The 1,153,433-nt window shown below is 37.4% G+C and overlaps 5 protein-coding genes, 2 long non-coding RNA genes, 2 other non-coding genes and 1 pseudogene across 39 annotated transcripts; 4 read left to right on the top strand and 6 right to left on the bottom strand.

Moving 5' to 3' along the window:
* Positions 1-34,217: 34,217 nt before the first annotated feature.
* On the bottom strand, positions 34,218-46,447 carry Mrln (myoregulin). The gene is made up of 3 exons (XM_013362410.4): positions 45,137-46,447; positions 35,065-35,188; positions 34,218-34,439 (listed from the first exon to the last, which is right to left on the bottom strand). Exon 3 carries the CDS (start codon positions 34,417-34,419, stop codon positions 34,279-34,281), a length of 141 nt encoding a protein of 46 aa, XP_013217864.1. The 5' UTR covers positions 34,420-34,439; positions 35,065-35,188; positions 45,137-46,447; the 3' UTR covers positions 34,218-34,278.
* A 10,696-nt stretch (positions 46,448-57,143) lies between these two features.
* On the bottom strand, positions 57,144-169,884 carry Ccdc6 (coiled-coil domain containing 6). The gene is made up of 9 exons (XM_005334318.4): positions 169,322-169,884; positions 119,137-119,286; positions 103,595-103,723; positions 84,019-84,122; positions 81,741-81,901; positions 77,065-77,221; positions 74,011-74,111; positions 62,699-62,823; positions 57,144-61,390 (listed from the first exon to the last, which is right to left on the bottom strand). Exons 1-9 carry the CDS (start codon positions 169,628-169,630, stop codon positions 61,196-61,198), a joined length of 1,431 nt encoding a protein of 476 aa, XP_005334375.1. The 5' UTR covers positions 169,631-169,884; the 3' UTR covers positions 57,144-61,195.
* LOC101969800 (splicing factor 45 pseudogene) lies at positions 92,521-95,181 on the top strand (annotated as a pseudogene).
* A 97,796-nt stretch (positions 169,885-267,680) lies between the features above and the next one.
* Ank3 (ankyrin 3) lies at positions 267,681-899,686 on the bottom strand. Of its 16 annotated transcripts, XM_078041667.1 has the most exons (47): positions 899,427-899,686; positions 797,157-797,195; positions 492,681-492,782; positions 492,190-492,288; positions 491,911-492,009; positions 484,428-484,526; positions 477,537-477,722; positions 475,541-475,639; positions 448,158-448,256; positions 434,710-434,808; positions 428,391-428,588; positions 426,245-426,343; positions 423,642-423,740; positions 421,190-421,288; positions 418,301-418,498; positions 416,714-416,812; positions 416,329-416,427; positions 410,069-410,266; positions 405,118-405,216; positions 397,012-397,110; positions 396,825-396,923; positions 396,246-396,341; positions 390,484-390,556; positions 390,258-390,320; positions 367,042-367,165; positions 362,446-362,548; positions 347,077-347,183; positions 341,882-342,106; positions 338,965-339,119; positions 323,128-323,339; positions 321,689-321,896; positions 320,437-320,533; positions 319,760-319,988; positions 318,942-319,067; positions 317,967-318,089; positions 317,511-317,537; positions 316,327-316,408; positions 304,508-312,301; positions 303,805-303,879; positions 300,008-300,139; positions 298,995-299,138; positions 295,596-295,686; positions 292,332-292,707; positions 290,717-290,767; positions 288,942-289,028; positions 282,607-282,690; positions 280,926-282,473 (listed from the first exon to the last, which is right to left on the bottom strand). In XM_078041667.1, the coding sequence occupies exons 1-47, from the start codon at positions 899,481-899,483 to the stop codon at positions 282,387-282,389; spliced, it is 13,335 nt and encodes a 4,444-aa protein (XP_077897793.1). In that variant the 5' UTR covers positions 899,484-899,686; the 3' UTR covers positions 280,926-282,386. The 16 variants fall into 16 exon arrangements, with proteins under 16 accessions (XP_077897801.1, XP_077897814.1, XP_077897818.1 ...); XM_078041675.1 differs by lacking the exons at positions 288,942-289,028; positions 797,157-797,195; positions 899,427-899,686 and adding exons at positions 267,681-270,861; positions 590,220-591,243 and having other exon boundaries at positions 280,891-280,978; XM_078041688.1 differs by lacking the exons at positions 282,607-282,690; positions 288,942-289,028; positions 797,157-797,195; positions 899,427-899,686 and adding exons at positions 267,681-270,861; positions 590,220-591,243 and having other exon boundaries at positions 280,891-280,978.
* Positions 283,265-283,342, bottom strand: Trnaa-agc (transfer RNA alanine (anticodon AGC)). Its single transcript has one exon. It is a non-coding gene; the product is annotated as a tRNA-Ala (tRNA).
* LOC120886002 (small nucleolar RNA SNORA13) lies at positions 448,528-448,666 on the bottom strand. The gene has a single exon (XR_005728786.1). It is a non-coding gene; the product is annotated as a small nucleolar RNA SNORA13 (small nucleolar RNA).
* On the top strand, positions 473,230-478,558 carry LOC144375974 (uncharacterized). The gene is made up of 2 exons (XR_013435940.1): positions 473,230-473,501; positions 476,853-478,558. It is a non-coding gene; the product is annotated as an uncharacterized LOC144375974 (long non-coding RNA).
* Positions 899,687-940,871: 41,185 nt separating the features above from the next.
* Cdk1 (cyclin dependent kinase 1) lies at positions 940,872-953,808 on the top strand. Of its 5 annotated transcripts, none has more exons than XM_021732474.3 (8): positions 940,872-940,991; positions 942,848-942,909; positions 945,677-945,833; positions 946,870-946,993; positions 948,715-948,885; positions 950,332-950,495; positions 950,608-950,749; positions 952,824-953,808. In XM_021732474.3, the coding sequence occupies exons 2-8, from the start codon at positions 942,873-942,875 to the stop codon at positions 952,920-952,922; spliced, it is 894 nt and encodes a 297-aa protein (XP_021588149.1). In that variant the 5' UTR covers positions 940,872-940,991; positions 942,848-942,872; the 3' UTR covers positions 952,923-953,808. The 5 variants fall into 5 exon arrangements, with proteins under 5 accessions (XP_021588149.1, XP_005334373.1, XP_077897782.1 ...); XM_005334316.3 differs by having other exon boundaries at positions 940,991-941,100; XM_078041645.1 differs by lacking the exon at positions 940,872-940,991 and adding an exon at positions 941,026-941,114.
* Positions 953,809-1,022,995: 69,187 nt separating this feature from the next.
* On the bottom strand, positions 1,022,996-1,152,900 carry Rhobtb1 (Rho related BTB domain containing 1). 12 transcript variants are annotated; one of them, XM_078041597.1, is made up of 14 exons: positions 1,152,851-1,152,872; positions 1,150,731-1,150,809; positions 1,143,668-1,143,760; positions 1,138,442-1,138,542; positions 1,092,993-1,093,043; positions 1,063,687-1,063,888; positions 1,063,223-1,063,326; positions 1,047,130-1,047,315; positions 1,043,296-1,044,269; positions 1,041,269-1,041,387; positions 1,034,843-1,034,993; positions 1,028,571-1,028,659; positions 1,025,684-1,025,789; positions 1,022,996-1,025,214 (listed from the first exon to the last, which is right to left on the bottom strand). In XM_078041597.1, the coding sequence occupies exons 6-14, from the start codon at positions 1,063,876-1,063,878 to the stop codon at positions 1,025,045-1,025,047; spliced, it is 2,091 nt and encodes a 696-aa protein (XP_077897723.1). In that variant the 5' UTR covers positions 1,063,879-1,063,888; positions 1,092,993-1,093,043; positions 1,138,442-1,138,542; positions 1,143,668-1,143,760; positions 1,150,731-1,150,809; positions 1,152,851-1,152,872; the 3' UTR covers positions 1,022,996-1,025,044. The 12 variants fall into 12 exon arrangements, with proteins under 12 accessions (XP_077897723.1, XP_077897705.1, XP_077897713.1 ...); XM_078041579.1 differs by lacking the exon at positions 1,152,851-1,152,872 and adding an exon at positions 1,152,410-1,152,742; XM_078041587.1 differs by lacking the exon at positions 1,143,668-1,143,760 and having other exon boundaries at positions 1,152,851-1,152,900.
* On the top strand, positions 1,128,363-1,138,865 carry LOC144375967 (uncharacterized). The gene is made up of 2 exons (XR_013435919.1): positions 1,128,363-1,128,503; positions 1,138,635-1,138,865. It is a non-coding gene; the product is annotated as an uncharacterized LOC144375967 (long non-coding RNA).
* Positions 1,152,901-1,153,433: the final 533 nt, after the last annotated feature.

The following is a 1,153,433-nucleotide window of genomic DNA, read 5'->3' as shown; positions in this document are numbered from 1 at the left end:
CCCTCCCTGTCTCCTCTCTTTCTTCCTTTTCTCAGTGCAGGAAGCCCCAAGGCTCATGAGCATCCTTCCTGCAGACACTGCTGAACAGTCACCAGGATGCTTGTGATAGGAAGCAGAAAGACCTGGGGGTGGGCATGACGTTCAGGGGAAGATTCACAGACTGGGCCTACCACAGCCACCCACCACATGCTTTCTCCTAAAAAGCTCTTTACCTAAGGCCATTCTGGCTCTGCTCTGACTTAAGTCAACAGGACAGGTTACATTCCTGGCCAACAACCTGTTATCCATAGAGCTGTATCTCTCAAGGCTCTTGATCATAAGACTCCTCCCTGCTGATAAGAACACAAGCTAAATCCAGTAAATCTAGGAAGCATGCTAAGCACATGCCTGTAATCCCAGTGACTCAGGAGGCTGAGGCAGTAGGATCTCAAGATTGAGATCAGCAATTTAGGGAGACCCTATCTAAAAAAGGAGAGGGCTGTGAGAGAAACTCAGTGGTAAAGTGGCCTCAGCACTGCCTAGGGAACAAATGGGGCACAACGGCACTCTCTCCCCTTAGAGAGGATCCACTGTCTCCCTCCCTTTTATTTTTATTTTATTTTATAGATAGAACCCAGATAGAACCCAAATAGATATTTCTATTTCAGATAGAACCCAGAAGTGTTTACCACTGAGCTACATTACCAGCCCCTTCTTATTTTTTACTTTGAGACAGAGTCTCCCAAAGTTGCTTAGGGCCTCACCAAACGGCTGAGGCTGGCCTTGAATTTGCAATCTTTTTGCCTCAGCATCCCCAGCCGCTGCAACTGTGGGTATGCAACTCTGCCTCTGGCTTCTCCTTCCCTCTTGAGGGTGCTTTCTTTGCTATACTTTTACTATGTTTCATGTCTTGCCTGAACACAGGAGCCAAGAAACAACACCATCTCCAGACGACTGCCAGTAAGACTTGTTGGTAGAATGGAGCTGAGACTTAATCTTCAAAATTGACAAGGGCCTCACGTGACTTTTTAAAAATCAACTGCTTTTTCTCCTGAGCATGGTGTTTTAGTGAGATTTTTCTTTGCTACAACCAAAAGACCTGACAAAAACAATTAGAGGAGGAAAAGTTTATGTTGGGGCTCACAGTTTCAAAGACCTCTCTGTCCACAGAAGGCTGGCTCCATTCCTTAGGGCTCACAGTGAGGCTGAACATCATGGCAGAAGAGTGTGGCAGAGGAAAGAAGCTCAGGAAATCACATCCAGAAGCAGATAGAACGAGAGCTGTCCTCACCACTACAAAACATAAACCTCAAAAGCACACCTCCAACGGCCACCTCTAGCCACACCACCCAGTTAATCCCTATCAGAGGATGAACAACACTGATTGGGTTAAGGGTCTCATAACCCATTATTTCACCTCTAAACTTTCTTGCATTGTCTCACATGACTTTTGGAGGACACCTAACACATGGCATACTCAAGTTTGTGTCTGCATTCTTCATGCCCCAGTTTTCTGCTCTTTCCCCAATTCAGAGACTCCTTTCTCTCCAAACCAGTTCTTAAAAAAACATGGGAACTTGTCATGAGGGAGCTATATTATTAACCAAACACCTTCATGTCTTTTCACAATGTCAGAATTTATTGATTAGCACTATATTCACAGGCTGCACCACTTTCATCAGTGGCAGCTCACTGAATACTTGTGGGTCACCTGGTGGCCATAAGCCAGACAATGACAGGTTCTTTTACTCAATCTTAATTTCTAATATCATATATATTATATACCCTCAAATCACACATCACACTTCACACAATTTTATACATATATATAACATTATATATAATATTATATATAATCATATATTATGTAATATATAACTATATATGTTTTATAATATATAATTATATAATATAAATACACATAATATATTTTAGTTGTAGGACAGGCTGAATAAATGTTAGCTGCAGGGTAAACTGAGTACCCAACCCCTACCCTTCGTTAGCTCTTCCTTTTGGGAGCGCTATTTGGCACCTTTTCCCTTTACTTCCTCTTGTTATTTTTCAGTTTTAAACCTACTTCTAGTCCATGCCCAATCTGCTTGAAGGTAAAAGATGACACCCTTAGCAACTACTGTGTGACCCAATCACTGTATGCCAACAAGTCAGCTTGCAGACCCAGAGACCCTATTAGATTTAAGCAGCACAGCAAAGGACTATAAAAACCTTCTCCTGCCAGGCCCTCTCTCTGTCTTCTCTTTTTCTCTGGTCAATCAGACACCACCATAATAAAGATCTCTTGGTCGCTCCAAGTGCAGGTCACTTTCCTTTCAATATAAATAATATATAACTATATAAATATATATAATGTATAATATAAATATATAAATATGAATATAATAATATAACATAAATTTTATATATATATATATTTCAGAAAAGCTAAGAAAGAGTTAAGGCAGCCACAGGGTTTTAGGAGGATGAACTGAGGGCAAAGACAGAGAGCAGATATGAATATAAATAAGGTTATAAACCATCCAGAGAACTTGCTCAAGGTGCATAGTTATCTAAACACAGGAACTTATTCTAGGCCAAGGTCCAGATGAAAGGCAGTTCCACAGTGTCATCTTGAAGTGGGACTATATGGTCATTATGAGCATAAGAAATCACACTATCCTAAAACCTGAGGACAGAGATTTGTAAGTTCATCACTGCTGTGATTTTCCTGGGCAAGATAGTGATCATGTAATATGGTCAGGGTGATCAGGGATCAAGTAATATGGTCAGGGTGCCACCAAATTCAGTCTTGGGGTGTTCCTCCTTTTATTGGCTTCAAGTGAGGGGATTTCCTCATTTGATGGTCTGGTGTGTTTGATAAGCTCGTGGGCCTGGATTGTCCAATATAAGTTTGATATGCCATGCATGCACATGCTTCTAATTAATTTGATAAGTTCACAGGTGGTCATTCTTCCTAGAACAATTAATTTATCAGTTTGTACCTTATGGTTGTGCCAGGCAGATGGTGGATGTTTACTTATACAAACAAGGTATAGAGTCATTCCACTTCAGGACTTACACTCAAAATGGAGCAGCTTATGGCAAATTACTGCTTTACGAAGTAGAGTAATTCAGGTTTAGGCACAGTCTAAAAACTGCTGTTCTGTTCATCAAAGAGTAACTCAAAGCAGAGCAAAGCTAGCCTTCCACACAAATCAACATTTATCAAAAATGGCCAGGCACAGTGGTGCACACTTGTAATCCCAGCAGCTCCAGAGACCGAGGATGGATGATCCCAAGTTTGAGGCCAGTCTCTGCAACTTAGCCAGACCTTAAGCAACTTAGTTTGATCCTGTCTTAAAATATAAAATAAAAAGAACTGAGGATGTAGTGGTAAAGCACCTCTGGGTTCCAGTACCCGCCCCCCATAGAAAAAAAAGTACATGAAGGATCACATTCTAAGGTTCTAGTTCCGCATGAACATGTTCATAAAAACAATCAAAGCCAATGTTTGAGCTGGGCATGTGGCACTTGCCTATAATCTCAGTATTTTGTGAGGCTGGGTGTAGCAAATTCAGTCCAACCTTATCAACTTAGCAAGACCTTGTCTTAAAATAAAATTTGAAAAATAACCAGACCTACTCTAGCCTGTAAGGGATTTCAAACCAGGCTGGTGCTTGAAATAAAGATTTAGTAAGTGTTATACATTGTTGAATCCTTTAAAGGTTCTCTTAAATGATCTTCAAAGAGCACTCTCTTGGCCTCTACTTCCTAGCCTCTTCATCATTCCCCAAATCAGTGCTTTATGTCTTCTGATGCATCCAAACAAGAATAATGTCCTTGATATAATATCCCTACCTCCCTCACCACCTCCTTAGTGCAGCCTCCTCAGACCTAACACTGTTTACCTCTCTCCTTTGAAAACAAAACAAAACACAAAACTGCCCCATAATTTTCATGATCCCTCCCAAGCTCTGTGACCCTCCCAAGCTCTGACTCCACTACATGATCACGACATGCAACGCAAGAAGTCTGACATCTCCACCCCAGCTCTGACCTCTCTTCAAAACTCCAGAGCCATATTTCCAGCCACCTTCTCACCATTGTCCATGTCGACATCTCACCTGGATGTTCTCAGGCCCCTCACACTCAACATGTCCATTATCCCTCTTCCTGAATTCCATCTGGAAACCAACATCACCTCATTCCATCAGCCTAAGCACAAAGCCTCCTCTTCATGGCATCCCGGCTCCTCCTTACCCAGAATCCCAGTCCTTCAGACAGTGAGCTCTGTACCATACTCTTCCTCTCCATCTCCTCCACAAATCCTTGGCCTGTCACAGCCACCTACTTACTGATGAGTCCTCTGCTGACTCATCCTCCCAGACCATAGTTCTCAGACAGTCTTTCATTCTACTTCCACTTTGCAAATTCTCCCTTGCTCCTCATCACCCACAGCTTATCCATTAGCAGAACACAGGTTTTCACCTCATTTCTTACTTAAAAGCACACTAGGAATACAAGAACAATCATTTGGACCTCGTGGACTTATAGTTTTCTATCACTGAAACTATAACATTATTCAAAAATCATGAGTAAAAATGAAAAAGTTTATTTTCTAAGTCCATGATTTTTCTACATGATATTATATATTTTTACCTTTAAACACCCTGCCATGGTGAGTGGGGTGGCTAATGCCTGCAATCCCAGTGACTCAGGAGACTGAGGCAGGAGGATGGCAAGTTATAAGTTAGTGATACCATGTCTCAAACTTCAAAGGTGGGGGCTGGGAATGTTGCCCAGTGGTAGAGCACCCCTGGATTCAATTCCCAGTACTAAAAGATAAGACAAATGAATAAACACCCAGCTATACCCGGCACAGTGGTATAGGCCTATAATCCCAGGAACTTGAGAGGCTGAAGTGGAGGATTGCAAATTTGAGGACAGACTCACAAAATTAGCAAGACCTTCTCTCAAATAACAATAGAGGGACTATTCAGTGGTTAAAGAAAATACTAGATACCCTACTGGTATAGTTTTCCTCTAAAGGTTTATTGAGACCATGCCCCATCCACATTCTCTAGGACGTCCCACAAACCTGTGCTCTAGATCCCACAATTCACAACTCAGTACTTAAGCCCTGATCCTTCCCTCCTCTAGACCCAGACTCTTGATGCCCACCAGCTACCGGAGGCAATGGAAGGCCCATCTCCAACCTACCTGTCAAAGTCCAGCTCTTTCTTCATGACACAGGCTAAAGGTTTCCTCCTTCTTGATAACACCATAAAACTTTCCATCAATTAAGATATTTTTCCTTTATGATCTCACAGCAATTTGGGCAATGTTGCTGTGACAAACTTGATTACAATGGATTGTAATTTTTTTGTGATGGGATCAAACCTTCAACTCAATCCTCTATTCCTAGTACTAAGAATTATGACTGACACATAGTTTTTGGCTGACTGGTTTTTTGTCGTGGTGGTGGTGGTACTGGGTATTGCTCTCAGGGAGGTTCTCCCACTGATTATATCCCTAACCCTTTTTAATTTTTATTTTACTTTGTTTTATTGCTGTTTGGCAGAATTATAATGCAAAAAAACCCCAACAAAGTACAAGTATAAAGACATGAATTGGCATGAACATACTTTATATACAAAGATACGGAAAATTGTGCTCTATATGTGTAATAAGAATTATAATGCGTTCCACTGTCATGTATTTAAAAAACAAAATCAATAAAAAAAGAAAAAGAAACCAACATGGGGGATTGAACCCATGGCTGTTCAACTATTGAGTTATATCCCCATTCCTTTTTATTTTTTTTTTATTTTGAGACAGGGTCTCAGTAAATTGTTAAGACTGGCCTCAAATATGCAATCCTTCTGCCTCAGCATCAAAGTGGCTAAAATTACAGGCATGCACCACCCTGCCCAGCTTATCAACTTTGACACATAGTAAATGCTCAACATATTGTCATAAAAGGAATGAATGAGTAAATAGAAAATCTGCTTACCCAAATCCCCTGTATATTCAAATAATCAAACAACTTTCTTTCAAAACAATGCATTAAATACATTTAGAATGCACTGTGGAGTGAAGGAGGTGTGGTCCCTGTCTTTGTGGCCCTCAGAGTCTATTTCTACCACTGAATCTGAAAGGCTAGGCAAATTCATGGGTAAAAAATAAAGAAATTCAGTTTTTAAAAATCAATATTTTATCAACATAACATCAGGTGATTATCTTTAATGATTGGATAATTATCTGATCTGTCCAATTTGGCTAAACATTCAGTATTACTCAGCCATAAAAAAAAAAATGCACTCTTGAGGCTGGGGTTATAGCTCAGCGGTAGAGTGCTTGCCTCACTGGGTTCGACCCTCAGCACCACATAAAAAAAAATAAAGAAATTAAAGATATTGTGTCCATCAAAAAAAAAAAATAATTCACTCCTGTCAATTGCAGAAAAAGGGGTAGAACTGAAGAGTATTATATAAGTAAAATAAGCCAGGTACAGAAAAACAAATACTACATGTTCATATGTGGAATCTGAACAAGTTTATCATGCCAAAGTGGAAAGTAGAATAATAAGTAATAACTAGAGACTAGGAAAGGTGGTAGGTGGGGTGGGGGAAAGAAAGAAGTTGGATAACAGGTACCAAAATTTAGTAAGATAGAAGGAATTAATTTTAAGGTGCAACATACAGTAGGGTCACTATAATTTACAATAACTTATTTATTCAATTTAAGAACTGGAGATTTAACCCAGGAGCACTTTACCACTAAACTACATCCCCATTCCTTTTTCTTTTTTATTTTGAGACAGGGTACCACAAGTTGCTGAAGCTAGCCTAGAATTTACCAATCCTCCTGCCCTAGAATCCTCAGTTGTCAGGATTACTGGTGCGTGCCACTGTACCCAGCCAAGAAACTCATCTTTAAGAGTACAAGTGTTCACTTGGGGCCAAGTCTACAAGTACACTTTGTCCAAGTGGAAACCAGAATCAATTTCTTAGCAGTTTATTTCCCATTGAGATGGGAAAGAAGAGTAGAAAGGAAGATATTTAGAGAAACAGCTCTGGATCCTGGAATTGCCCCTGAAAGGAATCATTAACACGAGTAATTAGCTGCTGAAACTCTAAATTTTATCAACAGCACAGCCATGGGAAAAGGATATCCTTTGAGCTGCAAGACCTGTAGATGGTCATATCTGTGCTTGCCAAAGAGCTCCTCTAAAGTATTACCCTCTGGATACCAGGAACAAGATGATGTGTTTCAGCAAAAGGGCAAGATAGGTTGGAGATAAAGTGGATTGGTCTAGAGTCATAGAAGCTGAAGCTAGAAGGGACCCTGGACATCGCCTAATCACACACTGGCAACACTAGGGCCAAATCTCATCTCTAAGGGTGTGTGTGTGTGTGCATGTGTAAGTGTGTGTGTGTGTGTGTGTGTGTGTGTGTGTGTGTGTTTTAACCTGCCCTGTGTTTTTTAGCAAATTTGAATGAATTTAAATGTTTCAGTGTTTCAAATCAGGAAGAGTTCAATCAAGGGTTTATGGCTTGCCTACAGTCCCAGCATTCGGAGGCTGAGGTAGGAGGATTGTTTGAACCCAAAGGTTTGAATCCAACCTGAGCTTCATCTCGTACCCTCTCTCTTCCCAAAGAGTCTTAGAGTTTCTTTTGAGTGGGTCATGGAAGTACAGGGCCATATATTAAGAGTGTGAAAAATATCCCATGACTAAATGTATAGAGTGAAAATGATCAGAATAATGGAAGTGAGGATGCAAAGAAAAAAAATACTCATTAATAGTAGTTAGGCCCAATTTCTAACTACTATTAATTAAAGTTATCATGTGTGATGCCCTTGTTATGTGATAACTAATAGTTCAAAGGCCTGGCCCTGAAGGTAAATTGCTTAATGAGACCCTATCTCAAAAATAAAACAAATCACATGAAAGGCAGATTTCCCATAATAATCTGAATTTCAGATTTTTCTCAAGAAATCAGAAGTTCTGGCAACACTGGGTTCTCATTTTTATATGATAATTATTTAGACCTGAGTAACCTTGTCCCTCAATGGATGAGGCATGGTCTCTCCAATTCACCCTCCTCCCTAATGTCTTCCTGACAAAGGGCCAAGGCTGGCCCTTTTGGAACTTGTTTGGAACTTGGCCTGTGCTCCCTCCCCTCCTGCTACCACCCTCAGCCTCCTTTGCTCATGTAGGATACCTGTCTCACCTGGATGAACCTCATGAACTTGCCACCATGGATCACATTCAACCCCTGGATTTACATGAGGAAACTGAGGTTTATAGATGAATATGTGGGGAGAGACTAGCATCTCTCCAATTACTCACCAATCCAGTGAGTGGTTGGTCACCCACTTCTAAGTCCTGCTCTCAAGCTCAGATGAGAAGGCAGAGGCTTTGTAAATTATTCAGAGTCTGAGCAAAGATGGAAAGTTCTAGAGATTTAGCAGAGTTAAACACAGGCAAAATGAGTACTGTCCACAGATACAGATTGGCATCATCATCTACCTGCTTCCCACATTCTTGTCATGCTCTCTGTGCTGCCAGACCCTTGTTACAGTTTATCTGTCTTCCATACAACTCTCCCCAAAGCTTGGCCAAGGAGTGGTGTTCTGGTACAGAAATCCACAGTGATGGTATGGACCCTGAAGTCCTCTTCTGCTTTGTGATCATGTGGGGCCCAGACTGTTGTCAGAATACACACTTTAGAATGCCATGTACAAACTGGTATGTTTGCTTCATCACCTTAAAAAAAAAAAATCAAGACACACAGTGATGTATAGGAGATGCTGAAATAGAAAAAACATCTAGTGCATTTGAGGAATTTATTGGGAATAATGAGAGTATTGGAAATTGATCCTCTTCCAGACAATCTATCTGGATTGTCCTCATATTTAAGGCTATGAATGTTTATGAATGTTTTTCTCATCCCATATCTTTAGTCAAAGAGTTTGTTTCTTTCAAGTGGGTTATAAAAGTATAAGAGCATATAATAATTTTTTCCAGTACTAGGCATGAAATACTGGAGCACTCTACCACTGAGCTACATCCCCAGCCCTTTTATCTTTTATTTTGAGTCAGAGTCTTGCTAAGTTCCCAAGGCTGTCCTTGAACTTATGATTCTCTAGTCTCAGGCTCGATCATATCATAGTTTTAAGGGGTATTAAGATGTTGAAAAATGCCAGGCATGGAGATGCCCACCTATTAACCCAGCAACTTGAGAGGCTAGGGCTAGAGGATCACAAGTTTGAGGCCAGATTCAGCAACTTAGCAAGACTCTGTCTCAAAATTTTTTAAAAAATAGAAAGGACTGGGGATGTGGCTCAGTGATTAAGTGCCCCTGGTTCAATCCTCAGTACTAAAAAAAACATATTGCAAAGTGCCCCATTATTGAATGTGTACAGTGAAACTGATCAGAATGATGGGAATAAGGATGTAAGAAAAAATTACTCCTGCAAGTACCAGGCCCAGTTTCTAACTGCTATTAATAAAAGTTACATGTATGACACCCTTGTTAGTGACAGCATAACAGTTCCAAGGATCAGCTCTGGAAGCAGATGGCTTGGGTTCAAATTCTGGTGCTACTATTTACTTAGTTGAGTGGCCTTATCAAAATTCTCAGCCTAAAATAAAAATAATGGTTCCCTGACATAACACGTTTAATAAACACTATTATGATTAACAATTGAAACAGATAATAGGCAGTGGCTTTACTCTGTAAATTGGCCCAGGAAAGTAGAGATGTTTCCCTATCTAAAATTTGAATTCAGTTGAGTTGTTAAACCATAAAATTGTGATTTGGAGGGAAATCTTGTTGGATTCGAATAAAACATAGAAGGCTATTTGGAACACATCACTTTTTCATAGTAATGTTGATAGGAAACTAACATTATTGAGATCTAATCACTTACTTTTGGGGGGGGAATGTCACAAAATTGAATTTAAAGATAAAATTATAATAATGTATGCTGAGATTATTGGTATAAATACAATAATAAATTTCAGTCATATTTTAATTTCTTAACATGACTTGTCAAGTTCTCCATACTCTATTCCCACTCCACTTTCTAGCATTATCTATCTTAAATATCAGCCTGTGGCTACTCCAGAATTCTCTGCTTTCTTTGAATATGCTAGATTTCTATGCCTGTATACCACTTTCTTGTTTTAGAATCCTCCTTCCGCACAGGTAAACTTCTTCTTCTAGTCCCAGATGAAATGCTGCACCCACCACAAAACTTTTTTCAATCCTTAACCTTGAATAAACCTCTTTTTCTTTGTCATTAAATAGCATACCATTGATATTCTGTCATACAACTTCATTTATACTATCTTGTATAATAGATACTATAAACATGCCCATCTTTCCCACTAGCCTTAAGTCATCATAGGAAGTGTTCTTGCCTTCTTCTCTTAAACTCAATTTTTTTGGGGAGTGGAGGGGTTCTGAAAATTGAACTCAAGAGAACTGGTTCACTGAGCCACAACCCCAGCCCTATTTTGTATTTTATTTAGACCACAACCCCAGCCCTATTTTGTATTTTACTTAGAGCCACAACCCCAGCCCTATTTTGTATTTTATTTCACTTGAGTTGCTTAGCGCCTCACTTTTGCTGAGATTGGCTTCAAACTCTTGATCCTCCTTCCTTAGCCTCCAGAGCCACTGGGATACAGGCATGCACCACCATGGCTGGCTTAAATTCAATTTTAAGTTATAGTTCAATACTATTATCCACAGAAAATACATTAGTGAGGGGAAAAACTCCTAAATAAAACATCAGCTAGTTCAAAATATATGGATTATTATGATATTTAATTAAAAGCCAAGTCATAGAACTGGCGATATAGCTCAGTGGTAGAGAACTTTCCTAGCATGCCCAAGACCCTGTTTGAACTTTAGAACCAGGAAAATGAGAAAGAAGAAGCAAGAGAAGGAGGAAGAAGAGGAGGAGGAAGGGAAGGAAGAGAAGGAGGAAAAGAGGAAACAAAGAAGAAAGAAATAAAAGAAAAAATAAAAATAAATTAAAGTCACTAGGTGATTTCTGGAAATTTCTAGTTTCTTAAATAAACCTTGTGTCATTTCACCTTCCCACATTTCTTCTAAACCCCATTGCATTCTATGAGTGAAGTTCACAAGATAATTAAATGTAGGAAAATATAACTACAAAAAATTTTTGAGGGTTGTAAAGATTGGGGTGAGAAGGTAAAATCTGAAAATCTGACCACATATGGAGAATTGCCATTCTCTAGCTTTAAATTCATGGCCAGATCCATCCCCCAAATATTATATGTCCTGATAAAGATTCTGACACCAATCAATGCACACCATCATTACCAACTTCTCATAATCCAAGTCAAAAGACAGTAAAGATTTCCTAATGTCCTGATTTACTTCGCCATACCTTTCTCCTTTCTGGGTACTCATCCTACAGATCTGAAGGGTCCCTGTCATTCCAAGGCACCTATATACAAAATGGAACAATCCAAGGATGCTCTTAAGCTGCTCAGTGGAGCCAACAGTATGAATTATTGCAAAATTGCAGGTTAAAGGATTTTATTATCTAATTTCTACTTTCAAGAACCTTTAAGGAGAGAAAAACAACTTTCTGGTAATAACACTAAATCCATTATCTGCATTTACATACTACTTAAAAGAGACTGTAATCATGTAATGTATAATCTGTCTTACCACTCTTCAAAATCTTCTCCAGCTTCCTCAGGTGTATATCTATACCAGCCTGAAGAATTTCAGGAGTGGTTTTGGGTTTGATTTTTGTGTTTTGGTACTGGGGATTGAAGGAGGTACTCCATCACTGAGCTATACCCCACACCTTTCTATTTTTTTTATTTTGAGAAAGGGTCTTGCTAAATTGCCTAGGATGTAGCTCAGAAGTAGAGCACTTACCTAGCATGGCGGAAGGCCCCAGGTTCAAATGTCCAGTACTGCATATATATATGGGGGTGGAGGGGGGCAGGAAACTGGCCCAATAAGAATTATATCAAGTAACTTACTGTATAAGTAATATATTTTGTATAAATGCTTCCTAAATTTCCTGGATGCTTTTTGTGGCAGGACAGACCTGGTGGTCCAAAATCTGGCGCAGCCAAATATAATCTGCCAGTCCCACGCCACGTGCACTGCTGTCCTAGCAGCCCAGGTGTACCCGGGGTGTCCCAGCACCAGTTCTTCCTGGGCACCTGCGTGAATCCGATCTTGACCAGGGCAGTTAACTGCCCTCCAGGAAATGGTTGCCCACCTGGATTCCATACCTCCTCTCTGCTCTGCCAACAACTTCAGAAGCTGTGAGACAAACAGCCACCAGCCTTACCCTGGGTCACCATCCTCCCTCCAGGAACCTCTTTTTCTCTGCCTGTTCTATGCACAATATAACCTTCAGATCCCCTGGGAAACATGCGCGTCCTGGAGAAGCAGTCCATCACTCCATCAAAGAGCGGGTTGTGTAGGGGATGGGCGTGAAAGCACCTCGGACCCTCAGGTTGCAGCTTGTATGCCAAACAAGCAGCCCGTCGGCAGGTGACAAGCGTCAACGCCGCCTCTCTCTAGTGTTCAGATGATGCGATGGAGACCAAGGCTGCCGCTCCACCCTACAGCTCCGCGCAGCCATTTATCCTGGGACCCTCCCCCTGCTGCAGCATGGGGTATTGGTCAATCCTTCCCACTATGCCTTGTCCCTGGGCAGCTGCCCTCTGCCGCAGCCGAGGCCCATCGGGGCAAGGGGGGGGGGGGAGGCCTGCCTTCTTTGGGGGATCCACCTTCTTTTTCTCTTCTTCCTCCCAGCCAAGTTGTTCTCCGTTCCTCCCCCAGCCACCCTCTTGTCTCTCTTCTTTGCCTGGCATCCTAGCCAGTCAGAACCAGATGTGACAGCGCAGGTGGCTGGGGGTAGAAGGAAAAGAGGGAGGAGGAAGGGAAGGACGCGGGCAGGGGCATTGAGGGGCCGAGGGGGAGGGGGAGGAGAATGAAAAGAAAAATAAGAAAAGCTGGAAGTAGAGGAGGTAGGGCACTTCCTGACCGAGGCCCAGCGCAGCCCACTAAGACGGTGGGAGAAGCGGGTACCCGCTGGCCCCGCGCCCTCTTGGGGAGCTCAAGGGCACGTTCCTGGTGCAAACGCCCGGGGTTTCCCAACGTGTGCTGCCAAGGACCTTTCGCGTTTGTGGGGAGCCAACATCTGGAAAAGAACGTAAATTGCCCCTCATCATTCTGGCTTCTAGGGCCACTGGGAACTCCCCTGAGTGAAATTGTATACCCAACTGGCAGTAATCCCAGAGAAAGGGCAACAAAACTCTGGGCAATAGGCACTCCTGGGCAGCTGGAAATAAAGATGCCAATGCTGTCCTTTGTGATAGCTCTGCAGGAAAGGAGGGTGTCCTGCAGTGAACAGGGCATGGAGGAGGGGGCATGGGGGGCGTAGGGAGAAAAAACAAATGCCAAATGTCTTCTTTGATATAAGGAGAACAACTAAGAACAGAGCAGGGAGGAAGAGCATGAGAAGAAGACTAACATTAAACAGGGAGGGGAGGTGGGAGGGAAAGGGAGAGAGAAGGGAAATTGCATGGAAATGGAAGGAGACCCTCATTCTTATACAAAATTACATATAAGAGGAAGTGAGGGGAAAGGGAAAAAAATCAAGGGAGAGAAATGAATTACAGTAGATGGGGTAGAGAGAGAAGAAGGGAGGGGAGGGAAGGGGGGATAGTAGAGGATAGGATAGGCAACAGAACACAACAGACACTAGTATGGCAGTATGTAAAAAAGTGGATGTGTAACCAATGTGATTCTGCAATCTGTATACGGGGTAAAAATGGGAGTTCATACCCCACTTGAATCAAATGTATGAAATATGATATATCAAGAACTATGTAATGTTTTGAACAACTAATAATAAAAATTATATATATATATATATATATATATATATATATATATATATTAAAATACAAAAGAAAAAAGAAAGAAAGGCTGGATCCCAGGCCATGCAGTCTATCCAGCAATTGATTAAACTATAGTAACAATACTGCCTTTGGGTAAAAGGTAATGGAAGCCAACATGAATGTGTGCAATATTCCCAATCATTGTAATTGACTGGGGACAGTTCCTAGGTACCTCTGGTTCACCAGGTGTGGGATTCCCCCTCCAGTGATATGAACTTTCTCAGTGTGTGTGTGTGTGTGTGTGTGTGTGTGTGTGTGTGTGTGTGTGTGTGAGAGAGAGAGAGAGAGAGAGAGAGAGAGAGAGAGATTGGAGATCAAACCCAGGGGTGCACTACCACTGAGCTACATCTCCATCCCTTTTTATTTTATTTAGAGACAGGGCTAAATTGTGAGACTGGCCTTCAACTTGGATTCTCCTGAGTCACTGGGATTATAGGCATGCACACCCTTGCCCAGCACTACATAATATTTTTATTGTAATTCTCAAGAGTACCATTTAAGCCTTTCTTGCTTTTTCCTTTCATCATACTCTACTGGTTCAAATGACTTTTAATCTTGTGGAGGTGGATAAATGACATTCTTCAAGTGCTGCTAATTATCAAGAGATATGCGATCTCATTTACCCTTTAAAGTGATCTCCTGTGATTAAGTTTTTTGATATCTCTCTTTAAACATGATGAATCTGACATTGGGAGAGGTTAAATTATTGGCTGAATCACTTAATGGGTAAATGAAGGAGTGGGCTCATGCGCTTTCCACTCTGCCTTAGAAAAATTGTTCAAGAGCCTGAAACAGTGGTGCAGGCCTGTAATCCCAGCCCCTCAGGAGGCTGAGACAGAAGAATCAGCCTGGGAAATTTAGCAAGACCCTGTCTCTAAATAAAAAGGACCGGGGATGCAGCTTAATGGTAGAGCCAAATCATGTGCCGTCTTGAAACCCTGGCTGCCATCCCTAGCATCATCAAAAATAAAAAAAGATTAAAGACAAGTAAGAGCTAACACTGAGGATCAACAGCTCACTTGCATTAACTTATCATGAGAAACCTAAGAGGTAAATGCTTTATTATCATCTCTGTTTCTTTGATGATGAAAATGAACTAGAGAGAAGTTAAATCACTTTCCCCTGGTTAGTCAGTGAAAGGTGAAGCTGGGGTTTCAATCCAGGCAGCCTGGCTTCAGAGAACCATGTTCTGAACTTTCACACGATATTCTCTTGCAAGTTGTAATCAGAAACAGTGTTACAAAGAATGGACATGATGTCCTCTTGTGTTTATGTGTATAAATGTGAGTACAGAAACACACATTTTCCACATACATCTTTCTGACTTGCATTTGAAACCATTGGTTTCAAACCAACACACACCCTGGCATACATTCTGTCTCCAAAGCATGCATTCTCTATCCATGTGCTCAATATGTGTGCATTCAAGGTGCTCACATTTACTCACTTTATCAATGTGCTTGTTGTCTATCTGCATAGCTAAACTATATACTCCTGAAAGCAGATGAGGCTTAGCCTATTTGTCGTTCTTTCCTATAACAAATGCTTGAACAGAATAGAAATTTGCTCAGAGATCATTTGTTGAATGAATGAATGACCATATGAGAAAATGCATAAGTGCATGTATATACCATCAGTAACAGTTTTGCTGCAACAGGTCTTAGGAATTCCTTAGTTGCTTTACTCCGCCAAGCTCTGTTTATTCTAATTACAAGCATTCTCTTATTTAGTCCCATATGTTTTACTCATCTTACGGAAGGGAAACTAAGGCTTCTTGTGGTGAAATGAGCTGTCCAGGGTCAGAGGGCACCAAAGTGGCAGAAACAAAAGGTGAACATAAGCAGTGTGAGTCCAAAGTCCACACTTGAGACATATGGTCTCTGCTATATTGTTCACAAATGTACCCCAGGATCCAACAGAGTGCTGGTCACATAATAGGTTCTCATACTGTACTGAAGGAGGGGAGGAGAAAATTCCTTCTTGTACCAAGGAAAGTTCAAGGACATTTCTCATATTTTTAATTTACTCAGAGAATCATGCATATTACATATTATTTTAAAACAAGCACAAGACCAGTGAATTGAACCTTTTGATGAAAAAGTACCAGTTTTTTAAAGTGTGTCACCACCTCAGTCTCTGCCTTGGATGTATTACATGAGGAGGTTTAGACAGCTCCAAACAAGTTTTCAGTTCAAAACATTAAATTTTATCTGCCTTCTCTTCTTCATTAAATGATGTAAGGAAAAGAGCATGACCTCTACACTATGTACAGGGTCCAGACAAGCCCAAATTTATGGGTAGTTCAAAGACATTACTCCATGATTTCAGCAAGTAAACATTTTTTTTTTCCTTCAGAAAATGTGGTCACCTTTGTCTGTTCAACGTGCTACAATTTTGATTTCCTGAGTGTGATTTGGAAGATGAGGCTGAAAGTTAAAAAGAAAAAAATAGACCCCTAAGGGAAAAAATGTAAGTCCATGCATTTTCCATTACACTTCCATAAAAGTTCTTTGAACATAGACTAAAATTAATACAGATAGAAATAACCTTAGCTGGATTCTGTGACACACCCCTGTAATCCCAGAGACTCAGGAGACTGAGGCAGAAGGACAGCAAGATTGAGGCCAGCCTCAGCAACCTTGCAAGACCCACTATTAAAATAAAAATTACAAAGGGCTGAAAATGTATGGACACACATAGAGTGCCCTTGGGTTAAATCCTCAGAACTGCAAAAATAATAATAATAATAATTTTAAAATATGAATGAAATATCCCCTATCTGCCTCTGCCTCAGGTCAGACTCATATAGAATGATTTGCTCATTTCTATCCCTATAACCCATCACATCATAGAATTTAAACATTTCTGTCATAGTACTTCGGAGCTATAGTTATTCCAAACTATAGGCAAACAGTCACTTGTTGACATGAAATGTACTTGAGGTTTCCTGTTTTATTTTAATGGTATCTATTTGCTTTCATACTTTAATTAAACACTTAATGTCAACATTTACTATTAATAATTTAATATCTAATAATAATAGCCCACATTCTTAAGCAATTGATTGGCACAGTGTCGGGGTCCAGACAGGAAACAGAGTTTATCCCAGACAGTCAAATGAGGGAAATTTAAGGAAAAACAACTATTTGTGGAGACGCGGGCAGGGTTAAAGAAATAAACAAGAGCCATCCAAAGACTAGGGGTGGTGGGAAGGTATAACTGACTCTGGTGCTTACATGACAAAAGGAAGACCTAGTATTCCCAGCACCTGGGAGAAGAGCATCTACCAAGAAGGGACCATCTGAAGAAAGCTGGAGTTGGGAAAGGATAAAAAACAAGAGGCAAAATAGTGTGGAGAGAAGACCCTCACCTCTCACTCTGCTTTCAGGTCTTTTGATGGAACCCACCATTGGCCAAAGCCCAAAAGAAGCCAAGCACTGAGGGAGTCCAGGCATTGCTGCCCACAAAGGGTCAGAAGAGGGCAGATATTGGATGGAGGGGCAGTCAGTCAAAGGAGAATGACCCGAACCGCTAAGCACTGAGCTCACTATTTTACCTGTATTGTGTTTCTGTTTTCATAACTACAACCTTATAAGGTAGACACTATTGCCCCATTTTACAGGTGAAAAACAGACGTGTAGAATTTAAACACAGGCTGTCCTTCTGACTTTGAATTCTGTGCACTTTATCACAACACAATTTAACAAATATTTATTAAAAAGAACCTTTTATTGTTTTGTTTGATTGTTTATTATTTTGCTTTTTTTTTTTTTTTGAGATGGGGCCTCAGTATGTTGCTCAGGCTGGTCACCCCTCCCAGCTTTAAAAGTAACATTTTAAATTTACTGACTTAGGTTTTTAAGATGCTTAGCTAATGACATACATATTCTGCTTGCCATGTGTCTTTGCGTTCATCCATTCTGTGGTGTGCCTTAACTTCATCAGCAGTTCACCTAGGGGCAGCCTCTTGCATTTTATGGTGGTACTGTGATCGTCAGCTTGTAATTCCTTTATTGAAATTTGTAGATGTGTCCCATTTGTTGTCTATTAAATAAATCCTGGTGCATGAACTGCAAAGTCTGCTCTCCATTTTTATTTATTCATTTATCCAAAATTATTAATCATTTATTTTGTGCCTGACATCATTTGAAAACAAAAGAGAATACGATCTAAGAGGGAAGAGTGATAGTTATCAATTACTCAAATTGGTATGTACCTCAATCAGGACATCTGTGCTACGTGAAGAGAACACAGTCAAAAATCACTGCTTAGATGGGGTGGGAGGCATTCCAACACAGAGGGAAGAGCATTTGTGAAGCCTTTTCGTGGTTTGAAAGACTCCAATGAAGTGCTAGGGAAAGATAGCAGATAATTACAAATGACTAAAGGTCTGAGCATTTGGGGAAATAGAAGGTAAACAGGAATGGGGGTATTGACTGCAAGCAACAGTTCCCATCTGTTGGCAAAACTGCATAAATTATAAAATTTGGGAGGACCCATGTCCATTAAGAGATGTTATTGTTAGGGACTACCTAACCTGAGGAAGTTACTTAGCTCTAACTATTATATCTCCATCATTGCAGAAGTTTGTTCAAGACTCAAAGTTCCCAAAGAAAGACTATAACCAACATGGGATGCTTTTCCAAAAGCAAATCAGGATGCTGATTAGCTAAATATAATAAATGTCCTCTACGATGGTTTAAGCCATGGACATTCTTTAGGATGCTGATTAACCAAATGTAATAAATGTCCTCTACAATGGTTTAAGCCATGGTCATTTTTATCTCCATATTAAGGCTAACCAGGAAGCAAAGGAGAACTGTGGATACAGAAATGACATGGTTGAATTTGTATTTCAAAAATTATTACTCCTAGAAGCTATGGTGGAAGTGTTATGGGGAGTCACTCCAGAAAACACTCTAAGTCCGAATTTCAAGTCAAAAGAGAGCTTTATTTACCTGGCCAGGGACAGTTACCCACCATGGAGACTCAAGCTCTGTGGGAGGACAGCAGCTTCCTGGTCCATCCAAGGAGAATATAAGGACAAAAACCACAACTTAGTGACTTGCTTATCATGTAAGCAGCCAATCACAGAAATTAACACATTAATAAGTGGGACCTGTGGGCTCTAGGCAGGACTGGAGTTTTCCAGTCAGCAAGCAAGTGATAAACAGAAGCTATAAAAAGCATTAGCTTTGCAGTTCAGTTGATCACAGTCCCAGGTTCAAGCAGGTGCTAGACAGTTGTATCCTGAATTTGGGCAGCGGGGGGGGGCAAGAATCTACTTAGATCCACAAGAGCATTCAAACCCAGCAGCCTTAGTAGTGTACAATTTGTGTGGTACAAAGTACAGAAAAACAATTTTTTATAAGAAAACAGCTTTAGTCTCTACTTCCTAGAAATGGGTCATGCAGTTCTCTCTTCACAGGTGCAATAACAAAGAAACTAAGATGGAGTTTCTATAGTCACATCTTTTTACTCAAATGACTACAGTGACCCTATTTCCATAATCCCAGCAAGGCAGGAATTGTTGCAAGCGACTAATGAGTCTCTACCAGAGCAATTGCTTTACACACTCAGTACTAGTAATTTATTTGATGCCTACTTAAAACTACAGTTTTCTTATGGCCTACCACACATTTTTCATCTGTCATTTTACTAATATCTATAAATATTAGTATTATAATATTTTACTATAAATATTATAATAGGATAATTATAAATATCATAATATCCTATGTCCTTTATCCTATTCAAGGCTACAAGATCAAGTTGCTAAGTTAATATAACTTTATCTATATTAACCTACTTGCTTATTTATTATCTATTCTATCTTGCCTTATACCTATAATTTATATCTTATTGATTATATTGGTAAGTTCTCACCATAACAGAGGATGGAATGGGAGGGAGACTCTTTTTAACAGCTGAGGTAAAAATCATGAACATTTAAAAATCAGCAGAATTATGAACATCTAAAATCAATAAAATTATTAAAAGATAAGAGAACTAATTTCAGAGATTAACAAGAAGGATAGCTGATGAATATAGGAATTAGTAAAGAGAAAGGCCTAGGATGACTTCCAGTTTCATGTAAGAGTTCACAAAGATTTGCTATACATTGAGGAAGCATGCCTCAAAACTGCAGGATCCTCTAGAATAGTTTCAATTTCAAATATTTTGTCTTGTTGTTCTAACAACACATAAAACTAAGAAGATAGCCAAAATTTCTTTTGTACCTGAAAATGGTATAGATTTCTCTTGTCAGGCTTAGTTTCCTGATTTGTGGTTTGGAATAAGTGATCATAGATCCCAGAATGGATGCAACACAAAATGTAGGAAACCCATTAGATGCAAGTGTTATGCTCGAATTCAGGACCCCCAAAAGACCACCAGAGACCCAAGATGTAAGCAGCAAAGAGGTGTTTATTGCGAGCTAGCTCAGTCCTCCGCACGCATACACAGCAACTGGTGACACTGAGAGGTCCCGAGCCCAGGGTTTACAGCAGTTTTATACATGTTTTGGAGAGGGCAGGGACTTCACAAACATCATAGCAAATCATCACATACCGCAGGAAAATCAAATAACAACATGATTAGCACATTCACTGGCAGGAACAAGTTGGGTAGGGGTGATTGGTCAGTACAAAAGGGGTATTCATTTGAACGGATTGGTTTAAGCCAAGAGGGGTGTACGTGCTGAACTACATGGTTTCCAACATGTTATCGACCACCATAAACTACTGGGAGGGTCATCTGGCATCCCAGGTATTTCCCTGACTCATGCTGATTGGTGGCTGCTAGGGGGCTGCTATGGATCCCCACCTAGCCTGACTGAGTCAGGGACACCTGGCCCAGCAGATCTCTCCTGTTATTTGTAGATAAACAACTTAGCAGGGTGGGAATGTGCCTAGGAGTGCTTTGTGGGTTTTTCCAAGGACAAAGGTCATGTCCCTTCCTTGGACAGGCTTTGCTCTGAGGTAGAGGCTGGTTTTTCACCAGTAGAGTGAGCAGTGGTGGCTGGCAAAGCCAATGATTCAGTTGCAGTGGAAATAGCCTGCTTTAGTCAGAAAGAATCAAGAGTGGATGACTACTAGGGTTAAAAAGCTTCAGCAAGAAAAAAAAAAAAAAACAATGATTATTGGCAGTAGCAAATACCTATCAGACACCACTTGTATAGCCAGCTCAGAGAAAAGCAAGACAATAGCCCTTTTATCTTCTAACAAATCCATCACTATATACTCAGAGAAAAAAATAATTTGTTTCTACATCCACCTAGTGGTATGAGCCACCATATCAATGCTGGCATCATTCACATAGATTTTGGTACCCATCAAGCTCAGGTTGAATTAATCAACAATTTCATGTACAGTAATAATTAGAGGCATTTCCTTCCATATCACCTGGATCTCCAGACATCCTCAGAAGCACAAAGAGGATGCTTCTGGATATTTTATTTCCTAGGATATTTTGTACTTTGATTATTTCCCTTAGTCATAGTCATGAATGTGTTTTTGTCTGGTTGGTTGGGCTTTTGTTTATTTGGTTGGTTTCCCCCCCACACACACACTACTGGAAACTGAACCCAAGGGCTGGTACATGCTTGGCAAGCACTCTACCACTGAGCTATATCCTCAACCCTTTTTGTTTTTTAAATTATTATTATTATTTTGTATGTGATGCTGGGGAACAAGCCTAGGCCCTCATATATATATTAGGCAACTGCTCTAGAACTGAACTCCATCCCCAGCCCACCCTTTGTATTTTTCAGAAAGCATCTCAGTAAGTTGCTGAGGCTAAAAACAAATCTGTGATCCTTCTGCCTCATCCTCCTGAGTAGACGAGATATATATATATGATGGTTTTTGCAGTTGTTATTGTTTTGTTTTCTCAGTACAGGGGATTATTGAACTCAGGACTTTGTGCATGCTAGGCATGCACTCAGCCACTGAGCGACACCCCCAGCCCTCTGAGTGGATTTTATTGAGACTGCTGAATTTGAGTCAGAAACTTAGAACTGGACAGGACTTGGAGACTAGCATTCATACTCACTGTAGAATTTTTTTTGATGAAGAAACAGAAATTCCAATAAGTTAAAGGAAGAGGCAGATGGCAAAGAGGACAAGAGCCCAATCCCTGAGGCCAAGGCCTCCTATAGCTGTATTATTTTTATATGGTTTCCTATCTTCTCTTTGCCTATTTCTTCATTTGTAAAATGGGGAGAGAAACAACTAACTCAAATGATAGCTGCGAAAATGTGTGAAATAAGTAGGAAAAAAGTACCTATTACAACCTAATACATAGTACAAGCAATATGAGTACTTGCTTTCCTGAGTGTACCAAATAACCCCACTACAACTAAGGTTCTGACCCACCGCTCCTGTTCATAGCTAAAAGAGAACAGTGCTAAACTTGACAAGTTTACAGTGACTAGAATGGAAGTCATATACAATATCCATTAAGGTGTATCATAAAAACAGTTATTGAAATTCATTCAAGAAGTTTCTATAATGATAGGCAGGCATAGTAAGCAGTTCAGAAAATCAACAAAGTCCAAAATGAACAAAACCTGAAAGTTAACCTTTCACTCAAGTAGTCTTTCATCATTTCTCAGGCATCAACCTCTTTCCACATCACATTAATTTTTCTACAGTTCTTATGTACATCTCCTGTCAGCTATGGTCTTAACTCCAGGGTTGAATTCTAACTTAGATGTAATTCTTGGAAGGCTACTAGTTCAACTTTTCTTTGGCTGGTCAAGATTGTTTTTCAGTCGGTTCTTTAGCCAATGGTGTTATAATATGCCACCAAATAAATCAAGAAATGAACACTACTATGAGATGGGAAAAGAAATACCTAATAAAATTCCTGCAGTGCTGAGAACTGTAATCTGCAATAAATTTGATTTACTAAGTGCGGCTCCAGGGGTGTATTTTAAAAGAAGTCTGTAGCTAATGAATACCAAAAGCCACAAGCTCAATATGCTAGGGATCTGCTTATAGAAAATGAGCCATAGGAATTGTCTATAGTACACACACAACTAACAAAGTGAACTTCTTAAAGTAAAGAAAAGCATGTAAACTAGCCAGCACCTCACACATGCCAGACATAGACTAAGTACTCACTGATTTTTAGGCAAATGCATCTAATTATCATCAATAAGGAAGTATCTATGTCAATTTTTAAAAAAATTTTAGTTGAAGATGGACACAATACCTTTATTTTATTTATTTATATGTAGTGCTGAGGATTGAACCCAATGCCTTATATGAGCCAGGCAAGCATTTTACCACTGAGCCACAATTCCAGCCCTCTATGTCAATTTTGATCATCACCTGACCTAAGTTACTTAAAGAAAATGGAAGGAATTTCTTAAATAATTGAATTTTTAACTCAAAACTGATAATAAGGAACCCAAATAATAAGCTATGATTACTAGATATCCTAAAATAGAAGTTTAAAGAAAATAGGTGAAAATTTTAAATTCATAACAAATGAAGAGTGAGCATGTAAATGCTTTAATCTTTAGCCTTTATTTTATAATCTACCTATTTAACATTTGAAATCTTAAGAATTATGAGGGTGTCTAAAAACTATATAAATAGTTTCCCTATATAAATCAGTAGAAGAGCAAACCGGGGAGGGAGAAGATGGCGGCGAAGGGAGTGCATCACCCCAGTGCGCCGCGTCACTGAGCCGGAGAAAGACGATATGAAACGGCTGAAGGCTATCTTGTTGGGAATTTCCAGTGAAATTGAGGCGCTCCAGAATCTAGTGGACAGATTTCCATCGTGCGAGGTTCGGCTGTGGGAGCTCCATTTCTCCGCACGGAGGGTCGCATAGCCTGATAGGCGATCGCCCCGCAGCTGGAGTCTGTGGTGCGCACTGGGGATCGGCAAGGTGCCGGAGCAGGGGAGCAGCAATACGGATTCGGGGGCTCCCGCCAGTGGTACATTGGCAGCGCTTAGTGCTGAGTTCCGGCTTTGAGACAGAGGAGAGAAGCGGTCCAGTTTGGTTCTAGTCACCGGTCAGACCACAGAGGAGGACAGCAGCCGCCATCTTGGTGAGATGATGTAATCATCCCATTGTTCTACTGATCTCAGCTCATTCAGCTACGGAACAGGTGATTTCAGGCTGGTATTTGCCTGCGTCTAGCAGACAGATTTCTTGCTCAGGATCGGGACTGGGGATCTTGTGGAGAATACTCTTAGAGGCTCGTGCCTGGCAAGGCGTGCGCCGGGCACTGAGCAGCGGGACTCGGGTTCCCGGGGCTAACCTGGCCCATGTCTGAGGAATCTGCAGAGACTGCCGGTGGAGGCCAGCTCCAAGTGGAGCGTGCGCTGAGCTTGGGGCGACTGGGTTCTGACTCCCGGAACAGTTTTGGCCTAGGGCTGGGGAACCCGTGGGGGTCGCTCGCTGGAGCCAGCTCCCAGCAGAGAGTGTATCGGGATCGGAAAGGCGGGGTTCTGGCTATCTAAGCTGCTTTGGCCCAAGGCTAGGGAACCGGCGCTGACTGCTTCTCAGCCAGGGTCCTGCTGGGTGCTGTGGGGGAAGAGTGGAGCTTCCACCTGCGCCCAGAGCAGGCCAAGTGACCCGCCGTCGTGGTATCATGACACCCCAAATGCAGCTGGGGCTGAAGAGAGAAGCCACCCACACCTAGAATAGGACCAGCGACCCTGCGGCGCGGTAGCCAAGTAACTTCATTTGGAGTAGGGGCTGTGCAGAGCTGCCATCTGAGCAAGTAGGGCAGGCAGACCAGCGGCCCACTGGCAAGACAGGCCAGGTAGCTTGCCAACATGGTGGACACGTAACACCGAGGCAGTCATGTCACACTGGTTGGAGTGGGGGTGGAGCAGGGTCGCCGCCCGGGTCCGGAGGGGGCTCAGTGACCCGTTGGAGAGGTAGTCAGGTACCCCCATTGGGAGTGGGGGCTGTGCAGAACTGCGACCCACCGTCCTAGAGGCCTGCCAGCGTGGTAGACACATCACACCAATTGGAGTGGGGATCCAGCAGAGCCGCCACCCACATCCAGATCAAGACCAATGACCCCAGGGCGTGGTAGTTACGTTACCACAATTGGAGTGGGGTCAGAGCAGAACAGCCACCCGTGCCCACAGTGGGGGCAGACCTGCGACCAATCAGAGTGGTAGACAGACCACCCTAATTAGAGGAGGAGCACAGCCACTACCCACCCTGCAAGGGAGACTTCCCAACTATACAAGAGCAATATAAATAAATAGGGGGTAAATTTCAAAAACACAACAGTTGCACCAAGCAGAAAGAAACGCGAGCAGTATGAAAAGACAAGGAAAGAAAGGACCACAAGCAATGCAGGTCAACTCAACTTTAGAAGAGGTAATAGCTGCAACAGATGGAATGTCAGATAAAGAGTTCAGGATATACATGCTTCAGATGATCTGGAGTCTCAAGGAAGACACGAGACAGCAAAATCAGACAATGAAAGATCACATTGACAAACAAATCCAGGAAGTAAAAGATCAATTTCACAGGGAGATAGAGGTAATAAAAAACAAACAAATAGAAATCCTAGAAATGCAGGAAACAATAAACCAACTTAAAAACTCAATTGAGAATACTACCAGCAGAGTAGATCACTTAGAAGAGAGAACATCAGACAATGAAGACAAAGTATTTCAACTGGAAAAGAACATAGACAGCTCAGCAAGTCTGCTAAGAAACCATGAGCAGAACAACCAAGAATTATGGGACAATATCAAAAGACCAAATTTAAGAGTCATTGGGATACAGGAAGGCACAGAGCTCCAAACCAAAGGATTAAACAGTCTATTCAGTGAAATTATGCGAGAAAACTTCCCAGACTTGAAGAATGAGACAGAATCACAAATCCTAGAAGCCTACTGGACGCCGAATGTGCAAAATCATAAGAGATCCACACCTAGACACATTATAATGAAGATGTCCAACATACAGAATAAGGAGAGAATTTTAAAAGCTGCAAGAGAAAGGAAGCAGATTACATTTACGGGCAAACCAATCAGGATAACAGCTGATCTCTCAACACAGACTCTGAAAGCTAGAAGATCCTGGAATAACATATTTCAAACACTGAAAGAAAATGGGTTCCAACCAAGAATCGTGTATCTGGCGAAATTAAGCTTCAGGATAGAAGATGAAATTAAAACCTTCCACGATAAACAAAAGTTAAAAGAATTCGCAGCTAGAAAACCATCTCTTAAAAAAAATCCTTGGCAAAACATTACAGGAAGAGGAAATGGAAAATAACATTGAAAACCAACAATGGGAGGTAGGACAGTAAAGGGGGGAAAGTAGTCAAAGAGGATAACAAATCAGGTTTAGTAAGATCAATAAACAAATATGGCTGGAAGAACAAACCATATCTCAATAATAACCCTAAATGTTAATGGCTTAAACTCACCAATTAAGAGACACAGTCTAGTAGAATGGATCACAAAACAAGACCCAACAATATGCTGCCTACAGGAGACGCATCTGATAGGAAAATATATTCATAGACTGAAGGTGAAAGGTTGGGAAAAATCATACCACTCATATGGACTGCGGAAACAAGCAGGAGTGTCCATACTCATATCTAATAAAATAGATTTCAAGCCAAAGTTAATCAAAAGGGATAAAGAAGGACACTTCATACTGCTCAAGGGAACCATACACCAACAAGACATAACAATCATAAATATATATGCCCCAAATAATGGTGCAGCTGTGTTCATCAAGCAAACTCTTCTCAAGTTCAAGAGTCTAATAGACCACCATACAATAATCATGGGAGAATTCAACACACCTCTCTCACCACTGGACAGATCTTCCAAACAAAAGTTAAATAAGGAAACTATAGAACTCAATAACACAATTAACAACCTAGACTTAATTGACATATATAGACTATACCACCCAAAATCAAGTAATTACACTTTTTTCTCAGCAGCATATGGAACCTTCTCAAAAATAGACCATATATTATGTCACAGAGCAACTCTTAGACAATATAAAGGGGTAGAGATAATACCATGCATCTTATCTGATCATAATGGAATAAAACTGAAAATCAATGATAAAAGAAGGAAGGAAAAATCAAGCATCACTTGGAGAATGAACAATAGGTTGCTGAATGATCAATGGGTTTTAGAAGACATCAAGGAGGAAATTAAAAACTTCCTAGAGTTAAATGAAAACACAGACACAACATATCGGAATCTATGGGACACATTGAAAGCAGTTCTAAGAGGAAAATTCATTGCTTGGAGTTCATTCCTCAAAAAAAGAAAAAACCAACAAATAAATGATCTCATACTTCATCTCAAAATCCTAGAAAAAGAAGAGCAAAACAACAGCAAAAGAAGTAGAAGGCAAGAAATAATTAAAATCAGAGCTGAAATAAATGAAATTGAAACAAAAGAAACAATTGAAAAAATTGACAAGACTAAAAGTTGGTTCTTTGAAAAAATAAATAAAATTGACAGACCCTTAGCCATGCTAACGAAGAGAAGAGAGAGAACTCAAATTACTAACTTACGGGATGAAAAAGGTAATATCACAACAGACACTTCAGAAATACAGAAGATAATCAGAAATTATTTTGAATCCTTATACTCCAATAAAATAGAAGATAGTGAAGGCATAGATAAATTCCTTAAGTCTTATGATCTGCCCAGATTGAGTCAGGAGTATATAGACAACCTAAACAGACCAATAACAATAGAGGAAATAGAAGAAACCATCAAAAGATTACCAACTAAGAAAAGCCCAGGACCGGATGGATATACAGCAGAGTTTTACAAAACCTTTAAAGAGGAACTAACACCAATACTTTTCAAGCTATTTCAGGAAATAGAAAAAGAGGGAGAACTTCCAAATTCATTCTATGAGGCCAACATCACCCTGATTCCAAAACCAGACAAAGACACTTCAAAGAAAGAAAACTACAGACCAATATCTCTAATGAACCTTGACGCAAAAATTCTCAATAAAATTCTGGCGAATCGGATTCAAATACATATCAAACAAATTATACACCATGATCAAGTAGGATTCATCCCTGGGATGCAAGGCTGGTTCAATATACGGAAATCAATAAATGTTATTCACCACATCAATAGACTTAAAAATAAGAACCATATGATCATCTCGATAGATGCAGAAAAAGCATTCGACAAAGTACAGCATCCCTTTATGTTCAAAACTCTAGAGAAATTAGGGATAACTGGAACATACCTCAACATTGTAAAAGCAATCTATGATAAGCCACAGGCCAGCATCATTCTGAATGGAGAAAAATTGAAGGCATTCCCTCTAAGATCTGGTACAAGACAGGGATGCCCTCTCTCACCACTTCTGTTCAACATAGTCCTCGAAACACTGGCCAGAGCAATTAGACAGACGAAAGAAATTAAAGGCATAAAAATAGGAAAAGAAGAACTTAAATTATCACTATTTGCAGATGATATGATTCTATACCTAGCAGACCCAAAAGGGTCTACAAAGAAGCTATTAGAGCTAATAAATGAATTCAGCAAAGTGGCAGGATATAAGATCAACACGCATAAATCAAAGGCATTTCTGTATATCAGCGACAAATCCTCTAAAACGAAAATGAGGACAACTACTCCATTCACAATATCCCCCCAAAAAATAAAATACTTGGGAATCAACCTAACAAAAGAGGTGAAAGATTTATATAATGAAAATTACAGAACCCTAAAGAAAGATATAGAAGAAGACCTTAGAAGATGGAAAAATATACCCTGCTCATGGATAGGCAGAACTAACATCATCAAAATGGCGATATTACCAAAAGTTCTCTATAAGTTCAATGCAATGCCAATCAAAATCCCAACGGCATTTCTTGTAGAAATAGATAAAAGAATCATGAAATTCATATGGAATAATAAAAGACCCAGAATAGCAAAAACAATGCTAAGCAGGAAGTGTGAATCAGGCGGTATAGCGATACCAGACTTCAAACTATACTACAGAGCAATAGTAACAAAAACAGCATGGTACTGGTACCAAAACAGGCAGGTGGACCAATGGTACAGAATAGAGGATACAGTAACCAATCCACAAAACTACAACTATCTTATATTTGATAAAGGGGCTAAAAGCATGCAATGGAGGAAGGATAGCATCTTCAACAAATGGTGCTGGGAAAACTGGAAATCCATTTGCATCAAAATGAATCTGAATCCCTATCTCTCGCCATGCACAAAAGTTAACTCAAAATGGATCAAGGAGCTTGATATTAAGTCAGAGACACGGCATCTGATAGAAGAAAAAGTTGGTTATGATCTACATACTGTGGGATCGGGCCCCAAATTCCTCAATAGGACACCCATAGCGCAAGAGTTAACAACTAGAATCAACAAATGGGACTTACTCAAACTAAAAAGTTTTTTCTCAGCAAAAGAAACAATAAGAGAGATAAACAGGGAGCCTACATCCTGGGAACAAATCTTTAATCCACACACTTCAGATAGAGCCCTAATAACCAGAATATACAAAGAACTCAAAAAATTAGACAATAAGATAATAACCCAATCAATAAATGGGCCAAGGACCTGAACAGACACTTCTCAGAGGAGGACATACAATCAATCAATAAGTACATGAAAAAATGCTCACTATCGCTAGCAGTCAGAGAAATGCAAATCAAAACTACCCTAAGATACCATCTCACTCCAGTAAGATTGGCAGCCATTAGGAAGTCAAACAACAATAAGTGCTGGCAAGGATGCGGGAAAAAGGGCACTCTTGTTCATTGATGGTGGGACTGCAAATTGGTGCAGCCAATTTGGAAAGCAGTATGGAGATTTCTTGGAAAGCTGGGAATGGAACCACCATTTGACCCAGCTATTCCCCTTCTCGGTCTATTCCCTAAAGACCTAATAAGAGCATGCTACAGGGACACTGCTACATCGATGTTCATAGCAGCACAATTCACTATAGCAAGATTATGGAATCAGCCTAGATGCCCTTCAATAGATGAATGGATAAAAAAATGTGGCATTTATACACAATGGAGTATTACTCTGCATTAAAAAATGACAAAATCATAGAATTTGGAGGGAAATGGATGGCATTAGAGCAGATTATGCTAAGTGAAGCTAGTCAATCTTTAAAAAACAAATACCAAATGACCCCTTTGATATAAGGGGAGTAAACAAGGACAGGGTAGGGACGAAGAGCTTGAGAAGAAGATTTACATTAAACAGGGATGAGAGGTGGGAGGGAAAGGGAGTGAGAAGGGAAATCGAATGGAAATGGAAGGCGATCCTCAGGGTTATACAAAATGATATATAAGAGGAAAGGAGGGGTAAGACAAGATAATATAAATGGAAGAAATGATTTACAGTAGAAGGGGTAGAGAGAGAAAAGGGGAGGGGAGGGGAGGGGGGATAGTAGAGAATAGGACAGACAGTAGAATACATCAGACACTAGAAAGGCAATATGTCAATCAATGGAAGGGTAACTGATGTGATACAGCAATCTGTATACGGGTAAAGTTGGGAGTTCATAATCCGCTTGAATCAAACTGTGAAATATGATGTATTAAGAACTATGTAATGTTTTGAACGACCAACAATAAAAAAAACCCAAAAAATAGCAAACCAAATTCAGCACAAAAAAATATTTTTGTCTAAGCAAGATTATCCCAGGAATGTCAAGATGGTTTGACATCAGGAAGAAATCTAACATCATATTTAAAAAAAAAAAAGCCATAAGACCCTTTAAAAAAAAATCAGTAGAAAACATTTTAAAAGTCACAGATATGAGGCAGCCACTTTATAAAACAGTCCAGAAGCACCTCAAAAGGTTAAAGGTAGTGTTGTATTATGCAGTAACTCTACCCCTAAGGATAAAATCAAGATAAATGAGACATATGTTGTCACAAAGTCTTATATATGAATGTTCATAGCAGCATTATTCACAATAGTAAAAAAACAGGACAAAGCAGATGTCCACTACCGATGAATGAACAAAGAAAATGTTGTATATCCATAAAATTAATATTTTCTACCATGAAAGTTCTGATATATACTACAAAATGGATAGACTTTAAAACATTATGCTAAGTGAAAGAAGCCAGACAAAAAAGGCTTCTTATTTTATAATCCATTGAAATGTTCAGAATCAGGCAAATCTGTAAACAGAAATTAGATTATTTGTTGTGTAGGGCTGGGGAGCAAGACAGACTGAAGGAATAGGGAGTAACTCCTAATTGGCATTACTATGCACAGCGTTCCTGTTTAAGACAATGAAAATGTTCTCCAACTGATGATGGCGATGGCTGTACAACTCTATCAAAATTATTGAACTATACACTTTAAATTACGTATAAGTTGTGCGTTGATCAAAACCAAATGGTATATGAATATATGAATTAATCTCAATAAAGATATTATTTAAAAAAATACAGCAGATGCAATTTTGGCTTCACCTGGGTTTTTAAAAAGCTATCCTAAAACACATTTTTAAAATTCATTTATCAGAATAATTGAGCTGCCTAGCATTTTGCCAAGTTAAGGGCCAGACATGATGAACCTAGAGTAATCATGGAAAAACTGCAACCCTGAGAGAGAGAGAGAGTTCACTGTTTGATGTGAGTTGTGATGTGCCAGCGCAAAGGAAAGACAATGCCACAAAGAAAGTCTTATGGTCTTTTGTTTTCTCTATCTTCTGCCATGGAGAAGTATCCTAATTCAATGGTGAGAAAAATGTCAAAAAACTTAACACAGAAGCTGATTTTTATCAATCCTGAAAATGTAACTTCCCATTTGCTCACTAAGCTATAACCACACAGGTCTTCCTAATGTGTTTTGATGCATTCAAGATACCTTGGGCCCTTTGTACCTGCTATTCTCTTTGAGTCCTCACTCACCCTCCAGGTCTCTGCCCAGTACGCTCTATCACATAAGCCTTGTCTCTCATTACTCTTTTATTTTCTCACATCACATGAAATTCTCATGTGTTTATCAATTCTTTTTTTTTTTTTTCTGTCTCTTCACCAGAAAGCAAGTTCCATGAAGACAGACACCCTGCCTCTCTTGTTCTCCAATACAGACCTGAACCTACAACACTTCTGAACAGGCAGTAGGTACTTGACAAATAATCTTTGAGTAAAGGATCTCCATGGTACAAGTCATAACCAACTTCCATAAACAACAGCTGAAAGGTCAATCTCTGTGCCTTGACATCCCACCTTTTCCAGGAGTCCAAGGGCACTGACACCCTGCAGATCAGTTTATAGCCACCTCCTGGCTGAAAGGGCAGTGGCTCATACTGGAAACACAGTTGGCCACTAAGGACTTCCCGTGCTTTCAGACTAATCTTCCCTCACCCTGGTCCCAGGTCAAATGGCGGGGCATGTTCAGGAGCTTCTCCTGTGGGTTTATAAATAAGTCTGCCCTCATGGCTGGTTTTAGACTGGCCCACATGGCACCTTGCCCTCAGTTTGCTCAGTTAATAGGACTGGTCCCAGAAAGATCAGCAGAGAACAACCCAGGACAACTGGGGTGTAAGAAGCCACACAAATAACAGTTCAATCCATCATGCCCCAGGGTTAGGAAATGTCCATTCTTATTAGAATTGCTATGTGATTTATTGTTCTTGTATGTCTGTCATTTAAATCAAGTGGATACCTAAAACATTAGAGTATTTACAACCTTTGTCACTTAGTGCTTCAAAAATTAATGAGTGCTGTTACAATTTTCAATTAATGCTCAGTTTGTCTCTATTTGGTGTATGTTTAAATATCCAGTACCACTGAAAAGTTAGGTAAGAATCAGTTAAAGAACGTGTCTCAAAGGCCCGATTCCTTCCACACTTCATGAGGTCCTCGTGAAACCTTGCATTAATGATTGGGCCAAATCTGAGAAGACAGTCATCACATGGAAGAAATTAGAATTTTGTTAAGTGTGTGTGTCCAATATAAAAATTAAAAAGTGAGCCAAGTGCGATAGCATACACCAGTAATCCCAGCAACTAGGGAGGCTGAGGCAAGAAGATTGCAAGTTCAAGGCCATACTAAGCAACTTAGCAAGACCCTGTCTCAAAATAAAAGAATAAGAAGGACATGGGTTATAGCTTGGTGGTAGAGAGCCCCAGGATCACCAAAAAAAAAAAAAAAAAGTCTAAAGGACAGAGAGACCTTGTTTTTCAAAAGCTTAAAAAAAATCCAACAGTTATATTCTAAAACTGAGAGAATTAAGAAAACAAGGCAATAGAATGATTTTTTTCATATTAGGCATGAAAAAAGTGTAAACATTTTTTTTTTCAATAATGGGTATAAACCCAGCACTTGACTTATGCTCTGCAAGTGCTCTACCACTGAGCTGTACCCCTGGTTCTTAATCTTTCCTCTTGATAAAAGGTTTTTAAATGTGGAATAAGAAAATAATCATGGGCAATATTAAATGCAGCAATAGGGACATAAATGGAGCATTATTATTAATAAAAAAGGATTAAACTCTAGATTTTAATTATATTATTTTAGTAACATGTTACTGTTTTCCTCTGGAGGGAATCTGACACCATAGATTGGGAAGGCTCAAGACCTAAGTCTTCCAATTCCTGGTTATGGACTCAATCTGGCATAATCCCCCTAAGATTTGGTTTCTTCATGGGTAAAATGGGGACAACACACACCTGTCTCCTAGGATTATGGTAAGCCTTATAAGGCATACAATGCACATGTAGTTCCAAATAGGATCATAGCACAGGCCATCTACTTTTTCCCCCCTCTTTGCTTATATGTCATGTTTTCCTAAAAGAATATATTTTAAATATTTCCATTTCAAATTCTTAAGTCTTTCTTGGTAGAAATATTTCTCTTTTAATTTCCCAAGGTTAAGAAAAACAATCTACCTACAAACTAATGAAGCAGGTATATAAGAAAATAAACACAAGCTATCATTTTGTATGTCAAAACTGTGCTTCTGGGATGTTACGTGTGGTGCATTAAAATAGAAAAATATAAAATTTCACATAGGCATAGATCCTTAAAAATCAACTACACTTATAATATGACCTACAAATTTTAGTCAATATACTAAATAAAAACATTGTTTAAAAATCAAGAAGTCTTATAACTCAGTAGTGTTGATTTTGAGGGAAGAACTTCCAATTCAATCATTGTGAACTTTATTTATAAACCATACAATACTGACAAATGCACAATGTTGTTTTATTGTAATATTCTGTTGGCTTCTAGAATGAATTGGTGATGTCATCAAATTAAAAATCACTCAACATATTAAAATACAAATCTTTATTCACTGGAATTTAATTTGAAATGCACATGTAAAGTCAGCTTTCTAAGAAGTTATAACAACATACATAATAGACATTAGGTCAACAAATAAAACAAACAAAATTTTTAGAAGTCTCCCCACAATTTCATCTTCCAGACTTTGGGGGGTAGTAGTAGAAATTAATATCCAACTTTTTCCAGTCATATTCAGAATTTTCCTGCTCCCTAGGGGAAAAAAGGAGAAAAATATCCACAAGTGAACACATTCATAATCTAGATTCTTTCCACTCAACCTAACATTTGCATTATTAAAATACAGTGATGAAGGAACTTCTTCTAGGGAATACTTTGTACCTATTTGTAACCAAACATGAATTAAAATATTTTCCCCCATATCACTTTCACCATGTCATGGTCATCATGGTTGGTCTATATGACAAATGCTGAACTTCCTTTCATTCTAAAGAAGAGAAATAGCTCTTTTCACATCATCAGCAGTTTACTTAGGAGAGATCTTCAGTTATTGATCACTTGATCATTTTATTGGAATTTGTGAAGTTGCCATTCCTCTAGCTTGTACAGTTGGTATTACCAGGAAATGATGATTTGAAGACATGGAAAAGGTAGGTAATGACCAAAAAAAAAAATTTCCCTAGTGTTTGGGATCACACCCAGAACCTCCCACCTACTGGGCAAGTGCTCTACCACTGAGCCATGTCATCAGCCCAAAATTAAAAACAATAAAAAGTTTCTCCTTCTTTGACCTTTCCTCAAGTTCCTCCTTCATGTTTTGGTCACTGAATAGGATATCAAATGCTTCATTTCCTCCATGTCTCTGAATTAAACTCACCTGAAATATACCCAGGTAATGATAGGTAGCACAGCTCCTTGTTGTTTTGGTTTTTTTTCCCCTCAGTCTGCTCTTGCTAGGCCCAGTACATTCAGCACAGGTGGTCTCCTAGCAACCTTGGCTCCTGTGTCAAAGCACATTAAAGGGTTTAATTGGACCTTGAGGTAGTGGAGGGGTGGGGAGCCCGCCTGCAGAAACTCTAAAATAACTTTCAAAAGTAGACAGGAAGGAGATGTTGAAGAGTGGGCTTTGGAAAAAATGTGACATTTTAATTTCATTTCATCAGACTGTATGGCTAAAACCTGAACATTTAATAGAAACATTCAGCTGACTTCTAGAGTTTTCCTGGCAGGGCAAACATTCACAATTTTTAAAGAAAAAAGTTCCTAAAAAAATATTTTAAAACAAATGCTTCAATATCTTCATGGCAAAACAACACTAAAAACAAACAAACAAACAAAAAACTTCTGTATGTAAGAGAGTAAGTAACTCATCAGATTGTATGACTGATTTTTAAATTATAGTTTTAGGATTTTGTATCACTTTCAGAAATTAAAAAATGGAAGAGTGAGTTTATAACAACAGATTTTAAAACATGACTGCAATATCCCTCAACCATGTAATTCTCCTTTGGCTAATCTATGCTAATTGAGACAGAGCTGAGAGGGCCCCATTCCCCAACTCCTGCCTAACACAAGCTTCTTTCAAAAAACACGTTTCCACTAATGACCAGGTTCAGGACCTGTTGATTCCTCATCACACTTTCCCACAACCCCCACAAGAGCAGTATGCCTGAACTTGACCTCTATATGACCTTCCTGAAGTAGGGGTTATTGGCACCTCAACTGTTCTTTTCCCAGCCTATTTTAGAAGACCCAGTGCACAGGAGCAGATCCCCAATGTCAAGTGCTGCTCCCAGTGCTGAGAACAAAGAACTGATAAGACATGTGCCTGCAGGAGCCCACCTTTTTGTCTGTATAAGCCCACCCTTGCTTCCACACGAGTCCACCTGGAAACCCAAACCCCTATGCTACTCTTTTTATGCTCAGTAAAGCCTCGTTCCATGGTGTTGCTTCCCTCTTCATCATTTCTGTCTTGAATAGAGCAAAACAAGTCTAAGCTGAGCTGGTAACAGGAATGGCATGTCTTAAATATAAAGACTTTGTGCTCAAAAGCCTTCACTGCAGTCTTTTTGCCTTGCCCTGACACCACACCACACCTTTTCCTGGTAAGACATTTTTTTAAATTTTAAATTTTTAAATTTTAAATTTTTTTAAATTTTATTTTATTATTTTTAAAGAATCCTGATCCCAAATGATTGTTACAGATTTCTGAGTTTTCCAGATTTGGAAAATTTGTTATATCTACAGAATGATATATCTTAGGGATGGGACCCAGGTCTAAACTAGACATTCACTTATGTTTCATAGCCTGAAATGTCATTTCATACAATATTTTTAGTGCACCTGTGGTTTGACTGCAACCCATGGCATGAGGTCAAGTGTGGAATGTTCCACTGGTGTCACGTTGGTGTTCAAAAAGTTTCACACTTTGGAGCATTTTGGATTTGAGGTTTTTGGATTAGTAATGCTTAATCTGTAATATTATACACATAGAAAAGTAGATAAAACGTAATTGAGTAAGTAAATAATAAGTCATAAGTTAATAAACCATAAACTTAAGATTATTACAAGATAAACACATACATCATATCCCTCAGGCATATCCACTGTGTCATTTTCATTATAGGAAAAAAATTAAAAGCAACAATAAGAAAACCGGCTAAATAAACTATGAGTTCACCACAAATGGAATACCATTGTCCATTCAAATGATGATTATTATCAAATAAAATCATGGAAATGCTACTTAGAAAATATTTAAGTGTGATTATAACTCGTACTTATGGCCACACATTACATTGCTAAGTACAACCTCTAAGGTAACATCAGGTTATCTGTACCAGGACACACATCCAAACATCATTCATAATATCTTCAACAACTCAAGTGCCTATTAGTATGTAGGCAAACTGCAGCAGAGTCACACAATGAAATATTACACAGTAATGAAAATTAAACTATGGCTACAAAACAGGGATCTCACAAACATACTATTGTATTTTTTAAAAGCAAGGAACAAGAGAAAACACACCACTTAAGTACTTTTGTATAAAGTAGAAAAACAAGTTAAAGGGCATGGCTCAGGGGTGTATGTCTGAATTGCCATAGTATCAGTGGTAAATTATCAAGAAAAAAAACCAAGATTGGTGGCCATAAAATCAGGGTCATGGTGCCTAAGTGAGGGCAAGGGAAGGGAAAGGCTGGAGCTTCATTTCTTGTTCTGTGTGGCTACCCTGGCAATCACTTCCAACTATTTGTTAAACTGTGGGTAGAAGTTTTATGTGCTCTTCATAATAGAAATAATAATTTTTAAAAGAGAGGAGAGAAATACATACAAATATCAGTATGATCATAGCAGTTAAGGTCGGTGAAGCTGTTCCTATTCCTCATGCCCTTTCGTTTAGAACGTGTCTGTCTCTATTATATCAGAAACTACAGAAAGTGTTCTTATTGCTCCTGGTCTTCTTCCCTCTTCATATATTTATTTTTTAATTATTTATTTATTTTTTGGTACCAGAGATTGAACCCATGGGTGATTAAGCCATTGAGCCACACCCCCAGTCCTTTTATGTTTTGTTTTGAGACAGGATCTCTAAGTTGCTGAGGCTGGACTAGAACTTGTTATCTTCCTGTCTCAGCCTCCAGATTGCAGGTGTTTGCTACCACATTCGGCTCCTCTCCATTTATTTAAAAGTAATTTATCCTGATTGTAACTTTCTCTAAGCAATTATTTTAACAAACGTGAATCAAATAAAAATTACATTGTCAATGGAACATTTTAATGAGAATGTGTAATTTATATGCTCAACAACACAAATCTTTCACTGAAGGACACATTCCTGTCTCATTCGAAATGCTCATTAAAAACAGGAATTTAGGTAATTCCTGTTTGGTTCTTCCCCTTGTTACTATGTATGAATCATTGGAAAGCACAAGTTTATATTATTCCAAATTTGTTAACAAACACAGATTTTACTGATGATTAAAATTGTAAGTACTCTTTAAAAAAATTTTTGTAGTTGTAGATGTATAGCATGCCTTTATTTTATTTATTTATTTATCTATCTATTTATTTATTTATTTTTATGTGGTGCTGAGGATCAAACCCAGTGCCTCACACATGCTAAGCAAGTGCTCTGCCACTGAGCTACAGCCCCAGACCAATACTTTGATTTACATTCATTCTGACAGCTAGAATCTCAGTAATCAAGTGGTATTTCTTCAGGATGTAAGGGAAATTCTTTCAGTAAGGGAAGCTATTTAATAGCAGAAATTTTCAGAAAAAAATATTTCCTAGTATTTTTATCTAATAAAATATATACCAAAAATATGCACAGAGTTCAAACAAATTAGAAGACTTTAAAAACTATGCTGGAACTTATTAAATGTGAATCTCTCAAGACATTTGCTTTATCTTGAATGCATAATTTTAACATCATAGTTAATTACAGATATGGACCATAGTTTTGGTCTATACCTGTTATCCTGGGTACTCAAGAGGCTGAGGCAAGAGGATAACAAAGTTCAGACCATCCTGGGAAACACAGGGAGACCCTGTCTCAAAAGAAAATAAAAGGGGAGGTGGGTGCAGCTAGTGGTAGAACACTCATGTGCAAGGGCCTGGATTCAATCTCTAGTACCAAAAAAATAAAAATAAATAAACATAAAAATAAAATACATCTAAGTGACATGACTTTCAGTTTCTGCTATAACATGCTTGGTTATTCTGGGCCAAGTGTACCTTATATTGAAACTTCACATGATCACATTTTCCCCTCTCATTTGAATGTGTCTCCCTCTCTTTTCCTCATTTCCTGAGGCCACTGTGAGTCAATTTATTATTTTATTTATTTATTTAGGCACTGGGGATTGAACCGAGGGGCACTTTACCATTGAACTACCAACCCAGTTCTTTTTATTATTTATTTTGAGACAGGGTCTCCCTAAATTGCCCAGGCTGAACTTGGACTTGCATTCTTCATTGTTCAGCCTCCAAAGTAGCTGGGATCACAGGGAATGCCACATACTCTGGCCCAGTTTGTTATTTTATAGAAGGTCATATTGAAAGTAGAACCTCTCATCTAGTTTTTAAGACTTTACTTTTTCTTAACTCCATGAAGATTTAGGTGCATCTAATTCAAATTGACCTGTTCATTGTTTATTGGACAGCTGACTAGTGACATCTCACACAGTAAGCTAGACAGGTAGAAGGCGGAGAGTAGCAATAACTCTTGGTTTCTAGAAGCCAGACTTCATGGTATTCCTTGTTCCTCACTCGGCCACCCGCCCGTGCCTTTGAAAGCTTTATTATCTTATTATTTTTGTATTAAAATGTTTCCCAAATCCATCCCAACTCCTGGGACTACAAAAAGAATACATTTTCTAAATGGCTTGATCCACTGGGAGCAAAACAAACAACAATGACAACACTTATCCTATAAAAGTATTACTACTTTCCTTTTCTCCATTTCTTTCCATCCTTACCATGTCCCTTTCTTCAATGTGAACTTTTGGTCAAAACAAAAAACAGAACATACTTGGAAAAAATCTCTTTTGCAATCAAGAGAATAATACTTTTCACTGAGTTCAAGTTTATAGTCTTAATGGTATATGTTACATTACAAAAATATCTTCTTTTTTCAAATGAGGTGACTTTGGAAAGAAACTGTAATACAATGGAAATTGATCGTAGTGAAAAGGAACTATCCACATAATTAATACCCACTCTTCTTATTTGATCCTGGCTATTTTCTGTAAATGTGACTGATTATTGAACAATGGATGGATTGTCAAACAATGACCTCTCTGGGCCCAGAGGTTTCAGAATTTGACAGAACATCTTTATAACAGTGAGCCATTCATTTATTCACATGAAAACAGTCTGCGCTTTGTCCCTGGGACAGTCCCTAGACCACAGCTACAAGTTCACTGTCTAGCAACAAGGTTAACTAAAAGTACAGTTTCTTATTTTCTATTTGTATTATCTAATTTATTATTGTTTGTTATTGATGTTTTTGCTCTTGTTTATAACCACTGGTGGACTTATAGCGGACAAGGTTTCTCCCATGAATCCTCTGAAAATTAACTAGACACAATGAGAATGCTCCCAGGAATTAAATAAAGGTCCAGAATCAAACTAAGATTTGAATCTCAGGTATGCCACTTATCATGAGATCTTTGGCAAGTTATATTAACTGTCTATTTCTTAGAACTTGTTTAAACTGAGGATGACAAAAGTCCAATTTCATAGGATAATGGAAGAATTAAATGAGATAATACTTCTGCCTAGAAAGCAAGCAATTACTAAGCATTGGTAATATTGTTAATTACATTCTAGCCTGCTACCTACTAAATTGTACCCCTTGAATGAAACATTCTCAGGCTTTTTTTTTTTTTTTTAGCATTTAAACACACAGATCTGTCAAACTTCTACTCATCTTTTCATTCTCAATGTTACCTCCTCTGGGATCCATTTCAGAATTTATATTCCACTTTTCTATAACAAATGTCCAGTCACAACACTATGTTATATCCATTTCCATGCACTAAACCATGGACAATTGCTGTCTTTCTAGAAGTTGGGAACAGGCTTTCCCATCCTGAATCCTAGTCACAGTCTCTGGCAATAATTACTTCTCAGCTAATATCAACTTAAAAGCTGCACTTAAGGTAGAAGATTTCTTGGAAAACTGAAAGTTCATTTTGTTCAAATGACAATCACAACAAGAAAAACATATATGTAAATGTAAAAATAAAACCCCAGTGTCAAGTGCTTTCATCTTATCTCCACTTGCAACATGTCTCCCTTTCCCATAAAGATTATGTTCAATAAAATTGTCTTCTTAAAACTTGTGAAATCACAGGAAAATTTTGTTGATGCTGTTGCTTTTCTTGTGTTTTTTTTTTTTTTGTTTGTTTGTTTTGTTTTGGGGGTGGTTTTTTGCTTGAATTAAGAAACTAAGTTAAATTGTTGGAAGGCAACAACAATGTAGCAGAGGACCTGCAGGGATTCAGGATAGGAGTATCCTTCTGGGATGGCCACTGCTTCTATAGCGTAATGAAGATGTTCCCTCATTAAGCTCCTCAAATTCGAGTAAATTGGGAGTTTGTTGAAAAATATGCATATTCAATGGTAAATGGATTTTGAGTGTTCTGTAAGTCTCTGACATGTAGTTCAAGTTTCATTTTCTGAACTAATCAAAGTGCCATTAAATTGTGCCCAAAGCTGAATTATATCAGAAAGAAAATTTTAATATGACTCTGAGAAATTTATTATCAGTGCCTTGATCCTTGTATGGGAGAAAGCTTGAATGAGAATAAACAAACAGCATATGTATTTGAATGATTGCAGCCCTAATTTTTATACTTTGTTTCCTGATTAGAAATGATTTCAAGGTGACTTTGCTCTCTCCAGCTAAGAGAAACCATAGTAAAATTTGAAGTAAAAAAGAAATGTTGGCAACAGAAATGACATTTGACCTTTCATAAACTTCTCATTTAGCAAATGAGGCCCAGAGACGTATAGAGGTCACAAGGAGTTAGCAAAATACACCTATTGGCAAATATTTACCTTGACGATAAATTAGATTCTGTGTTTCACCAGACTTGGCTATTGGGAAAGAGTCTACCATCTCCCAACATCATTGATTCCAGCCAATGTAAGAACAGAAAGTCCAGAATAAAGTAAATCACAAACAAAAACTGGAAAAATTGGCAGGTCAAGGTCACAAGGAAAAAACTTGTCAAAATAAATTTTGAATGTTTTGTCACAGATGGTCAGTCCTCAAGGTGGGAGGGGGAGAGAAGGTAGGATCTAGAGCCTTTTGGAACTGGTTTTAGATCCTATTTCTGGCACTGTTAGCTCTGCAGCCTTGGACAAGGCACTTGACCTCAGAAGCTACTTCATCCAGAGAGCAGAGATGACAACATCTGTCTTGCATGGGTCTGAAAGGTTTTAATTCAAAACTAAAGTTAAGCCCATACACACTTTGATTTCCATTCCATAAAACCTCATGAGGGGGGTTATTAATACCTCTGCTTCCTTAATCAAAAGACCTAAGCCCAGGGTTAGCCATTCTATCCAAATGTCCTATCACACATTTAGCAAGAGGTGACCAAGGATTTGGATGGAGATGTGTTTGCATCCAAAGCCCACAGCCTCAGCCATTGTAGTTTCACAGCACTGGTAAGAACTCAAGCCAGGAGACCAGCATGCTGCCTGCTAATCCATAAACAGAGCTTTAAGGGAGCAGCAGAGTCAGCCAACTGTGATGAAGAATGGAGCAACTCAGACTGATGAGTGGAAACCAACAATCCTTAAGACATGGAAAGCCCTCGGAAATTGTGACAAATACATAGTCGGAAACAGCAGAGCACTGGCCTGCCTAGCTGTACTCACAAGAGTCCCCTGATTGCCTATAGGCCCCAGGGAAAGGCAGGACTGGAATCACTGTTTCTCATCTCTCAGACAGAATCTCTCATATTTTTTCCATGTCAATGCCTATCAGTTTTGACTTTCCCAAGCCATCTATGGCCATGCTTCAAATGTTTCAAGTCAATGCTCTGGGCCTAACATGAACTATTTTTCAATACATGAACAAAAGTATCCCCTTAATCATCAACAACTAGGAGTCCTGCAGGCTGAGATTTCCACCTGCCATATTCCCACAAGAAATAGATTGTGCACTGCCCCTAAAATGCATGAATTACTCAGTTATGGGCACATGACATTTAGAGATATTCTGGTATCAAAATAAACACAATGTTATCAAACTTATCTGTGCAAATTTCCCAACCCTCTCCATGAATCACAGCTGTAGCAAAGCCATACGAAATGCTCAGAGCCCTGACTGGGAAACAGAGGTTTTCTGACAGAGCCCCCAACACAGAGGCACCAACCAAATCTGTCTTTCAAGAGATAGGAAGAAACAGAAATGGGAATGGGGGGTGGGATTTGTTAGATTGGTGGGGGTTTCATCTTCAGAACTCAGCTGTTAGAAGTGTCCTCCCTGGTTTGGGGTCAAGGAACAGAGAGTAGGGAATCTCTGAACATGTGTGAGTTCTCAAGATCATTTGGCAAAACCTCTTCAACTGTCTACTGGGCATATACCACATACCCTCCTGCAGAGATTCATGGCTACCATCTTTGAATGCTTTCTAGGTATAGAAATGATTCTTCAAACCAGCTGGATTTCATGTGAAGTCAAGCTTAGTTGAGAAAGTAGATGGCTTGAGGAACAAAATTTCAAGTTTCAATCAAAGCCTATGTCCTCCTTTAGAAAAGAAGGGGCTTCCAACAAAATGGGTGCTCAATCATTTTTTTTTCTTTTTGACAGGGGGGATGAGGCGTGACATGGAGATATTGTTCTTCTATGCCTCACAAAGTTGCTACTTTGAAGATGACACCCAAGGTGAGGCCCTGAAAAACACCAAATCATGAGCAAGCCCATTCTGGCTCTTTACCAGAGTTGTAAATAAAATGGCTTCTTTCTCCATATTAAAAGGCTATGAGCCCCTTCCTGGCCTACCTCTGTATCTTTCACCTGGTAGGAAATAAGTGTGTCTTTGCAAAAATGAAAGCTTACAGAGGAAAATACAAATCTCGTATCTCCTGATTCACAGGGTAACCGCGAGAAGCAGGTACACCTCAGAGACAACTTTCCTTTCTGTCTTACTTAGACACAGAATGGAATCCAATTTGGCAAGGCAGGAATCAGTCTTTTGGAATCATAGAAGCACAGTAACTAAAAGAAAAACTTTAGGATGCTGATTATAACAGAGCAGGTAAGTTTATGAAAAGCAATAGCTTATTCTCTGAAAGGTTTCTGGAGCTTTCTATCATCATTGAGCTTAATTATAGCCTTAATGTTCTGAGCTGCTAAGACCCCATCTTCCACCCACCCATCCTCTGTGTTGCATGGCTTATGAGTTTGAATATGAAACAAATGAGAGATGATCAGAAAGATTTAAGAAAATTTTGAAGGATAATTCTATAAATAACTTTAAGATAGCTTTCGCTATACTTGACCACTTACATACATTATGAGTAAACTGGACAACCCAGATGATTCCCATTTCATGAGGGTGGAAACTGGAACTCAGAGTAATTGATTTCTGCTTGCCATCATACAACTTATAAGTGGTCCAAACCAGGAACATATATGCCCCATTCCAAGTCATTATAATACCTCCCTTACACATTCTATCTGGAAGCCTGAGGCACATGTTTAGGGACTGAACATATATAAGCAAAGTAGAAAGCTATGCTAGTCTGTGGTCCTGAAGAAGGACTGCAGTGTCAGGTTTCAGCTCTGCTGACAAGGAGCAAGCAAAGTGTCTATCTCTCTAGACTCTAGGACTCTTTTCCAAGCACAGTGACCTGCTTTGCAGGACTCTCAGAAGCAGTGGTTATAAAAGAAGACTGCAGACACAAAGCCTTTGGCTAAAAAGCAAGGAAGCAATGGCCCCATGCAAAAAAAAAAAAAAAAAAAAAAAACAGCACTCTCTCTCACCCAAACCTGGAATGTGGAACAACAAGGGCCCATGTCTCCCATCCAACCCCCCGCCTCTTCATGTTACTTTTCAAATGTGAAACTTCTCTGTGAAATTCTGTTTGGAGAGGAAACCAAGGAGACAGGAGTACCAAATCTGCCACAGGGCTTAGTCAAGTAATTTATATATAGTATTATTAATCCCTTGCTTCTTCTTCTGCTTTTATTTAGCCAGAAAGGAAATGAAAGGCATGAGATTCTGATCAATTAATATTTCTCATAATCCACCTTATAAAACTTGCTGAGATATTGAAATGCAGGAAATGGAAAGGGGCTTTGTGAGTCTTAACCTTCTTCTACCAGAAGCAAACAAGAGTCCCACTTAACTTTCCTCCTACACCAATATTTTAAAATGCTATAGTTTAAAAAGAAAGAAAGAAAAAAAAAAACAGCACTTACTGTTCAGGGGTTTAGTAAGCAAAGTCCAAAGTCAAGAAAATGATCTCTCTTTCTGGTGAAAAATACCTTACACTCTTGGTGGATCAGGAGCTCACTGGGCTGTTATTAATAACTGGCTTAGAGCTTTATGAAGAAACATGAGCCAGAATGTCATGGAGAAGGCAAGTGGAAAGGAACTGACAGACACAGGTGGAATAAATTATGGCAAAAATATCCCATACAGCAGCTCAAATAAGCCACCAGGAGGGAATCAGCTTCTCCATGATCAATAGGCCCTGATGTTAAGTGCTCCAAGTTCCACAGCCAACCTACAAAAATACCCTTAATATTGAAAACACAATGGTTATACTCTGCTCTGCTGATCACTCCTTTTCTGTAGATAACTGAATACATTTTTAAGTGTATACATTTGCCTTATTTATTTTGACTCCCGTTTTCAAAATATATCCGCAAAGGGATTTTCAAATTTAAAAATTTTTTAAATTTTTTCACTTTTTAAAAATTTGTTTACCTCTTAGCTCATTAGCCTCCCTTCCTCCAGGATCCTTAAATTATTCCTGGAAAAGTACAGTTATGTGTGGGATGAGGGGAGTGGGCTTGGGGTTGGTGCCATTCATAACAGGAAACCTGCAAAACCGATGTGGTAGAAACAGGAGTAAGAGTCATGACCTGGTATCTGATCTGCAGTGACTTCTTTTGAAAAGCTACACTTTAAAAAATTTCAAAACTGTATCTCCTCCCTCCACAGTCCCTCAACTGACATCAGATCATTCAGATCACTAATAGTGTGTCTTTAGACCTAAATGACAGTGAGCACTGGCTCTGTCGTGTTACAAAGAAAATTGACACTTAGACAAAAGTTATTGAACTATATTAAGGTGCATCATCTGTCTTGAATGGAGCCATGGTTGTGAAAATTGCTTCATTGTTAAGCTCCACTTGCCTGTTACCGTAGCACAGGCCTAAAAACTCCATTTTTTCCAAATTAAACCATTTTTCAATGACACACTGTGGGAATGCCTTTCATTATTTTTTTTTTAAATTTTTCTCAGTGGACCACTTTAGAAATCTTGACTGTATACTGAATGTATGTACAGTTGTGCATTAATGATGATGTGAAATGCATTGCCAGGTGATTCGCTTGCTGTGCAAACATTATGGATGGTACTTTCACAAACCAAATGCCTACACACAGGTCAATCACTAGACAAGGCCTTGAGATGTGAGTAAAAACTTTGCCTCTAACACCCATTTTTGTTGCCAAAGGCAGATCTCTCACTTTTATTAAATTTCAAAAACAGTCATAGTTAAAACTTACCACTGAATAACTGAATATCAGAAATGAAAAAAAAAAAAAACATTGCATGGAGCCAGGCGTGTGGTATATATCTGTAATCCTAAAGACTTGGGAGGCTGAGGCTGGCAAATTCAAGACCACCCTCAGCAACTAATGAGGCTCTAAGTAACTTAGTGAGACCATGATTCAAAATAAAATAAAAAGGGCTAGAGATTTGGCTCAGTGGTAAAATCCTCTGGGTTCAATCCCCATTACCAAAGAAAAAGGTAGGGGGTTCGGGGGAAGGAAGGAATAAAGAACATTGCATGGAATTATGTATTCAAGCTGTTTTCAAGATGTTGGTTTTGTACAACTCTCCCACTCCTGGGTATTTTCCCAAAAGATCTAAAATTGGCATGCCATTGTGACCCAGCCACATAGTGTTTAGCAGCACAATTTACAATAGCTAAATTATGGAATCAACCCAGATGTCCATCGCTACATGAACAGATTAAGAAATTGTGAGAGATATATATGTGATATATAGACATATAATAACACACAATTGAGTTCTACTCAGCCATTAAAACAAATGAAATAATTATAGAATTTGCCAGTAGATAAAATGGAAATGGAGACTATTATGCTTAGTGAAATTAGTCAAACTTAAATTCAAAGGTCAAGTGTTTTCTCTCATATGCAGAAACTAGAGTAAAATAAAAGAAAGTGGGTGGAAAGGGGTAAGATTACACAAAGAACCAATCAAATACAAGTTAATAGATGAGCAGAAGGAAGTCTAGTAGCCTAGAGGTAGGAGAAAGTGGAGAAGGACTGGTGAAGAGAGGGGGAAGGAAAAGGAGGATCAGGAACGGAAATTGACTTCCATGCATGTATGAGTTTGTCGGGATGAACCCAACTGCTATGTATACCTATAAAGCTTTACTAAAAAAAAATTTAAAAAGAAGTTGAGTTGGGGTTTTGTTATTAAGCAGAACTGATCTTGAAAGATGTGTGTTGAGTGAAGGAATTGGTGAACCTGAGTAAGAAAACTAAGGAAGGGTTGGGGATGTAGCTCAGTGGTACAGCACTTGTCCAGTCTGTGTGAAGCCCTGGGTTCAATGGGGCGATGTTCATATTTCCTTAGCAGAATACACAGGATTCCATGTGATTGAGCTTTCCTTCAGGAAAGAAGACAGATTATTGCAGAAACATGTATCCAAAGTGAAGGCTACTGGCAATTTGTATTGAAAGGACTACACTTCGGCAATAATATTTACCAAGAAAGCAACTTCCTGTCTTTCATCAGCACAATATTTTTAAAGAGATGAGAATGTGTTTGTGATGGCTGGGGTAGTCAGGAGGAACTGACAAAGAATGGTCATCTAAAGCTGTTGCCCTACCTAGCTCAATTTTGGCCCAGTTACCATTTCAGTGCAAGTTGGGGGGCCTTCTTGTGGATGATTTAAGTGTGGATCTCACAGGCAGACAATTTTGGATCTGACAGATACGTTAACACATTTCCAAAGTGGGAACTTGATAAGTGTGAAATACATCAGCAATTCTTAACAAATCAAAGCACTCCAAAGGAGATTATATCAAACTCAGAAAAATGTGGAAAGGTGATATTACATCTTTTAGATGCAGCATTTGCACACCACTGCTTCCAGGAAAATTAAGTCAGTTTTGAAGAATGCAATTTTGTTTGCATTTTCAGAATATGAACATTGAAAGAGAAAGATGGAGATATGGCAAGCTAAGTTAACTTCTACCATCAGAAATTAATATTGTGGCAATCTTGATGCTGAAAAACTTTGTGCTATTACTTGGATATAAGGTGTCCCCTAACGCTTCTATGTAAATGCAAGAATGATCAGAGGTAAAATTATTGGATTGTCAGAGCTGTAACCTAATCAGTCCATCCTTGGAGCCACATCATTAGGTTGACCTTGCCTTATATATTACCTTGATTTATGTCATGTTGCCCAACTTGGAGCGATGCATTGTACACCTGAAAGGCTTCCACAATCAGTCACCAACACCCAGTAGAGAGAAAGGCCATCAATGTAAAAAGTACCCCAAATGTGCCCAAAGTTGAACCTTATATTTCAACAAAATTGAAAATCCACAGAAAAAATAAAGACTAATGTTGTCCCTAATCTAGTTCTTCAGCTCAGACATATTTATTGGTGTCTCACTATAATACTTGGATAAATGTAAGTATTATAGTGAGACACCAATAAATATGGTGTCTTTCTTCAGAAGCCTTCATTATTGGTGTACCAGGGACTTCCCAGCTACTATGTGAATTCAATTCTTTTCTCCTTTTCCTCCCTTCCTATTTCTGGGGCTAGGAAGTAAAGACAGGGCCTTACATATGCTAGGGGTAAGCACTACCACTAAGCTATATTTCCAGCCCCTACCCAAATGCTCTTATGGTCCCAAAGTTCCATGAGGTGAACCCCAAGCATAATGACAGCGATAACACACCCCAATTAAAACATCAGAAGCCTGTGGGACTCCTTTCATAAGCAAAGGGAAGCCCCAACCATGCCAACCCTTTTATCTATAGAAATCTGTAAATGGGAACAGAAAGGGAATTGTCACATTCCACACTCAAACCTACCCACCCAGGGACCCCACCAGGGACACTCAGGGGAACAGGGCTGTGCGAAATAACCACACAAGAGACAGAAATACCTTTTTCTTTGGGGGTGCTGTGACAGCTTCTCTGACTTTAAGAAGAAAGAGAGAGAACAAGAGCTTGTGCATGCTGACTCCTTTTATTAAGGAGAAGCCATTCAAATGAGGCAAGGGGTCAAGTTTCTAGGGGCTGAGTCTAGCTTCATGATGTCTGCTGTCAGCAGGTTGACTGACAGCTAGGAAGGCCACACCCAAGGGCAGAGTGAGAGAAGGGGACATACAAAGGGTGTTTCCATGGAACATTCTATCTCAAACAGGGCAAGGGGTAATATCACAAAGGAACAGGTGAGCGAGCGTAGCCCCACCATGGGGCTGCAGGAAGGCACGCCTAGACAGGAAGACACATTTGGTTGCATTAATTCTACTCTCAAGATCTATAGCTACTTAAAAGCAACCAGGTCATCAGGGGGATGACCAACAATGCCTCAAACCAATCAGGAGAGGAAAAATTCTGGTCACATGACATGGCAGCCTCCCACAGGGAATAAATGAGAGGACATTTTCTTGACTTCAACTCTACCATAATGTCAATTATTCCAATCCAGTTGCCCAGAGCTTACAATTCTTACACTCATAAACTTATCCTTGGTTTAGAGCAAGTTCTTACCAGTTTCTCATTTGAGAGGCTGGTATATAAAATATTCTTGTCTTCTGGCTGGGCACAATTCAGGAGCCACTTGTCAAAAGAAACTAACTTTATTTTTAGAACCACACACGCCAAACAAAACAGCTCCTCAGGAAAAAACCCTCAGAGCCCAACTGCCACCACCGGCTTCCCACAAGCCCCTCACCCCCACCAGCCTCTCCACCTCCCACAATCCTCCTACTCTTGAGGCCGATTGGCTGGGTCGCATGGGCGGAGCCAAAGAAGTCCCCCAATGAGCAGCTCCGTGGTCTGAAAGGGCAGGGAAACAGCCCAATGAGCATCACCGCAGAGGAGCCAATCAGCTAGATGTTGCTGGGGCCCCTTTGGCTGTGGCTCTCAACAATTCTTGTCTTCTTGCAGAATTAGAATATTCTGTTGGCATCTGTACCACTGTCTTTTCCAAACTCACTTCTTCTTTTCCATCATTAAAAACTCTTGATACCCATCCCCTCCATTGTGGAAGTTTTAGTATGAAAATCGGTCACGGTGGTGCTGTTTGTATTCCCAGTGGCTAGGGAGGCTGAGACAGGAGAACAGCCTGTTCAAAGTCAGACTCAGCAATGTAGGGAGAATCTGTTTTTAAATAAAATTTAAAATGGGGCTGAGGATGTAACTTAGTGGTGGAGAACCCCTGGGTTCAATCCCTGATGCCACACACACACAAAATAATCCCTGAAGGAAAAAAAAAATCTTAAGCATATACAAAAGTAGAAAATAGTATAATCAGATTTTGGCAATTGATATATTGCTCACTTTAGTTCCTTTATATACACAATCATTTCTCCATCCTTCTCATGAGCTATTTTTAAAGCAAACCCTAAATATGTTATCATTGCCTCCCTAAGTATTTATTAACCTTAAAAAATACAGATCTTTGAAAATATTATTTTTTAATAAACAGATAATAAATATATATGATGCATTTGGTCTGTTTATTATCTGTCTAGAAAAAAATAACATTTTTAAAGATCTGTATTTTTAAAGATCTGCAATAAAAAGAAAAAAAAATAAAAAGGGAGGTTAGAGACACTCAAGAATTCTTATAAATCATCCAAGAGTTGATTCATCTCAAACCTGCTGAGTGTTCTGTAAAAGGTTCTGACTTTTTCCAGAATACTCTGGTACTTCCTAGGCAACCCTGATACCTCCCTGTTGGCTCTGCTGAGTAAGGAGAAAGTTCCCCCAGGGACAAAATCTGCCTAAAGCCATGGAGAAAAGTATCATGAGAAGCCTGGAATCTTCCCCAGATGCAGGATTGAGCTTCCCAGATGCAGGATTGAGCTTCCCAGAAGCTTCAATCTAGGTACCTGAAACTTTTCATGGATATGTATCCTAGAATATCATCTAGAAATAGCCATTGTCTAGGATAAAAACCTTTAAAAAAGTAAATAATCATAATACCATTATGATTATCTAGAAATGAAATAACAATTTTTTCAATGAAATTAATAACAATTCTTCAACATCAATATCAATTTGAGAACTGTTCTATCATTCTCCCTTTGATCCAGACATCCTTTGGCCATGCAGGTACCAAAATAAACATAGAGAGACAGGCTTCTTTGCTCTAGAGCATATGTCCCCTGCACAAATACATATGCAAGTAATTCAGGTACCTCTTCCAAACAAAGTTCTCAGGCTTCCTTCAATCTGAAACAAATCATCCCCTTTCCTCTGTGTTCCTATATCCCCAACAGCTTCTGAGGGATTTCATGATAGCTGCCAAGGGTCATTGCCTAAAATTACTTAAGTCTATCAGGCTGTCTCACCATGGACACGCTCACCTTGTTCCCACATTTTTTTTTTCCTCCATTAAGTAGCTAAGAACACGAGTTCTGGAACCAGACTGTCTGGTTTTGACCCTTATCATGATTCCAACAAGTTAGTATAAACTTCATAAAATGCAGTTTACAGACAAAGAGAAATGAGATGAGGGGAAGGCAATTTAGTCTAGACTACTTGAGAAGGAGGATAGTGGACAGAAAAACGATCCATCACCCAGTGGAGCTCCTCAAGCCCCCTTGTAATGTCCCTACATCTGTGTCTGTGCAATGAACTTCTGGCATCTCATCCTAGCTGATTTAGGATGATGGAGAGAGAAGCTAAAGGTAGGGTAGGATGGAAAGCAATGCAAAAACCATGCTGCCTCAGACATACACATACTCAAGCTCCCGAAGGGAGTGTGCCCAAGTGTACCCATTGCATTTGGCATGAGACTCCCTTCCCACAAGAGCAGATGCCTCAGCTGTCTTGAGAGTTCCAAGGAAGACTCATCCCCTTGTTCTTCACCATGTCCAAATCCACCACTGCATTTGGAATGGGACCTGCAAGTATCACAGATATTGATAAAGGAGCCTCCACTGACCTCTCAGACCCAGAGATATGCTACAAACTGGCTCAGAAAGGCTCATGAGAGCCAATAGTTAAATGTACAGGAAGTTTGTGAGCTGATAGCTAAACATAGATACTTAAATATTAAATTATATAGAGTTGCATTAAAAAGATATTAAAAACAAAAGTAATAAATACTCAAAGCACCCCACTTTCTAATTATTTTACTTTTATTGTGCTCTTAAGGTTATTTATATGTAATATATCATCTGCATAGAGGAAAAGCTATACAATGGTGTGCTACTGTACAAATCAGTCATGGTGGGAAGAATTTACACTATAAATTTGGCAAACAATACCAATCAGGTCCATTCTCCCAGAGAGCAGGACTCTTAAACACCTGTCAATCACATCTGTCTAACTCATCTCTCTACATAGGAGCACATCCTCACTTGGCCTGCTATATATAGTTTGGGGATATTAGGGACAAATTAGATGACAGCACTGAGAAGAGACTCCAGGAACATTTCAATCCTATTTCATCTCTTGACCAAACTTGAGACAAGATTGCTTGATATTTCACTTTCCCTTTATTAGCTGGACCTGTGCTAGGAATTACTGGCTTAGGCCTCTCCTAACTGGCCTTCAATTTCCACGTCTCCTTCCCAAACACACACAAGAACTGGCCATATCAAGCTTCCCTCATTCCTTAAATACACTATGCAAAGGAATTGCAAACTTAAAAGCACTTATGTGTCATCCTGTAATAACTGTGTTGAGCAGAAGAGCTCTGAAGAGGAACAGGTATTCTCTGCTTTTCCAGGTATAATTATTGCTCAGCCCCAGTGGAGAGTACAATGTGGCTATGATGCCTTCTTTTTTTCAAGACACATTAGGAGTCTATTTTTTAAAACATAAATTGCCCTTATTTTAAAGTATAAAGAATTTCAAATTATCATGATCACTTTAAATAAGCTAAACCAAATAATGGTGAAATATTTAGCCCCCAAGCACCTGAAGCAAATCTTGAGGGATATGTCACATGCCTGAGGTCCACCTGATTTCACCATGGAAACTCATGAACCTCATTGGCACACCTTATCAAGCATGGGGTGGCCACTTGTCATGGCTTTGCTGCCTCAGGCTTGTGCAGAAGACACTTAAGCACAACCTGGAAAACCCAAATGTGGTGCCTATTCTTCCTGGGGGATCACCTTCAACCAATGAAGAAAAGAAGTTGGTGCATCCAAGTTCCAGAAGCCTGATCCACTAGTGGGACAACACTGAAGTATGTTCTATGTGATTCCTTGGGACAACCCACTGGAGTTGAGCACAAGTTGCTGACTTTGTTATCAACCAGCTCATTCACTTAGGCTTCATCTCTCTATTTCCAAGAATTACTTCACATATAAGCTTCCTGTGCCCAACTTCCGGTCTCGTGGAGTTTGCTTCCAGGGAACCCAGTTACCAGTTATATTCCTTATTCCAGTTTTCACCCACGCCTCTCCTTCTGTCCTAAAGACTTTTCCTCAAAATCCTCCCTGTTCTCAAGAATCCACCAAAAATCAATTGTTGCAAGTCTTCTTTGACCCTTCCTTTCTCCCAATGCTCTGGGGTCTCCCTGAACTGGTTCCCCAAATCCAACACTTACTGCATTCATAAACTGTGAGCTCCGAAAGAGACAGAACTGCAGCTTTCTCATGCCCTGCAGCACTCCCTGTACTATGTGCTCAATGGCTGATGCAACCGGTGTTTTCAAAGCATTTGTGGAAGGAATTGGAAAGAGTGAAGAAGTCAATACAAAGAATTTTATGCCCTAAAGTTTTGAAACATGTTCATCTGATCATAAAGACACCATTCTCATTCATATTTTATGGGAAAACTGAAGTTCAGGAGACTGGACTTAGACCAGACTTGAATTCACGGGATGCTGTCTACTGTACTGACACTTTCTTCAGTCTTCATGTCCAAGGTTAGAAGTGACCAGTTGGAGTAGCATGCACTTGAGCATGCATTTACCAGTAGTGGGAACAGGCAAAGCTACTTGGGGGGAGAAAAGTAGGGCAATTTAAACAAACCAAAAACCCTTAATTTGAATTTATGTAGTTGCCCTGGAATATGGCTTAGATACAGTTAAAGAGAAGAAATCTAAATCCACAAAGAACTTAAAACAAACTTTTGTTAAATTTCAGGCACTGCAATTTTCTTAACCTTTGAGGTTCTATTTGGGTCACTTACACATTCTACTATTTTCCTATTATGCTCATTTTCCCCATCTGCCTTCTGGATCAACATGTGGAGAATGTTGATAATAAGTTGCAATATCAATGTCTACTAATTCATCTTTTCTTTCATTTTAGTCTTTAAAAAACAATAATCATCTAAAAATCTTGGGTAACTAATCATCTAGAAAATTGCTTTAGATTATTACAGGTTGAGAATCCCCAATATACAAATCTGAAATCTGAGATGTTCCAAATTCCAAAATATTTTGAGTGACAACATGATGCCACAAGTAGAAAATACCATTTTGTTTCATGTACTTTAAAATATTGTAGAAAATTCCCATCTGGCTGTGTGTAAGGTGTATATGAATTACAAAAGAATCTGTACTTAGACTTGAATCTTATCCCAAGATATACCATATATATGCCAGTATTCTAAAATCTGAACTAATCATTAACCTGAGATACTTCTATCCCAAGCATTTCAGATAAGATATACTCAACCTGTAGTATGGTTTCGTAAAATAGGATCTTTGGGAAAAGATCTAAATATATTTATTTCATAGCACTCAATGCAATATAAAATTAGGGATGATGTGTAAGAAAATTTCAAAGGACAGGAACTCAATGTTACCTGTCAAAATACACATCAGACACAAACCATAATATGCACTATTTTCTTCCTCCATTTCTAAAGAGAAAGTAACATAAGCCTGGATTAGATATTGGTGATAAAAAAATTCTTGCATACTTCTTTAAAATTTATAAGCCTATACATTAAAACAAGGAGCAAGACTACCTTAAAAGTTTTACACAGAAACAAAGATGCTGTAAACCAACTATTTCAATTTTAGAAGCACCATGTGGACACATAGACTTTGAAATATATTTTTAAAATGACTTGGAAGGCTTAGACAGGAGGATTTCACATTCAAGGTCAGTCTCAGCAATTTAGTGAGACCCTATCTCAAAATAAAAAATAGAAAGGGCTGGGAGTGTAGCTCTGTGCTAGAGAGCCCGAATTCTATCCTCAATACTACAGCAACATTGCTGTATCTACATCTATTCCTACAGTAAATGTCTTTAAAGGGAAAAAAAACCCAGCTTAAAGTTATTTGCTGCTTTAGAATTTTTATTTATTTTTACTAGTGCTGAGGATCAAACTCAGGGCCTCCCACATGCTAGACAAGTGCTGTACCACTAAGCTATACCTCCTCTCCAGCCCTGTTAAAGAACTCTAAATCCTGTTTTCTTCAATTTTACTTGAGATGAAAATAGCCATCTCCATCATACAGAATACTGAAGCTGGTGGATGAAGTCAAGACTGAATTTGTAAATCCTGGCAAACTTCCTGATCAATATTATCATCAAGTTACATTAAAACCTAGCTGTCTAGTCATTTGGTCATTTCAGTTTTCCTGATCAAATTAAAAATTCACTGCATTAAAAATGGAATCTTGCTTACACCAAAGTGAGTCAAGATTTACACAAGTTGAATTTACTTTTATACGGAAAAGGGCCTAGATTTTAAATGGTTTGCACTTGCAAGAGGGTATCATAAATAAGTTGTTGAAGACTCTTCCTAAGAGAATCCTGCTAAATTGTGCATTTTCTCCCCAGAATGTGGACTCTAATTGATATGGGCTTACAATTGCCAAATAATACTTCCCATCCCACCCCCATGCTGATGTGTATGAACTTCATTCTGAATATTCACTCTGTGTTTCTTCCTGAATGAATGGATGTGGGACCAGTCCATGTTATGTTTGAAGGATTGTACTGGACTTTCAGACCAATTTTCTCCTTTTGGCAAGGTATATAAATCAAGTTATTTTATAGGTAAGAAAATTAAGTCCAAGAGAGTTTAAGTAACTGGCCCAGTAAAAGAATGGACACTTAAACCTCAAACCCAGAATTGATGGATTCTTCCTACAAAGTAGGAGGCAAAAACTATATTGCACAATTTAAACTTTTAAGAATAAGCTCAATATTACACCAACAGTGACATCCAAAGACTGAGTATATGCAGTTGTGTGTCAGCTAATGACAGGGATGACATTCAGGGAAATTCACTGGTAGGCAATGTTATTATGGGGACATCAGAGATTGTAATCACACCATCACTCTGTGTGGCCTCCTAATGCAATCCAGAGATGCTAAACACAAGATGCATGAGGCTGTTGCCTGCGTAATATGACATATTGTTTTATAGTATGCTTTTGTAAGTAGTTCATTTTCTTAAAAATGATAAATATATAAAGCAGTAATAGTCATTTATCACACATGATGCACTGTTCATACTGCGTTTGTGTTTGACTAGTTGCACAGGTTTATTTACACCAGCATCACCACATACACTGAGTAATGCACACAGCATGACAAATGACAGTTGCAACGTCACTAAGCAATGGGAATTTTTCAGCTCTACTGTAGTCTTGAGGGACTGTTACATAGGCAGTTCCTCACTGATTGATGTGGCATGTGACTATACATGCCTGTGTATATGTGACATTTTGAGAGTAGGTTATCCTTTCCATTTCATAATCTCCTAGGGTTACTGCTTTAAAGAAATACAGAAGAGAAGAGCACAAACATATTCAGTGCAAGGATCAATGGATTTTCAAAACTCCAATACTTTAATTTAACCACACTAGCCCCGTTCATCCTATCTTCCCTAAGTTTACTTTCTAAGGCAGCATTTAGTGTTTATAATCTATGTTGGATATCTGCCAGAAGCAACAGGGATGTGTTTGTTTTCCAACCCAAAGAATGGGGGGGGGGAGAAGGAAGGAGGGATAAATAGATAGATAGGGCTTAAGGCTCAAGAGGTACATTTTAAAAAATTATCTTTATTTAGGTTTCTGATTCAGCACACATATCAAAGACTAATAAACATAAAGTAAATAAGACATTAATTGGAAGTCTTACATCTCTCTAAACTCCGTCCAAGAATGTCAAGATTGCCACTATTACCAGAACCCCAACATAGTCAAGTTGTAGACAAGCCGCCATGAGCAACACAGAGTGTGCACGGATATGCAGAGGGAAAAGGCGTGCTAGCTGGCTCTCCTCTTTCCCCTGTTGACCTCTTTTGACAGTCCACTTTTGCTTTCCAGGCTAAGTTCCAAGTCAAGTCCAAAGACAACTCAGGGTCAATCTGACCACATACTTTTCCAGAGGAATGTATTATTCTTAACATGTTGTGCCTGCAACTTTGTTTTTGGCAGGATGAAGTTCAGACTGAGATGTACGGTACAATCTAGATGACGGTGCAGACTAAGTCAAAAAAGTAAAGTTGAGCAGTAGCCTGAGTTAAGGCATGAATGCACACTCGCGCTCCTGCACACACAGCACCGCGCTATCATGAGCACGGGTTCCTTCAACTGCCTACCAAAAGGCAACCTAGACATAGCAGTTAATCACAACTGCTAAGCATTCTGGAAAACGTACGCCAAAACTTTATGCTAACATGTTTTATCAAACACACACAGAGAAGAGAGAGAGAAGAAAAATTAAAAATCAAAACCCCTAAAACCCCTTAATCTCTCTTACAATGGCTCTTGAGCATGGAACTCATGTAGCAGCGTCAATGGCTGGCTTTTTAATAATTTGGAAATAAAAATTTGTTTTACTATGCATTTCTTTGGTAGTCATGACTACAAAGTTCTCAGTGTAGGTTACCTATGAGATAGGAACTAGACAGAAGATTTGAGTGAACATACTTCTTCTGTATTGATAAATATTAAGCTCTCAAAGCACAAGTGTCTATGCTTTTTCTTGCCTTACGGGAAAGCAAGGCTCTGTGCAGGGAAAGTTCATATCTACCTAACAAAGGGTGATGCACTGTTTTCCCCCTACAATTGAAGAGTTAACAATTCACATTATAGATTATTTCTGGTCGAATCAGAAGCCAATCACAAGGCACAGCAGTACTTGGTGTCAAAGCCACATTCTGGTCACATTCATTCCATGGTTGCTAGTCAGAATCTCAGGAGCTCGGAACTGAAAACTCCTTCTAATCAAAGGAGTAGGTAAAATTCCATCTTAAATACTTCCACCATCTGCCAAATTTCTAGAATTCTGTCTAGAATGCCAGCATGCTTGATAATAGAAAGCAGTTCAGAGCCCAGAGTTGTCAGGTATTAGGTAGGTTAATTTGGTTTTGTAGAAAAGGCATGGTAATCCGGCAACAGAGTACTTATCCTATTAGCAGCACAGTGGTAGCCAAGGGTCTCTGTCAGTAAGACAGGAAATAAAGCTACTGAAGCTACTGTTGCTCCCTCCACCTGCAGGATGGCTACTGATTTTACAAAGACCTACTGGGACCAAAAGCAGATTAGCGTGTCTGAGTGGGCAACAAAATGGCAGGAAGCACATTCAGCCCCCCTGAGAACTTCCCAGCCTAGGTAAGTCCATTTCCCACAGGGGAGGGGGCTTCTGCCTCTATGGGCTCAGGATCTGAATCTTATCAGTCCCAGGTGGCAAAAGAGTTGCCAAGAAATTGTCTGATACTGCCCAACCATTAGCAGCTCCACATGAGGTCATAAAACACTTTAAAATGACATGAAACATCATAAATTCAAAAGAGTAGTGTTTGTTCTATGAGTTCTGAATGTCCACAGGGAGAAACAACTAGATTTATGTTGAAAAGTGCTGTTTGAAGGAGCTATATTTTGAAGTGAAATGGTGAGTCTAGGGGAACCAGCAGTACATTTCTTCAGAGGTCTGAATGTCAAGAACTTATCTGTCAAAGGCATTTATCAGGAAATGTCTGGTCACTCCAAGTGCTTTTTCGTTCACCACATGGCAATATTTTAACCTTTGTGCTTTCAGGAGGTAACGAAATTGAAAGGAAACCGAGGGAAGATCATTATATTAGGGGCTTTCCTTATTTGAGCACAAGATACCATCCAACAGCATTGAAATGTACAATCTCATAAGATTGTTGTAAACATGTATTTCCCATAAGAAAAACAAAGAACTGTACCGTGAAGGCAAAATCAGTTTGCCTACTCTCAGAATTCCTTGGAATGGTAATAATGTACCAGAAGGATCAGTGAGCTGTTGGGGAAATCCCCAGTTTGACATGGCCCAGTCAGATCATATTAAAAACTTAAAGCCTCAATAATAAATGCCAAACTTCCCCATGTTTGAGAACTGCACTATGATCATGTATATAACAGACATATAAATAAAATTTTTACAGATCAACGATTTCTTCCTAACAATTAGGGATGACATTCTCAGTTTGGGGGTAGAAGCAGGAAGAAGTGAAAAAAAATCTTTTTGTTGCTTTTACTCTCAAGTTCTTAATGCTAGTCAAACACTATTATCCAATAACACTTTTTTTTTTCATTCTGTTTACTCATTAAATATGCATTCGAAGGCAAAAATGGAAGTTTCTATACTGTACAATATTAAATATCTACAACATCATGGTTCCTTATTTTTAGGAGTGTGTGCAATAAGGAGTTAGGTATTAGAGATGGTTGTCACAAAACATGAACTCTTAAAAATTACTGATAAATTAATATTCAGTTCTCTGATTATATCCGCCAGATAACACGTTCTCATCATAAAATATACATTCTCTAGTAAGTTATTTTCATCCACAGCATATATAAATATGCAAACACAGGAGATAAAAAGCACTTTACTACCAAAGTACAGATTAGTAACTGCTGAAAAACAAAAAGAAAGATGGACCAAGTATTAAGAAAAGAGTGAGGCCGTGTTCCACGTCAAAGTGAAACCAAATGGTTTATTTCTGCTAAATGAATGGAAATAATGTATTCAGAATATATTTCTTTGTACACCGTACTTGCTTATACTGGGCAAAATAAGCAGTCCTCAGTGCTAACGTACCACTTTCCTCTACATGTCTTTTCTTTCTGCCAAGCAATACAGTATTTTGTGGCCATTTTGCCTAGACAGTCTTCTAATGGCAGAGAGTATTTTCTAATAGCATTTTGCACCTTTAAAATATTTGTTCAAATTCTATCTCAGGAGAACACAAATAAAGAATAGGAGGGGAAATCACACTGGTTGGGTTACAATCACCTTGCCCTCTGTACCAGGAATCAAAGAGCACATTCTAATCAGCCGCTGAGACCACCCGAGGTTGGACACTCATGTTAGACTCATGTTAGAGGGGCCAGTTTAGATAGATTAGCATTAAGGATAAAGGGAAGAATCACATTTTATTATGTAAGAATTATCCAGCCCACTATGTGGAGAAGTTTTAGCCATGTGATTCATTCTTTAGACTGTTTTACAAAAAACATGGATGTCAAATTACATTGAAAATAACCTACAAAAGTGTACCTGTAGAAAGCTCTACTAAACAGTGTGTGTCTTGGGCACTGATTCTTCTAACTTCCCACTCTACACTGAAAGTCAGATTTTTCAAAGGTGTGAACTGTAGTGCTGAATTCTTGGTAGGTTTGGTAAACACCATAATAATTGGACAGGGGGTAATAACAGCTCAGTAATTTTCTGCAGATTCATGGAAAAAAATATAAAAAATATATCCCTTTTTATTTTACAAACCTAAAAGCCAAGGAAATGAAGCTCTGGGGCCAAGCAAAAATTGCACACTGCTGTTGTATTACCAAATACCAAATAGCCAATGTTCCAGCCAGGGAATGGACATACATGTAGATTCAAGTAAAACACGGATGGAAAGTTGTCTGGTTAGTGTTGTAGACCCACAACACTGGCTGCGTTTCCAACGAACGTTTACAACACAATGAAGAGTGAAGCCTAGATAACCTCAGTGCAAATAAGTCAGATCCAAATATGCCAGGGAAGGAAGCCTTTGGCGTTGAGTAGACGGCTCCAATGGACGAGTCCCAACTTGAAATTCAGACTAAGCACATGCATTAAGGCTGGGAGGAGGGGTGCACCGAATGTTGCGAAGGGGCAGGCTGCGAGGTGCCTGCCGAGGGGACCGCGGGCTGCATGGGTGGCGGAGGTGGAGGCGGAGGCGGCTGGACTGGGGTCTGTGTGTTGGGAGACGGAGGCGGTGTGGGCCGTTTGAATTTGTCAGGACTGTTGCTTCTCCGTGGTGAAGGCCTCTGTGGAGAGGACAGGAAGCAGGTCAGCCTGGGGCACCAGCAAGTACCAACACAGCATCACCAGAAGCAGAGACTCCTGGAGCACTGAGCTGCAGTCACCAGGAACCAGTGGTCTCCTTCTGTATCCCCACTGGTTCCTGGGGAGGCAGGAAAGCTCAATCAGTGCTTACACCTACACCTACACCTGTGGGAAAGCTAGGCAGTATTACTATAAAACTGGCATTGACCACACTACTGGATGTGGCCCCATCAATGACACAGCTGTAACATTTAAAAACAGCTGTCATGTCTTATATCTTTATTGCCAGTTGTATGTCCTCAATTTCTTCTATCACCCCTCTCAAACAACTTTTCCATATTCCAAAGGTCACAGCTCAACAAAACAGTCCCCTTTTGTACAAAGTCCATCAAACTGGCTTTAAACAAACTTCACAAATATCTTAAATGATTTCATAGAATAGGGTTCCTCTTTGAAATATTATCTCAGTGAAAATATTAAATTCTTTCCATCTTTCTCACCTTATTAGCTACCTTTCTTCTCTTCCTTTGTGTGGTTATACAGATTGCCTGGCTGGCATGCATTAGGCTCTGGACTCAAACACTCTACCATTGAGAATCATCCCCAGTTCCTTCCGCACCCACCCTTTTGGTTTTGAAGATAGGGTCTCACTAAGTTGACAGAGCTGGCCTTGAGCTTGTGATTCATTCTCCTGCTTCAGCCTCCTAAGTGTCTGGGATTACAAGTGTGGGCCACCATGCCAACTCATATTAGCTACCTTTTTGATTGGCCTGTTAGTCAACTATATAACAAATTCTACAGGGAAAAAAACAAAAACAAAAACAAAAAACTCCTCCCCTTAATGGAATTAGAACCAGATACAGTTAAGCTTCCTTCTAATATCAGGAGAGAATTTTCTGAGTAAAACTAGAAAAAGGATTAACTTCAGGGGGACTATAAAGGGTTAGTAGTGACTTGTAAAGGTGCATACAACAAATATTTTCAGGTATCATGGCAACCAACAGTAATTCTTTATGGCAAGGAACTGGTCAGAGTTCAGTGGAGGCACTGGCCACACTACAAGTTACATTCCACAGGAAGTAAGTTGAAGTTTTGCATCCTGGGAAGGAGTCTAATTTTAACATTAGAACTTTGTGTCAAACTATAGGGAAGTACCTGCAGTTTAAGGTGAACTGATGGGGAAAGATGGGAAGAAAGGCGAATGTTTAAAGGCATCAATTATAGCCTCTGAAGAGGACCATCTGGTACCACCCTTAGAAATGCTGCTTCCCACTCCCAGAGACACTTACTGTGATACCATGGGACGTTCCCATGTGTTGCACGTGAAGACCCGGAGAATTGTAGTAAGACATTCCGGCTCTAGTCAATGAAGTTGGTGGCGTGAAACCAACCGTGTGACTTGCATATGACAGACCTGAATGAAATATAGCAACAAATTAAGTATCATCTCTAACTTAATTAAGTATTAGTATCTTCAACCATCTACGTTTTAAAATGCAGATGGTCTCTTATTAACCAAAACACAAAAGCAGATGAGAAGGGCAGAAGGCTCACTAAACGGCATGCTGGATAACGAGAGAGATAAAAAGTCAAGCCCTGGAACAGAACAGAAAGCTCACAGAAATAACCCCACAGAAATAACCTCACACATATACCATCAACTGATCTATGAAAAGCATACCAAGAACACACAATAGGGAAAGGACAGTTTTGGCAACAAAAATATTTGGAAAACTGGAAAGCCATATGCAAAAGAATAAAATTTGACCTTTATATTACACCACACACAAATCAATTCAAAATGGATTAAAGATTTAAAATTTTAGAACAGAAACTATAAATGCCCTAGAAGAAAAATAATCAACAGAGTGACAAGTCAACCTACAAAATGGGAGAAAATATCTGCAAACCACATATCTGATAAGGGATCCGGAATATATAGGGAACTTCTATACTCAATGGTGAACAAACAAACAAACAAAATCAAACTAAAGAGCAAAGAACTCAATTTAAAAAAAGAGCAAAGGGGGTGTTGTTCAGTGGTAAAGCCTATCATATGTGAAGCCCTGGGTTTGATCCCCAGAACCACCATAACGAATAAAATAAATAAAGCGGAGGAATTGAACTTGCGTTTCTTCAAAGAAATACAAATGGGTTAGTCAGTATATGAAAAGATGCTCAATGTCACTAATCATCAGGGAAAAACAAATCAAAACCACAATTAATATTTCACACTTACTAGGATGGCTATTATTTTAAAAAACGAACTCTTGGCAAGAATATGGAGAAACTGTATTGTTGGTGAGAATAAAATGAAGCCATCACTACAGAAAATGGTATGGAGATGCCGCCTGCCGTCAAATGAAAACAGAGCTGTCCCTGACAACCAGGAATTAAGAATGGAAATCAGTATCTCAGAGAGAGATTTGCACTCCCGTGTTCCACATAGTATTAGTGACAACAGTCTAGATGCAGAAACAACCTAACTGGATGAGCTCATAAGGAAAAATGTGGTAGACACAAATGATATTATTCCCTCCAAAAGAAGGAGATCCTGTTATAAGTGATAACACAAATGAACCTAGAACACTGTATGCTAAGTGAAATAACACAGTCACGGGAAGATAACTCCATGGTTCCAATTATCTGTGGAATCTAAAATAGTCAAACTAAAAGAGAGAGGAAGGTGGTTGCTAGCGACTGAGGAGAAAGAGGAGAAAAGGCAAAATTGCTGTTCAACAGGAATAAAGTTTCTGTTAAGCAAGGTGAATAAGTGCAGAGTCACTGTGCAACATTATACAACAAAGGATCCGTTCAGGGGAGTGTGGATAGGAACTCCCTGTCAACTGCTTTGTGCCTGTGATCCTCCACTACATGCCAAGCCAATGGATTCTACTTCTGCTTTTCTGAATGACATGAAAGACATTCAGTCACCAAGGCTCTTCTCTCAGTTGTCCCACAACAGGACTTTGCTGTGCCCTCAACACCTAATGACAAGGGCTTACTGTGTTTCTTGGTTATCAATAAGTGGTGCTTTCTGTTTGACATGTTTCGATTTCTAATTGTGGATTTTTGATTTACTTTTGTAAAATGGAGGTCTTCTGGAGACAAGTAGTCCATATGATGCTTACCGGTATCACAAGGGCATCGTTCAGTTGGGAAAGGGGAGAAGAAGTTGCCTTTAAATAGGCAAATTCTACTTCTTATGAAAAGTGGTAAATTTAAGAGGAAAGTGTACAAAAGTGGTTCTTTATCCCCAAATAGAGCTCAAGAGGTTCTTTAACAAGAAAGAAAAACATAAAATCCCAGCCTGTTTTCTAGTACTACTAGGTTAACTTTTCTGAAAAGTAATAAATATTAAGTCACTGACTTGATATGATACGTCACATCTCCAAAGACTATTTACTCACCTAACTGGGGGACCAGGGGTGCAATTTTCTGGCTGCTATAAAGTCCTGTGTGTTTGTCCCCAAACTGCCTTCTCATGTTCTAAGTCAGTATTCTCAATGTGAGTATAAAAATCTTGCTTGCCTTACCCCAAACCAAATAAAGAGCTTGAGCCAGGCACAGTGGAACATGTGTGTAATCAGTGATTCAGGAGGCTGAGGAAGGAAGATGAAAAGTTCAAGACCAGCCTCAGCAACTTAGCAAGACCATGTCCTGAGATTAAAAAATACAAATGACTTAGCTCTGTGGTAAGGTGCCTCTTGGTTCAATCCCCAATTGAAAAAAAAAAAAAAATTCAGGGTAGCTAATACCAGGGCAGCAAGATGAGAAGCAGAGAGATCTTTATCACTCCTCCTTCAGACCTATCTACCCATTCTGTACCCTCTGCCTGAGAATGTCTTCACTTTCCTTGCCCCTTTCTTCCCCCATGTCAATCAGTACTTCCCCAATTCTTTGAATAGGTAAAAAGCCCAGATTTAAAGCCAGACTGAAAGATTACCTTGGATTCCCAACTCTGCCACTTGGCACTGAACAACAGTGGACAAGTCACTCAATCCCATTGTGCTTTAAATTCATTAACTGGCAAGTGGGACTACTTCACAAAGTTATCATGAGAATAAAATGAGTTATTGTCATATGTATTGTTTTACCTGCTTCCCCAGGTCCTGTTGTGGCTCACAGACCCTGTTGCCTCTTAGAGGCCAGAAGCCGTGTCTTACTAATTTTGTTTTCCCTTAAATGCTAATGATCAAACATCTCAAACTCTTGCTCAGGAATATAATAAAATATAAAAATCCAAGACAAAACCAAAAAACCCTCGATTGAAATTGCAAACTGCAAAAACTGGCTCAGGCATAGCTTAATGAGGAGGGCACCATCTGAGAAATGCATTCTTAGGCAATTTCATTATGAGCATCATAGAGGGTGCTTACACTCACTAAGACAATAATGTCATCATTGACAAAAACATCTTTATTTTGTGCCTATTTCTTTTAGTGATAAAATTGTTTTAGTTCTGGTATTTAGGAGCTCTCGTAGTCAGACACTCCACTCCCATTTTGTTTTTTGAGCACCTTCTTACCCTACTGTACTACCAGGTGCCCCAGACCTGGAATCATCCATCACGCAAGCAGCCCAGGTTCTTTTCACTAAAGAATGGAATTAGAAACCAAAGTCTGGGAGCTGGGTGTGCCCATTATTAGTGGGAACAGAGCTATTTTTAGACCTCAGTATTATTTACCCCTGATTTAGGCACATCAGAACATGCTAACTGGGAATATCTTTTTCTTAGGCACCATAAAATATATGAAGAACTTGAAAAATAATTGTTGAAAAGTAACACTTCCTAAATGCAATTCACACATATAAAGCTACACATAATCAAAAAGAGGTTCCTTTCATAAATTGTTCAGTAGGTATTTTTCAACCAAATTGTGAAAGAGGATGCAAAATACTTCAAAAAGCTGGTGAAAATAAAAGATTTCCAATGTTAGCCACAATGGGGCAAGAGGAAGAAAAGCCCAAATGTTTAAAATGGAAATAAAAAGTACACAATGAAAAGAATAGTGTATTTCTACTAAGGAAGATATTCTTAGCACTGAGAACCACAAATTGTTTCAGAAAAAAATAAAGAGAATTATTTTTTCCTCCTCTTGCCTGATTGCTCTGGTAGAGTTTAGAGAACTCTATTGAATAAGAGTGGTGAGAGTGAATCTCCTTACCTTGTCCATGATTTTAGAGGAAATACTTTCAGATTTTCTCTGTTCAGTATTACATTGGCTTTGGGTTTGTCACAGATAACCTTTATAATGCAGAAGTAAATTCCTTGCATCCCTAGTTTCTCCAGTGTTTTTAACATGATTGGGTGCTGTATTCCTTAGAGGCCTTTTCTGCATCTATTGGTAATGGTCATATGATTTTTAATTCTATTTAAGATATTAATTACACTTATTGATTTTCATGTACTGAGCCATACTTGCATTCCTGGAATGAAGCCCACTTGATCATGGTGTATTATCTTCTTCATGTGTTTTTGAATGTGGTTTGCTAAGATTTTATTGAAGATTTTTGCATCTATGTTCATCAGGGATATTGGCTGTAATTTTCTTTTCTTGATGCATCTTGGTCTAGTTTTGGCATCAGGGATTATACTGGTTTCTTAGAATATAATTGGGAGTGTTTCCCTCCCTTTCATTTTCATAGAATAATTTGAGGAAGACTAGGGTTATTTCTTCTGTAAATGTAGAACTCAGCTGAGGTCCTGGGCTTTCCTTTTTCAGAAGGCTGTTAATTGCTGCCTCAATTTCATTACTTATTATTGGTCTTTTTAGGTTTTGTATATCTTATCTTCCTGGTTCAATTTGGGAAGGTCATATGTGTCTAGAAATTTGTCAATGTATTTCTAGATTTTGCAGTTTATTGGAGCATAAATTTTCAAAATAGTTTCTATCGATCCTCTGAATTTTAGAAGCATCTGTAGTGATATCTCCTTTTTCATCTCTAATTTTTGTTGACTGGGTCTTTTTTTGGGGGGGGGGTTTAACTTGGCTAAGGGTTTATCAATCTTATTTACCTTTTCAAGGAACCCACTCTTTGTGGAGTTGATCCTTTTTATTTATTTATTTATTAGTTTCTATCTTCTACTGATTTTAGAATTAGTTTGTTCTTTTTCTAAGGCCTTGAGGTAGAACTGGTTTTTTTTAATGCATATATACAATGAAATAAATTTTCTTCTTAATACTGCTTTCATACTGTCCTAGAGATTTTGATATGATGTACTTTGTTTTCATTTGTTTGTAATAATTTTTCTCATTTCTTCTTTAATCCATTCTTCATTTAAAAGAATTTTAAAAATTAATTAAGAATTAATTTAATCTCCATGTGTGTGGTTTCTTTTAATTTTCTTGCTGTTGATTTCTAGTTTCATTCCATTATGGTCCAATATACTGTATGGGATTATGTCTTTTTTTTTTTTTTGGTATTTGCTAAGACTTACACTGTGACTTAGAATGCAATCTATTTTGGAGGAGATTCCATGAGCTGATGAGAAAAAGGTAAATTCCACTATTTTAGGGTGAAATATTCTGTAGATGTCTATTGCTAGGTCCACTTCATTATAATGTTATTTAGATTGGATATCTCTTTGTTGATTTTATGCTTTGGTGACCTGTTTATTGGTGATGGAAGTATGTTGAAGTCTTCCAATATTATTTTTGGGATCTGTCTGGGAATTAATGTTAAGGAGTATGTACAATGTACTTGGGTGCACTGACATTTGGGGCATATAGATTAACTATAGCTATTTCTTCTTGTTGGGTTATTCTCTTTCTCAGGATATAAATGGCTTTCTGTCTCTTCTGATTTATTTTTATTTAAAATTAGCTTTATCAGATATGAGAACAGCTACTCCAGCTTGTTTCTGGACTCTATCTGTGTGAAACTTTTTTTTTCTTTTCTTCTAACTTCAATCTATGAGTGTCTCTTGCAAACACCATATAGATAGATCTTGTTTTTTTGATTCATTCTGCTAATCTGTGTATTTTAATCGAGGAGTTGAGACGATTTCTATTCAGTTATTATGAATATATGCTTGTGGTTTGCTGTCATTTTGATTTTTCTTTTTTTTTTTTGTATTTAATTCTGTCCTGGTTCTCATTTACATGATTGGTGTTCTATTGATTTTCATTCATTTGGGAGTGTAGGGGTTTCTTTTTGGGTTCCTGTGTGTGCAATTTATCTCTGAGCATTCTTTATAGGGCTAGCTTGATTGTCATGTATTCTTTTAGTTTATCCTTGTCATGGAAGGTTTTTAATTCTTCATGGAATATGAAAGAGAGTTTTGCTGAGTACAGTGATCTGGGTTGGCAATTGTTTCCTTTTAGAGCTTGAAATACCTTATTCCATGCCCTCCTTGATTTTAGGCTCTGAGTTAAGAAGTTTGCAGTGAGCCTTATTGGTTTGATTCTAAATGTGAACTAATGTTTCTCTCTTGTGGCTTTTAATGCTCTTTCCTTATTTTCTATGATAGCCATTTTGATTATGATGTGTCTTGGAGAAATTATCTTCTGGTTTTGTCTATTTATGTATGTATAACTCTTTTCTGATATGGGGAAATTTTTCTATGACTATCTTCTTGAAAATGTTCTTAATGCCATTCGCTTGTATCATGTTCTCCTCTGTACCGGTGATTCTCAGGTTTGGTCTCTTGATGTTGTACCAAGTTCTTGTATATTCTGATCATGTTCTATTTTTTTTTTCCTTTGTGTATTCTGTGTACTCAAATTCATACATCCTGTCTTCAAGGCCTGAGGTTCTGTCCTCAAATGCTGAAGTTCTGTTTCCTACATAATCTAGTCTGTTGGTGATGCTTTAAAGTGAATTTTTAAATTCTTTTTTTTTTTCATTTTCAAGAGTTCTGATTGTTTTCTTTTCAATATTTCTATTTCTTTATTAAAACTATTTTTCTTCTCCTGAATCTGTTCTCTTAATTCACTTGTTAGATCTTTAGTTCACTGAACATTTTGACAATCAGGTTTTTTATAATCTTTCTCTAGAATTTCCTCCACTTTCATTTCTGTGGGTTCTTTTGTTGGGGAATTGTAAATTTGGGGGGAGAATTTGTTTGCTTATTTGCTTATGTTTGTGAGGTCCTAGACTTGAGATCAGTTGCGGTGGGTTACCCTTCCTCTTTTATATGCGTTATCTTATGTGTTTTTCTTTTTTATTATAGGACTTCTGTTTTTGATATATGAGTACATGTCTAAGTTCCCCTCTGGTTATTTCTCCTAAGGGTCTGCTTTGGGGTTTTTGTCTCCCCAACTATGAGGTAAAGAAATGATTAGGCTCGGGTAGGGTTAGATCGACTGTGGGGTGATGCTCATTGTTGCTTGTCTGACTTGTTCTCGACAGCAGGATATCTTGAACTGTCCCAATTACTTTCTAGCCTCTCTTAAGGGAGGGGAAGCCAGGAATAGCACTAATATCAGTAATAAATGCATAAAATTTTAAGATAAATGCCCAGTGTCTACCTTGACATCTGTATCCCTAATTGTCACCTACGCAGAAATGGCAGGGGCAGCATTTGATATCAGTACCAGCAATACAACTATGGGAACTAGATAGGGCATTCAATTTTAGGTGCCTACTATGTCATCTACTGTATTTATAATCACTTTCATAAGAATGGGGTGTGAATTGCATGAACTTTATAATTTTATTACTTAGTGGGATTACACTTTCTTAGGAAAAGAGAAAGTAAAGTGGGAAGGTTAAAGAAAGGTTGAAATACTTTAAAAAGTGAACAGAAGAGACAAGAGAAAGGTAGCAGATATCAACTGTAATGTACAAGGAATACAAGATTTACTGAAAATAATAAAGAAAAAGAGAAAATGGAGTAAAGAAAACTTGGGTGTTAGTGGGAGGAGACAGCAAACAAGGGGAGATAAAAGGGATAAGAAAAATACATGAATAAACCCACAAATTTTACAAGATCAATATATCTCCAGTCAATATGTAATTGAACCCCAACTAACACAAGAACAAATAATTATTGCAAAGGAAAACAATTAATGTGAAAGTAAAAATTTAGAAATATACATTTTTTTTCCAAAACAATCATGCTATGAGTACACATGTAACCACACAAAATCATGCATAATGAAAAAACAGTGAACACTAATGATGTTTACAAAAAACATTTTTAAAGTAAACTTAAAAAAGATCAATAAAAAATAGATTACGGAGCTGGGGATATAGCTCAGTTGGTAGAGTTCTTGCCTAGCATGCACAAGGCCCTGGGTTCAATCCCTAGAACCACCATCTCCCCCCACCCCCGCAAAAAAAAAAAAAAAATAGATTACAAATGGGAAATGGTGGAATTAAGAGAAATTAGAAAAAAGGAATAGAAATTTCTCTAAAAGAGAAATACAAATGGCCAACAAATATATGAAAAAAATGTTCAACATCTCTAACAATAAGGGACATGCAAATCAAAACCACACTAAGATTTCATCTCCAGTCAGAATGGCAATTATCAGGAACACAAGAATAAATGCTGGCAAGGATATGGGGAAAAAGGTACATTCATACATTGTGGTAGGACTGCAAATTAGTACAATCACTATGGAAAGCAGCATGAGATTCCTCAAAAAACTAGGACTAGAACTACCATATGACCCTGCTATCCTACTCCTCAATATTTATCCAAAAGAAATGAAATCAGCATTCTATAGTGATACAGCTACTTCAATATTCATATTAATACAATTTACAATAGACAAATTGTGGAGTCAACACAAATGCCCATGAAAGCAACCAAAAAGTGTGGCATATATACAGAACGAGTATTACTCAGCCATAAAGAAGACTGAAATAATAGCTTTTGCTGATAAATGGATGGAATGGGAGAAAATCATGCTAAGTGAAATAAGACAGATTCAGAAAATCAAAAGCTAGGGGCTGGGATTGTGGCTCAGTGGTAGAGCATTCACCTAGCACAGGTGGGACCCAGGTTCGAGCCTCAGCACCACATAAAAAAAAATAAATAAAGGCACTGTGTTGTACCCATCTATACCTAAAAAATAAATATTTTTTTAAAAAAGAAAAGAAAATCAAAAGCTAAATGTTTTGTCTCATGGGGAAACTAGAGCAAAATAAAAGAGGTGGCAAGGGAGGGCACAGGATATCATAAAGACATAGGGAATACCAGTGGAGTAGGAAGAGGAAAAAGAGAGGGAGGAAAGAAACAAGGGAAAGGAATAGAAATATGGAATTTAAAAAAATCATATTATATACATATATAAATGTATCTTAAAAATTTCACCTGAATGTATATATAGAAAATACCAATCAAAAATAACTATATAAAGGAGGAAAAGAAAGATCAATAGAGGAAAAGAGAGATACTGGGAGAAGGAGAAGAAAAGGGAAGAAGGAAAATGGGGATTGAAACAAAATTCCTTGCATATATCATTTTATAACAAGGAACCCAAATACTATGTACAATTATAATGCTTTAAGAAAAAATAAAATGAAATAAGATTGTAATATTCATATTTTGCTGATCTACTATGTATAGCATTGCAACACTGTCACATGAAAATGAAGTAATCTTACTACCAAATAGGAGATAAAGCCTACTTTGAGGTTATAACTTAAAATAGGATAAAAACTTTCTCATTTAGGATATCTGAAAAACAAACCTAGATGTCATTTATTACATAGTTTAAGGGAAAAACAGCTAATCTATACAAGCTAACCCCACACTTGATGTAGGACACACTACTGGAACAGGAGCAGACAAAGTCAAAATCATGCAGATGGGATAAATTTTCCTAAAGAGTATGTGTTATAATATAAGTAATATTCTAAACCAAGATATGACATTTGGATTTTACTTTTTTCAGTGACTGCAACATTTTTTTTTAATCAACTGAAAATTACGTACTTCCAAAAATTTCTTCAGGTTTAAATAACTCTAACAGGATATTAATCATACTAAGAATCAGCATCGCCATCAACTACAAAGTAGCCTTCCATTTTGCCTCTACCTGATTCATGCCTTCCTGATTCATGTAAAAACATCAATAAATCAGTAGATTTAAAAAAAAAAAAAAAAAAGACCTTTTCATGGTAATGCAACCAAGAGCTATTTTGGGAAAACAGAGAAGCAAACAGGAAGAGAAGAAGCCTTTGGAGGGAGACCTCAGGCTACTGGAGAGATGGAGAAACAGATTCAGGAATATCCTCTTGGCAAGAACAGAGGGCAATGACCATGCCATTATCCATAAGTTAAAGTCCTTTCGGTCTGTGACAACATGCTGGCCCCAAATATACACAAGCTGCCACTTTATGTGTTACGTATTTCATCTTTTGATTTTCTCCACTTAAAAAAAGTCTCAGCAGCCCAGTGCTGGGCTGGATCCCCCAAATCACAAAACCAAGCCATTCCTTTCTCATGTTCTTATTGATGGCCAATGGAATTACAGCACCATTTCCCATCCCATCATCCTTAAGAGGAGGGGTCCTTCACTTTAATTATCATATCAGAATACGTGAAACGCTGTTGCCCTACATGAAAAGTGTTTGTACAAAACCTTTACACTGCTCCACTAGAAAGCAGTCACCTCACTGGATTCCACTGTGAAACTCCTCCTCCATCCCCCTCCCGGACTCCATATACTCTTTCTTCCAGTTCTGTTTAAAACATGCTTATAACAACCACAAGAACAACGGTCTCATCATTTCAGCCACAAGCTGCAATTCCTTAGCTGCCACCTGTCTTTCCTCCCCCTCTTCCACCTGCCTCCTGCCCCCTCCTCTCCTTCCTCTTCTTCCTCTCTTGCTGGATTCACTTGTCCTCCTGGCCCAAAAGCCCCACGCAGTGCTGGTGCTGAGCCAGATGCCCTAGGGAGGGTGCTTTCAGGTTCAGATGAAACAAGCCTGCCTTGGAGCAAAGTCTCCCTCTTCTGTCCCAAGAAATAAGAACAAAGCCAAAGCAACCCGCCAGACCCAAGTCCACTGCTTCTCGTATGGTCAGCCTACTGGGGCCCAGTCCCAGTCTCGAATCTTGGGAAACATTAGGAGGCAGCTCCTGCTAAGCAGAACACAGGCTGTGGAAACAGCTGTGCCCTGCCTTCTGTCTTACTGGATCTGTGACCCGTAGGTGGGGAACCTCCTGATGGCTGCTTCCCCTCGTGTAACACAGGAAAAATAATTCTTACATTATTTATTATACTGAGAATAAAAATGAGATAATGTATTTGGAACACAGTAAAGGAACCCAAAGAAGATATATTATAAGGCATCTTGGAAATCTACCCAGGAATTCTGTCCATCCACTGAGATTTAACATCATAGTCAAAGACAGTCTTGTTCTTCTTAACAGTCTTCATTTTAAAAGATATTTCAGAGTCCAATTCCTCTAAGGTTGAAAAAAATTTGAAGAAAAATACCAGCTGTCACTACAGCTTTTGTGCTTAAAATTTTCAAGTTAAGATCAGTCTTGATAGTAGCATGTTTTTGATATTTTCGAACAACACACGACTGTTATCTGTTATCTCTGTTTACTCGATTTTTATATGCTAGAAGAGAATATCATCAGGGTTGTCTATTAAACCAGAAATCATTCATTGAGATAGTGAAGACATATACTCACCGGGTGATATAGGCCTACTTGAACTTGGAGAAGGTGTGTAAGGGATTGGGCTGGACACAGTGCGAGGTCTTAATCCTTGTGCAGACATCTCGTTAAAATACCTAAGAAGAGAGAAGAGGAAATGATTAGAACTGCATTTAAATCACTCTTAAGAGAGCTTCTATGAGAAAGTGTTTGGAAATCACATTGAAGTCAAAATCTGGAATGTTCAGAGTAATAATGTAGCTAGGAGACATTTATAAGATGGACTCCCAAGTCACACTGCTCCACTGTTGGTAAACCTCTCTCTGCAAGGGCGAAGGGAAGGGAATTCAGGATGACTTCTTAAGATGGAGGCCTGGTTACAGAGTCACATGATACACAAGGGCTATGCAAAAATTCTCCTCTTCTGTCCCAAGAAATAAAAATCCATCCATGTTTTAATGGTTGGGTGTGTGACATTTTTTTCCCTTTTTTTCAGTACCGGAGATTGTACTCAGGGACACTCAACCACTAAGCCACATCTCCACCCCTATTTTTTGTATTTTATTTAGAGTCAGGATCTCACTGAGTTGTTTAATGCCTCACTTTTGCTGAGGCAGGCTTTGAACTTGCAATCCTCCTTTCTCAGCCTCCCGAGCCACTGGGATTATAGGCATGCACCATGTGCCTGGCTCCGAGGCCCTTTACTGCTGAGTTACATCTCACATCTCCAGCTCTTTTTAAATTGAGACAGGATCTTGCTAAGTTGCTGAGGCTGGCTTCAAAACTTGTAAACCTCCTGCCTCAGCCTCCTTAGTCACTGGAATTACAGGCATATGCCACTGTTCCTAGCTTAATGGCTATGTCTGAATTGCAATTTGAAACTCAAAACCAAGGAAGGTCCAAAGTTTATGTCATCAAATTAAAGATTAAAGATACATATGCCAAAGAACTGAATATCGCCTCTTTATGAGGCAAGCCATGTTTAAAACATGGCTACACATTAAAATAGATCAGAGGACATGAGTACCAAGCTCCTTCAACTGGTCATGCAAAGCCACACTTTGCTGAGTGTGACTTCCTAGATTCTAAAGTCACATCAGACATGAGAATGCTGAAATGTGATGGTGAGGAATATCAACTTTCACTATGTGAAAGTGAAATCACAAAGTGCTCAAGAGGGAAAATTTCTGCTTGAGAAACTTTTTGATAAACTTCATGGGCTTGCAGCCATGTGTGTGTGTACCTTTAACCCAAGGAAGATCTCAGCCTTGATATTCAGTCAGTTCACAGGAGAAACTGAGGCGGCCACTTCTAAGCACATTTATGGGACTTGAACAAAATCAGGCTCCTTGATTTCACAAGTATTTTAATTACATAGCCACCACTTATTCTTCCTCTTTAGTGCAGCTCACCATAGTGACACTGGGAAAGACCTCTCTTTGTATTCTACATCCAGGTAGGCAGTCACCACACCTCTTGTGGTCTGAAGTGTCAGGATTTTCTTTCTCCCAAATGTGAGATCATCATTTCTAGAATGCAGAGAAGTACTTATTGGGCAGCTATACTATGGCTGGGGCAACTTGACCTACAAAAGGTAAAGCAGACTTTCTGGAGCAAATATCTGTTCTGGGAAAAAATATTCATCTGGAAGTTGGAAGTAACTTCAGTACTGTCACCACACTCAGAAGAAACTGTCCCTAGAGTATGTCTTATCCAAAATTGGGTACAGGATGCTGTGTAGGGTAACATGGTCTGAGAATCAAGGTAGTTAATAAAGTAGTTAATAAGATGTTTGGTATTCTAGATGACATTATTAGTCAAAAGATCCTCAGGATTCCAGAGGATTTTTAGGGAAAAAGAAAATGGGGAAATGCCAGAAATGTATCAGTAAAATTTAGAATTAAAGATGACAGTTTTTGTAATATAAACTTTCCAGAAATAATGTTTATTCTTTTCAAATGAGAACAAAAGATTTTAAATGGGATAACCTACTTTTTATAAATGTCTTTTTTTCTCATTTCTAGACTCCTATCACAGAAAATCTTAACATTTTTCTTGAAATTGTCCACAGGAAATAGATCAAAAGCTTTGGCAGCCCCCTGGATCTATGGCTCATGTGGCTTAGGGTCCATACATGTGGCTTAATGCCTCACTTCTGCTGAGGCTGGCTTTGAACTCACCAACTTTGTCATCATTACTGCCACTCCTCAGACACCAGATAATCATACACTGACTGCTCAGTCGAGTTGGAGGGGCCACCAAAGAGGCTCGGTCTCACCTCTCACACCGAGATGTGATCCTAGCTCACAGAACCCTGATCCAGGGAATTTCCTTGCACAAAATTTCCTCACGGAAATGATCTGGTTCAGAGAAAAGCTAATCTCCTACCTAGAGGGTTCTTGTTTTGTATTTCAATTTAGATCTATTGCTTATCGTCTGAAGTTCAGAGGAGGAGGTAGAAAAGAGAGACAAAAGCTCAGACCATTTCCTCTAATAAACCAATGGATGACTCCCTCAGTTTAGCCCATTCCTAGTGAGACAGTGAGGAGGTTCAATGAATAGCCCCCTGCAGATGGAAAAAAACAAAACAAAAAAAATACTTCAGTTTTATTTTTAAAAGTACCATCAAAAAGGCTCAGAAGTTATCCACTGTGCTATGGCAAGTCCTTGAAATAGCCATTTACATCTATCTCTCCTTCAACCTACAGGAAACATTTGTTTCCTTGGGCTACACTATAGCTTGCTTATCCTTCAATGGGAATTTAGCTGGGCTTAAGCTTTACACAGCTTTAACACAATCAACAACAAAGGCAAACTCTGCTTCCATTTCTTCCCCCCACCAAATATCTTTAAATGGAATTTTTTTCTTTTTAAGGAAAGTGTCCAAGCTCCTGCATTCATCCATTCTGCACATCTATTTTAATGGGGTGGCATTCGTCCTCACTGTTACCCCCTTGATGTGAATTAGATGTGCATTTAAGCCATCTAAGGTCACCATATCTAATAGGATACAAAGACAAGTCCTTTCTTCAGACCTCTCTTGGTTTTGTTTGTTTGTTTTAAATCTGATGACGCAGGACAAACCCATACCTTTCATCATCCATTTCTAAGCTGGACTCGCTCTCGGAGAGCTGTCGACAGAGGGCTTCTCTTCTCTCCATTTCCCTCTGCAGCTTCCTCTGCAGCCGCAAGTTCTCTTCCCTCATGTGACGTTCCTCCTCCAGATACTGGGCCATTTTCTCTGAATCTGCAAAGCCAGAGTTCTCAATTAAACCACATTTCACACAATTAGTAGCCAAATCTTAAAAAAAAAAAAAAGAGACTCCAGGTCAGCTCCTACACCGCAGAGAGAGCAATTACTCTGAGACAGTCTTTCTCACTCTCATGCATACAGAAGAGATCTGAATTTGAAGTTTATTGCAAGCATCAAAATTTATCACTGATTTACATTTAGAAAAAAATACAAAAGGCAGTGCTGGGAGGTGGGCATCTTCATTCCCATTCCTTTGCATTCTAAGGAGCTTTAAGCAGAAGAGGAAATAGAATTGTAACTGAGTCTGGAGGTAATGGCTTCTCTATTGCTGGATCTGGAAGACAGGGGAGTCCAGTTAGGGAAATGAATTCTGCCACAGGATGCCCTCCAGGTACCACCTTGGCTGCTTCCTCCAGGCACTGCAGATCACCTCTGGGGCCTGTCACACTTGTTAGCACAAGTATTGTCCCTGGTAAAGGAGGTGTGCAAAGAAGCACTGTGCTAGTAACGCTCAATAACAGTTAACATTCTCTTGATAAAAAACAGAAATTAACAGTAAACAAGAAAGTTTGAGACTCATAGTTGAAATAGGCCTCATATATAGTGTGTGATACTGTTGCTGTGACAGACGTACAGCATGAGTCAGATGGAAAGTACAGGTCTGGAAACTGCCAGCACCCTTAGGGCTGGTGTCCTGCTTATGATGTACACCCAGCACACCCAGCCTCCAAGCTATACACAGGGCCCAGGATGATCCAGGCAGATCCTTTTCCCCAGGATATGAAATGAGAAATTACATCACTATAAGGTCCCTGAATCTCCTTCTGCTAAGTTCCCTTGTCTTTCTGAAGTTACTGTTCATAGGATATCACTTTTTCAACAAAATGCAAAGCCCTCCTCCTCTACTTTCTGGTTAACCTGAGATAGAATCTGTTGTAACCAAGTAAACAGAAAAATTTTAGTATAAAACTCAGTATCTACCAATTATCTTGCTTTTTTTGTTTCTTCTTAGTCAATGGACTTAGGTCTATGTTTCTCTCCTTTGAAAAACAGCTGCAAATTCAGGGATTATGTGAATGTCTCTGAGAGCTTTCTATTAGTGGTTACTACTCTGTGTTATTGGCCAAGTCCAAATTTAAGAACATGGGAGGAACTGAATGCTGTGTGATGCTCTCCCACATCTGACCCTACCTGGATTCCCAATGGCCATGAAATTTGTTTAGCAACTCTGAAGGTCTAGCAAATAACTTATGATGGTAACTGTATAATGATTTCCAAGAACACAACAGTACAGAACGTTAAAAAGTTCAACATTCTTATTTTATAATTTTTTAAAAAATTATTAAACACTATTATGTAGACTAAACACTAAATCCCCCAATTGTTTTCAATCTAGCTAGAAACCCTGCTGTCTAATCTAGACTCAAAAATCTCTTTAATTGAAGGCATGCTGGGAAAATATTTACAAAGTGCACTTTTAATATGAACAGTTTCTTTCTTCCCAAATACGAAAGTGTGCAAAAGTTTTCACTTAGCTCTACTGGAAGCACAAGATGGGCCCCTGGGCTTACTTACTGTTCCTAGAGACATAAGGGTGACCATCACAACAAGTTGCCTTTCTCTAACATAAACAGAAAAGCCTCCCAGAATTGAAGACTCATTAGGCTCTCCGAACAGTTATTTAAGAGGAAGCATGTCTTTCAAACAAAATGTCAATTATTTAGCACCTGGGGCATTAGCAGGGCAATACTGAAACAAAAATCTATAAGAATATTTCCTAAGTGAGGTAGGGTCCTACATCCCCAGGCTTGCTTGCTTGCTTGCTTATTCATCCATTCATTCATTTTGGAGACAGGGTCTCCGTGGGAGGATTAGAAGAGTACTTGGCAATTCCACAATTCACTCAGATGCTAGAGGCACAGACAAGAACCCAGGTGGATGTCAAGGACCCAGGCATAGAGGGTGGTACCACCTCTACTGGGCTTACTTGCCCTACAGAGTCACCCACCTTCCTTCACTCCCTAGTATTCAAGGGCCACAGTTTGTATTTCCTCCATCTTTGGCTACCTCCCAAAATTTAGTCAAAAATACTATCAATCTGAGGACAACTTCCAGACAAACTTGAAAGAGGAGGCCGAAAAAGGATCCTAACCTGGTCCATACATTTTGCATTCCCTTCTAATTTGATGGGTAGGAAATACCAAGGCCCAGACCCCATCTGAGCCAATTAAATCAGAATCCCTGAGCATGAGAGGCCCAGCCACTGTTATATTAAAGCTCCCAGCAGATTCTAATGCTCAGTTAGAGCAAAGAACTATTGAGAAAGAGGATCATGTTCACATGCAGTGGGACTTCCAGGTGGGAGCTAATGCCACATCTGCACCCATAGGAAGTACAAGTCAGCAAATCTAAGAGGGATGAGGCAGACGGTGAGGAAAAGCCATGGCTCATCCTCCAAGCCCAAAAGAACCAACTGCAGACAGCTAAAAGCCACTTGCTGCTGCTTTGGTTCAGCTGTTTTTGTCCTTATAAGCTCAGAATAGCACTTATGGATACCTGCGTTGGTATCTACAGTCTTTTCAGAGACCAAATTGTGTAGCAGGGAGAAAAAAAGTAAAAATGAAAAATCCTTTCCTCAACATTTTTTCCCAAGAAGTTTCCTCGGAGCAAAACAAGGCAAGTATAAAAGAGCAAAAAAAGTGGCAAACTGACAGCACTGCAAAGAGCTCAGAAAGGTGCTCAAAGGTATTTGTCTACCCAACGCAGTAAAACTCAAAAACAGACAAATAATAGCCGAGAAATTTTTGATTAACCTCACATGTTTTCATGGTGTATAAAAATTAGTATATAGAAACCTGGGATACACATCAGAATTACTTGTGTTTAACATTTAAAAACAATTTTTTTTTTTTTGAGTGGTCCACACCTCTACCCTGGTGTAAGTCCAGAACCTCTGTGGTGTTAGAATGATGGTCTGTGTCCACATGCTGAACCCTAACACCTATAAATCCTACTACTTTTCATGACAAAAGGAGCACTGCAAATGTGATTAAGGATTTTGACATGGAGCGATTATCCCAGATCATCAGGGTAGGCCCAACATGACCATAAGAACCTTGATAAAGGGAGGCAAGGGCCAAGTGTGGGGGTGTTCACCTGTAATTCTACTTGCTCAGGAGGTCAAGACAGGAGGATTGCAGGTTTGAGGCTAGCCTGGGCAACTTAGAAATATCCTGTCTCAAAAATTTTTTTAATTAATTAATTAAGAGAGCTGGGGAAGTAGTTTGGTGGTAAAGCTCCCCTGAGTTTGAGCTCCAAAAAATTCCACAAAAGCCTGGAGCCTAGAAAGACAGCAGCCTCTACAGGTTGGAAAAGGCAAGACCAAGGATCCCCCCAGTCTCTAGAGCCTCCCCACAGGAGCACAGCCTGCTAACACCCTGATATTAGCCCAGTGAGACCCACGTCAGACTCCTGGCCTCCAGAGTTATTAGGTAATACATGTTGTTTTGACTACTATGCTGGGGTGATTTGTTCCATCAGAAATAGGAAACTTATATACTGTACTTCATAAAGAGCCTGAGTGCTCTTGATGCACCACCATCCCAGATGCTAACCAAACCTGTGTAGGAGTTTGGACTAGAACTGGACTAGAGCTTAAAATGAACCTCAAGAAGAAACAAAGAGCCACTGAAATCTCCAATCACATTCTGTATGACTCTGCACAAGCACCTGGGATCTACGCTGAAGGTGTTCTTGCATAGGTATCAAACATGTATGCCGAAATGTTCTCCTTAGTTGTGGCCTTAAAAAGAGTCCTTTGGGATGGAGCTACTTAAATTATGGTATGATCAAAGGACCTAAGGCAGCTCTGTAAGTATTAGCTGGGGGAGGGGGGGGAATAAAAAACTTGCAAGACATAAAAAGAAAACAAAAGGGACAAAAAAGTATATTCATTTGTATGAAAGAATTTTATACACCCAAGTTTACCTAAGTATTCAGAAATCTAGTTTCTTTGATTTCCAATGCAACATCTTGGCCTTTTCCAAAATATTAAGTATAAATATCAAATGCATTTATTCTTCAAATACCACGAACAAATGTCAGATAAGACTAAATTTAATAGGAAGGCAAACCCTCTATTCTCTGGCTACATAAGTGCCTCCATAAGTGTATTGAAGACTCCTACACAGGTTTGGTTAGCACAAACTGAGAGATAAACATGGGAGAAAAAGATTAAAAAATACCACCTGCGATTCTGGACACTTCTGATATTATTTGGATTATCTTCTGGAAGTAATTTAAACTGTTTGCTCTCCTCTACTGTAAGACTTAAAAAATGCATTCCAGGATGACGGATACATTTATGAAAACATCTTTCAGCAATAAATACAATATGAATTTAATTAATACAAAATGACCAGTAAATTGAGTAATACCATGTATTTGGTAAATATATTAAGTCAAGAGATAAAAAAAAAAAAAAAACACCTCAGTGAAACAGAAGGCTACGTACGCTGTAGCTGAGCGGCTCTCAGTTGCTTCTTTAGCCTTTCCACTTCATTCTTTAAAAACCTGATGTGACGCATCATGTTTTCTGGAGAATCAATCTCCATGGAGATATCTCTAGGTGATGGTGGAGCAGAGACAGGCTGGTCCAATTTCTCTTGCAGGATTCTTCATTGAAAAGAAAAATTTCAACAATGAAAACCATTTGCCTTTAAAACACAAAACAACATGCTAGCTGGGAGTTTTGTTTTAAAATCAAGCTCTTGCAATTGCCAGAATTCCTAGGGTTGCTTAACTCTCCTGCCCATTTTTTAATTTGTTTGGTCATCCTAACTTGGTACTTTCGGTCAGAGGGCAGAGCTAAAAGATCTTACCTCCTATTTTTCTTTTGAATGACCCCTGGTAATTCAGCCTTACTGCAAAGTCTCTAACATTTGGCTCTGATTATTATGCCTGGAATACGGTGGGCACTCAGAATTATCTGTTGACTATTTAACATGTTGGTTTTAGCGCACAGAGACAATAAGGAATTCCATTCCTAATGACTTTTGGTCAAACTTATGAATCTCCATGGAGGATGAGGATGAAGTCACATAAACAAACTCAACATTTTTTTTTTTTTTAAATGAACTGGGAATTGGACCCAGGAGCACATTAGCACTGAGCTACATCAGCAGTCCTTTTTGAGACGAGGTCTAGCGAAGTTGTTGAGGCTGGCCAGGAACTACCATTCCTCCTGCCTCAGTGTTCAGAGTCACTGGCATAATAGGCATACCCTGTAATGCCTCAACAAGAAAAAACTGATGCCAAGGGCATGGCAAGCTGAACTGAGGCTCCCTTTTCTTCTGGCCAAAATAAGGCAAAAAGCTAAAAACAAAATTTAGTTACTAACTGGTGCTTCCACTGTTACACCAATTATCATTGGGTTGAAACACTAAATCTGATAGCTTTTAAGGTAAAAAAAAAAATGAACACTTCATACTTTTCAACTCAATAACTTCATATTTATATATTTAAAGTCTCCAGGTGCATTCTACAAAGCCTGAACGGTAACATCTTTAATCCCTTTCCACAAGCTGCTGGTATCTCTGGGTTTTAATTTTTTACCTATGTTTGCCCAAGTACAAACTATGAATTAACTCTAGGTGTACTCTTTCTATAAAAAACTATAATGTCAAATAGTGTAATGGTCCCTACATTTACTACATAAAATATACTTTGTGCATTTCGATTTATTAGTATTGCTATAATAAAATGTATTCAATTTTACATGAATATTCCTTACAGATGTATAATTTCCATTTTTCTTAAAGCTGTGTGGTATGTCTGTACTTGTTAATCTAGAGGGGATTCAAAACAATTTATGAAAGTGCATCCAAACAATATTTATGACAGAAGGAATTTGGGTGGCAAACAAAAGATTACGGTGAAGTGATTTAATACTTTCAAGACACTCATTTTTTTATACTTATATGCACATCCCACAGACAGAACTTTCCTACTATTCTTAAGCCCTGTCTCAACTACTCCCAAAGTACAGTGATTAAAACTGAAAGCCTGGGCTGGGGATGTGGCTCAAGAGGTAACGCGGTCGCCTGGCATGCACGGGGCACTGGGTTCGATCCTCAGCACCACATAAAAAAATAAAATAAAGATGTTGTGTCCACCGAAAACTGAAAACTAAATATTAAAAAATTTCTCTCTTTAAAAAAACAAACAAACAAACAAAACTGAAAGTCTATTGGCATCTTGCACAAAGGGATTTAATAAACATTAGTTGTTGAGTGATAGTTCATACCCCTACGTACATTTAAGAAAGATGCTTCACCTTAAGCATGTACAGGCATTTCTTTACAGTAGGTTTTAAAACAGATAGTTATTCTTCTATTAAAGTCTCAGCCTTCCTAATTAAGAAATTCTTAGAGATGTATCACAATTGACAGCACACAGTATATCCTAAGTACTTTGGAGAGCAGCCGCAGTAAGCAGTTCACCAAGGTGAAAAGTTGCAATTACAACCACCTTGAAAACAATTCAAAGGTGAACAACAGCACCATAAAGAATTCTATTGTTGCCTCATGACACCAAATGAACAGAAATTCTAGTGAGGAAGAGGACAAAGTACAAAGAGGCGACCAATACAGGAAGACTTCAGATTTGACTTTTTTTTTCTTTTGGCAAATTATAATGATGTGTGTCACCCAAAGAAGTCAAATGTCCCATTGTTCACCTTCAGTCACACAACCACACCCACACCCCATACTGAAGAGCAAGACTAAACAAACCGCTTTTCAGCTTCAAGTTTATCCATCCTTTTCCAGAGACGATTCACTAGTGCTTCTTGTTCTTGTTCCAATGTATTTTCAAGGTCAATCTTCTCCCGTCTCAACTAAAGGAAGGAAAAAAAGTTTTACCAAAAATGGCAGGCTACTGAAACTCTGAGCATTAGGAACACCTTGCTTGGAGAACAGTGCAAAGACATGACCAATCTTCTAGCACAGATATATTAAATGCTACCTAGCTCGCTCTTTCTCTCTTTTTTATGTAATGGGGATTAAACCCAGAAGTGCTTTAGCTCATCCCCAGCTATTTTATTACTTTTGAAAGAGGTTCTCATAAAGCTGCTATGTTGCTGAGGCTGGCTTTGAATGTGGGGGTCCTCCTACCTCAGCCTCCAAAGTTGCTGGGATTATAGGCCTGCAATACCACATTCTGCAAGTGCATCTAATTCTTAAACCTTACTCAAGAAAACCAACACAGACTCACTCTTTGATATGAATGCTTAATTGCCATCTGGCATATTAAATACTGAAACAAGAAATTCAATTAATCAAGGATCTTGGAATTCTTCTCTAGGTGAGTTTGGGGCACTCTGTTTACTAGGAGTACTAGGGGTACAGGACTTGTTCCTTGGTCCTACATATAGTTCAATGTTAAATCATGAAGGCTAAATTACCATTTATATAAATAACTCTGATAGGCCTGGAAATGGTTCTACATACTGGCTGATGTAGATGAATGTACACTAAGACAAAAAAAAAAAAAAAATAGCATGAAAAAGATAACACCAACTTCACCAGACTGGTTACTCTGAGATTTGAGGGAAGAAGGAGAAATTGATTTGAGGGAGAGTATATATTTGGGGAGGGAATCCCAAACTGTATTTCATTTCATGAGATAATGTAAATATGGGAAAAATTCGTATAGTAGTCAATATTGAACAATATACAATAATTACTGAGAGTAATGCCAGATACTGGATAAAAGGGATACAGCAATGAACCAAGGCTTCAGAAATTTCTACCCTCATGGAAGTTCATTTTAGTGCAGACCAAGACAGTAAACGAAATAAGGATACATATGTGAAAGAGATCAGAAGAAAAAGAATTAGTAAAATAATTGCAGAAATGACTGGCCATTTGAATAACTTGTTTTCTATAACTTTAGCAGCAACCAAGGCATCACAAAGGACTCCTGTAGTGACATTTCTCTCTCTCAAAAACACTATAGATTGAGGTGGTTATGATCACAGACCTTGAGTACAACATCTGGTTTCAAATTCCACAAATTCCACTTCCATCAACTACTAGTTAGAAAGACTCTAGGAAAATCACCATACACAATTTCATCATTTACAAAATAGAGGATAAAAAATAATGTCTAGCTCATTAAGTTATTGTGAGCCTTTAAGTAAGTTAACTCCTGCAAATCATTACTGATTAGCACATAGAAAGCGCTCAAGGGTTGTTGGCAGTGATAATTGCTGTCTCTGATTAGCTATTCTACTTCTGTCCCACTGTTCTAGAACACAAGCTCCACGAAGCCTCCACGCTTGCCTGCTTTGTTAATGGATGTACCCTCAGTGTCTAGAACATCTGGCCGTTTACAGACCATCAACAGATACTGGAAGGTTCTTGAACAAGGGAATGAGCCCAGATCGCATAGATTGAAATCAGAGCTTCAAAATATTGTTTGCATGGTGGAATGTGACTTTGGAAAATAGTTCAAGGGCAAGAAATGAAGAGGAGGCAGAGAGTCAGCATAAGTTTAAAAAAAAAAAATGCACTGTCAACGTGGGAGCCAGCTAATATGCAAACATCCCCCAGATGTTGAATAGATCCCATCTCCGGCAAAAAGGAGGAACTCTTGGATACCTCAACAGAACTCCCACTCACCCTGGTCAATCCCTGAGCTGATCAATTTGGGGCCCAGTTCAATCCATAATCATTTCTTTAAAGAAACACAATTTCAAGGAATTTACATAACCTCTGATGGCCCCTTGTTAAACTAAAAGTGAAAAGCAAGCATTACAAGAGGCCTCAGCTTGGGCCCTGATCAATTGAGTCAGTGGAGCATGGACTAAGACCTATGAAACCATGAGGTAAAATGAACTTTTCCCGCTGTAAGTTGTTCTTGTAAATAAGAAGAAATCCAAGAAGGCCTCATTTGATAGTATGAAATCTGTAAATGTAAGTACCCAATTATTTCTCAAGTAGTCATGTAAATGCTAAACAGTAACCATGAAAAGCAAACTCTAGAAAAAGGTATCTTTATCCATATAAAACTTACAGATCACGACCCATGAGTATCCCACTTACCTGCCCTGAGCCTCAGCATCTTCACCTATGAAATGAGAAACCAGGCCTAAGAGAACTCGGAGTTCCCTTTCTGGTTTACCCAGTATACATTCTCTATACAATCTCAAGAGGCAGTTGTTCATGCCGAGTTACAGTTGAGTCACAGACTCTATAAGCAGAAGTAGCAAAAGAGAACACCTAAATCCACTCTCTTACTTCAAAGATAAGGAACCCATAAGCCTGCAAGATGGCGTGACTAAGGCAAAGTGATACAAATGTAGGACTGGAGAGTGGTCAAAACAGCAGTCAACATTGCTGGGCACACCCAAGCAGTAAGTACAGTCCTCTTCTAATTCCTCCAAGGGGAAAGAATTGGATTTGCAGTAAATTACACAGTGACCTGAAAGCTGTTATGATTTGGATAGGAGTGTTCCCCTGAAAAAACTCATGTCAGACAATGCAGGGGTGTTCAGAGGTAAATGACCGGATTTTGAGAGCTCTAATCTGACAAGTGAATTGATATATTTGATGGATTAATAATTTGAAAGGACTACTGGTTACTGCAGATGGGTAGAACACTGAACGTGTGCCCATGAGGATTACATCTTGTTCCTGCTGGCTCCTCCCTTACTCTTTCTCTGCTTCTTAGCCACCAGAGCCAAGTAGTTTTCCTCAGCCATGCCCTGTCACCACCATATTCTGCCTCAGCGTGGGCCCTGATCAATGGAATCAGCTGAGCATGGACTGAGACCTACGAAACCATAAGACGAAATATACTTTTCCTGCTGTAAGTTGTTCTTGTTAGGTATTTTGGTCACACCAACAAAAAGCTCACTAACACATAAGCCCATCTCTTTTGTCAGCAGTCCTTGGGAGTAGCAGATTTGGTGGTAGCTAATGGAGAAGAAATAAGGACAGCTAAGGGAATTCAAGAAAGAATACTCAAAAACAGGTGATAAAAAGAAAACCCAAGCTGAAAAAACACGTGAATCTTACCTCTTTCTTGGGACCTATTGGTTAAGTTCCCAGCTATCAGTCTACTAACCACCCCAGATAATCAGGGTTCCTTGGGTGTGAAATGTGGGTTTGCTGATCCCAATTTGCTCACAATTTATTTCCATGAAGTAGACAACCCAGAAGGCCCCACCGTGGCAGTTTCCATTCTCCAGTATTTCATACTCTGGCACTGCCGTAGGAGTCTGTATTATCTTTAGCCTTACAAAGATCGCCAGCCCTTGTTTGCTCAGCTTTAAGAATCTCAACTTGCCAGCAATGCTGAGGATCTATCACTGGCACGAAAGGCAGAAAAATGAAAGGAAATCATATTGAGCCCCATATTCAATCATATTGAATAACTTCCCCTTAAGTTCTTTATCAGGCACAACTCCTGCCCACCTAATTCCACATTGTATAGAATTACAGCCAAGTATACACATCAATTCCGCCAATTCAGAGTGGGAGACTTTCAGAGCTTATATTGTCCTGGACATTGTACAATCTTACAGGACAAGAAGTCAGAAACTCTTCCCCAAGATGGAAACATCTACCCCGTGATGCAATGCTTTTAATATTGTTATCCATCTGGAATAATCTTTCCAAGCGTGTTGTTTGCTTTTTATTTTAAATTAGATATTCATATATTAAGCATCAGCTTATCCATAGTCAAATACCTAATCCTCAGGTTGATGGCTCCCTTCCTGACTGTGATTATTATGCAGGTACCCAACACCAGTGGATACAGCTGACTTGTGGAATACTCATTTAAAAGGCCGATTTGTAATTAAGTCAGTTCAAAGGACTGCCAAATTCTTGACTCCAGTTCAGTAGCTCCACTTCTCATTGCAGGTTAGTTAACATCAGCCAAGCATTCTTGTTATGTTCCTAATTATCCTCATAATGTTCTTCAATGGATGCGGCTCTGCTGAATTCACAGCCTGTCCTACCTACATCATCTCAGCCGGCAGGTGCTGACTACCCCTGAGGAAGCAGGAAGGTAGGGGCAGCCTAAGGGATGACACCCAAGGTTACCATGCTTCTTCCTCACTGGTTTTTCCTAAAGAAAACTCTGACTCTGGGGTGGGAATAGGTAAAAGAATGCTTGGCAAAAGCCTGACGAGAACTCTAGCCTCAGAACTGTGCTCTGCCACAGGATGTGAAAGGTTTCCGTGCAGATTGTTCAATGTACTTTGAGGGATTTGGTCTGACCACCACTTTATCATCATTACCATGGGAAAATATAGTCGGAACTTCCAACATCTGACTCATTTATTTATTTAGGTCCTGGAGATTTAACCAAGGGGCACTTTACCACGGAGCCACATTCCCAGTACTTTTTCATGGCTTTTACCTTGAGACATGGTCTTGCTAAGTTGAAGTTGTGATCCTCCTACCTCAGCTTACAGGGTTGCTAGGATTAGAGTCATGCACTCACTGGGCTTGATTACAAATGAATTTTTAAGTAGAACCACATTTAGTTATTCAGATTGATATTGTTTCTGAACTTACTTCCTCACTTTGACATGCTAATACACAATTCTGGAATAAATTTTGGAAAAGTAGTCCACCACAATCAAGACATTTACTTATGTAGGCATAATGAAGAAAAGGAATAAAGGACATCATACAAACAGAACAGATAATACAGTTCGTTACAGCATATGATTAAAAAAAATTTTAAATGATAAAAGGAGTATACCTAATGTTTATAAAAAATAAACAGAATACTCTAAGACCTACATTGACCAGACTCCTAGTTGAACAGATTTTTGTTATTTTTGTTGTTAATGAGAAAGAGGCAAATGAAAACAAGTGGGAGATGGGAATTAACAATTCCCAAAATCTTCCAAGTTGTCATTTCTGACAGCTCAGCCCAATCTCCTATCACTTTATTATGTAACACAATTCATGTTAAATTATTAAAAATGCTAAATGGGAGGTACACTAGAATCACTTGGGAAGATGAAAGTTTAATATTCAGAAAATGACTAAATCAGAATCAGAAAAATAAACATTCTTGTTTCTGCTACAAAGTAGACATGACAAAGGGTCTTGCCTCATTCCATTTTACTTTCCCATACACCTCAGTTAATCCAAGGTGTACATATACATTGGAGAGCAGTAACTAATAGGACTTTTAAGGGGACTATTAAAATATATCTATGCTGGGAGTGAAAGAGGAAGTACTAGAAATTAGAATGGAGCGAACTATGTTATATATATGCATTATGAATATATCAAAATGGACCCCACTACTCTATAAAACATACATAATACATGTAATATATTTTATAAAAATAAAATATATCAGATGCAACTGACACAAAAATAGCTAACAACAATGCACAGTGGTCCTTGCTCCATAGCAAACCTTTCACAAATTAAAGCAATAGAAAAAGAAACTTAAGCAAAAAGTGCAGTCGATGTCAGCTTTTGCTTAGGTAACTGGTGGAATTTTTCTCAGTCCTGGCAACTCTCCTCCTAGGCTGGAAGACATCTGACCTTTACCTTCTGGAAAATATTCTTTAAAAAGAAAAGAAAAATGCAGCCAATTTGTGTTACAGATGATTTAAGACAGGTGTTCATAGATCACAGAAACCCTCAAGGTACTTATTTGATTAGTCAAGCTGCAACTGTCTTCAGAATCCAAAACATGTTCTAGGACATCCCCATGGCTCATGCAATGCTGAGACAGAAAGAGCCAAAGGAAGTCTGCTAGTGAAAAGCAAGAAAAACAAGAAAGAATGATGGTCACTTTTAAGTCTAGGTTACAATCACCACCAAAAATACATTTATCTATATACATCAGAATATAATGATAAAGCCAAAAAAATCAGAAAGCAAAATATATATGGTTGTCCTTTGTGTAAAAGCAATAATGTTGATATTTCATCTGCCTATCTTTTTCCTACCCCGCCCATTTTTTTAATGAACAGCTACTATTTTTAATAGGAAAAAAAAAGACATCTTAAAAATCTGTTTCCTTATAAGTAGTAGTATACCCAGTAATAGTAATTCATTAATAGAGTATTAAATTATACATATTATATATCAAAGGAGCCAAATGACTCTTAGAAAGATAAATGCAGTGAAGTTTCAACCTCCTGGAAAAGAGAATTTTCTAGAAGCTTAAAATGAGCCATTACTACACCATACATCCTTTTTTTTCCCTCCAAAGATTGGGAGCCAAGCATGATGGAACACACCTGTAATCATAGCAATTTGAAAGGCTGAGGAAGAAGAATCCTAAGTTTAAGGTGAAACTTATGGAGACCCTGTCACAAAATAAATAAATAAAAAGGTATGGGGATGTAGCTTAGGAGTAAAGCTCAGCTGGCTGAATCCCCAGTACCCAAAAATTTTTTTTAAAAGGGGGTGGGATTTTATTCTTTAAATTATAAGATTTGTTCTCTGAAACTAACAACATCATGACATAAAAATATTTTATTAGTATATGTAAAAATGACCCTATTTTATAATTGACCATCTCAGTAAATCTTGCTTCTGTTCAGTGATGCTGAGAGGTGAATATTTATTTGTTTAGGTACTGGAGACTTAACCAAGGGGCACTTTATCACTGAGCCACATTCCCAGTACTTTTTCATGGTTTTTACGTTGAGACCTGGTCTTGCTAAGTTGCTGAGGCTGCCTTGAACTTGTGATCCTCCTGCCTCAGCTTATCAAGTTGCTAGGATTAGAGTCAGATACACACTGGGCTGATTAGAAATGAATTTTTAAGTAGACCCACATTTAATTATTCAGATTGATATGGTTTCTGAACTTATTTCCTCACTTTGACATGCTAATGCACCAATTTACATACTGGGTTCATAATCTGGGGGGATTTTCAAGCAAACAACATTGATGGAATGCAGGTTTCAAGGCATTGGGTGTATGAAACTGTATGAAAGAGATCGTGGGGTGTTTTTTGTTGTTGTTTTGTTTTGTTTGTTTTGGGCAATATATGGAGCCCAATGGAGAAATCCTTGGGAAATAAGTCATATGTGTAACTGTCACAGGCACACTATTCCATCAGTCCATTATCTAAAATAAGATTCAAGAAAATAACCTTAGGGAAACTTCTTGCAGAACTGGCAGGAGGCCAGTGCATCTCCCTGTGTGAGAGAGAGGGTGTTAGGAGATGAAGGTGGAAGGAGATGCACCTTTATCCAAAATGGAGGTTTCCTTGATTAAAAAATAATTTCTTTCCTGTCTTTACTAAAGTCAAACTTTCTCACATGAAGATATTTGAGTATACTTAGTCACTCTCCTAAGGACAATGCCTTTTCTAAGCCATCAACCAAATTCCATTCTGGTTATAAGGAAATAAATAGTCTTTGTGCACTTCAAAATAACAAGCAACTAGAAAATCTCACGATATTATATCTGTATTTTATTGCTCTTACTGCAGCACATCCATGTCCTTCAATTTAACAGGCAAGGTCTCTCTCCCCAGTGCATGACCAGAAAATGCACACTCTTGGATGGGGTGCTGCCTCTCCTTTTACACACAGGATATTTTAAGTATTTTTCCTCCCATCATGTAACATATCTGTGCAAACTGACCCATGTGGCAAATGATACCCAGTGCTTCAAAATAAAGTCTGATGAAATAGAATACAATGAGTTTTTTTACTTAAGAAAGAGGGAAATTGCTGTTTTAGATATGAGGTGTGCCCCAGAAGCTCATGTGTGAGACAATGTAAGAATATTCGTAAGTGAAATGATTAGATTTTGCGGTGTGGCCTGATCCGTGCACTAATCCACTGATATGGATACTGGATGCTAACTGTGGGTGGGATGGTGTAGCTGGAGGAGAGAGGTCACTAGAGGTGTGCCTTTGCAGTTTACTTTTTGTCCCTGGTGAACAGAGGGCTCTCTGCTTTCTGATACCATGTCCTCCACCATACCCTTCTGTCACGTTGTCCTGCCTCACCTGCAGCCCAGAGGTATGGAGTCGGCCATCTATGGACTGAGACCTCTGAAACCAGGAGCCAAAATAAACTTTCCGTTCTCTATATTGTTCCTGTCAGGTCTTTTGGTTCCATTGGCAAAAAAGCTCATGAAAAGAAAATGCATTCGGCCAGGTGGAGGGTGGGTAGGTATTCCTCTTTCATATGTCCTGCAGAGAGACTTATCTGTGTCCTCTGACATAGCTCACAAGCCAGGAGCTCAGCCTCTCAGTGGGCTTCTTGACAACCCAGCAGGTCCAGGATGGCAAACAAATCACATCAACTGAACGTAGCCTGCTTAAGTTTGTGGGGTAGGGGAGGGAGGGAGAAGCAGGAGTATTAAACCTAGTTAACCTACTTCCAAGAAAAAAAAAGCCTGCATATTTTGCCACTATGACCTGAGGTTTGTTTCCCACTTCCCCTGAGTAGCTGGGATTCTTGTACCCAAGTTTCTGAAGTGACTGAAACATCCTCCAGGATTTGCTATGATCCAATTCTCACCCAGCCAACTTCAGGGTTTACTATGGTAACATCTACCTGTGCTCTCCGTGCTTATCTACAGGAGCAGACATAGGTTCTGATGTTTCATCAAGAAAACAGAAAGCAGGGCAGCAAATGATACATAACTATTGTTAAAAAGTGAGGGGGTTCATTCCCCAGTATGGGAGGAGTGGGGTGGAATAGAGGAGGAAAAAGAAGGTAAAGATGAAGAAGAAAAAAAAAATAAAAATAAAAAAACAATAGTTGTTTGAGGGAACTGCCATCTAGGCAACGTTTTTGTAATTTTGTACTTCTTTTTGTACTTGTTTTTCAAACTTTCTGGAAAGAGTAAAGAATTGCTTGTACTACGCAAACATTTAATTTCATGAAAGATCCTAAGACTTCCATAATCTGAGATTAGCATTTGAAATCAAACTTCAAAGTATGCATGGCAGTCACTAAATTTTATATCCATATTGCAAGTGTATCCTCAAGGAGCAGAGTTATTTATAATGCTTTTCAAATGGTACACAGAAACCAGCACTATTACAACAGATTCTTCCCACTTCCAGAATTTGCAAGAAATACCTTGTTTCCAATAAAAAGATCAGGCAAGGATGAAAACCTGAATGTGAGCCCCAAGATACTCAATTCACTGCTGCAAAAGTCACAATGACACAATTATCTGTGAAACTCACTAGTTTCCATATCTAAAATCAGCATAAGACCTTTAAGGCAACTGTAGCCATGACAATTAGGTTTGCATTTTGAATCAGTTACCTTCTAGACAACAAGACAGAAAGGCACCTAGTAACCTTAACACCATCATTACCATTTTTAACACCTGAGGAGTTGCTGTTCTAAGAGTTTGAAACTAATACTTTTCTTTCTGATAGAACTTATGTTAAATATTCCCCTGCAACTGGGCAAAGGGGAGGGAAATCAGGGAAGAAACAGGGGGGACAGGAAAGATGGTGGAATAAGATGGATATCAGTACCCTAGGTACTTGTATGACTGCACATATGACGTGATGCTTGCTACATCATGTACAACCAGAGAAATGTAAAATTATGCTGTAATTGTGTACAATGGATCAAAATGCATTCTGCTGTCATATATACCTAATTAAAATAAATAATTTTTTAAAAATGCACAAAGCTGTGGGCTCCTGCTGTCTGCAGGTTTCTGTAGAATGTGGCTGAGCTCCACCTGCTAATGCCAAGACCCATGGACAGAGTCAGCCAGACAGACTGGCAATAGGCTAAAAAGATAACCCTGTATGATGACCTGGGAGTGGAGATCAGCAACTCAAAAAACAGAAGGCTGGTCCCAAAGCTTCCAACTTCCACAGTCTCAGCTTCAGATAAAGAAGGCAGCTCACTCAAGTAAAGAGGCAAAGGACAAAACAAAGTATAGCCCTTTCTCCAGTCACCGACCTAAAGTAAAGAGGCTCCTCAGACAACTGGCCAACTGTGTTACCATCACACATAACAGCTGGCTTGCAGGACACTGTTACCAATGGGATTTCTGCAAAGCTGTGACTCCCTTAGCTGATGAATATGATCCTGTGTTTCCTAATGATTATGAGAAAGGAGTGAAGTGCCAAAGGGAAGATCAAAAGAAGCAGTGGGACTAGAAAGACATAGGAAACAGAAGAAAGAGAAAAGAGGTGTAGAGACAGGAAGCCAGTGAGTTCTCAAGGCAACCAGACCCAGACTGTGATGAGGATCAAGATTACTAGGTAGGAGGAAAGGAAGTGTAGAAGGAGCTGCCTTAGGCTAACCCACTTCTCTTGTAGAGGAAGACAGAGTTATCCCAGGATTTTCCTTAAGGAGAGGACTCAAGTCCTCCATCACAGTCTTCCAAAGTTGCTACTCCTTCGCAAGTGTATGATGAACGAACGGGGTAGACCAAGGTCTCCAATCAGGCCTGGCAACTCCTTCTTTGCTAACATGGGTGGCACAGAAGCACATAAGATCGTGAAGAGCTATGGCATTGGGAAGGCCAGGGTCTAGGGAAGCACTAGCAGGAGCTGAGCACCACACTGCTGCTGGAGAATACCAGCAAGCAGGATGGCAAGGTCATTGTGGGTGATGCCACAGAGAAGAATGCATCCAAGGCATCAGATTCAAATCCATTAACTGAAATACTCAAGTGTCCTACTAAAGTGGTCCTACTGAGGAACATGGGTGGTATACAAGAGAGGCAGATGAATACTTGGAAGTTGAAACCAAGGAAGAAATGTTTAAAAATATGCCAACATTGGAAAAATGTGTGATAGCTGAAATTCCTGGTGCCCCTGATGATGAAGCGGTTATGAATATTTTTAGAATTTGAGTCAAATCACCGATTAAAGCTGAACAGGAGGTATTTTGGTGGAAGGGCAGTAAAAGCATGGCTTACAATTTAAATAAATTCAGGGTCTTGGATTTGGCAGAATGAGTTTGATTTTAATAACTAGTATCATCTCTAATGATCTTTAAATGAGCTCAGACAGAGCAGAGAAAAAAAAGGCAATGGCCCCATGGCTATTGGAAACTGAGACTTGTGGAAAGACTCCCAAGATGTGTTATTTCTTTTTCATTTTGTGGATTTTAATATAACATAAAAATACTTTTTTTTAAAAAAAAAAAGGGAACAAAAATTAAATCTTTTCCCAAGGATCACATTCATCATTCTAAATCCCAGCCCCTATGATTCACAGCAGTTACAGATGGCAAAGGCACTAGAAAGAGTGGGTGTCACTCTGCATTATTCCTGGAATCTGGAATCTCATTGGCAACTCTAAATCACCGGATGCTGTGTAGTGTAATAGCACTGGGCACCATTAGCACCATGGCCTGGATGGGCCTTGGGACAGCTACATGGCTACCTCCTGCAGACTCACTCTAAAGACAAGCTAATGCCCTCAAGCTCATACAGCCACTGTCGTAACCCAGCTCTCTTCATGCTCCTTAATAATTAAGAGTAAAGACTTGGCTTCATATATTCACAAACTCTGTATTTTTAGCCGGTACCTGCAGCCATGTTTTCTGCTTATCTCCTCTCCTAATTCTCTCTCCTCACACATCTTTGCTTCCTTGAAACAAGGCTGTCCTGGACCTCCCTAGCCAGCATGAGTCCTTTTTTCTGCATCAATATCAGTGCAGTTTCTAATCTTCTACACTGCATGGAGGGCTGTTTCCCCCACCACAGTACTTTGTCTAGTGCTTCTTCATCACTAGCCACAGAATATTAGTGTGCCCAACCCTGGACCAGGCTCCTTGAGGCCAGGGATCTTTTGCCATCTTTCTTAGGAACACAAAACCAGCACTTAATAAAGGTGTAGTATGTGTCATGTGATCACATCAACTGGATAGTGGCCAAAAATGAAAGCCAAAGGGGCTGGGTCACAAATGATATACGACCATCAACAGATTCATAAACTGAAGAGATGAGTGACCAGACTGAGGAAAGTTGTGAGGTATCTGAGGCTAAAATAAATATACAGGTGCATCTTCCCGGGAAATGAATAGGACAAACACACTATAGGAAACAGATGATGACTTTCATTATTAATGACAGCAGCTACAATTTTTGGAGAACTTACTAGATATGAGTCACCAGGAATATGATGGACAGGTCAACAGTGTCCCTGCTCTCCTTTACCTTAACAGGGGAAGAAACAATTGAGCAGCATGTGACTGTTACAAGAGGATTGAAATGATGCAGAAAGACAGTACAGCACAGACACCAGCTGCCGGGATGAGGGGTCAGTAAGGCTTGGATAGGGATGGGACCAAGTGCTCCAAGCAGAGGAAACAGGTCTGTGAACATCTAGAGGCAGCAAAGCATTTAGTACAGCAGAGCATGTTTTTCAAACTGCAGGTCACAACCCATTACTGGATTGTGAAATTGGTTTAGTCTTTTACATTAAAAAAAAGAAGAAGAAAAGAAACAGGATTGAAGAGAAAATCGGTGCAAAGCACAGGGTATCATCTTATGAAACTGTGTGTATCTTATGTATATCCTGTTACATAATCATCAGCACACAAGGTTACCATGTGAATTTCTTTCTTGCTGTGCTGTCTGCATTTGAACAATCCTCCCTCAGAGGGAATGAAAGAACTTCAGTATACACAGACATGAGAGAGGAGTGTGGAAGATTAATCCTCTCCCCAAACATAGGGATTAGACATTATGACAGCTTCACAAAAAGGTCAAATTGCATGCCTGGGGTCACAAAGCTTATTACAGACGGAAGGGAGACTTGAGCCCAGTGAAGTTTCCTTAAAGATGTAGACATTATAAATGGATATTAATGAAATGAAATTACCACATCACTCCTAAAGTCAACCTTTATATGTGAGTGTTACTGCTTTGGGAGAGGTGAGACTTAGGAGAACAGAACTCCAAATTCCAAGAAAAACTGACAGCCACACTGAGTCACTTACAGGAAGGAAAGTGGAAACGCATCTGGTACATGGTAGGGAATCCCACTTACCATGAAAGTACTCACTGAATAGCATGTTCTTCTAATATATTCCACTATTTTTTCATTATATTACTAAATAATGGTTAAATGTCCAGTTCACATGTTATATGACATGTTCTTTCCTATATTCATCCATTTCCTGTCACAAGAAAAAAAAACCTGGGGGCTAGGACTGTAGCTCAGTGGTAGAGCATTTGCCTAGCACGGGTGAAGTACTGGGTTCGATCCTCAGCACCACATAAAAATAAAGGTATTATGTCTGTCTATAATTTTTAAAAAGTATTTTTTTTAAAAAACTGAAGCTGGGCAGTAATAAGGAAAGAGGTTTGTTTAATTCAGTTTTTTTGGAGGCTGAAAGTCCAAGGTCAGATTCAACTCTGATGGAAGGCCCCTTGGCTGAATCATACCATGGCAGATGCCATCATGGTGGGAGCTTATAAGAGGGAGAGGCAGGAGCCACAGAGATTCAGGGGCCAGTCTTCTTCTTTTGTAACAACTCAATCCCTTGAGAACTGATGCACTCCATGAGACTAGCATTAATCTCTTCTGAGGGCAATAACCCCCCAAACCTAATTACTTCACATTAGATCCCAATTCTAAAGGTTCTACTACCTCCCAGCATTGCCACATTAAGGGACCTACAGCAGTAAAGCTTTCTGAGCAACAGAGACAAACCACATCTAAACCATAGCATTCCCATAAGATAATTTTTAGAGCCAACTGAACACAAGGTACTCATAATCTGCTAACCTAAATGTCACTTAACAAGCTAATGTGGGGCTGGGAATTTATCTCAATGGTAGAGCACTTGCCTCTCACGAGTAAGGTCCTGGGTTCAATTCTCAGCAATAAAGTGGGGGACATCACCGTGCATGCTTTTTAATGGTAAACAAGTAAAGGGAAAGTCTCCTCTGGTAGGCAAAAAACATTATTTGGATCCAGATTTTTTTTAATTTTTCTTATTTCTTAATTGGTTATTTAGTTATACATCATAGTAGAATCCATTTTGATATAATTATAAAAGGATGGAATATATATATTTTTTTTAATTTTTTTAGTTGTTGATGGATCTTTATTCATATTTAGTTAGTTAGTTAGTTTTAGATAGACACAATACTTTTTTGTTTTTTTAAAGTGTTGCTGAGGATCAAACCCAGTGCCTCACACATGCTAGGTAAGCGCTCTACCACTGAGCTACGATGCCAGCCTCTGAAATATATCTTGTTCTGATTCCATCACCAGTATCTTTCTTTCTCCTTCCCTCCCTCCACTTGCCCTGCTCCATTCCCTCTATTCATCTTTCTGACATTTACTCATAGGATGTTTTCTTTTTTTTTTTATTAATTTCTTTTGGATGTACATGATGGTGAGATTCACTGTAGTCTATTCATATATGTATGTAGGAAAGTTTTGCCAGATTCATCCCACTATCTTTCCTTTTCCCATTCCCCCTGCCTACTCCCCACCCCCTTTATTGTGTATGGGTTAGCATGCACATATCAAAGAAAAATAAAATCAACCTTTGGTTTTGGGGGGGATTGGCTTTATTTAGCATGATAGTTTCCAGATTGGATCCAGATTTCTTGACAATGAAAGAAAATTCCCAATTCTAAATGTTTTCACCATCACCTGAGACCACGTGAACAACAAATAACAGACTCGGAGGGATCACATCTTTAAACAAAAATTTTCCAGTAAGGGTTCACAGGTGATGGCCAATAGTGTTTGTTTAAAAAGCCTAGAGCACACGAAAGCCATGTTGATGAGACTAATCCAGTTTGTTAGGCTAATACTGTGTGCTTCAAAGACCTCATCGCTTTATATTTTTCTCTACATGCTTTTGCAGATCTACTTATAAATTGTCTTTTGGCATTAAGCATTTAGAATGCAAAAAAAAAAAAAGTCCAAAAGGTCACTGTGATACTCAGAGTTTTCTAGAGGAACAGAATCAACAGGAAGTATAATTATAAAAGGGGGATTTATTAGGATGGCTTATGCAACCAGAAGCTGGACAGTCCACTATGGCCGTGTGAAGGCTGGAGAGCCGAAAGAACCAGTAGCTGCCCAGTCCAAGAGGCTGAAGCCCCAGAACAAAAAGGATCAATGTTCTACCCTAGTCCAAGACGGAAGGCTTCTGGAAATACCCTAGAGAATCACTGACACAGTCCGCTTTGGAAGAGTAAAGAAGCGAGAGTTGATATCCTCAGTGGATCCCAGCAGCAATCAAGAACCCATTTAAGAAGAATGGAGCTTTCATCTGCTGCTGTTTCCTTGTTCTTTCAACTCTCCCACTGTCTCATGTCCCCCACTGGGGTCTAAAGACAAAGGCTATCTTCCCAACAAAATAGCCTTCCAACTTTAAGCTTCTGTGAGTTCACATTCTGCAACACATGAATAGAATCATTTATATAGCCCAGACCCCTTAATGATCTACCTGTTAACAGACCCTATTTGAAGAATGAAAGGATCCCAGGTGGTGGGTCTTAAAGAAGAATCCACACTATCTAATTAAAACTTCCGTGTGAAGGCCTTTTAGTGAGACAAGACTTGACAATGAGAACCTCAGATAGGTGAATTAGCTGGGGTCTATTGAGGAAAGAGGAGCCCAAGACTCTAGGGACTGTGAAGTTCTGTTTTACAGGGAACATTCTTAACCGAAGCTACACCTTCAAAAACAATACGTATGATCAACAAAAACCTCTCACAGATCTTCATGAATTATTTTTAAATTATTTTGTACAATTTTAAACAGTTACCATGTGACCCAATGATTCACTACTAGATTTATGTCCAAGAAAAAAAGAAAACATGTCCACACAAAACAAGTGCACAAATGTTCAGAGAAACATCATTCATAATAGTCAAAGGGTGAAAATGCATTGGATTAGACAAAGGGGAATGAAGGGAAGGAAGAGGGGTGGGATTAGGAAAGACACTAGAATGAATCAGACACGACTTTCCTATGTTCATAATACACGACCAGTGAAACTCCACATCATGTACAACCACAAGAATAGGAACCTAATTAGGATAAATTATACTCTGTGTATATATAATATGTCAAAGTACACTCTCATGTATATCTTAAAAGAACAAATGTTAAAAATTTTTTTAAATAAAATTTTGTGTATGTGTGCCAAAAAAAAAAATCAGATCATATTTCTTAACTATAATACCTAAATGTGGACATAGTTAAATGCTCAGTTCAAAGACTCCCTCCTTATCCAAAGGAATCTCTCAGGAAAGTTGCAGTTGGGTAGAGTTTGTAAAGTCCTTCTTCCTCATAAATGGACTAGTGGTAGGCATTCTGTATATGAATTAAGTAACAGTTGAAATTGGCCCTGAACAGAGTAAGAATAGGTATAAGTTTAAATGTTCTATGTGTGTTTAACGATTATTTTTTAAACACAAAGAATCCTGCTTATGCTAGTTGTGGAAGATTTTCAAATTAAAGAGTATAAATGTGGTTAGTCTTACTTCTTCCCAAAGACAATTACTATTTCATATCAGCTTTAACAATCTCTATATTTAAGAGTTTTAATCATTTAATTAAATAACAACAACAACAAAAAAAGAATGTAAGTTTCTATTATATGTTCACTGTATAGATAAGAGGTCTAAAGAAAGATTTAGTGATTTACCCAAACTCATAGTTACTGTTATGGTTTAGATATGAAGTGTTCCCCAAAAGCTCATGTGTGAGACAATGTAAAAAAATTCAGAGGTGAAATGATTGGGATATGAGAGTCTTAATCTAATTATTAGTATCCTGATAGGGATTAACTGGCTGGTAACTGTAGGCAGGTAGGGTTTGGCTAGAGAAGGTAGGTCACTAGTCTTGTCCCTGGAGAGTGAAGCTGTCTCTGCTTCCTGGTGCCATGTCCTGATCTGCTTTCCTCTATATGCTTCTGCCTCTCCTCTGGCCCGAAAAACAACGGAGCCAGCTGTCTACGAAACGAAACCTCTGAAACTGAGTGCCAAATAAACTTTTCTTCCTCCCAAATTGTTCTTATCAGATCTTTTGGTTAACATAGCAAAAAAGTTAACACATGCTAAGCATAGGAATAGGTATGTATATAGATATGTAGTTTGTGATATAATAAATGTTATATTTTATATTGAACGTTGCCACATAAGCATTTTTCCAATTAATATTTTTGGAAAACAGGATTTAATGAAGCATGCAAAAATATCATTATCGTGTGGAATATCTTTTGGTTCACTGTTATCATAATACTGTACCATAGTACATACTATAGTACAGATACATATAAATTAAAAAAAAAAAAAAGGTAGAAACAACCCAAATGCCCCTCAAATGATGACTGGGTAAAGAAGTGGAATATCCATTAGTGAGAGGTTATTTGGCCAGAAAAAGAAGAAATATGAGAACATGCTACGAAGTGGATAAATACATTATGCTCAGTGAAGAAGTCAGTCACAAAAGATCACATATTATATGATCCTGTTTAAATGAAATGTCCAGAATAGGCAAATGTATGAAACAAGCTCACTATCTCCACCTTGTGGCCATAGCTAGTACCTTGGGGGGGGGTCACAGCCCCCATCTCAAGGCTCCTTGGAGCTGTTTAGAATATTGACCACCATCATCCTGAAGACTGTGATCAAAGTTTCCACAATATCAAATGTTATGAGACTTTCACTTGGCCACCAGGTGAGCCACAAATAACAATATTTACTATGTACCAATAACAAGTACTTGGTATGTCAGGGACTAGAGCTTTGCTTGGACAGAACAGGAGCTATTTATTTAGGCAGAGGAGATCTTCTAAACTCATATGACTCATTTAAATTTGAAAGCTTAATGGTAAGAATAGATACTAAATTATTCTGGATATAAATATACAATAGCCAACCTATGAAAACTCAATACCCCCACTTTTTTGATGGTGGTAGTGATACTAAGGATTAAACCCAGAGTCCTCTGCATGCCAGGCAAGATATATCCCAGTCCTTCTTATTTATTTTTATTTTGAGATAGTATCTCACTAAGTTGCTCAGGTTGGCCTCAAGCTACTGATCCTCCAGCCTCAGCCTCCTGTGTAGCTGGGATAGCAGGTGTGTGCCATTATGCCCAGGTCCCTCTTTTCTTTTTACATGAAAGGGATGAAGAAATTTTTACAGCCTCCTGCACAGTCCTCAAAAACCCAGTAACATTTCCTCTTTGATACAGGCAGACACAAGAATAACACAGAAAACAAGTCAATACTAGTTTAAAATAAACCCCAATGTGCCTTCAAACCTCCCATTCCTGTCAAGGTTTCACTCTCAGATAGAATGTAAAACTAGAACAGTCCCAAGAGGGCCTGATGAACCAGTCTGCACAAGCTCAGATACAAAGTCAAGATCTGGAACTTGGGACAAATCAAACAATTCTTTATGCACAAGGCTTAGCCAAATTGTCATAGCAGCAATCAGGATCTACAATATAGAAAGCTGGAACATCTCAATCAATTCACTGAATTTTACAAGACAAAATTCAAGGTAACTGTACACAACAGACAGCCTCTTAAAACATATCTAGGGAAAATGTAATTTCAGGACACTAGATTAGGAAAAGTCACTGGAGGACAGGAGGCCAGCGATATCAGGGACTTTATTTAGTCCAACAACCAACTCGACGGGAGTGATGATGTCTGCCCACAACTCTGTGTGATACAGGAGTACAAGGACTAGTCGGGACTACAATCTGCCAAGCGTATGAGACAAAATGATCGTGCTCCATTGATTTCCCCCTTTTGCATCTTCCAGTTTCCCATTTGATGTTAGTCCACCCTGCTGTGTTTGCAAATGGAGAACCTGAGCTCAGAGAAGTTTGTGAAGTTAACTCAAGATCATGCCACTCCATGGCTGGCCCAGGATGAATTACCAAGTCTAAGACTTTACACATCAGTACCAACAAAATTAGCTGGGAGAAGACAGACAGCATCATTTAAGGTTGCTAATCATTCAAAGAAGAAAAATAAATGCTGATGGTTTATTCTGAATAATGCTTGAAAGAAATGTTTAGGTCCACAGTAGTAACACGTTCTTACAGACTTCCACAGAAACAATCCTGTGGTTATAATCACTCTTCCCCTTTTGCTTTGCAAAAAGGAACCTGACATTTCCTGCTATAAATCAGAGTATCACCACATATCTCCTGAAACTGAACTAACTGTGGTTGAGTGAGGGGTGAGGGGATATGTGAAGAGAATGAGCAGAGACTATGCTTCCTTCAGAAACAAAAGTTTCTTTCCACTGTAGAAAGAACAAGCTGAAATAATATTTTTTCATTCATACTCTGCAGGGCATCTTAAAGCTGAAAAGAATCAGCTAATCATGAGAAAGCAGTGTCCAGGGACAGCTACACATGCTTACCTGCTCTAATGTAAGCTGCTTAGAAATGGTATCATTCTCCAGCTTTTTAATTTTCTTCATCAGTTTGTTGACCTGAAATTCCTGCTCCTGTTCCAGATGCTGTTCCAGTTCAGCTTTCTCATGCTGCAACTGTAAAGTAAAAAGAACACAGACATGGGAATCAAGAAACTCAAAAGTCAAGCAAACACTGGTTCCAAAAGTTGATCACACTAAAAGTCTTCATTATACCATCACCTTAAAAAAAAAAAAAATCGAATTTCAAAAACAGAAATTCCACAATGTCAGTTTTTATTAAATGAAATGCATTTTACTCAGATTTGCATCATGTCTGTAGAGAGAAAAGAGATATCACAATCACAAAATATACTGCATAAATTATTCAGAATTTTTGTACTATTTCCATGTACAAGTGAGCACAGTTGGGCAAAAATCAGCACTATTAATTTTCTTTGCCTAATGAAATCATACATCACACCTCCCACAACCTTTCTAAAACCACAGGGGGGAAAACCTCTTATTTATGCAATTAAAAGATAAGGCCATGGTGTGATTAGAATACTTTTTATAAAATTTTCCAAATTTCAAAACCAAAAGGAAATAAAAGACAGGACTGCCTGGGGTTCTCATTAATAACAACACATTATTTCTAACATTCTTTTTTTTTTTTGGTAACGGGGATTTTAATCAGGGGCACTTGACCACTGAGCATCATCCACAGCCCTATTTTATATTTTATTTAGACACAGGATCTCACTGAGATGCTTAGCACCTCGATTTTGCTGAGGCTGACTCCGAACTCATAATTCTCCTGCCTCAGCCTCCCAAACTGCTGGGATTACAGGTACACACTGCCATGCCAGCTTTCTAACACTCCTGACTGTGCGTTTTGTTGATGCATAGCCAGAGTTGGCCCTATGTTCCAGAACCAAGGAGAGAATTAAGTTTAAAAAACAACAACAACAAAAAAAAACAATGAAGTACAAATCTATTTCTTTGGGCAGACAAAGATACTAGACATCAGTTTCTTTAATGCATTAAGACAGGCATGACCACCTCCATTTTATATGAGACAAAATAGGTCACTGGACTAGGGCAATATAGCTGCCAAGTGGCAGAGCCTGGAACACACATCCAGCTCTGAATTCTAAGCCAGTGCTCACCCACTGTATCACTGGGCCCAAGAGGTTGTCATCAGACTGCCACCCATCAGTGCCTGGTGCCTGCTTGCCCAGGGGAAGCTGTATCTCTGTGTACAGCTTGTTGACCTGTATACAGCTTGTTTTCCACAGGGTACAAGGACAACGGAGAAAGCTCCTCTGGGCCTGATCAACCTCAAAATGGCCACATCTAACTTTCTCCACTTTTGACACGTTTCCACTGCTCTGAAAGCACATATTCAGTTGGGGAGGCGGATGCGCGGGGTGGGGGGAGTTGGAAAAAGAGAACTCTTAAAATTTCTAGTCTTCTAACAATGTTGACTAAACAGATGCTGTTTTTTTCTCTCCAACTGTTTTTGACATGCAACTCAAAAAAAAAGTGTCAACTTTTTGCAGGGACCCTGGGGTAAAGAGGAACACAGATGTGAGGTACTTCTAACGACAAGTCTATTTTTACCTAGTTTGCTAAAACTCAGGTTCTGCAAGGCTGAGCAGTCATTACAAGACCTAAGAAGAATGAAACAAGAAGAACAAGAGGAGTCCCACATAGAAGACACAAAGACCCCAGTGGAATAAATAAGGATTATAAGGGGGAAAAAAATCTTCATCAAAGACTTTTATTCAACAGACATTTGCTGTATGTCTTGTTTAGCAGGTACTATAGAGTGGGAGATAAAATCCATAGTTAAGATATTATCCATGCCCAAAAAGAGTTCATGCATACCAAGCTTAAATGATATGTACTTGTTTTAAAGAAATGATGAACTTGAATCTTAAGACCATTGGCAAAAAGGTGTTTTTAAATATAGTAGCTGTGTTTCTTCCATCCAAAGTTTTCAATTGCTTCCATTTCATTTGCAAGAAGCTCCTCCTTTTCTTCTTTTTAAAGAATTATGCTTCTGCCTCAACAATCAAGGATGTAATCTAACACTGGAAAATCTTTTGCCCACCAAACAGCGCTTGTCACAGGACATTAATGGGAGGACAGTTAAGGCTCTCATTGGCCCCAGGAAAATATTCATTTACACAGATGCTCAAACCCTATCAATATCTAGTTATGTATTTCCTTTAGGGCTCAAGACTGGACAAAGGCCATAAAAGCTCTCAGTTTTAGGAGGTTCATTCTCTCAAGAGCTATCCCCAAAGGCAAACTGGATAGCAAAGCTGTCATTACCAGGACTCAAGAAAGGTCCCCAGGTTACACTAATCCATCTGGAGACTATCAAGCCAACCTGAGGCCTAACTGTTTGCTTAAGATTCAGTTTTCATCTTCCCCAAAGGAGAGCTGAAAGGAACAGCTCTGCTGTCTGCTTTGGTCCCCATCTCCCGGGTGACAACCAGTCTAGAAGCAGGGAATGGAGCTTCTGAACAGAGAATGCAAGGAAAAGAAAATACAGTTCTTCCTTGCAACAACGAAATCATCAATAAAAGAAAAAAACAAGGAGAAATATAGAAATACTTTCAAACCCCCAAAATTATAAGACAAAAAAAGGGGAGGGGCAGACATGGGAGCAGTGACTCTGAGGAACTAATAACCACTGTGTTAGCCTCATATAATTTGTGTGAGAAAAATTTGGGAATTTCTGTTTCAAACAGATACACACTGCGCATCCTTAATGCAAAGATCCAGAATGTTCCAAAATCTGAAACTATTTGAGTGCTAACATAATGCCAAGTGGAAAGTGTCACAGCTGACCTCATGTGATGGGTCATAGTAAAAACACAGGTACACGGACTTCAGGTTATGTGGGTGTCAGGTATATATGAAAACTGCCATGGATTTCATGTTTAGATATGGGTCCCATCTCCAAGATATCTCACTAGGTATACACAAATATTCCAAAATCAGAAAAAATCTAGAACTCAAAATATTGCTGGTCCCAAACATTTCAGAAAAGAACCTGCCCCATGTGGCCCCAGGAGGACTTCATCCAACACTCTGAATCCACCTGCCTATTCTAAAGCTGGCTATACCTCCCGACATATAAACACAAAACCCTCCAGGGAAATCTGGTGCAGGGAAACCCAAGACTAGCTATCAGAAACAGACTCCCATTTTCTCTATTGCTCATCTTCAATATGGGCAAATAATTAAAGGGTTGGTTTTAAATTTCTAATCAAAGGTCCTAACCTACTACTATATGAGCAATTTTAAATCTTCTAATAAAGTCAGATTTTCTGAACCACATCAAAAACAATCCAAGTAAGAAGTAATCAAACAAATTATGTTGATATATTTGAAATAAAACTCATTTATCTGATTTATATATTTCTAAAGCTAAATGTTCAGGCAGAATAAAAGGTTTTTTCAAAATCAGAACTTTTTATAAATACATTTTTTATATAGTCATTCTCAAAAAGTATGGAATAATTTTATGGTCCTTGGCAATGCAATATGCTGTTAACATGAACAAAAAAATAAAACCCCTGTGGAACTGGAATCGTGGTATAACAGATTTTCTCCTGGCGGGTAAAATTTTCAATGGAAACAGGACTTTAGAAATAAATAAAGGTTTGTTCCTTGGGGTTCAGTGTGAAAAAATATTCACCTAACTAAGGAAGTCATAAGTAAAGATACAACTATATATCAGGACTCTTTTAAAATTTTAAAGACTAAAACTTGAGCATTTTCTTATTTTATCCACTGACGACAGAGAAGAGTCCCAAAGCAAACATCCATACCCTTAAAAAAATTCAAGTGTGGCATTAACTTGATCTCAAGCAGATTTTCTGGAACCACTTCAATGAACCAGGCATCTTATATAAGAGATTCAAGAACTGTGTACCAAATAACTATATTTTCAGCAAAATTCTCTCCAGCAGGTAGAAATACTAAAATCACTCACCTAGGAGAAACGCCTTCCAGTCTCCACAGGAGCACACACAGGTTGGCTGTTAAGCTGGTCTTCCCATCCAACACGCAGTGGAAGTCAGCCAAGGCCCCAGCTGGGCAAAGTGAAAGTCTGGTGGTCTGGGCTTGTCATCAATCCTGCCCTTACTAAGCAAGGCAAGCCTCAGGCTGTCACTCTCACAACTGAGTTTCTCAAAGCAACTTGAGTATAAACTCAAGATGCCCCTACCTCTGTTTTAACTAGCTGACACTCATACTTCAGTGTAATACTTTCTGTCTCACGACCAACATTCTTGGTTTCCTGACAAATACTAAACACTAGAACCACCTGAAGAGGATCAAGTAAAAGCTTCCATAGGATGAGAACTGCATTGAGTCATTGGATTGTCAAAAAACTATTAAGTTATTAGCAAAAGCTTGGAAAAAAATGTTCAAAAATACCTCTCAGAACATCAAGCATCTCTTAAGAACCAACTTTTCATCTGTTCTAGCAAGCAGCCCGAGAAGAAACTGACTCCCACCACAAATTTGGTGAATCACCGCTAAGTGTCTCTTGAGCCCACTTCCATTCCCACCTCCTCCAAGCTGCTACTGGTGCCGTCATTCTTGCTCAACACCTCACGTCTCTTCAGTTATCAAATCACACTGTCAGCCTCCATAACAACCGTGGAACACACTCCTCTTCTTTCTCTGCTGATGAGCCAGTCTAGTTCAAGCCTTTTATTCCTCTGCATGAGGCTACACCAAAACCTCCTACCGAATCTCCCAAGATCCACTTAGATCATCCCAGCAGACAAGTCCTAGCACTTCAATGCCCTGCCCCAAGCCCTTCAGTGCTCCCGACTAGTACAGATTAAGTCCAAGATCATTCAAGTCTTTCCACAAACCCTGTTGTCAGGCTCAGTCCAAGTGACAGTCCAAGGTTGGCAAACATAAATGCCTTCAGCGTTCGGGCATCAAGCCAACAAGGAATGTGTGGATGTAAGCAAGGGAATGGTTACAACAGCAGTTAAAGGCAAAGTCTGCTTCTTTTTCCAAAGACTTTTTTCTTAAAAGAATATAATAAAACTCAGCACAGTGGCCAAATCCTTATGAAGAGACCATGCTGGTCCAGGGGTCTGGAAGTCTGACCACCTGCTAGTCACATGGGCCCACTCTTACAGAAATTGCAACACTTGTTCCACCTCACGCTCCTGTTCATAAGGTGCATCTGCCTATGGGGCCTGACTCCCTCCCTCCAGATTACCGAAACTGGGGGATGGCTCAAAAGACTTCCCCAGTGCCTTCCCACATGCCCTCAGCATAACGTGCACGCCCCTCCTTCAGCCCTGACAAGCACACTACTGTTCGTATGCATTTTAATGTCTATTTCCTGGCACTTCTCATGTCTTTTTCATCACTTTCTTCTAAAAGCAGCTCACTCTTCTGGTTCTTATCACATCTCCAGCATTGCATATACATGGATGTGCTTAATCACCATAATGCTACAACAGTATTATTATCTGCGTTGTGCACAGAACAAAACCACACTTTAGAGAGGTAAGGTGGCCTGCCTGAAGTCTTACATATAGCTGGTAAATTCGGGATTCAAACTGAAGTCTGTGGCTTTAAACTTTGGCCTTGACTCCTAGTGTGTGCTGCTGCCTTGAATGCCTGGGCATACTCGCGGTCACCCTTATAGGACTGCAGGCTCTACAAAGGACAGTAGCCAGGACTTACTCGACTCGACTCAGAGCATCTAGAAAATGCCATATGTATGCAAATACTACCTAAATGATAAGTGGACTGTCTAATGAGTGGACAGTCTGCCCTAGATTAAGTCTTACAATGAGCAAAACAACTGGATAAGTACAAGAAGCTGACAGAATAACAAACGAATGTGATCATTATGATATACAAGTTAAATTACATCAGGTTGAACTTTTGTTAAAGAGACTGCTGAATACAGAATAGCAAGCAGTACTATATAGTTCTCTCAAGTGACTGTCTTCCAAATCAATACAACTGACAGCTTCTCTGAAGCCCAGCGTGTCTGTTCCTGACCACAGCTCCTCCACAATGGTATCAACATCCTGATTTTTATGCCATTCACTTCCCTGCAGCTTTGTTTCATAAAACTTTTTTACCCCTATGTAATTATTCCTGGATATTCCTTTTGCTTGGTTTTGTTTTCTTTTGTCTGACTTCTGCTAAGTGAACTTGTGATCTGTTGAACTTTAGTTTGTATTTTTTACTGCTTTATATTATCTGACAGAATGAGCATATCACAATTCATCCTCTTTACCGATGACAGGTCTTGGGGTCATTTCTAGTTTGGGGTTATGATGATCAATGGTAAAAAAAGAACATCTTCACATCTGGTGCACATCTGCACACAGTAGACACACTCGGGAGCAGAATTGCTGGGTCATAAAGAATGAGTATTTCTGTCTTAATTTGAGAGTGGTTCCAATAATGTCCCTTCTCTACCGGCAGAGGATGCGAATTCATTAGCATCTTCCTGCAGTTCAATTCATTTTCTTGATTAGTAATGTGGTTATGAAATTTGTTTACTGGCCTTTTGGCCATCCACTGAAGTCTGTTTGAGTCTTTGGTCACTTTCCACTAGGTTGTCTGCTTGTCTTACTGGTGTGTAGTTATGTGTTGGTTATATATGTTGCAAATGTCATCTCCCATTCTGTGACTTGTCCTTGCATTCTTCTAATGGGATAACCTATGATAGGTCTTTGGTCCTCTTCTTTATGCACACCCTCTCCCCTCCGTGACAGCATTAATTCCCATGGAAATTAGTAAGAGGCAACACTTCCAAATTTCTATCTCTAGACTAGACTTCTCTGCTGATAACCAGAGCTTCTGTCCAACTGCTTATTTGTTTTCTCCATTTTAAGTCCAAACATCTTAACTGAACTTCTGACTTTTCCACTCTAACCTACTCTATTTGCTGTCTTTCCTAAGCTTAAATGTGGTAACTCCTTACTCTTCCCATCATTGATGCCCAAACCTCCAAGTCTTTCTTGATCCCCTCTATTTTTCCCACACCATCTACACTATCCCACTATTCCCACTTTCCCACACTATCCACAAGCCTATGGGCTCTTCCCTCCAAACACACCCAGAAGGTCAGGGTTACCATTTTCACCGCTACCATCCTGCAAGAGTCCTCTCCATGTCTCATCCCATAATACAGAGTAGACATCCAATGGGTCTCCTTGCTCCCACCTTGGCCCCAATTCCATAATCTTCTCATGACACAGTAAGCACAGCAATCATGTGAAGAGTCACATAAGATTATTTCACTGTTCAATACCCTGTGGTGGCTTCCATGGCAAAAAAAAAGCCAAGTCCTGACAGTGGCTCCCAAGGTGTATGTATCCTGAGTACTAGCTACCCAATCCCCAGGCCCATTTCCCTCCCAATCACATTTCATATTCCTCTCTCCCCAGGACCCCACTCTAACCACACTAGCTTCTCTGCTGCTCTTCCTACATGGCAGGTACCAGCTCACCTGAAGTACTTTCTTATTCCCTCTGGCTATAAATAAAACCCACATGGCCAGTTTCCTTTTCTCCAAGAACTGTTCCTGTATTACCTCTATGAGTAAACAATTTAAAATTTCAACTACCCTCACGTTCTTTACCATGTTCTATATTTCCCTGTGGCACTCAATAGTATCTTTTTATTTTCACATTTAACATTTGCCGGTACATAGAAATATATTTTTCTCATGTGGGGAAAAAATCCTCAATTCTAATTACTTACCTGTAGATTGAGACTTTCCACTTACACAATTAATATAAGTAGTAATCATAGTTCCTCCTTTCAATACTCTAATCTTTTTTCTTACCTTTCTATACTGGCTGGCTATCTACAACAATAAATGTAGCAAGCATCCTGTTCATTCTTCATTTCAAAGGGAAAATTATTAATGCATAATTAAACATGATGTTTGGGAAGGCTTTTGTAGGCTCTATCAGAGTTAAATTTTCTTCTATTCTTCCTACAGGATTTTATCAGGAATTATTAATTTTTTTATCTAATTCTTTTCCTCCATTTATCGACAGATTTTTTTTTTCTTATAATTCTGTGAACATGGGTAATTACATTTACAAATTTTCCCCTGTTAAACTAACTGTGTCCTCTTAGTATACCTCCAACACATTCACGATACATCCTTTTTAATATAACGCTGGCTTCATTTTACTTTTATTTAGGATTTTTTTTCTCATGATTGACATCAAACTATAATTTGCCTTTCTTGAACTATACTTGTTAAATTTGAGCATTAAGGATATATGTTAGTCTTTTTCTTTTTTTTCCTTTAGAGTGCATGCAAAATTGGAATTATTTTATCCTTGAACTTCTGGTACAACTCTCAATGAAGCCATTTGAGTCTGGAATTCATTTTCTACAAACGCTAGCTTGTAATCAGTGATTCCATTTCTTCTACTTTCTTCTTCCCCGGTAGCTATATAAAGGTATGCTTTTTTCAAAAATTTGTCCATATCACCTAAATTTCAAATGGATTGTGACATCATTATTCTTAAGTTTTCACTTACTTTTTCAGTGTCCGCAATACAAGCGATATTTTTTCTGGATTTCTGCCAGAGACTATAAGCGTGGCTTTTATTTCTTTAATTGTAGTAAGCATAGTTGCTTTGTAGTTGTGGCCTGATAATTCTGATATCTGAAGTATCTGTGAAGTTCATTTCTCTTCTGTTATTTACGTTCATTTGTTCATGGAATCTTGAGCTTCATCTCTTTGATGTGAGCTGGATACTATGTTTCAAAATGTATCTATAGAACAAACTTATAACCTAGGATGGTATTATTTTGTTCCAGAATATTCTGTTTTCCTCAGCCAGGCACTTTAAGTCTCTGTCTGCCTTAATCCAGAATTGAAGTTTTATGTCTCTGATTCACACAGTTCATGGAAAATAGTTCACTCTTTCACTGAGGATGCAACTCTTCATGACTCAAGCTTCAAGTGGGAGGGTGACCCCAACTTTGGCTGCTACAATCTTTGACTTCTATAGCCCCAGTTCCATGTAATCATCACAAACACCTCTCAGCTGTTTCTGAGTGAACTGCAAATGCCCTGGGTTAGCAGCCTCGAGGCCAGAGTCTCCTCTAGATCTCACGACAATAGCTCTTCACCATCTTGTTATTGTTAGTTCTCTGATACTTTCAATGAAAATTATAAGTATCCTGTTTTGCTTTTACTTATCATCACTGAGGTTGGTCTGAATTAAAAGCCACATATCACTTTGGTGAGAAGAAAACATAGCTACTTCCTTTCAGAAAACTGCTTTTATTTTGGTTCCTTGTCAGTATCTCAACACTGAAGGCTAGAGACAGGCCCTCTATAGCCAGCTTCCAGATAACACCTGGCTTCCCATCTACTCAAAGCACCCAAAGAGCAAAGTTTGAGTATTCTGGAAAAAGAAAGGTCTTCTCACCTAGGGGCTTACCTAGCTTATGAATAAAGGGGAAAAGAAGGTGAAGGCAGTTACAAGACATAAATTAATGATACAAAATTATTATTATAAGGTAATTAACTGACTGGGCTGATTATTAATTACTTTGGAGAAGAAACACAAAATATTGCGCCATGTATAAATACAAAGTTTTAAAAATATTTGAAGTGTTTCTAGTGATGGCTAAAGTTCATCTGCAGTGGGGCCAAATATTCAAAAGATGAGATTCACCTTTCCCACAGAAATAGCAAAGCCTCCTACTTCTGAAAAATAAAGCAACCCTTTGCCCCAGCTTTACCTAATTGTTTTTATTTTCCTTCTACCTTTGTTTTTCCCTTCTACCTGCTTTTTTCTCACATTTTATGTCAAAGAAATCAGCACAGAATACCTCTGAGTCTTTATTATTACTGCATATATATATATTTTCTTTTTTAATCTGTATGAGCACATAAATTCTAGCAATAATACTAGCAAGGGTGTGTATGCATACACACACAAAATGCACACTTTAAAAGACAGGCTGGGAGCAGTGGCACATGCCTATAATCCTAGCAACTAGTGAGGCTGAAGCAGGAAGACTCCAAATTCAAAATCAGCCTCTGCAATTTAGTGAGGTCCTAAACATCTTAGCAAGATGTGGCTCAGCAGTTAAGCACCACTCAGTTCAATACCTATATCCAATAATAATAATAATAATTAAGCAACTTAGCAATTTCTTACAACCAAAGAACTATTTTAAGTTTACTGTGTTTTCTGATCATAACGCAAATTAAGTTTTATTGAGAGCTTTGGAACATGCTACTAACAGGAAAATTCTAGTTTTATACTTTGAGCACTAGCAGTTGCAATTAAAATGCCAAAAACAACCTGGTGGTTCCTTGCAGATAGATGGTGACTGCAATATGTGAACCCCTTGTTCCATGGAAAGAAACAAAGATCAGATAAAGTGGAGACTGAGATAATTGGGAATGAAACAAGAAAAACTTGTGCCCCAACTGTTTTGAATTTTATTATGAGATAGCAACTTTCTCTGATCAGTTTTAATAGCCCTGAAAAAAACTACAGGCCAAGAGGGCCTCAGGTCTAGCCATTTTAATGAAGAACATATTTCAAGGTCCATTCTCTTCTCCCATAGGGAGACCCAAGTTTCCATCTGAATGGATACAATGGCAGTCTTAGCCTCGATGTCTTTGGAATTAAGGAATTAGTTTCATACATTATTTATCACCCTGACATGTGATTTTGCTGCCTGCACAAACAAATTCATTACTGTTTTAGTGAACTGGGGGACAGGAAGCAGCCTCCGACTCTGGGGTAGATGTTTGAAAAGCAGGGAACTGGGGAGTTGAGGCTCACTTCTGACACCTGCAGACACATCCTGCTACCCACACACAACCCTTCTGGGGTTAGGAGAGTGTGAGCTCTAGAGGGAAAAATGAATCCATTAGATTGAACTGAAAGAAGAAATGACTTCTCCAGGGAGGAGAGAGAGAAAGCAAAAGCAGTGGTAAGGCTTCTGTCTAGGTGAATAGGCAGAACTGGGACTTGCTGAAATTCTTCCAGTTTTATTCCTCCATAAAAAGAGATGGAAGAAAAATGCTGCTGCATATCCTCCCAAACTGCTCAGCTCTCAATCTTTTGGCAGTGGCAGTTTCAACAGCAGTTTGGCCCACGACTTTCTTCTCTACATCCTCTTTCCATAGATGCCAGGAACATTTCAACTGCTTTAATTCTAGGAGGCCTTCTAACCTCAGGAACCCAATCAAAAATAAACAAGCCATGACACTTTACAGGAGGCCCAGAAAACATTTCTTCTTAAGTATTTCTAATCATTGATAAAAAATGTATCCCTCTATAAGGACTTGGTCATAATTATTTCTATTATAGTTATAATGGTATGATTTTCTTGGGACCAGATTCAATTTAAAATGCAAATCAAAAGAACACCACTTTTTTTTTTTTTAAATCTATTTGTTATTCTTAAGGTAGAAAATTGGGAGTGGGAGACAGATCGAAGGTCTGAAATTTCAAAGTTGGATTACGTTGATACCCAGCACTCTTCTTATCTCAGTGTTGTTCTCACATTAATAAATATATATATATCTGTTAACTTTTGGCAGTCATATTTGCTGAGAAAACTGTAAACAACAACTCTGAGCCTGAGGTTAGGCTCCCCAAAGAACAGGAAGTGAGCCTGATACAATCAGGCCAACATAAAAGCAAGTGGGAAAATTTAAAACAGCTAATGCCATTATCAGTCTCAGCAATAACAGGTCTTCCAGGGAATACTGGTGATTGCTAGTTAACAGTTAGCCAGAAAAACCAGGTTGGCTTTTTTGTTTTTTCCTCTAAGAGAGGCCAGTGGAGTGAAACACATAAAGACAAGCCAGAGAATTAAGGCTCTGATTATACTAGTTCTTATTAATGTGGGCCATCTATCACCCATGAATAAGTCTTATTCTTCAGGGGTTTCAGTGCACTGCTCCCCATGACAAAGAGACAAGAATTATGAGAGCAGCATTATTAGAGGAGGACTCCGAATTCTCAGAGTCACAGACCCAGATATTGTTTCAAAATGTAATAACCAGGCAACACAATTTTTAAGTTCCCTTAAAAAAAAAAAAAAAAGTTATTTCCTAACCACTAAACCCATCGTACAATCATAATAACCACCTTAGATCTGGGCATGGTGGTTCATGCTTGTAATCCCTACGTGTTGGGAGGCTGAGGCAGGAGGATTGCAAACTTGAGGCCAGCCTCCACCACTTAGCAAGACCCTGTCTCATAATAATAACTGCTAATGTATTAGAGAATCACCTTTTAGATATTTCTACTAACATGTTACATGTCAAATTGTGAGTTTTGCTCGGTAAAATATTTCTTATCAATTTTAATTACAAATAATGACTAAACTACAACTTTTCTTCAATGCATTCCAGGGCAGCATTCCGCTCAGAGGCAAGTTTTTGCAAGACCTGCCAAAAATGCTAGAATTTTTAGACCAAATTCTCACCAATCAAGTAGTCAATCCCATGATCTGGGCTCAGAAATGAGCAGATTTTCCAGACAAAAGAGTTTTCACAAAATGGAGACATAATGGACAGTCACAAAATCAAAGGAGCGAAGCTGCATGCTCTCCTTGGTGTATGTATGTAGCTCTCCTTGGTGTATGTAGTTTGTTTCAGTAAGGATTAGCATGCCTGAGGGTGGTGAAGCTACCACCCAAACAACTGGATCTTCTAAAGAGCAGGGATTTCCTCTCATCTACTCTTGATTCCGTCTTTAAAGGTATACCAGTTGGGCAACAGCAGATAGGAAGGGAGACATTCTACAGCAATATTCTCATTTTTGTTCTCAGGATGAAAGAGTCCCTTTGAAATGCACATAAAAGCAACAACCAATTACTGTCAGAGAAAACAGCCAGAGCTTGCGGACAACCTCAAACTGTTCTATAAATAGCCCCTCAGTGGCCTCTAGTGAAAAATGCTAAACACTTTCATGGTGCACAGGTCAATTCACCCACTTGTCTATTGGTGACACTTGCAGTATGGTTTCTCTAAGCAGGCATTTCGTTGTAAAGTCCTATCCAGAAGCAACCATTCTAGAAAATCATATTTAAGTAATTACACAGTTGGAAAAGTCTATTGGTATCAATTACTCTAAAAATCTTCCAGATGGAGAGAAGTACTTCCATGCTGGGTGGCAGAAATTCCGAATATTCAACAAAGGACTGGTTGAAACCATTAAGTAAATATGTACTGGGAGCCTGGGAATGGCTGCCAAAAGCCAGGAAGCCCTTCCCCACCGGCCAACAACAGAAGGCAATGGTTCTTCGTTTATTACAAAATGTTGTGATACCTGGCATCTAAAGTGATAGATTATGTATCAGGGCCACAGAATGGACATCATTTAAAACCCTGCAATGGGCCTCAACTTGAAGCCTCTGGGTATCCATCTCCTTCCAAAAGCCTAATATCCCAGAAAAAGAAATATGGCATTACTGTTTAGAGGATAGAGTGTTTCAGTCTGAAAATGTCCTGGAGATAGATCCATCTGGTGACAGTTGCCCAACCATATGAATGTTTTGACTGAGGGCGAACGTAAGACCTGGCCACGCAAGGCCTAGAACTAGACCTTATACTATTTTTGACAAAAACAGTTTATTGTGTTTTCAGCTTATAGACTATTCCATCTCTTTGGAAAGGAAATATTGGGGGAAGTGCATCTAGGGTTTAATCTATCAATTTTTTAATATATCAATTTTTTTCTCCTACAGCTACTCATAGTTATAAACTTTTAAAATGCAAGAATTATGGAAAAATAATCACTACAATTCTTCAGGCTATAGCATCACTTGTAGGATGTTCAGAGCTTAAATTTAAGTCCAAACCTTCTTATGGCAGTTGATTATTAAAACGAACTTCCTCTTCTGTGTTACATGGCTCTTAGGTTTTCATTCTTTTTTACTCTTATTTAAAGGGACACCAATGTCCTTGGAAAGCAGGGGGGTTATAAATGAATGAGAGGTCAGTTATAAACTGACAGCCACTCACAGTGGAGAGGAATCTTTAGAGAGCAAAGGAACATCATCTAAGTTTTTGTTGTTTTTCTATGGCACTTTGATCAAACACCCCCCAAATACTAAATATAATGTTAAGTTTGGGGACAAAAACTTTTCTTACAGTATCAAAAAATAGGGCACCTAAACTCGGGAAAAACAAACCATAATTGCATCCCTATCCTTCTAGAAGCACCATGCAGAATAAGCCACCTAAGATACCAAGGTGAGATACATCGAAAGTCAAATTAACCTTCTCCCTCCTTTTTTTTTTTCTCTCTCTCTCTCTCTAAATCACAGTGCAAATGAATAAATAAAAAGTTTCAGTGCAAAACTTCTGCCATGAAGCTCTGCTAAATGATAATGGCTAGGTACCTCTATCCTACAATTTCAAGAGCTACCATCTAAATCAAATTTTGTACAAGACTGCAACAGTATCTTTATTCAGTAATCAGGAATAAAAATGAAAAAAAGAAAAACAAAAGTTGCTTGTACAGTCTTCATACTAAAGTTTCTATATAACAAACCTTCTAATATCCTGTAAGGATCTTCTTTGTGAGGAGATAAGAAATTAGAATATTTTTTTAAAGCCTCAAATATCTTCTTATTACAACCTTACTAAAATACATACTTCAGCCTAACTGATGAACTTGTTAGTAATCTGGTAAATAGAGAATACAGGGGTGTTTCTTTCAAAGATACGTAAAATTAGTAATAATGTCCCTGCTGTTATATCTGCTCACTTATTTTGGACATACAGTGCAAAGTAATGAAATCCTAATATCGTATGTATTCTTAACTTCATACTGAGTAATCCATAAACTATTTCTTCTAAAAAATTTTTACTTGTACTTTGTTAGTAAGCTTTGAAAGTGATTCTTTTTAATATGGAGAGAGAAATACATCCTCAACTAGACGAATCAAACTCTCCTTTGCTTTATATGGTGTCTTCTTTATATTATTAATGATTGCTGGTAAGTTTTAATACTTGTCTGGTATCTGTTTAGTAATACATTACTCACCCATCTGAATGCTTGACTGTAGTTTTAACTATCATGGATACCTTTTTTTCCTTTAAAGACATTTCAATTTATGTCCTCATATTTTAGTTCAAGAGACCCACTTACAAATATCAAAATTATATACTCATTATAGATTCCCTGTAAAAGGAGAAAGAAATCTCATATTTGGTGTTAATCTTATATTTTCAAAATGCTACATATAACATCGCCTGGGTTGAGGCCTCATACTTATCAACCATGTTTTGAAATATCCAGGGTATAAAATATCTTACTTTCAATTACAGATGGGCTACAGAACCACAGTTTCAAGTATCACACTGCTGCCATCCTTAAACTGGTATTTTTAATCTCCAAAGAACTTCAGCTGTAACCTCATCAGCAAATGTTTCAAGCAAAGTGCTCTATCAAAGTCATTTTTTTTTTTTGGTCCTACAGAGGAAAATAGGCAGGGAAGATGAGAGGATAGAAAAGATAATTTACCTGCATCAATTTTCTGGAGAGCTCATTAGTGAGGAACTCTTCTTCCTTCTCGTAATTTACAGCAAGGGTTTCTTTCTCCTTCTGCAAAGCCTGAATTTTCTTGAATAAAGTATTACTGATGAATTCTTCTTCCTGCTCAGCCCTGGCTTGCTGTTTTACAAAAAAAAAAGTAAAAGAGAACAAAACAAAAACACATGTTAAGGAAACAGGAAATTTACTAATTGTAATATAGTTCTTATTTCCAGAGAGGGTGCCTATTTTAATTAGAGTTCTATTTTTAACTATGACCAACACACCCCAGCAAGCACAAAACAGCAAATATTACTATTACCCCAAAGGGACTCTCTGTACTATGCATGGCCCTTCTTCTTAAAGTGATATATCAAATTAGCAAAAACTGTACTGCAGTTTTGGGATACTTTTATGTTCATTTTTTGGTATTGGGGATTGAATGGGGGTACGGGGGTAGTGAGCTGCTAAGACAGGGTCTCACTAAATTGCTGAAGCTGGCCTCAAACTTGTGACCATCCTCCCTCAGTCTCCCCAGTGACTGGGATTATAGGCACACATGTACTACAGTTTTTATGAAGCATTCACAAATCAATAACCGGAACACAGAAAGTTCCTTCTCATGGAGCAGAAAGGTCCAGTATGTGAATGCATTCCTACTAACTCTCCAAGTCACTACTTCTCATAGGCTTGTAATTAAAAAAAAAAAAAAAAAAAAAAAAAGTTGTCTACATATTTTAAAACTGGAGCAGAGAAGTCCAAATCACTTAAAAGAATATCACCTCTCTTTAAGACAATACTGAAAGCATGTGGGCATACCATTAAAAAAAAACCATAGAGGGCTGAGGTTGTGGCTCAGCGGCAGAGTGCTTGCCTTGCACATGTGAGGCACTGAGTTCCATCCTCAGTAAAAATAACAAACAAAATAAGGGTATTGTGTCCATCTATAACTAAAAAATTTTCTAAAACATATTTTTTATAAAGCAATAGATACACATGGACACACTAACGTGTTCATGGATATAATTACTAGAAGACAATAAACCAAAGCTGTTAACAAAGTAGTGAGAATCTGTAAGAGGTAAGGGCAGATGAAAGGATTTTTTTTTAACTATTTCCCTACTGGGAATTATTGGGGTGATGGAAAATACAGGTATTACTGAATTAAAACACCTGAAAAACAGAAAAGGGAGTCAGGCTTAATTCAATGACAATATTCTTCTGTCAATCCTCACAAATGCTTTAATAGACTAAACAGACTAATAAAAGTTAATTATTCTTTTATGTATGGGAAGAGATACTGGGGAATGGACTCGAGGGTACTACCTTTTTCTTCTTTTTTCTTCCCTTTTTTGAGACAATCTTGCTAAATTGCTAAGAATGACCTCAAACTATGATTCTCCTGTCTCGGCCTCCTGAATTGCTAGGATTAAAAATGTATGCCACTACTGTACCTGGGAAACCTAACCATCCTTGAAGGAGAGTCATCTTTTCAGAAAGAAATGGACTCAACTGTATTAAAAGCACTTTTTAAACTGCAACATTTTGATGCATCTGTACCAAATAATGCATTTCTATTTTATCTGCCAGTCAAGGGAGGGAGAGCTACATGAATTCCAAACCTCTAGCACCTCCACTTATTATAAAAGGGCCAGAAGACAAGAAACAAAAGGGACTCATATCAATTACCACCTTTTAGCATTCAAAAGTCCAGCAACCACTCCCAGGTCTTATGGCTTCAATTTGGTACCCATTTGCCAGCTTCCAACACTTGCCCCCTAATACCACAGTTTAATGTAGCATCACTCCCTGGGCTCCACATCCCAGCTGCCCTCAAGGAAGTACACCATAGTTCCCAGAACTGCTTGCCAAACAATTCTATAAGAGAACCATGCACAGTACTTAGGCTGAAAAACAGTTAAACTAAAGCTGGAAACTTTAGGAGAAAGTCCAGAACTCGAGTTCCTAAGGAAGCCATTCTGGAATAGTCCAGGAGAATTGAACAATGAAGAACACATCCACCAGCTAATAAATTCCTGTGACAAGCCAAGGGCACACACTGAATACCGTGGCTCCCTTAATCGCCTCCTGTTTCACTAGACCTTCTCAATGCCTGGTCCTTGCACTATAGTCAAAGAGAACTGCTGGGCACTGGGGCTTCCCTGGCCCTTTAAATCAATCCCTACTCCTCTTCCAAAGTCGCAAACTTCAAGATGTCCTCCTGCAATGGGCAGAGGGCCAAGGTATTTACTTAAGGCATATCTGACATATATATCCAAGCCCACAATCTCTCCAAGCTACCTGGTTTTTCCAGTTTTGATGGACAAAGCCCTATATGATTTGAATGATGATTATTCTGAAAGTTATAGAAGAAAAAGAACAATAGGAACCATAATGCTCTCCAGAGTCTTAGAATTCAAAAGGGGGGCTGCCATCAATTAGTTTCATTATCATGCCAGACTCAACGACTTGCAAATTATTGCACACTTAAGAGTTCAGATATTTGGTAAACTTAATCATTATCAACAAAGAGGGCCCTAATGAGGCTGAGCAGATCATCCTCCCATTTACATGGGGGCTTGGAAGTAACCAGCAGAAAATAAGCTAACAGTTTATTCCCGTGAAACTGAAAATAAACCCAAGAGCTCTCTCTTCCATGTGATATAACCATTAGGTTATAGGGAAAATAGATTTCAGTGTATTATAAAAATGAACTCTCAGAGAGAAAACAGGTTGCCAAAGGAATGGAGAATGACAATTCAGTGAATGGTTCCCTAAAAAGGGTTTCTTTTAGAGGTGAAGACATTTTCTGGAACTGGATGCTAATAGTTTACATAAGCTTTTAAACAGACAAGAATTCAAAACTCAGCTGGGTGTGGTGGCACACACCTACAGTCCCATTGGGTGGCTAAGACAGGAGGATCACAAATTCCAGGCCAGCCTTAGCAACTTAGGGAGACTCTGTCTCAAAATAAAAAATAAAGAAGGATGGGGATATGGCTCAGTGGATAAGCACCCCTGGGTGCAATCCCCAGTACCTAAATAAACTAGAACTCACTTAACTGTACCTTTTTAAAGGGTAAATTTTACGGTATGTGGATTGAGTCTTGATTTTAGAAAAAAAGGGGCTCTGATAATTAGTAGGATCTGAATTTCTCAGAGCCCAGTTTCCTGGCAGTTCTTCATGAAGAGAATGGCAAAATTTTAAGATGCGGGCAGAGAGATGAAGAATAGGCTTGTTCTACAGTTCCTTCCAAAGTGAGTGACAAATCGGGGGTCTTGGGAAGCTGAGGCTTTGACAAACAAAATTATTCACCATTTTAGAATAGCCTCTTCTTTCTAGGCAAAGCCCATTAATAGAAAATGCCACTCTCAGGAACTCTGAATGACCACCGAGGGATTGGCCTGTTAAAGACTATTTAACTTAACAAAGGGTTAATATGGCTAACAGTTTATCCAAAGCTCCCATGAGCCAAGTTTTCTGCCACCAGTTCTAAACTCTAGTGGGGGAGACGGATGTTCAAATGGGACAGATTGGCTTAAGAATGAACACATAAATGAAGAAAAAAAGACAAAGATATCCAGTGTATCCAGTGAACCTCAAAGAAAAACTTTAGAAAAATCAGACATAGCGTATTAACACTGTGGATAAACTTGATATTGGAGAAGGAACCATGCATGATAGAAAAGTATCCAGTGTCCATTCACTTTCGCCGGCAAGTTTCTCCCTGTGCTGTGTGTAGTATGATCTCACTCTTGATCTTAGTCTTGGTTTTTATTTTCCAATCCCAAAAAAGGCCATTTTTATTTAAGCCATAAAATAAATTATCTTTCCAGTGTATTCCCACAAAACAACCCCAGACGCAACCAAGAAGACTGTGGCCCAAAGAAAAAAAAACAACAAACCCCTGGGCACCTATGTGCAAGATAGGAAGAGAGTTAGCCAGGCAACAAGTGGGCCAAGAGGAGCTGAAACAGGTCCCTTAAGAAATCTCAACCACGGGTTTTATCAGCGTATTTTCCCCCTTTTATCTGAAATGCCTGAAACCTCAGCAGGCCTGAAGACTGTAATACAAATTCTAACTTAAAGCTACACTTCAATCAAGGTTTACCTAATCCCCCTCTAAGTTCTCAAATGAAAATGTAAATAAAAACATTAGAAACTCTTCCAAAGAGGAAAGCTTTTCTTATTACCATCTGGTATATTTGTATAGTTGAAGACTGGGAAATTCAAGCAGAAATTTAAAAAAAAAAAAAACTGATTACATTTTCATGCTCGATATGGTTCTAGTTGCTACGTTTAGAAATGGAGTGAATCTTGTATAATCTCACTTACTTATTAGTGTTTGCTAATAAACATGTTACCCTCCACCCAGCTGTAATAGTGTCTACTAATATGAAGACTAAAGTACCTTTCCATAATTTTTTTCTCATTTACCAAAAGCCCAACACAATCAGTTTAAAGGGGGTGGGGGAGGGAGAAGGAGGACAGGAAAAATTTGCCAAGTCCTCAGGAGAAAATAAACACTGATAAACAATTCTTGTAAAATATTTTCTCTTAAGTCACCACATATTTAGGTAACCATACTATTCATAAGCATAATTTTTTGCATACAAGGAAAACAATTTGCTCCGATCCACTGTTATCAAGACCTGGGAACAACTTTGATGGGAGATTCCAATGTTATTGCTTAAGGTCTCTGTTATCCATTGCATCTGGAGGGTTGGTATAAAAAGAATTCCAAATCTCTCCACAATGGCACTCACTGCTGAGAAAATCCACATGCCAAAACCAAAATCACGTAAGATGATGTAACTCATGATCTGTCAAGCATAAGCTAAAGAAGGGTTTTCCAAAGCAAGAAATTACAGGCAAACATCTATTTGATAGTGAGTGTGGGGAAAGGATATAATTAGGAGAAAGTTCACCTTACTACAAAGAGAAGACACTTGCATCAGCTTTAAAAAATTACTTTTAAGTTGGTTCATAACTTCTTTTAACAAAGAATCATAAAACTAAGATATCTTGAATGTTTAATGCTTAAGGATCTAAGCAAGATTCATCTATTGTAATTACTTAAATCTAAATAACATATTTGAATGCATTATTCTAAGTATTTAAACTTACTCTTTGATTGTCTAGTCACTTATAATCTAAGTTTTAATGATCTTAAATCTCAGTCTGAAATATCATCTGAACCATCTAGTTAGAATTGCAGGCACTACACAACACACGGCCAAGCAACTAAATAAAACCCAATTCTTTCTAAACTGTCATTTATACATGCACCACTGCACCTATGGATTTTTTTCTGGGAGATGCTTGGAGTTTGAAAGAATTCCTCATGACTGATGGCTGCTGGCACTTACGAGATTAGCTCAAATATCAAGCATGCCAATGGGTTTATCAACACAAACTACATTCCTAAAGAAATCTGCTTAACACTGAAGTACCAGGATGGCAGGGGTGGGTGGCAGTGACACAGAACACAAGCCTGCAAACACCTTCCTTTCTTCTAAAAGAGTTAAGAATAGGATTCTGATGATATGCCTGAGAATCACAATTCTGCAGTTAGTCTGTGGAAGTACTAGGATAGGGTGTGCTTTCTCCACATACTGCACACTTGCTGGCAGTAAAAGCAATTCATCAATTAAAGCACTTTTATTATCTGCTCTACTCTAGAATAGCCAACAAGTCACTAACCTACACAGGGATCAAGTAGGACATTACATGTCCACGCAACTGCTATTTTTGCCTCAGAGTCTATGCCCAGGCTACTGCCACAGAAATGGAGGGTAAGACAAACAACAAGTACCACAGGGTAACTTCCTGAATAAAACAACCTAGACTGAGGTTAATAAGGACCAAACAGTTACCAAGTTTTGTGAACCTGTAGTACCTCTAAAACCAGCTTTGGAAAAAGGACTAGGAGACTCTGCAACTATGGATTCTGCAGAGGACAGATACATTCCCCTGTGTGTGTGCTACTGCCCAGGAGCAGAACACAGCTCCACACCATGTGCATTCATCCCCACCCAAACTGGTCTACAAATGGCTCAAGAAGATAAGTCCACTGGTCACTTGCGTGGAAGCAGAGAGATGAAAGACTACTAAAAAATTAATGTTGACACTGGCTTTATAAACTTTATATTTCACAGACCCATAACAAACAGGAAGGGGAAGGTTCATATACAGTGTCAAACTCTGGAGTCAGGCTGCCTGGCTTACAAGGTAGCTGTGGGGGCTGGGGAAGGCATGTGACTTCTTCAAGGCACAGTTTTCACCTTTGTAAAGTGAAAGTGATGTCATCTCCCTCTAAGTTGGTTACAAAGACAAAATGAAATAATCCACAGAAAGGGCTTATCACAGTGCCCAAGTTTTCTAAGAAACCATATATTCATACAATAGAATGTTATTCACTCATTTAAAAAAAAAGTCATAATATATGTTAAAACATGGATAAACCTTGAAAACATGCTAGGTGAGATAAATAAGACACAAATTTCACATACAACTAGGATGCCATAAATATGAAAAATCCAAAATAGGCAAATCCACATGAACTAAACGTAGATTTGCACGTGTCCAGGATTGAAAGCAGGAAAGAATGGGAAGTGAGTGATCCCTAATGGGTGGTCCATCCCTTTTCAGGGTGATGAAAATGTTTTAGAAATAAGAAAATGATGGCTGCCTAACTACTGAACTGTTTACTTTTTAGGTGCTCACTGTGGCAGATGAATTGTCTCTTTTTTCAAAGCCTTTATTATGTGACGGTGGAAAGGACAGCAAAACCCAATCCCCAGGGCCAGGTCAAGAATGGCAGCTTGAGGAGGAGGAGTAAAAGCAAAACTGGCCTGTGCGTGCATAGGGGCAGGAAGGCCTGCCATCCCCAAGACTTGAGCAAAGACCCACTGTCCCAGGAGAAAAGTAGGTAATGCTCTCCTGCCCCAGACGCACATCAGATTGAAGGCAGGGATTGGCGACCAGAGGAGGAGGGGACAGCAATGCTGAACAGACCTGATGTCCTTGGCCCAGGTTCCCAGGGCTTATCCAAGAGAAGAGCTGAGAACCGCCTGCCCTCAACAGTCTAGTCACACCCCTCAACATAGGAGAGACCACCAACAGTGCAGCAAGTGCTGAAGAGGGGGCCAGAGTGTGGGGAGCACCCTGCAGCCCAGGAGAGTAGAACATTAACACTCAGGAAAGTGGGACCCCCACCCTAACTCCAAGGTGACAGTAGCCCACAGCTGAGGCATTTAAAGCCTACAGTACAATAAAAGAAATAATCCCAGCGGAACCCAAACCCAACTCAGCTGTGGATTACATTACTTCAACCCCACTTTAAGGACCTAACAGAAGAGGAGGCAAAAGTTCATTTCTGGGCATAAACACCGTCTACCTCAGTCTCTACAGGTCTTCTATATAATATCTGGCATTCAGTCAAAATTATTTAAAAAAAAAAATCACAAAAAATGCAAGAACAAATTAAGATATCAGTCAATCAACAGAAAAGACTTGGAGATATACCAGATATAAAAACTGTTGATTTTAAAATAACCAAGATTGATGTGTTAAAAGATCTAATGAAAAAAAAAAGTGAACTACATGGAGTATACAGAGAGAGGGAAACTAAAATAGTTAAAACAGAAATGATCAGGATAAATAACTTGGTATCAGAGAAGAAGCGTTCCTCCAACGGGATCATCGTAGAGAGGATGGTGTGAGAACAGGGTAAGAAACCCTCTCATCTCAAAACTTGGACAGAGACCCACTGACCCTGAAGGAAAGCAGACTTAGCATAAATTAGAAAAGAGAAAACTAAAGCATCCATAGAAACCATTAACTGAAATAAAAATTGAGGGGGAAAACAAAAAATTGTGGTGGAAGTGAGTTATAGATCATCCATGGGAAAATTTCTAATGGTCTATTAATGTAACTGGAGTCCCAGAAAAAGAAAAAAAGGAAAAAAAAAAAAAAAAGAATGACTTGGAAAGACATGGCAAAGAATTTTCCAAAATTAATGAGAACAAACCACAGATTCACAAAGTTCAGGGAACCTCAATCAGGATAAACACTAAACAACATAAAACAGACACAGACCCTTTAGTCATCATAATCAAATTACTGAAAAATCAAAGATAAAAAGAAAATCTTGAAGACAGCCAGGAAAAAAAAAGACCCTATTAAAAAATAGTGAAAAGGAAGCCCTCAAACTTGAGGATATTTGCAACGCAGGAAACAAATGATTAGTGCACAGTATAAAGAATAACCGTGAAGAAATCAATCTCTAATAGAAAAAATATATAAGCAGGAACTTTAGAAAAACAAATATTTGGCAAATTTTAAACATTCAGATTCAGATTCACAAGTAATTAATGCAAGTCCAAGTTAAGATCTTCATTTTCTATACCCAAGATCAGGAAAAACTAAGGAATTCAATGAGATCAGATTTCTGACTAGAATGTGGACCAATGGCAATTCCCGTATAATATAGGTGGGAGTTTGAAATGGTACAGGTTTTTGAAAAATTAAACATTCTTAAACTCTACCATGTGCCAATTCTTAGGCATATGCCTTAATTAATATGTGATTTTAAAATAACAAAGAATCTCTTCCATCTATATAAGAAACAATTCAAAAATATTCATTGCATTGTTTTCTTAAGTAAAATACTGGAAATACTCCCAAATACCTATTCAGGAGAGAAACAGAATATTCATAGAATTTAAAAAAAAAAGCAGTGAAATCAAAGAAATACAGCTAAACACAATATGAACAAATCAAAGACATAGTACTGAGTGGAAAAAAAACTACAGAAAAATATATTTCTTCAGGGCTGGGGTTATGGCTTAGTGGTTAGAGCGCTTGCCTCTAATGCATGGAGCACTGGGTTTGATCCTTAGCACCACATAAATTAATAAAATAAGGATATTGTGTCCATCTACAACTAAAAAATTTTTAAAAGAGAAAGAAAAATACATTTCTTCAATGAACTTTAAAAAGTAGAATAAATTACACATTGTTTATGGATGCACTTGTAAGATTAAGGATAGGAAAATAAGATAGGAATGAAATTCGTATGTAAATGCAATGGTCTCAGTACCATTCTTGTCCTTATGTTGAGTGGAGAACCCAGGTGTTTACCCTCTCACGCTTTATAACTTGCATGTGTTATATGGTCTATTTGGGTTTTTTCTTTACTACGTAAAAAATACTAAAAAAAATATTTTTTACATAGTAAAGAAATGTTTAAATGTTTAAAAATGGTCACAAATCATTTTATCTTAGTATTGATATGTGTTAAAAATATATGTAAACCTCAAAAACAACACAGTTCATGATAGAGGCCTGACAGAAAAGAACACGTATTATATGAACCCACTTATAGGAAGCATCCAGAATAGGCAAATTTACATAGACAGGTTTGTGGTTGTGTGGAGCTGGGGAGAGAGGTTGAGGTAGTAAGGAGAGAAAGAGAGTGAATGCTAATAGGTACAAAATTCTTTTTTTGGAATAATAAAAGTGTTCTAAAATGAGATTATGCTAATGATCACAAAAGTGTAAATATACTAAATACCACCGAATTATTCACATTAGACAGATAAATCTTATGGTATGTAAATTATATCTCAATAAAGCTCTTTTTTTAAAAAAAAAAGAATCATCCCTAACAAGCACATTTTTGTTCCTATCAGAAACACAATGAAACATAAAAATGTCAAATAGCCTTAGGTACAAAAGAGATGGAGGCTTAAATTGAATATAATTAAATATGAAAAAGCTCTGACTTTATATATCACTATAGTGATTCATGAGAGTACTCAGTATATATTATTGATGTCTAATATTTATCATTTTGATAGGTGGCACATGCCTGTAATCCCAGCAGCTGGGGAGGCTGAGGCAGGAGGATCGTGAGTTCAAAACCAGTCTCGGCAAAAGTGAGGCACTAAGCAACTCGGTGACACCCTGTCTCTAAATAAAATACAAAATAGGGCTTGGGATGTGGCTCAGTGGTTGAGTACCCCTGAGTTAAATCCCTGGTACCCACAAAAAGAAAAAGAAAACAGTCTTTGAAGCATGGGCTAGCTATCTCTATTCTGCTCAGGCAAGCTTTAATTATAAATGCTCTAAAGTTATAAATGTTCTGATTTTAATTAAGTTGGTCGTTAGTATAACATTTTGTTCTGCAACAACATCAATTGTGATTCAATTCTCAAGGACAGTTTTCAAAAACTCCTTCATAGCGTGATGTAACTGAATTGTGGTATGGGGAAGAAAAAAAAAAAAAAACATGGCCTGAATCTGGGTTCTGAAGCAAAGAGATTCTATCAAAATGGAAAAAGGAAGATTGTTCTCCTCTTTAAATATGGATCCAGTTTAGCATACCACTTTCACATTTCCTTGGTATTTTCTCATTTTTCCTTTCAACAGTTCTTTATTGCCCAATACTACCCTTACCAGACATGCAGTATACTCATATCCTTTAACTCCCCAACCCTAATACGGGATAACATCCAAGTAATCCTTTCTCCAAAATGAATCATGCCCCCCCCCAAAACATCTACTTTCCTTCTCTAGCTAGCGCCTAATAACCCTTCCATCTGACCGCTGAGAAGGTGGATCCAAATTATAGTAGAATGGGGCACACTCTTTCCTCACCCTAATGATCGTTTCAGGGGTTGGAATTTAGAGGGCATAACAGGAAGCCTGCCTGAGTACTGTCACCCAGAACAGGCTCATGATCTACCGCTGCCTAAGAAACCATCCCTGAGCTCCAGGCCCATCAAGGATGTATCACTGTATCATGTATCAATGTATCATCACCATGCTGTGGGTTGGTGGTCTCCCTTGGCTGGTTTGACTGGGTCTGTTTGCTCCTGTGGCATAGAGATCAAAGTCAAGATCAAGGGATAGGAAACAGACTCCGCCTCCTCAGGAGAGAGAGATGCAGCATAGATCCCGTCAAATGTATGATAAGAGAAAGAGACCACACAAAACACGTCTGTGTCTAAGGATGCCTCAAACCACACACATTTGTAAAAACAAGTGTCACAAACTAGAGAGAGAAACAAAGGGAGAAATGCCCACTTCAGTGTCCTGTATTTGTGGTTCACATCACTGATTAACTTAAATACATGATGTTCAAGTAGATGAAATTACTACCTCCAAAGTATACCTTGGCTCAGAAACCACTGGGGGGAGTTCTATGAAGTGTTCTTAAACCAAAGCCTCTCTCTGTTGTTTATAAGAAAGCCACTAAAGCCACTTCCACCTACCCTGGACACCTGAGGCTTCCAGCCCTGGCACTGCGGCAATGACTGAGGCCTGGAGAAGGTAAGTGCTTCCAAAATGCCACCTGTGTGGATTGAAGAGTTTTAGCCACACACCTCCTGCTACCAAGAATCAATAGGGGGAGCTCTGTGATAAAGGTGCCCTGGAATAGGAAGGCAGGCCAGCTATAGACAAAACTGACCACAGAATCAACTCCCTTCTCAGCCTTCTCCCACAGGCACATTCCCAAAGACAGGGGAATCTTCAAGAAAATTAAAAAAAAAAAAAATGAGCAAAGGATCAACTGATTGAAAGTGACCATCACTGCCGACTGAATACTGGTCATGTACTTCTCATGTGCCTACCAAAGCTCCCCTATTCCAAGAACCAGTATATCTAAATACTTCTCCACTTCCGATACAGGCAGAGGGAACCTCAACACTAGTCCCAGAAAGCAGCTGCCTTCTTCTCTCTTAAGAATTAATTCCTAATCATAACAGCTACTAAGTAGGAAGAGAGGACACAATCAATAGATTTTAAAAACGTATTCAACATATTTGACAAAAGTATCTCCTACACTGCAAGTGCTGTATGGATATGGCAGTGAATACCACAGATACTGGCAATGCCCTGAAGAGGTATATAATCTTCCTAGCAATCAATAGCAACAACATTAATCCATACATTCAACAACTGGCTGTAGGAATGATCTTGCCTTGGCTGTATAAAATAGCCTAAGGAATAAAGACTTCAAATGGGACTAAGCTGCACAGAAGAAAAAGGTAAGTATTGTATCCACTACAGTAACAGAAGAAATAGAAGCCAATGGAGCCTAATACCTGGCACATAAGCAATCAAACATCTGCTGAACAGTGAGCAGCATAGATGTACACAAATACAGGAACCTTATACAGCAGGCTCTTCCATACATTATCCCCTATCCATTGCAGGACCAGCAACTAAACCCAGAGGTGCTTCACCACATATCAACACCCCCAACCCTTTTAGAAACAGGGTCTTCTTAAGTTGCTAAGACTAGCCTCAAACTTGTGATCCTCCTATCTTAGCCTCCAGAGTTGCTGAGATTACAGGTATGTGCCACAGCACCCAACAAACACATTATCCCATTTAATCCACACATTGATTTCACACATTGAATTCACAAAATGAATTCAGAAAAGCCAGGCAACTTGTCTGAGAATCCAATCTACTAAGGACAAGGGCTACAATTCAAACTGAAACCCTGGACTGGCTCCAGGTCTCCCAGTCCTTTTATGGGCTAACCTCACTCAACACCCAGTAACAACACCTGCCACTGATCCAAGAGTCGTAGCATCATGCTCCAAAAGTCAAAAGTCACCAACTTGCAATTAAAGTGAACATCATTTGTGCTGTCACACAGAGAAGCTCATCTTTACAAAAAGATACCCTGTAATTTCCTTTCCCCACCAAGAGGGTAACTAAATGTTGGATGACTGACAGGTAATCTCTAAGAACTGCAAAGGAGCCACTTTCCACTATTGCTACCAGTAGTTCGTGTAGGACACTAGGTATTTCCTGATGGCAAACTCGCCATGTGTAGTGTTCCTGTGGGGTTGACAGCAAACTCTGGTCACTTAGCTTTACTCCACAGACCCTCTTCCCCTCTTTCAGATACTGAATGAAGGCAGATCTGCTGGGGAACAGAAGACCTGTCAAAGGGGCAATATGGGAAGGTCTGCCACAAGCCAGCCAGTGAGGATATGGTTTCAAATCTATGAAGAATCTGTAGGATGAGAACACACAGACTTCCTAGGTGAAGAAGAGTTCACACAGCAGGTCTAATTGGGATCTTTTGAGAGTTCTGCATACAAGGTTGGCCCTTGGCTGGCAACTGGAAAGTTAGATTTTGGAAGACTTCCTCCCACTATGATAAAAGTGGCTCAGTGTGTCTGAACTTTACAAGCAATACTGTTTGCAATGCACACCCGCTTTCCTTTGAGAACCTAGAATGTTGACATATGCTAAGTGGAGAGAGTGCCTCCATGAATAGCCCCCAATTAAAAAAAGACCTGAACTCTGGGTCTTAAAGGAGATTCCCGTAGACAACACTTCGTACATGTGGACACCATTCACTACTGGAGGAATTAAGTACATCCTGTGGCTCTACTGGGAGGACTCTTGAAGCCTGCACTAGGTTTCCTCTGAACTTCATCCCATGCACCTGTTCCCATTGCTGATTTTGCTTTGAAGACTCTGGCTGTAATAAATCTTAGTAGTGAGAATGACAAGACACAAGGTCCTGTCTGTGGGTAGTGCTAGTGACCCCTGAACTTCCTATATCTGAAAGGAATGCCTTCCAGTCTCTCTTTCAAAAACCAATGGAAGCCACAGGAAAGGGCAAACGCTTTATACCTGTCATGCTTCAGTGATCTCAAGGTAGCGGTATTAGCTAGAACCCAAAGCCTTACAGTTAAGAGAACTTAAGAAGTACATGAGACCACTTTGCCCAAAAGAAGCTCCCCAGATCTCTAGGCTCTTAGCCAACTGCCTGCATACCATCCTCAGCTGGAGCTCATACAGGCATCCCAAACAACCAGCCACAGGTGCACCTCTTGACTCCTTCCCATCTTGACTAAGCACCTAGATTCCCAGGTGCACAAGCAAAGATCAAGGAGTGAAGTCTGGGGTTTTTCAGTCCTTCAATGCCCTGATGCTCATTTAGTCCACTGGAACATTCTGAGTCTAATGAAATCAATTGAGAACATCTCTTTCTAACCTTTTCATTGCCTTTGTTCCATCCACCACCATCTCTCTCCAGGTGGATAACAGCTACCCCACTCCTGCTTTCATGTTATCTGTGTTCCACTCTGTAACCACAGTGTTTTTACAGATGGAGAACAATCCCATCATATTCAGAATCAGTGATTCCCTCCTGTGATCTACCAACCCTCCCATGATGGAGCCCCTGTCTGCCTCTGCCACCTGTGTTCATGGTAATCTAGCACACCAATATATCCATTCCCATATGAGGCCAAACCTGGAATTCCTGCTGTTGTAGAAACCGGATATTAACTAGACTCTCTACACAGCATGCTGGCTTCCTATCTGTCATCTCAGGTCTCCCCACAGAGGCTAGTGACCACCTAACCTAGAGCCAACAATCATCAGTCACTCACCAGCCCATTACTGTGTTTTTCCATCAGAATAGTCACTGCCACTGGGATTTATTTTACCTTCTTCTTAATCTTTCTGTCACTTCTACCAGAATGTGGGTGTATGACACTGAGCCATATCTGCTGGTAGAACAGAGTCTAAAACTGTACCTGGCATACAGCAAGCAATCCAGTACTGGTTAACAGTTACTAAGATGTGGGAAAAGCCCTCTCAATCTCTAAACCTCTTGTCTCCACTCTCCTCTACTAGTTTACCAAGCCCAATGCACTGGGTCAAGAACGTATGACAGAAAAATAACTATGGTATTAGTGCTGCCCTTGGAGGCGCTCAGTCTAGCAATTCCAGATCCTTAGAGCTATTTGTGTCCCCACATTCACTTTCACAGACGCCATCAACACCCAACATAGAACCATACCAGGTAGCTTCAACTAACTTTTCCATCCTTATATCCCATCGTCACTGCTAGTTGATACATTGAGCTGTAGCAGATACAAGTGACTGATTCCAAAGTATTAACCTTCTTCTTCCTCCTTTGGAAAACAGACCGCCCCGCCCACCCATTCTAGTTAGACCCATGACTACCCAGTTAAACTACATATTCCAGGCTCCCTGATAGAAATTAGTTACTTAGCTAACAAACAGAAGCCAAATGGAGTGGCCACAACGTTGGAGTCACATCTTTAAAAAGGGAGCAATTATCAATGCTTAGACCCTCTTCCCACAGTCTGGAATCTGACATTAGTAACTATAAGCCAGTGTGCACCACAAAGGCAGGGTTAAAACCCTGAGCAATGAGGTAAGAATACCCCACACCAGTGACAATGCTCAAAGACAAAGTCGCCTGCCAACCCTGAATTCTTTAGTGTGAATAAACTAAACTGGTGAGTGACTGATGCCACTGTATTCTTGAATCTCCCTTTCATCAACAGTGTAACTTCTACTTTAACTCATACAATCCTGAAATGAAAACTCAGAAGACCAGACTGTAGAACCTGGAACTGAAGACCCTTACTCTCCATTTACTGTACTTCACATATCATCCAGTCTTGAGAGGAAGTGGTGGATCCATGCTACTTTAAACAATTCATGCTTAAGAAGAACTGCAGATCCACGTTTACAAAAGAAAGACTTCCCCAACATATAGTAACTTAGAGTATGCCAATTATGATCTCAGAAGTGAGGATTAGGAATAAATCTATGTAAATAAAATGCATTCGTGTATTATAGAAGTTTATGTTGCAAAAATGTAAGTATCATGCATATGAACAATTATAAATACGTGCAAAATTTTAAAATCGGGGCCCAAGAAACTTTGGAGTTCAGAGACAAACCTGTCATACCCACAAAACTGAGAACATTGCCTCCTATATCCTAAGCATGCAAATACTGTAAAAATGAATATATACCTTGTGTTTAGTTGTGAACACCCACACAAATCTGGGAGGGACTGCTATGTAGGCAACCAGATTCCCAAAGTCAAATATCAAGACTGCATTACCATTGTGTAATATCCATTAAAAAAAAAAAAATCAATTTGCTACTAACGTTCAGAACCAACCTCTGACGCACTGAGTCGGCTCTAAGGGATGAGCCTAGAGGTTCCAGTGAGTAGTCTAGTTGATGAACCAAAAGCAGATAAAATGGTCCTGCTCTAGCTAATCAGGAACCCTGGTCAAGCATTGTTATTAACTCCTAAAAAACCTCTGTGAGCTATTTTCTTCCCTAAGCCTACATTTCCCATCTGTACAACGTGAGATAGTCTAAGGTTCTTTCTGGCACAGTAGATTTAAAACAACAACAACAACAGATACTCAAGAGAAACTCTAGGAAATGCCTGTTACAAAAAAAAAACAACTGAGGTTGAAGACAGACAGACAGTAGAGAACTGGGAACTACAACCCAAATATAGCTACTCTACATGTAGTGCTCTTCCCATATCATCCTGCCTTGAGAAGGAGTAGTGAACCTATGCTCTTTAAACAGCAAGCCCTACAGAAGTATTCTCCAAATTCAGCTAACTGGGGGTAGGGTGGGGGAAGAACACTCTGAATATAAGGAGACAAATTCCCCCAAAAGTAAAAGGCCCCTAGATTGAGGGTCTTGGGTGAGGATGGAGGAGAGATTAAAAAAAAAGTTAGGAAATTCTCAAGTATAGTCTACTATGAAAAGCACTGCTAACATCATCAATCCCTTCTAAACTATGCTTACACATTTTATAAAACTAGTCCATATCATATGCACACTGTATCCCTCTACCCCACTTACTACATTGCAAGTATTATCTGTGATTAAATGTTCCTTCAACTTCTGATGTCCCAAATATCTTATCTCACTGATATGCCAAAACCAAATCCCTACTGCCTGACATTACAGGTATTTCTCATGCTTCTGTCATAATTATGACAACGAACACATTAGAACAATGTCTGATGCTCTATGTACTCGATGGATGTTCCTTCCAGCAGATTTCCCAGTCCCAGGTATCATTTAAAATATGGGGATATAAGCAAATCGCCTCCTAAATTTGCAACTCCAATAATGTCTCTCTTTCTCATGCAATTGCAGGAGACAACTTAGTGGCCAGTTTGCTTCCTGATCATTGTCTGCTTGCTCATTCAAAGTGTCTAGGAGTTTGGTTTCTCGACACTGGCAGACCATAGAAGCCTAACCCCTCCAAAGAGGTGAAAGGCACAAGGCTTTAGCTTAACAAGAAGGTTGGCTTTGTGATTTGGGGTTGTTTATGTTTTCTGGTATTCTGTGAGGGAGGAGGGATAGAAGATTTAACTTCTTGCCAGGGGATAACTTTCAGCTTGAAGTTTTTATTCACAGTCGCCACACTATGTCACTTTCCATACCAGGGATTGAGTGTGTGCATCCAGTCAAAAAGGAGAACTTCCCAGTTTGGGGAAAAGAAGAAAATATTAGGTATTAGCCTGTAAGTAATAATAATAGAACTTCCCAGAAAGCGCCCTACTCCACAGTTAGGAATTAAGGCAAAAACCTGACACAGGTCCTCAATTCTTTTAAACACAATCTCCACATCCAAAAGACTGACAACCAAAAGTTGCAACCATTTGGCATGAAACCAACCAAGCTACCCTGCATTTTTCTGGTGGCAAAACTTGATCTGAATAGACAGGAGGCCCTGTGCAGCTGTATCATCACATTTCGTGTGACTGTTCATGTGTTTTGCTGTGTCTGACATGTCTGTTGTTCAACCCACCAGCAGCATGACATTACACATCCTATGTGCTCAGTATTAATTTTCCATATCCCTATATTCTGTTAATTCCCTGTTATGGGGTGAACCATGTGTCACTCCCCCCCCCCAAAAAAAAATATGTTCAAATCCTCACTCCAAGTACCTGTGAACATGACCTTATTTGGAAATAAGGTCTTTGCAGCTATAATCAAGTTAAGATGAGGTCATCAGGTGGGCACTAATCCAATATGACTGGTGACCTTATAAGAAGGGAAAACAGAAACACATAGGAGGAAGACAGCTGTGTGACTACAGAGGCAGGGACTGGAGTGCTACAGGGAACACTTGCAGCTACCACAAACTGGGAGAGGGGAGGAAGGAGCCTCCCCTAAACACTTGGGGAGGAACATAGCCCTTGCCAGCATCTCAGTATAGGACTTCTAGCCTTCAGGACTTGGGCATAATAAATTTCTGTTATTATAAACCACCCAGTCTATAGTACTTTGCTATGGCAGCCCTGATAAACTAATATACCCCACCATCACTGCCAAAAAGCCTTCATTTTAACATTCTAACCCTGTGGATAAAGGGCTATGGAATTGTATTTTTAATGTTTCTTTATTCTACATATTGCTCAGTAACTCCACATTTCATTCAAGGTTTCTGGCAATGACATTTATCTAAGTCAATGACGATTTTGTAATAAACTATTTTAAAAAGGGGAGGACAAAGGGCACACTTAGCCTTTAAAAAAATTAGCAGGATAGAATAGTTAAAACCATCCATCTACATCAAAAATGCTTTATTGAAAAAAGAGTGTTCCCCAATTCAACAATATTGAGGCAGCATTACACACAGACACAAAACAGTTGTCAAAATGCTGCAAAATTATGCAGTTCATAATTCAGATAGAAGATCTATTAATATCTAATACAAAGAAATAAAGTGAAAAAAGGTGGTTAACAGCAAAGTGCACATAATAAATGTAGACTCTCATTTCCTTAGCCATTATCTAGCAAATATATACCAATAAACTACATATGCCCAAAGGCACAGGGAATATACAATAAAATTACAATGAGTGACAGGACTTCACATTCTTAACAGGAATGCAATAAAGGAACAAATTAGCATCCTCCCAGTTCTAAAAATTCTTCTTTGGCATTAAATTTGCTTCTGTTCTCCTACCCAACCTAAGATGGAGTTTCAATAATTTGGTCATTTTTAACATATTAAAATGTACATTTTGAAAAAACTTCTTCATCTACAGAAAGTCAGTCCATGGATCAACCACAGACAGAGATAAACACAAAGAGGCATTCATGGAAATGTCATCTATTAGAATCCCAAGAGCCAACATCAACCATAGAATCAGACCTCCCCAACCTAGATGTCCATGCCCTAATCCCCAGAACCTGTGAAAATGTTACTTACATGGTGATGGGTAACTAAGAAAGTGGAATTAAGGGTGCTAATCTGCTGACTTTAAAGCACGAAAATTATTCTGAGTTGTCTGGGGTGGACCCAGTGTGACTACAGAAGTACCTGAAATAGAGGAGAAGAGGTCAAAGTGATGCCATACAAGAAGGACTCAACCTGCCACTGCTGGCTTTGAGATGAAGGGAAGGATCACAAGCAAAGGAGTACCTCCAGAAGTTAAACAAATCAAGAAAATGGATTTCCTCCAGGGCCTCCAGAAAAGAATGTAGCCCTGCCACACTTTTGATTTTAGCCCAGTGAGATCCATATTGCATTGTAACCTACAGAACTTTAAGATAATAAATCTATTATTTCAGGCCACTAAATGTGTGATAATTAGTTACAGCAACAGGAAACTAATACAGGCACCAATAAAAATTGGTTTGACAATGGAATAACATGCTGACATAATGAAGAACAAGAGAAAATTATAATGATTTCAGTAGGAAAAAAAATAGGCTGAGAGCCACAATATGATCACAACTTTGCTTGCTTAAGAGATTCACATGAACCGTCCATTGCGGTACAGATGACTAGAAGCACATAAACCAGAACAGAGGTAATTCTGAGGAATGGCACTGATAACCCAGTCTTTGTATAGTAAATCTATTTTTTTTCAAAATTCCTACCATAAATAATTATATGTCAACAGAAAAGAATATTTAAAATCTGGTAGAGACTTGCTTATCTAGAAAGAGGCCATGATGGGGTCCCTAAGTGACTGAGCCAGGAACTGGATCTTTGATGGACAAATTTCCTGAGGAAGAGAAAAAACATGGAAGGTCTGGGGGGTGGGGAGGTTAGAAGAGCAAACAAGCTTAAAGATTCTTGTCCAGGTGAACTTCAAGGACAAAAACCCTTTTGTTGTTGTTGTTCTTTTTAGTTATATATGACAGTAGAGTTTGACATATTTATACAAACATGGAGTACACCTTATTCTAATTAGGATCCCAGTCTTATGGTTGTACATGGAGATTCACTGTGGTATATTCATATATGTACATAGGAAAGTTAAGCCAGTTCATTCCACTCTGGACAAAAACATTTGTAATCTTCCCATCTTTGAAGGCCAAATTCCTGACCTCAGTAGACATTTCAAAAATCGGCACTGCATTTGAAAGTTTCTGATTTGTTGAAAACTATTACACAAGTCCAAGTTGCATCCTTAAGGGAATCAAAAGCTATTTGGTTAGTTCTCTAGTTACAATATTCCATAGGTTGAGCTAGTAGTCTTCCCCAAACCTATTGTTCCCTCAAGCAATGAAATTTTTAGTGTGTAGTTTTGAAGAATGCACTTTTTTCAGGAACAACAGATTATGTTAGGACAGAAACCCTGGCACTCAATTTTATGATTAAGACCTAATTGGGTACCAACTGGCCAAAACTGACCAAACCGAGAAACCTGCCCATCCCAATTCTTTCACATGGTATTCCAAATGTGTTCTATATTATGTAAAGAAGAGGGCTATTTCAACACGACTTTGGACCACACACTCCAAATACTAAAGCGAATTCTGTAATTCTAAAAACATAATTGCTAAAAAAGAAAATCTAAGGAGCAATAAATCTTGGGAACTCACAATCCGAAGCATGTATGTGAGCAACATGCATTCACAGGCACATATTTACATATATATATAACTTTTAAAAAAGCATTATTGATAACATTACATGCCCAGCTATCTCCCTAAGTGATTATTGCCATCACTGTTGGCCCAGCAAAGTTTCTGACATTTTTGAAAAGCCTCCCATACCTAGAAAGAATACCAGAGCCAGGTGTTTTTTGTTTGGTTGATTGGTTTGCTTTTTTTTTTTTTTTTTCCCAACAGGCAAGATCCAAACTTAAGACAAAGATCACTGCTATGTTATATAAACTATATTCATTAATTTTTTTTAAAAAAAAAGGCAAGTTTCCCAAAGTAGCCCTGATCCCAAACTGTACAACAAAAAAGGACAAAGGCCACTTTTATGTAACACATACACAGAAATACTGAATAAAATATTAGCAGAAGGGGGCTGGGGATAAAGCTCAGTGATACAGCATTTGCTAGCATGCATAAAGACCTTGGGTTTGATGGGCAGTATTCAAAAAAAAAAGAAAGAAAGACAGAAAGACAGAAAGAGAGAAAGAGAAAGAGAGAGAGAGAAAGAGAGAAAGAGAGAGAGAGAGAGAGAGAGAGAGAGAAAGAGAGAAAGAGAAAGAGAGAAAGAGAAAGAAAGAAAATTTGTGGAATGAATATCAATATAGCAATGTATTAAAATTAAAAAAAAATTATAACCTAGTAGGGTTTATCTAGAATACGTGGCTAGTTCAATACATGATCTATTATTATATTTTTACTACATTGAGTTTTTTTAAAATAAACGGCAGGCACAACTAATTTGATGAAATTCAGCAAACAAAACAAAGCAAATGTTCTCATCCAAGCATCCACCAAAAGCTTCCAAACAAGTTTAATGAAGCACTCCCATAAAAGTTGGGAACAAGAAAGGGTGCTTGCTATCGTCAACATTAGTCAACACTGTTCTGTGCTTACTAGCTAACACAATAAACAGAAAGAAAATGTGTGGAAGTACTTCTTATGTCAGGATTAGATTCCAAGGTTGGTTTCTGAGTAGGAAATGGCACAAAGCTGGGCTTCCTTTGATTATGATGTGGATGGGGTAGGGGCAGGTAATTCTGCTCTATAAAAAAACACCACCAGTGGAAAGATACAAGAAACTGACTGGCCCTCTGAGGGAAAGACAGACTGACCCAGGGCCTTCAAACACTCATGGAATAAGCAGGCTGACAGCAGAACCAACACTGTTTAAATTATTACACTCTTATGTTAGTAAGTATAAATAGAATATACTAATTTAAATGTGACTGTGACCCAATTTCACGGTGAGAGATTGGAAAATGCTAGAAAGGAGGACAGAAAACTCATTCTAAACATCATCTGCCTAGAAAGTACAAGAAAACCAACCAATCGTTGTTCACTAAGTTAACCAGAAACCAAGTGACATTAACACACAAAACAAATCCTACATACAATGAGAAACTGAAATGGAAAAAATCCTTCTCACAGTGGCAAGAACAAGGTACCTGAGAAAAGCCCCAGACAGCCTGTAAACCCTATGTGAAGGAAAGTCTCCACGAAAACCTCACACCAAGGTTAAAATAAAGAAAATGAACCTCAACGAATACACACAAACTAGAGATTTTTAAGGTAGAAATCCTCCCCAATCCCAAATTCCCACAGGATTTAAGGGAAATTTTGTGCAGGAAGAAAAAAAAAAAAAAAACCACACTAGTCAAAACAATACTGAAAAACATGTCAAAACTGGGCTGTGGCTTAGCTCAGTGGCAGAGCACTTGCCTAACATATGAGGCACTGGGTTAAATCCTCAGCACTACATAAAAATAAAGGTATTCTGTTCATCTAGATCTAAAAAAAAAAAAATTTAGATGTCAGAACTTACTATATGGTATATCAAAACCTCCTAGAGTTATAGTATCAAAAGAGTTATTAACAAAGGAATAAGAGTGTCCATAACTGGGTATTTCTGGAACTGAGATGTCATTTCAAAGATTTCAATGGGATAAACAGACTGTTTGCTTGCTTGAATTGCAGGGGATGGAATCCAAGTCCTTGTACATGCTAAGCAAGCACTGTACCACTGCCCCGCCCCAGCCCAATGGTCAGACATATATTTTGACAAAATTAAATCAGCATACCTCCAAAAATGCACAAAAAATTGCTACACTTGATAGCAAAAAAAAAAAAATCCATTTCCATCCTTCCCATTCCCTTGTTTATTTCATTCACTTGAATCTTCAAATAACTGACTGAAGAATTCCTCTTCATCTTCTTTCCCTTCTCTTTCTTGAATATTGTCAAGCTGGATACTATAAGGTAAACCTCACCATTCTCATTCAACAGTTTCACATTCTGTTCCAGAAACTGGATGAGAAGCCATAGCCAGCGGCAGTTCACAGAAAGGTTATATTATAAGCATCTAAGCAGCAAAAAGAAGATAACCAGGTATCAAAAGGTTAAATAAATACTCTGTTAGAAAAGAAGATGGGGAAAGCATGAGCTGGCCAAGTCCTATTCCTAGCCCATGTTGAAAAGGGTCAGGAATCTAAAGAAAGGGAAACAACTCCTGACTCTTCACTACCAACCAGAAGTCTGGGCTTGCCAAAGGATGAACATCTGCTCCAACAACTACCTTCAAAGCAATCACATGCGATATTTCAGTACCTCTATGGGGCATCCCTAGGAGGTTTCAGAAAATAGTTTTCTTTGTGGATAAGGAGTTATTTAACACTGTGACTATTCATTTAGGCCAAGCCTTGAGAAAAAGGGAAAGATGTGGTTGGGTGCTCTGAGGGAAAGAACATTTCCTTAGTCACCTTGAATCCTTTTTGGAAGTAGATGCATTATAAATTAGCAGATAGCATCTCATTGTGAGACTCAACAATTACATCACAAGGTGCCATTAAGAAATTTGGGTCACTGTTATAATCACCTTCACTCAACTGGTAAGGAGAGAAGAGTCAAGTGTGATTAAGCAATTGCCAAAGGCCCCCGTGATTTCACAAGGATAATCTAAAACCACTAAAACCAGTCCATGCAAGGCAACCCAGTCACTTAAGAAGCCCAAAAACAAGCATCCAAAGGGTAATGTTCTAAATATATCTTCTATTTGGAATACTCATTTAGTACTTTAAGGAATAAGTAGCTACTAAAGGTCAAACCTATTTTAAGAACACTCAAAGTATAGATTTATGAAAAACTAGAGCCTATAAATTTCCTTTGAAAAACAAAAATCTATGCCTGCTATCCATCTTATGCTCACAGCTAGAACTCAATGTTATTACAAACTGATCTGACACAAGCTAAGTCACACTGTTCTCCTGTAGGACATAAACAATCTCATAAAACAGTCACATCACACAAGGTCACTCTGAGATCTTGACAAAGAGGGACAAGACAAGATCACTGTGAAATCCACAAGACACCAAACCCCCTCTCCCAGATAAACCAAGGGACTTCTACTCATTTACCAATCATAGCTTTAGCTCATTCTAATCTGCTCTCTCTATAGATAGATAAGGTTCAGATACCCGCTTTCTGAAAACACAGAATGTAAAGATAGCCCATGCTTCCATGGACTCTTCCCAAGATTACCCAACCAAAGCTGAAAGGCTTCATAAGTTCTTTTAATCACCTCTTTCTGTAGTGTGTTCTCCCTCCTGCAATGAGCAACAAACTCAACTTGTTCAACAAGAAGTACATTCCTGGTGGTCTTTGGCTGAAGGACACAAATGACTCATCATTTTACGAATTTCCACATCAAGATCCTGGCATGGCTTGACATTTTGAGAAAAACAAAGTTTAACTTCATTTACAATTGAACTCTTCCGGATCCTACTTATCGCACAGAAGCATGTTACATCTATTTAACAGAATGACTTTGCAGAGGCCCTGAATGCATCAAGATTTACACTCCATTCTTCAAAAACTACCAAAAAACATCACTTTAAATATATAGAGAGAATCCTTCCTGCCACCAACTCTGAAGATTCCATTTTTTCATCTAAGCATGGCAAACTGAGGACATCTAATGGACCATTTTCCACATTTACAAGTTCTGAAAACACTAACTGTACACTAAGGGGATTTTTCAACCCTGGAGACTAAATGGTTTTTCTGGGCACTCTAGGTCCCAAGATCCAATCTTAAAAGGGAAGCGCTTCATGATATAGATGAATCTCATAGACATAACATTAGGAGAAAGACATTAAATACGGAAGCATGCACTGTACAATTCCACTCAGCGTCCAAACTCAGCTGCATGGTTGCCTGCAGAGGGCTAATGACCGGAAGGGACACAGTCCCAGGTGTTAGTCCTGCTGTTTCTTAATCTGGGTGCAAGTTAAAACTTGAGTGCCTTTGGTCTGTGACAACTCATCAATCTTACGATTCCTGCATATTACATAATTTATACTACAAAAAGTTTTCTAAAAGGAAGGGGTAAAGTAGTAGTAGAAATGTTACAAAGTGGCCTCTACATAACTCAAAGTCTGGAGGTAGTATTTAGTAGTAGTCTGGAGGTCCACTATTTAAGCCAGTCTCTTAACCTTTAAGAGCCTTGTGTCCCATTTGTGAATGAGGATAACTGCTTATATTCACAGAGCCCTTTTGAGAATTATACTAATTATGCCTGCACTTAGCCTAGTACACACAATATGCCTGATTCAGCCAACTGGCAATCCTGCTAGGCAGTCTCTTGTGTCTCCTCTAGGTAACTTGGGCAGGAAAGGTCAACTCTGACATCAGAAGAGATGGCTCCCTTCCTAAGATAACCCTTTCATGCTACATGTTACCAAAGAACACACCTGCATTCACATCTGTGTTACACTGTAACCTGGCCCAGAGCAGATGGACATCTGACTGACCCCCGCCACACTTCCATAGCTCCTCCTTCCCCAGCCTGCGGCCTCAAGTCCTGTCCAGCAGGTCTCACAAGGAGGCTCCTCCAGCAGCACTTCCTGTCTGACCATTCCCAAATACCCACCACGGTCCTTCCCTAAACTCCATTAATGCTTACTCTCTCTATCATTCAACCAATACCTGATCTGCCGTCTTCACTGTCTTCTCAGATATGTTGTGCTGACTTCCCACCACTGTCACAGGCGCCCTGATACCGAAAGTCACACCAGGCCAGAGATGTTGCTAAGGGAAAGTGAGGCTCAACACCCCCCGCCCTGAGAAGGGGTATGAGCTGCAGTGTGACATGTCCCGTAAGTCTCATGAATAGTTATAAGATGAACTTCAAAGCAGCATATTCAAAAGAAAGTATCAGGGCTTTACACAGGGGAAATCCCACCCACTCCAGTGTCCCAGAAAAGGCATAAACTGAGACAACTATGACTCTCTTACAGATCATCTGAGAGCCTACTGCAATTTCCAAATTATTTGGAACTAGTTTTTATATACTAATTCATTCTAAAATTCACTGAGGGGTCTTTGCATAAACATACACAGTCTAAAGAGGACAGGGGGCACGGATGGTCAGAAAAGAGGGGGGCAGTCCACTAGCCAAAACCTTTCACAGGTGCTCATCAACAGGTCATAGGCAATTTGAAAACTTAGATCTGAGTTTCCTAACAGTTTCTGTTGCCTCAAAAACTGAGGATCTTTACTGGGTAGAAAGGCATAAGAAAATAATTTCATCTGTGGGTACTCATCAAAGAGGTGGATGGTAACCTCAAAGATATTCTCACTTCCTGGCTTCATCCTGGGAGATGCACACTGAATATACAGGAATGAAGTGACCTGATATTCAAGACCTACTTTCAGAAGGTTGAGCAAAAGGCAGAGGGAGAGGGAGACAGAAAAGGTCATTCAGAAGGGCTCTGATATTAAACATTGGTGAATTTAGAAGAAGAGTATGAGGGTGTTCATTATACTAACATAGTTTATAATTGACAACTTTTTTTTTTATTTCAGGAGGAAAACAGAAAAGAAAAGGGGTATATTCTAAAATCCAAAACACATTAAGTCACAAGGACTGTGACTCCAAAGGGTCACAACAAGTTAAATAATCAGCTGGGTCGACTGCCCACTGTAGCCTCTCCAGGCTCCCTGTCTGTCTGCACTATCAATGGCTGCTGAGTCTTGTTCTTGGAGTTAAATACCATCTGTGTTTTAGTAAGGAGCAGACAACCCAGTAGTTACATAAAGGCAAAACTATAGCAATGAATGAGATGTGATGATACTGGAAGCCTAGGGACAGGGAACCAAAAGGGAAGTGAACTCTCGTCTTTATATGAGTTTCAAGTGTGAAATGACAGCATTACTACCTTGTCAAGGATGAAAGAGACAAACTACAACGTACCCAGGATATGCCAGGAGCACCACTCTCATGCACGATACTAGATGCAGGGCCAACATCTTTCCTGAGAGCCACCACCTTGCTCCCGAGGCTCTGGATTTAGAAATCCAGACTTTGCTTTTTTCAACTCTATCCAATGAAACTCTGTAAACACGGGTTAATGATGGGGGAAAAACCTAATGGATTAGAAAGTTTTATTGCAAGGTTGCTCAAATTTTAAATCCTATTCAACTATTCAAATTTTAAATCCTATTCAACTATTCAAATTTTAAATCCTATTCAAACTTATATTTTTTGACTGGTTTGATTTACACAAATTGGAGTAAACTCAATTGATCAATTTGGATTTGCTCATTAATTGACCAAATCTACTTTGCTCTAAAACTCCTTAAAATGTATTTGAGAATAGAGTACTAAGATGCCTATCATGCAAACAGACTATGATCAGGACAGAGCCTGTTTAAGAAACTATACATACATACCAGATAAAGTCTAATGGGCTGTCATTAGCGTTTAAGACCCTCGCTTTAACAGAGAACCCAAACTTTGAACAAATTTCCTAAGAGTCCCAAACATTTTACAAAGAACACCATCTTTTTGTGGGACTCGAGGGAGTGGTCCACGCTAACAAATGACAGGTCTTTAATGGGACTTCCATAACAGTTTTGAACTCCCAGTATCTATCAATTTGCAGATTTTCACTGAGGAACATCTGGTAATAAAAGTCGAACTATCTTTGCTCTCTCACTTATTTCCTAGTTACTTGGGTGGAAGAGAAGTTTTCAGTGCTAAGAAAGTAAACTAAATTCCAGGGAGGAAGTGTAAGCAACATGGCAGTTTTTCCTCAGTACAAGCAATCCTTTCAAAACTCAAAGAATACATTGCATTTCCTCCTGCAGGACAAAAAAAAGGCAAAACAGTGTTTAAAAAAAAGCGGGGGAGGATTTCAGGTTAAGACAGGAGGGACTATACACAAATGAGTAAATACCACCCAAATAAAAATAAGAAAAATTTAAAAGCACATACTTTTTGAATCAGGAATTCCAACCTTAAATTATCCAATAGATAATACAAACCATCACTAAAGTTTATGTGCAAACTTTTTTTTTTAAAGAGGAATGATTTGAAAACAATAAAGGAAGAGTTAAATACAGCGCTTCCATTGTATGAAATATTTTACAGCAAGTCATTATACTAATATAGTTTATAATTGACACGACTTTTTTATTTCAAGAGAAAAAACAGAAAAGTAAACTATATTAATATAACGACCTGCTGTAAAAAAAAAAAAAAGAAAATAGGGCAGTTCCATGCCCACCATTAGGAATGAACTCATAAGATTTGTTCTCAATGGAGATAACACTATGTACAGTGTGCTACCATTTCTGGGCATCTCTTAAAAGGAAAATATAGGTACACTCTGTATTTGCATAAAATTAATCTAGAAAGACACGAAAATTCAAAAGAAAGCAGAAGTAGTGGTTACTTCTATGGACACAAACCAGGGTCAGGGATAAGAGATTTTCAGCTTTTATCTTAATATAGTCTGAATTCAAATTAAGTTCATTATCACTTAATTTCTTAAACCTACCTGTCCTAAAATATAAAACTATTTATGTTTTGCAATTTTAACATGGAGTCTGTGCATTATGAATTAATGAAGCATGAGTCTTGTGCTATCATTGCAAAGTGAGTAATAGCAGAGAAAGCTCAGCACTAGGGGTAGAGGTGAACAGTAAATAATAATAAACGATAGGATGGGGATGGGGTAAAGAAACAACCAAGGCCACATCCTGGGAAAAAATGCCCATGGGATACTCCTGCTTGTCTTCATCTTAAACTTGCCAATACACAAAGATCAGCTCTGGATAGGAAATATGAGAGTTGTACTTTTACAAAGTTCAATAAGCAAGTTCTGTTCTGACTCCTGATGCCCTCTGCAGAACCAAATCATGCCTTAATAACCTGATTCTTCTCCATTTACCTTCCCAGGTGACTGATCCACACATGAGAAATTTTTCCTACATCTGACCCCTGCCTAATTAAGACTAATAAGCAATCGTTCCTCCCTGCTTTCCTGAACCTCCTCTCTGACTCCAGCCTCTGGCTGACCTCATTTGCAGTTCCGGCTCATCCACCTTCCCTTCCAGGCTTCCTTTCCAACTCCAATGTAGATAGATAGCCCTGATCCAAAAAGTACTTGTGAGTCTTCTGGCTCCAATAAAGGAAGGTCTAGAGTCTGATTCACTCAAGGTGCAAGTTAAAAGGCTCCTCAACACATTAATAAGATGCCAGTAAATTCCACTGAGGACAGGTGAAGGGTCTAACACATAACTATCTAAGAATCTAATAGATGGGAGGAAAAAATGGGGAGGTGTTAGAGGGATGGTTCTTCTCTTTGTACAAAGTAAACACAAAATGGGCTATTTGCCTTTCAACTTAGGGCAGAGAATAAAAGTACGAAACAGGGGGAGGACGAGAGGAATGCATTTTGGAAGAATTTGTAGTCTATCTACAGGCTTTGCATCTTAATTCCTTCTTTAATGCCCAAGCCAAGTGTGGAAGTTTGCTTAACAAGTAGTGAATCTTTTTGCCCTATCTGGGTTTTAAAGCATGAAGACTATTGGCAAAAACATGTTCTAATGAAAAATTAAACAAGAAGTGATATTTTTGCAGGCTAAATTTATTCAAGTGAAGAAAGTTCTAGATTGGCATACTCCCTGGAAATTTAAAAATAATAATAATTTAAGCAGCACTGCTCCTTAAATTATCAGGTCTGATTCAAAATTTGGGACCGAGTCCTCTCAGATCTGGCCCCATCTACTTCCAGATCCTTCCTCAGGCCGCATCCTATGGCACTCCAAACACACTCAATTTTTAGTTCCTCACACTTGTCATGCTTCTGTCACTTTCAGGACTTGTGAATAGCCTGCCTGTTCTCTTGACCCAGAACATTCTTTACCAGTTCTTTGTGTGATTAACGTTTTGTTTAAATACACACAGATGATGGCAGTCTACGTGTCACTTCAAGGAAGCTTTCTCTGGCTGCCCCAAACTAGTTCAGTTCCCCTGGCCATATCCTCCTCTGAGAAACGCACATCTTTTGAAGCACTTTTCACAATTTTAATTCTGTAACTGTGAAATCAGTTGTTCGATGTCTGTCTTTCCCTGCTAAAACATCAGCTCTACAAAGAGGGGATCACCCTCAAACCTTACACAGTGTACTTGACCCACAGAAGAGCCTCAGTAAGATTTGTGAGACGAACAAAGATTAACCAAGAGGGAAGAAATTAAATTTAAGGTCCGCAGCTTTAAACTCACCTTTAAGCAGGGGAAATGGAAAGTAGCGCAGAGTAAAATAAAACCACCAGAGAGAGCAGAGAGGGAGCCTGAAACCGACCAGGTAGAGAAGTAATGCCAATTAAACTTGACTCTCTTTAAGAGGCTTCCGGTGGAAGAAAAAGGCTACAGTAATAGTCGGAATTCAAGAACTGATCAACTAGTCACAAGATTTATCCTAATTTAAGACCTTATATGTAATATAAAGTGCTACCATAGAAAAAGATAAGGGGAAAAAAAGATACTAGGAAAAGTATCTAATGTCAGCTACAAGTTCAAGTACTTTATAGCAGTAAAGGAAATGTAGCATCATTATTTCTGATTTCTTCTGAACCTCTCTGAATGGCATACAGTGCATTTAAAACAAAAACAATAGTAATCTGTCCTTTTTCAAAAAAGTAAAGTTTACCATAATATCTTAATAATATTTCCTATAGGTTATATATAACATTAAGAAAGCATAAAAGAAACTTCCTTTTGCAGGGTGGTTGGGGAACAAAAACTAAAAACACCAAAAGTCAAGCCAAAACATAAATGACAAATGGGAAAATTTTTTGCAAGTCAAAACTGGAATAAAGAGCACATCACTACAACATACAAAGAGCACTGTCTTCGCAAAAAAAAAAAAAAATAGATAAGAAAGATCAAGGTTTCAACGGACAAAGAAATGTAAACAGTTCCTACAAGCACAGAAAAAGGTTTCTCCAATCCCCTTGAGAGAAATGTAAATACTATACTACAATGCCATCTTTAATTTACCAGCAAAGTCCAAATTTGAGCAAACCCTCTGATAGCACAGTATCAAGCACCCCTCTCACAATCCACTAATAGAAATGTAAATTAGAACGTCACCAAGGAAAATGTCTATTCTAAGTACACATAAATAAAGCATTCGAGACACCAATGTCGCTTTCAGGAATTTACCCACAAAGGTATATCACAGAGTAAAGGAATTCCTCTGGAGTCAGTTTGTCTGGGTTTGAATTCTGGCTCTGCCACTTTCTATGGTATGACTTGGGTCAAGTCATTTAACCCTCTCTAAGCCTCAGTTTTCTTGTCTGTAAAATGGGAATCATACTGGCTTCTTTAGAGGACTGATAAGAGGATTTAATGATTCAATACCGTATAAGGAAATTAATTAAGAAAGTGGCTGGTACATATGTGCTAGGGACCTATCCCCTCAACCACATACTCAACCACATACTCAACCACATACAAAACGATCCATGCTCACAGTTAGTGCAAGAGTGTGAGGCCAAACCAGGAGCATTCTCCCACACCTGCAATCCCAGCAGCTCAGGAGGCGGAGGCAGGAGGTTCACAAGTTCAAAGCCAGCCTCAGCAACTTAGTCAGACCCTAAACATTTAGCAAGGCCCTATCTCAAAATAATAAATAATAAATATAAAATGTAATATAAAAATAATAAAACTGGGGATGTGGGTCAATGGTTAAGCATCCCTGGGTTCAATCCCTTCCTGGTATACACACACACACACACACACAAGAGTGTGAGGTCAAAGACTGAGAACACAAATACACAATGGTAAGAAAGAATTATACAATAAATTACCATGCAACTGGTAAAACTGTAAGAAAGGGGAGCAGAAAATACTCAAGGGAAAAATCTCCAAAATATAATTAAGTGGGGGGAGGGAGCACAGAACAGTACACACTTTGGAGAATACTATGTGATCTCTTTCCTGTTCAAAAATTTCAATTAAAAAAAAAAAAAGTTGGGGGCCACAGCTCAGTAGCTCAAGCCCAAAGACTGGGCTTGATCCCCAGCATCACAAAAAAGAATAAAAGATTATTTTTAAAGGGCAGCCTTATTTCAAGCCTCAGGAGCTATTAACACAAATATATGAACTAGAAGTTCCCAAATTTTATTGTTGGGTCAAAAGCAGTTGTGAAATTGCTTAGGAATTTGGGAATTCATTCCCCTTTGTTTCTAAGTGCTCCTCTATCAGCCCCCCCTTTTTTCCTTGTCTAACAAGGACCTAAAGAAAGAACCCTGGCCTTGGAGTAGTAGGCCATCTACCTTGAAATCCCACCTGTCATGTTTATCAACACTGTTCCCTGGCTGATCATTTCCTAACATTTCACCTGAGCCCTAGGGCCTTTGTTTTGACCATGAGCCTCTCACCACCTATCCCCCCAGACCTGCCATGAGACACAACTGAAATAATTACCACTCTCTAGACACCACCACACTACAGAATTGGGAGCTGGAGATTCTGGGCAAACACTGCTTGTTTTTCACTGCCCCTGAGACTTCTGTCTACACACACTGTCTACAGCATCCTGTCTTGTGCTATGGCACCTTGGTGGCTTCATACCTAACACCTCACCAGATTTTCTGAAAGCCACTGATGCTAGGTTAAGATTTTCCAGGGCATGATATCCCCAGGGTGTTCATCAGACATTTCTCAGCTAAAAGCTTTCAGGAGAGACCACATAAGATGTCTCATTTCAGACTTCCTTATAGCAGAGCCACAAATGCTAGGTTTCCTGCTCCGTGCACACAAGGTGGCAACTTGAAATGCATACTGCTATGTGCCATGGGGGCTGGGACACCAGCCTGCATAGCTCAATGAGAGCAGAATCAGCATGACTCGGGGGATTGCTACCAAGAAACAGGGCAGCAGGTAAAAGATCCCAAAGCCTGTGGTCAACAAGTGAAGGGGGAAAATCGAGTTAAGAACCAATAGCCTCAGGGCACAGAGGTAAAGACGTAAAGCAGAAGGGAAAAACAAGGATAATACATTTGAGCCTAGAAAAGCCTGTTTTTTTGGACTAGGGATTGAACTCAAGGCCTCATGCAAGCTAGGCAAGCACTCTACCCCTGAGCATCATCCCCAGCCCTTTTAAAATTTTTCGTTGGAGACAGGGTCTCACTAAGATGCTCAGATTGGCCTCAAACCTGCCATCTTCCTGCCTCAGTTCTGAGGAGCTGGAATTACAAGTGTGCACCAGCACATCCAGATTGCTGGTTCTCTCTCAAACACACATCTCCTAGGGGAAATACTGCCAATTTCTTTAGGTATAATAACAGTATAGCACATTATAAAGTCCTTATCAGAGATGCAAACTGACCTATTTACAGGTGAAACTATTTCAAGACTGATCAATTTAATACTTTTGTGTATGCTTGAAAATCTCCATAGTAAAAGAAAAAAAAATATGCAAAAGCCATTATCATCAGATATACAAATTTCATAGAAGGACAATGTGAGTAACATATTCTACAAGTCTGATCACACAACCAACATTCAGAGCTGGGAAACAAGGTCTCAACTTGGGCAGCCATTTCTCCTGCCAGGGCACCAGCATCCACATCAGAGTTGGGGTATCTATCATTGAACCCAGGAACCATGAGCTCATCACAAATGCAACTGTTCTTGGCCACAAGCTCCTTTTCAGTGTTGCTGGGGCATAACAAGCTGCTCACCATTGGTTAAATGGTACATAATCTGTATAAGCAGCAGCCGGCCTGGAAGATATCCAGGTGCAGAGCTTTCCACTAAGTATTCCCTGTGGAGACAATGCACATCAGCCACAAACGACAGCATGAATGTGTGAGAAAGCATTCTATCAGAAAGGCTTCTTCAGAAGAAGGGACAGGAAGGTCTCAAGTACCAATCCAGCCATTGAGAGCTGCAGAGGATGCTCCAGGTGGAGCCTGCTGGTCCAAGCACCTGCCTTTGTCCATGCTGTTGCTTCTCCCTGGACACCTTGTACTCACATCCTCTTGAGGGAATAAAAGTCTATGGGCCCTCCAATGTGTCATGTGTAAGACGTTCAAACTCTATCCAGGTCAAACAGTCAATCCATTTTCATTTCTTCCTTTGCCAGTCCTGTCTCTGCCTCCACTGGCTTTCTCCTAGTCTAAAAGGTAAGGGTGACCTCTCTCTCTGTGATCTACAGCTCCAAGTTCCTAAAGTCAGCTAACCTACAACTGGATTCAGCAATGAGAGGTACCGGCATGAAACTAGAAGGGAAAATTCAGGTTTGTGGCTCTTCATCTCCAGCTTGGAAATGCTGCCTGACCCAAGGCCCACTGTGGTTCTAGCTTTCTCTGAATGACAGAAGCTCATGGTCTCCAAGAACACCATCTCCCTCATCCTCCACAGGAGTGGGAGTAGTATCCTTCTACTGTACCCCAGGGCTATTCACTGCTACCTTCTGATGCCCACTTCTCAGCAACTCCACCACTGGAATAACCAATCCCCTGGCTACATTCTTATCCCTCGCTCTGATTTCTTTCTTCCCTGAGAATCTTGAATGATAAAATGACCATCTTCCTTCACCCAGTGTGGCCATGCTTTACCACCAGTCTCCTCAACAGCCCGAGACCCTTCACCACAATCACAAGACCTTCCTGCACTTCAAGACAGGCAGAGCGCACGGGTATTACTAGTACTTGCCTGGCTCCCAAAGGGTATCTCAAGCTTGACACTTAGTAGGTATCTGAAAACTGTTACATTAAATGAACTAGTAGACATTTCATAATCTATAAAAGTTAAAGGTGGACAAAAGAAGGGTACAATTTTGAAAATATGTTGAAGGGAGACAAGGATTCTTCTGAGGAGAAAATGACAAGGATTCACCATCCAAAAATTAGGCAGCTCCCTGAACTATAGGGCAAAGAAATTGAATTATTAACTTCTTTAAAAAAAACAAACAAAAGTGTTATACTGGGAACTCCTTCAAGGAATTCATGGACCCTCACAGTTGCAAGTGGTCACAGAAACAGAAATACAGAACATAGGCTCAGAGCCATGCTGCCCAACCCTGGGCCCACGACCTACCAGCTGAATGACCCTGGCAAATTAACTTCTCTGTACTTCTTGTCTATAAAGATGCAATAACTGTGCCACACAGTTTTGTTTCAAAGGCTAATAACTCAAGCTTGTGTACTTGACTTCATTAGTCATTATCTGTGGCATATGCCAGGGGTCTCAAAATCGATGGTCATCAGAGCAAAGTAAAAAAAGTCTATGGAGCTACGAGGTAAAAGCAGCAGACAGAAGTGAGACCTGCATCAGAGTAGAGTGCCTGCCTTGCCAAGACACAGTGTCTCACGGGTCTTTCAGAACTTGAGAGCCAAGCTGGGCACGGTGGAGCACACCTGTAATCCCAGCGGCTCGGGACACTGGGGCAGGAAGATGGCAAGGTCAAGACCATCCTCAGGAACTTAGCAAGAGCCTGCCTCAAAAAATTAAAGGAACAGGAAATGTGGCTCAATGGTTAAGGGGCCCTTGTTAAATCCCAGTACCCCAAAAAAGAACAAGAGCCAAACCATTCACCTCGGCTGAACATTGGCACCAGAAGCAAACTCCAAATCCTAAGCAAACCTTCTCAGTAAACAGGGAGCAAAATGAGGTCCCAAAAGGCTACCTGACTGATGCCTGGTCCTGCAGACAGTGAAGATGCCAAGAGGCCTAATTTTCCCTGTATCATCACAGGCCTAGGAGGAAAGGAGAAATGAAACAAGGCAGTTGGTAGCATGTGGCCAAGGACAGGGAGAACCCTGAGATCTCCAGTCAAAGACTCTGCAGATAGGGAGATAAGGAAGTTGGCAGTGGAAGGGCAGAAGGAAAAGCCAACTGCGAGCAGCTAAGAGCAGGTAACATCCTGCAAAGACTCAAGAGCCCACTAAGGAGAAGGATGCTGGCATCTTCCAAGGCATCAATCTAGGGAGGAAAAGGAAGAAAAAAGGCCAGGAAGCAAATTCATAATCTTAAATAAAGAGGAAAAGGGAAGTTCCATGCTGAACATGTCCTGGGGGCTTTCACTGAGTAATGTCATTTAAGCCACAAAACCAGAGAACTTAGATAAAATGATCCCGTTTTATAGAAAAAAAGCAAGGTAGCTTAGAGGCCAACTCAGCTACCCCAGGATCAGCTACGAAGGAACAGAATTGTGATACATAGCTCAAGTCTTCCAGGGTTTCAGACTTCTAGAAAAATACTGGATTAAATTTAAATTTCAGATAAATGACAAATAATTGTTAAATATATGTAAATTCCAGGCAATATTTGGGACTTACATATGTTTAAAAAACGTTTTTATAAAAACAGCTGTGCATTCTGTTTTTATTTGCTAACTGTGGCAACTTTGATTTCCAAGTCTTTCCCCATTATACCAAGCTCTCCCCCACCCCCCGAAGAACCCTAGGGTGGAAAATGAAGAAAACTGAAGAGAGAGATAATCCACACAGATGGCCTAATAGGAGATGCTAATTGGTAACACATTAAATTAAAAGCAGAAAGCAGTGGAATCTACAGGGGACTTTGATACCTCGAAAAAGAGTACACCATACTATGGAAAGCAATAAAACCTACTGGCTTCCATTGTGGGCTAACAAGGGATTCCCAATTCCCTTTCCACATCACCCAGCAGGTGATGATCACCCACAAGCAGTGTGGAAGAGAGGAAGACAGCGAGCCAAGGCTCCAGTCTTGGCGAAAGCCCTGCACTCCTGGCAGATACACAACAGCAAAAGCGGTGAGGGCATGCCTGGGTTCACCATGGCTAACATCCTGTCCCTGCAGTGCCAGCTGAGTCCTTGAACCAGACAAAGTAGACTCCTTGCCCTCTCTTGCCATTCTCAACGCCTTTACATCAGCCCAATAAAATCAAATTCATGTCTTGGTACAAAGCAATTTCAACCTTAAAAAGTCCCCGGGGCTACCAATACTACTGCTAGAGCAATCCAGAGGCAACAGAAAGAAAACAAGTCATCTGAGGAGTTCCCTGCAAACAGGGATATCACTGCCTCCGGCAGACAGGGCTCTGGCTCGAAACCTTGCATGTCCTTCCACCCTTTTAGGTACTGCAAGCCTGCAAAGTCAGTCAGTTTCAAAGATATTCATGTTTTGGTTTCTGTTCTTTAAACCAGCAGCTAAGCAGAAGTTGCACTAGGGCGTTGCCCATCAAAGTCCACCTTCTGGTATCTATACCCTCACAAACAGGGTCAAAAGCCAGATGTCAGAGAAGCTGGCTTCAATAGTCTTCTGTCTACCCACAGTACTAACCCCAGGAAAATGGGGCAAAGGTACATATTGGCTCCTTTTTCAAGAAAGGATGCAAAAAGCCCTACAACTGACCTACAAGGAAAAAAAAAAAAAAAAACCTTTTAGGAAGTATGTGCTTCCTACAGTTCTGTTACCTTAACAAGGCCACATGGGCTACTTTAATCCTGACTCACCACACCTTGGGAAATGAGGTGCATTCCCCAGCAATCCTAAGTGCCAGAGAAATGCAGACTTTAAGAAGCCAGGCTGTGGCATTCACCACTCCTAGGTCCACAGGCATCTTAGTGCTGTCTCAACCCTCCTCTTCCAGCTTTCAGGAGATTATTTTTCCACCATCATCGTATAGGAGTATCTGGAACAGAGCTAATTTTGAAATGTACTTTGGGCAACAACAGTGTGAAGATGGGTTGGATACCAATAATCTTTAATATCATTTTCTCCAGGAATAATTCACAAATCAAGAAAAAGCTTTTATGTATACCATCTCATTTGGAGCTCAAAATAGCTGTGTGGTATAAGACACGTATCAACCCCACAGACTATTTTAAACCAAGACCCCAAAACTCTTAAAATATTAAGGCGGCTAGAACCCTCAGTTGCCTAGAACCTCAAGTTCCCTAGGGCTTATACATCCTCCAGTGTGCCACATTCCTATCATACTGTCCCACTGCCCAGTGACCAACACTCGGGAAGGGAGAGGGCCACCCAGGAAAGACACTAAAAATAAAAACAGCTTTACAAGGTGCTCATAATACTGTACAGTGATTTTAAAAAAAAAAAATCCTAGGCTATATGTCACAATATGGATGCTGAATATTAGTAAATGAATAGCAATAAATCAAAGACGCTAGACACACAAAATACTCTGCACAGTTCCAATTATACAAGTTCAAACACAAACAAAATGTCTATATATTGAAAGGAGTTAGAGTGAATTTGGGGGAAGTACTGAGAACACATGGAAGTCTCAGGAATGCTGTATTCTTAAAAAGATAAAGTAGCATATATCCTGAGTAGGTTAGTAGTTAGGCAGTGCTTAAATCAGGGAATTCATTTTTTTTTTAAATTCACTGAGCACTATCTAATAAATCTGTATGTTCCAAGGTACACACCTATAATCCCAGCAACTCAGGAGGCTGAGGCAGGAGTATTACAAGTTTGATGACAGCCTGACCAACTCAGCAAGACCCTATCTTAAAATAAAAAACAAAAAGGGCTGGGGATGTAGCTGAGAGGTAGAGATCCCATGGGTGCAATCCCCAATCCTGCAAAAACAAAAAAATTAAAATTCATACAAAAAAAAAAAAAAACGTTTGCAAAGAGTAAATGTAGGCCCTCCCAAAATAAATTTCACAGACTTTATTGAACCACTACTGTGTTGAGACTGTGGAAAAATACAAGTGATCTTTCAAACAGCAGAGACTTTCTTTATGTAGTAGTCACCACTGAGGTGTGATCAGACTGTATTCAAGTCTCTGTTCGACCACTTACTGCGATCTTGAGATGTTGCCGAGACTCCTTGTACCTCATTTCTTCACCTGTGACAGGAAGCTCACAAAGGATTGTTTAAAGAATTAAATCAGTTCCAAACAAAAGGCTGAGAACTGTACCAAGCAAATGCTTGGAAAGTAAGGTTGCAATATGTAACTATTGTTACCATGGAATAAGACCCATCATCTTACAGATGAGACACAACAAATAACTGTCTTCAAATAATTCAGAAGGAAAACAAATGTCTGTACTAAGCAGCCAGAGTAGATTTCTAAATAACAGATATGCTCCTACTGGTCCCTGCCCTTCTTCCTCTCTAGCCTTAAGCAATAAACCAGAAGCAGAATCCACCCAAATGTGTCCACCTGGACACCACCCTCCCTCCATGCTTCATTTTTCTCTGGATAATTAGGTTCTGCCAGTCACCACTCACCCTCCCCCACCACTGATCCCCCACCTTCTTCTGGATTAACTTCAACTTATTCTTTAGATCTTGGCAAAAAAAAAAAAAAATTAAATTAAAGAAAATTCCCTCTTTTCAGAGCAAGCCCTCTGTCTATGATCCCACTCCTGGATTGAGTCAAGGCCCTCCACCAATTGACCCAGTACAATCTCATCCTAGTTGGTACATAATGGACATAGTACCTGGCATACAGTAGGTTCTCACTTTGTTAAAAAATTCCACTTGTGCTGTGCTAACTGGACCATTTTTAAGTAGCAGCTATAATATAAACACAAAGGAAGAGACTGATACCTGACTGGGACGAGGGAAGGCAAGAGCCAGACGGTTACACTACAGAGGTAGCAATATACTGAGGTATGTAGGAGAGGGCAGGTGGAAGTAGGAAAACTATAGCCCAAGAGCAATAGAGACAGAAAGGGGAGCAGATCATCCCCCAAACTGGCTGCTGCTTTTGCAAGATAGGGCGCTGGCTACCCTGGCAATACTCCCTCAGGCCCAGCATCCTGGGGATTTGCTGTGGTAATGGGGTAACCCTGAGTATCCTCACTAAGGAAGAGAACTGTGTAGAAACCTCTAGGAGGAAAATGCCTACACCCAGATGAAGAGAAAACAGTCCCTAATTTATATCCCAACTTCCTCCTACAGGCTGTGCTTCCTTGTCCTTAAGCTCTAAAGCCAGAATTAGGCTCAAATCCCAGCCCCACCTGATAACCTCAGACAAATTATGCAACCTCTCTGAGCTAAATTTGCAAGATTATAGCACTGGGTAACAGTAGTACTGATCACATAGGCTTGGGGTGAGAATTAAAAGCGAAGATGCCTGCAAACCTCTTCCAAAAGTGTATGCCCCAGAGTGAGCACTGGCTAAACATTAGCTGTGACAGCAACACAGAAAACTTGGAAGGGGGACAATGCTGGTGATAAAAAGTCTTCAAGCTTTTTTGTTCCTCCAAGCTTTGTTAAATTATGGTTCATTCAAAATGCTGCCAATGCTAGGGAAAGTGCTGAACGCCTGGAACACTTTTCAGAAAAAAAAAATAAAAAGCCACAGTCATCCTTGAGGTGTCAGGTGTTAGGACAAAGTCCCTGCTCCTGGAGGACAAGCCCTCACTGTAGGTTATTCCCTCATCCAGCACTGTTCAAATCTGGGTGATCATGCTCAAAACAAATGAGGGCATCAGGTGGCACGCCCAGGGCTGGGGTACCATCCGTGTTAGTTACATGACAGAGGAACTAGATGCTGGACAGCCAATGGGGCAATAAAAACTTAAGCTGGAACAAGATTTATCAACAGCATTTTTATGGAGACACATTAGGTCCCCAATTATAACTTGAATTCTAGGACAATACGAAACAGCTGCTTTTGTAGACCAGAGAAATTTTTTCCTTTAAAAAATAAAAAAATAAAAATAAAAACAGTAGGCATAGAGGTTACAAGAAGGGGAAATGGGGAGTGACTGTTTAATGGGTAGAGTTTCTGTCTAGAAATGATTTTTAAAAATTCAGAAATGGGCAATGGTTATAAAGCCTGGCACGTACTTAACGTCACGGAATAGCACACCTCAAAAATGGCTAAAAAGTGTTCAGCTTTTTCACTGCTGTAACCAAAGGACCTGACAGGGACAATTAGAGGAGGAAGTTTATTTGGGGGCTCACGGTTTCAGAGGTTTTGGTCCACCCACAGATGGCCAACTCCATTCCTTGGAGCCTGAGATAAGGCAGAACATTGTGGAAGAGTGTGGCAGAGAAAGTGACTCAAGATATCACACCAGGAAGCAGAGAGAGAGATTCTCCTCACCAAGGACAAAATATAAACCCCAAAGGCACACCCCAAAGGATCCACTGCCTTCAGCTACACCTTACCTGCCTACAATTACCACCAAGTTCATCCCTCTCAGGGGATTAATGCACTGATTAAGTTAAGACTCTCATAACCCAATCATTTCACCTCTGAACTTTTCATGCACTGTCTTATACGTGAGCTTTTGGGGGACACCAAATATCTAAACCTTAGCAAAAAGATACATTATTTGTTATATATGTTTTACTACAACAAAGAATTTGCAAGGAAAAACAGATCATCGGCCCTCTTTAGGTACCCCAGGTTATCTCTCCGGAATAAACACCATGCATTCAAGGTTCACAATGGTCAACAGTTACTATACTTTCCCAAAGACACTGCTCCTTACCAGGTGGTGATGGGACCCTGAAAAAGTCCAACTGTCTACTTTATGGATTATATAATTAAAACTGTATTCTTTGGGGTAACAAAGATATTAAAATGATTTAGCCTTTATCCCCCCTTCCCTCAAAGTTCACTTTCTCTATAATCTGGAGCCTCTAAATGAAGTAGGCATACAATGTTTTGACTCAGCAAATATCTGTTTGGATAAATTAAGGCCTGTCAAGTGAAGAACCCTTCTCTCCTCCTCCTCCCACCAAAAAAAAAAAAAACTCTAAACAGAATGAAAATATTACCATGTGACTTAGTTGATCAGGACTATTGAAAAAAATCACCACTGATGTGAAAATAATTTCATAAATTGAAGAATTATCTATATTAAACACAAAGTGTAATTATTCTCTCAATCCATTCCTTTTAGCAGTTCTAATGCAATCTCACAAGGCAGACAGCACAAAAGGTTCAAACTGTTCCCTTCTGAAAGCAACACATGAAGTATTTCATCCAGGTAACTAAATTTCGAAGAATTTTCTTTAGTTCGCCCATAACACATGCTGTTTTCATTCTTTCATTTCCTCTTTCCTTCTATGGAAAAATTTTTTGAATGTTGACCTATGTCGGGCTTATCATCCCACCTCTGCTCCTCGGCAGAGCAGCCTCAATTGATCCTCAGTACCCGGAGATGCCCTGGTGGGTATTAAGCAGATCACTCTGGACACACACCTGGCACCGCCTGAGGCTGGATTGATCTGGAACAGATGCATGGAAGATTAGCCCATCAATCAGCACTGCTTTTTTAACAAGTTGGAATTCAAAACTGCCCATAAAATAGTTCTGATTTTGCCATAAGAAGTCTTTGCTTTGAGTTTCAGGTTAAAAACGTAGGAAATTGGATCTCTCCAACAATACTCCATGGAAGATACATGGGTGGGCCCCAGAGTATAACAGGAATAGAGGGAATAAACACCTAGATAATTTCAGTTTAACTGACAGATGCAAATTATAAAATTACAACATCAATGGCATTTCTTTTCAATCATTACCACATAAAAGCAAAAATTAAAAGCAAACAAAGAGCCTCCCTATACCACCTCAGCCTAAACTGAGCAACAACAGCTCTCCCCATCACTGCCTTACAAAACAAACAAGCTAATTAAACTGTGTGTGAATCTGACACTTTTTTTTCCTTAAAGGTATTCACAGAGGTGGATAAACCTCATTTTGGAAGGGCAAAAAGTTAGAACTGCCCTTCTTCACAATTCCTGCAGGAGTTGGTCTTAACTGCCTTTCTTGTTGGCATAGGCCTGGTGATTTTCAACCTTCCTGGATGGAGAGAAAAGGACTGTTGGACACTAAATGGCCTGTACACCTGACAAGGGCCAAGCTGAATGAAAGTCAGGTGTGATCCTTGCAGGCTGCGGGAGGAGCCCTGACCTTCCTTTGGCTGTTTCTGAGCATCTGGCACACAGTAGGTCATGCATAAGCACTTGAAAGCTGAATACTGCCTATTTAAGGTTTTTATTTATTATATATCATTTTCTGCCTTTACCGAAGAAGCAAAGATGCAGGGAGTTGGGGGGAATCACAGAAAATTTCCCAGAATTAAATAAACTAGTATCAAAATGAATTTCAAAAACTAAATTGTACTCCACGCATCAGATCTTGAGACAAAAGGAGGATTAATTCTTAACCATCAATCGCACTGTTAAACCCCCCCACTTTTGTATGCATTCTAAAAGAGAACTTAAACAAAATGATGTTTGCAATTTACTGGTATGAGGGTTGATATAAACTTCACAACTGTGGATCTGACAGCCATAAAAGAAAAAATGACATTGACAGTCTTGGGGAAGTAGGAAGAGTGTGCAAGTTCACACTACTCCAAGATCCTGATGATTAGAAATAGTTTCCAGAGCATTAGTTTCTCTGTCAAGAAAATTGCAACCACCAACAAGCAGGAACATACTGAACCTATAAGCATTTACTTTGCTAGCTTTGACAATAATTCAATATGTCTAAAAGCAACCACACTGTGATTGAAAACAAAAAGCAACACCTACCCACAGAGGAAAAAAATTACACAGAGGGTACAAGAAAGATTACTGTAACTCCTTGCTCAGCCTTGCTGCAGTTTAAAAGGAAGGATTAGCATTTCTAGGCATAAACTCAATTATCTCTGCAAGTCAAGATTTAAAAGGAGGGGGGATGACCCACAGAGAACATAAATACACAGTTGTATCAACACCCCACCTCCACTCTACAAGTCACATGTGGACATCTACAAGAGCTCAGGTCTCTGGATCCTGTTTTCAGACACTTCCCCAACCAGAGATTCAGGTCACCTTGTACTTGCAATGATGCATCTGCCTATGCTGGTCCACAGTTATTTCGCAGGGGTGGCTATGGAACATTTCAACATTAAAAAAAAAAAAAAGTCATAGGAAACTCCTGGAATGATCTGTACATCATCAAAATCAAGGCAGCAAATCTGAACATGAACACTTCCAACAGGGCTACTTTTTTTCCCTAAGCTTTGTGACAAAAAGCCTTGGGAGGGTGAACCTGAAGACACTTTGTCCCCTCTTTCAGATGAAATGTAACAGGAATATCCAGGTATATGCTACAAGGTAGCCCACGATATGGCCTACAAAATCACCCATGGCTAGAAGGCAAGGGCTGAGGACACACACTGATTGCAGTAGTCCCCAACATATACAGTGTATCCATTCATCCATCCAGTATTTACCCATCAATAGTAAACATGGTATTTGTTGTTAAGGCAAGAGAGTGGCTTCATGAACACAAGGTACAAGTGAGAGTATTAGCATACTCACCCCAAAAGGAAGAAGGAAAAAAAAAAAAAAAAATCACACACACCCCAATGCCTTTGGAACCAACTCAACAACCCTCTGAGTATCTCCCACCTGCTAGGTACTAAGGAATCTGATGAGGGAAGCAAATTCTATCCCCAAAGCAACTTCCACATCTACTGATGAAGATCTGCATGGTAGTGGGTAAGTGACAGGTTCTATGGGCCTGCCTTAGAAGGCACAGAAGCCCCAGTGTGGCTGACAAAGTGGTAGTGCCAAGGCAACTGTGTAGGAGAGGTAGCACAATCTATTTCAACGTATAAGATACAGGAAAGGGAGGAGTAGGCAAGAGCATTTTTAAGGGCAGGAGTACATCCCTAAAGAGCCAAGGAAAAATGAAATTCTGGGAACTAGTAGTTTAAACACGTGAGAGCTTTGAGATCGCTTTTGGGCTAAATGCATGGGAAAGATGTGGCTGTGAAGCGAACAGCAAGCAGGGGTTAATCATGCAGAGCCTGATAAAGCACTAAGAAATTTACCCAATTCCAGTGGGCAATGGGGAGCCATTCAAAGTTTTTAAGCTTCGGATGTTTTGCTTCAGATCAGTCTCCCTGGTTTTGAACAACACTCTCCATGAACCAGATATTGTGGATTTGCTAGCTATTTCTCATTTCCAGCAAATAAACAAGAGAAGCACTATAAAAGCCCATCATAACCTCCTTAATTTAAAAAAGCAAAAAACTCTAAAGCCTTAAATTCAACGAGATTACGGGAAATACAGAAGATGCCTACAAATGTGAGAAACTATAGACAAAACACATGAGAATAGCCTCTTTAACATGACTTGTGTACAGCAGACCTGTGAGGTCATATTTTCCTCAAAGTTGTGTCCAAAGCTGGGTGTTTCCATAAGAATCTGAGAGATTTTTTTTTTCTTCTATGAAGGAAAAAAAGACACCACGCCTCTGTATAAGAGCAATGTCAATCGAATGGCTTCCAAGAGTCTGCCAAAATGAAGACTTAAAAATGGAAAATAACACATTAGGCTTCCAGAGTAAATAATCTAAAATGCACACTAACTATAGGATGCCATTTACTGATTAAAGAAACCATTTCACTATTGATGTTTAAAATGGGTTTTCTAATCATGACATACCAACATGTTTTTCTACTATCACTTCAAAACAGTTGCATTTCTATATTTCCCTAAACTCTTATAATGAAGAATTTTATAATGAGAAAGACACCCAAACACTAGCAATTTATTATGGGCCTTTATTTCCAAAACCAACACAGGCTGAAGGTCTGAACCTGCCTGGAAAAGGTACTCACTCTAGGGAACCAGCTGAACCCTGCTCACACACCTAGAATAGCAGCAGCTAGCTGAGAACTCTGCAGCCTTTCAATTATTGCTCACAGAATTACTGCCCACCACTGTATTTGCTCACCTTCCCAGAGATCATCACCACCACAACCACCCTTTTTTTTTTGGGGGGGGGGGTACTAGGAATTGAACCCAGGGGTGCTTTACCACTGAGCTACAGCCCCAGCCCTTTCTATTTTTTTGAGACAGGATCTCACTAAATTGCTGAAGCTGACCTTGAACTTGCATCTTCCTGCCTCAGCCTCCAAGGACTCTGGAACTACAAACAAGCATGCATCACCCCACCTAGCCCTTGACTGCATTATTTGCAGTGAAGCAGGTATGCAAGATAATATTCTCATCCACAGGATATGCCAGACAGATTTGGCCTAACACATAAAAGCTACTCAAAAGGGTGACTAAGCATTTGTTTTCTGTTTATTTCTGCCACTCTTAAAAAAAATATATAATCTAAAATCAGTAGCCTGGTTTCACTGCTGATTTAATGGGTAAAATTGGATAATCACTCAAAACAATCTATTCTACATCTAAGCGTCCCCCCAAAATGCACTAGAGGCAAGCAAGCTCTAACTTCCAGATGCACCAGGCACTTATAGTCATGGATAAAAGGCTTTTTACAGTTGATTCTTCCCCACAATGTTTACCTCTTTGATACAGATGCTAAGAACATAAATCCATAAAACCAGTCCTTTATGTGCCAGAAGAGACAGACAGACCATTGGTTAGAGATTCTTTTAGTCTTTGGACTTGGATGAGAAAAAGTAGAAATACTACTACATACCCATTACAGATGGCCAAAATCCAGAACACTGACACCACCCAATGTTGGTGAGGATATGAAAGCAATTCTCATTCACTGCCACTGGGAATACAAAATGGTTTAGCCAGTACAGAAGACAGTCTAGCGATTTCTTACAAAACTGAACATACTCTTATCATATAATCCAACACCAATGCTCCTACATGGTTATCCAAATAAGCTGAAATCTTTTGTTCAAACAAAAATGTGCAGCTGAATATCTACAACAGTTTTATTCATAACTGCCAAAACTGACAGGCATCTATAATCCTACTGAGGAGGCTGAAGCAGGACAGTGGGTTTGAGGTTAGCCTAAGCAACTCAGCAAGACCTCACCTCAAAATATATATATGTAATATATTTTAGATTTATAACATATATATATATATGTTACATATATATTGTCATAACTTGAAAGCGACCAAGATGTCTTTCAGTAGACTGAATGTAACCATTTGTTATCCATCTAACAATGAAATGTTATTTAGCACTAAAAAATAATTAAGGCATGTGGGGGTGCAGACAGAGGAATCTAAAATACATATTATTAAGTCAAAGCCACCAATCTGAAAAGGCTGTATATTACATGATTCCAACTCTATGATGTACTAGGAAAGTCAAAACTTCGGAGAGAGCAGAAAGATCAGTGGTTGCCAGGGGAGGAAGGAATGAATAGGCAGAGTACAGAAGATTAGTAGGGCAGTGAAACTATTCTGTGTGGTATTATAATGGTGGATACATGTCATTATACATTTGTTCAACCCCACAAAATAGACAATTCCAACAGTCAAACCAAAATGTGAACCACAGAGTTTGGAATGATAATGATATATCAATGTAGGATCATGAATTTTAATAAATGCACCACTCTGGTGCAGGATGCTGATGGTGAGGAGGCTATGCCTGTGGGGGGGCCAGGAGTATGTGGGAAATCTCTGTAGCTTATGCTCAATTTTACTGTGACCCTAAACCTACTCTTAAAAAAAAAAAAAAAAAAAAAAGGACTATTTTAAAAAGTAGAGGAGGTGTCTCTCTCTTCTCCGGAGTGTGGTGAAAGGCAACATGCCTTCCTGAACATGCTCAAGGAAAAGCAAAGATAGCTATAATCACCTTTAGAGCTCATCATTCTGAAAGTTAATATCATAATTAGAGGAACTAATAAGAGCCAGGAAGACCAGTAATAGGATTATGGTACCACCTTCCCCTCAATTAACTAAAATAGAGAAAACAGCAAGGTCTGTACTTCACTGAAAATCTAGGCCTTGTCACAAACTTCCCAAGCAGCTACTAGCAAGGGCAATGCTTAAGTCAGACGTGTCCTGAATTGTACAGCTTAACCTTGCCATAAACTATGGCACAGTGTTATTCAATGGGTCCTCAAAATCCAGGACCCATTTCAGAGAGTCATAAATATCTCCTCCAAAATTCCTAACTGAGCAGTAGAACCCACTCCAACACAACTGGGATTCTAGGTGGGTTAACAAAATCTTCCAAAATTTGATGGCATCTCTTTTCTACATTTGTCATTTAGCTCCTTAGTTAGGAGTTATGCCAAGTACTAGGGAACCAGGTAAACCACAAGCAATTTTATCTCCCTCAACATATTAGAGATTAAAGAAGAACTGAGAAGTTTCTGGTACTTACAGACTGTCATGTGGAACACTTTACAAACTTTACTCAGTAACGCCACAGAACACTTCAAGTATCTTTGGTTGGATGTCAGTTTTAGTTGAGGTTAAGTGCTAAGAAATAAAGCCACCATCTTACACATTCTTCCCACCAAGTATTCAGAAGGCCTCTGATCTTACATACCAGGAATGAACATGTTTGTCCCTGCAAAGCCAACATGTTTGTGTACTATGTACAGACCTACTTATAACATGGTCAAAGTATCAAACAGATAACCCTTTCATAGTCTCTCCAGCCCCCAATCCTTCCCTCCCAAACAAACAAAACACCCTGAATTGCTCAGTGTATGCAAGAGGCTAAAGATTCTTTCCCATGTTAAGTTTACTACTTTCCATGGTTTACAATCTCCCAGAGACTAACATTCTCATTTACTCACTCAAACCTTAAATAAATGGCCTTCACCAAGATCCCACTCTTCTCAAACCCCACTCAGCAGTCACTCTTGGCCAAGAAAGCTGGAGGCTTGGAAGTGACTGCCTCTGCAAATTCCTCCCCCTTTCTACCAAAAGGGCACTTCAAGAACTTTACAGTCTGGAGATGCATGAATGTTGATCCAATTTCATTCACCAGGACTGGATTTGAGCATGCAAAGTGTCTTTCTATAATCAATTGCTATTTAGGTTGCCAATCACACTGAAACTCTGGTGGAAACCTGCTATCTACACAAATCAAGAATGCCATCTAGTTTTCTATGAGCCAGCATTGGGGAAACACACACACACACACTCACACTCACTTCTCCACGGAAGACGCCTTCCTGGCATAGGGGCATCCTAAATTTGTCCCATTTCATTTCCAGGGTGTGATGGGATTTTTGACCCATCCCCAAATTCATGCCTCCCTCTCTCTCAATCTGAGGATTCAATCTAATCAGCCACTGTACAGCAGCTCTGGCAATTTATCCCCTTAATTTCTTGACATTTTCTTCTCTGCTCTTGGCTGGGAAACTGTTTTGATCTGAATAGGGTTGTCTGTGCGGGGATTCTGCATGTTAATGATGTGGAGCTGGCAGGGATGTTAGGTGAGAGCACACAGTGTACTTTTTCCAGTTACGTTTCGCCTCATCGCCCCTATAGGGGCCTTTCTAAACGCCTACCACATCAGAACAGAGACCTACAGACCTAACCCTACCCTCTTCTGGGGGTTTTCAGGTGTCAGATAGAAACAGAACAGACGACCTGTTCTCCTGTCAAATATCTAGTCTCAGAAACAAGATACTCCTAGCCACTCCGCCACCACTGAAGAAAACATACCTATATCTTGCTCACAGTAGCTACCCTTTACCTTGGTTTCAGCCTCAACCCAATCCCAGCCAGTGAGATGCTGCTCTCTCCTGGCTATATACTGCCCATTCCCCAACCATAGGGAAGAGCTTCCAACCGAGGTGGGAGCAGTAGCTGTGGCACCCGCCCTTCCCTCTCAATCCTGGCCAGAAAACTCCACTTCCCGGATTCCCGGCCACTCTCTCCCGCCCCCTCCCCAGGCGATCCAGCTAGCGCGGTCCTGATGCCAGCTGGGTGCCCAGCCCAGCTGCGCACCGCCCCCCACAACAAGCCAAGCCCCTAGAACAGAGCTCAGCTTCCTCCCTCTCCCGCAACTCGGGTTCCCCACAGTATGGACTCAACGCTCAGGCACAAGAAGACTGAAAAAGTCCCACCCCGCCCCCAGCCCAGCCACGCCACCAGGATTCAGCCCTGCCCCGAAGGGGCCTCCTCCCAGGGGCGAAAAGGGACCTGAGTGATTGCCTCATTAGTCTTCTCCCGCACCCCACGAGTGTCCTGGTCCCCCGAGGAGGACAGATCCATGGGGTCCCAAAGGGTGACCTCCCTCTCCCCCGGAGACCGGTAGGTCTCCGCAAGCAATGTGCTCGCCGCGGGTCCCTAGGAATCTGGGGGGGCCCGAAAGCTGCCCAGGTCTGGGTGCAGTCCCTCCCGAGGGCGGGCGGAGGTCGGCGATGCGGCGCGCCCCCGGGGAGCACTCACGATGGTCACGCTGGCTTTGCGCAGGTCTCGGTTCTCCTCCTGCAGCGCCTTGCACTTCAGTTTGTAGGTCTCCAGCTCGATCTTCAGCACCTTATTCTCCTGCTGCAGCGAGGCCAGGCGGTTGGTGAGCTCCTCCAGGCGGAACGGCGAGATGACAATGCCCCCCGACTTCCCACCGCTGCCGCCTCCCCCGCCGCCACCTCCGCCGCCGCCGCCCGAGGTCGACGAGCAGGACGACTGCATGGCGGCCAAGCTGCTGCTGTTGCCCCCCGCCCCGTCCGTGTCGCTCTCGCTGGCGCTGTCCGCCATGGCCGCCGCGAGCTGGGGAAAGGAGGTGGAGGAGGAGCAGGGAGGCGGCGGCGGCGAAGGCTGGGCTGCGAATGAGTGGGCGCCGGGCAAGCACAGGGGAGCGCCGAGCTGGGCGCCTGGCACCAGGGCGCAGACTCCGAGCGGCGGCGAGAGAAAGAGAGGGAGCTTCCCGCTGCCAAGGGACCTCCTCTGCCAGAGAACAGAGACCCCGCCCGGGCTCGGGCAGTATTGCACTAAGGCTCGCTCCAGCCGGGCCAGGCGCGCTCGCTAGGCCGCCTTGCAAAGCTTGCCAAAAGCTCGGAGACCCGCCCGCCGCCGCCTGGCGACAGCCGCGGTTTGGAAACGCGCGGGCAATGCGGGTGCGGGAGAACTAGGCCTGCTCCGCACCGCCAGCTAGCCGGCAGCACGTGTTCCGAGAGTGGGCCTCCGAGCCCCCTACCCCAAGCACACAGCTGCCCAGCCTCTTCCGGGCTCGCGCCCTCTCCGGGATCAAAAAAAAAAAAAAAAAAAAAAGGCTCCACCAACCCCACAGGTGCTGGGGACACGTGGAAAGGTCAACCTGGCTCCCGCATCCAGCCCCCACCGTATGGTGGCCCCATCTTCCGCCGACTGTGTGCGCGCGTGTCTCCCTCTGTCTGTTTCACCCATACACGCAGTTTTATCTTAACAGTGTCCCAAGTGCTCGACTGTGAAGCTTTGGATAGAGCTAAGAGAACAGAAAGTTCCCCTGCATTGGGCCGAGTAGGGTGAAACAACAGCAGCCACAGGTTAATCTTGTTATGAAAAGAATTTGCAGAAGAGACACACCGCCCTTCAGTAATGTCATAAAAGCACACTGTGCTCAATTGTTTAAACAAGTTACAACTTCTTTTATTCCCCGTTTCTCTTTGCATTTTGCAAACATTTCCAGTACATCTCACGCAATAGGATTAAGACACTAACATTTGTCAAAGAAAAAAGAAACATTTTGTGGAAGGTTTGAAACACATCTCAAGTGCCAATTTTCCAAAGTAGCTGCAGACATAACATTATGCTATACAGTCATGATTAAGTGAGAGAACAACATAACTATTACCCTTCTTTGCTATCTTCTTGCTCACTCCTAGAAAACTTCAGTAAATAAAAATAAAACAGATTAATTACTATAATGTGGTCTAATTCAGAGTTCCAGCATTAAAAAAGCCTAAGAAATTCAAAATAAAATACTCTTACCCCCCTTCCCACTCCACAACAAAGGTTTGCAGGAAATTGGCCCAGCAGGTGAGATGATTCTAAACACTTAACTCTGTTAACACAAAACAGCTTTAACTTATGTATAAAAATTAGAAAGTGAAACCAACCAGGCTAGTTTTATTATCCAAGTTTAGTCAATGGAAGAACAAACACATGGAAACAGAAAATAGGAAGAAAAAAAAGTGTAAAAAGTTTTCTATTGTTTTGAACTGTTGCAAAGGTTTTTAAAATGTTAGTAAAAATAAAGAGATGGTGTTCATGATTTTTTTTAATTCCCACTCCCCCATTATCATTAAACCTAAATTTGATCTAATGATTAAACTACTATTCCATGGCTAATATAAACTTGGACCCCAGAATAAAGTAACACACCAAGTGTTCTAAATGACATCATCTTTTATCAAAATGGCTGCTTCTAGCAAACAGCTCAAAAATGCCAACTGCAGTTAAATTTCTCCCATGTATTTTTTTAGTTGAGTACAAGAGGACCTCTGAATTCAGTCACTGTTGGTTTAGCAGGGAATAAAAACAAATGAAAAAGCATTTAGTTTTGCTCTTCCAAAACATAGATGCAATCTAAAAAACAACAACAAAAAAATGTTACAAGTGATTCAGTTTGATTTTTACTGAAACTTCTTTTTCTCCCTGACTTTTGCTCTTCAGATGTGCTACATGAGACAATCAGCTCCTTAAATTGGAAAGAGCTTCTGGAAAACTCACTTGCTGGGTGAAATGGAAGAGTAAAGCTAGCAGGGAGTAGCACCACAGGGGGAGAACTCAGATTTAACAGCATTCTTTCCACTTTATTCAGCACTGTGATGGAATCTTAAAAGTGAGTCTGGCTTCCATACCTCACAAGTTCCTATTGTTCCTTTCCCATAGTATCTTAAGGCTTCCACTTTTAGAGCTCACTGCAATAGGAACATTCCTTCCAGGCAGAGCAGGGGGCAAATTAGCTCACCCTTAGCTTTATCACTAAACTCACTGCTTTGGAAAGGCAGCTTGACTGCTACTAGTCAGCAGAGGGGTGGAGTTTGAGGCGCCTGGCTTTCTTAAAGGGACCATGTTATGATAAGCTTAAGAATGTATTGGTCTTCAATGGGATTTGGAGGAAATCTGCACTTTGACATGGTACTTGTAGGCAATAATCGTGTTTGGAAGACTTTAGGAAAAAAGTCATCTTCTAAAGCTTCCCTGCTGATACAGATGGGAATAAACTGGAGAATATTTTTTTCACTGTGGTTTTTATTGTTATTGCAAAGCAGAAGCGTGTCTAATTTTCTACTTCTTGTAAAAGTGATTCCCCTTTTAAACAGACCATTTATCACAACACTGCTTCAGTAATAACATTACAATGGAAACACCAGTTACAAAACCAATAATATCATTACAAAATTCCTTCTCGGCTTTCTAGGGGAAATGAATCAAAAGAACAGAGGTAAGTATGTGCTGCCTAAAGGAAGAAGAGGCAAATTTAAATCATCAACTCCATTGGAGAAATAATGAAATTTAGCTTTGCTCTAAATATAAACTGCAAAAATGTGTGAACAAAAGAAAAAGGATACCTTATAGTCTAATTGTAAGACACATCAAAATCTAAATCTTTGTTATTCTAACGCCATTTTCATACCTGATTTACTCTGTTGGCCTTAAAATTTTAGTGTTTTGAATAGTAAAATAAAATAAATGGCATAAATTATAGGGAAATTTTGTTGCTTAAGTGTAATGACTATAAATTGCTGTTTGTAACTGTTTATTTTTACCTTCCATTCAAGTCATTTTATTAAAACTGAAAAGAATTGACTGAGCCAATTGTGAACTGGAACTATCCGCAGTGTCAGAATTTGGATGGAATCATAGAATGTGCCCCTCGGTAACTTCTTCTCCGCCTCCCCCCCACTTTTTTTCTTTTTTTGGTCCTGTAGTGCATTTTCAATATTTTTATTTTGAAATAATTTCAGATTTACAGAAGAATTACAAAGATTATATAGGCAATTTCCATAAACTTTTCAACTTGCTTCCCCAGTACACTGATCAAAACTAAGATGCAAACTTTGGGACAATATTATTATTATTTACTGACAAATAAAAATTGCATATATTTATAGCCCCCCACCCCCTTTGATACTAGAGTCAGAGATACTTAACCATTGAGTCACATCCCTAGCCCTTTTTTATTTTTTATTTTGTAACAGTTTCTTGCTAAGTTGCTTAGGGCCTCCAGATTCGTGGAACCCCAATAGACCTTCAGGAGCTGAATCCAATGCAATCACACAGGAGTCTTTATTGCAAGTTTGAGCCTGGACTCACAACCGTTTCTGACAAAGGGGTCCCGAGGAGTGAGTCCCAACCCTTAGTTCAGTGAGGATTTATAGGTTTTGGGGGGGAATACTCTATGCATCACAACACCACACAGCAAATCATTTCATACCTCTGGAAAATCAAACAACAACTCTTAACATTGATTAGCACATTCACTGGCAGAACAAGTTGGGTAAGGGTGATTGGTTAGTTCAAGTGGTGGATACATTTGAACTGATTGGTTTAGGCTGTGAGGGATTGCAAGCGTGTATATACTAAACTTGCAGGATTGCCTAATCATGCTATCAATCACGGAAACTGCTGGGAGGGTCACCTGGCATTTCAGATATTTTCCCTTGTGAGTCCTGGCTCAAGCTTGCAATAAAGACTCGTGTGATTGCATCGGTTTGGGCTCCTTGAGGTCTATGGGGGTCCCACGGATCTGGCATTACACAACACTAAGCCCAGCTTAACTCTTATTTTTTGAAGTTTTTTTTTTTTACAGTGTTTATTTAAATACACTCTTAATTTAGCGCCAGTGTCTCATTCATAGGCCTAATAGAGAGGTTCTCAATATTGGAGGTATTGATACTTAGGACTGAATAAAATTTAGTTGTGGGGAGCTATACTGCATATTCTGGAATGTTTAGCAGCATCCCTAACCTCTACCCATTAGATGCCAGTCGCTTGACTATCAAAATATCTCCTGATATTGCCAAATATTCTCTGGGGGGAAAAATTGCCCCCAGTTGAGAACTACTAAACTAGTAGAATAATTACGTTTGCAGGCTAACGGTAGCCCCACTTTGGAGTGCCTTTTCGGGCAATATATTGATTATGTGCTTATTGAGTCATCATGAGAATTTTCCTCTTATTTAATATTCCCATTGTCAACCAATCAGGAGACCCTGGAACCAAACAACCAAATCTACAGTTCCTACTATTGCTGTCTTCAGCCACTCTATTTCTTTAAAATGCCCTTTCCATATTTTATACTTTTTAACAGTAAATTAACCTTAGACATGCAACATCCCAAACTGACAAGAGATAATGACTACAAAATTAATTACATATCTCATCTCTATTCTGTTTTTGTTCATTCATTATTGGCTCACAGGAATCAAAATCATTTTTATAGAGGGCTGTCTGAAGAATTAAGTACTCAGCTGAAGTAAATCAGATAAGAATCAAGCAAGAATTTCAGCAAGAAAAATAAAGAAAAGATACTTATTGTCAGGAAGTTTGGCAGCCTGTGAGATCTAAAAGTTGTCCCAATACAGACCATCTAGAATTGCTGTGCTGACCAGAAAATCTTTTTTAAATTCACAGAAGAGCTCAATAAAAGGAAGGAAAAAGTTCAGGTTCTAGTAGCAAAAGAAAAAAATGGAACAACCCAAATGAGCACCCACAAAATAAATCCTGTTACATTCATGCAGTGGGCTAATATATAGCAAATGAGCAAATCACAACTACATGAAGCAATGTAGCAGGTGAGCCTCACAAATGTAATGATAAACAATGGAAGATAGATGCAAAAGAGTACACACTGTATGATTTATGTAAATTTCAAAAATAGACAAAATTGACCTACAGTGTTAGAAGTGAGAATATTGATTCTCCTTGAGAGGGTACTGATTGGAAAGGACACTAGGAAAGTTCTAGTAGTATTCTTTTTATCCAGGTGCTTGTTACATACATATGCTCACTCACAAAAAGATATTAAGTTATATGTACACTTATGATGAGTGTACTGTTCTGTGTATGTTATACTTCAACAAAATGTATGAATCCAAAAAGGGTAGAGCCAGACACAATGGTACACCCTGAATTCCAGTGAATCAAGAGGCTGAGACAGGAGGATTACAAGTTCAAGGCCAGCTTCAGCAATTTAGGGAGAGAACCTGTCTCAAAATAAAATTGAAAAAGGGCTGGGGAATGTAGTTCAGTGGTAAAGAGTCCTGGATTCAATCCCCAATAACTAATAATAATAATAAAGACTTAGGTGGCAGGAGGATCACAAGTTCAAGGCTTTAGGGCCATACAAGGGAGAAATATATAGTTAAGACATCCATAAAATACCAAAAACATTAAAAAGTTACATTCATACTGAAAGACTGAACTAGGGGGGAAAGTCTTCCTAGTAGGTAAGAGGTAGATAATAAAGGAAGGTTATTTGACTTAGACCATATTCAGAGTTTTGTTTGTTTTAAAAGTCTCCTTGGAGGGCTGTGGTCATGGTGGATTGCTTGCCTAGCACATGCGAAACCCTGCGTTCAATTCTCAGTACCACATAAATATAAATAAATAAAATAAAAGGTATTGTGTCCATCTACAACTAAAAAAAAAATTTTTAAAAATCTCCTTGGAAAAGTTATGATCTAGATTTAAGCTTCATTAGTTTGGGGGCTCATATGTATGCTTCATACCGCCTCTATTCTAGAAATCCCCAAAATAACATACTATCTTGAAAACTGGCCTGGAATAAGACCTCCCAGATGATGAAAATGTTCCACATAAATTTATGTGATGTTTATTTACATAAACATATACATTTATAAAATCTTATTGAGCATATTTTAGAAGGAGATGGGTGGGCATAGTGATACACAATATTAATCCCAGATACTTAGGAGGCTGAGGTGAGAGGACTGCAATTTCAAGGTCAGCTTTGGCAACTTAGCAAGATCCAGTCTCAAAATAAAAAATAAAAAGGTCTGGAGATGTAGCTCAGTTGTAGAGCACCCCCTGGATCTATCTTTAGTAACATACACACAAACATACACACATTTAAAAAGGGTGAATTGTATCTTTGCATCCTATGGAAAATATAACTGAAAAATCAGTCAACTAAAAAAATTATTAGCACTGGAATGGTATTGTCCTTGGTGCACCTCGCAGAATAGAAACAAGCACAGATTCACTCTGAAAAGACATAGTCTCAAAATAGAGATGGAATTACACTAAGAAATTATAAAGTACATAGAAAAGCAATTCATTTTAACAAAAATTAGCAAACAGTAGGATTATATTTCCACAACTTCAGTTACTAAGAGTATCAGATAGAGCTGGAATGGGTAAAATTAAATATGTTCAAAATAATTAAAAGCTATAATGAAAGAATAGAAAGCATAGGGAAGAAAATCACCATCAGAATTAAAAACAAAATTACAAACACACCAGATAGAATGTATAGACAATAAAAATACAATTTTTATTAAAAATCTTAAACTATCTTACCCAAAGATCAGAAATATGCTTATAGTCAAAAACAAGTTAGTTTTATTTAAGAAGTACAGGTATTAAAATTATCTCTGGTAAAAAGTTACCATTGTCAAAAGAGCAGTTTTTCATCTTATTGAGTGATTTAATTTTAAAACCCTCAAGAAGTATATTAATCATTAGATTAAATACAACTGAGAACTAGCAAAGTAGAAGATAGATCTGAGAAAATTAGAATGCAGCCCAAAGACATTGAGACAAGAAAAATTTAAGAGCAGATAAGAGATTTAGAGAGTAGAATAACAAGGCCCAAAATAAATATAATAGACATTTATAAATTAAAAAACAAAGAAAGGATAGAGGGGCAGTATTTAAAGTAATAATGGATGAGAACTTTTCAGAATTGATAGAGGATATATTCAGGAGGTTCAATGAGAATGTAATAGGGTAAATAAAAATCAAACTGAAGCAGAGTAATTTAAACATATGCAGGTACAAAACCTTAAAAAAATACAAAAAAAAATTTTTGTGTGAAATCAGAGAGAAAAAACAGAAATTGTCTACAAAGAAGAATGACCTACAATTTAGTGTCAACAGATTTCTTAATAGCAACAATAGAAACCAAAAGACAATAAATAAATATCAATAAATATCAAAGTGCTAAGAGAAAATAACTATACTAGAAATTATGTGCTATATTCAAGCTTAAATTGTGGTTTATGCCTATAGTCCTAACCTAAGGAGGATGAACCAGTTGGGTCTCTTGAATCCAGAAGTTTGGGGCCTTCCTGGGCAACCTATTAAGAACACAGTACTTAAATAGAAGAAGAAGAAGCCAGGCAGGTTGGAGCACACCTGTAATCCCAGTGACTCAGGAGGCCGAGGCAGGAGAATTCCACGTCTAAGGGCAGCCTCAGCAACTTAGCAAGATTCTGTCTCAAAACAAAAAAAAATTTAAAAGGGTCTGGGAATTTAGTTCCTCAGTAGAGCACCTGCCTAGCATGCCTGAGGTCCTGTATTTCATCCAAAGTACCACACACACAAAAAAAAGACAAATACTATATTTTAAGACAAATACTATACGAATAACAGAGTCCATACAGATATTCATCTATAAGTAAGAAGCATGAGTGAAGAAACTTGGAAAGAAGTGGGTATATTTAAACAAAGACTATATAAATATAAAATAATAATAATGAATAATGGGAATTTAAAACCCAATAATAATAAGAGCTACTATTATAGGGAGAATTAAAATATTGGGGGGAAAAAACAACATTGAATAGAGAGGTATTAGAGCTGAGGATTCCAAAGACTTTGTTTTGCTCAAAAGAAAGTAGACAAAATGACTGTTTGATGTTTTGTACTGTATGTCAAAATTTTAAAGTAAACCACTCATGGACTAGAACTGGAATGTTTAACTTCCAAATTAGTCAAGCAGAATGAAACAGAACAACAAATACTTGCTCAAACCAACAAAAGCTTTAAAAAGAAAAAGGAGAAAAGGAAGCAGAGAAAATCAAAATAAATAGAGATCATACACCAAAAAAAGTTGATAGAAATTTACATAAATACATCAGAAAGCGTTATAATTATAATAGAAACTTCCTGTTGGTACAGAAGGAAATGAAAAAAAAAAAAGAGAAAAAGAAACTCTGACTGACCTCCTTCCCTCTTTTCTTTCTCTCTCTCTCTCTGTTTCTTTCTTTGTCTTTGTTCTGGTGATTTGTTATGTTTTGGATGTGAGGTGTTCCCCAAAAGCTCACCTGTGAGATAGTGCAAGAAGGTTCAGAGGAAAAAAATATTGGGTTGTAAGAATCTTAACCCAATCAGTGGATTAATTCCCTGATAGGGTTTAACTGAGTGGTAACTGAAGTGGTAGGGTATGGCTGGAGGAGGTAGCAATCAGGGCATGGCTTATGGGTATATATTTGTGTCTGGCAAGTGGAGACTTTCTGCTTCCTGATCATCATGTGAGCTGCTGCCCTCTACCACACTCTTGTGCCATGATGTCCTGCCTCATCTCCAGCCCTCGAGAAATGGAGTCAGCCTTCTATGGACTAAGACCTCTAAAACCGTAAGCCTCCAAAGAAACTTTATCTCCTCTACAGTTGTTCCAGTCAGATCTTTTAGTCACAGCAGCAAAAAAGCATCTAAAACAGGGTTGCACCCAGAGATCTCTACCACTGAACTGCACCCCCAACCCTTACTTACTTATTTACTTATTTACTTGATACTGGGGATTGAACTCAAGGACACTCAACCACTGAGCCACATCCCCAGCCCTATGTTGCATTTTATTTAGAGACAGGATCTCACTGAGTTGCTTAGTGCCTCACTGTTGCTGAGGCTGGCTTTGAACTGGCAATCCTCCTGCCTCAGCCTCCCGAGCCACTGGGATTACACGCAGGTGCCATAGCACCCAGCTCCCCCAACCCTTTAAAAAAATATTTTTATTAGTTATTAATGGATCTTTATTTATTTGTTTATATGTGGTGCTGAGAATTGAACCCAGTGCCTCATACATGCTAGGCAAGCGCTCTACCACTAAGCCATGATCCAGCCTCACCCCCCAACCCTTTTTATATGTTATTTTTAGACAGGATCTTGCTAAATTTGTCACACTGGCCATGAACTTGCAATCCTCCTGAGTACTTGGGATTACAGTCACACATCAGCTGGGCATCCAACTGTTTCTTACAAGACTTAGAGCACACTCAAACTTAAGACTCAGAAAATTGAAAGTAATAGAATTTTTTAAATATACTATGCAAAAAACCTACCAAAAGAAAACTGGAGAACTCATAAGTTATGGTTTGGATCTGGAATGTCCCCCAAAAACTCATTTATTGAAGACTTGGTCCCAGACACAGCAATGTCTAGAGGTGGAGCTTTTGGGAAGTGATTGGACCACCAGTGAACTCATCCATTTGATGGATTAATAATTTGAATGGGGGGCTGGGGATGTGGCTCAAGCGGTAGCACACTCGCCTGGCATGCATGTGCCCCGGGTTTGATCCTCAGCACCACATACAAACAATGTTGTGTCCGCTGAAAACTCTCTCTCTCTCTCTCTCTCTCTCTCTCTCTCTCTCTCTCTCTCTCTTTAAAAAAAATAATAATTTGAATGGATTACTAAGAGGAGGTAGAAACTTTAACGTGGGGCATGGTTGAAGAAAGTAGGGCCATGCCCTTGACTGTACCTTGTCCATGGTCTCTACCCCCTGTGTTCTCTATCTCTGCTTCCCAGCTGCTTTGTCTCCCAACCCTTTCACCATGATGTTCTGACTCACTGAAGGCCCAGAACAATGTATCCAGCTGACCATGGACTAAAACCTCCAAAACTATGAGCCATAATAAACCTTTCCTCCTCCAGGTTGTTTCTGACTAACACAGAATATTGGTACCAAGCAGTGGGGTCATTGCTGTGACTATATCTGGTTATGTGTTCAGAAGCCATTTCAACTGGTTTGCAGGACTTAGAAGAGCTTAGAGATTCTGGCTAAAGAAACCTTAGAATGTTATAATCAGAGCTTAATGGACAGTTTTGATGTGATCTTGGAAGAGATAAAAATGCAAACAATAAAGACTGTGCTTCTGAAGTTTCAGGTGAGAATGAAGGTTCTGCCTTTTCTTTTCCCTGTTGCCATAAGCTGGGAGGCTTCTTTCTTGCCACACCCTTCCACCATGGTGTTTCTGCTTTGGAGTAAGCTGACCATGCTGAAACTTCTGAAACTGTGAGTCAAAATAAATCTTTCCTCTTTTAAGTTGTCTTTCTCAAGTGTTTGTCACAGCAATGAAAAGCTGTCAAACACACCGTATTAAAACAACTCCTCAATGAAATGGAATGCTCTGGGCACAGGTGGCACACCCCTATAATTCCAGCCACTGAGGAAGACTGAGGAAGAAATGGGATGGAATGCTCTGGGAACAGGTGGTAAACACCTATAACTCTAGGAGACTGAGGAAGGAGAATTGTAAGTTCAAAGTCAGGCTGAGAAACTTAACAAGACCCTATCTTGAAATTAAAAAAAAAAAAAAAAAAAAGGGCTGGAGAATAACTCACACCAAGGAAGCACACCAAGGTTCAATCACCAGCACCACAAAAAGAGAGAGAGAGAGAGAGAGAGAGAAGGAAGAAAAATAAAGAACTCTACAAGAAGGGAGACACCTAAAAATTAAACAAATAAATAATATGGCATAATAATTCTGAATTTTTATATTATATATAATATTAACTATTTTTAATTACATATTCACAGAATTTTTAATTATAAATTCACAGAATTATAAGTAAAATTGACAAATCTATGATCATTATAGATGATTATAGTGCAGCTTTCTGTTGAAAAATTAGGCAAACAGAGGGCTGGGGCTGTAGCTCAGTGGCAGAGCGCTTGCATAGCACATGTGAGGCGCTGGGTTCCATCCTCAGCAATCCCACATACAAATAAATAAATAAGTATTCCATCCATCTACAACAACAAATAAATTTTAAAAAGAAAAATTAGACAAACAAAACAATGTAAAAGAATGTAGAAGCGTTAAGTAATCTTGATCTAATACATATGTAGACCCTGCAGCAAATGATTATAGAACAAGCATTAAAATGCTTGTAATAAATTATAGCACAAATATACCAAAATTGACAATGAACTAGACCACAAAGTAGATTCCAACAATAATAGCACCTCATATATAGGTGGTGGCTCTGGGCCAAACACTGGATAATTGCTTTAGTGTATTTTATGTATTAACTTGCTTAATTGTCATAGCAACCCTGCTTGGATGAATATTATTATTATCCTATTGTGTGTGTGTGTGTGTGTGTGTGTATGTGTATGTGCGTGCATGTGTATGTTGCTTGGAATTAAACCTGGGGCTTCATGTCTGCTAGGAAAGTCCTGTATCACTGAGCTATGCTTCCATTCCTATATTGCCATTTTTTCCCATCTTTGTTTATTGGTGCATTACAGTTGTACATAATGGTGGGATTTGTTGTCATGTATTTGTGCATGCACACAATACAACAATATAAATTTGGCCAATATCATTCCCCATGATTTTCCCTTCCTCTTCCCTCCTCCCACCTTCCTTCCGCCTTATCCCTTTCTTTACTGATCTCCCTTTGATTTTCATGATATCCCCACCACCACCTTTCTTTTCCTTTTTCCTCTCTAGCTTCCATATATGAGAGAAAACATACAAACCTTGACTTTCTGAGTTTGGCTTACTTCACTTAGCACAATGATCTCCAGTTCCATCCACATTTTTGCAAATGACATAACTTCATTCTTCTTTATATCTGAATAAAACTCCAGTGTGTACATATACCACATTTTCCTTATCCATTCTTGCATTGGTAGATACCTAAGCTGGCTCCAAAATTTGGCTATTGTGAACTGTGCTGCTATAAACCCATGTATGCATGTATTACTGTAGTATGATGACATTAATTCTTTAGGCTAAATACTGAGGAGTGGTATACCTGGGTCATATAGTGGTTCCATTTCTAGTCTTTTGAAGAAACTCCAAACTGATTTTCATAATGCTTCTACTAATTTGCAGTTCCACCAACAGTGCAAAAGTGTTTCTTTTTGCTCTACAGCCTCTCCTTTATTGCCATTTTAAAGGAAAGAAAATTCGGGCTAGAAGAAATTAAGAAAATGGTCCAAAGTCATTAATTGGTAAACTGGAAGATGTGAATCACACTAGCACAATCTACAGATATGAACTTCTTTCCTTTTTTGCTCCCTCCCCTCATTCCCGACTTCTTTCTCCTTTTCCCTTGTGTGTGGTGTCAGAGATTGAACTCAGGGCCTCACACATACTGAGCAAGCACTCTCCCACTGAGCTATGTGCTATGTCCTCAACCTCCTTTTTTTTTAATACAGAAAAATTTTAAAGATACATACAAGCATGCATTCTTGACACTGGATGTGTTTTGCCATTGGTCATATTTCTTCTAGTCTTTTTCTTTGTTCTGAAAGGAACAAGATGTCATAAGTTACCTTTTAACAATTATTTGCAGTTTGACTACCAACTTCTGCTTTACATGTTGGACACATACATATCCTTTCAGTTTACATTTTATATATTTATCATAACCACTGCCTTCCACCACTAAAACCATGTTATTTTTTGGTGTGTATGTACATACAAGTATGTACATAAGCATGACCATTAATTCTAATAGTTATGTGGAGTAGAGAGGGAAGAGCATCCTGAACAAGGAAACGAACAAACAAACAAAAACTTTCTTAGCAAAAAAAAAAAAAAAAAAAAACAAATTTGGCAAGGCCAGAACATAACTGTATGAGAATAAGCAACTAAAGCCTCGTAGTTACCACATTTGAAACATTTGTTTTAATGTCACAATAAGGAGTTTGGATTTTATCCAGTGAAAAAATAAGTCAAAAAAGTGTTTATTTTTTTTCTCCTCCAAGGAAGGGGATGGTATGTTCAGATACTTTTAATGTAAAATAGAGACAACATAATGTTTTGCTCTAAATAATTTCCTGCACAAACATCACACAATTGTCCATAATAGAATTAATAACAATTCTTTTAATATCCCTAATTGTTTTTAGCATGTTTTTTTTTCAGCTGGAATTATTCAAACCAATATCTAATCAAGATTTGGTTCTTTTGTCTCCTCGGTCTCTTTATTTTAATAAAATCTGTCATTACTTTTTTTTTCTCCATTTCATTTCATTAAAATACTGATGACACTTGGAGAATATTTCACTTCTAGATGGCCCATTTTTTCTTTTTGATATTGTTTTTATTTGTTCCTCTGAACTCAGTGTTTCCTGTAAAACAGATATTAGTTTTAAAGCTTGTTTATATTAAAGATTTTGGCAAAAAATATTTCACAGATGATGGTGTGTGCTTCATAGTGCAGTACATCAAGAGGAACATGATGTTGGATTGTTGGCTAAACATGGACACTAAGATTAATTGATGAGTTGAACATTGCAGGTCTTAACATGCCATGTTGTAGTTTACTTTTTCTACCAGCAAACGCTCTGTGAGGTGATATTTTGGCATTAGATACATTGTCATCCTGTCTCCCATCATCACTTGAAGCATCCATGGATGATCCTCATTTCAATCAGTAGTTTCCTTAATGGTCAAAAAAGAGTAATTTTTTTAGTTCTATCATTTCTTCTACATTCACTAGCTGTTACTTGTTTGTAAAATAGAGGCTCTTGATTTTAGCTGCCTGATATTAATTTTCCTTATATACAATTTCTACTAAAAGACTATAAAATGCTTAATTATAGGGCATGTGCTCTTAACTGCCATGCCTTCCTGCAACTCTGTAAAACTATGAAGTTTTCTGATCATAATGCAATTAAATGAGAAATCATTAATACATATAACTAAAATAATATATATAGAGAGAAATTTAATGTGCTTTCTAAATAAGCCATGGTCCGGAAGTAAATTTAACTGACATATTTATAAAATTGACATGTTTATAAAAACTATACTTTTATAACTATTTGTCAAATGTGTGGGATACTGCTGAAGAAGCAGACAGATAGTAAAATTCAGAAAAAAAGAAGATAAAGAGTGAATACCTGTAAGCCATTTTGCACCAAGAAATTTTCAAAAGTGAAATGCAATGAACATTTTTTTTGTAGAAAAATATTTTGCAGAAACAATAAAAACCTGAATATAACCTTTGAATAAAATTGAATCAGGAGTTTAATATGTTCCTCCCCCCCACTAAAAAAAACCCCATGCACTGAGATCAGAAAGATTTATGAGAAAGCCACCAAAGAACAAATAATCCCTGCTTATACAAACTGTTCCAGGATATAGAAAACAAGACAATAATTCACAACTATTATATGAAGATAATATACATCTGATAGTAAAGCCAGCATGTACGCATACAACAAGAAATGAAATGCTATGAAACTGCTAACTATTCAGCAAAATTGTTCTCTTCTTTTTTAAGCACATACCCATATAATATCTCCTGAACTCTTGCAGTCAGGTGTAGGCACATAATTTTCTCTATAGTGGAATATAAGTGGAAGTAGTAGTATAGCTACACAGAAAGCATAAGAAATTTCAACCACAGCCCACCATGCTCTTTTCCTTTGTGATAGTGACCACCATAAAAAACATAAATTCAGGCTGGGGTTGTGGCTCAGTGGTAGAGCACTTGCCTAGCATGTGTGAGGCACTGGGTTCGATTCTCAGCACCACACATAAATTAATAAAATAAAGATTCATCAGCAACTAAAAAATACTTTTTAAAAAACCATAAATTCAATGACAGCAGAGCCCCAGCCTGGGTCCATGAAAAATTAAATGTAGCAGATACTTACATCTCATAACTAACTTAAAAACTCCTGGAAGTGATAAGAAAGAACCTCTCCAAAGTGAAAAGGGGTGGGGTGGGCAAAGAATATTCATAAGACAATTCAATCAATAGAAGCAGAAAATGAAATCACCAATGATAAAAATGCTCAACCTTACTAGTAATCCAAAGCAATACCACAGTGGGATAGTCTTATACAGGCTTCAGATGAACAAAACAACAAAGTCTATATCTAACAATAACAAGTGTTGCTGAGAACAGGAAGCAAAAGAACTCTTTTTTTTTTCATTTGTTGATGATAGAAGCATAGAATGCAGAATATCAGAAATATCTAGCAAGTTGGAAAATATACTTTTCTTATATCTCAGCAATTCTTCTACTTGCTATATATATATATATATTCTAGAAAATAATCACACATGTACACAGGACACATTAAAAAGAAATTGGGACAAATTATACCTTTGTAGAAAGAACAAAACTTATGAACAAACATAAATGTTCATGAGCAAGATAGTGACTGAAGTCATACTATTTGGCAAGAAAAACAAATTCTCTAGAGTGATATATATCAACTGATAATTCTCAAGAACATTACATTAAGGGGAATAAAACAAGTAGTAGAAGCATGGAACAGATGATATAAATACATTAAGTTCAAAAGCAGGCAAACCAATTATTGTTTGTGAATACTTACCTATGTAGTAAATATAAAAAAACAAATATACTGATAAATAGCAAATTCAGGATAGTAGTTGCCTCTAGGAAGCAAGAGGAGAAAACAAGGTACTTTGATTTTATATATATATATTTATATATAATATTTATATAAATATTATATATAATATTTTATCTCTTAAAAAAAATAAGCATGTAAGCCAGGTAAGGTGGTACATACTTGTAATCCCAGAAACTTGTGAGGCCAAGGCAAGAGGATAAGTTCAAGGCCAGCCTCACCAATTTAGCAAGACCCTGTCTTGAAAATAAAAAGAGCTGAAAATGTAGCTCAAGAGTAAAGTGCCCCTGGATTCAATCCCCAGTAGGAAAAAAAAAAAAAAAGTCTATAAGGATCTGATGTAAATGCAACAAAATGTTAAGATTGGATAAGACTGGATCATGCATAACAAGGTGTTCAATACTTTTGCATATGTTTGAAATATAATTGGTCTTCATTGGGCATGAATTTCATATCTGTGAATGTACCTACTTGTTAAAATGTATAATTTTAAAATCAATATTTGTAGTTAGTCATTCACAGATAGCAAAGACTGGTGAAAAACTAAAGTCATACATTGTGCCCTGTATTAGTCAGCTCAAGGTGAGACAGGGCATCAGGGTGGAAGACTGGCAGAGAAAAACAGCTCACATGGTGATCAGAAACGCACCCTGAAATTCAAATGGGATCTTAAGGGACTTTGAACAGCCAAAGCAATCTCTAAAAAGAACAAAACTGGAGGATACATTCTTCCTCATTTCAAAGCTTGCTGTGAAGCTATAGTAATCAAAACAGTATGGTACTGACATAAAGACAGGTACATAGACCAGTGGAATAGAAGAGAGAGCCAAAAAAAGAATCCTTCACATATATGGTCAAATGATTTTTGATAAGCTTGCCAAAACCATTCATGCCCAAACTGCCATCTTTCAACAAATGGTGCTGGGAAAACCAGGTATCAATATGCAAATGAATGAAATTAGACCCTTATCTCATACCATATACAAAAATTAACTCAAAATGGATCATTGGCCTAAATTAAAGGTATGAAACTATACTCCTAGGAAAAAAAACTTCATGGCTTTGGATTAGGCATTCGGTATCTTAGGTATGATAAAAGCACAAGTAACATAAGACAAAAATTGAGAAATTGGAATTCATTAGACTTAAAAAAAAACTTTTGTGATTCAAAGGACACCATTAAGAAAATATATGATGGGCTGGGGATGTGGCTCAAGCGGTAGCGCGCTCGCCTGGCATGCGTGCGGCCCGGGTTCGATCCTCAGCACCACATACCAACAAAGATGCTGTGTCCGCCGAGAACTAAAAAATAAATATTAAAAAAAATTCTCTCTCTCTCTCTCTCTCTCCTCTCTCACTCTCTCTTTAAAAAAAAAAAAGAAAATATATGATAACCCTGTGTAATGGCAGAACATATTTGCAAGTCAAATATTTGATAATGGATTTTATATAGAATATATAAAGAATGCATTGCTCATCAATAAAAAGGAAATTATCCAATTTAAGAGATGAGCAAGGAAAAAAATGAACAAAGGATTTTGGAATAGATATTTTCCCAAACAAGATACACAATGGCTAATATTACATGAAAAAAAATGCTCAATATCATTAACTATTAGGAAGCAGCATACTAAAACCTGGAGATACTACTTTATTCTATTGAAACACAGACATTACCAAGTGTCAGTGAGGAGGTGGAGAAATTAGAACCTTCACATAATGCTAATTGGATTGTAAAATTGGCAGCTAATTTGGAAAATAAGTTGACAGTTTCTTAAAATGTTATAGTTGTTATACTACTCATCGATTTTGCCTAGTATATATCCAAGACAATTTAAAAAGTATGTCCATTCAAAAACTTGGACACAGATGTTCATAACAGTATTGTATAGAACAGCCTAAAAGCTGAAACAACTCAAATGTCAATATACTGGTGAATGGATAAAAACAAAATGTGGTATATTCACACCATGAATATTATTTAAACCACTACAAGGAATGAAGTAATGATACATACTATAACATAGATAACCTTGAAAACAATAGGCTAAATGAAAGAAGCCAGACATAAAAGACAAACATTGTATGATTTTGTTTATATGGAATGTTCAGTTAGGGAGATCCATAGAGATAGAGAATGGATTGGTAGTTTCCAGAGACTTAGGTAATGGAGAAATAAAGATACATGCTAATGGATATTGTTCAATGCCACATATAGAGAAAGGAAATCTGGAGTCAGGTGTGGTGGCATAATCCTATAATCCAAGCTACTCAGGAGGCTGAGACAGAAGGATCCCAAATTCACAGGCCAGACTGGGCAACCTGGCAAGAGTGTCTAAGAAAAAAATTTTTCAAAGGGGCTGAGAGTGTTGCTCAGCATTGGAGCACTTGCCTAGCATGTGTGAGGTTCTAGGTTCAATCATATTTTTAAAAATTTAAAAGTACTATAATTGTGGGAGGTATATAACATACTTGTAAAATAACTAATTTGTAAGATAACTTACACTGCACTGCTGGGGGACAAACAACAAACAATTACACCTGCAGTTATGGCATAGTGCAGTACTGTCCTAGTGCAGGAATAGCAAGAGAGATTTCTGGGAAAGAACAGAAAGTATAGAAGATATATAACCACAGCAGAGAGAAAGTTTTAAAATGTGAAAATTGACAATGTGACAATGCCTCCAAAATTTATTGACCAATACTTAGCACCTGTGGATACATACTGGTTAGAGAGAATACAAATGGGACAAAAAAAAACCAAAACATTTCATAGCCACATGTTTCTTAAACACTACTGATTTTTGGAGAATTCATTGTGCTCAGAAACGCGAAAAAGTTAAATAATATTTCCAAAACTTATTCAAATTTAAAATTCATTGAACATCTGAAAACTTCAGTACTGAACATTGAAAAAATGTGTGCCTTATATGACAATGAAACATTTATAATAAACACCTTGACAAATGTGAGAGTAAAGTCATTATCTATACATTACATCTTGATATATATGAGGATCAGTAAAAGACAGAACTCATTTAAATATAGAAAATAAGTAGTTGTCTTTAACTTTTGCTTAAGTTTATTAAGCATTGTCAAGTTATTTGGTAGAAATATCAGTCATAAATATCATACATGCATAGTGCAGAAACCTCATCTTTGAAAGCATATAATTATTATTTTCTAAATCAAAAATTACTATTTTCACTTTTGAATACTGCAGAAAAGAATTATATGAAATCTATTTTTTTATGTTTAACACTGAATTGTAATATTTTAAATTTTATTTTTTAATATCAGTTTAAATTTAGGGATTTTTAAACACTGGAGCCACATTCCTAAGCCCTCTTCCCGCTTTTTCAAATTTTGAGACTGTCTTGCTAAGTTGCTTGAAACCACATTAAGTTACTGAGGCTGAATTTAAACTTCTGAAACTACTCAGCTTTTCAATTTACTTGGATTACAAGCATGGACCATCATGCCCAGCTTCTAGTGCATTTTTTGAATCTTATGTATTCAATATGTCCTTATAACTGAATATTTATTTATATGTTAACACTCATGTATTTCATCCTGTTGTTAAATGACAGTTATCACAGTGTTCCACTTGACTAAGTGTTTTATGTAACAGTAAAATATACAATTGAGTAAAAAAAAAAAAAAAAGAAGAAGATATAGTCATGCCTGTACATAGTGAAAGAGTATTTCAAAGCAGTTGGGAAAGGATGGATTAGTCAGAAATTATGTTAGGACATTTTGCTAGCTATTTGGAATTAAAAAGAATAACCCATGGATTCTATACTATAAAAAAATTAAGTAGGTGAATACAGGTTGGCTCCCTGTATGAAAGTAAATTACACATTGATTGAAATTTTGACAATAAAATGACTAAAATAAAGCAAGCATTTATTTACATTTTCTTGGAGTGGAGATGATCATTCTGAACAGCATACAACTCCTAGAAGACTTAATGTCTTGATGGTAACAAACAAATATGTTTGGATGAGTAATACCAGGAATAGTGGCACAAGCCTGCAATCCCTGCAATTTGGGAGACTGAGCCAGGAAGATTACAAATATGAGATCAGCCTCAGCAAATTAGCAGGACCCTCAGCAACTCACTGACACCTATCTCAAACAAAACAAAGCAAAAAAAAAATCTTTAGCATGAATTTTAAAATGACTTTAAAAAATCCACAGGCAAGGGGAAGTTTAAGATGTGTGAGGAATAAATAATAACCCCACTGAACAAATTCATCTACAAATGAGAACATTCCACTAGGAAAATAGGCAAAGGGCATAAAACCTCTAAATGAAGAATCATAAGCTCTTGTTAACCATAAAAAAGCAAGCAACTTCAGTAGTAAAGAAATACAAATGTAAAATGTTTGAAAAATGAACCATGATCATATTTAATTCCAGGATCCTCTGGACATTCATAATAAGTAAGTAGACAAATCTGATGCAAATTATGAATGTGTACACATCTTTTTTAAAAGAGCAATTGAAGGTTCGTGGAAAAATTGAAAAGGCACAGAAAGATGCCACATACCCTCTGCCCATGCCCATGTCCAGCCTACCCACTGTCAACATCCTGTGCCAGAGAGGTGGTTTATACATTTACTTCTGGGGTGTTTGTAATGTAGATTCTTAGCCAAGAGCAAAGAATATGTAATTTTCCCCATCATATGTGTTCTAGATGGACCTAAAATCATATATATATACAATGGACTAGTACTCAGTTATAAAGTATCTGCTATGGAAGCCTGAATCATGTTTCATTCCTGATAAAATCATTTGAATCTTTGCTACTTCAGCAATAAAAATGATCACTTTATATGAGCACATGATCCAAGTGGAACAATTTTTGGTAATCATTTCTTGTCTTCCAAATGTCCCTAAGACATTTGGAAATATGAGGAAATAAATGAGAAGCTGGAAATCCCTCTAACAAATACCTGTTTTTCTCTGGTAGAAATAAAATAGCAAAAAGATGATAATGGTAATTCTCAGCTACAGTGTTCCATTAATTCTCATATATGCTTTTTTTTCAATTTTTAACAATTTTGATATTATAGTCTTACAATTGATGATGTTGTTAAATTAGCATCATTTTTTGTTCTTGATCACATATAATATAAAGGAATGTCTCAAAGTAAATACTAGCTTAGATTCAATGGTATATATTTCTTCTCTTTAGTGGTGGGTCTCTGTGTTGTCTAAATAATATAATCCTCTGAATCAAAGTTTCTATCATCAGACCATTTATATTTCCCTGTAAGAACTAGAAAGAAAAAAATTACATTGTAAATATCTCTTCATTTTTTTCTATCCCTATACAATCTGAATTTTATTAATTGTTCTCATGTAAAAAACTTCAAATAGAATTTTCACTTAAGATGTTTTTATTCAGAATGATTGAGTTGGGAGAGATGTGCCATAGTTTGGATCTGAAATGGTCTATGTGTTAAAGGCTTGGTCCCTTTTAATAAGAGGGAAACTTTAAGCAGAGCCTGGTTGGAGGAATTTAGGTCTTTGAAAGTGATATTGGGATTCCAGCCCCTTTCACTCACATTCTCTCTCTTACTTCCTGGCTACCTTTAGGTAAGCAGTTTCCTTCACCAGGCATTCCTACCATGACATGCTGTCTTGTCAACCAGTCCAATGTCAACAGGGCCCAGCTACCATTGATTGAAGCTTCTAAAACCATGAGCCACAATAAACCTTTCCTTCATTTAAGTTGCTTCTCTCATCAATAGTATGTTTTCAACAATTTAACTTTTACTAGTTGAAGAGTAAATTGTAGAGTTTTTCTGACCATAGTGTCGAATGGAGGAGTCCTCTTAATGTCCCACCTTTTAGGACCTTTTAGAAAATGCCAACATCTTTAGTAATTAGAGAAATGCAAATAAAAATTACTCTAAGATTTCATCTCATCCCAGTCAGAATGGCAATTATCAAGAATACAAGCAATAATAAGTGTTGAAGAGGATGTAGGAAAGAAGGTACACTTATACATTGCTGGTGGGACTGCAAATTGGTGCAACCACTTTGGAAAGCAGTGGAGATTTTTCAGAAAACTTGGAATGGAATCACCATTTGACCCAGCTATCCCACTCCTCAGTCTATATCCAATGGACTTAAAATCAGCATACTATAGTGATATAGCAACACCAAAGTTTATAGCAGCTAAATTCATAATAGCTAAACTGTAGAACCAACCTAGATGCCCTTCAACAGATGAATGGCTAACAAAAATGTGGTATATATATACAATGGAATATTACTCAGTTATAAAGAAGAATGAAATTTGCCAGTAAATGGATGGAGCTGGAGAATATTATGCTAAGTGAAATAAGCCAATCCCCCAAAACCAAAGACCAAATGTCCTCTATTATATGTGGATTCTAACTCATAACAAGGGAGGGTAGGGAGGGGAAGTATAGAAATGTATTGGATTAGATAGATAAAGGGGAATGAAGGGAAGTGGGCAGGGATGGGAATAGGAAAGACAGTCAGATGAATTAGAAATAACTTTCTATGCTCATATGTGAATATATGACCAGAGTAACTCTACATCATTTACAACCACAAAAATGGGATCAAAATTGGAATGGGTTACATGCCATGTAGGAATAATATGCCCCAAATATCCTCCTATCATGTATATATAAAAACAACAAATAAAAAAACAACGATCAAAGATGAAAGAAGGAATCAATTTTTATTATAAAATTTAGATCAGAAACTTTTGGATTTGGATGCTGAACGAGTCACTGTCAATTTTTCCTTTAATCCCTATACTTGATTTATTTTCTCCTTACCATGTATCGACACCAAACATACTGTATAATTCATCTGTTAATTGCTATCTTTTCCAACTAGAATATAAGCACCACAAAAATAGGAATTACGTTTTACTTTGTTCTATGCTATATTTCCAATGCCAAATACAATACCTAGCGAAATTTTTTAAAAAAGAATTTTCTCTTATAAATTCTTGCTTAGTGGTATAGTAAGAGTAATCTGACATCAGACATCACTGGATATGGATGGATGTCCTCTTAACACATGTTTGAGGTGTGGGCTTGTGTCTTTACTGTATTCCTAGTTAGCTTTGTTCAGTTGGATGTAGTTTTCTAGATTTACTTAGTGTTTCTCATAGACAAAAATCTCACATAAGAAGTGCAAAATTTGTTTTACAATCAAATTATTCTCTGTTATATGAGTTCTATTATAAAATCTTTTTCTTTTCAAATCAAATGTTATAACAGAATTGGCAGAGGAGCAAAAATGGCTCCATCTTTTCAAGTAGCACTGAGAAAATACATTAAAAAAAATGTAGAAGCTTGGCAGGTCACTTGATTTATCCCAGGAAAGATTATATATGCCATGGATATTCCTGGGCCCAAATTCAATCTCATCTCTCCTTGGTGTGCCCGTGCTGATCATTTGTATGTGCCAGTCAGAAAAGATGATGTAAATTCAAACATGCCTTCATATAAAGCTAATGTGGTCCAAATATAAGGGGAATTTTTTAGAGAAGTTTATATCATCGGGAGAATTGACTTTATCCTGACTCATTAGATTTTTTAGGTTTTTCATTGTAAAAACTTTATATTTTTTCTTTTCTTCTCTTTCTCTCCAAAAGACATGAATTTCAAAGGAAACTTTAATGAAGTTGTCAGGAATGGCTAACCACTTAGGAACATACTTTCCCCCTCTCCCACAGCAAACTATTAATTACAATTTTAAAAGGCCCTGAGTTCCTTATTTTCCACAGGGGGAAAAAAAAACCATACATATTGTTGGTTATATCAGTATAAAATTTCCTTACAGTAAAAAAAATTATTTAAAAAATTGTTTTTTAAAGAATCTAACCTTTGTTACTTATTTTTTGTGTGCTGCTGAGGATCAAACCCAGTGCCTCACTCTACCACTGAGCTACAACTCCAGCCCAAGAAAACTTCTTAATATTTTTGTAATTAGGGAAGGAATGTGGCAGTATAGGAAAAGATACCAAATAAACATAGGAAATTAAATTATGTGATTTTGTTTTTAGTTTATTGTGACATATTTATAATTTTATGTCCCATAATATTCACTGGAATAAATATTTATAAGATTCTTCTCCAAAATAAATTTTAGAAACTGTATTGTGGGGAAAAATAAATGTCTTTGCTCACATATTACTAGGTTCATGAGTGAGGCCCTTATAACAAGACAGATGAACAAGAAGAAAGCATAAGGAATTATTTAATGTACATTTTTCATGTTACAGGAGCCTTCAGAAATAGAAGAAGTTTGCTGGCAGCTGGATCATCAGCCGGCAGCTGGAAGTTTGCTGGGGCCCCTTTGGCTGTGGCTCTCAACAGAAATGGAGAGTCAAAGAAACAGGGAAAGCTCTGTATTTTTATCCTTAAGTTTGAGGAGGAATGGATAGTCATGGAGAAGTGTGATTGGTAATAATTTCACATGTTTGCTAATAAACCTCCAGTTGTTCTGATTGGTGAGTCATTACTTTAATGAAGCATATTCTAATTTGATTCTTACAATAATGTTTGCAATAATAATTTATGATAATGACTTATTAGCCACTTAATTGCTGGCTTTTGAAACTCTTTGTTTTTGAAGATAGTGAGTTTTCAGTTCGTTCTTACCTAATGACATAATAATTACAGAAATAAATTTGTAGGTTGTAATTAAAGTTGTTTTCCTCTTTGTATTAGTCAGCTTTATGTCGCTGTGACCAAAGCACCTGACAAGAACAACTTAGAGGAAGCAAAGTTTATTTTGGGCTTATAGTCTTAGAGATTTCAGTCCATAGATGACTGATTCCATTTCTCTGGGTCTCACGTGAGGCAGTACATGGAAGGGCAAGGCAGAATAAAGCTGCTCAGATTATGGCAGCCAAGAAGCTAGTGAGTAAGAAGAAAGGGACAAAAATATAATACTCAAAAGCACACCCCCAGTGATCCCCTTCTTCCAGCTGTGCCCCACAGGCCTACAGTTACCACCCAGTAATGCATCAAAATCATCAATACATCAAATGGATTATTCCACTGATCAGCTCTCATAAGTCACTTCTGAATATTTCTGCATAACACAGGAATTTCTGAAATCACTAAAAATGTCTTTTTTTAATTAAAAGGAAATAGTTAAGCATTCACTTTCCTCCTTTAGAAGGAAATGTGGTTTAGTTTCAGTTGTGAGAATAAATTCTCTTTTGCAAAGTAATAAGGGCTGAGAGGGAAAACTCAGCGGTAGAAGCACTTGCCTAGTATGTGAGGCACAAGGCCCAGGTTGGATTGCCAGTGCTGAAAACGTGAAAAAGGAATAAAATGACAGGGAATACATGATACAATTATAAGTCAGTATTCTGCACATAACCTGCAGCATGAAATAGTGACATATATAAGGGTCATTGATTCAGGCTAAATATTTGGGTGAGAGATTGTTGGGAAACAGAGTATTTTCACGATGCCAAAGCATTTTCCTAAGAAATATAGGGAATGACCTTAACCAAGTTATCAAAATTATAAATTGCCATTTGTAAAATAATGAGATAGGCAGATATTGTATGTCTATTAATGGCATGCTCTATGAAGAACATGGTATCCCCTATAAAATATGAAGGGCAAAAATGCTTAGCCCAAATCGAACCAGTTCTTTAAATCTAATTTACAGTTTACAGTATACAGATGATAAGTAGCAAGCTGAACACATCATAAGGAAACAATATATTAAACCCATAAGGTAGAATATTGTACAATACAACTACCTGGTCTCAAAAAATACTCATCATCAAAGAAGAATTGCAGTAATATCCTATATTAAAAGATATTTAAGAGATATACAATGAAATAGGTGAGCTCTCAGAGAGAGAAAAAAAGATACCCTGACTAGATGGAGACCTGGATCTATGAGCCTGACCAGCCATGCTTGTGTCTTAGGTCAGATGAACAAAATCTCCAGTGTATTCAGATGAACTAGAACAAAAACTACCAATTTAAATGTCACCAAGATTCAAAGACATACACAATGTACCCACAACTGATTTATGGTTAGACTGCTTAACCAGGAAGAAACATTCTGATCCTCAACTATCAAATGATTGATATGGGATTTGATTTTCACAAAAGTTTGCTTGGGAACTTGCAGTTTTCTTCCCAGGAAAATCCTATGTTTAGTCAGAGAGCTCAACCCTGCCTGAGTCACTCATCTCCAAGGCTCCTGAACCCCACCTTTAGGGTGTGTATACCTTTTGCTGTCCATTAATATTTGCTTGTGTTTGCTTTCAGTGCATCTTGAAATTCTTTTCAACAGCATTGAGTCAGGAACCCAACCTGGGCCAAGTTGATGTCCTATTGCCCCTCTTGGAGGAACCTCCTTAGACTCCTGTCGGGTGACTCAATCAAATGTGAAAGATGGAATTGATTGGGTCCTAGTTGGAAGGAGATTGAAAAAAAAAAACCAGCTATAGAGGACTTTTTGAGATTGCTAAAGAAATATGTATGTTGATGGAATGCTGCATGATATGAAGGACTTACTGTTAATTTTTTTGTATGTGATAATGGTACTATGATTATGTTGGATTATTTTCTTATTTTTGGAGATAAGTGGTGAAGGGGTAAATGGATATGTTGTCTGCAACTTCTTTTCAAATGACTAAACAAATAAAAATTATAGGCATTTATACAACCATTTATGTAAAATACATTTCAAAACAGTACAAATAGTAGGTAATTGGGTGGTTATTGTACTATTCTTTTAACTGCCTTCTATACTTGAAGTTTTTAACACACACACACAAAAAAAAAAATACTTTGCTTCCTTTAAGTTGTTCTTGTCAGGTGCTTTGGTCACAGAGACATAAAGCTGACTAATACAAAAAGGAAAACAACTTTAATTACAACCTACAAATTTATTTGTGTAATTATTATGTCATTAGGTAAGAACAAAACTGAAAACTCACTATCAATTTTATTTCAGTCAGCTGAGGGTTGTCTCTTTCTTTTTATAAATACTTATTTTTTAGTTGTAGCTCATTGCAATATCTTTATTTTAATGTATTGCTGAGGATTGAACCCAGGGCCTTGTACATTCTAGGCAAGTGCTCTACCACTGAGCCACAATCCCAGCGCTAACCCCCCCCCCCCCCCCGCAGGATTGTTTTTTATATGACCATATCAAGAGACTTAAGAATATGTAGAAACTCAGCAGCCCAGAGAAAATGCAAGAAAGGTTAAAAGATTTAGTTTCTTGGCCTAAATGTACATCTAAGGAGCAAGTTCTTCCCACAGAAAAATAATTGTTCTCTGAACAGAGGTAGCTCCTCCCATGCTTTCTTACTTGTGCCTGTGGGAAAAATTAATTCCCCAAGATGCTGAAGTTATGTAAGAATATATATGAATAGACTCGAAAGAAAGTCAGACTCAAGATTCTGAGTTGCCACCCTCAAGTGATTGTGTTGCTATTGTTATAGTTAAAGCTTTGTCCCAGGGTTTCATAAACTGACTTCCAGACCACTCACGTGTAATCGAATCAAGCCTTTATTGAAGCACACCAGTGGTGGCTGACCAGAACATAAAGCTGTTTCCCCTGATCAGCCCCCAAACAATTGCAAGGGCACTCCTTATAAGCCTGAAAACCTCTAAAGGGATGTTCGGGGGTCTAGCCAATGCAAGCAAGCCAAGTTACAGAAGCGGGACAGTGCAGTCAAGTGGAGGGAAGCCTAACCAATCACAGTTAGCCCAGTCACCCCAGTTACAGAAACAGAGCCCCGTTACCCTAGTTACAGAAACAGTACCCCATTAGGTAGTTCTGTGTTCTTAAAGGTTTCTATAGCAAAAGGAAAAGAACATCTTGCTCCAGTCATGACTCTTCTACTTGGCATGGTTGTTTTACAGGATGAAGTCATAAAACAAAATGGAGTCACATTTGTTCCTACTATCACATTCCCCACTGGTTTTAGTAGGTTTGATGTCAATCTTGCACATCATTAGGCCTCAGTTTTTGTTTCATCCTTCTGTGTCTAAGGGACTATACTGGGCTCGTAAGACCATAAGTCTGACCCCCATCTACATTCTTTTGTGTATATGGTTTAGGAGGGTTTTTAAGAGGCAGGGTCCTACAGTAATGCCAATCAGGAGAAGGACTAGGGGCCCAATTGTGGCTGAAATGATGGTAGTCAACCAAGGGGACCATGAGAATAGGTTTTGGAACCAATTGCCTGAAGTTTCTAGTGCTTCATCTTTTTTTTCTTTAACCTGTTTCTCACAAGCGCCAAACTGTTTTTTATTTATCCCAGAATGGTTTGCAGAGAAACAAGTTTCTACTGGAGCCATACAAAGTCCTCCTTGTTTCAGAAAGAGACCATCTATATCTCATCTGTTTTGTAAGACTATTTCTGTCAGAGAGTCTAGTGAAACCTCTAGTTTGGAGATTGACCTTTCTAGTTTTCCTAAATCTATATTTATTTGATGGCTGAGGGACTTAAAATTTTTAGAGCTTGTGATAAGAGCTGCAGTTCCTAAAGCAGTAGATTCAGCTACTTCCAAACCAGTTAGGAGGGGAATTAAAATGGGGGCAGTCAGTCTATGTTGATAAATCAGTGGGGCCTGGCCTTTTAATAAGTCCAGATGTTCTTTTTCCTTTACTCCACCAAAATAGTAGGTTACATAGTTCAGACTTATTGACAGGTTGGAGATTTAGGCAAGGAATTCGAAGTGGGACCCAGGAAGCACAATTTTGGGGGAACGGGGAATAGTCCCACTTATAAGTTGGGTTGTGGAAGCAAGTGTCTCTTTCTGGGAGATCACCCAGGGTGATCTTGGGAGTAGTTTTCCAGGTACATCTTCCTGAGCTAGACATATTGGCGAACATTTATATTGACCGCAATTTTTCCTCTAATATTAGGGACCTCCAACTGCCGTAAGGGAAAAGGGCGATGACCGTTGTTGCTACTTCCAGCTGAAAGGGGGGCGATGTGCAGTGGGCAAGCAGTTTGGAGTCCCTTTTTAGAAACTGAGTGGGTCAAGGAGTCCATGGTAAAAATCTGGCTCAGGAAGAACAGGATGTAAATTCACCTGGGATGGGCACTTCTATGAGAGAAACAAAAAGACATGAGTGCTGAAGTAAGCTTAATACAAAATAGCAGTTGTAGCATCTGAAACCTGTTCATGAATATCATGAAAATGACAGAAATTAATAATTGTTTACCAGGAGGCAGAAGACCTGAGAAAATGTCCCCATAACAAGGCCTAAGAAAGCCTAATAAGGCACTTTTTTAGGGAACATAAATCTTTAATATTGTCAGAATTATCAGGAATGTAGACATAACATTTAGTTAAGTTAGGTAATTTCATCTGATTTTTGTAAAAATACCTTTTTGGCATGACCACTGTGTTCAGTAAAGATCCTTTTGTTACTTAGGCTAGATAATTATATTAATAAACATTGATTCCATCTACCCGTGTAGGAAGTTAGGAAGATCTGTAGGCCTTGAACTGACTAAAAATGTCTGGCAGTTTTTTGTTGTTTTTTTTTATTGATAGTTATCAGGCATTTTTGCCTAAGAATTTTTTTGTTGTTGTTGTCTCCACTTATTTATTTTGGGGGATGGTAACACTAGTGTACATTTTAAGTTACATTAAAATAACTGTTGTTTCTTTTTAAGTGTCCAGGAATGGCTGTGCTTTGGTTTTAACTGTTTTTGCTAGGTGTTTAAGACCACGCTGGTCAAACTGACCTTGTTCCTATCTATTGGTAAGAGTCAGCTGAGTTTCCTTGGAGGACATTCTTGGGGAACTTGTGAGCAGCATTTTAGCTCTGTTAGTGTCATCTGCATTATGATGGGTCAAGGTCAAGGTCTTGCTGACCATATGGCTTCCCTTGGAAGGATCAGGCATGTCTCCTTTTTAAATGACCTTCCTGTTTTGCAGCATGTACACTCATTGGCTTTCTGTTCTCCATTGGTCTCATTAATCTCCCTTATTGGGAGGTTATGTGGCCCGGAGTTGCAAAGCTTTTTCCCCTCTCCTGGGTTCAGGCTGACTTAGAGGGCGAGAGCCAAATACTGGTTTCTTTGGCCCCTTTATTTTAACCTTAATATTTAAATTTGGCCTTAAACATCCAGCAAGTCAGTTTTACCAGTTTTAAAGTAAGAATGCTGGGCTTTAACTTAATGTTTATAACTTTACAGTTAATTTTTACATAACACAATATCCTTGTTTTATTTATTAATTTACATAATGCTGAAGATCTGCCTCAAGGCAGAAGATGACACCTTAGCATATACTGTATGATCCAATCACTGTACACCAACAAGGCAGCTTGTAGATCCAGAGAGCCCATTAGATTTTGGCTATAAAAACTGTCTCTTGCCAGGTCCTTCTTTCTTGCTCTCTCCTTTTTCTCTCACTTTCCCTGTCTCTCATTCACTTTTTTCCTCTCTCTTTTTCCTTCTCTCTCTCTCTCTCTTGCATTTCTCTCTCTCTCTCTCTCTCTCTCTCTCTCTCTCTCTCTCTCTCTCTCTCTGTGTTAATCAGACATTGTCACAGTAAAGGTCTCTTGGTTTCTCTGAGTGTAGTGGTCACATTTTTTTTTTAAGATACAATGAAAATACAAAGTGAAATTATCAATAATAAAAACATATTTAGCTTGTATATAATTTTGAACCTTGGCTGAGTTATACATTGTATTTTTTATTTGAGATCACAGTAATCTTTTTAATAAATTAATCTTTAAATATAACTTTAAATTAACTGAAATCTGGCCTACTTTGAAGTTATTCTGACATGCTGTAAGGTGGGAGGCAGAGTCTTATCTCAGGTAAGGCAGGGCCTTTTACAAATCTTAGGTAAAGTGTTTTAGTTTTAAAGCTGATCTTTATCTCTCTTTTTAGATATCATTTTATAAAGTTTACATATATTGTTTTTTGACTCTATATGAATGTTAGTAGCACAATATGACATACATCTGAAACATTAATTAAGGAAAGTCTGAGAGCCCTTAACATTTTTTTTTAATGTGGAAAAGTGGCAGAATGTTTTATAATATTTAGCTTTTAAATAGATTAGGCTCTCATTACTTTTTAAATTTAGGGTAAAAGGTAACATAAGATTTGGTTACAAAACATCAATTGATATAAATAAATCTCTAATAAAATCTATTATCTCTGTAAGTTTAAATTACCATTACAGACAATTTTAGTTTGGAGAATACCACCTTGATAAAATGTTTTTTTAAACCTTTTACCTTAAAGACTTGTATACCTGAAAGATATGGACACATTTAATCTGTAAAGAAGAGTAATGTACCACACTGTTATTGATGTTTTTATATTAACCAAGGTTAGTTTTTAAAGGAAAATCTAGACTTTGTAATGTAGGACAATACTTTAAAATAATAGTTGCTGTTTAGCCACAGATGTAAAAACCTTAATTTCTCCAAGATTAGTTGTTGTAGAGGATAAAACTTAAGAGACATAATGTAATTAATATTTTTAGAAGTTTTTGTCATTTTTACATATAAATATATCAGTACATTATTATTTGTCCCTAGGGAACAACCTTGAATAGTTTTAACTATTTGTGTTACATATATAACCAACTTAGTTACATATAAATATTTTAATATTTGTCTTTTATTTATACACCTTTTTATTACTTAATTAGACCCTTTTGTTTTTTACTTAAATGTATTATAATTGTACTTTATCACATAAAGACTTTTTACCTGGCAACGTTTTTTTAATTAAATACATTTTTATATTTAGAACTTTTTAATATTTTTTAACCCATTGATCCTTTTTTAACCTTGAAATAACCCTTATAAATTTCTGAATTTAGATAAATTAATTCCTTTTAATAATATGAAATATTTGTTATTTACAGTACTTTAATTGAAATACAGTTGAAACCTCTTAACTCCTTGTATGTAGAATTATACTGTTGGGACTTTGTAATTTAGAGTAACCTTGTTTTTATAATAACACAAAATAATTTCAAATTTCTCTTTTTAGTTTACCAATTTATAAAAACACCAACATTGTTTAAGTATTTTACCTTATGGAATTTAAGGAGTTAAGAGTACTTGATATTATATTTAACAGTCAGCATTTTAACTTTGTAAACCAATTAGATGTCTCTAACAAACACATCCATGATTAATTTTATATACGTTTAGATGAAATTTATGTATCTTTTTTTTAAAAAAAACGAGGTATCCGACAAGTGCATTGAATAGTATTAGTAATTTTTTGTTGTTGTTGTTATTGAATAAAAATCCTAGAGACAATGGATATCAGACACTTTATAGACATTAACATTTTAACAGCTGTTTAACCATCTAGAAACAAAACTGTGCACTAGTAACTTTAAAGACATTTGTACTTTTACCTATTTTTTTAATTTAAATTAAGCCTTTTAGATCATATTAACCCAAAGTATTTGGATCCATTTTTTTAAAATTTTAATTTATAAGCTCATATGTCAATTTTTTGTACCAAATATATGTAGACATGGCAACACATATAGACAGACAGTACACCGGTGCACCCACACAAAGCAAACAGACAAACAAAAGTCTTGTAGCTTATTTTTTAAAAACCTATTAGATTGAGAGTTAATCCTTGTAAATTGGCCTCAGAATAAAGCAGAGTGTAATCAGAAAAACATATTAACCTAGGCATATTGGATCAAAATTATGAGTTTAACAAATATAGAATTTTAAAAGTTTTCTGACCTTTTTCCTGAGGTGGTCTTGTTCATGAAAGCTGAAAAGAGTTGAGGGAACATAGACAAATGAAGGGGGTTTATTTTTCCCTGGAGGAACTTCCCAAAGATGCAGCTTCATTGGTCTCCTTGGGAGAGTCCCCCAGGTTGGGGTCCCATTCTAAACTGGTTTTTCTGGTTTCTTGGATAGCGGCCACCAACTTTTAGACTGACATTGAAAAATCTTTAGACCATTTTTTAATAGTTGGGAATTATTCATGCTTGTAAATACTGAGAGAGAAAAGTCAAATTTCCTAGACAAAATTATGCTTTTTGTTATACACTTTAGGAATAATAATTTTATAAAACACTTTAGTTTTAATCTGTCTTCTATAGGAACTGACATGATTTACCCAGCTGGCCATCTGGCCCAGCTCTTAAATGAATGCAATCTCTAGAATGTCTTTTTCTTTTTACCTTTAGCTTTTACATTTGACAATTTTTTTAGTCCTGTTGGCAGCACTTTACATTTTAATGCAAGCTGTAGTGAGCACAGTTAAAACCATTTTAACCATTTTTTTTTCATTAGAAACAAACTGAGGTAGAAATTAACACAGAACACAAAGAGAACAAACAAAAACCAACCAACAGACAAAGTCCTGAAAATTGTTAAGAAAACAAGTTAAAAGGGTACAGGTGGAGATCTCTGATGAGTTTCCTTGTCTCTGATGTCGGTGGAATGAAGGAGTCCTGATGAAAGAAGAGTGGTTATGAGAACAAGAAAAGGCCCCAGGAACAACACTCAGATAAACACAAGACAAATGGCCGGCGAACAGACACAGGACAAATGACAAACAGCAAGAAGATGCTGGAGAAACGACAAACAGCAGAACAGACACAGGACAAACAACAATCGCTGAGATCACGCAGGGAGACCTCTATTGGGGCAGAGACCCCACAAACAGAACAAACGGCCTGCGAACTGACACTGGACAGATGACCAACAGCAGAAGACACTGGAGAAATGACAAACAGCAGAACAGACACTGGACAAGCAACAATTGCAGAGATCGCACAGGGAGACCTCTAATGGGGCAGAGACCACGTCTCGTCCTGCCCCCAAACAGATGAGGCCTCCCAGGGAGGCCTCCAGTGGGCCCCAGATACAGACAGATGAGGTCTCACAGGGAGACCTCCAGGGAGACAGTGACAACGTCTTGTCCTGTCCTGGGGAAGGTGTAAGCGACTAAGTCCAATCTGACCTTTTCCCCCAGAGAAGAGTCGACTCCCCAGAACTGACAGGCGGCAGGAGGCTTTTCAGAGCGTCCTAGGACGGATTGGAGTCGTCCTCGGAGTGAGGCTGAGGAACGTCTCTCAGGAGCTACCCTCTACTCCAGGCCGAGGTCCAAAGGCCTGTTGTTGGAGGCAAATTTGGCGTGAGGGTAGGGAAGAAACGGATCCCAGACGAGCCCCCAGATGTTATAGTTAAAGCTTTGTCCCAGGGTTTCATAAACTGACTTCCAGACCACTCACGTATAATCGAATCAAACCTTTATTGAAGCACACCGGTGGTGGCTGACCAGAACATAAAGCTGTTCCCCTGATCAGCCCCAAACAATTGCAAGGGCGCTCCTTAAAAGCCTGAAAACTGCAAAAGGGATGTTGGGGGGGGGGTCTAGCCAATGCAAGCAAGCCAGGTTACAGAAGCAGGACAGTGCAGTCAAGTGGAGGGAAGCCTAACCAATCACAGTTAGCCCAGTCACCCCAGTTACAGAAACAGAGCCCCGTTACCCTAGTTACAGAAACAATACCCCATTAGGTAGTTCCGTGTACTTAAAGGTTTCTATAGCAAAAGGAAAAGAACATCTTGCTCCAGTCATGACTCTTCTACTTGGCATGGTTGTTTTACAGGATGAAAAACAAAATGGAGTCACATTTGCTCCTACTATCACACTATGGAACCTTGTGTAGCTTGTTAAATACTGAGAATCCTGACAAGTTTTGAGTTGAATCCCTTAGCTGTCACTGCAGCTTGTTGAATACCCAACAACATAACATAGTTTGACTCCTATAAAATTATAGACAAGTAACTGTTTGTTAGTCAAAAGGAAAGAAAGAAAGAAAGAAAGAAAGAAAGAAAGAAAGAAAGAAAGAAAGAAAGAAAGAAAGAAATTTCATATGGTTCTACTTAACTCTCCATAATGCCCTCAACAAAGGATCACCTAGTTGGTTCCCACAGAATAGAGAGAGTAGAGAAGCCCATTTCATTTTCAGACTGCCTTGTTAGGGTAGTCTTGCAAATCCAAATGAAATTTACTACTCTGTAATTACTACTCTATCGTGTGGTCTGGTTTGTCCCTTGACTGTCCAAATTTTCGAAGGCAATTCTCTTCAGCCATTCCTCCTTTTGTACAATTTCAAGATCTTCTATTAATCAGTTTTGTATTTCCACTGGAGAAAATTCTATTTATCAATGGTTCAGAGTTCCTTAACCTTTAAACTTATTGTCATTTTAATTAAATAATTCCTGTAGGGGGCATCCTGGTTTTTAAGCACTAGGAGCCAGGAGTACCACTCCACTCCTCCCGCACTGTGACAACCAAAATTTTCTACTAATGTGCCCTGGGGGGCAAAATTGCTCTTTATTGAAAACACTGGTGCAGCCACTATGGAAGAACAGAGTTGTCATTCCAAATGCAACAAAGACTTTTCATTGGAAAAATAAACTCTTTTAAATGTTGGGAACAGCTGATTGTTTCCCATCATAGAAGGATAATTTGTAATATAAAAAGGGAGGGGAGGGGGCCTAGAGCAGGGAAAAGAAGCATACCCAAGGAAAGCTCCTGATGTCTTCCTGCTTGAAGAGGTTTTAGTACAGATCACCTAATATGGGATTTGATAATCTGCTGCCATATTTATTCTGTTACAGGCTTTTGTCAAGTTTGCTATATCCTGGAAGGCTTGGGTCAAGTTGCACAGTTGTGTGTGTGGGTATATGTATGTGTGTGTGTATTAACCGTACTAGGGATTCAATCCAAGGCCTCACACATGGTGGGCAAATATTGTACCGAGCCACATTGCAAACCCTTTTTATTTTATCTTGAGACATGGTCTTGCTAGGTTGCTCCGGCTGGCTTCAAACATTTGATCCTCCTGCTTTGGACTACTGAATAGCTGGGATTCAAGCACACACTACCTCTCCCAGCTAGGCTGTAAGTTTTGTGAACCAACAAAAGGTACTCAAAAAAAAAAAAAAAGTACTCAGTTTCTCATTTGAGCTGATTCAGTGGAAAAGACAAAACAGATTGTGCACAACACAGTCCAGGAGATAATGGAATCTGCAGAACTCTTCTGGAAGACTTTAGCCTTTTATGAGCTGTGGACTGCAATTCCAAACCAATCTGATCATGTTGGTAAGAGCCTGTGCAATTTCATCTGTGTGTTCTGTATGCCCTAACCATCAACTCAGAAAAGGACTCTAACCTCTCTTTATATGTCCTAGTATTTTTTTCACAGCCACAGAACAGTGATGATTTATTTCTGTTTTGTGAGAAGTATAGTATTATTTAAGAGTTAAAAGTACTGACTTGAATTCAAGTTATAGCACTGTTACTTTACCTCTATTACCGTGTTATGCTACTTTATCTTCAAACTTCACATCCCTCAACTCTAAAAGAGGGATACTAATGCTGTATCATGGGGCGGCTTGTGAAGGTTGAGCTAGTGTTCACAGCAGAATATGAAAAAGCATAAGACCAAAATAAATACTGTTTTTTGTCCCATACTCATATAAAGACCTAAGTGCTTTCTGCCACATGTGCTTGCATAATTTTTTCATGGGTTTTCACTGTGGGTTTTTTTTTTTTTTTTTTTGGCTCTAAGTGCAGGAATTTAGATTCATCTCAAGTTAATTTCATCTAGATAAGAGCATGCCACTTGGAATCAGATAACTTTGGTTTCAACTTCAACTCTGTCCACCTCTTACCACAATTATGGGAATTAAATAAAAACAATATGTGGAAGAAGACGAGTTCAGTTGTCCTCAACTAGAAGCAATTTTACCTCCCAGGTGACATCTGGCAATGTCTGGAGACTTTTTATTTAGTTTTCACAACTGGGGGCTGTTACTAGCATCTAGTGGTCAGAGGTCAGGGATCCACTGGACAGCTCCTTGCAAAAAATAATTATGCCACTCAAAATGTTAATAATATTGAGGCTGAGAAGCCCTGTGCTAAATTGCAAATTGTAGTTCTTATCTGTTCTGGCACCAAACAAATCAGAAATAAATTTTTTAAATGTCATTGCATTTTTGTACCTTTATTTTATTTATTTTTATGTGGTGCTTAGGATCAAACCCAGTACTTCACACATGGTAGGCAAGCACTCTACCGTTGAGCTACAACTCCAGCTCCAGAAATAATTTTTGAATCCAGACTCTGTCCCTTAACACGTTCCTTGGTTTGGATCATGCTTCATTTTAATCAGCATGCCATCTACATCTTCATCCAAATTATTAATTAAAATGGATAATGTGCTGGGCATGGTGGCACATGCCTGTAATCCCAGCTACTTGGGAGGCTGAGGTTGTAGCATCACAAGTTTGAGACCAGTCTCAGCAACTTAGCAAGACCCTGTCACAAAATAAAAATAAAAAGGGTTGGGGATGTAGCTCAGTTGTAGAGTGCCCCTGGATTCAATTCACAGTATGGCAAAAATCAATCAATCAATCAATCAATAAGCAAGCAAGCAAATATATAAGGTTGGAATACTCCAGTCAGGTTGCTGTTGAGTCAGTATTTGTGGCAGTTGAACATCAGTGCACTGACAGAAATCAGATGGAGTTCAGGTCCCATCTCCATTGCTTACTAGCTGTGTGATTATGGAAAAGTAAGTCAGTTATTTATTTATTTATTTATTTATTTATTTATTTTTCAGTTCTTGGCAGACACAACATCTTTGTTTGTATGTGGTGCTGAGGATCGAACCCGGGCCGCACGCATGCCAGGCGAGCGCGCTACTGCCTGAGCCACATCCCCAGCCCCATGGAAAAGTTATTTAATGAATGTGTGTCTTAGCTTCCTCATTTTAAAACACAGTCATATCTCTACAAAGCAGTAGTGAGTATTAAATGTGATTGATTAAATATATAAAGCATTTAGTCTGGCTGACTAACCCAAAGGAAGTGTTCAGTATTATCCATTTCTTTAGGTGTACCTGTTTAAATAGTTAAGTATTCTCTCCTCTGTACTCAAATCAATAGTACCACAATACTACTTGTTATATGACTGTTGAAACCCTCTCACATACAGATTAAGCAAATTAATGAGTTTTTTGTGTTTTTTGTTTTGTTTTTGTTTTTTTTGCTAAGACCATTGTCAGTATTTCAGAAGTCAAAGCTCTTATTAACTTAAATACTTCCTTAGAAAGGGCTGAAGGTGCCTGATTTATTGATAAAATTCTGTTAAAAATTTAATGACACAATGCATGTAAATAATTTACCACTGTGCTTGCTTCTTCCCATCCTCCAAAAAATGTTAACTCATTATTGAAAATGTGGTGATTCATGTTTTTTTAAAATATTTTATTAGTTATTGATGGACCTTTGTTTACTTGTTTATATGCAGTGCTGAGAATTGAACCCAGTGCCTCACACATGCGAGGCAAGTACTCTATCACTGAGCTACAACCCCAGCCCCTAATTCATGGTTTTTTTAAAGATCATACTTGAAAAAAAAAAAAAAAGATCATACTTGATCACAAGAATTTTTTACAAGTTATGGGTTAAGAATACCAAGACTCCTGTTTGGGAGTGGCATTCATGATATTTTGAACCACAGGTGCACCAGCCTAAGCTACCTAGTTGAGGGAACTGCTTGACTACAAATCCTTAGGAAAGCATTCAGGTTGCCCAAAGGTGGGCTTAGGTCATGTGTAGGAAGGGCCGCTGTCAAGAGATGGGCCTTGGAGAATACGATGAGTGTAGGCGGTGGCTGGGGATGCTGCTGAGTGGTAGAAGCACTTGTCTAACACGCAGGAGGTCCAAAATAAAGATATTATGTCCAACTATAACTAAATATATATATTTAGTTATAGTTGGACATAATATCTTTATTTTATTTATTTATTTTTATGTGGTGTTGAGGATCGAACCCAGCCTCGCATGTGCCAGGAGAGCGCTCTACCACTGAGCCACAGACCCAGCCCCTAAAGTAAATTTTAATAATAAAGAATATTGAACTCTTCAAAGTCCTTACCCTGGTATACAAGTGAGTGTTTTGACCTCAGGTAGCATTGAAAGGTATTCTTACGTTGTAATAAATATGTTGGTAGCCAGTTGGCCTAGATGCAATGGGAAACATATGACTCAGTCCAGAGGATGTTCTAGAGTTCAAAGGATAGTTGCATCTGATTAGGTAGCAATTCGTATGAAAATTCACATGTGTACAGAGGGATAAGTAGCCAAGGAGTTGGAAGAGTACAGACTTTTAAACCATGACTCAACAGACAATTTATGCAAGACTCAAAGGGCAGAGGAATATTTGAACTTGCCCGTGTGTAGGCAGTCAGTAAAATCAAGTTTTAGGAAACTGCAGGTAAAGACCTGTGGGAAGAGAGGGAACATGGATGTCAGGAAAATATCTAGAGGGTACAGGAGTGTGCATTCCAGGGAAACAAGTGCACAGGTCCTGAGGTCCTAATAAGTTTGAGAAACCAGTAGGTAATGTTCTGGGAGTGATTAAGCAAGATGGAGCATTTGCATCTCACTGAAGGGTTTTGGATTTCATTTTGAATGAGTTAAGACAGTCAGCCATTGAGTGTTTTCCAGTTTGCTCTGCGTCAGGGTGGGAAGAAAGGGAATGGGGATATAGGCCAAACAGAAAATGACCATTTATCAATAACTGTTGAAGCTGAATGATGAGTAGGTACAGGGATTTTATCACACTATTCTTTCTTTTAATCTGAAAATTTCCACAATAAAAACTAAACAAGAATCCTTCAGTTGTTGTGTTAAAAGTAGATGGAAAAGGGGCAAGTCTAAGTAAAGGGGACCAGTTTAGAAATCTGCAGTCATTCAGGGGAGAGATACAGGTGATATGGGGTGGTTACAGTGAAGGTTTTGAGAAGTGGATTGAGTTTTGATGCACACACACGTACTAGGGGTTGAACCCTGGGTCATTGCATCACTGAGCTACATTCACAGCTCTTTTTTTAGAGGTAATTATTTTTTTAAAGTATTTGTGCATTATAATTATACAGAATAGTAGGATTCGTTATGCCATATTAGAATGTGCACACAATTTGCTCAAGCTCCTTCTTTAGTACCTTCCTTTTATTTTCCCTGACCTACTTGCTCTACTCTGAGCTCCCTTTTGTTATTATTTTTATTTTAGTTAGTGTATTATCATTATAAAGGTATATATAAGTGGGATTCATTGTGGTATATTGTGCATGGACATAGCATAATTTGATAGATTTTTGTCCCCAGTACTTCCCCATGTTCCTCTCTTCCATCCCTCTTGATGCCCTTGCTCTACTGGATTGGCCACAGCTTTTTTATTTTGAGGTCTTTGCTGGCCTCAAACTTGCAATCCTTCTATTTCAGACTCCCAAGTAGTTGGGATTATAGGCATGCACCCCCACTCCCAGCTTTTGATATATTTTTAAGAAGTAAAAAGAATTGGTTGATGGATTTGTATGTGGAGTGGGAAAGACAAGAATCAAGGCTGACTGAGCAAGTAGAAAAGAAAGGAGTTGACATTAACTGGGATAGGAAAGAATAAGGGATGCAAGAAGGTCAAAAGTTCAGTTTTTAGTTTTATTTGCATATTAAAGTAAGTGTAGGTGTCAAGTAAATAGGCTATAAGAATCTGATGCTCAGAGGAGAGGTCAAGGCTAGAGATATGAATTTGTAACTAGCAGGGTATAGGTAGCATTTTAAGGTCATGAGTTATATAATTCTTTCATATTTGTGATTCTATTAAAAAACCAAATCTTCCTTTTACAAAAAGTTCATTTGCACACACACACACACACACACACACACATTAGACCTCTGAATGTAGAAACAATAGATTAGATAAAAATTAATGTGCCCAGAACTTTTAGTGCACATATATTAATCACTTTTATGATGGCTTCTAAGTATCATTTAATAAATTGTATGGTCCTCAGCCACACTCAAGAGTCCATTTGTTCTGGAACTGTGAAAAGAAATAATTTTATATCTTGAAGGGTACAATGGAAGATAAATTAAGTCACTCTCTTTCTCAGTAATTTCAGCAGTGTTATTGAATATAAATTGTTTAGTGTATTAATATGCTAGTCACCATTTTAATAATCTGCCAGTGAAGATAACCACAATTATTTGAGCCAAAACCACATGTCAGATCAGGGCATCACATTCTGCTTTCTCATTCTGGATTTGGTGAGAATGATGCTCCATGGGTTGTCTAAGTTTTTCCCAACAAATATTTATAGTGTTTTCTAAGTTGGCTGATCTCTGTAATCACCAGCAGTAATTTATGGGCCTTGCCTTTAGAAATAGTGAACCAGTATTTCTAGGGTAGAGCACAGCAATTTGTAATTCTAACAAATACTCATATTTGGGAAGTATTGGTAAGCAGTTTCAAGAAGCATTTGCTTTTTCTTTCTCTCCAGATATGCTTATTAGACCTGTTCTTCGCCCCACCTATCTTCTTCCCTCTTGTAGTTGGCAACATACAGCCAAAATCTGAGGTAGGGTCGTGTAGGATGTGGACTGGCTGGGTTCAGGCTGTAGAGACTGACTCTTCTACCCTGTCCCTAGAGTCATTCTCAATCTAGTTACCTTTCATAAGACTAGGTTTTTCTTTGAATAACCTCTTTATATTAGTAGGCTTCCAATAGAATTTAGATTTAAACATGATCTTAAAGGAAAAAATAGAAAAAGGAAGAGCCTCACTACCAAAAGGTGGGAATTCTATGACAGTTGCCCTCTTGGAACCGATCATTTTGATATTTGCGAAGAGAAATTGTAGGGTTGCCACAATAGAATAATGTTGGGATTTTTCCCTTCTCTGAGGGCCTGGACCAGGTAATTTTCTCCCATTCAAGGATATAAACTCCCTGAATTCTCTCCTTGGACTCCTTGGGATATCTAGGGACCACATATTGGGAGTCTCTGCTCTAAATCTCTTTTCCTCAGTGAAACCAAAATTTACATTGTATTTTAAACTGTAAGGGAGAACATATCACTCCTCTGTTAACTCTTCAGTAGCCTCTTACAGTTACAAGCCAGAGTTTTTCAACATTCTCCTTTTCAAAACTCTTCATGGTTTCTCCCACACTTACCACCCCCTAAGCCTTATAGCTCTCTCACTCTCTTGCCATTTCCACCATCTGTACAACTCCACTGGCCTTCTCTCTGTATCTGCTTCAGTGCCTTTATTCTATTGATTCCTGTACCTGCATTTGTGTGGGTGGGAGTTGGGGTAGGGGGTTGAACCCAGGGCCTTGCACATACTAGGCAAGTGCTCTACCATTGAACTACATCCCCAGCTCTGTACCTATGATATCTTCTTCCAGTCTTCACCGGGCTAATAGAACTTCACAGCTTGGTCTCAGGCACAATATAACTGCCTTATTTTCTGTACAACATTTATAACTAGCTAGTATTTTTCTGTTTTTTTAATTGTCTACTAGTTTATTTTCCATTTTCTCTCACTGGAGTATAACATCCATGAGACTAGGGATCTCATTGGTTTCATTGACCAGTGAAATTCCCATGTCTAGAACAGTGCTTGGCCCAAAGTGATCACTCAGTAAATATTTGCTGTATCAATAAATGAATAAGTGGGCTGATGCATGGCATATACCTGTAATCCCAGCATTTGGGAGGCTAAGGCAGGAGGCTCCCTTGAGTTTGGGATTTTGAGGCCAGCCTGGGCAACAGCAAAATGCCATCTCAAAATAAATAACGATAGTTGAGAAATTGCCAGGACCAATGAGGACCAAATTGTTAAAGGAAATTGTGATGTGGGTAGTAAGATTAAAAGTGGAGAGGAAAAGGCTTGTATGTTTTACTTTATATTCTTTCTAACCATAAAAGGAAATAAATGGCTGTGTGATTTTAAGTTTCTTTTGGGGGTTTTCATGCATTTTCCTATTTTTCTAAAAAGAAACATTTCACTTAGAAATCAGAAAAGTGAAATACTATGTAAATAGTGATTATAATTTTTTATCAAGATTTGTATTTTTGGAACCGATTGGCCTCCACATTCTTTAACAAACGCTATTGCTTTTTGTTTTCTATAAAGAACGTAATCATCTATTTTGGTGTAAAGCCATATATTAGGATATTCTCTGAATAGGTATCTGTATTTTCTTGAGTATCACTAAGAAAAAAATATAATACTTAGATGGGTCTCCATGGTAACTAATTAGGAACCAAAATTGATCCCTGAGGATAAAAACAGTGGGTATTCCAGAACTGGAAAATGTTTTTTAATTTCCTTCAGGCTGGGGAGCATGCTGTGCATTTCATTGTCTGAGCACCAGTCTCAGGAATCTTCTTTAGCTAAAGACTTTGCTTTCCAAATGTGATTAGAATCTAAAACAGGCAAGAGCTTTCTATGCTAAGACTGCATCCCCTAAAGATCCTGCCCTGATTATTCAAATCTTTTCTTACTTAAACAATTTTAGGAAGTTAATTCTTAGATGATGTGAAACTTGAATTGTATGTATAATAATCCCCATTATCTGCAAGGGATACATTCCAAGACTTTCAGTGAATGCCTGAAACCTTGACTATATATATATATATATATATATATATATATATATATATCTCCACACTCATAATAAAGCTTACTTTATAAGTCAGGGACAGTAAGAGATTAGTGACAATAACTAATAATAAAATAGAACAATTATAACAACACACTCCAGTAAAAGTTGTTTAAAACTTGTAACTTGTTAATTTCTGAAATTTTCCACTTAATATTTTCAGATATAGTTGATCATGGATAACTGAAGCCAAGGAAAGCAAAACCATGGATAAGGGGAGTATGTAGTCTACTGTATCCCTCACTAGCCCTTTTTTTAAAAAAAAATTATTTGTTCTAATTTGTTATACATGACAGCAGAGTGCATTTCAGTTCATAGTACACAATGGAGCACAAATTTTCATTTCTCTGGTTGTACACAAAGTAGAGTCACATCATTCATGTCTTCATACATGTACCTAGGGTAATGATGTCCATCTCATTCCACCATCTTTCCTACCCCCATGCTCCCTCCCTTCCCCTCCTTCCCCTTCACCCTATGCAAAGTTCCTCCATTCCTCCCATGCTCATCCACCCCCTTTATAGATCAGAATCCACTTATTAGAGAAAACATTTGGCCTCATTAGCCCTTTTATTCTGCTTTATAAATATTATCTTTACATGTCTGTTTCCCTCCTGAGATCCTGATGGCAAAGACCAATTCATTCAAAAGACATGAATAAATGATGGCAAATTTAATGTATCTTTGGGCCATGGGTACTCAGGTGTCTGGTCAAACATTATCTGGATATTTCTGTGAGGGTGTTTTGAATGAGTTTAGCATTTGAATCAGCAGACTGAGTAAAACACATTGCCTTCTTTAATTTGATTGAGTCTTATCCATTAAGTGAAAAGTCAGACTAGAACAAAAAGGCTGAATAAGAAGGGACTTACCTGTCTGACTTCTTAAGCTGGTGTCTGCTTTGAACTGAAACATCACTTTTCCTCGTTTTGAGTGTGCTGACATTTGGGCTGAAACTACAATATTAGCTGTTCTGTATCTTTCTTTCTCTGTATAATCTTCATCCTATTTTCTCTGGAGAACCCTAATATAATAAATGAGATGTATTAGGCCCTAGGCTACGAGTACCATTCCCTAGCTGTCTAGCTTTAAACAAGAGCACTTATTACACTGAAGCCAGCCTATCTCTTTTTTTAACTACATATATACAAAATGCTGTGAGACCACAAAGGGAGTATAATCGCCTAAAGAGTTGAGAAGTCTTCACTTAAATGTTGACAGGAGTATGGTTGTGAAAAATAACACCAGATTGAGAAGACTGAAGAAAATGTACTTCTTATACAACTACATGGATGAATCACACAGTCATAATTTTGAGTGAAAAAATATTGGTAACACACAAAATGAATAAAAGTGTTATGATATCCTTGTAAAACAAGTTTTTGATGCTGATCTCAATAAGCAAGCACCTAATACATAACCATTCATTATTGCGTTAACAGTGATGTATCTAATATACATGACACCCAAGAAGATTTGTAAAATATTACTTCCCAGAGTTAAAGCATATCATTTCATACTAGCAAACTTATTACTTTTTTAATAAATATAACCATTTGTCTCAATGGTTATATTTATTAACAAGTGTCTTTAAACTCCAGAAGTTTTCAAAGCTCACATTAAAAGTTGTCAATATTCAAATTTAGATTGAAAGCTCAAATACTAGATAGAAAATATTTCAGTTGTTTTATTTGAAATTCCAGGGTTACTTTTGATATTTTAAGAAAATGTCTGCAAAATAAGGAAATCAGGGCAGGAGGTCAAGCCCCTTGGCCCAGATCCATCTTGTGTGGGACCCAGGCTCCACCCCTCCCCCTGCAGGACAGACCCAGGTCAGAGTCTAGCTTCTGGCTCAGGACCGCCCTTTCCAAACAGCAGACTCTAGCTGAGGTTAAGCCCAGAGGCCCAGATCCACCCATGCCGACTTGCACAGGACCCAGGTCCAGGATGCAGTATACATTGAGAGACACCAGCAGGGTCTGGAAGCTCAACATCAAGGTGAGGTACAGACAATCTGCATGGGTACTGCAAGAATATAGGGAAGAAACTAATATCTCAGATCCACACTGCAAGAAAGGAAGACACATAGACACCATGAAAAAACAAGTGAGGAAAGTGCCCCAAACAAACCAGGACACTATAATAACAGAACCCATGGACAGCGAAGTTGATGAAATGTCAGAGAAGGAGTTCAGAAGGTTCATAATTAAAACTGATCTGTGAATTAAAGAATGACCTAAATGAGCAAATAGAGGCAAAAATTTCAGCAATGAGATAAGAGAGCAAATACAGGTAGCAAAAGATTACTTCAAGAGAGAGAGACTCTGAAAAACAAAAAACAAAACAGATCTTTGAAATGAAGGATATAATAAATACAATAAAAAACAATAGAAAAGCATAACCAACAGATTAGATCACTTGGAAAAAAGAATGTCAGATAATGAAGACAAAGTATACAATTTGGAAAATAAAGTTGATCACACAGTGAAGATGGTAAGAAACCATGAACCGAACATCCAAGAATTATGGGACAGCATCAAAAGACCAGATCTAAGAGTTACAGAGATAGAGGAAGGCATAGAGTTTCAAACCAAAGGAATGCACAATCTCTTCAATGAGATAATATCAGAATATTTCCTAAGCATGAAAGATGAATCTGAAAACCAAATAAAAGAGGCTTACAGGACACCAAATGTACAAAATTACAACAGTTCTACACCAGGGCACATTATAATTAAAATACCTAGCATACAGAATAGGGATAGAATCTTAAAAGCTGTAAGAGAGAGGAATAAGATCACATTTAGGGGGAGACCAATTTGTATCCCATCAGAGGAAGGGGTTACGCTAAAGGAAAATCTAATCAGAAGAGAAGGCAAGTCACATTAAATACCAAAAATAAACAAAAATCACTGGGAATACAAATTATGTCTCAATAATAACCCTGAATGTTAAAGGCTTACACTCAGCAATCAAAAGACATAGACTATCAGATTGGATTAAAAACAACAACAACAACAATATGCTGCCTCCAAGAGACTCATCTCATAGGAAAAGACATCCACAGACTGAAGGTGAAGGGTTGGAAAAAACCATACCACTCACATGGACTGCAGAAGCAAGCAGGGGTTTCCATCCTCATATCAAATAGAGTAGACTTCAAACTAAAGTCAATCAAAAAACATAAAGAAGAACACTACATACTGCTCAGGGGAACCATACACCAACAACACTTAACAATTATAAATATATACACCTCAAACAATAGAGCATCTATGTTCATCAAACAAACTCTTCTCAAGTTCAAGAGTCAAATAGACCATAACACAATAACTTTGGGTGACTTTAACACACCTCTTCCATCACTAGATAGAAATCACTTGCTTGAAAGCAAGCAAACACTGAACAAAGAAACAATAGAACTCAATAATACAATTAATAACTTAGACTTAACTGACATATATAGAATATTTCATCCTGCAATGAGAGAATACACTGTCTTCTCAGGAGCACATGTATCCTTCTCTAAAATAGACCGTCACAAAACAAATTTTAGCAAATATAAAAATGTAGAGATACTACTACCCTGCATTCTATCAGATCATAATGGAATGAAATTAGAAATCAATGATAAAATAAGAAATAAAATCCACTCCAACACTTGAAGACTAAATAATATGCTACTGAATGAACAATGGGTTGCAGAAGACATCAAAGAGGAGATTTAAAAATTTTTAGAGGCAAATGAGAACACAGACACAACATATTGAAATCTCTAAGACACTATGAAAACAGTTGTAAGAGGAAAGTTCATTGCAAGGAGTTCATTCCTTAAAAGAAGAAAAAGTCAACAAATAAGTGACTTAACATTAAATCTCAAAGCCCTAGAAAAAGAAGAACAAATCAACACCAAAAGCAGCAGAAGACAGGAAATAATTAAAATCAGTTGAAACCAATGAAATTGAAACAAAAGAAACAATTGAAAAATTGACAGAACAAAATGTTAGTTCTTTGAAAAAATAAATAAAATTGAGAGGCCCTTAGCCATGCTAACGAAGAGAAGGAGATGGAAAACTCAAATCACTAACATATATGATGAAAAAGAAAATATCAAAACAGATAATAAAAAATATAGAAGATAATTAGAAATTATTTTGAAAACTTGTACTCCAGTAAAACAGAAAACATCAAAGGCATTGACAAATTTCTAGAGTCATATAATTTGCCCAAATTGAATCAGGATGATATACAGAATTTAAACTGATCAATTTCAAGTGATTAAATAGCAGATGCCACAAAAGTCTACCAACCAAGAAAAGCCCAGGTCCGGATGGATACACAGCCAAATTCTATAAGACCTTTAGAGAAGAACTAATACCAATATTCTTCAATTTATTTCAGGAAATAGAAAAAGAGGTAGCACTTCCAAACTCATCCTATGAGGCCAGTATCACCCTGATTCTAAAACCAGGCAAAGACACATCAAAAAAAGAAAACTTCAAACCAATATTTCTAATGAACATAGATGCAAAAATTCCCAATAAAATTCTGGAAAATTGAATACAAAAACATATCAAAAAGATCATGCACCATGATCAAGTGGGATTCATCCCAGGGATTCGAGGTTGATTCAACATAAGGAAATCAATAAATGTAATTCATCACATTGATAGACTTAAAGATAATAATCCTATGATCATCTCAATAGATGCAGAAAAAGCATTTGACAAAATACAGCGCCCCTTCATATTCAAAACACTAGAAAAATTAGGGATAGCAGGAACATATCTCAACATCATAAAATCTATCTATGCTAAGCCCCAGGCCAACATCATTCTAAATGGAGAAAAATTGAAGGCATTCCCTCTAAAAACTGGAACAAGACAAGGATGCCCTCTTTCACCACTTCTACTTAACATAATTCTTGAAACACTGGCCAGAGCAATTAGACGAAAGAAATTAAAGGGATACACATAGGAAAAGAAGAACTCAAACGGACACTATTTGCTGATGATATGATTCTATACCTAGAAGACCCTAAAATTTCCACCAGAAAACTTCTAGAACTAGTAAATGAATTCAGCAAAGTAGCAGGATATAAAATCAACACCCATAAATCAAAGGCATTTTTGTATATCAATAATAAATCCTCAGAAAGGGAAATGAGGAAAATTACCTCATTTACAATAGCCTCAAAAAATAAAATAAAATAAAATAAAATAAAATACTTGGGAATCAGTGAGAGAAGTGAAAGATCTATATAATGAAATTTACAAAGCTCTAAAGAAAAAAATCAAAGAAGACCTTAGAAGATGGAAAGATCTACCTTACTCTTGGATAGGCAGAATAAATATTATCAAAATGATCATACTACCAAAAGCACTATACAGATTTAATGCAATTCTGATCAAAATTCCAATGACATTCCTCATAGAAATAGAAAAAAGCAATTATGAAATTCATTTGGAAAAATAAGAGACTCAGAATAACTAAAGCAATTCTTAGCAGGAAGAGTGAAGTAGGTGGCATCACTATACGACCTTAAACTATGCTACAGAGCTTTAGTAACAAAAACAGGATGGTATTGGCACCAAAACAGACTGGTACACCAATGGAACAGAATAGAGGATACAGAGACTAACCCACATAATTGCAGTTATCTTATATTAGACAAAGGTGCCAAAAACATGCATTGGAGAAAAAATAGCCTCTTCAACAAATGGTGCTGGGAAAACAGGAAATCCATATGCAACAAAATGAAATTAAACCCCTATCTCTCACCATACACAAAACTCAACTCAAAATGGATCAAGGACTTAGGAATAAAACCAGAGACTCTGTGCCTAATAGAAGAAAAAGTAGGCCCTAATCTCCATCATGTGGGATTAGGCCCCAACTTCCCTGTGGCATAAGAATTAAAGTCAAGAATCAATAAATGGGATGGACTCAAACTAAAAAATTTCTTAGAAAAAGAAACAATCTGTGAGGTGAATAGAGAGCCTACATCTTGGAGCAAATTTTTACCCCTCACATCAGATAGAGCACTATTCTATAGGGTATATAAAGAACTCAAAAAGCTAAGCATTGAAAAACCAAATAACTCAGTCAATAAATGGGCCAGGGACCTGAAAAGACACTTCTCAGAAGATAATATACAACCAATCAACAAATATAAGAAAAAAGGTTCATCATCACTAGCAATTAGAGAAATACAAATCAAAACCACCCTAAGATTTCATCTCACTCCAGTCAGAATGGCAGCTATTATGAAGGCAAACAAAAATAAGTGTTGGCAAGGATGTGGGGAAAAAGGTACACTCATACATTGCTGGTGGGACTGCAAATTGTTGCATCCAATATGGAAAGAAGTATGGAGATTTCTTGGAAAATTGGAAATGGAACCACCATTTGACCTAGCTATCCCTCTCCTCAGTTTATATCCAAAGGACTTCAAAACAGCCTATTACAGGGACACAGCCACATCAATGTTTACAGCGGCACAATTCACAATAGCTGAACTGTGGAGCCAACCTTGAATCCCTTCAATGGATGAATGGATTAAATAAAATGTGGTGAATATACACAATGGAATATTACTCAGCAGTAAAATAGAATAAAATCATGGAATTTGCAGGTAAATGGATGGCGTTTTAGAAGATATTGCTAAGTGAAGTTAGCAAATCCCAAAAAACCAAATGCCGAATGTTTTCTTTGATATAAAGAGGCTGATTCATAGTAGGATAGGGAGAGGGAGCATGGGAGAAATAGACAAACTCTAGATAGGGCAGAGGGGTTGGAGGGGAAGGGAGGGGGAATGAGATTAGAAATGATGGTGGAATGTGATGATCATTATTATCCAAAATACAAGTATGAAGAGATGAATTGGTGTGACTATATTTTGTATACAACCAGAGATATGAAAAGTTGTGCTTCATATGTGTAATAAGAATTATAATGCATTCCACTGTCATATATAAATTTTTTTAAAAAGTTAAAAAAAGAATGAGATGGATTAAAAATTTAAAAAATTAAAAATAATGAATTTTAAATAACTGTATTTTATCAGTTTTCTTTTTCAAGCCAAATTGATATTTTAAAAAAAAGATCACAGAAAGTACTCTCCCTTGAAAGAGCAGAGGTACTTTATTTTCTACTTCATCACATGAAAATGATGGACATTTGAAGGGTTCATATTGAATAAAACATAATTTTAAATTTATGTATTATTTGTCTAGCTTTATTGGCATATAATTGACAGAAATTGTACATACAGTGTATAGCACAATGTTTTGATATACATCTACACTGTAAAATGCATATCAGTTATCACAATCAAGTAATTAATACATCAGCTACTTTACATCACATTTTTTTTTTTTTTTGGTGGTAAGAACATTTAAGATTTAATAATGGGCTGGGGCTGTAGCTCAGTGGTAGAGTACTGGCTTAGCACATGTGAAGGCACGGGGTTTGATCCTCAGCACCACATAAAAATAAATAAAGGTATTATGTCCATCTACAACTAAAAAAATTATAAAAAGATTTAATAAAATGTTTTCAAAAATTAAATGACAATAATATTTTGCTGATTCGTTTAGGAAATTCTTAAATTAAAACTATGTTTTTGTTATTGTAGTGAACTGTTATAGTGGTGAAGAATACAATGTGTTCTAGTACAATTTGGGCAAACACCTTGATTTGTGCTAAAGAATAAGCAGTTTTTACTCGTCATTATTTTGGACCATCAGTGCACACAGTCAGCACAATAAAAAAGTCAAATAATATTTTAGTATTACTATGAAAATATTTTTACCTGTGAGCTCCCTGTAAAGATAAAGGGTTATTCCAGATCTGTGGCTCATGTCTTAGTTTAGAACTTAGGCTAACAAAAGATAGTCTCTCTAGAAGAGTTTTTTTTTGTTTTTTGGTTTTTGTTTTTTTTTTAATACCGGGAATTAAACCCAAGGCCTTACACCTGGTTGGTAAGCGCTCTACTATGGAATTACATCCCCGGGTCTTTTTACTTTTTCATTTTCAGACAGGGGGGTGTCACCAAGTTTCCTGGACTGGACTTGAATTTGTGATTCTATTGCCTCAGCCTCCTGAGTAGCTGGAATCACAGATATAAGCTATTGCTGCTCTTGGATGCCATACATGTCTTTCCCCCATACCATCCTCATATTAAATTCTGTTCTTTCATTTCAGGCGGGTAGAGGTTGTTTCTATTACATACAACTAAAAGAAATATCATAAATATAAATTTTTTAAAAAAGAGAATGGGCCAGTGGCTCATGCTGTAATCCCAGCAGCTGGGGAGCCTAATGCAGGAGAATTGCAAGTTCGAAGCCAGCCTTAGCAACTTAGTGAGGCCCTAAGTAAGCCTGTCTCAAAATAAAAAGTGAAGCTGCCAAAAACATATATTAGAAAAAATTCCATAAATGGTATTGGGTAAACTGCAAATCCTTATGTATTAGAATGAAATTTAACCCCTGTCTTTCACCCTGAACATAATTCAACTCAAAGTGGAACAAAGACCTAGAAATTAAATCAGAAAATTTGCAATATTCCAACATATTGGCTCAGGAACTAACTTCCTTAACCAGACTCCTAAAGTGCAAGAAGTAAAATCTATAATAAGTAAGGGGGGATGGCATCAAACTAAAAGCTTCTTCACAGTAAAGGAAACAATCATGAATGTGAAGAGAGAGCCTACAGAATGGGTGAAAATCTTTGCCACCTGCACTTCAGATAGAGCATTAAATTCCAGGATATATAAAAAACTCAAAAAACTTAGCAACAACAACAACACCACCAACAACAAAAAACCAACCCAATCAATAGATGGGCAAAGTAACTGAAGAGACACTTTTCAGAAGAAATATGAATGGTCAAAAAAATATGAAAAAATGTTCAACATGTCTAGCAATTCAAGAAATGCAAATTAAAACTACCCTGAGATTTCATGTCACTGCAGTCAGAATGGCAATCATCAAGAATACAAGTAGTAATAAATGTTGGTGAGGATGTGGGGGAAAAAGAACACTCAAACATTTCTTGTGGAACAGCAAATTGGTGCAACCACTCTGGAAAGCATATGGAGATTACTCAAAAAAACTAGCAATGGAACCACCATTTGACCCAACTATCCCACTCCTCAGTTTACATCTAAAAGACTTAAAATCAGCATACTACACTGACACAGCCACATCAATGTTCATAGCAGCTCGGTACACAATAGCTAAGCTTTGGAACCAACCTAGATGCCCTTTGACAGATGAATTCATAAAGAAATAGTGATATATATATAATGTATATATATACATATACACACAGTGGAATATTTCTGAGCCATAAAGAAGAATGCAGTTATGACATTTGCTGGTAAATGGATGGATCTGGAGACCATCATGCTAAGTGAGATGAGCCAATCCCAAAAAACCAAATGTCAAATGTTTTCACTGATATGGGGAAGCTATCACAAAATAAGAGAGGAAAGGGGAAGAATCGAGTATTATTCAATAGATTAAACAAAGGGAAATGAAGGGAGGGAGAGGGCATAAGAAAAGAAAACAGTAGAATGAATTCAAAATAATTTTCCTGTGTACTTATATAAATACATCATAGTGAATACCACCATTATGTAGATCATAAGGATGGGGTCCTAACTAGAAAAAGATATATTCCATGCTTGTACAATTATATAAAAATGAATTATATTGTCATGTATAATTTAAATTAATAATTTATATAATTTAAAAAATCAATTAAAAAAAAAGTAAAAAGGGCTGGAGATGAAACTCAATGGTAAAGCACCCGTGAATTCAATCCCAGTATCAAAAAAAGAAAGAAAAGAAAAGAAAATGGGGCCTGGGGTTGTGGCTCAATGGTGGAGTGCTTGCCCAGCATGCATGAGGCACTAGGTTTGATCCTCAGCACCACATAGAAATAAAAAATAAATAAGTAAATAAAGATATTTTTTCCACCTTAAAAAAATATTAAAAAAAGAAAATGGGCAATATATTTCAGTAAGTGCTTGTCGACAGAAGATAGTGAGAATAATCAGTAAACACCAAAATATTCTGAACATCATTAGTCATTAGGGAAATGCATCAAAACCACAGTGAGATACCACTTCACAACCACTAGAATGGCTATTAAAATAAAAAGGGCTCAATGGTAAAGTGCCCCTGGGTTCATTCTCTGGTGTGGGGGATGGGGTGGGGGAGGGGGGGAGTCAGACTTTTGATTTTTTTGTTGGAGATTTACCTCATAAGTCTGGTGATCCTTGGCTATTGAAGAGTGACTCATGGATATTTCTTTAGTGTTATCTATTTGTGTTAGGAATGTTAGTATTTCTTCTTGTCTTTTCTGCTGGGCTGATGGCAGGAAGGAATGTGGGAAGGAATCATGAGCAATCTACAGGAAGAGGCTACAGGTCTTACCATTTAATATACAGATTTTAATTTAGCCTTTCTGTAGGTGATTGTCTAACTCTGTGGAAGGCTTTTTGTTATCAGAAGGGTGCTGGGGAATTGTTCCAGGTCAAAACCTACAGGCCACATTGTATGTGTCTCTGTTTCCCCAGAGCTCTGTTGAGTTATTGGCAAATAGTAGGAGCTTCCTAAATGTTTCTTGAGAGAAAAAAATGAATGAGGAGATGAATGAATGAATGAATTTATCTCTGACTTTAAATGACTTCTCTGCACAGAAATCTTTAGCTCTTTGATGGTTTCTATAAGACATTTCTCAGTGACTACAAAAGCCAGGGATTTAACCATTTCACGGTCACCTCTCTGTACTTTAAAGGTACTGACACATGAAAGAGCCTGACTGAAATACTAAATCCCTTGGCTGTCTTTGTCATCTTCAGTCAGGTTCTGTTGGGTCAAGGAGGGCTTAGTAAGTATGGTATGTCCTCATGAAAGATCCATCAGGAAATCAAAGAGTCTTGTGGTGAGTCAGGGCTGAAGTTGGGGTTAAAACTCAGCTTTGAGTCTCAGCAGCACATCATTACTAACATGTGCTTTCCTTGAGTGCTACAGTCATTTCTGGTGACCTTATCACAGGTCACATTCAATTCACAGCTCCTCCTGAAGGCTGGTGATTGAGCAACAAGCTTTTTGAAAACTCTTTCTGAGATCTTTCATTCACATTCACTGTGTTCAAGAGTTGAGAGAATTTCAAAGACCCTTGTCATTTCATTCTCACCACAGATTTTTTTTTTTGGGGGGGGGAGTTACTAGTAAGAAGAACATAGAGACTTAGGGGGGAAAGAGAAAGGCTAAATTACAAAGAGAAGATCTCTTTCCAAGATTCCACCAATGAAACTATTTTCTTTGTTATTTAAAAGAAATGATTGCTTTGCTACTTTTCTCAAGTTGACAAGTTAAGTGACACTGCAGGTACTAAAGGCCATTAACAGGAAAGACTTGGGCACTAGGAGGCTGATTAAACATTATTCAAATGGGAAATTAGTAATTTGAAAACTGTTGGAGGAAATATTGTATTGTAGCTCCTTGTTCCTACTAATGAAGGGATTTATTTTGGTAGAATAGTTCTGAACAGATTCAAGTCTTTATGCTCACTTGCTTCCTCAAGTGACATCAAGTCAACCATTTGCCATCTCTGGCCTTTCATTTCCTTACTTATGAAATGAGATTAGAAATTCCTGTTCTGTCTGTTAAAAAATATTTTGAATTTTAAATTAGATGAAGATAATAATGATAACACTGCTTGACATTTTTAAAGTATTGACTATGTGCCAGACACTGCTAAGCAGTATGACAGAGCTAAGCCAGACACCAGGCTTAATACCGTTTTACTGTATTTGCTCACAGATCCAAGTCAGAATTTTGGGTTGTACTTAACTATTTTGGTGTTTCTGCTTTTCTTGCCTGGAATCATGCATGTTGCTGCAATTATCTGTCAACAATGATGACATAATCTGTCCTTTCATATATCTGGCTATTGATAGTGGCTATTAGCTAGTGGGGATTTGGGTTCTAGGGAACCTCATTTAGAGCTTTGTTAGTCTTCCGTTTGATCTTTCTTCTTCCAGTAGGCCCAACCAGTAGGCTTAGTCACATAGATATTTCAGGTCAGAATTTAAGGCTGCTTGCATTTGAGGCTTGGAAGTTCCACATATCACTTCCACCATATTCCATCAGTCAAAGCAAGTAACAGGTACAACCCAGATCCAAGGATGGGGAAAAACTCTATTTTCTGATGGGAGGAGCAGGAAAGTCCCATTGCAAATGGGCTGGCATACAGGAATAGGAGGAATTATCAGTCATTAACAATCCACTGATTTGTTAGCAAGTAATCTCATTTAATCATCATAGCAACTTTATTATTATTGGGCAGACAAGGAAACTGAGACACAAAAAGGTTGAATAATTCACTCAAACTCCCATAATCAGTGTTTAAAGTGGTATATGAATACGAAGGTCTTGCCTTTTTAAAATGGTCTTCAAAATGGAAATCATGTTGTGGTAGAGATTGCTTGTGTTTACCTAAGTTAAATAGGGTTTTGTAGGTTATGGATCTGGACTAGTCTCTGCATTGGGCCTGGTAGACCAAACCAATATAGATCTTAATCATAGAAATTGAGCATTGACTGGTTGCAGAAGGTCTTAAATCCAGTTAATTAGTCAGGCTGTGAACAACTAGTTAATCTGTAGTTAATTGACTGATTATAGACTATAACCAAGACTATATAATCTAGACTATAACCAAGTAAGTTGGTTTGTATGGTTCATTTTTGTTTTTCTGTAAATGTGGTTTGATCATGTTCTTGGTGGTAGTTTGGAACCTCCTCTGCTTGTGGAAGCTGCATGATTTGCAAATCATTTTTGTTTTATTTTATTCAGGTAACTACTAAATTTAATTGGTTTATGGAATTTTCCTTTTAATGCTTGTACTCAGTTCATTCCTTCTTATATTCCACTTCTCATTCTTTACAGTTTGTTGGGGCCATGTAACTGGTTCAGGGCCACTGAAAGCATTCAACAGTAGATTCTTCATTCTCTTTCATTGTCTGCCTTTGTGATCTTCAAAACCAAGAGTTGAAATTGTGGGTCTATAAGATAGAAGTAGACTGAATTGCAAGTTACAACTCAAAAGAAAGCTGTCTGACTTGCAGTAGAAAAAAAATAAAATTGCATGTATTAAGCCACTGAGATTTTTGGATTATTATTTCAGTGAAACCAATTCTGCCAATACAAACCTAATTATATTATTATGCTTATAAAGTGAATCTATGATCATATTAAATTGTAATTAAATAGAAAAGAATGAAGAAAAATTTAAAAATCCAAATCCTATTACCCAAGGCCAACAATTCTCAATCTCTTGGTATCACTCCAGATAACTTTCTCTATATAAAAATACACACACAATTTATATAAATAGGTTCACAATCATCATACTGCCTAGTAAACTCCTATTATTATTAAGCAGTATAATTTCAAAATTATTCTTGGCTGAGTAATAGAGACCTATACAGGAACCTTTGTGAAATATGAAAATTTTGAGAACATATAGAGTATGTCAGAGTGCTTTAGTTCAAATTCTCATCCTATCACTGACCTTGAGTAAGTTACTTAATCTTACTGTTTCAATTTTTTCAACTATTATAGGACGATAATACTTCTTCTACTTCATAATGAGGATTAAATAAAGAGATTTATTTACATTCTTTACATTTATTTACAGAAGATTTATTTAACATTCTGTAAATTACCTGACATGTTAACATCCCAAAAATGTTAGCTATACCAGGACAGCAAATTTGCCCACTCCACTAAGATGTGCAAAGAAACATAGTTTCTGTACTTCTTATAATAGATCTTTTTCACAACCCCCCTGCTAGGTAGCAGTTGGTGGCTCATGATCCTGGAAGAAGCCATATTACGTTCTGGTTTTATTATTTATTTATTTAATTATTTTTGGTATCAGGATTATATCCAGGGGCACTTAACTACTGAGCCTCATCCTTAGCCCCATTTTTGTATCTTTTATTGTATCTATCTATCTATTTATTTAATTATTTATTTTCTGGTGCTGGGGATCAAACCTAGGGCTTTGTGCATGCAAGGCAAGTACTCTACCAACCAAGCTACATCCCCAGCCCATAATTTTTATTTTTTGACAATGGGGATTTAACCCAGGGGCACTCAACCACTAAGCCACATTCCCAGATCTTTTTTGTATTTTATTTAGAGACAGGGTCTCGCTGAGTTGCTTAGGGCCTCACTAAATTGCTGAGGCTGGCTTTGAACTTGAGATCCTCCTGTCTCAGCATCCTGAGCCACTGGGATTATAGGGATGTGCCAGTGTACTTGTCTAATTTTTTTTTTTTTTTTTTTTTTTTTTTTTTTTAGATAGAGTCTTGCAAAGTTGCCTAGGTCCTTGCTAAGTTGCTGAGGCTGATTTTGAACTTGCCTCAGCCTCCTGAGCCTTTGGGCTGCATGTGCCATCATGCCCCATCATGTCCCGCAAAATTCTGGTTTTAAAAGACTTTGAAGCTTTTGGATGTGTGGGAGACTCCCTGCTGAAGTTAAGTTTCCTTTTCCCAAGAACATCACGGAATCCCTTATCTCTCCCTCTCCCCTCTGAAGGATGCCAAGCTGAAGAGCACCAAATTCAAAGGTTTTCTCCACCAGTCCCCTTGGGACACAGTTTCAGCTAGCAGTTCCTGAGTCACCCAGCCAATCAGCACCCGCCACGTCGCCTATGCAACCCTTCTTAAGCCTAAACTTGCAAGCTCATGCGCTCTGCCCTCTTCCTCTCTGCCCTCTTCCTCTTCTTTCTCTCCTGTCTCTGCTCTCTTTCTCTCTGCTCTGTGCCTCTCCTTTTTTTCCCCTTTGGGCAGCCCTCTAATAAAATCTCCGTCTCCGGTGAGTCACCTTTTCAGAAGCACTGGGAGTGTAGCTCAGTGGCAGAACACTTGCTTAGTATGTACTGAGGCCCTAGGTCTGATCACCACCACTGCAAAAATTTAAAAAAAAAAAAAAAAAAAAAAAGACTTTCATGGAAATAGTATGAAGTTCATCAGCCCATCTTCATAATGAGGGTATTGCCTTCTCCCCCATATATATACATTTTTTTCAAAGACAATTTCTCTATGTAGGGAAAAAGCATATGAGGTCTGTTGGAGACAGGTGATGTTTACCTGTCATTTTAATTTGTCTCACTGAGGTTTAGTCTCTGCGCTGGCATCCATTGCAGGAAGAATAGTTCTGTTTGGGCTTTTGGTGAACAGTGGCATCCATTGCTATCTATTGGTGACCTGACATCTCCTCTTGTCAATGGAAATCCTTATTGTGCAGACCTTTTCCCAATTCCAGGCCTTTCCAAGTCTAGTATTCCTCCCAGCTTCAGATGCTGGCAGAGTCCTCTGTAAGGAGGGTTTATTTCATGATTCCAAACTGGGAGTGGAGCAAAATTCCTTCTGCTTTGGCTACTTATTCAAACTAGTTAATAATCTTCTGTTCCCCAGGCCAAAGTCAATTCACATGTCACATGTTGAATAGCTGGCTTTCTTTCCCTTTCTGTCCTTCCTTATCCATGATTTATAGGTAATGAAGGGACAGGCTTTCTCTCTCACTTTCTTGTTTACAAGGACTTCCCTTATACCACTCCTCTTCATTATTCAGCTTTATGACAGAAAGGTAAAATCCCTGTATGACAAAAAATCTATGTGACCCTTGGTAAGAGAGTTGCATGTCAGTTAAGTACTAGAATTAATTCTAAATACAAACACATTTAATATTTTCAACTATTGCCCCATTATAGTATTATCATGATTATCATACGACAAGCCAACTTGCCTCTCAGTGCCTTTCCACTTTCCCCATGGATTTGCACTGCCTGCCAGACTCTGGATTTTTTAGTTGCTTTGCTTGTTAAAAAAGACTGTCGGAAGACAGTCCACCTGCTGTTTGCCTGGAATGCAGGAAATGAACATCATACCATATGGGCTCTTTAACACCCACCCACATGGCCACAGCTCAAGCTGCAGATCCTCTGGCAACTGTGGCCAGGCACCACTGGAACGGCTGCTTTGCTTGATAATGTCACATTTTAAAAAACTCTTCTTGATTCCTTTTTTATTACACAGATACAAAATTAATTTTGGTCTATCTATTAACTACAAACAGATACAGATTTTCTGTCTCTCTTATTGTCCATGGTACACCTAGTCTAAAACAATGAATCAGTAGCCAATATATAGTTAATACTCTCAACCAACAGTACTGACCTTATACAGACTGAATTAAAAAACTCTGTAAATTTGAGGTGAAGGGCTACCACTAAGACCTCTCCTAAATATGTACCTGATGTTCAAATATCGCACTTGTGATTTATTTCTTCAAATTGTCACACTTTTTGTACTTTTGTGAAAATAGGCTTATTAGATGATTTAAGAGTTTTTTGTTGTTTTGTTTATTTATTTTTAATCAAGGGAAGGGGAAGAAATCTTGGGCTTTTATATCTCTGGGATAAAAAAAGGTTTATACTAGAGGGGAGACAAGTATGGAAAAAGATGTGTGGAGAACCAAGACACACTTTAATGTTTATTAGAGAAGTTAACTGGTACTTAGAAGGAATGGTATTTGGAAGAGATGCCTACAGCGTTACCATCAGTCTGTGACAGCTAGCAAAATGATCCAGGCTGTCATAACAGGAGCTCTGTCATGTGCATTTTTAGCTCAAGTAGACCAGCATTGTCTCAAAAGGACTGAAAATGCTAGAAGCAAAGGACAAACACTGTGTGGTATATAAACATACCTAGTAAAGTTGATATAGTATCTTGTGTTATCTTCCTGGCTTTTAGTCTTTGAAATATGATCACTTCACACCTAGCATATAGGTAATTGAAGAAATTTGAATAGGGCCCCTTCAGGGGCCAAGTGGGCCTGTCAGTGCAACAGCTGTCAGCTGAACGGGGATACTGTCTCCTTCATAGTTTTCTACCGTAGTGTGCATCTTCCCACCACACAAGTATTCTCAATAAAAAGAGCCATCAAGGTAGTTTAAGGAAGAGCTAAGAGTGAATAGTAGAAAAGATCAAGGTTCAAAGGATAAGAGAGTTTATCACTTGGGTGGAAACACTAGTCAGTAAGAAGTCCCACAGTATCAGACCTGGAGAACTGGAATAGACTGGAATAGAAAAGGCAGGTTCTGGACAATTATGGAGTGAATTATCACAACTCGTATTTATTGACTGGGCCTAAATGCTCCATGTGTGATGGAATTCTTTGAAATTAAAAAAGAAAAAGAAGGAGAAAAAAATAAAGAAAGAAAATGTATGTTTGTTCATGTTTTCATATACCCTGGCATATACTGTCTATAGTTCTAAAGAGTTATATCTGGGAAACCTGCTTCTCCTATGGTGCTGGAAATACCATCTGGAAATCAGTCTTAAAATTTTTGTCTTTTATGGTGGGGTTTTCTCCGAGAAAAATAAGCCACTTTAAGGAAAGAAAGAAGATATATATAGGGGAGAGAGTGTAAGAGGAAGAGGAGAGTAGCAGAATAAAGATGCAAGATGCAGTATGTTCCTATAAACAGAAATGAGGATGTCAGCCCCACAGGAAAGACACCATTGATAAAGATGGATGTCGGCACTGTTGGTATCTTATCCATATGTGTAATACTCAGCAAGACCAGAGAAACATGCCTTGAGACAAAACCATGGCCAAATCTGGAAACTCAAACTTGTAGTGTACTCTTTAGCATTTTTTCTAATTAGTTCTTGTTCATTAAATGATTCTAGAGTATTGTTAAACTCTAGGAATTTTTCTCTCCTAAAGCTCTTAACTCTGGCTAGGTGCTGTTTATGTCTGTCATACCTGAAGCCACACCCTGATGACTCAGCAGAGCCATCCCTGCTGGTTTTCCCCTCCAGAGAAAGAAGGGGAAAGACTAGCAAACAGGGCCAAAGGGAAAAAAGCTTGCATCACCCTTAACAATCATTTACATTGCTGACCTCTGTTGGAGTCAAATATAAATTGCTTCTTCTTAGTGGAGTCCTGTTCTTCAGGTTTAATTAAACTCAGTTCAATAGAACAATTTTCAGGGCACCTGCTTTGAGATTAACACTCAGTTCTGCAGAAGACAAACTGGTATAAGAAACTGTAAGACATGGTTATGAGAAGCTGAAAACATCAAGAAGCTAAAAATATTACAAAAGAGACCAACATAAACAGTATACATAATATTTTAAATGGGCAAAAATGCAAGGAAATTCAGAAAATGGAGTGCTACCTTGAATTGGAGTGAGGAAACCCTGGAAAGTCTTGAAGCATAAACTAGGTTTTGAGGTGAGAATAGAGAAGATGAGTGCACCCAAATGGACAAGCACAATAATCTTATTAGAACAGTCTCAAAGAACTGTTAAAGAAGCTAATATGAATTACCACAATGAATCTACATATATGTATATATGTATGTGTATATATATAAGTTTAATGCACTAATAGTGTTAACAGAAGGGAAATGAGTATAGCAAGTGGACCAGGGGAGGAAGCAAGGGAGGGAAAAGGAAGGTATTAGGAAATGAAATTGATCAAATTATGTTATGTGCATATACAAATGTGGCATAATGAATACCACTATTATGTATAATCTATTATGTATAATTGTAATGCACCCATTTTTTTTAAGCTACTTGGTGAAGATAATCAATAGACATGAGTCCCTTGTCAGAACAAGTTCTTCAAGAGCAGATATAATGTGTTAGGCTTCTTGGTATCATTCACTCAGCAAATCTCAGTGCTGAAGATAAGTTGTAAGTGATACAGCCAGGATCTCTGACTTCATGCAGTGCAGTTTACAGTTTAATGGCAGAGACAAATGATAGATAAATATATGATGCTACAGAAACAATACAATTAATGAGGACAATGCTGATTCTTATTAAATGTAGAGCCTAGTTACAGACTGCTTTTTACTGGAAAGCATGGGGGAAAACACAACACTTTTAGATCAATTTATTTCCAAATCCAAAAAGTCCAGCTGAATGGATAATGTAGTAGTACGCATGTACGTGTACATGCAGGCAAACATACCCACGTACCTCAAACTTGCAAGTCAACCTGTCTGCAAAGATCATGTACCTGTGTTAAGTTAATGAGCTGGTCAGCCAAACAACTTCTCCCTTTTTATTATTTGTTTATTTTCCACATCACATACAGACTGAAAATGATCATATTTATGTGGCTTACTGGGATAGAGGGAAGAGGCTGCTCAGTTAAAGGAATAGCCCTAGATGTTCCACCCTGAAGGCCACCAGTAATGCAGAGGATATGTAATTTACTTGACTCATTAAGGTCCTGTTTTATATAATCAAAGTCTGCTTTTGCCAAATGCTTTTTATAATCCTAATAGTCTCCAAAACTTGCTTCTCCTATGGGTACCATCATCTTATGAATGACTATTCCATCTTACCAGGTGCTTAGGTCAGAAGTCTTGGATCATCATTGATGCTTCTCTTTCTTTTACATACCCAATATCCATTCAATCCATCGTAAATCCTATTGGCCCAACAGAGTTCATCACTTCTTATTACCTCCTTTGCTGCCACAGCCTGGTCCACAGTTTTCTCTCTCCTGTATTATTTAAAATCCTCTGAATTGTATCACTACTTCCTGTCTTGCTTCTCTGCAGTCTGTCAAATGATCAGTGGGCACAGTGCTGTTAAAACACAAGCCCAATAAGTGCTTAAAATTATCCATTGGTCCATCTTACTTAAAGGTCAAAGTTCTCACAATGGTCTTCGAATCCTGCCCCCAACTGTCATAACCATCTTGCCCCGTCTACCTCCTTCTCCTCCTCTTTGACTTTGCCTTTAATTTTCTCTCTTTTGCTGTTTCCTCTCAGGCCTCACTAGCCTACTTGTTCTGCCTTGCACACACATTCCTGTCTCAAGAATTGTATTTGTCATGCTTCCTGGTTTGCAGTACTCAGATAGCTCCAGGCCTCTTTCTCACCTGCTCTCAGTTTAAATGCCTCCCTCTTGGTAGATCCTTCTTTGATCATGCTCTTTAAAACTGACTTCCACCTCCTAATCTAATTTTGTTGATTCCTGTCACTTTTCTCTATAATATATGTTACTATCTACCATACTGTGCATTTAAAAAAAAAATTTTGTAGTTGCCGATGTATGGCGTGCCTTTATTTTATTTGATTATTTTTGTATGCGGTGCTAAGGATCGAACCCAGTGCCTCAGCACTCTGCCACTGAGCCACAGCTCCAGCCCCCACACTGTGTACTTTGTATGTTTGTTTAGCTTATTGTCTGACTCTCTTGTTTGAATATAGGATTCATAAGAGTAGGAATTTTTTTTCAGTTTTCTTCATAAGGTACTTGACATTCTAAAACCTGAGATTGTCTATGTAAAATTGTTTAGACCAAAGACAGTCGAATTACAAGGTTAACCTATCACTAAAATATTATAGCATTAAAATTTTTTCTTGGGGCTGGGGCTGTAGCTCAGTGGCAGAGTGCTTGCCTAGCAGGTGTGAGACACTGGTTTCAATCCTTAGCACCAATAAAACTTCCATTTCTAACTACAATTTTTTTTCTTATAATTTACCAATATGATCTTATAATTTATTGCTCAATTATAATGATATGATGAAACATGTCCAAAAGTGCTATGAAGAAAACTAAAGCAGGGAGAAAATTTAGAGGGTGATAGGACAGCTTTTTTAGTTAATGAGATCAGGGAAGGCCATTTCTCAGAGACTGGAATGAAGGGAGAGAACAGTCCTCTGACAGGGAGATGGGGCAATGATGAGTACAAATACTCAACAACTGAAACAAACTTAATGTTTTTGAGTAGCTGTAAGGATAATGTGGCAAGATGAGTGTAATCACTCTGGAGAGTGGTAGCTGATGAGGTGAGAAATGGAGACAGGGGCTAGATGGTATAGGGCTAGATGGTAAGGATTTGGATTTTAAGCATAATTGGAGTATTTTGACCATGAGAATAACATGGTTGGATTTATGATTTTAAAAGATGACTCTAACGGCTTTGTGGAAATTGATAGTTGGAGCAAAGACCAGTTAGGAGGCCACTGAAGTAGTCTAGGCGAAGGAAACTGGTGACTTGGACTTGGGTGATGATGACATATGGGATGAGAAGTGGACGAATCAGGACTCAGGATTTATTTATTTTACCTTGTAATCTTGAATAGTTTCAAGCTTATAAAATAGTTGCAAGAATAGTAAAAAGAACTCTAATCTACTCTATTCAGTTTCACTGGCTTTTGAAATTTTGCCACAATGTCAAGCAAGCACTTTCTCTGACCCTGCCTCAACCAATACCTTACCTCTGTTTGTGTATGTGTGAACACACATTGTTTCCGTATCTGTGTCTATATTCATATAAATTTTATATCCAGTTCTATATTTTTATTTAATTTTTATATACATGTATTAATTGTACATACTATGTGTAGATTTCTGTCAATATTTTGTGGACAATCTGGTCATAAATTGCATACCTTATGCCTCTTTATCTCAATGTTTTCCTTTTTTTAAAGTATTTTTTTGTTGTTGATATACCTTTATTTTTATTTATTTATATGTGGTGCTGAGGATGGAACCCAGTGCCTCACACATGCTAGGCAAGTGCTCTGCCATTGAGCTACAACCCCAGCCCCTCATATTTTCTTTCTTTCTTTCTTTCTTTCTTTCTTTCTTTCTTTCTTTTTTTTTTTTTTTTGAGAGAGAGAGAGAGAGAGAGAGAGAGAGAATTTATTTATTTTTCAGTTTTCAATGGACACAACATCTTTATTTTATCTTTATGTGGTATTGAGGATCGAACCCAGCACCCTGTGCATGCCAGGTGAGCACATTACCACTTGAGCCACATCCCCAGACCCCCTCATATTTTCTTTAGTGTATATTTTTCAGAAAAAGTATCCACAGTACAGTTACAAATTCAAGAAATCTTAAACTGATACAGTATTTTTATTTAATCTGTAGTATATATTTCAATTTTATCAAGGTATCCCAATAATCTTCTTTATAAGTGATCTTTTTTTGGGGGGTGGGCAGTGCTAAGGACTGACCTCAGGGTCTGATGAGTGCTAGACAAGCACTCTACCACTTAGCACATCCACAGCCCTAAATGTATCTCTTGTGTGCAGTCTGGAGTTGGGTTTTGTTTTCTGAGCCAATCTGAAAATGGCTCTTTAAAATTAAAATAATTATATTCACATTTACTGATGGAATAATTAATTCACACTTATTTCTGAGCCAATCTGAAAATGGCTCTTTAAAATTAAAATAATTATATACACATTTATTGATGGAATAATTAATTCACACTTATTGATGTTACAGATAACTTAGGTTTGACTGTATCATATTATAGTTGCTAATTATATTAGTTATATTGTGTTTCTTTTTCCATGTGGTGTAACTTTGTGGTATAACTCTTTAGATTTCATTTGATATTTAGAAAGTTTTTCATTTTTGTTCCTCTATTTATCTTTGTGCTTATAATTTATAAATATTAGACAATATTTAGTCATCTTTTGGTTGGATCAAGTTCATCTTGTTGTATAGGGTTCAACAAATATTTTCTTTTGAAAGGACTAATAGTAAATATTTTAGATCAAGAGACAAAACAGAGGCTATTAGATAGTACTATTTTAAATATGAATACTTAAAAATGCAAAAGCCATTATCAGTTCACACACACACACATACACACACACAAAAGCAACTGGTAAGTGGCCAGATTTGGCATATGTACCAGGTATATTCCAGAAGAAAAATTCACGGGTGTTCTTTTGTTTGTTTGTTTTTTGTGTGTTATTGGGGATTAGCACTATCATTGCACTACCTCTCCAGCCCTTTTCATTTTTTACTTTAAGACAGTGTCTTGCTAAACTGCTAAGGCCTACCTTGAACTTGGGATCCTCCTGCCTCAGCCTTTTGAGTAGCTGAAATTACCTGTGTGTGCCACAGATCCCAGCATGGGCAAAGTATTCTTGAGTTCTTATATGTTTAAAACCATGTGTCTTTATTTTGATACTTGAAGGACAGCTTGTCTGGATATAAAAATCTTTGATATGCTCCTTTTTTCTTTGACTTTCTTGGAAATGCTTCTTCACCATTATGATTTTTACTATTGATCATTTTATGTCAATTTTCCTAGGTCCATTGTGGGACATTTCATTTTATACATTTAGGATTTTTCTTATTTTTGAAGCTTTCATTATAGTTTAAAATTTTTTTTAGTTGTTGATGGACCTTTATTTAATTTATTCATTTATATGTGGTGCTGAGAATCAAACCCAGTGCCTCACACATATCAGGCAAGCACTCTACCATTGAGACGCAACCTCAGCCCCTCATTATAGTTTTAAATATAGTTCTGTTTCATTATTTTTATTTTGTCTTCAGGATTTGAAATCATTTGTATGTTGGACATTCCTTGCCTGTATTTCCATTTTAACTACACCCCCTTTTTCTTTTTTAATCATATTTTAATCCCATAAGTGGGCTTTTTTTTTTTTTACTTTTCTTCTGTGTCTCTTAATTTAATTAAATTTTCATTTGAATCTGTTCTTAGATATCATGTATTATTTGTTTCTGGGATATATGTCTTTAAAAAAAAAGAAAAACACTTTCCTGTTTCACTCAACTCTTATTGCTTTTCTATTTCTTTTTTACTATTTTTTCTTGCATTTTGAATTTTGATTCTATTTGGCTTCCCATGTCTCCAAATATTTGTTTAAGGATATTTTATGCAGTTTGCAATGTTGTATTACAGTTTGACTTTGCTTCAGGGTTAGGTATGGGAAATACATTTCATTAGCTGAAATGAATAATTTCTCCACTCCTTTGGTCTTCTTATAGCAGCTTTGTATAGAAGTGGTCTAAGTATTTCTTCAGAGGGTTCCTAGTTATCAGTGTTTAGGTAAGACAGCATAATAAAATACAGTTATTTAGTGAATTTTCTTACTGATGTTGTTGTGGAGGAGGGGAAGATTTGGTATGTCTCATGGCTCTCTTTTGTGTCTATAGAATCATTAATTTTCTCACCTTCTTCTTTCCCTCCAAGGCAAACATCTGAGGGCCACTACTACTACATTTACCTCTCTGTTTCCCTCAGAAGCAGTGATTCTCCAAGGCTGTCACTCTGGTCTCTTCCTTTCAAGCCCCTTTCCTGTAGTCAGTGCCAGATTTGTTTTCAGCATTTCAGTACTACATGTCAGAGTGCCTTTTCAGAGGGTGACTTTTGTCTGTTTCTAATTTTACTGCTTTTCTTTTTCCTTTGCTTCTTTTCCACATAGTATCCAAAAGTTGCTCTACTTTCTTTCTTACTCATAGGCCTGTAGTGTCAGTGGAAGCACTATTTTATTTTTTGTTTTTAACTTTACTTACAAGTAATTTGAACGTGTTAAAAGTTGAAAGCATGGATCACATAAGATTTAATTGTACTTTCTAATCCTTTTTTTTTTTAAGGATGTTGCTATGATTTGCATGTTCCTTCCAAAACTTAGGTGTTGCCAATGTATTGTGTTAAGAGTCTGTGCTTAACACAATCACATTGGCAACACCTGAGTCTTTCTGATTAGTTCACAAGGGCTCCTCCCTAGGGAATGGGAGTAGGCACCCTTATAAACCAGCTTGAGGGAGTGTGTCTTCTTGTGTCTTTCTGCCTCCGTTATGAAAGGACATAGCAAGAAGGCCCTCACCAGATGCTATTGCCTTGATCATGGACTTCCCAGCCTCTAGAACTGTGAGAACATTAATTTCTAATGTTTTTTTTTGTTTTTGTTTTTTGTTTTGTTTTGTTTTGTACTTGGGATTTTAACCACTGAGCCACATTCCCAGCACTTTTCATTATGAGAGAGTCTTGATCAGTTACTTGAGGCTTTGCTAAGTTGCTGAGGCTGAACTTGAATTTGCGATCCTCTTGCTCAGTCAGCCCCTCTAGCTCCTGGGATTATAAAAGTGTGCCACTGTGCCCAAATGTATTTTCTGTTCTTCATAAGTTATCCAGGCTCACCAACAGCACAAATCATAAGATAGATGTGTAGAGAGAACCTGTATTCAAGGGCTGACAGGAACTCTCCGGATTTAGTTTAAGGTAGAAAAAAAGTGGTCCTGTTGACAATTTGAATGTGGAGTTTCAGAGAAAAGGAATAGTCTAGGGTGCTTCTCAATTTACTAGCTGAGCAAATGGATAGAACTTGATTTAGAAGGGGAAAAGGAAGCTGTGGGAGGGGAGTTGGCATAGAAGAGACAAAATCTTTAGCTTGGGATCTCTTAACTTCCAGATATTTTTGATACATCCAAGTGAGATGTTGAGTAGGCAGTTGGTTTTACAAATTTGCATTGAGGGATAAATCAGGACGTGGTGTGGTATGGATATGAAAAGCCTTTTATTTGTGTTTTGCTCAGAGAACTTTGAAAACAGGTGCTTCTGAGTTGATTTGGGATAACACTTAAGCTGAGTCATGCTGCATTTGCTAAGATGTCTTCCAGTTGTGTCCTCTTCAGAAGATTAGCAGATAATTAATGTATTTTGAAAGGGTTAAGTGTTAAATAACTTTAAAAAACATAATGGCTGTATTGTCCTGGTAAATATAGGAACAGAGAAAAGCAGAAATAAAAAAAATTTTAAAAAATCACACATAATTCTGACACTTAGAAATAACCACTACCTGGAGCTAATTTGCCTCAAAACAGAACTGCAGTTGCCACAGTTTTATCTTCAGCTTCACAATCTTTCCTTTGTCCAAAAATTCACCATACTGTCTTCACATTCTAAACATTCAGCAAACAATGGCATAGCAAAGCCACCTGATGGTCATGACACATCCAGTAAATGTTGTATTGGCAAACAGCCACTTTCTATATGACATGCACTGACACAAGTTGGAATAGAATTAAACCTGTCCCCTGTTGGCAGAGTCACTGCAAAGAAATGGAGAGATCAGTAATCATGCCAGCTGGTGTGATACTTGTTTCAAAAGCAACTTGTAAGTGATGCCAAGTTAAAGCACTGTGTATCCCCTAAAATATGGTATATTGAATAAATAATACACATTTGAAACCTTAAGAAAAATTAGCCCCTACTAATATTTTGGTGTATATTTTTTCAGACCATTTTTGTATATATATATATTTATAGATCCAGATACCCAAGTAAAAAGAAAAAGATGCAATCATACTACTCTTTGGTTCTTAAGTTTGCACATTAGTACCTCTGAGTGCCTTTCCAAATTTAATGTTAAGCAACAAAAACAAAACAAAGCAAAAAAAACCACCAAGTCAATGTGTAGGTCTCAAAACCCTGTCTAAGTAAATAAGAACCTAAGAGAACTGAATGAATCTTTTAACAAGAAATCTAGGTAATTAATATGATAAACTTCAACTATAATTCTTTGCATAGCATTTAAAAACAAAACCCAGGGGCTGCTGCTGTGGCTCAGTGGCAGAGTGCTTGCCGAGCATTGGGTGAGGCACTGGGTTCAATCGTTAGCATTGCATACAAAAATAAGCAAAATAAAGGCATGCTGTCCATTTATAACTACAAATAATAATAATAGAAAAAACATTCATTTGCTTCCTTTTTCAGGTTAAATTATCCCTCGTGGGGCCAATTTTTTAAGCTTTGGCCAGGAAGATCCAACAAGGTTCTACGGCATATTAGAGCCTTACCCCCTGACTTGATTGCATTCAAAGTTTTGCCAAAATGAAAAATTGAAACATGTGCCTTGGGGCAGAGTTGCAGAACTACAGCATGACTCCTAGTTTTCACTTAAGTCAAGGAGGCCATTCTGGAAATCAAAGTTATGTCTGCCCATGCTAACTAAGCACTCGGCTGGGAATAGATAGAGGTCAGAGCTCAGAACTTGTTTCCCTAGTACCATCCCAGGTGAATGTATTTTGCTGGTGTAATCTCCATTGCTGGGATTCTTGGACCTTTTCCCACAGGATTTCAGAAAGCAGCCTTTGGATGCATGTCCTACAGTAGGATTTATCTAATGTCTTCTGAATTGGTAAGAATTGTATTGGAAACTACAGTTAGATTATTTCTAACCTCAGCAGGGACAATTCTACACTGTCAGTGGAAAGAAATAGTCAGCAATTTTGAAGTGTGTGTGTGTGTGTGTGTGTGTGGGGGGGGGATAAATATAAATTGCAGTAATGTAGAAAAGTACCCCAGTTTAAAAACATGTGGTAACTGCAGCTTCTTACTTAAGCTTTCTGTGTGTGCTAAAAATCAGCTAGACTCTGCTGTTTGCAGAGTTTTTTTGCTTATTATAATATCAGAGATTAAAAAGGTGATGGGGGAGGGAAGTCAAGCTGCTGTTCCAATAACCAAGTCTCCTTGTTGGCTGCTAGGAATATCTATGGCAAGCAGTTTCTTCAAAGTGTATGTTTCTAATCTATTAATACTAAGTGAAGTCTGGGAATCATCAGGAAAAGGGAATATATGAATGCCCCTGTGTGTACTTGTAGGGTAGGGACATTGTGGCAACTCTAGACTGCTAGAGACCCGAGGAAGAAGGGAGAGGAGGAAAGAGAATGGAAAGAATGCTGTTAGAGATAGCAAATGCTATAAAGGGCAAAGAACCATGTTTTGTTTAGGGTATCCCAGCCTCTTCCACGTTGAACTTTGTCATTGCTCATTTTTGGTCCTCATGTGTCTCAGAGACTTAACGTCAGTTTCTGTTATATTTATTACTTTATTATACTTACTTTAATTGTTAGTCATTCTTATCCAACTTCTGAAAATGTTTGCAAAGGACAAGGACCTTAGTTGTTCTTATTTACCACTGAACTTTCAGTACCTGATAGAAACTCAGTTTTGTGAATAAAAGATTGAACATCAAGATGCTCTTCATATGTTACCACTCAATAATCTAAGTTCTAGGTTGATTGCACTAGAAACAGTATTCTTAAAAATTGTGCCCCCCCAACCACCTGTTATATGTATTTAGATGCAAAAAATTATGGCTAGTTTAAAACTAAGAGTTTAGGGTATGACGTTTGGAATACAATCACCATATCAGTAGATATATGCCACCATTTCATTCCTATTATGAAGACACCATATTTTTTTCTGAAACTGTTTTCAAGTCCTTGCTCATTTATCAAGTCTGCATCCAATCTATTTTAGGACTATTTGTCACCACAGTCTGACCACAACTGTTTACATGTGTCTATCATTTTGGTCATCATTGTTCTAAGTCTGACCCAGAGCTGCTCTTAACATTTGGCAGAGTCCTAGTGTTAAAGAGTGTTCTAGAACCTACATCCAGGGCCACATAGACCACCTCAGCCTATTACTGCTTTCTAAACATAGTACTCTGGAGCCTTAGAGCTTGGATACTTGTTTTAAAGAAAGGTTCAGCTGGGTGTGGTGGCACACCCCTGTAATCCCAGTGGCTTGGGAGGCTGAGGCAGGAGGCTCTCGAGTTCAAAGTCAGCTTCAGCAAAAGCAAGGTGCTAAGCAACTCTCTAAATTAAAAAAATATATATAGCTGGGGATTTGGCTCAATGGCCAAGTGTCCCTGAGTTCAAATACTCAGGGTGACTCCCTCACCAAAGAAAGGTTCAAACCTTGGAACAGGAAAGGTAGATACATAAAATGCAGACAAACTGAGGGGATATTTTGGGATAATATTGGTTCATAAATGTGATTTCCTCTTCTTCATAAAGCCTTTTAAAGAAAATATCCAGGTTTTTCTCTTTTATCCTCTGCTTACAGTTTCATCTTTTATGAAGAGTATAAAGTGACAGATTTGCATCCTTTTTTAGTGCTGTGAAACCAGAATCCTTACTGGTAGGATAGCATTTAGATGAGTCTTTTTTTTCCCCTTGTTGGCCACCTCCAGAGAGTGAAGTTGATCTGAGGAACACTGCCTAATATTCCTATGGGGGCTGCCTTGGGAGACTGGCCTCTAAGACAGAAAGGTCCAAATTGAGAAGCAAAGCAGGAGGGAATCGAGCCAGAAAATAAACCATTGGTCACACATAGTTGTAACCTTTGTGTGTGAGGAACAAACAGTTTGGATTACATTAACCATAAAGGGACACTATTGCCTTACATAACTAATAAGTACATCTGGGAACTCAAAGTACATCAAGGTTTTCTGTGACTCTTCATCTTTCAGATGTGCTTCTTTTTCTGTTGGTGGCTCCTCTCCAACTCTAACTGATCTTCCTCTAGGGGACAATCTTTGTTATAGAGGGCCCCAGATTTGTGCCATTATCTTTAGAGACCCCCATAGAATACACTTTCTTGGTGTCCATATGTGAAATATCAGAGAACTCTGGTTACGTTTAAAATACGCTTTTCTTTGGGTGTGTCACTTTTTTGATAAACCATATGAAATACCATGATTTGTCAGGGTCTGGGTCATGTTACCTTGTTGTTTCAGGCTTCTTGTGTCACTACACTGATATTTGTGCCTCTGGTGAGTCAGTTTCCTCTTTTATAAATGTCTCCAGGGTGTCGGTGGGATAGGGTGCCCTGGCTTTGGTTCCAGGTGTAAGCCTTTGGTGTCCATGTAATTTCAGCTGTAATCGATGTAAGTGCTGTCTATGGGTGTCTTGGAGCAGGGATTGCGCAACATCACTGCCAGCTGGGTTGCAGCTCCCTTAGGTAGAACAACTTCATTGATAGCTAGTGATGGTGTTCCAGGCTGTGAGTGTAGGAACACATCAGATTCTATAGGTCATGTGGGGGCAGGCCCATTAGGGCAAGGCATGACTGATGTGGCAGCAAAGGCTGGCATCTTGTCCATTTTCAAGGGCTGCATGAGGTTGGCATAGCCCCAGATGAGTGTGTGCTCATCGGGTGGGGTGCCTGCTGTGTCTGAGCACTGCATGGTGACCTTGTTGGGCCTCTATTGGCTGACTTGCACAGGATAGGGTGCCTAGCTGCTTCCCTGAGCCTGGAAGGTAACCAGTGCTGCCTGTTTACTTCTCAGGGCTTCAGCAGGCTGAACACAATGAACATTTTAATGAGTATTGGTGTTGATACAGTAATCAATTCCACTTCTGAAAATTTACCTAACCAAAACGTTTCGTTTCGTACAAATGTGTGAAAATATACACAAGTATGTTCATTGTTGCATTGTGCAAGATTGAAATATTAAAAGCACTCTAAAGGGGTCTGGGTTTGAGGATCAGTGATAGAGCACTCGCCTAGAATGTGTGAGGTGCTGGGTTCAATCCTCAGCACTACATAAAAATAAATAAAATAAAGGTATTATATCCAACTACAACTAAAAAATAACAATAAAAACCCCACCCTAATGGAGTTGTTATTGTTCACTAATAGAAGACTAGTTAAATATTATCTGTAGAATAAATTACTAGACAGCCTTGAAAAAGGTTAAAATAAACATTGTTAATGTGGAAAGAGTTCAATATGAAAGTATATGGAAAATAAAAAATAATAGAATACTAGACATAGTATGATCTCCTTTCTCTGTGTGAAATTTATACATATGTTCATGTATGTGTATATATGTGTATTGTTTGTAAATATTGCCTGAAAGTATATGCATAGCTCCCCACAGGGTATGTCTGGGGTGGGAATGGATTGTGATTTTTGTTTGAAAATCTCTGTATTATTTTAACTTTTTAATGATCATGGGATATTTTTTAATATAAAAGGGTGTTAAAAATTCAAGCTTCAGGCTGGGGTTGTGGCTCAGTGGTAGAGCACTTGCCTAGCACATGTGAGGCCCTGGGTTCGATTCTCAGCACTACATATAAATAAATAAAATAATATCTATTGACAACTAAAAAAATTTTTTCAAAAAATTCAAGCAGATTTCAGAAGCGATAAATATTTAAATATTTTTGGAAACATTATTTAAAAAGTAATTTACATACAGCTATACCCTAATGTGAAATTTTAAAAATTCGTGCCTATTTTTTAGTCCACAGCAACTCAGGAAAAACTAGGCCTCAATACTATGTTATGGAAGAATATATCTTGTTTCAGCAGATTTTTCTTTCTGAAACATTTAAAGTCCCCTCAGCTTCTCCTAAGTAGCTCTGTATGACTGGTTCAGATGTATTCCCCAAAGTGATTGTTTTCTCTGTTCTATAAAATCACAAATTCACTGTGTTGTACACCCTCATCAATTCCTCACTAGGTTTTCATGACAAAAGCTTCTGATGTGGCCAACATCCAAGAAGACTGTTGATACTTAGGGTTGCTGTGTCCTTCAACTCCACTGGCTTCTCATCTGTTATTCTACATGTGCCAGGGGTAGTTGGAGTTTTGCATACTTGGTGGCTGTGAATTTTTCTTAGAAGTGAATATCCTCTGCTGAACATGCTGACTACCCACCATGGTTGAAAGTCAGGGTTACCTTTCTGTTCCTGATTTTAAAACGAACATACTGATACTAAGAATTTCTTATAGCTTTAATGGAAAATTGCCCCCCCCCAAATAGAGTATAATTGCAAAAATCCCCATTAGAAGTAGTAGTTTCATTTGAATAAATAAATTAATAAACCTTAGAAACTACAGCTCTTCATAATTGGAATTTCAAGTGGTAAAACATAGTTCAGTGAACAAATTTGAGACATGCTGTGGAAGATGAGGTATTCTTGTTTTTATTCTTTGTTTTATTCAGAACCCCCTGATTCTCTAAAAGTTTCAGTCCCCCTCCTTTTTGTCTGGTGGTTCCTATGGTAACAGCAACCTGCAGGAGTGGGGCTGCAGTGTATGTCTAGGTCCTCTGTAAGCTGAGTGTTCATAAGGTGGGAACTGCCTGTTCTGCATTAGTCACTTGCATCTAGTCATTTTAAGTAGGTCAGTTGTCTCTAATGACAAAGTATTTGTTCTCTTAACGTTCTAGCAAGTTTGTTGATTTTATTCCCTTCATCATTCATAAAGAATGTTTTATAGGATTTTGATTCTTGGGAGGTGTGTAGAAAGAAAAGGAACCTTAGGGATAAAAAAGATGAAGAGGTAGAATAGCAAGAGCAGAAGAGAGCCAGGAAAGAGTTGTCAGTGTATTATAAAGTTAGTAATTCTGAAATGACAGTTTGTTTACTCTGCATTATTAAATCGTTTCAGAATTACAGTCATGACAGTGAGCATTATCCACCCTCAACCAGGTTCTGCATAAAGTAAAAAAACATTTGGTGACTGTCTTTAATAAAATTTCTCTGTAGCATGCTGTTTAATGGGCCATGGCATTTGGTTAGTTGGTATTCCTTGGGGTTAAGATTAGCATCTTTTTCGGAAAAGGTAAAAATGTGAAGATAGATTTATTTTTACCTTTTGCTCCAGATCCAGTGTCCAATAAATGATGAATAACTAACATGGCCAACATTATCAGTTAAGAATAGTTTATATTCAATATTTTTAATAGATTACTCATTTAGTCATTCAGCATACATTTTCTAATGATGAAGATAAATAACTTTCTGGTAGGTGTATCATAAGCTAGGTAGTGAACCAAATATTTTACGTATTATCTTGGTTCTCACAACCCTATGAAACATACACTATTTGAGTTACCATTTTGCAGGTGAGAGAAACCTAAGCCAACTCATTTAGGGTTAAGTTAGGCTCAGTGGTAGAATGCTTGTGTATAATACACAAGATCCTGCATTTGATTCCCCAGCATGGAAAAAATAAGTTAATTTCCTCATGCAAATGACTAAGAAATGACAAAAGAACTTGTCTATCAGTTAAGACTTGCATAAAGTCTGTGCTTTAAATTCTAATGCTGTTTAGTGTTGGAAGACTGGTCTCCATGGCTGTCTTGCATTTTTTCCTAATAATGTTTAATAAAACTAAGATTGCCCATCCTATAAAATTTCCCAGAATCTGAGTCTGGATTTTGTTGATTATCTTCCTGAGGTATCATTCAATATTTTTGCCTTTCCTCTGTATTTTCTATAAAATTGGTAGTGGCATTATAGAATCTTGATTAGATTATAGTTCAATTTTTAACAAACCTACTTCATATAAGTGGTGTTGTGTTCTTCATATACCATGGATATAATATCTGATCTTCTTTCTATACTATTAGTATTCATATTTACAATCTGATTCAAATAGTTTTTAGAAGTTGCAGAATAGTAATTTTTCTTTTATACTGATTTTTCTTGTATATATATTTGTATGTATATGTTAAGATATTTACTCATTAGCTAGAATATTTGTATAAAGAGAAAATTTCCCTCATGTATTATTTGGTTTTATAGCTGTACATTTTCTTTAGAAAAGGCAGAATAAATGCTTTCCCTTATAAGTTCTCAAAATGAGTTAGTTCACAGTGATTGCCCATGGTTATCAATTGTGTTAGTCAGCTTTTTGTCACTGTGAAAAAATACCTGGAAAAACGACTTAGAAGAAGAAATATATATTTTGGTTCATGGTTTTAGAGATTTTAGTCCATGATTGACTAGCTCCATTACTGTGGACCTGAAACAAGGCAGAACATTATTGTAGAAGGGCATAGCAGAGGAAAACTATTATCTCTTGGTAGTTGGGAAGCAGAGAGAAAGAGGAAGGAGCCATGGACAAGATACACCCTTCAGAGAATGACCCCAGTGACCTACTTCCTATAGGTCCTATCTCCTATATTTTCTGCCACCCATTGAGTTATGAATCCATCAATAGATTAATCCACTGAGATCACAGCTGTTATGATCCAATCGGTTTCCAAGAAGTTATCACTTGGAAAGTGATTAACACTCCTGTGTTGGGGACCAAGCCTTTAAGAGTCTTTGTGGGAAATTCCAGAACCAAATTGTAACATCAATTGTTTTTATTAGAATTTCAAACTCTGGAGATTTAAATACTTTTGATATTTTTCAATCCATTGTACTGATTCTTGTTGATGAATAAATTGTATCCCTTTTGATCTGTCAGAACCTTTTCAGTTTCACTCCCTGAGTCATTTGCTACACTTTAAGTAGTCTGACAACTTCTTTATTATATTGTATGACAAGATGTCTCAGCTCATCTTTTTTTATTTCCTACCTAAACTTGGGGTAGATAATTCAGGCTTGGAATTGCTCATTTCTCTAAAGATTTCCTAATTGGAAAATGGCATTTGGAGATTTCTAGCTTTTATATTGGTAACTAGTTAATGGGGTGGGGTGAGGGGGGGAGTCTCCTTTTTTGATTCATCCTGAGTCTGAACATCCCTAATCCAGAAATCCCCAGATATTCCAAAACATGAAATTTTTTGAGCATCAACATGATGCCTCGATTAGAAGATTCCACATCTTGCCTCATGTGATGGGCACAGCTAAAACACAAGACATTAAAAATTTTACATAACAATTACCTTCACTCTGTGTATAAGGTGAATATTTAAAACACATAAATGAATTTTGTGTTTAGACTTGTATTCTATCCCTAAGATATCTTTAAGATGATATCCCTTATATCTTATGCCTAAGATATGATATTTTCTGAAATCTCAAACACTTCTGGCCCTAAGCATTTTTAGATAAGGGATAATCTATAGTAGCTGTGAGAATTAAAAGGATGGAAAATAAAGATGTTTTTGGACTTGGTGATTACTTGTATATGTGGGAGGAAAAAGTATTTGATGTTTATTTGAAGTTTCAAGTGAGAAGGTGTTAATATTGTTTTCAAGCTTCTATTGCTAAGGTCTGCTTAATCTATTGCATACGTCATTTAACAGTAAAAGAGAGGTATTTCCTTTCTTAGATGAGGAATTGCTCAGAGGAGGGTGTGTGTGTGTGTGTGTGTGTGTGTGTGTGTGTGTGTGTGTGTGTATGTGTATGTGTATGTGTGTATCTACTTTCTGGGGAGGCTGTCTTGCTTGTTTCTTTTCCTTCTTGACCATACTGGTTTGGAAATTGGTTTGTCCACTTTACAAAATGAAAATAACAGAGGCCTGAGTAAGATTGAACTTTATTTCTCTCACAATGATAGGTCTAGGGTTTGTAGGTAATTTTGTTCTATGAAGGCAACCAGGCACCTAAGTTTCTTCTGTTTGTTTTTTTCTCTACCATTCCCTGGAGTTTTTACTCTCATCCACATATTAGAAGTTGGCTTACCAGCACCCAAGGGAAAGGAAAAAAGGAGTGGAGGCCAAGTAAAGTAGTTACACTTGAAGAAAAGAAGTTGGTTTTAAGATGTTGCAGGTATCACTCATGTTAACATCTTTTTATAAAATTTTTTTTCTTAATATTTATTTTTTAGTTTTCAGTGGACACATGCCAGGCGAGCGCGCTACAGCTTAAGCCACATCCCCAGCCCTCATGTTAACATTTTAATTGGCAAGTACTTAGTCTCATGACCATGGTGAGGTAGAAGGAATGCTGGGCTGTGTAATCCCTACCTGGGCAAGGGAGTCCCATTACAAAATGCAGAGAAGGTGAATAAGGGGGAGGATTTTGAGTCTCTTTCACTCTTCCAGTTCATACCTCTCTGGTCAGAAAGACGTCTATTTAAGAAAATAAAAGGAGTCTGTTGTACAAGAGAGAACTTTGCATGGAGACACTATTGATAGTTGTAGAGTTGATCTTATTGTGAACATCCCAAGGACAATACATAAGACCTAGGAACATACCTGGAGACAGGACAAGTAGGTAAAACCTGGAGGGGTGCCGACAGCAAAATTTGATTGTGTCACAAAGAACTGCCAAGAGAAAGTTCTTCGTTCCAGCCCTGGCTTAATTCTAACTCTAAGCCTAAAAACTGATGAAGACCTTCTATTTCCTCTCTAAGATTATAAACACTTGAAGTCAGTGCAAATGTCCTTATTATGCAAAGATGAATGCATTTCTTGCAGATGACACTGTTCTAGAAAGCAAGTTCTTCTACTCCAGTGTTTGCCAAGGTAAATGGTTCATTTATTAGAAATAAAGTGCCAGTATTTCTTTCCAGTAACTGAATTTAAGTAAGCTAGAATTCCTTTGTTCTTGCCAGGACATTGACAGGTATTTTCAACTGCTTTTCTGTGTTATTGGAATTGAGTGTATATGACTCTACAAACTTGTTTGTTCTTGCCAGTGAAGCTTGAAGCAATCAAGTGCATTAGTCTTCTGTATTAGTTTTTCACACATGAAGAGAACAAGAAATGTAGAGAATGTCCTGGGAGCTTTTTATTTCTAGATGCTTTATTTTCTGTCTGGTCTTTTTGTCTTCTAAGTCAAAAAGAATCAAAGTAAGATGTTTCATGAAGAATTAAATGGTACTAAAGTTGTATGTTGGCCTATAGAGAATCATGGAGAAAGAACACTAATTAGCCTGGATTTGATTCTACTTGGGTTGTGTGAACCTGGGTTATTTGTTTGACACCTTTGCAGCTCATAGTCCTTATAAAAAAATCCAGGAGAAATTATCAGTACTCCACTGGGTTATTACGAGAATTTACATAGCAGTTAAACTATATAACCGTGTGGTCATGGTAAAGTTACTTAAGCTTTCTTTGCATCAATCTCCTAATCTGTAAAAGTGGGTAAAAATAGCACCTAACAGTTGTTTTGTGAATTAGAGTGCTTAGAACAGTACTTGGCACTATAGTTAGTTCTATGTAATTTTAGCTATTGTGATTTTTGTGAATTTAACAACCACCGTTGTGCACAGGCTTTGACTAAGACATTAACAAGACAGGAAGGGGAACAGGTTTTCAGCTTGGTTATTCAGTGCAGTGCATTTGCAAGGAGCACTAAGAAGGCTGCTCAGAGGTGAGAGCTCTACTGACCTACTATTCTGGGGATATGTCTGGGAATCTAAAGTCAAAGTTTTGCCAAAAAGGGAAAGAGAGCATCTTGAAATGAAAATATCTTTTTGGGGCAAAACCAGGGCCAGAAATGTGTAAATGGAAGTGATTCCAGAAATAGATTCTGGTGAAATTCATTCAGTGTTAAATTTAATTTCTTTTTCTTAAAAAAGAAACTTGTTTTTATGAAGGTTTCTTTCTTACATTTCTTAGTGATGTAAGCACCTTCCTTCTCTTCACCTGTATGATTTATTTTTCTTCATTGTAGGACCTTTTCTGGGATGAGGTACTCAAACATGATGTTATAAAATGATGTGGTTCTGCATGTTAGCAGGAAATAGCAGCAGATAAAATGCCTCACAGGGGACCTTATCAAAGGCTAACCCAGGAAGATGTCACTCAATAGGCTGGCCAGATGTGTTCTGTTCTTCTGCAGCCCTCCTCCCCCATCATTTTCCCTTTGTTTCAAATTCAACACCTTTAGGAATATTTAATTCAAGAAACAGGCTCAGCATTTAATTTTGGAAAATGCACACTTTAGGTCACAAAACTGTTGTCATTTCCCTTTTAGCTCTCTTTAGTTCTTTCCTTGATCCTGGAAGGTAGAGATTTACAATTACATTTTATGGTTGCTTTTTTTCCATCACACAGATGATAAATTATTGAGAAGCCATTTGGTATATAAAAATGAAATACACAGCCCATCCCCATTCAGCAGGCTGCTTGGACTGGCTCCAGCTGCTGTAAACTGCAAGGGCCCTGCAATCAGTAAAACAAAGCAAATTCCTTCAACTGAAGGCTTGGTGCTTTGTGGAGGGATGGAAAGAACACAGTGCCTGATGGAGTAATGATTGTCAGGATGCCACCAAGGGCCACAGAGTCAATTCTCCCAGCCCCCCTAGAAGAATGCTTAATTTGTATAAGTGTTGAAGTTCAGATTTTTTTAAAAAAAATTTTAGTTCTGTTTTGTACTTCAATTAGAGATAGTCGTAGCTTTCAATAATTGATGAGGTTTCAAAGTGTGCTTATCCTCTTCTATAGTCTTAACCCTTCTTAACATACCACTTTAAAAATCTCAAAAATTAACCTTCCTTCTTTTCCCAGTTGCCTTCACACATATAAGATGTCAGCATGTTTAGGACCCCTGACCACCCAATTCCTCAACTCTTCACAGATCCATGAATATTTTATTAGATTTATCTTTTCCAATTAAATAAATACATATGTTTGATTATGCTAGCTTAATTTTTTCTTTTAAAAATAGAAAATGAGTTATGTAATTGTGACTGTCTTTTAGGTGACAGTAAGTCCAACTGAAATTTTGAAAAACATATTTTTTAGTTGTTGGTGAACACAATACCTTTATTTTTTATGTAGTGCTGAGGCTCGAACCCAGTGCCTCACTCATGCTAGGCAAGTGCTCTACCACTGAGCCACAACCCCAGCTCCCCTACAGATTTTTTTTAACAGTAAGATTTTATTTTATTTTAGGATACTTATCTCTGAATTCTATAATTTTATTTGAACATTCATCTTTCTAAAACTCAGATTTAGAGTCAGACACAGGTATTTTATATTCCAAAATCCATACATTTTTTTTAAAGAGAGTGAGAGAGAGAATTTTAATATTTTTTTTTTTAGTTTTTGGCGGACACAACATCTTTGTATGTGGTGCTGATGATCGAACCCGGGCCACATGCATGACAAGCGAGTGCGCTTCCGCTTGAGCCACATCCCCAGCCCCAAACCATACATTTTTTAAACTAAAATCCAGGAAATTCAGCGTTAGTTTTTTCCCCTCAAATTAAATTTGAATACATGTCAACCAATCTTTCTTTAGTATAATAGAATGCCATTTATTCATTCATTTAATAATTTCCTAGTACCATACTAAAAGTCTTGTGAGAACCAGAACTGATCAGATATTTTTGTTGAACTCCTGCTCATTAATTTGAGTTGGAGATGTAAAGGATTCCTTACTTCTCATTATTGCCTACAAACATATGATGGCACTGATAGTCATCAGTATGGTTCTAGAAGGTACTTGGCCATTGACAGGCAGTCATGACCATCTAAATCTTCTCAATACCAAGCAGAAAATATTTAGCTTCATAAGTTCAACTTAGGAGCTTCATTCTTTGACTTAACATTTTATGCATAGGTATTTCAATACTCGACTGTCTTTAGGGTCTGGATCTTATCTTAAAGATTGACATCTGCTTTTTTTGCTTCTGCTGTGTTGATGTGTTACAGGTGATCATCTTTATCCCTGTTCTTGCTATGAATGTGGCACCAGGGCTTATTGACCAAGCCAGTGGCCTCTTCTCATCATAAACCTAATGGTCACCATTTTTTTCGCCTCATTCAGGGTCTTCAAATAGTCACCATATGAACTGTGCTTTGTATGATGGCAAATTGATCCAGATCCTCTTAGTTCCCTGATTGAATCCCTTCTGTTGTTCCCCACTTACCTGTAATAGCTCTGCCATTATTAGCCCTAGCATGCTCTTTTTTTAATTGATTTTATTTTTTTTAAATACATGACAGTGGAATGCATTACAATTCTTATTACTCATATACAGCACAATTTTTCGTATCTTTATATATAAAGTATGTTCATGCCAATTCATGTCTTTATACATGTACTTTTTTTACATTACAATTCTTACTATACATATATACCACAATTTTTCATATCTCTGGTTGTATATAAAGTATGTTGACACCCTTTCGAGTCTTCATACATGTACTTTGAATAATTATGTTAATCTCATTCCACCATCCTTGCTAATCCCCTGCCCCTCCCTTTCCCTCCCTCCCCTCTTCCCTATCTAGAATTCATCTATTCCTCCCATGTTTCCCCTTCCTACCCCACTATGAGTCAGCCTCCTTATATCAGAGAAAACATTCGGCATTTGTTGTTTTGGAATTGGCTAACTTCACTTAGCATTATTTTCTCCAACATCATCTATTTACCTGCAAATGCCATGATTTTATTCTCTTTTATTGCTGAGTAAAATTCCATTGTGTATATATGCCACATTTTTTAATCCATTCATCCACTGAAGGGCATCTAGGTTGGCTCCACAGTTTAGCTTTGTGAATTGTACTGCTGTAAACATCGAAGTGGCTGTGTCCCTGTAGTTTGCTGTTTTTTAAATCCTTTTTGTATAGTCTAAGGAGAGAGAGAGCTGGGTCAAATGGTGGTTCCATTCCAAGTTTTCCAAGGAATCTCCATTCTGCTTTCCATATTGGCTGCACCAATTTGCAGTCACACCAGCAATGTATGAGTGTATCTTTTCCCCTACATCCTCGCCAACACTTATTGTTGTCTGTCTTCATAATAGCTGCCATTTTGACTGGAGTGAGATGATATCTTAGAGTAGTTTTGATTTGCATTTCTCTAATTGCTAGAGATGATAAACATTTTTTCATATATTTGTTGATTGATTATATATCCTCTTCTGAGAAGTGTCTGTTCATGTCCTTGGCCCATTTGTTGATTGGGTTATTTTTTCAATTAGCTTTTTGAGTTCTTTATATACCCTAGAGATTAGTGCTCTATCTGTATGAGGGGTAAAAATTTGCTTCCAGGATGTAGGCTCTCTGTTCACATCACAGATTGTTTGTTTTGCTGAGAAGAAACTTTTTAGTTTAAGTCCATTCCATTTATTGATTCTTGGTTTTAATTCTTGCACTATAGGAGTCTTATTAAGGAAGTTGGGGCCTAATCTCACATGATGAAGATTAGGACCTACTTTTTCTTCTATTAGGCACAGAGTCTCTGGTTTAATTCCTAGGTCCTTGATCCATTTTGTGTTAAGTTTTAAGCATGATGAGAGAGAGGGGTTTAATTTCTTTTGTTGCATATGGATTTCCAGTTTTTCCAGCACCATTTGTTGAAGATACTATCTTTTCTCCAATGCACGTTTTTGGCACCTTTGTCTAATATAAGATAATTGTAATTTTGTGGGTTAGTCTTGGTGTCCTCTATTCTGTACCATTGGTGTACCAGTCTGTTTTGGTGCCAATACCATGCTGTTTTGTTATTATTGCTCTATAATATAGTTTAAGTTCTGGTATAGTGATGCCACTTGCTTCTCTCTTCCTGCTAAGGATTGCTTTAGCTATTCGGAGTCTTATTTTTCCAGATGAATTTCATGATTGCTTTTTCTATTTCTATGAGGAATGCCATTGGGATTTTGATCAGAATTGCATTAAATCTGTAAAGTATGGTCACTTTGATAATATTAATTCTGCCTGTCTGAGAGCAAGGTAGACCTTTCCATCTTCTTAAGGTTCTGTAGTTTTCTTTAGGGTTCTGTAGTTTTCATGGAAAAGATCTTTCACCTCTTTCATTGATTCCCAAGTATTTTATTTATTTTTTTGAGGTTATTGTGAATGGGGTAGTTTTCCTCATTTCCTTCTCAGAGGCTTTGTCACTGATATATAGAAATACCTTTGATTTATGGGTGTTGATTTCATATCCTGCTACTTTGATGAATTCACTTACTAGTTCTAGAAGTTTTCTGGTGGAGTTTTTTGAGTCTTCTAAGTATAGAATCATATCATCAGCAAATAGTGCTAATTTAAATTCTTCTTTTCCTATAAACATCCCTTTGATTTCCTTTGTCTAATATCTCTGGCTAGTGTTTCAAGAACTATGTTAAATAGAAGTGGCGAAAGAGGGCATCCCTGTCTTGTTCCAGTTTTTAGAGAGAATGCCTTCAATTTTTCTCCATTTAGAATGATGTTGACCTGAGATTTAGCATAGACAACCTTTATGATGTTGAGATATGTTCCTGTTATCCCTAGTTTTGCTAGTGTTTTTAACATAAAGGGGTGGCTAGCAAACTCTAGCCTCATTTCTTCCCTGCTTCTCTTTGGACTTCTATCACATTATAGACCCTGTAGATCCCATCTTACACTGAAAATTTCCATCCTACACACATTTATATTCATACTTTTCCTGAGATGCCCTTCTCCCACTTCTTTGCCTGGGGATCTTCTTTGCTTTTTCAAAATCCTTTTCAGGCATCATGTGCTCTTGGAAACTCTCTTTAACACCTCTGTCATCCCACTCTGAAAAGAACACACTACTTTCTAATTCTTGTGCTTATTTGTCCATACTTTATTGCATACAGTGCCCTGTATTTCAATTCCTTATTTACAGTTATGCCTCCCTCTCCCCTCACCAACCTGAAAGCATTTGGTAGGACTTGCCCTGAGCAATAGGCTCCACCACCCAGCACAAGTAAATTGCTGCTTCACACAGTTTGTTACCTTCCTATACATTTGTAAGCTTCTTGAGGGAAGTAACTTTTGTATCTTATTGACTATATTTATCACACAGTAAGTACTCACAGAATAAGTAGATGGCTGAATGGCTGAATGAATTACAGGCTTGTCCAGAAGCCCTTTAACTAGTCTTTTGTTACTCCAGCTACTTTGAGTACTGAGATGGAGGATCAGGTGTGTTTCCTGTGGTCATTTTCCTGAGAGGAAAAGCCTTGGACTAGAATACGGATTTTGGATGACTGAGGCTAAGGTTCTCTAGACTGAGTGTCACAGCATTGGCTTCAGTCCCTTTTTACTTCTGGAACAGACTGGGGCATTTTGCTTTAGTGCCCTGGCCAGTATCATGAGAATTTTCAACGTTGTATACAAGTAAACTTTTATATGTAAACCACAAGAAAACTGACCTGGAAACGCTGAAGAACATGTTCTTGAAAATCTATGAGTTGAGAATACCTTTTTTAAAAAATACCTTTTCACACTGAGAGTTGGAGAAAATACATCCAAACAGATGTGGGGAGGAACATAGGAATAAGAATGTGGGAGGAAAAAGGATAACAGAAATAATAGGAAAAAATGTTTTCTTCTAAGGCTCTTCTGCTCTAGCCTACTAAGGTCTTTTTGGCCTTTTTCTATGACCTCTAGGTTTCATTGTTTTGTTTTAACAATCCATTGAATCTGTGTCTTTTTTTATTAGTGTGTATATTTTTTTCTGAAGAACCATAAACACTATGTTCTGTGAGATATTTGCTTTTTTTTGGTGGGGGGTTGTGTATTAGAGATTGAACCCAGAGGTACTTTACATTGACTATGTCCCCAGTCCTTTTTAAAAAATATTTGAGACAGGCTCTTGCTTAGTTGCCAAGGTTGACCTTGAATTTACTCCTGCTTCAGCCTCCTGAGTTTCTGGGATGAGAGGCATGTGCCACTATGCCCAGCTATTGGGATACCTTTGCACTTTGGGGACTACTGAACATTCCAGCCTTGTTTTTGGTGAGTCTTGTAGGATGTGAGAGTTCTACCTCCAACTGTAGAAGTTGGAAAGGCTAGATCCTCTTGCCCCTGGCCACTAGGACACAACCTGACCTTACCATGTCATATCTTCCCACCTAAGGTTTTTTGTGTCTAGACTGAGTGTCACAAAAAAGCAAGGATAATTTGGAGTCCAGACCACTGCCCCCTAGTAATGCCATTGAATGTTCTTGGTAGTTGCAGGGTTTGGTGCCATGACCCAGCCTCTAATTCCACCCTCCAGCTGCTATTGATTTGTGCCTGTTTTCCAAAGCTCCAGCCTCTCCCAGGATCCTGTGAGCTGCTTGGCATTCTTTCTGTAAACTCCCTTCCTGTTCATGTTGGCCAGGTGAGTTTCTTTTGTTTTCAACCAAGTACTGGCAAACATTTCTTACCTGTATTAGAAAAGTATAGAGAGAAAACAGTGCAGTCTCTTTTACTTCTTACCCAAGCCCTCCTCACTCTTTGATTTTATTCTTCTCCTTTTCTCTTTCTGTCATTAGCCATCAGTACCTCCTTTCAGCTACATTCCAGTCCAAGCCACTGGGTTAATTATGCTAGATGCTTGTACTGTCTCTAAATCCTGAATAATCAGCTTCCTTCTTCAGGGGATTGGCAGGTGTGACCTACTGGAAATCTCTGCACAGAGTGCAAACAAGCCTAATGTGATGCTTACAGAATACATTTCCATGACAACAGGACATTTGGGATTTTCAACAAATAGAGGGATACAAATGTACTTAAAATCACTCTCTCTGCTATAGTACAGGAAATAAACATACTTCTTAGCTAATACCAACCCACAGAGCTCATTTTAGAAGTCAATAAAATGTACTTAATAATGAACTATCTGAAGCATTATGTATTATCTAAGACAAACAGGCTTTACTCCCCACCCTTTGGTGGAAGAGGTAAAGGCAGACATTTTCAGTTTTATATGTCTACAATGTGAATTTTAAGCCTTTATTTTTATTTTTTTCACCATTTCATTTCCCCATAAGCAATGTGAAACATGTCTTTAGAGCAATTATAGTGAAACATGTTTAGAGATTGTTTTTGATTTATAATCCATTTGCTCTCTTTTCCTCTTATATGCCTTTTATTTGTACCCACCATACTGCATTTTTGCCACAGCGCAAAGAACCTTTAAAATGATTCTTTTTCTATATCTGCATGGTGTTCAACCTGTCAGGGCCATAATAATTTAATTCGTATTCAAAATTTTGTTTGCAAATAAAATGAGAATAACCAGCACAGTGAACACCAGTTATGTACTAGTTACTGGACAAGAATTTTTTCATACATTATCTTGAATTCTCAAGTTGCCATGTAGGGTGGGGGTTAGTATTCCATCTACATGTGGTAAAATACCTAAGATCAGAGTCAGAATTTGAACCCAGGTTTGTCACACTGAGAAGCCTGAGACCATTCCACTTGTTCATCCTGTTTCTACTTGCTTGATGTCTTCCAGAGAATTTCATGATACTTGGACAACCTTTCTTAACCAGTACTTATATCATGTCAAACTGTTTTTAAACAGAAAAAACAAAAAACAAAAACAAAAAAACAAAAACAAAACAGAAAAACTAAAGAAATTTGGAAAAAAAAGTAATGTTTCTTCTTTTTTTCTATTGGTTACAAGATAACAAGGCAACAAAGCACTAAAATTAAAATTGCTAGTCCCTTGGCCATGATAATAGACATTTGTAAAACAGGCTTCCAGTTATTTATGATGACTCACAGCCACCCTACACTGTTGATAGGATGATTTTTTTTTTTTGATGGTATTGCTATGTTATTGAGGTACTTGGCACTTTGCAAAGGATTTGTGTCTTGGGTGATTGGTGCCTTTAATTAAGATGTTCCCAGAGTGAACACTGCCTCATTTGTAGGTGGTGTAGTAGAAATGGGCCCAAGCATCAGGAAAAGCATTTGACAACAATCCTTATTTGAATTTCCTTGATTCACATTTTCCCTTTCTTTTCCCTTTCTTTTTCTCCCCTACCACTGCCTTTTTTTTTTTTTTTTTTTGTACTGGAGATTGAACCCAGGGGTACTTTATACTTTAGCATTGAGCTAAGTCCCCAGCCCTTTTTATTTTTTAGTTTGTGAGACAGATCCTTGCTAACTTGCTGGGCCTTGTTAAATTGCTGAGGCTGGCTTTGAACTTGCAATTCTCCTGCCTCAGCCTCCTGAGCTACTGGGATTAAGATCAGAGTCAAAATTTGAACCTAGGTCAAATTCTGGGATTCAAGGCACACCACACTGTGCCTTGCCTGATTCACCTTCTATCAACTGCCTGGTTGCCAAACTGTTTTGCCTCTAGCTTACTTTCAAAAGCCTCTGGCATATGGTTGCCAGCCTTACCTTTGACATATGAAATCACAAATGTTTAGAGTGGCATGGTCTCTTACACGTACCTGTAACTCGGCATGTTCCTGGTTTGGATTCTTGTCTAGCCAGCCTGCGTCTCTTTCAGATGAGGCTACATTCTAAAATCCTTTTTTTTACTTTTTTTTAGGAAATTCATTCTTTGTTTATGACTTGGTAAGCTTTGAACTTTAATTTGGAATGATGAAGAGATCAAGAACCAAAAGCTCTTTATTTTAATCTGCTAGTATAACTTTGAGCTTAACTCATAGATAGAATTTTCCCATGATTCACCCCCCACTTCCCACCCCAGGCAGAAATAGTTTATTCATCTGAACAACAAAAATAATTTTTTTTCCCCTGGAGCTGAGGACGTGGATTTGGATAAGCAAGAATGAGGTTAGAGATTATTGTGTTGAGAGGTAACTTTCTGCATTGGAGGAGTCAATGGTTAGCTTTAGAGAGGTATAAGACTGCATATTGAGGACAGGATATTTTAGAGTTCTTGGACAGGTTGCTTACTTCTTATCTCTGGGCTGGGTATTGAGACCATTTGTCCAGGGGTGAGGGTGGGAGAGAGAAGGCTACTGAAGCCTGAGGTACCAGAAGGAAATAGCGGTGGGACTGAAGTGCAGAATCCCAGAGAGGGTATTCCTTGACCTCTGCAGCAGAAAGTTGCATCCTAGACCATGGAAGTTTATGTCACAAGCCTTTTACCTGCATTACTACTTGTAAGCCATGAGACCCCAGAAAGGCATTTTCCTTTGTTTTACATCCAAGTGTAATCTACCACTACGAAAATAATAAAAAGTAGGTAACATTTATGGAGTGCTTACTATGTGTCAGACTTTTTGAAGTGCTTTATGTAGATGATCTCATTTACACTGTCTGTGGTTGGTAAAACTATCACCTCTATTTGCCAAATGAAGAAACATAAAGGTTAAGTAAATTACCTTAGGTCATACAACTAGTACAACATGATGCAAACTACAGAAAAGCAAGTATGCACATGAAACTCTCCTTAATGTCTAAACACTGGGCCTGTTTTGAAAACTACTTTCATTTTTGGCTGAGTAGGCCCATACAGAATCTTGACGGCTGTGCAGAGCAAGCATTACACTGGGCTCCTCAGTGTTGATTGTTATCCCCATGGAGTTGTTTCCCTTCCTCCCACCCAGAAGATCAGGATTAGTGAAACCTCCACTCTGTTCAACTCAATTTTTATAGTTAAGGAAACTGAAGTTCAAAGATGTTAAGTAACTTGTCCAAGTTCTCACAGTGAATCTTTATTTGACCTTGAAAGAAGCTTGTTCTTTAGTCTGAAGGCAAGTAATAGGGTTCTATATAGGGGAATAACATGATCTGAGAGATTTTTAAGGAGCTATCATGCTGTCTTCAAGGGTTAGAGGAGGGAATTCCAGTTAAGAGGTGGTTGCAGTTATCTAGATGAAGAGTGGGGGTCTAAGGCAGTGGTTGTGTGAATGGAGATAGTTGAGCAGACCAATGAAGGGGCTATTTGTTTTCTTTTTAAGTGGATGATTTTTGAGGAAGTGGTAGTAGTTGATGTTCTTCTGGTGTCTGATCTGGGCAAGGGATGAATGAAGATGTTATTCACACAGAATGACACCTGAGCTGACTTTCTTTGAAGGGATGGGCAGATGTTCACTTCTGGACATGAGGAGTTTGAGGTGTTGAGCAGAGAGGCTAGCAGACTGCTGATATGTGAATTTTTAAGCTCAGGACAGAGAACTAGGAGGAGATAATGATCTGAAAACAATCAAAACAGTATTTACTAAAGTCTGAGAAGAGATGAGATCACTCAAGGAGTTTTGGGTCTATCTCAGTAGTAAAAGTATAGGTGGGAGAAGGGTCCAGTGGCCCAAAGAGGTGGGAAGAGACAAGAGAGAATGAACAAAAAGGTTAAATGTTTCAAGCATTTTTTTTTAAATAAGGCCCCCCAAATTCTTGTGAGAATATTTTGGTGTCCTGTCCCACCCCCCCTTCGGTCATAAGGAAAGCCTCATAGGAACCCCACTGGAGCGGATGCCTTTTTAGACTAACTTTTCAGGTTGATCTATCAACCAACTTGGAGGCAGTAAATTGTGGTATAAGATGCAAGTTGTAGATTCTGCCACAAGCTGACTGTGGGACAACAAAAGCGTCACTTCTCTGGGTCCCATTTTGCTCGTGTTGCTTCCCTTGTGTCGGTCACTCAGCAGTTCTGGTCCCAGAAGCAGTTGTTTCTTGGTCTGCATTTGATCTTGATTAGCTTTTAAATTGCACAAATGGCTTGTTCAAGGTCTTAAAAAAATCTTTATGGGAATGGTTATAAAATGCTCTTAGCTAAAAGCATGCTCGACTTATTTGAAGGAATGTTAAGAAATTGCTTTGTTAATGTTATGTAAAAATTGGTTCCTAGGGTATATGACCCAAAAGAAGTCCTGATGGCCAGGTATATTCCTAGGTAACTCAAACACATTTTGAGTATAGTCTTGGCTTTCCAATCCTTAGAATCTTGTATGGTGATTCCAGTATATTAAACAGTCTTGCATTTGTTTGAGTACCTACTGTTCTCAAATAAGCTGAGGTGGAAAAACTTAAGATATGATCAACAGGTTGGCTGCTTAAAGCAGGGTTTGATCTTCTTGACCAACCCTAAATATTCTTCTCTTCCATTCTTTCCTCCTATTCTTTCTTCTCCAGTTGTGACCAAAAAAATATATATATATATATATTGTTCATGCTTCTTGGAATGTATTCTTCTAGGCTTTGTTCCTTTTGCCTCAGCCTCTTTCCTCCACATAGGAAAATCCAACTCATTGCTCAAGTCTCAGCCCTCTTTGGGTTTTTTATTTCAAGACAAAGCTTCATTAAATTTCCTGGGCTGGGCTGAAACTTGCCATCTTCCCGCCTCCTCATCCCAAGTAGCTGGGATCATAGGGATGTGTGCCACCATGCCTGGCTAGGAATGAATTTGTTACATGCTACACTATATAGATGAACCTTGAAAACATTATATTAAATGAAATACTCCAAACACCAAAGGACTGACATTGTATGATTCCACCTATAGCGAATTTGTAGGCAGAAGTAAAATAGAAGTTGTGAGGCCAGGAGCAGGGAATAATGGGGAACAGTTTAATAATTAGAGTTTCCATTTGGGATGATGAAATTACCCTGGAAATAGATAATGATGATGGTTGCACAACATTGTGAATGTATTTAATGTTACTGGTTTATACTTTAAAATGGTTGAAATTGTTATGCCTATTTTACCACAATAAAAAAAAAAAAAAATGACGGAATTATGCTCGTAATCCCAGCAGCTCGGGAGGCTGAGGCAGGAGGATTGCAAGTTCAAAGGTAGCCTTAGCAATTTAGCAAAGCCCTTAATGGGCTGGAGATGCAGCTCAGTGGTTAAGAACCCCTGGGTTCAAGCTCTAGTGACAAAAGTGGGGGTGCTTTTGAGCTCATAGGTCCCAGTTCTAGTTTCTTATTTTCAATAACTAGATGTATCTTGGACATATATAAATATTTAGGATGGTTCCTTGAACAAAGTGTGAACTAAATAGCACTTGAGTGGAATTTGATATATACCCGTTTCTTCCCTGTGTGCAAATTTTCAGCTTCTTATGAAAAAATATGAGTTGACAATTCTGGGCCTGTTTCTGCACCATAATTGTTTGTTACAGCTTTTTGGTTGTGACATATGCTTTTAAGTTTCTGTTCTCTTTCCCTTTATAATGCTGTGTTCCAGGTTCCACAGGATTTGATTTTTTAGCTTTGTGAAGCTGGAAGAGTATAAATTGCAATTATGGGTTGGTCCCCCTTCCCAGGGTAAGAAATTTTGCAACTATTATACAATGTAGACACTCTGGCTACTTGAGTAGATGTTTTCTGTTCCTGATCCACCCGTAAGGTTTTCATTCATCTAGAAAGATGGCTTATTTTTCTAGCACCAATTTAGCAGGGACTCTGTTGTGCATGGGCAATTAAGAGAGGCGTTTGAAGATCTGATGCTATGACACATACCAGATGACTTTAACAACCTTTCCATCACATGTCCTTGGTACAAGATGGAAAAATACCACGATAATACCTGACAGTTGGTAACAAAGCTCTCATGAAATGCTGTGGAGGGGGAGTTGAATTATAAAGCACTTCTCAGCAAGTCTTCATTGGGGGTGGATGCTTAGCAACCCTCAAAGGCAAACTGAAGTCTTTTTGATACTTTACAGTGAGTCACTAAAGATGTGTCTGGTTTTCCTTGACTTTCACTATACTTATCCTAAACCATACTTATTTTTTGCTTTATTCCATCCCTCATTTATTTATTCAACATATGTTTGAGTGATTATTATTCTAAGCCCTATACTAAATGCTGCAGATATTGCAATGAATAAGAAGGATGAAAATAAGCATATAAATGAACAAGATGATTATAGTGATAAATGCTATGAAGGAAATAAAAATGGGATATCATAGAGTGTAATTGTGTGTGTGTGTAATTGTGTGTGTGTGTGTGTGTGTGTGTTTGTGTGTGTGTGTTTGGGAGGGGTAAAGATATATTGGAGAAGGTATCCACGGAACACCTGAAAAGTTGACATTTGAGATTGAGATGAGTCTCTCTGGTAGAAGGGATAGAAGGTACAAATGGGATGGGATAAGCTGACAAGGGACTTATTCTTAAGTAACAGAAGGGAAACTAGTGTAGCTAGAGCTGTGTTATACAGAACACTAATCTGTAACAAGAGAAAGTATTGGTACCAGATTGCTAATCTGTATACCACCCTTTGGTATTCCATTGTAAATTTGTGTGCCACTTTCTTCTCAAGAAAGCCTTACTATTTTTTATAAAAAAGTTACCTGAACTGCTTGGTAACAGTGTTGATTTAATTCTGATTCAGGTTTCTTATCTCACTACAGATAACACGATTTTCTTAGACCAGCCCATGGACATTATCACCGGTCTATTGTAGTGAGAGACAGGTATAAGATGTCATGCAGTGTGGTTATAGAGGCACACAGGAGTTGGATGAGATATGAAAATAGACATCCTGTCTTTAGTAAAATACAATAAAATGTGAGTAAATCTAAGCGACTCCTTTAGAGTTTCAGAGTTTGCAATGGTGCAAAGAGAATAACCATGTTGTGCTGAAGTACATCCAGCAGATGTTCTTAGGAACTGACTGACTTGCTTATACATATGAGCTTCACAGTGTAGATTAAAAACTTCACATCAATAAATTTGTATAGCATGATTCATAAATGTGCACTCTGAAAATTCCAAGAGCTGGTAGCAGAGCTTGAAAACTGGAGACCCATAGGCATATTTTATTTGGCCCAAAAATATTATTGGGGGAAGAATTTAAATAGTTACCAACATTTTAAAAACTTGGAAATCTTGCAGAAGTAGTTTGTATTATGCCACAAGGCAGCCCCATTAGAAAGAGAATGTACTTCCCCAATACCCATCATGCCTTAATGTTTTATACCTGACAGGCATATTAACTGGGAGAGAGGTTATATCACAGTTACAACTGAAACATCCTTGTGGCTTATAGGAATGATTTATTTCTTGCTCACATTGCATGTTCACTGTGGGATGAATGTGGTTCTCTTCCACATCATCTTTCACCTCAGCTTCATGTCATGGGGCAATACCTTTAGAATATAACTGGTGTTGAAGTAGGAGGAAAAAGAGCATGAATAAAGCAACCAACTCTATCTGCCCTCACTTCCTTGTCCTAAGCAAGTTCTTTGGCAAAGGAGAAAGCAAGAGAACTGGATGTGTAATCCACCCTTAGGAAGAGGCTCTTGATATTTATGTATAGTGTGGCCTACAGACTCTTTTGTTTTGGATGATTTGTGTGATCTCCATACACAGAAGTGTGACCACTCTGCCCTCTGGAACTTGAGAATTCAATTTAAGCATAGCCAGAAGCAGGAGAGCTGCTCTAAAGCTCATTGTGCCACAACTGTTGCCACTGTGACAGTTTGTTTTTGAGAGCCACATCTTTAAATGGGTTAATGTTTCATTTTTTTTCCTTAGATACCCTGTACTTCTTGCTTCAGATTATTCCTGGGGAAGGCATAATAACCACTGTACCAGTGTTAGCAAGACAGTCTGTGGGAGCTCTAGCTCTGTTTTTCAGTGCACCAAGCATGACTACCAGGCGGTAAAGTGTGCCCCAAATGAGCTGTCAAGTATGCATTACAGCATAATAGATGTCTGGTGAGGCTTTACTATTGAGAACAAGTAGAGACTAGGCATGCAAAACTGAATATTATTACTCTACCAAGCTCTGCTTTTGGGACTGGAAAATAGGCCTTCTTCTTAAAGAGCAAGGAAACTACCAGAGAAACTATCTGGGATGTGGAATAGAGTGTTGAGTTGTGGAGAATTCATTTAATTTACCTGAGCTACCAATGTGGGTTAGCATCAGCAGGGGAAACTTTGCGGAGAGGTCTGAGCTTTGTGGGACTTGATGGATGGAAGGAGAACATTGTGCATGAATTCAAATTTTCAATTGGTTTCACCTAAATCCAGAATCTCTGGTGGTAAGATCAGCTTGCATCACATAAAGTGCATCACATATGATGTGCTATAGTAGTTTGTTTCCTCCAGTCGTTCTAGGGATTCCCTTTCTGAAGAGTCCTAGATTTAGATTTCACACAGAGGCCGTTTGTATTCTTGCCATTTTGAAGGTTGTGGGAACTGATGTATCTCTTGCCTAAGACAGCATCTGAAAAGTGGTAGGCACTGAATACCTTCTGAGGAATGGGATGAAGGGAGGGAGAAATGCATTTGGGGAACCACATGATTCATCTTTCTTTTCTCAGTTAGTTATTCCATCTTCTATTGGCATTGAGAGAGATGGGAGAGAAATAAGGTAGATATTTAGCTTGCTAAAACAAATTCTAAGCAGAATGGCATCAATTTTCTATCTTTTTCCTTCAATCACATCAAATAGACTGGGAGTATAAATGAATAGAATAGTTGGGTTCGGGAGTACTGGGGAAAGGAGGAAGAGGGAACTAGGGTAGACAAACACATGGCTGTTCAAAGGTGGCTGTTGTAGCTTTGCCTTTAAGTGATAGTTGCCATAAACAATTTCAGAAAACAGCATTGTTACATCTTCAGAATTTAAAGAGAACTCGAAATCCAAATTTTCACCTAAAACACTCTCCTGATTGAAAAATAAAATTTTGCTGTTCAAGGGATTGAATTCAGGGGGCTCTATTATTGAGATACATCTCCAACTCTTTAAGATGTGTGTGTTTATTTTTTGAAACCAGGCTTTTCTAAATTGCTGAGACTGGACTCAAACTTGTTATCCTCCTGAACCAGCCTCCAGAATAGCTAGGATTAAATGTATGAGCCACCACCCTTGGCATGTTCATTATTTTTTCAACTCTGTGTACTTCAATCGAAAACATCTCTGTAGGCCAGAGGAGTCCCAAGGGACTCCAGGATGTAATTTCTGAACTCTCTGGTCCTTAGCAACCCAGAAATATCTTAGTTGTTTTCAGTTTGCTCTTACTAAGTTGACGTTTACAGAGATAATGTGGAGGTTCCACATTCTTGTCTAGTTTCTCAATGGTTGGTTGATAAAGATGGGACTCCACATGCAAAGGATGCCCACTTTAGGAACATGACTTGTGTGCCATTTGCTCATAAGGCACTTATACTTTCAACCCAATTATTTAGGACTTCTTGGCTAAATGGGGGTTATATATCTAAAATGGGCTAGTGAGGAATGATGACACAAGTTAGGCCTTGGTGAATGAATCATTAGAATTGAAGCCATGTTTTCCAATTTGGTTGAGTCTATAAAGAAAATGGTATATAGGGTAACATTTCCTAATCCTGTTCCTTGTCTTTGGATGTTTGTAGATTCATTTATTTATGGACTCATCACACATTTTTTCAAGTACCTATAAAGTTTCAGGCACGATTCTAGATACAATAGTCCTTTCTAACCAATTGGGGATATGCTCCTTCAAGACCCCCAGTGGATTCCCCAAACCATGAATAGTACTAAGCCTTATACATTCTATATTTTTTCCTATTCATCAATGCTTATGATAAAGTTTAATTTGTAAAATAGGTACTGTAAGGGATTAATAAGTAATAAAAGAACATTTATAATAATACATTATAATATTTCAGAGCAGGGTGGATCATGAGTAACTGAAACTGGGAAAGCAAAACTGCAGACAGGAGCGGGGGACTACTGTATTGCACTATGGATGTAGCAGAGGACAAAACAAGTGTCTGAGAGTGTACAATCTAGTGTGGGGACCGGCGTACCTCACAAGTCTTTTCAAAAGCTAGAAAGTCTATAATTCCACACAGATCTCAGATATATGCCATTGCTTGAGTTAAATGGCATAAGAGAAATGGTAATCAAGGATGTCGGGGGAAATCAAACAGGGAAAGAGCTAATTTCTGAGATATAATGCTAAATTTTATTTTCTCTGTGTGTGTACATGTGCATGAGAAGCAAAAATTTTTATTTGCTTATTTCTTGAATTTGAAGTACTCTTAGATGACATCCTTGGCCTGAAATTCTTTGTCATAGTCTTTAACCACTACACACAACTGCAAGATGCACTTTACAGAGTTAGCCCTCTGTCAATTTTACAGAGACCTACCCATTCTTCTAGTTTTTTATTGTCATCAACCTTAATTAGGTTGATTTGGTGCTCGGCACAAAGCCTCCATCAACTTGACAAACATAGGCTCATTTCAGTTGGATGTAAGCACACATTAAAGATAGACTTGGCACAAAATTTACTTCTGAGTCTAGATGCTGCTTTTCCTATTTTGAAATATAGCATTTAGTCCTGTTAAAGAAATAAAAGCTATCAGACCTATTACTAAGGATGCTCATTAAAATCTATTCTAGTTTTTGTTTAGTGAAGAAGTGACACCACTCACTGCCTTTTGCCACTATAATTAAAAAAAAAAAGGCTCTTGTAAATTTGGTTCAAATCTCAATCTTGGAAATATTTACTTCTAGATTATTTGATCATCAATTCATGACAGAGAAGCAACATATGATTAGGAAATTGTATACCTTTTAATAATATAAGGGTCTCTTCAACAAATCAAGAATACCAAGACTCACCCAGATAAGAAATCAGTTTGGGATTGTTGGCTTCATCAGATACTTTGGGATGAGTTATCATTACTGTGATTTACTTCTGGACTTCTCACATATCCTTGTTGTTCAACCAAACATCAGCTGATGCTCATAATAACAAAGGCAAGCAAACAACTCTTTTTGTTTATTTGCCATGGAGAAAAACTTCAATCTTTATGGTACCCCAAGATAATACTAAAATGAACATGGTGGAACATCAAGATGAAGCAGGATAAGCAGTCCTTATTTACAGAGGAAAGGCTGGCTGCTTAGGCTGTTCAGTGAAGTAGATCCTGTGATGAAATGATCCTGTACAGTGTATGTACCATAATTTGGCAAAACAATAGTAATACTTTAACAAACTCAGTAATTTTGGTAGGAATAGAAAATGGAAAAACAGCAAATATCAGGCATTTATCAATCACAGTCCTTTTTTTTCCCTTTTTACAGCAATGTCAAAGAAAAAACCTGAATACATTTTTATAAGCTGGCAGGCCAAATACTATTATTAGGAATATATAACATATGCCCCATTCAGTCCATGTATACACATATAAATTATATATATACATATATGCAAATAAAATCCTATTATTTTGGATACTTCTGAGTAAATTTAAGAACTTTTTCTTGATCTTAAGCTCTTGATCACACATCTCAAATCATTTTTAGGTATATAAACATAACCACATAATACTTAGGCACATGTCAAGTTTCTAGTTCAGGATAATCACCTTCAATCATTAATTCTTCACTGAAAAGGTAGAAGACACCTGTATTTGGACCCAGGTTTTGCAGAGGTTTTGGTACAAGTTGTTTTGTTTTTAACCTTTCAGGGTTGTCAGTTTGCCTATCCTAAGATGATTTGGCAGAAGGGTAGGACATGTTTTGTTTATTTGAAACACCATGCAAATGTAGTCTAGCTCCATTCTTAATACAAAATAGTTTCTCTATGCTTCTATGTTGATATTGAATCCATTTTGGGAAGAATTCATTCCATTTGGTGATCATCTTTGACAGGCAACATATGATATTGCTGAATGGCTCTAAGTACTCATTTTACTTATGAGGACTACTATTATCAAAAACAGTACCTAATTCATAAAATGATTCTGAGGGCTAATAACTGGAATGTACTTAATTAGAATGGAAAAGGGCATATAGTGAGCACTCAAATTTACTGATGATTGGTTACTGTTAATATGAATACTACATGCCAGGCTCTGGGCTAGAGTAAGTTAAAAACAGCCTCTGGCCCGTGGTCCTGTAGAATTTAGAATCATGGAATGAGTGGGTTGAAAACTCCAGCAATGTTCAGATTAGTTAGGAGCCACAAATATAATAAGTGAGGCTAGGTTTGGGAATGTAGTACCTTTATACCACACACCTGGTTGGAGAGGGTCGGGACAACTTGACCCAATAAGTGGTCTTCTGAATATTCTTGCTAAATCTTGCTTTTCATGAGAAGTTAGGAATTTGGGTTATCAGGAGAAACCTCCCAACTTAGAACTGGCAACAAATATTAATTAAAAAACAAAATAATTGCTTTATGGGCTAAAAGCCACTGTAGATAGGGTGGTTCCTGGTTGTATGTGCCAGTTTACAACTTTGTGACATGTTGTCTGTAGTTGACCCAATTTCTCACTTTTGGGAGGCAGCCCAAATAGATTACTTGTCATTTAATCTTTAATTCTTAGTTCCTTCACAAAATGCACAGTATTTAGATAAGCTGGAAGTCTGCGGAGCAGAATTGAATGTTGGAGACCATCTCTGTAAAGACCACAGAGCTGCAAATAGGACAGGTATATTGGTGTGGCCAGGATTCAGTTGACAAGGGTTTAGATAACTACTTTTTGCCAGAGAACACAAGAACACTGTAGAGCACAGATAGGTGAAGAGTTTTAACACAATTTATTTTATCTTTAAATAATTGACTAGGTCATCCAGTGTCTGGTTTTTCATACATATGTCATTAAAGTTATGTGTCAGTGAATGCTGATTTTATGTGAAATCATCAACAAATTAAAGAATTTCACCAAAACCCAAATAAAGATGCCCTTTTAAACACAGCAGCCTTATTAACCTAATATGACACTGCTAGAATGGTTACAAATGATTGGCTTACTGAAAGTTTTCTACATTTCATGGCTGGTACACGATACAGGAATAATTTTATAGCGTGCTGCCATTCTACTAGCTAAGGATTTCTGTTCAGTCCGTTTTAAATCCCCCCAGCTGGGGCCTCTTATGAGCACCGTCCACCTCTATAGCGGCAAGCATTTCCCCCTTTTAAGCACTAACAGCATCCCCCCACCCCCTAAAGCAACTACTGCATAGGTTCTTTTTTTTTTTTTTTTCTATTTTTAGGTCATTTCATTGAAAAATTGGCAATAGCAACAAATATTAGATGAAGGGCTTTGTGTTTACAGATAAAATCTTCTGTGTTGCAGTATACTGTAGTGTTTGCAAAATTGGAAAAGATTTAATCAAAATAAGGTGATACACATGCATCAAAATATTAGTATTCTGAAGAAAAATTTTTTCACAGAACTACAGAATTCCTCATTTTGGGAATTATTTAAATTTGCAGCAGATTTTAAAGATTTGCTTTTCTTTTTAAAATCAAGCTAGCAGTTTTGCATATACAAACATTATAATTGCTAATATACAAGAGTTGGTGAAGAGTCCCCCCCACCCAGAATCCCTCCCTCCTCTTCTAGGGTGAAGTCACTTGAGACTCCTATTATGTTAAATGCATTTGCAATATTCTGTTTGTGTTCTAAGAGGCAGTGCCTTATCAACATTTATTCTATCTGTTAGAATTTTTACAGTGTTATTATTTACAGCAAAACTATTGATGTTTTAAAAAAGAAACAAATAGTGTTTATACCCTGACAGTTTGGGTCCAAGAAAAATAAGGCGAGCTGTTGTGGATTTAGTAATTTTAGTGTTTCTACTTGATTTGATCATTACATCTCCTTCTGTCTCTTCTGGCGGCAGGAATTTCTTCCTTTTGTAAATGACACCAAATTACTTGAGATAAACTGTTAACAGCATGGCTTCTTGTATCACTGCATTGCTAATTGCACACGCGCCAATCCCGGAAATGAAAGTGAATTTCCATGCTCTGTAAATTGGCTCATGCTAAATTAAAATGAGTTGTTTTCTTTTTCTGGTTTTCTTTTTGCATAAAAAAATCATGCCATTAATGTGTGGAAGCAGCAAACACACACACCCTTCTCCGCAAATTTTTTACTTCCTCTGATATTTCTTCCATGAATTTCTTTACCTGGCAGTAAAAACACATGATCCTGTGGAGAAAGAGACAGATATTCGTTAGTGAGTTTAGCTTTCTTTCCTTTAAAAACAAACAAAACTTGCCTTCCTTACTATTCAGTAGAAAACGTTAGAGAACCAGGGCCCATTCTTTTCTAAAGGGGTGGTTACGCTACCTGCTAAATGCCTCAAAGGATAAGGCCGCAGGGTGTTCTAGAAAGCTCTTGGAAGGCAATAACCTTGCCCCCTGATCTTCATAGAAAATTACTTATGTAGTTGTGATTTTTAAGAATGTGTTGGAAAGACCCTCTCCTTGTTCTGACTCTGAAGCTCAGGCTACTTAGTCAAAAGCCAAAATGATGTGGATGAGAGGTGATCATTGATGTCTCCAAAAACATCAAAACGTATGAGGTCTGGGCACCAAGAGATAGGCATATGGAGTATCTCCATCATTTTTGTAGATTTATATATTCCTCACCCCCTAAAATCCAACTAATCTTTCAAAAAGGGGAAACAATTTCATTAGTTCATATTTTCCACATGGAAATTAAAGACTAATTTCTACCTTTGCAAAGAATACAGTTCCCATCTTTGCCTGCATTAGTTATGATGGGATAATTTCATTTGCACTTTATGTGGAGACTCCACTGAGAATGTCTTGTCTTACTGGAATTCCTGCATAAAGCATCAATGTTTTATGGCCGGTCTTAATGTGTCAAAATAAATCAACATTCTTGGCAGAGGTTTTCACTTCCCCGTCCCTGTACCAAGGATTGAACCCAGGGCCTCACATGTGCTAGGAAAGCACTGAGCTACATCCCAGCCCATTTTTTATTTTAAGACAAGGTCCTGCTAAGTTGCCCAGGTTGGCCTTGGACTTAAAATCCTCCTGCCTCAGCTTCCTCAGTACGTAGAATTAAAAGCATGCACCATTGTGCCCAGCGAGGTTTCCATACTTCGGTGCAGTACTGTTATTTGTATGAATCTTTTTCCATGAAACAAAGTTCTTCCTATATATAGTCATTTTTCCTGGCTCAGTGAAAAATAACTGAAAAACTTGAAGACTTGCCTGAGAACAAGACTGCCTCTACAGAAATCCTGAGTAAGAACAATTTTAAGAATAACCCTGTTCACTCCCATATACACAATAAACTATTCTTCACAGATTCAGAAGAACCTTTAGAATTTTGCTTCTCTTGGGGGCCTGAGAGTATTACCAGCCACTTTGAGGTTGTTGACTTACCCCAGACAAGTTTCTCTTTAGATGGATCACCTAGGACACATATGTAAATACATTAGAACAGTACTTCCTCATCTTCCCACTGTGGGTCTGGACTTCCTTTTCTTGTTTTAAAAGTGCTACTGAGCTCCATGCCCCAGGTCACTACTGCTTGGAGCCAAGAATACCAAAGTATCATTCCTTCTTGGGTGATTTCAACACCTCCCCCTCTCCCATGACTCTGCAGAAGTTCTAGAGAAGGAAAGTGACTCATTTTGGTAGATCACATTACGGAGAGTGGGCAAATCCAAGTAAGAAGATAAAGATTTTCGCACCTCTGTTTCTACCACTTAGTCCTAATCTTCCAGGCACCAGGCTTCTTAGATGAACCGATGATGTTACTACCACAGGGCTCTCTCCATTTCATTATAATGGAGACTTGTCAGCAGTTTTCTCTGGTTAAACTTCCCCCCACATTTTATACCTTAATTGGTACATAATTTATAAAGTATACTTCATCTATTATAAATAGTTTGATAATTTTTAGTAAATTTATATAGATGTAAAATCTCTCTAACCTGAGAACTTTCTTGTTTTCTTCATTTCTTCTAATAAATTAATCCAACTTTCCAGATTAATTTCATATTAAGGTCTTTCTCTTCTACATCAGTATGAGCAAACTTTATTTTTCTAGAAATAGTTTCTAAGACTTTAAAAGACCTCTTATGTCCATTTAAACTTAGTATGTTCTGGGTGATAGTTAAAAAAGTTGAAGTTACCCTTAAAAATCTCTTGTTCTCAATCATGCAATTAGTTTGTGGGTCCCAACCACACAGGGTATTGAGATGTGGAACTGGACAAAAATCTTTTACCAAGTTCAGTGTTGTACAAAAAGATTAGAACCTTGGATAAGTGACTTTTTTATAAATAGACACTTTGTATAAACTGTGATTAAAAACACCAACTGAAGGGTCAGTGTGAAGGCAGGAGTCATCAATGGCATTTCAGAAACAGGATTCTGAATCGTCTCCCCTTGCTGGGTTTAGATAATGGATATGAGATAGACAGGTTTGATTTAGCAACTTGTGGGTTTGGTATACCTTTTACCTCCAAAGGCAGGAGAAACTAACTCAGAAAACCAATCATTCATGTAATTTCACAGTGATTTTTTTTTAAAGAAACATTTTAAAATACAGAAAAAACAGCAGGTAAATGTTTCTTCATGGTAATTGACAATTCTCAAATATTATACTTCACATCTTCAAGTCATGTGTATAAAGGAACCAAACCTTCCTTTGTAGGCAGTTTTTAGTTCCCAACATCTAGTCTAAAGAAGTGCTATATCTTTAGCAGCATCTGAAGCTCTCTGAAGCCTATCCCCATACAGTTTTTTAAAATGCTCACTAATTCATACTGTCTTGTTTCATAATTTCTAGTGGTTTTAAAAACTGAACAAAAGAATTATCTGGGAAAATTTAAATCCTAATGTCTAGCCCACATTCCATATGGGTTTCTCCAGAATTTCTTATGATTAGGCCAAGTACACAATTATTTTAAAATTCTTCAAGTGATTCCAGTGTTCTACTAAATTTGAGAGCTAGTGATGTGCCCTGGAGAAGTGCTTCTCAAAATTTAATATGCAGATTAATCACCTGTGGTGATCTTCAAATGTAGACTTTATCTCATAGGTCAAGGCTAAGCCCAGACATTCTGCATTTCATCCTAACTACACGCCCAGTATCAACTTCATTGTTTTCAAACTTTTTTTTTTTAGCTCACAATTTGTATTCACCTGCATCCCCACCTTTTCTAATCATCAGATCTTTCTGTATGCTTCAAGTTTGTTTCAAATGTTCTCTCTATGGAAGGACAGACCCTTGTGATCTTTGTCACCTCTCATTTAGTGTGAGAATTGTCATAGCTTGAGGAAAGCCCTTCTGATATACCTTCCTCACAGCCCACGGTGGACAGATTTCTTTGCTCTAGTTCTTCCCTTCTCCCCATGTCCAGCTGCCTCTTCCTTCCCTTCTTCTGTCTCTAGTCATATGGGCAAGAATATTTTTTCTAAACAATAATTCTAACTACAATTATAATAAACTACAGTTTAGTTTTAAAGTAATTTCCAATTCATGCAGATTTTTTTTTTCTTCAACTAATACCAATAGATGGGGCATTTTTGAGTTTGTTCTTTTCTAGTGACTTGTGGTTAAAAAAAAAAAACCTGAAGTTGTAGGGGCCAGCAGGAATAAAGGAAAATAATGGACAAATACTGACCTAAAATTTTTATGTTTATTGTGTGCCAGGTATTGTTCCAAAGAGGTTAACTCATTTCATCCTAATAACCAAAAGGGATTATTATTTTCTCCATTGTACAGATAAGAAAATAGAGAGACAGAGGTTAACAAGAAGCTCCACGAAATACAGCAAGTGGCAGAGTCAGAATTGGCAGTCAGGCTACCTAACTCTAGGACCTTGCTTTTACCACCCTGAAGCCAAGGCCTTTGGTTAATGAGATTTTTTTTTTAATAAGAAAAATAAAAACACATCTATTGCAAATGAATTCTGGGAAAATAAGCTGGAGGAAAGGGCAGGATTCTGAATTTGGAGTGAAGCAATTCAGATTATGGCTTTGCCTTCTTGGAGGCAGATTCTGGATATGAGGGTTAAAATCCAGACCTACCATTAACTGCAGTCTCAGGGATTTTCTCTCATTCATTAGTAAAACAGATATTCTCATCCCTTTTTAATAATTTCCCAGTGTTACTATGAGAAACAGTGTAAGGAATAATTGAAAATAAACAGTTGAAAGTAAATCCTCATCCATCTCATAAGGATTTCAGTAATACTGCTGTTCTGACTTCTCCCATGTTTTATAATAGTGTCCCAGGCTACTGCTCAGTCCCCCAGCCTCCATCACTCAGGCCATCCAAGGTTCTCTTCTTGGTTTTCTTATTACTTCATACTAATAAGAATATCTCTTGCTTACTGTGGCCTTAGCAGCTACTATTATTAATTTACATGTATTAACTCAATTTAGTTCTAAAACCAACTCTGAGATAAATTACTATTATCCTTCTATTGGGAAGAGGGTTATTGCTATTCATTAGGGCTTAATTTCAAGCCTCTTGTCTACTCAACTTGGATGAATAGAGGTAAAGAAATTAAGACACAGAAGTAACTTGCCCAAGCACACATAACTAGTAAACTACTTGGTAGTTCCATCCACTCAGGCCACTTTATTTCTAACACCTAACCAAAGGTGGCCACATTAAGATCTCTAGCTCAGACAGACTTGTTTGAAATCATTAATAATGAGGGTACCAAAATGCAGCATTTATAAAGGCTAGTTCCTCACCTGGGCTTCCTTAATCCTAAATTTGTTTTTGTGGTCTTAGGTTCAATCTTTTTGTTAATAATTACATGTAAGCTAGAAACCCTGATGTCATCACCTTCACTCCCTATGTAGAATTAATCTGATTGTTAGCTAAAATATTCCTCAAATCTGCCTTCTCCTTTCCATTGTCTTATTCTAGTTCAGGCCCTCTTCCTTCTCAACTGTGGGCCTTGAGTTCAAATTCTTTTTTTCCCCACTAACTTCTTCTTTGACCTTTTAAACTTCCCTGAAAATGTCCTTTAGGACTTGCTCCTTAGCTCCTTTTCTGCTCACTTCAGCTTTTTCTATAGGTAACCATATCTGTTCTTTAGTGTTCAAAACCCATTTCTTCAGAATCCAACATTATATGTTGAGTCCCATCTTTTCCCTAGAGCTCTAGACTTATCTAAATACTTGGATATGGTCACTTCAAACTCAAATGAGTTCAAGCCTGTATGCCTAATGCTCTTCTTAAAATCCATTTCTCGGGGCTGGGGTCGTGGCTCAGTGGTAGAGAGCTCTCCTAGCATGTGTGAGGCCCTGTGTTCGATCCTCAGCACCACATATAAATAAATAAATAAAATAAAGATATTGAGTTCCAGTAACTAAAAAATAAATTAAAAAAAATCCATTTCTCTTCCACTTCTGCTTTCTGTATTATCCAGTTGCTTATGCCACAAACCTGGGAGTTCTTCTAGAATTAACCCTACCCCATAGTTAATCTACAAGTTCTATAGATCTTCCTGAAACTACTGCTCAAATCTAGCCCACGTCCACATTATAGCTTAACCAAGCTATAGCAATAACTTCCTAACAGGTCACCTTAATTTATTCTCTTATCCATTCTCTAACACAGTATGCTCTTAAAAAAAAAAAAGAAAGAAAGAAAAGAAAAAAGAAAAAAAATAGGTCAGGATCTCACTTAGATTGATCTTAGAATGGAGTGCCATCATTTCCTTTAACCTACAGGGCTCTAAGGGATTCTGCATTTCAAAATTTATCTTGTGTCTGCCTCACCCTCTCTCTCAAGGTTTTGGTACAATGATTTCCTCAAATGTGGCATACTTTTTTTTTTTTTTTTTTAAACCTCAGTGCCCCCTACATGCTGTATCCTTGTTAGTTCTCATCATTCTTTTCCTAGTTGCCATCACCGAGGAGTTCTTAAATGTCATGACTTCAGAGAGATTTTCGTAACTCCCAAATCTGTGTATACATTTTTTTTCATTGGATCTTGATTATTTCATTGGAGCTTAATTATTTGTCCCATCTCTTTCACATTTGTAGACGAGGAAATCTAGAAAGGCAGAGACCATGGAGGTTTTGTAACTGTTGTATATCTAGCTCTTCTACTCTGAGCCAGGTAGATGGTCTTTGAAGGAATGAATTAGTCAACTTTTTGACCTCAGATGAGGGACTGCACTATCAAGCTGAGATTCTCTTGGCTTCCATGTGTTGAGTGAGAGCCTCAGAATTTTATCAAAGGGGGTTTGGAATGTAGCTATTTGTCAATGTAAGTCTTTGTCATGGCTTTGATCTGAGGATGTTCCCTTGCTCCAACCTCACTAATTGGCCCTTTAATGTTATCTGAAGTAAAAATCTGGAGATTATGGATACATTAAAAATGAAACCATGCTTTTTTTTAAAAAAAAAAAAAAGGACAAAGAGTATTTTCCTTGTGTAGAGTATGAAAAAATTTACTGTAAGCTCCTTTGTACATGTATTTGACTTAAATTTTGTATTTAAGTCTCTATTAATGTGAGTTCTATTTAAGAACTTAGGTTTTAGATGAGTTCATTCTTAGTGGTGGGATCTTGGGTAAGTCATTTAACTTTTCCAAATTTTTTTTTTTTACTTCAAAAAACCCAATGGCATTTTTTTTAGTAATTATATGAGGTAATGTATGTAAAGATTTTTCCTAGTGCCTGCCATACAATAGTCATTTAACAGGAAATCAATTTTTATGCATAAACATTTTTAGAAGCTCAGTATGACAGAGTAATGGATTGAGTATCAATAATCTTGCATTCAAGTCCTGTCTCTACCAGTCCTAAGCTGTATAACATATCACCTGACTTCTGAGCTTTATTATTCTCATCTGTAAAGGGTTGCAAGCAAAATTGGCCTGGCCTGCCTAAACATTTATTTAAAGGATTACACAAAAAGATTACTTTGTAATCTATAAATAAACTTACACTATATAGAAATCTTTGCCATTAAAAACGGGATGAGCTGGGCACGGTGGCAGATGCCTATAATCCAAGCTGCTTCAGAGGTTGAGAGAGGAGGATCAAAGCCAGCCTCAGCAATGGTGAGGTGCTAGGCAACTCACTGAGACCCTGTCTCTAAATAAAATGCAAAATAGGGATGGGGATATGGCTTAGGGGTTAAGTGCCCCTGAGTTCAACCTCCAGTACTAACAACAACAAACAAACCAGGATGGCTGTGACTCCATATTAAAGAAAAGCAGGTGTGGGGTTTAGATAGCTGGGAAGTCAACTGGCTCTAGAATGTGAAATAAAAATTTCTGAGATTCTGTCAGAGATTCAGTGAAACTGGGCAGCATTCCACTTGCTTAGTTGTTTTATTTTAAAAGGAAAGCAGCCAGCAGGACTGTAAAGACTTAAATATATTTGCAAATTGATTTTTTTCCAGAGTATTACATTCAATGTCCGGGAATTCCAGGCAATATTCTGGAACTCAATTTCTAAGTTCACGTAATGGAAGGTAAAAATCACCCTGGAAAGTAGAATTAGGCCATCTGCCACATGACTGTTCATTCCATCTGACATGTTATTTGCTTTCTATTGAAATTATTTTCACATTCATATGAATAATCTACTGGAATATCTGTTTCTTGAAGGCAAGTGAACATGACAACTTTGTAATACTGGAGATCAAACCCAGCGCCTCACACATACTGGACAAATACTCTACGACTGAGCTATACCCAGCTCTCATTTTAAAATTTTATTTTGAGATGGGTTTTTCTTAGTTGCTGAGGGTCTTGCCAAGATGCTGAGGCTGACCTCAAATTTGAGATCCTCCTCTCTTAGTCTCTTGAGTAACTAGGATTGCATGCACCACCATGCCCAAGTCTAACAACCTCTTTACATAGTGATTATTTATAATCATAAAACTGCTTGTATATTAAGTAACCAAGTAGTTTCTATATTAACATGTTGATGTAGAAATTTAAATTTAATTTAAAAAGCTTAGTACCATCAATATATTCTTTTGGCATTATTTATTCACAAATCCTAGGTATATGTCACTGTAGAAAAATGGCTCAGTTGGTATTAGTGATCTTTCTGATTCTTTCCCACTTGGAATCTGTGTATATGACTGAACAAGTTGCTAAACTCTCAGGGTTGTACTGAAATGGACTGAACCTTCTTTTATTTCATTTAGCACTTAGAGTTGTTTGATTCAAGATACCAAACTCAGTATTTTAGAAATCTATTATACAAATTAGTCTTTTACCAGTTCAATAATACATGATAGATGGGCTCTTATTAGACATTGCTACACTGATGTCATCCTGAATTTTATTTATCACCCTTCTCATCAAATAAATAGCCAGTAATGTCCAAAGGCTAGCATGTGCATGTGCAAGAGTCTCTCAACAGATGTCACACTCATCCATTATTGCTCCCTCCAGTTCATTTCTAACTTGCATCTGGAGTGAGTAATAAAGAAAAGAAATTGGGTTTATATTCCACCCTTGCCTTAAGACTTTTAGATTTAGGGTGAAGATCAGAATCCTTAAAGAGACAAATAATCCTATTCATCCATTAAAACAGCCCACATGTGACATTCTCAAGGAAAGTTTCCCTGTCACCACTCAGACCCAGGTGAAGGCCCTAATAAACGTTGAGAATACGGGCACTGAAAGCAGATTATTAGGGTTTCCATCCTATTTCTGCCATTTTTTTCCACTCAATGCCATCAAAACTGATGTGATTGATTAGTTAAGTTTGGTTACCATTAAATCTCCCAAATGGATCAGTTAGGGTTAATACCATGTTAAGTGTTGCTTACCAGTGAATTCTGTGCTCGGGTAGAAAACCTCATAGGAGGTGAAATAAGAGTGAATAAAAAATGATAAAATATGAAGGGGGGGAACTAAGAATTTAGGAGGGTCTTAGTATCCTCACATATAAATTTAGGCATACCAAAACTAGATTATTTCTCAGTTCCTTACCTGAGCACACCAAATACCAGTATTTTCAGTAGGTACAAAACAGCAAATACATGAAAGTAAAAAACTGTCCATGGGGCTTAGAAGATAAAAGTGAATGGCCCTAAAGACATGATTCTGCTTTCCTTTCAGAGTCATAGGGAACTTTTTAAAATTGTTTTTTCACCTCAAATGCCCCTTTTAATTTTTTTTTCCCACTATTGGGGATTGAACCCAGGGTCTGGGATTGAACCCAGAGCCAGACAAGTGCTGTACTACTAAGCTACATCCCCAGCTCTTCTTATTTTGAGACAGGATCTCACTTGCCAGGCTCACCTTGAGCTTATACTCCTCTTGCCTCAGCCTCCTCACTAGCTGGGATTGTAAGTGTGTGCAACCATGCCCAGCCCCCAAATGGCCTTACTAATTGTAGCCAAGTAGAAACAGGTCATTGTAAAAATTCAGAAAAACAATATTAAAGAAAAGTGATGTCAGTTGTAAAGTCTAGAAAATTTAAAGAAAGTTCACTTATTAACATTTAAAAAAAAAAAAAAAAAAGCTGAGTGCAGTGTCACCTGCCTATAATCCCAGTGATTTGGGATGCTAAGGCAGGAGAATCACAAGCTCAAGGCCAGCTTAGGTATTTAGTGAGAACCTTGATAACTTTGCAAGACCCTGTCTCAAAAAAGTACTGGGGGATATAGCTCAGTGGTAAAGAACATGCCTAGCCAGCATGAGGCCTTGAATTTAAGCCCCAGTACTCAAAACAAAACAGCGTTCCATTTAATTAACTACATATTTTTTTGTTTTTAATATAAAACAAGAACTTGACTTATTTTGACTTGGTACTATCTTTCACAATTTTAGCATCTGAGGATATACTTTTGGTTGAAAGCCTAATTAATACAACTCTGAAGAGTACATTTGTGAGAATTATTTGTTGCTGAATAATTTTCCTGTTAGATTATATATGCCTACTGCATTTCATAGTGAGCTTCTGCTCTTGCAGAACAGGAGACTCAAAAATTACTATTTACTTTTGCAGACATCATTTATATTTAAATTCCTGCCTAATTTTCAAGGAGAGAATTTATGGACTATAATTAGAGTGAAGCGTGTGTGTGTGTGTATGCCTCCAAAAACATAAAAAGAAAGTGAACAACTCATTGGATTTTTCCAAGTTGAAATTCAGTGAAACGGATGAAGGGGAAGATCTGAATCACTTTTTTTAGGGAAATTTAGAAGCTTCAGCGGAATTCAAGTCCCTCTCTCTTGGATAGGAGCACACTTCACACCTTGACTGACCGTTCACTGTTAGGAGTGGCTCTTCTTTTCCACATGCCGTATTTCTTTCTTCATCTTCACCTTATAACCTTCTCCCTGCTTTAAAAGGAATGTACACGTTAAGATTTTGTGGTGAAAGAGTTTGTTATAGTTTCCACTCTGGTCTTTGGAAGCTGGATTAGGATAAATGAAACTGTTTAAAGCACTGTGTTACTTCAAGTCCAAAAAGACATACAATCTCTTTGGCTTAACCACACAGCTTAGCATCATGGAAGCAAGCAAAAGCATCATAAAGATAAATATGAGATAACTGTACTTCACAATAATTCAGGTTAGTGATACATTTAAAAAAAAATCTACAAGAAATTGTTATTAAAGCTCACGAGACAACCAAACCCCAATTAAAAAAAATCACAATTTGTGATTTTTTAAGCCAGCTGAACTTAAGTTATCTGATATAATGAGAAATAAATTTCTCAGTAAACCACTAATCAAGAACTAAATAACATGGAAATGCTATAGATCTGAGGGTCTGTTCTTCTTCTGAGATCTGTAGAATTACCAAGACGGTCCCCTTGTTCCTAGACCAAGAAGGCACTGATTTTCCATAAAACAAGATCTTTCTTCACTGAACCCCAGGAACACATTTCTCTTGAGAGTGAGGCTTTTGCACAAATACTACTTTTTATCCTATATGTAACAGAAAATATCCTTTGATTTTCTTCTCATGTAGTCCTGAGAAATTCACTTTTTTCTTATGTAAACATAATCTACTAAATAAGAAAGGGTAGAGATGGAGTGGTAGTTCAGTAGTAGAGCGCTTGCCTAGCATACATGAGACACTGGGTTTGAACCTCAGCACCATATAAAAAATTAAAGGTACTGTGTCAATCTACAATTAAAAATACAAAAATAAATAAGAAAGGGTAAAAATGTGGGAAACAAATGAAAAATAACGATGTTTTCTTTGAGAGATGGGGCTTTATTGGGTGAACTGCACTGCTCAGTGTTGAGTCTGGTTTTGTAACTGGCACATTGGAAAGAGGGGAACCTCTTTATAGGCAAAAATGTAATTCAGATTTCCCCGTAGAATATTTTGGAAAGAGAAAATCTATGGATCTGATATCAGGATTGTGAACTGAGCTTTTGCCACCCAGCTATTCAACTCCTGTCCTTTGGAGTGTACTCCATTCATTTCCCAGGCAGGCACTCAGTTGAAGGTCAGTCCTGGTTAGGGCTTGGCTACTCCCAAGGAGGGTTTGTAGATGGCAAAAGGTTTCATCTTCCTCTTTCAAACTAGCATATTCTGTCACCAAAAAATGAACTCATCTTTGTGAAGGAAGATAGTAAAAAATATATATAACATTAAAGAATGTTAGGAAGAAAAGCCTTTTAATTTGACCCTGGTCAAATGCATATATCAAAAGCAGCAAATGCTTCAAGCTGCCACACTGCAGATGCCAGTCCGTTAGCAGCTTTTTTATCGAGTGCACAAAGCTTTTATCATCTACTTTTTCCTTGGCAGATTCTGCATTACCACTTCATCCTGTTTTCTCTCTTGTGGGATAATTCGTCTTATTACTTTCCGAGTGATCTGCAGGAAGCAATAGTGAACAATAGAGATTTTTCTGTTTCAAGAGGTGACCTTATAGTATGAAAATCATGTGATTTTAATGCAGAAAATTTAAATTCCAAGAGAAGCATAAAACTCATTGATGATTAATTACTTTTCTGGTGATGAGGTTGCCTTCTTCATCAGTGAATTGTTCTTCTGTGACAGATTCACCAGGAATGTTTTTTGCTTCCTCTCCCTAAAGGATGTGGTATACAGGTTAGCAACATACTAGGAGAGATCTCCACACCACTCCAAAAACCACACACATGCTCTGGAATTTGAGAAAAGGCAGTAGCAAATTCTACTTGCTACTCCAACATGACAGGGAAAGACTGGCTACACTGATGGTTATTTTGCAGCCAACAACCTTCAAGCATTAAGCCTCAAACATCTATTCAAGCATGTATAGGACAGACAACAACAAAATGCCAAAAAGGAAGAATCTGGAAATATATAATTGTAGAATGCAATCGCGCACACAGAAACGCCAAAAGCCTTTATTGAAAAGTTTTAGTGGATTACAGCTCTGACTTGATCATCTCAGAGTGCAGTGTTTCTTCTTTAGTTAATATATATATATAAATATATATATATATTTTTTTATCTAGAGATTTTGTAGATTAAGTTTTGTCTAATTTAAGAGAGTGTCTTAGTTGGGGCATGATATTTATCACCCTTGATAGTTTAAAAACTGACTTCTTAAGGGTATATATACATTTTGTGAAAGACTATGAAAAAAAATCAGGATACAGAGAAAGTCTTATTTTTATTTTTGACAGTGCTGGGGATTGAACCCAGGGCTTTATGCTTGCTAGGCAAACACTCTACCACTGAGCTATGTCCCCAAAGTTCTAATTTAGAATGAGATTTTCATAGGTCTTAAGATAAGTGAGGAAATATGTCTCATGAAGACACAGTTCAAAAGTACTACTATGAAGTGAAGGGGTCTTATGCAATGACTGTCCAAAGTACGGGGAAAATTATAATATTAAATTCCTTTGGTACTGATTTTGGTTAGTAACTGTTTGGATTTAGAAGAGGTAAACTCTTAAAGCTCTTTCTCTGGTAAGTTAAAATGGAATAAATTCTCAAATCCCAGGCTGGGCTCATGTTCACCTGTTCATAAGCAGTTTGATGGAGTCTGATAGTTCCTTAATATTGCTTCATGAGTGCTATGATTATATAAAAAGACAAACTGCATGGAGAAGATCACTTGGACTGTATCTATAATAACATTACCTTCTTTTTTTTAAAACTTCTAGAACTAGTAAATAAATTGAGCAAAGTAGCAGGTTATGAAATCAACACCCATAAATTAAAGGCATTTCTGTATATCAGTGACAAATCCTCTGAGAGGGAAATTAGGAAGACTATCCCATTTACAGTAGCCTCAAAAAAAAAAAAAAAAAAAAACAAAACAAAAAAAAACCTTGGGAATCAATGAAAGATCTATACAACGAAAACTACAGAACCCTAAGGAAAGAAATCAAATAAGACCTTAGAAGATGGAAAGATCTACCTTGCTCTTGGATAGGCAGAATTAATATTATCAAAATGACCATACTACCAAAAGTACTATACAGATTTAATGCAATTCCAATCAAAATCTCAATGGCATTCCTCATAGAAATAGAAAAAGCAATCATGAAATTCATCTGGAAAAATAAGAGAACCAGAATATCTAAAGCAATCCTTAGCAGGATGAGTGAAGTAGGTGGCATCACTATACCAGAACTTAAACTATATTATAGAGCAATAGTAACAAAAACAGCATGCTATTGAAACCAAAACAGAGTGGTAGACCAATGGTACAGAATAGAGGACACACAGACTAACCCACAAAATTACAATTATCTTATATTAGACAAAGGTGCCAAAAACATGCATTGGAGAAAAAAATAGCCTCTTCAACAAATGGTGCTGGGAAAACTGGAAATCCATATGCAACAAAATGAAATTAAATCCCTATCTCTCACCATACACAAAACTCAAAGTGGATCAAGGATCTAGGAATTAAATCAGAGACTCTGTGTCTAATAGAAGAAAAAGTAGGCCCTAATCTTCATCATGTGGGATTAGGCCCCAACTTCCTTAATAAGATTCCTATAGTGCAAGAATTAAAAGCAAGAATCAATAAATGGGATGGACTCAAACTAAAAATTTTCTTCTCAGCAAAAGAAACAATCTGTGAGGTGAATAGAGAGCCTACATCTTGGGAGCAAATTTTTACCCCTCACACATCAGATAGAGCACTAATCTCTAGGGTATATAAAGAACTCAAAAATCTAAATACCAAAAACACAAGTAACCCAATCAATAAATGGGCCAAGGACATGAACAGACACTTCTCAAAAGAGGATATTCAATCAACAAATATATGAAAAAATGTTCTTCATCTCTAGCAATTAGAGAAATACAAATCAAAACTAAGATACCATCTCACTCTAATCAGAATGGCAGCTATTATGAAAACAAACAATAAGTGTTGGTGAGGATAGGCGGGGGGCGGAAGGCACACTCATACATTGCTGGTGGGACTGCAAATTGGTGCAGCCAATATGGAAAGAAGTATGGAGATTCCTTGGAAAACTTGATGGAACCACCATTTGACCCAGCTATTCCTCTCCTCGGTCTATACCCAAAGGACTTAAAAACAGCATACTATAGGGACACAGCCACATCAAGGTTTACAGCAGCACAATTCATAATAGCTAAACTGTGGAACCAAACTAGATGCCCTTCAGTAGATGAAAGAATTTTAAAAATGTGGCATATATACACAATGGAATTTTACTCAGCAATAAAACAATGACATTTGCAGGTAAATGGATGCAGCTGGAGAAGATAATGCTAAGTGAAGTTAGCCAATCCCCCCAAAACAAATGTTGAATGTTTTCTCTGATATAAGGTGGCTGACTCATAGTGGAGTAGGGAGTGGGAGTATGGTGGAATGTTATGAACATCATTATCTAAAGTACATGTATGAAGACATGAATTGGTGTGAACATACTTTATATACAAACAGAGGTATGAAAAAAATTGTGTTCTATATGTGTAATAAGAATTGTGACTCAATCCGCTGTCATATATTTTAAAAAATTACATTACCTTCTTTACTAGTGTTCAACTTCAGATTTGTGCCTCTTATGGTTTTGGAGAACAAGGATAAATATCTTAAGTGGGAACTTATATTCCAGGGAACTACTGACCTGTTGTTTAAACTTCTTGTGAAAGGGATATTGCTGCATTCTAGCTCTTTCAGGGTTACTGGCATGAGAATGATAGTGGCCCTGATCGTTTTATCAGTTCCAATGGTGAGGGAAATTCTGATTGCTTCAAGTCAGAACCAGTAGAAAGGTAACAGAATGAAGAGTAAAACACTCTTGTTTTGCTAACAATATTCTCATTTTTTTATTATTGGAAAGTGATTTTATATTCTTATAGATCATGGATGCAACATATGACTCATTCTGCCTCATGTGGTACAGGTTTGGCTCATCCTTAATCTTGCTTCAAGTAACTTACAAAAGAGAAGAAAATTGGAAAAATGTAGAAGTCTCATATCTAAATGCACTATGATCAGGATTAAGTATTTTATGGGAGTATTACTGATATTTTCTATGGTTGGTTTCATATATTAGGGAAAAATATAATTTTATTTTAAAATAGATATGGGGGAATGACATTTTACAAAAAGCAGGTCACTAAGTATTATGAATCCATTACCTTAGTTTGTATACCTATAATTGTGTGTGTGTATATATATACATATATACACACACACACACTTAGGCTTAGGTATGTAAAAACAATCTGAAGCGTATGTACAGTGGCTACCTCTGAGAAACGGTATGGATAGATAGAACTTTACATATCTTTTTCCCAAAATCAAGCAGTTCAAAGTACATAAACTCTTATTTAGAAAGCCAATAAAAATGTTGAAAATTAAAATAAAAATTCAGATATTTGAATCTTGTCAAACTTTGTAATAGTTTGGTTGTAAGTTGGTTTAAAGTTTTATCTTGACAATCACTGCTTCTGCTAAGCAAATTAAAAAAACAAGCTCACAAGATAGGCTAAAACTTAAATTGCTTTTAAGCATTTGAAATCACTATGGAATTATCAAATTATATAGAAATAAATGAATATACTGATGAGATTTCAAGGTCCATAATAGAATTTGTTAACTCTTTCCTAGGGTTCTGAAAATAGGTGGACTTTTTAAAACATATTTGCTATGAAAGTAAAAATTGTACAATAAGTGGGATGACGGTACAAATTGAATACCAAGACTTGCCCAGATTGTGGCAATGGAATCCTTAGCACACATGCTGTTTCTTTGGGGGATACTTCCAAACAAGGCTAGCTCAAGGAGGCATGGCATAACCCAAAAGACAGTTCAGTGCCGAGATGCTAGTAGGATTACTGTGGCCATGAGTGTAACTGTGCTGGTTCAGTGAAGGGACAGATAGCATCCATGAAGTAGGTTAAGTTCTAGCCCCACCAAATAGTCTTCACCAATGACAGTCTAACACTGCCCTCTTATGTGCTACTGGAAATGTTTGAATAGCCAATCGCCTGATAGTTTAGTAAAAGGTATTCCTTTTTTTGTTGTTGTTCTGGGAGAGAACTGTAGTGTTGTGGGAAAATCACTTCACTATAGGGTGAGGGATCTGGTCCCAGAGCTACTGCCGCTCAGCTACGTGATTTTGAGTAAATCAATTCATCTCCAGTATCCAGTACTGTGATCAAGGAAAAAAGAATAATTTCAGTCTTGATGACACCTTTAGGTCCTAACATTTCATGTTTGTGACAGATGTGATTCTGATGTCGTATTTACCACATACTACTTGTAGTCCTTAAGCTCTCTTACCTTATTTAGAAAGATAACACCATATGGAGTAAAGAATCACATCTGTTGCTTTCCTCTTTTCAACTGCTCCAAAAATCAGAACAGAAAAATATTAACTGGAAAGGATTCTATATATGTAACAAAGTCCTTTTTTTGTTAGGCCCATAATTTTGAATGATAATTGTAGTTATTCTAAGCCTTTGATTTCTTATCACATGTAAAAGGCATTTCTCAAAGCTTGTTTATGATTTGTTATATAATGCTCTCCCCAGTTATAAAACCTATTCTCTGATGATTTCACTCATTTAATCTAAAATTGCACCAACATCAAGAAGCGGGTATTTGAGAAGGATTGAACACCTCTACTCTATGAAGCCAATAGGATTTTACTAAGCAGGCTGAATCCTTATAAATATGCTAGACAGCAATAAGTAATATTTCCAAAGAAGCCATAGTTGGTTTATTAAGGGAACCCTACTGATCTCACAGTTGATATGGGGGACAGCTCAAACTTCTGTTTCCAAAGTCTTAAAAAAGTTATACTGTCTTCTTTCATCTGATCTAAGTACAAAGTAAAAAGCAGCAGGATTAAGACATTTTGGGTATGCAAAATGTCTACTCTCTGTCTTCTCTACTCTCGAGTTTCCTGACACTTTTGGACTTGAATAAGTTTGGTAAACTCTTTGCAACAGACATTTCTCTTTCTCTATAGAGCTACTAACAAAGAAGCCTCAAGTTATCTGGATGACATTCAGTGTTCTTCTGTGCCTTGAAACTGACTTCTTGGTCCTCTGCACTCAATTATTCTAACCTCAAGAAAGGTCTATCTAAAGACAAAGTAATGGACAAGTGACACACTGCAAGGAGCATCCTCATGGACTTGATCATGTGTAAGATTGGTGCATCAAATATTCATAATGTTTTTAATTGTGCTGTAGTAGAGTGGAATTATACTTTTCTAACAAAAAGTTGTTTTCTATACTTAAAAGTGCAGCTTTTTGGTGCATGATAGTACAGTTAAAAATACATTCAGGACTCGGTGTATAGCTCAGTGATAGTGTGCTTGCCTTGCATGCATGAGGACTTGGGTTCAATCTAAAATGAATAATTAAACTAAATTTAAAAAACCTATTTCAGAAATTTTTGCTTTACTTGTGTTGTGCCACATATATTCATGCCAGACTATAACCTAAAATTCTCAGAATGAAGACTGATTTGCACTTAAAGAAAGATAATGAAAATTTTTATCTTGCCACCTTTGGCTGAGGCTTCAGTGAACATTTCATTTGATATGAACTACACCCTCACCAAGATAGAATCTTTGTTGACACATATAACACTTCTCCAAGAAAAGGAGGATACAAACCCAAGAATTCTCAGATAAAATTGCAACTCTCACATGTCAAACAGGTCTATATAAAATATTCACTTCCATGCAACATGGATTTCCTTTTTAAAATTTTTGTAAACTTTCAAGTATGCAAAGAAACATACACAGAGTCATTTAGTTACCAAGCATGCTGAATTTTCAAAACCACATGAAAGAGATTTCTAGTAATATGGCAGTGGCCCATAATGATCTGGCTGCGGGATACCTTAATAATAAAACGCCGGCGAATAACTCGGGTAGTGACTCTCCGTTCCTCCTCTGAGCTTGAATCACTCTCACTGTCTCTCAAGTCCTGATAAATGCATTTTTAGTATAATTTTACCATCACATTTAAAATAAAAGACACTGCTGAGAAGGGAAATCAAGAAAGAATTATTTACTTGCTGTTCTTCCCCTACTAAGGAATATTATTATATATGTTTGTAAGAATACGAAGAAAAATTTTGAGCAGGATTCCAAGTTTGTATATGTGTGTGTATATATATATGGACATATACTATAGGTAAAGAGCAAGATAATTAAATTATAATTTATTAAAAATAATTATAGAGCCTTTTGGCTTCTGAAATTAAAAACTATCAGTTTGTAGAAACTTATATTCCTTTTTCAACTAGTTTTAAATATACACTTTGCCTTGAATGTATTACCTTATATTCTGGGTCACAGTTCACTCAGTCTACCAAGTCATTCTGACTCAAATGAAATTTTGGTCAAATTTGACATCTTTATCAACAACTATTTTGAAATTTACATCAGCATAATGTGACACACAAATTTGTATCAGCAGAATATTATCAATACAGCTGATACTAATTTTATGCAATTGAATGAAGGATTGACAGCTTAACGATCTGATATGAAATTAGAACTGAGAACACTCAAAGAATATGGGGTAGATAAGAATGTAGTAATTGCACAAAATTTTAGGCAATAAGGGTAGGAATCAGGAAAAACTAAAGTGGCAAATAGTTCATAATTCAAAGGGGAAAATATTTTTTGATTTTTGAATAAGGGCCATGGTAAAGAGTATTTATTGAATTTCTAAATTGTAATGGTGGAATTCTGGTAATTACCTCAAATCTAGAGATAAGAGTTAATATCTATTGGAAAAGTGAGAATGTGTGTAAAAACACTGGGGAAAAAAACACAAAATTGCAACAGCAAGTATAGGTGTTAGATAAAATAACTTATGAAATGTTAGTTGCATAGATAATAAAGTAAGCCCCTTTATTTCCCACCAAAGATAAACTTGACAAGTATGTTAAATTAATAGCAACATTGATTTTATAGGGCGTTTCACCTGAACAAAATATTCCATTGAATAATGTTTTCCAGAGGAAATAGCAGCTAGTATCCTTGTAAGTAATGAAGAATTGGAAAGCCAAGTTCCCTATTATATTTTTAAAATTTCAGCAAGAACAGTAAATTTGGGAGACTTAGATCTAACTACTGTATTATGAATGCAGGTCTTCAGTGGCTTAAAAAGGCAGGAAAAAAAAGTTAAGAGGAATTCATACTCATGAAAGGAGAGAACTGCTCATCAGTGTTCTAGAATTTGGATGAGGCAAAAGTAAAAAATGATTTTGAATTATTCACAGAAAAGAATCTTATTTTGGGAAGAAGGTTTCACTTGAGTAAATTAAAAGCAGAAGAACATATATTATTGGAAATACCAACAACACACCTAGTTGTCAGTTAGATAATAGTCCTTTCAAGAATCCCGAGACCAAGCAAGCCCTTACATAAAGACAACCTAAAGACAAAGTGGCCATTTGGTCAAGTTTCAGTTTCTACTTTTTTGCTGTAGTCTGGTAGGCTTAAGGTAAATAGAAGACAGTAGTAGGATTTTAAAGAATTCCTTTAAGAGATTTCCCTAGGAATTGGTAAAGGGGGATAGTTTAGTAGTACAAATGGAATTTTCTCAGTATTCCTGAAAATGTGTTGCTGTATAAAAAGAGGGAGAAAATAGTAGACTTTTACCTTGTAACAGCAAGCAGTCATCCGTGTAAGAGCAGCACCCGGACTTTTGACCTGATTTTTTAGGGGATAAAAAGGGGACTGTTTTCTGAGATCATATATCAGATAACCTAGTTGGTTGCTACATACTGTGATAGATCTGTGAAAGACATATGAGTGACCTCACAAGAAATCCAAAGGTGTTCATCATATCTCCCAAAAGCTTTAACTTCATTATGGATTATTTATGATATCTAGTGTTTAATCATTAGAGTAAGACTGAACCAGTATCAAAGATACAGATTAATTTATAAGCAATCTTGAAAGCATTTTCTAATAAAAATTTGTTTCGATTACTAATGAATCCAGCTGAGTTTCCACTTTCAACCTCCTTTTATGCTAACGCTAGTATGGTTTTCCAATGGCCAAGAGGAGTGCACACGTATACACGTATCAGTGCTTATTTATATCATACAGTAACTTGCAGAATTGTCTTTACAGGTAAAAACCAGTTATTGATTTTTAATAGGCTTTTGCAGAATATGTCTTTACAGGTAAAAACCAGTTATTGCTTCTCCCTATATTTTGTAGGCACATCTTAAAAGGGAATAGTCTATCCAAATTCATTCTGCTTAAATATACTGAGTTAATTCAAAGAGAAAAATCAAGATTCTAAACTATACTTATCAAGAAAGAAGTAAAAAGCTGGAGAAATACTCAAACCATAAAGCTTATAACAAGCAGAAAAATAACCAAAAGATAAGTTTACAGAAAGAAAAGGATATGATTTGTTGATAAATTCACAGAGAGTGACTGAGAGAATATGCTGAAGTTTTTCTAAAACTCAAATCGTGAATTCACTGTTTGACAAAAAAAAAAAAAAAGTCTTTTCTAAGTGTTTATGTATCTGTTGCATAGGTGACCAAAATACACAAAAATCGAGAGCATGAAAAGTAGGAAAAATATCTCATTTGTATTTTCTTATGTCTATCTTGGAGTCGCAATTTCAGCTTAAATATTTTAATATCAAAAAATGGTCGGCCTCAAAGAATTTTTAAAAATCTATTAGGTGATACCACAAAAACATATCAATATAAAGAGCACGTTTATAATTCTATCACAGAAAGATGATTCTTCTTTTTTTCTAGTAATTAAAACATTTTTAAGTTGATAACTATAAATTTCTAACTGCTGCCAACCCACCTGGTAATTGTATCTCTTCAATTTTCAAAATGCTTTCAGACAAAAGAACTTATAGAACTCTTAGATGGTTATGATGCTGTATACTCTTTAAATTATGCCCCAAAATCAAAAAGATCAGAATTATCCTTCTGAAAGAGAGAACACTGGGTTTGGAGTTGGAAAACCTAAACCTCATATAGTATTGGACCTCAAGCTAGTTACTTAATGTCTCCTGAAAAGGGCTAGAGATGCTTATTTTTTTCCCTACCCAATGAATGAAGGTCTGATCAAATGGCATGTTTTACTCAGCATTTCCTTTACTTCCACCATTTTTGCTACAACTTTTTACAATTTAGAAATAGAATCTTAAGTCCTGTGCTGTGGGAGTAATCAAAAGAAGCAAAACATCAATACTTTTAATTTTTATGATGACATTCTGGATGACCAGAGGACATACCTTTGGCTCAGACCCACTAGATCCCTCTTCTTCATGGAGGTTAAGCCTTGGCTTGCCATCAGCAGAAGTCCTACTCATCTTTTTTATACTGACAGGCACACAGGGTTTAGGCTCTTCTATTACAAGCTTGCTGGTTTCTTCCAGAGATTTCTGATATGCTGCTAGTGGTGATGTTGGTTCCTCAGCACGACCAGATCCGTGTACTTTTGGTTTCAGAGTTTCCTTAGCACTCTGTTTTCCTAAATCATTTTGGGATTCTGGAAAGTAAGATTTTGTCTTTGCTTCAGATGTGACTTCTGCATGGGTTCCATTAGCTTCAAATTTTCCAGGTTCTCCTTTGAGATATGAGGTAATGGAATCTCTGCACTGATCAGGGCTGCAAAAGATAAAACGTGCAAATTTACAATGGCAACATACGACTTTAGAAGCTCCAAAGTTTTAACAGCCATTCTTAAGTATTCCTGAAGACATGAAAAATCTGGTGACTGAATCTAAACTGAGGGACTTTCCTAGGTGGGTGTATGAGGAAGTATGCATAGGTTCTAGGCATTTCCTATATCACAACTGACTACTCATGCCAGCTTTTTTGTTTATTAAACCTGGGATTAAACCTAGGGCGTTTAACTACATCTCTACTCTTTTTATTTTTTGTCTTGAGACAGGGTTTTGTTATTTGCTTAGGGCCTCATTAAATTGTGGAGTCTGGGCTTGAACTTGAAATCCTCCTGCCTCAGCTTCCCGAGTTGCTGGGTTGACAGGCATTTGCCACCATGACTGGCCCATGCCAGGTTTTAATTGTAATTCAAGAGCTACTTAAATTCTACATCTTAAATTGTTTGTGGATATACTTAAGAATTCCAATACCAGTAATTAAAAGGGAAGGTTATTTCAAATTCCTATCATATCACAGTCAAAAACCAAAACACAAAACTTCCTGACAAAGGACAAACGATTCTTGAAACTCTAGCATCACAGAACCCCAAATTTTAGTTCTTTGTTTTCAGTTATGAATCCAGCCATCACACTTATTCAATCATAACAGCTTTCCCTGAAACTCATCTTTCTCCACCCTTGACCTTATTGGTGATCAGTGTTGGTGCACTCCCTTTGTTTCTACTTCCTGTGAGTACTGGGTTTTTTTCCCCAAGACTTACCTCCCTTTAAATAGACTTCAAGTTTTTTTACTCGTTTCAGTATATTAATGTACACTAGTTCTATGCTAGCTTTAGTATAAACTATATTCACTGTTTTGTAATTTGTATACTGTTTTTCATGTCTATAGAAGGCAATGACTAGTGCAGTATTTTATGTATAAGTAAAATATGTATAAAATGTGTGCACCTACTTTAAATCAAAATCTGGTTAGCAGAACATTTTTTTTAAAGGACTTTAAAATAGCACACCCCATTTTAGTGTAACAACAATCTCAGCAGACTTTGAAGTAGTATAGGATATTTACTTTTATGACTTAAGCAATGTGCATAGGGGAATAGAAAATTATATTTATCAACTAAATTTCCCTACATATGATTATACCAGAAGTCACTATCATTTTCTTTTATGGAGCAAGATGACTCAGTAATTTTTCAATATAATTCACTGGTAGAGCCTATATTAAATAAAGGATGTTAGCCAGTTAATAATAATGAACACATTTTCCTATATCTAAATCCGTTTTCTAATATGCAATTACAAATTATTATATAGCTACATCTGAACACAGACATCAAAGTTACCAGTATTTGTCTTCTTTGTAGTAGATTCTTTGGTAGCCTATATAGAGAATTTATTGATGACTTCATTTTGCAAAAGGAGTTCATAAACTTCTCTTTACAAATTTTATAAAGTCCCTCTTTCGGAATTTTTACTGAGCAAGAGATTTATCAGCAATATGGAAATATTTCACATGTTTATAAAATAATATCAGTTTCTTGAATCCAACCTAAGGCTTTTACTAGCTGCCACTGAAGTAAAAATATTTTAGTCTGACATGTGGGTCAATAAAAATAATGCCACCATTACTAAAAGATTACTATTTGCTCTAGTCATGTTGTAGGTATGATACATGCTTTCTTTTTGAGGGAAGTAGTAGTTTAAAGATGAGCAAAGTAATATTGTTAGAGATCAGAAATTCATCCAGTCACAAAATGTGTACCTAGTAGTGGTGGGATTTGACCAAATGTCTGAGGATCTCTAGACTTCTTATCATTCTAGATCAGGGTAAGTATAAAAATAAGCCAGATTCATGTTTAGGGAATTATTTTGGTTATAAATAACAAATGAGAGATATGGCAATATTTTTGAAGTAGAGAGTTATGTATAGAAAACTGGAAGGACATAAAATGTTAAGTTTTTATTACTATGGCAGGAAAGATACCATTTCTTCTCTGCACTTTCTAAAATGTACATAGAAGATAGGGAATCCATTATTTTTTTTTTCTTTTTTGGTGTCGGTGATTGGTGTTGGCCCTTGTGTATATTAAGCATGTGATCTACATGCTTCTAGCTATGCCTCTAGCATTTTCACCAAAATTTTAATGATGTTATTGCTAGATAATGGGAACGTATTGATTATTACTATGATTTGTACTGGGGAATAAACTACAGGGCACTGTACTACTCAATTACATACTCAGCCCTTTTCCTTTTGAGACACCTTCTCACTAAGTTACCCAGGATGGCCTCAAACTTGCAGTCCTCCTGTCTCAGCCTCCTACATTGATGGGACTACAGGCATATGTCACTGTGCCTGGCTGTATTTCAATCTTTTGTATTTTGAGCATTATATTTGTAGCTCAGAAACAAGAAATATTTATATTCTTAAAAGATTTGGACTTTCATTTATTAAAGTGTCTTAAACATTAATTACTGGCTATATGAAAAGAATAATACAAGTAAATACTAGAAATGTATAGTTCTCTGCCTCTCTTTATGGTACTGGGGCCTCACATGTGCTAGACATGTGGTACACCACTGAGTTACATCCCCAGCCCCAAAAGTACAGTCTTCTAGAGTAAAAACAACATATAAACCTTTGGGATGTAACATTTTTACTTATTACTTCAGACTATCAATTGTTCTGAGAATTACATTTGAATTTAAACTCACTTTTCCTATCTAGATTAAAATCATGCACCAACTTTTAAAGTAATATTCCAGAACTTGACTGGTAATTTAGAATCATTGCTAAAAAAGCATCTATTTAAAACAAAGCATTCAGAGGTCCCTGCAATTCAGCTTGCTTTTCCTGAAATAGAGCCATACCTGTCATCCAGTCGATCTAGTAACCCACCAGTTATTCTTCGAGCTTGAGCAGGGGACTCTAGGTTTCCACTTGATGTCTCATTCTGCCAACCTGTAATTGAAGACATTTCCAGTTCTGCTTGCTGAACACGTTTAAGAATAGCCTGTACTTTTTCTTCTGTCATCTCCTCAGACTCTACTCCTTCTTCAAGTTGAATGTCCTCAAATAGAGATTTGAGTTTTTCTTCTGTCATCTCCTCATCAGGACCAGATTTTCCTTTCTCCTGCTGCTCAGAGCGTATGCCTACTTTTCTAGTCTGTTTCAATGGCTCTGCTGGTTTAACATCTTTTGGGACCCCAGCCAAATTTCCGAGGTATTGAGGATACTCACTCAGATACACATCCTCCAACTGGCTCTCATCTACATCCACTGCTTCAGGCATTCCTGTAAAAGGCACTGAGTCTTCCATTTTGCTGTCTTCTAAGGAAGTGTCTTCTGCAGTTACAACTGGAGGTCCATCTGCTGAATGTTCTACGCTTCCCTGAGAAGGCACTAGCCCATCACTCAGTCTACTGGGGGTTCTAAAGGGAGACTCTATGCTAGAGATATCACTAAAATAATCATCTTGCTGGAAAGGGGTGGGTGGTGTGTAGTGCAACCCTGTGGGGGTTTCCAGTTCCACTTGAAGGGAAGGATAACCTATGGAAGACAGTACATTTGGACTGACTGGAATGAATTAGAAAATACATCAAACAAAACACATGGAATGATTAAAATTATATCAGGTATGAAAATGCACGATGAATCACAGAATAATGTTGATAATTTATTGGTTTAGTTCAGTTAAGTGTAATACAATGAAATAAGACTAGTGTAAACTATAGTAAAATAAAATACTATCAATTATGCTATCAATTTTGGTAATTTAAATACAGTAACTTAAATATCCAGGCTAATTGAGTAAGAAGTTAGTTATCATTATATAAAACACATTTCATGGCCAAATTTATTATCTTTCTAGTTTTAGCATGCAAAATTCATAATGTGGTGGACTGAATACAGCAAACCACAAGAAACCAAGTAAATTAATTAAATTTAATCAAATCAAATTATAACTTATTTAAAAAATTGTACATATGAGCAACACAACCCAATTCTTAATTACTGTTTTGTATGAAATTTATAGGAAAGAAATGAATTTAATCTTTGGAAAGAAATAATTATTAGATTTTGGAGCAGTAGCACTGAGTAAAAACCTAAAGTTGTTAGGAAAAGGATGTAAAAAGACAGTAGAAAAGACTTCATGTACAGTTTTCAAGTGTCATAATGTAACAGAAATGAAAGGACTGTGGAATATATGAAGGTCTTGGTGAAGTTGGTGATGGAGTCCACTTAGAACCACGAATTAAAAGGAAAAAAAATGACACAAAACAGAAGGAAAATCATTTGCCAAGAGCACTCAGAAAATTCACAACAATGCTACGATATGTGTAGTTTATTAATTAACCTGCTTGTAAAAGGGAAGGAAGGAGCTAATCTCATTTTAAACATTACTGTATGGACTACAGAAGTCTTTTTCTGCCTTAGCAGAGAGAAAAGTCAACAATGGTCTGGTCATGGTGAGGAAAGGAAGTTTCACAAAAATTCACTAAGAGGAGAGACAGGAATAATTTTCTGAATTATTTGTCTACAAAAATTTCCCCAAATCCATATTGTGGTGGACAAAATACAGCAAGCCACAAGAAACCAAATTTTGTAATTCATTACCTATCACATTTAAAAAAGTGTTACATATGAGCAGCTTCCCTATTTGTCCAAGGTTAAGTATAGACTTAGCTATTATAAATTGAAATTGCTACAAGTGGACCTTTTTCATTTATGGTCACCTATAAACCAGAGTCTTATAATTAGCTACAGTTTATAATTTGCACAAGTGAAATTTATTTCATTTTGGAATTTCCTTAAGAATTTTAAAAATAAGGAATACAAAATATTAAGTCATAATAACAAAAAGCCCTTGTGAGTTTATTTTAAAATATTAAAATAAATAATATTTTAATATTAAATTAAAATATTGATATTAAAATATTGAGTTAAATGAAGCTGCTAAGAACACAACATTTACGTTGTATTTTGGTGATCTTTTTATTATAGAAACTTTTATTAGTTTCCCCCCCAAAAGAATATTAGAATGGTTTATAAGCTAAAACTTGTCAATAAATCAGTTTGCTATAACAATAATTTATATTTGTACAGCACAAAAATAGTTTGATTAGCAATATATAATGTCTCAAATACAAGACAAAGCTTTGGAGAGAACCTGCCCCCAAGATTTTATGTAACTTATAAGCTCAAAAAAAAAAACCCCAACACTTTTGATTTTATTATTCACTGTGTTTAAATCATGTACTACAGATATGCTTTAAATATTCTCTTGATTTTAACTTTACTAAGCAAAAATTTCTAAGAACTTGAGCTTTTTCTTCCATATAATATATGCAGAATTAGAAGTTAATGATCTTTGTTATTCTAACTTTGCCAATTTGAAAAATGAAAATAACCATATTTTTCAGAACTTGGAACAGTATAAAAATATTACTGGATTCTTTTCTTATCTCCACACCATCAACATTTTCTACTCAAAATTCACTGTAGGAAAAAATTTCCATTCATGAAGGTAACACGTGACTATCTTGGAAAACACGTAAATTATGATTTTCTTGAGACTTTTTCAGAAAAGTATTAATTTATATAATAAGATGACAAATTACATTAGCTAATGTGAAAAATTAATTAGTGATAGCTATGCTCATTGTATTAGAAATGATCCTCTTTTTTATACAATATATCAAGTAGGGTTTTTTCCCGAAAGTATTAATGGCAGCATTGAAGTTAAAATAATGCTAAGTAAATAACACTTTGGTACATTAGACTTTTCCAGTACATGCTTAAATATTTGTTCCCAGAACAGTAATTTACATTTTATCTTAATAGTTTGTTCTGTATGCTTAAACTAGACTTAATACTTTGCTTTTTTGGTAAAAGTTGGAGCATAATGTATTTTACCTATATATGAATAAAAGATCACTAGTTTTTTAGATTAATATAAAAATTAAAATTAAAAACAATGTATTTTTGAGGTATTACTTTCTTCTGTTTTTCACATACATTTTTAAAATAACACTCTTTCAGTTAACTTATACTTTCAAACCTCATTATTTGTTCTGTATATAACATATTTACCTAGTTTGCTCTTTTGTCATAATGCTTATTTGCAGCCTCTGACAGAGAAAATGGTATAAAATCAGAAATTAAATCAAGCAAATCACAATTTAATTGGTTTTAAGTGAATGCCTTGTCTGACTATATTTTCAATTTTATCAAATGATTAAATAAATATGAACACTAAATTCAATTACCATCAACAGGATCATGGAAAACATTGTTTTCATCTGCAAAACTTCTGGTGCCTGAAATATTTCCATAATCAAATATTGGTCCTTCTAGTAGAGTCACTATATCTATTCGATTAATTTTTGTCAAGACCGAAGTTAAGGCATCAGCTGAAAAGGAGGGGAAAAGAAAAAACAACAATGAAATTATTTGCTTTGAGTCAGCACAGTATCCATACAAATGCATGGCTTTCGCAGACCTCCTGGCATTTCAGCTTCTTACTCAAGCTCTGCAATATCATCCAGAGGGCTTAGAGGGCTTGCTGCTACAGGAAAGTCAGGATCTTAAGAATCACTTTGTAAAGCTGTGTGTGAAGGCAACAGCATTCATTCCACTGTAACAGAATGGATGGGCCTTAAAATAGCTGGACTTCTCTTAGGTATAAAGGGATCTAACTTCAAACAAGTCCCTTTTCCTTTCAGAATGTCAAAATAGGTCACCCTCATGTTTAATGCTTAGCATTTTAATGAGTTCTGAAAATCAAGTCGACACAGGGAAACCCACAATAACATATTCTATATTGTTGTGGGTTAGCACATGCCAAACTACGGCACCCTGTGCACCCCTTGAGATCCAACAGTATTAGGGAATTCTCTGTTGCCGCACAGAATACAAGTACTTGATCACCTAAGATTCTATCCTCCTCTCCGCACTTCCCTGCACATCTGCCTCTGGCCACAGCAATAACTTCAGAGTGTTTCAGATAATATTCTCATGATATAGAACCCATAATTTTTTTTTGGATGGTCATAGACAGAACAGATAAAATGCAAACAGTTTCCCACCACTTGCTTTCCAAAGCGCTTTACGGTATCAGCACTAAATTAAGCAAGTATAACTTCAAAAGTCTTAGGTTTTTTTAATCACTCATTTTTCTATATTGCAGAAAACAGAGCATTTGCATGAACTAACAGCAGGCTTATCTAAAATATTGAATATATGCATTTTTGAAAGTTAAAATAATATAATTTTAGCGTACTTGTTGCATTTTTTCCATCTCTGGTGACCCATTTTTTTAATAACATGAAGCTTTGAGAAATTAAAGAATTTGGATTTTCCACACGTATTTGATTGATTTCATCCACCGAAAAATTCAGTTCCCTTGCCAGTTCTGTAAAAAGAAAGAGTTATTAAGACTGCATATTCTACTTTTATTATATACATTTTATCAAAGTAATATTCAATTGCTAGCAAGAAAAAGGAAATTCACAGAAAAGCCCACATACAGCCTTGGGCATTAATCTTCAGATACTTGATTTCACAGGAAACTAGTGATTATAGTCAGGCTGTAACTTAGCTTTCTTTTGGTAATTATTTATATTCAAATACACTGTAGAGATCATTTTAGAAAGAGTCTGTTTTTTACAAAGAGGATGTTGCTTGATTCTTTTAATTCAGCCAATTATCTGCCATTTGAACAAATTGCATACAAGATAGGTTGTGTATACAGTTTATACATATGGCACAAGAGCTAGCAGTAAGGTTGCCTCAAGCAATCTTCTTGAAGTGCACCTTTGACCCACATAATATTCCACTCTATAATGCCCTCAAGTTTCAAGAACTCTGCTTCTGCTAAGGAGGTTAAATGATGACTCCAGAAAATTTTATCTTACAGGCAGATACTGGTTTGAAAAATAAAAGGGAGAGAGCTTTCTGTCCATATATATATTCATACCCTCAATCCTGGAAATGCAGAGTGTGTCTTTTGAGAAGACATATACATTCTGAGTAGTAGTGGCTGCTTTGGAGAATGGGAACTTAGAAAATTTACTTTTCATGGTATACTTGTGTGTATCTTAAAAAATACTTACCAAGTATGCATTACCTGAAATGATTATTAAAAAGAAATAGAAAAAAATGCTCACATGGAAAGAGATTGATCAATATTCTATTCTTGATAAGAAATATATCTAGCAACTTGTTAAAATGAATTCACAAACTCAAAAGAGCCCTTATCCTTTGATCAAGTGATTCACTTCTAGAAATTTATCCTGAAAATATATTAGGGTTTGTGTAAAATGACTTTTATACCTGACTATTCTTTGCAGAGTTGAACTCTTGAAAAATTGAAAACAATCCACACGAAAACAAAAGGACAAAAGTTAATGTAAGGTAGGCTTGCAAACTGCTGTGACCATAGCCTGCAGTTAGAAATAAACCTGTTTGTATAAATCTCCATAGAGGAAATTTTACCTGTAATACATATAATATACAGATAATTTTTTATATTCCATTTTAAAACAAAAAAGAATACATTGATTCCTGATTCATTAGTATATTGTGACTAACAGAAAAAGATACTCATAAGGTGTATCTTTTGAATATACTAGTTATACATTAAAGCCAAGATCAGAGAATATATTTACTTAGTAGAAAACTATAAAATTTAACTATTTTAAATAAAAAAGTGGATTATTAATGGTGGATTCAAAGTACAGATTTAAATTTGTTCTCTTAATAAGTCTTAATTTTTCTGAACTTTATTAAGCTTGTAGTAATTCCAATTAGGGAAGCTAATTATAATTTTTAAAGTTTTTTAAGTGATAGTACTCCTACTGCCCAACAAGCCCTCAGTACCAAACTGTAGCTGTTTTTGGAGACTTTATGAAGAGCAAAGACATTCTTGACACTGAGAATTTTAGTTTTATTGCTTTTTATCTATCTTTTCTGATACTGCCATATCTTCTCCACAAACTTACTTTGAAAAACTAAGGACTACACTGGTTTAAAGGAAATCTAATAGTTATGGGCATGTGCTACCATAAAATCAACATTTGCCCCAATATCTTTTCAGGTTAATGTTCAATGTTAAAACACAAATATTATTTTCATAATATTTGTTAGCAAATAGTTAAACATAATAGATTACTATTCTCAACCATCTGTAAAAGATCACAAAGACTGGGCTGGGGTGGTGGCTCAGTGGTAGAGTGTTTGCCTACCACATGCGAGGCCCCGGGTTCTATCCTCAGCACCACATAAAAATAAAATAAAGATATTGTGTCCATCTACAGCTAAAAATAAATAAAATATATAAAAAAAGATCACACAGACCACCTCCCTTTTCAGAGCTCTACTAGGATCCTGGTCATCAGCAACATATCTTAGAATAGGATCGAGGTGGCTGAAGAGAGGAGAGTAGATAGTTTGTGGGAGAGTGAGAGTGGGGAAATGGGATAGGGGGCCTTTAAAGTGTGTGTGTAAAATAAACTTGTTAAAATTATCTAGTTTCACATTCTCCCTTTTAATAAATAGTTGTATGGGGCATATGACACTGATAATATGCAAGATTACTTTATGTCAATAACATTTTAACTATTACGTCTTTTGGCTGTGCATTAAAAAAAAATAACCTATAAAACTTAAAATTTCTCAGATTCAGGTGAGGCAGGATTTTAGGGACCTTATAAAGATAGAAACTACAAAGCAGAATGGCCCACCTGACAAACAACCTCATCTTGTCTTTATTGAAGCAAAATGAAGTCAAATATTCCTTTTGGACATGCTAATTATTAATGGTTTTACAGAACTCAACTCTTGTGAACTGAGTCTACTTACTTAAATCCTTTAAATTTTTATCTTTTTAATTTTTTTTTTTTTTTAATTTTAAAGTGGTCTAGGGATGTATCTCAGTGGTAGATCTTATGCTTTGCAGGCCCAAGGCCCGAGGTTCAATCCCCATCATGGCCAAAAAAAAAAAAAAAAAAAAAAATCTAAATTTAAACTTTGTCACTCCTGTTTCCTTGTTTATACAGATGTTACATGCAAATAATCCCATTCCCTACTATGGAAGTAATATAAAGTTTTCATTTTAAATAAATCTTTCAGCATAAAAGTGAATCCACTTAGGGGCTGAGTTTGGCTCAGTGGTAGAGCACTTGCCTAGCATGGGTGAGGCACTGGGTTCGATTCTCAGCACCACATATAAATAAGTGAAATAAAGGCCCATTGACAACTAAAGAATATTAAAAAAAAAAGACTCAGTTTCTTAATCTATTGAGAGTGTATAATAATATTACTTAGCTCTAAGGATTATTGCATGCATCAACTAATAATTAGAAATTAGTAGTTACGTTTCCCCCTTAGAATAACTATGAGATCATTGTGCATAATATTAATTAAAAAAAAAGTGAATCCACTTAGACGCATCAGGTAAATAAACCTGTAAATTTTATATATACATCATAAAAATTGTGAAGTTTATCGAGTGTGGTGGTGCAAGCTTAGGAGAATCCAAGTCTGAGGCCAGCCTGGGAAACTTAGCAAGATCCTTTCTCAATCTCTTTAAAAACAGGCTGGAGATATACAGATCAGTGGCAGATGTGAGGCCCTTGGTTCAATGCCTAGTACCTTTTGTAAAGATGACTCACGAATGACTAAAATTAGTGAAATATAGGCATGGGTTAATTTAACTGTTAACCTAAGAAAGCTGTTCCCAAAATGCTATGTTAAAGATTTTGTGTTACTTAAGTCATATGTATTAACAAATTTATCAGAAGGCATAAAGGAAAGTAGCTATCGGATAAAATACCAGAAATGGCACTGTGAAGAAAAACATTTAAATGTAAGGTAAAATAAGATTTATGTTTCTATTCCTTGGAAAAATAGTGTACAAAGTACTATCAATAATTATCCCTGGACAGACAGAATTATGGATAAATTTTTTTTTACTGAGGTGTTTGTTTCTTTTTAACAAATACATAATAAACTGCATGTGAATAAAACAAGGAAATTAAGAAACTGTACTTTGTTTCATTCAGGTGTATACACACTTACCAGTCCAACTAAGTCCCAGGTGATCGGCTACTATTGCCATCCTGATATCTGTCCGTTCACATGGACTCTGTGGACCTACGATTTACAATTTCTTAATTAAAATAATCATCGAGAAAGATACGATACTGGAACATTGCTTTTAGCAGCAGTCAGATTTTACAGAGAGACTAACGCTAACACTGTACACTTAGATGTGTCCTAATCACCTACATGAACACTTCTTTTTACATGGCTCACTTGTTTTTCACCTGTATCAGGCCAAATGTCAAACTACATGGATGCTCAATGTAATGGGGTCGAACATGCTGACAAGCTAGCTACTTTACAACAGTTATAGAATTGTCGTGTTGGTGAAAACACAATGGTATTTCAGTATCTGTGCTTTTACTTTGACAGAATCATATCCATTAGCACATTTAAAAAAAAAAAAAAAAAGTTGTTCATCTTGAATGACACCAGTATCTTCAGCATGCTTCCCTAGCTGTCTACAGTGTAGTTTGATTAAAAGGAAGAAAGAAGAGTATATAAGACAGCACATACAGATGACAATGACAGAATGAGAAACTACGGTTAAGTCACTCCACAGGCAATCACGACAGTTCATGCACTAGGGTCTACGAGTTGGAAAGTGTTTACAAACTATGCTGGTTCTCCAGGCTGTGAGCAAAGAGTGCTCGAAAAACCTGACTGCCTTCATTCTCACCAGTCCTCCTACTGCTCCTTTTCTCACTGCCGGCCTTTTCACTCTTTGATTTTAAAGGTGCTGCCTCTGTTTTCTTATCTCTAGCAGACTTCGTTGTAACTGAAGGCTGGCCACCCCGGGAAGTCTCGGACAACGACGTGTTTCTTGAGGTACTGTCTTCCTCATCGGACAACTCCGACTGCATCTTTTTGTCTTCTTCAGAGAGGCGGTCCACAAGCTTTAAGGTCTCGCCACTAATGCCCTTAAAATATTCAATGGAATGTTTACATACTTCCTGAAGCTGACTTTTCCTAACTTTAACTGTGGTGGTGGTGGAGGTGGTGGTGTTGGTGGTGGTGGCGGTGGTGACACAGGTGGATCTTACCTTTACTGGCAACTTGGATGGAAGCTGTTTGGCCTTGCCTTTCTCTGGCTGCCCTTGCTTTTGTGTGGTACATGCTTTTCTGACTGAAACTAGATTTTCCCTGTGTGTGTTTTTTACTGGAATTCTGGATTTCACATCTACACATGAAGTAGCAGTAAGGGTTTTGGTTTTCTCGGATGGACTAACCTGCTTCATTTTACTTGTTTTACTGTTTGGCATATGGTTTGGTGGGAAGATATCTTTTGGTGAAGTGGCCTTTATGGGAAGTTTGGATTTTCGCCTAATCCCTATCGATTCTTTTGTCTTTTGCTGCTCTCCAAGAACTTTCTGCTTATCTCTGGCACAATGTCCTTGTAGTACCCCTGTCTTTTTTCCTGAGGAGCCTTTCACTGGATTAGCTTTCTCTGTGGTACAAGTGGGTGCAAAATGTTCTGTCAGAACTACATGACTTGTAATGTTATCTGTCTGCATAGTGGAAGAATCCAAATTGTTGTTGTTATTAAAGTTATCTTTTTGAAAATCATGTTTTTCTTGAGGCCTAATGCCCATCTGGCTACTGGCTGTATTTGAAATCACTGTAATTTCATTTTCTAATCCCTGAAAACTGGTCATCACAGCTTCTAGCTTATCTGTCACTTCTCCAGAGCCTTCTTTCTTCATGGTCATGGTAGATGCAGAAATTCCCATTTTTATAGGCGTACGTGACTTGGGGTCAACTTTAGAGGTGTTACTGTCTGCTGCTGATCTCTCCAGGGATCCACCACTGGATGTGCCTTCCTCACACTCGCCGCTGGTCGGGCTGCTGGGGTTAGGTTCAACTGGAGGTGCCTCTACATTTCTCTCTAGATTGGTTTCTACAGTGGTGTCCCCTGACTGTGGCTGTGGGGTGTCAGTGACCATACTTTTATCCCCTTCCCCCTGGTCCCCTGACTTCCCTTCAGAAGTATGCTCACCAATCTGGAAAAATTGGAGCCTCTCTTCAACAAAATCCCTCTTGCTCATGTCAATTGCACCACTGCGAGTCATCTCAAACATTTTTCCTTCATGGAATGGGAAAGGGTTAGGCTCACTAGTTGGGGTACTTTCATCAGTTGGCGTTCTGGCTGGCGTAGTGTCAGGGGTTGTTGCTGGAGAGCGGTCTTCCACCGCCAGACCAAATGGCTTAGTTTCATCTTCCCGTGATTTACCATCAAAAACTTCATCATCCCCTCGGTTATTAGACCAAGGGTCAAAATCTAGACCTTTGGTAGCTACTGTTTTGAAAGGAGTGGCAAATTCTTCATCTACTTTGTAACTGAAATAAGTATCAGGAAACACTGATCTGTCAGGATGTCGGCCTTCCAGTGTGAAAAACTGGGCCCCCGACTTCTGATCAGTCTTATCAGGAGTCCTTTCAGATGAAGAACTTTTGGAGGATGGCTTATCTTCATCTGGTCCCACCTTTCCCTCCTCCTCAATAACTTCAAGTTTGCTTTGGCTAAAAGAGCGATCTGCTGGCTTCAGAATGCCCTCTGTATTCCAGACATCTTTTTTGATCTCCATAGTTTGACTTGGGAGTTTCGAATCACTCTCTGTCAGACCGTCATCTTCATCTTGCAGATCATAGCCATCCAGAGAGTCAATCTCTGTGGCATCTGTGTCATGAGAAAACTCTGCCGTGGTGGCGATAGAGCACTCAGTGATGGACTGGTCATTGTTCCCATTCTGGGCAGTTTCATTCTGAGGGGAGTCAAGGCCAAGGCCAAATTCATTATCTTTTCCAGATCCGTTACTTTCCAGTTCTTTCTGGGTGGAAGCCTTTTCAGCAGAAGCTTTGGATTTTGTCACTTCCTTTTGTTCATCATCTACCTCCTTTAATTTGAAAGTATATTTTTTAACAGGGACAGGCTGATAAATAGATTCATCATCGCTCGAGTCAGTGGCATCTGCCCCGGGAGGAACCGGTGAGGGTGGCTGCACTCTGATGACTGGTTCAGCCAGCTGGTATTTGTCATGCTCATCTTGCAGATTGACTTCAATCATGTCACCCTCCCTTTCGGGAAGATAATGATGCTTCTTATCTGACTCCATCTGGTCCGCATCCAGCGGTGGAGGAGGGGGGAATTCAATATAGGCAACTCTGTTATTTTTGAGTCTTGGGCTAGAGTCTCTGCTCACACCTTTAGGTATTTCACGCTCGACCACTGTTTCTTCCACCGTAGTGGGCTTCAGGGAGGTTGATTTGGCCTGCTCCTCCTCCTCTGATTCCTCAGAAACCTCCGGAATTGGGCTGGGTTTGCCTGGTATATAAGCTATTAATGAGTCTGGGGTCTTAGACGTAAACTCATAACTTACTTCCTCTGAACTGGGTGTTTCTGGGGTTAAAGGGCTTTTCCCAGAGCTATCTAGAAAGGACACTTGCTCTAGAGTATCATCTTCTGGACTACCTTGGGGAGAAGGAGGCTGCTTTTGCTGTCTGGTTGTATAAAAGGTCCCTCTGGTTTCTTGGACTGTCTTACATTCCTGACTTATGATTTTTTTTACACCCCCCTGTTGTATCTCCTTTTCATATTGCTTCCCCACTTGTACAAAACTGACATAGACAGGTAAAGTTTTTATCTCTTTCCCTCCCTCTGTCTGGGCTAGTGGTGCAAGTTTTTCCAATACATCAATGGGACTGTGGTCAAATACATCACTAGATGGAGATTCCTTTCCTGGGCTAAACTCTAAAGAATCAGGAGATTTGGTGGGGGAAGTCTCAGTTTCATCAAGAGGCGGGCATAAGCCTACGTAACTCTGATGTTTGGAAACCTTGCTGATTTCTGAATAGGTAACTTTTTCATCTTCTATAGAATTAAAGTGCTGTGTCTCAACTGTCTCTTTACTCATAGTTGACTGGGACACTTTTTGTGATAGTTCATGTTTTGGAAATGTCGACTGCTCACAAAACCCATCAGGAATATTAGGAGACAGCACTCTCCTCTCATCAGCCACTCTGACTGGAATGTGTGACATTGATGAGCTCTCGCTTCTCCTGGGAGGTTGATCGAAAGCTCCACCCGGATGTTCCCCTTCTTTAACAACATACTCCCTGTATAAAACTTTCTTGGAGGGAGATTTTACAGTCATTTCTTTAATTTCTGAGAGAGAGCCATTTGTTAACAATTTGTGTTCTCTCTCAGTCACAGACAGACATTCATTCTTTTGATCAACACTTTTACTCTCGGGGTGACCAATGTGATTCTCTCTTACATCATGAACAAGTACATGCGAAAGTTTTTCTTTCTGTGACTTATTGTTAGTGGCTCCAGAACTTTCCCATGTTCTAAAGACCTTTTTGTCCCATGGTCCCTTAGTTGCTAAATCTGAGGTTACATGACATGCCAAGTCTTTAGCCTGTTCCTCAGAAAAATAGTCAGGCATTGCTTTACTTGACATTTCAGTTCTCTGTTTTTTCACGTCATCAGAGCCAGAATCATTTACAATAATCTCGTTGCTTTGGACATGCTCATCTTTAGCTTTTAGGACCATCAAATCTTTTTGGACAGACACGCTTTCCTCTGAGAGGTCTACGGCCTTCTGCTGTTTTTCTCTAGCAAACACTTGGTAGACAGGTAGCTTGCTCTCCTGTACTTTTTTAACTGGGATTCTGGATTGGCCATCTGGCTTTTTGTCTTCTTGAGATATGTCCTTACTTTTTGCATGTGTACCTTGTTCAAATTTTAATCTAATGGAACTGAGTTTAGATTGTTTGAGTTGAAATCCAGACTGGGGCCCTTCTGGTGCTTTGCTCTGTGGGACACTTCCTTTGGCCTCCACGGTGGACTTGCCATCCTCACTCTGTTCAGACACAACTCTCTTCTCCGGGCTGCTGGGCAAACTGGATGCTGTCCTCTCATCGGCCTTGGGGGAGCCTTGTCCGTCAGGGCCATGCTGCCTTGCCTTAACCCACTCATCATTGGATGCTAACAGTTCTGTTAGTGCTTTCTCAGGGCTGCTACTGGTAGAGCTTTGAGAAGAGCATTCTTTGCCATTTTTGGGGCGTGGCTTTTTCTCTGGGGACTGCAGTTCATCATTTAGTTTCTCAGTTTTGTCACGAAAAAACTGTGATACTTCTGTCAGCTTTTCTTCAGCCTCCTTTACAGTCCTGTCCACCCTATCTTCATATATCAACTTTTCTCTACCTCTGTCTAATCTGTCCTCAGTAAAGCGCATCCACATGGCATGTTTTGGACTACTAACATCGCCAGAATAGTGCAATACTGTCACTTTATCAAAATGCTCATCTTTAGACACTTTACCTACACCATTTTCAGACACATCTTTATAGATTTTGGAGAGAATTTCTTTTTTGGGGGCAGTGGCTACTTTTTCTCTGGACCGCTTATCAGACCCCTGTAACTCTGAGCTAGGGGTTCCTGCATGGTCTGTAACCGATTCCTCAGTATCAGAATGAGACACATCTAGCTTTTCTGACAGAAGCATTTTCTCAGCAAACCTGTAAGACTCCCCTCTTAGCTCTGACAACTCATCGTCATGGTATTCTATGGAGTGTTGACTCAAAAGCTTCAATGTTTTATAAGAGTCATCGGATACGAGTTGAGCAGAACTAGGGCGGCTATCTTCTTCTTGGGACACAGGAGTGTTTACTCTGGAAGACTCCAGATAAGAAGGCAATGACTCTTCCGCAGTAAGTTCTTCTTCTTCTTGCTGACCCTGTTCCTCTGGACAAGGAAAAGCATCGTGTTTTTCTGGTAGAAAATCTTTTAGGTTAATATCTCCCCGGGATAAGTCTTTCTGATACACATACATTTCCTTTTCTGGATGCTTTTTGGTTTCTCTAATAATGACTTCAGTGGGCTCAGCTTGGTTACCTTTTTCGATGTGGACTTCTATTATACGCTCCAGTTTGGGTTTCATTTGGTTGTCCTTCTCTGCATGCTGGGCTGACGTTTCAGCAGCAGACTTGTGAACATCTGGAGACACTGACGACTTATGTTCAAACAGCCCTGCCAGTTCTTTGGAAGGATCCCGCCCGGACTGAAAGGCCTTCATGATGTCGTGGACCGACATGGTTTCTTCAATTCTTTCAGAGGCACCTTCACTGCCTGGTGGGGAATGATAAACCATTCTGGTGGTTGTGGTTATGTGAGTCTCCTCTTTCACACGCATGCCTTTGCTCAAAACCCGACTGTGGTCATCTTCTTCACTGCTGGCTTTCATTTGAAATGCCTTCACTTTTTCTTTAATACTAGAGGTGGTAGGCTTTGGTTCTAATTCCATAAATGTAGGAGAAGGTTTAGGTGACACTGGTTCCTCTGGTTGGGACTGGGGAACATCCCCAGAGGAGGGCTCGTAGCTCCTGATGACATGAACAACTTCAGTTCTTGTTTCTGTAATGACAGGAGGGATGGGGACTTCATGAAAAAGTGGCTTGGGACCAGTGCTTTCGGCGCTTTGTGGGGCTGAAGGTGTTTTTTCACTTCTTGTTTCAAAGCCACTGTCCGACAAGGGACTTTTATCTTGGTCATGTTGAGAAAAGTCATCTGGAGACTCTAAAATAGTATCTGTTCCAAAAAAGGAGTCTGCCATTTTACATAATTCCTTCTCAGAGGTGGAAGGCCTCATGGAGGCTGGCGGCATTTTGAGTTTGTGTTCCTGCAAAGCAATTCCTGGTTTTAAAATTCTTTTCTGTCTCTCCTCACCATCCTTCTTTGCATCCTCAAACTTGTACTTTAAATTTGTCAGTGAACTACTCCCAATATCATTTGTTAGGTAATCAATAACTTTGGTCAAGTTATAATCCTTCTCAGAGGCAGCCTTTGCTTTCACTTGCACTCTCTCTGGCAGAGATGGAGAATGGCTCGCAGCAGCCTGTTGTCTTGCTTCTCTTATTTCTTCAGAACTAAATTCTATCCAGTCATCTTCGGGAGAGTGTCCCTTGTCACTCTTTGGTGATTTGGGTGATCCTTTGTTTTCTACACATACATCTTTTTTAAGGATTTCACTAACTTTCACTAAGTCTTCTTTGACTTTTTCAACAATTTTGAAGGGTTCTTCATCATCAATTCTCCCTTCCTTGGGAAGTTCAGGTTGGAATGGCTTCTCCTCAGGCACATCTGTCTGTAGTATTGCGGTCATCCGCATTAGGTCCTCCTTCATTTCAGCCACGTCTTTTAGTATCTCCTGACTGGAAGATAAAGAAGATGGTGTAGACAGCTTAAGGGCAGAAGGTGCAAGGAACAAAGATGTCTTAACTGGAGATGCAGTCCGATTGAAATGGGGCTGGGGGCGTGTCTCCGTAGTCAATGTTTTAATGGGTGACAGCAAGGCTGCTGCTGATTTTGTAAGTGAATTAGAGTCTGGAAGTTTCTTTAATGCTGGTTCAGGCAAAACATTGACTACAGAGTATACTGGCACTGTTATAATTGATGAAGTTACAGATGAGGTAGTTGCAGATATTGATGACCCAAGAGATGTGTAGAGTGCACTTGCGGAAGGAGTTCTTAGAGACTGAAAAGCTGATGGTGCTGCAGAAACATATGACCTGAGTGGGGAAAAGGGCATTGCTGCTGTGGTAGAAAACACTTTCTCAACTGTGTCAGTGGCTGCATTCACCACAGAGCTTACAGAGTTTGTAGCTGTAGAAATTTTGTCCTGTAACGTGGCAGTGGCTTTGCATCCATTAATTAAAGTTGAAGATGATGGATATTTCAAAGGAGAAATAGATCCATTGACTAACGCTACCTCTGCATGTCCAGACATCTGCTTCAGGGGTGATGAGAGAGATGATGCCATCGTAACTTTAGCTGACGAAATGACATCAACTGCTGATTTAGCTGGAGACACCACTGACTTTAAAGGTGAAGATATTAGTGGTGCCGCTGATGTAATAATTGACTTAAATGGTAAACTTGAGGAATACATATTAATGTTTGATTTGGGGGAGGCAGGGGGTGTCATAGTAATTGATGACCTCTCCAAAAGAGACCCTGCTGTAGTCACGGGAGAGCTTCGAGAGGAAAACGTAGAACTGGATGCCAACCCCTTTAAGGGCATAGCCTCCGTGACTGCGGGAGCTCTAACCAGGGTACCAGAGGCAACTTGCATATTATATGGAGACTGTGACACCACCGTTTTTATTGGCGAAGACATTGTCCGAAATGATCTAATTGGAGATGCCACGTCACTAATAGATTTAACTGAAGATGTCGTTGATGCGCCTAACGTGGATTTGATTGGAGAAGGAGTTGAAACGGACCATATTGATTTTAATGGAGAAGCGGATGGCGTATTAGAGGAAGAACTTGATAAGGAAGTGAAGCCTGACTTGGTTGGCCCGGGCACTGTATTCGGAGTTGTTGTCCAGGACTGGTAAGGTCTTGTAGAAAAGAATGGCTTGTATGAGTAAGTGGTGGGGAGGGATCTTGTTGCTCCTGCACTCCGTTCAACTGTTTCTTAAATTTTAAAATGAAATCAAACACAAAAATCAACAAAAATGGTTGAGAAACAGAGAGACCAGAGAAAAAAATTGGTCAGTAAACTTTGAAATATTACAAAAGCAAGTACAATTGTTTGCATGATTTAGAAGGGATGAGGCAAAAGGAACAATTAACTAAAAGAGGAAAAATAAATTTCTACAGACATAACTAATGCAAAGTTAAAAAAAAAAACAACTAAAGAAATAAAAAACAGCAATGTGAAATGAAAGACAGGAAAAGCACATCGCAACCAAATAGGCCAACAATGAAAAAACAGAAAACATGAGGAAAGAATTAATGATGAGAAAAATAACCACAATGGAACACTGTTCCCTTACTTCCTATTGACTTTCTTATGTGCTGGTTTTGAAATAGCAGTAGCCGTTCCGTTTTGCCTGTATAGGTATGTTTGTTTTGTGCAACCATATGACTCTTGTTTTAATAATTTCTAATATTCCCTCTCCTAGAGCCTTTCCATGTTACAGATTGCACCTATTTAGAAGCATTTCAATGTGTCAATCTATGCATTAAATTTCTGAAACTCTTTTTTAGGAAACCACTCAAGCCTATTTCATGCAGAATCCAAAATAACTATTAAAGAGACAGGCATCTGATGTGCAAACTGTGAAGCCACTGGATTTTAAATCTGTATCTTCCATGCACAATTCGGTTACGCTTTACACCCATAAAAAGCCAATAAGAGCAAGAAATTTTCTGAGTCAGAATTTTAAACAAAAAAACAAAAACAAAGAAAAGGAATGTTTGCATTTATCTTTTCATGCAGTATATTCCTTTTGATGAGAGGAAAAAAGAAAATGTAATATGAAATGATTTAAAAATGCATGTATACACATACAAAGGAGAAAAAAACTAGAAAATATGGTTCATGGTTACCATAAGCAAGCAAAGCAACTGAAAACATTTTATCATGCGCAATATATCATGGCAAACAAGCCAATGAAGTAATACAATTTGTATGCCATATTATGCACAAAATATAACCTTTAAAAATACTTTCATGAGAGTATTAAGAAAGAAGAGTACACTTTTTCCATGAGATGTGAAGCCTTGGTACCTTTTGAGATTTTAGGAAAATAAAATCCTCACATTATAAAATACATCGGTAACTAAATATATCCATGTCTGTAGCAGTCTAAATTATGAATAAAAGCACATACATTATCTCAGTTTTTTCACAATCTATTCTACTTTTAATTCTCAAAAGGTATCATGGGAAAATCTAAAGCAGTCATATTTTTAATACCCCACATTTAAGTACCTGCAGTGAAATATGGTACATAGGTATATACATATATGCTTATCAATTACAAAGGTATGGATTCTGGTACCTTTCCAGAATATTCATGGGTAGCCCCAAACATGGGAGCAGCCAGGAATCAGACCTACCACTAGAAAAGATGGAGGCAATACTAGCGTTCTTATCTCAGTGGGGCAAGAAGCACACAGATGAGGTAAGCACACTCACTAGGGACAGCAAGCACAATCTCAGTCCTCTCTACTTCTACAGTTCTAACAAACAAACCGATCTGATCACAGAGATTTGGAATGCCTGCCAAGGGCTACTGTTCAACGTCAAAGTTGTATACAATCTTGCTCCAAGAAAGCAATGGTTCAGAACAACAGTGAACTTGAAGAGTAAATGAGAATCTGCTTCATCTTTTATGCTCCTCTTCGTGCTGTGCCCGTGCCACTGCTACAATCCAGTCCTTGGATTAGCAGCTACTCCCACAAGGGTGAAGATTTTCATTCCTAGTGTACATTTAAAGTCAAATATTCAGAAAATGTTCTCTTCTAGGCTGACATATTATTCCAAAGAAAGTGGAACTATGGAAAACTCACCTATTTATTATCCTTCCTAGCCATAATTCCCAAATTATATTGCGTAACTCTTTTGGGAAATGCCACATTGCAAATGAATGATGATTTGAAGGTTCTCTTCAATTGAGAGATTTGGGCTCATGTCTATGTCTTAAGAATTTACTTTTGTAACTACAAGAAACTGGTGAAGTGCCTTGCTTACTGCTGAATGCTGGCTCCAGCAGACTAGTATTTTGAATCATGTCTGTGGTTTTATATACTTTGCCAAGAACAACCAGCTTGCCAGTCAGTCAGTTACACATTTTATATGTTTTAATGACATACACTTCTGATACCCTTTATGACCAAGGAAAATTCTGGATGTTAGGCAGTGAACTACACTAGAATCTTCTTGGGACACAGAGAATGGGCTTGGAAGGGCCAGGGTAAATGAGGGAAAAGTGGCCTTCGCTTGGAGTTCTAACACCAACTCAGGGGGCTTGGTATTTCCTTAGTTTCCTTTAGGTCCCTTCTTATTCTTTTCCATTTCACCACCTTTGTGTGTCTGATCATAAGAGAAAACTATTTCCTTTTATCAGAAGTCAAGGATAGCAGACTGCACATATCTAAATGAAATTTTAACAAAAAAAGTAGCAACACTTTCATAAGTGAGAAAAATTTAAAATTGAGCATATTCATGATCTTAAAATTCAAATATACCTCAAAAAACCCTAAATACCTTAAGGACCAGAATAAAATGGAAACTCACTTAAGGTGCCATGGACCTTAAGCAGCTGGTCCATCAAACCTGTCCAAAGCTTAAGAATACTGCCTGGGTGGGGGAAAGGGGTGGTGGTATCCAAAACCACCACCCAATGAGGGTCTCCAGGGCAAAATGCTATTCCAAAGAAAACTCATATCCAGTATATTTTCACCATATTGAAAAACCAGCTAGCTACATCTACACCCTTTCCCTGCTCTCTAACACAACAGAAGTTAATTTCAGCCCTGATACTTTTGGAAGCATTTGGATCTTTCTGCTAGAGGAAAAAACTCAGAACTGAGGGAATGTTCCTGATCATGGGAGGGTTTCATTTCTTTCAAACTATACCCATTTTGTATCTGAATATTAGCTTTCCTAGTAGTCTGGACCTCAACCATCTAAACTGAATAGAGGAGTAGTTTCCTGCTGCCTATGTTATGTTGGTCCACAGCAACACGAATTCAGGAAAGGTGGGCAAAAAACAAAATTGTGGCTCTTACTAGCAAATTTCTAAACCTCCATGAACTCAAGTTAACTGTGAATCAATGCGGGGAAAGCTAGGGATGGTTGACCAATGAGAAAATGTTTTTGTATAAATTCTCTTCAAAATAAAGCTCTCTGAGGTTAAAGTGGCAACACTCTACCATTAATCAAATACATACTTACTCCCTGTGCTCTCAGTTCCCTGGGAAGAAGGGGTTATCTAGAAGGCTATGGTGACTACCATATATAATAATTACAAGGAAGAAGGAAGAAGAGGCAGAGAGAATGAATATGATGGCATCTATACCTTGCTTGCAAGCCATTTAACAAGGAACTGGAACCATCACTGAGACAAGAGGGTTTAACCGGTTGGTCTGAAGACCAGCCTTAGAACTGATATTTAATACAGGACAGAGGGAGGGAGACAAGAAATCAGTGAAAAAGTCCTACCTCAAGGAAGTAAGAAAATATAATTCTCGCAAAATGGAAAGGAAAGAATTGGGACAAATATACAACAATCTATCTATATTAAGAAAAATGAGATAAAAACCAAAGTAACTTTGCCATTCTTTCTGTCATCCCCAAAATATAGGATTAAACATTTTCTCTTTTGATCATAGATATAAAGTAACAATGCTATTAATCTCCTACCACAGTTAATAGTTGTCAAAGTAAAATAAAAAATAGATGTCTCTAATTTTTAAAATAGTAAATGGTTTAAAAAAAAAACCTTTTGAAGCTATGAACTAGGGGTGTTGGTACCTTGTATCTTCAATTATGTACAGAGTGTTAGATTTCATGATAAGGTTTTCCTGCAGGCAATTTTTCTTAGTTATTGGTTTTCAAATGACACCAAAATTTAGTTTGTATAGAAAAAATGTCTCTTCTTATAAAAATTCACATAGATTAGTAAATATGTTAGAAAACTCACTCATTCCAGGCTCAGTCAAGTAGCTGTAGCGCTTACGCAAAGCTAAAGATGCAAAACTCTGTCGTCGATCTGCTTTCTCCGTCTGAAAAAGAAAAGAAAAAAGAGAGACTCTGTTTCCAACTTCCCTGTGACATTTTCTCAATTTTGAAACATTTTGTAGCATGGCATGTTGATATGTTTATCCTTAATTTTCTTCTTATGCATTTTCCTCTTGAACAATGTTAATTTCGTACTGGGATTTTAACACCCCATCCCAGTATCTCAACCCAGTAGCCATGATTTAGCAAATATAAGAGCACCAACACAGCAGACTACAGGGAACTACAAATAAAAGACAAGCATTACAGAGGCTGAGCAGTAAGTGTTCCCCAATTCATTCATATTGAAAGCACATACATCACAAAGTACACTCACTATGTGAGTACATTCAAGGAAAAAACGCACACAAAGTTGATTATTCCAATTACTACTGTGGTTTCTGTATGTTAATAGGCATAAAGTATAGATGAGGAGATTAAAAACAGGTGAATGGTTTTTATTAGCAATAATATTACTGAGTCCTGAGGCTGCTGACTCTATGATTGATGTGTAGGTTTTAAAAATCCAATTATCATTTAATTTATATAAACATTAGGTGGTAACTTATGAAAATTTCTCTTACAATTTAATTGAACAACTCTACTCTTTGAAAAGGACCAAAATAAATTTCTTTAGCTAGAACAGCAAATGTCTACCAAAAACCAGTGACAAAATATTTCATATTACAAAAAACATAAGCTGATTTGGTATAGTAAAACTTCATCTATTAATCATGATCTTGATTTAAAACTTGTAATAGTGTGCAGTAGGACTATAGATGGTAAAATATACACATGAGAGTTTTAAAAAATTTATACATGGCAATCTGTCCCAATCTGTCACATTTTAAAATGTTTAAATAGCTTTAGTTTTTATTTTATAATCATAAATTGGATTATAATGCTGTGGAATATATTGAAATAGTCTTTGCATACCTGGAGGAAGAGTGAACTCCTTTTTAAGAAAAATACACTCTTTACCTCACTTAAGACCTATACAAAAATAATTCATACATTGCCCACACTTCAGCCCTCTGCAACTTCCTTTATACATACTTAACATCTATTCTACCTCTGATAGAATAAAAGCAGAAGTATTCATATTACCTCATCATCTTGATCTGACTCTGTCTCCTTTTGGTCCCAAGATGCATTGCAGAGACAAGGAATATTATAATGGACAGCAGGGAAAAGAATATCAGGATATGAAAAGGACTGAGTAGGGAGCACAAAATGCAAGCTGGTTTAGAAAGCAAAGCAAATCAAAAGAAGCCAACAAAAAATATCAAGAACTATACATCCATGGCAAATTAATGTGTGACAGTATTTGAAAGCATAAAAAAAAATCTATGAACTACCAGCAGAAGCGATCAACAGAGGACTCCATCATACACACTATAAAAATTTGACACCACAGTAACAAGACTCAATCTACACAAGGAGACTAATAAAACTTGAGTTTCAAGAGCTTTAATTGTGTTACAAAGCATTCCTTAAGTGCATACCAAGGGCCCAATTCTTCAAGACCAGGGAAAGTAAAAATGAACCAGTATTAAAAGATACCTTTTTATGCGCTGGCAGAGTAATATTTAAGTTGCAAACAGCTGTTTGAGGCAGTCCTTTTGTTGTCTTTGGTTCTTTCAGAAAAGACAGACGACCACAGGGCTCTTGGCTGGTGTCTCTAATCTAGAAGAATTTTGGTAGGTGACAGTTACAGACTTTTCTGAGGATTCCTGTCTATATAAGATGAAACATGTTTGTTTCATGAAGCCCTTTTAGAGGCAGGAAAGGTAAAGGGAAAAGATGGTAACAATTACATGTCAACCAGACTGGTCCCATTTGAACCTGGCATGACTTAGGGGCCTAGTTCCTAGCCTAAGGATTGTCTGCTTGTCTTATCTTAATAGTTCATGAATTTTCTTCCTAACATTTTTTCAGATCTTTAGTTTTTGCAACACATAACAATAACAGCAAATAACAGTAATAAAACAACTGTCCTATCTTGTTGTCTGAAGAATGTCTCTGGGCTTCCATTTCTCCTTAGAAATGGAAACGAAACTTGAATACTGAATCTAGATTTCATTCTTTATTTGATCACTGAACTTTAGCTAGACATTTAAAAATTTTAAATCTATAATAAAATCATCTACATTTTATTGTAGATTGTTTTTATTAATTATAAAACTTCACTGGCTGGAAAGTATATTCTGGTAAAAATAGAACAAAATCTGATATGTTCTTATGAGTTTACATTGGTGGGATATTTCACACTAAATAAATCATTAAGCTTTTTTTTTTCTCCCTTTTATTTATTTGTTTTGGTCTCAGGGGTTGAACCCAAAGGTGCTTAACCACTGAGTGACATCCCCAGCTCTTTTTATTTTGAGATGGGGCCTCACTAAATTGTTGAGATTGGCTTTGAACTTGCAATCCTCCTGCCTCAGCCTTCTGAGCCACTGAGTTATAGGCCTGTGCCACCATGCTTGGCTGCCTTTTCTTTTTATTTATTTTTTTAAGAGTCTGTTAAAGATGATTTACCTTGATGGAAAATGGCAGTCTATTTTCTTTGAAAGCATAAAAGTTAAATACAAGTTGCTGTCCTCCTTTGGTCAGTGGAGCCAGATTTCCATAACAATCAACATAAATAGGTTTTCCTTCCAGAACCTTTTGAAAAAGTAAAATAAATATAAAACATTAATTTGAGTTAGGAAAATTTTGATATTTAAAGTCATATAACATTAATTAAAAGTCTTACATGTGGGCTGGGGATGTTGCTCATTGGTAGACCACTTGACTACCTTGTGTGAAGCCCTGAATTTAATCCCCAGCACCATACAAATACACACAAAAGACATGTTTGTCACATTTGTCTCTATCAGGAAATACTTCTATGTTGTTATTTGCCATAAAAATAATTCTGTGGGCTTACAATTCAACAATTGCTATCATTAACATGTACAAAACACAGTTCTGTGTTTAACTTCTGGCAATTTTAAACATATTTGAGAAAATTACCTTAGGTCACTTACTAAGTGATCTAGTTTGAATTTTTTTGACTCATGAATACTTATGTGTTTGAAAAAGGAAAATCATGATAATGTGTATAGACAGTGACCATGAAAAAAATAAAATTCAAGTAGCCACAGGAAAATAGAGACCATAACTTAGATTCATTAGTACTATAGTCTAATTAATTGATAACCCCATAGACTCTTAAAATAATTTGAGAGTGAATCTTTGGCAAAATTTTAAAATACAAAGAATGTACTTGAGATTTATAGTGCTATTATAACCTCAAAATAAAAGCCTGTATCTGGAAAATGTAATTAAATGAATTTTTATTGTAAATAAGGTACCTCAATGTCTTTGCTTCTTGCAACTTCCTCAAAATTCTCTTGCTGCTCTAAAGTTTTGTCCACTTTGTCATCTGTCATGCAGAAGCATCGCAGGGAGGATTCTACAGGATCATTCATTTTGGCAAAAACAACAAACTTGGCCATATATGGAACACATATTAATTCTCTGTATAACTGTGTGGCTAACCCAACAGTTTCTAAAACTTGATGGCAGTCTGCAAGCCAAAATCTAAGAAAAACAAAAACAGAATTATGAAAATGAAGTGATTTAAAAGCTACATCTTAAAAAAAAAAAAAAAAAAACGCAAAACCCACACAATTTGAAAACTCAGGTGCTAGGAATTCAATTCAGTGGCAGAGCACATACTTAGCATGTGCAAATCTTTGGGTTTGCTCTATAGCACCAAAATAAATAAAAACAAAGTAGGTATATAAAGGAAATAAACCAAACTACTAACAACTTGTTTATTTAAATAGCAAAGGTTTTTACTGTCCTTTTCAAATGCAAAAGCTTTGTTTATTACTCATAATAACTGTGCTAAGTAAATATTAAGGATTTTCTCCCCCATTAAAACAAAACAAAACAGAACAAAGCACATAGTTTTGAAAGCAGCATATTTGTTTCCCAAAAGGATATAGAACCAATTTTTTTAATGCTTATTAGAATCTTTCCATACCTGGCTGAAACATTGGTTGTAAAAGAAACACAGTCCTTTATAAATGTCAAAGGAGTGGTTCCTGTGATGTCTTCCCACTGAGCAGGCGAGGTGCCCCCTGAGAAGAGCAGCAGAGATGGTGACTTTACTATCGGAGATGCAGCTTGTAAACTTCTCATCATCCTCCTGTTCTTCCTGTTACAGCAACTGTCATGATTTTGACACTTTCAATTCAGTGGTGTGTACTAAAGATAGATTTTCCTTCTCTTCTCCTTTTACATTTTACCAGCTCATTATTATCTCCTTAAATGTTGACATATTTTGTAATGAGGGTCTTTCTATGTTGCCCAGGCTGGTCTTGAACTCCTGCGCTCAAGTGATCTTCCCACCTCAGACTCCTCCCAAGTAGCTGTGATTCCAGGGATGTGCCACAGTGACCAGCTCCCATATTGTAATTTTTTTTTTAAATTACTTTTGTGTTTGTCTGGATAGCAATGGATGGTTTAAACTTGGGAAATCCACAATTTATAGTGTATTTTATAAGTGTAATGATGTGTAGTTTCAGATAGATAATATATGCTTAAAAACAAAACTGTTAAGAACTATCAAGAAAGTTAAGAACCAGCTCATTTTGGACCCGGCTGAACCATTTACTTTTCCAGGGTAAAAGGAAAAAATCTGTCATTAAAGTTACTCCTCAAAAACCAAAACCAAACATATTGTTAATGATCTTAGACTTGCACTTGAAGTTAAAAATCAGACTGAGATAATCAAAGGATGAATTGAGGACTGGGATTCTAGGTACTTATCACAAAATGTGTTCTCCTAAGCCTTGTATTTATTTTATTGGATAGCACTGGTGAATGGAGTAGGTGAGAATAATTATGTACTCAACACTTCCCTACTGATAGTGCTCCGTGGAATCTGTATTTCCCAAAAGTCTATCCAATTTCCTGGTAGCCTAAAGGGTGTTGCTAGTTCTACTCCCTCTGTTTGGGTTACTGAGAAATTACCTAGATGCTCCAATAGAATCAGGAATACCTCAGTAATCCAGCAAGGGCTCTATTTCTAATGTTAACTTAATAGCAGAGATGAGAATATCCCTAAATTTTAAATGATTCATGAGACCAGCATCTTAAATTTTTCCAGTGATAACAGAGATGAGGTGATAGACAAGGGAAAAAAAATACTGGCGTGGATATTTCAAAGGTTTTATGTCTTTGTACAGACTTATTGCAAATCAATAGGAAGTATAGCAGCGACTAAGCCAAACCTGTAATGCTACAGAGAAGGCGCAGATTGGGTGTTGTGTCCCCCTTGTATCCATTAGATACACCTTCTCCTGAGGGCGGGGGCACTGGAATGGTCATTGTGATTGGTTTATGGAATTTCCTTCTTCTTGGTTCCACAGTGACAATTGGGCTAAATGTTGCTTTGTTTCCAAGGATCTTTTTCACAATTTCCTCTGGAACGGGCTGGGCCTAGACATAAAGGACCTTAAATGAAAATTCACTTTTTTTTTTTCTTTTTCCATCAAGGTTACTTTTGAAGTGAGAAAGAAAAAACCAATCTGACAACAACAAAAACAATATCTTTTTTTTTTTTTTTTAAATCCTATCTTGCTATTTCAAGGCATGAAATGACAAAAGAACCAAACACAGTGGCAGGAACCAGCCAGCCTGTTTCCTCAGTAGAATGCAGACAGCACTGGCTTACAGAAAAAGGAGAGACTCAAATCAGAGCAGAGAAGCTTGTTAGTCTACTTCAAATTCCAGGACAACAAATATTTAGCTCCATATACTTTAAACCTATGCAGGACATTCCATAAAAATCTCACAAAGTCAACTTGTACTCACTTAAAAACCAAGGCTTTCAGAGGTCAGAAACAAAACAGCATTCAAAGTTTCAAAGATCTGAATGCTAGTCTACTAAGCCTACCTCATTTCTTTTGGATTCTTTGCTAATTTGGCAAAATAATTCAATACAGGAAACAGGTGAAGGAAACTTCATATGACTGAAATATAAGGTGATCCCGGATTCCAAGTATTTACTAAAGGCATTCCCAGGACTTAAGAGTACAACAAACTTCCTTGGGCAGGAGAGTCAGTCTCACAAGAAGAGCATGAACTTTCAGTTAAACTATTAATTACTATTTTATCAACACAAATTAAGTTCTTTTCAGTTCATTTTCCTTATTTAATGAGGAAAAAGCGGACTAGTTAAGGTCTAACCTAACTGAAATGAAAAAATATAAGAAAGATCATTCTTGCCAAGATTTCCAGTCAGCTTTCCAAACCAAAACAAGTTCCAACTGGGTTGGAGGAAACCCAACATTTATGATTTACTTAAACCCCAAACTAAAGCTTGCAAGTTTCACTGTAACTGATTTTTATGATGTGGCATATTATAAACCAAGTTTTCGTATGTTATTTCACATTCTCAGACCCAAGAAAAAATTATTTTTCATCAGAAACTGAGACTTTTGAACAGAAAAACTCTAAAAATATATAACCTTATTTAACCAGTTACTAAGCTAACTTTACACTTAATGATTTTCATCTGAAATAGGTTAATGATTCCCAAAATGGCCTAATTGGCAGTATCGTTAAGGATGTTATGATGACCATTTTCAGAGCAAAACACTCTCACGTGTTCTCTACATGAGCTGGGGAAAACAGTGCTTGTAAAGAAACAGTACTTTGTGAACAGTACCTGGAGGCCCACACGAATTCTTTTTGTTAAAGCACCCTCTGGAAAAGATGCTTGGACAAGGGGTACCGTAGTGCTACTCAGAATGCCACCTTCAGGACCAATCTGGTTGCTTTCCTGCTTAATCCGTGAAACAACTGCAAAATACTGGGGAAAATCCTTAGTGATGATCCTGCAGATGCGCTTTTTCCCTAACTCTTCTGGGCTGTCGAGTTCTGAGAAGAGAATAAATGAAAAAAAACTATAAGAATAAATATAACTACAGAATACCTTGAGAGAAACTTTCAGATAATTTTTATTTTATTTTTAAACATTAAAAATCATACATGCCAGTGGGTTACCATATGATATTTCAATTCATATGTACATTGTGATATGTCTAAGTCAGGTTAAATATATCCATCTCCTCCAACATTTATCATTTCCTTATGGTAAAAGCTTTCAAAATGTTTCTTCTAGCTTTTCAAAATGTATAGTACACTTCTGTTATCCACAGTCACCCTACTGTATAATAGCAAGCCAGAAATTTTGTTTTTTAATGAATTTATTTATTTTGGTACTGGGGATTGAACCCATGGGTGCTCTACCACTGAGATACATCCCTAGCCTTTTTAAAAATCTTTTATTTTTTGAGATAGAGTCTTGTTAAGTTGCCGAGACTGGCCTCAAACTTGTGATCCTCCTGCCTTGGCCTCCTGAGTTGCTGACACAGGAACTTCTTATTCCTCTCTGTTAACACAGTGTCCATTGATCAAACTTTTCTCAACCCTCTCCTAATCTTCCCCACCTGTAGTCACTACCATGTTATTTTCAACTTGTATGAAATTAACCTTTTGAGATGCCACCTTACAGTGAGATCATGTAGTACTAGCTTATTTCACAACTTTGATGGCTTTCTGTTCAGTAGTAGAAACATTTTTTTTATGATAGAAAACTATAGTGACCATAATACCAAGCTTTACAAAAATATTATAAAGGTATTGATATATGGTATTCGCAGAAACATATTTTTCTATTGAGGAGAAACAAACATCTTCGAAAACTGATAATAACCACATGCAGGTAAATTTCTACTCTTGAAGAGATTGCTCATTTTGTGATTATTTACAACAGCTGACAGAAGCAGGAATGAGTCACAAAAAAAGTAAGGCCTTACATGAAAGTGAATAAGAACTATGTGTGGGAATAGGAGGAGGAAGAATAGGCCTGGGCAGATCGCAGCTCGCTGCCTTCTCTGAAGAGATGCGGGGGGAGTGGGGTGCAGCAAGTGGCTCCTCCCTCTCCCTACCGCTGCACTACGGCCCCAAGTGTAATGAGGGTCACCCCTTCCCCCCAGCTGGCCCGGGAGGGGGCGGGGGGCACGGTTGATGCTGGCCCAGGATGGATCAGACCTGTGAACTATCTATAAGAAATTGTCTGTTCTCCTTTTCCAATCCAGTGAATTTAGATGCTCCTGCAGACAAGGACAGCTCTTTCGGATGATCAGACTCCAGGACCAGTACATTAGGAAACATGCTAGAATTACCTGGAACTTCATCATCATCTACTTCACAGGAATTACCATTTGTAAAGCAGTTTTTGGTACAAATTAAATATATACATGAATGTATATACACAGGCCACTTAAAGAAGCTTAAAACTAATTTGTTTTTTGGTTATCAGTTCACAGCTGAAAGCTAATGATAAGCTTTAATGGGGGAAATTTTACTTTGATTTTAAAATTTATGTCTTATGAGTGGTTCCTTTTAGCTTTTCCCAATAAATCTCCAGTGAGGATTGGCAAAAGAAAAAAAAAAGAACTATGTATGTCTGAAAAACTCTAGAACTTCCTTTGAAACTCTCTTTCAAATGTTTTTAAATTATCCAAATGATTAGTATCATCAACATCTATTTCTGTCTGCCACTGATAGGCATCAAGATCCATCCATCCACAAGTGGACACCTTTCTTTCTGTTTATTTCCAAACCTGCCTCTCCCCCTGTAGGTCCAACTCTGGAAAGGGACAAATAGTTTGCCCAGTCCTTCCATCTAAAACTTTTACTCACTTTTCTTCACACTTTGCATCTAATGGTCAAAGTCCAATTGTTGATATTTTGAAAATGGCTCATTCTCCTGCCCCACACGTTTGATTGTTCAGGCCCTTATTTCAGCTTGCGTACACTACTCAAGCCACCTCCTAACCATCTTTTTTCTACTCTTTCCCCAGACTCTAGCCCATCTCCCAAAGTACAGCCAAATTTTATACAGAATTCTGGTAGGTTTAGCTATAATGAATGATACTTAAACTTGAAATCAGAAAGCAAAAAATGGCTTATTTAAAAAATGTTGTTCTGAGTCCTAGTCTTTTCCACTGGGAACTGTTTGGGTTAGCAGACAGCTAGAATCCTAGGGAAAAGAGACCCTCACCAGCATCAGTGGAAGGTTGCAGGGTTGAAAGGCAGAGTAGTGTGCTTGGATAGGAGTTCATCATTAACAGCTATCATTGGCTTCTCTAAAGTCTCCTAAGGTTTACATAGCTGAAGTTGTTACTTTTTAACAAAATAAAGGGAAAAATTCCCAAACCTCAGGTGATGGGGGGATTGATTTTGGTTTTTGTGTTTACTACTTCATATAGTATTCTCTTCATATTTCTGATACATGCAGCACACATTCTATTGTCCCTTAACTGTTATATTTCTGCCTCCTTTATCAAATACCTTTGGCTGAGATCATGGCTAATTTCAAACTAAATTTTCTAGAAAGGCAAAAGACATGATTGGATCAATGATGTCTTCTCATTTTACAGATCAAACTCTGAACTTCAAGATAGAAAGATAAAATTAATTGTCAACTAGGAAAAAATGTAGTTTAACCCAGATAAAAAATGGAACTGAAAGTTTGCTTTTTGTTTCCTATAGTATCTCCTTTTCCTCTGCAACCCTAAACACTGGAGAGATCTTAGTGAAGGAAAATAGAAGAGTTAGACCAAATTATGTGCTATGCATGCATGAATATATTACAATGAATCCCATTACGTGTATTATGCCAATTTTTAAAATTACCAAAAAACCATACAAAAAGTTTAGTATAGAAAAACAGGAAGGAATCAGAGTTTGCTCAGGAGAATATTCTAGGTGAGTTTTCATCTATGCAATAATTGATAGGAAAGAGTTTTCCACATAAAGCAAATATCTTTCCCACTCCATTATTTGGCTTATGCAAGAGAGTGTATTCCCAGAATTCATACTTTCTGCTGCATCTGAGAAAGTTTTGATAATCTGTTTAAATTGCTGGGCAGCATATCATCAGCTTAAGCAAGTATTTTTTTCTTTAAGGCACCAAAATGTCATTATGCTTCTTTCAAAATGACTCTGGAATCCTTATAGTGCAAGCAGTTTAAGGAGACTGCGTGAAATTGCATCTTTCAATCAGGACAGAATTCCTAACTCTGCATGTAATAAGCTGTGAATCCTGAGAATGTGAAACTTGCTCAGGACCAGTCTGGAACCACTGGGGAAGTGAAGCATCCTTTGGGTGGACTGGCAGTATTGTGCACTTCTTGGCTGTGTGTGTGTTGTGGATATGGGTGCATATATTTGTGAGGAGGTAAGACAGAAATAGCTATATTGCTCCTAGAAACGATAATAGCAATGCACTAGGAAGGGCTACCAGTTTGGATAATGAAAGCAGCCTGGCCACACCTCACACTGTGTCACCACTGACATTAAGATATTAAAGACCCCCAAGTCTAAAGTGAGCACATACATTTCAGATGCTGCGGGTGAGTGGTCAATGGAGCAGGTGATTTCTAACCATATAAAACAGAGAAGTCCCAGGAAAATCTCCACACTTCACTTCTGACATCTTTTAGGATTTGCAGGGGATCACCTTCATTGTGCCCGCTCTATTTTAAAGCTTTTAAAAAATCTTCTGTAACCATTAAAACACACATGGTAGTGGACCTCCAATGTATACATTAACAAGTATTTGGAAGATAAGCCTTGATTTAAAAGTACACCCAATGTGGCAGTTTATGGCAGTAAAGTAGGCAAGTGGGAACAATAAGGGCCCCCATACACTTTTCCTGAAATAGGATCATACATATGGCCTTTTTTAATATTTAGATTTCCTGGCCTCAGACTGATGAAATGGAGAACAATATCTTCTCTGGTTCCTTTAAACCAGGTTATATTCTGTTTGTGTGCTTAAAATATTGTAACTTTTCCCCTGAGAATAAAAGTCTTAGAAGTGTAAAGAATATTAAAAAAGAATTACTTCAGTATTGGTTTATAAAAAGAGGCATAATTCCTTTAAGAGTTACAGTTAAAGACTAGGCTATTAGATTCTAGGAAAGTGCATAATTTAGAAAATTAAATGATGTAGAGAGTAAATAAGTATGAGGATGAAAGAGGTGAAGGTGAAAATCAGTTAATAAAGTCACTACTAGAATTTTCACCTGAAAGTCTGTGACATGATGTTACTGATCAGCAACAGGACAGAAATTAATTATGATATATTCATACCGTGAAATACTGTGCAGTATTAAACAGAATGAGGTAAGAGGGTCTAATTAAGGTTTTAATATGCAAATCTCCAAACACATTAAAAATTGCCAAAAATATGATCTCATAAAATTGACTAATTACATCTTTACATGGTTCATGTAAAAAGGTAGGGGAAATGGAGATGGAAGAGAAAAATTGTGAATTATAAAGAATATATACTCATGAATTATTATATGTTTAACACAAATATTAAAGATGTATAAACATAATAAATAACTAAATACAGTATAAACATTTTACTTTTTCTGTTTTTTTTTTTTTTTTTGCTTTAACAAAAAGAAAACTGGCCAGGCATGGTGGCAACACATACCTATAAATCCTAGCAACTCAGGAGCTGAGGCGGGAGGAGTATAAGTTCAAAGGCAGCCTTGGCAACTTAATAAGGCCCCATCTCAAAAAAAAAAAAAAAATGGGGAAGGGGGTGAACTGATTATGTAGTTCAGTGATAGAACTTCCTGGGTTCAGTCCTGGGGATGGGGGAGGGAAAGGAAACTGAAATAGAGTGACCTAAATGACCTTAGCTGAAAGTTTGAAAACAGATAACTAAAGAGACAGCTGGCTGGAGAAGGCTTCAGTTGGGAATGAAGGACAGGTTCTCAGCACTCGGCTAGTGTGACACTCTGACTTGTGGTCATGATACCCAGCATCATGGGCACATTCTCTTAAGGCTTTTGATTCTAAGGAAGTTATCAGTATGTATTATAAATTAGGGCTTATATTCATAAAATGCAAAGAAAACACAACATTACATGCTGTTTGATGCTGAGGATTCTGTCTCTGGTAGGTGCTCAGCTGGTATCCAATGAAGAAAGAAATCAACTGGGAATTAGTAAGATTCAGTGTAATTCCTTAAGTTGTACTCTGTAATATATGTCGTAGCAGAAACTGGTTGGTGTTTCATAGTTTTTACAAAAGACTGTGCATGAAAAAGTGGATCTAATCTTTCTACTTTTCAGTCTACAGTGAAGTTTATTATGTTTATGTGTTTATAATTCAAATTAATGAATGTTTCAATGAATTAAAAATTAATGAGAATATAAATTCCTCTGAAAATTTTGTGTTGCAAACATAAAAAGTATTTCAGAGAAGTCAGATTTTCAGACAAATAGCAATGAAGTCTGATAATCTAAAAGTGAACAATACCTGTATTCTTTCTAGGATTGGATTTTTTTTGTATTGAGATATTTAAGTAGACTGTTACTTAGGTCAGAAAAGCAGAAATATATTACCAAGAATCTCTGTTTTGCTCTCATCCTTTACACACAGAGAAAAGCTTAACAAAATAATCTGTAGCTTAATGTGACACTTGTATCATATTTACACAGAGTCCCTAACACCTTACACAGTATGTCCTAACCTGACTAGATAGTAGAAATGCAAGTACTAACTGTCAAATCATAGATCCCTACACTTCCCAAGTGGAGATTCTGACTTGGGGGAAGAACATGGAAATCTATTTTTCACACTAACTTAAGGAAACTTTAATGACTTGACACAATGGGAAGTGAGGTTTTCATGGACTCTCATCTTGTACCTGGCCTTAAAAGTTCAGAACCCAAATTATTATTTTGGTACTGGAGATTCAAGCCAGGGATGCTTTACCACTGAGCTACATCATCAATCATTTATCTATCTATCTATTTTTGAGACAAGTTCTCGATAAGTTGCAGAGGCTGGCCTTGAATTTGCAATCCTCCTGCCTCAGACTCCTAAGCCAGCAGGCTCAGCCAGAAACAAATTATTAAAAATAGAAGAGAATTCTATGAAAAATAGCTCAAGGATGGTTCAGTATGAGAAGGGTATCTTAAGTGGCAATGAAATATCCATTACTTTTAAGTGGTTTTGGTTTTTAAAAGAAAATACTAAACTACTCCATCGCTGGGATATTAAAGAAGAAAATGACCTAAATTGCTGTAAGATAAACAATGAAACATAAGCCTAAGTTTAAACATAAGTGCTTCTTATCTTTAAGGTAACTCGAAATCCCTCTCCCTGTCTCTTGTTTTAATCTGTTACTAGGAAAGTTTTCACACACACGTGGGAAGAAAAAAAAAAAGGATTCAAGGGAAAAGAGAGGGGAGTACTAAAACAGGTAGTTTGGATTACTGAATATCTACTTTGGGCATGGCCAATTATTATCTTGTTCACAACAGCATTTTGGCAACATAGGTATCTGAAGTTTAAGAAGGTTTACTTCCTGGTTAAGTGGCATAACCAAACTGATTTGATTAGTTTTAGAGCTCAGATTAACAATGCGGTCTTAAAAAAGGAGGTATAGAGATGAAGTCAGAAAGATGGACTTTAAACATTACTTAACACAGTGTCTTTAGAGACTACTGGGCACATGGGTGGTGACTGATCAATGAATGAGTAATAAAGAGATTAGCAAATACCTTGAGTAAAAAGATGACATGACTTCTAACTGGCTCAAAGCCCTGATTACAGCAGCACTAGTGTTATAAAGCCTTCTTGCCTCATTAGTGATCAACAGTAATTCATTTAGTTTATTTGAAAAAGGTGGGACAGCATCTTCTGTAATTGAGGATCATAAAATGCTTTGTGAATATAAATGGCTATGGAGACCATAATACAAACATGAGTAATAGAATGAAATCCTATGCAAACTAAAAGTTACTCTTAAAGCTTTCAAATGATCATGCTGAGTAGTTCTGCTTCTTATGTGAGTGTAATTAAATGTTATCAAATGGGGACAAACTCTCTTTTCTGTTTCAAATTAGGTTTGAATGGTTATATGTGGCTCGGTCAGAGTGTGAATGATTTATAGACAGAATACAAATGACGTCAGAAGCTTCACTAAAGATGATATCTATATCTAGGGATAATTTCTGGTCAGGTAAATGCACTCTTTAGCTTATTCTTCTAAGAATGGAGTATTTGATATTGTGAGGTAGGAAAAAAAAGGCTCATAATGTTAGAATTAAAAAGGGAAAACTAGCTATTAGGAATCTGTGGAAAGCCATTATAAACGGGTACCCTAGTTTAAATCCAGCTCTATGAAGAGTACACATGAACTTTGGCCAACTTACTTAACTTCTCTGAGTCCTTCTTACCTATAAGATAAGGATAAGACATGTCCTCTGGGATAGATATACTTAAGTAAATGTCAGAAAGCCTCCTTTGCACAATTGTGTTCACATAATGAATTAGAAAGGTTATATATTCTAAGGTCACACAGTTTTGGAGGGCCAGAGAGCCAGTCTCTAGTAGTTCTAGTAGATCATATGCCATTTGGATTTTTTAAAAAATTATTTATATTCTTTATAGAATATAAATCTGAATTGCTATAATTTCAGTTTCATTTAATTTTTAAAATAAATTTTACTAATTGCAGAAAATATCAGATAAACTGGAAGAAAGGAAGAAAATAAAAGAAATTTAAAAAAAAATAAATTTACAATATTCAACTCTAGTTGTAGAATGTGTTGAACATTATGTGCCTGTAATATATTCACTGATATATTTAGAAAATTACATTCATCCTGTTGAGATGAAAGTCCAGTCCTTCTAAACATGCAAATTCTGTAACACATTCACCCAAGATGGTACAGGGAAAAAGCTTCAAATGATATAACCTGATCCTTCTTCCTCAGAGTAAACATAAAGAAGTACCAAAACTCCATTATGTCACTTTTCAGTCCTTTGTTTAGAACAAGGCTACATCATCCATGGGGAAACAATATAATTCTATCTTCAAAATCCAGGATACATAGTCAATGCATATATAAAATAGTACATCATACATATGTCCTTTTTCGGAAGTGTATTGGGGATTGAACCTAGGGGTGCTCTACCACTAGGCTATTATTCCCAACCCTTTTCATTTTTTGAGATAAGGTCTTGCTAAATTGTAGACGTTGGCCTTGAAATTGAGACCCTCTTGCCTCAGCCTCCTGAGGTGCTGGGATTATAGTTAATGTGCCACCATGCTGGCCATATATAATGTCTTAAAGATAAACACCATAAAAGTACATGTATGAAGACACGAATGGTGTGACTCTACTTTGTGTGCAACCAGAGAAATGAAATATTGTGTTCTATATGTGTACTATAAACTGAAATGCATTCTGCTGTCATGTATAACAAATTAGAATAAGTTTAAATAAATAAATCAATTATTCGGCACGTGTAGCATATGGGGATAACTATACATGCTGAATAACTGATTTATTCCAAGGGCTCAGATCTCTGCATCTGGCACACTGGCCTCTATTCACATCAACACACAAGGTAGAGAAGGTAGGTTCCCAGCCTCTCAAATGGCTAACAGTACTGCTGTGCCTGACATATGAACAGGGTGTCTAATTCCCTGTTCTGACCCATTAATGTTTGACATCTAACTGACATCCATACATAAAGACACATATAAAACTTGGCATAACTGCTTAATGCTCATTTGCTTTGGTCCAATTTTCATTTCCTACATAGGTAACTGGTTTGGGAGACTATTCTGGTACAGTTTCATTTTATAATGTGATACTGACTTAAAATGCCAGTTTTATGGCCATAGACTGCAAATAGGCCAATATTTTGCTATGACTTGTTTTCAGTACTTCATGTTAAAATTCTATTTATTTTTAGTTTTTGTACCCAATCCTGATTTGGTTAACAATTTATTTTGTGTGTGATTTTTACAAAACTGTTTCTATAAGATTTCTCCACCAGATGGTGCTGTGTACAATTAAAGTCACATTTTCACTATTCTGTTTTTAACTACAATGACTTGACATTTTTAAGATTACTGTTTGTCTAAAGGTTGATAAATGAAAAACATAATGAACCAATAAAAACGTGAAAAAATTAGAGACAATTTAAAATGACATGAATCAAAGTGGAAATCTTAAATTGAGAAATCTAAGTTTGCTGATAAAGATATAAATTTGGAAAATTTATTTTCTGTTACATAATAGGTACCAATTTCCCTTTCCACTTCAATTTAAAGGAAAACAACAGTATTATTATTTACTATAAAATATATGATCTTAGGAACTTCATTTGCTCTCATCTGAAAATTAAGAACAAGTGAGAAATTATTATTCTTGCTTTATAAAATTGTTTGAGGAGCTTCACCATTTTATTCCACTACAATAATTGGGATTTTATTTTTCTTTTCTTCTTTGGAACCGGGGACTGAACCCAAGGGCACTTAATCACTAAGCCACATCCCCAGCCCATTTTTAAAATTTTATTTGGAGACAGGGTCTTACTAAGTTGCAGAATCTTTAAACTTGTGATCCTCCTGCTTCAGTCTCGTGAGCTTCAGGGATTACAAGTGTATGCCATCTGGACTGGGATTTTAAATTGATGGCACAGATATTTAGGAAGAAATAATTGTTTTTAAAACCTAATAGTTATATAAAACAAAGTGCATACAACATCTAGAGCAGCACTATGTAACAGAAATATAATGCAAGCCAAGTATGTAATGTTAAGTGTTATTATAGCCACACCTTTAAAATAAAAAGGATTTGGCCATGGTGGCAGGAAGGTTGCAAATTCAAGACCAGTCTCAGCAACTTAATGAGACTCCATCTCAAAATAAAAAATAAAAAGGGCTGAGGACATAACTCAGTGGTAAAGCGCTATCCCCAGTACCAAAAAAATAAATAAATAAATAGATAGATAAATAGGAGGTTGAGGGTTAGCTCAGTGGAGAGCACTTGCTTAGCATGTGTGAGGTCCTGTGTTTGATTCCCAGCACTGCAAAAGTAAATAGATAATTAAATGGATCTGATAAAATAATAATAATTAATATTCTAATTATTATAATTTTGCTAAGGATTAAACCCCAGGTTCTTGCACATGGTAGGCAAGGGCTCTACCACTAAGCTATATCTCTAGCCCCAGTGAAATTAATTTTAATGACATTTTATTTAGGCCAATATATCTAAAATATTATCATTTCAATGTACAAACCCTGTCAATTATTAGTGAGATACATATTGAAGAGGGTAGGGATCATGTATCTGGTATATTTTATATTTGCAGCCCATTTCAATCACTACTGGGCCATTCTAATGGCTCTGCAGCCACAGGCATATACTGGCTACTATACTGGAAAGTGCCAGATCAGAACATTTCTCAAGGTCTTAATTCATATGTTAAGGACCTCTAAAGAGGAAGGATCCACCTACTAATAAATGTTTCCAGGTCCAACATAACCACAGACTAAAATACTCTTTGAGATCTGACTTTGGAAGCACAATTTTAACATGTTTAATTCAGTTCTGAGAGTTTAATTAAAATAAGGTTTTCACTAAACTCAAAAAGTAGATTAAATCTGGTGTACTATTTGAGGTGGTAAATGTTTGTTTTCTGTTTTGCAGTCTTTTTCTGTGCCAAGAATACACTAATTGATAAGAGCATAAACAGATCTCTCTATCTGCTGCCAAAAAGAAAAGTTGCTCTTGAAACATGATACCTTAGTGGTAAGGGCAGGTTCTTTGCACCCAGACCAAATGCCCTCTATGTTAATCTAGCCTTCTTACTTCAAGAGAACTTTGCTACACACCTGCTTCATTAACATAACCAGATGACTTTATCCCTGGGCTTGCTTAAGAGTGCTAGAAGTAGGTCTTATTTCTCTACTATTTTGCAGCTAAAGTTTTTCCTGAACATATGCTATATCTTTTTAAGTCAGACAAGAACTGAGAGGGTATCATTATTAATAATGAAAAGCTTAAATACCAGTTGACATTTTTGTGACAGTTTTGTTCTACACAAAGCACTTCTCTAGGCATCCTTCATTTGAGAGCATACAGGAGGGCAAAGGAGTGCAGTAGAAAGACAAGTGGGTGTGGAAACAGAAGCCCAAATTTTGGAAGTTTAGGTCCACCTATTTACTATTTCCTGACTGGATGGTGAGGGTGGGGTGTTATGTCTAGCCCATGGTGTCCTCGTGCAATATGGGAAAGGGTGCCCACATGATGCAAGTAGACAGCTTGGCAAGCAAATAGCAGCACTGAACAAATTTGAAAAGAGTGCCCATTTGTTCTTGGGCCAGTGCCAAAGCAATGGAGTGGTAAGTCAGAGAGGCAGGATGTCAGACTCCACTTGCTCTCCTTACACAACTTAACATGGTCTCTTTGACTGTGACTGAACACTGGGCAAGCAATGTTCAAGCATCAGGGAAGGTGGTATGAATTTAACATAGAGTAGCTCCCCTGCTGCCCATTAATTCACTCTGAGGCATCCTCCCTGCACACACTTAAACTAAGTTGTAGAGAGAGTGAGCACTTGGTTAGGGTCACTTAACTAATAAGTGGTAGAGACAGAATGGGAATTCTGATCTATGTAACTTCCACAGATCATGGTCCCAATCACATTACTAAGATGAGCAAATTTTCTTCTTCCTGGCTTTTCCTGAAGTTGTTTTATAATTAAATTTAAGTACATGGAAAGGCTTTGTACATTTTAAAACACCATAGAACATATCCAAACTTTACAATTTTGTTGTTTAGTAAAAATCAGTGATCAAAATAATGGCTAAGATGATTTTTATTTTTTATTATTTTGGTAATGGGCATCGAGAACCCAGGACTACTTCACCAGAGCTACATCCAGTCCTTTTTGTTTTTTATTTTGAGACAGAGTCTTCATAAGTTTCTGAGGGTCTTGCTAAATTGCTGAAGTGCATTGACCTTGTGATTCTCCTGCCTCACCCTCCTGAGTCACTGGGATTACAGGTGTGCTCTACTGTGCTCAGCCTAAGATAATTTTTAAAGACTTGGGTATTAAAATTTTCAGACCAGAGAGTACAATGGGACTGATAATTAGCATGTAGACTGGTTATTAAGTAGCATACAGAATTCATGTATGCAAACGGAAGTTTAAAAAGGAAACATAATAAGATACACATTATCACGGATCATATGTATGTATATATATATGGCATGAAGCCTAACTGTTATGAACTATGGAAATTAATAAGTTAAATAAAATAATCATACGCCAATTTACTTTTCTTTTCCTTAAGGAAATCTTGAGGGATCTGGTCACTGGTTTATTTCATGCACGGCTTTTCTCTTGTGAACAGTAATCCAGGAGCAAAAAGGAGAGAGGCCCAGAGTGGAGAGATAAGAACACAAAACACACAACCTTCTCTGTGGCACTTATGCTTCTGGCCCACTAGAGGTTTGACTAGCTGGACGATCCAGGAAAATAACAGGTTAACTTCTTTTAAACAGATAGATTGATTTCTATTTTTGCTTGGTTTTTTTGGGGGGGGATGTTCTGATAAGAATGACATATCTGTGGGGATAGGAGTGTGGAACTTAAGACTTGAATTTGGTACAAAATCGAACAAAGCTTCAGTTATAAAATGTGTTATTATTCCTTATTATTACTTTTAAATTTAATACACATAAAAACCACTGTGCCTTGAAAATTTAGTTCTCATTTTTGCTTTCATAGTCTGTAGGGCTTGATTCTTTAAACCTGGAAGTATTTATAATTCCTTTTAATTATCTAAAATAGAATCAAATTATATCTGGTCTTTAAAAATGTAGCAAAGAAACTCAATCTGCCATTTCCAGGATAACACACAAAATCCAGGGCAGAGAATTATATCACTGTTTCTTTAACCATTGGCATAGCTGTGTTTGGGACACCATTTTGTCTAAGCAAAGACAGAACTTAATCCTATTTGAAAACTGACTTATTAAAAACAAAACACATTATGTGATGTGTGAAATAATAAAAGCATACCCCCTCCCAAAAGAAACCTAAAAATTTGAAAAAAAATTGACTTTTGCCTGATAAGTCATACTATATATAACATATGCTCAAAAATGAAGAAGGTATTATTAGAGTATTCAGTATTCTTGCTAAAAATGCAGTCCAATGAGGTTGCCACTGGCCATGTGGCTATCTTAAATGAATCAAAAACAAAAAATTATCTTCCTCAGTTGCATGATTTACATTTTAAGTGCTCAAGAATCATGTATGACTAGAGATTACTTATTTGGACAGCACAGGTGTAGTACATTTCCATCATCATTAAGTTCTATTGGGTAGCATTATCTTAGAATAGTCAGTGTTCTTTGAGAATAGTATCAGCTTTTAATTTTTTTTTTCAAATTCAAGTATTCTGCTATTTTTTTTTCTCCAGGAGATTAATATTAATGAAGACTGGGGTAGAGGAAACAGACTAGAGAGACCTTTCCTCCAGATGGCTTATACTGAATATCTTTCTGTCTACTACCTCTGTGCTTGACTCTGGTGACAAGAGGAGGAAGGTGTATATCTTGCCTTCAAGGAACTTACAGTATCAAGTAGCTATCCATTAAAAGAAAAGTTTTTTTGTAGTAGACAACACATTTTCAAAACCACTTTAGTATTTAAGAAATACTGGATCCTTAAAAACATTTTTCATACTTTGTTTTCTTTAAAAGGATGACTATCATCTATAGAAAATCCATTCCTCTGAATCTCTCCATTTTTTAACCTGAATCATCAGGTTAAAAATTCTTTCAGCACTTCCACAAATGCTAATTCATTCTAAGCATTTATTCTTTTAAAAACTTTTGACTGTGTTTCTCTTCATGTCATGTAAGAGAATGACTATCTGTCATGCTTTAGAACAAGTTCAGGTAATACTAATTAGAAATTTTAATCCCCACTGAATGTTCCCATTCTTAAGAAATTACTTGAATTTATAGATAGCATGTACTATAAATATTAGTATATGTATATTCCTTAAGTAGCATATATGTATTAAATGTACCTGATTCTAATCTAGACCCAATCTAATCTGGACCAAACTTGGAAGTCTGTAGCAATTTTCCACTGTGGGTTTGTTTTCTTCTTCACAGGGTGACACATTTCTAAAATAAGTGGGATACAGTTAAAACTCTTAAAAATACAGAACTAGATTTCATCCCCAGTGCTTCTATTTAGTAAGTTAATCTTAGATAATTACTTGACTTCTCTGAATTTTAGTCCCTTTCCCTGTAAAGTAGGAGTAAAACGACTGAGTTTATAATGCTATATTTTCTTTTTAAACTTTTCATATATAAAGGCAGTTACCAGTGCCTCATGAATGCTGGATTTCTCCAATTATTAGTTTCTATCTACCTAGCTATAAAACATCTTTAACATTCATGGTTGGTAGTGACCATATCTTATACAAAACTTTTGGCATGACATTTTTTATCCCTTGTAGAATGAATATAACGGTGATAGTAACTGAAATTCATCAAGGGCTCGCTGTGTAAAAAGGACTATTTCTGAAATAAGAGCACTTCACATAAATATTTATTATTTTTAATAGTAATTCTATAAAGCAAGGAGGGTTTCCTCTGTTTTACCCAAGAAAAAAGCACACAGGGATTAAGTGACTTGTCCAAGCCATCCTTCAAATACTAAGTTTGTCTAGCTCCTTTGTCTACACTCTGAACCTGCAACAAACCCTGTTAGATACATTCTAAAACTCAGTGAATTAATAAATATGAATTTTACAGGATGTGAATTAAATCTCCACTAAAGCTATAATTTAAAACAATGGCTGAATTTGCAGTGATTAGGAAATAAATACAAAGTAAAAAGATTAGCTCTGATATTTTTGTCTATAGCATCAGATTTCATGAGCTTGGTTTCCCCTCCCTCTCACATTATTTAAGGAAATCTCTGTCAAATAACTACTCTCAAAACCAGTCTACTATCAATGTCTACTAAGAAAAACTTCTATGATTCTAAGCATCAGACATCCTAAAATAAGATTTGTTTTGCCATTCTTACTAGGTCAAAGAATAAGACACCAAAACACCTCAGACTCCAATAATTATCTTAAAACTTATTTTTTAAACTTGTATGGCCTAAGCAATATTAAAAATTCAGGAAGAATATTGAAATACACTGGTAAAAAACTGAATGAACTGAAAGAGTCTGGAAATAATAATTCCAAAAATAAAATGTGAACTTATTTTCTTGAAAATACTCTACATGCTTCACATGCCTTTCATTATTATTTCATCTCACCTTATCCCTTTTGACTTAGAAAACTTTCTTGGGATTTGAAAAGTTTGATACATTTGATTAAAAACTAAAAGAATCACCAGAATATTGCACATCTGTAGTGTGTGTGTCGAGGTGGGGAGGAGAACAGTTGTTAAATTAAATGGAACTTTATGCCACAGATACTGAAAATCACAAATGCTGAGGAACTTGGATCCCAGCTTAAAATACAACAAAGAGAAGCTCAGGTACTGTTTCATTCAATCCAATAATTCCCTGTTTCTGCCTGCAAATACTGACAGAAAAACGGAGTCATCATTATTACCTTCATCCATGCCATTAAGCAATTCGGTTAAATCTTCGTTTTTACTGTCAAATTGATGTTCCTTCCATGTTTCACCATTTTCACTTCGAAGAACAATGAGTTCTCTCTCTTTGCCCCTCATGGACCCAAAGTGAGGAATTTCCACTATGACAGGGCTGGAAAAAAAATCCACATTATTTTGGTATCAAATTAAATATATTTATAGTATCATACTCAAAAATGTTTCATCAACAATGTTTGATTGAAAATCAGAGGTGCCACTCAGGTTGGGAATGAGTTCAAAGCTGCAGAATCATTTGCTTGTTCAATAATAATATATTAGAAGCCTCATAACATGCCATCATTCATTCACTCACAAACAATTCTTGAAGGCCTACCATATGTTAGGCATTAAACTTAATAGGGGAAAATATTCAGCACCATATACATAGGAAATTTGAATCAAGGAATTTAAAGATTAAAATAGGCCATAAGAAAGAAAGTTGTTCCATTTTTTTTTAAACACAAGAAGGTATATTATACAAAATGCTAGCGATTTAAAAGGACACAGTCATTTCTTTAAAAAAGAAGTTCTGTCAATTTCCTAATTTGAGAGATCACCACTATATTTTTCCCTTAGCAATAAAACAATCCATAGAGCAATCTACTTGCTCCAGCAGTCAGTTTCCAAGACCCTCATGGTCTGTGTAGTTTCTCATATTTTGAATTTGTGAATAGGGAGTGGGAAGCTTCATTTCCTGGCTCTAACATAAACTGTATAGGAATACTGCAAACTTCCTGGAAAAGCACTTGTTGGTTTGAAATTGTCACATAAGGACTTAATAATTTTTGACAGTGTCCTTTTGCAAAGGGATGTAAAAAGAATGGCTGCAAATTGAAGATAGCCAATCAAGCCATGGGAAATAATTTTGTTAAATTTTAAAATGGGATAAATACTAAAAAAGATGGATGGAAATAAGCAGACCACAATCACACACAGTTTATGTAGTTGGATTGTGCAGCTTTATTTTATGACATTTAAGTAGACAGTATCATTATTCTCCTACAGAGGTTGTATGTAACCTCGTCTCTTAACCTATGTGTTCATGTCCATGTAATAATAGGAGATATGGTTTTAAATAAGGAGAGAATAAAAAGGGATAGTAGTTGAAAAGATCAAATAATGAAAATATGAATATTTGATTTGTTTTTATAGAAATATTCATTTAAAATGGGGATAATTATAATTTTACTTTTAGCAAAATAGTCATAATTCAATTAAGATTTTAAATATAATTTATTAATATTAGCCTCTATTCTTTAATAGGCAGAAACGAAAACAACTATTCCTAACAGTGCTAATAATTTCAAGAACTATTAAGATATTTACCACAATTTTTAATATCTTACTATTGCACATTAAATTTTATTTGTTTATTCTTTTGAGAACAAGATACAATCTTTGCAGGTTAATGTGTCAGATACTGTCTCTGTCAATATTGAAGGAATGTGGCTTTGCGTTTGACATTCAACAGTACTGGAGAGAAGGTATGAACAGGGCCTTTGACCAAGGTGAAAGCCAAGCATAACTTTTCATAACAGGTCTCTTCATGCAGACTGCCAAGGCAAATACAACAACCAGACAAGCGAAACAAACAACAAACATCAACACATTTCAGCTTAAACAAGACAAAACAAAACAATTCAACAACAGAATATTGTTTGCTACCTAATTCTATGTCTTTAAATATCATGTATTCCCAATACTTCTCAAAATCATTTTACTTATTGATGAGTTTTTCTTTTCTAAGCCCATAAAGATTACAGAGTACTCGTAAGTACTTTTTAAAAAAAGAAATAAAGATCTAATTATACACATAGAGACAAATATACACACATACATATATATCATTGATAGCAAATGTTGATTCAAAGCCTGCAAATACCTTCTCTTACACTGGGCTAAACTTTTGAAGACTGTGAGTCTAGCTTAAAAAGCATATTCAGAAGAAACATTTCAAATTAAAGAAAGGTTTATAGAAGCACAAGGTTATGAAAGCAGAATGCTTGCAGTGAATTCCACATGCTTGAAAAGCACAAGATAGGTAGCGGTGCTACATTAAGTCAAGCCACTATGATTTTTTTTTTCTTTCAGTGACACACATCAACTGAAAGCATTAAAAAACTTAAAAAATAAAAATAAACTTAAGACAAGAATAAGACCATGAGTGTGACAGAAAAAAATTGAAAATGGAAAAAATAATTGTAGACATTCTGTATCTTGTCTATAAAGATCCTACCCAATAAATTTTGTTCCTTGAGGCCCAAGCTGCAGGATTCGGCTAACCAAGCTCTCACCCTCATTTACAGGGGGAGGATTGGTAGGAAGATGCAGTTTACTGAATAACATCCATGCAGCAGGAAGAGAAACGAGAAGGGGAAATTATGAACAAACTGTCAGTCACGACAGAGCCTGCCTGATTTGCACCCAAGTGCCACCTCAGAGAACGAATTCAATTTATTTTTCCTTTTTATAAAGTACCATATCACAATGGACTGTGTCCCTAAAAATTATCTTTAAAAAGACATCCCCAGAGTAGACACTTATTTAAGGAAGTGATAGAATTCCAGCATCTGTATGTTTTTCTAGGAATCGTGCCTTGACTTGCACGGGGGGCCGATGGGGTTCCGTGCACTCGCTGAGCAGAGAACATGCTTCTCGGTTAGTAAAAGCCTTGACCAGCAAACTGAGTTAAGAAAGTACCAGCCTAATAGCCTCTCACAGAATCACACAGCTTTGTGACCTTTGACACTACACAAAAAGTATCCTCAATCAGGTCCAACTAAGTCATTTTAATAGTTAACTCCTTAAGTTAACAAGGGTAAAGAAAATTAAAAATGTGGTAAGAGGGCTAAGATTAAAATCAGCAAAACTTACCCTAAAAATTGTGCCCCTGCAGGACCCATTTCTACCAGCCTACTGGCTAATCCCTCTCCTTCCACCATGGGGGGTGGGTTGGCCAGTTTATGTCTCTTTACCAAACGGCAGGTGATTCGGGTGGGGGCTGTACACTTGCGTGGAGGAATGATGATTCTCATCCCGTGGTGCCGACTTCCTCTCATGGAACCACCTCTTGCATCCACCATAAAGCTAACCAGAAACCTGTAGGAAGAAGACCAGAGGACAGACTTGAATCATCTCCAGAGTGGGTTTTCAAATTAAAGGTTACAGTTCAAAGTGACAGACAATGTAGCTATTGATTTCTCTCAAGATAAATTGGAAGCAAATACAGTGGAGTCACATCAAACATGCATTAAACTTGTGCACTGGGCAAAAAGCTGAAATATAACTTACATTTGGTGGAACATGGCCTCCCAGAAACTGACCACTTTCTGAGATGCTCTCATTGAGGGAATAGAGAATCTCTCAAAGTTGGGATAAAAACTAGCTATTAAAAATGCAGCCATGATTAAAAAAAAAAAAAAACCAACACTGTCTGTGATCTTTGTGGGTAGTTTAACGTACATTCAAGGTTATTTTAAACTATAAGTGGTTTCTGCCATATGTTAACTATTTAATCTCTCTCCCCACTACAAGGAAGATGAAACTCCACAGTATATCTAACATGTACAACTCATAAAGTACAGGAATATTTAACCATACCAACACTCTAGTTTTTACTAAGATGAAACAGAATATAAAAATAAAAGCAGATGACTAGATTTGCTAAGACAATTTTGATGGAAAGGGATTAAATAATTCTAGTATAAAAATGGAATTATAAAATAATCTATGTAAAATAATCTATATTTAGACATTGTATGCAGTAATACAAAAAGTAGAATATAGTCTTTTAAGAAAATGCCTCTAAATTATATAATTCTGTCATTTGGTCTTTAAAGTTAGTAAGGAAAATATTTATTTATGTAAGTATGGCAATATAAAGAAACTGTGTCAGATATGAATAAGAGTATATTGGAATCCCTGATTCCTATCATGTATGAGCCCATCTATTGTTGTTCCAGAGTTCTACTCTGATGAACATAATTCAGTAAGTCCATCATATGGAACAGTGCATATCAGACAGGGGAACACAAATATATACTTCTTGCATTCTAACTTTCATATGGGAAATATACTTATTACTAGAACAGCACCAAATATTGATAATGAGAAAGCTGTCTGAATTCTTACAGCTTTTTTGGAGAAAAAAATAATCCCATCCATCAAAATTCTTTATGACATTTTCATCTAAACACAGTGCTAACATCCTGCAAATAGAGCTTAACTCCTTATGGGCTCTTTTCTGAAGAAGGTTGGCTCTTGACCTTGGAAAGGATGACCTACCTCTTCAACAAAACAAATTAGCCTATAATCCCCATAGAGAGAAGAGCAACAGGATGGGGATCATTTTTCAACCAAGCAGATTTCCAGAACCAACTCTGCTCATCTTTAGGTGGATGTACCTTCATATCCTTTTTGCTTATTTATGGATTTAATTATTTCACTCTGAATTAACTGTATGTTTGATAATAGTCTGTTTTCAGAGACCGGGACCACTGATATTCAAGGGAAGAGGGGAAAAGACTCCTCTCCATTCAAAAGAAAAGATATTTTTTCACTTGTTCAAGTGCCTACAAGAATTATTTCCAATGCTAAATGATATGAGGCTCACTGGAAATTGCTCCAGGGTGCTTTCTTTTTCCTAGACACACACAATAATATGTATGTATATGTATAATACATATATGAAACTATTTTTTATTCAATAATTAATGTAATATGACAACAGTATAAAGAAGTCTATGACAAAAGTCTGATTTTTATCTGCTTAGTAGTAGAATATTTTCATTGGAACCAATAGAAACAAAATGGATTAAAAATGGTTCAAGACAAAAAAGTTCAAAATAAAAAGATGCAAGACAAACTTTGAGTTTGAAAATTCAGTTGTATTAGTACAAATCTCCATAGAATTTCCACTGAGAGGAGAATGTTTGTTGCTCTAGTAACAGCTGAGTCTCAACAATATAGACAAGTGATTCAGATCAGGGCTATCTTGTTCCCTGCTTGACTTGTAGAGCTGTGCATAGTTCTAGCACACAGTAAACACATATGTTTATAGAATATTTATTTTGCAAGTGCAAAACTATTTTGTTATGTGTGCCTAGAAACTGCCTAGTTGTGACTTGGTTATTAACATTAATGGATGGATAGATGTGGATCTATAGTGATTGCAGCTGAGCACTCTGAAGGTACAGTAAGGGTATCAAGTTTAGTTTAAAAACATCAACTAGGTACAAAGAATATCGGAATCAAATGGACAAAATATGGCTAAAATGATTTTAATGAGAAACTAGAAGAATCTCTCTCTCTGTGTTCTCCGAAGCACACAGTGCTTGGTTGCTACTCTTAATAATCATTTCCTGTTCTAAGGTTTTTAACTTCATAGGCCAACAGACTGAAGAAAGGTAAGAATATGTGTTAGGCAGAATATAGATCACTAACATTGTGATTTGTTTTCCAAACTCATTCCTTAAATAATGTGCTGAAAAAGTCATGCAACATAATTTATACCAACAAAGAAAAACAAATTAATGTGATGTTTAATAATATTTGTATCTTAATAACATTTAAACTATAGCATGAATTCTACACATGATCCTAAAACTAACATGAATGTTTCTAGTTCTGAGAACAGCAGGATGACAGATGCTGATACACTACAGAGACTGACACAATCTAACTGTGAGAAAAATTCACATATATTAAAAATACAGAAAGGATGGTTCACATAAAGGACACAATTATCACCTTGAATCATACTGAGGAAGTGGAGAAGAATAGCTGCAAAATAATTTAGAAAGCAAATGGGGAAATTAATTTGAGATAATTAGAAGCAAGCAACAGAAAATGTCAATGACAAGCAAAGAAAAACAAAAATCATCAGGAAATGAAACCATGGCATTCGGCATTTGTGGGACAACCTGGAAAAGTATTTTGCCTTAAATGGCTGAATAAATTACTCTACAGACCTGGCAATAGTGAAATATTTTCAAGTGTACAACATCTCTCTTTCCTCCTATTCAAGTAAGTCCACACTGTTATTTTACTTTATTGTACAAGTCTTCTGTCCTCAATGAAATTTCAAGGGAAAGAGGAAATAATCTGCATATTCAAATTCTTCATCATCTCCAATGTATGGGAAAGTTCACTTCTGATTTTTTCATATTTCCTCAACTTCTCAGTTTACTAAATTAAACTTTAGAATATTTCTTTTGTATGTGGAGATTGCAAAGTGATGATAGCTCTATGGTGGCAATTCATCAACCCCGATTAAAAAAAAAATGGACATGTCTACTGCAGGTATGGCAAGAGCTTCATATTTTATTTCTCAAATCTGATTTTTCTTGTGGGGTTTTTTACAATTTTGGGCCCACCTACCATACATCTAATATAAACCATATGAATATTTTAGGAAGTTTAAAATTAATATTACCATAATAATTCAAAATTTTTCTGAATTATAATAATTCAAAATACAATGTTAATGATTCAAATATCACATGGAATTTGTAGTTTTAAAAACAATTTCACATAAATTACTTTTATTCAAATGACATTGCATGGATTCCTTTCTCAGAATTACAAAAGACAAAATTCTAAATTGATATTTTAACCTATCATATATTTCTTTCCCTCTGACTTATCATCTACAAAATGGAGACAATGAATAAATCTTTAGTGTCATCTAAAGGTTCAAGTAAGAATTAAATTAGATAATACATGTAAAAGACTTAGTTTAAGGCCAGGTACATAAAAAGAGCTAGGTAAATTTTAGCTGTTAAAAGTTATTTTAACTAGAAGCAGCAGAAAATACTTTGCTTCCAGTAACTTATTTAATTCTAAATCATCTCTTGTCTTTGATCACAACAAAAAGTCTCACTGCCAGTCTTAAAGACAAAAATACTATGAAATAGTCACGATTTTAACAAATTAATTTTACTCTATTTATATCAATGGCAATCATTCCATTTGAATTACCTACTGGTAAAGAACCCAAAATCTAAAAATGCTCTTATTTATTGATTCACTTATCAAAGCAGGTCACCTATTAGCCTCCTGCCTTAAATTCTACCTGCCAGAGAGACAGCAATGAGGGATTTCTTTGATGTGGTTTTTATTCAGCATTTCTGGTACACAGATATTTCTTTGTTCACTTTCTAAAAGTGAATTTCTTTACTATCTTTTAAAATTAATTTTCAATTAATAATTTTATATATTTCAATTACATTTTTGCTTCAAGAATGTAAAAGGAAAATTTTACAATTGGAAACTTTCAAGCTTACACTTTTTAAAGGAAAATCACTTGTCAATCAATGTCAAAATCATTCGTCAAGTAAAAGGTCTGTATTACACATAGACACACATACACAGATGAGACTACCAGAGCGCAAAACAATTAATGTTTGATTGAAATTCCTTTTTTTTTTTTTTTTCCAGCACTGGGGATTGAACTCTTGAGTCTCACATATGCAGGCACTCTATCACTGAGCTACATCCCCAGCTCCTTTTATTTTTATATTTTGAAACAGGATCTGGCTAAGTTGCCCAGGCTAGCCTCCAACTTGTGATTCTCTTGACTCAGTCTCCTGAGTACTTGGGATTACAGGCATGTGCCAAAGTGCCTATCTGAAATTCTTCTATCATTAGATGCAAAGCACAAACACAATCAGATAAATTAACATAAATACTCAGAATTTAATTTTTATTTAAAAGAATACCTAGGGAAAAATTCATTTGGCTAGTAAAATAAAATGAAGAAGAATGATTGTTAAAATTATGTTTATTGAAAAGGAAAATTAAAGATGTAAAAGAACTTTTGCTGCACCAATCATCTAATTAATTTAATGTAATATTTTTCTAACACTGTACTTTAAACAATAAAAATAGATATACAGATTTGCTAAAAATTATTAAATGATTTATAATTGCATGTCACATATACTGAGTATATATTTTATATATGAATATATTCATGTATATGAAAGTTGTCAGGGTTAATTTATAATTTTAAATAATAAATGCAATGTTAATTTGATAGGAGAAAGAAAAATGACATTTAGGTTCCTTACCCAGAATGAACAGGACTTGAGACAAGATTTACATTGTCCAAGGTGTCAGCAGCCCAGCTGTAATGTCTAAGAGAATCTGAATCAAATTCCCTTGTGAATGTTAGATGCTGAAAAATAAAACAATATAGTCTATCAGTGTCACACATAACATCCCATAAAGACAGAAAAGACATTGGTGTTTTGTACACAAGTATATCTGTATTTCTTTATAAATGTGGATAGACTAACATTCAAAATAAGAATTTGTGAATTTTCTCATATAGGTAGATATATAGTCTGAGTGCAAGAACATTAAAAAGTAAAGTCTACTGATACACTATATTATTTCAATATTTCAAGAGAGTACCTGAGTAATGTGCATGGTAAAAGGAGTGTCATGGAACTAATAGCAATGATTTTACGTACTTTAACTCAGGTTCAGATTAATCCTATATCAACTGTAAAATCTTTTCCCCATTCTCAAAAATAAAAAATTTCAATCTTGATGACTTTTAATTCCAAGTGGGACAGAGCTGCTAGCAGCCATTCAGTGCTTCCCTAAGTAAACCAGGTAAATATAGAAGTCTGAAAGCAGTAAAGGGCAGCCGAGGCACTGAGAACTAAAGGAACTATACTCTGAGAAGGTGAAACTTCTCAGAGGAACTATACTCATGAAAAGTTGAGCTGAGATTTTGTTATTTTTAAGTTGACACTTGTCAGTTACTAGCACAGGAAGAACTTGGGCTTTGTTTCATAGGGAACACTGCTGAGGAGTGGAAAAACCAGAGAGGAGTTGGTAAAGATATGGGTTGCTTCAAGCACGCTACAGTTTTCCATTAGATATTTGTGGAATTCTGGGGCCACACAGAACAGAAAGCTGAAAATCTAACCAGAAAAATCCCTATAAAGTATAATGGAACTTTTCAGCAGTTTCATAAGAAAATGATTAAAGTGTTTAGAACTTGCTAATGGGAAGTGGACTTGAAGATCATACCAGAATTTCAAGCAAGTACTCTGCAGGGACAGGACAAACCAGAAGTAGTAGGAACTTTTCCAGGATTGCAAACCAGCCTCATTTCACCAAAATCTTGATTGGATTAAATGGTCATCTGCTTCTCTGTTGTCCTAGTTGGGGGAGGGTGAACCATCTCTGGAGGAATATATCACCATTGGGTGTGTCCACAATTTTTCAAACACAAATCCAGCATAAAATGAAAATTTTCCAAGTATGGCCAGAGCACATGAACAAAAACAAAAACAAGCCCAGATAGACACTATGAAGACTCAAAGGTCATCTAGATTTTGAGGTAAGCTAACAAGAACTTTATCTCTGACTCCCATATTTAACAAAACGGGAGGAATGCGTAGAAGAATGAAACTAGATCCTTGTCTCAGCCTGCACAAACATCAATTCAAAATAGATCAAAGAGCTAGGAAGAAGAAAACAGGGTCAACACGCCAACACACAGGTAGCAACCTCCTTAATTTGGTCAATTTGGTCAATTTCACTAATAAACTCCTAAATAAAACTCCTAAAGCACAAGAAACAATTAAGTGGGATGGCATCAAATTAAATAGCAAAGGGAATATGAGCATAAAGACAGAACTTACAAAATGGGAAAAAACCTTGGCTAGCTACTTTTCTGACAGAGGATTAATATCCTAAATATGTAAAGAGCTCAAAAAAACAAAAACCCAATCAGTAAATGGGCAAATAAACTAAAAAGACACTTCTCAAAAGAAGAAATACAAATGACTAACAAATATAGGAAAAAAAATTCAACATCTTTAGCAACTGGGGGAATACAAACCAAAAAAACTACACTAAGATTTAGAATGGCATCCCTCAAAAATACAAACAACTAGTTAATGCTGGGGAAAATGGAACACTTTTATACTGTTGATGGGATTGTAAATTAGTACAATGGAAATCAGGAAGGCCCTCAAAAGGTAGGAATGGAGCCACACTATGACCCAACAATACCACTGATCATATTTATCCCCAAGAATTAAAGTCAGTGTGGTATAGTGATACGTGCATACCCATGTTTACAGAGGCACAGTTCACACTAGACAAACTATGGAACTAGCCTGTCAGCAGATGAATGGATACAGAAAACGTAGTACACACAATGGAGTTTTCTTCAGCCATAAAGAAGAAATTATGACATTTTCAGGAAAATGGATGAAACTTGAGTATATTAAGTGAAAAAACCTGGACTCAACAAGTAAACAGTGGTATGTTGTTTTTTGTTTCTCATGTGAAGGCTAGAGGGAAAAACAGACAGAAAAGAAGCAAAAAAGGGTGGTAGTAGTGGGAATCTCATGAAAATAGAATGAAAACTAGTAGAATAGAAGGAGGGAACCAGGGGAAAGCAATGAGGGGAGGAAAAGGACAGGGAATGAAATTGAAAAAATTACATTGTTATATTATGTGCATATGCAAATATGTACAAATGCATTCTACTATCATATGTAATTATAATGCATCAATAAAAAGACAAAACAAGGGGAAAGAGAAAATATATGAAGACAAAAGATTCAACAGAACACCCAACAGAACACCGAAATACACATAAAAATGAACTGCACATGCATCTGTTCAGTTTCGTATAAAATGTCAGTTCTTGACTTAGACACAACAAAAAACAGGGCTAGTACATTGAAACCATAAATGGAAAAAGTACACAAAAAGAATAAAAATACAGAAAATAGTGTGAGACATTGAAACAGTGAAAAGTTTAAAAACAAGTGTGACCGTACTCTCAGAAGCATCTAAGAAGAAAATAAGGCAGAAGCTATACTTGAAAAAAATGAATGCTCCAAATCTGATGAAAGATAACATTCCACAGACCAAAAATAAAGAAGTCTCAGTTTTTATCCTGCTAAAGATTGCTTCCTTGTTAACACTCTAGTAAAATGACAGTCAAGTATTTTAAAATAAACATTGGGGTGGCCGGGGGAGGGGGAGGGATGGTAAGGAAAATGAGAGAAAAGACATCAGCAGAAAGATTGGTTCAAGTTCTTTTTAAAAAGTGATTTGTCCTGCATGAGCCCCACCATTGATTGATTAACCCCACCCACCACCAGCAACAACCCTTGCAGAAGACTCATGGCATAGAGACCAGAGACAGAAGACTAGAAGTTTACATGCATTTTACTGACAATGAGGATTAACTGATAGTTTATATATGGAATATTCAGATTTCTCATCCTTCTTTCTTTCCTGGCCTCCCAAACAGACAAGAACAGAGAGGTTCTAGGAAGAAAAGGGAAATCTTGGAGGATTCTGATCTGCCTACCGGAATCTCTCAGTCAGTGAAAGGTCACAGGCTTTTGACTTCAGTAGACATCATGACTGAAGAGTTGTACACCACACACAGAGCTTTCCATGAGCCTGTTAGAGAGTAGCCAGCCAAGAACCACTAGACAGCTGGGAAAAGCTAATATGAAAAACAAAATAAGCCAACAAACAAGATAAACAAACTGGAAGAAACGGATGCTTTTCAAGAACACTCAAAATTTTTAAGAAAACTTGAATTTTTTCATAATTATCAAGTGAGAGATGAGATCTTTTTTATACCTATGAAATAAGAGAATGCTTTAAAAAAAACTAGAGGGAAAAAAAAGAGCTCTCAGAAAGTAAAATGACAGCATTGAAATTGAAATAAAAACTAGGGGAAATTTTTTTAAAAATAAAAAGAGGAGAGAAAATACAAGTGAAAAATCAAAAAGGCAACAGCCCCACCCCTCCACCCCCCCCAAAAAAAAAAAGTTCTAGAAAGAAAATAGTGAAATAGAAGAGAATTCATCAAGGAAAAATTTCAAGAAACTTTCCCAAAACTAAAGACCTGAGTTCCCAGAGTGAAAGGAGCCACTGAGCAACCAGTGCTACAGATGAATATAGACCTCAGGATGGCACATGAGCATGACATTTCAGAACCTAGAGACAAAAATGATCACAGATGGTAGATTTCCATCAATCTTTTAACAGAAAAAACTGACGGTAAAGACAATGGAATTCCACGTTACAGTTCTTTGTAAGAGGAATTCTCCCAAGTAGTCAAACCAAGTATGCAAATAGTAAAATACTTTTAGATGTATAAATTCTTCTAAATTTCTCTCTCTCTCTAATCGAAATATTGGAAGATTTACTCCAAAATGAAGGACAACATCAGCAACACGGAACCCAGCATCAGAAGAAATAAAGGGAATTTTCATAGTGATGAAGACCCAAAAAGGATGTGCAATGGGCTTTCAAGGGGCTCGTCCAGTGAGACAGCTCTAAGATGAGTTAAGTAGAGATTAATAGACTACCTAGTGGATATGAATATATTGAGAAAAAATTTGCACTGGGGGAAGGCTTACAGATTGCGCTCCAATTCTAGGGAAAATAAATGCAGTCATGATATATGTCACATATGTGAAGAACATTTACATATGCATAACAACATAAACACTAAGTACAGATAGAACCAAAATAAAAATGCAACTATTTGGGGGAAATGAGAAGATGGAAAGTGTGCACAGTGGTGGAGAGATTGGAAAAAAAAAGAGCTTCATCTTCTATTTGAAAAGTCAATAACTCCTCAAAAGTTCAACAGGAAGTACTATAACATGATAATTCAAAGACATGGAGGCCCAAAAGATTACTGTCTCTGGAGAAGAAAAACTGGGGACTATAGTTGTATATTGGAATAGTTTTTTCATAACAAGTATGTCCCACAGAATGATGAGATCTTATTTACCTGCATAACTTTGATAATATTAAACCTAAATTTAAGAACCTACTGTGAATTACACAGATTTTTTAAAAAAAAAAAAAAAAGCCTTGAAATCAAATTGAAAAAATAACTTGTAGAACACTCATATGCAAGTCACTATCTAGGTCCTAGGAAAATGCAAAAGTCAACAAGGAACATCTTTCTCCGTTCAACAAGAGAAGATACTTCCAGGGTGTGTGGGTATGCAATTGAGTTATGAGTCCATAGACCTGATACCCTAACCCCAAAAGATCAATAAACCATGGCCAATAGTTCCATTTTCTATAAGTTAAAGGTAAGCTGTTAGTTCTATCCTGGCCTTATTTACCAATTCTTTATAATGATTTTTGGAGACCCCTATCTTTCAGAACCAACTATCCTTCAGAAGGAGATAAAACACTGAATACAAAGTTTTAATTTTTTTGGTGGTAGCCGTGGTGGGGACAAACTATGGTTCTTACATTTAAGGCCCTGAAGTTATTTCCCACAACAGACCATTTTAAGTCTGATAAATAAATAATATCACCCCTCTTTGGTACTTACAGTAAATTATTTATCTTTGGCACTCTTAGAAACATGCACTGGTGACATTAATTATTTAAAAAATGAATTATATCACAAAAAGTTATCGCCACCATGTAATATTTATCAAGGCTGGAGTATGCCAGCACACCGGAATTCTCTCTCACTTAGACTTTCCTTAACTCCTTTACTCTTGGAACTCTTTGTGACTCACTGAAACTTTGTCACACACAAGTGAACAGATGCCATACTTGAGACAAAACAAGGAGCTAAATATCTCACTTATGTATCCTAACAGTAACATTTAAATACATTTTTAGGTGCCACAGTAAATTTCTCTTCTGAGTTTTGCTTCCTTTTTTTTTCTTCTTCCTTTCTTGTTTATAAGCTTTCTCAGGCCTATGAGTAGCCCTAATTAAACCTGAATAAGTTACACACAAGTAACTAAAACATATTCCTACTACTGTACATCCATCTAAAATAAAATATGGCAATACAACTGAACCTACGGTTTTATAAATAGATGTTGAATTGGTAGGTCTTTTCCAACTATATGTCGAGTACTTACTTAAAGGTGAAATTTCAAGTGTCATTTTGACAATTTGAAGATGTCCTGACATGTTACTGTGCATGACACAGTAAACCAAAGAAAAGCTTTATCTCTATTTCATTATTGAACAAATAGACATTTAAAATGATAAAGAAGACACTGCCAATGATGATGGTTACAAATGAACTAGACCTGGCTCTTAAGTTTCCTTCAGCAAAGAGGAGTGTTCCTAACATTTAATGGAAGAGCTTGGCTTTAAGATGAGCCAAAGGCTTGGATTTTGGAGTTGCCTTTGCCACCTATTGATGGAGAAAGACTCCTGAGTTTTCCACTGTGGAAAGGCAACACACAGATATAACTGTGGGTCTCTCCCTTACCCCTTCATATGCACTAGACCTGGAAATGTGTTGTAATTTATCTGAGTGATAGACTGGGAAGGGTAGCTAGGAAAGCTCACTCTCCTCTTTCTTCCATTCTCATGGGCCTCAGTATGGTCCCAGAGAATAGGCAGCCTATTCCACTCCCCAAAGCCCACCTCTGTGAGAAGAATACCTGCTCCGGACTGGCTCTGGGTAGGGAGTCCACCTAGCTGAGGAGTTAGCAGGTCCACTTGGTTCAGAAGCTATATGACTTTCAAGCTGGCTTTCATCATGAATATAAAGGAGACACATTGCCCTTGATCTATATTTATCTTTACTTATTGACAGTGCCTTCAGAGACGCCCCAAACATTACTTGCTGATTTTGTGATTCTTAGGATATTGCTCTACCTTTCCTAGTCTCGGTTTCCTCTTTCTCAATTGGGGATTGGTTGATATGCACATTTCATGAATATGTACATCAAAAGTCTGATACTACTGCCAGTGTTGGTATGAAATTCTAATAAGATTGCTTTATATATGTAATGCCTTTTATACTTTTCAAGGGACTTACCTTTACACTAGCTTCTTTGTTATGATAATTTGTGGGGGAAACAGCAAAGCAAAACCCACAACATTGGGCCTTTACAGTTATGTACACAGGATGATGACAGCAAACTTACAGGGTGCATTCAGACATCTTATAAAAACCAAGGTCTTACTTCTTGATTCAAAAAATGTTTAAATTCCTTCTTGAAGAGTACTACCACAACTTACTGGCATCAACTCAGTGACAAGGACTGGGCTAGGTCTTTACCATTCATTTGTTCTTTAAGTCCTATTAGACCTGGGTGAAATATTATGCTCATTTTACAAAAGAGGAAATTTGAGATTCAGAGAGACTTCAAAACTTGGCAACACAGAGTCAATACCTAGCGCACTATCTTGAAGAAAAGGTCACACTGATTTACTAATATGTCCATGTCAAAAGTAATATGAATATGCACATCATTTTCCATCTTGGAAGTGATGTTAAGGATACTATTAAAACCAAAATACATATTATTCAATAGAGTCCAAAGCCTGACTAATGATGATATCACTGTCTCCAAGAGCTTAATACTTTCCAAAAATAGTTTCTCACTAGCCCTATTCATCAGAGGAAAGAGGAGAGCAAGTACACGCTGGCCTTAGAAACAAGGGCACACCCAAATGCCCAGGTCTGGAAATAAATGTCTAGGCTCAGAAGAATGAGGCAGGAGCAGGAAAGTGTTTTTAAAGGAAAAAAAAAAAAAAGAAAAGAAAATCTAGTTAGCTCCAATATTAGGAAGCTCTCCAGGCTGCTGTCAACCCTCAGTGTGGGATGACACCAGTTATAGTTCAGGACTGAATCTGTAACCTTCTTGTCTTCAACTCTGCCACCTATGGGAGCCAGCCAAAGGTGGTCCTGCAAATCAACCAGTGGCCTTGACAGGCTGATGGCTAACAGAATCCAATAACCTCACAACAACAGGTCACAAGCAAGCCTTGGTGCAACTAATCTGGAAAACCATAAACCCAAGTGAGCCGAGTGACAGCTAGATGACATAACCAGTCTGGAAGCCCAAGAAAGCAAAGGCTTGTCAAGGATAACTCCACCCTGTGGGTGTCAGTTTCCCTACATAAAGAATAAGAGATGGTAGGTTTGACTCAGGCTGTGGGACCTCTTAGCCCAGCGAATAGCAAGTTAAAAACTTCCATTTTTGCACTAGGGTAATGAGTAGATAACATTAACTGCACCTATTCACTGTGATAATGGAGTAATTCAAGTAATGTGAACATGATTTGAAATTCTACATTATTATGCAAATACAAACAGATAATAATAATCTAATACTCCTACATTTTAATAATTGCCTTTTGGGGAAGGGATGTGGTGCTAGGGATCAAACCCAGGGCCTTGTGCACACTAGACAAGCACTGTCCCACTAAGCTGAATAGTCCAGCAAGATGATTTATTTCTTACATTAATAAACACGGTATCCCTTTATGTACATGTTTAGGATAGTATACCTTTTCAGACCAGAGGGACAGTCAAAGCAACTCTCTGGAATTAAAAATAGTAATGGCAATGCTGTTGGTGTATGAAACAGTTGTCTGAAGAAGGACTCTTCCTGCAGCTGGTATGCTTTACTAAGATCTGTCACACTCTGCATAATAGAGTGGCTCTCTTGCCTAATAATCAGCAGGAGATCTGGCTGAAGCATCTGGGAGACTAAAGTTCTATTCTCAGCTCTCCCTGCTAATAGCTGTGCAACACTGAACAATTAGATACTTCTCTTGGTTCCATTCTTCCTGTTTGTAAAGGGGCAATCCTAACATGGTGGCAGGAAGCATGAAAGGAGATGGCCCATTTAGTAAGACGCTGTGGAAGGCACTGCACTAATACTACAAATATTGTGATCTATCATGGATATTGACTGAAATGGCAAACTGCTACCCAAAAATATAGCAGGCAGGTTTCGACATCCAGCACAACTCCTTTGAAACATTCCTGTAAGGAATGGATTCTATAAAATAAAACTCGATTCAAGCAACAAAATAAAAATTAAAGGCTTCCTCTAATGAGGAAAACTGGTCTTCCTCCCCCTCAAAGTATTTATTTCCCTAAAATCAATCACTGCCTTTAAGACTTATAATTCGAGACGACCACATAAACTATAGTGAACAGCAAAGTGTTTGGTTCTTTGGGATTTCTAAATCTAATTCATTTCTGTATAATTGAGCTATGAACTTCAACAAAAGAAGGTGAATCAAGGTCAGTACAGAAACTGAGTATGTCAACCTCCAGCTTAAAGCATCTACATATATTATACTACCTTGAGTAATTCAAAACACCAACCTATCTTAAAAAAAAAAAAAAAAAAAAAAAAAAAAAAACAGCTTGTAATCTTGCTGACCAATCTTCCCAAGGTGTTGAATGGATCACCTGAGTAATGCTGGCAAAGCACTTGGAAGAGAGAAAGCAGCATATTAAATGTCACTAGTCAAAGGTGCTTATCTTCCTGGGGACTATCTCTAGCAAATCTTTAATCTGAGGATGGCTACCTTATGCCACCATGCACATTTCTCAGCTTCCCTTGAATTAGCCTAAGTAAAGAAATAGGAAAATGAATGTACTACCAGGGGTGGAGGAGTGTAATAGGGTGAGAAGCAGAGGAAAACCTGACTAGGAGCACAGCCAGACTTTTGGATTAGGTATTCTCCTCCCTTTTCTATTACTGAAATAGCTGAAAACGCCTAGGTTCTTGAAAAAGCAATTTTTCAAGTTTCCACAAACTGAAGAAGCCGCCAATTTGCAAACTACTTGGTAATATATCAAGTAGTGCCTAGCACATTATGTGACTTACTTATATGAAATCATCCTTAGCTTCAAAAAAGATCAAGTCTCATTTAAAGGAACCAGAATCCCAGGCTGTGAGATAAATGAAAAGAGTTACATGGTGAAAGACACGGCAGCTGCCCGCATGTGTATGGTGGCTATTGTGAGATCTCCTAGACCACTAACAGAATCATCCCCACAGTCAACATTCAAACAGCAAACACAACTGTGCAACGAGTTAAACTTTCTAAATCGGTCACTATTTGAAGGTCTGCCATTTGTCCCTTCGGTAGAAACCATGTGGGAAAAGTCTGTGAAAGGAAAGTCTCTTCAGAGGGAGGCAGCAGAGCCAAGCAGACGCCATATTTATCTTTTTAGATGTGCTGCCAGTAAAGCAACAGAACTGTAGGAAAATAGAAGGCCTTTAATTTATAATGATTAATGGGCAAGAGAATCCTTCCTAAAATTTTTTTTTGGGGGGGGGCTTGGAAATATCAAAGTTTATAGCTATTCTCTTAAATTATAGCTTTTTATTTTGTTAATTAGATTTATTTCTAGAGAGAAAATATACAATAGAACCTTAAGGTTGTATGCCACTTTAAGATGCTAGAAGAATTTCTATTTTGCCATTGATGAGGGGTTGTTTATGCCAGATTTGACCACCACCTTTGGCTAGCATATTAGGGAGGACAAAAACTGGACTTAAACTGGTGGGTGGGGGAAGACTGAAATTGCTGGCAAGAAAGTCTGGGTGGTGCTAACTTAAGGCATGGCTGAACCCAGCCATAGCTCTCCCAGCAGCTTTGAGCTTATGTCATCCTTATAGCTTCAGCTTCCTTAATGCTTCTTTCTCAAAAGTCTCAAATTTGAGTTTCTCACTAGATTGGCCAAACTTTCCTTTATACTCTAAAGTAATCACTGTACTCCAGAGAAAGGGGTACCATGAATGGTCAGGTTTAGGCCGCATCCATGGAGGAGAGGAAGAATTTCTACCCCTTTTAAATTACACTGACTGAACACCAGCTGGGGATGATTAGTGATTAGACCATCAGATCCTAACTGCTACTGCCAAAAAAAGAAGTATATGCAGAAAGCCAGTCAGGAGTATGTAGGAAAGGGAACCCACCCTCAGAAGTATCTTCTGCTTTTCTCCTAGCTGTGAGTAACTGTATCAGAAATCCTACTGAATCGAATGTTTATGTCTACAGTATACATCCTCTGGTCTTACAATTACTTCTAGGTCATTCAAACAAAGTAAAATTAATTGATTGACCTGGTAAATATGTGTAAACTATTATCATGCTTTCTCCATCAAGGTCAAATATTTCTACTCTTCTCACTATGCCTTACATGCCATGATTCCAAGCTCTTTGTACTTTTCATAATCTGTTGTTGATTACATTATAGTCTGTCAGTTCTTAAAGAAGCACATTAAATAATAATTTATTAGAATTAGAAATAAGCATAGTGAAGAACTCATGTGTCTAAATATAATCCTTCATGCTAAAAAATGGACCAAGATAGTGGTACTGCATCCATATTAAGAAAACTAGCAAATGTAAGACCTTGGAGGACAGACAGTAAATCCTTGGGCTCTTTACTGGCTTTTTCTCACCCTGAGTAATAAAGACCATACAATGTTCAAAAAGGAGGCAACCTGGAACCACATGGTCAAGAACTCTGCTACTTGCAAGCTGTGTTCCCTGATGTGAATTATATACGTTCTCTGACTTCTATTTCTTCCTCTCTTTAATGGAACAAAGAATCATCTCATAGGGTTGTTGTGAAATATAAACAAGTTAATACTGGTAAAACAGGATAGCTCCTGGTCCATAGGAAGAGCTCAAAATTTGCTGTTTTCACCACTGTCTAAGCATCCTTGCCATTACAGCTCCTGACACTTAAGGCATCTCATCAACACACTCCATTTCTGTAATGAGGCCCGGGTAATCTGGACTATACACAGTGATTACATAAGCCACCCAGACAGTCGCTTTCAATAACTATGTCAGAAGAAATGAAAGCACCAATATACCACAGTCATCCTAGACAACAAGGCTTCAGTTTAGACTTATCCTTTTTCTTTATTAATTCCTATTTGGAAAGAAATGTTTCCAAGCACATAGATTGCCCTAAAACAACCTGACATACAAATAGCTGAGCTCATAAAACAAATACATTAGGTGCCGAATAACCAATATGGTCATCCCTTGGTATTGCTGGGAAGGAGCTCTAAGACCCACCCCTCTACAAATACCCAATTCTGTAGACATGAAAGTCTTGTATATAAATTGGTAGAGGATTTGACATGACATGTGCATCTCCTCCAGCATATTATATGAATATATATATGAATATATTATATGAATATGTGAATATTATATGAATATACACATACAGTACAATGCATTTTTCTCTGAATAAGTTTGAATTACTGTTGGTTGGGGTACAGAGGATACAGAGGGAGCACTGTACATAAAGCTTCCAGTCAGAGTTGCTGCAGCTAGTGGTTCCAACAAAGGCACATCTCGAAACCTATCTCCAGGTGACTCTGGATTAACAGGCAAAGGAAAGGTAAAATGGTAGAGAGTTCATGGATAACCCAATATCACAATTAAAAAAAAAAAAAAGACTCTATTCTCACATATCCAGTGATGAATGAAGTGTTTTACAGACTAGTTATGAAAGGCCCCACGGGAATGGGAATATATTTACCTTCTCCCTTTACCCAACACAGGATCCTAGGAACAGTGTGATAGTCCTATACTAATTATCCTGGGTTTCAACTGCACTGTAACTATAGTTAATGTGTAAAATGGTTAAGTCAACAAAATAATGAAGAAGCAAGTATCTTCTTGTTGAAAAAAAGAAAAGCACATAGAGAGTTAATTTTTAATTCATTTTCCACCTTTACTTGTCAAAGCAATTAGGCAATGATTGGGTAGTTTTCAATCTGACAGTCATATATCATTGCTTTAAGAATCCCAAATATTTAAGACTTTTTTCTTGCTTTTCAACAAAATTACTACTCTGAAGAAACAACATTTTGAAATGTATAAATTCAGTTAGAGGCATGAAAGATGTAGATTAATAATTTTTTGTCATTTAGTTCTAATTGAAAGTGTTTCAAGGCACTTCTAAAGTAAATGCTTTTTATTGGTTCTGCACAGTATAACAAAATTCTCCTTTCTTACAGCCTTTCTAAAAATTAGCCTTTTCCCTATCCTCCACATAAGCAAGACACTAGCAACCAAAGTTAACACATATCTTTCAGAATTTGTTTTTCCTCGAGTTTTTATTTTTAAGGTGTTTGTACAAAAACTTGGGGGAAAAAAAACCGTGAAGAATTGCTGGACACAGAAGCACATGCCTGTAATCTAAGTAACTCGGGCGACTGAGGCAGGAGGATCTCAAACCCAGGTAACTTAGCCAGATCTTGTCACAAAAATTAAAAATGGGTACTAATGTAGCTCAGTGATAGAATGCCCCTGGATTCAATCCCCAGTACCACAAACAGAGAAGGGGAAAAAAATAAGGGAAGAAAACAGTATCCAACATCCCTACACCTAGATTCAACTATTCAACAATTAACATCTCGCCATATTTGTAATATGTGTATGCGCTTTCTTTTTCTCTCAATGAGCCATTTAAAATAAATAGCTGACTTAATAATTTCATCATTCCTGAAAACTTCAGTATATAAGTTGATATAGAATTATATAAGTTGGTAAAGGTAAGTTAACAATTTCCCAGTGGTGTGTATAGATTGATGTGTGTGTATCCATTACACTTTCAAACATTCCCAGGTGGCCCTAAAATGTGTTTAGGACTGTATCTTCTTTTTTCCCCCCCAAATCTCTTATCAATTTGTCATGAATTTGCGTTGTCCTGAAAAAAATGTCACATGCTCACTAAACATGCAGGGTCTACAAAGGAGGCCGATCAATCCATGGAGAGGCATGCTGTGGCCAAGAAAACAACTTCCTGTTTCTATAGCTATGAACTTGAATTTTTCTTTTAAAAGTAAACAAAGTCCTGTGCTTTCCTCTACTGTCTGGTCTACAGACGCATTTATGATGTCCACTCAGATATTTCTATAATTGAAGCAGCAAAAAACTGAGTCAAAAAACATCAGTATTGCCTCAGAAGTTCTCCTTGTCTTGTATTTTCCACAAATCTTTAGTTCTGAGTAAATGCTGTCCCTCCATTCTACCTGAGTAAGCGCATCTTAGTAAAAGTTCATGGGCAATGGTGTGAGAATCCTCAGAAGCCCATTTCTAGCCTTGTGACAGATATTTATATTTTATCCTAATGTTGATGTTCAGAAGTTGGAGGAGGATAACTATGGTGAAAGCAGTGGTGGTGCTGGTGATGGTAGAGATGATAACGGTGAGGTCATGGTAATGGTGATGTGGTGGTCCCAACTTCAGGCCCTACATGCAGGAATATCAACCATAATCACATTTGATCAGGATCCTCCAGTACAGATTTTAGATAAGAGCAAACTGTCACTAATACCCAAGGAGTTTGCTTCCACCTGCAATTTTATAAGCATTAAAAGCTTTTCTTTCTTAGAGCATGGAGAATAATAAGTATTTTAACAATTGTGTCATCACATATCTACTAACATCTCATTTCAGTTGGGATTATGAACAGAGCAGGTTATCGGACTAGAATAACCAACCAAGATGAAAGTTTTTCAGAGAATCTCTGCTAGTAACTGGCAATGCCTTGTATCCAAGAGTTTAGCTTCATTGTTTGAGACACCCACTTAAACCCATGATATATTATAGCACCTATAATCATTTTACAAAAGTTTCTGGTTTTTGTCTGACCAATTACTGAATAGCCTCTGTATTCACCTCTTTAAGGTCTGCTTGATAAGATGTTCTAGAGAGTACAAAGTAATATTCATTGGTCCCTGTGAAATACAATGCACACCTGTATGTCTGGCATCAGCATCTCCAGACATGTAGGAGTTCTAAAAGTCAAAGCTACTCATTGCTCAACTTCTACCTTGGGCATAAATGACTATCACTTGCTCATCAGCTTCTATTAACCTTGGTTGTGCAGTGAATAAATAAGTCTCACATGATTTCACCAATTATTTACCGTGCTGAAATATTATAAACCATCTTAAAATTAGTTTCATGATCCAAATAGTTTCACTCATCATCAGATGAGTGTGCACATTTAAAACCAGGTATTGTGGATATCTAGAAATTATTTTAGAATCATCCTGAGTTCAAATCCAATAAAACTATGTTGCTGGAACTTCTTATATCAACCTAGTATGTATTTAACCATAAGTATGAGAAGAAGAAATTGCATAAACACCCAAAGAATCTCAGCAGAGATTCTGGGAGAAAGCAAAACATCCATCTTGAGAAGGTCCAACACAGGCAAGTTTGAAACTAAGGGTTCAAAAACATGACAAATCTAATCTTTAAGTATTTATTAAAAACAGTCCTAACATATATACATAGTTTGTACAACAAAATAAAACCTTCATGTGAATAATTTTAGCAACTCTGGCTAACAATTATTATCAACTGTCTCTCAAAAAAATTTAAAATAGATTTGCCTTAAAGATGAGAAAGTATCTGTACGTTTTGGTCTTTGAGTTCCCCTCAGTGGAATCTGAGGGACTCACCTGCAGAAAAGATATGTTATTTCTGACTGTACAACTGATTCTCTTCTTCAACTGGCTAATACCAGGAGGTTTACAAAAAGTCGAACATACAGAAAAATATGGTTTTGGTTAGAGAAATTGGCTTGATTCAGTCATACAAATGTAAGTTTAAAAAACAAAGAATATTTTAAGAAGACAGCATACCTGCTCTTTGGATGGCACAAGTAGTTCTTCAATCATCATGCTGTCCCGTGCATACGAGCTTCTGTTCAAGGTGTAAGACCTATCCGAACTGAAGGAGCGGAGGCTGTTGTATTTACAGTTAACCATTCAACAGTGGTAGATGATGATGAGATGAATAAAAGAAAATTAATGCATGCAACTTTAGGAACAAGCAAGATGGCTAAAAATATCGACAAATGCTTTCCTTGAAGGGACATCATTAAAAACAAAATTATGTTTGAGTCAATGTCTACCATACACAAACTCATGATCAGGTTTTGTTTAAAATTAGGCCAATTGGTATTAACTCTGTGAGAAGATGAAATGCATGAAAACTTTGGATGTTTCACCATGCAGCTGAACCAACAGAACACTTAGAAGAACCTCTGGGTAATTGACAGTTGTTTTTTTTAGGATTAGACTGCATTTTAGAGTTTCCTGTCTTTCTGGTTCATGTCTGCTTACCTTGCACTATTGACTGGAATTATGTCTGCTGTGAATTCATCTATTTATAAAGTCTTTGGGAACCATATATGGGAGAGCTCTGGTTTGTAGTTGCTACTCATGGAAAACATCAAGAAGGAAGAGTGTTATTAATATACCTGTCTAACATCTTTATCATCTTTCTGGCCTGGAGGAAACACTTAATTTCCCTGCATGATTAGTCTATCCTTCCTGCAAATACTTTATTTTCCCCCTTGGCTTGACTCTTTTTTTTCCTCATTCCTTTTATTGCTCTCCTTCCAAATCTTTCTCAAGCCTTCCACGTAATCTCTGAACTTCCCAGAGTGCAGCTCCCTCTAATGCCCTGAAGTACCACTCACCACACTGATCTGTAAAGTAAGGCACTAGAGCACAGCTGTCTTGTCATGTTGGTGACTTTGCATATATCCACATAAATCATGCCAAGATTGGGATTACAATTAATCTGGATCTTGGATTAATGCCTTGTGATCCTTCAGGAACAGGGAGGATGGGGGTTTAAGAGGAACTGAGGTCATCTCCCACTTACCTCCCTGTCTTACCTGGCAGGCTCTAATAAGACAGTTTTTCATTACCTCATCTTTCTAATGAGGCCTGAGGCTTCCTGTCTTGTCCTTCTTAGAATAGCATTGCAGAACACAAAACTGCTTAGCTGAAGTCTAGAACTGTCTCTTTAGCAATGGGGTATCCCCAAACTAGACATCTAGCCCCCTTGGTTTTGGTGTCCATATTCATGTAGAGACAAAACTATGGGAAAATTTCTTCTTTTCGCTACCTGTATAATTAATAAACTGTGGATCTAAATATTGTTTATTGTATCTTTACCAGCTGAATCAGCCAAACATTGGCTCTGTCCTTGCCTTGTGAATGACAGGGGAAAGAGCAAATAAGAGGTAAATAAGGAATGATTTCTCGCTTTGCATGAAATGATTTCTTTTCCTCACTGCCTACTATTCTAAAGATTACCTGAAACAGAGACCTCTGAGATATTATAAGCATTGTTCTACGTGCTTACACAAATGGCTAGGTACATTCTAGGATTAGAGCCTTAGTGGTGATGAGAATCTTAGACTGATCCCCTATTCAAAAATATCATTGTTCCACAGTCATTATTTAGTGTTTTCAGCAAATATGCACTGAATAAGCATTATCCCTCAGAGGAGCAGTTGTCCAGTAAACCACATGACACTAACCACTTGGACGGCTAGGCTCTCTGTACGCAGTCACGTCATGTCACCCATAGCTCTTCCTTTCCTTTGTTTCAGTTGCAACTCTTTCTTTCTGTTACTCCTGTCTCCAGTCTCTTAACTTCTTTCAAATACAAAAGAAGCTTCGGAAATGTAGGAATTATTCCTAACTCAACAATGTCCAATTGAATTTTGTGTTATGTTAGAGATGTGCTAAATCTGTGTGGTCTAGTATCATTAGCCATTGGTCACATGTGGCTATTGAGCACATAAGAGTGGCTAGTATGGCTGAACATGGATTTTTAACTAATCTGAATTTAAACAGCCACATGAGGCTAGTGGCTGCATTATTAGTGCACTTTCTATGAACTCATGGTAATGTTCCATCTTACTCACTGATATGATTTAGAAGCACTAGAAGTTGTGCTCTCTGCATTGGACACTCTTTCTTCAAATTATAATTTCCACTGCATGATATATTAACAATGGTGACACCGGAAACAGTTTTATTATATAACGTATACAAATACTATAAGTTTTAAAAGAGATCACAAATTCATTTTAATTCCAGTTTTTAAGTATATCTAAGATTTGTTGATAGTTTTTCAACATTCTTTCCTCCATTTAGTTTATTATATGAGTGGCAACTGCAGAACAGAGCACAGAACTGGGAACAGGAAGTCCTAAAAGTAGTCTCCATTCAACAGGACATCTAAAGTTCCGATTCCTGATCATTCCCGACCAACTTACATTACACAGATGGAACCCATTAAATCCACGAAGCTTCACTCTGAATCCTTAATACAATGAAGTAATTTGGAGTATTAAAATTATTGATTATTTCTTAGGGGTCTGGAAAGCATTAGTTTTAAACTAAGGTCGACAATATTATTTGTAGCCATCAGTATTCCCTAAGTGTTAAATATGGGAAGTGTTAGAAAAACATGCCTTGGAATTCTAAAATTATACTAGTGTATCTAGCATAACTCAAATAAAACAGCAACCAGCAAACAAATAGCTTTTCAAATCAAGACTTTTTCTTTAAATTTAACAAAACTTTTCCAGTTACTTCATGCACTACACAAAATTTGTTAAGGGAGAAAAATTCCTTAAGTATTCGGTCGGTCACTTATTTCTTTGTAGGCGCTTACTTTCTTGCTAATTTTCTCAGAGTCACAAAACTGATTGTCTAAAGCTGAGCAGAAAAAAAAGGCACATCGCAGCACATCACAGCACAACACAGCACAACAATGAAGAAAATAAAAATGAGAAAATGAGCCAGGGAGGGCAGAGAAACACCATAAAAGCGCCATGTCATCTTACCTTATCTTGGGACTATTTTAAAAGTATTTTTAGAAAAAAAAAAAAAAAACAGGAGAAATAGAATGCAAAAAATCAGACAGGGGGAAAAAGAAAAAAAATGTTATGGTTGAATGAGTTACACATTTAATGTATTCCTTTTAAAATGTTACACTCAGAATACTTTGCTTAATTATGCTTAACGTTCTTTAAAAAAATATTTGCCTCTGAGCATAACATGAGTTGCCAATGTCAAAAATAAAAATGACTTACATATAATAGCAACGAATAATGGTGCAATCAAAATTAGAAGTGGAAAGGCCTGGAATTACCTTCAGAAAAAAATTATAGGAGACAATATTCTGGTTTCATATTTCACTGGATGTCAGTTGCTATAACTTTCTACATACTAGTGATTGATTCACAAAATGTGAGGAAGAGAAGGCTCCTAATTATTGCATTATAAAAGCTACAGAACAAGATACAAAGAATCCTGAGATCCTTTATGATTCTGCATATTTTTCAACTGTAACTTGTTGCTCTAGGTGATTATCTAAAATAGTATATATTTTTAAAGCTGCTTTTCTTCTTGTTAATGACACCTGTTACAATTGAGTTTAAGGCCTTTTAAATATATATTTACAGAGACAAAGTTCTACTAAGTTATATGAGTTCAAAATTCTATTTTAAAAAGACTAGCTCGAAGAAAATCAATTCAATATCTGCACTGGCCACACCAACCACACTGAGAATAAACTCCAAGGTTTACTTTGTGGGAAGTGCCATTTACTATTAGACAATGAAACTTTTTACAACAGATTCTTAAACTATAGGAAAATGTCCTTAGGGCTCTGGCTTGGAAGGTTTAATTATTAGCTTTAAAATAACTTGACTGTCAGCAAACAGGCTGTTAATCCACACCAGGGGAAAAGAAGTCTCCAAATTCAGGACAAGGTCCTGTTTCTTTCAAACAGTGTAAGAAAAGTTTGAGTCAAGGTTTTCCACATACAAAAGTTTTATGCTTCAGTTGTAAGAACTGAATTTACCACTATTCCTGTCTGTGACTTCTGGTAAGTCATTGCTATACTAACATGTCCCTTTACAAACAAACTAATGAAATAGTTGGGAAGAGATTGTCTATACCTGATAATTTCAATAAATATACTTTTTTTCAAGGATGCCGTCTTTGAAGACTCAATCATAAATTGATTCTTGTAGTCACAAAGAAGTATAAACAACCTATATACATATTTCTTGCTTATTGGCAATTAAGATTTTATTTCAATATGGAATAAAATTTAATTTTGAAACATTTGACCTGGATTGGTTCTCTCCTATCAGTGAGCTCATTTGTTACTATGCTTGAAGCATGACTACAAAACGTGGGAACGGATGAACAAACAATTAACATGTCCAATCACATGAAATTAAGGACTGAGAAACCACAAAGGAAAACAGCAGAGCATGTGTATTTGAGAAAATTTCACCAAGTTCACACCCTCATCCAAAGAGTACATTCTGGGATCATGTGGAAAATGAAAATGATGTGGGTTTATGGCAAATCATGGTTGTTTTAACTTAACTATGAAAAACAGCAACAATCAAGTACCTGGCAGAACGGGCTCCAAGACTAAAGCCCATGTAACCCTCTGCAGGCAGGGAATCATCACCCAATTCCTTAAGGTCCTGGGGCCCAAGATATTTGTCTGTGTCCCCTGTCATCGCATCTTCACCTGCAGATGTACAGAGCAAAACAAAATCAGAAGGCTCCCTTTTGAGTATATATCAGCTGTGGGGGAAAAACAAAAAACAAAAAACAACCCACATCTTATCTCATTTCCATCTTCCCCTAGCCCCTGGATAATTTTTGTAACTGCCATTTAGGAAGAAGAAAAGCACAGGTAGAGGTTAGTATACAATTTCAAGAGTAAATTTAAGTAATGTATCCATCTCCAAGTGTTAAGTACCAATTTACAAACATTACCCCTAACTCCATCCTCCACCTTTTTGAGCCCCAGCTGCCCAGAAAGGTGGATCTTTTGCGTCAGAATTTTCCTCAGTTCACCCTTGATGAGGGCAGCTTGTTTGAACGGACATGAATTGGAAAATGAGAGCTATCTCATTACTGCTTTTAAAATTTTTGTGGGAAGGGAACAGACTTTTTTTTTAAAAAAAAAAAAAAGGTTCTCTCACACACAGGATTTCAGTTTGGGGCTTATGTAACTAGCAAGTTATTTATGTGTGCTATAACTGCTCATTTGGGGGACTTTGGAACACATTAATTTTGAACTGTTTCTAAACCTATCAAATTAACAAACAAGCTGTCCCAGGGCTTGAAATCCACTTGGAAAGCCACTCTGCCTTCTACGGAGATAAAATGGGGGGGGGGGGGGAGGATCCAGTAGTTTGAAAGGAGGACCATATAAATTGTTCTTAAAAGAGTTAATCACATAAAATAGTTTTACTAGCTACACATGGCTTACGTGACCTCACACAGAAAACCACATTCCAAGAGTGACAGGGCAGGTTTTTCAATTGTCTTTGCCCTCTGGGATGTTTCCCATCCTTCTCAAAATGTAGCTAAGGCTGTGAAAAAGTTCCTTCTATTTACAGGCAAGGCAAACTCTCTTTAAGACCCTTTTTCCCTTTCTGGACACAAAGTTGGCTAGCCCAAGGAGATTCCCCAAGTGTGCATGTTGTGTTTTCTCAAAGGTAAGTGATTCATCCGCCACAGCCTTATTTTCCCACTCCATTCAGCACCCTTTACAATTTCCATTCATTTAAATTCAGGAAACCACCAGAGCTCAGCTTTTAAACTACCTATCAGGTCTAAAAATACACTGTCAACTACTGTTTTTGCAAATGTAAAAAAACTAAACAGATCAACTTTCTACTGCTATCCAGTACCAAGAGATTATTTTAAGGAACAATTTACAGCTGGGCGAGTTGCATATTCATTGCATCTGAAACAAAACCAGCCCATCCCAAGTACGACTTAAAGAAAAAGTTCTTACTCTGTGGTAAAGCCATTTCTCCACCAAGCTGGGCTGACCAAATGTTTTCCTGATGTTTCCAGGAATTTCTTAGGCAGTGATTTAGAATCAACCTCCAAACCAGCCCAAGCAAACCAATCCCTGGGTTGGATCCACTCTCTTCACCACGGCTGCCGAGTTCCCCTCAGCATCTCGGTCTCCTTGTAGGCAACTGAGGAATCACACATCTTTTTCCCGCTCCTCAGAGTGCAAAGATTTTCAAAATTTCAGACAGAAAAAAAAAAAATCTGGCGACACTTAATTGAGATTAAGATCCTTTTGATCCCTCCGCAGACATCCTTTTAAAGCGCCTTCTGATTGGATTAAGAACTCTTCTGGCAAGCCTCTAGCAGGACCGAATGGTGACATAAATGCAAGCCCATGAGTTATTTGTATGTAAATATGAGGACTGCTCCGGTGTAGATTTTCCGTAATTTGATACCAGCGCTCAGTGGCTAACTGGGTAACTGAGACCGCTGGAAAGGCTGGGAGAAAGCGCGAGGTGCTGCATTTAATTAGGAGGTGACTCTTCTCAGATATGAATGAAGCAACAGCCAACTCAGGTAGAGAGCAAAAACATTAGAAGAAAACAAAGAAGTTGCCCTGGTGGGGAGTGGCCAGGAGCTCCAGGCAAACTTTCAACTTTGTTCCTAGCTGGGAACACCAGGAGCCTCAGTTATTTATGGTCCCTGTCAGGTGGAAGGAGGGGAGAAAAGGAGAGAGGGAGGGCCTGCCCTTGAGTTGAGATTGTGAAACTGTGGCGCGGAAGCAGCTTTTGCAGAGCTCTCAAAGACGCGCTGAAGAACACACTTTTGCTCACCGTATTTTTTTTTTAAATCAGGAGTTTGAAGAAGAGAGCAGAAGCCAGACGTGCTGGGGAAAGCAGATGGGTGCTCTGCTCCATTTCTGATGCAAATTCAACTCTTTAATACTAGAGGCTCTTACTGGTTCTCCCTCCTTGAGAGGTCCTGCTAGAGGGAGCCAATCCCTTGGGAGGGTCCTGTTGGCTGGAGAGGTCACTGTCACCCCTTGGTAGGAGGCAGTGCCCAAGAGGTGTGGCTGCCACTTTGCTGTTACTTTGTCTCTTTGCTGGAACTTAAGGCCTCCCTTCTAGGCGGCTCCACCCTGTTTATGCTGACAATGAGGAAAAAATTAGCAGGGTTTCTGCATTCTTCATTTGGGTACACTGGAGAGGCCATTTCTGCCCCTACTCACCTAGCTGGAGAATTAGACTGGAAAGTAAGGGTTTTGAAACTGTCTTGAAGTAAGCTGCCTATGGCAATGGTTTATAATAATGCATGTACTCCCCTTGGAATGTTACCTAAATGTACAGCAATTTGAATCTGTAGAGCTGATGCAGTGGCAAACAAATTTGTTTTTCCTGGGTAAATGTGTAAATGAACAAATGGATGACTCACAATATTAAAATATGACAGCTGCCGCTTTTATCTGATCAGGCTGATTGTAATCAAATGTAAATATACAGAAATAGAAGGGAAGCCCTTTATAATGCCTGGTACATATTGAAAACCATTCCCAAGCAGAAGAATAATTTCCAATCTCTGTAAAGAGGGAGGGAAGCCACAGTTTAAGAGGAGTCATGTCTGATCATTAATCTGGTTTTTCACATCTAAAAAATAAACCAAACTACTTAGCAAAGCCTTTTTCAATGACTGTCATTCATTCAAACCTCCGAGCCCGTGGCCAGCCTTGACTCTGGTCACCCCGACACACCCACCCTGCATGCCTGTTATAGCATTATTTCAGTCCCTAGAATTCCTTAAACTCAGACTTTGAACCTTTACACAGGGTGTACTTTCTGGATGAAATCTCTTGCCCTCTTCTCCAGCTAATTTCTCCAGTCTCTGCCTCTTCCTCTTCCCTCCCTTCTCCTCTCATCATTTTAAGTGTGGTTGGGCCTTGTTAGAGTGTACTGCCAGGGGAAACACCTGTTGACTCCTCCTGTTGCCTGGTGAGATTCTGGAGACTAGGAATCATCTTTTTTCCAGGTCCAGGCATATTTGAAGAACCCTCATAGTTTTGGAATTCATGATGGCTAATAAGAGGTTCGTTTGTTTTATTTTTATTTTGTAAATCTTCAAGCCATAGTAGTTTAGCATTCTTTGCAAATTAAAGGTAATGACTGACATACAGTAAAGTTTCAATGAAAGTTGTTTCCATTATTCTTTACCCATCTTTCTTAGATTTCAGAATGGTCACTATGAAACCAAAAGCAGCCCTGGATGGGGTGACAGTGAGAACCATCAATATATTTGGCCAAACATTAATACAAACAGCCTGATTATAGTAAATAATCAGGCACTTTCCATTTTAGAACAGTGAAAATATTTCTTTTAAAAGTATGGAATGGGGCTGGGGTTGTGGCTCAGTGGTAAAGTGCTTGTCTAGCATGTGTGAGATATGGGTTGGATCCTCAGCACCACATAAAAATAAAGTATTAAAAAATGCGGAATGTAAAGATTAACGCAAAAGTATTATTTTAATGCAGTTTTTCACAGTCAGTGCTCCGGGTTCAAATCCAAGTTCCACCACTTATTGACTGGGTGACCTTTGAAATGTCATGTAACTACTCTGAGTCAGAGTTTCCAACTCTACAAAACTAGAATAAGATGGCTGCCCCTACTGTGATTTTCTGGGGAATTAAATAATGCACAAAGGTCAGGCCTAATCAATACTGTGACTATTGTTCTATAACACAGCTTTCTCCAGTGCCCAAATAGCTGAACACATGAATTCATATAATTAGCATTTAAGCTGCTTCTATTTCTACGGGTAAAGGAAAAATCTGACCACAGCAGCAAACTGTCCCTTCACTCAATCAACTAATACTGGGCCTGTCTCATGTCTCATCATAGGTATTCAAAAATACTTGCTGATAGAATGAATGAATGATTGAACACTGACAATAAAATTGCCAGGCATGGTGGTACACACCTGTAAGCACAGCAACTCCGCAGGCTTGAGGCAGGAGGATTGCAAGTTCAAAGCCAGTTTGGCAATTTAGCAAGACCCTGTCTTAAAAAATTAAAAGGGCTGGGGATATGGCTCAGTGGTAAAGCACCCCAGCTTCAATTCCCGGTACCACAAATATTAATAGTAATAAATAATAATAATTTACTCCTTTCAATAAGCAAAACACTCTATAATTATTGTATACTATGACACTACTATTCCATAGATTAGAAAGGATTGAGATGAATTGTACTGAGTGACTTGTTAACTGTCTCTAATCCACTATATAACCCCAAAATATTTTGGTTAGTGCTATCTTCTAACAGGTACAAGTGTGTATAAGCCAGACAATGTAATTCTATAAATGACACTCATTCAATGTAAGAAATGTTTAGTTAAAAATATGTATGTTATCAAGAGCCACATATGTTCATCATCCAAGAAGTATCTAGGTAGGTTTCTGTTTCCTAGATGTGTTTGGAGCAGTGGAATATCAGTTGTGTTACAGGTTAAGTCTGACTACCTTTTGACAAATAGGGTATTGGTAGCCTTTAAAGATGTCCTTCTACACCTACCTGCAGTGACCCATGTTTGTTTCTTCCCATGCCCTTGCATATAGACCTTACTTGAATCTGGGGTGGCTAGAGTTTTGAAAAATAAAATTCAGGGAAAATGATTTCTTATGACCTTACAGGTCCTCTCTGAATCTTAGAACACTTGTCCAGTGGAAGCCGGCTCAATGCAAGAAATCTGATTACCATGATATTACTATGTTATAAACAAGCTTGAGACAGGAACATGGAGAAATTTCTTGGACAGAGAACCAACCAGTCCTCAGCTTTTCTAGCCATCCTAGCAGAGGTGCCAGAGTTCTGAATAAAGTCAGCATCTTGGATACTTGGTTACTCCTGCCTCTGTTGCAATCTGACTGCAATCTCCTGAAAGATCTCAAGAGTCCAGCTGAGCCCAGTTATCTCACAGAACCATCCGACAATATTAAATTTAATGCTTAGTTTAGAAATGGGTTATTACTTTGTAATAGGTGACCAAAACAGAGAAATGAGAAATGACAAGGTCCAAAGGTAAGCCAAAGAGGTCACACACTAGTTGCCTAATGCATCCCTAATAAATCAGAGTTAGGTTTCCAGCACATTATATGATTAGTATAGACAAAGACCAGGAGAAGTACAGTGGCCAATGCCTTAGAGAAGGTCTCATCTATTTAGTATTGACTTCATGCCTTTCAAAACTTTCATTGAGCCTGATGTCCCTATTGTTAATCCATTTATGTCAATAATATACCAGAACATAGAAAATGCTTTAAAGAGAACGCGGAAGTCCTCAAACCTACCTTGAGCCCATCATTAAGCAATAGTAAAAATCCCAATGGAGGCATTTACTTCAATTTCTCAGCTCTCCCCCTTTTTCTACTCCTCTGTTATTTCGTGTTTAGGCTAGGAGAAAAGATTTCCTGTACTGTAACAAACCATTTATAGACCTGTAAACTTTGTCTATAGGAAAACAATACAAAATAAAATCAAGAACAAAGGAGAGAAAGAAAAAATAAACCAAATGATTATCAAGGGCTGTGAACCAAATAGGTCTACCCTCATTTCTTTTTAGATTTCATGTAAATGGTCCAGTAAGTGACATAAAACACTTTATCCAACTTCCTGGCAATCTTCACTATACCCTCTAATGATCCTTTTTTAGGACAAATAAAGAAATAGTTCTTAGCCTAATATTTATAAGTGTTTTTTTTTTTTCCCTAGGAGTTGTTCTTTTTTCTTTCTCCCCTCCTACCTTCTTTCTGCATGTAATTTGCTTCTAATCTTTTTCTACCTTAAGACCATCCCCCCTGAGGGGGAAAAAAAAAGAAAGCAAAAAGCAAAAAAAAAAAAAAAATTGGTTGCTTTGCTTTTCTAGGAATGAAAGGTGTTTTCCCAGCTGGTTGGAGACTTCATTCATAAAGTTCCTTAATATAACACACTACATAATTAGAAATTTTGCTCAGAAGTACTTAATTCTTGTCCTGTGAAATGCAGAATCTTCCCCAAATATGTATTTTGTGATATTAAAAAGGTAAAATTATAGTACAAAACCTTCACATTACATGAGGTTTTTAAAAGGTAGATTGGAAAGAATAATAAAACAACCTCTATACTCTAGTGATTTATTAGTTGGTTTCTTAATAGGGACTCAGTAAACAGTCCTATACAGAAATAGTAAATAATCAAACTCACACAACTTAATTTTACTGTTATTCTTTAAAAAAATAGATTTTTGATTATATAGCAAAGAAAGGAAATGAAGATTACTGAGAAAATAAATCATTTAACCATTTCTAGTCTGTACCATAGGAAAGGAGAAAGAGATCAATCACATCATTATAATTAACACCAATATTTGTTGAGCATTTACTATGTTCTGGGCACTGTTCTTGGTGCTTCATATAAATGTGGGGGAGCATATAAACACACATAAACATATGTGTTATCTAATACTCATAACCTTATAAAATAGAACTGTTATCTTCACTTCAAGATCAAGAAAACCTAGTTTGCAATGATGGGATAAATAATCCAAGATCCGCTACTCAGGAGGCTGAGGTAGGAGGATCACAAGATCAAGGACAGCCTAGGCAACTTAATGAGTCCCTGTCACAAAATTATTAAAATACCAGTTTTCACAGACATAGGGAAGGCTGGGGATGTAGCTCAGTGGTAGAGCGCCTTGGGTTAAATCCTTAGTACTGGTGGTGGGGGGAAAGTGGAGAAGATAGGATTCAAAATCAGTCGACTTGACTCTAGATCCCTATGTTTAACTACTGAAGTGTGCTGGCTATCGAACAATACTAGGGTTTTGGGGAGCAAGGGATTTTGCAAGTTTTGAATATATATCCAGTGCCCAGAATAGCGCCTAGTGTATAGTAGGTGCTCAACAAATGTGTGGGATGATTGAAAGACCAGCGATTGCCTCTGAAGAAGAACTATATTACTGGAGGGAGGGGAAAGGAGACTTACTTTTCACTGTACACTCTCGTACCTTGGGGATTTTGTACCATGTGCATCTATCACCTATTCAAAAAATGAATAAAATTAACAAAACAAAATACAGGGACTGCAGATAAATCATATAGGCTGTGTGTTCTGGCCACCAGAAACAGTATTATGTCATACATAAGCCTGTCAGAAAGAGCTTAAAATATGCAAGAGTACCAGTGGATGTCTAGTAAACATGGAGAGGAAATGCAAGACTTTATGATATTCCACCTTACTTGCTTCTGTAAGAGATGGAATAGAAAAAATGAAGTAACAAGACAAGGAGAAGGAGATGCATGTTGTTTATGTGCAATTTCTGGTAGCTTCCCTGTGTACTAAAGCAGTAGTTCTCAAACTGTGGTGTGCACCAGAATCACCTGAAAATTTGCATTTCTAACAAATTCCCAAGTCATTTGGCTGCAGGACTAGGGACCACACTTTGAGAATCACTAGTTTAAAGGAATTTTACAAGTACATGAGAGTTACCTAATGGTAGTATTGACTGTCAGGATTATCTGTTTTGCAGGTGGGAATTAACAGAATAATTAAAATACAAGCTTCAGCCACGGAATTCAGTAACTAAATTCCAATACATACACATTATTTATATCAGCTAGGATACTTGTTAAACCGCAGATGACAACTCCACAGGCCTTGGGAAGGCCCTTTAGTTTTGGCACATGTAATCAACTCTGAGGGAACTGCCGTGTTGCTGGTCTGCAAACCAATTTAAATATTCAGACAGTACAGCCAACTATTGCCTTTGAGGCACTTAGTCTCCAGTAAAGAATAGGCCACACATGATAACAAACATTATACTAGTAGTATTTGTTTAGTGCTGAGTGACAGACCAAGCATGTTTTAATGTACTCATTTGATTCCCAACCCTATGTTACTCTCAGTCCCCTTTTATAGACAAAGAGGAAACATATTCAAAGAGATTAACTGATTCTTTAAAACTTGGATGTTGGCAGGATATGGTGGTGTACACCTGTAAGCCCAGCAACTCAGGAGGCCAAAGCAGGAGGATTGAAAGTCCAAGGCCAGACTCAAACTGGGTGAGACCCTCAGCATCTTAGCAAGATCTTGTCTCCAAACAAAAATAAAAGGGACTGCGGATGAAGCTCAGTGGTAAAGCTCCCCTGGGTTCATTCCCTAGTATCAAATACATAAATAAATGCTCTTAAAAAAAAAAAAGGAAAAAAACAAAAAAATTCATGTTAAGTCAGGGGCAGAGTCTAGGTTGGAACTCACCCAGTCAGGTTGCAGAAACCAATCCTTAACCACCACACCACCATGGCAGAAGAGCAGCAGGAGAAACCACAGACTATTTCAGATGCTCCATGGACTGCTTGATCAAGTAGATTGGATGGAGGCTGATGGAGGGTGTGCGAGCTAAGCTAGGTAGAGAGAGTGAAAATGGGAAGTTGGCCATTCCCAGAAGAGGACACAGCAAAAAAGGGAAGGAATGGGATGTTCTGAGAACAGCAAGCCAGTGGCTCCATTGAAGTGAGAGGCAAGTAAATGAGCTGTAGGAAGTGAGCTGCTTGGACCATTTCTTTAGGGCCCTTGGAACTGGATTATAGAGGGACAACTGCCATCCCAGTGACCACAGCATATGGCCATCAGGGGATGGAAATGCAATCATTTTGTTGACTTACCCTTTTTTAAAACTGAAGTTTCACACTCTTCCCCGTCCTCTCATGCTATCCTGCCCTAATTCTAATCCTCAAACAGGAAGCAGGACAGTTGCATCCATCTGACACAAAAAGAGGAAGGGCATTTACTGGGTTCTACTCCAGTCATTGGTGTAAATGCCTCATATAAGCTATTTCTTTCCATCTTTACAGCAGCCCTGTGTGGTATTAGCCCCTTAAAAGGAGTTAATAATGAGAAATAAGATCTAACATGTTTTTACTTGCTGAAAGTTCAAATAAGGGACACAAAAATATAGATAACTTCTAAGAGGAACTTTTTCCATTAAATCAAAAGCTCAGTAGAAAGATTTATCTCTTTCATCCTACATTTAGACAATAAATTTTCAACTCAGAGCATCCAAATGACTATCTTTGCTCACAGGACTTTTCCCTTGATCTTCTGGTATTTTCAGTCTCAAAAAAAAAAGCAAGGAAATAGAAGTAGGAAGGAAGAGGAATACAGTAGGATTAGTGCCCTGATCCATTCAAATTTAATTCTAAAAGTCGAATTCTACCCTAAAGTCAAAGAGAAAGTTCCTTAGATTCCAGATCTGTATTTCTCCTTTTGTTTTGCAGTTTGGAGCAGGAGCCTAGGTAACTAAGGTTAGGTTACTGTGAAGATTTTGAGAGGTGATAAAAGGTAGGAGGTGGTGTGTGGAGGGTGGAGGATGGAGCTGTGCTATCAATTTCAAGAGGTCCCTTGTGTTCCAGGGACTTCTGCATCAGGCTGGAAGACCCTGGGGAGCTGCAGCCCAGCTCACTACTCAGGGACCTTGTGGCGTGATTGCAGGCTCAGAGAAAAGCTGACAGCCTCAGGCTCAAGCTAAAGAATATGGCAGTTGCCCTCCTGCTGGGTGCTTGACTGGCCTTTCCCCTCCTCAGGAATGAGAAGAGGAGGGGACCTCACTTTAACCCTTCATTTCCCATCATCTCCTTGCAGCAATCCTTGTTCTTTCAAAATAAAATTAAGACTGATATATAATACTATTCTGCATTTCTTCTCAAAATAGGTGATAACTATGGGTAAGTTTAGAAAAAGATTAAATGAGCCACAAGTATGATAACTGACTTGTAGGAGGCTGAAGAATCATGTTATCTTTTAAGTTTCATGGACCCCTGTGGGACCACGGCTTCAGTTTTCTTTCCTTCCCGCAGCTCTCAATGCTCATTAGACCCTGGCTTTGTAGGTGGCCAAAAAAGAATGGGATTTGAATGGCAAAATTTGCACACCTCTCAAAGGACATACCGCTGTCATCCCACGGAACTAATGATTCTAGTCAGATTAATTTTTTTTTTAAAGTGCAAACTCAATTTCATTCCTTAAACATTATTCTGCTCATTGAGGCTGGATGTATACTGTATGTATACTGGATGTAAACTGTATGGCAGTTTACTGCTCCTTAATCCTGGCTAGTTTCTAAAGTAAGCATGCGTGACTCAGTGCTGGAACTTTTCCAGATGTAGCAATGAAAAATGTCCCCTGTGATCTTGGTTGGGTTAATAAACAAACCCATCCCAGAAAAGAAAAAGGATTCAGGAAAGACCTAGGAAAAGATAAATGCTAAGACAGACACTACAATTTGTTTTCATATTCTTATCACTACTTCTTAACCCTGATGTAGAAATTCACTCTAGTCAGCTAAGTGGGATTAGACATTCCCCTGACTGGGTCATTTAAGCACCTAAGGACAGAGTAGAGGTTGAAAGGAGGACAAGATTATCTACCCTGCTCCCATTACTGAAAATCCAGGCCATTTGTAAAGAAGAATCGATAATGAATAACGACTGGCCACAAACCAGTCCTGTGAAATTAGGCACTAAAATGTTGGTTCTAACAAGCAGATAAATGAGGAAGCCAAATTCAAGGCAGCAGTGTCATGGCAATGGGTTTCTTCTGTTTATTCCTTCTTTAGTTCATCATCTAGCTTCAACCCAAACCAAGACCTCATTGTCTCAGCTGTTCATGAGCTAGGTATATAAAACTGTGTACAGTACAGGAACTTGTTCACTCTACCCTTGTACTTTCAAAGAAGTATCCGAAGCTAGGTGTGGTCGTATAGTCCTGTAATTCCAGCTAAGGCAGGAGGATTGCAAATTTGAGGCTGGCCTCAGAAACTTATCAAGACCCTGTCTTAAAATTAAAAAACGAAAGTGGGAATGTAGCTCAGTAGTTAAGTCTACCTGAATTCAATATTGAGTATCTCCCCCACCCTCCCCACCCCCCCAAAAAGGTACCAGGGGTGCTCTGCCCAAAGAGGGAGGGAAGGAGGAAGGGAGGGAGGAGTTGGGGGAAAAGAGAGACAGACAGATAGATTTGTTTTTCTTTCCGTGCTAGGGATCAAACCAGGATACTTTATCTCTGAGCTACATCTCCAGCCCCTTTTAAAAAATTTGAGATAAGTTCTCACTAAGTTGCTGAGGGCCTTAAACTTGTGATCCTCCTGCCTCAGCCTGCCTAGCGGGGATCATAGGCATACACCACCGCGCCCTGCCAAAGTGTATATTTTGTAGGCAAGGACTTGACCTCTTTTCTTATACCCAAATGTCCATGACTAAAGCCAGGCAATAAACACCTATTTATTGGTGGGTTTTGTTTCTAACCAATACCCCAAGGACGTACACATCCAAGGCAGACATGTGGGGTCTCCTCCCAGTTCTCGTCCTCATTGGGGTTCTGGCCCAGGTGATCAGGATCCCCTCCACTGCTGCCAGCTGTCTGCCCACCACCCTTCCCTCTTGCCCATTCATTCTCACTTCTGACATTCCCTGGGTTTACCTTTCGCCTCTCGGTAGTAAGGATACTAATATGAACAGGAGGGATGAAAAGTGGATGAGGATCTACTTTCACATGAGGCAGGTCAGACTTTTCAGGTGGATAGACAGAAGCAGAAATTATTTCAAAGGGAAATGGCACATTCAGAATTACACCTTGTAATATGGGGGGAAGAAAACCAGTCTGTTGACTAAAGTAAATAAGGACACTAGGACACTTAACTCCCTGCCATCTCTTAAACATTCCACAGGTTGTTTAGCTCTTTGTTGTTTCAGCTAGAACAACAACAACAAATGTATTTCTGGTCTGACCTTCCTTGCCCATACAAGGTCTATGTGCTCTGCCTGTGTCTCTATCCATGTTGTCCTATTGTCATGGGTGAGTGTGGCCACTGATAAGGTTATCAAAGGTTCCTATACTGCATGTGTTCATTTGATTGGCACATTCCACGGAAGCTTCTCTCTTGGAAGCATCTTCCCTGGCCTCCACTGGAACCTACTCTTCTAATTTCCTGACTCACCATCCCTCCCCCCTGCCTCTCCATATCCTTCCATGTTCCTCTTCTTAAATGTCAGTGTGCCCAGAGTATTCCAGAACAGCTGCTTTTCTTCCCTGTATCCTGCCCTAGGGGACTTCACCTAGGCCAGTGCTTGGTGTCACCACACCCACTGCTGAGCTCCTGTGGAGGCCTGTGGTTTCCTGTCTCTGCTACTGACCCAAAAGATTTCTGAACTTTGTAACATCCCCACCCTTCTCCACCTCTCCCTGCAATTTCTGCTTGTCCAAATTTATCCATTCTTTAAAATGCTTTTCAAGCTTCTTCTGGAGGCCTTTAGTCATCTCCCTTTCTTTTGAATTTCCTTATCACATGATCTGTTCTTTGCTTATGCATCTCATGAAGCAGGTCTAAGCAAAAAGCCTAAACTCAAATTCTAGTTTCCTTGACTATGGGAACTCAAACAAATACGTAAACTCTTTCAGCCTGATTCCTTAATGTGAATCAGAACTAATAACACCTTAAATTAGGGCTTTCAATTAGGACTCAATGTAAATTAGGAGTAATAGGATTAATAATAGTACTAATAATATTCTCAAGTACTTTGAGAAAATTAACCAAGATAAGGTACCAAGTAACTAATATTTACTGAGTGTTACCATATGCCAAATTCTAGGCTAAACACTTTATGAATGATCTCATTTAAAACTGAAATAACTCAACAGCTGTTGGGCATTCATCCAAGTTACCAAACAACATCCATGTTAGAGCAGAAGTGAAGTGCAAAGGCTGTCAATATCAGCCCCAGCACTGATCATCTGTGTGACCTTGATCAAAGTTCCACTTTGTGGAAACTTATTTTCCACATCTATAAAATGAAAATAGCAATGGCCCTAATTCAGGCTCACTGTGAGGGTGAATGACACAATGCATGAAATGTTTATAGCTTAATGCCTAGCACATTACAAGCTCAATAAATGAGCAAGCACCTTGTTTATGATGCTGAAAGTGTTCATTTATGTGGAATCCTGGACAGGGGCAGAGCCTCATGTAAGTATATAGACGGAGGCCGGTGGATGCATTCATTCATGGATGAGGGCATATATGTGCATGTCCTAAGAGCTGTAACAGTGACCAGCATAGCTCTACTCCTAGGGAGTTCTCAGACTAGTTTGAAAGAAAATGAACAAAATTAATGAAAAACTTGGAAAACGAAAGTTTCTGAGCCAAATGCAGTCCTTTGCCTATTTTCGGAAATAATTTTATTGTCACACAGCCATGCCCGTGTGTCCAGGTAGACTCTCTGGCTGCTTTTTGTGTTATAATGGCAGAGCTGAGTGAATGTGAGAGAGAACATATGCCTGAAAATTTGAAAATATTTATCACTTGCCCTTTACAGAACAAGTCTGCTCCTCCCCCTGAAATTAATGATTAATAAAAGATGAATACTAAGAAGGAATCAAAAAGTGTGACTGAGAGGAAAATGGAGATAGCCAGGGTCCATATCACAAGGGATTTGTTGATCATGGAAAGAGACTGAGATTATTCTGAGTACAATGTGAAGCATTTGGGAGGGCTTTTTGTTTTTCTTCTTTTTTTTTTCCCTCTTGGTATATGTTTGTATTATTTTAGGGTGTATTTGTATTATTTGAGAACAGGCTAATTTTATCATGAGATATACCAACACAAATATGTAAAATGTAAATGTACATTTAAACAAAATAAACACCATCCAGATCAAGAAATAGAAAACCATCAGCACCCCAGAAGCATCCCCATCCCCATCCCCATCACAGGCCTCTCCTGTCTCCTTATGGCAATCACTTTCTTTATAATATTATTTTCCTTTTCTGTTTTTTTATTTTTTTAATTGATTTTACTTTTTAAATATATGACAGTGGAATGCATTACAATTTTTCATACCTCTGTTTGTATATAAAGTATGTTGACCCCAATTCGTGTCTTCATATATGTACTTTGGATGATGATGTCCATCCCATTCCACCTTCATTGCTAACCCTCTGCCCCCTCTTTTCCCCTCCCACCCCTCTGCCCTATCTAGAGTTTGTCTTATTCCTCCCCTGCTCCCCCTCCCTACCACTATGAGTCAGTCACCTTATATCAGAGAAAACATTCTGCATTTGTCTTTTTTTGGGATTGCTGAATTCACTTAGTATTATCTTCTCTAACTCCATCCATTTACCCCCTCACACATCAGATAGAGCACTAATCTCTAGGGTATATAAAGAACTCAAAAAGCTAAGCACTAAAAAAACAACCCAATCAATAAATGGGCTAAGGACCTGAACAGATACTTCTCAGAAGAGGATATACAAATCAATTAACAAATATATGAAAAAATGTTCATCATCTCTAGCAATTAGAGAAATGCAAATCAAAACCACTCTAAGATTTCATCTCACTCCAGTCTGAATGGCAGCTATTATGAAGGCAAACAACAATAAGTGTTGGTGAGGATGTGGGAAAAAAGGCACACTCATACATTGCTGGTGGGACTGCAAATTGGTACAGCCAATATGGAAAGCAGTATGGAGATTCCTTGGAAAACTGGGAATGGAACCACCATTTGACCCAGCAATCCCTCTCCTCCGTCTATACCTAAAGGACTTAAAAACAGCATACTACAGGGACACAGCCACATCAATCTTTATAGCAGCAGACTTCACAATAGCTAAAGTGTGGAACCAATCTAGATGACCTTCAGTAGAGGAATGGATTTAAAAAAAATGTGGCATATACACAATGGAATATTACTCAGCAATAAAAGAGAATAAAGTTCTTTTCTGTTTTTAAATCTCCATATCTAATCTTATAATCCTAGTTTATTGATCCCTGATTGTGATGAATTCTCTTGTCTTTGTGTAACCTATACCCTGTAATTATACTCATAGATTTAAACCCTACAAAAGTGTATGTTCATGTGCACCAGGAGACATTTAAGAAGGGTTTGTTTCCAACAGTCTCAAACTGGAGTCAACCCACAACAGTAGAAGTGAGTAAATTTATTACAGCACAATAGGCCGTAATGGAAATGAATGAACTAAAATTATATGCAAGAGCATGAGGGAATCTTAAAAGTATAACTATAAAGCTTTGGAGGGTTTTAAGCTGGGGAATGGAATAATAGGATCCAACTGATACTTTTAAAGGACTGCTGTGGATACTATGCAGAAAGCTGGGTCTCTGAGACAACTAGAGACAATAAAGGAAGCCTCTGCCTATCCCCTGAGACAAATGTTGGTGTATTGGATTAGGGTGGTGTCAATGGAGATGGACAGGAAAAGAGGGATTTGAGATATATTCTGGAAGTAGAACAGATGTGACTTGCTGGACTGGATATGAGTGGTAAGAAGAGGGAGAGGTCATGTAACTCATGGGCTCTGTCTGGGTTGGGGAAGCCATTACCAGATGGGGAAGGGTAGAAAGAAACACTTTCTTGGAAGGGTATGTTTAGGGCTTGATGAATTATCTGAGAATCTAACTGGAAATGTGCATAATTAGAGAAGTGGAGAGTATGGGTGAAAATCTCTAAACAACTCCAATGGCAAAGAGAGGATATCAAAGACACAATAGACTTTGTTTTAGAGTAAAGCCCTGTCACAGTAAACAGATCATTTTCTTTAGCTGGAAATTCTTTTATGTCCATTAACCATTTTTAAGATACAAATGCACCTGGGGAGAATCATTATAAAACTCTCAGTGACAAAAGGGTTTAATGGAAAGAAGGAATATGGCAGGTACATCCTCTACCCTAGTCTTAGAAACAAGTACCATATCTTTCCTTTGGGTCTCCCTTTCCTTCTAAACACCCAACCACACATGTACTGAAGCTCTGTCATGTGCCAAGCATCATACTCAATTCTTGTATTTACTAGAGAATGAAATTTGGTCTTTCCTTCTGGCATTTCAAAAAGTTACCATTATGACTTCATCATTGCCAGATGCATGCAACTATGTAGGACCAATTATAAACAGAGAAATATCAGACAAAAAGCAAAGTGACGTGTTTAAAAGTTAGTCCTAGAATGATAAAATTTAAGGTGAAGAACATTTTTTTTGGGGGGGTACTAGGGATTGAAACCAGGGGCACTTAATCACTGAGCCATATCCCCAGCCCTTTTAAAAATATTTTATTCGGAGACAAGGTCTTGCTAAATTGCTGGCTTTGAACTTATGATCCTCCTGCCTCAGCCTCCTGAGTCATTGGGATTATAGGCATGTGCCACCGGACCTGGTGTGAAGAACAATTTCCGTTGCTGCTAAAACTAGCAATGACAATATCACCACCACTCCTGGTACTCAGGGTGAAGCTCAATGGTGGAATGCTTGCCTAGCATGTGCAAAAGCCCTGGGCTCAATCTCCAGCACTGCAAAAACAAAACACCCCACAGTGTCGAGGCACAGTGGCACATGCCTGTAAACCCAGTGACTTGGGAGGCTAAGGTAGGAGACAGCAAATTTGAGGCCAGCCAGGGCAACCTAGCAAGAGCCTGTCTCAAAATAAAAATAAAAAGGGCTGGGATATAGGTCAGTGGTAAACAATTTCCTGGATTCAGTTCCCAGGACCACAAAAAACAAAACCACCGCACACAGACACAGACACATACACACCTGAATTTTTGGTACACCTGAGGGAAGCTAATCTTTATGGCCTCTTTCCAGACCTGTTTAGCTAATAACATAATAGTCCTATTTACTTATTAGGATGATTAGCAGATTTGGGTAGCAGGATAGTCTAGGTTTTTGGCAAAAGGTTCTAAGGAGTATTTATTTTTTCTGGCGGTTTTCTTAAGATTCCATTTCACACTTCCCAAAGCAATTCCTGTTTCTGTTTTGAGTATTGGATCATACCAAATCCTATTTATTCTCTCCTAATTGAGAATATGCTGATGCATTTACCAAAATCATTTGAGTTCCTAAAATCTATCCAAAATTATGTTTATATTTATTGAACTTGAATTTCTACTTTGAATTGCATACTTCTTTTAGCCAGTCAGAGGAAAGCCCATTTTGGTAGTTTCATTAAATTCTTTTTTTTTTTTTTATTGTTGGTCATTCAAAACATTACACAGTTCTTGATACATCATATTTCACAGTTTGATTCAAGTGGGTTATGAACTCCCAACTTTACCCCATATACAGATTGCTGTATCACATCAGTTACCCTTCCATTGATTCACATATTGCCTTTCTAGTGTCTGATGTATTCTGCTGTCAGTCTGTCAGTCCTATTCTCTACTATCCCCCCTTCCTCATTAAATTCTTGAAAAAAAAAATTATTATTATTATCTTGTGACAGAGTTTCATTTCCAAGAATATGAATGTGTTCCTTATTTAGGTGCATATTTATCCCCTACCCCTTTTTTTGTAGCAAGAGGTACTTGGGATTGAATCCAGGGTCTATTTACCATTGAACCATACCCCCAGTCATTTTTGTTTTGAGAGAAGGTCTTGCTAAGTCAGGCTGACCTCAAACTTGTGATCCTCCTGCCTCAGCCTCCCAAGTTGCTAGGAATACAGGCTTGTACCACTGCGCCCAGCACATGTTCCATTTATTAAACTCACTATGCTAACTACAGTATTTGTCTTTTGCCAGAATCAATGCAGTAGATATCTGTTTTACAAATGAGAACAGTAAGATATGGAGAGAGATGGCGGCTTAAGGCTACAAAGACACTCAGATTCTAAATGGTGGAGCTAATAGATACATAATCAAAAAGTGGCAAATTTTTGCAATCTCCTTATGCTAGTATTTATTTTAGGACATTCTACAGCCATTAACTGTTCATTGTACAAATGGTATAGACTAAAAAGTAGATTTACTTGAATAACTTAGGTTCTTTCTACTTGACCAGAATAGAGCAATTCCCAAAGTGTTTTTAAAGGAACACTAGTCTCTCCAAGAGCCTGGGAACAGAGCTGTCCCATGGCAAATGTTTGCCATATATTACGTGCTACTGTGATTCTCTCAAAGATTCAAAGAGAAGCCTTTTAAGAAAGCAACTTGTTTAACTTTCTTCAACCACAGAGCCAATTTCATGAAGCTGTAAAAAAGGTTAAAGATTTTTTTTTTTTTCTTTTTACTCTTTAGCACTCTGGGACATTTATCCAGAGATAATACGAGGTTTAAAAACATGTTTAAGTACACACACCTTATAATTGGATGGCACTTTGTATTTACCAAAAAGGAAAAAAACCAAAAACCTCCTCCAGTCCTGAGGTGTCATTTGAATGTACTGTTTATTTTTATTCCACATTTGCAAAGAAAGGTCTAGATTTGTTAGGAATATTTTCAAAGCCTTGCAGCCACAGAAAGTCAAACTGAAACTCAAATTCAGATTTTTCTCAAACCACCTTAAATATACTGCCTTTCTGCAGCTAAAAACCAAGGAGCTCTTGGGTTCCGTATATAAGAACACAGAACAAGTTAGACCAACCATGAAAGAAACGATCTAAAACCACAGTGTCAGATCTGTCCTCGTGACCAGCTTTGCCACTAACCTTGTGGCTCTGCTTCCTCACCAGTGTAATGGCAGGATTGGGCTCACAGGAGCCCAACCTGCCCCTTCAGTTCTTGGAAATCGGCAGATCTTCATTATTATGACTTCCCCTGGGCACAAAGCTGAGCTGAGCATGCCCTTCCTCACCCTCACTCCACTATCCACTGAATTTCACAGCTTATCATTTATATCAAACGTATTCCTACCACACTTACACTTGGCCTTTTAACTTTCTTCTTTTACTATTCAGTGTGTGGATTTGATCCTGAAAGAGATTTTGCAACCCTATCAATTTTTTTCAGTAGCTAAGAATTAGATGATTCTTCCCAGCCAAGGGTTGGTCTCCCTTGGCTGATGTCTCATAAACCTGCCTGGTAGAGTTACATTTCATAGAGCTGCCTGTTTGGTTTTTACTTGCCTGGCTTAATTGCACTTCTCGTTATGTCCCATCTACTCTAGTTCTTTAAATCTGTAATTATACCCCATCCCACTAGAATTCTGCAAGCTAAAATTATACACACCACACACACACACACACACACACACACACTTACTTCAATTTACAAAAGACACTTTACAGGGATTTGCAATTTAAGATCAAAGTTGAGCCAAAGCCACTTTGAAATCCCCTAGGAGGGCAACCCAAACTAGAAGAACTTGGCCCTTAATCTCAATTTTCTTTCTCTCTTTCTGTCTCTCCCTACCCTATTGTCCTTACATGTATTCTCTCCTTTCTCCCTTCTTCTTCCTTTCATATTTCTTTTCTTTTTAGATTGCAAATTGCATTGCAAAACATAAGAATCTAACTGGCACTGGAATCAAGATATTGCTTCTGTATGTATATTAAGGTAATGTGTATGTAATAAATACTGAGACAAAAGACAGTAGAACATTGAGGACCTATAAACCTGCCTGTCCCTCAGAGGACTCCACGTGCCCCCATCTGCATACCTGTGAGCTAACAATACACCTAGATAAAGTTCTTTTGTGTCTTTGCTCCACCTGCTTGGCTTCAGCGCTGACCCTGCAACCTTTGTTCTACTCTGTATCTCTGCCTCATTGTTCAATGTTAAATGATAACATTGTGGAGGCTGGTTTTCCTTAGGTTTCTTCTGTTTTTTTGTTTTTGTTTTTGTTTTGTTTTTCTTGAGAAATTAATTTGAACATTAGTAGAACAAAGGAAGAAAGAAGAACAAGGAGAAAGCCAAGAAGAAAAAGGAAAAGAGACCAGTCTTGGCATTGATCTCTTGATAATCACTCTATTTTTATAGGTTAAGATTAAAATTTTATTTTTCCATATTACAAACTCATTCTTCTTTCTCAATATAAGCTAGTACTATATGTTGCTTATTATTTTTACTTGCTTCCAAAAGCTTCTGTTAAACCTCAGCATCCTGGGATACCAATGTGGTGATCTCTCACTAGTTCTTTAGATAGATTTATTCACAGCATGCCTGTGGTTTCATGGAGATAACATTTGCCACAGATGCATAAGGGCTTACTCTACCTGGCAGCAATAAATCCCACTAAAATGACAAAGCTCTGGCGAGACCATCAGGCAAATGAGTCAGAAGTCAAAACTGTCATTAAAGTTGTAGGAGTCTTTTTAGAATCAAAAATTTCAAAATGATTGGTTTGGGGATTTGCAATAATATAGAAGTGCTAATTTATGCATCCGAGAACAACATAAACACATGACTAGGCAAATGTGACTTGGCAGAGTTCAGGTAAGGAATCTTAGCTAACAGTGAGTTGAATTAAATGTCTATTTTAACTCCCCCAAAATCTTAGTCTTCAATAATTGGTTTTTAATATCTTCCATAGAGAAAGTAGTAGCCCCACTACTCTGAATTGATTAGGCTACATCTAGAATACTGTGCTCAATACCACCTAAATTGTAGATCGATATATACAAGTTGAAATGCACACAGGGGACCAGGTAGGTGAGGGGAGGGGAACAGCAGAAGGAAATGGAGATGAAGTGCCCAGAGGAAGAACAAAAAAGCCTGAGGGGGAAAAAAAGAAAAAGAAACCTATTTTAAATAACTGTTACATGGGAAATGTAGTTTTTATTTCTAAATAGCATTTAGGGCCCAGTTCCCTCATGAACTTAGTCAAATATATCAAAGCCCGAATCAATTATTAGAAGCCATAGGAAGGTCAATAAAATGGAGAATTTTTGAAGACAGCGGTTGTTCAAAGTTGACTAGGCATTTTGAGAATCAGGGAAATTCCATCCTGTGAGGCATTTAGGCAAAAAGAGCTTCTAAGCAAATAAAAAGGTTCTAGCACTAGATGTTTGTTCAGGTTGAGTGACCTTTAAGAAATTCTTTCAACATCAAAATCTATGACATGGTGAAATCAACTTGACTTCAATAGTCCATGGAAACACCCATGAAACAAGAAATAAAAGAATTTTTAAATTCAATCTTTAATTTAAAATTTCTCTGTGAAACAAATATAATTAAAATTTCTGAATTTCAAATTTGCAAGTTGAGAGAAAGGAAATGATTGTGATTTCTAGTTAAATAGCTGGATCTATTTTCTTCAAATTTAGAGATTCAAAATGAATCTCATTTTGAAGTTATTCTATCAGTTGTCTACATATATAAGACTGTTATATAGTCCATTCAAACTTGGCCTCTCATCAGTGTGGCTAACTTTGGATATTTTGTTAAAAGACCAATACATTTTTTATGTCTGTTTGTCATATTTCACAATTATTTCATTTGAAAGCAAACTTTTGACATGTTGTATATTTGTGTGTGCGTGGGTATATACACACACACACACACACACACACACACATATATATACACATATATATCTCCTTGTAAGAATATAATCTGTTTTATCTTCTGCACCCAAAATATTTATTACTCAGAAATGTTGCTCGACAGTACACTGTATGACAGCTAGACATATTACTCTAAAAGTCCTAATGCAGATACAAAGATGATCTACTTGGAGATAGAAGGGAGATGAACATTTATCTAATGCTTTAGAGAAAAAGAAAGGAAATGAATTTTAAAAACCTATAAATTTATCAAAACATTTATGAACAACAAGGCAGGTCCTCTCAGGTCCCTGAAGATCACAGAGCATTAGCTCTCCTGGGTGCACAGTCCCCAGCCATAATGCACTTGTTATAAGCAATCCTTGAATACTGAAAAAGTTAAAATGACCTGGGATCAGGCAGGTTTTTCCACTATTTAGGTTTCCAGTGAAATTTGTGTAAATCAAAGGAACCAAAAAATTAAAGTAGGTAGGGAAAAAAAAAAAGACCAGCAACACTAAGATGGATTCTACGGAAAAGTGCTGTGAGAAGGGTACATAGAGAGTTAAATGATTCAAGAAAGAAACTTAAATATAATATAGATTCTACAACAGTAAACATTTCAATTATTTTTGTGAAACTCCAAATTTGCCATCCCTACAATGTTTATTCACTTATAAAAATGCTAGTTTTCCAACAGATCTTGTAGACATGCCATGTATTCATGTATTTATATATATCTCTGACCTGATCAAAAGCATGGTGTTTTTTTTTTTTTTAAAGAGAAAGGAGAGAGAGGGGAGAGAGAGAGAGAGAGAATTTTTTAATATCTATTTTTTAGTTTTCAGCAGACACAACATCTTTGTTTGTATGTGGTGCTGAGGATTGAACCGGGGCCACACGTATGCCAGGTGAGCGCGCTACGGCTTGAGCCACTTCCCCAGCCCCAAGCATGGTGTTTTAATTAAGGCACAAATGGATTCTTTAAACACATAAAGTATAGCTACAATCATATTTTGGTCTCTTAATCAAATCATTGCTAAACGTTTATATCTTGGAAATACTTTTGTTCAGGTTGAGTTTTCACTATTGGCTCAATATCAAAAGGAATTTTTACAGCAAAACTTAGAATAAATCTTAGAACGGCATTTGATAACTTACCTGTAAGGACACCTCTTCTTATTTTATAAAATATTTTAACTATAAATATTAATCAATTTTCCCTTTTTAGATTTCAGATGAAAACAATACAAACATCAGTTTTCTGCTTGACAGAAACAAATAGAAAATAATCCAGATAATTAGTGACAGTTTTCTGTTTTAAAGTTGGAAAATGGGTTCAAAGAGTGAGACTTAAGACGAGTACTAAATATGCATTCTTTAAATAAATATACAAATTAATAATCTCAAGAGGATTTGAAAAGTTAGTAACTCAAGGAAGTGTTACATTTCAAAGATAAGAAATGAAAGATAAAGCTGGTAGTTAGGTTTCATCACAGTAAAAATTTGCAAATACCTTCTTCAACATCTGAGATATATTCGCCATCACTGAGCATTTCAGGGGCGTTGGCTTTACGAACTGCATGATTTAAGCGAACAATATAAGTGTATGAAAAATACATATTCCTGATACAACAACAAAACATTTCAAAATTTCCCCACTTTTGCAATGAACTTTTTCCAAGAACCAACAAAAACACAGTTAGTCATAATTAATATGAACTCAAAGGACATTTTCATACCTTCATCATCAGACATATCAAGAACTTCATTCATCGTTTCTGGAACATTCATTTTGTGCTTCTCTGTGATCGTCTAGTAACAAAAAAAAAAAATCAGTCACTTTAGTGTGAGCATTTTAAGGTATCCACTTTGTTGTTCTTTTGCATGGTCTGAGGAATGTGCCATTGTAACTTATGGTTTGGATCTTTTTTATCCTTTTTTTTTTTTTTACCAGAAATTGAACTCTGGGATATTCTACGTTTGAACTTCATCTCTAGCCTTTTTAAATTTTTTTTCTTTTTAATATTGAGACAGAGTCTCACTCAGGTGCCCAGGTTGGTCTCAAACTTGTGATCCTCCTGCTCCTTTGGTTCCTGAGTAGCTGGGATTACAGACATGTTCCATCATACCTAGGCTGGTTTGGATACTTAATGTCCCCCCAAAGTTCAAGCACTCAAGGCATGGTCCCCAATGCAACAGTGTTTAAATTGGAAGACTTGGGGAACTCATTCATTCATTAGGATTTTGACCTCACTGATGGATGAATACATCAATGTTAGGGCCAACTAGGTAGAGCCTTGTTGGAGAAAGTAGACCACTGAAGGCAGGACCTTGAAGGGTATAATTTGTCCCAGGCCTCTTCCCTTCTGGGTCTCTCCCTCTGCTTTCTGGCCACCACGAGGTGAGCAGCTTTGCTTTACCAGGTGCTCCCTGCCATGTTTTTTATTGCAACAGCCCAAGGCAATGGGACCAGGCCACCATGTAGCTGAAACCTTGCAAACACTGAGTCAAAATGAAAATTTCCTCCTTTCAAGTTGATTTTCTCACAACCATGAAAAGTTGACTAACAACCACTAAAGGTCTTGGCTGAAGATAAGCCAAAATAATAGCAAGAAATGTCTTTATTAATGGTGCCAATGAAGCCAGATTTAAAATTAGGCAGTCAGTGTCGTTAGGTAAATTGGGTCTAATATCCAGTGAAATCTAAAATGGAGGCCATGTTGAGAATGAATTTCTGGAAAAGTTGAGCAACTCTTGAAATATTAATGAAGTCCCAAGAAAAGCCCTAGGCCCAAAGTCCATCCCAAAGAAATGTTAATGAACAGCCCCAGCAGATTTGGAGATTGCCCATCCCAAAGAAGTGTTAATGAAGTCCTTCCTGCCCAGATTACTTCTTTGGCCCACCTGTGTCCCACCCCTCGGGCCTTCCAACCTACATTCCATCACTGAAAACTATAAAAAGGGGAAACAACTGCACTTCCACGGATTCCACCTCTTGGGTCCCCTTCTTCCTCCGGGAGAAATCTTTTCTGCTGTCCTTTAATAAACTTCTAATTTCTACTCTGACCTCACCTTGGTGTGCTTCTCTGGTGTTATTCTTCAACAATGGGAAAGCAAGGACTTGTCACCTGTCAACAGCGGTAACACCAAGATTCCCACTTACTTTGTCTTCTCCTCTTATGTGTACTTTTAATTCCTGAGATACATCAAATAATTCAAATTGCATAAATTACATAATTTTTACAAGTATGTGCCTGAAAAAGGGGAACTAATGTACTTTCAGGATCATTTTAACTTCAAAAAATTTTAAAGAACAGATTGGTGTTTTTGAAGGTGCCTTAGTAGACACTGCTGCTGAGCAGATGGCTGGAAATGTGGGTCAGTTAAGAGAGCCCTGGCAGCCTGGGATCAGGCTAGAGGGTGGTGGAAGCCTCAAATAAGCCAGATCCCAGGCCTCTGGGGAGGCTTTTCTACTATGGCCATGCATCTTGATGTGCAGGTTTGGCACTGAGTCTTGGGTAGGCGGTGGGGGCCTTCCATCAGGGTTGGGGGTGGTGGTGTTTATTTTAAAGAACAAACAGCACATTACAGAACAGGGGCCTTAATGACTCTTCGTTCTCTGACAACTTCGTATTTATAGATCATTTCCACCCCCAAAACCCCATCAGCATTACTTGTTGAAAATTTTCAAATTTATTTAAAAATAAGTTGCCTTTTAATTTCGAGAATATGAAAAGCTAATGGGTAAGAGTTACAAAGACATGCATTTAAATTTTTTAAAAGTCACATTAAAAATAAGAAAGGGAATATATTATTTCTTAGGGATAATTGCTAAATGTAATTTATACTGCCAGCCCAGTTATTATGCTGAAACAAGACATTATTTGGTGCCTCTTCCAGTGGATAACACTAAAATAAAGGGTTAAAAAAGTTCTAATTTACAATAGTTGTAGATTTACAGAAAAATTATGTAGATAGTAAAGAGAGTTCTCATCTACCCCACACCAAGTTTCCCTGATCATTAAAATCTTGTATTTGGATGATATATTTGTCACAAATAATGAAACAGTATTAATACATTAAAGTTTGTATTTTATTCATATTTCCTTTATTTTTTTTACCTACTGTCCTTTTTCTATCCCAGGATCTCATCCAGGATAGCACACATTATATTTAGTTGTTGTGTCTCTTTGGGCTTCTTTGGGCTGTAACAGTTTCTCAGACTTTCTGTGGTTTTGATGACCATGATAGCCTGGAGTTATATTGGTTAGGTATTTTATGTAATTATCACCCAACTGGGGTTTGTCTTGCATTTTCTTTTATGATTTGAGTGGGGCTAGAAGTTTTGGGGAGGAAAATCGCAGAGGTGAAGCGCCAGTTTTTAATCACACATCAAAGGTACGTACCACTGACAGGATTTATGACTTGATGTTGACCTTGATCATCTCGCTGAGGCAGCGTTAGTCAGGTTTCTCTACTGTAAAGTGACTTTGTTTTCCTGCCTCTGTGTGTGTGTGTGTGTGTGTGTGTGTGTGTGTGTGTGTGTGTGTGGTGTTAAATCACAATGCTCAGCCCATATGTAAGCAGTGGGGAATTATGTTCTACACTTCCTTGAGAGTGAAGTACTCTGATAAATTACTTGGAATTCTTCTGCCTAAGAAATTTGTGTCTTCTTTCCATTTGTTTCATTTATTTATATGAGTATGGACTTAAGGATATTTGTTTTACACTTTGCCCTAAACCCCAATACTATTTGATTTATTTATTTTTGCTCAAATTATTCTACCTTTGACTACTGGGAACTTGCAGTTGATTCATTTGTCCCTGTGATATATCCCAAACACAGTGTGTGTGTATTTGCTGTTCATTTATTTGGGGTGGTAGTGGGAGACTATTCCCTACTTGAGGGCACTATAAGATGTTCTAGGCCCATTCTGTATATTTCCTTTTCTAGTTCTAGACTCATCCAGGTCTCCAAGGAGCTCTGATTCCTTTTATTAAAGAATTATATTAGCAACTGATATTCATATGCAAAAGGTATTCAGCTTTAGCTTCTGGAAAAAACATTTTAAATAATGCAATTAAAAACAGATAGGAAGCTGGGTGTGATGGCACACACCTGTAATCCAGCAGCTCAGAAGGCTGAGGCAGGAGGATCATGAGTTCAAAGCCAGCCTCAGCAAAAGTGAGGCACTAGGTAACTCAGTGAGGGCCTGCCTCCAAATAAAATACAAAATAGGACTGGGGACGTGGCTCAGTGGTCAAGTACCCCTGAGTTCAATCCTTGTAATTGTTCCCTCCAAAAAAACAAAAAAGATAGGAATCACATTTTCTAAAGTTCAGTTTCTCTCCATTCAGTCTGTTATGCTGTCATGATTGTGACCTCATTTACTAAAGCATCTTTCTCAGAACTGCCACATCATATGTTATTCTCCTGGATGAGGCATTGTTGTTTTCAAGGCTTGGAAAGACTCAACTATTCTTATAAGAGGCAATGACCCCAAGGAGCTAGTATGTAGCTGCAGGAAGATGACGCCTGTGGTGGAGGTCAGTCTATGTTTACTAGTTTAAGATTAAAGACACTAACCTAGACTGCATCAGCTGTAAGTTAGTTGACATGTAAGTGCTAAAGCTGGTCTGATAAGGTGGTGTCTTAGTTTATAAGATAAAGTCTCAAATACCGCAGTGCTGGGCTAAGCCTTAAAGACTGTGATGGCCTTTCTAATCAATGTGAGCAGTTCCTCTGGTGGAAGCCTTGTTTTCTTCCTTAGGCAAATTGGACCTTTCCTGTTAGCATGCACAGTGTCTTTCTCTCACAGAAATTTACCAACCAAGTCTCCTGATGACACAAAGTGGAATGGCACTCCTCTCTACATGTTACAGCTTCTGAGGGCAACCTGAGTCTTGAGACCTTTCTCTACCTTTCAGAAGATTTTCTAAAGCTATAGCTTTACTTCATCTATAACTCTACATTCTCTTAATGCTTTTGTTCTTTATTATTTTAAAGAAACATTTTGTATTTTGTTAGTGGGTAAGTAATTTAATAGAATAAGATTTGCATTTTGAACAATTTTTACTACTTTCAATTCTCTCATACTGAACTAGCAGACATATTTATTGAAATGACTTTAAATCTTATATAGCATAGTGACACTTGGTCATTGTTAAATAGCTTGTCTTCCTCCTCCCTCCTTCCCCATCCTACAGAGAGCTACATGGAATATCTATAAAATTAAGGCTAATAAACATTGTTTGTTTAAACTCTTTTACTTGAGAGTTTAATAACATGTTAGAAGAAGATGAAATACTCAAGAAGTATATGAATCAACATATGGGAATTTATTGCTTAGATAAACTACATCTTGAAGTTGGAAATGTATCCTGGTTGATAACCCCTGCTGTAAGTCCTTTAAAATAACTGTTTTCCTTCTTGCAAACTGTACAATTTCTCTCTTATGAGCAACAGGCTTATTTTTTAATTTCTAAAGCCTGTACATTGCCAAATCACTCAATCTACAGTAGCTACAGACACTCCTAGGCTATGGCTTTTTTAATATAAAGCACCATGTACACAAAATGATTTGGATGAACCAACTATACTTCCCTTCAAGTTGGGAGGTGATAGAAAGGAAAAGGAGACTGAACTGATAACCAGAAATGTTCCAGAATCCTCAAATTACATTGTACAGCCTTCATCTCAAGGCTACATGTTAAGTCAGAGTCAGGAATAACTCAAATAGGCTTCGGACATGGAGTAGTATCTGCCCTTGGTTCCAAAGTTATCAAATCCTAATGCAGTTCAGAGGTTCCAGATGGGGTTAAAGTGAAAAGATTTATCCTAGAGGCTGCAGCTTATTAAAGTGTATCTGATGCAATAGAATCTCCTGCTGAAGAGTTACTTTAAAATTTAACAAAACATTGTATTATTGTTTCCTATAAAAGCTGAAGTGGACAAAGTATAGAGAGAATGGTGATCAAAACCAATTTTGATCCTAACTGTAATTGTTTAAAAAATATACGATTTTTAAAAACAATATGTAACCATGTATTATTTGCATATTAAGCGACATCTCAGCCCTTTAGGAAACTTCTATTTTGGTATTGGGGACTGAACCCAATAGTGCTTTACCACTGAGCTACATCCCCAGACTTCTTTATTTTGAGACAGGATCTTACTATGTTGCTTCTGGTCTCACAAAGTTGCTGAAGCCGGCTTCAAACCTCTGATCCTCCTGCCTCAGCCTCCCATGTGGCGAGGCTTACAGGCATGTGCCATCAAGCCTGGTGTCGTGCAACTTTTAAAAAGGTATTTTCAACATTTCAAAGTTTTGTTCATATCAGGAATGAGAGTTTCAGTATCCTGACTACCAACAATGATAACAATTTGAAACATGGCACTTAGTCTGAATGGTACAATGAAAGTTCATCTTAGAAAAGCCCAATAAAATTCTAGCCTGAGATCTGGCTTCCAGGGGAACAAGGCTCTGTATCCATTACTTACAGTCGTGGTCATGGTCTCTTCTGTCACTACCTTCAGGGTGTCAACCACAGAGATGTACCCAAGGCGCCGGGCAATGGCAAGGGCGGTATTCCCATTCTGGCAATGGGAGAACACAGACAAAGAATTAACGAGACTCCTTCCACACGTTTTGCCTACACAAAATGTGAAGGTGAGTGTCTTATCAGACCTATCCATTGTTTGCTTTTGTTAGAGACATACCTTACACAAAACCCACCTAACCTGTTTCTACTCATTGGCCAAGTCTGGGCAGCTACACATGGAATCCAAGAGCAAGGTCCTCAGTAAGCAATCAATGAAACAGACCCATTTTTTTTTCCTTACATATGTACTTCCTATATTTGATGGCAACACAATTAATAGTTTTAAAGTGTGAAACACTAATTAGATCTCTCTCTGAATAGTTCACAGCGATATGAGTATTGCCCTTTTCCCATTATTCTTCTGAATGCTGTTTATGCCTATCAATAGAAAAGGCAACATGTGTATTCAATGAAAAATATAGAAGAGTCCAGGTCGCACTATCTCCTCCTTCTTCCCTTACACGGGCGTGAAGCTTACCACAGTGAGTTCATTGGGGGAGGCATTGTTCTGAAGCAAGACATTTATTATATGTGTATGTCCCTGTTGAGCTGCTTGATGTAATGGTGTATACCCATTCTGTGGAAGAAAGATGGAATAAATGACTCTTACTTTCTCAGATACAAAATAAACAACTTTGGTGGAAAGGAGGGAGAAGGGAGCTTACCTTTGTTTTGGCATTGACTTTTGCAGAATGCTGGAGAAGGAAATTAACAATCTTGATGTTTCCGTAGTGGCAGCCCACATGTAGCGGTGTGTAGCCCATCTGTAATTATATATATATATATTTTTTTTCCAAAAAGAAACAGCATAAGTACACTTTTAGCAACAGCTATCCTAAATAGAAGCAAAATTATTATTTAGCCTTTTTTTTTTAGCGGAAAAAAATGTTTTCTCATCTCTCTATAAAAAAATTACACTTGATCATTCCCAGAGCTAGTTGTAATTAAAAATAACAATACCACTTCACATAAAAATAGTTACTTAGTTTTCCCCAGAGTTCTCACTTGTATTAGTTCATTTTAGTCTCGTAATAACTGTTCAAGACAGGCTAATCCACTGACTGCCTGGCGAGAGTCAGAGAGTGTTTTATGGGCACCCTAGACTACCCTCTAAATGTTTAAAGTCTAGGGGGAAAAAAGTCTAAATGATAAGGCAAGGTTGAGGATGTTCAGAAGGCATGATGGAGACAGAGTCACAGAAACACTACCAAGGAAGAGACTGCTCTGAGTGCTGGTAGCTGCAGAAGTCTGAACTTGATCTAGGTGAATCTGCTCTAGTTCAAGTTTCCCCGTGTCCTCACTTGAGTTTCACAGTGTGAAAATCACCGATTTAGACAAAGCAACCGTCTTTTCTCAGATGAGTAAGCCAGGATGGGGTGGAGGGGGAGAAGGGTTATAAGTTCATTCTTTCATTCTCTCCCTCCCTGTGTGTGTGTGCAAAGAAAATCTATATCATTATTTGAAAAAAAAAATAAGGATATTCTGGATCCTTTTCTAGATGGTGACAATCATTGTAAGAGAGACCACTGCCCAATTTCAGGGACCCTGTTCAATCTCTGTTCATGACACAGGAAGCACCAGCTCACGGAAAGACAGAACATGAACCTTTTATTGCCACATTTCTAAGCAGTGATCGAAGGAGAAAGGTTCATATTTTCATGAGTCTAAATCTCACATATGATGGCATGTGCCTTTATGGTGGCCCCACAAATGGGTCACTTTAAATTTGAAAAGGGGATGCCCAGACCACAGCCATAGCCAAAGCCAAAGGTGAGGGTGACTTACCAGGGATGTACTGCCCTGTAGACCTGCCTCTGATCAAACCCCATCCCCAAACCAACCTGTGAGTGCACTCATGCTGCCCAGACTCTCCCCAGCAAGTGCACCAGAACCACATAGTGTGAGACGGGCTTATCACCCCAAAGCCACTTCATGCATGACTGAGGATATCCCTTTTTTGGTGATCAGAATTGTTTGCCTACTTTGCAGGGTTCTTCTTTCTTGGAACTGAGGAATCAGATGGTGCACCTATGACCAGAATGCTGCTTGGTAAGGGAGATTTGAATGTAGTTTGTGCAATCATTTCTTAGTACAATTAGTTTAACTGAAGTAACTTTATTCTCAAGTTCAGTGTTAGGTAAAGAGGTCAAAACAATATTGATAATATTTGAAAAATCTAAATATTTAAGAGCTCTTCAAGTTTTTAGACTACTTGCTTAAGTAACATGTTACCATTTCCAAAGGCTGGTGTGTTAAATGCATTAGATTTGTGGAGAATTGAATCACTTTAAATATTCCAACAAATAGCTTGTACTTATTCTTAAAGCTTCCTATCTTACTCTTGGTAAAACCCTGCCATTATACTATTAGGACTTACCTGATTTAGGTCTCCCCTGCCTCCCCTGTCCCCTTCTATATAATCTTTGATCTCATTTTCTATTCTTTCCCTTGTTCACTGTGCTCTGGTAGACTAATCTTTTTACTATTCCATAAACACTAAAGGAGCATTTTATTAAAGATGTGTGTGCCTGGTCAAGAAGATTCAACTTGCACTTGGATTCACTGTGGGTAGGGGTTGCCATTCCCATATAAGATGGTACCTTGTATGGATACACCGGGAGAGATGTGATTTGAGAAATCCTTTCCACCTAGCAGTAATAAATGTTGGAAAAGATCAACTGTTCTTTCTTGAGAATTTTTTTTTTTTATACCAGGGATTGAACTCAGGAGCACTTAACTACTGAGCCACATCCCCAGCCCTATCGTTGTATTTTATTTAGAGACAGGGTCTTGTTGAGTTACTTAGTGCCTTGCCGTTGCTGAGGCTGGCTTTGAACTTGCGATCCTCCTACCTCAACCTCCCAAGTCACTAGGATTACAGGCATGGGCCACTGCACCCAGCCTTTCTTGAGCAATTTTGCCTCTTTGTCCAGTGCTACCTCACTTATGATATCATTATACTCTGAAATAAAACCTTTTCTTTTTTGGGCAAACCTGAGTAGGGATATATAAAACCCTGCAAAATGCACCTCAGAGTCTTTAATAATTTTCTTTCACTTTCCCCTCTATTGATTACCAAGTGGTGGATGTTGACATCTATTACTGATCAGGCTGCAGCTTCAACCAGTGAAATGAAGGAGTGGAGCAGCGCTACGGCTGTGTGGACTATGGAGGCAGAGCACATGCTTGGAGTCCAGCTTTGCCACTTATTGACTATGTGACTTTGGGTGAGTCATTGCACCTCTCTGTGTTGGCTCATGCACTGTCAAATGGAATCTGATAACATCAGCAATCTTATAGTATTGTCTTAATATGCTGACAGACACAGTATTTGGCACATGGCATTAGCTATGATCATCTCCTGCCTCAACTAGCAGGTGGCATATAATAAATGATCAAAAGAAAGGAAACAGGAAAAGATCCAGAGGAAAGACGGTGTCTTCTTGTTGAATGGGATGGTTGTATTGTGTAGCAACAGAAAACAGGTTCAGATGGAACATTCTGGCTGATATTTCCAATCTATATTATCTTATTACAATATCTTATTTAGTAATAATTAGGAACTCTCTCTGCCCCAACTCGAGACTTGAGAGAGGGAGTGGGCAACCTCTTTCTCCTTCCTCTCCTAAAACCTGTGGGTCAGTCTCTAGGAGTCGGTGCTTTGCCTGACTTTCTTGCACTTGGCGTCATCTTCCTGGGTGACCACGCACCCCACAATTACAAATACTATCCAGTTTTTAAAAATGTGGTATTTTAATATAATTTTAAGTCCTGATGCTGTTTAAAGGGATATTTTTCTCTTATCACTTTACATTAAATATTACTTGAGGGCACTGGGGTGTGACTCAATGGCAGGGCACTTGCCTAGTATGCACAGAGCCTTAAATGTGATATATAGTATGGAAAAAAATTTGCACACACACATGCTTATACACATACATACATCGATAATGTGACAGATACAGATCCACAGAAGACTAAAATTTTTTATAAAGTTCATAATTTTAGTTCAGTGTAACTGAGATTAGATAAGTGCATTTAGTAACGAAGAGGAGTTTTTTTCTTTAGAAAACAAACCCTCTCTAAATCAACTCTCAATACTTCATTTCCTAAAGGAAGTATAACTGAAATTCTCAAACAGCCTAATAAATTTTCTCCTATGATTTTTTTTCCTTTATTATTCACCTCAAAACTGAGTGTGAAATAAACTGGGGTGGGGGAACTATGAGATCTTAGAATTATTAAATACTGTGGAATAATATTTTCATAATGATAAGAAAAAAAATAAGCAAACTGTCATGTCTAACCTGCCCGTCCCACTTCTGATACCCATATAATTCTGTTAACTTTTTTTTTTTTTTTTTTTTTTTTGTCTCTTGGCACTTTCCTTTTCGCTTATGGACCTATATACACATTCCCAGTATTTGGAACAAAAAGCACTCCTTTCAAATGCTTCTCTTTTCTACATCTCTATCCTCCTATAATTAAGCTTCTTGGTGCGGGAGGGGGCTCCTTTTTCATTCACCATTCCTTCTCATCCTTCCTCATCTCACCAACTCAACCACTGCAGTCAGACTGCTTCCTAGCTGGGTGCAGTGGCGCATGTCTATAATCCCTGCGACTCAGGAGGCTGAGGCAGGAGAATCACAAGTTCATAGCTAGCCTCAGCAACTTAGTGAGGCCCTCAGCAACTTAGAAAGATCTAATCTCAAAACAAAAAAAAAAAAAAAATGGGAGGGGGGTGGCGCTGGGGATGTAGTTCAGTGGTTGAACACCCCTGGATTCAATCCCAGGAACAAAATCAATTAACCAACCAACCAAAAACTCTTCATTCTTGATACTCTTTTTTTTTTTTTTAAAAATATTTATTATTTTTTTTTAGTTATTGGTGGACACAACATCTTTGTTTGTATGTGGAGCTGAGGATCGAACCCGGGCCGCACGCATACCAGGCGAGTGCGCTACCGCTTGAGCCACATCCCCAGCCCTCTTGATACTCTTGATGCCAATACCATGCATAGGATTCATCCTTTTCCTACCCAAAACACTCAGCTTGATGTCTTATATAACTGGGCATTGATATCCTGTCTTTCCTGGTTTACCCCATGACAGCCTCTCTTCCTCCTCTTCTACCCAATGCCGCTGACCCAGGGCTTTGTCTTTGGTTTGCTCAGTGATCACATCTACACCTACAACTTCAGCTGTCTGGTTTTAGCTGATGGTCCCTGAGTCTGGGTCTTCAGTCTGGCCATCATTCCTGTGATTGATATTTTAGTCACTTGTTGGGTTTTTCTACCCAGATGACCCTACGTAGTCTACAGTTCAACCTAATCCAATTCTGAGCTCATTCCTCTTTCCCCAGCTGGCTTCTCCTGCTGTATTCCCTGTCTGGTGAAGTAGTACTAGGGATCACCCAGTATCACTAGTCAGTTCATGAGATTCGCCCTGAGTGTCTCACTATTGCTCAGTCCCCAAGTTTTACTATTTGTCTGTCTTAGGGTTTCCAAAATACTGTTCGTGTTGGTCAACTTTCCATTTGTCTCTTAACTGAGGCTTTCTTCACTTGACCTCAGCTCCAGCAGGACTAGCCCTGTTCTCAGCTCTTTCATCAGCTTATTCCTAGCATTGTTGCCCAGGATCTTTGTAAACCAGACTGCTGATCTCATCACCACTCTGTTTGAAACCTTTAGCGGCTTCCTAGCACAACAGAATAAAAGCTGAACTGCTTATCCTGGTGCATTAACTGCCTCCATCCCTTGCCTTCATCCTTTGCCTAGGACTTAACCCCTAATTTTTTTCTCATGTTCCTGTGATACTGAACCAGCTATGTAGTTATCCTGTGTTCTCCAAATCTACCCGATTTCAAAAACTCAGTTTACTATCTATTTTCTAAAATTTTACATATCTCCCTGAAATCAGGCTTTGTACCAATTAGCTTGTATAAATAATTCATGATTTTGTGCCTCTGTTTCCTCATCTATAAGACAGGGACTCAAACTTTAGCAATCCCATAGTGTAATTATAAGGATTAAACAAAGTGATACATATAAAGGACTCGGACTAATGGCTGGCACAGAGAAAATAGGTAGTAATTTTCATCATTATTATATTATTTTTATTATTACTATGTGTCTCCCTTTCTAGACTATGAATTCTGTAAGGGCCGGGGGTTAACAAACACTGAGGTAAGAATTTGGCAATTCACAGGAGCTCTAAAAATGAATGCAAAATGTACTCAAATAAGCTCTCAAAACTTTTCATGTTTTTTAAACAACGAAATCAACATCTTTCAGGGGTGGTGTACATAAAAAACTTTAGGATATTATAGCTTTAAAAGTCAAGAGAAATAAAGCTGAGCACAGAGGCACAGGCCTGTAGTACCAGCAACTCAGGAGGCTGAGGCAGGAGGATCCCAAGTTTGAGGTCAGCCTCAGCAACTTAGTGAGGCCCTAAGCAACGTAGTGACAAAGTGCCCCTGGATTCAATCACCAGGACAAAAAGACAAGGAAAGCCATGGTCTCATCTCAGCCAAACAACACTGACTCTAACACTCTGTGGGTGGCAGCACAATTCGGTCTGAACTGACTTGCTGAACTTTAAAAGCAAAGGGGGGGGGGGATGAGTATAAAAGGTCAGCAAACCACGTGGGAGTGCTGCAAGGGCTGTGACCAGGACTTTCTCATCTTTTTCTCACAAGAGAAAAACCCTGATATCTTCACTGTTATTATTTCATGAACTGAATGCTCTCTATCCTGCCTGCAGGCTGGTGGGAGATGTCTTCTTTACCAGTGAAATTTGAAAGCTTATAAAATATCATCAATTCTATCCACAAAGTCAAACAGCAAGTGCAAGAACCCCAACTCGACGCCCTTCTGCTCTGCTCTAAGCACGGGACTCGCTTCCTTTTCATGTCTGTGATCTTTCCCGAGAGAAAAAGGGAAAAAAGGAAAGGAAAAGGTTTTTGTAAGAGACAGGCGCTTTCTCGAGTGAGGCAGTTTGTAAAGGGCAGTGAAAGATACATGCTTCAAAACATCATACCAAGAACAAAAATGATGACCAACCGTGACCCAGATTGGGTGGCTTAGAAGGAAACCCTGGCAGCCACCTTTTGTCTACCAACTCAGAACAGAAGGCGTGCAGGGCTGTCCCCACCCCACCTCACAGGCTTTCTGACCGACTTTGGCTACACCCCTTGGTTAGGCCAGGGCACAAAAACATTGAACAACTTGACCTTGACTCTGATAATTTCACATCTGTAAAGGGAGAGGTAACAATAATTTAAGTCTCTCTGTGTGTGTGTTCTGTGTGTGAATAAAACAATACAGAATTAAAGAATTAATACATAAATACATTTACCATAAAGCTGCAAATTTCTAATGTAGAGAATTCTTTCTTGATGAAAATATTCAAGAAAAATAAAGAAAACAAGCTAAATTAGTCCAATTTTGATGTCTGCAATACCTTTTTACTTGGTTCATTCTTCGTGGTACTTTTGTATTATTGACGTCTTCAAAATGCCCACACAACTCAGAACCTCTCTATACAGAAAAATGATCTTATTTACAATATTTAATAAGCATTCTATTTGTGTCAAACATGCAACATATTAAGAAATGTGTGTGTGTGTGTGTGTGTGTGTGTGTATATATATATACACACACACATAAAATTTTGGTACTGGGGATTGAACTTAGGGGCACTTTACCACTGAGCTACATCCCTAGCCATTTTTGTATTCTTTATTTTTGAGACAATGTCTCACTAAGTTGCTAAGGGGTGGGGCGGCTCAAACCTGTGATCCTCCTCCTTCGGCCTCCCAAATTGCTGGGATTACAGGAACATGCCACCATGCCCGAAAAGAAAGAAAGAATTACATTTTGAAGTAGATAAAACAAATCTGATATGAAGAGGTAACAAAACTAAGCATCTTAAGAAAATGTTCAGAGAAGCGAGATTAATTTAAAGTCATGTCTTTAATGGTAACACAAAACATCCATTTTCTTATCTGTGTTTGAACTGTGACATTATATGAGATTACTCAGGATTTTTTTTTTTAAAGGAGTTATTTTGTCAGAAAGAAAACATGCAAACGTGCAAGAGAGCACACACATAACTACACAGACATAAGGAATTTGGCAAGTGAGTAATACAATGAGCCTTAATTTACTATTTTTCATAAATCGTGATAAACAAATTAAATGACAAGATTTTCTATTTGTGTGTCACAAAACCTAAGAAAGATACAAACTTTGTTCACATTTAGCTGCCTCGGAAGGATAGCTGTGAAGTCACAAGGCTCACTAGTGTTAACACAGGGACACCAACATGCAGCTAACATAGAATACAACAGGCCATTAAAGACAAAAGGGTCCGAGATACTATAACCAGAGACTTTGGTATTCCTTGCATAAATGTACATTTGAAATACTATGTATAAAAGATCTGATTGAGCTGGGTGGGGTGGCACATGCCTATAATCCCAGCAGCTCAGGAGGCTGAGGCAGGAGGATCACAAGTTCAAAGCCAGTCTCAGCAATTTAGCAAAGTCCTAAGCAACTGAGTGAGATGCTGTCTCAAAATAAAAAGTTAAAAGGGGCAGGGGATGTGGCTCAGTGGTTAAGTGCTCTGAGTTCAATTTCTGATACCAAAAAAAAAAAAAAAAAGATTGAAAGTGCTTTTCCTCCTATTCAATGTGGTGGCTTCCATACTGAAGTCACTATCTTGTTGAATGGACATATTCTCTTGGCCTAGGAAAAGGAGAGAGGCTGTACCTTTGTCTGGGCATCCACATGTGCTCCTTGGTTTACAAGGACCTCGGCCACATTCACTCTGTCTTCTTGAGCAGCCAAATGGAGTGGGGTGAGACCGCTCTGCAAAAGAATCCAAGCGCACAGTCATCTCACAGGAAGGAAGGCAGTACACAGGGCCATGTTTGAGAATCAGCTTGTAAATTCTAGAATAGGAAGCCTACAATTCCCATATTCAAAAACATGTATAGAGTAAACTCATACACCATGCCGCATGAGCCCTGCGGCAGCACTGTTGTCTGTAGGCTTCATACAAGAGTCCACGCACACCCACAAGCCCAGCGATGGAGTCAGATTTGCATACTCATCACAGACTCAGCATGGATCAATATTTCCCTACATTTTCTTCATTCATTCTACCTTTCTTCTCATTTCTCTGTAGCAGTATTTAAAAGCAAATCCCAGACATTGTGCCCTTTTTCCCACACACACATTGTGTTCATCTCCAAATGTTAGAAACTTTTCAAAAATAAAATTATGCAGGAGTTTTAATTCATTACCAATAGTACTTAGCTTGGCAAAAATTATCAAAATAACAAAGGTTGACATGCGACGATGATATTTCTTCTCTATTATTAGCCAAGACCTGATGAATATTTTTGGTATGCTGCTTCTGGGTAGGAAAGATCATCTGGGAAATGTAATGGGAATGGTGGATAATAAGGATTCCCAGGTCATTTAGATGACATATGGATTTAATGAGACTGAGTATTTGAAACTGACCCTACCAGGGAATCTGCAGATTACATGGTTGTTCTGATGACCAAGGAAAAAAATTGCTAAGACTATATTGTATTCTGGTTTTTTTTAAAAACCTCTGTAATTGTAAAGGTTTTTTTTTTTTTTCCACGAACAATATTTGAGAGAAAGAAGTTGATATAAGTGCTTTCAGATTGCTTTCTTTCATATATTATAGACACCAATGTTAACCTCTTGAGTCTGGGACCTTCTTTTCCCCCTTTTGCATCTAGGCAATGAAAACTTCAGCCTGTCCTACCCGTCAGGGGGAAGAAGTGAATCAAAAGCAGCTTCTGGAAGTAATACAGAGCCCTCTAGATGCACAACATTATTTATTCAGGAGTCACTATTCCATCAGAAAATTGTCGGACTCAGTCATTTGCTTGTGACTTTTTAATGATGTTTATGGAACTTTGGAGGATGCTCACACGACTGAATAGGGGGGAATAGGAAAGGAGGACCCATGTATTCACTTGAAATCCAAGAAAAATACACTGAGGCCAAAATGGGCACCACCCAAACACTGACATCATCATAGAACAATGTTCCATGTTCTACTTTAGTGGTAATATTATTTTCAGCCATAACATTTTGTAAAAGTGGCATGGTCATCTATTCTAAGTTTCACACCCTTCAAAACTTTGAATATACCTTCCTGAGTGCTTCTCAGCCAAGACGGCCACATGCCCTACGTTCTCCTGCCTGTATTCATGCTGCTCACATGGGGTGACCAATCTCTGCTTTGACCACAGAGACAAGCCCAACTTTGTCTTTCTCCCATGTCACTAAATGACCAAATTCTTATATTTATAGGAACAATTTCTATATGCTCACTCCTATTAAGGACATTATAATTCTACATTATTTTTTTTTTCTTTTGGTCTGTCTTCCTCAAGCCACTGTTAGCTTGTTGAGTCAAGAATGTACTTTTCGACTAACAGTAAACTAAGACGAATGGGGGGAGAGAAAGGAAGAGAGAAGGGAAAACATATGGAAATGGTAGGAGACCTTCAGTGATACACAAAATTATAAGAGGTTATGAGGGGCAAGGGGGTGGGGGGAAAAAAAGGGGAGAGAATTGAACAACAGCAGAGGAGGTAGAGAGGGAAGATGGGAGGGGAGGGGAGGGGAAGGGGGATAGTAGGGGATAGGAAAGGTAGCAGAATACAACAGTCACTAATATGCCATTATGTAAAAATGTGAGTATGTAACAGAAGTGAGTCTGTATTATGTATTTGGGGAGTTCAAAACCCAATTGAGTCGAATGTATGAAAGATGATATGTCTTGAGCTCTGTAACGTTTTGAACAATCAATAAAAAAAAAAAAAAAAGAATGTACTTTTCATCTTTATGGAACCACGGTTTGGGATCCCGCATCCATTCCAGCATTCATCTATTAAATCGCAGGAACAATCAAGCCTCTTTTGGCAAAACACTAGACATTTATTTTTATCTTAATGGTTTTGGTTAAAAAGATTAATAAAAATAGCATGAAGGTTATAATAGTCTGCTCCCATTCTGAAGTCACCTGTTAATCTTTTATGGAGTTTCTATCACTGCTCATTTTAAAAATGGCATTTATTTATAAGAGAGAAAATGACAACTTAGAACAGCAACAACTTTAATATTCTTTTGGTTATATAAAGATACAGGTATTTGTGGTTAGTAAAATCGGAATGGGAAAATAGGAAACAGCAAAACTGAGTCAAATTAAACATTAGCACTTCAGTGATAACTTGGCATTCAAGATCTCTTTTCCTTAAAACCGCTGGGAGACTGCTTGTTACGAGTCAGGAAGGAAATAAGTAAAATTAATAAATGGTCTTGACAATAAATTTTCATAAAATCTAAATCTTTCTTTTAATGGTTATATTTTAGCAATGAAGTAAAGTCTAGTGTTAGGTGGGAAGGGTAGGGGTAAGAGGAGTGGACGGTACAGTAATGAATTGATGCTTAAAAAACTGACAGCTCAGGGAAAACTAACAGAAAAAACTGTCAGAGGGCTCCTTATCCAACGATAAACTCATGCCGCTTTTCTGTTTTCATATCCGGGAAGACTGAATACAGGCTGAACATCCCTAATCCAAAAATCCTACATGCTCCCGAATCCAAAACTCTCATTAAGAGTACTGGCAGAACACAACATGACACGTGGAAAATTCCACTCAGACTTCACGGGACTGGTCAGTAAAAATGTAGATGTGCAACACAGTTGATTTGGTATTCCCAAGGGAATAGGCCCTGCAGCTTTCATACGCCAACTTTGTTCCATTTACACAATTATTAAAAACATTCTATAAGATTGACTATGTGTATAAAGTACACATGAAACACAACTGAATTTTGTATTTAGACTTTGGTCCTATCCTCAAGATACCTCATTATAATTATATATGAGAAAATATTCCAACTCGGAAAAAATTTGAAATTTAAATCACCTTTGGTCCCAAGCATTTTGGCTAGGAATAGCCAACCTGTACTTTATATAGAAAATTACAACTGACAAAGGATGCAGATTTTCAAACATCGTCTTTTGGTATGCACAGTCTAGGAATCATGAAGTTTGTCCAACAAGCTAGTGAGAAGCCCATTGATTTTCTAAACTCTCCTTAGCACACCTCTGCTTATGCATCTTTTATTCAAGAAGGCAGACAGAATTCTCCAGGTTTATTCATTTCTCATGATTTACTATCCATGTCTTTTGATCTTCAGAATTCTGTTGCTACTTTCTAGTCTACTAAATGAAACATGAATAATTTCCCCCCTAAAATCTTTTCAGCCTAAAAACAACGTATGACTTTAGGGTGAATATAAGGCCAGTTGATTGAAGGATTTTAAAGCAAAAAGCCAGTTATACTAGTTTGATATGAAATCTACTAAAAATAGCCACTTTTAAAGTGATAAGATGCTAGATGATTGATTATATCTGGTAGGATGAATAAAATGCAATATTCTGGGCTCACAGGAAAAAAATAAAATCTAGTAAATGAATGTACTTCAATTTGAGAAAGGCAACACCTTGTCATCAAGACAAGTTGAATTGTGCAGCAAAATATTATAAGGCTGATCTATAAATTGGTATATAAAACTTACAAAATTCAAAACCACAAACTAATCCTAATGATCATGACTTTGAAATTGGTTTGTGATTCCCATTATTTTGAGACATACATTCCTAAAAGGAACATTTCCAAAAGGAAAATGTTAGAAAATCAAATCCCTACACTAGAACAAAATTAAAGAATGTGATTGTTCAATAATCAGAAAATCAAAAAGGATTTTTCAAGTTGCTAAAACTAAAAAAGGTTTTCTCTGGTCACCTATGTATGAATTTTGGCTTATAGAATTTGTTAATTTTTTTCAAATATTTATTCTTAAGTTTTAGGTGGACACAACATCTTTATTTTTACATATTTATATGGTTCCAAGGATGGAACCCAGTGTCTCATGCATGCTAGGCAAGCACTCTACCACTGAGCCACAACCCCAGCCCTGAGAATTTGTTAAATTATAGTGTTGGAAAAATTCAGGTTAGCACAGAGTGACCTTTTTCCCAAGTGGAGATAATTCTTTTTCTTCTTAAAAGGTGTTGAACACAACAGCCAAACTATGGAACCAGCCAATTTTTAAACAAACACTAGACTTATAAGATAAGGACTTCCTATGTATTCACTAAAATAGCTACTTTGAATTTCTTTTATTAAAATGAACTTACTAAAGACAGCAATGTTTCCAATTTCTCTAACTTAAGACTTAAAACTGAGACAGTCAAGGAAAAAAAAGCCCCTCAAATGTTTGCGGAATAAAGCAACAAGCTACAATTTCCAATTCCTTATTTGCAATGTTCTAATGAGGTAACAACATTCCACTTTGAATTAACAGACCCAAAACTTCTCATATTATTACAAAAACTTTGTGGACCTTATTTTTATGGTTCTTCCTATTGTAGAGCCATGTACATATATACTAAAATTAAATGATTGTTTATTTGCCATTCTATTATTTAAATAGACTGTTTTCAAGTTTTTGCTATGGTAAATAACACTTTAGTAAACATCTCTGTGCAATATCACACCTCACACATTTTGTTTGACCCAGATTTTTCGCAAACATTTAACGTCTTTTCTGAGGAGTGAAATTCTGTATTGCATGATTTGTAGGGCAAGAGAAAGGTTACCTTATTGCTCAGGTTCACATTTGCATTTCTACTGAGGAGCAGCGATACCATGTCCACGTGTCCTTCCTGAGCTGCGAGATGGACAGAAGCAATTCCTTGCCGGGTAACTGCGTTGGCATCAGCACCATATTCCAGCAGAGTCGTCGCTATGTCCATCTGGTTCTTTTTGGCAGCAATGTGCAGCGGCGTATAACCATTCTGTCAACAAGAACCACTTGGTCACATTCCCAGTAACAAGATAAAAATGCATTTTCAAATAGCATACTTCCCTTTTCTAGTGGTTTTGACTGCTTTAAAAATTTACAATTAAGTAAGCAAATACTATCAAATCAAGTGGTGTCAGTAATGTAGCACTCTCCTGTCTCCTCTGTTCCTAAGAAGGGATAACATTATATAGACAGTTTATCAAAAGAGGGTACTGTGGGTTTTCAAAAGGAATACAGATTTCCCTCTGATAGGTAGTTAGGTTAGAAAGTGCTCAATACTTACTTACTTTATTTATTTGGCACTAGGGATTGAACCTGGGTACTCTATCACTGAGCCACATCACCAGCAATTTTTATTTTTTATTTGACTGTGTCTGAGGCTGGCCTCAAACTTGTGATCCTCCTGCTTCAGCCTCACAAGTTGCTGGGATTACTGGTGTGTGCCACTGTTTGCAGCTTGCTTACTTTATTTCAATTAGGAATAGGATGCATCCCTACTGGGAAACAACAAACAATATGATATCATTGAGGCATGCTGAGAGCCATTCAAAATTTCATTCCCAAAATCCTTTCCTTAAATGGCCACCTAGTATAATTTGAATACACTCTCCAAAATTCATGTATTAGAAATTAAATTCTCAATGCAACAATGTTGAGAAGTGGGACCAGTAAGTAGTGATTAGGTCACAAGGGCTCTGCTCCCATGAATGGCTTTATACTGTTTTCTCCAGAAGTGGGTGTTTGATAATAGAACGAGTTCAGTTTGTTTCTATCTTGCGCTTTTGCTTTCTGCCACAAGATGAAACAGCAAGAAGGCTCCTCACCCGGCATGGATCCCTCTACTTTTGCCTTTCCAGCCTCTAGAACTGTAAAACATAAATCTTTTCTTTATAAAATTCCCAGTCTCAGGTATCCTTTTATAGTAGCACCAAAAGGAATAAGACACCGTGTATTGGTTACAGGTGGCAATTTGATATTTTCAAGGTAGTCAAGATGCTACAATTTACTTGTTTCCCTATCTGATTTCCTCTTTCACAAAACTCCAGACTCTATGCTCTGTTTTAGTCAGACTGGTCATCCTGCAGGTCTTTAACCAAATGCATTCTCATGTTTTCTGCCTTACCTTACTCTATCAAGAATACTTTTCCCCAACATGCCCATGAGGCCAGTATCTCTCGGTTGAAAGTGAAGCACAAAGGCCATGCCCTCAATGAAGTCTTCTATATTTTTCCACTGTCCAAACCCCAATAATCAGGCCCTCAACTTGACTATAATTAGTCTTGGGGACATTCAATGGCATTCTTTTGTTTATGTATGAGCCTATATTTCCTAAAATATAAATCTGTGATGGGCACATATTGTTTTGGACCTGACTGTACCTCCAGAGGCCCACAATAACTGGTACATATTGATTAAACGAAGAAAGTAATCTTCAGAATTTGAATCAAGTGTATAATAGCTTTCTGAACATTATGGCTTCCTTCTCTTGGCTGAGCCCTGATACTCCGCTACCGTCAACCACAATTCTTTTGATAAATTGTTAATTAGCCACACCTCAGGAAACTCTAAAGGCTCCTGACCCGAGAAAGCTCTGGGTTCTTTGCCCTAGTTCACAGTCATTTAAGGGAAATGCAAGATTACATTTCGATATGAACTTGAATCTGACCATATAAAATGGAAATGGAAAGTGGAAATGTTACTGCTAGACTCTTCTGAAACCAGCCTCTGCCAAACTGGATAAGCCAGTGTAGAAGAACACTTTGTATCCCTATTTTTAGTCTGACCTCTTGCCATCTGTAAACCCCAGCTGCCCTGGGAAGCATTTGGCCCTCTGCTCAGACACACCCTTCAGAGACCAGTTTGCCTGCAGAGTCCAATGCAGAGATTTGGAGTGAAGCCAACAACACAATGAGAAATAGGAGGGGTAAGCCGTTTCACCATCCTCCACAACGTAGAAGATTCATAAAGCAAATTAGAGAGGTAAAGGCAAGGTCAAGACAGAAGCTTCTTATCCAGAATCTTATTTCTTTTTGATTTTATGACAGACACAGCCTTCAGGTTAGTCACTTTTCAATACCTAACTGAGGAAAGGCATATCCTTTCAGATATGACAGTCTTCTCCATTACTAAAAAGTCCTAGGACCAGGACCTATTATAAAGGGGTGCTCTGGTATTTCTGTAATGTATGCCAGTTCCAGATAAGTTCCTTACTATTGCTTAGGATTTTATCCTGAGTTCCTTACCTGAGACACAAAGGAAGGTACAGAACAAGGGAAAAATGATTCATGGCATTGTTTTAGAATGGGAAATTATCTTAGAATGACTAAAGAAATATTTTCAAATAATGAAGTTTCTCTGAGACCTGTAAATTTTCTTCCTAAATTATCTAAATTCTTTCTATTTTACGGAAAGTAAAATGGTTTTACTTGCCACACTAAATGAAGAAGATGCATTAACTGGATAAGTAAAATAGGAAGAGATTCAATTACAGAATAATCTTAGTCTCTATTTCTTTCCTCTTGATGTAGGAGACAAAAGACTTGTCATGTGTACCTTTGCATCTCACAATTAAAACAAATGTAATTTTAAATCATCAAAGTAATACATAGTATTTATGTATTTTTTCCAATATTTTTCATAAATATTCTTACCTATATCCACAGACATTTTGCATATTTTATCTAATAGAAATCTGACAAATAACAATAAAGCTCACTATCTCTTCCATAATTAGTGTCCAGGTTATGCCTGAACTCAAGCCAATATTCTTTCCAGCACAGTTTCCTGTCTCACGAAACTGAGCTGGCTAAAATTGGCTGGATTACAGCAGCCCATCTACTTTATTTTACCTAAATCACATCATATTTATAGAATATATGGGAGTAAGAAAACACATTGGCAATTTTAAAGAAGGGAAGAAAAGTAAGAATGTATTGGATGCTCTAAAAGACAGAGGATGTGATCTAAGGAAGAGGAGACACCCACATGGTAATCATGCTCTCTTGAGGCTTTGTCCCTCACTTCTCATCACTGCCAAAAAGAGCTTCCCTGGAGTAAAGACTGCCTAGTCTCCTTTCATTCTCCTCCCTTTAGCGAAGGAACATCTGGCAGGGAATCCAGCTAACAAACTACATTTCCCAGCTTCCCATGCAAATAGAAGTGACCAATGAGATGTAGGGAAGGGGTGGGTGGAGTTTCTGAGAAAGCCCTGCTGTGCTGACTTTCTTTCTGCCTGTTGCCTTGCTGCTGGCAGCCTGTGCTCTAGCCACCTCTAAAAGAAAGGACCCCAAACAAAACAAAACAAAAACTGGAGGAATTTGCCTGAACCAACAACTAAACCAGCATCAACAGCTGCCTTGCCTACCTCCTGACTCTGAGAAATATGGAGCCTCATCAGGCTCCTCCTCATTATTAAAATAATGGGATTGGGAGGTTTTGTTTTGTTTTGTTTTAAAGTTTTGTTTACTTCCTAGCAGACAAAGCCAATCCCTGATACGACTGACTACCTTTGCTCAGGATCAAAGTCTAGAATAAGTCCCTGACCAGTACCACTGCCTTAGAAGATGGGGATGGTTGGATGTGTGCCAGAGATGGCATTACACAGGCTCTTGCAAGGCAACTGTGCAATAGGAAAGAGAATCAATGTCCCATTTAAAAGCCTGTGTTTAATTGACTGTAAAATATATGCCTGAGGCTAATGGAATGTTATAAGGAGTTATTTAAAGAACTGCTCTTTAACTCTTTGTCAGAAGACGTTTTGCAAATATGGAACCATGAATACCAAATTTTATCTGACAAATGTAAAGCTGCAATCAATTACAAATGATACCAACTATTAACCTGTGTAAGAGTTATTCGTGGACAGAAAGATGGATTGGATTCATTTTGTCACACATAACTTTTGTCAGCTATAAACTGCTTGGCACTAGTTGTACCAACATTACTTCCATGTGAGTAATAGTTACTTGTTACCTTTCAAAACTCTGAGGTTACTTACAAGGCAAGGAGCCTGCTTGCACTGGGATATTGAAATTAAATGGACAACCATTACATTCTTTAAAATTATGGTAAGGCTTTGGATGTGGCTCAGTGGTAGAGAGCTTCTTACATGTGCAAGGCCTTGTACTTGATCCCAAGCATCTCAAAAAATGTTTTAAAAAATTATAGTAAAATATATATAACAATTTCACACTTGAAGCATTTTTATGTGTACTGATTGGTGCTGATACGCACCTTCAAACTGTTTTCCAACTATCATCACTACCCATTTGCAGAACTTCTCCATTTTTCTAAACTGAAACTCGGTATTCATTTAATCTAACTTTCATTTCCTCCTTCCACCTATCTCTGACAACCACTATTCTACTGCTGTCTCTAAATGTGACTATTCTATGTACCACAAAAGTAAAATCATATAATATTTGTCCTGAGACTGAATAATATTCCATTCTGTGTATGTGCACATACTCACATGTGTGGGTTTACATATACATGGCCCACATTTTTATTTATTCATACACTGATGGACACTTGGGCTCTTTCCATCTCTTGGCCCTGTGAATAATGTTTTTTTTTTTTTTTTAACTTTTCAAGATAAAGTTTTATTAAGGCTTAGCAGGGCTTGATAAACTTTTTTCACAACAGACCAAATATTTGCCAAGGTCAGAATATATGGTAGGGGTCACATATAGACAAAAATCAGGTTTCAGGAGGTTTGCTTTGAATTTATTTCAGTGGGTATGGTTCTGGAGGGGATGAGGCAGAAAATGATTTAAGAATGAAGGAAACCTGGTGTGGTGGCACATGCCTATAATCCCAGTGGGACAAGAGGCTGAGGCAGGAGGATTGAAAGTTCAGAGCCAACCTCAGCAACTTAGTGAGACACTGAGCAACTTAGACCCTGTCTCACAATAAAAAAAATAAAAAGAGCTGGGGATGTGGCTTAATGTTTAAATAGCAAAAAAAAAAAAAAAAAAAAGCACGAAAAATGTTCTGAGGAGAAACACTCATATTTTCCATATGGAGAAAGTCACTAGAACTTTCTTAAAGTATCTAAAGTAACCTAGAACAGGTTAGTTATCTGTGTATACAATTGATTTGATCTAAACATTAAATTTAAGGGAGAGTACAGAAATTCCTCCAAAATGAAATGGTAAAACAAAGAGGCAAAAAGCACTAGGATCATTAAAGGGGTTTCAACCAACAGGATGTAGTAATAGGTAATATTTAAAATGTTGTTTGTGGAGGGGAAGAAAAGGGGGAGGTTCTGGGAATGAAATTAACCAAATTATGTTGTATGCATGTATGAATATGTAACAATGAATACCACTATTATGTATAATTATAATGTACCAATAAAAAAGCTATAAAAATTAAAGATAAAATATGGTTTGCATTATTTAAGCATTCTCTGATCATAATCATCTGCTCAATAATGCGGAATATACTAATCCAGTAGCACTCTATTAATTCATCTTTAAATAAACTCTGCTTTATGATTAGCCTCTCAAATCAGAATACCAGAATAATAAAGTGGCTACATACACTATATTCTTTTTTATCACAAATCTAAGATGTCTACTCTTCAAAATGCCCTAACAATAATGAGGATTCCTTCTAGTGATAATAAAAACACACATGCAAAACCTTCCAACTCCTTTCGTGAAACACAAGCAACCTGATAGCAATGTTTTATTGCTAGAAAAACAGAGTATGTATTTTATAATTTTGACAAATTGGAACTTTCTTACTGTGTCACCTCAGGCTGTGCTTATGTTTTTAATCTGGCTAAAAACTCCAACTTCTTTTCTTCCCCAGGCTTCAGGATGTTCTGGATTTCCAAGGGAAATCAACTGACACGTAAATATTTGTTGAGCATCTACTACATTAGTTGACTAAATAGCCGAAGGCCCCGATTCCATAGGAGCTTCTATTTCTATGATTTTTTAAGTGATTTCCAAATGAGGAGGGTGCTATGGTGAGAGTGAATGAAACTCAATGTGCACACAGATAGATACTGTGTATCGTCCTCTTCATGGTGTGAGTTACAGGTACCTTTGCTGCTGCATGAGGTGAGGCTCCTTGGTCCAAAAGCAGAAGGGCCACCTTCTGATTATCATAATGTGCAGCTACATGCAGTGGAGTTAGTCCGCTCTGAAAACACGTGCAGAAACAACAACCAGGGTCAAAAGTGTATTAATAGGAGAGTCCAGGTCTACATTTAGGAAATAGGATTAGAGTGGGTATAACATAGGTTGTAGTTTATATTCCACTTCCATAATACTTGGACCAAACATTCACCCATTTCCCAAGAATTCTTCATCCTACTGGGACTTAAATATAATTTAGTTGTCATCTAGTTGGCTATTGGGGAATATTGGCAAGTGCTTTTTTGTTATCAATGGAAGTGTTCTGGTACAAGTTGATGTTGACCTCATACCTTCCCAGCAGCATCTGGAGATGCACTTTTTTGTAACAGGAGATTGGCTACTTCAAGCTTCCCATATTTTGCTGCCACATGAAGAGGAGTAAATCCTTTCTAAAAAAGGAAAAAAAAAACAACAGAAATGACATAGGCCATTGTTTTTCTGTAACTGAAAAAGTATTCTAGTGATGACGACGTTAAATCTCTATGTAAGAATCAAGGTTATTAGACAAGTACCTGGGAGAAGAGGAACACCCAACAAGAGAATCTTTCTTCCTCTGCTGACTAAACCATAACATTCCACTAATTTTGGAACTAATCAGGTCTCATCAGGAAGAAGGTGGGGAGCTGAATCTGGAGTTATTCTATGGCCATTTTGGGGCTTTACATTGTGGGAAGAATAGTTTTATGGGGACCCAGATCCAAGTTGGAGGGTTTGGGAAAATCCACCCCAAGTCTGAGCCTCTTGTAATCTCACATCACCTGATTGGGAACTTGCTCTATGAATACACATAATGTCCTTATCATGCTCCACTCTTTAGGAGTAGGCAACGGAAATCTTTCACATTTGCTCTATAGATGAGCTGAGTAATGACACTGGATGCTCATAATTTGTGTTGCTCTTCTATTCTTCCATCTATCGATCAACCAGTCAGTTAGCATGCACCATTAGGGTGGGTCTGGAGCATGCATCAGGAATTGGAGGGTTATCAACATATATGACCCATGAGACTGCAGCAAACAAGAGCCAATGGGCAGCTGGTATGGTGGAAGGTCAGGGGCACCCCAAATCCATCACCCATTATTCTGTTTCACATATGAAATGAGATCCAGGAACTTGCATCTTAACTCTATTTAAGAGGCCAAAAGAATCATGGGAGATAAAGTTTGAGGTAGTTATCATTTATTCAGATGGTTTTCTAAGTATTTGTAATTATCTTCTACATTGATTTCACATTAATCCTTATCTGCATCCAAATCAAATACTGCAGCACCTATTGCAAGTTTTTTTCACACACACCATAGACCATTCATCTTGCTATTACACTTGCTAAGTTTATGTAGTATCACAAGAAAAATGAGCTCCAATTTTGTGCTCTGTACATGTACAACAACTGTAGCCCAGTTGATATCAAGAGGTTCTTTTTTTTTAAAATCAAACATAACAACAATGAAACAAAAAGAATAGAAACAACAAATTAAAAAAAATCTTGATTTGAAAGTTTTTTTTAAAAGCATCCATCAACTGATATAGGGTTTGATATGGGGTTTCAGTACTTTGGCTCAGTACAAGAAATTGGTAACTATGTTTTCAAACTACAATTTAAGTTAATCACATAACTTGCAAGAAATCTCTGATTCTACATATCAGTAATATTTATTACAAGGTCACATAGTGGGAAATTCAAGACCAAAATAAAAACCTTCCCCAAATACAAAGAACTATCCTCCTGCACACCAGGGTTTTACTGGCCATGTTATGACTACCCTGGGATCCAAGTATAGATGCTGTTGTGGAGTTCTGTACCTATTACATGCAGGGAACCTTGAGGAGGATGTACTTTGGGGGACCCAGCAGGATTCTGAGACTTATTTTCCTACCTTTGTTGTTATAGATAAAGATGCTCCATGATCCAAAAGGAATGCGGCTACATCTTCATGCCCCTCTCGGGCTGAAAGATGGAGGGGGGTGTACCCAGAAGTTGTGGCTGCGTTAGGAGATGCTCCTTGCTGCAATAGCTGTTGCACTATGTCTGCTTTCCCCAGTCGGGCTGAAATGTGGAGTGGGGTTTGGTCATCCTAAACGGCAAGGTAGAAATATGAGACTGATGAACTCAGAAAACAATGGTGCCATATGAAAAATTCAGGGAACATTAGCTGCTTGATGGTGGAGGCACATTAAACTCTTTGATTCAATGTTAATAGGAATCTCATTTATCCTTTTCTACAAGGTTTAGAAATGTGGGGATGGTGGATCTATTAACATGAAAACTGAAAGGTGGGTCTATCTATAGATTATCACCATTACAACATGCTATAGAGTATCAATTTTCAACCTCTAGTGATTCCTTTTTTGGAAGATAAGAGAATGGATTCTAGTAAAACTCATATACCTGAGATTCTAGTAAAACTCACGTATCTGTACTGGTTATTATGCATTCATGGAATGAATGATTTTATTGGTGCTTGCCTTCTCATTGATAAAAGCAAAGGGAAAGGGGAGTATCAGCCTGTGCAGGTGTCTAGGAGCCAAGGTTTTGCCAGGAGGGATGATGGAAGCTGATACTCTGGTACCAAGCCATGCTTCTGGTGTGCATATGCCCAGAATGGAGGGCCACATTGTTACAATCCATCCAAAGGTATAAAGTGCTTACCAAGTGCTTTGCCCTTAGGGCCTTATCCCCAAGTACCACTTCTTCCTAATTTGCCCAAAGATGCCCTGTGACAGTCCTCCAAAAAGAAATTCCCTACTGAAATGTGATACAAGTTTAGGTAAATATTTTAAGCCAGGAAGGTACAGAGTGTAGAATATAGGCCACTGTTTTGGATGAGTGACAAGGTCAAAGGGCTACATTACCCCTTTGACTAGAATGCATAAGAGAAGTTAGAGGAATGCCCCCAAAGAAGAAGAGGAATATTGAAAACAGAAAAAGGCACCAAGGAAAAATTTTTCCTTCTATTACTGCCATTACAATCACCAAATACCTACTGAGCACCTACTGTTTTCCAGCTTTGTTTAAACTACTTTACCTACATTACTTCATTAATCTTCACAAAAATCCTATGAATTGGAACAAACATTGTTCCCACTTTCTATATGAGGACTTTAAATGAGAAAACGTGGCACATGGCTGTTAATTAACTTGCCCAATGTTACATAGTTACTAAATTGTGGACCAAGATTCAAGCCCAAGCATTCTGGTTAAGAACAGGCCCTTGACAATTAAACATACTTCCTCCTTAATGAAATAATATGTATAAATTATGTATAAAATATGTATAAATATGTCTATGAAATCATTCCCTAGACAAGATGTTTAATATGTAACAAACTCTTGAATATGAAGTTTCTTATAATCTATGGTAGATTACAGCTTCTCTTAGTCATTCCATTTAACTAATTTAGAGAAATAACTAAAACCCTCTATCAGAGGTTAGCAAATTAAAATGAAGGGTGCCAAATCTGGCTGCCACGTATTTTTTGTAAATAGAGTTTTATTGGAACACAGTCATGTCCATTCACAGATGTCTGCCACTGCTTTTGCACTACAATGGCAGTATTGTGAAGCTGTGACAGACCCTGCAAAGCCTAAAATATTTACTATCAGCCTCTTTACAGGAAGAGCCTGCTGATCTGTTTCCAGATCATGAATGGGATCCACAAACTGGCCCATGGTACACTAGACAAGATTTTTTTTTTTTTTTAACAACCTTTGCAATTAACTGTGGATTTCATGTTCACAAAGAGCCAGTGGCTTACTCCCACACCACTATACAGGTACTAATTATTTTACTAGATTGTCCTATACTTGTATTATATTTGTATACCTACTGAGCACCTACTTAATTACATATTTAAGCAATATGTAATAGGTAAAATATGAGTATGAAAGGAAACGCTTTATTTTTCCCTAGGAATAAGCTGAAAGTTTCATGGCCTTGATATAAGTTCATTAAAAATTTCTGGCTAAATTAGCTATGAGTGAGATAGCTGAATACAGGGGGAAAATTATAAAAGTCTGAAAATACTGTATACTCAAATTACTAATTAACCTGAATCTATGCACTTGCACTTTATACAAGTGGCAATAAATGAACATTTATATATTATAATTAAAAATTTAATGGTAAGGTTTTTATGTACTTGTTAAGATTTTGACCTGAACTGCCATTCTGATAATCAGACCAACTGTCTATCATAAAACTTACAAGTGGGTTTCTACTGGAGGCTAAACACCAGGGAGACTAGGAAGCATCCAAAATCAACCCTGACATTCTTCGTACATGTAAAGGTAGATCTCTGAAGTCGCTCTAATCTGGGTCTCAGGTATTACAGTGTCACGATTTACAGAGAAAAAATAAAATCATCTGTTTTCCTTTTGTACCAGCTGACATATGAATCAACCAAAATAGCTTAACCATGCTTCAAGTTGTGCTTATTCTGGAATCTTTGCACATAAGCCCTTCTTCATGTAGTGTGAAAAACTCTGGACCAAGTCTGGATCTGTTAGGGACTAGAAAGTGTCCCAAGGACAGTTTCTGGCATAATATTTTTATTTAACATAATTATATTAAATAACTGAATGAACAAATATGGAGGGAAGGGATTTTTTTTTTTTTTACAATATTACTTGGGCAGAAACTTTTGTTACTAGAGGTTGTTCATTATTTTAAAATGGTATTGAAAGATAACATGTATGTGTCTAAAAGTTTTGTTAAAATCCAAAATTTTTTTCCTCAATAGCAAATGGTTCCATGTATGGCACATACCTTAGCTTTAGCTTCCACCTGAGCTCCGTCTTGTACCAGATACCGCACAACTTCAGCTTGGCCGGACCGAGCTGCCATATGCAATGCTGTTTCTCCTCTCTGGGAACATGAGCCAAAATAAATTAACTGAAGCTCTGAAGAGGAGTGGCTTGTTTTATTTGGCATAAAGTTTAGGATGACCCTTTTAAAAAAATTACTATTTTAAACACTTTCTTATTGAAAAGCTAGGATATCAAATACATAAAAATTTCATAGGAAACTGATCCATGATGGTAGAGACTTTGGTGTAACCCTAGGAAATCTTGTCACTGACAGTATCAGAAATGTAATCTACAAAATGGCCTTAGTAGGGTTGAAAAGGTGAATGTTCAGTGGGGCCAAGTAGAATAGTAAGTCAAGGAAGCAAAACAGGTGGGGAGAACTTAACAAGAGAGTTCCACACATTCCCTAAAAGGGGCAGCCACCACCTTGCAGCTGCAGATTGCTGTTGTAACTCTTCAAGATGCCAACCTGAAGAGTTTTTTGACACCTTGTGCTGTCAAAAAGTTGATTGGCAGTCTGGATATCTGGGTAAACTTCTCAATTCTTAATGCTGATTACAAAATCAGAATTAAAAACAAAACATTGCATGGTGTTATGGTTTAGATATTAGGTTATCTCCCCAAATCTGTGTGACAATGCAAGAAAGTTTAGAGGTGAGATGATTGAGTCATGAGCGCTGTAATCAAATCAGTGCATTAATCCATTAATAGGGATTAACTGGGTGGTAATTGTAGGCAGGTAAGGTGTAGCCGGAAGAAGTGGGCATTGGGGGCTTGCCTTTGGGGTATATATTTTGTCACTGACAAGTGGAACACTTTCTCTTCTTCCTTATTGTAATGTCCTGAGCCTTACTGAGACCTAGAGCAACAGAGGAAGTCCTCTATGGACTGATACCTCTGAAACTGTTAGCACCCAAAAGTTTTCCTCATAAAATTGCTCACCAGATCTTTTTGGTCATAGCAACAAAAAAGCTGACTAAAACATGGGCACCAAAAAAACATGCCCCAACCCAGACAAGGCTCATCTCTGGTTCCTTTGCATCCTCCGCTTTATGTGAACAGTAAACTTAGTCCTTGGCATTACCCGAAGGGACCATTTCTTTGTCAGTGGACCATCCCTTCCTCACATTTTTCACTAAACAGATTTCATTCAGATTATTTGTTTATTTAATAAAAATGAAAATGAGACAGAAAACATGTAAAAATAATAAAAATAAAAATTTTATTTTTCACACAAGTGATGCCTATTAATATTTTGTTTTTATAAATTAAGCTTTGTATAATGGGTCCTCTATCTGTATGGAAGGACAGAGGAAGACATATTTCACAGGAAACTTATTACTGGATTATGGGAAAGATATTAAGGATGTTGTTTAGTTTATTACCCTGTGTTCTATTTGGGAAGGAAAAAATAACTCACTCATAACTCCAGATTTAGTAGACTATATTTCAATTGAGAAACTGGTCTGTTTCTATCTGTGGAGGTGGCTAGTGGAAATTCTAGAATATAAATAGTCCTATAGGTAAGGCTGTTCTCAAGGTGAGTATGCAAGACTTCATGGCTTATCCCTTCTGATCCAGATATTATTTACTTTTACTTCTTTAGTGTTCATGAGTCCAATGAGTGTTCTAATAGTTGTGGTCCAGTGTGCTAACACTTTGATAATATCATGTATGAAATTCTATAAAACAATACCAAATTCCACATGCACATCAAGGGTGGTAAGTTACTGCTCTGATATTTACTCTGAAGTAAGTCTCTTGGGTTTGGCAGCAAAGCTTACTGTGGGGAAACAATGCCACTGGAAAACCTGAAATCTCAGTTCCATAGGTTTGCTATAAGATGGAGGACATTTAATAGAGATTACTTTGAAGTTACTTGCAATTACTTCTTAATATAAATGATAGTGTCTGAACCACCTTCACAACATTTTATTGCTTTTTTTAACCTCATTTTTTATGGTTTCAGTTATAGAAGAATTTGCCTAATACTTTATTTTATTTTTATTTTTTTAAATATTTATTTTTAGGTATAGTTGGACACAATACCTTTATTTATTTATTTATTTTATGTGGTGCTGAGGATCAAACCCAGGGCCCCACATGTGTTAGGCAAGTGCTCTACTGCTGAGCCACAACCCCAGCCCCAATACTTTATTTTTAAAAACATAACGTACAGTAATAATGTACTTGTAACGGTAATGGACATAGTCCATAAATTATAACAATTTGTGGCCAACTAGCAACTGACTGCATCTTATCTTCAAAGTAAAGGAGAGCAAAGGTAATTCTCAAATTCTATCTTTTTAAGTGGTCAAATTAAATAGCAATTATTTTGAGCAAATAAAAGCAACCTATGTCAGTTTCTTAAATATTCACAATTGAACCTTCTTTGTTAAAAGAATACTTACCACATTGGTGGTGTTTGGTGAGGCTCCATGATGCATTAGTTGTGATACGATATTTACATGTCCCATGAAGGCAGCAACATGGATTGGGGTAAGGCCCGACTAAGTGAAAAAGGAAAGAAATGTTGATTTGTTGGTTTATCATTAAAAGAGTTTGACTGTGAGCCTGTCTTCTATCCACCCTCTGATCCATCCCTTGGTCTTAGCAAGTTTAGTGATCAGATTAGAAGATATCAGGACATTTACCATTATGTCAAAGATTCTCTAAGGCAAATATGTCAACACATAGTACCACTTTGCTAGAGTGAGTTCTGTGGTTATGTGATGTCCAGTAAAGAAAGTTTTCACACTTTTGATATGGTTCTAAGAAAAGAAAATGAGAGAGAAATACCTTAAAGGATTTTTTTCTTTTGTTAGTAGCCCTTCTTTATCCACATGAGTATATATATATATTGAGGGGTGCAGAATGACTATGTACACGTTAGTAAGAAATTAACTTGTTCCAAATCCTATTCTGGGGTTTAAAGAGAATTCTCATGCACTCAGAATAAACTGAGTATTATGTGTCAAAGGGCAGGGTACCTAACACAAAGCCATTCCTCTAATAAATAGGCAAATCAACATTAACAGTTTGTTATTTACTTTGCTAACTCTATAGTATCATAAATTAAGGCAAAATAATTAAGGCAGATATCACAATGGTCACTAAACAAAGTGCTTTTTTTTATTTGTTTGCTTCAAATCTCCAAGTTATGCATGGGCACCGCCCATACCTCTAAAAGAAAAAAAAAAAACCCTATTTGGCATAAAGCAGCATTTATTGATTCCAGAGTATTTTATATCAAATATGCCCACAGCTGCTTGAAATAGAGTGGATAAGCAAAAAAGAGGATTAAAATATCAAGTCAATAATCTTGTTAAATATTACAATTTACTTGTGCTTTTTATATGAAATGGTTCCACTTTTATTTTTCAGAACTTAATTAAGCTTACATCATGAACATTATAATTTGATTTTAAAAAATTTAGATGACTAGAAAAAAAGCTTACCTGTTTTTAAAAGGAAGATAATGAGATAACTAATCTCAAGAGAAATTTGAGAATTGTCAAAAACATGGAAGGAATTCTATGCAGTCGTAGTGAAGTAAAAGCAGAGGAGTAATTCTGGCTGCCCAGATTTCAGAGAGTGAGAACTGAAGAAAAGGAGAATTCTGCTACAGTTTGCACCTTTTTCCATCAGCAGGGGGAGTCCTTAGAACTTGTACCAGGCCATGTCTGTGTCTGAACAGCCTTTAAGTTCTTAGGGAGCACGGGGTGGCAACAGAACCTTCCCATCACTGGCCAGCCTCTCTGGACATTTATTCAAAACATCAGTCAATCTTTTATCTGAATCTATTTTGATCTTTAAAAAGGGTTCCCATGCACTGAGAATAAACTTGCTATTTTATACTTAAAACAATAGGTTGCCTAACTTGAAGTCATAAATCTGATAAAAGATCAAATTGACCTTAGTATTTTAATCATTTAATATTTTAAAATTACTAATGTTACAAATGAAAGGCAAATATTCCATTCACAGGTAAGAACATGAAGCCAAGAAACAATTACTAGACTTTAATCTTCATGTCGAGCATCAAGCATTCAATCAAACGTTATGCGTGGGTCAGGCACTGTGGGTATGTAAAGACCAGAATGACTCTTCCTGCCTTCAGAGAGGCTGAAGTTTCTGGGGCCAAAGAGGGCCAGTTGGGTCAAGAGCAAGACAGCTGGATAAGTGCTTTGATGGAAAGACGTGCAGGATGGGTGACTGTCCCTAGAAGGAGCACCTAGTTCAGACCAGAGGTGAAAGGGAAGTTTCCCGGAGAAGGTGGCCCTGATCTGTGGAGGGTAGGGTTAGGGGTGGGACAAGTCTGGAGGGGAAAAGGCTAGATTGGGTTTGCCATACTGAAGGCTCAGTTCTGATTCTGATGGGTTGTGTCTGAGTCTGTTTGTGAAGAAATCTAGAGCTAGTCCTTCACTACCTTTGGCAACTCTGTGTTTCATGAATTGTGAGCTTTTCAGCCAAGAAAGTAATCCTTGATGTACAAAAGCACACAGATCATGGTTGATCATGGTCAAACACGGTTTCTCAACTTTAGTGCATCTGACATTTTGAGCCAGATTACTGTTTATAGTAGGAGGAGGATATCTTGTAGCTTGCAAAATGTTTAGCAGCATCCTTGGCCTCTGCTCAAGAGCAACAGGAGTACTATCCAGTTGTAACGACTCAGAATACCTCCAGTCATTGCCAAGTGGTTCTTAGGGGACAAAGTCACCTCCACTAGAGAAGCGCTACATTATAAGTTTTCATATGTTGAGCTTTCTGTGATGGTGTCACTCACTCGCAGTGTTCTGAGTTGTATGTCTAGTCATGGAATACATTTGTTTCTACCCACCCACACTCCTGTCTGCTTCTTCAAATGCCTGACAGCCCTTTTCCTGAAGAGTTTTGAATGTGGTCTGTGGCAATGACACACAAACAGCACTAGCTAGTCCCTGCAGATGGTACTGGAACTCTGCCTATTCTCTCAGCACCTCAAGAAACCCAGAAATCCCACTCCTCTTACCTCGGTTACAGCTTGGATGGATGCACCATGTTTCAGAAGGAGTTCCATTACTTTAATTCGATTCTTTTTGCAGGCAATATGAAGAGGGGTAAAGCCATTCTGCAAGGGACAAATATGAATCTGTTTGATTACTTTCCACTGAAACTCATTTTAATCTTGTGCAGTGAAATATTACAATACAGTTAAAATGCTGTATGGTAAAGATGTCAAAATAGGCCCAGCACAGTGGCCCAGGCCTGTAATCCCAGTGGCTCAGGAGGCTGAGGTAGGAGGATTGTGAGTTCAACTGTGCTAAGCAAATCAGTGAGACTCTGTCTCTAAATAAAATACAAAGTAGGGCTGAGGATGTGGCTCAGTCGTTGAGTGCCCCTGAGTTTAATCCCTGGTACTCCTTCCCCCCCCCCACAATGTCAAAATAAACAGAAAAACTATGAGGAATTAAACAGAATGTTGATCTTTCTCTGGGAACATAGGTAGTATAGTGGCCTCTAGGAGCTTAAGATGTCCTGATAGTTGTGAAGAGGAAGTAAATGTTGGTCACGATCTCTTGGTAGCTAAGGCAAGATACTTATCACTTTCTTATTATTTTGGCATTCACTCCTCTAAATAATATCCCTTTTCAATCTCACTTCAAACACATCGTAAAAACAGCTCGACTCAAACGTGTATCCTTATAGTCAAACTTCTCCATTTTGCCTGTTTTGACTTCCTGCTGTGTTTTAGTATAACTACAAGACCAGGTCTAAAATGTTTCCGTTTATTCTCAAGCTTTAAGATTCAAGTAGGTGCTTACTCCAAGGAAGTATAAATTGAAGAGTTCAACATTACTTGAACCATTTGCTTTAATATTGAATCTGATGAAATAATCTGCTTTTTAACAAACTACCTATCAAATTATCCATCCCAATAACCGAGACTGTCTACCAACTTCAGCCATTAATGGAGAACTATCAAATAGCAAGTCCATGATAAGCACTTAGGTCAAAGTCATTGCAGGTGCCTTCAGGGAGGTTCCTGAGACCATTTCTCTGGTCATAGTCCATGCCAGGATGACTGGTTACAACCTCCATATGTTGTGAAATCTTCAGAGTCATAGGAAAATGAGAATGACAGCCCACACCCTGTTTTAAGACCTTTTTTTCTTGTATGGAAAAATGAGTCATGATTGCTAATTTCTTTTCCTCCCTTCTGAGAATTCAGACACATTTGACACACTGAGCAGGTCAAGAGTTGTTAAGTGCTACCTGGATAAGCACTTTTAGAATTACAATGGCAATGTAGTCATCCAAGGTTTGGAGAGTTCCTGCTCTTCATTTTTTGCTGCCTCTCTGAATTTCAGAGCTCAGAGAGCTCTGGAGACACTATGGATCCATTTAGACAACTGCACCATTTGGAAAGGAGCAGAGACCTTCCTGAAGGGTGGACTGGATGTCAGGTTTTACCACAAAATTGATACATTTTGCATGTATTCCCTAAAATTGGGTGACTTTTTCCTCCCGCTATGCATGGGTGCTTATTCTAAACTAAATTTAAATAGTTTAATAAGTTGGGACCGTTCATCTTTGCAAAGAACACACATTATCATGTTGAGAAAATCAAAATACAGCCCATTTAAAGGTTAAAAGAGCAAATTATTTTCAGAGTTAAGACTGCAAATGAGACCAGCATTTTGATTGTCAAAAGAAAGACGAAAACAGGCAACATTTTGTTAAGGCCCACATAAAATTTTGGTTCATAAATTTTTATGTAGAGGTGCTTTTAATTTTTTTAAATCATTTTGCCTCATGCTTTTAGATCTCAGGAAAAAAATCTCTTAACTCACACAACTATAATTTTACCTATCGTAAGTTAAGGCTGAGCACTTCAACCTTTTTATAAGTTGTGCAGTTCTTGGGTTGCATTTATATCAAAGAATCACAATTATGACCCTGAAGGGTTAACAATTTAACTCCATCAGCTTTGTTCACGTCAGAAATAGAAGGCTCTACAAAATTCTAAGAAGGGCATTTGAAGACATTGGCAAAAAGCATACTTGACTTAAAGAACACCATCCATTTTTGCCTCTGTGAAAGCAATCTCTTCACATGTGAGCTAGCATATCGCCAGCAAGACAGCTCAGGCTGGGCTCACTGGGGGTTCCACTTACCAGGGCTTTGGCATTGGGGTTAGCTTTCTTATCCAAGAGAACCTTGGCCACTTTGTAATGGCCACAGTGGGCAGCCACGTGTAGAGCAGTCAGATAGTCATTGGTGACATCATCCACAGGTACATTATGCTGGAGGAGAAGTTGGACGCAGTTTAAATGATCTCCTTGCGTGGCCATGTGCAGTGGAGACAACCCATTCTGGAACACACAAATAAATTCAGGTTTATTGTTTTACCTTTTAAACACAAATGTTCCCAACACAACTGTGAACACAAGAAAACTCTAGTTTCTCACATGGAAATACCTTGTTTTTAAAAGGTTTTGATACCATTTTGAACTCCAGCTACTTTAAAAACTAGTCCTCCCACTTCTCCTATCAATCAAAAATGAATTGTCAAGGATAATTTCTTTCCCTGATTTAGTAGTAGTAAAATTTTTATTAGGGGCCAGAATTCACTGCATTTAAAAATACTTTTAGTTGTAGATGAACACAATATATTTATTAGATTTTTAATGCAGTGCTGAGAATCAAACTCAGTGCCTCACACATGCTAGCCACAACCCCAGTCCATACTGCAGTCTTAATGAACAGGAATTCCTATTTAAGACTAAAAGGAAAAATTAAAGGCAAGAACAGACTGGCAATCACTGGACTGGTATTTACCTTGCCTTGTAGTTTATTAATGCTTGATACTGAACATGGCATTGATTCAATTTTTTTAAAAAAAATCTGACTACAACAAAACACTTCACCTTATATCAACACAGAGGAAAACGTTTCCCATTTCTATAAATCTGGTGCCCCCGTGTGTCTCTACAGAGGAAAGGCAAGGCGCTGGCTCACTAACGCTTGCCTTAGTTTAAATCAAATGAGTTTAATGACAGTTAATCATGTACAATATGAATGAGTTGAAAATTCATGTAAAGAGATCAAAGAATACATGAATAGGGTCAAAAGTAAACCAAACCTTTTTATTTTAAAATTTATTTTACAAAAATAAAAAAAATTTATTTTACAGTAGAATCATCTCGCTGGCAGCACATGCTGCAGAGTCACTCCAGTAGTGTAATCATACGTGTATATAGGGTAATAATGTCTGTCTCATTCTATCATCCTTCCCTTCCCCACAACCCTAACCCTCCCATCATTCCCCTCTACACAAACCAAAGTTCCTTCATTCTTCCCTATCCCCCTGCCTCACTATGGATCAGCATCTGCTTATCCGAGAAAACATTTGGCTTTTGAAAACAAAACACTTTTAACAACCCCCCCAACTCCCCCCCCCAACTTTTAGCATGGGGTGGAGGATGTAGCACAGTGTCAGAGTACATGCTTAGAATATTCTAGGCCTTCTGTTCAATCCCCAATACACACATACAAATATAAATACATATGTATGGCAGCAAAGTTGGAGCCTGGGAAATTCCTAGAAAATCTAATTATCAAGAGAAGCTCTATTAATTACTAAACTCTAACAAATTTTTGGTAAAAATGTAACGACAGCAAATTCAGCTCCCAAAAACATTTGTCATCGATGAGTTTTGAAAGTAATGATATGTCGAACGTGTACAATGAAGCAAGTGTTTCCGACTTCTCTGGGCCAACTTATTTCCTCGTAATTTATCAATGAATGACATAAAAAGGAGTTCAATATATGAAACAATATATAATCCCTTCTTTAGTTACCCTCATGGTATTATTTACTCATTACCACATATTTCAACCATTTACATCTCTTGACGGCAACAGGTTTATGACTATATTTTTCCATATTGCCCAGCAGAGAGCTCTGAATATACAAAAAATACTTAATAAATATTTATGTACTGTCAATCAGGATATTTCTGTTTGAAAAATTCCCCTGAAACATTTTGAACCAAAGTAGAAACTAAGATGCAACAAAGGTTGGGAAAGTTTCCCATTTGAGACACTGCCACCCACAAGCATATGTACTAGCTGATTGAGGCCAAACATTCCCTTGCTTTATGTTTTGATACAGTCCTGGAGGAAAACACGAAATAAACAAAATCTGAGAGAGCAAATGACTTAGTGGAGAAGAGGGAGGCAGAGTTGATGATAAAAAGAAACTCTAATGATACGAAATAATGATGAATGGGTGGGAAACTTACGGGTCCTTTGGGAAGGACCAAAGGAAAATAGGTACAGCACATATAGCATCTGAAAATATGGATCTAGGATGATGGAATTAAGCATGAAAAGTCTGAAAGGACAGGAAAGATGGCCTTAAAGTTCATAATGCATCAAGGACTTAGGAATAAAACCAGACACCCTGCGTCTGACAGAAGAAAAAGTAGGCCCTAATCTTCGTCATGTCGGATTGGGCCCCAACTTCCTTAATAAGACTTTTTTGGGTGCAAAAATTAAAAATCAAGAAACAGTAAATGGGATGGACTCAAACTAAAATTTCTTCTCAGCAAAAGAAACAATCTGTGAAGTGAACAGAGAACCTATATCTTGGGAGTAAATCTTTATCCCTCACATATCAGATAGAGCACTAATATCTAGGGTATGTAAAAAACTCAAAAAAGTTAAACACCAAAAAAAAAAAAAAAATAACCCAATCAATAAACGGGCCAAGGACCTAAACAGACATTTCTCAGAAAATGACATACAATCAATCAACAAATGTGTGAAAAAATGTTCATCATTGCTAGCAATTGTAGAAATGCAAATCAAAACCACTCTAAGATTTCATCTCACTCCAGTCAGAATGGCAGCTATAAAAGAATGGCAATAAGTGTTGGCGAGGATGTGGGGGGAAAAAGGTACACTCATATGCTGCTGGTGGGACTGCAAATTGGTGTAGCCAATATGGAAAGTAGTATGGAGATTTCTTTTAAAATTGGGAATGGAACCATCATTTCACCCTCTTCTGGGTCTACACTCAAAGAACTTAAAAACAACATACTACAGGGACCCAGCTACATTAGTGTTTGTAGCAGCAGAATTCACAATAGCTAAACTGAGGAACCAACCTAGATGCCCTTCAATAGATGAATGGATAAAAAAAAATGTGGCATATATACACAATAGAATACTACTCGGCGATAAAAGAGAATAAAATCATGGCATTTTCAGGTAAATGGATAGGATTAGAGAAGATAATGCTAAGTGAAGTTAGCCAATCCCCAAAAAACAAATGCTGAATGTTTTCTCTGATATAAGGAGGCTGATTCATAGTGGGATAGGGAGAGGAAGCATGGAAGGAATAGATGAACTCTAGATAGGGCATAGGTGTTGAAGGGGATGGGAGGGGGCATGGGATTAGAAATGATGATGATGATCACTATTTTCCAAAGTACATGTAAGAAGACACAAATTGGTGTGAATATACTTTGTATACAACCAGAGAAATGAAAAATTGTGCTCTATATGTGTAATCAGAATTGTAATATATTCTGCTGTCATATATGAATTAAAAAAAATAAAAAATAAATTTAAAAAATACAAAAAAAAAGAGCTCATAATGCATGCATTCACTGAATACTCTTCCAACAAATACTTATCAAAGGCCTAATACATGTTGGGTACTTAGGGGCATAGGACTGAACTTAGACAAGTCCCGACTTTCATAATACAGAAGAAAACTACCCAGTGAGCAAGAAAACAAACTAAGAGATAATTTTCTGACAGCCCCAAAGGACATAAAATCCAGTCAAATAATACTTACTTAGGTAAGGGGTGAGGATAGAAGGAGTAGAAAGTCAAAAAAAGGCCTGAGAAGAAGACATCCCAGTTTGGAGAACATACTGAGATCAAAGAGATCTCTGACAAGTGGAGGGAACTGAAACTAAGCAGTTAATGAGAACAAACTTGGTATATCCTAGGAAGAAAAGAAGGCGGGGTGGTGAGCAAGAAGCGGGGTGAAGCAGGGAGCAGAGCAGAATGTGGTAAGGAATTTATCCTCAGTGTAGGAAGTAACTTTTGATTCAACACAGATATATATTTCCTCTCCCAAACTCCACCAAAGAGTAGTGAAGTCATTTAGAGGGTATAATCCACAAAGGCAAGCACATGCTTGCATGCTTTTACATTCACACATACACACCAGGAAAGGAAACTATAACACATTTTTGAATATGAAAGGAGGATTTAACCATTGTAGTTCATCTAGCAGAAGAGAGAAGGCTGCTATCTGGGTGTTGTGGGGTGACACAATCAGTGGCATGCTGACCAGTGTTCAACAACTTTTAGAAAAAGAAAAGCCCCAGTGTGTACTGTTTTCCGATTTCCATGGTGTACAGACTCCCTGCTCTGACCAATTTTAAGATGCCAATGTGATTACCAAACGTGGAATCCAGAAGAGATATGCACAATTGGCCCTTATGGGCTAACACAATCTGGCTCCAGTACATTGCTGGGTATAATAAAGACCAGCTGATTTACCTCTCAGCTCCTCAAAAAAAAAAAAAAAAAAAAAAAAAAAAGGATATGGAACAGTATCACCTTAGAAGATGAGACTTAGGGCTGAAAGCAGGACTGGTTCAAAGTCTATATATGGAGCTGTTAGGTTTCCAGACCCTTCCCAACCCAGCAAATCAGATTATAACCCCCTTCCACTTAACGGAAGGTGATCGAGAAAGATTCACACTCAGTCCTCAGGCAGAGCAGAGGGCAATGGTGAGGATTTGGGGTGAGACCAGATGATTCCAGAAAAGGAAGGACAATATAGGTGTTAGGGATATGGTTTTCTGGAATCAGACGTTTTGGTTTCAAATTCTTGCTTTGCTACTAGCTGCTATTTCATCTCTTTGGGTTCCATGCTCCTCTTCTATGCAGAGCAACAATGCTCACAGAGTTACTGTGAGGATTCAGTGAGCACAGAGCCTGGTGGGCGCCAGTCATGTAAATATTAGTTATCATTATTATGTTTCAATTACACATAAAGAACAAGAAGACTGACAAGTCTTTTCTTCTACCTCACTCAGAAGACATTCACACAGGTGCACAGGGCAAAAGATTAGAAGATTTATCTCTCAAAGACCGGAATTGCCCGAATGAAAGGACATCTAATCCTGACATTAGAGAACATCTCCATCCCACCACCACCTGATCATCAGCCCTGTGTACAATCAAAGACTTTCTCAAATACTTGAAGTTGACACCTGTGTTTCAGATACAGACATTTATGGGAATCTTCCAACAGAAAAAAAAATAGAGTCAAAGCAAATGGGAAAAAAGGAAATTTGAGGAATTAGGGACTGGGTGTACTTGAAGCCCAGGTTCAATTCCAAATACTTGTGGCAGGGGTGGGTGGGGAGAGGGCAGGAAGCCTAGGTATCATTATATACAATGAAAAATTTGTGGCTGCTTCATTCTATTGAATAATACCCCCGATTTTTTTTTTTTACCAATCTAAATCCTTCATTTAAATAAGTGATAGAATTCTTCAGACCACCTTGACCCCTGTTTAGTTTTCCTAGAATTGTTGAGGAAACATGACCAGAGAGCAAAGGGGAATCACATGTGATTGTGTTGCTTTGATACTGTTTCGAAATTAAGGATCTTGTCTCTTTCTAATTAATGATTTTGTCATTCTGGGACCAAACCCTGGATCTCGTGCATGCCAGGCAAGCACACTACCACTGAGCTATATCCCTGACCCAGAAATTAAGGAGTTTTAGAAAGCTTAATATAGCTTCCCCAAACCACTGGTTTAATTATCTAAAATAGTAGTGACTATCAGGAAGTTTGTGTATCTCAATAATCATTTATATATATTCTTTCCCTACCCAATACTGTATAAAGTTTTACCATCAAGAAAACCTATAAGACATATAGTAAAACATTAATTTTTTTCAGGCAATCTTGTTCCTTTCAGATATGTCAACTTTCCCAAAGGCCCACTCAATGTACGGTTTCTCAAATTTCCCATCTATATCTGCTAAATGATATTCTTATCTTTTTGTCAGCTGTGCACTCTAAAGAAATAAACTGAGAGGCTAGAGCCAGCATCTCGATTTGGGAAAGTGTAGATCTTTGTAGTCTATCTTAACCCATCAAGCAATCATTTCGGAACTATGAAAATTTCATAGAGTGAAACCAAGTAGTAAGCATTTCTGAAAAAACAAAAACAACACACACAAAACAACTTCATAGACTAGTGCATTCCACATAAAGGCTTCATAAACCCACACTTATTTTAAACTTCTCCCAAGATTTGATGAACAGTGCTACTCTCATTGTTAAATTGAACCCATTTTTCCCCTATGAAATTCAAAAGGCTTGATTAAATAATCAGCAAAGGAATTCAAAGCTAAATACAGTTTAATGTTCAGAAACCTGAAAAGATCTTACCTTGGTCTTGGAAAGAATGGGGGCAGCTCGATCAAGCAGCATTTCCACCACCTGCTCATGGCCGCTTCTTGCCCCACAGTGCAGTGGTGTCAGACCATCCTGTTGAACAGAGGTAACACCTTCATGAGATTTGGTAGTAAATTCTATAAATGCAGTATATTTCTTAAGACTCAGCATGGTGTCTAATATGCTGTGGACATTTACTCCACATATCTCATAAAATACTTTCACATTTTTAAGTGGAGAAATAGTTTTTTGTAAGTTCAAGTAATTGTAAAGCATATAATTTCTCACAATTTAGAAGACCGACATTTAAATATATAACTATTTCCCTACTCTTTAAAACATACAATAAAATCTAAATACTGTGAGTAACTTGATACCTCCATTTCAAAAACACATGAATAAACTTTTAAAATAGAAATTTGTAAAAGGAAACTCATGCTGGTCCTTTTTCTTCTCGCATTTCTATTTCTAACCATTTCCCCAATATATATTTTTTTAAATATTTTTTAGTTGTCAATGGATCTTTTAATTTTATTTACTTATTTATATGTGGTGTTGAGGATTGAACCTACAGCCTCACACATGCCAAGCAAGCGCTTTATCACTGAGCTACAACTCCAGCCCAATATAATTTTATCTTAATATAATTTTATCCTCGAGTGTTTATTGATTACCACATAATATTTCTCTACCATGAAAGTATACACATTTAAATTTAAAAATAATTTAAGGATTTCTTAAGATCATATGTCTCTAAGTATCAAATCTAAATCTGATTAAAATTATCATACAATTATTCAAACATATTGATCAAAATATACAAAATACTTCATTGGTATCCCTTCTAATTTCATGAGATCCACCATTTTTCCCCTCTCTCTCAAGCTTCCTCAGATGAGAGAAAATATTCCACCCTTGACCCAGTCTGGCAGGGGGGATGAAGAGGAGCTGGGGGAGTCATGGGGAAGCAGTGGGAAATGAAGTCTACCAAATGATTCTGTGTCTATGTAGAAATAAATCACATTAAATCCCCCTTATATGTAATGTAGCTCTCCACATGACACCAATATTTTGATTTCTCCTTCTTTTTTTTATTGGTTGTTCACAACATTACAAAGCTCTTGACATATCATATTTCATACATTAGAATCAAGTGGGTTATGAACTCCCATTTTTTTTTAAGAGAGAGGGGGGGGACAGAGAGAGAGAGAGAGAGAATTTTTAAAAAATATTTATTTATTTTTTCTTAGTTCTCGGCAGACACAACATCTTTGTTTGTATGTGGTGCTGAGGATCGAACCCGGGCCGCACACATACCAGGCGAGCACGCTAACGCTTGAGCCACATCCCCAGCCCCATGAACTCCCATTTTTACCCCAAATACAGATTGCAGAATCACCTCGGTTACACATCCACATTTTTACATACTGCCCTATTAGTGACTGTTGTATTCTGCTACCTTTCCTATCCTCCCTCCCCTCCCCTCCCATCTTCTCTCTCTACCCCATCTACTGTAATTCATTTCCCTCCATGTTTATTATCCCATTCCCCTCACAACCTCTTATATGTAATTTTGTATAACAATGAGGGTCTCCCTCCATTTCCATGCAATTTCCCTTTTTTTCTCCCTGATTTCTCCTTCTTGCTCCTTCCTTCTCAGAGGTTTTTGCACTGTTGGGCATGTGGCTGAGAGTCAGCATGGCCTCCTTGGGTTCTAGGGGAGGACTAAGTGCTAAGGAAAGGGGGGGAAGGAAACTCAGCATAGAGTTGAAGAAGTGAAGAGTTATTCACTTTAAGTGGCTCCAAACCCTTCGGTGGGTTTCCAAACCCACCTGGCTTGTGTTCCCCAAACTGAAGATTACTTAAGACCTACTCTAAGGATAATCACATTTAAAAATACATCAAAATTGAGCTGGGTACATTCAAATTACTTTACAGATTGGGTGAGTAGATATGGAAAAATAAGCCTAATTATTCCAATTTATAAGCAAGCAGGTACAACCCTATTTCTAAACTACTAACTGAATCTCCATATTATTAACATTCTCTAAAAGATGAAATTTGAATTGCAAATAGTGGATGTCCTGATTTTAACATTCTTTGAGCCCATTCAACGATTCTGCCTTTTATGTTCACTTAAAATAAACCAAAGTAAAGCAGCCTTTCATGTAGAAAAAGTGTTTTGCTAATAAAATAAAACATGGGAACATATTAAAAAATCATGAAGTCCAACATCTTCCTAGTAATATAAAACCTGAAAACATCTGAAGGAGAAAATACAATTATCGCCTCTTCCTTCCACCCCACAGAAACATTTCCCAGAGACTGAGGTACAAGGATTGTCTTTTATGAACTAGAAGATCAGATTTGTTTCTTACATTTTCTTTTAAGTAGACGCTAAGAAATAAGAGATGACAGAATATGTGTAGACATTTTTTAAGTGTGACCACACAAAAATAGTTATTTGAGCTCACTTCCTTCATCCTTGAAAATTAGCTTCCTCAAAGCAAAATGCGACACAATAAATAAAATGTTGGGCCATCTATGAGCAAAATCTATCTCAACTATCAACTCTTTAATCCTTTGGAAGTATACTATCCCTCCTTATAGACATATACTTTTTTGCTGATTTCATCTTAAAAAAAAAGTTCTCTGGAACCAATCTAGATGCCCTTCAATAGATGAATAGATTAAAAAAAAACTCTGTGGTATATACACACAATGGAATATTACTCAACATTAAAAGAGAATGAAATTATGGCATTTGCAGGTAAATGGATGGAGTTGGAGAATATCTAAGTGAAGTAAGCCAATCCCCCAAACCAAAGACCAAATGTTCTCTCTGATAAATGGATGCTGATCCATAATGGTGGGGGGTGGGGAGGTGGGGGGGGGGAAATGGAAGAACTGTGATTGGGGAAAGGGGAGAGAGAAGTGAAGAGGGGGAATGGGAGCAGGAAATATGGTGGAATGAGATGGACATGTATGACTAGGTACAGGTATGCACATATGGAGCAATGTTATATCATGTACAACCAGAGAAATGAAAAGTTGTGCTGCAATTGTTTTCAATGAATCAAAATGCATTCTGCTGTCATATATACCTAATTAGAATAAACGAATTAAAAAAAAGTTCTGATCTTGAAAATTTCAAACATATTTTAGACTAAAGTAAACCAACTGTCACCTCATGGTCAACATGATTCATCCTGATCTTTTTTTCCTTTCTTATATTATTTCAAAGCAAATTCAAGACATCATATCATTTTTTTTCCTCCCAATTATCCCTATAAGAAAGGTATAATCTTCATTTAAAAATGATGACTCTAAGGTTTAAAGAGATAAAATTACTCATCCAAGGCTAACCGCAGAACTAGACTAGAGCTACTACTAACTAGGCCAAGACAAGCAAGGGAGGTCTTAAGAGGGTGATGAAGACAAAACCCCTAAACTCAAGGGGTTCAGCTACCCTTAGCCTTCCTTTAGCGTAATCTGCAGCTGCAGCCTCTGATCTCCAGTTCATTATAAACAGGGAAAATCTAAAGACTCACTGGGGAAAAGTGACATTTTTCATCAGTGGAAGAGCTGAGAAGTGCTATTGTTCTAGCCACTGTTCCCTTTAATCACCTTGCTTCAGTGAGAAGTCAGTTAGCTCCCCAAGGTCAAAGTCATCAGCTCTAGCTGAACTGCAAAGAACTATCTTGAGCACGGGTCTTTCAATGATAATCTTCCTGCAATATTTTTAACACTTTCTCCTTTGGATCATCTACAGATTTAATTTGGCACTTTTTGAAATTGTATGACACTTCAAATAGCCAAAATCTCAGCAGCAGAGATGCCTCATCAGAAAGCTATAAAAGATGTCACATCTGCCCAGCTGCACAGGTAGGGGTGGCCTACCTGCTGGGACATTCAAAAGTCAGGGGGAAACCAGTGCCTGGAGTTAAAGTTTAATGAGCATTACGGTTTTTATAATCATGAAGACAGAGACAAGAACCAGCCGACTCACAGTGAGACTGAAAATTATCTGTCATTGAATGAATTGAAATTGCAGTTAAAAAAAAAAGATGAGGAAGGATAGTAGGATTGACTTCATATCTCTATTTTGGTTAAAAAAAAACAAAAACAAAAACAAAACTTGAACCAAACTCATTGGCTTTGAAATTGGCCTAGCTCATCCTTTGCTTTCCTACAGCATGGTTCTGATATGGCACCCTCAGTTGAAAAAGATCTTCAGCAACTGTCATTCACCCCTCAGGCAAGTCTAAATTCTTGAGGTTAGCATTCCAGGACTTCTAAAATCCTTCCCTGCTTCACTTGGTTCAACTTGCCCTTTCCCCATCTGAAATCACTTCTCCATCAAACGCTTTGCAGCTTCTGCAAGAATCTCACTTTCTTGTTCCTCAGCCTTCCCACAAAGTCTTATGTACCTCAGGGTCCTCCCCACTTTCTTTAAAATCCAGCCTTTCTGTCATACATGATAGCATTTCTTTGAAGCCTGTCCCCAAGACAAATGTAACTTTTCTACCTTCAAGATTTCTGTTATTTTCTGTATCTATGTTGACAACTTACAACTTTTTAAACTGGGGTTTTTAGTGACTTGTGGCCCCTTGAACTAACCGTATGTAGTCAGGCTCCTCTGATATTGCTTGTTAACTAGGCCCTGACTTTAGAGCCTCTGTATGTTAGTCTCTGCTTAGTCCAGTTTTAGCAAGAATGTTGCTGGGTTAATTTAAAGAAAATCCCCCATCCTTGACATCTGATGGAATTTCTTTTTCCCACACTCAATATCTTATCACCTTGGCCTGCTTCTGCAATAATCCTGTCAAGTAGGTTTGGCCAGAATCTCTCTGACTCTTGATGTTTCCTCCTAGTAATTTCCCTCACCCTAACTCTTACCTTGCTCCTTAGCTCTACATTCCCACCTTTTCCTGCTGCATTCAGAATTGAGCCAGATGTCTCTTTCTACTCCAGAGCCCTGTTATAGAAACCACCCCTGAATAAAGTCTGCCTTACCATTCTTTGACAAGTGTCATGGATATATATATATATTTTAAACAGTGGTCTATCCCTGAGGACCAGGTTAACAATTTTAAGGATAATTGAATATTGCAGAGGAGGTAACTCTGTAACACATCTATGAAAATTGCTTAATAAAAATTACTAAGTAAATGAAGAGAGTGAATGAATCATTTTCTGGCTCCTCTTTAAAAAATGTTTCCTAGTTAGGTGGTTGAAAATTTGTTTCTTTGTTATCCTTTTTAAGATTAGACTTATTTTGTCTACTTCAGAAGTGCTATTAAAGTATCTTTCCAAAAAATAAAAATTTTAACATCAGTGACTTGCAAATTGGAATGAGATGTAAGAATGTGACTCAGTCTCTTAGCTCTCAGATTTGCTTGAAATAAGCTTTTCCGTTTTCCTAAATCAGAATACTATAAGTTTAATAAAAGAGATATTGTGGATATTATGTTTGGCGACACAGCAGTGAACTGGTATACCCTTTCTCTAAAATTAGAAGAATGTTTTCTTCAAAACAAAACAAGGACCTTTTGTTGTTGTTGTTTGATACTGGAGACTGAACTCAGGGACACACTGCACTGAGCTACATCCTTGGCCCTTTTTTTTTTTTTTTTTTTTTTTTTTTAATCTTGAGACAGCATTTCACTAAGTTGCTGAGGTTGGCCTCAAACTTGCAATCCTGCCTCTGCCTCCTGAGTTGCTGGGTTTACAGAGTGTGCCACTATGCCTGGCTAAAATAAGGATTCTTAATTGCTTCCAACCCACAGAAATTTAGAATTAATGCACAATGTCATTTAGAATGGGTTCTGGACCAAAAAGCAGGTCTTTAACTGCATACAACAGCATCAACTTCCAGTTGAAAGATGCTTGTCAAGGCAATTCATGAGGGACTGAGGGAGGCTGCTTCAAGAACACAACATATGCAGCAGTTGGACCGGAGAGAAGGAGAGAGGGATGCCGAGTTGCCATAGTAACATTACAGGAGGGAATTGAAATTGCATGGGGTTAGTAATTTTTTTTTCAATTCTCTTGATTTTTTAAGGCACTAATATAATGAACGAATTTCCCTTGGGCAGAATTCTGAGGCAGGCAAACTGGCTGGTCCAGATCTCATATTTCATTTCAGTGACAGTAATTTTATTAGTAAGGTGGGAACTGCACTTTACTGGCTGAACAGAATACTCTCTTGTGTCAGCCTAAGAGCAAAACCTTGCCCGTATGAAGGCCAAGAAGACTTTCTTTCAAGTTTAATTTTTCTGAAAAGCAGGAAGCAGGACACTGAGGCATCACAGCTGAGAATATGAAGCCAGTGTATCGTATTTTGATTTGTATCTTATAGATCCCTCCCATGTCATCGTCTTAGGCAAAAAACTCACTTTAGAGAAGGGAAATGAATTTAAGTAAGGAGAATTCTGTGAATATATTGTGGATGTAAAAAGTTAATATAATCTTTAACTGAAAACAGTGAAAGAAAACATAGACAGTACTCAGGAGAAAAGAGGTATAATAACTTCCAAATATTAACTAAAGGGCCCTACATACAGTCTTTTAGCAAAGCTATTCATATTGTATTTTTACCAAGAGTTCTGACTACATCCTTACTTTGTTAGGCAGTTATAGAATTAACCTAAGAGGAGGTGTAATAACATTTTTGAATGTTCTCTGTTACAGGCACTTTGTATTTGGAATCTTATTTAATACTGACAACAACTCCATGAGAAAAGCATCAGTAGTTCCATTTATAGATGACAAAGCTGCTCCAGGGGATTCATGTACCTATCCAAGGTCACATGGCAAGTAAGTGGTTGGAATTAGAATTTACGCTCAGGCTCACCTCTGTCTGAAGGATTGGATTTCTTCTACTATGCCAAGCAACCTCTAAAAATACAAGCATTCGATATTCTTTTAAGATCAATAATTTATTTCTGCCATTTGTACATAGGGGAGAGAAACACCTCTTTCTAATTCTCTTCCTTAGTCTATTGCTGCACATTCTGTACCTTTAGAATTAAACTAAAAGGAAGAAAAATTCTCCTGTCTTCTCTCTGCTTAGAAAATGACAACTTTCTTTCTGAACTAGAAGATGCCCTTATGCTATTTGTTTTGTATTTTTTTCACCCTATTTTTTTGTGGTTTTTGTCTCTCTTGTCTTCCTTTGGGCTGAATATTTAATACTGTGATCATTGAATCATTATATATAACATCAGTTAACTTCTCCTTTGACTTTAGCTTTATTTTCTTGGTGGTGATTGCCCTAGGGGTTACAGTCCATATTCTTAATTTATCATAATCTGAATATTATATAGTAATATCATATTATGCTAATATTATATTACACTTTATATATATATATATATATATATATAAAACTGATATTATATCACTTCATGTATGAAAATTCTGCAATATAATTCCATTTATACTATTTTCATTTTTTGCTCTAAGTAGCAAATATTTCTACATATATTGTAAAACTCAAAATAGATTGATATTTTTGTTAAAGCAATTGACTTTAAAAAAACTCAAGAAAAGGAAAAAATTGTGTAATATGATCTTAAATGTCAAAAATTTGATTTTAAATCAAGATGTTTTTGCAGAGCCCTTAAAAGATGATATATGCTTGGAAAAGTCAAATTAAGGTTCAAAATTAAAACAATGATATTTATTTATTGCATTCTTTTGAGGAGAAAGATTGACACAGTATTTGTATGCCAAATTAGTGTCGAGGTATTTAAAAGAAAATGGATGTGAGCACTACCAACATATATCAAGGGAAAACAGGGGTGGTGAGGGGAGAAGATTAACTTCTGAAGACAGCACTTGTGACCACAAAGCAATTAGCCAAAGTAATAACTGTCTTGAGTTTGCTTTGTAGATTCTTCAAGAACCAGGCATGTGACATTTACCCGCTACTTTTAGTTCCCCAATTTGGAAAGGGAATGAGTTTTCTAACATAGTGTAAAATCACTGGGAGAGAAGAAAAAAGAAAGCCCCTTTCTCCATGTTCTGAGAACTCTTTGCAACTGTCAAACATTTTTTCCTTCAAAGAGTTGCTCTCAAGTTTATAAAGCTAAGAGCATTTTATGATTACTTGTCCTTCCTTTAATCTAAAGAAATAATTTCAATTAATTTCTAATATTTGTGCATAAAATTGAGAAATATCAATATACTTTTGTATGGCATGCATAATTATTAAGTTAGCCTTGATTAATAGAAACCCAGTCTGTTGCCCTGACAAATGCTCATGTCAACAATCTATCTGAGAACTCTATAAGGGGAAGTAAAGCCTAAATTTTTTCTCTGAGAGAGACTATTTCATTACTTTGAAAATTTAACATTTTCTTCACAACAAAGAAAGCAAACACAGATAGAAATGTTTCTTTTTCCTTTGCATTAAATGTGAGGAATACAATGAGTTGCATTTCAGGGAAAGTATAAGTTAAAATTATAGGATATTCAAGTTTACTCTGACATTTTTCCAGAATAGTAAGAATTTAACAATTGTCAGGTTGGAGGTGTTCTGAGACCCCTAATCTACCTGTGCACAAAGATTTATTCTTCTAAGTGAACTGGTTGTCATTAACTTCAGGGAAAAATATTACATTACCACAGTATCGGTATAAAGTCAAATAAATCAAGACCCTTTGTTAAGTTTGTTATTAAAGACGGTATCTTATTTCAACATATTCAGCAAATGCTGAGCATCTAATATGTGCCAGGAAGTACTTTAAGTATGCTAAGTGCTAAGGATACTATGATAAATATATACATCTTAGTATCAAAGCACAGCTTTTCATGCACTGTGGTAGTAACAGGATGATTGAGGTGGAGGGCAGCAGTATATTGCTAGGAAGGTTGGAAGTCAGGAGGGGCATATCTGGAGCAGTGTTCTGGGAACCAGAGCATAGTTCTTACTGACTCTACCTCAAACTCTGCAACTTCTCAGAAGCAGTAAACACAAGCACAGCTGCCTTTATGATTAGATGTGGAGAAGTTGGTGAAAAGAGAGAATTTAAGTTCTTAAAATGGCTCTGGTATAGGGACCATATTGAGTCTCTGCCTGGGCTGGGAATTGATGCAAAAGAAATGAAAATGACAAGAGACCATCTGTTGCAAAGCATCTTCCTTCAACATGTACCAAGCACTCATGCTAACTTTGAAGATAGTAAGAGTTTGAAGAGAAATAGCAGGGCATCCTTAGAAAGCATTGTAGTCTATTAAGAAACAAAGCCATTAAGATCTTGTTGAAAAAACAAACAAACAAATGTTATAATCATTTTAAAATTAGAATGCTGCATATTGAACCAACTAAAGACTGCCTTGACATGTATTTCTATCTCTGCATGCTTCTCACCATTGTTATAGACCTACTGTACATACTCGAGTTGGCTATGAGTGTTAACATGCCAGTTGATACTAGTCAGCACTATGGGACTTGGAAAATCAGAAAAGCTTTCTTGAATTGAGCTAAATAGAGACATGAAATCACTGATGTATCAGATCCTAACTAAGCTCTAAGGGAAGATTCATGTTTAATCATCTTGAATTTCATGAGAAACAATTACTTTTGCAGTGTTGGGGATCTAACTCAGGACCTCTTGCATTCTAAGCAGGTGCTGAGCAACTGAGCTGCAGCCCTAGACCTAATTATTCTTTTGAGTTCCAATATCCAGCACTGAGATGCTTGTGAGATCATTGGAACAACTTCCTCTCTGCATGGGAAGGAAAGGAATTTTCCTTAGGCCACAATTGTACCGCTTGCAGTCAGACTTAAGATTTAGGAGATTAGGGGCTGGGATGTAGCTCAGTGGTAGGGCACTGTGGCGTGAGGCCCTGGGTTTAATCCCTGGCAACACACATGAAGACTGCAGAGATTAGGCACTAGGGTAATATAAAATTCATGCTCATTCTGCTTTTCCAGCTGGTAAGATCTTGCTGAGGTCCTACCTAAATTACCCTGATCACAATTCAAGTTTACTTCCTGGAATAAAAATGCTGTAAGAGCTGTCTTTTAAACTGAATCCTTTATTAGGTGATCAGCCTATGCCAGCACTAGACTCCAAGGTCAAGTCAAGAGATATTTGTGTCTAAACATGGGGAGTGGTGTATACCAGTTCAGATTTTTGAATGCAACAAGATAGCCACAACCATAGGAAGTACTTGGTAGGCACTGGATAAGTGGAGAATACTACTTTCTCCAAAGCTACTACTAGATTGGGTAATTAAAACTTGTATTGATGAAAATTCAACTTCTTGGTTTTGGGCCTGTCCCCATGGCTTTCTGACATTTTTAGCTCCCTCCCTCCCAATCAGTACTTTGTCATTTCAGCAAGAGAGAATCGAAGCTCTGATGAGGAGAACACAGAATAGCTCACATATTTTGGGCAGACACTACGCTTTCTTCCACTGAGTCTGCCAGGAATTCAGTCTGCACACAACTGACACCCTTCCCTCAGCCCACCCCACACAGGACAATACCAAAAGAATGACAGGCTTTTCTGTTCCCTGGTTCCCTAAGACTTTCCTTCGCACCCCCATGTCACTGTTTAACACTGAGGAAAAGTAAACCCAAGTCAAAACTAGATGGGAGGTAAAAGGGGTCTATATGTCATTGTTGAACATAGCATAGCACTTCAGGGAGGCAGCACCACATAGAAACCAAATGGCATAGAAAATTGTGCCTCTACACATTATTTCCTATAGCTGACATTTTTATCCCTAATTTTTATGCTTATCCCCAGGTCCTGTATGCCCCCTATATGCACTTTGTACATACCTTTTTCCCTCCCAGTTTATTAAATACAGCATGTACGTGTTTGATCAATGATGCAAAATGACAAATAATTTTGCTATTCTGATGATTGATGACTGCATCTAGAGGGGGAAAATAAGGTAATTTCCAATCCACAAACCAGCTAAAATCCCAGCTGGATATACAGGCATCTCTTCCAAGTTTCTCTTTTCTGCTTGTCTCTTTCTTCCCTCATTTCCCTTCAGAGTGATCCCCCCTCCCATTTATAAATGCACCTCCGTGCAGTAATCAAATGGTAAAAGCAATTCAACTCTACCTTTTAATCCTTACAAGCCCTTTAAATAGCCTTCGCTTAGACTCCTGCCATTTGTAGCAATGATTCTAGCATTCTTTATATACTGATGAGTCCTTCTTATTGAAATATGTAAAAGGCAGTTCAGTGAGATCTCTATTCAATTTACCTTCTACTGAGGTAATACTTTAGGAGTCAACCCTTACTTTTCTTCACTCTTCCTCTCTAGAAAGCTTGTAGCTCCCCTCCACTTCCTATTTACTCATCAGTACCTACACAAAGCAGGAAGCACTGTTTTTTTTTTTTTTTTTTTTTTTTTTTTTGTGTGTGTGTGTGTGTGTGTTTATTTATGGTACTAGGGATTGAACCCAGGGCTTCTTGCATGACAGGCAGACACTGTACCACTGAACCACATCCCCAGCCCAGAGAGCTTGTATCTTGTAAGGTGCATGCATGGTTTTCCAGTTCAATAGTCATCAGGAAAAAGAAGTTTGGATCTCCTGCTTTCTACCTATGGCTGGGCTGGACTAGGGACAGAGTACAGAAGAGAAACTAGCCCATTAGCTTCATGAAGACAGGAAAAGTGTTGTCTTCCTCTCTCACCTGCTACATCTGGTCTACAGTAGACACTGTAGTCATGGGTGAATAAGTGCAATGAATGATAAATGAAGTAGTAAATCCAAGCACTACAGGAATCAAATTGAGGTTGCCAGGCTAGTTTTAGAAACACGGAGATCAGGATTCTTGGAAGGGGGAAGCACAGGATTAGAGCAGCTACAATTACAAGGCGGGGAAACCATCCAAAAACCTTAAATAAGTGGGTGCTTATGGTGAGGCCACCTTTTTATTAGACTGGCTCTTGCTCAGATCTTGTAAGAACCACTTGAAGTGTGGAAAAAGAAAACCCCTTTGCTAGAGTTTTAGTACTAATTGGAACTCCGAGACAACCTAGGAGTGATGACTGGGATTTATTTCTGGCCTGCTTTATAATAGAACAGTTTACAAACTTGACCTTGATTGCTGCAGCAATCTTTCAAAAGGCTATGAATTGTATTCGTCTTCAGACAGAGAAATTAAAAGTGGAAAGTTTAAGTAGCCTACCTAGTTCAACCGGCCAAGCTCATAATCTGATTTCAAACCAGATTTTCAGTTCTTTACCATAACCCTGGTGCCTCAGACAAAATAAACAACATACTTCACGTACATAACATACATGAGGCCTTGGGATCAATCCCCAGCAATTCAAAACAAACAACAACAATCCCCCCCCCAACCCCAAGAAAAACCCTGAAACCAAGCAAATCACAACAAAACCTACACAATATACCATAAACATCAAGTTATACATATGTATGGGTTTTTAAATTTAAAAAATTTAATTGTGTTAAAACATACTTGATATTAAATTTAGCACAACTTTTTTTTTGGGGGGGGGGACTGAGTACTAAACCTATAGGTGCTCTGCCACTGCAGGACATTCCGGCCCCACTTTTTTTTTTTTCCACTAAGTTGCAGAAGCTGACCTCAAACTTGTAATCCTCCTGCCTTACCACCCCAAATCTCTGGCACTACAAGTGTGCACCACCATGCCTAGCACGCTTAGCCATTTTTAACTATTTATTTCAGTAGTGTTAATTATACTTATTTTGTTGTCTGATAGGTCACTAGAACTTTTTTTTTTTTTAATCTTGCTTTTTAATCTGAATTCCATACCCGTTAAACAACTCCTTATTTCCCCTTTCCCCAGCCTCTGGAAAGCACTCTTCTATTTTCTATTTCCATGAGTTTTTTCTTCTTCTGGTGCTGGGGATGGAACCTAGAGCTTCATGCATGCTAAGCATACACTCTAACACTGTGTGTATCCGTGGACCATTTCCATGATTTTGACAGTTTAGATATCTCAATTAAGTGACATCATACAGTATTTTGCCTTTTATGACCAATTTATATAACTTAGCATAATGTCCTCAAGACTAATCCACGTTGTAGCATGTAACAAGATTTCCATTTTTAAGGCTGAATAATATTCCATTATATATAAATAGTGCATTTAAAAATTCATTCATCTATTAACTTCAAACTAATCAAATAGTTCAGCTTGCCATGTCATATAATTCTTGAAAATTTAACTCAGTGAAAACTCTAGACCTTAGAGCCTATTCCTGTAATTAAAGACAAACACTAGTTAAACATAATTAATGATTTATAAAGATGGACATTCACCCTATTTTAAGAAGAATAGATGTGGTTGGCATTTTCCAAGAGACTACAAGGAATTAAAAATAAAGCCAATGTTTAACCAACACAAATGCAGTAGGAAAAATATTCCTACCTCTTGGAAATAAGTATGAGCATGCATATAAGTAGCACTCTTACCCTGGTTTTGGCATCGATTTTAGCTCCTCGATCAAGCAACAGTTTCACCATATTTGCATTTCCTCTTTTTGATGCAACATGTAGGGGAGTGATGTCATTCTGTGGAAGAACAGAAAAAGAGACAGTTTTGATATCCTTAGTTTAGATAAAATACTGCTGTCTAAACTTCCCTCAACATTATTCTTGTTCCTTTTTAAACATTATAAAACTATACTTCCCAACGTTTCTGACAGCAATTTTTTTCAGAAGGGATAGTCTGTGGTTGGGGTCCATATTTATTTATTTCGATTACTGGTGTTGATTTCATTGATGGATGAGATGATAACTTTTTTCTCCAAAAGTCTGCCCTTTTTTTTCTCCTCTAAGTGCAAACTGTTACTTATACAGCTTCTACCTTCTACACCAAATATACTAAATTTTAGGGCACAAAAAGCCACAAAGCATGTATTTATGCCTCTTTTAATACAACATTCACGAGCTTCCAAAAGTGAACGGGTAACATAAAGGCTACAAAATCCCATGCCTTTATGTCAATGTATTTTCCCACAAGTTTGTGTGATACTAAGCATATTGGATAGCGAGCAGGTGACTGACAAGTGACTAAGTTGGTCTAGACTGAGTTAAAGGAGTGTCATGTGACTCATAATCTTTCCCAGGCTCAGTAGGAGCCTCAGGTTGTCACAGAGGGACAATAGCCCCTGAAACTGGAATATCTGTTCTTTCCTGACATCCCTTGCACATAGTGTCCGAGGGTGTTTGCAAGGTTTTATTAGCAATCTCACAGAGAGCTAAAATGTTTTCTTTGTAGAGTACCCTCAAGGAAGAGCCAAGTTATTACAACAGATTTCAATTAGGTTCTCCTTGATTTTTTTTTTGTGTGTGTGTGATGAAAGGGTTCCCTACCATTCAGCTATACCCTCAGCCCTTTTTATTTATTAAAAAATATATATATATGTATTTTAGTTGTCAACGAATATTTATTTATATTTGGTGCTGAGAATTGAACACAGTGCCTTACACATGCTAGGCAAGTGCTCTACCACTGCACTATGACCCCAGTGCCAGTCCTTTTTATTTTGATACGGAGTCTCACCGGTTGCCCAGGTTGGCCTTGAACTTGCAATCCTCCTGCCTCAGCCTCTGTAGTCCCAGGAATAATAGTATGTGCCACTGGGACCAGTTTAATGTTCTCCTTGATTTCAATGGTTGGCTATCACATTTCTGTCCTCAGTGTATCTTACAGGTACTATGACCATTTCCAAACTACCAAGGAAATGTATGTATGTACTGAAAAAAAATTCCCTATTTTTGTTCCTTATTTTTGTGTAGCAGTAACACCCATTTAAAATCTGTTGTTTGCAAAGGTCAGAAATATCATAAATAAATTAGGCTCACAGGGAAAGAGAGCTTGATACACATACAAGCTCCACTTATTGATTGGGTTATTAATAGTTACCAAGTATTGGTCACTTCCTGTTTGTCAGGTATTGTACTAGATTTGACTTTATTTGGGAAGTGCTGGAGATCCACCCAGGGCCTCACAAATGCTAGACAAGTACTCTGCCACTGAGCTACCTAAGGTCTTTTACTATCTCATTTAATTCTCATAGTCCTCAACATGCCCTATACAACCTGAATTGTAATCCCTGTTTTTTCTACTATAATTTCTTATTTGTTTTAGTTATACAGGACAGAATACATTTGGTATAGCATACATAAATGGGGTATAATTTCTCATTTTTCTGATTGTACATGTTTTAGAATCACATTAGTCATGCACTCATGTGTACATAAAGTAATAATGTCTGTTTCATTCCACTATCCTTCCTATCCTCTCCTCCCTTCCCTTGCTGCCCCTAACACTGCTGCCCCTCTTAATCCCTGTTTTACAGATAAAGAAATAGCTATCAGAATCAGGGTTCCATTTTTAAAAGCTTAGACTCAAACACAATATTTTTTTAAGTATGTTTCTTTTTTATTTAAATTAGGGCTTTGTAGTTATGCATAGTAGCTGGGTTCGTACCAACAAACTCATACATGCATGGAATTCAATTCAGCTCCTGATTCCCTGCTTTTCCCTCCCATCCTCCTTCCCCTCTCCCATTTTCCTTCCTCTCTTTTTCCTAGGCTTCCCTTTGCTAGTCTATTTATTTATATTTGATTGGCTCTACCTATGCATAAGGGTGAAGTTTCCTGTGGTATATTTATATATGCACATGATTTTTTAAAGAATTCATTCTGCATTGCCTGACCTTCTTGAGAGAAAACATTCAACCTTTGAGTTTCTGAGTTTGGCTTATTTCACTTAGCACGATATTCCCTATTTCCATTCATTTACTGGCAAATGCCATAATTTCATTCTTTATGGAAGATTGGAATTCCATTGTATTTATACACCACAATTTCTTAATCTATTCATCTATTGATGGGCACCTGGGTTGATTTTAAAATTCAGCTATTATGAATTGTGCTGCTATAAATACTGAGGTGGCTATATTGCTGTAGCATGCTGACTTTAGATCTTTTGGTTAAAAAACAAAAAACAAAAAACAAGGAGTGGGATATCTGGGGCATATGGTGGAACCATCCCTGTTTTTTTAAGGAGTGTTCATACTGCTTTCCAGAATGATTGTACTAGTCTGCAAGCTCATTAACAACATACAAGTGTGCCTTTCCCTACACAACCTTACCAGTGTTTAGTATTGTTTGTATTCTTGATCATCGTCATTTTGACTGGAGTGAGATGAAATCTAATTGTAGTTTCGATTTGCAATTCCCTGATTTCTAGAGATGCTAAACATTTTTTCATATACTGGTTGGCCATTTGTATTTCTTTTTTTAAGGAGCTTTTGTTTAGTTCTTTTGTCCATTTATTGATTGGGTTATTATTATTTTTTGGTGTTAAGTTTTTTGAGTTCTTTGTATATTCTGGATTCAAATCTTCTATTGGAGGAACAACTGGCTAAGATTTTCTCCTGTAGGGTCTCTCCTCATGCTCTTAATCATTTTCTTTGCTGTGCAGAAGCTTTTTTATTTTGATTGCATCCAACTTATCGATTCCTGGTTTTATTTATTGTGCTTTGGAGATCTTGTTAAGAAAGTCAGTGCCAGCACTTCATATCAGGGAGTGATGACCCTTTGTTTTCTTATAGCAAGTGTAAACTTCCTGATCTGATTAAGTCTTTGATCCATTTTAATTTGAGTTTTATGCCAGGTGATAGGGTCTAGTTTTGTGTTTCTATATATAGCTATCAGTTTTCCCAGCACCATTTTTAAAAAAGTCTATCTTTTCTCTAAGGTATATTTTTGGTACCTTTATCAAATATCAGATGGCAGTAGGTACCTGGATTTGTCTTGTGTCTTCTGTTCTGTTCCATTGGTCTTTGTGTCTATTTTGATGCCAATAACACGATGGTTTTATTATTATAGCTCTGTAGTATAATTTCAGATCAGGTATTGTGATGCCTCCCACTTTGGTTTTACTTTTAGTATTGCTTTGGCTATTCTGGGTCGCTTATTCTTCCAAATGAATTTAAGAATTGTTTTTCTAATTCTGTGTTAAACACATTATTTTAAAAAAACAATTTATAATGAGAAATTGCAAAGTTTGAGAGAAAAGCATGATGAACTTGAGGTGCTCCTCAAGCCAAGCTCAATAAATTATCAACCTTGGGGCAGCAACATTGTTGTGGCAGAGTACCTGCTTAGCATGGGTAAGATCCTGGTTCTGTTCCCAGCACCATTCCCTCTGACCAATTAACCTTTTTGCTCATATTTCTTTTATACTCACTACTTTTTTCTTCCCTTATGAACTTAAAAGAGAAGAAAAGGCTGGGTAAGGTGGCACAGGCCTGTAATCCCCAAAAACTTGAGAGGCTGAGGCAGGAGGCCACCCTCAGCAATTTGGCAAGGCCCTAAGCCACTGAGACCGTGTCTCAAAAGAAAAAAAATAAAAATGGCTGGGGTTGTAGGTTCAATCTCCAGTACTATTTATTATTTATATTTGGGGCAGGGGACCCTCTGCCTTGTCCAGGGGTTGCTCTCTTACTCTCCTCTTCTCAACCACTCCACAGTAGCTGAGACTACAGGGATATACTGCTGCATCTGGCTAGGTGAGGATGCTTTAAAATAAAATCACAATAAATCATTGTGACTAAGAAAGTAAAAATAATAAAATAGCACCCAAGCCCCCATTTATTTTCAAATTCTCCCATTGTCTTCCACTGACTAAACTCCACCTCCCCCCATAAGAAGGTCCTGGAACCGAAAGGTCCTTGAAGTTTCTTTTAATCTCCAGAGCTCCCATGTCCCACCTCTCTCCCATGTCCATTTGTTCCTGAAGTAACTCGATAACTTATTGTGTCAAGTTTTCCACCACTTGCATTTGACTGACGGCATCCCCATGGGTGCTGGTGTTGTACATGCCCTTTCCCCTCCCTATCTTCAGCAAACATTTCTAGTTCAATATTTTTAACCATTCATTCCCTTATGAGTAGAGAGAGACTGTACATTCTTTAGCTCTCGTTATCCTTAGATATTAAAATATAATTTGAGGGTCATTTTCATAATAATTAAGGATGATTCTTAGAGGCCAAAATATAGATCAGTGATGAATCCATTAAATAAAAGAAGAAAAAGGCCTGAGTGTAACAATTTATCTTAGGAACACTGGTGGGGAGTGGTGAGGACTAAAGCCATTGTTCTAGAACAGGGGCAGGCTGATGTTTTCAGCCAAGGGCCAGATGGCAAAATTCTCTGCTCTGCAGACCGCAGTGTCTGATCTGATGTGCCTGCTCAACTTTGCCACCGTAGGACAAAGTGGCCACACACAAAAAACCATAAAGGAACAGCAGTGGTTGTACTCCGTGGGCTGGATTTGATGTATAGGCAGTCCCTGGCTGACTCCTGCTGGGACCCCAGCTTATGGTTGAAAGTTTCAACTGTGTGTGACAGGTTACAAAAGAGGAAGCGAGGCTACAGGGTGTGCACTGTGTGAGGTTTAGTCCTGAGTCTTGTTTGGTATGTGTGAAAGATAGCAGAAGGAAATACATTGTGTGTTGACTTTTAGGTCTGTTTCACTTGTCTCCATGTTCTGGGCTCAAATATGTGTGGCTCTAATGACCCAAGCAGCACAGTGGGTGAACTCTAGCTCTGAGCCAGCAGGTGGAGTGTCAGGTTAGGAACACAGGAAACAGTCCACAGGAGCACTAGGGGGATGTAACCCCAAATCCTCATCTCTTCCCCATGAGGAGGGGCTTCCTTGCTATTGTCCCTTGGAAAATGGACTCTCACCTGATTAAGAAGGACTTAATTAACCTTTATCACAACAGGCTAATTTTAGTGAGAGCATTAACTATTTCTCTTGCTTCCTTTCAGATTTATATACTCTCTCTCAGACAGAGATGTCAAAAAGAAAAAAAAAAAAGAGTTGCCTGGAATTCCTAATTTTCATGTTTTTCTATACCCTTCCTAGGGGACTACTTTATATTTTGTAGGCTTTTAAAAAAGTGCTTTAAAGGACTTACATACTTACAACTTCAATTTAACTTCATGACAACCAGTGAATAATATGGAAAACTTTAACTCCACTTAATAAAAGAAGGAGATATCGAAATGGTCCTTAATTTGCAGATTAAGAAACAGCTAGACACAGGCAGAATTAGGATCAGAATTCTGATTTCCACATGCTCTAGCAGTGGCATTTTCAGCTAGGGGTCAGAACGCCTCTATCTAAAGACTGTGGCTTTTCTTCTCTGTCAAATGGAGCTTTTCACTGATATGCACACTTTTTCATTCCCGAGTCATGTAGTAACTGCTTCTGTCAAGTAGGAAAAAATCAAGAGCAAAGTGGTACCTCTGAGTCACTCAGAGAGCTTTTTATATTTTTATTCTTCTGTTAATCAATAAAAGTACCTTATGCCCTACTATATATGAGGCCAGTTGCTACATTTCCATTGTCCAAGCAAACAGCAAATTATAAAATCCCAACATACTAAGAGTCCAATGATGCGAGAGACAAAAAGTCTTGTTTAAAAGAGTCCCGATTTGCTGGTGAAAATTGTACACACTTGCTGGATTGCAATTTGGCACTATATATGAAAAGCCTTCAAATCTGTAATCACAGATACAAGGCAGTGTTTGACAGTCAGGGTAGAAAGAGCAGGAGTATAAAGAAGGATCCAGCCCTGAGGCCAGGTAAACTCCCTAAGGCTGAGACTGAGCCAGAATAAAAGATCCCTGAGCCAAGTGAAGCCAGCACAGAGTATTGGGCAAGAGCAGTCAACTGGTAAGGGCTGGGGTTGTGCTAGAGACCTTCTCTGTGCTGCAGGTGTCCCGAGAAAACTGAGGGAGGAGCTCTAAGACTAAGTGAAATTCTCAGACAGCCCAGCCCTCACCCCAAGGCAAATGGCAGCATCCTCTGAGGACTCATAGACTCAAAAACAAAAATGCAGACTTGGCTCACCCCTCATTAAACTGGTTACATAACTAATATTTGCAGCCTAACAGAAGGGGGAAAAAAAGCATCCATTTTCAGCAAAAGTACCAAATAAGCCAAATCTCTCCTATTACAGATAGTATCCAGTGGTCTATCTAATGGGGTGAACAACACCCATGGAAAGATAGAAAATGTCAGCAAAGAATTCCCAAGAGAGAGGCAAATGGAAACACTTGATAAGAAAACCACAATATCAGAAATAAAGAATTCCTTTGATGGACCCATGAGTAGACTTCACACAATCAGGGAACAATCAGGGAACCTAAAAATACATCTATTCATAAGTTCTTCCAAACTGGAGTACAGAAAGTGGGAGGAAGAAAGAGCCAAGGGTCCAAGACTGTGGGACAATATGAAGTGGCTGAATGGAGTGGCATAAGGAGAAGAAATGGGATTGGACAAAGGAAATATTTGAAGAGTTATTAATGTCAAGCATTTTCTCAAGATAATGAAGGAAATAAAAACCCAAAATCTGAGAAGCTTTGGGGACACCAAGCAAGATAAGCAACAACCAAAATCCACCATGATACTCATCAAACTGCTGAAAATGAAAGATAAATAAAAAGATCTTGAGGGTTGTTAAGGGGGAAGAAACAATATGCTTCATACAGAGAACAAAGATAAGAAGTATAGAAGACTCAGCAGAAATTGTGCAATGTAGAAAATAAAGAAGTGACATCTTTAAATGTTCTCTCTCTCTATCTATCTATCTACATACACACACACACACACACACACACACACACACACACACACACTCACACACACACACACACGCCCATTGTAAAAAGGCTATAGAGATATTCACCCAAAATTTATCTCTCCATGTTGGGACTACATATGATTTTTTACTTCTTCATGCTTTCCTAAAAGAATTCCACTATGGACATTTGTGTAATTTATAGTGAAAAAATGCCTAATATACAGCCCACTCTCCCCCTGTCTCAGTTCCACCATCTGCATTCACTCTGATAGCAAGAGAGTCATTCTATCTACTTATTACCTTCTCTAATATTTGAACTGGGAAGGAAACCAATAAACCTTGAGATATTCTCACCCTAAAATATATTACTGTTTTTCCCACTAATGCAGAAATTTCAATATGGTTAAAGGTCCACACATTATTTTCAAGAAGAAACCCGAATTAAAACTTGAGTGAAACAAATTCAATCTAGAATTTTGATCTGACCTGACCTGAATTTAGTATAAAACCCACAGATACTACTCTCATTTTATGTGAATTAGCTTATTAATATAATTTTTTCTTGGGTCAATAAAAATTTTTCTTACATTTAAAAATGTACTTTCAAAATGTTATAGAGTACATTAGCATTTGGGCAGTTGTTTTTAAACTAATAAAGGACCTCTGAGTTGATTCAGTCCAGTGACTGAATGAGGAAGAGCTTAGAGATCAAGGAGTGTACTTGGTATTGCAGAGCTTGGAGCTTAGGCAAGACTCCAGGTTTCCTGATTCCCAGGTAGTTCCCCTTTCATTTCACCAGATTCTTTGCTCTTCCTTAAAATCCACTATTTTCATCAGCAGTATAATAGCATCTTGTTTAACTTTTCCATCACTAGTCAGTGTCATAATCAGTAAAAATCTTAAAAGTATAAATACAATTAACCATAACACTTTTCTTTTCTAGTACTTTCTTTTCAATTGTTTTTTAAAATTCGGTAGCTAAAGACAAAAGAGCATTCCATACATAACATATACATCTTACAAACAGCAATGAAGGGAACTGGCTATAAAACTATTTATAGAAATCACTAATAAGGCTTGAATAAATATTCAGAATTTTGACTCAACAAAATTACAGCAACTTTATCTGAAACTTTTGGACCAATTGCATGCTTAACAAAACAACAGGAACCGATTGCCATTTCCCCATGTGAATCTGGATTCTCACAGTGGGATTGACAACGCCCATCCCCCCATCAACTTTATTTTCTTCCGTGCTCATCTTCTTCCACCTTAATTCACTTTTTATCTATAACCTAGGATCCTCAAAGGCGATAATCACTCAAGTTAGCAGTTAAATTTCCAATTTAGAAGAATAAGGTTTTTTTTTTTTTTTTTTTGGTTTGTTTTGAGCACTAGGATTAACCTAGGGGTGCTTAACCACTGACACACATCCCCAGACCTTTTTATTTTTTGAGACAAGGTCTGAGCTAAGGCTGGCTTCAAACTTGCGAGCCTCCTGCCTCAGCCTTCATACTTACTGGGACTACGGGCATGTGCCACCATGCCCAACTGTCTTCTACTTTGAGAAAAAAGAAAGAAGCGAATCCCTCAGTAACAAGCTAAGCTCTCTCAGGATTTGTACAAATTTATTACATTCTCCCACAATTCATTCTTCTCCAATAATAAATACTATCTGGTATCATGCTGTATTAGATCATGTTATATTTTATAAGACCACCTGTTTAAGATGATGACTTTTAAAAATAAAAGATTTGTACAGTACTTTACAAACTATAAAACTGGTTCAGAAATGTGTAGAAGATTTTTAACAATGAGTTTAGGGGCAAAGAAGAAATTCCAATCTGGTTATAACCTTATTTCAACCCAATTTCCCAGCGTGACCTAGTAGCAGGCATATTTCACTGATAAAGTGAATACCAGGTGTCAGTGCTCACTCTTCCACACCCACCTTCCTGTTGAATTACACCAGGAAATGTGCCTTATCTTACATGAGCATATTTTCCCATCTGTACTATGGATACAATACCTCTACTGTCTCCATCACAGGATTGTCAAGAGGAGATATGAGAGAAATCATGTGAAAAGGAAGGAGAAAATTCACAGGTATTCCACATCTTTGTCTCATTTAACCCATACAATATTTCTATAAAGAGACTTAATTGTTTTATCTTTATTTTACAGATGATAAAAGTAAGACTAAAAAAAAAAATCAAACTAATTTGCCAAAGGCTGCAAAGTTGTCATGGTTTGTCTGAACTTAAGTTTATGATTTCTCCACTAGACTAGTCCTGCTCTTCCTAGTAGTATAGATATATGACCAATTCTTAGTATTAGAGAATTTTTGGAGGCACCTAATAGTGGGGTAAGAAAGATAGTATTTTTGTAGGGTGGTATAATGGCTATGAGCTGAATTACTTAGGTTCAAATTCTAGGCCTGTTCCACACTAGCTATAAAACCCAGGTAAATTTATATAATTTTTCAGTATCATGTATTTCTTACTTGCAAACTCAGACTAATAACAGTGCTTATAACACTGTCATGAGGATTAAATGAGTTAATAAATATAGTGTTTTAAAAATGGTGCTTGGCATTTAATAAACATAAAAGTTGTTAGGTATAAAACTTTTTTTTTAAAAAAAGTTTTTCTACCACTGAGCTATACCCTGAGCCCTTTTTATTTATTTATTTTTAAATTTTGAGACAGGATCTTGCTAAGTTGTCCAGGCTGGCCAACTACTTGGGATCCTCCTGCCTCAGCCTCTGGAGTAGCTGGGGTTACAGGCGTGTTCCACCAGGCTAGGCTGAAGCGGTTCTTATTTTTTATCATGTGGACATTAAAAAAAATTATGAAACAACTGCATCTTATGAGGACATTATGAAACAGTTTGGGTAGAAAAAAAAATGCAGATCCAAAGTAGTCTGTGAAGTCAGTGAAACCGGAAGGTGCTAAATGGGGCAGTTCTTATGGGTGCAAGAGACGTTGGAGAAGCTGTGGCTCAGCACAGGCTCAGCCTGGAAAGACTCAGCAGGACTGTGGCTCAGGAGGAACAGCAAGGAATGGAAAGGCCTGTTCAACACACATGGCATCTAACACGGTATAAATGCCATAACATGATAGAAACACGTGGCTGCTCTGCTACGGAGGATGGAGACCTGGAATAAACAACTGTACCCTAGCTGCTGGGAAATGCTTGCCATTTTTTCTTTCTCAAGTTCTTCTCTGAAACAATTAGCAAAACAAGAGCATTTCTGCCTCTTCCCCAAATGAAAGTCGGGTCATTTTCTACCTTGCTGGTGCTAAGTGGCAGACCTTCCTTTGAATTTAAATCTAAAAAAGGCCAGTTTGATCTTTCCTTTTCTTTCAAAATCTCTAGGGGATATTATCATCAAATAAAAAAGTAAGTAGATTAGACCGATGTAGAATAATAGGATAGAAAATAATTAAAAAATGGTAGAAAGGAGACAAAAGAAAGAAAAAGACTGTAACCATTATCTGAAAGCCTTCTGTTAGTTTCTTGTCCTTTGGCTCCCCACGCCTGTCACTCCTGAGTTTCCAGGAAATATACAAATCTTCACTAGCAATTTTAAAGTTGCTAGAAATTCACCCACTGAAGAAAATTTCTCTGTGCACTGTTGATTCGTCCACTAATACATGGGTTTTAGAATAGATTGAACAAAGGGAGATACAAAACCTATAATATAGGTACTGTCCCAATGTGATCTATTTATCAAAAAATGGAAAAGACTCAACCTAAGGGTCTTGAGAACAGCCAGCCCACCATAAAACATCCTGCGATCACCACATCACCTTCCCATGCCCAACCCTCACCACTGCAAAGAGCCTGAGACCCTGAAAGCATTTCTTATTCTCAAGATGGCCTGCCTTTTCCCTTGAATGTTCAGAGCTTGTTTTCCCAAATGACTCTCTGTGCCTCAATATCTGAAATGTCTAGAAATTATTTTCTATGGCATTTGTCAAGAACCTTCTATCCGTAGTTGAGGCCGCCATCTTTGGGACCTCATTGGACCATCTCTAGTGACGTTCTGGAGGTGTAAATACCACTCCAAAATTTTCTAGATGAAAATTAAATAATACAACTATTTTGTTTATGTCCTGTCTCATATATTTCATGTTCTCAAAGAGTATAAGTTCTAAAATAATTAAAAGTTGAGAGAGAATCTGGTATTCTGTACTAATTCTTACTACCTTTAGTAATTTTTGCCTCTTAGTAACTTCTATGGTATAAAAAAAAAAAAGATGGAACATACTCAAACTAAAAAGCTTTTTTCTCAGGAAGAGAAACAATAAGAGAGGTAAATAGGGAGCCTACATCCTGGGAACAAATATTTACCCCTCACACTTCAGATAGAGCTTTAATCTTCAGAGTACACGAAGAACTCAAAAAATTAAACAACAAGAAAACAAATAACCCAATCAACAAATGGGCCAAGGATCTGAACAGACACTTCTCAGAGGAGGATATACAATCAATCAATAGATACACGAAAAAATGCTCACCATCTCTAGCAGTCAGAGAAATGCAAATCAAAACTACTCTAAGATACCATCTCACTCCAGTAAGAATGGCAGCCATTATGAAGTCAAACAATAATAAGTCCTGGCGAGGATGTGGGGAAAAGGGTACACTTGTGCATTGCTGGTGGGACTGCAAATTGGTGCAGCCAATTTGGAAAGCAGTATGGAGATTCCTCGGAAAGCTGGGAATGGAACCACCATTTGACCCAGCTATTCCCCTTTTCAGACTATTCCCAAAAGACCTTAAAAGAGTATATTATAGGGACACAGCTATATCAATGTTCATAGCAGCACAATTCACAATAGCTAAACTGTGGAACCAACACAGATGCCCTTCAATAGATGAATGGATAAAAAATGTGGAATTTATACACAATGAATATTACTCAGCACTAAAAAATAACAAAATCATTTTGCATTTGCAGGGAAATGGATGGCATTAGAGCAGATTATGCTGAGTGAAGCTAGTTAATCCCTAAGGAGCAAGTGCCGAATGTCTTCTTTGATACAAGGGGGGCGACTCAAAACAGAGCAGGGAGGAAGAGCATGAGAAGAAGATTACCATTAAATAGGGATGAGAGATGCATGGGAATGGGAGAGAGAAGGGGAATCGCATGGAAGATGGAAGGAGACCTCCCACTGTTATGCAAAATTACATATAAGATGGTGTGAGGAAGAAAAAAGAGAGAGAGAAAAGTGTCATAGAGTGGGTAGAGAGAGGTGATGAGAGGGGAAGAGAGGGGAGGGGGGAATAGGAAAGGTAGCAGAATACAATAGACACTAATATGGCTGTATGTATAAACGTGGCTGTAAAACCAATGTGATACTGCAATCTGGAAAAAAAAAAAAAGAATACCCCACTTGAATCAAATGTATGATATGTCGAGATCATCGTAATGTTTTGAGCAACTCATAAAAAAACGGTCAAGTTACAAAATAAGAGATCTGAAGATCAAGATTCTGATGTGTTGAGGATATGTATTTAAAACAATTTTTAAAAATTTTATGTTCTCTCATTCTATTCTTATAATTTAGCAGCATTCCTAGTGTAAACAGAAACAGAAAATGATTAGCAAACAAATTTATAGAGAAAGCACATGAAAGATATTTAAGCAAAGACTACACCATCTTCACTCAATCCACAGACATCTCTACAGCTTTTGAAAGTCTCTTCATCTCCTAGGGAAGAGATTTGTATCCGCTAATCCCCAGGCACAGAGCTTGTAATCAGTAAATGTTTGATAAGTAATATCTAAGTCTCGTAAATGATGAGGATGGCGATGATTTGCACACTTAGGGGTTGAAACCAGGGGTGCTCTACCTCTGAGCTTCATTCACAGCCCTTTTTATTTCAAGACAAGGTCTTGCTGAGTTATTGCCCAGGATGGGAATTTCTTTTTTGCCCCTTGAATTTGTGATCTTCTTGCCTCAGTCTCCAGAGTAGCTGGGATCACAGGCATGTACCATTGCATCTGGCACAGCAGTCATATAGATTTTAATACGATGTAGAAAAAATTTCCTTTAGAGTTTGAACTATTTTTCCATAAATTTTCATTATTTTCTACTAAGAATGCTTTATTAGTCTATTTTTATAATAACTTGGTTGAGGTATAATTGATGTACCACAAGATTTACCATTTTTAAGTGTTCAATTATTTCAGTGATTTTTAGTGTACTTACTAGTTGTACAAATCACCATTATCTAGGTTTAGAACATTTTCATCATACCTAAAAGAAATCCCATAACATTAAGAAGTAATTTATTTTTAAGTACCCTAAACCCCTGTTTAGCTACACATTTACTCTCTTTCTCTGTAGTCTGAACTTTTTCCTAGTCTGAAATTCTCCCCTAGATGGAACTATATACTATGTGGCCTTCTGTGACAAATTCCTTCCACTTAGCACACTGTTTTCAAGAATCATCCATGTTGTGGTATCAGAACTTAATTCTTTTCTATGAGAATGCCTAAATTTTCATGCCTTAAGAAATGCATAACATCTATGCAAACAAAGATGCTTTGAATGATAAGAATTTGCTATTTAAAAGATAAACCCTAAAAATTTCTAATAATTGAATATATATAAAAGAAAACACTCCAGCCTTTATAGTTTGAAAGAAATTCTACTTAGAGGGTCTATTGTTGATAATACAAGTATAAAATAAACTTGGAAATTTCCTTCATACTGTCTATTGTTATTAAATAAATATCCATTTACCTTTTTATGAATTTTCAATTAACTAATATGGGATTTCTTTCACAGATAATGAAAATGCTTTTTTTTTTTCACCTCTTCTCTAGTTTTGCTAACTGCTTGCTTATCCTCCAACACCTTTTCTCTCTGTGCCTTCTGGGTAAGGAGATTAAGTCCATACCAGCCTTGCTGAGAAGGAAGATATCAACTCCACTGACACTTTCTTGACCTCATTCCTTCCAGGGACACCCACTAAATCCCATTTGATGAGACACCTGATAGTGTTGGGCTCCCCAGGCAGTGGCAGATGCTTGGATATTTAATGTTTGCTGTGAAATCAGGTTCTCAGTGTTGGATCTATTTTGCTCCAAACTCAGGAGATTTACTTATTTTCTTTTAAGGATAATCTGAGGCTAGTCATCATGAATACTGTCAGAGGCTTCCACTCAGATATATAGGGGCGCTCATCAACAATTTAGATAAGGCACAGTCAGGTTTTCCTCTGGTTCTTTCAAGTGTTTAGCAGTGCAGGAAGGCAGGTCTTATTTAGAGTAAATATTCAACATTTGCTCCCCATCCCCACCATCAGCTCACACATATAATCCCAGCTGTTGCCAGATGGAAAGACTGGAATCAGAGCTGGTCTTGGACCTCTTCCCTCAAATACAAATTTCTCTTCTACCTTTGTAGATGTTACAGATGATTCGATCTTTGTAGGTATCTAGTTTAGTAGTTTTCAAGGTATGCTTTTGGTAAAACATACATAAATTAAAACTTCTATCTCAACCATTAAGTATACAGTTCAGTAGCAATAAGTACATTCACACTGTTGTATAAACAATCTTCAAAATTCTTTTCATCTTGGAAAATCAAACTTTATACCTGTGAAGTAATTACCCATTCCTCTTCCCCCCTCTCCAGCCCATTGCAAACCATTAGGATTCTTTTATGTTATAGCATGAATCAAAATCTCCCTCCTTTTCAAAGGCCGAGTAATATTCTGACATGTAAATATCACATTCTGTTTCTTCATTCACTGTTGATCACTTAGGTTGTGTCTACCTTTGGGCTATTGTGAATAATACTGCTATGTATCTAGATGTACAAACCTCTGTAGACTCTGATTTTTTTTTTCCTGGTGTATACCCAGAAGTTAAGTGGTCAAACACTACTTCCAGGTAAACATCAAACTTTTCATTGTGGCTGCATGATTTTACATTCCCATCAACAGTGTACAAGAGTTCTCCTAAAATCTTCATAATCTTGTCAACACTAGTTATTTTATTTGACAGTAGCCATCCTAATGGGTATTCAATAGATGCTTTTCAAACATTTTTTAGGCTACATTGCAGGATCTCCATTATCCATAAATAATGAAGAATGTTGTGGGGTAGGTGTTGAAGGGTGAAACAGAAGTGCCTTTTACTCTGTGAAGAGTTCTGCTAAAAATAAAATTGATGCTAATTGAGACCAAGCAACTATTTGTTTTATAGGAGAACAAACAATCACAATGGAACAAAACAACCAACTTTGTGCAGGCCCTAGAAAACATACATTATCTTTTCTCTATAATAACCCATGAAACAGATACTGTTAACTCACATTCACAGGCAAGGTGAAGCTGGCTAGAAAATGCCAGAGTGCAGATATGACCCTGAGCTGTCTGGTTCCATAAGATGTGCAGACTCTTTCTAGGGGTCACAGAGGAGAAAAGATATCCAGATAGCATCTTCCTAACTTTGTCAGACATTAGTTCAAGCTCTGAATCCAAGTAGCATAGTTTCTCTACATAAAACACTGCTGCCGCCCCACTATTTCCAAACAAACATATTCAATACCAATAAAAATATTCAATGTCTAAGAGTGGTGAGTTCAACACTGTCATTTGAGGTAAGAACTCATGACTTTCTTTTGCATTCATTAAAATGTTGCTATTATTGTTCATCCCAAAGTTGCCTGCTGTGTGTGTTACTATAAAAAAAAAATATCTTTCCCAGCAAGAAATATGTATGAGGAAGGAGACATAGTAACCGAACTGAGAATCATTTAAAACTCAGTCATATTTAACTGCTTTCTATGTGTTAAGAAAAAACATTTCATATTTTTTAATTATTTGAAGTGAATTGATTCAGTGATATGAGATTTTCTATAATGTTTCTAATACTATAACTTAAATTGAAAAAATCCCACCCCTTTTTCCAACATGCCACCACCAAAAATTCTTAAAAGCAAAAATATTAAGGGACTTCACAATTAGAAATTTTTCACATTCCTATATCACTTTTGACACATCCAGAACTTCCTGAATTTCTGCATGAAATAATTTTCTTTCCCCTCCAGAAAGTAAACCATCTCCTGTAGACTCTTGAGGCATCAGCTAACTTGAAACTGTTAAGTTTCTCAGAAACCTTGCCTTCGTTTGATCTTCAGATAAACTAAATGCTTGCCAAAGTTCTGAACATGTCAAGAAATGTAAACAATGTCTTTAAAGTTCCTAAAGAAACATAATTTGGAAAGAACAAAACCAACGATGTCAACTGCCTTATATATGAATTTGTCCTAAGGACCAGAGATGCTCCTCCAGGGACTGTGAAGACCCAGCTACTACCAGTGGTCAAAACCTATTTCCACATACTGCTGTTGCCCACTGAGCCCGGACCCAAGTCTCCCAACAGCCCAGTGTGATTGACCAGCTCGAATAGACATGCGTGGAGACAAAAGTGACTGGGAAGGCCTGGAATCAGATCTCTGTACTCTACTCACAGTAGAATCTGGGACAAATAATTCCTTGGGGATCTCAGTTTGTTCATCTGTAAAAATGTTTATTGCTGTGGGTTTCAAATGATGTGGTGTACATTGAAGTTGTTTTGTAAATGTAAAATATGTAAATTCAAGTTTCTATTAAGGGATTATAAACATTAAAGCAATTGTTACAGGCAAATGATTTTTTAAGACTCCCATCACTCAACTTGGGCAATTTATAGACAAAGATTTTCATAGCATGGCCTTAGTGAATATTTTCTCATTTTGCTTGATCAAAATTGCTTGTGTCAGTATTGTTGGCATATGGCTACAATCCAAGGGATTTGGAAGGCTGAGGCAGGAGGATCACAAGTTTGAGGCCAGGCTAGGCAACTTAGTGATAAGCTGTCTCAAAATACAAACGTAAAAAGGGCTGCGGACATAGCTCAGTGGTAGAGCCTCCCAGATTTAATTCCTAGTAACACAAATAAAGCATACACACAAAACAAAAACAAAAACAGTCAAAAAAAAAAGAAAGAAAGAAAGAAAGAAAGAAATGCAAGAATAGCTGAAGGAACTTGTTAAAAACACAGACTGCAAGTACCCACTGCAGACTTTATGAGTCAGAATCTAAGAGAAAAACTGGATGAGAGGCCTAAATTTAAAAACCATTAGGAATGTTTTTAATTTTTAAACTCATAGAGCCTCACTCCCTGCAGAGATAAGCCTGCCTCATATTTCTTATCAAAAGCATAAATCATATGTCTGTCAAAGTCACTGAATTTCTAACAAGAGTTCATTTCAAAGCATGATTATCAAAGGCTCAGAAATGTTTTTCATTTGTCTTGCCATCCTGAAGCTGGCAGAAAATGGTCTGCCGGCCAGCCTAGGAGATTTTTTCTTTTGCAGGGCATGGCTCTGGGTGAAGTCCAAAGCTCAAGTGAACATTGCCTCTGATGTTAGGATATCATGAGCTCCACAATCTCAGTGTAGTTTATTTGCTTTTACGTCTTATTTTACATAAATGTTTCTCTCCCCTAAGCTACATGACTTCAGAGCTGTATGACTTTGCATGAGACATTTAACTTCTTGCTTCCTGGTATACAATAGAAATCATACCCACACCTCATGAGATTACTGTGAGGAACAAGTGAAGTAATGTGCCATAGTACCCAGTGTTCAGGAAAAATGGAAAACTATTACCTTAGTTTGAACTTTTTCTACCTCATTTCAAAGTCTCAGTAGGGAGAGCTAAATAGTGCGTCACTGGGGTGTGTTCGGCAATACCCCAAGAGCAACCTCAGACTGAGCGTGAACTTCTAGGCCATTCCTCCCCATCCTGGGACATCCCACCACTCCAACTCTTATCTGTAAAGAGACGTTTATTCTAGAATGTCTCAGCAGGACATCATTGGCACTTTGGGACGCTGTTATTTGCATGGGACTGTCCCATGATGAGAGAGACCCAGCCATTTTGGCGTTCTCTTATCATGTTCTAGCCACAGTGATAAGCAAAAAGGACTAGGCCGACTTCAAAAAGTTCTAAGGACAGTGAGGCTCCCTTCCCCCATCAAGAACCAGTGGCCTTGACAGGCCTCCCGAGAGGCCAATGTGGAGGGCAGCAGGGGCACCCTAAGGGTCAGAGATACCCCTCCTTCCCACCCAGTCTTTTCCCCCATGTGACTTGAGTCTAACAGCTTACAACTCTTCTCCCCTTCATGTGTCTCTGAATTTGTATCAAACAGTACTGCCATCACTCCGCTTCTACATGAAAAGTTTTGATTCCCTTCCACCTGCAGGTTCAAGGGTGATGCCCTCAGCCCAGCCTGGCATTTGCTCTGGGGCTGGAGTCACCACCTGGGACCTCATTTCATGCTTGCATCTGGGCTTCAGATTTTCTTTCTTTTTTTATTTGGTGCTGGACATTGAACCCAAGGCCTTGCACCATGCTGAGGATGTGCTCTGCCAATGAAATATGCTCCCAGCTCCAATCTTCTTGGGGAACTGAATCTAATCCCTGTGTTTCCATCACAGTGCACTTTATCAAATTGTTTTTCCAACAGTGTATATTCATGATGATCCCCTACTTGAACATGCTTTCTTGGAACCTCCTGCTTCAATCTGGAAGTGAGCCAATAAATGATCATGCGTGTGTCCAAGGGCGCTTACCCTTTGCAACTCTGGTTTTGCAAAGTTCTAATTTGTTCCCTTGGGATGTCCCCTCCTGTATATTCATTAAGCCACCAGAGGAAGATGAGCCATGTTTATTTCACTGCTATGGAAGAACCTATCGTGCTTAAGGAAGGGAGCAGGGCACATCTAAGCGGATCCAAATGTACCTTCTAATGACGATGAGTGTGGAAAATGTGCTGGAATGTTAAGTAGAGGTCAGTCCAGGACACGGCGGTCCCATGTGCTATTAGCACTCACTGGAGGCAATGAAAACTCTACAGCTAATAAATAATTCTTTTAAAGTGCAAATGAATAAAGTGAGGGCTGCTCACTCTTACCTTAATAGAATTTTATTTCACAGATTTTCAAAATAGGATTTATTCGGGTCATTTAAAAATGTTCTCAGAGCGATAATTCTACAGCAGCACCACAGGAAGCAGGACACATGTTCAAGAGCAAAAGTGAAATAAATATACACTTTCCAATCTCTGTGATTTTTTTTTCCCTCTACTAGAGTTCTTACTGTCTCAAACAATGCTCTCATAATCATTTCTTAAAGGCTGGCCTTATGCTGATAAATGCCACTGCAAACAATGACCCAAACGTTCTAGGAAGCATCAAGTCTGACTCTCTCCTGGAGTACTTCAGAGACCTCTCATGACGTCATCTGTTTGATGCTCTAAAGTGCCATACAATGAGTGGGTCCTCTGCTGATGACAGCAGTGACAGCTACAACCACAAGTGTGTCTGGAGCTCCTGCCCTAGAGTTGTTGGTGGAGCGATGTGCTAAGTGATTCATAGGGAGTACTTCCTTCAGTTACCATGACATGCACCAGTTACTATTATTGGACCCTTTTTATGGATAAAAGTGAAGCATGTCTAAAAACACATGGGGTAAGCTATAGGGCCACTGTGGGACCCCAGCAGTCTGACTTTGATGAGGTTTACTTTGTCTCTGCACTGAACCTACTCTCGGTTGTGAGTGAGGAAGGGAGGTCAAAGTTTGCCTCCAACTACCAGACAAGGTTGTTGGGCAGAGGGGAAGGGCCTGTGGTTGACAGGCATCTCCTCAGCTCTCCAGAAAACTGTAGGCCCAGGTGGTAAAGGGTCTTGCCCTGAGCCACATCAGAAATAGTGACGCAGCCAGGAGGAGCATCCGGGGGGTCCAGTATGTATCGTCTCCTCAATCCACGCTGCTGCCACTTAGAAACTTCCCTTTTTCAGGTGGGGAACAACATAGATCCCAAACCACATGGGAAGATATTATGAAGATCAAATGTATAAATGGATTTAAAATAAATTTTTTAATAAAAATGTATATAGGATGTTATTCTTTGATGTGACATTTAGGCAATTAAGTGGAAAAGGAGGATAGAGATGACATGGCATGCTTCTAAGAGCAAATCTGTATGTCCCTTCTCTGCTGCATACTTTCAAAAACTTACTGGTTTTGTTCCTCTGGAGACGTCACCACCGTGGCAATATAGTCACTGTAGTAGACATGTGGCTACTTTTCCATAACTTGTATTCCTTTGTTAGCATCCTCAAATCCCCATTTTCATTCAAAAGGAAGTTTATGTTAGCATTTAAAAAAAATGAGTCTATCTTTAATGCTGTTGAACCTCTCTACAAGGATGCAAAGCTAACTATTTTAGAAATATGCATCAGTACAAAGAAATGTTTGTGTTTGGTTTATATAAGGGTAAATATGCAAATAAAAAGAAAGGATTGTTACAGCAATTTTTTTCTTTCATTTTACTTAGAAATGAATTGTAAATAAGGGGAAATATAGTTTTTAAATGTATTTGCTCTGGGCATGATGATGCATGCCTACAATCCCAGCAATTAGGGTGGATGAGACAGGAGGATCAAGAACAATCTCAGCAACTCAGTGAGACCCCCAGTAACTTAGTGAGAGCTTGTTTCAAAATAAAAAATAGTAATGGGTTGGGGACATAGCTCAGTGGTTAAATGGCCCTGAGTTCAAACCCCAGTACCAAATAAATAAATAAATGTATTTGCAAAAGTACCACTATACCACCCAAAGTAGAGACTCCAGAAGCCTTTTGCCCTTATAAAACTATTATGAAAGTCAGCCATTCTCTCAGCTGGAGGAACACTTTCAATTATTCTCTGGTGGTCATCTTGATTGAAGCAGAAGCTCTGGACTATGAAGAACCAAACACAGCCTGAAATGAACAGGCTTCAACAGTATCCCTTGGTCCCTAGCCCTTTGCTCTAGCTTGTCTTCCATGGCCATCCACATAGGTAAATATCCAGTCTGTGGGTCACACGTGCCCCTCTGTATCTGGTATTCCACACTTGGGTTTGGCGCACTGTCTTCAAATTCTACTTGGTTCTCCTGATTTTTCTTCTTCCTCAGGGAAGCTGATTTCCGTTTCAGAAGCAGCTTCTAACCTCAGGCAGGTTTAGCTTGAAGTAACCAGAGTTTTGATAGTCTGAGAAAAAGGACGAGAGCTTGAGAAAGACTGGTTTGCACAGGGGCTGGCGGTGCCCAGGAGTAGCGGATAGGGAGACCTGGTAGTGATGTTTATGCATTCTTGAACTTCATAAATATATACTGAATCCCTACAGTGCCAACTGCTGGGTTATACTCCAGGGATTCTAAAATGTGTAAGATGACACAGGTCTGACCTTGAGGAATTCAAAGTCTTGCAAGTGAGGTGAAGAGCAGGATGTGGGAGGGAGTTATAAATACATTTTATTACATTTCTACTTTGGCCTTCTTAGGATGGTTGAGATGCTGCGTGTAAAATGTCCAGGAACTTAGTAAATGCTTCATTATAACTTTTAAAAAAATCATCATTACTCTAAATTTTACCTGCAGAAGAAAGGAAGGGAAAGCCATTTTCTAATCACTTATTTTCTAACAGGGAGTGTTTCTTGATGTTTTCACATCTTCAGCCCTCTGATCAAATGGAATACTGCTGAACATTCTGGTGACTCCAATGGTAGGTCAAGGGTACCACTTCATGACACGAAGATAAAGGACTGTCTGGCACCAACAGCAAAGGTCTGGCCATCTTTCTTACAAAACAGAGAGGAATGGTTTTCTGGAATAAATAACTACCTCTCCTGAAAAAAAGATCTAGACCCTAAGAAACATGTTCTCTGTGGCTAGCAAGTCCTTCCCTGAAAGGTTGAACGCTTCTAGCTCTTATTAAAAAGTCCTAGCTACAGAGCCAGGGATCAGGTGAACATCTGTGAAACAGAAGGAAAACTGGAGATGGTGGATGAAGAAGGCATCTCAGTCTTCAAGGAGCTTAGCATGCAAAAGGAATATGCAAAAAGAAGGATACCACATAAATAACATAATATTTAAGATCTGAGAGTGCAAGTACAGACTGTGGTGCCCACATATGGGGTAGAGAGTAACCATCTTCTTGAAAGGCAAGATACTTTTAGAGATAATTATGGCATAGATGGAAAGGTAGGCCCATGATAGATGGTGTCAAAAAAAAGAGATGATATCAATAAAAGATGGTGTCTTTGTTCTAAATAACTTTCTTTGATGATGGAAACATTGCCTATCGGTGCCATCTAATAGAGTAGCCACTTGCCAAGTATTGGGTATTGAAACACAAAATATTCATAATGAAGACATAAATTTTAAATGTAATTTAAATTAAGACACAATAGTGAGTGGCTACTGAATAAAGATAGCTATGGAGTAAAGAGTTTTTCCTCCTCATTGGGACCCAGAGGTGGTTTAAAAGGCCAGACTCGGGCTAGGACAGTCATGGTAAAAAGTGTTTCCACTGGTGAAAGAGAGATTGCAATACAGTGGTCTCTGAGGGATTGGGGAGGCGGGATGATCACTTGGGGTATCAAGGAAGGAGTTACAGTCCGGACCTGGGGGATGTTCAGAACATAACCTTTAGCTTTGCCTTTCTTGTTTGAACTTCCTCATCAATCTATAGGTTTTTAGAAAAGTCCTGCCTGTAACCCCCGCTGCTCAGAGGCTGAGGCAGGAAGATCTAAGTTTAAGGCCAGACTGGGTAACCTAGCAAGACTCTATCTCAAAATTTAAAAATAGCAAGGGCTTGGAATGTAGCTCAATAGTAGAATGCCATTAGTTTCCATCCTGAGTACTAAAAAAAGTTTCAGTTATTTAGTTGTGCTTTGGGAAATTAAGGGAAAGACGATGTTATGTGGCTTAGCACCTTGATGCCTGAACAAATTAGTAGAGCAAGGACCACTAGAATACTAGCAATAGATGCTAATAGTAGAGTAAGTTGTTTGCACGTCTGAATCTTCAGGTCTAGCTCATAGTAAATGCTCTATAAATACTGAAAGTTGAACTCAATTCAGAAAGAAATTCTTAAGGTAATATTTATCCATGAACATTGTTTTGCTCATGTACGTGCTCATGTACTAGCCCCTTGTGCGGAACAGAAATTGGACACTTTTATTTTTCCACCAATAGGTTAAGTAGTTGTATTATCTAAAGATACTGCTCTTCTACTGTCCCTAAATTAAAATCTCTTAAAGCCATCTTTTGTATGATTTCAGTTCCAAATATAGACTAGTTCCAGTCAAAACCTTGTTTAAATTTCTGATATTTGGGAAAGGCCATCCACGTGTATGCTAACTAGTCTTTGAATCTGTGGCACATAAGCCAAGTGTTCTCCTACACAATTTGAACGTCATAGTGCTGGCCAGAGTCTCTCAATTTTCCTGGGAAGGGTAATTTCACAGATGGGGATGTAGCATTACAGGCAATATGGAGCAATAAATTGAGACTTTTGTAGCATAATAATTAAAGATATAACTATTCTCAATAGATTCATATGCTAAAAATCCCTATTTCACATATAGCATTATATGTGAAATAGCATTTCCTTTGGCAAAGAATGAAAACCATATAATCCATGTTTTCATTTCCACAACATGTATCAAAACTTTTAAAACCTGCATTTATTATAAAGCTGTATTTACTGATTGTTCCCAGCTCCTTGGTAACACTTTCTCTGTTTCATCCTTCCAAGACTTATTTTGTATATTATAATTTGTAAACCACCTGAAATCCTTTTGGAAACATAAATCCTTAATCCTTTCAGAGGTCAAACCAGGAAGTACTAAATAACAAGACTAATAAAAGGATGCTTATTCAATTTTCTTCTCAAATGGAAGGTCGAATAATAATTTATAGGAGAAAGGTCAGTGGGAAGAGTGAAGATTAGGTCAGGTAGTCCATTATATTTGATGAAAAAACTCTTAGCCAGCAAGTATTCATCTATCTTCTTCAATCAATGAAAGGAGCTCTGCAGGTACCCACATAATATAATTTGGCCTTTAGTTCCTCCAGTGCACAAATGCTCCTTACAGGAATGATAATCAGTAGCAGCTCTGGTGTGTCTCAGTCACTTTCTCTGCCCCAACAGAGCAAGAAGGATTTGCTAAGAGAGCAAGGGTCGAGCATGTATTCAGAGTGTGTCAACGCCATCTCAGCAGACTCAGTTCAAAGAATGAGGATGTTGACACTGCACTGCGGCATTTGGGGGCCACTGCATTAACTCCCACAGTGGACACGGGAGGATGAACAGGCCTTCTCCGTGGATAATCCAAAGGAAATACTGGAGGTGTTGGATGGGATATCATATACATATGCAGCAAAATCACAATGTAGAAATCATAATGGACATAACAAAAATCTAAGGAAAAGTGTTAATAAAACAGGGAAGCACACTACAAATGAGTTGCTGGAATTGTTCTTTGTGGGTATTTATTTGCCACTAGCCGGAATCCGTTTTGTTGACGCATAAATTAGCGAGCACTACAAGGAATCACAGAGAGCAATTTGTTCTACTGTGTGCGCCCTTTGGTCACACTGCATTTGTTTCTGCCTGTTATCTGCTTTGGAAATGACTCTAGAAGTGTTGTCCTTGTTCCTGTTCGCCAGCTCTCTTTGCTAGCAGGTAGCCATTCCCTGGGCCACACTCTCAGCCCACAGTGCTGCACACAATTTTGAGACTCTTCCTTCTTTGGTCTCAACAAATGTGTACTCTTCCCCGGTCAGAAAATAGAATCACAATCCCTAAAGACAAATGCGGCTACTGTTGTCTTTTTAAAATTTAACTCTAACCATCTCCTAGAACTATCCAAATTTAGTTCTGTGATTTATGGTTACGGTCTGCAGCCAGTTCTTTGCAAACAAGGCTTAATGATTTTCCCTTCATCATTCTGAGCAGATAGAATCTGATTCCACCTTCGGTCCAGGGCCTCTTTCTTTCACATCTGCACTCCTGAGAGAACTGTGACCTAGAAAGACCCTGCTGGGATTGGAAAGCAGGTAGCCTCTATAGTATTAAAGTGTAGGTGCTGGATGAATAGTAACCAAGTTACAACAGGGTTGGAACCTAAAACAGACAAGCTCTTAATAGAGAGTTCTCCTCAGCGCGGCAAAACAAGTCATCCATTACCTGCTGCTGAGAGAAGCAGAAGTTGCTGGGTGTGAGTGACAGCTGAGGTCTCCTGTAAGTACAATGAAATTCTGCCACAGCCTTCAGCAGGGAAGGCTACAAGGCCTCATTAATTAGGAATGATCAAGAAAAATGCTTTTCTAAGTCAGTGAGAAGGCTGGATTTTAACCTATTTTAAACAAAAGCAAGCGTGGTTATTTTAAATCATGACGAGTTGGGCAAGGTTAACCATGTGAGTCTAAGGTCTTCAACGATCCTTAATCAATAAATGAGCTTCTTCTGTAATTACCACCGCCATTTGTTCTAATGTAAATTGTTCTAATGTAAATGAATGCTCTGGAATTGCTTGAAGGAGTTGGAAAATACTATAATTTGTGTTCTTTTAAATTGCTTAACCATTCCCCCAAACTTATTTTCAGCAGCATTTCTGAACAATGGCACAAAGACAACCTCAGATACTACCCTGACATGAATTTTCCAAATGTCCTAATTAGAAGATGAGACTTAACGAGTTTTTCTTTTCTTTTCTTTTTTTAAATTTTACTGTGTATTATAGAAATAAAGCCAGAAGAAGGCATCATGAAATGAACTCCAGTTTTAACATTGATAGATCTGGTTTATACTTGGCTTAAAGAAGTGCTTAGCGTTGTCCTTCAAAGAGTCAGAGTGGGTCCTGGCTCTGCCACGTCAAGGATGTAGTTAATACACTAAGAACGAAGCTTTAGTGTGGAAAGAACTAACTGGCACTCTCAAGTCATTGAAACTGATAGAGGCTGTTAACAAGGTGATGACAATGGCGCAGGAAATAGACTTTACATTAGTGCAATCTGAGCTCTTATTAATTTTTATAGAACTGGTGAATTATAAGAATAATGGACTCCTTTAAGTTGCTTAAGGGAAATGGAATCCTGGAGTAGTTAAGAGCTTTGGGGCTGAAATCCTGCCTCTTCTAAACTGCCTAGCTCTCTGATCCTGGAGCTGCTACTTTTTAGCTCTAAGCCTTGGTTTCCTCTTTTGTAAAATAGTTGTAAATCACACTTCCCTTCCTATTAGGAAAAGTGAGATAAAATGCTTGGCCTGGCACCTCCTACCCAGTAAATACTTCAAAAATGGTATTACTTCCATTACTATTACTTCTAGTCCTGGCATTATGCCCTGACCCGCTATCTCATCCCATTCCTCTTCTAACAAAGTTTCAGCAGAAGTAATATTTCAGAGGTTATGTTCAGAATAATACTGCTGCTGCTATTGATGGTATGTCAGGGACTGTGGTCAGGGCTTTGCACGTACTACCTCTTAATTGTCACAGTGACTTGAGGGAGAGGTGTTATTAGTTTATTATGATTATTAAATTTCACAATTCCTATTAGTCATCTTATAAATGAAACTTATAGACGCACAGAAGTTAAAGCCAAACTTTGAACTCTGGAGTATGAATTCAGAGTCCATACTTTCAGCTGCGACTCCTTCCTATTTCCAACCTCAATTCTATTTCTGACAGTGATGTTTCTGATGATCAGGCCTAAAAGTTCAGTGCAGTATTACTGTGTACGGGTCTCCAAGCTGCTGTTGGGTGGCGTACATGACATTCTAGTTCTTTCGCAATGAGAGCCTGAGTGGTTAGGGAATTTTGTTACTCATTTTAAAAGTGTAAAGGAGACAAAAAGATTCTGAAGGGTGGGAAGTATGGGCCTCATCTGGATATTGTAAAGCACATTCCCACCTTTAGTGTGGAGACCCTGATCCCGAGAGCAGTCTCGGTACCATCTGAACAATTTTTAGCAGTTTCATTAATTTCCACTTGGGGAACTCTTGGCAGTTCCCCACCATGATTACTAGAACCACATATTCAATATATCCACTTATTACTCATCACCCACCCAGGTAGCCCCATGTTGATTTAGTTTTCCTGCTAGGAAACTGGCACACCTATATAACCAAGAAAATGCACTAGGGTGAGTAGGAGGCACAGTTTTCACGGATTGGAAGAACCCTTGGAGGTCAACTGTCCCAACCTCTTCCTTATGCTGGAAAAAGGAGAGTTAAAAATCATTTCAAATGCTTAAAGTCATTACACATCGCTGTGCTCTTACCCTTGCAGTGAAGTCCACAGCAGCCGCTCGGTTTAACAGCAACGTGGCCACATTGATATTTCCATAGTGAGCAGCTATGTGGAGCGGAGTGAAGCCACTCTGTAAAGAAAACACAGCAGACATTCAATCGATTCCTGCCAGTTCTTTGTCTGACTATGTTACTATCATAAACTTTCCCAAATAAAAATGAGGAAGCAAAATATGCTGAGATCCACATTCTATTCTGAACTAGGTTTCCATCAGTGCCAGTTGCTCACTGGGCTTCTAATACACCCCACACTCACAGGCAAAGAAACAGCCAGGGAAAAAAATCCCAGGGTAGCAATGGATCGATTTCGTTCATCTGGTAAATTGAACTACATAGAAACCAACATTTCAAAAAGTTAAAATAAGGATCATAAGAAATAACTTTTTAGCTCATAGAAAGCTTGAACAACATTACTATTTTAAAGCTGCTTCATTACTTATGGTAGAATTGATCATTGAAACTCTTCATCCAAATTCAATTAGTTTTACATATTCAATATAAATTCAAATTCCCAATAGTAAATGCCAATTTTAATGACTCAAACAATTTGGGGGGAAGCAGTACTAGCACACAATTGATTGTGCATAATGGGTGACTGTATTCTATAAAGATTCCACAAGTTGATCTCTTTGTTAGCAAATGCCTATTCACTAACACAGTTTTCTTGATTTTTTTTTCCTAAACCATGATCATTTTACTTCCTTAAAAGTGCTAAACATGCAGCAATTCACTTAGTCCCCAAAGATTGAAACCTTAGAGGAACTAGATGCATTTCTAGTGTGTGAGCAAGCTTCGTAGCCATGCCAGCCGTCTGACTCTTGTGGAAGGTGGGTCATATTGTCACCTTTCTGAGGTAACTTTCCCTTTGCTGACACCAGAGAGGGTAAGTGTCATGCAGAACCCTAAAGAATCAATTCTGGAGGAGTAGAATGACAGGGTTGTCTGCAGCTCCAGGTATAGCTGATAAGCATCTAAAGTGTCTCCAGGTCACATGCAACACATTTAAGTTCCAGGGATTCCTAAATCTTCCCTTCCAACACCAAGTTCAGCTGCAGAAAGCCCTGGTACTCAAACTACCGTCTGCTCTAGCACATGCTCCTTTGCGGGGCAGGGAATAAAGCAGGTATCTAGCCTACAGAAGGCGATGCAAAGGAAGGAAGGAAGGAAGGAAGGAAATGAGGCAGCAGCACTACATAATGGGTAAGTGATGATGCGATATAGATCATACATATATGTAGATATATATATATATATACCTCTGTTGTTCTATTCACCACCATCTAGGTTAACACATTTGGAAGCAAAGAGGAGGAAAAAATGAACGGTTAGTTCACTATTGGTGACATGGATTGCCGAAAGCTCATGACAGCTAAGGAATGATGATGAAAGCTATGATGGAAGCACAAAAGGCACAGAGAAAGCTAGACTGAATGGAGGGCGCCACGCGACGACCTAGTCCAGTTGCCACATTTCCTTCACAGAGACTTTCAAGTAAGACATGTCAAGACAATGGGAACTTCCAGCTGTGGCTCTCGCGGCTGGCATGCTTTCCGCAGCTGATCTACACTCAGTTTACTGCCTGTCATCTCAGACATCAACAGAGGCTTCCTGGGGCACACTGTCCTTGGCAATTTGTGACTTTTCACCCTGATATTTGAGTTGCAGTGTTCAATACATTCCCAATATGTATTCAAAGGAAGGAAACTATCAATGGCAGGCACATCAGCGGTTTCTTTTGTGGGGGGCTCCCTTTTAGCACGCACGGGGCAGCACCTGCAGCATCCTTTAGCTTTTTACGTTAAGGGAGGGTGTGCGTTCGCTCGACTGGCTTGGACACACATTTTTTCATTCCTTTCAGTGAAGGTAAGTTTTGGGCATGAGTTTGCCAAGAGGGAGACCAGGCATCCTTAAAGGCCGTGGGTCTGACTCAGGATTGCTGCAAGAAACGCCTGCGTCCCTGAGCCTCACCTTGGACTCCACATCTGCGTTGTTGTCATTCTGCAGCAGCAGGGCGGCGGCTTTCGTGTCATCTTTTCGGGCTGCGATGTGAAGAGCTGGAAGACGCACTTTGCCTTTCGTGTCATTTTCTAGGAGGAGTGAAACTACTTGGTCGTGACCTTGTTGCAAAGCTACGGCCAGTGGTGTGAAGCCATCCTGCAAATAAATGGATGCATCAAGATGGGTGAATATTTTCTTTTTGATCCAATTAAATAAGAAAGCAGCCAGATCAATTTTTGTTGAGGTTCATTAAAAGCTAACTTTATATTCAAATAGACATATATTTGGAAAGACTTCTATATCTATCCAAAACAAAAATCGTAAGATCACAAAAATTTCTTGCTAAACTTTTTTTCCCCCCTCTGTTGAAAAGTAGCACTTACAGATTAATTGGAAAAAGTTTGCAAATATACAAAAGTACTACATAAAAAGAAAAAAAATTATAATTTCAGTACACATAAAATCATCTCAATAAAATCAGAGCACTTCAGGTTAAATCTAGGCAAAGTTTTGCAAAAAGCTTATTTAAATATGATGTAAAAATTTTTTTACTGATATAGATGGGGTTTGTGCCTATCTGTTCTTTACCATGTGGCCTAGCATAAGCCTGGTGCCCTGTCAGTATACATAAATTAATCAACCATTGTCATTGCTGTTTTAAGAAAGGTCCACATGAAAGACTCTTACTTTCTTTCACCAATAAGGAAAGACAACACATTGATCTTTAAGAATTCAACTTTAGCTACATTTTTTTTGTTAAATTGTATTGTGGATTGAAAAATCATAATTATATATAGTTATGGGGTAAATATGATTTTTGAATATGATGTGGAATGATTAAATCATCTTAATTAACATATCCACCACCTCAATTACTTTTATCCTTGTGATAAGAACATTTGAAATTTATTTTCCTAGCAACTTTGAATTGTACAATATGCTATTACTAACTACACTCTCCCATCTGTGCCATAGACCTTTCCCTCCGAAAACTGCATTCTTCCTGTTTGAGACTTGGTCCTCTTTGCTCAATATTTTCCCACTCTCCCCAGCCCTAAGCCTCCGGTACCCACTGTCCTAACCTGTGTGTCCATGAGCTTTACTAAAACATGACTTCAGAATAAATTTGGATGTAAGTGCACACTCTACATTTTGCATCTTCCCTTTGTTTTTCCCTGAGACTTGACAAAAATGAGACAGCTACCAATCTCACAGCGTTTCATTAATTTATTTTATTAATTTCTGTGTAATCTAGAGTTGCTGATAGGACAAGCAGCACAGGGTGGAACATCCCAAGACTCACAAATTTTAACTTTGCAATGTTTTCATTATTGTAAGCTCAAAAATTAAAATTCATTTTTACTGTAGAGTTTGCAAACAGACTACTTATTACTTTTATTTATTAGTGCATTATAGTTGCAAAAATTAGTGGGTTTCATTTTGAATTATTCTTAAATGCATATAACATATTTTTCTCCTTTTCCTGATTCTTTTATTTCTGTGGTCCTATAGTATAAGTAGAGGACTACTCCAATACAAGAGCATTTGTAAAGGGGAGGAAGGAAACCTGGTCAGTTGCATGCTAACATCTTGTTGGTCTTCTGAAATCACCACTTCCGTTTTTTCCTTTGTTGGAAAATAATCAAGTGCCTCCACTATTTATCTGACTGAACACAAAACTGCACACTTCAGTTGAAAGAATGTGTAAAACATTGGCACAAAGCACTTGAGGGACTACACTGGCCAGTCTTGTCCCACATAAAACCTTCCCACCAGTTTTCAGACTAATTCTGGATGGGCAAATTCCTACCCTGGCATCCCTCATGGCATTTTCCCCTCCTTAAAATGCCCTCCTCTTTCTTCTCTGGGTACAAATCCTATCTAAGCTCAAGCTTTAAGATCCAGTTTAAAGGCCACCTGTTCCTCTTTACTACTCAAGAAGACAGGAAGGAGAAGGGGAAGGAGGATAGTGGGAAGGGGAGAAGGAAAAGAAGAAAATGGAAATCCCTACTTAACTAGGAGGACATTTTCTCTGCAGTCTGATGGCTAATAAAAAAGCCAGTAGACACTTAAGGACATAAGGATATGAACATTTACAGTTTACTCTTATAAGAGAAGTAGTACACAAAGCAATAGTAATATGTGATCTCAATTTCACATAGTTAAATATCTGTGTGTATCATATATTGATACAAAAACATTTGGATGAATAAACTGTTCTCTCAAGGGAAATTTACATCACCATTTTTCTTTCTATTGAATGTTATCATTATGTGATATTATTACATTTACAAAGGAAAGAAAAAATTTCTTTTTTTTTTTTCCAGTGCTGGGAATTGAACCCAGAGCTTGGTGCATAGTAGGCAAGTATACTACAACTGGGCTATGTCTCCAGCCCTGAAAAATGCATTTTTATATGAGAGAGCAAAAGCAAGAAAATTGCATATGAAGAATTAACTTTGCATCTCACTTTAAAAACCTGCACAGTGCCTAAGGGTAAAAATAACAGTCTACTTCTGTTCTGCATCAAAACAAAATGGCTGCATTTCCATCGACCATCAACATGCATTTATATATTCAGAGCTGTTCATAAAGGACAGTCCTGTGTACCACAGAATAAACTGCAAACTGAGCTGATTATCACTCACAAGAATATGTTTCCTGCATAAGCCAATTAAGGACATAAAGACACCAGCTCTAAGGTGTTAAATGCTAAAATTAGAAGCTCTATATTTTGTTTCAAATACAAGCTTAAATAGTGTGGTTTGCTTTGTTCAGTTATTCTTAAAAGTATGAGCAGGAAAGAAATATGATAGAAACTACCAAGAACAGGGTTCATGCCCTGGTTGTTCAAGGGTGGACCTTCACTGCCTTGTGGAGAGTTTGATGGGTAAGAGGTATACTACAGAATTTCAATAAGCAAATATTTTGCTTAGAGAATAACTATGATCTGCAGATATATAGGGTAAAATTTGATATGCAGTACACAGCAATATAAAAATAGAGTTAAAAAACTTAGCTTGCCAAAGATTTTATACATATGAGATATGAATTGTATAGCACGCTTACTAAAAAAAATGTTTAAAGAAATTTGGCAGATATCTTTCAGTAAATTAAAAATCCTATTAAAAACTTCCTATTTAAAGGATCCCTTAATTGCCCCTGATTGTTCTGTAAATACAGACTTCTGTATAAATGTCACCAATTTGATGGCTAATAAAAAAGCCATACTATACTTAGAATATCATATCAATCATATGAATAAAAGGATTTATTTCTTATTGTTATTTTTATTTTCTATGCCAATAATCCACAAGAAGAGGAAAAATTCAGTAGATTGAACATCTGCAGGGAACCAAATGTTCTCTATATAGAGATGTAACAGTAGCTCTCAAGAAAATAGAGATTTTACTTGTATTTACAGAGAACATTTATTTCTCATCATAAAACTAAGAAATAATAACATTAAAGTACTGAAAAAGAATACAAACTTTAAAAAATATATGCATCTTTTGCCAAAGATTGAATCTATTATTTCAGGATCTATTTTAGGACCTTTTTTAAAGTTACTTGTGGTTTTGTACTTCTTGGATCTTAAAAACTTAAAATATAGGACAACTTAGCAATTAACTTACAAGCTAATGCAAATCTATTCACAGTAAGTTGGGCTTATACTTGCTTCTAAAGAAGAGCTACTGAAAAGAGAAAAAAATAGAAAGCACAAAGAAAAATACCTAATCTCTAATGTGTAGTAGTTACATATTTATCAAATAATAGACTCAAAAGAAACAGATGTTTAAAGGGTGCTATATACATTAAAAATTGCTTTATATCCAAGTTTTGATTGCTTTTCAAAGACAGACAATGGAATAGCATACTCTCAAATATGTTTAAAAAATATGAACATTGTACTCCCTGCCTACTCAATCAGGAACTTGCACATTATATTGCATTAGATTTCTAATGATTTTATCAAAGCAAAAACCAAAAATTTTAAAAAGTCAAAAAAAACAGTTCTGCAAGATAGCAGATCAACAAAAGTGGTTTTTTAGAGGATCATGAACTATGCATAACAACTTTTCTCAAGTTGGGTGCAGTGGTGCACGCCTATAATTTGAGCAACACAGGCAGTTGAGGCAAGAGGATTAAAGTTGAAGATCAGTCTTAGAAACTTAGTGAGGCCCTGTGCAACTCCTCAAAATAGAAAACATAAAAAGGGCTGGGAGTGTGGGTCAGTGTTAATGTGCCCCTGGGTTAAATAATCCCCAGTACAGAAAACCACAAAAACACAAAAGAAAACAAACCTTTTTACAAGTTTAGTAGTGAATTTAGGTAAAGAAATCTTACAGCCAGGCACGGGGGTGCATGCCTATAATCCCAGAGTATCAAAAAACTGAGGCAGGAGGATTGCCAGTTCAAAGCCAGCCTCAGCAACTTAGCCAGGTACCAAGCAAATCAATGAAATCCTGTCTCTAAATAAATAAAATGAGTTGTAGGGGCTGGGGATGTGGCTCAAGCGGTAGCGTGCTCGCCTGGCATGCGTGCGGCCCGGGTTCGAACCTCAGCACCACATACCAACAAAGATGTTGTGTCCGCCGAGAACTAAAAAATAAATATTAAAAATTCTCTCTCTCTCTCCTCTCTCACTCTCTCTAAAACAAAAAATATGAGTTGTAGGCAAAATGTTCCATATGTTTTTAAATAGGGGGATGGAAGTAAAGAATCTGTTTATTTTAGGAGACTTGTTGGTTCCCCCCTACCCCTACTTTTGACCTTTTCTTTGAATTTAAGATGTCTAACTCTGAAATTAAATAACAAGTTTGTGGTTCTTAATGTTTTTTCTCATAAAATGTGATTGTTTAAGAACATGAACCAAAAGTTGCTTTCAACAGTACAACACTTTGTTGAATCTTAATAATTCACAATTTTTTCCTTGGCTGTTCAAAAATATAAAGCAAGAAAGAAGAGCTACTTAGCTATATAAACTTGATGTTGGAAAATACTACCCAACAACCACAAGAGCACTGTGCAATCACTTTCATTAGGACATTTATATTATTTGGTATCTCCATTCAAAAATAGAAATCAATTTGTCTTAACCAACAAGGCACGCCCTGCCCTCATTCTTCCTGCATGGACCTGTGCATCCTACCTGAGGTACTGTCCTCAGAACAGCTACTCCTGAGGGTAAACAGAGGCCCTGCTCTGTGCCTAGCAAATATTCTATTTATTTATTTTTAACTGATACATAAAAATTGCATATGTTTATGGGGTACCATGTAATATTTCAATATAGGGATGTGTTGTACAATTGTTCAAATCGAAGTAAAGATATCTCCTCAAATATTGATCGTTTCTTTATAGTAAAAACATTCCAAGTCCTTTCTTCTCTTTGGAAATAGACATTTTCATTGTCTCTGGTCAGCCTACTATGCAACACAGCTCCTGGCAAATGTTTGTTCTTTTGATACCAGCCAGTGTTATTTCTCAAGTAGTTTTATGAATATTATCGTAAAAATAATAAAGTCTCATAATATAATTCTCCAGCAGTATTGAAGGGTATAAAGTGAGATGACTCCCTCCTAATTCTTACAGGAAACTACTAATGGCAAAATACTGCAGCCACTTTCTTATGTTAGTAGATAGCGTCTTGTCTCATTTTAAACAAGCCAAATAGCATTTTATTGTATACCAACATTTATTAAACAGGATCCCCACTTGTGCATGTTTAGGTTCTGTTTAGTTTTTTTAAAAATTATTATTACAAATTAATGCTAATGAACATTCTTCTATAGTATTATTTTTGCATTCTAATATATCTGTAATATAAATTCTTAGTATGGAGCTGCTAAGTGAAAAGGTATGTAAATATTAATTTTTGATAGTTACTACAAAAGTTTTGTAACCATTATCAATTCAGCAATATTATAGGAAAATTCTGGTTTCCTTTCTCAACCTATTTTATTGTTTAATGGTTAAATGATTGGATCTCTGTCTTTAGACAGATTAATGAGTTCATATTTCTTTGACTATGAATGAGGGTGAGAGTACTTTCATGTATTCACAATTTCTTTATTCATCTAGTGATTTCCCCAGGAAGTATTTATTTCAAAAAGTAAATGAGATTATGTGTGATTCCTCTGTTGCTATTTTTCTTGTACTTCAGGAAATATACTGCATGTAAGTAAGAGAAGTGGGATTATGGTAAAATAATCCTGCATCTGTTGGAATACTGCTTTATTAGAAATAAAAAATACTCATGGGTTGGTCCTTTATTATTAGCAACCGATTTTTAGCAACTCACTCAAAAAAACAAACTACATTACCCAAGACAGCATCAATGACTTAACTTTCAATTTTTAAGTACTTCTTCTATTTAAGACTATAGAACTTTTCCTTAAATACACTTTGATACTTTAAAATACATAGTAGTTTTATTGAGAAGTATGAATTAAATCTAACTAGTTAATTTCAGGAATATGCAAATCCAATCATAATTAGACTAACTCGAATCTGGAAAAAAACGGATTTAAAACTGATATTTAATAAAAATAATTCAGAACAATGGGTGCATTTGAGGTAATATCACTAAGAGACAGAAAAATGTTCTCTAGAATATATATTAAAACAGTAAAATAAAGGTTCAAGTTTAGGGTACAATCAGGCATGTAGAGCATGTATCTATGCAATGGAAGATTTTTAAAGATTAAAAAATATTTTCCAACATATTTTATAAAAATGCATGGACCCACGTGTTAATGTACAGCTGTCTTTTAAATCCTAATGGGGCAAATTCTCAACTCCAGATTTACAGAATATCTAGTAAATGTGAACTTAACCATAGAAGCTGAAGTGTCTTACCTCTGTGGCTAGGCTTTGGCTGGCACCATTGTCAAGAAGAAACTTGACGACTTCCAGGTGGTTTTCCTGGGCTGCCATATACAATGGCGTGAAACCATTCTGCAAAATGAGAAACGAATGGTTATCTCATTTCTAGAACCAGGCTGTTTTTCATGATACTGAGTATATATGCTCTGAGAAGTGCTCCCATGTAATTTCTGTAATTCTTTAATGTAGATATTCATATTTATCAGAAAACCTAAGTACCATAATTTTTTCAAAATTCATAATGTAAGTATAATTCATAATTATACTTTGCAATTCATAATTGGAATGCAGATCATAGATAATAGTCTATAGCTAAGTCTAATTCATAGCAATTTACACACTTCTGAGAAATAAGTATATTCATTCAGTCATCAACCACTTATTCATCACTTACCATGATTTAAAGTATTTTACTACATGCTATGAGGATATGAAGAAAAATACATCTGGTTGTTAAAGCTACCATTCATTAGTTATCTTTTAAAAATAAAGATGTAATATACTCAGGCAAAAAGCATCTGAAACAGTTTCAACTTTGGATGAAACTTATTTCAGTCTCAAATGGCTTCAAACTTAGCACATGCATACATGCACACACACACATTCAGTTTGTATGTGTATGATTGTCTGAAATGTGCTTATGCATTTGGATCTAAGCAAATGAATGTGCATATGACATCTTACGTTTCTTATTAAAAACATGTTTCCTGTATTTGTAATCTAGAATGATTTTTTACACCTAATAAATTGATATTTTACAATAAAATTTTAAAATATTAAAGATTTCTCAAACTACAAATTCTCTGAATACATTTTTTTTTTATTTTTCGGCAGACACAACATCTTTGTTTGTATGTGGTGCTGAGCATCGAACCCAGGCCGTACGCATGCCAGGTGAGCATGCTACCGCTTGAGCCACATACCCAGCCCCTGAATACATTTTTTTTAATCCATGCTAAAGTATGTTATCTTATTAAGACTGTATCCAAGACATTTATTTAATTACAGAATACAGTTCTATTTAAATGACTATTCATGAAATTATTATATAGATAATACTATTTCAAAGCATGAAACTAAATATATTTTAAACTAAAATATTACCAAATAGGATTCAAGCTTTGTGATTCAAAAGGTTGAGTTGCCTCATTATAAATGTCAATTATTGTACGATCACCTTACTAATCCACAATTCAGCCTCTGGTGACCTCACATTTTTGGCATAATTATAGCTGGGCATTAGTAAATTAAGAAGATCCTTGAAGATGGCATGGCAGCACACGCCTGTAATCCCAGCTACTTGGGTGGCTGAGCAGGTGGATCCCAAGTAGAGGCTAGTCTGGGCAAGATAGCAAGACCCTGTCTCAAAATAAAAACACCTGGGACTTTAGCTTAATGGTAGTACGCTTGCCTACTATGTGTGAAGCTCTGGGCTCAATGTCCCATGCCCTAACCATATCCTTGAACAGATAAAAGTGGTAGTGACCAAACAACTCCACCATGGCCTGTATACTCATCAGAGAGCACCTCTCTTCATTTTACTCCAGTTTGCTCACAGTTGCAACAAGTTATCTGGTTATCAAGCTCAACATTAGAAAATCAGAGGAATATAACAGCAGCCAGCTAGCTCCTTCCTGGGGAATAGTCTGCCTGGTAGTATCTCTGGAGCCTATTGTTTCTGTCATGAAGGCTACATCAGCCTTTAAACATGAAGCATGGACTAACTGCAACATTCTGTGGGGGTTGTGTGTTGTGTTTTGTCACTTTTCCCAGAGCTATGAGGGAAACTGAAAGAGAGTTAGGTTACCTTCACCATACTTATATCTTTCTCATTTTCTTACTTAACCAAAATGAAACGTCATTTAATTCTTGACTAAATGTCCTTTTAGCAATAAACTAAAGCAACGATATGAAGAAAGGGAGAGAGGGAGGAAGGAATAAAGGAGATAGGAATGGAAGGATGGAAAAAGAAAACAAAGGTGAAAACCAGTGTGGATTTTTCTTACAGCCAAATGAATAACTGAGCATTTGTCTTCTTTCATCAAGTTCTCTGAAAGTCAAAATTTCCAGAGGGCAGTTTCAAATTTTAGGAGTAAAGTTCTTAAGAAAAACTTCCCAAAGTTCACACCTAAGTATCAACAAGTCAAGTCATGTCAGTTGGTTCTAAGCAGCAGGAGGGGAAGGTCTGCTGTGGTGGTGTGGTACAGGGCTGCCTAAGAGACACTGGTTTACCCAGGCACATCTGGCATCCAGCCCAGTGCGCATCCCCTGGTCCAGAGATCATCATCCAGAACCAAGCATTTCCTGTTCCAGGAAGAAAATCCCAAGTCAGGAAGCAAGATTGAAGGGGATGCTATTCGTACAGACCTGGGTCTTCTAGCGAGCCATTCTTGAGAAAAACAACTTTTAAATCATTCCACATGCCCTTTTTCATAATAGCAGAAGAGATGTGTAGAGTTAGGATTAAGAATTATCACAAAGGCAAGAGCCCCGGCAAGATACAGCCCAGTAATGAACGGTTTCCCACGGTGGCTTTCCCCATTTTTCATGAAGGCTTGCCATCCAAAGGTTATTTCATGAAGGTGAGACATTTTCTGAAAGTTCACATTCTTGTTCATTTTTTGATTTTTTAAAATATTTGTTTGATAGTCACAATCTATAAGATTCACCCTTATAGAGTATACAATTCAGTGGGTTTTAGTATATTCACAACACTGGGCAACTGGCCTCGACAGACAGGAGCCTGGTCAAGACGCAGCCCCTTGCTCCAGGACTCATCCTCAGCACTTACCTGCTAGTACTAGCACCCTACACACCCCCTGGCAGCTACTCATCACTCATCTACTTCATCTCTGTGGCTTTGTCTATTCTGTACATTTCATATAAATGAATCATACAATATGTAACCATGAATGGTCTTGTGCTATTTCTGCTGTCTACGGTGATTAAAAAAAAAAATGGGGGGAGACTTCATGACTGAAATTTTAATTTTATAGTAGGCGATTGTGGTGTGTGTGTTTATTTGACTTTGCTATGGTTTTGGTTAACCCTACCCACATCGAGTTCCTCTTCATTTGACAATGTTACCCTTATTTTCTTTTGGAAAAAATCACTCTTCCCTGCCATGTAAGTGTGGCTTGACTTGGTTGAACTTGGTGACAGATAGGCTTGCCCTTCTGTAACTATGCGGGAGACATGTACTGGATACCTTTGTTTTGCTCTTTAGAATCTACTCTCCCCAGCTGTTCTTTACTCACTGACTTACAGGAACCAGATTAATGGGAAAATCTGACTCTGGTTTTGGTCAGGCTCCACTGCCCTCTACCCCAAGTATCAGGTCCCTTAAACTTTTTAAAAGCTTATTTAGTCTTTTATTCTTGTTGTTCTCCATCTAATTCTAATAAGTCCATCCTTACATTTGCTTAAGTTAATTTCTGTTCCATGAATCTAAATACAAATTGTCACCAATTTCATCTATCAAGAAAGGATCAACAAGGTACGAAAATACATATATCACTCTGTTATGATTCTAGGAAGAAAATTGTAAGCATCCTTTGGGAAGATTGAATAAAAACATTATCATCACTCTTTAGCTCAAGAAGGCTTAAGGCATCTACAGTAATTCAGTGTGTTGTCATTGGATGGCTGATAGCTGTAATGATTTTTAGTGAAGTGGACCTGGATTGGGAGAAGGGTCATATTTCAGAAAGATTCTTCCCTTCTTAAGAGAAAAAAAAGTACACCATTATTTTCATATTAATTTCTTAAGTTAGGAAATTTCCAAAACAAAACTGGTAGAAAAGGAACATAAGGTGCCTGATTTACATTTTCTTTTCTGGAGCAACAATAGATTTAATTCTCAAAAGGCAGAGCAGCTTCAGATCCAATGAGTATGCTATTTGAAGTCTGATTTTTATCTAATACCTTCAATACCTTCTGCTCTGAATGTTTACAGTGGTGCTATAATAAGCATGTAAATCAGCAGACTTATAATTTGGTAGACAGCATGGAGGCATCCAGCACAATACCCACCAAAATAAATAAATAAAGATCCCTCCTTTGGTTTCATTTAAGGTCTTAAATTTTATCTGTGCAATTTTCCCAGCCATTCTAGTTCTCTATGGCCTCTGTGCATCATAAGGTGCTGTTTTTAATTAAGATAGAAGGGCATTGTGAAGATTTTGCCGATTCATATATGGCTGTAATTTTTGTGAAAGTCAGATTGGAGGTTTAATACAAGGTCATAAGTCAGGGAGCCTCATCTGGATCATATTCATTTGTCTAACTTTGTTAGGATCTAACTTTCCTACCACAGGAACACTGCCATACAGGCAAAGACCAAAAAGGCACATAAGGAGCTCTGGGTGACTTAGTGGGTCTTGCCATCATTAATGCCATCATGAAAAAATTTTTCCTTTAGAATATTTTGATAGCCGAAATGCTATCTGAAAAGGTATTGCCTCTTTATAAACACAATTTTATATTACAGAATAAAGACAAAAGGGAGAAGAGTGAAGGATGTCATGTGACTTAGCAGTTTGAGATTTTTCAACACTGTTCACTGTTACACTTAGTGCAACATATTAAGGATTTAACAATAGAAAAATTCTTCATAATTACAATGTAAGTAACCAATCCAACCTCTTTCTTAAGGTATGGTTAAGTGATCTCTGGGATGTTAATTAATATTAAGTAAAAGTTAATGATCTTGCTGGGTGTGGTGGTGCCTGCCTGTAATCCCAGTGGCTTGGGAGGCTGAGGCAGGAGGATCTCCAGTTCAAAGCCAGCCTTAGCAAAAGTAAGGAACTAAGCAACTCAGTGAGATCCTGTCTCTGAATAAAATATAAAATAGGGCTGAGTATATGACTCAGTGGTTGAGTACCCATGAGTTCAACCCCAAGTATTACCCCAACACCCCAAAAAGAGTTAATGATCTTTTTAAGATCTAAGATCAAGGCAACAGCAAAAATTAGTTAAATAAAATCTGTGAATTCCTATGTTGTCCAATGTCATTTTTATTTTAAAGGAGAATTTTAATACTCAGGGAACGCAAGGGGCTCTCTCAACTATTTCTTATTGGCCATTACACATTGCTAATAGGTTAAAATTTCACTTAGAGAAAGATACTCTCTTTTGTGAATATTAATATCCCCGTGACATTTTATGTGCTGCCACCTCAATGGAATGTAATCTTCTTTCATGGCACCATTGCTTGCTATTCTTTATAAAAGTTTCTACTGAAGAGTTGCTACGAGGAATTATCAGGGAAAACCCACTCTGCTGCATGGTCACCTCGTTACCTGAATTAACCACAGAGCAAGGCTATGCAGAAGATGCACTAGGGCAGGACCCCAGAGGAAGGGGAAACCCTCTGCTATGCACTGTGTGTCAGGGAATCCCATAGGCTACATCCTTCTCCCTCCCTGTCTCAGCAGTGTGGAATGTGCATAAATTGAAATAAAAACTGCCTAGGATTTTATTTCAACTGCAGTTTTCCCAGACACTGCAGAGCAGGTTTGAAACTATAGCTGCTCTAAAAAAATCAGTCAAGAATGCGTGTAATGTTTAAAAGGAAGTTGTTTATTTTTCCTCTTTTGGGAATACAAAAAAAAAAAAATAAATGGAATAAAGAGTTTCCCACTATCTTGGGGCCTAAAACGAGAAATTTTTTTTAGTGAAAATGTGTGGCAATATTTTGGAAAAAAAAAATTGGCTTAAAAGCATGATGCTTCTATTATAGTCAACTGGTTTTTCTCTCTCAAAACACTTGCCAATGTTCAGATTTCTGTCACCCCTTTCTAGAAAATTATTAATAGTTGAAGTGAATTCTTACAGAAGGTCAGAACACCTGGCATAGACCATGTGACAAAGGTCCAACCACAGGTAACTGGAAAGAAATTAGAGCAAATATAGCTGCAAGCACTTCCTTTTCCATGGCTCTGAAGTTGAATGGTGACAGAGCTCTTGCCGCTCTGGGTGTAGCAAATGGGAGAGGAAGTCACTGCAGTGCTGCAGACCCATACAGCAGAAGAGATTCCTGTTATGTGAAGATAATCAGTACTAGAAAAGGGGATGAAACCATGTGCACTTAAACTGAAGATCCAAAGTCCATTGTCAACGATATAAAAAGTTTTCTTGAGACTTAGTCTTGAAAGATAAAAGTAGACATTGTAAATCTAAGTTTATGTGATTCAACAAAACACAGCTTATAACTGCAGTCATGTATGAGGTTCTTGGAATAAACAGACTAAATGAGTAGTGATTTTTTTTTTTTTTTTTTAGTGGGGCGGGGGGCGGGAGAAGCATAACTTTTCCAACAAAATTACATGATGTTATCACATTATTCATTTGCTTTTTATTTCCTCAGCATAATTAGCAAATCGTCTTTTTTTTCCAGAAGTACCTGAGAACAAAGATCTCACTTATTATTTTTCTTCATTTAATCTTTTGATGTTCAAATTATTCTCATATCAAACATCTAACAGGAAATAAACCTAATTCTTCACATGTTGCATGGCCAAATATTGACAAAGAATCATGTCTTTCTCTAGGACCTCAAAAAACTCTGTATCTTTGACAAAACTTGCAATTTTGTTCTGTAATAAATTTCTTCAAGACCCAACACCCTGGTGGAGATCTTGACAGATAAAGAGAGACATCGGCATTCAAATGGAAAAAAAATGTTTGCATGAAGACTAGTTTTAAAAGTGGCCAAGTCCTCAGTGGATATTCTTGGGTCATGATGTTTGCTTTACAACCTCTAAGGGACTGTGTAGGAGGTAAATTATGAATACTTGAATAATGAAGCATATATTTTTAAACCAGTAAAGTGAAGTTAATTCCTTGAGACCCCAGTTTAAAATGATAACCTATTAGTTTTCATTTTAGAACCTCATTGTAAGACTCTTGAGAGTTATAGGACGACCTCTATTTAGTACAAATATTTTGAACACTTTAAAGTTTGAAGACTTTTTAAAGTTTTTTCTGCCCATTTTTAAATTTTTAATCTGTTTCAGAGAACAGCAATGATGCCTTAATGAAGAAGAATTGAGCAGTTTCTTCTCTTTCTCAACTAGGAGAAGCACTGATGTATTCTGAAATTCCAAGTTCAGAAAAAAACCCCAATTTTTCATAAGTTTCATTATCTATTATTTTTCATAATAAATAATGTGACTGGACCAACCTGGGCCAGCATCATAGAGTATAAGATTTTGCATTTCAGAAATCCCCTAAGCATTTGTGTATGACTACTAGTCATAGAGTTCCATCAATAGACCACTGTTAAAAATTTCTACCTCTCAGCACACACGTATTACAAATGAGGATAAATATGAACTTAATAGAGCCCTTAAGTATCATGTTCTTAGAGGATATGTGAACCAAGCAAGCACTTCACCCAATGAACATTATTTGTAAATTATAGCACAGTTCCTTTGCAATAGAGTTGTAGGTTTACCTGAGATTGTGCATTGACATTGGCTCCATTTGTGACCAAGACCTTGACCACCTCCGCTTGCCCAGCCAAAGATGCGATATGTAACGCTGTGTTTCCTTTCTGGAAAGTGAAAAGCATGACAATGTGAACTCTGTCACCTTTCTAATTTCCCTATGTTTAAAGCTCCCCAAGGGAATACAGCTGACAAGTATTTCACAAGAAATGTACCCTCATTCTTATTGAGGACAGAATCCTCACTGAAATGGGCAAATGACATAAAAAGCATCCACTGATACTGACCTTGGTGGCTGCATCCACATTGGCTTCTCTCTGTAGCAGTTCAGAAACAACTTCCACATGGCCTTCTTTGGAAGCAAGATGGAGTGCATTCAACCCATTCTGATAAAAAGCAAAAGGAAAGCTTTACTGGGCGGGTTGAAAATAGAGCACTCAATGATCGGTACTAGAAAAGGGGATAATCTCAGTGATATTTGCTTGCATATGTGCAGTGAGCAACCTAAATTAGGAGCAGGAGTACTTGAAAACTAGGTGGGTTGCTTCATTATTATTACTAAAATTGCAGGAATTATTAAAGAATGTATGCTACCATTTCTGAACTTCTGACAAGCAGAGACTAATTTGATAATACCAAGCTGGTAAAATTTAACAGAAAAAAAAAAAACAACAAGAGGAGAAAATCTTCCTAATATTTAATGGAAGCTTTAACCAGTTTAAAGTCTAAATACTTAGAATTTGAATAAAACAAATAAACAACAATGACCCAAACTGACCTGATTGCAAATGTTGATGTCAACTCCATTTTTTATGTAGTCAAGGGCCTTTTCTAGGTGTCCAGCTCGAGCTGCTCTTAAGTAACTTGCGTTGGCATCAGACTAAAATGAAAAACAAAATAAAAAAAAATTTTGATGAAAAAACGAAACTAAAGTGCAGATTTATAACTACCAGGGGTTTGTAGTCTAAATTCAAATGAAAGCAACCGAACTGTTCTGTTTCTAACAAAAAAAGAGTAATTTTTCTGCAAAGTCACCAAGAAAATGGCAAGATCTTTACAAGTTAGTTTCAGAAGTGTACAAAATTACCACTTCTTTCATGTTATAAATCATTCCGAATTGAGAAGGGAAATTTAGGCAACTTCAATCAATGTACAATTTACAGAGAGTGAAGAGGAAGCCTGAATCCTAAGCAATCATATTAGAAAGAGCACTTGCTAATTCTCCTGTATCTGAAATTTAACATCAATTTCAGTTTTCTAAATCTACCACAGCCAAATATTCAACTGGTCACTTCACAAAGATATTAACACCTTTTCTGTTGTTATAGTATTTAACAAGAATTTGAAGTTGGGTGTTGTGGTACACAACTATAATCCCAGCAGCTCGGGAGGCTGAGGCTGGAGGATCATGAGTTCAAAGCCAGCCTCAGCAAAGTCCAGGTGCTTAGCAATTCAGTGACACCCTGTGTCTAAATAAATTATAAAAAAGGGCTGGGGATGTGGCTCAGTGGTTAAGTGCCCCTGGGTTTAATCCTTGGCACCAAAATAAATAAATAAATAAATAAATAATAAAGGAATTTGTAGATGATGATCATCAGGTGTATATTCATACAGGATTCAGCCTTGTTTTAGAATGCAGATTGAATTTCAAAAGCATGTAGAACAGCCTACTTGGAGTGTGAAGTGTCTTTTTGTACCGATTTTCAAGCTAGCTAAGACCACAGCCTGGAGAAAACCCCATTTGGGACAGCAAACAAAATGTAAAGACAGTAAAACAAGACAGGTAATTCATTCGTTGACAGCTTGCAACTCTGAATTACTGCTAATCTCAAATACTTAGATTGCACAGTTGAACACAACTACTATTAAAATCTTTAATAGAAAAAAGATAGTGAGAGAAAAAAACTGCAAAGTTGGTCCTGCAAAGTTTGTAAAGGAGTCTTGCTCAATGTAGAACAGTACAAAAGTAGTTTGGCTCCTGAAAGAGCAGACAAAATAATTTGTCACTGATTATAAATGCAATCACATAGGGCATGGCTTCAAAGAGGAAAGTTTCCTCCTGCAGCCATATGGTGAATGCCCCTTCAAAGCCCCTGCTCAAATGCCACTTCTCTGTGAAATCTACCAGACCCCCCAGGGCAGGGCTTAATGGCTCAGTGCTCCCAACACCTTAATTGTACTGAGCTCTTCTGGTTTTATCACAGAAGCATAGTTTTGGTATACCCATCCTCCCACTCTAAATTGTAAACCCCTTTAGAACAAGCAGAGGCAGATTAAGAAGCAGGCAACTGGAAAGACATCAAGATGCCAAGCTTTGGAGAACACCAACACATCCCTGAAAATGTAATTGACATGAAGGAAATTCTGTCTCTTGGAGAAGTCTTTCATCCTGGTGTAAATCAATCAGTAAGAACTGACCTGCTCAGCACCTCAGAGGAGAAGCCACTGCCTCCAGGGTCTCCTCTACCCCTCCCCTTTATGGCAGTAAACTCTTTGAACTAATGAACATTTCCTCTTGAGCCAAATCAAGGCTTCTCAATCTTAGCACTATTGGCATTTTGATCTGAATAATTCTTTTGCTGGGGTTGGGGGCAGTTCTGTTCATCATCCAGTGCTTGCTAGCATCCTTGGTCTTGACCAGCCAAGTATAGTCATATTCCCTATTTGTGACAACTAAAAATGTCTTTGAATTGCCAAATGTCTCATGAAGGGCAAGGTTTCTCCAATTGTGAACTACTTTATTTAAGTAAATGAAGATTGCTAGTTTAAAAAGGCTAAAATCTCTAGGTTGTCACACACCTTCATGTAGCACAATGCAGTGACCCGACCTACGTATGATATCCATCTTTTTGTTTTTCTTGTAACTAGAAGATGTAGGTGTCTATAGATGTTTTGTGAATGGCTGAATCAACAAACAAGCACACCGGAAATAACTGGTAATCAAATTATTTGCAGCAGGTATTTAAGTTGAGAATCTGCTATGATGCAGAGATGGACATCATATATCATAGATGAAGTCACTGAGCCAGGGGGCTGCAAGCACACATAGATATTACTCAAAATAAAATTGGAGTTTGAGTTAAGCATGTATATAATCAGAGCAGAGTTAAGAAAAATGAAGACAATAAGAGAAAGTTTCAAATCAGACAAAGAAGGAATCATATAAAGTTTCCAGGAATTTAAAGAAAAAAATGCAGTCTTAAAAGAGGTTTCCGATAAAAGTATTGTGTCCAACTACAACTAAAAATAAGCAAATATTTTTTTAAAAAAGAGGTTTACTACTTCAAGGAGGTCAGTTTTTTTGTCTATAAGTTCAGTTAGAATTAAATTATCTATGCAAGGCTGGCTCATTGTACCATAAAACATCACCATCTTTGTGCCTGCTCAATGACTTATCAGTAAATTTGCCCAGAAGGGCTCAGATGCTGTTCTGGGAACAAATGACATCAGCCTGGGTATTCAACTGCCAGAGATAACAACTGTGAGTTAAGCATCCCAAACTCTGACTTGAGGCACATAAAAACAACTAAGGAAGCTGCTATTGAAAAAAAAAAGTGAGATAATTCAAGGAAAAAAGTCTTTGACTTGATTCCAGATTTAGAAAGATTTGGTAATTCTATGCACTGTCCATTTTCCTCAGAATTTTTCTACCCAAATTTGTAAAGCAAAATAAATAGATTCAGATGAGATAAACTTTTAATTTAGTGGTTCTTTACCTGAGATCTGAATTCTTTGGAGAATAAAAAAGATAGGATTGAATTTTCTTTTATATACATGATCTTCCACATCCCAGTTGTGTATTTGTGGATTCAATCAACAGGATATTTAAAAAACATTTCTAAAAAAATTGTGTATATTAAATATCGACACACTTAAAAAACTTGTCTTTATTTCCCAAACAACACAGTATAACTATTTATGTAGCATTTATATTGGTTTAGGTACATGTAATCTAGGAATTTAAAATATAAGGAGAATATACACAGGTCATATGCAAATATTATAGCATTTTACATAAGAGACTTGAGCATCCACCGATTTGTCTGTGGAGATTGGGGACAGTGCTGGTGTCCAATGGAAGACAATTTATGCCTATATCCACCAAATCTACATATGCACATATAACTTGCACCCATTTCATATAGCTCAGGAGTATTAAGCTAGTCATGGATCTGTATTTAAGAAATCCTGCTCTTGTGATAGATCCTCTGGTAGATAAGTTTATTATTTCTATTTTACTCAAAAGCTTTGTTATTAAAACAATTCTCTGTGTTAATTTATTGCCTCAGAACATTAAGAAATATAAGAAAGGACAAAAATTGTCATCACTTTAGTATATATAGTTATATACTAACATGCTCGCCATTTCTAAACAGTAACTTTATACTTAAAAGGGCAAAAAGAGGAAGAAAAAGAGTCAAAAGGCAGATGAAGGAGATGAAGACTGCCCTGAAGAAAACTTGACAATTTAGAAAATGAAATTATTAAAGCCCACAGGAAAAGAACCAAGAAGTTCCTTCTTTTACTCAACCACCTGCAAGCAAGGTAGCCATCTTCCGTTCTTGTGAGTTCAAGGCCAGCCTCAGCAACTTAATGAGACTGCCTCAAAATAATGCATAAAAAAGGATTGGGATAAAGATTAGTGGTAGAATGCCCCTGGGTTCCATCACCAGAACTGTAAAAATGCACACATACATACATAAATGTGACTGTTGATAAATTACTGTGGAAGAAAATCAGTTTCAAAGAGAAATTAGGCTTTCCCATGTGAAACATCAGATGGAGGAGGACATTGCCTACGGTATTAGTCCTTGCAAAGATAAGAAAGAGGTTAGTCAACACTGTTTTTCCCTTAAAGACCAAAATCTGATGTGAGAATTGAGAAAACAAAAAGCTGAAGTACAGTGTAGTATTTGCTTAGCGTGGGTTCAAGCCCCACCACCATCAAAAAGACAGAAAGAAAATTTTATGTTTTATTAGCCATTTTACTACACAAAGAAGAAATATAAATCTCATGGTTTTTCAAAAAATAGTTTCAGGGACAAAAATCAAGCATTATTATGAATTAATTTAATAACTTAGCATCTTTACCTAAACTGGAATATTGATATTCTGTAAAATACAGGGGTTAGAAAGAAAACGCATTCCCTAAATACCAATAAATAGTAACTTAATACTTCATACACCTCTTGCTATATGCTAGACACTATTGCAAGAACTTATGTTAGTTTATGTTATTATCATTTAATATACTATGTCTAATTGCATAAGTCCTTATGCTTAGCCTTATAGTAGTTCTATGAAGTAGTACAGTGGGTTGAATGGTATCCCCTAAAATTTATGTCCATTGGGATCTCAGAATATGATCTTATTTGAAAATAGGATCTTTGCAGATGGATTTAGTTATGAGGTCATAGTGTGTTAGAATGGGGCATAAGTCCATTTACCGGTGTCCTTATAAGAAGAGAAGACATGTGGATATATCAGAGAGAAGGTCACATTAAGAAGAGGAAAGAGATTAGGATTTTGCTGCCATCAGCAGAGACCATCTGGAGTCACCAGAAACTTGGAATAGGCACAGAAGAAACCTACATTAACAGCCTTTGGGAGAAGATGATTCTCCTGACACTCTGATTTTCAACTCAAGCCCCCGAGTTGTGAAAGAATAAATTCTGTTGCTTTAAGCCATTTAATTCGTGATGGTTTATTATGGCAGACCTAATAAACTATACAAGTAGGTAACTGTTAGTAGCTCCATTTTCTAAGTGAGAAAATGAACTGTAGAGAGGATGAGTGACTTTCTTGGAACATGTAGCTTGCGAATGGCAGAGATGGAACTTAACACTAAATGTTTGGTCTATTCTCTTAGTTCATTCATTCATTCTCCATCAGTCTATCTGTTCAACCACTGAACTGACGGTAGGTACTTTCAGATATATTATCCCAGACCAGAATTCCTTTACTGAATTCATAATGAGTTATAGATCAAACCAACAGTAGATCCCTAAATAAAATGTAGATTGGAGGCTCAGTGAATGTATAACAGAGCTTGGATCCTTTGCCTCTAGCTAGAGGTAAGAGGGCAATCTCTGGGGCCTATTTATACTTGACCTATCAGTTCTCCACCTTTCTCCTAAAACTTTCCAACCACTGGGAACCACGTGAAGGGTCAGATGGTTTTTCCAGTAAGCTTCATGTTCCTTTTCTCTTCTGGGGACCTGTCTTTTGTCTACCAATGTATTTAGGTCTCTCCAAAAGAGAAAACAGAACAACCCAAACCCAAAACTACCTTCTGATTTTTCTACCCAGCACCTAGATCATTTGTAAGCAGTGATCTCCTCTACTTCTCAGTGTAGGAGACTGATGAGGAACCGAAGCACTCACGGACTGTACCTACTTTACTATCCTGACTGCATTACTAACAGTGTTACCTTTTTCTCATCTGTCAAATGAAATAAGTTGTCTAATTTCAACCTTATGTCAAGAGATCAACCAAGCAAGTCCATAACAAACAATAAGAATTTTATTTTTAGGTTATCCTTTAAATATCAATCTTTTTGAAAGATTAGTTTAGGCTTCACAGTTTTAGACCTTCTACTCTAATTCTTATTTGCATTTCTGGCAATATGGTTTCTCTCCATAATCAATAAATGCCTCTTGGTGCAAACTCACCAACCAAATCCCAATCATCAAATCCTCTGGCATTTAAATCTCTCCGCTCACAGGGTTGAACTGAGAGTAGATCACCTCCTTTTTCTTGAACATCATCTTTTTAGCGTCTCTTATCTTTCTTCACTCACTTGGTTCTGCATAGCCTCAGTCTATCAGTGAATACTGGGCCTTTTCAAAGTTAGAACTCAAATTTCTTTCCTTCCTCTGCTTTCTCTCAAGCTGATCTCATGGCTTGCAGGGCTTCCTCTACTCTCTCCAAGCCCAACACTCGGAGTCCAGTCTCTGCTCATCCTTATCCCCATACGTTTCGACTTCCACGTTCTACAACTCCCCCACCTCAACAACAGCAACAGCAACAGTTCCCTGACACGTGTAATGTATCTGCCACTGCAACTGGTTACTAAAATAGACGTGAAGGACAGATTTCTTTATTTCTATTTAAAGGTCCCAGGATGACTGAGGCTACCCAGGTATACATCCTTTATTGTGACCAATTACTACTTTTGTTTCTTTCTCTGAACCAGAAAGTTACATAAATACATCCTACCCATTATACAGTCCCAAGGGCTTTCAGTTCTCCATTTTCCTTCTAACAAGAACACACGTCATAGAAACAAAAGAGTACATAAGATATATATGAAGAAAAATCATGAAAGAAACCCCCATATACCTATCAGTCAGTGCAAGTATCAAAGTTACAGGTGGCTTTGTGGACTCCCAGCCAGCCCTTCCTTGAACGACTCCCCTAGGGATCCCCTGATCTAGTTAAGCATTCTGGCATCATTCTTAACATTCTTGCACGTGTCCCTAAGCTAAACATGACGTAGTCGATGGTCTCAGTACTCTACATAAGTGGAATCATACATTATAAATCCAACTGTGACATGCTTATTTTGTCTAATGTGTTTCCTAGAGTCTTCCCGGCTGACACGTAACTCCAGTCAATTTATCAGTGCTGCTGTAGAAGATTCTATTATGTGATATAACACTATTTATCCACGGCAGAGTTGATAGATTTTGCGCTGTTTCTGAGTCTACAGTGAAAGATGTTGCCATTAATATTTGGCACCATAGCACAATGGTACACGAAGGCAAAAGTTTTTAAAGGTATATACCTAGGATCCTAAAAGCTGGGTCATTGGCTATGTGCCTTTTCAACTTTAATTACCGATTGCTTTAGGAAGTGATTGCACCAATGTACATTTCTGTCATTTGTGATTACTAATAAACACAAATTCCTTAGAAATTAATCTTCGGCAATTCTTTAGCCCCTAGGTTAATATTACTGTAGTCCCAGAAGATTTTTGAGGTTGCTCCTGCCAGTTGCCTACAGGCACTCTCAATCCAAGGTTACTTTGAAAATAAATGCTTGGCTTGAGGGCTTTTTGTTTTTTTTTGGTTTAAAGACTGCACAGATAAATTTTGATCTCAAACTGGTAGAGTATGAGTAGTTCCTGTGGTCATGAATTCTCAGGGGAGATTTTTTTTCCAATAGCCTCAGAGTCAGGCAAGTTTCTGGTATATCTTCTATGAGTTCATTTCCTGTTTACCTAGCTATTGGGAACCATGACCTTTAATAATCAGCTTGATTCAGTGTCTCTTTTAGACTGTACACCATGGGCATGACCTAGACTTTGTCTCCTGTGTTCTATCTGTGCCACTAAGTAAAACTGGTTCTTCCTTTCACATCATCTTTGATGTCTGCAAATCCCTTTATTTTTAAAGACTAATTCAGAGATGCACTCCTAAAGACTTGTAATTTTTCTGAATACCTTAGCTTTCTCTATAGCTGAAAGTATGCTTATTCTTTTTAAGTTTTTCTTTGCTCACCTTGTACCTTGGCCAGCTCAGGCAACTGCTATATGATGCCCAGATCATTTTTAAAAAAACCTCTAGGAGGTTGTAGTTGGCTTAGTTGAATCTGCTCAGAGCACTGAACAATGTTCAGGAGTTCCCGAGTAGCTACTGAGGTTCCCACAAAGTCATGACAAGGAGAATAGCTGAAATTTATTCAGTATCCACTGTATGTTGGGGGCCTTACTAAGCATTTTACATATATTATTACAATGTGCTATGTATCATTATATGCATAGTTATTATTTCTTTCTTAAATATTTAATCAAAATAGGAATCTTCACTACAGAGGCAGAAAACTAAAGTTTGTAGAAGTTAAGCTGCTTTCTCAAGGTCATCCGGCTCAATAGTAATCAAAGATTAAAACCCAGGATCATAAACTCAGGATTTTTCCTTAACACCACTGGTTTTCAAATTGGGTTGTACAGAGCCCCGCAGTTGGGGCACACCAGGGTGCAAAGTGAGTACCACTCAGTGAGCAGTGACATGAGTCTATCTTCAGCTTCATCCTAAGTAGATTGACTTTCTTCTGTTTTATATATTGGTGTTTAATGATAAATTTCATTTGTAAAAATGTTTCCACTTTTAAACCAGGTACTCAGTCAACTTCTAGGACATAGCCTCTGAGGCCCTTTAAACCTGCCCCCCACCCATCCACATTCCAGCCTGAAATAAGACAGGGATACTACTCTTAAAGGTGATTTAGACAGTTTATTATTTCTGGACTGGTCCCACAACTACCCAGGACGGTGATTTTACCGAGGACATCCTTGTTGCTAGTGGTCCTCACTACTCCCCTTCTCCCCAGTGAAATCTCCCATCAACAGACTCCACTACTGAATCCTAGGTCCAGCTCAAAGGCCACATCGCATCTGCTAATTTTCTTGATAAACACTGGACTTGACCGGTTCTCTCTCTACCTCTACAAGCATTTGTTCTGGTCTGCTTGGCTATCGATAGTCTTACGAAGTTGCACTATTAACTCTTCTAGAGATCCTTGTCTCCACCTTGAGGAATGCAGCTATTGCTTTCAATGACCTTAATAATCTAAAGTTTAAACCCAGGCCAGGCGCATATAATGAGAATTCACAGTAGAGCACTGACAGAAGTTGGTGACTAATAGAAACTTATCAGGAAGAACCATTTCTGCATCCTGATTATACAGCCAGGAGGCAAGACTTCAGCAGGGCACTTAGTTAGGGGGAGACAAGGAAGAAAAAGCGGGTAGAGGTATAAATATGGAAAGTTTTGAGGAATGGTGAATAGAAGATGCCTCTGGGAAGGAAAAACTGAGAGGTTCAGGGAAGGCTTGGTATGCCAGATACATCTGATTTAACAGTGCCATAAAGATACTAGGAGGCAGTGAGGAGTTTTGATAAGCGCAAAGACATCATTTAAGCTACATTTATCCCAATCAGTTGACAGCATATGTGCACATGGGAGAAAATGGAGATGAGATCTGCAGGTCAGTGTTGTCAGTCCTCCATGATTCAAGGATCTCCTGGGGAGAATTAAAACACGTATGAGAGTCCCCATTCCACAGACTGATGCTCAACTGGTCCAAGTTAGGACATTTTGATAAATGCAGCTCAGGTGATTCTAAAGTGTAAGCTGGGGTAAGGGACCTTGGAGAAATGAATTAAGAAAATATAACAGTAAAATACTATTCAGCCTTTAAAAAGATGAAGTGTTACTTGTGATAACATGGATGAATCTGGAGGAGTAATGTTAGATAAAAAAAATTACAAATACCATGTGATCTTACTCACATGGCACCCAAAAAAGCTGATCTTACAGAATTCCAGAGTACAACAGTGGTTACCAAAAGCTGGGGAGGGAGGGTCAGAGAGCGCTGGTTAGTAGGTACAATATTATAGTTCAAGGAATAAAGTTCTGGTGTGCTTTTTGCACAAGGATAACAATAGCTAACAATAATATAGATTTCATAAAAAGAGAGGATTCTTAGTGTTCTTATCACAAAAACATACATGTTTAAGATGAGAGATGTGCCGCTGACCCTGATTTCATCATTACACCCTATACATACTGACATATCATATCATAACCCAGAAAGACCTAAGATTGTCAACTAAAAAATATTAAAAGGATTATTGTGTGTGCTAATGTGATATGGAGATTTGGGGACAGCAGTGAAATGGAAAAGGACTGAGGTGTGAGACGTGCTGAAGGTGTGCTGTCAGACATTTCATTGCACATAGAGAGACATTAAAGACCCAAAGCCAGATTTTAAAATTTGGCTTTCAAAGATTTTCTAGCTTTCTGCTCCACTCCTTGTCTTACTCTTCTATGCCCTGGTGAAGCAACATTTTTATAGTCAGAAACTAGAGAAGTAAGACTTTTCTTAGTAGCACTGAGTAGTCATAGTTGGTAAATAAACTAATACAAATTTGCAAATAATTCTTAAGCATGAAGGGACTTACGGTGTGTGTGGTGGAGTGACTGCTTACCAAAATCCCCAAATCCTCTATTTAGTGATTTCCGACACCAAATACAGTTTCGAAGTATAAATGGAGATATGTTGCAGACAACTTTTCAAAATCCAAGACACGTGTTTACTCAAAACAAAAGAACTTCCAACAAAACCCAATCAAGCGATTTGAGAGTCTCATGGTTCTGTGATGTAGGCTTTGGGACTTGGATCATGGACCTGTTCCTTGCCCAAGCACATGAGAGGGGAACAGGCAACAACAAATGGAGATTTCCCCACCAGACTAGAGCTGAACCACTGCCTATCCACTGGGATATCCACACAGTGCCCAGAGTTTCCAGATACTATCGTTGAAGATATTGTGTGCTGATATTTTATAGTTGTCTTGTACAGTGATTTAATTTCCCACCAATTACAAAAGAATGTTACCAATTGCAAAATCTAAAACAAATGTGACATTCATGCTACAATCTGTGGCTTGTCAGTAAAAACCCTGGGCCTTTAGGAAGGTTGGCATCTCTTTTTTTTTCCCCCAAAGGGGTAGTGAGGTGTATGTCAGCATTTTTTTTTTTAAAGGTATGTCTTTGTGAGTAGGACATGGAGGTCTTAAAGGGGAACTTTGTGTCTTTCACATGGCAAATACTTAAAAAAAAAAAAAAACTTGAATGGGTTTTAGCTAGGGAAGACCTTGGGTTATACCAGATTTATTCCTTTTGATTTAATTGTTATCCAGTAACTGGAAATTTTCCAGAATTTTCTATCCATAAATCAGTCAAAAGAGGAGTAGAAGGGGGTGGTAATTTAACCAGTAATCAATATGCTTCCAAAGGCTATCTATATTTGTCATCATCACTATCAAAACCAACTGCAGGCAAGTGCTGTCTCCACAGATTCCCTCTGATGGTTACAAGGCTGCCTTTGTCTGCAAGGATGCAGCTTGGTAGTAACCTCAGTTCATCCCTGAAAATGAGGTCACCGTCCCCTAACACATGTTAGGCATGGTTAGCATCCTGCACTGGGACCTGGGCCAGGAAGGCCTCTGCTGTCCCACATGTCAAGCCTGCTGGGCGTCTGTGCACAGTGGCCCCTCTCAAGCTGAAAGGCAAAACACATTCCCATCTTTATCTCTAAATAGAGGGGAGTGGGAATGGGTAGAAAAACAGTGCCGGCAGCCTTTTGTTTTTGTAAAGGCAGTGTTTCTAAGAGATTTACCATACTGTGTGCTGATAAAACCCACTCTCTTTTCAGTCTATCTAGGAAGACCCAGAAGCCAGGCCCTCGGAGATGCTTTTTCTCACCCCAGAAATCAGACCCCTAAATATTTTCCTGGACACTGATTAGAAAGAGAGAGATCTTTCCACAGGGGAAATAGTGGGTATAGGTGGTGGGTATTTCCAGTATTTTCCAGCACAAAGTTGATACTGTTCAACAGCAAAACAGTTTTTGAATTTGCAATTTTCTAATAAGTTAAAAAGAGCCAGTTTCACCTGACTCTCAAGGGGCATAAAACCTACATGCATCAGAGGAAGAGAGCTTGTAAGGCTTAATAATATAAACTCAGTATAGTAACATTTTGTTTTGATTTGTACCAGTCTATAAGAGAATTTCAGACCATTTGAATTAGAACTTATGTTGTCCTTATGCTGCTGTGGAACTTGCAAAGCATTGATGCTGTAGATACAGAGTATCATGTGTTAGGCAGGATGCAATAAATGTCAGGAATTTGTAGAATGATATAACTAGATGATAGGCAAGTTCCCTTCTGCTCTAAAAGTACCACGGTACTATAAAATGTGTACTCACTCGTTCTTACTGCTAATGGTAAGTGGTTAATTTTCCAAATGAGCAAAGAGTGTGGCTAGGGTACCTACCACAAAATGTGAAAAGAGGTATAGCTATTTATCCAAGGTATTTGTAAAGAACAAAATTAGTCATTCACTTTATTCCATTCAAGGGAAAATATTAGGACAGGAGAAGTTTGTCTTTACTTTCATAATGGTGTAACCATATAGCAAGGACATGTTAACTTGAAAATTAATTATTTATCTAATTATTCTGAAATGTAAAGATGTCTATAAATAAGCCTGGAAAGTGGCCACAGATGGAGAAACCTTTTCTAAAACGTATGCTCAGCAGGTATGTTAATTATCAGACTGGTTTGACACCTCTGCTGGGTTTGGACATGTTTCAGGCTCTCTTTTGGGATAAAGAAATACAAGAGAAACAGTAGCACACTACTTGGGAAAGAACAGCCCCCTTAGCAGAATTCTCAGTGCACAGTGATTCAGAAGCTATACAACCCTAGAGAATTTTCCTTCTTTTTGAAATATATACAAATACAGAATATTAATAAAAGGAAGATTTAGGCCTTTCAGAAATTTTAATCATATTTATTTCAGGAAATTATGTTCCCCAATGAGTTAAAATAAGAATGCAATTGAAAGTTTAAAAAGCAGATAATGTTGCCTTGTAGTCCATAAATTTAAATTTGGTGCTGGGCACAGTGGCACATGCCTATAATCCTAGCAGCTCAGAGGCTCAGGCAGGAGGATTGAGAGTTCAAAGACAGCCTCAGCAGCTTAGTGAGACCCTGTCTCTAAATGAACTATATAAAAAGGGGTGGGGATGTGGCTCAGTGGTTAAGTGCCCCTGGTTTCAATCGCTGGTACTTAAAATAGAAAAATAAATTTAAATTTGGTGGGTAATGGGTTCCCCAAAATCTGAACTCCTTTTCTGTTTGTCAGGCAGAAAGCTGGTGTTAAATAACAGAAAGAAAAAAAAAAACTATAGCTACTGGGATTTGGCCATCTCTTTTTCTATGTCTGCTATGAATAAACTCTGGTTATTGGCCATCTCTTATTCTATGCCTGCTATGCTTCATGTAGTTCATCTGTCTTGATTATTTCCCACATGAACGTATCTTTCAGGAAATTCTCTTTACTTTCCTCTTAAGTGACCTTAGAAATATGTGATGTATACCCATGCTTCCCAGTTTACCAGCAAAAGTGGCTAACTTAACAATCAGGCTCTCCTAGCCTGGAAGGATCCGTAGGTACATCATAGCATGCCTCCAGGTACAATCTGGTGTAGTACCATGCACAGCATTGTGTACATGCCTTTGACTCACCTCAACCATATTTACTACATACTCTCAGTGTGCGGAGCTGGGAACTAGTAAACAGGCAAGCAAATGATTCAACCTTAATAAAAAGCTTGGTTTTTACTGAACAAAAAAATGTGAAATTTTATTTTTAACAAAATGTACCTTATTTCTGAGGTACATTTTAAATAGAAGTCACCATATCATCTCTTTTGTACAGAAAGGAAGCAAGTGGAGAGAGATGTCATTTGCTTAAGTAGAGAAATTGTTAAACAGAGAATTTGGATTCTATGGATTTAATGTTCGTCCCAAAACATCATGATGCAAAAATGAATTAGTCAATAATAGTTTAAATCAATAAAATGGTTTGGCTGAATTTCTGTCAAACCTCTAGGTTGAATGGGATCCACCAATTCTACTGGTCCAATCGCCTTTCACCTGACTATTGTTCATGTGTATTTAAACCTGGTTCACTCCCCATACTTGAAGAGAGCTAAAAATGACAACTGTGTCTCTTAAAACATAAAATTAAGTGGAACAGCAACATGTCATTAAAATCTGACAGTCTTTGAGGGCCTCTGTTTATAAAACAAAAACCAAAGTATTTCATAGCTTTTCTAAACAGCAACAATAAGTGAACTGTAGAGGCCCTTAGAAATAGACCCTATCATAGTAAGATACTGCTATTTGTCACTTAGAAAATACATAACAGCAACTTCTGGCATAATACCCAGTGGATTATATAAAATGCAACAACTGCTTGGGACTTTTCCATTTATTTGGTATGTTATGAATCAGAGCAAGGACGTCAAGCCTTCGTGTTTAAGGATTCTTATTATGTAGGAGGTATTGGCATGAGTCCTGAAATATTTAATCCAGGGAACTATTCACATCTTAAATATAGCAACTGAAAGTAGTGATAAGCTAAAATTGGCCTAGGTAAAAGGAGAAAAGAGAAAGTATTTACTTGAAGAGATGAAAATTTCCTCAAGTTTTTTTTTTTTTAAATTTTAGATCAGGAAATAAATAATTTAATTTTGAGTGTGGATAGAGTTAATGTTGCAAACAAATATTTTCTTGCAATGCATAAATATACTCTATGTGGTGAAAATCAGCCAGGAAATTATAATACATAGGACTTCAACTTCCTGGTCAGATAATTAAAGGCCTGGAGTTTAAAAGCCCAGAGGAATTGAAGGGTGGGACCTACGGCACCAGAGGGAGAGGAGGCGTTAGCTAGTGAGGGGACGGGTTCTTGAATTTATCATCCTAAAATGTGTGCCAGCTGGTGCAGCTGGAGCCTGGCTGCAACTGTTGATAAATTAAACTATCGCCTTTTGGGGGGCTTGTAGGGAGAATGGTTTCATATTAATTTTTAAACAAATAAACCAAAATGCTATTGTTTTGCTGTTAAAACTTTTGACATATGACAACTGTATATATCTAAAAGGTATAGTATAATAATTCAATACATTATACAATGTATAATGATCAGATCAGGGTATGTTTAAAAATCTTCATTTCTAGTTCAATCTTGGATCAAAAAGAGATTTTAGAAGTCCTTCCTGAAAATACAGCTAAATGAAAAATTGGGGGGGGGCTTGTTTGTTTTTGCATTGCTAGGGGGTCCAATTGCTAGGGCCTCTTGCTTGCTAGGAAAGTGTTCTAACACTCAGCTACTCCCCCAGCCTTAAATAAGTTTTTACTGAATAAAAATGTTTTGAATGATTACCATTAAAAAAAAAGAACCTTACTTTAAAATAAGGTCAGGTCACTAGTGAAGTCAAATGGACAGACAGGCTGATGTGGGAACCTTACATAATCTTTAAGTGACATTTATATTCCTCCTGGACAAGCTTTGGAATGGAAGACAATAGCAGCTTTACAATGAATACATGAAAAGGGAGATCGAGAGAGAGAACAAGAAAGTACATAAACGTGAAACAGATCTTTTAAAAGGTGGAAGTTCACAGTAAAGATCAGGATTTTTTTTTATTATGCAAAATGAACATACACACAGGAGTGGACTTACTCCCAAAGTCAAGGTAACCATGGGATCAATAGTTACAGTATGATAGTGGACTTCCAGCCCTATTACAGTCTTATTACAGATAAAATATGCTATGAAATGTACTGAGAGCAAAGATTCCTTTTGAAGGAGTTGCCCTTTATGTAGGAAGAGGAAGGTGTTAGTTTAGAGGTACCTGCCATGTGGTTTTCAAGTGTTTGGAGATGGAAAATGATGGGTTAGTCTAGATCTATCAGCAAGTCAACACAATTCCATGATTTCAGAGTTCAGACTCTGAACCCAGGATACTTCAGTTCACAACCTGCCTCTGCACTTCACACTGTTACCACAAGCAAGCTACTCAATACATTATGTCATTTCCTCACCTGTAAAAGGAAAAGAGCAGTAAGATTTAACTCCCTAAGGCTATTGATATTAAAGAGGCAATATGTGCAAAACAGAGGGCCCAACATACATTTGGTCCCCAGTTAATATTATCTTTTAAAAATTATTTTTTAAAGTTAACATTCTAGCTTGTTTGGCTATGATTATGACCATAAGAGTCAAGAGAACATATCTGACCACATATGGACTGAACCATGAACTTGATCTTATTTCCCCAATTCTTATAGCTCATAAACTAAACACACAGGAGTTCTTGAGTCGCACTCTGAGAGTGGCTGGTCTATGGCAAAGTTTTCTAAGATTGACCTCATGATACCAAAGCCTGATAAGAGAATAATTAAAGAAAAATCCACAACTGAGCAGAAAGGCAAAGTCTAAATTGATGCATTGCTGCTATTTTTGCAAAATATTCTGATATTCATTGCTATTTTTGCTCCTTGGATTCAGTCTTCATCCTAGAGTGTTTCCAGGTGTCCACGTCTGCACACTCCAAATACTTGGACACTACACATTTCTAGCAGATAGCAATGCCCTCAGAATGTCAACTTAAAGTTCTTGGAAATGACACATGAAGAATAAGCAACAAATCTCATAGCAAGTGGTGCTGCCAGATCAGAAAGATAGCATGAAAATCTTCACAGACAACTTGTCATTGTTGTGTCAACACAACTACAGATACAAATCCTCTGCTCTGGGAACTTCTAGACTAGAAATAACAGTCTGATTTTGGTCACTGAAATGGAAAGTTAACTGGTGTTTTTCCTTCTTTAAAATATTTAAAAATATTTGAATATTGTCTCTTGTATGAATAAATGGTAGCTAGAAGGCCAAAGTAATGAGAAGTTGTACACTTGTAAGAGGATTTGTTTTAAATTCAAACAAATGTTTACTGAGTGTTTAATATATACCAGTCTAGAGACTGAAAGATGAGTAAGACAGTCCATGTTTAAAAATCAGAAATATTCAAAGTATAATTGATCCTAAACTTGCATTTTCCAAATATGATAAAACCACCGAATTACAAAAACATGATAGTCAATACATCAGAACAATGTTGAGTTAAAATAATGAATTCAAAACTGAATAAAACTGAAGCGCATCCAGATTTTGTGAAACTGTTTAACATTGACTTCTACCTTTAAAAGTGGTTGCCATCATTCATTTATTACTAAAGAAGAAAAATGGCATGTAAATCCCAACATTGTTCCCTGTAAATGTTTGCTATCATGTCTACATATATCTTTGTTTCATATAAGAGTAAAATAAAAGTCTAAAATAATTTATAAGTTATTATGCTTACCAGGTAAATTAGTAACTAATATTTGCCTGATATACATTGAAATTGATGTTATATAATAATTATCAACAGTTCAATTAGAATACACACATAGCTTTTGCAACATATCCTGAAAACCACAGTAAAAATAAATGAATAAACAAATAATTGCACTGGGATAAAGGGTTGGAAAATACATATTTACTTTGTGAATAAAAATGCCTTCACATTAGAAAAAGAACATTTAAAAATACATGGCCTGACACTTTTAAATCTTTTATTTTGCCAATATTGCTTTAATGTGATAAGAAACTATTAGACTTACTGTATAATTAACAGTTCTCATTTCGAAATAAGAATCACTATAGTTTAAGCAGCATAAAAGGCAAGTTTGGGGTTTCTTTTTTGAGTGTGACTAAATAAATTATCCTATTTGCCCCTAATTTCCTAAATTATTTAATAAAACAGATTCTTCTAGGAGTTAAATATGTATTTATTACTAAATCAATTATTGAAAACCATAGGCAAAATAGAAGAAATTAGAGTTGGAAGACAAAATAATACCAAGAATCTTGATTTGATATTATAGAATTCCCTTACAGGAATTAAAAATAATTCATATCGGGCTGGGGATGTGGCCCAAGCGGTGGTGCGCTCGCCTGGCATGTGTGCGGCCCGGGTTCGATCCTCAGCACCACATACCAATGGGGATGCTGTATCTGCCGAAAACTAAAAAATAAATATTAAAAATTCTCTCTCTCTCTCTCCTCTCTCACTCTCTCTTTAAAAAAGATAATAATAATAATTCATATCAGTTGCTACTGAATGATCTTATCATTAGTTGTCTCTAAAATGCACTTTAAAATTGGATTCCTTTTTGGCTTTGTTCAATATTAGAATTTAGAAGTTTTAAAATGAGTATTATTTAAGAGTTTGAGCTTAAGAGTTAACTGTTCATCAGTACTTTATATCAAAACTAGTTCTTGCATACAGACTTGATTAAAAGCAACCTAGGAGAGGCTGTTTCTAACATTAGCAAAAGTACACAGATACTTTCTAGAAGGTATGTGTGGCAAATGTCTCATGTTAACAAGTTGTAAAATCACTAAAATTTCTCCCCCAACACAGACCCTACAATTTTGTAGAAAAATCCTAAACAACATATGGAAACCACAAGCTAAACAGAGCAAGCAGGAAGAATGATGATTATTTGTGAGAATGTAGTTATCTACTATACCCTTTTAGCAAGGATTTTATCCATAGTTCAGCTCATGCAGATAAACTGTTCAGTGTTCCATTCAAGTCAGAGATGAAGCCAGAAGAGAAAGAATTCTTATGCATTGTCCAACTAGACCCAGTTCGGCAATAGTACATGCGACTCTATTGTGACGGGACTTCTCTCTCTATGATCTGTGTCGGGTCACTACCCTTCCAGAGTTACTGCTTAGGGCATGATAATTTCAAATTCAGTCTGTCATTTTATTACACATTTTTAAAACAGCATGCCCACCAAAACAGAAAATGCTGCACATATGGGCTGAAATCAAATGCTTTCACCATTCAGTTGATATATTCTGACAGGAGGCAAAAACGAGATGGTCTACTATTATTTGGGCTTTCCTTTTGGATCTCAGATCTGTTAATTCATAAAAGGCCAGAGCCTTTCCAGGTATGTTTGTTAACATATGCTATATCTGCGCTTGGCTCAGTCATTTCAGAGCAATTAGTAATTCTTCAAGCTAAGTCTAAGTAATTTATGATGATATGTAACATTTTCAGTTATACAACTAATGGAACAGAAAACAATCCAGATTCAAAAACATAGCTCATAATTTATTAGTAAGTTGATTTTCTTTTTTTGGAGTGACATGATTTTTAGGAGCCACTTGCCAATATGCTTTATAGGGAGTAGGGAAAGGGGTTATTACTGGGGAATTAAACCATGGTCATTTAAGCACTGAGTTATGCCCTTGGCTCTTTTTATGTTGAGATGAGGTCTAAGTTCCCAGGCTGTATGTTCCTCAAACATACAATCCTCTGCCTCAGCGTCCTGAGTAGTTGAAATTACAGGGAGATGCCACCAGACCCAGTCAGTATGCTTATATTACTAGTAAATTACAATGAGCACTAAGGCCCCAAATTCATGAACAAGATTCACAGTTTTATCTGAAAAGGCCCTTCTTTGAGGCACATAGAATGTTTGGGAATTCTCTCTTAAGTTAAAAATTTCAAAAATTAGCTGTAATACAGCTGTGTTTCACAAAGTTCATAAAAGGTTGATATTTTAGCAAAAAGAGTAAGAGTGCAAAGATTAAAACTAAATCCACTTAAAATAAAGATAAAAAATGTGAATTTTTTTCCCCTAATACTGTGCAATAGCAGTTCTTTTCTCAAAACCATTAGCAGGTCTGCTTACCTCAACAAGCACCAATGTTCTTATTTTTCTAATGTGCTCTTCTAATCATTATGACTATTTCACTAATTTTTATTTTTAACAAAATGTTCATCCTGTGTTAAGGGGATTTAATGTATTATATTAATAGCAAATAGTCCCTTCCATTCATAGTATGTATGTGTTCTTATGGTTGGATAACTGATATGAACTGAAAGGGCACTTGAAATCACACGAAATCCTCAACAACACCACATTTGGAACAGTATTTTGTGAATCCCCCAGAATCCAATATTTTGAAATCTTACAAACACAAAGCAAACATTTACCTCTTTTTTCAGTAGCACCCCCTAAAGGGGGAAATGGCTTATGGTGCCAATTCTTTAAATTATCAAATGAGAGGGCTTGCTTATATTTACTTATGATTCTATTGAAATAGAAATCAAATTATATTTTCTAATCTCAAATTAAGTCCTACATCTAACACTGAGAAGTTTCAAAAACAAATTTTTACTCTATGATATCTTCTCCCCCAACTAGAAAATTTCATATTCTTGTAATTGCTATATCAGAGAAAGCTTGATTTGAAAGCCTTCAGGTTTCTAAAGTAACATGCAACCACTTAAATCTTCTCACAATCTTGGATTCACCAGACCCTCCCTGCATTCCTCATCACCCATTCTTTTTCATAATTTCTTAAGCACCCTCTTATGGCAGACCTTAGCCGGATGCTCTCCAAATTACAGAGGCGAAACATACCTAGAGTCTACATCTGAGCAAAACAGAAAGGTCAGCCACTGTCCTACACATATTTAACTCAAGCGATTCATTATTATTATTATTATTTTTACAAGTTAGTTTCCTCTTACTCAGCAACATCCCCCCCCCCAAACAAAAACAAAACAAAACAAAACAATTCACAGCTAAGCAGCTCTTGTATAAGGAAAATGCATTTCATTTGGAAGCGATAAATGCTTACTTGTTCTGGGAAGCCCTCTCCTTCTTCCACAGCCATTCTCTGTGGCCAAGCATGAAACCTGATAACTCAATTAGTTAACACTTTGGACAGAGCATCACATCTAAAAATATCTGCTTTGGGAAATGCAAAGGTTTCCCCGACCTCCTAGTAAGGAACTAGGACTGGTCAGAAGTAACTGTTTAAATGGGAGGGGTGGGGCAGGGAGAGACCAGAGTGGGCAACCTTACAAACAATGTAGTACCTCCCAGAATTCCCCACAGACTTACCATATTTGTGGCCTCCAGTCAAGCTCTGTGTATTTAGTCATGATATGTGGAATACCAAAAATAGCGGGGCAGTCAGCTGGGGAGTGTCCCCTGGCTGCCTGGAATCACTCATGAAACCAGCTTTTGTCATTCTGCTTATCAGCACTTTCCTCTGCGTGCAGGCTGCTGTGACATTCCTTCTAAAGACAATGCCACCATTTTTTCCTGTCTCCCTGGAATCCAGTCTGGCCTGCAGTTCACTCTTTGGCTTTTTAAACCTTTAATTTCTTTACGGATATGTCGCTATGAATGCACATGTGTACAACACACAGAGTGTGAAAGCATACTTTATTGTCAAGGAAGGTTACCTTCTAAACTCAATTTCCTTCTGCACAAGGGCAAATGGAGGTAGTTGATGATCATTCTTTTACAAATACATCCTCTGGGATATGGCTTATTGGTAGAGCATTTGCTTAGCGTGCATGAGGCCCTGGATTTCATTCCCAGCAACAAAAACAAAACAAACAAACAAAAAAAAAACAAACAAACCAAAAACCAAATAAAAAACCAAACCACTCCCCCAGCACTATACAAAACTCCTGTCTATAACCCAAGCCCCACAAAAGCTGGGCATGGTGGCACATGCCTATAAGGCTGAGGCAGGAGCATTGTGAATTTGAGGACAGCCTGGGGAACTTAGTGAGACTATCTTAAAATAAAAAAGGGCTGGTGGTTTAGCACAGTAGTAGAATGCTCCTGGGTTCAACCCCCAATGCTCAAAACAAACAAACAAAATGACCCCACCAACTCGCCCATCCCCCACGAGAAAACATGATAAATTAGTTGAGTTTTCAAAGATATACCTACTATGGCAAAAAAACAGAGCAGGGAAGGGGGCTCATATGTGTAAGTTTAAGGGGTGGATAGACAGGTCTTAAGATTAAAAATATTGAATAGTTAATAATTAATTTTACCAAAATATTTAATCATTAGTACTTATTAACTATTATTAATAAGATATGATTTATACTAATATTAGATTAAATTCTATGAGATTTACATTTTTCTTCTTTTTTATTTTTCTTGCAAGATGGAGTCTTGCTATGTTGTTCATACTGGCCTCAAACTCACAGTCCTCTTGCTTCAGCTTCCCAAATGGCTGAAATTACAGATGTGTGCCACTGTGCCTGGCAAAATTACCAATTTCATAGGTCGAAACTATGTGTATACTAGCAAGTTCATGTAGTTTGACATAATAATAATGGAATCCTAGTTATTGTAACATTGCCAGGCATGCAAGGCACCACATTACTTTCTTTACATGTGTTATTTTAGTTCTCAGTTATGTGGTGAAGCAATTTATCTCGATATTTTTGACCAGTTAGTGAGATTTGGACCTCATTTTATATTTTTCTAAAGGTAAGGTTATCATTGGCAGAAAGTAGCAAATACATGACTTCTAGGTGCCCCATGCCATTTAAAATATTTCTAAATTAGCAGAGCAATCTTGACTAACAAGAATACAGCTGGAGGCATCATAGTACTTGATTCCAAAAACATTACAAAACTACAATAATCAAAACAATATGGTATTGGCATAAAAATAGACATGTAAGGAGATGGAATAAAACAGCCCAGAAATAAATCTATATGTCTATAGATAACTGATCTTCAATAAGCATGCCAAGAACACAGAGTGAAGGAAGGATAGTTTCTTCAATAAGTGAGGCTGAGAAAATTGGATAGCCACATGCAGGAAAATGAAATTGGACACCTATATCCCACCATACATAAAACCAACTCAAAATGGACTAAAGTGTTAAAAATAAAATCACTTTTTCACATGGCCCTAGGCAACAATTTTTTTGGATATGATATCAAAAACTTAGACTGCAAAACCAAAAATAAATTAATCAAAAATAATAAAGACTACAACAAACTAAATAGTTTATGGACAGGAAATGAGACAATCAACCAAATGAAATGGCAGCCTATGGAACAGGAAAATATTATATTTATCTAATAAGTAGTTAATATCCTTAACATAAGGAACTCATACAAATCAATAATGGAATAAAAAAGACAAAGCAACTAAAAAAATGGGCAAAGGATCTGAATAGATATTTCTCAAAAGATGACAGAAGATAGTCAAGAGATGTATTAAAAGGTTCTGGGCATCATAAATCATCAGGGAAATGGACGTGAAAACATGAGATGTCACCTTACACTTAACAGAATGACTTTCATCAGAAAAGACAAAAGGTAACAAGTGTTGGTGGGAACGCAAACTGGCACAGACACTACAGAAAACAGTATGGAATTTCCTCAAAAATTCAACACGGAACTACCTTATGATTCTGCAATCTCACCACTGGGTATATACCCAAAGGAAATCAAATCAGTGTCCTGAAGAGCTATTTGCACTTTCATGTTCAGCATAGCATTATTCACAACAGCCGAGTTATGGAAACAACCTCAGGGTCTGTTAACAGATGAATGGATAAATAAAATGTGGTATATATTCACAATGGATTATTCGGCCATAAAAAATAAAGTGCTGCCATGTATGACAATATGGAAGAATCCAGAAGACATTATGCCATGTGAAATAAGCCAGAAGACGAATACTGCATGACATCACTTACATCTGAAATGTAAAGAAGTTGAACTCACAGAAATAGAAGAGTCTTTTCCTGGAGCTGAAGGAGCAGGAATGGGAGATGTTGGTCAAAGGGTACAAAGTTTTAGATATGCAAAATGAGTGACGTTTTGGAAACCTGTGTATTTACAGTAACATGAATATAGCTAACAATCTTGTATACTTGAGATTTACTAAGAGGTTAGTTTGTTTGTTTGGTACTATGGATTCTCCTGCCTCAGCCTCCCAACTTGCTGGGATTATAGGCATGCACCACACCAGGCCTGGCCATAAGCTCTTAACACATGAAGAAAATGAGAACTATGAAAGGTGATGGATGTGTTAATTATTTGACTGATGATTATTTCCCAATAGACATGTGCATATTGAAACACTAAGTCATACACCATAAATATATACCCTTTTTATCATTTTTATTTTATCTCAATACAGATGGAAAAAAAATATTTGAATGAGTTGCCAACATTTGGAAATTTGGAGAATTCACATCACAATGTGGAGTTCCAGGTCTAGCTTGTTCACTGCTGCAGTACACATCCTCTTTTCCTCCCCTTCCTCATTCATTTACATAATGACCACATCCTGGCTAAGCCATGCACATGCTGGAAACCAGGTTCTGGCAGAGAAACCCTGGAAAGGCCTTACCCTGCTTGCTCTGTGCCTATTTGGGAACTGACACACAGTGAGGTGCCGACAGGGACATCTCGGGAATACAGGAATAATCTGACCTGCCTGCTGCCGAGGTGGAGTGGGTAGAGAAAGGAGCTGGAAAGGTGAGAAGTGTCAGGGGTTGATGCTTTAGAGATGCATAAAAATCCTCAATATCCCAGGTAGGGCTCTACCTGATGGAGGGAAAATTCTTCTTCCATCAAACCTCCACATCACCAAGCCTAGCTTTCTTGCCTAAAGACACAGACCTTTTTCTCATGACATTTGCCACTTATTTTTTTTGGTTGCTATGCCTGTCTTTCAAATCTGTTACCCGCCTGCTTTCTCAAACCAGGGGCCCTGGGATCAAAGCTTGTGGATCCAACAGACAGTCCTTAGCATACACAATGGAATCTGAGAGTGACATGTACCTAGATGGCCTAGGCCAAATGCCCGATTCTTTCTATTAACTGAGACTTCCCCTTCAGGAGTTCACTTTTGAGATCACTCACATACTTGGAAATCTAATCATGCTTACTGGCAAGGCGCGAGTCCTCCTATCTAATTGAGACCGCTCCTACCGGATCTTAATCTTCCATCATCAGTGAGGAGAGAGAACAGCAGGTATTCGTCTTTTGAACACTCAGCATTACACTGTCACTGAATTATCCCCTCCCCTCCAGCCTGCTCTTCCCCAGGACACACAAGCCAGACTGAAGCAACCTTTCTCTGGAGCTCTTCAGAGAAAAGTACTCTGTAATTACACTAAGTAAGAAGAGCAATAATTCCCATAATTGTGTCTTCCAACCCACCCCCTGGCCAGGACATTTTGTTTCCCTAACTCTCATGGTGCCTCTCACAGATACTGCAGCTGCAAAGGAGAAGCAGGGACAGTAGCTAATGTCCCCTGCCTGCACCATCCATGATGTGAGAGACTGGGAGGGCTGAGAGAAAGCTGAACTTTCTACAGTGGGATGCAATGCAAATATTTTCTACCTTACTTTATGAGATCAAGTGTGCCCTAGTCTCAAGGAAAGCCAATATTTACAACTTCATTTTTACACAGAAGAGAAACAGACAATTAAATCACATAATCTCAGCAATCATTTAATTTGAGCCCTATCATTTTAAAGAAGAAATAGAAGCCTAGAGCGATACCCATGTTGGTACAATGTGCATTAATGATATTGCTGTGCCTAGAATTCATAATGGGATTCCTTTAACAAGCAGAAGGACCTAAGGTATTGACACAGTGATTTAATTTTCGAAGTAAGACCCATTTTTTTTTTAAATTTTCAAAGTACATGGATACTATTCAATAAAGGAAGAAATACTCATTTAGAATTATAGTATAAGGGCTTCAAGGATTTAGCTTTTGGAAGCTCAGACTAAAGGATGAAAACTTGCATCAGGCTGATTGAGAGAGAGCCACCAGCCAGCCCAAAGGATATCCTAGTAATACTTTTCTAAATGGATATTCAAAAACATGGGACTGCTTTGAAGTCATAGCCTTTCCCACCAATCTTAGTTGGAAACTGAGACTCTATCATGAGTAGATTTATCAAGACATTCTGAATTCAGAGTCATCCCAGCTCTGAATGGCCAGGAAAGTAACCTATGTAAGGAGAGGATGAGGTCTAGGTGGCACAAAAGGGCTGGTGCTGGGGATGCTGTGAGCTGCATCTCCCCTTTTCACCTGCTGGCCCCATGTGGGGTCCTCCACTCATATATATATATATATATGCTGCTGCCAGGCTGCGGGTGCTCATGGGCTGCCTGTGGATTCATATCACCAACCTCTAGCCAGAGGCGCCCCATGGTTTATGTAATACGTGTTCTAGAAAGGCAGGAGGAGGCAGAGAAGAATGGAGGAGAGTTGAGTTCTGCAAAATCATTGGTCTTTAAGGATAATCTCCAATGTCAGAAATCATTTCAGGCAAGAGGTGGGTATTAATGCCCATGTTGAGATCCTTCCTGAAGTCCTACTTCTTCACATATCCTCTCAAGTCCCAGTGGACACCTGCTGGGAGTGCTGCCCCCAAACACCACCTTGTCCCTTTTGAGAATGAGCCTCCTATAGACCAACGTCAAGTCCTAAAGTTCACTTTTCTTGAAATTTCTAATGTCGAAATTAGTGTTGTGCAAATTACAATTGGTGGGCCAAATCTAACCGGTAACCAGTTTTTATATGGCCTGCAAATTAAAAGCAGCTGTCACAGTTTTAAATGGTTGGGGGGGGGGGGAATCAAAAGAACAATATTTTGGCACATGAAAATTATATGCCAAATTTCTGTGTTCATAGGTAAAGTTTTACTGTAACAGCCTTGTTCATGTGTTTGGGAATTGTCCAGGGCTGATTTCATGCTATAACAACAGAGTTAGTAGCTGTGAGAGACCTTAGGGCCAATGAACCATACCGTATGACTTGCTATCTGGCCCTTTTCAGAGAAAGTATTATGACTACTGATCTATAGTTAGGGGATGGTTGTTATGTTCTCATGATATACTTTTAAATGAAAGGCCAGGAATTTTGAAAGGCTGATTCCAAGATTTAAAAAAAAAAAAATACCAGAAACCCCACATACCCCTAAGAGAGCCCATTCAAACATTAGGCCTTATAAGACAAATTAAAAATTAAACATTAAAATCATTCTTTCCACACAATATTTTAAAATATTAAAATATATATTTACTTGTATGTCACACAAAATATTTTGAGCATTGGGACATGGATTCTACATAGTTTTCTTTGTTCAATATTCAAAAACATGAAGCTTTTTAAAAAGGGGCATATAAAGTGACAACAGCATCGTGATTCCTGAAAACATGAACAAAATGTGCTCTCTTTCTTGTTTTTCCCCTTGTTTCAAACTGAGGCCATGACATGGGCATTACTCACAGGAACACATGGAAAAAGCAGCTCATTGAGCTTTTGATGGGGTAAATGATTTAATCTACAAGGGAGCTTTCAAACACCAAACTAATCTGGATTGGCTATATTCAACATGTTCCACAAACTTCCTTGGGGGATATTTTACCCTCCTTTATCAGCTGAGATAACCCACAAGATAAATGGCCAAAGACATTGATAGGAGACCCTTGACTTCAGAGGGAATCTGGTTTTGATGTTTCTGGGCAGACGGCAAGGTTGGGACTCAATGAGGGTGGACAGGGGGCAATGTGGTCATGGATGCTGTTTCCAACAGCCCTTTCTTTCTACTCCTCAGCTCCTCAGCCTCCACTGTCCAAAACTCAGTGATGCCTGTCTAGGTGAGGTTATACCAAACTACCTCTGGGGTTAATTTTCCTAACAAGACTGATTCTAAGGTGAAAAGCACCACTTCTTTGAACCTTCAGGAAGTCTGGTTTATACCTAACAGAAAGCAGCCAGGACTCCTCTGGCACTGGATATCTGCAGGACCTTTTCCTTTGAGGGCTATTCTTCCTGTCCTCCTCTACATTATCTCTATTCCCCAAGCCTCACTACCACATTCCCACAAAATCTTGCAGGAGAGTCAGAATAAATGTACTCAATGCACCATCCCCCTCCCTCCTTCGTTTTGCAAATGGTGCAATAGGAAAAAAAATATATAAAAGAACAAATGATGTATAATGATAATTTGCTTCAGCACTCCTTATATATGCATTTTGACACAGCATACTTCACAGCTAATGAAATACAAAAGGTGCAAAGACATACTGGGTTTTATTAGCCCAAATAGCATTAGGAAAGTCAGGTTATTTCTAGATAACCAAACCTGTGTCCAGTGTAGCCTGCAGAAAGGATGTGGTGAGGCAGAGGCATTTCTTCATTACTTCATATGCTCCTGAATATATGAATATGAAGCATGCATAACTCAGAGCTGATTATGACATGATCACTTTCTTCCCTTTTCTGAGGGGCTCCAAAGGAATAATATTCTTGGAAGAAATTGACTATGTTACTGTTTTTGTGCATAATCAAGACTTGAGGATTTTGAGATTATAATGAACTCTGGGGTTTGATTAGTGTAAGAACAAGACCTTTAAAGATGATGGGCTCATGGTTGTGCTTTTTAGCATTAATGCATAACACCAGGAGAATGTCCTGAAAATATGACGCCCGCACATTTCTCTGGAGCTAAGAAGGGCAGAATAATTTATAATAGGTAGTTTTGCCTGTATTTTGAATACTAATACTGCTTAATACTTGTGAATTAAAGGAAAACAGTTTTAGAAATATATCATGCCATTTTAATATTTTCTCCATTTAAAGCATCAGAAAGGAAGAATCCAAAGGTAAGAAAGAAGGAAATAGAGAAATCTGCAAAATCAGTCACCCCAGAATCAAGTGTTTAAGCAGCTTCCATTTTATCAGGTAGAAATTAGAGAACTCAATTTCATTTGAAGTCTAATGTGAAAGAAACACACACACATACACACACACACACACACACACTCCTCTCATATTGTTTGAAATGTTAAATATGGATAATTCTTATTTTAAAAAACTGGTTATTTTCAGTGAATGGAATAACTATTAATCCAGAAAATTCTTCTTTGGAAGAAGTTATACTTGATTTGGATACAGCTAGGGTAGGAGTAAGTAATCATTTAATACAAGGAGCTAAAAATGAATGCTTTAACATAATTTCAGGAGACAGGAAGAGGACAAATTAATAAATCAACTTGACAGTAACTTACTAAGAAGCAACTCTTGTCTCAAGAGTCCCAACATATACTCCAGTCAGATCTATAATCTGATTCTAACAGAAAAAAATTCCCAATGTTCACAACATATAGAAAAGATAATTTATTAAAACTCTTTTCTAATGAAAGTATCCTGCTCCTCCATTTTAAAAAGGAGATAGAACTAAGCATCTTCAAGCATTACTCCTATCTGCAATGTCCTCTGGAAATCTCAAGGTCAAGGGGAGAGTAAGGCACTTGACAGTCCACTCCCTGCAGAAATGACTTGCTTTTTTTTTTTTTTTTTTAAAGGGAGAGAACACTAAAGATACCAGTCTGCCTTCCAACCTCTTGGGCAAAGGATGGAGAATTGAGAAGCAGCAGTCAGTTATTGGAAAGAGGAATAAAAAGAACTCCTCCTATCAATGTGTCAGACTTGGTAGAGAAAGGCCATCTTGTGGTGACGGTTGTTTAACTACACAGACTTGGGGGAAATGTCCCTCTGCCTGCTTCTTTATTCCTAAACCAGATGGAAGTCTGTTGCTACTGGCTCAAACGCAATATGTGATCAAAACAGCACATGGATGAATTAAGAAAGGAATGAAACTTTGCCCTGAGATGGGTTCTACCGAAGTCAGTTGGCCAAGAACAGGCTCCTTCCAGCCTCCCCAGGCAGTTAGATGTAGCCAGTTCTGAATATTCCTAAATCAAACCACACTTGACGTGTAACCTAACTTTGTTACTCTAAATAATAAGTTCTTCACATTTAGTCAACTAATTAAATATTCACTACATAATCGAGTGTACAGAGGACAAAAAAGATAGAATGGTCCTAGTCTTTTAAGAAAACCCTTTTTATAAAAAAACTTCAATGGAGGGGGTTGGGGGGAAGAACATTTAACTTGCATCAAAAAATTCAAAAAAGCATCTTTGCTTAAACACCTTCTCTGATCTTACCTAGTATATTTTTCCTCTACCCCCAATTAATTCTCTACACATACTGGTTTCCTTTTTATCCTCTAAAAGGTAATTTTATTCATGGGGCCTTTGTACTTGCTGTTCCTCTGCCTGGAATGCTCTCTTCCTCTACATGTTTCATGGATGATTCTTTTTTTTTTATCAAGAGGTCACAGAATATATATTGACTCCCAGAGACAGGCCTTTCCTGACCACTTAAAGTAGGTCTGAAGTAACAACCATGTCATAATAACTCCACGTCACCTTATTTTCTGTAGAGCACTATTTGATCAATTTCTTATCTATTGATTCACAGTTTATTTCTTCCCTTCAGTTCTACAGGATTTTAGTTCTTGAAAAAAGGGCTTTTGTCTCTCTTGTTCATTGGTTGAACACCTTTAAAAACAAACAAAACCAAGCAAATGGTCTTAATTTATTGCCAATAATCACAAAGAAAGAAGTTTCATATAAAAGTACAGATTTCTGTCTTCTCTGAAAAAAGAAATCAGATGTCATAAAAGCCAAATCGGCCTTGGTTTCTATGTGGCAATAGCTGGTTGTATCTGCGTTAAAGCTGTAACTTTGAGCTGGACATTTCCTTCTGCAGGTTGCTCTGGTCACCCAGCCTGGTCTTGGGAGAGAGAAGACTTTGCAGCTTTACAATTTGGAGCCTTGAAAAGGCCCCCCTGAACATGGCTGCATCCTTCCCAGGGTACAGCATTGGGGATTTCGCTGGGAAGGTCAGGCAGGGTAACTCTGGTCAATCTCAGACAGCTGTGCTATCTTGTGTAGCCTGGTATGGGAGAGATGTTTGATATTGGTCTAAAAGAGCATGCTCTCTTTGGTAAAGGCCTTAGCTCTCAGGGGCCCGGGAAGAATCTCACCTGCAACTTGGTTAGGGTCAAGACTACCTTTGGAGAGAGATCCTCAAGAGACTAGAGTTTCAGTCACAGGAAGTCTGTTAATTCTGAGTAATAAATGAGCCACAGGAAAAGGAATAAGTGTATTTCTGTGCAACAATCATGTCAATAGAATACTGTAAAAATAATGGGGACTGAAAGAAAAATGAGCCCTGCTTTACTCAGGTGGCAACATTTTGTGCAGAGTAAGGAGCAAGTGCTGACTTGACTTTCTCACTAGTTTGTCTTGACTGCAGGGCTGGCCTCCTGCTGTCCAAGGTTTATCTCTGCCTGACCTCCAGGGCCATTCATTTCCTCCTGAACTTTAGCCATCAATCGCTTTATTTTCTCCAATTTTCAATTGGTCTTTTTTTTTTGACCTTGGCCCTCTTGGAACAACCAGCAACTCCATAATATATTCCTTCCTCCACTTTTAAATCAACTTTGTTAAACTCAGCTATCCTAAATATGTTTGATATTTACAGAAATGTTTTTGCAAAACAAAAAACAAAACCAAGTCTCAAATGAAATCCAAGAATAGTCTAACAGATGACACTGAACAACATTTATAAACCACCTTTGATTGATCACAGCATCTCAGCTGTTGTCTTGTCAGAGATCTACCCTGAATATCTTAGCTGATTAAAAACAAAACCAAACCAAAAACCTTTGCACCAGCCATATCCCTTGTTCTAGTCCCTGACTCAGTTTTCTTCTTCTTACTGGTCCTTTATGTCTGTCCGATAGGTATATAATAGATATCTTTATTAGTTTACTGTCTACCTTTTTCTGTAGAGTAATATCTTCTCACATAAGAATTTACTTGGTTACTGAAGTATCCCTCATATCCACAGTAGTGCCCGACATTCAGCAACTATTTTTTGAGCGATAGAATATATAACATTTCCTGTGGCAGAATTCTGATTAGTAGGATTCTCTCAGAGAATCAAGTTATAAAGCCAAAATTTTCAAGTTTTCAAATTGTCGACTTTTCACTGAATGATACCCACTTACTATGTTCAGCAGAGACAGAAACATATAATGCTATGTGGGTATAGCATTATATATGTAAGATGAAATGAACACCAAAAACAACAACAACAAAAACCAAACCTGAGACACAGCACTAAGCACTCCATATTCATTCTCCCAATTAGTTTTCATAATACTGTGAGAATTTGCTGTAACCCATTTTACGAGTCAATTGTCCAAGGTCTCTTTACTACAATATTGTATAATACTGGAGAGAACCTGCTGAACATTAATCTCCAAAGAAATTAACCAAACTAACCCTTAAAATAGTGATTTTTCAATTGTGTTATGTAAATAGAGCCAGGTCTGGGCCAGCAGGAAATGCAAATTAGGCACATCCTGGGAATATGTATTCAATGAGTAATACATGACTCACCGGAAAAGGAATAAGCATATTTCTTTGGAACCATCACATGAATATGAAACTGAAAAAGCATACTCAAGGCTGAAAACCTGAGCCTCACTTTCCAGGGATGGGTAACGTTTTATGCAAAAAATAAACTAGGTGAGAACACAAGATGTGTTCAGGCAAAGACGGTGCCGAAGGAAGGTACAGGCAGCCTCTGCCATTATCTACCCTTTTCTTGTTCCCTGGAATGGCCTTGCATTGTATAGAATGGTGGAGGAAAGGGGAGGAAGAAGAGAAGCAAAATATGAATTCATGGAAAAATTAGTAGCACCCATGAACTCTTCCTCTGATCAACAGAATGGACTCCTAATTTGATATTGTTTTTTATATTTCTTAGAGTATGTTTTTACTTAAATCCTTCTTAAAAGTCTTATTGTATTATGATGTTTTAAAATCTATATAATCTTCACTGGCATGTGCGAAATATACAAACAAATCACTAGTTTAACCCAGTGAACCCAAGCACCTTTCTAAGAGCCCAAGAAGATATCTGATGCCAAACCCTAGAGTTAGGGCCAAGATTGCAATGATTCAAATACTTCCAGTTAAAAAGTCAACACAGGTTCCGGAATCACTGTGATTCTGCCAAAATTACTGTTAGAAATGAGTCATTTGTAAAAATGCAAATGGAAATGACCTAGGAAGTTGCCTAATCTATCCACCTGTCATTCTGGAGAGAACATTGGGTAAATTTTAATTTGGAGATTTAGTTGCATTTGTATAATTGTTTCCCACAAGATTTGGAAAAGTTCAAGATAAAAATAACATATTGTTGCTCTCCCCCACCTCCATCCTAAGTCTTTGAAATCCATGGCAGTTTTGCAGGGCTAAGAATGAGCTTGCCTCCCTGCTCCACCAATCTCCTTCTAACTAGCATGTTAAGGATTCAAGGGTTCCAGTGAGATTCCACCAGTGGATATTATGAGCAATAATGTGAAAATTTAGTACATCCTGATGGCTGTATTTTGAGAGTGTTTGAAATCTTCCTGGCTTTCATTCTATGCTAAGAGACACTAATTCCAGAAGGAATATTCAAGAAATGCTTTTGGTTTTCTAACTTACTCAAATCAGCACAGCAGAATTTCTAGAGATCCAGGCTTCCCTAGGCATCAAATGCCTTCTGAAGCCAAGTTTCCTCCACTCCACAGCTCCCGTGGAGAGACAGGGAGGACTTGAGAATCCTGTCCAGCATGGCAAGCCTGGAGGACATGACTTATGAACACTTGGATCCTTCCAGGCTGCCATCTACGCAGGCTCTGGGGCAGCATGGTTCTTACCCTGTGAAGCTGTTCACTGTAAGCAGAAACAGAATAAGAGAAGCTAGACTTATGATTTCTTAGCAAACTAGAGGTTCTTAAAAAACTAGAGGGAATCCTGGTTCCATGTGTTAGAATTCAGGCTAGGACCTGGCTACTTGGGCTTCAAGTTCACTCTCCCCCTTCCCAACTCTCTTAACCTTGGGCAAGTTACTCAGCCTCTTCTCTCTCAGTTTGTTCATCTTTAAAGTGAGTATAATCATAGTTTTACCTCATAGGTTTTTTATAAGGAATAAACCAATTGGTTTAAATAAATACTTTCATACAATGAGGTTAATTAATATATATAGACATTCAACACATGTCAGCTGTAATTGTCAATGAGGAATTGTAATGCTTTTACAATTTTCCTATTAAAGACAATAAACCTGGCTTATATGTATCACAGGTGTAGTTTATATGTCTATCCATGTCCTACATATTATATGAACTTGGATTTGCATGCAACAAGGGCAAATTCCATCTATCTATAGATATACATGTTTTCCTTTACTGCCTATTTGCTATGTGCCATGTACTTTGCCTACTCAGAGTACAACCCAAACATCTTTAACTTCCTCGAATCCCCATCCTCCTTAGTTTTCGTATTTTTTCCATTACTTAATATCACCTTCTATCATATCACATTACTTACTTTTTCATAGGTCCATTCAAAATACCGTTCACTGAATGAAGGAAGTTTGAGTTAATAGAGCATAATGTCCCCAAAGGCTATGTAACGAAGGTGTGGTTTGTAGCCCATGGCACTGTTTTGAGGAGGTGGAAGATTAAGGAAGTGAGGACTACGGGAAGGAAGTTAGGTCATTGGGGGTGTGCTCTTGAAGGGGACATTAGGGCCCAGGCCCTTCTCTCTTCCTTTGATTTTCTGCCCTTGTGAAGTAAAAGACCTGCTCTTCCACACCATGACGCTCTAATTCTCCAAAGGCCCAAAGCAACAGAGCCAAGTCATCAGGGACTGAAACAGTTGGAACAGTAAGCCAAAAATAAATCTTGCTTTTAAGTTATTCATCTCAGGTATTTTGTTTCAATGATGGAAACCTGACTAATATGGAGCAGATATTATTACCCCTTCCGACAAATGAGTAAACTGAAGTCAGAAAAGTTGCCCAAATAACAGCAGCAGCCATGTAATGAACTGTAGTTATGGCCCCAGACACCAACTCATGAAAAAATTGTGACATTTTCATAAAGTTATAAAAGCAATATGCAAATGTTTCACAGAAGTGTCATCCACCATGCATAGTATGCAAAATAAAGTTTTGGATTGTCTGCACCTTTTTCACATCTTTAACTATGAGTTTTTAAATTATGTACTAAATACTCATTTTTATGAACATTTCATAAGTACCTTTCTTTATAATTTACCTTGCATTTTCACTTAAATGATATAATCTATACTATATCCTCCTAAAAATGTGTCCTCTTAAAATTTGAGTTTCCAAGATTGAACTCTCAAAAATCAATGCCTGTAGATAGGATTGATTTTGTTCCACAAGCCTATGCCAACAAAGCTGAGTTACTGTTCATCCTTAATGTCAACATACAAATTGACTCAAAGAAAAACTCTACTGTAATGTATCAGCCCAGAAAGTCTCAATGTCACAGGCCTTAGTACATCTCTGAACTCTGGAAACAACATATATTGTTTTTGTGTTTGTGTATGAGGGCAGCGAGGAGGGAAGAGACCTTCATTACTCAAAAAATTAAGAGCTAGTACTCCAGAATACCAAGAAGAAAGGGTCATTCCTCCCACTCCCTACCCTGTCCCCTTTCAAAATATTGTCTCAATACCAATAGTGGTCTGATATTTAAATATGTGGTTTAGAAAATTACCAAACACCAGGGCCATTTATGGAAGAAAACATCTGTCAATCTAAAAAGCACTGATCATTACCCTGAGTGCCAGTGGCATTTAAGATCAGTGTGATTCAAATATGAATCCATTTAATGCCACTAAATTCTAAAGAACACTTCACTAATCAGCAACCTCGCCTCACAGAGCCTAATGTACTTGGTAATCAGGGCTTGAGCTCTTGCTTCTTATGCAAAGCTAAGCTGGCCTTCTTAATACAAATGATTACTGCAAAGTATTACTGGTTTGCATAGTAAATTTCTGCCTTTGAAATAACACTACACGTAGACTGTTGCCATAGGTCAACCTTTGCAAAGGGGAGGTTACAGTTTCTGATAATCATGGATTTCATCCTCACTAGTGTCTGAGACGTGTAGTAGTCTGTGCAGGTGAAGTTATCCTTTAAATATAGGAAACTAATGGGCAGAGATTAAAAACCTTTCCCTAAATCAGTAGACGGGTTAGAATGCAGACCAGAATTACATCTTTTAATATCTAACCTCTGCTTGTTAAGAGTCTCCCAACAACAAATACAAGATGGAGCAGAAACAATCACATAGCAAAGTAGAATCTGTTATAATGCAACGTGTCTCTTATTCTACACCCAATGTTTAGTGTATTTATACTTTGCTGAAGTCTTCAATATGTGATGGAGCCCATTTATTCATGATTCAACGAGTACCTAATGATCACTTCCTATTGTCACTGCCTTCATTGCTGAGGATTTATAGTGAACGAAACTCACCTCCAAGAAGCTTACATTCTTGGGGGACATATTCTACTTGTAATTACTTGGCAAAGTTTTTTGAGACAGCTATGCTATAAAGAAATCTTTTTCTACTTGGCTACAAAAATCTAGTAATCCTCAAATTATATTGACTAACCTAAAAATCCTACTTCTATCTTGTCCATAAACCACGTGTGTCAGTTCATTACTGATTATAATTACTTGAAACTTAAATATTCTCCTATATTCACTTCTATTTACACCAATACTCCCACAGTGCTCTAGACTTGTGTTTCTCAAACTGGTCCTCCAGAGGAATTCCTGGAGAAATGCACATCAGTTTCCCTTCAGCTTTCTAGGCCTTCTCTTCATATTGAACAACCACCTTTGCAAGGTTTTCTCCCTTTGAGGGCCTTAAAATCAGTTTCTCCTTAGTTCCAACCACTTGTTTTCCTAGAAGAGTGAAGGAGCTGGCCTTGTATTTACCTTGTGGCAGAGGCAGGGAACCTACTTCCTTTTACTTCCTTCTTGGACTGGCTGGGAACCATATGCATGACTTTGTCTTAACCTTTCCCCATTATCTTCCCAGTGTGGGTAGCTGTAAGCCCAGAAATACAAGATTGAGTGATAATCAGGAGCTTTCCATTCCACCCTCTCTGGTCTTGGATTCCAAGCACCAAATCTGAAGGCCCAAGGTATGCAGATCATTAGAATAGTCTCCATAGTTACCAAGATCTGAAGGAGTCAGAGAATGGTTAAAATAAATAGAGGTGGCACTCTTCATCTGATATGGATGGGATGGTGTGAGCTGAGAGAAAGACTTGTTGGGTGCAACAGCAAATAGGGTGTTCTTGAGCTATGGAAAACAATCCTGCCCACCCCCACCCCCAGTCCATTTGTAAGAGTGGCTTCAGGTAGCAGTGATTCGGAGACTAGCAGTGACAAAACCCTCCTATCCAGCTCCTTCACGATGTTCCCAGAACTTACAGTGACACCTATATGGACCAATCAAAGATGGCTATCTCACACTGAGTCAGCCTTACTCTGCTTGGAATTCTTCATGTATTCACCCATTTAATCATCACAATGACCTCTTTAGAAAAGCACTGCCATTTTTCCATTTTGAAAGTGGAGATAATGAACTTGGAGATGTTAGGTAACCTTGCCCATGGTCTCATAAGCAGTGAAACAATCTGGGACTCACCTCAGAGCCTGTGAACCTAAATTCTATGCACCCTGCTCCCAGGCACCCCCAGCTGATCATCAAGGTCCCATAGAAAGTCCATGTACTGATCCAGGGAGTAATGCACTTTTTTAAAGTATTGCTGACAATCACAAATTTGTCTTCAAAATACCCATATGCATAGGTGTGCTCCTCTAAAGCCAAACATGTAAAAGTAGTGGGAGTGAAAGGCAGAAATTTTCTTTTAAAATGATTCATGGGTCATTTCATCTCCCCACCATTGTAACATGGCATCTTACTGTGGTGTCCTATAGTGATAAACCATGGCTATCTGAAATCACTTGAGGGTTCCCCCCCTAGTTGTACAAGTATCTTAGTAACAAAGGTGTTTGGTTTGGAAAAAATTACATTCATCATCTTTAAGAATTCTATGTTGTGTCCTTTCATCTCTAAAGTTTTCTGATTAGCCAGATTTTTTTTTTTTTTTTAGGTTCAATGCAGTTTTTTGAACATTTTTTTTTTTTTTGAGTGCTTAGTATATGCCAGTCTGTCTTCTAGGCACCGAGGGCATAGGAGTAAATGAAACAAGTGAACATTTCTTTCCTTGTGAAATTATTTTTAATTGGATACAATTTTAAATTTGTTGAATATTAGAACTATGTCAGAAGGGTGAAATTCTATGGGATAAAACAGCAAGTGATTGAATTTGGGGTAGATTTTGAAAGTAGATCTGCTGACTAATCGGTTACGAGATCTGAGAGCAACACAAGTCTCAAGATTTTGACAAACAACTAGAAGAAATCATTTACTGAGACAGTAAAGATACCAGACAGTCAAGATACCATCAGCCACTGAATGAAGGGGGCCCTTGATGCGGGTTAAGTCAGCCCATACATAGGCCTAGCAGACTGAGGCTCCACAATCCAGAAAAAGATTTCTGGCAAAACTGTAAGCATTTGTAATTACCAGTCAGGCCAAATAGCACAGAAATTTTGAGTTCTGAAGCAACATAGGGCAACAACATTGTTTATCCTACATGCAAATGGAAATTTTTAGCAAGCTATTGATATACATGCCTGGAGTTCAGGGGAGATGTCTGGAATGGAAATATGAATTTGGGAGTTATCAATGTATTGATAGGTTTTTAAAGCCAGGAGACAGAATGAGATGCCCAAAACAGAAAAGAAAATGGTCAAGGGAAGTCATCTAGTGACTGAACTTGGGGCACACCAGCCATCTAGTTTGGAGAGATGAAGGATCAGTGAAGAGCTGAGAATCAGCAGCTAGCAACGTAAGAAAAGCAGGAAAGCATCCTAGAGTGAAAAATTTTAAAGAGAAAGAAGTGATCATGTGTCAACTGCTCCCACCAGGCAAAGGAAGATGAGAGCAGAGAATTGATCACAGCATTTTGTGCTGTGGAGGTCGTTGGATTCATGCAAGAGCAGTCCTGGTAGGGTGCACAGGAAGAACACTTGTGTATGGAGGAGGAAACAGAAAAGAGAAGCGGAAGAGAGGCCTGGGGCAGAAAGGATAAACAACCCTGAAAAATGTAGCCACAAAAATGGACAGAGACATTGTAACAGCTATCTTCCCAGCATAAAGTCTGCTTCTTTAAAATTGGGGGGGGGGGTGGTGGGGAAACAGCCAATGTCTTGCTAGCCAGCCCTTTAAGCTCTCTCCATCTTAGCTTCCTACAGGCAATCATCTCATGCTGAGACTGAAGGCTCAACGGAAGCTGTCCCCCAAGATCCTGGCCCCTGGCACCAGGAGGATGCCAATAGGATCAAGAGAACCAGATTTGCAACCCATAGGGCCTGATATACTTGCATATCTGTCTTCCTCCCCTGCTTCCTTTCTTCCCCTCTTTAATCCTAACATTTCTGTAGGTTTCAGGAAGGCAGATAACCGTCTTCCCAGTTTGGTCAAACTGCATATTTTTTTGTCCTTTTATACTGTTTTTCTCTTACTCCTCCTGATGAGGGCCAGTGATCCAATCCAGCCAGTTGGGACCCCAGAACCAAGCCTCTGGCTGTGGCCCCAGGTAACAACATGAGATATTAGCTGGAGAAAGGGGATAAGCAGAGTGATTGATTTATTTATTTAAAGAAAGGAAAAATTAAATGCGAGAACACTACTGGGAACTATTCAATACGGAGAGACACATGATGATAGCAAAAAGAGAAGTGGAAAACACTGGAGTAATGCCCTGGAGTTGGCAGGAGCATATGGGTCTAGTGGACATGTTGGGAGCATGGCCTTAGTGAGGACCACCAAGGACAGAGTACAACAGCAGGTGAACAGAGGTGGCAGCAGAGACTGCTAAGTATGGTCACAAGCCGGGAGTGCTCACCTAGTCCTCCAGATGAACTTGAGAGTCCTCTCTGATAATTAATATGGCTCAAATTCTCTCATTTCGTGTCTGTTTCTTAATGACAGTTTTAATTTATTGGGCCCTCATTCATTTACTGAACTTTCCAGCCGGAAGGAACCTATGAAGATTGTTCTTAGTCTCCCACTCTGGCAAAATGTACGCAATCCCTTTACAAAACTTACAGTAAATGGTCAGTCAGATTTAATTTGAAATCTTCCAGGAATGAAAAGCACAAAGACCTGTAAGCCTTCTAAAAAATTTTTGTTTAGCTGCCTAGGCCATATAATCTTTTCATGACCCCACAATTCTAGAATATTCTCACAACCAAATAGTTCACCAATCATGGTTATCTACCATTAACAATGTAAGTTCATTCAGTGTGGAATTTTACTGTGCCTGCTGCTTTCTCCCAGTGCCTTGAAGTGCACATATAGGTACTTCATAGTGCACACTGAGAGGAGGAGCTTCCCAGGAGACTTTTGACAAACACCTTGTGTATATATTCTAGGATGCTTTTAAGAGAACTTGGATTTCCTTTTGGTTTAACTCTGACCTGATATTGCTGATAATGTGCTTTGCTTACATTGATTAAACAGTAGGCATTTGAACCAAGAATGGACTCTTCAAACATTTATTCCCTGAATGTTTCAATCTCAAAGACCGTGACAAGGAGTCTGCATATGGGTTGGATTCATCCGTTCCAGCAGATATGCCCTGAGAAGACTATCCCAGACAAAGTTCTTACTTAGACTTGCCCTCCCTCTTGCTTATCATGGAGTCTCTGGGTGCTTACCTACAAATGATTTTCGTTTCTTTCCTTGTGGGAACGTTGCATTTCTCTGTAGCTGGGAGGAGATAAAAGACCAATTCTGGAAGATGGGTTGTAGGTAGGAATTACATATCTCTTTTCCCAGCTATAGAACTGACTGGCCAGGATGAGGCCCTCTGGGGATTATAACCATAACATAAGTAAGAGCTGGAGCCAACTATGAGGAAAGGACTTTCACATTTCTGGACATGCAGCACGAGCAATAAACTTGCATAGATTCTGTTTTGTATATAGATCCTAGCTTTCTAATTCTGTTAGCAACAAGCTCCCTCTACATTTTGCTTAAGAAAGTCAAAGGTGGTGTCGGCTTCCTGTGTTACAAAGGCCTTTATATATGATTTCACTCAAGCTCAAGAATAAAATCTGATGTTTGCCTTGCAACATTCCAGTAGGAGCCTGTAGCTTACTTTATCGCCATTTCTTCACCTTGATGTGGTTCTGCATTCTTGTTTTTGTTCTGTTTCCTGTCATGTGTGAGTATTTGGGCTTGAGAAAGCACATTCCCACTCTGGTTTCTAGTATCATGCCCCTTCCTGCCTTTCAGTCACATACAGGATTCCCCCAGAAGTGTTCTCCAACAATCCCCCCCGACTTCAGAGCCACTTCCCCTCTCACAGACACTCCTACTGATGCTATTCAGCAATTTAAATGAGAAGGTGGACAGTACCTGGCTGCTTTCCTTCCCTTCTTATAAAAAATAAGCATCAAGACAAGCCCTGGTCTTGATGAGGCCAGTCACACATTTATTTTTATCTGAGCATGTAGCTTTCATACAAACATTCATGAGACAGGATGGAAGAAAGACAAGAGGCACATCAACTGAGTATGCTGTGGCTTCAGTGGAGTTTAAGATGCCAATAATGCTTACTATCACTTTCATGTCTATTCATTAATAGGTTCTGGGGCTGCTGATATTCAGGCCATGCAATGGGTTTAATAAATATATATTTAGGGACATTGGTTGTCCTCTCTATGGACAAAGAGAGGCGTAGATTTTTCTCTTAGGTTAGGACAGCTTGCTTTGTTTTTTTCTTTCTAAGCAGATAGATACAATACATATTAGTGTATAAATTTAGAAAAGTGGGATGGCTGGTAAATACTGCCTTATACAAAAACTTTTTTTTTTTTTTTTTTGGTACTGACTCCCACATTCTACTAATCTTTTCTCCTCCTTTACACTAAAGTGAAATAGTCCTTAAGAGTTACACAATCTTCTAGACCAAATTTCCTTCTTGTCCCCCTTCCCTTATTATCCCCTTTAATGAACCATAAAAGAATAGAGATATGGGAGAGTAGATTTCTTAGAAAAGGCAAAGGTTTCAAGTTGTGTGGCCCTAATTAACAGACACTCCTGGTTCCTCCGTGACAACTTCCTTCTGCTTGGTGACATCTTAGTATCACAGATAAAGGCTAAAAGATACCAGAGACCCTATAGCTCCCCATAAAAATCAACTTGTCAGATTTTTAAAATACCAATTCTCCTAAGACCACCCTCTGAGTGTTCTGATTCAGTGGGCCTACTGAACTGTATCCTAAGACATCTTTTTCTAAGTTACCTGGAGTCTCTCAGGTTTGAAAATCATTGTTTTGTCTAACTTATTTTCAGAAAGGTGTGTGTCAACTGGGTTTGGTGAATTTGACTACATTTTAAATATACTTGGGTTGATTACCAATTAAATTTTAATTTTAATGGCATTTTTTTCTGAAAAAAATCCTTTATTTTCTGTAAAATTCTTTATAAAATAAGGTCTGCAATCATCTTTAAATTTAGGCTTGATTCACTTATAATAGATATTTTCAAGATAGTAAACTGAAGTCTTTGTGGGGTGACACTTCTGAGAGAGAACAATTGAAATCATGCAAGAAATGAAAGTCTCAGTGACACTCTAAGGCCACAGATAGATCCTATAGAATAAGCTCATAAAACCAGTGTCAATTCTAGACAACAAGTCAAAGAGGGAGCTCCAAATGTTATTTCTGAAAAAATATTAAATGTGGGCACAGATTTACCAGTAAATGTTCCCTGCATCTTTATAATAAGGAGCGATTCGAAGCAGTGCTTAAAAACCGATATTCATTTATTATACTAATTAGTCTCATAAAAATGCTTATGATGCAATGGTAGGTAAAAAAACAACTGGAATTATTTTTGTAAATATATATCTACATGTATTACACACACAAACCAAAGACTAGAACTAAATATACCAAGCAAAACAGTGTTTCTGTTTGGTTGGTATGTTAAGAGATTACTATTTAAAATTTCTATGAGGTGGATGATTACTTCTGTAACTTTTTAAAAGGTTAAGATGTCTATGACTTAGAGGAAAACCTCACCATAAATTGATCCTTAAAAAAAAAAAAAGTGAAGAAGAAAAAAGCCTCTCAGTGTAGCTAACATGCTCATGGTCACTCTTCAGTCATGCATGTGGCTCAGAATCTATTTCTGCCCATCTCTCTTCCACTGTGAACCCAAACAGATGGGTCATTTTGGTAACACATTAGCCTGTCCTCAAGTTAAAACTTCCTAATGAATCAATTTAATTTTAATTTTTCCAGATTTTTGTTTTTTTAAAAAAGAGCTCACATTTTCACGTAAGACAAACTGGTTTATTACAGATAACAACTAATTAGAATTAAAGATCTGACTTTATTCAGAAATGAATATTAAGTATAACTTAGCACTGCAGAGAAAACCACTTTAAAGATAGACAATTGAAACTGGTTCATTTTTCCCTTTGCTTCAAGTAGCATCACATTTGTTTTCTTTTTTTTTAAATAACTATAGTTTAGTGTCTTAGTAACTCATATGCACAACTCACAACATCAGGAAATATATCCATGTGGGTAACTCAATTTCTATTTGCTACAATTTAAAGCCCATTTTCCATTGTGCTAAGCTCGGCATAAATGGACAGTGTGAGTTACCATGCTCATCATGATTAAAACTAATTAAGACAGCCCCCTCTCTCTGCCATTACAAATGCATGCAAATGGATATATTTCCTTAATGTTCTGTTTCTAAATCCAGAGAAGTATAAAGAAGCAATTCAGGGCTTCATTCAAAAGGACATTTCCTGTTGAAAACATGCAGCTTAGTTATATGCAAAATATTTGAATACAATGTGGAAAGAAAAATGGGACACAACTTCTCTTTAGAAGATCCCTATAAATCAAGTCCACATTCATCTAATGCAAGCATGAGTTTTACAAGGGCTGCGGATGGAGGTGCTGGTGCCACTGGTCTCATGTTTGCACCGACCACATATTTTTCTGACTTTTAGCATATTTGCTAATTTCTACTGGTTGTAACTCTTTGTAGTCACCCACAGTTGGCTCATCTAGAGGGACACATGGAGGGAGAACAGGGGATGGCAAGGTTACTATACAGAGGCAGCTGTCAGCATTGCCACATTTGCTTGGCAGTAGCCAATAAGGGGGAAGAAAAGGAACACAGGCGGATGTGCAGAAAGTCCCTAAATAAATAAATAAAATGTCCCCAATTCTACATTCCAAACCATATTTAATAAAGGCATCAGTATACTTTGATAATTGCTTTATTGGAGCATCAGTCCAAATTACTATATATATATATATATATATATATATATATATATATATTTTTTTTTTTTGCTGCTAGGGATTCAAACCCAGGGCCTTGTGCATGTGAGATGAGCACTCTATCAACTGAGCTATATCCCCAGCCCTACTGTGTAATTTTAACCATTCTGAGAATCAGGGTTTTAAGGTAGTATCAGAGAGATCATTGAACTGTGAAGAGGGATTACAACACAAAGAGAAAAGATATGCTAGGAGGATTAATAGAAATAAGAATAAATTACACCATTTCAGCATTATAACACTGAAAAAATTTTAAGCCAATTTGGTAGGATCTATTTAAAGTATGTCTGCACATCTATATACTTTTCAGGAGTTGAAGTCTAAAAAATATACAACCCCATACATTTTTTAAAAAGTCTCTTTAATCTTTTAATTCTAATAAAGAACTTTAAAATGAAACATACAGATCTATATCAGAAGTTCTCAAATTTATATAGTGATTTCAAAATCAAATTTTCTTTTCTACAGAAAGAGCCATCCAAATTACACATAGTCTGCTATTCTTAATCTTGGATATTAATTTCTCCTTATATTTATTCTTTTCATTTTATTACTTGTCTACTAGTAATGTATATGTGTACTGTTCAGTTACATTTTATCTACTAGCTAAGGGCTGGCAGGATTTTTAATAGGGAGAAGTTAACATTAAATTATAAAAGGGTTAAAAATTCAGGTAACAGCAATTTAGGTAATTTCTGTTACTTTTCATAGCTCTTCACAATTTTTGCAGTTTTGGATATGTTGAGTACTGATCCTGTACTTTGTCACCTAAGGAAGATATTTTTTCAATACTTAACACAATCAACATGGGCTTCATGTATTTATGGTTTGACCACATTAAGTAATCTTTATAATTTATTTAATTTGATAGGTAAAAAATATTTCCCTATAAAATCAGACTGTTAATAGCATCCAAAAATGTACTCTAGTCCTTCCCTCCCCTTGTATTTCATAAAACATTTACTGCCATTGTTAAAACTTCCATTCTTAGCAATCCTGTCTCCAGTGTTTCATAAAATGATGCCAGTTAGAGAAGTTCAAGATGTCTAGCAACGTACCTAGCAATGTACCTAGTAATGGCTTCGTATAGCTTTGAAACAAGTTTTTTAATGTAAGATGATGAATGTCAGAAATCTTTTATGACAATAAAATCTATCTGACTTAACTAAGGAAAATGGGAAATGCTTTATCCTAAAATTCAGAACAGCAGCCAAGGATGGTCCCAATCTAGTGATAAAGATGCCTGTGTTTTATGGGTATAGAAATACTCAGCTAAACTTGAGTTTTTAATTTATTAAGTTGAACTCCATGGACCAGATTCAGGAGATTTATAAACCTTTAAAAACAATGTCCCTGTTAGGTGTTACTGTACATCTGGGGGTAGAGGGTGGAGTCTCTAGTATTCAGATTTTTTAAAGGTTTGAAATACTGGCCCAATGTCACATTAAATTTTCATTAATGTCAATTTCAAGGTGTCATTTGTATTTTTATTAAAGATAAGTTTTCATAGTTGACCAGTCCCCAGATTCTTATGTTGCATTGAGAAAAAGGGGCATTAGAAAAGGTGAATATTTGTAGGTTATTAAGGAAAAATAATGTAATCCAGGGTACAGGACATCTCCCAAGCTGGCAGTAGAGGTCCCTGAGCAGCCAGGAATGAGAGTGCAGTTGTGGGTATAGAGGGAAATGAAGGCCACAAATAAACCTTAAAGATAAACTTGCTCCTTTGCACTAATCTTATTGGCTACTCAAATAAAGTTTTTCTCAAAGAAATGGTGCTGCTTTGGGACATGAAGTGTGTGCGCGCGTGCGCGCGTACACACACACACACACACACACACACACACACACACACACATACCTGTAAACAATTCCTGCATAATAGAAGGGTTTTCATTTTTTTTCTTTTTTAAAATAATGTTTAATTTGAAATTATTCTATTGTGGACAATCTGCAAAATTACATTCCCTGTGAGTGAAACAAATCAGGCTTGACCCATTTCTGCTGCTTGGCAAAGCAAGTCAGGAAAGTTAGCTCATCTGAATTCCAGCCCTTGTAAATAGCTATAGAATAGCAAATAAGGGCAATGTGCCAAGCTATATAAATAATGGCAATGAAGATAGTTCTTGAAGCCTAGAATTTTGAGCAATTGCAGATCAAGTGATCAGATCAGAATTGTAATGAGTCCATCAGTCCTTATTTAAAACTATCCTATGTGAAATATGAGAGGACATCACCAGCATCTTTTTTTTTTCCGGTGTAGTCAAAGGGATCTGTAAATTTTAACTTATTTAATCCTCTTAACAAGCCTACTCGGTAAGCTGTATTATTGCACCCAGTTTACAAGTAAAATGAAGAAAGTACCAAGAGGTGTAGACACTTAGCTAAAGTTGTACAGCTACCTCTGGGTGGCAGAAAAAGAATGCAAACCCAAGTTGGGTGACAGAAGTTACAAGATGAGAATTTTAAGGAACAATAATTGATAAGTGCCAATGATGGCAGAAAAACCCAGTAAGAAAAAACCCAGATGATTCTCTTTAGATTTTGAAGTTTGATGATCAGTGGTACAGTACTGAGAGTTATCTTAAACACATTTTATGATCAATCAAGTGTCACCCCAAAGCAGGTGAAGGAGTGAGAAGGAGTATATTTGCAAAAAGTGAGGTTATAGAAAATGATGGATTTTGAATACTGGGGAACAATGGCTTTATTTAGGCTGGGTGCAGGTTGGGTATAGTTGCAGAGGGATGTGAAAGACCCTGAAAAGAAGTTTAAAATTCAAGAGCAAGAGGAATAAGATGAAAACCCAGACTTTTCTCATGATGCTTCCATCAATCCAATGTATCACAGTGATAGATCACTCACAACAGAGAGAACATAAACTAATAAGGGAAGAGAGTGCATCATACCAAAGCATTTTGCCTGAAGGAATGAGTTTCCTTTTGCTAGGACATAAACACAAACATCATGTGCTATACAATGATGTCTTGGTTAATGACAAGACTCATATGTGATGGTGTTTTGTAAGATTATATGGCCTAGAGATGCCCTAGCCATGAGTTAATTAAGTACAGTCTATGATGTTCGCACAATAATGAAACCACCTAATGATACATTTCTTAGAACATATTCCTGACATTAGGTAACCCATGCGCGCACGCGCGCGCGCACACACACACACACACACACAAATGGCAGGGGGTGGTGGGGACAGCAATGATCAAATGCTATTAACTATTTTTCTAGTTTGGTAGAATTGGGAGGATTTCATTTGTTTGCTTACCTATGTTTTTTAAAGTGAATATGAATCTTCCAGGGAAAAAGTATCAATGGTTTATTAATAAAGAAGTTAAAAATTGGGCTGGGGATGTGGCTCAAGTGGTAGTGCGCTCGCCTGGAATGCGCGCAGCCCGGGATCCTCAGCACCACATACAAAAAACAAAGATGTTGTGTCCACCGAAAACTAAAAAATAAATATTAAAATTCTCTCTCTCTCTCTCTTAAGAAAAAAAAAAGAAGTTAAAATGCATTTTGCTTAAGGCAATGGTGAAGAGGTAGTTGCATTTCTACGGGTATCAGTTGAGGCTTTGGACCCCACAGGTCAGGCCCAGTAGCACCCTGGGATTTGACTCAAGAGCCCTGTTACAGGCAGCATGCATTTAGCAAAGAAAAGTGTTAGGGCTGAGACAAAGAGAAAGACCCCTTCCTTGGACCATTGAGCTATGTATTTTTCAGTCTCTTTGTGGTCAGGTAGTTGCGGGATGGTACCTGCATGGAGAGCTGACCCTGGAGTTCCTGGCCTTTTATCAGGAGAAAGCCTCTAATCCCAGGTCCAGAGAATCTCTGTTGCCAAGGACACAACTATGCAGCGGGGGCTCTCAGGAAAGAACACTGGGCAGTTGTGGGGACGCTGACAGATGGGTGCATTGTGTGAGTTGGACTTTCCTTTGATGGTAAAACAATGACAGCAATGAATCTTAAGGTCCTCAAGTCTAGCTGATCAAATAAAATATCAAATGTTCACCCTCCCTCTATGCTTTTTCTCTCCCACTGCCCATGGTATTTTATTTCTTCCACCCCGTCTTTTCCTTGTCGCCCCCATCTTGCTCCATTCTGTTTTCTGAACTCTCTATTCTTATCCTTCAATCCCAGTTCTCTTCTTTGTATACAATCCTTTTTGTTTTCCCCCAAACATCACATTTTCCCACCATTTTCTTTCTTTTTTTTAGTCCTAGATTTCTCCTTCCAATCACAGCGTTCTCTCTTATCAGGCTCCCATTCAGTATTTTCTCTGTTAAATTCTGGCCTTCCCCTCTGACCCCACAATCCTTTTGGCTTTTCCCTAGTTGGTTGTCTTTGTTCATTTTCCAGTCACTCTCAGGGATGTGTCTCTTATCTCATAATTGGCAAAGGAGCAGCTCTCCCAAAATCTGACTTGGGGTCTGAGGCAGTTCAATAGCAATCTGTCAACCCCCCAATATGTTAAGTATGTCCCAAGACATTAAAAATAAATAAAGCCTGGTATTCCCTGCCTTCACAGAGGTATGGACGCAAGGTTAACAATTATTCTCATGCATCGCTCTGAGACCTACTGCACAAACATATGTTCTTGGGGTGATGTATTAGCTAAGAACAGATTATACTCAACTGGGCAATGAAGTAGCATTGAGTTTATCCCATTTCATAATTTTATATTTGACTTCCCATATTCATTTTATCCAGCCCTATTTTTTAACCTCAACCCCTAATTAAAAAATGTTTGAAGTGCTATTGAGAATTCTTATGAAAAGGCTCAGGCCTGACCTTTTTTTACCTGTATTGAGAGTCATGTGCTCATGTTTCTGTTTCTCTATTCATCTCTAATTTCTTCTCGAGTCCTGGGGTCCTACTTCCTGTACCCTGAGGCTTGTACAGCATGAAATAGAGCATCAGCTGATTAAAAGTACAACTAAAGAGGTAACCAGTATAAAGGGTGGGCAGTAGGCCAGAATAAACCTCTAACTACCAGGAGACGTAGAAAACTGGTTAATTCAATACCTTAGATGGTCTTTCAGTGTCTCTGTGTATCATGAAGAGGAATTGTTTAAAACAGGTTGCTAGGCCCCACCTCCAAAAGTTCTGTTTCAGTGGGTCTGGATTGGGGCCTGAGAATGTGCATTTTTCTCTTTTTACTTAAAAAAAATTGTTTGCAGGGTTGGGGATTGAACGTGAACTCTCGCACATGCTAGGCAGGTGTTCTATCAGTGAGCTGCACTCCCAACAGAATGTTTATTTCTATCAAGTTATGGACCACAGCTAAATTGATACTGAAAGAAAAGTATGTCATAAATCATTTTTCAAACTAGATAGAATGCAGACTCTTTTTAGTGATCATCGTTTTGTGTCCATGACATGAGGGGACACCCATGATATAACATGGGCCAAGCAATGGAAACACAAGTGTGTGTATGATGTTGCATGTGCCCAGCCCTTGTGGGGTCTATGAGCTACTCCAGTTTCCATTGTACTACATGGTCATTTCTACAGTAGAGAGGACAGAACTGTAAGTTTATCTTTGGATAAATTCTTTATTGCTGCTTTTATAAATAAAGACTGATTACAGGCTTGTTCTTTGAACTTTTTCTAGAATGTTTTTCTTCATAAAAGTTTAATGCAGAAAAAATTGTACTTGTTTGAAGGGTTTGTTTGGTTGTTCATATCTCAATAAATGAGAGCTGTGTTTGAGTCTAGAAGCCAGCAATTCTAGGGAAAAGCTTTACAGATATCTGGTGAATTTCCAAAGACAGTGTATACCCTGAGAGCTGAGTGAAACAGAATGTGTGCTTATTGCTTTTCTTTGTTAGTACCAAAATAGATTTGTGTTTATTTGCTAGAAAAAAAATTTCTAGCATGATTAAATGGTTCAGACATTAAGTGGTACATTTTGAAAGTGCTGCCTAGCTATATGGCTTCCATTAACATCTGTGGGAGTTTAATCCTCCGCATTGCTTTGAAAATGTAATCTACTCAGAGGCTAAGAACATTTCTGGATTGTGGAATAAAATGGAAACATTAACAGATAAAACATCAGTGAGCCTTCTTAGAATCCCACGACTTTTCTCTTAGGAAAGCAAAGACCATTTTATGATCACTGCCTGCATGTTACCAGAATTCCTTAGCAGCAACACTGAGGTTATGTGCATCATGTGCATATACTTATGGGACCATAGTCCAATCATATGGTCTTTGAGTCAATTCTACCTGTCATTTAAAACAAAGATGGACATATCATTGGAGTAGGCTGTATACTTTAACAGTTGGATATAGGTTTCCTTTCTAACTAGATCATATGAGGGCCACAGGCCTTCAGTAAGAATATTTTCTTCCATAGATATAATATTCATCTTACAGTTTTTAAAAATATTAAACGAAGTCATAAAGGCTGGGTAGCCCTTCTGACCTGTTCAGAGAATGTTCTTTTTCCAGGGCATGACTGAGGCTGTTGGGAGCAAGAGTAGCAGTAGGGGTAAAAATACCAGGATTCCAGAGTGGGAAGAGAAATAGTAGTCACCAACAATACTAGCTATTTGTGATGAGCTTACTGTTTGCCAGTTCACTGATCAAAAATATGATTACTTTGTGCAAAAGTGCAGAGAACTGCTTCTTCCTCAAGAAGTACTAATGACAACATGTATCTGTAATGAATATAGGCAGGATTGATGCCCACCTGGAAATATGCAATACATAAGCTAGAGCCCTGGGTAAGTAGTAATAATGGTTTGTCTCAATTCTAACAAAAAAGTCTTATGTGAAGACATTACTATACCTCTTACAGCTTAGTGAAGGGGCTATAAAGCAATTAGTAAAAGTGGAAGCAACACAGGGCAGACACTTAATAGACCAAACACTTAATCTGTATAAACTCGGTTCTAAGCACTTTACTAAATTTCATTTTATCCTCACAACCCTGCAAAACTCTGTTATTCCCATTTTACTGATAAGAAACTGAGGTTTAGGGAGATTAAGGAAAATAACCACATTTTCACAGAGAGCAAAGTAGCAGGCCTGGGATGCAAACCCAAGATTATTTTACTATTCAGCAGAAACTCTGAACTGTTATACTATGGTGTCTGCTTCTCTTTCCTTGTAGCATGTGCTTGAAATCACTGTCATCAGACATCCTCCTTAGTCATGCTGCTCCGAAGAATTCTCATCTTTCTTTTCCCCTTAGCCTTGGCATGAGCAGCTCAGCTCTACATTTTTATTACTAAGCATCTGGAACATTCTGATTTCCCGCAAAAGTAGAAAAGACCCATGGAAACTATTGGGAAGAGTTTTTAAAATGCAAATCTATTCATCTGGTAATCAGTCATGTTCTGGTTCGTGAGAGCTCTCATCTCTTTTGACTTATATTGGTTACTTCGTCTATTACCAAAATTCTTACATTCATGGCCTGTTTCCTGATCAAGTTTCCAAGAGAGCAGAAACCAGGTTTTCTGTGTCCTTATGTTCCTCCCCAAATCTACCAGTTATGATTCATCATTGATATGAAGGGATAGTATCGGAAGTTTCACCAAAATAATTGAAATATTATTTCTTTCAGAGACCACTAGAAGAACTGTATTCGTGCATCTGTTAGAGGACATACCTTTGCTTTGGACTTTGTGTGCTTCCGTACATGTCAAATTTTCCCAGTTAATGAGTGGGCACTCAGGGGAGTCATCTGGCCTCACTCCTTTATGTGTTGTGTGCATAGCTTAGTGCTTTAAACAGAGTAGGCCCGGAGTGATCAGTTTTTGAATGAATGACTACACAAAATACAACTGAATCCAAGGAAACAGCAAGTTCTAATCTTAGGTTAAAAATATCTAGATTGGTTATAAGTGTCCCCGATTAGATCAATCCACACGAAGCATAGGTTTTGTGTTAACAACATTAAGTTCTAGCATATCGTGGACATTTTTATAAAACAGAGTGTCTCTAAGGTAATTCAGCTGGAGGTATCTTCCAAAAAGATGAATGTACACCTGCTTCCTTCTGGCTGACACATTCATGAGAACGGATGGGGGTAGGGAAGGAGAAGGAACCAAATTTGCAGGGCAAAAGGAAAAACATTTTTATTAGGTCAAATTGATTAATACTTTAAAACTTAATAAATATTTTTGTTAACCATCTACTCTATGTTCATTTCCTGTGCTTGCCTACATTTTGAAAAATGCCATAATACAACAAGACTTTGTCCTCAATAAAGGTATATTTGGGTTAAGGATGTAACTCAGGTGTAAAGCTCTTGCCTAGCATGTGCAAGGTTCCGGGTTCGACCACCAGCAAATATAGGAGAAAATGTATATTCTTAGGAAGTATGAATCAAACTGAAATGAAATGTTCTTTTTTACAGTATTCCAAAACCAGTTCTGTTAAAAACAAACAACCTTTTTGAGTAGATAAGAATTCAGCTATTGAATCATGGCTTAACTAAAGTAAGGATTGGGGCTGTATTTCAGGGGTATTCTCATTAAATGAGTCAATTTCTTTTGTTATTAGATGGCTCTGCTTTTCTGAAAGAAAGAAACTATCCCCCTTCAGAGGGACAGACTGGTTAAGGTCACTGCACTGCTTCTATGATAACTTGGAGAACAGGTTAAGAAAAACTATCAATCACAATCTTATCTGATAAAGGACAATCAGTGAAGGAGTACTGTGACAGAGGCAAGTGGTGCTGCAGTCCTTGACCACCTCACACAGCTGGAGCTTCAGTAGTTAATACAGAGGCTGAGAAGTGTGTCCAACAAGTTGGGGCTAGAATCATAGTAGGCAGTGGCTTAGTAAATCTGAACATTGAACCAGGTAAGTTATAATAGGCTGGATACAGAATCTAGGCAGAAATGAGGTCATCTGGATCCAAGCAGCCACAAATCCCAGAGGGCACATTTTCCAAGATCTGTTCTATGTAAGAAATTCCCAGCAAAGAGTCCTGTGGTCATGTGTTTTAAGTACATCCTGATGTTCCATGAACTCACTGTGCCACATTTCCCTTAGCATCTACAGAAAAATATTTTAGGTAATACTGTCATGGGACCATGTAAAGCTGCAGACCGAGTCTAGGCAAGCACGGAATGGTGGGCCAGGCATTGAGTCAAAGACCAAACACAACAAATTAAAAAAAGAATTTTTAACCCCCTCCCCCCCAAAAAAGATCAATTACAATCTTCCATAAACAATATTAATAATAATATGGAGTAAATAATATTAATAGAACCACCCTATTGTAAACAGTAATTCCAATTTTTAGGAGCAATGTACACATCAACTATCAATTTATCACAGTTGACAATCTAAAATTAGTTGTTTATCTGAAAGAGAAAAGGAGGGAAGAACAGAGGGCAGGAAGGGAGGAAGCTGAATGTTCATTTCTTCACTTCATATACTATGAAGTTCAGTGGGTGAACTTTGGAATTTTAAAGGTATGAAGTAATCTCTGCTGTGTAAGCGACGAACGATTGGGAGGAAACAGGAAAGGGGAGTATAACTAAGCTAAACCCTCATCTCTCAACAAAAGTACAATAAACATTTCTTGCAGATGATTAATAAAGAACCGATTTTAGAGCTGGGAAGAACTACCACTATATTAAAACAGTAATGATCAAAAATGTTTCCTTTTTGTGGGAGGAGAGGCAGATCTAGGAGTATTTTCCTCTAAAGTTCAAAATTGGGTTTTTTTGTATTATGCAGTTATAAATAAAGAAAGGGAATGGTGTTGAGAAGGCAGCTGTGGGTTAGGTTTCTGTTCTTGTAGGAGTCTGGGTTGTGGAGACTGAACATTTATCACAATCATTGGAAGAGCTAACTGAAACAGACTTCGGGGCCTACCCCCATGATCCTGGTTCAGTCTACTGATCTGGTTTAAATACATCTAAATACAGATGATGTTGAGATGTCTGGTCCAGGACCCATGTTTTGAAAACCCTCATGCCAGGGCAGCATCAGTTCTGAAAAATTTCTGGACCTGGGACTACAGTTTGGGGAGTGGTTGCTCCTGACTGAAGCTGTGAAGGGTCTGAGGTAAAGGTAACCACTTAATATTAAACCAGTGCCATAAAAGCAGAACTTGCCTGACCATCACTGCCATTTCTACCTAAATCACCTGCTTCCCCAAATCCACATTCAACACGTAACAAATGGGAAGAAAACATTGCAAGTCATTGTGAACTGATCTCGAGAGTCTAATATCACGTCTGTAGCCTCACTTCCTACCAAAAGCAATACAGACATTATCTAGAAAGATACTCCTTGTGGGTATAGAAAATTTAAGAATAAAACGAAAGAGGGTAGTTAAGCCAGATTGTCCGATGCCAGAGATGCTGTAAGAGTGCCTGGATTTCACAGGAGATGGAGGGGTACAAATTAACAGTTCAAAGCACTGCAAAGACACAGCAAAGAATAAAAGCATTCTCCCTCCCCTGGGATGCACAGTCAGTCCAAATGTTGTCACTACACACTCCTGGAAACACCTTTCACATTTGCTGTTGGCACTGAGTACAAAACTTCCAAACTATTTTGAAAATTATATATATTAGAGAAAGCGAGCAAGCATGCTAGGCATTTTTTTTATTATTTGTTGCTCATAACAATACAATGATCTTGACATATCATAATTTTAATTCAAATGGGGTATGAATTCTCATTTTTCCACGTGTACAGGTTGCAAGATCACATTGGTTATACGGATATATATATATATATATATATATATATATATATATATATATATACAGCAATACTAGTGTCTATTTTATTCTGCTGTCCTTCCTATTCCCCCTCCCTTCTCCTCCCCTCCCCTCTCATGTACAATGTTGAAAACAGAATTAAGAAATGGCCACTTGTGGGAGGTAGTTCATTTTTCCTTATTTTGTGGCCATAAAAGAATCTTCAGATATGTGCAAACAATCTAATTTAGGTTGGTAAATTCAAGTGAAATTTTGGTTAACTTGAAAAGATGGAAGGGATCCAAAGAAATATGTTTTGTGTGCACACAAAAAATTGGAAATAGACATATCCCTTAAACTGCCATATGTGAGGCAATGGGTTTGATCCTTGGCAACACATAAAATAAAATAAATATTGTGTCCATCTACAACTAAAAAAGTTTAAAAATTAGAAAATAAAATAGCTCACAAGGCTAGCAGAAGTTTTAATGTTTGTATAGGAAGGAATTCAACAAAGTAGTCTGCTAGCAGGTATATGTCATTTTACCCTTCTAGCTGCACAAAGCTCAAAATACTGAATCAGCAGCCAATACCATGAAAAAAAAATACACAATTATGGATGCTATACATGTACCTATGCATCAAGCATTAAATTAGATTCATGGTGCAATTTTATTATGATAGAAGAAAGAAGTTATCATTAACATTTTGAAAACAAGGAAGCAGAAACAAAAACATCACCCTACATACAACATAACTTATTTTGATATTGTTCATTCTAGGCTTTTTCCATGGGGGGTGGGATGTGTAATTGTCATACCATATTCCTAATGTCTGTATTTTCCTTTTAAAATAAATTACTTTTCAGTAAAAATTTATTTCATTGGCCATTTAGGTTACTTGCTACCCACATTTATTCATTTTATATTTATTTATTAAGAATCTACCTCTCTTAGGACCTTGTGGATCTTATATTCTTGGATAATATCATTAAAAGTAATAAAACATATTCTTGACAAAAAAAATACAATTTAAAACTTTTTGTATCTTAGTTTTTCTGAAAAGGGTACTACATTAGGGCTCCTGGGAAGATGTTTTGACAAGTGTGACCCATGTGGCCTCTTATTAACTAGGGATTCATCCTAGGAGCATAGACTGATCTAGGGAAGATACCCGAAAATCCAAAAACTTGTTGAAATAATTCAGTCATTCAAGCAAATTAGGGAGTTCAGTAGATCACAGAGGTAGATTTGAACTCAGTGGGGGAAAAGGTGGATAATTCCTTATGATTGGGTCTACAATATGTGGTTGCTCATTTGAAGAAAAAAAAAAAGAAGCTATGTCCCTTCCTTACTTTTTTTTTAGGTATGTGGAAAATCCAAAAACCAGCCAGGCATGGTGGCTCACACCTATAATCCCAGTGAGATTATAGGAGACTGAGGCAGGAGGATTCTAAATTGGAGATTAGCTTCAGCTATTTACATGACTGTCTCGAAATAAAATGGGAGGGGCTGGAGTTGTGGCTTGGTGGTAGAGCACCTGCCTGCCATGTGTGAGGCACTGGGTTTGATCCTCAGCACTGCATAAAAATAAACATTATGTCCATCTACAATTAAAAAAATAAAAAATAAAATGAGAGAGGGTAGCTGGGGATGTAGCTTAGTGGTGAGAACACCCTTCCCCCCCCAGTACCAAAGCCAATACAAATAAAAATGAAAACAAGCAACACCCCCCTCAGAGAATATAGAGTTGATAATTTTGTTTATACAAAAATGTAGCCTTTTCACATGACACGCAGAAAGGGAAGAAATATATGTAACTCACACAAAAGATTATAATCTATAGGTATGACACATTCTTACAAATAAGGAAATCCTTCAATGAAAAATAATGAAGGATGTAAACATAAAATAGACTTATAAAATTAAACTTACAGGGCTGGGGTTGTGGCTCAGGGGCAGAGCATTTACCTAGCACTTGTGAGGCACTGGGTTTGATTCTCAGCAGTGTATATAAATAAATAAAGGTCTATTGACAACCAAAGAAATATTTAAAAAAAACTAAACTTAAAAATCCTGAATGCAAAATAATGAAACATTATTTTTCCGAGTACATTTGTAGTTACTAAAATATCCATAATCATCATACAGTGTTGAAGAATATAAAGAGGAAGAGACTATCACACATTGCCAGAGAATGTGTATTTATGTGTGTGCATGTAACTGAGTGTGTGTACAGATATATATAAATAAAATTTGGGGGCAATTTAGCAATTACTGTTGAAATTTTACATGTACATAATCACTCTCACAACTTAAAATATACATGCAGACACACAAACACACAAACAGCATAAGCTATGCCTCATGTTTTTTGCCCTAGGCCAGAGTAAATAAATTCAATTTACTGATCATACAGATTTATTCTCCTGGAAAACACTGGAGCATTGAATTGTTTATAGTGAATGGATCTTCTGACCCTCACTGATCTCACCCTTAACTCAATCAATATTACATCATGTCACTTAGGCCCTATAGTCTGTTTTCTAACCATTTCATATACAAGTGTCTCTTAAATAACTTGAGGCCACCTCTATTTTTTTTTTTTAGAGTCTACCCAGTGCCTAATGTACTCTACACACTACCTGATACATGTCTACTGAATGACCCACACATCAACAGATGTTCAGAAATCTCATGGATATAAAATATAAAATGTAACAATTTACATAGTGTTCCATGAGTATATACCATACAGAGCAAGATCACCCTTAATCACTTTACCTCTAGTCTAGCAGGGTTTATGTGATTTTTTTTTTTCCTGAGGGAATGCCAATTTGCTTAACTCTTGTTATGTTGATCTGGTTAGTTTCATTACCATGAGAGCAAACCGTTGGTAGGATTACTAATTTTTGTTTGGGTATCTGTTTGTGAGATAGTTTTTTGGGATTGGATATCTTGCCTAATATCCAGAGACTTATGGCCAGAAACTTGGGTCAAATCCCAAAACAAATATGAGCTGTGTAATGTTGGACAAGTAGCCTAAAATTTCTACACCTCTCTTCAACTGTAAAAAGAGGATAAGATTCTCCCACATGATTATTATAAAGATAAAATAAATTAACATCAAAGTATTTGACAGTCAAGAAATGATAAATGAATAAATAAATGATTAAGTTCTGGATGGTGAGTTGATACGATTGGTTGCTTCTCTGTCACTAGATATATTTGTAATGTTTAAAAAAAAAAGAAGAAAAAGCATATACTAAACCAGTGGTTGTGACACTTGAACAACAAAAAAAATTCTGACACAGTATAAAGCAACGATTGTTGAGACTTGCCCTCTGAGAATTTATATTCCCATCAAGTTCTTAGGGGAGGCTGATCCTGCTGACCCAGGGGCCAAGTTTTGAGAACCTTCTTAAGCATTCCATCATGAAAAGCATCTTTTCAGCTTGAAGGGTGAGATGGACTCTGAGGTTTCAGGTGTTACCTTGAACTTCAGATACCCCCCATCACTACCCCACTGTGCTTTGCTGGTTTGCCCACCATAGGAAGGGTCAGCCAGGAAAGGGGCTTTGTTTCCTGCACTGACTTAGAGTTAATTACACCTTCTTTGCAGCCTCAGTAGCAACAGTGTGAGGAAAGCTCATCACAGGCTTCTTTGAGGGGCCAAAGGAGGCCTCTCCCTTTTGTCTGGGCTGCTACATCCCAAGCAAACTCATGTCTGAATCTTAACAAGTCCGGACACCCAGCCAGCCCATTCCGAATCTGGGTGACTACAGGGAGTTTAACAGATAACAGAAGTGGCAGAAATTGGGGCCTTGGTCCCTAATTTTTCCTACTCCTGTTTAATCTGTCATATGAAAGAAAACCCCCAAAACAAGCCCAAAAAGTCATGACTGGCTGTCTCAGGAAGTAGTGGCATTTAACAACCTCCAGGAGAAAGTAGCAGGTAGTGACCAAGGACACAGACTGGGGCAAGACTGACTTGGGTTTGAACTTTAGCTCTGAAACACATTCACTGTGTGACTCAGGATTAGTAATTTCATTTCCATGAGCTTCAGCCTTCTGTTAACAGTTGCCTGCATTTCTTCCTGTTTGTTCTTTTTTTAAACCTTACTTTTTGGTTTTCCAGATAGAAGTGTTATATTTGCTGCTAAATAAAGACATATTACCCACTTCAGAGGGCTGAAAGATTTAAATGGGATGTTATATATCTGAAGGGTTTATTAAAGTGCCTGATACAGTAAAGTATCAGGAGTAGTAGCGGTTTTTACACCCATGAGACACTACTTCTGTTTTATAGGAGGGGTGCACCTTACAGAAATGTACCAATTTCAAAATCCACACAAGAAATAAATTCGCAGTAGTCTCATCCAGGCCATACAGGCCCACGGTGCCTGGCTGGTACAGAGACATGCACAGGACAAGTTCTCCATCATCTTACAGTGAGGGAAAAGGAAAATATCCACTATCTGCTGAAAGATGTAGACTCTAGCTTTAAAAGATAGAGAAGATGCTAAAGCAATGTGCATTTTCTCCCATGCAGTCACAGCTCTCTACTGCAGTTTCAGCTTCCTCAGGAGAAGACCTGTCCCAGGACTAAACAGGTGGTAACAAGATGGGCTCTTGAGAGCCACAGGAGAGGGGAGAACACCAACACGCCACAACCCAGCTGTACAACAGTTGCTTTAAGAAGGGACATGCAGAACATTTTTGGTGCTGTTTGCTCTCACACTTGGCTTCTCATTTGCCACTTGAACCTCAGCCTTTCATTTAACTTATGATCTGACAAATTCAACCAGAGAAGTTGGAAAAAAAGATCTCATTCTGTAAGATGTGTATGCAGACAGGCTGAATGCTGGATTTCATCAATTACCAGAGAAAGAGTACAAAGACCTTGTGTGTTATAGGTCTGGCAAGCGATTCAAAACTGAAGAAAATGTTCAGAAATTTCAATTCTCATGACCACATTAAGCAAAGATTAGTGAGGGGTAATTGTTTGATGCTAAGGAGGGTAATAGCTCAGTAAACAAATTCATGAAATATTCAGTGCATCTAGGATTGCTTTTCCCTTTAAACAGAAAAAATCTGAAACATAAAATCCCAGTCCTCCTCCTTTGTTTACAATCAATGTGTCTTGTAAAGATGGACTCAAAAAATCTTTGGACACAAAAATCTGCTAAAAGCCCACATGAACTTTAATTCTTTCTAAATACAAAGAAACAGTGAAAAGAGTATGAAAATAGCATCAGTCTCTACAATGGGAGCTGGAATGAGGGGAGAAGTAGGGATTCCCATCCTCTCTGTCCTCAGTAGGCACAATAGTTAGAGAAGAATAAGAAACCTCTGAGCGAGTTTTCAGGGCAAACCACATCTCCCAAAAGTCATTAGAGACTTAGGGAGAAAACGTAATAAGAGAAGAAAACAGCAGGAGAAGAAAAATAAAGTGAGGGCCCTGTCTAGTTAATAAACATTTTCCTGGAAACGAATGGAAAAGGGCAAAGTGGTGCTGAGACTCCACACTTAATAGCTGCATATCTATTATTTACATTTTAAAAATTCATTGGCAACCATAGTGCTGGCCCCACTTATTCAGCACATACAATGTGCAAGCGTTATAGTAAGGAGTCAAGGATGGAAAAATGCTTTGTCATTGATTTTTTTAAGGAATTAACACTATAGTAGGGTAGAAAAGACGATGTATACAAATATCTATAATATGTAAATAGTTGGTGATATTGTAAAATGCAATAAAATGGGCTATTTATTATAAAGTTCAGGTGAGTAAGGTTCTGGCTTTATGAAGACACTGGATTGTATGAGGTGGGGAGGGAATGAATTAAGTTAGGGCTGGAGGGATTTATGGCTTTAAATGAATGTGCTCAAAAACCTTCAGATCATGAATAGCTCCTCAGTACACACTGCACAAGCAATATGGGGTCTTCTAACACCTGGCATGTTACAAATGAGGGGAGATGGGAAGATACCAGGTAATTTGTAGAACAGATTTCAAGTCTGTTTCAGACTAAATGAAGCAGGTCCCAGAGGCTGCTCAAGCCAATCCTGTGTTGATTCTCTTTCTTCAGGAAAGAGTTCAGAAATCCAGCCAACAGTCTCTTAAACCCCACCTTTGATCTTGATAGGAAAGGAAGAAGTTGTGGGAAGCTGCGATTCAACTGTCACCAGTGTAAAAGTGACAGAGGCTTAGAGTTACCGGGAGAGGAGAAACATCACACTGTGGGAAGGTGAGCCTTGCTATCAAGAAGGTTCTCTGGATGCAAGTGCGGGATAAGCAGAGGGGGATTCCGTGGGGTCTCCATAGTGGCAGCTGCCCCTTAATCACCAGCTGCAGGAGGACAGGAGAGCAGAGCCTGCTGCCCCACCTTTGATTTCCCTGTGCCCTTCCACACTCACAAGGGTCATTGACCTGGCCCTGCTCCAGGGAGAATAATTTAGCTCCAATTACTTAAGCTGCTTTATGGGTTTCACAGAGAAAATCCCCTCAGTCGACCTTTACAAAACCAGACAATGCCATGCAGAGGGCACAAACTCATTTTCTCAAATGCTTTTCTTTTATAAACAATTGGAATTTAAACAATGACAGGGGCGGGGCCTGCTTCTCCCAGCTCAGGGGAAAACCTCCAAGGCAATGCTTCCAACAGTTACCAGGACCACAAACATTTAAGTGTAAAAACCATTTAAGGATTCAGACTAAGAAGGTTTTTCTTTGGGGACAATACCTCAGAAAAGAAAACAATGAAGGGGAAGGACTTTGGTTCCCTTCCTCCACCATCCCCCAACACAAATCTGCCAATAATCAGTAAATAACTCCCCAGAGGCACACAAGTGGCAGTCACCCAGCATGTACATCTGCTGTGTTTGTGAGACTTGCTTTGACATAGAACTGCCAAATGTAAAATTTATTCACCTCCGTGCTGTCATAAACTGCTCCATCCTAGGGCAGGAGCACTGGGAGGTTCCATGTTGGAAGAGGGGAAATTAAAGACCACTCATTTGCATTTTTCAGCCTAGGTTCTCTTACTAAAATACCCTAAAACCACAGACCATGTCAAGGTGTTGAGTTCTATTTATCGCCCTAGACTTCAGGAAGAAACTGCGCAGCAGAATAAGGTAAAAAGGCAGCTACCTTTGATTGAGTTTCTGGAAGAATCAAGATGAGTCATGGGGAAGTTAGAGGGGACTGGCCACAGATGGGCAGAAGACAGCTGCTCACGCCATCAGGGTCTCACAGAACAGTTTAACAAGCACCTGGGGAGGAACCTCAGATACATCCTTTCAAAATAATAAGGATCAAAAAAATAAAACAAAGTGCTCAGATAAGAATGCATTAAAGGTACTCAGAAATGCATTTAAAATAAACAAACAAAAAACCCTCCCGCTTTAAATGTGATGTATAGGTGGACAGGGGCAACTTTTGTTCATTTGAATTGTGAATTAAAATAAGAAGCAAATTGAAAAACAGCCCAAGTTAAAAAAAAAAATAAGCAGCAAATTGAAAAATAGCCCAAGTTAAAAAAAAAAATCTCACTTCTGACAATAAACTCCTCCCTGAAGCTTCATCTTTGGGGTCACCCACTCTTTCACACCCACAAGTACTGAACAGACTAAGGCACTAGCTAAAGAGTTCATCTCTCATTTCTCAGTAACTGAGGGACTTAGAAATTAGTAAGCGGGGTATAAGTAGGTTACCTGGCCTGGGAACAATGGTGTCTTACAGAGGTTGATAATAGGGTAGGCCCAAGAGCACAGGTGAGGACTCTCCTACCACAGTGTTCTTAAAGAAGGAACCTTGGGCCAACTCTTCCAACATGCACTCTTCCCTGCCTTACTTTTATTTCCAAAAGAAGAGAGGGTGGGATTTATTAGCAAAGTATACGTGTATGAAAGATTTACTTTTCTATTTTAAATAAGATTTCTAAGACACAGGGATGGTTAAGTAGTGGGTTACACTGTGTATACTAGCACAAGGCAGTTAAATCATGCTTGCATTGAACTTGAGTAGGTTGACCTGACCTTCTCAGTAGAGGAAGGAGGAGGGATAAAAGGATGGACAGATGGGGGAGGAGGGAGAGAAAGAGATTAGTATGGAAAATTGAATGAAAAAATAAGGAAATGTGAATCTTAAATCTACTATTCTTAAAGTCCATGACCCATATCTCTTAGGACACGTAAGGTAATAATTCAGAAATGGGGTATCATCTACTTCAGTAACTATTATAAGCTCCTTTGTATAAATTTCCTTGATTACCCTTGCCCAGTATCTCTACCAAAATCTCATGATATTTACTATCTATAGGATTTCTAGCCACATGGTCTTCCTTTCATCAGTAATTTTGTTGACTGATTAATACAAAATCAGGCTACTCCATTTTCTGTCTTGGAGATGCTCGGTGTGAGTATGTTCTCAAGCTGAGCAGCCCAGGCCGACTATGGGAGGCCACATCTCTGACTCTGCATGTGCTGGTGCGTTATTCTGGGAAGGGGCAATCTGGAACAGTGAACAAACACTGAAAGAATGCAAAGATCACAGGGGAAGGATTTAGAATGAAGACCAATTCTAAAATAAGCACTGTCTCAAAAGCTTACCATTGCACCCCATAAACGTTTGCCTTGTTTCTTAGGATTCTCTGGGAGATCCCAGTCAGTTAATTTTTCCCCAGTAGATGTCAGCAGGCAGAGCTCGGAGAACCACATGCATTGTTATCATTGGTGTTGGGCCTATGACCAGGCACCAAAGGGCTGTGCTTGGCTTATGCATCTCCATCCCCACGTGCAGTTCATGATGTCATGGGGCAGTGTTGCCTCCTGCAGAGAAGTGTACTCCTCTATCAGGATCTCATGAACGGCTCATTTTAGTTGCATCCTATCTTCTACAGTACTTGACTTGAATACTTTGAATTGTTCCATGATGGTGAAAAAAACCTTTAGGGTTCAAACTACTCTCTTTCCCTAAGAAGATGACGCATTTGTTAGAAGAATCACGAGAGCAGATCTGAGAGACCTTTAAGTCTGAGGACTTCACGCTTTCCAGATAACTCAGTGGTTCTCTAGGAATTATGGCTGTCATTAAGAACATAATAGGATCATGTCTTCCCATGCTTGAAACACTCTTCTCAGAAGTAAACTGCTTTTGTGACCATAAAAAGACAGGTGCTACCTTCACACTCAGTTGAATGCTGAATTTGACACTGTTTGGTAAATCCTTAATGCAAAATAACTAGAACCAATGTTATTTTTTTTTTAAACAACATTTTCCAAATAAACCCGAGTTAAGAACAGCCGTCAGGAAACTCATTGCACCATTTCGCTCACAAATCCCAGAAATAAAGAACATATGACATAAAAATAGCTCTTGTCCCAGTTCTTCTTGGCTCTTGCTTAGATACTGATTAAGAGAAAGGACTGTAATGCAAGTTGGGTTCCTAATGTTAATTCCTTGCCTTTATCCTAGTTTAAAAGAGCCTCCCCTTAAGTGTGGTGGTATAAACAGTAGAAACTTATTGTGATACAAATTTATATTGTACATTTTTAAGTTAAAAATGCTTTTCCTTTTGTAATGCTCTTTAGATATAGATGATTTTGTATTCTCCAAGGAAATTCCACACTCCATTTTTCTGCTAAAGAAATAGCCCTGAAACCTAAAATCTTCATACTTAATTTTAGAACTACGAGATCTGGTGTTTTCTGGCTTAATCTAAGAACAGATTATAAATTTATTTTACAAAGATTGTTTATAGAATATACTTTAGGTATTAAAAATAGCACATAGGACAAAAGATGAGGTGGAAATATTGTCATAATCAATCCTTTAATACTAGGTGTTGTTTCATCCTAGGTCATGATTGGTAAATGTTTTTATCATTTGTATTTTTCATCATTCTTAAAGCATTATAAGTTTGAGGAGTATATAAACAAAAACAACTGCTCTTTCCAAAAAGTTCAATTAAAATAAATTTAAAAATCTTATCATTAAGTCAACATCTTTACGTTGCCCTCAATGATGTTCAAAGGGAGGAAATGAACAGGTGCGTACACTCACGTTTTAACCCAAGTTTAGATTCTGGGCCTGTTCCTTGAATAGCTTGTTTTCTCAGTGCTTAACGTAGCATCTCTAGTTCTTGAGTGGATTGTCATTGCCAGTGTTTTGGGAATAAGACCTGGCCCAGTGCGGCCTGAGAAGTGGGCAAGGTCCTTTCCTGTGGCTTCATCACTTCTAATCACTGTGAGTTATCTGAAGCCAAGGATAACTCAGAAAGCATTGCTCAAAACGAGGAATAGGATAAACTGGCTGAAGGGCTGAATGCCCCTTCTTACATGCTCATAAAAGACCCTAAAGTGCTCTTTCACTTCCATGTAATAGCGTATTATTCCTTTGTTCGCAGATTATAGCTGTACTTTAAGGACCATTCCCCATACCTCCCTCCAGGCTCCTTTTCTTAATGTGCCTAAATGCAGTCAGTTCCATCTCGCCCTCTGATGACTAGAGGAAGTTCTACATTTTAGGCAGAATTGGAAAAGAGGCCAGTAAAGGTCCTCTTCCTTCTTTTTTTTTTTTCCTCTTCCTTCTTTTATTTCTCTTTCCTTCCTATCTTCTCATGGTTCCTTTCTTGCCCTCCCAAAAAAGACGAGGGAGAAAGAAAAACAAAACATTTTAAAGTGTTTTTTGGGGTAATTTAATGTGGGCACTATGAAACAGGTACAGGTACAGCCCCCCGCCTTCATAAAATTTAATAAAGCAGGACAGAAATACGTGCTGGGTTGCTTATGTGGGAGCATCATGGACTAGAATGCTCTTTCCTAACAGAAACAGTGGAAAAGATGGTGAGGACTTGTTCTCTTTAGACATCTAGGTGCATGTGAAAGTTTTCATGCACTTTTCTGAGAAAATGATACCCTCCACCATTACAACATAATTTTTCACAGGAAAATGCATTCTGACATACATATACAAAATTTATAGACACTTCAGGGGTACTTCTCCTGAGCATGTATTTCTAACCTGGATGCAGTGCATAAATACATATGTCTATAGTGAGTGACAGTCCCATCGCCACTGAAAAGATGAGATGCGCAGAGCTTTCCCCTTGCCAGCATGGCAACCTCTGACTTGAGGAGAATGGCCATCCTAATATATGGGCATCCTTGGCTCAGGAAGCTAACAAGCAGTTCCCTGGAGAAGGTCCTGTCCAGAACCCATTCCTAGGGGCTGGGAAACAAAACACTTAGGAATTGGCCCTAGCTAAATGCTCTGAACTCTATATTACCAACCAGTCTCACCTTCCCTATTACTATCCAGGACACCTTACCACCAGTAGTCCGTGTTTCTTAGATACTGACTGCACTTTCTGGTTGCTCTTCTAGTGGAAATCACTGTCTCCTTAAGACACTTTTGTAATCCTTGTAGGTGAAGAATGTTTTCCTTTCACACTTCACAATATTTAGGTCTAGCCACGGGCGCCTGTGTCCTTGCTCCCCTTTGGCAGTTTCCAAACAATTTCCTCTCCATTCCCTTTGAAAACCCAGATCCTCTGAAGCATCAGACCATCACCCATTAGATTTTCTTGTTTGGTTCATCAAAAGACAGCCTTGTTACTATCCTTAGTAACCGATGACTGAACCTCAGGACTTAGCTTCCTTTTCTCCATCATAGACCCTGCAGCTTTCTTGGCAGCTTCCGCATTTGCATAGCCGGTATTTCCAAGGCTCTGGCCCTTATGTCTTTGACTTTGCTCCAATGTTCTCTCCCCATCCATGTCATCTATGTACTCCCATGATCATGTGCCACATCTTATGACCAACAATTGCATCACCTTGAAAGCAGATGCCAGGAGTGTCTCAACCATTAACCACCACCTACATCTCTTGGTGCAGTTGTTCTAATACTCTATTCAACATAGACCACACATAAAGTCCACAGATCCCCCTACCTTTCCACTATTGCCCAACCTCTCTTGTTTTTGGTTCCCTCCTTATCAGCTTTTACTCTGTGATCTAGCACTGCAATAGCTCCCTTCATATACTTCAAACTCTGCATTTCAACCATAACCTTTTGGAAAAATCCCCTGACCATGTTTAAACAAATCTAGTTGCACTTGGATATAGCCAACTGAACAACACCAAAAAAAAAAAAAAAAAAATCATCAGTTGATTTCACTGGCTGGGTGCATGTGAAATCTATTACTAAAAGTCTTGAGTGGGTACTCAATAGTGTTAGGTGGTTTCATGAATCTTCCTTAGTGATCTTGCTTTCCCATCAAAATGAGAATGATTCCATGCCTAATTCTCTTTGATCTTCAAAGCCCTGTTCATTCCTAATTTTCTGGTGCTTCCATGCTTCATGGAGAAATAGATGTGATAGATCTCCTGATTACCACTCTCACCAAACTCTTGAATCTGTTCCAGATACTGTGCTCTCTTTCTACATTGGAAGAAATGTCCCTGCTTTTATCAAAGGCCAACTCTTTCGTGTGAGTACCAGCTTCCCTCCAATCATCAGGGCTTCTCATGCCCACGGACTCATCTCCTGCCTTGTCCCCTCTCTTGAATTGTCAATTTCTTCACTTCCACAATCCTTTTCCCATCACAAGGATGCCTTACCCATCCTCTTTCCATACTTTAAAAACAAATAAAAACAAACCTCTCCCTTGGTCCCACTTGTCCTGCTGTGATCTTATTTTTCCCCCTTTACCATAAAACGCCCAACATGTTGCTTTACTTACCACCCTTTTCTCTTAAATCCACTTAGCAAAACCACCAGCAACCTACATCTTACAAAGTCAGCGGTCCATTTTCTATTTAATACCATAGAGCATTTTGCATGGTTGGCCACCTCTTCCTTCACAAATCACTGTCTTCCCTACACAATTAGGCAGATTTATCTGGTCTTCCTTCTAACTAATCATTGTGTTGCTGAGTCTCTCTTGTTGGGTTCCTTCTTGTCTTATAGATCTCTAAATTTCAGGCTCCCCAGAGCTCTGCGCTCAGCCATTTTCTCTTCTTCCTCAGTTACTCTTTCACCAAGTTCCACAGGTTTACACTCACTCAATACACTCAAAGGCCGTCTCCAGGTTCGGGTTTGTATCTCTGATGCAATATGCCTTCTTACACATCTACCTGTCCTGTGGATGCAGTCTCAGTTAGCTCTGGAGTGGGCACACATTTACACCTCCCCTCCCCTCCTTTAATTCACTTCATTCCTAGAACATGAATTTAGGACACTCCAGCCTATATGTGACAAAAACATTTCTGGAAAAGTTTCCTTTTAGTAATTCAGATCACAACTCAACTGTCGTGTCTTTGGATAGGGTTCCCCTAACTACCATAAGCAAAGCGGCACCTCCTGGTCATATTCACCCACCTTTGCCCAATGCACCCTCTTCATAGCACTTAGTTGGACCCCAAACCATCATTGGCTTGTTTCCACATTTGCTGTTTGATTCTCATCACTAGATTGAAGCTCCATCCTTAGGAGTTCTCAAGCTGTCTTGTTCACTGTGGTATCCTTGGGACAGTGTCTGACACAAGGGTCAAGAAAGAGCTGATGTCTGATTACTTGCAGGTCTATATCAGAGTTGCGGGGAATGACGTCAGTTAGTAAGGAGTTTGCTTTTTTTACAGGTACCTGCTGTCCTGTCAGAATTTGGTGGAGACCCAGGGACAGCAGTAGCCTCAGTAGCACTCCTCTTTAGCTGGAGCACACGGCCACCTTGAGTCAAAGTGCTGATGGGAATGGATGCCTTGGAACAATTTCACTCTGCTGATAGACACACCAAAGCCAGATGTGGGGAAGAGAGAATAGCACCTCATCAAATAACACCTGAATTAACTACTATTCTATTAGTTTAAGGCTCTTGAAAACATTGTCATCTGAATTCTTGGTTCCTATTGAAATTTAGCCTTTTAAATTTTTATTTTGCAGTCTTGGGGATTAAATATTTGGGGGTGCTATACCACTAACCTATATCCCCAGTCCTCTTATTTATTCTTAATTTTGAAACGAACTCTCACTAAATTGCTGAGGCTGGCCTTGAATTTGTTGGGATTAAAGGCTCAGGCCATTGCAACCAGCCTCATTTGTATTCTTAATCCCAACTTGTGATATATGCTTCCCTTGCAATAATGTGATCTAAGTTCTTATCAATTGGTTCCATTAAAAACAACACTAATTTAAATCACAGCCTGTGAAAGTTGAAACAGTTTAGCTACGTTACTTGAAATTTAAAAATTTCTGACCATAATGCCAAGAAATATAATTTGACCAAGTTTAAAGGGTTATGCACAACTTCAACATTCATTGAAAAAATTACCAATACTGAAAATTTTAGAAAACATCTGAAGTACTACAATGAAATAGTAAATTAACTGACTTTGAAAAAAGTCCAAAATCAGTTTTATTCAGATCCAAGATATAATTCTGACAGTTATAAAGGTCTTTTTTTTGGAGGGGGGGGGTAGTGGGGAGGGTTACTGGGGATTGAACCCAGAGGCTCTTAACCACTAAGCCACATCCCCAGCCCTTTTTATATTTTATTTTGAGACAGGGTTTTGCTGAATTCCCTAGGGCTTGCTAAGTTACTGAGGCTGGCTTTAAACTTCCAATCCTCCTGCCTCAGCCTCAAAGTCACTGGGATTACAGGTGTGCACCATAGCACCCAGCTAGTTATAAAGCTTGAAAATCACCATTCAAATCAACACATGTGCAGTGTGTGGGGGTCGGGGAGAGGGAGAGAGAGGAAGAGAGAGGGGCAGGGGAAGAAATGAGTACTCTGTTGGGCTCATTGTCTTCATCTGTTCTAACTAATATCTTAAGGAATTAAGTACAGATCTAATTTTATCAAAAACAATTGTTTTGTTTCAGGGAGCTGAATGAACAAGAGCACTCCATCAAAAGGCCAAAAAACTTAGAGTATAATATTTGTTTCATTTTGTTTTTAGTAAAGTAGGTGTGCAACTTGTCTCTCCATGTAAGGAGAAAAATGAAGATTTCTACTTAAAATGCTCTTTTCCTTTCTAACAACAGGAGATCCAAGGAGCCAGGCGCCAGATTTATAGATGCTACAAGCAATCTTTTGGATAAAAAATAACTTGAACCTTTAACATTGAAAAATCCTCATCTAAAAAGAGAAACTCAGAATTATTTTTCTTGATTTCTACCCATGATCTATCCATAAAAGGAAAAAGGAAGTTGAGATTCATAAACAGTGGTTATTTCTAGAAAAGACCAGTGAAAATGAAAAAATTCCACATCTACTTAAACCATTAATAAAGAACATAAGGCTAAATAGCTTTATTTTTCTGAAGTTACACAAATGTAAATTTTTACTTTTTAGCTTAAGGACTCTACTTTCTCTCATGCACAGATGTGCGACACTGGATACAGTCAGTCTACACTATGGGTTGTGAAATCTCTTCTGGCCATTCTTTCTCAACCACCTGAGGAGCTGTTCTGTATTCCACAGCACTAATATTTACTCTTATGCTTTCTAAAACATTTTCCACGAGTTGATCAGAATTTTGCTACTAATAATTGAACTACTTACAAAAAAAAAAAAAAGCAGGACAAACAACATTATAACTGTACCACTCTTGGTCCATGGTTTATTGATATCTTGGAATTTCAAAGAGGAATTTTTAAATCACTTCTTCCAGATTTCTATGGTAAATGCTTTAGTAATTGGAATTTTTCAGGGATAGAATTATGAACTCAATTTTTTGGGGGGTTAAACTCAAGGCTTTTCAGAAAATACTTTTTAGCCCTTGATGTTGAAAATATTTCATAAACGCATTAGTCTACTTGCATGTCACATAGTTTATTTTATCCAGTAGGAAGAAAGTGTCATGGTTATTATTCACTGAAGTAGAATAAGGCATGGGGGTAACTGAAGAGACAAACTTCAAGGCTTGCTCTGAACACAGTCATTGACAGTACATTCCTGGTTTACAGTTCTTTCTGTCCTGTTTTCCCACTCTTGTGGACATAAAGTAAAAAGTTGTTAATGCCGGTGGTTGCTTTGTTTCTTGTCAGCTAAGGTTGTTTCTAGTCAAGCATGGTGCCTCATACTATTTTTTATTAACTTAAAGCATATTTTTGTTAAAATGATTCTTCTGAATGTAAAACAAATGTGCATATAATGCTTAAAAATTAAACAATGTATAACTTAAACTGGAAAAAAAACACCATCAAGAGATAACCACTGTCTAACATTTCAAAAAATACATATCCATATCACTATGTGTATAATTCTAGCCTTGCAAACTGATAAGGGGATCATGCCTTATTCACATATCCTATCTGATCACCCAGCAACATTTTTATGATCTCTGAGTGACTTATGTGATAATTTTTAGTGCTTCGACAGTTACACTATCCACTTCTAGTAAAGAGTTGGAATGTTTCTTTTTCTTTCTTTTTTGTTTTTAGGAAGCTGTTATATTTAAAAAAATGTTACAGAGGAAAAAAAAAACTTTGCCCATAAATCTTTGCACACTTGCTCAATTATCTTTTTAGGATAAATTCTATGATAGGCTGCATTTTAAATTATATGTTTATACAGGCACAACTAAGAATAATTCTTATGAAGAGATATTTAGGACATTTGCTCATTTCAGAGAACTTTTATGCTGAGCTCAGATTTATATCATCAATGACCAAATGACTACAACTCTTTAAAACTTTGGCTAGAATTTTTAGGGAGGCAGAAAGATTACTGTCCCACATTAGAATATTGCTGTGAGCCAGCAGGGCTTTGGCAAAATACTCCCCATTGTATCTTAATGAATATAAGTGGTCAGGGTTGTGGTTTCACATTTCATCAGGGGAATGCCCATGGACAAGAATGAGATGTCAGGTGGAAGGGAGATTTCCTCATTCAGCATTCTCCCTTCACCTCCAGCAGCTGGCTCAGGCAACGTTAAGATCCACACATCCTACACATCTGTTCATTCTTTCAGCAAACATTCACTGAGCACTTTCTCTCAGGTACTTCCACAATGTTCTACCTGGACATGTGGTCTTTGCTCAGGTGCGTGCTCTGTCTAGTTGACGATGGCTGTAGGACCAGGTAGGTTCATAGTGGAGAACTTTATCTGAACAATTCTGAAAAGGAATCCTATGAGGGACACGAGACCCGAGGGAGGGTGGAATGGAGTGGATCACCTTGAACAGTGGCGGACCTGTTGTCTGCTCATGCACTAGATATTCCTCACCCCCTTTCTTTTGCCAGCTGCACAGAACAATGGCTTCCTATTCATTTTTGTAGCCTCTCTTGCAGCTGGAAGGGGCTATCAGATGCAGATCTGGCCAGTGAGATAAAAGCACAGGTTGATTAGGGGCTTCTGGGAAGGCATTTTCTCTTTCTGATAAAAGCCCTGCATCGATGAGCTTGATTCTTTACTTCTGTCTGTCTTGAACACAGATGTGAGGTATGGAGCCAGTTAACCAAGGAGTAGAGGCCAACATCACAAAACCTTTGACCTGGCTCCAGCACCTTTCTACCTCCAGACTGCATGTTTCTTAGGAAAGAGAGACCCCTCTGTTCAGTCCATTGTTAGCCACATGAACCAATACCAATGTAGCCAAAGGCATTCCTACTGAACACACCACCACTCTAACCAAGATGGTACCTGGATGGAGGTAAGAAAATGAGAGGAGGCTAAGAGGCCAAGACAGCAAAACAGGGAAGACTGCTGCAGGGTTCCAAAGGTCAGCTTAAACAACTATCCCATACTCTCACCATATGGCCTTTTCAAGGTAGGGAGGCCTGGCTCAGCAGACAGGAGACATTCCTTCTGAGTGTGAAAGCCTTAAAAGGGCCTATCAGTAATGTTTCTATTGAAAAAAGCAAGATTGATACTGCCCAACAACAAATGTAGATCATCATGGTTTCCTTAAATGCAGCAACTTCAAAAGAACCAGAACCCAAATCAACAAGCAAAACCCTAAAGTGAATCATAGAACCAAAGCATAAACGAAATGTAGGTATCAAAAGCATAAGTGGAAAAGGCAGTATGGGCAGGCAAAGGGAATCTGTACATGTCAGGTCCTACCTTTTTCCTCATAGAAGCATTGTTTATATGAAAAGCTTAGTTTGTTTGTTTTAAGCTAATGGACAAAGCATCTCCAAGCCCACTGAAAAAAAAATGGGAGTTTCTTTTTTTTTTTTTTCTTTTTCTTTTTCTAAAGGAGAAAATGGCATCTAGACTATCAGTATCTTGGTCAATTTGACAGTCCACAAGTATGATTAGTCCAGACTGCTCAAGTGATCCCATATGCTGTAAAAAGGTGTCATAGAGGTCAGAAGAAAGAGTAAATGATAAGAATGTAGATAATTTGTTGGAAAAATAAAACAATAGTAAACTGTTTCCCAAGGTACTAAAAAAAATAAGGTTTTCTAATGTGGGCAACCTAAAGATGGGAAGTAACAATATGTTTTGAAGAAGATAACAAAAAAAAAAAAAGAAGAAAAGAAAGAATACAGAGACATGGTCTACACTTCCAAAGGGTGAAAGTCAAACACCCCTACAGGAGCTATTTTGTGGATTTTCTCTGAGAGCAAATAAGCCAAAATAACCAGCGCATTTGCATGTGAAGTAGAGGATATGTAATAAATTTCAAGGTGTGAAAACAGACTTTAAAATCAAGAGAGTGAAGAATTGTCTAATTTACCACTATTTTCCAGCAGCTTGCCTGAAAAAGATGCTAAAATATTTATTTTAAAAAGGGAAGAATAGAAGGAGAAAAGGAAAATGGAGTGCTTCTCAGAAAAATGCTCTCTGTAAAAGACTTAACTTTCTCTAGTCACAGGGGTATCATCCCATTTAAAATAACACACATTGCAAAATGATGTGCGAGAAATAAAAAAAAAACATGATTCATTCTTATGAAATGATGGATCTACATGTTTTAAGATACCTCTCAAATTCCATTCTAAAATCTATTAACCAAAATCAGATAATACCTATCACCTTTTTCAAATGTTGGCTGTAGAGCAACTCTAGAACAATAAGGGGCAACCTGCTTTGAGAAGGAAAGACTGAACTACATGATCCTGAGGTTACAAACAGTTACCAATAGTTAGGAGTATATTTCTCTCTTGGTTGCCTAATGGTTAAGAAATACTTTCTATTGACCAATATTGAGAAACTTAGGAATCTCTCAACCAAGATTTAACCATGAGACCATAGGAAAGCACCAGAGATTGACTTAGCACTTCCAAACACTTTACAGTTGACCACTTTAGGAAAATTTCCCAACCACCTGAGAGGGACCATGTTGTGTAGATGAGGAAACAGACCTAGAAGTTAATCAACAAATCCACACAATGCATGAGCAGCAGAGAGACATCTAGGGAATCCAGGAATCTGACTCCAGAGCTGACCAAGATAACCTATGTTATGGTGGAACCAGTGGTGACAGTGGTAACAATTGATGATACTACTAATTGGTCATACTACTAATATTAAATTTTCAACACACACACTTGCTAAAACAACTTCACACATACTTAATCTTTGGAAGTTGGCCCTCTCCTGTCAAGGGCAAGGAACTCGCATTTTAGGACCAAAGTATTAAATCATTGTACTTGGAAATTCTTTGTCAGAAACCAGCTGCTTTCTCTCTTCTTACCTTAGCACTAATGACCCTGCTAGAAACGGAAAGGAAATGCTGTCAGCATCCCCTCTGGGATGCCAGCTAGACAGGCTGAGCCTTTCCCCTGCTGCTTCCGTGATGGGGACAGGCCTGAAATGGTACTCTGGCAGAATTTTCACATTTGACATATTGGAGGGAGGAAAGGAGGGAGAAAAACACTAAGGATTCCGGGTGACACGAATTAACTGACCTTGAGCAAATGCTGTAACTTATGAGAAAACGAGAATATCTTTTCCACAGACTTACAAGGATCAAATATGATAATGTATATGAAAGTCCCTTGTAAAATCTGTACTTCCCTTTTAAGATCAAAACTTTTATTATTTTACACTTTCCCTCTTTAGTGTCCCTAGGTGTCCCTCTCAAAGTACTGTGGTACCCTATTCGTCATCAAACCTGCTCTAATATCATTTTTTAAAAAATATTTATTTTTTTTTAGTTTTAAGTGAACACAACATCTTTATTTTATATTTAGGTGGTGCTGAGGATTGAACTCAGTGCCTCAAGCATGCTAGGCGAGTACTCTACCACTCAGTCACAACCCCAGCCCCTCCAATATCATTTTTATTCTTACTAAATTTACCTAATTGCACCACTGCATGAACATTTTGTTTGACTCTCCAGCCTGAGGGCATCCCTCACTCCCTTCCCTGGTGTTGTTCCAACAGACTAACATTACTAAAACGTCCTATCACATTAAGTGAACCAAGGCAGAAATACCATAAACAGGAAGTCTTCAGAGAAAGGCAAGCTTGGAGCTTCCAGGACCCTGGATGGTGGAGGTCTACTTAGACAGATAGTACAGAGTGCCTTATATAACCCTTCCTACCAAATGGGAGCTTGGCGTGACATCTGACAGAAGACCTGATCCTAAAAGAGTCTGCTTAAATTTTTCATCACACTGCCTTTATAAAAAATTGAAACAGAATATTCTCCAAGCAAGGGAACAGTTTGCTAAAAAAGAGACTTTACCATTACCTTTCAAACCATCTTTATAGGACTTCATGCTTTCTATGCCTAAAATGTCAAGCAAGTGTTTGTCTTTAAAAATGATGCATTCATTTTAAAGAGAAAAAGAGTGGATTCACCCTCTAGTCCATTTACATGCCTTGGATGACAATTTCCCGGCACTAAAAGGTTTTGCCCCTTCAGGAAATGGAGAAAAATGGCCTCAAATGACAACGGATACCCTGCCTCGGGAGTGACCATTTGCACACTGCAAAAATGCCTTTTGTTTTCCTTCTCAAGGTGATCAGGCCAGGAGGCGGTAGAAGCAGAACTGCAGTGAATCACCAAGCTGGGAGTCCATTCATTCCTCTCTGCTGCACTGCAGTTCTTTCTGACCCAACTCCCGCGTCCTTGGTGACATTTAAGTACAGACAGCAAGCTTTCCCTTTAAAACAGATGCAGCAAGCCAAAGAGCAGATGAGGACATCCATTGCTTTTAGAAGTTGAATATTATGATTCTGTCGACCCTCAACATTAAAATGTTCCAATCCTTGGTGTTTTTAAAATAAAAAAAAAAGTGTATGTGGGGTGGGGGGAATCTCTATTTCAGATGGTGGGAGCCTGCTGTGAATGCAGATGGGAATTTTATGGCTTGTCTAATGCTTGTCTATTTTAATAAAGAGAATAAATTATGACAGCAGTGCAATTTCATTCTATACTTCATATACTTCAATAATGAAATAGAAGTAGCTTTCTATCGTGGAATCTTATACCTCTCTGCTTGTTCAGCTTATTCCAACCTTAATATTTTTTAAGAAGAATGCATTAGGAGGGAAGGCAAAATCTTTAGGGGGCAATGTAGAATATCTCACACACACACACACACACACACACACACACACACACACACACACACACACACACACACCCCTACCTCCCTCTTTCTCTCTCAGGGAGAGAGAACAGAAGTGCTCTTTGTCTGGTCACCGTGATCCAAATGATAGTGCCTCTCATTTTATGCAGCAGGACAGGATCATGGAGAAGGCATAGACGTGGGGTGATAGGAGATCAAGGCAAACATTGCTTCTTTCAGTACAGAGTAGCAGGGTACTGAGCTGTTTGGTTGCATCCGGGACATTTATTGATCATTTTTAATAATTTTACATTTACTGTTCCCCCATTCCACACATACTACACAAAGGTAAGATGCAATCACAAAGGATTACTGACAATTTTTTACTCTAAGTGGAAACTGAAATAGGAGCAAATTAAAACACAACAAGAAAGTGACTTGAAATATTTTTCATAGGCTGGAAACTGACCTGCTCCACCTTCAATAACTATTAGAAACTGTGGTTGCCCTAATGTGTCTTTTTCCTGTGGAGCTGGGGAGCAAACACAGGGCTCTATTCATGCTAGGCGAGTGCTCTAGACTAGGCTACATCCCACCCCAATGTGTCTTAGTAGCAATACACTAAAGTTTTATATGGCCCATTCTTTGTCTACACATGTACTTCTGAATGATTTTCTAAGGGCCTAGGGGGACAAAAACTCCTCAAAGGAAAATGTAGTTTTAAAGATCTTTGATTTCAGTATGACATACAACCTCTAAGAGTTAACAGTAGGCTCTGACAGCAGTGCTGGAAATCCTCACACTGGCTACTGCTTCAAGTGGAGGAGAGACACCAACAGGGCAAAGGAACAAAGGAACTTTTAAGGGGGATGAAAGTTTCCATATCTGTTGAAGGATGGGTTGAATGATTGTATGCATTTGTCAAAACTGAGTAACTACACACTTTGGATCAGTCCATTTGGCTGCAAAGTAAATTATGCATTAAAAAAAGAACCCCCTTTCAACATTAAAAAGAAAAATAAGATTTTAAGCATAGAGGTCCTTTTAGAATTTTCTGGACATGTAATTGTGAGGCAAATAAAATAAGTGTTTTTGAGAGATTTCTAGTGCCACATTTTATACTAGGATGTTACCATGAACAGTTGATTGTTATGAGATGAAAGCAAATATTGCTGAGAATGCAATTAAAAGCTCTGCATTAAATTGCAAATTCAAGTTAAAAATTCTGGTCTAGGCTTTCCTGCTACATTCCCCTGCTGACACGAGGGACCTTGGGACTTCCCTCATATCTAAAGTACACGTCCCAGCTGCTGTCTACTATAGTAAACAATAGTCTAAAAAGGCTACTTCCCACAGAATATGCTTCATTTTATGATGGTTGAAATCTGACCTCAAACACAGACACATCAAGACACAATTATTGTAATTAAAATGCTTCATTTAGATCGCCAAGTACCATTATGAATTTTACAACTGTTCCATCCAGGGAACTTCCTATTAAACATAACTATCTATTGCATTAAGTAGTAGATAGGTTTTTATCTTTATAAAAACAATGAACTACAACAGTTTTGTCTCATTTTTTTCTATTTTGACTCTCCAATCTAAACATTTTAGTCAGGTTAGATATGCGTTTCTCTATTTCTGCTAGAACTAATAACTGCAAATACTGATATTAAAATTATAATTACTGAAATTAAAATTGCAGAGAGGTACACAAAAATATAAGAACCACCAAAAAACAAATTAATTCCACAAGTTTTGGTATAACAGCATTCCTTGCTGATACGGCTTTAATGTTTAATGATAGGGCAACATTTTTTGTCAAAGCATTATGTATGCTTCCCCAGCAGTGTTTTATAAAAAGGTCAACTGAATACATTTTAATATTTTTTTGCTAGACTCTTTAAAATCCAGCTTCAAACTTGAAATAGTCTTCCAATAAAAGTAGCACATTTCAGAAAGTTAAACCTGGCATGTGTGGTTTCAAATCAGCTGGGCAAATTTTCAGAGCATTCAGACATCTTATGGGTATTCATGCCCATTTTTGTTAACAGACAGATTTGTAATGGAAATCTATTCTCCTATTGTTTTTCCAAGACATTTCCTTTCTTTTTCATTTCTCTAAACTTCTAAAAATTAAGCTTCTAATACTGTTAGAAAAAGTGGAGAAATTGATTGCATTAAATCGATCACATAATTTATTGTGGATGATATTTTTTTACTTTTCAGTTTGTTTTTTGATTGCCACCATAAATATATTGCTTTCAAAATGGAAGACACAGTTAAAAAAAACCCTTATCATAAATGTAACAAATTCTTATGGTATATGGAGAACATGAACAGGGCATCACAGTTCCTGTCTTGAAGACTGTCATAATCTAAATCCAAGAAGTATTAAAACAAGCTTGTCTAATATTCTCTTGCCCTGTAAATGATAGCTTAGACAAAAATCAATGGTTTCAGCACTTCTCAAAATAATTCAACAGTTATTCTCCAGGTTTCTAATTTATCAGTTCAGTGAATTTCTGTTCTCTCTGGTGTTCCAAATCCAGAATGTTGGCATTTGAGAAAACTGAAAAGTCCAAGTTCAAAATCAACTTACGCTAATGTCTTATTGGCAAAAACATATGTTGACAGAGGTACACAAACACAAAAATATAAGAACCACCAGGAGAAGGCAGAAGGAAGGGGAGTATATCTCAAACACACAAAAGCCAAATCCTCAGCATTCCCTCCTCACTATAAGGTATAAGCAGCCTCAGACGCTCACGTCTGTCACCTGTGACCTATCCTCCTTGGATTCTCTCTCTCTCTCTCTCTCTCTCTCTCTCTCTCTCTCTCTCACACACACACACACACACACAAACACACACTTTCATTCAGTGAGCCATCATGTCAACCAATCATCCTTCCTGTAGTTTTTCTACCTGAGTTCTCTATGATATCTGCCCATACTTCTGGATCATCAGGACCAGTCTTATTCTCCACATGACTCTGTCTCATCTCTGTCCTCGCAGATTCTTTATAAGGCTTCCATTGAACATTCTAGACTTTCTCTGTCAGCCATAAAACTGTTTTTAATTCATTTACTCTTGACTGTCTCCTTTACCAAGTCACCATTTCCCAAGGGACTTAAAGCATGTTTTCTCTGCTTAACTGCACTGTTGAAATGCTGTAGAAACAAAATAACGTGTATGTTTTATCATCACTGCAATGCAATATTTCAGAATTTTTCTCTTTTAATGCCCTTATTATTGGCTAATTCACTGTCAAAGTAATTCTCCATACTTGCCAGTGTCTCAGGATTCAGTCCATAAAAATGAGTGCCTAAGAAGTCAACTCTTTACCTACGAAATTGGTTAGTCTAAAACACATGATAATCAAACTTCCATACATTTTAACGCATTATATAATTTGTTCTTCCCTCTTTGGAATCCAACTGAAATTGAAACATGTCTACCTGTTGTGGTGAATTCTAGCCAATACTTTAAGGATAAAGAAGGTAAGAAAAGAAAGCAGAAAAAAAGAAGAGGGGGCAAAAAGAAAAGAAAAAGGAGGGTGGCAAAAAGAAGAAAAAACCCCATGCAGGGCAAATACTGGTCCTTAATAATTACTTGGAAAATAATTTTTAAGTATGATGAATAAAGGTATAGGAGATATTAAAGAAAACACAGGAGATAGATAAAGTATTGGAAGGAATGAAAATTTCATAGTTTTAAAAATCTATGCTTAGCTATTTTTAAATGTTCTAATGTATTCACAGATCAGTGAAATGTATAAATGTCAATGCCAACCAAGAGATAAGTCTAAGTTAAAGAGGAAGGATAAATATTTACATGCAAAATAGAAACAAAGTTCCCAAGAAAACGGACAGAGTAGGTTCATTAAATGCCTTCTCTTCAAAATAGCTGGGACCTTGAACCCTTTTACCAATAATGACAACAGCTGATCATGTGCTGTGTATACCATGAACCGAAATTCCACATTCGAAATCCTTCTTCAATTCTAGGCATCACATGATGGCTATGAGGGGATTAAGGGGTCTCATGACTATGTCTTATGCAGAGTTTCTAAAGAAATTGGAGTGTTTAGTTTGGAAAGGCAGCAGCACCTACATACCACTATCTTCATCTATATAAATAGCTGGCATATGGGTGGACATAACAGGGTGCTAGATTTAGTCTTAAAATAAGGGAGCATGTTCTAACAATTAGAACCATTCTGCAATGGGGACTATGTTTAGACGTAGGACATTTCCACTCGAAGGCAATTCATAAGCAGAGACTGACAAACAATTCATAGAGCTACTGTCAAGGAGAGGCAGGTTCTGCAGAGCCCCGGCTCAGTGACCTCGAAGTTCCCTTCCACCTCTAAGATTCCTTGACTCCAGGGATTGGGAATTTTCCACACAACTCTGCCCTTCAAAATGATGTATTTCTCCTTTATGTAAACCCTGTAAGTTCAAATTCAGATTTCTAGTAGCTTTTTTTTTTCATTTAAAAGAAATGCAATAATTCATTTACTAACAAAGTGACTAGACGACACATTTTAATCTGCAGTCCATGAAAGTCATTACTAGTACCTTAAATAGTATTTGAGTGATTGGTATAAAAATGGAAGCAAGATACATAGATGCTATGTTTTTAACCCAGTATTCACAGTAACACAATTTGAGATCATGTTTGTTGTCTCAATCATGCAAGTGTGGATGAGATGCGATTCTCTGGCACATAGAACACTTTAGTTATGTTACTCAGTAGTGGTCCCATCAAAACATTTCCTAATAAGATAATGGTGGGCTTCTTTTGAGATGCATGCTGAGGATTGAACCCAGGAGCTACAACCTACCTTCCACTGAGGTATGTCCCCTGTCCTCATTACGTTTTAGTTTGAGACAAGATCTCACTAAGTTTCTGAGGCTGACCTTGAGCAGTGGTAATTTTTGTCTAATATCGCATTGCCTGGCAGAAGACGGCAGCCAGATCTGGGGTCTCTGAGTGTGTGAGATGGAAGGTTTAAGCATCCTATCCTTGGCTAAGGTAGAGAGGGCCAAAGGAGGATACAGTTTTGAAAAGTTAAGGCCAGAGGGCTAGGGATGTGGCTCAAGCGGTAGCGCCGCTCACCTGGCATGTGTGCAGCCCAGGTTTGATCCTCAGCACCACATACAAACAAAGATGTTATGTCTGCCAAAAAAACTAAAAAATAAATATTAAAAAATTCTTTCACTCTCTCTCTCTCTCACTCTCTCTTAAAAAAAAAAAAAAAAAAAAAGTTAAGGCCAGAAAAAAATCAAAATAAGACCAGGTGAATAAGACACTCAATCCAGGGAACCTGAAGAGTCAGAGACACAAAAACAAAGCCAAAAAATTTGGCCTCAAATAAAGTAGTATTTGTTACTGAAAACTGAATTTTATAAACTTTCCTGTACTAGCCAAGGCATGGCATGTGAAAGGGTTCTCTGTGCATAAACAATCAAGAGATGGCAGAATATTTAGGAAAAAATAATACTCACTGTCCACACTAGAAATTTTTAAAAATGGGGAATAGTCTTCTAGAGGGAGAAAAGTGACATCACGCTTACAGATAGAAGGCAAAACCTTCACAGCAAACCAAGCTGAGAGAGCTCTTGTTCTGCTATTTGATACCTCCACACCACTTCTAACACTGTAGGTCCCAGCCCTACCCAGTTCCACTTTCCATGGTTTCAGTTACCTGATGCCCACTGTCCAAAAATATTAAATGGAAAATTCCAGAAATAAACAACACATACGTTTTAAATGGTGCCCTGTTCTGAGTAGTGTGATGAGGTCTCACACTGCCCTGTGCTGTCCCACTAGAGATGTAAGTCATCCCTTTGTTCAGGTATCCACACTGTATATGCCACCTGCTTGTTAGTCACAGGGACCATCTTGGTTATCAGATCAACTGTTGCAGTACTGCAGTGCTTCTGTTTAAGTATCCCTTATTTGATGATTTGCTGGCAAATTTATCATAGTATATTATTAAAATTCTAATTTATTATTAGTCATTAATCTCTTCCTGTACCTAATTTACATATTAAACCCTATCATAAGTATGCAGGTATAGGAAAAACACAGTATAGATATCCTAAAATGTATCATCCTGGATAAGACAAACAATTGTATATCTTTGGGGAGAAGGGCCTTGCTATCGAGTTTTATCACAAAGGCCCGTATGCTAGGAAAACTAAGTCTTGGGCCAAGAAGGCCAGGAGGTCACACTAACCCAGGTGGATATGATGCAGCAGCTTCTTTCCCACTGAAAGTCACTGAACTCAAAAGATCTCAGGTGAGATAATGAAAGTAGGAGAAAAAGCAAGCACTGTGGGTGGAGACCTCCATACCACTTCCACTTATTCACCCAAGAGGACAGATCAATCCAAGGGGACTCTTGAGAGGGCATTCTATGAATCAGTGTGGTCCTGCCCAAGTAAGGTGGAGTGTGGTAGGAGAATGAGGGAGCCCTGGAGCTGGCAAGGACTTCTGGAACCATTGTGTTGGGGTCCTCCATGTTAAATTCACAAGGAAAGGGACTCAAGTTGCAAACGTAGGGGACTTGCCCAGATTTCAGAATTAAGATATTTCACAATATGATATTTTTCATCTAGATATCATCCCAGAAAATTGCAATTCTGTACAGAGTGTTGTACAATCCCTGAGCGATACAAACAGTTGTAAAATAATGGAAAGAGGTTACTATCAGCTGTGTACATGCGTGTTTCAGGAAGGTGGGATTAGAAAAGGGCCCTGACTCTCTGAATTATTTGCACACAGAGAATGGTGAAAGGAATGGCAGGCAGAGCAACACAAAGATAGAGATGGGAAAGAAGAGTACACTCTGTAATAGTGACAGAGTAATCTGAACTAGAACTAATGTCAACTAGCAGATCTGTGGGAAATGAGGTTGTAAATAGAGAACCTTGAACACCAGAAAAAAAAAAAAAAATCACCAGAATAACCAAGGTGGCATAAAATGACCACACTATGGTTTAGAAAAAAAGAGCATATGGTATTGTCCTTTGTGATATTTTTCATAATTTTTCAATTTTCATAAAATTGAAATCAACAAAATATAGAAAAATAAGATTAACTGGAAACATTTTGGTACATTCATAAAGTAGAATGTTAGATATTTATTAAAATGGACATAGGTATTTTCATGTTCCCACTATATATTTAGTTGGGAAAATGAGGCTATCAAAGAAGAGCTATTACTACTATCTCATTTCCATTCATCTTTGGGGAGGAAAATAGAGAGTAAAAGAAGCAGCTAAGCAAATATATGCACAGAATAATATTTAAAAATATATATTTGAAACAATTACACCTATGTTCCTCTGGGTGATTTTTTCCTCCCTGTGCTTAATATTATTTCTACAATGGACATCTATTTCTTATATGGTGAGAAAAAAAAAAGTTAGGAGAACACAAAGAATGCTCTAGCAAATTACACATAATCTGTACATGTGGTAAAAATGGGAGTTCATAACCCACTTGAATCAAATGTATGAAATATGATATGTCAAGAGCATTGTAATGTTTTGGGCAATCAATAAAAAAAATTACACATAATCAAGTAGGGAGTTAAAGTAGCACAACAGGTATTAAATAGTCTCAAAAGTTCTTGAAGAAGTCTTCTTTCACTTGACAGTTAATATTTAGCAAGAAACCCCATCTGTCAGCAGTTTGCTTACTTCTCTCTAATTGTCCCTGGGAAACTGCATATCAGATACTGGCTCCAAAGCTGTCTTCTGAGAGTCACTAGAACAGAACTTTTGCTGACAATATCCGTCTAAGTGTTTTTAGCTGGGAGTCCAGCAGCAGATGCCGGGGGAGACTTTCAGTGGGAATGCCTAGGGAAACCCATGAAGCCCTAAGAAATAAAGGCTGGCTCGTAACTTGATTCAGAAATCCACCAAGCTGATCTAGTGCAGAAATCCACCTGCACTAGAGGCTGGGTTCTGCAGAAGAAACTAGAGGCTTACTGGGAAAGCATGGAAAGCCAGGGCACCTCTCTAGAACCTGAGCCTCTGTTCCAAAGACTGAATTTCCTCCTGATAGAAATAGGGTTCTCATTTTAACTGTCCTTTTTGGAATAAACACTCCAACATAAATGCAGCCGTGTACTTATCGTTTACTTATTTACTGACCTCCTGCTCATAGTTCATTTCAGTAAACATACTTTCCCGTTTTAACTGACAAGTCTCACTAAATACACTTCACATGAAACAAGTTTTCATTTCTTCCAATGTGCACCACCAGGGAAAAAGAAGTGGGAGGTATGAGCATTTGCTGAATCACTGCATTGTGCCGGTCACTTCGGGTTCAATTTAATTGAGTCTTCATCGCATCCCTTTGTGGTAGGTATTGTTATGGATGAAGGCAGAGAGGCTCAGAGAGGTTAAATGACTGCAACTCCACAAAAAGAAGCGACAGTGTCAAGAATCAAACCCAGGCCTCACCAACTCCACAGCTCCACCCAGGCCCTTTCCCTGGTTCCTTGGAGTCTCCAAAAATTAGTTTTCCTCTTATTTCAGAGATCTCCAGCAGCACTTACTTAAAAACAAAACAAAACTACGGCAGATTAAGTTGTATGAGCAGACACAGAACAGCCTAATAAGTTAGGCTCCACTAAAGCTGAAATGAAGCTCCAGGAAAGCAGGTCAAACCCAAGGATGCCAAATGAATATTAGAGTGCTTGCCCTTTGTCACAAACAAAATCCTGACTAATCCGTCAGAAAGCAAATAAAAGCATAATGCCCATCAGAGGCCAAATGGATGGGTAGATAAGTATTTTAATCTTCTCCCGTAGAAAAATCCACTGAAATTTTAATCTGATCCCATGGAAAAATCCACTGAAACATATTATGTAAAGTCAAATTACAACGGGGGCCACTTAAGACAAGGCTGTTCAGTGGGGAGCTGGGAGAAAGACCAAGATCTGGACTTAGACACAAAGGAGCAGGAAGTCATGCTACCATTCCTACCCCCATGTGACGACAGGAAGTCAAGCCCAGGGAGGGCTGGCAGTTCATAACACTGTCAGCAGAGGAAACATGCATTTTAAATACATTCCTGGTCACTCTCAAAGATCCAATTTCAGATAAGATGAGGCACATTCAAAACCTTTTGAAACAATCCACAGACTGGAATTGAGGCGGATTATCAGGATCATGAATTCTACAGTAATGAAGACAAGTGAATGTGTGAATTTCATTTGCTTGGATTCCCAGTATTAATGTATCAATTCTATTTGGAATACATGTAGATGGAATAAATGTGCATAATGAAACCATTTATTTTTAGACAGCAGGGAATGACTCCAACTGAAGAGGCATAGTAAAGCAGGGATCATTAACAATGGTCATGCCTCAAAGTAAAGAAATTAATGACACTCAGCATTTTAAAACATCAATATGGTTATCTTCCTGTTAAGGGCAGGCAAATGTATTTTGAGTGTTGACAGAAGTAACTAAGTCTACTCATCATGTTATTGAGTCAGGTTTTAGTGAGCCAGCCACTGCCTTAAGGGACAGCAGGTCCTTAAAGAAGAAGGGAGGCAGCCAGGGAGACATTCAGTGACCTCAGAAGCTGCGTCTCTTCCAGCATGTCCTGTGTCTCCTTGAGTCCTGACCATCCAGGTGGCAGACATGGGGCTGGGAATAAGATGACTAGATATTTAGGGGATTTACTAATAGAAAACAAAATGTATTATTCAAGGTTATGGTTTTGATAAATGTTATTTCCTCAGACTGTAAATCCATGGTGTAAGCAACAACCCTGATCTTTTTGTACTTGATTCAAAATCGCTGTACTTAACACCCCTTAGTACCATCTGAAGATAAAAACAAAGCTCAAATCACACACATAGTACTTAACACCCCTTTGTACCATCTGAAGATAAAAACAAAGCTCAAATCACACACATCATTATTTTAAAAGCCCTCTTTACCTAGTATTGAATATGTAGAACGCATGAACAGTACCAGTAATGATGAAAGGTAAATGAAAAATGATATAACAACTGATTAGAAAATAATGGAAGTACACACTTTCCCTAAGCACCAGAATCTTATATGCTTGACAATTTACAAGCATAATAATGAAATGCAGGGGCAGTGTGGGGGAGAAACCTTGGAGTCCAATGGCTATGGGTTCAAGTTCACCCTATACCTTTTGCTGTTACTGATAAAAAAAATAAAACTTGGAAATTGAATTTATTTGGTAAAATGGAAATAATGCCAATTTACTCAAAGGGTCCTTTCAAAGATTAACAGACAATAACCTTTAGTACCTACCAATTATTTTACTGTAAATGGAACTGGCTCTTGTTGGCAGGTTTGCTATAATTTCAAACTGAGGCTTGCTAGCAAAACCCATAAGATATCTAATTTTGAATAATAAAAATTTTTGAGAATTCTAATATTTGCCAAGTCCCCTCCCTCAATTTAAACTTTTCATTCACCCTTTTTCATTGTTAAGAGTAAACAAAGATCAGTTCATGTGGGGTCTTTTCTATGCTAATAAGAAAAGATCCTGGCAAAGCCCATGGTGAGTCAAATATTTTTAGAAAAAAATGTCATCTGAAGTAGATTTTGATGTTGGTGTTAATTTCTTACCTTTCTACAAATTGCATTTTAATTTCTAATCTAAGCTGTAAACATTTGACTGTTTTTGAGGCCAGCTGAGTAAGTTATTTAAAGCCAGCTTTTTCCACAGTTCTCTCATAAAAATGATGAGTATGAAATAGAAGGCCTCAGCAAACATGCGAATAGATGCATTTCAGAAACCAACAAATTCAGCCAACACAAAATGATTTTGCTACTTATCTTTAAAAATACAAACACTTGCTGGGCGTGTGGCACACACCCGTAATCTTAGCTACTCAGGAGACTGAAGTAGGAGGATTGCAAGTTTGAGGACAGCCTCAGCAATTTAGCAGGACCCTTCTCAAGGTGAAAATAAAAAGGGTCCAGGATATAGCTTAGTGATAGAGCACCCCTGGGTGCAATCTCAGGCCCCCTCCATACATAGATAAAAACATTTGGGGAATTTATTATGTTTACATTTCTTAATCATTAATAGGATTATTTCCTAATAAATGTTTGAAGTGAAAGTGATCTGAAATGAAGTAACTTATTTATTACATCCAGAAATATCACCCTCCTACCTGCCACACTCCATTGTATACTGTTCTTTTGGGAGAAAAAGAGAAATCATGAGTAGGATTCTACTAGGGATTTTCTAGCAGGGAAGAAACCCCAGCATGGTATTTCATGGTCCAGGAATGATTTATCTCATGGTGCTCAGTATTCTGCGAAAATGGTACTTCCAGGGGTGACTTGAGGGTAACAACAAGAGTGAAGTGATAAGACAGGCACAGGGATGACTGTGGGACTTTGGAAAGCTATCCACATTTTCAGAGTATAACTTCCCTAACCCAGAAAATTGGGACCATAATAGCCATTTCATGAGGATTCAATACAGTAATCTACTTCAAGCACCTAATGAAGTACCTGGTAAGTTCAAGGATTTAAAGCTCAATAAATAAAAGAATGAGTACATTCTTCCCATACTTTTGCTTCACTGTCCTTTGAAAAACAGAAATCAAGCTGGGCATAGTGGTGCACACCTGTCATCCCAAGGGCTCAGGAGGCTGAGGGAAGAGGATCACAAGTTCAAAACCAGCCTCAGCAACTTAGTGAGGTCCTAAGTAACTCAATGAGAGACTGTTTTTAAATAAAATCCAGAAAGGGCTATAGATGTGGCTCTGTGGTTAAGCGCCCCTGAGTTCAATTCTGGTACAAAACAAAACAAAACAAAAAATAACCCAAAGAAAGAAAGAAAGAAATCAGATGGAGTCTATGATGAAAATGTCTAAGGAGAGACATCCAAGTTTCAGGCTTAGTTTTTCTTATTGGTTTAAGGGGAGTGGAAATATAGAAATACACTGTTGAAGCTAAGTGGCAGTTATGGAATCAGGCCAATTGGTCAGGTACTGGGTAACTTGCTGTATGTGGCTGAAGAAATTTAGTGGCCCTAGCAAGTAACCATCTGAGAAAATATGAAGAAGAAAAATTGCTGGCAAATGGGGAGAGCCAGTGAGCCACTTTGGGTTCACAAACTTGGTATAAAAGGTGGAAAAGGGTTCATGAGGTCAATTATTCATAATAATCCCAAATTATCACAAAGCTATCACAACACCTCTGTCGTGGCCATTCTGCCTAGAGGGAATGATAAATTGGTTGGTCATGAATTATCTATTAGGGTGTGTGTGTAATATCTTATAGACATATTGCAAAAGAAACATTTTGTTTCTTCTCAAATCAAAGCTATAAAGACTCTTCATTCAGCTCAAGTACTTTTGTTCAAAAAATATTTCAATACTTACACTTTTTTTTAAACATTGGAGATTGAACCCTGGGGTGTTTGACCACAGAGTTATGTTCCCAGTTCTTTTTTATTTTATTTTTTAAATTTTGAGACAGGGTCTCACTAAGTTGCTGAGGCTGGCCTTGAAGTTGTGACCCTCCTGCCTCAGCCTCCTGAGTCACTGGATGCCTATGCCTGGCTTTTTTTTTTCCCTTTTTTAAAATATTTGTACTTGAATCAGCAAAATAAAGTAAAAGAATCATTTGTACTTCCTCCATCTGTGCATGTGGTTCTTAAGCTTTAATATCTACCTAGGCAATCATTTAGCCACCCAGAGAAACTAATTAATAACAGTGTTAATGAATGGAAAATGTAGTTAACATATGAGTCTTCGGGAGTATTTCTCAAAATGACAGATTTAATTCTCTAAGGATTAGAAAGTCTGCAAAGAGCCAAACTGCAGGACTCAAATGGTTATTTGGGAAAGGTGGACTAGTGGTAAAATTTCATTCAGCAAATCATTTTTGCAAATAATGTTCTGAATGCTTATGAGGTAGGAAAACTGTCAGAACATTCCTTAACTTACTCAGTTCCACTACCTCCTTCTTGACTATAGTCTCGCAATTACATTTGAGAGTCCATAATGTAGGAGAGGAAGCGGGAAACTCTCGCTAAGTACTCCCTTTATGCCAGGAATCCGGTGAAATGCACTTATTTACAGTATCTCCATTTAAAAATTAATATTCTCATTTGATCAATATGGAAACAGGCCCAGAGAAATTTTGTTCAAGGCCACATAGCTAAACAAGAACAGTTTCAACATGAATTTATATCCAGACCCCATCATAAATTGTGATACTTAATCTCCCCATTTCTTTCTATATGGCTTACCTACTCTATTAGTGTTTTTAATCCTCTTAAAATTTTCTGTTTTTATACCTTCTTTAATTGCATAGACCTCTTAAAAAGTTGTATTTTATCAGGATTAAAAAAAAATCACAAGAGTTTTAGAAGAATTGACAGGTATAAGTGTTTTCCTACTTGACTTCCGGTACCTAGAAGATCTTGAACTTCCTTCCTTCTTCTGATCTTTCTATATCCTAATTCCATTTCCCATTCCTCTCATCACTCATTGACCCCCTGTCCAGGACTGGGGATTGAACTCAGTGACTAGCAAATGCTAGGCAAGCGCTCTACCGCTATATCACCAGCTCTTTCCCTGATGAGACAGTGTCTCAGTAAATTGCCAAGGCTGGCTTCCAACTTGGGATCATTTTGCCTCAGCTTCCTGAGTAGCTGGGATTACAGACGTATGCCACCTCCCCCAGCTCTCTCCCATGCAATCCATACATCAGCCTTCTCCAATGATGTACTGGGAAGCTTAACATCCTGGTAACCTCCAAGGTATTGATCTGGCAGATATGAACAGTAGTCTCTGTTCTACCTATTCTAATGAACTTCATCTGAGTTCATGCAGAACCAAGGATATGACCCTAATTAGTCAGATGACCAATGGCTAAAAAATAATTTACTAGAAGTCATTAAATTTAAATTGCAATCTATACATTTTATAGGCAGCTTCTGTACTGGGCAATGATGGGCCCATCTTATTTCATTATGCCACTTTGGATCCATGACAGCATAAACTTGAGTGAATGGGATAAATGTCAGAAACAGACCTGACCCATATCCTGAACACCAGAGTTTCATTTTTATTGCTTTCTGCTCAATTCTTCTACTTTTATTTTATACAGATCAGAACACTGATTTGGACCAACTTATGGGAGACTAGTTGTTTTCAAATATTATCTTTCCATACAAATATTTATTTAGAGTAAAATTTGGATAAAATAACAGCATCTAATATTGTATTTAGACATCCCCCTTCAATATATAAGCTAACATGACTCAGTGTGCATATGTCAACAGTTTTTGTTTTGTTTTGTTTCAATGAATAGATTTCACTTAAAAATTATTTTAATAGAAGTACATTAACTTTAGTAAAATGGTTTATACAGTTTGCAGATTTTTTAAAATACATTTTCAGCTGTAGGTGGACACAACACCTTTATTTTTATGTGGTGCTGAGGATTGAACCCAGTGCCTCAAATGTGCTAGGCAAGTGCTCTACCACTGAGCCACAACCCAGCCCATTTGCAGATTTTCAAATAAATTTTTTTAAATAATTGCTGAAAGTTAAATCATTTACTAATTGTGTTTTTTAACACCTCAAATGTGATCGTTAACCTTGCACCTCCATTACCAAAAACCCCAAGAAAACTCCTGTAGAGGTTCTAAAAGCCTGGGTAAGGGTCTGAGAACCAAACAGACTTTGGTTTCAAACACACCTGTATCTGTGACTTGAGGCAAGTTGTATAACAGACCCAAGCTTTGGTTAATGCCTCTGTGCATGAGGATAACACCATGTCATGACAGTGTTGATATAATGTCAAGTAAGATGAAGAAGGCAAAAGGCACCCAGCACACAGGAGATCCACCAAAAGTTGTTTCTATGGTCCTTTATCTCAACACTATAAGTAGAATCTAAACCAGAGAAGGTAGATGGCCCCATAGGTCTCCTCCTGCATGTTGCTAGTACCTATTACAGAGAGGTATTCCTTAAGTGCATAAATGTTATGAAATGGCCAGATGCAGGTAAAAGGGGTATGATTAATTTATACCTTTCCAATAATCTAACTAGAAAGAAAGCAAACTCTTGCCAAGTCCTATGCTTTTTCTCCAAGCATACCTATGAAAAGCAAACTTTTTCTATATTGATATTAAAAAAAACCCACACAAAGTAATATCTTGTCCAAGTTATATGAAGGGACAGAAAGGACTATGGGTCTGAAGAGTAGTGAAGAAATAGTTACCAGTAGCCAGGGTACAGAAATGTCAAAACTAATTGGAAATGTTAAAGTAACACATTCAGACATTAATAAATGTATGATCTATCTAACATGATCTTGCAGTGGTCATAATGATAACTGATCAAGAAAAGAAAATGTTAATACTTAAACAGATGAGGAAAAAAATGTAGCGTGGTAGTAACGGGGAACAGATCCACAAGCAAATTTTATTTCATAGCTTTCTTACTTCTAAATATCAAAAGTGCAACATCAAAGGACAAAGGTTTACAACTTTTCCCAGAGTGAGCTAAGACTTTTTCTATCCTCCCTCCTCTAAAGAGCGGAGACAGGCTGCAGCCAGATTAGTTCCCAGGAATCTAGCCTGCTGGACTTCAGTGAGTTAACTTATGGGTACAATCCCCGAAGGTTTAGGATGAAATTAATTCATTTATTCTTCTATTAACTCTGAACAACAGCAGCAACAACCAATACTATAAGGCTCTTACTTTGTGCCAAGCTGTTCTAAAACCAACTCATTAAAATCTCATTAAAACCCTATGACTAAGCACATACTTTTTAGTACATTCATTTTGCAGGTGAAGAGACACAGAGAGGTCAGCTTCCCCAAGGTCACACAGACACGTGATAGTGCCATCATCTGATCTCAGACAATCTTATCTACAGCCCATGCTGTTAATCATTGCATGATACTGGCTCTCGTCCACCGCCCATCTACCACCCACCTACCCACCCAGCAAGCACCAGTTTGTAACAGCAAATGATTATGACACATATCTGGCCTCAAGAAGCTCATAGTCTCCTGGTAAGCCAGACATATAAACACATAATTATAGTACAGAAGATTGAGTATGCAAATAGGGATACCAAGTTCCCTATAAACCTAGAGTTTCTATACTTTCTAGAGCAGGTTCCTTGTATCTCATTGGGGACGACACAACCATGCCCCACAAAAGTCCAGCTGTTGCAATATGAAACCTCATGTGGCCTGGCACCTTACACTATGGATGCCACAGATAACTAGCTGATGGACATGAGGAAAACCTGTGACATGTCAAGCAGTACTAACCTCCTGCAGCAAGAAACACTGAAGTTCATGCATCCTCAAACCTGTTCTCAAACCCTTCACTGCTTTAACTTTAGACTTCTAGAGTCTCAGATTCCAAGATCCTATGATCCACATTAAAGCCTAGGTCCAACTCTGACTAGTTATAGGATTTCAGGTGAATTCTTTGAAGGTTTTACCTATGAAAAAAATGGGGATGGAAATAATACCTACTCATAGATGAGAGGAACAGATGAGAGGGACAGAGGGAGAGAGAAACAGCATCCCCTGGGAATTCCTCTGCACACTGCCTGACATACCATCAAGCATCTACACACTGTCATGTTGTCCTTACACCAATGTGTCCTTGAGGATTTGAAGTCCCGGTGTTGGTCATTTTTATTCTTATCTTTCAAAAAAAATTTTTTTAAAAAAGAGTACCTTTAGGCAAAACATTAAAATCTATTATAAAAATTAAGAAAAACAGACCCATTACAATAGTGGGTTACTTAGAGACACAAAGTCTATTTAAAGTTTCAGATGCGTAAGAAATAGATGATTTACAAGATTTTCTGAAATAAGCTGACTCTGATGTATAGCTATGAAAATATTAATGCTGCTCACTATTAATGTCACGTAGTGTGATTAGAACACAAGCCAGAAAGCTGGACTGACCCAACCAGAACCTCTCTCTCCCATCAACCACTGTGGGAACTTCTGGCAACTAACTTGAACGTTCATGCTTCAATTTCTTCATCTACAAAATGGAGAAAATAAAAACACGTTCTTTGTACATTATCGTGAGCCCCTGCCTACAAAGCAATGTAAAACTTGGATACATAATAAATGGTCAAGAAATGTCCAGGGAGAAAAGACACAAATCCAGGAAATTCAATTCTTCATCTTCCCCTTGAAGCCAGGAACTTGGCAGTTACCCTAGAATCTGATCTCCCTTTCTCACTTCCTACCTATCATCCATTGCCAAGTTCTACTGAGTCTTCCCTTAAATATCTTTCACATGCTACACCCCCTCTCCATTGGCAGAGTCTCCCCATGGTTCAGCCTCTCGGCATCTCATGCCTGGATCTCATCAGAGCTTCCCGACTGCTCTCCCTGCTGCTGTCTACGACACTGATGCATGAGCAATAGCGCCAAACCATAAAGCTATTCACGGTCTGCTCTGCCTACAACCACCATGGAAGTTTCTCCCTCCTTTCAGCAGGCATGTTTCCAAACCCTGTAAGGGGGCATATGTGAGTCTTCATGCCCCGGCCCCCACCTATTTTTCTTAGTACAAACTCAGCCCTCCTTGGCTGAAAGCTTTCCAATATTGTTTATTTCCCTCATATTCAAATAGCCTCTCCTACTTCCATCATTTTGAGCATGGGGTTCCTATTCTTCTGCTTTGACTCCTCCTCTAAGGCTTAGCTTCACAGAGACTCTTCTGAGTCCATCAGAGTCATGTGGGGGTCTTTCTATGGGCTCTTGTGGCTACTGACTTTTCAGACCTTAGCTTGGGTGATGGGTGATGCTCTTGACTTTATCAACTCTACGGGAGCCACTCAACTGTTGCCACTACTCTTGGTTCAGTTTTGTCTCCAACATTTGATGCAATGTGTGGTCCACAGAAGTCCCTCGATAAACGTTTGCTGAAAGAATATGTGAATACAAGATGAAGCAATGAATATTTATTCCTGCTCTCCCACTGATTAACTATGGATTTGACATCACTACACAGAAATTATATTAATCACAGAATTAGTTGCTACTTAGCCCAGTATCTAGCACTGTGTCAGTTACACACACAGAAATGAACCCCATTATACTTTCTTTTGTAGTATAAATTTCCTTAGGTTGCCTTAAATATTTTTGACAAAACATAGTCAACATAGAGGAGCATATATTCGTATATTTAAAAACCCATTTATTGAATATATTAAGGTTATTGTCTTGATATTTCTCACAATTGAAATGTATTTTATATATTTCGAAGAAATGACAAAGACAACAAAATATGCAGTTAATGTGGCACCAGAAGCTAGTGGCAACAAGGGATATTGAGGGACTATGTCTTGCACCACAAGAAGGGCATTTGTGACACAAACCATCATGGGTTCAGGGGAGGATGGGTCATGGAACCTGCTGGAAGCAGGGGACATGAAGAGCTCCTCTCTACAGTTTGTTTGGGCCAGGGATGCAGCATTAACATTTCTAGGGGCTCTCTGGCTATCTTTGGTGTATCTTCCACTGGCTGCCAACTGCCATCAGGAAAGAAGTGTGAAGGGAAAAATGGGAAGAAGCCAGGGAAAGCAATGGGAAACTGTAGGTAAGAGATATTTGTAAATACATTGTTAAGCTGTTTCAAACTACATACTCATTAAAACCTCTTTTTATTTTTCCTTTAAGACAGAAAAATTGGTGATAAAAGATGAAGGTTTAGGGTCAGGTATGTAGCTCAGTGGTAGAGTATGTGCTTAGCATAAGCAAGGCCCTGGGTTGAATGCAAAGCACTTAAATAATCAAAATATGCACGTATCCAGAAGCATTTCTTCTAAACTAATGGGAAGATTTCTTTTTTTCTTGATACTACTTTAGTTGTATCAAGAATAAAATACATATTTATTAAAATTCAACTAACTATAAATTCCTAGAAGGTCTCTATACTGGGGGGGGGCACTGGTAATTACTTATTCATGGTTAGGAGTATTCAAAATAGAGACTCTATAACTCTTGGAACTCTCCAGCTTAAGAACCTGATGAAATGTGAATCCAGCGCTGTCTACAACATTATGATTTGATTGTAATACTTATCAATAGTCCCTAGTGTATAACACTGTGTCACACAAGATATCATCAAGACAGGTTCATCTGGGGCTTGCCCCAGCCTAAACTGCAAGATTGCCATGGTCCAAATTCTTTATTTTGTAAATCACACACTTTTAACTACTAGTAGATAATAGAGGCTTAGATACTTCCTAAACTTCTCTATTTTGTGCTTTTATGAGAACACTCAGAACTACTTTTATGTAACTCAAAGATCCTGGAGGATACTTCTGCATAGGAATAAGAGCAACTATCCCCATAATAATCCAGAAAATTACATTTAAAAAGCAGGTTTTTTTTCTATTGGCATGGGTCCTATAATATGGAACAAAGTAGCCCTCAGGCCTTAATTAGGATCTTAGAAGAAGAAAAAAAAACTCAGAGTCAAAACAATTCACTTTGTAGGGACTAAAGGTTAAATATGCTATAACACTAAAAGAAGTCTAGAATGTGCCTTCAAAAATAACTGAATTTTTAACTCTGTACCAAAGTAGTTGATGAAGTAATCTGACTACAAACACTGCACCTGGCATAACACACTGGATCTCTGATCTGTACCTATTATATTATGTTATGAATTAATGAGGACAACAGCAGTGAATGTGTGATCCATGAGCCACTTTCTGGATCTACTTCATGAGTGTCCTGAGAACATCTAAATCCGTTTGCACATTTACAATAGTGATATTGATATTTCTCCATGTTTCCTTCTGGTTGCTAAGAGATTTACATTAGACAGGCTCTGCTGTATTCATAACAAAGCATTTGGGTCCACAAAGCATTAGCTGCAGTTCAATGAGTCCTGAAACACCCTTTGCCTCACCCCTGTCCTGTTTTGCTTCCAAGTCAAACAGGGGCCCAGGCACAAAAGCTGCCACAGGACACTGCTGCACTGAAGCCTGGCAAGGCTAACAACTCTTTCATATGGTGTCGACTTCAAGGATGACATGGTATCTTTATACAAATATACGTCTCTTTCCTTATGTGTCTTAGAAGCCCGTCTATCATGGTGTGAGTGGTGGGGGCCGAGATGTGTGGAGAAGGGGCAATCAGTAGTGACCTTCCCCTAGAAAAAACTAATATGATAAAACTAGAGCAGAATGTAGCAAGACCTGGCCATTTCATAACCACCAGGCCGTTGAAGGCTTTGGAATACGCCTGCATACAACTTCTTACCCCAAGTTTGCACTTTTTTGAAAATGTATTCAAGAAGTTTATTTACAAGCCTATCAAAGTGGGAACCATCTATATTTAACATCTTGCAGCTAAACATACAGCCCTCCAAATTCAGTCTCTCAAAGTCTGCTCTGCCACGAGAGGTGGAGAGCCTTCTCCTATAGACACCAACTCGGAAGAAAATGGCAAAGGGACCAAAAATAGCCATGTACATGTTGTGGCAGATGAAACCTGCATATCATTTATAAGGCACATGCACCAATGCTCAGGGCAAATTAAGAATATCTTTCCCTTGGGGATTCTCACAAAGACACATAAAAATGCTTTATGACCTGACTTCCATATTCAAATCACAGAGTTTTAGTCTGTTTTGATGAATTGTCATGGAGGAAAAGGTGCTTTGGGGGCCTTACTCCCAGCCAGTCCCTAGCAGTTGTATTTAAGGGAAAAGCCTCCAAACAGTAAGTACTCTCTGGCTATGAAAGAAACACCACTGACCTAAAACACATTCCCTGTTCTCTCCCCTGGCTTGGGGTATCAGTAGGGGATCATCCACGCCTGAGCTCAGAGCTCAAGCAATCAGTGCTAAAGGCTGCAGGTCCCGGCCATGTCACGGGAATTCCTGCATTTAGGATAATCACTCACCCAGCAGGCAGATGCAAACCTATGTGATTTCAGCTTTATTTCACAACAGAAAGTTATTTGTAGCAGCTTATTCCCATTGTACAACCAAACTAAAAGCACCTTATAGAAATAAGGGGCACCAGGAAAGAAAGAGGAAAAGCAGCAGAGCAGGAAATGACTTTTCTGCTACGTCTTTAAGGTCACAGATCAGCCTCAGAAACGCATGCATGTGACACAGTTCCAGCACAAAAGCTCCTTTTCCACGAGACAGACCTCTAAGAAGTACAAAGCCTGACTCTCTGGCCTCTGCCTCAGACCTAAGTCACCGCAGTACATTTAACCTTGACCGGGCCGTGCAGAAACTACTTTTAACTCCTTCCCAGCACCTTCCTGTGTTGTGGAAACATGCCGGTGCCTCTGTGAAGTGAGACACACCTTCCGCATAGCCCTGCAATCCCTCCCCAGGAGAAAAGCCTTGCCTGTCCACGCCATGCCCAGCCCGTGGCCAGTCTCCACTACAGGGCTAGACCATCCATTCCCCATTTACACACCCGATTGACACTCTATACAGCATGTGAAAAGACCCCTTCACGCTTCTCACAGATGCCAGGAGGAGACTAAAACAAAAAAAAAAAAAGAATCTAGGCAAGATCTGAGCTCTGGCATACATAGCTACCTTTTTCTTCCGATCCCGGGACCGTTTGCGATGTTTTCTTTTTTTCTCAGTCTCTTCTTCAGCATTGAGCTCTAAATCCCTGTTTTTCTTTAATTGTGAGGCTGCATGAGCCATAATGCATTGAAAAAGATCCTGTCAGGCACCCAGGGCTTCCGTGTAAAAGGTGATATCCTCAGGCACCTTTAATCAGGCGTGCAGCAGCATCCCACTCGCTGGAGAAAAGCCTCGGACTGGAAGCAGGAAGACATTCAAAAGGCAGAGATGCTGGAGAAGCTGAAGCATTTAGAAAGCCAAACGGTGGGGTCCAGACTCCATCCTACACCTTCCTTCACCTGAGCCTTGACACAAGGGTGCAGCCATCGTAATGCATTGACCGTAGTGGAGACAGCTGGGACAGAGGAAGCTGTATTATGGCTGTATCCCCTGCCACCAGCTGGAAGTGTCTAAGTGATTCCTCGGAAGGGGGAATGCTGCAAAGGATGCTCCTCCAAAGGGGAAAAATCAAGAGTCACCACACATGCAGAAGCAAAAATCCAGCACTGATTCTCCAAAACTATTTTAGAATCCTTCAAAAAGAAAGAAAGGGCTGCAATTTATACATCACCACTAGATCAGCACAGAGCAGAATTTAACCCGTCATAGAATGGAGCAGCTCCTACTTTAGTTCAACTGCTGATGGTGACAAAAATATATAAAATAAGACTTCAAAATAAAAAAAATACGCTCAATTTTCCTATGGCGATCCTAACTGCATTATGAGGAAAACAATGCATGCATTGCCGGTCTCAACAGTGCGTCCTTTATGCTGTTATCAGCCCCGATGCATTCTGTGGAGAGGGCTACAGAAGGGCTTGTTGTCTTTTAAAAACAACACGCTGATTACAACACATCATACAGAAAGACGTGGAGCATGTTGGTGTATGGAACAGATGCCTGATTCATAGGAGGTTCCCCAGGACTCTCCTCTCCTGTGGTCCCAGGGTCAGAGAATGAGGAATGTGAATCTGCTGTAATCAGAGTTCGAGTCACTGAAATGCAGATTTGGCTTTCATGTTAGGGTTTGCTTCAATCACCTTACTATTTTTGCCACCTGAGTCCTCAATGACTGCAGCCTCTGAATATTCATTATGTGAAGTGAAGCAGCAGCAGTGCTCAAAGCCTGCCGGGGTGTCTTCTGCGAGGATGCACAGACTGGAAAGAATCTAATAAGTGGAAATCATTTACACGCACACACACACACACACACACACACACACACACACACACACACAGTACTCGGAAGAAACTGCTGAAATGTCAGAGTGGGCCTAAAACACGTGGACCTGAGGAAAAAAAACCCAATTTCACCAAGAAAACAAGGAGAATAAAAAGATGATGTTCCACTGAAAGGACTTATTGTGTGTACTTAGAATTCTAAACGGCATAACCTTGGAGGTTGATGTAGGCAGCTTTGTAGGGCTGACTTTAAGGTGTGTAAAGGGTGGAGCACAAAGTCCAGCACATCCATGAGGATGCGGCTGGGGTTCTCTGGAGCACAAGTGTGAACCCTTGCCTGTAACTTCTCTGCGTTTCTGATGTGGAGATCAAAGATTTTTCTCCTTTCTTCCTTTGTAGGGTCCTTTCCAGTTCTGCCAGGCACTGATAGAAAACAGGAAGGGAAAGACTCAGGCCCCACAGCATCTCAGTCTTACTTCAAATGGACTGTGCACTTCTGAAAACTATGTGCAAATCACGCTGGTCATAGTTACCGAGGGCCTACTACACACACCACTGCTTATGTGCGCTTTCTACAGAAACTAGATAGAGTTCTAGAAAGTTTCTGTATTGCCTGTGAAACCACTATTTGATGAAAAAAGGGAGGGGAGGAATGAGAGTGGAGAATTAAATGTAACTCAGTCAGATGTGGGGGCACACTCCTGTAATCCAGTAGCTAGGGAGGCTGAGGCAGGAGGATCTCAAGTTCAAAGCCAGCCTCTGCAACTTACCAAGGCCCTAAGCAATTCAGGAGACCCTGTCACCCTGTCTCTAAATAATACATACACTCACTCACACCCACACATAAAGTCAGGGTGGAGGAGGGAGGGCTGGGGATGTGGCTCAATGCAAAGTGCCCCTGGGTTCAAACAAACAAACATGAAAAGAAAAAGTAACTCAGACTTAAAAGTAAAAAAACCACATTGGGCCTGCAGTAAAAATTAGTGTTTCTGTACCAGGATATTTTATTGTAAAACTAATCATTGGGGTAGAGAAAAGAGTTAAAATGAACACTTTCTGTACTTTTGTCCCATTTAAACCACCCTATACTTTTGAGGAACATTCATACAACTTCTTTTCCTTATTTTCCGCAAGTTGAAGAGGACAGCCAACTAGAAAACTGGCTGCTTTCCCACTGGCTCCTGAACCTTTTCTTTTAATTCCTTATAGACACTAATGATTCTTTAAAATGTTCTGTATTTATAAGTACCCTTGTTCAAGGTAACGTTTCCATCTGAGGCTGGCAAAGCATTTTATGTCTCATTGATCTCCATGAGCAAAAGCACACCTGAAAAATAGGAAAATGAGCCATGGGTATATTTCAATATATTTCAATCTATTTAGGTCTAGAAAAGTTATTTGCTCCCCCCGCCCCAAGTAACCAGAAATTGAGAATGCACCATGACTTTTAGGACACCATGGTGTGAATTTTCATTAACTCATATTATCCTTTATATAATACATTAAAAATAAAAACTAAGGCACAACATGTTTATTTGGATTTTCTTTCTTATAGAAAATTATTCTTTGAATAAGCCTTCCATTTCTAAACTGGAACCCCAAACAAACTCTGCCAAGGAAGTTGGCTCTGTGGTCCTAAGTTTTTGTTATCAGAAGACTAAAGGCTCAGCCCCTTCTCCATCCAGCACACATCCTGTAAGGAAACTCCTAGTCTCTTTCTTGTACTTATTTTCTATACACAGACATGGACCCAAGAGACCTAGGGATGCTGGCTCCCCTACCCTAAATAATATACAATTTTAATATTTTCAATAACAAAATAAAGCTTTATTATGGCTGAAATTGAGGCATTAAAAGAACTTTTAAAAACCTTCATTTCAAACTTTTCTATGTAAGTCTTAAAAGTTTGATGTCTTTGGGGAGACCATAGAACTGGTACAAATCTTCAAACCGGAAGTGACTCTCTAGCCAGTGCATACTTGTGTGTCTGAGGAGCATGGCAGGTCCCCAACTGTAACAAGAATGGGATGCAGACACCGCATTGTAGGAAACAATGATACAAAGTTCGGTCACTCTAGAGCAATGTCCATCCTCAGTCCCACTCCACAAGGACAGCACTTGCACAGGATGTGGCTATCAGCCTGTGGACTGTCAAAGCTACTGACAAGGAAAAGAATAACAATTCTTCAGTGATTTCCCAAGGGGAAAAAAATTTTATTCTTATTTTATAAAAATCCCAAGTGCAAGAATTCCCAAACCATCCTTTCAAAATATAGGACAGGAGTGACCTTTTACTAGCCAAAGAGGACTTTCTTAAGTTGTACTGGAAAGGCAAGTAGAATGAGTGCACCAGTAGAGCTGCCAGGCTGAGCTGAAGGCATGGTATCCTGGAGCCCCATCGCTTTGGCTCCCCCAACATTCCCCTGAAAGGTTGCTTTGATGAGCACAATTTGGAAGCCAGCACTCTGCAGCCAAGAGTCCCAGTCGTCTTCTTGCTTGTCCCTTTTCACTAGGAGCCATGCAAAAAGTGACTCCTCTTAAAATTTTCATTTTATTCCACATTAATTCTTAATTCCTTACCAGGGCTAATGAGTTTCATCGAGAGTACTTGCTGCCTATGCTTCATTAGACCATGAAACTATTACAAAAAAAATAAAAATAAAAACCACTTTCAAGTTTGGCAAATGGAGTCGTGGTTATACCCCAAATAATATCAAATCCAGGAATCAAACAATTGTGACTAAATATTCCACTGAAAATGAAGCCAAAGCAATTCACTGGGAGGTTTTACAGTCTTTCAATACCAAAGCCAGAGAATTTTCCTCCTCCTCGATTTTTGCATATACCTCTCCAAGATTTCATGGCAAGCTTTGAAAGTTAGTTCAGCCGATTGATAACTTGCCTATGCTGAGTTGTCATTTCACATTGTCAATTCAGCTCAACAATGTGGAGACACAAACAACAATGCACGCGATTTCTATGGAGATGACACTGCCACTTGGAGATTCTGAAGTTACAATAGCTGTGCACTTTGAAAAGATTTGTAGTGGTGTGAGAAGTGGAAGGGGAGGTGATGTATAAATTAGTGAAAATGGGGGAAAGTGCAAAAATGAAAAAAGAGATGACTTTTCTAAGCCTACTCCAGGTTCTCAGTGACAAAGTAAGTATATGTTTTGATGGAAGGAAAACCATTTTGTGCTGCACCCACTCCAGTTTTCTCAGCAGCAGCAGCAGCAGCACAGCCTCACCCTAAGAGACAGTCAAAATATTATTCCTTCACCAAGAAAAATGGATCTATTGTCATTTCATTAATTTTGGCATCCTAGATAGAGATGGTATCAAGAGACCTTGAGTAGTTTCTGAGTGGTGTGGGGGACAAGAAAGAAAACGATCACTAAATCTGTCAATGGTTATAAATGAGAAGCAACCTGGGGGACTTCTGAAATCCTAGTCACAGGAGTTTTTAGATAAGACACATGATGTCCTTATTAAAAAAAAAAAAAGTGTGGCTGGATATCCCCAAAGAACAGAGGGTCCACATTGCTGGCAGGGAGTGGTACCTCTGGACTCATGAGCACTGGCCTTGGTACCATCTGTCTTAGCACTCAGTCTGTCTTCCTTCCCCAGAGTGTGCTGTTCATCCTACTAACCAGCCTGACCTCAGCACTGGAGAGAAAGCCAGCTGGTCCCTGGCATGCCAGCTGCTTCAGTGACCTCACATGGGCAGATGGGGTCAGACATGCAGGGATGGCCTCCCCACGGACTCTCCATCACACTGATCACCCACACTGGTCAGCAGAGAGGAGATCTTTCACTGTATGTGGAAGGCCCTGAAGATACATCCCTGGTTTCTGCCTCACCTGGGAGAGTGGACTGGTAGTGCTTGGCAGGGCACTGAGGAACAGCTCACACCAGGAGTGGTGTGCCAACAAAGCAAAGGGGCCATGCCATTTCCCCCGTGAGCGCCTCTTCTTAGAGAAGGCAGAAGCAAGGCCAATAGCTCTGAAGATATCCTCTCCCTACACCAGAATGCACTGCTTTAAGGTGATAGGAGGTGCTGGAATTTGGAAATAAAAGAACATATCTGGGAAAGGTTTATTAAAAGAAATAATAATTTGCATTGGCTAACACAGTCGCCTATACCCAAATGTGACTACTCATCCTGAAATAAGAAGAGTGTAACCAGAAAACTGAATTTTGAATTATATTTAAAAATTTAAGCCTAAAAACAATGTTTAATTCAGATAATAGAACACAAATATATGTATTTGGAACAATTTGAATATACAAATTTACTTTGCTTACTTTAAGTTTTATGAAATAAAATGCAGATCAAATATTTCCAATGAAAACTTAGCCCTCAAATTGAAATGTAAACTACATAGATTCCAAGACTTAATTTTATTTTTTAAAAAGTCAATAATTTTGCATATTGATTTATATCAAAATAATATTTTGGATATATCTACTTAGATAATATGTTAACTAATTTCATTTTTTTTTATATACTGGGAATTTAACCAAGGGCACTTTACCACTGAGCTACATTCCTTATTTTCATATGGGTCTTGCTTTAAGTTACCCAAGTTACAGAGGCTGGCTTTGAACTTGTGATCCTCCTGCCTCAGTTTCCTGTGTTGCTGGGATTCTAGGCATGTACCACCATGCCTGGCACTAAATTCACTTTTTAAAAACTTTGAAAATGTATCTATTAGAAATTTGAAATGATGTGCATGACTAAAATAGTCTTATGCTAATAAAAAAAAGAGCCCCATTTGCCAAAGTATGTCTTCCTGAAGGCAGAAGTTTCTCCAAATAAACATCAGAGGACACTTTTCAGTCAGTCACTGTTTTCTATAGGAAGGCAGGAAGCACAAAAACTCTGTTCTCAGACACTTTGCTAAAAGAAGCATCTAAGGACTCCCCTACTCACTCACTCTGCTAGTCACTGTGTCTGGTCTCTGGGCCAGGCTCATGAATGAGAGAAAGCCAAGCAAACAACACTTAAAACATACATGTAGGTGCTGCAGAAGAGGCTGTAAGCACGTAGAAGACAGAAAGAAAAGGTCCAAGCTCCAAACAGTGCTTTCTAGTTGAGGAATGAAGACACTTCCCCGTCCACAGATTTTACCGTTTCATCACTGAACCCCACATGCCCTAGTCAACACAGCCAACTGCTCATGCACTGAACAGACAGTGTAGGATTCCCTTTGCCCCTGAGTACTGTTTCAAGTGTCAGTGGTACAGTGGTGAAAAGCCAATGAAGGTCACTCACTGAAGCTTCCAGTCTTACTCACACAGGAGGAGACAGCAAATAAGTAATAAGATAATTTCACAAAGTAGTAAGTGCTATGAAAAAAAAGATAGGATGATTGAATTGGAAGTGCTTGGGTAGTGGATACTTGTTAATAAGGCTCTTTGCTTCTTTCCACGCTTAACATTTCCCAGGAAAAATAAACAAGATAGCGAGGAGTCAATTCAATTAGGTATTCCACTCTATTCAGATAGCAATTCTCCAAAATCATCCTCTAAATCAAGAAAGTTATTTGATAGTGAACCATGAATGTTTTCTCTCAAGTAGCCTGTTTGATTCTGATGCATTTAATATTGAAGATAAATAATAGGCTTCTGTATCACTTATCTTCTATGTTGTCTGGATAATTATAGCTCCCATCACCTTTTTATTAGTAGTTTAATAACAATTCTAAAGAGACTGATGGAGTATGACTGCTGAATAATGGGAATATTTTCCTAGGTACTTTGTGGAAATGTGTTTTGTTTCACAGCCAAACATAACATATCCTATGATTTAATATTTCACTGACTTCTTGTTCTTTACTGTTGATACGATAATTATATTTAAGGTGGCCTAAAGGAAAAATAATGCAAGTGATCAAACTAACATATTCCATTACTAAGTCCCTGAGACCTTAGGGAAATCCTTGTTCTTCCACAGTTCCTGTGTCTCCGTTAAAGGTAAAGGTTCTAAAGTCTCTCTCTCAGCATACACACTTTGTGATGCTCAAATACAATGACAGGGATGAAGCAATGATTGATGTGTCTCCCCTTTTTCTGTTGTATTTTGATCAAGGTATAAGGAGAGTAAGCTCATTTTGAAAACATTTCTTTAAGAACTCTGATCATTGCTGATCATGTGGAAAAGGGATGAAATTGCACACAGAAAGCAAACAGTCTTATTTTGAGGGAATGAAGCCACTTAATTAGTTCATTTATGGGGCCATACTAACAATGGCCAAGGGCAGAATAACAGCTAAACACTATGCCAGATACAGTGTACACAACCTGTCAAATTTCACACAAAAGTCAAGTAATAATTCTTTATTATAATGTGGGACATACCAACTCTGAACATATTTTATGACAAAAATAAAATAATTCTTTTTTTTCTTGGATTTAGCACTGACTTACAGGCACAGAAAGAGCTGCATGCAGAATTTATAGCCCCATTCTTCTGCAAAGTGGAAACAACCTTTGCTTCCTCCCGATCTTATCAATAGGTTTCAACAACTCATGCCTATAAAACACGAGTTTCACAGAAAACATGTAATACTCTGAAGCACAGGATGGACTAAGTGCAGCCTGGCACTGGGGTACCTAAGTGGGTTGGAATTTCCTCTCCTCTTTCCTGTCCCACCACTTGGGAAGTTCTGGTAGATTTCTTTAATATTGATTTAGAATTCACATGGTAAACCATTAGGCTTCATGTTACATGTCCCACAGATTTGTAACTTTTTACTTGCCTTTCTTTTACCATGTCAGGGTATGATCACAAGTTATTAAACTTCGAATAGTGAAAACATCCTGTTATATATTTATAGGATAATGTTATGAGGCCCTTTAGAAAAGATTAAAAAATGAGACCAATTTTCTCATTCTTTTCCAATTTCTCTTTAAAAAGAACCAAGGTATCCAAAGTACACGTATGAAAACTCGAATTGGGTGTCAACATACTTTATATATAAACAGAGATATGAAAAATTGCGGTATATTACTGTAATAAGAATTATAATGCAAAAATAAAAACAAAGTACATGTACAAAGGCAGGAATTGGCATGAATGTACTCTATATACAAAGATATGAAAAATTGTACTCTATATGTGTAATAAGAATTGTAATGCATTCCGCTGTTGTGTATTTAAAAAAAATAAAATCAGGCTGGGGTTGTAGCTCAGCAGTAGAACACTCACCTAGCATGTGTGAGGCCCTGGGTTCGATCCTCAGCACCACATAAAAAATAAAGGTATAGTGTCTAACTACAACTAAAAAGTAAATATTAAAAAAAAATCAATAAAACTAAAAAAAAAAAAGAACCAAAGTAAAGGGGCAACTTCTTTTCAATACTGTAAAATATAGTTCAACTCAGGCAGATTTCATCCCACTTCATTTTTGTATCTTCTAACATAGTGATGAGCAAGATAAAGTGTCAGATAGTAAATATTTTAGGTTCTGTAGGCCAAGTACTCTGTTACACCTTCTGGAATCAGCTGTACAAAAGTAGCCAAAGACCATACGTTAATGAACTTGGCTCTGATTCAAACTTTACGACACTAACACTTGAATTTCATGTGTTGTCAATTATTCTTTTGGTTATTTTCTAGACTTTTACTAATGTAAATAGCATTCTTAATTGTAGGCTGTATCAAAATCAGGTTAGAGCTGGTCCATAAACCATAATTTGCTCATCCCTCTCCTAAGGCATCACACTGAGTTATGCTTGGATGGTATCTAATGGACGGCAGAATCAAAACCCAATATCTAGAATATTTACAAGAATATACATGTCTATGCACTTACAAATATGCAAATACACACAGGTGTATGTGCACATAAATCTACCCACAGAAATCTACTCTGTGGGACTTGAACATGACAGCTGTCATGTGAGTGATGGAAAGACACATGCTGCTATGTGCATTTCCTACACCACATTCATATGGATAAAATTTCTTTAATTTACTTCTTTAACAAATAATTCAGGGGGTATCTCATTTATTCAAGTAGCATAACTCATACATGCTGATAAGACATCCAAACTCAACAAATGCCCAGGACATCTGGTTCACCATGTTCTAGGTCCTTCCCCGGGTAGGAAGAAGATAGAGGAAATACTGACACTTTATGCTTTATTTGTAGTTTAGTATTATATTCTGTATATTTCCTACTAAGTTACTTTAATTACTTTGCTGAGTAAGGTATAGGAATAAGCAAAAATTTATGAAGAATGTTCTGCCTATGAATTCTGTACTAAAACTAATGAAAAACTAAAGAGAAAACATTTTTAAAAAACATAAGCATCATGATGAGACTAACACGCTTCTTTTCAGCATTGTTTCACCGAAGAACTAAAGTTGGAGTTTTCTTAATAATTAATGAATTGTGTGAATTTCAAACAATTATCTGGCAATCAAAGATGTGGAAGCTACAGGAAGAACAAGGTTAGGTCTCAAAGTAACTACCTAACTCTGAAATAAAAGGCTTGTCCTTTAAGAAATGTAAGGTAGGTCTGTTCCCTTGTTCCACCCGCTCCCCACCCCCACCCCCACATATACTAAATTATTATTCAGAGAAAGGGAAAGGCCAGATGGTTTTGGGGATTAGCAACGAGGAAAGGACCAAGTTTCACCTCAAGGTTGTTATTAAATTCTAGCGCAGATTGGCAGGGAGACAAAATTGGGGCCATCTGAGAGCTCTTTGGGAGTCTTGGTCCAGTTCCTAATGAGCAGGTGTTGACATGGAAAAAGCTGCCTGAACAACAGAGCCTTGGGCTCAGAGCTGCTGCAGGCACCTGGGCGTACTGAGTCCGCCCCTGGCCCCCTCCAACCCCAAGGAGCCCCGTACTCAGCTCTGGACACCCCGCACATCCATGTCTAGATGTTGCTCCTTCTCACAGCAAATCAAATAAATCAAATCAATGAAAAAAAAATTTAAATCTGTGGTCTCTTCTGCACAGGTAGTGATTTCACAACACTTTGCTCCACTCTAAAAAATTCTCTCCAGAGTGCATCTAATTTAAATCAGATCCAATTTGGGTTCCAGAAAGTGTCAATACTCACTCCTAGACACGCTTGAGCATCTCAGACTGCACACTCTATTAACCACTTCATGGGTGGAAATTGGCTCAGTCAATGAGAATAAAATACGTATCACAAGCTCCAAGTTTTTTGTTGGTTATGTTTTGTTTTATTTTGGTAGCCATAGTATTAAGATCTAACAAGATTTGGCCAAAGTCTACATTCCCCCCCCACCCATGAAGAAGTGGGATTTACTTAACAAAAATACCACTTTACCACAGATGTGTGGTGTATGCTACCCTGTCGGTGAGCTTGTGAGACTGCAAGACAAGCACAGTTTTAACAGATGCAACACTACAGCTATTTTTAACGATAATTTTCCAGCCAATTCGATTTTTTACAGATTTCAGACCCAATGAATATTTGAGTTACAGGAAAGGAATTAAAATGCTGATTCTGCATCTAACCAAAGCTTTTTACAAGTCTTTTTCTCAATAATTATGGGTTATTTAAAAAATAAAAATATCATGCTTTTTAGAAAACAGTCTTTACAAGGACTTCTGACATTAGCAAAAGCTAAAATCCTGAAGTGACTACTGCATCTCATGAGGCCATGTCCTATTAGAGTGGCAATGAGACCAGCCTTCTGTATGAGGAGACCAGTCCAGGTTATAGGTGAGCATAGGTCTGAGACAACAGTATGTAGAGAGTGGCCACAAGAAATACAAAAATTCTGAAAATGGGCTGTGTAGAGTTTCTCTGTGAAAGTATTTTTTCAAAACTTTTCTTACGTCTTTAACATAAATTCATTCAAAAATTCTCCAATTATGGATAAAAACCAGAAAAACAAAAAACTAATGTGATCATTGTGCTAAGTAAAATAATAGTGTGTGATTAATTATTTTAGATACCTCACAGTGGATTCAATCTCAAAGAACCAAAGAGTAGAATTGTGAGTGCCTAGGACCAGGAGAGGTGAACTGGTACTTGCTAATCCATAAGTTTCAGTCAAGCAAGATAAATAAGTCTATCTTGTACCTATATAGTCTATCTTGTACTACTATATAGTACCCTGCTGTACTATAGTATCTGTAGTATGTGTGTGTGTATGTATGTATGTATGTGTATGTGAAAAAAAAAATATATATATATATTGTCAATAATACTGTCCTACACTTAAAAATTTGTTAAGGGGGTAGATCTTATGGTAAATATTTTTATCACACAAGCAAAAAGAACCACCATTCAAGAAGCATAGAATAAAAGAAATATTTTTATTGGTGAGTATTTATTATGATTGGTGTATTAAATTGTGGCATATTTGCAAATACATAAAAACATAATTGAATCAATTTCACTCCCTAATACCTCCCAGGTTTCTTCCTTCCTTCCCTTTACCTTTCTGGTCTTCTTAAACAAAATATCAAGTAGAATTTTTTTTTTTAAATTATACTGCCCCTTTTCAGAAAGAGCCATTATTAACATTTTGCTTCCTCTTTCAAGACTTTGTATATATGTATTTTAAAGTAACTATTTTACCAAAAATAATATCAGGCAAGTAGTTTACAATATGCTTTAGAATATTATATATATTTATACATATATTATACATAAATAATATATGTACATATATAATGAACATCTGTAGATGTAACTAAATACTCTTGTGTAACTTTTAAGTGGTTATATAATATTCCACACAATGAATATGCCATATTTTTTTTATCCAATGCCCAATTATCATGCATTTGTATTATCTTCAACTTTTCTGTGAAAGAAATAATGCTATAAAGGAGCACTTATCCATCAGATGAGCTCATATACTCATAAGAAACACGTTTTTAAATTTTTAAAGTAGATTTCTGGAAAATTTTAAAGTAGATTTTTTAAAATAGATTTTTAAAGTAGATTTCTGAAAAAGTAAAACACTTGATTACTAGATTTAAGTGTCTATTTCAGGACTGGTGGAATTAAACTGAACTTCTATTATCTCCCATTCCTAGCTCCACTTACATTTTCTTCGTCCAAGAATTGCTCTATTAGTAGAAAGAAATAGAATGTGGATAAATACTTTACCTGTGCTAAGATAAATCATAGTAAGATGAAAGGTAGGCAATTTATCAACAGCTATAGATAATTTATAGTTTCAGTTTTAATTATTCAAGTCCTAAGCTGTGTTTTAAGCCTAAAGTCAGTACTGCCATGATCACATTTACTAGTGCCTCATTCTGAATTCTTCAGGTATTATGGGACAAAAAGGTTTTAATACCAACCAAAAAAATAACTTGGATCTTTACTGATTTGTGGTTATGCACATAACCAAAATATATAATTTTTGCAAAGCAAAAACATTAGCAATCAGAATTTCCGTAAGTATTAATGGGGGAAATAGCTGCCTTTGATGAGACTCCAAAGAACTTCCTATGCAGTAAGACCAGGAAATATGCACAAGGACTCCATCTCACAATATTGAAAACTCAGACAAACTACACAAAATTACCATAACCATAACAATCACTTTGTAACAAGATACCTTAAAATACAGTAGACGGAAAAAAAAAATGATCCTACAAGCCCATTTGCTTGGAATTGGTAGTTAGTTCTTCATGCTGCAAATCTACATTGTTTTTGCGACTGCTTTGGACAAAGGAACAGGAAGAAAGCAATTTTGAAATAGTACTAAGCGCAGGCCTCAAAGAGAATTTGCACATTTGCAGTTCTCTCTAGGACTGTTGCCAAGCCACCCCATGAACAAGCCTGGTTAGCCTGGTAGACGTGAGTACATGTGGCCCAGCACCCCTACTGCACCACTGGCAGCCAAACTCCAGGAGCACCCAGCACAGTTAAATAGTTATTATTTTAAATCACTAAGTCTGGAGTGATGTTTTATATACTATAGGCAACTAACACCAAAGAAGGCAGAGATTGTGAATTACAAATACCAGACATAAATGAGGATGTATCACTACAAAGCCTACAGGAACTTTAAAAAGTATTACTAAAAATTGTCAATAAATTGAAAATTCAGATGAAATAAGCATACTTATAAAAAAAATTATACCTTATCAAAGCTGATGCCAGGCACAGTGGAGCACACCTGTCTTTCAGGAAGCTGAGACAGGAGCATCACAAATTCAAAGCCAGCCTCAGCAACTTAGTGAGGTCCTAAGCAACTTAGTGAGACCCTGTCTCAAAATAAAAAATTAAAAAAGGACTGGGGATATGGCTCACTGGTTAAGCATCTCTGAGTTCAATCCCTGGTACCAAAAATAAAAAACAAGAGGAAACTGGCATAAAATGGAAAAGAAAATTTGAGAAGCGTATGTTTTTAAAGACAATTGAAATTTTTATCAAAAACCATCCCACAAAGAAAATGCCACACCTATATGGTTTCATTGGTGAGCTGTATCAAATATTAGGGAGAAAAAGAACACCACTATTACATCAACAGTTTCATACAACAGGAAGTTGTCAACTTGTTTAACTAAGCTGCATAACCTTGACACCAAACCTAACAAAGAAACTGCACACACACAGACCAGAATGATCTTTCATACCAAGAGATATAAGTTGCTTTAAAAATATTAATAAATTAAAATTAACAATTTGGTGGGGATTATCCTAAGAATGCAAACTTGGTTTAATATTTACAAATCAATCAAAATAATGCATCACATTAATAGGGAAAGAGTGGGAGGGTGGAAGAGTCCACAGGATCATTTTAAATGATACAGGCAATCATTTCACAAAATTCAGCATCATTATATTAAAATGAAACAAAACAAAACCTCATCAAACTGAGAAAATTTCCTGGTACTCCTAATCTGATGTTTATGAAAGACCTACAGAAATTAATGTCATATTCAATGGTGAAATACTGAATGTTTTCCCTCTTAAGACTGAGAATAAGGTCAGTACATCACTCTTATTACTTTCATTCAATAATATTCAGGAGATCTCAGCCAGCATAATACGTCAAAGAAAAGAAGCAGAGTTTTAAAGATTGGAAAGGAAGTAAACCTGTCTTCACAGATCACATGATGTTTCACATAGAAAATCCAAAGGAACTCTTAAAACAACTTCTAGATCTAGCAAATAAATTGACTTTTGCAGGATATAAAGTAATCTAAAAATATTATTTGTACTTTGTCTGCAAAACAAATTGGAAAATGAAATAATAATAAAAGAATACTATTTTGGAAAGGACACAAAGGACCTATAATATTCTTAGAAATAAATTTAATGGCAGACAAATCTTCTACATTGCAAATTATAATCATTACTGAGAGAAATTAAAGGAGTTCTTAATTAAGGTAGAGCTATACCCTACTCATGAATTGGATGGGCCAATATATTATTAAAATATATAGTCCAATGGTAGAGCATATGCTTAGCATGCATGAAGCCTTCAACACTCAAATAAAATGCCAGTTTTCCCTAGATGCATAAATTCAAGGCAATCTTAGTCATAACTCCATGGTTTTTTTAGATATAAACATTATAAAATTTGTATAGGAATGTAAAGAAGTTAGAGTATCCAAAGCAATCCTGAAAAATAATAAAGTTGGAAGACTTATACTATCTGATTTTACCTGTATAATTAACTATTATAAATACAATAAAAAAGATAGTTTGACATAAAGATAGACAAAAAAATGTCAATGGGACAGAAATAAGTCAACATTTATACCATCAATTTATATTCAACAAAAACACCAAATCAATTCAATAGTGAAAATTCTTGAACAAATCATGAAGAAGAACAGAATATTTGCATGGATAAAAAAGGTACTCACTTTACACATTAAAAGTAATTAAAGAGTAATCATACATAGAACTTATCTTAAAGCTATAAAACACTTAGAAGAAAACACAGCAGAAAATCCTCGTAACTTCACAGCAGGCAAAGTTTCTTAGGACATAGAAAACAATTATCATAATGTTAAAAAATCCTCACACTTCAGATAGAGCCCTAATATCCAGAGTATATAAAGAACTCAAAAAATTAGACAATAAGATAATAAATAACCCAATCAAAAAATGGGCCAAGGACCTGAACAGACACTTCTCAGAGGAGGACATACAATCAATCAACAAGTACGTGAAAAAATGCTCACCATCTCTAGCAGTCAGGGGAATGCAAATCAAAACCACCCTAAGATACCATCTCACTCCAGTAAGAGTGGCAGCCATTATGAAGTCAAACAACAACAAGTGCTGGCGAGGATGTGGGGAAAAGGGTACACTTGTACATTGCTGGTGGGACTGCAAATTGGTGCAGCCAATTTGGAAAGCAGTATGAAGATTTCTTGGAAAGCTGGGAATGGAACCACCATTTGACCCAGCTATTCCCCTTCTGGGTCTATTCCCTAAAGACCTAAAAAGAGCATGCTACAGGGACACTGCTACATTGATGTTCATAGCAGCACAATTCACAATAGCAAGACTGTGGAAACAACCTAGATGCCCTTCAATAGACGAATGGATAAAAAAAAAAGTGGCATTTCTACACAATGGAGTATTACTCTGCATTAAAAAATGACAAAATCATAGAATTTGGAGGGAAATGGATGGCATTAGAGCAGATTATGCTAAGTGAAGCTAGCCAATCCCTAAAAAACAAATGCCAAATGTCTTCTTTGATATAAGGAGAGTAACTAAGAACAGAGCAGGGAGGAAGAGCATGAGAAGAAGACTAACATTAAACAGGGATGAGAGGTGGGAGGGAAAGGGAGAGAGAAGGGAAATTGCATGGAAATGGAAGGAGACCCTCAGGGTTATACAAAATTACATGCAAGAGGAAGTGAGGGGAAAGGGAAAAATAATACAAGGGGGAGAAATGAATTACAGTAGAGGGGGGTAGAGAGAGAAAAGGGGTGGGGAGGGGAGGGGAGGGGGGATAGTAGAGGATAGGAGGGGCAACAGAATACAACAGACATGAGTATGTCAATATGTAAATCAATGGAAGTGTAACTGATGTGATTCTGCAATCTGTATACGGGGTAAAATGGGAGTTCATAACCCACTTGAATCAAAGTGTAAAATATGATATATCAAGAACTATGTAATGTTTTGAACAACCAATAAAAAAAAGAAAAAAAATTAAACTTCAACAAAATTTGAATCTTCTGCATTTCAAAGCCAAAGAATTAATAGCCAAAATACATATGGAATGCAAACAGCTCTACAGGAAGAAAGCAAATACTCCAATAAAAAAAGGACAAGAGACTTCAAAAAACATTTCTGCAAACAAAATATTTGAAAGACTAACAGAATCATTAAAAGATGTTCAATATCACTAATCATTGGGGAAATGCAAAATAAAGCCACAATGAGATAGCACCTCACACCTGTTAGAATGGCTAGTATAAAAAAGACAAAGCGATGAGAATTCATACCCCATTTGAATCAAATGTATGATATGTCAAGATCACTGTATTGTCTTGAGCAACTAATTAAAAAAAAAAAGACAAAGTGTTGGCTGGGATGGGGAGAAAAGGGAACCCTTCTACACTGCTGGTGGGAATGTAATTAGTATAGCCATTATGGGAAGCAGTACAGAGTTTTCCTTAAAAACTTAAAAATATTTCCATATTATCCAGCAATCTTACTTCCGGTCATTTAGCCAAAAGATTTGCAATTAGTATGTTAAAGAAACATCGGCACTCTCATGTGCGTTATGGCACTATTCATGATAGCCAACATTTGGAAACTTAAGTGTTTCAACATGTGATGAATAAAGAAAATGTGGTGTATCACTCACACACACATACACACACACACTCTCTCTCTCTCTCTCTCTCTCACACACTCACACTGTATTCTGCCTTAAAGTATTCCATATTTGCAACAATATGAAGCGCATTAGTGAGCATCATGTTAAGTGGAATAAGCCTAAAACTTAAAGACAAATACCACATGTTATCATATATGGAATTTAAAACAATTGAACTCAGAAGTAGATAGTTAAATAAAGAAGATTTGGGAAGGTTGGGAATAAAGCAATGACAGTAAAAGATACAAAGCCTCAGAAGGAATAAATTTGATTTTTTTAAAATTTGAGATCAGTTGCACAGCATGGTGAATATAGGTAGTAATTAAGTATGGTAAATTTAAATTTCACTGAGTAAATTTCAAAAAGTTCTGATCATCATGTTAAATATTTGTGGTAATGAATATGTTAAATAGTTCAACTGAATATTGTATTTAAAAATGCCAATTTGTGCCAATAAATACAATTATGATTTGTCAATAAAAATAAAAACAGTGAATAGGCCACAACTGAAAGAAAATATTCTCAAAGATACATCTAACTAATTAGTGACCAAAAAATTATAAATGACTCCAACAAATCAAAACTAGGAAAACAAGCAACTCAATTAAAAATGGACACAGGACTTTTACAGAAATTTACAAATAGTCTATATGTAAAAACTTGATCATTACTAGTCATTAGGGAAATGAAAATTAAATTCACCATGAGATAATACCACCATCTACAGAAAGACTAAAATTATAGACTGACAATGCCACATGTTGGCAACGATGTAAAAACAATCACAACTCTTAACACATTGTTTGAGGAAAGTGAGAAATTGTACAGCCACTTTGGAAAAGGATTTGGTGGTGTCTTGTAAAATGATGCAAACACCTACCCTATCACCTAATAATTCCACTCTTAGATGTTTACAGAGATAAGACACACATGTCCCAAATAGACTTGTATAAGAACATTTATGCCATTTGTATCCATAGCAACAAAATTCTGGAAATAGACAAGATGTCCATTAACAGGCGAATGGATAAATTATGGGGTGCTCATACAATTAATCTTATTTAATTAACAAAAAGAAGAAAACAATCTACTATTACCCACAACATATTGAGTCTCAATACACTGAGCAAAAGATGGCTTATCCCAACAGGTATTCGCTATAAGCTCCACTTATATGAAATTCTAAAACAGGCAAAATGGATTCACAGTGGGGGAAAAAAATACCAGCAGCTCCTACTAGAAATGGGGTGAGGTGGGAATTGACTGGGAAGGCACATTTTTGGGGGGATAATAGAAATGTTTCGTATCTCAGAAAAGAGCCTGTATTACAAAGTATTCGCATTTGTTAAAATTTATCAAAATAAACACGTAAAAATAGAAGGGAGTCCAATAGACTTCAAGAGGGGAAGAGGCAATGTTGGGGAATGAAGCTGACCAAATTATGTCTTGTAAGTGTACTAATATGTATCGAGTCCCACCATTATGTGTGATCATATATAATAAAAATTTTTAAAAACAATAAAAATCTTTAAAAATATGGTACACATAAGGCTGTTTTGTATTCTACTGTATGTAAATTTTACCCTACAAAAAGAAAAACACAGGCAGCCCCCTGCAGTCTTGGATTCAACTATGCAATGAAAAATATTGGGGGAAAAATTATATCTGTACTGAACGTATATAGGTTTCTCCCTTGTCATTATTCCTAAACATAACAGTGCAACAACTATTTATGTAGCACTTACATTGTATTAAGCATTAAAGATAATCTAGATACGATTTCAAATACATGGGAGGATGTGCATGGGTTATATGTAAATACTAGACCATTTTATATAAAGGACTTGAGCATCTGGTTTGGGTTCTGGTTTGGGTCCTGGAACCACTTTCATATTGATAGTTGGAGATCAGAGCAGCCGTCCCTCACTAACAACACAAGAAATATTTGACATCTACACTTACATATACCAAAACGTTAATTATGCAATTTAGGTGACAAGTACATGGGTGTTACTGTACATTCTTTTAACTTTTGAAAAGTCCCCGAATAGCATGTTGTAACTGATATTATACGGTAGACCACTTTTAAATTGTCATGCAATTGGGGGAGGGGGTACTGGGGATTGAACCCAGAGACAGTTGTCCACTGAGCCACATTCCCAGTTCTTTTTATATCTTATTAGAGAGACAGGGTCTCACTAAGTTGCCAAGGCTGGCTTTGAACTCTGGATCCTCCTGCATCAGCCTCCCGAGCTGCTGGGATTACAGGTGTGTGCCACCGCACCTGGCTTGTCACGCAGTTTTCATGTACAATAGCTTACAACCCTGTGAGGTGGAGAAGACTGGCATTATTGTCTCTGTTTTCCAGCTGAAGAAATTCTCAAAAGAGGATCTTGCCCAAAGTGTCAGGGCTGTGAAAAATAAACTAATAGTTTGGTGGACAATGTAAAGGGTATGATAGCAAATATTTTAGGCTTTGGAGGAAACAGGACAACCATCACAACTACTCAACTCTACTTCTGTAGTATGAAAACACCCATAGATGACATGTAGATGGATATCTGCATCAATAAAAATATTTACAAACCTAGGCAGAGGATGAATTTGGATGCACTTTGCTGACTCCTAGATAACACTTTAGGTTTTCTCATTACACAGGTTGTAATAGAAGGACCAACTTTAATTTTAACTAGACCTGTATAAGGGTCGGGGTTTTTTGTTTGTTTTATTTTTGGCACTGGTGATTGAATCCAGGGATACTTTACTACTGAGCTACTTCCTCAGCCCTTTTCATTTTTTATTTTAAGAGTCTCCTTAAGTTGCTTAGGGCCTTGCTAAATTGCTGAGTATGACTTTGAACTCATAATCCTCCTGTCTCAGTCTTCTGAGCTGCTGGGATTACAGATATGTGCCACTGTAGTTAAAATAACTTATTCTGGAGTCAAACACCTTGTTTTACCTTCCACATGGGGTTATAGTGACATAATTTTTTTTTTAACCAAGTAACTAGTTCTAGTACAGTGCCTGATTATAGCAGATATTCAGGAAACTATAGTGTTTTTTTTCTTCTTCTTTACCTTGCCTTTTCCACATTCATTACTCCTACCCACTATCCTTCATGGACTGGGTGAATCATAATAAGAAAACAAGCTCCTTGATGTTGCTCCATCAAATTTATCAACAAGAGTAGACTTTTGTTTGGCAAATCTGTAATAGTTACACTATAATTGCAAATATACCATTTCTTCTGCATTTTCTAGGCTAACTTTCAAATAGAAATTCATTTGAGAACCCTGCAGGTTTTCTACTTTGTTATTTCATATGCTGGCCCTGGTTACTCTTTCTCATTCCATAGGAAAGCAAACAAATTGGTGGTCTCCTGCTTTTGAGTTTCTCCCAGGCCATTTTCATAATCCACACAATTTCATATACTTTTGGATGCTACAGGTATGTGTCCAAAAATCCCACTGAAAACTGATCTTTCTCTTAAGCACGAGGTGCCTCTAAACTTTTACTTTTGGCCTTTCTCCAAGCACATTGAAGCAACTAAGGCAGCAAACTGCTACTGATAATATTAGTTATTCCACTGTGCAGAACTGCAAGAAAGCAAACTATCCAACCATTTCATTATTAATAATCTACAGGTGAAATAGCAAGGGTATATCCAAGCATTAGATTGCAAGGCAAAAGACATCTTTCAACCTTCTTTAATGGATGACAAAAATAATAAACATGATGAAAGTTCCATGTAATGAGCATTTATTTTGTGCCAGGCATTATGCTAAGTAACTCATTCATTTGTTCACTCATTAATCTGTATGTACAGAATATCTGCTATGTGCCAGGATTTACATATATTATCTAGTGGATCTGTATCCAAATCCTGAAAGGTAGGTATTATAACTCCTGTTTCACAAAATGTGTCAACTGAAGCTCAAAAAGGATTAAATGACCTTCAGAAGATCACTTGGCTGAGAAAAGGCACCCCTAGATATAGCAAATCAGTCTGAAGACTCAAATATTGTCAACTGCACAGTTATGCTACGTGTTCAATACATTTCTGCATTGCTTTGCCTTTTTCTAGTACATTTGTCTGTTACCTGATTATTATTGCTGTGAAGGAGAGGCTCAGGAGGTTTACTCCCTCCTACCAATCTTCCCAGCCATTCTCCCAATGCAGCCAGAGATCAACTGCTTTTGCTGATTCTTGCCCCTCCCCCCACTGCCATCTGTTCAGGCAACTTATTTTCCAGCACACCCCCACACAATGTTTTCTCATTTTATTCCTGGCTGCTCTGGAATAAATCTGTGGAAGGCAACAGAATCAGGGACTCCCTTCTTCTATGAAATACTCTTTCCACTTTGAACTTGGCCATTATGCTTTATCAGCCCTGCTGCTCAAGACTTCTGTAATGAGAAATAATGACTCTAGACAAAGGGAAAGAGCTCTAAAGATAAAAGAAAGCACTAATCTATGAACTCCTTTGAGGAATAATATGCAATCTGAAGAGACACTTCTCTCTAGTGCACATGTAGAAAAACCTCAGTCACAGGGGCCCGATTTTGAAATGTTCTTCCTACCCTCCACCCCCAACCCCACCAGTCATCAGGCTTTTACAATAACTCAGATCCTTCGAACAAAGATGTGCTTCTGAGATCAGCTAATAACACTGGATGCATTAACTAATTAACTAGTGTACGAAATTCTGAAAACAAATAGGCATGTAGCAATGCTATTATTATGTGGCTTCTGCCTGACACTTTTGTCCTCATTAAGCAAGTAGGGATGTCAATATATCTGAGAAGGCAAAGTGGAAAAAAACAACAACAACAAAAAAATCTTACTATAGATTGCCTGCTGAGCTCAAGTTCCTTTTTCCTGAATTTATTGTCATAACTAGCACCATAGTGGAATTACAGCAGATTCCACCCCAAACTGGTTTTTGTTTTTTAATTAAAAAAAAAAGTCTCCCTTCACAACTACAGCCATTTAGTGTCATTTTGCATTGTTTGAAAGTTTGGTTCAAGAAACTTGTTGGTCAACCCAAACAGTAACTGCCAGTTCTAGAGAGACCAAGAGAAAATGAGAATGTTATTTTCACCTTTCTCATCAATTGGTATTAGTGGATCCATTTTGAGATGAAAATTTCTGCCAACATTCCTGTATATGCAGCATGGTAGAGAGCATCAGCCTACTTGTGTGCTTTTTTTTTTTTTTTTTTAAGAATAAACTCTATTCTGATGAGTAAAACATAAACATATAAAGGAATTGGCTGACTTGCTTTCAACCAGTTATTTATTTTAAAGAACTGAAGCCTGAGAAGTAGCTTTTGTGAAAGACATTTTGTGGAAAGCTTTCTGCTCTTTCTCCTTCTTTTGCAGAAGTTCCCACGGAACGTCAGAGGCTCTAGTCTCCCTCCTGGGCCCTTCTCCTCTTCCCACTCTTTACTTTCTGCCTAGGCCATCTCATCCACACCCACAGCTTCAGTTATCACCCACACTAGATGACTCACAACCCAGACCCCTCCTCTGAGCTCCTGACCCAAAAATCCAACTGCCTATTTGACGTCTGCTTTTAGATGTATCAAACTCCACATCCAAAAATACACACATGATGTGCCTCCCACATGTCTACCACTGTCCTCCGCTCTGGAAAGACATCCTCTGCCACGTCCCTTCCATCATGGACCCTGTGATCTGACCCCCTCCCTGGTCCTTCAGTTTCATCCTGTGTATGTTTTCCCAACTCCATATACCACTCTGGTCTTCCCGTCACTGTTTCCACTCGTCACCTAGATCATGCCTCTCAGCCTTCAGGAACCGGCTCAAGTATTTCAGTTTTAAAATCCACACTCAGTTAACTCCTGGCAAAGTATCCAAAGTATCACACGCTTTCCTTCAGAGGACCAGACACAGTTGCAATGTTCCATTTTTTTTGGTGATTATTTGATTGATGCCCAACTTCCTTGCAAGATTTTAGCTCCCAGGTAGAAGAAGTAATGTTTGTTTTTGTTCACAAATATATTCCACAGACTTTAGAGTGCTTGACACTTAATAGGTAGTTCTTATTAAATAGATGATGAAAGGAAAGGAGGAAAGAAGAGGGAAGAAAATAAAGAATATCTGTGTTATCAAACTTTGACTAGCACAGAGGAGACACATCATTTCTGCAGGGCACATGTCTTGACCACCTTTCTCAGCATCCTTGTTGCTAGGTGAAGGGATGACTGAGAACAGAAGGGGAGTGTTATAGTTTGGATATGAGGTGTCCCTGGAAAAGCTCATGTTAGGTAATACAGGAATGTCCAGAGGTAAAATGATTCGATTGTGAGAGTTGTAACCTCATCAGTGGATTAATTCATCTGGTGGAATAATAATTTGAATGGATCACTTGGTGGTAACCCTATGCAGGTAGCGTGTGGCTAGAGGAAGTAGGTCATTAGGAGCATGCTCTTAGGGATAATATTTTATCCCTTCCTCTTTCTCTCCCTCCTTCCTGGCTGCCATGAGCCACACTTCGCTCCTCCATCATGATGTTCTGTTTCATGTAAGGCACAGAGCAATCGAGTTGGCTGACCAAGTCTGAACCTCTGAAACTGTGAGCTCAAAATAAACATTTCCTGCTCCAAGTTGTTCTTGTCAGGTATTTCAGTCACAGCAAAGGAAAGCTGACAAACACAAGGAGAAAGATTGATGTGACATGTTGCACCTCTAGGCCTGGCTTTTAAAACCTTACTATCATTTTCTTCTTTCCCCTGCTGGCTGTTGGTTGACTACTAAGTGTCTAGTGAGGTACTCGGAGGGCATGGTGGATGATGGATCCCTGGGCTGGAAGGGGCCTGGTCTCCAGATAATTGTACAGTCCCCCCCCCCCGCCCTGTCAAGCCATATTGGACTTTGAAGTGAACCAATAATGAACTTTTATTGTGTCAGGTTTGTTTTAGCAATTAGATTACACTGACTTACAGAATTGGGAAGAGGAAGGATAACTCGGTTATCTTCTGAATTTTTTAATGTAGAATATTTTCCCACTTGGAAAATAAACAATTCTAGTTATGTTTATGGTTCAGAAATAAATATTTAAATCTGAAATATAGAATTGATTAGCAGCAACTGTACTTTTTGGTCTATGTAACTCAAACGGATAAATGTTAAACATCTATACACTAGTTAAAGTTATTATGTTATTATGGATAAGAAGTGCCATTTTATTACTGGTTCCGCTGTGTAGAGAAAACCTCCATGAATAAATAAACAAACACACACTTCCACTAGAGCAGAGCTAGGGAGAAAGCAATCAAATGGAAGGTTAGTTCCTTCTAAGGCTCTGGAGGGGTGGGATGGAGAGTGCTTGAAGAAAACCAGCTCAGTTGCAGCAAGTACCCCCGTGCCCATTTTACCTACCCTTGGGAAGTATGGAGAGAAATGAAACAGAGCCACGGTGTACTACAGAAAGGCCCAAATTCTAGAACCAGACTGCATGGACTTGAAACCCAGCACTGGATGAATGAACTCTGACAAGCAACCTAACGTGTCTCTGCCTCAGTTTCCATAATTCTGAAGCATGGAAATAGTCTACTCATAGTGTTCTTATGGAGATGAGTTAATACTTGTAAAGTGAGTTAATACTTGTAAAGTGCTTAAACCAGTAAGGGCTTGATTTTAAAATAAATAAATAAGGACTAATGAGCCAGGGCAATTAATCTTAGCTATGTACTTCCTTTTTCTCATGAGTACTATGATTTTTCTTAAAACCTACTTTTAATCTCCAATAGGTTTATGATCACCAGAGAAGAATTTTTTTTAAAAAAAGCAGCAACAGCAGCAGCCCTAGAAGTGACTGACTGCTAAGAAGGTATGTGAGAAGAGGGATTTGTCACTGGCTGCTAGTTAGGATTTGGGGAGATGTTTGCAGCCACCAAGAGCACCAATGATGTGTGATGGTTAATTTTGTACCAACTTGAGTAAACATGAGGTGACCAGATTAAACATTATTCTGGGTGTGTCTAGAGGGTAGTCCCTGAGGAGATTAGCATTTGGCTTGGTGGATTCAGCCCTCCCCCACAGGGGATTGGCATGAGGCCTTAACAGAACAATCTGCCTGATTGCTTGAGCTACAATATTGATCTTTAGCTTGGTCTCAGGCCTTCAGACCCTGAGAATCTAAGACTTTGGCTCCCTCATTTTCAGAGATTTGCATTGTGTGCCACCACTGGATTTCTTGGTTTTCTAGCTTGAACATACAGACCATGGGGACTAGTCAGCCTCCATAATTGAATGAGCTAATTTCTGGTTCTATATGCATAAAATTTTTAACATTTTCATAGTGTATACATACACAAATATCCTATTAGTTCTGTTTCTCTGTTCTCTCTAGAGAACCTTGACTAATGCACTATGAAAATGTTTTTTTAAAAAAATCTGTCAATTACTACCCAGCTACCAGAAAGGCCATGGTTCGTAGCAACTGCTTGAGAGATGATCATGTCTCATTTTCACTATGACACCCAGCTCAGAGGAAATAAGCACTACATATGTAATCGATTTTACCTCTAATGACAAACCTTTGTTTAGGACTATGATTATTTTAATGTTCATGTCTCATCTCTAAAGTCAGTGAGAACAGATTCCACACCTCATTTATCTTTTTATTCCTATCTAGAATGACATTGTGTATATAATAAAACACAGTAAATTGAAAGAGTTAATGAATTGATGAAAGGATTGATCATCCACTCAGTCTACTCCTTCTCCCCAATTTGTGAAATAGTAAAATAGTAAAATCTGACTTATAAAACTGAACTTGAAGTACACAATAATTATCACATTTCTGTGATAAAAATCCCCTTTTATGAAATTCTAGCCACTTTCTTCCTCACTAAAGCATTATGAGCTTGAATAAAGTTTTCATTTTGGCCAATTTATTAAAGGTGATGTTGAGTTTATAAAAGAAGTGTATTCCCTCATCTGAGGTTATGGGCATTAAAATACAAGAGAGAAACTCATGAAATAAACATGAGTACCAAAGTGGTGGATGCCATGTTGCTTCATGTTGGTATCTGTAAAACTTCTACACCAAGTGCCTCCTCAGCTAAAACTTGGCAGAATAAAACAGTTGAAAAGATGATGAAAATCATTGCTGACAATCTTTTCCTCTAGTTCCCAGGATAGTTACTAAGTAATTTCTCTTCTATTTGGAGACAATAGAAAAATCTCTAAGAACCATCACTTTAATTCCCAAACCACATTATTCACTATCAAATATCATGTTATCCTTTGAGAAATTAAGGAGATTCTGCAAAATAAAATATGCAATCTTGCAGAAGAAAAAAAATAGTAATTTTACCTCATCTAAAAATGAGTTGGAATGCTTTATTCAGGATGATGCCATGCTTTCAATAAATATTTAATAAATAAACTGAAACACTCTCAAGTGCTATAAAAGTCATAATGAAAATTGAATAAATTCAAAAGGAAAATTGACAGTATAAGCACTATTTTTTGGTTCCCAATTTTTAAGAAAAAAAAATTCCGATACTAAAAAGTGGTTCCTATTATTCACTCTGCTCAGAAACAAAGATTTTAAATTTAGAGTCTACAAGAGATCTGCTCTATGCATAGATTTAATTCTGTTCATATATCCTACTGGGGAGGGTGGCAGAGAACCTGTTTTTATTCAGCCATTCTGTGCATTTCCTGTGGAGTGAACTGCAGAACCTAACTGGAATACACAACATCCTTGAGTATTTCTCAGGATGCAAGGTTAGTTGTAACAATAAAAGATTGATCTTCAGTGTAATGCGGCAAACACAGGCATCTCCACGTGTAACTACGATAAGAGACGTGTTCTCATAAGTAATTACAAAAATGAAGAGATGAGATACTAAAGGAGCTGGGTGGCCTCTGAGGGTTGTATCTTTTGGAGATCAGGGAAGAAAGCCACTATGGGGATCAGGAGGGTGGGTGAGGTCTGAAGAAATTTGCCTTCTCTCCTGTACACCATGGACTAGAGACAGGTAGATGATGCAATTCTGGAAATTCATCAAACTTTTGTATGTCACAGGATGTCAAATTGAGACTGCTCAGTTTCTTTTTTGGCTGCAGGCACGAAACATTGGTAGCAACCACCTCCACCTTTTGAAAGTGAGGTATGAGACACACAAGTGGCACTTGCCAAGGGTGTCTCAGACAACAGAGTAACTTCAGCTACAGGGTGACGGAGGCTAAAAGACTGAGGTGAGGCAAGAATCACTTGGAGATGTCAGTACACACTGACTAATCCCCACCCACAACGGTTAAGAGCAGAGTAGAGGCATTTCCTTGGAGGACCTCAGAGTTCCAGAGGCCACCTTGCTCAATCCCCAAATCTCCATGCAAAAGGCTGTGACTACTGACAGGAAGACGAGAGAAGGACAAAGCACTAACCCAGTTGTATTAGTTGCCCACCACTCCCTGTCCCATCTATACCAAGGTCAGAGACTGGAACAGCTGAAAACCCCGTCCCAGAGGACTTCTGGAACCAGCAGCATGCCTCCGGGATTTCCAGAGGCCAAGGGAGGAGGAGTAGTAGCCAGGTGCATGGTGAGAAGAATGGTTGATGTCTTAGAAGAGCCTGGTAAAAGCTACCAATAGAGGCACCCTTGATCATCTACACAGCGCCAGGAGGGGAACCTTTATACTCCCATTTAACAGCCAGAGGGAAGCACTGCCACATTACATCAGTGGCGACACTCTGCCTCCACCTGTTCCCCAACCCAGGGGGCTGGGAGGTAAGTTAGCCACCCCATCCTTTTCCTGTTACAGGGCTTCCCATCAGGCTGAAGCAGGAGGAGGGAAAAGGCTTTAACATCCAAACAAGTTTAGAAGGTTTTTTTTTTTTTAATTGTGACCAAAGATCTTTTGAGAGATCAAAAAAGATTAAAAAAAAATCAGTATTACCCTATTTGTTTACCTAAGCAACAAGGAAAATGGCACCCCAGAAAGGAATTCAGTGAGCAACAGGGACACTGAATACAGTTGTATCTGACTCCTGAATACCAACACTAATATATTTAACAACAGCCTGGATTACATGAATCATAATTTATGTTTTGGTTTCTGCTATGTCTTGAATGTTTGGGGCCCCTCAAAGTGAGTATTTTGAAATCCTACCCTCATCCTCATTGATGTAGTTAGGAAAAATAAGATCAAAGATAAAGTAGAGACTTTAGATGATTAGGTAGAGCTCTCAGGAGTAAGATTAGTGTCCTTATAAGAGACCCTCGTTCCTCATTTCTTACAGTTCACCAAACCGTATGCTTAAAATGTTATTTTTTTTTTATTATTTTTTAGTTCTGGGCGGACACAACATCTTTGTATGTGGTGCTGAGGATCGAACCCGGGCCGCACGCATGCAGACGAGCGCTCTACCACTTGAGCCACATCCCCAGCCCCTTAAAATGTTATTTTAAGATATATAAATTATACCACAATTATTTTGACTACAAAAACTGTTTTGAAGAGAAAATGGCACCTACAATGGACCATTCTCCAAGACTCGGGGGAGGACTCTGATGGGAAGCAGAGAATGGTAAGAAAAGAGCCAGAGTAGGCTTTAGGAGGATCTCTAGATAGATAAGGCAGGAAGAGTTGATGGAGGGCCATTTGGCTACACACAGCAGTTAACAAAGAATTGCGTTAACTGAACCAAGTTGCGTTGGCAAGAGAAAACTTGAGACCTAGAAGAAATCTCTAGGGAATATGCCACCCAAGTGGAAAGTGCATCATGGAAGAGACTGTCAAGATGAAGGTTCTTGGAGTTGTCTTGAGGAAAATAGAATCATTAAATCCAGCTTCCAGAGTTTTGAGACACAGTGACTTCACTGAGGCCAGCAGAGATAACAGAATATCCCCAAGGTTAGAGAGATGGAATGAAAACACACATAGAAGCTAGCTCTTGGTTAAGCTAGTTTTATAGTGCAGCCTGGTACCTGAGAACAGAGGAATTCTATGCAGGGCTGCTCCATCAGGTCATGATTTTGATTTCAAGAACACATGTCTGAGCATGTATTGCTCAAAAGAGTTCAGGACCCAAGAGAGGACCCAGAAAAAGGTGTGTGTGTGTGTGTGAAAGGTTGATGTGCCACCTCTGAAGCGGTTACATTTCTGCAGAAAGAGTGGATGAAAACTTTCAGAAACTTGAGTGGCTTTCATGGAAAGCTATTGGTACTATTGGAGCAGGACTGTTGAGAGCCAAAGCCAAAGGGGCCCCAGCAAACTTCCAGCTGCCGGCTGATGATTGGCTCACAGCGGCCCCAGCAACATCTAGCTGATTGGCTCCTCTGCGGTGATGTTCATTGGGCTGTTTCCCTGCCCTTCAGACTGCCAGCTGATGATTGGCTCACAGTGGCCCCAGCAACATCTAGCTGATTGGCTCCTCCACGGAGCTGCTCATTGGGCTGTTTCCCTGCCCTTTCAGACCACGGAGCTGCTCACTGGGGGACTTCTTTGGCTCCGCCCACATGACCCAGCCAATCGGCCTCAAGAGCAGGAGGATTGTGGGAGGTGGTGAGGCTTGTGTCGGGGAGAGGCTTGTGGAAGCCGGTGGTGGCAGTTGGGCTCTGAGGGTTTTTTTTTTTTTTTCTCCTGAGGAGCTGTTTTGCTTGGCGTTTGTAGTTCTAAAAATAAAGTTAGTTTCTTTTGACAAGTGGCTCCTGAATTGTGCCCAGCCAGACTGCGGCACAGGACAGAGTGGTGGATGGATGATGGCACAATAAGGACCAAGAGAAATAAATGAGATTCTACTCCCTATAGAGAATTTTGGGAAGGAACATTAAGAAAACAAGCACTTGTGTCATTTTCTTGAGTATTCTTAGACCTGTGGATCTGCTGTCTGACCACCAGGTATTCATGGAGATAGTCTATCAAATCAGTCATTAACACATTTGTTAATCACAATGGAAAGCATCTATTTCAATTATATGTGCTTTAATCACATAACTCATTTCTACAGCCTTAAAGTGAAAATGCATCATGCCATTCGTGAGGCCTACATCAAACTTACAAGTGAGAAAAAGTTGATTTTTGCCTCTGGATTATGTGTGCAGTCTGTTCCTCCTTCTTCAGTTATCAGAGCCCTAGTTATGACACATCATTCCTGAGGTGGATGATTGCAGCAGCCTTCACATGGACCTTCTTTCTTCCCATCCCGCCCTCCTGAAATGCACCTGCCAGATGGTGACCAGAGGGGTTCAATTGAAGTACGACTCTGACCACACTTGAAAAGCTCTCCTGCTCCAGTTCTCAGCAGAGGCTCTAGCACCAACTACGCTGATTTGTGCACCCCAGCCTTCCGTCTCCATTACTTCTGTGTGGAACACCCTTCCTAATTCTTATCAGGTGGTTAACATTTCCTCATCTGTTACACCTGTGCCCAGGGGCTATTACCTGTGGAAACCTTTCCTGAACCACCAAGTTAGCCTAGTATCCTTTCTGCTCTCCTAACTGTACTTCTACATTATTAACACCATCTCTTCATATCTATTCCACATTCTCTGAGGAAAGATGGGTTTTATTTATTTTGTGATGCCTAGCACCTAAACTGTTGATGAACTAAATGTAAGAAAATCTAAAATTAATATTGCCAAAGTTATAAATACAATGGAAATTGGTCTGTCAGATTCAGCAAATATATCTAAATATCAAACAACAATAACTTTTGAAGTATAAGCATGTACTATAACTATAGGTTGCATGGGACATCTTATATAAGAAAAAATTATCTAAAATTCAATTTAACTGAGTTTACCTGGAAATTCTAAATAGAAATTTTTAAATGGCATTAAAAATTATTGAAAACCTCTATCTAGGGTGACCTTTTCAAAGGTATGAAATACCTACCCCGAGTTTCTTAACATTCAGTTTTCTTAAACTGATGAAAACTCAGATTCTCAATCTATATTTTTATTATCTTTTCAAGGCAAAATGTTAGTTGTATTTATAATATTTACATTTTATGTTAGAACAATTATCTCCTAAGCCAAGTGTTTCTTATTACAAAAGTAAAGAACAAGTTTCAGATTGAAATAAAAATTCTCCATTTAATTATTTCAAGAGCTAACGTGTGAATTCAATCTTCTACTGGATATAAACATGAGCTCTTAAGTGAACCTGAAAGTTTAGGATACATTTCTAAATGTCCCACAAGCTCTAGAAACATCCGTGGAAAAGAAATCTATTTAATAATGAAAAAGTACTCTGCCAGGAGTTTGGAAGCCTCATTTCAGCCCCACCTTACTCATTAGCTTGAAATGAGAACTTGGGCACAGCACATAACTCATTCTTACATTTATAAGATGCAGAGTGATTTTTAAATGATTTCAGAGGCCTGTTCTCCAACTCTGTCTATAACCGTATGTAGCCAAAGACATGGGCCCCTGTACAGAGGAATGAATTTGGGCTTGGACTCAGCCGTCCTGGTCCTATTCCTGGCACATACTCTGTGCACCTGGCCTCCAGGGCTGGCGGAAAGTCTCCACACACTCTACTTCCTAAGCTTCTGAGCTTCACATTGCTCCCTTGCCCCAGGTTCATCTCACTTTTGCTAAAATAAGACATTTCTAAAGACAAGGGAATCTGAGGAGCAGATTACTGCATCAGTGAGATGGGGGCCCTCATGTTCTATGCAGAGTCTCCTCTCCTGCCTACAAGGGCCTATCTTCTGATTACTGATTTTTGGTCTGGGAACTTGCTTAGGAAAAAAGAAAAGAAAAGAAAAGAAATGCCTGAAATGAACTCCTATCTTTTATTATGAAGTTCCACCTTTTGTTAAAGCCAAACTGTCACACAGATGTAGACCTTGGTAAAAATAACATCAGAACATAACATGGGAACTGCAGTGTTCAGCTGTGAAAGTCACTTTCATACATCTCTCTCTCCAGGCCTTACTTTCCTTTTCCCTACATGTTTGAGTTTACCTTCCAGCAGTCATTACCTTTGCTTCACCATTTGGATTTTACTCTCAACAGCAGTAAATTGGCCAATGGCCTTTCATTAATATCGAAATACAAAAATCCCACATGGCTAATTATAATAACATGTCTGCCTTGACCATTGAGGAAGATGTTGTACTGGCCACTCCCGATGGTGGGCAGAAATGAATGGAGCTTCATGCACCAGAGTAGTTCATGTACACTAGGGAAGCTAAAGAGGAATCCAAGATAGTCACCCAATGTGGGTTGATTATCTTTTTCTGAGTACCACAGAACATTTTGTCACCCAATTTATTAAACGTCCATATGAGACTATTTAAAAACAGAACAAAATGCTTTACAAATACACATTACCAGCTCTTTACTGGGCAAATACCATGTCAAGGCACCGACCTATGTGAAGAGCCTAGGATACAGACAATATCTGTCTATAGGAATTTAAAGTCCAGCTGAAGAAAGGAAGAGGTCTGTAAATAAGCTTAAGGTAGAAAGTGACCCCAGCCTTAGTGCCACAATCATTCTTCAAAAAGAGGGTAGGCAATACAGCTATGATGAGGTTATTGTTCAGTTTCTTATGAATAGAGTGAGATGCCACCTGGAACACAGAAAATAAACATACAGCAGGCAAACATGCAGAAAATGTACAAGATGGTACTATGCCTTGTATTAGTCAAGGTCAAAACAAATCATTACTTAGGTATGACATTTGGTTCCCTTAAATTGGCAGCATTTATGATACATAGTATTTATATCTTAATACAAAATTAGTAATTATGATCAAGTTGCACCAATCAGGTCTATATTTAAATAATTAATTCAGGGGACTCTTGTGACCACAAGTAGAAAGTTTGTTGAAATGTGGCTTTTGTCTAAAAGTTCAAACCCAACATTACATGGTACAGACTTGGAAACGGTTGTGCTTTGGCAATGAAATCTACTTTCAGATGTATGCTTGTAGTAGTCTTTAAATATTGACTTGTCTTGTCTTTGCTAGGTCAATAACTTCTGATGTCTTCAAAAATTTTCTACCATGAATTATGGTTGGCTGTGGCTGAGCACTACAGAATCCTCGCTACTAAAAGGCCACAAGGCACAAATATTTGTTTTTTTTTTCTTCTATTCATTTACTCAAATACCTACCAACAAATGTCTGCCGACCATCTTCTACAAACAAAATTATTCTACTTTTGCTTGCAATCAGCAAGGTAATTTGTAACTGATGAAGACTGCTCTAAAATCCCTGCGATTTGTCAGGATATCTAGACCCACTACTGCTAGGCAAGCTTGTTCAAATAACCATAAATGTCTGCCCCAAATACTAAAATCTAAACTTCTAGGGATAAGGGTCAAATAATTTTTTAAAAAACTCTAATCTTTCATATTTTAGTTTTATTTGGATCTGCAATGTTCTATTCATTTCTAGATTATAAAACTTGGGCAATATATTTTCCTTTTGCCTTACATTATTTGGGTTTGTAAGTACTGCCTCCCCTTTCCTCCTAATCAGTAATGGCTTTTGTATAGCTTTACAATACATTTTAAACATGCAAACAAGCAGTAGGTAGATTTCACAAGCTAATAGAGAGCTCTGCAAAATATTAAAAAAATATATATATACTTCAATCATCACACTGACTAGTAGACTAAAAAGCTCACATGGGAGTCACTTCCTGTGGCTTTAAACTTGAAGAGTTTGCTTTGCCTTTCATACCTATGAAGAAAATAATTCATGCTATCCAAATCTAAATATATGCTCCCCAGAGCATTGAACAGTGAAGACACTATTTGCCCTTAAAATAGGAGAACAATCTTTGTTGTGCACAACAGTTCTGAATACTGAAGAATAAAGAGTCATCACTAATCCTGACTTCTACTTGTTAATGCCAGTGATGGCCCTGCAGTGACTGCGATAATCAAAACACTTTCCCATTCCAACAGATCCCAAAGGAGGTGTGTCAATCCAGATGAAAATCAATATGGTAGAATGTTTTCAGGTATATGTCCTAAGTATATTTCAAGGGAAAAAACAAGAGGCAAAGAAAATAAACTTAAAAACTTCCAAAAAACTTGTATGTGATCTATTTCTTCCTCAAGTACCTACATACAACCCACCTTTATTATTGACAAATTTGGTTTAAAAAAGTTCTATAGTTTCCTCTGGGTTGAAAATAAAAAGTCATAATACAAGGTGAGGTAGGGCAGCATGAAATTACTTTCCTTCAACAATGATTTTCAATCTTTTTGTTTGCACAACACATTCTAGTAACTATGTTATTACCAGGACTTTTAAATAATCAAAGTACAGCAACATTCTGGCTCAGAGTTCTACAGTAACTTCCATGGTTGCTGCTCTTGGGATACCCTTCAGGCAGAGTGCCTGTTTCAGAACAATGCCTACTGGAAGGATTTGCTTCAAAGTGCTGGATTAAGTCTCTCTCATCTCTGGTTCACGATAGCTTAGGGTGACCACACATCATGGATCAGCTGCGTGCAGTTACACTTGTCTTTCTCATCAATAGAAATTCCTTTCATCCTCGAAAGTGTGATAAATTGGGGGTCATCCTTGTTCTGAGAGTCATTGGGAGACATTTGATAATGTCACCAATAAGGGGATCTAGGAAACAATTTTTTAGAGAAAATCATCAAGTCTTTTATTTTTAGAAAATATCTGTCGGCTATACAAACATAAAAATCCTGACTCTTTAAAATATATTTGAATGTAGAGATAGTAGAATGCCATGCATTTGATCTCCAGCACTGCAAAAATAAATAAATAAATAAAACCACTAAACAAAAAAAGTAGAGATGGGCCCTAGATGAAAAACAATCCAAAGGGGACTAAGAAGAACATTCATGTCAAATCCATGGAACATTATCGAGCACCAGGGAATTAAAAAAATAAAGGTGTCATTGCTGGAATGGGCCTTTCAATTCTATGCTGACCATTTGATGAGGGCAGAAATTAAACTTGAATTTTGGTATTCAGTGGGTATAGTAGTTAGGTCCCCTCATTCCCTACCTTTGAACGTCAGGAAAATTAATGAATTGCTCAGGAAATCAATTTTAGCACATGAAACATCTACATAACAACTCTTTTCATAGTTCATGAATTCTATTCAACAGTCCTTACCTCAGTGCTTCAAATGTGCCAAGTGACACAGGATGACATGAGCTATTAACAGTGAGGATGCAGAGTAAAGAATAAAATTGAAGGTCTTATTTTGCATTTGATATATTTATTACCATTATAGTACAGGGGGACATCTGACCCCCAAAGAGGGGCCCTCAGGCCAACTGGAGATGGGAAGGAGTACAGATCAGGCCAGGCCCAGAAGAGATGGGGCCTGAGCTCAATTTTGATCCTTACACAGCAGTTGGGCATGATAATGACAGAAGAAATAAATGCAGATAGAAGCAGCAAAGTTATGAAGAGGTGACAAGAAGGGAAAGCTGGAGAGCTGGTCAAGCACCAAGTGATGGGTCTCTGTGTACTCAGCTAAAATTTGGGGGCTGCTCCTTAGACAAATGAGGAGGGTTTTACGTGGTATGGTCAAAGTTGTGTTTTATACGAACAACTCTGACACATTAGAAAGATGGATTTGAGGGATGGGAGTGTGGCTCAGTAGTAGAAGACTTGCCTATCACACAAACAAGACCTTATGTTCCATTCCCAGCACCTGGATTTGGGAGTGGGATGGGGAGTGAAAGATGGATATGAAGCCGGGTTCAGTGTCTGTAATCCCAGCACATCGGGAGGCCGAGAGGCTGGAGGATCCCATGTTCTAGACCAACATGGGCAACTTAGCAAGATCCTGTCTCAAAAGTGCTGCTAACATAGCTCAGTGGTAGAGCACCCCCGAGTTCAATCCCTAGTACTTAAGCTGGGGGAGAGAAAGATGATTTTTGAGTTCTGAGGATAATAATAAAGGCAGGAAAAAAGTTTAGAGGCTATAATATTGATAACATTTTAAAATAACCACTGAGAATATACTGGAATAGTAGTGAACTCAGTTTACTTTGTCTCTATTTTTAAGTCCTATGGGTTTAGACAATAGATTCTTTGCAGCTGTTATGGGGAAGTAGGAAAGGTTTTGCCTTTTATTTCACCTCTGGAAATCAAGTTCATTCAACAATGCACTCTGCATCACATGCCTTTAATCCTGGCCAAACACCTTCCTTAAATAAACAACCAACCCTGACAAACTCACAAGCTAGGACTGTGTTAAGTTTTTGTCCTGAGGCAAAGGCTTGGTTAAAATACACACAGCAAGTAGACCATGAAAGATTCATGAAGGTAAAAGGGGCCCCTTTGGCAAGCAAGGGGATGGCCGAATTAAGTTAGCCAAAGCCACAGAAAAAGAGTGAGTGTTGGCCTTCAGTTACAATAGTCTTAGAGACAACAAAAGGGGATGAGGAGAAAGTAGAATCATGAATGTCAGATGCCAGAGGATCAGGTGATATTAAGTTTAGTATTTCCTTCACCACTTACCATGTGACTGGTAACTTCTCTGAGCCTCTGTTTTCTTATTTATTAAAAATGGGTATAATACTAATCACCCAATCTCCCAGGTAGGAGAGAGAGGGCAGGAGTTAAGAGTTAGACCAACAACAACCCCTAGAGATTATCTAGGGAAGCAAAAAGTATTTGAAAAAGCTTTGAGTGCTATGCAAATTTATATCCATTTTAAACTCATGTTCTTTCTCCATTGATCTATATTCAAAGTCTACATATTCTCTAATCTTCTCCCTTGGTCTCCTCTTGTTTCCTGCTTCCAGTTTGACCAATAAAACTTCTGCTGCTATTTGATGTCTTTTTATCACAGGTCTAATTCTTCCTTCTCTCATTTTTTTGCTTTAGTAGAAATCTATATCCCTTCCCATTGATCTCACAACTGTTGTGTCCTTATATCCGGTCCTATCTCAAGTTATTACTGTCTTCCTATATACTTTAGTAACCTATATGAAGACTCCTGTTCTCTTTCTGGTCTCATAATTGCATATCTTATTATAACAACTAACCCAAAGCAAGGATTCTGTCTTCTAAATCCTTTAATCCTAATAATTTAGATTTAGCTCAGGGGAGGACTCAGTTGGTCATTCAGCAAACCCTTGTTCAAAGTTTTGTTGAATCATCCAGAGATTCAATCTGTGTAGTTCCGCAGGGATGCTGAAGATAAATGTGCTAATATGTAAGAAGTGCTTTTAGCTCTGGTAAGAGAGAAACTATCAATCCAAGAGATTATTATTTCAGCTGAAAGGGCATAGAGTATTCTCCCACGATAACTTATTTATAGCTTTAGAAGCTTTTAGCAAAGCAAAAATCAGCATCTTCAATTAGGCCACCCAAGTTCCACATTTATGAAGAAAGGAAGCCAATATGTGAAGAATAACTGATGGCAATTGATCCTATGAAAAACTGTGGGTATTGTATAATCTTCTTAAGGAAGAGGCCATAGTTTAAGGAAAATCGTGACGGATTCCCAGGAAGGCTCATTTGAGGGTTAAATCGGATGCTCTGAATTCCCTTCCTGCTCTAACAGTCTATGCTACCAGCTTGGCAAATTACAAGTGAAGAATGTTACCACACGGAAAACAAACTAAGCAATTTAATAATTCATAGACTCACAGCAATGTTTATACCCAGCATTCCAATTCAGGTAACCAAATCAACAAAATGCTATATGTACACCAAATAAGCCATTGAAGAATATCAGCAACAAAGGTAGTCAATAAATTTAAAGGCAGTCTATTTACTTTCTGGTACAAATTACTATGGAAATGTACTGAGATAGAAGGGGTGGTGAGAGAAAGTGAATGAGCAAGAGAGACAGACACATCCTAACTCTGACCGGTACATAAGGAGGCATCTGATGGGAAAGTCAGGTCAATCCATACCCAGAGTAAAGTAAATAGTAAGCTTTCCTCACATTCTTGTTGCTGAACAACAGAAATAAGAGAAAACCAGAAGGTGATTCCTTGAAAGCACTTCTACATGAGTAGGTCTCATAACACAGAATGTGCAGTTTGAGGACCCCAAAAAGCCTCAGGAGTTTTAACTTGTGCAAAGACATTGATGTGTATCAGAATCAAGTTAGTTTTAACTATCCTTCAAAAGTAACATTCAATCTTGAAAACATTTTGATTATTGTCTTCATGGGACATTTTGAGATTTTGAAAGTCAGAATAGAATGGTGTGAAATTTTCATGTTTTAAAAGGGCTGGTAAGTTCATAAAAACAAACATGGAAAAACACTGATGGCTTCCAATTTCCATGCCCAGAGGGACAAATTGACTCTCCCGAGGTCACCAGGTGAGTTAGTAATTTACTTAGATGAAGAGCTACACTAGAATTCAGATTTTCTAAAAGCAAGCACTATCCAAAGCAGCCCCAACTTCTGAAGGTCTGGGAAGAGCACATGGGCAGGCAGTGAAATACCATCTGGTTGCTAGTGAGCGCCTGCCCCTCAGCTCTTTCAGGCACCCCCGTTTCCTTCCTGGAGGCAACGGCCAGTATGCAGTTCCAAAGGCATTTGGCACTCTTGTGTCCTTTAACAGAATAGAATCCCACATCCTCAACTGCTACTTCTTTTTCCAAATACTTAATTTCCTTAATACCCAATTCTGAAAAGTAAATGAAATTGCATTTTCATGCAGCGAGTCCAGGCATTGAACTCTCTGTATAGCATTTTCAAAAAAACCTGTTTGGGCCATCACTGAATTGAACAAATGTATACACACACACACACACACACACACACTTTTAAACAATGAGGTGGTCTGAAACACAGCCAATCCTGAGGAAAACAGTTCTACCAGATACTACGAGTGTGGAGCCATTCCTAGGTTTGGTGCTCAGTGTTCCTAGGAAATGTGGTTAGCTTCTGTAAACACGATGCATTCTTTTTCAGGGTTTTATGTCTTCTTTTAGTGTCTCAGCACCAAAAAGGACAAGCCTTGAGAGGTCATTTACCTAAAATGTTCCAAAATTAACTGCTCTCTAGTTACCTGTTCCTCACAGTTCACTATGAAGAATCTCGACTGCTTCATTCTTATTCTGCGACATCATTCCCAGAATTGCAGGAATGAGGCCACCAACCTGAGAAAACTGATTTCCTGGCAATGCTATGGTGTCACTGGTTTCCAAAAACCCCATTGGTGCTGAAATCAAGAAGGGGCTAGATATAGAATATGTTGTGTTTCCATGGATAAATCAACGATATTCTCTCCCTTACAAGTTCAAAGGAGAGAGCTGGGTAGTTTCCTAGGGCAAAGGATGACCTATGACCTCTTGGAAACCAAATCTAATTGCACTCAATATACACAAACAAGGGGAACTGCTGGCTGGGAGGTTTTCCCCAATTGGTAGGATAAGGACATGTCTAAACTTGCCTTTCCTATTGTGAGAAGGGCAATTCACAGAAGAAATTAGAAATAAATATCAATCCTGAGCCAATCCTCCAGAAAAAAGGCTGCTTTTTGAGACTCTGTTTTGTTGGGTACTATTCATAACCAATACATTTTGGCAGCCCAAGAGCTCAGTGATGAAATCTGACTTGAATTTAACTGCAAAAATTAATGTAATTATAGGACCAAGGGCCACAACTCAGGTACTTTATGATAGGCAGTGACTTCCAGAGCCTTTGGATATGAAAACCACATGGTTTTGAAGTTATAATTGTAAACCTCTGTAATCCATCAGATCCAACTAATTGACAATTAAGTCAATTATAAGTAACGTATGTAAGGCAATTTTTTGAATCGTCTCCCAAGCAGCCTGCATACTTACCAACTTTTCTATAAGACTAGGAGAAAGAGGGGAGATGGTGGGGAGTGGGATTTAAGATGATGTTGAATATGAAAAAAAAGGGGGAAAGAGAAAACCACCCCCAAACAAAAGTGTTCTCACCTCAACTAGAATGGATGATAATAATTTTCTCTAAAAGCAGTCATTTTAAATTAGAAAGAATTGACAATTCATTTTTGTAAGAAAAAAAACAAGTGCACAATTAAGCAAGCATAACTTTCAAGCCTTTGGGTTCATGATTTGCTGAAATCTGAGGTGAACAGTCAAGGCTTTGGGTTGGTGTGAGAGCACTGGTCTGGAAAGAGTTCTGGGTTTCAGCCTTGGCTTGTTACTTTCCACTGGCAATCAGTTCACCTTCCCACAGCTCAGGTGCTTTCTTTATAGAAGTGGCTACAATTTCATGCCCTACTTTCATCAGGAGCATTGGAGGATCAAATAAGGTAATAGATGCAAAATTTATTTGAAAAACAAGAGCTGCATATGCATATGTTATTAATAGTGTACATTATTTAATATCTCACTTTTGCATTAAAATATGGGATGAAGTATAGTTTTCAAAATATTACTTTGATCCTCCACCCTTTTCTCATAGGAAAATGAAAGTTTAGAAACTATTAGTCCTACTTTACTGTGGCAATTGGTAAAGTTATCCATTTATCCTGCATGGCTACATCTCTACTTAAGTTCAAATCATAAACCATCATATAAAGTTGTACTTTGAGAAGTTTTACTTGAGCTTTTATTTGGCCCACAAAATATCACATTTTTTATGTGATATTATCATTAAATAGAGAAATCATTCAAGTCTTTCTACCAATGCATTTGACCAGCATCCTTGTTCAGACCTTGTTATAATTTGCACATGGAATGTCAACAAAGGCTCATGTGTGAAAAGGTTTGGTTCCTAGTCCCTGGTACTTTTGAAAGGTGGAAACTTTAAGAAGTGGGTCCTAGTGGAGGTTTTATGTCCACTGGGACATGTCCTTGAAGGTGATTTGGAACCCTGGTTTCTTCCTTTTTAACTTGCTTCCACAAGGTGAGCGGGTTGCTCTACCATGCACTCCCTGCCATGATGTGCTTTCTTGCCACAGGCCTGAAAGCAACAGGGCCAACTGACCACAGATTTAAATCTCCAATACTGTGACCCAAAATAAACCTTTTATCTTCATAAATTGATTATCTTAGCTATTTTGTTATAGTAATAAAGCTAAATAACAGATCTGGAGTGATTAATGGTTTATGTGCTTGTAAGCCTGGACAGATATCTTTATACTGCCTGACAGGCACTGCCAAAAAAAAAAAAAAAGAATTAAGGAGGGAGAACTGGATTATAAAGGTATATCAGGCCAGAATTCATTGGTCTGTAGTCTATAACATCTAGACTCAGTCCAGAGAACCAAGTTGTCATTCCCCTAAAGGTGCCTGGAGTAAGATGAGATGGTAGCCCGGGAATGAACTCACTGGCTCCAATCTGGCAGGGCTTCCCATTTCTCAGAACCTTCCCTGGTAAGAAGTAGCAGATAATTATATGCTTGCTGTGTATATTATCTTCAAATTGGGACACTATTAAGATTGAAAGGGGGGCTGGGTGGTAGAGCACTTGCCTAGCATGTGTGAGGCACTGGGTTCAATTCTCAGCACTGCATATAAACAAGTGAATAAAAATAAAGGTTCATTAACATCTAAAAAAATTTTTAAAAAAAGATTGAAAAGGGGTGCTAACAATTATGTCAGGGCAATATACCTCAAACTATTTGTCCCAGGAAATCTATAGGTATGGTTACCCTAGTTTCATCTGTGATTGTCCCTCCCTAGTTAATTCTTACTAGTCTAAAATATAGTACACAATCAACTTGGGATAATGAGGAAAACCCATGGCCTCTCCCAGAATAATCAGTTTAATGGAATTTCCAAAATATCTTTCATAATATAAATAAGTTTGAAACCCAAAGGACTTGGATTTGAATTCTAACCATGCTCTGTTAGGTGTATGACTCCAGAACTTAGCCTGAGCCTCAGTTTCCTCATCTGTAAACCCAGGGGACAAAATGTGTGCCTTAAAGACTTGTTTTGCAGATTAAGTTAACATATACAAAGAGTTTGCCATAGAGCCTAGTACATGACAAATGTTAGGTTGTACTACTGTTACCATCAATAAAATGTAAATTACTAGGAAAATATGTGGAATGAAAATATCCTGGATCCAAACATATACATCTCCCCACAATACTTTATTGTGCCCTTGCCCTTCCAAATCACTCCTGCCCATCTGTCTGTTAGTCTGGTTTCCAAGCCACCTGGTTCACAAAGTGTCTGCCAGAACCTGTCCTACCTATCTCACAAAATGAAGCCAGAATTCTGACGTCCATAGCAGCCTAAAATATGTCTGAAGAGGTGATCAATAAACATTCTTCTTATGGCTACTTGCCATCCCTGCTTAAAAGCTCTTAGCTTGCAAAGTGGATATTGACAACATCACAACAAATGGGCCTAATGTTCACAGAGTTAGAGCAATTGCTCCTCTTGTGCAGTTCACAGTGGTGACTGTTAAGGTATTTCACTAACAGTTATGGCGATTTTCCTCTCAAAATATCTTTTTTGTTATTCCCACTTTATCTGAGGGCCTTTAGAGTTCAGTGCCCTAACTGCTCAGGAGATGGTTATTCCATGAAATGTTTGGTCCTAGGGATACACTTTCAGAGAGCTGACCCTTTTGGGAGGGTATCAGATGGACAGTGTCCAAGGACAATAACTCTTCTTCCTGGTCCATTCTTTGATTCAGGATGACACTGATGGCAGAACATCTGCTCACCCATACATAGCTAACTACTTGTACTGCATTTTTTTAAATCCAGAGACACCTATTTTGTTTTTTGTTAACTCTAGGAGTTGACCTAGACATGGAGGAATGTGATAATTTCCTTCTCAAATAATGACAAAATAAAAATGGACATTTAAAATACTGTGGATTGAATTAGTAAAATCCGAATAAGAATGGACTAGATATTACAACTTTTGTACATTCAGGTTGAGGCCTGGGAGGAAGCCCAGACTGAGCTCAGAAATAAAATATCAGCATTTTCCCCAACACCTTTCTGTAAGAAGAAGAGTGTGGTAGGTTCTCAACACATGAAATCACCCCAGCGTCTCTGTGGGTATGAAACAATCATCATAAGGTTGTGAGGGCTCATTCTGTGAACAATTCAGAAATTTGCTCCAGGCCTCCTGCCATCAACAATCCCTTTTGAAACTACCCAGTGTGATGACAGACACTGCTCTCAGTGCTCTTTAAGAATGTCACACTTCAGACACTAGTCAGAGCCTAAATTGTAAACTCTCACTGACTCTCTCTCACACACACACACACACAAACACACACAAAGGAAGACAACGAAAATGGAATGTAAATAATGGAAACCAATTCTTGAGTGGCTTTGGGTGGCTACAGGGTTGGGGTTGGGGCTCAAAAATGGAGAGCACGGAAGGAACCAGGAGCCAGGAAGGAGCTTTGAAATTGTTTAATTATGTTTCTCAAATACTTTAGAAAAACATTCTTAATATATCACTAATATAATCACCCAGAGTATAACCAGTTCTCAATCTGTTTCCAAATCCTGAGTACACATATCAAATGCAAAGCAAGCAAGTATTGTTTTCCTTGTAGAAGCCTGCCAGCAGAATTTGCATGGGCTGTAGAATAAAATCTCTATTATGAATTATCTCCAACTGATATAACTTTCTACACTTGGCATGTACCAATTGGATTTTGTAGAAATTCATAGGAAGTATCAAAAAGTTGCTTGTGCCATAAAAGTGGGGTACATAGAAAGTACTAGCAATTTTAATAGTCTTATATATAATAAAAAAAGGTTTAAATTAAATACTCAAAGCCCCTTTGGACTATCAAAAACATGCTGGTGCTCTTTCTCATATTTCTTGATTAAACAGTTTTACCCTGACTTGTAAACATATATCCATCCTGATTTCAACCCAACATATAGCTACTTACAATCTTGTAACTTTGATTTCCTCAATTTATTTTCATGTATATGACTCTATAACCCAGCCCATATTTTTAATGTTTGGGAAACAATATAGTCTAACTACTATGCTATTGGATTGTGGCATCGAAATACAAATACAAGTTGAATAATGTAAAGGAACTGACAGCCTGAAGAATATTTGAATCAAAAAAAATAAAGCAAAAATGATAAGGGAAGTCATCTTCCATTTTTTGTTATATCTTAAAAATTAAATTTAGTTTAACATCAATTTCTGGTTCAGCAGTTTTATTTGTAGATGGAGAACCTTACATTTTCTACTAGGCCCTATTCCTGTAATGAAGTCCACTGAGAATAGAATTTTTAAACAGTATTTAGCTTTCCTATACTGCCACCATGTGGAATACTGGGAGAAGACAGCCAATTTGGAAAAGCATCAATTTAAAACTATGCCCCCAGTACTAGACTTCATGTTACTAAATAGCACAGTTCAAGTGTTTTTGCACAATGCTCCAATCAAATTGTTTCAGAATTTATCTGCAATGACTTTATATTTTTTCACTAAAAAGTCACGTTCTGTTTTTCAATCATACACAAATTTGTTTCAGTCTAACATGGGTTCTTTAACTGCCCCCCCCACCAATAGTATTCTGTGTAAAGCTCTGTGAACTGACAGGGGTAAGTTGGGGAGTCCGTTAGGCAATGAGATGCAATGATACCATTCTGGAAAAAAGGTTTCGATCCCCTGAATACAACACCTATTCTTATGGGCCAAACTCACTCCTGAGAGCGGCAGGTATCAATAGGGCTAACAGGAACAGAGTCGTGATGCAGAGCTCCTCCTTTTTGGTCATCGCATATCCTCTGGAGAGCTATGTACTTACACACTTTGCCTATTTTTCCCCTTTGCAGTGCTAAGGATGGAGATCAAGACCCTGTGCATGCTGGGCAAGCACCCTAGAATTGAGCTACAGCCCAGCCCTGCTTTATCTGTCAACTTGGTGATTTACTGTTACTGAGTTGAAAGAACTTTTTTTTTTCTTTGTACCTATTCTAGACAGAAGTCTAGGAGTTAGATGATTTGCAATCCTATTCTGTGGCGTGTCTTTTCCCTTTGACAGTGGCCCTTGAAACCCAAGTTTAAAGTATCTTTTCTTTGCTGTTGTGTTTTTAGTGTCACATCCCCACCATCTAGTTAGTCTACAGTTATTGTGGTGGGTTTAAAGACAGCAGATAGAACCATGTCACTGTGGAGAATGAGTCATCATACAGCATCTGATCCCCATGTCAGCTGGGATTGGCGTGCACCATGCTCATCACCACGTCGTGCTTCTCTTCTTACTCAGGCCTTGCATAGCTGTTCTTTTCCCACACCTGGAACCCCACCCCTTCACATGAAGCCTCTGTTCACAGAACTACAATCGACTTAAGAGTGTTTCGACCACTTGTTCGGGCATCTAAAATTCACAATTACTATCTAAAGGTAGCTGAAATATAGTCTTGAGACACATTATTACAGATGATCTTAATTATAGAAGTCAGAATCCTAGAGAACCCAGAACTGGCTAAACAACCAATGGGATGGGACTACTGGGTATGTTTTAAGAAAAAATTTTAAAAAAACTTAAATTTGAGTTGAAAAAGGTAGACAGAATAGAAATGGTTCAGGAGAACACAGCTGAACATAATCCTTCAAAGACAGGACTGTTCTGACTCAGCCCAAGGGTTGCTATGTGGAAAGAACCCTGCATGGCTGCAGAAGCCGTGAGGACCCCAGGGCAGAGGTTAGAGAGACAGAGACTCAGGATCTGATATAAAGAGAAGACTTCCGGCAGAGCATCTGGCACTAAGGAGAGGCACAATAACTACTGTCCAATAAAATAACGAACAGATTTAAGCTCCTAAATGATGAAAATGCTTTCCAAAGAATAGTTACCCTGTCCCTGGAAAAACCCAAGGAGAAGAATGTGGTGGGAAGGATTCCAGCACTGTGCACAGAGGGAAGAGGGAGACAAGATGGATAGGTAAAAATCTATGGACCTAGAGCAAGCGCTCACCAAAAGATCAGATGCCAAGACTTTTCATCGTGGCTGTGGACTCATAAGGACCAAGTACCTTGGACAGGACTAACACAGAAAGCGGGATCTGGCCTGAAGTTTGCCTCCAGAATGCTTATCTTTCCTTTTAACCACACTGATGTGAGTTAGCTCTGAAGTTCTTGTAAACTCCAGGGCTCCAGGCACCCATTACATTCTGACAATTTTAGATATACCTATATCTGTATGTATCTATCAACAAGGAGCTCTTTACCACTTCTTTTAAAATGGAGAACATAAATTGACTGCTTAAACTGGGAGGAGACTGAAACCTACTATGGTGAGAAATTCACATGGACCCTCATTTGTGATGACTGAGCCCAATTTTCTACTCTGACTCCTAAATCAACTGGTGGTTTTGTGAAAACACCTTAAAAATAGCTTTCAGTATACCAACTTTATATGCACAAAGTTGCATGTATGGTCTAAGTGGGGAGGTCGAGATGGCCAGGATAGGCATAAAACCCCAGAACTCCACTTCTGGAAACAGTGGTCCCTGATTCTGCCTGCTATTAGGTTTGCATTTAAAGGACAAGTTGGTAAGCTCTTATTGAAATTTACTTCCCTTTCTCTTCCCCTACTGTCCTTTAAGTATCTACCCTGCTTCTTACATCCCAACATCTGATACCCGACTTTTTAAATTAACACAATAAAAAGCCAAGTCTAAAATGCAACAGAAGAGTAAATTTTAAAAATGTGGTATACATACACAATGGGATATTACTAAGACATAAAGAAGAATGAAATTATGGTATTTTTTGGTAAATGAATGGAACTGGAAACTATCATGCTAAGTGAAATAAGCCAATCCCCCAAAACCAAAGGCCAATGTTCTGATAGGCAGATGCTAACCCACAGTGCAAGGGTGTACTGGGAGGGGAAGAATAGAAGTTCACTGGATTAGACAAAGGGGAAATGCGTGGGGGATGTGAATAGGAAAGACAGTAGAATGAATCAGAAATAACTTTCCTATGTTCATATATGAACATATGGCCAGTGTAACTCCACGTCCAACCACAAGAATGGGATCCTAATTATAATAAGTTATACTCTATGTATTTATATGTCTAAATACACTCTACAGTCATGTATACCTAAAAAGAACAAATTTAAAAATGCAAAGGGTGGGGAGAAGAACAGCAAGTGTGAAGACTTAAGTCACCTTGAGCCATTTGGATCTCACAACGTCAGGCTGATTGGGTGTTAGATGCGGGTGGGGAGGTTGCTCTTAACAGAGAAAGAATGCACAAGTGACCAGTTCAAAACCTCTGGAGTTTTCAGGAGCCAGCAATGATTGCACAAGGAAGGAAATGATACAGAATGATTGTGCTCTCTATAATTTACCATCAGGGAAAATGCATCAGAGACATGAGTCGTTCCCGGTAACATTTTGCTTCTGATTTCCTCAAGAGCCAATGGGCTGATCCTTCGCTGCTGAGAATGAGTAAGCAAGAATGAGAACCATAAGAAATTCCTTCGGCCATTCCACAAAATGGAGCACACATCTCCCGAGACCCCCACCCCAGAAGTGGAGTATGCCATTCTCTCAGAAAATCTCAGGATCTTCAGCATGTAGAAATCTCTGCGATTCTGTTGTTTAAAATAGTATTTTCTTCTTTTAATACGTTCCTCAAACACAAACCAACCAATCCAACTCAAAAGACTGTCAGAAGGATGTTGTTAACTGAATAACACAGTAGTCCTCATTTGAGAATTTACATTTGGGGTTGTGAAACACTGGAAGTAGATACCATGGGAAGTTGTACCCAAGGGTCTCAAGGATGCCATCCAATCTAAGGATAGGGTCAAACGCTAGACAGAGGGGGTTCTCCGAGATGACAAGGTAATTCCAGTGATACTGATTGTAACTTGCAGTATGGCTTTAGGCAAAACAATTTATCGCTCTGGGCTTTAGTTCCCCTCTCTAGGAAATAACATCATTTCTTCCCGTGACCTCTGAAGTCCTTGGCAGCTCTGACAAGTCACAATTGTATTTTTAATTTTTTTTCCCCAAATTCCCTATTTTGAGCAGGTGAAGAACCTGTGTGAGAACCTAAATAAACTGCAGCACATTTCACTTCACAGAAAGAAACCAGTTAATAAACACATTCTGCATACCAAGTTATCCAATCCTTAGGAAGTACATTTCAATATGGCCTTCCCTGCTGAGTGCCCCCAGGAACCTTCCATGTTACGCAGAACATTCAAGCTGTCAGCTAGTATTCGTGAGTCTGGCTGCTCCAACAATTCATGCAAATAAATAAATCAGGGTGAGAATGACAGAGAACAGAGAATGAGAACTATGTGTTCGATAATGTTTGCTTCCATGTCCTTGAGGATGCATGATGTTCTGCAAAGAGTAGCTCTCAGATGAGCTGTTTCAAAATACCTGAGGCGGTTTGGGAAGCAATCGCATTTCTTGGGATGCCCCTCCAAGGCTTCAGTGACTCAGAACTCAGAGTAGGGAACAGGAATTTGCTCTTTTGCCAGATTCCCCGGGTGATTCCCATGCACTTTGAGAGCTCCCAACATTGAGAGGCTCAGGTCACACAATACAACATTTCATCCACCAGCCTGAAATGTAATGTAAGAAGGGTTGGAGTCGCAGGGCAGATTGCCTGGACAACTGCAACTCATATTAGAGTCAATTTCAAAGGCAACCTAAGGAGGGCAGTTCTCCAGAAACCAATTAATGGTATCACGTTTGAAGAGCTTATAGGTCATTCCAATGGCACTCGAGACTGATCTGAGCTGGTAATATGGATCTAGACAAGAAGGTGGGGTAAAAGAGAGAAGGGGAAAGGAACAATGTAGAAAACAATTTGGAAAGATTTCAACACAGAATCAATAGTGGTCATGTCTGGGCTGCAAGGTAGTGGGTGGGCAATTTCTACTTTCTTTATAATATCATCTTGATCTCTACTTTATACATTTTATATTTTTCTTCCCTCAGAAATGCTATGTGCATGTCCTATACAAACAATAGCAAATCCCTGGGAATAATTTCCATAAAAATCTGTTCAGTGCTTAACCAACTTACTTAGATTTACAAAATAGTTATATCCAATATTTAATTTAAAGATATTAGCCAGGCATGGTGGTATACACCTGTAATTTCAGCAACTCTGGAGGCTGAAGCAGAAAGATCACAAGGTCAAGACCAACAATTTAGAGAGATCTTGTCTCAAAAATTAAAAAAAAAAAAGAAGAAAAGGAAAGGTCTGGGAATGTGGCTCAATGGTTAAGCACACTTAAGTTCGATCCCCAGTACCTTCTCCATCAAAAAAAAAAAAGAATTTTTAAGTATTTATGATAAGTACAATGATATCTCTATTAATGCCTATTCATTTCTGTTGGATTGCTATTCACAACATGCCCCCTAGTGTCCAAGAAAATTGTTAAACCAATTTCAGTGAAGCACCTCAGACCTGAATCTTTGTATTTAGTAAACTTAAAATTCCAAGTACTTATCATAACTTACTATATCACAAGAGTAATCAAGAGAATTTGAGATATATTCCTTTTTCTCATGATTTATGGCCATGCATTATTTCTCATTCAGCACAATTTTAAGACATTTTTATCACAATAAAATTTTACTCAACATTGTTTTAGGTATTACTTTAAAAAAAACTAAAAAACTTGTATGATTCAACAAAGTACTCTTTTTTTGTTTGACATTTATTATCTTATTGTTTATCATGCTAAATTCCTTGGGTTATGGCATTTAATTCGCACAAAACTCCCCATGTAGCAAGTACCATTACTGCCCTCATTCTACAGATGAGGAATTAAAACACAAGGAGTATAAACAATATGCCCAAGGTCAGAGTCAGGAGGGCAGAATTTGAACCCAGGCAGGTAGATCACCTGCTTATTACAGTACACCATTCTCAACATCCTAATCACTAGGCTCAAGACACTGGATATAGGTGGTTTTTAGACTAAGAATGTTCAAGATAAACTCTACATTCTTCTAGGGGCAAACTAACAGAAAATGTCAATTCAGGTCCACAATGTGAGGGAGTAAGATTTGTGGAATTAAATGCACCTAAACTGGAGTATCAATTTAAGAATGTACTAGCTGCTATAATTTGGATCTTAAGTGCTCCCCAAAGGTCATTGTGTTAAAGACTTGGTTCCTTGGGGTGGCAGGGCACTACTTCAATGTGGTCAGACCTTTAGGAGTGGGGCCTGGTGTCAGGTCTTCAGGTCACCCAAGGGGATTGTGGAATCCCAGCCTCTCCCTCTTTTGCTTCCTGGATTTGACGAGGAGGAGAATAGTTTTGATTGTCCATACACTCCAGCCATGTGCTATCTTACCACAGATCCAAAACATCAGGGCCAATTATCACAGACTGGAACTTTTAAAACTGGGCCAAAATAAACCCTTTTATAGGCAGATTGTCTTAGGTAGTTGTTATAGTGACAGAAAACTGAATAACACTAGCTTTGTCATGGGACACATTACTGAGAATACAATGTAAACACCAAGGATCAATTCGGGAATAAGTGTATGTATACCTGTCCTCCAAGAACTTGACGATGGCATAAACATTCTATGATTACTTCAAGATTCAGTGAAGGCTTCCTGGATAAGGAAGCATTTGAGAACACTGAGTAAACTGTTCATCTGAAAAGTATTCATTGTGCGTCTGCTTTGCACCAGATATTGTGGATAAACCAGAACCAGGGTTTGATTCCTACCCTCATGGGGAGGACAGAAAATGATTACACCAAGTAGAGTCTACCCCTGTGGAAAAGGCATAAAGGTGGGGAACACAAAGGACATCTGTTAGAATCGAATGTGTATGTTTTGGAATATGGTTAGGAATGGGGTAGAGGCTGAGGATGGCTCATTGCTGTCTCATGACCTCAGTGAAATATTTAGCTTTGTTTTCTGTAGTACATCTGATTTCTTAGTGGGTCCTACAGACAATGATGAAAGTGGAGAAGATTGGTACAACACTTGCACACACAAACCGAATTGAACGTTTCCAAAATGACACAATCACATCCTTCAATTCTTATTTCAAACCTAAGCATCTTAATTTCAGAATTCCCACCATTATTCATTACCTTTGCCCCATTTGCTTCAAATTAAAACATTATGCTTTTAGGGGATATTGCAAGAGTAGAAGAGTAGGTTAAAAATAAAAGACTTGGCATTCCAAGCAGAGTATCCCAGTGTGATACAGACAGATGCTTGGGAACTATCAGAAAATGAATGTCCTTCTAGGCTGAGTATATTTTAAAAAGTCGGTTTAACTCAAGTTTCTTCCTACTCTTCAAAGCTCTGTGTAGTAGTGAGGCAAACCTCACTCACTCAATAAACAGACACTGAGCCTCTGGGAGGTGTCAGTAAGGGACAGCTACTGAGCTACTGCTTATGGTAGGGCCCCCATTCATCTCAGACACATCTCTGAATATACTCAACACTACATTGTACGGAGGCATCTCAAGTCCCTGAACTCACTTTTAGTTAATCGTGGGGACCACAAAGATGCTTATGTATTGACATTTTAGTATGAAAATCAGATTTTTCATTAAAAAATATAAAATACATAAATCTCAAATGTTAATATTGAGATTTCTCAGTAGTGAATCAAGTGTTTTTCTTCTTCTTTCAGCTTTTGTATTTTATCTACCACTACCTCATATCCATTTATACAAGAGCACTGAAATTCTGGCAAAAAATTCCAGCATTAGAAGTAAAATATGTAACCCTAAAATACCGAAACTAAGTATTACTCAAGTTAAATAACTCCAAAATTGGTCTCCAGGCTTATACATTTCAAGTCATTCATGACATTAGTGATCTTAAGGGAGGAAAAAAAAAAACTAAAAGAATGGGTTGTTAATGTTTAAAAATAGAAAGTAAAATTTTCTCTAGTCACTCACTTTTCCCCAGTTGCTATTGATTTTAGCCATAAATCATATTTCATCTGAAATTGTAACTTACCTTTCTCTATAGTGTTGGGAATTTTAATCAAAATTTCCTTTTGTTGCTAATTTATAATTTGTCGCTAGAGGGAGTGGTTGTCCTCTTTTTAAGTCTTATCAATGCTAAGAAAAAGGTTTTTCCTTTAATATGCCTGACTTAACATAATTTAAAAATATGAATGTGTCCTAAGAGTCACAAATGTCTATATAATGTCTAAAAGGACTTATAATTATCTGTTATTTGAGTTACCATTTTGTAGCTACTCCAATGAAATCCAGCCCAATTTTGATGCTGATGAATTAAAACTAATTTCAAAAAGGTTTTTGAATTCTGTTTTGAAAATGAACTTCTGCTATTACCAATATTACCACAAATACATAACTGTGAAAGTAAAAGTGATAAATGTTTCAGATAAGAAAAACTTCATTTCAAACTATGTTCAAGAAAAACATAAAACACAGTGCTTGGTATATACTAGAATTGCAACAAATACTTATTAAGCTAACAATAATGATTTTTTAAAATCCAGGGATGCAGGGTTAGTCTTTATTTTTATACCTTGTACCTTACTGAGAACAGAAATTCAGATGTCAACACTATTCATACTTGTACTAATCTCACCATAGGCAGGTTTCACACATGATCAGCCAACAAAATTCCATACAAACTGCAAAAATAACTTCAAATAAGAATTTCTAGATAACTGTAGATAATAACCTAAACAGTGTAATACAAAGTCTTTTAGCTCAACCAGGTTATCAGGGAAATTTTAAAAAGGATTGGTGGCTGCATTCATCTCATTTCCCAGGCCTGTCATCAGCTTAATCAATGCCAAAAACTCATATGGAAAATGGATAAAGGCTCTCATATGATCATAGAACATGAAGAGGAGCATGGTCGCAACAGAGCGCAAACACAGGTCTTATACCTGTCCAATGAAACCACTGACATTTGTCATCAGCTTTTTCTTCCAATAGTGCTGCCTAAAATTATAATCTGTTCCAAGATGGAAGAAAAAGGGAAAGCAGAAGGTAAACATCCACCTTGAAAGCATGTGGATACTTTTGACAATTACAAACTATTAGGAGTTTCAAACCATGGAGGGTTTTCTGTTTCTGAACCATAAAAAGGTCTATTTTTAATGAGCCATTTTTCTTGCCTGAAGTGAAGGAAAATACTCTTCGACAGCAAATATGTCATCCATCAGAACAGAATGACGACACTCGCCCAAGCCATCAGAATAGCAAATCTAAAGGCATCTTTGTTGTGTGCGCTGGAAACAGTCTAAGCAGGTGCCTGGGGATCAATTAGCATTAATTCTGTGTAGCACCCGATATTCTTACTGGGCTCCCCATCCTCTTAAACTCAATCCCTACATTAGTATGAATTAATGAGTTCCTAGTTTGGAGATGAATTAGAAGTACAGAGACTTTCTGGTGACATCTTTGGGTTCAAAAGGACATTCAATGACAGCTTTGTCAAAACAAAATAGTTTATTCTCCTTTATCTCTCTCCTTGTTGTTCTTTTGAGCTTTTCCATACAGCCAAGGGCTATATGGAAAAGGGCTGATAGTAGGCTATCAGCTGGATACTATTTATCAAACAGCAATACCAAGGTTGTCTTAAAGGGAGCTCCAAATTTAAAGGTTAATTTGGGGAGTTATCCATGGGAAAGAGGCCTTATGACAAGGTTTTTTTAAAAAATATATTAAATCTGACCTCAAATTACCATAACCAATAAAAACATCTTTTATTTTTTCCTTTCCCAAAAAAGGGCACCCAGGAAATATGTGTAATTAAGTGCCACTTAGATGAATTTGCTTAGCCATTTGGTCATTCCGTTTGATCCGGATTGTCCTAGGTCTTGGATTTGAGAAGTACTGCGGAAGCAGGAAGTGTCTGCCTAAAACGCAAATCTCCGCGGGTGAGCAAAGGTGATGGGAAACAGATCCCACAAGTGGCAGGAAATACCAGTGGGGACAGCGGCTGGGCACTCTCCCAGCACTGGCTCTGCTGCCAAATGCCACAGGACCACATCGCAGGCATCTGCACACTCTGACTTCTGCTTGAGGGAGAAGGGAACCCGGGGTGTTCAAAGACTAGAGGGCTTCCCCCAAATAGGGGAAAAAAATCCCAAAAAACACCAAAGCATTTCACTTTAAAGCATTCTAAAAATGTCACAGCCAGCAACGTAGGGATAGAAGGCTAAAGGGAGTACAGAGGTGTTAAGAAGGATGGGAATGGTTCAGCAAAGGTAAAAATAGAAGGCTTCCTGTGGCTGCTAGATAGCCTCCTCCTGAGGAAGCATACTTTTTGAAGGATATTAAAGTCTCCCCTGACCCCCCTTTAACAAAAGGGAGGGGGCCATGCTTCTCTAATAAAAGCATCTCCGTTCCTGTCGTCTAAATTAACCGAAACAAATGGTGTCTGCCTATGAAAAGGATGAAGCAAGGGATTCCAAGGTCGTTGTTCCCTGGCCAAAATGCACCATGCTTAGATTTTACATTGAGTGCCAAAACCCAAAGGTCACTCACTTAACAGAAAACTAGGCTCTTGCCATCCAGTGTATTCCAAAGAATGAAATGAGGAACTTGGAAGCCGTTTAGTAAAGTATGGTAAAATGCAGGTGAACAAGCAGTTGGTTGACATAAGTGACTCTTTTTGAGTGGATTAACCTTGTTGGGTCACTTACTTTAAAAATCGGGGTATGGGAGGGGGGTTCTATTAGACGATTTAAAAAATCTTTTCCAGATCTAAAACTGTGGTTTTGTTCTCTTTATAGGAATGATACATATATGCATTTATATGGATACATATATATGGATCTTTGAAATTCACATTATGCTCAGTAAACGAAGCAGCAGCAGATGGGTTCCACCTGCCAAAGGAAATCCTTCCCAACATCCTTGCAAAACTCATTCATTCACAATATAGTGGTTTAGATAGGACTTATACACATTTCATACACCTGGAAATCCAGAGAAGGAATAGCAGCAAAGACCTCTGGCAGCATTTGTGAACAGTCATCAGAGACAACCATGAAGGTCACAGCTTGAGTGCTGATGTCTATGTTCTGTGGTTGCAAAACGGGGGAGATTCGTGATGTTCCCAGGAATGACAGTCAGAGGCTTAAACAGCTCTGAAGAGAAACCAAAATAACTACACGAAACTACCGCACTCTGGAGAAACACAAAATGTCATCATAACACTTTCAGAATTTATTTCTTCATTAGGATGTCAGGAAAATTAGGGCTCTCACATCCCACCTTTTCTTCTGACTCAGAATGGTGTGTGTGAGAACTTCCTTGGCACAGATCCTGAAAGCAAGGGGGGGGGGGGTGCCAGCAGATGAATTTACTGTCATTTATTAGTGTTCCATTTTCTATTTTCCAAAACATTTGACCTATTTACAAAAAAATCATACATCATCTTCCCTTTACCATTTGCCTCCTGTGATAACCTAGTAGGGAAAGAGTGTTAGTTAAGCTTTAGTTACCTGCTCTTGTACATTTTCTCAATTTGGAAGTGGTCCCCATCCCCGTGACTTCAACCTAGCTAGCTGGGGAGAGCTGTGAGATGCTAGCATGGACTATTTTGTATTTATTGGAAGCAGCTTCCTGCCCTGAAGGAAGAGAAGAATTGATTGCTAATTCCTTTGAAATGTCTTCTTTTGGGCTGTGGCTCCCCTCCAACTGAGCAGACATAAGCCTTATTGTAACTGATATTCATGCTTTATTTGGAGATAAAATTGTGGCCAATGGCTCCAACATGACTCTGTGGATGCCACACCTTTTCACAAGATGCCAGTCTGAAGCATTGACCTTTATCTCTTCATCCATAATAAATGCCCGGCCTTAAAGACCAGGGCCAGGAGCAAATCCAGGAGGAAGTTAGGGATATGTGGCATAGAATTGAATTATTATGCCTTGGGCCCAGGCTGCGATAAGTGAAGATGTCTTTGGATATATAAATGTTAGTCTAGAAATATGACAGCTAGAGCAGAATTACTAGGCCCTAGAAAACAGTCAACAGAAATGTAGCGAGAGCCACTTTCTAGTAGCCACATTAAAAAGTGAAATTACATTAACAGGTTTTCACTCAAAATATCTGAACTGTTATTTCAACACTGAACATTTGTTTTCTTTCTTACCAAGTTTTTGAAATCTGGTATGTGCTTTGCACTTCTCAGACAAGTCATCTTTAAAGTGCTCAACAGCTGCACGTTGCTAGCAGCTGCTCTACTGGATGCAGACATCTGGGACAGGACACTTCATTTTATTTAAGAAAAAAGTCTGACATAGTGCTTAACAGTTTGGCTACAGAGCCAGAGTTCTGGGGTCCAGCTATTGATGTATAACTTTGAGCAAGCCATTCATCTTTCGAAGTCTCAGTTTTTGTAAAATTGGCCTAGCAATTCACCTGCTCCAGAGAGTTGTTGATACCACGAAGACTCAGGAAATGCAGGCTGTCATTCTTTGTTCTTTATGCTATGCAATAAGCATCTTCTATGGATTAGGTGCTGTGAGACACGAAACAACTCTATTTTCTACTGAATATAGAATATTATTTTGGCCTTAAGGAACTCTAAATCTAGCACAAGTGATTTACGTAACTATTTACGGCTATTTAGTTATGGCTATTTACGTAACTAAATGTAATAGACAACATTTAAATTGTGGAAATAGAGGTAAATACAAAGTGCTCTTGAAGTACAGAGAAAGGAAAGGTTCAGTGGTATTCTAGAAAAGGACAGAGAAAGAACTCTGATTTCTAGTGTTTGCCAATATCCGCGATGTAAATGCTTTCACGGTGACTGATGTCAGGCTGCCAGAATATTGCTGAATATTTAACAATCAGCAATCTAGTATAAGCTAGCTCCAACACAACCCTGGAAAAATTCCAACTTACAGGAAAAAGAATGGTTAGCCAAGTGGGTTATCAGCCTGCCCTTGAAAGATAAGTAGGAGAGAAGAGTGCTTAAAGTGAGGAGAAAAGAATGAGTGGAAAAAAAAAATAGGAGGCATTAAAGCATATCATGAGTCAGAAAATAAGTAATGTCTTCCTTGGGCCAGAGTAAAACATACCTTAGAGGATTCAACAGGAAATGAATCTGGAAAGCAAGCTTGATATCAGACCATAATGAAAATGGAATGCAGGAATAGAAGAGGGAGCTTTTTCCAAAAAACAGGGAATTTACAAAGGCCACTTCTGTGTATCCATTCTCTCACTTTTTCCTACCATAGACCTGACTAGTAGACAAAGTAGACATGACCATTCTTGTAGTGGGTTAAATACTGGCTCCCAAATGATAGTGCATCTGAACTTCAGAATGTCACCTTATCTGGAATAAGGATCTTAGCAGATATAATTACTGTAGAGATGCTGAAAAGAGATTATCCTCTTTAAGGTGGGCCTTGAATCTAATGACAAATGTCCTTGTAAGATACAGGAAGGGGAGACACAGAAACAGCTGGAATTGATAAACCTACAAACTAGGGAGTGCCAAGGATTGCCAAACCTACCAGAAGCTGGTGAGGAACAAGGAACAGATTCTCCCTCAGAGCCTTGCTGACCCCTCTGTTCCAGACTTCTGGTTGCCAGGACTATGAAAGCTCACGTGTTGGTGAAAGCTACCCAATTTGTGGTGATTTGTTGTGGCAGTCCTGGCAAACTAATACAACTCCTTAAAAGTGACAAGCAATAGAATCAAAGCTTCCAAGGTAAAGTTACTCATTCAAAACTACTGATCTGGAATCAAATCTCAGAATAGCTTTCCGGGGCTCAATTTCCATTCCGCAGAATTTGTCCTTCAAAGAACACACAGGTCTAGGAAACATGTAGAAGCTTCAGAATACTACCTCCCATGGGATAAAAGCAACAGTGCAAGCTTCACTCCCACTGCGAACAGAGAATCATGCTTTTTTCCCCCTCTGTCATTTCCTCACATTCTCACTCACCTCTACTCATAGGTGGAAACACCCAGACCAGGGCAACCTGCTGGTGCCCAGGCAAGACTCTTGGTATTATGGTAATACTGGGCCTTTGGACAGCTCCAAGTGAAGTTGTCTCTGGGCTGTTGGCTCTGGGCTGACAACTCACTCTGCTGGTGTGTGTAGTGCCACCCTTTAGCCTTGCCGGAGAAACAGAAGTCACTTGAGGAACTGAGTGATTTTTGCCATTGCTGAAGGATTTGACAAGCATATCCCAAGGGTTTCTACCATCTTCCAGGACACTGAACATCCATTGGAGGTCCTGTGGCAAGGTCACTTCTAAGAACAGAGTGGAGTCTCACAGCACATGGGTGTGAGGTACACCCCCGTACAGTTATGCTCCATGAACCCTGACGTACTTTGCCTTCCGGGAGGAAATAGCAAAACACATTTCTGCAAATTCACTGAAAACATTATCTTTAAACTCACTGAAAATCTGATAATCCCAGGAGTGAGAGAGGAGCCATGTATCCTCTCGCAGTGAACACTGTGCAAGTCACAGTGGATCCATCTGCTCTGGGATACTTTTAGCCACCTTTTATTTCCCTCAGGTGCAGACTTCAAGGAATTGAGCCTCTGCCATTCACACCGCCTATTGATTTCAGCATAACCACCAGAGCTAAGTGTGCCCTTGGCACCAGTGGCTCTTCTATTGTGGTTTCCTAAGAGCAACCAGTGCTGCTCTTTGAAGTTCTGGCAAAGTCTGGTTGCTCTCTTTCAAGAACAATGGGGATCATATTTTTCCCCAAGAGATCTTTCTTGAGCATCAGAAATAAGCAAGCCCAGGCTTACTGCCCTCTGTTGACAAGACCCTCTTACGGACATCTCTATTTTGATAGTGACCCACAGTTATTGCAACATAAAAACTGGCAAAGAGGATCTGCAAAGCCACCTCCAAAGAATGAAGCAATTGCCAAAGGCCCAGCCAGGGTTCTCTGCTGGATCTTTCAAAAGGAAACATCACTGGAAAATCACCCATTAATTCTTGATACCCTATCCCTAGGGAGCTGAAAAGCGATTTTAGAAAACCAAAACCATTTTTTTTTTTTTTTTTACTTCAATGTCTTATAAGTTTTCAAGGAGCAGGAAGCCCTGTGATAAGTCTGGTTGATATCACCAGAAAGCGTTGAGTGCCAAGTGCAGTTCACAAAAAGGATCTTCTCATCTTTTCATCTTCCAAACTTTATTCAAACCAACTCCAATGATATGGAAGTTTGTAGTTCTTAAATGAAATTTCCAAAGGTTAAATATTTGATTTAAATTGGATGCAGGCAAACTTTAGAGTGTTTCTGTTCAATGAGGTTTTCCTTTCACTAATTTGGTCAGGGAGGGCCGTTTGTTCTATGGCTACTGGAAATTTCTACAAGTTGAGTTTCAGGTACTAAGGTGTCCACAGCTTTTGAAGAAAGATGCAAGCATTTCTATTAGTCGTTTTGTGGTCCACAGGACACTGCTGACCTCTGTGTCATAAAGAAGCAGAGGATTCCCCTCCAAGTCAAATTTACTATTTGCCTCAAAGAAAACTAAACTCTGAGCCCATTTACTTCTGTACAAGGTATTGATTACACTCTGCAGTTCACAATGTGGTTGACAGGACTGAACTCTTCTCCTTCTCTCTTCTCCACATCTCTCACCTCTGTGCAGATGCTCTCTAGAGGAGAAAATCTTACTACCTACTTCCCAGCTCCATTCTCTTTCAAGTTAAGAATTCTGTGCTTAAGTACATTTTCCAGCCATTTAAGTTGTCTTCATATTCTGGGTTCTTTTCTCAAAGAAAATTAAAATATATCTCACGCTTGTGTGTGTGTGTGTGTGTGTGTGTGTGTGTGTGTGTGTGTGTGTGTGTTGCTAACAAATTCTCCAAGTCTTAGAGACTTCAAAGCTAAACAGTAATGACTTTGGGATTTGAGTAGGATCTAGAAGATATACAGGAAAAATGGCTAAATACATGTTTGAGACATTAAAGTCTTCTTTACCTTTTACCTTGTTTTCTCCCATACTCTGACTGAACATGGATCTTTTTAACACTAGACAAATCAATAAGAAACAGCTAAAGAGAACGAAGCTAAACAGGAATTCCCCTTTTGTGATTGTTTTCTGAAATGTATGTAACATCATTTTTCAAAGTTTATGCACAAATATTTGCAAGCACCCTGGAAATCCCCATTAGGAAAAAAATATATTTATATATATATATATATATATATATATATATATATATATATACACACACATATACAGCCAGAGTGAATATGGCTGATTTATAGGTTTCTCATCATCTGAAGCACAACAATGAATCAAACACCTGGCTTTTCTTTCCTATATGCAAATTAGATCTTTTAAAAACCATTCCTATCCACCACTTTCTCCCCTCCTTTTTGGAAAGTGGATTTGGAGTAGGACATTTCCTTTGTGGTTTTGTTCCATCTACAAAATCATAATAGCAGTTGGATTATAACTACTTATCTGTAGTCCTGACTTGGAGGAGAAACTTCAAGGATTACATCTTTTGAAAACATCATTCTTGATCCTCTCTGACACTGAAATGCACCATCTTATATACACAGAAAAATGAGAGGGGGAGAAAAGCACAGTCTGCAGTAGAAGTACAATCTAGAATGACACTCTTCTCCTATCCGCAGTCTGCCTTCAGGCTCTTCCCTTCAGCTTCTATTAATGCCAGCCCAGCCTCTTAGGATCTCTCCCGTGTCTCCTATGGGCTTTAGAGCTCCATGAAACTGCAACCCTCACACTGATAAGGACAGGAAGAAGCACTTCCTCTACAACAGGGAAGAAAGCCAGAGAGGTCAGTTTACCGGCCCCTGCCAAAGAGAACCCCATTCAAAGGACTGGGATGGAAATAGGCCACCTTTTGGCTCTACCTAAAGTAGGACATCCTGGGATCGTGTTTTTATTGGATAAACAAAAGGGTTCCTCTGTTCAATTTGAGTCTATCTGAAAATCGAAGTTAAAACAATTGCAGATTTCTTCTGCAATCTGTATTTGGGGTAAAAAATGGGAGTTCATAACCCACTTGAATCGAATGTATGAAATATGATAATGTCAAGAGTTTTGTAATATTTTGAATAACCAATAAAAAAATAAAACAATCTTTCTTCTTTCTTAAAATTTTTGAAGTTCACAAATAACGCATTTGTAGCAGAAGCACTGAGTTATTACCAAAATAATTCAGCCACAAAAGAATCTGATGCTGATACAGTAAGACCTTATACAGTACTGCAACTAATTGTTCGAATTTTTTTTATCACTTAAAATGAATTGAACAAGTAAGTAAGGAAAATAACCACATTTTTACAGTGACACTGAGGGGGGGGGGTTGGATTGAACCCAGGGATGCTCTAACACTGCTACATCCCCAACCATTTAATTTTTTTTTTTAAATTATGAGACTGTCCAAGTTTCCCATGCTGGCCTTGAACTTGTGATTTTTCTGCCACAACTTCACTGGAATTATAGATATGTGCTACCACACTCAGCAACACATTCTTAAATATGAGAAAGTTGTATACTATCATGAAAACTATATCTCTGTAATGTTAACAGCAATAAGTAGCATTCTTTGGATTGGTGTTTCCAAATGTTTGAGTATTTTTGTTGTTGCTGCTGTTAGAATGTTTTTAAGCCAGTGAAAACCACTTTCAAACAAGATCTTAATAAGAAACCCCAATGCATAAAAACAACATTAAGACTATTTTACAGAATCCAATTATACTACCACATTTACTCACTATAAAGCTAGTTAATAATAATGTGGTTGCTTTGATTTACTCTCAAATTTTAAACTAAACATCTTAAGTATTTGTCTTAGCACTCATTATGTCTATATTTGGGGGGCTGGAAAATTGCCAATAATACAGACAAGCAGTTTTTAAGGAGTAATAGTTCTTAGTTTCTCACCTTGTCAAGATGTTCCTCAAGGAAACATAGATAAACCAAGCTTTAATAAAGGATACACAAAAAATCCTAACAAGGCAACAATGACTAATGCACTTGGGGTCTTGTGCTAGCATTTTGTATTTCATTGTAGTTTATAACTAGTTTATAATTAAGTCACTTCCAAATCATAATGATAATTGTCGTCTTGATTACATGCCTGTCTCCTTGCCATGTATCCCCACATTTGAGGCACAGTGGCCATCCACCAGTAGGATGACTCTGTAGCAGGCTTCTGCAACACCCTTGATCTTCATCAGCCAAGATCAACTCAGACCAAGTTGTTACTCTTCCTTGGATCCTCTACCCATGTTTCCCCAAGACTCAGGTCTTGCCACATAAGAGTCTAATCAGGGATAGGCATCCAATCCCCAAGTTCAATCTCTAATATTAGCACTTTGCTTTCTGTCACCAGCTCTAGTACTCTCTGTTTGCCATCTACCACTAAAGGTTCATCCTTCTGATCTCCTTTACCCTGAGCCCAGGTCATATGCTTATTAGCCTGCTTAGGTCTTTGACTATCAACTATAGTTGGGATCTAATTTTTTTTTTTTAAAGGGAAAGGGCAGACACTGGTGGGCCTCAATTCCTGGAGTCAATCACTTGAGGAAGAAGTCAACCTCTTAAGGAGGTAAACTTATAAGACAGCCTTAGATGACAGACAACAAGGGCCTCTCTACCTTGGTCTTAAGCACGGTTTGTCATAAGTACGCCAACATAAATATTTCAACAAGATAACATTATTGTACTCTCTGCACAGAAATAGGCTAAACTTGCAGAGAGTTCAGTGTACAAACTTTGTTGGGTGTGTGGAGGGGGAGTAAGGTGCTGGGGATGGAACCCAGGGCCTTATGCATGCTAAGCAAGTGCTCTACCACTTAGCTACATCACTAGCTCAACATGCACAAAGTTAGAGCTAAACTGCTCATGCTAGAAAGAGGTGGAAATGAAGGCTATAGCAATTACCAAAGGCCTACACATTCACATGGGCAGCACTGTCTCTACACCAAGTAAATAAAAAGCGTCCTCATGACAAATAACCATTAAGACCCATCAAGCTAATGTACAGGTATTAAAGGAAATGGGCAGAAGAAAAAGGCTCTGGCGGTCCCAGCAGAAAGTGAAGTCAGAAGTCAAGCCTGGAATCTGAAGATTTAGTTGATGTATGTATCAAATCTGTGCTTATATCCCTTTAGTTCACTCTTGGCATTTAGCAAGTTCCAGTGGTCTCTCCTGTTAATGGACCCACAGGAGGGACTACCTCTCATGTCACCCATTACATCACAGGCTACAATGGTCTTCAGCATCTCCTTGGAGCTGAGGGACTCTGAAGCCTCATAGGAAAGTGAGACTGAAAGGAAGAGTCAGGGCCTCGTGCTTTTCTCCAGGGGAGAACCTCCTTGAAGGCTGTGGATTCTGTTTCATTATTATCAGAAATAGCTTTTCTTTCATGTCTGCATAGTCTTTGTTTGGGTCTTCTCCCTTTCCATCCTCTGGTATTTTCTCTCAGCAACAAGATGAGTCTGAGGGGGCACCATTGAAATGCAGTGAGAGGCAGTATAGTACCAGAGGAGACCATGTGGACCAGCTCTGGCTCAACCACAGCTCTAGAGAGCCATTTCTTCAATGGTCTTTTGAAAATTACCTATTTTTATATAGAGAATTTATTTATTCACTTATTTATTGGTAGTAGAGATCGAGCCCAAGGGTAATTCACCACTGAGCTACATCCCCAGCCCTTTTTATCTCCCATATTGAGACAGGGTCACACTAAGTAGCCGAGGCTGACCTCAAACTTGAGATCCCCTGCTTCAGCCTCTCAAGTCACTGGGATTATAGGCATGTGCCACAATGCCTAATTCTACATTCTCTTTTTAATAGGGTCACTGTGAGGATTAAAAGAGGTAGGGATGGAAAGTAACTTTGACATTGTCTAGCATACAGCACTCCCCCCCCCAAAAAAAAAAGTTGGCTTGTGTTATTTCCCATATATAAAAATTCCCAGGCAAGTTGTGAAGTTCTTATGCAAAAAAAAAAAAAAAATCTCTAAATTGGCATCCTATAGGTTAGGATGGAAGTTGCTAGGAAATGAAAGTGCATTCTCTTCTGTCATGTTCTTCCAAGGGAAACTAGCTTCTCCCAATGATCTTGTATTGCTAAAGTAACTTGAGAAAATGAGATTTTCTAGGAGCCCAGATGCTCCATAATTCCAAAATCATGTTCCATAATTCCTGTTGAGATTCAACATCTCTTAGGGTGGGGCCCCCTGTGTATCAGGTATACCTCGGGTCACAGTAAGATATCCTCCACCCCGCCCCAAGGAGTTCACAGTCTAGAGAAAGAAGCAAATGCTAATTGATTATGACATCAGATACAATGGCTGAGTGTGCAGCCCTGCTGGGGTTAGTCAACAAAAGCAGAAGGGAAAGGAAGTTGGTTCTGTTTCCTGGGAGATGACAAACAGAAGGAGATGAAAGCAGCAAGGTGTTTTTCCTTATGAACTTGCATTATCATTTTGGATGTATAATAAGAGAAAAGGGGACAGGGAAAAAAAAAGAGACACACATAAGAAAAAGTATTTTCTATTATAGATATGGGTAGACTAAGGTAATCGTAGCAGAAAAAATTTTACTAATGTCAGCTACAGCTACACAAGACTCCCAATCTTTGCATGGAATTTTGTCTGTGTGGAAAGTGAAAATTAGGTTCATGTTTTGGGGTCTATAAATGATGAAGTAAAAGGAAGAAACTTATCATCCATAACTAAAAAAAAAATAAAACAAGGAGCTAATGGATATGGATTACCTTTGTCAAAGGGAATTAGATTGGCCTTAATATTTCCAGTAAAAAAAAAATTTCTGCTTAATAAATTTTTTTTTGAGGGGTAGGGGTAGGGGTGATGCAGGTAATTGAACCCAGGGCTTTGTGCATGTGAGGCAAGCACACTACCAACTGAGCTATATCCCTAGCCCTAGGTGGGATTTTTAAATACAAAATAAAAAGCAAACTAAGAATACAAGTTTGTCCTTCAAAATGAGTGACAGTACACATATTACCCCAAGCCCAAACTAAAAATATTCAGCTGTGTCTTGAGAGAATCCATTTATAAGAAGCAAATATGTTCCCTTTTCAAAGGATTATGTAAACAGTGTGTGAACAACAATACAAAATTCTGTTCCTGTGATATTTAAAAGACTTAAGTCTTGGTCTGAGAGTCAAAGGCATTGCCAATATTTTAAGTGCTGCCTTCATCTAAAAGCCATCCACACCTGTAATAAACAGTCTACCAACCAGTTCTTTCACTGGTTGGTAGACTGTTTATTACATAAACAGTTTATTTCATAAACCCTATAAGATCTGGCAGATCACAGAAACCTCTCCTGGGTCCTGTACTAACTAAAAACTTTAACTTTACAATCATACACCTGGATAGGTAAGCCACTGTGGACTTTTCCAGATCCTTCTGCCATAGCTGTTTTCTGCACCTGCTTGGGACTTCTGTCATATTCTTCCACTGGAAACTAGCTTCTTCCAATGCTTTATTATAATCATCTGCTTTTATGCCAAGGCATCATCTTAGGTCTTTTCTAACTGATTGCTTCTTTCCTTGGCACTAATTAATGATGCATGATGCCATTTAAAATGGTTTCTATAAAGCTTTCCCAGCCTTTCTCACCCAGCAAGCGCAATGAAGCTACTTTATGAAACATAACCTTAATTAACCAAAGTGATCTCAGATCAGTAGCCCTGAAACTTTTCAATAGGCTCCAAATGTACAGGTGAGCACATCCCCAGTACTTCACTGCTTTTAGAAGTCTAGCCACATTCTCCTATGCATCTGTCTAATTGGTCTTTGTAAAACTCTCTGCACTTGTGTTCTGGGAGCAGCAGTTTCAAAGCAGTCAATGGTGTGAGACACAAGCCTAAGAAATGGAACCAATTGCTCTGAGGATCTGATGATGGGAGGATGGTTTTGTTGCTCTTGCCCTCAGATGTCTGAATTTAAATAGAACACCTAGCACAGAATGTGCCACAAACTCCTTAGAGACATCCACCACAGGAATCCCCTGTTCCTTGCCTTACTTATGTACTCTCTGTAACAACCATGATTTATCTAAAAAGAAACCAAAGAGCAGAAACACCTAAGCTTCTACTATGCAGGTAATCAGTCGTCATCAGGAGAAAGCCCTTAGGGAAATAACTACAAGCCTCCCAGAGGCGTAGGCAATGATTCAGCAAACTAAAGCAGCTAGAAAAGCAATATTTAAGAAAGCAACAATCATTAGAAGCTTAGGAAGAAAATTAAAGTTTGCATGGTACTTACATAAAGCAATTCAAGGCACGGAAAGATAATTGCCAGAGAGTACTCTAATAGAAAAAACAACTAATCTAGAAAGGGTATCGTCAAGAATGACTTCAGAACAATTAAGAGCCACCACCAAAAAACAAACAACTGTCCTAGATGTGATCAATGCAAACTCAATTTTCATAGAAATAAAAATGGTATCCACAAGGAGCACAGGCCTATTGTTCAAAACACAATATAAATTATGCGTTTTCAACAGATACCATCATTTCAATTTTTTCTATGTCTCTTGAATATTTCTTAGAGACCTGACATGTTGCCTCCTCCAGCATTTCAATTAGATTGGTTGACGTTTTCAGGGCTTTTTGAAAGGTGCTATTTAGAATTCACCTCACTGTGTTACCTATTTTGTGTCATGTTATACTTAAATTCATGTTGGATTTATATTCTAATATTTTGAAGTACGAAAGAATGAGGGGAAAATATTAATTCTGATTTTAAAAATAGTATGTCCCTCCAAAACTGTACCCGAGTCTTTATTTTCTATCATCCTAAGAATTCATTTTCATATTTTCTATGTAAAAACATCAACACAGGGCAGGCTGAAGTACAAGTTGTTATAAACATGGATGGAAATCAAAATTAATTCTAAATTTTATTAAATTAAAAATCCATGGAATAATATTACTTGATGTGGGATATGACTTTATAATCCATGATACCATAGAGGGTTTTGAGAGTTGATGTTAGTTATTACAAAAACACTCATGCTTTGTAGAGAAAGATGCTGAAAAGTTATAACTTCTGCTAGCCAATGACCAATCAAGAGCAGGTACAGGGGCATGACTCCAGCACAGGTCACAAGAAGTCACACACATGTCCATCTTCAGATGTGCATGAATCCACCCTGGGTGGTCCCAGGTTGTAGTTATTCAGACTTTCCCTAGAGTCTTATCCTCCTGTAGAGTGCCAACATTCCACTGGTTTCTGTCTAAAAAGACAGAAACTCTGATAGGGAGAATATTCTTTCCCTCACATTAGGGCTGAAGGGAGAAACTTTCACCAAACCTAAACAACTGTTAATGAATGCTTCATTTCCCATGCTACTTCATTACACTGCCAAGTGATAATTCAAATGAGAATACATTTGAACAATGCTTTACAGTTATTAAAACAGTCACCATAAAGATAACTGGATCAGCCAGGCTCAGGGATTGAACCCAGTGCACACCTGTAATCCCAGCTGCTCCAGAGGCCGAGACAGAAAGATTGGGATTTCAAAAGTCATCCTTAGCAAAAGCAAGGCACTAAGCAACTCAGTGAGAACTTGTCTCTAAATAATATACAAAATAGGGCTGGGGATGTAGCTCAGTGGTTGACTTCCCGCAAGTTCAATCCCTAATACCAAAATTCATATATTTTACATCATATATTTTATACACACGCACATGGGTGCGCGCACACACACACACACACACACACACACACACACTTGGATCAAAATATTTTCATTGCATAGGTTGATTGCTAATGGGTGAGAACATCCAAACAGCTGCCAAGGAGCATTCTGAATGAGTCCAACTACATGACACTCTGGAAAGGTCAAAATCAGTGGTGGGGTGGGGGGTGGAGGATGAATAAATGGACACAAAGGATGTTTTGGGAAGTGAAACTATTCTATATAAAAACATAATGGTGGACACATGCTATTAGACATCATTAAACCAATGGAATGTCAACATTAGGGGGAATTTTAAACTGACGTTAGGTGATAAAAATGTGACAAATCAGACATAATATGAAAGCAGGGTGAATAAAGATTGTTGGCCACAGTGAGTCCAATAATGCACTTATTTAAAGTGAATTTTGTGCACCTTTGCACAGAGTTTGTCTGAATTCCCAGCCTAGGTGCGTATGCTCTGAATTCAATGTCCTATCAAAAATCACAGCAAAACTGTCCTCAGGAAAAGGCCATCAGTGATTCAAGGACAAGTTAATAAGGGCAAGTATGACTATTACTCAAGTGGCTCAACATCAAGATATGACTTTGAAATGACTCTCTTGAAGGCTCAGATTAGGCAAGATCAAGAATCACACAAATAAAAATTCACACATTTCATTTCCAACAGAGTAAAGAGACGGGTGTGAAAATAGCCTCTTCTCATGTTATTCCTCTTCTGGGATCACCAAGCCCCTTGACTAACTCTTACAAGATAGTGGAAAAAGAGGAAGGTCTGAAAGATGTTAATCAGACTCTGGTAGGAGTAGTCAGTGGCTCAGGTGCCTATGGAAACCAGCAAGGAAGTGTGGAAGCGCAGGTGTAGGGACATGGAATTTCATTGTGTGTGGAGAAAGATTACAACATCATTTACCTTCTTTTCTTGTGTGTGTGTGTGGTGCTGGAGATTGAACCCAGTGCTTTGTGCAAACACTCTACCAACTGAACTACAACCCCAGACCTGCAACACTGTTTAACTAGAATGTGAAAAATGGGAAGATTTGGCCAAGGGCTGGCCAACATTGGTGCTTTTCCATAATTGGAAGACCAGGGTTCTCTTTTATAGACCACTTTGTTGACCAAAAAAAAAAAAAAGTTTATACATATACAAACCCCAAACTGTCAGTAAGAGAAGGCTCATTTTAAGGATGCTTGCATTTCACTTAGAAAAAATCTATAATATTCTGATTACCTGGAGGCAATCTAGTATTTGGTAGCAACCCAGAGTTTTCTTTGACAACTTTGAATATAAAGGCATGCATACTGAGTTCTGTTCCTTGAAAATGTTTACCACCGTGTATGTTTACAAATATCTAAACATATTACTTCTCAGACGAGACCTTGAATCATTTCATACTTGTACTTCCTACACATACATTGAGTGTCATATTGGAAATCAGAAGTAATCTGAACAATTAAAAAAAAAAAGGCTAAATTTTTCTTAAGAGGTAGATAGTCCTGTCTTCTTGATTTGGTGATACTGGGGATCTATCCAAGGGCCTCACACATGCTGGGCAAAGCTAAACTTCTAGTCCATGTCCTATTGTTAGTTCTGCATTAGACAAAATAAAATCAGTGATTTTCTACCTTAGATACACAAACCACCTGGGGACATTTTTAACCATACCAATACCTGTGCCTCACCCCCAGGGATTCTAACTTAATTGGCTGTAGCAGGGATCAGGTATTGACATTTATTTAAAAGCCCCCAAGGTGTTCACCAGGTGATTCTAATGTGTAACCCAAGCAAGTTTCTGCCCTGTATTGTTTCCTAGTTTCTATAGGTAGGAAGTTTCTCTTGTTCTTCTGGACAGGTTCTGCAAGTTTTCCTGAACCTCACATTTATCCCCACTAAGATTCATCTCTTTGACCCACTTTTCCAATCTTAACATTATCTGTTAATCAGTATTTTTTACCCACTCAGATTAAGTGAATGAACATTATAGAAGCATTTTTGTCAATGTTTTATCTTGACCACTGAAAAATGGTGACTAGGCGATGATACAGGACATAACCATTTGGCACGTTTTTATGATGCTCCCTGTCATCTTTGGGCAGGACATTCAGTGACTCACCACTCTCTTTTTCTAGCATTCCCCCATATTTCCCACAAGAATATGAAAGAATGATTTAAAAAAAAAAAGCGGAAATTTAAAAAATGGGAAAAAAAAAGAATAGGAAGAATGGTCTCACGGGAACATATACCGAATTCCCTCATCCATCAGGTTAGCCACTGTCAAAGCAGTAGCTAAGGATAGTCTGGCAGAGCTGTTCCATTTCACCCTTAGCTGTAATAGTTTTATAAACTTTTGGTTTCCATTGGTGCATATTAATCATACAGAATAATGGGTTTCCTTTTGGCATCTTCATATATCTATAGAACAATTTGATTTCACTCCCCAGTATCTCCACCCCCCATCCTCCTCCCTCTATAGTAATAGAGGGAGTAAATAGTCTCTTTAACCTTGCAAAACAACAACAAAATCCTCAAATCCCTAAGCATTTCAAGGATATTTGAGACAGATAATAAATTTCTTTTTTACACTTTCCATTTCTACTTTTGAGCACTAAATTTAATGAGCAAAAATCAAATAGGCTCAACTTCTCTAGAAAGATCTTACAGTTGCTTGGAGGAGAGGAGCCCTGTGTGCTTACTGCTCCTGAGGGAATAGAAGGCATTTCAGTCCATCAAGAAGGCATCTCAGCACTCAGAGGAACTGAAGCAGCCTCCTCATTTGCCAATAAATGCATTCCACTAAAACTCTGAAATGGTCTAGAAACAGAGGATTAGTAAGAAATGCAGAACTTATCTGCACACTTTTTACACTTTGTGTCTCTCTTATGGGGACTAAGGACAGACACATAAAAGAAAGAACTAAAAGTCTACAGGGAGATGATAATGCTAGAGGTCTAGGGTGCTAATTGGTGCTTTTGTCACCATTCATTAGGACAACTTACATCATCATGGAGTAAATTAGGAGGTGAGCAAAATAATAATTATTCAGGAAAGAAAAATTCTGCACCAGTTCCTTTCATTTTTATATTTTAAACTATAAACATTTTTGCTTATATCTTACTTTAAACATACTTTTTCCTTATTTTTTTTTCTTTTGGATAATTTGTAAAAGAACTTAGTTTAATATGGAAAAATGCAGTCTTTACACGAGTATTGTCTGGCTATTGCATCTTAATTATGATTTAAAAGTGATCTATGTGCATAGAACACCCTCATATAATGTAATCACTGTTCTCTCCATCATGTGAGGATGGAATTATTTTCTCTATTTGTTTTCAGAAACTTAGTTGTTTAGGGCTACTTGGTATCTCCCAATGTCACATTGTTAGATTGTTGAATATTTGGCATGAGGCAAACTTATAACACAAATGTCACTTCTAATTTGGTTACAATATGTAAAATTTTATACCCACATTGAAAAATGTAAAATGCCTACTTAAGTGTTTTCTTTTTTTAAAAAATAATGCTTGTAAAAACTTTTCCTTTGCCTGTTGTACCTTTTTTTGTATCTAGAGATCAATAAGCCATGCCCCTACATCTGTTAGGCTTTCCAAAGCAAATGTCCCAGTGCTATGTCTTCTTTGATATAATGAGAGCAACTATGAACAGAGTAGAGAGGAAGAGCAGGAAGAAAAGATTAACTTTAAACAGAGACATGAGATGGGAGGGAAAGGGAGAGAAAAGGGAAATTGCATGGAAATGAAGGGAGACCCTCATTGCTATACAAAATTACATATAAGAGGTTGTGAGGGGAATGGGAAAATAAAGGAGAGAAATGAATTACAGTTGATGGGGTAGAGAGAGAAGATGTGAGGGAAGGGGAGGGGGGATAGTAGGTGATAGGAAAGGTAGCAGAATACAATAATTACTAATAGGGCATTATGTAAAATTGTGGATGTATAACCAACGTGATTCTGCAATCTGCATTTGGGGTAAAATTGGGAGTTCATAACCCACTTCAATCTAATGTATGAAATATGATATGTCAAGAGCTTTGTAATGTTGTGAACAACCAATAAAAAAATTAAAAAATTAAAAAAAAAACACCTTGTGTTTCTAAGGTAAATGAGATTCTCAAGAGAGTTTCTTCCTTGACTAAGGAGACCTTTGTGGGAGTTTGACTCGTGAGCTATAAAATTCCTGGAAGCATTTGAAGGAATATTACCCTTGGGTCTACCAAAGAAGAAACTCCATTTCTGAACCCTATGTGGACAAAGAGAATCCCAATGCACTGTACACCAAATTACAGAGCTTGTTTCCAAGTGGTATGGAATAACAAATCTGAATCTAACATTCAATTACTAGCAAAAACATATTTTGGATCAGTCAACCTTTACTGTATCCATCGAGCAGGAAACCATTGAGTCCACAAGAAAAGGAAGATATTCCCCTTGAAGAATTTTGGGAGATGATGAAATTTACTCAGTGTACAGGACGAGTATGATGAGGAGGAGATTGGGAAGCTGGGTCACTTCTGTCACCCAGGCCAAACATTCCTGGATTTTTATTAAAAGGCAAGGGTATCTCTTCTCAAGTAATTTCTGAAATTCTGTAATTCAACAGTAAAATTTGACAAAATGTTCTACAGCAATGTAAGAACTCATAATAGAATACAGTTTTTAATTAGGAAAAAAGAAAAGAAAGGACTGAGAATAAAGGACTAGAGTATCTTGCATAGTTTTATAATTACATAAGAAATAATGCATGGATCTATTTGTGCTATACGTAGGCTAACATTGAACTGATTAAGATAGGGTCTTTGATAGGGCATTATAACTGCCTTCCTTTCTGAAGGGCTAGCTTTGGCTCAGGGAGTAGATTCATTTTGTTTACCTTCAGCTGGATTCCAGTGGCTCAAGAGTTTGGGCTAAAAGAGGTTTTCTTAGTGATGAAAAGAGGAGGAAGTATTTATTGACTCCTTTTTATGCCAATACAATTTCAATCATTTTATACATATGGTTTATTCAATTTTCATGACAACGGTGATGGTAGTTCTATTATTCTTATTTAAAGTAATGAAAATGTTCACAGCTAGTGGGAATGTAAAATGCTGTAGCCATTTTGGAAGTCTGGTAGTCCGTCAAAAGGTTAAATAGACTGTTTACCACTCCTGGTTATAGACCCCAAAGAACTGAAAACAAGTACAACAAAACTTGACATGAAAGTTTGTAGCAGTATTATTCATCGGATCCAAAAAGTGGAAAGAATGCAAACATCCAACAACTGTTGAATGGAATAAACAAAACGTATGCCCCTGTGAGGAACTATTCAGCCATTAAAAGAATCAAGTTACTGAAATAAGAAGTTACCATATTGATGAACCTTAAGAACATGAGGCTAAGTGAAATATGCCAGTCACAAAAGACCACATAATGTATAATTCCTTTTCTATGAAAAAGTCCAGAGTAAGCAAATCTGGAGAGTTGGAAAAAAGTTCAGTGGTCACCTAAGACTAGAGGCAGGGAGAGAGAAGAGAGATTTGGAGTGTAATGGAGAATACTTGCTAATAAGAATAGGATTTCTTTTGGGGATGATAAAAATGCCATGAAATTAGATGGTGGGGATTATTACCCAACTCTGTGAACACACTTGAAAAAAAAATCACCGACTTGTACACTTTCAATGGATAAAATGTATGGTGTGTAAATCAGAACTATTAAAAGGAAAAAATGACAGAGAGGGAATCTCAGGGAATATATGCAATTTATCCAAGATCAAAAATGTATTGACTCAAAACATAATAACAAGGCAATTTTATACATTATCAGCCTTACTGAACATAAAATGAAGAAACTGTCAAGAGAAAAGAACAAACTTAAAACATCATCACAAAGCCCTTGCTTATGCCTCAACTGAGCAATTCATTAACATATTAGCTATGCCACTCCCCATATTATACTTGAAATTTCACCTCATTTCTATAAAATTATTCTATAAACACCTATTATCCTGGTCCTGAATGCATCTTTGGCAGGATATAGGAAGAAGCAACATTAGATTTGCTGAGAAGTATGGCTTCATTTTTACATAAGATTTCAAAAATAATTGCCAGACAAATTTCTATTTATAAAATTTACATGTCAAAATTATTTCTGAATGTATACTTGGCCACAGTGTGGCATTACTAATCTTTAAATTAAATATTTAACATTAACTATTTAATGATTTTCAATTAAATATTTATAAGAAACATTTAAAATACATATCTTCAGTTTTTTCATGATTCAAGAGTAAAAATGGTTCAATTATTTTGAGTTTTTTTCTAAACTGAAAATGTTTGACTAAATCATGTAAAGTATCTGTTCACATCATTTTCTCATGGCAGAGGAGATTAGGTAATTAAAGGGAAAAAAGAAATGAAATAAACCAAATTTATCCCTTGGAAATTTTATACACTGTTTAGAAATATACAAGTTGGGGAAGTTACATATTGGAGCAAGTAAATGACAGGTAAACTAATCAAATTCATAAAACAATTTTGATTTTAGTAACTAAGATAAAAGTTAAATTTAAAACAATTTGAAGACAAAGAGGACAAAGTTATAATTTTTTTTAAACTAAGATCCATAGTTCAACACTATACATGACAAAATGGATATTGTCCATAAGCATGTGGTGAAATCACTTGTGGAGTAATAGATTTATATGTATCTGAAAGGCAAAGAAACAGCATAAATTTGTCTATACTGCTTTTCAAGTATGGGTATTTTATATTCCACAAATCTACATTTACAACCAAATAGCACAACTACATTATACAGATTAGACCGTGTCTTCCTATTCCATCCCCCACAGTCCCTACCAACTATGATTTACCACAATTATTGATTGACTCACAAGCATATCTAGTTAGACTTCAAATCCTTGTTCTACCATTGACTAGCTGGGTGAAGTTCAGCAGATTTTCCTTTACAATGCAGTTAATGATAAAGCCAAGAAGGTGAGAATATAGGAGGTGGTGCAACTCAAGCACTTCAACATAATTACTTCTATGACTCAGTACACACTGGTCATTATTACTTGATATTATATGCCACTCACTGGTTATATAAAAGACTAAAGTGAAATACTGTGACAGCTTTGACTTCATTAAAAACCTGTTTAATGTTCCTTTGTAGTCATCCTATCATCACTTTTAAATCACAGTGAACATGAGTGAAGATAGTATTTCTTGTCTGTGTATTTCTAGAATTTAAAAACTGGCTATCAACACATTATCAATGAGTCACATCCTTTCATTGACTAGATTGCAAAACAAATCTGTGCCAATGTATCCCATCCCCTTGACTAATCAGTTGTGTCACACACAGAATTGTAGTCTCATGGGCATCAAGCTCTATAAACTAGATTGAATCGTCTAGGATAAATTCTATAATAAACTGTGTGTTATCTTCTTCCCCTAAATTCTTAACTTTAGACTTAGATGATACAAAAAAGACATGGGGACCAAAATCAGAATTGATATTCTCATCCTTATATAGATAAGGAAATGTTTGTAATAATCCTTAACACCAATCTACAAAGTTCTTTGGCTTTTTCTTGGTTAATCAACTTGTGAAATCGGAAAGACTACAGACATGGCAGAATATTAAGCTTTGAGAAAATTACAATATCATAGGGGAAGTGTGTTTTTATTTAATTGGATAGGAATTAGTTTGGGTAAGTGTGTGGCTTCAGCTGGTCAATTACACAACTGCACAGCAGGGGAGCCATATTTGGTACATGAAGTTGGATAACCATGACGATAAACACTCAGTAATTTCTGGTAAGCCAGTACTTTCTGCCACCATGCAACACTTCACGTTTTCCAATAATATCAATAAAGCAACTTTATAAAGGTTCTTTTGGGGGGAAAATCTGGCAATTTACTGTCTATTCCTATCAGACCAGAAAAATGCCAGCACTGATTCATTTAAGAAGTAGCGTACATTTTAGGAAGTTCAAAAGTTAGGCTGTCAGAGGGCATCAACATTGCAGCTGCCTGTGACCATCCCATGAGAAATGTTGAGGTCAACCTCAGTAATTACATTCCAATCCCCACTCCCATCCTAACCTGAAATGAGATCAAGAGCCACAGGGACAGATGTTTGGGAGTGAGTGAAAATGTAACAGCACAGAGATATAATCTAATAAAGTCACCAACGAAAAAGGTAGAAATACGAGTATAGAAGAATAATTTCTGAAACGCTATACCAAAAAAATACACATGGATCTGTACACCTGGAAAAAATGAGAATTCATACCCCATTTAAATCAAATGCATGATATGTCAAGATCATTGTATTGTCATGAGCAACTAATAAAAAAATACACATGGACACTGATTAAGTAAGTCAACAAAGATGGCAATGTGACTTTTGAATACATGCTGATGGTTCAAGGCAGGGATTAACTGAGCTACCTTTAAGCAGACATAATAGACATGGTGAGTACTACTGCAATCTTCTTTTCAATTATCTCAGCATAGCATGTTGGTACTGGTAGTCCTAATGCTACCAATTTGAGACTTACCCAAGATAAGGAAAAATGTGAGCCAGGCGTGGTGGCACAGGCCTATGATCCTAGCAACTCCGGAGACTGAAACAGGAGGATAGCAAGTTTGAGACCAGCCTCAGCAACTTAGTGAGGCCCTGTCTCAAAATACAGAAGGAAGGAAGAAAGGAAAGAAAGAAAGAAACCCACTGAGTCCAATCCGCACCCCTGAGTCCAATCCCTAGTATCATCATTCCTCCTACATCCTACAGAGAAAATAAAGGTCCACTGGTAATTTATACTTTCATATAGATTTTTTTTCCCCAGTAACAACCCAACCTCCAACCTAGACCTAAAATCACAAAATGCTGATGCTAAATAGTTCACTGGAGCCAAGTGGAGATTTAGGAGAACCCTGGTGTGCTGGAATAAAAATTTCTGTAATTGGAAAAGTTCAGGAAATATTTAGTGAAACAATTAAGTTTTACTTTAGGAGTTTGTCCATCATATAGAACTTCTCAGAGCTCTGTCTCCAAGAATGAGATATCATTGGAACCCTTTACAAAACTGCTTCTCCCTCTAAAGTACTCATTCAGGTGGTAAGATGTAGCACTATTGTTTCAACAGGCTGGTTGGTGCAACTGTGTGCATGTTAAGGACAAGACTACATCTTATTCTTTCCCTCCCACTCACACATTCCTTGACAAACGGCAGAAACACTAAATATCTGGTGAATGGAAAACTCATTGTTATAATGCACTTATAAAAACATAACATTCATTGCTGGTGAGGGCATTCTCTTCACAGTGAGCTAAAGTTCCAAGAAATCCTCATAACAAGAGCAACAACCTATAGCCCCCATCTCCTCCTCATACACAGTCATAAGGCAGGTGTCATTAAATGTTTAATAAGTAATAGAACATACAATTGAGAATATTTTTAGTACCATGAAAAAATAATGACAAAGGATTTGCACAAAATAATTTCAAAATTTAAAGCAGGATACAAAACTGAATTCAAAACATGATTCCCATTTTGAAATACTGGCAGATGTGTACATGCACACCCATAAACATTCATACTCATGTATTTGAAGGAAGAAAATGTGGGAAGGAAATGTCTAAAAATGTTAGTAGTGATTTTTGTCTGGGTGATAGGGTTACCATCATTTTTTTCCCCAATATATCCATTTTTATAAAGAAAAACTAGAGTATAAATCCACTTCTCAATTCTTCAAAATTTTTCAATGCCTAAGTATTCTTTGTCTACCTCATAACTATATTCAAATATAACAATGTGTTAACTTTAGGGTTTTATATTTAGTAACATGTCCAGAAAGCGTAAGTGAGGCTATACTGCTCCTGTCTGAGATGTGATCATAGTATGATGATGCAAAGGTGATCAAAAGGTCGTGTTCATGGGGGAACACTAGGTGATGAATCTCACTGAATGACTTTGGTTGTTTTTCCACTTCAAGTTCACATGTTGAAGGCAAGGATTTTGAACTAGAAATACACAAGGATAAATGTGGACATCTTCTTGAAGTACCATCTAACCTAGGGAGTGTGGACAGTAATGATATTAGCCATCTATAAAGGCAAATATAGTATGTAATACAGAATGTCAAGTTTATTTTTTTCTTTCATGTTTTTGATGCATTATAATTATACATAATGGTGGAATTTGTTGTTATATTGTGTTCATAAACAAATATATAACAATAAAATTTGGTCAATATTATTCCTCAGTATTTCCCTTTCACTTTCCTCTTCCTTCCCCCGGTCACTTTACTGATTTATCTGCAATTTTTATGAGATTTTCCCCTCATACCACCTTATTTTTATCTAGCTTCTACATGTGACAGAAAACATAGGACCCTTGACTTTCTGAGTTTGACTGATTTCACTTCATGTCAAGTTACATTTATTTTGTTTTAAATGACATGATTTAATTCTTCTTTATTAGAATGCCAAATTTAAATGAACATTTAAAATAAAGGTTTCCAAAGGAAGTTTAAACTTGTTACAGTTTGGGACAGATACAAATTCACTATCCTTGAGCAGTTTTTCCAAATTTGGGGAATACCAGGAAGGGAGAGGTATACCTACTCAGGGAGGTGCTCCACCCCCCCACCCCGCCCCTAACAGCAGGAACAGAGTGTGACATTCTATTATCTCTAATCTTCATGAGATTCTGATGTCAGAAGTCAGGGCCAACATTTCTTTAGATTGCTGACAACACTTTGAAGGGAAGATGAGGGTTGGCGAAAGATGGCCCTGCTCCTCTGAAAGTAAAAGGACTGGTGACAAGAACAGTGGGTATAATTAAATGAAAAACACCTTTTCCAATTTCACATTCAAATCTATAGAGATGTGCAATGAAACAGCAAGACTGAATGCCTTTAGGAGATGTGAATTCCTTCTTTGGCATGGAGCAACCATGAGCTTTCAAAGACTTAGACCTGCGATTTTCTTTTAGTTGATAAAGAAAATCTCTGTACAAGAGCCTTTGCAAGATTTTAGAGATTTTTCTAGCATAAAGTTATATATGCAATTATGTGTCTTAAAATGTCCCATGATCACTTTGGAAGAAACATTGGTGTGTGTCCATATATATATGTGCATGCCAGCATGTGATCAGAAGTTATTGCTAAGCAGTAAGAATATGAGTTGCTTATTTTTTTATTTATATTTTTCTACAAGCTTTTTATAACTTAAAATATCTAAAAGAAATTGATTATATCTACCTACACAGTCATACACATGGACAAATACATGTACATACATGAAAAACAATCTGTTATTTGGTTAACTCCAAACCTTCAGTCTTATCTATGACAATTTTTACCATTTAGAAGCTACCATTCAAATCTCATCAGAAATTCAAATAAAAATTCATAAATTTTTTTGGCAGCATTAAGAGTACTAAACCGATTTGAAGTATTTGAAAGTACATATGTCACTATATAGCACATATGTCACTATATAGTAATGATGAATAAAAATGAAACCTTAATGATATGTATCTTAACTCTTTTTCTTATCAAAGCAAATGGAACACACTGATAGTACTTACCAACCCTAATCCCTTCGGGAAAAATACACCAGATAAAATATGACAGACCAGGCTTTACTATCTTCCCATTTTATATAAATCCAAGCTGAAGATAATAAAAAAAAAAATCACACTGTAACCATGGTTACCAGTTCCAGATAAGAGTTGCATCTCCTATTAGCATTAGCTGTGTTCACAAATTTTGTCTTCTATTTGTCACATCAGCTCTACAGATGCATTTTAATCTTGTTTTAGAATTAAACAGAACTCAGATTTTACCCATTTAAGGAAGAAAGTATATTTCTGAATTATACATTTTTCCATCCCAAACAAATGTATGTGGAGAAAAAATCGTTGAAAAGGGAGATCAAATATCAGATATGCAAACAAAAGCCAGTTATCATGTTTAAAAGAATTTTTTCTCCTCAAAGATGAAAAAATATTAGTAAGCAGGATTGCTACTAATTACATACTTTCACTAACTGGAGAATCCGTCTCAAAGAATCTGGCCATACTTCTCTAGCAAGTCAGGGCACATCTTGCCACTACTTCCATTGTGGTCTCATTGAATTGCTTTTGCAAAAATATAAGTTTCTAGGAAACACCACAGACACATACACACCATGCCAATAGGTACTTCAGCTCAACCTAAAAGTAGCATCTTTAAAATTAGGGGTTTACAATTCCAAATCTCTGACTATAATGCAGAGGAGAAAATAATGTAAAGGAAATAACTAAATCGATACAATAGGACCCAGCAGAAATCACCTCTTCATCCTTTGTTTGCAGAATAAAATAGACATTAATATTGCTGTTTGTATATAGGTGACTGTATGATCAAAGTGATTCTGCAACCTGTACAATCAGAAAAATGATAAATCATACCCCATTTGAGTCAAATGTATGAATTGTCAATATCATTGTACTGTCATGTGTAGCTAATAAAAAAATATTTTATCCTAAGTTGTGACACAGAAACCATGAGATGGAGCAACACCTAAACATATGGTATGAATTTGGAAACTAAGACCTCAGAACAAAACAGTAAATGATCATTTTTTAAAGGACTTTAATGGAGGGAAAAAAAAAAAAAAGAACAATGGAGTTTTCAATCTGTTCTCCAGAATAACCTTCTTAATGAAGAGAGGGAAGTAGACGACTTGAAACAAAAGAAGATAAAGAACCTGGAGACACATCAATGCCTGAAATACATGGCAGCCACAAATGACTTGATGACACACTTGTATATTTAGGGGCTGAACAGTGATGATTTGCCTAAGCAGTGCCGACATCCCTCTTAACGTGATTTTTAGCTTGTTTGCCTTGGTTATCTGAGAAACTGGTCAAGAAATAATGAAAATTAGGCAGAAACTCTTGAAACTAACAAAGAGCTTCATTTAAAACTCTAAGCTTCTAAGGGGAGCTACTCTGCTATTTTTAACTATATCATGCAATGCCAAAAATTATATGTAGGCATTCACCATATGTTTTTGATGAAGTTTATGGGGGCAACTTCCAAAATGTAGCTCTGCTTTAAATGGTGAGAATATCAGATTTACAGCCAAAACTGTGGATATGAATCGCATTTATAGCAAAACTGTTTTATATTATAGACTGTATCAACCTGAGCCAGTCAATGAACCTTCTGGAGATGCAGTCCTTTCATCTGTAAAATAATGTTCTCTCTTAAATTAGATTATGGGTACAAAATGAAAAATATCATGCATTTTCAAAACTTTTGTTGGTTAAAAAAAAAAATACTACTTGGGCTGGGGATGTGGTTCAAGCAGTAGCATGCTCACCTGGCATGCGTGCGGCCCGGGTTCAATCCTCAGCACCACATACAAAGATGTGTCCGCCGAGAATTAAAAAATAAATATTAAAAAAAATTCTCTCTCTTTTTTTAAAAAAATACTACCATGAATGGAAAGATTTTTTTCCTCTAAATTAATATGAAATTTGTTTATGAGCATTTTCAAGCTTCAATATTGCTGAAGGAAGCTCTCTTAAAAAAATCTAAGCCTCCACACAAATCTATGACACCCACTAAAAAAGATCACTTCTAGCTGCGCACTGCAGCACATACCTGTAATCCCAGCAATTCAGTAGGCTGAAGTAGGAGGATCACAAATTCAAAACCAGTCTTAGCAACTTGGGAAGGCTCTAAGGGATTTAGTGGGACCTTGTTTCAAAAAATAAAAAGGGCGGGGGATGTGACTCAGTGGTAAAGCACCCCTGGGTTAAATCTCCAGTACCAAACAAACAAAAAACACTTCTATTTGTCAGGCAACCCCCCTTTGTGAAGAACAGACAATTTGACAATTCTGCATGCCCCCATGGAAAATTCCTGCTTAAATCCACGCTTATTTTAACTCCAAGAGTGGGTAAGAGAAACAGGACCTTTAGTGTTAATGTCTTTGAAAATAAAAATAAATCTGTCCTGGAAACTTCACAATTATAAGAATTTGCAAGGAATAAATATGGATACAAATGAGAAGCATAAGGGGAATTGCCCATTTATGTCTGGGAAAAGACAGTTCATAATGTATAACTAGAATAAGACATTCAAGTCTAAATAGCCAAATTATAAGAAATGAGCCACAAAATAAGAAAATTAATAAAAGAATCACAAAGCTATTTTTTCCTGTATTATTGAGTTCTGAATCTAAAGAAAGCAAGATTTGGGGACACAAAATTCAAGCGAATGTTAAGCAATGATTTATGTGGAGACACACACACACACACCCCTTTCAAGGAAGCCTAAGAATAGTGGAAGATATGAAGTATTCTATTTCTCAATGTGAAGGGCTATTACAACCAATAACAGCAGTAAGATATTGAATGCTAGCTCCATATGGTCACTTTCATCTAAAATAAAATAAAAATGTATAAAAGTAGAAAGCTCTTGGAAAGTCCAAGAACTTCTCATAAAAATTATCAAAATGGCTGAGAGAAAAAAAAAGTACAATCATTTTGAAAACCATTTAAAGAATTGTAGGACTCTATTTTTTTTCACAGTAAAAAAAACATGAAGAAAGAAGTTCAAAGTGGACAGGTTTAAGTATTTTTATGCAATCTATAATTACCCTGCTGGATGGGCACCCCTGGGATGATACCTAAACAGGTGAATTTGTAAAGCTGAGAATAAACTATTGACAATTGTTATGAAATCAACTATCACACCCACTAATAAGATTTTCTTATAATGAAAAATGAAATCCTATTCCTCATTTGGGGATAGGGATTGAGGAGAGAATTCATTATTAATCCTCAAATGAGTTTTTCCCCCTGTGACATAACATTGGGGACAGAGATTTTCCAAACATCTCTTACTCTGAAGCAGCCAACAACAGCATTTTTGGCCAACAAACCAGAGTAGGTCATTAGTCTGATCCAATGGGGTCCTTTTCAAGATCTGAAAGTTTAAGGTTGAGACTTTAGAAAATTGCCATTTCTCATAATTTGTGGTTTTGTTCTTAAGAGTCACATTTTTTTCCAGCAATGCTAAAAAATTCTGCAGCTATTTTAGTAGGTTTTTATGATAGAAGATTTTATACAGTGGTAGAAACAAAAACTGAATGGCATGAAGAATGACTAATGAAAACTTCATGAAACTACCATTATAGCTTTTTCGATTATGACAGTAAATATTTAAAGACAATTGTGATGAGATAAATGGTAATTCTTACAAGTGTACATAGATAATTTTTAATGATGGGAGCAAATTATTTCCAGGAATGAGGAAAAACTGATAAGGATATATATTTTGGATACTTTAATCTACCTTCACAATTTGTTAGCATGATTTGAAGGGACAAAATAATATTTTGGGGTTAATTGTTTATTGATGAAACTATTTTTATTAAAAGAAGCAAAATTTAATAATATTTAATTAACACCACTCACGGAAAACCAAATGGAGTTTTCTAGTAATTAAGAGTACAAGCTTTAGAGTCAAAAGATCTGCATTATAATCTGAAATTTTATTTCTAAATTTATACCATAAGGATCATAAAACCTGCATTACAGGGTTATTAGAAGTTCTGAATAGGGTAGAAAATGAAAGTATGCAATATTGTTCTTGATATAGGAACATAATCATAGTTTTTATTATCATTAACAATGTTTAGAAAAGACAGCTGTTCCCAAGCCATTGATCTTACCTAAAATAGCTAAATATCTCTAGATGTATGCAGATAAAGCCATTTTAAAGGTTTACTTTACCTACCAATTTTTAATAAGTTGAACTACCATGGCTGGTTGTTCTAGGAATTGGTGGAGAGTAAATGAAAACAGATCATGACAATAGAATTTTTCTGCCTTAAGGAAAAAAAATAAAAGTACATTAAAAGGATGGACTGTCATTTCTTGGTTTTGAGGGTTTTAGAAATCACAGGATCAAATACAGAATTACACACCTGCTAAAAATTTTCCAGAGACTTCAAGAAAAATACATTTCTTTACTGCAAAGCTGCAATAGAACTAAACAATTCTAAGGCGAGGAAGATAATTCTAATTTGCATACCTCTTTTTATAGACTGGTGGCATATATGAAGATTTAGCCAATTATGTTAAGCAAAATCATATTCCTCAAGTCCCTGTTCAAACACAGTGATCTGCCTGGAGTTTTGTAACACAGAGTCAAAATTAACCCTCAGAATTTTACAATGCTTTTAATTATTTATCACATATTGACTTGTTTTATGATATTTTTACAATAAGATTTTTTCCCTTGTATGTTACCTGAAGGAAGTGGCTCAGCGTATCTCTTTTATTTCTCTGTCTACATTATTTACAGTTACCCAGTACATTTGAAGATGACCAATAATTGTAAGGCTGGCAGGCACAGGCTAGGTGAAACAAAGGTAGTATTAAGGAAATGTGGGTGCTTTGGAGCACTAATAAACCAATACTGATTAGACTAGAGAGAAAGACTAAGAATTATAGAGCAGACCAAATTTGGGGGAAGGTGATAAGTTCAGCTTAAAATTTTTATGAAAGACACAAATTGGTGTATACTTTGTATACAACCAGAGATATGACAAATCGTGCTCTATATGTATAATATGAATTGCAATGCATTTGGCTACCATATACGAATTCAATAAGTAAATAAATAAAAAGAAAGTTCAAGACCTACATGGAGGAATTCCTTTTATATAGGATTTATCAGCATTTTCAAGATATCAAGAGTCAAGGAGTTGGGAGTGATGGTGCATGCCTGTAATCCCAGTAGCTCAGGAGGCTGAGACAGGAGGATCTCGAGTTCAAAGCCAGCCTCAGCAAAAGTGAGGACCTAAGAAACTCAGTGAGACATCGTCTCTAAATAAAATACAAAATAGATCTGGGGATGTGCCTCAGTGGTCGAGTGCCCCCCCCCCCCAGTTCAAATCTCCAGTATACCTTCCCCTGCCAAAAAAAAAAAGTCATGGCTACAGATAAATTCATGTATACAGAATGATTAAAAGGAGAAGAGAATGCAATTAGACTCTCTAATGGACTAGACTACAAAGTAACCACTTGTGGCCCAGAGATTTGGAAGCATTTAACTCCTATGAGAAGAGGCCAAAAAAGGGAAATGGGGAAGCTTACAACAAAAACTGTTACTCAGCTTCAATAAAGTATGTCAATTATTGGTGCATATTCCATTTATATGATCATTTAACAAATATGTCAAGGCCATTGCTAGAAACTGGAAATACAATGACATAAATGACAAATTGTGCTCTATATGTGTAATGCAGGAGGATAATAAATGTGGAAATAAGACAGGGGGAAGGTTATTACCAAGAGCTCCCTGGATATCCAACTTGGGTATTCAGAAATTTTGTTCTTTTTGTCCCTGAACTATAGATGAAAATTACAACTTGATGATACTTGCCAGGAAGGTCAATCAACTAACTCTAAAAACTCTGTTCAATCTCTGATCATAATAGCCATTTTCTGCCCAAAGGAAAATTTACATAAAAAAGTGAACAAAAGTTTTGGATTTATTATTATGGTTTGGATTGGAAATATCCCTCCCAAAGATCATGTGTTTAAGATGTGGTCCCCAAGGCGGCAAAGTTCAGAAGTGGGAACTAATATTAGGTGATTGGATCACTATGGCTATGACAACATCAAATCAATGTATTTTAACCCCTTAATGGATTCATAGCTTAATAGGCTTTTTTATAAAAGTGAGCTCTAGCTCTCTCTCTCTCTGCTTCCTAGTCACCATAAAGTGAGCAGCTTTTTCTTCCACCACATGCTCTCTGCCATGGGGTTCTATATCACTGAGACCCCAAATCAGAGCCAGGTGACCCCGTACTGAAACCTCAAACCAAAATAAATCTTTCCTCCTTTAAGTTTATTTTCTCTAGTATTTTGTCACAATAACAAAAAGCTGACACAAGACACATTCATTTAACACTGTCAGTTATCATGTTCATTTATACATTAGCATCTGATAAATTTGGTTTGTTAGGATCATTGCCCTGGGACTAGACTGTCAGTAATGCACTGACAAATGATGCTACTGGATTTTCAAAGTTAAAGCATCAGCTTTTAGAAGCCAGTGACCTCACTGAGGTACCATATTTTATGAAGTTCTGCCTAAACAACTATTCAATCTCCCTGGCTATTCACAGTATTTCATTAACACCATTTGTGGAAAACCAAATAGAGTTTGCTAGTAACTAAGAGTATAAGCTTTAGAGTCAAAAGACCTGTATTATAATCTGATATTTTATTTCTAAATTTATACCATAAGGATTATAAAACCTGCATTACAAGGTTATTAGAAATTCTGGATGGGGTAGCAAATGAAAATATGGAATATTGTTCTTGACATAGGAACATGAAGGTGTGGTCCCCAAGGCAGTAATGTTTAGAGGTGGGACCTAATATTAGATGATTGGATCACCAAAGCTAGGAAGTGTTCCTTTAAAGGTTAATCAAATGAATCTAATTAAGCCTGAACAACAGAGGACACAAAGAGAACCAAGGAGTATTTTCCTATTAAATGCCCATCTTTCTACCTGCTAATGTCTAATCCCAAATTATCATGATGAAGATTTTTGGAAATCCCACCCAAAGACTGGCACAAGGCAATATGAGCACGTCTTAAAAGTAACTTCATTGTATCTGTTGGCAAAATATCCCGGACTCTAGCCAAAGTCATGCTCATATCTGCTTTTGAGTGAGATTCCATGGATCCTACTGGCTACAAACACAAGCCACACATTTGAACTTCCTATTATAATGCTGAGAACAAAAGCCATTGTACCATACTCTCATTTGCCTCCTAGCACAGTCACCAAAACATACTGTTTGCATTTCCAAAGGGCCACAAAGGCCTAGGGTTCCCCCAGAGCTTGGGTTTATAATGCACACTATCAAAGAGACATACCTAAAGACAGGCACTTACCAGAGGCAATAGTGGACACTGCTATGAGGAGCTGGCATTGCTCCAAAAGTAAAAGTCGGATCCGAGTCCTGGCACTGCTTTCCTTTTCTGTTCTCCAATTCTCGTATTTCCTCCCACTTCCCATATTGCTCTCTTGATTATGAAAAGTGATGCCTTCTGTCATATCCTGTTATTCCCCAGTTCCTAACTCCAAACCCATAAGCCTCATGCCTGGTAGATCTGACTCACAGGGTGAAGCTCTACCTGGCAATGACAATCACTGGATATTGGACCCAGAGCATCTGCACCATCACCTATTCCAAACCCTTCCTTCACAACAGGGGACACCGACATCCAGAAAGTTTAAGCAAATTTGCCTGGGATCAGCAAAAGGGTATCCTTCAGAACCCAGATTTCCTAATTTCCAAGCCTCAGGTGTTCTGAGTTTTCCCTGCAGCTAATCATCAACTGTCTTCAAATAAAATTTTCTTCACCAGATTTACAAGTCTTTCCAGAGACCTAACCAAAATAACCACAGCCACTCTTAGTGTTTTAATTACTAAAGCCAAATGAAATCAAGATTTTTACCCAAGAGACTGATCCTCAGGAAGAAAGAAAATACAACACTGTATGTTCATAAAGAAAAAGAACTCATCACAGGATTTCCCTAAATGAAGTGTTTCAAGGAAGAATATGCAGTAGCCACATCCTCCTCGTGCTGAATATGATTGTGTCAGTGCTAAGATGGGTGAGGTACATTATCTTGTTTAATCCTTTTAGCCAATTATAAATAGTATTTTCATCTTCATTTTGCATATAAACTGAAATTCAACAAAGTTAAATATCTTCTTATACCCAAGAAATTGTAGGTAGCAAAGCTAGGATTTGAATCAAGATCTGAATCCAGGGCCCAGACTTTCAGGTTACCATAAAATGACAAATCTTCTGAAGATAAAAGCATAAAATATGATGATTCATAATAAATGAAAAGACTCTTACCTCTATTATCTCTACTGTGAAAACTTAATCCAAAGTAATGACGATAATATTCCAAAATACTTTTACATCTCTTGTACAATCTTCACCAAACATACAGCCATGGCATCCAAATTGTAAGTCAGTAAACAACATGTCCTTTTGTACCCACTTACCCATTTTCTCCTCTTTTCATACTCCTGTTCCTTCAAAGAAAATTTTCAGCATGGTGAGAAACAGGATGAAACAGAACTTGGATTCAATGGGCTCTGCTCAGCTCTTTTAGTATGCATTCAAAAGTTAACTGGTATTTTTTTTTTATATCAATATGTAATAGCAATTTTAAAATAGAACAGAACATTTTGTAGGCCTGTGCTTTTGATGACATAATGGTTTAGATGGCTAGATGTTCTCTGTTATTTCCCATTCCAGCCTACAGGAATGCACTGTGACACCTTCTAACCTTGCCCAGGTAAACTGTACCCTCCATAGGCTCATCAATACCCCAGCTAAGACCTTAAGAGAAGGCAGGGAGAGAATCTGTAATTATTTATGCCAAGGCTTAGGCCACCAACGGTTTGAATAGACTTCCAAAAGACACACAGTTGACAAAATATCTAGGTACTGCCTACATTTTAAAGATATTCAAAGTGAAGTGACTTAGACAAGTTTACAATCCTAGAGAGAAGCAAAACTAAGATGAGGACCCTGACTTTTGCCTCTTTGTACCACATGCATGCTCCTGGAAATCTTTTTTCATTCTTATATTCAATGGTCTAAATCAAGATAAGCAAGAGAAAGTATTACTCAAATTCACTAATGATGACGACCAGGCAGATATTGAAAAGTATATAAGCTATTTAAGATATATAAGATGGGCAAATTCAGAAAAAGAGAGATACAAAAAACTACAAATTGAGAAGGACAATGGGAATAATGAGAAACCAACTCAGGTAATATTTGCGACTGCAGGATTACAAACCAAAAGTCATAATGACAGTGAAAGTTTATCAAGTGAATTAAGAAAAGAAAAGAGCTAGTCTAGGATATTCATTATTCAAATTCTGACTCCTCTATTTGGTGATATTTTGGTGGAAATTAGATGATATGAAATAGATATGATAATGATTTGGGGTTCTGTTTTCATCCATTATCTATTAGAGATACATACTAAAGAATTTATGAGGGGAATAATATGACATTTGGGGTTTGTTTTAAAGTAGTTTAGCAATAAGCAGAGATAGAGACTAAATGTGTGATAAAAGAGAAATGAACCCCAGGAGTGACAATGAGTTGATAATTAGGTTTCGTGATGGGTTGGGAGTAGTTCACTTATATTATTCTCTTTTGGAAAAAAAAAATATATGCAGGCTGCTCATTACCAGGGAGAATTAAGTGACGGGCTTATGTATACACAAAGGAGAAAGAGGCATTAAAAATACAGAGGACTCAATTCCTTACCTGATGACAGACTCAGAGAATTTTAGTAGCTCCCAACCATCAAGTCAGAGTTGATAATTTCCAACTTGAGTTGAACTTTTAAAAATTATGTTGATTTTTTGAAACCAATTTAAGATGAATCCAATGTTCCTTTTCTCTTGACATCAAACAAAACACTCATGTTTCAGTGTTCCAAACCTACAAGCATGTGTTTCTATGTGTATATAAATTGTTTTATTTCTAAAAATGGCATTTACTTAACTATATCATTGGTATAATTAAATCTTGCAATAAAACCCATGAGAAGCAAAGAAATCTAACAAAAGGTTCCTAGTTTCAAGAAGTATCATGGAGGAAAGAGCCCCAGAACACACAGGAAATCAGAACGCCCGATTATGGTGCTGCATAAATCTTTTACCAACTGGAAACTCGGGCAAGTCACTCAACACTTGAGTCCCAGAATTGTCATCTGTGCTATGACTGGATTCTATTGCATACTGTCCAAGCTTCCTTTGGTTCTAACATCCGAGCAGTTGAAGCCCGTTTCTCCCTTTTCCACACCTGTTCAGGAACCCAGTCTCACCACGGATTATGACACTTCCAATTTTAGGAAGGCTCCAGGACTCAGCAAGTGCAATGGATGGAACAGTAAAGAGAAGTCTATTTCTGGCCTTTTTGTCAGACGTGAGTACAGCCACACAACCAGGCAGAGAAGCTCGGAGTCATATCCAGTCAAGTGGAAGAGATTATCGCCAGGGAAGAGTTTAATGATGTGGTCAGTCTGACACAATGCAGGGTCTTAGGAACACTCATAGGGGATGCAAGATCCCTAAAAGAAAGGGAAAGGTAGGGAAGATACCACTGATAAATTACCCCAGAGTACAGCCCTCCCAGGGTGGGCTAGGTGTCCTCACTGAGTGTTCCTACTAGCCTTGTGATCACATCTCTGTGTGAATTTATAATAAGCTGTGTAAGCTGGTGAGGCAGAGCCTGGGGCTTTGGCACTCCCCATGTATCTCCAGCTTTCAGGACAGTGTCCGGTACGCTAACTTGTGTTTGCTAGGGCAGTAATGACCACACAGGATGGTGTGGAAAATGTGAGCACAGTTGGCACATTGAGAACATTCTATCTAAAGTATTAAAGTAGTACACTTAAAAACCAGCTTTTTAAAAGAAGGGTTTTGGGCAAATTCCAATGTGAGGATAGGGGAAAAAATGAGATAGAAAAATAAAGAGGAAACCAGCCAAAAAAAAAAAAAGAAGGGATTTCTATAAGGACTTAGCTGAAAAGTAAAAATTAAGAAGAATGGAACAACATATTTTGTGGACTGATTCTCCAGTTCCACCAATTGGCAAGAGTTATCTGCACACTAGCAGTAGTTATTTCCAATCAGGAGCTCCTGGGCAGTGGAGCATGTAAAACAAGAGCAATGAGCAACTCCTTAGTTAAATCCCATGCATGCATATATAAGAGAAGTGAACAAAAGTTGATTCGTTTTAAATAAATATTAAGCTTTGATTAGATTATTAGTATGATCAAATTTTACAAGCTTGTGTTCCAAACCTTCTGTTTTATTATCAAATCCATCTGCAGTTAATATTTGATTCATAAAACACTCCAAGCCATGAATCTTAGGCTAAGAAGTAATTTTATATTAAACTAAAACTATTCTTCTTGATATATTCATGCCAATACAAGAAAGAAATGCATCCCCCCAACTTTGTGTAGCATATATGGTAAAATGACTTTTAAGATGCTTTAACTCCTAAAAGTAAATGTTAAGCTATACAATCATGTCACTTAACATGGGGGATATGATCTAAGAAATGAATTCTTAGGTTTTTCATTCTTGTGCATAGCGTACTTATACAAACCTAGACGGTACACCAATGCACCTAGGCTATATGGTATACACCACTGTATATGTTCATAGCTGACCAAAATTTTATTAGGTATTGTATAACTTATTTACAGACTAATAAAATTAAAGCTTTACTAAGATTCTGCTTGATGCTACATTTTTAAGTTAAGGAACCATATTTCTTATCAAATTTAATAGCACAAGTATATTATTTGTTCTAAAAATTAGAGCTGGGGGAAAAATTAGAAGACTTTTTTTAAGGGATAAAACCAAGTAACAGAAATTTATACTTTTTTTAAAGACATTGAATATATTAGTTCTAGATACTCAAGATTTCTAGTACTTTGCATAGCATTTAATTAGCCCACCCCAATGAGTGAATCACCCCACATATAGTATTGAAAAGAGAAACAGGGAAAGATATTAAGGAAATAAATTAATCAAATTAGAAAAGTTACATATTTAGAAGCAATTCACAAAAAGAAATTGAATATCAAATGTTTCAGATAACATTTTGGCTAATGCTTCATTAAGCAAAACTAGAGTAGTCAAAAGAATAAACTGAATGAGAAAGAGGACTGAAGTTCAAATGGAAATGCCCATAAGAATTATGGGGGTGGGAGAGGAAAGGGGATTGTTTAGTAAAATGTACATCTCCAGGTGCCAGCTGAAAAATTCTGAATTGGAAAGTATACCTTCCCCCAAATTCTCTGGAAATGTGACTTAGGACCTGTATTTTTAATAAATTTCCCAAATACTTCTGATGCTCTTGGTGGTTGAAGTATATCTCTGAAATCTTGGTGGTTGGAGTATATCTCTGAAATCTAATTAAAAGCAATTCATGGGATGAGAAAAACTACACTTATGAATAGAATTTAGGTTGAGTGCTTTTTCTTCTACATCAAAAGAAAGTAAGGTACAGGAGAAAAAAAGGCATGGTAAGGGTAGAGAATTAGGTTTTAAAATATTTAATCATATGAGTAGATACCAGCTGGATTTCCGTTCCATATCAGCTAATTAAAATGTTTGCCAAATGTAATTCAATTTAAGAAAATCCCTAAAGCCAGATTTTCTCTTACTTCAAAGTATAAATGCTTGGACAAGTTTACACGTGTCCTGGGAGAGGAGAAGGACAGGGTTATTAGCAAGTCTGGTGGTGCCACTAATTGCAGAGGAAGAGCTCCTAAAAAGATGTGGAGAAATGCTTAGATTTTGTTAACACACTTGAGATGAAATTCACACATTCACACATCATACAACTCACTCATTTATGGTGCAAAGTTCTAGTATGTTTATAGAGTTAAGTAAACTTCATGATTAATTATAGAGGATTTTATTACCCCCCACCAAAAAAAAAACCTGATAAAAATCAGTCTCTATTCTCCCTTCCTAGGACACTAAGAATCTACTTTCTCTACAGTTTTGCTTGTTCTGAATATTTCAAGGAAATGGAATCATAAATTATTGACCTCTGTGTCTTCCTCTATTTAACATGTTATCCGTGTTCTAGCATACATCAGTATTTCATTACTTTTTATTACTCCCCACAAATCAATTCTTCAACCGTGAGTTTAGAAAAGAAGAATCCTGATAAGAGCCTTCATTTATTCATATATCTGACAATAAGCCACATGCTGGAGACTATTAATTGTTTAAATCAAAGACTTGATCTTTGATATGATTTGATGTTATGGTCTTAGAAATTTTTGCTCATTTCCATAAATAGACTCTAAACAGAAATGGAAACTATATGCTATTTTTCTAATGCCAAAACACAATAGACAATTCCAGGCAAAAGTATAGTGCTTTCATTATAAGTAGCTACTTTTGAAATAAGGGATAATTTCTATAATGGCCACAACTCCATAATCACAAGGAATTTATAATCCAAAATTGGGCAAAAATAAGCACAAATAACAATACTCCAAGACAAGATATAAATATTCAGTTGCCCTGTGCTAAAATATCCAGTATCAATAGCTTCACCAAGGCACATTGACTTTTATCATGGATATACTAAAATATCAACTCTAAAAGAACAGGAACATTTTTCTTGTTCCTTGATAAATCCCAAGCCACCAGGATCAAGGCCAGTGTAGGAAAAATATTAATTTTTGTTAGCAATTATTGCTACATGTTATATATTAAATCATTAGCTGCTTTGAAATTTAATTTAATTTGAAACTTAAAAATAAATTTCTTGCAAAAAAATTACTCATTTTAAAATTATTAAAAACGAAAAATACAGCCAGGAATGGTGGTACATGCCTATAATCCCAGAGACTCAGGAGGCTGAAGCAGAAGATTGTGCATTCAAATTCAGCCTCAGCAATTTAGTGAGGCCCTAAGTAACTCTTTGAGACCCTGTCTCTAAATAAAAGAGAAAAACAGCTTGGGGATGAGGCTCAGTGGTTAAGTGCCTCTGGGTTCAATCTGGGGTGGTTGGTGGGGATGAGATTAAACTGTTGTCACATAACTGAGAAAAAAGCCATAATTAATATTTAGTACATTTTTCAGCTTTTATTATGCATATCCAGGTATACTAATTAGTATTTTATATATATTGCATACACATACATGTATTTAACACTTTTTTTAGTTGTTGATAGAATTATTATTTTACGTGATGCCAAGAATCGAACCCAGTGCCTCACACATGCTAGCCAAGTGCTCTACTTCTGAGCTACAACCCCTGCCCCATATGTCTATATATTTATCATATATAGTTTGACATTTCACTACTGCTTTTAATAGATATCATATATGCTTTTAAATATTAATTTCATGGCTACTGTTTTCTCATTTATAAAATACAACATTTAATATATACACAGGGTCCAAAGGCAGGCTGGTATGTGCTTGCAAATGAAATGAAACGGTCTTTTCAAAAAAATGCAATCACATCTCCGTTAATGAACTTTTAAAGAACAAACCTCTTTTGTAGGTAGAAAGCAAAACAAAGCCCTTGTACAATTTGAAGTCATGCTCATTTGTACTGAACAGGACAAAAATATTTTCTCACCCAAATTTATTCATCAAGGAACAGGTCACAACAAGTCAAGGTGACCTTAGCAAGATGTGCCTTAGTATTCTTGCCTTCTTTCCTCCAGTGCCCACCCTCACTTGACCTCTGTACCCATTGCTTTCTGCTACTCTCCTTTGCTGAAATCTATGTGTATGTAGGATGAGCCTGGCTGGAGATAGCAGCCTGGGCTAGGTATAGTCACAGTTCTAAAAGCTCAGATGAGTCACTTTATTATTCAAAGCATGAATGTCTCAGCTATAAAAAAAGAAAAAAAATTTCAAAGCTCTGTACCAGTGGTTCTCAGAGTCTTGTATAGATCAGCATCATCTGAAAACTTGTTGGCACATTCTCAGGATCTTCCCCAGTCCTACTGAACCAGAAATTTTGGGACTCATCCCAGAAAATTTGTGTTAACATAGATCACTCTTGTAATAGAGGAAACAGTTGGGCAATCATTGCTCCACACCCTCTCAAACTTCCTAACTCGAGAAGAGGAGAACTCTACCCTCACTTTGGACTGCTGTCCTGGCTTCTTACTTCTGAGAAATATCAAGCAGAGAAGACTTGTGTGGGCTTGAACTGTCACAACCAACCAGCCACCACCATTTGTAGATGCACATCTGGCTTTATCCATGACTTTTCTAAAGCTAGTCCCTTTACTTCAGCATTTAATCCCGTGCTTTCCCCTACTCCAGTAAATGCTTCACCAATTCTTTGTCTCATTCAACATTTCTTCTAACAAATCATTTTAATTAGCATATAAAATTTATTTTCTCCAACTTAAAAAAATTCCTCTCAATTTCCACTTCCCTTACTATTGTCACCATTTCCTAAAATTGAGGTTTGATTGGCATAAAGTAAAATGCACAGATTCTAAGTGTTCAGGTTAATAAATTTTGATCTAAAACTAACCACCAACCAAAACAAAACAGAAAGTGACTGCCGTTCAAATTCTTTCTGCCCCTTTCTGATCCCACCTCACATACTCGGGCCAAAAATCTGACTGGTAAAATTGAGATTAGTTTTGCCTGTTCTACAACTTCATATAATGAAATTATATGTCTTTTGTGTCTATCATTTTTCCTCAATCTAGCAAATCTAATATTCAATGTTGGGTGATATCAGTAATTTCTCAAAATTGTATTGCTCAGTAGTCTAGTATATGAATAGACAATACTACTCTTTTGTTGATGGATATTTGGATCAGTTCCAGTTCCTTATGACTAAGGCTGTAATGCGTATAAGTCTTTTTGTAGACCAACTAGTGTTTCATAAAGAAACTAAGTTAGGGAGTAACCCAAATGGGTTATTTTCTTGAATAAATCTGTTCCTAAATTTCAGATTCAGTAACATACAGGAAGAACCTTTTTCTTGAAAACCCTACACTTTTCAATCAATCGCCCTTCCTCTATGAATGCAAAGCATAATGGTTTCAAAGCATTTGAGAGAACTATGACTCATGTCTTAATCCATAAATACTCCAGTCAAACATTTTTTCCTTTCTTTTCTATCCTCACCCAACCAACACTTTGTGCCTACTGTGTTTAGGACTAGATGTGAATAAGAATTGTCCCAGTCTTCCAGGAACTTTTGGAATAGCTGAACATGAAAGTAAATTGAAATAAATTTTAAGTGCAAAAATAAAACTATGCTCAAGGCACAATGCACCCCAAGAAGAAACTGATCAAATACTCGAGACACAGTAAGGTGTAGTGCTTAAGAACACAGATCTAAGAGCCAGACTACCTCAGATCAAATCTCAGTTTTCCTGGGCTCAATGGCCCATGCCTGTAATCCCAGAGGCTTGGGAAGCTGAGGCAGGAGGATTTCAAGTTCAAAACCAGCCTCAGCAAAAGTGAGGCACTAAGCAACTCAGCAAGACCCTGTCTCTAAATAATTAAATACACAATAGGGTGGGGATGTGGCTCTGTGGTCAAGTGTCAAGTGTCCCCAAGTTCAACCCCCTATTCTCCCACCTGCCACAAAAAAAAAAAGGAGGCAGTTTCATCATTGTTGACTACCTCTGTGTGCTTGGGCATGTTGCTTCATTTCTTTATGACTCAGTTTCCTCATCTACAAAATAGGGATAGAACAGTGCCCACCCTACAATGTTTTGGGCTATTTAAGAGGAGTCAAACTTTAGAATACTCTCTGGCACCATATATCATCTGCCATCACCATTCATCATGCTCAGTTCTCAGGGTGGCATGTATAGAGTGAATAAGCCTTGAGGTGTTCCAAACCATAATCATTGTGCTGAAACAAAAGTAAATTAAGCACCTGTGAGGCCCTGACCTGGATTCAATCTCCAACAACACACACACACACACACAAAAGTGGGATAAGAAAGTCCCTTGACATCATGATAAGGAATATCACTTGACAAAGGGGGAGTTGCTGACTGTAAGCAAGAATTACATCATCATGGAATTTGCAGGGAAATGGATGGCACTAGAGCAGATTATGCTAAGTGAAGCTAGCCAATCCCTAAAAAACAAATGCCAAATGTCTTCTTTGATATAATGAGAGCAACTATGAACAGATCAGGGAGGAAGAGCCGGAAGAAAAGATTAACTTTAAACAGAGACATGAGATGGGAGGGAAAGGGAGAGAAAAGGGAAATTGCATGGAAATGAAGGGAGACCCTCATTGCTATACAAAATTACATATAAGAGGTTGTGAGGGAAATGGGAAAATAAACAAGGAGAGAAATGAATTACATTAGATGGGGTAGAGAGAGAAGATGTGAGGGAAGGGGAGGGAGGATAGTAGGGGATAGGAAAGGTAGCAGAATACAACAATTACTAATAGGGCATTATGTAAAATTGTGGATGTGTAACCGACATGATTCTGCAATCTGCATTTGGGGTAAAATTGGGAGTTCATAACCCACTTCAATCTAATGTATGAAATATGATATGTCAAGAGCTTTGTAATGTTAAAAAAAATCTCCAAGAAAAAAAAAAGAATTACATCATCAGATAGAACTTGCAGAAATTCACTTACTGGATGTGAAGAAGAAATTACAAGCAGGGGACTATACAAATTGAGATGAACAGATTCGTTAGATGACAGCTCTCAATCAGAAGAAGAAGGTAGCAATGTAGGGGGAAAAGGATGGACAGGAATATGAGAAAAATCAATGAAATTTGGTCACCAATTCAGTGCATGACCATTCGAGGATGATTGTTAGGGTTTTTAGTTGAAATGATTCAAGCTGGGAGTAGAAGAGTTGAGACGACATTAAATTTGAGATTTTGTTGGCAATTTTAAGTTGAGTTTTCCAACTTGATGTATAGATATGAAATTCTAAAGCAAAAAAGAAAGAAAGAAAGAAAGTATTGTGTAGATATAAGAACTATCATCACCAGTAAGGGTGATTGTTAAGTCATGAAATGGATAAAAAAAAACATATGCAATGTGCCATTGGAGTGGAGATTTTTAAAACACAATCTTTGAAAATCCCAATACCTTAAAGTAGGCAGAGACAAGACAGCAGACACAATGGTTGATAGCCCAACAGCCGTTCCATTTCACCACAAATGATCAGAATATGTCAAGCATGAGCTTTTCTGTCCTCTGCTAGTATCTAGTAGGTTAGGACTCAATCCAAGCCAGACAAATATAAGGTGAAGCTTCTGGGGATTTTTTTTCCTTGTTTAAATGAAATTGAAAGAATAATTCTTAATGAAATTGCTGAACTATTATATTGAGTTCTGGATTTTCAGTTACCTGAGTTAGTAATCATCTTTAATGTGTGAGCCAGTTTGAAATCAGGGTTCCTATTAAAGTAGAAAATATCTTGACTGATAAAAAGCATTTGTACTAGAGATGAAAGAGAATTATTAGACTGGAAATGGAAATAAATGCTGTTACTGAAATCAAGAAGGAAAAACTTCAATAAGGAAAGCACAAGAGTTTTATCATCTGCTCTATGTGTATGTGCATATAAATATATACACATTCTTTATGCTGATGTTTTTATGTACTTTGATTTAGGTACATGTGGCCTCTCTTAAATATTGTAGCAAAACTTGTGATTTAGAGTACTGTACATTCACTATTCTCTCTTCAGTCGACCCTAAAGTGTGGCATATAGTTCACAGTAAATACACATTCTTACGATGAAAGAAAACTGGTTCAAATCATTGAAAGCGTTTTATTTTAAGCTTATTTTTAAAAATTTGAGCAATTTTTTTTAACACTCACCATGGAAGATACTTTCTCAATTACCTTCACTAAATATATATTTTAAAATGCAGGAATAACAGCACTCTTGTGTGAACATAATTTGATGTTTATATTATTATATAAAGCTAATCTTATGAATAACATAACAGATTTGATGGTTTAAATATAGATGGTATAATGCAAATAATTACTGTCTTATATAGGATACTTCACAGAGCAACATGAATTCTAGAAGAATTTATGAAGTTTTGTTTTTTCTTTTAAACCAAGCCTAGACAACTCTATAACAAAAACCAAGAAATCTACCAATGCTTTCTCCACCAAAGAATCAGATTAATGGCATAAGGCAAGAGGAAACATGTAAATCCTCATTTCCTTTTGCTAAAAAGAGAAGGTGGGTAGGCAGGGGGTGTAACTCTTATCCCCACAAAGAATGCTCACAAAGCAATAAAAAGGTCAGGCCAACAGCCTTATATCTGTATCAGTGTCCTCTAAAAACCATATGAGATCCCTGACATTAAGGTTCATGCCCAGCATTTTAGATGCTTACTACTTGAAATGTGGTCCATGGACCCGTAGAACTGGCATCACCTGGGAATGCGCTAAAATGCAGATCTTCGGTTCCACCAGACCTACTGAATCAGAATCTGCATGTTGATAAAATCCTTAGTGCTTGATGGACACATTACAGTTTGAGAAGCATGCTTCTAAAGTATTGTCCCTTTGACCATTTAAGTTCTTACTGAAATAATACAGAGCCAATGACTCATGCTAGCAAATCTCAGTTCTAGTGCAGTGCTAAGTTGTGCACACAGGGCTCCAGCAAAAACAATGGGCCAACAGTCTGACTCAACACCAATAACAATGCCTTTCAATAAAAAAAAAAAACTGCCTTTTGATGAAGTACTAAAAAAAGCATTGGCTATAACTGAATATTTAAATTGGAGAGGAAATTTCTATACTCTTACTAAAAATTCCAGTGCAGTGAGTAGAGGGAGGAGAAGAAAAAATACATTTGCAATCATAATATGAAGTGAGAACAGAGAACTAAAAGATGTCAAGTTTCAAGCACAGAGGCAACTATTACTTGTGAATTCTATAGAAGACACCAAAGGCTTGTCTTTATTAATTAATTTATAAATTGGAATAAGGATTTGTAAAGATATTTCCAGGGCTTACATAGTGACTAGCATATAATGGACCTCAATGTGGGATTAATAAATGCAAAAAGAATCTATTTTTGCTTCTCCTGCTGGGTGATTACTTGGGAGGGCATCAATAGTGAGACCAAGATTCAATGTGGAACCCTACTTGCTATATTCCCTCTTCATCCATTGAGCCCAAACAGTGTTTACCAGTTCAAACAAGTATTGTAGCATGGTTTGAGTGTGTCCCTAAGGGTTCAGATGTTGAAATTTAATCCCCATTTTGAGATATTAAGAAGATGGAACCTTAATCCAACTATGATGTTTAGAAGTAGGGCCTTTGGAAGACAATTAGGATTAGATAAAACCATCATGGTACAGCCACAGGAACAAATAGTTGATAGTATTTATATAGGAAGCTTTATAGGAAGATAAAGAACAGACAGAATGTGTGTGCTATCTCTTGTCATGCAATACTCTGCATCAACTTGGGACTTTGCAAGCAAGAAGATCATAATCAGATGCAGTTTGTTGACCTTACACCCCAAGAACCATGAGCCAAAATGAGTTTCTTTTCTCTATAGAGGAAATTGCCTCCGATATTTGAGTTATAAGAAATGGACTAATACAAGAAATAGGAAAAATTTCCTTCTCTTTGCCATGCATTGAACCAACATATTCATAACAATTCTTAACATTCATGGTGGCAGAATTGCGGATGAAGAACCTTCCTATGTTTCCAGCAATTTGGTTACTTCCAAACCACTGGAGATAAGCTCAAAACAACCCTTTGTTAAGACAAGCAGGGCAAACTCAAAAGCATTCTGTTCCTTCCATTTATCATTTTTATTTCTTCATTATTAGAAACCTGCAGAGTATTCCATCTCTGGGGAAATCTAATCTGCTTTCCTGCAAAATGACTTCACAAAGAAATTTTCCTATTAACATTAGCTTTCCTTTTTGCTATTAAGGCTGACTGTCTTAAACTTTAATTACTTTAAAGAGCACCTCTGTCCAAGAAAAGATATATTTGACTTACAACTTGCTATTTCCTATGCAATCTTTTGAGACAAATATTAGATCACCCTAATCTACAAAGAAGAAATTCAGTTCAGAAGCAGCTGGAGGAAGAGGGCTTGGGTCTCTCATGTCCCAATCATTTGTATTACTCCCTTTGTTTCTTCAAAATTTAGCTGTCATTGGTATTCCATTTTGTTTCAGAAATAATGTATTTTTTAATACAACAGATTTTAACAAAATGAAAACCAAAAAATGGTCCAAGTGTTTTGTCATCCATGCCTAATATCAATCCTCTTAGTAGCATAGTCAGGAAAATGCAATTGTGGTTGTTCTGGTGTTTACTTAATATTTAAAAATGCTTCATTCCCAAAGCCAACAGTATATCACATATAAACAACTCCCAGGAAGCCACATTTTCACATTTTTCTCTTTGGAGCTTGTGATATAAACATAAAAATGTACAAAGCAAAATGCTGGAGGGAAACTCCATGCCTGATGGATTTAATTTTTTCTTATTTTGGTATTCTTGTAAATGACTCTCAAGAATAAGAAGGATCCTTTCCTTGCTTGGTATTTTATATAATAATACTCACTACTGACTACTAAAGATGTTCTGTTGAAGTACCCGGTGCGGTGGCACACACTGTAATCCCAGCAGCAAATTCAAAGCCAGCCTGAGCAGTGGTGAAGCGCCGAACAACTCAGTGAGACCCTGTCTCTAAGTAAAATACAAATAGGGCTGGAGATGTGGCTCAGTGGTCGAGTGCCCCGGAGTTCAATCTCGGGTAACACACCCCCTCCCCAGAAAAAAAAAAGATGTTCTGTTGATTTGCAGTATAATCATTTATTATAAATTGGATGCTCAGATCCCCTTCACACTTTTAACAAGCCTCTCATGGGATTTAAAAAGCACAGTTCTAAGTGATAATAGAGATTTAGATGCACAGTACACTCAGAAAGACAAGCTATTGTTGCTGCAAATCACTCATAAGAGTTCACCCCTGTGTCTGAGAACAGAACTTTCAGCATCTCTTTTTAAAAGAAAATATTTTTAGAGGTTTTAGCTGCAGTTGTGTCTTTCCCTTGTGGGAGCATCCATTATCACTGTCAGACTCCTGACAATCCACCCACAGTCCCCATCTCCAAATTGCTCCTCATCCCCTCTTCTCCTCCAGCCTTTTGTCCTAAGCCTCTCCTCTCTCATTTCCACCTCTCTAATCCCAGACCTTTTCCAGCTTTCTCTGTCCTTGAATTACAGGGCAGATTTAACCTTCCATGTGGGATTAGAACAACTGCTCTTAACACCCTCCTGAGCTTTTTCAGAGTAAGAGAATTTCACTAGAACACACAAAACCCTAATTTATAAAGCAATATTTCTTTGTGACATGCAGCTCTTTAAATACTTCCCATCTGAGTACATTGATGTTTAGAAGAGAACAATTTTGGAGTGAAGCTGTATATTTAAAGTTAGTCTATTTTTACATTTCAAAGATAAAACTTCAAGGCATGCATTAACTTTAAAAAAAAATCAACATTTCTATTCCAATCCATTATCTTTAACTAACTTAACCGATTTGTCAGGTAGCCTGTGGCTCAAACAATGATCACTGAATGTCATTAGAACTCCAATTTTCAAGGTGCTCATTAAAGTATGTGTAAAATGATCAATATATCTATGTTAAAGAAAAAGATTTTTGTAAGTACTTCACATAACCCAACAATGATTTCTTTCAATGAATATAAGCTTGTCATATCAAGCAAATAATTAAAATTCTAATCTCACCATGTTAATCACAGCACGGTAAAGTGGCAATTCTTTTAATTATTGTTCTTTGTTGTCATAGTCAAAATCCTTGCTATATTGTCTTCCAGGTCATTGCAGAGAAGTAAAGACAGACTCCCATTCCTGCCCTGACAAAAGTATATGTTCTTCCTCAAGAGTGTCATAAGTAAATCCATTAAAGATCATTTCTGAAAAGTCACTGGAATTTGATTTATAATATATCATGCAAAAATAAAACCTCATTCAGCTGCATTTGGGCAGCTGTGAATAGAATTGATCAATCTTCCGTAAAATATGATTTATAATATATATTTTCACAAATCAAAAAAGGAAAAGTAAAATAAGCCCAACTTTTAAAAAGACTGTACACAATTCATAGAATGTTATAAAATGTCATAATAAAGAAGACAAATTGTTTATGAAATAACACTAATTGGTTTTGCTTTTTCTTTTTGTCCAGATTAAGATGAGAGGTGAGGGTTTACTACCAGCTTCATAAAAAGCTACTTAAAAACATTTCCAGTACTGACCAGTTCTGTATCTATATACATCATGGCCTGCAGAAGAGCCAGACCCTGATAGCACCAGAACGATACATTTCTGAGGGACTAGTTCAAAGATAGAAAAAGGAGAGCTTGGCCAAGTTTAGTGGAATATTTTAAGCTTATTTTAATTTACTGTCTTACAAAAAATGCTCACACACGAGTTATATAATTACAATGAGCTCATTCCTTAGCTTCACTGAGTCCCAGTGTAAGGATACCCTGCCTTTGTTCCTGTTGCTCCCATGCCTGCCCCTACCCGCATCCATGCCAACTGAATTAAAGAATTGTTTAAAATTTACCTTTGATATCTTTCTGAAACATTCAGGTAGATAAAATGTCATCTTAAAACAGACAACTATTCACTTATCAAAAGCCAGAGTCGTCAGGGAAATGCAGATCAAAACTACATTGAGATTCCATCTCACTCCAGTCAGAAAGGCAATCATTGAGAACACAATAATAGTAAATGCTGGTGAGGATGCTGGGGGCAGAGAGGAACTCTTCTACACTGTTGGTGGGAATATAAATTAATATTGCTACTATGGAAATCCCAGTTCTGCCTCACCCACTGTCGAGCAGAAAAAGTTGCAGTCTTGATTTAGTCACCAACAATATAGCACTACAAATAGGCTAACATGACTTTCCTCAGTGGTACATAGTGGCAGTAGATCTAAGAATGATCCTTGCCCAAATCCATGATTTTTAACCCCATGCTCATGCCCCAAGTCTTATTAACTGGATTCACACCACAAATCTTTCATCTGATTTGCATGCTGAATTTTGGGATGGGTTTTCACATCAAGAATCTGTCAACAGACCTACCTATAACTCAAAATTAGTCTTTTGTTTAAAAGAGACGGCTAGCTAAGTAGGAGTTAGAAACAAGCATTTTGATTTTTGGAAGAAATTGGGAGTCTATCTGAAACAGATAACAAGAGCATATCAGATTCTTTGTGCAGGCAAAGAGGTATGTGTGAGAGGGTTTTAAAAGCTAGTTAATTGCTCAACATGTTCTAGGAGGCACCCCCACAGTAGGCAGAGATGCTCTCAAATGACATTTGAAAATAGCCAATAAAGAAACCCTTGAGCAATGATTCTCCAAGTGCTGTAAAAGGACCATCAGCAAAGAAGCAAATGAGATCATGTTTTGAGTACACACATTCCTGGGCCCTGTTCCATACTTCCTGATGATACCTGAAATACCAAAGTTTGAGGATCTTAACACCTTTCCTTGAAGGATCAAACTTGTCTTGAAATCTGTCATATACACAGATGTCACATTTCTCAAATTTAATTGTGGCAATTTTATCTTTTTATTCAATAAAGATTACTATTCACAAAGTATTCTCTACCTTGAGAGATACAATTAAGTGACCAATATTCTGTCTGGACTTAATTGTGTAATCAAATCGGGACATTAAAAGGTAAGAAAAGGACACCATCAAAAAAACAAAGAGGCTATTATATTTCAAAGTACTTTTAACAGCGGGTGACTTCTCTACAATCCTAAATCAATCCTCTTAAGAGCTTCTGATGTTAAGAGACCCCAGGAGGAGTGAGGTGGAGAAGACGGTGGGTTGTGAGCACATAGGAGGTGGGAGGGTGAGGGCAGAGTTATGGCCCCAGTGCTGAAAGCCCACTTTAACCTGCACCTGCGTAGAACACTCACTACAGGGAGCACTCTTCAGAAGATAAATGTATTTTATTTCCACATGACAAACCATGGTGCTATAAGGGACATAACCTAGAAAATGAAAAATTAGTCCTTTAAGCAAGGACACATTTCAAGTGTTTTCTCAAATGACTATGGAATATACAAAATTTGACCAATATAATAGAAAATTATAACTTTTGGTCAGCTAGATAGTTCTATAGCTCAAATAACAAAGCTGCCTGAAGCCTCAAGACTTCATAGTAATCAAGATTCTAGAGCTGTGTCAAAACTCCAGGGGGCCATAATGGAAGCTCTCAGACCCTAAGATGCAAATGCTAACTCTTCTCTCCTGACAAACACTCTAGCAAACAGAAGCCAAGAATAAGCCCCTTGATTATAGACAGTTTCCAAAGAACAGAACATAGGCAGAAAATAACCTGAAGCTCCACAGTCAGATAGATCTTAGTCATATTGTGAATTTTATATATTCTAGTAGGGTGATCTTGGGCCTACATTTCCATATCTGTGAAATGTGATAATGGCACAAACTAAACATGTAAAAATTAAATTAAATCCATGTAAAACATGTAGCAGAATGTCTGGCATTAAAGAAAGCTCTCTGGTTGGCTGTTACAACAACTTTAATGGTTTTTATGTATACACGTTCATTACAAAAATGTCAATTACTTATGCCTGCTTACATACATAGCATTATGTGACCATATATATATGAAAATTAAGAGCCAATTTTACTGATGTATCTAAACCATCAGCAAACAGGTTGGTTATGGTTCTGAGTTGACAAGCTGCTCTTGAAACTTTTCTGGGGGAGGTGATGCTGGGGATTGACCCCAGGGCCTCATGCATGCCAAGCATCCACTCTCCCACTGAGTTGCACCTCCAGACTTTTTACATGTTTTTAGTTTGTACCATTAGAGAACTTTGGCATGCAAACCACAATTTAATAAATTCCATAAACTATCATTAGCCAAAGAAACTTAAACGTTAAGGGACCATGATTTACAAATTTATTTCTCTTCCAGAATTTGCAATGAAGTTCTTAGTGAAGGGAAAACCATTAGTTACCATCAATAATAAAACAGCAGTGATGGCATTTATTGATCATTTCCCAAGTACTACAATTTCGTGAACACTTTATGTGGATCATCTTGCTCTATATAACAAGTCTATAAGGCCAAGGCCTATTATTCTCACCATTTTACAGATCGGGAAAACAGGCTTCTCAGGAAGTTAATTGCCTAAGGTCACATGAGCAGAACAACAATTTTAGTCCACTTGACTTAATATGGAGACTGTTCCTGCCCACCAAGTTATTCTGCCTAATATCCAGAATTGGTACTTGGGATCACTTTATCCCAATCCATTCTTCCCTTTTACATATCAGAGACCCCGAGTTAAGCAACATCAGCATAACTCAGTTTATTAGAAACCAGAGGGAATGATCCCATTGGATCTCACCTTTTTTTGAGATGGGCATTAAACCCAGGACCTCATGCTTGGTAGGCCACATTCTTCTTTTGAAATTCCTCATTTCCAAGGATACAGGACTATACATGCTATTCCCTAAGTGATCAAAGCTGCAGGCAAATTCTTCAGATGAGATGTTCATCCAAGCAGAACAGTCCCCCATGGTGTCTACCCAGATGGTCACCCTAGGTAGGTGATGTGAGACTTATATATGCATTATCCTTCCCAGGTAATTAATTCCATTTTTAGTGTACATTTCCAGAAATTCCCAAAAGAACGATTCTAACAATGAGAATTTCAAGTCCTATGACTAGAAGATGAGATGTTGAACAAAACTATGAAAACATAAGGGGAACACAATAGATGCAGCTAGATGCATAAGCCATCCAAACATGTATCATCATGTCTCTTGTGATCCATTTCACTCTACAGTGACACATTAGATGTTCCTATAAAACCTAAAAACATAAGCTTTGACGTAAAGAGGAGTAAAACCTTGATGGATAAAAGCTCTAAACAACAGCAGGTCTGCAGCAGGAAGAGCTCACTATAGCACAAAGATGCCAGCTCCTAGCAGGCAGTTTGTGGGCACCAGGATCAGTGTGACAGACTTACAGTTTCTGACAGACATGGTGAGTGCAGCTTGCTTTATGCATGGCCAGATGTTACAGGGTCCACTTTGTGTCTGGTACTTGAAGCACCAACTAATTGAAGTTGACTGCTCACTCTAAGGATTTGATTACGATAAGTAATGGGCACGAAGAGGTCCCCCCCCACGTGAAATTAATTACTCTTAAATATTGCAGCAAGAAGTCCATTTGAAGCGGAATGTAGTTACTCAAAACTACATTTGATACGGAGAGGATCTATCAAAGCCTCATCTATAAAGAATTCTTGAAGATTTTAAAATTTTAAAAATAGAATCAATCACTAGAATTCAACTTCTAGGTTACAGGACATAAGAGGGAAGAGAGGAACAATTAAAGGATATCACTAGAGTGAAATTGGGAACATACACAACAGATGGTTCTAGAGGACACTTGACAAGTTTTATCAACAAGTCAACAGCACGAAAGATGGGAAGAGAGATGATTGCAAATTGATCAAAAATTTAAAAGCCTTAAAAGATAACCAAGTACAATAAGTGGAAACCGATTTCAGTTCTGATTCAAACCAATGACATGGCATTTTTGAGCTAAAAGAAGTAGATGTTAGCAACACAAAGGAATGATGAAATTTTTTTGTATGATATGGTTGTAGTTATGTAACAAATATTCCTTTGAGACATGCATATTGAAGCATTTAAAAGTAATTGACATTATGCCTACAATTTATTTTAAAATACTCTAGTATCTCCTCTCCACCAAAAGATAGCAATTATGACAAAATGTTGACAACTATCAAATCTGGGATGATGGGATTCATTAGAACTTTTTTCTCTATTTCTCTATTTTCTTATGTTTAATTTAAAGAAAATCTAGGATTCTAAATGTACAAAGCTATTATACATGGTGGTTTTAATCAATATTAATTCCAAAATGAATGGCCTTGGAAGATAAGATACACAGACAAGATTGTTTTTGAAGAACCTGAGGTTTTACTTGTAGACTGAGAAACTCGAATATATAATTTACCCAGATTTTTATGTGGAACATTAATCTCTCATTTCATTTAACATATATTTTATCCTTACTACTTTAATTCTTGAAGGTCAATTTTGATTCAAACTGAGCATTAGCTATTCTTCTTGGGAAATTGACTATTTTTCATTGGAGAAACAGAACTAAAATTTCTTCCCCGTCACAATTCTGAGTTCATCCTTACATTAGCTGACATGTCCAAAGCTATTTGATATGCAACACATAGTTTCTCATGATGCAAAATCCTTTAGGCAGAGGTAGAATCCAGAGATACAATGAATATCCCAAGTCTTAATTTTCTCCCTACTCCACCTCATCATATTCCAGTTTCATTCTGACCTCCAAATTTAGAGTATTTATATTAGAAAAATCTGAAATGAGCTGGAAATTTTAGATTTCTTTTGACTTTTAGAAGAAATCAAATTAAAATATATATTATAATCCCAAACAGATCAAGTGACCTATCATAGTTTACATGGCAAAAAGGTGAATATCACCACTGAATGGGGTAGGTTCAAACTTGCCCAATCAGTCCTCAACAAAAACTTGCTTTCAGAGCCACCTGCATCAAGTTTCTTCACTCAATTAAATTACTATTTCTACACAGTAAACCTCAATCATCTCTTCCCCTGAGCAGAGCATAGCAGAGCAGAAAAAGAAACTGGGTAATCTCTTTCATATTTTTCAAAATAAAATTGATAAGACTGCTCACAGGTGCAAGAAAATATGAAATTATTTCCTTCCCATCTAGCCATATTATTTTGATAATAGTTTTGAAAAATATTATCCTGCTGCAAGGCTTACCAAAATAATTCAGCTTCTACAAGGAAGACAGCTCAATCACCAATAAGCAATTTTGGAAAGGCTGTGCAGGTGACCTAAACTGACAACAAAATCACTCAAGAAAATTCCAAAGTGGCTCTAGATAGCTCCCCTGAGATTACCAATTTTGGCTATTTCTGGACTTTTATTAGAAAAAGATAGGGCTGGGAATTCTTTCAAAACTTCTAGGACTTGAGAAAATAGGTCATGAACCATGTACTACAAATAGACACAATCCACCAGTATTTGAAGTTACCTTTAAGCTTCTCAGAATCCCTGGCTCCCCCAAGATCAAATGCTATAGATCTCAAGCAGCTCAGAAATGCAGACATAACTTTCTTCTTATCAGAACTTAAAATTTGTATGACAGGGAGGGTCCTAGTGATGTCCATATTAAAAATGAATATGATGTTTACTCGTTCAAGGGCATAAATCTTTATGTTGAAATTTTTATGTCCAATTTCTGTTTAGTAATAATCAAACATACAAGATCTAGAAGTACAGAAAAATGTGAACTTACAGAACCACAGGTCTGAGGTTCATGCTCAATTCTCTCAGGGCCTCTTTTTCGAGATCTTTATTCCCCCCCCCCCCTTTAAAAAGACAATTACCCTCTTAGCAGTAAAAGTTGAAGCAAAAAATGGGAAAGATATTTTATAACTCTCCACATACCACTTGTGAGATGCAAAAACCAATTTTGAGAAAATAATCACCCTTTAAAAATGCTACCTATTCACACATTCATCTAAGCATTTAGAAATGGGTGGTTTGAAAGTGTCAAATGAATGAAACTTGCTACTTAGGTGGAGCAGAATCTGTTTTCTATATAAAAAGTCACTGCCAAAGATTATGTGCCACAATAGCATAAGAATCATACTAAACTTTTTATTAGAAAAAAAATCAAAATGAAATAGACCAGCATTAACCAGCATTAATACTATTAATATTTGAGCCTCTTTGGAGTAAACTTCTAAAGGCAATGACAGTATTTATCCCAGGTGAAGCTATCATAAACAAGAAAAATACAAATCCAACTACTAAGTATGTCAACCTGAAAACACACTTGGGCATATTTCAACAAATACTTTCATGCAACATGTTTCCCAATTTAAAAGAAAAATCTCAAATTATAATGTATTTATATTTAAAGATAATCTCATTTTAATCAGTGAAATTATTCTTGAATAGTCAACTAGTACATTTGACTCAGAATTTCAACAAGAAAAAGTGAAAGTATCACTAGTCTTTTCTTTCCTAGAGAAGTAGCAACAATAGAAATAATTAGAGAATTAGCATTAATAGGAATTTCACATTCATATTTAGCCTAAAGTGCCTTTAGATTCCCTTCTATATATAGATCTGATATTTGAACACTACATAGTAAATCCAGTCTTTAATTATTTAAAAAAGGAAACTCCAATTATACTTCTTTGATTTAGAACTGTGAATTCAAAATAACTAATAATACTCCAGTCCTTAGGCAACTATTAATTTAGAATGCTGTGCTGTGGATGGGACTTCAGTCCACTCTCTTTCAGCCAAGAATTTTTTTCTTTCCTTTAAGCTACTGAGACTGCTTCAAAATAATTACATCACTGCTGTATGGGATATTCGAAGTCTCACTCCCAACTGGCCAGATATGAAATGCACTTTGTGATGCAGATGCATCTAAAACATGGACGACATGAAATAATGATTTGATAAAAATTATCCCTCAAAGCACATCCAACTGGCCTACAAAACAAATCTCACTTCTCCTTTTTTAAATTGTTCCTACTAGAGATGCTTATTAAACCAATACAACTGTTTTCTCATAGGAGAGAGGTCCAGCTTGATATCATGAGTCTGGTTGAAATGGAAAACAAACTTACCACCTTTCTCAGCACACATACTTCAATAGCATCCACAATACCTTCGTGGTAGCATTTTTTAAGATTTCCTTGTGGAGCTTACATCCATAAAACAGCAACATGATTAAGAGCTAGACAGGAATCATAATGAGTACTGCCCAATGTCAGGTTCACTTACCTAAAAAGAAAAAAAAAATCAAAGATTTAAATCAATTTAATCATGAGGGTACAATTATCTCCTCACATCTTTACTAATTAGCTTTGACTTAAAGTAGATTTTGGGATAGGAAAAAAAAAAGAAACAGAATCGTATAGCATTTAATAACAGTTTGAAAACAAATGCTCCCTTCTTTCATCTCTGACTTCTTTAACAGGTAAAAGTTAATTGCATGCAAAATTGGAGTACTTATGATGGGTTGATAAACAATTGCTCTTCAGTTTGTTGAAGAGCAGAAACAATAAAACAGGTGATATAAATAGAAATCTCTTAAGATCTTGTGGATGTTTCCTTGAGAAGTGTCTGATTATCACTAGATCAGTTGCAGCTCATTCTTTATAGGATAAAATGGTGCTAGTTATTGCTGGAATTTTGCCAATAATCTCCTAGGCAACTGACAGCTAAAGGAGCCATAAATAGAGAGCAAACACCATCACTGTTTGCTGCCCTGAAGGATTCTGCCATTACACACAACAGTGTATGAATTCTCAGAGGTATGCTTTAGCACATGCATTTATCATCTTGAAGCACTGGAAATATCAAAAAATACTGATGCACTGGAGACAAAGAAGTAAACATAAATGAACCTTCTCTATGTCTACATCCACATGTATCTAAAACCATAACAGCCAATATGTCCAAATTCTTATGCACTAAGTCCCAAAGCATTTTACGTGTGTAAATTTAATTAGCATTTAAAACAACTACTGGAGGCATGAGCCATTATCCTGTTTTGAAAATGGAAATGTTGCGAATAGATGAATTCTAGATAGGGAAGACGGGAGGGAGAGAAAGGGAGGAGGCAGGGGATATAGCAAGGATGGTGGAATGTGATGGACATCATTATCCAAAGTACATGTATGAAGACATGAATTGTGTGTCAACCTACTTTATATACAGAGATGAAAAATTGTGGTATATATGTGTAATTAAGAATTGTAATGCAAAAAATAAAAGGAAATGTTAAGAAATAGGGAAGTTATAAAACTTGCTCAAAGCTAGATTAAAAATATGCATTTTATTTTATTTTTTTTTTTTTTTTTTTTTTTTTTTTTTTTTTATTGTTGGTCGTTCAAAACCTTACACAGTTCTTAATACATCATATTTCACAGTTTGATTCAAGCGGGTTATGAACTCCCAACTTTACCCCGTATACAGATTGCTGTATCACATCAGTTACCCTTCCATTGATTGACATATTGCCTTTCTAGTGTCTGATGTATTCTGCTGTCAGTCCTATTCTCTACTATCCCCCCTCCCCTCCCCTCCCCTCCCCTTTTCTCTCTACCCCTTCTACTGTAAATCATTTCTTCCATTTGTATTATCTTGTCTTACCCCTCCATTACATAGTTCTTGATATATCATATTTCACATTTTGATTCAAGTGGGTTATGCACTCCCATATTGCCCCTTATACAGCTTGCAGAATCACATCAGTTTCACTTCCATTGCTTTACATATTGCCATCCTAGTGTCTGTTGTATTCTGCTGCCTTTCCTATCCTCTACTATCCCCCCTCCCCTCCCCTCCCCTCCCCTCTTCTCTCTCTACCCCCACTACTGCAATTCATTCCTCCCCTTTGTATTATTTTTCCCTTTCCCCTCACTTCCTCTTGTATGTAATTTTGTATAAACCCGAGGGTCTCGTTCCATTTCCATGCTATTTCCCTTCTCTCTCCCTTTCCCTCCCACCTCTCAACCCTGTTTAATGATGGTCTTCTTCTTGTGCTCTTCTTCCCTAGTCTGTTCTTAATTACTCTCCTTATATCAAAGAAGACATTTGGCATTTGTTTTTTAGGGCTTGGCTAGCTTCGCTTAGCATAATCTGCTCTAATGCCATCCATTTCCCTCCAAATTCTATGATTTTGTCATTTCTTAATGCAGAGTAATACTCCATTGTGTATAAATGCCACAATTTTTTTATCCATTCGTCTATTGAAGGGCATCTAGGTTGGTTCCACAGTCTTCCTATTGTGAATTGTGCTGCTATGAACATCGATGTAGCAGTGTCCCTGTAGCATGCTCTTTTTAGGTCTTTAGGGAATAGACCCAGAAGGGGGATAGCTGGGTCAAATGGTGGTTCCATTCCCAGCTTTCCAAGAAATCTCCATACTGCTTTCCAAATTGGCTGCACCAATTTGCAGTCCCACCAACAATGTACAAGTGTACCCTTTTCCCCACATCCTCGCCAGCACTTATTGTTGTTTGACTTCGTAATGGCTGCCAATCTTACTGGAGTGAGATGGTATCTTAGGGTGGTTTTGATTTGCATTTCTCTGACTGCTAGAGATGGTGAGCATTTTTTCATGTACTTGTTGATTGATTGTATGTCCTCCTCTGAGAAGTGTCTGTTCAAGTCCTTGGCCCATTTGTTGATGGGATTATTTGTTATCTTATTGTCTAATTTTCTGAGTTCTTTATATACTCTGGATATTAGGGCTCTATCTGAAGTGTGAGGAGTAAAGATTTGTTCCCATGATGTAGGCTCCCTATTTACCTCTCTTATTGTTTCTTTTGCTGAGAAAAAACTTTTTAGTTTGAGTAAGTCCCATTTGTTGATTCTAGATGTTAACTCTTGTGCTATGGGTGTCCTATTGAGGAATTTGGAGCCCGACCCCACAGCATGTAGGTCGTAGCCAACTTTCTCTTCTATCAGATGCCGTGTCTCTGATTTGATATCAAGCTCCTTGATCCATTTTGAGTTAACTTTTGTGCATGGCGAGAGAAAGGGATTCAATTTCATTTTGTTGCATATGGATTTCCAATTTTCCCAGCACCATTTGTTGAAGATGCTATCCTTCCTCCATTGCATGCTTTTAGCCCCTTTATCAAATATAAGAAAGTTGTAGTTTTGTGGGTTGGTTTCTGTGTCCTCTATTCTGTACCATTGGTCCACCCGCCTGTTTTGGTACCAGTACCATGCTGTTTTTGTTACTATTGCTCTGTAGTATAGTTTGAAATCTGGAATCGTTATACCACCTGATTCACCTTTCCTGCTTAGTATTGTTTTTGCAATTCTGGGTCTTTTATTCTTCCATATGAATTTCATGATTGCTTTCTCCATTTCTATAAGAAATGCCGTTGGGATTTTGATTGGCATTGCATTAAACCTATAGAGAACTTTTGGTAATATCGCCATTTTGATGATGTTAGTTCTGCCTATCCATGAACAGGGTATATTTTTCCATCTTCTAAGGTCTTCTTCAATTTCTCTCTTTAGGGTTCTGTAGTTTTCATTGTATAAGTCTTTCACCTCTTTTGTTAGGTTGATTCCCAAGTATTTTATTCTTTTTGAGGATATTGTGAACGGGGTGGTTGTCCTCGTGTCCATTTCAGAGGATTTGTCGCTGATATACAGGAATGCCTTTGATTTATGCGTGTTGATTTTATAACCTGCCACTTTGCTGAATTCATTTATTAGCTCTAACAGTTTCTTTGTAGACCATATTGGGTCTGCTAGGTATAGAATCATGTCATCTGCAAATAGTGATAACTTAAGTTCTTCTTTTCCTATTTTTATGCCTTTAATTTCTTTCGTCTGTCTAATTGCTCTGGCCAGTGTTTCGAGAACTATGTTGAACAGGAGTGGTGAGAGAGGGCATCCCTGTCTTGTTCCAGATTTTAGAGGGAATGCCTTCAATTTTTCTCCATTCAGAATGATGCTAGCCTGAGGCTTAGCATAAATTGCTTTTACAATGTTGAGGTATGTTCCTGTTATCCCTAGTTTTTCGAGAGTTTTGAACATAAACGGATGCTGTACTTTGTCGAATGCTTTTTCTGCATCTATCGAGATGATCATATGGTTCTTATTTTTAAGTCTATTGATGTGGTGAATAACATTTATTGATTTCCGTATATTGAACCACCCTTGCATACCAGGGATGAATCCTACTTGATCATGGTGCACAATTTTTTTGATATGTTTTTGTATCCGATTTGCCAGAATTTTATTGAGGATTTTTGCATCTAGGTTCATTAGAGATATTGGTCTGTAGTTTTCTTTCTTTGAAGTGTCTTTGTCTGGTTTCGGAATCAGGGTGATGTTGGCCTCGTAGAATGAATTTGGAAGTTCTCCCTCTTTTTCTATTTCCTGAAATAGCTTGAAAAGTATTGGTATTAGTTCCTCTTTAAAGGTTTTGTAAAACTCTGCTGTAAACCCATCAGGTCCTGGGCTTTTCTTAGATGGTAATCTTTTGATGGTTTCTTCTATTTCCTCAATTGATATTGGTCTGTTTAGGTTGTCTATATCCTCCTGACTCAATCTGGGCAGATTATATGACTTAAGAAATTTATCGATGCCTTCACTATCTTCTATTTTATTGGAGTATAAGGATTCAAAATAATTTCTGATTATCTTCTGTATTTCTGAAGTGTCTGTCGTGATCTTGCCTTTTTCATTCCTTATGCTAGTAATTTGAGTTCTCTCTCTTCTTCTCTTCACTAGCATGGCTAAGGGTCTGTCAATTTTATTTATCTTTTCGAAGAACCAACTTTTCGTTTTGTCAATTTTTTCAATTGTTTCTTTTGTTTCGATTTCATTAATTTCAGCTCTGATTTTAATTATTTCTTGCCTTCTACTTCTTTTGCTGTTGTTTTGCTCTTCTTTTTCTAGAATTTTGAGATGAAGTATGAGATCATTTATTTGTTGTTTTTTTCTTTTTTTAAGGAATGAACTCCAAGCAATGAATTTTCCTCTTAGAACTGCTTTCAATGTGTCCCATAGATTCCGATATGTTGTGTCTGTGTTTTCATTATACTCTAAGAATTTTTTAATTTCCTCCTTGATGTCTTCTAAAACCCATTGATCATTCAGTAACCTATTGTTCATTCTCCAAGTGATGCATGATTTTTCCTTGCTTCTTTTATGGTTGATTTTTAGTTTCATTCCATTATGATCAGATAAGATGCATGGTATTATCTCCGCTCCTTTATATTGTCTAAGAGTTGCCCTGTGACATAATATATGATCTATTTTTGAGAAGGATCCATGTGCTGCTGAGAAAAAAGTGTAGCTGCTTGATGTTGGGTGGTATATTCTATATATGTCAATTAAGTCTAGGTTGTTAATTGTGTTATTGAGTTCTATAGTTTCCTTATTCAACTTTTGTTTGGAAGATCTGTCCAGTGGTGAGAGAGGTGTGTTGAAGTCTCCCATGATTATTGTATGGTGGTCTATTAGACTCTTGAACTTGAGAAGAGTTTGCTTGATGAACGCAGCAGCACCGTTGTTTGGGGCATATATATTTATGATTGTTATGTCTTGTTGGTGTATGGTTCCCTTGAGCAGTATGTAGTGTCCTTCTTTATCCCTTTTGATTAACTTTGGTTTGAAATCTATTTTATTTGATATGAGTATGGACACTCCTGCTTGTTTCCGCAGTCCATATGAGTGATATGATTTTTCCCAACCTTTCACCTTCAGTCTATGTATATCCTTTCCTATCAAATGCGTCTCCTGAAGGCAGCATATTGTTGGATCTTGTTTTGTGATCCATTCAACTAGCCTGTGTCTCTTAATTGGTGAGTTTAAGCCATTAACATTTAGGGTTATTATTGAGATATGGTTTGTTCTTCCAGCCATATTTGTTTATTAATGCTGTTAAACCTGATTTGTTTTTCTCTTTGATTTTTCCCCCCCTTTACTGTCCTACCTCCCACTGTTGGTTTTCATTGTTGTTTTCCATTTCCTCTTCCTGTAGTGTTTTGCCAAGGATTTTTTGAAGAGATGGTAAAAATGCGACTATCCAGAACAGGCTTTCAAAGTAGTCCTTTATACTGTTCAAATTTTGGCCACCTTTTTATCTCTTGTCCAAAAAGGTTAATTAAGAAAAACAGAAGACAAAAAATTAACTGTAACTCTAACCCAGTCATAAGTTTTAAGACTCCATATTTTTTTTTTTTTTTTTTTTTTTTTAGGGGATGATGATAGTACCAGGGATTGAACTCAGGGGCACATAACCACTGAGCCACATCCCCAGCACTATTTTGTATTTTATTTAGAGACAGAGTCTCACTGAGTTGCTTAGCACCTCGCTTTTGCTCAGACTGGCTTTGAACTTGCTATCCTCCTGCATCAGCCTCCCAAGCCACTGGGATTACAGGAGTGTACCACGGCGCAGGGCTTTAAGGCTCAATTTTTAACACTCAATTTTCTCATCTACAAAATGGAGACAAATCTTCCCTCTTACAATTGTTATGGGAATCACAAAATTTTATATTCAAAAGTTCTTCATATACAGGAATACCAATGTCAATATAGGATATCAATATTAACATAAAATTAGAAGTACATGCTGGATAAAACAATTAAGAGGACTCTCAGGGTTATGTAATGGTCAACCACTAGGGACTCCCTCCATCGACTGTAGAGCACAACCAGGAAGACCAAGCCTCAGGAAACAGAACCATCACATTTGGTTAGCTGTGTACTTTCAGACCAGCTTCTTTACCCCTCGGTGCCACCATGACCCTTTTCGTGGTAAAAATAGTACCATGTGTCAAGGAGGTTGTGAAGCTTAGGTGGCATAATTCACCAGCTTCACAAAGTCCTGGAACACAGTAGCACTTCGTAAATACTGGCAATTACAGGAGTCAAGTACCTTAGAACCACACCACCCCAAGAGGCCAGCATGGCCAAACCTAAATTGAAAGCCTAAAACAGGAAGGTTACATTGCAAGAACTTGTTTCACAATGCCAGAAGTTTCTGGTGTAGTCATCAAATAGCTTATGTAAAATTCACCTACTTTTGCTGTCTTCAAATGACACCGTGCCATAGCAGCAAATGTCAAGAGTGAAAAAAAAAACAGTGAGCACCTATTTCCCAGCAGAGGAGACTCTCTGTGTGGCTGGTAGCAGGGTTGTGCTGTTACTGCTCAGGGCTCCAGAGTCAGGAGCTCACCATCACCCCCATAGGGAACTGGGTCCTTTTATATCAAGGAGAGGCACGCAGAACACTTTCTCCCACTTAGCCCATTAGAAGAATCACCTGGAGCACTTGTTCAAAACCCAGATGCCAGACTGGCCCCAGAATGCCTGGGGAGAATCTCTACGGGACAGCCCCCAGACTTGGCACCCTAAGTGGGTCCTGTGATTAGGTCTGTTGGGGTATATAACATACAGTGGCTATTTCGTTTCCACTTTCCCTTCCCTTCCAGCCCCATCTCACTGCCTCTGAAACCTCGCTCTGCAGCTTCACAGATAAACATGCCTTCATTAATTAGCCTTAATGATAGAAAGAGTACTTTCACCTGAAGACTACCAATGGCTTGAAAACAAATTTGTTGATGGAATTAGCGGTCCATTCTCCAAATGTGCAAATATAGCTTATGATACCTGTGAGCATTTTGATAATTTCACCTTTGGCTCAATCTCTTTTTTACCTGGTTCCTTTTTTTTTTTTTTTGGCCTCAGGGATGGGAAATTTAAGTTTTCTTCCCCTCTTATCATTTCCTTCTTGTAGATTCTGGAGAACACAGGCAGGGAAGTTTACTTTGCTTTTCTCCTTGCTGAAGGCTAAAGAATAAGGAGAATAAAGAGAAGGGAGGTTGCAGTACCTAAGAAGCTGAGAGATGCCCCTGGCTGACATGAAAGAATGACAAGCCTCTGCAAAGAGGCTGATGACATTGCTTGTGTGCCTGGGGGCACTTTTTGCAACACTGACAAGCTCTGCTGTCTATCCAAGCAATCACCAAAAAATTCAGTTTCTTGTCTATTGAAGGCACTAGGCAGATGCTCTAGGAAATACAATCCACGTTCAGGTGAAATCCATGCACTCCAGGAGCTAACAGTGCAGCAGAGACTGGAGCATTAACAACAAGGAAAAATAAACAACAATAGGTTACAGAGGCTCTTGGAGGATGGAGAGACCATTTTCCACTCAGTGAACTGCAAAACACCTTGGAGAAATTCACTTGGCCCTGGCTTCCCATTTTATCACTAAGAAAGTTAACATCTCACTCTACATTCTCATGACCTAGATGGATTCTCAGAGAAGATTTAACAGACGTGAACAAACCTGGGCATTCATTGTAGGTTTTCTAATCCTAAATCAGTGGACGGATGTTTATTCAATGCCTACTATGTTCTCCTAACTGTTCTGAGCATACAGGAAGAAAAGAGGGAATTTCTTCCGTTAGATAGCTTCTGTTTTGGTGTTAATTTTATCCTACTACACCCCAGGAAGAACAAAGCCTTAGAATCATAAAGAGAACTTGGGGAAATATGGATGACATCAGAACTCAGTGTTCATTCCAAATCATACACAGCAATGGGAAGAAGGCATGAGAGTAAGAGACATTTCAAAGGAGTAAAACAAATGAACTTGAAAAAGTTTTTCAACTAAGACATCTTCTAAGAAGCCTGCTCAATTTGCACACAATTTCCAGCACACTGACATTTCTTTAGTTTTTGTCTCTCTGTGAATGTTTGTGTATATTGTCCTCCCATCTAGGTCTTTTTTTTTTTTTTCCATATCTCTGGTTGTACACAAAGTAGAGTCACATCCTTCATGTCTTCTTACATGTACTTAGGGTAACTTTGACCATCTCATTCCACCATCTTTCCTACTTCTATGCCCCCTCCCTTCCCCCTCCCTCCCCTTTTCCCCTTTGCCCTATCTAGAGTTCATTTAATGGATCAACATCCTTAAATCAGAGGAACCACTCAGCATTAAACTCCTCCAGTAAAGACACAGCTTTTCATTTTCTATGCGACTCCCCAGAGCACTTATTACTGTGTTTTTATCCACTGTTGTCATTCCAGTCCTATTGACTGGTAAAAGAGAAATTACCTGTTCTTCTGAAAGTTGCATAACATGAGCCTTTGGCAAAAGGCAAAAATCAAACATGTTTTTTAGATATTAATAAACCAATCATACAGAGTGACGTGTTTCATAGTCTCTGAATTCATACTTCACTCAAAAGTCATAATCATTTTTCCATTTTCAGTGTTTGTCTTAAATGTTATATATTTCAATACTGGAGTCACAGACTAGCTCAACAATGGTCCTGAGCATGGGGTTTCAGCAGCAAACTGACTGTTTTATTCTACAGAGACTGTTGTTTCAAAAATAAAAGTAATTCTAACCTTTTGGTAAGTATCGCTAATCAAACGTTAGCATCTCAGTGCAAAAATAATTAGAAAATTCATGATAGGACTGATTAAAGTTCATTTGTAGACATGTTTTTTTGCAAGACCCCATCTTCAAAATTAGAGCTGATGAAGATGGGGTTGCCCAGGTGGATGACAGTGTAAAATAAAATACCTGAGACATTTTCGCATTTTATATGTGGTTTAAATTGTGGTTTCCTACAAGCTAAGTGCAATCTGGAATCACTTGTCCCTTTGTAATGTAATTGATCAAAGCTGTGAAAAGGGATGCCATAACCTAAAGATGGTCCTATCCCAAAGAGTAATTACAAAATTCTCACATTCCCTAAATCACCTCCCCCCAAAACACTGTTTCCTGACTCTGTGGCAGCTAATGAAAGCTACATTGAATATCAACAAACATCACCTCAGAAAGAATTTAAGCATGAGGGGAGTGAGGAAGGCCAGGTAGCTTTGCCACCATTAAAACACTAAGAAATGCTTCGCCAAAGAAGGCCCCCCACCCCTACTCTGAATGTCTGATTAATCAGGGGTGGTAAGAAAATATCAGCTCCCTGGGGATTTGGGGAATGTGTGCAGTTTTCTGAAATAAAACACATGGCTGAAAAATCAATGCAATTGTTTGCAGCTGAGCCCAGCTGAAGGCCATTGTCCTTATCTAGTTATCAGGAGTCACTGCCTGCCTCAACCCACAAGCGCTTCTGTTTAGCCAGGTGTTTCCAATTTTATGCTTAGTTTAACTGCCCGTGCTGGGATTGTTTCCTGCTGACACAGGACCACGTAATGGCTCTGACACAAAGGAACTGCTAAGACTCCATATCAAGGCATTTTAGTGAGCAATGCATGCTTTCTGGCCAGATTTCTGCTTGGGTCATGGGCCCCTTCCTGTCTATCCCCTTTGCTAGATTCAGAAATTTCAACTACTTCCCTATATCCTGCAAAGGACACTTGTTCAAATCTTTGACATTTTACCTTCCACCCTTTGACCCAGGTTTTGGATTTATGTCCATTGTAGGACTTTGGCCTGAGTCTACTGAGAAAATGCTGGGTTTGAGATCCTGTGGTCCAGCATAATCAAAAGCTCCTAGGTACTCACTCGGATCTAACTGGTTTCTAATCCCATCCACTGGCTGAATTTTCTCATTTGTTAGATGGAGATAATAATATCTGTTTTATAATCCTCATAAGGCTTTATAGGATGATTTGAGTTAAAGAAAAAAATTAAAAGTTAATATGTTTCTTATATGAATGTAAAATTAACATATTTCAAAGGTCTGATTGAAGCCATTAAATTAATAAGGAAACCAGAAAGATATTACAACCAATACAAAGAGCAAACACATATAGGCAATTTAGAAGGCGGAGATGAATTTGCAGATACAAAACCTCTTCTACAAGGAAGATGGGCATTGCCAATTGAATCTCTGTGGGAATCAAATGTATTTTGCTGTATTCTCAGATTTCTGCAACCTATGTTAAAAATAATGAGAAGCATACATCACTGGAGGATTTATATTCCACTGTACAAGAGACCAAGTAATCCATTTCTGTTGTTGTTTGGCAGTTCCTAGTACCTCCAGAAGTATATTTATGCAAAAGCATTTTGTGAACTACATTTATGTACCCCAAATAATTTGTCAGCAACATATATTTTTTGCTGATAAAAGGATGTGTTCGTATATGGGTTTCCTTTGTTTATACTATTAAGAAAAATAAAGGTTTAAAAGAGATATTCAAGTATTTAACAAAGAAACTAGGTACTTAATAAATGGCAGATATTTTTTTAAAGTAAGCATGCACATCTACATGCATACACTGATATATACAAAAAGTACACAACACTTTGGCTAGGTCTTTTTTTGTATTCATTTAAAAGAATGTTGTGGAACACTTCTATTCACTAGGCAGTGAAAAATCCTATTCTTTCTAGACTCTCCTTTTTTCCCCACCTCTATGTCCATTAAAGGCCTCTCCTAAGCTAAGTAGTACAAACAAAGGGTCACAAACTCCTTATACCAAGAATATCCTAGCTGAATAAAACTGTCTTCAAGGAAGAGTCTTGGGAATTTTAATCAACCATCCTAGATAATTCTAGTTATTAGTCAAAGAAATGTCAGGTTAGGTAGCATCCTGGAACCTGGCAATGAAGAGGGGGAGTCTGTTGGGGAGTACACACCATAAAAGCTCCTGACTGAATAAGGACATGTATTTGTGGTTGGAAAAAAGAAGAAACAACAACAAGAAGTGAGATTAGGGGTTATGAGAAATTCTATTTGTCTCAAACTCCTTTGAGGGCCCATGTATAAGATAAAGTGGGTACATGACGCACGAAGAGTCCATGAACTTACAGTTCACATATGAAATAAATCCATATAGTGAAATACTTTGCAATGTAATTAAACACCATAAGCTGAGTTAGTAATAAAGCAGACATTGTCCTTTGTCAGTTTTATTCATTCAAATCACTGTAATAGTCAATATCAAACCATAACAATGTAAACAACTTATTTTCTCTCTAGTAATTTCCATTAGCTTCTTCGTAGATGTCCCAACCCAGAGGACAGTCTTTCATGGGAAATTATAAGAGAAGTTGACTAAGTAAGTTTAAAATTATAGCACAGTTTACATAAACAAACAGAAAGTTTTTCATTTTGAGCAAAAATCTCAGAAGATTTTTATTATAAAAGTAAATGTGCATCCTGAAAAGGGACAGGATTTTAACATTTTCACTCCCAGAAACCATGTAAAAATTTCATATGAGATTCCCACCACTAATAGCCACAGCTTTTCTTCAGCATCTAAGAAAATCATGCACATTAAAAAAAGAAAGAAAGAAAATCATGCACATACCTATTGATATGACAGTAAGGTACACTAGGAAAAATTACTACAATGCTATTCCAATAATTTATTGGAATTAAGACATTTAAAGAAACATATTTCAAACCTATCTGTTCAAGCTGTCAATTTGGACAATCATTTAACTTCCTTGCAACATGGAAAGAATGGAATGTCTACATCATGGGGGGTATAGTGAGAAGCAAAAAGGGAAAAAAGCATGTGAATCATTTTGCAAATAATGCTAGTTAGTTGTTCTCCACAGATGTGAAACTTCCAACTTTGAATAAAAAGGAACTGAGCCAGACTGCCTGGTGCTGGGTCATGGAAAACAGGCCAAACTGATTAAGCTACTTCAGAGATTGTAAAGAAAGGATATTTGAATTTCAAAAATCAAAGAAATGAAATGCAATATGAGCTGGTTCAAGTTATATGGGATTTGTCAGAAACTTTCACTCCTCCAAGATAATATGACGGAGACAACTGTGAAGGAATTCTACATCCTATGGGCATTTTTCACTTGTAAAATGTCCTTATTTCAGCGTCCTCTCAATGAAAACCAGTACACTTAATCTTCTATGCACAATCACAGACAAATCAGAAGGGCTTTGAAACCTATGTGCCTTAGTAGACAGTAGGCATACTGAATCAATTGTACTCAGAAGGCACTGTAATGTGAGTTCCCTAAGAAAGATCTCACCAGTGTGACTGGAACAGTGAAATTAGTGGCAACTTTAAAGACAGAATCCATCTCAGCTGAGGAAATTATAAAATATGACACCATCCCTGACTCTGTGCTTCTCTACATTAGAGTCCCTTATATGGTGTGTTCCATCAGAAGGTCTTGAATTTTGCAGTGACTCGCGAAAATGTCAGGAGTGAGTATTCCAGATAACTGTAACAAAACAGCTCTTTGGTATAATATGCTTACCCATAAAGAACTGGGAAAAAAAGAGGCATTGTTAAAGGAATATACTGGAATCTTTTCTAACAAGGCTATTGAGAAGCAGATACCAGCTTTTCCCCACTGCCAAACTAATATGTTCTACAATAGATTTCCAAAACAATTATGTCCCTGGAGTGCAAAAGATATGAGACACCTACATGGGCTATTTAGAAAACAACTATTATTAAGAAATAAAGAAGACAGGTTGGTAGAACATACGTTTAGTGCTGTTGGTTGTTTTAACTCGTTCTTAAAACTATGCTTAAGAAAGAAAAACACAAATTGGAGATATTGTGAGTCTCCCTTTCACTTTAAATCCCACCCAAACCTTATCCAAGTAATTAGTACTAAAAAAATTACATACAAGAGGAAGTGAGGGGAAAGAAAATAATAATACAAGGGGGAGAAATGAATTACAGAAGAGGGGGTAGAGAGAGAAGAGGGGAGGGGAGGGGAGGGGAGGGGGGATAGTAGAGGATAGGAAAGGCAGCAGAATACAACAGACACTAGTATGGCAATATGTAAATCAATGGAAGTGTAACTGATGTGATTCTGCAATCTGTATACGGGGTAAAAATGGGAGTTCATAACCCACTTGAATCAAAGTGCGAAATATGTTATGTCAAGAACTATGTAATGTTTTGAACAACCAACAATAAAAAAATAAAAAATAAATAAAGTTGAAACATTTTTCTACTGGGATACTGCCACCAAAAAAAAAAAAAAAATTGGGTGTGTCTCTCTAAAATTATTTTTTGAATGTATGTATGATATGAGTGTCTATATTACATATTAATACACAGATATGTCTCTATATACACATGCACATATATGTAGCCATATCTTGCTTTTTCACTTAAATGCAATGATACTAAGTCTTTTACATCAAATGCTAGATAGGTAGTTATTTTTTTAAAAAAAATTTTCAGGAAACAAATGATAATCCCCACTTAAAAAATATTGATGTTAAGGACCTACCCCAGATCAGTTATCTGGGTTCTTTTTTTAAAATTAAATTATTTATTTATTCTAATTTGTTATACACGATGGCAGAATGCAGTTCATTTCATATTACACATATAGAGCACAGTTTTTCAAGTCACTGTACACAAAGTATTTTCACACCATTCATGTCTTTATACATGTACTTAGGGTAATGATGTCTAAGTTATTCCACCATCATTCCTCTCCCATACCTCCTCCTTTCCCTTCCCTCCCCTTTGCACTATCTAAAGTTCCTCCATTCCTCCCATGCCGCCCCGCACCCATCACCATTATGAGTCAGCATCCTCAAATCAAAGAAAACATTCAGCCTTTGTTTTGTTGGGATTGACTTGCTTCACTTAGCATTATATTCTCCAACTTTATCCATCTACCTGCAAATGCCATGATTTTATTCTCTTTTAATGCTGAGTAATGTTCCGTTGTGTTGTGTATACATACCAAAGTTTCCCTTTCCATTCATCTACTGAAGAGCATCTAGGTTGGTTCTACAGTTTAGCTATTGTGAACTGTGCTGCTATAAACATTGATATGGCTGTGTCCCTCTAGTATGCTGCTTTTAAGTCCTTTGGGTATAAACTGAGGAGTAGGATAGCTGGGTCAAATGGTGGTTCCATTCCAAGATTTTTAAGGAGTCTCCATACTACTTTCCAGATTAGTTGCACCCATTTGCAGTCCCACCAGCAATGTATGAGTGTGCCTTTCCCCACATCCTTGCCAACACTTACTGTTGTTTGTACTAAGCCCAAAATTTCTTCAACACGCTTCATACAATCAAAGCATACTATGGAACCAAATGCAGAAGAATTACTTTGTTTTTAGTAATTCTTATGCATTTTCAGAAAAGTTAAGAATCCAAAGAGAAAGGTTTAGAAACATCCGTGTGAGTTCTTAATAACAACCACCACATAAATCAATAAAGCCAAAATAGCATATTAACTCAGAGCCAGATTCCTGCAGGTCTGCCCTACTAGGGGGAGCCAGTAACCCCAGATATCACCATGTAACCCCAAACCACTCCAATGAACACAATATGAGATGCTCTGGCCTAGTAAATTGCTGGCAGTCACATCAATCTTCAAATTAAATAGAAGTCCAAAACAGTGCTCTCCAAAGTAGAGTACCTGCAAAATGATGCATAAAGACACAAGAAGAAACAATAATATTTTCTAGACCTTTATTTTAAAAGCCTCTTTAAAAAGAGACTATGTTTTTGAATTTTATAATATAATTTATTTATACAGTAGCTTATTCATATAATTTGTAATTATATATATTAGGTTAAACTGAATGAAACTGATATTTTTATAAATCAAAAGATCAGCAGGTTTGTCCTAACATGTATAATTTTAAAAAGTGTGCATTTAACATGTACATCAGGGTTTCTCAGCCTCAGCTCTATTGACATTTTAGGCTAGGTAATTCTTTATTATGGGGTGATACTCTGTGTGTTTTGGATGTTTAGCAGCTTCCCTGGCCTCTACCTACTAGATGTCTATAATACATCTCCTCCCTACCCCACATGTTTCTAGACATTGTCAATTGTTTCCACAGAGGCAAAATCACCTCCTATTGAGAACTACTAATCTTTTTTGAGTGTATGTGCTGAGCTTTACTAATGAAGTGGAAGATTAAAATAGCATGAAGACCACTGACTAAAGAACAGAACCAGTTGTCACTAACATTTATAATAATGCCAAAATACTAATCCAATATGGACTTTTGCATGAGTGTCGTGTTTGAACCATCTGTTAAAGATAGGTCAGGTTCACCACCATCATGCACACTGTGATCTAGATCTACCAATTCTCACAGGACTCTCACAACAGCATCAGGTCACACACAGGGGGCCTCTGCAAAGAACCATTAGCAAGAGAATGCAGAAGCAGCTGCTCTCTCAAGCTAAACATGGGGTAGACAATAAGAATAAGAGGAAACATATTGGAAAGCTCCAGAAACAGCAGTCAGATAAGCGAGGCTGGCATAGAGTCATCAGGCCTGGCTAAGCTTTTCCCCAAGCAAAGGTTTTTAGAAGGTTCTGAAACATTGGATCACAAAATGTTCTCAAATGCCTAGTCATAAACACAATGAGAGTGGCAGGCAAGAGCCAAAGGACTGTCTTCCCAGATGCACACAGTAGAAGAGGCTGTTAGTCACAAACTGATTTATGTATCACCCCCACACATTGATAGAGTTTTAATCAATACAACTTATTTTTGAAAATTAACGGTGAAGATAATGTGATGGCCTCATGGGCATGCACTCTGGGATATGTAGATACACACAGGTAGAGCTAACTGAGTTCACTGACCTCTTATCAGATGCAAACAAATATATGGAGAAAATTTTCAACAATTTTAGCAATCAGGGAACTGTGAATCAAAACTAAACTGAGATTTCACTTCATCCCAGTTAGATTGGCAACTGTCAAGAATATAAATAATAATAAATGCTGGTGAGTATGTGGGGAGAAAGGAAAACTTACACATTGTTTATGGGACTGCAAATTAGCATAACCACTATGGAAATACTAGGAAGGAAAACTCCATATGACCTAGCTATTTCACTCCTTGGTATTTTTCCAAAAGAACTGAAACCAGCATATGATAGTAATGCATGCATTCCAATGTTTATAGCAGCACAATTCACAACAGTCTAGGTGTCTGTCAACAGATGAATGGATAAAGAAAATGTGGTATATAAACACTTGGATTTCTACTCAGCTATATAAAGAAGAATGAAATTTTGTCATTTGTTGGTAAATGGGTGGAACTGGAGGATACCATGTGAAGTGAAATAAGCCAGTCTCAGAAAGTCAAGGGTTGAACATTTTTTTCTCCTATGCAGAAACTAGAGTGAAAAAGAGAATTTAAAAAAGGAGATCTTACAAAAATAGAAGGCAGACCAGTACAGAGATTGAGATTGAGGGGGAGGGAGAAGGAGAGGGAAACAGAAAGAACTGGGAAATGAAATTAACCAAATTCTGCTATCCGTATATATCATAATGAGTCATGTTCTTATATATAATTACAATGCACCAATTAAAATATATATATTACATATAAATAGGAAGGAGATCAGTTGAGTAGAGAAGAGAGGGAAAGGTAAAGTACTAGGAAATTAAATGAAGCAAATTATGTTATGTGCACGTTTGACTCTTTCACAATGAACCTCATTATTATGTACAATCATGACACCATCAATAAAAACAACAAAAAAGTATACATCTCTGGATGAGTTAGTTTAGGTTATAAAAGATTGTGAAGTTCAAACACATGTTCACTTATGCATGTGCTGCGAAGGCACCTTCATTCTTAAAGAAAAGAATAAAATCTGTTTTATGAACACCAACTGAAAGGCTTTAAGTCATGAATCTGTCAGTCTTGGCTCCTATTAAGCATTGGTGTATATAAGATATGACAATATAGCATTTAACTATCGACAGACAAACACCAGTCTCGTGTTACTTTCTAAACAAATATATGTAGATATGTGACAGACAGTTTTCAAGTTCTTACTTAACAGCCTCAGAATTTGCTCTCTTTCTCAGGCATTAATATTTTTGGATATAGAGTGGGAGGAAGTGTGGGAGGGAGGGAATTCTCAAAAGGAGCTGAATAAAAGCTGGCATTAAAAAGGAATTGGGATTCCCCCATCCCACCTCCTACTTCTCACAGGGAAAAAAAAAAAAACTGGAATCTTGAGAAAGCCTCCCCCTGTCCTGACCCCTTACAGCAAATTGCCCTCTAGCCTACCCCCAAGGACAGAAGCCAGTGTTGGTGCTCAGTGTCTGTTCAGTGGGTTTTCAAGGTGATGACTGGGAATCTCACAGAAAGACATGAAATTTTTCCTTTGTTCTTTGTAAGATGTTCTGGCTTCAGGAGTCCCATGGACTTAACTAGGATTATGACTGTTAGACATAAGTGAATAATTAAGAAACTGAACTTGATAACTAACTTTAACTAGAACTTATCAAAGGCTAGATATATTTTTGAATACTTATGTGTCTAAATTCTAAAAATCTCCAATTTCATTCACACACACACATACACACACGCATACATCAAACCTATGAGGGAGGTACAAGTTTTAACCCCGTTTTATAGATAAGGAAACTAAGTCACAGGATTTGAGGTAGGTAAGGCAAATGAGGCATGTGGGGCATAAGAGCATGACTATGAGAGAACTTATCTTAGAATTAAGTAGTCCTGCTAACAAAGCTGGACTTGAATCCTCCATGGCCTCAGGGACACAGCCCTGAAGATATTCATGAAGAAATGTTCCAGGTTTTGGGTGTTTGAAAGAAGTGAGTACACCTTAGTTCCACTATTTACTATCTGGAAACCTTAATTTCTCTCATCCAGACACAACTTCTGTGTGTGTGGGGGGGGACCATGGTAATAGCCACCAAAAGAATTGTTCCCAGCCATTGAGTTTAAAAACACTTTCATCAAACGTCATGGCCCCAAGGTGTACTCAATAAATATTATTTTCTACCTTCCTTACCCACTAGAACTCTTCATTTAATATATTAGTGGTAATTTTTTTAATATTACACTTTACATTGACCAAAACTAAACACTGTTATTGCTTACTTAAAATCAACAAGAATATAATTATTGGACAATGCTCAGAAAATGATCTCTTTGGGAGAAGAAAAGGCAATTTGCTAAAGCACAGTGTTTTCAACTTTGGGTGACTGCTCTTTGCTTTATTTCTAGGCTCCGTGACTGGAAACTACATTGTGACCATCACTAGGTGGCTGTTTCAACAGATTATGGGAGAGTCATGCAATGAAGACTGCACACTCACACAAAGAACCTTCAAGGAGCTCTTTGTGTTTCAAAATAAAAAGATTCAAACAATACATTAGTTAGGTGAACAAAGCAAGGTCCAATGCCATGAATTCCATCATTTTAACCAAAAAGAAGGTTCAGTATGTGTACCTTCATACCTGTGTGCTTATGTAAAATAGATCTCTGGAAAAATACATAAATAACTAAGAATATCAGTTGTCTCTAGCAGGGAAGAATCTGACTGTCAGCCAGAGGAGGAAAATTTCACCATATACACTTCTATTCATTCTTAACTTTCAATTATGTGAATATATTAACTACTTCAAAAAATAAGGGAAATAAAAACAAGACTCCAAAAAGATTGTTGTTACAAGTTATGATGAGCTCATGGAAGTAAAGAAGACAACTACTTAGGAGCTCACAAGTTGCTGCAGCTTTCTAGATCAGCACACCAGAGCCAGTGTCACATGGAAGGCCACTAGAAAGGGCAGAGGAGTGGGAGGGCTAGGGACGGGGCAAGGGCAGGGAAGCAAAGATGGTGGAATGTGATGACATCATTACCCAAAGTACATGTATGAAGACACGAATTGGTGTGAACTTACTTTATATATAACCAGAGGTATGAAAAATTGTGCTGTAATGTATAATAAGAGTTGTGATACATTTCACATTCCAGTGCTTGCTCAGGTTTGAGATGCACTCTCTAAATTGCTGTCTAACTCACAAACACTTAGGGCTGTCTGCACCCACATGGAGAGTATATTTAAAAGAGTCACCTGGTTCCACAGGTTAGCTATTGTGAATTGTGCTGCTATAAACATTGAAATAGCTGTGTCACTGAAGTATGCTGTTTTTAAGTCCTTTGGGTATAGACTGAGGAATGGGATAGCTGGGTCAATTGGTGGTTCCATTCCCAGTTTCTAAGGAGTCTCCATACTACTTTCCAGGTTGGTTGCACCCATTTGCAGTCCCACCAGCAAAGTATGAGTGTGCCTTTCCCTTCACATCCTGACCAACAATTAATTTTGTTTGTATTCTTGATAGCTGTCATTCTGACTAAAATGAGATGAAATCTTAGAGTAGTTTTGATTTGCATTTCCCTAATTACTAGAGATATTGAACATTTTTTCATATATTTGTTGATCAATTGTATATCTTCTTCTGAGATGTGTCTGTTCAGCTCCTTAGCCCATTTATTGATTGAGTTGTTTGTGTTTTTGGTGTTAAGTTTTTTGAGTTCTTTATATATCCTGGAGATTAGTGCTTTATCTGACATGCGTGTGGCAAAATTGCTCCCAAAATGTAGGCTCTCTTTTCATCTCATTGATTATTTCTTTTGCTGGGAAGAAGCATTTTAGTTTGAATGCATTCCATTTATTGATTCTTGATTTTATTTCTTGTGCTTTAGGAGTCTTGTTAAGGAAGTTGGGGCCTAATCCAATATGATAAAGATTTGGCCTTCAGTTGATGAAAGGATAAAGAAACTGTGGTATATATACACAATGGAATATTACTCAGCATTAAAAGGGAATAAAATTATGTACTTGCAGGTAAATGGGTAGAGTTGGAGAATATCATGCTAAGCAAAGCAAGCCAATCCCAAAAAAACAAAGGTCAAATGTTCTCTCTGATAACTAGATGCTGATCCATAATGGGTGTATATGTGTGTGGGGGTGGGGGATGAAGAAACTTTGGGCAGAGAGAAGGGGAAGGGAAGGGGCATGGAGTTAGGAAAGATGGTGGAATGAGATGAATATCATTACCCTAGGAACATATATTACTGTACATGTGGTACAACTCTACATCATGTACAACCAGAGATATGAAAAGTTGTGCTCCATTTGTGTACAATGAATCAAAATGCATTCTGTTATCATGTATAACTAATTAGAACAAATTTTAAAATTTTTAAATAATAGTTAATATTTTTTATTTGGGAAAAAAAAGTCACCTGAGATGCGTGCTACAATGAACTGTAAGATCCCAGATGAAACCTAGGAATAGGTTATTTTTTTAAGTCTGATCTGATCGTAGAGTTTAGAAAATACTTTCCCAGATCCAAGAAGGCTGTGATGAATCCAAATATTTTTCATTAAGCTTATTTTGCATGTGGCAGTCTACAGAGACCCAGTCCTAAGCCTTCTGCTCACAATCAGCACTCTCAGTTGAGTATGTGTGTAGTGACCTTTAAACAGTGGAGCAAACTTTGGCAGGCATTGGAAGGACCTGGAGGGCTTGTCAAAACACAAACTGCACTCTCCTGACTGCAGTTTCTCACTCAGTAGAGGGTGCTGGGGTGGTGATCATTTGCCTTTCTAACTCGTTCCGGGTAGTAGTGATGGTGATCAATTGTTCTAAGCACTTTGAGAACTACTTTAAACCACTGGTTCTCAAACAAAATGCTGCATGCCCTTTTCAAGTATGCTGTCAAATACAATCACTATGTAGAATTTTTGACCTAACTGAAGATGTATATTATGACAGGTGTAGGTGTGAGAACTTTGGAGCTGGGGAGGCTCTGCAATGGTGGCAGGGTACAACCTGGTGAGGACAGAGAACAGGAGGTGTCACTGAATGTTAAACAGGCACCCTCAGGAGGGTGTAAGGGTGGGTCAGGTCTGCAGAGTTCTTCGCAATCAGGAAAAGGTGCCATAAAGGTAATCCTGTGAGTTCTGGGGGAAGTATCATTGCCACCAGAGAAAACAAGCTGAGGTGTGACAGGAGGAAGTAAAGAACAAAACACAACTGAATTTCTGAATTTCCAATCCCATTATTTCCAATGCATGCTAATTTTGTCATGAGTTAGACTGACTTATACTTAGGAAATAGTTGTTTTATATCCTAAATTTATAATGTTAAAAAAAAAAGTCACCTGGGCTCCATGCTACAATGAGCTATAAGATCCCAGTAGAGAGGAATATAGTCTATTGTCCTCAGGTCCTTTATACTCACTACCTTTATTTATCTAATTGAAATAAAATCTTAATTTAAAAAATTATTTGATCACTCACTAGAATATCAAAAAGATTTATTCTTATAATGTGGAAACACTGGATATATTAAAATACGTAACAAAAAAAAATTAAGGTGTTTTATTTCTACTGTTATATTTGAAACATCATTCCAGTTGGTTTCTTTCCTGTTTCTTTTGCCTGCCCTGAACACCTGAGGATTTATGACACAACACAACCTTATCACTATGGAAATGATTCTCAGGAGGCTCAACTAGAATTTCCAGTCAGTGATGTTAAGAATCGTTGCTTCAATATTCCAAAAGAGTGGCAATTACAATAGAATTCTGATATTTACAAGTAGGAGAACTAGAATCTCTATGGCTTCCCAAATTCAGGGATTCCTCCAGTGCTTCATTTCTTCCACATGTGCAAATAATAGTACAGGACAATTAAGGTAAAATGAGTGGCAGCTTCTAAGTGGGATGGTGAGATTTACTCACCAAGTGAATTGCTTCTGCACATCAGCCTTCAAGAATTCCAAATGCATTCATGTCTTGGTAAAATTATAAATTACTCTCGACAACTTGGACAATATTGTGAGTATGCTGTTAAATCTGCAAAGGTCAAGGGTCAACCATACAGTAAAAGATCAATGTGAGCTATCAATTGCAATAATAAGTCTTTGAAATAAAAAAAATAATATATATTTATATATGAATATATATATATATATATATATATATATTTCAACTTGAAGTTGGCTCAAAGAATACTATGCATAAAATATATTAGCACTCAAGAAAAATAATACCCTCATCACAATTGGTCAGGACATTAAACTGCAGCAACCTTAATTTCCTTCAGGGCATATACAAAGTTTCCATTACTCAGAAGCTTGTCAGTTCAATCTGGGAGCATGTGTATTAAAAAATTCCAAATTAGAGCCATTAGTGTATGTGAGAGAACTGTAATTAGTCTGAAATCATAGCCATAAACCAGCCTTAACAGTTAAAATGACAACGTTCTGTCTTCGAGTATGTGGAAAAATGCATGTTTCTTATTACTGCAATTGGTGAACTACTGGCTTGTTACAAAAGTCCCAATGCTATGGGATGGTAAGCTCCCCTACCCTTTCAGCAAGAAACAGATTCAAGACAAAGAACTCCAGCAGGATCAACTAGTGTCAATCAGCCTCCACTGTGAAGCCTTCATAGATCCTCAAAACCTAACCCAATTTCATCACAGCTGGGTAAATATTCAACCCACTGCTGGAAGCTAGTTGGGTTCACTGCAGCTCCAGCTCTTAGGGCTGCTACCCTGAGACATGTTTTTTCTTTTTATCAGACTATTGAGCAGGTCACCGTAGACTGGTAAACTTCAATCACAGCATTCGGAGATGTAAAAACATCAAAACCTTTTTTAGGCTCTCTCTGTTTGCAGTTTCACAATCCCTCACTATCAGTGGGCTTTCAGATTTGGCCTAGAGATTAAAGCAATGTACCATATGAGGCAAATCCAGATCAGGAAATTCTTTACCTTTCATGTCTCTATTTTATTAGCAGTAAAAGAAAACAAGTCCATTGGAAATTTCTGATTTGGTGATGCCCAACAGGATTCATCCTTTCTGGGTCAAGGTTACCTTTACTGCAGAACGCTCTGAAGCCCCTTTACCTGAAGAGAACATTGTTATTCTCCCCCTTGAAAAAATTGCTAAACGTAGTGGAAATAACATAGCAAGGATGCCTCTTATTACTAGTAAGAAAACTCTGTGTCCTCCTCGTGACTGAGCATGCCTCAGTATGGAGAATGCAATTCACTTTACGTGACACATTCTTAGTGGGGACGATGGGGACCCTCACAGGACAAATATTGCTTCTTGGAATAGAGGACAATCTTATATATAACATATTAAATCGAAATATTTTAATATTTCAATATTAAAATATAAATAAAAATACTTATATTTTTATAAAGCAAAGATATATATACACAATACATATCTATGATATTAAAATTTCATTAAGGTAGGAAGGAAGATGATTAGAAAAAATAAAGAGGCTGTTTAGGTGGGCAATGATGAAATAATGGTTTGGAGACACTGCTCCAGACATTGGCAAAGCACTGAAACTTCCAGCCAAAACAATCACCATGATTATTTTGGAAATAACATTAGTTGCTTAAATTCAGCTTTCAATAACAATCAAATGTTCTTTTTGAGGATGGCCATTGTAAGTTACAACAAAGAACAAAACAATTCTACATGGTTACAAGTATTTTTACAAAACACTTGTAGTCTTGGTAGGAATGACTAAAATCCACTCAATTTGAACTCACCATTTTTCAGGAATTCACAGACTATTTCTCTTGTTAAGCCCACAGTGTATATAATTATCACATTTGAAAATTTAATCACTGATAATTTTATAATTGCTGCTGAAATTTTAACAATCGTAAAGATGCAATACTCAGCATCCCTTGTTAAGTTTTAGAAAGCTTGTTTTGCAGATTGGCACACACATTTTTAAAGCACGCATGAAAAATTGAACAAGCTGTGGACTGTTACAATGATGTAATATCGAAAAATGAGACAAATGCCACCTGCAACTCATCTGCTTTCCCTCCACAATACCCTTTCAAATAAAATTCTACAGGCAAAAATAAAAGTTTTTCCCTCATTAAAAAAAATTAACAAAAGGATAAGTTTCAGAAACATTTCAAGGAGAGAAACATTTTTTTGCCAAAAGTCCTGAAATATACCTAGTACAACTTCATACACAAGATTTCCTTTCCAGATTCTTCTCATCCCACCTCAAAAAAGGTATATAAACAAACACACACACAAAAAAAAATACCTCTTCTACCACTGAAAAGCAAAGTAAGTAAGAAACTTCCACCCAGTTAGCAGAGGTTTCCCTGGTGACAAAGCTTCCCACAACTGCATCTGACTCATCTGTAATGGTAAGTGCTATCTCCTTTCCTCCAGTTTCTTCTTCTGTAAGTGATAGTGTAGCTGAGGGTTTCTGAGCCAAGAAGACGGATCTGCTGTCCATAAAATCTTTTAATCTGATTTATGCAAGAATAAATCATACTCAAAAACAGGGACTGGCACTTTTCTAAATTAAAGTAATCCCAATAATTACAGTCAAAGTTCTGAAACAAAGCCAGCAGAAGCATTAACCTAAATGTTCAGTTAGAAAATGCTAATGCTGACATTCAGCTTCAAGAAAAATTACACAGGAAAAAAATGACAAAAAGAAAAAAATCACATTTCAGTGCAAGCTCTTACTTGCAAGAAACAGAAATCTGGAAAAAAGGATTTAAAATTCCATATTCAACTAATCAAGAGTTTCTCTTCATTAGGAGATTGCCAGCTTCTAGGATGAAAACAGTTATCTTATTTTCTGAAATGGTATTATTACAGATATTCAGCTCTTCTAACAGTTGATTTAAGATTTTGGGAGAAAAATATAAAAAGTAAAGTGTCAAAAAATTCCACAATTTAATGTGATACAAATCTAGTTTTAAAAATGTCCATGCATTGCTTGAATATACTCATTATTTTAAGATCATGATATAAAAATATCTTTTATATGAACAACAGAGATTGTCATCAATGCAGAATCTCAAACCATCACATGAGTACATTATGTATATGAAATAGAGGAAGTGATAGGATTAGATCAAATTTATAAGTTGGGCACAGTGGCACACACCTATAATCCCAGTGGCTTGGGAGGCTGAGGCAGGAAGATTGCAAGTTTAAAGCCAGCTTCAGCAAAAGCAAGGTGCTAAACAACTCAGCAAGACCCTGTCTCTAAATAAAATACAAAATAGGGCTGGAGATGTGGCTCAGTGGTTGAGTGCCCTTGAGTTCAATCCTCAGTACCAAAAAAACAAAAACAAAAACAAATTCAAATTTATATAAGCATCATCAGTTACTTTTAATATATATATAGCAGTATTATATTCACAATATCCCATGTCACAGGTCTAAATGAGAAGTTTGCTTTTGAAAATTATGGAAGAAAATGAAAAATCATGTTGAAAAAACCACAATTACTAATTCCTATGTTATAAAGAGTATTGTATAAATGAAATTTGAAGCTATTGAATAACCTTTTTCATAAACAAAAATATTTCATATTTTATGTTCAAAAACAGAATTGTAATAGCCAGGCTATAATTTCAAACAAACCCGGATTTTAAATTTACATTTGTGGAACAAACAAGGTGACATTTCATTTTCTTTTGTATCACTATTCATTTGTGCACAATAACTAAAATGCCCTTACAATGGATGATTCATGATGAGTCATTCTTATAAGGAAATAAATTTAAAATGAATTACTGTAATGAATAATATCTGAATTATTTTTTAATATTAGTTAGGAATCAGCACATCAAAGATAATTTCAGATAAATGCCATTTCACTCTGAGTAGGGCAATTGTGGTTATAGTGAATTTTGTATTGTGCTTAACCCCGGGGTTACTAACCATGGTCTCATATTTGGGTTGGGTCACATGTGCTTTGACAGTTGTTTTTAGAACTAGCATAGATATTTCAGGGTGATGATTAAAATTGAGTGAGGCAAAGAGAAGGGCCCAGTTGTGAACAAGGATATCAAATACTGGGAAATTTATTCTCTATAAAATTTCAAATTAAAATGACCTATTTTCTACCACTTAAATAAGTCTAGACTTTCCTATACTCAAGTGTACAAAATTCTTAACAGCCAGTAACTCACAGTTTTATGTTCGTCAGCAGGCTTTATGCCATAGTACATTACCTATTGTTTCTTTGAAAGATGAAATCATTACTTGTATTAATTCCCTTTGCTTGGAGTACTCGCCTTCTGGTCCTCACGTTGCCCCTTAAAAGCCTACCTCTTCATCAGATCTTTGGCTTTAACTACCTTGCTAAGAAGCTTGTTCACTTTCTCATTCATTTATTCATTCATTCAATCAGTCAGTCATTCAACAAATGTTTACAAAGTCTGTTCTATATGCTATGAAAAATCCACTAAACCCTGGGCCAGACAAAAATACATTTCATATATAGTTAATATACATTATGGTTATGCAGCTATATTTTTAATGCAACTTTTCCTTATGCATTTATAACTTCCAAAGGCAGGATATATCTTCTTCCATATAGAAAGTAGTAAATATACATTTACTGCTGGATGAAACACATACCAAGAATGTCTGTTATAATTACTTTTACCCTTTGTAAGTAGTATGTTTAAAATTATCCTCTGTGTTGTTGGCATTGAAACGATAACTTCTAATAGAAACATTTAGCATATACATTTTATTGGTGGCGGGCAGCGGGCGGAGGCTCATGCATGCTAAGCATGTGCTTGACCACTGAGCTGCACCCCCAGCACAAATGATTTTTATTTGTTGGTTTTATACATGTCACTGACCCAAATTGTTTCCATAAAGTTCTTTATCCACAATACCCAGTAACCTTTCCGTTAACAGCAAGTGAATGAGTTCTGGTAAAAATGAAATGAATGAGGGTGCATAGTATGACAGCATTTGTTCTTTGATAATTCATCTTCACAGATCTATTACCAAGGTTGGCCTAAAATAAACTACAAGTAAAAATGAAACTAAGTGTTTACACTTGAAATGTCACAATTAACTGAAACTATATTAAAAATAGAAATTTATAAAAAGACAACTTTGTTAGAAATTTCACATATATAAAATAAAATTTCACTTGTAAAAATGAAGAAATAGTATCTTTGGTTCTAAAGTGAAAGTTACTTGTTGACTCCAGATACTTAATTCTAGAAGCTAGGAATTATTGAGATTAACTGCAGCATAAGAATTGGAAGACTTTGGTTCTGTAATAAGGTCTCTTATCTACTAGGTGTTTGGCTTTGAACAACGCATGAATCTACTAAAGATTATGATATCCGACTTCTCACCCAATATGGTCACTGAGAGAATTAAACTAATAAGACTACAAATTATTTGAAGCTAAGAATGTCCTGTTTTAAACAAGAGATAGTGAAATAGATGGTTTTCCAATGATAAGAACTAGTCAGGTATATATTTAGGACAAAACAACTCTTACAGAAGTAGAAATGTACAATTTCATGTGCCATTAAAAATTTCCAAGGAACAGCCTCTGCAGGACATAGGAGTGTCTTCTAGGTCTTTCCCATGTCTCCCCTTATCATGTATTTATTACATGTCTGCTATAAACCAAGCACTTTTTTAGGTCCTGAGATTATATCACTAAATATGATGAGTGTCTACTTATGCCATTACACTAACATTTTGGTTGGGGAAACAATGAGCAAAAAAGAGAAAGAAGGGAGAAGTAAGAGAAAGGAGGGAGGAGGAAGGAGGAGGAAAAGAAGAAAGAAATGGAATAATATAGTGCTAGATCACGAGAGGGAAAATCATGAGTAAGGGGGTCTATCTGGGGATGAGGGAAGACCTCTCTAAGACAATAACATCTAAGAATGAGGAGGTGAATGATAAGAAATGTTAACCACGCTCAGGCTTTTTCACCTGGATTTTCTGACTGTTCCAAGGATGAGCCCATAACTAAGGTGTCCCATAATACATTCTGTCCTGGGGAATTTAGAAAGAGGCCTCCAAGTCTTTTGCTTTTACCAAATGCTTGAACCAAACAATGCAGTGAAGATGACCTAGGATGGTTTGTTTCTGCTTGCTGAGCCAAGATAATAGGTCAATCAACGTATGGGGGAGAAACGAGGGCAGACCGACGTAGAGATGAGAAACCACAGAGTCCTAGGGAACTGTCACCTCAGTTCTGCATGGCTTTCCACTTCCCAGTTCTTGTCTCTTCTGAGGTATGACTATATTTCAAGTCTGGGAGTCCATGAGGTCCATATGGATCCTTTAGGTCAATTCCCTTATTTAACTTAATAGCAATCGAGATGGGTTTGTCTCTGGATAACATGGTTGTTACCACTGAATTAAATTGCTGAGTTCCATTAGGTATCCCTTTATTGAATTAATCCTAAACATTATCTGCTACAAGAAAGCCTGGAATGTTGGAAAAGGAACATGGGCTGTGAGACACAGACACACTATGGTGACAACTTCATAAAGCAACATGACAGGCAGCTTAGGATGTCCCCCAAACTCAGGAGATTGGCCAACTCCTGCATCACGGCACCTTGAGTGGAGAGTTGATAGTACTGTTGCCAAAGCAGCCACTGACTGTAGACTTCACTAAGTTTCTCAGAATAACTCGACCTCTGAAAGCCTGTCACGACAGTGCCAATTTGCTCAAAATCTTCAGTTTTTTTTAATGTACATATCCGAATTTCATTCCAAACATGTTACAAAAACATTTACAAGACTACACAGGTTTACTTGTACGAGGATATTTACTACAAAATTGCTCTAATAGTAAAAAATTGAAAACAACAAACATACATTCAAAGGTAATGGGTTTACTAAACTGTTACAGTCATAATGGAGAATTGGAAGTTAAAAAGTAATCTGGTAATTCTATATAAATTGGTGTGCAACGATATATATTCGCAAATGGAGGAAAAGAACAAAGCTTCAGGACAGATTATGCAATATTATCTCAGGTTCAAAAAATAGGCATATGTGTGCGCAATCCGCATATGCAAAGAAGAGTCTGTGTGTCTTTCCTCTACACTCTTCACTGAGGAGACTTCATCAATTGGGATGAAAAGAGGGTTTTCGTTATCTGATTTGCTGATCTCTGCATTGTTAACATTTCTCATATCTATGAATCTCTTTTCTAATCAGTCAGCCATTAAATATTGACTCAATTCATGTCTGCCCAGATTAAAAAAAAAGATACATACCACTGTATGAGCACTGTAAATAATTCCGATTGAGAAATGTGAGAGAGAAAAAATTTCCTTTCTTCTTTTTTCTAAAATTCCACTACAGTCTTATGGAGAGAGAGAGAGAGAGAGAGAGAGAGAGAGAGAGAGAGAGAGAGAGAGAGAGAGAGAGAGATCTAGTGATTTTACATCTTGCTTATAGAAGCTGGCAGTTTAAGTACTAAAAATATCCCCCATACCACCACAGCACCCAGCTTTCACTTAACTTCTTTCCTAAAAAAAAAACTCCCAGACTCCCCAGAGTACCCCTGAAAGTGTGGCTGGAGAGAAAGTTTCACTGCTTATGAGACTAGACTATGACTTTGGCAAAAGAGGGGGCTCTTTGGGGAAGGAAAAATCAGGTTGTCACAGCACCCAGGCAGGCTCCCCCCAAAAGCTAAATTGGGCATGACTATGCTTAGATGAAAAGTAAAGCAGAGACCTTTCTTCAAAATCCAGGTGACTAAATTTTTGCTTTACTTATGAGGATTCTTTTAAAGAGCAGGAAGAGTTACTCATGGGGCCCTTCCATTAATGAGGTGAAAAACAAAATCCACTTCCTTGGGACTGAGCATCTACAGACTAGCGTGCTCTTCATTTGTAAACACATTTGTGGTCTATTTAGGAATATGGCAATTGAGCCAAGAAACATCCTCTCACTTCCCCTCATACTTGTGAACACCACACACCCATTACCAACTGTTTGGCTGTGATTTTGTCTTCAATCTTTTCTCCCCTTCCTGTGAAATTTGGTCTCTTTTGACAGTGCTCACAGGGAGGGGGGCAGTGATACCAAGAGTCTCCACCTCAGGAACTCTCTGGTTCTCCTGTTGTGTCTGAAGTCGCACCTTTTTACAGCTACAATAGCAGAAATTTACCAAACGCCACCTGAATCCTCCTTAGTTTGGGGACAGCATTCTCTCAAAACACCAGTCCACAACATGAAAAAATGAGGAAATTTTGGAATTGGCTATACTCTCTCTTATAAGCAGAATTGTTTTGTTTGTTTTGTAGTTGTGCTAAATACACACATATATAAATATCAAATATCTTTTACATGTATATATATACATATCCTGTGTGTGTGTGTGTGTGTGTGTGTGTGTGTGTGTGTATATATATACACACAGAGAGAGATGGTATACAAGAGATTGTGTGTGTATTTATATATATACATACATATATAATCTTGTAGTTTTATAAAGTTACAAAATGTCATAATGCCTCCTAGCAAGCAGAGAAATCACAAATCCAGAGCCATTTTTATCTGTCAAGTACATTCTGATCTCAGGACACTGAGGGTAATAAGCATATTCTATCCATGAGTCTTTGAGTGGAGAATTAAAACAATTACATGCAGAGAATAGCACCAGAATGTGAAGTTTGTGTCTTCAGACTTTGAAACTTCACCTTTCTAGAGGCTGAGATTCCCATCAGTCCTTCACCGGCTCATTCATTCAAACAGTTGAAGCCCACTCATCACCAGGCGGAGGCTGGAAACACTACATTTCCTTTTTACTTATTTTAATGAATGATGTTTAAAACTGTGGAGGCTGGAAAATGTCAGGTGATAACACGGAGATACTTTATATCCATATGCCCAACATGATTCAGCTTACCCTTCGGTTGGCTTTGTAGCTTTCACTGGAACCAAGAATATAATAAGTAAGCCTTCTAGAAAAAAAAAATGTCCTGTTTTAAATAGTCCACAAGGGACTGTGCTCTTTATAATACTTAAAAATCTTATGAAAATAAGAAACACAGACTTGAACTACAGTGATATTCATTTTTCACCTTTCCTATGGGCAGGAACAAAAAGTCTGACCACATTCCAGGTTGGCAAGGCTATGGGGAAACAAGACCTGCATGTGTTACTGATCAGAAATATGGGATAAAATGGGAGATACTCTGTAGAGGAAACTTGGCAATATCTGTAAATGTACAGTGTATGTATATTTTGCCCCCAGATTTTCATTTCTAGGAAAACACATGGACACGTGCATGAAGATACATGTGTAAGCTATTTACTGCAGCAGTTTTTGGAAGAGATTGGAAATAGGCCAAAAGTCCATAAGTAGGTGAGTTGTTAAAGTATTTAAGTAAAGTAAGTGCTTCCATATACTGGCTTGAGCTTTAGAGAAGAACAAGGCATCAATTTTGTGGAAAAAAAAGCACATCCAGGAAAAAATACGGGCAGTCTCTGTACCGTGTGGCTTCAACCAATCTTGGATTAAAAATATTGGGGGAAAATGTATTATGTCTGTACCAAAATATACAGACTATTTTTCTTGTCATTATACCCTAAACAATTCAGTATAACTACTATTTATATAATATATCAGTTAGCTTTTCTTTGGTGTGGCCAAATACACGACAATAACAATACAGAAGAGGAAATGTTTATTTGGGGCTCAAGGTTTTAGAGGTCTCAGTCCACAGACAGTCAACTTCCTTGCTCTGGGTTCAAAGTGAGGTAGCACATCGCAGAAAAAGGGCTCATGGAGGTAAGCTGCCCAGCTCATGGTAGGGAGAGAGATGGAAGGAAGGTGCCTCAGGGAAGATGCACCCAACCAGGGCACACTCCCAGTGACCCACCTTCTTCAGCCATGCCCAACTTCCTACAGTTATCACCCAGTTAGTCCATTCAAACGAGGTTACAACCCTCCCAACCCAATCATTTCATGCTGAATATGCCTGTATTAACAGGAGCTTTCTGGGGGGGGGTCACCTCATATCCAAACCATAACATATAGTGCTTATATTGTAGTAGGTATTATAAGTGATTTAGAAATGATTTAAAATATATAAGAAGATTCATGTAGGTTATATGCAAATACTATGTCATTTTATATTGTTCATCCACAGATTTCGGTATTATAGGGGGTCCTGGAATTTCCTGTAGTACCTATGTATATCTATACATATAAACACACACACGCACACACACACACACACACACACACAATCTCTGTAAAGGAAGAGGTAATAAAGATGGTCTCCTGAGAGAAGGATTTGTTTGTGACTAGATATATACCCACTATTCATCCATTTTGATTTTCACATCATGTACAGGATTACTAATACTAAAATGTGTTTTTTGAAATCTCAAAATTTTTTCTAAAATTTCCAATAGTTAATTTCTGACATGTAAATTCCATTTTCTCACAATGGCTATCTTCTTTCATCTACCTAATGGAAAGTGTTAAATCCTTCAAAATTCAGCTCAAATTCCAACTCTAGTATAGACCTTTTCCTAGCCATTCTGTCCAAATCAATTCTTATCTCCAAACTTCTATAGGATATAGAGGATATGCCTCAATTTTCCTTAATATGCTACTTGGTTTTGGGTCATCATTGCTTAACTTCCAACCCTTTCATAAGAATGTAAACTTCTTGACAGGAAAGATGATTGCAAAGGGAAGAGGGCAGTATCTACATCTCTCTTCCTTGGCTTGCTACAGTGCAAAGCAGAGAGTAGGCTCTAGATGCTAACGGGTTGTATGCCCAGATGATTTCAGAATGCCAGACATACCATGTAAATGGCACCCTATAAGACAAAAACCAGAGATTGAGTCAGCCATCAATAAATATCCATATACTGTGCTAAGAGCTCAGTCAATGTGTCCTGGCAGGAAAGAATATTAGTCTTGTCATATTTCAACCAGCTTGGAGATATTACCTTTTAATTTAATGAACTGATTATGATACTACTGTATGAAAATTTAGAATTAGGACATAGTGACAATGTCTGAGAAGTAAAGAAGAGTAATGAAAAAATGTTTACAAAATTCAAAATGTATAATTTAACATTCTCATTGGCCAACCCTGCCACATTTCTGCTTTCTTTAGGGACTCAGGTGAAATATTGCTTTCCATTTTTCTCCCAGATTTAATCATCATTAATAATCCTCAACTCTGACAAGTTAACAGATTCTTCCTTTGAAAGATATGACTTTGCACTGAACTTCAAGTTATCTTAAAACTGGCAGTTACAAATATGAAAATATTATTAGTTAACTCACTCTAAAGTGACAGACTTGGAGATTAATCTAAAATAACACTTGAAAATGCCAAAAATAATGCAAGGTAAATAAGTTCTAAATACTTTTCTCATTTATAAGGTTGTCTTAAACTTTCTGTTTGTGTTAATCTATAATATTGCTTGACCTAGAATATTTAAAGAAGCTGAAATATCCATTATGAATATTTACAAAATTCTATATTGCTTAGTCTCAACAAATTAGATTTTAACACAAGTCTCAAAGAATTTTGTGGTAGATGTGTATTATTTGATTTATTACTAATCTAAACATTATAGAGAATAGATTTTTTTTTTGTGTGTGTGTGTGTGTGTGTGTGTGTGTGTGTGTGTGATGTCGGGGATGGAACCCAGGGCCTTGTACATGGTAGGAAAACCTTCTACCACTGAGCCACACCCCCAATCCCATAGATAATATTTTTGAAAAGGTAAGAAAGTGCCATGGTAAGTTTGTCCCCACTTGATTTCTCCATCGAACCTTTTCGTAATTGATCAACAAAGGCTTTAAAAAGATTAAATAACTATATCCTTAAACATGTGAGATATACAAAATATGAAAATTAAAATCACAATGAATTGTGATCAAAAAAGAAAGCTAGGGTGCTTTTAGAAAGACTCGATCATAAACATCAGATGGAATGGGAGGGAGAAAAAGGACACTAAATAATACATGGATGTAGGAGACAATAGAAAAGTGAGACTGGAAAAGCAGCAGCCTCAGAAAGAATCCCTCCAGGATGACAACTTCATCTTGTGTTTCAGCTGCCAGTCGCTGGTCTTTTATTGAACTAAATGATTTTTTGAAGTACTTCCAAAACTGAAGTTGTATGGTTGAAGTTGTATGGTTCTAAGTCAAGTGACAAAAAATAGTTCTAGGTTACTAGAATTTCTGGCCAATTTTGGGTTAGCATGTTTTAATTACAAAACATGGAGAAAAACAAACAAACATATATATATGTATATATAACATATATAAAGCATACTTACAGAATTCAAGTTTGTAAGTATAATAGAATTGATCTCATGATTCTTTCAAGGGATTGAAAGATAGATTACTTAGCCTAAAACATTCAAGTCAAAGTAAAGAATACAGTGTATCTAGACAGAACTCACAAGATCAAAAGCTCAGCTAGTGGGTATAGGGATAGGAAGGATAGTAGAGTGAATCAGACATTATTACCCTATGTGCATATATGATCATATGACTAGAGTAATTGTACATAATGTACAACCGGAAGAATGAGAAGTAATATTCCATTTATGTATGATGTGTCAAAATGCATTCTATGTTATGTATAACTAATTAGAACAACAACAACATCAACAACAACAACAAAAATGCTCAGGGGCCAGGGTTGTGACTCAGTGGTAGAGCACTTGCCTAGAACGTGTGAGGCACTGGGTTGGATTCTTAGCACAATGTATAAATAAAAAAAAATAAAGGTCTATCAACAACTAAAAATAAATTTTGAAAAAAGCTCAGGATAGACAAAGGAGAGCATTATAAATTAGGAACTGGTTACATGATACTTGTTTTCTCAAATCAAGAACACCGCACAATATTACCTTAGTTTATTTCATTAAAATTACATAATTGTCACTATCCTAAATCTGTTTACCATTATCCACTCATGAGATGATGCTATAATGAGTTTTTATAAAGAGGCCTCAGGCCAAAGGTGCTATGAGATAACAGGTGCTGCCAACCAAAGTGCTGATCCCCACCACATCTTCCAGAAAGCAAGGCTGCTCTGCAGAAGGCAGAAGACACACACATCTAACAACTCTTTCTATAATTTATCAAGTGTTTCCACATTTATCATTTTAGTTACCATGCAATCTTATCACAGTCAATTATTCTATTTCCACCCTTCTGAAAGCAGTTGCATAAGTTTACAGTTTATCTCAGGAAGGAAGAGGATCCAAAGAAATGACCATCTATTTAAAATGTTAAGACAAATACAAGGAGCTTGGGGCAACTTCAGAGTAAATTATCACATTCCAGTTTATCCTGTTCTGATTGTAACAGCAATAAATAACATTCCCTTCTATTCAACTGCCCTATTTATCACTGCACTATCTTCATTTACTTCAGGCATATGACAAGCAATTGCGCTTAATTTTTGCAATGCAAGAGATAGAACACACAGAGGTGGAACAATAATTACATAAGTGAAATCACATACAATAAATATTCACATAAATAAAATATCAAAAAAGGGTACAACATCAGGTCACATTATTTAACAGATCCTCCCACAGCACTGCCCAGTGCCAAGTGATGTTTTAACTCACCTAAGCTCCTTACAAACTTATATGGTAGACAACAGAACCCCATTTTATAGGCAATAACACTAAGTCACACAAAGATAAAATAATTTGCTCAAGGTCACACAATTTTGGTGAATCCAGGCCTCCATTACCTCTACTGCCTCTTCTTGGTCATCTTCCTTGTTTGTTTTCTTAAGCAAGTTCTTTTGCAGTTAAATCAGAAAATAAATATAGGAAAAACAGAGGTGAGTGCCCTTATGAAGTTTATGAAAATGTGTTTACATATAGGGCAAGCAAAAGACAAGTACTTATCTTTTCCAGTTTTTAAAAAACATTATGCAACCCCATCTTAGGAATCACAGGCAATACTGGGGGCAGGGGTCATCTTGACATCTCAGCCCTAGTCTTTATTTAACTTCTAAGAAAAAAAAGAACTAATTTTCTTTTAGTAGAAATTATTAGTTAAAATTGCAAGGCACTGCAAAGGGAACACAAGAAGTTTAAAATGACATAATGGACACCATTTGCTCTGAGGACAGGCTCTTATTATTTTCTCCCAAAGAGGAAAATTTTCTCAAGTATTTGAAAACATCGACAGAGGACATTTACAATAGTCAACAATAATACACCGTTTCAGGAAATGTCAAACTATCTGTTTAATATAATCAGTGAGTCTCAAACCCATTCAAACCCATGTTTACCTATCTCCCAAATAACTTAAAGTCAGATAGTTCAAAATAAGGGCTACACCAATCCCAAAAAGACAAATGTCAAATTTTTTCTCTGATATAAAGTGACTGACTTATAGTGGGGTAGAGAAGGGGGACATGAGAGGAATAGACCAACTCTAGATAGGGAAGAAGGATGGGAAGGGAAGGGAGGGGGCAGGAGGTTAGCAATGATGGTGGAATGTGATGGACATCATTATCCAAAGTACATGTATAAAGACATGAATTATATACAAACAGAGATATGAAAAATTGTGCTCTATATGTGTAATAAGAATTTCAATGCATTCCACTGTCATATATTTAAAAAATAAAATCAATTAAAAAAATAAGAGCTATAGGGCTAGGCTGTAGCTCAGTGGTAAAGCACTGGGTTCATTCCTCAGCACCACATAAAAATAAATAAAGATATTGTATCCATCTATAAACAAAAAAATAAAAAAATAAGGGCTACACTTTGATTTATTAATATCTTTCACTTATAGACTTAGGTAGTTAAATATATTATACTAGTTCCCACTGGTTGTAATAATTTATCCCTCCATTTCTGAAATATAATTCATTCTTAAGGTATTGTAGATCATTATTTCATAATTATAAACTGTAGAACAGGTTCACATTCACAATCTCATCTAATTCTTATAACAATCTTATGAGGTAATCAAGGCATGTTATCTTGTTCTCCATTTTTATGGATAGGCAAACTGCAGTTGAAAGAATTCAGGACAGTCTATAATAAGAATTTGAAGCTTCTGCTCATTTAATCCACGAGTTTATCCCTTAAGCCCAATCATATAACAAAAAGTACAATTGTCAAATTTTCCAATTGCAGTATCATGGGCATTTCCAAGTCTCAAAGAATATTAAGGAAAAAACCAAGTCCTTCTTCTATTCTAAACCAAGTTTAGAATAGAAGAATTCTTCAGCCATCCAAGTTTTTTAAAATTAATTAATTAATTAATCAATCGCATACTGCCCACATGTAAGTGAGAGAGAAGAACTCTTTTCTCTCTCTCACTACTCTCTCTCTCTCACTACTCTCTGTCTCTCTGTCTCTCTGTCTCTCTGTCTCTCTCTCTCTCTCTCTCTCTCTCTCTCTCTCTCTCCCCACCATCATGTTGACTAGCATGTACACAAAAACACCATGATTTTTCAGGAGAAATTATATTTCATGAATCTGAAACACTAACACTGAAATAGGTTTCAAAAGCTATAGTTTAAAACATTAATAATTAATATTTAGCTTCCTATTTATGAATCAATAACTTTACACCAGGGATAAATGTTGCTATAGTATCCAGACTATTAATTTACTATAGTTTAATATTTTATTTTAATACCTTGCTCTTCAAGAGTGTAAATACTATAATAACAACATTTTTCTTATAACTGATATTATGTGTTGTTTAAAGACCAAATCTCTTATTTCTACACTGAGGGGGGCGCATAACATGTATCCTTAAAGTTCATAATTAGTTGAACTGATGCTTATAGCACATATTAAATTTACTGAAGCACTTAACTGGATTCTATACACAAAATACTAGGCAATTTTGCCATTTAGCTTAGATTCTATTGAGAATAATCATTTATTATAAGTTGAGGAGAAATCAAATATTTATCATAAATGACATTTGGAAATAAAAATGAAAGAGAAGATCCAAACAGTACATGTATAGGTATCTCTAGATAACATTTTCATAAAGACCTATCCTATGAACTGCCTTTAATGTGGGCTGGACAGTGATTGAAAGCTGTGAATTCTTTATGGGGTCACTAGGTGGCATATTACTCTGGGTTGTCTGCACAGGTACTTGTAAGGAACCTGTCACCAAGGAAGAGGAGAGAACACTGGACACCTCAGAGAAACAAGCAAGAGCACGCACTGTGCTTTCACAAAGAAGCTTTTTTTCTGTTGAAGTAAATGAGAATTACTCAGACTAAAAGGACAGATGCTTAGTGATTTACCATCATATGAAAAAGAAAATTATTGTCCTAAAAGTCAACAGTAAATAATGTGTGAATCATACCACTTTTTCTTTTGTAGTAATTTCAGGATTATAAAAACATTATATTCACATACTATATATCTATTATAAGTATTACATTTCATGAAAATATAATATTTTGTTATAAAATATTTAAATATATTGGAAATAAACAGACTTGATTAAAGTAATACACACAAACAGCTCTTGATCTTACCATTAACAGATTTCTTTCCCATAAGTAGAAATGAGAGACATTTACTATGTAATTTTCCTTTCAAATATGTATAAATGTAAGTCTGAAAATTTTCAAACTAACATGGCAATTTTATAAAAAGAAGAAATACATATACTTAGAATTCTTTAAAAAGTATAAAAAGGATTATACTTTTAAAAAAGTCTAAAACATTAAACATTTTAAAAAATGTTTATATAGCTTTTTCTTTTTTCTTTTTTATATTTTCTGCTACTTCTTTGACAAAACTGTATACTTAGATTCTTAAAATTCATTAAATTACACAAAGAGATAAACATAAAAGAAAAGGCAGACAAAAATAGAAGAAGGTAAAGATATAAAAATAGGCATTTTAAGTTCACAATTATGTTTCCACATTTTGTATCCAACAGAGGCATGAACACAAGCATGCTATGGCATCTTTGAAGAAATCATTGCTATAATGATTTTAGGTCATAATGTTATGGAGTTTTCATAAGTTGGCACAGTGTTTTCCTGCTTCTACTTTCATTTCTTCGTCATACACTAGACACTATGCCTTTTGAGTCTCTGCTGAACATATTGACCATATTATTCCAAAAGTCATCTAATTTCTCTTCAGGAGCAAAGATTACATAACTCCAATATATCTATATTTAGGGAAAGGCTTAGTAGTATTCTTCTTAGGAATTTTCAATATGCAGAAGTTAAACATTTTTTATTCTTTAATTATATATTTTATCAATAGCATGATTCTGGTGTTCTTTTCAATATATCACCCCTTAAGATGGCTGGTTTGGATTTTTGTCTTTTCAGCTTAATAATATTTAATATATGATTTCAGAAAATGAATGTTCAAGGGTATTTAACACTGTAATTTTTAAGTTTAATTTTATTTTTAATTAAAGTTTAATTTACTTTTAATTGACTCATTATAATTGTACCTGTTTATGAATTACAATGTGATCGATATCTTGATACATGTACACATTGTGAAATGATCAAATCAGGGCAATTAGCAAACCCATCACTTACAATATTTGTCATGAGTTTGCCGCTTTTAAGTATATAATACATTATTGCTAACTATTGTCACCCTATTGTACAATAGAACATCAGACCTGTGTCTCCTAACTGTAACTTCAACAATGCTGTAATATTTTTTGAGTTACAAATTAAAAGTGAAAATGTATGAACAATACATTCAATCACATATTGAAATTAAAACTATAATTTAAAAAAAAATCAGAATTGGACTGAAAGAAAAGTAAAAGTCTATTATCAATTAAAAGATATTTACTGAAGGAATTAAAGTGAGAGTCAACTAATTTCAAAGTCGTTCAACAATGTTTCTATTCCAGGTCTCATTTGCAAACTTAAATTGTTGCACACTGCTGAATTTTTAGTTACAATTTACAAAGCAAACTGAAAAATAATTGAAAAGAAGATACACATAGTTCATATATTATTTTCATTTGGTTAAACTTGAAGAAGAATATTCTAAAATGAAATACAACTTTTAAAATTATAATTTAGCAGCGCAGTATTATAATGTTTAGCCAAAATTTAATATAGTTCAATTTTGAATTTTAACATGAAAATACACACTATGAGTTTTGAATTTTTTATTTGAAAAATTAATTATTCACTACTGTATTTAATCATGTCTAAGATGCCATTTTATCATGCCATGTACCACTTTTAACCTAGCACAAGGAAAGAAAAATATTTTCAAATTATTACATGATTATGACATCAAATTTCAAATTTTTTCTTCTGGAAAAATTATTAACTTGTTTATACTTATACTGTAATCATCTGTGATCTTTATACACACAGAAAACAGAAGATATAAATAAAGTAAACTGGTTAAAGTATCTCAGAACTTCATCAAAGGTCCTACTCTTCCAAATCTATCAATGCCTGGACTTCAAGTCATCAATGCCTATTTTCACACATGAGATCAAGCCCTGTGCCATCAAGATGGTAGGTGATGCAGCATTTCTCAAAGTGATGCACAACAACTGTTTACAGGATTTTCTTCCAACCCAGTCTGCAAATTCTTCCACAAAGATCCATAAATAGCGTGCTGACTGAAATTTTGAAGTATCACAGTCATAGTATCTAGAATAACAACCAAGTTTGCACATACGCAAGCAATGACAGCTACCTTAAAGCTACTTGATTGATTGTAAAGGTGTACCCCAATCCTAGAGACATTAAAATATGTAAACAGCTACGTTGCTTAGAACTGAGAAAGTTTGAAATTCATATTCATTTCTTGTTAATGTGCAATTAGAAATAGGAGTCCTCAGACATCTCCTATCCTAAAATTATAAAATGTAAGCTAATTTTTGTAGCTCTCGAGTAAGTATTTAATAAGATCGAGTGCATAACACTTTGTAAATATCCATGCTAAGATTTCACAAGCAACTAAAATATACATATGTTAGGTTTCAACAAAATGCTTTTATTACAACAATAAATATAAACATCACCAGCTTTAATGTCGTATGTATAATTACAAAATATAAGCATATGATTTTTTTAAGGATCTTGGACACCTTGTGAATTTGGTATGGCATTTTAACAAAAATAAATCTACTCACGAGTATCATTCATGTATCAGCCATGAATTCTAAATATGTGAGATCTGAGCTGTTTGTAAGAATCTAGTTTGTTGTAGAAACCTGAAAAGTTGATGTATATACCAATAAATTGTAGGGTCTGAATTATTTAGCTAAATCTACTAAACCAGGTATTTCTGCCTCCTTTACTTTGCGATAGTACCAATTGATAAATTACAATGATTAAAATTTAACTGCACTGCCCGAATGGCAAACTTCCTTACTACAGGGAAATACTAAAGGGCAGGAAAGAAGAAATTAGGCTTTAGATTCGAATAGTCTGAAACCCTGGATATTCCATACACCCAGTGATTGGGAGAGTGCAGACACTTTTTCTACATTGATTTTGATCACTAGTGAAATGTTGAAGAAAAGATTTCAGTGGTTTGTTGCAGGACTTAACAAGAAAATGAAGTGACTGGGGCAAATCTCCCTCCTATATTTGGCACATAGCAGGGATTCCAAAAATGTTAACTTTGCCTTTCATTTTTCTGAAACATTTGAGTCACGATATATATTCAATAAAATAAATAACCTGCCATATATTTACTAATTTGAAAATCCAAACTTCCTCAAGCATTATTCAGAATTCTTCCAGCTATATGGCTACTGTATTCCTTTTATTACTTAAAACCATCTATTCTAGGACTGGGCATGTGGCTCAATGTATGCCATGGGTATGATCCCCAACCTAGTAACAATACAACAACAGTAACAACAACAAAATACAAAATACATCAGAAGGCAGTGCCTTTAGGAACATGATATACACGGAGTTCATCAAATAATTCTTCTAATGGGCTTTGCCTTGGGCGTAGGGAGAAGGGGCAAGTGAAATCTGAAACCAGTACTTGAACTATCAAACGTGTGGAAAAAAAATTGAAAACTAATAGAAAGATATTAGATTAACATGGACCACAGTGATTCCCTATATGTTCTTCTCAGCAATAACTAATGAAGTAGCCACCCTTTTATAACAGGTCAAAGCAGAGATTCCAACCTGAAGTCCAGGAGTCTGTGCTGGTTGGTTGGTTGCTTGATTCTTTTTTTTTTTTTAAGAGACATTTGAAAAATATTTTTTTAGTTATAGTTATATATGATTTTTATATGGTGCTGAGGATTGGACCCAGTGCCTCACACATGTTAGGCAAGCACTCTACCACTGAGCCACAACCCCAGCCCCAGTTGTTTGATTCTTGATTTGTTCCACAACATGTTTTTAAACTATATAAATTTCTATAGTCCACTGTCAAAAGATTTCATGGAGAAATTTGGATTTCTAGCTTTTCTTGAATAATCATGAAATCGGACAACATAGGCCCCAATTTATTCAGTTATATTTCTTCTTTGGCATTTTATTTATATCAGCCTGCCACTCTGGTTAGAAACAAGCACTCTTCAGAAAGCTTTTTCATATGAATAGCAAGCCGCATACACACAAACACACATCATTAAATCTATGTCTTTATTGGTCTTAGTAGTTAGGCTTTTTATTTTTTTACACATATCACCCTTTCCAAACTGCATTACACAGAGCCCTTTCTCTGAACAATGGATTACTTAAAACCATCTATTCCAGGATGGGGATGTGGCCCAATGTAGTTGTCAAAAGTAGTTGTCCTGTGAGATGACAATATCCCCAAGAGTAGGAACAATGCAATGTTCATGGAGCCCTGTACATTGTGGTTCACCTTAAATGCAGGTAATCACAGGTAATCCTGACAGGCTCCAGGAAAGGCCCTTGGGGTGAAATCCTAGACCTTTCATGGTTGTACCATCTCTTTACAAATTGTGTCTGCTAACTGCTGATCAATTCCAAGACTGTGAGGCCCATAACTGCAGTGGTATGAGGTTTTTGTAGTCCAAAGTTAAAAGGAGCAAATGATCATATTTTATAACAGATAAGAAGCCCAAGGGCTGGAGTTGTGGCTCAGTGGTAGAGTGCTCACCTGCATACATGAGGCCATGAGGCACTGGGTTCGATCCTCAGTACCACATAAATGTAAAATGAAGAAGAAGGAGAAGGAGAAAGGAGGAAGAAGAAAGGAGAAAGGAGAAAGGAGAAAGGAGAAAGGAGAAAGGAGAAAGGAGAAAGGAGAAAGGAGGAGAAGGAGAAGGAGAAGAAGCCCCAAACAACTAAGACCTTTGTTTTAAAAATCCAGGGCTGGAGGGGTAGCTTCATAGGAAAGTGCTTGCCTAGCATTCATGAGATACTAGGTTTAATCCTTAGCACCACCATCACAATGACCAAACACTTTAAAATTTACCTGGTTGATACAAACACCTTCAATTCTATGTCAAGGTGCACTTCAAAGAGGACTTTATCTACATCTGTCTGTGAAAAAACTTATTTTTCTGATTAAATCAATCACTCTTTACCATTTACTTTTGTTGTACTGTCTTGGTAATTAAATAAAGTTTTATAATCAGTATATACTTTATAGAAAGTACATGTTATGATATAGCAACATAATAAGTAGATATACATGTATCATGTGAGACACTAAAAATCTTTAGAGAAAAAAATATTTAGAAATGGAAGTATAAAATAGTTTCCAAATTTATTCTCTCAGCAGGAATATTCTCAACTTTTCCATTTTGTATTTCTTTAATTTAAAATAGGACCCAAATACCAAATCTTACTGAAGTGGGTAGGAAACAAAGAGAAATAATGATAAGAAAGAAAATTATAAAATTTTTCAGTTATATGTAAACTTAAAGCAAGAAATTTTAAGAAAACATTTAGATAAGGAGTCTACATTGGAGTGGAATGTATCCTATTAGAATGTAAATTATACAACTATCTAGTTATAAATTAATTTAAAACAGGGAAAATTTTAAAAGTATTGAGATAAAGACTACTTTGTATTTTTTATCTGATAACCAAAGACAGACTTTTGATAGCTCTCTGTAATATTTAATTCTTAACATTTAATCTTGTAACACTTCATGACCAGAAAGTACTCTATGGGGTAACACCAGTTTGTATCAATGGATTTGCAATAATTTGACCTGATTGCATCTTTCAGTAGTTACTCAACCACTAAAAAAGGAAGAAACACTAGAAACCACACCACTCATAGGAGATCTAAGAACCTGGTATCTTGGGAATTTTCTCATGTCATATGAAAGACACATGGGTTCATGAGTAAACACCTGTCTAATACTTTTCCCTTTCCTTTGTGTCTATTACTGAGCAAGGCAGTTACAAATTGTTTATTTTGATGTCAACCTTCTCCCTATTATGATCATGTATTCAATAGCTTGTAATGGAAATTCCTAGAACAGCAATTCACCGTTTGGGGTTTTTTTTTTTTTTTTTTTTTGGTTTTGTACCATGGATTGAACCCAGGAGTCCTTAATGGCTGTTGTTTGGGGCCTCATTAATTTGCTAAGACTGACTTTAAACTTAGAATCCTCCTGCCTCAGCCTCCCAAACCACTGGGATTATAGGTGTGTGCCACCCAGCTAGCAATTCACCTTTTCATGACCAAAAAATCGGATCCAAGTAGTAAGGGCTTGACTGGTTCAAAATGTCTTTGTAACGCTGCCCAGGAGTGTTCTTTCATCCCAGATAATTAAAAGAGAAACAACTAGGAATGAGAAGCCACACACAAAAGCGACATACACGGCATATATGTTAAGCCTGCAAAGTACTTATCTCTGGAAGAAATCTTAAACCAGATGTAACTAAGCACATGACCTATTTTCTATGCTGGTATAAATTTCTCTCCTCTGGACTACTGATCTTCTGTCTCATGCACTCTATTGTAGAATAGTCAATGTTTTGTGTTAGGAACATTACAGGAATTGCTTTCTTCTTAGTTCTGCTCCTGTTTAAAGTTCATATTTCAAGCACAAAAATCCCAATCAGAAATGATACCACACTGTTTCACTTTTTTTTTTTTTTCAGAAGCTCTGGGATATACCTGCTGCCATTCATTGAAAGTTCACCCGGGATTCCTCTCTCTACTTACATTAGATTAGTGTCTCTGGCATTCTCCACATACTCCTTCCTGCTATCCCCATCTCTCCATGATATACACAAATACTCAGCATAGTTTACCTAGAAAACTTCCAAAAGTATATATATATATATATGACTGCATGAGTAGTAAAATATTAAAATATTAACATAACAGAAATGAAACTATAAAAACTTATCAGGAAAACAGCTTGGCAGTTCCTCAATAATTTAAAAATGGGATTAGTATAGGACCAGCATTTCCACTAATAAGAATCAAATCCATATTAATGGAGTTTTTGTTCAAAGAAAACCTCATCTATGAATATTCACTGAAGCTCTGTTTACAACATCCAAAAGGTAGAAACAACCTAAATATACATCAACAGGTGACTAGAAGAACAAAGCATAGCTTAGTCATACCGTGGAATATTTGTTTAAAAAAAAAACGGAATAAAGTACTGATATGCATGACAACATGAACAGACATTGAAAGTGTGCTGAGACAAAAGCTAAGAACAAAAGTACGATGTTGTAGGCTGTAGCTGTTGCTCAGTGGCAGAGCATTTGCCTGGCATGTGTGAAGCACTGGGTTCCATCCTCAGCACCACATAAAAAATAAATAAATAAAGGCATTCTGTCCATCTACAACTATTTTTAAAAAGTACAATGTTGTATGATTCCATTCATATGAAATAGCAAGAAGAGGCAAATCTGTGTGTGTGGGGGCGGGGAGATTAGTAGCTTCCAGAGCCACAGGGGAGGAAGGAATCAGGAGTTTTGTCTCAGGCTTCTGTTTGGGGTATGAAAAATCTAGAATGTGTCGGTTGTACATTGTGGATATAGTTAATGGCACTGAACTTTAAAATGGTTACAATGGCAAATTGTATGAGTATTTTGTCACAATAAAAAAGTCAGAATGGCAAACTATCTATGATCTAGATGTAAACAATGCATAAATTATCTCTGATGGAACTTCTATTCCTGGCCCAGAAAAATGACCTTAGGTCTTATTATTTTAAATTCAGAATGTTTCACTGGGTTGTTTTTAAATATAATAACAGATTGACAGTTGAATTCTATGTGAAAGAAAAAAGACTAGGAAATATTCCTTGTTTTCTTTGCACCTCAATTACAAATATAAAAAAAAATCAGAATGCAAATTTGTAAATAAGATGGCTATACCATTAGAGAGAAAATGATATGAGAGATGTTGAATAGAAAACAACTATAAAGAAGAGGTTCTCTTAGACCTTTGTATTTCCATCAGCAAACATCCAATAATATGTCAAATCCTACCTATTACTTTTGCTTTGAAAATATGACTTCAATATCTTTTGGAGAAAGCTGTCTCTAAATACCCATAAAGGTCATAGCTATCATCTGGTTAAACTACATTTCAGATATTAGAAAATGGGGTTTTCAATTCAATGTAAACACAATGAACTATTTATGTATGTGTGTATAGTTTTTAAATTCTCAAAGATGTGGCAAATTAAGTGTGCGTGTCTGTAACAACTTGAAATAGTTGCACCAGGTGTTCTGGGCAGACACACTTATGTTTGTGGTTTATAAGCAGTCACACAATTTGTAAATAAGTAAGTGGCAATCAGGAATTCCATATCATCTGATTTTGAATCTCATGTTCCTTGTACCAGACTGTTTCTTGCTGATACACTGAAGCCAAGATAAAATCCAAGACTTTGGACCCCCAAGGCATAGTTCTTTTTTATATACATCCCTTTTCTTCACAAATGGTTACATAAAGTTGAGTGCCACAGATTCTTACAACACAAATTTAAGAATATACTATGCTGATATACTAAAGTTAATAATCAAAACCTGATATGTACCATCAGAAATCAATGTTACACAAACATACAATGAACTATCCCTGCCAATTTTTATATAATGCAATATGGTCCATAAATTTGTTCCAAAATCAGAATTCCTCTAGGGATAGAGTAAATATAAAATTTTCTAAAATAATTCAAATGGTAGTTTTGTAGCAGATTGGAAGACAAATTTCTAATTTGCTTATTAGGCAGGAAGGAAGTCAACATAACAAATTAATTTTACCACGATGAAACACTTTATTTCAATTTATAACAAAAAATGCAAGTTATATTAAAATGTTGAAGATTCTGATTTGAGGAGACAGAACAGTATTTATGTCTCCCCAAATTTCTTTTTTTTCCCCATAGGTAATAAGTGCAAAAACTAATCTTATGCTCATGATGCTTGGAGCGATGACAGTAACTTCTCAACGGTGTTTGCCTACTTTGGGGTAAGATCTGCTTCCAAGCCTCACCTTCATATTCTAGGTAAGCAAAATATTCCTTTTATAGAAAAAAGGACTTTGAAAATTATCTTGAATAGCAATTAATTGGTTGTACAAGAATTCTAACTCTGACATATCTGATTCCATCATCTGCCATTGCTAGTTTATCATTGCTACTGTTTTCCTTTGACCAGGATTAAAATATTTTAAGCCCATGATTAAAACACTTTTAGAAGAATCTCATGTTTGAAAGTTATAGTAAGCTTTATAAGTAGAAGATAAAAAATGCGTTGAATAACATTAGCTAGATACAACTATATCAGAATATCTATTATCTAAAAAAATATATAATTGATGTATTTATAACTTACACAAGATTATCTAAAGTTTATGTCAAAAATCTTTTATACAAAGAAAGGGAGTAGTGTTAAAAGCATTATCATCAAGTGAGCTGCTGATTGAAAATTTGTCATTAACTTAAGCAACTAAAATTAATATTTTATAGCTGTTACACTTTAGTAATATAGAGGACATTTCTTCATTTTTAGAGTTTTGTTCAAGCGATCTCTTAAAATAGCAAAATTTTATGAATTACAGGGAAAACTTCTCAACTAAACTGCTTATGAAAGTTTATAGCACATATTTCAAACATATTCAAATAAATAAATTCATCAAAAGCCACATGCAGCAATTTTTTTAAGGGCTGGAATCTATGCATATTTTTTTCTTAATAGTAGACCAAGCAGTTGCACAAGGTGAATGCTGCTTAAGGGGTCAGAACAGGGAACTTCAAATATTCGAAACTATTTCCTGAGCTACCCTATTTGTCCAAAACAATGGATTGAGTGAAATAACCCTACATGTATATAGTAGAAGGAAATCCATTACGTTTCTCATAAACATCTCTGAAAGGGCAGTGGAATAGGAGTCCATAAAATCATAACTGAAGCTGAATTTGTTTTTAAAAGAAACTTTGAAGTTACTCATAAATAATTAGTTGAAAACATGATTCACATAATTACTCAGTAATTATGCACACACTCTTTTTCATTAATAGTCAGACCACCATGGTTCAGCTTCTTTGTGTATTTTGGATGACCCTTGTATGTTTAAATGAACAGGGCTGAAAAACAGGGAAACCATCCTTCAAGATAATATAATATCCCAGAGATGTTTCAATTTTGTAAAATGCCAAGGTAAATTATCTAGAGGTGAAATCACTGAATGTAAAGACTGAATAACTTAGCATCATGAAAATGGAAAAAAATGCAAGATGTTTCTAGATAAATTATCTGGAGTTTAAGCTTTGTTTCACAGAAATAACTTGGTTTACTGTGATTATTGCTTAATTTTTCATTAAGTAGACACAAAATGCTGACATTAAATATGACACAAATGCTCAAAGTGGTGCAGCTATAATCTAAGGCAATGGTTATTTCATAGGCTACCTAAAAGCCATTTCCAAAAATTATCATGCATAAATATCATATCAAGGTTTATTAAGTTTCCAACATACGCTTTGTTTGTATTTCTGTTTTGTCAAATATATTATGTACCAAGGGGAAGAATGATTGTTAAATGGAGACTTGAGAGATGTGTTTTTCTGCAAGAAAATTAAATTAAATTACTCACAATACTTAAATCACAACGGCTAATGGCTAACAGTAAGTAACACTGAAGGGGAGTAGAATAAATATTAATCGTTCACTTACCAAAATTTCACTGGTATCATGTATGCCCAGATGTAACAACTATAAAATATTAATTTTAGTTGCTTAAATTAATGACAAATTCAGGTATCATGTATGCTCAGATGACTCCCTGAAATATTATCCATTGCCTTCAAAACTCATAAAATATTGGTGGAATTCCCAGAGGAAAAAAGACATTTGAGGATTGTGTGAAGAAATTTTTCAAGTTCATTGCCAGTTGGGAGAATCTTATGAGGCCAAGTTGTATTCACTTCTCAGGACCCAAGCACCATAGAGCCTTTTCCCAAGCATTTCCTCCCTGCTGAAATATCATCTTTCCAGAGTTGACCAATTCCTTGTCCTGACTGGGCATGCCTATCAATCAATGGTCACCTTTTTAGTGAAACTTCACTAGCCACCCTGGTTATATGAACTGTCCCTTCTCTGAGCCCTAGTTTCTCTCCATTGTAGCAGTCTCTTGTGTAATTTTTTTATTGACTTTTCACTAATTGTCTGCCTTGTATGTTTATCTGTCTTGTTCTTCATGTATCCCTTGCACTTAGAATAGTAAGCCCCCAAAAAATATTTGTTGAAAGGATAAATAGGAGAGCACTGAGGCCGAACCACAATGATAAAATAAGTCTATCAAAAACTTCAGCATGATTACATATTGTATTTTAAAACACATACAGTAAATGCTAGACAGACATACCTCATGGGACACATAAGTTAAGATTGGTGAGTGGGAAGTGAGGGCCGAAAGTACTGAAGCTATCTATACTGACAGCCTGCATCAGCAAACTATTTAATTATGTTCCAAGTTTCATAATCTTAACCCTTCTCCTATGTTAAATTATATGAAATTTTGTCTTGTTTTATTGGCACTGTTAAAGCTATCAGTTCATATCTCTATAAATGTCATTGATATCTACAGAACAGTGTTTTACATATGCTTTGATCTTATAATTTCCCTGATGATGGGAAGACCAATGGATTTCAATGACTAGAATTCTAAAGTTAATAGAGGAACCAGGAATTGAAAGAAACTTCTAGATTTTAAGCCATTTATATGGCCATGAAATAAACACAATATCTTTACAATGATGTGTAACAGAATAAAAAAGTAAAAACTTTTGAAAATCACATTGTATGAAAAACAAGAATAAAATGAAATTTTATTAAGATGGATGACAGAGAAAGTCATTTACATGCTAATTGTGCAAAATTAATCATCCCTCATATGATTAACATTATTTTCTTGGCAAGTAGGTACAATGATTCAATCAAATAATAATTTCCTCAAAGTCTATATACTTTCAGAAAATATAAACCAGGATTATTTTTTATGACCTTATCAAATGGTATAATCAACAACAACCAAAAAAAAACTTATAATTTCAGGAACAGTAATCAGGACCATTTTTTTCTTCTTCTTACCAATAAACAACATTTCATTACACACACACACACACACAAAGTTTATAAATATCATTTCAGAACCAAACATTCCAAATATTCAAATTTATTATCCCAAATTTTCCTTTGCCACACTCCTGGAAATAATTTTTCCTATAAGACTGAAAGTTGCATTATGGTCCTTTGATATAGCACCTGGTATAACAGAGTACCATTTTACCTGGAATTTACTAAAGACACAAACAAGCCCCTTCCCCCTCACTCCAGCTAACCGCTAGCTTGTCACCAGTCCCAGCTCAGAACTCAGTACAGATTAACAAATGCATTATCTGAAATCCTGGCAGCCAGAAAAGTGTTAGAATTCAGACATTTTAGATATAAAAAAGTATATTTGAATATTATGGACATCCCCTATAGCACTTGGAGAAGCCTTCCATAAGCAAAGACTTTCCTGTTGCAGCAAAACATACAAATATTCACACTAAGTTGGATAAATAAAGACTATAAATAGCTTCACATAAGGTCAGATCAGGTTTTGCTGCCAATGAGTTCAGGTCGGGTCAGATTTTGCTGTCAAAGAAGTTAAAGAAAATTTTTCAGTTTTTCATTTGTGTTTTGCAGTTACGGAGAAGGGATTATATACCTGTGGAATATCAGCACCTTGCCTTCCTTTTGTGCCCAAGGCTGCTAGATATAAGATAAATTTATATCAAGTTTCTTCTGCCTTCTTTCTGACAAAAAAATTTGAAGTAAATTTCCAGGTAAACCTACCTGTTTGATTTTTTTTAAGTAGTATTATATTAAGGGGCTATTATTTAATGAAATTTTGAAATCAAGAAATAGTATACCAGATTCTCTCAATCTATTTAGTTCTTCCCTACAAAAAGATAGTTCTGAATGTACGATTAACTTGGGCAAAGACAACATGTAAATTTGCATACTAAAATGAACAAACTCCAATGCAACTCAACAAAATACCATTACTAATTATTGAAGGATGAGTCAAAATTTCTGCAGATGTGGATGCACAAGACAAGAAATAATTTTAAGTGCCTATTAACTACAAGCTCATCGCATGTGTGAAAGTAAGAGTAATAAGAATTTTAAGTAAAAAAGGCAAAGATTTTCAAACTTCTAGCAAAATAAGGGTAAGGAGAAAAAATACTAGACAGTGAGGATAGCAATACATAAGGTGAAATGGAAAAGGATATAAAAGCCACTTGCTAGGGAATATATCATTAGCCCCTCAACTATAACAAAGCACTGAACACGTGACCACGCTCAGTGAACCATTACTCAAATCGTCCCTCTCACACCAACAAAAGGCTTTCAGAGGTTATTTGCCTACAGAGCAGTAGTGAGCAAATTAAGCAGTGTCCAAACACAGGGATGAAAATTACAAATCAATGTAACTGCCATATGCTCAGAGTATACCAGCTTAGCCTCACCTTAGCAAGAGGGCAGGGGCACTCAGGGTACCCTAATCAAAGCCCCAGAAAAGAAGAACACAACCATGGAATTCCAGCGCCATTAAGAGTAAGGAATGACAATCAGAAATGGACACTCTGTTGACCCTCAAAAAAAGGCATTAAACATTTGGATAATGAGAGCTGATGAAGAGAAGAAAAAGCACATCTCTCACACAGAAGGTAAGCCCATGAGTATCTGGGAGAGAAGGAAAGAAGGAAGGAGAAGAGAGGGAAGAGCAGTCAGGTAGACAACAAACCATAAAAACTATCTTAAATAAAGCAAGTTATTTTGTATTCTTCAGATGGAAAGAAAAGTGAACTGAAATGGTAAATTCCCTTTTGTGAAGTTCTCTGAAAAATAAGCAAGTTCATTGAAATACTATTCATTCCTGGTGGAATCCTGAATTTTTAAGTACTTTTCTCTAATTCGCCATGTTTAAAAAAAAAAAAAAAAAAGAATAAAATACTCAAGGGGCCAAGTCTCAAGCAATTGTTGACAATGAAAATATATATTCTTATTCCAGTAAAGCACATGTTCCTACCAGATAGAATCACTGGTACAAAAGAAAAGACCTGGCATTTCATCTGGCCTTGATACTCATCTGTTAAAGCCTCTTGGTGAACCAAGGACAAAAAAGAAATGTTTAGTCCAGACTTCTGGGGATTGTCCTTGTCTTTTTCTCGTCTTATACCATGCCATAACAATACATCCCCGAACTCCATACTCCAAACATACAAACCAATGTTTAGATTCCAAAGTCACACCAGGATTCTCTAAACCTTTCTCTCATCTCATGTGCTCTAACCAGAAGGCTCTTACCCTCTGTCACTTGGGAAACACATATCTTCCTAAAACACCAACTTGATTTCCTCTATCCATCCTTTCCTGACCTCATCCCCCAAATGGAATTTACCACTCTATACTTTATGCCATCAAGAAATCTAAAAACACCTTTACTTGTACCCATAACACTTTCTATAAGTCTGGTTTAGCAATTGAAGGTTCTCCACAGAACATTTGTTGAATGAATTAAATTAATAGTAAGAACCTGAATCCCTATCATGACTTATTATGCATACCTAAGTTCAGAACCTGGATAGTACACCTTTCTTTGGATGCTATTAAGGACTAAATTTTGTCCAACCCTATAACCCAACTTTTTATATTGAAATCCTAATCCCTGATGTAACCATACTGTATTTGGAGATAAGGCTTTTCAGAGGTAATTAAGGTTAAATAAGGTCATGGGACTGGGGCTCCTGATTCAATAGCATGGGTGGCCTTATAAGAAGAGCAAGAGAGGGAGCTCTCTCTCTCCATAGGCACATACTGAGGAAGAGCCTAGTGAGCACATAGCAAAAAGATGACAATCTACAAGTGAGGAAGAGGGCCTCCCCAGAACCTGGCACCCTAATTTCAGATTTCTAGTCTAACCTAAGCGTGAGAAAATAAAGTTTTATTATTTAAGCCAACAGATGTACGGCCTTTTGTGATGGCACCCCAAGGTAACTAATACAGATGCTAAAGAAAAAAAAGCATTAAATGTCTTTTTTTTTTTAACATGTTTTCTCAGGTAGCTGGCTAAACCATGCACTTCTGCATACAATATTGGGTGAGGTAGTAAGTACTCATCTGTCATTTCTTCTTCAGGATCAGTCACACCATAGCAAGTTTAAAATTCCACTATGATAACCACTTTTGAGTTTAGGCGCTGTTGTTTTAAAACCTCTTTTGAAAACATGGTCTTACTGATTATTATTATTCCAATCTCATAATATCCTTGGTTACTGTATCATGTATGTGATCCCATTTGATTGTTCTGTCCAAGAAACGATATTAGGTGAGAAGCAGGACAAGGGTAAAATGCAGGTCCCCTAACATTTAGTAAACCCTCTTCTCATAACTAGCATAAAGAGAGATAAGTAGTTATGGGATATATTCTCCCTCTCTCCCTACCTTTTAAAACAAACATAGAAATTATTGGAAAAAACATTTCCTGACACCAATTTGAATCTTTATGTTCCCAAGCAAAATACAAAATACTTGCTCTGTACTAATGAAGGAATAATATGATGATTCCACTACATTTATCTTGCTTGCCTACTCAATATTAAACATTTCTCATGAAGGACTTTATAGGCAAATGCCCCAATCATGTGATCTGTTCTGAAAACATTCAATACCAATCTATAATTTTAAAGGCTACTTTGATATATACATTCCTATACAGAGAAGGATTTCACACTAAATTCTGTATTAAAATAATTCTGCATATAAATAAGAATCTATTTTAAATGCTTGGGGAGTCTGTTGCCACAGAGTTTGGCAGGTTGCGTGTATTTCTCCTCTGAAGTGTTGCATTTGACCACACCCACAAATGCTGCAGTATAGGTCACCTGGAGCACCCAGGAACCTTCTAACTCTTTGGTTAAGAATATACATGTAAACATATAATTGATTTTTAAATAAGTGTGCATTTATTTAAATAAAAACTTAAACCAATGTATACTTATATACACATGTACTTCAATAACGATGTTAATTTATTTTAAAACCAACAATAAAATATTGTATCCTTTATCCAGAAAATATGAGGAGAAAAGGCCTAATCATATAAAAGATATTTCCTCTTTGATATGTATCTCCTCTAACACTGAAAATTCATGGTGATTTTTGGTCAGTAAACTGGTAGAGATAATCCAATGGGACATTTATTTAGAGTTAACTGCCTACAAGGCCGCATGCTAAGTATTTCCTGAGATGACTACCAGGAGGTTCAAATGTGGTCAAGGGAATAGGCTTGGTACTTGGTAACTTGAAAAAGAAGCAGAATATACCTGGTGCCCTGCCCATACAAGGTGCTATGTCTATCCAGAAGAATGACTGTCTTTTCCCAAGGGTGTATCAAGAGATTTAAAGAAAAGGGCAAGAGCTGGGTTTGACCTTCAAAAATGGATGGGATTAGTGGGCTGGGGTTGCAGCTCAGTGGTAGAGCGCTTGCCTCGCATGTGTGAGGCATTGGATTTGATTCTCAGCACCACATAAAAATAAATAAATTAAATACAGGTCCATTGACAACTAAAAAAAAAAAATTTAAAGATGGAAGGGATTATACCAAGTGGCCTGGTACAGAAGTGCTTTCTCAGTGGACAAACAACAAGCATCAGAGGAAATAGTTGAATTCAGGGACTTATAGGAAATTCAGTCTGGATAGAGTCAGATATAGATAAAGTGAATGATATGGGGGGGGGACTTTGAGTTGTGGGTATAGGTCAAGGGTCTCTGGCACCATGGTCATGACTTTGGATTTCACTGAGCCAGCAGTGAGCACTGGGGAAGGTACTGAGCAGCATAATTGAGCCTTTCCTAAAGAATGCCCTGGCAGCAGCTGAGTGAGGGAAGAAGGGCTCAAGGCAACCGACTTAGTACTGCTCTCTGAGCAGGATAACCTTATGGGAAGAGAACTGAAACAGCCAGGAAAATCTCAAGGTAGGGGAAGGGAGAGCCCATGTCAAACGATTGCACATAAAAGCTCAATGATTTACAACCCACCCAGCCACTGCTCACTTTAATCAGGATTGCAGTGTCGTGGCTCATGTGTCTGACTGGGCTCTCTATGACACTCTGTGTTCAGAATCATGGTGGAGCCCTTCAGACACTTAAGGCCATATCTCATAAACATGAGCAAAGCTGACAGTTTTCCTTGAGACCAGCACCACTCTGCTAGGCATTAAACAAATCATTTGTGCTGTGCAGCTGAGACCTACTCCCTTGGGAAATCAGACTGGCACCTTTGCAACATCATCAACCCCTGCTGAGACAATGTACCAGAAGTCAAGGCTCACTTCAACCAGTCTGCACAGCTTCACTATGTAGGGTGTTGAGCCACTGTCCTAGAGTGCTGGCATGTGCTCTCCGTGGAGTCTGCTGAGAGTAGCCCCTTTAAGAACATCGTATTCAAATTAATCTTTTCATAAATAATAGATTATGAACATTTCTAAAGGCCTCATGTATCCAACCAGTAGTTGAAATCTTTTATCCTCTCTCCTATAACCAACCATTCTCCATGCATCCACTGGCTGAGCACACATCTCATTGGGCAAAGGAGACATTTTAAAGAAATATGATTTTAGAGAACAAGTCTAGAAATTAAAATATAATATCTGAGGATTTTGACTAGAGATTTAAAAAAAAATCACAGTACACATTCTCCTTAAATAGCTATGAACTATAAACCTATTTTAAGGATTTGTTTTTCTTTGTTACAGATGTACCACTATCTTTTCCATGGGTGGCACACCCTAAAACAAAGGCAGTTTATAAAACACAATGGATCAAAAATAAATGCCAGGTCTAGGGAATTACCTTTTCTGTCTATTTTGAGATGTATTAAAAAGTTATGGACATATATGAAGATATATACATTCAAGGAAACCAAAATGAATCTACAGGTTTACTAGAATCATTTATTGACCTAGTGATAATTCTTCAATTTACACGGAAAACAAAATTAACTTTATAAATTATAATGGAGAAATTAGGCATATGGCTGTACAATGGCAGGACTAAATGCATATCTGAGATTTGTCAGCCATAGAGTGATCAATAATTAAAATGGAGTTCACCTTCATGCTGTAATTTTAAAGTGTAACTACAGGTTTCCCTTAGTTTGCCTAAAATATGTGTTAAAGCTAAACATCTATGCCAAAATAATATTCATTAGTAATTGTACCCTGTTAATTAACAAGCATTCTGGAAAATTTAAAGGGGGGAAAACACACCCACCCACATAATGAGGACATGTGTTTACTTAATATCCTGAATATCACTATGAAAAACACACCAGCTTAGTGAAATCTAAATGACTATATTTAACTGTTTAAATATTTTAGCAATGTATCTGAGTTGTGATGTTTTTCTCCAACACAGAACACACCCATTAATAGACCAGAAAAAAACAAAAGCATTCTGATTCTAGTAGCTTCTTACAGCCAATCTCTCAAAAATTCAGCCTTAAGATTACTTCCTCCCCCGGAGCCAGAGAACAATAAAGAGAACATGTTGCTTATATGTTTCTTACCTTTTTTCCTTTCCTTTTCCTATGAGCAGGTTTGGCATTTTTCTCCTTTGGTTCTTCACTCATCTTTCCTTTAAATCAGGTGAGTTTATAGAGGACAAGAGATCACCGCCCGTATTCCAACATCCAAAACCACGACAAAGAGTCAAAGCATTGAGACCAAAGTCCATTTACGGGTGCTCCCCAGGCAAAGCAGCCGCTGCTTAAACCCAGCCCTGCTGCTGTCAGAGACACGGACTGCTAATGTAGCCCTGCTCAGCTTTCCTCGGGAAGAAACTGGGTGTTCTCTACATCAAACACTCAATTATTCCTCTAAAGAAAATCAATATTTTAGCCTTTCATTTTTAACTAGTCATTACCCTGAGATAAGATCTTGACAAGACTTTGTTGCTTATTCCTCCACAGTGATTCCAGCCTGGAAACGGTGAGAGAGAGAGAGAGAGAGAGAGAGAGAGAGAGAGAGAGAGAGAGAGAGAGAGAGAGAGAGAGAGAGAGAGAGAGAGAGAGAGAGAGAGAGAGAGAGAGAGAGAGAGAGAGAGAGAGAGAGAGGGAGACACACACACACACACCCTCACACACACAGAAATAAGCTACAGACTGCTGACAAGTCTCCGAAGCCTTCCCAGGGGCTGATTTGCTGTTTCTTGCAGGCTTGGAAGCTGAATGTAAATTGCTCTCGGTGCTGCTAGCCTCCCATGCCAACACATGTGTTGGTTGCATCGGGCATACAGCAGGAGGCAGAAGTCGGAGGAGTGATAAAAGATCAGGTTACTGGTTGTTTAAAAAAAAGAAAGAAAGAAAGAAAACACTCAATGATTCAAACAACAAAAGAGACCTACTACTACCAGAGAAGTCACAGTCTAGATTTGCTTCATGATTACTTTTTTACTGAGATAAAGCAAACAGATGGGCAAATTGCCTACATTCAGCTAAGAATTTCTAATGAAGGGTTAATTACACAAAATCCCCTCTCCAGTTTGCCATTATTCATATGCAGTCATTGGTCTCCTTCCATGAATATACCAATGAAACAACAGGAAAAAAAAAAAAAACCCTTGACAATATTCAGGAAATACTTAAGGCAAAGCCGCTATCTGTATGGCAGAAACATTCTGTGCTTCTGAACCTTGTTTAGGGCAGTGCAGGTCTCAGATCACATTACACACTTCCCAGCTGCCCTGACCACACACCATGCCCATGCTCCACACTGCATGCCATCCTAAGCCCAAAGCTTCGAGTATATTCTGAGGATCTAGGGGAGCTCACACCTGGGTGGAAACTCCCTCACCATGCTTTTCACCCTTTTAAACACAGCCAAATTATCATCAGAAGCTGTCACTTAAGCATCTTTGGAAGACTGCCAGTTACATTCTGATTCAGAAAAGAACAAGGTTCTAGAAGTTAGCAGGCCACCACTGAGTTGGAAATAGGTCCCTTAGAGTGGACAGCTGACGCAGGTGTAAATAATGAAGGGGGAATCAAGGAGGAAAGAGAAAAAAGTGAAGAACAGGTTCAGGGCTATTCCTAGGGGGTTAAAAACTACAAATAAGTCACATTACTTCGTCAGTACAACATTTTATCCAGGAAAAATGGGTTCTAACTAATATAAAGCACAGTCATACAGAGATAAACAAGTCAAAAAGGGCTAATTTTCAGTGGTGTCTACAAGGGGACTTAACACTAGAAATGATGCTAAACATCATTTTGAACCAAAGGGCACATCTGTTTATGCCTTAGTATTCACCATTATTTACCTATCACGCAAAGGGGGTTTGCATCTACATTCAGCAAATATTCTTTCTCCTATTCCTCAAACCACCATTCCACCAGAAGGTATGGGTATGAGAGAGGCTTGGAATGGATTTATCATGGCAAAGCAGGCCAGGCATGGGGATGCAAATGACCCCCTCCGTGAGTCACATGGACTCTATGAATTATGGGTTAACTGAGCACCTTTCTAGGGTGAGGTTGCACATTAATTATAGTAATACACATCTTAGTAAGTCTAGTGCGGTCAGAATGCTAAATGGTGTTCCAAACTGCCATGTTCCAAGTGTCCATTTAAACTTTGAACTTTGCTGATCCACAGTTCCCATTTTCTGCTGCTGTTCAGTCTTGTTCCTCTTGTCAAGCAAATAAAAGGTAGAAAATCATAATAGGGCAGAATAAAATTTTCAAGTTCTTCAGTGATTCAACTCTTGCTCCTCTTCAAAACAGCAAAATCTGGGAAATCAGCAGGACCTTTACTGTATCCATCCATCCTTAACTGCAATTAGGTGAAGCTGGGCTTGTCGGCTGTGTGCCCTGATGGGGAGGAAGATGAGGTAGGTGCCATATACAGGTTTTTCATAAGATGAGGCATCTAAGAAAGTGGATTTAAATCAAACCTTCCCACTTAAATCTTTCCATTCTTCACTAGGCAAACAACAGAGATAGCATATCTTTATGTAATTTATCTATAACAGAACCTTGACATTTTGATTCACCTACCTAGAATAGCCTGTTAACAACTGTTTACTGAGTATCCACAGGATATGAACTACTTGAGGGGGAAAAAATGGAGCGTACACAAAAACTGAGATTAAATTTAATCTATTCATAAATAAATTTCTAATTAGTAGAAATTATAAAATATACACAGCATACAACTAACATAAAAACGTATGATTAAGGGCATAGCACAAGAGTATGAGGGAAGTGGCGGTGTTAAAGTTTTTTAAACTATAAAAATGTATTCAAGTTAATGCAAAAATTAGGAAATTGATGGAGTAAACTTGCATTGATAGAAAATGAATGAAGTTATGACAGAGTATAATTGTTAGCCTATCTTTTTGTTAAAACATGAACTTGACTGTTTTCATTTGTATATACAATGCTTATATTACAAGCTAAAGTGCTCTCTGCTGGTTGGATACAAAAAAACAGGGCCTTTAAAGACAGTATTATATGGTAAAAATTCTACCACAGATTGCTTTAAGGAGGAATTATCCTTACTGAAGAATGGTAATTTGAATGAATAATATTTCAAGATATTATATTGTATAATTAGGTATGATAGAAAACCCAATTACTTTTAAATCTATCAAATTATTTAAGTAACAAAATATATCATTTTAAGTTATAATTTAATAACAAACATACACGACGTATAACACGTTTTATGTCCATTTCAGTAATTTGAGAAATCCTAGATATTTTAAAAGCAAAGATTAATTACATCTCTAAAACTCCATAGGGCAAAAAGAGCTTCTACGCTAGAGTTAAGGTCTGAAAACAACACAAATCAATAGTAATTTAATTTCTAACAATGTGAAACATATTTTCACATTCTAATTCAGACAATCAAATTGCATTAAAGGTTGAAAAAATAAAACAATTTAGACTTAATAAGTAGAAAATGTATGACCTATTGTTTAATGGTGTTTCTGTATACCTGTACTCTAGAAATACACATTCACAGAAATAATGATTGCTTTAATATACCCAAAGGTGAACCAGTGCATTTTAAATTATAATTGCTCTGTGTAAAAGAGTAATTTGATTGATCTAAAAACAGACTAGGGGTGATTACTTGTTCCAAAAATGTTAAATGTTAACTACTTTCCAATGGTAATCTCCTTTTCACCCAAATTAGAAAATTCCCCAGACCTTGGAGAAGTTAAATTTAGCCTAAGAAAATACTTATAAGCTAAATGCACTTAAATTACCAGTCTGGAAACATAACTCTCTTCTTTGAGTTAACCAGAGAGCAAAAATATAACTGGATTATAATGCTCACACATATTCCTCCATATACCTGCCTGCCTACTGAAGAGTTTACTCCAGATATAAATGAACATCAACTAGTTGATGCAGATATGAGACAGTTCTATTTTTAAATTAAATAACTCGCATAAGAGGACACCAACCAGGGCCAACTTAAGTCTTGTAGAACAGATCTATTTTTAAAATGAAAGTGGCTTACCATAGAAGAAATAACAGCAGGGATTATCAGGAAGAACATTAAAAAAAAAAATTAAGCTATCTTCTACATAAAATTCACCTGGAAACTCTGACAATGAATATGGCTTCTCAACTAAAATTAAAATGTATCATGTTCAAAGTAAAACAAAAAAAATTTTTCTATTGAAGTTCAGTAGAAATGCCTATATGAATAGGCCGGCTTTATTTTTAAGGCTATGACGTCACACACTTACTTTAATTTACACCGGTAGTTGGAGAATTAAAGTAGTTACTAAATCTTACAGCATTCCCTTGACATAATTCATTAATCCTCAAAGTTTAAAATACTTGTAAAGTTATAGGTAAATAAGCTGTTCCCCCTCCCCCCTCCCTGGAAAACACAAAATCTTTAGAACTGAGAGGAACATTGAGATGTTGTTATCTCCACACTGGCCTTTGACCCTCAGAGGTCTTCCCTGAAGTCACCCAGCCAGTTCATTGCAAAGTTGGGACCAGAAGCAATTCTATGAGCTACCCCCTAGAAGGGCTTTCTCTGCACTATACTAGAATCTCCCAGAGAGTGTAAAGTGAGCTTGCAGTGAGATTTGAGATGACAGTGGATGGTAAACAAACTTGACTTTGTTGTGTAGTTTGCTTTAAAATGGGCGGGGGGGGGGGGAGGACACAGAAGAGTTCATCCTGTACATCTTATGGAAACTCTTCTGTGAGGTTTTGGTGTTTACTTTGTTCAACTTTGGGTCAATGCCAGCAGAGAAGGAAACCAGAGAGTGTCATAGGAAATAGGTGGCCATTCCAGTAACTTGAGAAATCCTAGATATTTTAGTTCAAGGATACACAAATATCCCTCTAACTAAAGGTGAGAATGGTTTATAAATTTACAACATGGTAAAATGATTCAAATAATTCAAACTGGCTATTCTTCTTCCTACAGAGCTGGAGTTACCATAGACTCATGATGGCATTGGGAGGCTTCCGCCACTACTGCTTCTCCTCCTGCTTGCCTACCACTTCAAAAGATATGCCTCAGCCCTAAACTGCTGGGCCACAGTAAAAATGTATAAATATGCAAAATATCAGAGCATAATTGTACCACTGAAGTCATTTTGTTTCATACAATCTCGTGCCTTTTCTTATGTGATGAAAACAGGTAAAGAATATGCTCTGTGTATTTGGATAGTCTTCTTTGAGTCTTCATTTTTAAAAATGACATATCGACATTTGTACAACTGCTTAGAGCAACTGAAAGTCTGGGCAGGAGTGGGCATGCGGTTTAGCAAAATGAGACAGTTCAGTCTCAATTTTCAGCAGAGTCTCAAATACCTGCATGACTTTTCTCTTATCCAGTGGCCATCTCTGTACAATTAATGCTTTTTTTAAAAAAAAAAAATGGTACTAGGGATTGAACCCAGGGGCACTGTACCAATGAGCTATATCCACTTTTTATCTTCTATATAGGATCACACTAAGTCACTGAGGCCAGCCTCAAACTTTCAATCCTCTTGTCAGATTCCTGAGTTGCTAGAATTACAGGTGTGGGCCACCACATCCACCTTATTAATACTTTTTTAAAATAATAATGTCTTTAAAACTTAGCTTAGCTATAAGCAATAATATCTCTGAACTAGTGCTAGTTCCATTTTTGAAAATGTGTTGGAACTCTTCAGGCAGGTTCATAGCAGGACTTTCTTGTTTTGTTCTGGGTGTTCTTTCTTTCCTGATTATTCATCCATGTGCCCATTAAAATATAATGATATAACCAAAGTGGATTAGAAAAACAGGGAGAGACAGAATGTTCAAAGAGATAGAGCTAGTAAATGGGTGGTTTGCTTTTTTGTTTATTTTCTTCCTCAAACCTTTGCATTTTCACAATGTGATTTTCTGAGCAGGGTAATTTCCTGTTGCTAGACTAACAATTCTCTTTAGAGGCCTGGTGATATTTACATGCCTTTTGTGAGGTAAGGGACTAATGAGTCATTCCTTTGATCTTCCTAAATCCATGTGTTTTACTTAATAAAAATAAATATCATCAATGATTTTCAAAGAATCTAGTGATAGATTCTAAAGACATTCCCTTGCTGTGTAAAAATTTCCAGAAATGCTAATATTAAAATGATTGGGCTCTACGGTTGCTTATATTTGGGTCAGCATCTGAATGGGGTCAGTAGTTCTGCTGGATTTTCTTTTATTTGCTCTGAAAAAGTTATACAGAAGATGGCCAGGATCAGCTCTACTGGAGTGCTTTTTCCTCAAATGCCCACCAATGTAGGAGCTTCTCAACTCTTCATAGTCCAACCAACATAAAACATGGATAACTTTATTTGTACATCTACTAAAATGAAAGGAATTAGAAATGAAGTTGCATTTTCAAAATTCTAACTTAAACCATATCTCATGGTATCTAAAATCTTAACACTAAAGTTAAAGTTGGTGCAGATGCTGTGAATCATTTGTTCAAGGGACATGAGAAGGATTGAGCTTAAGAGGTTTTTTTTTTTTTTTTTTTTTTTAAAGTAGCAAAAAGAAAACACAATGAAAGGACTGGCTATTAAAGTGGAGAGTATGTGGAAAGAGAGGATGTGGAACTGTTCTAGGTGGTTCCTGCCTTACCTGCCCTCACACACGCAACACAAGAATGTTGCTTCATTGAGCTCAGTGGTCAAAGCTGATGTTGAAATTAAAGCCAAGTTCAGGCTCCAGTCAATGATAATTTCATCGTGTCATGATTAATTCTCAGATTAGTTGTAAGTAATATTTATAAAGTTAAGGTAGCTTCTTTAATTTTAAAATAAGTTTATATTGACTGTTATAGTCCTTGGGATTAGTTGTAGTTCTTGGCTCATATTCCTATAGCTGAGCAAGTAATAACACATATTCCTCTTGAGAGATTCCAAGGTACATTAATCCTTTATAATCATTATTGAAGTATTTTTAATATTAATGCTTGTGATACACAAATATTCCTCTAAGTAAAGTTGAGAATGGTTTATAAATTTACAACATGGTAAAATGATTCAAATAAGCAATAAAAGTGACATTCCTCCAGAGTTTATTATTCATTATCAACCTCAATATTCTTCAGTTATGTAGAAGGATGTGTGTTTACTACACATGTTATGGTTTGGAAATGAAGTGTTTCCCAAAAGTTTGTGTGTTAAAAGGCTTGGTTCCAGTGTGGTGGTGTTCAGAAGTGTGGCCTTTACAGGCGATTGGATCATGTGGGTTCTGACCTCATCAATGAACCAAAAAAAACAAAACAAGGAGCTGGGGTTTTGGTTCAGCGGTAGAGCGCTTGCCTAGCATGTGTAAGGCACTAGGTTTGATTTCCCAGCACCATATATAAATAAGTAAAATAAAGATCCATCAACAACTAATGAAAATATTTTTTAAACCCACAAACAAAAACAAAAACGCCCTTTTTATCCTTAAGTCAATTTCATTTCTTTCAGATATTTTGTCACACAGATGGAAAGTTGACTAACATTATCTTCAACAACATGAGTTAACATCAATTTTTTTGTAACATTTCCAAACCGTCAAGAGAAAAATGCTGTTATAATTTACATTTCTTTGGTTGGCAAAGAGTTGAATTTCTTTAAATTTACTAATCACCTTCATTTCTTATGTTATCAATTTTATTTTCATGACTACAACTTAGTCTACCAGGAAAATAAGGAGAGATGAATTTATTTGGGGGGACTATGAAACAGAGAACTAAAGAATACATAGCCTCTATCTTAAATTAAAATGAGATTGGGGAGCCACAACTCATGTCTAAATCAATCCCCACCTCCCACTGCGCCCAGCTTTGGTACTCAGGATTGAACCCTGGGGAGGGGGGGTGGTTACCACTGAGCTACATTCCCAACAAATTTTTACTTTTTATTTTGAAACAGGTTCTCACTAAGTTGCTTAGGGCCTTATGAAATTGTTCAGGCTGGCCCTGAACTTGCCATCCTCCGGAACTTGCCTCAGCCTCCTGAGCTGATAGGATTATAGGCATTCACCACCATGCCCAACTCTGAATCAGTTTCTATAAGGTCCTATTTATCTGGCAGATGCATATACACACCATTTTGTTTTTTGCATGCCATTTTTAGTTAACTCAAACCCAGCAACATGGGTGTTATAAACATATCCAAGGGTTTCTACTTCTAAACCTACTCTAAAGAATAGTTTTAAAGAGTAAAAATTTTTCCATACAAATTCAAGTTAGTTTGAAACAATTTTATGGTGTGACTATGAATGAGAATTTATTTATCCTCTGGGATTATTCACTATGAAATCTTACAAAGTTATTGAGAAAGATCTACAAATAATCTTATTATGCAGATATCCTTTACTACTAAACACTTATAGTCTATAAAACTTTTTTCACTACAATGAACCAAACATTTAAACTGACATTGACTTACAAACTAAAAATAAGCACATCCAGAAATTGAAAATGTCCCCAAATAATTAAACAGAAGACCTTCCCAGGGAATCTAGCATAGCCCATCTGTCCAGCCACTTTTCAGATTTGAAGAGTAGAAAAAAATTCTCAAAGAACCTGACGCAAGGTCATCCTCTCTACCTATGTGGGAGATGATAGAGTATTTAATGGAGGCTAACATCTATAGCTTGGCAAACATATCATCTTTGAAAATGCCCTCCCAAAAATTCTGAAGCAGCATAATATTTGGAAACTTAGTAAACTTAATAACTTAATAAACATATGCAGTCTGTAAATTTCTGGCAGGAAGTTTGTATCATCTCATATGTAATTTTCGGGTGGCAGCATTGGCTGTGGTACAAAACAAGTGCTTTAAAAACACAGGCTGAAAGTCTATAATCTGCAAATCCAAAATCCAGAAGACTCCCACACCTGAAACAATATATTATGACAAAGAAAATTCCACACTTGACATCTTGGGTCAGGTCTCAGTCAAAATGCAGGCACACTGAATAGACTGTATAAAATTATCTTCAGCATATGTGTATAAGATGTATATGGCTGATCACAATGGCACACACCTGTAATCCCAGCGACTCAGGAGGCTGAGACAGGAGGGTGGCAAGTTCAAAGGTAGCCTCAGCAAAAACAAGGCACTAAGCAACTCAGTGAGACCCTGTCTCTAAATAAAATACAAAATAGGGCTGGGGATGTGGCTCAGTGGTTGAGTGCCTCTCAGTTCAATCCCTGGTACCCACCCCGCTGCCACAAAAAAAGATGTATATGAAATATCAATGACTTTTTTTCTTAGACTTGGGTTTCATCCCTAAGAAACCTCATTGAATATATGCAAATATTTCAAAATCTGAAAAACTCTTAAATCCAAAACACTTTTGGTCCCAAACACTTTTGCTAAAGGACAATAAACCCACCCCACCTGAATTAATGGAGAACTATGGAATCCTGTTTGGGCTGATCGTTACCCTACACCAAAAGTGTTATTTCATATAAAACTTGAGGTCCCATCTTTCCATTTTGCTATGGTGTGGGAAAGGGCATTAACCCAGACACACAGCAGGTCACTTCCCGCATAACATCAAAATATGAAGACAGTGGTTCTTATTTCCTTAAATTATTCCTTCCTATCTTTTTGCCTGAAAATCTATAATGCTCTAATAGACTTAAACTTAACAAATTCCCAGTTTGAAAGAAATGCACGCGGCCTCAAGCATGTGCCAGAGCTGAGCAAAGGCACCAAAAGGCAAAGATGGCCAAGGCCCAGTAGCAGGTAACAGTGTTGAGCTCTAAAGTCCTTTTTTAGTCCTAAAATTCCATAATTTGGTGACAGTTTCTATTACAACCCCGAGAATTGCCCTAGTGAATGGAGAAATTAGTACCTTCAGGCAAGGTGCTGCCATAACAAATATCTAATGTTGGCCTAGTCATCAGGCAGCAGGCATCAAGGCAACTGCTCCTGGAGGTTGGAGACTTGGTGATCACTGGTGCACACAGTAGTGAAATGCACACTAGGTCTAGCCTAAGTCATTAGAAAGACAAACCACATGCCTACAAGTTTTGGTGTTTTAATTATTACTGGTGGTGTTGAGCCAGTTTTCAAAAGAGAGGAACTTAATCAAAAATTATAAGAAAAAAAAGAATGGGGTGAGAAATCCAAAAATATGGGGACTTGCAGAGCAGGTAAAACAGAGTGCCCCTAGATCCCAACTATGAGACAGAAGACAGAGCAAGGCTTTGAGAAACAAAGGTCCATGGAGACTCAGCCAAAGATGAGGTTCAAATTAAGACCTTTTCCCTGCTACTTCATGTGGCCTCACTAGTCATTCCTAAATGAGAGACACATTCAAGGACTGAGGAAGCAAGAAAACAAGGAGGATGGAAAATGATACCTTGACAGACCTGAGTGAGTTACTGACATAAGGAACTAACTGGAAGGTAAAAAACTGTACTACTAAGGAAATTCAATTATTGTCTTAAAAAAAAAAAAAACTTCTGAGAGTTTGAGCCTTAAACAAAAATAACCTTTGAATTTCCAAAGTCACCTTTAAATTTGCAGGAATAAGAAACATAATGATGCAAATGATTTATCATTCCCAAGAATAAAATAGTCTTCAACAACTACTTCAATGTGAAGATGTATGAAAATAAATTATGAAGAAGCTTCTAGAACCTTCCAGAGAGTGGTGACAAAGGCCATAGAGGACAATGGATGGAGAGCTACTCACAGAGAGTAGAATTCAAGTTTAATCAAGGAATTTCATCCGATGTCAAAGCAAAAAGTCCTCATAATGTATACCCAACAATCATCTGAGATTTCTTTGGATCACTGATACCTCTGCTCACCTCTTCTTCTTGTTCATAGGAAGTGTTTATTGTGGTCATCTTGTCTTTATCACTGTCTATTTCATGGGGGGTAGATCCTATACTTTGAGCTGGATACAGTAATCAACTGAGACTCTGGATTAGTCTCTTTAGAGGATCCTGGGGAAAGTTTGTGATTTGGGGGTAGCAAAACAAGTGGTCTCTGGCAGTGATAGCTTGGTATCCAACTAAGATGTGTGCTCTGCTTCTATAGAGTGGAGTTGTCTGGCCAGGATACATATACTACCATGTTGGTTTGAGGTGGGGCAATATCTAATTCTCATTAATAGTAAGTAGAAATGATGCATATTACTGCCAGGACAAAGTAGTTTAAAAGTAGATATCTCACTGGGCATCCTAGCAGCTTGGGAGGCTTAGGCAGGAGGACGGCAAGTTCAAAGCCAGCCAAGCCATTTAGAAAGGCTCTAAGCAACTTGCAAGACCCTGTCTCAAAATAAAAAGTAAAAAAAGGTTAGGGATGTGGCTCGGTGGTTAAATGCCCAGGGTTCAGTCCTGGTACCAAAAAAAAAAAAAAAACAACCTAGATATCTCTCCACATCTCCTTTTTACATCTCTCTCAGCTGAAAGAAGAAAAAGACTGTAAGACACTAGAGGCTGTTGTAGCTATAAGATGAAACGATTCTGGGCTCCTAAATCACTGCAAGGAAGGCTGCTTGCCAGTGTATCAAGTAGAAATGAACTTGATCACATTAAGCTGCTGAAGTTGAGATGACTTTCATTAGTTTTCTTAACTAATACAGACTCCAGACTGAAGATTTCTAAAGCTTCAAACTTGAAATGCCCTAGGTGTAGTCTCTAAATGCCATTTATTCACTTAAAAAAAACCAAGACTCCTTTGAGAAGTGGCTGATTGAAGTTTCAAAGCAGAGAAGTGTAAGATGAACCTGGGACAGGTTGGCATCCCAGAAAGCAAGGAAGTGATATATTAAAAGAACTCAGAACCAACTCAAAGAGGCTTATGCTGGCCAGAAGTGGGTCATCAAAAAAAAAGTAATAAATAGAATGGACTAACATACACCATACTTCAGATACCTTTAAATCCAGGAATTATGATGATACTAAAAAAAAATACTTTACCTTTGGATGATACCTTAGGTAGCCAACTCTTTCTGAAAACCACTAAATAAAACATTCAAATATTAATCTCATCTTTGCTGTACAAAGTATAAAAATTGTTGATAACCAAATCATTAACAAAGAAAAGTTTTTCTATGTTGAAATATTTTAGCTAATAAATTAAGAAGGAATGACAGAATTAGAATATCAATATTTTGTAACCCCTACTGAAATGATGGATTAAAGCAATGATCAATACCTACTAAAACCTGGCTGAAAAGTTAGTGGAGAACTTTATAATGAATGGATAGTTTAAGCTTATGACACATGAACATGTTCATCAATGTTAACATCACAAAAGAGAGGTAGCTGAACATATGTGCTTCTACATGAAAGTAAATTATAGCACCCATGAATTAATCTTACCAAAAACCAAAAAAAAACCCAAAAAACAAAAAACACAAACCTGAATACCTGAATCTGGTTGTAAATTCTGCTTGAATTATAGAAAATCAGGGGATTGAAGCAAGATATTATCAATATCATATGGAAGCAATCAGCAAAATCTAGACTATGAAAAACTGCAGAACAGATTATTTGGGGAGAAGAAAAAGGAATAAGAGGAAGTCTATAAGTAGATTAAGAATTAAAAAGTCTATCAACCCCATGTAATATATACATCCTTATAGTATTCTGATTCAAACAAATTTACCATTAAGAAAAGACAACCAGAGAAATATGAAGATTGACTAGGTGTTTGATAAGATTAAAATTATTAAATTTAGGTGTGATATAGTATTTTATTAAAGGTGCTAAAATTCCTCATGGACTGTCAATGATTCTAGAATCGTGTTTTTAGGTAAATAGGGATATATTACAGATGAAAAGAAAAATCAGCCATTAGTTTATAACCATTGAAGATAGGCTATTTCATCATACTTAATTTTGCACATATGTGAAATTTTCCATAATAAAACATTCAGGCAAAATTAAAAATATACTAATCTCATGAGAATCTTAAATTAGACTGATACAAAAATTCAAGTGTCTAATAAATTAAATACTTATGATTTTTATATGTAATGGCATTGCACAAAATGGTCTATGAAACTGTTGACTATGTTATTGACAGATGTTTTATAAAAAATTTTGGTGACACATTGACTTGAATCATAGACGATACGGATGACAGCTAAAGTCCCAGACAAATGCAGAGCAAAGCAGGTAAAATTCTGGCAACAGATAGTATGAAAGAAAATGGCACCTTTATTTCCACACAACTGCCTTCATGGTCTAGTCAATCAAATAACTAGTTTAAAAACAGAGAGAGACAGAGACTCAGGTAAGAATGTCCAAATAGAAAGAAAAATAAATCCTGTCATTTCTTCTTTCCAACAAATCCCATGTTCTGATTAAAATTCCTCAGATGGGAAGAAGATTCCACTATTACGTGTATCTTATCACAACTATCTAAAAATATGTATTATTTCAACCAGTTTTCTTTGAGCATTTCTAATTAGCTCTTGATTTTCCTCCCAAATAATGATAACTAAAGATAGAATGCTTTCCTTTAAGTTCCCCCAATTTAGCCTTTTCCTAATAATTATTAACTGCTGCTTGGATTTCTTGAACACAGCCAATATGGTCTTTGATTCACATACTCTTTATTATGTCTATTATTGATGAAGTATATAAAAAGCATCTACTGAAAATATACTTTACAGAATTTTAGTTTATTCTCTTTTTCTGTATTTCTCCTTCTAGGTGAGAATCTGAGATCAGCCCAAAGCTGTTTGATAAAGAATTTATAGCCAATTCTTGGCCAGCCACGTGTGGCAACTGAGTACCTGAAATGTATGAACAGGCATGTGCTGTAAATGTAAAATACACACTGGACACCAAAGAATAATCTGAAAATAATTTTAATGATTCATAATTAATAATAATGCATTTATTATATATTGAGGTGACATTTTAGGTGTGTTATATTAAAATGAATATATTAGAAAAATTAATTGCATCTCATTTCCTTTGCTTCTTTATGAGGCTACTAAAAATTTTAAATCACATATGTGACATTTGTGGCTTATGTTATATTTCTACTAAACAGTATTAATTTAATGTTTGAAGATTTTCACATGGGTTAAAATTTAGTGCATTGAGAAAGTTAGGATGGAAGGGGAGAAAGGGACCATTTTTATATGCTTAGTGCTTTACCAATGAAACTTTTCACTACTTCATGCCCTCTAACAGTTACTGACTAGCAGCTGTGGACAACAGGGATAACATGTCTCGGAGAAATCAGCATGGTCCTTAATTGCTGTTTGCATTTAAGAAATATGTGCCAAGTTAATGAACTCTTAAGGAAATCAACAGCAAGAACAATTTTGGAATTAAGAACGATTTTACATTTGGCATTATTTATTCTTAGTTTTTATATTTACCATTTTTATAAACTTTTTAAAAATTAGCTCGTATTATTCAAGTGCTTGCTACCTGTAACAATGATTACCTCATTACATTCATATAAGCCTATAAGACACATACTCTTTTTTTATGCTACAGATGGGGAAACAGAGTTATAAACATTGGATGACTTGTCTGAGGCCACCCAGCTAAGAGGCAGCATCACGGGTATTCAAACCCAGGAAGTCTGGCCAAATTCTTGGTCAGAAGGCAATATGCAGGAGCAATCTGCCTCTCCAGTATAAGGCTTTAGAGTATGCTGAGAAGCGGTAAATCAAAAGAAATAATAAATCAATACTAAACAGCTACAACTTAAAAGAATCTTTCCTATGTGGTAGTTTCCATCTTCCTCACTCTTGGTTTCTTATTTATTGGCCAGGAATGAAAGGCACCACCTTCCAAAAGGTAAAGTCCATCACCAAACTTGAAAGAGGGTGAGCAAGAATTAAATATACTTTCCACCTCTTCTGAGCTAAATTCCATATTAAAAACTACTTGAAAAGAAGATTAAGGCAGGAGTGGTGGTGCATGCCTATAAACCCAGTGACCCAGGAGACTGAAACAGGAAGATTCCAAGTTTGAGGCTACTTAGCAAGATGCGATCTCAAAATAAAAAGGGGTGGGAATATAGCTCAGTGGTAGAGCACCCTTAAGTTCTAACTCCAGTACCACAAAAAAGGAAGAGAAGGAGAAAGAGAGAAAGAGATAATTGACCAAGGCAAACGCAAATATCACTGCAGCCCACACAACTAACTAGGAACTGAATAGTTCAGATGTAATAGTTCTATTTTACCATATTTTTAAGTCAACTTTAAAGTGACAAATGACATTAAGAAAGGTTTTATATATCTTTACTAATGTTGTGAACATAGTTCTTGAATTTTCAGATCTAACTCCCTCAGAGAACTTTGTAGCCATTTAAGAAACAAGAGGACTGAGAAAAAGTAGGCCCCTTATAAACTACTAAGCACTGACTCTGAGCTGGTATGAGTTCTGGGCATAGAACACTAATTGTACAACAGGATGGAGGTTTCTAGGGGTCAAGGTATAAATGAGGTTTTGCCCCCATCTACCTCACATGAAGCCCAGTAGCATCTCAAATTCAACTGGTAGCTATTTTCTCTGTTTTCAGTGCAAAGTGGAGAGATATTCCTAAGAATAAAAACCACTGAACCACAAAATAGGGGTTATTTTGGTAGGAAGAGTCAGCTCTTAAATCATCGTGGCCTTGTAAACAAAATAGTAAACAAAGTAATATAACATCCCTGAATGAATGACAGAGATTAATGACGTCATGAAAGGCCTGTGCTGGTGATTCCTAATTTGTGCAGACAGTAGATGAATCCTGAAGAACAGCAGCAGATTATCAAGATTAATTGGGTAGTGACTGCATTTTCATCTGCAGTTCCAGACATGGTCTATTTTCCAGAATAAGATGATTCAGCCCCCAGAGTCTACCTCTGCAATGCAAGCATTGACTGCAGAAATGCTAGACTAAATGCAGGCAGAAACACCAAAAGAAGCCTTCTGTGCCTGGTACGAGCAGCTGTAACACATTTCATATCTTGCCTTAGGATTATGCAAGATTATATCTATTCTCTGGCTCTGTTCTGTCTGCAAAATCTTTGATCATCTCACCATGCTAGAGGATATCACAACAGCTAATGTCACTGATGGCATCATGGACAGAGGTGCTAAAGACCCAGTGGTTGATTATCATGGATACCTCAAGGGACACATGTGCCAGGGAGCAAGAGACAGGAAACAAAATGCAGTAGCGGCAGCTTGTTTCCTAGAAGTGATGACAGAGTTTAGTATCCAGCAGCGATCATGACAAGTTCCATAAGTAAAGTCCTAACCAGACATCTTCCTTGGTTTGACATTGGCTATGTCACTTAGCTTACCCACATTCACCTGCTGCTACCGTAATTCGAATTCTTGTTTCCCAGCCTTCCATTCAATTCTGTAAGCTTCCAGATAACCTTCAAAATGATTTTTTTTTTTGCTAAGCTATCCAGAATCAGTTTCTTGTTTGCAATCAAGAACAATATTCTAAATGACTTCAGATTGTAGAATTGATAAGATTATGAGCTAAAAGGTAAACACAAAGATTACTGTCCCTAAGTACATGCTACATCAGTCTGCACCTAATGTCAGGCATGGAGAGAATAAATGAGAAGCAAGTGAATAATTGAGCAGTTAACAAAAATTTAGACTGCACTACTTCAAAACCAGACAAGAGTTTGAGAGTGTCCGGTTCACATACTCCTACAAACAGTCTGGCAGGCTCTCTGACCTGTTGCACATCTAAATGCAAGAAGCTAAAGCTTAGCTTTAGTCCACAACTCACCCAAGAAAAACACCCACTAGCCTTTGCAAACATCCAGACTCTGGGGGAGCTAAGGTAAAGAAGGAAAATGGGAACCTCTTTTCACTTTGTTTCCCTTTCTCTGAAACTTACTTAGGATTTGTTAGTCAAGTATGTATGATCCCTATGCCTTTGCTGAGATCAACACAATACAGAAATCTTTATAGAATTGTCAAGGCCTATAAGAGTGCCTAGAAAGGTAACTGATAAATCAGTAAACACAACAATTGAGGATTTTTACACACCGACTAATTACTGCTTACCATCATAGGTATTTTCAAGTCCAAGGAATTGATAATTTAAAAAAAAATTTTTTTTTGCCTAGTCTTTGAGAACAGTTTGTGCCTATCCTGCAACCAGGAGGCCAAGAAATATGTTTTAATAAAAACATACAAATTATTGCCTTGGGTACAATGATATTTATGGATTTCCTTCCCAGGATATCTCTAAGGATCGGCTATAAAGAAACTCAAGTACTTATGGGTAGTGACTGTAGAATTATAAAATGCAGCTACCAGACAAATACCTCCCTTTTTTTTCATGTAGCAAATAAATACTTTACTACAAAATGGAAAAATAAAATGATAAAAAATTAACTTCCAGGTTTCCATTGCTTGCTGGTATTTGTAATATTTCTACAAGTATGTTCGGTGTTTATTAACTTCCTTCACAATGTCTTACGTTTGCTGACCAAATCTGGATTTGCTACAAGAAAGTTAGGTACTAAAGGTAATGTTGATGAAGATATTCTAAGAAAAATATACTTATTCAAGGAGTGGTGGTGAAGTATTGGTTTTCCTCACTCAAGTTGTAGTTGCTTCATCTTTCTGCAGAAAAATCTAAATTCTGAGCAAAATGAAGGTGTCTACATGGGTTTCTGTGGGTGAAGTGCCTATAACCTTTGACTCAAAACTTATTACAATGAAATAGTAATATATCAAAGATACGTGACCTGGAACCAGCATCTATTTTTCCACATGCTCCAAAATACAAATATAGATGTCACATGTTTACATATCTCATTGAGGCTTTCTTCTCTAAATCCTTGAATTGGGCGAATGAATGGTATCCATAGAAAAGATTTATGCAGCTCAATTTTTTAAAGAAATTGCCTATTTTGATTTTTATGTAGAAATAAGAAAAAGTTAAATGTTTCTCCTCCTCTCTCATCCTAACCTGTTCATCTACCTATATAAATCCTTCTGCCTATCTTTCTATTTTTTCTACTATAATCCTCTCACTATTTCTATCTAAACATGTTCTTCCTTTCTCTAGAATGTCTCACACCTTCAGACACCAGAGATTTCAGTGAGTTCTTGTTTTGTTGGAAGTAGCAACAATCTCAAGGATGGCTGTAAGTCACTATTATTGCTAATAGTTGCTTCAAATGAGCAACAAAAGGGGAGACTATCTCCATGCAAAGAGTTACATAATCTAAGGCTAATCCCCACACTGCAGCTTTCACTCCCATCCAACTAGGAAGCATTTAATAATTATATGCATGCTACTTGGTCCTTCTGGTGCTTTCTTGAAACATGAATACATTTTTCAGTTAAGGCTTTTATAAACACCTTTTTAATAATCTAGGTCACAACATGTCCCTGATTCTTTTTAGTCTTATTCCTTCAAAAATATGTCATCTATTATTAGCATATATTTCTCAAAACAAGTTATTAACTTATTATACTTCTCACATTTTACCTGAAAGGATAAGAATATATGTCACTTTCAACACAGATTTATAAACTATAAAAAATAAAATGCAAACATAGTTTTTTTATGGGGTTTTTACCCCATACTTTTATGATCTGTAATTGATCTGTAGAAAATTTACCTTCATAGGTTGGCTATTTTTATGTCAGGTATTTCCCTGTTTGGACTAGAATAATATAGTAATAGTCTCACTGTAATGTGGTCTTTGATGCTTACAAGGGTTCAACCTGCAGATTTACCTAAGAAATGCATGCTGTCTGGCTCCTTCACGGTCACCTTGCAGGGACTGGTAATTGCTCATTTCAGGCAACTATTAACAATAGTAGAGACTTTTACCATCCTTTAGATTGTTGTTACTTCCAAAACCCAAGAACCCATTGAAATCTCTGGTGTCTGAAGGTGTGGGGCATTCTAGAGGAAGGAAGAAAATGTTCAGACCTTGACATTAAGCATAGGACCTGTTAACTTAAATTCTTAGAAGATCAGTTTTTAAAAAATGATGAAAAAGTAATAGTAAGTAAAAGAGGTCCACATATTCCTCAAAACATTGCCAACAAGAAAGTCAAGAAGTTGGGGCCAGGGTTGTGGCTCAGTAATAGAGCGATTGCCTAGCATGCATGAGGCACTAAGTTCAATCCCCAGCACCACATAAAAATAAAAGTATTATAAAAAAGAAAGTCAAGAAGTTATAAGATAGAGCAGATTGACAGTTCACACGGAAACTCTTCTTTTCACATAATTCTTCAGCATGAGGCTCTCAACCTTTTTAATATTCCTAACAGCATGCCTGTACTATCATGCATAGCATTCCTGCTAAGACACTCAGGACAAAATGAGAAAAACATGGATTTTTCCCAGTATGAATAATACCATTATGCAAATAAGACTATAACATTCTGGAATTGTCAGAATTGCACATGTGATTTTGTTCTACGCGTTGTGTTTTCTCTTAATAATTAGATACTGGGAAATTGTTCAGAAGAAAAATCAAATGCTTGAAATAGATCTTTAACAAGCTGTGAAATGGCTATACGCTCAACAATAATGAAACACCACCACTGAAATTAAAATGTGTCCAAAATAATCCACCGTTATGATAATTAATAAGAGCAATATTTTATATGTCAAAAATATTTGCACTAATCAAACATGGAAACTTCGTCCTGTACCATGTAACAGCCATTAACTTAGTGTGAGCTACATTAGTACAAACTCTACAAATAATTTACCAGATTACCATATCCTAAATCTATTATAAGTTTTACATATTTATTTTGGTGATACCAGGATCCAACCCAGGGCCTTGTTCATGCTAAGCAAGTACTCTACCACTGAGCCACATTCCCAGCCCTCTGACAGGGTTTTTGAACAAATGGTGAGAAGAACACGTGGATTTTTCCATTGGTCTTAATATAAAGTTAACATATAACTAACATATAAAAGTACAATATTTCGAGGTTGGTATATTATAGGAAGACTATTTAAATTTAAAAAAAATTCATATCATATAAAAGTAACCAGTCTGAATATAGAATTCTCCTGACCTTTAAAAAATGCAGCTATTTAAATGTATTCATTCAAATTCTAATTAGGATTCCCCACTAAAGTGAGTACCCAGAAAATAGAAATATCAAATAAATTGTTCTATTTCAGACCCCTAGTACACCCAGAGACTAGAAAGTCAAACTTAAATCAGAAACATAAAAAAACACGTTTTTTGAACCAGTAAATTATAAAAAGACTATTTACATAAAACACTGACTCCATATCACATAAAAAGATTCACGCTGAATATGGAATTTCTCTGATTTAAAAAAAATGCAACTATTTAAATGGATTCTTTTAAAATTTTTAGCATTCCCCTCCACTAAAGAAAGCCCCCAAATGTGGAAAAAATAGAAACATTAAACCAACTGTTCTTTTACAGCGTCTTAGTAGACCAGGAGACTAGAAACCAAAAAACTCAAGAGATGTCTAGCATCATTTATCCAGAGAAATTCTTATGAATTCTCTCTCTTGCCAAACATATTCTTTCCCCTTCTGACTGGTAGCACTCAGATTAGGAATGTAAATGTGATGTAAAGCAAATAAAAAAGATGCCAAGATATCATAATGTGAACATAGTGTATGTGATGGTGTTGCCTTGTTTGATTCAAGTAAACTGCAGACCGTCAACATACAAATAAGCTGTCCAGCCATGTGACTGTATTTATTCAGCAGCCTGTCTGTTTAGGGCACTCTGCGAGCTACCCAGAGACTGGGGAGGAGACAGGCACAATCCCTGGGTGTAACAGAAGAGCTGGAATATGTGTTGTCATTTCCCACCTCCGTCACTTCCCTCCAGGCTCTCCCTTCCACTCATTTTCTTTCACCTGTTCAAATTCAGCACACCTCTGAAGAAACAGCTCAAATGCCAAATTCCAGGGAATTTCTTCTGAGTGCTTGGTCCTTCCTGCTGCATGTGCTCCTTGTATTTCGAATTCACTTGTACCATGTACAGTAAGAGTTCAAAACAGAAGGCGAGCAGGACTCCCATCCCAAAACTAGATTTAAATCCATTAGGATTATATCGCAGTCATCTCTGTTATCTATCTGCCACTCTGCAGAGTCTTCCTCTTTGTCCAAATAAATATAATCAAAAGATTGACATGGTTCATAAGGGGCCACTTTGGGTTTTATCTTTGGGGTTTTTTTTTAAACTCTTTATTGAGGCTATTATTAGATTTTATTAGAATAGAATCTCCTTGTGTTTCAGGAATCACCTACTTTCTTGGAAATAACAAGGCAAATATATCAAAACATGCTTTCCTTACAAGGATTGAAACAATTTTATTTATTTTCATAAATCTTTTTGTCTTTCAGTACAGAGGATTGAACCCAGACTCACCTCATCACTAAGCCACATCTCCACCCTTTTATTTTTTTATTTTGAAACAGGACTTCATTAATTGCTTAGGGGTTTACTGAATTGCTGAGGCTGACCTCAAGTTTGTGATCCTCCATCCAGCTCCTCAGGGTCCCTGGGATTACACAATGTATGCCACCATGCCCAGCTATTTTCACAAAACTTAAAGTATATATTTTCTTCCAGAGTTTGGGACTTCACTTATTAAATTATTCCTATTATTTTCACTGAGACAATACAAAAAGTATTACATTCCTAAGGCAACAGTTGGGTAGAAATCTTTATTTGAAGCTAATTTAGATTCTGATAGGAAAAACCTATTTCAACTTACAAATCTCATTTTTCTACTTAAAAAAAACCAGTGATGCAGAAACTTCTGGTACACTATCATATAACCAAGTTCACTATTATCAAACTAAAATATAGTTGTACCTGCCCTAATCAACAGACAAGAGCTATAAATAAGAATATCAACAACAATCTTAATTTTAGTGAAATTCATCTACTTATATAATACTTTGTAAAAGTTTATTCAAGAGGCAAATATTTCCCTTCTTATCAACTCCCTCGCAAACTCTCATTTTTATAATATAAAAATAAATTGCAGCTACCCTAAAATAAATTAAGTACAATAAATGAGGCCTTTGTTATTTAAGAATGTTTCTACATACAGAAAATACTACGTTCGGAATTTAAAACAATCTAATTGTATAATATAAAATTAAATCTTTGTAAAATGAATACCTATATTTAATATAACTCAAAATATCAAAATTATGACTGTATTTCATTATTCATTCCAAAGAAAACTTATAAAACACTTTATCAAGTAGCATTTGCATGAAAGTAACAGTTACAAAATTGAAATGTTTCCTCAGTGATTTCAAAGTTAAACACCAATGTAGGGTTGAAATTCATTCTTCTTCACTGAATATTACAATAATTATGACATAAAAGTAAACCTCAGTAACCATTACATCAGAAATATTGTTACTAAGATCAGAATTTCCTGAGGATGAATGATTAAATAACTCCCTAGTTTGTTATTAAGTCCTAAAGAAAAATTCTTAATTCTGAGTTCTTGGTAGTTATGGCAGACATATATTAGACAATAAAAATTAAGAACTCATTAACTTGGTAAGATTTCGCTTTTGATAATGAATATGTGGATGAAGTTATATAGTCACAACTCCCTAACTTACTGCTAGTGTGTTACTGTGGACAACAGATACTACTCTTCTCTCAGAGCATTAATTGAAAATATAATGCTGATAATGTTCACGTGTCAAATATTTCTAGCATTGAGCTCACATGAAGCATGATATATATTTGAGACATTTTATATGTTATCAAATCACCTTATCTTTCTCTGTTGACTTCTCACTACTGTAATAATTTAATTCAACTCATCTATAAATTATGACAGTTTTAATCCTGCAAACACTCCCATCTGTCCACTTTTGTCCATCTCCCTCTCACTCTCCTGGGCTAAGCCATCACCATGTCTCACATGGATTCTCACAATAGTCTCCCAACTGGCATTCCTGCTTCTTCTTCCCCTCCTCCAATCCATTTTCATTCAGTACTTAAGAGGTGCTTTTAAACATGCACACATCAAAATCATGACACTCCCTGCATAAAGCCATTCAGACACTTCCCATTAAATGCAGCTCTGCCTGTGGAGCCCTAAGTGCATGCAGCAAGCCCCACTCAACTCTGCCAGGCTTTCTACTACTACTGCCCTCTCTTTATTCCAGGAACTTGCTGCACTCACTCCCAACCTGGATACCGCTGCAGTGCTCCTCTCCCAGTTCTCATCCCTGATCCTGCATACTCCGAATTTAATGCAACTGCCTTCTCCTGAGACCTTTCCTGGCCACAAAACCTAGAGCAGCCCCTAAATAACCATCATAAGCAAATTATTCTCTAGTACTTCACCCTGGTTATTTTCTTCAAAGCACTTAATGATCTTCCCCATTAATTTTTAATGTGTTTATTCTCTGTTTCTCACTAGGAACATGAACTTCTTCACAACAGGCAAAGATTTGTCTTCCTAACATCAAACCATGGCTAGAAATAGCAGTTTTTTAAAAAAGCCTGTTAATTGGATAATAAGCCCCAAAATAATCAGTACATATAGAAGCATTATGTTACAAATTTGGAGAACACAGCATCTCTAGATATTAATTATTTCAACTACATGACTCTAGGAAAGACTGCTTATTTGGTCACCTGGAATAAATTCAGCTGTTCTCATAAAGCACAACAAAAAGAAACACTGGGAAATTATTCACAAGCAAAAGAAAAAAAATAGAGGTCACTGGACAGTAAAGAGAATCATCTCAAAAACATTTAGTGAGAGAAGTTAGGTTTGGGGAGGCAGGTTTCTGAACTCTATATCTGATTTTTATTCTAGTGAGAATAGAAATCAAAGAGACTATCATATGTCATGCAGAGTTCAACGGACTATTACAAAGTAGTATGCACACATGTAAATACACACACACACACACACACACACACACACACACAGAGCATCTCCACACTTGAAGAAGTGGGACTTAACCTCTCACCCTTCAAGTGTGGCCTGCCAACAGAGTAGGGAAAGAAAGGAAGAAGCAGCTTACTAGTGCAAAACCTGGCAAATGCTAGCACTGTGTTCAGGCACCTGTGAGTCATGTTGATAGCAGCTACACTTGATACAATGTAATGAGACTGGCATCTCATCATGGTAGTCAAGCCCCCAAACCCATCAGCCCAGGGGCATTCTGTAAAACACTTCACCAACGTTCCTCAAAACTGTTGAGGTCTCAAAAAACAAGGAAAATCTGAGAAACGATCACAGAGTTGAGACACAGGAGACACAGCAACTAACATAATAAGGATCCTGGAACAACAACAACAATAAAGACATCAGGGGAAAAGTAGTGAAATCTGAATAGAGTGTGAAGTGTAGTTAATAGTCATGTGCCACCCTGGCTTCCTAGTCTTGACAAAATGTGCTATGTTAATGTAAAATATTTAGAGTATGGAAAACTGAGTGTGAAGCCTATGGAATTCCATACTTTCTGCAACTTTTCAGTAAGGCTTAATTAATCCTAAAATAAAAAGTTTACTTAAAAAAAAGACAAGTCTGTATAGAATGATCTCAAGCATGTACTATGTATTGATATCATCAGGGTGAAGTACATAATATGCAGCATGCAATTATTTGTGTATTAAAAAGACTGTTTGCACTTCCTTGTATGTGCATAAACTCTTCCTTTAGAAATGCATAGATTACTTTCATAAGACTGTAGTAAAAGATTTACAGTGGAATAATAATAACAACAAAGACAACACTAATATAGGGCTTGCAATGTGTCAGGCATGACTCACAGTGTTATATATGTATTAACTCATTTATTTCTCACAAACACCCATGAAAACAGTGCTATTATTTATGTTTACTGATATGATTCATTAATGACTTGGGCATCTGCCTTTGGCTGTTTACATGAAATTTCTACACTTAAGCTATGGCTTCATTTCTTAGCCTCCCTTGACAATATAATGGAAACCTGGCAAGGTGCCCAGCCATTTGGCATCTTCTGTAAAGATTTACCACTCTAGTCTATTGATAATTAAACTGTTATGGAAAATATACATGTTTTATATATTCCTTTGTCTCTATTAATATGCATGTTTAATATAGTTTGAGCTACACATGTCAGTTGGAATACCCCCCAAGGATGGTAACCCCAGAGAGTTTCATGTCTGAAAATGATATGCCATAGCTTTCTACTAACATTATATTTTATTTCTTGTTATGTTTTTATGTTAGTGGAGAATATGGAAACAGGGGTTCTTAAATTGAGATATATGAATTTCCCCATGGATCTATGGCTAGGACTTGGATGAAGTAATCACATCTTTACTTTCACAAGCATCTTAATGAAATTTAGCATTCCTCCCTTTATATGATATAAACCACAGCAGCTTAAGCAGAACCTTTGATGTTGTCACCACTAGTAGTTACTTCCTTAGCCCATTACATTAAACCGAATATCTGATGACATGGCTAAATTTATCATGATTTTAAAAATATGGCCTATATTAGAAATCCTGCTTGATCTTATTTCTTGGTTCAGCATTAATAAGTATATCTATTGCTTTATCACAATTTTAAAATATTTTGTAATTATTTCAATGTAGTTAATTTTTCTTATGCTACATTTGACATTTAAATTTTTCCTTCTGAGAAGAGGTTCCTAGGTTTCATCCACCTGCCAAAGGGATCTAAAAAAGGGTCAGTATGCGAGTTTAGCATGCAATGCAGAATGCATCTGCTCCACTTGTCTTCAAACTGATTCAAGGCTCGACTCAGCAAATGTTTGTGGATTGAAAAAAAAAATGAAAGAAATCAGCTCTCCCCACCACTGTTTAATGGTTTGATTTAAAATAGTTCACTTTCTGCCCTTCCACAAAGAAATCAAGGGGAGTGTGAAAACTAAAATGAGATACAAACCTTTTTCCAAAAGTCACTGATGAATTGACACATCATACACTGACCCCTGCAGTGACTGGAACCCCACTTGCTTAGTAGCACACAAATGATAAAAATAGTACATCCTGAATGCTTTGAGTCACTCTTTCTTAAAATGTGAGTGTGGCCTAACACAATAAGCTAAATATTGACTTTAAAAGGTAAGTAGACAAAAATGTTTTCTCTAGCATAGACCAGATTAGGAGGGGAAATACAAATTTAAAAGTTTATGTACAAATATTTTAACCCCGGATTTCAAAAAAACATTGGTATTCGTTTTAACATTCATTCGGTTTCATTTCCTTAAATAATTTACATAGCCATTTGCAGAAAAAAAATGCTAAGTGCTATTTCTAAAGCAGTAAAGTTAGAGATTGCAATAATGAAAGATTGATTATGGTGAGAGATTTTTATCAAATGCGTTACTAAAATCCATATCCAATGGTTATAGCATTACAAGAGCCAAAAGTATAGTGAAATCATCAGAAAGAAATCAGGTTTAATTTCACAGGAGGTTTTTCCTAGTGAAATCCGATTGGATCCTAATTATCACCACTTCTTAGTCATCATGAGTTATTAGTTTAAGAACCCAGGCTGCAATTTTGCCAGGCATTGCTATCAAGCTCATTGACATATTGTTTCTACACTCCTGCTTTTCCTCTGGTCAGTGAGACAAGACCTTTCATTTTTGTGTCCCCACCTTCTCTTCATCTGTACAAATACTGTGAACAGTTCCAAGGCACATCCTGAGCCTCACTCAATAAGAACCAATGTATAACTGAAAATACCTAATTGAAATATAAACATTGGTTACAAGAACTTGTTCAAGCATTCATTTAGAAGCTGGTTTGTTCATATTTGAAAACTAAAAATACATAAAGGTCAGTGTGAATTTACAGAAAAGATTGCTCCAAGGAATTCAGAACAAGTCTTGACTACAAAGGTTTCAGTGATCTCCCATTCAGAAATGATGTTCAACAACAGGGAAGAGGAGGTTTGCAGGTTCAGAGTCACTGATTTATGTCAGAGAGTACACAATAATAAATTAAAAGGAGTAACAGAAAGAAAGTAAAGCTACATGTATGTTTTCTTACCAGAAAAAATAGCTAAAGCAGTATCTGTCTTCACCATGTTTTTATAAGAACTATTTTATCTGCTTCAAGGACTAATTTCAACACCTACGACTTTTGAGGTAAAGCTCACCTTTTTATGTAGTTAGATCAAACCAAAATGCCTTCAACAAATAAAGTTCTCTAGAAAAGGAATTTCTATAAATAAAAACGTCCCAAAGGATATAAACATATGACACCAAAATCAAGAACTGACCAAAATCAAATAAACAACAACAACAAAAAATCCCCCACATAATCAAAAGAAAATATTGCCTCTCTTTTGATTGCTGGCTGTGACAAAGCTTATGAACTTCTATCCTGGTTGCATAGCAACCAATCTAAGCAGCAGTTCTAGCCTGTAAGAAATTTCCATGCCAGAGCTGTGGAAATAGAAGCTAACTACTCTGTATATTTTTCAAGGTTACCTAAATTTGCAAAAGAAGAAAAAAAAAGGATAGAATAATGCCCTAGAGATTTCTAGAACCAAAGATCTGAAAGAGAATTCCTTAATACTCTGAGCCCCTCTCTAACATTCCCAATAAATGGCTACCACCTATGCTGTAAATGACAACTCCCAAATGGGAAAGACAGGCTTCTATACCCATAGAATGTATTCTTATCATTAAGACCAAATAACTGAGCTTCATAAAGCTAAATCACTAAGTTTTAGACTTAGAAGGTAGAAGAAGAAGACATTTGTACCATAAGCATCAACATTCACTGTGCACTCTGTGTTGTTCCCAAGATTATTTTAAATTTTGCTCTCTTAATTTTATAATAAGCACATTATTCTTGTTTTACTTTTTAGTATCTTTCCTGTATATAGCAGACCATACCATTGGACAAGTGTCTAAAACGGGCAATGCACTTCCTTAGAGATTTATCTTACAAGAGTGAATCTGAGAAACATGATCAGTAACCTATCTGGCATCAGCAGGGCTGGGAGTGAGACCAGCTCTCAGTCTGTCTTCATCTTCATCTTGATTCCACAGAAGATACATAACAAGACAGAAGATCAGGTTTGATGAGGCCACAGACTCAAATGCTCTTAGAGAAAAGAAAAGAAGAGACACCAGGAACTGGTGTTCATTTCTCTACCCATAATTACTGATTCTATCCATTACTGTTCAATGTGCAGGCCACCAAGGAAAAGAGCTTGCCTGCTTCTCACAAGGAAACCATGTCAGTGGAGCACAGGTTCCCTTAATGACTGAGTCAGTTAATGACATGGTGGAGAAAGCCCTGGTCTCTATTCACACAGAGGTCAATGATGTGCTCTCCTGAAAATCACATAAATTGAGCTTCATTTTCTTCATCCATGAAGTTGCATTAATAAGAGCTTCTCTGCCCATTTCACAAGGATGGTCTAAAAAATCGAATGTCAAATAACAGAGAGCATAGATACATTTCTAAATATACTTTCTGACCACAGAACACTTCCTGCTCTCTCAAGTCATGACACTCCTGTGTACTGATTATATCCAGGGCTTCAAATTATTAGATGAAAGTAACAAATTTCAGATTAATTGTGTCTATAAAGATGTACACAAGAAAATAAAAATGTAGGCTTAGCACTGGACTCCAAAACAGCAGAAAACTGAATGCTGGTGATTGATGGGCAGCAATATTGATATTTAGAAAAGAAATGTGATAATAAAAGGTAGTCATTCTTCTCAATATTTCCTGATTTAAAAAAAAAAGATCCATTTTTTACTTTTGGATCAGTACAAAAACAAAAATTAAAAATTGGGTTAGGAAAACATTTTCTTTTGGAACACTGATAACAGTACAACACTAAAAAGAAAATTTAAAGGCTTTTCATTAATCAAATTAATTGTTCTCATAAGATTATTTAGAAAAAGTACACAGAATCCTTTCTAAAACATACATTTCTGTAGACAGCAAAGCCTTCCCTCAATGGGCGATTAAAATATTTACTTTTCCATTAAAAAAGTATGTTTTGTAGATAAAAGGAACTTACATATATGTTTCACTGAAAGTAAAAGAATAGTTAATCATATGACACTGGCAAATATGTCCAATAGTTAATTGTTATAATTTGGATACGGAATGTACCCCTAAAAGCTCATGTATTAAAATCATGCTACCCAATGCAACAAGGTCCAGAAATGGAGGTTCCAGGCAATGATTAGGGTTCTGAGTAGCTGAATAGACTCCTGACTGGTCACTGTAGGTGGGAGAGTGTGTGTGTGGGGAGTGAGGATGGCTGAAGGAAGTAGGTCGCAGTATGGCGTGGCCATGGATCCTTTTCTTCTCTCTCACCCCCATTCCCCTCTGCTTCCTGGATGCCACAAGCTGAGAAGCTTTCTTCCACCATGATGCTCTGCTTCAGCTTAGGCCCAGAGCACTAGAGGCAGCTGACCTTGGACTCTGAATCCATTAACCCAAAATAAACTTTTCCTCCTCTAAGTTGTTCTTGCCAGATATTCTGATCATGATGACCAAAAAAAAAAAAAAAACTGACTAATACGCTGATTGAGGAAAAACCTTGTTACGCATGTACTCATGAACTGTTAGCCTTTGTGTGGGCATATTTAAGATCACTGCGGAAACTGTCACGTTTAATTCCTAAGGCAGGCAGGTGAGAAAGGCCAGTGTCAGCAAGCACAGAATCCACAGAAGAGAGAAAGAGAAATGGAAGATGGAACACAGGCTGTACCCAGCCAAGAAATGTTCTCTTCTAGGGCTGTCAGCCTTGACCTGCCACATTAGTCACCGCAGCTTCTGCAGTTTCTAAAGCATGCCCTCCGTCATGATAAATATCATGCTGGAATCATCAACAGCTAAGTCTCCTGGCAAAATGTGACTCTCACTGCACCCCAGATCCGGCAGGAAGAACACTTGCAGATAACAGATGTATGGAATACACCCAACAAGCTGTTGAATATTGAGCTCAAGTCTATCTCATGCAGAGGTAGCAAGGAAATGAGGGGGCTTAACCCTTCTTTTGAATTAGTGCAGATTTAGGATTGTAAAAGAAAATCTAGACTTTATGTGAGAAAAGGCTTATCAAATCTGTCTCCAATTCATGTGCCTTCATTGAAGACAAGAACTTAAAAACTCATTATCATCCAGGTCCAGGTGCAGAGAACTAATACTTAGTGGTGCTCTGTGCTTTGTAATGGTACTGATTGTTACAGACAACCCCATGAGGTAGGTATCATATCTATTCTATAGATGAATAACCAGAGCTCAAACATAATGTGACTTCCCCAGAGATGCAAGTGAGGGAGATAGAACTGAAATTTGAGTCTCCTTAAGTCTTACTCTCAAGCTCACCCACTTTTTCTTTCCTTCCTTTCTAATATATACATACCATGTTACAAAGAGAGGTTGAATCCGGTCCAGAATACCTAAATCATTACAAAAAGCTGCCTATTGAATCCCGGAAAGTTTCTGTTAAAGAGCAACATGTTTACATGCCAGAAGGCTTTAGCATATGTTCCATCTATACCATTTCCAAGTACCTATCAGCATAGTGCTCAAGAATCCTGACAAGGCTGACATCTTAACTGCCGACTTTTTTTCCCCGGGAAGTAATACATGTCTCAGATTAATGCTGGATATTCAAAGCACTAGATCAAAGTGGAAATAAATAAGTGAGATAAATAACTATCACCAATATGGTCTTACTAGTTTCAATGCAAATCCAGCAAATATAAAATTTTGCTGGGAAGCAGAGAAGAAGTCAGAGAGCCAAGATAAATAGCAAAGAGCAAATCTATACCCTGAAATGAGAGAGGAGAAACTTAGACCAAAGGCAGACCTGCCTCCCATAGTTATCTGTAGTAGCCACCAGCTGATTCCCCTGGAAGTGGCTGGTCAGGACTAGTGTGTCAAATATCACAACTGGAAAACCTTGAACAGTTTTCCTGCTCTCCCTTACCCAAAAGCATTGGCAAGCAGCCTGGCCCTGGAAAGAACATGCAATGGGAAATCAGTAAGGTCTGCATTCAAATCAAAGCTCTTCTTGGAGCAGCTTCTTAGAGCCTATGTTCTCCTCCTACAAATTTGGGGTTATCCAGTTTTACAGAGAATCAGATTTCTACAGCATATAATGGCCACTCAATAAATGCTAGTTCCTTTCCTTTTTTTTTTTTTTTGGTTTTTAAAAATTTATTCTTAAATTTTTAATTGATAAGTGAAAATTATATATATTTATCCCATGCAACATGTTGTTTTGAAATATGTACACATGGTGGAATGACTAAATCAAGCTAATGCATGACCATATGCATAGTACTTGATGCAATCATATTTTTTTAATGGGGAAAACACTTGAAATCTACTCTCTCAGCGATTGTCAACTTCAGATCACATTGTGTTTACCCTACAGTCTTCATGTTGTACAGATCTCTGGAAATTATTCCTTCTATCTGGCTGAAATTTCATGTCCATCAAATTTTGTGTCCTCCAACTCCTCAATCCTGCCTCTTTCCTCAGCCCCGGGTAACCCCACCCTTCTCTCTGTTCTCCGAGTTAAACATTTTTTAGATTGCACATATGAGTGAGATCCTGGTTTGTCTTTTGTGCTTGACTTATGTCACTTAACATCATGTCCACCAGATCCATTCATGTTTTTGCACTTGACAGGAGTCCCTTCTTTTTTAAGGCTGAATGGTATTTCTTTGTGCATACATAGTACCTTTTCTTTTTTTTTTCTTTTCTTTTTTTAAATTCATATATGACTGCGGAATGCATTACAATTCTTATTATAGAGCACATATAGATCACAATTTTTCATATCTGTTTGTATACATAGTATATTCACACCAATTTGTGTCTCCATACCTGTACTTTGGATAATAATGATCATCACATTCCACCATCATTAATAACCCCATGCCCCCTCCCTTCCCCTCCAACCCCTCTGCCCTATCATGGCATTTGCAGGTAAAAGGATGGAGTTAGAGAAGATAATGCTAACTGAAGTTAGCCAATCCCAAAAACCCAAGTGCCAAATGTTTTCTTTGATATAAGGAGGCTGATTTATAGTGGGATAGGGAGTGGGAGCATGGGAGGAATAGACAAACTCTTTTCCTCTTTTTTACCACACCATTTGAAGTTATTATATACAGGCAAACTGTTATAGGTTCAAAAGATAAACCACAATCAGTTACATCAGGAAGATTTTTTTCTTTTTTGTGAACCTAAGAAATAACACATATGTCCTATTTTCTTTATGGTCTGAGACAAAATCTTTTCTTTATTCTAAAAACCTTGAGTTGGGAGTTAAAGACTCAACAGTGGGTGATCTACAAGTATACTCTATCATGAAGAAAGAAATGCATCAGTGATGCATAAATAGTACTAACTACACAGAAGCTCCATGGGTTAGCAGAGAAACTTCTATCAAGGGCTCAGCAGGGAACTAGAACTCCATACATTTTCTAGATCTCTAATTTACACCATTATATATTTTATATACATACACATGTGTATCGATACATACTTTTACATACATTAAAGTCAATGAGCATTAAGTAGCAATGATACATGACAACATATAATTACATAGTTATAGTCAGACATGTATCATTAAATACAAAAATAAGATTAACATTCTCAAATCCTGTTCATCTACTTTTGATCTAAGTTTTAGAATATCACAAAGGACATGGGGTATATGTGACGTGTAAGCCAGGCATAGAGAGAAACTGATCATTTTGAAACTGAATTTTAAAGCCCCCTTTCCTGGCCCTGGATCCATCATCAAGTTTTTGTCTTCTGCTTCATTACTCTACTATTAAAATTTTTAACTCTTTATAAATTTCGGGAGTTTGATTCCATCTTCTTAAAATCTACCTCATAAAAATGGGCTTAGAATGTGATCAGTTGAGGAAAAGGAAAGATAAAGGGGAATCTGTAGGGTAATTCTAGTGGTATTTTCAAACACATCTATGTATCAGGAACTTTTTGGAGAATTGTGCATTCTCACTTTTTTTTTTTTTTTTGGTACCAGGGGTTAAACCCACGGGCACTTAACCACTGTGCCACATCCTCAGCCCTTTTTTGTATCTTATTTAGAGACAGGGTCTCCCTGAGTTGCTTAGGGCCTCACTAAGTTGCTGAGGTTAGCTTTGAAGTCTCAATCCACTTGCCTCAGCCTCCCACACCACTGGAAAACAGGCATACACCACCATACCCTGCTCTCAATTCTTAAACCAGGCCTATGAGATAGTTACCTATTGTTATTCCCTTTTAGAATGAGAAAGTTGGGGAACAAAGTACTCAAGCAATTTGTTTACAATTTCTAATAAGAAACTAGTCAGCCAAACTCCAACAAATGGACTCATAGCGGAGTCCTCATGCTGAATGATTAGGCTATATGTTACTGTGCAAGGAGACACTGTGTGATCTGAAAAGAGTTTCTCACCCAAGTGAGGACCACACTTTTCATCACAAAGATGAGGATGGTCAAGAAATCATGAACTTAGATGTGACATGGATAAATTCATTAAAAGATCTGACAAAAAGAGGACTTCTATAAGAGTCAATAAAAACATTGAAGTAATATGGTAAAATGCAGGTAGCTTGGAATTTATTGCACTGCTTCAAAGAGATTAATATTCATGGAAACCTTACAATATTATGATTCATACTTATATCCAGTATAATATGATACACATGTATACTAGATAGATCTCTTAGTTTAGAATTCAAAGCCCCCAACATATTTTTAGCCTAACTCTTCAGCCACATTTCCCCAAAATAAATATTCTTAAATTATGCCCAAACATATTTTCTAAGAATTTACATATTTGAAAAAAAAAATTCTTTTTTACATAAAAAGTGGATGTGTAACCGACGTGATTCTGCAATCTGTATACAGGGTAAAAATGAGAGTTCATAACCCACTTGAATCAAATATGTGAAATATGATATGTCAAGAACTATGTAATGTTTTGAACAACCAATAATAAAAAAGAAAAAAGAAAAAAGAAAGAAAGAAAAAAATTCTCCACTTAAATATTCTACTGCAACTGAAAAACAATTGCTTGTTTACTTAATTTTTTTAATTGAACTATGAGGGCTAATCATAAAGTAAAAAGAATTAGAAGACAAAGGCATCATAGAAAACCACCACACAAAATGAGAACTGAGGATTAATCACATTAATACATAAAAAGCTCATACAAATTGACAAGAAAAACACTAACACTCTAATAAAATAATACCTACAGACATGTATAGCAACTTGCAAAAATAGCTAATGAGACTTTCAAATGGGAGAAATATTTGCTAATGATTCATCCCACAAAGAGTAAAATATCTATGATGTATTTGGAACTCAAAAACTTAAAAACAAAATAGGTAATACAGTTTAAAAATGGGTAAATGATCAAATAGATATTTCTCAAAAGAAGAAATACAAATGGCCAACAAATATATGAAAAAATGTTCAATATCATTAGCCATCACAGAAATGCATTAATCAAAATGACACCGAGATACCATCTCACCCCAGTTAGAATGGCCATTATCAAAGAACCAAAAAATAACAAATTTTGGTGAGATGGGAATGAAAATTAGTACAGCCATTTTGGAGAACAGTATGGAGTTTCCTCAAAAAAAAAAAAAAAAAAAAAAAAAAACTAAAAATAGATCTACCATATTATCCAGCTGTCCCACTTCTGGGTTTATATCCAAAGGAAGTGAAATCAGTATACCCATGTTTACTGCAGTCCTATTCACAGAAGCTAAGATATGGAATCAGTCTGGATGCCCAACAGATGAACAGATAAATAAAATGTGGTATATATACATGATGGGGTACTATTTGTCCATGAAGAAGAATGAAATCCTGTCACTTGCAGTAAAATAAATGGAATTGGAGGATATTGTGTTAAGTGAAATAAACCAGATACATAAAAACAAGAACCACATTTCTCTTTCATCTGTAGAGGCTAAAAAGGGATGTCTGAAAGCAAAATAGTGTTACCAGAGATTGGAAAGGGTGTTGGTGGAAGTAGAAAAAGGTAAGGGAATTTGAATAGTAAATGTTGTTTGCATATATGGAAATATCACACTGAACCCCATTAATACATGGGAATAAAAAAAAATTTAAGTTAAATATTCATTAAGCATCAAATATGTTCTATCCATTAATGATCAAGTAAAAACAAGGATATGGCTCTTTCAGAGAAAGATTCTTTTACTGACTAAAAATGCGTGTTTGATCTCTAAATATTGTATTTTTAGAAATGAAACTTTACCAACTGTCAAAATCTTGACTCTAATAACCAAACCAAAGCAATACAGTGTCACCATCACATTTTCAAGTCATTTTCCAGGGCAAATATAATATCTTCTCCACATAATAAATCCGCAGAGAGGAAAAAAACTGATTATCCCTCCACCTTCAGGGAACAGAAAACAGACAGCACCAGACGTCTGGGAGAAAATACTATGATGTCAGACTTCATTTCTGAAATCTTTAACAACTTTGAAATGGTTCAGGAAAACAGAAGGGCAATGGAAAAAATTAGATTTTCTCAGGGGCAGAAGGATTTTAGACACCATCATCCTGTGAGAGTGAAAGTAACCTTTCTGGCCTGTGGACCTTCTGGCCTGCTGAACCAGAACCGCAAGCTGGTAGGTACTAAGCTGGCGTCAGATACTTGCTTGTGATAACTAGGTATTAACTAATGAGTTGCAATTCATAAAATGATTTCTACATGACTAAACTGTGCAATTTTAAAGCCATTCTGGTTAAGAGGCATTACTTGTTCTGTCTTATGCACATACACATTCCCATTCCCACCCATTTGTTAAAGGACCTACAATCACATTTTCTCTTTGAAATAGAAATCAATGCAATTATGTCTTCCTTGAATGTCACAGAAAGGTGATTAAGGGTGGATATTCCTAAAGAAAAATGGGAGGCTTTTCCTCCCACTGACCAGATGCCTTTAGGAAGGATTCACTGGAATTAACAGAGGAAAGACCTGCCGGAGCTGTTGGATCAGTCCTGAGGATAAGCAAAATGGCAGAGGAAGCCACCAGAGCCCTATCATTTCTGAATCAAATATGTCAGTGTCTCCTCGGTAAAGACCTTCAGGGCGCCCTGGTGCCAGTGCTGTGGTAGCTCTGATCTGTGTCATATATACAATGAATATAAACTTTTGCAAACAACCAAAAGAACCCACACATTTTTCGTCAACCTCATTGTAACCCACACCCTTAAATTGGGCGTGAGTTAATTCTGACAGTTCTGAGAACTGTGTCATCGAGATGCAGACTCTGCCTGACTCGATGCAGCATTGTTTCAGATGACTCAAACCCCTCAGTTCAAAGACAAAAGGATTCTACTGGAGAGGCTCCTGCTTTCCTTCGTCTTTTATATTAAGAGGATGGAACAGACTCTGACAGCACACCTATCTGTAGATGTCAACTCACATTTACAGATGTCTAAATCACAGGCCTGCCTAGGCAAGCTTTTGATACTCAAGATTTGAAAAGTGACCCCAAATTCTTTAATGTTGCTGTGGGAGTCACATTCTACAGAAACTCATAATCAACGCAGTGGGGGGAAACAAGGAAAGAATTAGATGCCATATATAACAGATGGTTTTCCTTTAATTTTTATTGATACTTTTCTTACTTCATTAACCTCAGAATTCATCCAAGGTACCCCTTCAGTTTGTACACTATGAACTGCTACTTCCTCATCCTCCAGTCCTAGGAGGAATTGAGTATTTTAGCTGGGTGAGATGATTCAGTAACACACACTGAGAAAGAATTTTGTGAGGATTCCAGGGTCCCCGACACCATTTTGCTGGCACAAGGATTGAAACATTAAGCTGCAGGGACAATGAGGGGTTATGTCATTGGAATCCTGTGCTCTCATTGCTTTGTGTATGCTCTATGAAACTTCAACAGGAAGAGGGAAGGCCAAATGAGCTGATAGGCCAGACAGAGTTCCAAAGCATCAGACAGTTGAATTTATACTCAGACCAGTTAGAGGCCAGAAGAGATGCTCGAAAGATACCAAAAATGTAAAGCAGAAGAATTCCTTTACATTCAGGGTAACAGGTAACCACTCCCAGCCACACTCTGCCCCCCAAATTTTAATCATTCACCTAACTGAAATCCTACTGGCATTTGCATCTCTACAGAAATCGTCTGGGAATGGTTAACAAGCAGGGTGCAGTTGGATAGGAGGAATAATGTCTAATGTTCTGCATCACAATAGGGCAACTGGGGTTTACCACAATTCATTGAATATTTCAAAATAGTAAGTAGAGAGAATTTTCAACAACCCCCAACACAAAGATGATAGATGATTGAGGTGACAGATACGCCAATTACCCTGATCAGATCAGCACACATTATCTACATATATTAAAATGTTTCACCATATACCATAAATATGAACAATTGCTAAGTGTCAAATTAAAAATAAAAAGACATTTAAAGGAAAAAGAATGAAGTCATCTCAGCCTCAGCAGTTGCTTCATGTCTTCTGACATCATGGATACAAAATCAGTACCTTCTGTACAGACAGCATTTAAGCCACATATAAAGGATTGCTATAAAGGATTGCTGTGGAAGGCAGCAAAAGCAGACATGCATTCTAGACTGTGGAACTGGCTTCGGGCTAGGTACATAAGAGTGAGCAAAGACTTGAGTGAACAGACCAAGGAAGTCCTAAATTCAGACACCAGTAGTTGTTTCATTCTCAAAGAGTTTAAGATAAACTAAAATACTACAATCTTGAGATAGAAGATGTTTTTGTTCTTTCCCAGAGTGTTGGTGAAATTCATGTTGTATTCATTCTAAAAATTATATCAACTATAATACTAGATCTAAAATTCTAAAACATAAATAATGCTTTTCAGCAACCACAAAGTCTTACAAATGGAGTAGGAATGGGACAGGCTAGAAGATGTTTATTTCTGTTTATTTGATTTTGCCACTATTACTTCAAACAACATCTTAAGATTTTAATTGATTCAATTATAGAAAATAAGAGTTTAGGGTGAGACCTATAAAAACTTACTTTAACTTGAAAATGATGAAGATCTTTGATTAATTGTCTGGATAGCCACTGACTAGACCTCTACCCTTGATGCAATACCCTTATTTAATGTATAATTCAACTTTTATCTTTAAAAAATGAAGGCAGTTTACTTTTTACTTCTTAGAACTACTGAGAAATAAAATACACTTAAAAATAAAAAGGTGCTTTAAAAGGTAGACAACACATACTGAGAAAATAAAATTACTTGTATGATTCAGATAAATCTGACTTAGCTTATCTCTAGTGACACAAATAATACTGACCAACAATATCACAGCATGGTGCTGAGCAGCAACCCTGCTGGTGACAAGATGAGCCTACTGAACCAATGTGAACATTTTAATAGTCTATATTATCATTCTTATGAGACATTCATGTAAAAAGTATTGCTCTGCCATTTCACTGAACAGCAACAATAAAAGAACACATCATTTCAGGAACATAAGTCACATGGGCCTATAGTTCGGAGGATCAGTAGTGGACATCTTACAGAAACATAACTAAAGGTTCATAGAGATGAAATAGAATCATAAGTTAATTAATATTAGACTTAACCACATGAAGTAACTGGTGTTATACTATTTGTGAACTACCAAAATGGCAATTCACATACTTCAACCTAATAAAACATATACCTATGAACGCATAAATCATCTTAGAAAAAAATACCAACCAAAATAATCTGAATTATATTTTTGGATGTATTGAGCTACTATTATGGCACCAAATTAAATATCACTAAATCAAATCTCAGCAGATTCCCTCAACAAAACTTTGAAGTAGAAAATGAAGCAAGCAGAGCTGAGATTCCAATACACTGCTGCACCCTTGACCTAAAAGAAAAGACAGGCCCACAGATGGCATGAGAGATGAATGCTGAGGACTCCAGGAAGATGGGCATGGAGGGTAGAAGAGTTGCAGCCTTTACCCGTCATCATAGAGAGAAAAGCAGCCTACACTCTCCACTGAGCAGCAGACCCCTCAAAGTGAGGCAGCACTTCAGGGTATCACAGCTACAGGTGTTCCACCATCAAAGTCGTCAACTTGGCTCTCCTTGTTCTAGAGCCAGATCTAAAGGCAGACATCTGGTCATCAATGGGCTTCCATGTAAACTTTTCAAGCAGGACAGAATGTACTAACGAGTTAAACCAAACATTTCTTTCTCGTGGTATTATCATTGAGGAAAGCGATGTTGTACCTGTCTCTAGAGGACATGGATACGCTACAGGCCATAAAATCAAGACTCAAAATACACAACTGAGGACCAGATGAGGAAGATAACAAACAACCCCAAGGTACCAGTGTATCATGAACACGTGTCCAGTTGACCAGATGGCCCGACAAGGCAAAACTCTTAAAAGCCTGATAGATCTCTAATTAATTAATAATAAAATGATTAAAAAGTATCATTTCATATAAATAACTTAAGTCCATGTTTACAATTATAAAAAAGAAAGGAAAGAAAGGAGACATAAACAGAAAATAATATTTTGGCTGAATTTAGGGTTAATGTTCATTACCTTTCTAGAGCTTCGTGAATAGTAAGATCCAAAATCACCCTAAAAAAAAAAAAAAAAGAAACATTTAGCAAACAAAACAATATTTACTATCAGCAGCTTACAAACACACACTATTAAAACCTTTAAAAACATAGGAAGTACTTTAAAGAAGACACAGTAAAATAGAGAAAATATGATCAATTATAATAAAAGAAAAAGTCAGAAGGAAATGCTTAGGTAATTATAGAATCAAGACAAGTGTGCACACCAAATCAAGAGCATCAACAGTCTGAATGGAATCTTGTTTTAAATGAAATTGTGCCAAAAACACACAAAAAAGTATGATCCTGAACTTGAAATGAATATGCCCATGAGACACAATTGTTACAATTATAATTAATGTGATACAAAACAAGTGTCCTCAGTGAGAAAATGCCAGCATTAGAAAACATTTTCCCATGCCATGTTCTTTCATAGCTATTAGGAGAAACCCATTTTCCTACAAATTTCATTACTACAAATATTGTTTACGAAGGGCCAGAATAGTACAGCATTTATGAACCAAAAGCTGATTATACAAAAAAAATGACATGAGATGGTTTCTATAATATTATTATAACCTCAGAATAGAAAGCTATAGCTCCACTCTAGGTACAAGCACTTCAAGATGATGATTATGGCTGCCTTTAGGTTTTTACTAAATGCTGACTTTATTCCATTAGCTAAAAAATGCATTAGCTCATTTTCTTTTCTTCTTTTTAAAATATGTGTGTGTGTGTGTGTGTGTGTGTGTGTGTGTTAGTTGGAGTTGGACACAATGCCTTTATTTTGTTCATTTATTTTTATATGGTGTTGAGGCTGGAACCCAGCACCGTGCACATGCTAGGCGAGTGCTCTACTGCTAAGCCACTACCCCAGCCCCACACTAGCTCATTTTCTATTAGGATATAGTAACATGTGCAAGATGCAAATCATTCTAACTACTATAAAAGTCATGTAAGTATCCTGTAAAGAAAGGAATATTCTACATCACCACTAGCTCTCACTGTGCTTGCATATAGTTAAATTGACTCTTATCAAATGCTAAACATGTTGATGTCTCAAAATTATTTTATTTTGTCAGTTTTAAAAATTCATTATCAAGCCATAAAGAATTAAATCAATTTCAACTTTGTATTTGTGGTTCTAATAAAGGAAAATAGAAGGAAATTAACATTTCTAAAACCTTAACTTTATTCCTGGTATCCTGGCCATAATTTCTCATTGAATCTTTAGAACTTCTGAATAGTAAATTTAGTAACTTTTTATAATTATAAAAGTAATATAGAAAATGTGGAAAACATAGGAAACAAAAAACTACTTATCACCCATTGCTTAGGGAAAAGTAATATTTTGTGTTGATTTTTTTCAATATACAGGTTTACACAGACACACCATTTTAAAGAAGATTGGGATTATACCATAGAGAGAGTTTATCTAGCCATTTTTCCTTAACGTAGAATCACTTTTTTTTATACAATAGCATTTGAACACATGGTCTTAATAGATGCATTCTAATCTTAACATTATATGGCAAAATTTGTTCAAAAACTTCTGGATATTTATGATTGAAGTTATTTCTTGTCTGTCTAGTACACCTAACATTGCAGTAATATCTTTGTACAAAAATCTGAACTTCATATCTGCTAATTTACTTGTGAAATTCACCAAAAAAAAATTCTGAAGAAAGAACCTAAAACTGTTTCATGGTACTTGCCCATTATTTGCCTACCACAGGGCAAAAATCTGTAAATTGCTCATCAAAACAACAACCAGTGGTATAGGACAGTGACTATTTCTTGAAATATTCATAAATGTATCTTAGCACTTTCACCAAATACTAAAAGTGAAAACGCGTGCCTCTGCTTTTTATTCTAGTTAGGTTTTTTTGTTGTTGTTGTTTCTACAGCTAAGTAATTTTCAGAATTTATGGTAATTCTCCTGTGTAGAGTTTTCGACTATTTTTACTTAGGAGATTTGTGCTTTTCATATTGCTTAGCAAGAGCTCTTTCTACAGGATCAATCATTTGTATATTATAATTGTCTCAGTATTTTCATTTGTTTTCACAATCTGTTATTTACATTTAAGTTTGGCTTATAATGGCTTTTGATGCACAGAAATTTAAATTTTATGTAGTCAAACACATCAATCATTCGTTTTGTGGTTTTTTTTAGGACTTCTGTGCTTAAAAAGTTCTTCCTCATTCTACTATCAACTAAAGGGCTACTTAAATTTTCATTTACTTGTATCTCAATCACCAGTGCCACCTTTTACCCTTGGCTTATTTTTTTTTTTTAACTCATGTGGAATTTAGTTTAGGTATGGTGTGAGTTGAGTGCTTAAGTGATTTCTGATTACCTCCCTTTCCAGCCTTTCCACAGTACTATTGAGAAAATCACCCACTCATTTATGGCTTGTCTCTGCAAAAATCACTTTGATGTACAACTGAGCTCTAATGTCACTTTCTGACTCCTAAGCAAGTCTATCTTAACAGTGCCTATCTTATACTCTCATTGTAAAGATTAAATCAGAATGTATAAAAAGCACTTACTTTGGTGCCCAACCCAGCACACATGCTAAATAAGTCAACAACTGGACACAAGATTCTTCCTCTGATCCATCTGTCGATTCTTTTTCTTGTGGTGTAAACATTACAGAATGTGCAATAACTGGTAAGATAAATGTCTCCAACTCTTTGTTCAAAATTTTCTTGGCTATTACCACTTATTTGCTTTTTATATAAGCCAAACTTTCTTTTCCTTACAGTTATTCTTAGGATGCACTTTGTCCTTAATTATTATCACTTTTGGGGCATGCTTTATTACATTGGCCAAACCTTCCAATCAATGTTACACCCTCCACGCCCCCCAGCCCCCCACCTTTTTTTTTTTTTTTTTTTTTTGAGACAGGTTCTCACTGAGTTGCTGAAGAGTCTCCTCTAGTTGCCTGAGGCTGGCCTTGAACTTGTGATCCTGTTGCCTCTGCATCCAGGAATTACAGAAGTAAGCCACCACACTGAGCTATTCTTGTCTTTTAACTGATTAAAATATCAAAGCTTCAAGGGCCTCATCACTGAATTTGATGCTGGCTAGGGGCTTAAAATAATCAGTCTTTACAATATTTCAGTAGTATCCTTTCATTCTTAGTTATTTGAGATTAAATACTCATATTTCCTTCCCACAAAAGGAACTGTTTTTGAATATCTGAATTGCCCAAATTCATGCAGCCATCACATGGAAGCACCTGAGTGCACACTCAAGTTATTGGATTACAGTGCCTCTCTATTTTCCTTGACAAACATGGTACCATCCTGTAGTAGTCAGTGTTCAACCCAAGATATGTTTTGTCCCAATCACAGCCATACATATTTGTTGCTTAGACCTTACAAAACAAATTCTTTTTTATTTACCTATTTTTATCTATTTTTATTTATTTACCTATTTTTATTTACCTATTTTTATCTGTAGAAATATTTCAAAACTCATGAATGTTTTAATGGGACAGCGAATTTAGTAGAAGATAACACACACCTAGCTGGGACTTCTCCTAAGGCATTCCCCAGGCAGAAAGAGTAGAGAAGTTCCAAAGCCTTGGCCTCTGAAGCCCATGGACCAAGGTAGAAATGGGTAGGTCTTAGAAGCAAAGGAGAAACTCTTAGAGGAAGATGGTTGAGAATTATGAGATAAAATGAAGATAATGTTTTTTTTTAAAAAAAAAAAAAAAGGTAAAAGGAGAAAGCCAAAGTAGAGTGTTTATGGGTACCTCCTGTCCTCTTTCTTCTCCATAAAACCATTAGGGAGCCAATGCCACATATAACAAGATTGGATCCATCTGCTTTCTTTTCATGGCCACCAGCCAAGCTCTGATCCAAATGTTTTCCCTCCCCACAGCCCACAGCAGTATGGAAAAACAAGTTTGCTTCTGTTCTTCTGATCCTAAATAAATGCATGTCTTTCTGTTCTGCTTTAGGATAGCTTAACATTAGCAACTGTTGAGAAATCTATGGGAAATAAAAGCTACACATAAGAAAAATCTTGCAATTTTAGGAAGCCTCACAATAGAAGTTGACCTTTATGTTTTTCAGAAGGTAACCATTCAGGTCATCCTCCTCTTCTAGGTCCCACGTGCCCTTCTGGGGAGCAACTTCACCTACCAGGCTTTTTCCCTGCTTGCAAACCCAATACTGACTGTCCCAAACTTCTGTGAACTGCAAAAACATACTGATGCTGCATTCTTCCTCCCCCACCCCCATGTTCAAAGTCAGAAGGGGCTGAGGTCATGCTGAGACCTCACCTGGATGACAAAAGGCAGGACAAAATTCACCCTCCACCCACTCTCTTCCAGTAACCAGCTGCACATCAAGACCCTTTCCCCTCATTTCACCCTCCAAACCCTTCTTCTCTTTCTGCCCAACAGGTCAAAATCAGACACTGTGAGATAAAATTATGTATCTAAATAGAATTAAAGTAAATTAAATAGAATTAAGTCATCATAACTAAATATAGTACAATAGAATTTAAATAGAAAAATCCCATCTGCACTTCTCTTCTCATAGATCAGGTCATGTATTCACCATACCATAGTGAAACAAAAAAATGTTTTGTTTTCCACCCTTGTATTAACAGTTAATAAAAATGGAAAGCAAAATCACGTGCCTAAGACTCTCACATTTTATCTTATTTGACCCACAGAACAATCCTGTAAACAGCAGGGTATGCATTATGATTTTTATCTTACAAAAGAAAAAAAAATTGAATAGCCAATAAAATAAATAAATAAATAAATAAATGAATAAAAGCAAAAAAAAAAAAAAACAATGAGCAAAGAAATAAGTGAATTGCCTGGAATCATATGCTTAGTATGTGGAAGAAACAGAATTCACACCGAGGACTTCCATTGCCAAATTTAAAGTTCTTCCTATTTCCTAAAATTGACTCCCAGGGTCCAGAACCATAGGTTACTAAACGTTTACAATTTCCATTAGAGCCACAGAAGCAATCATGATTCATTTCTCAGCAGTTGTTCTCCAATAAGATTATTCTGAAGTCCACAGCAATTCCTTCCAGACTGTCCTACATGATTCTTGTTTCTGCCTTAACTGAATAATCTCTTATGGTAACAAGCAGGAAATATGGGTCAAATCATGTCTAAGTTTATAAAGGCAGGAATGCAAGATATATTACTACAACTGCTAAATAAAAATGAGTGAACATCATTTACAATAACCATAATATGATCTTATGAATGGGTTCTTTTACATAATGACTTCCTTCCAAGATGATCTTGAATTTGTGACTTTTTTATATCTGATGCATTCCCTGCATGTTTACCCAGCTATGTCTATGTTTACCCAGTCAATGTCTATGATAATAAGAATTATTCTATCCATTATCCAAAATGCATCTTCACCAAAGGTCTTTTTTATATTGGTGTAAAAATCAAGTCTAGTTGTTAACATCATAGTTATAAAATAATAAGACCCTATGAAGCAGGTACTTTTATAATCTGCATTTAACATACAAGCAAACTGAGGCACAGAGAGAGTAAAATAATTTATCTGAAGTTACCCAGTTAATAAGTGACAGAGCCTAGATTTGAACCCACATTAGGCAACTCTATAGTCCAAAGAATCTCAGTAATTTGCAGTTTCAAAGACTTTCACTTAATACCAAGAATTAGGGGTGAATTCAGAACCTTTCTGTATCCACCACTAGAACAAAAATGGCACCTTGAAAACTACCCTCTTAGGAGATCGTTGTTTGTGTTGTCACATTGTTTTTCCTTGAAGAGGTTGTTCTGTATTTAGTAATAATGAAACAGAGAGCCCCTGAATGTCCTCACACTGAGAATTCAAACTTCATTGTGCTAAGGATGGGTGGCGACCACAGAAGCTCAAACTGAACTGTTTTCTGGCTAAATACAGCCTAGCTAAATCACATATGTCTATCACCTGGCTTTGGTTTCGAAAAATTCAGACTGCCTCTGTAGCATTGGTGGAGAAACAATCTAACTGCTGTACCCCAACTTGATCAAAATGCATGAACTTCATTTTTTCATTTTAACATCATTTGCCTATTTCTTCTTAAGTGAGTGGGTTGCCAAATCTGGCCAGCCAAGATCCAGACAGGTTCCCTGGGTTGGCTGCTGGTGACAATCATGCTAATTATCAAGATCATTTATTGTTTTAATCATTTGAATGAATAAAAAGAAAGAAAACTGATACTTTCTCCAATAATAAGAAAGAAAACATTTAGAACAGTTAGGCATTTAACATATGCCCAGCATAAACTTCATTTAATCCATTAAACAATACAGTGTAGGAATTATTATTATTCCTATTCTACAGATTAAATATCTGACACTTGAAGAGATAAATTAAATTTCCCAAAGTTGCACACTTATGTGTAAGGCAGCCTTCAACCCAAATATGTTTCCAGAGTCCCACTCTTACTCGATTGACTGCCTTCAGTCTACTACACAGAAATAATACTGGTTAAATTAGAGAAAAGTAATTTGAACAAATACTTCTCCCATGCAACCAGTGCGGTGTGTTCCCCTACACCCACAAATGCACCCACCAATAGTTTCAAAGAAACATCTACTGGGATAAAGTTGTCTAAAAGACCTTGGGGAAAGTGAGGAGCTAGAATAATAAGAAATTACAAAGAATAATGCTATCTCCCTTACTCATTTACATAATTAAAATTCTAGGTTTTTTCTCTTGTGTTTGACATTTTATTCATATTATTTATATAGTTTATATAGTTATATAGTTTATATTTATATAGTTTATTCAAGAAATAAACTATATAAAGCTCAAAATTACAAATCTCTGAATTTATCATTTCAAAGATACTTGAACAAATGAACTGAGATGCTTAACATTCATAGTATTTTTGCATTAGAGGGCAGGAAAATAATTCATCTCTGTCAAATCAACATTTCAGACCCTTCTGGAGTCATGTGATCCATAACCACTTTGGGAAGAATGATGTTAACCAATTTGTTAAGAAAAGTAAAAAAAAAAGAAAGAAAAAAAAGAAAAAGAAAAAATGCTTGTTGAACTTAGACCCACTACTGTAGTTAGAGTGAACCGTTAGAAAACTCAAAGTGGCACAAATGTTAGCAATTTTTAACTAAATAAAAAATATTTCTTAAAATATTCTCTTTTGTCCCCAAGATGATATGTAAGAAATATAACAAGGATTTGTAAAGAACAAAGATAGGTACACTTATGGACCAGCAGTGGGTTTGATCCATGTACTTAGCAATACAAAAATGTGAATTTTAGCAGTCAGACAAGGGTTGTGTTTGATCATTGGGCTGGAATAACAATGTAAAATTAAAGTCAATTGCAGCAAGAGGGTGCCAAGGCTTAGTCTATAGCAATTTATCAAATGGTGATGAAGAGCGCAAGTTCTGGAGGAGGCAAACCTTAGGCATCACCCTGATTCTCTCCTACTCTTCTATGACACAGTGATGATGTTGCTACTGAGAGGGTTGTCAGGATGAAACGAAATGGTGCAGGTAGAATACTCAGCACAGGTGCTCAGTGCTCAGAAAGTATTAGCTGCTGCAGATGTTATCAATTTACCTCTCGTGTTTCACAGACGTTTTAGGGAAACCAGAAAGTTGAAGGTTTAACTGATCTAATAAGAAATACACCCAAAGCTTTTAAAATCTCTTCTAAGGGATAAACCAAAGATAGAAACTATTTCAGTCTTGTTCACTGTATCCCCCATATCTGGCATAGTATCAGATAAATACATGCTCATTAAATTACATGCTGACTCATTATATGGATGAATGTGTTAAAAGTTATCTTGGTATACTTTACACTGAAAAACTGGATGGTTGGGGGGAGGAAGGGTTTAATATGAGAGAGAAGAGAGGGCATAGAACTGAAGTTAAGTGAAGTCTATCAGGTTATTTTTCCCATTGGGACCAACCAGACCCAGTCAGATTCTTTAAGTTAGATTCCCCCTAATACTGTACTAGCTATTACATATAACATATATAACATATAAAAGCCACTATTCTAAGAATTCTACACTTGTGATTTTATTTTTTATTAATTTTTTTAATTTATATATGACAGCAGAATTCGTTACAATTCTTATTACACATATAGAGCACAACTTTTCATATGTCTGGTTGTATATAATGTATAATCACACCAATTCATGTCTTCATACATGTACTTTGGATAATAATGACCATCACATTCCACCATCATTTCTAAACCCATGCCCCCTCCCTTCCTCTCCAACCCCTCTGCCCTATCTAGAGTTAGTCTATTCCTCCCACACTCCCCCTCCATACCCCACTATGAATCAACCACCTTATATCAGAGAAAACATTTGGCATTTGGGTTTTTTTTTTGGGGGGGCGAGGATTGGCTAACTTAGCATTATCTTTTCCATCCATTTACCTGCAAATGCCATGATTTTATCCTCTTTTATTGCAGTATATATACACTTGTGATTTTAAATATTTGTTGGATCTTCCCCAAATGGTAGGAATTAAATTCTGTACATATTCTGCATGCATTCATTCCAAGCATGATCTTGGCCTCTACAGGGAATATGAAGAGGAATAAGACATAATCCTTTCTCTTAAAGAGCTTACTGTCTCATAAAGAAAACGAGACAGGAACAAAAATAACTCCAACACAAGGCAGATCATAGCAAGGATCATAGAGACACAGACAGAAAGGGATCCAAAGAGAATTAAATACATCTACTTTAAGCAATTAAGGCTTTATAATAGTGAAGGCACATGGGTGAGACCACTGGAAAAGCTAAATTTTGAATGGGTGAGGACACTGCAGATCAGAAGACAGTGAGGGTAACTGCCGGATAGAAAAACGGGACGATTAAGGAAACTGTGGCCACTTTGGCATTTGTAGTTTATGGGGGACATAAAAAGAGAATATTTATAATGAAAACTACCTGGAAAATCTGGAACATAGTGACAAACCTGTGTAAAAAATATACAGTAGGTCATTGAGCAGGAATGTGACCTAAGACTATTTATTCATTAGAAAGATTTATCTAGCAAGAGCATGTAAGATGGAATGTAGACAAAGAGATAAAGTGATTCAGCCTTAGAGGGTTAATCCAGCCCAAAGGTCTGGCCTTTGTCCCTCCCCATCTGCTCCTAGAAGTGATCTCTAAGTCCCTGGGATATCCTGCCTGTTAAGAGGGTCTTTGTTTACCTTGAGGCTGGCTTTGGGACACACTTCTTAGTCTATGGCAACAATGTGACTAATGTTGGAGAGGGGGGTGTGTGCCTCCAGCCCTAAAGTATTGATCAGTGTGGTCTCTGGAGAGACAGAAGACTAAGGTTAAGCATGTGAGCAATCAATATCTGTTCTTTCAATCAAGCCTATGTGATGGAGCCTTAATAAACACGCTGGACACAAATGCTCAGCTGAATTCCCCTGGTTGGCAAATACTCCTGTGCATTATCACACATGCTTGCTGTACACACAATTCCACTAGGAGAGGACAATAGAAGCTTAGCACCTTGATCCCTTCTGGACCCCAATGCATGCTCCTCTTCCCTTGCCTGATTGGAATCTGTACGTTTTCACTGTTATAATTCATAACCAATGATTAACACAGCTTCCAGAGTTCTGGGTGTCTTCCTTGTGAATTATAAACCTAAGGGTAACTTGGAAACCCCAAAATTGCAGTTGGTGTCAGAAAGGAGGATGATGTTAGGGACTTCCAAACTTTACAGCAACCAACAGGAAACTACTACAGTGCTGGAGAAAGTCAGGATGACCTCAAGAGCAGCAGTTAACTGCAGAGGAATAAACTACAGCTCTATAGAAAACCAACAAAGGGCTGGGGATGTGGCTCAAGCGGTAGCGCGCTCGCCTGGCATGCATGTGGCCCGGGTTCGATCCTCAGCACCACATACTAACAAAGATGTTGTGTCCGCCGAGAACTAAAAAATAAATATTAAAAAAATTCTCTCTCTCCTCTCTCACTCTCTCTTAAAAAAAAAAAAAAAAAAACCAACAAAAACTGACCTGATTTTAGATAGATTTAAGAAACTGAAAGGAGTTGGCCTGAGAGAAAAGAATGATTAGATTATTGATAAATGAAGACTGAGAAATCAGAAGAAAGACCCAGTTTGAGGAGGAAAACAAGATAAAGGAGGGGAAATGAGAAGTAAAAGATATGGAGAAACAACCCTCAGGGAGGAAAGAAGGACCATGGGTCCCAGGGAGAGAAGGAAAACAATGGGTGCTGGACTTTCACCTTTTCCTGTTCCACATCTGTTTCCCTGATGGCCCAACCAACACATTTGCTATCATTAAGTCTCACTAAACCCCATAAAATTTAGACCCCTAGAGATTGTAACCAGTTGCTATTTTCTCTCTTAAAAATGTGCTACTCCGCTGCTTTCATGAAACATGGTAGATCCATTTGAAATCTGTTTCTTTTACTTTCTCTTTCATGTGCTTTCAAGAAGCATAAGTGACCTCAATTCCTTCCTCCCCTGGGACTCAGGCTCTTTCCACCTTTGAGAGGTGGAGTTTGCTCCTTCACCCACAGTGAATCCTGTGTGTCCAGCACAGAGAATCCTGTGTGTTCTGCCCCCTGTGGTCCCAGCCTTTCAGGGGACCAGCTGGCCTCACTCTCAGCCTCTTGTCATTCTGAGCCATCATATAAAACAGCCCAGGCTGCTCTGCTGAGAGAAAGACCAAAGAGAACCACAGGCACCAGATCTGGGTGAAGAAGGCACCTCAGGCATGCAGAACAGTGGGGCCTTCAGATGGTTGCAAACACCAAAGAGACGTGAGTCAAGAACACCACAGAGCTAGGAGAGAGAATAATGCATTCACACTTTGGGATAGTTCGTTTTTGTAGAGTAACAGATATCCAAATTGCAGTACACTAAATGTAACTCAACTAAATGAGTTCCCTAGCTAATTTCTTTATTAAAAAGTTGGTGATCTTCCAAGATAATGGAAAGAATAACTAATTAAAATTCAAAAACGACCCAAAGAGCTTGAGAATGTTAATCTATATCACTATAGAGTATCAAAATCTGTTTATTTATCAAAGTACCTAATCTATATGGAAGGAGTCATTAAGGATAATACGTTCAATCAGGTCTGTGATTGTACCCTGATCATTCTTCCCTTCATTTTCTATCTCCATTTTTTCCCAGTATATTAATATATTGATCCTATTTCACTAATTGCTGGCAAACTCATTTAATTTTCTATTATTTGCCACCATACTAGAAGGTAAGACAGACAGACAGACAGACAGACAGACACACACACACACACACACACACACACACACACACACCTTTTTCTTAAGTTGCTTTTCCTATTCGAAGAAAACTCTTACAAAAGACTTTAAAGTCTTGAAAACTAAGTTTTTCAAAAGAATATACGGTTCTTACAAAATTATAACATTTGACCCTAAAAATTGAGATGAAGTGTTGGTTAACATAATACCAAGAAACTTTTTTTGTGTGTGTGTGTGATGCTAGGGATTAAACTTAGGACCTCATACATGCTGGGAAAGCACTCTACCACTCAGCTACACCCTTGGGAAAAGGGCTCATTCTTATACCGATAGTGGGACTGTAAATTGGTGCAAACCAATCTAGAAAGCAGTACGGGGATTCCTTGGAAAATTGGGAATGGAACCACCATCTGACCCAGCTACCCCACTCCTCAGTTTATACCCAAAGGACTTAAATTAGGGAAGAAAGGTGGGAGGGAAAGGGAGGGAGAATAGAAATTGCATGGAAGAAGGAAGGAGACCCCCTTGGTTATACAGAATACAGGTATGACGATGTGAGGGGGAAAAAAAAAAGAAGTGAGTCACATTAGATTGGGTAGAGAGAAGTGATGGGAGGAGAGAGGAGGGGAAGGGGGAAATGGAAGGACAGCAGAATAAAATAGACATTATTATTGCTGTGAGTATATATGTGACTGCATGACCTATGTAATTCTGCAACCTGTACACTCAGAAAAATGAGAAATTATATCCCATCTGATTCAAATGTATGAAATGTCAAGATCATTGTACTGTCATGTATAACTAATTAAAACAAATTTTAAAAAATGAAAAAAAAAGAGCATGCTACAGGGATATAGCCACATCAATGTTTATAGCAGCAAATTTGCAATAGCTAAATTGTGGATCCAACCTAGATGCCCTTCACTGAATGAATAGATAAAGAAAATGTGGTGTATATACACAATGGAATATGACTCAGCATTAAAAGAGAATAAAATCATGGCATTTGCAGGTAAAATGGATAGAGTTAGAGAATATAATACTAAGTGAAGTTAGCCAATCCCCAAAACCAAATGCCAATGCTGATTCATAATGAATGATGTGGGGGAGCATGGGAGGAATAGAGAAACTTTAGATAAGGCAAAGGGGAGGGAAGGGGAGGGGGCATGAAGGTAGGAAAGATGTTTGGAATGAGACAGATATCATTATCCTAGGCACATGCATGAAAACACGAATGGTGTGCTCACCCAGAGACATAAAAAATTGTGATCTATTTTGTGTAATGTGAATTGAATTGCATTCTGCTATCGTATGTAACTAATTAGAATAAATAAAATTTTTTAAAAAATTAAAAAGACTAAATGTGCACACCTGTAATTCCAGCTACGTGGGAGATTTAGGCAGGAGGCCAGCTTGCCCAACTTTATAAGACCCTGTCTCAAAATAAAAAATAAAAGGGGCTGGAAATGTAGCTCAGTGTTAAGCATGCCCTGGGTTCAATCCCCAGTACCACATAACAAATAAATCAAATGCTGAATGAATTACAATATGTGAGCAGTACCTCCAAAGCTTATAGTTGTCAACTCTGACATGAGCACGTGTGACAGGAAAATAGTGGTATTTTATTATCTTTTGGAAAATGGACCCTTTGGGAGACTGATGAAGCCTCTGGAGTCCTTCTCAAAATAATGTTTTCAAAGGTATAAAAGAAAACAGGATTGTTTAAAAAAGCAAATATACTGAAATACAGTTATCAAAAAAAACCTATTTTTATTTTTATTTATTTATTCATTTTTTGGTACCATTGATTGAAACCAGGGGCACTTAACTACTGAGCCACATCTCCAACCCTTTTTTAAAAATATATTTTACTTAGAGACAGGGTCTCTCTGAGTTGCTTAGGGCCTCTCTAAATTGCTGAGGGACCTTGAACTCACAATCCTCCTGCCTCAGCCTCCCAAGCCCTTGAGACTAGTTGCCAAAATATTTTTAAAGTATATTTGTGATAATTTATATGCTTCATTATTAATGTATTAAATTGTATAATCTATTGATATGCATAATAGCAGCTGTTTTATCCCCTCCCTAATAATGGGAACTGAACCCAGGGGCACTCTCCCACTGAGCTACATCCCCAGATCTTTTTATTTTTTAATTTTGAGTCAGGGTCTCAGTAAGTTTCCCAGGCTAGCTTTGGATTTGTGATCCCCCTACCTTAGCCTCCTAACTCAGCATCCCAGATTGCTGAGATTGTGATAGACAGGTACCACAATGCATGGCTACAAACTGTAATTTTTTTAGTAGTTATGAGTATAAGTGACATTTTAAGATATCTCTAGTGAAACTGTAATGAAATATGGAAATATTCATAATTACTTCTGGTTCCAAGTCTCAGTGCATCCAACTGTGGTTTCTTACCTACATTTATAATTAAAGGAAAAGCTAATTTTCACTTAAAGATTACTAAAATGAGGTTATCCTCTCCCTCCCTACATCCAAGGGGACCTTGGAATTTCTATTCACAGTTATTTGGTTAAAATCTCTTGCATTAAAGCACCACATGAGTATATTGTTAATTATGCTGAATTTACAGACCTTCAAAAACATGGCACCTTTGGCGCCTGGATGATGCTAGTGTCCTGACTGAGCTTAAAACATAGGAGGGAGAGCACCTGGCCTTTAAAAGCAGTGGAAATTGGGGGAAGAAATAGAGTTGAGCAGAGTTAAGGCTACAAATATTTGGAGGCTGTATTTCTATTTGAAGTTACGGCAGGTACTCAAGCATAAATGTGGCATGCATGCCATCAGACTGAAGACAAACTGGGGAGAGACCCTGGAAAAGGGATAAGATCATTTTCAAGATAGATACATAGAGGTTAAGTGAAACCATGAGATTGGATAAGGGAAATTAAAAAACCTGCAAAAGATAAGAATATGAGGCAGGGCATGGTAGTGCATATCTGTAATCCCAGCATCTTGGGGAGCTAAGGCAGGAGGATCATGAATTCAAAACCAGCCTCATGAACTTAGTGAGGCCCTAGGCAACTCAGCAAGACCCTGTCTCTAAGTAAAATATTTTAAAAAGAGCTGGGGATGTGGCTTAGTGATAAAGGGCCCTTGGGTTCAATCCCTGGTACAAAAAAAAAAAAAAAAAAGATAAGAACATGATGGAGAAGAAAATCTTGGAATTTACCAAATTTAAGGCAAGAGGCAAAGGACCAAAGTCAGATAAGTTTAAAAGCAATAAATGAAAAACAGTACAAGGTTTATTTATTTAATATTTATTTTTTAATTGTAGTTGGACACAATACCTTTATTTATTTATTTTTATGTGGTGCTGAGGATGGAACCCAGGGCCTCACACGTGCTAGGCGAGCACTCTACCGCTGAGCTACAACCCCAGCACCAGTACAAGGTTTATTTAGTCCCAGTCCCTGCCAGATGAAAAACAAAAATCAGAGCTGTGGATTAGCTATGATATCCAATCGGAACCCATAATTCTTGATTCATTGCAATTAAAAGAATTTATAGCAAGAAGTTACTTATCAAATCAAATTGCAATTTTTAGAAATAACTGTGTTTCCTATTTAATTTTTCTCTAAAAAATTCCACCAGAGCTGGGCGCAGTGGTACCCACCTATAATCCCAGCTGCTCGGAAGCCAGAGGCAGAAAGATCATGAGTTCAAAGCCAGCTTCAGCAACAGCCAAGGCACTAAGCAACTCAGTGAGACCCTGTCTCTAAATAAAATACAAAATAGGGCTGAGGATGTGGCTCAGTAGTTGAGTGCCCCTGAATTCAATTCCCCAGTACAAAAAAAAAAAAAAAAAATTTCATCAGAGGAAATAAAGACAGGTAATAAATTCTATGTGACATCATAATTGTCTATCTTTAAAAGGGGGGGTAGAATTTGATTTTATATTTCCTTTATTATGTTTCTGGGAATAAAGTTTTATTTCTTAAAATGTTAAAAAAAAAAACTACTGCCAGAAACTTCATACAGAAAGACTGAAGATCATAAAGATAAATAAAGATTAAGGTTGATGCATCCTTATTGGACAGGCTCACTGGCAAGTGGAACCTGGGTATACAGTAAATCCATTTTATCCTCATCACAACCTAGAAGTTGGGTTACCGCTATTATCCCCATTAAAGAAAAAGGAAACTGAAGCCCACAGAAGTTAATTAACTTGTCCAAGATCATACAGCTAAAGAATCTAGCCAGAATTCAAAGCTAGATATCAAACTCTGTGGCTTTGTGTTGCTGTGACAAAGTATTTGGGGTGGGGAGTGGGGGGCAGGCTGAACTTAGAGGAGGGAAACATTTATTTTGGCTCATGGTTTCAGAGGTTTCAGAATAAGGTTAGTTAATTTCATTGTGTTGAGCCTGTAGGAAGGCAGAGCATCGTGTCAGAGACTCGTAGTGCAGTAGAGCGGCTCATCTCAAGGCAATCAGGAAGGAGAGAAAGAAAGGCAGGGGCAGGTGGGGGAGCAGACAAGTGATCTACACGAAGGGACCAGGGCCAAGATATACCTTTTCATAGCACACCCCCAGTGACTTACTCCCTCCAACTAGGACCTGCCACCTACAATTTCCAACACCTCCCCATAATTCCATCAAATATAAACCCTTCAATGAATTAACCCATTGATGAGGATCAGAATCCTCATGATGATCCAAACACTTCCCGAAATCCCCACCTCTGAACACTGTGGCATGGGTACTAAGCCTTCACACATAAGACTTTGGGGGACATTGCAGATCCAAACAATAACACAGGCTTTTGGGCAGAACCCTCTGCTGTCCACTGCTCTGAGACCTCCCATGGCAGAGAAAATCTAGCCAATTGTAATAATATTTTGAATATATTCTCAACAATATACCCTGAGTTCACTGAGTTCACTGAAATACCTAAGATTTCATTTCCAAACTTCATGCTCCTTTCCTAGATGGGTAATATCCACTAAGTTACCATTAATAGGTGAAAATCCTTTGAGAAACCCATAGCTTGGCAATGCAAGGTAATGTATTATCATTTATCATCATTATATTGGAAGATACTCCTTGCAAAAGGTTACTTGATATTGTAACATTGTGGCTTAGAAAATCAGCTTCTCAAATGTTCCCTACAAACCCAACCTGCCAATCCAACATGCCTCCTTTCTGCAAGTTGCACCTGATACTGCACTGTTTTGGTGTTTTGCTCTCAGACCGCTCAGGGTTTCCAGAAAACATTCATATGCTCTCGGATTCTCTGAAGTTCTCACTTATGACTCCATGATTCTGTGCTCAGCCTCTGCTCTACTGAACAGAAGGGAATATCTTTACACAGGACATGAGAAAACCCAGCTGTAGAGGAAGATTGCTAAGGAGTCCCCAGACACATGGCTTCAAGGAAACAAATGATTGCTAAGGAGTCTCCAAATCAGGTACCCCCACAACTTCAGAGGAAGCACTGGCAGTTAAAAGAAAAAAGTTAAGACAACTCACAAAACTAAAATTGTAAAAGTTAAAGTTCACTCATCTTTTAAGAAAATCTCTAATATACATATAAATGTGTATATAGAGACAGACTGACAGACATATAGAAATCTAACTTGCTGAATTGTTATTAGAGCACTTTCTACTTTCTCCTCTGACAAAAAAAAATGGTATGAAATAAAAATGATGAAGGTTATTTGTAGACAACTGACTTAATATGCCTAGCATTCCTAATAGGTTAGGAATTTCCAAAATGATCAATAAAGGGTTGGATATATCAAAATGTTTTCAAATACTATGTTTAAAACTTCTCTTCAACCTAGGGATTTGCCATTTTAGTGAAATAGTTTCTCTGCTTTTTTTTTCACCCTTTTGAAAAGCTACACTGAGCAATGAGTCACCAGGTGATTTCTTTATTTCTGTGTTCCATTTCAAAGACAAAAAAAAAAAATACACTTCTTTGTCTTCTCACATGTACCTGAGCTGCTATTGTTCAATGTCATGAAGGAGAGACTATTCAAGCAAAAACTTTTGCTTTCTTGACAAGGAGCTTTATTACATAGCAGTTTATGTGCATGCCAAACATTTAAGGCAATTTAAATTTTTAGTATCTCCAGAGATCAAGTTAAATGGCTGGTGAAAACTAGTTTTTTAGAGCAGCTTTCATTTCTACTTAATTTATCTGATTAGAGGGTAACAAGCATCATGTTTAAAATATCTGTTGGAGATAACTAGGAGATTAAAATATTCTGTTTGCTTTATTTTTCATTATTGAGTTCCTAAATAAATATCATTCAGATTCACTATCATCTACTGCTAGCTGATATTGAAAAAAACATAATGGCGGACTGTTGCCATGGTAACCCCTCTACAACCACACGTTGTCTATGGCAACCCAGGCTCCATGGAATACTAATGAAAACCCATAGCAACAGAGAGTCAAAGGGGTGATTTCTGGAGACCAAAAAGCTCATGTAACATTTATTACAAATGTTATGGATGCCCCGTCATATATTTGACAATCAAAATCAGTATTCAAAGGCATATTTACAACAAAACTTAAAAGGCATATTTGAGATCAACTGTTCTGAAAAGAATAAAAATGAATGCTATGGTATTTTTAAAAAATCTATATTGATACACTAATAAGTGTGAAAATGTGTAATTCATACTTTAAAACCACATTTTTTTAATAAATTGGATATATATTTCCCAAATAGCAGAAAAAAATAATGACATGCTACAATGTTAGATAAACCTAGCAATTTAAGAACATTTTGTTTAGATTTTATTGTGTTTTATTATATTTATTATTTTATTTTACTTTATTCTTTTCCTAGTCCCTATTCTTTTCAAAATTCCAGTTATGTGATCTATGAAATCTTGTGATTTCTTTTGCAAAAGGATATTATATTTAAAAGATACAAGCCTCTATGACTCCCAGTCTATCATTTACCAGCAGATGAATTTGCACAAGTCATTTAATTGAGTGTCAGCTTCTTATCTGTCAAAGGACATGATATGTGCCTCCTCCTCACTACCAATTTGCTACATAATGAGCTAGATATACATGAGCACTCAGGGAAAAAATTAAGTACATTGTCTTAGCTAAAGAAAAAAAAAACCAAACATTTCTTTTTATATTTTTATTTTAAAACACTGAAGTTAATTATAAAAGTCCACATAAAAATTCATGTACATTATAAACTATTTTGGTGTACAATTATTTCTTGAGCACTTACTATGCTATTGATTATTGGTGTGAAAGCAAGATGAACAAAACTGAAAAGCATAGCGGTTATATTCTAGCTGAGAATATTACAAAATAAACCAGTACACTGAGATGACTAAGGTAAGCAAACGCACTACAGAGGAAACAATGGGAATGATGTGATTAAAAAAGATTCATGGGAAGACATGGGCTACTTTAGGTCAGGTTGAAGGCCAGCCCTCCAGAAGGAAAGCAAGGGACTATAAAGTCCAGCTCCCAGGACAAAAAAAAAGAGTCAGCCATGGAAGAGATGGACAGTCAAGCAGAGGGGATAGTCATTATAAGTCCTGGAAGCAGAAACAAACTCAATGTGCTTACAAAAGTCCAGAGGTCAGTAGGATGAAAGTATAAAGAATGAGGGAAAAAAACATGGTATAAAAACAGAGAGGGAGGAAGGGCTAAAGTGGGGCTCTGGTCAAAGAGGGGCATGTTGTTATAACGGTGAACAATTGGTTGCACAGGATATCAGACAGGAGGCTGCAAAGTCTCCAGGTGAGAGGAAATGGTGTGACTTATGCCGAGGCAGTGGTGCTGTTGATACCAAGAAATAGACATGAATGAGATGTGCTGTGCAGGTAGAGAAAACAGGATTTGCTGATAGATTTTGGTTCAGGAGGTAAGAGTGAGGGGGGATTAGTTATGCCTCCTAGGTGGCTGAGTGAGGCCACTTTCTACTGAGGGTAAGTGGGTCTTGGGCAGTAGAAAGAAATAGAGAGAAACCACACTCTGTTCTGATTTGATTTGCCTATTAAATATTTTCCCAGTCCACAGTCATTAATTTGTTAACAGTTCATCCTACCTGATTGGTTGGTGTCCATTAACATGAATCCTATAAAAATCCAAAGATTCTTCTTTCAAAATATGAATCAAAATTATACAAAAAAATTATAAAATCATGATAGAAATAAAACTGTAAAAGTTGATTAAATAATATTCATGTTATAATGAAATAACATATATCTAAATAAATATTAAAATATTTCATTAGTGCATTATAATTAGACATAATGGTGTCGTGACACATTTATATATGCACATAACTTAATTTTCTCCAATTTTTGCCCTGGTCCTTCTTCTTTCCCTTCCCTATTTCCCTTTCCCTAATCTTCTGATACTCTACTTACATACATAACATATTTTTTTCATTAGTGCATTAGGATTGTGCATAAAAGTGGGTTCATTGAGGTACATTTTTCCTGTGGTAAAATTCACATAGAGTTCATCATGGAAATTTTGGAAAAATGGAAAAATTTACAGAGAATAATCTTATCTCTAATCCTAGCATCCAGAGATAAAACTTGTTACTATTTTGATGAATATAAATCTAATTTTTTATCATGAAATGTTTGACAAGTTTTAGTCAAAACTACCTAAAATTGAAATTTACATCTCAAAAATGTTTAAATAAGAGCTGGGGCTATAGCTCAGTGGTAGAGCTCTTGCCTCGCATGTGTGAGGCACTGGATTTGATCCTCAGTACCACATAAAAATACATACATTAAGATATCATATCCATATACAACCAAAAAAAATATTAAAAAATATTTAAACAAGACAGAAAGTCAGAACTCTTGCTTCAATATTATCAAGTGCCTCAGTGTCTCATCTGAACCAAGGAGTCTGGTTAAAGACACAAAAGCCAGGCACAGTGCAGGCACAGTGCTGTAATCTCAGCGGCTTGGGAGGCTGAGGCAGGAGGATTGAGTGTTCAAAAGCCAGCCTCAGCAATATCGAGGCACTAAGCAACTCAGTGAGACCCTGTCTCTAAATACAAAATAGGGCTGGGGATGTGACTCAGTGGTCAAGTGCCCCTGAGTTCAATCCCTAGTAACAAAAACAAAAACAAAAACATAAGAACAGAAGCAGAGGGCTGGGGAGGGCGATGCTCAGTGGCCATCTTCAAACCCTGTATCTACCAAAGCACACATTCAGCTCTAAGAAAGTGAGCTTTTTACAAACAGCACTTGAACTTAGTGCTCTATTGCTTTGTTATTCAAACACTGCATAGTCATTTAGGTGAAAACCAAATTGTTTCTATAACCAGCTAGACATTGACCCTTTAATTATGTTTTCAGTCCCTTCTAATATTTTTCAAAGATAACCTTACATACAGTATTTAAAATTCTATATTACTTCAGTAGAGTTCAAAACATTTGCCCTTTAAAACCTCAACTGTTACCAAAAGGTAAAAAAAAATAAAAGGAAAGGCATATTTTTGTTTAAACTACATAATGTTGATGTGATGTCAATTTTACTTTATGAATTAATTCTGTGGGAACTTCTAAAGTTTTGTTTTAGAGTTATCATCTCCATTAGGCATTTCCAGATAATATTGTGTACACAGATTCTGTACTGAGCCCAAATTTAACACTTTAAATAAAATCAAATTTAAATGTTTAATATCATGGGCTAGCCAGAGCTCAGTGGTAGACTGTTTACCTAAGAGAGCAAGGCTTGGTTTCAATCCCCAGCACAACGAAAAAAAAAATTAATATTATTCTCATGAAGTTTAACCTTCCCCCAATTTTTTTAAGCCCAAATGGGATTTTTGCCTAAACTAAGACCAGTTTTAAAAGGTATGCAAAACAATGCCATTATCAAAATGCTGGTTAAAAATACTTGCTAGCATAGCTACTGAAAGAATAAAAGATAGCAAAGCTTAGATACTACATTTCATGCAATAACTATATATTAAATAAATAAATAAATCCTGAAAAGATACTCTCTAGATTAAAAGATATAATGTCACAAAGATTCCTTTAAAGTTATTTTTGAGAGTATAGCTCAGTGGTAGAGCACCTGCCTGGTATGCAAGAGGCCTTGGGTTTGATTCCCAGCACTGCCAAATATTAATAATAATAATAATAATAACATCAACAACAAATAAAATTATTTTTAAGGATTATCCTGTGGCTAGGAATAATTTATTTTCTAATGATAGATAGCTGGAGTTTGGTTTTTCTTTAAGCAAGCACAATGGGTCATTATCTGATAAGTTAAAACAATCAACATTTATGCAGAGGAAACTAGTGACTAGGGGATTTCAAAGCATGGAACTTTTGTAATACTGCATAAATATTTAAGCAAACAGAAACAAATGTAAAGATTCAAATATAAAACATTGTCATGATTTGTTTCCTTAAATTTTAACTAGCCAATCCAATAAAATTGAACAAAGATAAAGGGACTGATCTGTGGGGGCTGGAGTGGAAGAGCAGGCAACATCACTCCACCTTCTTGATGCTTTAGATAACTGTTGGTAAAAATTACAACGTACAACATGGTCAAATGAATCACTGACAGAGGTGATTCCTGGAAGTCCTTACCACCCAAGGACCCAGATCTGATTCTCTCCACTTTTCTCTAATTTTCAAGTGTTCATTTTTCTCTTGAGTTGAAACAACCATGCATGCCACTGAATGTCAGCTATTGCTTTAGACTAACAAATTTTGCCAGTGATATCTGCCTTGGGATCAAATACTAAGGAGAGCATATTTTAACATCAGATGAGTGAAGAAATAGAATATGAGTTGCATGAAACTCTTCTAAACTCTAGTGCTTTGATTGAAATAAGACATATATCTTGACTATAATAGAGTCTGCACTGAGTTCAATTATATAACTATTTGAGTGGGGAGTGTGCAGCTGCCATGTATTTGCTCATTCCCTGTAACAACCTTTACAACCTACAGAATAATGTAGAAGGCTTGGAATTTACTTTGGAAGATTTTTACTTTCTATTTCTGTTTGGGTTTGTTTGGTTAGTCTATGTGGTTGAACTGAAATCTCTAAAGGAACATGGCAATTCAACAAGAGGGAAACAATAAAAGATTTTCAAGTATTACAAAATTCTTGTACAAACAAACTTCTATTTCTGATTTACTCCCTGAGTACAAAACTTGGCTAATAAGGAACACAATTCCAGACTATTATACCAAGTTTGATCATACTATGGGGAGGGAGCTCAAGCAATTCCTAAAATGTTAATAACACAGGGGTCAAACTTCAGGCATATCCCCCATCCCTGTTGAGAGGGGTGGGGGATATGCCTGAAGTTGAGATATATGTCTTATTTCAAAATATATAGTTGAGATATATGTCTTAGTATTTCCCCAACCTACTCAACACTACCAGATTGTCTGTGGGAAGACCCTCCTTATGCATGGAGGTGACACCTAAACTCTGGTTACCTATCTGTAGAGGGTGGTCTTTCTGAGACTTCCTCAGATTCTTCATCTACTGATTTACCTGTAATTTGAATAAACTCAAGTAACTGGAGTTCCAGCACCAATCATACTACAGTAAACAAAAACATGAGAGCAGCAAACATACCTCATGGGAAAGTCCATATAAAATTAGAACCGTCTGAGGTAGAACTCAGGCCCCCTCTTTTGAAGGACTGGCAGTCAACAGTTTCTGAACACTGTGTCAGTTTATAGCCAGCTTTATACTAGTGGCTCCAAATAGTTTCTAGAACATTTCAAATATGCTCCCTATACAAGTAAGACTTCAAATTATGAGGAGGCATTTGCTCAAAATGCAAGCACAAGTATGTTATTCAGGACTCAGAATGTTCCAAGTCATTTTTTTAAAAAATTATTATGTTTAAACCCAAAATATCTCACTAAAAGCTCATTTGAAACAAAAATATCTGAAGTATCAGATTAATAATACTTTAAACAAATATTATAATACATGACCTCAGACACCCTTTCTTCTCATCTCACATTGCAGCATCAGTAAAAGCCTTAGAATTATAGCAAGAGTAGAAATAGAAAGAGGCCAGTGATATCCACAATCAGGACAGCTATTCTGATTTTAACTTTTTTTTTTTCTTTTTTTCAGTTCTAGGGATTGAATCCAGGAATTTGCATATGTTAGGAAAGTGCTCTACTACTGAGCTACATCTCCAGTCTTTTTTTTTAAATTTTGAGAGAGGGCCTCTGTAAATTGTTGCCCAGGCTGACCTCAGAACTTGTGATCCTCCTGCCTCAGTCTCCTGAGTAGCTGGGATTACAGGCATGCACCACCACACCTGGCTTCAAGGTTGCTTAAGAAAGTATTTGACACAGCCGGATGTGGTGTTGCATTCCTGTAATCCCAGCAACTCAGGAGGCTAAGGCAGGAGAATCATAAGTTCAAAGCCAGCCTCAGCAAAAGTGAGGTACTAAGCTACTAGGTGAGACCCTGTCTCTAAATAAAATACAAAAAAAAAAAAAAAATAGGACTGGGGATGTGGCTCAGCGGTCAAATGCCCCTTAGTTCAATCCCTTAATACCCCCCCCCAAAAAAAGGAAAAAAGTATTTGGTACATGTTTAAGCACTTTAACAGTGAAACATCTATAAAAGTATTTGACACCCATTTAAGCTCTTTAATAATGAAACATCTCATGTTTAAATAACTGCCATACACTTATGATATATGAAAAAAATAGCCCAATATATTTAAATAAGAAATGAAGTTGACACATCATACTGAAAAGAGAAGTAGTTAAAAATTAGTATTATGCTTATTAATGTTTGCTGGCCAGCTGAAAACTTAGATTATTACCTAATATAGCTAAATGATGCTTTTAATAAGAAACAAATTTACTTTATATATCTATGATGAAGGAATTTGTTTTATCGTTCTTTTTAACTTCTTGTTTTGAACCCTTGCCTATACACTAAAGCTTAAATGTTGTAGACAATACAAAGGCCATTTCATTAATCTAGAGGCAGAGGTCCAAAGGGCTAAGTGACTTGACCAAGATCACTCAACCTATTAATCATGAGCCAGCCTGAAAACAGATCCATCTCCAAAGTTTCAGCTCTACTATGTCTTTGACATTGTTTCCCTTCTTCTTTACGTAATGGCTACATTTTGTTTAAAGAACACTGGGTTTTACAGAACAAGAAACTTATAATTTGCTTTTGTTCTAAGAAAGCAGATGGGCAAGATTAGACCTTCACCCCAAGAAAGCCTGAGTTAATAAAAGCCAGTACAGAGAGAACATCCATCCAGATCTTGTGTTTAGTTCAAGGAAGACCGCTCCCGGCAGGGCTTTGCCCACACAGAAGTACAGTACCTGCTGTTTAGAAGACAAGAGGGAATCAAACCTATTGAATTTACAAGAATAGAGGAGGCCTCAACCTGCTCTCTTAAAAAACAACAAAAAGTGGCTGTTGCAGTATTTAGCTGCTGAGTGTTAACTCTCAGATGAAATGGGACCATAATTTGAAAAGATTTTGGAAACCTTTGTTAAAGAGTGGGAGAAACAAAGTGGATGAGAAGTTGGTTTTTACAGTATCCCTTGGAATGTAGAATGAGGGAGGCTGGGGTGTGCATATCCCTTGCTCAACACCATGCAGAGTGCTCCACTGCTTCCTACTTTCAAATCTTGCTTTATTCCTACCACCTTCTTGCTCCACACACACCCTTCGTACCAGCTGTTTCACATTCCTGTCACTTTAATCCATTCATTCCATCTGAACTTTTTTTTTTAAATCTCCTTAGCTTTGTTATAAACTGCACATCTTCAAATAGTTAATGGAACCTTCACCTTTGTGAGGTTCTCCTAAGCAAAATTCGATCATCCCTTTCTACATGCTATTAAGTGTCCTGCAATTTTTCACATGGTTGATACATCACTGTCTCTCTCCATCCTTTACCTATCTGCCCTCTAGGAGAAGAAGCTATGCCTATTTCTTCCAGGCAACAGACCTCACAGATTAATTGCCTTCAGTATGTGTTCACTCAAAGAAAAAAATACATGATGCTGTTGAGGGTGTGGCAAAATGAGCATGCTCAGACATGGATGAGAAATTGATACAATCTTCCAGGGAGGCATTTAGCAATACATTTGTGGGTCTTAACATTCTCAAATCCTTTGACCCATTTCAAGATACATATCACAAAAATTAAACCAAAGATTCAGATCCAAGAATTTTTAACAAAGTCTTCTTTGAAATAGTGAATAGCCAATCCCCCCAAAAACAAATGCTGAATGTTTTCTCTGATATAAGGAGGTTGATTCATAGTGGGGCAGGGAGGGGGAGCATGGGAGGAATAGATGAACTCTAGATAGGACAGAGGGGTGGGAGGGGAAGAGAGGGGTCATGGGGTTAAAATGATGGTGGAATGTGATGGACATTATTATCCAAAGTACATGTATGAAGACATGAATTGGTGTGAATATACATTGTATACAACCAGAGATATGAAAAATTATGCTCAATATGTGTAATAAGAATTATAATGCATTCCACTGTCATATATAAATAAAAAATTAATTAAACAAAGAAATAGTGAAAAATTGAAAATGAGTGTAATCTTTTTTAAAAGAGAGTTAAGTGAATTATAGAGCATCCTCAGGATGGAATAATATATCATCCCTGATAACATAGGGGATAACTTAATGATGTACTGTAAAATGAAATATTTATAAAATGAGTCCCACAATAGTCTGACTTAATTTTTCAGCCTTACAATGGCACAAAAGCATACCCATATAAGCATTCTGGTCTTATACTTTTTCAGTATAGTATTCAAGGAACTAATGAGCTACTTAATATTTTACTATAAAATACACTTGGTGTCAGGTGCTTTTGCCCAACTGTAGGCTAAACTAATTTTTCTGAACATATTTACAGTAAACTAGGCCAAGCTCTTATGTTCAGTAAGTTAGATGCATTAAATGTATTTTAAACTTACAATATTTTCAGCTTATAATGGTTTTATTGGGATGTAACTCCACTGTAAGTCATGGTTCTCTGTATAATATTTCTTATTTCTGCTTTCAGTCTTACAGAATTAACTGCTATAATAATAATAATTTCCTTTCTGCTGTAAAATAGCAAAATATATATAACAGTTTTTTTCTGGGCATTGGAAAACAAACAGTACTGAACTGTGATCCCTGAGTGAAGGGGGAAAATTGAGTTCAGCCCTATTATTGTCCCAATTCATTCTCTGGGGGCAGTTTCACATTGCAGTGCAGGAAAGAAGAACCCTAACAGAAGTGCAGCAACCTTACTAAATGGAGAAAACAGAAATTGCAGAGCTTTAGTACAAGAAAGGAAGGAGCTGCAGAAAAAGCTCCAGAGATCTGCAAAGAATTATTGAGTACAGATTTGTGCCTGCGTGGGGTGAAACTCCATGAGGTGGAGGAGAGAACTGGTAGGTTGAAAAGTTCCTAGAGCTTACATAGGGCTAGAAATAGTTTTAGTTTCCCATCAGCCAGAGTGGAGAGAGTTTGACATACCTGGAGTATTGGATGGAGTGCTCAGGAGGGTCATGCCTTTAAGCTAAGGAAAATTATCCTGAGAACATAGGTGATTCTGCACCTTTATGCTTATCAGCAACTCCAGATGGTTAAAATGCCCTATAAGTAACAACTGCTAAGAAAGTAAAGACTTCAATTCTTTTTTAATAAAAAGGAAAATTAAAAAATCCAACATTCAACAATGTGCAAATCTTGATGTCTGGTATGTAACTGAAAATTATCAGGCATAAAAAGATGCAGAAAAATATGACCCATTGCCAGGGGGAGAAAAGTTAATCAAAAGAAACAGAAGTGACAGAGATGATGAAATTAGCAGGAAAAAAATCTTTAATCTCCAGATGGGATTTCCAGAAATGAGAATGCACTGGATGACTATGTTTAAGGAGATTAACAGCAAATTAGTCACTGTAGAAAAGATCAATGAACTTGAAGACAGAATCTATCCACAATGAGGTACAGAGAGACAAAAATGAACAGAGCCTCAATGACCAATGAACAGTCTCAAGTAGTCTAGCATATGTCAGACTCTCAAAAACAAAAACAAAAACAAACACCCCCCCCCAAAAAAAGGAAAACAGCAGCATAAAAATACTTGAGGAAGTCATGACTAATAACTTTTCAAAGTTGGTGAAAACTATAGGACAACAGATTTTAGAATCTTAACAAACCTCAAATAGAATAACATAAAGAAAAGTTGCTGAGTAAGAAAGTGCCAGGCACCATGGCACATGCCTGTAATCCCAGCAGCTTGGGAGGCTGAGGCAAGAGGTTCATGAGTTCAAAACCAGCCTCATAAACTTGGTGAGGCCCTAAGCAACTCCGAAAGACCCTGTCTCTAAATAAAATACAGAAAAGTGCTGGGGATATGGCTCAGTGGTTAAGCATCCCTGGGTTCAATCCCCAGTCCAAAAAAAAAAAAAAAAGAGCAAGGAAAAGAGTGCTTAAGAGAAAGTTCCAAAAGCAGCCAGGAGTTAAAAAAAAAAAAAAATTAAGTACACACATACACACACACAAAAAAAAAATTAATTAAATAAAAAATAAGAATGAGCTGGATGTGGTAGCACATACCTGAAATTCCAGTGAGTTGGAGGCTGAAGTAAGAGGATGGCAAGTTCAAGGCCATCCTGGGCAAATCAGCAAAACCCTGCCTCAAAATAAAATTGTAAAAAGCCCTGGGGATATAGCTCAGTGGTAGAGTTTACCTAGCACGTGAAAGGTTCTGGGTTCCACTTCCAGGACTGTAAGAAAATAAAAATTTAAAACAACGATAGACTTTGTTTTAGCAATGGGATATTAAGTTTCTAAGTTCCAAAATAGATATTGTCAACATAGATTTCCATATCCTACAAAAATACTTTCAAAAATGAAAATGAAAGGCATTTTATACCAAAAAAGTAGAACTTTATCGCCATCAGATCTTCATTAAATGATAGAAATTTAGATGTTAGAGGAATGAAAACTACCCAAATAATAAATGTAAGGAAAAATATAAAAGGTAATGTTTAAAATATTTAAAAATATTCTCTGTATGTGTGTTATTAGAGGAGGTCCTACTGGTAATAAATATATTTATAAGTGACTTTTTAACATAAAACAAATAATGATATACTGCGAGGTTTTTAACATGTAGATGTAAAATGTATAACAGCAGCAAAAAATGGACAAATGAATGGAAATAGACTATTGGAAATTTCTAACCATAATCACATTACTATTTGAAAATAAACTATGATACATTAAATGTTTATATTAATATAAGATAAAATAAGAAGTCCTTCTAATATGCTAATAAGTAAGACAAAATGGAATCTTTAATAATACTCCATTATTCCAAAAGAAGAACAGAAAATAATGAAAGAAAAGAATCATATGGCTTAAAAAATAAACAGGTAGCAAAATAATAGATGCAAAACCAAAGTCATATTAGTAACTACACTTAACATAAATCATTTAAAATTCCAGTTAAAAAGTAGAGATTATCAAGACTCAGGGCTGAGGTGGAGCTTAACAGTAGAGCCTGTACAAAGCTCTGAGTTTGAGCCTCAGCAGGGGAAAAAAAAGAAAGAAGGAAAAAACAAGATTCAATTATAAGCTGTATATAAAAATTCAATTGAAATTTACAGACATAAAAAAAGTTTAAAAGTGAACTGAAGAAGCTATGGTATACAAACATGAACCACGGGGAGAACAAACCAGAGGAACTGAACAAGGTTCACATGAAGTAGACTCAAGAACCGTGAATATTATCATGGATAAAGAGAAGCATTTTATAATAAAAAGGAGTCAACTCATGAGGAAGATATAATCATCCACAACATGTACACACCCAATGACAGAGCTTCAAAATATGTGATGTAAAACCTAATAGAACTCAAAGGAATTGAAAAGCCAAAAGTAACATATCGATGTGTTAGTTTCTCAAGATGGTTAACTAAAGGTCTGGTTTTTGTTGTTGTTGTTCTATTTTTTTTTCTCTCCCTCTCTCTCTTTTATACTTTTCTTTATTTTCACATTTTTCTTGGGGCTCAGGATGTAGCTCAATGGTAGAGCACTTGCCCAGCATGCCTGAGGCCCTGTGTTCAATCCTCAGCATTGCCAAAAGAAAAAACAATCATTTTTTTCAGTAATTACATACTAAATATTAACAATAATGGTATACTACTCTCTTTGTTTTGTCTCTCAACTCTTCCTTAATCTGGGGACAGAACTCATTTTTTTCTTCTGGGAACCAGTCCCTCTCACATGGCTGTGTTCTCAATGTGAGGGGCTATATAACCTCTGCACAGATGACCACAGGTTCGCATGATTTACCAGCCCACGTAAAATAAACTCATCCCCCTAGGCCCAGAGATGAAAGCACAGATGGAAAATGAACCCAGCAGAGTTTATAGGGCTCCTTGTTCAGGAAAATACCTGGAAGATATTTCTCTCCACCCTCGGGCCCTATATTCCTGGATCATGCAGAAGCATCTTTGCCATTCATGGAGAATGCCTTCCTGGGACAAGAGTTAATCTAGAGGGAAGCTGTCCTGAGTATCAAAGAGAAGCAGAAATGTAATAATATTATGTGAGTCCCTGTATCCAGCCATGCCTAAAAATATCTCCTGGGCCTCTGAAGTACCTGAGCCAATTATTTTCTCCCTTTTTCTTTTTGTTTTTGTTTTTCGGCTGAAACTTATTTGATTGGATTTTCTGCCAGGGGAAACCAGAAGCATCCTTGCTAACATGAATACAAGAGGAATTCAACCATCTTCTGTTTTTGTATTTTTCTCTGGAGAAAAGAACAATGAATATAAGAGATCAGCCCTTCTCTGGGTTTAATCTGTGCTAATAAGCTGGCCCTGGCTTAGCAGGCATGGCCAACCTCTTGACAGAAGCTCCTAGAGAAAACAAGGAGAACATGGTATCTATCAAACTAAAAGGAAGACTCTTCTAATTATTTCAGCATTTAAAATATATTTCTATTCATTTATTCAAATGTTTTCATGCAGCATGAAACAAGATTTTTCAAGAACTTCCAACAATAGGGCCTAGGAAGATTTTTTTTCCCTACATTCATATGGATATCTAAGCAAATAAAAACAACTGGAAATAAAACCAAATAGTTTTAAATTATTCTTCAAGCCAAGTGAAGTCATAATTACCATTAAAATGCCACATTTTCTATTGGGGAAAAAAATGCAGCAAAGAGATTTATGAGGCTAATCACCATCCCAACAGGGTTCTTTGCAGCCTGGTTGTTTTACACTATTCTTGGCAAATGGTTCTCCTTCAGCCACACACTGATCTTCTTCACCCATCCTAGATTAGATAATGAAGGAGATCATGTACCTTATAGAAAAGTGTAACAGTGAGTCACATAGCAGGATGGTATTCAATACTTATTATGCTGTCAGACAATTTAAAATTAATAAGAAAAGCTACCCAAGGAAGTTGATATAGAATAAAAATGCTTTCGGATTGAGGCCTAAATTACAGATAGTTTTAGTTTTAAAAACATAATGAGTCATTCTTGGTGTTCAAATTTAGACATAAAACTCAGGTATAATTTTAGTAGTCATTGTGTTCCACAGGGTTGATTAGGACTGAAATTTTATTTACTGTAAAAATGCTAGAACTTTTATATAAATATCTTAATGTCGTTCCATTTCATTTTAGATTTAAATTAAATTCAGATTTTCCCCAAATGTGTGTGTGTCTCTATCTCATATATCCTAACTTAAAAAACAAACTTTCCTAATGAAATAATTTTTTGATGCTCACAATTTGAAATCCCTTTATATTATTTAAAGTTATAAGCCATTATCAAACCCAAACAAGAATTTTTACACATACTTGATAAAAAAAAAAATTTCCATCCTTAACTAAACTTAACATCCTTAACATCCAACTTAACTCCTCTGCCCGCTCAAAACATCAACCCACCTCTTAGAAATAGACCTGCCATTGGCTAACTTCACTTAGCATTATTTTCACTAATTCCATCCATTTATCTGCAAGTTTCATGGTTTTATTCTCTTTTATTGCTGAGTAATATTCCATTGTGTATATATGCCACATTTTTTAATCCATTCTTCTATTGAAGGTCATCTAGGTTGGTTCCACTGTTTGCAATCCCCAAAAAACAAATTCCAAATGTTTTCTTTGACATAAGGAGGCTGATTCATAGTGGGATAGGGAGGGGGAGCATGGGAGGAATAGACAAACTCTAGATAGGGCAGAGGGGCTAGAGGGGAAAGAAGGAGGCATGGGGTTATTAGTCATGGTGGAATGTAATGATTATTATTATCCAAAGTACAGGTATGAAGACATGAATTTCTGTGAATATACTTTTCATACAACTGGAGATATGAAAAATTATGCTCTATATGTGTAATGAGAATTGTAATGCATTCTGCTGTCATATATAAATTTTTTAAAAAAGAAGAAAAAGAAATAGACCCTGCATTCTTAAAAGTTAATTTTCACATGAATACTTTTGAACAAATTTTTCTGCATAATAATTTGTACCAAAGTTATTTGCCTGAAAACAGAATATATAATCTATAACAAGGAAAAGCTAAACTTTGAAACTGATAATAAAATGTTCCTAAAGTTCCTGAGGCGCTTATTAAGTGCAATTATCCTACATGGGTACCATCCTGCTCTTTTCCAGGAATTTTGCTAGGGATCAGGATACAATAGAGAACCAGGTAGTCACAGCCCCACTCTGGGGTTTACAGTCTGGGAAGGAACATACAATTACACAAAATTGCATTTTATAAGAATTGGAATAAATGCTCTAAAATAAATGCAACATGAAATGAGAACTTGTCACAGGAGGAAGACCCAGTATCACCTGGGAACAAGGAAGGAATTCTCAAGGAGGTGGCAATAAACTGACACTGGGCTGGGGGCTGTCAAAGAGTACTAGGCAAGGAGAACACCATTCTTTAATGCTGGCAGGCAAGTAGACAAGGGTTTTTGTGGAAACAGGGGAAACAGGACTGCCATTGCAGCCAGAAGACACTTAGCGAGGAAAGATGGCTCAAGACTGGGGCCAGAGCATATAGGGCAGTGTTGAGGACTTAGGACTTTATTCTTAAAAAAAAAAAAAATGAGGAATCTTGAAATTATCCTAAGCAAAGAAGTGAGGTCATTTTTGGAAAGCTCATTCTAGAAAAAAAAGAAAGTCGTTGAGAAAGAATTGGAGAAAAACAAGTGGAGACATAAGAAAACAAGTTCAAAGACAGTTTTGTGATCCAGGGCCATGACACTGCCTGGGGTGGGAGTCCCTGGGATGGGCAGAAGTCAGTGGTTAGATTGTAGGGTTAGGTTGAAAGGAAAATGTCAGAGATGACTATGACCAACATTTGGCTCAGACAGAGGAGGACATGGAATCTAATGAATACTAAGCATTTGTTACTGGAAAAGGAAGAGGAAACAGGAAAAGGTCAAACAGTTGGAGCCAAGGGACACCAGCGTAGAAATGGCTAAGAGAAAGGACGATGAGGCCTGAAATGTGTCCCTTGGGTTTAGCAGCAGAAAAATCCCTGGTAACTTCTGCAAGAACAGTTTAATGAACTGATGAGAGCAAAACTCAAACTGAAAGGTGGACGGCAGAATCAATTATTAGTGAAAAATGTAAACAGGAGCCTGCAAAAGCAGAGAGAGGTGGGGTAAAAGCAAAACCAGTTTCCCGCATTCAACTTTGTACTATAAAATTAAATTATGCATCATGGCAAAATGGGGTATATTTTATGTGCTGCATGTGTATATATGTGACTAACTTTGCTAATTGTACAGGATTTTTCATGACTATATTTTGGATAAAAAATACAATAAAAGTTAAACACTTGAATCATTTTGAAGCTAAAACACTCATGATCAAAGAATTGGGCAATTATGTGCTGCAATGTGGAGAAGAGAGATAGAAGGTTTTTGTTATTCCAAACCCCAGGGTGTTTGCTATCTGGAAGGCAAAGTTAAGACACCTTAATGATGTAATACAGTTTATAATCGAGGAAGAAATTGCTTGCTCATAAGTCAAAAGCTATTCGGTTGTTGATTAAAATGTAGTTTTCTAAATGAAGTATGAAGTCATTTCTCCTTAATAATGCCAGATTGCAACTGCAATACAATGCCCTTTGCAAAGTTTTAGATCAAGTACAAAACCACACTGCCACCTACTGGCTATTACTTAAATTTTCTTTGCTGAGTTTTTAGCGGTTAAATAACTTACTATTGGTTAGCATAGTAAATAGCTGATAAATGCCATGTAACAAAATTTAAACATAATACAAATACTTCCACGTCACAAAAGAAGATAAATTTAAAAACATTTTCAAATTCATATGTCTTAAGCCAGTAAAGAGGAAAATACCTTGCGAAAAAATCTTTTAATATGTAATGTGTGGACTTTGAAAAGGAAGATCATATTATATCCTTAATACTGCTCATAATTATCAGTTGTACAAGGTAGCAGATAAAAACATGTAAAACTCGTTGTTTATCACAGAACAGAGAAAAATCTTTCCCCTTTCAACTGAAATCATTTTAGAAATCAAAACAGGTGTTACAAATTTTAAAGAAAGTTGGCCTTTTGGGGAAAGGTCTCTTTAAAATCTTTCAAAGTTACTGCTTCTACCCCTCTTCCCTCTGCAGATACACCTCCTTCCAGCCATTTCCATGTTTTCCTGCTCCCACTCCATAAAACCTAGGAGAACTTGCTAGTGGTATTGGCCAGAGCCCAGGGAAATCCTATCCCAGCCAGTCAGTGTTCCTTAATAGGGAAGAAGCCTTGTGCCCACAGCTCTTCTCCTGGTTCTCTCCATCACAGAGAAATGGGACTCAGTGCCCCTACTTGGGAACTTGTCATTCCTGGCTAATTTTCTGTACAGAATCACTAAATCTTACTATTCCCAAGACCTAGATTCAAGATACACAGGGCCCACTCATTAAAAGATGGCATTTTGCATCTCAGATCTCCATTGTTCTGACAAATGCTCTCCCAGAAAAGCCACTTGGAGGAAGAGCATGGAAGAAGTTAAAATATGGACACCAAGTAGCCCACCCTCAAAGTAGCACCCACATGACCAGCAACTCCTCATACAGACATAAAAAATATTTGGTCAAAAATAAAAATAACAAATAGTTTTAAAAGTGCACCGTGCCCACAGTTCTTTTAAGAATATAATAGTATAACTCTTTTACTACATTAATTATTTAATCTATTAAAGTATAGACAGCATCTTAATATTTTTATAGGAATGATACTTCCCATAAGATCCTAGACACATATCTTAAGGTGAAATACCAGGGGTAAGAATTAGTATAATGGTGCACATCTGCAATCACAGCTACTTGGGAGACTGATATAGGAGGATGGCAAGTTTGAGGCTGGCCCAGGCAACTTAGCAAGACCAAGTCTGAAAATTTTTTAAAACATAAATAAATAAAGAGCTGAAAATGTGACTCAGTGGAAGGGAAGAGCACCTCTGGGTTCAATCCCCAAAACAAAAAAGAAAAAATTAATAAAAAAATTTATCAGTCAGTAAATTGCTTTTAAGAGACAATGTCTAATGTGAAACCAATTCAGTTCAGCACATTTTTTGATACCCATCTTTGAGACCTAGAGCTAGTTCTCCCAAGTGGGTAGCCACTGTAATGTTGCAGTTCAAAGCATTATTCATGTTTAGTGCACATGTTTACAGTGATACTGGTGTGAACAAACTGCTGCATTGCCAGTTGTACAAAACTATAGAACACACAATTGTGCACTATTTACAGTAGTGGTAATATTAATAAAGGACTGTGTTACTAGCTTATATATTTATGATACTATAATTTTTATCATTATTTTAGAGTATGCTTTTATACTTTATTTAAAAAAATTATTGTGAAAGAGTATGACTTGTTATACTGGCAGTGGCCTCCCGTCTTGTGCTTACTGGATCTCTTGACTGCATGGAAAAGCCAATCAAGTGGTTGACCTAAGCCATCCAGGTTTGTGTACACACATTCTAAGGTGTTTGCACAATGGTGAAATCACCTAAGGACACAGTTCTCAGAATGTGTTTCCATCATTAAACAACACATGACTGTACTCCATTTCTCTTCTTTCTAGGTTTTTGATAGAATTGAACCTCCCTGTTCCCTTTAAAGTTAGGTGTGGCTGTTGGTTCTGTTTCACCAATGAAATGTGTCATCTCTAGGGGAATGTTCTAAGGGACAGTTAATGATCTGTCACCTCTCCCTTTCTTTGCTGCATGGAAGTATATGTCCAGTTGAAGTCTCCAAAAATCTGAACCCCTGGCTATCTAGAATGAACAGTACTTTCTTACAAGTTCCTACTGGCCAGAAAGTACAGACAAAAAATAAACTTTGGTGCATCAAGCTACTGAGATGTCAGGGTTATTTGTTACTGTGGTCAGTCTATTTTCTGACAGTTACAACTGCTAAATAATTTGCTAAATCTATACTTTAAGGCAGGGATCAGCAATCAAAGGCCCAGGGTCAAATCTCTTGCCTGCTACCTGTTTTGTTTTGGCACTGGGGATTGAACCCAGGGGCCCATAACCACTGAGCCACATCCCCAGCCCATTTTTATATTTTAGTTAGAGACACGGTCTCACTGAATTTCTTAGGGCCTCGATAAGTTGCTGAAGCTGGCTTTGAACTCACCATCCTCCTGCTTCTGCTTCCCAAGCCACTGGGATCTGCTACCTGTTTTTATAAACAAAGTTCTGTTGGAACACAGCCATTTCCATTCCTTTACAGAGTTTGTTTGGCTGCTCTTGAGCTACAACAGCAGGACTGAGTAGTTGGAACAGACTGTAAGACTAAAATATTTACTATCTTGCCCTTTACAAAGTGTCTGCTATAAAGCCCCTTGCTAGGTAGGTACTGCTAAAGGGAACAAAGATGAATAAGATGCACACTCTTTAGAAGAAGGTACTAAGTTGGCAAAAGAAAACATCAGGTGAAATTCATTTGCTAAATGAAGTACAATATTCGTTGAATATTCATAATAGTGACGGTTCTCTGGTATCAGTTAAGGACACTGAAGAATTTGGAATTTTATGGAGGCAGGACTTTGAATTATAGTATAGAGAGGCTGCTTTGTGGGAGACACTCATTACTAAGGGACCTCAGGATGCTCAACAATTGTATCTCATCACAACTTTGTTATTCTCCTCTCAGCTTCAACATTTTCAAAGTAATTCTCATAAAAGGTCAAAAATATTAGTTATCTCTATAAAATTATCTCTAAAACAAAATTAGCTATTAATGCTTGTAGCAGAAGTAGTAAGGTCTTAGAAAATATTCTTAGCGGAATACAGACTCTTTCCATGTGTTAAAGAATAACACACCCAGGTTGGCCTTGGCTCTGGCTTTTGCACATGGAGCCCACCACACTTTGCCGTAAGAACTCAGTCAAACTGTTCCAGCAAGGGCCTCAGCTGTTGCTCATTTCATAAGGCCCAAAACTTCAAAGAAATGCACAAAGACATTTAATTTGGCAGATTGAGGACATACACAAGAATACATTTACTTTTTTGAGTAAAATGCAAATGAACTTTTTATTCTAATCCATTCTAGCAATAACATAGAGAACTAACTAACGTGCACATTTTTGCTATATACTACAGCACAGATTAGCAATTTAGATAGACCGTGGGGCCAGATTTGCACCTCAGATCTCAGCAGTTATTTAATTAGCTGTCTGACACTGGCAAATTTCCTACTTTCTCTCTGCCTCAATTGTCACATTGGTAAAATGGGAATATGACAGTCTCCATGTTATTGGGTTTTTCTAGATATATTAGATATAGATGTATTAGTAACAAATGCTAAGAGTGGTACCTGGCACAGAGAAAGCATTATACAAGTGTTAATTTAATGCAACTAATCTCCTCCATTCCACTGTAGGTACTCTGAGCTCTCACATACAGAACAAACAAATGATAATCAGTTAAAAGACTGCTAATATAAAAACTAGATAGTAAAACCTTATAAAACATAATAGAAAAAATATTAAATTTATTGGCAGCTTTTAAATTCCCACCTATTCAAAAATTGAGAAGTTTTCCGGAAGAACTGATACCATCTAAATGAGTTTAAAGACTAATAAACAGTAATAAAAAGAAACAAGGGAGAGAAAAAGAAAACCGCTAAAAATAAAGTTCTTATTAAAAGAAAGACCTGCTTGTTTGAATCAATAAAATTAAATTCCAAGAACAGGAAAGCAATTCAGGGCTTAAGAGGAAAAACCAGTATTATATGGGAGAGGAGCAGGAGGAAGCCCAGGATGGGCAAGGAGATGGGAGAGGTCAGTGGTTCTAGGGAATTTTATCTAGAAAATTCTAGACAGTTCTCAGAAAGTTTAAATGATTCTTAGAGAATGAGAAGTGAAATTCTTTATCTGAAATAACGTGACCAGGATGCACCTGTGCCTGTGTTTGGAGAGTGGGAATCTACAGGCAGGAGGTAGGCAAGAAGTGAGTTTTGGTCTCCTTGCTAAAGAGCTTGAGTCTGTATTGTTATGAGGATTCTGGAATATAAACAGGATTTGTTTTGAAATCTGAGGGTGGGTGTGAGAACTGGTATGTGAAGAATACATAACTCAACTTGATGGGGTCTGGTAGGGGTAGGGTCAGCTGTAAAAGCAACCTGTGAGTTAGTCTCCTTTTCTTTGGTTCCTCCCATTCCCCTCAGAGAGAAGAAGTGATGCCTGGGTACATCTGGTCTAATAAATTAATAAACATAGAGAAGGAAAAAAGGAAGGAAGGAAAGATGGGAGGAAGGAAGGGAGGGAAGGACCCTAATAAAAACTTAATTTAAAAAGCCAAGGAATCAAGGAAGACGGGGCATAAATGAGAGCATAATCATGTAAACACATGTAAGACACATGTGTATCCATCCAGGACTGATGTTTTTTGGAAGATTTTCACCAAAGTGGGAAGACACCAGTTTGATTATCATGAATATTGTCTGAGGGATTTATTCTCTTGCAGGAAAAATATACAGAAATATAAGATGGGCAAAGAAAAAGGAGCAGGTAAGTTGCAGTCTGAGTACTCTGCACCAGGAAACACCCAGATGTCAAAGTCAGGGCAAGGTAAAGAACCGAACCAATATAAAAAACATACACTACACAAAGACTGGGCAAAGGCTTCTAGAGAACAGATACGAGGTAGAGTACGGATAAGTTCTATGAAGTGCAGGCCTTTACACATCTGCATTTCCTTAACATGGATGAAATGCAGCACCTTTTTATATGCTTATTGGCCAGTCATGTATTTTTTTCTTTGTGAAGGAAATATTTACCCTCTTTTATTGGGTTGCCTTGTTATAATTATTTTTGAGTCCTTTATATAATGCAGATACAAGTTCTTAGACATATATATCACAAATACTCTTCCCATTATATAAACTTTCTTTTTGTTTTCTTAATCATGTGTTTCAAAGAGCAAAAGTTTCTATTTTGACAGTAGCCACTTTGTGAATTTTACTCTTTTTTAATGCTGTTTGTGTCCTATGAAATCACTAATATGCTTCTTCTAGAAGTTTTATAATTTAACATTTTATATTTAGGGCTATGATTCAGTTGAAGTTAACTTTTAAACTTTTTTCCCATACAGATTTCTGATTATTTCAATTGTGTGTGTGTGTGTGTGTGAGAGAGAGAGAGAGAGAGAGAATGTGTGTGTGTATGTGAGAGAGAGAATGTGTGTGTGTGTGAGAGAATGTGTGTGTGTGTGTGTGTGTGTGTGTGTGTACACGTGTCACATACACATACCTGGTGATTGAACCCAGAGCCTCGTGCCTGATAGGCAAGTGTTCTATCACTGAACTACGTTATTTCTTGAAAAACTTTTCTTTGCCCCATGAAATTGTCTTAGTACTTTTGTTGAAAATTAATAATGAAAGGGATAGGTCTTGTTCTGGACTTTCTGGTTTGTTTAACCGATCCATATGTCAATACTTTTTCCAGTATCCCTATATCTTGATTAACAGAAGTTTGTAGTAATCAGGTAATGTAATCTCTCCAACTTTTTTTCTTTTTATAAAAATTGCTTTGGCTATTCTAGGTTGAAATGTTTACAGAAATTGCATTGAAATTATAGATTAAGGAGAAAGCTGACTTCCAATCCATGGACATGAAATCTATATTTGTTTGGGTGTTCTTAACTCTTTTCAGCAATGCTTCATTGTTGTTCATTGACACATCTTTTGCATGTTTCACTAGTTTGCATTTTTAATAATTTGTAATGAAATTTATTTCATTTTCCTATTAGTTATTGGTAGTAGAGAGAAATACTATTGATTTTACGTGTATTGTTCTTGTATCCTGCAACCTTGCCAAATTCATTTCTTTGTTATAGTAACTTTCATAGAGAGGTCTTAGGATTCTACACCAACAATTATATTGTCAACAAATGAAGGCAGTTTTGTTTCTTTCTTTATAATCTGTATATCTTTTAGTTAATTTTCTTGCTTTTTTGCACAAACTAGGACCTTTACTACAATGTTAAAAAGAATTGAGAGTAGACATTCTTCCCTTGAAGTTGATCTGAAGCAAAAAGAATTTAATTTTTCATCATTAACCATGATAGTGGCTATATATTTTTCATTCTATTCCTAATGTGCTAAGAGTGCTTATCAAAAAAGTCAATGTATTAAATGGTATCATATATGTTTTCTTCATCTATCGAGATGATCATAGACATTTTTCACTATAAAATATTATTATTGTGAATTATATTGATTCCCAAATGTCAAACTAAACTTGCATTCCTAAAATAAATATTATTTGGTCATGAAGTGTTATGCTTTTTCAAGAAACCTTATTTAGTTTGATTTAATCTTTTGAGGTTTTATTTAAATAAATAAAATTTAAGTTAAAAAAATTAAATAAATTTTTATCTATGTCATGAATGATATTTATCAGTAAGGTTTTCTCCTTTGAATGTTTTTGTCTGAGTTAAGTAACAGCGTAAAGCTGAATTCAGGACATGAGAAGGGAAGTATTCCTTCCTCTATCCTCTGAAAGATTGGCATAAATTTGGTATCATTCTTCTAATTTCTTCTTCTTCTTTCTTTAATATTTGATAGAATTTACTAGGGAACTATCTTGGCCAGGCATTTTATTTATGGCAAGGCCTTATGACAAATTTAACTTTTTAAACAGATGCAAGCCTAGGAAGACTTTTCTATTTCTTCTGTGTCAGGTTTGATAATTAGTGTGGTTCAAAGAATTAGTACATTTCATCATCTAAGTTGTCAAACTTATAAAGTTGTTCATGATATTCCTGTTGTTGTGGTTTGGATTTGGAATGTTCCCCAAAGACTCATTTTATGCGGGATTGATCTTGAATATGGTAGTATTCAGAGTGAGTAGACTCTGGAAAATGACTGGATCATAAAGGTTCTGACCTCTTCAGTGGATTCATAAATTGATAGCTAAATGGACCACTGAGAGATGGTGGAAAGTCTAGGAGGTGGGACTTAGGAGAAGGGAGTAGGTCCTTGGGGGTGTGCTCTTTGGGACTATGTCTTGTCCTTGGCCTCTTTCTTTCTCTGTGCTTCCTGGCCCTAATGAGATGATCAACTCTGCTTTAGCACACCTTCTCTGCCATGATGCTCTGCCCCACCATAGGCCCACAGCATGGGGACAGCTAACCATGTACTGAAAACTCCGCAACCATGAGCCAAAATAAATCTTTCCTTCTCTAAATTGCTTATGTAGATATTTTGTTCACAGCAACAAAAAGTTAACACTTTTAACATCTACAGAATCTGTTTTTATATATGCTCTATTTCCTGAAATTGATAATGTATGTCCTATCTTATAAATCAGTCTAAGTAGAAGCTTATCAGTGTAATTTGTCTTTTAAAATAATTATTTTTCATTTCACTAATTTCCTCTATGTTTTGTCTTTTTGTCTACTAATTTCCAATTAATGCCATCATTATTATTTTCTTCCCATCAGTTGCTTTGAGTTTAATTTGTTCTTCCACTTTTCATTTCCTAAGATATGAATATATATGTCTAGATCAATGACTTTACACGTCTTTTTAAAAAAATATTTATTTTTTAGCTTTAGGTGGACACAATATCTTTATTTTATTTTTATGTGGTGCTGAGGATCAAACCCAGTGCCTCATGCACACCAGCGAGCGTGCTACTACTTGAGCCATATCCCCAGCCCCACACATCTTTTTTTTTTAATTTTTTCTTTTTTGAGTTGGGGATGGTATGTCTGGGATTGAACTCAGGGGCACTCGAACACTGAGCCACATTTCCAGCCCAGTTTTGTATGATATTTAGAGACAAGGTTTCCATGAGTTGCTTAGCACTTCACCATTACTGAGGCTAGCTTTGAACTCTTGATCCTCCTCTCAGCCTCTCAAGCTGCTGGAATTATAAGCATGCTGACTTTACACTTACATTTACATTAAATGTTTTATTACATTTAAAGTTACATATTTCTCTGTAAGTATTTCAGCTGCATCTTACACAATTAATTTTTTTGTAGATTTAGTATTTTGTTTCCATTATCATTAAAATCAAAATATCTAATTTGCTCTTTGATCCAAGTGTTGTTTAGAAGCAAGTTAAGTAATTTCTAGATATTTGGGGCCTTCTGTTTTGTTGCTGGTGATTTTAATTTATTTCTACTGAGAGACATATTCTACAAAATTTTAATCTTTTGAAACTTGTTTTACAAGGCACATAGTCTATCTTGGGGAACCTTCCATATGCACTTTTAAATAATGACTATTCTGCAATTGTGTATAATGTTGTACAAATGCCAATAAGAATAGGTTAATTAATGTTCTCATCTTTTATATCCTCACTGATTTTGTTGTTGTTTGGTTACATCATCTAGAGATGTCTCCAATTATGATTGTGTCTTTTTCTTCCTTTGGTCAGCATGTTTTCTTGTTTTGGCTTTGGGCTTCATACACTTTGAAATTCTGTTAGGTACATATCCATTTATAATTGTTATATCTTCCTATAATTTTGACCATTTTATCATTAGGATATATTTTTCATTACCTCTAATATTACAACTGGTCTTGAGTCTAAAACCCTTCTTTCTATAGCTTACTATTTAAACTATATATCTTTTTATTTTCTAGTCTTTTAGAACCAATATAATTTACCTTGTCAATAAAATGCATCTTTTGTTGAGAGAGTAAGTTGATTCTTACTTTTTAAAATTAGTAGGACAATATCTCTCTGCCTTTTGATTAAAATGTTTAGTCAATTACTATTCAATACAATATTGATATGACTGTATTTATATCTTTTAATGTTTTCTAATCTTTTTCCTCTATTTTTTGTTTCTTCTTTCCTGCCTTCTTTTCTACTCAATTATATTTTGAAAATTAAATCTTATCTCTACTACTGGTTTTACAGCTATATTTTTTCATTATTTTTTAGTAGTTGCTCTAGGAATTAAAATATTCATCTTGGGCTGAGGATCTAGCTCAGTTGGTAGAGTACTTGCCTCATATGCACAAGGCCCTGGGTCCAATCCCCAGCACCACAAAAATAAAATATACATCTTTAAATTACTCTTCTCTAATTCTAGTTTATATTCTCCTTTAGATAAATTCTCATCTAGTTTCCCACTGCTCTGTCACACTTTCCAGTATCTTAAAAAAAAAAAAAATGGAGGTTCTTATTTTTAATTATTATTTTATTCTGTTTTATCACTGTTTTCTGAAATAGTCTGTATGATCACGTCACCCCTCTGCCTATGCTAAAAGTAGTTGGCAGTTGTATAAATCTAAAACCACAAAGTACATAATGGTCGTTTGGCCTTTGTAAAACACCATTATGAATTTCTATATAAAATAGTTTAAATATCTTTAATAGAAAAAGTACATTTTTTAAAAGCTATGACAGTTATTAAAGGGAAAAGGCTGGCTTTTAAGTTAAGGCATTCTTCCTAAATATAAAATCAATGGGGGAAAATGAGTGTAGGAAAAGACAACTGGATACATTCTACACAAAGGCAAATTAAAAGATAGAAACTGTTCAAAAGGGTGAGAGGTACAAAGAAATCTCATAAAAGGCACCTTTTGTTTCCAGGATATTGCAACAAGAGAAAAATAACCCTAAATCTTCTCTCAGCTAAAGTTTTAGGATTTGTTACTACTTTGTTAACTTAATCAGTAATCCGTCTATTCTTAAAAATTAATAATATAGGAGATTGCTTTTTGTAACTATAGTTAGAAAAGTAGGTAGGTAAGTAGATGGATGAATATATAAGCATATTTTTCCATTTGAACTTCCTGGACTCTAGGATTATTCCTCTCTCACGGTATCTATTTTTCAGATTAGACAATAGTTGTTTACATATTTAACTTTGGGCTTTTTATTTTTTTTTATTGGTTGTTCACAACATTACAAAGCTCTTGACATATCATATTTCATACATTAGATTCAAGTGGGTTATGAATTCCCAATTTTACCCCAAATGCAGATTGCAGAATCACGTCGGTTACACATCCACAATTTTACATAATGCTTAACTTTGGGCTTTTTAATAATAGGAATCCTATTCATTAACCTTTCTATCCACTAAAGCTTATAGCAATACAGGCAATGAAATATTTCTCGAAGACACACACACACACACACACACACACACACACACACACCTGTGTATGAATATGTTGAATGTTTACTGCAAAACCTGTGTGTGAGCAGCATTGCCCTGGACCCTAGGGGTGCAGAGGCATCCGACAGCTGCACCTCTCCCCTCAGTCAGGAAAGATGCACTGTCATGCTTACCACTGAGACACTTGTTTAGTTATGACCACTGGTGCCGTTTAGTCTTCCTTATGGATCCTAGTTGACTCTGGGGTCATCTCTCTTCTGCTTGAAAATTTTTCCCTGAGTACAAATCAAGTGTTTCCTTCCTTCCTTCCTTCCTTCCTTCCTCCCTCCCTCCCTCCCTCCCTCCCTCCCTCCCTCCCTTCCTTCCTTCCTTCCTTCCTTCCTTCCACCCCTCCCTTCTCTTTCTCCTCTCCACTAAATCATATGCCCAGGCTTTTTTATTTTTTATTTTGAGACACAGTTTCACTACATTGCTAAGACTGGCCTCAAACTTGTGATCCTCCTGCTTCAGTCTCCAGAGTGATTGGCATTCCACGTATATACACCCGCAACCAGCTACTCTTGGTTTTTTGTATGTTTTAGTGGGATAATACATTGTAGCAACTCTGGATTCTATTGGTTCCCTCTGAGGATTATGGTAGAAATCCCGTGGAGTAGGAAAAAATATTAGTAACTGTCACCCTGGATTAGAACATGGGAGGTTTCATAAGAGAGGTGGCATTTAAACAGGGCCCTGAGTCAGAAGTAAGATTCTCTTTAATAACAGAGGAATAGAGATGGAACATGGGAGCATGACAGGCCAATTAATGGTATGAGCTGAACAATGTGAGTGAATGAGGGTTATTTTAGGGATTAAAAGTGGGTTTGGGGCTGGTGACATGGCTCAGTAGTAATAGCACTTGCCCAACATGCATAAAGCCCTGGGTTTGCACAAGGCCCAGCACAGCAGAAATAAAAACAAAGAATGGGTTTTACCAAAATCCTCGAGAGAAAAGGAGCAACAACTAAAAATTGTAAATACACACATACACACATCACTACACAACATATAATATGCAGTCAACCTGGAAAATATCAAGTTCAGGCTCCAATCTTTAAAAATAGGGAAACACCAAGAAAGATCTCCAAGCAGGAAAGTAAAATAATCTGAAAGATGACATTGGTAGCAATGCGAAAAACAGAATACAATGGGAGAAGTAAAGAGGAAGGGGGTGAGACAGAGAGAGGGAAGGTATTTTCTGGAATACTGTAATGATTGACACATAACCAGTGTCTAGGCCACAGTTTTATATACACCTGTCAAAATAACAATATAAATACATAAGCAAATATATATGTATATTCATATATGCACTCACTATATATACTCACATTATTTAAATACCCTATTTATATAATAGATGTATATATAACATATTATATATACTATATATTTACATTTACTATTATGTATATTATTTATTATATGTACTCAAATTACTTATACACATATAAATAACTATGTACTCACACTTCTTAATCATAAAACTAAAGGTATGATTTCTTAGGAAGTAAAAGAATAAAAGCCAGAAATATAGCTATTGTGATTTCTAGGCATTCATTTTTCCTTCTATCAAATAATGTGCATGAGGGAGTCTTTTAAATCTAGAAAAGGCACAATGCCCAGAGATTCACATTATAAAAGTCTAATGCATTTGCCCCACTGGTTTTTCCTTAGTCCATGAAAATTTCTCCGTTTTCCATTGTCTATTCTATACCTTTGCTTATGGGAAATTCCACTAACTTTTATCTTATTTTATCTTCTCCTATTGTCATTTAACTTTGGATTCTAAACTCCCTGCTCAATAATGGATGTTCACTGTATGCAGACTTCAGACTCAGCAACCATTTCCCAGATGAATGGCAAACATTCTGTTTCCAGGTGCAAATGCAAGAAAGGGCATCCCAGGACCACCTCAACAGGAAAAACGTCCTGGTACCTGCTGGAAGCCCTCAGCACCCTCGTCTTCCATCTGGCTCCCTTGCACCATGAAAGCATTATTACTTCTTGTAAGTTCAATTTTTAAGCTGACTCTAACACCACTGTGCTCTTTTATCCCCAAAGGCAGATCCTTTGGTCCCAGTCTTAGCTCTATCATACTTTAATCCCAGGCTGTCAAGAGCAGGAACAAAGGCCAAAGGAACTGTCTTAAATCAAATCAGTAAAATTTTTGGATGAAATCTGTTAAAATATATCCCCAAAGAATATAAATTGTGAAAAATTTTGTGCATAGTTTTTATTTATGTCTATTATTGGTCCTTGAGTTTGAGGAAAAACAAATGAAGAATTAAAGAATTAAGATAATGCCATGTCTAGCCAATTTTAATTGTGAGACTCTCCTGATATGACAAAAGTGAAAAAATATATATTATCAACTGTCCCACTGATTTACTGAGATCTAAAGTATTTGCATGAACTTATTGTCAGTCACTTCATAATATATACTCTCATTCAGTAAGATAAATATATAAAATGCATTCACAGTTTTCTCAATCAAGCTTTAATTAGAATACTTTTTATCAACGAATTTCCTAGCAAATTTTCTTAAATTTATTTTTTAGTTTTAGGTGGACACAATATCTTTATTTTATTTTTATGTGGTACTGAGGATTGAACCCAGTGCTCATGCATGCTAGGTGAGCACTCTACCACTGAGCCACAACCCCAGCCCCTAAAAAAATATTTATGTACATGTTTTACAAACTGAAACATAAGTGCAGGCCCCAAAAGAGTAGAAACCTGTTTTCTTTGCTACATTATCCTGAGTCTCTTAAGTCTAAAATACAGTTGGTTCTCAAAAGATATTGGATGAATTGATGAATATATTTATAATACCATCCTTAACTAACACGGTCTTTAAGATAAACTATTCTGGGACTTTCCTCTATGATTTATTCATTTGGCCACTTGAGATATTTACAGAACACCTGTGTAGGACCTTGTGAGCTATACAAATAAGCCTTGCATAAGGTCTTTCAAAAGTCATGAAACACAAGACACTAGGGGACACAAGACAAACAATGTAAGAGTTCGTGGTAATACCAGTCTTTCTGTCTCCCTCTTCCATAAGCTCCTTCTCCAAGTCACCTCCCCCAAAATAAGCAATCCAAGAAGAAATAATGTGCTTGTCATTCAAATGACACATTCTCCACATCAGATTTGCCATCTTTCCATTGCACATATTCTTGACTACCAGGAAGTTTAAAAATCTGATTCAAGAAGCTGGTACAGGCATTATATGGAGGAAGAGCTGCTGACTTCACAGAACAGTCATAGGGAGAGCCAGAGACAGATTCTTCTGAGACAACTCCTGACACTTCAGCTAATAGAAAGGGTCCCTGTCTCTCTGCAACCCAGGCAGCTCTACTTTTACAAGCCTTAGTGGAAAGGAGATAACATACAACCATGGTGGGGTAGCCATGTCCAAGGCAATGACTTCCTTGGGCTTCCTCAGGAGCAGGAAGGGAAAGTGACAGAGGTCCAAGCCTAAAAGCCTCAATTCTGTGTCTCCTGAGCCTGTGATTTCAGTCAGAGCACCAGCACCCCCAGTTCCCTGTTCACAGAATAGTCCCATAATAGCATTTCTTCCTACTCTTCACAATGGTGTTGACATACTAGAATGAGACCTACATGTAAAAGCACTTTGAAATTGTAAAAATACCATTTGAAGTAAATTATTGTAATTCTTTCATCTTCTATAGGTGGCTCATTAACACATTTTCCCCCAAATTCATGCACAGATTATTTTTGTATAGGGCCTCTGAATTTACCATAAGCCTTGCAAATCATCTTACTTGTCCTTGTGACAGCAAGCTTGAGGAATTTAGAATAGAGAAGATCACTCTATTCTTTTTAAAGAAAATAAGATGAGAGAAATGAGTTTACTGAAAATCAAACACATCTCCAGTCAGCCTTCTAATGGAGAGCTCTTATTGTATGCTGCCTGTCTCACAAGGCAAAACAAACAGCCCTACTGGGAACAGAGCAGTCTACTGTAGACCACCTAGTAGACACCCCCCAGCACTGTCAAGGAAGAGGCAAAAATAGGGCTCCTAGACCAACACTAACTCAGCCTATCGTCTCCACCAGCACTTCCAAGAATTTCTAAACTAGATGCTTCAGATGAAGAAAAGAGAAAAGCTTAGCATCAAATTTCTTATACTAATACAGTCAAGTTAGGGCAAAGGGGTTCTATTATGGTATGATTTTATAGTTAGGCAGGAAATGGCAGCTATCCCGTTCTGTGAAAGAAAAAGCCAGAAACTGAAAAGCAATGACCTTGTCTTAAATCAAAGACACAAAATATTACCCCAGATAAAGATATCAATGTGTGTACAAAGATAGCAGAGAACATTCCAGAAAGAAACATTTAATCAAGTTGAGAAGCGGTCACCTTGATAGCCAGATGGTCCTAGTGTAAGCTTGTTTCATGCAAAGTTAGCCATTTAAAGTCTCAAAGCACAGAGACAAACCAGAACAAATTAGCTCAAAAGAAACTGCTGCAGGCCAAAGTATTAGCAGAATGCTCATGAATTAAGACAAAAGTAAAATCTAAAAAAGAATTGACCCCAAGATCTACTTAAAAACAGAAAACTCAAAATTCTAACAATGACCTCCATTGAACAAGATACCCATAAATTATTTTCAAAAGATATTGCATATTTGCTTCATGACATAAAGCTTAATTTAAGTTAAAATATTTTAAGTTAAAATATTTTAAAGTATAGATTCCAAATATATTGACTAACAATAATGTAAGGGGAGTAAATATGAAGAATTTCAATTACTTTTATATTCAATATGAAATTCACCTTAAAAAGAATAAGCCTTAAGACAACCATAAAATTGATTATTAATTTTTATGGGATCATGTTATAAAACAGGTAATATTGTCCTCTCTTATTTTTCTAAACTACTGGAGACAGAATAAAATGACAAAAATATCTAAATGAAATTATATTCAAAAAGCATTTTCTAAGAGCTTAAAATATGTTCATCATTGTGCTTAAAGAGTACTGAACAAAATTGCACATTTATTCTTCTTTGTGTCCCTCAACATCAGCTGTGGAACTGGCATGTAGCAGGTGCTCATGAAATATGGGTTGAACAAATCCTTTGAGACATGGATCCTGTTTCAAAGCCATCTCATAATTACAGTGGGGAAGCAGCAGAGATGCCCTTGGACTTAACAATGGGGTCACATCTGATAAATCCATCAGTAAGTTGAAAATATCATAATTTGGAAATGCACATAATATCCATTGCTACCAAATTTGGCTTAGCAACACAGTACACTGTGTGTGGAGTCTTAGTTGTTTCCTCTTGTAATTACATGGCTAACTAGGAGCTGAGGCCTGCTGCCACAGTCCAGCATCTCAAGAGTGTATCTTACCACAACTGTTGGCCTGAGAAAAGATCAAACTTCAAAGTTTCTACTGTATGTGTATTGCTTTTGTACCATAATAATGTCAGAAAATCATAAGTCAAGCCTCTGCAATTTGGGAACTCCTGTATTTCACTTGCATTTGAGCATGTACCATGTCTTCAGTATCCAATTTAATATAACTACACTTGATATCCTAGAAATTTGTGAAAAATAAAATAAGGACTATCTATCCTGCTAAAAGAATCTTGGGATAGCTTGGAAAAGCCATCCAGATTCTCTATCCTACTTCCACTGTAATTCTCCTGCCAATCTAGTATCACAGAATAGAAAAGTAGTACTATCTGCCATGAGACGGCATAGTCATGTAGTAGGGTCAAATACTGTTACCAATATTGAAGTACTACATTTTTTAGCGATTTGTTTTTAAAACATAAAAGGTGTCCCCAGGTTGTTTTTTTGTTTTGTTTTTGTTTTTGTTTTTTTGCATGCCTGTAACCTGGGCAACTTGGTAGGTAGAGGCAAGAGGATCTGGAGTTTGAGGCCAGCCTCTGCAACTTAGGGAGAGCCTGTCTCAAAATAAAAATAAAAAGGGCTGGTGGTGTAGCTCAGTGGTAGAGCAGGCCTGATTTCCATCCCCAGGTCTACAAAACAAACAAACAGAAAATATCCATCACATACCCATTAGACTATTATAAAAACAAACAAAAACAAAACAGAAAGAAATAAGTGTTGGTGAGTATATGAATAAAATAGAACTCATGTGCACTACTGGTGAGGATATAAAACAGTGCCACTACGGAAAACAGTATGGAGTCTGATGAATTAAAAATTAAACATGAATTAGCATAGGATTCAGCAATATCACTTCTAGATATATACCTCAAAGGATCAAAGACAGGATCTCAAAGAGGTATTTGTACCCATGATCACAGCAACATTATTCACAACACTCAAAATCTAAAAGCAACCCAAGTGTCCATGATGGATGAATGGAAAAATAAAATGCAGTATCCATGTGCATGCACGCGCACACACAATTTATCCTCAAAATGGAAAGAAATTCTGGCCCATGCTACAACTTGATGAACCCTGAAGACATTACGCAAAGTGAAATAAACCAGTCACAAAAAGACAAATATTGTATGATTTCCATTATACAAAGCAGCTAGAGTAGTGACATTCATACAAACAGAAATTAGATGGGGTTGCCAAGGACTGGGAGTCAGATGGTGGTTGAGGGGGCAATGGGAGATAGAAAGCTCAATAGTTTAGGCGATTAGGCAATGGGTATAAAGTTACAGTTTTGCAGGATGAAAAAATATCTGGAGATGGGTGGCTACACAACAACCTAAATCTACTTAATGCCACTAAATTGTATACTTCAAAATAGTTTGAATCAAAATGTGAAATATGATATATCAAGAAATATGTAATGGAGGGGTAAGACAAGATAATACAAATGGAAGAAATGATTTACAGTAGAAGGGGTAGAGAGAAAAGGGGAGGGGAGGGGAGGGGAGGGGGGATAGTAGAAAATAGGACTGACAGCAGAATACATCAGACACTAGAAAGGCAATATGTGAATCAATGGAAGGGTAACTGATGTGATACAGCAATCTGTATACGGGGTAAAGTTGGGAGTTCATAACCCGCTTGAATCAAACTGTGAAATATGATGTATTAAGAACTGTGTAAGGTTTTGAACCACCAACAATAAAAAAAAAAAAAAAAAAATGGTGCATTTTGTATTACATGTATTTTACCACAATTTTATAAAATATAAAGATAGGTTGCTTAAACTTTGAAAAGCTAAAAAAATTATAAATGTATTATCTATTCAAAAATTATATTGTTAAAAAAAATGTAGAATGTCTTAAAGATCCTCCCTTTATATCTAGCACTCTCATTTATTCAGTTCCATCTAATTTCTTGAGTGGGGGTGAAAAGGGTGGCACTTCTTCCAGGGTGCCTAAAATTGCACATATTCCATAACCAATGATATCCAAGACCATAACTATTTCAAGCAGATTTTAGATATTAGCTGGGGCAATTATGAAAGACTGTAATGCTTAGATGTTGTAACTTACTACCAATTTAGGGTTATCAAATAAAATACAAGTGTCTGTTAAATCTCTCTTTCACCAACCATGCAAAAATCTTAGTTTATGTATCTCCCATTCGGGAGGGGATATATTATATTTACACTGAGGGGATATATTATATTTATCTGAGATTCAAATTTAACTAGTCATACTGTATTTTTTATTTGCTAAATCAGTGATACCTACCCCAATGTCTTCTTAATTTTCTCTTGGTATAAAAAATTAATAATGAAAAGATCAAAAAGAAATTACATCGTATATGTTGCACATGAAAGTGATACATGTGATTTTTTTCCTTTTTAAATATTCAATTTTTTTAGTTGTAGTTGGACACAATACCTTTATTTATTTATATGTGGTGCTGAGGATTGAACCCAGGGCCTTGCACATGCTAGACGAGTGCTCTACCACTGAGCCACAACCCCAGCTCATATATTTGATCTTAACATAGAAGTCAAGGCAGCAAAGTGATGAGATGGATAAATGATAATGTATATAAATCAACCAAGACAGTGCACACCTGTAAACCCAGATACTCTGGAGGCTAAAGCAGGAGGATCACAAAATCTAAGCAAGCCTCAAAAATTTACTGAGACTGTATCTCAAAATAAAACACTAAAAGAGCTGGGGATAGAGCTCAGTGGTAGAGTAAACCTTGGTTTAATCTTCAGTACTGAAGAAGGAGGAGAAGGGGAAAGGAGAAAATAATTGCTTTTAGGAAATTCATTTCCTCCCCTTTCTACCCGACCCCACCAAAAATAAGAGGTAGCATTTGTTATGTGTCCCAGCATAATTGGAATGGAGTGCAAATCTAATAAATTGGAATGGAGTGCAAACCTAATAAACTCAATGGAAATATAGCATGTGTGTGAATATCATCCATTATAGTGAGGCAAAGGGGAATAACCACCCCATTATAGGAATGAAACACATGTTAGAAATATAAATGAAGTCCCCATTTCCTACTAAGAGGGAGAGAGTCTCACTGCTAAAAATCTAAATAGCCAAGAATGTGTGTGTGTGTGTGTGTATGTGTGTGTGTGTGTGTGTGTGTGTGTGTGTGTGTTTTGCTGGTGATGGAACAAGGGACCTCACACGTGCTAAGCAACTGTTCTACCACTGAACACTGGGAATGTACTCCTTAGCCCAAGAATATTCTTAACTACAAATAAAAAAATTAAAAATGTTGTCAAATTAAATTTAAAAATAACACGTTCAAAACAATTTTGAGGGAACAGAATGATTCTTGCCATGTTCTGAGTACCAGGAAAGAAACCAAAGGACTGATATGATTTTTTAAAATTCATGAAAATTAAAACTTTCAACCTCTAAAGAGAGATAAGAGTGATGGATATAGGAACATGGATCATGTTCTGGAAATATCTCTAATGTATACTTTATACTTTATACTTTAAAAACTTTATACTCTAAAAACCTGTCATTTTTCTGTACCCTTTAGAACCTGACTTAAACTGCCTCCATTTTCTCCACTCCCATTCATATTTCCACCATCATTTACTCCCTTTTCCCTTCTTTACGTTCTAATATGTACAAGCAAGTGGAAGGCCCTGGGTTCAATCCTCAGCACCACATATAAATAAATAAAGGTATTGTGTCCAACTACAACTAAAAATATTTAAAAAGAAAAAAATCGCATGTATCACTTCCATGAGTGACATATATGATGTAATTTCTTTGTGATCTTTTCATTATTAATTTTTTATACCAAGATAAAATTAAGAAGAAATAGGGGTAGGTATCACTGATTTAGCAGGGGCATCTCCAGGGACATCGACAGTAGGCTCAGAGCCTATAGATCTGTGTTGATATGCAACAAAATCAGGTCAACCCCCAGCCAGTTCTACCTCCAGCAATTTGAATCAGTTTCCCTACTCTAAAATGGCTCTAATTTTCTCTTCCTGTTTAGAGCAATGTTTCTCAATCATTAGCTTGTAACAGAATCCCCTGAAGAGTCTGCAAAAGCAGATTACTAGGAATCACCTCTCAGTTAAAAAAAAAAAAAAAAATTCTAAAGCATTCCCAGGTGACGCTGACAATGTTAGCTTGAACATTACTCTTTTAAAACCACTGCATTTGCACCGAATGGTAGCACAAGCCTGTAATCCCAGCAGCTCAGGAGGCCGAGGTAGAAGAAGTACAAGTTCAAAGCCAGCCTCAGCAACTTCGTGAGGCCCTGGGTAACTTAGTCAGACCCTGTCTCAAAACAAAAAATATAAAGGGCTGAGGATGTGGCTCAGTGATTGAGAGCCCATGGGTTCAATCCTTGGTACAAAAAAGAAAGAAAGAAAACAAAACAGCACTGCATTTGGGAATATGTCAATCCTGATCCTTGACCTATTTCCCAAAACCCCACTCTGCTTCGTTAAAAGAGAGAGAGAAGAAAGAAATTCAAAAAATGTAGGTTCTTACTTTCTTCCACAGCAGGATGGACTATCCATAGAAACTAGAAATAACTCATCAGATGAAGGGTCTAACTTAAGGCTGGTCTGCCCTCTCTCCCAATTACTCATGAGAAAATTAGGATTCTGAATAGAAAAGGTGCCCCTGAAATGTAAGAACTACTTAGGAAGTAACTATTCATAGGACCAGGACCACAGTAGTGCGACATTGATTATAGTATTTAAAGGACACAGCAAACCACAGAAGCCAACTAACTCAGAGATATAAATAAGTACCAGCTTTACAATAAAGATCTGGTGGACAGTTTTCACATCATTGGCATCAGGGAGTTGGCTCTTGCTGCTAGGGGGCCAGGAATTTCTTAATCACAGGGATATTACTCATTCCTGGTATTCCTGCTGGATAGAAGAAATGTGGGGAGACTACTGGAGACTGTCTTTTCATTGGAAAAAGAAAAAAAATGTCTCAAACAGCCAGTTACCAACAGAAAGCTTTGTTCAAGATTCTTTAAAAACTCTTTAAATGCAAGAAATTATATTGCAATTGCTAGGTATGGTGCACATGCCTGTAATCCCAGCAGCTTGAAAGTCTGAGGCGGGAGGATTGTAAATTGGAGGCCAGCCTCATCGATTTAGTGAGGTCCTTAGCAAATTAATGAGAGCCTGTCTCAAAAATGAATGAATGAATGATTGAATGAATGAATGGACTGGGAATATGGCTTTGGGAGTCAGCAATGTTTCACTATGATCTCCTTGCTTTGAGAAAGGAATTGAAATGGCCAGACTGTTTTGTCTCCACATACATATCAAACAGGTTTTTCTCCTTTCAGGCCCTGATCAAATCTGGTGTATTTGTGAGCTGCATGACGGGGCTGGGCATTCTCCTGGAACCGCTTCCTCACAGTCATGTCCACATCTTCATTTGGCACCAAAGTTCAATGATCAATATATAACAAACTGTTCTTTTGTTCCAGAAGCTAGTCTTCAAATGCATTTTACTGTAGCAGGCAGCCACCTAAGCCATTTTATGGGCTCCATTCTGCCTCTTTCAATTATCTAGTGAAGTTTTTGGTTTCCCGTCATTATCAAGGCTCAGTTTCCCAGAGGCTTGACCCTTCAAACAGCAGTCGGTACTGGTGGGTCTGCAGTGATGCTCCCACCCATTCCAGGTTGGCTTCCATCCTCACCACGCACTAGAACGTTCTGATTAAGGCCTCTCGACTCCAGTTTCCGGATCAGATGGCTGCCTTTCTTCTGTTATTTATTTTGTTTTATTGAAATGGTGTCTTGCTAAGCTGCCCAGGCTAGGACAGAGGTCCTCCTCCCTTCTCTCTCAGAGAACCCCAATTTATAGCCAGTCAGGAAGAATTATAGGGAACAAAATATTGCTTGAGGCTGGTGTCTGAAGTGGGGACAGATATGTGGAATGGAACCCTTAATCTGTAGGGTCTGACCATAATTCTGGGTAGAAGTTCCCAGAATTGAACTAAATTATAGGACATCTAGTTGGTATCTGCTGAAAAATTGGTTAATGGGGAGAAATCCCCAGGTTATGGTCACAGAATTGTGCTGAGTGTTGGCTATGTACCCGGAGAAAAGACTTTTGTTTTTCTGATACAATAATGAATATATATATCTGCCATTTAAATTTGGTTAAAAATTGTGCTTCCATGTAGATGATGACGACCTATCTAAAACCTAAAATATGTAAAAGTTTGTGTGATAATAAAATAATTGTTGAATGTTTTTAAACTTCTGGTTTGCAAGCATTTCTGCTTTAAAAAGATCTTTTTAAAAATAGGCATAGAAGAGGAAAGAGCTACTCAAAGGTCCCATTCCTTCTCAACAAACTGGAAAACCCACAAAACAGGAAATAACTCATAGAATTGGGGTCTAACACTAATTTTGACCTTTTCTCAGAAAAAAATTTTGGATAAGATCCCACTAGAGTTCACTGTGAAAATAAAGATTTTTGAGGGACAAAAGTATTTAATAAATTGTAATCTTCTTTTGATTGCTGCTTTTATTGAATGCCATTCCTTCTGGGCTACTCAGGGGACTTGCCTCTATCTTCTCTTACATGGCTCCGAAGTGGAAAGAGAAATGTCCCTATGGGAAGTCTGAGCTGGACTCAGCATGGTGCAAGGGACAGGGTGGCATAAGCTACCTCTCTGCTAGGCACAGAGTCTTTACTGCTCAGGTACAGCCGAGTTCAGTTCATTCATAAGGGCAGGAAACAACACATGAGACTGGGCCAATACCCCATGGAGTCATAAATAATCAGTGTGAGTCCCAAACTGAAGTCCATAAACCTTCTCTGAGTATGAGAACTCTTATTTTAATTTTTTAAAATGTGTCTTTTATTCTAATCATACTTTTTTTCATTAAGGCAAAATTTATTACAGTGAAATTAAGCATTTAATTTGACTAGTTTTCATAAATGTGTGTACCCATAAAAATAATACCCAAATCAACATAAAATATATTAATCATCCCAGAAATTTCACTTGGGTCCCTTTCTAGTCAATCACCCCCAAAAGAGATAGCCACTGTTCTGATTGATGTCACTATAGCAATACTAATCTTGAAGAAATTGGCACAAATATGTTCTGAATCATCTGGATAACCATCTTGTAACTGAGCACTGCCTATTTTATTTTCACAATCAAGTTTGTATAAAGCAGTAATACTTTAAATATTTGTGGGCTGATTTTTTTTTTTAAAAAAGGACAAAGTCATACATTTGAGCATGTCAGACTTAAAAGAACCCATGTCATAAAGGCTAGTACCATGTTTGTGCTGCAAGCAACAATTTATTTGCAGCAACCTGTCATTATCATTGCTTTGCTTATGTGGAATTTTACAATCCATATAAGCATAAAGTATTCAGGCCAAGTTTTATACTTTTACATATTTAAGTAACATTAAGTAAACACAATTTAAATCAACATTGACAAGACATAATAATCAAAGGGACCCATTATATTACCCAAGTTTTAAAAGCATTGCTCTTGAGTACATATCCATCCTAACAGAATCTATGATTTAGGTATTCCTTTCTTTCTTTCTTTTTTTTTTTTTTTTTTTTCAGTACTGGAGATTGAGCCCAGGATCTTGGACATGTTAGGCAATTTTGCTAACACTAAGCTACATTCCCAACCCTAGGGGATGAGATCTCTCTTTGAAGATAGGAGGATTGAAGGGTTTGAAGTCATCAATAAATCTCCGCAGGCAGACTACCATGACCTAATTCTTCCACAGATTTTCCCTATCTTAAACCTAATTCAACCCAACATACCCAAGAACATCTGTGTCCATTCCAGCCACACAATTTGTCTCTCTTTATATTTTTGTAGCAGACAATAAGTTTTGTGTTTTCCTGGGAATTCCTGGCTTCCTCTCAACATGTAAACTCTATAGTATGCACAAAACAGATGATCAGTGCATATTTTCCCAATGAATGCTAAGTAGTCCTGTAGAAATAGGAAGTCCCAGTATAAAAAAATAACATTTCCCAAATTTGGACACTTAATTTTTGAAATTAGACAAGAATAGTGTCTATAAAGGGTAGAGTTTCTAAAACCAGAGTTCATAACATACAGTTCCAAAAACCTGAAAATGTATACTAAATTTATTTATAAATACGTGTATTTTTTTTTCTCGAGTCCATAGCTTTCTTCAGATTCCAAATAGAACTCTAGTTCCAAAAGATAGTTAAAAGGCCTGAGGATCACATTTCTCTACATATTTGGGTTTACAGTCCTCCAGCAACACAGCCAAATATAAAGTGAAATATAAAGAGAATTTGGTAAGAAAAACAAAAAAGAGTCCATATTTGGAACAGCAACTTAAAAGTTAAATTGCACCATTTATATATCTATCTAAGTACAGACTCACCTCAAAAACAAGAGCAGTTCAAATTTTCTATCTCATCTGTATACTGGAAATGATAAAAATAATGTCTACCTCAAAAAGAAAGGCTTATTTAATTTTGAGATAGGGCATCATAAACAGTAATAAAGTAAATGAAAATGCATAATGCAAAGCAAAATAGTTGGTTTTGCAATTTAAAAAATAAAAAAAATTAATTACTTGCTCTACTAAATTAAAAGGAGATAATTCTTACAAATAATTTGAAAATGTTTTACCTCTTCTCAATAAAATAGGGTAAACAAATTAATAGAAATTAACTTAAAAGACTATGTGTATTCATGTGTTTATTAAATTTTAAAATATTAATTAGATCATCACTTTTATATACAAACTTATTATTCTAGATTTTCTTTCAATTACTACAGTTCAATGCTAAGAGAAGTACAAATTAAATTCTCTCTATCTATTTTCAGTAACCTGCTTTTATGATGCATACCAATAAGCTATCTTTTTGTTGAAGTATCCTTTTCTCTGTTTCTATAGTGAAAACATACTCATTAATTATGAAACACTAATAAAAATGAATTCCAAATCTCAAGTTAAAATATACTCACAGAATCATTAATGATCACAATTTATTTCAGTGTCAAAGAATAACAAGAAGTGGTGCAAAATACTGAGAACTAGAAACACCTATCCACAATAAAAGAATATGAGCACAGTGATTATTTACCCTTCAAAACTATCTGAGGGTTCAATGATGGCTCTATGTTTGCTTATGACTTGAGGATGGGTTCCTAGTTCCAAGGCTGGCTGACACCAGCTTCCTGTGAACAACCAAAAATGTTAAAGTTGTAGTCCAGAAAAAATGGATCAGCAATGTCCCTAAACAAATGAGATTCAACAAGCAGCAACATTCTAACCATCTTCCTTCTTCCAAGAATGGGCTGCTCCCAATTTAATAAAATATGCTGCTAAGGCAGTCAAATAGAGAAGGATCTAAGATAAGAAAAAGATCTAAATGTATTTGTAGTGATATGGTAGTAAAAACATATTACTTTAGATTAAAATCAGTATGTGTTACTATCCAAAAGTATTGCAATATATGATGAAATTTAAATGTCTAAAATTTACCAAAGGAAAATCCCTAAAATTAGGATTAGAGGCTACAGTGATACAATTTTTTAAAAACTGATTTAACTATTTCATCTAGTTTTTCAAATAAGCAGCTTACAACATTGCAACCTTACCATTCCAGTTTTCAAAGAAATAAATATCTTTGGAATATGTAATGCCTGAGATTTGGGAATGGTTAGGGAAGATAGTATTTATGAACAATGAACACACCAGCTTTTTCAATGAAGCAGTAAGTTTGTTCACCAGATTCTCAAATTGCAAGCTGTTTCTCTCAACTTCACCTAGACACCAAATCTTAAACGAATCCTTTCTCAACTACAAAAAAGAAAGAAGGAGACAGAGAAAGGATGAAAGAACACTACTAGCTTTTCCTTACATGAGACTGCTTTCAAATGCCAGCCCCTGCTAGACTTCTACTGGTCCTTTGTGGCAGAAGCCTCAATTCCATTCCAGCTACCCAAATCCACTCAGATTGCCCTACTTTACAGACAGTACTTTGCCACACTAAGTTAGGGAAGAAATGGAAATGAGGCCTTATCTGCGAGTGGTGGTTTTGCCCTCACAGATGGAGAACAAATAATGTAAAATACAGGCTAAAAGGCAATGTAACTTTAAAATAATTTTCTAACTCTCCATGGACATAAAAGCAATGATAAGAGCTGCTAAGAGGTCGTTTTAATATTTCAAAACCGTAACAGAAAAATTGTATTTTTGAAGTTTATTAAGGTGGTAAAATCTGACGAGAAAATAAATTGATAAGGCTTTTGTGAAAATTAAATTGTCAGCTTAATCAAACAGGATTATCTCACGCTGTCAGTTATATTAACTTTAACACAGGGGGAAAAAATGGAAAAAAAGATGATTACTTGACCTATTATGTCCCAGAATCATAATGGGCACAATTTAGTGGGCCTGAGGGTATAGCAAGGTGGTTGGGTGCATGCTGAGCATTATGTGAGACCCTAGGTTCAATTCACCAGCACAACCCCCCACAAATGAAAGAAAAAAAATTAGTGGGAAAGATTTCAAAACACTTGATCAGAAAAATAAAAATAAAAAGTTGTTGAATAGCTTTTAAAAGCCACGATACATAAGTATAGATGAGTATGTGTATATAAGCAGAACAAGAGCTATCCTAATATTTAACTTAAACTCTTAATAAGACTTCCTTCTCCTTGGAATTTAAAAATATATATATACTTAAATACTTAAATCTTTATTTACTAAAATATGTACTCAATATCATTCTCAAATAAATTTACAAAAGCTTCTGGAGGCAATGCTAACGGACTACCAGCACACATTTACTATTTTATTTGGATTTATTCAACATTCATGGATTATTGCATGATAAGACAAAATTAAAGATGTGAATAGGACATTAAGGTTTCAAAAACATAAAATAATTTTTTGAAGGTTGAATCAATGCAGCTTTATAGAATTTGTTTCAATGATGTTCTGAGGTCCAGAAGAAGAAAATAAAAGAAGCCAACCATAAGCCAAATCCAATCCTGGGACTTGGATATGGTAGGTTAAATGTGGAGAGCTGAAGACGGAATTCCATGAAGCCACATCAGTCTCAGTGCCCCTTTCGAGTGCCTCTTCAGTCTTTCTGCCGGCTCCCCCACCACAGTAATCGATGTGACTCCCCTCACTGCTGACATCACCATGTTACAGGTAAAGTCACTAAAACATTAATTCTATGAAGGCAGAGACAGAACCATCTTTCACTAGTATGTCTCCAGTACATGGCAGATAGGCCACACAGACTAAGATCTCAGTAATTATGATGGTAGAAGAGGGAAGGAGAGAAAGGAGCACAGGGATACAGAAAATGCCCCTTGGAGATAACTACTGTCATCCCCCTATTCCAAGTGAGAAAACAGGCCTAGAAAGGCTAGACAACTTGCCCGCAGTCAAGTTCACATACCCAGCCTATAGAAGACGTTATTAACGTCAAACCATGATAAAGCACATGCAACAAAGAATCAGATATTCAGGTTTCTAATCCTGATTCTGCCATTAACACCTGTTGATTTAAAACAAAGAACTACTTCTCTGAGACTCATATTTTACATCAATTAAGTGGTGATTACAGTATCTGTTTAGTAAGGATAGTAGTATAAAATAAATGACAAATGGGAATTTCTGGATGTTGGACACTATTCAATAAGCACTAAAACTCTCCAACAATATCTGGGAGAGTTGTCAACTTTGACCAAGCACAGGGCTCTTTGACAGGGATAGCATAGGAAAATGATCCGACTTGATGTCGTCAAACTTAATTATTACTGGAAGGCTCGTTGCAGCATGTCACCCTCACCATCTGACATAACACTCTGTCCTTAGCACAAAAGGGAAGGTGAATTAAAAATAGTTCATTGAATTTCCTTCTGAAGACATTTCACAAGTGGGGTTTCCTTTTAGAAATGTAATTTCCTTTTTCTAATTTCATTTTAAAATAAGTCAGGAATCTGTAAAAAGTGTGGTATAAAGTTTGGGGATACAGCTCTATGGTAAAGTGCTTTCCTAACATGCATGAAGCCCTGGATTCAATTCTTGGGACTGCAAAACAAAAAACAAAAGTCTGTTGTGAATATATAAAAGGCAAAAATCTATTTAATTGCTCTCCTTTTCAATTTTTTAAAATTCCTTTATACTCATTTCTTCATTTCGTTCTACTAAACATCAGTCTCAATTTCTAGATTAATAATGAGTTTCAAAGAAAATATGCAAGCCAGAACTACACACCAGGCCTTCAATTCCATGTCAATTCCCTTTTCCATATAGTACAACCACTTTGAGGCATTTCTATTAATAAAGAAAGTAGGCCCTATGGATGGATTACTTTAGATAAGCTTACTCTTTACAACACATAGGTATACCATTAATCTCTAAGAATATTTTTAAAGTACATGCCCTTAGTACTTTTTGCTTATGTATTTGTTTAGGCAATCCTAGACAACAAACAGATCTATCAAGATACTACACAGGCCTGGCGCAATGGCACACACTTATAATCCCAATAGCTCAGGAGGCTGATGCAGAAGGATTGCAAGTTCAAAGCCAGCCTCAGCAATATAGTGAGGCCCTCAGCAATTTACTGAGACCCTGTTTCAAAATAAAAATGAAAAGGTTGGGGAGATGGCTCAATGGTTAAGCATCCCTGGGTTCAATCCTTGATACAAAAAAAAAAAGAAAGATATTACACAGGATTAAAATAAATGTGCAACTATGGATATGGACAAAGCAAGAAAAGCATTAACCTTACCTAAAGAGAAAACTAATAATCATTCCCTTGGAAGGGAAGGAGAGTTGGTGTGACATATACCATATAAAAATAACTTTCAATATTGGTTGGTTCATGTTCTCCTCATTACTATGATGTACTGCCAGAACAAAAAGGCTCAAATTAAAGAATATAGGATTGGTTTTTAATGCCCCTTTCTCAGTTATGAGAACATGCTTATTAATGTTCTGGAGTGAGGTATGCTTTAAATCATTTAGATTTTTCTTGGCAATTTGAAGCCCTTATGGAAAAATGCAGCTGCCCCATTCATTCAAGACAGGCCACAGCTGCCTTTAAAAGAGCACAAAGAAAGTTCCATCATCTTGAGCAATGGACAGGCAAATCAGTGTCTTAAATAGTCTGTCTGTACTTTTCCTGAAAGCAGAAACTCAGAGATGGGTATTTTCCAGGCAGAAAGTCTGTTTATAATGCACAAAACCAAACACCCTTTCAAAACCAACATAAAAACAAAATAGACAACATTTGATATCAAATACTTTCATTTTTGTTGACAAAAGGAAGACCTTGCAAATATACCAACTTTAGTCTAAAAGGCTTTAAAGTATAGTCAAATGATTAACATTGGCTAAATCTCTTTAACATGTTTATTAATTAGAAATAATAAAGGGAAGCTTGGCAAAACTTCAGGGATTCCAAAAAAGTACAGACAACATATTTCAGAATGGAGATTGTTATTTATAATTGAAAATGGGAATGAAAAATGACGATCTGGAGAATTAAGAGCAGGACTAGATAAGATATGAAGAGACAGGATTCATTTACACTAAGTTGACAGTTGGGACTGTGAGACCTGAGAAGATCTATGAAGGAGAAAATGTAAAGAAAGCACAAAAATCAGCTGGTGAAGATGTCAAATTCACTGATTAGCCATATCTACTACAAACATACAAAAATGGGAAATAATATTTAAACAGAAAAATAAAAATTACAGAATAAGAAACACTGTCAAGCAATCCTAACTACAAATAGAGAAAAATAAGTTTTTAGTTGAAATGTTCACATGCATCAGTTCTCAAAATTAATCTATAAATTCAAAGCAATTCCAATGAAAATCAAAATGAAATTTTTCATGAAAATTGACCAACTGATATCAAAATTTTTTGGAAGAGCAAGAATAGCTAAGATAATTTTAAATCAGTATGTACAGGGTACCCTGTTAGGTAAAGAGTGCTTATAAACCATAGTATTTAAGACAATGTGATACTGAAACAGAGATAAACAGGCCAATAAATCAGCTAAAATACCAACAGACTCTCGACTCTCATACATATACACAGGAACTTAGCATGTGACCAACGTAAAGTTAAAATTAAAAAGGAAAGAACAATGATAATACTCAATAGAAAAAAAACTATATGTAAATGAATCCCAGCCTTACTCCACAAACAAAAATCAATTCCTACCAGATAAAAGTGTAGTGTTAAAAGAAAAATTTAAGTACTTTTAAAGGCAAAAAGAAAAGAAAATATTTGTGGTCTTCAAGTAAGAAAGGATCTTCTAAACCAGGTGGGGGGGGGATATGAAACATAAATAAAAAAAACTGAAAATCAACTATAGTAAATGTTAAAATTGTGTTCATCAAAAACACTATAAATCATGTTTTCATAAATGCCCTGTACTGAAAATACTTATTTGCAGCCCACATGAAAAAAGAATTCAGGTCCTGAACATACAGAAATGGCCAATAAATAAATGAAAAAATATGAAGAACCTTACAGGGAAAAATTTCTTTTAAAGTCAACAATATAATTAGGCGTTTTAAGAGAAGAAACCAAAATGGCCATTAAATACATTAAAAATAGTTCAACTTTATTTGAAGTCAAGGAAATGAAGCATAATAAAGCTATAGTGAGATTTATTTCAAAATCAAAACCTACAAAAAATTTAGAAACCTCATGATGTCAAGTAGTGAAAGAAAAGAGAGAGATGTCACCTCTAACACATGCTTGGGTAATGGTCTGTGGATCAGGGAAGAAGGGAAGCTACCCATACTTCCGGAGCACAATCTAGCAATGTCTTATAAAGATATGCATGCCCTTAGCTCCAGTAATTCTACTTGCTCTGTAATATATCATAGAAATAAAATCAATCACAATTATTGAAAGATTAGTCAGGACTAAACATTGCTATACATAAATTTTATATTTTATATAACAAATACTTGCATAGTAATTACTACATGCCAGGTACTGTTCTGAATTCTTAATAAATATTAACTCATCCAGTCCTCCTAACAACTCCATGAGTTAACTAATATTGTTATCATCTATTTACTTTTTATTTCATTTTGTTTTGGACTTCATTTATATGTTAATCATTCTCCTTTGTTTCTGACAAAAAGTCTCCTCATAGAACCATGAATGTCCTACTTTTACTTCTGATTTCCTCTGTTCATCATGTTAATGAGATCAGTATCTAACAGTTCTAGAATCTTCGGTACAACCTACATCCAACCATATATATGTCCTAGCCTGTCTCTCCTCAGTAGTTTATTAAGATCCACACTACATCCTACAGAATGGGAATAAATAGCTGCAAAACATATGTCTGGCAGGGGGTTAATTTCCAAAATACATAAGCAACTCCTAAGTAAAACAAAACAAAAAAACTAATAACCTGAGTTTTTAAATGGGCTAAGGTCTTAAAGAGATATTTTTCCAAAGAAGACATACCAAGGGTGAACAAATAAAGAAAAAAGACTTAACATCATTAATCATCAGGGAAATTGTGATCACAAAGAAGATACCACTTCCATACTTGTTGGATGGCTTTAAAAAATAAATAAATAACAACATAGGTTGGTGAGGATGTGGAGAAATTGGAACCCTTGATCCTTCAAATTAAAGTCACCTCTCTTAACACTCAGTCTTTTTCATTTCTTGACAAGAAAAATGATATTTATTCTAGTACTCTGGGAAATTGAAAATTCTGCGCACTGCTACAGGGAAACTGGCCTGGAAGCTCCTGTCAACTCTGACCCTGGATCAATGTCTCAGAAACGAATTCACTACCAAGAGGCACATAGCTTTGGAAGCTCTGGGTCATGAGCTTTTATTTAAATTCCTTAAGAGAGTGTGACATAATGGTTAAGAGCAGAGACTTAGAACTTGAACAGCCCTGGCTGAATTCTTGCTTGGCCACTCACGGGTTGCTTGGCCACTCACGGGTAGTGAGGAGGGGGCACATTACTTAATCATGCCATGTCTTGGTTTCCTGACTTATAACATGGAGAAATAATACCAGTATGAACTCCATCAGGCTATTAAAAGCATTAAAAGAAAGAACCAAACAAAAGCACTTAGAACTGTTTCTGGCACTCAGGGGATATCCACTAAACACTTGCCACTTCTCCATTATTGAAATTAGTTGCATATCAAAAGCAAATTCTTAAAGAATGTCTCTTCTTTGGGAGGAGGAGTACTCCCGCTGCTCACAAAAGGTGAAGTGAGATGACCTTTTTCTCCCCAATTGAAATATAGGTGTGGATCTTTGATCTTTCGATATAAAATGCCAAGTATTCAATTATGTCTCTTCATGACCAATATTAATTTTCCAACACAGCAACACCAAACATAGTATCCACATTTCAATTCCTAGCCCTGAGTCTTTTATCTGCTCTCCTCTTTTACTCAAGAATTTTTTTTAATATATAAGAATTAATAACTTAAGGCAGTGGTTCTGAAACAGTTCCTGTCAAAACACATGCATGCACACATATACATATATCTACACTGCAAGCTCACTTCTACAAGCAAGAGCTCACTCCTATCTCTTAAACTTATTAAGATGCCTTAGTAAGAATAGATGGCCTCAAAGCCTGGCGCACATCTGTAGTTACAAAAATTTGGGAGGCTGAGGCAGGAGGATCACAAGTTTGAGGCCAGCTTCAGCAGCTTAGAGAGAGATTCCAAGCAACTTAGCTAAATCCTGTCTCAAATCTTTTAAAAAATTAAAAGGGCTGGGGATGTGGCTCAGTGGTAAAGTGTCCCTGGGTTCAATTCTCAGTACCCAAAAACAAAAACAAAAATTAAAAAGAATAGCCTCAGCTTTAAATACACCAATTAACCCTCTATTTCTCATAATTAACTAAATTCAAGTTGTCCTTGAGTAGACAGAACAAAACACTGCATTATTTAAGATCCAAATAGACATTATTCAATAGAATATTTTAAGGGTTTTTGTTTTGTTTTTACCAACCATACATCACCTTGATTTAAACACTCTTGTAAAGATAGTAACAATACATTGGGAGCAGTGCCCCTTTGTAAGCCATCCTGGCATACTTATCACTGGGCATGCTCTGCCTCTGCTGACCACAACCTCCTGTGATCTTTTTGCTAAATGAGACCAATGTGGCCCAAGGTATTTGTGGGCTAAGCATCTTTGCACTCAGGATATGTATAACCCAGAAGGTTCAGGATGATAAAACCAACCATAGCTATTGTTATACACCACCTTCTAAGTTCTTAATTTCCATTTATACTCCTTCCTAAAATTAATCTGCTTAAGAATATGTGTCACACATATTCCCAAAAAAAGGAAGGAAGGAAGGAAAGAAAAAAAAAGAAGGAAGGGAGGGAGGGAGGGAGAGAGAGAGAGAGAGGGAGGGAGAAACTTTTCTACCCTAAAGCTTTCTAGGGTACATGGCTTCAGGGTAAAATACAGAGACAATCTGAATATTAGTGAGGTCAACTTGAGAAAGTAAAATCTGAAAAAAAAATCATACTCTAAAGTTTGAAAAACCAATTATTTTGCAATTCAGGTGATTTCCAATTCTCTGCTATAAACAAAATGGAAGGAGGCAACAATCCAAGAATTGGGTTTTCTTTTTCTTTTTGAGTTTCTAGGGATGGAGCCCAGGCCTGCATGTATATGCTCTACCACTGACCTACACACCCAGCCCTGATAGCTTATCTTTTTTTATATATATATTAGTTGCTCAGGACAATACAATGATCTTGACATATCATACATTTGATTCAAATGGGGTATGAATTCTTATTTTTCCACGTGTACCGATCGCAGGATCACATTGGTTATATAGCCACGTTTATACATACAACAATACCAGTGTCTGTTGTATTCTGCTGCCCTTCCTATCCCCTCCACCCCTCCTCTCCCATCACCTCTCTCTACTGATAGCTTATCTTTAAAAGTGATTTTTGATAACAGATTGTCAGATGGCTTGGAGCATGTGACATGGAAGCAGGTCAAAGAACTGAATGACACTGTCCTAATGAAACTACTGTCATCACCATTTATTATTCATGTGAACCAGGTTTCTCAAGATTATAGCTATAAAAACAAAAATAACAGTTGCTGAACTCTATTTTATTCTGGTAACAATATTTGAACAAGGAGACATTAAAAAAAGGTCTCATTCATCTTTTTACAAAATGCATTTCAACAAAATATTTTTAGAAAAATAGTATTTATCAACATTTTTAAATGCATTTGTGTTTCTGGGATAAATTTTGTGCTGCTAATAATTGTAATGGGATCTTAATCCAGCAGAAAATTTCTTATCATTTAAAGTCTGAGGGCATAGAAAAATTTTAAATAGCTATTTTAAATGTATATACATGTTTTTATTACCAAAAAGCATGATACATGATCAACTAAAAAATATATAAGCACAAAACTGCATTTCATTATGATGTAATCTTTTGCAGGGAGGAGAAGGAATATACAACTAAAGAGATAAGGGCAATGTTGAAAAATTTGCTGATAACCATCTTGATATACTTTTAAATGGCTGGCCAGAGGTCTTAAATTATTATTTCATTTTAATTTTATCAGATATATTTAATAGAATAATATAATGGCATCAACTTTAAAAGACAACAGTCATCCTAAACAAGAAATCACATCATTTGCAACAGTTTAAATTATAGATAAAAAATAAAATATAGATAAAAATATAAGATGTCAACTAAAGAATGTGCCAAGAGACAAATATTTTTTCAAAATTCTTTTACTAGATACAAAGACCACTAGCTTTAGAAGCACATGTAAATGTTGTACCCAAATGTAGACACACAATCCATAGCTAAGGGGTCTGGACCATTATGTCTCCTATACCCACTCCTACTCCCAGTCTTTGAGTTTTTCATTTGTTTTGTTTTGTTCTTTTGGGGGACCAGGGTGTGGAGCTTCTTCTTTTTTTTTTTTTTTTTTAAAGAGACAGTGATGGAGAGAGAGAGAGAATTTTTAATATTTTTTAATTTTTTTTTTAGTTATCAGCAGACACAACATCTTTGTTTGTATGTGGTGCTGAGGATCGAACCCGGGCCCCACGCATGCCAGGCGAGTGCGCTACCGCTTGAGCCACATCCCCAGCCCCGAGCTTCTTACTTTCTAAGGAAATGCACATTAAAAATAATGTGGCTGGACATGGTTACATGCCTGCAGTCCCAGTTACTGAGAAAGCTGAGGCATGAGGATCTCTTGAGTTCAGAAGTTCAAGGCCAGCCGAAGCAACGTAGCAAGATCTCATTTCAAAAAAAGATAAGACCAAAACAAAACACACCAACCTAACTTGAAACAAAGAAATTAAATGCAAAAACTAAAGATCCAAGGTAGATAATATTAATGGCATATTAATTGTAATATAGATAAATTCAACTAATAATGCAATAATTCCCATTTTCTTGTTTAATACAGTAAGTTTCATGAGATATTATGAATTTCAAAAGTCCACATAATTTATAATGTGGACTTTTTTTTTTCAAAATTTTAATAAAGGTAAATGAACACATTTAAAAGATAGAAAAGTAGACTTGAACTGAAAACTGAAAAACGTCTTTGTTAAGAAGACTCAAACATCAAAAACTGTCAGTTCTAAGTTAATTTATTAATTTTCAGTAATTCTCCTAAAACACCATTTTTTATCTGGACTTTACACAAGTCAGTTTTGAAGTTCATTTAGAAGAGCAAACATAATAAGCCAAGAAATCTCTGCAAAAGAAGACAGGATATTAAAACATAAAGTTTGTAACATTGAAATAGGCTGGTATTGACACATTTATAGGCAGAAAAAGCAAGCAAAATATAAAGTCCAGAATTACTTCCAATTACAAATGCAAATTTAATATTTGATAAAGACGGGCTCACATTTGGGAATAACGAGACAGAATATAACATTAGATCCATTCCTTATACCACACACTAAGATAAATTACAAATGAATCAGAAACTTAAATATAAAAAGTGAACCACACAAGTACTAGAATATAACCTGTATGAATTTCTCTCTAAACAAGAAATGGAATTATTTTTTAAATTATGATCCAAAATCAAAAAGTAAAAGCATCAAGATAGACAGATAAATTGAACTATTAAATATAAAAAAGGTATATGGCAAAAGGAATCACTGCAAAATACAATGAGAAAGGACAAGTGGAAAAAAATTTATGATTTACATTACAGATAAAGGGAATATCTATTATATATACATAATTTGTTCTTTAAAAAGAGGGGGAAAAGGACCAATAATGTATAGAAAAATGGGCTAGTGAATTAATAAAATATTAATTAAACAAAAAAGATGGGAGAATATGTAAAAATTGTTCTTGATCATAAGAAAAATAAATAACCTCATTTTTTTCCTTATTAGAGAAATGAAAATTAAAACTACACTCAGATGTGCTTATTTTACTCATTAAATTGACAAAAATATTGTTTGCTGACATACTCTATGGGCAAAGCTGTGAGAAACAAGCATTCTCCTCCACTAGTGGGAAAGCAAAATAGTACAGCCTCTGTGAAGAGGAATTTGGCAATCATCAGCAAAATGATATATTCATTTGCCCTTTCACCCAACAATCTCATTTCATACATTCATCTCAAATATACACTGGCAAAAACATGACAAGACAAACACTGGCAAAACAAAATAACAGAGCAAAACATAGAAAGACAAGGAAACTCATGGCAGGACTATTAATAATAGCAAAAAATTAATAACAATCCAAATGCCCAGGTGACAAGCCAAGTAAATTTATGGTACATTCACACAATGGCATTCTCAGCAGCTGTGATGTAATCTCGAGGATATATTGTTAAGTAAAAAAAAGCAGCAAATGAAATGAGGATAGTATGGTACTATTAAGGGGTAATGTATACCAAAAAAAGTCTATTAAGAATAGTGAAAAGATCAAATCAAAAACTAAAAATGATTAATCAAAGGGGAAAGGTTGAAGGAAAAATAATTTACATAACTACAAAGTAAAATTTTTAAAGCAGGAATTCTTTTTTTTTAATTAAGTTTGAGAATTTATTTTTTATTGGTTATTCAAAACATTACAAAGATTGCAGAATCACATTGGTTACACATCCACATTTTTACATAATGCCATAATAGTAACTGTTGTATTCTGCTACCTTTCCTATCCTCTACTATCCCCCCTCCCCTTCCCTCACATCTTCTCTCTCTACCCCATCTACTGTAATTCATTTCTCTCCTTATTTTTTCCCATTCCCCTCACAACCTCTTAAATATAATTTTGTATAACAATGAGGGTTTCCTTCCATTTCCATGCAATTTCCCTTTTCTCTCCCTTTCCCTGCCACCTCATGACTCTGTTTAATGTTAATCTTTTCCTCCTGCTCTTCCTCCCTGCTCTGTTCTTAGTTGCTCTCCTTATATCAAAAAAGACATTTGGCATTTGTTTTTTAGGGATTGGCTAGCTTCACTTAACATAATCTGCTCTAATGCCATCCATTTCCCTGCAAATTCCATGATTTTGTCATTTCTTAGTGCTGCGTAGTACTCCATTATGTATAAATGCCACATTTTTTTTTATCCATTCATCTATTGAGAGGCATCGGGGTGGGTTCCACAGTCTAGCTATTGTGAATTGTGCTGTAAAGCAGGAATTCTTATAAACCAAAAATAAAATGAAAAGACAAACCATAATGTGCAATCAGTTGGGGACCTAGCTCTACAGAGAAGGACTATGCCAAATGACTTTAAAACAAATAATTTGTGTATTCCACGTCAGATATATGCAAAGACAAAAGAATTGGGAAGCAAAATCTGTACTAACCATACTGTTGGTATTGTTATTTTGAGATGGTTGAAAATTCACTATGTGACAGATCAAGAGAAGTTATTTGATATTCTAGAGCTCTCACAGCTGGAGGACTTGAGAAATGTGATTCTTGAAGAGTAAGAAAAGAAGACACCAGTGTAAAACAGGAGGAAACCAGTAAGTGAACTCCTGATGTTGAAAAATTCCTCTATGAAGTTTTGTTGAAAACTTCCTCTCGATGAAAAGATAACTAGTGAATGTAATGGATTTACTGTTTATTGAAGCATTTGGGCTAATAAAAGAAAATGAATTATACATTTAGAAAAGAAGAACAATTTTAGAATGAAGATATCTCCACTTTGTACCACCCAAGAATTAAGGAAACTGAATTTTTCAATAGTGACCAAGATCACAAGAGATAGCCAGGCATTTGTTATTTTGCTTTCACCTGAAAGAAATTTAAGAATTAAAGACAAAAAAAATATTCCAAATATCTGAATCTAATAGAGCTTCTTAACCTAATTACCAATTTACAGAAAACACAAAGAATAAGTACATTCAGTAGCACCACAGGGATGCAATTGGCAAAGGACTTAGTTTCTTGGACAATATTGCCAAAAAAATAAGAATCAGAAAAGGGAAAACCAACAGAATAAAAAGGGTCTCAGGATACCTATCAACCAGGTACAATGTGAACCTTTTCAGGATACTACTTCAAACAAAATTTTTTAAAAATATTATAAGATAATTGGAAACTTGAATGGGTTATTTCATAAATCCCAAATTCAGAATGATATTTAAAATATTATCATGGAAACGTTAGGTGTGATTGAAGTTTTAAGCACTATTTGGAGATTTGGGCATTATAGTTAGGTTAGATTCAGAGGGGTTATTTTTGTTTTTAATTTTTATCTCTCAGAGATATAAGTGAAATTATTCAGGATTGAAATGTTTTAAGGACTTTGATTTGCTTCAAAATAACACAACAGAGAGGGAAATGGGTAGATATAAGATAATAGATAAAAGCAGATTAGCACGGGATCTATCATCTTTATGATTGGGTAATGAATGGGTAGTCCATTCCGCTACTCCACTTAGCTTTGTATATGTGTAAAATTTTCCACAATGAGGAAGTAATCAAAGTTTTGGGGTTCTACCTCCAAATAGTACATTTATTTTTGAGGAACATTTCCTGGTTATGAGCTTTTCAGAAGTATGGGGCTACAGCAAAGAAAAGGAAAGAAGTTTTGTCTTTATTGTGAAGTATTTTTAAAATGACAAGAAGTATAATAATAGAACAGCTATGTATCTACTGCTTCGTATAATATATAGGAATAGAATGTTTCCTTAATTATGTCTCCTCCTCTGTCCACTTCTTGCTGCCCTCTCCAAAGGTAAGCATCACTGTTTTGAATTTAGTGATGCCCAGTCCCACACATGGCAGCTGGTCTTCAAAGACAATGCTCCAGTGAACATCTCCAGGTGTTCCTGGCCTTGTGCAGGCTCCTCCTAATGCATCAGGAACAACTCTGACACTTGCTTTTGATCAAGAGAAATTTGGAGGAACAGCTGACTATGTGACTTCTAAGGCCAGGACATGAGAAGACCTGAAACGTCCACCTGGGCATCTGAGCACATTTGCTCCTAGGTCATTCCTTTTGGAACTTACCTGCCACATGGTGAGCAGCCCAGACAACATGGAGTATCAGTGCTCTCAACCCTTACACCTATTGTCTCTCCAAAAGTGAATTCTGAATAATTCTGAATCACCAAATAAATATAAACTTAATGATGCACCGGTAATATCAAAATCTAATAGGCTGTTATGCCTCCAAGAAATTTCAATTCAATATTCTAGGTATATCAAGTATAGTGCTTTCTTATTTACATCAATATAATTTCTCCTTTTACACTATCTTAATTTAATGCCAGCTGAACTGAAAAAAAAAAAATCAGCCCTACAGTGCACTTTAATCAACGCTGACTAAATGCTTAGCCTGGCATAATATCAGCAATCAACATGTGCCTAAATACAGAAAGAAGTTTAGTGTAATCACACAAGATACAAGTATCAAAAAAAGAAGAAGAAAACAGCTTTTATAATAAAAAGGCTTTATCCTGAAACTCAAAAGAGAAAATCACCCCAGAAAAGCAATAGCTAATGGTGGTGAAGAGAAGTTAGTTAGAAAAACGGAAAATATTTTAAAAACATGGTCCTCCTGACCTTTTCCAAAAACAACAAAAAACCTTTATGAAGAGGAAGTATAAAGGTCATTCGAGGATATGAGTGTGAATGAAAGAAGGAGTCCAGATGTGTGACAGAGTTGTAGTTCCACTCAAATTTCAAATTCATTTTAATTTAGCAGGGGGTCAGCTGATAATTTCCTTTTAACAATACCAAGCCACCATAATGGACTTGGCAACATATTTTATTAATAGACCTCCTAGTAATCCAATACAAAGGGTTGAAGAATAATCATTTTTGAAAGTCAGAACCAGATCACAGGTTGTATGTTAGAGTTCTGCACTTATATAGTTGGTAAAATAAAACTTGTTTAAGGCAAATGCTTTCAACCTCCCTTAGGAAAACAGAAGCTAACCCACTCATTCAGGAACAAAGAATAGCTTTCCTAAAAAAGCTAAAAACCAATGAATTATGAACTTTCAAGATCTGTCATGCATATCATTATATGAAACATTATCTCCAATGCTTGATTGTTTCTTCAATATTCCACATTGTCATCTAAGAATTTAATCAGGTCTGATTTTTGCAAGACAATAAGTCTTTTGCCTCCCTTAGGTTTTAAACTAGAAAATTCTTTTTCTAAAAATGTCTTAGATTCTTTTTATACTTTTTGATACATATTCAGAGAAAATAACACAAGACATTTTAGTTTTATAAAACCATTGTCTTAGAGAATGATGATAATAAAAATATCGAACACCTGCATACTATTTCCACTATATGAGTATTTAAGATATTATTAACATTTAAGTCCCTCAATGTCCCCATGAAATAAAGTATACTATTACTATTATCCCTAATTTAGGATATAGAAAATTCTAGCATGTAGGAAATAGAGGGTCTGAGATACAATGATACCAACTCTGGAATTGTTTCCCAAGTCTGTGCCCTTAATTAACCATGACAAGTTATGAATCCCCACTCCTTTCAATCTTTACAATGACAAATGCAGTAAATTGTTATCCCAATTTTATAGGTAAGCAAGCTGCTGTATAAAGAGATAATTTCCTTGCCATTGCATAACTACTGAAATAGGAACTGGGGAATACAAAGATATGGCTCATCTCAAAAGAAAAGCTCCCCATAAACCATTGGAATGCATGAAATGCCCATGAACTGTTGGAATGCAAAACAAGCAACTCAACGCAGTCCAAGCCCTTGGCCCATGTCCTTGCCTGAAAAAGTAACACGATACGAGGGCAATGCACAAGTGCTGGAAAAACTGGTGCAAAACCACATTAACTTCACCCTGCTTCTACCTCTAGTTCAGATGCTAGCACTGTTCCTCTGTAAGTATCAACAACCCAGGGCAAATGCTTGCTCTTTTCACTATGGAGACCCCTACATTCTCCCTTGAATGTCTATTCCTTGCTTTACACCAGAAACTCTTCTCATCCATGTTTTCCCTTGACTATGTCTTTGCTTCCCTATTCTGTCTGTGCCTCTAAGTGATGTATTCTTAAATTCATTTCTGGGCTAGGAATATAGCTCAATTGGTAGGGTACTTGTCTCACATCCACAAGGTCCTGGGTTCAATCACCAGTGCCACACACACACACACACAAATCATTTCTGCAATGTTTGTCAAGAACTCTACTCATCTTGAATCAAGGCCCCCCGCTCCAGAAACTGCTCCTCAGACCTCCTCCAGTGACACTGCTCTAAAACTACATAGGTGAAGAAAGTTTGCAGGGGTGAAGTTCCCACTATTCCAAGAAAGTCTGAGGACAATGCAGCCAGGATCACAAGGAAATTGAGTAACCTTCCAGTGTCACGTGCTTTTAGTTACTTGCCTAATTTATCACCAGTTCTAGAGGTCACTTCGCTAAGCAACAGACTCCTAAGAACTTTTTTGATGTTAATATCTTTGACACCTGGGTTATAATAGCAATGGTTGAAAAAGCTGCTTTTCAGGAACTCAGAGAAGGTTCAAATCTGTTGGAACCACCAGTTCTTTACTTAGGCCTGAGCAAGTGTTCCATGGGTGGCCTTTTGATATCAGAGGCCCCCAAACTCCACCCTCACAGCATGCTACACTGACAAGTTCTAAACGGAAGTCCATCAAGGAGCCAGGAAATTTGATCATGTGTGCTCAGACCACAGATTTCTTCATTTTTCCTTAACTCCAATCACCTTTTCCCAAGCCTTGAATATACATACATACATATATATATATGTATATATTTATCTATATAATATATATATTTATTTATATTTATTTATTTATTTATCTACATATTTTATATATATCTCCCTACCCTTATCCTCAGGAAGGCAGATTTGAGACTCGGGTCTCCCATCTCCTCATGCTTGGCCAACTCATGAACCTCATCTTTCTGGTGACAGGCACACTATGCAACAGGCTAAATGGGTCTGGTTCAGCAGCCTCTTGTGAGTTACAAAAATGGGATTGCTGTTGTTGTAGTTAGACTTTTCTGTACCTTCTACATTTTCCTTGTTTAATCACTTTTGAAAATGTTTGTGACTGAGGGGAAGAAATAGAGTGATTCTTGGGTTACAGGAATTCAAGCACTGGTCTAATCTGTAGCAATCAATGACTATCTCCCATAGGTACACCCTCCATCCTCTTTGTCCTAGTAATTTTAGGTGGAGCAATATTAGCAGTGAAGACTACTAATGCCAAACAATATAAGGACATGAAATTTTTATTAAAATATTGGTTTCATTTAAAGACTGTTTTTTGGTTCTTATCTGGACTGGTAGGAACTTATGTTGAATATGTGGAACAACAATGTAGCACCCAAGAGAAAGAAGGAGGACCTGTGGGGTAGGTTAATCCAAAAGTGAAATCTCACAAAGCCATTTTTAAAACTGTCCCTATGTGTAATAAAATGTCTGAATTTTAATGATAACGATAACGACCATTTACTAAATAATCTTTATCAGTGTATGTGCCACTCTTGGTGCTAGGGGTTTCGTAAATGTGATAAATGTATACTGCTTCATTTTACAAATGAATTTGCAGGTGAGCAATTTTCCCCAAGTCAATCCACAGAAGGAAAGAAGCTCACAAATGCTGAATTGCTTAGGGAGAAAATAATTCCCTTTTCAATATTCTTTGAATCTTTATTATATCCAAGAAAAACTTAGTTTAGTTTGGAGACTTTACCCCTTATTCAACAAGAGCCAATGTTACCTTTTAAAAAAAGAGGAAGCTCAAACACTTGGGAAAGCAATGCTATCTACTTGAATTTTTGTAACATTGTGTTATTTCCATCTTGATTTTCATGTTTACCATTTCAGCAAAGCCATGTGTTTTTCAATTTGCAAAAGCAATGTGATCATTCCTTTCCACACACAAAAAAAATAACTTATATTTGTAAGATGTTAGTTGATTTTAATATACTGCAAAACATCAAGAAATTGACACTTCAAGGACTAAGTTATGAAAACAAAAAAATAAAACCACACCAAGCTGTCTCTCCATTTAAAGAATTTTTCATCTCACACAAGAGTAGGTATTTGTGTTCAGTAAACATTTTCATGTGCTACACTGTAACAAGCATGGGATTCTACCCAATAAATATTTTTCTAAAATAGATACTAAAATTCAACTAATATGTAGTCTTACTATTTAGTAAGTAATGCTAAAGACAAAAACATAACTTGAAGATATTTAGCAAACATCAAAACCAGACTCAGATATGACAGAAATGTCGGAATTATTACACTGGAAATTTCAAACAACTATGGTGAATATACCAGAGCCAAGATGTCAGTAGAAATTTCCCCAAATGACAAAAGAATGGAAAAAAATGGGACAGAATGTGGCAAGCCAGCCATGGGCTGGGTGTGTGTGAACTATGAGCATGAGCACATGAGGGGACTGGACTAACACTGCCTCTCTGTTTGGGCTGTATGTGTCTTTTTCCTTCCCTCTGCCTATGATCCCCACACAGCGCATGAGATGGGCGTGGCCTCCAAGATGTCAGTCAATCTGCTGACCTCAAGACATCATGAAGCTAGACTCAACCCCTAGAAACCTGACCCCCACCTTGGGGTGGAACTTTCTTGAGTGTCTTCCCCTCAATAAAAAGGGGCTTTAGAACGTCCTCTTCCTCTTTTTTGTCTGCCTCCCTTGTGGAAACTGAAGGAGAGAGGCCATCGCTGAAGAATCTGAAGAAAAAGGTATTTTCTCTGTCTTGGTATGATTGTTTCCCGCCAACCCAGTTCACCTGGAGTGACCCTGAATGACCTCGTCATGTGTCATGACAACAGAATATTTAATATGTGTGGGACAATTACAAAAGGTGTAATATATGTATAATGGTAATGCCAGGAGAATAAAGAGAAATATTGGAAGAAATAATATCTAATAACCTCCCAAACTTAACAAACTATAGACCCAGGAAGCTCAGGAAACACTCTCAGGATAAATTGATATTTATCCTAAAATATTTATACTAAAGCATATATTAAAACTTCAGAATATCAAAAATGAACAGAAAAACCTTGAAAGAAGCCAGAGGAAATAAACATCTTACCTATAAAGGAACAAGGATTAGAATTATATCACATTTCTCTTCAGAAACCACACAAGCAAGAAAGAAATGACACAAAAGATTTAAAGTGTTAAAAGAAAAAACCCATCAACCTATAATTTTGTTGCCAAAAATATCATTCTTCAAAAGATATGAGAAATAAAGACTTTCTCAGACAAATAATAATTGAGAAAATTTGTCACTGGTAGACCTGCCATGCAAGAAATTTTAAAAGTTCTTTGGAGAGAAGGAAATTGATACAGGTATGTGTGTTGGTCAGTTTTCTGTCACTACAACAAAATACCAGAGATAATCAACATATAAAGAGAAGGGGTTTATTTTGATACAATTTTGGAGGTTCTAGTCTGTGATGGATTGCCCCTTTGTTTTAGTGCCTCTGGTGAAACAGCACATCAAGACATAAGTGTGGTGGAATAAAACTACTCACCTCATCAACAGGAAGCAAAAAAAAAAAAAAACCAAGTTAGAGAAGTGGTCCCACAGTCCTTTACAAGAGCATACCCATCATGACGTAAAGATGTTCCACTAGGCCACACCTCTCTGAGGCTCTACCACTGCCCAATAGTGCCACCCTGGGGAACAAGAAGCTAACATATGAACTTTTGTGGGACATTTCATGTCCAAACTATAGCAGTATAAAAAAAAATTGCAGCTACATTAAGAAAGAATATTTGAGAAGGTATAAATTAAGGTAAAATAAAATCCTTTTTTATTCTTAACTGACCTTACAGGATTTTGTTCAAAAATAACTCTTGTTTTCAATGAAAATAGTGACAATATATTCAGTGACTGCAGCTTATAATCAGTTTTTTCTGTCAATCTATCAGTAACTGAACAGATCCAGCAGGATAAATGAAATGAATGACAGCACTGTTGTCAGGGAGGCAGGTAGGAACTGTCATTCTCTATTGTAAGGCATTTGCATCACCTGTGTAATGGTGCAGTGTTATTTGAAAATAAATCTAGGTTTCTTGTAAACTGATATTGCAAACTCTAGGGAAACCACTAAAATCAAAAATTTTAAGGAGTATAATGTATAAGCTAAGAGAGAAAATGGAACCACACAAAATGCTTAATTAATACCAGAAAAGAAACACAGAATAAAGGCAGCAAACAAAAAATAATTTTAAAATATGGTGGGTAGTAACCAAACTATGTAATTACTTTAAATATGACAGGTCTACAAGTACAAATTAAAAGAAACAAACTATCAGAATGAATTAAAAAACAAAACCCACCTATATGTTGTCTACAAGAAACTCACTTTAAATATAAGGAAACACATAGATTACATGTAAAGGAATGGAAAAAAAATAACATGCCAACATGAATCAAATGAAAGCTGATGTAGCTATTGTATTGCGCACAGTCAGTGAAAACACTGACTTCAGAGAAAACAAAAATATCACGGATCAAGAGGAACACTATATATTGATAAAAAGTCAATATTCCAAAATGAGAGAAGACTCACTAATGTGTTTGGGTCTAATCATGGAACATCATAATATATGAGGCAAAAACAACAACAACAAAAACTATAAGGAGAAATGACTGAATCCACTGTTATAGCAGAGAATTCAACACCTTTGGGGGGTTCGGGGGCGGGGATCCTGGAAATTGAACTCAGGGGCATTCGACCACTGAGCCACATCCCCAGTCCTACTTGTTATATTTTATTTAGAGACAGGGTCTCACTGAGTTGCTTAGTGTCTTGCTTTTGCTGATATTGGCTTTGAAGTCTCAGTCCTCCTACCTCAGCCTCCCTAGCCACTGGGATTACTGGCGTATGCCACTGAACCCAGCTTCAACACCTTTTTTTATCAATAATATAGATCCAGCAGATAGGAAATCCGTAAGGACATAGTTAAACTAAAAAAACAAATTACTGGGTCTTTGTTCATTTATTTGTTTTTCAGTGCTTGGGACTGAACCAAGGCCTGGTGCATACTAGACAAACTGAGCTATATCCTCAGCCCAAGCAACTGTATCTAATTGACATTTATGGAACACTTTACCTAACAACAGCAAAATACACATTTTTCTCCAGCTCCCCAGATAGACCATTTTCTGAATCATCATATCTTAAAAATTTTAAACAATAAAAATCATACAAGGTATACTCTCAGACCACAATGGAATTAAATTAGAAAGTATTAACTAAAAGATAACTGGAAATCTCAACAAAACTGGATATTAATGCACTTCTAAATAAGACATAGTCAAAGAAGAAACCTCAAGAGAAATTAAAATTATTTTTGAACTAAGTGAAAATGAAACTTCTCAAAATGTATTGGATACAGTAAAAATACTGCTTAGAGGGAAATTTATAGTATTGAAGACATAATACAAAAAGATCAAAAAATTAAAATCAATAATCTAGGCTCCCACCTTAGGAAACTGAACAAATAAGAGCAATGTAAGTCTAAAACTAGCAGAAGAAATGAAATAATAAAAGAACAAAAATCAATAAGATTGAATGTAGGAAATTGATAGAGAAAGTCAGGCTGGGGGATGGGTTGGTGGTAGAACACTTCCCTAGCATGCATGAGGCCTAAGTTCAATCCCCAGCATCACACAGAAAGAGAGAAAGAGGAGAAAGTTACCAAAACCAAAAGCTATGTTGTAGAAAAGATCAGTAGAATTGATAAAGCTTTGGCCAGGCTAATCAAGACGGAGAAGACATAAATACTAACAGTAAAGAGGGACCATTTCATGAACATTAAAATAATAATAAAATATGAACAGCTGTATGCCAATAAATTTTTTTTATTTTTTATTTTTTTAAAGAGAGAGAGAGAAGAGAGAGAGAGAGAGAGAGAGAGAGAGAGAGAGAGAGAGAATTTTAATATTTATTTTTTATTTTTCGGCGGACACAACATTTTTGTTTGTATGTGGTGCTGAGGATCGAACCCGGGCCGCACGCATGCCAGGCGAGCGCGCTACCACTTGAGCCACATCCCCAGCCTGCCAATAAATTTTATAACCTAGTTGAAGCTAATCAGTTTCAACAAAGACATCTGAAATCTACTAAAACTCACACAAAGAGAAGGACATAAGTCAAAGAGTCCTATACCTATTAAAGAAACTGAATCAATAATTAATAACCTTCATTAATCACCAGTACTAGATGAGTTCCTTGGTGACTTCGATCAAACATCTCAGAAGGAAATGATACTGATTTTCTACAATATCTTCCTGAAAATAGAAGCATAGGCACTGTTTCTTAACTCATTGTATGAGACCAGCATTACCCTTATACCAAAACTAGGCAAAGACATTAAAAGAAAGAAAAACTACAAACCAGCATCTCTCATGAATACAGATGCAAAAATTCTAAAAAAAATTAGCAAATCCAATCCAAAGAAGAAAATTTTCCATCTGAACCAAGTGAAATTTATTACAATATGCAACACTAGCTTGACATTAAAAAGTCAATGAGCCAGGCACAGAGGCTCTGTAATTCCAGTGGCTCTGGAGGCTGAGGCAAGAGCCCTCCAAGTTAGAAACCTGACTTAGCAATTTAGTGAGGCCCCAAGCAACTTAGCAAAACACTGTCTCCAAATGAAAAATAAAAAGGGCTGGGGATATAGCTCAGTCATTAAGCACCCCTGAATTCAATCCCAGGACCAAAAAAAAAAAAAAAAAAAAAAAGTCAATGAGATCTAGCTGTAAAGAAAAGTCATATGAAAAAAAATCTTATCATTATCAATAGATGCAGAAAAGGCATTTGACAAAATCCATCACCAAATCATGATAAAAATTTCCAGGAGAACTACTAAAAATAATAATAATACAGCTAATAGTTTGTTTTTGTTTTTTGGTTTTTTGTAGGGGGGATTCAACCCAGCGGTGCTTAACCACTGAGCCATATCCCTAACCCTTTTTATATTTTATTTAGGAACAGGGTCACACAAAGTTACTTAGGGCCTCACTAAATTGCTGAAGCTGGCTTTGAACTGATAACCCTCCTGCCTCAGCCTCCCAAGCCACTGGGATTACAGGCCTGTGCCACGTACGCCCAGCTACAGCTAATACTATTCTTTTTTTTTTTTTTTAATTTTTTATTTTTTTTATTGGTTGTTCACAACATTACAAAGCTCTTGACATATCATATTTCATACATTAGATTGAAGTGGGTTATGAACTCCCAATTTTACCCCAAATGCAGATTGCAGAATCACGTCGGTTACACATCCACAATTTTACATAATGCCCAATTAGTAATTGTTGTATTCTGCTACCTTTCCTATCCCCTACTATTCTTAATGGTGAGAACTTTCACCTTAATATCAAGAAAAAGGCAAAGATGTCTTCTCTCAACACTCCTATTATTGGAATTCATAGCCACTGTCTTTGTTCATAGATGACATGATTACTATGTAGAGAATAACAAGGAATGGAACCCCCTAGCCCCCCAAAAAATTCCCAGAAATATTAGGTAATTATAGCAAGATTACAGTATACAAGGTTATTACTTCAATTGCTTTCCTATGTGCCAACAATCAACAACTGGAATTTGAAGTTAAAATGCAACACCCCATATAACACAGGAGGAGGAGGAGGAGGAAGGGGGAAGAAGAAAAGGAGAAGGAGGAGGAGGAAGAGGGAGAGCAGGAGGGAAGCAGCAGACTTAGATATAAAGCTAACAAAATAGAAGATTCAGTCAAGGGAAACAACAAAACTTTAGTGAAACAAACCAAAGTTGTAAGTAAATGGAAAGATATTCTAATTGCATAAACTTAATAATAGTAAAATGTCAGTTCTTCCAACTTCCCAACTTATCTGGTGGTTCAATGCGATCTCAATCAAAATTCCAGCAAGTTATTTTGTGGATATCAACAAACTAAGTCTAAAGTCCATATGGAAAGACAAGACCCAGAACAGCCAACAGAGAGTTAGAAGATTGCCAGCACCAATTGAGAATCACTATATAACTATAGTAACCAGAGAACAGATGAAATGAAGTAAGCCAAAGCTAAAGTGATAGAATTTCTGGAAGGGAGATGTGAGTCAAGGAATGCAGACAAGCTGCATGAATTGTAAAGCACAAAAGAACAGATTTCCCCAGAGCCTCTGGCCCTGCTGACTCCTTGACTCTAGCCCAGTGAGATTCATTTCAGACTGCTAGCCTCCAGAACTGTGACATGGAAAATTTGTGTTGTTTGAGTCATAAAATTAAAAATTTTTTAAATGATATTAATCAAGAGAATATGGCACTGGCAAAATAACAGACATTCTCTTTGTTTCATTGTTTTGTTGTTTTCCTTGTGTAGATCTTATACATATTTCATTAGGTTATGCTTTAAGTCTGCCTGCCTACCTCCATTTCATATCTCTATCTATCTATCTATCTATCTATCTATCTATCTATCTATCTATCTATCTATCTATCTCTCTCTCACCCTCACCCCCACTCCCCACACCCCCACACCCTCACCCCTCTCCAGCCCCCTCTCTGTAACAGAATAGAGAGGACAGAAGTAGACCCACATGGATATATTTAATCTTTTTTTATTAGTTGCTCAAGACAATACAATGATCTTGACATATCATACATTTGATTCAAATAGGGTATGAACTCTCATTTTTCCATGTGTACAGATTACAGGATCACATTGGTTATACAGCCATGTATATACATACAGCAATACTAGTGTCTGTTGTATTCTGCTGCTGGTGCTGAAAAACTGGACATCAACAAGCAAAAAACATGAATGTAGATACAGATCTTAAATCTTTCATAAAAACTCACTCATAATGAATCATAGACCTAAATGTGAAATGCAAAAATATAAAACTTCTAAAAGATAACATAGAAGAAAATCAAGTTAACTCTAGGATTGGCAATGAGTTTTTAGACAAAGGTATAATCCATAAGAGAAAATTTTGAGTGGGATCCCATTAAAATTAAAAGACTTATGTTCTGTGAAAGACACCATTAAAGAATTAAAGGATATGGAGGCTAGGGTTGTAACTCTGTGGTACAGTTCTTGCCTAGTGTGTGAGACACTGGGTTTGATCCTCAGCACCACATAAAAAAATCAACAAAATAAAGGTATTTTAAAAAAATAAAAAGATGCACCATGTACTTGCCACTTTCATGAACTATAACTTTGAACCATGGCAATAAAAAATGCCTTATAAGCTAAATTCAGGGAAGGAAAAAAAAAGAATAAAAGGATATGTCAGAGACTTAGAGACAATATCTGCAAAACATGGATATGATAAAGGACCTATAGCCCAATAATAGAAAGAATCCTTAAAATTAAACATTAAGAAAACAGACAACCCAATTCAAAAATGAGCAAATGATCTAAACAGACTCCTCACCAAAGAAGATAAGCAAATGGCAAGTAAAGCACATGAAAAAAGTGTTAAATATCATAGGTCAATAGGGAATTGCAAATTAAAACAATAAAAAAGACTACACATCTATTAAAATGACTGGAATCCAAAATACTGCCAATGCCAAGTGCTGACAATACTGTGGAGCAACAGGAACACTCATACATTGTTAGAGGAAATGCAAAATGGTAAAAACCCACTTTGTAAAAACAGTTATCAGTTTTTTCCAAGGCTAATCATATACTCTTACAATATGATCCAGCAATTGGGTTTCTTGGTTTTAACCCAAACACATCCACCCAAAAATTTATACCTGAGTAATAGCAGTTTTATTCATAATTGCAAAGATGTGAAAGCAACCAAGATATCCTTCAAAAAAAACATGATAAACAAACCATGATATATCCATAACAGTGAGATATTATCCAGTACTAAAAAAGAAATAAGTTCTCAAGCCACAAAAAGATGCGGAGAACCTTAAATGCATATTGTTAAGAAGCCATTCTGAAAAGAATGTACTGTATTTTCAAGTATACGTCAATCTGGAAAAGGTAAAACTAAAGATACAGTAACACTGAAGATCAGTAATTGCCAGGGGTTTGTGAAGAGAGGGTAGGGATGAGTAGGTAGGGTAGATTTTTAGGACAGCAAAACTATTCAATATGTAATGGTAGACTTTATACATTTGTTGAAACACATAAAACTGTATAGCCAAAAAGTGAACTCAAATTTAAGCTATGAGTTTTGCTTAATGATAACATATCAATATCTATTCATCAATTATAATATACATGCCCTACTATATAAATATAATAACAAATGAAACTATTGGTGGGGGAGGGGTTAAAGGAAAGAGAAGTATGTGGGAGTTTTAGCTCAATTTTTTCTATAAACCTAAAACTTCTCTTAATAAAGAGTCTGAATTTTTTTAAAAAAATGTTTTCTATAAATTCCAAAATACACACACACACACACACACACACACACACACACACGTGTAGACTATGTGTATCAAATCACACTGCAAATGTACTTGAATGCAAATATACTGTTTTGTTTGCCATTATAAATCCAGTACCCAGGAGAATGCTTGGCACAAAGAGGTGTGTCAGTGTCTGATAAATTAAAGGTATAACATATAAATACACACAAGCTCTGAAAACACACACACTTACACACAGTTTCTGGTGATGAGAGAAACACAAATCCAAGAAGGGTTTTACAATAGTGGTGACATTAAAAGAATGGGCGTAAAATACATGAGAACTTTTCCAGGCAGATAAGGGTGGGGAGAACACACAAAGGGAACAATTTGAACAAAAAAACAGAGACAGGCAGTGGGGTGTATTTGGGAACGGCAAGTAGAGTACCTTCTGGAAGCTATTTGTTTGTATTTGAATAAAAGTTATTTTAGATACTACAATTAAACAGTCATATTGATGGTTTACAAAATATATTCTGGAATAGTAGGTTTTGCACATTTACAACTCTGTCCTTGCATGGCATGAATGTTATTATTTTTGTTTTCATGATGTTTCTCTTGTTTTCTCTTTCTAAATTAGACTTAGCAATGGCTTTTAGCCCAAAATATTAAACTTTGGATCCGAAGATCATGGTTTAAAACACAGGGGCCATGTTGACCAAACTAGTTTAACAAAAAAGCTATCCACAGTACAAGAGAAAACCGACTACATGTACAAATTAAAATAAATCTACCTACAACATTAAAAAATGTATTCCAAGTGAATGCCTCTCAAATAGTAAGTTATATTCTATTCTGAAGGATCACATTGCTACATATAATACAGATGCATGTAGTCAAGTCTTCTTGAACAGCCATTACCAGAAATGAATGACATGAAAATAATAAAGTTTAACATAAATAAACTGCCATTAACAGAGAGATTCTATCATTGATATAATTATCAATACTATATCCCATAAAAAATTAACATGAAAATCCAGGAAAAGTTAGAAAATTTGAGACTATCATTCTCAGTATAAAATGTATTTCTTTAAATAAATGCCCTTGCCATTTTTTAAGAAAAATCAAGGGGAAATACTGTATGGAGAAAAAAACAATTGCTATGGATTCTAATAAATAAAACAAGAATCCAAAGAAGCAAATCTTGTATTAGCAAGGTGAAATATGCAATTATATCATGGTAAAATGCAAAAATGTAAGTCTCAATCTTTCACTCACATCACAAATTGTCCTCTATCTTCTCTCAGAATATCACATTTATCAATATTAAAAGGCAAAAATTTCAGAACACAGATTTCCATGTTGAACCTCCATTTAGTAACAGATTACACATTTTGTCACCAGAAGCACAAAACATAGTGATTGCTATGTAAGGCAAGTAACTGAGCTCTTACAACACACATAAAGAACACAAATAGCTCTCTATCTAGCTAATGATTTATAAACTCTCAAATTATCAGCTTCTCCTCACTTTATCCCTTAAGGATCTGTTTTGAAAGCTGGCATTCCAAATTTTACTCTTACATTGATCAAAAAACTTATACTCACAAAATAAATCAATGTGGGACCACTTTTTACAAATAACACTGGTGAAGGTAAAGAAAAAAGAAAAGTGATAATACTGTGCTGTGGAATGTTTAGGAAGTGGGTCCTCTCATACACTATTAGTGAGATATAAATTGGTACTACCTATCAAAAGCAAGAGATGGCTCTACTCAAAAAATAAAGAAGCATAAAAGTGTCAACATTCTTCATGCATGTTCCACTTCTGGTGACATATTTATATATACAAGGCCTCTGGGAATAGGGGAGTTCTTGGTCCCCTCAGTTTTTAGAACAACGGGAGAGTCTAGTGTAACCACAGCCCTAGAGTATCACCTTCACTTGGGAGCAGCCTGGTCCTTTGACACCAGTGTGCTATGTTAGAAAAAAGGTTCATCTTGGCATTGAATGTGGATTAGTTATATAATAAAAATAATAATATAGCTGAGACCTTTAAGCACAGCAATAAAAATATTTACTATGAACCAAGCATGAAGTTAATACTATTTATTATGACCATTTTCCAGATTAGAAAGCAGAGATACAAGTCAACAAACTCTAGTAATGGAAACTCAGATTTGTCTGACTCTTGAAGCCCTTCACCTTTGTTACTACTTATTATGGTTTGGATGTGAGGTGTCCCCCAAAGCTCACGTGTGAGACAATGCAAGAAGATTCAGATATTTGTATCTGGCAAGTGAAGTCTCTCTCTCTCTCTGCTTCCTGATCATCCTGTGAGCTGCATCCCTCTGCCACACTCTACTGCAGAGATGTTCTGCCTCACCTCGAGTCCTCCAAAATGGAGCTGGCCTTCTATGGACTAAGACCTCTGAAACCATAAACTTTTCTCTTCTACAGTTGTTCAGGCGGGGTCCTTTAGTCACAGCAGTGAAAAGGCTGATTAAAACACTACCCAATATAAAATATTTACAATCAATAGTTTGGAAAAAAAGTTGCCAAAAGACTAGGGATTGACACCAAATGGGTAAAATTTGTGATGCTTTTTTTTTTAACAAAGGAGTCGATTTTGTAGGGTATTAACTATGTTTCTGATTTTTTAATAATAATCTTTGAGTTTGTGATTTTAAAACTTTAAACTTGAAGGCTGGGCACAGTGGCACACACCTATAATTCCAGCTATTCAGCAGATGAAAGCAGGAGGATTCCAAGTTCAAGGTTAGGATGGGCAATTTAGTGAGAACAAGTCTCCAAAAAAAAAAGGCTGAGGATATAGCTCAGTAGTGGTAGTGGTGCTGCTTGCTGCGTGTGTGAGATCATAGACTTTAGCTGCTATGTATCATAAGCAAGAATGGAGATTAGCTTTACTTCATCAACTGATTACATCAAAATGACTTGTAAATTACTTAAAGGAAAAAAAGGCTGGACAAATTCCTACCATTTTATGGTAAAAAGAAAGAAGAAGTTTAATAAGTAAAAGGACCTAGTGTTCTTTTGCAAAAGAGAGTTTATGAGAACAGGGCCTTCTTACCAGGACAATAGACAGTAGAATACATATCATTAACATAAATTAACAGATATTACACACACTGTAAAATTCAGTGTTAACAGCAGATGCTTCAAGATGGTTGCTACATACCTGACACTGTACTAAGTGCCTTTGGTGGAGGGTCTCATTTATTTCTCTTGACACCCTTATGACATTTGTACTCTCATTCAAAGGTAAGGAAATTTCACTTGCCCAAGACACCTACCTACAATGAGAACCAAACATCATACTGATAGGTTTAGCAGAAAATAGGTACAAGATCAAACCTTTCAAAAGTTTAAAATATTGTTAGATATTATATGTGTATCATGTTGGATTTCTAACATATTTCCAAAACCTTATCACATGTCTATATCCTATTTTCAATATAAATATTTTTTAAGTTTTGAAAATCAAAATAACACTATTGGGCTGGGGTTGTGGCTTAGTGATAGAACACTTGCCTGGCATGTGTGAGGCACTGGGTTCAATTCTCAGCATCACATATAAATAAATAAATAAATAAAATAAAGATTCATTAACATCTAAAAAAATATTTTAAAAAAATAACATTGTCCCACAGGAGACCATGATGATAAATGTGGTCCAACTGCAAACATCTTGTGCAAAAGCAATCAAGTAAAAATCAGATGTGCTAGATTCAAGACATAGGAAAGTGGGTACAAAAAAAGGAGAAAAATGAAAGTATGCCTTTTAGGATCCCACTGTCCAGTTTTATCTTTCCCCAGAAGGCAAAGAAACTATGTCATTCCAATAAAATGTCAGCAGAATGACCATGAAATACCTCAGCACCATGGAAGATACAATGTCATAATCTGTGCAAGTCTAGGAGGATTGATTAGAAGAGAAGACATGTGAGCAAGATCTTGAAGGATTGTTAGAGATTGGAAAGGAGAAAAATAAGAAGGGCACAAAGTAAAAGAGAAAAGAGTTGTACAAAGATAGGGAAGAATATAAAGGGCCCCTCCATTTGGGGAGAGGCTGGAAAAATAAGAAAAGCATGGTCTTCAGGTCAGATGCTTCTTAGAAACAACGGGCAAAATGGCAAATTGTCAGGATGCCCAAAGATGTTCTGTGCCACCCTAAGATGTTTGGACTTTATCCTACTTATAATGGGTAATCATAAAAGATTTTTAAATATGGGAATGATACTATATCTTTGTTTTATAAAAATAAATGGGAAGACCAGCTGCTTTTTGGAAGACAAGGAGAAACAAGGAGACAATTTAGACAACTGTTCAAACAGCCCAAGTGAAAAACGATGAAGTCCAGAACCAAAGCCATGGCACAGAGTTGAAGAAGAAAGAATTGGATTAAAAAGGCACTTATAGGACAGAATTGAAAGGATTTGTACCTTATTACATGAGAAGGGAAGTTTTCTAACTTATGCAGACAATGTTCACTCACAGACTAAAAAAAAATTTCCTTAGGAATCCACATAAGTGAGTATTTGTTATATACTCACATTTCTCCAGAGTCTTCAACAAGGGAAATCTACAGCTAAAAACTCATTCACTGGGTGGTTAGGCAAGACAGCATTTACTAGTTTGGATTGACAGATGCAACACATTTCGACCTAAAAACCTGGAGAATCTTTAAGCAGATAGAAATCTGACTAGTTAGGAAGAAACTTTGTAAAAAATGATTTGGTCAAGTGCATATATACTTTGAATTGTAGGATTAATCCAAATTTCCACCTCACAGGACAATTCATTACATGGATTCTTCAAGCACTTCAAGAATTCAGTCTGATCAGTCATACATATTGGAGAGTTAAGGAGACATCTACTCCAATGTGTGCTGCACCATTTCATAACCAGTAGCAGCTCTGCAAACCAACTAGACTGCAAAATGAAGGATGGAACTACAAGCAGATTTCAATTATTGCTTATGCACCTGCTTGGTAAACTAAGAAAACAGTCTCCTAACGCACCTAATGTTTTAATAAAATTGAAATTGCCAAAACCTAAGCTAAAAAAAACAAAATCTCTAAAGTCAAATTTCAAAGCATTCAATTATCGCAGATATTATTTGATATTCCTTATCATATTTGGCATGATACTATCTTAGTTTAATGCTAAAGCTATCAGACTGAAGAGGGCGGTACATTTTTTTAAATACCTGAAATAACACACCAATATGTTCATATGGCACTAGGCAATCTGAATTAAATAAATCACTTACTCATAATCAATCCTTATCTGAGATGAAACAGGAATTATTATCATGCCAGTCTCACAGATGAGGAAACTAAATTGCACTGACATTCAGAATCACATTTATGAGCTTTACCACTTGCACACCTTCTAAGTTTATATTTCTTCTACTGGGTTACAATGCTTTTCTGACTATTTCATCCCAAACATTGAAAAAAACAAAACACAGCACTGAAAATGATTATCTGTTGTCAACTTTTTTTGTACAGTAAGTTGTCTTACACAAGAGCTGGGCCTTCCTGTGCCTTTTATGGATGAGCCTGAAACTCTAGTCTGCCTACCACTCGCAGACAGGTGGACACCGGCATCACGAAGGGCGAAATCAATGTCGCTCCCGCTTCTACACCCATCATTAAAATAATTGGGTGACCTTCTTGTCCCAACAGAGTTCACCTAACAAATACCAGCAACACCTCCCCAGTAGCAATGGGGAAACACTTTCAAAGATTGATCATTTTGATGTAAATTTTAAGCCATTATTTTAAAAAATAATAATCAGGATAGTAGACTTCATAAAAAGGTACCATACACATAAAACTTAATCATAACCTTATTTACAACTCTGTTCGGAAAGATCACAAGTAGTGAGTAGAAAAGGAAAGTAAATTGAAAAAAGATTTATTCTGTGGGATGATAGAGACAGAGGTCAGCAAGAGGTGGGGCCAAGAACCAAGAAACACAGGAGACCCCTAAAACCTGGAAAAGATGTTCTTTAGACCACCAGAGGAAACAGCCTTGCCAGCCCAATGGATTTCTGACCTCCAGAACCACAACCTAATAAATCTGATTTGTTTTAAGCTCCCCTTCATCTCCAAAGAAAATGATATCTACCACTTCAAACTTAACTTAGAAAACAACTATTATATAATAAGTAGTGATATATCTGCCCCCTGGATTCATACATTCAGAACCTTTAAGAATAACATACACACAGACAAATATTTTTAGATACAATAGGATATTAAGTACCTTCCAAATAAGGATAGTTAGAGTATCATTTTAAAAATAAATATTAGGTATGTTAAATTTTAATTATATAGAACCTGATAATACTGTATGGCATACGAATCTCTGTTACTCAAAATGAAAAATTAGCAAGGAAAATTAAAATAAAATTTTTAATGGACAGGGTTTCACTATTTTGCCCAGACTGACCTCAGATACCTAGGTTCTTGTGATCCACCTGCCTCAGCCTCCCAATTTGCTGAGACTACAGACAAACGACACCACACACCGATGGAACTTAATTTTTAAATCATACCAAATCACGTGTACTAAACTTGTAAACATTTTTAAAAGAAAAAGTTGCCATTCTCTGTATGAAATTTCATTTGAAATATTGGAAACCAATCTAAAATTCATTTCACTTGGAATCTCCATCCTGTATCATATAATATGAAGGTCTCTTTGATTAAATCTAGTAAGAAATTGACCACAATATAAGGTGTTCAAGCTATATCAGGTAACAATGTGGTGTCTGGTTTTATTTTTAACTTCCCCATGCAGACAGTTGAGTCAGCTGAACTTCCAGGTTCATGGAGCATTATCACTAGATCCTTCTTTCTTTATTCCTTTTTAACCCCAAGCCCACTCCCATGTACTAGGCTTCTGCTACATACCAATATATTTAATGAGTATCTTTATGTAAGTGTTCATATAAAATGTTCACTGTGGTAGGTTGATGATGTTTTGTTTTGTTTTCCTTTTTTGAGATAGGGTCTCACTAGATTGCTCAGGCTGGCCTGGGGCTCCTGGCTGAAGCAGTCCTCCTGCCTGAGCCTCCCAAGTAACTGAGACCACAGGGCATGTCAGTGAGCCCAGCTAGACTTGTAAAATACCCAATTAATTAATTATTTGTTTATTTTTAGCAATACTGGGGATTGAACCCAGGGGTGCTCTACCACTGAGCTACATCCTCAGCCCTTGTTATTTTTGAAACAAGATCTTGCTAAATGGCTGAGGCTGGCCTTGAACCTATAATCCTCCTGCCTCAGCCCACTGAGTTGCTGGGATTACAGTCATGAGACACAATGTCTAATAGGCTTATAAAATTTTAACTCAATTTAATGTTTCTATCCCTCACACCCTTATTTTTTTCACTGAGCACTATATTCTGACGTTCTTTTTGTGGACTAATCCATTGTTTCTAATATTGCAGACAACTCCTTCATGTGCACCTACCACTTCCCTCATCTCTCTCAGACTTTTTTTTTTTTTTAAACCTGTTTTGTTTTGTTTTTGTGGTTCTGGGGAATAATCCCAGGAATGCTCTACCACTGAGCTACATTCCCAGCTCATTTTACTTTCTAGAGACAGCATCTTGCTAAGTGGCCAAGGCTGGCCTTAAACTTGCAATGCTCCTGCCTCAGCTTCCCCAGTAGCTGGGATGCCAAGAATCTTCCATCATTGACTTTCCATTTCCCTGCATGGCTAACAACACAGCAGTCAGAAACCTTAGAAACATTCTTTTGAAAACTGCTGGGTCAAAAGTAGATAACTAATCAATTTACCTAAGTGCTGCTGGCCTGCTCTGAAAAACAGCTATCCTACTCTATGCTTCCACCAGCAACACACAAGGCCTCCTATCTATTCCTCACCTTCCCTCAACTGGGTTCACCCATTATTAGCTCCATGGGGCCATGAACAAGTCTACTCCTGAACCTTGCTTTACTTTTCAATAAAATGAGACAGTCTACTCCAATGACCTTCTATGTATAAGACATAAAGTTAAAGCAAAAACATGAAAGTATTATTAAAAATTTAAATGGCTACTGACAAATGTAAGCAATGAGTGTTATTTTTGTCCTCTTTTTAAATTTTATTTGTCATTGGACCTTTATTTTATTTATATGTGGTGCTGAGAATTGAACCAAGTGCCTCACATCTGCTAGGCAAGCGTTCTAACACTGAGATACAATCTTAGCCCCTATTTTTGTTTTTATAATGATCATTTCTAATTATCTTATCTTCTCTCTCAAGCTTCCCCCTGCCCCGCAAAAAAAAAGAAAGAAAGAAGAAAAGCAAGTGAGCTTCAGACTTAGAAAAAGGAAACTTTTTTCTGGATCCCTAAACATTAAGGAAGTTTGAAGTAGAATGTGAGAAGTGGTTTCTTCCTTATTTTCTCATCTATGCCTTTATATAATCAAAAATTTTACTAAGAGTTGATTATATATCTGGCATTCTACTAGTACTAAAATATAAAAATGTATACAGTGAATATGTACATGGTGCATGAACAAATTTTTCAACTGTACTTGAATTTTTCACATAAAATTTACCTCTTTATGTCATTACTTAAAAAAATGGTAGCTTCTGATAGCATAGAATAACAGCTTCTCTTTATTGAGCACCTACTACATCAACATGTTATGTATATTCCATCAAACACTTAAAACAAAAATTAAAGGTGGATGTGATTACTTCCCCATAAAAGGAAACAGACAATTTAGTGATTTTAAAATAATTAGCTGCTAGTGCCAGAAAACCCAGTATGTTATTCTAAAGTCCAAATTTTCTCCTTCTGCTCAACCTCATTTCCAATTACATGATTTGTTTCAAGATATCTTTATACAGGATAGACTGTGGGAGGAGCTTTAAAGAGATGGACAAAATACAACAGAAATTACAACAAAGACACAGTTCAATGATAAACATTACCACTCAATATTTACTATGTGCCAAGTATTCTATATAGATTATTTATAATCCTTAAAAAATCATAACGATAACTCATCTCCATTTTAAAGATGTGGGAGCTGAGATTTAGTTTATCAAGGTCACATCACTATTATATAAGTAAAACTCTGAAACAGTTTGTGAAACAGGCTTTCCTAACTCCAAAACCTTAGGGCATTTTGTTGTTTTTGTTTTTACTGTAAATGGGCACTTTTTTAGGGTGACAGAAATGTTCTAAAGTTAGAAGAATGGTGATGTTATACAAATCTGTCAACATACAAAATTCATTGAATTATACACTCAAAGCAGGGGAAATTCATGATATATAAATCATATCTCAATAAAATTGTAAATTCATGCTATTTCTTTCTTTTCCAAGCTTATAAAGTCTTATACCAATTTATTTTACAGTGTTGACCTTCCATCAATAGGTATAATCACATTTTTTCAACTTCTAAAATTAAGCAAATACCAAAAAGCAATTCCCCCAGTGGTCTTTCCTCTACCCTACCATTCTGACTAAAAGCATTTGTTCCCAAAATATATGAGGTTAGACAGGAATAATTTCTTGTACATATACCCCCTTTTCCCCACAACCCCACTCTGAGGTATTTATATGTCTTTCCCCCTCAAAAAAAATATATATGCCAATAAAAAAATGTGTTTGAAAATGGCTTGGCCCATTTATTCATCACAGCCAAAGCTAAAAACAACTCAAATGTCTTATGAATAGATGTACAAGTTGTAGTATATTAGTACAATAAGATATTACTCAGCATCAAAGAGAAATAACCTACTAATGCAAGTTGAATATCATTTATCTGAAATTCTTGGAACCAAAAGTGTTTTAACGTTGGATTTTGGAAGATTTACATATACGTAATGAGATATCTTGAAGATGGGACCCAAGTCTAAACTCAAAATGCATTCATTTCATATATGCCTTATGATTTTATGCAATGTAATCTTTATAGCATACCTGCATTGTGACTGCAGCCAGTCACACCAGGGCAAGGGTTTTAAATTTGGGAGTATTTTGAATTTTGGATTTTTGGATTAGGCATGCTCAACCTGTATCTACAACATGTATGAATATTAAAAAAAGACCATTATACTACACTAAAGAAGCCAGGAACAACAACAACAAAAAAATCATACAGGCAAAACTAATCTATGATTAAAAAATCAGCATGGTGTTTTTCTAGAGGAGTTTAATTGGAAAAAACACAAACTTCTCAAGGTAGCAAAAATGTTCTGTGTGATAGGATATGACATTGGTCAAAATTCATCAAATTGAACCCTTAAATTTGGTGAATTTTACAGTATTAAATTATACCTCAATAAAGGTGATTAAAACACATACATACATGGGCTGTGGCTCAGAGGTAGAGCACTTGCCTGGCATGTTCGAGACACTGGGTTTAATTCTCAGCAAAACATATAAATAAATAAAATAAAGGTCTATCAACAACTAAAAAAATTAAAAAAAAAACAACAATAACACATACATACACCAACATATACCCAAAGGTAAGGCAACTCTATTGTGTTTAATTTGACATCCTTAGAAACCATCTTAAAAATCATGTTCCATCATCCTAACATTGCAGAATCCAGCTACAGACCTCAGTTTTCTCATACCTGAGATATATAAGGATCTACATGATATTTATTTGTCCCAGGTAGAAAAATCAAGATGTGATTAACCATTCTCCACTTAGAACCTCATTTGCCAGATGTGGTGCCGCCCCCCTGTAATCCCAGTGATTTGGGAGGCTGAAGCAGGATGATCACAAGTTCAAAGCCAGCCTCAGCAACTTAGTGAGGCCCTAAGCAACTTAGTGAGACCCTGTCTCAAAATATAAATAAATAAATAAATAAATAATGGAAAAGGCTGGAGATGTAGCTTAGTGGTTAAGTGCCCTTGGGTTTCATTCCTGGGAAGGAAGGGAGGGAGGGAGGGAGGGAGGGAAAAAGAGAGAAAGAAAGAAAAGAAACAGCCCATGAAATGATGACATTTTGAAGAGGAAAAACTAGTTAGGTTATCTGTGCTTCTCCATATGTGCCTGATACCAGGTAAGTGTCAAATGCAACTTGAATAAACAAATTATTAATTTAACATCATAGAAAACAGTGCATTTCACTGTGGGTAGGTAGTATCTTTACCATTTCTATGCTTTTCTTCCCAACTCCATGTTCACTTCCTATTGAACCTCAAAATCAGTCATGGTGGAAGTATTTATACCACAGAAATGGGCAAATGTCACAAAATTGGTCTTATTGTTCTGGGAGCCTTTTACCAGTATACAACTGATAATATCTCAAATTTTGAATGAAAAGGAAGGAAGAAAGGAACCCAGCCAGGCTCAGGGACTGATAAAGGCCAAGGAATTACCCCTAACCATCCCCCAACTATGATGTCCCCATTCTTTCAAATCCCACTTAAATCTCTTTTCTTTGATAAATGTTCAATTATCAGCCTGAATTCACTGAGATGTCCCTTGGAATGAACAAATTTCTTGTGCTCTAAGATGTCATCAATGATAAAAAGTTCAACAGCTTTAATATTGGGGTGGGGGTGTATTAAAAAAACAAACTTAAAAGTTTATATATTTATATAAATTCATATGATATAAATGTATTTATATAAATTTATATTTAATATAAATTTATATAAATGTATTTATATAAACTTAAAAGTTTCCAATATTTGGAAAATTATACTATCAAGAATGCCAAAGAGAAAAAGAAATGTTTATTGGAAAACAAAAAAAATATATCACTTTATTATTAATTATCTGTACCTTCTTTTTTAATTTTTAATTTTTTTATTTGTTTTAATTAGTCATACATGACAGTAGAACTCATTTATGCAGTTTGATATATCATACATAGGTTGGATATATTTTCTCATTTTTCTGAGTATATATGTTACAGAATCATATTGGTCTGATGCAGTCACATATATACATACAGTAATAGTGTCTTAAAAATCTTAATTTTTCAAAAAAGTAAACTTAAATAATGTGAGTTTCTACTATCCTTCCTATCCCCACCTTCCTTCTCCTCCCCTCCCTTCACTTCCCTCTACCTAATCTAAGTCTATTCTTCTCTAGTACTCCCCCTCCCACTTATTGTAAATTAGCATCTGCATATTAGAGAAAACATTCGGCCTTCGGTTTTTGGAATTGGCTTATTTCGCTTAGCATGATATTCTCCAACTCCATCCATTTACAGGCAAATGCCATAATTTCATTCTTCTTTAAAGTTGAGTAATATAAAGAAGTATCTACACTTTCTTAGCAGTTAAAATGTTTTTAAATTATTAATTGTTCCAGGTGGAACTCAAGAAGTGAAAAGACTCTGAGGTTACAGTGCTATTTAGTTGGAGAATGGAAACTCCACTCCTTGATTCCTGATTTCACCATTATGTCTCTCTCCATTACTCAAGCAAAAAGATTTCAATCCATTTTCAGCCCTTACCAAATCACAACTTGCATAATCTTCCTGCAGCTCAATTTCTTCATATATAAAATGAGGTGGGGTAATAACACCCCATAGTTTATTATAAAGTATACAGCAGCTGCCATGAGAGAGAGTAAGAAATCCTGGCAATGTAGTTATGTTTTCAAGATGCATGTCTTCTGTATTTCAATCGGATTATGAACTTTTTGAGAGAAAGAACCAAGACTTCACTGGGTACCTAAGAGTATCTTTATCTAATAGGAGCTCAAAATGTATGTGTTTGTTTAATTCTTTTTTTAATTAATGCTTCTAAATCTGAATATCAGCTACTCATCATTTATTCGACTTTTCATTCAACAAATATCAGTTAGGAACCTAGTGCACATCATGCCCTATACTTAATGCTAATGAGCAAAATTACACTCACATAACTTCTTTTTGCCAGATTCCATATAAACCACATGGGGGAAAGGGAAAGAGAAGCCCTGTGCTTGGATAGTTCTTGATCTCATTCCTATGGTCAGACAGGAACCATAGCATCAAATCTCAGCATTCCCCCAAGAAGCTGCATAGTACAGAAATGTAGCTAGATGCTACAGGGACAAAATAGCTACTAATGAGTCACCCTAGTAATCTTCAAAACATTTTGGGAAACAGCCTTTTTGTTCAGCAACACACAATTCTTTATTCTACAATGGCACTCAAATTAACTTTGGTTCTGCCTCTTTCTCCCTATGAAGCCAGGTCCAAAATGTATGTTATGGCAAATTTTTCACTATTCCCTTCCCTTTATATCATCTGATAATGGCAGTAAAGTATCTGGTCAATGAAGTACCAAAATATTTTCTACTTTAAAGCTCTAAGCACAAACATTTAATCTCTGATTTTAAATATGGATCATCAAATACTGATGAGTTTATCATAGGAAAAAAAAACTATACCTAGACCTGAAAAAAGTGTAACTTTTAGACTTAAAAACATGTAACTTTCATATGACTACTTTCCTCTTGCCCATGATAAGATGCTTAGTAATTAATCCATAAGGACATTCTCAAGAAAGGAAATTCAGGAATAAGCCCCTTAAAACATCAGAGTTAGTTCTGTTTTGGTGTCCTTGATCTCACTCCTATGGTCAAATAGGAACCTAATTCATTCCTGGAAAAATCTGTCCTTTTCAGTTGCAAAATCCACTGGAAGACATAGTTTGCCTACTTTTTAACATGCTGACTATTATGGTTTAGATATGAGGTGTCCTCTGAAAGCTCATGTGTAAGATAATGCAAGAAAGTTTAGAGGTGAAATGATTGGACTATGAGAGTCTCAACCTAATCAGTGCATTAATACCTTGATAGGGGTTAACCTGATGGTAGGAAGGTAAGGTGTGGTAGAAGAGGCAAGTCATTGGGGGCATGCCTCTGGAGTATTTATTTTGTCTTGGTGAGACAAGAAGTCTCACTCTGCTTCCTGGTGTGATATTCTGAGCCACTTTCTTCTGACACACTCTTTTGCCATGATGTTCTGCCTCACTTCAGGCCCCAAAGAATGGAGTCGGCTATGCACAGAATAAGACCTCTGAAAGCATGAGCCCCCAAACAACTTTTCTTCCTCTAATTGTTCTTGTCGGATCTTTGGGTCACAGCAGCAAAAACAAAAACGAAAACTTGCCCAAAACACTGAAACAAGTGTCTGGGGTTTACTTCAACCATGACTGTAGATTTTGGAAATGTCACCACATTTTTGTTTTGTTTTGTTTTGTTTTGTTCAGTTGTAGATGGACACAATACCTTTATCTATCTATTTATTTATTTATTCATTTTTATGTGGTGCTGAGGGTCAAACCCAATGCCTCACACATGCCAGGCAAGTGCTCTACCACCGAGTCACCACCCCGGCCCTGTCACCACATTTTTAAAAGTCCAATCATCTGGGCTTCTGATATAAAAGGAAAAAAAAAAAGTCTAGTAGAAAGTAGACAATATCACAACTTTAAAAGCTCTATCATGAATAGAAGACTATTTAAACTTTTAAAGATATTTTCACATGTTGATGTTAGATAAAATTGAAAAATCGCAATGAAATGGTCCTGTTATTGCACACACTTTAGCAGTAAGCTAGTATCTCCCTGGCACTCACATTTGCAAGATTCAAGGGCACAGTTAGGTGACCAGCCCAGTCAATACATAAAGGGCAATTTACTTCAGACTGATTAATTAATAATCTTAATTTTTCAAAAAAGTAAACTTAAATAATGTGAGTTTGATACCAACCATCCAATAAATTGATTAAGTATTATAATTCACAATCATTCTCATTTACAAGTGTCAGTTTGTTTCATCAATTTCGGGTATTTAGTTTATTAAAAAAGGTAAAAGTGCCACTTACACAAACTAGAATTTCTAATAATCTCCAATTTGGATTATAAAGAATTTTTATAATTACAGCAACACATTGTACAAAAATATACACGCACTTTGCACATAAAAAGCAAATAGCCTTTAAATTACAAAGAAACTAACTGTAGATGATCAACCTGAGGAAAACCACAGTGAGTCCAGAACAACATTACTTTCAATTTTTGAAATATTATTCTAGATTCAAGTATATTTGCTTTCTTTATAAACTCATTAGCACTGGAAAAGGGAAAAAAAATTAAGTATAGTAAAAAAGAAAATCAGTACTAACAACCATCACCACGAAAATGCAAACAGATTCAGCATACAGTGTTTCCTTGGATTCCAAAACATATCACTGGTCTTTCGTTGTCTGAAGGACACTGAGCCACCTTCTCTGCTATGAGCCTAGCAAATCACTCTGCAGATTATGAAAGAGATAATTTGTTTATGCCTCAACAAAAGAACAATGAGAAACATCATAAATAACAGTCCAACTCCAGACCCACAGCTCACTTATTCATTCTCCACTGATTTGGGAATGAGGAGAAACTGGCCCTTTAGATATCAGTGATTAGGTTAGAGAGATTCAACCAACTGCTTCAGTTAGTTTTTGTTTCAGAACTGTGGCTTTACCTTTACATTCACTTTCAATGTAGGAAAAAAAAATTTTTTTTTTCTTTAAGGTACACAGGTGAGCAGATTATAAGGCCTGAATTGTTAAAGCAGCAATCTGTGTCCACCCTGAGACTGTCTCCTTCAGTCTTCCTACTAAAAAACCTACTTGCTCTGGCCTACTCTACTGGAATAAGATCTGATGTGATCCTTTGATGACTCCTCTATGCTTCTAAGAGGAAGTGACCTCTTCCAAAATCAAAAATGCTTATTTTCAAACAAATAGCATTAAAACGCAGAATGAAGGTAGCAATTAAAGCCACTGATTGACTTTGTCAAAACTTAAATCTTCTTTTGAAGAGTATTTGATTCCTTGGAGATTTTTAGAGATGGCAACTAAAGGAAAGACATGATATGGGTTAGAAGATGTGAAACCAGTTAAACTATTGTTTTTAAGACTACTTAAAAGAGAATTTTTTTTAAATGTAGTATTATATCTTTTCCCTAAAATAGATAATGCATGCACATAGATTTAAAAAAAAAAAAAAGTCTCAAACGGATAAAACTGCCTCCTCCTCCTCTCCTTCCAGCCAGGTCTCCAAAACTCAGAGAAAACTATTGTTTCTTGGATACTCTTCCATAGGCATTCTGCACACAAGCAAACATAAGCGAGGGTTTTAAACCAATTATCCGATGTTACCCATACAATGCCAGTTCCAAAATTATTAAATGCCTAAGGGTTTAAAGGTGGCAATCAAGGTTTAAAGATGGGGCTAGAGGAAAAAGTCATCTTCAAGCTGCGGTTTTGCTCATCAAACACCCGGGTTTTACTTGGTGTGTTGTACTTGCATGCCTTCAGACGGTTCCTAGAGATACGGAGAAGGCAAACCTACCACAAGCCGCCCATTAACATTACCACTATATTTGCCCTACTCTGCATTTTTACGTTTCAGTATTCATAGTGTATTTTTTTTTTAATTTTTGCTGGACTAAGTAAAAAAAAAAAAAATCTAACACTGAAGGTAATTTTCAGAACAAGGTGATTTACTCCCGGTCGAATGTGCACCCTACTTGGGTCGTGTCCTTAGGAAGCGTTCAGCCTGGCATGGAGTTGGAGGGGAGAGCCAAGATCAGAAGCCCAAAGAAGAGAGACTAGGGCTGAGGCCGCCCTGAGCCCTGGGCCATACTTTTCTTTTCCTAAACAAATGTTTCCAAGCAGAAGCCCCAAGTCCTTGGGCCCTGTCTGCTTACACGGGATGCTCGGGTTCTGGGGCAGATTACGAGCTCACGTCCGGGGATTTAAATTTCCGTTCGGTGCTGTCTGGGCAGGCAGACCCCCACGATCGGCAGGAATCGGGTCTCCCTCCGCTGCCTTCGCGGGTCAGTCCTGCACCCCCAGGAGGGAACCGCTCCAGGTAGCACGCTTTTGTCCCCAGGGGTCCCGGGATCCCCAGCCCCGAGGTCACCCGTCTGCCCGAATTCTCGCGCCCGGGAGGGGAAGGAAGCCACAGGTAGGGGGGCGGCGCGGCGCTCACCTGCGTAGGAGGGGTGCTCTCGGCGCCCGCGGGGGAGGAGGAGGTGGAGGAGGCCATGTTGTGCAGCAGCTGCTGCTGCTGCTGCTCCTTCCAGAAACTCCGCTCTCCGCCCCCGTCCCGCTCCTCCTGCCCCTAAATGTGGGACTTCTTGGGGAAAAAGTTCAGCTTCGGCTCAGGAACGCCAAGCACGGCTCCGCGACGCCCGGCCGGCGAGGCGTCTCCTCCCCCTGCTGTGTCCGCGGCGCCCGCCAGGTGCCCGCCAGGTGCCCGCGCGGCCGGTGCGCTGGGGGCGGGCCCCGCTCAGGTAGAGGCGCGGCGGGTCGGGCGGCCCAGCGCTGCGCCCCAGTCGACTCCCCCGGCTGCCCCGGCCCACGGGCATGCCCAGTCGGCCAACCCGGGGGTCTGCGCAGCGGCCGGGCGGAGTGGACAAGAGTGAGGGATGCAGTGGCCTCAAGTGGACTAGGGGCTGCGGAGGTAGCTCCAGGAACAGAGCGACAGCGACTCTCGTTTCTTCGGGGCTGATGGATTTAACTCCATTAGCCACTCCTTTTATAATAACAAAATGATATTCTCTGATTAATTGATTCTTATCAGAGCTTAAGACAGTAAAATCATTCAGCGTTTTTGCTTTTTATTTTTTTATAATCTACATAATACAATCCAGGTAGAAGCGATTTTTTTTTTTTTTTTGGCCATGCAGACCCCTTTGAAACAATGTTCACAGCTTCCCTTCCATGGCACCGAGGGTCTGTGACATTCACATTGCTCCAGCTACGTGTCCAATGAAGGAGCTGTCCGGGGTGGGGTGTGAGGTAGGCACTGAGCCTCAGCCAGCAAGGAAATAGGGAGCAGGATCCAGAGTGTCCTTGTTTCTAGGAGCTCAGATGACACTGATTTGCAGCACCCTTGTCCTCCACAAGGCTGGCGGGTCAGTTTGACATCCGGCCACAGTCGCCACAGAACTTACTATTCCGTAGGTTAGGGTCCATGTCTCTCCAAAGGAAAATAACCTCTTGCTGACCTGCAGTCAGGGGAAATGGCATTTAACTGTTGCATCCAGCAGGGCAAGGGCAGTAAATGACTGGGAAGAAATGTATTCCCTTTTTGTTCTTTCAGTTCTTCTAATACAAGGAGAAAGTTTCCCTTAAAACAGTAGCTAAACTCCCTTTTCAATCACACAGAGAGCAGGCCCCCAGCCAAGCACTTGTGAATTTAACTATAATTTGTAACATTGTTTCACTTTCATTGTTTAATTTCCTTGTTAATTGTTACTGTTAGTTTCTATTTATGGCAAGTGAAAGTGGTTTTCTATTTATGGTAGGGTTCAAAATTTCTCTTTTAAGTGAGTTATGAAAATGGAAAAAAAATATTTAAGGAGGGTATTAGTAGTTCAGGTGGGACTGTGATAAAAGAAAAATTCTAAAGGTAGGTAGAGAGTGAACGAAGTGTGGGAAACATTTTTGCCCACAAGAGACAACTAAGGGCCAGAAAAACTCCCTAACCAGAGAACATTGCAGTGAATTAGCTGTGTCTCCTGTTTAACACTTACTTCATTTTCTCCAAAACACACATAAAACTGAATGAAATAACATTTACAGAGCATCAGATCTGTGTCCGACCCTGCACTAAACATCTTATTGGTGTTATCTCATTTATCCCACATAAAATCCTTGTAAGACACCAGCACAGTCCGGAAATTCAGAAACCTTAATTTAGAAGAGGCCACACACTCATAGCACAGCAAAGATTCTGCAGCTTGGGTAGTCTCCCCCCACCCCCATACTGTGAATTGAACCCAAGGGTGCTCCACGGCTAAGCTAAATCCCCAATACACCCCTCTCTCTCTTATTTTATTTTATTTTGAGGCAGGGTCTTAATAAGTTGCTGAGGCTGACCTCAAACCTGCAATTCTTCATCCTCATCTTCCAGAGTAGTGGGATTATAGGTATATGCCAGGGTACCCAACTGGGCAGTCTTGAGTTTTAGAAACCATTTGAGATTTTACCAATTTCACAAATCCCCTGAAATTTTGTTAAATTCTGCTTGTTGTTTCATTGTGAAGAAGATACATAGTTTCCATCAACATTTCAAAAGCAATTATATGTTCTCAAAAGTTTAAATACCACTAATATAATTATTAACAAGGCTGTCCCATGCCTTGGATTTTAAGGTCCATGGGGGCAAGGATCCTGCTTTATATCTTCCACTGTGCCTCTCTTGTTGCTTTCTCCTCTCAGGACTCCAATTTCTATTGGTTGATCTAAATTGGATGTGTGAAGCAGATAATATAAGCCACCAGAAGCAGATAGGGGTAGCTTGGGAAAAGCTACCCTGATAAATCCTGCACACACAGGTATTTTTACAAGCCAGCTCTGGCACCAATACAGCCCCAAGACCTTTCTGAAACAAGAAGCAAGAAGCCAGTCAGGTAAACAATGGAGAGAGGAAGGTATAAAAGCACTACAGGAAGTTAGCTCAACAAGCAGCACCTGGGAAACAGCCCAGAAAAAAGGTACTTTCCTGCAGAGCTATTCCAGTCCAATCTGCTTATCTGGCCATCTATTTCCGAGAAATACTTGTGTTTAGGAGCATCACAGACATGTCCCCTCCTCCAGAGGCAGGCTACAACACAGCTGGAAATGCTGACTGCAAGAAGGAACTGGGCATCTGGCAGCAGCTTTCCTGTCTTTAAAAAGTAAATCAAAAACCTTCTCATGCAGTCTACATTTGCCTCTGATTTTGACTTTTTTTTCTCTGTCACTCTCTTCACAGCCAAGTATTTTTTTTTTTTATTTTTTTGGTACCAGGGATGGAACTCAGGGGTGCTTACCCACTGAGCCACATTCCCAGACCTTTTCGGTTTTTTATTTGAATTTTGAGACAGGATCTTGCCAAGTTGCTTAGGGCCTCACTAAATTGCTGAGGCTGGCTTGAACTTACGATCTTCCTGTCTCAGCCTCCCAAGTCGCTGGGATTACAGATATGTGCCACCAAGCCCCAAGCCCTGCACAGCCAAGTAATTTTAAAGAACAGTAGGGACACTGCTGTCCCTACTTTCTCACATACTCCTTTATTTATTGACGGCTGGGTTCTACCTTTCCTCAGATACTGAAACTATTTTTTTAGGTCATGGTTGATTTCTTTTTGCACATCAAGGACTTTTCCAGACCTCATACCATTGTCCATTGCCTTCTCCTCAAGTATCTCCTCAGATTTTGACCTCAGTCTTCCATACTCTTCAGCTCTCATCCAGTCTCCTTGTGATCTCATTCACAGTATCCCTAAAGACTCTCAGATCCAACAAAAAACAAATTCCCTGATTCCCCAAACCTGTATTTCATCTCACCTAAAATGGAACACATACTTTCTCTTTCTTAGCCCCAAGGGCAACGGAATCATGTATTCTACCAATGTCTCCTAGCTTGTGAGTGGCATCACCAAGCAACACACATTTTGAAACCAAGAGAGGAAACACTGCCTGCTTCCTCCCAGTCCAGTTAGGTACCAAGTCCTAAATAATTTTATAAAATATACCCTCTTAGGTTCAATCCCCAGCAATGGGAGGAAAAAATGCCTTTTGATCCATCCTTACTATTTCCTGGCCTTTAACCCTCTAATTTCTGTGATTTGTTGAGCAATTACTTTGTGCCAAACCAGGCCAATTTTTACTTTTGTTATCATCTTTCATCTAAGACAACTATAATAGCCCTCCAATTGCATTAGGTCTGTCTTCCAATGTTGTGATTTTCCTAAAATTTTGAACTATTCATATGGTTACCTGCTGTTAAATTTTGTAGTAGCTTTCTTTATACTTCAGAACACAGGTTAGTGTGTATGCCTATCTACTTCTCCCACCAGATCTCAGTTGCTCTGTATCAGCATATCCATCTGCATCCCTTGTCTGTATGTCTCAAGCACTCTGCACAAGCAGCCATTCTGAATCACTAGTAATCCCTCAGACATCAAGGCTATTGTCTTCCTGTTGGCTGTTCCCCTTCCTATGCTCCAATTATATCTTTTTCATGTCTAAATCTCTAGTATCTAGCACAATCTTGGGCTTTATGAAAATTTTGCTGAATAAATCAGGGTATACTTATGAACTTGGCCTGCATATCATAGGAGTGATTCCCAAGGTCGAAACCTGATACCTCTCCTTGTTTCCCTCATGGATGTCCCTCCACTGGGACATATTATACCTTGCATACACATCAGATTTTTCATTGCGTAAGAAAAGTTTGCATATCTGTCTATCCAGTGAGACTGAGCAGATTGAGTGGGAGGATGATGATGTATTAGTCTTCATGTTTCTGGGTTCACAGTGCCTAACATAATGTCAGGCACATTATACATTAACAATACATTTTGTTGGAAGATAGAGGGTAGAAAGAAAGAGAAGGAGAGAAAGAAATGGAAGAATGGAAAGATACTAAAGTATGAAGAAGGTGATTTAATTTCTATTTAGAAGACTTGAGCCATGTGTTCCAAATTCAATCATTTTACAATATTTGTCATTTCATGCATCACCTTTGTTAAATAATAAGTTATTTTGTTTTTATTTAAACAAATTTATTCTTTAAAAACTTTGGTATCTTAATGGAAAAATCATTTTATGTCCTCTAAACATGCACAAAAACAAAATATTGTTCTGAAATTCTCATTTGTTCTGCACTCTGCCCTAGGACCTCACTCTTTGATAGGAAGGACACTGAACAATTGATTAAAGGGGTGTGAAAACTGGCACCAGATGCAGACTTTCTCCTTGATGTTAATAGAAGCTGTGAAAAAGAACTGAAAGGATACTAACGTGATTCAATATTATTTAGGTCCCTGTCCTAAGCCACCTGAAGTTAACCTCGGGAACCTCCAGTGGAAGGAACCTGTATGAAACTTCCACTCTTGCCTTCACCCAGCTTCTGCATTTATGATTTCTCCACAACCACAGTTAGATACTCCATTGCTCCCAGAGTCATTTCAAGTCTAATGACTTGAACTAAACAGTAGGAATTTCCTACTTGACCATCAGCAAGAGAGAGAAGTTGATTTTTCACTTGGTATCTATGAAATCTCCAATAAACAAGGAAATAAGAGTCAATTCAGAAAGCTTGAGCCTGTGGGAAATTTTCTCTTTTTAAGTTCAGGAGATGATGGTTAGTGTGTTTGTTTCATAAAATAAGTGAGTAATAGAAAAGCATCTCTCAAATTGAAGACAGATAAATTTGGTTACCACTAACCATGGGGACTGTGGTAGTATGTAGAAATATGTCCCCTAATTTGTAATTTTTATGAGGGAAAACAGCTCACCAAGCACAAAGTTGAACCAACATGTTTTCTCTCTTGTGGCTTTTGGCCCTTCCCCTTGAGTGTGGTCTCAATTGGGTGGTAACCCATACTTCTAAATACAAAATAAAGATCATGACTTAGAAATATTTTTTATCAAGGTTAAGTAGAATAAAAGTCCAATGTTTTAATTCTTGAGTTAGTTTTGCAATCCCATGTAGAATTTGGTTAAATAGCTTATTTTAATGTCTATTTCCCTTTCTTAACTCCTTAAACAAATGTCTTAAACATTTGAAAAGAAATAGGGGTTATTCTGATATCTTCTATGGAATGATAAACACTGTCTGACTCAACATATTTGAGATAATAATTGTTGACTTTAAAAACCCAATCACAAAGTAGTTTATAAAATGGAATAATGAACTTCACAGCAGAGTTAAAAGAAAAAAGTCAGCATGGTATATTCTATTTTGTTTCCACATTTTGTTTATATCTCATCACTTCCTCTTATGTCCTTTGGTCTGGGATTTCAAAAACATATAAAAGGGTGGTAATATGAATCCTCAAAAAATACACATAAAATTGATGTAAAGTAAAATTGATTAGCAATGAAAATAAGTTGGTAAATTTCTACCAAATATTCATACAGAAAAGTAAATTGTCCTTTCTTGCCTTCACCTAAATTTCCAGTAAGGTGAACTGAGTTGATTTTAGTTGAGGGTGCTTTAGGACAGAAAAATTTGGAGTTTTCATTGGAAATCTTGAACATGGGTGGGGGGAGAATAAGAGAATGATACCTTGAGAACAAGGTTGGTGAGAACAAAAAGAACCAGATTTTCTATTAAAATATTTTCTGCTTTCCCACATATTCCTCTTGGTTTTCTCTTACATCGACCTTTACACTCTTTCCTGCATTCTGATTGTGTCAAACCAGAATCAGTCCTCTTAACTCAGTATGCTTTCATCTTTGTTCTAAACAATGGGCTAAAATAATCATGAAACTTGACCCACCAGCACTTTGCTCCAGGATCTAACGGAATTGCCTGTTTTCGTCTTTGTGTTTTATAAAACTGTTTCTAGTGACACTATGTGGGATTCCTTTATATATGAATCTAGTTACACAACATTTATGTGTGCGATTCAAATCAGGAATTGAACCTTAAATCTGATTTTTTTTTAAACTGAAAAGTAAGTACATAAATTATATTTGATGAAAATGGAAATGCCACAACTCCCCCAAAACTATGTGCAAACCAGCCTCACCCTTAGGGAGTCCCAAAAATTCTTGGCTCCTTGTACTTCCTATAACTAATCATTTTATTTTACCACACTCTTCCCCTTGTCAACTCTTTCACATACAGTATGTGGCTTGCTTAAATTTCACAGTAAAATTTTGGACAGCCATATGAAATTCTTGTGGATACCCATAGGACACTCATAAAAACCATAATTAGGAATTACCAACTTAGAAATATTGGCAACTAGAGACACGATCTTCACAGTCTTCACAATTTTCAGCCCAATGCAATCCTTCTTTAAATATTAGCACTTTCTGTTCTGAACACATCCTCAGATGCTTCTGCATACAGACAGCAACTAACTGTCTTACAAAAAGGTGCTCCCACCATTATGAACAGACATAATGCACCAATAAAAATGTGGGGATAAAAGAGTGCCGTGTTCAAGTGCCATTTCCATCGTACTTATAATAGACTTGAATATTTATATTAACATTTTTGGAAGATGGCAATTAAGATCCTAAGAAAAAGCAATGTTTTTTTTGGTTTTTTTTTGTTTTTTTTGCAATGCTTCCTAGAAGTGGAGATAAAGTATCTTGAGGAAGGTAGAGAGAGTCTTTCTTCATTCATCAAGATTCTCACACAAAGCTGGAGGCAATTAGTCCTTCAGGCTTCCCCACAGGAAACAGTGAGTCCAAAGTCTCGAAAAAGGAGGGACTGTGGCTGTCAAATCTACCACTTTACATCCCAGCACCTCGTACTGGAACTAGAGTATATTTAATGATAAATTAATAGTTACCCACTGCTTGGATAGTCTATTCATTTTTCATGACGCTTCCAATTTATTGATATATTTCTTCTCTATTATTTATCTTCCCTTACACTGAATTTATGCATCTCAAATGAATGAATTTAATAAAATTATTGATGAATATAATGGAAAAATGAGGCACTATATAAATTTTACATGATATTATTGACTGATGTGTGTAACAATGATATTTCAAGTATATTTCAAATACTTCATTTTGTTAATCATGCCTTTGCACCTGGGTCTTCTCTTTTGCAGAGCGTTTGGAAAATACAACACACAACAGACTATGGATATTCCTCTGTATGCACTATTTCCTTGATGTGCAGATACCGATTCATTTTTCATGCATAATTGGAAGCTAGATCGGGAGTCAATAAATGTTTCTTTTAGAGTGTCCTGAAATGGCTTCTACTGCCTTGGAGTTAAAGGTAAACTTTTTAGTGTGCCTACAAAGGCTGACATGCTCTGGTCCCTGCCTGCCTCTCTGACCTCATTCTTTGTCTTTTTACTCTTCTTCTGCAGGTGCCAGCCATACCAGCCTATGCTCTGCTTCTGAAATATGCCCAGACTGCTCCAACCTTATGACCTGGGCACACCTTGCTCCTTCTGCCTAGAACCTCTTCCCTGCTCTTCCTCCAGGTCTTCCCCATCTGCCTCCTTCTTGTCGTTCATGTCTCTGCTTCTCAGTCACTACCCACTTCCACCCCCGAAACCTTCCCTGGTCCTCTGGTCTATGCTTTATCATCACCTTTATTTCTTTTGCTCTGCATGGAGCTCATTACTATGTGCATTTTCTTGTCTATTGTTCACATCCTGTCTGCCTACTAGAATGTAAGCTCTGTAAAAGCCAAGATCCCTTTCTCTTATCCACCACTATATTGACTCAATATTAATTAGTGCTTGGCATATAATAAGAGTTCAAGAAACATTTATAAACATGTGCTGAATGAATGTTTATAAACAAAACTCTAATGCTCTTCATCACACTTTACTCCCTCCCAGGACTGGCTGAAGCTGTTTCCCATGAGAAACATCATAGCACTTGGTTGAGGAAGCATCTTGTTTAAGTTGTTCTGTCCATATCTCTTTGCTTATCTCCCAGAGACTAGCCCCACAAAAACAAAACATGCCAACTGTGTTTGGCTGTTCAGATAAATAACTAAATATGAGAACATGTTCTATTTAAAGAACAATATCCTGGAAAGTGGTGACCCCATCTTGATGTGGCTAAAATTCTATTTGTTAGATAAGCAGACTTGCTGAAATAATTTAGCTCTTAGAGTGCCCTTCTTCAAAGTTCTGATTGATTGATTGTTACTTTATTTTATATTGTACCCAGAGGTGCTTTACCTCTGAGCCATATCCCTAATTTTTTTTTATTTTTTATTTTGAGAGAGTGTCTTGCTAAGTTGCTTAGGACGTCACTAAGTGGCAGAGGCTGGCTTTGAATTTGGGATCCTCTTACCTCAGTCTTCTGAGCTGCTGGGATATTACAGGCATGCACCATCATGCCCAGCAATTGTTTCATTTAAAAAATGAAAAATTATGGTCTAGAGAGGATAATTTCTTTTTCCACACTGAGTTAATTAATAGAAGGTTTCTCATAATTAAGTCTTGCCATAAATAAAATCATATGTGTTTCCCTTCTTCACTGGATTGTAAGTTCTTTTAGGGTAGAGAGCATGTTTCTTTGCATTCCCCATGATGTTGAACACACAGGTCGTTTAATAAGTACACCAATATTTCTAAGTGAAAAATAAGGGGGTGGGCAGACTGCTGAAGTGGTCAACTTCAGAACAAGTAAGAAGACTCTGAATTCTGAGTCACTGAAAGGGACACAATTAGCACTTGTCTTGAAATACTTGAGTGTGTGGTGCCAGAATCAAGATTTAGAACTACTCTAAGGCCTAGGACAAATAACTTTAACTTTTTCAACCTCAGTTTCCTTGTCCACTAAAAACAAGAAAGAACTATGTGATTATGAGGGTGTCTTTCAATGCTAACACTCTCTGATTTCACATAAACTTTAATCCCACAAGGCAAAAAGGTAAGTCTGAAATTTAGTTTAAAAGACACATTGCCATTACCATTGTCTGTACAAGAAATCTTGGAAAAGAACAACCAGAATATTCAGAGTTGCTTGATCCTACATTCTTGATTCATTCACTTGTTAAATGTTGTATTTTTGAATTATTGCAGGCATTTACTAGATGTTGTGAGAGGATTAAAACTGAGGAATATTTATCAAACATGGTGTACATTCTGAACTCCTTAAATAAATAGAAAAGAAAGCAAGGCCCTGTATAACATAGTATTTCTCAAGAACTCAGCTTCCTTACTTATGATGATGGTATTGCATTTACTCTCTGAGAAACCTTGAAAAACTGAATACAAGTTCTGCTTCCCACTTCAAAAAGAACATGACTTTACTCACTCTGAGGAATAGCAATAGGCCGTTGCTACTCCAAGGAATCTGCTCAGTGCCCTTTTCAAAAACATAATGGGTCCATCATAACAATTTTAGCTACTTAGACTCATTCTTCCTAGAAATAAATTTTAAGGATATGAAGACATTGAGAAAAAATTGGGCAATGAGTGTCCTCAAGTTTAAGATTGTTTCTAATTAGACATCGCACCGAAAACTCAGAGTTCATATATGAAAGAAAATTAATGATTGTTTTCCTAAATGAGCAAACCCTTGAAATTTTGCATGGTATTATCAATATCGAATATGAAGCCAAGAGAAATTCTTTGAAACAAATTTGTATCCACCTAGAAGAAAAACTGAATTATCTTTCCATTTGCTCTATAGAAAATATTACAAAATTATTCTTAAGTCTCAGTCCCCACAAAATCTAGATATGTCAGTATTAAAGAAAAAGAATTTAGGTGAGATAAATATCAGTAAGTTAAGGAAAACCTTCCCAAAATAATTAGAATAGGACCTGGGCATAATTTAGAAATTGCTAAGTGAACTCACAATTTAGAAAGAAATCACAGGATCCTTTGTCTGCTATTTCATGCAATTTTCCACATATTCCAGGGTGACTTCTCTATTGATCTGAGTTCATCGGAGGGAGGAAAGTGCTATGATCAACTAATGATGCCTGCCATCAGTCAGAAATGAGGGAAAGGGACCTTGTGCACCACATGCTTGCCTTAGAGGCTTATCCCACTGCCCATCAGCTCCTCTGCCTCCTAGACAGCAGTATGTGTTTGGTGGAAGGTGAGGGTATGGAGGTTCTGAGACAATGACAATGCAGACAAAGAGGGGATCAGTTTGACAGGACACTAGGTAAAGAAGACAGCCCCTCCACCCGTGCATTTTCCCCCACTGATTCCCCTTTTGGCCACAGACCCTTTATTTCTCACTTCTAGAAACAATCAGACATGTGGAGGAATAATGATGAAGGAGGAGAAGAGTATCTGCATGGCTTTGAAGCTCTCCAGAGACATGGAATATAAAAAGTCCAAAGGGTCTCTGTCCATCTGTGGGGCCCTAGGACACAATGCTGGGTGGGATGCACTGTGTGCATTCTGGTAGATAGACACATCATAGATATAAACATACAATAATTATTTTTAAATCTAACATTAAAGTCTTACCATATAACAAATTCTGTGCTAAGTACTTGTGTGCACATTTTCTTTCAGTCAAAACCGATGTAACAAATGCTGGAATCAGGTAGACCTTTCTTGAATGTGGGCTCCATCATTGCTTACCGATATGATCTGGGGTAAAATATTCTTATCTATGTCTCAATTGACTATATATAAGAAGATAAAATAATGCCCACTTTGTATTGTTGCTGTAGAAAGAAGATACTGTGCATAGAACCCATTGCATATTATACCCTCAGTAAACAGATATTATTGTTTTCATGGTTATTATTCCACCATTGATTTTTAGTGAAAATCTGGAGGAAGTGATTGATGGCAACCAGGGACAATTAGATCAAAGAAGGTCCAAAAGAGTTATGGACACAGGCCATATTTGCAGTTATTGGTGAATTAGAGTGGATTCACGGCCCTGACTCCCTGCAATAGCAACAAAAATTTCCTCCCAGGGCCTTGATAAGATGATGTGTATCTGCTCAGATACACAGATTTGGCAGGGACTCAGGAAACTGAGGAGACAGGCTTGCTTGGGCAGGTGCTCTAGATTTAACCTCAACTCTAGGCCTGTCCTCATGGTTCCTGTGCACATCTGGCAGCCAACTCATAAGAGTATTTGAGAAGCACCCACAATATGCCAAAGCTTGAGCTAAACCATTTATCTACTAAGGCAAAGTGTCTCTTTCCTTTCTGGAGGTCAGAAGTTTTAGATGAGTCTCACAGGGTAAAACCGGGGTATCAAAAGAATTTATTCTTTCTGAAGATTCCAGGGCAGGGCAGGGGTATCTCTTCCTCTGGAGGCTGTCCTCATTCCTTAGCCAATGGCTTTATATCACATCACCTTTTCTCCCCCTTTTCTGTTGTGACATGGCCTTCTCTTTTGTCAAATCTCGGTCTCCCTCTTGCAATGATCCTTACCATTACCTTTAGGTCCCATCTGGATAATCCACAAAAATCTCTCATCTCAAAACCCTTTAAGCACACCTGCATGGTTCCCATTACCATATAAGGTAACATTCACAGATTCTAGGAATTAGGATCTGGATATCATTGGAGGTAATTATTGAGCCTACCATATTTGGTATGTTATATGATGGTATGAACTGCCTCATTTTTTATACATTTTTTTTAGTTTTAGACGAACATAATACCTTTATTTTATTTTTATGTGGTGCTGAGGATCAAACCCAGTGCCTCAGGTGTGCTAGGCAAATGCTGTACCACTGAGTCTCAGCTCCAGCCATGAATTGCCTCATTCTGAAAGTGATACCAAAGACACATTCAAGCCTAATAAGGAAGACCAGGCAGAACCCTGGTACATCAAGTTTACTTTATTTCAACCCTGGCACCAGGATCCTATGTGTTCCTGCTCAATGAAGTGTTTTTAGCCTCATAGCTCTTTAAAGGGTCTCTGAGAAGAAACCTAAACCCTTCATAAATTAGAAGTCTTGAGAGTGACTTGCCTAGGTACTTCTACCATACTAGAGTCCGGGTGTTTATGCTCCAAGTTTCATACTTTCTCTCCGATTTCTTTAGAAAACTCTCATTATTTACTTAATACATATCTGTGAGTTGCTAAAATAACAAATGTAATCTGCTTCACAGAGGAGTGTGCCATAACCTTCCTCTGAAAGCCCGGCAGCTGGCAATTCAGCTGCTGATGGTAGAACTACCTAGGAGTATTTGAGTTGTAGTTTTGTTGTTATTGTTTTTCTGGGGTTTTTTTTGTTGTTGTTGTTGTTTGTTTGTTTGTTTGTTTTGTAGTTGTTCTTTTGTTCTAGGAGTTCTGGAAGCTTTCTCATTGTCCTTTTCAAGCTCAATTCAAGTTGCTGGCAGAATGGAACTTGTCAAGAAACATTGACCTTTTGGATAAAGGAACCAGTATTCAACACAAAGTGTATCCCCTGCCTCATTCAGATTTAACTGGAGGACTTTTCCCTCTGTCATATGACTTGTGGTTCTCAGGGTGTGGTGTCCAGAGCAGAAGCATCATCTGAAACTTTCTGCAAATGCAACTTATTGGGCCTTACTCCCAAATAGATCAGAAGTCTAGAATAGAACCAGTAATCTGAATTTCAGCAAGTCTTTTCAGATGATTCTGATGTGAGCCACAGTGTGAGAACGACTTCCTTAAGGCAATTCAGTATTCTCTGGGTGAAGACTGTCAGTAGGCCAAAGAAAAGAAAGAAAGAAAGGGCTGCTTCTTAAATGGAGAATGACGATGGAGATAGTTATGGCTAAGATGTGCTCTCTTCTTAGGTGTGTGAGGGTGGAGAACACTCCCACAGGATGAAAGGAATTGACCATCAGCTCACCAATTAAAGTATGGAATAATGTGGATAATACTATGCACTGTATTCAGGAAGACTCAGGAGTGTGGTTTTGGATGACAACAAAGAGAAAAATTTCAACCAGTATGATAGAGAGACTTGCAATATATAGGAAAAAAGATCTTGCTTCCCTGTAACCTAAAGATCTGGAAGAAAGAAAAAAAAAGGTTCTGTTTTTGAACAAAAGAGTAAGGAAAGGAAGATAGATTCCTAGCAGAAAAATTGGTTAAAAGAGAAACTGGAATCTGTATGACAGCAGCAAAAAATTATTAAACTAATTTTTTTTAATTAGCTCAGTGTGTTAGCTCATGCCTGTCAAACCAGCTACTCAGAAGGCTGAGGCAGGAGCCTGGGGACCAGGCTGTGCAACTTAGTGAGACCCTGTCTCAAAATAAAAATTTTAAAACGGCTGATGATATAGCTCAGTGGTAGAACACTTGCCTAGCATGCACAAGGCCTTAGATTCAATCCTCAGCATAGATAAGTAAATAATAAGAGCCTTCAGTTGGAGGCTGTCTTGTGTTCAGTTTTGTCATGTGGTATGAAGTACAACAGGAAAAGAACTCTTTTCTCCTCTTAGGTCACAGTACAAAATATAGAGATAAAATTCAGCATTCTTCAAACTCACAAGAAGCAGAAATTTCCCCTTATACCTGATAAGACATAGATCTAGCACAAATGGTCTCAATTGGAAGCTATTTGTCACCAGGACACAATTGGCAATGTCTGCAGACATTTTTGATTCTCACACCCTACAGGGTTGCTACTGGCATATAACAAACAGAGACCAAGGATGCTGCAGAACATCCTACAATGTTCTTTAAGTATTATCTGGCTCCTTATATCAGTAGTGCTAAGTCAGGAAGCCCTGGTCTAGGGTAAAGTACCCTGCCATCCCCATCTTCATTGAATACTTGTTATTCTTCCTACTGAAAACCTCATGCTTGCAGGCAGCATAGGTTGTGTCTCAGTATTCAGACGGAGTGGAACAATTTAAGTGGTCAGGATATGTAGGGACATTGGTGCCTAACATCAGTCACCTTATCCCAGATCTTTCCTGGTATCTGGGCAGTGGTTGTTTTTACATTGGCAATTGTAGTCAGGCAAAGGTACCAGAGGATATATACAGCTTTAGAATGGGAAATGTACTATCTAACCAAACATTTTGAACATCAAGCACAAATTATACCTGTCTTGAATTGCCAGTAACATTTCATCATTTAACTAGTGAAAGTAAAACCTATTCATTATAAAAGAAGGCCTATAATGAACTTCTTCATGACCTTGAGTGATGAAAGATTCAAGAGGCTAGTGTTTTGCACTAACTGTGTGCCAAGAATGTACTGTGTAATAAAGTAAACATAAAAATCAATCTGCTTCCTGTCCAGGATTGCCCAATGTTACCAGCTGCTTAATTATCACTAAAGGTACTGAAGAAATAAAAATCTGATTTTATACATCTCCAATATCTTTTCCCTAAATTTATTTAAAACATAATTCACATACCTTTCCTTTTTTTGTAGTTCACTTAGGTAGTAAAGATGTAAAATTTCCTTTGCAGATAAAAGCAAGTTTATTAAATTACTTTTTTGATTTTTTACTGCTCTTCTAATTGCAGTTGGGTAATATTTCTAAATTTCTTTTAATTGTTTTTTAACCCTTTGATTAAAAATTGCCTGGAATTTAATTAACTTCTAATTCTTATATTCTTACAAGCAAAGTGATCAAGATAAAGAAATCTGGAGTATGATTTTCAATATGTAAACTGAAATGAAATCAGTTGTAGTTTTTAAAAAATTGAGGGATCAGACTAAATGATTCTGGTCTGCTTCCAGGGCATTTTTTCCTGGGCCCTAACCAGGTCATCTCAAGAGCACTTTCAGTAATTTTGCTACGGTCCTGGGCCTCAGGTGACCATGAAGGATGGATTTAGTCCCTTCCCTTGTTTTCAGATAAGTGTTTAGAAAGAAATATGCCATTCACATACTTGGTCATATATTTTTTTGGTTTGAAATCATGATAAAAGCTAAAATTCTCTCTGTATTTAAAAATGTCATATTTTAAAACTCATAAATTTTACCCCATCACTGGATAATGAGTCATAATAAAGAAAATAACTGTACACAAAGCTACCCGAATCAGTGGAAGAAACACATGTGCCAAAGCCAGCATGTAGGGAACTGACCTAGTCACAATTACTGCAATTACTGTTCAGAATGTCAGAAAACAAAGACGTGATCTATAACAAGATTTAGTTTTCCATTGCATGAAACTGTTCCTGTTTTCTTTCATCCTGCACACTTAACACAGGCTTGCCAGAGTGTGTGTATGCGCACACAACACGCACACACACACACACACACACACACAAACACACGAGTTTCTTTTTGCATACACTTCCTAAATCCTTATTCTCTAGGTTACTTTAATTGATCCATTCACATAGGAATGATTAGGATTCTTATCAGGGAAGCCTTTTCTCAAAATGTAAATTGACAAAACACACCTCTCTTTATTCAAGTTCCTATTGTTGAAGGTATATCCTGGTTTATCTTTTCTGTCCACTCCCTATGATTAGCCTTATTCACCTTTAAAATTCAGTGCAGTCACTGCCACTCCTCTGGGACCTCTTCAAAGACACTCCATTCCAATTGGAGGAAGCTATTTTTTCTCTGGACTCTGTGGAGACTTGTATATTCCTCCATGTCTTTCATAAAAGTCTAATGACTAGGCATACTGCACTCCTGCCTATTGCTCCACCCAATGAATCCCTTATAATCATAAAGCAGGCTAGGCACAGTGGCACACATCTGTAATCCCAGGGACTCAGGAGGTTGAAGCAGGAGAGTTTCAAGCTGGAAACCAGACTGAGAAATTTTGTTCTTAATATTTTGTTAGCTGATAATGGATTATTTATTTATTTATTTATTTACTTATGCTGCTGAGAATCAAACACAGTGCCTTACACATTCTAGGCAAGTGCTGTATCACTGAGCTACAAAGCCAGCCCCAGCCTGAGTAATTTAGCAAGACTCTATCTCAAAAAAAAAAAAATCATGAACCAAGATTTTATCTTTGTATTACTGGTAATTAGGACACAGTCTGCAGAATTTGGGACACTTGATGCATGTGTCATAAATTTTTCTTGGCAGGTTTAGTGACAGAAGGAAAAATTACTTTTCTACTATACAGTACAGAATGCATGACTGTCAAAAATATGAAATTTATAATATGTGTCTAGACAGTTATTTCCGATAGGCAACCTAGAAGGGAACCAACTGATATGGTTAGGAACTGTCACACTCAATAATATACAAAGGGAAGCTAAAGCTGAACAACTTCTCCAGCTTAAAACAAACTCATTCATTAATTCAACAAACATTAAGTTGTATATGAAAAGCCAGAAGCTGAGTTAGTTCACAGGAACTCAAAGATTAAAGAGAGCTCCAGAATGCCATGAATACATAGAGTGAAATAATCGTGCAACATAGGTATATATGAAATGTGATAGCACAGTGATGGAGGCCATAAGTTTCAGGGTCATATTATCTAGCTTCACAATATCCCTCTGATTATATTGATGTGACCTGGGATCAGTACTCACCCTCAGTAAACCTAGGGATCCATACCTGTAGAATAGAATATAATAACTCTGGCCTCATTATTTTGTTCTGATGATAAAATTATATAAGCTCTGTAAAGTGTTTAAGAAAATGTCTGGGACATGCTAAACACTCAATAAATGTCAATGCTTCTGCTACTGCTATGTATTCATAGTAGTAAATATAAAAGGACATCCTAACTAATGAATAAGAGAGAGAGGTACAGTGTAGATGGGCTACACTACAGTGTAGTGTACCTTTATTTTATTTATTTATTTTTATGTGGTGCTGAGGATCAAACCCAGTGCCTCATACATGCTAGGCAAGCACTCTGCCATTGAGCCACAATCCCAGCCCCAGTGAAAGGCATTTTAAAAATTTATTTAATAATATAATTTTAACTCAGCTACATTAGAAAACAAAGATTAAACTAAAATCACCTGTATTCTCAAATTAACATTTTATCGAATTGTTCCCCCAAAGATTTTTATTTACATAGAGATCATATTTTGCATATTATTTGGCATCACAATTTCCTACGAGTACTGTTAATAAATGTATATTTACACCATGACTCTTAACAACTGTGCATATTTATTGTATAATTGTACATTGTGTTTAGTCAGTTGCTTATTGGGGTTATCTTCTTTTGTTCGAGCAGAGACAACATTGTAATGAAGTTCTTTCTCCCCCAAATGTCTGATGATCAGTTGTCTGATCTTTCTGATGCTTCTAGAAAGTAACAAATACACAGCAATGGTTAAACTGATTTTGTTTTTGGATGAATAAAACATTTGCATATGTTAAATATCAAAACAACATAAAAATCCAAATTAAGATATTTGCTAACACTCCATCTCTACTCACTTTGTTTTCCATTTGTTCCCAACACAGACCATTTCAATTAAGTTCTTAGATAACTTTGTATTATTCAAATATCAGCAAGATATGTGTATATATTTATACACACAAAAAATAGAAATAATGTATGTAAAAATATATATGTATGTAAATATATGTGTATGTAAATATACATATACGTACACACACCTGTGTGTATGTGTCTGTGTGTGTGTGTGTCTGTGTGTGTGTGTGTGTGTGTGTGTGTGTGTGAGGGTACTAGGGATTGAACCCAGGGTGCTCTATTACTGATCTATATCCTAACACTTTATGTATTTTTTAAATTTTGAGACAGGGCCTCTCTAAATTGCTGAGGCTGGTCTCAAATTTGGGAACCTTCCACCTCATTCTCCCAAGTCCTCCCACACCTGGGAATACAAGTGTGGACCACAGCTCTCAGCTCCATATTTATTCTTATTTTTCCATTTCTTACATGAAAACTAGCATGAAATGCCCACTGTTCTGGATCATTATTTTCATATAATAATATGTTGAAGATAATACCATTTGGTATAAAAAACTTCCTCACTTTTCCCCTCCCTTTCACCTACCACTCTGCCTTTTTTCTTTTCTTTTTAAGTATAGAATCTTTTTAAAATAATAATAATTCTTATTATTATTATTTAGTTGTAATGGACACAATACCTTTATTTTATTTATTTTTATGTGGTGCCAGGGATAGAACCCATTGCCTCACACATGCTAGGCAAGTGCTCTACCACTGAGCCACAACCCGGGCCTTTAAGCACAAGGTCTTAGCAAAAAACTGAGTTTTTCCCTGGCTCTCAAAACTTTTTTATTGTCCACTCAATCCACCCCTCACTCCCCACCTTGCACCCTCCCATCTGCCACACCCCTCCACCCCAACTCCCCCACCAGGGCCTCTGGCATGCTGGGCAAGCAACCTACCATTGAGCTATATCACCAGCTCAAAGCTTTTTATTTTTTTTTTAAATAATAGCATAGGATTAAATTTTGAGGAAATAATAGTTTAACAAGTTCCTTACAGATGTTAACACGCTGCTCTAATCTCCAAAATGGGCTTGAATAGATTTGACTCTGCCTTCTCTATTCCACTATTCCCCCTCATCTAATAATGGCAAGAATAGGAACAGCAAGACAATAGCAAACTGACTGGATTGTTCCAAACCCATGGTAGAAAATGAGTGTCTTTCCAAAGACTAGCTTCTTGATTTCCAGGGTTTCTTCCCAAATAGCTTCATGCTACTAGAATATGAGAGATAGTTAATAACCACATGTGTTATTAGTTTACACTGATTCTGACCAAAAACAGGGTGAAAAACACAGGTGTGTAGAACTACAAAGCTCTGCCAAACACAAGATCAGGTAAATCCTCTATGTATATATAAACCATTCTCTCTCCCTCCATGACTTCATTCTTTGTTTATAATACAGACCTTCCCCCAAATCATTCCTTGATTTTCACCCAAGAAAGTGCTTACTTATTAGTTCAAGATCCTCAATTACTGATTTTTTTCACTCACATTTTTGTGCAATTACTTTAAGATGATCCCAATTCCAGGTCAATAAGAATTCGATGATGGGCAATGAAATTGAATACTTTTATTGCCTTTCCTTCTTTTACTTCTCATTTTACAAGACAGCTCTGTCACATGTTCTGTCTGACCTTCAGTTTTTCTTGCAATTACTGAAATCATGGGTTCCATTTCTGCCAGCTAAACTTTAGGCCTTTCTCCTTCTCCTAGCCAGATCATTGCTGACTCTTCTCACCCAACTAAGAGTAAATAAAGCAGATAAACCTTCCCTACAGGGAGAATACAAATGATATATCTGAAGAATCACAAATTGTGTGAACCTCCTGGAGGAGGAGTAAAACATAGGGGATATCAGAGATGGGACAGATCAGACAGATTGGGACTATATTGTGAAGAAAGTACAACTGTATGATAACAGTTTCGGCCTTATTTTCATCATGACGGAGAGTTACTGAATCATTTTAGGAAAAGTAATGGCATGGTCAAAGACAGGTTTGATGGAGGAAAGATTGAAAGGAGGATATTTAGGCAGTTATTGAAATGGTAGATGAGAAGGGGTGGAGATGTAGCTCAGTGGTAGAGCATTGTCTAGCATATGTAGGGTCATGGGTTTGATCCCCAGAACTTCAAAAAACATTTTTTTTATGAGAGCCCTAAATAAGGAAGCAACAGTGAGGGTGGAAAAACAGAAAAAGAGAAGGTAGAATGGACATGTTAAATTAAGTGTGTCTATGGAGAAAAAAGGGTCTATCAAAGATTTCTAGAGTGGGTGAAAATAATATCACTTACTAAGATGAAGAAACTATGCTGGGCATGATAGCACACGCCTATAATTTCAGGTCAGGGGGAGAACCAGTTTGAGACCAGACTCAGCAAACTAGCAAGGCCCTAAGCAACTTAGCAAGATCTTGTCTCAAAATACAAAGGGCTGGGGATGTGGTTCCCACTGTTCAATGTGGGGATTGTACAATGGGGTACAATCCCTGGTACCAAAAAAAAATTATATCTGTTGGGAGAAAATATCTGATCTTAAGATGCCAGTGAGAACTCCAAATGGAGATGTCAAAAGAAAGTAAGCTTGAAACTCAGGAGGGAAGTGAGGGTTGGAAATATGCATTTAGGCATCACCATTATGTAGGTGGTAGGTATAACCTTGGAGTTCAGTAAGACCATATAGGAAAAGAGAATAGGCTGAGAAGAGTGACTGGATGGAACTCAAGGAACTGTGTTGAAGGGCAATGAGATCAGCCTGAAGAGCAGAAATCAATGGTCTGAGGAAAATGACACTTGAGAGGCTGGTGTTGGGAAAGATAAATCTTTTGAAAGAGAGTTTCAAGAGAAAAAGTTTTACAATAATATTGAATGCCTCATAGAGGTCACATAAAATTATATGCATTTAATGTATAGAAAATAAGTACTTCTTGTCTGATGTTGTATGAATAATGAACCAAATAATTTTTAATTCTATAGAATAACCTGATGAACTTAAATGTTCTTCAAATTCCTTTTTTAGCCTTACTTCTATCTTCAGTCTTTGTTCAATAACCAATATGTATTTGTAAATTACATGTAAATACCATTCTTGTGCCACCATAGTTCAATTTATTATTGCTTCAGACTATTTCACTGTCAAATTGGTTATTAGACCATTACTATGTGCCAAACCCTATCCTGGTCTCTGTAGATACAAGGATAAACAGTTTCTGTCTCCAGGCCCACATACTTTGCATTCTTGTCATCTTAAATTAAACAACTAGAAGTCATGAAGAGACTGGGGAGAAATGTTGGACCAGAGAGTGGCACAGAAGAGCCACAAGGTAAAGAGCAGAGAAAACCCCTGGGACAGAATGGACCCAGCAGTTGTTTCCCCAGCACTCCCCCTTGATACCCCTGATCTCAACTACATATCCTAATTGACTCTTTCCCTGAAAGCAGCTTCACATGCCAGTCATGGAGGAGGAAAAATTGTGATTTTTCTCATGTCTGGTACTTTACCCTAGGGTTCAGCATACTTCCCCAACAACACCTAATCAACAATAGGCTTTCTCTTTTTCCTGTACATGAAGTAAGCTCTAGTTCCAGGAGAATAGAATTTCACAGGTTGAAACAACCAGATACCAATTTATAAAGAACTGATTGCAAATTTTTTTTCAGAAGCAGTATTAGAATGGGCAAAGAATTTTAAATAAACCTAAAATATACACTAAACAACAAAAGAGCAAATATTGGAAGCATAAAAAAATGAAAATATTTTAAAAATAAAAACAAGTGGGAAAGTTGTTATGGAAAATACAGCAGATGGGCTAAATAACACATAATATATGGGATAAATATTATGGGGATCCAGCTGAGGAAATGAGCACATTGGAAGACCAGATTGAGAAATTCTGAACAAAGGAAGGAGGAGGAAAAAAAGCAAAAGAAAATATAAAGTAAAGCTAGGCAATATGAAAAGAATATAATTGTTAACATATGAGTAGAAAGAGCCACCAAAATAGAGAAAAAAACAGGTATAGGGAGGAGTAAATATTTGGAGGAACAATGGAGATAAAATCCTCAAATTAAGGAAATACAAAAGACCTAGAATGAAAAGATCTACAAAGCCCTCAAAACAAAAAATAAGAAAAAAATATTTTTCCTGGATCTATTTAGTCAAATTTTAAAATATCAGACTAAAAAAATTATAAAAGCCTGTTTTTAAAAAGTACATATAGACTTTAAAAAAGAAAAAAATCAGGACCTAGAATTTTTTATACAGGTAAAACATATAGCCATGGTAAAAAATATTATCCCATAATAAGTCTTCAGAAAATTTATCACACATAACCCCACACTGAGAATAATATCAGTAAAAGTACTTCAATAAAAGAAAATCAAATCTAAAAAGTATATAAGATACACATAAAGAAAAGATCTTCAAATACTAGGTAAAATCAGTTTCCCTTAAAATAGCTGTATTAGTTTTCTACAGCTGCTGTAACATATTAGCAAAAACTTAGAGGTTTAAAACAACATGAATTGATAACCTTACAGTTGTGAAGGTTTAATACAATACAGGTCTCAATGGGTCAAAACCACTTCTTCCCAGGGACCATAGTGGGAAATCCATTTCTTTGCCTTAGCTGGCTTCTAGATGCAATCTCCATTCCTTGTCTCATGGCCCTCTTGCTGTATTTTTTTAAGTATTGGGGATTGAACCCACAGGCACTTAACCACTGAGCCACATCCCCAGCCCTTATAAATTTCTATTTAGAGACAGGGCCTTGCTGAGTTGCTAAGTGCCTCCCTGAATTGCTGGTTTTGAACTCTCCATCCTCCTGCCTCATCCTCCCAAGTTGCTGGGATCACAGGCGTGCACCACTCCACCAGGCTCCTGGTCCATTTCAAAGCAGCAATGTTATTTCTTTGCAACCACTCTTCCAAAATAATCACCTTTGACTCCTTCCATTTCCAGGACACTTGTGATGCAGCAAGGCCCACCTGAATATTGCAGGATAATATCCTCAAGGTACTTAACCTTGAGGTTAATTCATTTGCAGAATTCAATTTGCCATATGCATTAACACATTTATGGGTACCTGGGCTGTTAGGACATGAACATTTGGGGAGAATTTTTTGGCTTATTATAATATTTGCATTATAGTAATATTCTAGATATTAACGAGCATGCCAAAATGAAAAGATATACAATAAGAGAATTAAAAGAGGCCCTTAGAGGGGCTGGGGCTGTAGCTCAGTGGTAGAGCGCTTGCCTAGCATGTGTGAGGCACTGGGTTTGATTCTCAGCACCACATATAAGGAAATTAAATAAAAGTCCATCAACAACTAAAAATATTTTTTTAAAAAGAGGCACTTAAAATGGTACATATTTAAATAATAAATTATAATTATAGAACTGGATCCATATATATGAATATTTATAATAAATATAAATTGACAACATTGCCAATTAAAAGAGATTGTTATATGCTATAAAAGCAAAACTTGAATCAAGAAACATTATTTAGCCAAATTAAGCATGCCACTGAATGCAGTATGTATATTATATTATGCAAATCTAAGGAAAAAAGAAATGTTATCAATTAAATTATGACAAAACTTTCTTACCATTTAGACTTCATTTTATGCTAGGTTAAAGAGCTCTTTTTGATTTTTTTAGAAATATGCTTGGTCATGTATAACTAATATGTGCATATAAATAGTAGAATAGAATCAAAATAAGTTGATTAAAGTGTTTCTAAAATTTCATCACTATGTTATACCTCAACATCACATATTATTTTTTTGTGTTATGAAGAACATTGGTGATTCTACATTATATAAAATATCCATAAAAGAAACTAAAAGTTATTGTGGGCTCTGAAGACAACTTTGTAATTATGCAGAGCTAATATATTTTGTTTATTCTTGATATATAAATGTTACCTGCATGCTTGATTCAAGCTTTCCCCACCTCTTCCCCAAAGTCATTAGATTCTTATGGGCTAAAAGTACTCTACTATACCCTCCTGGGAACTGACTGCAAATCACTGACATCCATTCCTCAAGTTTTGATACTAGTCCTTTGATGTTTGTTCACATGCAGACAATAACTGCTGTAATATGAATGCCACCTGACTAACAAAGATTATAACACTCCATTGTCTGTAAGATACACCTTGATTTAAAAATTGTCCAAATGTCAAATTTTATGTACATCATAAACTCCATAAAACAACACATATGCCTTTTATAAAAACACAGAATTTAAGAATACAGAAAGTTTAAAGATAAAATGGAAATAATAGAGAAATACTGGTCAAGTGTAAGCAGTATACCTATATACACTTGCAATATCCAGTATAGAAGGCACTAGACATATATGGCTACTGAGCACTTGAAATGTGACTAGTCTGAATTAAGATGGACAGTGAGTGTACAATATATACTAAATTTCAAAAACCACACACCATAAAGAACATAGAAAATCTCATTAATAATTACTATAAGATTATACATTTAAGTGATAATATTTTGTGCATATGGTTTAAGTAAAATATATTATTTAAATTGACAAGTTGAAATAAATATAAATAATTTTTAACGTGGCTACTAGAAATATCACATATTTCTATCGAACAATTCTGATAGACTTTTTAAAAATAAGCATTAGTAGGACAAAATTTGACACTATATAATGATTAAAAGTTCAATTCACCGATAGAAACTACTATATACAATAAAATGTTTTTAAAAATATGAAGCTAAATTTGATAGAATTAGAGGTAGTAATTTATAAACCCAACTGTTGTATGAAAGATTCCACCACATTTGCCTCAAGTATCCACAGATAAGGCTGTCAAAAACTCAACAGTGCTGGGTGCATTGGCACACTCCTGTGGTTCTGGAGGCTAAGACAGGAGGATTGAGAGTTCAAAGCTAGCCTCAGCAACGGCGAGGCACTAAGTAACTCAGTGAGACCCTATCTCTAAATAAAATACAAAAATAGGGCTGAGGATATGGCTCAGTGGTCGAGTGCCCCTGAGTTCAATCCCCCATACCCCTCCAAAAACAAAAACAAAAAAGGGCTGTGAATGTAGCTCAGTGGTTGAGTGCCTCTGGGCTCAATCCTCAATACCAAAAGAAAAAAAAAATTTTAACAGTGACTAAGAGATATGATTATATAATTAATGTTCCTGAATTTAATGAACATACAGATAATACTATATTTAAAATTATAGAATACAGAATCTTCTCTAACTCACCTGGGTTACAAAAATTGATCATGGACAGGTCAATAACATCATATGGAATATTTTCTGTTTTAAGTTAAATTATTAATCTTAAAATGGTAAGTGAAGAGTCACTGCATATTTACACATTTTAACAGCATACTTCTAAATGACTATGAATTAAAGAAAAAATCATACTAAAATTTTTAAAAATAAAATCTAGAATGCTATAGGAGTTTCTTCTCAGAAGCTTAGAAAAACAGGTATTAAATTTATGCTCAAACAATCCTAATAACAAAAAAGATAAAATATATAAACACCTTTCAAAACACTGGGCATCAGGCAACCTAGGACAGTGATTCATGAGAAATGGAAATCAAAGAGGGTAAACCCAGTGAGTTCCCCAATTACTGCACTGAGAGACTTTCCAGTCTGTGATGAAAAGAGGGAGGCCCAGGCAGAGCCTGGTAGACTCCCTGAATTGAAAAGACAAAGTTGAGAATGTATAGAAACAAAACAAGGCTGATGTTCACAAAACAATAATCCTGGAAAGGAGAGAGATGTATGGAGGACCCTGAAAACATGAGAATGGTCTTCCTTGAGGATTCAGGCAAATAATGTAAGGAGGGTATGAAATGAACCATTGGGATGGCTAATTTTACTCATCAACTTGTCTGATTCATGGGTTCTCATACATTTCATCAAACATTCTGTTTTTTTCTGTGAGAGTGTTTTTAGTTGAGATTAACATTTGCCATCAGTGGACTGAGTAAAGCATATGGCCCTCCCAAATACGGGTGGGTCTCATCAAGTCAGTTGAAGGCCTGACTAGAACAAAAAGGAACACCCATCTGGGCTTGGTGGCACATGCATGTAATCCTAGTGAGATAGTGAGACCTCATATTAAACAGGAGGCTGAGGCAGGAGCATTGAGAGTTCAAGGTCAGCCTCAGCTACTTAGCAAGGTCCTAAGCAACTCAGTGAGACCCTGTCTCTAAATAAAATATAAAAAAGGGTTGGGGATATGACTCAGGGGTTAAGCATCCCTGAATTCAATTCCTGGTACCAAATAAAATAAAATAAAATAAACTCCTCCTGTCTGATGACTTGGGCTGAGAAATCAGTCTTTTGCCCTTGAACTTGAACTGAATCATCAACTTTTCTTGGATCTAGAACCTGCCTGCTGACTTTCAGACTAAATCTTAGTTACATCACTAACTCTCCTTGGTCTCTGATTTACAGATAACAGTTCTTGGGACTGATACATCTCCATAATTACGAGAGCCAATTCCATCTCTCTCTCTCTCTCATACACACACACACACACACACACACACACACAGACTATACCATGGTTCCATTTTTCTGGAGAACACTGACTAATAAGACAAATCGAAAGAATTCAAGGGAACAGGACTTACTGCTCACCCAGGGCCAAAAACCGTGCCTGTTTCCACCTTCCAAACCAGAACACATAGTAATTTCTGGTCAACAGGAAGAGTATTCAGAGGGTCTTGCCTCAGTAGTAGAGAATAATTAGCTCTAGATTAAACACTGTTATGGTCCTATCTAACAAATCATAAAAGCAAGACTGGAAAGAATCAAACTTTCCAAGGAACTTATCTACATTTCAGAACAAAGTTCAGAAATATTTACAGCTATCCAAAAGTATCCAGCCTCCAACTACGTAAAAGCAATAATGTCTGACAAGGTCAAAATTTCCAGGCTTTTAAAGAATCAGGAGAATACCATCCATAATGAAGAGAAAAATCACTGGAAGTGAAGTAAAAAACTGACATGGATGTTAGAATTAACAGACAATATCATTCAAACAATTATTTTTATTGTATTCCATATATTGAAAAAGTTAGCACCCTTTATTTCAAAGCTCATGGAATATAGCAAAAATGATAATGAGGGAATATACTTAAGACAGACAAGATGCTAAAATTTAATGAGTAGGAGAGAGAATACTAATAAGATCAGAAATCAATTAAATATAACACAAAGATATAACAGAGTGTTAATCAAGCCAAACATTATTTTTTATTTTTATATTTTTGCAGTACTGGGAATTGAACCTAGGGACACACTACCACAGGCACTCTATACTCCCAACCCTTTCTATATTTTACTTTGAGACAGGATTTCACTAACTTGCTCAGACTGGCCTTGAATTTTCAATTCTCCTGGCTCCAATATTATAAGTAGCTGGGACCTAGAAGAAAAAAAACACAATAAAACCTAAAACAAAATACTGTTATTACTCATATGCTAATAATTTCAAAAATTAAACAATTGACAAATTTCTTTAAAATATATAACTTGATAACTAAATGCAGGTGAAGAATTCATTTTCAAGTTCACTCACTGGCAGAATTATTTAGTTGCTAGTTCTTGGTGGGAGATGTTAGGTCCTCATCCAGTGGGACTCCATCCAATGCAAAAGTGTCTTCTGCTATAGCCAGGGGAAGAGGATTAAGATCCACCTCATACAGGGCCCCTGGCGTCAGGAAGCTGAGGCAGGAGGACCTATTGAGCCCAGGAGTTCGAGGCCAGCCTGGGCAAGATAGTGAGACCCCATATTAAACACCCCACACATACACACACATACAACACACACACACACACACACACACACACATATACAAGATCTACTTATGAATGAAAAAATTTCAAAGAATCTGTGGACATTCTTTAAAATGGAAAGATTTAATTGTAAGTTACCAATTAAATAAGGTGGGCTACTGAATCATGTTCCTCTTGACAGACTACAAAGTGAAGTGCACAACCTTACTAGTAAGTAAAATATTTATTAAAGTAACTGAAAGTATTTAACCCAAATTGAACTGTGCCTCTATACCAGTATACTATACAAAAGATAGAGTATGTAATACAGGGTTATTAGAATAAGTTAGATGACAACATGAAGCTGTCCTCAGACAACCAGTTTAAAAGTAATGACATCATGAAAAACAAAAGGTATAGGACTGTTGGTTCAAACCAAAGCGATAATAACTAATACCTACCATTTTTATATCCTGGCAGTATCTCAGATTTTATTTATTTATGTATTTATTTATTTATTGTGGTACTAAGATTGAACCCAGGGCCTCATATATACTAGGTGAAACCTGTACTGCTGAGCTACACATCTCCAGCCCCACAAATTTTATTTATTTTATTATTTTTTTAGTTGTAGATGGACACAATATATTTATTTATTTATTTTCATGTAGTGCTGAGAATCGGAACCCAGTGCCTTACAAGTGCAAGGCAAGCATTCTACCACTGAGCTACAGCCCCAGCCCCTAAAGGATTTCATGTTTTTAAAATATCTAGAAAAAACAGTTTGGTGAAAATCATGTATATTTGAATGTGGATAGTTTATTGGAGAGTATTGCAGATTAGTGTTACATTACGTAGGTGTTATAATGGTGTTTTGGTCAAGAAAAACATACTTCATAAACACATGGTAAAGGATTTGAGGAAACATCATGGTGTCTGAAGCCTACTTTAAAATGGTTACAGGAGAAGAGGAGAGAGGGAGAAAGAGAGAGAAGGAAGAAGGAGGTAGATCAGAGGAAAAGAGGGGAATCAAATTTGTAAGATGATAACTAGTGAATCTAGATGAGGATATATGGATTTTTTTTGCCACTACTCTTTCAAGTTTTTGTAGGTTTAAAAATTTTTAAATAAAATTTGAGAAGACTTTTCAGGGCTATGCATATTTTGAAAGACTATGAAGATGAGACAAAATTAAATAAAAATGTAAGTAAAGCAATGGTGATTCAGCAGTTAACTGGGTTGGTGGTGTGGGTAAATAAGGTAGCTCAAAAAGCAGCATACATGTTTGTGGTTGTTAAGAACTCAGTGTTAATATTGGGTTATGGTTCCATGGATGCTTATTGCATTATTACTATAAGTTAATAATTATATGAATAAAGATACCCATAAATGCACCATAAATGCAGTGATTTGAATATGTGGTGAACTGAAGATTATATTATTCCACTTCTACGTTCTTTAGACATCCACTGCATTGTCCCACCAAAACATAGAGAAAAGAAACAACATATATCTTGAGTGGAAAATTCTAGTGATAAGAGAAAAGCTGGACCTACAGCTATTTGAGAATGAACTCTGAATTTTTTCTTCCATTTCATCTGAAGCTAATAATTATGGTGTTCCAAGAATAATGAACAACTATTTTAAATACTCTACTATTAACCAATGATTCAACCTTCTTTAATCACATTCTTATTTAAAGAAAATGATACACTTCTAATGTTCTTTAGGGAGACACTAGTGAGAACGAAATTGTCATTAGGACACAGTGTAAGAGCATTAAATATATAATTCCTATTTACCAAAATTGATGTTAACGATAATTTAAATAATTTCTCATTGTAACAGAGTACCATATATTTATTTTATTGCATTTAACAACAAAATTGAATGCTAGTAGAGAAGTGGGCTTTGGACTCAGAAAATCCTGGGTTCGAGGGTCTGTTCTGCCCTTTATGCTGTCTGATGCTAGGTAATTCTTTAATTTTTCTAGATGTCAGTTCCCTCAGATAAAGCTGGCTGCATATCAACAGGACTGCTGCATCTTTACAGATAATCCATTTAAAGTATTTAAATAACTTTAGAATAGTATTTTATAACTTTAGAATTATGCTGTACACAGCATAATTCTAAAGTTATAAAAGGTAGCTGTTTTTAACCATATTGAAATGCTTAAATTGATTTACTTTATCTACCTACCTATCCACACATACATATATATATATTAATAAATATTTTTGTATTACTGACAAAGTTATACTGTTTATCATTAAGAACTTGAATAATAAAACAAAATAATCATGTATAGCTCTGAAAATAGGGAAAATGTAAACACTTAATCTCTTTAACACTCTTGACTTTTCATAAGACGATCTCCAAGGCTCTATCAGCTCTAACATTTTATTATTCTATAATGCTATGATTACAGCTTTTGCAAGGGTTTGAATAAATGAAAGATGAGTTTATTTTAAGGGTTAGAATTTTGTTATATTTTTAAAGGTGGAAGAGGATGTTCAATTTGAACAGACATTTTCACAACTAAACAAGCTTACAAAGCTTATACGTTCTACACGAGGACCTGCCATTTGCTATTTCATAATATGTTGCAATATGGACTAAAATTCTATTCAGATTTATGTTTGGTCTGATGATCTCTTTGCACTCTTTTTCTTAAATTATTGGGGAAGGTATTATAAATCTTTTGAAATGTTATAGCTTACACCAAAGACAGTCTAGTTTATTATATTTAATATATAGTAATCTTTGGACTGTGAAATGTTAAATAGAAACACCCCGAAAGTATAAGTAAAACATTCCTGGCAGTATAATTCCTTTTGTGTATGGTCATTATGAAAATGATATGACTACTCAGGAAGCTGACGCAGGAAGATGGCAAATTGAAGGTCAGCCCTGGCAATTTAGTGAGACCCTGTCTCCCCCCCCCCCAAAAAAAAAAAACAAAGGCCGTGGGGTAGCTCAGTAGTATAGTGGTCCTGGGTTCAATCCCCAGTACTCAAGGGTGGGGATGGGGATATATGAAACCAGTTGGAAGAAATATTTTTATGACCACATATCCTATCACACTAAGAACAATTATATTTACTCTCAATATAAGTCCATGCTTTTTTTTTTCCAGTACTGTAGATTGAACACAAGACACTTGCATAATAGATAAGCTCTATCACTGAATACATCCCCATCTCCTTCTAAATTTTGAGACATGTCTCACTAAGTTGTCAAGGCTGACCTTGAATGTGTGATTCTCCTGCTTAATCCCCAGATACCTGGGATTGCAGATGTGCACCATGCACAGAGGTCAAATTTAGTCTTTTATACAATTCCAGTTGTAGTGTGTGTGTGTGTGTGTGTGTGTGTGTGTGTGTGTGTCTGTCTGTCTGTCTGTCTGTCTGTCTTGGTGTTTGGCTTTGATTAAGGGAAATACCATAATTTATCTAGTTAGCCATTTTCCTCTTAGATCTCTAGATTGGCTATAAATGTTATTATTATAGAAATTTTGGATTGAAAATTTTCAAGTATGTGACTTTTGGCTGCATGCTGCACATGCTTGTAATCCCAGCTACTTGAGAAGCTGAGGCAGAAGGATTACAAGTTTGAGAGCAGCCTCAGCAAATTAGTGAGCTCCTGATTCAAAACAAAAAATAAAATAAAGGTCTGGGGATGTATGTAGCTCAGTGGTAGAGCACCCCTGGGTTCAAGAGAGGGAGAGAAAAAAAAATAAAACCAAACAGTTTGTGCATTGTGGCTCTTTATTGCTGTATTACTTTCCAAAAGGATTTGTATACACACACACACACACACACACACACACACACACACACACACACACACGTAAATGAAAATTCCAAAGAAATGCCTTTTCAATTTCAATTACCTATCCCAATACTTCATATCAGAATTAACTTTTATCATTTTTTTCCTTTTTCACTATAATCAATAAGAGATTTAGATGTAATAGTCAGCATTCAATTTAAAAGAAGGGTTTGATTCAGGGCCATATGAGGTACAGGTTATTGTGAAAAAGCTAAATGCCCACCTAGTCTCATTAATCCAGCTTTATTGTCAAGCTGGGATTTACTAAATTATCTAGAACTAAACTCACTAAATATACTTGTCATATATTTCTTAGCTGTGGAATAATTGAATTAAGCTCGCAACCATTACAAGAGATAGATAAGAAGAAAACTACTTGGCTTATAGCTGGTACAGAATATAGCAGCTGCTTCTCATTTACCAATTTGTCTCTACTACCCTCTAGTGGAATCATAATGATATTATCCTCTTAGCATTGCCTCCGATTAAATTGTGTATATCACATATGCATGCACACACAGAGAGAATTATCAGTTTCAGTTTTGTAGGACTGGCCCCAGCCTTAGATATCACGAATTATGAACTCCTAGAGGGAACTATGTTTTTACTGGTATCCTTGCTCTCCTTCTCTTTCCACACCAATCCTTTCTGAAAATACTGCCAGGTTAACCTGTATCAGGGAAAAATTTCATTCGATGAATCCAGTGAAAAGAACCTTCAATTATTCCCACTGGATGCTTGAGTTGCTGCTGGTAACTCCCTTCCTCCCCAGACCTCTTCACAAGATAAATCCACCTCTCCCTCCCACTCCTCAAATATCTTAACTCCCTATACCCCCAACCCTCTTTCTCCCAGAATGCCACCTACCTGGTCATCTCCTCCTGAAAACTTTCTTCTTCCATTCCTACTTGCCAAAATGTGCTCCTATTTTAAGAATTACTTAAAATGTACCCTTTGCTCAGCTTTGAGCTCCTTGCCAATCCCAAACAAGCCAAATACCTTTTTTTAAAAAAAAAATGCTTTTATTAATACAATATAGTTTTATTCATAATAGATGGGTTTGTTTTGACATAATCATACATACATTTAATTTGCTTCATTTCAATCCCTTATGCTCTTCTTTCCCTCCCTTCCTCCCTCCCCCATTTCCTTCCCCTATTCTACTGGTAATCCTACCTTCTATGCATTTTTTTTATTGGTGCGGTACAGATATATACATAAAGGTGAAAGTCATTGTGATATATTTATACATTGTATAGCATAATTTTGTCAAATTCATTCCATATTTCTTCTCCTCTCCTGTCCTTCCTCTCTTCACCTCAATCTCCTTCCACTTCATAGATCCTCCCTCTGTCCTTGTGATATTCAACTCTTCAACCCTCCCTGTTTCTTTCCCTTACTTTGCTTTAACTTCCAAATATAAGAGAAAACATTCTGCCTTTGATTTCTGAGTCAAGCCAGGTAACTATGACACTGAGTTATTGCACATGCTGTTCCCTTTGCCTGGATGGTTAACCCAACACTCCCCTTGGATTCTCATTTAAATTGATAACACCATCTATCCTCCTAAACCTACCACAAGCATCACAACATTAACAAAGACTTATCTGCCTCTCCCAGAGTTCTTTCTTCTTTCCTGTGATCACATAAAAAATTGTGCATGTGTATGCTCTAGTACTCATCACCAGAGTCATTTTTGTGAGATTGATAACAATCATTATGATTAAGAAAAAGAAATGGGTGAAGTGCTTACTTCAGTTGAAGCACAGATTTAAGAAAACATTACATGCACTACCTTGTTTTATGATCAAAAACCACAACTAGGTACTATTATTATCACTTGAGTAAATAAGCAAAAAAGAAATTACATGATTTGTCCAAAGTCAGAGATGAGCTGAGGATAGGAGCCAGGGTTTAAAAGGATTGGAGACCAGTCAACTTCTAGAATTTTTCCTACCTAACATCAGGGCCATTCCAGAAGGACTGCTTGTCAGGATAGTGCAGCTAACACTCATTTTGAGTCTGTGCTGTGGGTTTAACTATAGAACAAATAGAATTGCTGGAGTAAGAAGAAGTTTGTGACTGGGCGAGTCTCCAATCCTGGGTTCCTAGGGCGTCCTCTTGTGTCTAGTCACTTCCCCACTTTTCCTCTAGCCAGGCCCCTCTCACGGGTGCTGCTCACCACAATACTGAATCCCTTCCTCTCGCCATGCACAAAAGTTAACTCTAAATGGATCAAGGAGCTTGATATCAAATCAGAGACTCTGCGTCTGATAGAAGAAAAAGTTGGCTCCGATCTACATATTGTGGGGTCGGGCTCCAAATTCCTTAATAGGACACCCATAGCACAAGAGTTAATAACAAGAATCAACAAATGGGACTTACTTAAACTAAAAAGTTTTTTCTCAGCAAGAGAAACAATAAGAGAGGTAAATAGGGAGCCTACATCCTGGGAACAAATTTTTACTCCTCACACTTCAGATAGAGCCCTAATATCCAGAGTATACAAAGAACTCAAAAAATTAGACAATAAGATAACAAATAACCCAATCAACAAATGGGCCAAGGATCTGAACAGACACTTCTCAGAGGAGGATATACAATCAATCAACAAGTACATGAAAAAATGCTCACCATCTCTAGCAGTCAGAGAAATGCAAATCAAAACCACCCTAAGATACCATCTCACTCCAGTAAGATTGGCAGCCACTATGAAGTCAAACAACAACAAGTGCTGGCGAGGATATGGAGAAAAGGGTACTCTTGTACATTGCTGGTGGGACTGCAAATTGGTGCGGCCAATTTGGAAGGCAGTTTGGAGATTCCTGGGAAAGCTGGGAATGGAACCACCACTTGACCCTGCTATTGCCCTTCTCGGACTATTCCCTGAAGACCTTAAAAGAGCATGCTACAGGGATGCTGCCATATCGATGTTCATAGCAGCACAATTCACAATAGCTAGACTGTGGAACCAACCCAGATGCCCTTCAATAGATGAATGGATAAAAAAAATGTGGCATCTATACACAATGGAGTACTATGCAGCAATAAAAAATGACAAAATCATAGAATTTGCAGGGAAATGGATGGCACTAGAGCAGATTATGCTTAGTGAAGCTAGTCAATCCCTAAAAAACAAATACCAAATGTCTTCTTTGATATAATGAGAGCAACTATGAACAGAGCAAGGAGGAAGAGCAGGAAGAAAAGATTAACATTTAACAGAGTCATGAGATGAGAGGGAAAGAGAGAGAAAAGGGAAATTGCATGGAAATGAAGGGAGACCCTCATTGCTATACAAAATTACATATAAGAGGTTGTGAGGGGAATGGGAAAATAAACAAAGAGAGTAATGAATTACAGTAGATGGGGTAGAGAGAGAAGAAGGGAGGGGAGGGGAGGGGAGGGGGGATAGTAGGGGATAGGAAAGGTAGCAGAATACAACAATTACTAATTGGGCATTATGTAAAATTGTGGATGTATAACCGACATGATTCTGCAATCTGCATTTGGGGTAAAATTGGGAGTTCATAACCCACTTCAATCTAATGTATGAAATATGATATGTCAAGAGCTTTGTAATGTTGTGAACAACCAATATAAAAAATAAAAAATTAAAAAAAAGAAGTTTGTGTTTTGCTTTGTCTAATAAAAGCTGACTTTCTCCATTTTTTCTTTATCTTTCCATCGAAACTCTGAAGAATAGAGAGCAGCTTTGCATCTTATTCTTGTTAGTGCACTCATTGTTTAAATTGTACCTGAGATGTAGGAAAGGCATAAAATCACCAAATGTTGAAACAGCAAGTGACATTGTTCTCCCTTTGTCCTGCCTAGGTATGCCATCTCTTTACTTTGTTGTTCCATGGCACTTGGTTAAAAAAAAAAAAAAACAGCTAAAGGAAGATAATTAGCATGAAAAATTGATTATATTTTTCTCTTATCTCCATTTCTTCTCTCAAGTTCAAAGAGGACAGATAGTCATTCATCTTTGTATCTTCAGTGGTGCTCAAATAATGTCAGGCAAACAGAAGACACTCAATATTTGGTGAGTGAAATTGACACAAATTAATGTTCTGTCTTTTCAAGATTTTTGCATAGTGCTGTGTGCAGTACTTCAATAGCACACACCACTGCTGTAAAATGATGTGCAGCACACAAAGCCAGAGGACTGATGTTCACAAGGAAGCCCTCAGGCACTCCAAGATTCTGAAGTGCCTGTCTCATTTCTAAGGAAAAAGTAAATTATGTTCCATATCATTTTAGCAGCAAGAGGATGTCACTGTGGTTTCAATCCTTGAAATTTGTCAATTATAGTAAACATTAAAAATGAACCATTACTGTTCATAATGTGAAGTCCCAGGCTTATATCATTACAAATGACAGTTTACTGAATTAAATTAGAACTTTGTTGGTTTGACAGCATTAAAAAATGAGCTTTAATACTAATGCCTTAACTTGCTGATTAGAGATCTAATCATAATCCATTGCCTTTGTTCACTGGGCTGACTACACAAAGACTTAAAAGAATTACTTTTCACTATATATTTTAGTTCTAGCAGACGAACCTATTTTAGGCATAAACATTTTTTACAAAAATATTTAAAGGACATTAAGAATCCATAAAAATATTGTTTAAGAATCTCAGATTCAATTACAACTTTTTAAAAATGTGTATAAAATTGTCTACAAGTTTAAGAATCAGATGCTCCATGAATCTCATGAAATATAGGGCCCTGATTTTGCACAGGCCTTTCTGTGACTTTGAAAGGTCCCCTGCTATGGTTTGATTGCATCTTCCAAAAGTTCCATGTGTTAGAAGTTTAATCACTGAATTATTTTATTCATGATTTTTGGAGCTGAGGCCTTTGGGAGGTAATTAGGATTAGATGAGGTCATGAGGGTAGGTTCCCCATGATGGCACTAATGGTTTTATAAAATGAAGAAGAGAGATGTGATCTAAAACATTTGCTCTGTCTCACCAGGTGATGTCCTCTCCCATGTTATGATGCAGCAAGAAATGCTTGACCAAATGCCAGCACCATGCTTTGGGGCTTCCCTGTCTTCAGAACCATGAGCTAAGTAAGTCTCTATTTTTATAAATTACCCAGTCTCTGGTATTTTATTATGGCAACATAAAACAGACTAGGATAGACCCTTAGCCATATGCTTAGGTAGGCATATTATTTTGCAAATTTTATAAAGTTATTTTAATCACAATTGAGATGAAGTCTGCTATTTCTATTCACTTTGATTCCCTATCAGCCATACTTTTCCACCAGTGCAGTGGAATTGGTATGACCATGAACATTCTGGGATTCGGCACAGGGAAAGATGAGTTGAAGATACATTACTATGATCTAAATGTTTATGTCCCCTGCAAAACCATATATCTTGAAATCCTCACCCTAGGGTGCTGGTATTTGGAGGTGAGGGCTTTAGGAGATGATTAGATCATGGTGGGGGGCTCTCATGAATGAGATTAATGCCCTTATAAAAAATTAACCCAGAGATTGCCCTCATCATTTCTTCCATGTGAAGTAAAAAATCTATGAGGAAGCAGTCCTTCACTATACACCAGCTCTGCTGGTGCCTTGATCTTGAACTTTCCAAGTTCCAGAACTATCAGGAATAAATTTTTGTTGTTTATCAGTCATCCAGTCCATGGTGTTTTCATATAGCAGCCTGAAAGGACCAAGACATACACATTTAGTTTTGGATTAATGGTATCCACAGCACTTTCAAGTTATTACCAGAAGTCCTACCACAGGAAAGGCCTCTGGGAAGGAATATTCCTTCTCCTTCTGCTGACTTTCTTAATATCTGGAAATTAGAGTATATGATCAAAGAGCTTATCTCACCCTGTAGTACATGGGTAGTAGAGGAGAAATTAGCTTGTGGAAAGTGAGAAACTAGCTTGTGGAAAGTTTTTCCAGTTATTAGATATAGCTAGGCACAGCGATACATGCCTGTGATCCTAGAACTCAAGAGGATGAGACAGGAGGATCACAAGTTCCAGGCCAGCTTTAGCAACATAATGAGATCCTGTCTCAAAATAGAAAAGGCTGGGGATGTAGCTCAGTGGTAAAGCATCCCTGGGTTCAGAGCTCTGTAAAAAAAAAAAAAAAAAAAAATTATCAAGTGCATAAAATTATAAGCAGAAGAGACTTTGGTTTTCATTATTACCTTGTCTAAACGGAACTTCTTTTGTGCCAGGAATATACTCATTAACATACCTAAGGAATTATAAAACTACAAGACAATTTCCTGAATCTGAAATATTTATAACAATGCAAATTAAATTTTACCATGATTTCTGTGTTTGTAGGTGCTATACTTTGGATCTTGAATGTCCCTTAAAGGCCCATGTGTTGAGAGCTTGGCAATAATGGGAAATGGCAGAATCTGTAGGAGGTGGGGCCTATCAGAAAGAGGGGAGGTCACTGGAAGTGTGTCCCTGAAAGGGATATACAGACTTTGGTCCTTCTAACCAGGATGAGGCGAGCATCTTTGCTCCACTACGTGTTGTCTGCCATAATGTTCTGCCTTACCAACAGGCCCAAACCAACAGTGCCAAGCAACCATAGATTGAAACCTTTAAAAGTGTGGGCAAAAATAATTTTTTAAAATTACTTTTAGGTTGATTCTCCTAGGTGTTTTGTCACTGTGATGAAAAAGTGACTGATGAATTAGGGCATAAACAGGGCAGTAGGACAAATTGCTTAGATATGAAACAAATATGATCAATGTTTTCTCAAACTGACAGAAATTCTACAAATTTGTATGATATAACCAATAATGAGGTAGAAAGCCAAAACAACTATGTTGAAAAGGAACCAATCCCCCATACATACTGAGGATGACTATATTTTATGTATTTTCAACAATGTTTTTAAATTTTTTTAAAAAACAAACTTGTCTTCAGCTTAGATTACTGTTGCAAAATCTGTTTAAACAGCAAAAGTGTATTCTCCCACAGTTCTGAAGGCTGAAAGTCCAAGACCAGAGAGTGAGCACAGCTGGGATTTGGAGAGGGCTTTTAGCTTCATAGATAACTGTCTTCTCACTCTATCTTCACATTATAGAGTGAGAGCTACAAAGGTGTCTGTGTCTCTTCTTATAATATCAGCAGTCCCATCATGAGGGCTCCACCTTCATGACATACTTCATTTAATCCTAATTACTTACAAAGGCTCCACCTCAAATACTATCACAATGGGGATGAGGAATTCATAAAAATTTGGATAGGGACAAAAATATTAAGTTTGTACTTCTATCTAAAAAACAAGCAAAACATCTCATGTACAGTGCCAACTTTTCTTTTCCTTTCAAAATAGAGTTTATGAAAATATAAATATGAAATTTTAGAAACATAATCCTTTCTATCCTTTCCTGCTTTTTTTTAAAATTGTCTTTTTTTTTAAAATGTAGCTGGGGATGCAACTCAATAGTAGAGTACTTGCCTAGCATGCATGAGGCCCTGGGGTCAATCCCCAGTACCACTGGAAAGAAAAAAAGAAAAAAAGAAGGAAAAATTTCATGCCCTCTCTAGGGTTAATCTCTTAAAATATAGTTCCAAAGCTGTATATTACCTCTCCTACTCAGACCCCTTTGTACAGTATTCAGGGCTCTTCAAGATTCTGACTCCAAACTCCCATTCCTGCCTAATACCAACAGTATTCCCTGTATCCAATGATTGAAACATCTCAATCATGAGGCAGACTTCCTGCCTCTGTGCTTTACTCATATAATTTCCTGTGCTTGGAAGGCCCACCCCATAATTCTTTTCTCCAGTGTTTGTTCAGATGCTGCTTCTTCTATTAGAATTAATCATTTCTTTCCTTATGTCTTCCCCTATATCTTGCCCCGTTACATAAGTTACAACCTAAGTACCAGAAGAGAAATATAAATAACCATCATGCTTCTCCACCCTCAATATTTATGGCAGGAATTGTATCTTACTCATTTTTGTGTCTATAAAGTATAGAGTTGCACTTTAGAGATAATAAATAGAAATTTACCCAAAGTATGATAAACTGTATCTGCTAATTGGGTAGCATGCATTTACAATAATCCCCAAAACTTTAAAAAGAAAAATAATTGAGTTAAATTGAAAAAACCTAACATCCCAGCTGTGGAAGCATGTGGTCTTCTGTTTATTGAATGTAAAACGGATATAATTAATTGCTTGCTGTTTTCAAATAATATAAAATAAATTTCTTGCTTAAGTCTCTCAGAGAGAAAGACATATCTTCATTCACTATAATCAGTATCTTAAACTAGCAGAGAACAGCCTGATAGCATTTCTCTGGAATATTCAGTTTTCATTTACAAAATGAATTTTGGATTTTAAAACATTATTAGGGGGTTGATGATATAGCTCAGTGGTAGAGTGCTTACCTGGCATGCATGAGGCCCTGGATTTGATCCCCAGCAACACACACACACACACACACACACACATTAGTAGGGTCAGGCAGGAGCTTTGAAGCTCCTACCTCTACCATCAAGAATCCTAAGCACTCTATTTGTTTCCTAAGAGCAAAAACTTGTCAAGGCTGAGCATTCATATAGGCCAGAGGACAGACATGGCTCATTATTTTATGTTAAAAAGGAATTATACACTCAAGTACATGTGATATACTAGTTTCATTCTTTATTTTAATCTGGTCTTCTGATATAGTTTCATTCTTTATTTTAATCTGGTCTTCTGATATATATATATATATATATATATATATATATATATATATATATTTTTTTTTTGTAGAGAACATGATAATCAGTCTTTGTTCTATGACCCATTAGGATCAGTGCAAAGAGAAATCCATGCTAGGCAGAGTCTCATAATCTCTAGTTCTATTTTACTGTTTATTTTCTCAAAGACTTAGGAATGATGTTGAAGTGTAGAAATCTGCCTTAAGAGCCAGGTGTAGTGGTGAACACTTCTAATCCCAGCTACTCTGTGAGGTTGAGGCAGGAGGATCACAAGTTAGAGGCCAGCCTCAACAATTAGCATGATTTTATCTCAAAATAAAAAATAAAAAGGGCAAAGAAATCTCTCAACAACATGGTGGAGGGGCAATGAAGAGAGAGCTTTTGACACTGGATTACTTACAAAATAATTTAGATCTCTTTTTCATAAAATTATGGATTTTTGTGTTTTAAGGAATCTTTAAAATTCTAATGTGAAAATATTTAAAAACTTAAAATATTCAAAATTTTATAATAAATAAAAATTTTAAATAAATAAGGTAAAAACAAAGGACAGTTATATATTACACAGAATTGTACATAAATGCAACTGGGAATTTTTCTTTACACTTTTGAGTATGTCTCTCGGTTTTCCATTATCTCCTTTTCCATTATCTTTTTTGGGGTTGTGGAGTAGTGGGGATTGAACTTGGGGACACCCAACCACTGAGTCACATTCCCAGCCCTATTTTGCATTTTGTTTAGAGACAGGGTCTCACTGGGTTACTTAGGGCCTCGCTGTTGCTGAGGCTGGCTTTGAACCTGGGATCCTCCTACCTCAGCCTCCCCCAGTTGCTGGAGGCATGCATGTGCCACCTCGCCAGGCCTTTTTCATTATCTTATTAGTAATGATACCTGAAATATGCTTCTTTGGTCATTTAAAAAAGCACAGTTTGGGCTGGGGCTGTCGCACAGTGGCAGAGCGCTTGCGGAGCATGTGTGAGGCACTGGGTTCGATCCTCAACACCACATAAAAATAAACAAAATAAAGGAATTCTGTCCATCTACAACTACAAAAAAAAAAGTTAAAAAAAAAAAAGAAGCACAGTTATACACTAACCTTAAGTATTAGGAGGGAAAGTAATGGGATCTCTATGTAAATACCATAGCACTTTTGTCATGAGCTATTTGAGTGCAATAAATTTTAATTTTACCAGTACTGGGAGGAAAAAAAATAAAAATGAAAACAGAGAATCGTAGATTTCCTGTGACTAGAAACAATAGGACGATTCTCTACTGGAATGAAAGATTCAGTTGGCGCCCGCCCTCCTCCTTTCTCCCAGCCGCCGTTTCCTCTTTCTTTCGCGCTCTAGCCTCCCGGGAAGTCCAGCCCAAGTGTAGCTGGGCTCTGATTGGCTCCTTTGAAAGTCTACGGGTAACCTGATTGGCGGATCCAAGCCCCTTTAGCGCGGTGAGTTTGAAACTGCTCGCACTTGGCTTCAAAGCTGGCACTTAGAAGTTGAGTGTGGAGTCGCAGACCTGGTAGCTGCCGCCGCGGCCCCCGCCGGACCATAAGCCGGGTAGAGTTGCCGGGGTCAGGGTCATGCCTTTGGGCGTCGCCTGGCAGGGAACCTCCGAGGGCGAGTGGAGAAGCGGGGTGATCGCTCGGAGTTGGGGGGGGGGGTCTTCAGGGACTGTATGAGGGCCAGGCCCGTCCTCTGAGGGTGGCAGGGACTTCACAGGGGCTCGGGCCTGGCGTTTGAGGGAGGCTCGTGGCTGCCCTAAATTTCGGTTTGGGGCCCGGGTTAGCTGTGCTCGGGAGGAGGCCGCTGACTTGCCCGAGGAGGCTTTGTGGTCGGGGTTGAAGCAAAATCCGTGCATTGGCTTGACTGCAGTGAGCTGCGGGTGCCAGGCTCGGCCCTAGGCCCGTGGGCTCCCCCTTCCCGTTCCGGCGGTGGAAGGCAAGACTGACCGCACCTGGCCAGGTGACCACGCGGGTCCCTTAAACTTGGGCTGTTGGAGAAATCGATCCGTGAATTTGTGGGCCTTCTCGGGTTTCTGTGCCTGTAGCCCTTGCCCACTGGGATATTTTAAGAATGCTTAGCCAGTCTCCGAGACAGAAGAACTGGGGTTTTTCCTGTAATATAGTTGGTCGTTATATACTATGGAATTGGCAGAAAGGCTAAGAAATACTTAAAGACAGAAACACTTGAGTTCTTATATCCTTGACTTTTTTGTTTTTTAAAGAATCTAATACAAAAGTTACTGGTGTGCACTTCTTGCAGGCCCATAAAGACCTGGAGGTCTCTGGATAGGGAGATGCCAACATTGAGATTTCACCTCCTGCAGCTAGTAAAGCATTAAGTAGCATGCTTTATTTTAAATTGTTAGAACCAGAAAACGGTGGGAGGGAATTGAGCTCAGCTTTGAAATTGAGTTAACTTTTAGCTCTCTGTTAAAAAACCGAGCTCAACAATTTTATTGTAGTTAAGGTGTATCAAATCTGATTGAAAGAAATGTTAATTGTCCATTGGCATTTCTGGAAGTTAGCATATATGACCAGTGCCTGAAGTCAAACCCCCAGGGCAGCTGGTTTAATGCCTCTCACGGGGCTCATTTTAAGATTTATCTCTACTTTCTGAATTGAATTTTCTTTTTGAAGATAATGTGAGCAATCTAAATTCTTAGGGATCATTTATCAAGGTGACTATATTTTGGGCTTTTGAAGTTTCGTTGGCAAACTTAGCAGCTGAAGTAGTTTTGAATGTCAGGTTGTCAGCTTTATTATCTGTGGAACTGCACTTTTCATTTTCTTTTAGGGTGCTACTCTTCACAATCTTGAATGTGTTTGTGTGGCTGTTAAAAACAAAGGAGAAGATTAAAACTGTCGCAGGAACAACTGTAAACATTTACATTTTTTGCAGTTTTTAAACAAAATCTTATTTCTAATGGTTAAAAACCTGACCAGTTTAGTTCCCTTCTCATGTCTTTAAAACATAGTTTCTTTTGAATCATCTTCAAAAAAAAGCATACAAATTCAAATAACATTGTTGAACTATTTGGAATAAATAAGTTGATGCCTGAATTTGAGGGTTAATTTGTTTTGAACAAGCTAAGTACTGTGTAGAATATACAAATGCAGTGTTTTTTTAGGAGCTAAGAATGGTTGGAAAGTCTTATTGCAGGATTCTCTAGTAACTATTTTAATATTAATATAATATCTATGGGATACTTTATATACTGGAGAAGGCACTGTAGAAAATGCTTTCATATAGGATCTCATTAAGACTTAGTGGCATATAATCAAATTAGTGTTTCTCATTTTAGGATCTGTCATACCTATTGTGTAACAATGGAAGACTACACCAAAATAGAGAAAATTGGGGAAGGTGAGTGATTTTAAAAACATAAGAGCTTTAAAAGGTACTTCAACAATGCTACTTCTGTAAAGTACAATCATGTAAATTTATTAAAATACAACCATTAAGGTACCTGGTAACACTAATGTGCATTTTTTTTTAACATAACAACTTAATGTTTACATTTCAAGAGAATTTAATATGATTTCCTGGTGATCTCCCTCATAGTCTTTTATGCTTCTGACACCAAATACTTGCAATGCTTATGTTTTGAAAATACTTGATAACTTATTCCATATGCTTTGGGGTCTGCAGCAGAGATTAGTATATAATTTTGTGATACATTATTAGCCTCTTGGCAGTTATTCTAAAAACCAGTAATTTTGTATATAATCATTCATTCCCTTTACATCCTTAATATTCTTTTTAATTGCTCTGGCTTGTATAATCTTCTCATTTTGCTGCCTGGCTGGATATTGTGTGCTGCATATTGTTTTTGAAAAATTAACTTGTGGAAATAATATGAAGCCTAAATGGTGTCCTCTATACAGAATTTTCCTTTGTTTCTGCCAGGAACCTTGTTTAAATCTAGTACTCAATTTTAAGCTAGTATTGATTTTTAAGCTGCTGGGTGTGGTGGCACATGCCTGTAATCCCAGCTACTTCAGAGTCTGAGGAAGAAGGATCAAAAGTTTGAGGCAAACTTGGGGCAATTTAGCAAGAACCTGTTTCAAAAATAAAAGGCTAGGGGTGTAGCTGGTTAGTGGAGCACTTTCCTAACATGCATGAAGTCAGATTCAGTACTTAGGAGAGCTTCCCCCACCCTCCTGCCCTGCCCCCAGCCTGATTTTTAGAAAGCTTTAATTTGGAACAATTCCAAACTTATAAGTTGAAAGATTTGTATGACAAATCTGTAACATCCTTACCAAGATGTGTTTTGTCATACTTTATTATCTGTTTATTATCTTTGCATTTTTGTCTTTCTTTTTGATGCATTTGCAGTAAGCTGTAGAGATGTGCTTACCCCTAAACACTTTTTCAGTATTTTCCAAAGATCCATGGGTTAAGATCGAAGGCAGTTAATGTCTTAGTCTCTGTAATCTAGAACATGTCTGCCTGCATTTTAGCCCTCTTGACATTGAGGTCTTTTTTCACTTTGGACAACCTAATTTTAAGATATATCCAAACTACTCATTGCAAATACTACAAAGTTGTTATCCAGTTTCTTCTGAATTTTGTCATTCTACTCTTTGAACTCTTTTCTGACTTAAGATAATGTCATAGAGAATAAATATATTTATGATGGTAGACACCTAGCTAGAATTTAATAATGACCTCTAAATATTTGTCAAATGGAGGTTTACTGCTTACAATTCAAGGCTTCTATAACTTGATCATGTTCTTTATTTTTCCTTGATTTTCTGGGACAAGTCTTCTGTTAGTCTTAAACCGATCTCCTAGGCTTTTTTGAAATGTTGCTACTTTTAGAGAAATGTCCATAGGAAAATGAATTTTAATCACTTAAAAAATTTTTTTTTCTCCAGGTGTGGTAGGTCATACCTATAATGCCACTGACTTGGGAGGCTGAGGGAGGAGAATCACAAGTTCTTTGTATCTGAACAAAAAAAATAAAAAACTGGGGTTGTAGCTCAGTGGTAAAGTGTTCCTAGGTTCATTCCCTAGTAAAAAAAACTGGGTGATTGACTTCAGGACCTTAATGCATACTAGGCAAAGCTCTCTACTACTGACCTATATCCCAACTTTTATAAAATCTTATTTTGAGGCAGGGTCTCCTAAATTGCCCTGGTTGGCCTGGAACTTGTGATCCTCTTGTCTCAGCAAACTAAGTAGCTAGGATTACAGTATTACTTCTAATCATTTTTTAAGTTACAACGATGTCATGGAAAACAAAAACTCTTCAACAAAATTTATACATATAAAGGGGTTCAACACTGTCCTGAAACTCCAGCCTGTTTTTTTAAAGCACTTATCTAGGGAATTAAGTGCAGCATATGTATGAACTTTAGCTAGCTAGCCTTTATTGCCATTTCTATTCCCTGTGTCCACCTTCCCTCCCACTCTACTATTCTTTTTATTGACATTGTTGTTCATTATCTGAACCCACATAATGAGAATTAGTGTTTTTTGTTAACTTCCAAATGGTATGAGATTTTCCTAGTGCATAGTAGATGGTATGAGCTTTATTAGGTCTAATAAAGACTTAGTAAAAACAAATGGTCCTTTTGTCTCTTTTCTGGATGAGGACAGTTGCCTCTTCCCCACCCCTTTTTTTATTGGTGCATTATATTATCGTAAGTACGTATGAATATGTAACAACAAATCCCATCATTGTCTACAACTCCTGTTAATACTATTTCCTGAGCCCAAATTTTTAAAACTGTTTTATGCCTAATTTTTTTTTCAGTCATGTAGGATATGTGGCAGGAGGTAAATTTCAGTTTATGAACAATCCATTTCTTCTGTTGCATGTGTTGCAACATTAATGGTAGTTCAAATTTATGAAAAACTTGTGATGTCTACTTGAATTTTATTTCTAATCCATAAACGTGATAGGTTGTAATTACCCTCACTTTCCTTTAGAAAGCACTGAGGGTAAAACAACCTCCCATCTGGCCACAAAGACATTTCTATCTGGTGACGACTTAAGGAAATTCAGTTATTTAAAAAATGTTTTAGGCTGGGGACATATCTTAGTGGCAGAGCACTTGCCTATCATGTGCAAGAACTTTTAGTTTGTGGGGTGTTGCATAGCAGATATTTACTTTGTCTATTTCAGGTACTTATGGAGTTGTATATAAGGGTAGACACAAAACTACAGGTCAAGTGGTAGCCATGAAGAAAATCAGACTAGAAAGTGAAGAGGAAGGGGTTCCTAGTACTGCAATTCGGGAAATTTCTCTATTAAAAGAACTTCGTCATCCAAATATAGTCAGGTATGGTATAATATCTGAATTTAAACTATTTTACCCATACTATTTCAAATGTGAATTTCAGTGTGGAACCTTTTAAATTTGCTTAGTCTCTGGTCTGACTTTGCTCAGTGGAATAAAGTCCTACTCTTTTTGTTGATTGTGCATGCTGGGCATGGGTTAAAAAAAAAAATCACAAAACTTAAAACAGAAATGGAGCAGGGCCCTGGCTCACCTGTAATCCCAGCTGCTTGGGAGGCTGAGATAGGAGGATCGAGAGTTCAAAGCCAGCCTCAGCAACAGGGAGGTGCTAAGCAACTCAGTGAGATCCTGTCTCTAAATAAAGTAAAAATAGGGCTGGGGATGTGGCTCAGTGGTTGAGTGCCCCTGAGTTCAATCCCCAGTCCACCCCCCACCCCCACCCCCACCCCCCCAAAAAAAAACCAGAAATAGGCTTAAGAGCTTTGTAATGAGAATTAGTATTGGGGGCTGGAAAAGCATGATATAGCTGGCCATAGAGAAAAGGAGCCCTTTTCGTGGAGCTTTGTCAGTGCTCCCACTCTGGGGGCTCTGGTCTCTCATTATCCTCTGTCCTAAAGCCAGGTACCTAGGTCAGATGAAACAGGAGGGGGAAAAAGATTATATAAGCTTTGTCTGACTACGATTGGAAAAAGTGTTAGGGTGTTTTCAGGAGTGGTTCTCCTATGGTTGAGCTTAGAACCTAATTGTATTTTGCTTGGGCTGGAGATAGGTTAGGTTTTCCTTAAGTTTATTTCTACTTACTTAAATGGAAAGACAAGCTCTGAGCAATGAGCAGCCATCCTAGATAATACATGTTCTTTTGGAATATAGGTTATTTATAAATTAGTATCTCCTGTGAAAGTTGACTTAATTTTAAATTGCCCTTTCTCAAATTCTAGCTTTGCACTGAGGTTCTTTACAGAAAATAGGGGAGTTGCCATCTCCTCTAAGCCCACTTTTTATAATAATCACTATGAAATTTACTCAACTATTTTTGTGAAACAGGTTTGCAATTTTTTTTTCATGTTTTTATTCTCAGCCTTCAAGATGTGCTCATGCAGGATTCCAGGTTATATCTCATCTTTGAATTCCTTTCCATGGATCTCAAGAAATACCTGGATTCTATCCCTCCTGGTCAGTTCATGGATTCTTCACTTGTTAAGGTAAGAAGCTTACTAATTTTATTAATATTTATATACTGTAAAGGTAAAGAATCTATGTAGAAATCATGGGTTTTGTCGGACTATGATTGGAAAAAGTGTTAGACAATAGAATGAGAAAGAAAAAATATTTCATACTTTATTTCCTCCTATACAGATTATTAGATAGATTAACATTTGTCTGTTTAGTTGCCAGATAATGCTTCTAGTTAGTGAAAAATGGTGTCTGAGCCTAACATAAAACTGATATTCTCTGTGTTCTATTGTTGAAAACTAAGGCATTCTGGTCTTTCCATAGCTGACAAATAATATAGGGAAAAAAAAGCCTGGAGCAGTGTGGTAGTGGCAGATGATTCTATTTTATTCTGGTTTAAAACATTTGATTAATATATTGTAGACATTTGTTATATATAAAGTAAAAGTGCCTTATACCAACTTTAGCAAACTGCTCCTTAGAGGCAGTAATTGTTAGTTTTAATTGTAATCTTACACATTTATGTCCACTCTGTATGTGTATGAACATGGAGCTCTTACACAAAAGGAATCATTTATATATACATTATTAATATACATTATTTGGGGTGTGAAAAGTTATTAGATGTGTATACCTATTTGTGTCTGTTTATATTTTTGCTATGCTTATTTAAACCAATTTCATATTGATGGATAGTTATTTTCCATTTTGGTGATTGTTACTCTTATGAGCAATATTGCAGTAAATATTCTTATATATTTATCTTTGTGTTTCACCTTGTAGGATAAATTCTTAGAACTGGAACTAAGTTGAAGATGGTTTGTTTACATTTAAGATCTTGGTAGATATTGCCAATTGCCCTTTAAAAATTCGTAGCAATTTACTCTGAAACATTCATGTTTAGTTGATAATCAATTATAAATAGCTTAGAGTCATTTATAAATAGCTTATTCAGAATAATAAATGACAATCTTTCTAGTAGTTTCAGTAAGTCTGTCTCTTAGCTCCTACCCACTTCTTTGCTTTAAATTCTGCATGGATCAAATATTTATTTTGGTTTAAGAACTAGGGTACATACACCCAGCTTCCTAAATAGCTAGCCAGTTGTTCTTATTGGTTTTATGTATTTTCCAATTTCAAAATTAAGTCATTGTTTTATATGTGTACTATATATTTCTGTAATACCCATGTTGCTTCAAATGTTAATTACATTGTTCTTGGTTAATATCATATAAAACACTTCTGAACTACTAAATAGCAATTTTGTGATTGTGTCCATTTAAATACATAATCATAATATCCTCTTTGCCATTTTTTTGAATCTGTGGCTATTGGTTTCAAAGAGGAAATGTATGTGTAAAGATGAAAGATAGAAATGAAAAGAACAATCTTATTCAACAGAGAAACAGTGTTGATGTAAGTGCATAGAAGGAAGATCAAGAAACTCAAAAAGAACTTGTGACTTGAAGGATAAGAGGTCCCAAAATTAGTAAAATAGGACTAAATGAGTTCATATGGATATCATCTGACTATAAATGTGCCCATAGGTGAATGTCTATCAATAAGATAGACATATATAAATGGACTTCTAGCACACAAATGCTTGTTAGTCTCAAAAGACCTGAAGGCTTTTTTGGTAAATCAATTCCCTACGTTATTATTTCTTATATCATTAAAACAAATTGGTTAATAATATTTAGAAAATTGTATTTTATAAGATTACGTTTCTAACTTATATTTCCTTTTCTAGAGTTATTTGTACCAAATCCTTCAGGGGATTGTGTTTTGTCACTCTAGAAGAGTTCTTCACAGAGACTTAAAACCTCAAAATCTATTGATTGATGACAAAGGAACAATTAAACTAGCTGATTTTGGCCTTGCCAGAGCTTTTGGGATACCTATTAGGGTATATACACATGAGGTAAGTGAGTTTTCATTATTTCTTATTAATCTCATTATTCTGGTCCAGTTATAGTTTAATTCTTTATATTAAACTTTTCCCCAAGTCACTGGTTTCTGTCTCCTAATTGGATGCTTTCTGATGCACAACAAGATTGATTAAAAGATTTCGTTGTGTAAGGGGTACTATTTCTGATACACAGTTCATTTAGAAGCTTTTATATATGTGTGTGTATGTATAAAAATCATGTTTTTTTTTTTTTTTTTTTGTGTGTGTGTGTGTGTGTGTGTGTGTGTGTGTGTGTGTGTGTGTACGTACGTACGTGTAGTGCTGGAGGTCAAACCATGGCTTTTCTCATGCTGGGCAAGTGCTCTTCACTAAGCTACACCCCAGCCTCCTTGTCATGTTGCCAGTGTTGTGTTGAAGGGTTGGCATTTCATTTGGTGTTTCTGGAGGGAAAGCAAATGTTGGATTGTATAGTAAAGGACTGTTGAAAACCTGTGTCTTTTTGGAGTTGTATACAGTTTCACCTGAAGACTGACTGCAGATAATAACTTTCTGAATAGATGTTTTGGCTTCTTATTATTCCTTTTTATTATTTTTTCCATGACTGCATAAATAAATTATTTGGTTCTCTTAGGCTTAAATAAATGCTGTTTGAGCTCATTAGCTTTGTGCTAAGTTAGAGTTGATATTTCTATCATTCTGATAAATATACTAAAATGATTAATTAGTTCTAGATCATGAATAAACTAACATGGTTTATTCATGTTTCTTATTTGTATACTGTTTTAGCATGCAAGCAGAATCTTCATTTTAAAGAATATCACCTCCAAATCTATAGCAATAGGGTTTTTTGTTTTGTTTTTTGATAACCTATATCACTGGGGTTTTTTGTTATTTGTTTTGTTTTGCTTTTTATTACCGGGGATTGAACTCAGGGGCGTTCAACCACTGAGCCACATCACTAGCCATTTTTAAAAATATTTAGAGACAGGTCTTGCTAAGTTGCTGAGGCTGGCTTTGAACTGATGATCCTCCTGCCTCAGCTTCCCAAGCTGCTGGGATTACTGGCATGTGCCACTGTGCCCAGCTATATAACTTTAAAAAAAAATTTTTTTTAATAATTTTTAGTTGTAGATTTACATAATACTTTTATTTACCTTTATGTGGTACTGAAGATAGAACCCAGGGCCTCACACATGCTCAGTGAGCACTCTACCACTGAGCCACAACCCCAGCCCTATATAACAGTTTAATGACTTGAAAAGCAAGAAAAGATTTAGTATTTTTTATTTTTTTTCCCTAAAGAGTAGAACTTGAATGAAATATTTAGCTTAATTTTAATATTCTATGTATAGTTAATTGACTAACAGTGTTATTAGTTGCAATTTTACAACATTCTAAAGGAAATTTAGGTAGTTTAATATACCACATTTATTCTGTATATTTTTTGCTTTGTAACAGGTAGTAACACTCTGGTATAGATCTCCTGAAGTATTGCTGGGGTCAGCTCGTTACTCCACTCCAGTTGACATTTGGAGTATAGGCACCATATTTGCAGAATTGGCAACTAAGAAACCACTTTTTCATGGAGATTCAGAAATTGATCAACTCTTCAGGATTTTCAGGTATTTTTATAACTAAGCTGTTAATTTTTTTAAGTAATAAATATGTATATAACAAGATAGTATTTTTGCCTTAAATGACAGTTTCCTATTTTGCTATGATTTTTTTTTTTAGAGCTTTGGGCACTCCCAACAATGAAGTGTGGCCAGAAGTAGAATCTTTACAGGATTATAAGAATACATTTCCCAAGTGGAAACCAGGAAGCCTGGCATCCCATGTCAAAAACTTGGATGAAAATGGCTTGGATTTGCTCTCGGTGAGAAAGCTCTCTGTATGCTTTCAGTGATATAGTGTAATATATAATTATACTGACTTTAACATTGATGACTGGGTATATTCAATAACATTTCTTTTACCTGGGAAATAGGAAGAAAACCAACATTTGTTGAGTTAGTTGTCTGTTATATTACTAGAACCGTTTTAGCTATCAAGAAACACTAGAGAGTGGGCTGGGGATATTGCTCAAGTGGTAGCGCGCTTGCCTGGCATGCGTGCAGCCCGGGTTCAATCCTCAGCACCACATACAAACAAAGATGTTGTGTCTGCCGAAAACTAAAATATAAATATTAAAAAAAAAAAAAAAAAGAAACACTAGAGAGAAGAGAATTAGTTAGCATGAAAGTTCTTTTGTTTTTAATCTGATAGGTTGTTGTTCATGATCTAAAGGAGAGACTAGAGTTAACACCTTTTCGCTGTTTTTTATTTTGCATTGCTCATGCATACTAGGCAAGCACTCAACCACTGAACACACCCTAGCCCTAATTAAAGTTGTAAAGATTTTTAAGTTGGTGAGTTGTAGTCTTCTTTTCCAGCTTTTTTGTCTCAGTATTTACTACTAAGTTCCTTTTTTTTTTTTTGTTCATCCTAGACATTGGTGCTTTCCTTACTGCTTGATATTTTTAGTCATTAAAGTTGTTTATAACCTGAACTCCAGTTTTTACTTTGTGCCTGGTTTTCTTCATCAGAAAGGTTAGAAGGATTAATGTAGTTCTTAATCTTTCCCCTCTATTATATTTCTATTCCCAGTTAACAACTGTTTTCTTTTAAAACAAGACAAAAATTATTTAAAAGGCCTGCTTCCAGAAGCCTGTCTTAGAATAATATTTAAGTTTTGAATTTTTAGAATGAACCAATTTTACAAATCCCAGGTAATATGGTGCCAATAAATAAATAGTCTGGCAAGTTTAAACAAAGAAAAACATTGCTTTGTAATGAAATAGATCTTTTAGGATGATCTTTGAGCTCCATTCGTAATATATAAATCATGCCACAAAATTTAAGCTCAGATTTCCCAGTTGTGAAGAGAAGCCCTAAGTAAGATTCTATATGTAGCCATAATTGACAACTTAAATAGATAATTCTTCATTACTAGAACTGTTCCCTTCATTGTAGTAGGTTTAACATCACCATTCTCTACCTTCTAGATGGGAACACAAATACGCCCATCATGACAATCAAAAAATGTCTCCAATGTTGCCAAAATTCCCCTGAGGGATACAAATTTCCCCCAGTTGATCATAAATTAAACTAGGATTCAAATTCCAGCTTTATTGCTTCTTAGCTCTATGAACTTGGGCAAGTTGCTAGAGTCTTTGAGTCTCAAGGGTCTGAATTACTTTTGTTGTAAGGATTAATGGACATGCTATATCCAAAGCCCTTCATATAGTGTTAGATACATAAAAGAGTTCTAATGGTAACTAGTTATATACATATATATATGTATGTATAATGTAATATATAATATCTAGTCTGCTTGTTCATTGGCTTTCTTTGAGGTTAATATTTCTTTTAAGATAGAATTTAAGATCAATACTAAACTTTTCCAGGTAATGTGTAAAATAATTTGTATACTAGATTGCCTGATCATAATTAATTTATTTAGCTGTTTATAACATATTGTGCTATGGGGTTTTCTGTTTGTTTTCGTTTTTAAATTGGGAATTTATTGGAAGCTGCATCAAAAACCACTATAGTTAATTGCCAACATTTTAAGAATGTTATAAATTACTCAGACAGCTATTTAATTCTCGAAGTAAATATAATTAACCAGATATCTTTCCTGAATTTATGTATTGGTTTTAAAGATCTCTGTGTCTGAACTATAATTTACAAGTTAAAAAGGTTGAGATATCTGTAATTTAAGGAGTAGAGCTAGAGGGTAGAATATGGAGGAATGAGACATGTAGCTTGATGTTAAAGTAATGAAAATGTGAATTTAGTAGATTTTCATTAACCTTATTTGCATATGGTTTATTGGTTAAAAAAAACTAAGGTTTTATGGAGATTTTTTTAAAATGATTTATTTTCTAATTTTTTTCCCTCCCCTACAGAAAATGTTAGTGTATGATCCTGCCAAACGAATTTCTGGCAAAATGGCACTGAATCATCCATATTTTGATGATTTGGACAATCAGATTAAGAAGATGTAGCTTTCTGACCAAAAGTGTCCATGTTATATGGAGGATGGATAGTTGTACTGTTGACTCTCTTTTTGTCTTGTATATTTTTCTTCTTATTGTAAAACTTCAGCTGTACTTCATGTTCTACTTTCAAAAGTATAACTTAAAATGTAAATATTGTTCTATATGAGTTTAAATGTAATAATTCTGTACATGTGTGTAGATCTCACTGTGACAACTCTTTGTTACTATAATAAAACTATAAAAATCTATGGATTTTAAAAATTGGGGAATATTTGAGTTAGCTTAAATCATCTCAATCCTTATAGCAGCTATATTTTCCTATAGTTGGAACTGCTAAAATTTAGGAAAGTGCTAAGTTCAAATTCCATAATGCTTTGCAGTATTTTTATCCTGAATGTTTACTTTTTTTTTTTTTTTGTCAGTTTCTTGCCATGTGGTAACTAAAGATGAATATTTCTATATTGGTATTCCATTTTGTGACTTCAGTGTTTAAGCATTCTGAATGAGAACACTACAGATCTAAGAAATGAGGCTAAATTTATAGAGGTTTTCAGTAACTTATAAAACTAACATTAGAACATGCCAAAGTTTGCTAAGTTTTACAGTCAGAGATCAAGGGCTGTCCACAGCAGGGAAGAACAGTCTTGAAAATTTATGAACTATCCTATTTTTAGGTATGTTATGAAAGCAATTTTTCTAAGTGAATTCTTATGCCTTGGTCAGAGCTAATAACTGTGTATGAAGGGGAATCACTTATCTTGCCTTTCAAGTCTGACTTAAAAACTTAAAAATTTCAATAGTGATCTTTATTAGCAGCCTTCTAAACAGGTTCTAATGTGTGAGTATTCAGTTGAAACCAATGACTCTGGTAATTAAATTGTTTCATAATGCTGCTTATTATCATTCTTATCCTATAAGTAGCCTAATTTTAATTATTTGCTATAGTCAAGGAAATGTCTATAAAAAGGTTTCTTACTCTTAGGGTACATTTATTTTCTCAACCACATTTCCTATCTTTTCTCCTTGTTATATGGCTAGAATCTGCATTCTTATGTTTTTGGTCCTTGCACCCAACCCAGCTCATTAAATATTTGATGAGTATCTATGTTTCTTTAGAAATTTCATGTTCTAGGAAAAAGTGTTGATCACCTTTGGCATTGAGACATATGAGATTTGCAGTTTGGTTACTTTGTTCTAGGGGTTCAGTGGAAGCCAGTGTGCTGTAAAAGAACATAAAGCCTGCAGGTGGAAGTCATTTGGGGTCTAATTACAGAGTTGTTAATTTTTATGGTAGGAATTTGGTAAATGAAAACTCACACAAAATGTATGATGGTACAATGGCATGTCTATAGTCTTGTTCTTTACCTCTGAAGTACTTAAGACATGAACTAGATCAGTTTTCCAATTATGATCACAACCCTTTGGTGATTCAGAACCAGCATTAACCACAAACCTCCCTCCCACCTCAATGTAGAATAGAAACTATCAGTGTTTTTTCTGTGTACGTTTGTTTCAGTATATATAGACATGATAAACATGTTTGAGGCCTTATGGATGTGGTAGAAGCAGCTTGGAATTCTACTTTTACTCCATGGAGTCTTAATTGAAAAGTCAACAGTCCATCAAATCAGAACTGCCTTCTGGACTAGGAAAATGAAATAGATGGTAAAACATTCATTGCCATAACGATTGACCTACTTTTGATCCTGCTCCAAATTCTCATATAGTTCTATGTAAACTATGTCAATTTCACTGATTTGGTGAAAAGCAACTATATTAGATCTATATCTCATGCATGTTCTTAAATTAGAATGTATTATGGAGTTTCCAACTAATTTAAAAATGGAGCTAAGCCAGTTGTTAAATATGTTGTGTGTCAAAACACCTGGGAGCTAACAGTACCACCCAAAACATTTTTTATTTTGAAAACTGGGAAATGCATTCCAAGAATTTGTTTTTTAAAAAGTTCCCCAAGCTGATTTTGATGAAGCCAATTATCAGTTGGTGAATTTGGCAACTTTGGGCCTAGTTATATCCAGTTACATTCATCTTAAAAATTCATGGCATCATGAAATCTTGAACTTTCTGTATTTAGTAAGACCTTAAGATTCTTGAGCATAGTACAATGATAACTGTTTTCAAGAGAAAAATCTGTATCTGCTACCCTTATTCTGTGGTGAGTTTTTTAAAATACATACACAGTAATGATGCATAGAAGTTAATTCATAGTGTACAATAAAAACTAATTTATGTGGGCATTACATATAAAACATTTTGAGAAAATACAACAGTTAATAAAATAGCCCAATTAAGTCTTAGATTAATTAGTTAAATAATATTTTAAAAGTGCTGAAGAGAACTTAAAAGCTCTGTTGGAACAAACAAAAGAGTTGCTTTAGCAATCTTTAGTTTATAATAAGTCGCTTTAAGTCCCATTCATGTTTAACTAGTTGCCACATTAAACATAAGGGAGGTTTCATAGGGCCATAGAATCCTGTGTTCTGAACAGAAACTAATGCCTTAAGGATGAAAGGGTAAAGATCACTAAATTAAGATAGTTTTAAACCTATCCAATTTTCTTACCCAACTTAGCATTTCCCCTATTTGGGAAACTCCAACATTATAAATAATACTAAGGGGTTCCTAATTGCTCTCTACTACTTGTTCATAAGGGTGACATGGACTGGATCAGTCAATGTGATGATCTGGCAGTAGTAATTGGTTTAAAGGGCAAATGATTTCACAGGATCTATCTAGACCTTCTTTGATATAGAACCCTTCAAGGAATGAAATTTTCTTTTTGCTGACATTGCCAAACTGATGACAAAAACTAGAGAGCCTGAGACACTACCTCTGCTGTGGAGCCAACTTAAGTGAGAGATTCTTGGGGTATTACATTCTAAGGCCCTGGTTCTAGCTCTGCTACCATAAAATTTGAACCACCCAGTAATCAAATAAGAGTTATTTGGCTTGCCACAGTTTTAATTTCTGTCATTGAAACCCCTCGAGAATCCCAAACAATAGAGTTGTCAATACCAAGACAATTAGATAAATAACTTTGTAAAACAAAGTATTTTGTAATACTGGGGATTGAATCCAGGACTTTACATGCTAGGCAAACACTCTGCTACTGAGCTACATCCCCCCCGCTCCCCCGATTTTTCCCCCTCAAGACAGGTTCTCAGTTAAGTTGCTCAGGCTGGCCTTGAAACCCTCAGTTTTAAACATCTTGTAGTTATAAATCCTTTCATAATTACATATTCTCATTTTCTTTCTTTAAAAAATATTTAATTGCTTGTAGTCTAGTCATTTTTACTGCAGGTTTTCATATTGTTTGATTATAGTGATAGACATAAATGTATTGCGTGACTGTTGACCATTCAAAGGGCCTAAAAACTTTGGAGGAATAGTTGTTTATATGTGGTGCCCACTTTTTTTTTGGGGGGGGTGGTCAGTCAGGAGTAGAAATTTATAAAACATTTTTTCTACAGGTAGTTTTCTTAACCTTTTTGAAATTATTTCAAAATCATGGCTATTCTCTGTTAGGCAAAATGTATGTGAATTTATTTGCTAATGAATATGAGTAGTCCTTTATATTTGTAAAGAGCTTTATAGAAATTAAGTTGCATATGCTATTTCAATGTTTCCTATACTAAAAAAATACTGAAACTATAAAACCACAAGGATTATAGTGTAACATTCTTTATAATACAGAGAAAAGATACATTTCCCAACTAAACAGCCATTTGTCTCAATGGTTCTGGTATGACAAATGTATTTATGTGCAAGAAAATGTGAATGTTTTCTTCAGGTAGTGTGTTCACTGCTTCTAGGATCCAAATGGGAAGCTGAACATTTGCTTCATCTTAAATCTTCCTAGAATCTGAACAATTTTAGAAATGCTCTTTGGCTTCTTGTTTAAAATACTTTTCATGCACAGGCATTAATGGAAAATGGCTTAGAACATAAAAAGATTGCAGTTTCCCAGATGAGCACAAAATGTTGTTTTTAACCAGTCAATATCAATCAGAAGTCCCATTAATTGGGTGACAAATGCAATGTTTGGGGAGTTCTTAATTATCCATGCTAATAAGGGGTCATAGTGTGCAGAGGAGATCTGCCTGTGGAGTGAAGCAATCTTGGACAGGCACTGAATGGGCTGGCTCCCAGGAGGAGGCCCTTAAGAGTCTGAGTGGTTGTTTGTTTTAGGGTCATGTTAAGGAGAACGGCCGCCAGCTTTCCATTACTTTTAAAACATTTATTATTTTTTTTATGTGGTACTGAGGGTCAAACCCAGTGCCTCCCCTGAGCCACAACCCCTGCCCAAGTCTGGGATTTTTAAGGATGTTGGGTCCCTTGGTTCTTATTCTATTCTCTCATATCCCCTTAGGCAGTTTATTATCTATTTGCTTAGAACTCAGCAAATTTTCTTTTTAGGGTCATGATGACCTGGTCACAAGGGGCAAATGTGACATCACAAAACAATAGTTTGCTTAAGAGGTTATAATTAACTGGCTGAAAAAGGTTTGGCATACCATTTCCAATTTCCAGATGTTTATCTGTTTTGATAAGTTTCCCTGTGATTCCCAATCCTGAAACCTCTGGACTCTCTTTACTGCCTTCATTGTCCTTCCCCTTCCACTGTTTATTGCTGACTAGCTACCTAACAATAGCAGCTTGGATAATCCCAAAAAGCAAATACCCTTCCCCAAGACCCCCACCTCCATGCCACTTACCTGAATTTTGGCATGCACTATACAAACACCCACTTTGGGCAATAAATCTCATTTCCTAGTTAGTGAAGTCATAAAATTTTAGAATCCAATAGTATGTTGGAAATCACTGAATTCCATCTTTATCTTCCCAATGAGGCTACAGATTAAGCAATACTAAGAAATAGAACACTTTTTTTTTTTGGTTTCAGGTTTAATATAATTTCTATTTGGTATATCAATCTGCTCTGATTATGAAATTAAAGTCAATAATGGAGTCCAGAAATGTATTTTAAAGGTAAAATATTTAGGCAGAAAAGAACCAGTGAAGAGAAAATAGAAATCAGATCTGAGAAAGTTTCCTTAAATGGGTTCTCAGTTCCTAGAAGAAGGAAGTGAAAAGGCCACCAGTGCACTGTGGACCTAGCACACTAATGATGGGTACTGGGTATATTCCCTACAAGAGCAACATTTTTCATCCTGTCCTGTCTTTCAAAGGGTAGTTGAGGATTTTACTGAGATGCCCTGCATATATTTAAATAACTACATTCTAAACAACAAACTACACAAGAGTTTAATTATGAGAATGTATCATATAACAAGAAATATACAGCAATAGTTAATATTACATATTCCTAAGGTCTCTGGCTTAGAAGTATTTCATATATATACACATATATATATATAAAATATATGATACTATATATGTTAAAAGAATGACAAGAGGGAGAGGGTGGTGGCAAAGAGCTTAACATTTTTCAAGAGCAGTATCTCTTGTTACCATATTTGGAATACTTCCTAGCAAGGCCCCAAAGCAAGGAATAAACAACAATAATTCAATGTGCCTAATGGCATAAAATAAAAGGATTATTCACAAACAGAAAACTGGACTTAGATGTTTATTTAAATATAAACAGCAACTCCTACTTTTCCTGTTATCTCCAATTATATGATGCAACATTTTTACCAGAAGTGCTTTTTAAAACAGCCTTCCAGGGAATGAATAAACAATACTATATTTGGCTAACAGCTGCTTTTGGAAAATGAGATGTCAGCAAAGCTGAATGTTGTTTAAAGAAAACTAATTATCCAGCTACCTTTGACTTGGATCAGAGTAAATAGGAAGGCACTTCCGGATTTGCACAGAAATGTTTTGTCTAGGATTTAAATATTAGATATTAGTTGGATATTTCACTTCTATCATCTGCCATGTCAAGCAAATGGATTTAAAGGATTCCTTGTGTTTGACTGTGCTGCCAATCCATACCCCTTAATGTTTTCTTAAACTGCACAAAGCTATTGCTTATTTACCACCCTATCTTTATGTTTACTGTAAGGCAGTGTGTTTAAGGATACATTGACATCTAGATGACATGACAATATAGTATGGTTGCATTTATAATCATTTAATTATGCAAACATCAAATAACAGTTTATGCATATAATTTGAAATAACAAATACTTGAGTTTTTGAAAATTCATTTCAAGGTTGGCAAACCGACTGAACTGTATACTGGTTTAAGCTATTGCCACATGACAGGCCAGTAAAAAGAAATATCTCCAGTCCTTTATCCAGGTTGTTTGTGCATCTGGATGTCGTTTCCCTGAATCAACTCCTGCAGTTCCTGTGGTGATGATTCTGATTATTTTAACATGTGCTGTTATTATGAATTGAAATATTTTTATATTCTGAAGCAATCTCATCTGAATACTCATTAAGTGGGGATGACAAGGTTAGTACTGAAGAGTGTGCCTGAAAATGAGGAATTTTTGAATGAACTTGAGATGTGCCTTTAGTGTCACAAAGTAGGCCCAAATGACTCTCATGGTACATTTTAGAGCAAGTATGCTATAAAATGTTAGTAGTAATCCTGAGTAAATAAAGAGCATCATTAAAACACAAATGTGATACAATGGCTATAGTTTTTGAAGAAGCATCTCCCTACTTTATACTTGTTCCTGTGGAAGAATTCATATTAATTTGTGTGAGTTCTTCAAGAACTTATACTCTACATAAAATCTGTTACATGATTTTCATGTAATCAATGTTATTGGAAAAAAAATTCTGGAACAGATTTAATAGTTCTATAGATGCTATTTATTGAGCACCTGCTATGAGCCAGATATTGTGCCAGTGTGAAAGGATACAGTATGAAACTACATAAAATTATAGTTCTTACTTTGGTGGACTTTACATCTTCTCATAGGGAAGACAGATTATAAGCAATGAATAAATGCAATAGGATTTTAAAAGATTTTAAATTCTATTCTGCTTCTGTTTTGACTGAGGCAGAATTCTTTATGTGATACATAAATGACCCCAAGGATTTGTCCCATGACTCTTAAGCCCAGAATAAGCTACAGAATTTGTGGTGCTCGGTGCAAAAAGAAAAAAATGGGGACTTTTGTTTAAAAAAAGAAGTTTGAGCTAGCCCAGTCAAGCATTAAACTAAGCATAGGGTCCTTCTAAATGCAGAGTCCCTATGTGATTGCATAGATCACACACTCATGAAGCTGGCCCTGCGTAGATCCTTCAGCTGAAGAAAATGAAAAAGGCTTAGAGTTGGGAAGGGAGATTTGCAGGATGATGATCTTTGGAGGGCTGATGTTATGCTCTGAGAATGCTGACATTTAACAGGTTGTGTTCAAAGTGACCCCTTCAGGAACTTGTTTCCAAACATGTTTCCATCTTTATATAGACCAAGACCTACTGGTGGCCTGAGAAAACTAAAGCAGAAAAGCCTGGAGCATAACTTCTACCCACAATCTACAAGATAGTCAGGAGAATGCTGGTGCTGGGGCACCCACCTGTGTGTCTAGAGGCAGTGGGGCAAGGGCTGATTATGTGCCTTACTGGGTTGAGGCCATGAGGAATAGAGCAGGAGTGGGAAAGTCTTGGGCCAGGCTGCCCCTGGCAAATGCATTAAATCCTTTCTCTGAAACCATGATAATGCAGTCTCTTCCTGTCATTTAAAGTAACTAGGCCCATAGCATCTTCCAAGCACTTCTGTAAAATTAAAATGTATTATATTTTAGATATATTATAAGTAAGTATGCACCCTCATCCTGCTTCATTATCATTACATTTGAAATCCCCAATGTATCTCTCCTTGATCCCATCCCTGTTCGCTGAAAATTTACTTTTATAATTTTTCAATTTTTTGTGTCTTTTAGTCTTTCACATATCATCATATTTGCTTTAAAAGCATTATAATGCGTTAAAAGCTTTATATAAATAATATTATACTCTATATTTTGAAACTATTTTTTTTGGCTCTGCTTTCTGAGATTGTTCTATTTGATAAATGTAGCTGAAGTTCATTTCCTTTCACTGGTGTAGGGTCTTTTACTGATTGATCTCTTCTATTGATGGATACTTGTTTCTCATGTTTTGCCTTTTTGAACAGTATATATGTTTCCATTTTTATATATGCAAGACTTTTTACTTTTCTGTTTGGTAGACCCATTCCTTGCTCTTCCCTGTTCTGCTTTGTTCTCAGGGACCTGACCCAGACAGGCTGTTTCCCAGGCTTGTCACCTGTTTTTCTTCTGGGTTTAGGGGCATTAGAGGGCATAGGCAGGGGGACAGTGGGAAAGAGAAGGGAGAAGCCAGAAAGCTTGTCTGCTTCTCCTCAAGCTGATAGTGTTTCTTCTGCACCTCCAGCACCCTTTGGGTAGGCCACCCTGATTCTAGCTTCCTCCAAGAGATTCCGATGAGCTCCTGGCCTTCTCTAGCACCACCCTTTTGTCTCTAGATGGGAGTGGCAGTAGTTTCTTGAAGTTGCTAATCCCTGGATTAAATGTGTTCCTGGGTTAAACTGCATTGCTAGCTACTGTTCAACTTTTCAGCTCTTTCAATCCTCAGATAACCAATTCTCTGGGCTGTAGCCCTTCTGTTTCAATACTGGGAATGGTATTTGTTTTCCTGGTTGCATCCCAATTATAGGCTGTACACATCTTCAACTCAAAATTGGTCTCTAAATTCATATACCAATTTGGACTTCTAGCAGCACATTGAGTTCCTATTATTATAATCTACAATATTAAAACAATGGTTCACTGAAGTTTTGGTTTTCTTTTCTTGAGACTGAAGGTCTTGTTTACATATCATTGCCCATTCAGGTTCTCTCTCTCTTTTTTTTTTTTTTAACATTTATTTTTCTTAGTTGTAGTTGGACACAATACCTTCTATTTTTATGTGGTGCTGAGGATCAAACCCAGGGGCTTCGAACATGTAGGCGAGTGCTCTACTGCTGAGCAACAACCCCAGCCCTCAGGTTCTCTTTTTGATGAACTGCTTGCTTGTTATTTTTCCATCTGCTTCTTTGTTGATTATAAGTGTGGAAATTATATTCTCCCATTTTTTTGTCTTGTCCTGTTTATTTTTCTCAATGTTAGTGTTTAATAGAAGTTTCTAGTTTTAGTGTACTTCTCAAGTAGTTTTACTGTTTCCACAAGCTGCACAGAATGTCACTAATGAGACAGGATCCACCAATCATGAGCTAAGTTGCAAGACCAGACTACCTGTATTGACCGTTTTCTACAGCCTATATCCCCTGGACAGAGTGTGTGAAGTTATGTGGCTTTCAGCAGGCTAGCTAAGGGACCATGCATTTCCTGACCATATAGATGGCCAGACTCAAAAGAAGCCTCAGGCTCTATATGCTGCAGATCCTAGCTAGTAGACTGGATTATGCATGGCTTTACTGGGGGTACCTCCCAGGCGTTTTCAGGCCAACTGTTCTTCAGACTCAGCTAAACTCAAGCCTATGAGAACTTTTTTTTTTTTTTTTCCAGTTTATACTGAGCTGGCTTGGAAAGTTTATTGAACAGAGCACATTCCTGAAACATAAGCAGCTCTGTTCAGTATGGCCAACTGAATGCCAAGAGCTGTGCTGGGCTGGAGCAGAGAACACACAGTCCAGAGCCTAGCAGTACAACAGAAAGCAGGGAAATCCAAGCATGGATACTCAGCAGGCTGAGGAAAATGAATTCAGAACCATCTTTATGCTTCCATGGCCTACAGGCCTACATATTCGTCTCTCCACTGGGAATAGCCACATCCAACATAACCCCTGACCTCCCTTCCCAGGCCTGGCTCCCCCGGAACAAAGGTCAGAGTGTGAATAATACTTGCATTTTGAATAGTTATTTCTTCCAGATGCTTTAAAGATCCAAACAATTAATGAAAAGCTCACAGTTTTGCCCCTTTCATGTCCTTATCAGCTGGGTTCTCACCTCTTACTCTTCTCATCTACTCTTTGTAACATTTACTTTATACTGAAAAACCAGCCTCTATCTCAGAGCAAAGCCTGTCCAAGGAAGGGACATGGCCTTTATCCTTGGAAAAACCCACAGAGCACTCCTAAGCACATTCCCACCCTGCTAAGTTGTTTATCTACAAATAACAGGAGAGATCTGCTGCATCAGATGTCCCTGACTCAGTCAGGCTAGGTGGGGATCCATAGCAGCCCCCTAGCAGCCACCAATCAGCATGAGACAGGGAAATAAAAGGGGGAGGGGGCAGGGCCAGTAGTTTATGGTGGTTGATAACAAGTTGGGAAACCATGTAGTTCAGCAACCCTCTTGGCTTAAACCAATCAGTTCAAATGAATACCCCTTTTGTACTGACCAATCACCCCTACCCAACTTGTTCCCACCAGTGAATGTGCTAATCATGTTTTAGAGTTGTTATTTGATTTTCCTGCGGTGTGTGATGATTTGCTAAAAGAGGCTATGATGTTTGTGAAGTCCCTGCCCTCTCCAAAGAATGTATAAAACTGCTGCAAACCCTGGGCTCGGAGCCTCTCAGCTTCACCAGTTGCTATGTGTGCCTGTGGAGGACCAAGCTAGCTCGCAATAAACACCTCTTTGCTGCTTACATTGACTTTGGGTCTCTGGTAGTCTTTGGGGGTCCCGAATTCGAGCATAACAATACAAACTCAAGAAAATTTGAATGTATGTTAATGTATCTTCCTGTTTTTACATAGAAATAGCATATTATACAGGTGGTTTTTGTTTTGTTTTTGGTACTGTGGATTAACCCAGGAATGCCTATCCACTGAGCTCCATCCCCAGCCTTTTAAAAATTTTTTTATTTTGAGACAGGGTCTTACTAAGTTGCTTAGGGCCTTGCTAAATTGCTGAGGCTGGCCTTGAATTTGTAGTCCTCCTGTCTCAGCCTCCTGAGTCACTGGGATTATAGGTGTGTGCCACTGTACCAAGAAACAGGTGGGGTTTTCTCTTTTTTAAAAATATTATTTTTTAGTTGTAGTTAGACGTTGGACATAATACCTTTATTTTATTTATTTATTTTTATGTGGTGTTGAGGATTGAACCCAAGGCCTCTTACACATGCTAGGCAATCGCTCTACTGCTGAGCCACAAGCCCAGCCCCTGTTTTTAACTACAGATTTTAAGACATGTTTGATCAATAATTTTTAACTCAGGTTTTGATTTAACTACCTATTTCTTGTGAATTTACGATGTCATTTTAAAGCAGAAAGACCACCCCCCCAACCATACACACACCATAATTAAGCTTCTCCTCTTGTCAGAAAGCTTTTTACAAAGAGTTGTCAGCAGCATTTCATAGAGTTCTGCAGAGAGCACAATGCTTTTTAAAACTACCTTTTTCTTGTAAATGCCAAGTTTGCAGACAAAACAGCTGAAACTTCTGTCTAGCCTAAGAATATGGGACAAAGAGTAGCTATTATGTTCCCACCCACTCCCCCTGTCATGTAGCCATCCCACTGACCATGAATCTAGAGGTTTTTAGGCATTGGATCCCTTTGGACAGCTGCAGCTGGTTCCTGAAAATTCCTCAAGTATGCAGCCTCATCTGTCCTAATCAATTTGGATAATTTTTCTTTACCACTTTCTTACCACAATTTTTTATTGTTTATTTATTTATATTTGTATTAGGGATTGAACCCAGAGGTGCTTAACCACTGAGCCATGTCCCCAGCCTTTTTTACTTTTTATTTGGAGACAGGGTCTTGCTAAATTGTTTAGGGCCTAAGTTGCTGAATCTGCCCTTGAATTTGCAATCTTCCTGCCTCAGCCTCCTGAGCCACTGGTATTATAGATTCCTATCCAATATTTAAGTTTTATAAAAATCAGTGGTCAATCTGTAGTCTAAGACAGAAGTAAGACTTGGCTATAAACAAGGTGACTTATTTATTATTTAATATTTCAAAATCAGGAGAAGTTTCTCTTTATTAAAGAAAATCTGAGAACAGAGCAAGGCACAAAGAAGAAAATATAATTTAAGAGTAATTCTATTATAAGACATATTCAATGAACTGTTATATGCCTCGGACTCCAAAATGTAATATTTTAAAATAGATATGTTGAGTGTCCTGGTAAAATTCAACATATTTTAAACTTTAAAATGTAAAAACATTAACTTACTATAAAATCACATATATTTGAAATTTCCAAGTTCATTCTTGACAATAAAATGATACATTGATGTATGTTAACTTCTCTACTTTTTAATATTTCTTTTGAAATCAAAGTTATTAATATATCTTAATTGTACAAATTAATGGGCACATTTCCTTTATATATATATATATATATATATATATATATATATTCTCTATTTTAGAAAGGGATCTTATAATAGAGGCATATACAAATTGTGTGCTTAGTGTAAGGAACTGCATCACTTTTATTCCATTCAATGTACTTCAACAAATATTTACTCACTACTTTCTAATAGTACTTTCTTATATTTGTGCATAGTATCACAGTTTACAAGAGTCTTATTTGCTCTTCTGAATGCCCTTTTGAGGGAAGCAATGTTATCCTCATTGGCTGGACAAAAAGAATGAGAGGTTAGGTAACTTGTTTAAGGCTACCTAGCTAATTTGGTATAAGAGTTAGAGGTTTGTACACCAAGTCTAGTTTTCATTCTACTACTGTGGTAGGGAAAAGAGAAATAATCTGTGTTCCTAGGCCTCCTTAGACTTACAATGTAGTTAATGAAGCAAGCCCCAAACCATTAGATATCCAGTTAAGAAAACATTTAAACTGGGGCTGGGGATGTGGCTCAAGCGGTAGCACACTTGCCTGGCATGCATGCGGCCCGGGTTCCATCCTCAGCACCACATACAGACAAAGATGTTGTGTCCTCCAAATACTAAAAAATAAATATTAAAATTCTCTCTCTCTCTCCCTCTCTCTCATTCTCTCTCACTCTTTCTTTAAAAAAAAAAAAAGAAAACATTTAAACTAACAGAGGTAAAAATGGCTATGCTCATTAGACCCTATGCTGTTCCATTAAGCCAGTGTCCACCACTTCTCCAGGTAACCTACTTGGTCTTCTTCAGGCATGTATGGGCCCTGCCTAGACCTCAAAGGCTGTGAAAGAAAAGAGACCTCTTAATGCAAAATGAGAAGGGATTTTGGCTGAGTTCTGGTCCTGGGAGTTCTAGAACATAGGTAAGCAGAAGATGTGCATTCCACCTGTGGTGGAGTCTTTTCACTGACAGTAAGAAGTACATCTTAATTGTCTTTCCTCTGGCTTAAAAATGTGTTTTACATATTTAATCATTCATTCATGTTTAAATTAAATAGGTATCATGGAGAACCCAGCATATACCCTAGGGCACCCTGCTAGCCCTAAAGGGAGACAAGATAAATAAACTATGCTTTATCCCCTTAAGGAGCTCCATTTCCACATTCTTCTTCAGGTTACTTGGGCAAACAGATTTCAAGTGCAGCATGTTAGATAACAGTCCACACTTTCAACCCAGACACAACTTAGGCAGCTCTGACAAGGTATAGCCAAGAGTTTTTTAAAATCTTTTTTTGAAATCAATCTTTTGAAGACAAATCTCTCTCCTAGGACAAGGACTTAAAGGCTATAATGCCCAACATAGAATGCATAAAATAATTCACATGGAATACAGGAAGAAAATATTGTTTCTTTTACTGTTTCTCTTACTGGAAATATGTCATGTAAAATATGTTAGTACAACAGTATATACATATACATTTTATGAATAAATATATATATTTATTATGCTGGGTACCCAATAATATTTTATTGATGAGGTAGGCATCAGAACTTAAGTTTTACTGTTCTAAAACTATAGTTACACTCCCTCTCTTTTCTAAACAGTGTGTTGAAAAACTCATTGGGGTAGCTTTACAAAGTCATTAAGATTGAATTTGGCCCACTGGCTGGGAAGAGAATTATATAAGGATTCTAGAATGGTAGTATTCTAAGAAGGCCCATAGATTGTGCCCAATCTAACACAGAAGAATTCTTCTTATCTTAGTATGTCCCTCTTTTTCTGTCAGGATCCAGAGTTTTAAGAGTTTACTTTGCGGGGGAGTAGGGGGGACTTGGAGAATCAATCTTTTTTTTATTTTGTTGCTGGAGCTCTTTTCCCAAGTTACCACTTAGCTATTTTCCCAAGTGAGTGCCATACTTCATCATCACCTCCTTTATCCTTGCTTCTCTTCTAGCTGGAGTTGGAGGAACAACACTTGGAGTTCTAAATTCCCATCTCTCTGCCAGATATTCAAATTTGGCTGTAGATGCACTGAAGACTCCCTCACAGGTCAGTTGCTGAGTGCATTCTGCCAACTTTACTGACAAGTGTAGGTTTTCCTCCACCTATGCATTGGACACTCTGCCTACTTTCTTGCCCAGGAATCTGTCTTCCTCACATAGCTGATTTCTGGATTGAACATTATTTTTAGCTTTCATCTGAAGTGTTAAATTTTCTTTTTCTCTATTCTGTCTCTGTCTGCACCTCTGTGGAATCATCATTGACAGCTTCTGCAAAATATAGGTAGTGCTTCACTAAAGAAACACTAACCTATGATAATTCAAAAGGTACTTAGGTACAGAAAGTAGGTTGTGATTATTTGAACTGCAAAAAGAATTTTAAAGACAGATTTTTAAAGACATCTTCTTGATGTATGCACATTCAGCGACCCAGACTGGTGAAACTCTTGCACCTTTTAAAAATGTGCCTAAAAAGGTTCACAGAAATCTCAATTGTGTTTGATTGTTCTGGAAAACCTTCTGCTGTGTAATGTTTTTACTTGAAGTATCCCTGTCCTCCAGTTCAGGCCTTCACTGAAGTCCTTGTTCGGATTGCCTATATTTTGAGATGGAATTTGAGAAAACTGCCTTATCTACACAGCAGATAAACCAGGTGAACCTTCTCCTGGCTTTAGGGTGTTAATAATGTTGAAACGCTCATAAAAAACCAGGACCTCCTAGGGACAGAGCCAGATTGGCAGAGTAGTTTTTGGGTAAGTTATTCTGGGAGATGTTTTCTTCCAAAGCCAAGGGTTAGTGGCATATTAATAATGCATATAATTAATTAGCTAGGGAAGGCTAACTGCTGTAAGAAATAGACCCTCTGATGTTAATTGGCTTAAACACAATAGAACCATACTTCTTGCTCAAATGACAGATTTGGGCAATATGAAGAATGGCAGGGTGGCTTTCCATGAGGCAATCATCCAGAATGGTGATCCTCGACCTCTTCAACTCATTGCTTTCACAATTGGTCCAAGAAGCAGCTCCATTCCAGCCATCTAGAATGCAGCTAAAACATGGGGAAATGTGCATGGCCACGTAGACTGGAGCAACCCTCACTCTGCTAGAACTCAATTACACAACCATGCTGAATTTGGAGGGAGACTGGGAAAGAGGCTGGGTGCACCCTGAAGACTAAAAGGAGAGTATGGTACCAGTCTCTGCCTTGGCATACTTATCCTTTTGTTCATGGAAAAATTAATCTCAAAGTGCCTATTTACCAACCAGTAAGAATGGACTACACATTCAGAGTTAGCTTGAGATCCTGTTCTCAGTTGGACAGGTGGCCTATCATTTTATAGAGGACTACAAACCTTTTCTAATGTAGTTAAATGGCACAGAGTGTATCTGGGTGTTTCACCAAAAGTTTAAAGGTGATCAGTCAGTTTCTACTGGAGGAACAAGAAGAGGTGACTCCTCTGGAACTGGACACTCTAGTGCAGCCTACCTCCTCACTAGAGCCTGTGACCCAGCTCTCCTGGGTATCTGCAAAGCCAGTGTGTATTGCCTTCTTGATCAAGGAAATTTGGTTTTATCTTTACAAATAGAAATAATTCTTCAGCTGAAATTGCCTACTTGTTATCTAGAAAAGCAGGAGGAATCCCTTAGCAGGAAAGGGTCCTGGCAACCCTGCCTCAAATAGGGGCCAATAGATGGTCTGGGCAAATGCAGGGAGATTTTCATCTTTTGGAGAAACTAATATATAGGGCATCAGCTGAGTTTCCATTTCAGTGCAACTTAAGCCTGAGTGATAAAGGCAGCATGTTCTGCGAACCTTATATTATATAACCTTCATGTGATTCAGGGCTGCTATTTATAGCTTTCCATTGTGTGGGGCTCTGCACTGGGATGCAGCCTCCTCCTCCAGTGTCCCAGGAGGAGGTCAAAATGACTGTATTTATACCATGCTTATACCTAGCTCAGGTCTTTCAAAAGTGTTGTTTTATTTTCTGTACTAAGTTTTGGCTTCTACCTTACCCTAAAGTTCAGTTGTTCATTCAGTTATTCATCCATCTCTCCATTTAACAAATATTTGATGACTGCCTACTAGGTATGGAGGATACAAAAATAGAGAAAGACACTTCTGGAGTGTAGGTGGAGAGATTGAAAAATATTTATTCGTAGTCTCCATCTTGGACAAATTAAGACAGTGTTTGGGTGGTGAGTTTAGGGCACAGGTATAGCTTTAAATCTCCAAGAGACTGCAATGCACAGCCAAGACTGAAAATCCTGAATTTCTAGGCCCTGAAGCCAAGAGAATGTATAAAATCTAATATTACAAAGAGGAGGACTAGGAAGAGAATCAAATAAAGGGAATTCTAAGCAGACGTTGAAGAACAGTAGAGAGAAAATTGGGAAGTTGATGCAGAGGAAGGAAAATAACTTTGGGGTCATATCAATCTGTGATGGAATTTCAGCTTTTGAACTTTGTAGCTTTGGGTAATTCTGGAAAAGTCATTTACCCTTTTTAAGACTTTGCTTCCTCTTTGTAAATGAAGATAGTAAGAATCTTCACACCCAGGGATTGCTGTGTACCAGTGGTTTTTGTTATTATCTGTAGTTGAGAAGGAGAGATCAAGGACAAGCAATTAAAATTTAAAAATAAAATTTAAAGATAAGTATGGATCCCAAGAGATTTTCTCTTGCTTCTAAAATTGGGGTGAAGAGCATTATTTTTATCTTCAAACTAATACAAATATGTTGTTAACTAGAATGTGACATTTTATCAATTAAGATAAAAATGAAACCACATGTTTTCAAAAGGCCCATTTTGGGGGATGACATGGTAGATAGAGAGTGCATGGGCCTTTCTGGGGTATCTTTCACTTTCCTCTGGCAGTCACTTTCTTCTCTAGCACGTAGAAGTGGAATGTCCCAGCATTCTGAGTGAGTTAGAGCAACAGATAATGTATGGTTGGGATGTCCAGGTATCATTCTTTCTGGATATTTAACTAAGCACTGTTAGCACAGTTTTCTGGTGATTCACTATGCCCATAAGCAGATACATATATTTACTGTATTCCTTTTTTTTTTTCCATTTGTAGTGTGCTGGTTTAAGCAGTACTTTTTACTTTGACAATATATCTTGGAGATTATATACATCAACCCATAAAGAGCTTTCTTCATTTTTTTTTATAGCTTCACAGTATTCTTTTATGTGGATATACTATAATTTATTTAACCAATATTCTGTTAGTGGATATTTGGAATGTTTCAGTCTTTTGCTATTTCAAACATTGCTGAAATGAATGACTGTGCACATGTGGCATTTTGCACAAATGAGCATCTTTTACGCATAAATTCCTGGAAGTGGAATATTTGGGTCAAAGGTACCTACATTTGTAGAATGCCCTTCACAGAGATTTCCACTGTGTGGAGCTTTAGACAAATTCCCATTTATACCAGCAAAGTAGTTTGCCTGCTTTCCCAAGCCCTCACTAACACTGTCTGCTACTGAAGTTTATTTCTGCCAGTTTGCCAGGTACAAAATGAAACTTCCAGAGAGTGTACCTCTTCAGTTGTCAGAGGCCTTGAGCCCTTTTCACAATTAGGACTCATGTAGGTTTTCTTTGCTGAGAAGAATTGGTTCATATCTTTTGTCTATTTTCCAATTAAATCATTGTTCATTGCTGATTTTAAGAATTCTTTATATACTTAGGAAAAGTAAAACTGAGTCTATTACAAATACATTTTTCCTTTCAGTTCTCTTTTCTTTTGATTTTTCTGGAGAATTTTATGGCTTCTGTATTTTGTGTCTGTCATATATAGAAAGACATTCTCCACTCATATTTTCTCACAATTTTCTATACCACATGATATTATCCCCCTCTTGATTTTGTCACAGTGTAAGGTATGAGATATTATTAGATGGCTATCCAATCACCCAAAGCCTTTAATTGAATAATTTATCTTTATTGATTTAAGATGCTATTCTTTAACATACATTAACTCTAACATATACTAAATTTCCATATGCCCTTGGGCCTATTTTTTGTCTTTCTATTCTTTCCATTGACCTGTCTGTTCAATTATTAGCACTTACACATTTTAAATTGCTATTGCTTTATAATAAGTTTTAATTTCTGGTTTATAAAAGATCTGGAAAGTATTCTTTTTCATAATTTTCTTGGCTACTCTTATTAATTTTTCTATACAAATTTTATTATCAACTAATTTAGTTTAAAAAGCTAGTATTTTATGGGAATCATATTACACTTACTGATTAACAAAGGGAACTGACAACTTTATGTGTATTGTAACCTTCATAGCAAGTGCACCTGCCCTATGGTTAATCTGTTCACATCAGATACAATGCTATTCTGCCCCAGAGGTCAAGAGAGTGAGGAGGAAGAGAGGTAACTAGAAAAGTTTAACCCAACAATACATCTTCCTAAGGTGTAGAGCAGATAACCTCTCCCTTTCATGGAAACACCAGGAGAACAATGGGTAAAAGGCCCTACCACTGATGAGAAATGCAGAGGGCACCTGGCAGGGATATTCCTCCCTATAATGTGTTTACTGATTCTTTAAAATAATCTTAAAGGTCTTATAATTCTGCAGATTTGAGTCACTAAAAGTGTGTGGAGTATTTCACCTGCTGAAAGAACAGGGAGAGGCAGGTGTAATATAAAAAGTGTGAACTTTAGAGCCCCCATGGTACTCAGGTCAGATCCAGTTCTACCAGCTGTGATCTGGGGCAATTAATTTTTCCAATTTTCACCTTTCTTGCCTTTATAATTTCTTTGTAAAATTGTCAGGATTAGAATTAAGATTATATTAATATATATGTATATTAATATTTCAAGATTAAAGCATAGCACCTGACATGTATAAGCTACCGTATACATAGTTAATTGTAGATTTTGTACCAAAGACAAAACTGAGTAATTTCAGTGTCTCCCTAGGCAAAGGCATTGGCAAACCTCTGCTGCAGTGCCCCTCACCTCCCAGACAACCCTCCTTCTCACTTCAGCTCCACAGAAGAGGCAGGACAGGCCTTTATGTTTCTGGAATTCCAAGCATTCCAACTCACCCAGGATGACTTAGCTCCTGTTCTGGGATTCACTCAGGTTCTCCATCTCCATATCTTCCTACTCTCATCCTGAAATGGAAATATTTTATATAAAACAAACAAAATTGATCCTTTAAAAAATGCTGAGAATTTTTTCTGACCATGATTTTAATATATGCTTAGTTCATAAAAAATGAAAACCAGAGAAAAACATTAGAAAATAAATATTATTTACAATGCCATGAAAAAGAAAATATTTATTAGTATGAATATTTCTTTCTGGGAATATTTCTGGGTCTACATTCTCCTCCACATGAACCTTGATATTGATATTTACAATCATACTTGTGAGACTATCTATACACACAGATATTCATATTGTTATATATATGTTTTATGCATGTGTGTAGTGGGCCTTGTACATGCTAGGCAACATTGTTACATATATAGAATCATACTGTATATATAATTTGGTGTCTTGCTCTTTTAATATCACATTGTATCTTTCTTCTATGTTATATAAAATTTCTGGTAAGCATAATTTTTGATTGCTGCATAATATTTTATACATATTTCTTTTCAAAGCAACAATGATGCAAGCAGAGAGGAGATAAAGACTGGAGGGTTATTATTTATACATTTCTACTTAAATATTAAAGAAGTGAAGTAAATAAACCATCTATTAATTTTTGAAGGATTATATTATGAAAAAAAGCTAAATTTTCTGTCACTTTTTAGGGAAAAGATTTGAATAGTTTTCAGAGTTATCACTGAATAACTTGAACAACACTGATTTTACAAGGAGTCCCAACAAAAGCCAAGAGCAAGAGTTATGGCCCTCCTTTTGTTTCCAGACACGGTGTGTTTATCCTTTTTCCATGAGGGGAAAAGTTGAATATTTTACAAAAGCAAAACAACCTGGAAATCAAAAGCAATTTGGTGCAAATGGCAAGTAAGAAGCAAATAAAGTAAATCAAGAAATGCTGTGGGAGAATGAACTGGGTCACTTATCCCACTGAAGACTTTTTGCTGTGTCTCTGGTCATTGACCACAAGATGTCACTATGGCATCTGTAATCCTAATACACAGCTTGGCTGGGGGTGGGGAAAGAACAGGGAAAGAAATTTTACAGTTCTATGCAAAATGGAATAGTATTCCCCCCAACCCACCCCCGCTTCTCTCTCTTTTTTCTGGCAGATAGCCAGGCTAATAAATTTTTTTTTTAAACCAACACTATGAATTGAAAAGGCTTTCAAGAAACATCTGCACAGTGAAACTGTTAACTCCAAAGAAGTCCAACATCGTATTTATACTGTATAAATTAAGATGGAAAATAAAAACCCATTTGAGTCAATGTGCAAAACCTCCAAAGCAAGAGAAAAATACTTCTGAAGGCAATCCATTTTCCAAACGGTGGCATTAAATATGGAGGATGGAAGAGCAAAAAACAACTGAAATTTAGCACAGTGAAGCTTCAAACACTAGCTTCTGAAAATAATGTTAACCAAATTTCCCTTCACAGGCTCAAATTTTTGGAGAAAGAAATAAATCATTTTTAAAAACAGTCTCCTTTTGCTTGGATAAAATGATTTTTAGAGATGCTCAGCAAACACAGTAGTAGTGAATATCTACAGGTCAGTGGAGGAGGGCTGGTGTTCTGGATCATAATCATGATGAACTGAAAATGCTTGTGTAATCAAAAAATATATTCCTTTATTTATATAGAAGACAAGGAAGTGCTTTTAAAAATGGCCACATATTCAATGAATCTCTGGATTTGAACAGCCATCTAATGGATGGTTGGCCTGGCTTGCCATCTTTATGTGAATATCGACAACTCATCCCTCCGTCCACATGGTCTTGGTGTGATTGGCACACATTTGACTTACCCACTGACTTTATGGATGGCTAGAGGCCTGAACAAAATTCCTTCCTCAGAAATTTGGAATTGAGTAATTGAGTCTCTCTCCAAATGACAGGGCATGCAAATTCTAGAACTGTTAGTCACCATGTTTTCTATTTTGTGGGCCAAGATGCAGGAAAAAAAAAAAAAAAGGTCTACAGGGAGAGATAAGAATGAAGGGGGTACTGAGGATAATTGAGAGGGAGGGAACCTTCATGGTATCCAGGTGTGTGGTCCCAACTTGTCCTTGATGACTCTTGGATTCTAAGACAAAGCTCGGTAACCTCATTGTAAGCAATCACTTTGTTCAACCAAACCACTCTGATGGTTGCAATTAATTGCAACAGAAAGTCTCTTATGAAGAGACTTTTCAGGATACGTGGAGCCTACCTATTAATTTTTTTTTGTCTGTACCCCACCTTCCTCTGCTCCCAATTATCCTCTGCTTCCTATCATTAATCCAGATACTTAGGGTACGGGATATTTTATTTGATCTTTTAAACTGAATCTCTTGGCTTGTTGAGGGACAGTGGGTGTAACTTAGAAAATCCTCAAGGAATGCTTTAAGAAGTGACTTTTTGAAGTATCCAGGATCTTTAATTGATCTGAATGTGTAAATCAAGTTTTTACAATAGCAATACTCAACATTTGTTTCTTACAATATTAATTCTGAAAGCATTAAGGGAAAAAAGTGTTCTATAGTAAAGTAAGTTTTAGGAAAAATGCAAAAATACAGCTCTTCTTAAAGATTCATGGATCATGTGAACATACTAAAGGCCCTGACAAGTCCTGCAGTAACAAAGGCAATCTCTATATATTAGCTCTGAATTTTCCAAATTTACAGCAGATTTATTTTCTTTTTTATTATTATTTTTTAGTCATACATGGGCACAGTATCTTTATATTGTTTATTTATTTTTATGTAGTACTGAGGATCGAACCCAGTGCCTCACATATGCGAGGCAAGCACCCTGCCACTGAGCCACAACTCCAGCCCCAGATTTATTTTCTTTGGACTAATCTTTATTTGCTACATTTTGAAATGTTACTTAAGATGTTTATTTAACTCTGCTTTACAACCAAATTGAGTTAGAAATTGGCCCACATTAGGAACTTTGATAGTGAAGACCCTGAAATCAACTTCAGACTCTTACCCTCCTACCTCATAGTCTTCAATTAATGAAGCCACTAATACAAAGGCTGAATAATGGTCCAGACATCCAGTTCTGTGGGAAAGACTACATTTTGGCCCCATTTGTAGCCCCTACATTTCCTAGAGTCCTGAGTTTATGCCTTCATTTTATGCCTTTTTCAAAATATAATACACATAAAGTAAAGGGCATAAATCACAGGTGTGCAGACGTAAATTTTGACAAACTGTTTCACACACTACTGCAACCTGAACCAGATCAAGAAATACTATTGGCTCTCAGAAACCCCTTCATGTTCTTTTTCAATGATCCCCCCGCCCTAATTCCCAAAAGATATCAACTGTCTGACTTTATGCCTTTTCCTCCAACCACATGGATTCATCCTGGAGGACAGAAAACAAGTCTTGATTTCTTTATATCCTCCATAGGATCTAGAATGGGATTTAGTGAATGAAGGCCAGTTAATTGTGCTCATCTTTAAACCACAGCTGCCTATCAGACTCCTAAATAGGGTTGTAGAAGGGCCCTGAAGTCAGTTACCTGGGTTCAAATCTGCCTCTAAGAATTATACCTGGTCTGACTATGGGCAATTGCTTGTCTTTATGTCAATTTCCTGACTCACAGAAAGAGAAAAATCTACTTTATGAGGATGTTGTGGGTATCAAGTGAAATACTGACAGCTCACTTGCAAATAAATGTTCAACATATTTCTCATATTTGTCACCCATAAATACTCTTTGGCATCCCCCATCCCCCTTTGTTAGACAAGGATGTCAACAGTGAAAATATCAGTTTCACCCTCAAATGTTGTGGAGGTGTGTGGGCAAGTATTTACTTGTAGGACTGGTGCCAGTTACTCCTTCAGCGCTGATCTTCCTGCTCATTGCTGAGGTAATGCAGGCCAAGGGGCCTCCATGGGTGATTGCTGGAAATAAGGTGAGGGCAGGAGAAGATGCTTTTGCTCTCATGGAAATGACTCTTCAAAGGAGAACCCAGAAAAAAGGGTGCGCGTGCACACCCACCAGCTATACTGTAGGCTACTCTAATTGAACTGGCTGCAGTTTTCAGTATTTCTTAACCCTATTTTGTCTGAACCAAGAAAGCAAAAACTTTTTAGGAGGACCTACTTACTCTAGGAAGCTGAGTACCTACAAATATTTTGCTCTGACATCTCTCTGTCCTATCATCACTATAATTCAGAATAAGCTTTCAAGTAGCTTGGAATCAACTGAGTGTAGGGAACAATTCATTTGTTCAGCAACTATGTCTTAGGCACTGCAGTAGGCGCCACATGGCCCCCTAAAGGTCTTAAGACCCAATTCCTGGACATGTGATGTTACCTTCATGGAGCTTACATTCTGATGTGGAAGACAGACAACACACAGATAGATGCACAATCTAATGTCAGGTTGCCACGCGCGGTGTATACTAGAAATAAGGACGGGAGCCTAAAGGGGGCTGGAAGAATGGTCGGGAATAAGTTGGGCGCGCAGGAGGTGCGGTGCACAGTCAGCGGGGTGTAGGGGCTTCTATCTTACTCTCAGCTTGGCTTCGGGAGTTCTCGGTTTGGGTGGGAAGCAGCAGCGAGTGTGTCCCCAGGACGTGATGGGGGCAGGGGACAGGGGGCGGGGCCCTCTGGTCTGGCCCTGAAGTTGCTCTGAGACCACGTGAGATTTCTCCAGCTTCTCTAGCTTTCCACGTCCTTTAACTCAGGTTAGAATAACCAAAAATGCGTGTGGCTGTCGCTCTCAGGGCCAGCCAGCGGTGCTCACAACCCTTTCCGGGAGAGGAAGGAAGTGGCCGTCGGGCCCACCATGGCTCCTCCGGCCAGGCGGGCTTCCTTAGGCCCACTAGAGGAGGCCGGCAGGCTGCCGTTGCGGAATTGAAATGTTGAGACTGAAGGCGTGTTGTTTTAAAAAAAAAAAAAAAAAAAGCTCTCCCTCACCGCCCGATCTGCTTCTAATTATGCCAGGGCCAGACTGCTAACCACACGCGCTTCCGGCCAATCCTAGAAGGCCCAGGCGCCTTCTCAACCTCCACGCACCAAGCCACGGGCCGCGAGCTGGGCGCGCCCAGACCAGAGCAGCGGAGCCAAGAGTCGCGGATAGCGACCCCGCCCCCACCTTGCCGAGCCCCCCGCGAGGGGACCGCAGGTCGACGTTCCCCGCTGTCTGCCCCTACTCCTGCTGAACGCGGGAACTGAGGCAGGGCTCCAAAGCCGCTCCCGGTTCTTACAAGAGTCATTTTTTTTTTTTTTAATTTGTGGTTGTAGAAATGGACAGCATTTTATTTGTTTGTTTTGATGGTGCTGAGGATCGAACCCAGTGCTTCACACGTGCTAGGCAAGCGCTCTGCCTCGGAGCTTCAGCCCCAGCCCAACAGGATGTCATTTTAACATCACTCTTTCCTCTTCAGCTTTACAAATTGGAGCTGCACAGATTCGGTTTCCTCCTCATCTAAGTAGAAACAAAATAATTTTCAGTTCATATAATGAAAAGGTCAAGGGCCCAAGGTCCTCTTAAGAAAAATCACAAAGGGATGTAAATGTGGAAGATATCTTTTACCCCAAATTATTAATGCAAGATTATAATAATAATTGTGAGAGTCCCCCCCCATTTAATTATTCTGACACCTTCTAATGGCTAAATGCAGGAGCTGAAGAAGGAGGGGTATCTAGAAAAAGATTCAATTGTTCAATGCCGAATATTTTCTCTGATATAAGGTGACTGACTCATAGTGGGGTAGAGAGAGGGAGCATGGGAGGAACAGAGGAAGTCTAGATAGGGCAGAGGGGTGGGAGAGGAAGGGCGGGGGCAGGGGAGTAGCAAGGATGGTGGAATGTGGGGGAGATCATTATCCAAAGTACATATATGAAGACGTGAACTGATGTGAACATACTTTATATACAGCCAGAGATATAAAAAACTGTACTCTATATGTGTAATAAGAATTATAATGCATTCTGCTGTCATTTATTTTTTTAAAAAAATCAATAAAAATAAATTTTAAATGCTCAATTGTTCATCGAGTAAACTCTATTTAACACTTAATTGTTTATTTTGAGATAATTTCTAACAGAAAAGTTGCACCAGTAATAAAAAGAATTTCTGAATATCTTTTTCCCAGATTCCAAATATTAGCTTTTGATTATTTTCTCGTTTTTTTTCCATTCATTTTTATTAATTGGCATACAATTATACATATTTATGGAGTACCATGTAATGATCAACTCAGGGTAATAAGCATCCCCATCTCCTTAAGCATTTATCATTTCTTTATGAGGGGAATTTTTGAACTGCTGTTTTCTAGTTTTTTATAAAATCAAAATATGAACATTTTAGCACTTTGACTCTCATTGCTTGCTACTTGCATGCTCTCTCTCACATTGTTTACTGAATTCTTTGAGAGTGAATCGCAAAAATGATAACCTTTTCACCCGTTCAGTGTGTATTTCTCCAAAACAAGATCATTCTCTTACATAACTGCTGAACAATGACCAAAATCAAGAAATTAACATTAAGGCAATGTTATTGTCTAGAATATAGTTCTTAGATTTTTCCAGTTGCCAGGAAATTTTTTATACTAAAAGAAGCTGCTGGATGATATGTGGAATTCAGTTTAATGTCTGTTTTAGTCTTCTTTAAACTGAAGACATTTTTTGGTTTTGCTTTGTCTTTCTTGACATCAATATTTTTGAAAAATGCAAGCAAAATGTTTGGTAGAATGTACCTCCATTTCGGTTTGTCTGATGTTTCTTCGTGATTAGAATCAGTATGTGCACATATTTTTGTAGGAATACCATGGCAATGGTGTGTATATCTCAATCCTTCCCATCAGGGGGCACATAATATTGTCCCATCACTGGTGATAGTGACTTGTATTATTTTTTGAGGAGATGTTAACATATTATGAAAGCTCACTATATCTTAGGAAGTTTGCTAGGCTAATGGTTCTTAAACTTTTGATCTTAAGAATATACTACACTCGTAAAGATGATTGAGGCTTGGAAAGAGCTTTTATGTTATACCTATTATCTATTAATATTTACTGCATCAGAAATTAAAATGAGGACATCTTAGAATACAAATTTATCAATTTGTTTAAAAGTAATAATGAACCCATGACATTGTTATATGAATAATACATGTCTTATGGAAAGTATATTTTCCAAAACAAAATAAAATTGTGAGTGGAATGTCATTGTTTTACATTTTTGCAAAACTTTTAAATATTTGGCCTAATAGAAAGCAGCTGGATTATCATACCTGCTTCTTGAGTCAATCTGCTGCATTACATTTTTTGGTAGAAATATACGAAGAAAAATAAACATTTGTAATTGGAAAAGGAAGAGGTGTTTTAGTAGCTTTTTCAAGTAATTGTGGATAATCTTTTTAATCCTGTATCAAAACTCACTCAATAAGTAGTAATTTGTTAAAGGTTAGTTGTAGCATAAAATCTGGAACCCTATCAATGAAACGTTTTATTGTGTTACATTAAAAGCCATTGGTATATTATGCCCTTTGAATGGATTTTTGTAACATCATATATTGGTCATTTGGAAAATCTTGACTCTGTGAGTTATACTAAATGTTGCCAGTTTTCTATACAATAAGAAAAAAAATCACATTTGTCAATATCACAACTTATCTCTTCAGAAAGTGCTTCCTGCTGGGAAACTGAAATTTATGGTGGTGGATACAAATTTTCCAAAATTTGAGTTTTCACTTGACTGTCAAATTTTTATTATTGTTTACAAGTATGGTGAGTTGTTTTCTTTGAAGTGACATTTTTACTTTGAGAAAATGGCCACTAAATTCCAAAGTCTGAATAGTCATAGTTTGCTAACGTTATTTCAAGTCAAAAAGGATGGTACAGGAAAAAAGTGACTAGTTCAACTCACAATGCAAACAATGGTACAAGTGCTTTTCCTAGACAACCATTGTACTTTGGTATGCAGCCTAAGTTCTTTACGTATGTCCTCCATTTATCACTCAGGCTGTTAAAAAAACTAAAAATTCAAGAGTCAAAATTATAAAAAATTAATAAATTCTGCTTCATCAAGGATGTTTAAAACTAAAACTTGATTTTTTAAAAGTCCAATGTGCATAGCATGAAAGATTACAATGCTTACTTATATGGCTTGGAACTACTGCCTTGATTTGCCCTAAAATGCAGCTTTTGTACACCTATTGTGATTTGTGAAAATGTAAGTAAAATGAAAGAGGGAAATAGTGTCTTAACAGTATGATAAAAGTAGCCCTAAAAGTGTCTCTGGGACCCTAGGGTCTGCAAAACACACTTTGATAGACAGTGAGGTAACAACATCTATTTAATATACATATTCTGTCCTCTAAGAATCCAAAGTCTAGTCAAAGAGGCAGACTAGCTGACAAGAAGCAATTGGGTGAAGATTCCATGAGTAATACTGGTAATAGTTTGTTCTTTTGAATCTTGAGTTCATGGGAAGTAACCTATCTAATTTAATCTAATGGCTATATATGACTATTGATCACTTGAAATATACCTATACCTAATTGAGATATGCTCTAAACATAAAATATCATGTGGAAAAAGAGAATAATATCTCATTGGATATATTTCATTGGTAATTTTTATATGGATTACAAGTAGAAGTGATAACCTTTTGGATATATTGGGTTAAATAAAATATAAAATTAAAATTAATTTTATCTGTTACTTTTTACATCTTAAAATGGAGTGACTAGAAAATTTAAAGCTGCATATATGGCTTGTATTATATTTCTGTTGGGCAGTACTGTTACACATAAGTACTCAGATAAAATACTGTTTATAAGAAAGGCCAACTGTAGCAAAGATAATAGTGCTTTAAAATGGAAGGATTATTTTTCAACTGATTTGGAGCATTTGAGGCCAAGAGCAAAACAAGAACTTTATTTACATATTGCAGCAAGGACTATTTAAATCACTTGGTAGAGATTCAGGTTGCTGATGAAATATAGAGAAAGGTAACTAACCCAGTCTTTGGGAGATTGAGAATGCTTCCCAGAGAAAGGGACATGCTGGTTGCAACTGAAAAAAAAGTTAAAAATTCTCCAGGTGAATTAGGTGCAAGTGGGGAAGAAGGGAGAGGGTACTCTGGGGAGAAGGAACAGAATTTGTGAAGGCTCAGCCTTTGCTCCTTGCCTACTTGGAAAACTCAGGAATTTATAGGGGCTTGTTGTAATACTGTTACATCACCACCTGTAGCTATTTACATAAAGTTCTGTTTTCCCTGAGGCACTCATATATAAAGGAGAAGATTTATTTTACTTTCCTGCATTTCTCAAAAGAATCATGAATTTAAAACTAGAATTTTAAAATCTGGAAAACATCTCAGGCTTATAATAAGAGATACTTTGCAATTACTATTTAGTTTTTACAGACATGCATGGGGTTTTGCTCATCCACATTTTGCCAAATATTTGACCTTTCCCTTCTAGGACAGTAAAAACTTGACTCCATAATGCATAGAACTGCAAATGGCTCTCAACAAGAAGGAAAGAAAAAAGAAACATATTTACAAAGACTGAAAAGTGATGTCATGATTAATTCTGCAATGACACCACATCAATATTATCATTAATGCCAAATGGGTGGGGTGGGGGTCCAGAGGGTCTTGATGATTAGAGATCGTCCAGCCCCATCTTAGCTCCACTACTCACTATAGATTATTTTATTGATGGGGCTAAGATTTAAACTGATGATCAGATCTCTAACTTGACCTCTCCCTTCCTCCTCCTTACATGAAAAAAGCATGGCTCATGTTCTTAATCTTTCAAAAACTAGAAATGAGAAAAATCTTTAGTGTGAAAACAGCTGGCCCAAACTAACTACCTGAGCTCCCAACTTACATTGTGATCATCTCACTTAGGTAGCATCCTGCCTACGTGGTCCTCATTGTCTGAGCTTATAAGTGGCAACCTTACCTTCACTTGAATGTATGTGCTATGGGAATAGGGCTCCATCTGCTATGCTGGTTGCTGTGTCTTTAATGTCTGCATCACATCTGGCATACAGTGGGTGTTTAAAAGTGTTGTTTAGCTCACCCCTTAGTGCATTTCTTGACTGGTAACCGCCCAGAAAGTGTTCCATTTGGCATCGTTGAGAATGACAATGTGTCCATCAATCCAGATGCTCTCTGTTCCCCAGGAGACTAGAACAGGATAAGATCTACTAACAGTAAATTTGTCTTCCACACCAGAAGAGGAAGGTCTGAAAATCAAAGCCTGTTTCCCAGATTCCCTCCTTTCCTCTTCCTCCTGACAATGTCCATGGACTCATTGCCTCCTCCGTGCTGAGTACTTCAGATTTGGGTACAGAGCCTTTGTTGTTAAATTTCTGCTCTAAGCTGTCTTTCTTATATATTTGATATGAAGAAGATATGTTAAGAGTGTACAATATTGACCACACAAAAACATCTGTTATATTTTACATAATGTGAATTATATATCTTCTGTATGTAATGTTAAATATCTACCATCTTGGTACACAGAGATCTTTTTCACCTTTATATCTGTATCATACTCCTTTATGCCGACATTGTGTAATTTATTTAACCAGTCTCCAATTGAGGACGTTTTGATTGTTTTTCCATCTTTTGCTATAACAACAACAACAACAATAAAAGTAAAATATATAATTATAATAACATAAATGCTTCAATAACTATTCACTAAATAATCATTTTTTATGTGTGCAGTTCTATCTCTGGGATAAATTCTCAGAAATGAAGTTACTGAATCAAAAGCCATGTACATTTACAGTTTTGATGACAGTGTCAAGTTGCCTTTCAAGTGAGCCGAACCTTTACCTAACTTCACCAGCTATAGCCCATGGCTGCACTCACATAACACTCACACCCCTTACACACTGCACTATTTGTATCAAGGACATATTAGTGGGAGAACTGTGTGAATCTAGGAAAACTAAGTTACTCAGGAAATGATCAGAAACTTGACTCAGTCAAATGTCTGACCAGAAGTCCCACAAACAAGAAGCATAACAGAAAGTACTCAAAAATTATACTCAAGGGAAACAGTATCAGGACCTGTATGTCAATAATTAAGTTCTTATTCTGGAGGGCCTGGATGTCTAAATTGCCCCTTTCTCTGTAGAGAGGAAGGTGGTTGAATTCCAGGAAATGCTTCTAGATTCCAAATACAGACAGGAAGCATGTTATCTTCTAGCTGAGGATGGGGAAGAACTGCTTCTCTGCTTAGCCAAGAGTCCTTTGAGCTCACCGGGGTGGGGATGAGGACAAAAATCGCCTTTTCTGTTTTAATTCTGGTGCCATAACAAATTTCTGGGAGCTGATTACAAAGAAATAAACAGGACCGGTCCTGTCTCATGGAATGCAGTCTCTGTAGGGCTCAGTGTGGTTATAGGGTGTTCAGTTTTTTTAGGAAATGCACCTAGCTGGGCGTGCAATCCTATGTGTCTTTGGTTCTTTATTTTTTTGGAGATAATGTTTATATATATATATATATATATATATATATATATATATATTTAGTTGTAGAGGGATAAATATAAATATATATTTAGTTGTAGAGGGATATAATACCTTTATTTATTTATTTTTATGTGGTGCTGAAGATCGAACCCAGTGCCTCACACATGCAAGGCAAGTGCTCTACCACTGAGCCACAACCCTTGCCCCGGAGATAATGTTTTCAATTATAATGATAAATAAATAAATAAATAAATATATATGTATATATATATATATATGCATATATATATATATATATATATACACTACTTTTATAATCAGTTTAAATTAATAAAATCCATTATAACTAAAAATGATTCTTTACAAATGGACCAGCAGCCTTCTGCTTTGAGATGCATGGGCCCTAGGAAATAGCTGGCTACATTAAAGCTTTCCTTTGGTCTTGTGTCTCCTGGGAATGAGCAGATGCAAATCGTTTCTAGGATGAGCACACACAGCCTTTTTGCTATTCTTCCTGAGTATGGCTGCAGCAATTAGCTCCTTCCTGGAATGTTCGGTCCAGTGGGATTCCAGGCAGAGGAGATACACTATATGCCCAAAGGGAAAGGGAGCATAAGAAGGCAGGGTAGAGGTGGCTGCATGAGCCAGCATGAAAAGCAAGTGACACGTTAACAAGGGATCATCTCTCTGACTTCTCGAGAAGTCTGCACTCACCCTTCTACATCTGATTGAAAAGACTCCATAAGAGAAAATTCTGATTAAGAATGAATTGATGAGCCCTCCTCCCCCTCAATGCTGGTAGGAGTTAAAAATAAATCAAACCTGCATGGCAGTTTGGTAATACAGAAGGAAGTTCAATAATGTCATTCTATTCTTGGAGATTTATTTTGAGGACATAGTTGGTAAGGAAAAGTTGTTTACTGAGATAATTGTGGCTTATTATAAATCTGAAAAATAAGACAAAACTTAAATATCCAATAATAGGGAAATAGTTATGAAAACCAGTGTATATATACACACAATGCAATATTGTGCAAACATTAAAAATTAAGTTATAATTTTATATGGAAAGCAGTGTAAAAAGTAATTAATTTTATGACCAAAATTGCACAAATATATGAATAGAAAGAAATAAGAAAAAATCACCAAAATGTTAAACATTAGTCTCTGAGTAATTGGGATTGTGAGAAATTCAATATTTTTCGTCTCCTAATTTTCTATAGTAAGCATGAATTTTTAAAAATTAAAGACATAGGTATTCAACTTATTATTAGGCTAGGTGTGGTGGTGTATACATGTAATCCCAGCAATTTGGGAGGCTCAGATAGGAGAATCACAAGTTTGAGGAAGATCCAATCTCAAAAATAAATAATAAATTAAGAAAATATTATCAGTAGGTTAAGGACTTAGCTTACATGAACATATGATATATACATGATTAATGTAATTCTGTATGAAGAGTGGGCTAATTTTCTGAACCATTTGTTAATTAGTGAAAGGTCGGATTAGATTACAGCATATCATCACTGAAGTCAGTACTGGGTATCAATAAAATGCTTTGAGGGCCTTTTAGAAGTATTTTAAGTAAAGATTCACTTTAATTAGTACAATTTTAAAAGCAGTAATATATTCAATAAAGCCCTAATTTTTTTTTCTGCTAAATAAGTAAATCTCTGTGAAGTCCATTTATGCTGCTACTTTGTGTGGCAAAATATATCAATAAAAAACACTTTCAGGTAATTTTCAGACTGAATCAAACCAGTGCTCATTGGATAATGAAAAATTAGTGATTTTTATTGTACCTACACATTATTTTGTATAAATCTTACTAAATGTGAACCATTTCCCAGGATAGTGACAGGAGATTCAACTCTATAATCTTCATGCCTACTTTACATTTTGTTAGTTATATTTGCTGCCATTTGCTACAGTGGGGTTCTGAGAGTAAATGAGATCTTATTTCCTTTTGTTTCTGTGGAAGGTCAGGCATTGATAGACACTTGTTGAATTGATCACAACCAAGGACCTTGCTATAGTTTGGAGTTAAAATGTCCTCCAAATGTCCATATGTTAAGGATTTCCAGGATGGTCTTATGGGGGTTGTGGTGGAACCTTTAAGAGGTGGGACCCCAGATGAAGTTTTTAGGTAACTGGGAGCATGCACTTTTGGGGATTGTGGGTTCTCTCCTCACTCTCTTTTGCTTCCTGGCCATGAGGGGAGTGGCTTTGCTCTGCTATGTGCTCCTGCCATGAAGTGCTGCCTTCTCAGGGGCCCAAAAGCAACAGAGCCAAAGGATGATGGCTTAGAATCTCCAAAACTGTGAGCTAAAATAAACCTTTTCTCTTTTTTGGTATAGTGACAGAAAACTGAATAACATGGGTCCAATGCAAGGCTATACTCTGGGGATATATTAGCTGATTAAAATGGAGAGGGGAGCGGAAATGATTGAGTGGAACATGTCCCTAAACACAGTTCACTAATAATATTGGAGAGGAAAGAGGTCAGGGTTATTTACTGTGTTCATGCTATTTATCACGTGTTGTCCAGATGCAAGAGATGCAAAGATAAATAGGACATGGGCCTTGCCCAGGGGCAGTTGTTGGTTACAAACTTCTGTGCTGCCTTATGCAGGTAGAATAAATTAGCAAGGTGAACTGAGTATGAGGTAATAGTAGTCGGGGCTATGGAAAATTGGAGAGGACTTTCCACATTTAAAGATTTTGGTTAAATTTTATCTGAGGAGCCAGGGGAGGTGGTGATGATTATCATCCCAGCCAACATGGAGGTGGAGGCAGGATTATCACCATTTCAAGATTACCCTCAGCAATTTTGCAAAACCATATCTCAAAATAAGATGGGCTGGGGATATAGCTCAGTGATAGAACACTGCTGGGTTCAATTCCTAGTAAAGGAAAAAAAAATATTTAGGGGTTCTCTAATTGTTATGACAGGCTAAAGAAAAAAATAATATTTAGGGGTTTTCTAATTGTTATGACAGACTAACAAAAAGAATTTTATATAAAATCTAATTTTAAAATACAGTCAACTAATATAAAGTTTTTAAAATGCTGTGACTTTGGAATAAACAATATTTTCATGTAACCCATTAGATCTCTGGGTCACATGTGTGCAACTTCTGTCTTTGGGACATAATGTTGTTGAATGACAGAGCACTGAAAAATATGTCTTTTTGCAAATCAGTTTAATATTACTTAGCCCAGAGGTTTATTGAAAATATTAAATTAGATATTGGGTGTAAGACACTTGGCAAAATAACTGCTGTTAATTTTTGTATATTGATAAAGAAATTTATGTGCCAACAATATAAGTAATCATAGGATGATGCCGGATGCAGTGGTGCATGCCTGTAATCCCAGTGACTCAAGTGGCTGAGGCAGGAGTATTGAAAGTTCAAGGCCAGTCTCAGCAATTTAGCAAGGCCCTAAGCAATTTAGTGAAACCCTATTTCAACATAAAAATCATGGCTGGTTCAGTGGTAAAGCACACCTGGGTTCAATCCCCAGTACCCCTTCCTCCGCACCAAAAAAAAAAAAAAATCATAGGATGATGTTATAGACACACAAGGAGGAGTTAGAGAAAGTTCCCCGGAAGTACTGACAACTGAACACTGTTTTTAAATTACCATTTTTTCCTTTGTGGTACTAGGGATTGAGTTTAGCAGTGCTCTACCCTTGAGCTGCATTCCCACCTGTTTTTATTTATTTATTTATTTATTTTAGACATTGTTTCACCAAGTTTCCCAGCAGGCTTTTTTGTGATTCTCCTGCTTCAGTCTCTTGAGTAGGTAGGTTTACAGGCAGGTGTGACACTGAGCCTGGCTTGAGCACTATTGTTGTTGTTGTTTTCTTCTTTGCAACAATTTTATTAAGAAATAATTTATACACTGTATAAGTCATTCACTAAGGTGTATAATTTACTGGCTTTTAGTCTATTCATAGGGTTATGTAAATGTCACCACAGCCGATTTTAGAACATTTTCATCAACCTGAAAAGTAACAAACTCCATGCCTACCACCAATCACCTCCCATTTCTTTCAATTCTTACAAACTCTGGGCAACCACTCCTACTTTTCATCTCTGTTAATTTGCGTATTCTGATCATTTAACGTAAATGTAATCACACAATTCTTCTTTGTGAATGGCTTCTTCACTTAGCATAATGTTTTCAAGATTCATCCTTATTGTAGCATATGTCAGTACTTCATTCTTTTTATTGCCAAATAATATTCCATAGTATGGATGCACCATATTATCTTTGTCTATTTGTCAGTTAATGGATATTTGGGTGCTATGATATAATAATGCTGTTTGGGGCTATGATATAATAATGCTGTAAATATTTGTGTACAAGTTTTTGTGTAGACATGATTTCATTTTGCTGGTATTTACTTACAGGCAGATTTGCTGAGTTTCAAATAATAGATAGGAGTTTTTTTTTAAACTGAAGAGCCAGGAGAACCAGAAGTGAGAGAATGGATGGATGAGAAGTGAGAGGATACTTTGCACTGGAAATATGAAATAAAAAGGCATATCCAAGAAAATTGAAGTAGTTCTGTAGGGAGAGAGTAGTAAGAAAGAAGGTTAACGTGGGAAGCAAAGTTCAGGTTATGGAGGAGACTGTCAACCCATGTTTTCTTTACTAGCTACCATAAGACCATAGATGGCTTAAAGAACTGGAGGGGCAAAGTCACTTGGAAGTTGTGTGGAGGATGGATTTAGTTTCACAGCTGGGATCCTACTGAGCAGGCAACTCTATCAACACCTTGATACCTGCAGAGAACTTTGCTCTTCAGAGCTATCCACATTAAATATTTGGATTGGCTTTCTGCAACTAAAGCACTGTAATATGGATTTGTGATATGTGATATATTTATAACATAGTTAAGGGAATTTTTAAGACAAGCCAATTTGTTTTCTGAAAAGACACTGCAAAAGTAGGTAAGGCCTATTTGTGTTGGTACCAAAATATGTTTAGATTAAGGTTTTGAAGCTATGTGTGCCAATTTGCTTAGGTTATATTTCTCTCTCTCTCTGCCTTTCTTTATTTTCTTCTAGAAGATATATTAATTTTAACTAGTATACCAGAATTTTGGTTTAAATGGAGAAGACAACTCATGACTTGAACTTGAGTCTTCTGAAATTAAAATTTCCTTTGCACAATTGTATCTTACAACAGAAAATTCTGAGTCTGTTCTTTGTTTATTCCAGGTTTAAGGACAAGAACCTGAACTGAAATGCTGACATCCAGATTGAATAGTTTTTGTGTCTCTATGCTATGTGAATTAAGACATTATTAAGAATGTTGTTATTTCCTCTCTCAAAACTGAAAATGTAAGGTGACAATTCTCTTCTAAGTTTTATTAACTATGTTTTCCAGTTTTTTTTTAGCATGGACATTCAAAAATAATTTTTCTTTGTGCTTATTCCAAATTGAATTGAAGTTCGACTATTAAAACATCTTGCAGTTGCTTTTAAGTTTTCTTACCTGCTTGGTAAACACCAGAAATGGACCAGTATGAAAGCATTTGAAGAAGTTGTTTAAAGTCTTCCAGTTTTTCCATTTTCTAGCATTTAATTTATTAGATTTGTTTCCGTCCTTTTGAAATAAAATATAAGTTGGGAAAATTTAAAGTGCTGTCAATATGTTCAATATGCATTTGGTCTACCAATATGTCTTATATATCTACCGATTATTAGATACTGTGGGAGGCTTGGGGATATAGACCACCAAGATCAAGGTCCCTTTGAAGGAGTTTGAAACCAGCCTAGATGTCCCTGAATGGATGCATGGATAAAGAAAGTCACACACACACCCACACACACACACACACACACACACACACACACATATATACACATATATATATATATAAGCTTTATTCAGCCATCAGGAAGAATGAAACTATATCACTTACAGGAAAGTGGACAGAGCTTGAGGATATTATGTTAGGTGAAATAAGCCAAATTCAAAAAGTCAAGGGTCAGCTGGGGCCATGTCTGTAATCGCAGCAGTTTGAGAGGCTGAAGCAGGATGATTGCAAGTTGAAAGCCAGCTTTAGTCATTTATCGAGGCCCTAAGAAACTTGATGAGATCCTGTCTCTAAATAAAATACAAAAAAAAAAAAAAAAAGAAAAAAGAAAAAAAAATACTGGGGATGTGGCTCAGTGGTTCAATTGGTTTCAATTCCTGGTACCAAAAACAAACAAACAAACAAAGCAAGAAAGTCAAAGTTGTATGTTTTCTCTCTCATATGTGGGAGCTTGAGAAGAAAAAGGAAAAGAAAGGTGTGTGGTAGAAGGGAGATCAGAAGAGTAGACAGTGACCAGGAAACACTAGGGAATGATGCTGATCAAATTATTATATTGTGTTCATGTACAAATATGTAACAACAAATCCCACCATTATGTATAATTATAATGCACCAATTAAAAAATGGAAAAAAATAAAGAAGTTTGCAACCTAGTGGAGGAGATGAGAAATTTATACAAATGACAGCTGTGAGACTGTGGGACAGGGCCTAGGAGTGACACAGTTGCCATAGAGTATAGCACTGACAGGGGGCCTTTGGTACCATTTTTATGGGTAACCTAAAGTACTAATATGCATTCTGAATTACAGAGAGATGAGGGGGGTGGATATCATGTAATTTCTTCCAAAGCTGTTGGACCACATATCACCTTTTAAAATGGAATATCTTAAAGGGCTTGTTTTCTAAGGAACAGATTTTGAAAACCCTAAGACAAGGAGATCAAAGATAGAGAAAACTGCAATTGGGCTGGGCCTTGTAAGATGGTGATGACTTAATCAAATAATAATGGGGTACCAAGCTAAACATGAGAAAAGCATACTCAATATGTGTATGCGTGGTTTTTTTTTTTTTTTTTTTTTTTTTTTTTTAGTATAGGGAACTGAACCCAGTTCAATTACCACTGAGCTACATTGACAGTTCTGTCAATTTTTTATTTTGAGATAGGCTCTTGCTAAGTTATTGAGGCTGGCCTAGAATTTGTGATTCTCCTGCCTCAGCCTCCTGGTGGCTAGAATTACAGATGTGTACCACTATAGCTGGTCCAATATGTTTTTATAATTAGAGCAGCAACAATATTTTGTTGAAGTTGTATTTGTTCCTGGGGGAAAACTTGACTTACTGATGGATAGCCAAAATGATTATAGTGGACAGTTAATGTTTTTCCTGCCAGAATCATTTTTCCTCATTCAGGTAAGACTATCAGAATTTTCCTCTGGGAAACTCAGAGAGGTAGAAATACTGAAGCTTAAGACTCCAAGTCTCTTCTTGGTACAGGCCCTTTGTCAGGGGCTGGTTGGCGCCTTAGCAATGCCGCAAAGTCCTGAATGTTAAAAACGTGCAAAAGTGAGATATTTTAACCTCAGTTGGTTATGACCACTGTCTCTTCCCATTCTGATATTTCTTCATACTTTTCATTATGTTTGAGATGTTTGGAAGGGTTGTAGGCATATTTTTGAATTCAATAAGGTGAAATTGAGTTGAAAATATTGTTTCAATGAATGTATCTATATGATTCATACTTGCTTCTGAGTTGGTTGTTTTTGCTAGCATAAATTTTGACTTCTAGGAGCACTCCCACTGCCCTTGATGACTGCTCTAATGTCCGGACAGGAGGACATCAGCAGCATATTGGTAAATGATGTCATCAATTCAAAGAGCTGCAACATGAGATCCTATAAAAGAAAACTTGAAATGTTTTGAAATCTTCTAGCTTATAAATAAAAAAAATTGAGAGACCTCAAATTTGGTTACAATCATAAAAATATACAGAAATTTTTCAGTACAAGTTTTGAAGCTGAAATTTCTTTCTTTCTTTTATTTGTTTTTACAAAAAAAATATTTCATCAGTAACCTAAGGACAGGAAAAGACAAATTCTAATCAACCATGGTAGAGGAAGAACTGTATTTTCTCTCTATTTTCCTTTAAAAATGATATTTTGAAGTCATTGTTGTATGAAGAAGTTATTGAAGAATATCCAGCCAAAAAATATGGGGAACAGTATGCAGGTATGCTAAAGAGGTTTTTTTGATGACTATACAGGCTTTAAAAATGATTTTTTTATAACTTTCTTTAAATTTGTGATTTATTTTCTCATTTGAAATATTTTCTTCCAATGCCTAATTTTGTATTTATAGTTTTCTAGTCTTTTCTTAAAAAGAGGACTCCCACACAAACCAAGGGGCTTCCCAAACTGAAAAAGTGCTACAACTCACAAAAGTTGGTCAGCCTCTGGGAATGACCCAGCCTCCTGTCACTTTATGAACTGCAGGTGAGCTGCTTGGTCCCAAGCTCTGAAGCGCAGGTTTTTCCAGGATGGTCAATAAACGCCATCAGCAGGCTAAGAGGTGGCTCAGAGGTGGGCAGAGACCCTTGCTGGTGGGCTGGTGCTGGAAACAGGTTGGCAGGCAGGCTGTGCCCAACTGAGGCTTCCTAACACAGGTTTTAAAAATCTCAAGGATGTTAATTGAGGTACCAAACTGATAAGTCAAATATAATCTGTTTTTCTAATAAGACAAGTGTATCTTCCTAATGACAAAAGTCAAAACATATATTCAAAGTTATGTATTTTTATGATTAAAAATTGTCAAATGCAATAGTAAAAGACAAATGATTTATTAGTAATCTGGTGATGATTATATAAATAATAAACACATGTAGATACACATACATATCTTATAAATTATGATACAATTATTCCACAAATGTATTTACTTCCATTTTTGTCAGCAAAAATCACTTTTTTTTATAATCAAGGTTTTCACCTAACTTAGGTTCTATTGACCATAATGATCCGATGAATTAAAAAATAAAATTTGAATATATTTTCACCAAAAACTTTTAAACTAAGATAAATGAAATTTTTGGGGGGTTGGGGGTAAGGGGACATTTGGGACTGAACACAGGGATGCTCTACCACTGAGCTATGTCCCCACTCCTTTTCATTTACTTTTGGGACAGGGTCTCATTAAGTTATTCAGGGTGACCTCAAATAAATGTAAATTTTTGAAAACTAACATTTTATGTTATTTTACTTCTAAGCTTTAAAAACCTACTAAAGTAAAATGTAAAACACGCATTATAGCTAATACCAAAATTTTAAATCAAAAGTGTACAGATTAAATTTTAAATTAATTTTAAAATTTGAATTTAATCTTATCAAATTAAAAAAGATTTACACTCCAATGTTTAATATTCTTCTAGTTGCCATGGTATTAAATTAGGATCATATTGTGTGCATATAAGTCTAGACTTATGTGTAAAAAGTTAAGAACAATATTAATTCTTTAATATGGTATTATAAAATGTTTCTCAGCTACAATGTGCAAACATTCCAAATACTTCAGTAATTGCCAACTTGCTCTTTAGCTATAAATTGAGAATTGAAGAAATGCAAAAAATTAAAAGATTGCTTGGCACTATTGGGAATTAATGTTTTATTTGAAGATTCCATGTGTATATGCTAGTTAAGAAAAAGGAATTGACATTTGAATTAATTTATCTTTTCTCCTACCTAGACTTTTCTTCTCTCAAATCCTCCCCAACTTTCAAACAGCATTCATCTCTGACATTGTCCATGAGACAACCCACAAAATTTCCTGGGGTTCAGGTGCAATTAATTTGAGGACAAAGAAAAGAAATGAGTAAAAGTATTTCCTTGGAGCTTAAAAGTTGTTTTCACAAGAGTGGATGATTAGGATGTCTTTTAATGTGTTTGGGATATGCAGGGTTTTCTAACCATAGGGCCCAGAAGAGAAAGAACTCCCTAGAGGGCCACCATTTTGTTGCTACCCAGAATTCCTGTGGCTTGGTCTCCTAGGTGAGTTCTCTTCCTTAGGCCTGGGGAAAGGGCAGTGATAGGAGGTGGAGAGGCTGTCTTTCTCCTCACTCTCACTGGTTCCGAGGCTCTTTTCACCTGTCAGTCTATTTGCCTTTCATGACTTGAGTTATTTAAAGTGTTTGGCTTCTACTAGCTCTAGATTTCTGTTCCAGGCAGGAGGTTAGAATCCCTGATTCAAGGACTGGAGAGAATTCTCTGCTTAAAATAGAAAAATAAAAGTATTCAGAAAAAAACAAACAAATTAATTTCTCAATCAATGATCCTGCCCCAGTGGTATGGTTACTTGCCTTCCAAGTAGTGGAAAGATAAATTTTAATTGTTGCCCTCAGGCTCCTAAATCATGTTAGAGAAATGGAAATGGAGATAAGACTGCCAGGTCCTATCAGAGAGAGAGAGAGAGAGAGAGAGAGAGAGAGAGAGAGAGAGAGAGAGAGAGAGATTCCATAAAGGGGTAGCTAAGGGTCAGGGCCTGGGTTCTGAGAGCTTCCTGGAGAGACAGTTACTCCCACTAAACAGGTATGGTTAAATAGGACAGGGACTTAATAACCAGGTTGTATCTTAGAGTAGTATGAAAAGATGGAATGTTTTGCCCAAGACTGAGGAGACATAATTACAATATAGGTTAGAAGGGTGGTTAAAAAAAATATTAGGCCCAGAGGAAAAAATATCAAAAGTAAATTGTAATTTTATGTTGTGAACTAATTGGAAGCTTAAAATGGCAATTGAAATTCTTTATGGGCCTCAGGGAGATGAGGCGGTTTTCTTCAGAATGTTTGAACTTAATTACCAGGTGTAGCAAGAGCAGAATGGATTCTATAAAATTACTTAAAATAATCATGTTGGGCACAGAAATGGTTATATTTATCTAAAGGCCTTAGCACACCTTTCAAGTTGAAAGATAATTTGTATCACTGAAAATTTAGTAGAATTTTAATGCATCTACAGGTGAGTGGGAGTAATGTTTGAAAAATGTGCTCTGTACCCTGTCAGGAATTCATTTAAGTTTAAAAGTGCATGTATATGTATTTCGTTAGTGGTATACTGATATATTGGCAGCAAATTGTTTTGATGTATTAAAAATATTTTTAAAAGCTAAAAGTAATATAATAACATTAAAAAATTTTAGAAAAAATATTTAAAAAAAAGTCATCTATAATCTTACCAGCCTATTATAAGAACTCTTCTTTTCTTTTTATAATCTTTTGTGGGCATCTGGTTTTCATATTGTTATGCAATTTTGTATTGCTTTTTTCCTAAAATACATATTTTCCTATGTTGTTATATATTCCCCCATTTTAATTTAAATCTTTAGCAGCTTCATGGTATTCTTTTTAGGAAATGTGCAAAAATCTACTTAATTGTTGTCTCTAGGATAAAACATTTATATTATTTCCATTTTTTTTGCTATTAAAAATAAAAATGCAATGAATGCATTCATGTGGAAAGTGTACCTTCTTTGTCTCCTGGCTCCAGGTTTTGAATTATTTTTTAAGAAGTGTGATTAGAAGATAAAATAGGATGAGACATTTTCTTGGCTCTGGATATATATTATTAAATTTCTTTGTAAAAGTGTTGTTTAAATGAAATAAAATGCTACAGGATCAGCACATTTACCTGCTCTTTGCCCTTTCTCCTTCTTTTTCCCTCCCTCCTCCCCCCTCTCTTTGGCTCATTCTTTCCAGTCTATTTAGATAAAGTGTGGGTGTTGATGCAATTTCAGCTGGGACTGTGTGATAGTTTGGAATCCTGTTTGGTGGTATCTCTTGTAAGGCCAATGGTTGAGAATTGCCTGAAGTCGCTCTTCTTACACAATACCTACCATTCCTGGAGCTCTTGGAGTCTGATCCTTGTGAAGGCCCACTTTTCTGATCTGCTGCTGTCTGCTAGACTACTCCAGCCTTTTCCAGGGCCAGGGAGTTAATTCTTAATAGCCCTAAGTCTTATTCCTTCAGATTTCCCTACCCCTTGGGGAGTTCACATTAATTACTTCTGCGTCCTCTATTTTGGCATCCAGATCATCCCCAGATTTTCTGAGATGTTATGACATGCTTGAAAACAAAAGAGCAACAGATACACAGAATAGCATACTATCTGATTAAATGTTTTCTAAATGCTGCTTTAAGGTTGAGTGCAACAGAATCATTATGGACTGAGGGTGAGATAAAAATGTTGATCCCAGGCCCCCGACCATTCGAATACTGAGTGCTTGGGACTGGGCACAGAAATATTGGTTCAGGAACCAGAAATTTAGAAGCTACAACTTGCTTGTCTTCTACTCCCTGTATAACACCTTCTAGTGACAGAAGCCATCTGTCACACTCCATCTGGGGGTTTTCTTATGCATGTCTGGACTCCCCCAAGTCTAGATTCCAGAGTCCCAAGTCACAGAAAGACCTGAGAATCCCCAGGTGACAGTGTGGTGTATGGTTTGTAGCCTGTGCAATGGATTCTGTCACTGAGTAGTTGGCTGACCTTGGGTTTAACCTCTCTGGTCTGTTTCTTCTATAAATGTAACAAGATACTTCCTAAGTTTGTGTTAAATGAATACCAACCTGTAAAGTATTATGATAGCTCTTGGCATATGCCAATCTCTTAATCAATTTTGCTGTCACCACCATGATTATTATTTGTTTAATGCCTAAATTCCAGTGTTCTATCTGAAGAGCTACTTCTTTCTGGGTGACATTAGTAATAGGTAAGTTCAAATACTGGCCTCTTGCCACTGGACAGGTTGAACCATCTTCTTTCCCTATTCAGAAGTGTGTGGACTTACCCTAGGAACCCCTATCAGAATTGATAAGGCCATGTGTCTATAATCAGCATAAGCTGTACAGTAGGAAAGGGCTGATTCCTCACAGCTGTTGTGGTTAAGTCCTGAGTTGACGTGCAGATGGGCAGTGAGGCTTGGGTGACCCAGAGCACTTGATGGGCTGTCACCTTTTCTATTCACATCCCATTCACCCAGTGAATAGCCTTGGGCTGCTGGCTTTTGACTTGCATGCTAATCCATCCCATGATGAATCTGGGGTCCTACCTAAAGCCTGCCTACATGACTGGCACTCACAACACCCATCTAGGCTTCTCCAGCTTTGCGCTCAAGTAATGATCCATCCTGTCCTTGTTGTCCCAGAACTGGTCCCAATCCTACTGGGAAATTGGTAAGGCAGGGAACTGCAGAGAGGTGTTAGTGCCTTAGGGAGGAGCTGTGTATTGATATTGAAAATATGATAGATATGGAAAATGTCATGAAAATTACATTGCCATCATAAACACAGAGGTGGCATAAGGGAAGTGACAATTATTTGTATGTTAGAGGGCTTGCATTGTTCAGTACTCCAAAATTTTCATCCATGTGAAGGACTCTCTGGGATTCCTGCTATTTATGAGTGGGGATTCTCTTTTTCTCCTGGATATGTCCCTTAGTTACAAACTTTACTCTATACATTCTGTGCTTTTGTTTGCTTACTGACCTCATCAGAAGACTGTGAAACCCTCAACATTTATCTTTTTTCCATTTATTAATTTTAATTTGTTATATATGACAGCAGAATGCACTACAATTCATATTATACATATAGAGCACAAATTTTCATATCTCTGGTTGTACACAAAGTAAAGTCACACCATTCATGTTTTCATACATGTACTTGGGGTAATGATGTCCATCTCATTCCACTGTATTTCCTATCCCCATACCCCCTTCCTTCCCCTCCTTCCCTTTTTCTGCTTTACCCTATCTAGAGTTCATCTAATCTTCCCATGCACCTTACCTCTCCACCACATTATGAATCAGCATCCTTAAGTCAGAGAAAACATTCAGCATTTGGTTTTTTGGAATTGGCTAACTTCACTTAGCATTATCTTCTCCAACTCCATCCATTTACCTGAAAATGATTTTATTCTCTTTTAATGCTGAATAATATTCCATTGTGTATATTTACCACATTTTCTTTGTGCATTCATCTACTAAAGGGCATCTAGGTTGCTTCCACAGTTTAGCTATTGTGAATTGTGCTGCTATAAACATTGATGTGGCTGTGTCCCTGTAGTATGCTGTTTTTAAGTTCTTTGGGAATAGACCAAGAAGTGGGATAGCTGGGTCAAATGGTGGTTCCATTCCCAGTTTTCCAAGAATTCTTCGTACTGCTTTCCATATTGGCTGCACCAATTTGTAGTCCCACCAGAAATGTATGAGTGTGCCTTTCCCCCCACATCCTTGCCAACACTTATTGTTGTTTGTATTCTTAATAGCTGCCATTCTTACTTGAGTGACATAAAATCTTAGAGTAGTTTTGATTTGCATTTCTCTAAATGCTAGAGATGTTGAATATTTTTTCATATATTTGTTGTTTGTATATCTTCTTCTGATTAATTGTATATCTTCTGTCTATTTAGTTCCTTGGCCCATTTATTTATTGAGTTTTTTTTTTTGGTGTTAAGCTTTTTGAGTTCTTTATATATCCTAGAGATTACTGCTCTATCTGATGTACATGTGGTAAAAATTTGTTCCCAAATTGTGAGCTCTCTATTCACCTCACTGATTGTTTCTTTTGCTGAGAAGAAGCTTTTTAGTTTGAATCCATCCCATTTATTGATTCTTGATATAATTCTTGAGCTATAGGAGTTTTATTAAGGAAGTAGGGGCCTAATCTGATATGATGGAGATTTGGGGCTACTTTTTCTTCTATTAAATTCAGTGTTTCTGATTTAATTCCTGGGTCTTTGATCCACCTTGAGTTGAGTTTTGTGTATGGTGAGAGATAGGGGTTTAATTTTATTTTGTTGCATATGGATTTCCAGTATTCCCAGCACCATTTGTTGAAGAGGCTATCTTTTCTCCAATATAAATTTTTGGCACCTTTGTCTAATATAAGATAACTGTAATTATGTGGGTTAGTCTCTGTGTCCTCTATTCTGTACCATTGGTATACAAGTCTATTTTGGTGCCAATACCATGCTGTTTTTGTTACTACTGCTCTGTAGTATAGTTTAAGTTCTGTTATATTGATGCCACTCTTTTTGCTAAGGATTGCTTTAGCTATTCTGGGTCTCTTATTTTTCCAGATGAATTTCATGATTGCCTTTTTTATTTCTATGAGGAATGTTATTGGGAATTTGATTGGAATTGCATTAAATCTGAATAGTGCTTTTGGTAGTATGGTCATTTTGACAATATTATTTCTGCCTATCCAAGAACAAGGTAGATCTTTCCATCTTCTAAGGTCTTCCTTAATTTCTTTCTTTAGTGTTCTGTAGTTTTCGTAGTACAGGTGTTTCACCTCTTTCATTAAGTTGATTCCCAAGTATTTTTTTTTTTTTTGAGGCTATGGTAAATGGTGTAATTTTCCTTATTTCCCTTTCAGAGGATTTGTCGCTGATATACAGAAATGCCTTTGATTTGTGGGTGTTGATTTTATATCCTGTTACTTTGCTAAATTCATTTATTAGTTCTAGAAGTTTTCTGGTGGAATTTTTTTGGGTCTTCTAGGTATAGAATCATACCGGCAAAGAGTGCTATTTTGAGATCTCTTTACTTATCTGTATCCCTTTCATTTCTTTTGTCTGTCTAATTACTCTGGCCAGTGTTTCAAAAACTATGTTAAATAGAAGTGGTGAAAGAGGGCATGCTGTCTTATTCCAGTTTTTAGAGGGAATGCTTTCAATTTGTCTCCATTTAGAATGATGTTGCCAGGGGCTTAGCATAGATAGCTTTCACAATGTTGAAATATGTTCCTGTTATCCCTAATTTTTCTAGTGTTTTGAAGCGGTGCTGTATTTTGTCGAGTGCCTTTTCTGCATCTATTGAGATGATCATATGGTTCTTATCTTTAAGTCTATTGATGTGATAAATTACATTTATTGATTTCTGTATGTTGAGTCAACCTTGCATCCCTAGGATGAATACCATTATCTTTTTGATATGTATTTGTATTCAATTTGCCAGAATTTTATTGAGAACTTTTGCATCTATATTCATTAAAGATATTGGTCTGAAGTTTTCTTCTTTTAATGTATCTTTGCCAGGTTTTGGAATCAGGGTGATATTGGCCTCGTAGAATGAGTTTGGAAGTGCTCCCTCTTTTTTCATTTCCTGAAATAAATTGAAGAGTATTGGTATTAGTTCTTCTTTAGAGGTCTTGTAGAACTCAGCTGTGTATCCATCCAGTCCTGGGTTTTTCTTGGTTGGTAGACTTCTGATGGTGTCTTTTATTTCATCACTTGAAATTGATCTGTTTAAATTATGTGTATCATCTTGATTCAATTTGGGCCAATCCTACAATTCTAGAAATTTGACAATGCTTTCAATATTTTCTATTTTATTCGAGTAAAAGTTTTCAAAATAATTTCTCATTATCTTCTGTATTTCTGTAGTGTCTGTTGTGATATTTCCTTTTTAATCACATATGTTAGTAATTTGAGTTTTCTCCTTCTCTTTATTAGCATTGCTAAGGGTCTGTCAATTTTATTTATTTTTTCAAAGAATCAACTTTTTGTTTTGTCAATTTTTTCAATTGTTTGTTTCAATTTCATTGATTTCAGCTCTGATTTTAATTATTTTATGTCTTCTACTGCTTTTGATGTTGATTTGTTCTTTTTCTAGGGCTTTGAGATGTAGTGTTAAGTCATTTATTTGTTGACTTTTTCTTCTCTTAAGGAATGAACTCCATGCAATGAACTTTCCTCTTAGTACTGCCTTCATAGTCCCAGAGATTTTGATATGTTGTATCTGTGTTCTCATTCACATCTAAGAATTTTTAAATTTCCTCCTTCATGTCTTTTGCAACCCATTGTTCATTCAGTAGCATATTATTTAGTGTTCAGGTGTTGGAGTAGCCTTTATTTTTTATATTATCATTGATTTCTTATTCCATTATGATCTGATAGAATGCAGGATAGTATCTCTACTTTTTTATATTTGTTAAGAGTTGCTTTGTGGGCTGGGGATGTAGCTCAAGCGGTAGCGTGCTCGCCTGGCATGCGTGCGGCCCGGGTTTGATCCTCAGTACCGCATACAAACAAAGATGTTGTGTTCACAGAAAACTAAAAAATAAATATTAAATTTCTCTCTCTCTCTCTCTCTCTCTCTCTCTCTCTTTTAAAAAAAGAGTTGCTTTGTGGCATAATATATGGTATATTATAGAGAAGGATCCATGTGCTGCTGAGAAGAAAGTGTTTGCTCAATGAAGGTGAAATATTCTATATATGTCAGTTTAGTCTAAGTTATTGATTGTATTATTGTATTCTATAGTTTCTTTGCTCAGCTTTTGTTTGGAAGATCAGTTGTAAAAGTGGTGTGTTAAGGTTATTGAGAATTATTGTGTTGTGGTCTATTTGACTCTTGAACTTGAGAAGAGTTTGTTTGATGGATATAGATTCTCTATTGTTTGCAGCATATATAATTATTATTGTTATGTCTTGTTGATCAATGGTTCCCTTAAGCAGTATGAAATATCCTTCTTTATCCTTTTTGATTAACTTTTGCTTGAATTCTACTTCATTTGATATGAGAATGGAAACCCCTGCTTGCTTCGACAGTCCATGTGAATGGTATAATTTTTCTCGACCTTTCACCTTCTGTCTGTAGAAGTCTTTTCTATGAGATGAGTCTCTTTTCTATTGTTGGTCTTTTTGTTTTTTAAACCCAATCTGCCAGTCTATGTCTTTTGATTGGTGAGTTTATTCCATTAACATTCAGGGTTATTATTGAGACATAATTTGTATTCCCAGTCATTTTTGTTTATTTTTGGTATTTAACCTGACTTGGTTTTTCCTTTGATTAGTTTTTCCTTTAGTGTAATACCTCCCTTTGCTGATTTTCATTGTTGTTTTTCAATTCTCTTCATGGAATATTTTGCTGAAGATGTTCCCTAGTGCAGGCTTCCTCGTTGTAAATGCTTTTAACTTTTGTTTATCATGGAAGGTTTGTATTTCATTGTCAAATCTAAAGCTTAATTTTGCTGGATATAAGATTCTTGTTGGCATCCATTTTCTTTCAGAGCTTGGTATATGGTATTCTAGGAACTCCTGGCTTTGAGGATCTGTTAAAAAAATCTGCTGATACTAATTGGTCTCCCTCTATATGTGATCCTCTCTCATGTGGCCTTTAAGATTCTATCCTTATTCTGTATGCTAGGCATTTTCATTATACTGTGCCTTGGTGTAGATCTGTTGTAATTTTGTACATTTGGTGTCCTGTAAGCCCTTGTATTTGATTTTCCAATTCATTTTTCATGTTTGGGAAATTTTCTGATATTATCTCATTGAAGAGATTGTGCATTCTTTTGGTTTGAATCTCTGTGTCTTCCTCTATCCCAATAACTCTTAGATTTGGTCTTTTTATGCTATCTCATAATTCTTGGATGTTTTGCTCATGATTCCTTACCATCTTCACTGTGTGGTCAACTTTATTTTCCAGACTGTATACTTTGTCTTCATTATTTGATGTTCTTTCTTCCAAGTGATCTAGTCTGTTGGTCATGCTTTCTATTGCATTTTTTATTTGGTTTATTGGTTCCTTCATTTCAAGGATTTTAAATTTTTTTTCAGAATCTCTCTTTCTTGAAGAAATCTTTTGCTACCTGTGTTTGCCCGCTTATCCCTTTGTTGGTGTGATCAATGGATGCCTGAATTTGTTCCATTATCTGTTTATTGGCATCATCAATGGTTGCCTGTGTTTGATCTCTTATCTCTTTGTTGAAGTAATCAATTTTTGCCTGTATTTGCTCATTTAGGTCATTCTTTAATTCACAGATCATTTAATTATGAACATTCTGAACTCCTTCGTTGACATTTCACCAACTGCACACTGTTAATGGGTTCTGTTATTGTAGCATCCTGGCTTATTGGGGCATTTTCCTCCCTTGTTTTTTCATGTTGTTTATGTGATTTCCTTACTTGCAGTGTAGATCTGAGGTATTAAAGTTTCTACCCTACAATCTTGTACTATCTGTGCAGATTATCTGTATTTCACCTTGGTGTTGGGTTTCCAGACCCTGCTGGTGTCCCAGGATGGATGCTACTGCACCTGTAGGTGGTGGCAACAATAGTAGGAGGTAACTCAAGGTAACAGTAGAGGTGCTCCCAAGATGGATGTCTCTCAGAGATGGGGCTGAAAAGGTGAACTTTACACTGGCTTTGATGCCTGCTTCAAGACACACCTGCATCTAGGCCCTGTCTGTTGTCCCAAGGTAGAGGCTCCTGCATGGGGAGGCTATGGGGATGGCTGCAGTGTCTCAAGACAAAAGTGGGTTAGACCTGGGCTCCCAAGTGGTGTGTATTTGGGGGGTGGTGGACCCAAGCTTACCCTGGGTCCTGGCTCCTGCACAGGTCAGCAAGGCAGGTCTGAGCCAGGCCTGATCTCCAGCAGGTGTCTACCAGTAGGTGGAAGTGGTCCTGGGCAGAGCCTGAGCTCTGGTGGGTGACTATTGGTGGCAGGATGGACTCGAGCCTATCCTGAGCCTGAGCTCCTGTGCAGGTCTGTGAGCTCAAGATTTATCTTTATAACCTCACCTCCCAACAGAGTGCCTGGCATTTAGTAGTTGCTTGATAAATATTTGCTAAGTAAATGTCTTAAGTAATTCATTTTTATTTTCTACATATTGAAGGTATTAGAAATGACAAAAAAATCAAAACAAAAGAAATTGTCAATATTGGTGTGTGTGGGGTCTGGCTAAGCAAATTATGATTAGAATCATATATGAATTTTGTTTAATTACACCAGATAGAAATCATCTGTTAAGTTAGAAAGCACAATGTGGGCCAAATTATATTGTCATATTGTGTCATGTATGAGTTTTTAACAACAAATCTTACAATTATGTCAACTTCCATGTACTAACAAAAATATTGGAGGAAAAGTTAGACAGCAGTATATAAAACTAGGGTACAATCCCCATTTTATCTGAGCTGTTATAAATCTTGATGTATACATCGTTAGTGTATCAAACATGCCTGTGTATATATTTGATGTATAGAATTAAGATTATAGGATAGGCTGGACATGGTGGCACATGCCTGTAATCCACTGGCTTGGGAGGCTCATGCAGGAGGATCGCAAGTTCAAAGCCAGTCTCAGCAACTTAGTGAGACCCTATCTCAAAGTAAAAAAAAAAAAAAAAAAAGACTGGGGATTGGCTGGGTGTTTAAGTACTCCTGGATTCAATGCCTGGTACTCCCCAACCTCCCAAAAATTATAAGATAGGAAGGAAACAGGCTCAGATGTTATTAGTCATCATAGTTGCTTGGTGAGCTACTTTTTATTTTCCTTAAAGAAAGTGTCTATTTATTTTACAATTTTTTTCTGCCTATATTTTTACATTCTGAAAGATATCAACAGATGAGATTTTAAAAGAATGCAAGCTTAGAAACCCCAGTAAAGCACTTTGAAGGTTGTTCTTATGGAGGGTACAAAGGGGAGGCTGGATCATTCATTATTCCAAGGTTAAGTTAGCAATTTGTCCTCTGGCCCTTAGGCCCTTAAAGGAACCTTCTGCTGGCTCATCTCTAAAAGCAGCTTCTTGGAAAATAACCTCACCAGCCCCAGGATGACCTGATCCAGTCTGACTCTTGCCTCATGAGAAATAGCAGCTGCTTGTAACTTTTATGGGTTTTCCCTGCTATAATCTAAGATGCTGTAAAGACAAGAGCCCTAGGCAGAGGTGTCCCCAAATGGTAGCGTCCCTTCTTTTTTCCCACCAAGGCAAACTCCTCCTGTGATCTCAGGGGCAGAACAGAAAACATCACACAACCATGTTCTCGTGCAGAACAGAGCAGCCTGTCTAATTACAGTTCAAGCCTTTCAACCAAATAATTTCTCATTTAGAAAGAAAACAAAAATATTGTTAAGATTTCTCCATGAAGGTTATTGATACATTCTGGTTAAGAAGAAGGGGGTAGGGTTGCAGAATTGGCCCTGACAGAAGAAGACAAATGGACTGAAAGCCTCTGGAAGCAGAGGTAACCAAGGAGAGAGGGAGAGGAGGCTAAATTTATACTTGTCATCTAGGTCATACTGACCTGCTTGGGAAAAAGGGAAGTTGAGATGGGGGCTGAGCATGAACCATGAGACAATTGCATAAATAAAATTGGCTCAGGCCAGTACTCCTCTGGCTTTCACATGCACATAAATAACCAGGATCTTGTTAAATGTAGCTTCTGACTCAGCAGGTCTGGGCGAGGCCTGGGAATCTGCATTTGCAGCTAGGTCCCAGGTGATGTCAAGGCTGCTGGTCCCCGGACCATACTTTGAGAAGTGAGGGCTTAGGAGATGGAGGGTGGGCTCAAAGGGACTGAGAAAAGTGTAGTTTACCCTGTTAGAGAACACAAGGCTGGCTAGGGAAGCACTTCCTAGTGATAGGAGAAATCATTTGATCAAATGATGAGCTATCTGGTTATAGCCAGTAGTATTGGGGAGACCATGTGGTACAGTGGAAAAGAGATCATGATTGTGACTCTCATATACACCGTGTGAATCCCAAGAAGTTTGGTGTTTGTCAGGGATGGGAGGCTTTGGAGGACTTATGCTTCTCCTGGTTGGCTCTTTTCTTACCCTTCTGGCCAGGGGCCTTATTCATGCTTGATACCTGGCCAGGGCTTTAGTGGAAATGATCCACTGCCACCCTTCTGGCCAGGCTGATGGACGCCTCCTGCCCAGAAAAGGAGAATGATTTGTAGGGCCAGATGTCTAGCTGCAGTCAGAGTACATACTGGACCTTTAGGGTATACCCTACCCCCCGTCCCTAATTAGATTACATAAATCTCTGGTTTATGTAATCGGTGCCTCACACCTGCGTACTTGAAGTCTGGTCAATAGACTTGAGTGGACTTTGTTAGAAACCCAATCTTTGACTCCATCTCAGGTCTTGAAAATCAAATCTGCATTTTAACAAGAATCTGAGGTGATATGAAAGTTTGAGAATCACTGTCTTGCATAACTTTTCCATGTTCACGCTTCAGGCCATGGAAAGAAACTCATTTAATACATCAAATAAATGTTTATAGGCAATTTTCTGAGAGCCTTTCAAATATTAACTCTACAAATAAGCCATCAGACACATCCTTGCACTCTCCTATTGCATGATCTCTGTATCAGAGACACCCTGCAGTGTTTAGGAAGGTGATAGGTTCCCTGCATGTGGATCTCCCACACCTATCTGGCCAGCTGTGAGGTGACCAGAGCCTCTCTCTGGGGCTCAATGTAAACTCTTGGCAGCTGGGAGATTGGCACATCATTTAGCACTTGTTCTAGAATATTCTGTTTTATGTAACTCGACAGATTTCTGGGTTCTAGCAGTGATTGCATTTCAGAAATGGGACAAGTAGATTGGCTTCTACTTTTTCTCCAACTACTTTATGTACTCAAGGGGGAGGGAAAAGATAACTACTTTAAATTCCACTTCAATCCTAGCTGGTGAGTCCTAGAGAGGAAAACCTAAGAAGGCCTCTTTAGCACCTCACCGTCAGGGTATGGAAATTTCTGTCACCTAGGGTAGTGGTTTAGAGCTTGGACTCTGAAAATGGCCATCTGAGTTCAAATTCAAGTCTGCAACTTGCTAGTTGTAAGGACTTTGAATAAATTATGTAACCTATCAGTACCTCAGTTTTCCCATTTGCAAAAGAAGGTTATAAAGTATCTCTCTTATAGATGTGTGGTGATGGTTTAATGAATGGATAGGTATGATGTGGTTAGAAGCACACAGTGTAGTCTATTATTGTTCTGTCTCAAGTCAGACTTAACGTCTCCTTCATCCTGACAGGCCTGGATGGCTCTGCAGAGGAACAGAACCAACAAATGGGGGATTCCAGAGGTGACTCAAAAATTGAGAAGGGGATTGGCTGGTCTCCTAAGGAGGAGAGAAATTGAAGGCTGTATTAGTTTCCTATTGCTGCTGTAATAAATTACCGCAATTGAGTGATTTAAAACGATACAAATATGATGTTACAATTCTGGAGGTCAGAAGTCTGAAATGGGTTTCACAAGGTGTTGGTGGGCTGAGCCCTTTCTGGAAGCTCTAGGGGAGAATACATTTCTTTGCATTTTCTAGCTTCCATAGACTGCCCACATCCCTTGGCTCCTGGCCTCTACCCCAAGCTTCAGAGACAATAGCCTAGCATCTGCAAATCTATATTATATTCCAATCTCCACTTTGGTCTTAAACCTCTCCTTCTCTGATTCATGTCCCTTTGCCTCCCTCTTTCACCTATAAGGAAGTTGGTGATTACAAGGTGCTTACCAGCATACCCCAGGATCACCTCTCCATCTCATGATCCTTAATTTAATCACATCCGTGCAATCTCTTTTACCATGTAAGGTAAGCTTCACAGGTACTGAGGATTAGGATGTGGACATCTTTTTTTTTTTCCATTTTTTTTGGTTGTTCACAACATTACAAAGCTCTTGACATATCATATTTCATACATTAGATTCAAGTGGGTTATGAACTCCCAATTTTTACCCCAAATGCAGATTGCAGAATCACGTCGGTTACACATCCACAATTTTACATAATGCCCTATTAGTAACTGTTGTATTCTGATACCTTTCCTATCCTCTACTATCCGCCCTCCCCTTCCCTCCCATCTTCTCTCTCTACCCCATCTACTGTAATTCATTTCTCTCCTTGTTTATTTTCCTATTCCCCTCACAACCTCTTATATGTAATTTTGTATAACAATGAGGGTCTCCCTTCATTTCCATGCAATTTCCCTTTACTCTCCCTTTCCCTCCCATCGCATATCTCTGTTTAGGATGTGGACATCTTTGGAAGAGGGACATTACAAGGGTCAGAGGGATTCATTAGCTATTTTCTTGGCCAAGTAAATGAAGAAAGATCTTTCATATGCTCAAAAGTGGTTTATAATGAGCTGGGATTGTGGCTCAGAGGTAGAATGCTCACCTACCATGCGTGAGGCACTGAGTTCGATCCTCAGCACCACATAAAATAAATAAAGATTTTTTTTTAAAGTGGTTGGTAAGAAACTCTTGTTAGAGGGCACTACTATTATTATTTATTTGTGTGAGCCCAGGGGACATACCCACTCGGAAGGCTTAAATGTCCTCAATGGAATCCATTTTTGCCAAATATTGCTTGAGTATTTATTTCTTCAGCTGGGAGCCAGCCTTTGAAATCTATCGTCCCGATGTGGAGAGGGCCCTGGGAAGGGGGTCTCAGGTTGCTGTGGGCTCTTCTCAGAGTTTCATGGTTTCCAATGGTAATGTGGCCTAGAAACCCAATGCCCTGCCCTGCCTGGCCCAGTTTGATACCCGGCTCAGGGTAGAGTCCTCTCAGATAAGCAAATGAGAGCATCTCAAAGTGTGCAAACCATTCCACAAAATCGATTCTACACCTCTGGCAGCAAAGCTTTTGGCATCAAGAAAACTGGAGGAATTCATGAATAATGGAGATCAGGGAGGGAGAAACAAGGTCTGGTGAAAGTGCTGTTTTGTTATCACAGCCCTTGGAAGTAGAACATGCAAGAATACAAACAAGCCTAGGAAAGATACTCCCCAAGAGGATAATGGACAGGGCAGAAGCCCCAGAGGTGACCGTGATGGAGGTGCTCTTGTACCAGCAGTGACAGTGTTCATTCCATAGGGACCATGGAGCATCTGGGTCTGGTTGCTTCCTTGGATGATTCTGATGTTGAAACATTTCTAGGTTCAACATTAGAAACACTGTGCTGCTTTGGAAAGTTTAGTTAGAGAGCATAACCTTTGATAGCCTTTCTAGAAGTGTCAAAGCCATCCAATTCTACCATTGTCTGCTTCTCAGTGGTCCCAAATAGAGAAATGGTGACTCTGAGGCCTATGACTATACCTACATTCTGCCTGCAACAAGGCAGGCTTAGAAAACCGATGGTTAATATAGCAAGTCCCAAGAGAGTTGCTAAGCTAGAGGGTGATATCTGCCTAAATTAAATAAGTTTGATCCATGTGGCCTTGAGGACCATCACCCATACCAGTGGACTATGGCTGGACTATTCTTTGGGCTCTGCTATATCTGCCTTTCTCCCTGTCCTTTCCTCCCAAGTCTTCCCTCTCCATCTTGGAACCCTGTTGTAAAAGTTGCTGCTCAGAGGTAGGCCGTAGATACTGGGCTTATCAAAAGGGCAGATGAGTTTTCTCTAGAGCTTAACCCAAGAGAGAATGATCTCAGAGTCAGGCAAGAGAACCAAGGTGACTGTGGTGGGAGGAGAGAAGTTGGGATGCGAAGAGTACTGACATAGACAGTCAACTTTTGATAAAAGTGGACCTAGGTGTAATAATCCCAGCAGCTCAGGAGGCTGAGTCAGGAGGATTGCAAGTTCAAAGCCAGCCTCAGCAATTTAGTAATGCTCAGATGCTGTCTCTAAGTAAAATATAAAAGGGTTGGGGATGTGGCTCAGAGATTAAGCACCTCTGAGTTCAATCCCCAGTACAAAAAAAAAAAAAAAGAAAAAAAAAAGTGGATCCACCTATTCTTTTTTTTTTTTTTTCTTTGTTTTGCTTTCCTTCTTGGTACTCATAGTACTCATAGTGCCTTGTTATGAAAATAAAAGCAGTTGCTCTCTTGGCAGTTGTGACTGGAACTGGTGACAGTTATATGATCCAAAAAGCAAATGTCCTTGTAGTGAAGGAGGTTGACTCTGTCCAGAAGAGATGCTTTGTATCAAATGGGACCAAACTAGCAGACCATATTTTTATCTGGGAAGGATAAATGTGGAGTGGATGATGAAAGGTGGGTCTTACAGCTCAAGGGTCTGTCTTAGGTGCTGCCGTGTTCCTTGCTGGTGGCTATGAACCACATTGCACTAATGAGCGAGAGAGTGTGACTTGGGATGTCTACATCGGTTTCCTTTCTGTGGTGTGTGCCTAAGGATTCTTGTCATGAAACTCTCAGTCCTGGGATCTCTGGATTATGGATCATCAGGCCATAAGGCCGATGAAGTTGACTAAATGATTGGACCCTCACTTCCAGTTTTAACTTGTCATCCAAACAAGGTGACACTGAACACAATTCTCCCTAATTCCCCTGTGTCACTGATGCCCCAAGTGTCCCTCCAGGCTCCAGTGCTTTCTGTGAGTAGAAGTTTAGAGCAACAAGGTTGCATAGAGGAGGCCAGCATAGTGCTGGGGATCAGTGTTGGTGGTAAATAGTGAATGAAACCTGGTTAACACTCTTTCTCCAGCCATCTGTCTCTGTGTTGTGGACTCCTGATCTCACTGTCCCCGATCCTACCCCTCTCTGAATTCCCAGATGTTCTGTGCCCCACGTGCTCACACGGATCACCTAGGATCTTCTACTGTATTCACTCTGAAGCCTCCTGAAAAACTGACAATGGGCTTCCAGGACCTGTAAGTTTGCTCCCATCCTCTAATTTCTACATTTACTACCAAGACTCTTGCAGCTTTCCACGTTGTTCTCACTTGTGAAGAGGTATCTTCTCAACAGGGACAGGAAAGAAATACCTGCATCCAGCTAGCCAACTCCAAAGAACAAAGATGCAGCCAGAGAGTCTACATAGGCCAGACTCAGGGCTCATCACTACCCCGTGACTGCAGATTGCAACACTAGTGAACTTTGGACGACTCCAGAATCCCATCCCAGGTTAAACTTCAGCCAACCAGCAAAATGGAAATGCGATGCACCTCACTGAAAGGAACCTGAAACCTAACACAGGGCTCTGTGTATATAGTGATAAGAGGGCTTTGCAGATGTAGAGACAGTTTGCTGATATGAACTCAAGCAGAGAACAGGAGGGTTTGTGAGCAGTCAGAGGGAATCAGGGTGGACAGCAGAGGGAAATCCCTGTGACATAAACCAAAGAAAACTGGCCTTGGATTCAGTAGCCCTAAACTACCTGTGTAGCCTGGTGTAAGTCACTTACATCCCTTATAAGAAAATATGGAGTGCAAGTGAAATGGCGAATGAAGACTGAAGTAAATCTGAGTCTCTGGTACTAGTTTTGAAAACCTGTATGTTATATCAGCCTCTCTAGGTCTGTTTTCTCAAATGAGAAGTTGTACAGTAGAGGAGAAGTTACCTGGCTGAGACTGAGCCATGCAGCGTGGCTGAAACAAACAAGAGGTTGTGTAGCAGAGCACTTGAGAGGAGATTTAGGATCCTGGGTTTCTACTCTGCCTCAGCCACTGATTGCCTTTGTGACCTTGGGCAAATGACTTGGCTTCCCTCCCTGAGGTTCTACTTTCTCACCTCTGAGCAGCACCAGCATAAGGCCCTCCTGACAGGGTTGTGGTGAGGACAATGTCAGGCTCATAGTGAGTGAGAAAGAAAAACTGTTTTGTTCTTGGGGAGTCAGCAAGTCAGTTTTTCCTGCTTCCAGGTTCTCACTGCCAGAAAAAAAGATATGAGCCACCAAAATGTGATCAAGGTTTCAGCTATATGTGCTGTTAAGTGCCTCTTTATCTTGATGGCCAGCATTGGTTGATAAAGTGGATTGGAGACCTTGGCTGGGGCCTTGGGCCAAATGACAGTCCCTTGCTGCTTCTCAAACCCAGGTCTGAGCTTCTGCCTGTGGGAAGTGTAGTGCCATCGTGGGCTTGTAGCATACTGCTTGGCTTCAGGGAAGGCTAGAGATAGCTCATGTCTCCGTGGCTGACAGAGAGGAAGGTGCAGAAGAGAATGGTAGCTGAAGGTTGCTTCTTGAAGTCCTGATCCTGAGTCCTTCCTGCACTTCCTCAAGGCAGGGGAGAGAGAACTGAGGAGTATTGTGGTCACAGTCAAGTTGGCTGATGCTCTTTAGGAGAGGGGGCAGGTTCTGGAATGTCTCTCCCAAGCTCCAGCAGGCAGAGAGGTGGGATGAACTGTATGTTGTGTCTTCTTATGTCCAATTCATCTCCAGTGTGAATGGTAATGGGAAATGGAGCCTGAGGGAGCTGATTAGGTCATGAGGGTGGAGACCTAATGATGGGATTCATACCTTGAAAGAAGAGACAGGAGAGCTTGCTTCCTCTCTTGTAAAAGCCAAGGGCAGATCATCTGAAACTTTACAGTGCTAGATGCCCAAGAATTTATAAGAGTTAGTGCTTTCAATAAAAAGAAACAGGATGTCTGTTTTTGGAAAGGTTACCCTGGGAATAAGGGAGATTGTCTTCCTCTTCAATGCTCCCCTCTTTGGGGTTTCCTAATCGGTATCCCTCCGCCCCACATCCTATGCCTACTCCTACAGCCACTTAGGGGAGACAGTGGCGAGGAGCTGGGGTCACAACCAGACTTGAGGGCTGGTTCAAAGGTAGTAGAGTGATGAGTTCACCTGGAAACCATCAAGACCTTTCCGAGGAGGAGACGTGTGGGCGGCCAAACCAGACTGCTTCTTGTTCTGGTGGTAGACAAGCCAGCAGTGATGTGTGGGATAGTAGAACGTCAAGGCTCAATTCTCTTCCACCTCTGAACGGATACGGTTTCTAGTACTTGCATGAGTGCTTTGGGCCTCCGTGGGGACAGTGGTTGTATGAGTGAACAGGAAGTCAAGGAGGATGATATGGAGGGACACCCGTGGAAGAGGGCCACCACTTGAGGCTTCATGGTCATGGTGCAGGGAGTTGGTCTCAACCAGGAAACCGACGGCATCCTTGATACAGAAAGGGGAGAGTGGGAGGGGAGATGGAGGGCTTATTTTACATATTCATTTATCCTCATCCTCTCGCTTCAGCCTCGGTTTTACAGATGAAGAAACAGGCTTAAGAGATTATCACCTGGCCCAGGCACACTGCTACTAAGTGCCCTGAGCTGGGATTTGGACCTGAGCCCAACTCCAGAGCTTTCTGCCAACCACACTGCCTCCGATCAATATTGGCTGGGGGAGGAAAAGCACTTCAAACCTCCTCAGTTGTTAGTAAATGTTTTCATGGCAATTGCGAGATAACAGGCCACCCCCAAATTTAGTGGCCTATAACAACCATTTTACTATGATCGTGGATCCTGTGAGTCAGAAATTTGGAGAGGACACAGCAAGGCCAGCTTGTCTCTATTCCACAACATTTGGGGCCTTAGCTGGGAAGACTTAGAACACTAGGGGTGGACTGGAGTCATCCGTGAGGGTCTGCCTTCACATGGTGGCTGGTTAACGCTGGCTCTTCGCTGAGACCTTATAAAGCTGTTGGCTAGAACAACTACATCAGGTCTCTGCATGTGGTCTCTGCCTGGGCTCACTTGGGCTTTCTGAGAGAATGGCAGCTGGGTTCCAAGAGTGTGTGTCTCCAGAGAAGAAGGTGGAAGTGGCATAGTTGTGTGATCTAACATCAGGAGTTGTGTGGCCTCACTTCCACTGTACTCTGCTTGAGACAGTCAAAAAGGCCCATCCAGGTTGAAAGGAAAGGTACGCAGACTGCATGACTCAGCAAGAAGAGTGTCAAGGTTGCCTGGTAAAAACAACATGGAATGGGAAATAGTGTTGCTGCCATTTGCCACAATACCCTGGAGGCCTGGAGTGAAAGAGTTTGATGGTTTTCCAGAGCTGGCTTTTAATTGGGAAAAAGAGGAAAAAGACACACACACACACACACACACACACACACACACACACACACACAGAGGCCATGAAGTATAAATACCCTATGCCCAAAGGTAGCAAAGGAGTCCTTTGAGGAAGAATCATGGTTCAGAGCAAGGAAGAGAAGTTCTACCACCTTGCATCATTATTTGACATCTTTGTACCACCAGAACTGCGGTCTGACCTTCTTCTCTGTATTAGGCCACACTCATTTAACCACAAAAGCTCCAGAACTCCCCCAGGGTTTTGGCCATTAGGATGGTTACCACTTCAAGTGAGGCAGCCACCATGTCCTTTGCAGCTTCAACAGTCTGAAGATGATTGCCCCTGATGAGTCCCACGGGTTTTTCTGGTGGCTCTCCCTGGTGGGAAACAAACTCTTGAAAGGCTATCTCCTCTCATCCCTCACACACACTCTCCAGAGAGGGACTTAACTTCTCAAGTTAATGACCCTTGGTTTAGTAACATGTTGAAAAACAAATATTTCTTCATAAACAACCATGACAGCAGCATCAACAATAATATTATTTTCAGTGGAGGTACCAGAGTCCCATAAAATCAAAATAAAACCTGTAGAGGCTGGGGCTATAGCTCAGTGGCAGAGTGCTTGCCTCACATGTGTAAGGGACTGGGTTCAATTCTCAGCACCACATATAAATAATTAAAAAAATAAAAGTCCATTGACAACAAAAAAAATATTTAAAAAATAAAAATAAAAATAAAACCTGTAGGGGCTGGTGTCTGTATTTTAAAAGCATACTGGATGGTTCTAATGTAACTATTATCCTGTGTGATTTATATTGTCTATCTGTGTGCTCTGCCCTGTGCATTCTTCTCCAGCCCCACAGGTCACCTTGACCAGCTTCAACTGTACTGGGTGTCCTCTTGCCTGTGGTCCCTGCACAGACTTGTCCTTCAGACTCTGAATGCTCTTTCCCCCAGCTGTTTCCTTGACTCTCTCCCTTACCTATCTCACGTGGAGAGACCCACAGTCAACAACCTCCATGAGACGTGAGCCAAGATCTAGTACTAACATCCAAATACGTGAGTGTAGGCACTTCCACATGATTCTAGCCCCCAGCTATTGAGTCACCCCTGGCCTTCAGGTCTTTGTTCAGGTGGAGGAGAGATCAGTGATCTCTGTTTTCTTCTCTCCAAGTTGTGACTCAGTTTAGGTCTCCACTCAGTCAGTACTCCCTAGAGAGGACATTCCTGTCTACTTTTGTCTAAGATGCTATGAATCATTTTCATCTCTTCTTTTTTTTATTCATATCATTCATCTGATAAAAATATGTATTTCTTTGTTTTCATTTCCATGTCTCCTACTACAGAATATACATTCCATAAGAACATGGGCACTTAGAGAATTACCCAATTCATATTAGGTGGGTATCAGTGCAATAAATATTTGTGGAATGAATACACATTTGACAATTACACTGCTAGCCTCTTTCCCCAGAGCCTTGTCAGATCCTGTTAAGCAATCTCAGCCCTCTTTGCCCTTGAACCCAGACTGTGCCTCAGAATCTTTCACAATATGCATTGCTGATGTGAAATGAAACCCATTTTTCACATCCGGTCTATGACCTTAATTTTGGTATGTTCATTTATTGCCTGACTGGCATTATTTAAATGTGTACAACCAGATTATTTGATGCTTTCTAAGGCCAAAGTCTGGTCTCTTATTATTTTTGGCACATAGAAGTTCAAAAAGTCCTTGATGAATTGAAATGATTTGTGATAATTTTCAGATCAAGTTTTTGGCAAGGAAGGAGGAAGGCCAAGTCAACATATGGTCACCAGGCTTCCCAAGGTAAGAGGTAGATAATTGGCACCATGCTGGTGCAAGGGATTTCCAGGACTGAAGGAAATGAAGCTACCTCCTGCAAAATATAGTGAATGAGAAAGTCAGTTCTGGTGCCAGAGATATTGGATCATAGGGCATTCAATATGAACCTCTGAGGGATTTAAAAGCAATGTTTTTTGCCTTAACTATAAAACATCTAGACCTTTGGTTGCATCATCTTTTGCATGTGATATGATGTTGGTTAAATGGAATTTCCACAGGGCCAGATCCTAAAGGAGGGGTCAGGCTTGGGGTAGGGAGTGACTGGGTTACGGAAAGTGACAGCTGTTATGTATTCTCCAGGATCAAAGGAACCCCATTATCAGGTGGTCTGTTATAGTAGACATGAGATCTGGAATTATCTTCAGATTTAGAAGGGCCCTGACTTTTGGGGTAGAAGTTTGGGTCAAGGTACTGTCAACGGAAACATGTTTTCCATCTGCAGGCCTTTCCTGTTTTTAAGTCAGGAGGGTTCTATCTCTATTGGTTTTGAATGCAATCATTCCTGCTTTAGGACTTGCATAGTGGAGAAGAAGTGAGATGCCAATTTTGGAAAGAGCTAATTTCAACACAGATCACCCCCACACAGAGAGATGTCACTCACCCCTGTTACCAAGGTGCCTATCATTCAGAAACAACTTGAACTACGAAAAAACAAAAGATACCCAATTGGATGTGTTCAGATAGTTATTTTTCTCTCCCTTGCAAGTGCAAGAAGATCTATGTTTCAAGAGAGCCACTTTATTTCCCATATAATTATTGGATTAAAAAAATTATTAAAGCAAAAAAAAAAAAAAGGGATTTCAGGAAGATTTTGTTCCATGCTGCCACAGCTGGCCAGGTTGCTTAGGATTTAGGCAGTTGGAGGAATGCTCTGTTAATTTATTGGAAATGGAGTCAGTTTAGATTCCAGTACCTATGCTCTGAGCAATGACTTTTTTCCCCCCTCTCTTTCTTAGGTAATTTCATAATTAAAATAAAAATCAGACATTAAAATTAGGCAATTGATAGAAATAAACTTTAAAGTCTGCCTCTCATCTTGTTGATTATATTTTTTTCTGGTCTAGTTTTGTGTGTGTGTTGAGGAATGATGGGAGTAACAAGGGAATTGCCATCTGGGGCCTTTTTCAGAAATTGCAATAGGTTTATAAAACACCATGTGGCAGAAATTTGCTTAGGTTCAAATAAATCATGTATAAAATTTATTTTGCACAGTTTAGGGAAAATTCAACAGTGCCCTTTCAAATAATGTCTTGTGTACATTTTTGGGAGGAGAAATGTCAGAGGTTCTGTAACTTTGAAAAAGTAATCACTAGGAGCTTATATTTTGATGTTATTCAAATTGATTGGATTTTTGACAGTGGAAAAGAGATGAAGTTTTTTCATCCTACTTATCAAAACACAATAATTTTATCAATATGCCTCATCTATGTTAGTCGTTTTTGTGTAGCTATAACAAAGTGCCTGAGGCCTTTGTACAGAATAAAAGTTTATTTTCTCATAGTTCTGGGAGGTGGGGTTTCAAGATTTGATGGCCAAATCTAGCAAGGGCCTCATGCTCTGTCATTGCTCTCCACTTAATGATGTGAGAACTAAATGAGATATGGGCTCACAAAGCACTCATCATAGTGCTTGTCTATAATATTTAGTCAAACTGTTAACTTTTATTATTGTGGTTCTCAAATCCATGTTTTTGATTCTGGTAAAGTAGTGCCAAGGCTTGGAACATTGGTTCACACAGTTGGGTACAATAAAGAAATATTTGAGTGAATCTGGAAGAGCATGGAAAAGCATATTGGAGCATACCTGAGGTCTAACCGCCCTGGCTATCTATGCAAATTTAAGCAAAAGAGAGCCAGGGTAATTAGCAGTACATCATGTGCTGGGGAGACAGTATACATTCATTTTGGTTCTTTCCTTCCTTCCTGATTGATAAGACCATTTCTTTGGGTTAAAATGTTCAGATGTTTGGTCACTTATGATGACTATTGACTATTTACTTTTACTTTTTTTTTGAAGCACTGGAGATTGAGCCCAGGGATGTTATACCACTGAGTTATATGCCAGCCCTTTTGTTAATTTTTGAGACACAGTCTTGCTAAGCTACTCAGGCTGGTCTTTCAATCCTCCTGCCTCAGCTTCTGGAGTAACAAGTATGTACCATTGCACCCAGCATGGCTACTTATTTTTTTAAATTAATTTATTTATTCTAATTAGGTACATATGACAGCAGAGTGTATTTTGATTCATTGTATACAAATGGAATACAAGTTTTCAGTTTTCTGGTTGTACATGACGCAGTGTCGTATCATATGTGCAGTCGTACATGTACCTAGGGTAATGATGTCCATCTCATTCCATCATCTTTCCTGCCCCCATGTTCCCTTCCTCCCTCCCTCCTCTTTGCCCAAAGTTCCCCATTCTTCCCATCCCACCCTGCCCCCATTATGGATCAGCATCCAGTTATCAGAGAAAACATTCCACCTTTGGTTTTTTGGGATTGGCTTACTTAGCATGATATTCTTCAACTCCATCCATTTACCTGCAAATGGCATAATTTTATTCTCTTTTAATGTTGAGTAATATTCCATTGTGTATATATGCCACAATTTCTTTATCCATTCATCTATTGAAGGGCATCTAGGTTGGTTCTACAGTTTAGCTACTGTGAATTGAGCTGCTATAAACATTGATGTGACTGTGTCACTATAGTATGCTGATTTTAAGTCCTTTGGGTATAGAATGAAGAGTGGGACAGCTGGGTCAAATGTTGATTCTATTCCAAATTTTCTAAGGAATCTCCATACTGCTTTTCAGAGTAGTTGCACCAATTTGCAGTGCCACAAGCAATATATGAGTGTGCCTTTTTCCCCACATCATCGTGACTAGTCATTTTAAAATCATTCAGGTTAATTAAGTGAAGATCTATCTTGGTACTTGCAGTGGGATCCAAGCAGTGGGGGTGGGGCAGAGAGAGAAATCTGAGTCCTTTCATCTGATTAGATGATGGGGCTTTGTGGTTTATACTTGGAGCAGAAAACTAGGAGAAAGGGAAGTTTGACTATTTACTTTTAATTTTTTTTTTAAATTTATCCAGGACTGTCAAAGAGAGAATTTATCCAGGACTTTCAAGAGAGTTTGAAGAATCTATAGACTTTGTACTGGCAGGTGACTTTTTCTTTAGATTTCATATATGAAGTAACAAGATTAGAAGACAACTTCCAGGGCATGTGCACAAGCTCACTAGGGAATCCCCCTGCACCCCCGCCACCCAGGTTTCAAGATATAATTGACAAATAAAAATTGTATATATTTATGGGGCACCAGATGATATTTTGATATCTGTATACTTTATGAAATGATTAAATCAAGCCAGGGAATCTTTATAAGGCTGAAAATGAGAAGTCTTAGTATTCATTATCTGGGTCTCTTGCCTTTCATGAGGTCAGATCTCACATACACACACACACACACACACCCACACACACACACACACACATGCACGTGCACACACAAACATGTCTAAGTGGGACCCAGTAACTCATTCCAATGACTCACAGTTTTCATCATCAAGAAAGCCTTTTCATCATCTTCAGGCCTTTCAGATGGTAGGAAACTAGTTACTCCTTTCATTGGTCAGAGGGCAGAAGATCTCTGGTTTGGGTCAGAGCTTTTCAGATTCTTTATGACTCTTGAATTCTGCTGAATCATATTGTCTTAGTGTGGCGGGGTGGTGGTGGGGTGAGGGTTGGGAAGGAATTTCATCACTGACTTCCATGTTCCTACACATGTCTATATTCCAGGAGGCTTTGATTCAGTATATCTAGAGCAGGACCTAGAATCCACTTTTAGATGTCTACCCAGGGCCTGTACAAAGAATTTCACTATAAAGCCAGGGAGAATTATTGCCTAGTGGCTCCATCACTCTGGTACAGGAGAGTAACCATAGGGGATGTAGTCTGTGGAACTCTAGGCAGCCACAGGAGACAAAGGACAAGGATGCACAGTACAGACTCAGAAGGGCAGACAACAGAATGAAATTTGTTATATGACACCATTTTTTAAAAAATAATAACATTTATGTATGTGAAACAAAACTGATATGTGGATACATATTTAAATACATATATTGACCATGATAGAGGAGTGGATATTATGGATGGAGAAAATAAAAAATGTCTTTGTAATAACTGAGGATGACAACATGCTAAGCACTGAGGAGCATGGCTGCTAGGTCTTAAATATGTCCCCCCCAAATTTCATTTGTTGAAAATTGTATCCCCAAATTCATGTGATACCTGAAGTGTGGCCTTTAGAAACTAATTAGAATTAGATAAAATCAGGTAGTACCCCCATAGGACTGGTGGGCTTCTAAGATGAGCTGGCCACAGTGGCACCAGACTATAATCTCAGTAACTCAGGAGGCTGAGCCAGGAGGATCACAAGTTCAAGGCCAGCTGTAGCAATTTAGGGAATCTCATGGATTCATCAAGATCCTGTTTCAAAATAAAAAATGTTGGGGATGTAGCTCAGTGGTAAAGTGCCTCTGGGTTTAATCCCCAGTACCAAAAAAAGGATGAAGAAGAGACACTTGGGCTGACACATGCTTGATCTGTCTCGCCAGGTGATGCCCTCTGTCATGTTTCGAAGCAACTGGAAAATCCACACTAGACACAGCACAGATGCCGACAGGACACCATGCTCCTAGAATCCCCAGGTTCCAGGCCCATGAGCCAAATAAACTGACATTCTTTATGAGTTGCCCAGTCTGTGGTATTCAGTTATAGCAACAAAAGCCAAACAAGATGATGGCTAACTAGACTTTGCATTTAACCTTCAAGAAAAGGAAGAAACAAATGATTGGGAACAATAAAATGTGCTCCCAGGGAATCAGAGTCTCAACCCAGCTTGGCCTGGGGAGGGTCCAACCTCATCCAACAGGATGGAGACACAGGAAGGGGAAGTGTCCCCTTGGAAAATGTCATCCTCTCTTTTCCCTACCAGACTTCCTCTTGAGCCCCCTGCCCTTTTAACCTCCCCACAGCTCTTACTTGTTGTTGTTTAAAGAGAGAGAGAGAGAGAGAGAGAGAGAGAGAGAGAGAGAGAGAGAGAGAGAGAGAGAATTTTTTAAATATTTATTTTTAATTTTTTTCAGTTTTCGGTGGGCACATTTTTATTTTATTTGTATGTGGTGCTGAGGATTGAACCCAGCGCCCCGCGCATGCCCGGCGAGCGCACTACCACTTGAGCCATATCCCCAGCCCCTACTTTCTAATTCTTAAATCACTTTCAAGAAGCAGGAAGCAGCAAGATTGGTACTTGGTTGGAGAGTGGCAGCAAGAGACCACAACAAGCATAGCATGGCTGATCTTCTTTTGGATTTCTTGTTTTTGTTTTCAATTTGCTAAGTACACTGGTTCATCTCATTTCTGTTCAGCTTTCATTTACCGAGGACTTGCTATGGACAAAGTTTTGTGTCAAGTGCTTTACCTGAATCATTTAATCAGCACTAAAAATTCAGTGGAATCTGATTCTGTTTTCTAGATGACTCAACAATAGAGCAGTTATGCATCTTTTTGCTTAACAAATATAACATTCCGTGAGTCTATCACTCCAATTGGGACTACCAGGATCCATCAAATCAACATGTCTATATGTATGTATCTACATATCTATTAATAAAAAAATGCCCCAAATATGGTTGGCTCCCAAAGAGAAAGAAATGAATCATATTCTTTTCTGCAGTATCTGACTCTTCTTGTCTTTGGATATGTGAACACATATAGATACAAAGGGCTTAATAAATACTTCTTCTATGGAGACACATTTAGGTAGCTCTCATCTCACCTACAGTTACTAAAATATTCTGTTTTATGGAAATAGTGAGCAATTGGAATGAGTTGCTGGCAAGTCACTTTGTGTCTGCTACTATTGTTTATAGCACTTTCATGTCTATGGATATGTAACTGCATGATTGGTTTCCACATGCAGAATTATCTGTTCATATATTTTCATATATTTTAGTCTGCAAATACCTAACTGATGAGCACCTGCACCTAAACCCATTACAAAAATCATGCCTCTGAATGGCTTAAATAATAGCATCCAATTCAGAGGCATTGCCAGCCAAGCATGGAATTTTCAAATGCAGCCAAATGAATCTATGTTGCTTCTCCAGTGCCGCCATACAATCTCCTTCACTTTCAAGTCTAAACCTTTCATGCTGTACATATCACCTGCCTTTTAGTTGAAAAATCAAGACAGGAAAGTCTTCCTAGAAAATAAATTAAGTCATGATATAGGTGGTATCTTCATAAATGAACACCTTGGAAGAAAGAGAGTCCATCTGTGGCTCCGAGTGTTTAAATCAACTTCCAATTCCATGGTTTTGGTCAAGAGCTCTTCCCTTCAATTCCTTATTTCCTTTCTTCCTCTCATCCTCCCTCTCCCACTTTCCTTTTTTCTTTTGTAAACTGTCCATCTATATATGGAGACAATAAAAAAAACTTCCCAAATTTTGGTTGGCAGTTTTCTCATTGGTTGCTTGCAACATCTAACTATTCTTCTCTTTGAAACTGTGGACAAATACAGATACAAGGGGCTTAATAAATACTTCTTTCATGGAGCCACATGACCACTAACTCACATATGCACATACAATGCAAACACATTCTCCTTGACTCTACCTTTCACCTCTACCACGTTTGTGCAATAGTCACATTCTTCTAAAAAAGAGAAATTATTGCTGCTTGTCTACTACCATCCAATTAGGATATATATGTATATGTATGTGTACACATATATACATATATATATGTACACATTATATATGTATGTATACAGGTATTTTATGTACATGTATACATATATCTATATCTATCTATATATATATATATAAACACACACACATATACTACACACACACAAATATCTATCTCCATTCAAGAAATACTCTAGTCAAGAAAAATAGTGACATGTAATCTCAGCAAATTGAGAGCCTGAGGCAGGAAGATTGTGAGTTCAAAGCCAGCCTCAGCAAATTAGCAAGGCACTTAGCAACTCAGCAAGAAACTGTCTCTAAGTTAAAATATAAAAAAAGGGCTGAAGATGTGGTTCAGTGGTTAAACACCCCTGGGTTCAATCCCTGGCACCCCCTCAAAAAGAAGGAACAATAGTGCATTTTGACAACTGATATACCATATAATAGAGGCAATGTGAAAATATATCTCAGAAACACTTTGCATTAAGTGTTCATAATGAAAATATTTTAGTTTACTATAAACCAACAGGATTTTTGGGTCCCCAAGTGCCAACATAGGTGTGCTGAAATCCCTGATGATTTACAAGCCTTCTAGGAGAAAGACCATGATTTTCTACAGGCGAGACTTCCCTGGTATACCTATATAAAAAGTGATGTGATTGACACCACCCATCTTAAAAAGGTGTGGGGAAATGCTGAAAATTCCATTTTCCTCATTCTATAGTTACTTCTTACAGTAGTCAACTAACTCTTACCCATGGAGTGAGAGAGAACTTGCCACACAGAAAAGTCCCACTGTGAGATCTCATTTGAGACCTTCTTTCCCTCTGAGCTTGAGCAAACATTACACCACCAGAAACTGTTTGCTGATTTTCCTGAAGGCTTTCTCAGACCTGCTTCTGGAGGTAAGACTTCTTTAGGAGCCCATCAGTACAGATGTTTCACTTAATTGCTGGGAAGTGTCCAAATCCAAATGATAATCATTCCACTAGGATAGAGATGCCCCCTGAGGCTGCACAGTATCTAATGCTATAACTGTTTTAGCCAAGTGTCAAGAGTCTGATGCCCCATTTACATCATGGATTCGGTATCTCTGCTGATAACACTGAAAACAAAGATGACCACCATTCAAACAGCCTTGTTACTGGAGCACACAGAAGCCCCCATGACCTAGAACCTTTAAAGTGTTGATAGCTTTAGAAAAGCTATTAAATTACACACACAATATGATGGCAATCCTTAAAAACAACAACAACAAAAAACAAACGAAGGCATTTTATAGCTAAACAATTTTATTGGCTTTTTTTTTTGTGTGAAATAAAAAACATGAAACAAACCACCGTGGTTAAAGGCCATAATCAGCATCAACCAAATGAACCAGCCACTTGGTTACAGCAGCTGATAACAACACTAGTGGATATTATTGCTTATACCCCATGTTCATTTATATGTCCATTACATTTTGGCAAGATTACAATCAAATGGGAGCTTTGGTTGTACAAATTCAACTATGACTACTCACTGAAAACACAATCTCTATCATTTTATAATGGGATACATGCCAATTCTCCCTGAGTCTTGACATTTATCCTCTCAGTCCATCTTCTTTCTGCTTCCATTAATGATTTATAACCCCATTAAAAAAAAAAAATCAAGGGGGATGCATTTATCACCATCCCTACCCTACTGCCCCCTGTTGTCAGAAAGGGTGTTGCACTTTTGGGCAAGCTCTTGCATCTAATGTGTTTCCACTGTCAAGAATAAACACCCACCTGTAACACAGGTTCCCAAATGCATACGGTTGTCCACATTGGGATTTGGACTCAGCTGTCTATTTCATTTTACGAAAAGATAGAAAAAAAAAATCAACAGCCCTTAACATCAATAAGTTGACCTTCTAAAAGGATGAGCCCCAGGGTCCTGCCCACACAATTTTATAATGTCTCGCCCAGCAGGCACAGAGATGTGGTTTTACAGTGGTGTGTGTGTGTGTGTGTGTAACATTTTAATTCACAGAGAAGCAATGACTAGATGCCTCTTGAAAGCTCCTCCCACCCCTCTACCATTTTCTATTTTAACACTGAAAACTCAGAAGGACCAAGGGTCAGAACTAACTCACAATAGCACCATTTCCTAGACTCTTGGGATTAGATTCCTTTCTGGTTGGAGAAGGCAGGGACCTAGCCTCCAGCTCCATGCTTTCACAGGCCCTGCTGAATTTCAGCAGGAGTGGGTGGTTTGCCTTAGCCTACTTCTGCAGCAACATGAATTTTTCCCTGGGAAGAGTTAAAAATATATGCCTTACAAAATGAAGTTGGTTGGCCACAGGTGAGAGACCTGAGGAAGACGGTTTTCCGGTGGTGAGATGTGACAAACCTGTAGACGGTGGGACGAGTCTGGGGAAATTTTCCCCTACCCATCTCAATTCAAGTCAGAGGAGAGTCTGATGCAGAAGCACGGCAAATCAAGGAATACTGGGAGACATAACCTAATATAGCAATCCAAACACTAATGGTAGCTTATGTGTTTAGGTCCACCAGTGAGTCTGCCCTGGATAATGCTGGGATTTAATGAGCCCTTCTAATGATTATAAAGATTATCCTCTTGAATCTAGACATTTTAAACAACAGAATATTTGCTATCACTATATTTTACATGGCACATATAACCATATAATTACTAGCACTTACACAGCAAATATTGTAAATACACATTCTTGGAGTCGAGTTGGTAATTATACCGATGTTATTCAGAAGAACAAAAATCAAGCACTTTCAACTTGCACTTTGGGGGACTTCAGTCCAACCCTTTACTTCACAGCAAAAGGATAACCCTTTAATTATGTAATAATGCTTGGCAGTCATATGGGCCAAGAGAATCACAGGGCGACATCATGGTCAAATTTGTGGCCTGTAAAATAAAGTAATACATAGTATTCTCGTTTCAACAAAATACAAGAGACCATATAAAAATATTTTCCAATTTGGAATCTGAAACATGAAAGCTGGATTTTTTTTCTTTGTATAAAAAAGAAACAAAGTAACGGACTGAAGTTTATTAAGCCTCCAAAAAAAAAAAAAAATAGATATATACGTATCAGTTTAAGGAATGCAGTGAGAGAGTCAGCTTCCCTTTTTGTCCAGGCTCATTGATGGTGAGCTTGTGCTTTGATCCTAACAAAGATAAATGCACAAAAGTGGAGGAAGGTCAGTGCCTGAAACCTGAACTACATCGCATCTCTAATAAGACGACTAACTTTACAGTAGTGCTTTTAAAAGTGGTGTATCAGATTACTGATTGTTTTTTTTTTTTTCTGTTCCTCTTCAGGCAACTGCCGGAGATGAATTCCAGAAGCACCACTTTCGTCTTGAGTGATGTTTATTTAGTGCAATGTCTTCCTTCTCTCGTTCCCTTTTCACTCGCTGGTAGTGGTCTTCCTCCTTCAGGTACCACACAGGGGGCCAGCGGTGCCGCTCAAAGTACTCCTGATTGTCTGGTGAAGGAAAGACGCTGATGGTTACTCCTGCTGTCCACTAATTGTGCCTGGTGCTTCAGATATCCTCTCCATAGCCTGATGTGGCGGAGACTATGAGTAGCACCATCTGCAGATGGTGACACTAGAGTTTAGAGAGGTAGAACCTCTCTTGCCGACAAGTCCTGCAGCTGAGCACAGAGAAACCTGAACCATTTGATTTTAGAGTCTAAGCTAGCTCCCAGGACCAGCCTCCCTAGACAAGGGGGAACCAACAACCTCGGTGCAGCATGGGATCCTGAACTCCAGTCCACCTGAGTCCCCCATACAAGTCATTCTCCAAAGAGAATCCTCAGACTACCGTTCCTGTGACTGCCAGGCAAGGACTTCTCCATGAGATGAGTGAGCTCCCTCCCACTGCATGGAAGGTGCTAGCTACTTCAGTCAGGTGGGGAGAACTGGATGAAGGGGGGACCTCCCATGGTCTTACCTGCAGATTTTGATTTGATTTCTTTGCGGAACTTGGAACAAACACTGTTGTAGTTGGTGCAGATGTGGTGCAGACACCAGGCGGCCAACTGGTTGGCATTGTGAAACTGCAGAAAAGTGACCAAAATGGGGATCAGATTCTTATTTTCTAAAGTGAGGAGGCTACAGAGAAATTGGAAGCCATCATAAGGGAGGAAAGAAATGCAGGGCCCACAGCACCGATTCAGGAAAATTTCTGTTTTGACCTCAGTGTTTTGACTTTGGCCATGGCTCTGATGCCCGCCAAGGGTAGTGTTTGGCACACCCTCCCTCACCCCCACCGTGACAGAGACGCCCAAAATAATCACTATATCACATCGTTTTTAAAACAGGCCTTGCCCTTTTGCCCTCCTCCCACCACCTGGCCTCTAATGATGAATGGCCCTGCCCTCTGGAAGGCACCAGCCAGCAGCAGAGAGCAGCGATGTCACCTCTGTTTAAGGAAGCCTCCGCAACAGAATACTCCGTGTCACATGTCAGAGCTCAGCTTGCTGGGGCCGAAGATCAGAAAGACGAGACTGTGGAATGCCTGACTGTCCTATACCTGTCCTCTGGTTAAGTAAGAGGAGCAATCCGTCTGGGCAGGGTGGGAGGGGGACAACTACTCCATCTTTTTATTCTGAGCAGATGCTCAGGGAGGTAGCAGCTGAGGTAGCCATGGCTGCAAAAGATCTGATGCTCAAAAAACTAACGGCCATGGGGCTGGGGATGTAGCTCAGTGGTAGAGCACTTGCCTCACACCTGTAAGGCACTGGGTTCGATCCTCAGCACCACATAAACATAAATAAATAAAGGTACTGTGTCCATCTACAACTAAAAAATATTAAAAACAAAAAACAAACCAGCAGCCAACTCTCCCCCTTATCCTATTACATACAGCATGGCTCCCCTCAACCTGCCCCTCATGCAGATGTTTTATTGGCCATAGAGACCTGAACCCCTGTGGCTTGTACCTCCACTAAGAAGGACAATAGAAAAGCCCAAGTTCTCAGAAACCCTCTCAAGAGACTGAAAATCACAACTCCAAACATTGGAGAGAGTGTGACGTTGGTACCTCCAGCTTCTCCTTGATGTTCAATTTCTCTCTGAAAATGATTGGTAGTGGTGAGCCAGGTTGGCAAGTGCCAGCTCCAGAGAGCCAGCTGATGGTCTAAATTTCTTTCCTGCTCTGAGTCCAGTGACTTCATATTACTACATCCAGTTGCAGTGGGAGCACGTACACCACAGAAGTTGGAAAAGGCAACAGATCAGGGACCCACTTGCCCCCAAGGGTCAATGTTAAGCTCTTTCCAGCTCTTTACTAGGTTAAGATTTAACAAACCAGCGAAGGAGACTCCATCCTAAACTCTTTCTGCCAAGGGCTTAGCATAATCAAATTTCCTTGCAGGATGTGTGTATGTGTGTGTGGGAAGGGTGGTAGGGGGAGGGGATGGGCTGGGGACACTGAGCAAACAGACATAAGTGCAAATTATGACCTCAAGTGAACTGGTCCTACATGAAATTCTGAGTCATTTCCTTTTTCCCTAGGAGGGACACTTACTGAATAGAGCACAAGTCTTAAACTGTCACCCAAATGGGGAATGTTTCAAAAGACCCCAAATTTCAAACCATGGTAGGGGGCTTACTGATTCTACCACCACAGATGTCTGTCTTCAGTTTGGATTGTTGTTTATGTTGGATGTAATAATCTGGATTCATGGCTGTTTCTCTCACTTGCCTATGATTGCTCCAAAGGCAGGGAACCTACTGTTTGTAATGTGTACACCCTCAGCCCAGAGTGGTGCCTGGTACTCGGAGAGAAAATAACAATATTTGTTGAATGCTAAGTCAGAGTGAGTAGGCTGTCCTAAGTCCTGTTCCACCTTCTAACACTTTGAACCTGAGCCACCTCCTGTGGCCACAGTTGAAGGGCCTGAGCAACACCTGCCATACTGCACCTTCCTCTCCTTGAAACCACCTCCTCTCCCTCAATCAATCAAATTACTCAATTTAAATACTGGTTTAAATTGCCTGACTTCAGACTTAGTAAGCCACTGCCCTAGGACAGAGAGTAAGAGAGTGAGAATGAGCACACAGAAAGCCAAACACAAGCAGAAAGACGGTAGAACTTATTCATTCCTTCAGTGGAAAACTCATTGTCAATCAGTCCAAGCCAGGGACTAGCATTCTGCCCATGTGCCTTTCCTCATGAGAGGGCTCCCATTCTCCAGGGCTCTTTCCACATTCTCTTCCACCTAATTCTCAAAATGATCTGTAAGGGGGTGAGGTTGTGAATGGCCATCCACACTATTCTTAGAGTAGAGGATACTGAGGCAGATTAGCTTCGTGCCTTAGAGAAGTTTTGGTTAATAAAGCTGAAGCTGGCTCTTGGTCTTCTCTGGAGGAAGAATGCAAGTATGTATTGGGATTATGGATACTGATGTTAATACGTACTGATTTTAGAAAACCCCAGGAGAGCTTCAGGGAGCTGTTCATTAATGTGTGTGTGTGTGTGGGGGGGGCATTATAGGGCTTCATGGGATTTTAGAAACTGTTCAAGAATTCAAAGAAGGGAGACAAAACCTCCCCCTATCTTGCTCCAGAGGTTCTCCCACATGTGAAGACAGTGCCTTAGGGGACAATGGGACTGGTGTGGGGGGTGGGGTCCTTGTTGTTTTATCAAAGGAAGCCCAGCAGGCTGAATGGTGCCTTGAAATGTAAAACTCTCAGATCTTCTCCATGTACACAGGGGGCCTCTGTGACTCAGTGGTGACATCTTTATTTAGACAGATGCAAGAGTGGAATGTTTTATCAGCATTAAATGAACGGATTGAACACACTTAAGAGGTGAAGAGCGAACTGTAACAAACCTGGGCCAATTCCAAATAGGAGAGCACTTCCCCATCAATGCCCACGCCACTCATGGCGGCCTTGGTCAGCTCTTGAACGGCGTGCTGCTCTGGGGAAGAGAGAGAGGGCCAAAGAACGTTAAAACTGTGTTCTGCAAGCCAGACACCTTGCCTGAAGGGGCTGGGCTGGGACCAGTTCAGAAGGGAGGAAATATGGGACACGGCTCTGGGCAGCCATCCAAACTGACCAGGATTCTTTTAATATGCAGCACTCTGGCATCCAACATCCCGCCAACATCCCTGTCGTGTTTGTGCTTCTGAATTAGCCAGAATCCTCTAGACTCTCTCTGTCTTATCCAGGATGGTAACCACTGGCCATATCAGACTATTTAAACTTAAATTAATTACAATTAAATAAAATGAGAAGTTCAGTTCCTCATTCACACTGGGCGCATGAAACACTCAATGGCTACACTTGTGCTCAAAGCATTGAACAGCGTAGGGTTAGAACATTTCCATCACTGTGAGACAGTTCTCCTGGACAGAATGGTTCTAAATAGTCTATCATATTTCTAGAATCCTCTAGGCCATTCCTAGCATCAACGTTCCTGTTTGACAGTTTCTGTGCTGACATGGCTCTCATTCTCAATAAGCTCTGACAGTGAAGAAACTGAAGGACAGGAAAAATAAGTCTATGGGGGAATTAAAAATGTGGATGCATGTGTCTGTATCAATAGCTATAGATGGATAATGTATTGTTCAGCCTCTTGGATTGTAAAGATGAGGGAACCGGAGTCAGAAGAAACAAAAAACCCAAGTTGGGAGGGTCTTTCGGCTTGGGAGATTATGTCCAAATCTTGTAAGCCGAATTTAAATTGGTGTCTGGGTTCGGCTGATTCTTGCCTCTGTTTGGGCTGTCTGTGGCCTTTGGGGTTGATGTGTGTGACCAGGCTTGGCCCAGTATTTCTAGCTCTTTGATGTTGATGTCTTCTCAGGCATTGTACTTGCTCTTCTAGCCCAATATATATCCAGATCTCATTTTATTGCACTTCACAGAACTTATGATTTTTACAAATTGAAGGTTTGGAGCAACCCTGTGTTGAGTGCGTCTACTGGAGACATTTTCCCAACAGCCTGTGCTCACTCTGTGTCTCTGTGTCACATTTTGATAATTCTCAAAATATTTCAAACATTTTTATCATTATTATATGTGTGTACACATATGTATGTGTGTATATATAAATCTCATAATAACATACATTATATATGTATGTACATGTATATATGTATGTATATATAAAATTATTATTATATTTTTGGTACCGGAGATTGAACCCAGGGGCACTTAATTACTAAGCTACATCCCTAGCCCTTTTAAAAGAATATTTTATTTAGAGACAGGGTCTTGCTAAATTGCTTAGGGTCTTGCTAAGTTACTGAGGGTGGCTTGTGATCTTCCTGCTTCAGCCTTTGAGCTGATGGGATTACAGGTATGTGCCATAGTGCCTGGCTATTACTATATAAGTTTATGGTGATCTTGGGTAAATTATCTTTAATGTCACTATTGTAATTGTTTTGGGGTGTCAAAAATTTTGCCCATAGAAGATGATGAAATTAATAGACAAATGTGTGTGTTCTAACTGTTCAACTGACCGATTATTCCTGTTTCCTCTCTCTCCTTGGGTCTCCCTATTCCTTGAGACACAACAGTACTGAAATTATTCCAATTAATAGGCTTATAATGACTTCTAAGTGTTCAAAAGTGAAAGGAAGAGTCACACTCTTATTTATTTGTTTGTTGTTGGTACCGGGGATTGAACCTAGGGGTACGTCATATAGTAATTTTTGAATTTTTGAGACAGGGTCTACATTGCTGAGTCTGGCCTCCAATTTGTGGTCCTCCTGCATCTGCCTCCCCAGTCACTAGGATTACACTCCCAATTCCTCTCACTTTAAATCAAAAGCTAGAAATGGTTAAGTTTAGAGAGGAAGGCATGTCAAAAACCAAGAAAGGCTGAAAGCTAGCCTTCTTATACCAAACAGTCAAGTTGCGAATGCAAAAGAACAGTTCTTGAAGGACATTGCAAGTGCTACTCCAGGGAATGATAAGTAAGATAGCCTTATTGCTGGATCTGGAGGAGTCTCAGCGGTCTGGAGAGAAGAGCCAACCAACCACAACATTCCCTAAGCCAAAGTAAGGTCCTAACTCTCTTCAATTCTATGAAGGCTGAGAGAGGTCAGGAAGTTGCAGAGAAACGTGAAGCTAGTGGAGGTTGGTTTATAGGCTTAAAGGAAAGAAGACGGCTTGATAATGTAAGAGGGCAAGGTGAAGCAGCAAGCGGAGCACCTGCTGCTAATCATCCAGAAGATGTGGCTAAGACAATCGATGACTCTGAGTAACAGGTTTGCAATGCAGACAGAGCAGCCTTTCATTGGAAGAACATGCCATCTAGGGCTTCCATAGAGAGAAGAAGCCAATGCCGGGATACAAAGCTTCCAAGGACGGGGTGACTCTCTTATTAGAGGATAAAGCAGCTGGAGAATTTAAGATGAAGCCACTGCTCATTTGTCACTCTGAAAATCATAAGGCCCTTAGGAGTTACACTAAATAGGCTCTGCCTCTGCTCCAGAAACGGGACATCATCTGGATGACAGCACATCTGTTTACAATAGAATTTATTGTCTTTAGCCCACCGTTGAGACCTGCAGTTAAGAAAAAACAAGATTTCTTTCAAAATATTAGTGATCACTGGCAATACACCTCGTCACCAAAGAGCTCTAATACAGATGCTATTTTAGTCAGCTCTTTTACTGCTGTGACCCAAAGACCTGACAAGAACAATTAGAGGAGGAGAGGTTTATTTTGGCACTCCTGGTTTAAGAGGTCTCAGGCCATGGACAGCTAACTTCATTCCTCAGGGCTTGATGTGAGGCCTAACATCATGGCAAAGGGTGTGGCAGAGGAAAGCAGCTGGGGACATTGTGTCAGCAGGCAGAGATAGCTTTGCTCAACAAAGACAAAATATAAACCCCAAAGGCACACTCCCCAGGGACCCACCTGCCTAAAGTTACCATTCAATCCACTTTTCAGGACATTAATTTGCTGATTAGATGAAGGCTCTCATAACCCAATCATTTCATCTCTAAATCTTCTTGTATTGTCTCATGCATGAGCTTTTGGGTACCTTACATCGAAAGCATAACAGATGTATAATGAGATTAATGCCATCTTCATGCCCCACACAACATTAAACTGGAAAACATTCTGGAAAGGATTTACCATTCTAGATGCCACTAAGAGCATTCATGTTTCATGGTAAGAGGTCAAAAGAGCAACATTAACAGGAGTTTGCAAGAAGTTGGTTCCAACCCTATGGATGACCTTGAGGAGTTCAAGACTTCCATGTACAAAGACACTGCAGATGGGGTAGAAATAACAAGAGGGCGAGAATGGGAACTTCTAAGAGAACTGCAGCCTGAGGATGTCACTGAATTATCACAATCTCATGACAGAACTTTAATGAGTAAGGAGTTTCTTCTTAAAGACGAGCAAAGTGGCTTCTTGATAGAAACCTGCACCTGGTGGAAACACTGTGTGCATTGCTCAGACGAGAACAGATCCAGAATGTCACAACGACTTAGTGAGGAAGAGGCAGCAAGACTGGGAGCACTGACTCCACTTTCAAAAGAGATTCTACTGTGGGCGAATGCTATCAAATAGCGTCATAGGCTGCAGCCTACTCTTCTGTGAAAGGGTCAGTCCATGCAGCAAACTTCATGGCCATCTGGTTTTAAAGAGCCACCACAGCCATTTCAACCTTTAGCATCATCACCTTGATCAACCAGCAGCCCTCAAAACTGAGGCAAGACTCTTCACCAGAAAAGAGATTACCTCTGGCTGAAGGCTCAAAAGATTGTTAGCATTTTTTTTTTTTTTTTTAGCTACAAAGCATTTTTTTCACTAGGTATGCTTTTTGTTTTTTAAGACATAACGTTCTTTCATACTTCATAGATTATAGTAGATTGTAAACATAACTAATATTCTCTGGGAAACCAAAGCTTCACGTGGGCTCACTTTATTGTGATATTTGCTCTACCGTGGTGGTCTGGAACTGAACCTGCAACATGTCTGAGATACACCTGTATTGTACAACCCATGCTTACTTTGTGCTCTGGCTTCATGTACTCAGTGTGCCTCTATCTGGTCAGTTTGGCCTCTGGAACTGAATGATTTCTTTGGCAAAACCCTCTTCAGCTGCACTGATAAACAAAACTATTTGGCACAAAATTTCCCAGAGAAGTCATCCGGGTTCTTTCATCTTAGATAACTGCAGCATTTCTTTTCTTTTGTTGCGGGGAGGTGGGGGCTACTGGGGATTGAACTCAGGGGCACTCAACCACTGAGCCACATCCCCAGTCCTATTTTGTATTTTATTTAGAAACAGGGTTTCACTGAGTTGCTTAGCACCTCGCTTTTGCTGAGGCTGGCTTCAAACTTGTGATCCTCCTGCCTCAGCCTCCCAAGCCGCTGAGATTACAGGCATGCACCACTGCACTCAGCGAGCATTTCTTGATATTTATTTAACACTGGCTTGCAAAGCATTTCATCCTGGAAACTGAATTTTAAATACTCTGCAAAGATATTCTAGACACTCTAGACAATACATGCCAAATGCTATCAATGATTAAAGGAATCATTCTGAGGAAGCAATATATTAAATAATCACAACAGTAAAAACAACATTTAACAACAATACTAAATGTACATAGAAGTCTGGAGTTCACACACAAAGTTTTCTCTGGATCATTTAAAAAAATAGCTTTCATGGAGAAATCAATCCCATGTTATCATTGCCAGTCTTAATATTTTAGCAAAAATGGCAATATTTCAAGACTCATCACAAACCTTGTTTGATGAATTTGACTCCAAATTACTTTTGGGCATTAAAAAAAATCAAATTCATCCTCAAAGGACAAATATTTGGAAAACCTGTGGAGAGTTACATGAAACTCATATTTCTGAAAAAAGGAGCTGCCTCCTGCAGCCTGCTGAAGTTAGTGTTTAAAAAGTTGTACACTCAGTTGGATCTATGGCTTTAGGTATATTAGTAAAAAACTCTTTTTAAACAAATCTAACAGCAATGCTTCAGCTCTCTATTTAATTGGGGGGAAGAAGTAGGGAAAAGAGAGGACTTTGATCTTCAGATGGTTTGTGTGTAGCAGAAACCTGGAGGACAGAAAAACTCATCTTTCCCATTTGAAGTCCTTGCCAGAAAGTGAAGTGTAGAGAGGGTGGGTTGATTTATTCATTTGCTCATTTTTAATCACTCAATTATTCAAGAAATGTTTATTGAGAGCCTAATAGGCTCAGGCACTTTTCCATGTACAGGGGAAAGGCCAGTGAACAAGACAGGCACTGTCTGTCTCTGCTTTCATTCTTCATAAGAATAACCACAGTAATGAAAATCCAATTTGCTAATTGACACCTCTGGGGAGCAAAGCAGAGGATTTAAATTTTAAAAAGTTGACAAAAGCTATCTAAATGCATATATCCTATACAGACCTGCTTCAGTTTATCAACTGAACGAAACTAGGAATTGTAGATAAGGTTCTTGAAGCTAAGCCAAACCTCCCCTTTTTCTTTTTTCCCAAAATGAACTTGACAATGTCAGAACATTTTCTGAAATAGCTATAAGAAAACCACTTACATAATGCTTACTAGGAGCCAGACACTGTTCTAAAGACTTTATATATTTTAACTCACTTAATCTTCACAATAACTCGAAGGTAGATAATATTATTCCTGCTTTAAAAGAGAGAAAGCTGAGCTACAGAACAAAGGTTCTATAAAGGACAAAGTCATTGGCCAGTAAATGGTGGAACCCAAATCAGAAACTAGGCAATTTGGCTCTGTAGTCTATACTTAGCCACTGCACCGACTGTCTCTTCCTTAAACACTGTGTCTGTGCACACATTATGATAGGATGTTGGTGACAGAATCTTTTTATTTCAAGTTCTGTGCCCACAAGTGACTCGGCATGCATAGAGCATATGCCTCCAGGGCAGGGTCCTGAATGACCATTATATCTGTATCACCTAACAGGGACTAGCACAAAAACAGATGCTTAAAAAATATTTTTTGAACTGCTGATACATTTGATCAATTCATATCGCAGATATAAAACAGTCCTATTTGGGGGGATAAAAAAAATACCTTCTTATTCCCTGAAGCTCTTATTTTAAATGCGATCTTGAAGAATACGACAGACCCTGTGCAAAGTCATCAGCCTTACCTGCAAGTGCAACCAAGTGTGGCAGGCAGAATCTGTTTGCCAAGGCAATTAGTTCCAGCGGATCCAGGTCCAAGTTAGGCGACAACTGCTTGGTATAGAGATAATCCAATACAGCTTGCATTGACATCTTGTTTATGTTTGGGAGATGTACCTGAAATGTTACAGGAAACACTCAATTCTGCTGGAGAAATCAGGGAATAGGCTCATTTTCAGGCTATGGGCTTATAAATATCCCAACTGTGGGATTCGATACTGCCAAGTCTCAGATACCTGCTTTGAGGCTGTGCGTAGAAATCATTCAGTATTTATGGCTTTAAACATAACGGTTTGATTTGTAGTTGACAAAAGAGTGGAGCTGTTTGACAAAGTCTGATTTGGAATTTTTAAATGGCTATTCAGATGTATAAATCAGACAAATGGGCTGCAAATGTGTGGTGACATTATGGGCCCTCCTTGGCAGGTACTGATAATACTCTACTGTGGGAGAAAGAAATCTAGAAACACGACAGGTGTTAGGTGGCGGGGGGGGGGGGGGGGGGGCGCAAGCCACACTGTTGCCGACACAGGAGAGCGCCTGCTCTCTAAGATGTTGAGAGAGATGACAACCATCCCGGTTGCCACAGTGACTGGCTTGATTCTGATGTTCTATCCATATGTGTTAGCGCCATATATATGCTTTATTATTTTTTCCTACAACCACTTGGATTCAGAACTACTGGAACATTATTTGGTCTCAGGTGCTTTGGAAAATCCAAAGGAATCCCTGCTGGGACATCTATGGGGAGTGGTTGATGGGGTCTGATGTACAGTCCTCTTGTCAAGATATCTCGAGGACCTGGAATTGTCCATATAAATGCATGCTGGAGTTTGCTGCCTGGAGGTTCAGTTTGAGACAGGTGGGCAAGGATGGAGAGGGATATACTCTCTTAAGCAGCTACTCTTTATTCCAGGTCCCCAACCAACTCCATAAGACAGACCCTGGCATGGTACATAGTAGTGCCACTAGCTTTTCCTACTGGAATGTTGATGATTACAAAGATTAACCTTTCTAGAAGGCCTCCTATACACCAGTCATTTTTGCTAAGCTTTCTACATAAACCATCCAATTTGCTTTTTATCTCCACTCTAGGAGGAAGAGACATTATTTTTACCAGTTTACAGAAAAGGAAACTGAGGTTCAGGGAGGTTAAAGCTTAGGTCCAAGGTCACAGAGCTATTAAGTAGGGACTGGGATTTAAACTCAGGAGTATCATTCTTCTAAAGACTGTTTTTCTAATTACTGTGCAGTACTCGAAGCCATTAACAGCAAGGAAGTAAAGGTTTGGGTTATAGAACAATAATGTGCTGCATTTCACTAATAGTTTTTAAGAATTACATTTCTAATTTAAAAGGATAACAGTTATAAATTTCCTAATTCTGGTACTTAAACCTGTAGACAGTATATAAAGATATAAAGATCTATATCTAAATATGATTACATCCACATAAAACATGATTATATCTATATAGTACACATAACTACACCTCCCCCATATATATTTATTTCTCTCTCTACACACACACACACACACACACACACACACACACACACACACACACACATACACACATATCTTCGGCATTCTACAAGGAGCTCATGGCCTATGGTTTCAGAATTAAGCCATAAAAACTTCCCATATTATTCTCCTTTGTAGTCACCAGCCACCTCAGAGGGAGCATATATTTTCAGCAGGTAGAGTCATTCTTTATTATATTATATGGAAGGACTAGAAAAATTCTTGGAAATATTAAGAAATCTACACTTCCCTTTGAGACACAGCCAGTGAAAACCATATTTATGATTCCATAAATAAGCTGCATGGGTCATTATAATCAAGTTTCTTTCTTTGGGTTTTTTTTTTTTTTTTTTTTGTTACCGGGGATTGAACCCAGGGGTGCTTAACCACTGAGCCACATCCTTAGCTCATTTTTTAATATTTTATTTATATTTAGAGATAGGGTCTGTCTCACTAAGTTGCTTAGGACCTTGCTAAGTTGCTGAGGCTGGATTTGAACTCGTAATTGTCCTGAGTCAGTCTCCCTAGCAACTGGGATTACAGGTGTGCACTATTGTGCCCAGCTCATTTCAAGTTTCTAGCACATCATATATAATAGAATTTGATTAATAAAAACTCTTATTGACATTATTATCTTAAAGCCATACACATACTGGGCCGTGTGAAATATCCAGATGTTGGAATGTTAGTTATTCCTCTCTTCAACCAGTTGCACCTGAATATAAATATCAATTGCCATTTGAGTGAGTCTAATACTGGCTGCACTTGTGTGTATGCTTACATACACATGTATTGATATGCACATGCATTTGTCTTATACAGATAATGAAGTTCCTTATGGGTGCTCGCACAAACTTGTTTCTGTGTATATGTAAACAGCAAAATTTCATTACTCTAGAATGATGTTTGGATTAGTGGTTTTCTAGATATTTGAAGATTAAGTTGTGAAGCTTTTAAGATTTGAATTTTTTTTGTAATCAAAGTATCCATATTTTACAAAGTGCTAAGTGCCATATTACTAATTGTTAATACAAGCTGCAGAGCTTCTGCTCGCTCGTGTACAGGGACGTCTGTTGCCTCTGAAAAGAATGCCTGAAGGGACAGAGTAAGAGTCTGGGGCAAGCCCAGGCATATGCTACTAAAATACTGCACAATCTTTGATAAATCACTTACCCTCTCTGACTTTCAGTTTCCTCATCTCATATGGGAGGAATCTGGAATAGATTTTTAAAAAGTTTCTTCTTTATTGACACTCAGTTTTGAAAATATTTAAATTGTCTTAACACTGTTTGCTAAGACTGTGTTCTCTAAATCATTCCTTAAAGAAAAAAAAATGCCCATTGGAAATACAAATATGAAAATGGACATCTTAAGTTAAAAGACGTTATTTTGGGCCACAGGAGACGACAGATTCCAGTGAGCAGCACTGCCCCACTCCTGCCTGTGTCCTCTGAGAGTTCTGATGTTTATAACCACCCATGCCTGCTGTTTCCTTTTTGCTTAATATGACATTAACAAGTTTTGAAGTGATGATTCTTTTTGGCAAATCATGTTAGAGACCCTTAGAAATAACCATCAAATGAAAATAAAAACACTTTCAGAACGTGCATTTTTTTTCCTCTAGTGGTTGATTTTTTAATAACAAAGCCTGTTCTGTGACTTCCATATTTATAATTAATTGTGTAACAACCTTTGATAGCACTTTAAAAATAATATACATAAAGCTACAGAAGAAATTGAATACAAAGTTTTAGATCCTACTGGCTGAATGTTGCTTAAAGAAACAAAAAATGACTAATGAGGGGGCTGGGATTGTGGCTCAGTGGTAGAGTGCTCGCCTTGCATGGAGGAGACCCTGGGTTCGATCCTCAGCACCGCAGAAAAATAAATAAATAAAGGTTTTGTGTCCATCTACAACTAAAAATTTTTAAAAAGTGAGTAAGGAAAGAGAATATGCCCTCCTAAACAATGTTGCATATTCTAGTTCAGTTGGTTTAAAATTTTAATTGTGAAGATTAGCTCAGACCATTAGGCTTATAATTAGAGATCGTCTCATACAGAATGAGAAAGCATTCTAGATCTAGAGCACTGCTTACTACAAGCCGGGCATGTATTTTTAATGAACCACTTGCTGAGTACCTCGGGGGGAGAGAATTATGCTTACTGCTACATTAAAAGTAATGAGAAAAGATCTATGTAAGATATAGTGTTCTTGAATATTAAAGGACAAAAATGTTAAAGCAACAACAGGCATAATTCCTTCTGGATATGCATGTGCATTCTATTAATTCTCCCCCCGTCTCACCAAATAGGCTGAACTTCATGGGGGAAGTCAGATTACTCCAAGACAATCAACAGTTAAATGATGACCTAGGAAGACCGAATCCCAAGTGTGAAAACCAAGCCCCAGTGTGAAGACAGGAGAAATCAACTGTGGGCTATTTACAAGCCTTTGACCAAGTGCCTCTTCCCTTTACCTAGGACCACCACCATCTTGCTTCTTAGTTTAGAAAGGGAACTGGGGGCATTTTAACTTATGTCTCTCAGGGCACAAAGACCTTCACCCCCTCATGGAAAGAACTTAACAAGAACACTCTGGGATAACAGTCTCTGACATTTGTTGAGCATTTACACGTTCTAGGTGTCACATCTGAGACATTACACATGCCTTCTCTTACTTTATTTACACTCTGAAGAAGGTTCTCTTGTCATCCCCATTTTATAGATGGAGGAAACAGGTTTAGAGAAGGTTGGTCACTTGCCCAAGGTCAAACTGGGCCTAGAGTTCATAATTACTAAATGATAGTGTATGCTGGAAATAAAAGAAAGGGGGCAGGAAAGGGTGGAAATGGGTTTCTAGTGTACTGGCTAATGGAATTTTGGCGGATTTTTGGTGACTTGGTTCCATGGCCTTTATTTTTTGAGCTGGTTTCAATCTACACATACAGATTAACCTCAGCTGCAGTTCTCAGAGTTAAGTGACCTGGTCTTTCCGGAGGGTGTGCTAAGCAGGTGGCCACCTCTAGTGCAGCTATTAACTACCCTGTAATATGTGTGCGTTCACGCTTGCTGCCAAGGTTTTGTTTTGGTCACCTCTCCTGCACATTCTAATCTGGAGAAGATTACAGTCCATTCTGTGAAGGGATAAAGGGGATTAGCATTCGTGAGGTCAGCTCAGACAGCGTCCCTTTGTGCCTGGGTTCCTGACCTTGATCAACTTTTCTCTGCTGCACAATCAGCACACATTTGAGTGAGCTAGGAAAATAAGGGGAGCAGGCCTCTGAGCTCTTTATTTCTGGAGATTACTGATGTCAGTAAAATGCCAATTGGATGAGGTTTCACTAATTGGTGGCCCCCCTGAATTTTTCTTTGAAGTAAAGAATACCATCATCATCACAATAAGACTGGTGGCAGCTGCCCTTTGCTTATGCAAAGCTTAGGAAGTGCTTTGCAAGGGTTGATTCTCAAGGACACCCAGCTTGGAAGTGAAAGAGTTATGATCTGGGCCCCATAGTCCCTTAATGATGCAGGCTCCATCATACAGCAGTAAGCTTTTTGTTGGTACTGGGGATTGAACCCATGGCCTTGTGCATGCAAGACAAACACTCTACCAATTGAGCCATATCCCCACCTCCACACTGTAGCAATCTTGGTAAAAGGCTCACACATGTTTGATCCTTCAGGAGAGACTTGGATTAGTTACAAGGGAGCACCTTCTGATTTATAAAGGCTGGTAGGTACTCAGAGGAAGGTAGTGGGACAATCCTGATGTCTTTTTCCCAAGCAGCAGATGGTGGTTTAGGAGCAGCTGCAGTTTGTTCTGGAAGCAGGAGTGTGGCCTAGTGACCTTCTCAGTCCCAGCCATCCCAGGCTTGTGATTCTAGGATTCTGTTCCCTACTTGGGGATGCAAATGCAGGCTCCTGGGTCATAATGGAAGTGCTCAGATTTCTCCTATGAGCACCCTTTTTGAAAAGTTAGCTATTGTTTTCTGTGTTTCTTCTGAAAGTTTGGAGATGTGCTGAGATAAGCAAAACAAGTCTCTTAGGACAATAAACTTGATGGGGTGTCCCCATGTTTTTTTTTAAAGATTCTAAAAAATAATTGCAAAACTCAACAAAAATGCTTGTTCATTCTGGACTAAAGTTAGAAGGGCTTGAATGGAATTTCCCACCCCCCCCCCAAGGGAATCTGTAAAAGAATAAAGACAGTGCCTCTGAAATATGGCTTGCTTTGTTCTAAGAATGTCCTTCTTTTGGTGCTATATGATCCAGCTGCTTCCACTAGACCTATGCACTCTGAGAAGTGGATTCATTCAGAGGAGTGACTGTTTGCTACAATGCAGTTGACAAACCCTCCTACCCCTTCTGCAAGGGCAGAGAAGGAAGGAAAGAGCTGTGGAGTGCTGTAGGTTAAGGTCACTTCATTCCTTACCTGCAGGCAAGGAGCCTGAGGCCCAGGTTGAGGTTTCTTAAGGTCCCCCAGCTGGTTAAGGGCAGAACAGGACTTGGGACTTACTTAAGTGAAGAACTCCTCACTTTCCTGAACTTCTAGACATCAGGTTCTGCCCCTCTTAATACTTGATTTTGATAGTACTTTGGTGACATTTGTTAAAAAGGAATAGCTGACCATGTCTTCACTGTCAAGGACAGGAGTGAGGATGAAAGGCTGAATTGCACGTGTAGGTGCTCGAACATGAGATGAATCACCCACAGGACCTCCTGACTGTAGAATTAGAAAAGGGTGGCTTCACCCTGTCTATTTCACGGAAGCAGTTAAAGACTGAAGTCATCTGGATACTTCAACATTTTAGGTAAGCACACGTGCACACACACTCACAAGACACCACTTGGCCTGGAGGAAGGCACATACCTCACTGTTGGCGCTTTCCACAAACGAACCCCCAAACATGGCAGCCATCCACTCGCAGCTACAGATAAGCAATGGCTTGTGGGCACTGATGGCTCCATCATCCAAGGTAAAGGTCACATCTGCCAAAGGATGGAGGGAACACAATGATGAGCTGGCTCTGCCCAAAGCTCAGAGTCTTCTGTTCCAACCATGTCCACCAACCGGTATCCCTCTCGCTGGCTCTTCTGTGGGTACTCACTGATTTCACGTTAACCTCCACTTTTGGCACACCCAATTTTCACCATAAGGAACAAGCATTTAAAATAACATATAAGGTCACAACACAGATTTTCTGAACCATATAGTAACAAAAAAGGAAAGGGATATTTTCCCTCCTCCTCCTCATGAAAAACTTCAAACATATACAACAAGGCAAAGAATAATATAAGTTGAGTATTCCTTGAACTAGAATGTTTGGGAGGATATGTGTTTCAGATTTTGGATTTGTTCAGGTTTTGGGATATCTGAATATATATAGTGAATATCCTGATGATGGAACCCAAGTTTGAATATGAAATTCATATGTTTCATATATGCCTTATGTGCATAATCTGAAAATAATTTTTTACAATATTTTTAGTAGCCCTGCATTTTGACTGTGACCTGTCATGTGGGGGACAGATATGAAACTGTCCACTTTGTCGGCAATCAAGCAGTTGAAATCTTGAAGCATTTCAGATTTTGGATTTTCAGGTTAGGGTTGTTCAACCTGTACAACAATCACTCATTTACCTATTGTTAACATCTTGCCACGTTTATTTTTTTTTTTTAACAGATAATGATACTTTCATTCCTAACCACTTTATCATGAATATTCTAAAAATAAGAACATTCTCCTAAAAAAATCTCATTATTCCACCTAAGAAAATTAAAAATAATTTCTTGATGTCATCCACTGTCTAGTTCATATTCAAATTTCTTTAATTATTCCTAAGTTGTTTTTCATATTTTTTTTAAAAATGGGAGCCTCCTAGTGAGTCTCCCACCCCTCATTTGGTTTTGTCACTGCAGTAAAGGGAGGGTGATTCAATCAACTTTAGTTTAACTTACTGTAGGTCTGTGGCGCGTTCTTTCATTAACTTTTAAGGCTATTTATACACCACAATGGCCAGTGTTTGGAGTAAATATTATTCACAAGCTTTAAAATTAATTAAAAGACTCAGTGACCACTTGCTAAATGGGTAGGACCATGGCAGGGGCTAGGAAGGATAGACAAAAATAGAGGTATCCATATAAATAGAATTCCGGAAGTCAACTTTTTCCAATGAAATGCATACCCACCCACACCCACACACACCCAGAGGTCAATTTTAGAACAATCAGCATAAATATCAAAGACAAAGCAAGGTCAGGAAAACTACAGAATAGCATGAGGGCAGAGAAGGAGGGAGATGGGACAGATGAGACACCCTTCATAGGAAGGCAAGGGCCACCAAACTCAGGTTCAAGAAGGAATTCAGTGGGCTTAGGACCAAAGATCAATGCTGACAGTCAAGGATCCCCAGCACCACATAAAAATAAATAAATAAAATGAAGGTATCATGTCCATGTACAACTTAAAAAAAAAAATAGACTTGGTCAAGGAACAGATGCTGATAGGGTACTGCAAGCATCAAGCTGGCTAGAGACAGGCTCAGGGACATCTGATTGACCCCTTAGAGCAGCGTGGTGCCACAGCAGTTTAGGAAACAGATTTCTGTAACCAAAAAAGGGTTCCAGTACCCCTCCTACCATTTATTGTCTGTGTCATCGTGTGTGAATTACCTAACCTCTCTGTTCCTTAGTTTTCCCAATTGCAAAATGGGGAATAACCAATAAGACTGATGAGAATTAAATAAGTTAATACCTTCAGCTTAGAAACGTACATGGAAAAAAAAATAAGCACTTGTAAATGTTAATTACGGTTAACCTTTCCTTCTCTTAGTTTGGCTAATGTTTGATAAAACACCACCAAAGGTGTACATGGCTCCACCAGGGGACCTGCTCACCTGAGAATGTCCCCTTGCTGAGACACTCTTTTATCCGGTTGGCTTTCCTGACGTGAAAGGCTTTCGTAATCTCCTGGTTCATAAAGGCTTCCTTGTTCATGATGTTTTCCACCATCATCCTCAAATCAAACATCTCCAGGACCTCTGCGATCTGAGCCAGCCCCACCAAATCCTTTTCCTTCTCATCCAGTTGACCTGTATAAAGAAACTGGAGCAGGGTCCGGAAAGGGCCTGGCTGGACTGACGAGTCCATCCTGACCACAGTCACGGGGCCCGCCCGCTTTGAAATGGGATTGACCTGCATTTCTCTGTGCATGCCAAGGAACCCTTTGCTCCAGCCTGACAAAGGCTGCTTCTCAGTAACGGAGCCCTCGGCTTCCAGCCCCGGAGTCTCCAACAGGTTCTTGCTTGGAGACATCCCCTGATCGGCCTGAGGCCTCCTCAGGGCACCTTCTTCCCCTTCCTCATCTGCATCAAGACTCAGCGTCCGGCCCTGAAGAGGTCTGCTCTGCATCTCTTTCTCACCAACGCCTTCACCCCAACTTGGGGATTCTTCACATTCCATTAAAAAAAGATCGTAAAATTTGGAAGAAGAGGTAGCAAGGTAAATTCGATGTGCAAAGATGTGCTCCTCGTCCTGAAGGATGAACAGGACGTCAGCACACAGTGGATTATCCAGTAAACAGGCAGCTTCATTAGTCCCCATGGAAGGACACTCTGGGATTTTGATGACTGGTGGAGGGGCTTTGGGAGGTAGGAAGGGTGCCTGAAGTAAAGGTTTCTGGACTTTTTTTAAGTGGGACTTCCAGAACTGCAGGTGCCGGCGGGAAATGAGCGCTGCGCGAATGGCATTGTCAAATACATCCTTGATTCCAAACCGGTCAAATACACTGGTTTCGTAGTATGGTATACCAAGTTCCTTTGCAACCTCTCGACCTTTTTCTGGGGGCAAAATATCCCCTCTCTTTATGGGCCTGAAATAGAATATTTTTAAAAATTATAATCAGCCTTATTTTAGAGAAAAATTAGTCACCAGTGTCTACCTAAGCACCCAATTTAATTATACATCTAAAAATCTATTCAAGCTTTAATAAGAATCTCGAAAAATCAACTACTAAACACAAGCCTTTCAAACGTAAAAGATTTATGACTACAGATAAGAATGGTTTCAGTAGTAAGAGCAGTAACTAAAGTATTGTCTTTTACTAGCTATTTGTTCTTGGGCAAAGTACTTAACCTCATTAAGCCATAAAACAGGTATAATGATAATGATTATCCATATCTTTAAAAAACTATTGAAAAGTTTAAATGAGATAATGTTAAGTATAGTATTTGGTCCACAGTAAAACCTCCATAATGTTACCATCATTATTGCTACCATCATTATCTTTATCACTTTCTTCTTCATCATCATCGTCATATGCTTAAAATTAGCTTTATAACTTTAAAATGCATCCATTTAAATTTTTTATCTGAGCCTTACAATAACTCTATCAGGTATTATTTTTGTTCTACATTTTGAGAAAAACTGAGGCAGGAAGTTTAAAAGGTTTGCATAAGGTCATATTTGCAAATTGTTGACAGGTCTCTACTAAGCCATGAGAGTCTAGACTCTCCTACTCCAGGTAAATGGTCCACATCAACAGCTATTAAGTCTACTTTAAGTCTACTGGATTCATATATCCTCTTTCCTATGTTTCTCCTTCTCTTTACATCCACTCCCTTCATCAGGCCCTTACTATTTTTTGCTTGGACTGGTCCATTAGCCTCTTAATTGGTCTTCAAAATTTTCAATTTTAGCTCACAGTCCTCCTTGCTGCAAGAGCAGTCCTTAAATAACAAAGTGGGGCACAGCAGCACTTCTGTGTTCATTTCCTATAATTCCACGAAGCCCATGGAATAAAGTCCACAGCCCTTATTCCAGCACACAAGGCCCACTTCCAATCTAATCAAGCCCAAAAGGCCAATATATAGAAACTGTAGCCACGTAGTTATAGCATAATCATGTGAAGGCACCAACAGATTACAGAACACAGATATGAGGTGAGTTGGTGTTACAACTCTCCAAAAACACCTTCTTGATTTGGGGACGTGTTTTTAGGAACCAGTCTTCTAAATAAATATTTGGTCTTTGACACCAAAGGTAATATATATGACAGGTCCTGGTCTCAGGAGAGAAAACTGATAATAGGTGGAATTTGGATTTGGAAAACTGGGTGGATAAAGATGGAAAATTGTAGGGTGTTGTCAAAGGCAGAAGGGAAGTGCAGCAAAGATTGAATTTCAAGGTGTTCCTGCTGGCATTGTGTGTTCTTTGTTCCTAAGGCTGACTTGAAATTTGCTTATATAAATTCTCCAGACATAGTTCAAATGCCACCTCCTTCTTGGAATTGCTCTACAGAAGGACTGTCTCCTCTGCCGTTCTCTGCAGATCTGCGACCCTCCCCTCCAGTCTTCCACATACCCATGTGGCTCTTAATATTCATTTCCTAGTCCATGCATTTATGAACATAGGGATTGTGAAAAAACTGAATATAAAGTGTTTTCAGAAATTTTATCCAAAATGTACCTAGGGCATCAGAAATTATCTAAAGAACATCATCTGCTTTCACTGTAAGAGTACACAGTGTTGCACTCACATAAAATTTTGTGACAAGCCTATTAAGGCAAACATCAAAGCATGGTATTAATATCAAAATGTTTTGAAAAGCTTTGCTCTCCAGCAAATAAAATAAAATAAAAAAAACCCAACCATAAACATGAAAAAGAAGATACCAAGGTACAAAGGGAATTTGAGGGGGAACATGTTTCAAAAAACTTATTTATCCCCAAAGTTAGAATCCACATAATGGTAACATTATGGAGGTTTTACTGTGGACCAAGTACTATACTTAACATATTATCTCAAATACTCATTCAAGTGGATTTATAGAAAATTGTGACACTTTGAAAACACAAGTAAGGGCTTCTAGAGACATTTAAAAAATAGTGTTTGCTTTTTTTTTCCTCCTGCAATTAACTATAGGTTGAAATGATTTTTAGGAACTGGACACTGTTCTTTTGGGATATGTTCTCTCAGGATGGACTAAAGAATATTAGGGAAGTTAAGAGCACCTGGAAGGGAATATCTCTATGACCCCGATATTCCCTGGGGCCAAAAATTATGGCTGATCATTTTGAGCCTTAATTAATTTTATGTCATTATTAACATTATTATGAGCAGCTAACATTTTGGATAAAACTGTTAGAGTCTGTAAACAAGTCAGGATGGCGCCTGGCAAATGTTAGAGTCTGTAAACAAGTCTGGATGGCGCCTGGCATTTTGCCAGAGGGAGTGGTTTGTGAAGTAACGCCAGCGAGCCATTAAGTGTGGAGATTCCTTATTGGTTGACTGATGTATCTAGTTTATGCTAATTAAGATAAGCTGTGTGGAATGTATAAATACCTCTGTTGTCCTACCATAAACGGCTCCCTCTCCTGCTGTATCAACATATACAAGTTGTTCGTCACCCCCGGTTAATTTTGCTGCAGCCAGACTGCGGCATAAAACTTTATACATTTGAAAGCACTCCTACATGAACAATTTCATATTGAGAGAAGTCACTTCAAGCACTGGCCAACCATTTTACTAAAACATGGCTCCAACGTAAGAGATGATGCTCTGAGCATGAGAAGGATGTCAGGCACAGACCTTCACGCTGGACAGGCTGACTTACAGTGTATGGCTGATCGAATGGGATCTCAGAACCACTGAATAATAGAATGCTAGGCTCAGAGACACCTGCTACCTCCAACTCTTATTTTGTGCCCTGAAACCCCGAGTCATTGGCTTACCTGGCTAATGGGCGTCTGGCTCGATTAACAGCCTCCAGATCGGCATAACGGAGATCAAGCTGGCAGCCAACAAGGACAACAGGTGTGCGAGGGCAAAAATGCTTGATTTCTTGATACCACATTGTTTTCACATGATTTAGGGAATTGGGATTAGCAATTGAAAAACAGAGGACCACAACATCAGACCTAAAAAGGAAATCACAGAAGAAGCTCGTATTGCCTTTTAACTTTTTTTTTTCTTTTACCACTCATCTAATGCCATGTCATGTCACAGTTAAAAAAAAAAAAAAAAAAGGCCAGATATTAAAAGATATTGAAACCCATCTCTAAGTCATGCAAACAGCCTGATAAGCCCCCACATTCCAGCAACAATACAGCCTGGTAGTCCATTTTCATCTCTCACTGCAGAATGCTTATGCACCGAGAAGTTCCCAATGATGTTTATTTTCCGGTGGAGATGGTTACCCCAACTTAACTCAGTCCTGGAGCCATAACATGCTGAACTATTTCTGTTCACAAGAAATAGTTTCAAGATAAAAGAAAACAATAAAAACTACCTTTTACCAGTTTGAAACATAAAGGTGACAATGACTTGACCCAATGAGATAAAGCAAACAGTTTAAACACTGCCGAAAATGTCACAAGTATTTGCTGATCAGGGTCAGCAAATACACAGAAGGCTTTCTGCCCTTCTTCTCACTTAGGCACACATGTAGAGAGCACAACCACTTATCTGTTTCCAAAAAAGAAAAATCCTGAACTTGCAGGAATCTTGACTTTTTAAAAAACTAGGTATAAGGCACAGTATTTAACATACAGCTCGGCAAGAGTTAGACGGAGGGCTAATAAGGTGAGAAAATATTGGAATTAGATTTTTCAAATGTTATACATGATACATAGCAGGTATACAGGGAAAAGGAAAACTGGTTTATAGTGAACTCTGACATGGACCTTCTATTTTCACATAATAACTTACCATTCTAGAAGGCAAAGAACCATTTTATAAAACAGCTGTTCAAATATTGTTTGATGGATATCTGCTAAATAGGAATTATAAACCATCATTCCAGGTTAAAATATGCTCAATAATGACTTTCAAAACAGTGAGGCAGAAGAATATAAAAAACAGAAACAGCTGCGTGCATGGATTCAAGACTATCTTGCAGCTAAGTTCAGAAATAAACTCTTCTAATTTTATTAGATGTTAATTTATTGCCTTTATTGTTTATGTAATGAGAAGAATCAAGTCAATGAATCAAAACACCTTCTTTTTAAATCATTAATGAGCTTTCTCCTCTACATATCAATGAGGACAAACAAATATATGCAGGCAACCATAAAATTTCTAAAAATAATCATTTGCAATGCAGAAAACTGCAGGGTGCTTACATTAAACGTAATTCACAAGTTGAGTCTTCAAGTTATATCCAAGAAAAATTGCACCAGACCATAGCAAATAGAAGGGGAAGTCCTAAATTTAAAATATTTTGAATTATAAAAGAAAACCTAGGACTCCCAGTACATGAATGTATTAGTCTGCAGGGTTAGAATCTTCTTGAAATAAAGATATTATCAAAGATTCTTGGGTGCTGGAATAATATGTGTAAAAATATGCACAAATATATAAATGAAAGGGAAGCATGTCTTGTCTTTGGGATTCTGATTTAGTTTGTGGAATATTCTGCGCTCAGTCTTACTTCCAATCAGCATAAATAACAGTACCCAGTAAAGCCAAGAATGCTTTGAATTTTACATTTTTTTTACAGGCTGAGTTTTCTATTATTCATAATCCTATTTATATCGGGTATCTGATGAAATTCTGCTATAAGCTTTGTCCTGATCATAAAATAAAGCCACCATGAATTTTGGCACAGTGAGAATAATATGACAATATGTGAGGTTCAATATCATAGAGAAAGAATTGAGGAAATATATATCCTCTACCTAAATGTGGAATAGTATGCATATGTATAAAATTATTCTAATTGATGCCTTCTACTTCCATATTAAGGCACATGACTCTAAAGAACATCATTCTCCAGAGCTTAATTTGTATGACAGACATGTAGCTAAATGTCAATTCTGTTATCTAATTTTATGATACAGCATAAGTCAGAGCTAGCTTGGTTGCCAAGGTTACTGTGATAACACTCACGCCATTGAGCACATAGGAGTCACCGTCCAGATGACCTGTTAGCAAGTACGGACAGGACCTTGGGGGCTGGAAAAAATGGAATTCTGTGATGACAGCAGCACAATACCATCACACAATACAGGTCCGGAGGGCTCAGCTTCTAACTATGTCACATCAATATCTAAATGCATGAAATGCTGTGGGAAAGCTGGAAAAACAATTTAATGTTCCGTAAATATTTTGCCTCAAAATGATGACAGTTGAAGAAAAGAGGCTGCACTGAGGACAATACTACCTCTGAAGCTAAAGTAACTTATTGAGCCAAAATTCTATTTGTATTTTGGAACAAAGTTTTTTTTTTTTTTTCCCTTTTGTATTGTCATTTAGTTGTTACGAGGAAAATCCATCTCCATGATTTTACATTGAAAGAAGTTAAAAATAAGATCTCATTTTAACTATCAACTTGCTTAAGTGTCTTTTGTTTAACCTGCATTGCTCTGAACACAAATGCAAGAAAACTGGATGTTCGGGCCACACAGAATAATTGTTTTTAAGGTTTGCCATGTGAACACTGTATCCTAACTCTGATTTCTACTTAAAGGCCCAGCATCGGTGAACATACAGATCAAGGTGTCCTGTTGGTGAATTTCTCTTTCCTCCATCCCAACATGGCTTCCTAATTTGTAACGTATCAGTATCCTCTGTGATAGAAACACCTATGCAAGCAAATGACTATTTTGAGGATGCCATTTATTCTCTCTAGATTTTGAGGCCATGTTCTATCTTATCAAAGGAGGCACAAGACCTGTGGCTAAGAATATCTCCAGCTTTAGGCAGAAGTCCAAGGAACCAGAGATATTAAATAACTTTTAATCAAAACATTCATTCCTGTGTGGAGGCTGTTCAATGTCCGACATAAGCCTGTGTTTAAAAATGCCATTCCAATGAAGATAAAAAGAAAAGAGCCAAGTTGTAGCTTTTCTATTTTCATGGCTCTGTTACTTTATTTTACTTTAAAGAGTGAATTTAAAAATAATTGGTTGGGGGGGGTATGATGAAGACATTTTTTACATATCAATCAGGCAGTGGAAGTAGTCTAGAAATGACCTCAGAGGGGGGTCCTATTTCAGCTTTAAAAAGAACCTGATAGGATTTAAATGGAATCCTCTAGCTATCTGGAGTAGAAAGGATTTGAGAATGCAGAGGGGCAGAGCACAGGGTAAATGAGACTCTAAACCCCAGGACATGAATATTGAGAAAGGCTAGAAAGAGGTTTAGAATGTTTATTTCATTTAGAAAAAATGTATGGCTGGGCCAAATGGCTTTATTAGAGAAAGCAAGAATCACAAAGGACTTAAAGAGTATATGGTCCTAGTTGTTGGCCATGGAATGTGGTTATTTTTTTTTTTTAGGGAAAAACATGATTTTTTTTTTTTTAATTTTGTCCCTAAGGGGAAAATATCAATAGAAAAGTTTGGCTCCATTACTAACACATAAAATAATGCCTGTGAAATAATATTTTGATTAGTTAACTAAAAAAAGAATCCAAAATAAATTGATGTGTTGCAACAATTGGGAATCTCTAGTTTCACAGGGGAATGAGAAGGAATCACAGAGAGACCAAGTCATTCAAAAATGCTTGAGCTGATAAAGCCAATCTTGGTTGTACCAGTTTTTTCTTTGGATATTAAACAAACCCAGGAAGCATATTTTTTCAGTTATCTTTTTAGGGGAGAACAGGGGCCAAAGACAGCAAGTGAAAGATTGGCAAAGACACGTGGGTAACATAAGGAGAGCTTGCAAACTTGGGACCAACCTTTTTTTTGGAGGATTAAGGAAAGAATCTGAGAAAAGTGCATCTTACCCACATATCTTGGCCCTAGCCAGTCTTTGAACAGCAAATATGTTCTCAAAGCCTGTCTTTACAAGGTCTACACTCAAATAGAGCAAACTTGGTAGGGAAAATTGGAGAAGCAACCAGAAGCTGAACTAATTCTCCAGTCTGAAACACCAAATTCATTCTTTGAAGAAATGGTTGGAAAAGGGATAGATAAGCTGTATAAACACTCTTATGGTTAGGAATGAATTTTCTAAGTTCTCTCCTATCACACAAATGCTTTCTTCTTTTTCGGGGTCCCCTCTTCCCTTTGAGTTTGTCTTCCCTTTTCAGGTCACATCAACTTTGCTATTTCCAGCTGTGGCATTGTGGGCGTTGGATTTTCTAATCTAAATGAAAGGGGATAATTCTGAAATTATGCTTTATCTAAGAACAGCATATCAGGACTGTCTGATGGGTCACACAAAGGACAGCAGATTCCATCCTGACCTCCAGGAAGCAATACGGGGTTCAGCTGCGTGCCCTTTTTCAGTGTGCTCCATTCCACTATGGTTGGGTCTCTTGCCAGACGAACACTGTGTTGACCAAGACAAAGCCAACAATGACGTTTCCCTGAGTTCTGCATGGATGTTTGTCCTTTTGTGATGACACCAGCATAATGCCATCACACGATATAGTATATATTGTTCTTTTAAGCCTTTAGTTTATGGCAGGATCCTACCTTTGATGTCACCACTGCCTATTATTATTTAATTTTTTTAGGAGAGACTCCTCTATGCTTTATATTGGTAGAGACCACATCACATTTTATTGGGCTTCTTTTCTTTGTGCCCATGCACCATCTGGCAAAGATTCCAGCAGGAGTTCCTGACCTCTACACCTTTGGGGCTTCAAGCTTCCTTCTCCCTGATGACAAGTGAGGCAGGTTCTTTACAGAAACATTTTCAAAACCATTCATGTCGACAACACACCTTTCATGCATAGAGTCCGACAGTGCTATGCAAACAGACACATCGAAACAGCACAAAACAGCTGGGAGCATGGCAGAGAAAAGAAACGTGGAACACGTGGCTTGGAAAATTTTAGTAGGGGAGCAGCCCAGTGTGTATGAGATGCGGAGGGAGTTGTCAGTGATGGTGCACATAACCGCCTGGAGATGAATGGCCGTGTAAGCTCACACTCATGGAGGATGGAAAGGCCTGTAGGGGAGCGCCTGGCGGGAGCTCTGGGGAGAGCAGGGCAGAACCATGCAGCGCCCTGGATGTGAGCAGAGAAATCAAGTCCATACTTTACCAATAGCAGTGAGGCTTCTTAAGTACAGATGTTATGTGGGGAAAACTGTCAAAACACCCTGAAATATATCCAGATTTGGGAGTGATTAGCATGCGCAACTATTTGTTCCAAGCCTGTAACCGTATTTTTTTTTTTTTTTTTTTTTTTAGTAGGAAGCGACATTTTAAACCAGTCTTCCCCCACCCTCCGAAAAAGGGGCCAAAGCAACGCACACGTTCTCAAGTGCAAGTGAGCCACATCAACATCCCACCAAGCCACCACATCCTAAGAGAGATACTTGGGTCTTACGAAGGCTAGATCCTATTATCACAGCGGGTAATGGCTCTACCAAAGAAAGTTGTGGGTTACGGTACAATGGAAACAGATTCTTTTTCACTTGATATCCCATTTTCAATGTGTGGCCAACTGTGATCCTATTAGTGTATTCTTGCACCTCACACAATCACCAGAAGAAGTGAAAAGCATGTGAAACTGGGTGAAGCATAATCAATTTATTAAAAGAAACAGACTGAACAATTTAACTCCTGGAAAATGAGTACAGGATACACTCACATAAGACTCGGTTGGCAGCAGGAGGTGAAATGGCCATGAATTCTCTTCCAACTCCACCTCTAGTTCTCATGCTCTCTCACTTTCCCCCAAGCTAAGTGACTGAGAAGCTTCATTCCTATAGGCTTAGTGTTTTCTCCAGAGGGCAAGACTAGTTGAGATATGAGAAAATCTCCATGTTAGTGAGAACATCACGTGGGAGACTTCCCTGGGATTAACCTCCCCAAATCTTCTGAGGCCAAATGTCAACTAACAAGATCATCCTATCACAATGAGAAAGGAACTTTTCCCAGGCCTCCTCGCAATCTTCTTTGAGCAAGGTACCGGGAGTTGTCAAGTCACTTATCTAATATTAATAAGCAGTCCTCTAATCACTTCCTCCAGAAATAGTCAGGGATACCCTACTGTGCACCAGGCCCTTTTCTGGACATTAGTGACAAAGCAATTAGAAAAAGACACAAACCACTATCCCCCTTAGGCCTACATTCTAGTGGAGGACAGAGTCAACAACAACAACAACAACAACAACAAAAATAAATAAAATAGGTAATATGCTAGTTAGTGGTAAGTGCCAATCAGAAAATAAAGCGGGGAGAGAGGACAGAAATATTGGCAAGCAGACACTGATGCTGAAAATGAGGTGACAAGGGAGGGCCTCACTGAGAAGGCAACATTTCAGTAAAGAACTGAAGGGAGGTAATGTGTCACTTTCTGGGGCAAGAACAGTGCAGAGGAGGAAAAAGCTGGTGCAGAGGCCCTGAGGACACAGCATGCCTGGGATTTTTTTTTCCCTGGGGGAAAGAGGCTGTGTTGTTGGAGCAGTGTGGTGAGAAGGAACACACACAGAAGCAGAACTCAAGAGACAGGGAGTGCAGGGCCAGGACAGGGAGGGTCTCACAGGAGTGAGCTAGCCACTCAAAGGGCCATGCGCAGGGATCAGGGAGGAAAAGGAGAAAGAAGCAGGGGACCAGTTAAGAGGCAGTCTTCAAAGAGAAGTGATGGTGACTCTGCTTGGCCTGAGAGGGGTACAGAACAGGCTTTTAAGTGATCACATTCTGTGTACTAAAGACAGAGTCACAGGACTTGCTGAGGGATGGGACACAAGACATGACTTGTGGAGTCACGGATGATCTAAGGCTTTTGGTGGGAGCATTTCTTTCTTGCCAGTTCCTGGAAGTGACATCTTTTAGTTTAACATTATTTAACAATGAATTGTAATATATATTTTTTAAAATTTTTTAAAATTCTTTTAAATTTACTATCTACCCCATTTCATTTTAAAGAATTCTGTCCTTTTCATATCCATTTCTCTCCCACTGTGCACAAGACAGTGTTTGTACCAAAGGGGTTCTTGATTAATGTTTATTAAATACAAAGGTCTTATAGAATTTGGAGGGTAAAAGCTGCAGACATAAGTAAGTCAGCAGGCTTAAGGTCTAGAAGAAATAAATTTAGGCTTAACACAAGTCAGGCAGGGTACCAGTTGGAGTTTTAATAAAGAATAAAACAGACTGTGAGCTATGATATTTCTTCAGACTATTACTGGTAAAAGATCATCGTGTAATATCTCTGATACACAGCAGAGGTTAGCCAGTTAATATGCTTTTAAAAATTACTTGAATTTATCTAAAAAATCCATTTACCCCATCTAATTGGATACTTCCATAATACCAGGATAACAATGAATTAATGATTCCTTGCAGGAATTAAATTATCTTCAGAAGCAAAGGAAGGGTAAATAAATGGGCAGGTTACTTTTGGGTTTAATTCTAGTTACAGGAGAATTATGGCTTAAAGAAGCCTTCTATTCCACAGACCATCTTCCTTTTTAAAAGAATACACAACAAAAGTCACTAAAGGTAAGGAATGTGATAAACTGAAGAGCGAATTCACTGATTGGCTTCATCTTCCCGCCATTCGGAATTTCGTCCTTCTGACTATGCGCCCTGTAGGTTGAGGGCAGAGGCAGGCCTGAGGGAGAGTAAAGTGGTAGGATAATTCTAAAAATCTAATGAGTATCTAACATTAGCAATCACTGAAAGGATTGTTGTTAGGATTTACTAAGAAAAATATCCGTGAGAATGTTCTATAAAACAACTAAGTACTAGTTATTGTTGTGGAATTGCTGAAAGACAGGCAACAGAATTACCCACTGAAGACTGAAAAATTACTCAGCACTTTCTTTTTGCTCCCCCCAATTTAAAAGAGAAAACTGTGTGGTGCTGTATATTTCTTCATCGGAAAGTTCCAGTACAGAACATCACAAACTGAGGCTTTCTCTGTTTTCACAATGAAAAGTCACCACACCTCACTAAATTTGACCCAACTTGTCAAACCTGCAGTTATTAAGAAAAAAAAATAGGAAAAAAGTGAAAGGAATGCACGCACAAGATATCAGCTTGTTCAACAATGAACTTGGTCATTATTCTCTTTGCCCACCTTGGAAACCTCATTATTTGTACTTTTGTGACGCCCTCTCTTGGGTCAATCAATTCTTTTCTGGCTGAGCCACAAAGGACCATCTTTCCCAGCCACATGACCCATGTCTGGGCAGCAGCCAGAATCCTTCATTTTGGAACACAAGTGAGCCTAGCCACTGAGACTTGTTGCTATCTCATTTGGCATTCTTGCTTTCCAAGACAGTTTCATCCCGGGGACAGGGCTGGGTCAGGCACAGGGATCCCAGGTCTTTTGATGTTTTCCTCTGGCTACAATATAAGTGTTCCACTTCAGAGCAGAAAGGACAGTGTGGGATAGTAGGCAGAGAGTGAGTGGCACAGGGCATGGAATATACAGATTTTCTGTGGGATGATTTGGTTGATTGGAATCTCATGCTTGAGTGATTCAGCACGGAACCCATACATTTCCACCCCAAATTTGATATTTTGAATTATTTGTATGCATTTAGTCTAAGCATTTTTGTTTGTTCTGGGTAAGTATATAATGATAATAATTTACCTGCAGTTATTATACTTAATGCTCCTCTTTGGGCAAGTGAAATACTATATACACATAATTATTTAAAAATTATTCTTCAAAAAGATCTTAGAATGATCTCCAGAGAAGAAACAACCTATAATTGGAAGTGCATTAATATTAATACAAGTAATTTTGTTTAAGAATAGTCATTCAAATAAGGCATTACACACAAATTACAAATCCAAAAAACTTGGGGGGAGGATGTTTTGAGGACATGGCTTGAGTCTGTTTCCTTTTTCCACTGGCCTCACATCTCATCTTCCATTTGCTAATTCTTTATGGTGAAGCCAAGTACCAGGGCTTTCCATCTTCATCATCTCAGGTTGGTACATTCCTTGTGATTCTTACTGTACATCTGTACATATAAACTTCAATCTAGTAAAAATAATTTGGAGTATTTGATAAGAATATTTTCCTAGAAGATCTTCGCATGTATGAGAGATCAATCAATAGACACGTTCACTCACTCAATTAACACTTATTAAACTTCTCCTACGTACCAGTGTCTGGACACTGGTGACACAGAGTAGAAAGACAAAAATCTCTGTCCTAGCATACTAGGAACAAGAGAATAAAGGGAAGGGGAGAGAAAATGAAGGAGTCAATTTTGACACAGTGTAGGATTTGCCAAGATATTCTATGGCAGCATGTAAGAGAGACACTTCACCTGCATTCTAAAGGTGAAAGGGAGAGTAAGGAGAGTTAAGAGAGAATGTTTGGGAGACTGTGACACTTGCTCTAATTCTGTGAATATCAGTAGTAATTAGTTGGCTTAAAAAAATGGTTGGGATGGGGTATAATTTCTAGGTGGCTATAATGCATCCTTGTGGGTTTAAAGGCTTCAGAGGACTTGGGCCTATAAATATTTTGTTGTGTCTACAGCAAGATATGAGGCTGGAGAGGGAGAATGGAACCTGATCCAGAGAGACAAGCAAAAATGGAGTCCCACAGCACGGTGTTCCGACTGCTCCAAGTGAGAGATCATACTGATCATTCAACCCTGCATTCAGTTCCCAGCCGCCATGGCCAGGTAGGAAATGCACACTCTATTTGCACATATTGGGGGTTACCATCACATTCCCTCGCTCTAGACTGACTCGGCTATGAAACCCAATATTGCTACTATCTGATGGAGAAACAAAACTTCCACAGAATTGGGTGTTCTTTGTTTGGCTACCAGAGGGTATTAGGTAAAAAGAATCTTCTGAGGAAAAGATACAAACACAATCACTGGCAAAGAAACAACCTATGTGGTCAGAGAGTGGGCCCACTGAGCTCAGGGCTTTATTCCTGGGAGACGGGAAATAGAATAATTTTGTGTAACAAGATGATAATGTCCTATCATTTTCTTTGACAATTATACTATTCCATTTCCTATACTCAACCATTAAGGATCTGTTTCCATTATTTTCCCCATAAGTTCAAAGAAATGATTTATATTTTTAATGAGAATTAATGTAAGGTTCCATAAATAATTAAAACATTTAGCAGTCTACCATGCAAACATTTTCAAATATCACAGATTATATTGTTATAGAGATATTCCTCATCTTAAAACCTTTATTTAGATCTAACTTTCAACTATGCATGTTTAGTGTTTTTTAATTTGATGAGTTTTGACATATGTATTCCTCTGAAACCATCATCTCAATCAAGATAACAAACATTTCCATCATCCCCCAAGCTTCCTCATGTCCCTTGGTAATCCATCCTTCCATTCCATCATCTTCTCTGGGCAACCAGTGATCTATATCTGTTACTAGATTAGACTGTATTTTCTAGATTTCTGTAGAAATGGAATTACACAGTCTGTATTCTTTTTTGCTTGCTTCTCACACTACAAGGAAGCCTCCCTTTTAGTTGAGGTTTGGTAAGAAGCATCACGATAATTCCATGACAGTGTTCACCAAAGTGTGGCTGGAGGACCACAGACTTCATAATCATCCAGGTGCTGGCTAAAATTGGCTGCTTTACCTCTTTGCAGAACTCTTACTTCAGAATAACTGCTATGCTTAGGTGCACTCAAGTATAAAAACTAACAATTTTAGAATAACCTCATAGGGAACCACTATTCCTATCTCTTGATCTAAATAACTGCTTTTATATCTTTTCACTTTTTTTCTATAACCTGAGCAACTTTAGTTCTTCTTGTTACAGTAGCACACAAGACTCAATGCCTTTAGGACATAAGCTCTAATAACTTTCCTAGACCTGTTCGTACTAACACACTGAAAAGTGTGGTCTGTATTACTTTTTCCATTAAGTATATGCATTACTAGATTTCTTCTCTTTGCTACGTGGCTATCCAATTATAAAGCCCAGCATCAGGACCATGACTGGGGGACAAAGGCAAAACACTTGCCTCAGGTGCAAATACAAGAAAAGCTCAGTAATTCAGGTGAATACTATTTTTAAAACATAAAAATCATGACAAAAAAGCCACAATTCAAAACGTATCAACATTATAGATAAAGTCAAGTTAAGAAACATTACCATATGGAGCCCGAGGCAAAAGGGAAAAAACAAATACTAATAATGATCCTGTTTTTTAAAATTATTATTATTTACATTTTTAAGCCTGTGGTGAGAGACTCATTGGCCTTACCTAGTCCTGGCCCTGGTCCACTTCCACTTGATATATTTCCTGAAATAATCATTAGAATAATCTGGATTACTTCTGGCCCAGCATTTAGAATGTGTTATGGACAATAACAGCTAACTTGAAATACTCTAGATGCATTAAACACTTCAACTTTTTTAAAGGTTCTCAACTAAGCATTCAAAATGGGGTGTGTTCATACCCTATCTGATTACATGGGCCTTCAACATGAAACCAAACCCATCTTATCTAAACAGACACACAGAAACCACAGTGCTGATTATAATGTCATCATTTGAAACATGTACTGCACTTCTCATAGGCGCTTACAACAGTTGAGAAAAATCAGTGTAAGATAAATTATATAATAAATGGGTTCCAGCCAGACTTAAAATATGCCGGAAAACTATGGGGGGTAAGGGCAAGTGAATTGGTTCTGAATCTTTAAGTTAAATGTTTTGGGGGAAACATGCCAAAAAAAATGACCCAAGATTCCAATTCACTCTGGAAAAGTTTGCTTTGATGTATCATCTTTACTGAAAGTGAAAGGACTGATATTTAGCCACTTATAAATGCATGTAAAGAATCGGGTTATTTGCCATACTTAAAAAATTTAAGAGACATACTGGATGAGAGATGGTGAATGCAGGTCTTTCAGGGTCCACATAGGACAGAAGACTTAGACTGTACCAGGAGGAAATTTAAAGTAAACTTGTCATCTGTCAGTCTCATCAGCCACACAGCATGGTAGGTAGGCTTTGGAGTCAGACCCAAGTGGAAAGTTCAGCTCCATTCTTTCCTTGTGGTGCTTTCTGTACCTATTTCCTCAACTGTGAAATAAGCCCACTTTGCAGGGTCACAATGAGATCCAAGTGGGACAGGATATGTAGAGTGATCGCCTGGCACAGATCTGACTCATGGGGTTCCTTGATTAAATTTTAGTTATCAACTTCAGCACCATCAGCTTTATTAAGTGTCTGAAGGTTATCTGGCCCTGACACAGATCAGGGTCGGAGGTTTTCAAAGAGAGGAGACAGAAAACAAACAAACAACAAACAAACAAACAAACAAACCCATAATTATTTATATCTGGTATGACTAAAAGAGAGTGTCTGAGCAGCCCAGATGTCCTGCTGGAGGCTGAGCCCACCCTGTGTGTCTATCTTTTTGGTGCCAGGTACCAAAATGTGAACCTTTCATTCTTAGAAGAGTTCCAGGGAAAACATTTGAGAGATATTTCTTTAAGAAGAGGCCCCTTCTTTGTCAACAAAGAGCGGTTGATCACGGTCATGGTTACTATGTTCAGTCTTGTTCTTGACATTTCAAAAGATCCAGAAAAGAACTTCAAAAGTTCATCTGAAAGTGGATAGAAAGTGGGTGGTAGGAAGAAAGGTTACAAGAGAGTTCCTAAGAAGAGAGGGCCTGCCAGATTTCGGATCTGTGAGGAGTCAGGGTGCTGATGCTCCCCTGCTGACTTCCTCCTCCCTTCAACGGAAGGACTCTCTTCAGTGCTAGTTCTCAGCTGGATGGACAGCTTCCCTTCCTCAAGGAAAAGGGGCAACTAAATGGGCTTCTGGGGTCTCCTCCAGTTCTAAGGCTCTGCACCAATATGGAAGAGCCAACGGAAACCCAGATTCCCAACGTGGCATAGTTTCCAGCTTCATCCTCTTGAAGGTACAAGGTAGCTTGGCACAGTGAAAAGAGGTGGGAGTCAGCAAGGGCGGGGTGTAAATCTGCCTCTGAGACTCATCACTGGTTAGGTTACATCAGTGAAAGGTCTCAACCCTTTGCTTCTTTGTAGCATGGAGATAATCTCTGCCTCCTAGATCTCCTGAAAGGAATACCTAAACTAATGTTGGCAAAGCTCCTAATATGTTGGCTGGCACATTGCAGGCTTTCGATAAATTGGAGCTATTATTTTAATTGGCTTAAAAAATGAGTTGAATAGTTGCCTTTAAATAAAGAAGATAGCAATGATATTCTGGTTACAGTTAGCCAGTTTTCAGACTTGGAAAACTGTAAATTCAGGTTGGCAGACTGCCTGCTACTGACACCCCTTGACCACTCAGAAAACCAGAACTTGTCTATGCCAAAGAATGTATGAAGGGCAACAAGCGAATTTCCTTTAAACTAAGAAGCAGAGGAAACTGAGGGCAAGGCCTGGGGCATCACGGGATGAATCTGATTTCCCTCACTGTGACCACAAGAATCTAATTTATTTTAAAAAGGTTCTAAATATCTTGGAATATATTCCACATACATGCCTCCAAATTTATGTCTGCTGCTCATCCCATTGACTTGTAATTCAAACCAAGTAGAGTAAAAAACGTTAGTCCAAAGACAGGTTTGCAAATCCAACATCAGCTCTCTCACAGCAATCAAAAGAACTGGTCAAAGTTCTATACTGAATAAAAGAAACTTATGCTACCAGATTTTTCCATAAAATGTAACCTCTGGGTGCTACATTAATGTGGTATTACCTATTTAGAATGTACAGAAAGATGATGGAGTCTGACAGTGGAGCTCTGGCTTTTGTTCTTTACTAGGACTGGGGTCTATGGCAGGACACCTAGAGGCAGTAGAGAGTCAGCAAGGACAGAGGAAATACAAGGTACAAACAAGCACACAAAATGAGGCCCCAAGTAGAACGTGGCCAGAAACACACATGGGGATGTTTCCTGAAGCCCCTCTGGGCCACTTGGAGAAGCAGACTTGGCTCCAGGAGTACTTCCTGTTTCTATCAAAAAGGGAATGGGTTACAGTTAATGGAACCAAACATTACAGACAAGGGAGCAGAACAATGTACTTTGAACTGATGGAGCCACAGGAAAGAGCAGCTTGTTTTCACTGGGAGTGAAGACACACAGGCATGACAGGCTGTAAAATGACTCCGGCTATGTCCAGGAGCTGGACGGGGCCCAGTGTAGAGCTGTGAGGGCCAGAGCACCATTAAACAAATCCTAAGCTGGAGTCTCACAGGAAGTGGAGCAGCCCTTCCATCACAAAACAAATTTTACACGACAAGGCCACACTGAAATTCATTGTTTCGAGTGCATAAATTTCAAGTGGCTATCAACCCTGATCTGTTGAAATGATTGCTAAGAGTCTAAATATCCCAGTCGGCTCATCTTCAGGCCAATCTTTGCATGACACCTTTATAGAAATGGAGTTACCAAAAATCCTTAGACATCTACCTTACTTATCCTTACTTTGCTTAAAGACATCATTTTAAAATCATGCTTCCTTAGAACTGCAGATATGACAAACCTGACCACACAATATTTATAAGCAGCTTCATTTATTTTATTTTTTTTATATGCAGGAAAATAAAAACCTGAACTGTCAACTAAGATAACCATCAAGAACATTATGAGAATAAGGAAAGAAAGAAAAAAAACCAAACAGAACATTCGAAGAGAAGAAAAGGATCTATCATGCTGGATATTAAGGTTAAAAATCCTTATTATAAAGGGGTCATTAAAACCATGTTTTACTTCCACATGTCCCATTCGGAGTCCCCTTGAATAAACTTTTCTAAATCACTGGTTTTTTTCAGTGTGTGAGTTAATTCTCAGGAATAGGGCAATCCCTTTTACTCAGTAATTTAGGCCACTTTGAAAAAAAAAAACCAATAATTTTTTTTTTTTCAGAGAGCTACTGGATTGAAGAAATAGAGAAACTTTTCCAAAGGTTTATGTCATCACCAAGGTGCAATACACATGCTTGGAATTCTGTGACGTAACATGGTGTTTGATGTTAAGAAGAGACAACTAAGATGTGACACCTAAATTCTAAGCTTAAAATGCAATGTGTTGATTTACAATTAAGGAGGGCTGGGGATGTAGCTCAGTGATAAGAGTACCTGTCTGGCATGTGCAAGGCCCTGGGTTCCATCTTCAGTACCAGCCCCACCCCTGTTTGTTTGTTTTTTTCATAATTAAGGAGTAAAAAACAAAAAAATCTCTACCTTATCTGCATTTTAATAGCTATGATCCATCCACAGAGAGATATTTCAAGTTATGGTAACAGACAGAAATTGCTAAATATTTTAAGGCATTTTGACTATGTTCCTACCCATGTCAGTGTCCTAGATTAATCTTTCCTTTACTGGATTTTTCCTTCTCCATTTTTTTTTTAAAAGAAAAATAGACATTAGTGTTTCGGTTCATTTTGGAAACATGCCTTGTGAAGGACTTCAGAGATATTTTCCTTTCTTTTAAAAAATGACCTTCAAATAAAAATAAAGAGACTTTTCAGATAACACAAAGCCCAAAGCAAATAACATCAGACTCTGCTAATATGGTCATGAAAAGACCACAGAGACCTTCTCAAGTAGAGTAGCCAAGTGCTAAAATAGCTTGAAACACTTTCACAGACATCAAATGAAGTGTCACTCAGAAAAACAGCCATCAAAGTAGCTCAAGGCTGGAGGATAAGCCAGAATCCTCATCTAGTAAACCTTCCAGGCCAACTAGCCCAGGTTGTTTTAACCTGGAATTTCCTAGTGGCAAAGCAAATTCTGTTTTTCTTGATATCAGAAAAAAAAAAATGCCATTTTCCCCACTTCTTCAGCACAAGTAAAGAACCCAAGATATTTCAAAAGGCCATTATGATGTGGTTTTTGTTAACATGTGAACCAGCTACCGGGTCTCAAAAGGTAATTTTACTCAAGCTCAACCACACTGCACTAGTCTTGTTTTACCTGCCATATGCAAATCGCCTGTCCTTGTGATGATCACCAAAAGTATCCCAAAGCCTGAGAGAAACGCTCACTTCGTCAACAACATCTCGGGAACGTTCCAAGACCTGCAGGAAAGAGAGACAGAGTCCATGTGCTCAGTGTTAATCACACACTCCCCCAGAGGAGGGAGTCCAAGTTGACACTTCTCAGGGCCCCTAAACCCACTTGCATTTCATTTCCTTATTTCATCTACTGGGACTTAAGCCAGCTCCTAACTCAAGTCCTAGAATCACATGACTCACCCCCCCATTCAGGTCACCATGGCCATACTCCCAAGTGTGCCCTTTGCTTCTGTTCTCTCTTGTGGCACTAAAAAGTTAGTTTTGTTTTGAATGTGCAGTTTACCCACCCTCCTCCACTAGTTTTAATCTGACTGGCAAACAGCCACGATGGCCTAAGGATCCTAAAGACACCGTGCACCTTACCTCCTGGCAGACACGGTACTGGTCAATGGCCCACACGGTAGGCACGTGGGTGGCCAGCAGCTGATACTGCGTGAGCGTGGTATTACACGCTCTGGCACAGATCAGGCGCGTCTTCCCCACGGCATTGTCGCCCACCACCACACACTTGATGGTTTCCACGTTGGGTCTTTCGTAGTCCATGTCAGTGTCCATTTAGGAAGCTCTACAAGAAGAGAGTGAAACTACATTGAAGACTCCAAGGCTTTCCAGAGCAGTCCCAGACACTGGAGTTCAGAACAGCTTTGCCTCTGTCCAGCCACGTCCTTGCACGTACACAAGCACAGGCAAGATGTTTGGAAGTTCATACTAAGCCTGATTGAAACCCAAGTTTTCTTTTTATATCTCACACAAGAACAAAAACACCAGACTGCTATTTTGACCCCAAACAGTTTATTCTGGTTAACATGTTATTTTCTCCTTGGTTTTCTCTAAACATAACCTGCTTACTGCAGATCCGTCCAGGCACTGTCAGGACAGCTGGCACACATTTATAGCTCACTAGCTGCTCATGGTGACTGGCTGGTGAGATTGATCACCTGCAGGCTAACCTTTGATGCTGGAGCCTAAGGTGCCTTGGAGATCCTGGTATGTGCTCTACCACAATCTTCCAGTTATCCAACATTTTTGAGAAGCAGGTTTCTTTAAGTTCATCATTACTATGGTAACGTAGAAGAAAATCAAAAGCGCAGATTGAAAAAACTGCCTAACTTTAAAGAAGAGTCTGAATTCTGAGGTACCAAGCAAATTAACTTCTATTTATTTATATTAATCAAATAAATAATGATATTCTCAAGGTGGCCCACCTAAAAAGCAACAACAACAACAAAATGACCTTCTCCTCTGTATTTTCATCAAGAAATCTAGAGCACATGGTAAAAGATGAGTCACTTTGAGAATGAGAATGAGAGGAGTCACTTTGGAATCTTCCTGAAACTACCAAAGGAGGTCTAAAGAGGATTGCTGGGTGAGGGGTCAAGAGGAAGAGGAGCGGCTGGGGTTGTGGCTCAGTGGTAGAGTACTTGACCCTCATGCATGAGGCACTGGGTTCAATCCTCAGCACCACATAAATGTAAAATAATGATATTGTGTCCACCTAAAACTAAAAAATAAATATTAAAAAAAAGAGGAAGAGGAAACACTGCTGCAACTCAGCTTCCCCAGGGTCAAGGCCTTCCACAAACCCAGAGCAGCAGCTGGGTAGGAGACCAACCTCGGAAGATTTTAAGATTTTAATGAGCTGTAGTTGTCCTTTTGAGGAAGTCTATTATTAAACTGAGAAAACTGGTTAGGTGGTCATGGTAAAGAAACTGTTCGGAGGAGAGCCTAATGCATAATTGAGACTCAATAAGGCTTTAACTTGATTGATTTGAGAATGATTAATTTGGATGATATGGGTATAGGTGGAGAAATGTAAGGAAGATATTGAGAAGAATACTTTTTCACAGTTAGGGCTGTAAGAAGATGAAATAGTCTCAGGAAGTGAGGATATGGAATTGCCGACAGTAACACCATCACAGGAGGTGTTAAGCCTGAGGCTGGAGAACTTGGCAGGAGTGGGTTCAGGAACAGATGAGTGGTTAGGCTAGGATTTGCTCTGTGGTTCCTATGCCATGAAGAGGCTTTTTTTTTTTCTAAACATCAGAAATTTATTAGTTGTTCAAAACATTACATTGATCTTGACATATCGTATATCATACCATGAAGAGGCTTTTATAATAGACACCTGTGCCTTACCTAGCAATGTGTATTCTCAACATCTTGGGTGAGCCGAATCTTTAAAAAAAATCTCCAATTCTGACAAATCAGCCAGATATAATGACTTCTAAAATTGGTCTTTTTAACATTTTGCCTTAAAACAGTGTTTTTTTTTTTTTTTTCATTCCCTGTCTAATGGTATAAAGTGTCCAAAGCAAGAATTTTGGCATTAGACCAGTGTTTGTCAGATACTCCCCCGCAGGGGATACATACAAAGTCTGGGGACATTTATGGTTATTAAAATCAGAAGGTGAGGTTAAAAGCTACAGGTTTCTAGAGGGTACCAGCCAAAGATGCTGCTGCTTAACATACTTCATTGCACAGGACAGACTCTACAACCTACCCAAGCCCAAGTATCACTGTGCTAAGGTTGAGCAACCCTGACTCAGACGAACACGAGTTTGAATCCTTGCTATCCCACTTCTAGCCAATTGACTTTGGGCAAGTTGTTTGTACATCTGGCCTTCTGCCTCTCCATCTGCTAAATGAAGATTATAATAATATCCATCTCCTAAAGTATTGTGGGGGATGAAGAAAACTTATGCTTTAAGTTCCTGGTGTGGTATTTGGCAAAATAAAAATTCATAATCATGATGTTGAAGATAAATGCCTTTTGAAGACAACAAATTTGAGCTAGGTGGGAAGCCAGAATGAGATGCAAACTCATACACTTAACAATGACAAAGATCTATAAAAAGGATAAATTTTAGAACAGCTCATTCAAGAACAAAATCAAAGAAAAAAAAAACACAATATGCAGAATAGTTGACCTTAGGCAAGGAAGACACAAAAAGTTTTGGGTGGGGAGGGGGAGACAGGGAGGAGGTCACAGTAAACCAAAAGATGAAAGAGGTGGAAAATAGATTAAAATATTCTCATGGGGCATTTCTAGATTGCAGAACTAAAATGATAACACTTTTTAATGCTCTTTGACAAGTTTCTGGTGATGTTACCATGGGGTAAGCTAGGATCAGTACAACGGTTTCATCTGGAGCCTCACAGCTTTGAAGCCAAAGGTATATTACTTTCAATGCCCTAAGTACCACCACAATTTAGTCTTTTGATCATGAATTCGACTTTTTTTTTTTAGATAGATAAACATCAAAGATGGCCAATCCATAAAATTTGAAGGAATGTCTGGATTAAATAAAAATTGAGATAGGACACTGAAATATAGAATTGGTCTTCTTTGCGGACTTGCACACGGAGCTCTGACAGCAGCCCCCAAAGAGAAACCCCAAGTGATTTGAATCACCAAAGCAATGGTGCAGAAAAGTTGTGTAGCTTTTACAGTAGACTACTTTGAGAGGGACACAAGTCCTTCAAGTTTATATTAAGGCTATACTTACAAAGACCCTCATTACTTTACTTATGGTTAGACAGATTTCATGTACTCCTTTAAAGAATTTCTGTGTCAAAGGTGAGAATAACATCCAAGGGTCTTCTCATTCCTAGCAATCTGCTCATGACCAAAACGAGTCCAAAGGTGCTGAACCCTCTGCATGGGGGTAGCGTGGAGCGAGGAATGAAAGGCAGGGAAAGATTGAATGTTCTTAGATGTGGAATGCAGATACAGAATTTCTAAGAAGCACTGCTGAATTTCCAAATCCTGAAAATATTTTACTTGGGGTAGAAATCTAAAAAGCACTTAAAGGATGTGAAGTCACAGCCAAGGAAGCAAAATCATTCTACACTTTGTACTGTTGTAAATCTTCATTTATTTGTTTCATGTAAATAAATAAACTTTAAATTATGGTCGTAATTATAAAAATATGCAATTTTATCCTTCTCCTCTTGTTCTTGGCTCTAATTTATTCATCTCTAGCACTCTTATGGTTGAGTGAGCTCTTAGGACCATCTGGATAATGACTATCTGCTTTCTGATTTTTATTTACCTAGAATGAGAGCAATAAATATTGTACATTTAACACAGTTAATAAATTTCACCACCATAAATCCTACTGATTTGTGTGGATACCCTTCTACCTTTAGACACGTACCTGAGGAGACAGGAAAGATACAAAATAGAAAGTTCCAAAGAACCATCACCGATAGACTGTCACGATGGCAGCTTTGTCATCTGACACACAACCAACCTGAACTTCATTTCAGGATGTGGGTGCTACGAGTTAACATTCAGCATGAAGAATCTATCTGCACACTGTCTGAAAGTCAAATGGTCAGATGATGTAAAAATTGGCTCGTAAACAAGTCAAAGAAGGCTGGGGAGCGAAAGGCCTGGTAAGGTGGTTCTGGGAGGTCACCATCCGCCAGGCTGACCAGACACCTGTGGCCATGACCATCATGTCAACAGGATCCTACCATCAGTTTGATTACCCCATACCTTCCCTGATCTTGTTACTGACATCTCCTGGACAACCGGCTGCTCCTCCTCATTCACTACCAACTGCATTCTTACTGCCAACACAGGATGAGGCACCCCACACCCTAGCCTCACAATTTCTCGACTTCTTCAGTTCCAAGATATCAAACCTTTGGGCCATGTGTTGGTTACTGCTGTCATTCAGAGACATTTTCCCTGTGGAATATAAAATTACAGAATCCCACTCTCAGAACAAAAATTCCTATCTTCATCACTTGTGCCACATGAAATAAGGCTACTGTAGCAACTCCCCTCAGAGACACAATCTAGTTCCCTTTCTCTTGAATTTGCACTGACCTGTTGACTGCTTGGTCCAGAAGAATGTGGTGGAGGGGATGCTGTGTGAGCTCCAGAGTGCAGGCCCCAGAGGTCCTGCAGTCCCTACCTTTATGCTGTTGGAACACTGCCCTGAGGCTACCAGGCAAGGAAGCTGGCCTAGCCTCACAGAGGATGAGAACTCACACTGGAAACAACCATGGCAGCCCTGCTGACGGCTGTCACGCAGTGTCAGACGACGTAAGGTCGTTCTGGGTTTTCTATTCTTGCTGACCGTCCAGTTGAATGTAGCTAGTGAATGAGCCCGGGGGTAACTAACGAGCAAGGGAATGGCCCAGATTCCCACGAACCACACAATCCTGAGAAATAAATCACTGTTATTCTAAGATACCAAGTTTTGGGGGTGGTTAGTTATGCAGCAATAGTTAACAGAAACATGGCCATTAAACCTTAGGAAAAATCTCCAGAACTTTGACTTCTCCATTAAACAAAACAAAACAAAACAAAAAAACCCAATATTGGATGACAGGCCCTTCTTGGGTGGATGATCTTTTCCACCCAGGGTTGATGGGTCATGAGAAACTCTTCTCTTTGCTGTCACTGTCAATATCCTTGTACTGCCGGCGTAGTAGGCAGAAGCACAGACGCTGGTGCCCCTGTTCTAATCCCTGGCCCCTGGTTGTGTGTTCTTTTCCACAGCACGGGGGAATTAGGAAGGGTTGCAGAAGGAATTAAGATTACTCATCAGCTGATCTCAACATAAGGTGATTATCCTGGATTATTATTTGGGCCCAATGTAATCACAAGGGTCCTTTAAATGTGGACGAGGCAGGCAGGAGGTTAGTTTAAAAGATGCTTTACTGCTGACTCTGAAGAGGAAGGGAAGGGCCACAAACCAAGGAATGCAGGCAACCTGTAGAAGTTAGAAGCGGCAAGGAGAATGAGTCTCCAGAAGGAATGTAGCCTGCCAAGGATTTGATTAAGCCCAGTGAGACCCATTTTAGACCCGTTGTCTCCAGAACTGTAAGTTAATCAATTTGTATTATTTTATGTCATTGTGTTTTTGAAAATTTATGGTAGCAATAGGAAATTAATATAGAATGCTTGAGCCACACAATGTGGCTTCTTTGAATTCTGATGTTTGTTACCTCAGTACCTTTGTGCCTAGCTTTCCTCTTACTAACCCTCCTCCATCACACGTTTGCTGGAAAATTCTATTAACTCCTTAAAACATCACTCAGACATCATCACTGCTAAAAAAGTTTTCCTAACTGCCCTTGCTCCCAATGGACTAAACATTTTATCTTCCAATTGACTGGTTATTCCTTTCAAATGCCATCTCATGCATTTAATGACATCAAGTTTCTGGAAAATGGGTCTGGGCTAAAGTGCTTGGAACTTTATAGAATCCCCCTCTTCTACAGAGCCTTTCTTGATTATCCTCTTGGGTCCAAGGTCACCTTCTTTAACTGTGACTCTCTCCCCTAGGGCCAACTGTGGCCAAAACACTGATACATACAAACGTTTCCTTAGCTGCTCTGTCTCCTTCAAATCATTTTTCTTCCTGTGGGGGTATTCTACCCCTGCTTCAATCTTTGAGGTGACAGCCTTTGTGGTGTAGGATCTTTCTCTTATGAAACAGGCTTCCAGGAAGTGCTGGGCATATCTACTCCCTCGTTCCCACTACAGCTGCATGATTTTTAGAGTACAGGCCCCATAATCCAATATGCAGGGCACTGGGGCTAATGAAGCTCAAATTTGACTGCTTATTCCCAAAAGGCCCACTTTAGTGTAAGGCCACTAACCAAATTCAGGTGAGACTGCATGTCTCCTCTAATACCAGAAATTCAGAAATTAGGGAGGGTGGGCAGGGAAGGTCAATTATTTGTCTAAGACACCTCACTGGGGGTCTTGTAATTGTTCTCTATCACACATGGCTGGAGTATGCCACTCTTTACAATCACTTCTGCTGTATCTCATATTATCTGCTATTTTGATCAAAGCATAGTGAGAACTCCACTTAAAGGAGAAATCTAAGGCCCATGAAGGTGCCTTTGTACTCTCAGCTCCACTGAGCTCTTTATCGACAGTACGAATGATGCTGTTGCATAGCCACTCATGGTTTTTTTGGTTGTTCCTTCGAAAAGCATATAATCTGAGCTTTTAGAAATAATTTAGCTTGGTCATTAAACACACACCTATGGGACAAATTGTAGAGTATGTGAAGAGTTAGTTCTGAAAGAAAAACTGAGAGTTTTATATTATTGACAGAAACAAAAGGGAAAGGTTGAGTTGCATAATAACTCAGCCAACAGCCAAGTTTCAACTGTGCAGATTTCATTATCCTGAGCTCTTAATCACCAGTCACAGGCAGGCGGGAGCTGTTTTATACATAAAATAAACATCTCAGTTGGAATGGAGAATGGGTCCAGAGCTGGGAAAGAGACAGCAAGGGCTTGGCCAGACTTCCCCAAATCAAAACTTCATGGAAACAGGTCTCCAGGATAGAATTGCCTTCCATCCCTTAAATCAACAGAATATCCATCATTTCAATTAACAATATTTTTTCAACTGCATGTTTTGATTTAAAAAAAGAAAAGAGATTAAGTAACAGAAAGGATACCGCATAGAAGTCCAGTGATATAAATAATACAGAGCCGCTTTTTGATAACACAGAAGCACTGTTTTTATACATCTATTCATGACCCTCTCCAGAGCTCTGTGATAATGGAACCCATACAAGGTCATGCACTCCAATTTTTTTTAGGACTCAAGGTCAGTGGGGGAGGTGAGCCAGAAACAGAAAAATAACTTGCTTCTCCATCTACCACCCTTAATAAACACTGCCCTAATTGAAAAAAATAAAGAACAAGACCCCAAACTGAAGAGATACATAAAAATTCCAAGGTGGATTTTGAAGTCATCTTAAGTCACTGTGTGCTACATTCTAGACACACTGCTCTACTTACATCTACAGATATGCCATGTGATCTCTATAAAAACTTTGCTTCTGCCATGACTCCTGCTCATGCGCCTTTCTCACGTCCTCACCCACTTGCTGAAATTGTGTTCCACTTTTGGGACTCAGGCAGACTTAATCAAAGAACATATATGCTGAGAACCTATTGAGTGCCAGGACTTGATTATCATGCACAGGACACACAAGTGAGGTGTGGGTCTTGCCCTCGTGGACCTCAGAGTCAGCAGAAGGGTAACAACTAAACATGTGGGCAAAGACGTAATCACCAATTTGATAAGTTCCTTGAAGAAAAACAGAATGGTGTGATGACAGAAAAGCATGGGAGTCCTGCAGAAACAGGAGGTGTCCATCAGGCGGCCTCATGTTCGTGCTCTCCAAAGAATGAGAAGGGCCCAGTCATGAGGAGGGAAGAACAACAGGCTAGGAGCATCTAGAAGGGGAGTTAGTGAGAGGCAAAGTCAGAAAGGCAGGTATGGGCACGTGACCTCTTACGCTCTAGTCAAGAGTTTGGATTTTATTCCAGATGCAGTGAGAAGATGCTGAAGTATTTAAGCAGAGGACTGACAGGTTCTGAATTTGTTTTATTAAAACATCGCCTGTATCACTGAGACCGTGTGTAAAGAACAGGTTGTGGAAGAGAATGAGCAAGGGCAGAAGGACCAGTTAGGAAGCTGCTAAGTTTTCCAGACAAGATAGGATTGTGGCTTTGACCATGGAGGAAGCAGCAGAGATAGATTGAAGTAGACAGATTCAAATTGCATTTTGAAAGAAGATGCACTTAAAACATTCTCCATTTATACTGTCTTCTAGGATAATAAATCAAAATTCTTATTTATAAGACAAATCATTATGTTTGTATGTCTTCTGCTTCTACTACCTGACCACAATTATACATTTTTTGACAACAGAAACATATTTGTATTTAAATCCTTAAATATTTTCACGGTGCCTTGTCCATACACAGCTTTCAATAAATGCTTACTGAACGGATTACAAAAGATGGCCATTTCACTTTCCCGAAGAAACTTTGTATCAGGGGCTGGCAGAGAACTTGCATGTGGGCTATCTTTGGTGACTGATCATTAAGCCCATGGCCTTGAAAGCGGCAGCATGTGGCTAAGCCTGCAGTTGGTGAGAAGAACACCTTGAGGGACATCTGTGTGGCCCGTCATGAGTGCAGCGTTTGACAGATGGCATCACACCAACCATTTCTCCCCAGCAGGAAGAGTATCAGTAACCACGGGAACCAATAGAGACCAAGGACCAGGCCCATCACCAAATGGGAAGCCAGGGGGCAAGGGAGACTCCAGTCAGTGCAGGCAGGAGGAACTGAGGGCCTGATTTGGTTTAGAAACATCAAAGAATTTGTTTATTGTACTCTACTGCCTAGACCCGATTTATGAACCTTAATAATATTTACATATAAGGGTATCATAAAGTTCTCATTTAATATCCTACTTCAGTGGATTCCCAACCCTTGTTTTGTGAGTCACTACTTGACTGGAGAAGAGAAAAGGGAAGGGCATGAACAAACTCCATATGGAGAATGATTTATAACTGATCGGAAAGGACCAGGCCATAAAATGCTGTCAGCTGGGCTTCCAGGCAAGATAAAGAAAGCCAGATGGCTTGGACCCCTCTCCACAAGCATCACACTGAAATTAGCCTTCATCTATAGTTAGCAGACTCCACAAGAGATCAGAAACCAAGGATAAGAAGTAACCATTCACCTGAAATTGGAAAAAAAAAAATGACTGCTATAGAACTAAGTGAGGAAGTCACTGGATCCCAGCAGACTTCCCGTTTTCATAGGGAAAAGAACTGGTCTGGGCAGTAAGCCACATGTTCTTCACCACGGGTGCCCACAGATGCACATGTGAGCTGGACTGACCTGGGGTGGGTGGAAAAGGGAGGCTGTGGGGTTAGTGGAAAGCCACTGAGAAAATGGGTTTGCTGCCATTAGCATAGATTAATCCCAACAATTCTCCCTAGATAAGGAGGGACAGGTACAGAGAACTGAGCATGGAAAACACTCTTTTGTTCTGTTTTTGCTTCCCCCAGCCTGCTCAACCAGGCCCTTTTGGTTTTAACACGGTGACAAAAGTGACCTATCCTATGGAGATATAATGCCGGAGGGTTGGGTTGAAAGGATACTGCTCCTAAGAGTGAACAGATATTGGTACATCATTTGTACTGGTGACATGATTGACTACTGTCCTTAGCTCACCCTCAGAGGTTCTCTCCACCCACACATATTGATCAGCTTTACTTGTCTGCTCTGGAACTGGGTTGTTTCCTGGGACAGTATCAAAGAGTCCTACATTGGTCTCTGACAGAGCCCAGAATTAACCAAACATTTATAATATACTTCATTCCGTGGCCATAACGTGTCCTGTTTTATACAGGTAGAGCAAATAAAGGCCATTCCATATCAAAAACACTGAAGCATAGGGAAGAATAAGCAATTACAGAAGGACATGGGAAAAAGGTCTTCCACTTCGGTAGATATGCTATAAAAAGTAATAGGAGAGAAAATTTTAAAAAAATATTTGATCCATGTTAAAGAAGATAATGCATCTATATGAACTAATAGTAGTAGATAAGGTTGTGTAGGTAATGACAAGGCATGGCCATATATAAATGAAATACAAGGCTGTTGAAATAGGTAACAGTAAATATCAGACTTGAGAATGCAGTAAAATCAATTAGTGAGATACAGGCAAAACATGAGGAATTCTATGTAAATACAGAAGTAAAGGCCCCCTAAAAATTATGTGATGGAAAAAAATGGGTTAATTGCCAAAGGGAAATCTCCTGTATAGTAAGTGTTCTTGAAAAACAAAGGGAGCAAAGACTGGTTTAATAGAACAAAATTGTCCCACTACAGGAAGGAGGAAGGACAAGGAGGAGGACGATAAGAAAGAGTGAAAAATAGAAAGGAAGAATTCAAATCTATAATCTTTCAGTAAAATATTTAGGCATCAATGGAAAAAAAATTTAATGATCCTGTCAGAATCCTAACAAAACACGTCTAAGTCTAATGATTAAGTACATATTCTAGAGGGTTTGAAGATGGTGGAATAGAGAACATCGCTTTCCTGGTTGCTCTGTATGCAAAACCAAAAAAGCAGACAGGGAGCTTCTCAGCAAAGTGGGTGAAAAAAAGTGGGGAGATTTCAATGGAACTTAATACTGGACATTCAAAGGCGATTGAAGATTCAAGAGGTTGGATATAATAAAATTGCTACAGATGCTAGTGCAGCCAGAGGCACCAGCCAGAGCAGTCCCTCCACAAACAAAGTGGAGGTAAAAGGGAATTAGAGGAACCTTACATTTTTAGGAGGTCTGAGCTATGTCTGGGTCCAGAGAGTTTAGAGATTGAAGACATTGCTGTGTGTGGAAGACAGAGGAAGGGAACCATTTTACAGCCAAGGCATGGGGGCCAGCAGCTGGGGGAGCCAATTCCTAGCAAACCTAATTTTGGCCTGAAAAACACACCTGGCAAACACACACTGCAAGGCATAAAATGTGCCTAAGTGACCAGGAGAAAATCAAACACAGAAAGGAGTTTTTACAGGGACTACTATTCATGGAAGCACACTCAGTTTTCCCTGTCCCCCTCCATTCTGGCTGTTTGAAGGACTGGCTGGGAGAGACTCACTGGGTCAGGAATTAGAAAATGTGGGGGCAGGAGAGATTGAGTTTGGAGATTGAACCCAAGACCAGGAAATGTGGAATACCCCAAATGATGGTATGACCAAAAAGTGGCTCCTTCACCACACGAGAGGAACCAAGAGGAGATTCTGGGGTGCAGTCTTCCAGTGTGGACCAGCAATTGCTGGGCCCTGCAGGTGCACTCATGTAAAATCTCCAGACCTTCACATTCAGCAAAGAACCTGGAATCTACCTAAGACTAAATCTGGCCTCCAGGTGTTCCACCTTCAAGATTAACTCTCTCACTTCAGTAACTCCACTCTGAGGTGGACCAAGGATCTTTCCCAAGGACCCCACCTAACGCTACTGAAAAGGGAAGCTGAGAATCCTTTGAACTTCCATGGAAACAATTTACCTTATCACCAAGATTGTTTTTTTTTTTTGGTTTGTTTGTTTTTATTTTCTCTGTGATCTTAATGGATCACAGACATTTATACATATTCATATATTTTCTAATTTCTAGCACTTTTGAAGTTAGTTATTTTTCATGGATCACTCTTTTGAGGATTAGGATGTTTGATTAGTATATGGTATATTTCAGTTTTGTTTTTTTTTTCTCCTTTTATTTCTATTTTTAATTTGTTAAACTTCTACTCTATGTGTATATATTTTTTTCTCCCATCTGTTTTCCTTGATTTTCTTTCTTTCTTTCTGCTAAGAGTCAACCTCTATTGTTCTCTCTTTTACTCTTAACTTTTTACTTCAATAGTCTCTCCTCTTCCCTCATAAGGATAACACATTATACATCCCTTCTGTTCTCTCCTTGTTCAAAATTGTAAACCCTGTGCAAATTTCCTGGTTTTACTGTAAGCAATGACTGAAATACAATGGACAGAAACCTATAGAAAATAAACACATGTAATCTAGATGAAGCTGGGCTTCCTCATCCCCTCATGTGCAGCACCATCTTAGCACAGTGACGCAGCTAAAAGAAAAAAACACAAACAGGACTCTCGGAAAGTCGTGAGACCAGTGTGAGGACTTAAGAAGAAGGAAGTGTTAGATAATGTATCACACAACCTGTAGCAAAACTCCAAAAAAGTTTCTTGGCATTGTTTCCTTCTCGAGTTCCACTTCTTAAGACAACTATTCAGGTCTGTCTTTCTGCCTCTAAGACAGATGCTCCTCTTCATCCCCTTGTACAGGGCTAGCTGTTGCTCTGCTTGCATTCCCATCCTCTGCTCCCTGTGGTCAACTAAATGGATCTTCCTTGAAATCCACCCATTTGTGTGTGTGTGTGTGTGTGTGTGAGGGAGCAGAGGTGGGTACTGATTTGTGACAACTTAAAATATAATAATGCAACAACAGTGGATACTGTTGTTGGCATTAAATTAGATGGCAGACACCTCCCATCTAATGGTAAACAACTCCAACCTCCTCCCCTGCAACAACAAAACATGGAAAATAAAATGGAAGGAAACAGAGTTAACATATAATAGTTACTGTTTCTGAATAATGAGGCAATAACTTCTTCTTCCTATTTTTCTGCTTTTCTTTAGTTTCCAAATGTTTCTACAATGCCCATGTATAATCTTTTTAAAAAAACGGAGACAAAATTCACATGATAAAACTCAATTCATTTAGAGTGTACATTTTTTTAAAAAAAGTATTCACAAAGTTGGATAACTGTTCTTACTATATCTAGAACATTCCACTATTCCAAAAAGAACTGTTGTCCCCCAACATCAATTACTCCCCAATCCCCGTTTCCCCAGCTCTGGCAACCACTAACCTACTTTTCTATCTCAATAGATTAGCATATTCTGAATATTTCATATAAATGGAGTCATACAATCTGTAGCCTTTTGTATCTGTCTCTTTCCACCTCCCATAATACTTTCTGGTTGATCCATGTTGTAGCATGTATCAGTACTTCATTACTTTCTATAGCTGAATACTATTTCAGATGTATTACTTCTATAAAAAAATGTTTTAGCTTTTTAAAAGAGTTATTGGCTACAAAAGCATAACCACTGACTGCTAATTCTACTAAGAGTGCACTTATTCAATCCAATAATAAATGATTTTTGATGGGTAAATTGTATTTCAAAACCATATACTTATAAAGCATAGTGAGCCGGCTAAACCTGTTTTTTCCCCTGACTCATGCTCTCAGAAAAAAGAAAAAAAAAAAACAACCCACAGGAATTTAAATGATATTTTGAACATAAGACACAGAAATTGAACTAAATAAAAAGACAGCTGAGGATACTCAGGACAAATACATACAAATGCATATTTCAAGCAGAAGATGAAAAATTCTTGGCTTTTAAATTTTGAGCAAAGAAAATATTTATGGTAAGTAAAAAGAGCAATTTTAAGAAACTGGAAACAGCACATTAAATATTATGTGAAAATCAGTTGTAGTTAGAATATTTTAAACTTAGATCAATAATACATATAATTTAGGTTTACATTCATTGAGAAGAAGGGAGTTCTAAATTTGTTGGTATGCATGCTATGCATGTATTTGTGTACCTGGATATTACAAATACAGATATATTGATGCACACTCATGCACAAATTTAACATTATACTCCTCACTTGGAAGGGCAGACTGCCACATATCTTCAGTTACAAGGGTAATGCAGCAATCAATGCAGATAGTAGTTAGCTCATATAAAGTAATGGTTCACTGAAAAATCAAATTATGTAAATAAAGGTTGTACCTCAGACACAGAATTTAGTTTTTTTCAAACTGAGCATGCAGTGGAATGGTGACCAGAAGCAGGGTGATAGTGGTATTCTGGTTCTTGATCTAGCTGCTAGTTACACAGGTGTGCCAAGTCTGCAAAAATTGTATCAAGCTATATTCTTGTAGACATTATATATGTAATATTTCAATATATTTTTTAAAGTACCAAAAAAAAAAAAGCAGCAAAAGACCTTATACATTTATTTTGGAGGCCTGATAGTACTCAAGTGGGTGAGCTTTAGTTAAGGACTAAATGATAAATTTTGTCAAAAATTAATAATAAGGGTTTTTCAAGAAGGTGAGGTTAGAGAAGGTTACTGTTCTGACTGCTCTGTGGTGTGAAACCCAGGAAGCAGATAGGCAGCTGTTCAGCAAGGTGGGTGAAAAAAAAAAAAAAAAGGGAGGGGGCACTTACTGGACTTTGTGTGTGTGTGTGTGTGTGTGTGTGTGTGTGTGTGTATGTTGGTGCTGGGGATTAGAACCCAGGGCCTTGTGCATGCAAGGTAGGTACTCTACCAACTGAGCTGTATTCCCCAGACCTCTTTAGAGGAATTTAATACTGGACATTAAAAGTGGATTGGAGACTGAGGAGGTTGGATAAGATAAAATAAGGAAGAAATCCCCTGTGCCACAGCTGCTGCCATAGACAGAGGCACCAGCCAGAGCAGTCCCTCCACAAGCAAAGTGGAGGGAAAAGGGAATTAAAGGAACCCACCTTTTTTGGAGGCCTAAGGCGTGTCTGGGTCTGGAGAATTTAGAGATCAAAGACACTGTCCGACTAACCTGAAGGGCATTCTGTACAATATCCTCATGCAAGAAAGAGGCCTCATCTCTCCTGGATGCATGTGGAGGACAGAGGAAGGAACCGTTTTACAGCCACAGCACAGGGGCCAGCAGCCCGCAGAGCCCATTCCTAGCTAACAAGAGTTTGTTCTGAAACACAAGCCTGGCAAAACCACACTGTGCAACAAAAAAAAGTGCCTAAGTGACCAGGAGAAGATAAATGTGCAGAAGGGTTATATAGGTGACTACTGGTTGTGGAAACCCACCCAGCTCTCCCCTTTTGCCTCTCTCCTCTTCTGCCTTACTGCTTGTGGGACCAACTAGGAGAGACACATCTGGTCAGGAATTTTAATGGGCAGGGGCAGGAGAGATTGTTGGGAGACTGAACCTGAGATCAGAAAAAGGGATCTGCAGGTGACAGAATGGACTAAGAATTGGTTCCTCCCACACCAGTGGAACCCAGGGGAGACCCCTGGGGTGCAGTCTTCCAGTGTGGACTGGCAATTGTTAGGCCCTGGAAGTGCACTGATTTATAATCTCCAGACCAACTGGCATTCAGCAAAGAACTGGGGTGTATCTAAGGCTAAACCTGGCCTCCAGGAGTTGGGCCTATTGGATTACCTCTCTCACTCCAGGAACCCCACCCTGAGGGTGGAGAAGGTATCACACTGCAGATGACCCCACCTACCATTGCTGAGAAGAGAAGCTGAGAATTTTCTGAACTCCACTGGAAACAATTTTTTAACTCTTCATCAAGATCTTATTCCTTTTTATTTTTTTCTCTGTTTAATTGTTACCTTAATAGTTCATGGATATATTCATACTTGTGTTTTTTCTCATTTCTAGCATTTTTGAAGCCAGTTATTTTTCATGGATCACTTTTTTGAGGACAAGGATGCTTGATTAGTATATTTCAGTTTTGTCTTGTCTATATTATTTCTATTTTTAATTTGTTAAACTTTTACTTTATATATATATAAATACATACATGTATATATATATATATACATGTATATATATATATATACTCTCACTTATCTATTTTCCTGATTTTTTTCTTCTTTCTGCTAAGAGTCAATTTCTACTGTTCTCTCTTTTACTCTTAACTTTTTACTTGTATATTCTCTCTTTTTCCCTCATAAGTATCACATCATACATCACTTCTGTTCTCTCCTTGTCCACTATTCAAAATTATAAACCCTGTGCACATTTACTGGTTCTACTGTAAGCAATGACCATATCATTTCTGTTTATTGTGACAATTAACATTGTAGATGACATAGCAGGAACTATTTTGGTTAATGCTGTATACTGTATTTGTCTCTCCCTAAATGGTGAGGTACTGGAAACCTTCCAGGGCAGTGTAAATCCACAGGGTAGAAACTCTACTGCCTCAGATCCACACTGCTAGATAACCAGACATACAAACAACGTGAAAAAGCAAGGGAACAAATTGCCCCAAACAAACCAAGATATTTCAATAACAGAATCAATAGTATCACAGTGGAAGAAATGTCAAAGAAGAAGTTTAGAATATACATCTTTAAAATGACCTGTGAGTAAAGGATGATGTCAGGAGTGAAACCAGACAGAAAATATAAGAAGTGAAAGATAACTTCAATAAAGAGATAGAGATCCCGAATCAGCTGGAAATACTCAAAAAGAAGGAATCAATAAACCAAATTAAAAATTCAGTGGAAAGCATCACCAACAGACTAGATGACTTGGCAGACAGTGTTTCAGGCAATGAAGACAAAATATACAATCTTGAAAATAAAGCTGACCATGGAGAAAAGATGTTAAGAGACCATAAATAGAACTTCCAAGAAATATGGGATAACATGAAAAGACCGAATTTAAGATTTATCAGGACAGATGAAGGTTCAGAGATACAAACCAAAGGAATGCACAATCCTTTCAATCAAATAATATCAGAAGACTTCCCAAACCTAAATTATGAAATGAAAAATAAAATACAAGGGGTTTACAGGACCCCAAATATTCAAAGTTACAACAGACCCACACCAAGGCACATTATTATGAAAATGCCTAATAAACAGAATAATAGAATTTTAAAGACTGCCACAGAAAAATTACAGTTTATTTAGAGGGAAATCCATCTGGATCACAATGATTTCTCAACCCAGATCCTCAAAACTAGGTAGTCTCGGAATAATATATAGCAAGCTCTGAAAGAAAATGGATGCCAGCTAAGAATACTATACCTGGCAAAATTAAGCTTCAAAATTGACAATGAAATAAAAAATTTTCCATGATAAACAAAATGTAAAAGAATTTACAACTAGAAAGCCTACACTATAAAATATACTCAATAAAATATTTCACAAAAAAAATTAAAATTAAAGTGAAAAGTAGCAAAGGGAGAAACCATACTAGAAGAATAGTCAACCAAAGAGAAACTAATTCAAATTAAAAACTAGAAATAAATCAAAATAACAGGGAGTAAAATCATTTCTCAATAATAACATTGAATGTAAATGGCCTAAATCATTAATCAAAAGCCATCGACTGGCAGACTGGATTAAAAAACAGGACTCAACAATAGGCTGTCTTCAAAAGACTCACCTCATGGGCAGACATCCAAAGACTGAAGGTAAAAGGATGAGAAAGAACGTATTATTCCCATGGAACACACAAACACACAGGGGTTTGTATCCTTATATCAGATAAAGTGGAGGTCAAACTAAAGTTACTCAGAAGAGATAAGCAAGGACATATCATACTGCCTAAGCAAATTATACTTCAACAAGACATAATAAATGTAAATATGCATGCCCAAACAATGGAGCATCTTGTACATCAAACAAACCCTTCTCAATTTCAATAGACCACAACACAATAGTGCTCAGTGACTTCAATACACCTCTTTCACCACTGGATAAATACTCTAAACAAAAACTAAATAAAGAGGCCACAGAACTAAAAAATACAATTAATAATTTAGACCTAATAGACATATATAGACTATTTCATCCATCAATAACTGAATACACTTTCTTCTCAGTAGCACACATATCCTCCTCAAAAACAGACCATATCTTAGGCCACAAAGCAACTCTTAGCAAATACAAAATGTATTTTGTATTTCTATCAGATTATAATGGCGTGTAATTAGAAATGAATCATAAATGAATGATAAAATAGAAGCTACTCTAATACCTGGAGACTAAATAATATGCTATGGAATTATCAATGGATAGCAGAAGAAATCAGGGAGGAATTAAAAAAATACTTAAGAGGTAAATGAGAACAGAGACACAACACATCAAAATCTTTGGGACATGGGTTGAAGTTGTGGCTCAGTGGTAGAGAGTTTGCCTAGCATGTGTGAGACACTGGGTTTGATCCCTGGCACCATATAAAATAAAATAAAAACAAATAAAATAAAGGTATATAAGAAATAAAAAAGTAAAACTTAAAAAAAAATCTCTGGGACATTATGAAGGCAACTCTAAGCAGAAAGTTCACTGTATTGAGCTTATTCATTAAAAGAATAGAAATTCACCATATAAATATCTTAATACTACATCTCAAAATTCTATAAAATAAGAACAAATCAATACCCAAAGCAGTAGAAGACAGAAAATAATTAAAATCAACAATGAAATTGAAACAAACAAAAAATTCAAAAAATTGAGGCCAGGCATGATGGCCCATGCCTGTAATTCCAGTGGTTCACTAGGCTGAGGCAGGAAGATCAAGAGTTCAAAGCCAGCCTCAGCAACCTAGCAACAGCACTAAGCAACTCTAGGAGACCCTGTCTCCAAATGGAATGTAAAAAAGGGCTTGGTATGTGGCTCAGTGGATAAGAGCCTCCAGGATTAGTCCCTGATACCAAGAAACAAAACAAAACAAAACAAAAAAACAAATCAATGAAACAAAATATTGATCTTTTTGAAAAAATAGACTTTAAAAATTCTTAATCAAGCTAATGACGAGAACGTGACAACTCAAATTACTAAAATTTGTGTTAAAAAAGGAAATATCACAATGGATACTACTAAAATACAGCTGATAATCAAAAACTATTTTGAAATTTATACTCTTATTTATAATAATTTATAATCTTATAAAGTATTTATAATAATTTATAATCTTATTAAAGATTGAAAATATTGAAGACAGCGACAAATTTCTAGAGACATATGACTTACCCATATTGAATCAGGCAGACCTAGAAAATTTAAACAGATCAATTTCAAGCAATAAAATTGAAGACTCCATCAAAGGACTACCAACAAAGAAAAGCTCAGGACCAGGTGAAGTCTCAGCTGAGTTCTACCAGACCTTCAAAGAAGAACTAACACCAGTCCTCCTCAAATTATTCCATGAAATGGAAATGGAAGGAACCCTTCCAAACTCATTCTATGAAGCTAGTCACCTTGATACCCAAGCAAGATAAATCACAGGAAGAAAACTTCAGACCAATATCCTTGATGAACATGGATGCAAAAGTTCTTAATAAAATACTGGCAAATCACATACAAAAACATATTTAAAATATAGTGCAGCATGAATAAATGGGTTTTATCCCAGGGATGCACAGTGCAACAAATGGAAATCAATAAACATAATTCATCACATCAGTAGACTTAAAGACAAAATCACATGATTATCTGAATAGATGCAGAAAAAGCATTTGACAAAAGACAGCATCCATTGATGTTCAAAACAGTAGAAAAACTAGGGATAGGAGGAATAAACCTCAACATTGTAAAGGCTATATATGTTAAACCCAAGACCAACATCATTCTAAATGGAGAAAAATCTAAAGCATTCCTTCTAAAAAAATGGAACAAGGTTGTCCTCTTTCACGACTTCTGTTCAATATAGTCCTTGAAAATCTAGCTAGAAAAATTATGCAGAAGAAATATTAAGGGGATACAAATAGTAAAACCAAACAAACAAAAAACCCCTCATGTTATCCCTATTTGCTGATGACATGATTCTATATTTAAAAGATCCAATAAATTCCACCAGAAAACTTCTACAACTCATAAATGAATTCATCTAAGTCACAGGATACAGAATTAACTCCTATTAGTCAAATGCATTCCTATACACAGTGATGAATCAACTGAAAAAGAAATTAGGAAAACCATCTCATTCACAGTAGCCTCAAAAAAAAAATATTTTGGAATTAGTCTAACAAAAAAGGCGAAATACCTCTATCACAAAAACTACAGAACACTAAGTAAATAAATTGAAATTGATCTTAGAAGATGGCAAGATCTCCTCCATTCTTGGTAGGCAGAATTAATATTGTCAAAATGACCATACAACCAAAAGAACTCTACAGATTTAGTGTAATTCCTGTTAAAATTCCAATGATATTGTTCGGAGAAATAGAAAAAGCAGCCATGAAATTCATTTGGAAAAATAAGAGAACTAGAATAGCTAAAGCCATCCTTAGTGACAAAAGTGAAGCAGAAGGCATCACAATACCAGACTTAAATTATACTACAGAGCTATGGGAACAAAAACATCTAACAAAGATGAAGACCAATTGTACTGAACAGAAGACAGAGACACAAATCCACATAAATAGTGTTATCTCATATTGGACAAAGGTGCCATAAACATACATTGGACAAAAGATAGCCTCTTCAATAAATGGTGCTGGGAAAACTGGAACTCCATATATAGCAAAATGAAATTAATTCCCTCCCTCTCACCCTGCACAAAAATCAAATCAAAGTGGATCAAGGGCCTAAGCATTAGACCAGAGACCTTGAGCCTATTGAAAAAAAAAGTAGGCCCAAATCTCCATCATGTTGGCTTAGGAATTCAATTACTCAACAAGACTCCTAAAGCATAAGAAGTAAAATAAAAAATCAATAAATGGGATGGTATCAAACCCAAAAGATTCTTCATCAGCAAAGGAAACAATCAAGAATGTGAAGAGAGAGCCTACAGAATGGGAGAAAACCTTTGTCACCGGTACCTCAGAGACAACATTAATCTCCAGCATATATACAGAATTCAAAAAAACTTAACACCATAAAAACAAATAACCCAATCAAAAAAATGAGCAAAAGTACTGAACAGATACTTCACAGAAGAAGAAATATGTCTGGTCAACAAATATATGAATAAATATGTTCAACATCTCTAGCAATTAGAGGAAAAACAGATAAAAATAACACGGAGATTCCGTCTTATTCCAGTCAGAATTGCAATCATCAAGAGTACATGTAACAATGAATGCTAGTGTGAATGTGGAGAAAAAAGTACACTCATACATTGCTGATGGAACGCAAATTGGTACAAACACTCTGGAAAGCAGTATGGAGATTTCTCATAAAACTTGAAATGGAACAACCGTTTGACTCAGTTATCCCACTCCTTTGCATATACTCAAAGCACTTAAAATCAGCACACTATAGTGACACAGCCACATCATGTTTATAGCAGCTCAATTCACAATAGCTAAGCTATGGAACCAACCTAGGTGTCCTTCAAAGGATGAATTGCTAAAGAAAATGTGGTATACACACAATGGAATGTTACTCAGACATAAAGAAGAATGAAATTATGACATTTGCTGGTAAATAGATGTAACTGGAGACTATCATGCTAAGTGAAATAATCCAAGGGGCTGGGCTTGTGGCTCAGTGGTAGAGCACTCACCTAGCATGTGCAGGGTGCTGGGTTTGATCCTCAGCACCACATACAATAAAATAAAGATAAAAAAAATAAGCCAATCCGCAGAAAACCAAAGGCCTTCTGATCTCTCTGATATGCAGAAGCTAACATACAATAATGGGGGTGGGAAGGAAAAATAGAAGTTCAGTGGATTAGACAAAGGGGAATGAAAGGAGGAAGGGAATAGGGAAGATAAAATGAATTGTACATTACTTTTGTATATCATGTATCAATATATGACCAGTGTAATGCCATATCATGTACAACCACAAGAATGGAAAGTCATACTCCATGTAGGTATAATATGTAAAAATACACTCTATTGTGATATATATCTGAAAAGAACAAATAAAAAAATCTTAAAAAAATGAATTAGTAATCAACACATGGTCAAGTCTTTAAAGAGATGTCAAAGTTTTATGTGGTTTTTTTTTTTTTTTGAGAAAGCTAATATCAAGTCTGAAGACTCCTGGTTCTTAAAAACCTATCCTCATGAAGAAAAGTGTCTATAGTGCTGTGTAGTAGTAAGCTGCTCACTGGAAGCATTCTCTAAAGATGTCAGTAGGCTGGCTTCTGTAGCACCAGAGAGCACTTGCTGTGGTCAGATACAATGACAATTAAGCAACTGGATTTAAACATTTGTGAGATTATAACACATCAGTTGGGATTAGGTTATGCTCTGATTCAAGCAAATGAAGAAAATTCTTTTTTCAAGATTTCTCGGGTAAGTTAGACCATAAATACAGCTATACCTGCTGAACAAACTTAATAGGAAAACACTCTCTGATCTTTCCAGACCAAATAAAGACTTGGAGAGATTTTAGTTGTCATATCAAAAGAGAGTCCATGGTCTACCTCAAATAAACAAAAATATTAGAATCTGAAATATTCTAGGAGTTCATTGCTGATCCCGGATACACATAAAAGAAAAGCATTTCCCTTACTTGAAAGCCTCTTTCCAGGAGTCTTAATGATCAGCTGCCAAATTTAGCCTTTGGTTCCATGTCTACAACATCTATTACTCCCCCTTGCTTATTGATGTGAGGCCAAATTTTATGCCTCTTCAGAATGCACCAATGCAGACGTGTGGATGAAAGATGGAGGTTGGGAACCTACACTGAAAAAAGCCTGGAGAACAAGCTGTTATGAATGGAAGCACATGGCTTCATGACTCAGAGAACTAAGAGTACATTCACACAAAAGAATCAATGGCCTTGGTCATGTTATATGAGAAGGAAGAGAGAAGGAGGGTGGTAGAGAAGGCAGTCAAGAGGTTTCCTATTCATTATAATCATTGTGGGATTTATTTTGAATGTTTTGGAGAAAGTTCTTGGCAACTCTATTCAAAGTAACCCGCCACTGGCAACAGCCCATCAACAGCAGCATGGATAAATAAATCATAATTTGGGGTCTATTCATACAAGGGAATACTATACACCACAAAAATGGATGAACTCTTGCTACATACATTATGAATGAATCTCACAATCATAATATTGGGGGAATGCAGCCAGATGCAAAAGAATACGTAGGGTATAATTTCATTTATATCAAGGCCAAAAGCTTGCAAAACTCATCTCTATGGTCAAGGCTGTGGTTATCTCAGCTGGGTAGTGACTGAATGGAGCACAAGAGGGCTTCTTGGAGCTGGTAAAGTTCTGTGTTTCTCTGTGGGTGTGTTCAGTCTGTGAACATCCTTTGTTATATACTTATAATTTATAATTTTTTGTTTATGTAAGATACACTTCAAAACCAAATTTTAAGTTCATGTTCCAGAGCTTTAATGTAGATCTACTAAAACTATAGACTATATATTCCTCAGGGTATCCCTACCAATGTACAGCCAAAGTTGAAGACCATTGGACCAAGTGAACTACCTCCAGTGGCGTGCTGGAGCCAACCCTTACCAGTTTGTGAGAACAAGTTTCTAAATTCTGGGAATTTGGCAAGGCCATGAAAATAGTATTAAATATTAAACCATATAAATTCACTATTAAATAAATTATACTAAAATCAATAGCAATAAATAATCAAAAATCTTTACTAATCATTTTATCCTTCAGCACAATCTAGAATTTTGAGGTATTCATGCAATTTTATCTGTGTGGTGAAAATACCACATAGAGGTGTGCTACTTGTACCATCTTGACCCAACTTTGTGCTCCGTCACATTAGTAGTTTAAAATTGACCACAGTGGGAATATTTATACCACATAAATTATTGATCTTATAAATCTGGGCTTATCGTTCTGTTGATTTTCTAGATTTAAGAAAAATAATTAAAAAATTGTTAATAATGCAGAATAAATTTAAAGATGTGTTGTATGTATAGTTGTTAAATTGTGAGTAGATTTGAGGAAACAGCCTACCAGAATTTAAAAACTATTACCCATTTCAGCAAAAAAATCATTCACATCTTTGATAAACAGGTACAATTTTGACACATCTATTTGTTGTTTCACTTTTATCTTACTCAACAACATAAAAGAAAACATCAGCCAACACTTACATGGCAACTACTCTCCGCTGCCAATTGTACCATATGTTGATTTTGGATATAAGAGTTGGGCAATACCAACAAAAGTATTTTGTGAGGCCCAATTGGCAGTATGGAATTTATACAATCTTTATGTCAGTAGCATTTATTTTTTTAGGTGCTAGCGGCAACCTAAGGCCTTGCACATGCTAAGCATGCACAGTACCACTGAGCTATCCATCCAGACCCTCGGAGCATTTGAAAGTGATCTGCCAGCACTGTCTTCCCTGTTTAAGATTCCATGACTCTTTTTATTACTTAGAAATAAGGGGGCTGGGGATATAGCTCAGTTGGGAGAATGCTTGCCTCACATTCATAATCCCCAGCACCACCAAAAAAAAAAACAACAACAACAACAACAAAAAAAAACAAGCAAGCAATGTAAGGTGAGAATCTAATTAAGATCTACACAGGACAACTTTTAGCTTAAGATACAGTAATGTATTTACAACCTCACTACATAAAGCCTGGTCCTCAGATCAGCAGCTTTGGGATCAATGGGGAACTTGTTAGAATCCCACCATCTCAGGCCCCACCTAAGAAATCCTGGAACCAGAAAGTGTCTTTGAACAAGATGCCCATTCTTGCTGTTCACACGTTAATAAGTTTGAACACTGCTTTAAAAATAATTAATCCCTTGATGAAAACTGAAGCTTATATAGAACCAACTTGACTGTAATAATAAAATCAGGGACAATCTAGCAACTGTTTATTCCTAAGCCTCCAACCCAGGTTTAGCCACTTCAGAGCTTTGAGAAAAACACATAACTGCTACTCCTAAACTTGAAGAAAAGGACGTACATCTTGCAATATAATTTGCCAGATACTAAAAAGGGAAACTGTGCCACCAGGAAAATAAATCTATTTGAGGTCGCTTGGTTATTAATAAAAAGAAGGAAAAACAGGCACAAAAATAAGAAAACATATCATATCAGTGAGCTTTGGTGTGATGAATAGAATGTGTTGCCAAAGACCTGACTCCAAAAGTCCAAAGCAGGGCAGCAAGTGCCACCAGACCAAATGAAGCAGCTGGGGCGAGGAGTGTGATGAGACACCTTCCAGAGGTGTCACTGAGGCCAGGGTAGTTATCAAGAGCTGGGGCTGAAGGAGGAAACTGGAGTGTTTATATCTTTTCCTACCAATACACCAGTCATCAACATACAGAAGGAAAAGAGCATACCTCACCCCTACCCCATATTCATTCTGGCAATCACTCCAAATGAAGACAGGAAAAGTCAGTCACATGCACATAAAAACTGAAAGCAAAAGTTTTCTACCAGCGATCATTCTTTGGCAATCTTTCTTAGTTATTTGGCTGAAAAAATACTGATGCTTTGAGAAGCAAAGGTCTGTGTGAAAAACGCATTAACATACTTAAAACAGGGTCCGGGAAAAAATCTCCAAGAGGAACTTGCCATTAGTTTGTGATAGAAACTAAAGCCATAAAATAATTCAAGTAAACCTTTATCAACCCTAGGGGTACGTGGAAAATAAATACATTTATGCCTGGGCTGCTGTACCCAGAGATAATCAAGGAAAAAAGGGTTATCATAACGAACTAGATGATATCAGAACTCAATGGCTCCAGTAAATTTAGGGGTGAAATGATTTGACTATCCCAACATAACATTTTCCTTTGAGATTCTCTGGAAAGGCAAAGAAGAAACCTAAGCCTTACTGAGCATCTACTATGTGTTTCACATGTGTGATTTCATAACATCCTCGTAATCCTCCGAGGGAAGTGATACTCCTCCTATTTATCGATGAGGAAAGTGAGGAAATATTTCACCCAAGGCAGACAGCTAATTTAAAACAAAAAAGATAAAGCTCAGTCAATATTAAAATGCTACAAGTAGATTGCTCAACTGAGAGCATGGACAGAATCAGAGTTTGGGGTGCTATTTTTTTTAAGAGGGTAAAAGACTGTTCTGCCTAGACTCTAGTGTAGATAACTGAGGTTTCTCTTAGTACATGTCTTTATACTGCTGGCATCCTCTTATCACCCATTTCTGGATGTGCCTTAGGTTTCAGATGTATTTTGGACTTGGTGGTTGTAATTTTGGCTAAGTTGGAGGGTTTAGAAGACTTGGCACTTTTCAGGCAGTGTTATGTAATGGAATTGAGCCCTGGCTGGGATTTGGAAACCTGGGTTCGGTTCAGACGGTGTCACTTATTAACTGAGTGGTCAAGTTGCATGGCTCTCTCGGGTGCCAGTATTTTATCAACTACATGACGTTGAACCAAGTACCCTGAAGGACTTTCCTGGCTCCACAATTCAACTCTCCTTGACTCAACTGTTTACAACTGTGACTAGCATCAAAATATATTAGAAATGAATTGAAGAGTTGGCAGACTTATTACAGGCAAGACTGTGAGGTAATTCAGGGTATAAAAACCTAAAGAATAATTATCTTAACTTCTATTACTCTTGCCATCTGAAAGAGTAATCTGGAATGAAATGGTTTAAAGTGTTTCTTTTTATAAAGCTCTGCTTTGTATTAGCTCTTTAACTTAACATCTCTGAGTTCCATTCTGTGCTTCCATAGAACTGGAATTGATAACGAATATTAGCTGAAGTGTCTCGTCTCCACCAGGAGCATAAGAAGTGCTGGCTGTATTTATTGCAGGGGTCATTAAGGGTTTGGCCTAGGGTTGGATAACAGTTCAAAGGAAACTTCTCCATAGAGGGATGGAGCCTGAGATCATAACCTCATTAACACTGGGAACTTGCCATTAACCTGTGTCTGTTCAATAAATAAACTCAGGTGTAGCGTGGAGAAATATAATTGCTCTCTTCTAGACCTACTGGCATTGCTTACTTTCTTTGTCAAACATGCTAATTCACCCTTTAGTGAATAAAACTGGAAAAGAGAGACAAGCGGACATATTTTGGTGGCACAGCTGGAGGGAGTATTTGAAGACAGGAAAAGTCCTCAACATCTAGAAAACCTAGAAAGAGGCTGTTAAGATCTTTATTTGCCCATTTTCTAATTTCTACCCTCTGGGCATAAGTAACAAAAGGTACCAGGAGGAAGAGAGGGTGGCTTTACTTTGTCTATAAATGAAAATAAACAAGCAAATAAATAAATAAATAAAATGCAAATAAATAACCTATCTGTAAACAACCCATCACTTTGAGGGACTGCCTTTTGCCTCCATCCCCCCAAAGCTTTTCCTTTCTCTCCCCTGCCCCATCACTCACATACTCTCCTACCTCCTGCCCTTTTCCCTCTCCAGTTTTTTTGTGACATCCTATTCCTTCCCTTTCTAAGATCTGTTTCAATGTTGTGAGACTGGTGGAAAGCCTGGGTAGAGAAGAGGAATCCAAGGACCCAATTATGGGAAGCCAAAGGGGAGTGCTTCCTATCACGAGACTATACTGCTTGTTTTCTAAAAGATAGACCAAAAGAAAGTTTTGAAAATTTTCTCTGTTTTCTATATAAGCAGATTCACCAACTCAAGCCAGCAAGAGTTCAAATGTTTCTAGACATTTTAAAAGAGGCAAGTGATGCCTATTAACCAAAGCCTTCTGAAGTTCAAAAAAGGAAACAAGTGATTGATTACTAATTAAGTGATAATTATTAGAGATACCATGCTAATCTCCAAATTTCTTTTGGCTCTAACATTATGTAATTGGCAGTATAATTTTATTGCTTTAAATAAATTATGGGTTTAGAGTTGTAATATTGATGTTTTTATGACACACCACTATCAAAACTAACCATATATTGGTTGGCAGGTGTTGGCCTGTAAAGGGATCTTCCTGATAATAATAGTGCTCTTTTGGAATATGATTTATTTTCTAACAATCCATGATGAGCAACTTTTACAGGACAAAGCTCCTATAGAGGATGGGTTCAACAACCCCTTAAATGCTTAAAAATGCCTCTTGACTAATTACACTTTTAGAGCTTTTAGCTTGAGTTGGGGGTATGTGGACATTAAAAAGATAATTATCTAAAGGTTTTCTTTAGTAAGTTGTTTCCTATTTCATTTTTTATTACTCCTTTATAGAAAACTCCCTAAGAAGGATTAACAACTGTTACAAATTATTCTACCCACCCCTCAAAAAAAGGAGGGGGAGGGAAAAGGGGGTAAGAGAGGGTTGTAAATTCAGACACAAACTAAAAACATCCTGCTTAAACTTCAGATGTTACCCATTTCCAGGACTTTAGTATTATGTGTCCAAATCTATTTCTATAGCACCTTTCAGACAAACTGAGGCTCCAGAAGGAATATAGCACTTGTAAACATCATACCAAATTATAGTGTTTTTTCAAAGATGCTGTGCAGAGTCAATCAGTCCATGATTTTGTTATGAAGCTTTTGAAGCAAGGTCATTGAGATATTTTAACTTAATGGCTCTGGACAACTGCATAATCTCTCCCCATCAGGTTGAAATTTCTACATTCTCTTTTCCCAAACTTTCACTCATTTATCATCTATTCAGACAAAACATGTGCTTGGAAAGTTTCTTCATACATACATGGAATTGCAAAGTAAACCCACAGAGTGGAAAATGATGAACTTTTTGTAAATATACCACTGGCTCCCAATTTGGCCTTCTGACTTGCTCTATCTTGATTTATTCTCTATTTTTTCATATATGAATGTTTAGTATTTTGCTTTTTAAATCTGTTTATAAAATTCTTGAAGCCAGAGATCTCATGATAAAAATCTTCTCATTTTTGACAGAGTTATGCTAGAAAGTATACATAAATACTTATATTATTTTCACTGTTTTACCTAAAAGAGTGGAATTTATTCTTTTGCAGTGGCTGGGCTATTGAATGTTATTGTATAAACTGCAATTATTAAGTTGTCCTAGACAAATCACTTAATATTTCTTTGCCTAAAATTTCCCTGGTAGAGAAGTATTTTTGAAGAAGTAGTTTATGTCTTGGTTTAAGACAGAACTTCAAAAAAAAATCCTATTTGTGCTATTTACTATAGGGATTAAATGTAGAACTATAGAACTTCCAACTCCTTCTTTATAGCCTGGGGTCAAGAGAGTAGTTTCACTTCATGGGAATTTTTTTTTTTAAAGGCAGAATGAAAACATAAATGTACAGAATGGAGCACACTGTCTAAGTTCATGCTAAATAAATATCAATTATTATTGTTTCAAGTTCTTTACAGGTCCAGAGTGCTAAGATCAAGACAGAAGTAAACCTCAATTATTGAGTCTCCAGATCCCCCTAGTCTCAATTGTCTGGCACCAGACAGAATCTCCAAAGTGGAAAAAAAAAGTTTTATAAAAGACAAACTGATTCAAGGCTTGTTTTAATACCAGTTTACTCATAGAATAAAGAGAATCATCACTGAGCTTGTGATATGCATAACTGAGCACACAAAATGACAAAAACAAATCCTTTTAAGACAAATGACTAAGAAACCTGTTCTAAAATGCATGTTCAGAATTAAGACACAGGATGTCATCAGTCTATCTGTGGTCATGGGTTTGCACAAAGACACTGACCTGGCTTGCTGGAAGTGAAGATGAGAACACCCTGCTCTCAGCTGGACTTACCTGCACAAAAGAGAGAAATATTTTATAAATCTTACTGTCAGGAACACAGTTGTTTGCCCTTCTCCCCAAGAAAGGGTAGAATCCACTTTATTTCTGCTAAGTGTCAGTGTAGAAGTGGCATTTCTGTGGGTCAAATATATCTTGAAATAGCTAGGGTAACATTTTGTAGCATTTGTGAAAATACATTTCTGAGCATTTTGGAATGATTAAAGAAAAAAAAAAGCATTTGGCCACAAACTCATGGATGGGAACAATGAAAACTTTATAGGCAGTTTACAATACACAAGTTATAGAAGTGGCATGCTATTCCTCCCAATAGAATTTTTAGACAACATAATCACAACTAAAGTCCAGAATGTCAGAATGAAGAGAATAATCACTGAATTTATGATATGCATAACTGAGCACACAAAATGCCAACAAAAGCAATTCTGTTTTTTCTTATTATATTTGTATAATTAATAAATTGCATTATTATTTCAATAACATCAATCTGTTATGTGTGTTTCTATTCCTATCTCTGTGATCACACACTGCCAGGTGTACTTAATATTTACACTACCTTCAGAAGCTGGGCAACTAACAGTAATAAGCAAGTTAAGAAGAATATTGAGCATGATTTCATTGCTTCCCAATAACTTTTCAAAGCCTTCCATATGAGATTGACTGGTTGAACTAATATGACCAAATATGATCCAGGAATCTGCCAGGAAACCTAGTTTGATATAACAATTTACTGCCCACTCTACCTGTGGAGCAGTTTGCAGATGTTATTTATGCTGCAAAGAGCTTGTGTTTATTTTCTAGTATCCACTGGCTCTCTAAGCATCTAAAAGCTTATTGGAAAGGAAATGCAAATTTCTAAATAGAGTTTGTAAACCAGTTTAATGGCCTATTGACTCTTTACTATCTGATGATAATGACAGGACTCATACAAAGAAGAAAATCACTAATAACTTAGTATTACTTTCGCAGTTTAGAATGTTTCCTGTAGAATATGCCACACAGCCCCAGTTGGGGGTGGGGTGGCCCCAAACCAATGAAACCTCAAGCTGAGCATCTGACTGAAGTTCAACAGGGCTCCCAGAACAGCATAGGTTGGAGAAGTTTAAAGTGAGGGAAACTTTTCTTAACTTCCTAGAGTTTCCGAGATCTTGATGCTTCTGTGTATATATCAACTTTCATGCATTTTTCCCCCAGCAAATGTGTACAGTCAGCTCCAGAGGCACAGCTTGTGTGCTGACGTGCAAAGCCAAGTCAAAACCCTGCGCTTGGCGCTCTCTTCTAACTTTCTGGCTTGTCCAAGTCTAAATATTGACATTGCTCCTCAGTTGAGATGTTTGATACTGCTGGGGATGGAAACGACACAGCTAACTGTAGGATCTAATGATATATTTTTTACACACTTGTGCTTTCCTTCCATTTCTTTTTGGGGGAGGAGATTGTTTTCTCTTCTCTACCCCGGTGGAGTATTTTCCCCGAAAGCTGAGCACACAGATTCAAGGTGAGGTGTGTGCAAGCCCCTCATGGCAGCACCTACCGTTGTCACAGCAACTCAAAACAGACTCCATAGACACGGGGTTTGGGGTGGAAGGGAGGGATCGCCAAATGTGGGCTCCAGTCAACTCTCAAGGGGTGCAAGCGCCAAAAGGGCCAGCGTATCCGCCTTTCTAGGTCCTCCCGTTCCCCACCACTGTCCTTCGAAGAAAAAGAGCTTTCTTGTAGGCGCGGCACCACCCCCTCCCGGCGCAGCCAGCCTGCTAAGGGTGCCGTTGTACATTTTCTCAGCTCCAAGTTAGGGGCGCGGCTGGGCGGGCACTCCTAGAAATCTCTTCTGCTTGCCTCTGATGGGAAGGTACCCGGCCTCACAGAAAGGCGAGGGCGGCCCCTACAGCAGTTTTGTCCCACAACTCACTCTCGGGGTGCTGCTGGCCGCTTGGCACGGACCCAGGAGCCCCCACCTGCCACCCGCGGGAGCCAGAGCGGTGGGGGCTCCGCGGCTGCTGTTCGGAGAAGTTTCATACCGTAGCGCACTCACGACACAGAACCTACCCTGAAGCTGAGCGAGACGCGAGCTCTCTCCGCCTTCAAGGGCCAGGGGGGAAGCGGGGGGCCCCCGCCACTCAGCAGCAGCCACGGCTGCGCGCGGTCGCGGGTGTGCGCGGCCCCTGCGCGCGGCGCGCCGCCCGCCGCCCAACTTTGCACAAAGGCAGCATGGCACTGTCTCGTCTCGCCTGCCTCGCCTCGCCGGCTCGCCCAGCCGCTGCCGCTCTTCCCTGTCCGGGGCGAGAGGGGCTCGCCCCTTTCCACCGTTAGCCCTCCCCTTCTCCTGTCCCCACCCCGCTCCCAGGCGGTGCAGCCGGGCGGAACCGAGAGCCCGGCACCTAGCTCCGACGCGGTGGCGGCCGCAGCTCGCACTGTGACGTTAGCAGCCTTCGAGGCTATTTATATCCACACGATTGGATTTCATTCATGAAACCAGGGCCTGGTGTGTCTGAGCTCTGGTGCGCGAGTGGCAAAGGTGCCTCGGCTTTGCGCAGACCCGAGCGGCCTCGGCTCGGCAGCGGACTACCCGGGGCAAACATGCGCAGAGCAGGAGAGACCCCGGCCCTTCTAGCGAGAGGCCGCGAGAGGAGGGTCTGAAAGATCTATGCCCACGTCCCCCATTCCCCAAACCCCACCCATTCCCGCACATCTGTTGGCCCTTTGTCCCAGGCTCTGGAAAAGTAAGTTGGGCCACTAACCGGCTGGGTAGCATGGCTTTCTTCCCCTAGGAGCTGACCGGCCGCGGACTCCGAGGGAGGACATTGGCTTTTGTTTCAAAACCGAGCCCAGCTGCTGACTAAGGGCTGAGATAGCCCAGCCTCCTCCTCCCCTGGGCGGCTGCACGTGCTGGCTGGCTCTTGCCTCTCTACCACCTTCCCTTGCAACTTGGCTGGAGGTGTCCACACAGCGGGGCGTAGCCACACACCTCTACCCGGGACTCAAGTAAAGACGAGATTTACAACCGCTTGCAAATGGCTGAGTGAAGAGGTGAAATTGACTTCTGGTCTCTCAGGTAGTGTCAGAATCCTTGGAAGCCCGCAAACAAGCCTTACCATCCATGCAAAAACTCTTTTAACACTCTTCCAGATAGACTGTCCTCCCACCCCCCCATGCATTCACATAGTAAATGCTTATAGAGTACCTACAGGATGTTAGATACCCTGCTAAGCTCTAAGGAGGTGACAGTATATACAACCAACCTATTTCCTGACCTCTGGGAACTTTTAGTCATCCTGCTAAAATTCATATGCCTTAAACCCCCTCACTCACCACCCCTGAACAGACCACTGGGCGATTAAAGGACCACTGTGTTCAGCTATCTTAAAGGATATAATAATTTAATAAACTTTATTGATGCTGAGTACCAAGGGCTTAGGACACAAACAGCATCAATGTATCCTTGGTCTTTCTCTATATGGAAAGGCAGGGGGGGAAAGGAGCCATATTTTATTTTAAGCGCCATTTATTTGTTCCATCCCATGCCTCCCATCCCCCCCCCCCAAACATGAAAGCATTTCAAAAGAAAATAAACTTTTCTATCCCTCAGCCTTTTCCAGGAAAACATCTTCAGTTTCCCAGGTGGATTACTTTCTCCACCTAGAATTCCCGATGAATTTCCGGTCATTAAACATTTCTACTCTCCCTCCATTAGTTTATACATATATTCTCTTCTTAGAGGTAAACACTATGGGCACGGAGAAAATGTTTTACAAGGAAAGGTATCACGGGTAACCTGCTCTGTTTGAACCATACTCACTGCACTATTGTTGGAAGCAGAGTTATCAAGACTCTAAACTCTGGTACCATGAAGACAGGGCAGTAAAAAGTAAAGTAGGGGTGTCTCAAGAACTTCAACACACACAAGGGACCCATCACTCACTTGGCACAAACTGACTTCCTTTAGTCTATTTTAAAAATGACTCCATTTTGAAAGGCCTAATCAATATATATTCTTTTCAGGAACACATTTCCTGGGAAAAGTTAATTAACCCTGTTCACTCCTAGCAATCACTCCTCTTCATTGCAAGCTGTTTCTTTTCAAAATGCCCTAGGGGCTAAGATAGTAACTTAAGAAATGAGAATCAACATGTGTTACAACCCTCACATGTGGCCAGCACAGGACTATGTGGCATAAAACCTATTTTTGTCATTTAATGGGCACAACAACTGAGGAAGCAGATGCTATTATTATCATAACCATTTTAAAGATAAGGTAACTAGGTTCAAAAAAATTTATTTCCTAAAGTTTTGACAGTTGTATTTGCATCTGGGTCATTCTGTGCCAAAGTCTTATTTTATCTCTAACCTGCTTTTTAATATCTTGCCTTTCCTCAGTGTCTTCCATTCCCTCAGTTACAATTTAAAGAGTTAAGTGGCGTGCCACTTAAGTAACAGGCAGGTGCTGAGAGCAGAAAGACACCTACACAAGGACACTAGTTGGCAGGCCATTGCCTTTTCCTCCCAGGGGCCGTTAAAACCCTCAGGCTTCCCAAAGACAATCCTCCTGAAGGGTATAAAGATCAAGTAGTCATTTTGGAATTGCACCTAAATCTAAGGGAAACTCATTGGAAGAGCTTTCAGGAAAATAAACTCGAATCAACAGCAATTCAGATATGAGGAAAAGTCATTGTTCTGGAATTCCTTACAAGCAGGGGCTGGGAGCTAAAGAAGACATTGTCTCATGGTGCTATGTAGCCCCTAAACCTTATACATTAAACCCCCAATTCTGAAAACAGAGAAAATGCAGCAAATTGTAAAGACTGTATTTTGCCAACAGGAAAGAAAAGGAACAAGAGCAAATAATTCCTAGAATCATTGCCATGAACATTATCTCTCATCTTTTATTAGTAGAAAAAAATACATCGTTGTATACTAAAATTGTTTCTTGCTAATAAAATCATAACATTTGCTTTAAACATAAACATTGGTACCTAGGTGGAATTAAGCAAACATTTTGTCTTTAAAGATTTTCATGTTTATATTACACAAAAGTGATTTTAAAACTTTTGAGTGACTTTTATAAGTCTTTAGGTGAAAAAATATCCCAAATCTACATATATGTTCTGTAAACACAAAAGAACTCCCTCATGATACCCCCTTGTTTTGCCTCCCCCATCCATAAATCGGTTCTTCATTTCCAGAGGTTTATCATTGACACATATTAATAGGGACATATAGCAAGTAATGTTTTGAGATTTATTTATTTATTTATTTTTACTAAGCATATACTACCCTTGAGGTTCATCCAAGGTGTTGCATCTATCAATAATTCATTCCTTTTTATTGCTGAATAAATTTCTTTTTTATGATTATAGCGGTTTATTGATCCAAAGGAAGACATTTGAGTACTTTCCAATATTTTGCTATTATGAAAAACACTGAAGCAAACATTGTGTGTTTTCATGTGAACATAAGTTTTTTTCTTTAGCATGAATGCTCAAGAATTCAACTGCTGAGTCATATTCTACATGTTTCATATACTACATATATGTAGTATATGACTGTTAAAGCAGCAACTTTACCACCTTACATTCCCACCAGCAATGTATGAGAGATCTACAAATCCTCACCAGTATTTGATATTATCACTTTTTTTAAAAAAACAAAATTTTGGTTCTGATAGTTGTGTGGACAAGCTATTGTCATTTTAATTTTCACTGCCCTAACAGCTATCATGTTGAACATCTTTTTATGGGTTTATTTGCCATTGTTATCTCCTCTTTGCTGAGATAAGTGTTCATATCTTTTGCCTATTTCACAGCTGGATTGTTTGTATTTTTACTGTTGAGTATTTAGGATTTTGGGGGGTATATATTCCGGGGTTTCAATTTTCAAATTGTAAATTAAATACTGCATTACAATGTAACTTTATTTTCTATTCAATTATTATTGTTCAACATTTTTAAAGCCAGAAGTTTTATGAAGAATATTATTATGTATGGTAAGTACTTACATAAAATTATAGGAGAAAGTCTTCAGGTTTATTGTGTAAGTTTTCATTTCAGCCTTCTGTAACGGACACTGATACTGAGACTCCAGCCACATAGAGCAAAGACCTGGTCTCAGGCGCATGCGCACATGCTACCTCCTGCAAAACATGCACTCGCCTAACCCAGGGGGCAACTTCCTGCCGGCCATCTCTCTGCCTGGAATACCTAAATTAATGCTGCTATTGGCTTTTTGGAGGAAATTATCCTAGGTGACAATTTCTAGATATTACAAAAAACTTAATGAACAAGTATTCACAGGGGTTTAAAGACATGGGAGGGAATAAACTCACCTACAGGAGCATTCTAAGCATGGATATGTTTGGTAAAAAACGATCTGTTGAAAAACAACTGTTGGAGCGATTTCTAGAGTTAACAGCCAACAACTTTGTGGCTAAAAATGAAGTGGCTGGTTACACATTCAACATGCTGCTGCTAAAATTTATGGACATTCTAGCTTTTAAAGAAAATTTTCTTGGACTCCAGAGCACAATACAAAGTTCAAGTAGCGGACTTATTCTGTAGCTTAGTACAAATTTTTTGCAGTAGGGTTCAAGGAAAACATCAAGGTCCCAATAGGCTGGGCTGGGCTCTTAATGATGAGGGACAAGAAAGAGTGATGCTGTTCTGGGGCTCTTAAGTATTGATGGGTCAAAAAGAAAATGACCTTCTGAGCTCCCTGTTGCCCTGAAACACCTTCTTGTACACAATCACTCTAGTTCTCCAGGGTTTTTCTAGCCAGACTAGCTGGGGTAAGGCGCTGCCCAACATCCCTTTTGGGGCCATTTCCCCAGCATTCACATTGTTGACCGACCCTCTCTGACCTTTTCTGTCCCAAATACCCCAGGATGTCTTTGCATGCAGCTGTCACTTCACAGATCTTTCACTTGATTAAAAGTGAAAACACTTCTGTCTGAGTGGCCCATGTGTGTGTGGTTTTGACTACTGAGATGTCACACAAACCAGTTCTGGAGATCTCTGCAGCTCCAATTTTCTGCCTGCTGTTCTAGGGGAAATCAGCTTTTGGGTGTGGCAATCAACTGAAGGCCATGTCCTTTGCCTAAAATCTGCAAGTGGAAATTGATTCCTCGTCTTGGATTTGTAGTCCAATGTATATTGCTATTGGTTTTAAAAGTTTTTATGATATGCTTCTTTTTTGTTTTAAAGCATCACTTTTTTGGGGGAAAAAAAGTATAGACGAATGTTCAGCTAACAGCATTAGAGGCTATGTGCTTTTTATTGCTCTATGAAGACAAGATATTTTTTACATTGTAGTTCCTATTTTACTGAGCACCAATAAAGAAAGCTATGTGTTGAAAATAGATGAAAAAAGTATTTTTGTATAGCATGTTAAATTATTTTTGTAGGTTGGCATAAAGTCCTTTCTGTATGGTTCCAGTCATTAGGTTTTCTTTTGGGATAGGATGAGTTTGGTAAAACTGTGATTTTGCAAGCTCTGCAATTCTAGCTACATTCTTCTTCCTGTCAAAACCTCTCCTACCAAGATGGTGTTCCACTGGTCTAGCTCAGTATGCACAAGAGGAGGTAGCAGACAGCCATTATGGTCATCTATCTGGCTTTGTTCAGGTATGGCATTACAGATTGTAAAATATGTACATCCACAATTCTAGAAAGGAGAAAAACATAACAGTCTAACATCTGATGTGTGGCTTTGGCTTTTTAAAGGTAAAAATATGATTATGTACTAGAAAAAAATCTTCATTTGAAAAGGACATTTATTTTAGGAATAAACTAATATTAATAGACATTCTTAATATTTCAAAAGATGTTAATGCTATACTTCAACTTTACCTAATTAAAAGTAAATTATACTTCTGTGTCATCAATATTTTATATAATACCATTTATATAATACCTGTTTCTCTTTACTAAACAGCTAAAAATATAAAACAAAACAAACCCTCCCCTGCCAAACCCCCAAAACCAAAAACCCTAAACATAACATTAGAAGAATCAGAATGTAGTAGAAAGATAAATAAAACAGAATTTTATTTTGGAGATCCACTAATTAGCTATGTTGTTCTGCTCTAGTTTCTTAACCTTCCATACCACAATGTTCCATATGTGAAAGGGGGACAGGAATAATAACTTTCTAAAAATTATTGAGCATTAAGTGAAACAAAAATGTCTCATAAAAGTGTGAAGTTCTGTAAATACTGGGTCAATGTATAAATGGGCCCAATAAGAGGCTATTTAAAAGTTCTGTACAGCACAGGGAATCATTTGATTTGGGAGTACCAAACATTCATTGTAGAGGAACTATATCAACTATATCATTCCCACAATTCACCCTACCTACCTGAAACCACTGTGTGTGTGTGTGTGTGTGTGTGTGTGTGTGTGATGTTTTTGTGTATGTGTATCTCCAACAAATTCTGTGAGGTAGAAAGTTTTGAGTATTTTGCTCTGTTATTGACTTGCAACTGCTGTGTTTTCCTGAGCTTACAAGCGAGCTACATTGTATGCAGAAACTAGAAGAGTATGTAGACTATAAATGTGCACACATACCTCATTTCAGAATATTATTATCACATTTTCCTGCTTACCAAGCATCTTTAATACATGTCAATTAATCTTCATGACAACTTTGAGAAATATTATCCTCAATGTGAAAAATGGGAAAAAGACATTTCTCCAGAGGGTGCAGCGTTTTGCTGTTAGCAGAGGGGGAACCAGAAATATCGACTAACCCAAAATTCTAAGCCTGCCCTTCTGACCTTGTGGAAGTTCATATCCTTAAATAATTTAGTATCTAGTACACTAACTTGTATATAGATTCCTTTAAGAGGAATATAGGCTTTTAGAAACATTTCTGCTTTGGAAGGAGACCTAACAGTCTTTAGAATAAAGCTACATGATGAAGCTTTTCTTTAATTGGCACCTTACTCCTTTTATAATCATTCCTAATCTAAATGTGCAGAGAACCTGACTTCTTGTCCAGGTCTCAAGAATAGACATCTCCATGAACACAGTTTCAGAGTAAATATTTGTTTAATATTTCACATGACCTAAATTTACCTCTTGGTTAAACTCCCCTACATGGACAAGCAGTTAACTGTATGACATAAGCAGTTCAGCACCTCAGGATCAGTCACGAAGGTGAACAATCCATTAACTTGTAAACATAAACCAGTGACTCCTGGATCAGGGACAAAGTCTCACTTCCCAACACAGCATCAATCTTAAGAGAAGCCTGAAGTTTTGGTGAGAGGCATGGAGTGTCGCTGGTTCTCCATAAACTGCATAATGGATAGCATTATGGGCAGTAAAGCCCATAGCAAAAAGTTTTTAATATAGGTTGAATATTCCTAATAAGAAAATCTGAATTACTCTAAATTCTGAAAAATTTTGAGCACCCACATGATGAGACAAGTAGAAAATTCCACACTAGGAAACCTTGTTCCATGCACAAAATTATTAAAAATATAAATTTACCTTCATGTACATGTATAATGTATATGAAACATAAATGAGTTTATGCATTTAGACTTAGATCCATCCCCAAGATAGTGCATTACATAATTACAGATATTCCCCAAATCCAAAATCTGAAACAGTTCTGATTCCAAGAATTTTGGACAAATGATACTCAATGTGTAATGGCAAATGATAAAACATTTACAGGACTTCTTAGTTATAATTTCCTTTAATCACTCATTTATATAGGCCATCTACATAATTTTTGACAAAGCTGTGATTGTAACGGAAGCTTGGCTTCATTTGTTCTATTGTAATTATTGCCAAAATTGATTACCCATAAAAACAGTACTTTGAGATTAAGAAATTGTTTCATAAAGGTTAAACACCAAGATTACTACCTAATTCTTAATCAGTCACAACACAAGCTAACGTTTAGTAAGCACCGACTATGTGTTGGGCATGGTGTTGAATGCTTTTACATTTATTAGCTCCTTTAACTTTACAGAGGAAGTACAACATCCACATCTTGTACATGAGGAATCCAAGAGTCAGAAAGCTCAAGTCTCTTGCTACAGGTCAAATACCTCTTAATATTTTATATTTTAAAAACCTCAGGTAAGTTAGAGGTTGAGTAGAGTTGAAGGGAACTGATATTCATGAGGATCTCATGGTCTTTGACAAATGGCCAACACCTGTGGATGGGGTGTCTACTACCAATTCAAAGAAAACACATGATTTCTGGGGAAATATACAACAGCCTTTAGTTTATTCCTTGCTATTTCCTTAAGGGATTATTGTTCCACTTCCTAATGAAACAGACAGGATACTTCAATAATGTCACCTTGTGCCAACAATGTCATGCTGATAAGAGGGGGAAAGGCAGGCAGAAAAAACAGATGGAGTTGCTATGAAATCTGATTTTAAAATGTGGGCAACATGGGTAAGGTAGGGATATAGTCTTCTAGTGAGGATAGCACTTAATCTTAATTACTGTAGTAAAGAATATTTCTTGCTCTTTTAATATTCATATCTGTTGATTGGGGGAATAATCTAGACATATATAACCCCATTAGCTTGAAAACGGTGCTTCTTTCTTCTTAATTATTGTTCAATAAAATATTCTTGTTGAATACCTTGATTCTTTAAGTCACATGCCACCTGAAGGGACAGTAGTGTTTGTGTGAGATGGATACCAAATGAGGTACTAATCGGAAACAAGAAGTACCAAATTGATTCTTTTCTTAGTGGTTTTCAATACTTTAACCCAAATCATATCACTCTTTAATGGAAAGGTGATATATCATGTACTGTGACTATAGAGTTCTGCTTCCTTAGAAAGGAATCTATCACAACTATTACTCCTTGAAGTATTATTGTTTGTACTGTGTACAATTCTGGGCTTCATATTTCTTCTCATGAACCATTTTAGTTGGCGATTATTCTGGATAATTGTTTTTTTTTTGTTTGTTTGTTTGTTTTGTGGTGCTGGGGATTGAACCCAGGGCCTTGTGCATGTGAGGGAAGCACTCTACCAACTGAGCTATATCCCCCAGCTCTTGAATAATTGTTTAGAGAACCACAGGTTTATGAAAAACATGCTGGAATTCTCTTTAACTGTTTACTCTTATATACTACTACATGTCAATGAGAGACTGAGATCCTAGTGGACTATGAAGTGCCTTGTTTTCTGGTTGTTTTTTTTTTTTTTGTATTAGGGATTGAACTCAAGGGCACTTGGGGGCTGTGCCACAATCCCAGCCATATTTTGTATTTTGTTTAGAGACAGGGTCTCACTGAGTTGCTTAGCACCTTGCTATTGCTAAAGCTTGCGATCTTCCCATCTCACCCTCCCAAGCGGCTGGGACTGCAGCCGTGCGCCACAGCACCTGGCTAAGTGCCTTGTTAAAAGGAACATTAGGTTGTAGCCAGATAATTTGAATCTTAATTTTATTTATTGTATTTCATTAAATTTAATGTATTCCACTTCATTTTGATTTAACCAAAGTGGTAAACTATGCTAACTATATCCATTACATTTTTTTTTGACTTGGTATTCTTTTGGCCCTACACAATAGTGAGCAACAGAGATAGCATGGGGGTATATCTTGCCATTGGCCTGAGAGTCAGATAATTAGACATTGGCCTGGCTGTTACCAGTTCCTTGTGGGAGCATTTTCTTGGCTCATATCACTTTTCTCAAGGCCTACTTTCCTCATCTGTTAAATAAAAATGCTCAGACCAGAGTACAGTTTAATGGCGTACTAGACTTCCAGAGTGAATATACTTTTTTTTTAGGTTATGGGGATTGAATTCAGAGGTGATCTGCACTGAGCTACATCTCATCTTTGCATTTTTTATTTTGAGACAGTCTCACTAAGTAGCCCAGGTTTGGCCTCCAACTTGGGATGATCTTGCCTCAGTCTCTTAAATAGTTGGGATTATGGGCATGCATCACCACACCTGGCTACACTATTCATTTTTAAATCATATTTAAAAATAGAGAAGAAAGGGCTGGGGTTGGGCGTTAGACACTGGGTTTGATCCTCAGCACCACATAAATAAATAAAAGTACTGTGCCCATCTACAACTAAAAAAAAAAGTTTTTAAAAAATACAGAAGACAGAGTGGCCTCAAAATGTGTTTCACACTTTTATTATTGAAACATTTTAAATTTATTCAGTAAGCATTGAATTACTTCTTCCCTTGTATTTATCACTAAATCAAGCTGACAGTTTCATTAATTACTTATAGATGGCCAATTGATTTGGGGCAGTGCCAAATAAAATAGAGGACAGTTAATTATATTCAAATATTCCATGCAATATTTGGTATATATTTCTGTAAAAATATTTCTATAAATATCAATAGTGTTTTGTATTTTTATTTTCTAAATGTGACAACTTACTTGGATTGGAAAGGATAAATGAGGAGGGAAGAAAAGTTGGATGGAAAGAAAGAAGACAAAATCATTTTTTGAATTACACAAATAATAAATTTAATAATAAACAGAAGGAGGGAAGATAAACTAGTCAAGCAGCAATTCTCAAAGTATGTTCTATGAAACAATCCTGGGTAAAAGTCTAATGTTGATGGTTAAATTAAGTAAATTTTTTAAGTAAATGGTTAAATTATCCTTTATTAATGAATTTTTTATTTTATTGCAAGACTTCCTAGGACATTATATGTAAAAGTAAATTATGCATTTATAAGAAGAAAATAGTCTACATGAGCTGCCTGTACCTATTTGACAAGGAGGATCTTCTTTGTTGTCTTAAAATACCTGTCTTCATGGTTGCAAATGAAATAGGAACACTAATAGTGTTTTATGGAACATACTTTGTGAGCATCAGAATAAATAATATAAATAGCATACAGCATGGATCACTCATGGCAAATGTGTAATGACAAGGATGCTTCTTTCTGATTGGGAGTACATATGAGTCAATGTGGTCAATTATTCAAAAATTATCTGTCCTGGTTACCCCAAACCACAGATTATTGCCAGCTATCATCACATGGCACAAATACTTCCATTAAAATTGTTGGTCCAGTGTGTACCAGCAATGCTGATTATAAAACATTGTTATTAGTGCAGCATAGAAACAGCTTGACTCGGTATTAGAAAGTATTTCCTTACGTTAAATTTATGGTCTACAATGAGTGACAGACACTCAGAAGGGTCCAGAGTTTTGTTGCAAATGAAATAGGAACACTAAGCTTGTTTACATCTTGAAAAAGTGTATGTCACAATCATGAAAATTAAGTATATGCTATTATGGTCGATGAAGTATTTTTTATTTAAATATTTTGTTTAATTTATACTTTTTTTTTGTCACTGATTTTCTCAGCTGAAACCCTGAGTTACTACTATTGTATGGCATTCTTCAAAAGTTTTACAGTGGGCCTCATTTATGACTAAGCTGGCAGTACTTCTCTGAGTGACTTCAATTGTTCCCCAATTTGGTGCAGCGGTGTAACCACCACAGAGCCTTAGGAGTCAACCCAAATCCCTCCCTCTCCCATCCTCAAAACCAACAATCTCAATCAAATACTAAAGTGATATTTAAAATGCTAAAAGGCAGACCCAAGTGAACAGAAGGGAGAAACCAAAATTTTGGAATGATGTGTCATTTAGTAACCCGTTTTTGAATAAATGGAAGAGTATGCATAATTTTTAAAAAATAATAGTAATAACAATCCAATACACTTTCTGAATGCTCACTCTGTATTTATTGTCACTATTGAGTGCTTTGTCTCATTTAATCCTTGTGGCAATCCTGGGAAGTAGTTTTTATTCCCATTGTACAGTGTTATGGTTTGGAATATGAAGCTTCCCATAAGACTCAGTGTTGAAGATTTGTTCCCCAATGCAGCAATGTTCAGAAGTGGGAATTCAAAGGTGGAAAAGTGGTAGGATCATGAAGGCTCTGACTTCATTCATGGATTAATCCACAGAGGAATTCATATTTGGGTTTCTGTTATTTTTTAAATAGTTTATTGGTTGTTGATGATGTTTTTTTATTTATATGTGATGCTGAGAATCGAACCCAGTGCTTCACACATGCTAGGCAAGAGCTTTACCACTGAGCCACAACCCCAGCCTCGCCGAGGGGTTCATATTTGATGGCATTATCCAGAGGTGGTGGAAATTGTAGGCAGTGAGGCCTACTGGAAGAAGTATGTCATGGAGTGGGGGGTGAGGTGCCTTACGAGGGTATGTATCTTGTCTCATGCCCCTTCCTTGTTCTTGCTGTCTCTCTGCTTCCCATCACCATGAATTGAGCAGCTTTGCTCTCAATTTGCCATACCCTTCCACCATAATGCTCTGTCTCACAAGAGGACCTTGGCAATGGAGCCACCTGATCTGGACTCAAACCTTTTAAACCATGAACCAAAATGAATCTTTCCTCTAAATATTTTTCCCCTCTGAGGTATTTTGTCACAGCAATAAAAAGCTGACTGACCCATACAGATAGGCAGACTGAGAGGTAAGGAGAGGTTAAGTCACTTGTGCAAGATCACATCTCTAGAAAAGGGTGCTCAAGCATTAAAATTCCAAGTCTAAATCAAACTCAAATTCACAATCAGTATACAATAGTGCTCAGAGTGGAAAGATTTATTGTGAACAGATACTCCTTGTGAATGTCTATTCTGTGCTTTGTCAGAACAGATGAAAAAACCCCTGTTAATCTGATTAGAAAGTCAGTAATCAGGTCTTCAGGACATGTTGTTAAAAGACAGTATAGGGAAGAAAAAGACTAATTCTGAAGTATCTGAGGTAGACAAGTCAGCCATCTACAAAGGAAAGAAATCACAAGGAACTTGATTCCATTTTTATACATATAAGTTTAAAGCCTGGTTTTGTTGTTGTTGTTGTTGTTTTGTTTTGAGTACAACATTAAGGAATGCTAGTGGATTCTAAGTTTTCTAAAAATTTATCCAATATAAAAATGTCAAAGAGGACACCAAGAAAACCCCACATAAATACAGTTATCTCATACTAGACAAAGGTGCAAAAACATATATTGGAGAAAAGATAGCCTCTTCAACAAATGATGCTGGGTAAACTGGAAATCCATATGCAGCAAAACGAAATTAAGCCCCTATCTCTTATCATGCACAAAACTCAACTCAAAGTAAATCGAGGACATAGGAATTAAACCAGAGACACTGAGCCTAATAGAAGTAAAAGTAGGCCCAAATTTTCATCATGTCAGATTAGGCCCTGACTTCCTTAATAAGACTCCTATAGCATAAGAAATAAAATAAAAAATCAATGAATGGGATGGATTCAAACTAAAAAGCTTCTTCTCAGCAAAATAAGCAATCAGTGAGGTGAATAAAGAGCTTACAGAATGGGAGCAAATTTTTGCCATATGCACATCAGATAGAGCATTAATCTCTAGGATACATAAAGAACTCAAAAAACAACACCAAAAATAAACAAACAAAGAACCCAATCAGTAAATGGTCCAAGAAATTGAACAGACACTTCTTAGAAGATGATATACTATTAATCAACAAATATATGAAAAAATGTTCAACATCTGTAGCAATTAGAGAAAAGCAAATCAAAACCACTCTAAGATTTCTTCTCACTACAGTCAGAAAGGCAGCTATTTTGCATACAAACAACAATAAATGTTGGCAAGTGTGTGGGGAAAAAGGCACATTCATACATTGCTGGTGGGACGGCAAATTGGTGCAGCCAATATGGAAAACAGTATGGAGAATCCTTGGGAAACTGGGAATGGAACCACCATTTGACCCAACTATCCCTCTCCTCGGATTATACCCAAAGGACTTAAAAACAGCATACTATAGGGACACAGGCACATCAATGTTTATAGCAGCACAATTCACAATAGCTAAACTGTGAAACCAACTTGGATGCCCTTCAGTGGATGAATGGATTAAAAAAATGTGGCATATATGTACAATGAAATATTACTCAGCAATAAAAGAGAATAAAATCATGGCATTTGCAGGTATATGGATAGAGTTGAAGAAGATAATGCTAAGTGAAGTTAGCCAATTTCAAAAAACCAAATGCCAAAGGTTTTCTCTGATATGAGGTGACTGACTCATAGTGCAGTAGGGAGGAGGAGCATGGGAGGAATAGACAAACTCTAGATAGGGCAGAGGGGTGGGAGGGGAAGAGAGGGGGCAAGGGGTTAGCATGGATGGTGGAATGTGATGGACATCATTATCCAAAGTACATGTATGAAGATATGAATTGGTATGAACATACTTTATCCACAACCAGAGATATGAAAAATTCTGCTCTAAATGTATAATAAGAATTGTAATGCATTCTGCTGTCATGTATTTAAAAAACAAAATCAATAAAAAAGAAAAGGTTTTGGGACCATGATATCACACACATCAGAGGAACTAATTTGTAAATTTTACTTTAGGAGTAAGCATAATTTGATCTATAAGGTAAAACCTGGAATTAAATTACTGTATGGACATGAATTTCTAAAACATTGTTTCAAGAAATCTTATAAAATATGAAGCATCAACCACATCTTCAACAGATGACAGAGTGAGAGTTTTAGATATGAAATATTTCATTTTTAAAATTTGTATGAAATCATTGATATGAAAGCATCCATGGTCAGTTACCTGTGTGGCCCCCAATGAACCCAGCCTCCAGTATTTGTATACCTATGTGGCCCTTCCTTGGAGAGGCTAGCCCAGTGACTTGAGTAGCAAACAGAACAGAATGTGGTTGAAGAAAAGCTCTATCAGTTCTGGGCGTAATCCTCAAGAAGATCTGGAAACAATGCAACCAGCTTGGGTGTCCATCAGTGAATGAACAGATAAAGAAAATGTAGTATTTATATATAACGGAGTTTTATTCAGTCATAAAGAATAATGAATTTATGTCATTTGCAGGAAGATGTATGAAACGCGAGAACATTATGTTAAGCCAAATAAGCCAAACTCAGAAAGTCAAGGGTCATATGTTTTCTCTCACATGTGGAAACTAGAGAGAAAACAGTAAAAGAAAGATTGGGTAGAGGCATCATATGAAAATCAAAGGGAGTTCAGTAGAGCAGAGGAAAGGGACTGGGGGAGCCAGGAGGGAGGCAAAGGAGAATGTTACTGGCCAAATTCTCTTGTTATATTGTGTGAGTGTGCAAATATGTAACAACAAATCCACCATTATGTACAACTATAATGCACCAATAAAAAAATGTGGGAAACAATGACAGAACATAATCTTTCCAAATCAAAACAGATATCATGATGCTTAAGACATGAAGAAGAAGAGGAAGGGGAAGATGACCAGGCTGCTTTTGCTTTTAAACCCTGAAGGAAGTCACCTACCTCTCAAGAAGTTGAACCCCACTGGGGCTGCCTTTCTTGAGAAGCCTAACCAAGCTAAATGGAACTGTCTTGTGGATGACAAGTCAGGCCTCAAATAGACCAAGGTGAGCTCCCCGCTGACAGCCAGCACCAACTGCTTGCCCACCAGGTGAGGGAAGCCATCTTGGAAGTGGTTCTACCTGCTCCAGCTGATTACCTCAAGCTGATACCATGCACTGCCACTGAGGTATCCCCCCAGAGCCCTGCCTAAGTTACAGATCTGTGATCAAATAAGTGAAATCATCATTGTTTTCAGCCACCAAATTTTGGATTAATTTGTTATGTAAAAATATATAATCATCATTAGACCATATTTCCCCCATCCTAGTCCTTTATTTTGGAGAAAATATTCATTCATTCATTTATTTATTTTATAAAATGGTAACAACTTCACCATGTTATAATCTTCCCCTTTCTCCTGCTGTACTGGAAGAAGTATTCATTCTTTAGTAAACATTTGCCAAGTATCCCTGTTGGGGATTGTTGGGCCTCAGACACCTTAATATGAGAAAGAAACTCAGAAGAACTCTTAGCATAACAGAAGAGGTAGAAAACTGGACACGGGCAGTGTGTCAGTCTGTGTATCTGTGTGGCACAGCACTGTGTTCGTTCAGGAGCAGCACCAGGAAGGGATCGATTCATATTGCCAGTGGCTAGGAAGGCCTTCAGAATCTTCCGGGAAATGTCTTATAAGGAACATCACTTAATTTTAAGTTTTGAAGGATGAAGGGAGTTCTCTCAGGTGGAAAAAAAAATAGGTATGGAGGAGAGCCACTGCACCCTGAAGGAACGGTACTGGCAAAGTTCTGAAAGTATGAAAGAATATGGTAGTTTTGAGGAATCAGAAGTAGTCTTATGTAACCATTGTGCAAAGTAAAGTAATAAAGGTTATCTAGGTGCCTAAGCAGAGAGAGGCCTTGATTGCCATGCTAGGGAGTTGGACTTAACGGCAAGGTGAAGCCATCTGAATATTATTTTTTTTTAATTCTACTTAAATGGGATGTAATTTACATTTGATAAAATATACACATCTTAAGTCCAATGACTTTTTATATATGTAAAAACTGGAGTTTCTACACCCCAGATTATGATAAAGTCCAGATTACTCATGACACAACCTGACAAGGGTATCATAAATACAGACCTAAAAGCCTAAGAGAATATTAGAAAACAGAATGCATAATTTGTACAAATGCACAGCTAAGTGCAAGACCATGCAGCCAGGAATGCAAGGCTGATTTAACATTAAAAAATTCAATAATGCAAATCACCACATTAATAGAACAGAAAACCATATGATCATCCCAATAGATATTGATAAGCAATTGATTAAATTCAATACTCATTTATGATAAAAAAAAGTGCTTACATGAGCATTTAAAGACTGAGAAAGGCATGCCTGATCTATGCTGTTTAGAATGGAGGGCTCTTTATAAAACACTCAGAGTTCTTGTTCTTGGAATAGGGATTTGGAGTATGATATCCTCTGGGAAAAGTTTTCAGAGATGTGGGAGGCAGCAAAATCCACAGATATCTCACTCTGCCATTTGAGGAACAATGCCAAATGATGATTGCCAAGAGAGTAATAGATTTACTCCAGATCACTTTAAAAGCTATGCAGACAAGCAAGGACTCTGACACAGAGTCCATTAAAAACGTGATTGACGGGGCTGGGGATGTGGCTCAAGCAGTAGCGCGCTCGCCTGGCATGCGTGCGGCCCGGGTTCGATCCTCAGCACCACATACCAACAAAGATATTGTGTCCGCCGAGAACTAAAAAATAAATGTTAAAAATTCTCTCTCTCTCTCACTCTCTCTCTCCTCTCTCACTCTCTCTTAAAAAAAACAAAACAAAAAATAAAACAAAAAAAAACAAAAAAAAACACGTGATTGCTCTACACGTTGCAGGCAATAGTGCTAATGGATACTGCTTACATGTCTCTCAGCCAGGCTGCTGTATGTGGAAACAAAATTAAAAAAAAAATAGTTGAGTAGCTCAGACTTATAATGATGGCTCATGGCAATGAAGATAACAGGTGGATATCAGGACATCTGAGTGCTAGTGTTGTCTCTGCCACTTTCCATTTACCTGCACTTTGGAAAGACCCCTCTGTGGGTCTGTTTTTGCAACTATAGAATAAATGAATTAAACTGGATGAGATCGGGAATGAGCTGGGATTAGGGTCTAATCCTGGCTCTGGCCTGTACCATCTATACAGTCTGTGCTTTGGTTTCCATATCTTTACAATGGCAAGAAACTTCAGAGTGCTCTTTGAAGATTACATAAGATTGAATGAGTGGAATATTAACATATTCACTGCACATGTTGAACACTCACACAGAGATGTATTAATGTTTTTAAGAACCAACTATTAGGCTCTAAATGCCATAATGATAAACACTAGACTAGAAATTCCAATCTGTTCTGACATGGAGATTGGTAGGTGTGGAAAGCTTTGAAATTCTGCCTCTCCTGCATATCATCACAGGTGGTACTGTAAGAAGCTTGATAATTTTAGCAGGAAGGAAAACAGAAGGGTAGACATTCTTGTGTGATTTAATCTTGGTAATGTACCAATGATTTCATTACCATGTGCAAAAAGCTATGATGGCATTTCTTATACTCTGATAAGTACTAAGTGAAAAACCTAATTAAATGATGCTTCCATAGAATTTCCATAGAATGCAATTAGTGTGACAACCAGAAGCCTCTATTGATTGTGCTGTTGGAATTTAATCAAATAGTATGCTTACGTAAGTACTATAACAGAGTCTGACATCTGTAGTCAGACATGGTTTTTGCCAGTTGTAAATAAGGTACTCACACGAAAAAAATACCCCCTTCAAGAATTGGAAATTAAATAATCTCCATGAGTGTCATTACCTATTGTATCAAATGAATGACTATTTTTTTTCAGAAAGTCATATTCATAGTACCCAAGAATTTGAACTATTTGATTGGACTGGATGTTTACACTAGAAATATTCATGAGAGGAGTTCAAATTACATTCATTTAGGATCATGTTCCTATCTATCTGATGTTTCCTTATTTATGGACAATCATAGTTCAAATTATAAAGAAGTTATAATGATTACAATTGGATCACACTTTCTGTGGCTTTCTGGGCAGCATTGTCAGCTTGGTTACTGTTTTGGTGCCAGTGGGTGTTATCTCTTGGCTGCTCCTTCAAGCCTATCCCTTTCTGTCCCCTTGAATATCCATGAGCTAGGCTTCAGGAAGATGCTGCATCGCCACCCTGACCAGCAGGATCATTGTCTTTTTCAAACTCTTGACTTCTTTACCTCTTCCTTAAGTTTTTATTGACTTGGGCCTGGGAGGTGAGTAGAGGAGTCACCAACCCTGTTCTGTACTCAGAGAATCATCCAGCTCCTCTTTCCCACTCAATCTGTCAATCAACCCAGGTAAGGGGTTATGGGGCCATCATTCTCAAAGGGCCACAGGGCTTCATGGGTGGCTTCAGTTGGTCCTCTGTTGATATTCAAGAGGCACTGTGGCATGCCATGCAAATTATACTCAGAGCAGAGAGCCCCCATGGCATCATTGGGAACATGTAGAAAACCTTTCATTTAATAAAACCATACCACAGCAAGACAACATAAGCATGAAAATGCCAAGTAGGTTTTTTTTAAAAAATATTTTTTTTAGTTATAGATGAAAATGATATCTTCATTTTAGTTATTTATTTTTATGTGGTGCTGAGGATTGAACCCAGTGCCTCAGATGTGCTAGGCAAGTGCTCTACCACCAAGCTACAACTCCAGCCCCCAATAGGGTTTTTAAATAGAATAATTATAATAATTAGAGGAGGAAAACCCAGTTAAGAATAATTGTCACATTAGAAATAAAGTACCTTTCTGGGCAAGAAGTGTGCTTCTGGAGCTGTACACACCTGGATTAGAACCCTGCCTCCATTGCTTACTGGCTGTAAGACTCTGAATACATTGTGTAGGCTTCATTTTCTTCTTTCTAAAAACAAGGTGAATGAAACCTGTGCATTGCATGCATTGTCTGATGCACAATAATAGCATCATTGTGAGTATTTCACATTATCCGTAAGTATACTGCCATGTATAATAAAATGACTACAACAGTGTAGTAAATACAGCCTTACTACATTGTCACATAGATCCAGATTCAGAATGGGAAAGCTTGTTTGCCAACTAGTTCAGCAGTTTTCAATTATGTGACTTTGGGAAACTCCCCCCAAGCTCTTGCATTCTGAGAGATGGACTTAACCACAACCACCTAGGATCACCATGAAGTTCAAATGCATTGTTATATATGTGAAAGTGCTTTTATAAACTATAAATTCTATGCAAGCTAGGCTATTATTCGATTAACATATTCTTGCAATGCTATTAAATATAGTGAGCATTTATAATGTTTTAAAGGAACTGGTCATTTTTGCACCTTCAGATCCAATGGTAGGATCCTATTGGGGGCTGGAGTTGTAGCTCAGTGGTAGAGCACTTGCCTAGCACATGTGAGGCACTGGGTTCAATCCTCAGCACCATATAAAAATAAATAACTAAAATGAAGGTATCATGTCCATCTATAACTAATATATATAAACCCTATTTGAGTGCAAATTATCAACATGAGTCACAAGTTAGAACGTGGCTGCTGATTTACATGCAGTCAGCAATCCACAGTTCTTTGTTGGATCCAAAATTTAAAAATCATCTGGTTATCTGTGACTTTCAATAAAACCCTTCCCAATGGAAAAAGAGGCACTTTTCTAGCAAGGATAATATATTAAAATATGCACAATTACTATATTTTCCTTTTAAATCTAAGTATATAGAAATGACAGAGGAGGGAGGATTGATAGTTTAACAATAGCCATTAATAGGCTCATCTCATTTCAAATTGTAAAAAGATAGGGGTATTGGCTTGTGTGCTGTTTATAAATATTGGCTTGTGTGCTGTTTATAAATAAAATATGTCCCTTATTCCAAAATAATTTTTTTTGTCTTTTAGGGGAAATTTCCACATCTCAGGAAGAAGAAAATTGCACAGTAATTTTTCCCACATAAAGTAAATATATATGTCCATCAGATGTGGTGGTATACACCTATAATCCCAGTGACTCTGAAGGCTGAGGCAGGAGGATTATATGATTAAAGGTCAGCCTGGGCAATTTAGGGATACCCTGTCTTAAAAATAAAAAATTAAAAAGGGCTGGGGTTATTGTTCAGTGGTAAAACATTTTTTTTTTGGGTGGTAGAATACTCTTGAGTTCAATCCCTAGTACCAAAACAAACAAAAACAACCAACCAAACAACAACAACAAAAGTTGTCTAGTCCTTTTTCAGTGATTTTTCTGTTTTCCTCTAAAAAAAAGTTCTCTATCTGAAAAGTATTTAAAAGCTTCTGTATTTTAGTCTCAAAATTATGTACTATAGCCCTGGAAATAACAGCTGGACAGGCCAATTTGGGGCAAGTAGAAATAGTTTTTAAAAATGCTATGTGCCTGGTCCAGTTGTAACAATTTGTTCTTCTTCCTGAGTCAGTCCTGGTAACAAAGCATAAGTTCTATAGTGAAAATACTACAATTCTACTACTTTTATTCTTCAAAGCAATGCTATTTACAATATACAGTAGTTTTGATGTATTTCAGAAAAAAAATTACTCCCATTCAAGAATCAGACCATCATAAATACTTAGCAGGCATGTTGTTTGGACTGAATGTCCATTTTTCAACATCTCAAAAAAGTTTTGATTGTAATGTAGGTCATGGCTACTGCAGAAGTTATGGCAGAATTCTCCCAGGAAGTTTTGCAAATATATAGTTTCCAGCCAAAACAAGCTGAATAAACAAGTGATCACGTAGACAAACCACACGATTTGGTTTAACCAAAAGTTATGGCAGGAATGTTCTCAAAAACCATTCATTGTTGTATAAGTAGATACTTTTCATTGCTCTTTGCTCCATACATAAACCCAAATGGCTCAGCAAATATTGACTGAATTATAATTCTGACATCATTAATCTTTTGCATACTTGATGTTCGGATCTTGCTCCCAATTTCACAAGATGAGAAGAGAATAAAGAATTTTAATCAGCAAATAATTCAAATACAATATGAGAGATCCTGGAAGAAGAATTCACAGGTATTATAAGAGGCTTTTAGGGCAACCTTGCAAAAAGGCTTCTTTGAAAGTTGCATGCTTTGCATAAAAATATATGAGCAGAATAAAATATTTAAAGAGCAACATTAACTAAAAGAGAGAGAGAGAAAAAAAATAAAAAACAAAACTCAGCACTAGAAAAGTGTGCACTCAAGCTCTTCCTTTGTCTGTCTAGGAAGCTTCCTGTGGTTCGTCCTCACCTTTTAAATATGAAGTCATGTGTTCCACTGGAACAGGAGGAAGATTTCAAATTAGAAATTATCCAAAAGAAATTTGCTTTAAAAGGAGCAAAAGCATTTTTGTTACATTGTTATCCAAATTCCCAAGCTGGGTACCTTCCTGTCATCCTTCTCTATATCAAGTAATTTAGTATCATTTCTTAACTGTAAGCTCCCTGAAGTAGTTTCTTTGTTCCACACATTAACAAAAGCAATATTTAATACAATGGTTCTTACACATTAAGTAACTCCTGAGTGAGTGAAGGAATGAATAGGCCCTTGGTAATAATTACGAATTGTTTCAATTTCCAACTAATGAAAAAATAACCTTGATTTTTTTGTTTTGACACATCTTGCTACCTTTTCCAACCATCTCATGCTACTCTCTACCCTCAAAATACGTGGAAAACATATAAAAGGTCCAATAAGGCTATGTGTGTATAAGTAACAAACACAAAAGAAACAATGATTTTTTTTTTCAATCTTGGTAAAAATTAAACTCCGGCCACGTTGTTTTCTAACATTTAATAGTTTTTCTAGTTTGGTAACTTGGAAATGAACATGTTATTGTCAACTTCTTTATAGAAAGATGGTTTGTGAGGGTCTTCAGGGAAAGTTGGCATCAGAGAGGATAGGACTGATCATAAACCCTTGCTTGTGTTTTGGGCCACTACTGCCCTCTAGGGGACATATGGGAAAATAAGCAAAGTCTTAAGCTTTATAAAGTTGAGAGCTTGAAAAATCATCTCATCCATGTAATTTTTATTAAGAAAGACAATTAAAAAGTAATTAAAGCAATTTCATGGATAGCCATATAACACTTAAAAATCTTCTGGCTGCATGCTTTTTAAGGGTCATCTAACAGAATCATTTTCCCAGCTAAAATGTTCTTTATTTTGTCTATCCTAATTTTCCTGCAGCATTTTAAAACATGTTATTTCTTGTCCTATTAGGAAACAGCTGCTTACTATGACTAATGTGTTAGTCACTGTTTATACTTCAGCTTTTAGCTTCCAATGACCCAGAAAACAGAAACCCCAGCTCCTTCCATCTTTTTGAAGTCAGTTTGTACCGAGGAAAATACGCAAACATTTTCAGAGTTTCCAAACTGTTACTTATTTCCTGGGAAAGAAGCTTCACTAACTTCAAGTGTGGAGAAAAGACCAACTTGTGATTTTTACATGGTGGATCCATTTTCAACCTTCTTTATTAAAAAAATTTGAAAATTAGGGATAATGTCTATTGCAATTCTACTTTATGCAGAGATAATAATCTATTCACCCATTCCTAGAATCTTAGAGAATTTAAATGACTAGTACTAAAATTGAAACAGATTAAGAAAGGCCTAATTTCCCAACTGTGTTTTCTATCTTTAACAAGAAAGCAGGATAGACCCATAAAACTTGTAGAGGAATTTTTTTTGTAGCCTCTTCATGCAATGAATCCCCAGGTCTGACCATTTAGGGTGGCAATAGTGAGTACCCCCACAAGCAAATAGATCCAGCACACACGAGCATATCACCATATCCTGAGCCATATGCAATAGCCACTATTACATGTGTGTGAGCTCTGTCAGACTATATATGTTTTATTCCTGCTTCTTTGAGAAGCCAGTATGAGAACTCACCCCCACACTGTCTCCCTTCTGCTGAAGCATAATTCCTAATAAAACCTCCTTTGGATGGTATTGCAAATTGAGCAAAAAACCCTAAGCATAAGCTAGTAAAACAGTGAGAGCTGGACTGACTGGTAACAAAATGAAGTTTCTAGAAGTACACATTCTGCCTTTGGGAGAAAAATGTAATGACTTTGCAGTGATATTGTGGAAAAGTGAGTAATTATTAGTTTACCCATTTAACAATTATTGAGTATGTCATGACTCAACAGATACTATTTTAAGAGTTGTAGGTGTGCAAATAAAACACCATTCAGCAGAGATGGTTGAGGACAACTCACACCCATAGTATGGACAGTCTCCAGTTTATAAAGGATTAATTTAGGATGCTTTGATTTTCTGATTTTATAATGGTGAGGAAGCAATATGCTTTTAATAGAAACTGTAGCTTGAATTTTGAATTTTTTTCTTGAGCTGGTGACATGTGGCACAGTAATCTCTCATGTTGCTAGGTAATGGCAACAAGCCTTTCCAGTCAGCCATGTGACCATGAAGGTAAACAACCATACTCTATAGTGCACTGGGTCACAAGGCTATGATGCTTGTCAGTTTAGGTGTTTGTTAAATGAGTTTTCAACTTGTGATATTTTCAACTTATGATGGATTTATAGGGACATAAGTGGTAAGCTGGGTAGCATCTGAATCAAAGTCTTTCATGTTGCCACGTATTATATTTACTTGTATTCAACAAGTGATATGGAAACAATTAACTTTTATGTTGATAATCTACTAGATGTCAAATATGTTAGAATAATTTATTTTGCTTATCTTTGTATTACCAGTTTCTTGAATGATTTAATATTCTCCATTTAATAATACTTTAGGTGAGTGTTATTATCCTCAGTTTATAGATAAAGAAAATGACTCAGCATTTTTAGTTATGGGATAGTAGATTTAGGTTTAAACCCAAGGCCATCTATAGTATTGACTTGAAGATGTCTTCCTGCTGTGTGCCTAGCACAGTGCCTGGCATGTAGAAGATGCTCAATAAATACTTGTAAGAAAATTAAATGGAGTGCTTTTCCAGAGTAGTGTGCTCTGTTTCCAATTTGGGATCTCAAGGGCCTCAGTGTGTGGCCCAAATAGGTCTTTAATAATTAATTATTGAGTGAATGATTGGGAAGTCTTGTGGACTTTCCCATTACCTTACTTCACATAGTATATGCAAAATGATGAAAAAAATCAGAAGACTAAATGCAATACATGTTCTTTGATGGAAGCTTCTAGCCATCTATCTTGGAATCCATTTTCAGCTAAACTCAGGCATCTGATAGGTCACTGACTTGTCTTGTTGGCAATTTCATCATCTAAAAGTTTGAGGAAATGAAAGGGGAACTGATACTCCAAAAAAAAAAAAAATGAACTCCTATTTCTAAGGGGGAACTGGTTGGTCATGCAGAAGCAACAGTAATCTTCCAGAAACAATGAATACCTAGTTTTTAAAACTGTGACTTAAAATCAGACGAATATGGCAAATTTATGGAAACAGATTGTTAAAAGTTCAGGGAACAGATTAGAAGAATTCTACAGCATAAGAATTTGAAAGAGAAAATGCCTTGAAAAGATAAAAGTTTGCAAAAATTCTACACATACCAAAAAAAAAAAAAAAAAGAAAAAAACCAAAACTCTTAATACTTAGTTTTCTCTGGTAATAGGATTATGAACAATTTCTTTTTAACTTTATCTTTCTAAGTTGTCTAAACAGTGATTTTAGATGATCAAAGCAATTCCAATTATAATTTAACTGCTATTTTAAAACGAATGATTTCTACCATGGGGTTTGTTATGGCTTCGGTTTGGAATGTTCTCCAAAAGCTCACGTGTTAAAGACTTGGGCCCCATACAGCAATGTTCAGAAGTGGGTCCTTGGGAAAGTGATTGGATCACAAGAGCTCTAACCTCATGAGTGGGTTAATCCATTTGACCCTTTAATAAATCTAACGGACTCTTGGGAGGAAGTGGAAACTGTGGGCAGGTGGAGCATAATTGGAGGAAGTTTGTCACTGGGAGCATGCTCTTGGACATTATGTCATGTCCCTAGCCCTTCTCTTCCTGGCCCTTTCTCAATCTCTGCTTCCAAAGTGCCATGAACTGAGAAGCTTCCCTAAGCTAAAACACTCCCACCCCGACGTTCTACCCCACTTCAGGCCCAAAGCAATGGAGCTGGTCAACCATGAACTAAATCCTCTGAAACCATAAGGCAAAATAAACCTTTCCTCCTCTAACTTGTTCTTGTTGTGTATTTTGGTCAGGGAGACAAAGAGCTGACCAACACATATGGGCACATGATTCTGAGGTAAGAGAAAGTTGGAAACTACAATGAAGAAAACCACTGTTGTGAGTATGTGACCTTTCCAGTCACGTTTCTGCTTTAAACTATTTATTTTTTTACTTCATTCACCGAAGAAACTTCTCTATAGCAACACTGTTTCAGGCACTGAAAGCACGAACAAGATGAAGTTCTTGTTCTTAAAGGGTTTATATTCTAGTGGGGAGAAATACAGTGCATACAACATGCATTTAATTGCAGATAATAATAGTTATTTTTAAGAAAAATAAAGCAAGGTAGCAGGCAAGGGAGTGATGCAGGATGGTTGTTTCAGACAAGGTGGTCAAGGAAGTCCTCTTGAGGAGGCGCTGGATCTTGACCAGAGGCCCAGGTGGAATGCATTAGCATTATGAAAATCCAGGTGAAGATTAATGGTCCAGGGAAGAAAAGAGGAAATAATAATTTTATATATCTTCATATAATCTGAGACCAATTTACAAAAAAATAAAATCTTAGGATACATATAAAATTTTGTTTGTTTTCTTTCTTCCTTCTTAAGTTCACGGGACACAGTGTTCCCTCCCAAAGATACACCTGCCACATACAGACGACAGTAACATTAATGGCCAAGAAACAGAAAGCACTGTGATATTTTAAGTTTCTTTGTCTGTGTCGAGGAGAGAGTGTTTGGGCTGGAAATGACAGATCACTGTGGGAAGAGAAGATGAATAAAGGGAGTATAAGTGGATGTCTCATCTTTATATGCCTTCAAGGGCTGTGGCTGGTGGGAGCTGTATGTGGGTACACATTTTTCATACCTTAGAAATGACTGTCATCCTGAGGCAAAGAGACAATGTTGGTATTTCTATGACTGATCTCAATTAATTACCAGGATTTTATTAAATGTGAGATTTGCTCACCAATACTTCCTGTGTCCTCAGAAGTAGTTCCCACAACATCCTTCTGTAATTTGGCCCAGATTCCCTTAAGGAGGCTGATAAGTTTTGCACTGATCATTTAATGTTTCTGATAAGGAAGAGGTGCTGATGATGCTGTGCTCATGGAAAAGGGATAAGGTTCTAAGAGAACTTGCCTCTGTATGAAAATAGGGGAGCAGAGGGACTCCAGTCCTTGGAGAACAGATGGGTGGAGGCTTTCAGGGACTGAAGCCTCCACTCCTCTGAACCCCTGTTCTGCCTTTTTGTTTAAAGCCCACACTTTCCTCTCCTTCCTCTCCTTCCTCTCCACCAACCAATTCAAATATAGCTCTCTCTGAGTCTCCACAGGAAACCCGGAGCTCAAAGTTTCTCTGAAGAGATGCAAATAATCTATCTGGAAACAAAGAATATCCCTTAAAACCACAGGAAGATCATTTGGCAGGGTGCTGAGTGGGCGTGGCATGTGGTCAGATGAAAGGGTGTTTCTTTGTTCAATTCAGAATTCCAATGTAGTAGACAAAGAAATTTTGTCTCCAGACATATGTGATTCCTATTTCAAAGTTTTAAACTAGGAATACAGCCATCAAAAAAAATATATATCAAGTTTTGAATGTTTTGATTCTTAAAAATAGCAGGATGCCTCTTCAGTTTCTGGACATAGTGCTGGGGCAATGAATAAACTGTGGTCCCTGCTGAAAGGAAACCTACTGGGCCACTGCTGACTGCCTTTGAGGAAATGCAGGAAGCAGGAGAGGTACACACCAGCAAAGGATTGGCAAATGTGGACCTGATTTTCAAAAGGGGCAGTGAGGGGGGCAGTTTCTCAAGCCCTACCTATCAATGAACAAAAATTTATTAAGATAATAATGATGGAAATAAATGTGAAGTCTACTATGAAGGCTAAAAGAAAGATACAATTATCCCACCATGCACGTATAGAATAGGGCCACCATGATTTGGATTAGAAATTTTGAGAAGCCCAGGAATTTCAGATGCCACTTTAATATAGTTGCCACAAAAACAACTTCAGTGTTGAGATAAAGATGTTGAAATGAGGCTATTGCTAACTGTGTTTTATCTTGTGCTTGTCAGACTATTCCCTGGGTTTTCCAAACATCAAGAAAAACAGTGTTTGGAGGAAAGCAACTAATATGTTGAAGGAAGGAAGACAGAGGCAGTGAGGAAGCACTGGAAAGGAGCTTATTGTGCACCATAGAAGAAGCCAACATCTCATTAGCCCCAAAGCTTCTATCTAGGACTAGTCAGTGGAATTTACAGAAACACATTATGCCTCATTTTGAGGACTTTCTATCTTGGGAGACCAAGAGATTCCTATCATTTCTGATGTGCCAGCATTACTACCTATGTCAGGAGAGTGTGTAGGATCATTATTCATGACCTCTGAGGTCCCTTTCAACCTGGAGAGTCTTCAGTTCTAGAGTTACTTACTAACCATTTATTGCCCAAGGGTATTGACTTAGCTTTGGGGTTTACTTTTATGCTATGCTTTTAGGAGTTGGGGAAATTAGAAGACTCTACAACACAGCTCCCCATCCCAAAGGGAACATCTGGAGGGTTACAAGACTTCCATCCAACCTACCTCAGTTTTGATGTCAGGTAGGAAAGAACTAACAAAATGGAACAACTGCTTGATTGATATATACCAGACCAACTGGGTAAAACCATCACATGAAGATTGAGTTTCCAGTGTAGTCTACAAACTTGGCTGAGGGATCTTCCAGTACTATGGATCATTTAATGTTGTCTCTCACTTAGCAGAATATCAGAATGATCAGTGATGGTTTGCCTGCAGTAGTCAATATCAACATTTTTCTTAGTGCTGTCTCTCTCTCTCTGTTCTTTCTCTCTCTCTTTCACACACACACACACACACACACACTCACAAACACACAGGCTGTCTATTATGATTATGCTTATTATATAAAAACACTTCCTAATTTTGAACACATTGGGGCTCAGGTAGTGGTAGGTCCACCTGAGTGGTAGGCACAGCTTATATTTAACATAAACAAATCCTATCTTCTTTGAGGATATAGATTCACTATTCCACCCATAAGTCATGTATTTATTTAAGATACAGATATATTAACGTTATCATGTCCTTTCTCTTTTTAGTACCTTATGTCAAATATATGCTGACTGATATAATTTGTGTCTGTATTGAATATTAATTCTTGATAATTCCATTAAGTTCAATGCTGCCCATTTACTTGTCAGACTAATACATTTTTGACAAAACTAGTTCACTATGAAACTTCAGAATAATTTTTGACCTTAGAACAATTCTTTTTGCACTTGTACTACACAGAACAGGAAAGTCACCAAACAACATAAGAGTTAAATATTTTCTAACAATACCAAGTTCAGAAAAGAGCTTACATAGCACTTTTTCTGCTTGCTTTACATTTATATTTGTGACACAATACAAATAGGGCTTTTACAGTCCAAGATTAATGCTATGGTTTTCTATGTTTATTCTATATCATCCAAAGTGCAGTTGGACTAAACAACAACAAAAAATAATCAACTGAACACTGAACAACTCATTGTGAAAATATTCATGACAGTCAAAGTCAATATCAGAAAAAAGCATGCCAGAATATATGCATAACTCATCGTTTTTATTTTGGTTAAACTTCAGAGAACTGTTATGATGATTCAATAAAAATAATACATGTCAAGCTTTTCTAGCAATTAGCTTAGTGTAAGCTAGTTTTATAGAATGCTATTAAAACCCATCCTCACTAGTAGTAATGATATACCTACTAATAATAACAATAATAATATTAGCACTTGAATCTAGTCAAGCAGATCATCAATCTGAATCATAAGGTTTTCATTATTCATTTTATATTCTTAGAAATTATTTATGAAGTTTTGCATTGATTCAAAAATAGCTAGTCAAAAGTACTGAAAACTAATAACTTAAGTGTTGTGCTCCTAAGTATCATCATCGGCTTAATGCACAAAACCAGTACTGGTGGATTAAACAGCAAACTCAAAGGACTGCTTAATCTAACTACTGCTAATCTTTGCCAGCCAGCCTTGTCAGATGCAATTTGCTCTATGGCAACCGTTCTCGGAAGGTAACCTCATTAAGATGTAAAATGTCCACTGATGTTAATGAAGCTTTCCCACTTAGATAGAAACAATTCCAGTGTAGAAAGCAAGAATGATTTTATGTCTAAAAATCAGAGCTCATGAATCCTTTTAAGTATGCCTCTTTCTAATGCAGAGCGATGAAGGCAGAAGTCCAGGAATTCAAGGAGAGATTGTGTATTCTTGTATAATACATCTGCTAATTTTTCTTTTATGAATTTCTTTGCATTTAATGTTTCAAATGGGCTGTCCTCAAAATAAATGTAAGCAGTTGTTCAGAGAATCACTTCCGAGAAAACAAGCAGAATCTTCCTCCATTAAAAGGTTTCCATGTGTTAAACACTCTCATATTTTGGAGTAGATTAGATTTTGGTGTTTGGTGGAAACAAGATGCCAGAAACTGAGATTATCACAAAATTGCATATCTGGGGGATCATCAAGAGGACATTTAGTTTATTTTCCTGACTCCATTCAAAACAGCATCCAAGACAGGAGACTGCTTACCCTCTTTACAATTTCAGCATAAACTTATCTGAGCCTTCCCTGAGACAGCTCTCTCTCTCTCTCTCTCTCTCTTTTTCCTTTTGGTTTTAATGAATACTTTGTTTCTAAAGGAATTTTGAAAAAGTTGTTTGAGGATTCTATCATAAAAAAGCCCTAATGAGGAAGGCAATGCTCTTCGGTTATTTTTTTGTTTTGGTTTGTTTTGTTGGTGCTAGATATGAAACCAGGGCCTCCCACAAGCCAGGCAAACGCTCTACCATGGAGACATACCCTGGGTCTTCACCCTTTGGTTTTTATACTCAAAATAAGCAGCACTGACAACTGATGATGATGCTGTCATCAATGCAGAGGGTACACTGAGAAATTCTAGACTGGAGGAAACTTGGAGGCCTGGGAGAATGTATAAAGCACATAGATTCAAACAAAACATTAAAAGGTCAAGAAATAAAAATAAAATAATCTAGTATTACATGATTTGCAGAAGATGTGGGAAATGAGGGGATGGACTTGATTTATATATTAGAAAGAATTTCTGCAGAGTAAAGAGAGTTGCTAAGCACCGGAACAAGTTTCGGATGTTACAATTTTAATCTATAATGATGATCTTTTCTTAAAAAAAAAAAGGTTTCGATTGGTTTAGGTAAAATAATTTCCTTGAACATGTGAAGGATGACCTATTAAATCAAAATGACCTAACAATTGTCATTTGATGCTTATTTTTCTTTTAAATGAAAAAGTAATCTCTAGAACTTTATACTTCCACAACATGAAATATAATATTTCTAATACGGAATGTGCATGGTTTAAATCCAAACTACTTCACCTGTGCATCACTAGGCTTACAATCAGGGGTGTTCTCACCCCCTCCCAATATCTCCAATTAAATAGGTTTAAGACCATTCTCTTTAGTTGTAGGTAACCTAATATAAACATATATTATTTATATTACAACTTATTAATTAGAAACAATTAAGACTGTAGTTCAATTAACAAAGTGTAATAAGTAAACTGGGCTCACTTATATTATAATAAACTAATTATATTCCCAGGCCAAATAAAGAGCCAGGAGTAAATACAAAAGAAAATTATGAAACTGTTTGATAGAATGACTATTTTTTAAATCTTGGATTTTCAAATTCTAAGATAAAAAATATACAGTAGATTATTAATATTCACTATGAAAAAGTGGCCTTGGTATTGCCATTAATTTTAAAAACCAGACTCCAAAAAATGTATACACAGCATAACTAAACCACCAGACACAGTTTTTCTATATGTCAGAATAGCATATCAGCTTGTAGATATCCATTCCTGGGCATGAGATTTGGGTTTAGATTTGCTTAGAAGTAGCCATTAGAATCAGTGTTTATTTTGTAGCAGCAAAAGCACCTGATTATCCCAGTCAGAGCCTGTGTTCCTAGTAGAGGGTTCCAAGTAAAGACATAAGTGTGGTTGAAAGGTCATCTGTCAGACCTGAGATTCAATCTCACTTCTAATTATTTTACTGGCTTGGTGCACCTGCAGAAAAAAACTATTTCTCTGAGGGCTGTTAGACCAAACTGTATTCTCTTACAAACATTACTTCTCTTTGGATGCGGAAGGCATTAAGATAGCAAGAATGAGCTAAACTGTGGAACCAACCTAGATGCCCTTCAATAGATGAATGGATAACTAAACTATGGTATTTATACATAATGAAATATTATTCAACCTTAAAGAACAATAAAATTATGGCATTTGCCGGTAAATGGATAAAGTTGGAGAATAACATGCTAAGTGAAGTAAGCCAATCCCCCAAACCCAAAACCTGAATGTTCTTTCTGATAAGTGGATGCTGATCCATAATGGGTATGTGTGTGTGGAGCGGGGAAGAATGGAGGAACTTTGAAGGGGAGGGAGGGTAGGGGAAGAGGGATGGGGGTAGGAAAATGGTGGAATGAGATGAACATCATTACCCTAGGTCTATGTATGACTGCACACGTGGTGTGACTCTACGTCATGTACAACCAGAGAAAAGAAAAGTTGTGCTCCATTTGTGTATAATGAGTTGAAATACATTCTGCTGTCATGTCTAACTAATTAGAACAACAACAACAAAAGAGAGCATGGATGGGGATGACTATATTTTTTAAGCAAAACAAATGAGAAATGACTCTCTGTTTTCATGTTCCAGAAGTAAAATTTCCTCTTCTGTATATATGGTTGACAGTTGTATGATCTTAAAATGATCTTACTTATATGATAACATCCACATTAATTAAAATGCTTATTTATAACAGAGTGCTGCTATATTAATTTACCATAAAAATATGTCCTTCCAACTAATGAGCTATATTGTCTAATTGTTGTATTTCCCCCTATAGGTCCAGAATACAAATATAAGTATATGGGAAATAAACTGTAATCAATGAATTTGTGACCAAGTAAATCTAGGTTCAGAACTGGGAGAATGAGTTGGAAGGTGTAAATGGCTGATGTTTTAAGGCTTTGACAGCCTAATGCATTCTTCTCTCTCCAGGGACACATTTGCTATAAGGTCCAGAGATTTGTGGGGTTGGCCAGGATCTTCTTATCTACCAAATGCTGGAAAGATACTGACCTTGTTTCCCTTTTGAATTTCCCTTTTCTCTACTTCTACTATTGAATAAACCAATGTTTTATGGACAAGAATTTTTATTCACCAGAGTTTTAGAATTACATACAGACTAAATGCTGAAATACTAAACTGAAATATTACTTATCATCTTGCAAGGAAATGCTTGGTAATAATTGTGTAAATGCTGTGCTGACTATCTGGAAGCAAGACTGAGTTCCAGTAACATTCTCCATGGGCTGTTCAGAAAAATTATGAATGCCCGATTATACATAAATTCACTCTGTTTCAAAGAGAACAGTGTTTTTACTTAGCATTATTTTTTTTCAGTTTTTCCATATAAGAATCTCTTCTTTGAAATTTTTTTTTTTGGCAGAAGCTAATGGAATTATATACAAAGATGATAATCAATGAAAACAAAAATGCCATAATAATGGGTTCTGGGATTACGAAACTGAGAACTTGGGATTCAAGCCCAGTTCAACATTTCCAATAATGAAATGCTCACTTGTATCTCATGTTCTATGAGAGGATGGTGGAAAATAAGAAAGCAAACGGGAATCTTGTCTGATCCTCTGCCTACTCAGTTTATCATTGCATGAGGAAGTGATTCAAATTCACAGTTTTCCTGTAAAGCCAGGTAAGAACACAGAGTTCTTAAGGGAAAATGATATATGCAATATGGGCCATATAAATGTAAGTGGGAATAGTAAATGCTGTTGGAAGAGTCTCAAGTTAGGGAAAGCCTAGGTGTAATAGATATTAGAACTATGTTGCACTAGGAAAGCTATATCAGCTTTTCATTTGGCTACTTTGTTAGTTTGAAGGATTTTTTTAAAAAAGGAATTTCTATAATTCATGTTAAGTATAGAGTATTAAATATTAAATATATTTTTGAAATATTTATTTTAATTATACATATATGTATTTTATAACAGAAGTAAAATAACTGAAATTTCTATATATTATATATTTATTGACATTATTTACATATATTATCTATATCTTTTTAGACTATATATATATGTATGTATGTATGTATCTATCTATTTATATGTTCACACATACACTCACACACATAAATGTATATATATAATAAAAGTCTCCATTGTATAAAAAAAATCTAGAAAGCCCACCCAAGGGTCAAATACATCTAATTCTGAATTAGGAAACTGCACATTAGAGTACTGACTCCTCTAGTTCCTGTTATAACTAATCTCTAAGCAAGAAGCCTAAGGAGAATATTTCAGTGGCATTCTTCTGTAGTAATGCCTTTTAAAAAAAATTTAAAAACTTTCTATGCTCTGATTAAATATATGCTGTAAAAGAGATCTGATAGCAGATCGCACAAATTTAAAAATATTACCTCATAAATTATCATCTTATTGGTACGTTTAAAGTAATGGATTTGGCTGGGTGTGATGGTACACACCTGTAACCTTAGCAACTTGGGAGGCTGAGACAGGAGGATTGCAATTTTGAGACCAGTATAAGTAATTTAGTGAGACCGTGCATGTCTCAAAATAAAAAATTAAAAGAACTGGGGATGTAGCTTAGTGGCAAAGCACATCTGGGTTCAATTCCCAGTACCAAAAGTATTAAAAAAATAAAGTAATGGATTTAATATTTCAGTATGTACAAAATTTTTAATAATACAATTACTTTTATTAAATTTATATCAGAGCATCTCCTGCACTTGTAAGTACTTCCTGGTTTCAAAAATACATTTTTAAACATGAAAGACTATTTCTGGATTCTGGAAGTGCTTAAGTATCCAACACACACACAATGTGTTTTAAATCATCTGCCTGTGACAGCTAACATATCAATATTTAGACTTTATGAAAGACTTCTGCATGTGAAATTAGGACAGGGACTCCTTCCAGTGAACTTTTGGAAATCTTAAATTTATTGGCTAAATTCAAGGTTTTGAGATCTGTAAATGAAGGAGAATTATAAATTATAAATTATCATTAAAAAGTACATTTCTAATTAAACTAAAACATTTGGCAGAATAAAGTGATGGGACTTTTGGGTGTGTCCCCCCCCCTAAATTGTAGAATTAAAGCAGAACAAGAGGAGAGGGATGTGAGCGGAGTCATTGTTTAGGGAGCATTTTAAGATCTTGGACTCTAAGGACCACACACATTGGGAGTAGCCATTTTTCTTACAGCTCAGTATAGTGCAGTATGGAGAAAGAATTCCAACGGCTGTTGCTCTTTTTATTAAACCTAAAGATGTCTCTTCTATGTGGCTATGTATACTTCTCCCTGTCAGCAGCCAAACAACCATTTTGTGATGCACACATTGATAAAGACAACCAAAGGAAGAAAAGAAGGCAGAAAAAGAAGGAACTAGGAAGAAAGCCCCATGAGCACAAGCCTTTCCCAGGCAGACCTACCAGAGCAGGCTTGCTTACTCTTCCACTCACACCAAATGAAATGATAAACCTTTTGGTTCTTTATTTCATGGTGAATATTTTAAATTCTGAAAAATCTCAATACATATTTTCTGTGTCACTGCCCAGGTGCCACGTGGTCATTTTACAGAAGAGCCATTTCTCATACACATGAACTCGAGGGGGAGAACTGGGGATGGTTGATTTAAATACCGTAACTCAGAATTTACTATGGATTTAAAATCTCTGACTTAATGTTTCATTAACTACTGGTGGCTGCTTTACTGCCTTTAAAACATGCATATATAATTGGATACTGTAATGCTTTGCGGGTAAAATAAATACCGACTCACACTAAAATAAATACTCTGCATGATGAAGTTCATGTAGACATAAATTAATCATTTACCAGTTAACCAATATGCACAGGAAAGAAATAGATCACTTATTAAAGGTTGCTTCATCTATAAAATGGAAAAAATAAAATGCTGATGTATTTTTACAGTGGTGCTATGAGGAAAAATGTATAAAATTATGGCTAAGCAGTTTAGAAACCATAAAATGCAGTATGAACATTAAATTAATAATATTTGTACTAATTCAGATTCAACACCCTCTGCATTAAATATATCTTTTGGCCTATTGAAGCATACACAAAACCGAGCTGAGGCTTTTTATTTAATTTTTAATGGTGCCTTCAGAATTCTTCAAAGCATCACAGAAGTTATTGGTTATGTTAAAAACTTTTCACTGGCTAACTCCCATTACTTCTAAGACAAAGTTCTTGGCTGTTCATATCCCCAATCCTATTTTAAATCTTCTTCCAAAGGGCTTTATGTCTTTCTTGCATAGACACAGTAGTTACCAAGGGAACATGGGTTTGAATTTTTTAATCAGGTGGAAGTTTTTCTGGACTTTGTTTTAGTCTAAATTACAGATTGTGATGGGGGAAGTAATGTTAAATTGATGGAGGTGGTGCGGGTGGGGGTGTAGAGGGAGAGGGATGGGTATGCTGGGTCTCTGAGTATTGCATCAAACTGACCACCAGTGCAAACCTTCCATGCTGGGACAACAGTGTGTCCATGAATCACCAGGGTCTGAGGCCATCATGCTGCACCAAATGTTACCACTTTAGATATAAATCAAACTTCTTTCTCTCAGTTTGCATTTAGAAATCCCATTCCAGGGCATGAGGAATATAGACATAGTTTTCTTTCTTCTCCTTCTCCTTTTAATGGAGACTTAACTATTTAGAAGGCCTACTTGCATAAAACCTGTAACCCACTCAGCACAGTTTTAACATTGTTAATGTCCCTTTGACTCCCAATAATAAAACACATCAGACGTTTCTCCACTCACTTCCTTTTATAGAGGCCATTAATAGAGAAATACCTCCTCTTCTTCTACAGTGAAATGATAAATGGCCAGTTGGAGAGTTCTGAATTATTGCCAAATCTCCCCTATGCATCATGTGTCACCAGTGACAATAAACAGTGACTAATCTTTGGTCATGAACTATATTTATGGCTTTCTTGTCATGAGGAGGTAGGTATTTTCCTGAAGCAGGTTTAAGGGTTTAATATTTATGCTAGGAACATGTGTACTAGGAAAAATGTTCAAAGAAAATTAATGCTCACGTTTTCTTTAATTTGAATATTTATGGAGCCTACCATATCTATCCCGTATTTTTTTTTTTGCATCAGGATTCACCCAGGAGTGTTTTGATCAGCAATCTAATTTATGCCAATTAATTCACTATTTTAACACCAGTAGTGTCCTTATTTAATAGGAAAAACTGTGGGGAGAGGAATATGGCTACGATGCAAACTTATCCCAGGTATAGCTTATCAGTGGTCCAAGGAAGCATAGCAAAACTGCTCCCTTTTGTAAATCCAGCTGGGGATAGGGTGGATAAATTTGCCTAACAGAACTGTAATAAAAGCAAAACACCAGAATAGACAACCAATAGAAGGCAAATGAAAGTTCTGAGGGAAAAGAACTGAGGCCAACATGAGTGCAATTTACTTCAATTCAATTTAAATATTATCTATTAAGGAGGTACCAGGCAATGGAGCAGCTGTGTGGCACACACCAGTCAAAACCAACAAAAATTGCTGTCCTGATGCAGCTCATGTTCTAAGGGAAGAGGATAGACTGAGTATAAATAAGCTATATAATTTATCAGAAGGTCAAAGTATTGTGTAGAGAAATAAATAAGAAAGGGAAGGAAGTGTGGGAAGCGGGTGCCTGTTTGGGAAAACAGTCAGTAAAGGTTTTATTGAGAAGGTGATACTTGAACAAAGAATAGAAGATAAAAGAGCTAGTCAGGATTTCTGGGGAAGAGTGCCCCAGATAGGAAATAGTGATGCAAAGGCTCTGAGGCAGGCAAGAGACCGAGGAATCCAGAGTGGTTGGAATGAAACAGAATCAGGGAGGGAGGTTAGCCAGAAAAAAATGTTTATCAGGGTCATGGCTGGTTGACTGTTTGAAAAAGGGAGCCAAAAGAAGGTTAAAAGTCAAAGAGCCAAATATCTGAATTATACTAATTGAAAATAGACTGTCGAGTTAAACGTGGAAACAAATAAATCAATTAAATTAGTTAAATTAATAGTTCAACTCACCTCTGTAAAAGCTTAATAAATATGATTCAGAAATTAATGACAGAATAAGAGTTCAAAATTGGTTGCAAACACATCAAAGCTATAACTATACAAAGGTAAGAATCAACTCATTTTCACAGTGCCAAATGGTAAGTTTGAAGACATTTTAAATTAAGGTTTATGAGCTTTATGTTTTTTTTTCTTTTTAAAGATTAAGGTTGGAGAAGATCCAAAATTAAAAATTTCCTTCCTTCCTGCTATCCGGGTTGTGGAATTCAATAAGTGCCTATTATAGTGGTAGGTTGCTATTCTTAGGTACTTGTCTGTCTTTGGCTTCTCAGGAGTTGGAAATTGGGGGAACCTAAGCAGTTAGGAAGCAGACCATCGACAATAATAAAGGGCCAGATATTGTACGGCCTGTTATCCCAGCAGTTTGGGAAGTTGAGGCAGGAGGATCACAAGTTCAAAGCCAGCCTCAGCAACATAGTGAGGCCCTAAGACCCTGTTTCAAAATAAAAAATAAAAAGGGCTTGGAGTTGTGGCTCAGTGGATGAGCTACCCTGGGTTCAATTCCTGGTACCAAAACAACTACCAAAAACAATGAAGGGAGATATAACTTGGGTTCATTATATTTTTATTTTCAAATTTAAAACACATGAATGATGGGTGCACATAAAAATGTTGAGTCTTTTCTAGGGAGCAAAGAAAATAGAAAAATAAAAACAGATGAAAGGTGAGTTCAGCCTTATACTCAACCTTCCTGGCAATTGTAATGATTAGGTTATAAACCAGAACCTTCTCCCATCTCTCCCAGTCTGTTTAGATTTAGAACAAATTGAAGCTAAAAACGTGTCAAAATGCACAGCAGGAGTGCCCGCTTGGTGCCACTTCCCTCTCTGAAGTAGGTTACTACAATTACCCAGGGAAATTTCTATTGAGTTATAATTAGGTGGCTAATTAAAAAGGGGATTATTGCCTATATTAAAATACACCAGAAAGATGTGTACATCATTTATTCTTTAATTTTGAAAATCTACCATTTCCTTAAAAAAATTCTCAGTGGGAAATTCTATGTTTAATATGTAAGTTTTCTTTTTTTTCTTCATAAATCAATTTTATTGAATTGAGTCTAAGATTTTTGTTTCTTGAGGTAATGGATATAATTTGAGCTTCTTCTGTTAATAAGAAGTACCTAAGCATCATAGTTTACAATGAGAAAAGAAGGCCATGATAATAAACTCAAAGTCCTGAGAAGAATTACTTTTGAGTCAAAGAAATAATAATGACGAAAATAATAACTGCTACCATTTACTTACTGATAACGTATGCCAAATATTTTATGTGTCATTTAATTGTCTCAACAACCCAATGAGGTAATCCAATGCTCATTAAACAGATGAGGAAAGTGAGCTCAGAGAAGTTAGGTAACAAGGTCACATAGCTTAAAGTTTATAAAGCTGAAAATGCAAACTCAGGTCTTTTGATTTCAAAACACTTAAGCAAGAATTTTCTCCCCTTAACATAGTCTTAACATTAAGTCAAAACCCTTTTGTTGTATTCAACTTGTTTTGAAATTGACAGTATTCATGTACCATATAACCAGTTAATCAGGATCTCATATTAATCAAAAGACCATATTTCCTATCCATTTGTCAAAACATCAGTTTATTTTATAAAACAAAAACATGATCATCAGCAGGAGACTCCTGATGCATTATTAACAGAAGAAGTTAAAAAGTAACAGTCACCTGGTAATGTAAGTTACTTTTTGTTTGACTTTTCCTATTTTCTTCTAATTTCTGCAAAGATACAAATTAAATGGTGGCCCATGAACTTTAGTACATCTTGTCTTTGGACTGCTATTCTAGTTAAGCATTAAATGGGTCAGTGTTCTCATAAAGGCACCTAAAAATTGTCTACCTGAGCAGATGAGTTGGCAGACAGGCATGACTAACTACTGGGAGGGTTTACTAAATTGTTTATATAGCACTCAGTACTAGGACTAGATAGGTGATTGGCAATGGAATGGAAGGAGGTGCGTATGACATAATGCACAGAACTTTTATTGTTGATTCAGTATTTCTTCTCAAATGCATAACAACAACAATGCCATTGTAAATATTAATTTGTTGCAGGTTTACTGTGTTTCAGGCCCTGTGTTCATTACATAGACTTGACTTGACTTTAGGGATTCCCAACCCGTACACTTTTGATCTTTTGGGTCTGATGACTCTTTGTGGAGAGGTGCTAAGGATGCTTAGCAGCCTCTGTTCACTGATGCCAGTAGCATATCCACCTTCTTTGATTGTGACAGCCATTACTCTGTATCTCTGGGGGACAAAATTATCTGAAACTCTACTGTTAAAAACTTCTGCTTTATTTCCTCAGCAACTTTAGGAGGTCAACACTAATATTACTGATGAGGAAACTGTGGCTCCAAGGAGTTTAAGTAAAATACCTTAGGTCTCAGGGCTCAATGCATATAGACTGCCTCACTCCTGAACACTGTTATACTGTGTTCAACATTCATATGTGAATTTCATGTTTATCCTTTCCCCCTTCCTATCTCCCTCCACTCCTGTATCTCATCAACAGGATGAAGCAGTGGGAGGGAAGGAGGTGCATATGACATAATGCACAGAAATTTTATTGTACTATGCATGGTCTTTTATTCAACAGATTAATTCCATTTTAATTGGAATTCTGGAAACTAATGAAAAAAAATTACAAGTGTTAGATGGTCTATTCTCAGGGTTCTTGAATCTGTCTGATTTAATTCTAACCAATTAGCATGCCATTATGGAGGAATATTATGCTAAGAATCAATATTAAGCTAAACACTAATATTTTATTCAGTATTAAAAATTTATACAAATGGTAATACAAGTGCTTTATCCCTACTTTCTCTAAATGAGAAGAAAGGCTTCCTTAGGGCAATTCCAGCAACAAATAAAATTATATCTTCTTAGGAGACTACTGGTATTACCCTTTACATAGATCATTGCTTAAATGAATCAATAAGATCTAATTGAATAAAATTTATTTTCTTTTAAGATGTGAGTTTTTCAGGGTATCAAAAATTATTTTTCTTTTCATGCCTATAGTATAATCCTATGTTAACATGATAAAAGTAGATTTATAAGAATAGATTGTCCATACTGCAAAGAACAGTGTAACATTCATACTTTTCTGATTTTAGGGGATCACTTCTTTCTTCTTTTTCCATATGGCTACTACAACCTTTATTGATTCAGACGCAATGTTAGGCTGGAGTTTGCACCTAAATATATCCAGATTCTGCTTTTTCCTCTCTGCCTTGCAAGGAGGAATATACTAGATACATTATCCAGTACACCTAAATAAACTCTGAACTAGATTGACACCCAATAACTACTTATAGTTTAGTTAGGCATGAAATCAAAACTGGACTTTAAATCTTTCCTAAATTGTACCCTGTGCCTTGCCCAGTGCCTGGACTTCCCATGCACTTTGAATTAACATCCCTGGGTCCACTGCACAGGCCATGTAGTTTATTGGTTGCTCCCTGGTTTGTTGCTTGTCCCTCTGTTCTTCCATATTGCTACCTTCAGATATTTTTCAAGCTTACAAGTTAGGTCAGACTGAAATATTTTCATAGTTTGAATCTAATGATGACATTTTCAATTTTTATCACATATACACTTTCATCCACAAATTCTCAGCCAAGTATTTAGAAACTATACCCTTTAAAATATCTTTAACTTTGTGAATTATTATTCTCTATTCCTTAGAATGAGAATTAGAAAAAAATTTCTCCATTTTTTTTTGTGATCTCTCGATTGGGTAGGCAAGATCTATCAGTTAAAGTGTGCATACCTTAAAAAAATTATAAGTGCTTGTAATTCTAAAGGAATTATTAGAAGTTAAAACCTGACATGCAGAATCAGAGCAAAAAAAAATTCATTGAATAAATTAGACTAAATGAAACATTAGAAATTGAAGGTATGCTCAGCATAGTAATCACCTCCCCAAATAGAAAAGTTAAACTAAAAACATAACTTTAATGGGTTGACTTTTCTAAAATACTGATAGGATTTCATTAAGTGTTTAATGCATATAGCTATTCTGAAATTTCCTTTAAAAATGAAAGACTAGTACCTTAATGAGAGGTATTATTACATGAATATATTTGAATGTGGCTTATGAAAACTAGGACTTGAGAATTTGAAATGTGTGCATAAAATGCAAATGGATTTAATTAACTGAAAACCCATAAGACAGAACTTCTTCAAATAAGCAATTACTTCGGGGACTAATAGTGTAAATAGGATCCTGATTCATTAGCACAAATACCCATATGAGAAAAGGATCAGCAATTTTTATTCTTCAAGTTATTTATGCACACTTGGTAATATCTCATTAATTTGGAGCTCTGACAAATTTAAAGTCTTCTGATAATTTGTTCATGAACTGGGCTGATGTTTACCTTTACTTTGCAAATACTTTATTTATAAATGGATAATATATGGTATTTTAAACATTTATTTTCAGTCTTATGTACACTTTTTAGACGCAGAATAAACAATTTTCAAGGAACCTCGGGCACTTTACAAGCTTCTACATACATCCAATCTATATGCTAATAACAAAATGTTCATATGATTTATTATAACAGGTCTCCTTAAGGACTTCTGTTTTGTAATGCTTTGTTGAAGTTACTCTATGTAGTTAAAGGTAATAAAAGCCACATTTGTTTAAAAGTTATCTATAATTCAGCCTTCCAACAAATTCAGAAATGCTGTCCCCCCCAATTCATTGGAATAAATGAAATTTTACAATATTCACAGATACGTATGAAGAGTTACTCTTTTAAAAATGCATTGGAACACATACACATATAAAAAAATGAAATACAATAAAGAGCAAAAATAACAAATGATTTTAAGGGTAGACAAAAGAAAGTAAACTGTCTATTTCAAATCATTTCAAGTCCTCTCAGTACAATACCCTGGGGAAAAACCTCAATAATGCAGCCCTTTCTTCAAAAGCAGATTTCACTCACTTGGGATGATTCTAGTTCTAATCACTTACGGAGCGATAATAAGTTTTTCCAATTAAAGAAAGTCAGTGCTCAGGCCAAGAGGGGCGGATGCTCCAAGCTAGGGCATCTGGGAAGAAGAGAAATGCCATTGCACAGCAATCTGGCCATTTCTAAATCTTCCTTGTATGTGGCCATGACTTTTCAGAGCCCACATGTCAATGTTCTGCACAAAATGCTACTCGCTAAGGAATTTTGAGTGTGGAAAAAATGTGCAGAAGAGTTATATTATTTTAATGATCAAAACTTATAGGTATGTCAAATGATTCAAATTCTAAACCAGATAAAAAACACATTCAACTAGGATTTATAAAACCCACCATTGAATATAAAAAATTGAGTATCTATCTGTGTTTTTTAACATAACATTCTGAAGACAAATCTGGATATTATTCATGTCATGCCATCTTTGCACAAGAAGCGTTTCTATTTCTTTGTTAAATATTGTAAGAAAATCATGAACAGGGAAAAGCCAACTGTTACTCAAATTAGTAGTTACTTACCATACGAACGGGGAAAATAAGCTTTGATTCCATTTTCATAGCTTAATCAAGAATGCCTGATGAAGAGCCCTCTTTCATGTGCTCTTCTATTGTTGTAAAACCTAAGAAGGAGACACAAGCATGGGATGTTTCACATCAAGAAGAAAACTACTCAAACAATATGTTTCTTACGTTAATGATTATTTCTCATCAGAACAAGAACTACCCCAGCAAGTCACGTGCCACTTACAACTCTCCCAGCTGTGATAAAAGTGGAATCAAGAAAGGCTGAAATGACTACCACCTTTAGAGACAGAAGACCTGGAATTGAACCCAACTCCCAGGAGGCTCAATTCCCCCGACTCTGAGACTGTTCTGACCATCAAATGAGATGGTGCATGGAAAGATATTCAGTCAACAATAAAGTACTGTTGGACCAAAACAAGTGTGGCCTAAATCAGCCTCTGTACTTCAACATAAGTATAACTTAAAGCAGCCTCTGTACATAGTGGAACTCTACCCTGACTTGGGTTGTAAACAAACTCCAACCCCATCTAAGCCTTTACACTTGTAATGAAGCAACTGAGTCTTGACCAATCACAGCTGTTGAACTTCCAGTCAGTCACAGGCTGAAAGGTGCCAATTTGCAGCCAATCAGATTGTTTCTGTGTATCATTTCTCTTTCTGGTTATAAATATAACCTGTCCCCTGTGGTGGGATAGAGCATTCTGAAGCCTCATTGGTCTTGGATGCTACCTGATTCTCAAACTTTTTCTTTTTTGCTTAAGTAAACTTGTTTAAATTCAGCTGCTTTATTTATCTTTTAACAGTAGTTAATTTGTTTATAACCTATTTAAGGATTTGAGGTGGCTTCCAAAACAAACTTAAGGAAATATGAATAAAATAAGAAAATAGTGTTGGGAATAAAAAAAGAAGGAAGCTTACATACGTAACCTGTATTGGTCAACACAGTAAAAGTGGCTGAAGTATAACTTGTATTTGAATTTCTTAGTACTTTAGATAAAAGGAAAATAGTTTGTCTTATAACGCCTACTCTTAAGGTGAAAACACATTGCTTCCTGAAAAGAAACCAAGTATTTTATCCTCCTATATAAAATGTGTAGAGAAATTTTTCATATAAAAAATAATATGGGGAATTGAGATAAAACGAACTATTTTATTACTAGGTTGGACTACTTAGCATGAAAATTGAAAAGCAAAACAGCACTTTTATTTGGAGATGGTTATTATTTCTGTAAAAATTGTATTATTTCTAGAGATGAACCAGAAGCTTAGATCAGGGAAATCCTAAATATAAACCCAGCCCTGAGCAGTGGCACACTCGTATAATCCCAGCAACTTGGAAGGCTGAGACAGGAGGACTGTAAGTTCAAAGCTAGCCTCAGTGAGGCCCTTAGCACCCTGGCTCTAAATAAAATATAAAAAGCGCTGGGGATGTGGCTCAGTGGTTAAGTGTCCCTAGGTTCAATCCCTGGCACTCCCCGCCCCATATATATGCCCAATAACACCCGAATAGCAAATCATTTAGCTCTCCTTTCTCTTTGTGCTTCTCTAACAAACACACAAGGAGCTTCTTAAATCATGTTCTCAATACTGAGGAAGGGTCTCTGAAGGAAGTCATTGATTGCCAGTGACTCTAGGTCAGTTGCTGCTCTTTAGTAAATAAGGGGTAGAGCTTAGTCAAAGGTGAGGTGTGGACCAGATATAAGACAGTACTGACAGCTGCACAGTCCATTTGATGAAGCTTTCCAAAGGGGAAAGGAAGAGAAAGGAAAGAGATAAAACTAAATGCTTTTATCAATGAAACAAATTACAGCACAGGGCCTCTTCCTTGAAACTCATGTTTTCTTTGGTTTCCATGAAACCTCACTTCCCATCTCCAAAGAAACTCCCCTGAATTTTCCTCTTTTGGCTTTTCCTTTTCCTTCTCTAAATTTGGGCCTTAAATAAGGTTCGCTGCTTGACAGTAATTTCATTCATATCAAAGCATCCTTCATATTTTTTGATGCTTGTCTGAGCATCAAATGAGAATTAGATGAGGACTAGATCCTCATCTCCATCCTCTTCTGAATTTGCTTTTCTTGTCTAAAATTAATAGCTTCATCTCTGTCCCCAGCAAAGGTCTTATATGATCTTCATTCTCCCTTTTCATCATTGTACCTTCCCATAATGCACATACCCAATTGATTATGGCCATCTGAACACAGAAATCTCTATTTACATGTCCACGGAGGCCACTGTCAGAAACCCATGCACCATCCATCATCTCCCATCAGGTAAATCCTCCCTCTGTTGTGCTCTCTGTTTCCCATCTTCATCATTTCTCAGCTTTCTGGGTGTTCCCAGTTTTCTTCCTAACCTACACACTTCTGCTTCCGCTTGAGAATTCTAATAACTCTCCAACAGATCCCCATGGCTCAAGTCCAAAACTTTTCAACAGTTTTCCAAGATCTGAGATCAATACATTTACCACTTTACCCATATGACCTCTCTAGCCATACTGAAGTATCTCCTTGCACTGATTCCTATGCACCCCCAAATTATTTCTTGCCTTCCAGACATTGATTAGCAGCTTTCAGTTATTTGAAATTCTTGTCTTTTAATCCCCAGTTCAGATATACCTCTTTCTGGGATCTTCCTTGATTTTTGTTTCATTCTATCCTCCCCTATAAACCAAAGGTCCTTACCTGTATCCTTACTATGAAAAGCACTGTATCCTTACTATGAAAATCACATTTATGATACTCTGGTTTTATTTTAGATAGCTGAATATTCAGTAGTATACTCTGCGCTCAGGAAGTTTATTACCTGACTAGGGAAACTTGGTTGATTCACATTTCTAAATTTTATGAGGTAATATTCAATGCATAAGCATTGTGGATGCTCTATAAATAATAGTTGACTAAATGATTTTTAAAAGTCAAATACTAACATGTGAAGCTGCCTGGAGGTGGGAAAGATAGTAACATGAATAGTTCTGAACATAAGGTTAAAGACAAAATTTTAGAAAGTATTGTCTGAACTACAGAGAATAGTAAGGCCATCCAAATTTAAAAGACCCAAAATAATAAATAAAATAAAAATTAAAAAAAATAACAATAAATTAATAATAAATAAAATAAAATAAATATATTTTTTTAAATGTAAGGAGAGAAAGGATGAGGAAAAAAGTATAGGTGAATGTTTTACTTTTTTTCTTTCTCTTTTAAACACAAGTTTATTTGATCATTTTATATATATCAAGCGATGTACACATCTGAGAAAAAAATGTTGCATTTATTTTGACAAAACAGATCACAAAATACATTTAAGATCACCCCATAAACAGATCTCATGGCAATAAATACATCTTATGTTGGATCTCCCATGAGAGATAGACAGTGTCTTTCTTGGGGCTTATTCCTGAACCTGGCAATGTAAGATAGCATAATATTTGTTGATTGAATAAAAACCTAATTGCTTATCTTTCTGGCTGCCCCTGAATCTCTTACTTCCATTGCATGACTAAGCTATTGCAAATAATGACCAATGCTTTGCTTTCTTTTCTGATCTCCCTTTTGTCACTCACACCACTTCAGTCTAACATGTGCATTATGACTTTGCTCATTATTCTGGGTTAGTGGCTTTCACTCTGCTTCAAACTTTTGTGTGCAACAGGAACTGAGAAGGAGATTGAGGCTGTAGCTCACCTTACAGAAATCACTGAGCATGTGTGCTATAACATCTCAGCTCACAGGCTACTTCTTTCACACAGCAATGCCAGCCAGGGCAGAAGTGAGTCAACAATGTCTGGTGGAACTTTAGTTTATTTGTCCTGTCCACAAAAGTGCTACTGGTGGCCAAGCAGGTGAGGCTGTACTCATAGAATTTCCTGGTATACAAATGTAAATGTTCTTTTCAGTCCACACTCCTAGGACCTCAGACTATTCTATGCTCAAACTCCACCCAGTTCTATTTTCTTTTTAGTGGTAATGGACATGTTAACATGAGTTTCTCTATCATGCCTGCTCCCCAAGCATCTTTTTCAGATAAATGCAAAATATGAACTCGTAAACTATTCTTGAACTCTTCTGACCAGACAGAATCAATCACAACTACATTTCTAGTACATATCATTAGCAATTGATCTTTATTTTATTTGAAAAACAATTCTCTCTCCATCAGTATTCTCCATCTTTCCTCAAAAACAAATGAAAATAAGCCCCAAACAAAACCAAATCCAAAATACCCCAAATTTCTGTCATTTTCCTTAAACTTAGCTGATGATCACTCCCACCTTCCTGAAATCTTTACCCCACCATGACCCATCAATCTCCTGGGTTTCCTTCTGTTACTTTTGCTGCTCCTCCCCTCATCCTGACTGGGGTAACCTTTTGCTGTTGAACCATTATGGGTCTGATTTCTTCAAGACTTTGGTCCTAGTATTCTTTTCTACCACTTAAAAATCTTTCTTTAAAAAAATCACATCCATCTCCAGACCCATAAATGTGAAAATGAGCCATAATTCATCAAACCCCAGTTCTTTTTGACAAACTCCCCTCCCATAGTCTTGTGGATACCTGTTCTCTTCTGTGATATCCCAAGACATCTCAAGCTCAACATGTCCAACACTGAACTTAGAAGGTGTTCTTGCAAACATGTTCTTCTAGTGTTTGATACTTCCTCATGGTCTTCAAATAAATATCACAGAAGATGATACGCCAATTTTACCTCCTTTCTAGCTCTTGAATCCATTCACTTTTAAGAAACTATCCACCCCTCATACTTTCACCCTTAGGTCCCATTATCATATATTTCTACTGAAAATGTACAACTGGTCTACATACCTACATATAGGTTAGCCCCTGGCTAACTATAGATGTAACTAACAACAATCCTCCCACTGAAAAAAACAAAAAACAAAACCAAAAAAACCCTAATATTTTTAATTGTCATAGAATATAAAGGCATATTCCATGATATGGCTAAAAAAGCTTTCATGGTGATGGTCCCTGATGATCATCCAGGCTCAAGCAGTTCACCCCTGCCTCTTTTCTCCCCATCTCCTGGCTTTCCTTCAGTTTCTAATGTTGCCCATGCTCAATACTGTTATAGTGCTTTCCCAGAAACCATGCCCTCTGCCTGTCCTCCTAGTCTACCTAGCCCTAAGAATCATTTAGATTTCATTTCCCAGAATCTTGTATCTCTCCTTTGTAGCACTTAGAAAAGTTTCAATTTGGTACATACCTGTCTTTCTTTTACTATTCATCTTCCCCACTAGACTGTAGACCAAATGAAAGCAGGCAAGAGTGAATGCAGTTCATTGTATCCCAACAGTGCCTGGCAAATGGTAGGTAATGGATAAAAACAACTTTATTGAAAACATGAGCATATGGAAGGAGTTTGAATATAAACACCGTCATGAAATTTCAGTGAGAAAAATGTACTCATAGCATAGGGTTGAAAAATTCTAAAGGTAAGCACAGTGTTCAGATCAGTCACATGATTGATCATCAAGAGTGTTGTAGGGATTTAAGAAATTAAGTAGGAGGTCTTTCTCCTCATTCAAATCCAGTAGTGACTGGGGAAGAATGATAAGGTGTTTTTTTTTTTAAAAAAAATAAGAAATTTCTCTTGGTTGGAAGCAACTGTTTTTATCACATAAGAGATATACTAAGATTAAGATAAGGAGGTAATATTTTCCAACCCTATTCTCAGTTTTTGCCACTGCATATATTTGGCAAAGGGAGGAAGGGAGAACTGGGAGCAAAGACATTTGAAGAAGGCAAAGGAGAGAAGAAATTTCAAAAATGTTTAAGTCTCTGGGCTGTGAATATTCCACTGGGTACACCTTTTTATATCCTAGCTTCTGAAATCTACGCCATCAAATGCAATATAATTGTCTCCGCTTCCATATGGTGACAGAATTCTAGCAACTGTATCAGGATCTCAATAAATAGGCAAAACTAAAACGTTGCATAAGTTGTTTTCCCTCAGTTACATTCCAAATACATTTCTCCCCCCAACCCCCCAAATCATGAAATACAAATTTTAAAAATTGGAATAGTATCAGTTGTGAATGCACTTTTGCAATTATGGGAGTAAAAAATTCCACAATTGAAATAAGAAATGCCATCTGATTTTGATTTAACACAAAGGGGGCGAAACACATTCCACTTAAGAATGACAAATAAAGCTGTCAATGTGATCCATTTATAGCCCCTCAGAGAATGCCACAAATCCATATAATATTCTGAGAAGCTAGTTATTGTAGTTGCTCTTTCAGAGAGAAAGAAGGTGAAGAGGTCCCTCTGATGGACTCCTACCTGAGGAAACTAAGGTTAGCTGGGATAAGTCTTGATAGTCAATGACAGAGGCACATGCTTCTTTGAGAGGAGAAGGAGAGCTCTGAGTGTTTTATTAAATAATGTGTAACAATGGGAGGGACGGGAGAGGGAGTGCAGTTGTGTCTGTAAGATGAGACAAAGAGAGGCTCTAAGAAAATGAAGACGTCCTGTTGTCTCTGTAGCTGCCCCACCCCTGGGCTCACTGGTTTAATGAGGCCCCTTTTCAAAAGAACTACTGCAGACAAAAATTACAGTAAACTATAAAATCTTAATCATAAACATCCAAAGTCCTAGTCATATTTGAGCATTTTTTATGAGTTATTTTAGGCTCAGGTACAAAGGCACATGACAAAAACAAAATGCTACAAATATAATCCCCTATCCCTTATTACTACACTCAGACTGCCTTCTTTTAAGAAGCAGTTTTCTATTAAAGTGCACATACATATATTCATGTACAAGTATATATAAAATATGACCCTCTGCAAGGCATCACTGATTTTTTCTTTCTTCTTTGCATACACTGCTAAAAAACTGAGAATAAAATTTGTTACTATATTCTAGCAAGAGTGTTGAATTTCAAGGCATAAATTTTGAGTATGAATCTCTCTCCCGGCCCTATCTTATGTTCTTAGCCTTATTTTTTCCTTGGACTCATTTTTTTTTTACCTATTTGGAATATATTTTATATTGCTGTACAGTATGTATTTTTATTAGCCTTTCTCTGTAAGCTTTAAATCCTTTCCAGCATATAAATAAAATATATGAAGTTCATGGGTAGTCCTTTTTTTCTCCTGTGGAGGGTTGCAAATTTTTTAAAAGGCAACATATAACTGGTTACCACAAATTAAGATACTGGTATTGATACTAATTTTTTAAAAGGCAACATATAATTGGTTACCACACATTAAGATACTGGTATTGATACTAATTAATTTTTGTGGTATTCCATTAAATAGTCCAATTAGGCTTTTAAAATTTTATACATATAGTTCAAAAACAGGGATTCTTAGCCTGAATTCTTCCAAACTATATGCTAAAAATTGTGCATTTAAATTTTTATTAAGGAAGAGTTTAAAATTGTAATCCAGTTTGAAAGTTAAATGTGGCCCAAAAGATTAACCATTACTGCTTTCCAGTAGAATAAGCCTAAGGGACCCTAAATAACTTGGTCTTTATTCATTCAGCTAATTGACAAAATATTTGTTGAGTACTACTAAATGCCTGACACAGTAATAAGTGCTGGGAAATCAGCAGGAAACATGGAAGCTTGATCTCTGATCTCAGGGTGCCTCTAGTCCAGTTGGGATGAGGGTAGACAGTAAAAATCAAATGTGAAATTATCTGATGATAACATATTACAATAAAAAGTGATGCAACAGAAAGTGAGTGAGATTAGGTGATCAGAGAAGACCTCTCTGATGGAGTGACATCTTAACTAGGCCAAGCAAGTTCTGAGGAAAGAACATTCTAGAGAGGGAATAGCTCTATAGAATATACAGATGCTGAGGGAGATAGCTTGTTATAATCCATAGCTCTTCTGGAAGACATGAATGGTAGATCCACATTTTCAATAGTTTAGTCTTTAAACATCTGCATGATCTTGTCCTTATTTTCATTTTATTTAAGTTACATTTATTAATGTGAGGGAAAGATAATTCTCAGAAAACAATATGAATGTATTGCTATACACTGAATTCATTCAATAAATATTTGGGTCTACCATCTTAAAGGCACCTTGGGAGATGCCCTCAAGGTGCTTAGCAGAGACTAAATAAAAAATAACTTCCATGCATGTAAACCATAATGTACCTTAATCCAGTCTTGTATTGTTCTGCATCATAGGTTTATGAGCTAAGTAAATTCTAGTGTCCAGATCCCTTAATGCAGTTCAAAACTCAAAGCTCTTTAGAAAGGCACCAATCACCCTGTTAAAGTTGATGGATGAGTAAGAGAAAGAAACACATAATGAAAATTGGAGCTAAAAATTCTTTGCAATAGGAACATTTTACTCTCTGGCTTGAAAAATGCTCTAGTCAGGTCTGGCTGTATCAATCAATAAATTAAGATGTGCCTAAAGATCATAAATAGCTTCCACATTATTAGATGTTCACTTTCCTAAACTAATTCTTTATGAATATGTTAAGGCAATAATAGACCAATATGATAATTATGATGCAAAGGTCACAGAATTCTATGTGGTGTTTACTAGGCATCTCATTGAGGACTCTATACACAGAGCTTTTCTTAAAATATATACATATATATGTATATATATATAGTTGTAGATGGACACAAGACCTTAATTTAGTATATTTTTTTGTGGTTCTGAGGGTTGAACCCAGTGCCTCACACAGGTAAGCTCTCTACCGCTGAGCTACAGCCCCAGCCCCATATGCACAGAGCTTTTGATGGAACTATTATTAGTTTTATTTTACAGATATGGAGAAACTAAGGTTTAGAGAAGCCTAATGACTGGCCTGAGTCACAAGGCTCCTTAGAAGAACCATCAGCAATTGGAACCTTAGGCAGTGTGATTCCAAGAGAGCGTCTCTAGTATTGTTGTCCAGCCCTCTCGGAGCCTGGTTTCGTTGTGTATTATCTCTGATAAATTCTTCCCCTGCTCGCTGATTAAAAGGCTCCAGGGAAATAATAATCATGTGCCAGTTAATTTAAATATTACCCTAAACAAAACAAATTTGATGGCAAATAACTAGGCATAACACATGATTTTTTTTTTTTAAGTTTATTTGACTTTGGATCAGACTCAATACTATTTCCTTTTAGGAGAAAAAATGAAGAATTAAATGTACGTATTTTAAATTTCTTGGTTAAAAGTACAAACATTATTCTGCTAATTTGTTTCTGCCTTCATTGCTTGATAATGACATTTCAACTTGGAAAACGGAGATTTTAAAGGTACAAAAAAAATCCAAGTTTAGATATCGAGAAATAATTTCTCCCCTTTTCTTTCAGTCCTCTAAAACTGTTCATGCAGGCTGCTGGGAGATGAATCCCTCTTGAATTATAATAGGAGCAGTAGCATATTATGCACTTAGGTACCATTAATTGAATATTTGTGTAGTGTCATTCATTGCCGAGCACCATACAATTTGATTTTATCCTCACAATGATACTTTGAGTACCTCCTATTATTATTCCTAGTTCATAGCTTAGGAGATGGGGAACCACAGAAGTTGCTCACCTGTTCAAGTCCTCCCAGCTCATAAATGTAGGGGGTCGGTTCCAGGCTTAGTGACTCTGGAGGTCAGGCTCCCTACAATTTCCCTGCATTATTTCAATTTGATCATATTTTCTTCCCTGACACATCAATGAGGACACTCTATTTTCCAACCTGGATAGTCTAAACCCTTTAGAATTTAAGTCTGTCAACCATCTGGACTTTCTTTTTAACCTGCCCACGCCAATTTCTCAGTATTCTGTACTAAATACTACCCTCCAGGCCTATGAGAACCTGCCTCCTCTCAAGGCTTCAGATGTCCTTCCACCCACAATCCAGCTAAAGTCTACAGTTTTTAAAGGACCAGTTCAAATTCCACTTTTCAAGTCACTTTCCAGACCACCCCATCCTAGAGTAAGTAACTGAAGAACTGCATCTGTTGCCTACCACAGCACACACCCATGGTGTCTCCCAGTGCTTCAGCAGCCTGGAACCCCGGGGAGATTAGGAGAGTTGGGTTGGAATGTGCTATTGAGCAATTTTCTCAGGAGCATGTCCAAAGCCTTTATCAGTTTCTTAAAGCTTAACAACCACTCAGCACCCATTAGTCTGGAAACTAATGATATTAAATGCTAATATTCCCTGAGTAGAGTTATAAGAGTTAGCAAATAAAAATATTATATGGGACATATGTATTCCAATGCATGACTAGTGTATTTAAATTGAAATTTAACTGGTATTTTTTACTTGATCTGCAAATTTGTACCTGAATGTTTCCTGAATATTAGTCTTATCTCTCAACTATGCTGAATGTAAACATCTGAAGGGTAAGGGAATTCACTGTTACCTTAGAGAACTCAACACTCAACTCTTATTGCTAATATTGATTTGTTTTTGTGATCCAACAGAAACATTTTGGAACATTCTTCATTTGGGGTCAACTATTGATTCGAATAGCTATATTGTAATTTTATATGGTTTTTGCTACAAGGAAACAGATGCCCTTTATATCTACTAAACCAAATTTGATCATCTCTGTTATTTGCTAGTTTCAGACGTATTCAACTCCTCTCCATATATCTTTTTTTTTTTTAAAGAATCCTCTGAGGTCATACCCAAAATATTATTAGATTTCAAAGTGAGCTCTTCATACCCTTTGATTGAGTACTGATCACCAAAGGAGTGTGTTAAAAATACAACTGTCTGGGTGCAATTCCAGACCTATTAATTCAGAACTGTGCAGAACGGCTCCAAGCAATCTAGGTTTTTAATACTCCTTCCAGATGACTGCTATACTCTCTAAACTTCAAGGACTACTTGTTTATGAATGTACTACTCTAGAAAAAATTGTTCTCTAAGTTAGAGAGGAAAAGTTATCATTTTAGTCCTTAAAGATAAACCACCAACATTTTGGAGTTCAATGCTGAACACTACGTAAATTTTCCATTTGGGGCTTACAAGCATTTAAAGAAATTGGTAAACAAGCATTTAAAGAAATCTCCAAGTTTTACCTCTGGATAGAAGGAACTCTGGTCTGGAAGCTAGAAGGCTTGGGTTCTCTACTTTACAGTCTCTATATTTGGGAGCTTCGGTTTCCTCATCAATAAAACAGTGGCTTATACCATTAGCTAATCTTAAAGAAAAAAAGTATCTATCTTCTAGCACCAAGTTTCTATTACCATTCTGAGGTTCAGTTTCCACTGCTGTAAAATATGGGGTTTGGCCAACATGCAGTCTGCCCATTTGTCCTGTGTGTCTGCGGTAGCCCAGAGTCTCCATCACTATACTGGGACCTCCATTCATAATTTAGGCTTACTCTTACAGTGTAAGATCAATGATGGTTCATTTAGATTATTACAAGGAAGAGATAAAACATTGACCATTTGTACATATCCTTTCTAAGAGATAATTATTCATTCAAATATGTTTATTGATCAACAACTTTGTGTAATTTGTCACCATGCTGGGCCCTGGGAATACAAATAATGACACAAGTCAGAAACAAAGAGAGGTGACTTATGCAATCTACATTCTGATGGGGGAGAAGATAATAGAACCAACCATGTATAAACTGAGTAAATAAATAACTCAATAATGAGATAATAAAATAAGTAAATAAATTAAAAAATTTTAAAAATAAAGTAAAGAAAATAATTTCTGTTTGTAATTGGTGCTGTGAGGGATTACTGAGGCCTGAAACACATAATAACCAAAGGAAAAAGAGATCAACAGGGGCCAGGTAGGGGGATGGAGAAAGGGGCAGAACAGGGGAGAACATATTTTAGAATCCTGTGGGAGGAATAGCTTATGTACTTGGCCACCAAAATTCTGGAACAGTTCCTTCTATATCTGAGAGATAATTTAATCTAAAACTAGATAAAGGGAACCAGAGGCCCATAGGGTTTAAGAAACTCATTAGAGGTCAGACAGTCAGTAGTTTGTTAATGGAGAACTCATCTACATGGCAGATCAGAATGTGAACTTTTCTTAGAGATTGCAATCCAGTAGGAAACACGAGGCTGCCTTGGTTCAATCCCAAGTTTTTTACTCATAAATCATTGATATTTGGTTGGAAGGTCTTCTTTAAGCCTCAGTTTCCTTTTGTGAAACAGAGACAATGACTACTGTGTCAGATTGTGACTTGGTTTTAGAGAGATAGTGTGGCACAGTACCTGGTATACCATAGCTGCCCAATAAATGCAAGCTCTTTATTTTTCACCTAGTGTACTTTCACCCATGCCAAACTGTTAGAAAGTCCAAAGGACCGCAGAGGTTAAGTTACCTGAGTAAAGGAGGAGTGATGGCAGAGAGAAAGTTCTGGAACACTGGGCTGGGGCTCAGCACCTATCCATATGAGAAATCTGAGTGGAGGAAATGAGAAGAAAAAACCACTGAAGTGGGGCCATGTCAAGGGAAACATCCTCAACTTCATAGTTTTACACAGCTTAATCTGTGAATCCAGAGTAGTCTTCATAAAACAGAAAGATGACTAGTATCAATATTTATATTCAACATCACCATATAATAAACAGGTTTTGCTCTCGGATACCAGTAAACAGAAGAATGACACACTTTATTATTAAAAATGTGCTAAGAGAAAAATGTTATGTTAACATGTCACTCATTCGACTGGGAACAAGTTAATTATCTAAGAATATTAAAATAATAGCTGGTATTAAGGATGCTTAAATCAAGCCCATGCTATTGCAAGAATAAATAATTTATGCAAGTGATTGTGAAGCATTTTTTTCACTGTCTATGAACGAAACCACAAAATGAACTTCAGCCTTGAAATACCAAGCAGCATATTTCATGGATTAAAACGGACAACTATTAGGTTGTCCCACAAACCTGCCTGCACTCCCTATAGGCTTACTTATCCCAAATGTTAGGGGATGTTAATGGTTCAGGCACACATGAATCAAGAATGAATATTTCTTGGTTTTAGAAGTTCATTGGTCCCTTTCCCCCCAACCATAAGGTAATTGCCATTCCTTATATAGCTTTTTGAAATGCTGCTTACTTTATGATTCTCTGCCGATGCTGCCTTATGGGAGAAATTTTCTTTCAAAGTTTCAGAGGCTGTGAATTGAACTCATTATTTTACTCCAAACTCATTGTTTAATTGACAGGAAACATGCATCTAAATCATCTTGTATGCATGGCAGAAGCAGCTACATAAATTTAACAATGAGTGGATTATTACTATTTAGCATATTCATGAAATTTTAGATTCAGGAAGCATTTACAAATCTTTTATTAGTTAATCCCTACACTTCTGAATGAGTCTGACAGGTGGCAAACAATGCTTGAGGTCTGAAAGTAACAATATATGAAAACTTTAATGGGGGGAGGAACTACACCATTTTTCCTTGCTCCTAAATGCATCTACTTTTTTTCTTCTCACCAGAGACTAATGCTAGAGGCCCCGGAAGGAAGACAGGCTGTGCATAACTGAATCACCAGTAATGAAAAAGGAACATACTGGGATCTGTCTCTGTCAGATAGGCAAGACCCACACAAACACCTGCAATAATACGACCTGAGAAGCAGGTGAAAAAACCCACACCAAAGCGGTCGATAATCCTTGAAACTGTGCAATAAACTTAGTTTTACATTTGAACAACGTCACACCTGCTGGACAAATTAATGAGTGGCATCAGCCACTATTAATTCTCTTAAATGTATACATGTATAGTGAAAAATAAACCCAAATTCAAATTAAGAGAGTTTGTTTCTCTCTCTCTGAAAACTCACAAGTTTAAACATCTAAGTTTCCTTGAAGAGCAACTTCGAAGTTGTTATGAGTCCTGCAATCTACCTCTTCTCCAGACACCAGAAGGTGTTGCAGAGCAGGGTTAAGAAAGCCCTAAAGAATCAAAGTCTAACTCCTAACCCAAACCTTTTTACAGCCCGGGGCTTTCAGAACTAACAAACCAAGGCAAAGCAACCCCGCATCACCTGAGGGCCGACGTGAGGAGCCGCAGATGCTGAGCCTACTTTCAGAAGACCCCAGTACGGACACGTCCTGCCCAGATTCTTATCTCTCCCGAGTGACAGTGACTTTATCCCTCTAATCCCTCCGGCCACCCGCCTCCGCCTGCGGGTCCTGTGCGTGCGTGCGTGCGTCCCAGTGTCTCTGTGGGTCTGTGTTGGGGGACGGCTGGGCAGAAGGGTTCAGGAACCACCCAGAGGATTCTGGAAACAAGCCCCTCTGCGGCTCTGTGCTTGGCTCAGGCCAGCTGGGCGGCTGTCAGGAGGTCAGCAGGAGGAATCCAGGTTTCAAGGTGCAAAGGGACGTGTCTGCGGCTGTGCGGAGGGGTGGGCGGAGACCCTCCATAGCCACGCCCACCCGCCGGGCGCCGTCCCGCCCCGCCCCGCCCCACGCCGCACCCGCGCTACCTGGGGACGCTGGAGGCACCGGGCGGCGGCTCTCTCGCTGCCGGGCCTCGGAGGCTGGAGCGCGGGCTTTGTAAAGCCGCGGCCGAGCGTCCGCCCCCTCCCACCTCACCACCTCACCACCCCGCCCCCGTCCCGCAGCGTCCGGGCTATGCCTCCCCGCGCCCGCCTGCGGCCGCCGCTGCTCTGCGGGCACCCGGGCTGCGGGTCCCTCTCCATGCTGGCTGCCTGCGGGGAGTCTTCTGGGAGCGGCCCGGGAGTTCGAGTAGGTGCCGGGCACCCAGGCCCATCTCCCGGTCCCCTGGGAGCGGTCACCTCCACGAGTCCAGGTCCCGTCCCCCCCAGCATCCCTCTCCCTTCGGCAGCCTTGGGACTAGGCCCCCTTGGGCGCAAGGTAACTGTGACTCGGCACAGGGCCCCAGGGTCCCCCGCCCCCCACCCAGTGAACGCGTCCCTAAGACCTACCTCTGGAACTCACTGAGGGCGTCGGGCGAGGGCAGCTCCTTCTACCAGTGGAGATCAAGTCTGGGGAAAGTTTCAGGCGGTGTCAAGGGTCAGCCATCTCTAGGGGCATTCTCTAGTCAAG

Source organism: Ictidomys tridecemlineatus, chromosome 1 (assembly GCF_052094955.1).
Source record: "Ictidomys tridecemlineatus isolate mIctTri1 chromosome 1, mIctTri1.hap1, whole genome shotgun sequence".
NCBI classification, from domain to species: domain Eukaryota; kingdom Metazoa; phylum Chordata; class Mammalia; order Rodentia; family Sciuridae; genus Ictidomys; species Ictidomys tridecemlineatus.
Note: the sequence above shows the minus strand (reverse complement) of the source record. Positions and strands in the feature narration are given on the sequence as shown.

Coding starts and splice junctions, on each gene's coding strand:
- Mrln (XM_013362410.4), bottom strand. CDS start 34,419: ATGACTGGAAAAAGTTGGATATTAATTTCTACTACTACCCCCCAAAGT.
- Ccdc6 (XM_005334318.4), bottom strand. CDS start 169,630: ATGGCGGACAGCGCCAGCGAGAGCGACACGGACGGGGCGGGGGGCAAC. Junction 119,287..169,321: donor GCAAAGCCAGCGTGACCATC/GTGAGTGCTCCC, acceptor TTTGTAAAACAG/CAAGCCAGGGCTGAGCAGGA. Junction 74,112..77,064: donor TTAGAAATGGATGATGAAAG/GTATGGGTTTGT, acceptor CTCTCTTCTTAG/GTATTTTAACGAGATGTCTG.
- Cdk1 (XM_021732474.3), top strand. CDS start 942,873: ATGGAAGACTACACCAAAATAGAGAAAATTGGGGAAG. Junction 945,834..946,869: donor CGTCATCCAAATATAGTCAG/GTATGGTATAAT, acceptor TTTTATTCTCAG/CCTTCAAGATGTGCTCATGC. Junction 950,750..952,823: donor ATGGCTTGGATTTGCTCTCG/GTGAGAAAGCTC, acceptor CCTCCCCTACAG/AAAATGTTAGTGTATGATCC.
- Rhobtb1 (XM_078041587.1), bottom strand. CDS start 1,063,878: ATGGACACTGACATGGACTACGAAAGACCCAACGTGGAAACCATCAAG. Junction 1,063,327..1,063,686: donor AGTACCGTGTCTGCCAGGAG/GTAAGGTGCACG, acceptor TCTTTCCTGCAG/GTCTTGGAACGTTCCCGAGA. Junction 1,025,215..1,025,683: donor AATCAAATCAAAATCTGCAG/GTAAGACCATGG, acceptor TTCCTTCACCAG/ACAATCAGGAGTACTTTGAG.
- Ank3 (XM_078041667.1), bottom strand. CDS start 899,483: ATGGCCTCCTCCACCTCCTCCTCCCCCGCGGGCGCCGAGAGCACCCCT. Junction 475,640..477,536: donor ACGCAGATGTGGAGTCCAAG/GTGAGGCTCAGG, acceptor TTTTCTTTACAG/AGTGGCTTCACTCCGCTCCA. Junction 418,499..421,189: donor AGGTGGAAGCTAAAGCTAAG/GTATGTGCCATA, acceptor CTTGCCGTTTAG/GATGACCAAACCCCACTCCA.